Source organism: Leptopilina heterotoma, unplaced genomic scaffold (assembly GCF_015476425.1).
Source record: "Leptopilina heterotoma isolate Lh14 unplaced genomic scaffold, ASM1547642v1 Lhet_260, whole genome shotgun sequence".
Classification (NCBI taxonomy): Eukaryota; Metazoa; Arthropoda; class Insecta; order Hymenoptera; family Figitidae; genus Leptopilina; species Leptopilina heterotoma.
The window spans coordinates 1-1,089,498 of record NW_025110970.1 but is presented as its reverse complement, the minus strand read 5'-3'; the positions used below and the strand labels follow the sequence as shown (position 1 = coordinate 1,089,498).

Here is a 1,089,498-nt window from a genome sequence, read left to right as displayed (position 1 = left end):
TTTTATCATTGAGTATGTGTAAAACCTCAAGTAGGTGTTCCAAATATAAAAATCGATTCCAGAGCAAAGAGAGGAATAAAGATTAAAGTGATGATATTTTGGTTTGAAATTTACAGAATACTTCACAGAATAACTTTTGTTCCCTCATAAAGAGTTAATTCTTGAAGAATATGTCAACAACACAGTTGGAGATGAATGTATTTATTTATTTACAAAACCCGCAGTCCTTTAGGACCATAAATCGGGTTACTACTAGAGGTGTGCAAAAAGCCCGAATCCCGATCGGGTAATTTCGGGCTTAGTCAGTTCGGGTTCGGGCCAAGTCAAGCTTGTTTACATACCCGAAATCTTTCGAGTACCCGACTGCATTCGGGTTCTCAGTATTTTCGGGTACCCGATACATCGAGAAAGCTTGAGCTCGGCCCGACTTGACTTTTCGGGTTTTTTACACACCTCTAGTTACTACAAACAATATCAAAAAGTATAATTTATCAACATATAAATTCACAGTAGAGATGAAATCTCTATTCGTTGAAAAAAATAAATCTAAATTAGGATTTAACAAATTAAACGTACGGTTGATATGGAAGCACGCATACACTCCACGTTGTTCCAACACGGAGAAAAATTTTCTGTTAATGATTACAATAGTCGAACAGTACTGCTCGGATATGTGACCACTTTTCGTAATGCCTAAAGTAGCTTCGTTGTAACAATTCTGTAAGTCGAACGTACTCATTAAAAATTTATTTGAAATAAATACGAACTAAATATAAGTGAGCACAAAGTCTATGTGACTGATTACAATAGTCTACGTTAAAAGGAAATCTTGGATTCTATCCACATTTGCAGCAATCTAAGGGAATCAGTGATACAGTCTGTAGTAGTCTTTACAACAGGACTATTGTAAAATAAGGTGACCGCGGCTGCCTTGCCTTCTTATTTTACTATAGTTCTTCGTAAAGACTACTATTGCTATATTTCTATGATTACAAATGACTGTTGTAAAGTTAAAAAAGAAAATTTTCAACTAAAATAAAATTTTTTTGTAATTCATGACTTCTAATCATGTATTGCACATTAATTTCACTCTTCCAAGACTACCCACTTCAAGATTAATTATATTATTACACTAGACAATTTCACTAAACCCTAAGTACATAAATCTAACTTAAATACTAAACGCATAACATAATAACGATCGCTATTTACACATATTTATACATGACTTAAACTTCCTTATATACTAACTGCTATGAAAATTCACCGCTTGCGAGAAAGACTTATACACTTTAAATGTAAAAAAATCACTTCGTTCCCAATAATTAATACAATTATTGTTCATTGTTAGTCTTTAATATTGTAAGATCTATTTTTTATTACACGAGAACGATCGCGCGCTCCAGCGCGCGCGTTTTTTCTCTTGCGCATTCCTTTTTTTAATATTTTAATTTTTTTAAACAAAAGTACTTACAATGAGAATAATGGCGCAAATATAATAAATGTTTCAAAGAAAAATTGAAAAAAAATGTTTATGAGAATGATAATCAAGATCACCATCAGCAGTTGTAGTAAAAATTGCTGCAACTTCATTCACACTTTGTAAATTATAACGTCTACTATCCATCCCATAGGCTTTAATGAAAATAATAATTGCATCTCAGGCTCAATTTCTGCATTATTTTCAGTCATTGTTTTTTTAATTTCCTCATGCATCATACGTTAGGACTGTGCAAATAGGTTACAATCCCGAAGGGCTGTATCTATTCCATCATTTCGGAAGCTTCGTTTTGATCAACAATAAATAACTGACATTTTTATGTCAAATGAGAATTTTGTTAAATGACTTTTATGACAAATGAGAATTGTGTTAAATGTCTTTTATATCAAATGAAAATCAAATCAAAATTATGTTAAATGGGATTTACACCAAATGAAATTTATGTCAAGTAAATTTTATGTCAAAGAGAATTATGTTAAACGGCATTTATGCTAAATGAAATTTATATAAATTTAATTTTACGTAAAATAATAATTATGTTAAATGATATTCACGTCAAATGAAATTTATGTCAAGCTAATTTTATGTCTAATGATATTTATGTCAATTGAGAATTACGTTAAACGACATTTATGCCAAATAAAATTGATGTCAAATGAATTTTATAACAAATAAAATTTACGTTAAATGAGTTTTATGTTAAAAGAAATTTATGTTAAATGATTTTTATGTCAATAGAAATTTATGTTACATAATTTTTAAGTCAAAGGGGAATTAAGTTATCTGAGTTTTAAGTAACATAATATTTCTGTTTAATGAATTCTATGGCAAATGATATTTATGTTAAATGGTTTTTGTGTGCAATGAAATTTATGTCAAATAATGTGCATATTATGTGAATTTTAAGTTAAGTAGTTTTATATCAAATAACTATTTGGTCAAAAAAGATTTCAAGAATAAGCATGCGTCTCGTTTCTTTCTGCATACAAAGATGTATTCATTTGATAATAAACCTGACCATGTATTTTGAAACAATATGGTCCTGGTCGTCAATTGTTAAACTTAACTAAGTTAGCGTTGAAAGAAGCAAAACCAAATGAATTATTGTAAGGTCGTATATTATGAAGAAAATGCCCAGATAATTCGTGGGTGCCATCAAATAAATTTTGTGATATGAGTGGAGGAGCAGGTAGATCTTCAAGAATGACTTCGCCATGTTTACAACAATCATGAAATGAATTTTTTTTATTAGATACTCTTTCTGCTTGGAAATGTTTAGCATTACAATGCTCACATGAAATGCTCATCGCACCAGCAAAATGTTCTTCTATATGCGAGACTGAAATACTGTCAGAGAAATTTTGATTCTGTGCAGAATTACGTTTTTTTTGGCGATGAGTTCTTTGATAAGCTGCATTTTTTTGACGACCAGAAATATTAGTATTTGATAAATTTGCTGTAACAGTTACATTATCTTTTGCTAAAGATGTATTAACAGTTGTAGAGGATTTTGCTGAATTTATATTTGGTTCAGCCACTGTAATAATACTATCCTTTGTTTGGTTTGTTTGAGGATTAAGAATTCTATTATTATCTTTTTTTTTTGTCAAAACTTTCTTTGAAAAGCAGCTTTCTTTTGACGTTTCATGACTTGATGTTGTTCTTCTTCCTCTAAAAAACGTATTATTATTCTTTTTTTACTTGATTTTTATTTTTTAAATTAGTATATTTTGTAACATTTCTTGAATCAATACAATTATCTAATGATCTCGAAGTCATGCATTGTAATTGTCTATTATTAAAAGTTTCCTTTGAACTGTTGATTTTTGAATTAATTGTTGCACTTTCAATAATTACATTATCTTTGTCTTTATAATTTCCTTTGTGTATTACTTCTCCTGATGTACTATTAGTATTCTGCGCTGATGTTGAAGGCATACTTTGCAAAACTTCTGTTTATAATAATTTCTCCCTCATTTCTATTAGTTTTTGATTTTTTAAATAATTCACTGTTAACTTTATGTTCACAAAGTTTTACATAAGAATGATAACGTATAATGTTCATTTCATTACAATTACAATTAATTAAATTCTATATGTGCCTTTGAAATAATATCAGACTGATTTTGTTTTTGAACAGAAGTATGTTTATTTTGTCGAGAGGTGCGCTTGTAAGCAAGATTTCTGTCACGAATTGACGTTTTAACTTTAGAAGTAGAAATATTTTTCTTCTGCTGATGATAAAGCTGTGGATGTGCTTTGGGGCCTCATATTTAAAGTTTGTTCTGCGCTAATGAATTTATTAGAATCCAATGATTCAGAGCGAACAATTTTATTATTTTCTCGCTTTTTTTGGCAATATTTTTTTTATAAGCAGCTTTTTTTGACGTTTTATGATTTTATATTTTTCTTCTTCTTCAGGAGAATGAACCATAGCTCTTTTTTCTCCTTGCTTCTCAGTTATTATTAATCTTGTATCTTTCATTCCATTGCTTGAATCAATAGAAATATTATTAACATCATTTGCTGGAATTAAAGGCAAACTTTCTATACAACTATCAACAAAATTTTTATTACAAACATTGCTGGTTGAATTCAACGATGATAACTTATTGTCAACAATTTTATTTTCTTCATTTTGGAAACTTTTTTCTCTAGCTCAATTCCTAAGAAGACACTCCCAATTATATTCAACAGTCATAGTTCTAATATTAGTCGACCTTACTGACGGAAATTTACTTAAACGATTGTTTTTTAACATTAACATTAAATGATTTCTCATGTTACAATAATAGTAATTGACAGAGTGGGGCATAATATTAAAAAATATCGATGTTGCGAATGTCATTGGATAAGTGCAAATCCAATGACCTTTCTTGATAGGTCCACTAAAAAGTATTTGAATATGCTTTTTACCTTTTTAATCGGACTAAATAAATTCTTTCAATTTATTAAAAAGATATCGCTTCTAAAAAATAGTTTTTCATAAAATTAATTAATTCAGAACACATGTAAATAATGTTACTATTGTCACATTTAACAGTAACTGGAATTTTTATCTTTTACTTTCTTATTGAAGATTATTAAGAATGTAAAGAATGTATCTTCATCCATTAATCTAATTTCGTCTTATCTCAAGAATGTAAAAAAGGTATCTATTGATCTTTTCATCTAAATTTGTTATGTTTTTGTTTATACTTTCTCAAGAATAAATATAAGTTTATTTTTGGTAAGTTTTTCTGTTTTGTATCTGTTTATATTTTTTATTTTTTTATCTTTTATTCTAGTATCTGTTAATCTAGTAGCTCTTGGCTAAATCTCTGTTTACCAAGTATCTGGTATCTCGTAATCACATGTTATTTTTAGTACTTATCTTTAATATTTATAAAGTTTTTTCCAAATAATAATAATTAACTACCAAAATTTTAAAAAATTAATAATTAAGATTAAGAAAACAAATATAAATCAATATTAAATCACAATTATTACCACTATAATATAATTATGTAATGTACAAACATCAGAATTTAAAAAATCAATCAATATTCTACATTCAGAAATCAAAATAACAGGCAAATGTCCTTTATTCCTTTAAACTTTAATTAAATTAATGTCTTTAACTTTACTTAAATTAATTAAATCCTTCAAAATAATAAATCAAATAATTCACATTATATTTACAAACTCCTCCTAATAAATATACAAATAATATTAACAAAAAATTTAATTTGTATTTACATGTATTTTAATACTTACGTACGTAACGTATGTAATGTACTTTAACTTTTTTCAATGTACAAAAAACAAAACCTCAAAATTCACAATCAACACTTTCAGAAGAAAAATCACTCGGCAAATAACAGTCAATACTTCTTATCGAAAGGATACACGTTTCACACTTTGCAAATGGCTGACAGTTGCTAACACTTGTAACATTTTGTAATTTTTCGTACCAAAAACTATGCGTTTCACACTGAGGTGAGGTTATATGGCTGTAGCGAACAAACAATTGTTTGGAAAAAAGATGCGCGCGCAACAATTTTTAAGCGTCTAAAATGAATCTACTTAAAGTCGCATTTATCTGAACCCAACTTTGCCTCAGTTACTTTCAGTTAGGATCAGTCCTAACCCCACATGTCTTAGCTCATGAGCAGTGCGCGACCAATGGAAAGATTCTTACATTCCCATTGGTTGAGTTCAAACAAATCCAGCCAATCATGTTAATTTATCGAATTACGTCACCAATATAAGTTATGCCTACCAAAGTACAAAGAAACGTGACACTTCGTGTCGAATTGCGTGAGCCGTGTTCAAATAAGTGAGGTTTCAGTGTATATAGTCATGGCCCTGTTGCAGGTAATTTTTTTCTATCTTAAGAACAAGATATTTAAGAAATCTTTTTTGGATACGCTCAAAATCATAACTATAATTATCAAACTGAGGATTTACAATATTAAGGATGCATACTGAATTATTTTAAAAAGAATTTGTTTAATTTTTCCCTTTTACAAACGATGCGTACTTGAACTTCATTATTGTTAAATAAGTTTAAGATTCGCTCGCTAAGTTTAAAATTTCCTGGATGATCGTGACATGGAAGTTGTGCCTCTTTATCGATGTATGATGCAAATTCACACGGAAAAACATAATTTTAATGACATTTCTTATACACACTGATACAACATTGTTCTCTTCGGTCAGCACCTAGTAAGGTCATAGGCTCTCCAGATGCTATCGCTTCGAATTGTTGTCCTATCAGATCACAACAGACATTACATTACTTTACATGTACATATGTTCCGTATGAGATACGGTGAGCACGATCTTTCTGGTTATGTATAATTGTACCTACATCATAGCTATACTTCCCCGTTTCATCTTTACTTCCGCTTTCACGTAAAATTTTTACTGCTATGTATATGCGTTTAATAAAATATTTCGTAATATTATTTTAATATTCAATAATATTCAATTCAATATTAATTCAAGATTCTGATTATGTTTTCATCTGACTGACAGTAGAACCACAGAAGAACAATAATGTGGAGAAAAAGAATGAGAAACTAAATAAATTATAGTTCTTGTAGATAATTCAGATAAATTTTCCAAAGATCTTATAATTTTATTTGATACTAGTTTGTTGTAGTGTTGTTTCGGTTACATGGTGTCCTTAACCGTCATCGAATGGTTTTCGATTTTTTCAGTTTGTGTACGAAGCGACCAACCTTGTCTGTCAACCTTCATTAAGGATCGTCCAACAAGGTCCAGTGCATCTGTCCACAAAGATTACGAATCTGCGACTTGCTTCTAAAGAGAGAATAGGTTGCTAGTCATTCGTAGGGTCGACCACTTTCAGTTTCAAATCCCGTCGTGTGTCTTTTGAGGCATCTCAACGTCACGTTGCTGTACATTATCTCTCGAATCATCTTAGCGGTTGTATAGTTTCTGATCCTTTGTTTGAAAAGTATATAAATATACATATTTATACACTGTAAAAAATGGAAGTTAAAATTCAACTCAACTGAAAGTTAATTTGGACAGTGAAATATGGCAGCGCAGTCATATATTGGGTAAATTTTTAACTTTAAAATTTTTACTCTCTACGGTTACATACACCGGAGTGTATGTTTCTTATTTCGATATTTTTCGGCATATTCGACCTTTTGTCACAATGACTTTTTTAAGAAAAGATTAAATATTATGAAATAAAGTATGAAATGATTGTTCAATAAGGGTTTGTAAATATTGTGTAGGATAATGATCAACTTGAATTGTTTATAAAATCTAGGATCAGCGGTTCAAGTATTTAGCTTGCTTGTTAGACATAAGAATTTCGAAAAATCTGTGTCCTGCAGATGCAGCAGTGCAAGAAAATAATAAATGGCTTATTGTTTGGATGTAATTAGAAATCGATTGAGTCGAGTAACTAAAAGAAAAGAATTTGCGCTTTATTTGAGAACGCAAGTGTAAGTAGTATATTCTGAAAGCGAAGAGTCGTAATTTGTAGGTGAACTTTTACGGCAGTTATATAAGAAATAAATTTTACCAGGTAACATATACTGTTTTTCTAAAACACAAATAAAAACGGCTTCTGTTGAAAAACAATGATGATGATTTCGCAGAATTCTGGTTGTGTTCGTTTGGGATTCTTTGCCGGTGAAAAATTTGCAGTCTTTCTGGGATTCTCGGGACAGCGAGGAACGAAAGTACCCTATAGGTGGAAGTATTTACGGCTGCTGTGAAACAATGCTCACGCACATGCGTCGTTGTTAGGTTTGCCTTTCAATTGCCGAGTACGGTAAATAACCAGTGACCTTAGAATAATTTTTCTCTCATCGAGAAAATTGTTCTTCAGTTAATTTCATTTATCTGGTTCATGTGGGGATATTTTCTCACGCAATATTATATCGGTATGATGAACCTTTGAGCCAAGTCATACACACATAACGTGTAAGTAACTATTCCTTTAAAACTTTGCAGCAGAAAGAATTTTTTTAGCAGATTTTAATGCTGAATGTCTACGGGTGCAGTGTTCTTACTCAATCAATGCTTGACTTGTTCAAAGTAATTTTAAAATTGTACATCATAATTAGTTACAGTTATCAATTCCATTTAATGTAGATTTTAAAAAGAAAGGACCAAGTTGTAACAAAAAATAAGATGGGCAAAAAGATTTCAAGATCAAATATCTGATGAACGTTAACAGGAATTCCTTTCTCTTTAAAGACGTGATAATCTACTGACGGTAGTGACTAATTGTGAACATATTGCTGTTTCCGTTGATGTCTAAAATTTCAACTTCCCGTGTAGAAATTGAAAATAGGCTTTAATAAGGCCCTGAATAGATGCCCTTTCAAAAGTGAGGCGCAAACTAGGAAAATTCGTCAGGACGTACCTGTCTAATTTCGTCACGCTTGGATTATCAGGTGATGATGTGGAAAAATAGAGAGGTTCTAACTAGATCGCCTTGTCAGTGCCTGAGTAGAATATCAGAATGTGTGAATTCAACTAGAGGCATTCTAGCCAGGGCCTGATTGAAATATTTAAAAGGGACATAAATAGATCCAGTTAGATTTCCCTATCTGAAAAATAGGGCATTCTAGTCAGTGCCCGTCTATCACCTATCTAGAAATTTCTAGTGTGGTTGGCCTTACTAATTCCTCATCAGCGCCCCTTTTCAAATAAGGCGAAGTAGGGAAATTTCTACACGGGTTGTCAGTCAAATGGTATTTAAATGGTAGGAAAGTCCTTAGTAATTTTTTAGTGAATGCATGATAATTCTGAAAAACAAGACATGTGACGATCACTTTTTGCAAGATGAACATTCGTCCTTGTCATCGGATTGTTTGTTCTTCTTAACGGTCTACGCAAGCACAAGATTCTAATCACTTTTATCATCGCTTTATCTATTCAAATACCTAATCAACCGATTCATGTACGTCTATCAGTCCGATATATGCTCTCTCATCGACATTGCCACTTTCTTCCAGATTCATCCAAGTTTAGAAACCAGGTCAGTCCGTTATCCTGATAATAACTCTTGGTCAGGAGTGTTTATCGTTGTCACTTGATGTTAACTTAATCGAATTTGCTTCTGTTTTGTATTATTTTTTACGCATGAAATATGAAAATTACAGCTATTCTTAATTTGACAAATTGAAACTTAGGCATTAAGAGTCGTTGTAAGGTTAATTAGGTGAAAAATGCATATTTTTAAAAATTCTTTTAGCGATAAAAAGAGAGAGAGAGAGAGTTAATTTACACACAAAGTAATGAATTGTCTGTGAATGCTAACAAAAGTTCGCTGGTCAATGTTAGTTGTCAGATCTAAAAAGTTTGCAGGTTGAACATTTGTTTGATACTGTAAAATTAGTAATTAAAAAAATCTTCCAGGGATACCTGAGGAATTATGTGAAGTAATGTACCAAATTTTAGACCAATTGGTCCAATAAATTTTGAGTTATGGCGTACACGGACTTCAAAAACAACAAGTTTCAGAAAAACGTTTCATTCTGGAATGAAGATACACAATACACTGAAAAAAAATATATTTATGGGACTGCCATAAATATAGCCAATTCTCACATATTATATTGGTGGATATGGAACTGCCATACAGTCTTGCTGTTTCAGCCATACGCAGTGTAGAACAGCCATATGTATGTGAGAGACAGTAATATGTATATGTGAAGAACACCAATAGGTACTGTATTTTAAGAACAGCAATACACACGGAAAAAAAGTACAACTGAATTTGAGAAATTTTTCGCCATATCAGCTAAACATTTCGTCAAAAACGAGCCAGCGATATTGGCATTATCGCCAGAATCGCGATATTTAATTTTACTTAAAAGACAACCTAACCCTAAAATGACTGATACAATTAAAATTGTGTAAAAAGTAAAATTAATTGCGCATTTTTTATTTTTTTTCAATCGTATGTTTCAAATTACAACCATTTGAAAGTTAAATTATTGAAATTAATAAGGTTTTAACACTGAAAAAACACAAAAATTGATATTTATGCTGTCGGAAATATTTCTTGGTAATATAAATATGGCTGATAAATTGCACTCAACTCAAGCTCACTTTCACTGAATTGGCTAAACATTCGGCTAATGTAGTGAAGCTTAATTCACAACGTTGCTTATATGTTGTTCTTTATTTGAATTATACATATTCCCAAAATTGCTCGTTCGCGTCATGAAATTTTTTTCCGTGCAGTATTGCTGTTTCAGCTATACATCCTAACCATATTTGTATGCCAAAATTGACATTATCATTTTTTTCAGTGTACTCTAAGTTTGGCATTATTTTAAACGTTAAGTCGCAATTTAAAAAATTTGGCAATTGACATTTCTTATGGCTCAGGAATCGCTCTTAAAAATGGTGTGTCAAAAAATATTATGCATTTATTTAAAAAAATTTTTTCTTAATTTAATACCTTACACCCTTAATTGCAATTTAGGACAAACTATTTACGAAAACATAATACTTTGTAATTTTACTTTGTACATGTCTTTTTGCATTATATTCTATTAACCTATATTCTACATAATACGATTATTTTCAAATAGTTTTAAACAATGTGCGATTTATTAAAAATAATTTTCATAACGAAATATTTAATCTCCCGCATATCAGCGACTATTCAGTGATGTAATGATAAAGCTGAAACTGTCATCCATTTATCTTTTCAAAATTTTAGATTGGTTTTAATAACAAAAAATATTTAAGTTTTAAATTTAATTTCCAAAATTAAATGGTTGCTGACAACTGGGTTCCAGTTTCAGCTTGATGATTCAATGTAGTGCACCAACAGTCATTTATCCTTAATGGTCATTAAGAAGCATTAGTATGACAATGTGCAGAAACCGTCATTTATGAAATTTTTATTTTTTTGTTTCAGGTAAGTTAATCTTCAATACCAAGCGGAGATTTAAAACTGCTTTATGGTATAATTAGCTGGGTAAATAAGTGGTATGTTCAGCCTTGTTAATTTTGATAGAGATATTAGAAAATCATGTGACGTAGAGATTTTTATACGATCCAAATCAATATATTTAAATTTTCAATTATAATAATTTTCATCAAATCCCGTCCAAGACAAATTTCTACAAATGGAGAAATTTGAGGGGAATTATGCCAAGCCAATGCCGTGATGCAAAACGGTCCTCTGAAGAACGAACCAAACTAACTTTTCAAATAAGACCGTTGAGACACTATCAATATCACTACTCTCTCTGATACTCTCCTCCGGTCCTCAATGATCAAAAACTCATTAAAACACACCTTTAACAAAACAACAATTGTATTAATAAAAAGTAAAAACTCAACTTGTCTAATCGCGTAACGACTTTTTGGAGCTCCGCAAGTAAGAGACTAGGAAAGGGTCGCTGACCATGTGACGCACGCTGACAATTAATCATGCGCGAAATAATTTAAATTCAGATTTTACGAAAATCGCAGCTTCTCACACGCTGATACAAAAGAAAGGTACAAGAGACTTGACAAGAACGACTTGTGCTTTTCCTACACACGACAGATTAAGCAGAGTAAGTGAAGGGTGGCATGACAAAAGGGGTCAAGCAACAATTTCATGTTTTTACAGGAATCGAAAATAACACATTTAAAAATTTTTCTGATCATTAAAGAAAGATCTAAAAAAACAGTTTAGAGATATTATTTTGCTTTACCAGTAGAAATACAATTTATGAAGATAAACCTACATATTAGAGAGAAAAATAAGTAAAAGTGGACCATTTTGGGGTTACGTCAAATGTGCATATTTTCTTATAAAATTAATTGTTAAAAAAATATACAGTTTAAAGAAAAACTGAAAAATTAGTTTTTTAATATTGAATTAACGAATTGAATGCAAAAAAGTTTGCTTCAAAAAAACTGTTTGTTTTCAAGAAAATTGTTAATTAAATGTTAACTTTTGAAAGTAAACAGTACATAAATTTTCAAAAGCAAACTACAAACAGGAATATTTAAAAATTAACAGAAGAATAATATTTAAATTATTGAAAATTAGGTAAAGAATAAAACTATTTCTAAATAGACAAAAAAAAAAATTCAGCGAAATTTAATATATATTAAATTATATCAAAAAGAAAGCAATATTTTTAACCATATTAACCTATTCATAATAATATTCATTTCTTTTGTTTTTAACCGAATTGCATTGCAAGTAAAAATTTAGGCTATTTTTCATTCTTATTTTTATTAAAAACGAGTTTAAAAAACAATTTACAAAAAAAATACTTTTACAGAACTGTGCAAATGAATTTACTTGATTTTTTTATGAAAAAATCTCAATTTCGAAAAATTGTTGCTTGACCCCTTTTGTCATGCCACCCTTCAAGTAACGAAACACTTCGTTACAAAGTAAACTTCATTAACTTTTTAGAGTTAAAGGAAACTGGTTTGCTGTAAATTCACTGCAAGATTATCTCTTTGATCGAGAAGTATAAGGTGTAACTCACAAAAAGTCTATTCTTTTTTATGCTAATACTTTTTGAGCGACGTAATTGCAAGTATAAGATTTTCTGAACTCCTTTCGTTGGTTCTAAAGAATAAAAATATCTAAAGCTAGATAATTAGCTGTTTATGAATGTAACTGCATTTTCACATAATTTATAAAAGTCATTTAATTTCTTATGTTTCTAATAGAACAGTCAATATTTTAAATTTGTTATGAAAAAATAGTATTCCTTTGAGCACAACCAACTAGAGGTAAAAAATGTATATATCTCAGTGTAATTTCTTCTTTTGATGCAAATAAATATGTAAAAAAATGTTCACTTCATAAAATATTATTAAGGGATAATATTGGACAATTTCAGGTAAGAAAATTTAAATTAGCTAGAAAAATAAATCCTAATAATTTAGGACTTACATAATTATTTTATCAAGAGATAAATTCATATCTCTAGTCTTTTCTAAGACAATCTGTTTGCTGCAAGTACTTAAAAATAATACTCGGTTTCATGAATTAGGAATAAAAAGATATAAGAATTTTCTTCTTATATAAAGTTGATTGAAAATAAGAAAAATTCTTAGGGGCCATCCACATATTACGTCACACTATTTCTGGTCATTTTTGACCCCCCCCCCATCCCCCATGTCACACTCTATTACATACATTAGCGCCATTTTTTCTGCAGGGTGTCACAAATTGTTTGACCCCCCCCCTCCCCCTTAAAGTGTGACGTAATATGTGGATAGCCCCTTACTGCTGGTTTGAATACTGTATTGTGCCACGTTTGTCCGTGGTCGCTGTAAAAGCGTGCGTGGTATGAATCAAGCAACCAATCGTTCTTCTTACTCTAATTTGCAATCAGATCGGTGCCAAGTTGCTCGAGACGATATTTCTGCTCTGGAGCAAGACACTTGATCTGTTTTCAAACTCACTTCCATTTCATACTGACGTGTCTAAGTTGTATCCTTTGGAAGATGGTGGAAGGAAGAAATGTCAAGTTTGTTACTGGCAGTTGGACGAATATCGTTGGAAATGGCTCCAGGGCATTGCAGTTCCCAAGAAACCACGATGACGAAAACGACAACTTCAACTATACACTTAAACAATTGAATAATGTCCATTCCACAGTCTTTAAATCGAGATCGAATAGCAAGTAATGAGATTTCAAGATCACTTATAAATCTTTGATTTATTTAAAGTAATTTCTTCAAAATTAATCACCGCCTCTTCAAAAGGAAACTGTTCTTTATCTTCTAATTGCTTTTGATTCTAGAGAGAACAATAAATTAGTGCATCTTTTCTCAACGAATTATTATTAAGCCCTCATTTCAACCTAAGATTTAGGGTTTATTTAGGTTTTAGCAGTCGTAACGAAGGGTCTGATTCTAATGCAATTAATTAAAATTAATTTTGACTTTGACTTTGACTTCAAAAACTTGTGGAAATCTCCCAAACTTCCATTCGGAGAAGTAAAGCATTCGAACTTGGTATACCCTACATTTTAAAACCTCGTATACCCTACTTTCATACTCCTAGACCCCCATTCTTAAAAATGTTGATTCTTGATTTAAGACTGCCTTGCCACCTCAAAATTAGATTTTCTTTTTACTGTTAATGCTTAACCAGCAATGTCAAAATTGGAAAAAATTATAATAACAAAATTTTTTTAAGAAGCAATAAGAGAACATGCGGATTTAAAGTTTACGAGGCTTTAAGTGGAATGTGAAATAGAGATAAAAACAAATTAGACATTCTTGACATCTGTAGAGGTTCGATTTAGATGAAGGTCGCTGCAGCGATGCTTTAATTCTTAGTTAACAAATAATAATTTGCAATAGTAAAATAATTAGAGACTTTGAATGACCTTATTTTACATATGTATGAATGTAGATTTATATTGTACGTACAGCTTAGTTCAATCATTTAAAAACTAGAGATTAATAAAGATTAATTTAAAGTTTGACACAATGCGAAATGCTTAAATGAGAGAAGTGGCTATTTATTAAGTATTGTATGGATGTAATCTTTTGCATCTGCATTTCACTTTCCTTTCAAAAAGTCATTGATTACTCTTGGCTCATTAATTATTGTTTCTGTCATCCGCATACAATGATACACTCAAGTAATAATAGCATTTGAATAAACCGTACACAATTGGCCAGGGCCGTTTTTTTCCCTGAGATTCTTGTTATACTTTTACGTGCAATACCTGCATCAACGGAACATTCTATTGGCACTCTCGTCAAGCTCCTTACACGGAAAAAAACATTTACCGAAAAGTCTTAGTTGATGGATTCCACGAGGTCTATTAAGTTGGCACCACTACTTTTATATTTTGAGTTATCAACTATGTCACAATTTAGGGCTCAAATAGGGCTCTTCAGCGATCAAAAATAAAAATTTGTCGCCCCTCATTTTTTAAAAAAAAACTTTGATTCTGCTAGCTTAACCCATTAACGCCCAAATGTCCAAAATTTTTGACTGAATTTCAAGGTAAGAATTTTTATCCTAAATGATTAGACTTTTAAAAACCCTTCGGTACTAGGGGGTATTGAGGTCCGCTCTTTCAGAATCCGGGGTCAAAAAAGCATTTCGACCATCAGGGAAACCAATATGGCGCCCAAAGTGGAGAAAATACCGAAAAAATCGTAAGGTTTTTTTTTGAAACACGCTTTTCACATCAATAAGATTTTTTTGAGCGGGTCTCATGTATACCTATAGGTGGATAAAATAGTTGTACTTTCAAACTGTGTACTTGACAACTTAAAAATTCAAGATGGCGGATCCAAAATAGCAGAAAAATCAGAGCAAAATACTTGATAAATAGCAAATGCATCATCAATATTCAAAACTTGATTTAAATCATTTGAAAATTACTTCTCGGGGGTTTTCGGGGTCGCTGATTACGAATACCAATTTCAATTTTTAAAATTCAAAATGGCGGATCCAATATGGCGGGTAAAATCTTTTTAAAATCGATAAAATTGCATGAAATTACTTCTCGGGGGTTTTCGGGGTCGCTGATTACGAATATGAAGTTTAATTTTAAGAATTCAAAATGGCGGTTCCAATATGGCCGATAAAAATTTTTGAAAATCGATAAAATTGCATGAAATTACTCACTCGGGGGTTTTCGGGGTCGCTGATTACGAATATGAAGTTCAATTTTTAAAATTCAAAATGGCGGATCCAATATGGCGGGTAAAATCTTCTTAAAATAGATAAAATTGCATGGAATTACTTACTCGGGGGTTTTCGGGGTCGCTGATTACGAATTTTAAAAGTGCAATTTTAAAAATTGAATACTACAAATTCATAAATTTCTAGTTGTTTTGTAGATTTTATTTTGTTTGTTACCGTCACGTTTTTCTGGAGTTGCCCAATTCTCACTCCGTGGAGTACGACAAAGTTTCTTAACTCTGTCTTCATTTTTAAAAAATTTTTTTAACAATTTCTTAATATTTTTTTGTATTTTTTAATTTTTTAATTTTGTTGTAGGGTGTTGTGGGGTGATGTGCAACGTTTTTTTTCGTTGGACGAAAAACATGTTAAATATTTAAATTTTTAAATATTTCAAAATTGAATGACTTAGAGGCCAAAAAAAATTTACTAAGGTATAGTTGACCTCTAAAAAGTGGAGATTTCACCATTAAAGAAAAAAAAATTTTTTTGTTTAATTTTTTATTTATTCATAACTGAATAAGGAATATAATTAAAGGAAAATAACAAATAATTTTTTATTCATCATGTGAATCGCAGTTATGGCACGTAAAAAGTAGTTACGTCCACCCCAAAAAAAGTGTTGCACATCACCCCAAATATGATATTTTGCGAAAAATGATTTGTACGCAATACAATGCAATGGAAACACAAAATATAAACAGATATTTAAAAACACTTAAAAAAGCAACAATAAGCACATTCTTATCTATAAAATAAATTAAAACCCTTCACGAAACGACTAGAAATGTAAAGCGCGAGAAATATTTCCTTCCCGAGAAATTTAAGTCAACTTACGTACAGCAAACCTGGCTGCGAGCTGTCTCGTGAGTTTTATATCAAAAACAAGCTACTGAGGATACAAAAAAATGGCAATACTTGGCTCTGTTCAATATCGAACTGTAGATCATAAATCGGCGGTGTTGCAATTTTATCTATTTTAAAAAAATTTTTATCTGCCATATTGGATCCGCCATTTTGAATTTTAAAAATTGAACTTCATATTCGTAATCAGCGACCCCGAAAACCCCCGAGTGAGTAATTTCATGCAATTTTATCGATTTTCAAAAATTTTTATCCGCCATATTGGAACCGCCATTTTGAATTTTTAAAATTAAACTTTATATTCGTAATCAGCGACCCCAAAAACCCCCGAGAGAGAAATTTTATGCAATTTTATCGATTTTCAAAAATTAAAAGTACAGCCAAATCCCAACAAGTCATGAAAATTAGTATGTTCAACAACTGAAAAATGTAAACATTTAATAAAAAAAATGTTCTTCAGAAATTGTAAGAAAAATTAAGTCCTGGGACTAGGATACATTTTTTTAACATAGAATTACAATTCTAAATTCTTTTATACATAAACATTCGTTTAAAAAAACTAACACTCTATCTTTATTTTTCTGAATGATATTCATTTAATAATAAATTTTTTATAAATATTTATTTCGAAAACGTCAGTTCATCAAAAATACTTCACATAGGGCTCGTTTGATGTAAAATTGTTGTAAAATATTTTAATTTTTATTAATTTTTACTAATTAATTAATAATTTGAAAAGAAAAAACGTCATTTTTTCTGTTTCGCATATTAAAAGTACAAATCTTAATCTCTTTTGATACAAAAAAAGAAAAAAAAAGAGTTCTTTCTGAAAAAAAAAATTTTTAATTTTCAAAAAAAAGATTAAATTTTGAATTTTTTGAGAAAATGTTTCCACCTTTTGAAAAAGCTCTACAATTTTTTATAAAATTTCATACTACTTGTTGGTTTAAGTACTAATTTATAATACTAAATACTGAAAAATATTAGCCTGATCCAACAACTTTCAATTTTGACATTGGTACTTGAGAAAATTTGCATCAAACTTGCAAATTTTTATATATATTTTTTAAGGTTTTGCGTATTAAAATTCAAAAAAAGAATTTATTAAAGTTATAGAGTAACTTATGTGCCGACTTCACGTTGAGATAGCAAAAACGAGTTTTTAAAAGTGATTTTTAGAATTTAGTATTTCTAACTATAAATAAAAATAGCATTTAATAAATTTATAAGGCTAGAAAAATAAATTTGATAAAAAAAGCCCCGTGAAGCTAGCAGACCGACAGCGGTCCGCAGCCACACGTATTTGACTGCCAAGTGTGGCTGCGGACCACTGTCGGTCTGCTAGCTTCACGGGGCTGATAAAAAAGGGTACGTTTAAAAAATTGTTTAAATATAATAAAAGTGGTTAGGGTAATTTTTTAAATTTAAGGGTAGTTTTTGTGAGGTTTGTTCTTTAGCCTTTGGAGAGCCCTAAATGAGCCTTAAATTATAGCGTTAAAATTTTTTTGATTTGTAATTATTTATTGAAGTTATAAAGTAATTTGTGCTAGCTTAACGTTAAGTTAGCAAAAACAAGGTTTTATTAAAAAAAATGTGGATGGGCAATTTTTTAGACAAAGAGTATTTTTAAGAAGTTTGTTCTTTGTCCATCGGAGAGCCCTAAATGAGCCCTAAATTATACCGTTAAAGTTTTTTTGATTTGTAATTATTTATTGAAGTTATAGAGTAATTTGTGCCAACTTAACGTTAAGCTAGCAGAATCAAAGTTTTTTTTTTAAAAATGAGGGGCGACAAATTTTTATTTTTGAGCGTTGAAGAGCCCTATTTGAGCCCTAAATTGTGACATAGTTGATAACTCAAAATATAAAAGTAGTGGTGCCAACTTAATAGACCTGATTCCACGTCAGTTCAACACACTAATTTTCATGACTTGTTGGGATTTGGCTGTACTTTTGTAAATTTATTACTTTTATAGTGATAAACAACTCTACCAAATTTTTTTAAAAAAATTTTAAAAATTACCAAAAATATAACATTTTTAAAATTTTTGTATTTTTTTAAAGTCCTATGACTTTGGTTCTAATTAACCGACTTTGGATATTGAAAAAAGGATTTCTTTGGTTTTAAGTATACTTTAAGTTAAAAGTAATATAAAACAAATTTTTTTTAAACATTTTTTTTGAAATTTTGAAAAATTAAAAATCCGTTTTTAAAAAAATATCATCTTTGATTTTGTTCAAAATATTACTAAATGTTAGGGCAAATGTGCTTTATATGTCCCATAAGTTTCATCTTGGGATCTCAAAGGGATTCGGAGTAAAAAAATAAAACGTATTTTCTCTAAACTTTGCTAAAATGTTACTATTATTAGTAGAAATGTAAATATAAATTTTTTTTGAATTTGATAAAATATTTTTTGAGTTATGGAGTTTTAAAATTTTAATTTTTTTTAAAATATCTTTTTTTCGATTTAATATATTGATAAGTAAAATTGAGCCCGCGCGTGCAATAATAACAAGTGCGCTTGGTCTGACTTTCCCAACCGCAATATCTACTTTGAGAGGAGTAAAAGAGGAAAAAATCTAGTCTCCTTATTGGACAGATTTAGTCCCCCACCTCGCAATTTGAAGTAGATACAGCGATTGGGAAAGACAGCCCGAGCGCACACGGAAAAAAAAGTTCGAGGATTATTCGGGAACTTCGTTCTTAACTCTTGGATACGGCGGGTAGTTCACAGAGAACTAAAGGTTGCCTCGTTTAGGGCCAGTTTCACCAAACTAGTTCAAGCACTGAACTCGTTCAAAGTATGAGTTGAACGAGATCAAGTCTCTGCGTACGTTTCACCATCTACTTAACCACGTTCAACTTGGTTGAACTAAGTTTATATTTTAATCGCTGAATTTTGTCGGTTTAAGCAGAGTTGACCGCGTTCAACTTGCCGAACTCTCCCGAAGCGCAGTGCGAACTTTTACGATTTGTTGATTTTCTTAAGGGACTACTACTTATATATATAAAAAATTAATTAACATTCAGTGTATTATTTACTTAACAAAATAAGTGGAATCATTATATATACAAAGCATTCTATCCCAAACTGAGCCACTATCAAAACAATATTGCATGTAGATGCTTTGTTTCAACAGATTTAACTTTATTAAATGTAAATTAAATTAAAAAAATATAAAGAAAGAAGGATTTTAAAAAAAGAAAAATAAATCTGACAAATGTTTAGAAATATTCATATAAAAGCCATTACAAATTTTAAATGGTCATTTAATTGACATTCGTATTGAAATTTACAAATCTGATCTACTACACCACAATCACAAAATATGTATGTACTATTATGTTATTAAATTAAGAAAATATAAAAAAGGACTTTAAAAAAAAGTTTGGCTCTCTCTGTCTAATTTTGCTTTCAACAAAAAATTTAAATTTTGTAATTTTTGAAATAACTTTTTTCTTTATTAAAATTTTCATTTACTCTTGTCAAAATTGTATTTCTGTCATGAAAACGAATCGATTCATGTATATAAAGTATATATTTTATCAATATTTATAAAATTAATCGGACGATATTTTTATTTTTAACAAAAAATTCAAATTTTGTATTTTTTGAAATTTTTTTAAATACTTTTAAATAATTATTCTAGAATAAGAAATTAAGCAATTGGTATATATTATATTGTGGAAGCTAAATGATCATGAAAAGAACAACTTGTTTTTTACTCCACTACTCATTTTTTATTAAGGTTTTAATTTAAAGTAATAGATATTAAGCTCAAAAGAACCTATGCGACATTTATATTTTAGGTTAGTTCAGTTGTTTATTTACATTCTGTGGTTAGATTTAAGCGCCATAACCACTAGGAAATTCTAGGGAATGTAGATTAACTAAACGCGTTCATTTTAAACTGGGATTAGGCTGGTGAAACGCACTAGCGGTTAACTCTGACGATCAAGAGTTGAACGAGTTCAGTTAAACCAACCCAGTAAAAAAAGAAGTATTTAGTAGGGCGTTTAGGAATTGAGTGAAGCTCTGAGCCAATACGGATTCGAGTAAAAACCGTATTGGGACGTTTGACTCAATCTTTTTTTCATCCGCCGAATACTGTCTTATTTTAGCATTAAAATTAAAATTACATGACCAGAGTACACATTATAAATTGAAAGCACAATTGTCCTGGAATGTAAAAATGCCGATTTCGATAAGAAACAGTGAATATTTGTTAAAAATTGGTAAAAGCAAAGTTTGACAAGCGCGACTGAATTTACCATGTGAATAAATGAATTGGTAAGTATAAATGGACGAAAAGAAATCTACTGTTACCGACAGAAAGTTCCTAGAGAATTCTTAAACAATGAAATTTCATTGTTTTGTTGAATTTACCACAATTCTCTAGGAACTTTCTGTCGGTCCATTTAAACTTACCACTTCATTTATTCACATGGTAAGTTCAGTCGCGCTTATCAAACTTTGCTTTTACCAATTTTTAACAAATATTCACTGCTTCTTATCGAAATCGGCATTTTTACATTCCAGGACAATTGTGCTTTCAATTTATAATGTGTACTCTGGTCTTGTGATTTTAATTTTAATGCTAAAATAAGACCGTATTCGGCGGATGAAAAAAAGATTGAGTCAAACGTCCCAATACGGTTTTTACTCGAATCCGTATTGGCTCAGAGCTTCACTCAATTCCTAAACGCTCCACTCAATACTTCTTTTTTTACTGGGAAGCTTAACCGCCAGTTGGTGAAACTGGCCCTTAAGGTATTAGTCGCGCTCTGTCCATACAGGTATATAATTTTTGGAAGGTACAGGTCACTTTTGCTTACAGCGCCTCGTCTTCGTACTTATGAAATTTGATCGCGGCAACGTCGCACAACTTGGATACTGAGTGCTGCTGAGTGCTACCGGTTTTTAGTTGCGAGTAATTTTGCAAAAAAGTGTGCAATAAAGTGAAAATCAAAGATGTCGAATCAATTGAGGTATAAAGGGAGATTTATAAAAAAAAAGTTTTTGTAAAAAAATTACAAAGTGTAATCGATATGAGAAATGGAAAAAAGCCTTTTCAGCAGTTGAAAGAAACTAATAATCTCAACGATGATAATTGCAATATTGAAAAAATATGCTCTGGAAGACGAATTGTTGAGCTTAATGTTTTAGCTGAAAATTTGAAATGCAAAAATTGCAAAAAAATACTAGGACTTCAAAATGTTAAAAATGAAAAACGTGTTGGACTCAGAAGTGTTTTGACAGTTACATGCAAAAATTGTTTAACAGACACACTTGTTTCAACCGGCAAAATGCATACCACAAAAGAATCGTCTGTTCATTCTGATGTAAATACTAAAGCAGTTTTAGGTATAATTTAAATTTTTTTTTTATGTTATTTTTTAAGTTAAAAAAAAATATATATAATATTATTACTAAAAATTCGAAAATAGGTTGCGTGAGTGCTGGAATTGGAAGTGCAGCGTTGAATAGAGTAATAGCTAGTTTAAATATTCCGACAATTTCCACCGATTTATTCAAAAGGTATGAACGAGAAATAGGTCCAGCTGTAGAACAAGTAGCCAAGGAAAGTTGCAAGCAAGCTGCTAAAGAAGAAAGTGATTTAGTTTTAAAAAATCTTCATAAATTATGCAAAGAACTGTAAGATTTTTTAAATTTTTTTTACATAAAAAAATGTTTTTAAATTTGTAATTTATATTTGTACAAAGTAATCGTAAGATGTTTTTGGAAATTTATGTATTATTTTACTGACAAAGCCTAAGTATTTATTTGACATAAATATTGGTGACTAATGAAGGCAATTGTCTATTGTAAATATACCAATCGAATTTACAGAGTACAAAATGATTGATTTCAAAGATAATATTCAAATATATGCATATTTTTTAATATTATTTATATAAATAAATATGTAAATATATATATGCATATTATTAAATATAAATATTTGATAAATATTTTTTTATGAATGCAGTTACAGTTCATAATATTTTCATAAAAAGCTGAAATATTTTTTTAATTTATTTTTATTTATTTTTGTTTATTTTTTATATTTTTCTTTCAGGCCAGCAGAAATTGTTAATGAAATTTACCCTTTTATGAATATTATGATGGAAAATGAGTCTTCAGAAAAAATAAAAGATACTGCATTTGTTGCTGAAGCAGAAAATTTTGATTTTGCACTTGGAAACGTAGTAAATATAATTGTTTCCTACGATATGGGTTGGAGCAAACGTGGTAATGGAAAAAGTTACGATAGTTTGAATGGTTACGGAAGTGTAATAGGATTTTTGTCAGGCAAAGTATTAGACTTTGGAACACGTAATCGAAAATGTAAATTTTGCGATTTAGGACGATTAAAAGATAGTCATAATTGCAGAAAAAATTTCGAAGGGACCGCTAAAGCAATGGAAGCTGATCTAGGATCCTCACTGATAAATAAGAGCAAAATTTTAAAAGACGTTGGAGTGGAAGTTCGAGTTCTTATCGGCGATGAGGACAGCTCTACTATTGCTACTGTACGTAAGGATTCTGATAAAGTCATTTTTAAACTTGCTGACCAAAATCATTTACGAAAGCATTTTGTTAATGATTTATTTAAATTACAAGCAGAATGCAAGGAATTAAAAAAAAGGAGTAATTCCGCATTTAAAAAAATGCTTTTGTTTTGCTATATATTGCTATTGCTCAAAATAAAGGTCAACCGAAAAAACTATCGGAAACATTGATAAAAATACCGGAACATATTTTTGGTGAACACAATGATTGCGGAAATTGGTGTTCTCAAAAATCAAATGAAAAAATAAAAGCAAATAAAATATTATTGACGGACTTACAGCTGCGCGATAAATTAAGAATTATTTTTACTAAATATGCAAATAATGCAGAGAAATTTTCTATAGCAGCTTCAAGTCAGGGAAACGAAAGTTTAAATAATATTATGGCCAATAAGGCTCCAAAAAATAGATGTTATAGTCTCAGCGAATCTGCTGACTATCGATATGCGAGTGCTATCTGTAGCAAAAATATTGGAGAAACCCATTTGACGATGATAAATGAAAAATTAAAACTATCACCTGGTACGCACACAATGTCATTTGCTGCAAGGAAAGAGAAACAAGCAGTTATAAGAAGAAGAAAAGCAAATCTTTACTCGACTAAAGCACGAAGGAGTATTCTAAAAATGGATAGAGAAAATTTACGTAAAAAGAAGGAAAGAAATGAAGGCATAATGTACAAACCAAACTGTGGTTTTGATTTGCAAACCCTAAAGCAGAATCAAGAACAAAAAAAATGTTTAAATTCTTTGAAAGTTTTAAAAAGCGTGATTTCTTATAATATATTAAAAAAAATTGCAGTTGCGAAAATAGATTTTGAAACATTATTAACAGCAAGTAAAAAAGATGATGGTAAAAAACTATTAAAAAAAATTAACTATTAAATTATTAATTATATTTAATATAAATAAGAGCAAAATTTTAAAAGACGTTGGAGTGGAAGTTCGAGTTCTTATCGGCGATGAGGACAGCTCTACTATTGCTACTGTACGTAAGGATTCTGATAAAGTCATTTTTAAACTTGCTGACCAAAATCATTTACGAAAGCATTTTGTTAATGATTTATTTAAATTACAAGCAGAATAATAATTAAATAAAAAAAAATAATAATAATAATAATAATAATAATAATAATTTATTTATTTTTTATTTATTTTTTTTTATATTTATTATTTTTAATTTTTTTTTTAATTTTTTTTTTTTTATTCTTTTTTTTATTATTTTTATTTATTTATTATTATTATTATTTATTAACTATTAAACTATTAACACAACTGGATTCTGAAAAAAAGCCTAGAGTGACAAAACACAAAAAAATTATTCAAAAACTTATTTCGTTTTTTCAAAAATATTAAAAAAAATTTACATATATGAAATATATGTAAATAATTACATTCTTGATTTTAATTAAAACTATAATATATATAATAATACTATTGGGTTTAAAAATGTTTATTGCTTTATAAAAAATGTATACGTAATTTATTTAAAAAAAAATTCTTTATAATTGTTTAAACTTTTCAAAGATATGACAGATAAATAATTTCATTTCATTTCATTTATTATAAACGGGTCCATCCCTTTCATACATAAGTATTCATAAAACTAAAAGTTACATAATCTTGTAACATGCAAGTAACTTATCTAATTTATATCAACTAAGTCGACCCTACTACAATGGTTTTAGTATATTTTTACGTAATAATGCGGTGAATCTAGTAAAATTACTATCAAAAAAGTCGATGCAATTAGGAAGTTCATTAGCCTCTCTACTAAGTCTATTTTGAATACAAGTACTCTTTAGATTACACTTAACAGCCAGAAGAACACCTCCCCCCCTCAAACGCGCACTAGTTGTTGCCGCTCTATCAAATCGATATACATCATAATTAATAAAACCAATCTCCTCAGACCTAATATCAGAACTTAACCAGGTTTCTGTAAGTGCATAAATCTGATAGTCAAGTAAAGAAATTCCTTGACAAAGTTCATGAATTTTAGTACGTACGCCCCTGACGTTCTGATAATAGATCCGAGTGTGTGAAGCAAGTCGAGAAGAGGGGATGCCCACCAAAACATTCTTACTTTGAGACGAGTAATATTATTATTATATATATATTATTATTATATATATATATTAATTAATATAAATTAATTAATTATTAATATTAATTAATATATATATATATATATATATATATATATATATATATATATATATATATATATATATATATATATATATATATTATTTATATATTATTATTATTATATAATAATATATAAGAATGTTTAAACGTTTAAATAATATAAAAATAACTAATATAAATATTTAAAATTTAAAATATTAGACTGACTAATAATAAAATCACTAAAGTGAATGTTTTTTTAAACATATTCAAGTATTAATTATCAAAAACGAATTTAAAATTCTTTATGAATAATATATGATTAATATTTATGATAAGTGTATATTATAAATTGTTTTATAAATTAAGGAATAAATTGCATTAAATACAAAACATTGCTTATTTTAACATGCTGAAATATAACCTATAATAATTTTATGCTTTTAAGTCTGAATATACTTAAAACTGTAATAATAAAATTATTTAAAGAAGTTATAATTATTTAATACTTATTTAAAAAAATTTCTGAAAAAGTTATAAAAAATTATCCAGTTTTTGGATTGTTTCTGTGAGACAGGTTTACTGTGAGTATATGTACGCATGATTTTGAATTTTATATACATTCGCGCGCTGCGCTGTTGCCAAGTGTACGATTTTGTATCTGGAAGTTCATATAATTCAATTTTTTTAAACTTTCTGTCAATATATTTATAGTTTGGTGCGGTCAAAAAATTTTATTTTTTTTGTATGCATTTGTTTCTTCTGATTAAATACTTCGGTAGTTTTATTTCAAAATCTGACGATTAGTTATCATAAAAATAATTATTAAACACATTCAATACATGCATTGGGTGCTCTCTCCATGCAAAATGTATGAACTTTGAATTCATTTTTTGAAAGTTTGGAACGGTCAAAATTAATGAAATTGATCTCATTCTGTAGATAAATACTTCAGGAATAAGTATGCAAAATTTGAAAAAAATCTGACGAAAACCATTTTACGCGACTAATACCTTAAATATGTCATTTACTATTTCTCTACAAATTATAACTATTTCACCACTTCTCGGCAAACTGTTCTTGAAAAAGTCGGGAACTGTTCAAGAAAATCGAAAAGTTAGGCGAATGCAAGAAAAAATGGATTCTGCTTCCCCCTCCCACTTCCCCTCCTTGACACGTCCGCACACACACACACACATTTATCCTTGAAGGTCACATACAATTTTTATTTTTTATTAAGTTTCTGAAATAGAAAAAACCATATGAGAGAAAAATCGACGGCGGCTGGAACAGAACTCGCGTACCCGAGGAATAGAAGTCCGGCGTCTTATCCAGCTGAGCTAAACAGGCGAGTTAAATACCTCAGCATAAAGTAAATATATATAAGGCACGCAAGTCTTACTGACTGTGAGACTTGTTGAGACTGGTGCGCACTGGGTTTCTGCGTACCAAGATTCCTTGACGAGTTCCCGAAAATTTTAGAAACAGTTGCGGCCAGTGCCATGAACTTTACATGAGAAAGTAATGAAAAAAAGACTATTGGACTATTTACAGCTTTTTCTAATACAGTTCCCGAATTTCTTTCAAACATTCATTGATTACCATTGAATGTTCGTCGCTAGTTCAGAGCTGTTACCACGTATCCAAGAGTTAGGAAATAATTCCTGAAATATCTGGGAACTTTTTTTTCCGTGCACTTGCTGTTATTGCACGCGCGGGCTTAATTAATCAAATTTAAAGTATGAACAGTGATTTTTAAAGGGGTTTTCACGAGCTATAACCTGGTGATGAAAAAAAAGTTGTTTCCTTTCAATTTGACATTGAAATTCAAGGTCAAATTCTTAATTTCAATATATCTCAAAATCGGTGTTTTTTTATTTTTTTTTTCTAACCTATTCCGATCGTAACTTACCTTTTTTCCTATCAGACATGTAAAAGACAGAGTGGAGCCAGGAACATTTTTGAAGAAAATAATAATTTATCATTATTTTACATAGAAAATGATGATTTATAATTAATTTCTTCAAACATTTCCATGGTCCCACTATGATTTTTACATGGCTCATAGGAAAAAAGGTAAGCTTACGATCGGAATAGGTTAGAAAAAAATGAAAAAAAAAACCGATTTTGAGATATATTGAAATTAAGAATTTGACCTTGAATTTCAAGGTCAAATTGAAAGAAAACAACGTTTTTTCATCACCAGGTTATAGCTCGTGAAAACCTCTTTAAAAATCACTATTTATACTTTAATTTTGATTAATTTTACTTATCAATATATTAAATCGAAAAACCGGACAAGTGCGAGTAAAACTCGTACTAAAACCTAGGGTTCCGTACCCTCCATAAAAACTTCTAATTTTCTTTCTTATAAAAATAAATATATATCAATTCCAATTCAATTTGAAGTTACTCTGTTTTGAAAATATAAACAAAATCATATTTAATGATTGTATTAATAAAAAAACAAATTTAATTTTTAAATATTTTTTTAAAAGATTATTTTTTAAAAATAGTGAATTAATAATGATTACTAAATATAAAACGCGTAATCTACGCGTAAAAATACATAAGTGTACCAATTTTCATCTCTTCAGGTAAAAAACTGTGGGCGCTATAGTAAATAACACGCATTTTTGACGAAATTTTTAAAAACTTTGACTTTTTCACTGAAAAAAATATGAAGATAAAATTCAATCATGTTCGGTGTATTTTTCCTGAAATCTACATATGAAAATTCATAAAATAAGCAAAAATATAGTCCAATAGGCCAAGAATTGTGAAAACCAAGGGGGGGGTACACACTTTTTTTTTTAAAACGAAAAATTTTTTTAGTTTTTCGCAAAAAAAAATATGAAGATGAATTCCAATAATTTTTTCTGTAGGTTTTTTGAAATCTACACGAAAAAATAAATAAAAATGTATAGCGACAGTCCACTAGATTAAGAATTGAGAGAACCAGCAACGGTTAAAGAATTTTCGAGCTTTCAAAAAGAGATTTTAGTTTTTCGATGAAAACATCATGAAGATCAATTCTAATCACTTCCGCTATATTTTTCCTGTAATCTATGTGTAAAAACAAATAAGTATGCCAATTTTCAGCTCTTCAGATAAAAAACTGTGGGCGCCAGGGGGGGGGGGGTACATGCATTTTTTTCGAAATTTTCAAAATTTTTGACTTTTTCGATAAAAACAGAATGAAGATCAATACTAAATGTGTTCGCTATATTTTTCCTTTAATCCATTTTTGAAAATACATATGCATACCAATTTTCAACTTTCTAGGTAAAAAACTGTGAGCGTTAGGGGGGGGGGGTACATGCCTTTTTTTGCGAAAAATGGACAAAATTTGATGTTTTTCGACGAAAACTCTATGAAGATCAATCCCAATAACGTTCGCTATATTTTTCCTGTAATCTACGCGTGAAAATACATACGTGTACCAATTTTTAGCTCTCTAGGTGTAAAACTGTGAGTTCTAGGGGGGGGGGGGGGTACATGGTCATTTTTGTAACCGTTCCAATAGGGTTCCTACCGGGTACGGAACCCTAAAAAGATAGGGTAAGTGCTTCAATTCCTGCGCGTTCGTTAAATGTGTAATTATTTATCACTTAAGAAAATATTAATATTTAAGAAACGTTGAAAAAATTATTTTGAACAGTATTTAATACAATTGTCTAAAAATATATACATTTAAAATATAATTAGTTTAATTATTCAACTTTTAATTCTGCTTACCGCAGAAACTAAAACATGAATACAAACAATTAGTTTAATAAATTATAAATTTAATTCATTTGCTATAAATATATTTTTTTATATGTAAAAGATATCTTGGCTGAAATGCCGCAGGAACTAGTGCACTTATCCTATTTTCAAAAAAATCAAAAATTTAAAACTCCATAACTCAAAAAATATTTTATCAAATTTAAAAAAAATTTATATTTACACTTCACTAATAATAGTAACATTTTAGCAAAGTTTAGAGAAAATTCATTTTTTGACCTGGGCAGTTAAGGAATTTTGTCCCATATGTTCGTAACGCTTGCGCTACATTATACTCATTATCGTTGTACACGTGGTTACGTTTTATTTTTTTACTCCGAATCCCTTTGAGATCCCAAGATGAAACTTACGGGACATGTAAAGCACATTTGCCCTAACATTTAGTAAAATTTTGAACAAAATCGAAGATAATGTTTTTTTAAAAACGAACTTTTAATTTTTCAAAATTTCAAAAAAAAATATTTTTATCATTTTGCTGTTTCTGCAGTAATATATGTAGGTACAAATATAAAAAATGAACATAGGGTGGCAATTATTAGTCTTGAAAATAGTAGATGAGTCTTTTATTAAAAGCAAAGGAATAAGAAAAACTCGTTACCCTTATAGTTATGTCGGAAACTATAAGTATTACGTATTACGAAAGAAGAATGGCATGGATAAGTAGTGCAGTATACGCGAGTGGCATGACTGCTTTTATTCTGTAGTTGCTGGGGCAAGAAACTATTGTGGCACTGATAATTTACAATATTCAGTTCATGCTGCACATCTGTTCTTGGCTTAGAATCTCGAGCATTTCTTACAAGACTTCTTGCTCGTCTCCTTCCTCAACTTCCTCTTATCACTGAGATCATTGCAGTTCCATATTAAGCCTCGACTGCTCGGCTCTGGTACACATTCGCGGTGGAGGTGTATACTCACACGGAGAAAAATAAATAGTAATAATTATACTATTTTCGATGAAAAATTACTACTTTCAAATAGTAATTTTGAAACTGCTCAAGAAATAGTAACTTTTGCTTCGTTTTCAAACGATTTTTACTTTTTTAAAAAAGTATAATTTACTTCAAGGAATCTAAATTTTATTAAAAGCCGAGTAATATTTAAAATGTCCCGAACAATTAATACTCTGAACGAAGCAACTTTTATTACGAATCAGAGAAATTATTACTATTTCGTAAAGATTTTTACTCGGAAAAGTAGTAATCCATACCCACACAATGACGCGCCTCACACCGACGGGTGAAACGAATGCCGGCGCACTTGCGCGTCTGTCCACGTCGTGACGAAAAAAAATTTACATATCGAATGTAAAAAGTAATACAAAATTTAATAAAATTTACAATCACGATGTAAAAATTAAAATTCTTAAAGCAATTTTTAAAAGTGACTAATGTAATAATTACTATTAGTAATTTTTACTATCAGAAATAGTAATATTTACTTCATGCCAAGTACATTTTACTATATGAATAGTAATTTTTAATATAAAAGTAGACTTATTACTATCCCTGGTTAAAAAACCGGACAGATTTCGGACTAATCCGAAATTTGTCCGAAACAATGCGGTTTATTGTCAGGTTTTTGTCACCCGAAATTAATCCGGAAAAATCCGAACTCTATACGTTTTGTGAACAACTAGTGAATCCGGAGTTGGTGCGATGAAGTCCGAAATTAATATCAGTTAATTTTACCTAGTAAATCCGGAATTAGTTCGAAGCAATCAAAAATTAGTCCGGACAATTTAGTGAATGTTAATAAAAAAATAATTATACAAGTTACACATATTAATTATTATTACTTTATGGTACATTCAACACATTTTTCGATTTATCTATAGCAATTTTATTTACATTAACTTAAAATTTCTAACGCTTGTGGATTCGAACCTACACCTATCTAACATTATAACGCACTGAAATCGATTACACTAACCACTTTTTTTTCATTTATTTTTAAACAACAATATAAAATCTGATACAACGCAAACAATGGACAAAAACGTTTTGCAAAAAAATTCAGGACAATTCTGCGTCGAAAACGGGCTTTCAAAGCCAACTCGTCGACAAACTCTCTCATATATAAGCATAAACTTTTTTTTCAGATTACCACATAAAACACATTTTACATTACTTATATCTCTCTTCAGCCAGAAACACCCTGAGGCGAAAACTAACTACATACATTTTAACAAAAAAAAGAAGGCTAGAAGAATATTTACTCAAGATAATAAAAGCTCCACTATATCAAAAATCTATTTGTTTCAATCCCATGTGAAATTTCACCGATTGCATCCCGGTAACTGTGGACTGTGTTTAACCGCCATGCATCGGATCTTTTCAATGCAATTGTAACCATATCCCCTCTTCGACTCTTCCCCACCCCAAATGCTATAAGACAGTTGGGTAGCGAAGTGCCGAGATTAGTGACTTTGTGTCGAATTGATATCCGCCCTAAACCTTTTTGATAGTTCGCCTCTTTCACCCACTCATATTCCACACGCCCTTGCATATAATTTCTATTATTACATATATTTGCACTTATAACACCTATTTGAACAAGTCAATCACGGAGTACCTCGCCTCTGTGCCACCAAAATTTTCTAGTCAAGTACCCGGGGGAGTTGCTCACCATTTCTACCGAAGCACGACTGGTGGAGTACCGCAACCCGATTCCCGGTATCAATTTCAAGTCTAAAGCATTATATTTTATTTTTCTCTTGTTTTTTTTTCTTGATATATGATAAAATATTGGGATACCGTCCTCATCCATGATGAACTTATGTTTATCTAAATATATAAAAGTCCCGGGTGATAGGTTCCCAGTCAACACCAATTCTTTCAGCTTCGTCTCCTCTCTTGTGTAGGGATATGATCTCGTGAATCTAGTTTAGCGGAATAGAAAAGCCCCTTATGATTAAAAAACGCGTTTTTTGCCTTTTCCAGAGCCTCCTCCACGTGACGTTCAAATTTTATTCTCCCGTCAAACAAGATTAATAATACTAGTAAATTTGTAAAAACAAATTATAACTGCAGAATTAAATATTTTATTTACCATAAATAAATACCCTGAATAAAAGTAGGATCGATTTCAGACTAATCCGGAATTTGTCCGCAACAGTACGGTTTATTGTGGAGTTTTTTCACCATGAATTAAGTTTGAAATCAATACTGCATTTAGTCTGCAGTTAGTAATGCAACTATTAAATGCAGACGTAATCCGGTTGGTTTAACCAGTGAATCCGCAGCTAATCCGAAACAGTCTGGTTATGGACAGGTTTTTGTTCTAAAATCATTCCGTATTAAGTCTTTGAATTGGATTGAATATGGAATGTTCTAAACTGTCTGTGGATTGTACATATTTACAAATTCTTATAATAATAAGACTTATTTTCGGGCTGGGGTGTTTTGATCGGATATTATTCGGATTGACGCTGACTATTACCGGATTCTTTGCTACAGATTTTGGATGGTTCCATATTTGTTTCGGATTAAATCTTTTAACTGGATTAAATTCGGATTATTGCGGACTGATTTTTTATTCTTTACATACTGATTTTGGATTATTTCGTATTTATTTTAGATGAGTTTTTTGACGGACATAATTTCGGATTGTTGCGTAATAATTACGGACTTAATTCAGACATTTAAGATTATTCCAGACTGATTTAGGATTCATAATTTTACTCGGATAGATGTAAGATTAATGCGGATCATTTTCGTACAATTATCGGACTAATCCACACTAATATGTTCGGAATTAATCCGGATTAGTCCGAATTTTTTACCAGGGATATAATATGATTCGGGTGGCCGTCTATTACAGGATTCTTAGCATACATATTTCGGATTGTTTCGTATTTGTTTCGGAATATGATTTTATCGCACTAATTCCGAATTGAAGCGGACTAATGTCGAATTCTTTGTGTACAGATTTCGGATTATTTCTAATTTGTTTCGGATTATACCTTTTAATTGGATTAAATCCGGATTGTTGCAGACAATTTTCGGATTCTTAGCATACAGATTTCGGATTGTTTCGTACTTCTTTCGGAATAGGATTTTGGCACACTTAGTTTCAAATTGTTGCGGATTAATACCGGATTTCTAGCTTACAGAGTTCGGATTGCTCCGGACATTTTACGGATTAAGTTTTTTTAACTAGATTAAACTCGGATTGTTGCGGACTGATTCCGTATTCTTTACATATTGATTTCGGATAATTCCGTACTTATTTTAGAAGAATTCTTCACCGGTCATAAATTCGGATTGTTGCGGTCTAATTACGGACTCAATTCGTAGACATTCAGGATTACTTCGGAGTGTTTTCGGATTCAGGTTTTCGTTCGGATTGATATCAGACTAGCGCGGATCATTTTCGGACCTTTTTCGTACAATTTTTGGACTAATCCGTACTAATCTGTCCGTATTTAATCCGGAATTAGTCCGAAATTTTTACCAGGGATTCCATAGGAACTTTTACTAGAAACTCAGCAACATTTTTCTCCGTGCAGTGATGCACCTGAGTGAGAAATACAAGAATAAGAAGAAACGAGCGATGCTTCTCATGCAATTGAGATGTAATACTTATAGGGATCTTGTAAGGCTGGAATTGTTCTCGTGTACCATGATGAGCACTAAACGTAAAACTCAAGACATTTAATGTAGCTTTAGCTTGTGTGCGTCTAAGCATTCAACAATTTCAATTCTAATCAAACCCACATCGAAAAATTCCATGGAAGTACCCCCTGGAAATTTCATCAAATTTCCGTGCAGATTCCGTGGAAATTCTGCAAGTTTTATATTTTAATATTATTTTTTACATTTCTATGATGATTAGCGTCTAATAATAAGCTTTGTTTCAATTTTTTGTAAAACTTGAATTAAATACGCATTTTGCAAAAAAATTGCAACAAAGTTTATTATTAGATTCTAATCATAATACAAATGTTTAAATATTATTAAAATAAAAATCTTACAGAATTTCCTTGAATTTTCCTTGATTTCCGGACAAAATTTTCAGTTTTTCTCTGACCCTAAAGAATATTCTGATTCACTATAAAAATTATGAGATACTCAAAAAATGTTCTATTACATTTAATTATTGATATTAATTAATAAATTGATATCTTCATGTTTTGTAATAATTTAAGTTTTCATAAAATTTAAAAAAAAAATTAAACTATTTACAAAAATTTTAATACAATCCTTCCCAAGAATTCAATTATTTTTACAAGTAATAAAATATTTCACATGAATTAAATTACTTTTAAAAATGTAATAAAATTCGTTCCAAGAATTTAATTATTTTCATAAATAATAAAATTTTTCATAGAATTTCAATTATTTTTAATACAATTTTACATAAATTTCTCAAAAAATTCAATTATTTTCAAAAAATTTTTGCAAGAATTCAATTACATTTCACAAATAATGAAATTCTTCGTTCAAATTCGTATACCCTAGTAGAAATTTGTCATAGTATCTTTAAGGGCACTGGACAGTTCCACTGGAAAATTTCGAGGCACTTTACAGTTAAACTGGCTAAAAACTATAAAGTGATGTCACGCTAATTTCTTCAAGTTATTGTCCAGTCAAATTTTACAGTTTCTGATCATCAGTCCTGTAGAAAAACTATACAAAATAATTCACTTGGAAATGTCAAAACTTTCTTTATATTGACGTTACGTATTAAACACGTACAAATTTGAAAATATAACGTTAAATTTTTTTGTCAACAAATTAAATAAATTAAAATTTTACGAAACTATATTTTTACTGTTGGTGTATCTATTGTTCCGTATAATAAATGATTTATAATAAATTATCTGTAAAATTATTTTTAAATAACTACATAATTAAAAAAAAATATAAAAATTACTGATTCTTGAACACATGTCATTTTTTTACATTAAACAACATTCACTTTTTCCTTTAATTAAGCACAACACTGAAATAAATATTATTATTTTATCACACTACAAACTTATAAGTAAACCCTAATATGAAGAATTAATTCATTTCAAACGAAAAATATCTAGCGGTTTCGGGGAGCGAACTCGGGTCACACTGGGACGAAATACCTAAACGCACGCTTTACGCATCACGGCCGTTCTAGTCGATGGACGATTCCGGAAAAATAAGAACCATACTCTACCGGCAGGTAAAGCAGTTCCCTTTTTCATCTTTTCTAGCTCAACTGGCGAATTACTGGACAGCTACTGCATAACACTCTAAAGTTGAACTTATTGATTATTACTGTATAGAAGTTCTGTCTGTCCAGTTATTCTCATGGTACTGTCTAGGCGTTCCGTGAAATTATGTTTCAAAGTTTGTCGTGGCGTTAGCGCTACCGTCAGTCCAGCAACTGAACAGTGTTGTGTAGACATTTTCCATAAATACATCAGAGTATACACTGAAAGAAATAATTCGCGGGTGTAACTAGAATTATGTCTATTTTTTCCGTAAGGAATTAGTAATAAATTGTTACTGTCTACTGTCATTAATTATAGACAGTTCTGTTATTCAGATCGGAGAGCTATACATATGTCAACGTCAATTCATCAATGTAAAACATAACCTCACTTTATTGGACCAATTCTAACTTTTTGTATGTAACAGGTTTGTTAAATTAATATTTATACATATAATAAGAGTATATAATCTTGAAAAGAAATTGTCTTCTGAATTTAAAAAATTAGTTATTTTAATTAACTCAATTAATTGAAGCGAATTTAAAAAAAATTTTTTTTTTCTAAAGGAATTTTCATTAAAAATAAATTTTGATTGAAAAGAAATTTTTATTATTAAATCAAAATTTTAATATTAAATAATTTAAAAAATTTGTTATTTAGTTGTCAACAGTAAAATAAAAGAACAAAATTAAAATTATAAAAACTATAAACTGTAAAACCAAAAGATTTATTTTATAGAAAATATTTCGAAAATGTCAATACACAACTGTTTAGTTACTGAAACTGGCGGTAGCGCTAACGCCACGACAAACTTTGGAACATCATTTCTCGGAACGCCTCGACAGTGCCATGAAAATAACTGTACAGGACTTCTATGCAGTAATAATCAAGTTCAACTTTATATTTTCTTTAACAGTGTTATGCAGTAGCTGTCTAGTAATTCGCCAGTTAAGCTAGATTAAACTTCCATGACTAAAACTGTACAGTAACTTGAATAAATCTAGTCATGCCACGACAAATTTCTACTAGGGTATATTTCAAAATTTACACGGAGAAAATTTCTTTCGTAATGATTACAATAGTCTATATTACAGCTCGGATATGTGACCACTTTTTGTAATGATTACGAAAACTATGTAATTTATTAAGAATTTAGTAGGAGCGATTACTATAGTTACTTTAATGAATCCAAACACTGTATTAATCGTGTTGAAATTTATTTTTTGGAATCATTAATAGTTTAGATGTACAGGTTCAGAAAGGGTACTGTAGGCATTCACGCAGAGACTTGTTATAATTACAATAGTCTACGTTAAAAGGAAATCTTGGATACTGTTCACATTTGTAGCGGTCTAAGGAAATCAGTGATACAGACTGTAGTAGCCTTTACAACAGGACTATTGTAAAATAAGGTGACCGCGGCAGCCTTGCCTTCTTATTTTACTATAGTTCTTCGAAAAGACTACTATTGCTATATTTCTGATTACAAATGACTGTTGTAAAGTTAAAAAAGAAAATTTTCAACTAAAATAATTTTTTTTTGTAATTCATGACTTGCGTAAAGTACGTAAGTTACCTAATTAGTGCAATTTACAATAATTCGTCCATTACGTAACTTAAGTTATTTACGTAAGTGCAACTTACGTTATTAACGTAACTTACATTATTTACGTAACTTATATTTTTACGTAGCATACATTATTTACGTAACTTACGTAATTTAAGTAAGTTAACTGATTTATGTAACTTACTTTTGTTATTTACGTAAGTTGTGTAAATTATATAACAATTTATACAGGCAAGAAATCTTGTACCTTCGGTGCGTGTGTTAGAAAAAAAAATTTTCACTATGGAAATGTAATAAAAAATAGATCTTACAATATTAAAGACTAACAATGAACAATAATTGTATTAATTATTGGGAACATAGTGATTTTTTTACATTTAAAGTGTATAAGTCTTTCTCGCAAGCGGTGAATTTTCATAGCAGTTAGTATATAAGGAAGTTTAAGTCATGTATAAATATGTGTAAATAGCGATCGTTATTATGTTATGCGTTTAGTATTTAAGTTAGATTTATGTACTTAGGGTTTAGTGAAATTGTCTAGTGTAATAATATAATTAATCTTGAAGTGGGTAGTCTTGGAAGAGTGAAATTAATGTGCAATACATGATTAGAAGTCATGAATTACAAAAAAATTTTATTTTAGTTGAAAATTTTCTTTTTTAACTTTACAACAGTCATTTGTAATCATAGAAATATAGCAATAGTAGTCTTTACGAAGAACTATAGTAAAATAAGAAGGCAAGGCAGCCGCGGTCACCTTATTTTACAATAGTCCTGTTGTAAAGACTACTACAGACTGTATCACTGATTCCCTTAGATTGCTGCAAATGTGGATAGAATCCAAGATTTCCTTTTAACGTAGACTATTGTAATCAGTCACATAGACTTTGTGCTCACTTATATTTAGTTCGTATTTATTTCAAATAAATTTTTAATGAGTACGTTCGACTTACAGAATTGTTACAACGAAGCTACTTTAGGCATTACGAAAAGTGGTCACATATCCGAGCAGTACTGTTCGACTATTGTAATCATTAACAGAAAATTTTTCTCCGCGTAGTATTTTTATAAAATTACTTAAATTAATTCAATTATTTAAAAAAAATTTAATAAAATGCTTTGCAAGAATTCAATTATTTTCATAAATAATACAATTCTTTTCAGGATTTCAATTGCATATTTAAAAAAAATGTAATAAAAATTCGTTGCAAGAATTGAACTATTTCCATAAATAATAAAATTCTTCACAGAACTTCAATTATTTAAAAAAAATGTAATAAAAATTCTTTACAAGAATTCAATTTTTATCCTAAATAATAAAATTTTTCACAGGATTTCTGTCAGAGGATTTAGGTAAACATCATAAAACACAGTATTATTATTGGAACACGAATTATCTCTTTATTATCAAACAAATTAAATTAGCGATAAATATATACGACATAACGCGAAGGCTTCTCTAAACGAACTGAGAGAAAAAGGTGTATAACAAAGACTCCACCTATACTTCGGTTTATGATATAAACGATATATAACGATAAAGCACCTAATCGATTAACACTAATTCAAATATTTCTTACAATTTCAATTACTTTTAATATAATTTTAAGTAAATTCTTCGAAAAATATAATTATTTTAAAAAATATTCAAAATTTAATTATTCTTGAAAATTTATGCTATTATGCTATAATATTCAACTATTATGTAAAATTTTAAATGAAATTCATTGTTAAATCAATTTTTATTAGAAAATTTCACGAGAATTTAATTATTTAAATACAAAAATAAATAATTTATTAAACAAATAAATGTTTTTCAAAATTTAATCCTCACAAAGAATTTTATCAAGAAATTTTTAAATAATTGAAATCTTTTGACAAATTTTAATAAAATTTTTAAGAATAATTACATTTTTCGGGGAATTCGAATAAAATTATATTAACCCTTAAACCGCACCCTGGGTGTGCGACACCCACCCGTGTAGAAATGGTGGTCGGGTTCTAGTGGGGACCTCACCAGTTTACCCCATTTGAAAAAGAGCTCCAACTAGAGAAACTGGTGGGGTTCTAGTCGATTTTGTCACGCTCTAGTTGATAGGGCCCCGACTAGAAGTTCTAGTTCACTTCTACCGGTTTTAAAAATTATTATTTTTCAACTTAACTTATTTATAATTGAATTCTCCATTCATATTAACATTATTAATGATTGTTGCACACGAAAAATCTCGTGCCTATGAGGGTTCGAACCTTGGACCTTGGGGACACCAGACGGATACACATACCTCTCGGCCATGATAGGTTGGATGGACTTCCGCTTAAAGTACATCCCGTTTGGAAATTCCGCCATTTGTCCCTATCTCTAGTAGGGCTCTCGCTAGATTCTGACTAGAATCTCTAGTCGAGAAAAACTAGTCGGGTTCCAATCTAATTCTAGTTAGATGATTCTTACAAGCATTATTTATTAAAAAAGTTTGCATATTATTTGATTACTTAATTTTTTAATTATTTAAACAAAATCTTTTATTTATTAAGTAAATTAAAAAAGAATAAACCATAAATAAATATTAATTATGTGGATATAATTAATTTTTATTAACTAAATATTGTAATATATTATTTATTATTATATTATTTATTATTATTATTATTTATTAAAACAATTATAGTAAATATAAAAATATAAAAAGTAATGTAATAAATTAGTTATGTTTAATTTTTCAATAACGTTATAGATATAATTAATTCATAATATTTTGAATTTTAGGGAGTTATTATTCATCACTCTTATTTAACTCTGCATTCGTAATGATAGTTAATAATAATTAATTATGACATTATTGAAAAATTAAACATTACTAATTGCAGTGCTTTTTATATTTACTATAATTATTATAATTATATTATTCAATTTATTATTGTAATTATAATATTATAGCATCTTTTTAATTATTATTAAATACTTGCATTAATTGTGAAAAACATTTTAAAGTATAATTGCACATACATATCTTTTTAAAAAAAAATTATTTTTACGAATAATATTACAATATTTAGGTAATAAAAATTAGTTATACCCACATAATTAATATTTATTTATGTTTTATTATTTTAATTTACATATTAAATAAAAGATTTTTATTTAATAAAATTGCTTTATTGGAATTTTTTGTAAAAATATTCTACAATATTTAAAATTTTGTTTAAAAAATGTTAAAAAATTAAATAATTAAATAATATGCAAAATTTTTTAATAAATAATGCTAGTAAGTTTTTCTATCTATTAATCTGAATTATTTATATCTATAGAAAGATAATTTATGTATGTCATACTTGTACACTAGTTTGAAATCGATAAGGTCCTAGTGAGTTTTTTCCAGTCTGAATTATCTAACTAGAATTTGATTGAAGCCCGACTAGTTTTTCTAGACTAGAGATTCTAGTCAGAATCTAGCGAGGTCCCTACTAGAGATAGGGACAAATGGGGAAATTTCTACACGCCCAGGCGGAAATTTCCAACCGGCGCGGATCCTAGCCCGTACTGACGCTGGTGTAACTGTACTGGCTCGGAACCGCCTGCCAACCGAATGTGAAGGGGCATTCTACCGAATAGTGACTAGGCCAGGAACGCGCTGGCAACCGGCTCGGAACTGGCATTCTACCGCCCGCTGACCGGCCGGGAGAAGCCGTTCCGTGTATAATTCAACCGGCTGGGACCTGGCACTCTACCGACCGCGGATTTTTCATTTAATAGCCAGCTGAGGGCTGGCATTCTACCGACTGACAACCGGGTCGGATCCAAATGATAATTTCAACAAATATCAATAAAAAAATAATAATTAATTGCAAAAGATAAATACTGATGACAATTCATTGACAGTTCACTTTACACATTTTTTTTATTTTTTTATACACTTAAACGCAATTTTTTATTACCTAGACATTTGAAAAATCCTAACGCTTGGGGGTACGGAACCTACGCCTAACCGAATATTTACGCACCGAAATCTCGCACGCTAACCACTATGCTACGCTCGCATGGGACTCTCAAATCTTAAATACTCTCAAGTGTCACTAGCTCAAATAAAACTTGCAGAATTACTACGCGTCAATGATACCGCTATATTTTCAATACTTTATTGAATGTATATTTAGGACTATTTCAATATTTCGTTAAAAAAGAAACTTGTTATATTTTTATTATTATATAATACATATTATATTGAATAATTGTTTTTCAATATAATAATATTGAACGTAATAATATTAATAATTTTAATTAACATCTCAATAATAATAAATTTATTATTATTAAGATATTATTAATTAACATTAATATTATTGAGAATTAATAATAAATTATCAATATTAATATTAATTAATAATATATCAATAACAATAAATTTATTATTATTAAGATATTAATTAAAATTATTAATATCATTACCTTCAATATTATTATATTGAGAAACAATTATTCAATTATTATTGAGATATTATTAATTAATATTATTATTAATATTAATAATTTATTATTAATTCTCAATAATATTAATGTTAATTAATAATATATATAATATTAATTAATAACGAATTGTTTTAATTATTTAATTCTTAAAAAATTCTCAATAAATAATTACTTAATATATTGATTAGATTCATTTATTAATAATTATTTTCTAAAATAATGCAATTACTTGTAATAATTATTTAATTTATAATGTGACAATAAATGACGAGATCCGCAGTCGGATCCTCCCCAGTACCGAGCCAGTACAGACTCAACATATCCGTCATTCTTTCGACGCCGCAGAAGAATAAGATCCGCCGGCGGAAGAAATCCAGTACCGAGCCAGTACTGACAATAGTGGGAAGACGGTTCCGACAGTCGGAGCATAATCTGTACCGCGCCGGTTGCTTTTTCAGATCCGAATCGGTACAGACCGTCGGTACTTGCGGTCTGTACGGGCGCGGATCCCAGCCGGTTGTAAACTCCGACGTTCGTCCGACTTTTCCGCCTGGGTATAAGAAAGGAATTAAAAAGCACATAATTTTAGGTTAGGTGTAGAAAGGTATTCAATTTTAAATATAGGTAGGGGAGAGTCTCCAGTTGTGAGACGGGTTTCATTTTTGACCCGTAAATTGTAAACGGGTAAACAAAATTGTAAATAAAATACACCGTTCGAAAGGTAACAGAAATACGCAACTTTTATTAAAAGAAAGTGTAGTGTTTCGATGAACTCAGAAAATTTTACGATACATTTTCCGAGCACATCGCTTTTTTCAAAAAAAAAAAATGTCTCCAGTTGTGAGACACTCATTAAAAAGCGCTAAAATTTAATAAGTTTGGCATAAAACGTTATGTCTAGTAGAAATAATTAAATATATTAATAATATATATTATTATATACTAAATAATAATATTTATTCGCCAAAATATGTCTATCAAATAAACATCATTTAATAGCTTCAACAAGAGCATTAAAATTGATTTCTTCTGAATCAATTGACTTTTTTCCACTTGACATGCTCAAAAATACTAGAAAAAGAAATGAAAACAACATTTAAATAGTATGCCTGCAAAGTCGTATTTTTTATGCTGCCCAGATGGGTGTTGACACCGTCTCACAACTGGTGATATGCTGTGTCTCACACCCAGAAATTGGCGCTATTTTGAAAAAGGAAAATTAAATTATTTTCAACCGTAGATTGGAACAATGCAATATTGCATCACAAAATATAAGGAAAACACTAAAAGAAAATGCATTACATTTACCTTTTCCAATTAATTAACTTGGAAAAAAGTACTTTACATTTATTGAAAAAACGCTTTTTAGTCGATTATCACACACAGTGTTGGTATTTAACAAAAACAGTTTATATATCCGCTTCGGCGTACACGAAAAAGTTGGCTCATATAAAAAGAAATGTTTTTATATAAACCAATCGTCTTTTTAATATTGCATGTTAAAAAAAATTGACTGTCTCACAACTGGAGGTGTCTCACAACTGGAGACTCTCCCCTATTTATGGAAAATGTGATGCTCAGGAAGTCAATTTTTATGAGTAAGTGAAATAAAGGAAAGTAATAATTAAAATTAAATAAAGTTTTAATAAAAGTTATTATTCACAGTAAAATTTTTGCTCAAGTTTGATATTCAATATTTCCTTATTATACGGACATTTAAATAACCTCACATTCTCCATGACTTTTACCACGCAATATTTATAACCTCACTGGGCGGTCTAGTTTAGAGAAATTCTCGGTGCTATGTGGGATTTTATTTGCACTTTGGTAATTTGCACCCGATTATATGCACGTGGACAGTCGCAGTTGACGCCATTTATCACCAGTTACAAAGTCAAGCACATTACAACTGTCAATGAACAGAGCCATTTTCTTTTCTTTTTTCATTCTTTTCTCAAGTAACTTGGATTTTGATTGGTCAATTTTTGTTTTGTCACCAGCAAGTATTTGATTTACAAGGAATTAAAAGGCATTAGATAGATCACAAATTTATTCCACTTTAAGTGATTAAAAAGTATTCATTCTAATATTGTAAACTTTGGGCATTGAAAAGGATTCGTTTTATAGTAGAATTTGACTAAATAGAAGTATTAAATTTAGCGGACAAAAAAGGAATTCAGAAGTATTTAAAATTTTCGTCTTTTTATTGATGATGAAATAATTTTTAATGCCTTTTTATTCAAGCCTTCTTACCGGGATTGATGATATTGTTGTTAACTTTATTAATTCTGAATATTTAAACAAATTATTAACAATTAATATTTAAACATTGTACTAATTAACAAATTGATTTGATAATTATTTAATAACGTAAATTTCATCGAATTGTTTGTATTAACTAAATAATTAATGATTTCATAATTGTTAATAATAATAATTGCAATTGTTTAAATTAATTATTACAAAAAACCGTATAATATTAAGTTGAATATTTAAAATTTAGAAATATGTTAAAATTAAGGAAAAGTGCTATTTCTGTAAATTCTAGAAATTAGAGTTGGAAGGGAGATGAAGTTGAGGAACGATAAGACTCAGCCCCTTTTCAAAGATCCTCCTACGCTTAAAACTGATAAAAATGGGACGGACCCAAAATTCGCCTATCAGGCCCATTTCTTAATGCATTTTCTCTACATTTTCTTTTTCTTAAACCAATCCTAAAAATACTCAACCTCTTTTTCCCTTTCTACAATATTTTCATCCCCGAATTTTCCTCCCTTGAGAAAATCAGAAGTGGGAACTGTTACATAAATATACGTGTTCCTTAAGGAAAAGTCAGAGCTCGAAAAGCTATTAACTCAAATAAGAGTTCTCGAACAATTATCAAATCAACCTAGAGTTCTCTCTAAGTTCTTAAAAATCATCAACTCTATTAAGAGTTCTTTCTCAAGTTACAAATTCTAAATCTACAAGTTCAAGTTTTTATTATAAATCAAGTTCTAAAATTTTTTTATCAAGTTATAATTCAACATTTAAAATCTTTTAAAAGATCCAAATTTCAACTTTCTCAACTTCATCTCCAGTTCCAGTTCAATTCTGCGATTCAACTTTAATTATATTAAAAAATGAGTACAAAAATTAATTTGCTGTTATTATTTCTTTTCTCTAAACTCTTTGATAAACCCCAGTTTTAACAAAATTGTACTACATCTGTACAAATTCTCTCTACAATTTAATTGATTCCAAAAAGTGATACCTATGAATCTGAGATCAAGCATTGAACTTATATTAGTTCAAAAAAATCTCAATCCTTTTATATTTAAGTAATCCTTATTTTTCAATCGAATAATAAAAGTAGAAACAAAAGAAAGTGTTCCTTAGCTATTGGATGTAAAAATCCAGGCTAAAAACAAAATTAAATTAATTAAATTTAATATTTAATTAATTTAAACAAAGTACTGTTATGAATCATAATATTATTATTTTTGGGACGTAACATCAGCGACCCCAAAAACCCCCCAAGTGAGCATTTTTAGTCAAATCAGGAAACTTTTAAATTTTTGAAGCCGCCATTTTGAATTTTTAAATTTTAACCAAATATTCGGATTCAGCGACCCCGAAAACATAAAATATAATAATATCAAGTACACTGAGAAAACTGGAGTATTGGACTAAACATCTGGAGGGACAAATCGTTCATATTTGAGAGTTAGCTATTGGATAATAATCTAAATGTTCAAACTCACCATTGACAGATATTCGTGTTATTTCTCTAACAGAGGGACAAATTAACCATCTTGAGAAATCCCTTCCTTATCTGGCGCGAAATGAATAAATATGACAAACTAACCCCTAAATTAAATACATAAAATGTCAGAAAAATAATTTCGCGCGCATCAGATCGTACACATTTTCTGCGCAACTTTTAACCCTCAGATATAATGGGAGAGAATATACAAGTAGATTTCCATCTTCCATCTTGTGGACACAAAAATACATGGGATCGTGGACATTTTCAAACTTTTTTCAACCCCCCCCCCCTCCCCCAAAAGTGTCCACGTGGTATATGGACGACCCCTTATTACTGGGGAATTAATTAACTTTGTCTGTACACAAGCAAAATATACATATATGTGTGTTTTAAAATATTTATCTTTTTCGTAAACGATCTTTCTGAGTTTACGACAGTTGTACAGAAAAAAATATTATACGTAGAAAATATGAAACTTTACTGTAGATCAGCTATATTGAATGCCATTTCAAGTGTTTGAAAATAAAAATACAGGTAGTGTTTGAATGAATATATAAATGAGAAATAGAAAGTTAGTTCGTTTTAAGCTTACGTCTGTTTCTGCTAAATTATTTTTCCAGTATTGAATAAAAGTTCCGTAAAACTTTGATTTAGCCCATGTAACAAGTCTTTTCATGTGCAAATGCAGAAAAAATCTTCTTCCTTTTTTCCTTTGGAATAATTAATTGCTTGGAATCACATACTGCACCTGCTATTATGACATGAGCATTCTTTGGTTTTCAGCATTATGTAACATCTAAAATACCATCACGATTATATATATATATATATATATATATACGATTATATATATACACTGAAGTGGCTCATCTCACTACATTCTAGACAATCGACCAAGCATAATTTCGCTTGAGGGGACCACTGCAAATGTCGTGTGAAACCAGAAATGATAGCAGCTTCCTTATGTCACAGAGTTTGTCTGTCATATTTATGTGACAAATTGTCTTATCATATTCTGCAAACATTAAACTGAAGTTTGAAAAATCTTATCTTATGTATTTTTGGGCCACCGGTCCAAAAACCTTTAAAAATACTTTTTGCACGTACAAAAGCATATGGTATTGAATGAATGCTGTATTTGTTTGTCGCAATAAACGGCATATTAAATATCGTTTGAATACAAATACTGTTGGTTTAATAACATGAATAAAATGTCGATTCTTAAAGAAAATATTCGTTGATGATTCTTTAAAGCATTCTTGTCGAGAAAGTTTGTTTGATTAACTAAGTTCATCGCGCGTCGATGCCAACCACTTTGATTTAATTCAACGTTCGTTTCTTAAAATAAAGCTACTTTCGTGTTACGCATAACTCGCGTATAATAAAGTGTAGCAGAGAGGCTTAGCGGGGTGTGACGAGGGGAAGCAGGAGAAAGGGGAAGATGAAAAAAGCGCGAGTCGCATAAAGGAAGGCGTGACAAGGTTTGCACTTTGCATAACAATATTCACTTCTAGAAACTTGAATATTCTATTCAATGCCTCGCCCAGTCTTTGCATATCGCGGATAATTATTATACGAACGGAACATGTCCTGCAAAAAATATTAGTGTTATCGCTCGATTATCTTCCTTTCCTCTCGGAATTCACAGTTATGACTAGAATAATTAAATCACATGGTAAGTTTCTAGCGGTCTAATATGCATAAGATTAAAAGAAAATACCTTTCCTGTTTTCTTATCTACTAATTTTATTTAGTGGAATGTTCTGTTTTAATTTTGTATCTATGTTTAATAAAAGCAGAAATAAGGAAATAAAAAGGAAAAATGTACAGTAAAGTGAAATACATTTTTGGAGTGACTAATGCCACTTTATAATTTGAAGAAATAAAAAAATTTTGTTTATTAAAACGTTCAGAATTTCAGAAACATAAAATTAAATTTGTACCACCAGAAAAATTCTTTTGAAAATATAATATCAATTTATCTTTCACATTTTTTTTCATGCCTGCCCCCGACCAGAAGCACTCGCTTCGCTCGTGCATCAAATGTCGGGGCAGGCGAATGTTGTTTGCAAGAGAGAGACAGAGAAAAAACCAGAGCTTTGCGAGTGTCCGCTAGAGGCGTTGAAGCTAGGAGCAAAAGTAAATAAAGATGGCCGGCTGTCAAATGAAACACGACTGCAATTTTCTTAAAAAATAAATTAGCGAGCGTACTTTCGACCGTATATAAAGAAAAATAGTATACATTACACGGGCAGAAATTCGAAAGCCCTAAACTACGCGATGATGCCCTCGGCTTCGCCTCGGGCATCATTTCGCGCAGTGCAGGAATTTCGAACTTTTTGCCTTTATAATGTAATATATACTATTAGTCACTTGTCAGAGACTTGACGGCTTATCTTGTCAAAATTTAGAAAAATGTAAACTTTGGTAATGTGACAGTGAAACGATCATAACTTTTATATAAAGTTACTTTAGACTTTTCTGTTTTTGACCGTATGGAACATAAAAATTATTTCTAATATCCCTGCTGGAAGTAAAGGGATAGAAATCCTATCTCTTTGAATATTTTTTTATCTCTGAGATAGAAAGAGATAAAGTTTCTCTATCTTCTTAGTCTATCCCCACTTTATCACTTCAATCACTTTTTATCTCTCCTTATTCTGTATAAATCTTTTTCAATAACCTTTATTTCATCTCTTTTAATACTTTCGATATCCACACCTATCTCTTTCTATCTCTAATTTCATCTAAGAATATACTTATCTCTTTTAATAATCTTGTTTCTATCCCAGGCTATCCCTTTTTTTCCACCAAAGGCATATATCGAATAAAGCTAAAATAATTTGCTACTTACTTCTCATACGACCCATTGCAACATTCGCAACCCAGGCCGCATGGAACACAAGTGCTTCGTTAATGGAATCAGTTCGATTATTTGAACGAAATTGTCTCCGAGTTTGTCTATCCATGTATCGATCTCAACACAGCAACTATCAAAGATATCATAGCAACCTCGATCTATATAATACAGCTGGAATTCCTCGAATCGACAATTTCATCATCGAACTCACAAGAAAATACTATGCCAAAGTGATTAAAATAAACAACGCCTACATAAATAATTCCTCAGCTATTCCTCGCGACTGGATACAATACTTGAACTCTGGATACATACCACCACAGTGCTTCGTTCAACTGGACCACATGGGAATTATACAGGATAAAAACAATGTCCCAATTATTTACCACCTATCAAGACATAGGAAAAACAAAAAGTTACCTTCCACATACGAAGACATGAATGATCCAAACAAGCAAGTATACAATCCAACCATACCTTTCTGCGATTTTATAAACCAATCAAGATTAAATAAGGACTACTGGTGGCTTTCACAAGACAGTGTGCATCTAGATGAAATTCGGAGAAGATCAAAAACGAAACGGTCATTAAAAGATGATCACTATTTAGAGAACTTTCATACTTCGATATAACTCTAAAGATTATTTATCTTAAGAAAGATTCATATATATCTCATTTGTTATGTTTGTTCTAATTTTATTTTATTTTTTTTTAATTCTAATTTTTAATTTCATAAAAAATGTGTCGACGAGAGTTTTTTAAGAAATTCTCTTTTTTTCCTCTCAACAGATTGTATTACAAAAGAAAAGTGCTATCTAATTTACATAAACTCAAAAGAACTTAAATTTCAAAATAATCAAAGATGTGGTACGAGACAAATTTTATATTTGCAATTACTACTTATGTGAACATTAGTGTTAAGGTCATTTTTGTAAATTGTTTATACCTAATATTATGTAAGCTATCTCTGAAATAAATAAACAACTTATTATTTAAAAAAAAAGTGACATGTGTATTCGACTTGCGTCCCTAAGGTTCAGGGTTCGAGCCCTCCTGCGTGCGAGATTTTTCAAATTTGGTTTTAAGTGTTATGTGTACAATGTTGGTTAATAATGTGAAATGAAATATAGATTTAAACAAAAAATAATAATTTCATAACAAATAAATAAATAACTTGATTTGTTAAAAATAGGTTATAAATAGAAGTACGAAAACTCTAATAATATTTTTTTTTAATAATAAATTCAATTTAAATTGTAATACTTCATAGTCTTTAATATTGTTAATAATATTGGTTAATTAATTCTTTAATTATAAAAAGGATAAAAATTTGCAGCAAAGAGAAATAAAAAGAGATAAAAGTACATAGGTATAAAAAGGGATGTAAATTTGGAGATAAAAAGGTATAATATTTCGGGTATGCAAAGTGGCTACTTCAAAGAGATAGAAAAAACTTTATTTCTTTCTATCCCCAAAATTCTATCTCTTTATATCTTTTTACTTCCAGTAGGGATGTAATTATAAATGATTGACTAAGAGTGTATTTTTATGGGACTGGTGCTTTGTTTTTTTCCTTACTAACTGGTCAGTTTCTGTGTCCGCAGTTTCTTTTTTTGATAGTGTCAAGATTTTCTGGCTACAGATTTGGAAAAATCTAGAATAATTCTTTTAATAGGATTTGGCAAGTTTTTCTGATCAGTGGTGAGGCAGTTTTTCTAGGTGGAATCTTAAATAATTCTTCAAATCAGTGACTGGCCAGTGTCTGGAAAGAAATTCTTATCACTATTATGATCAGATTTTCTGGTCAGTGACTTGATAAAAGTACTGTTCACAAAGGGGAATTGTTTTTATCCAGTGAAACTGGCCAGATTGTCTTGGTAAGTAAAACTCGCTCTCGACTCTACAGCTACTGAAAGAAAACAAGTAATACTTGACAAATTTCTACCTGGGAGACTATTTAGGGTACAATCAGAAATTATTTGTACTTTTGAAATTTCAAAATGAAAATTTACTGGTAAAAGAAAATATAATTTAATTTTGTGACTTAGAAGTATTAAAACTGAAATAATCAGTGGGAAATAGTAATATAATAAGCATAAAAAGATCCTTAAGATGACAGCTACACGTATCGGCGTGAAAAAGTAAAATCTTCGCATTCGAAATTTGACATCGGCTACAACATTAATTTATTGCGAACGAAGGCTTGGTTTGACAATTGTCGAATCTAGCCGAAGGTGAATTTCTGGGTCGAATCCGTGTTGCCAGCTTTCACATATAATTATTGTGCACGTCATATAATTTGATGACTTGTAATATGTCCTATGTCGATTTGATTATGTGACGCAAGTATCCTATAATTTTTATTTTTAATACATTTAAAGAAATTACATTTGAAAAACTTTTTTAAGTTTGTTTTACATACTTTTATTTAAGGCGTATTCTAAAAGTAGTATTTTAATTAAAAGTAAAATGTTTAGTCATTAAACATTTTGTCGTAATTGTGAAGGTAAATTGAAAGAATTGTATTTGTTGGAATTGATGTTGGTTTACACTATTTAATCATTATTTATTTTTCACATGTTTGTTTTTCATCTCGTGTTTTACAAGTATAAACCCGACAATTCTCTCGAGTGAGTGTATGTTTCAAAGACTCAAAGTCATCTGGTATGTCAAAAGGGAAAAAAGTGGGTGCAAACTATTGTCAAAAATATCTGTAGAGTGGGGATCACAGGTTTTCAAAGATGAGGTTAGGAGGGGTAATAGTAAAAAAAAGGGAAAAATTGCAGGTATAGGGTAAGATTAAGGTAGGATATATCTTATTGAATTGAAATTACTTTATGGTTATAGCATAAGGGTTTCGGTGTCGCCTGATGGTTTTTTTCGTAACAAAAGATCAAAGACCGGGTAGTATTTTGAAAACAAGGTAATTTAGTAATGGCCGTAATAAACTGTACGTGTGTTTTGACGAATTGTAAAGATTAAGAAACTTTCCAATTTTATAAATTTAGTTTTGCGATTTGAACGAAACATGCCGGCCACCTTGAACGAACATTGTTCAAAAAACAACAAAAAAATCTAATAACTTAATGTCTTATTTTTGGAGTAATTTTAGTGTCATTATTTAACTTCACTCAGCACTATTTTACTATTAATATTATAATTTTAGTGTTTTGAACCCGTTGTTTCTACTGGCAATGGGTACAAATGTTTGATGGAGCGTTTGTAAACGCCGGTAGTAGTTTTTACAGTGACCACTCGTATCACTCCATCTGATCCAGGGTGAGTTTCGATAATGCGTCCTAATTTCCAGCACATGGGTGGTAAGTTGTCTTCGTGTAAGACAACTAATGTTCCTTTTTTAATATCTGAGGAACCTGATTTCCATTTGCTGCGGGTGATGAGCTCGTTCACGTATTCCTTTTGCCAACGACTCCAAAAATGTTGCTTCATTTGTTGTGCGTGTTGCCACAAGGACAATCTGGTAGACTTGATATCACGAATATCTTCCTCAGGTAATGCAGTTAAAGGACGACCAATTAGGAAATGACCAGGTGTCAAAGGAAGAAGGTCATTAGGGTCTGACGAAAGTGGGGTAAGAGGACGGGAATTTAGGATTGCCTCAATTTCATAAACATAAATTTGCAATTGTTCAAAAGTCAATATAGTATTCCTAACTGTACGAGTAAAATGATGTTTAAAAGACTTTACTGCAGCTTCCCATAAACCGCCGAAATGAGGTGCGCGAGGAGGAATAAAATTCCAAGTAATTTTCTCTTGTTCAAAAAAATGTTTTAATTTTTCTTTATGATCATTTGAATTTAGTAATTGTTCTAACTCTTTTAACTGTCTGCTTGCGCCAACAAAGTTAGTGGCATTATCAGAATAAATTTTACTGATTTTTCCGCGACGAGATATTAATTTTCTCAAGCTTCCGAGGAATGCATCAGATGTTAAATCACTGACCAATTCAAGATGTATAGCGCGAGTAATAAAACATACAAAAACTGCTACATAGCATTTTAATTTTTTTGTATTGCGATATCTTTTTTCTTTGATAAAAAAGGGACCGCAATAATCAACTCCAATCACTGAAAAAGGATCTGCGTAGTTTACACGATCAGCAGGTAGATTTCCCATTGTGTATTCAAATCCTCTTGGATTTGCACGCACACAAGTAACGCATTGACGAAGTATTTTTCTTACAATATTTCTGCCATCAAGTGGCCAATAAAGTTCTCGCACCGAATATAGTGTTGTTTGAACTCCAGAATGCATCAATTTTGTATGTTGTTCGCGAATTATTATAGAAGTTATAACATGATTGCGCGGAAGAACTATAGGATGCTTTTGATTGGAATTCAGATTTGAATTTGATAATCGACCACCAACTTTTAGAATACCGTTATCTAAAAATGGGTTAAGATTCAAAAGTTTGCTTTTATTGTCAATAGGTTTATTATTACTCAATTGATTTATTTCGTTAGAGAATTCGCTATTTTGAACGAGTTTGATTATGCAATCGTAAGCTGATTTACATTCGACTATTGAAAGTTCCCCAATTCTTTTTGTGTTACTCTTTGCATTGTGACAAAAGCGACGGCAATAGGCTATAACCCGAATCAACCTTTTCATGGAAGAAAAACGAGAAAGTATTTCTAAATCTGGGTTAATTACTGTTGCAAATATTTTGGATGACACTGGGTTGCGAAGATCAGGTAGAGCACAGGGTTTCAATTCTAGTCGAGGCCAGGTATCTTCGTCTTGCCCCAACCATTGAGGACCATGTTTCCACAGGTCAATGTTTGTAAATTCTTTGGGCATGACACCCCGTGAAGGAAGGTCAGCAGGATTATCGAGAGTGGGTACGTGCCGCCATTCACAAGATTGTGTTGCTTCTAAAATTTCCCCTACTCGATTTGCAACAAAAGTTTTTAAGGTGTGAGGTGGAGTTTTTATCCAACAAAGAGCAATAGTTGAATCTGACCATAATACTTGTTTCTCAATCTCAAAATGATTAAAAGCTTGTTTTGTGGCGATAACTAAACGAGATAAAAGAAGTGCTGAACACAATTCTAACCTAGGCAGGGTAACTGGATGAATTGGAGCTATTCTTGATTTTGAACAAACAAGATGAGATTGATGTTCACCTTTTTTGTTTGTTGAGCGAAGATAAATGCAAGCTGCATATGCCTTTTCACTAGCATCGCAGAAACCATGCAGTTGCACATTTTCATAATCTGATGACAATATGCAACGATTAAATTCAATTCCACTTAGAGAGGATAATTGATTTTTAAACTCGAGCCATTGACATCTTAATTCATTGGATAAACATTGATCCCAATCAATTTTGTTTTTCTATAAATGTTGAATCATGAGTTTGGCACAAACAATAACTGGACTTAACAAGCCTAATGGATCAAAAATCTTTGCAATGTCAGATAGAATAGTACGCTTTGTAATTTCATTGCTTGTGCTTAAATTCTTAATTAAGTATGTGATGGTATCTTTGTTAGGAGTCCAAGAAATCCCTAAAGTTTTTATTGTGTCTATTGACTGTAGTGAAATAAGGGAATCATCTGACTTGCTTTCAAGATTTTCGATTAAACTGGGGCAATTAGAAGTCCATTTCCTTAAAGAAAATCCTCCCTTTTTTACTACCTCAAAAAGTTCATTACGGAGCTGTAAAGTTTTTTCCTTAGTCATTGCACCTGTCAAGCAATCGTCAACGTAAAAATTATTTTTTAAGGCTTTAGACGCCAAGGGAAAATATTGAGCCTCATCATTTGCTAATTGAGATAGAACACGAGTGGCAAGATAAGGGGCTGAAGCAGTACCATAAGTTACTGTTTTTAATTTAAAGATCTTAATTGGTTTATCTGCATTTTCTCGCCACAGTATTTTTGATAGTCGAGATCTTCTGGAGCTACTAAAACTTGCCTATACATTTTCTCTAAATCAGCAGATAAAACGTAAGGAAATGATCGAAAACGAGTGTAAATAGTAAAAAGATCATCTTGAACTGTAGGACCTACCATTAATGTATCATTTAGTGATAACCCACTGGAATCTTTGGCCGAACCATCAAAAACAACCCGAGTCTTTGATGACAATTTTTCCTCATTTATAACAGCATGATGGGGAAGAAAATATCCTGTGTTAAAAGAGTCTTCATTTAAATCTTCTGTCATATGACCTAAACTTTCATACTCACTTAAAAATTCGGAGTAGGACTTTTGTAAGACAGGATTTTTTTGTAATTTAGTTTCTAAATGATTAAATCGTCTCTTAGCCATGTAAAAAGACTGCCCTAATTTATTTTTTAGTTCATTAAATGGTAAATTAACCATGTATTGACCAGTTGGAGGACGCCTTGTATTGTTAGTGAAATGAGATTCACAAGCTTGTTCTTCTTTTGACAAGAATTTTTTATTTGGAACTTGTTCAAGTTCCCAGAATTGAGAACAGTTGTCAATGGTTTCATTTGCTGAATTAATAATTAAATGACATAATTCAGAATTTGACTTACGCTTCCCTTGACAAATATTTCCTGCTACAATCCAACCTAAGCGAGTTTTTTGAAGAATAGCATCGTGACCAGGAATAGATACTTGACCTATGCACAACAATTTGTAAAATAAATAATTGCACACCGATAAGAGCATCAATATCTGCTGGCTTATAGAACTCAGGATCAGCTAATTTCACGTTTTGAGGTATTGATAACTCGGAACGTTTAATTGAAACAGAAGGTAGTTTACTTGTGATTGTAGGAACTACAAAAAATTCTAAGTTTGTTTCATAGTTATTAACACGTGATTTAATTGTACTAGAAACTGACTTTGTTATAGAGGTTTGAGATAAAGAAAAGCCTGTGACATTAACATTGATTGGATTTGCCTTTAATTTAAGAACAGCGTTCATTTTTTCTGTTATGTAATGAGATTGAGAGCCACTGTCTAATAGTATTCTACAAGGATGAAAATTTCCTTGGTAATCTTTTATGTCGACAATTGCTGTGGATATCAATGAGTGAGAAATACTATTGGCCTGCAAAGTTATACACGAGTTATTGTCCGTTGCTACTGTTACAACTTGAGATTCATTTTCTTCTGGATGGAGAAGAGTATTATGTTTCTCTTTACATTTTCGACAAGGACCTAAATTACATTTGTGTGCTTGATGATTTTGACGCAAGCAATTAATACACAATGATAAACCTTTTACCTTTTCTTGTCGTTCATTTGTGGAAAGTTTTAGAAAATTCTCGCACGAATAAATTGCATGGTTCCCTTTACAATAAAAACAAATCATTTTGCTCTGTGTGGCAACATGTGTGTTGAGTATTTGGTTTTTTATTGAATTTTGAATTTAATTTTTAGTAGTCAGATTTATTACTTGATTTAATCTGAATTTCATCTAGTCGAGTTTCTTCTAATTGAGCTCTGCGTTGTAAAAAAACTAGCATGTTTTTCATAGTCGGAAGACTTACCTCTGCTGTTGAATCTTCCCATTTGTCGCGATTAAATTGATTTAATTTGCTTTTAATTATAGCAATGAGCATTGTATCCCAAGTATCAACAGGTATGTTTAAAGCTCGCAGTGCTCGCACATGTTTTTGAACATGATCGAGCATGGCACGAATTGAAAATTCTTTTGATAATGCGGGAAGATCGATAAGAGTTTTGGTATGACTTTCGACTATGAATCGGCGATTGTTGTATCGTTCCTCTAGCAACTCCCACGCAACCTGATAATTTGTTGATGATATTTCAAGTGCTTCTATAATCGCGGCCGCTTCGTCTTTCAAACATGATTTTAAATAGTGCAATTTTTGGATTTCTGGAATCCGTTCGTTTTGATGAATAATTCATTTAAAAATGTCAGAGAAACCTACCCACGTATCGTAACTACCTGAAAAGGATGGCAAGCTAATTGTTGGTAATTTAATGTGAGGTAACATTTCACGGACATCATTAGAATTAGCACCTTGAATTGGTTGTGTCGATATTGATTCTCGGGAGATTGGATGAGTTAATTTATCATTAAGTAATTGTAATTGACCGGTTAAATTAAAATATCTATTTTCAAATTCAAGTCTTTCGGCTTCATGTACTGCAAGAGTTTCTGTATCATCGATAAAGAGAAATTCTAATTGAGATTGAACATCTTGGAATTCCGTCCAACAATCTTCTAATTTGCGCAACCTCTGTGCAGGATTTAACAATGAAAGATTTGTTCTTTCATTAACTGAATTTAAAGTGTTTTCATTATTAGTTAATGTGCGTTTTAAACCACCACGCTTAAAAGTAAGTTCTTTTACTTGACTGTCTGTCATATTGATCTTTTAAAACAATTGCAAATATACATATATATATATTAAGACAAAGGATAATGAATGTATGATAAATGGACTTGGTGCCTTAACTTACTTGAAGTTGACGAGATTTTCTGGGTATCAAGTTGACGTCCTTACCCTTGTGGATGTAGACCGAAGCAGTTTCAACTTGAAAATTGTTGATTGGTAAACTCGAAATGAAGCACTGTTCTGGCACTATTTTTCACAGCACTTCCGTACAGATGATAGTCAGTTGTTCAATTGTCTATTAAGTTTGTGATTTAGGATATGTGATTGTTGTTCAAATAATTCACTATTTAGTTAAAGAGGTGAATTGTATTTGATAACTGAACAACCACTTAATGCACACGCGAACATTCGCAACGCACGATCCCGTGTGGAAATTGAATCTGGGCTCTAGCCGTGCCATGGCCGGGGAGCCCGACTTAAAGTTGGGCGCTAGTCGTGTTATGGGAAGGGATCATAGACGTAACCTGGGCACTTATCGGGCTTCTGGCCGGATCCCAGCCAGAATTGATACACCATTTTATTCGGTGGCTATTTGGGCGAAATCTAAGAGCACTCTACTAGGGCCTGACTAATATTATAATGGTTTTTTGAAAATTATTTTTTTTAACTAATTCGTAATTAAACTTGTGTTTTATATGCAAAAACAAATTGAAATGTCAAATTGACATCCTGGAACAATAACTGCTCGCACTAGGTTTTAAAAAAGCAACCTCTTCAAAGAAGACTTGCTCAAATTTCAATTTTATTTTTAAAAGAAAAAGTAAGCTATTCAATGCACAGGAAATGTTTGGAAAATTTTTTGTTTTTATGTCTTTGGTTTCCTGAAAATTAAAAGGTTAAAATAATAATGTGAAATTATTCATCTTTTTTATAACTGTCATTTTTGAGGGTTAAAAAACTTTATCTTTTTTTTTATAACCAATAAGATTAGAATTCGAAGCAGAAATAGAAGAATAATTTCAACTGTAAAAAAAGAATATATTCTGAAGAATTTTCAAACAAGATAATTTATCGAGGTAAAAATATAATTTACACATAAACTTTGTTTAAGTTTTTGTAACCTAAACAATTATTCTGTTAAACCTTTTGCATAATTGAATTTTACTTTGCTAAACTTTTACACATATTACTTTTTCTTTTAATATAAAATACACGTTTATAAACACAAACAGTATTAATTTTCTATATTTTATTGTTAATCAGCTGTGTAGTTTGACAGAAAATAATTAAATTTTGAAAAGTTCAAAAATTTTATATGATCTACATTTAAATAATTGAAATATAATTATAATTTAATTTAAATATAATTTTCTATTTTTTTTATATTTTCTATATTTAAATGTTTTCTATTTTTATATATTTATTGTATGTTATTGTGTCAAATTTGATAACTGAAAATTTTTGTTTGTTATTTTGAAGTCAAAATAAAAAAATTCCAGTTTTCAACTAAAGATGCAGATTCAGTGGCAGGTAAAAACTTTATTAATATAAAAAAAGAAATTCTGGATTAAGAAATATTACTTTTATGTCAAGATAATAACTTTAAATTTTTTAAGTTGAAATTAAACTGTCCAGAATTCAAGTATTTCCTAGTAAGGCTTTCAAAAAACTGAACCCGACTTGTCCCCTACCAGATCTGATATTCCTTTTACGTGAAAAATTAGTCCATCTAGCCCCTGACCAGAAACCGACTTCTATTCGGGCGAACTTGGGCTTTTTCCACACGGGATAGTTTGTAACAATTAGATTATAAAAAGTTCACAGTCTCTGATATTATACATACGTATATATAGATTGCTATATACGTCCCAGTAAAAAAAAAAGTATTCAGAATAGAGAAAAAGTATTGGTGGAGACGTTCGGTGAATGCGTTTTCGCGACAAAACCGTATTGGTGGGTTACGGTGAATACATTTTGCTTACCGTGAATACTTTTTTTTTTAAACTTTCGATTTAAAGATTCCTAAGCAAAGTTGAGAATATTTATTAAGAGCGTAAGTGACCTGAAGTATAAAAATGACTATTGCGAGAAGGAAATAAGAAATTTTGAGAAAAAACGAAAAATTAAATGTGACAAACAGATTGTCAAATGTTGATCAAGTACCATATGCTTTTCTGTGCCTACAACGTATGATGATTAAAAGGAACTTTGACGTTACCGGCGGAACTTAATGTTTCACATACATTTACTTGGATTTCTCAAGTTTCTGTCGGTATCGTCAATGTTCCTTTTCATCATCATACGTTGTAGGTTTGTCACATTTAATTTTTCGTTTTTTCTCAAAATTTCTTATTTCCTTCTCGCAATCGTCATTTTTATACTTCAGGTCACTTACGCTCTTTATAAATATTCTCAACTTTGCTTAGGAATCTTTAAATCGAGAGTTTAAAAAAAAGTATTCACGGTAAGCAAAATGTATTCACCATAACCCACCAATACGGTTTTGTCGCGAAAACGCATTCACCGAACGTCTCCACCAATACTTTTTCTCTTTTCTGAATACTTTTTTTTTTACTGGGGTATTCATTGTGTTAATACACAACCTATTTATTCAATTCCATTTACGCAAGGAACCCAAATTTTCTGTTTATAGGGTACACAAAGTTCATAGAGATATTTTTAAATGTAGAAAAATTAGTGCCACTTTTTGAAGTTAAAGTAGGGGAGAGTAGGTGCGGTTGTTACGCTGTGCAGTTGTTACAAATGGAATATCTCAAAAACAGTGAATTATACACGGAAAGAAAAAGTCCGTCAATCATTAATAGACTAGTATATTACTTTGAGACGGGACACAAAATCATTGAATGGATAACATACTTTGAGTCACAATCAGTGACGAGTTGCTTGCTAAAATTTAGAAAACTGTCATCAATATATAAAACTCGTTCACTAAAATTTAGAAAACTGTCTATTAAATTTTCTATGACTATCAAAAGCATTCAAAAAATTCAACTTCTTTCAGAATTATCCCTAATTTTAGACACTATTTGGTACAGAATGAACACATTTTTTTCGTTGCACAGTTCCGATATTTTATTTACACTCTTAGACGCTTTAGACCAACACATTTTCCAACACATTTTCGCACTTATAATAACTACACGTAGAAACGCACACTTATAACACTTTAAGTTTAGAAGCGAACTGTTCTTATATACCAAATAACAAAATTTTTCACAACTTGTGAGAAATGATTTTGCACTAATAACTACTTTTTAATTGGCGAGAAATATAAAAGAAAATATATTTTCATCGAGGTCAATTTCTAGACGCAATTCAACTGCAAATTATTAGTTAAGTTAAATATTCAAATTACACATAATAGTATATAGGGATATGTATAGCAGACAGCAAAAACACATGGACTATAGAGAAACCGGAAGAAATGCGCATCGGTACACTGCGCAACAATGCGCTAGTGAAGAGCGCCGATTTAGAATACGAGTCAACTAACGTTTCACAAACTTTCACTAATGATTCGTAAACATTCAAACAGCCATTGATAACAATTCAGCATTAAATCTAAAACAATTGGTCACATACTGGCCTTCTAATCAATCCATGACTCGTTTTCAATCGTTAAGTAAAGTTAAGTAACCATCAACGGAAAAAGTGTCCCGTCTCAAAGTAATATACTAATCCATTAATGGTTGACGGACTTTTTCTTTCCGTGTAGAGATGCGGTTCCAAAGGGAAAAATATTTAGTTTTTATGTACCAACTTGTTGCAATATGTTTAAAAATTATATGCAAGCTTTACAAGTAAAAAAATAGGCACATTGGTTTTTAGAGGCCAAAAGTAAATATTTCTCTGGTTGATATTTTTTAAATAACCAATAGACCTTAATATCAATTCTATGAGGATTTAGCTTTAACAAAATACCTTGGTTGTCCACATTTAGTGTATACTTTTTTAATAAAGTGATTTATTTAAAAAATGTACCTGTTGTGCAGTTGTTACAAGTGATGATGATAACGGATATTTTTTAAAAAATTCGAAACAATATTAGTGCTGCCATCTCTATGACACTGTCACGCACTATTACGTTCAGTCAAAAATTATGAAATTGTCTTCAATTTAGAAATGTTATAGATGATTCTTGGTATTGTAACAACCGACATTCACTTTGTGCAGTTGTTACAATTTACACGCTGTCACTCAAATGATTCTAGTTAAATAAATAATAGATATAGAGCTAAATCAATTATTATGGCCTTTTAAAACTAGATAATATACCTTTAATTTAATTGTTTGACCAAACAAATTGGAGTTAAACTCTAATTACTGTAACTGATTTATAAAAATTGTAACAACTGCACCTAGTCTCCCCTAGGGGCTAAATGTATTGCAGTCACTTCACTACTTGAAGGTAAATCCGGAATTTCTTCGGTCATCTCGACTAAGTTTAAAGATTCGACTGAGGAAATGAGATACAAAAGAATAGAGACTGCACTGCAAAAACAAGTGTCTCATTTTGAGACGTTTTGTCCCATATTTGAAACACATAAGATGTCTTAGTCCACATATTTGAAACAGATATGTGTCTCATTTTAAGACGTTTCAAAGTGTCTTACACATTTAGCAATGCATTTTGAGACACGAAATGTGTTTCGAGTATCCGTCTCACACTAAGAAGACGTTTTACGTGCCTTATACGCATTGAGTTACCTTTAATGTCTTAAAATGAGACACGAGATGAAATTAAATGTCTCAATATAAAACAGATTTTGTACCTCAATGGTTTAAACACTTAAAGCAACTCATTTTAAGACACGAGTGAGATACCAGTTTTTGCAGTGTGTCTCTCCCTTTTTCTATCTTATTTCCTTAGTCGAGTCCTTAAACTTAGTCGAGTTGACCGCACACGGAGAAAAATGGAGTATTCAACTATTTATCTGGAGGGACAAACAGACTATATTTGAGGTTAAACTTTTCGACAACCATCTAGAAGGGTTAAATAGACACTCCGATGATCAATTTGACTATCTCGGAGGGAAAAAGTTAACTATCCAGAGAATCAGGCTAACACTCAAAACCTAATCTTCTACGTTTGACTCTCCAGTTTTCTCAGTGCAAAGATATTCTGGACTCACCTTTATTGCTTAAAACCTTCAATTCAGGTTCAAAGTAGGGCTTAAATTTCGATTCGAGTGACTACTAAGGAGTAGTTAACTTTCTACGTACTCAGTTGACCGTTATCGACAAAAAACTATAATTCGGTCACCTGATGGGGCTTTGGGAACTAAGACTTAAAAAGCGCTAGAATGGGAGATGAATCAGCGTAGAAATAGTTAGCGTTATTTTTGGAATTTAACTACGCGTTTATGACATCTGAAATATTTTTTTAATTACATTGAAAATAGTAAAATATCAATTACAAAATCTGGGTAAAATTACATAAAAAGGTAATTACTTTTGACTCAATTGCCCAACGGTAGTTGAGCACAAACATCAGGGTCGATTCTACCGACACAGATTACAAGTTAATCAATGATTAAATCCTTAACCGACCAAACGCGAGCGGTTAAGCAGGCTTTAATCACTGATTGACTTTTAATCGGGGTTGATGGATTACATTAGTTATCATTGTTCAACCGAGTACATGAGAGTAATCTAAAGTTACCAACGTTTTTATTGACGTAAAAAATAAGAATTTTTTTAAGACTAAGAAGAAATAATTTTGGATTACACGCTAAAAATGTTTTTAATCAAATCGAGGAGCGGAAGACAATAGTGGAAAATTTAATTTTTTTATTTAATTTGGTCGACGTAGAAGATAGTAACTTCAGTTTTATCATAAATTCTGGTCGGTTATATTCTCATTCTCCTAACTGTTCTCTGGCTAATATCCTAACTCTAGGATTGACTCCTCGACGAAAGGAAAACGGAAAGTTCCTGGCAACTGAGAGGACATTGCGCGGAGAGAGATATTGCGTGCAGACTGACTGCGACAGTCACTGTAAGTAGTAAAAGTTGAGAAGGTAAATGGAGTAATGCGCACTGCGTCTCAGTTCTCCACTACTTCCCGCACTGGAATAACGGTTGACCTTGGAAGTATGAGGATATTTACTAGATACGCCCTATTATTTTACTTTATCAGTTAACTAAGAAATCTTAAATGGTCACAATTAGACAATACTGCCCGTATGTGAACGCACCGATAAATATTTACTAAACTTGATTGAACTTTCCTAAAGTTTGACTCGCTTGAAAGTAATATTCAGTTACAGTTGTTGTACTACTGAAAAGCGAGAATACTCTCCCTATTCCTTACATCGGATGCGCTAAAACAAAGGGCATACAGGTTCTGGGGACCGACATTTTTTCCATGTATGAAAACTGAAAATGGTAATATGAGAAGGAAGTCGTTGTTTAGAAATTACGGTGTGAAAAGCTCCAGGAACCTTGTTCACTCAAGTTTTCTCACAAAATATTTAAAACTCCTTTCCTGTTAATTTAATTAGTTTTAATAAACACTCATAACAATTAGAAGACAGCAAACCTTCTTGAAATAATTATTTAGCGAGACTTATACTGCGAAGTGCTTTCTATGCGGAGTAATTAGTTCTTTTGCAGGGTACTTGCCTACATAAAGCGGGTACTATTTTTGTATATACATAGATTTAGTCTGTGGATATACAGAAATATTCGTTTTTTCGTATTTTTATCGAATAAAAACTGTTAAACTCATCAAAAATTTAAAAACCACTTTTTATGATTTAAGGTTTTGTCACCTGTTTACATTTAGTAATAATATTCTTTAACATCCAAGATGTTTCATTCAAATATTTCAAATAGCTATTAGTTGAAAGCTATATATAGTCACGTGACTAATGTGAATGCGCTTTGACACTCCGTTTAACATTTCGAATATTTAGCTGTAGTAACTTATTTGCTGATACATAATATTTCATTCTGTTTACGATTATTGACGCAAAAAGATACTAATATCTAGTATCTTTGATATCTAGATGTCAAACGGTAATATTTTTTTTAATATCCAGTTTTCTCCCTCTTCTGTCGTGGAAGCTTTAAGAAAAATAAGTCTTAATAAAAACAATCTAGGGGGTTTCGCCTCTTTGACAAACATGCAAATTGTTGGCTTGATATATGTATATATAAATATTAACTTTTTATTTAGAAGGATTTATTTTCTTATCGTAAATGAATTTGGCTCAAATTTATTGCAATCATTATTTAAAGGATTTTCCAATCCTTAAGCTTCTTTTTTCTCACCATCTGTAATTTTTGTTATTTCCTGCACATGTCACAAATGATATTTCAACGGAAATAACGAAAGGATACGATCAAACTCTACGAGAAACACTGGTTATGATAACTGTGTCTGAATGAGAATTTAGTATGCTATATATTATGAATTTTTTAAACAAACAGGCTAATCAGATTCAAGCAGTATAACAGAGAAGAAAATTTATATGGTTGCTTTATAATATAAATCTTGTGGTCAGACAAAAACATGTGGTTTTTATTTATTGCTAGCGTGTAATAATTGGAAGCACGATGCAAAATTCAGTCACGTCACTTTTCCGCATAATTCAATTATAATCCGTACACGGTAGCAAGGCGGCAATTTGTTTAGTGAATAAAGTCGCGCACGAGACGTTATCTTGTCCAGAAAAATTATTATACACCAGTGAAGTTATATTGGTTTCTTGTTGCTGCAGCAAAATTACAATGCAATTAACATAATTGCCTTAATAGACGCGAGATGTGCAATGAGATCTGCGTAAGATACAATATATTAACAAAATATTCGGATATAGAAAAAATATAAGTAAAAGCAGAAGAAAGTAGCCTTAGGTATAATTTTAAACAAGAACCATTCTACGTTTTGTACAAAACTATTATCATCGAACTGTGTACATAACTCTGGTTTATTCACGGAGAATTGTTTTTATCATTGTTTTTATACTTATGGATACAAGTGTTTCTCAGCAGTATAGTGGCAAACTATTTTCTGGGAATTCAAAGTTGAATCACAATGATGCAAAACTGAGTATCTATAAACTAAACCGTGGTCCTTTCTCTTTGACACTTATTGTCACCAAGATTTGAAGAGAAAATTTTCTTTTGTTATCCACACGGAGAGAAAAATCTAGCTTTAATAGTATGACACTACCTATACTAATTTCGCATGGACTATAGTAACGCTTCAAACGCATGAAAACATACCGAAAAACCATGGTGAAGCGTGGTTTTTGGGTATGAATTCATGCGTTTGAAGCGTGACTATAGTCATGCGAAATTAGTATAGGTAGTGTCATACTATTAAAGCTAGATTTTTCTCTCCGTGCAGGATGACCTTTTTTATCTTTATCGTTTTATCGAATCTACCGTGAGCCAATGCACAGAATTATAGCACTGAAACTAATACTAGGGGAGAGTGGCCTTCATTAAACCAGTGTTTTCATTGAAGCACTTCACGAATTAGCAAAGAATTTTCAATTATTTTAAGAGTGGTAAAGATGTCTGCTCTATTAACTCGTAAACAAAATGCTGGAAGACATTTTCATCACGATTCTCAACGCGATAAACTTAAATTGTCACTTTTGCTACGTAACCTGACTTCGAAAAATAATAATCTCATATATTATAAACTAATAATTGTTTAACAATAATTTTCTATTTTACTGTTTGGAAAACAATTACCGTTTTTCTGAGTTCTTTGATAATTTTGAAATTATTAATTGATTTTGAAAGTATTTTTCAGAAAATGTACTGTCGATACATGAAATTTAAAAAGCTTAAGTGAGAATTTGATTCGGAGCTGGATTGAAGAGCCGCTTCTTCGATCCAGCTCCTCAATTATTTGAAAATCATTCAGATATAATACATATGCTGTAAGCTTCTGTCGAGGATTCCGTATGAATCTCTAATGGTAAAAAATAAGATTCTTGAGCATTTCAAAGATATTTGTATACAATGTAAAAACAAAATGATATAACACACTATTTATTTCATAAGTACTGTCACGACACTTGTAGATAGCTAATGACAGTCATCCTTTATTCTGTGTTTTTTGGGGTGGTAGCGATTCAACGCAATTAAATTCTAAAAAAAATTCAACACTTTTAAATATAATAGCAAAACAATTTGTTCTTATAATCAACTACTAATGCACTAGAAGTTAAAAGAAATTATATTGAATTGATTTAATTCCCATTTTCCTTCTGTAGTTATTTTACATTAACTGAAAGCCAAATCAAGGTTAATAAAATGAATGTTTCACATTGAATGTGAAACGTCTATAAAAACTCAAGTTTCTCCACATTTGTATCACGTTTTTCTGGTATATTTTATTACAAAATATTTCCCACGACATGAGCGGAGAACCAGTAGAGAGAACATTGTTCGCGAACTTGAAATCTATTTTCCGCTCTCTAATTGGATCGCGGTTGACCGAGAATTGACTTTTTTAAAGTTGCTTTATCAAAATCAACAATAATTGTGTAACAGCTGGTCATGGTATAGAATGTGTGCTATGAATGCAATGACAATTAATATTATTTAGTATACATATGGAAAATTTCAGATATTCTTACATCCTCACGCACCAACCATCTTAAAAAATCTGTCATTCAACACATTTTCATAGCGCGCATTATATTTTCGTTATGCTACGCACTCGGGCTGTGTTCTTTATTCTGATAAAGACATTTTACTTGTTGAACTTTCTGTCTACGCTGACTTATCCCCACTCTAGGGCTTTTAAATGTAATCCCCATATCCGTGTGGAAATGGAGAGAAAAGAATAGTTAGGGTAACCATTTTTTGGAAAACTATTTTTAGTTAGTAAACTATGCTGCTGCTAATTTATTGGTTGGGATTACCATTTTTGTTAGTCAATTTAGCTATTTTATTAGTTGATTTAACTATTTTTTTCTTAATCTACCTATTTAATTAATTACGTTAATTAACCTTTAATAAATGCTAATTCAAAGTTTTCATTCATTATTTATTTTGTTTTAACAAAAGAATTATAATAAATGAAAACTTTGAATTGACGTTTCTGGATTGAATATAATCAAAAACCACGACTAGCGCCCAACTTTTAGTGCGTTAGTGCGGCTTCCCAGCCGTGCTACACAGCTGGCGAGCGGATTAAATAATTTCCACACAGGTTAAAACCAACGCGGCCCAACACTGGCCCAGTATTGGCAAAGCTGGCATCGAGACTTGGCAGACAATATTGGCCCGACTTTGCGCCGACTCTTGTGGTGTTAACAGCGGTTGGACGTCGGCAGCCAAATCTCGGCAGACATTAATGGCCCAATATTGGCCGCCAGATCTCGGCAGACATTAGTGGCCCATTATTGGCAGCCAGATCTCAGCAGACATTAATGGCCCAATATTGGCTGCCATTACTCCCCCAGTGTTGACAAAATTAGAAAAAAATAAAAATAAATTTTTTTTTATTCAATTAACTAATTAATTTATAACATTTATACGGCTTATTTCCCTAAATTAAACGCAAACTTACAAATATTTTAAAAATTCTTACCTCTCGCGGGGATCGATACCTGAACCTGACGCACCACAGCCTAACACTCTGACCACTCTGCTACTCTGACTTGAAGTCGAGGAAGCAAAAGGGTTCTTATAAGCTACACTACACTGGCCGATACTGTGCCATTATTGGGTCGAGCTACGTCCCAATATTGGCAATTATAATTTGCCATCATAGATACAAAATGATAGACATTAATGTGCCATTCCTGAACCAAGCTACGTCCCAATACTGGCAATTATAATTTGCCATCAAAGATACAAAATGTTTGCCATTAAAGTGCCACTAATGAGCCATTAATGGACCGATCTTCGTCAGATCACTGGCAATTGAATTTTGCCATTAAAGATTGATCAACTTTGCCATGAATGTGCCGTTATTAGGCCAAGCTACGCCCTAATTCTGGCAATTATATTTTGCCATCAAAGATACAAAATTTTTGCCATTAAAGTGCCATTAATGTGCCTTTAATGAGCCAATCTTCGTCACATCATTGGCAATTGAATTTAAAAAAATTTTAATATCAAAATTCATGGTATATTTTTAATATTTAATTATTATCTAAAAATTTGACTAGAATCCATTTTGAAATAAATTTTTACTAGAAAATTCTACGAGAATTTAATTATTTAAATGCAAAAATAAATAATTTATTGAATAACTAAATGTTTCTTAAAATTTAATTATGAGAATTAAATTTTAAAAAACATTCATTTATTCAATAAATTTTCTTAAGGAAATAATTTGCATCATTTCTATTTCTTAATTACAATTGCTTTAAGAAAAATTCAAAGATTTTAAAAAAATAAAGGAAAAAAATGTTTATAAATTCTATTTGTCAATTGCAAATATTAATTGAAAGTGAAATTGAAAATTTCTTAATTTTTAGATAATAAAGGAAAAATTTTACTCAAAAAAAGGTTTCTGTTACATTTATTCACGAATTTCTTCAATTGTAAAATTATTTGAAAACATTAATAACTTCTTTTTTAAATTAATACTTAATTAAACTTTTTCAAAAAAATTAATTCTTTAAAATTGACAGTTAAAAATATAGAAAATTCAAAGTTTCAAATATTTTAATTTGAATCCTTTTCAAGCTTATTCAATTATTTAAATACAAAATAAATAATTTATTGAATAACTGAATGTTTCTTAAAATTAAATTCTTATAAAAAATTTTACCAAATTAAAATGCCATTAATGTACCTTTAATGGGCCGATCTTCGTCACATTACTGTCAATTGTCTTTTGCCATTAAAGATTGATCAACTTTGCCGTGAATGTGCCGTTATTGGGCCAAGCTACGCCCCAATACTGGTAATTATAATTTGCCATGAACGATACAAATTTTTTGCCATTAAAGTGCCAATAATGAGCCATTAATGGGCCGATCGTCGTCACATCACTGGCAATTGAATTTTGCCATTAAAGATTGATCAACTTTGCCGTGAATGTGCCATTATTGGGCCGAGAGCTGGCCCAGTCTTAAAAAATTTGAAATTGTGACCATCGGCGCCATCATTGGCCCAGTAATGGGACATTTTGGACACCAATAATGGCCCAGTAACTACTGCCAATTCTCGGCAGACATTACTGCACCAATGATGGGCCGTTTTTGCAGTCTTGGCATTTCGCACTTGGGATATTCAAAAATATTAAATAATTAATAATAAGTTTATTTAAATGATGAAATACACTAGAACCTCCAACGATTGCAGCGTGACCTTCTTGTGTGCAATAGATGGAGGTTTTCACCTTGGCGCCATCTTTCCATAAAAGTGTCAACACTCAAGGCCGTACACTCTCACATATTTTGTATTGGCGTAAAATGTCATTTTTATCCTCGCCATTTTTTATTTTTTTAAAAATATTATGTTTAGTTTCAATGTCTAAGTGCGTTCTTTTACGTTTTTGACCTTTTTCAGTCTCATGTTGAAATATGAAAATACAACTTTAAAAAACGGGGCGCAAAAGAACACTAAACTTAGTACAATACTGCCTTCGCATTAATATGGCGGTGTCCTCCCCTCTCACCCCCCTAGCGGATGACCACCAAACTTTCGTAAACAACTGCTATAGATAGAGATGCAATCGTTGGAGGTTCTAGTGTAAATTGTGGACGTCCACATGAAAAGGGCCCATATTGTCGGTTCTAGTTTTCAAGATAATCGGAATTTAGTAATTTTAGAGCAAAATATTAATTCTTTTTTTATTTTTTATTATCAATCTACATGTTTTGACAAGTCGAATCATGCGGTTTTCATTAATTTATCGATAATTTAACTGTTTGATTTCATTGGTTCTTTAGAAAAATGAAAAGGGCCCATTTTGTCAATCATTTGCAAAAGTAATCCGCATTTTAAAAATGGAGGTGTAGAAAAATTTAAAACCTGTTAATTTTTCATCCCCAGGCGGAAAAGTCGGACGAATGTCGGAATTTACAACCGGCTGGGATCCGCGCCCGTACAGACCGCAAGTACCGACGGTCTGTACCGAATCGGATCTGAAAAAGCGACCGGCGCGGTACAGATTATGCTCCGACTGTCGGAACCATCTTCCCACTATTGTCAGTACTGGCTCGGTACTGGATTTCTTCCGCCGGCGGATCTTATTCTTCTGCAGCGTCGGAAGAATGACGGATATGTTAAGTCTGTACTGGCTCGGTACTCGGGAGGATCCGACTGCGGATGTCGTCATTTATTGTCACATTATAAATTTATTTTCAATAAATGTGTCATAACTAAATAATTATTACAATAATTAATTGCATTATTTTAGAAAATAATGATTAATTAATAAATGAATTTAATTAAAATATTAAGTAATTATTTATTGAGACTTTTTTCAAAATTAAACAATTAAAAAAATTTGTTGTGCACTTATACTTTATAATTATTATAAATAAATTTATACTATTAATATAAATTTATTATTATTGTGCGTAAATATTCGGTTAGGCGTAGGTTCGTACCTCCAAGCGTTAGGATTTTTCAAATGTGTATGTAATAAAAAATTGCGTTTAAGTGTATAAAAAAATGTGTAAAGTGAACTGTCAATGAATTGTCATTAGTATTTATCTTTTGCAATTAATTATTATTTTTTTATTGATATTTGTTGAAATTATCATTTGGATCCGATCCGGTTGTCAGTTGGTAGAATGCCAGCGCTCGGCTGGCTATTAAATGAAAAATCCGCGGTCGGTAGAGTGCCAGGTCCCAGCCGGTTGAATTATACACGGAACGGCTTCTCCCGGCCGGTCAGCGGGCGGTAGAATGCCAGTTCCGAGCCGGTTGCCAGCGCGCTCCTGGCCTAGTCACTATTCGGTAGAATGCCCGTTCACATTCGGTTGGCAGGCGGTTCCGAGCCAGTACAGTTACACCGGCGTCAGTACGGGCTAGGATCCGCGCCGGTTTGAAATTTCCGCCTGGGTCTTTAAGGTGTTCTGGACTGTAAACAATTCTTATCTGAATAACTACCCACAAGAACCAGAGATATTGATGTTAGAGTTCTTGTTTTTGTAGTCATAGAAATGAAAAATTCGATATTTCATGAAACTTTTCGTTATAAAGACTGTTAAAAAAATTTAAATAAGTTTAATATCTATTCTTTTTCTTCAAATGACACAATAAAATTGTACCTAATCATTAATCTTATAAAAAAATGGTTTTTCAATAGAAAAACTGTCCTTTTTAGAAAAGGGCCCATATTGTCGGTTTTTCGTATTTTCAAAATTAAGAGAGGGGGGGATGGTTTTAAAAATTAAAAACCTATTGTTTTTTAATCTTTTAGGTACCCTGGACTATAAACAATTCTTATCTGAATAACTTCCCAGAAGAACCAGAGATATTAATGTTAAAGTCTTTTTTTCGTAATTGGCGAAATGAAAATTTGGATATTGCGTCAATTTTTTTATAATACAGACTGTCAAAAAATTTTAAATAAGTTTAATATCTATTCTTTTTCTTTAAATGACACAATAGAATTGTACCAAATCATTAATCTTGTAAAAAAATGGTTTTTTAATAGAAAAACTGTCCTTTTTAGAAAAGGGCCCATATTGTCGGTTTTTCGTATTTTCAAAATTAAGAGGGGGGGGGATGTTTTTAAAAATTAAAAGCCTGTTAGTTTTTTATCTTCAAGGAGCCCTGAACTGGAAACAATTCTTATCTGAATAACTTCAAAGAAGAACCACCCAGTGAGAAATTTCTTACCGGTCCAATATCGGTCCAATATTGGGAGCCAAGAGACCAATCATCGGTCCAATAAAGGCTCCTAATATTGGACCAATATGGGCTGATGCTTGGGATGTAACGGGTTCGCCAAGCATCGTTTGTTAATATTGGTCCAATATTGGCCGAATATTGGCAACCAAGAGAAAAAAATTTTTTTAAATAAATTTTTTTAATTAAATAATAATAATAAAAAATTAATGTTTATAATTTTTGTGTAATATATTTATTTGTTTAATTATTTATTTTTAATAATTCATGTAAATAATAAATAATTTATTATTTATAAATTATAATTATTTAAAAATGCAGCAGCTATTAGGAAATAGCATTCTGCAAAAGAATTCTATCATTGAAAAATCAATTATAGACGAGAGATATCCGCGTCATTAAACAGATTCGCAGATATACTCTGGTCTCGCGACGAATCTCTCGATACTTATATACACTGGAGTCGCCGTGTCAGTTGCGAGAACGGTTACAGCGTCCCTCTTTCGGCAGAGATAAGAATTGTCACGTAAACTGCGGGTATAATAAGGCCGTCGGTAAAGCGATTTAGCAGTTTACGTGACAATTCTTATCTCTGCCGCAAGAGGGACGCTGTAACCGTTCTCGCAACTGACACGGCGACTCCAGTGTATATAAGTATCGAGAGTTTCGTCGCGAGACCAGAGTATATCTGCGAATCTGTTTAATGACGCGGATATCTCTTGTCTATCATCTGCGAATCTATTTAAAGACGCGGATTTCTCTCGCCTATCATTGATTTTTCAATGATAGAATTTTTTTGCAGAATGCTATTTCCTAATAGCTGCTGCATTTTTAAATAATTATAATTTATAAATAATAAATTATTTATTATTTACATGAATTATTAAAAATAAATAATTAAACAAATGAATATATTAAACAAAAATTATAAACATTAATTTTTTATTATTATTATTTAATTAAAAAAATTTATTTACAAAAATTTTTTCTCTTGGTTGCCAATATTCGGCCAATATTGGACCAATATTAACAACCGATGCTTGGCGAACCCGTTACATCCCAAGCATCAGCCCATATTGGTCCAATATTGGGAGTCAATCGGCGCCCAGCACGGCAACCAATATTGGACCGATATTGGACCGATTAAAGTCTATTGGCAATTTCTCACTGGGCAGAGATACAACAATTAGTTGGTATCGCAATTTTTAATTACGTTTTTCTCGAAATGAGGTTTTTGGCGTTCTAAACTTTGAAATTCCGTAACTCAGCGAATTTTTAACCAAAAAAATTCTAAGAACACTTAGAATTTTCCAAATTTTGCCAGGAACACGCCCATATAGATAACTGCAATAGTGCCAAAATGGGCCCTTTTCATGTGGACGTCCACAATTATGGAAATGTCTGGATTTTTTGTAAAAACCCTGTAGATTGTCGATAAAGTATATAATTATAGTATTCAATGCAATCCTTGAATTTTTTATCTTTAGTTAATATAAAACATTATTCTAAAATATTTATATACCTCTTATATGAAGTTGAGTGTGAGGGACTAGAACGTTCACAAATGATATCACGTTTTCTGGGGTATGGGGGGAAGCATGATGAAAAATTACATAGGTATATTAGTAATCAATTTTGTGGTTTTTCTCAGTATGTTCTATAGGTACAGTATTTGGAAAAGATGCCAAGAAAACTATTATTTATAGGAATAAAACAAAATGAGCGTTTAACCGAGTCTTGAAAGATTCAGATATTAAGAGTTTAATAATTTCATTTGCAGTAGTGCGTATGTTGAAGCGTATAAATACGTACTATTCATATGTAATTGACTTTACGTTACTAATTCGATTTTACTTTGTGCTTTGTTTGCTTGAACTGCAGCCATAGCAGATGTGCTATTTGTGTCATTCGGATTCGATAATGCAGGGAACATTTTAATACTTTTTATTATGGTAGCATTGTAAAACACTAAAAAATAACATTATACATATTTTTTTTTCTTGTTTATAAAAAAAAGTGTTCACCTTTTTATATTAGGTATACATTTATTTTGATTTATTTTTGAAATAGTTTTACTTCTATTTGGCTATGGCTTTTCTTACACATAGTATTTTAGTATTGTGAGTAAGGAAAAAATGGAGTTTATGTTATTTTCAAGAGGGAGAGTTAAACGAAAAGTTGAGATCGGCATTGAATTTTAAGCAAACCACCTCCTCCGAAAAGAACAGCTTGGCGAAACAGCTTCGTGGAAGACTCTTGGACCCAGGTTAAATATAAATCAAGGGATTTCTACGTGATCGAGCTACACACCATTCCACTTTTTCCTGTAAAGATTACTTTTGCAAAGAGCGCTCTGTACGCTTAAATTTGCAAAGAATCAAGTCATCAAAATACCTTTAGTTGAAAAACGCCACCTTAATTGACATTCTACGAAAGGTGTAGTCCTTTCGTCAATCTATCACCCTTCGACACACTTGGATTTTTCTTACTACAAGAAGTCTCTCAACGATAATTAATTAATCTTGAAGGGTACTTTGAAAATTGGATAATAACAAAATTCCCTTGATGTGATATTTTGTTAATCTTACCTCATAATGAAATTGAGGACCAATTGATTAGTTACGTTTAATAGCACCTATCATCCTTTGAGATTTTGCAAACTTTATAAAAGACTATAAACACCATTTATAAAAATGGAAACCAAATAGAATTCTAGTTCTTTTATACTTGTAGGAACCTTATCTGACATATATTAGGATCTAATGGTTTCCTATCAATTTCTATTAGGTTTTTGTACTAGAGAAGTAACATCATTTCTACAATGTGAAATTTTGTAATGCTTGTTTCTTTTGATTAATCGAGAGGTGGAGATTTGACTGTAAGAATAATCATTCATACAGTGACCTGTGACCGACGATTCGTTACTGCGGGAAGTATTCGCTGACAGCACCGTGTAAAAGAACTATACACAGCCTTTATTGAATAAAACTCTCATAAAAAGTTAATTCTTTATAAACCGTGAATGCTTTATTGTTTGTCGAATTTACATCCTTGATGATCGTCAAGTTCATAAAAATCGTTGGATTTTCTTTTTTGTACAAAGTTTATAAAGAGGAGGAGTTTTAATAGACATAAAGGATATCCGTTTTGAGTTCTCAAAAAATATACAGCTATATTACAATGTATATATGTATGTATATGCGTGTACTTTAGTATTTGTATTGTGTTCCTTGTGAGACAAATAACAACCGATAATCAGGCGTGATACAGCTCTCGTCGAATGCGTGCTGCAAATTACACGTCTGAATTGCTCTTTTGAGACGCGAGTCGACCTCGAAGTGGAAAAGAAAAACTTTGCAAGACTATCCCGCCTGAGTTGCACTTGTATAGTTATAAACTTGTTCTTGGTTATGGCCTGCGCTTACCAGATCGCATGTTTCGCACGTTCGAAAAGTTCCGACGTCACACACTGGAGACGGTTCTTAAGACAATACGAATTATAAATATCTGCACTGATTATTATTCAAATAGTCCCGTTCTTTGACAATTATTTTCTTTATACCATTTCTCTAGTCTGTAAATTTGTAATATTATTCGTAAAATTAATATATATGTATGTGCAATTATCTTAAGATTTTGTTGACTCTCATATATCTCATCATAATTTGTATAATTGATGGATATATATTTGTACACTGAGAGAAATGGATGGTAAGATTTTGATGTTAAAAATTAGATGCTGCCCGGTACAATCATTATGTTACTGAGTACCATCAATATGGTTATGTTACCCACTACAATCAAAGATGGTATCCATACAATCTAGATAGCTGTCCGTATTTGTATCATCAAAGATGGTACCCCGTACAGTTTTTATACAGTTTTCCCTTCATTTCTCTGGATATGGAGACTGCCTAGTATTTATCGTGATGCTGTCTAGGTTACCGACATAAGGAATTAGAACAAGTCCGTCTAGTAGGTGTCACTAAATTCGTTATAGTAACTAGCTAGCATACCAAATCTTCTACCTTTATTGCGTATATAAAGATTCTTTCTGTTTTGAAACGAACTTTTAAGAAATATAAATCCTTGTAAAAATTAAAGTTGCATTTTATGTAAAGGTTTTAGAACTATGTTTGGATAATTTATTCTTTAATTTAGAGACAGATTATAGTTTATAAAAATGTTATAAAATAGTTATTTATGATACAAGTGCGTAAAATCGTTGATTATACGAGTGTGACGTTTGCAGCTCGAGCCGAAGGCGAGTGCTGCAAGTCACACAAGTATAATCTGATTTACGCACGAGTGCCATACAAAATTTTTTGCAACACTAAAACAACTAAACTTGCAGCAATATTGCCAATATTACTGTAACTTTAGTTGTAGTGGGGAACTGTTAAATGAAGTTTTCTAGAAGCTAAAATAAAAAAATGTGATTGTAAATTGTTAATTAAAAGCATTATTTCATTGTTTCTCATCAAACAGTCACAAGAATGCGTAAAGTAACCCTTTTACGCACTGAAAATCACTTTACACACTGGAATTCACTTTACACACTGCTAGCGGTGTGTAAAGTAACACTTTACACACCGCTATAAAAAGAAGTACTTTACACACAGTTTTCTGTGTGTAAAATTCAATTTTACAGGTTAGTGTTGCAAAAATTATATTTTTTCACATTGCGATCAAGACTTTGAGATAATAGTAAAGAAATTTTAATTGTTTATATGGATTACCTGTTTTTAGATTCGAAAAAGAATTTAAGCTTTTATTAATTTTATTATTCTTGACATTTTCTTACAAACATGACTATTTTTGAACAATATTATAAGTTGGTAGCAGTGGTAGTAGCAGACGACAGTGTTTCTGTGCATGCGACAGTTGGCAGCAATGGATCAGTTGATCGCGATAGCTGTGCGTGTCAAGTCCAACGCACAATAGGTTCGCGAAGGTCATTCGCGAACGAAACGCATGAGATAGACAAGGACACAAATCTATCTCTGTCCTTTCCTAACTCATGCTTTGCGTTCGCGAACGACTTTCGCGAACCTATTGTGCTTAGGCCTTCAGCGTGTGTGGTGCAGAAATTCTTAAAGAAAAGTTTGTTAATCAGTTTCATTTGTGAAGAAATTTACTGATGAATCTTCTTATTGAACTCTACACGGAGAAAAATGGAAAAATGATTTATGCAGTCAGTGTAGTACTCCTTTATAGAATAATATGTGACAGGTACACACTATAGTATTAGAAGTTTCATAGCTGAACAGTTTGGGACTCAACACAAGTTATCCCATTCGTCAGCTTAAACAAGACTGTTTATATAGTCTAAGAGGGAATAAGAGTATAAAAAATTGGAATGAGAAATTTCTTTCTCATGTAATTGTTAAAAGAACGCGGCAGTGTACAAAACACAAGTCAATAATAGAAGCGAATATTGAACAAATAGTACTCAGTCCAGTTCTTTCGAAAAATGAACGCCGTGCACATAAAGTAGTTACCTACTCAAAAACCACAATTTATTCTCTCTCTCTCTCACACTAATGGTCGTTCACTTATCTTACCGTTTCACTTACTCTTACTACTCTCAACTATTATGCAGTGCAGTTAAGTTCATTAAATTATTAAATATTGCTGTGAGAATAATTAATTGTACATTTCATTCAAGGTCAATTCACTATTTTGTAGGGGAGAGGGCCCTAAGGTGGTCACCCATCTTTTGAACGACTGTAGATTTCAAATGGAATTATATATAAAGGTCAATAATACGGCGTTTGAAACATTATCTTATTACCTAACTTCCTATCATATAGTATATTACATTATAAGGGCAGAAAGTTCGAAATTCCTGCACTGCGCGAAATGATGCCCTTCGAGGCGAAGCCGAGGGCATTATCGCGTAGTTTAGGGCTTTCGAATTTCTGCCCGTGTAATGTATACTATTTTTCTTTATATGCGGTCGAAAGTACGCTGGGTAATTTATTTTTTAAGAAAATTGCAATCGAGTTTCATTTGACAGCCGGCCATCTTTATTTACTTTTGCTCCTCGCTTCAACGCCTCTAGCGGACACTCGTGAAGCTCTGGTTTTTTCTCTGTCTCTCTCTTGCAAACAATATTCGCCTGCCCCGACATTTGATGCACGAGCGAAGCGAGTGCTTCTGGTCGGGGGCAGGCACGAAAAAAAATGTGAAAGATAAATTAATATTATATTTTCAAAAGAATTTTTCTGGTGGTACAAAATTAATTCTATGTTTCTAAAATTCTAAACATTCTAATGAAAACACTTTCATTATTTCTTCAAATTATTACAATTGTATAATATCATTTTGGTACGTATTAAAAAAGAAATTACAAAATTATTAATTATTTTATTTTTGTTTTTAATGTTTATTAAAATAATTTTTGAAAATAATTATATCAGCAAAAGATTTCGTTCATTTCAATATTCAGAGCTTGTGGATAATAAATTTATAAAGTATAAAAAGTTTTCTTGATAATTTTTTTTCTCATTTTATATTGCGATAACAATTACTCGTTAAATTGTCATTGAACTCGAAATTTTCTTATTTACCGACAGTGGTGTTTTTACCGACAGAGAATTCTTTTACTCCCGCTGTAATAGAGGTTGGGTATGAAAATCAGCCAAAGCACAAATGTTTAACTTTCTGCTGCGAAATCGCAGCGTGAAATACGTACTTTCGACCGAGGTATGAAGAAAAAGTTTTTTTCATTTCATTAATAAAAAAAAGTTATGGCACTTTTTAAAAAAAGTTGAAAATTCGACTTTTAAAAAAGTGGCCCCAAGGTGGTCACCATACAAAAATTTACTAAAAAAGTTTTAAAAAAATGTAAAAAACGTATTATAAGTTGTTTATTTAATATTAATTGTTTTTCAGGATCACAGAAACATATTACATTTTTTTTTGCACTTTGTCCTTTCGTCAAAAATGATACTTTTTGTGTATGTATTAGATAGGTAAAATTTTGAAAATAATTATATTTCATTATTATTCATCATAAAACTTAAAAATTGATAATATTCACATTCACAGTGATAAATGTTGATAAATATGGCGTATAAACACATTTTCATAAAAAATCAAAAGAGACCACCTTGTGGCCAAAAAAGTGTCCACCTTAGGGCCAAGACACAATTTTTTAAACGTTAATGAAAAAATTTTTTAAAGCACAATATTAATTATATTTATTTGGAATATTATTGTACGATATATAAAGATAATTATAACGATTTTTACTAATTTAAAATGGTTAATTTCGATGATTTTAACACCCTGAGAAAAAAATTTCTCGATCATTTAAAAACAGAAATTTTACGTCGTTCACGTTACAAAGAGACTCATACGATTATTTATCTCAAAACTTTACTAAAATCTTTGTCTTCTCAAATAATAACAATAACAAAAAACATTTGAAGATACTAACTAATATACAAAAATTTTCTTAGGGTGACCACCTTAGGGCCCTGACCACCTTGGGGCCCTCTCCCCTACACGGAAAAAAAAGAATAATCAAATTTACCATGAGGAGTGTCAAGCTTGAAAAAGGTTAAGAAAAAATTAATGTTTTTTATTTATTTATTATTAAATTCTAATAACCGTATAAAATTTAAACTAGTTGACAATATAATTTATTCAATATTATGAATATTGTTGACATCCATACTTACATTAATTACAAAGTAAAATCCACGCATGATCTAATTTATTTCATTGGTAAGGGATGTTTCTTAAATAGGAAATTTCCCCCATCGATTGCGTAGCCGAGAGGCTTAATGTAAAAGCGTGCGATTTGTATGGTTAGGTAGGTGTTCAATCCCGTATGATTGTAAGATTTTCCGATGCATTTAGTTGTTAATTGTAAGTTTGAAGATGTGGGAAGAATAAAACTTGTGAATTAATGAATATGAATATATAAAGAGTGCATTTAACATATTTTTCTTTTTTTTTAATGATTGGTTATTGTTTTTTTTATACAAAATTGACGAAGTGAAAAGGAAACACTCGTTTCGCGTCGCGTCGGCCATTTATTTTGACAGGTTCCGCGCCTGCGTTTCCTTATTGTGAAAATTTCGAAGTAGGGGACTGAGTCCAGTTTCTCTACTATGCACACTGCAGCGCGCCTTATAATCTTCGCCTGTGTTTCAATGCTGATTACAGTAACATTTGGAATTAAGGCCCTCTATACACTATACGCAATACCCTAAGATGCTTGATGGAAATGAATTAATGTACTTTTACTGGACTGAGTCCTGTTTTTTCAATATTGACTACCAGTTTTTCAAACTCCATTTTTCTCCGTGTAGGAATAGTATATTAACAAATTCCAAAGATTGGAAGGGTAATAGAAAGATGAGGAAAAAGTTATTTTTGATACATTAGTTATCCAGATATCAACAGACTCTGAAAATTTAGATGATCAACTAGACAACAATAACATGTACGTGAAATATAATAATCTAACCGTAATGAAAAATTGTGATATGTAAAAAATAGTTTTGTAATTTATTTGTAATAATAAAGATTTTTTAAATATACATATACCCACATAGCACAGTTTTTTCCGGAAAGTTTCCAGGAAGTTTCCCACGTTAAGTTCGGAAATTTGACGTGTTAGGTTCCTGGAAACTACCAAGAAACTTGATATGTCTCAAGATTTAAAGTTTCCACTGTTAACTTCCAGGAAATTATCAATAGAATTTTCCTGGAAAAAGGACTGGAAATTTCCTGAAAAATTTAAGGAAGTTTTTTTGGAAGTTTCTCTAAAATTATTTCTGTTAATTTCACAATTGTTCAGTAAATGTTTTTAGAAAATTTCCCTTAAAATAGAAACGAAAGTTTCTTGCATAATTTATTCGTTAATTTTACATTAATTATTATTTAAAATAATAATTAGGCTCACCACCTTTTCCAGACGTTTCAGCCGGCCGTCTATGCATTACCGAAGGGAGGGGGGTGTATTGACACCCCCCTCCCTTCGGTAATGCATAGACGGGAAACAAGCTTTGTTTCAGCCGGCAAGGCCGGCGAAAACCGGCCAAGGTGGCAGTTGTTTCTACTATTTTTGTTTTTGGAAACCTTATATTAAAGAAGACAAACTTGAAAATAAATTCGGGGGAACGGGGGATCGAACGCGGGTTTCGACGGACGCAACGCAACTACCTAACCGCAACTACGCTAAACTAACATGTGTGTAGAGAAAAAAAAACTTTCTCTTAAGGTACAAGTAATCTTAATGGTTGGTAAATATGAATGGCGGGATAATTTCAAAATTTTATTCTCACAATTCAAATATTTCTTATATATAATTGTTAGAATTTCATTTTTATGGAGATTAATAATTTTAAATAGTGCTTATTACTGATTATTTTATACATATGAGAATAATTAAACAAGTAATACAAGCAGTTTTAATACGTAAAATTAAGATATATTAAATACAAGTTTTTCTTTACCAGCGTTATATCAATTACATTAAAAAATTTTGCTCACATCAATGATTTTCAATATCTACTATTTTAATAGACCCAAAAGAATTCAAATATTCAGAAAAAATTTGTATAAAATTGTACTTAAACATTTAATAATTTTCATAAATAATAAATATTTCACAGCAATTCAATTATTAACAAATTTTTTATAAATTTCTTCGCAATAATTCAATTAATTTCATAAATAATAAACTTTTTTTATAAATAAATTTTTTTTTTATTAATAAATTATTTTGTTTTAGGAATTAAATTATTTTGCTAAATTAAAACTAGTCGCACAATTTTAATTATTTTTAGTTTAATTTTAATCGAATTTCTATGTAGAAAAATGTAATTATTCTTAAAAATTTGATTAAAATTCGTCAAAAGAATTCAATTATTTAAAAATTTGTTGATAAAATTCTTTATAAGAATTATTATTCAAAAATTGTTTACTTCTGTATTTAAATATGTGAATAATTTTGAAAAGATTTCAAATTAAAATATATGAAAATTTGAATTTTGTACACTTTTAACTGACAAGTTGAAGAATTAATTTTTTTGAAAAAATTTAATTTAATTTAAAAAAAATAATTTGAAGTTACATGGAAGTTACATATGGCAATTTTTGCAAACATGGGAATTTTTTCAAATTCCTAAAGAACTTTTTCAAAAATTATTAAATATAGTTGATTTAGAGAAGAATTTTAGTTAAAAATTCTAGAAAATAATAAATTTCATTTTTTTACACTTTTCAACTTTTCTGAAACATTAATTTGAAAGTTTTTGAAATTCAATCAATATTAATATAAATAATAATAATTTAACATTCGAAAATATAGAAATAGTTATTTATAAATTATTGTAGTAGAAAACTAATTAATATTAATTCAAGCTTGTATAAGAAAAAGTAATCTTATTTATTTTTATCTTTTATTAACTTCATATATTATTTAAAAATTAATTTTTAGAAAATTTGTATCACCCGTGTAGAAATCACCATGCTATGCCTAAAATGATTATTGGCCCTAGCTTGGACCTAACTTGGCAACCCCTTTTTATATATCCTGGGCTGGTCCTAACTTGGTACTAGCTAGGAGATCCAGTTATGACTTAGAAAAATTTTTAGGAAAATAAAGTGTCAAAATTGATACATGAAAAACATGTAAAAATTGATAAATATTCTCAATTAATATTTATAAAATTAATTGATAATCATATTTGTTTAAACAATTTATTGTTTGACATAAATCAGAAAATTATACAAATACTATAAAATAAAGTTAATTTATTAATTTATTAATTCAGCAATTGTTTAAACAAATAATTGTTATTTACTAACTTTTTTTTTACACAATCAACCTAGAAACTAGCAGTTTTTTCTAATTTTGCAATAAGTAAATACTCAGATTAGTTAATTGCAAAACTTTAAAAGACTACAAAGTGTCTAGACGCTTTATTGTCTTAAGAATTAATAAATAACAACAATTTTTTGTTTAAACAAATGCTGAATTGTTAAAATTATAAATTATCTTCATATTTCACTACTCAAGTGTAATAATCGCGAAGTTAGATAAAAAACTGCAAATTTTTAAGTAATTTGTTACAAAAGTTAATAAAACAGCAAAATTTATTTATTTATTTAAACAGATACAGACTGCAATATAATTATCATTTCGTTTAAGCTGGTGCTAAACACTAAGAGATATTGCAATTCGAATGTGGGCTGACCCACCCAGGTCCAACCCAGGACCTACCTGGGCTTCCTAGTTTCATTAGCAAAAATTTCTAAGTCCAAGTCTAAAAAATTTTTTGCAACAAAAAATTAATGCTTAAAATGATTTAGAATAATGAAAAACGTGTTTTTAACATAAATTTTTTTGACATTTTTTTAAAAAGTGGATCACCCGCTTAATTAATTAGGAAAAATTTCCAAGTCCAAAAGACGAATATTTTTTTTAGACCAAGAAATTAATGTTAAAAATGATTGAGAACAATGAAAAACCTGTTTTTAACGAAAATGTATAGATATTTTTTTTCTTGATATAATATAAAAATATTAATTTTTGAATTTTTATATTTGGATATTATTTTATTATTATTATTGTTGTTGTTAAACTATTTTTTTTATTTATTATCGTGTATTAGTGTCAATAATTACTATATTGAATCATCAAAAGCAAGTCCACAAGTCACTGACAATAAAAATTTTGATCTCAACTAGTTTCATTAGCATAGTGGTTAGGGCGTTAGTCTCGTAGTCCGTAGGTCGTAGGTTCGATACCCGCGTGCGTTAGATTTTATTTACTTCTTAGGTTTGCGTTTATTCCGATTTTTCTGCGTTGTATTCGTATAAGTATGCAATTTAATGATTATATATACTGTAAAATAATTTAATTAACAAATTTCTAATTTTTTTATAATTTTTAATGTATATATTAGAGGAATATATATTAATCTCTACATATACTAACATTATTTATGAATTCGCTTTTGGTCATCATTTAATTGAAAAAAATAATAATTAATTAAAACTAATACTTATTATTAATAATTTAGGTTATTTCTTTAGCAAATATTATAAACTAATTAAAATTATAATAAAATATATAAATAAACTGGTCCTAACTAGGCTCCCAAGTTAGGACCAGGCTAGAATCGCATCACCAGCCATTGTTGGTCCAACCTACACTGCCAACCTAGGACCAAGCTATTAACAGGGCAAAATAGGTAGGACCTGGCTAGGACCAATTTTCATTTTCCACACACTTTTGTTTTAATTAGTTCAAATTTTCACGAACTCAAAATTGTTTTGTGATAATATTGTTTAAAAAAAATTCATCTAAATTGACGAATTTTTCACTTTTTTGTAGAATGTGAAATTGTTTCTTTATCAAATTTTTTTAACGAATTTAATTTAAATTGTAGGGAAGAGTCTCGAGTTGTGAGACACCTCCAGTTGTGAGACAGTCAATTTTTTTTAACATGCAATATTAAAAAGCCGATTGGATTTGTAGTGAGTCTGTCTGGTATGGGTGTGACTAAGAATGACGACAAGGTGGGAAATTGTAAAGAGAGGGGTTTGATCCTTAGAATTTGTCAATTTAATTCATTTACTTATCAAACCTATTGGAAAAACGTACAATTTAACTTATATTCATTTGAATTATAAATTTTATATTATTGTAATAATTGTTTGAAATTAATGAGTGACATAAAAATAGTGATACAAAAAGAGATGCCAATATAGACGATAATTCAGGAAAACCACGCAATAAAAGGTGAGCCTGAATTTGTATAAAGATTAAAGATAAAAAAGTGTATACTTGTATCATCATTGAAATGAATCAATTATTGCAGTGTGGTTTTTATAAATTCTACAAAGAAAAGGAAAGGTGTAATCTCCAATCCCCTCGATTGCAGACTTTCGTATTATCAGGATCTTTCAGCTGTAAATTAAGTGGAGATGATTGTTCATTGCAGTTTAGAAAATTTAAACTAATTATTATTTTTGACGACAACTGACAAACATAATTTCACTCCTGCAGGCTGATCAATGATATAACGTCAAAATTCGAACATCGTAAGTTGGCATCTATAAAAACTTCTATTAAATAAAAAATTCACTTTAATTATAAACAAAAATCTAACTGTTATAATGATTGATTGTTGCTCATTTTATTGCGTATGTGTGCGTGTATAGTATTAGTGTATGTTGATCGTATGTAAGTATCTTAAATTCTTGTACATCGCTTATGGACGGAGATCATTTATAAAATAATATTAAATAGAATATTATTATTTAAAATTTGAATTAAACTTTTTATAAATTAATTTTTTTATTCATTTAAAAAAAGGGATTGAATTAAAAAAAAATAGGTTTGAATAAATTATTTTTTTAAATACATATATATATATATATATATATAAATATATATAGGTACTGTAAAATAATTTAATTAACAAATTTCTAATTTTTTTATAATTTTTAATGTATATATTAGAAGAATATATATATATTAATCTCTACATATATACTAACATTATTTATGAATTCGCTTTTGGTCATCATTTAATTGAAAAAAATAATAATTAATTAAAACTAATACTTATTATTAATAATTTAGGTTATTTCTTTAGCAAATATTATAAACTAATCAAAATTATAATAAAGTATATAAATAAACTGGTCATAACTAGGCTCCCAAGTTAGGACCAGGCTAGAATCGCATCACCAGCCATTGTTGGTCCAACCTACACTGCCAACCTAGGACCAAGCTATTAACAGGGCAAAATAGGTAGGACCTGGCTAGGACCAATTTTCATTTTCCACACGGGTTTATCAAAAGAATTCTATGAAACATCAAAATTTTGTTCAGAGTACAAAATACAATTACTTTCTCTATGAGGAAGCAATACAGTCAAAGTATTGTCAAAGTTCAGTTGTTTTTAACCCTCCGTCACACACCTTAGAAATAATTACACCATCCCGGTAAGAAGCGTAGAATAGAAAAGAATTCAATTTCCAGAAAATATGCTTGAAAACGAGAATTTTGAATTATTCTGAATACGCGAATTTACCTCAAATTCCACAGGAAGCATCAAAATTTTAGAAAAATCAATTCTTCTCTATTGCACACGTCGATTTGCAGATAGAAAAGAATCCAAATTTTCTATTTTTCTTAATGCGCAAAGTTTTATGGTATTAAAAGTTCTTGAAAAAAATATGGAGTTCTATTCTTTTGAATTGACTGGATTGACTTCTAACGATTCTAGGTAGTCAATTCAAAAGAATAGAATATTCGATGAGTAAATATGAAATGTCGTGTGAATTTCATTGTAATTTCAGTGCTAAACTATTAAAATTAATTATTAAAATTAGTGAAAATATGGTTAAAAATGCAAAGTGCTTACGATAAAATATAAAATGCTCTTACTTAAAGGAATTTTCATGCGTTCAATCTTTAACGTCAAGTTTTGAAACCTAACCTCACTTTCTAGTGCAATCTTGAGTGTTAGTGAGTCAATTCAGTGGAATAAAAATTTCTACTGATTTGTTGTAAATTCTGATTCTTTTGAATGCGCGTTTCATATTTTTGTGAAGTCAATTCAGAATAATAGATTTTTTTGAAATTTTGGTGGTTCCCGTGGAATAGAGCTCCGAGGTAAATTCGCCTATTAAGAAGAATACAACTTTTGAATTCTTTTCAATTCTACGCTTCTTACCGGGATTACACACGTTTAGAGGGGATCCCTCACCACATTGTAAAATAAGCGACATTACAACATAAATGAAGGAATCAACAAACATTTAGTTTTAACACAAACTTACAAATATGTCGTAAATTATTCTAAATTATAAAATTAATAAAATTAATTTTCGGTCTCAAAAATAAAAATTAATTACACGAATGCACATCTTCGAAGGAATTCCATTTTACATGTAAAAATAATGTAACATTAACAAATAAGCAAAAAAATCATTAAATAATTCATTTTAATATTTTATTTATAATATAATTTTGTCATTAACCAACAGTGGAACAAAAAATGTTTTGAAAACTTGATTTTTTTACTCAACATAACCTCACTTTTTCGAGTTTTTTCTGGCTTTGAAGCCTCATAATATTGAAGATTAATTATGTTTAAACTAAATGTTTTTTTAGAAATGTGTTGAGGAGGAAACCGTCGAATGGTATAGAAACTGATTTTATTTTGTAATGAGGAAAACAAAAATTATTTAAAAAATACTGAAACCGGAGAGGGAATCCCTCCCTAGGTGTGTGACGGAGGGTTAAGTTTAAAAAAAGTGCTATGAAAGTTTTTTAAAGAACTCGTCGGGGGGTCTTACTTCTTTAACTCTAATCAGAATTCAAGAAACACTCAATTTTTCAAAAATTGCTTTTTTGAAAATTTCAAATTCGTGTACTAAAAAAGAATTATTAGGGTTTTGTAAAGAATTCAATGAGGAGCTTACAGAACTCCGATTCTTCTAAACTAACACTAATCTTTGAACCTTTGAATAATTATCATGTTTTTAATGCTCTATCTTTTTGGCTCAATTACCAGAACCATTTGTGTAAAGCGCAAGGAACTGTAGAACTATTGCAGAGGAAGTCAGGATTCTAAAAAAATTAATTTTTTGAAAGTGGGGGAGGCCAACTTCTCATGCATACAATTTGGAGTATTTTTTTAATGCGCCTCATGGACTTTGTATTTTGTCCTTGGACGATCGATCAACTTTGTGACACCAATGTCAGTCATTAGCCACCTCAAGGTATTTTACCTTCTCAAATTTCTATCGATCGAATTACATCTTATTTTTATGACATGTCATACGCAATCGCAAAGACATTCATTTACACAAGAATTATTTATGAATTTAGATTGATGATTTATTGTCTTTATTACACTTTATCTTTATTTATTGTCTTTTTATTACACAAACGATTAATAAAAATGGTAGAAACATAACGTTCTCCAAGATTCACAATATGCACATGTTAATCTTTAAAAAGAATCTGATGAATTTAATTATCTCTTCAAAAGTCTTCTTTATACTTATAAGCATGGTAGTATTCAAAAAGGTCGTTACAAATTTGATAAAACATTTACCGGATGCACGCATAGAGTGCAATGCTTGCATTTCGCGAATGGCGCAACTAGTGAGCGATCCTGTGTTCCACTTCTATCCCTTCTGCTTTATAAGCCGAAGAGATATCTGTTATTTTGTTCTGTGAGGATGGAAACCAAATGCCGATAAAAACGCGCAAGATTCTCTGGAATGAGAAAGTACGCACTCAAAGTCCTTCTCCTCACTCCCTTAACTATCATATAATTGCATGAAAGTGTCCGCCTCTGTCGCACAAACTGACGAGTTTGCACATGTGAACACAGAACCCTACTTCTACTAACTAACGTCCAGTAGGCTTCGTCACATTTTTTGGCATGCAAAGCAATTCAGACGATTCACGTGAGTGCATGTAAAAACATGCAAACAGCACAATAAATGGAACACTTCAATTTAAAATAAGAATAGAGTACAATTGAACCGGATGCAATCGCTGTAAAAATACAGGTATTGAAAACTGTTAATTACGAAAGGTCCATACTCCGACTTGATCCAAAGAATTGAATAAATAAATAAAACTATATGAACGAGTATGGGTACGCTTAGAGATATAGTGGCAGTACTTTTATTTTTATTACATCCAGAAAAAGCAATTGCATATTAAGAAGAACAATTCTCTTCTAATATCCTTTCAATTTATTAATTATTAATCATTAATTATATTAATTTAATTAGAAGTATTTAATTTAGCGCACCACACCCACCCCTGCTGTGACTCGAGCAGTGAAAATGTGAGCTACTGATCTCCATCTGGTGGATGATCTATTTAAATATGAGACCTGTTACACAAACATGGTTGATTGTTTACAATTTTATAAGTTACGGACAACGTGACAACAATCATCAGTCACTTTTGACTCACTTTTTGTAGTGGAATTACTTTATATATCGTGTCATGGAGGTGGAGCATCAGAATTTGTTGCTTTGTTACAAAGTTTCACAAAAAATGTCCGAGGAAGTCAACGAAATGTGTCAAAACTTTGCTATTTAAGACTCATTCACCGAAAGAAATTTCGATGGTATTATTAACTATGAACCTATAGTTAATCTTAACCTAGTAAAAGTAATATAAGGATTCCTAATCATTGTGGTTAGGATCTCTTGGTTGATTCAACAAATCCAAATACCTGTAATGCTTTCATGTGAATTATCGTGGTTTCGTAAAACGATTGTTTATTATATTTTGTGTCTACTTTTTTGTATATAAAATGGGGTTTTCACATATATTAAAATTGCTGTTTTCTCGGAACCTTTGAAAAATAGATAGTTCGTGTTTTAGAAATTAAACTATTTAATTATATTAGTAAATTCTTTCAAATTTTTTTGGTTGGGTTTCAATATAAATCGTCGAAATTTTTACGCACGTGGTAACAACATTTTTACTATTTTAATCGCGCAGTGTGTTTGAAAATTTACCATTGCAATAATTTGTGTTTTCAAATTTATTTTCATTTAAATGGCATAAATAATTAAAAATGAATAGTTTTTGACAAGTAGATAAAATTGTGTATTTGAAAGATATAAAACATCATCTGATTAAGTATTGTATTTTCACTCGAAAATCTAGTGTCTATTAAAAAGTGAAAATACCAAGTGCGTGTTTAGTGTAGTGGTCATCGTTCCGCGTTTCAAAGTGTGTATTCGATAGGTTCAGGTGTTCGCGTCCCCCCAGCGTCAAATATTTATTTCATAAGTTTAAATTAATTCTGATGTATATTTAAATACAAAGTCAAATATAAATATGTTCAAAAACAGTAATTAATTTTTTTTTTATTTTAATTAGTTTTTCTCTTTTATTTGATAATAAGAATTTGATTAGCAATTTCAAATAATTATGATACACAGTGTAAATCTAATATAATAATATTGTTTATTTTTAAATAAACATAAACTCCTAGTCAATTTGACTAATTTTCCTGGTCACTTTAACTATGCTTGAATTTTATTACTTTGACTAGGATTCTATAGTGGGTTCCTCTCGTAACTAGGAAATAGGAAACCTAGTCAATTCCTGGTATACAAGTCCTAGGCATTTTTTTCGGTGTTGTATTTCTTTTATTATTTGAACTATTCACCATCATAAATTAGTCCAAAATTGTTGTAAAATGACAAATTTTTTTGAAATGTTGATTAGAATTTTTAAAAATTAGTTTACTCCAACGTTTCGAAATCTAAATGATTTCCTCTTCAGGGAGTCTATAAAAATAGGGTAAATGCACTAGTAGTCGGACACTTAAGGATACAATCTTAAATTATGTTTTATTTCTTGAAATAGCAAATATCTACTGTGTTTATAAGCACATTATTAATTAAAGGAGTTCTTCAGGATTAAAAATCATATAAATTTGTTACAAATACTTGAGTATTTAATAAAATATAAACATTTTAATAAAAAATTACGACTGCTTTAGTAGTCGGACACTTTTTCCCCTTGTTTCTATAGTCGGACATCTGTCAGATATTTTGAATTTATAAAAAGAAAAAGATAATTTTTTAATTGCTATCTGCTGGAAAATCGAATTAAAGCATATTAGAAGTTATTAATATAATATTTAAACCCTATAAGTTTTAATATTTATGATTAATTGTCAACAAAACTTTGTGCCACTCATCGCGCTACTCGAAAATGGTTGTATCTATAGTCGGACACCATGATTTTTAAAACATTAAATAAAATATTTCTTGTTTAATTATTTTCGAAAATAACACTATTTTAATAAAATATAAACTTCACACATTCGTCTAGTATACTTTTTAAAGTAATTATCACAATGCATTATTATTTATTTGCCAAAAAACACGAAAGTGTCCGACTACTAGTACTGTCCGACTATACCCGCACTTACCCTATAAAATAATATACAAAAAATATAAAAATAATATGCAAATAATATACAAAAAAAAATAATATATAAAATAATATACAAAAAAAATATATACTTAACATTCGTTCATTTATTTATTTATTACAAAATTGGTTTTATAATCTTTTATAGGTATGTTATTCTCAACTTAATTTTTTATTAAAATTATTATATGATATTATCACTCGGTTGTTATAAATATTTAATAAACATTAAATTTAACGATCATTCCGAGTCAGGTTAATTTTTTATTATTTTATTTTATTCATTATTTTAATTAAGTAGGTAGGGGAATATAGTCGAGGTCGTCCCACATTTTGACTTTTGTTTATAACTTTTTTTTTAAAATGAATTTGGACAATTGAAGTATATGGTTGGAAAGTCCTGTTTAATAGGAACATTTTTTCTGTACAAAGTAAATTGATTGGTTTTAAAATAAAAAAGTTATAAAGATTTAAAAAAAAAAAATTTGTAGTACTGGTTGGTCCTTACAGTCAAGGTCGGTCCATGTTTAAAATTCAAAGGGCATTAATCGTTAAAAAATAAAATAACATGTTTGGAAAATTGATTCTTTATTGTTTACAGTTTGTAACTTAATGAAATAATAAAATAATAAAAATAAACAATATAAAAAAATAAATATAAATAAACAAAAATTTTGCACTGAAATATTAATAAAATGAAATAAAAATATTAATAAGATTATCAATTATATTATGAGTTATTCAGAATTGCAGTTTTTGCAAATGAAGTAGCTCGTCCTCATCTTTGCGCATTTTAAACACAAATTGGCCGACCTTGACAGAAAGTAACATTTCCGAATTGTTTTAACAATAAAGAAATACGTTTCGGGATTCGATTTTTCACTTTGTTTTTCTTTCAACCATAAGTCCCACAAAATTTCTGCATGCTTGCCTTGACGATTCAATTTTTTTTTATCTTTTATTAATGATTTTTCACATGATGCACAAAACTTTTTTTGAACTTTTTTTGTACCGACGTCACAGAAAACACAATTTTCGATTCTCCGAAAATGTAATTGAACAAAAAGTTAGGTTCCACTAAGACAAGCTTCGACAAGCATGCGCGTAGGTGGCGCTAGTGAATTGTCCAAAAAATCGCATATGGACTACCTAGACAGTGGTCCAACCTCGATTATACTCCCCTGACTATTAAAAAAAATTTTAATTTTTTTTTTTTTTTTTTTTTGAATTTAAAATTTTGATATTTTATTTTACTTTATTCATTCTAAATTCTTTATTATAATTTCGATTCTCATTTATTTTAGTTATGTATGACTCCAAACTCTATGACGTTTTCTCTGACGTTTGATGGGTGAATTTATTTTTAATTTTTGCTGACGAATGTCTATTTATTAACTTTTTGGTAAGATATTATTATAACCTTATTATTTATGAATAAATGTTAGATTAATTATATTTTTTTGAAATTTATATAATTTTTAAATTTTATAATTTTTTTTGATTGACGAATGTTAAGTATATATTTTTTTGTATATTATTTTATATAGATATTATTTTATTCTTTTGTATATATTATTTTATTTTTCGTATATTAATTTATATTTTTTTTATATTATTTGCATATTATTTTTATATTTTGTTGTATATTATTTATATTTTTGTATTTATATTAATTTATATTTTTTGTATATTATTTTCTATTTTTATAGACTCCTTGATGAAGAGGAAATCATTCAGATTTCGAAACGTTGGAGTAAACTAATTTTTAAAAACTATTTGTCCGAATGTTTTCGTTTTATTCTCCTTCACTATAATTACTATTTCTCGGACGTAAAAGATTGATTAATGAAAAAATGAAAATATAAAACAAAGACAAAAATTGTTTTAATATATGGGCATATCTCTAGAACTTTTAATTTTTTGGGTGTTAGAAAACTTAATTTTTTTTCAAGGCACATTCTTGGAACAAATTTTATTGTTTTTAGAAATGATTAAATAATGAAAAAAACTTGACATTACTCATTTTTACACATTGCTACGCTGATTAGTAATGTAAAGGTGTCAATTATACATTATTAAATTATTGTTTAGCTTTATAGCATTTGTTTTATATTTATTACTACACTGAAAAAATGTTGAGTACCATGCAATCCCAATCGTCGGAAAGTGGAGGAACTATAGTTTGGATGTGCTACGATCCCAATTCGGAAAATCTACGTTCCTATGTCGGTGTCGCTGAACACCCAAGATTTGAGACTCAAAACCTTGAGACTGCAATAGCCGCATCTTGGGTGCTCAGCACGCCCGAGTTAGAAATGCAGCTCCTCCAAACTAAAGTCGTATCGCATTCGTAAATTTTCGGTCTACTTGGAACGGCTTGTCACCCAAAATTTTTCCGTGTATACATGTACACTTTTTTTGGAAAGCGCAAAGTTTGACAATTTTTCGTATAGGTACTTTTATAATGTATAAGAAGAAATTACAATGAGTAAAGAGTATTTTGAAACCAAATTTAACATCCCAACTGAAAAAGTCCGTCTGGATTTTCCACATGGAAATTTACGCAGAAATCCATGCGGAGATTTGAAATAATTCACATGGAAATCCACATGGAAATTTTCTATTTCTTCTATTTTTAAATATTTTCAAAAATAAACATCAAATTCGAATTCTGAGACCCCAAAGGGGTCTCACTCACTACTTTCTGCATTTTTAGAGAGGTTTTCGTTTATATTTTGAGTTTATTAAGAATATAAAAAAATCCATGCGGAAATCCACATGGCAATCCATGCGGATTTCATGTGGATAGTTTCAAATCTCCATATGTATTTCTACCTGAAAAGTCCATGGGAAAATCCAGACGATTTTTTTTAGCTGGGATGCGCTACTCAAATATGTGGCTTTTTTTATGACTTACGTTTTTAAATTTAATGTTTGAAGTCATTGCATTCTTTATGTAAACAAGTGGCACACATTCCTGTAAGGGTTCAAATTACTTATTATTACATAGATAAAATAACCCTGTTGTGTTAGTTATTAAAAAATCTTAGTTAAAAATTCCTCACCATGCGACGGATGAAGAGTTAAAAGAACCTTATAACAATGAAAAATAGTTTTCTATGTAGTCAACTGGGCTTATTTTTTGCAGCTTGTGCTCATTTTTGAGCGAATTTTCCGATTAATGAAAAAGTGTCGTTTGCACAATTTCTGACAGTGTATTTATTGCAAAACTTACACAGCGTTATTGTATTGAATTCCTTACTAAAGACTCGATTGTAAATATATATAGTGTCATATATCTTATTTACGATTGCCGATCGACGTGCAGACACGTGCCAATTCATCGAGTATCTCTGCTGGACATAAATAAAGCTTTTCCACTCCCTTTGCTCGTGCATCACACCTTAGAGAACATTATTCTGATGTGCAAGCATGCAGGAAAAGCAATTTATTGACCAACCTTAATCTCAACCGATCATTAGAATTTTCCGCAATGGTTATGCGATATGTATACATATAAGAAAAACATAAATTTTTCATGGTCTCACTTATTTTTGCAAAGCATATTCTTCAATAGATATCCACTACATAGAAGAGATTATCGTTCCCGTGGAAATAGCGAAGATTCCAATCGGTTCATTTGAAGAAAATGAAGTTAGAACTTCCCCCGAGGCCTAAGATTTATAGAGCGGTTGGTGATTCTAGTGATTTTCTTTAATCGAAAATGAGTCGTGAAGTACTGGCGGAGGATAGGAAAAACGACGAAGAAGAAGAGGCTTAAAAAAGGACGAGTGATTTCTAGAGAAAAAAAGAAGAGAAGAGACGTTGACTTGTCCAAGAGTCGTTACTCCTGGGCATCTGTATATCCTTATATCCCCTCTCGCATATCGAGGACAAATTGGAAATGCCGTCGCGCAATTTGTCGATTAACAAAAAACATCGTGGAGACAGGACGAGAAAATGATCTAATTATACGTCCATAAAATGTTGAAGCTGCGAAACGATACGGCGAAGGGTGGAAGCTCAATGGGAACAAGAGAGATCCTCTTACACAACGTAGGGCAATGATTGCGACACGCCCAACCAGGAAACATTCATTCGTACTTTACATACACACGCCGACATGATCGTGTTTGCTTATTCATCTAATTTGCTTTCAATAAATTTATAGCTTTGGGTCTTCATTTTTAGAAATGGGTTTTCAACTGATCAAGTGAAATGGATGCCTTTAAATTTTACGGTTTCAAATTGTCTTCTGATATAAAAGGTCACGATTCTAATATGTGCAGGTAATACTTGGATTTAATTTGTTTGCATATGAAATTGAGAATGAATATAAAAATTATTAGGTTCTTTATTGACAAAAAGTTATTATTAAAGTTACGTAATTCTATTACCGGCAGAGCCATGGTTGTGAAGAATAAGCTGCGTACAAAATTAGAGTAATAGGTAGGATAGATTTTTGTAAATCAACTGCGCTTGAAAAAAGTCATTTGGAGAAATTACTTAAATGAAATGCTTAAAGTTAAACAATAATAATCAAGTGAACCGCCGACGACCAAAAAAGATTACTGTCCGTACTTTTTTTATTTTAAATTCAAACAATTTTAATGCCTTATTTTTTTCGGTTTCGTTTGTTATTAAGATTTGCGATGAGTAGAAGCTGAGACAGGCGAGACAAGATCGATCCTCGGCAATTCATTCTTAAGTCGCCACGTCGCATCAGAGCACGCAAGCGTTCTTCTATAATTGCTACTTGCTAGCAGGTGCTACATTAATAAACGCATAACCCATTTTCTTTGCAGGCCGCTGCCTCAGACAATGAGATAACCATAACATCGCGAATCTGCAGCACGCACACAGAAAAATGTGAACGAAATCAATCCCAACAATTCTTATGATTTATGGATTTATCGAATCGTTCAATTATTTTGAAAATTTCGCCGCAGTTGGGTTTTTTATGTTAAATTTTTTCACACTTTTGTATATAAAAATGTCTGTATAACAGATTATAATAAAAAAATTGTGTATTTTGTTTTAAAGTTTACTTCCGAGAGTAAGTTTACTTCTTAAATCTTAAGAAGATGCAAAATTTTTAAGGCAGTTAACCCTGAATTATACAATGGCTGGGCGGATGATTCTGTATGTAAGCTGAGAATGCTGAATTTAAGATTGATGTGAAATTAAGATTTTCTTATTACTCTTCACTTTTTTCCTCGTTGACACGATATCATTGAATTGCTGTATCTAAAAGCAAGAAATTGAAATGCATTAAACAATTTATGTTTTAGAAAAAAAGTGAAAACATTCGATAAAATTTAGAGAGTAAAAACCTAAATGTCATTTTGATATTTTTGATTAGTTGACTAAAATCTTAATTTAGGTGACAGTGAGTGAGGAAAACATTTAATTGTTTGCTGTTAGATGCAGCCGTTAAAAGATATCGTGTCGAAGAGGAAACATTGGGGTATACTTCAATCTATGATCTCTCATATAGTATATTAACGCTGCAAAAAGAAGTATCTTAATTTAAGATGTTTTTGTAGACACTTTTTAGTTACTTGAAATATCTTAATTTAAGATGTTAAAAGTATCTTCGTACACATTTTCAGTATATTTTTTGGGAAAAAAGTTTTGATGACATTTTTCCATCTTATACATCTTATTTTAAGATTTCAAAGAAGACATACTTATTTTTGCAACTATATATAACAGTTTATATAATATCTAATTTTTGTTATGAAAAGAAATATCTTAAAAATATAAATTGGTTGTTCCTTTAGTTATTAATTTGATGTTTTTGAGTTTCTTATATTCTCTAAATTTAAATATGTGACAAGTTATTTAAACAGCGTATGTGCACTGTCAAATATGTGATTACACGCTGATCCATCTGACAATGTAGTGAATGGATCATTAAAAAGGGTATAAAGAGCGTTGTAATTGTAACAAACTTAAAATATTCGCGATTTTTCTGATGTGGACTAACTCAAAAAGCAATGGAAGAGAATCAATTCCAGACATTTAAAATCGAAAGGACGATCGGTCGAGGACTCTAGAGCGAGAAAGCGAGAGCATTCATGGCGAACCCTTTAAAGACCGATCTACACGGTATTGTGCAATCGAATTCCAGGATCGCGATCGGTGCCATTAAAGCCACGGTTACGAACAAACTCAAAGGTGGTGGTTGCTCTCGCCTCCTGTGCGAGGAGACAGGTGATTTGCTGTCGGCATGACGCGTTCTCAGAATAAGAGGAACCCATAAGAGTGAGAGAGACATAAGTGAAAGAGACTGAAGCAAGGACGCATGCATCGCAAAAGATCGATTGAATGCCTCTGGGTCCACATGGTCTCTTCAAACGGTATTTTACGTATATATTAATATTCTCCGCACATACAATGGCACCAATAAGCATTTTTACCCCACTAATTAATATATTTCCAGCTATGGTACTTATTTGCATGAATAAGTTTTTTCACCATTTTTAGTTTTTCTTTCACAATATCCTTAAATAACACAGCCACACAAAACATTTTTTGGTTCTGACTATGTGTACCTCATGTTTTTGGGGTCGCTGGTGGATTCAGAAATCCGAGTTCCATTTAACCCCATGGCCAAAAATAAGACATCGTATTTTCATGAGAATTTACGGGAAAAGAAGGGCTGAAATTTCAATTTGTAAAGCGTAATAAGTTAAAGAACGTGATATGAAATCACCCAGTTCTAAATTATCTCGATCGTAGAACGTGACGAGAACAGAGAATTTTCAATGGATAAGTTGAAAGGGCAGATATCTGATTAGAATACGATGACCATATTAGCACGACTCCTCCCAGAGACGTGAGGGAATGCATAAGATACTCATGTATTGATAAGTCAGTGCGAGCACTCTCTCTTATAATACGAATGTGCGAAGAACATCGTTCCACCGACCAGCGCTCATAAAATGAACATAAAAAGAAAGCAATGTCACATTTTGCTTTAATTATTATTTTACTTGATATACCTATACATTATAATCCCATACTTTATATGAATAAACGTCCTCCAAAACATATATGCTTAATGACAAGCGATTTATGTATTTATACCTTTTATTTATTTCCACCAAGATTAACGGAATTCATCTTATGTAATCCTTTGCAATTCAATTCAAGAATGGTTTAAGTGTATTGAGTAATATCATCATTCACAGTCTCTCTGTTTTGACGAAATATCTTTTACCTACTTAAATGCTATGCGATTTTAATTGACCAACAAATCTGAAGAAAAAATATAATAAGACTGTATAATAAAAACTTACACGCAGTTGCAGGAAAATTTTTTCATCGATTACTTTTTTATTTCTGAGAGTAACAATTTATTTCATTGTTTGTGTAATTCAAAAATGTAACTTTTAATGATACAATAAAAAAAAGAATGGAATATCCTTTTAATGGACGTCTTTCAAATTTCAAAGATTCTTTGAAACTTTTGCAATAAAGGAAAAAAATAATGCACTTTTGTAAATTGGAAGGCGGTATCATCATTACGGCAGAGAGAAACCTCTTGAATTCAAAGGGATTCTGTCAAATAAATGGACTTTGTTGAAGTAATAAGAGTCGTAATTACGTATATGTGGCGACCGGTTTTTGTGTTATTTCTAATCGTGTCCAAAGAATAATTCTGAATTTCGCCATAGGCTGCCCCTCTTCAGACAAAGTTACAAATAGCTCCCCTAGGTTGTTGGTAATAATGGTTGCCCGCTGCGCCAATGACTCCGTTTATTTCGTCTTTCCAGCTTCACAAATTACACGAAGACTTTATTATTACTCGGTTTTTTTTTCTAAATTTTGCTAATACTTGCTCGTAAATGTGAAAGCGCGATATTCGGTGACAACTGTTTTACACTATAAATGTTTGTTTGCTTGCATTGGTGTCTTTCAGAGTGATAAAGAGTGATAAAGAGGCCTGCTATCCTACTTCCTAGGTAAGAAGTGACAATAGGTTCAGGCTTTATAAAACTTAATTGATGATTAAACAATATTCATTGAGCCTTGGTGAATCAGCGGAAGCAAGGCAAGTTAGAAAAGTAACATTTATACGTAGATGAAGTTGAAATTCATTAAAATTAAATTTTAAAGTTAAATATTTTTTATGAAGCTGCAATTTGCACCTATTAATCAGGAAACTTAACTTTTCAAAATTTTATAACGGTTTTAAACAAAAAAAAAACATGTAACTTTAAAATTTAATTAAAAAAATTAAGTGCGGGTGCCAGATTCAACTTTATTTTATGTAGATCAGAAGCCTTAAGCTTGGTTTAAGATTGGCGAACAATTAACATTTGAAAATAAATCCAATTCGCAGACTTGCAGCCCCCACATTGGATTGCTTTCATTGCGTCCATGGCCTTGAAAGCCAGGACATGTTATGTAAGTCATCTTTTACTTGTGAGATAGTAGTTCAGTCCGATATCACATCATCAGTTTACAAAACTGTGGCTCTGATGCCGCGATTATTGATCGACAAAATATTATTTCTTATGAATTGACAGAGTGGAATAAATAAATTATCATCCATTATTATTGAATACATCTAAAATTTTTTAAAATCTAGAAAAATGTAACAGAACTTTATAAACTCTGAAATCTTTTGTAAACAATCTGATTTTTATGACATTATTGGAAGCTAATTTGTCAGAATTATGATTAGTGACTATGTTAAAGAAGTATAATATATTTGTTTTCTCTGTAAAAATATTAAACCACTTGAACGGCGCAGCGTTAAAATTGGCGTCACGCGTGGAAGTGACAGAAGCGGCAAGAATGCAAAACTGCACGCAGAGAAATGGTTTTTGAAAACCAAGTTAAAAACGCTATTTCACATAGTAAAATATCGAATCGTTATGAGATATAATTAAAAAAACTACCAGTTCTAATATTAAGTACTATTTCATGATTAATAGTGCTATTTGTACATAGTAGAAATTACCATTTTTTAAAAATGATATCTTGAATTATTTTACATAGTTTTTTTAACTATGACGCGTTAGATGTTTTGCAAAGTGTGTAGTTATTTCAGTTAATGCTTTAAAGTATCTTTTACTAAAGTATACAAAGTATGGAATATTATTTTAAATACATCAAATACAATTTAAGAAAAGGAGAAAATATTATTTACAATACGGCAATTATGATGCTAGTCAGTCAAAATAGTATCTTACATAACGAAAACTCTCCATTAAAAAGTGTTTTATAACATTAATGCATATTATTTTATGCCATTAGAAATAACTAAAAATGTGTATTTATAATAGCAGTAAGTTCTACTTGTTGTAGGAGTTTATACTATTTCACATAGTAAAGAAATCAAGGAGAAAAATTGCCCCTTAACGTCTGAATATAATAGCTGCAAGACCCTTGCGCTATGAGTGGACCGCACTATTTCACATAGTAAAAGATCTTTTACTATGTGAAATAGTACGGTCCACTCATAGCGCATGGGTCTAAGACCTACTAAAGCAAGTTAACGCACTGATTCAATGAATAACTGAAATTCCTTTTTTACATGGTGGACATTACCATTTTACACTGTGAAATTACATGTGTTCACAACACAGTACATTTTTTTTGTAATAGAAATGGCCATCAGCATCGTTTTTAGTTCTAAAAATAGACTTTCTGTATACCAACGTGTACTGTATACATTCAGTCGTCTCTGAAAACTCTAAACTTCAAGACGTTATTCGTAAAATTATTTTAAATTAAAATTTTTATTATTTAAATTTAATAAAACATGCATAAAAAATTAAAAAGTGAAATAAATGTTTGTTTGAGTGATTAAACTTTTCGCGAAAAAATCGTTATTTTAAGTACTTTTTGATTTATACATGAACATATATATAGTATAGTGTTGAATGTTGGCGTCATGACGCCAAAAATGTCCTGAAATACTAAAGGCGCTATCGAATTTAAGGTAAATATTTAAAAATTATAGTACTATTAAATTAGTTAATATTTAATTAATTAATTAAAGTTACACAAATTAACACTGCTTTCTGAACATGTAACTTGGAACTATTAGTATGTCTGTATACAGGATATTTGAATATTCTATATATATTTTATTTAATAAATGCTGACTTTATTTAATTTTACAGACGCTCAAGATGCAGTGCTTTTACACCTTTTGTCTACCATGATCACACCAACACAGATGAAGTACGGATCAACAAACGAAAAGCGAAAAACTAACCAAGGTGCAGCAGTTTAGTTTGGAAAAAGTTTATAAATGGTACAGTTAGTCATTTGAAAACATTGAATACATTGCTAAAAAGTAAATTTAATTTTTAAGATGACGTCAGTTTTTTCGTAAAAAAATGAGCAATTTGAAATTGTGTAATTATAAGCGCAAGACTACAAATTGAAACCATTATAATTAAGTGTATTCATTATTTTAAACTTTTGCTGTGTATATATTTATTTTAGATTAATAAAAATTATTATTGATGATTTAAATTAAAAATTTTACTTCCCTCACAGCACCGGGATATTCAAGATATCCCAGAGACGTCCTGGGGATATCGATTTGTTTTCGGAAGTTTGAATATCTCTGGGATATCCTAGGGACGTCCATGGATATCCAGAGGATATTCCAGGGATATCCAAACTTCCGAAAACAAATCGATATCCCCAGGACGTCTCTGGAATATCCTGAATATCCCGATGCTGTGAGGGTTTTAATTTATTAAAACCTTTGTTTCTAGCAATTTCAGTTATTCCACAAAATTACAATCCTTATTTAAAATAGTTAAAATTTCCATGAATTAGTGAAATTTGACTGAGAATCAGTGACTCTATTCTCGCGATTTGAATCAGTGAAATTTCACTGAAGATCAGTTAAAAATGATTGAAATTTCAGTCATTTTTCACTGATTGGCCAATTAAAAAATATCTGAAATTTTCAATATGTGTGACATAAATTTTCAGTAGTTTTTTAATTGTCGAATCAGTAGAAAATGACTGAAATTTCAGTTATTTTTAACGGATTTTCAGTGAAATTCGACTGAATTGTCTGAAGACAATTTTACATTATGTTCAAAGTCATTTAGCACTAGCGTCGTGCACTATTAAAATAGTGGAGTTTACCATGTGGTTCATCGCGCAGTCATTCATTTAAAATAGTGGAGATTACCATGAGGCATAGCGCGCTAGTCTTTCTCTCATAGTGGAGTTTACCATGATGCATAGCGCGCTAGCCTTTCTCTCATAGTAGGTTCAAGTATTTGGAATTGTTATATTTTCTAGGCGGAAAAGTTACCTTTATTATTTAACCAAGTTCCAAAAAATATTTACATAGTTGGAACTAATATAATTAATAATATCAAATACTTTGATACCATAGTACAAAATACTCAATAAAATATTACACTTTACGATTAACTCGATGTGTCACGAAAATACTATGTGAAATAGTTTCAGCTTCTATTTTTAATAGTAATTTTAACTGAAAATTTTTCTCCGTGTGGCGTCAAAACTTGCGAATACGATTTGCCAAATCTGTAAAGAAATTTATAATATTAAAACATGGTATTCTTGTTTATTAAGATTAAGGAACATGCATATGATAAAAAAATAACTGTTTCAAAGCCTTGAATAATTTTTCAGAGTTTAAAAATTGACAATTATTATACTTTTTCACTTACTCTCTTAATTTCAATCAGTGGAACTAACTGGGATCCAATTATAAGTATACCACTTTTACTGGTTATCAGTTAAAATTCACTGGAAAACCAGTAAAAGTGGTATACTTATTACTGGATCCCAGTGAATTCCACTGATTCAAATTAGGAGAGTATGGCGTTAAAATTTCCACCCCAATAAGTCAAATTTCTGTGTATGGAATCTGCTCGAAAAAGAAAATTATTTTTCTTTGGTCATATATATGGGTCCTTCCGACAGATTAGCTCAGTCGGATGGATGCCTCGCTTGGCGGACGTTTTGGGACCAATGGTAAGTACCCTTGAAACGCGCCCATTTGGCCTAAAAACCCCAAAAAAATACCAAAAAATTGCAAAATTGACTTTTTTCACAAAAAACGCTGTATTTTTTTTTAAAAATTTAACTAATTTAAAAACTATTTTAGGTTTTTAAATTTAAATAGATACACTTTTAGGGAAAAAAATCTGTCCGCGCTTCGCGAATATTGATCGTCGCGCTTCGCGCTCCGTTTGATGTTGCGCGCTTCACGCGCAATTGGCTCGCGGTGGTCTGAAATTGTTTTGCATTATTTGTGTTCTTGTTATTATTTCCTATTATATGTGGACGTCCACATGAAAAGGGCCCATTTTGGCACTATTGGAGTTATCTATATGGGCGTATTCCTGTCAAAATTTGGAAAATTTTGAGTGGTCTTAGAACTTTTTTGGTTAAAAATTCGCTGAGTTACGAAATTTCAAAGCTTAGAACGCCACAAACCTCATTTCGAGAAAAACGGAATTAAAGATTGCGATATCAACTAATTGTTGTATCTCTGGTTTTTCTTGGAAGTTATTCAGATAAGAATTGTTTACAGTCCAGGACACCTTAGAGATGAAAAATCAAGAGGTTTTAAATTTTCCCAGGTGCGAATTTAGGTTGGCCGCCAGAGTTTGAAGGTTGGCCCAAGGTTGGCCTAACTTTGGGAAGCAAAGTTTTGGTTGCCAGAGTTTGCCCAACTTTGGCAAGTACTTGTGCCCACAGTTGGCCCGACTTTGCAAGCCAACCATTAAATGCAGAGTTTAACCAACCGTCGGGCCAACTTTGGCGACAAAGGTTGGCACAACTTATCCAAACGTTGTTTAAAAGACTTTCAGTTTCGGTTGGCCGAACTCTGGGCCACGGTTGGCCCAACGGTTGGCAAAACTATGTGAAACACAGTTTAATTGACTTACATTATTTTGGTTGGCCGAACTCTGGGCCACGGTTGGCCCGACGTTTGGCAAAACTATGTGAAACGCAGTTTAATTGACTTGATTTTTCTTGGTTGGCCGAACTCTGGGCAACGGTTGGCCTAACGGTTGGCAAAACTCTAGAAACGCAGTTTAAATGACTTAAACTTTCTTGGTTGGCCGAACTCTGGGCCACGGTTGGCCCAACGGTTGGCAAAACTCTGTGAAACGCAGTTTAATTGACTTGATTTTTCTTGGTTGGCCGAACTCTGGGCCACGGTTGGCCCAACGGTTGGCAAAACTTTGGCAAATGCAGTTTAAATGACTTAAACTTTCTTGGTCGGCCGAACTCTGGGCCACGGTTGGCCCGACTGTTGCAGCTTAAATATACATTTTGCGTTATGCACTCCCATGTGAGCGTAGCGTAGTGGTCAGTGTATAAGTCTTCGGTGCGTTAGGTTAGGGGTTCGATCCCAGCGAGCGATAGATATTTTCGAAAATGTATGTATGAGATTGTGTTTAATAATAATAGGTAAAGGTTATATCTGATGTTCCCGCTAATAATAACGTGTTAATTGTTTAAATAATGTAGTTTTTTAATAATTTTTTACCTTTGGCTGTTGAAGTTGGCCAAACTTTGAAAATTGTGGTTGGCCCAACTTACGCATCTAAAGTTGTGCCAACTTTGGCGTCAGTCTTTGGACCAACCATTGAAATGTATAGTTGGCACAACATATGCATTGTAAGTTGGGCCAACTTCCTTATGAGTTGTCGGGCCAACCATCGTCGCCATTAGACGGTCGCCGTTATCATCTGTATGGTTGGCCCAACCTCTGGCACGAGAAGTTGGACCGACTTTGTAAAAGTTGGCCCAACTATGGGCCGACCAAAAAATCGCACCTGGGTTTCTACACCTCCATTTTTAAAATTCGGATTACTTTTGCAAATGACCGACATAATGGGCCCTTTTTATTTTTCTAAAGAACCAATGAAATCAAACAGTTAAAGTATGGATAAATTAATGAAAACCGCATGATTCGACTTGTCAAAACATGTAGATTGACAATAAAAAATAAAAAAAAAATTAAGATTTTGCTCAAAAATTACTAAATTGCGATTATTTTAAAAACTGGAACCGACAATATGGGCCCTTTTCATGTGGACGTCCACATAATTATGTTTAATAAGATATTTTTTTTCTTAAAGTTACTACGACTTTAAGGATTACATTCTCATCACATGTTTTTGTTTACTAATGATTGCGAGATTAAGTGGATTAAAATGTATATTTTTGGTAGAGATGTGCAAAAAGCTCGAAATGTCGATACGAGCCAAGTCCAAGCCGGCTTGATGTATCAAGTACTCGACATTTTCGAGTACTTGAGTGACTTCAAGTACTCGAAAAATTCGAGTACTCGGGTAAATTCGAGGACTCGATTAAATTTGAGCACTAGAGTTAATTCGAGTACTCGAAACTATTCGAGCTTTTTACACGGCTCGGCTCGGCTCGAAAAATAAAAAGCTCGAGTTAGCTCGATCAAGATTCGAGCTTCAAGCTTTTTGCACAACTGTCACGCTACTTCATGCAATTTCACTTGCAAAAATACATTGTGTCACGTTTAGTAGAGACCCCTCCCCTGCCCCCAAAAACGTGACATCATTTGTAAACGCTCCCTAAGCTGACTGACCCAAAAACTTAAAAAAAAAAAAGTAGTTTCTGACGAAAATAGCTGGTTAACGAACTTGGCCTTCATTTTTGCACCAACTTTAAGTGTGTTAAATTGAAAAACGATCGGATAAGTTTTTCAAGAGTTATCGTGGGAACAAAATTTTTGATCTACAGACAGACAGACAGACGAACAGACAGACACCATCGCCGGACCATGTTTTTTGGGTTCAGGGGACCCCAAAACGTCGAGATTTCATGAAATTAGCGAAAGTCAATTTTCGACCAAAAATAATACTTTCTCATATGATGAGAATGTAATAAAAATTACTTTTTTTGAAAATAACTCGAAAAGTATAGGGTTTGGCGAAATGGTGTCTACAGCAAAGTTGTAGCTGAGGATGAGACGAGAAAAAAGTCTCTAGTAGCAAGATTCCATATGGAATAGATTCACTGTAAAAAGAAGTGTGTTTTAATGCATTTAGCCTTCAAATTTTTATGCACTTTAAAGTGCATAAAACAGTGAAATACATTACATTTGTGACGAAAACGCATGAGGGTAATGCACTTCAAAGTGTGTTCAGATCTGGGACATCATTTATGCACTTGAAGTGCATTCCAGTAACACACTTCTTTTTACAGTGTTCGGAGATAATTGAGTCGGAATATCGATTTTTTGCCCAAAAAATAATATATATATATATATATATATATATATATATATATATATATATATATATATATGTCGTAGGCAGATAGCAGAATCCGGCAGTATGCAAACTACCTAGGCAGTTTGTAAACCGCGGGCAGTTAGTAAAATACCTAAATTTGAATGTATGAAAACAGGCAATATGCAAAATGCCTAGGCAGTTTACATACTGCCAAAGACGTTTCAGGCAAATAGAAGAATGTATTGAAAGTCGCAATACTCAATATTTAAAATATGAAAATATTATTGACAGTAACCGAAAATTGTAATTGATTAAGATTTATTAATATAGCATGTACAAAATAAACTAACATAATATTGATAGAATTTATTGAAAATAATACTATTGTTTCTTACATTTATATATTACTGAATTATTTGGGCCCTAATTATACTTTAGTTTGCAATTATCGTTCTTAGACTTCAGATTGTCTATCTATAATTTCTCAATTACGTTTATTCTTATTAACCATTTTTGAAAATGGAAGAAAGTGCAGTGAACGAGATGCAATTTCAAGAGAAATTAATATTAGCTTTTAAACAGCAAAGTGGAGCAAGAGCAATGTGGGATAGGGCACGGTTAGACAGTGTTAAATGCGGATCAAGATGTCACAAATCTATAAATTGTTGCAACAAGTAATAACAGGATAAAAGTTGTATTTCCTTTAGAATAAGTTATTCTAATTAAAAAAATTTGCGACTTTCAATACATTCTTCTATTTGCCTGAAACGTCTTTGGCAGTATGTAAACTGCCTAGGCATTTTGCATATTGCCTGTTTTCATACATTCAAATTTAGGTATTTTACTAACTGCCCGCGGTTTACAAACTGCCTAGGTAGTTTGCATACTGCCGGATTCTGCTATCTGCCTACGACATATATATATATGTCATATATATATATGTCATATATATATATATATATATATATATATATATATATATATATATATATATATATATATATAGTGGTTTTTCGAGAAATTGACAGTTTTATGTCTATAAATATGTTTTTTGGGTGTATTTGGGTGAGATTATGTAAAAATAGTTGAAGTTACTTTTAATTCTTTGAAAATATTTTGATTTTTAGAGTTATTTTGGGATTTTTTAGTTTTTCTTGACCATTTAAGAGCCTATAACTCTGAAATTTGACTTTTTATGAAAAAATGTTGTAGAGAAAAGTTGTCTTAATTTTTTTAAGCTATCGTAATATGCAAATGAAAATTTGAAAAATTGAAAGAATTGATTTTTTAAAATTTTGAAAGTACTGTAGTTTTTGTATTTTTTAACGAAAATGTCTGGTTAACGAACTTGGCCTTCATTTTTGCACCAACTTTAAGTGTGTTAAATTTAAAAACGATCGGATAAGTTTTTCAAGAGTTTTCGTGGGAACAAAATTTTTGGTCTACAGACAGAGACAGACAGACAGACAGACACCATCGCCGGACCATGTTTTTTGGGATCAGGGGACCCCAAAACGTCGAGATTTCATGAAATTAGCGAAAGTCAATTTTCGACCAAAACTAATACTTTCTCATATGATGAGAATGTAAAAATTAGTTTTTGTATTACTTAAAAAAAACATAATTATTTGAACATCTGAAGTGAAAGAAATTTAAGATTATTGGCGAATAGTGAAAATCATAAAAATGAACTATAGAACGGACTTTCACAATTAATATTTACTAAAAATGGTGTTATAAATTAAAAATTTTACAAACTTAATACATCTGAATATATTACCATTAATATTATTATATAATAATATTATAATAAATCTTAAAATTTATGACTTATGAAGTGATTCTGTAAATTAAGGGGGAAGTCTACTGTGACAAAAAAAACAAAAACAAAAAAACAGGCCGATTCTTGAGGATTTTTTTCTAACAAAATATGACTGGTACATTAAATTAAATTAAACCGTCATCTTTATTATATATCCAAGTATTCGTAAAAAAAATTTTAAGTCGAAATATTTAAAATTGCTGTCGTGGCACTCCTTTAAGCGCAAGCCCGTCGTTTTTTAGGTGCACAAACGGTGTACATAAAATCTCACGTCTGGGTGCCCTACTGAAAAAGAACGACTGTAAATACGAGCGTAAATATGACTGTGAATACGACCCTAAATACGGGCCTTAGAAGGGTAGTGTAATTGAAACAGCAAATACAGCCGTATTTATGCCCGTATTTAGGGTCGTATTTACGGTCATATATGAATACCTTTTTTTAAAATATATATATATATATATACCCCCACACCACCGAAACTTTCCTAAAAATTTATTGAATATTTGTAATATTCGGCATATTTAACTGAAATATTTAGTGAAAATTGTTTTTTACACAACTTTCAATAAACATTGCAAGTAAATATTTAATAAATTTTTAGAAAAGTTTCAGTGCTGTGGGGGTATATATATATATATATATATATATGTATTATTAATTATTATTAATTTAATATATTAAATATAATATTGCAACTAAAATAAATATTATTTAAGGTAAGTATTGAAATACGATTTATTCTTATAATAAATGCATAACAAACAAATATATAAATGTCACTTTATTTTAATCACAAACACACATATACACATGGTACAATTATTTATTAAAAATTGTAATTATTATTTTTATTATAAGAGAAAAAATACTTGTACGCACAATAAAAACACTTGTACATTTTTCAACAGCTAAATATAAACCACAAATGACGCGAATCACATGTGAGTAGGCACTGTTGTAAAAAAGGTTGGGTCTATAGGGATGGGTAGTTGCACGTAACTTGAAATATTAATTATAAATGTAATAATAATAATAATAATAATACTAACAGAAATAATAATAGTATATTTATGAATTAGATGTAATTAAAAAGTTTAATCACTATTTTAAAAACAAACAAACAGTTGGGTTCGGGAGACGGTTACGGGATATGTAAGATTTACATACATTTTGAGGTTAGGAAGCCCATATTCCGAAGTCGTCTCCCGCACCCGACTCAGTTGTGCTTAGGGCTTTACATGTGATTCGCGTCATTTGTGGTTTTTATTTAGCTGTTGAAAAATGTACAAGTGTTTTTATTGTGCGTACAAGTATTTTTTCTCTTATAATAAAAATAATAAAAATTACAATTTTTAATAAATAATTGTACCATGTGTATATGTGTGTTTGTGATTAAAATAAAGTGACATTTATATATTTGTTTGTTATGCATTTATTATAAAAATAAATCGTATTTCAATACTTACCTTAAATAATATTTATTTTAGTTGCATTATTATATTTAATATATTAAATTAATAATAATTAATGATGTTTCATTATATATGTGTGACCTGGACAGTGAAAAGGGACCTTACGTGCGAAAACAAGTTTTCTAGAAAACAGCAGTTAAAGTTTAACTTAGAAAAACCCTTGTTACTTTTTTAAATATTAATATTTTTTAATCAATTTAGGCTTATTTTCTTTACCGTGGATCACAGTATCAAAATAAAAAACATACAAGTGATGAAATTTTTTTTTTAATAATTGTTTATATAAATTAATAACAAACTCCCCAAACATAGAAAAAATAATCTAAGTTTTCTAACTAGCAACAATAAGTATAAATAAGTGACACATGTTTGTAAGGATTTTCAAGGCCGCTGATTACGAATATGATGTTAAATTGACAATTTGACAGTTGACAGCTGCCAACTTCTCTAAAAAGTAATCGTTTTTTGTAAAAAAGACAGTAATAAGGTTTTTGAGGTCACTAATTACGAATATAATATCAAATTTGAATTTTAAATGTTGACAGTTGTCAAAGAATCTGTCAACTTTTCTAAATAATTAAAAATTATCGTCTTCGTTATTTTAATTTGTATAATAACAAAACATCAGTTTTTTCGTATTTTTACTTTTGTTTCTTTTGACTTAAAAATTTTTTTTTTAAAACTTCTAATCAACTTATGACTTTTTGGTTTTCACCATCTTAAAGAGCGTTTCAAACCCTATCCGAATCAACAAAAAAGTAAAAAATGATTTTTTGACAAGTAAGGTCCCTTTTCATAGACCAGGTCACATATATATATATATATATATATATATATATACCCCCAGAGCACCGAAAATTTCCTAAAAATTTATTAAATATTTACTTGCAATGTTCGGAATATGTAATTGCAATGTTTATTGATAGTTGTGTAAAGAACAATTTTCACTAAACATTTCAGTTAAATATGCCGAATATTACAAGTAAATATTCAATAAATTTTTAGGAAAGTTTCGGTGCTGTGGGGGTATATATATATATTTTTTTTTAAAAATGGTATACATATATGACCGTAAATACGGGCATAAATACGGCTGTATTTGCTGTTTCAATTACACTACCCTTCTAAGGCCCGTATTTAGGGTCGTATTCACAGTCATATTTATACGCTCGTATTTACAGTCGTTCTTTTTCAGTAGGGTGATCTGAAACAAGAAAACAAAATATGGTTGTCATCTACATAGTATTGACTTTCGTCTGACGAAGGATTTTGTTGATATCTTTTTTATTTAATTGTTATAAACAATAATAAAATCAAATGTAAAAAAAAATTGAAAAAATTTCAAGAATTTTTTTTTGCGCCAAAATTTTTTATCGACAAAATCCTTCGTCCGACGAGAGTCAATACTATGTAGATGACAACCATATTTTGTTTTTTTGTTTTAGATCACCCAGACGCAGGTGCGGATCCAGACAAGGTTCTTGGGGGGGCCATCTGCTAGACGCTAGCTTGATGATCTTTTATGAATGAAATTTTTATTTAAAAAATTCCAGAAAAGTTTGCATTCTCGGGGGGGGGGGGCATGCCACTGTGCCCCCCTCTGGATACCTCTCATATATGTTCCCTGTAAAAAAAGAAGAATTGTGTGGTCTGGGATTTCGAATTGGGATGTCGTTTCTTGAATTCGAGAAAACGACTTTTTCGAATTGGACTGATTTCTGAATTCAGAAATGTATGGCTCCGCGATCAACCCAATTCGACAGATATTTTAAAGATGAAAATAAAGAGTTTTACACTTCACTGGACTTTGAACAGTAGTTAATTGAGACGGTGCACGTTATTCACGTAGGTGAATACATTTCTATAAGCAATAATGTTAATTTTCAATAAAATAGAGAGAATTAAAAATTTGATGTGGTCTTTGTTTACAATAGAGAAAGTTTTCTACTTTTAGGGTTATTAAAACAGCTTACTTACCGACAGCTGAGAAGTATTATGATAACAAATCAAATGATGATTTCTATACGAAAGTATCATTTACGTCGGTAATTGAATATTAATAAATTAATTTTCAATTTTTCTCTTTTAAATGTATTTAAAAGTAAATTGTAGAGAATTACACTAAAATTTTATAAAATATAATTAGAAACTTGATTTCAGTTTTTAATGATTTTAAGTAAAAATTAATTTCCTTTCCAGTTTTAGTATTTTAAAACATATAGTAGATTTGTTAAACATATTTTTTTTTAATTATTAATGCTCTTAATATTGATTTAAAATTTTCTAAATTGTAGTAAATTTTAATTTAATTGAAATTAAATAAAAAAATGAGTTTAAAAAACTGACAATTGCTATTAAATTGAAAGTAGGATTTAAAGATGTTAAAAGTAGTTAGAATATTTGGTTTTTAATTATAATTTAACAAATTAATGTTAACATTTTATTAATTTTGTAATGTTATTAATAAATGTGTAAAATATTAGTTACCAATTTTTTTTACATATTTTTTCAAAACAAGACAAAAAAATATATGAATTAATTCATAATTAGAAATAAAGAAAATTAAATTCATTTACTTTTAGTTTAAGATTTTTTAAATTTATTAAATTTGTTTAAACATTTAGAATAAAAAATGTGTTGATTAAATTACATAGGGCATGTACAATGCACAATATTTGATAAGTAATATAAAGAAAAGTCAGATATAATATTTTTTATTATTATAAAATATATTTATATAAATATGTAGAATATACACAAATCGTTTACGAACTTTTATCTTACAATTTTTTCTGAAAAGTATTAGTGTTTGGAATAGCACGTGCTATTCCAAAATTCTTTCGAAAAGCGTAATATGTTAAAAAAATTATTCACTTAACAGTGTTACATCTCAGAAAAAATTGTAAGATGAAAGTTCGTAAACGATATGTGTTTATTGTAAATATATAAATATATTTTATAATGATAAAAAATATCATATCTGACTTTATTCCTATTATTTATCAAATATTGTGCATTGTATAAGACCTATGTAATTTAATCAACACATTTTTTATTCTAAATGTTTAAACAAATTTAATAAATTTAAAAAAGCTTAAACTGAAAGTAAATGAATTTAATTTTCTTTATTTCTAATTACAAATTAATTCATATATTTTTTTGTCTTGTTTTGAAAAAATATGTAAAAAAAATTGGTAACTAATATTTTACACATTTATTAATAACATTACAAAATTAATAAAATGTTAACATTAATTTGTTAAATTATAATTAAAAACCAAATATTCTAACTACTTTTAACATCTTTAAATCCTACTTTCAATTTAATAGCAATTGTCAGTTTTTTAAACTCATTTTTTTATTTAATTTCAATTAAATTAAAATTTACTTCAATTTAGAAAATTTTAAATCAATATTAAGAGCATTAATAATTAAAAAAAAATATGTTTAACAAATCTACTATATGTTTTAAAATACTAAAACTGGAAAGGAAATTAATTCCAAGTTTGATTACAAAATTATATACTTAAAATCATTAAAAACTGAAATCAAGTTTCTAATTATATTTTATAAAATTTTATTGTAATTCTCTACAATTTACTTTTAAATACATTTAAAAGAGAAAAATTGAAAATTAATTTATTAATATTCAATTACCGACGTAAATGATACTTTCGTATAGAAATCATCATTTGATTTGTTATCATAATACTTCTCAGCTGTCGGTAAGTAAGCTGTTTTAATAACCCTAAAAGTAGAAAACTTTCTCTATTGTAAACAAAGACCACATCAAATTTTTAATTCTCTCTATTTTATTGAAAATTAACATTATTGCTTATAGAAATGTATTCACCTACGTGAATAACGTGCACCGTCTCAATTAACTACTGTTCAAAGTCCAGTGAAGTGTAAAACTCTTTATTTTCATCTTTAAAATATCTGTCGAATTGGGTTGATCGCGGAGCCATACATTTCTGAATTCAGAAATCAGTCCAATTCGAAAAAGTCGTTTTCTCGAATTCAAGAAACGACATCCCAATTCGAAATCCCGGACCACCCAATTCTTCTTTTTTTACAGGGATTAAAATATTATTATCAATATAGAATTTATAATTTAAATTTGACTATCATTTACCACATTTTTTTGTATTAGAATTTAATCTCTGACTGTAGAGAGAGCACAGAAATGTTTAATAAATCTTAACTCAAATTTCATAAGTTGTCTATTTTTCATAAAAATAGAATTTTCGTATAAAAGAGGTTAACTGGTTTTGAGCTGAAGGTATAAAGTTCTTTGTACATTTGAAATTCTCGCTTGCTCCTCGGTACATATTTACGCCTAACCTTTAAGATTCCACATTTGAATTGCAGCAAACACACGCAAATCTTGACCTTATAGCGCTTAAGAAACAGAAGAAACATTTACGAGTGTAGTACACATTGGTGATTTCGGTGTCTATCATCGAAGATCGACACGGAATGCTTAGTAGGGTGTCCCAAAAAAATAAAAAGTTTTTTTTTATTGGGTCTCATCCCCTAAAATTCTTTCAAATTGTGTAAAAATAAGAACACAATATTTGGAAATAAAAAATTTTAATATTAACCCGTGGTTCAGAGCCTTTGAACCATAAGAACGCTAAAAATGTAGTGTTTTTTCATTTTTAACATAAATATAAATGTCAAAATATAATGAATAGGGTGTCATTGTAAAGATAATTAAATTACCTTTTGATCCATATGTCATAGTATAAGATTCAATGAAAATTAAGAGTGTTACAGTCGATTAAAGATTAGATTTCATGAAAATTTTGATGATTTTTATTTTTTAGACACTCAAGTAACTTGTACTTTTTTTACATTAAACAGTAAAAAATATTTAGGTTTTAATTTTTTTATTGAGAGTCTGTAATATTACAAAAATTTTTAGCCCTTGTGGACCTCGATTTGATTGAAAATGACAATTATACACTAGATTTAGTGAACGAAACTATTTTTTTTATTCTTATCATTCCTTCAACATTTGGAGCAAAAATTGAAACAATAAATTTAGATATAACCACTAAACTTACTAAAATCAGTGATAAAAAAATACTGAAGTCGCTGATTTAGAGTCCAATGTCAGTTTTTCAAATTTCAAAATGGCGGAGAACTTCATAAAAGTCGATCGAATTCGTCTCAAAATCGGGTAACGGATTTTGAGACGAATTTAATCGACGATTAAATTACGGATTTTTGTAATGTTACAGACTCTCAATAAAAAAATTAAAATCTAAATATTTTTTACTGTTTAATGTGAAGAAAGTACTAGTTACTTAAGTGTCTAAAAATCATCAAAATTTTCATGAAATTTGATCTTTAATCAACTGTAACACTCTTAATTTTCATTAAATCTTATACTATGACATATGGATCGAAAGGTAATTTAATTATCTTTACAATGACACCCTAATCATTATATTTTTACATTTATATTTATGTTAAAAATGAAAAAACACTAAATTTTTAACGTTTTTATGGTACAAAGGCTCTGAACCACGGGTTAATATTAAAATTTTTTATTTCCAAATATTGTGTTCTTATTTTTACACAAATTAAAAGATTTTTAGGGGATGAGACCCAATAAAAAAAACTTTATTTTTTTGGGACACGACAATTTATGTTGGTTTAATTATTTTTTTTATAAAATAAATAAATTTTTTTATTTGAGCACTTTCAAATCTTAAATTACATTATTAAATGAGTAACTTGTAAAATTTTCGTTAAAAAATATTTAAAATCAGGACCGTAGCAACAGGTTCTTTAAGAACGCTCCCAAAAAAGCGGTGGTCACGATATCTTCTGACCGGTTCATCGAAAATCAAAAAACCGAATAATTTCTGTTAGTGGATGAGTATAGTTCGTGATTGAACAAAGGAATATTTTTTTTGTTTATTAGAACCGATTTTACATGGTCTTAATGGTTCTAAAAATTGTAACTTTTGACAAAAGACACTGTCAAATATCCACATTTCAATTTCTTCAAAAACCCTTCGTTCAATCACGAGATATATTCACCTACTAACAGAAATTTTTTTGTATTTTTATTTTAGATGAAGCAGTCAAAAGATATCTTGACCACCGCAAAAGCAATTTTTTTGGAAAGGGGCCCGAAGAACTGTTGATACGGGCCTGATTTTTAATATTTTTTATCCAAAATTTTATATCTTACTTATTTAATAGTGTACTTTCAGATACCAAAGTGTTTAAATGAAAAAATTTTTTTATTTAATGAAAAAAAAATTATTAAAAAAATAAACGTTTTCAGGTCGTTTTGACCCATGTAACCCCTTAACAAACGTTCAAAACACTATAACAAATTATTTTATTATATATTATATATTATATAATCATGAAATTAATGATTTTTGGACAGAAGTCAGCGAACTTGTATTGCCCCTACATCATTATAATGATGTTATTAGTCAAACCTTTATTTCATAAAGTTTTTAAGGTATGCAAATGCAATAAGTTCTATGAATGCTTACTGTTAGCAAAATTTATTATTAAAATAAAAAATTCTCGAATTGGGTAATAAATCTTTATAAGTAATTCCGTAAAAATATTGGTAAATATTTTTACTAAAATTTGATTTCACTCAAATAAGATTATATCGAAACATGGTGTATGATAAGCAGGTTGAAAATTCGCCATAAAATGCTGGGTGTGAACTAGGTCAGAGCAGATTGAATCAATCATACTGGAAAGTGTTTGTCTGCAAAGTTGCCGACGTCCAGTTTTGCAGACACGTATCATCTGACACTTGAGACCTTTGGGCTGAAAGGCAAACGCGACGAAGATGAGAGCTTGAGATCAGCACAGTTCTACTCGTTGATTGTAGGGCAAATATGAAGCAATGGAGTATATATGCATAAACACTGAATACAGCGATAACCATTTGCAACGGAATTCGGGTTAATCCAACACTGCATATTGCTCATGCCAGCCATTATTCACGAGGTATGTGATTTCGCACTGTTACAGATGCAAAGAAAAATTTACAACTACCACAGTAACCGTGCATTCCACATTTCTGCCAACGATACCATCTGACATTGGGTCAGTAACACGTGTTTCTTAAACTACATTTCTGCAGAAAAGACATGGCATAAAATTGAAGAAAAACGAGGTGAAAAGTCCTACTAATGACTAGAATAATTTCAGAATTACTTCTCCTTGTTAATTATACTTGTTACTGTTGTTATTACTGCATTCATGATAATATATTGTCAACGTTTTTTACTCTCGTGTGATATTCTCACCTCATACATATTACTAAACCCCACAGCACCGAAAATTTAATAAATATTTACTTGCTATGTTTGGAATATTTAAATGCGAAGTTTAGTGACAACTGTGTAAAGATTTAAATATCCCGATTAAAGTTATTTAATCGAGACATTTAATTCTTTAAATAATTTTTACTAAACTTTGCATTAAATATTCCAAACATTGCAAATAAATTAAACTTTCAGGAAATTTTCGGTGCTGTAGGGGAATTGATTCAACTTTCAGTTAACTATAACCATCAGACAACCATAAAAATTAATTATCCAGAAGTGGAGCACAAAAACACAATTATTTCGCCTTTTATCAAATTAAAAGATATATATATATATATATATATATATATATATATATATATATATATATATATATATATATATATATATATATATATATATATATATATATATATATATATATATATATATATATATATGAAATATTACGGATATACTGCAAAAACAGGTGTGTGGGGAGAGTGCGGCAAAGCCGTTTTTTAAATAACTCCTTCATTTTTTGACTATTAAATTATGTCTTTTTTCAATTTTTCTAACAATTGCTGTGATTGCATTTAAATTAAACTTTAAACATAAATTTTAAAAGTCAAAAAATGAAGGAGATATTTAAAAAAACACCATTGCCCCACTCTCCCCTACTTAAATTGATGTACAGCCTAAAAATCGTATTGTCTCCAATTTTTAGAAACTTTGTCTTTGAAATTAGACTTTTATTCTAGTCTAGACGTTTTGAAGACACGAGTTTTTGCAGTGACAAAAGTGGTAATGGGGATCAAGTGTCGCGGTTACTATTTGCGAACGAGAAAGCGGTCTTTAAAAACAGAAAGGTTGTCCGTATACAGAAAAGTACATTCAGTGCATTAACGTATCCGGAGTTGCTGGAATTGGTCTTCTTCCATACAGACGGGTTTGCAATCGCTTGTACTAGAACCAACATGCTAAATCTATTTGTTCCTTTACTTTTATCATATGCACAAGTGGTCAAGTAACTTCTTAATATACTTATAGATCTTGCTCTCCTTATTCGTCTTATAGAAAGTTAGTTTAAGAATCTTTTAAAACAAGTTTAATCGATGAACAATGTTGAAGCAAATTTATTTTAAAAATCATCCGAGATATAGCTCTTAAGGCAATATGCAACCTTCCAAATTTAAGATCACAGAAATATGATTAACAAAATAAAACAAATTTAAACTTAATTCTAGGTTGACTATATTTTTATTGGTTCGAGTCGAAGATTACATTACGCAGTTTTGATCTGAATTTCAAGGTGTTAGTATAGAAAAAATCAATATCATTTGAGATTAACTAAGTTGATCTATTAAAAAGTTATTACCATAATTAGTTCTATGGAATGAAACTGAAAAAAGTGTATGGTATCTAGTAATTGCTCTAGGAACTGTAAAATTAACCATACATAGAAGTGAGGGGTAGTAGACAGCTCCGTTCATCAGCCTACACAAAAAGCCATATCAGAAAAGTAGAATCTCGACGTTAACGTAGAAATATTCGTTATAGCCCTTAACTCTTTATAGTCAGGAGTATGAATATCAAAAGGTGCCTATATTAAACAATCTCACAGAAAATCTGAGAAATATTTTTTGTACGCGTTTAATTCTGATTATATATGACCACGTGTAAGAAAAGAGGGCTTACGATCGAAAAAAATATTTTTCCAAAATTAATTGCATTACATTGTGACGGGAGAATTATTTTCACGTAACATTCCTTCTCAAAAAGTCAGTCAAATATCCTAAAATTGAGAGACGGGGTTGCGAGAGTAATTATTCAAAATCGAAAAAGGCCATTGCCTCACTTTTTGTTCGACTATTGTTTGCGTATGATCTGTGTGTAATAATTGTATTAGACTGTGTGAAATTTTATATTCAGATTGTTAATGAGGGCCGAAGGAGAGCATCAGATCGTAGAGAAATATGGGTAGCGTCCCTGGTTAAAAAACCCGACAGATTTCGAACTAATCCGAAATTTGTCCGAAACAGTGCAGTTTATGGTCAGGTTTTTGTCACCCGAAATTAATCCGGAAAAATCCGAACTCTTTACAGTTTGTGAACAACTAGTGAATCTGGAGTTGGTCCGATGAAGTCCGAAATTAATCAGTTAATTTTAACTAATGAATCCGGAATTTATTCGAAACAGTGCGATTTATTGTCAGGTGTTTGGCATCCGAAATTAGTCCGGATAAATCTTAAATCAATACGATTTGTATACAACTATAGTGAATACGGAATTAGTCCGAAACAGTCAAAAATTAGTCTAGACAATTTAGTGAATGTTAATAAAAAAATAAATATACAAGTTACACATATTAATTATTATTACTTTATTGTACATTCAACATATTTTTTATCCCACATGCACAAAAATGGCGCTTTTAGATAGCTGACGACAGGGAGTAAAGTCACTCATTTGTTCGACCATATGAAAATGGCGTCCATTTTCTCCCTTGTGCAAACATAACCGCTGATCCCATGCGTTATTTTTGCCCAAGGGAGAAAATAGGCCGCCATTTTCATATAAGTCGAACAAGTGAATGACTTTTTCTCCCTGTCGTCTGCTATCTGAAATCGCCACTTTTGTGCATTAGGAATAAAAAATATCGTAAGTAACACGAGAATAAAGGCAGCCTATTTGTTTACGATGATTTTTGTGACACTTGTTCCGGTCTCAGGGCGCCCTCGACCTCCACTCGTGTCACAAAAATCACCGTAAACAAATGGCTGCCTTTATACCCTTGTTGCTTAATATACTATTTCGATATACCTACCTATCGCAATTTTATTTACATTAACTTAAAATTTCTAACGCTGGGGGATAATAGAATTTATGAAGTGCCACTAAAAGAAATGCCAAAAAACTAACACATCAGTGTTAATTATAATATTGAAACAAGATAATTAATAATACTAGTAAATTTGTAAAAATAAATTGACTGCAGAATTAAATATTTTATTTACCAAAAGTAAATACCGTAAACTGGGGCTATTAGGAACAGATTTCAACTTTGAAGTCTTGCAACTTTTTTGTGTATTGAAATATTGCCTTAATTTTTTGTTTCTTTTCTTGATCTTGGCGAGCACATTGAAGGGTTAAATAACTGTCCTAATCAAAGCTGAAATTTTAAGCAAAAAAGACGAAAAAGACGCATTTTTTCAAAATTACAAAATGGGGCTATTAGGAACAAGACGGCAAAAACCATTGGAAAACGTATTTAAAGTTAAAGAATTTATTTTTTATTGCTCAAAAGTACACACAATTTAAAACAAATATAAAAACAAAACTAAAAGAGCGAATATGTGTTTTAAACGTTGCTGGTATCATCAGTTGAGGTCAATGATAGAGTCACTGGTCATTTTTTGCGACTTGTCGCTTCCAACATGTATTTACAATTTCGAACCATCTATGAACACTAAAAACCAAATTAGGTGATAAAAAACAAAAGAAATTACGAAAAACTTACGTTTTGGCAACACACTTTAACAATTCGGAAGAAAGAATTGTGTTCCTTATATCCCCGCCGTTTGTAAATTAATAATAAATTATTGCATTAAAAAGAATTGCCAGTTACCGCAGCAACAATTTTTAAAAGCAAGTAACACAATTTATCGACAAACGGCGCCGATAGCATCAAATCCACCCGAAAACAGAATTTTGTTCCTAATAGCCCCAGTTTACGGTACCCTAAATAAAAAGTCGGACCGATTTCGAAATAATCCGCAATTTGTCCGCAACAGTACGGTTTATTGTGGAGTTTTTTCACCCTGAATTAAGTTTGAAATCAATACCGTTTTTTATAACTATTGAATCCGTAATTAGTGTGGTTTAGTCCGACCCGTGCAGAAAATGCCCCACTTTGTCCTATTTAAAACAGGGTTCTGGTCGGGGCCTCGACAGTTTTCCCTATTAAAATTTTTTTTTAATAAAGTTTTTAAAATTCCTTTTTGTTGTAGAAGCTATTAACAATGAAAGGCAATCATTATTTTAGTTATTTAATAATTTTTTTATTTTAGGGGTTTGACTAGAATTTCTAGCCAGAACCCCAGGTAGGGTGTTCATTAGATTTTAGATAGGGTACTGATCAGGGCCTCGACAGTTTTCCTCGTTTGAATAAAGTGTAAATGAATTAAGTTTTTTAAATTAGTTCCCATAATAAAATTATAAACAATTGAAGAAATTAATTAAACGGAGTAATTATACTACATTTTTAAGAATTTTTTTATCTTATGGGTATGACCAGAAATTCTGGCCAAAACTCTAAGTGGGGTGTTCACTAGATATAAAATAGGGCTCTGATCAGGGCCTCGACAGTTTTCCTCGTTTTAAAAGCATGTAAATAAATTTAATTTTTTAAAATTAACTTTTTAAAACAGAATTATTTAAGTTAACCCATTAACGCCCAACTCGTGAAAATTCTTTGGTCATTTTCAAGCTACGTAATTATAAATAAAACTGTTGACAATTTATACCAGAGGTACATTTTCTAAAGGTTTTGGATGTGCTCTTTCCGATTCCGGTGTCAAAAATAAATTTCGTCCAAACCAAAATTAAATATGGCGGTTTTAATGTCAAAAAACACAAAAAAATTCATTTTTCAAGTTTGACATTTTTTTCACCTCGAAAAAGTGTAAGAATTAAATTCTATTTTCAACCATCGGTGCATAAAAATTAAACACTTTCAAGAAAAGTAAAGAAGAATTTAAAATTTCAAGATGGCGGACCAATATGGCGTCAAATCTAAAGTAAAATTTTAAAATTTTGGGCAATATTCTTTATATTGCCGAAAAGTCAATGAATTCACCTGAAATTTGTTACTCGGGGGTTTTTGGTGTCGGTGATTACGAATATAAACTTTATTATTAAAAATTCAAAATGGCGGATCCAATATGGCGGAGGAGTTTTACAAAAATTCATCGAATTCACTTGAAACTTGTCACTCAAGGGTTTTTGGGGTCGCTGATTACGAATATGAAATTCGTTTTTAAAAATTCAAAATGGCGGACTCAATACGGCGGACTTATTTTTTAAATTGATAAAATTCCCGGGTAGCAATTGAAGTCTGGATCAGGTCTGTAACTGATCTGGTTAGATCTGGGCCAGATCTGGTAACCAAGTCTGTGCCAAAGCTGGTTTGAAACGCGGAACATGTCTGAAACGTGTATATAACCAGATTTGATTTTCTCTGTTGTTCGTATGGTAACAAGGCGTTCGACAGTACCTAGCGTGGGTTCTTGCTTTTTTCTGGTCATTGCTTTGCTGTTTATTATAATAGCTTTGCTTTTTGTAAAATTTGTGTTTTTAGTTGAAAATATATTTAATTTAAATACAATAATAATATTTTCATCTTTTGCAATTAATAAAATAGGCATTTTTCAAATGAATAAGATTGTTTTTAAATAAATTACAAAAAGCAAAATTTAAGTTAAATTTAAATGTTTTAAATTCTTTATTTTTTAATTTTTTTCAATTTTTTTTTTCATTTTAAGCTGGAAGAACTACTTAAATACACACTCCTAAACACAGTATTTCATTTTTTTTTTTTATTAAAGTCGTAGATTATAATTATATTAAGAAAATTCCTAAACGCAGGGATTCGAGCACCTAACTATATATCGCAACGCAGGTTTTGGTGACGTAGGGGACGCAAGATAAAACGCTTTAACCGCTCGACCATCTCGGAGGTCTGAGAATCTGGGCTTAGAGAAAAATTGCATTCAAAAAGCAGAGCAAATAGACTCTCTTTCTCTCTCTCACTTACTGAAACCCGAAAGAAAAGATAGGTAGAACCCCTGCGGTTCAGGGTTACTTTACGCGCTCATGCTACGTTTGGGAAATTCCCAAAAGTTGTTTATATAGTACATTTTCAGATTTCTCGGTTTTTAATTTGTAAGCATAAATTACTTGTGTAGAGTAATAATTATAGAATTTATTGTAAATACAGGGATTTGTTTCCGAGTAAATATTTTCGAATATTAGGTTAAACAATTATAAATCTGAATTCAGTCCAATAGATACATTAAGTAACCAACTGTTTAGTAAAGTAATTTTAAAAAGCATACAGAAGGAAATGTTTTGCATTATAAGGGTCATAAAATATAAATATTCGTGAAACGACAAGAACAATTATATTTTAATTGTGCTCTCTAAATTTGAATCAGTTAAAAATCACTGGGTTAACTAACAATAAATGACTGACATTTTACTTCTGCAATCAGTTAAAATTAACTTATTGTTAATGACAAAATTAATGGTTATCAGTAAAAAACAACTAAAAATTGGTCAAATTTTATCAATATTTTAGTGTATTACAAATTATTATTGTTATGAATAAATATTCGGTATTTTATAGTATATAATGAAAAAATTAATATTATGAGCTACTCATTAATTAATCTCATTAGGCTTAATTAATAATTCTTATTTAATTATAATTGAATCAGTTAAATGAGTGTACTAAAATATCAGTTATTTTTAACTGACAATCAGATATGCTTTTCTGAAAATTAGTTATTTTTAACTAATTCAAATATAGAGAATGATCATTAAAATAGTAAAGAGAAATTTGTAGCAGTACAAAGTTAAAATTTCGGTTTTCTCTTAATATACTTCTGTACGTCGCTATCCTTATTTTCCTACCTGTTCAAGGGCTCAATCGGTTTCACCTTACCGACTTTTCATTATTTGTGCAATTGGTTTAGTAGTTTTGGTACCTGCATATAGATAGAGCTGTTTAATTGGTTACCAAGTCTGCTTCTGGTTTGGACCATGTAAAATTCCAGATCCGTTCCAGATCTAGAATAACAGGTCTGCATCAGATCTGTACTCTGGTAGCGACTTGGATTTTGCTACCCGGGTTCACTTAAAACTTGTTACTCGGGGGTTTTTGGGGTCGCTGATTACAAATATAAACTTCATTTTCAAAAAGAAGGATTCAATATGGCGGACAAGAAACTTCAAATTTCATTATATTGGCTTAAATCTTGTAACTCGGGGGTTTTTGGGGTCGTTGATTACGAATATGAATTTTATTTTCAAAAATTCGAAATGGCGGATTCAATATGCAGGACAAATTTTTTAAACTTAATCAAATTCACTTGAAACCTGTTACTCGGGGGTTTTTGGGGTCGCTGATTACAAACCCCCGAGTTACAAGATTTAAGCCAATAGAATAAAATTTGAAGTTTCTTGTCCGCCATATTGAATCCGCCATTTTGAATTTTTAAAAATGAATTTCATATTCGTAATCAGCGACCCCAAAAACCCCTGAGTGACAAGTTTCAAGTGAATTCGATGAATTTTTGTAAAACTCGTCCGCCATATTGGTTCCGCCATTTTGAATTTTTAATAATAAAGTTTATATTCGTAATCAGCGACACCGAAAACCGCCGACAGCCGAGTAACAAAATTTTGGCGAATTCATTGACTTTTTGGCAATATGAAGAATATTGCCCAAAATTTTTAAATTTTACATTAGATTTGACGCCATATTGGTCCGCCATCTTGAAATTTTAAATTCTACTTTACTTTTCTCGAAAGTGTATAATTTTTACGCACCGATGGTTGAAAATAGAATTTTATTCTTACACTTTTTCAAGGTGAAAAAAAATGTCAAACTTGAAAAAATGAATTTTTTTAATGTTTTTTGACATTAAAACCGCCATATTTAATTTTGGTTTGGACGAAATTTATTTTTGACACCGGAATCGGAAAGAGCACATCCAAAACCTTTGGAAAATGTACCTCTGGTATAAATTGTCAACCGTTTTATTTATAATTACGTAGCTTGAAAATGACCAAAGAATTTTCACGAGTTGGGCGTTAATGTGTTAAAAGGCGCGTTCTTTTAAAACACTTTATAAAATAATTATGGTAATATATTTAAAAAACGAAAATACATATAATTTTTTTTTCTTTAAGTACAATATTATATTATAATAAAGTTTATTTATTAATAATAACAACTAAATTATAAATAACGAATAATAATAGTTATTAAATAATTAATTATTATACATTTATTTAAAAATAAAAATTATGAATTAAAAAAATAATAATTAATAAACAATTATTAATAAATTATACTTAATGAATTTTAATAATTATTAATTAAATAATATAAAATAATTATTATTATTAAAATAATATAATATATATATACAAACCAAATGATAAATTCATCCTATAAATTAAGGGGCGGTATCAATTGCCCAAAATTCAACTGTATACAGGAAAACTGCCCACGTTCAAGTGCACCCTGGAAAACTGTATACAAGCAAATTTAAAAAATAAAATCATTAAATTAAATTTAAAAACTGTACAAATTTAAACTGTACACCGGTAAACTGACCACAGGAAAATATTAGCTTAAAGTGAGAAAATGATTCAGAGAGATTGTTAAATTTAACACCTTCAATATTTAATAACTATTTTTTAAACATAATTAATAAATTTGAATAAAATATTTATTAAATAAATATTAATTATTACTTATACATTTGAAAACAAAAATTATAACCTTTATTAATATTATAAAATTAAGGAGGCAGAAAGGAGCGACAACCTCCAAAAGAAAAATGAATTAATCATAAAACCAAAAATTATATTTTTCAAAAATTTTTAAGTTTTTCTATTCTTGAAATTATATTATTTTTATCATTTTCACTTTTAAATTAGTCAAAATGACTATAATACCTCATTATGTTATGTATAAATATGTTGTGTTCATTATGTTTCTAATATAATAATATTTTTAATTACAGTAATTTTATTGTAATTTCTTTTGAATAAAATTAACCTCACAAAATGGGGCAATTTTAAGAAAAACTGACGAGGCCCTGACCAGTTTTTCCCTAAGTAGGGCATTGGTCGGGAACAGCGTCACACACTAGTCGGGCACTGGTCAGTTTCTCTACCCATCAGAGCCACACCAGAGATCGGGAAAACTGTCCAGTACCCTATCAGGCCCACATTTTAATTTCTGCACGGGGCGACGTCAGTCAGATCATATGCGACTAGTAAATGCAGAAGTAATCCGGTTGGTTTAACCAGTGAATCCGCAGCTAATCCGAAACAGTCTGCTTATGGACAGGTTTCTGTCGCTCGGAATTTGTCCGGATAAATTCAAACTCAATGCGGTTTGTGTATAACCAGTGAATCCGGAATTAGTCCGATCTAGTCCGAAGTTAGTCTGATAATACGCAACTTGCTAATGTCAAATTATTCCGATCAAATCCGGAATTAATTTGGTTTTTGTCATACGAAATTATAATTATAGTTTGAATTTATCTGAATTTAATACAAATTGTTTTTAATATACAAATTCAGTATTATACCAAAATCATTCCGGATTAAGTCTTTGAATTGGATTGAATATGGTTTGTTTTGGACTGTCTGTGGATTGTATATATTTATAAGTTCCATATTATTATAAGACTTATTTTCGGACTGGCGTGTTTTGATCAGATATTATTCGGATTGCCGCTGACTATTACCGGATTCTTTGCATACAGATTTTGGATTGTTCCATATTTGTTTCGGATTAAATATTTTAACTGGATTAAATTCGGATTTCGGATAATTCCGTATTTATTTTAGATAAATTTTTTAACAGACATAATTTCGGATTGTTGCGTAATAATTACGGACTTAATTCATAGACATTTAAGATTACTCCAGACTGGTTTAGGATTCACAATTTCACTCGGATTAACGTTAGATTAACGCGGATCATTTTCGTACAATTATCGGATTAATCCACACTAATATACCCGGATTAGTCCGGAATTTTTACCAGGGATACAATATGATTCGGGTGGCCGACTATTTCCGGATTCTCAGCATACATATTTCGGATTGTTTCGTATTTCTTTCAGAATATAATTTTACCACACTAATTCCGAATTGAAGCGGACTAATGTCGGATTCTTTGCGTACTTGTTTCGGAATAGGATTTTGCCACACTTAATTTCAAATTGTTGCGGACTAATACCGGATTTCTTGCATACATAGTTCGGATTTCTCCGGACATTTTACGGAATAAGTTTTTTTAACTAGATTAAACTCGGATTGTTGCGGACTGATTCCGTATTCTTTACCCATTGATTTCGGATAATTCCGTACTTATTTTAGAAGAATTCTTCACCGGACATAAATTTTGATTGTTGCGGACTAATAACGGACTGAACTTGTAGACATTCAGGATTACTCCGGAGTGTTTTCGGATTCAGGTTTTCGTTCGGATTGATATCAGACTAGCGCGGATCATTTTCGGACCTTTTTCGTACAATTTTCAGACTAATCCGTACTAATTTGTCCGTATTTAATCCGGAATTAGTCCGAAATTTTTACCAGGGATCTCAACGGTCAAGTTTGAAAAGTTCGTTTTGGATGTTTGTTGTTCAGAGGACCGTTTTGCATCACGTCATCTGCTTGGAAGAACTCCCCGATGAGATTGTGTGGATTTTGAGAAAAGCGTTAGTTGCAAATGTTTCGAATTGAATATTTAAATATATTAATTCAGATCATCAGTAATCTTCTACGTCACAAATTCTTGAATTTTTCCGTATCGCCTTACCTATATACCCAAGTTTGTCTTTCGAAAAGATTCTAATATTTTTTTACAAGTTTCTTATACATATAATGAAGTGAAAAACCTATCTTATATTACTTCGCATTTATTGAACAAAAATAAAAAGAAATATGAAGAAATTGATTTTTTCTTACAGCCGGAAACTGTTCCACAAGCAAGAGTTGACATGACACGAGTACTAGAAGTTGCTGCAGCCGAGGATATCACTGGACATCCTTACAGCCTTGCGGTGACCTCTCCAGAAGGCGTCACATTTGTCAAGGGTACCTGCCGCGAGGAAACGCGTTGGTGGACCGAAGTTCTTCAAGTTTACTCGAGAAACAAGGTTTGTTGCTTTCTTTCTCTTTTTTTCTTTATTTTCCCTCTCTAAAATGTCGTAATATTTCAGGAATTAATTACCCAGCCACACAAAAAATAAAGTGTCTTGATCTAGAAACCAAATAAGAATTCATTTACAACCTTAAAACTGTCGAATCTAACCTCAAAAAGTACCTCTAATCCTTAAAAAATATCTAATTATTTCCTATATAGATTAAACAAGTTGAGTTTAAATTTCAAAAGTCGCTACTTCGAGATTTTCCATGCTAAACTCGTGAAAATTATTACTCTGTAGCTATCTGGCTCACTGTTTCTATTGTTCAGAGACATTTTTGATCTTATACCTCATTATGTTTTACATATTTTTTTGATATTATTTAAATATTTTTAATTCTTTTCTTTGAGGATTTGCTATTGTACTGCTACTATAATGTTTTACAATTTGTTCTATTTTTTTCCTTATACAAAATATAATATAGTCAGAGCTGGGTAAAATGGTTCTTTATTTCTATTTAAAATACAAAATGCCAAATAGATTCATAAAACCTATTTAAAATGTAAAATGGAAAATAGTTGTCTGTTTCTTATTTAAAATGCAAAATGCAAAATATGTATTTGAAATAGGTTAATATAAAATGCAAAATGGTTTTTAAAAAATTTTTATTATAAGATCTAGAGTATCCTGACAGTTCGAAAATTTTTTAATTTTAATATGCTTGTTTGCTTTTAAAAGCAATTCCCACATAGCACAACATTTTTCAGTAAGTTTGCAGCAAGTTCGCGGTGCAAAGTTCGGAGGTTTGCATGGAAAGTTTGCAGCAAAGTTTATGGACGTATAAAAATGTCTGCCCGATTTAAAGTTTGCAATGCAAACTTGCTACAAGTTTTCACGGAAAACTTACAAATAATTTTATAGCAAACTTGAGAATAATTTGCCGCAAACTTTCTAAAAAATCTCAACGTTAACGTATCTCAACTGTCATAGAAAACTAATGCGCAGACATTTAAGTTTAACTTTGCCATGCAAATTTTCAGCAAGTTTGCATTGCAAACTTTAAATCGGGCAGACATTTTTATACATCCATAAACTTTGCTGCAAACTTGACATGCAAACTTCCGAACTTTGCACCGCAAACTTGCTGCAAACTTTCTGAAAAATGTTGTGCTATATGGGTTGCTTTTCAAAAATGTCGTCTCCCATGGACCTTTTTTTGAACGTAAAATCATTCCAGCGTGGCTGAAAAGTCGTTTGACAGGAGCCGATGATGGAAGGATTGTATTGTACTTACAAAAAAGATCTTTGATTTTTGATAACGCATTAAGGGTCTGTCCAGTCTCACGGCGGCGTGAAAAAGGAAAATGAAAAGCGTTTAGCCAATAAAAACATTCGATTCAAAGGAAATAAGAAGATTTCCATTGTAGCATAAGTTCCTATTATCTAACGCTTTCCGCTTTCACGCTGCCATGGGGGTGGACCTTTAATTGAAAGGTTTTAATTCAGCAGTGAAAATTTGCATTACTATTGAATAGTACTGAAAATGGAAATGGAATTTTAAATGGAAAATAGGTTGTAAATCTATTTAAAATAGAAAATGCAAAATGGTTGTTTCATTTCTATTTGAAATAGAAAATAGAAAATGCCATTTTTCATTTCAAATAGGTATTTCAAATAGATTCATTTCAAATATTTACCCAGCTCTGAATATAGTAAATGTCATGTTTTGAAAAATTTACAACTACACAATGTTGTAAGAGTTTGTTATATTAGCCACCAATATTTGTTCCTACAGGAACAAATGTTTAAACTCCGAAGCCTGACTCTCTGACCACTCTGCTACGCCGCTACGCTCACTACTTGCCGATAATGTGCCATTCCTGGGCTGATAGCTTCGTCCCATCACTGGCAATTATATTTTGCCATTAAAGATTTATCGACATTAACAGTTGTATATAAAGATTGTTCTATTTTTGATGCTATTGCTCTATAGACGATCTTGACACTGGTGAAAATATATATGTACACTACCGACGGTAATTGAAGGGCTACATAAAATAAGGGGACGAACGCGTGGTTGAAAGGGATAATATCAGTCAGGTAGCAGCGAGCGGCTCAAGGCTTGTCACTGCTACCCGACTGGTACTATCCCTTCCAAGCCTCGCGTTCGTCCCCTTATTTTATGTAGCCCTTCAATTGTGCGAACGCTACTTTTTTTATAACTATTCAAAATCTTTTAACTTTGAAAATAAAATAACTAACATTTTTTCCTTTTTATTTTCAATAAACGTATAAAATTCTGCAAAAAATGACTTATTAACAACAACAAAATATTAATTTTTCAATAAGATATTTAAGAAAAACCCCATTTTCAGTTATTTTATACTAATTTTTTTATATCTCCCGAAGAAATTAACGTTTTTCAGCGTTCACAGGCTCATTTTAATCTTGTTTTAATTTAGAATTAAGATTTCTGAAAAGATTTGATCTACATACATTTCTCTAGAATATGCAAGTGATTTAAGTTGCCTAAAAAAAATTGAAAAAATTATAATTACTATTAAGATGCTGAAAAGTAAAACTTTTAAAACTTTTAGTAAACTTTTTGATTAAGCATATATTTGATTTTTAAAAATTATTTTTCTCTTGTAAAAGTCTCTTCAAAATTTTTATAATTTTTTCTTTCAACTTTAATCATTTGCATATTCTAGAGAAATATATATGGGTGATTAAAATTAAAATGTCATTTTCATGTCCTGCCCAATAATTTTGAATACTAGTTCATACATAAAAGTTTTGTAAGTCAATTAATTTTCTTAATCACTCCTTCTACTTTAATTAATAATTCTTAGTCGCTAGAAATTCTCCGAAAAAATTTGGCAGAAGAATTAGAAGTAAAATGTCAGTGGTGTCCCTTGTCCGCACTTATAAGAAATCAGAACTTTACCTAATAATAAAAATTGTTGATTCTCTCATTTTTAGTATCAGAAAAATTATTTTGTACAGCTAAGAGTCTATATTTTTCTATAGTAATTGTGCTAACAGAATAATTTTGATCCAGTGCTAGAAAAAAAATCAAAATCGCCTGTCCGTAAGTTTCATATTTTTAAGTAATTATGGAAAATTTTAAATATTATACCTGTTATTTAAATAACCTAGTGCAGATAATTGCCTTATTAAGCGTTAATAGTATTGGTGATATGTTATAGCTTCTTACACTGAAAGAAACTTTGTTACAATATTTAATATTTTAGGGTCACTTTTTAGTATATTTAGTTACAAGTGTAGGACATTTTGGTATGGTAAGGATTTTCGTTACTACTTTTAAGAATGTTTAGAAGTAAAATAAGGAAATATAATATATTTGAAAAGATAATTTAGTATAATCTTCACAAAATTCAAAATGATTGTTTTAAAACTCGAAATGTCAAATTCTGATACGCCTTTAAGAAGTATTATAACCAAATATTTCAAACTCCGTAGTTAGAATTCTGTTTAAGTTCGTAATAGTTTCAAATTTTGATAAAGTTGATATGAAAATGCACGAAAAATGAAAAGAAAAAATTGACGAGATTTTCGAAACTTGCCGAAGTTGAACGAATGAGTCTTGCCTGAATTAACCGACTCTGAACGAGCAGTAACAAATCCGCCACGTCGCGTCACTACGATCCATTACGTCTGTACGGCGTTAACTATAGTTAACAGTGTTATTTTGAAGGTGTTAAATAAAAATTGTTCTTCAAAAAATAATACAATGTTTGATTTTTTATTTTTGGTTTTAAACATTTTTAAATATATTTTCACCTATCTCACAAGCGCAGAAAAATCAGTCTGTTTAGTATATAAGACAGCTCACACATTTCCACAGTATCGTGAATTATGTATTTGTATTTGTATGTTTGCCAATGTGAATTCTTAATGCTTTATATGTGGTAGTGTGTGTGTGTGTATGTTAAGAACAAAATTTAGAAAATCCATTGTTGTCTATCATTGAGTAAAAAAAGGGAGTAAACATTGGCGAAGAGTTTGGTCGTCTGCTACTGTCACGACCATATACTATAGTTCTGATTTTTTGTTAATAGTTTTATCAAATTACGAAAAAATCGTTCCGAATTTTAGTATAAATTTTGTAATTAACGAATGGGCGCGTCTGCTTACTCACTACTGGTTGCAACTGTTTTTTCGTATACTTTTATCAATATTCAAAAATTCTGAATTTAAAATAAGAAATAATACTTATAATTTCTTGAATATAGTTACTTTAAAAGCTATTTCGTAAAATAATATCAATCTTTGATATCAACCCTGAATGTCCTACGTTTGAAAAATAAAATACTAAAATTTCCTTTCGGGTTTATCATATATTGTAACAAAGTTTCTTTCAGTGTAAAGAAAAAACATTACAACATTCTATCACATCTATAACTTGTACGGTTGGTGGCAGAAAGCAAGTATCACTTTGTCGAGCACACCATGTCAGTGGTGTCCCCATCAAAAAATTGTTCATAATATTAATATTTTTTAAATATTATTGTATCTCATTTTCAGTTATTACACGTACTTTAAAAACCGCAACGACTTTAACCTAAAAATAAAGTCTTTCTGTTTCGAAAATGAGAAATGAAGCAAAATGTCAGTGGTGTCCCTTGTCAGTTGTGTCCCCTCAAAATTCTGTTTCTTGCGGCTTATTATTTTATTTTTAATAAATTTGTGTTAAATTTACTCCTTATATGCAGTTAATGAAGATTTGATACTGCACCGAAAAAATGCCTAGGACCCGTATACCAGGAATTGGCTAGGTTTCCTAGTTACGAGAGGAGCCAACTATAGAATCCTGGTCAAAGTAATAAGATTCAAGCATAGTTAAAGTGACCAGGAAAATTAGTCGATGTAATCAGGAAAAAATAGTCAAATTGACTAGGAGAATAATATTAGATTTACACTGTGTATCATAATTATTTGAAATTGCTAATCAAATTCTTATTATCAAATAAAAGAGAAAAACGAATTAAAAGAAAAAAGAAAAAAATTAATTATTGTATTTGAACATATTTATATTTGACTTTGTATTTATATTCCTTGGAATTAATTTAAACTTATGAAATAAATATTTGACGCAGGGGGGACGCGAACACCTGAACCTAACGAATACGCACTTTGAAACCCGGAACGATAACCACTACACTAAACACGACTTGGTATTTTAATTTTTTAATAGACACTAGATTCTCGAGTCAAAATACAATACTTAAGCAGATGATGTTTTATACATTTCGAGTTCACAATTTTATACACTTGTCAAAAACTATTTATTTTTAATTATTTATGACATTCAAATGAAAATAAATTTAAATACACAAATTATTGCAAAGGTAAATTTTCAAACACACTGCGCGATTAAAATAGTAAAAATGTTGTCACCACGTGCGTAAAAATTTCGACGATTTATATTGAAACCTAACCAAAAGAACTCCATTTTATGTACAAAAAATAGACGCGAGTAATGATAAAAAATCGTTTTACGAAATCACGATAAATGACGCGGAAGATATAAAGGTAAACACTGTCAGAACAGAAGCAGACGCGTGCGCATTATGGAAATAGGCAAAATTACTAAAATCCTAGTCAATTTGACTAGGATTTGCAGGGTTGTTTTTGCCAGGCTTGAATTTGTGGAATCAACCAAGCGATCCTAACTTTAATGATTAGGAATCCTTATTACTTTTACTAGATTAAGATTAACTATAGAGTCATAGTTAATAATACCATCGAGATTTTTTTCTTCTTATTTTAACTTTTCACACAGCACGTTTTCGGAATTTTTAATTATTATTATTTCTATACTAGCGCTTCGTCGACCGCTTCGCGGTCGACTTTTTTACTTTCTTCTCTTTTTCTATTTAAATTGTTCCTTTTATTTAATATTAAATTGTTTATTGTGACTCATTTAAAATTACCTAAATTTTTATTTAGTTTCTCTAAAGTTAAGTTAATAAAATAAAAATTGCCACTTCATAATGATATTGAAAAGAGCGACTCTAGCTCCATCTTCTAACTATGTATGAGTTTTTAAGGTACTATATTTCTTTACATTTGGAAATGTGAGTGTGCCCTTCTATGTTTCATTTTCATTGCTATAACTGCGAGAGTACATTCGATTATTTTCGATTTAAATTCGAGATTTCTCACTCATGTCTTTTTTTCTAAAGGATAATTATATATATATATATATATATCCGTTATGACACACATTGTGTCTCGATTGCACTTTAAAGTTAACCTCAAATTAAAATCATATCATACACATGTGAAACACACGGTATACAAGAGTTTGAATGTGTGAGTGATGTGCAGAAGCACCGCGCCGGCGACTTTTCGAAACGAAATACGCCTGGTTAAAGAAAGGTTCTTGACTCATCCCCACTACCGAAGTTTCACCTCCTGTCTCTAGCCTTCTTGCTTATAGTATAGAGAAGATTTTGCAAATAGTCTCGAAATGGGCCTGATGTGTTAAATGAGTTTTAAAACATTTTCAAAAATCACTTGCAAGCATCACAGTGGGATTCTTTTTACAAATAACTTTTTTAAACTGTCTACAGCGTAGACCCTTTAATTAAAAACAAAGAACACTCAAATAGATTAAAAATTATACGCTGTAGACCATTTTAAAAAGTTAATTGTAAAAAAATCCCACTGTGATGCTTGCAAATGATTTTTGAAAATGTTTTAAAACTCATTTAACACATCAGGCCCATTTCGGGACTTTTTAAAAAATCTTCTCTATATTATAAGGTATAAATAAATTTTAAAAAAATAAAAAAAAATCCGGCCCAAAGTTAAAAAAACTTAACTTGTTTAAAAAAAAATTTTTTTAAATAAAAAATTTAAAATTTTTGACAACTTTTTCCTAAACTCAATATTTTCGGACTTATAAGCTACTGAATATAGGTCTACAATTAAAAGTCCAAAATTTCGAAAATTCATAACTCGAAAATTTGGACAATTAAACAAAAATAAAAAAAATACGTATCTGTTTTTTTCGATACAGAATAAAAAAAAATATATTTTTGGCCGATTTTAAGAGGTCGACTTAAAACTCACGTGGAATTGCCCATATGTATTTTTAAAGTATAATTATTAGAAAGTTGTATCTTTAATAGTTTTGACAAAATTTATTTTTGAAATACACTCAAAATTTTAGGCGTTCATGGTGCCGTAACCCCTTAAAATGATTACACAAAATTTAAAAAATGACATTTGTTTGGAATAACAAGCATTGTGAATTTTGGTTATATGTGCAGTCATTTTAATGCATTTTATTTATTTTTTATTAAAATGAATTAAAGTTTCAGCAATATTTATGTCATAAATGGAATTCAAATGATTACAAATTTTATGATATTGGACATAATTAAATTGATTTTAATTCAAATCACCCTACACTGAGAAAACTGGAGTATTGGACTAAACATCTGGAGGGACCAGGAAGGAAGAGTAAGGAGACCGAACTCTGCTTCTACAAATGTCTGAGAAATATGCACGAAAAGTGCCAGACTCACTGTGTTCTAGTTGATCACCAATTAAGTCGATCATGCGCATTGAACTAAAGTTCAGTGTTGGCATAGATGAAAAGTGTGGTTATGTCAAGGTAAATATTACATAGTTTAAACAGTGTTAATTTTAAAAGCAAATTTATTTATTTGCAATTGTAATATTATTTAGATTTTCAAAATAATTTAATAATATATTTATGAAAAGGGAAAAATTTTGCAAAAATGGTTAAGAAGAATTGTGTTTATAACTAGAGTATATTTAGAAGGAGTATATCCGTAGAAGGATAGAAGAGACTAATGTTTTTAGACTCTTTTTCTTTCTTTACATCCTGGCACACAACACGACATTTTTTAAATAAAATAAATAAATAATTATTAAAACGAAATGTATTGTATATGTATGTATCTCACTAAGGCGGGCTAAATGTAAACATTAGATCTTACATCTCACTCGCACAATTTTTACGAGAAACAGAGACACAACACAGCTTATGCGCATGATCAACTTAATTGGAGGTCGACTAGAACGCAGTGAGCCTGGCACTTTTCGTGCATATTTCTCTGAGATTTTTAAAGCGCTTTCTACACAGAGTTCGGTCTCCTTAAGGGCATTTGAACCATTATGACGTCATAGTTTGTGCAAAGCATTTGTTCTAAAGCCGTGACGTCATAATGGTTCAAATGCCCTTAAGGAGCATTCAGACCTCTGCAGGCTGCCTGCCTGCGCAGGCAGAAGATCGTTCACACCTCACTTTTCTCGTTGAAAAATGAGGGAAGATTTAAATATCTATTAAAATTCAAATCTTCCCTCATTTTTCAACGGGAAAAGTGAGGTGTGAACGATCTTCTGCCTGCGCAGGCAGGCAGTCTGCAGAGGTCTGAATGCTCCTTTAAGGCCTAAGCACAATAGGTTCGCGAAAGTCGTTCGCGAACGCAAAGCATGAGTTAGAAAAGGACAGAGATATATTTGTGTCCTTGTCTATCTCATGTGTCTCGTTCGCTAACGACTTTCGCGAACCTATTGTGCGTTGGACTTTACTCTTCCTTCCTGATAAAATGTCAGAAAAATAATTTCGCGCGCACCAGATCGTACACATTTTCTGCGCAACTTTTAACCCTCAGATATAATGGAAGAGAATATAGGGTAAGTGCGTCAATTGCTGCGGGTGCTTCAGTTTCTGCGGCATTTTAATAATTTAAGTGAATACATTTGTTCAGGGCACAAATAATTTTGAAATTTTTTTTAAAAATTACTTAACGATGTAAGTTTTAAAATAGATATAGGAAGTATATACCAAAACTTAATATTTATGTATTTTATTTTAATTAAAAGTTGACGTGTGCAAGGTTTTATTTATTTTCATTGCTAACTTTGCTGGCGGTGCAAAAATACCTACATAAAAAAGGCTTTATTATTGTTTTTAGACTTAAAGTGGTTATTATTATGATGATTTTAGATAAAGAAAACCTTGTTTTAAAAGAAAAATTAAACTTTACTTTATTTTTGTCTGTTATTATATTTTATTTTTAAGAGTAGTAATTAACACAGAATTTGGGCTTGATTTAATTTCTGCGCCCTCAGAAAATCAACTAAGACTGGTTACAATAGACTATCTATTTTGAAAAAGAGCAAGAAAAAATTATGAAAATGAAAGAAAAAATGAAGATTATGGAGGAAAAACTAAAGAAAATTTAATAAATACATAAAGTAATTAAGGAAGAATTCTGTTATTAAGTTTTAACTAAATGTTTCAAAAATGTGATAATTCAGAAATTATTTGTTACTTTTGTTAATATATGATATATATTTATTTTTAATAAATTTATATTCTATTCAATTAAACATTGATTAAAATCATTGTCCCATTTTGATTTCATAGTAGTTTGCGGTATTATACACATAAGCACAAAATTATGCGCAGAAACTGACCCACAGGAATTGAATTCGCGCAGCAACTGATGCGCAGCAACTGACTCAAACGCGCAGAATTAAACGCATTGAATATTATTTTTAATTCATTAAATTTATTAAAATAAATTATATTTTAGAGATGTTATTTATTGTAAACATATCTTAATAACACAAACTACAAATTTAATAAGACATAAGTTCAATTTGATCAATATAAAAATTATATTTTATAGTTAAAAGACGTCTTGACCAAAATACCGCAGGAATTAGTACACTTACCCTACAAGTAGATTTCCATTATCAATTCAAAATTTATTTTAGAAGGACTATTTAACTCTCTTCATAAGCAAAGGAAACATACACTTTTTGAACCTCTGAATTTGACTCTCCAGTTTTCTCAGTGTATCAGAATTAAAATGCGTACACGGAGAGAAATCTGTTGCGAATAATGCATAGAGTAGAGGTTATGAATATAGCATACATAAGCACTTACTAGGGAAAAGTATGAGGTCCGCCTGAATATCAGTCGACTCCGCCTAATATTCAGGCGGACTCGAGCAATAAATTTAAATACACTGTAAAAAATTTTGTGGTGAAAATTCCCCAAAATTCTGTTGACGCAACTTTGAAGGCATTTTGTGGAATATGTCCCAAAATTTTCTGGGGAAAATTTTCCCCAAAATTTTGTGAAATATTCACCAAGATTTTGGTGAAAAGTTTACCCAGGAAATTTTGTGGAAATTTCACAAATTTTTATGAATATTCTGTAATTTTGTTGGTGAATTTTCAACAACAGTTTTGAAAAAATCCACAAATATTGGTAACGTTTTCCTAAAATTTTGTGGTGAATTTTCAATCAAATTTAATGAAATTTCCTTAAATATTTGTGAATGTTCCCTACAATATTTTGATGGATTTTTACTAGAGTTTTATGGTACGGTCACAGCTCGGCTGCCTGCCTGCCTGCCTGCAGGTCGTCATGGCAATACATAAGAGTAAGAGAGTCAGACAATTTAAATTATTCGTCTCCTCTCTCTTACTCTCGTGGCGGCTGCCTGCGCAGGCAGGCAGGCAGCCGAGGTGTGACCGTGCCATTAGAGAAATTTCACAAATGTTTGTAATTGTTATACTATATTTTTGGTATATTTTCTTCAGGATTATGTGGATTAAATTAAATTTTATTATATATTTACTTAAAAATAAAACCATGTGTTTAAATGAAAACTAATATATATTTTTTATTAGTTGCAATACTTAAGGTAATCTTAAGTTATAATACATTATTATATACAATAATGATAATAATAATAATAATAATAATAATAATATAATACAATATTATTTTATTTTCTTATAATATATATGATAAAATATTTTTTAAAGTACAATAATTTCCATTAAAATCTATTGTTATTTATCAATCAGTCAGACTTTGCATCGCTGACCATTTTTCTTGTATTTTTCATCCACTTTCTTGTCCTTTCATGAGATTAATATCCAATAACATTCTGAAAAGTTGTTAAAAGATTTATTAATTCAATAATTAGTCATTCCATTTCGCTCATTACGATCAAGGGAGCGCAGTTACTATTAACTTATTGTTATTAAATATTATTTACCTGTCTAATACGTATTCTTTAAAGATAATCCATAAATTTTTCACAATTTTAAAACTTCACTTACACAAAAAAAATTTTTAGCACGAAAGATGTAGATTCGACTCTAGCAAATACTTAAGAGCAACTGACGCGGCGAATGCTGACATTCGGAAATTTTGTGGAAAATATTTGAGATCTCTAAATTTTTCTTCTGCACTTTTCAATCCCCCATCTTTCTATCTCAATAAAACTATACGAAAAAAACAGGCACCGAAAAACTCTTTTATTTTTTCCTCTTTTACCTCTTTTATTTTTTCTTCAAAACGAAAATATTTACAAAATATAGCATATATAACTAATTTTTAAAACTCCTTCAATTTTACAATGAAATGAGTAAACATTCTTTGTTAATAAAAATGCACAAAAAGTATTTTTTTTCCTAACTTTCATATTTTATTAATCCACAAATTTTATTTTGAAAAAACTATTGGATATATTATGTAATTTAATTAAATAATGTTAACATAATTATAAGTTTAAAGGCAATAAATATTCCGTAATAATTTATTTCTCTAAAAACTTAACTCGAGAAGCTTGGCTGACTTTCTTAGGATTCGGTGGAAAATATGTAAATAAAATTAAATCAAATAAAAGTAATTTTAATTAAATAAAAAGTTGTTGAAAATTAATTCATATTTTGTTGAATATGTTTTTCCCTAAAAAGTTAGTGAATATTCACCAATTTATAAAAAGTATTCCTTAAAATCTGGGGAATATTCATCAACTTTTTGGGGAAAATTATATTCATTAGAATTTTGTAAAATTTTCACCAAATTTTAAGAGATATTCACCAATTTTTTGGGGAAAAGTACTTTTCCCAAAAAATGTGTAATATTCATCATAAAAAGTTAGTGAATATTCCCCAAATTTTTTACAGTGTAGGCTCTCTGTTAGGATTTTAGCATCAAAGAATCTATGGAAAAAGTATATGAAAAGTTTCGAGCATTAATCCTAACAGATTTCTCTCCGTGTACAAAATTAAACAGAATATAAATGTGTGCAGATGAATTATCTCTAAAGGAATTAGGACATGGATCTTCAAAAATGACATTTCAGTCAATCTCTTCTTACCGGGAGCCCTAGGAATAGAATTTGAATTTGAACAAAATAAATCAATTTCAATTTTTAAATTTTTACACTTTTGTTTAATGCCCTGGTTCGATCTCCTGCTGAGTACACATCAGAAATACGGTCTCACTCATTTAAATAGTATATTACATTATAAGGGCAAAAAGTTCGACATTCCTGCATCGCGTGAAATGATGCCCGAGGCGAAGCCAAGGGCATCATCGCGATGCAGGAATTTCGAACTTTTTGCCCGTGTAATGTATACTATTTTTCTTTATATCCGGCCGAAAGTACGCTTAATAATTTATTAATTACAAATCTTGCAATCGCGTTCGATTTGACAGCCGGCCATCTTTTACTTTTGCTCCCCGATTCAGCGCCGCCATCGGCAACTCCTGAAGCTCTGGCTTTTTATCTATCCCTCTCTAAAAGAAAGACGCCGTTATTGACTTTCGATGCCGGCCCCGACATTTGCTGCACGAGCGAAGCGAGTGCTGCTGGTCGGGGGGGCCGGCATCGAAAAGACAAGCAAAATCCAAATATAACTACAATTTTAACAACTAAATAAATAATTAATTGCAATAAATGACTAAAAAAATATCGAGACGGCAATTGTTTATGTAAAGAAAGGAAATCTGTTACCAATGCAACTATATTGACATAGTTATAAGTGGTATGAATCGAACAAAACTATGATAAACTTCATACTAATACCTAAAATTGTTTGCTCGATCATACATGTACCTAAATAATGCGGTATCATTTTAATAAATTATTGTAATTTTATTGTTTATTTAAAATATTTGAATGTTCTTTGTTTGTAGCCTGGCCGTCACAACTTTTTTTAAAGAAAAAATTATTGCCGTGTTTGCAATGCATTGGTACTCTCTAAATCTGAATTAGTAATTTTCTATACTAATGAAATAGTGCGGATTCGTTTACTAATTGAATTAGTAACAGTTTTTACTAATCTTTAGTAATTTTTTACTAATTGCTAGTAGAATACTACAGTGAGTTCTCGCGAGTCGTTCAATTCTCGAAAATTTTCAAGATCTCAAAACTCACGAGTCGTTCAACGCATAAGCCACGCCTCCAAGGCGATTTCAGGGATGTGTGAAGCATATTTATCGCCCCGAAAGACTATATGCCAACTCGGTCACATAGAAATTCTATCAATTAAAATTTATAGCATATGTGTTGAATTTTGTAATTTTACTAATGAAATAAAATTTGTTGTTACAGGGTCGTCATAAAAGGAATGCAACTTTTCCCGGTGGGCAAAGTACTATTCTTCAAGTTACGCCAACCATTCGAAGTAAGTAAATATCTTCCACAATTTCAAACAACACAGTAAAAAGTCAGTCTTAAATTCTGCTTGAATGCAAAATCCTTCAAAATCTATTGGCGTAAATTGAGCATTGACTGACTTAATCAAAAATAAAATCTTAATTTAAGACTGCTATGCAATAGTTATACTCACAGAGTAGTATAAGAAGTTGATACTCTGTACACGGAGAGAAGTTTATCTTTTGTTTATGGCTTCGACTAGCCAAGACAATTCCTGTAGATTTAAGTACTGAGATGATTAAACTATAGTTTTCTTAATGTTTATTTGTTGGTGATATTTTTATCTTTTCTCTGTTGTTGTCAATTTTCGTGTGTACAATATGGTTTCAGTTTAGAGGAATCTGCATCAAAGCAAGATGACTTTTTTTAGGATATGGGAATCTGCAAAGGAACATTGATAGCTGAAGTTCCTGCAGATTCCAATCTGTAAAGGATCCTGTAAGGGGAGTTTTAGCTGGTTGGAGTCGACGTTTTATTTTTTTTCTTCAGAGAAAGATAAGTCTTGACACATACAAGTAATTTATTCGACAGTATGAACCTAATGACTATGCTTTTGAGAAAAGGAATCCAAAAGAAACTTGTGAAAAATGTATGAAAAATTCAGAGAACATATGGTGATCAGGAATGTTCAACCAAATCAACTCCTAATCACAGAAGTATTTTTTTTCTCAACGAGGATTAATACTCAGGGGAAGTGAACCCTACAATCATCTAATCTTTTCTCGAGGACTATTAAATAAGAGTCATTAATACAAGATCACGAATAGGATGTTGCGCCCATATTAATATAATATAATTGGTTTTAAATTGCAAAGGTCCAGACTCCTGCCTCTCCCTCTCGACCTGGACCAGTTAGTTACGTTCTTCCTATAATTGCGATGTAAATGACTACAAGAGTGCATATACGATCTTGTCGAGCTGCTTTCTTTTCACTAAACCTGCAATGAATATTGCCTACGTAGACCTTGTCATCTGTTTCTTTTTTCATTATATTCTTTTTTTTAATCTTGATTCTTCAAAAGCCTAGATAGTATCAGCTATTAAATTCCAAATAATTATAACAAGAAAATTAATACCAATTTTTTTTAAGAAACGCGATTGAAAATTACAAAAGAAATAGTGTAAAGTCGAACCTGGTTGAGAGCGAGTTTGATGAAAGATGAAACTCAATTATTAAGAATATTTACCTTGAAGTACCTCCCCCACCCTATAAAAAGAGAAGAATTCTAGAGGTTGCATACATCTACAAGAAAGGTGAAAATCTTTGTTCTTACACTACAAAATTATTATATTATACAAAAATCTTTTAATGAGATGGTGAAAAAATACTAATTTTAGTCTGTCTTGACCAGATTCAACTGTATTTGTCTTTTCACAGTTGATAAAAAATTAATAATTTTTTTTTCTTAAACAGGTAATACACCCAATCCTCCACGTCCGAGGTTTAACAGCACCTCTTGGATTCAGGAATCAAGTGGCGCAGATTTGATCACTTCCAGCTTTTCTTCAATTTCTGGATCACCCTCCGTTAACAGCACTCATGGTTTGATAAAAAATTCTACAAATTCTTTACTATCGAGTACTCTCAATGGTGGTACTGATTCTTCATGTGATGGGTCTCTCTTAAGAGCAAATGTCTCGCCGTTGAGAAATTCCAATTTTGAGAATGGCAATATTCATTCTTACGTCTCGTCTACCACTAATTCAATTAATGGAAATTCTTCCGGCATTGGTGAGTAGATATTTCATAATTTCTTCTCTTTATTTTTTTATAAAAATAATTATTATATATTACATATATGTATCTTCAATTTGTTAAACGCATGAATATAACATTTTTTTCAATATGTAAAAATTCTCTTTAGAATCAATCTTTTTTAAGTAAAATCAAAAGATCTAAAATTAACCATTGATAAAAAAATCCATGTTGACTGTAAAAAATTAGTAATAAATGTAGTTACGTAAAACGATAAACAATTGTAAATAAATAAATTTCCGAAATAAAAAAAATTATTTTTGTGTAAATATTTTGATATTTTAAAATCAAACGTCGTACTAAAAAGGTTTCAGGGTAGCTAATTCCGAACTTGAAGTTGATTTTCAAAAATTCAAAATGGCGGATCCAATATGACGATCGACGGACAAATTTTTAATAATTGATGGAATTTGTTTGAAAGTCGTTACTTGGAGATTTTCGGGGACGCTGGTTACGAATCTGAAGTCACTTTTATTTAATTAACGTTATTTTCTTAAATAGTTGTACCTCCTTGAATGACGTTCAAGTGAATTCAATCAATTATTAAAAGTTAGTCTGCCATTTTGAATTTTGGAAAAAGGACTTCATATTCGTAAGCAGCGAGCCCAAATACCGACATAAATTTTTTGTTTTTTAAATTAGTGTTGCATTGTAATAAATGTTACAGCAAACGCAACGGCTTCCGTGAACACATTGACAGCTATTGTTTTGACAACTTCACCGACTGCATCTTCTTTGCTAAGTGGACCCGAGAAGCCGCCAATTGGTCCATCAGAAAGTAGAAATTATAAGGACCAACCAGCTAGCAGTGCCTCCCCACCAACAAGGGATAAACTTCGGGCGGAGGATAAGGCGAGACGTAGAATGCATCAGCAGAACGAACGTTGCTCTTCCACTTCGATTAACTTTAAAGAAAAATTAGGTTTGCTCATTATTTTTTAATATACTTATAATCCGATTTTTACAGTGCAACTCAATAACATTTGCCCAACCACCCTTCAGCAATTAAAGTCTTTATAAAAGTATTTTGTTTAGTAGTAACATAATTGTGGTTAGGGTGACCATATTTAATGCTACGTATACAGACAGCTATCTAGATAGTCACCGTTACCATCAATATCATCAGGAGTAACATCTTGGTAGTACGGGGTAGCATAACTATATTTTTTTAGCATCTGTGATGGTTGGCAGTAGCATAATGATAGTATCGTGTAACATCATCTTTTTAACATCAAAATCTGACTATCCATTTCTCTCAGTGTAGAGATTTAAAAATTGGCATAATATACATATAACATACATTTTCACGCATAGATTACAAGAAAAATATAGTGAAAATCATTATAATTAATCTTCATAGAGTTTTTTCTGCGAAAAACTGAAAACTTGTTTTACATGCTTAAAAATAATTTTTACCCTGCTAGTTCTCACAATTCTTGATCTATTGGACTGTCGTTAGGCATTCGTATGTACTTTTACGTGTAGATTTTAGAAAAACATATAGCAAGAATGATTGCAGTTGATCTTTATAGTGTTTTCAGTGAAAGACTCGAAATTTTTAACGATTTAGTCAAAACAGTATGTACCCCCCCCTGGTACTCACAATTTTTGGGATTTTTATGTATTTTCACGTGTAGATTTCTGAAAAAATATATCAAAAATAATTGGAGCTGATCTTCATAGTGTTTTCCACGAAAAACTCGTAACTTTTTGACCTCCCTAGTGCTTACAGTTTATTTCCTAGAATCTCAAAAATTTGCATACTTGTTTATTTTTACATGTAGATTACAGGAGAGGAATATTAAAAATAATTGGAGTTGATCTGCTTTGTGTTTTCGACAAGAAATTCGAAATTTTTTATAAATTCCTGAAAATAAGTTTACTTATCCCCCTCCTAGAGATAACAGTATTTTTGATATAGTCAAAAAATAAAATGCAGCAAATGTGCTTTCTAATGTAATTTAATGCATATATTCTGTTAAATAAAATTTATGTTCAAATTTGAATCAACATTTGATTAAGTAGCTATGATTCAATGTTTTATAATTTTTAGTAACTGTTGTTAAATTTTGGGTCATTATTTCTTGATTACGTCGATAAAATGTATACTTGATTAGGAAATACTATTTCTTCATTGCTTCTCCATGTGTAAAAGTATTCTCCAAAGAATGACTATGTATTTATAAAGAGCAAGGCTCGAACCAGGTCCGTAAATCCTGTAAAAGTCCGTAAATTTGCTTAAAGTCCGCAAAAGTCCGTTTTTTTAAGAAGGTCCGTAAAGTCCGCAATTTTACTGAGAAAAGACGAAAAGTTCGTAAATTCTCGTCAAAATTTCACAGAAAATTATTTAAAAAGATTTTTATAAAATTCGTTGCAAGAATTCAATTATTTATATAAATAATAAAATTCTTCACAGAAATTCAGTCATTTTTATAAACTTGAATAAAATTCGTTGGAAGAATTAAATTATTTTCAAAAATAATAAAATTCTTCGCAGAAATTCAATTATGTTTAAAAATTAAAAAAAAATTCTTGTCAAAATTTCACAAAAGAATTCAATTATTTAAAAAAAAATTGATAAAATTCATCCAAAATTAAATTATCTTTATAAATAATAAAATTTCCTCAGAAATTCAGTTAATTTAGAATATAGCAATTTCAAAAAAATTTCGAAAAAAACAATTTTATAACAAAATTTTTATATAATTCTTCAAAAAAATTCAATTACTTTCACTAATAATAACATTTTTCATTGAGATTCAATTATTTAAAATAATTTTTCATAAAATTCTAGGCAAAAATTCAATTATTTTCATAAATAATTAAAATTATCGAAGAATGTCAATTTGTAATATTATTTTAAAATTCATTAATCGAGAAATTCAATTATTTTCACAAAAAAACTTTTCCACAAGAATTGAATTATTTAAAATATAATTTTTATAATATTTATTATATTTCGAAAAAATTAATTATTTAAAAAAATGTTTATAAAATTCTTATAAAGAATTCCATTATTTTAAAAAATAACCAAATTTTTCACAAAAATTCAATTGGTTTTAAACATTTTAATAACATCCTTCGTAATAATCCAATAATTTTCATAAATAATAAAATTCTTCTCAGGAACTTAATTACCTATTTTAAAAAATTTTAATAAAATTTTTAGCAAATATTCAATTATTTTCATTAATAATAAAATTCATCGCAGGATTTAAATTATTTTTAATGCAATTTTAATCAAATTCCTTAGAAAATGTGATTATTCTTAAAAATTTTATTAAAATTCGTCGAAAGAATTGAAATATTTAAAAATTTCTTGATAAAATTCTTTGTAGGAATGGAATTTTAAGAAACATTTAATTATTGTATTTAAATAATTTAATTTGTAGTATAATTTTCCAATAAAAATCGATTTAAAAATGAATTTCAGTTAAAATTTTAGATAATAATTGAATTAAAATTTTGAAATTAATTTTTTTGAAAAAGTTTAATTGGATATTTTTAATTAGTTTTTATTATCTTATATCTATTTAATTGAAGAATTTACGAATAATTGCAATTTCGTAAAATTGAATATTGTAAAGAATGGGATTTGAAAATTGTCAAAGAATTTTTTTGAAAATTATTAAAAATAATCGATTTAAAGAAGAATTTTAGTTAAAAATTGTTGAAATTCTCGGTAATTGGTCCGTAAAGTCCTTATTTTTAAATACTTTCACTGGTTCGAGCCCTGAAAGAGGCAACCAATGGCTTTTGACTAAGAAAAGAATAGACATTAGACGCTGGTTTACCAAAGCATTTGTGATTTCAAGTTCTTCCATTCAGTGAATAAGAATTAATTCCAGGTTCCTCTCATTAAAACGTGTTTGGAAGTCCAATTAAACGTCTCGGTTCGACTCCCACCCAGCTTTGGCATGTACGTGCGGATATCCAATTGCCGATAAGTCACCGTGTCGCTTTGTTGTAAAAAATGAATCCTTAATCGCGATATGATGCTCTTGGAGAGATTCTGGAGAGTTCCCACACAAAGAAAGGAACGAAGTTTCCATCGAGAACTCAAAGTATCAATTTTCTTCCTCTATCTTGGGTGTTTCTTTCTACGTCAAGTTGCGTAATTGCGTGCGTATAATCACTGAGGGAATCTACGAAACTTACATACCGACGAAATCCTTTTCTGTCTGTTCTGTAGATTTCATTTAGATTGGCTCCTTGTAATGCTACTTAAAAAGAACATCTAATGAGAAAATCCAATAAGATTCTCTTGCATTGTGTCTAATGACAAAAGGGAAATATGTGCTTTGGCTTTCAATCTCTTTTCAAAAGAATGTTGCTTATGTTCGAAGCAGGGAAACAGCGAATGATGGAATTTAATGACAACGACTTCAAATGCTGGAAAGAAAAAGTCAAAATAGCAAAAAGTTTCCTTTAATCAATAAATGGGTAAATAATTAAAAATTTTAAACTTTTAATAATGTGACAGATGGAAATTCAAAATAAATCTCTATATTGAAAGATAATTGATAATCACGAGGAACCTATTTCTATCATAAGAAATTGCTACCTTAAATAGTCAAAATAGCTGTGATAGAGATATTATAGTTGCTAATGACAAATAGAAAGTTAGATTTGGGTGATTTTCACGTAACTGTGCAATTTCAAAATCAGTTTTAAAAGAAAAAAAATTTTGTTTTTTTAATGTTAAACATCACTTTTCCTTATCATTAGGGCATAATATAGTTGTAATTTAAACGGTTTTACTACAGCTATGATTATAAAAAAAATTATAACAAATATTCGAAAATTGGCTGCCACGGAGCTGACCACCCTATGCATTGAATAATACTGCCGTCAACTGGGGCTACTTTATGTACGAGGTATATTTAATAAATAAAATTATTAAAAAGAACCTCTTTGTCAAAAAACCAAAAATAAGATAATTAAAATCCTTAAAACGATTAAAACTTCAACCGGTGAGCAACATAACGGCAAAAAATGAACTTTAATTGATATTTATAAGTTTTTCAAATTAGTTTTAAAACTATTTCTCTCGTTTCTCTAATAACTTGAAAAGTGTATTAGATATTAAATTGTTATTCATTTAACCTTAAAATATTAATTTCAAGTTTTTGAAAAATATAATATTCAAAACGTTTAAAAAAGCTCCTATTGAAATGATGATTCAAAGTTATTTACATGTGTTTAAATGATAGTTTTATAATTATCATAATGTATTATTATAAAATGTATATTTAAAATGAAAAAGTGTTATTTATTTTCTGAGTAATATAAAATTTGAAGAAAGGTTCTTAATTTTTAATAAATCATGATTTTAGCAAAATCTTAGTGTTTTATTTTACATTTTGTCGTATAATATTTACAACATTTTTTTTAATATCTCATTCTTTTTTTAATTTACTCTGAAATATCTACACAAAAGATTTAATGAAGGAGAAAGGATCAAAAAAATGTTTACGTAACATTATAAAAAGACAAAGTTCGATGCACAAAGTAGCTTCATCCCGGGGTCTATTTTGTGCACAACTTTTAATAACTACAACTCCGACAAAAAAATTTATTTCATTGCCCAACTCATAGGAAACCTTCAGAAGGAAGTCCATAACATATGTCAAAAGTTGATTTTCTTTTAATTCTGAATTTGAATAAAGCATTGAGTTAAAAAAAGCATTTTAATGCACAAAATAGCCCCTGCAAAAATATTTACTATCAGCTTGACATAACGAGAGAATTTCATTTACATAATATTATAAAATTAGCGCATAAAAATAATTTCAGAAAAGTATTTACTAATAAGAGCGTTACGATCAACAGTAATACTGTGCGTGTGCTTCTGCTTGGTTGACATAAAGACATTTTAAATTAAGCACCAAAAGTAAAGGCTTTTTTCGAATATTAAGGTATTTTTTAATGAGTCAACGGTTGCCGAAGCACTGAAATATAAAAGGACACAACTATGTCTGTCCTCTTCTATAATATGTGTTGTTGTAGCAACTGTTGATCCATAAATTTGCACCTTCACACTGCACAGTGGGGCAAAAAAACACGCCTTTGGACAAATTGATTTTTAGACCACAATTTTTAACCGATTGACAAATTTTTTTTTTTAAATTAAAGCTAATAAAATTTTGCACAAAACGTACGTTTTTTATTTTTAAAAGAAAATTTCCGTTTATTGTTTATTAAATGTTAAATAAAAAAAATGAAAAATTTTTTTACTTTAAACCAATATTGTTGCTTACAAAAGCCTATTATATTATTAATAATTACCAAAAACATTATAGCCATGTTCTAAAATTGTTTTAAGGCATTAACTACTTTGTTTAAACAATTTTTGCCTTTGTTATAAACAAATAAATTAACAATAGCATTTTTTTAATATTATGTAAATTTAGCGACTAAATTTTGCATAATTTACTATACTTATGATATGCAAGTAAATATCAGTGAAATTTATTGTTATAAACAATTACTTTTTTTGTTATAAACAATTTATTTATTAACAATTTTTATTTTTTTAACACAAAATTAATTATATTTTATCAACAATTATTAGTACTAGTTACGATTAACAGGAAGTATTTTTACTCTCATTTATTAATTTAACATTGTTTAAACAAAGCTTAATTAACAATTGCACAGTTTCTTTATTTTTAGTTGTTGAAGCCTCATTTTTTTTGTATATTTTCTTTTATATAAAGTAATTTCTTAACTTGTTGTCAAATTTCACATTTGTTAATAATTGGAATTGTTATTAACAATTGTTAAAAAATATCAAGGAGGAAACTCTTTTGAAACATAGTTTGGGACCTAATCAGTGACCAACCATACATCTGAAAAAATAACTATTGGATTAAATAACTATATTAATATTTTTAAAAACTGACACTATTAATCGATTCTAAAAGAAAAAATAGGCGATTTGTTGTGCCTCATGCTTTTCTAGAAGTTATATTTCGTTCATAAAACTATTATAAAAAAATAGTGTCCAATAAGGTGGATTCATTCCATGTTTTACGAAAAGCATTTTTATTATTATTTTAAAATTTTGTTAATTTTGAAAAAGCGACTTTTTGTATATTGAATTGCAATAATACATGCAATTTATATAATTCATAAAATTTAAATTTTTATGAAGAAGCAAAGTGTTCGTAATTGGACCAGTTTTAACTTTTCAGCTTTTTTTACTTTTCTAAATTCGCAAATGTACATCACATCCGCAAAATTCAAGAAGCAGTTTTTTTGCTTCTGGAAGCAATTCCTTTTGGGGTTTGGTATATTCAATTCTTAAACTGGATATAAGTAAATCAGCTGAAAATAATAAGTAGTGTAGTAAGTCTGTGTTAGTGTCGATTCGACTTGTTTTTCGTGTGTTATTTTCTCTGCAATTTTTAAAATCTTTATTTTTAGCTTCCTGTGATTCTTCTGATAATTGTCCAATAGGAATCACAAATGAATCCATAATTTTAGCACCATGTATAAGCAATTTGTGCATCGATGCAGGCATATAATACCAAGGATATTTATCAACATATAACTCTGCTGTTCTCAAGGTATACTCTTGAAATTTCTTGCTACAAACAGCTTGACCAGATGCTAAAACTTGCAAAACTACGTATAAATTTTTTAATAACTCTTTGTCAAAACCTGTAATATTTGAGATCATTTCGTAATTTTCAAAAAATTTTCTGGCTGTATTGCCATCATTAGTAGTACCAGATCCTTGTTTAGGGGTATCTACTGTTAAACCGAGCTTTTCGCGAATTTCTTTTTTAATAAATGCTTTTCTTTCAGCAGAAATTAATTTTTCCTCTTCCTTTCTACATGCCTAAATCTTAAGTGTTAACCGATAACTTACATTGAGCACGTTCTCCATAATTCGGATCCAAGAATGGAGTACTTGTACACCAAATTTGTACATTCTCTGGTCTTCCGTTCGTTCTAACATTTCTGTCAGTTTATTCATCTGAGTCGGTTTCGCTCCGCAAATAGTACAATTTGCTGCAGAAAGTGTTCCAGTTAAATGCTGACAAACTTTACCGTCTATCATTGTTCCTAATAGTTCATGCTCAACGTAATAAATGATTCCATTTATTTCAATTTTAGTAGGTTTAAGTTTCTTAATTTGTTGTTCAATATTGCCGAATTCATTTAAAATCTTTGACTTCGTTTCTTTCGCAAATTGAAACATTATTGGCAAACAGTTTCTTGGCGAGCAAGGTCGTTTGTTTTCCCAAATAATTTGATTAGAACCACTTGAACATTCTAACCGTAAAGGAACCAATGACATTAGGAAGAGATTTGCGTCAGAATTTTCTGAATTTTCGAATTTTTGCTTGTAAGGATTGAATCCCGAAGTGCCATCACCACCATATTTTGAGGTCATTTTTACTTTTTTTACACTCACAGGTATATTAACGTTTTCTACCATTAATAACCTATGAACTGTATGATTAAGCAAACCCTGCAAATTGATTGATGCTCCAATTTCATCAATTTTTATTTCAGAAGCTGGTGGATAGCATTCAGTTTTTGCTTTCGTAATATCTTTATAAGGTGGTAGTATATTTGCATTTTTTTCTTTCAGCAGTTTTCTTAGAAGTTCGTACTTTCTTTTTGTTAAATTAAGGTCCACAAACATTGCCAAAGCTTCATTATTAGTAAATGAAATAGCGGTATTGTCAGTTTGTGTTGAATTTAACTGCTGTGCAGAATTATCCGATTCCAGCGCTTGTTTTACAATATTTTTAGCAGTCTTTTCATCTAAAATTTGCAACGAATCAAGTAATTCTACATCATCCATTAATATAGACTCCTTAAAAGCATCGACTTGTTTCCATTTTCTGTTAAAATAAGGCATAAAGTACCTAGTAAGTTTAGCATCAATCGCTTTTTTTAATTCTTTGGAAGGACTGTACTTCTCCTCTAAATAAGTTAATAGTACATCTGTGGTTTTCAAATGCGATAGTAATATAATTCTACACAACTCTCTATTCGTGATTTTAAGATTCTCCATGATTAACAATTATACTTACTATATCTATATAAAAAACTAATTTCAACACGTTTAAAATAAAAAAAAATTGTAATGAAAGCAAATTGCGTCAGTACTTTTTATTCGCACACTAAGAAGAAAAAAAAACATATATAGGAAAAAAATGTACAAGAATGACAATAAGGCATTACAAGAACGTCAAACAGATCAGTAGAATCAGCAATGATACTATTAAACAAAAGTACAAAACAAAAGACGATCTAATGGATTGAAAGCATAAGTGCCAAATTGAATTTCACAAACACAGAACAGCAGAACTAGCAACGATAGTATTAAACAAAAGACGATCTACTGTCTTGAAAGCATAAATTCCTGATTGAATATCAAAAACACAGAACAGCAGAATTAGCAACGATAATATTAAACAAAAGACGATCTACTGTCTTGAAAGCATAAGTTCCAGATTGAATATCATAAACACAGAGCAGCAGAATTAGCAACGATGGTATTAAACAAAAGACGATCTACTGTCTTGAAAGCATAAGTTCCAGATTGAATATCACAAACACAGAACAGCAGAATTAGCAATGATCATTGAGTCAATGAGTATTACTTCTAAAGTATATATTAAAGTAGTACTTCAAGTAATAAACGTTGCATATACAAATCTTAACATTAATTGTACAATAGAAAGAAAATCTTAATTTAAGATCAGTCTTTAATTTAACATTGTCTGTTTTTTTATTTGCTTATTAATCCAATAGTTATTTTTTCAGATGTATGGTTGGTCACTGATTAGGTCCCAAACTATGTTTCAAAAGAGTTTCCTCCTTGATATTTTTTAACAATTGTTAATAACAATTCCAATTATTAACAAATGTGAAATTTGACAACAAGTTAAGAAATTACTTTATATAAAAGGAAATATACAAAAAAAATGAGGCTTCAACAACTAAAAATAAAGAAACTGTGCAATTGTTAATTAAGCTTTGTTTAAACAATGTTAAATTAATAAATGAGAGTAAAAATACTTACTGTTAATCGTAACTAGTACTAATAATTGTTGATAAAATATAATTAATTTTGTGTTAAAAAAATAAAAATTGTTAATAAATAAATTGTTTATAACAAAAAAAGTAATTGTTTATAACAATAAATTTCACTGATATTTACTTGCATATCATAAGTATAGTAAATTATGCAAAATTTAGTCGCTAAATTTACATAATATTAAAAAAATGCTATTGTTAATTTATTTGCTTATAACAAAGGCAAAAATTGTTTAAACAAAGTAGTTAATGCCTTAAAACAATTTTAGAACATGGCTATAATGTTTTTTGTAATTATTAATAATATAATAGGCTTTCGTAAGCAACAATATTGGTTTAAAGTAAAAAAATTTTTCATTTTTTTTATTTAACATGCAATAAACAATGAACGGAAATTTTCTTTTAAAAATAAAAAACGTACGTTTTGTGCAAAATTTTATTAGCTTTAATTTAAAAAAAAAATTTTGTCAATCGGTTAAAAATTGTGGTCTAAAAATCAATTTGTCCAAAGGCGTGTTTTTTGCCCCACTGTGCACTGTACGCCACAGGCGCCACGGAACTGACATTTTATGTAACACCACGGAGCTGACATTTGACATTTAAACTAACCTAACTCCGACAATTCTGCAAAATAATTCTTTTCTTTGGGCAGATAATTTGTTTCTAATATAATCTTCAAAAAAATCGTAATAATTACTACAGAGAGTGTTTAGATTAAAAGAATAGTAATACCACGGTACTGACCACTTTTTTGTGAACTTCACATTTTTACAAAAAAAATTGTTTTTAACTGTAGAACTTCCAATTTTAGAACTTTTTTTTTACAGATATTTGTTGCTAATGGATCTTATTTTAGATTGTAATTCTTAAATAACATTAAAATGTGCCATAAACACTTGAATTATAGGGAAAAATATCTTATTACAAAATTGAAAAAATTTGTGGACAAAACTATTTTACATTTTATAACTTTATAAGAAGTATTAGAAGATGCATTATATGCACAAATTGTTCACCTATATACACAATTCATATTATAAAAATGCTCGTTTCCAGTTTCGACGTTTTCAGTAAAATTTCTGAATTTTAACTTAAAATTTTAAAAAACGGACACGCCACGGAGCTGGCATTTTGGAGGGAATTTTGCAATTTATCAAAAATTATAAGATATATTTGTGGTTGCGAATAGGTTTTATATATACCTGTAAAATGTATCCACACCCAAGTAAAATTTTTTTATTTTGAATGTGTTTTCTGTGACGCCGCCAAATATTATGGAGCACTTACAGCTCTGCCTGCCTGCGCAGGCAGTAATTGGAGTAAGAGAGAAAGTCAATTAGAGTGAAAGAGACAGTAAATTCAAATTTGTATTGCTGCCTACTAGCTGTGAGTGCGCCTTTAAGGCGCTAGCACAGCTCCTACTGCCTGCCTGCCTGCCTGCAGGTTGACATGGTAACACATAGGAGTAAGAGAGTAAGAAAATTCAAATTAAATGTTTTTTCTCTCTCACTCTTATGGCGCCTGCCTGTGCAGGCAGGCAGGCTGTGAGGTGAGAGTGTACCTTTACAGTTACGTGAAAATCACCCATTTAAGAATTTCAAAATGGCGGATTTCAAATTTTCAAAATCAGGAACTTTTAGACATTTTGAACGCCATTTAAAATTTTTTAAATATAATTTTGATATATATACTCCCCTGTATTTTTTTGTATGTGAAACATAATGACAGAACGTCCAAGCGCCCGTCCTGCCGGAAGGACGTTCCGAAAGGCCTTTTCGATAAGGCTTTAAAAAAAAGGGAATTCAATTTTTCTTTTCCGGCACTCCTTGGGATTAAAGTAGACAAAAGAATGAAAAAATCCATATATTTGACTTTTCAAAATAATAATATTAAACCATTTTTTAAAGCCCTCAAAATTCCTATGTTTTAAAAAGTCAAAAACACATTCTTTCGTAAATTTAATGTAAAATCTACAAAAATCAATATTTTTTGTCCGGACAAGTCTAATTCAAAAAAATTTCATTTTTAATATTTTTTTAGATTTATGAAAAAAAACCTATAAGCTCTGGGGTTTAAATTTACGTACTCGATATTTACATGCGCTTAAAGCTGGCGTTTTTACCTTTCCAACGTAGACTATTCCAACTATATATTTTTCGCAAGAAGACTAGAGACAGGAGGTAAAACTTCGGTAGTGGGGGTATGGCAATGCTGAGTCGCTCAGCTGATGTATGGTCAGGCGTTTACTTTCAAAAAAAGTTTTCGCCGCAATAGACCACACGGACTTCTGCGCAGCTACACAGGTAAACACGGGAAAATATATTCTATACAAATACAATATGAAATATAAGTGTTTATATTTTCAAACATCTTTTAGTTATTAAAAAAAAAGTTTTAAAAACAAAAAATGTGTAAACTATAGCATGAAGTGTATTAAAAGTTAACAAAAAGTAATAGTCATAGTGCTGTGTTTATCTTTCTTCTTGTTTCAACTTTTCACACAGCACGTTTTCGGAATTTTTAATTATTTGAATAACACTCAATTTAATAATCACTCACATTATTTCTATATATGTGGACGTCCACATGAAAAGGGCCCATTTTGGCACTATTGGAGTTATCTATATGGGCGTAATCCTGGCAAAATTTGGAGAATTTTGAGTGGTCTTAGAACTTTTTTGGTTGAAAATTCGCTGAGTTACGGAATTTCAAAGTTTAGAACGCCAAAAACCTCATTTCGAGAAAAACGGAATTAAAGATTGCGATACCAACTAATTGTTGTATCTCTGGTTCTTCTTGGAAGTTATTCAGATAAGAATTGTTTCTAGTTCAGGGCACCTTGAAGATAAAAAACCAACAGGTTTTAAATTTTTAGAACCACCCCCTCCCCTTAATTAATTAATTAATTTAGAAACAGACAATATGGGCCCTTTTCTAAAAAGGACAGTTTTTCTATTAAAAAACCATTTTTTTACAAGATAAATGATTAGGTACAATTTTATTGTGTCATTTGAAGAAAAAGAATAGATATTAAACTTATTTAAAAATTTTTGACAGTCTCTATTATGAAAAAATTGACGCAATATTAAAATTTTCATTTCGACAATTACGAAAAAAAGATTCTAACATCAATATCTCTGGTTCTTCTGGAAAGTTATTCAGATAAGAATTGTTTACAGTCCAGGGTACCTAAAAGATGAAAAACCAATAAGTTTTAAATTTTTAAAACCTTCCCCCCTCTTAATTTTGAAAAATTTCGTACTTAAGTACGAGAAACCGACAATATGGGCCCTTTTCTAAAAAGGACAGTTTTTCTATTAAAAAACCATTTTTTTACAGGATTAATGATTAGGTACAATTTTATTGTGTCATTTGAAGAAAAAGAGTAGATATTAAACTTATTTAAATTTTTTTAACAGTCTCTATTACGAAAAATTTCACGAAATATCGAATTTTTCATTTCTATGACTACAAAAACAAGGACTCTAACATCAATATCTCTGGTTCTTCTGAGAAGTTATTCAGATAAGAATTGTTTACAGTCCAGGACACCTTAGAGATGAAAAATCAAGAGGTTTTAAATTTTTCCACACCTCCATTTTTAAAATACGGATTACTTTTGCAAATGACCGACAAAATAGGCCCTTTTCATTTTTCTAAAGAACCAATGAAATCAAACAGTTAAAGTATGGATAAATTAATGAAAACCGCATGATTCGACTTGTCAAAACATGTAGATTCATAATAAAAAATAAAAAAAAAATTAAGAATTTGCTCAAAAATTACTAAATTGCGATTATCTCGAAAACTAGAACCGACAATATGGGCCCTTTTCATGTGGACGTCCACATATATATATATATCCGTTATGACACACATTGTGTCTCGATTGCACTTTAAAGTTAACCTCAAATTAAAATCATATCATACACATGTGAAACACACGGTATACAAGAGTTTGAATGTGTGAGTGATGTGCAGAAGCACCGCGCCGGCGACTTTTCGAAACGAAATACGCCTGGTTAAAGAAAGGTTCTTGACTCATCCCCACTACCGAAGTTTCACCTCCTGTCTCTAGCCTTCTTGATTTTTCGTTATGTTTATCTGAATCCATATTAATTTTACAAAGCGATTTCGGAGGGACTCACGTGAGTCTTTTTTGTCCTGCCTATGGCTAAAAAGTTATCTCAGTAAAAAGCTCACATGAAGCACTGGACAATTAGATTTTGAGAGTTCGACAGAGGTACATAATCCAAGTCCATTAGCTGCTGATTGAATATAAGTTGAAGTTAACGCGTAGACATGTAATGCTTTCACATTCGAAAGCCTATAAAGACAGTAAAGAGGAGAAAGAAGTTAATTGGTTACGTTGATGCCGTGAAACAACGAATGTTTGATAACGACACAACCATGCTCTGCAGTAGTAAAATGTTCGTGACTATTCTCTACGATCCAATAAGTTCCTTGATTACTTTCCAACGATTATAATCTAAGAGCATCGTTGTCAACTTCCACAAAAAGAACCTCTGAATTTTATATTGCATTAACACTATGGGAATTGGAAATTTAGATCAAGTCATATGTTTCTCGCTAAAGAGAAATTCTCTTTAATGTTACATAATAAAGTTGATTTTTTAAAAATATTAATAGCAAAAATTTTAAACTATGAGCTTGCTTTTCTGAAAAGATTTCATACAATACAGGGTTTCTACAAGTCATGGAAAACCTGGAAATCATGGAATTGTCATGGGATTTCATTTTGATTCATGGAATCATGGAAATCTCATGGAATTTTTTCAGTTTTTGTTGTAAACTCGTGTGATTGGGTAAAGGGTAAAGGGCTTCAGAAGAAGGGTTACGGGTTTTAGTGGGTCGGGCTGGTAGTAGGTCGCCAGTGTATTAAATTTAATTTTTTATAGATTTATTTTTCTTTTTTTTTTATTTCCTTTTGTTTTATCACACCAACCCCACATAACCTTGAAGCGCGGAATCCAAGGTATCTGTAGGCAGATTTCCCAAAATTCCCTTAGCAAAAAAAAAAAAAAAAAAAAAATTCGTGTGATTGAAATTCGCGCTCCTTTATTACTCAGGATGGTCACAAGTTTCAGTTTATCAATTTTCCTGACAATTTACTGACATTAAAATTACTTTCCCTAACAAAATTCTTTTCACAGTAGGAAAATATTAACGTTTACGGAAAGTGAGTAAAATTTATGAATTCTAATAATTTCTAAAAACTATAATTATAACCCTTCCTCAATTTAATTATTTTCTTCAATTTTCAACTAAACTTCATCTATGAATCAATTAATTTAAATAATTTTCCAAAAGTTCTTCTAGAATTCAATTATTTAAATACATAAACTCAATTTTTTATAATAATTGTGACTCTCCATCGTTTTTTCACGAGTTATTAAGGTATAATATTTTCAAAAAATTATAATAGAGAAATTCTTACCAACAATTAATTTTTTAAAAATATTTTTAAATAATTTTTGAACGATAATAGTTTTTTAATTTTGAAAAATTTCCAAACAATTAAAATTTGGTAAAATCTTTTAATTTATTCCTGCTTAATTATAAACAGATTAACAGAACCATGATTTCTCAAAAACTTTAATAAGTCCAAAAAGTAAATTTTGAATCTTAAAAAATTATTACAAAACAATTCTAATAATTATCTAGTTTTTAAAAATATTTTATTAATGTAATTTTTCGAAAATAATTGTATTTCTTAAAAGAATTTTTGTATAATTTAAAAAAACTAATGAATTTTTTGATGAATTTCAATTACAAATTTTGAACATTATTGTTTTTTCCAAAATGTTAAAAATCATTCTAAAATGTTATTATTTTTGGAAATATGTGACTGAAAATATTAAAAATATGGGATTTAAAAAAATTAGAAGCTTATTTTCATTTTTAAATTTACCTTTAAAGATTTTTCATTAAAATTTTTGATAATTCAATTATTTTAAAAAATTGCAATTAAAATTGTTCAAAAGTTGATTTTCAAAAATTGTAACAAAATACTTGAAATAAATTAATTATTTTCAATTAAATTTTACAAAATTCTAACTATTTAAAAATTTTAGAAGATTCATTTATTCTCGTAAAAATAACAACATTCTTTTAAGAAATTCAATTATTTTCATAAATAATAAAACTTATTGCAGAATTTCAAAGTTATTCTTAAAAAATTCATTAAAATTCGTCCAAAGAATTCAATTATTTAAACATTTATTGATAAAATTCTTTATGATAATTCAATTTTAAGAAACATTCAATTATTCAATAAATTATTTAATTTTGTATTTAAATAATTGTAGAATTAATTTTTTTAAATAAGTTTAATTGAGGATTTTTTTAAAAATTGTTTGAAGTTTAAAATTAAAAATTTTAATTATTAACAGACACGATTATTTAAAAAAATTGAAGAACATTGTTTAATTTAATTATTCTCAAAGTTTTGAATTAAAATTATTTAAAAAAACTACATTATTTTCAAAAAACTTAAAGAAATTCTTCAAAAGAATTTAATGATCTATTCTTCGAAAGAATTCAATTATTTTCAATATTTTACTAAAATTCTTTGCATCAATTAAATTATTTTTAAAAATTATAATAAAATTCTGGGAGGAATTTAATAATTTTTTTAACTTTTAATAAAATTTAATAATTGAATGTTTAATTTTAGTTATTAAAAATATGATTATTTTAAAAACTTGAAAGAAATTCTTCATAAAATTCAAGTACTTTAAAAATTTACAATTAAAATTATTAAAGAAACTCCATTATTTTCAAAAATTTTAATTATTTTTGTCAGTAATAAAATTCTTCGCAGGGGATTCAATTATTATTTTTAAAAATTTTAATAAAATTCTTCGCCACAAATTCAATTATTTTCAATGCATTTGAATAAATAATTTTATCACTGGGCCATCTTTAATTATTTATTATTATAAAACATGAAGTGAAGAAATCGATCAATCCGAGTCCGAAGACTTTTAAGTAAAATTATAAAGTCCGTATTTTTAAATACTTTCACTGGTTCGAGCCCTGCATTATAAAAATCAAAATAAGTTGCACTTTTTTACTAAAAATTGTGTTATTTTATTGCAATGTTTGGAAGGAAAGTCAAAAATGTCGCAATTTTTGAAAATAAGTCGAAAAAGTTTCAATTTTCTTAATTTCCCTGACATTTTTTGTTTGATGAGAAACAATGAAATAAAGCTTTTAATTAACAATTTAAAATCACATTTTTTTATTTTAGCTTCTAGAAATAACTATTTCATGCCATTTACCTGACTTAACTGACAAAAATTTTGTTTTAATGTGTCATGGAAATTTGATCATTTATCACCTGGAAATCATGGAAAAATCATGGAATTTTATAAGGAGAATTTTGTAGAAACCCTGCAATAATTTGGAATGATTTATTTTTAATAAAAAACTGAATTAAAATTTAATTCTTATAGAAAATTATAAAAATTGTTACCTTTGCAGATGACGATGCTTGTCGGAGAATATTTTTGGAACAGGAAAGAGAACGAGAGGGAAAATTAAGAGATATTGCTGCATCTTTGACACAACCGAGGGTGAGGAGAAGCAAACCTAGAACCTCAGAACCAACTAGAGATGTTGTTGATGCAGTAAATAATACTCATCAAGACAAATTAGTAAGATTCATCGTTGACCGTTTCATTAATTTATATTAATTTTATTACCGTTAAGAAATTACCAAAAAATGTGTCCGTTCTTACCGTCGGACATGCTGGAAAAATAAATTAAACGAATATTCTTATTTTATAAACCCTTTTTTGTTGACTTTTATAATTAAAAAATTGACCAATAAAATATGTACAGGAATTCATAACATACCTAACGTAGTTCTTAAATATTCCACACCTCAATTAATTATAAAGATTTAGCAATAATATTTAACAAAGCTATAAGTATAAATTACTTCCCTCAGTCTTGGAAACGGTAAAAATTATACCAATTCATAAAAATGTTCATATGATTAAAAATAGGGATAAAAAATAAATGACTAATTTATTTTTCTAGATTCGAGGAGATCCTGATGGCTGTGGTCTTGATATATCCGGTACAAGGTACTCGCCTACCTCTGAATTGCGAGTTGATCTTCCAGCTGAAGATTTATTAAATATTAAAAAAGGCTGGTTATTAAAGCAAGGGCTTAACAAGGTAAACCTTAATTTTTCGGTTTCGTATTTTTCAGATATTTTTTTATTCAATTAATATTATTATTAATATTTCCTAATTATAGAAAAGTATTGAAACAGTACCTTCAAATTGGGTAACTCTGAACATTTGTACATTTCTGTAAGATCCTAAAGATGACCCTAAAGATGACATATTCCGAACGTCAAACTTGCAGATATTATACTATAAAAGATAAAAGATATTAATAAAAAACATAGAAAACCTTCCGAAGTTACCCTATTTGACGGTAGTTATTTAAAAGAGTATTTTTATAAAATTAATAATATTAATATTATTTATTTGTTTAGAAACAGAACTTGACAATTTACTGTACGAATTAAATTATATTTAATGAAAACTTAAAAAGATAAACAAATGTAAACAAAAGCTTCAAGTTTTTTATACAAGTAAAAAAAATTATATTGTTATAAAAAAATGTCTTTTTGTCAACTAATGCAATAAATATAAAATAAAATAATTTTAGGAATGGAACAAGCACTGGTTCGTTCTGAGAGGATGTGGATTGATGTATTATCGAGATCCTAGCGCAGAAGATAAAGGAATTATGGATGGTGTCATAGATCTCAATACTGTAACTGCCGTCACTTTGGTGCAGGGTGTTCGGAATTATGGCTTTCAAACAGTTGTAAGTTTTCTGAAACATTACAATAAAATAATATTGGACTTATCTCCATGATTATATTCTTTATAAAATGTCAAACAATTTGAGTTGCCCTCAAATTCAAAGTTACAAGTGCTCAAAACTTAATTTAGAAAATAACAAGTTTAAAGTTGATTACGATAAAGTTATTGTAAACGCATAATTTAACGTGGGACAATTGGTAGTTTAATTTTTAACAATAAAAGAGAAATAAAAAATCTGAACCATTTTAGAAAATTGCGATTATCTCGTAAAATAAAATCGACAAAGTGGTTCTTTTTCATGTTGACCTGCAATCGCATTTTAAAAATGCAACTTGGGCATGCCCTTAAAACTTGTGTAAAATTTATAAAATTTGTAAATGCTTAAATACAAATATTTTAAAGATTCATTTTCAATTTTCTATACTAGAGAGGCATAAAAAACACCACCAATCTTTGATGATTTATTTTCTCTCTAAATTTAATCACTTAAAAATCATAGTTCCAACTGACAATCAGTGAATGACTTTTTGCTTCTGAATCAGTTAAAAATAATTGATTGCCAGTAAAAAATAACTGACAATTTTTTAAATTTGAATAATTAAATCAGTTAAAAAAAATCTACTGAAACATCAGTTATTTTTAACTAAATGATGAGTAGAAATATTACTATTTCAATTAGTGACTGACTTTTTGCTTTTTGAAAAACCGCCATGCAACAAATATTTTAATTTTTAATTATAAATCAGAAACCATAAACGTTAACTTTATATAAATTAAAGTAACATTGTACAAAAATAAAACTTTGAATAATTTTATAAAATTTAAAATTCAATATTTTTTAAACTTTGAGTTTTCCACAACTCTTTTGCTCTAATAAATGTTTTTTAGCAAAATAAACTTATGATTCTAACAAAAAAACATATCAAAGTTATAAGTACAAAAAAGTTCAATTATTGAGTTTTTGTTTTTCGAGCCTTAAATATTTGAATCCAACATTAAATTAAAAAATTTTATTTTTCAAATTTTTGAAAAGTGGCTTAACTTCTGCCCATATTAATATTTTTTAATCCAATATGGCTAGGATTTTAAGTTAGGCTAATGCCTAGAAAACAATAAAAATGAAAAATTACAACAAAAAATGTTTACAATTTTCAACCTTGATTTGCCATTGATAATAATAACGATTCCAGCAAAGAATATAACAAAAAATCAATAAATTTTATTCTTTATATACGTTCAATTCTACTATTTCATTCATTTAGGCATATTTTTCAATAATTCATGCACATATTTTCATTATAATTGAAGGGCTACATAAAATAAGGGGACGAACGCGTGGTTGAAAGGGATAATATCAGTCAGGTAGCAGCGAGCGGCTCAAGGCTTGTCACTGCTACCCGACTGGTACTATCCCTTCCAAGCCTCGCGTTCGTCCCCTTATTTTATGTAGCCCTTCAATTGCTTTATGTTAAAGTGTGCTTTATATCATTATTCTTAATTTAAATAAAGGTCTTAAATTAAATATTACTTATTTAGAAATTTATAATATGCGGTTAACGGTAATATTTTGAAGAAACTTTTAAAACGTTCGTGTATTGTCTTGAAGACGGAAGTGGGACTGCAGAATGAGGGCTTTGTGCTTGAATTGAATTTACCGGATTAACTCGGTAGGAGTGGCTTGAAAAAATTTAAGTCAATTTCATGCTAGAGTAAATCGAACATATAGAGTGCTTCCTATTACTTGCCATTAAACGAGAAGTGCGATTTGTGCTCACATTCAGTCAAGGAAACTTTAGGTTCAGGTTTCTATTTGGAATAGTGATTTAGCAACTTATTTGACAAATTTGTTTTTCAGACGTGGGATGATCGTGGCACTACTATTTTGTCTGCAATAACCGGAGGTATCCGATCAGGTTGGATGTCGGCTATTAGACGTGCAGCTAATCTACCAGATCCAGAATCAAACGTCGACTCGCACGTCTGTCAGGACAACCAACAAGATGTTAATCCTCAATCGCCAACTGCGTGAGTTTTTAATTCCCTGCAAGAAGCGTCAGGAAATGTCAAGAAATTTCCCAGTCAAGCTCTAATTTTTATTTAATTTTCCAGCTCGATCACTGAACGGGAAAGGGACTCGATCATTCCCTCGACCCCGTTGACCCCTCGATCAGTTTTATTCTCCTCGGACGAGGAATATCGCACAGCGTCCGAGGGTGGACGCCGAGAGTCCGGCGATTGGTCGGAAATGCCGGTGTCACCACCGCTCACGAGGAACGGGGAATGGTCCCTCGCTTTGAAAGGGTCCAACTGGTCGGATTCGACGAAACACGAATGGTCCGAGTTACCACCTTCCCCGCCGTTGACGAGGACTGCGTTGTCTCGCGTTAAAGCAAGATCGCGCTCGAGTTCGCGATCGAGGGTCTACAAACGGAGCAGAAGTTCACCGCCAAGTTCGCGAAGAAGCACTCTTGACAGTGTGCGTTCAGAAGATTTGATGATGGCTTGCTGTGAATTGGGCGAGGACGAGGAACAAGCCAGCGGTCACATTCAGAGCAACAACAATGACAATCCGCTGATTGTTGAACTGCTTGAGAATCAAGTAACGATGCTGAGGGATCAGCTCGACAAAAATCAATCGCATCCAAATACATTGCTAGTCATTATTGAGCGTCAGGAGAGCGAGATCGAGGATTTGAAGTCACAACTGAATACGGCACAAACGGAAATCGTCAACTCCGAGAAAGAACTGTCGAGGCTCAGACAGCAAAAGGTCGAAGCCAATATGAGGGAAACACAAATTGAGGAATTGTTGGATACAATTCACAGAACGGAACAAATGAGGGATAAGGATTTGGAGGATTTAGAGAAAATGAAAAAACTATATAGTCGAGATAAAGAGGTACTCGAATGCAAATTATTGGAGACCGAGGTTATTTTACGAGAAACCACAGAGAGATGTGAATTGATTACAAATGAACTTTCATCCAGTCATAGAACTGTTGAGCGTCTTCAGGCGGAGATAACGGCTTTAAGCGACAGGTTATCGCAAGGTAAATTATTAAATTCTTCATTTAAACTTTTCATTTTCCGCAAGGTGAAAGTTTACATAAACAAATCGCGACCTTACGGAAAATGCGGTTACTAGCTTTTTACTTTGAACAACGGACCTATTAGAAGTTATAGGTCTCAAAAAACTGAAGAGAGGGGTATGTACCTATTTGCCACGCAACCTGGAAAAGTCAGGGAATTTTTATCGTAATCCTGGAAAATTATTGTTTTCTAAAGTTATTGTGCTTATTCTTGAAATCTAGTTTTTCTTAAATCTTTCAAAATTAATTAAATTTTAAAAGAGTTGCGTTTACAATTTTCATAAACAGATAAACTTCAAAAGGTTGTAATTTGAAATTTTGTAAAATTTCAATTTTAAATGAATTAATTAAATAATATAAATTTCACAGGAATTCTATTATTTACAAATCCTTTTAAATTTCTTCCCAATAATTCAATTATTTTCATAAATAATCAAATTTTAAAGAGATTCAATTATTTTCATAAATAATAAAACTCATCGCAGAATTTCAATTATTTTTAATCCAATTTTAATTTATTAAATTGTTTATTAAAATTCATAAAAGAAATTCAATTATTTTAAAATGCCTTCCTATAATTTATTTAGGGTCAGTTGGGGTAAATGCGGACAAGAGAGGTTGGAACTTAATTTACAAATTAAAAATTAAATTCGACGTCAATATTTCAAGCTCAGATCACCTACAAGAGATTTTGAGTATTGCCAAGTTTTTATCTTGACAATTAGCAACAGGATAATTAAAGTTATCGCTTAATGCAAAAAAGTTGTCAATCATTTTCAGACTGGTTCAGTATTTCATCTCGCATTTGAAAAGTAACAAACTTAAAAATCATATAAAATTTTTTTATCCTTATGACTCCCGGAAGAAAAATTGATTTGGATTTTTGTCAATTCAGTTAATAATGACAAGCTGTCCGAATTTACCCCAAGAATTCGAAAACTTGGGGTAAATCCGGACCGAGCTTCTATTACATTTTAAAAAGTAGAAAGTGTAAGAGAGAGTGAGAGACTTCAAATTCGTAATCAGCGACCCCAAAAACCCCCGAGTAACAATTTTCAAGCAAATCCGACCAATTTTTAAAAATTGTCCGCCATATTGGATCCGCCATTTTGAATTTTCAAAATCTGACTTTAGATTCTTATTCAGCAACCCCAAAAACATTTTTTTATCAAGTTTAATTAAAATCCATTAAAATTTGTTAAAGTTATTTGAGTTTTTCATTACTATTTTTCGAATGGTTGATTTCTTAACTTTTATGATACTATAACACTTAACTGATTGAACTTTCATATACCTACTATGGATTTTTTACAAGTTTTTCCATCCCTTAATACAGTAGTATACTTAAGGTAACTTTTTTTTAAAACCTTTCTTAGAAACTAAGCTGTCCGGATTTACCCCTAATTTTAGGAAATTTTCTAAATTTTGGGGTAAATTCGGACAGTTAGTTTTATGCGATTAAAGCTGATCTAAATATTTACTGCTCCATAAAATTAATCTAGGGAACTCAAGGAAGAAATCAATACAATATAAAACCGGAAGTATTGCCTTTTATAATTAATAAAAAACATACGTTATTTGTGAAAAATAGGTATTTTGTCCGGATTTACCCCAACTGACCCTATTAGAATTTAAGTATTATTGTCAATGCACTTTTAATTAAATTTCTTGAAAGAATTAAATTACTTTTAAAAATTTCAATGGAAATTCTTTTTAACAAATCATTTTTTTTCAAAATAATTTTAATAAAATTCTTCGTAGAAATTTAATTAATTAAAATAATTTATCAAAATTCAATTATTTTCAATATCTACTATTTCAATAAAATTTAAAACAAGAATTCAATTAGGTATCATTTATTTATTTATTATAAATGATAAAAGTTTTTTCCAAAATTCAATTACTTTCAAAAATTTTAATAAAATTCTTGGCGAAATTTCAATTATTTTCAAAAACTTTTCTCAATTCAATCAAATTATTTACAGAGATTCAATTATTTCTAATACAATTTTAATCTAATTTCTCGAAAAATGAAATTATTCTTAAAAATGTTATTAAAATTCGTCAAAAGAATTTTAATTACCTATTTAAAAATTTGTTGATAAAATTCTTTAAATTCAATTTTAAAAAACATTCAATAAATTATTTTTTATCCCACATGCATAAAAATGGCGCTTTCTGATAGCAGACGGCAGGGAGTAAAGTCATTCATTTCTTCGACAGTATGAAAATGGCGGCCGTGTTCTCCCATGGGCAAGAAAATCAGCTGTTCCCATGCATTATTCTTGCCGTTCTTGCCCATGGAACCTCCGCTCGTGTCACAAAAATCACCGTAAACAAATGGCTGCCTTTATACCCTTGTTGCTTAATATACTATATTTTTGTATTTAAATAATTGAATTCTCGTAGAATTTTCTAATAAAAATTGATTTAAATATGAATTTCAGCTAAAATTTTAGATAATAATTGAATATTAAACTCTCTAAATTTGAATTAATAAAAATGTTTTCTAATTTGAATTAAACTTTTTGAACTTTTTGCTTTTGAATTAGCAGATTTTACTAATAAATAGTCGTTTCTACTAATTTAATAGTAAAATTTACTAATTCAAAAGCAAAAATTCAGTCACTAATTCCAATTAGTAAATATTTTTACTAATTCAAATTAATACAGAAAGTATTATAGAGTGAACTTTTAGAAATAATTGAATTTTGAAAAGGTTTCAAATTATATTCTTTGAATGTTTGAATTTTTCCTACTTTTAACTAAAAATTATGTAGATTGTGAACTCGGGCTACTTTTTCAATCGGAATATCTACTTCGAATTGCGCGGTGGGGACTGAATTTGACCAATAAGAAGACCAGTCTTCTTTCCACTTCTATATAACTCGAAGTAGAAATTGCGGTTGAGAAAGGCAGCCCGAGCCCGATCCCGAGCTCAAATATTAATTTTACCACAAAAAGCCATATGTGGTTTAGACAGCTCTGTCTTCAGCTTTAAAAAGAAAAGGTAATTTTTGAAATTGATTCAGAAATAAACATTTTACAAGATTTTTTTAAACATGAATAAAAAAATGGTTTTTTGCTTTAAAATAAAATTTGTTTGGTGTATTGCAAATATTCTTTTCAGTTTTTTGAGACCTATAACCTCCAATAGGTCCGATAAGAAGTTTAAAAAATTTTTTTTTCGGAAGTGTTATGAGAGAAAAAATCCTATCCTATGATTTTATCTCTTTTCTAGATAACATTTTATTTCTAGAATCTTATATTTTTCAATTGTTTTAATATGTTAGTTTCCTTGAAAAATATAAAATATTAATTACTCAATGTTGTAATTTTAGGGATTGAAGAAAATGAAAGACTGTACACGAAAGTTCGAGAACTGGAAGGAAAGAGCAGTCTCTCGGCAGCAAGAGAACGAGGAAAAAGTTTTGATTCGCTAAGTGATTTGACAAACATCGATCTCGATTTAGATTTGAATGCGTTCGACAAGGAGCGAGTAATGGAGGAATACGACGAATTGCGTGGCCGCTTTGAAAAAGCCATATTGGAAGTTCGTGCAATGCGTAAAGAACTTCGAGAGGCACACGCTGCACAGGATGCCCTTGAGCTTCAGGTTTTTGCGTTCAAACAAGAGTCGGGGCGAGCCAACGATGCAAATCAAGCGCAAATGCAATTAATGGCCGCAAGGATACAAGATTTGACGAACAAACTCGCCGGGAGCGAGAAACAGATGAGAACAATGAAGCAGAAGATGACCAAAGCCGAAACGAGGGACAAGAGACGATCCCTCTCACTGAAGGGACGGGAGTCTTTTCAAATTTCCCAAGAAGTCGAGGACAAACTCCTCGACCTTGAAAACAAGATTTGCGCGATCGAGCGCGGCAAAAGTATTGCTTTAAATTCGAAAGAACCAAGTCCTAACCCAAAGAAGGAACGAAGGCGGGAGCATCGAAGCTTGGACCGCGCGAGGTTGCGGAGAAAATCGTTGGACAGCGCAACCAACTCTGAGCCGATGAAGGTGCTCATTCGATTAAGCACACTAGAAACGAAAGTGACCAATGTTGCCGAGAATTTGGCGAGCGACGCTGAGAAGGATTCGAGCGAATGTAGCGAAATTAGTGCCTCATCTACTAGTGAAGTGTCGCTCGAGGTTATATCGAGACTGAAGAAACTGGAGCGGGCAGTTGCAAAGTCAAAGCGACGACTGGAGAAGTGTCTGGGTTCCACGCAAGCCGAGGAGAAGGCTGAAAAGTGCCTTCGTGCCGTGAACGACATTCTCGACACGTGTGTCGAATGCAAGAAAAATCAAGCCAACTCTCAGGTCACAGAGTCAGTAGGTGTTGTAGTATCTAGGCTAGAAATTATTCTTAGAGATAAGATGTGCGAGCTAATGAAGCGGCGGCAAGTGCTTGCGCAGGATGGGCAGCTCAACGACAAAGAGAAGGCGAAACTGATCGCCGAGAGAGTAGCATTCGAGTGCGTGATTCTCCGGCAGATCAAGTGTGCAATGTCGAGATCGACGAACAAGAGCATCGTCTTGAGCGAGTTGGTCGAAACTAGTCAGCTTATTTCTAACTTAAAATCTAAGATTTATGGAACTAAGCCCAAAACCTACCAAAACACAAGTTTTATCGATTATCTCACAAGAATTTTAGCCAATAAGTTATTGCTAGTTAGTGGCACGACGAAATCAACAACAGAGGTGCGGGAAGTCTCGGCTGCTCAAGCTGAGAGTCTCAATTTTCTGCTTCAGAAACAAAAGGAAATCAATGAGATCATGCGACGGTTCAAGGACGCCAAGTTGAAGCATCTCGCCGAAGCTTTGGCAACAGAAACGTTGAGTTTGTCCGAGCAGGAGGAACTCAATTGTCAAATTAATCAGGACGAGAGAAGAGAAAGCAAGTTAGTTGAAGACAGAAGAATCCGCGAGGCCTGGGCACTGGCCCAGGAAACGGTCAGCAAGGAACTCGTGCAGGCGGAGATTTCGCATTTCATCATGCGCTGCGGACAACTATACGAACAAAATATCACGTCGTTCACCGACACCTGCTTCATTTTCGACACAGCAGACAACGTTGTCTTAGAATCATGGGCTGACAAAGCGCAAGTCAAGTTGCGCGAGGAGATGGAATACTCCATCGAAGAACTGACCGGCATCTACGAGGAGTGTCTCAGGCGAATGAAAATGAGTAAATCGAAATTGGACACCAAGAACGAGTCGAGAGAGTTGCTGACGGACTACGCCGATGTGGTGGCGCAAAAGGCGCTGATCGACGCTCGAATCTTCTTGCTTCAGGAGAACTCGAGGCAAAAGTTGACGTTCACGGGAAAGACCTTTGTTTCGAGTCTCATTCAACAGGAGGATATTCTCTCGAGCATTCTCGAGGCGGACTGCATGTTGGAGAGCAATCCGATTCTTGATTCCGAATACATCTACCTCTATCAGCAGTTCGCAAAGGAGTGCGAGGAGAAAATCTCCGTCAACAATCGCAGCAAGGATCAGCTGAAGAATGTCTCACACTTGTTGATCGGCATGGAGGAAGATATTGCGAGTCTGAAGATGTGCTTCCGGGAAATCGATTGGCCGAAATCTAATATTGTGATCTCTGACTGGAACAGCGTTTGCCACAAGTGCTCGGAATTAAAGGAACAAATCAAGCGAATCGGCGATTACATGAAAAGTGCCTCGTGTAAACAGTGTGAAATGCTCCAGAGTAGAATTCACAGAATGAGTGCAGATCACTCCCACGAATTGAAAGAATTGCAAAGAAACCAGGAGCAAGATTTGATGGACATCAAGGGAGAATGGGACATTCAGAGACATTCGATGACTTCGCAGTATGAACTGGAAGCAGCGAGTCTCAGGGAGAGGGCCAGACTACTAGAGAATCGTCTCAACGAAATGGATTCGGAACATTCGGCTCATGTTAATGAACTAAGGTCTGCTTATCAACGATCAGTGACCACGGACTTGGATGCTGATGCTGAAACGAGAAAGAGGTACAAAGAAGAGATTAAGCAACTTCGGGCGCTTTGCGAAAAAGGATTGTTGGCAATGGAAAATTCACATCGGCGAATCTTGTCTGAGATGGAAGAGAAGCATAAGCAAGAATTGGAGAGCTTGAGAGTCGAAAAGGAGCAGGCGCTTTCGGAAGAAACACAGGCTACTCTGGCTGCTCTTGACGCTATGAGGAAAGCTCACGAACATGAGGTGCAAAAGGAAATTGCCAAGTTTAAGCAGGAATTTATTAAACAGGTTCAAGCAAGGGAGGACATTGGAATCCTTCACAAGGAACATGAGTGAGTTTTAGTCTTTTTATTTTATTTTATATTTTTAATTTAAACCAGCAACAATTTTTACTTTTTACTTTTATTTTTTTTAAATAAAATTGGCAATTTTAAAAATAATTGGGAACGGCTAAACTGCGATACGCCATCTGGTGGTGAAAATTGGAACTAGAGAGATCGGTCTGGTATAAGGGAAAATACACGTGACAGATGTAAATAACATATTAAATCGTTTTATATTTTAGGTTTAAAATAGAAAGAACTTCATAAAAAGTAAATAATAAATTGAAGAAATTAAATCGAATTTCGTCGGAGTAAGATTTACTCCCAAAACATCAAAAACCAATAATTTTTGCTCAGTTTTTGGGTGCAGCAGTAGAAAGTGCTGTATTCGTAAAATTGTAAAATAATATCATCAAAACATAAACATAAATTTTTTTCTAAATATTTTGTGGCAATATTGTTGCTTTATCTATAATTAAATTATTTAGCGAATATTTTTTTTCGTTGGTCAATGTTTTAAAGTTCAACTTGGTCAAAGATTTCCAAGAGCTGGAGAATTAATGGTCAATTTCGAAAATAAATTGGGCATAAAGGAGTCGCATTTCACAAAAGATGATTATTCTTTTTTACTGAAGCAGGGAAGTTATTAAAAATTGTATTAAATCTGCTTAAATATAATTAAGGCTTTAAATTGTTACAGAATTACTATTTGTGATGCGCTCTCAAGAATTTTATAGGTTATGTTGACGATAGTTTTATCTTGATTAAAAGCATTAAAAGTTTCTTTTTGTTCCTGTAAAATCGAAATCAGTTTTTATTGAATATTTTGGGAATAATGAAGATTCAAACATTATTCGATTATCACGCATATTCGATGTTTGCAAACAGAATGCAATGAACTTTTGGTTGATTTTGATTTTTCCATTTGCAGTTTTCTACAAAAGGTAACATGTCCGGCATTTTTTATAACCTTTCACCCTCTATAAAATTCGACTTAAATGTGTCGAATTGGTGTGAAAACCAATATTTCTGTTCAAAAAAGCTGCATTTTTTGATTTTCAATCAAAATTACACGTGTTTACTTTACATCTGTCATTAAAACAGACCGATCTCGCCGGCCATATTGGTTTGTGACGTCACGACCACCGTTCCCAATAGAACGTCTAAATTTTTCATTCAAATTTATTTTCATAAAAATAAAATATAAATTGGAATATAGTTTTAATGTTATTATAACTATAATATCATATATTCTGACACAGGAAATTCAGGAAAAAGTTAGGGATTTTTATTAAAACTATTGAAAAAAATTACATTTTTAGAATTTATCAGAAAATTACAAATTTTTGTGTCTTTTTTGTTTGCCTCATAAACTATGAAATTACTACAAATTATAAAACAAAACCTTCAATTTCTGAAAATAATTTATTTTTAAATAAATTAAATCTTGAACAACTATTCTAAAATAAATAAATTATTTAATGAATAATTTTACTTAAATATCTCAAAATTGTAACAAAATTGTTTCCTCTCTTGTTACTGAACAAAAAAAAATATATGCAAGATATAAAAAAAAAAAAAAAAAGAAAAAATAGATTTTATTTAATTTGTAGAAATTTATTACTCTGAGGATGGAATTATAGTAATCAAAAAAATATTTTCTAAAATTACAATTATATAATTTCTCGTTATAAAGCAATTAGATTCATTCATTCGCATCAAACTATACAATTATATACACACAATAAAGATGAGCTCATCGCGTAAACAAAATTCGACAAGAAAATAAAATTAAAATTAGCAATTCTCAAAATTTATATTTGGTAAAATATTTAATAAATAATTGTGTCGTATAACTTTTTATAACAAAGAAAAGATAAAAATATCCTCAATACTCCAATTTACTGTTCAATTTTTATATCTCAAAACGCCCTGATTCAGTTTCGTAATTAAATCAAAATTATCCAGAAATATATATATATATATATATCGCATATCACATATATGCCGAAAAGTGTAGATTATCAAATACCTAACTTAGATATATACATATGATATATCGCAAAAGAAACAATTACGTTATATATCGGTGAAAATCACTTACGTCTCATTTGATGTTCACAATAATTGAATACGAAATGTAACTTAAATGCATCGTAGAACCTGTGAGGGGATTAAGTGAGCAGAATTTCCTTTCTTTAGGTTTCGTTCTCGCTGCACCAAGGGACCAGGTCCGATGATATTGTTATTTATATCAATTTTGTAACATCCTTCGAAGACGGACACGTTCTCAATATAGTTGTTTGAGATATTTACAATATAATTAACGACCTGCTTTCGATTGACGGGTCGACACTTATCACAAATACACACAATAATTTTGTTAATATTGATTTTCTTTAGATAATAATTTAGTCTCTGTATTCCTTGATTTACAGGACACGTCTTTATAATGAAACGGTTATATAGAGAATGCTACCAATTATAATATATCGTCGCAATTTATTTAGTATCGAAAATTTTTCCCACTCATTCTACACACTTCACATTCCGAATATATTTACAATGTTTATGATTCATAGCCTTACAAAATTAATTCAATTTTAAAAGAGTTGCGTTTTAATTTTATAAAATTTCAATGTTGAATTGAATTTAATTAGAAATTTTAATGAACTTAGATTTTTGAAAAATTTTAATAATTCAAAATCTTCTAAAATTAGTTAAATTTGTCAATATATATTTAACTAATTAATAAAAATAATGGATTTATAGAAGAATTTTAGTTAAAAACACTAAAAAAATTGAATTTTAAAGAAGTTACAAATTATTGCAGAAATTCAAATGTAATAAAATTCTTATCACAAAATTCAATAATTTTCAAAATTTACAAAAAAATTTCGACAAAATCCCAATTATTATATTTTTAAATAAAAAAATTCTTCTTCTAAAATCAATTATTTTTATATTCGAAAATTTTCCTCATTTCAATTATTTTTAATATCTCTACTATTTTAATAAAACTACCCAAAAGAAATCAATTATTTAAAAAAAATTTTAATAAAATTGTACGAAAACATTTAAGGGGACACCTAAGTGGAAAAATGACAAAAAATCGATTTTTTTTATTTGATTTTCTAAAAGTTAGACTCAATTAGGAATAGAACAAGACTTTTTAAAACCTTTTCTAAAGAGTTGAAAAAATCTGATTACATGATTCTGAATACCATGAGTTTTTAGTATTTTTTCTTTTTTCGTGTCTCCTGTAAAAATTGTTTTTTTCCAATTTTTAAACTTTCGGTACACTTTTCTCCGAATCTACTAAACCGATTTGTAATTTTTTTTTTACTTTGTTCAGTAAGGTTCCAAGAATACGAATAAGAAGTTTAACATCATTTTGAGTTGTACAAACGGAGATATGAGTCAATGAATCAGAGAAAATGGGATTTTTATTTTGCTTTTGGTATAAATATCCATAAAAAAGTTTCTATTGAAGATAACGTCGTATAACTTCTTATTCATATAATTGATTATATTTGTAATCGAATGAAAAAAGGGCGAACGCAATTGGAATAATAGTTTTCGAGAAAAGTGTACCGAAAGTTGACTCTTTTTGCATTGTTTTTAGGTGACTTAGGTGTCCCCTTAATTATTTTCATAAATAATACAAGTACAGGAATTCTATTGTTTACAAAATTTTTATGTTTTTCTCAATAATTCAATTATTTTCATAAATAATAAAACTCATCGCAGAATTTCAATTATTTTTAATACAATTTTAATCGAGTCCCTTGAAAAATGTAAAGTTGGGCGTTTTTCTAGAACTTTTAAACTTTGAGGTATTAGGAAACTTAATTTTTTTTTTCAAGGCACATTCATGCTATTAATTTTACTGGCTTCAGAATTGATCAAATAACAGAAAAAACCAAGAGTCACTTATTTTTACACATTGTTATTTTATATTTTTAACTCAACATTACTCGTCAAATATAAAATTAGGTGTAAGCCTTATAACATTAAATTTTCATAAAAAAGTGTATTTTTTTAATTAAAAAAATACAAGCATGGTAAACAAAAAATAATTAACAATAAAACGAGGTCTATTATTTAGAATTCAATTTTCGAGTGGAGGAGCGAGTTCTTATTTGACTGCTTTTCTCAGAAACATTTTTATTTTGTTTCTTTGATTTTGGAACAATATTGAATTCAGCGTGTTTTCTTTTTGATGATTCTATTGCGCTCAAATTCCAACCTTTTTCCGACATTGCAAAATGCTTGCACGGTGGACTTATGAAGCATGTGGAATCAACGCACGAAAGATGATTGAGGAAAAGGGTATCCGAACTTTCTGAATTCCAAATAATTTGAAAAATTTTTTGGGAGTTTGGTGCTGATTTCAAATTTGGTCGTAATAATAAATCAATAGTTGGAATTTCCGATTCAGCTACATGGAATACTTTAATTTTTGATGCAGATTGTACAATATGAATAACATCCTGAACTGAAAGAATATCTTTTCCAGCTGATACAGCTCGATCACATAGTGATTTGATGGTACCTCCAGTACCATCAGCGGCACTTTTGCCATGCCCTGCCGTACTAAAATTCCATGTAGCTAACTAAAGAGATAGCTTTTTGCAATGTTGCTCAAAAAGGTCAAAATTTGTTTTATTTTTATATTGTGTGGCGGGTCCATCACTTTGAAAATGTATTACATTTACACTTGGTACTGTCGTTTTAATTAATTTCAATATAGGCTGTAAATAAGCCCAAATTGAACAAGCATCGTGTCTCAGAGATTCAGATACTGTACAGAACGAAACACAACTAATTTTAGACTCATTAATTTTTTTATAGTAAAAAACTCCTGTATGAAGTGTTAATTGTGTCTTCGAAGCACTAAAGTGAACACTTTGAATCTCACTTGCATATTTGCAAACATAATTTTCCGAAAAATCGATAACAATTTTTACTTCATTGCTTTCTAAACCAGAGTTCAATTTTTCTAAAGCTTTATACTGATGTGTAGTATCATAACAGTGTTTTAAGAATGATGGAGTAATTAAATTTAATTCTTCAATCATATCATTTACTGTACACTCAATCTTTGCTTTTTTAGAAATAGTAACGTGATACATTTTACCATGTTTACCAACCCTATCTTCTTTGGATGTAACCCACTTAAAGTAAGAAGATGTTTCACAATCATTAACTTTATCAACATTTTTCACATTACATTTTAAACATTTCCCGTACATACAATCTTGAAGACTGGTATCACAATTTACAGATTGTAGAAAATCTCTTGGGTTGCCACTAGGCAAAACGTGTAACTGTGCTAATTTCCTCACGAGTAACTCAAAATTCGCATGAGTTTTACATAAGCAAGTATCGCGATTTGTTACTTTCTTTTTAACAATCCAGAAGGGTCGTAAGCGCGTAAATGTAGTCCAAGATATTTCAAACAAATTTTCTTTTTTATATTTTTCATATAAATTTGTCAAAGTGTCCAATAAATATCGCTTTCTTTTAATTTCCTTGTTTTTACTGATTACGTCTTTTGATCCTGGAGCTAAAGCCGAATTTTCATCTTTTTCAAGAAAAGTTTGAACACTTTCTCTTGCAATTTTTTGAAATTTCATTATTTTTTCTTTCTTTCTATCTATAAAATTATATAATAATTAATTTTGATTTAATTTTTTTTAATTAATTTAAATTATAGATATTAAAAGATTATATAATAATAATTTTTACTTTTATACTAAAAAGCAAATAATAATTTATAATATTAATCGCTGAATTATTAGTAATTATGGAACAAAAAAATTGCATAAAGAGAGTATAATAAAAAATTGTAAACAAAATTTTAAACAACTACAAAATAAATAAATTTTTAGAAGTAGTATTTTATTTATAATAATTTATTTTTTTACCCAGAAGAAGACTTGTTGATTTCAAATGTTTTTTTTGTAAGTAAAGACTCACAATTCCTGACGTCTTTCTCATAAATCGGTACTTTTTAATTACTCTTCCTGCAATTGCTTGCGAAAAAATAGATTTTTCCTTTTCGTTCTTCAAATTTTGTTTTCTTTCTAATAATTGTGCTTCCAATGCTTCACAATATATTAAACGCTTTCTAACCGCTTTTCTCCCAGCATTTTCAATTTTTTTCACATTTTGAAGTAAAGGATTCTTTTTTTCGTTTTTATTTTTTAATCTATATAACTGACACTTTAAATTGTGAATTATTCTATTTTTTTTCTTAATAGTACCTTGCAATTTAATTTTTTCTCTTTGAATATGAGCGGCTCTATTTTTTGCGCAAATTAATGAATGTTTTAATTTTTTTATCACTTTATTTTCATTTTCATTGTTGATTAATTGTTCATTATCACGATAAGAGTTTTCATCTCTATTTTGAGAAATATAAATTGGTTCATTTACATTACTTTTTTCATTTTCTTGAACAACATAGCCTTCACAATTATTACTACTGTCAATGAGATTAGAAACATTTTGTCCACTTTTTTCTGAAATCAAATTTGTATCAAATTCATTTGAAATAGAATTTACTGACACTTCTTGAGAAAGTCTTGTCAAATTTCGTCGAAGCAGAAGTTTATCAAACGTTATTTCTGAATCTTTTTTTAATTCTTTTAAAGAATTTTTGTTCTTATTCATTTCATTCAATGTTTTTAGTCGTGCAATCTCAATTTCTTTTTTCTCTCTTGTCAACTTTCGTTTCTGCTGCATTTTTTCTCGTTTAATGAGTAATTTTAATTCTCGCTCTTGATCCATAATTAATTAATTATTTATACAAAACACATGATATAGAAATCAAAGGTTAAATTGTAAATACAGTGAAAATTACAACAAATTCATCGCTCGTCGTTTGTTTTAACTCGATTAAAAAAATTTTCTTCCCGCAAAAAGTAAATCAATGAGCTTTATAATGAAAACTCATAGTTTTTATTATTTTCATAGTTTTAATGGATAGTGTAGAAGATAACGATTCTCCTATATATTTTTATAAAATAAAATAAGAAATTACAATGAGTTTAAAGTGTTTAGAAGCTAAATTTAAGATGTGCTATTCAAAAATATGGTTTCTTAAAATGAGTTACGACTTAAAATTTTAATCTTCTGTACGCATCGGTGGCACAGATTCCTGTAAGGATTCAAATTACTTCTATTTGTATAAATAATGTGCTCTCGTAGTTTGGTTTCTTAAAAACCAATGTTAAAAAAGATATCTCAGGTTGATTGCTAAATTTTAAAGTCATAAAAATAATTATCACGCAAGTTTGGAGGTACATAATTTTATTCCTTGGTAAGACACATCATTGCCCCAAGAACTTTTCAATTGTTTACACTCCCATTTACTTGTACTAAAAGTTACAAACCATAAAAATAATTGTTAAAAAAATTATAATGCTTTAACTGCAAAAATACAGCCAGTGTCACTCACTAGTAACAGTGAAATTCACCACTTTTCTTTACTCTCAATGTTTTTTACGTTATCATAATGATTTTTTAACACTTGGAACATGTAAAGCGAACAAAAATTTGTTGAAATGTGGTGTTGCAAAATTATTTTTACAATATTTAAGGTATCATAATCAGCGTCAACATAAAGTTTAAAAGTTCTAGAAAAACGCCCAACTATTCTTAAAATTTTTATTAAAATTCGTCAAAAGAATTCAATTATTTAAAAATTTTGTAATAAAATTCTTTACAAGAATTAAATTTTAAGGAACATTTAATTATACCTAGATTAGATTAGATTTATTCTTCATTGTACACTTTTTACAGTTTTTACAATTTCTATTCCCCGCATAACTAGTTGTACTAACATACAACACAATTTACATAGAATTACAATGTGTCGGTATATGCTTGTAAAAAAATATTGATTATAGAATATGTAAGAATTAAAAGCTAGCAACAAGCCAACACTTTATCACTAAGATTAATTTTACAAAAGTAAAATTAAAAGTAAAATTAACATAAAATTGAAATAAAATTGAATTTGAAATTAACAACACTGATATCATAAAGTTAACGTAAGCGAAACATTCAATTATATAATTTACTTTTGTATTTAAATAATTAAATTCTCATAGAATTTTCTAATAAAAATTTATTTAAAAATGAATTATAGTTAAAATTTTAGATAATAATTGAATATGAAAATAATTATTTTATCTCTTAAACATCTTTAATTATTATAAAAAATGAAGAAACCGTTGACTCCGAGTCGAAGACTCTGAGTAATTTTTTCCTTTATTTTCTAAAAATTAAAAAATTTTAATTTCATTTTCAATTAAAATTTGTAATTGACAAAAAAGAATTAATAAGCATTTTTTTCCTTTATTTTCAAAAAACTTTGAATTTTATTAAAACAATAAAATTGTAATTAAGAAATAGAAATTAACTTATTTCCATGAAAATTGAAAATTTTCTACAAAAATTTTAAGTTACGGGAATATGTAATGTTTTTTCCCCAAAATAAAAGAATTAGTTTGCGAACAATATTGTTATTAAGAAATGAAAATTATGCATAAAATGGGTATTTATTTCCTATTTCTTAATCATAATTTTTTAACAATTTTCTATTTTTTATAAATAAAAAGGAGAAAAATTTGCATAATTTTGATCAGTGAAACGAAATTTGTTATAGAAAAAAGTATAAAACAAAATGAGTATATTTTTCATTTGTTAATGTTAATGATTTGTCAAACAATATTTTTTAAAGAAAAAAAAAAAACAAAAGCATTCACAAAAACTAACTTCAAACTGCGGACAGAATGAATGAAAGAATTTATGAAGATTAATAATATAGTTAATTAATGCTTACATTTTAGCTACAAATGGTATAAAAAGTAAACAATTTTCATTCATCGATTCCAATAAAGAAATTACAAACATTCCAAAAATAACTAGTAGTCAAACAAAAGAATTTATATGCCTTTTTTTAAAATTATTTATTTAATTCCATTAACTCTAATAGAAGTGGCAACTGGGTTTGTTCGTTATTCCAAGCAAGATTAAAACTATAATATGTCCAGGAAGTCAGATTCGTAAAGTTAAAATTATAAAGAAAATTGTGCTCGATTTGCATTCTTTTGAAACAAAATTCATCTTGAAAAACTATAATTTTATAATTTCTGATCATATTAAGTTCCAAAATTGATCAATCGAAGCAATTTCAGTGGTTCAACAAGTTGGTTATGGAACTTTAAAAGTTATTCTTATATTTTTAACAAACTTTTCTATTTTGATTTTGTAACATTTTCAGAAAAATTGTTAAGTTTTGTTTCCTTATTACAATAAATTTTATTTTTTGTTTGTCTGCTATTTCAAAATAAAATGTATATGTTTACAATTTTTTTTTTTTTTTTTTTTTTTTTTTTTTTTTTTACTCCTGCCCTATTGGCCTTACGCACTTCGACAAGAGTCCCCGAGAAATACTTTTTTGGATTAAGCATAACCATTCTACTTAGAAATTTTTCAATATATATTAACCTAATTTGCGTCTACAGCCGACTTTATTAGGAGTACTCGCATTCCGCCTGGACCACCCGTCAATGGGTTTTCTCGCCAGAGAAGAGGGAAACTGTAGGAAACCTCTCTGAGTACAACCGGTTTATCGACAGTCGAGTTCTAATGGTGTGTACCGGACAATAATCGACGGTGCACATCATTATACCTCGACGTCAAACCTCCCGCTCAGATTGTCTCACGTGCCGGAAAAATACCAAGCCAAATGGGCGCGAACCAAGGATACTTATACCCTTGGTCCTTAAACGACCGCCAATGCGAGGCATCTATCCGACTGAGCTAATCTGTCGGTTATATGTTTACAATTTTAAACAATAATAATAAAAGAAAATAAAAATTTCGCTAATTTTTAAAAAATCCTTTGCTGTAACAAATAATAAATCTGAAGTGTACTTAACTTTTAGGGTAGAGATGGAAGAAATTAAGCAAGAAATTTTGTCCCTCTCATCGAAGTATTCATCAAAATGTGTCGAGTCCGCAGCGCTTGAAGAAAAAGTAGGTTGTCTAACGAAGCAAGTAAATCAGGCACAGCAACACATCAAACAATTAGACGCGCGGAACAAACAACTTCGGGCCCATTTGGTTCTTGAAACAAACGACACGAGCTTCAATGAAACATTGCAACTTTTGCGAGGAAGAGAAAAGGAAATAACCGAGCAAAGAGAGGAAATTCATCGTTTGCAGCAACAGCTTAAGGTATAAATACACGTAACTCTTAATTTTCTTTTATTTTACACTGTAGATGTGGATAACAATGCATATTAATTCTTAACTCTGCTGCAATTGCATATTATGGTGTTATTTGGGCTTCCACTGAGTTTTTGCAATAATTTTAGAATTGCACTTTAATAAACAATGAAATCTCTCTTTCATTTCTAGAATATCTTTCCCAAAAATATATCATACTTAGAGAAAAATCAAGCTATAAACATGTTACTCTTTTTCAATGTTTTAAGAAATAGGTAGTGTTTAAAAATCTAGTTTCGATTTTGTAGAAAAAAAGTGTTTGTAATTTTTTTAAATTTAAAGAAAAAACTTTAAATAAGTCGAATAAAAGAAGAGTTTTGAAACATTTGTATGTTTCAAAAACTAGCAATGAGACAGGTAATAAAGCAAATGTTTCTTGGTTTTAAAAGTATTGTTTCTAAAAAGACAAAATATTTGATGATATTGTTGCTATGTCCAACCTCCAATATTCTAAATAGAGAGAAAAAAATCTGCCCGCCCTTCCTCTGCAATAAGATAATATTTTATTTTCATCTTCAATCCATGTTTCTCTCAAAAAAAAATTATTTTCATTTTCAACTAATACCATATAACACACAAAGCCGATCTTCTTTTCTTGAAGTTACTATGACTTTAAGTATTACATTCTCATCACATATTGTATTTTTAGTTTAATGTTGATTAGGATAGTTATTCTCCTTGAAAGAAAATAAAAAAACTGTCTTTATTCGCAATACTTGTATTGCGTATACCATCGATTAAGTTTATCATATTTCTCATTTCCATATCCCTATACAGTAAAGCACAAGATTAAGGTTCCATTACAATCTTAAGAGAAGCCTCCATCAGAAACTCAAGGGAAGCTTACAAAAGAATTTTCATCTTCTCAAAATTCTGGAGTAAAAGAAATTTATTCATTTTACCATAAAAATGAACAAAATTCAGAAAAACACTGGAAACAATTTTTAAAAAGTAGCTTTTACTGGAGGCTGCACGGAAGCTTCTCTTTAGTTGGGGTGTGTGGGTCATATCATTGGGTATATGACCCATAGAAACTTCAATTCAATTAATTGCAAATATTTACACTTTGTGAGATTAACACATCATCTTATCAAACTTTTTGTTGTAATGTTAAAGTCGGATTTTTAAAAGTGTTAGGGAGAATGCTCAAAAATGGACAGTTTGCTTAATTGTCATACTTGTTTTAAATGTTGCCCGTGGAAAAACCATTGCTGGTAGTAAAACAGATTCTTTAGCTTCAATTATGTAGCAAGTATAGTTGCAAGAACTCCTCGTTTTGATTTAGTGAATTTGTTTAGCACCATTTTCAACAGTTATTTTCATTTTTTATCACGCCTACTGTAGATATGCCAATTTGATCCAAGTTATTAAAGTGGTTTCTATTTTAGCGAAATTTGGGTTGCGGTTCATAACCTCCTCCAGTTTTTCAAAATAATTTGCAATGTTCGTTTTGTTGAAGGTCATCGTTCTGGAAAAGTGGCATTGTTCCGGTTTTCTGGCAGAAGATTTTTGTGTCTAGACATGTACCCATTATAATAATTTTATCTTTATCTTCAACCGTGCGAAGATTTACATGTCAGGATTTGAGAATAGTTTGAATATTATAGGCAGCCCGAGCTAGTTCAGAAGCAAACTGCAAATTGCCTAGTATCCAGTGATGTGAGACCATAACCAAACCTACAATAAACCTCCACTTAATAGATTAATTTCAAGTATACATAGGAAAATGTCACCTTGAGTGGACCGCCTAAGCTTTTTTTCGAAAAAATTCTATATGAAAGCAAATTAATCGGAGGTTTCTATTCCAAGCTTTAATGTAGATCCCTAGATAAGTGTTATACCATAATAGCTTTGATTTTTTTTATTTGGAAGAAAAAATTGACTTTAAAAAAAGCTAATTTTTAAGGAATGGAAAAAGTGTAACCTTGAGTGAACCACTCCTAAAAAATTGCAAAAGTTATTCTAAATTCTTTAATGTATTTAATATTTCTGATATATTAATACAAAAATTTATGCTTTATTGCTCAAAAGCGCACAAATCCATAAGACCTTCTCATTTTTTATGAGAATGTAAAATTAAAAAAATCAGCTGCATCTATGTTTACCTCTAAATATATGGCTGGACGTAGCAACAATATCGTCAACTATTTGAAAAGCAAGAAATTTTATTCCTAATTCTTTTAATAATAATGATTAAAGGGAGAATAGGGCAAAGCGCTGCATTAACTTTAAAAAAAATTTGCAAAATGGCCGATTTTCCCCATTCCCTGAGGTAAAAAAAAATAAATTTTAACACGTGTAATACAGTGTTTAAACCAGCTATAGTAATTGCTCCTACTCAATTTCTTAACACATTACATAGTTTTCGTAATCATTACCAAAAATGATGACATATCCGAATATAGATAATATATAGACTAAGTATTGTAATCATTAAGAAAGAATTTTTCTCCGTGTGCAAAGAGTTATACCGTGTTTTGCTTCATTACACTCGCACTATTAAAATGTTTTTCTTTTTCAAATAATATTACATGTGAAAATGCCATAACATGCAACTGCAAGTTAACTTCTATTAGTCGCACTGATATTTTCGATATTTCACTAACAGCATGGGGACTCTCATGAATCGTCACGGGTGACATCAAAATCCCCACCATTAAGCTACTTGACAGCATACTCACCACAGAAAGTCAAATCTAGTCAAGAGTCGCTTCGTGCAAATAATGAAGAGCGGAAGTTAGGCAACAAACGCCAGAGTAACTCCTTACTGTCGCTAAAAAAGTCACTCTCGCCTGACAAGTCGTTTTCGTACAAACTCGAGAGAATAAAATCCATTTCTTTGCCTTACACGAACTGCAATTTCGTGAGGTCGGATGGTAGTAGCTCTGGCGTTTTGTCGCAAGATAGAAATGAAAGGGTGGTCCAAAAGAGTCAAGAACGAAATGGTCTCGCTAATCCTCTGTGGGACAGACTGCGGTCAAGGAGTGGTCTTTTACATCAGTATCAAGGTACAGAAGAGAGATAAAGAACATTTTTGTGGTGACGGTGGTGGTGGTGGCAGTGATAATATTTCGACTATCCACGAACTATAATTGACTGATATTTTTTCATTTTTTTCGAATACAAAATAGAGCCTACCGAAGAAGACAGATATAACACTTTACGCACTTTTATATCGTAAATAACTATTTTTACAAGGAAGAAAAGTTTTATTGCACGCGTTAAACAAAAGTGTGTAAATTTGCATTTACCTTGGTATAAATTAGAAGTGTGCAAAAAAGCTTGAATAGTTCGAGCTTTTTGCACTTCTCTAAAATAAATATGACACACTCTTTAAACATATACAAAACGACAGCGTTGGTCTCAAAAATTCGATTTTGCTGAAAATTTTTCTATGTACTTAGTAAAATCTAAAATTTTTTGATAAATACATATGACGGGTTCCACGTCAAGTGACCCAGGTCAAAAATTTACATGGAATATTTGAAAAATTTGTAGTTTCTTTAAAACAAAACGAAAATACGTTTTCTATTTTGGGTTTTTCTGCTGTTTTTCAACACTTTCTAATGGTGTAAACAAATGTAGAGAAAAAAAATTTTTTGACCTTAAAAAATTAAATTAAAAAATAAAATTTCATTTTTTTATCAAATGCACAGTTTTTATTTTTAAAAAAAAATTTTATCATAAAGGTGAGGTTTTTTCCTAAAAAAATGTATAGGTCAAAACGTGGGACAAGAACTTTTAACTGGTCAAAATAAACATTTACTTCTGCAGTGCACCGACCCGCAGTGGAATTTTTTTTACAATTTACTATTAAAAAATGTCTACAGCTTACAATTTTTAACCGATTTGAGTGTTCTTTGTCTTAAATTAAAGGGGAATAAATTCTTAAGACATCCTTCGAGTACAATTTTGGGGATTTTAATTATTTATAATTTTTTTTAATCAAAGTTAAAAAATTAATACACTTTTTTAAAAAAGGACGTTTATTTTCTTATTCCGTTGCTGCACATGATCTAAATCAATTCAAATTCTTCCAATATGACAACCAGATAATTACTAAAGCATAAAATAATATATTTCAATTGTTATAAACAATATACAGTCCAACAACGCGCAGGGGCGGTGGATTGCAGAAGTAAATGTTTATTTTGACCAGTTAAAAGTTCTTGTCCCACGTTTTGACCTATACATTTTTTTAGGAAAAAACCTCACCTTTATGATAAAATTTTTTTTTTAAAAATAAAAACTGTCCATTTCATAAAAAAATGAAATTTTATTTTTTAATTTAATTTTTCAAGGTCAAAAAATTTTTTTTCTCTACATTTGTTTACACCATTAGAAAATGTTGAAAAACAGCAGAAAAATCCAAAATAGAAAACGTATTTTCGTTTTGTTTTAAAGAAACTACAAATTTTTCAAATATTCCATGTAAGACCAAAAATTTAAACTTTGACCCCCTCCAGTTTTTATATCTGTTTAAATAAATTAATAATATTTGATATTTTTTATTGTATGTAATAGGACTACTGTTTGTGCAAACTTTTTACCTGATCCCAAACATTTCAAATTTAGACCTGGGTCACTTGACGTGGAACCCGTCATATTTGTATTGTAATTAAGATATCAATCGACTTCAGTTTAGTCGGTTTATAATAACGATACATTAGTTTATTATATATATATATATATTTTTTTTTAAAGAAAATAATAAGAACTTGGTTTTAAAGATTGTAATGCCTGTAAAAGTACTCTGAACACAAAATAACAAAATTTCTACCGATCGCATTTTTCTCTAATAATTAATTATGAGAAAATGAGTTTCTTTGCTACAGATAAGTCCAGAATACCTACAGTCAATTTGCTAAGTTGTTGGATGCTACGGGGATGTTCAAGTAGATGCAATTTTTATACAGAGCTTCAGTGGGCGAATTAAATTAACTTTGACATGCCCTTAAACACTCGACTGAGAGAATACGATAGAAAAGAATAGAAGCAGTCTCTTTTTCTATCTTCTTCTTTATTTTGTGGCTTCGAAAATTCTTCCTGCCAATTCTTGATACAGTTTTGATTCATCTAATCTAAATTAGGTTTAATTTAGTGTATTTTCTAGTACAGTTTTCACCACAAGTATTAGCACCTATAGAAGCGAAATAAACAGATTTTTAATAGTCATTCTAGACCTTTAGTAGATATGCGGGAACAAATAGCAAATTTTCTAATTTCTTATCAATTATGAATAATGTGATCTACTTTGAAATAGCCAACCAATACTAATTAATAAAGCAAAATAAATTAAATTATTATGGATTAATCTCGAGCCAGTCTATTTCCCTTCCGTTTCTTCCAATTTGACATCACCTGAACATCAGGTTCGCTAGATGTATGAGTTGACCTTCATCATTTAATTCCTGGGTGCTTTGTTCATTATTTTGGATTATAGCGATTGTTAAATTGTTAGTGTTGAATGCGAACTATCCAATTCATTGTCAAGACAGGAGTTTAGAATAACATTTTCACTAAGAATGTAGATTGCTTCCTCTTCAGTACGATTATAAATGAAACGTTCCCTCATGATCTCAAATTGGTATATAAAACTAAACAGAAGATCGAGGACGATTTTTCGTCGAATTGTCTTTCGCGCAGTTAATACAATAGTCATTCTAGCTTGAGCTTTAGAACTTTCCCTTTACGTGAGATGTTCTGCACTGGGCAGTGACATATCCAAAAGTCTAGCATTTGTAGCACTTTTTAGGGCGTGGAATAGTTGGAATGATCGTATGGGTGATTTGGTATAAGAACAATGTTTTTGGTATTCTGAAATTAAGATTTATAATAATTGTTTGAGATCTTCTTTTAGGCGAGATCAGAATGCCCTTCATTTTTTTGTCCATGTGGTTAACTATTTCAGAGATTGAATATATTAGGTATGTATGTCCCGTAACCCAACTTACTTATTTCTTCCAAAGTGAATAGGTGTGTGTTTGATTAGATTTTATCCGCCTATTTTATTTTTTTATTTACATCCCTTTTCTTTTATTCTTATATTTATTTCAATATTTTGTATTTATTGTCTAAATAGAATTGTATTTTTTTAGCTAAAATACATCCCAAGTAGTGCGTAATATGACAGTGATATTTAAATGTCCGCCTGTTTTCTAATAAAGTTTCAATTTTTATTGTACTACACGGAGAGAAGAGTTGCAGTAAATGTAACAGAACGCGTTTAGTACATCATTTAGTGCACCGGTTAGTGGCGCCAACTGTATGTTTAGTATAATACACTACGACACCTCTCTGTTTAGTAGAATATACTGTTTGCTCAGTGTATCTTACTATCTTACTAAACAGTGCAGTAGATGGCACTGTCTGTACCGTCAGTCCAAACCTAACGATTCTGTTTAGTAGATTTAACTGCCATGTCAGTAGAATCTACTACGCCCTTCTCTCCGTGTAATAATTAGATCCTCATATGTATTCTTGTGTCGCTCTTCAGCTAGCATGGATAGAAATTAGTTGTGAATAAACAAGTTCCACGTAGTAAAGAATTTTTATACTAAATACACTTATGCATCATTTATTAGTTTACATTTATCTAGTTTTTAAATTCCACTATATGCAAATAGGAATGGCGTTACAAGTTTCAACACCTAGTTGATTCTCCGAATGCTAGATTCGGACACCTCTTTTCTACCTTATTCTCTTAGTCGAGTATTTAAAAACTTAAATTCAGCATTGAAATAATAGTAGATATTTTTTCATATTTTGAACAGTACGGTGATTTTTACGATTCTCAGTCAAGTTCCGTGTCATTTTCACTGATATAAATCTAGAGCCAAAAAGTTGATGACATTTTCATTTATTTTAAAACAACATTTTTAAGATCAGAAATTTATAATGTAATGTAATATAAAGGTGAAGAACTTTATGAAATTGATACTTTTGTTACAAATAAGTGTTGACAAATGTGAAACGTTCCGAAGAAATATAGGGGAGAGGGCCCCAAGATGGACATTTCCTATAAAATTTTTGTTTAAAGTGACAAAAATTGCATCTTCTCAATTTTTTTATTTTTGTTGTTTGTATAGACGAAGATTTTTATGCATATTTGAAAAATAAAACCAGTTTTTTTTCTACTGCGCATATCACCTGAATTTTTTGTCAAAAAAAGTTTTATTTCCGATTTTTCTCAAGTCGATAAAGTTATTTAAATTTTTGATTTTAGATAGGTATTTATCGTTATAATATTATTTATTTATCATATAATAATATTCTAAAATGATTTTATTAATATTTTGTTTGTATACAATTTTTTTCTGGGTTTCAAAAAATGGTGTCATTTACCCTAAGATGGACACTTTCGAGACCCTAAGATGGACACCACATTTCAATGTATTTATTTTCATGCTTTCGATTACACATTTTTTTAATAATTTTGTAAGCCTCGTAATTGAGATTTTTTATTTTTACCGCCATGGAATGTAGAGCTATCGATAGAGAATTCGATATATCGATATATCTTAACTTGTCAAATTAAAGTTAAATATGTTATTTTTTTTCATTCTCAAGTTATATAAAATTAGGATTTTTAATAATGTTATTCCTAGTAAATAGAATAAAATGATTAAACATTAGTTTAAAAATTAATACAGGATGTTTATCTTTAATTTACCACACTTTAAAGTGATTTTTAAGAAGGTGTCCATCTATTGGGGCCACTTTTTTTTTGGTCAAAAATTTTAACAATTAGAAAAAATGCTATAAAAAATGTTTAAGTTCAAAATAAAATTTTATCTCAGTGGCCATAAGTTACCTAATAAATTGTACTTTCATTGAGTATAAAACATTTTAACATATCTTATTCGGTTTGGATTTTAGAGCCATCAATCGAAGAGGTGTCCATCTTGGGGCCCTCTCCCCTATCTAAAAAGCCACAATTAGGACACTAGTCTGACCACAAGTCAGAAAAATTAGGCTTGGTTTACAATGTGAATGAGTTTGATAATAATGTAGTTAACCAACTAAATATTCTTGTCATTTTAACTAACTGTTCCTAGTTGGCACCTTCACTAATATGTAAAATAGTTAATTCTTTATAAACGGGTGCAAGGTATTTTTTTGAGTAGAATAAACTTATAGCTTGTAAGCCTACTCAATACACACTTCATACGAGCCTTTTCCGTAATGAGAAGTGTATATGTCGTAGGCAACTAGAAGAATCCGGCATTAAGCTTAATTCCTAGGCAATAAGCTTACTGTCGGCAATTAGACGAATACACGACGAAATCGTTCAGATTTGTCTATTTGCCTAGGCAGTAAGCTTAATGCCCGGCAGTAAGCTTATTGCCCGATGAAGATTCGGCAATTAGACGAATCACATTAGAATCCATTTGCAGTGCACAAACGTCCTATAAAAAATTAATTAAAAACAATAATAATAATAATAATAATAATAATAATAATAATAATAAATCATTCTGGACAGAATTAAACATTTGTTGGGTAAAAAAAATATTTCTTGAGTCTAATAAACATTTCTTGGATCAATTAAATAATTCTGGACAGAATTAAATATTTCTTGAGTAAAAAAAATATCTCCTGAGTCAAATAAACAATTTTTTTACTTTTGCATAAAGAAAAATATTTCTCGACTAAAATAAATTTTGTTTAAGTCTATCAAACAATTCTTGACTAAAATATTCCTTTAGTGAAATAAATATTTATTGAGTCAAATAGAGATTGTTTGATTTAAATAAATATTTCTTGACTCAAATAAATGCTTCTTGACTCTGCCGTTTGAAATAAAAACTTAGTTAACTGACATTTATATCGAAACGAGAAAATAAGGAAAAACTGTTTGCTTTCAGAACCCTAATAAAAATTAAAAAATTGTTCAATTCAACTTCACATACTGGGTATAATGATGGTGCTCTATTTAATTATGAAATAAAAAATTAATTATTTAAACAAATTATATGAAAAAGAACACTTGCGTGTTTTTCCGAATGCAAATATGAAGTAAAAAGTTAGGTAAAGTCCTTTAAAGGCATTTTTCCTTCAAATCTTACATTCGAGCTCGTAGCCTCGTTTGTTTTTTGGACTACGCAAAGTCCTTTCCTTAAATTTTTATCAAATATTCCTTCATTTTCTGCAATTTCTTAGATTTTTAATATTAATTTTTTACAAACAATAATTTGCAAAAAAATTTAAACTATAACTATTAGACGCAGTTTTTTCTTACGAGTTCATTGATACCAAAAACTCATTTTTCACCAAAATGTCAGTTAACTAAGTTTTTATATCACACGGCAGGCACTCTTATAAATATTTGTTATCATTGAGAAATATTTCTTGAGTCTAATAAATATTTTTTGACTCAAAAAGAAAAAAAATTCTTGGATGAAAAAAAATATTTCTTAGGAAAATATAAATTATTTATGTTACGTCCCAAAAATAATTTTATGGTTCGTAATGATACTTTTATTTAATTTTATTTATTTTAAGCCTAGACTTGCGTCCAATAGCTTGGGAATACTTTCAAATTGTTATTTCTCTTATTTGATTTAATTAATGAAGAAACGACAAGAATTTTAATAGAAACGATTCCATACATTCACATAAGACGTATGGAATTTTGTAAAATAAAAGTTTTAATAGAAACTATTCCATACATTCACATAAGACGTATGGAATTTGTAAAATAAAGATTTTAATAAAAACTATTCCATACATTCACATAAGACGTATGGAATTTTGTAAAATAAAGATAATTTTTAAAGAAGGTAGGAAAAGAAAGAACACAGCAAAATTAATTTGTTACTCACTTTTTAATAACACTTTAAAGATGTTTTTCAGATGAAATTGGAACTGGAAGCAGAGATGAAGTCGATCTTGGATTCTTCTTTTATTATTTTAATTTATAATTTGAAAATAGAATTTGAACTTGAATTTGAACTTGAATATAGAACTTGAATATAGAACTTGAATATAGAACTTGAAAAAAGAACTTGAAAATAGAACTTGAAATTTGAATATTCTTTGAGAACTCTTATTTGAGTTGATAGCTTTTTGAGCTCTCTAGTTTGAGTTGACAGCTTTTCGAGCACTGAATTTTCCTTAAGGAACACGTATATTTATGTAACAGTTCCCACTTCTGATTTTCTCAAGAGAGGAAAATTCGGGGATGAAAATATTGTAGAAAGGGAAAAAGAGGTTGGTTAATTTTGGATTGGTTTAAGAAAAAGAAAATGGAGAGAAAATGCATTAAGAAATGGGCCTGATAGGCAAATTTTGGGTCCGTCCCATTTTTATCAGTTTTAAGCGTAGGAGGATCTTTGAAAAGGGGCTGAGTCTTATCGTTCCTCAACTTCATCTCCCTTCCAACTCCAATTTCTAGAATTTACAGAAATAGCACTTTTCCTTAATTTCAACATATTTCTAAATTTTAAATATTCAACATAATAATAAACGGTTGTTTATAATAATTATTTTAACAATTGCAATTATTATTATTAACAATTATGAAATTATTAATTATTTAGTTAATACAAACAATTCGATGAAATTTACGTTAATAAATAATTATCAAATCAATTTGTTAATTAATACAATGTTTAAGTATTAATTGTCAATAATTTGTTTAAACATTCATAATTATTAAAGATAACAACAATAAAATCAATGATTTCAATAATTATTTGTTTATTATAACTAATTCGATAACATTCTGATTATTATTTTATTACTTAATAGTTATAATAATAATTTGTTAATTAATATTTTATTTAACAATAAACTGGATAATTTGTTTAAACATTCTATTAATTAATAAAACAAATAATCAAAATTGTTATTTAATAATTTCGGACTTTAATATTTTAACTGTTCAACAATTAATTCTAATTGTTGTTAATTGTTTATTGTTAATTAGTAATAATGAATTAATTTGACATTTTGAATTTTATTAACATTATTTAAATTTAAATAGAATATATTTTAAAAGAATTTAATATTATTTTCATGAAAACATATTTTGATGAAGTTGTGTAAAAAGGGACTGTTGTAAAAAATATAAGGTTTATCTTAAAGGAATTTTATCTTCCTTTTAGCGGTATAGACTAAAAGAACATAGTTTCAAAAAATCTCTATTTGTGTGTGGAGACGAAGATAGTATACTCTAAGATTAAAACTCAAAATTTTAGAGTATTGATTTTTAGGCTTACAACTATCTTCTCTCAGTTTAGATATTTTTCTGAAAATATGTTTTTGTATAAAATATAGAAATTCGAAATATTTTAAAAGTGACGTCATCGTTACAGGACGTTACATTTATTTGACTCAGGAAATATTTTTTTTACTCAAAAAATATTTAATTCTGTCCAGAATTATTTAATTGATCCAAGAAATGTTTATTAGACTCAAGAAATATTTTTTTTACCCAAGAAATATTTAATTCTGTCCAGAATGATTTATTTCAGTTAAGAAATGTTTATTTGACTCAAGCAATATTTATTTTAGTCGAGAATTATTTATATGAGTCAAGGAATATTATTATCATTATTATTATTATCATTATTATTGTTTTTAATTAATTTTTTATAGGACGTTTGTGCACTGCAAATGGATTCTAATGTGATTCGTCTAATTGCCGAATCTTCATCGGGCAATAAGCTTACTGCCGGGCATTAAGCTTACTGCCTAGGCAAATAGACAAATCTGAACGATTTCGTCGTGTATTCGTCTAATTGCCGGCAGTAAGCTTATTGCCTAGGAATTAAGCTTAATGCCTGATTCTTCTAGTCTAGTTTTAAAGCATTTTTCTTAATATAACACTATTTTAAAATAAATGTAGATAATAGAAATGAATTTTCAAAGTAAAACAAAGCTAAATTTATAAGGGAAATGAAGTTTTAAGAAAAAAAGAATAATTTTATTCAAAAAATTTATTCACACTGAAAAAAGGTTAGAATTTGATAATTCCTTGTTGCTCTAACTAACCGACATTAGATATTTCTCGGATGCGGTAAGCACGATTTTGTATTAAATTTAATTATTTTATATAAGAACATTTATATAATAAATAAATAATAATATATTATTAATTAGTAATGAAAAAAACTTATTTATTCTACCGCCAATACAAAATCGTGCTTACCGCATCCGAAAAATATCTAATGTCGGTAACTTAGAGTAACAAGGAATTATCAAATTCTATAACCTTTTTTCAGTGTGAATAAATTTTTTGAACAAAATTATTCTTTTTTTCTTTAAACTTCATTTCCTTTATAAATTTAGCTTTGTTTTACTTTGAAAATTTATTTCTATTATCTACATTTACTTTAAAATAGTGTTATATTAAGAAAAATGCTTTATAAGTCACCTCGTATACAAGCATCTATACACTTCTCATTACGGAAAAGGTTCGTATGAGAGTTTTCTCATATTTCTCATACGAGCTACCGAGCTCGTATACGAACTCCGCGGTCCGTGTATCGAATTTTTTTTACTGGGTTGTAATGCGTCTTTAAATACTTAGGAATTTTATATATTGAAGAAATTATACATTTTTTATACAAATTTGAGAAGTTAAGATTTTTAATACTATTTTTGATAATAATTTTTGAGTACCTTTTGAGAAATTTTTATTTTTGAAAATTTCTCAATTGAAATGAAATTAATCTTAAAACAAATTGAGACCAATTAAAAATCGTTCTTTATTCAATAAAAATGCTTTTATTAAGGTATTTGTCGCGTAAATTCGTTTTCGACAGAATTTTTTTAAATTTCACATAATTATTCTTTGGATATTTATCTACAAAATAAGGCCTATTAAAATAAAATTGACCGTCTGTAAGTCTCAAAAAATGAAATCAAAGTTTCGATTTTTAACATGTACGGTATAGGAAAACCATATGAAAACCACAGATTTTTAATTTTTGCACTTATACTAATCGACAGATTTTTTAGAAAAACTAAAGTTTTATTTATTGAACCAAAATGAACTTTTATAAAAAAAATGAAAATTTTTCACCGTCTTGTTTAAAAGATATTTAACATCAAACTTGAAAAATTATTTTAACATTTACTGTAAATGACAGGTGAATTCGTAAACGTGGCAATAGCGCTTGTTAAATACTATAGCTTGTCTGCTACTTTTGGCGCGAAATTTTAAAGACGGCCATACGCCAAACTTGCGACGTTGCCACGATCGTTTTTCATGCGAGAGGTTATGAATATACTTTGAGAACATCTGTGTGTCAAACTGTACGTCCGCAAAAGTTTTTCGGAAACTCGCATTCATAATCGTTTCATAAGTACAGTCAACGGATACAAACTTTTGACAGTGACCAGTCGCGCGACAAATACCTTAAGTAATAAAATGTAATAGTTTCTAGATTACTAGGTGGATAATAGAAAAGTAAGTGACCAGTAGTTTACTGATAAATAATTAATTTATTGAAATATGTAGATTTAATTTTTGAATGATAAATTATACAATGATAACTTTCGAAAAAAGGTGGCACAACAGCGAAGCGAGTCAACAACTCTAGTAGCCAGTGGCAGGAGAACAAGCAAACTAAAAAGCAGCAACAATCGGAGACATACACCCTCCATTCCGACATTGGTAACGCATCCCGCCTCAACAAGGAACCCTCAGCTCTCGTCATTGCAGGTCCGTCTAACATTCTATAATTTTACAACTATGTATTCAAATACTTTTTGATAAAATGCTCATTCACTTGTCATGCCATTGCATGACTATTTTTATCTAATCTAAATCTAAACGTTCATTTTGCTTCCTCATGAGGAAGCTTTGCATTCGTGACGATTTTCAATTTTTTAAAAGAAGGTTACATGGACTCATTTTTATCTAAAACATATGGGCAATTCCACGTGAGATTTAAGTCGACCTCTTAAAATCGGCCAAAAATATTTTTTTTTTCTATTCTGTATCGAAAAAAAACAGATACGTATTTTTTTATTTGGGTTTAATTATCCAAATTTTCGAGTTATGAATTTTCGAAAATTTGGACTTTTAATTGTAGACCTATATTCAGTAGCTTATAAGTCCGAAAATATTGAGTTTAGGAAAAAGTTGTCAAAGAATGAAAGTTTTAGTTTTCTTTCGACTTTTAAGAAATGTAAACAAAAAAATTTTTTTTTATAAACAAATTATTTTTTTTAAATTTTGGGCCGGATTTTTTTTTATTTTTTTGTACCTTATAATATAGAGAAGATTTTCCAAAAAGTCCCGAAATGGGCCTGATTTGTTAAATGAGTTTTAAAATATTTTCAAAAATCACTTGCAAGCATCACAGTGGGATTTTTTTTACATTTAACTTTTTAAAACTGTCTACAGTGTATATTTTTTAATATATTTGAGTGTTCTTTGTTTTAAATGAAAGGGTCTACGCTGTAAGCAGTTTTAAAAAATTAAATGTAAAAAAAAATCCCACTGTGATGCTTGCAAGTGATTTTTGAAAATATTTTAAAACTCATTTAACACATCAGGCCCATTTCGGGACTTTTTGGAAAATCTTCTCTATATTATAAGGTACAAAAAAATAAAAAAAAATCCGGCCCAAAATTTAAAAAAAATAATTTGTTTATAAAAAAAAATTTTTTTGTTTACATTTCTTAAAAGTCGAAAGAAAACTAAAACTTTCATTCTTTGACAACTTTTTCCTAAACTCAATATTTTCGGACTTATAAGCTACTGAATATAGGTCTACAATTAAAAGTCCAAATTTTCGAAAATTCATAACTCGAAAATTTGGATAATTAAACCCAAATAAAAAAATACGTATCTGTTTTTTTTTCGATACAGAATAGAAAAAAAATATTTTTGGCCGATTTTAAGAGGTCGACTTAAATCTCACGTAGAATTGCCCATATGTATATTCAATTCTGAGCAAATGTCCAGATGTATGTGTGTGTGTGTATGTCACAAAAATTGTGTACAAATTATCTCAGACAAATTTTGATGGATTGTCCTGAAATTTTGCAGGTTTATAGCAGTCATTAATACCTAAAATCTGACACAAGGATTTTCGAAAATATCTACAAAATTTTTTTTTATACAATTTTTTTAAAATTCAGAAAAAAATTTTTTTGTATATATTTTTTGAAATAATTTTTTTATTTGTTAATATTTTTATTAATTATTCTCAAAATTACATTCCTGACAAGAAAGCGAATCGATTGATGTATACAAAGTATATATTTTATTAAAATTTATAAAATTAATAAATATTTTTCTTTTTCACAAACAATTCAAATTTTTGAATTTCAATTTCAAAATTTTGTACGTGAATTACGTCACGAATTTCTATTTATATATTGAAGAAGCTAAATGGTCATGAAATGAACAACTTGTTTTTGTGTAGGTATTAAAGATACTTTTTACTAAATAAGCAAATATTTCCTTAAGGGGACAGTTTGGTTACTGCTCGACTAAAAGGCTTTTTTGTTTAAAAGATATTGACTTAAATTTAAAAAAATAGTGAATGATGTTGCTATGTCCAGCCTTACATTTAGTGGTGAATACAAATCTAAAAAAGAATCACTGCTGGTGTGATATCTCGAAAACGCCTTAACCAATTTAAAGGGGAAGGGGGTTAGGCACTCTGATATGGTTTGACAATCGTTATTCGATAATTGTAATAATTTTAAATATTACAAATACTTTTCACATATGCACCTTTTTTATTAAATTTTCGTACTTATTTCATTACTGGACATTTACTTATCTATAATAAAATTTCAAAAATTGATTTTTGGCAATTGTGCTATATGTTTATTACTAGCTGTCGTACCCGTCTTCGACGGGTTGTAGTTTCTGATAATGCACTTAACAGTGTATCTACCAACCTAGGAAACCGGAAAATAGCCGGGAATTTGATTTGACAGGGAAAAAATAATAATTAGTTACTATTGTCTATTTCATTAGGAAAATAATACCATTTGAAACAGTGACCGACTTTTTATTATCAAATTAGTTATTTTTAACTAATTCAAATGCAGAAAACAATATTTCTCAATTTGTAGTACTTCAATCAATATAATGTATTAAAATAAATCTAAAATTTCCTCCAGTTTTTTGAGTTATAGTACAGTCTAATTCGAACTAATTGTATAGCAAGTAGATCCAGTTTTTCTCGGTTACATTAAATTCCCTGATATTTTACGTCTTTTCTGGTTGGTAAACACCCTGTTAAATGTATTATTAAAAAAAACCCGTCCAGTAAACCAGGAAAAATTTGGACAAAGCCGGAAATTGTTTTAAACCAAAATAAACACCGTGTTTAACTTTTGTCTTTACATTGATCAAGATATCTCTAAAAGTTAAATCAGAGAGCCCACAAATACTACTGAATGAAGCTTCATAGCAATTGGTATCAATTATAATTTTTTCAATTTTTTGATATTCAAAACATTTTTATACTTACATCTTCGTTATAAGAAAGTATTTTTGAAAAATTATGCTAAAATGTGACTAAATAACATGTAATACTCAACTATAGAAAGTTTAGAAGCAATCCATGAAAAAATATAAAATTTAGAAATGATTTGTGTTAAATAAATTTATTTATTAGAGTCAAGTATTTATTTAATTAATCCAATTAAGATTTATTTGATTCAACTAAATAAAATTATTTAAACGAAATAAATTCTTATTAGATCGAAATAAAAACTTTTTAAATAAGATATTATTTTTCAAATAATTATAATTACTTGAATCATATAACTTTTTTTAGTGTAGCTATAGTAAACTAAAAGTTATTAATGTGAACGAACATTATCTATATTAATAAAATCAGATTACTATCTGTACATTGCTCCAAACTTTAAAATTTTTATATATTTTTTCGTTTTGAGACATTAGAATTCTAAAAATGTAAAAAAAATTTCTGTCTGTCTGTCTCTGTCTGTATGCAAAACTTTGTTCGCGCATCAATTGAAAACGGTTCAACCAATTAAAGTGAAATTTGGCAGTCTATTAGGTATTAAAGTAACTTACAATCATAGCCTTATCCGATTAAAAAATATTAACTTGAACAAAAGTTATGACATTTTTCCAAAAAATTCAAAAAAACAAAAAAATGCAAATTTTTTATCTTTTGTAAAATGAATGAAAAAACTATCCTTAGCTAACTTTTTCAGATAAATACAACCCATTTCTACGATAAAATTTTTAAAAAAGATGTATTTTGAAATTTTTTTTCGTTTTTTTAGATCAACTTTTTTCTAAGAAAATAGTGATTTTTAATCTTTAAGCAAGCTTTTCAGGAAAAGTTATTAAAGTTTTTTATTTAAAGATCAGTATGTAAAGTAAGAAATTTGCTACATTAAACAAAAATAATTAGCTAAATGCCATAAAAAAGAAGGAAAAATGTTGAATTTTAAGAAATTCGGTTTTTTGAATTTTTGCTAATTTTCCATAATTTTAGATTTTTTACCGAAGGGTGGAGACTATTGAATAAGTAAAGTATTTTTTAAGAGCACAAAAATAATAAAGCTAAATGCTATAAAAAAGAAGGAAAAATGTTGAATTTTAAGAAATTCATTTTTTTGCATTTTTGCTATTTTTCCATAATTTTAGATTTTTTACCAAAGGGTGGAGACTATTGAATAAGTAAAGTATTTTTTAAGAGCACAAAAATAATAAAGCTAAATGCCATAAAAAGAAGGAAAAATGTTTAATTTTAAGAAATTCATTTTTTTGCATTTTTGCTATTTTTCCATAATTTTAGATTTTTTACCAAAGGGTGGAGATAACAAATTAGATAAAGTATTTTTGAAGAGCCCAAAAATAATGAAGCCAAAAGCCATAAAAGAGAAGAAAAAATGTTGAATTTTAATAAATTCGGTTTTATGAATTTTTGCTAATTTTCCATAATTTTAGATTTTTTACCAAAGGGTGGAGACTATTAAATATAAGTAAAGTATTTTTGAAGAGTACAAAAATAATGAAGCTTAATGATATAAAAGAGAAGAAAAAAATGTTAAATTTTAAGAAATTCGGTTTCTCGAATTTTTGATAATTTTTGATTTTTTGCTAAAGGGTGGAGACTATTCAAATAGTATAATTATACTACCGAAATAGCTAATGGTAACTAATTATTAATTAATTAATTATTAACTAATTATTAATTATTATTAATTAACTAATTATTAATTATTAATTATTAATTATTAATTAATTTATCCCGGGTATTTTTGATTTTCCGCAGATTGGTAGAAACATTGTTAAATGTATTGGTAGAAACTAAAACCCGTCGAAGACGGGTACGACATGACAGCTAGTGCTATATATTTTCAAAATTTTTAAAATTCAAAATTTATCTTTTGAAATAATTATTGTCATTAATTTTACTTAAATTTTATACAGGGTTAATTTTAGTATTTTTTATTACAATTTAGTCATCAGAATGAAATTTGAGTTTTTCATTTTTTGATCATTAATTAATAAAATATAATAGCAATTTTGAATTCTGTGCAACATACTGACAAAAGTCTCATATTAATTATATGGATATTGTTAATATTCTGACCTAATAGAATTCTTTTAAGAAAGTAAACTTATGATCTCAACAACAAATTTTTATTGTTGACCTAAGAAATACAACCGTATAAAAATTAATTACAAAAAAATTTCAATTTTTAAACTTTTTAATTTTTCAATATTTAAATCTAACACTTTTTATTTGTTATTCAAAATTTTATTATTCTGACGATTAAATCTTCATAAAAAACACTAAAATTAACCCTGTACCAAGTTTAAGTACAATTCACTAAAGTATATGAAAAAACTAAAAATTTCGAATTTTCGAATTTTTGAAAAAATGGCATAACTTTCGTCCATATTAATATTTTTTAATCTACTATCGCTAGGATTTTAAGTTAGGCTAATGCCTAAAAGACTGCCAAGTTTCACTTCAAACGATCGAACCGTTTTTCCGTGATACGCGGTCGAAAATTTGCGGACATACATACACACATACACACATACACACATATACACATACACACATAATTTTCTTAATAGTATTTTCGCATTCCTTAGAGTGTAAAAAGAAGGAATATAATAGAAATTTTGAATTCTATGCAATGTACAGACAAAAGTCTGATTTTATTAATAAGGATTTAAAGCACCCTCTTGCGAAATTTCTGAACACGATTTTAGAATTCTAGAACTCCATTTTAAAATTTACGAAATCAATTTTTAATTATTTAGACATTTATCGATTTGAAATCTTATTTTGCTTACTAAATCATGAGTTTTTTAAGAAAAAGAATAAAAAAATTTGCAATATTCCTATTTCTAATCACGGATTTCTTAACAAAGTTCTGTTTTTTTAAAAAAGCAAGTAATTTGCACTATTTCTTTTCCTCAATTACAATTTTTTAAAAATAAAATTCGAATTATTTTAGAAATAAAGGAAAAAGATTTTTATGAATCACATTTTTTTAGAACATTTTAAATTTATTTTGGAAAAAAAGGAAGAAAAGCATTTCCATAATTTCTATTTGTTAATTACGATTTTTAACGAAATTATTTAGAAAATTTACGTAACTTCTATTCATCACAATTTTTTAACAAAATCTAAAGTTTTTTTTAATAAATCAAAAAAATTTGCATAATTACAATTTTTTAATTACGATTTTAAAAAAAATTCTTTGTTTGCAAAGTTTTTTGCAGATTGTAAAGAGGAAGCAGAACGTTCATGTTATAATCATCGCTCATCTTATTTTATTTCTGTTATTTATTTATTTATTAATATTAATTATTGGTATCTAGATAAACATAAAACAATTAAGTAACAAAATTATTAAAAGTAAAGGAAAAAAAAATTTTTTTTATAAATTTGTAACAGAAATAATTATTCTTTTTGTATACTTAGTTATTTCTAGGATAAAAATATTTCATGGTTGCTCACGCAGGCCGATTACATAGTTTTTTGCACATTCAGCAAAAAAAAAACACTGAAAGAAACTTTGTTACAATATTTAATATTTTAGGGTCACTTTTTAGTATATTTAGTTACAAGTGTAGGACATTTTGGTATGGTAAGGATTTTCGTTACTACTTTTAAGAATGTTTAGAAGTAAAATAAGGAAATATAATATATTTGAAAAGATAATTTAGTATAATCTTCACAAAATTCAAAATGATTGTTTTAAAACTCGAAATGTCAAATTCTGATACGCCTTTAAGAAGTAAAGGTTATCCAAATTTGGTTTATTTGGTTTATTTGTTTATCCAAATATTTCAAACTCCGTAGTTAGAATTCTGTTTAAGTTCGTAATAGTTTCAAATTTTGATAAAGTTGATATGAAAATGCACGAAAAATGAAAAGAAAAAATTGACGAGATTTTCGAAACTTGCCGAAGTTGAACGAATGAGTCTTGCCTGAATTAGCCCGACTCTGAACGAGCAGTAACAAATCCGCCACGTCGCGTCACTACGATCCATTACGTCTGTACGGCGTTAACTATAGTTAACAGTGTTATTTTGAAGGTGTTAAATAAAAATTGTTCTTCAAAAAATAATACAATGTTTGATTTTTTATTTTTGGTTTTAAACATTTTTAAATATATTTTCACCTATCTCACAAGCGCAGAAAAATCAGTCTGTTTAGTATATAAGACAGCTCACACATTTCCACAGTATCGTGAATTATGTATTTGTATTTGTATGTTTGCCAATGTGAATTCTTAATGCTTTATATGTGGTAGTGTGTGTGTGTGTATGTTAAGAACAAAATTTAGAAAATCCATTGTTGTCTATCATTGAGTAAAAAAAGGGAGTAAACATTGGCGAAGAGTTTGGTCGTCTGCTACTGTCACGACCATATACTATAGTTCTGATTTTTTGTTAATAGTTTTATCAAATTACGAAAAAATCGTTCCGAATTTTAGTATAAATTTTGTAATTAACGAATGGGCGCGTCTGCTTACTCACTACTGGTTGCAACTGTTTTTTCGTATACTTTTATCAATATTCAAAAATTCTGAATTTAAAATAAGAAATAATACTTATAATTTCTTGAATATAGTTACTTTAAAAGCTATTTCGTAAAATTATATCAATCTTTGATATCAACCCTGAATGTCCTACGTTTGAAAAATAAAATACTAAAATTTCCTTTCGGGTTTATCATATATTGTAACAAAGTTTCTTTCAGTGTAGGCAATTCGAGAACTGCCTGTAAATCTCTAGGAAATTCGGGTATTTCCTGAAATCTTAAGCATTTCGCAAAATGCCTGGTCTTCGGGTTTTGCCGGTAACATTGACACATAGTTTAATAATAATATTTACATCAACAATTTCACCAAGTTATTATATTTAATAACCAGAATTTCACCAGTTATTATATTGAGAACAACTTGTTTTTTATGTGCTCTGTGCGTGATGTTACCCCTTAAATTAGCTAATTTTTGTTTCAATGTTTCTTGTAATGATTTAATCCTATTAAAAAATTGTTTAATAAAAAGAAACAAAAATTTAAGTTTTAAATTTCTATTTTTTTAAATTGAAAAGACATTTTTTGAATAAATAGACGAAAATAAAAGCGAACTGGTGGTTTCCACCCACTCTACTGCAATAAACAAAAAATTGTGTTTAATAAATTAATTGTTCGAAGTTAATGTTTACAATTGTTATTTTACAGAGTTGATGAGGTCTCCTTCGCTGAGGTGGCCTGGCAGGAGTTGTCGTAGCCTGCCCACAACACCTATCCCGAGCCACCATCATCCCCTCTACCCTCCACTCCCTGCAGTGGGTATGGTTGCTGAGAGGAAAAAACGTTTTGAGCTCTAACAATTTGCTGAGATCAATAATCAAGTTAAAAATGAAAAAGAATTTCAACAAACACTGCCTTTCTATTTCGAAATAATTTCAAGCTTATTTCGATTAATGTAATTGATTTTGTTCCAGGAGAATTTTCAAAATAACAAATAAATGACAGTAAAAAAGAAATCGACAGTGGTGCTGATCAGGTTGTCAAAAAATTGATGTTATTCAATTCTTTACTATATTTCAAATTAGTTTTTCACATTAATATTGAAGTCTGTCATAATTGTTTTTGTTTATCATTTCATCTCGAAATCTAAACTATCGAAATAGTTGAAACTAAATGGTTTAACTTAATGGTTCAAATATAACTTGTTTATTTCATTGAATTTTGTCAATAAAAAACAAGTGAACATTTTTTAGAATTTCACTACTTTTTGTGAATTATTCTTTCAATTGTAAATTTCAACTATTTCGCTTGTGGGATTTCAGGCAGATTTTAGATTTGAGATTTATAAAAAAAATTCTTTCCCTTTGGTGCAAATTCTTTAAGATAAACTGTTATTGTTAAGTTTGAATCCTTATCAAATGATCTTGAAGAATAATTACTTATCACAGACATTTGATCAGAGTCTCGTATTGTTTTAAAGTCTTCCCCTATTGAATATGTTTATATTGTAAACATAATCTAATGAAAACTATTAGCTTATTTTGTACCGTATGTAATATAAGATTCAGAGTGTGAGTGAGATAGTGCAAGTTTTGTTATTGTAAATTTTGTTACGTACAACTTTTTGGGCAACTAAAGGAAATTCACACAAAACCCAAGCAAAATACCAAACAGTGTGCAATCTTTACTACTTAATTTTTCGGATCATGTATTTTTTGGGCATTATTTATTGCATATATCATAATATGCTTCTTCTTTGCTGATCTGATGAAATTTTTTTAACTTTACATTGTTTCAATGTTTAATTGTCAAGTAAAGAAGAGGCAGGAAATGAGTCATGTACACAAGTTTATTTCTATCTGTAAAGTCTTCTTTCTCTGTTTTATTATTATTTTTTTAATTATATTTATGGCACTCAAAAACTCTTTATTATACAAATGTGAAATATGAATTTTTATTATTAGTTTTTATTATTAGCGTTTTTGAGGATTTACATTTTTGGAAAGTGAGATAAAAATTTGAAAGTCTCATTTTTGTTAAAGAAAAAAAAGAATTTATTATATTCTTGTTTTTGAATGTCACTCTTGTTGTGTATAGATTGTGTAAATTTACTGTGTATCATTTGTAATCATTGTAATATTACAATTTTTTTTCTTTTATATAAGAATGAATAATTATTCAAATGTTAATAATGTATAGTTTATTATATTTTATTAGTTTAAGATTAAATAGCCCAAATTAACCCCCATCCATATTGAATAGATTGTTTATACATAAGTAAATAAATATATATTATATTATTGATATGTAATTGCGACTCGTTCCTAGTGGCGACTTCAAGATTCATTACTTATTTTGTAGAATAATTGCTCAGGATTGTTTAACGTTTATAATATATTACAATCATAATATTAAATTTGTATTATAATTTATAACACGTTTGAAATAAAATTCAGTAACCTTTTACGTTTGAGAATTGCTTACTATACATACCTACTTCATTATTTTAAAACTTAATTTTTGTTGGATCAATTAATTTTAAGTAATAAGAAGTCATTTTTATAATTTTGAATTATTATTATTATTATTATTATAGAACAATAATAATTATGATTCATTATGATCAATCAGGCAATTTATATGCAAATAATAATAACTACGTCATCCTCAGCAAACTGCAGGAACAAATAACAAATAAATTTATGGATCGATAATAAGGTCGAAAATAAAAATACCTACACTGAGAGAAGTCCGGGAACTAATACGTCCCGTGCGAGGCTTGAGTGATAATTTTGAATGATCTTATGTGAACTTTCGATCGGGACGTCTCAAGCCCCGATGCGAAACGTGGAACGTCCCGAAGCGGGATTACTTACAACTTTTAGTTTCGGTCACGAGTTGTTCTCTCACATGCGGGAACAATGTTTGACAGACTCGGGGCGTCTGAGCCCTAGATTCGAAACATCTCAAACGCAACAAGAACAGTAGCTTATAGCGACGTCTAGCGGAAACTATTACGCCCTGGACTTCTCTCAGTGTACATATCAAAATATTGAATGCGATGTTCAATAATAATCATTTTTATAATTATATTACATAATATTTTTACTATAATTTACAAATTACCCCAATATATTGACTTTTATTTAAAAGATTTAAATATTATACTTTGAATTAATTATCAAGTATGGATAAATGATTGTCCACCTAGAAAATAAGAAAATAAACTTTAAATTTAGTATTCATATCACGATTTGTTTTGTAAGCAAATAAATAAAATACTTACAACTGAACAGAAATCTTCTATTAAGTAATCTTTCTTATTCATATTTAACAACATGAATCTCAGTTCAGTAAGAAGAACTACTGACTGTTTAGCGTCTGTATTTAACTTTAATTCTTCATTAATTATTGCCCATTGTACATGTCTGAGCCATGTCATGGCAAAATCTTGAAAACTGTAATTTGGCTCTACTAAATTAGAAATATTGTCGATCGCATTTTTGAAAATAACAAATGTTGCAGGACACTGGAGAAATGGACAAACATTTAATTTTTGAGAAATACAATAATAAAGAACCATTGAGAGGCATTCGTAGATTTCGTTCTGGTCTTGAATATCAGTCTGAAAAATTATTATTTAATACTTATTTTCTTCAAGGAATAAAAATATTAATTGCAAGGGTTATTAATAGTTCAATTTACTACAACGCACTAAAAGTCGATTTTAAGAAAAGTTACAACTTTCATAAATTATATACTTAAAAATTAAAAACTAAAATAAAATTTTATTATAATTAAAGAAAAAGATACAGAAAGTCTACTTTTTCATATAAATGCCCATTTTTGTTTAAATTGCTATTTTTTTAGTTTTCGACAGTTTGTTAAAGGTTCGAATTTAAATACTCATATTTGTTCTTATTTTTCTCTTAAAAGGTTTGATTATTTTACAAATGAATTTATGTTCAAGGTTGAAAGAAGCTTTCTGTTTGATATAACAAAATTTAATTAATGTACACTGAGAAAACTGGAGTATTGGACTAAACATTTGGAGGGAGAAATCGTTGATATTTGAGAGTTAGCTATTGGATAACAATCTAAATGTTCAAATACACCATTGACAGATATTCGTGCCATTTCTCTTGGAGGTAAAATGAGTTTATAACAGAAATTTACCATCTTGAGAAATCCCTTCCTTATCCGTCGCGAAATGAATAAATATGGCAAACTAACCCCTAAATTAAATAAATAAAATGTCAGAAAAACAATTTCGCGCGCATCAGATCGTACACATTTTCTGCGCAACTTTTAAGAGACGCATGCATATCCCCTAATCGCCAAGTAGTCGAATGATCAAATAGTCGAATGCCAAGTAATCGAATGGACAAAACGTCGAATGCTAAAAACATCGAATCCTCATTTAATCGAATGCTAAAAACATCGAATTATCAATTTGTCGAATGTTAAAAACGTCGAATGTTCAAAACGTCGAATGCTAAAAACGTCGAATGTTCAAAACGTCGAATGCTCAAAACGTCGAATAGTAAAACTATCGAATAGTCCATTCGTCGAATTATCAAGTAGTAGAATGGTAAAGTTGTCGAATGTTCAAAACGTCAAATCGTCATCTGTTCGAATTTCCAAGTAGTAGAATAGTAAAGTAGTCGAATGGACAAAAAGTCGAAACGCCATCTGTTCGAATTATCAAGTTACTACTTGATGGTAAAGTTGTCGAATGTTTAAAACATCGAATCGTCATTTAGTCGAATGCTAAAAACATCGAATCGTCAATTCTTCGAATGCTAAAAACATCGAATTGTTAATTAATCGAATGCTAAAAACATCGAATTGTTAATTCATCGAATGCTAAAAACATCGAATTGTTAATTCATTGAATTTTCCATTCGTCGAATGTTCAAAACGTCGAATGATCAAAACGTCGAATGCTAAAAACATCGAATTCTCAAATCGTCGAATGCTCAGAACATAGAATAGTCAGTTCGTCGAATGCTCAAATAGTCGAAACGCCATCTGTTCGAAATGTCAAGTCGTAGAATGGTAAAGTAGTCGAATGTTCAAAACGTCGAATGCTCAGAACATCGAACTGTCAATTCGTCGAAAGATAAAAACGTCGAATGCTAAAAACATCGAATCGTCAAAAGTTCGATGTTTTTAGCGTTCGACGTTTTTATCATTCGAGGTTTTGAGCATTCGACGAATTGACAGTTCGATGTTCTGAGCATTCGACGTTTTGAACATTCGACTACTTTACCATTCTACTACTTGGCAATTCGAACAGATGGCGTTTCGACTATTTGAGCATTCGACGCACTGACTATTCTATGTTCTGAGCATTTGACGATTTGAGAGAGAATTCGATGTTTTTAGCATTCGATTAAATGAAGATTCGATGTTTTTAGCATTCGACTAAATGACGATTCGATGTTTTGAACATTCGACAACTTTACCATTCTACTACTTGATAATTCGAACAGATGGCGTTTCGACTTTTTGTCCATTCGACTACTTTACCATTCTACTACTTGGCAATTCGAACAGATGACGATTCGACGTTTTGAACATTCGACAACTTTACCATTCTACTACTTGATAATTCGAACAGATGGCGTTTCGACTATTTGAGCATTCGACGAATGGACTCTATTCGATGGTTTTACCATTCGACTAAATGACGATTCGACGTTTTGAACATTCGACGTTTTTAGCATTTGACGTTTTGAACATTCGACAAATTGAGAATTCGATGTTTTCAGCATTCGATTAAATGAGGATTCGATGTTTTTAGCAATGTTTTGTCCATTCGATGTTTTTAGCATTCGACGTTTTTATCATTCGACGTTTTGAACATTCGACGTATTGACAATTCGATGATTTAAGCATTCGATTAATTAACAATTCGATGTTTTTAGCATTCGAAGAATTGACGATTCGATGTTTTTAACATTCGACGAATTGATAATTCGACGTTTTGAACATTCGACGTATTGACAATTCGATGTTTTTAGCATTCGACTAAATGCCGATTCGATGTTTTTAGCATTCGACGTTTTGTCCATTCGATTACTTGGCATTCGACTATTTGATCGTTCGACGACTTGGCGATTAGGGGATATGCATGCGTCTCACTTTTAACCCTCAGATATAATTGGAGAGAATATACAAGTAGATTTTCATTACCAATTCAAAAATTATTTTAGAAGGACTATTTAACTCTCTTCATAAGCAAAGGAAACATACACTTTTTGAACCTCCGAATTTGACACTCCAGTTTTCTCAGTGTACTAAAAATATGAACACAAATTATTATTCACTAAAAAAATTAAGCTCTAAAATGTTTAAACTCAAAATGTTTTATAAGTACGTCATTATAAAAAGGACCATTATTAACCATAAAATATGTTGACTCCCTAAAAAAAAATTTTTTTTAAGTAAAACATATTTGCCCATATAAAACCTCAATTAGTACACGGAGAGACCGACATTACTAATTTTTGTATAAAATCACACTAGAATTTACTATTTTCACATTGCAACCACCGGAAATAAGGGGACTTTTTGTATTTTTTACTATTGCTTCCTCATAAAGGAAGCTTTGCATTAGCAAAATTTTGGATTGGCATTTTTTGACATATTTATAAATTTTTTTTTATTATGCCTAATACTTTAGTACTTTATATATGCACAGGAACTCCCCGTATAAATGTTCTTAATAAATAAAAAAAAATTTCGACGTATTTTGACCTCCGAAGTCCAAAAAACGGATTTTAAAAATTTGTCCCGATGTGTGTGTGTGTACTAACATTACATTTGCCTCATTATCTCAGAACGAGAAAGAGCTAAAGGCCTCAATTTTTTTTAAATTGTAGGTCTTCCCGGGGGACATAAGATGAGAGTATTTTCAGCCCGATTCATGAAGTTTAACTATTTTTTTTTTGCATTTTTCATTTTGTAAAAAAACGTTTTTTGGACATAACTTAAAAAAATGTTGGAACACTTATAAATCTTTTTCTTTAGTTTTGTAGAGTTTTTTCAGACGCATCTTTTGAGCCCTAATTGAACATTTTTGGTCCATATTAACCGGAGATATTAAACTTTTAAAAATCAAAAATTTTGGAAAATAAGACATTTTTAAAAATTTTGTTAAAAAATGTAGAAGTTTAGTTTTGTTTTGTATTCAGTTTTGTAGAGTTTTTTCGGACGCATCTTTTGAGTCCCAATTGAACATTTTTCGTCCATATTAACCGGAGATATTAAACTTTTAAAAATCTAAAATTTTGAAAAATAAGACTTATAAAATTTTTTTAAAATTATGTAAAAGTAACTTCAAAAAATTATTACCAACTTGAAGAGCATTAAAAAACGCTTCGATTGACCTATTTTTGAACCTGATTCGGGCAGAAATTATAAAATTATTGGTATTTGAAAAATCAAAAATTGTGGAAAATATCATTTTTTCAACATTCTTGTTTATTAACTTATGTGTAATTATTAAACTATTATTACCATCTTATAGAATATATAAAAACACATTTTTTAGACCAAGATTTAAAGATTTTTAACCCTTTAATAAAAAGTAATTCTTATATTTCAATTATTATTATTTCTATGAGGAAGCAAAAGTGTTCATGAAATGAACACCAAAATTATAAAAATGTACAACTTGGCAGCGGTTTTTTCTACACCAAGTCACTAATCCGACAAATGTTCACCAAATTAGCAAAGTTTCTTACTATTTCGTCCAATAGTTCCAAACAACTGTAGTATACTCAGAAGTATTGTGTACATAAAATTACTATAGTGGTTTGTAAATGCAGAAAGAAAGAGTGAAAGAAAAAATACGGATTTTTATCGCCGGTTTCCCGTCAATTCTTGACTAATGGAGATAAACTGGAAGGATTTTTACATACACAGACACACACACTCACACACTTATGTATTTGTTGGATAAATATTTGAAGACACACACATGTTTATTTCACTGATATGTATAGACGCGGTTAATTAATACACTAATACACAACTGCACGCACGACAACAAATTTCACTGAAAGTATACATCTTTGTTTCCTTATATATTGAATGATGAAAATTTACAGCACTTACGAGAAAGCAGTTTACTTTTAACAACTTATTATAAGACATAGTTCTTGGGACAGGAATAAATGCAAAATTTATTAATTTATAATGGTCAATTTCTGAGATAACGAACGACCTACAGATAATATCCAAATTTATTTTACATACGCGAAACATAGTCACTGTCAATGATCGGATGGCATCGGCTCATTTACGGAGATTGACGAAGTTAGCAACCAATAGAAATGCAGGCGCCATATGACTGCACTCGCTAGCCACACTTGCTCACCAAAAATTACCCTACTAAAAATAAAATCAGGAATGATCAGACAAATGGTCAGGCCGCCTGACCACTTTAATCCAGTTTTCTTACGATTCTGGATGGATCTCGTCAGAAATCTATCACAACTGATCAGGAGGAGGAAGTTTAAAGTGGTCACAAGTTTGCTACTATCCCCTCCTCTTTGTTGACCCCGCCCATAATTGGTGACTATTTGAGACCATTTGTATCTCATTTTTGACCATATTTTTAAGCCACTTCTGTTTTATTTATTTAAACAATATGCAAAAAGTTGCAACAAATTAATTTTAAAAAATATATTTTATTAATTAATATCAGTTTGTTTACATACGGAACAACTTGAAACTAATTCCCGGAATTAAATTACAATTTGGACCCTACGGGGATCGAACCCCGACGCATGACCTAACCTAGTGCCTAAACTAACTGCCCTAACAACTGCGACTACCGAACCGACTTACATATTTCTGGATTCAACTGTCTATATAAAGAGCAACTGTAAAATAGTAAAATTCAATTACCAATATTATCAATAAATCAGAATAAACTGTTAAATAATTTTTATTAATTAATTATATTTCAATTTAGTCATAATAGGTTATGTGAATTAATAAAAATTAACACTATTAATTGAATCAATAATAAATTAAGTCTTAACTTTACAATTTGGAATGTTTCATAAACTATAATACGAACACAGATTAATAATAATTATTATTATATCTGCATTTAAAATAAATTTAGTATTTAATATTAATTTAATTTAACATTATAATTTATAATAATAATGAATTATTAATGCAATATTGAAATTTTTATAAATTTTAAATTTAAATTATTAATAATCATTATAGTAAAAAATTATTCTATTAATGATTAATAATAATTAAAATATAACTGTATTTCAATTATAATGCAAATACTTTTCATAATAAGTACTGACTGGTATAGTAAATTACTAATATTATGAATCAAAATTTATTATTAATTAACTATATTAAATAATTACAAGTAAATATACATATATTAAATTAATATATTATAAATATACATTAAATAAATATATTAAATAATGTTGAAAGAATGGTCCGAATGTTTTGATTTATTTACCTACTTTTGCTGTATAATTAATTCAATAATTATACCAATTTGAAAAATGAGAACTTTTGTTAAGTTAAAAGAACAATTTTTATAATAGAATAATGTATTCTGAAATGTAAAAAATAAATTTGAAAGATTTGTATATATAAATTTTCATGAGACTTTACCAAAATTAGAAAGATGTACCAAAATTTTTATAGGTTATGTGTTCACACATTTCAGAAATAGTCAAGAATTTCAGAAATGGTCAGGAATTTCAGAAATGGTCACAGCTTCGAAAATGGTGGGAGTAAAGTGGGAGGAGCTTGGAAAGTATTTGGTTAGGAATGGTGAGAAACGTTCGAAAACGTCAGAAGTGGTGAGACTGTTCAGGAATGTTGAGAAATTCTGACCATTCATGACGATTCCTGATTTTATTTTTAGTAGGGTACTACAGTGGATAGTATATACGGAGAGAAAAAAAAAGTTGTAACTGCTTTTTTTTGAGTCGTCATGCTAATTTTATGAAGTCAAGTAGTGATAACCGGAGAGCCAGGCCGTTTTGACTTGGCTCTCCAGTTGAGTCTTTAGTTTTCGTCAGTCAATTTACTACTGATATCGATCCAGCCATTGACATAACTTGAGGCAGCCAGACCAAAACTGCCTGGCTGTCAAATTGTGCTGACTTGGGAATCAGAGGTTATGTTAACGCCTGTGTCGGTCAGGTCGGTCATGTAGTTTTAACCGGGGTCTCCGGTTGGTATAACTTTATTTTTTTCTCCGTGTAGGTTTTAGTGGAAAATGTTTTCATTTGTCAGATTTTGTCTAATTAAATTAGAGAAAACTAATCAATTTTTGCTACATTTACAACTCTTACACAAAATATTAAAACTTGCTATTTCAATGTAGCAAATTTATCTATTTCTTTTGTAAATTTATCTAATTCTGTAGTACATTATGCTAAAAGTCCCCTTATTTCCGGTCATTGCAACCATTTTTAGTAATTTTTACAAATGTTGGTCTCTCCGTGTAATCAAATTGTATACCAGATAATAATCTGGTATACAATTTGATTACTGATTGATTTCAGGTTATTTAAAAATTATCTCTAGACAATCCCTGTTTAAAAAAATTATTAAAATGGATAGGATTTGATATAATTTTCTTCCTTCAATCCTTGAAATTCGAATCCAATTTAATCAAATATTAAAAATCCAATCCACTTCTATCCAAAGTAGAAAATTAAATCCATTTCTATCATAAGTTTTGATGTATTATCTATCAAAGTTAATAATATACTAAAATTCAATATTTTACTATCAAGAGTTTGGATACAAATTCTATGAATCGAAAAATCTTATAATTTTCTACCCATGAGTTTTGATTGAATACCTATCAAATTCTTTCCAAATGAAAATTTAATATTTCTCTATCCAAGATTTGGATACAAATTCTATCAAATTTTATGAGTCGAAAATTCTTATAGTTTTCTATCCATGAGTTTTGATTGAATACCTATCAAATTCTTTCCAAATGAAAATTTAATATTTCTCTATCCAAGATTTGAATACAAATTCTATCAAATTTTATGAGTCGAAAATTCTTATAGTTTTCTATCCATGAGTTTTGATTGAATACCTATCAAATTCTTTCCAAATGAAAATTTAATATTTCTCTATCCAAGATTTGGATACAAATTCTATCAAATTTTATGAGTCGAAAATTCTTATAGTTTTCTATCCATGAGTTTTGATTGAATACCTATCAAATTCTTTCCAAATGAAAATTTAATATTTCTCTATCCAAGATTTGGATACAAATTCTATCAAATTCTATGAGTCGAAAAATCTTATAATTTTCTATCTATGAGTTTTGATTGAATACCTATCAAATTCTTTCAACATGAAAATACTATATTTCTCTATCAAAGATTTGGATACATTTTCTACCAAATCCTATTATCTGAAACGTCTTATAACTTTCTATCTATGAGTTTTGATGGAACACCTATTAAATTCCTTCCACATGAAATTTCACTTGTCATGTCAAATTAAAAATCAACAAGCTTGAGTTTGGATCTTGAATAATGTCATCTTGGTTTAATTTTATTCGGGGATGCATTCTATTTGGAATTTAAAGAGTTTGATTAATCGCGAATTGGAATTCATAAAATTGTCATTTTCGCCAATAGTTATTTTTGCAAAAAATTATTATTGCAAATTTACATTTTTACAAATATTTATTTTACTAAACTGTTATTTTGCAAATTTGTTATTTTTGCAAACTTGCATTCTTCGCAATTGACAGTTTTACAAATTGTTAGATACTTTTGCTAATTGTTATTTTTTTGTTTTGCAAAACTGCTCTGTTATGAATCATTATTTCTGCTAATTGTTGTTTTGCAAATTTTATTTTTGCAAATTTGCATTTCTGGAATTGATATTTTTATGAATTTGTTACAGTTGCTATTTGTAATTTTGCCAATAGTAGGGTCAGACCGGCTAAACTGTGTTAAAAAATTTTCTCAATTTCATGCAATTTCATATGTAAAAATTCATTGTGTCACGTTTAGTGGAGACCCCCCCTCCCCCCAAAAACGTGACATCATTTGTGAACGCTCCCAATGTACATAACGAATTTTTTTATTAAAAACGCGCGCCAACTCCATAGTGGGAAAAAGTTGATTGTTGTGGAAAATTCAGTCTATAGAGGTCACAAATATTATTTGTTTTTAATAATTTTTTTTAAATGAAAGTTTGTAAAATTGCGCACCGATCTGTGGCGGTAGAATTTTGAAAACTGTTAACAAATATTTTTTATTTAACAACATATATGAACAAAAGAGGAAAAAATTTCCAAAATATTAGTTAACAAATGCGTAGCAATAATATTTTTTAAAGTTAAGATATCAGATTTAATCTGATTGGTGCACAATTTTATAAACTTTCATTTAAAAAAATTTATTAAAAACAAATAATATTTGTAACTTCTAGACTGAATTTTCCACGACAATCAAATTTTTCCCATTGTGGAGTGGACGCGCGTTTTTAATAAAAAATTCGTTAGGTACATTCCAAATTGAAAATACCAAAATTGTTTATTAGGAGCTTCAAGAAAAGACTACTGAGTATACTTCCTATGAGTTTTATTGCATTTGGAGGGGTAGAGAACACAAAAATAATTCAAATTGTTTATAAAATTGTTATTAAAAATAGGGAATTTTTAAATTTACAATCATGCAAATATTTTCTTTTAAAAGAGTGAACAATTTTGTGTAATCAGTGTAAATTTTATTAATTTATGGTAAACGACTTTTGAGTTATTAATTTTTTTTAAAGTTTGTAATATTTTGTTAATGCAAAAAAATAACAAAAATTTCAAAAAACGATTAAAAGTGTTTTATTGTTTTGTTGTGAACTACAGAGTTTTATAAAAGTTTTAATATTTTAGAAAATCATTGAAATTTTTTTAACACAGTTGAGCTGGCCTGACCCAGTCATTTTGCGAATTTTAATTTTTACGAATTTTCTGTTTTTTATTTCGCTTAATGTTATTTTTTGCAAATATTTGCAAAAAATTACAAAGCGGTCAAATGACATTTGAGCAGAAACTTATTAAATATTTAATTAATATTTTTAACATAATAGCATATATTGCAAATCTATATAAATATTTTAATTTCTGCTTGTATTTTTTAGGTACTTACAAAAATTATAATATTTTACATAAACTTACGTTTTTCAAAGTTGCAGTTTATATAGACAGGTCGAAAAATATTTCTCACGTCGATTTGATAGCCGCGGTCGTTAAGCGTTTAGATAGATAGGTCATAGGTGCGGGGTTCGATTCCCATAGGGTACAAGTTTTAATTTAATTCCTCCAGTTTAATTTAGAATGTTTGTATGTTTGGAGTGTGCTAAGAATATAATGTTACTAATGGTCATAAGAATCTTTTATTATTTTTTCCACAAATTTTTTTTTAAAACTATGTTTTCAATCGGATACAATGGGAAAGAACTTTTTGTTATTTTTCGATACAGGATTTGATAGAATTTAAATCAAAAAATCTTATTGGATTGGAAACAATTTTTAATAATCAATTTTGATAGAATTTGATAGGACTTTCTTCGAAATCAGTGGGACAACGCATGGGACAATTTTCGGATAGACAAAGTATTGATTTGGATAGACTTTCTATTAATATTATGTGATAGAAACTGATTGTAATTGTTGAAAATTTTTGATTCAGAAACAGGATTGAAATGGAAAGAAATTTTTTTCTTTCCATTTCTATCAAATTTTTTAAACAGGGATTTTAGATGAACTCAAGCATCGTCAATCTTCAAAGTCAAAATTTTGGAAATCGGTACCAAAACGGTTCAACTTACCCTGCATAGAAAATTTTATAACTCAACATGGTTTAATAGTTTTGTGGGTAGCTGCTTACGAAACCGGTCTTCTTTTTTGCAAATTCAACATGGCGGATCCAATATGGCAGACAGTATGACCAGTTTATATGAAATGTGAAGCCTGTTGTGGTTTCTTGTAAGAAGAAACCATATATTCGCGGAGTGGAAGATTCGTCTTTAAGGACGCTGCACGGTGGGAAATATTTAAAAGTACGCATAGGCGTAGCGAGCGATTTCTCCTCAACTTCCCCTCTTTTCGTCCCTCTTGGTGAAATTTTTTGACTTTGATAATTAATTAAAAAAAATCCAGATTGAAAATGAAAAAAAGGGCGATTTAGGGAAAAATAATATTTAATAGAGAATATTCAACAAGTTTTCTTATGACGATTAGATGTTTCTATGGGCGTGAATATCAATCCGCGTTTTCCAAAACATAGCAAACTGACAGCTCAATATGGGAGGTTAGCCATGGCCGACTATATCAGGTTGCACCGTTTGCGTAGTACAGTAGAAATGAACGTAAGGAACAAAAATATTAAATGTCAATTATACTCTCATTGTTTACTATTACATTTATTATTTGTTTATTTATTTATTATTGTTATTATATCTATTATTATTTATTATTTTACTTACTTTTTTAAAATATTATTATGGAAAAGTATTAAAACAATAAAGGAAAATTTTTTATGAAAAAATTATTAAACAAATAAAATTTCTAAACAAAAAAAAAGTAAATAATAAAAAATTATGAAATGTATAATTTTAAAAATTTTTAATGGTTATTTTTATTATTGATATTTTTAAGTATATGAAAAATCTAATTTAAATATTCCACAAAATTAGTTTTAAAGTAATTTTTTATAAGGAATTCAACGGTCATAAAATAAAAGCGGACAGAAAATATTTTGACCCTTTTTCAATTATCATTTTTCTTAAAAATTGGTGGATTTCGAAACACACGCGTAATTTGGTAGAAAATATGTTTTTAAATCCATGAAAAGAATTCCAAATGAAATCGATGATTTTCATAATTACCTATAGAAGTATTGTTTTGAAAAAAATCTTTGTTTTTAAACTGAAAATTCTAAAAATAACATTGTTATTCAATTTTTCTATATGGAAAATTATTTGTTTACTTATTTAGTTTCTGATCAAAATTTAATCTTAATTTTTCTGTATTTCTATTTTTCATCAATAAAAATTATGATATGAAATTATTTAGAAAAATAAATGTCAAAAAATGCCCTTTTTTAATAAAAAAAAAAAGCTGCAATGTATTGAAAAAAGACGAAAATTTAATAATCTACTTCAAAAATTGTTAGAAAAAAATTGCAAACATCAACGTCGTTTTCTCAAGACAAAAATGGTTTTCATAATTGGAAATAAATTCTGAGTACCTCCGTGTTTCAGAAAAAGGACTTTTTTCATAAAAAAGATCCAATTTTATGACAAAAATTATGTTTAATAATATTTTCATAAAAAATTTACATTACTTTGTTTTATACTTTTCCATTATAATATTTCTAAAAAGTAAGAATAATAATAAATAATAATAGATAAATAAACAAATAAATATAATTATTTATATAATATTAAATAATAAAAGTAATGACTTATTATTTTTGTTGATCATCTACGTCCCTATATTACCATAGCGTAAATACTTTCAACACGAAAATGTTGCAACCTGTTATGGTCGGCAAAGGCCTACATCGAGCTGTTGCTTTGTTTTGTAAAACGCGGATTCATATTTACGCTCCTAGAAACATCTAATCGTCATAAGTAAGTTTGAATTATATTCTCTATTAAATATTATTTTTCCTTAAATCGCCCTTTTTTTCATTTTCTGTCTGAATTTTTCAAAATTAATTATCAAAGTCGAAAACTTCCCCTCTTTTGGTGTAATTTTTTACTTTGATAATTAATTTTTAAAAATTCAGACAGAAAATGAAAAAAAGGGCGATTTAGGGAAAAATAATATTTATTAGAGAATATAAAACAAATTTTCTTATGACGATTAGATGTTTCTATGGGCGTAAATATCAATCCGCGTTTTACGAAACATATCAAACTGATAGCTCTATATGAGAAGTTGGACATGGCCGACCATAACAGGTTGCTCCGTTTGCGTGGTACAGTAGGAATGAACGTGAGGAACAAAAACATTAAATGTCAATTACTCTTATTGTTTACTATTATATTTATTATTTGTTTATTTATTTATTATTGTTATTATATCTATTATTATTTATTATTATACTTACTTTTTAAAAATATTATTATGGAAAATTATTAAAACAATAAAGGGAAATTTTTTATGAAAAAATTATTAAACAAATAAAATTACTAAACAAAAAAAAAAAGTAAATAATAAAAAATTATGAAATGTATAATTTTTTAAATTATATTATTTATACAAATTTTTTTAAACAAAATTATTTCAAATACCAAGATTAACTTTTTTTATAGACAATTTAAAAATTAATACACTGGGAATAATATTGACACATTCAGAAAAAATAAATTTTAATGGATAATTTTTTTTTTATTATTTATCAACTATAGTTTATTTCTAAAAAAATTATACATTTTATAATTTTTTATTATTTACTCTTTTTTGTTTAGAAATTTTATTTGTTTAATAATTTTTTCATAAAAAATTTTCCTTTTATTGTTTTAATAATTTTCCATAATAATATTTTTAAAAAGTAAGTATAATAATAAATAATAATAGATATAATAACAATAATAAATAAATAAAAAATAATAAATATAATAGTAAACAATAACAGGGTTCCTACAGAATCTGGAAATCATGGAAATGGTATGGAATTTTTAAAAGGCTTCTGGAAATCAGGGAAATAATGGAAAAGGCCTGGAACTTTTAAAAGTTTCTAAATTTTTTCTGTTTTCTATTTTTTCTCTTGAATAGAAATTCAAATAATAACAAAGCTAAATGGCATAAAAGAGAAGAAAAAATATTGAATTTTAAGAAATTCGATTTTTCGGATTTTTGATAATTTTATATAATTTTAGATTTTTTACCAAAGAGTCGAGACTATTAAATAAGTAAAGTATTTTCCAAGAGCCCAAAAATAATAAAGCTAAATCCCATAAAAGAGAGGAAAAAATGTTGAATTTTAAGAAATTTGGTTTTTTGATAATTTTAGATTTTTTACCAAAGAGTCGAGACTATTTAATATTTAGGGTAAAGTGCGGATAGATGCCCCCCCAATTCGAAAATTACATCTAAATTCAACAAATATTAATATTATTAATTGACTATTTGATTTTTACACACTATTACTATTTATCATTAACATATGTAAGGACCAAATACCTACAATAAATAATAAATTAATCAGAACGAAAATTCAAAAGGTCTGTATTTGGCCATATATCCCACCTGGGTGGGTAAGACGCCCCCCGCGGTAAGTTATTATCATTTATTACAACTATATTATTATAAAAAATGGAAAACGTCGATCTAATATGTTTCTCTGATTAAATTGAAACAATTAAATAATTGAAAATATTTTCTTACATGTTAAATATCCTCGATTTTTGTAATGAGGAATTTTGTCCAGCAGTTTGAAAATTTTTGGACATTTTCAGCAATCTGAAATTTTTACATTATTATAACTAATAACCCCGGGGTGCCAGCGAGCTGGTACTTTACAGTAAAATTGTTATGGCCAATAGGTACACAGGAAAAAAAAAGTCTGACTCCGTTTACACCTTAAATTCAGCCCATGTATTTCACATAAGTCTGTCCTTGTCTAACGGGGCTGACTCCGTTTACACCTTAAATTCAGCCTCAAAAAGAGGCTGAAAGTAAGACTTTTTTTTTAGTGTGTATAAAAAAAACTAATAATCCATAAATATAGTTTCTTTCATATTGGAGAACTGAGAAAGGGGGCATCTATCCGCACTTTTCCCTAAAGTATTTTCCAAGAGCCCAAAAATAATGAAGCTGAATCCCATAAAAGAGAGGAAAAAATGTTGAATTTTAAAAAATTCGGTTTTTTGAATTTTTGATAAATTTTGATAATTTTAGAATTTTTACCAAAGGGTGGAGACCATTAAATAAGTAAAGTGTTTTTAAAGAGCCCAAAAATATTGAAATTAGATTTAAAATTCTATTAGAATTTCGTAAAAATTTGACCTGGAAATCATGGAAAAGGTATGGAATTTTAAATTCGGATTTCTGTAGGAATCCTGAATAAGAGTAATTGACATTTAATATTTTTGTTCCTCACGTTCATTCCTACTGTACTACGCAAACGGTGCAACCTGATATAGTCGGCCATGACTATAGTCATGGCCGTATAGTCTCCACCCTTTGGTAAAAATTCTAAAATTATCAAAATTTATCATAAATTCGAAAAACCGATTTTTTTAAAATTCAACAGTATTTCTTCTCTTTGATAATATTTAGCTTCATTATTTTTTAGCTCTTGGAAAACACTTTACTTATTAAATAGTCTCGAATCTTTGGTAAAAAATCTAAAATTATCAAAAATTCAAAAATCCGAATTTCTTAAAATTCAACATTTTTTCCTCTCTTTTATGGAATTTAGCTTCATTATTTTTGGGCTCTTGGAAAATACTTTACTTATTTAATAGTCTCGACTCTTTGGTAAAAAATGTAGGGGAGAGTCTCCAGTTGTGAGACGGGTTTTATTTTTGACCCGTAAATTTTAAACGGGTAAACAAAATTGTAAATAAAATACACCGTTCGAAAGGTAACAGAAATACGCAACTTTTATTAAAAGAAAGTATAGTGTTTCGTTGAAGTCAAAAAAATTTACGATACATTTTCCGAGCACATCGCTTTTTTCAAAAAAAAAATGTCTCCAGTTGTGAGACACTCATTAAAAATTGCTAAAATTTAATAAGTTTGACATAAAACGTTATGTTTAGTAGAAATAATTAAATATATTAATAATAAATATTATTATATACTAAATAATAATATTTATTCGCCAAAATATGACTATCAAATAAACACAATTTAATAGCTTCAACAAGAGCATTAAAATTGATTTCTTCTGAATCAATTGACTTTTTTCCACTTGACATGCCCAAAAATACTAGAAAAAAAAATCAAAACAACATTTAAATAGTATGCCTGCAAAGTCGTATTTTTTATGCTGCCCAGATGGGTGACACCGTCTCACAACTGGTGATATGCTGTGTCTCACACTCAGAAATTGGCGCTATTTTGAAAAAGGAAAATTAAATTATTTTCAACCGCAGATTGGAACAATGCAATATTGCATCACAAAATATAAGGAAAACCCTAAAAGAAAATGCATTACATTTACCTTTTCCAATTAATTAACTTGGAAAAAAAGAACTTTGCATTTATTGAAAAAACGCTTTTTAGTCGATTATCACCCTCAGTGTTGGTATTTAACAAAAACAGTTTATATATCCGCTTCGGTGTACACGAAAAAGTTGGCTCTTATAAAAAGAAATGTTTTTATATAAACCAATCGGCTTTTTAATATTGCGTGTTAAAAAAAATTGACTGTCTCACAACTGGAGGTGTCTCACAACTGGAGACTCTCCCCTAAAATTATCAAAAATTATCAAATTTCAAAAATCCGAATTTCTAAAAAATTCAACATTTTTTCTCCTCTTTTATGGCATTAGGTTCATTATTTTTGGGCTCTTGGAAAATACTTTACTTATTTAATAGTCTCGACTCTTTGGTAAAAAATCTAAAATTATCGAAAATTATCAAAAATTCAAAAATCCGAATTTCTTAAAATTCAACATTTTTTCCTCTCTTTTATGGCATTTAGCTTCATTATTTTTGGGCTTTTGGAAAATACTTTACTTATTAAATAGTCTCGACTCTTTGGTAAAAAATCTAAAATTATCAAAAAACCAAATTTCTTAAAATTCAACATTTTTTCTTCTCTTTTATGGGATTTAGCTTCATTATTTTTTTGCTTTTGGAAAATACTTTACTTTTTTAATAGACTCGACTCTTTGGTAAAAAATCTAAAATTATAGAAAATTATCAAAAATCCGAAAAATCGAATTTCTTAAAATTCAATATTTTTTCTCCTCTTTTATGGCATTTAGCTTCATTATTTTTGGGCTCTTGGAAAATACTTTACTTATTTAATAGTCTCGACTCTTTGGTAAAAAATCTAAAATTATGGAAAATTATCAAAAATCCAAAAATCCGAATTTCTTAAAATTCAACATTTTTTCCTCTCTTTTATGGCATTTAGCTTCATTATTTTTAGGCTCTTGGAAAATACTTTACTTATTTAATAGTCTCGACTCTTTGGTAAAAAATCTAAAATTATCAAAAAACCAAATTTCTTAAAATTCAACATTTTTTCCTCTCTTTTATGGGATTTAGCTTCATTATTTTTGGGCTCTTGGAAAATACTTTACTTATTTAATAGTCTCGACTCTTTGGTAAAAAATCTAAAATTATATAAAATTATCAAAAATCCGAAAAATCGAATTTCTTAAAATTCAATATTTTTTCTTCTCTTTTATGCCATTTAGCTTTGTTATTATTTGAATTTCTATTCAAGAGAAAAAATAGAAAACAGAAAAAATTTAGAAACTTTTAAAAGTTCCAGGCCTTTTCCATTATTTCCCTGATTTCCAGAAGCCTTTTAAAAATTCCATACCATTTCCATGATTTCCAGATTCTGTAGGAACCCTGTTATTGTTTACTATTATATTTATTATTTTTATTTATTTATTATTGTTATTATATCTATTATTATTTATTATTATACTTACTTTTTAAAAATATTATTATGGAAAATTATTAAAACAATAAAAGGAAAATTTTTTATGAAAAAATTATTAAACAAATAAAATTTCTAAACAAAAAAGAGTAAATAATAAAAAATTATAAAATGTATAATTTTTTTAGAAATAAACTATAGTTGATAAATAATAAAAAAAAAATTATCCATTAAAATTTATTTTTTCTGAATGTGTCAATATTATTCCCAGTGTATTAATTTTTAAATTAAAACTTATTATTAATTATTATTATTAATTTTTTTTTTTAAAAAAAGTTAATCTTGGTATTTGAAATAATTTTGTTTAAAAAAATTTGTATAAATAATATAATTTAAAAAATTATACATTTCATAATTTTTTATTATTTACTTTTTTTTTTGTTTAGTAGTTTTATTCGTTTAATAATTTTTTCATAAAAAATTTCCCTTTATTGTTTTAATAATTTTCCATAATAATATTTTTAAAAAGTAAGTATAATAATAAATAATAATAGATATAATAACAATAATAAATAAATAAACAAATAATAAATATAATAGTAAACAATAAGAGTAATTGACATTTAATGTTTTTGTTCCTCACGTTCATTCCTACTGTACCACGCAAACGGAGCAACCTGTTATGGTCGGCCATGTCCAACTTCTCATATAGAGCTATCAGTTTGATATGTTTCGTAAAACGCGGATTGATATTTACGCCCATAGAAACATCTAATCGTCATAAGAAAATTTGTTTTATATTCTCTAATAAATATTATTTTTCCCTAAATCGCCCTTTTTTTCATTTTCTGTCTGAATTTTTAAAAATTAATTATCAAAGTAAAAAATTACACCAAAAGAGGGGAAGTTGTCGACTTTGATAATTAATTTTGAAAAATTCAGACAGAAAATGAAAAAAAGGGCGATTTAAGGAAAAATAATATTTAATAGAGAATATAATTCAAACTTACTTATGACGTTTAGATGTTTCTAGGAGCGTAAATATGAATCCGCGTTTTACAAAACAAAGCAACAGCTCGATGTAGGCCTTTGCCGACCATAACAGGTTGCACCATTTTTGTGTTGAAAGTATTTACGCTATGGTAATGTAGGGACGTAGATGATCAACAAAAATAATAAGTCATTACTTTTATTATTTAATATTATATAAATAATTATATTTATTTGTTTATTTATCTATTATTATTTATTATTATTCTTACTTTTTAGAAATATTATAATGGAAAAGTATAAAACAAAGTAATGTAAATTTTTTATGAAAATATTATTAAACATAATTTTTGTCATAAAATTGGATCTTTTTTATGAAAAAAGTCCTTTTTCTGAAACACGGAGGTACTCAGAATTTATTTCCAATTATGAAAACCATTTTTGTCTTGAGAAAACGACGTTGATGTTTGCAATTTTTTTCTAACAATTTTTGAAGTAGATTATTAAATTTTCGTCTTTTTTCAATACATTGCAGCTTTTTTTTTTTATTAAAAAAGGGCATTTTTTGACATTTATTTTTCTAAATAATTTCATATCATAATTTTTATTGATGAAAAATAGAAATACAGAAAAATTAAGATTAAATTTTGATCAGAAACTAAATAAGTAAACAAATAATTTTCCATATAGAAAAATTGAATAACAATGTTATTTTTAGAATTTTCAGTTTAAAAACAAAGATTTTTTTCAAAACAATACTTCTATAGGTAATTATGAAAATCATCGATTTCATTTGGAATTCTTTTCATGGATTTAAAAACATATTTTCTACCAAATTACGCGTGTGTTTCGAAATCCACCAATTTTTAAGAAAAATGATAATTGAAAAAGGGTCAAAATATTTTCTGTCCGCTTTTATTTTATGACCGTCGAATTCCTTATATAAAATTACTTTAAAACTAATTTTGTGGAATATTTAAATTAGATTTTTCATATACTTAAAAATATCAATAATAAAAATAACCATTAAAAATTTTTAAAATTATACATTTCATAATTTTTTATTATTTACTTTTTTTTTGTTTAGAAATTTTATTTGTTTAATAATTTTTTCATAAAAAATTTTCCTTTATTGTTTTAATACTTTTCCATAATAATATTTTAAAAAAGTAAGTAAAATAATAAATAATAATAGATATAATAACAATAATAAATAAATAAACAAATAATAAATGTAATAGTAAACAATGAGAGTATAATTGACATTTAATATTTTTGTTCCTTACGTTCATTTCTACTGTACTACGCAAACGGTGCAACCTGATATAGTCGGCCATGGCTAACCTCCCATATTGAGCTGTCAGTTTGCTATGTTTTGGAAAACGCGGATTGATATTCACGCCCATAGAAACATCTAATCGTCATAAGAAAACTTGTTGAATATTCTCTATTAAATATTATTTTTCCCTAAATCGCCCTTTTTTTCATTTTCAATCTGGATTTTTTTTAATTAATTATCAAAGTCAAAAAATTTCACCAAGAGGGACGAAAAGAGGGGAAGTTGAGGAGAAATCGCTCGCTACGCCTATGCGTACTTTTAAATATTTCCCACCGTGCAGCGTCCTTAAAGTATAGGGATCTTTTGGTAATCGTGAAGGATATTGAATATAGTATAGCAGGTACATCATCCTATAGCAGCTGTTTGAGAACAGCTGAGGGAAGTAGAGCGTTGAACGCGCCTTTAATATCCAATGCTACCGCTACCGTACTTTTTTCGTATGATTGAGAAGTTGTTAATTACGTCCGTAGCCAGACCGAAACACAATTGAGCGCCGAGAGCTCCATTCGGAACCGGAATATTGATAACCGGAGATCAGACCCCTTGACACCGAAAAGTGTTCCAGCCTGGCATGAACCATTCTTTCCATTATTTTTCTTAGGGCTGAGGTGATCGATATCGGACGAAATCCCTTGTTCATACAACCAGATTTTAGTGATTTTGTTTTAGAGTATAGTTTGAACAACCTTAGGTCTTTTTCAAATTAACCTAGAATTCCTGCTTACAGTAACCAGAAAAACTACCGCCCCGGTAGCGCATATGTTAGGATCAGATTTTATCATAACATATCAAAGATTTGTAATCAGCGAATCATTTAAAAAGAAACACTACAAAAACACGTTACTACAATGCACTTGAACTGCATACATTAATGTCCCACATCTGTACACACTTGAAAGTGTGTTACTGTAATGCACTTTACCATGTTTACGAATGTAGGAAGGAATACTCATGCTCATTCATGGCTGCCACAAAATGATAAATATAAAATTCCAGGCTTTTACCATGGTGTCCAGGTCAATACTTATAAAATTTTAGTCAAAAATTAAAAAAATTTCTGGCCTAATAACACAGCATTAGCTCTAAAATTTTTTTAAATTTCCAAATACCAAAAACTTAATAAGAATTAAAAACCAAAAATTTTTCTTCCGTAGAGATTTGTATATGGCAATGAGATAAAAACATTTTTTAATTTAAACTTAAAATTTTCTTAAAAATCTTTAAACACAGGCAAAATTAATCAAAATAATTTTAATTGACAATATAATAAAAAGTAACCATAGCCGATAATCAGCAGAAGATGAAAAATATTTTTTTGAGCGAACTTTATTTTCTGTTTATTAACAATTATTAGTCAACAAATTTTTTACTGGTCCTAAACTATTTCAAGAACAATTCCAATAATTATTTAAGACATCAAAATTAATTTAATTCACAATTCATAAAAAGTAACCACAGCCGATAATCAGCAGAAGATGAAATATTATATTTTGAGCAAACTTGATTAAAAACAGGAAAAATTCAAGTTTTTCATAACTTTTTCTAAATTCCATACCTTTTCCAGGTTTTCCAGGATTTCCAGGCTCTGTGGCAACCATGTATCATTATAACATACTTTTTTTTCAGTGAATGTAGATAAAACTTATTGTAGCAATTTTTGAACTAACCTTTTTTAAGTCACACAAGACAAAGCATGGTAATAAATACTAGAATAATACAAGTTTAAGAGTATAAAGATGGTTGTGCCACCACCCGGAGATGCACTATTACAGTTACAACTAATACAGTTGAAAAATGTAATGTTGAATTTGTTATTTTTTCTGAAAACTATGTCTCTGTAACAGAAAGCAAGTCGAAATCGTTTTGGTATATTAATGTGTCACATTGCATTTTTCTATTTAGGAGGCTGCTTGCATTCCAAGTTGTACATTTAAAGTCAGTTCTATTGAGGGATAAGCTCATTTTTAACATTGAATGTTGGAATTGGTAAGAACTTAATTACTAAAGAAAGTTTATTGGATTGGATTGTTGAATTTGTCTCATTGACCTCGATTCGATTTTGTTTCGAGTTGTATTCAGTATCATATTGGAAACTACTACGTATCATTTCTTGTGAGACGTTACGGCTTTTTTAAGATTTTTTTGTAAGTCTAAATTATTATTGGAATATTTCGTAGTGTCTGCAGATGGGAGTTCGATTTCGAATTTTTAAAAACTTGCAGTGTATTGATAATATTCAGCGACCTCGAAAACCCCCTATTAACGATTTACAGGCACTTCCGGTGGATTTAAAAAAAATGTCCAATGTTTTAGATGAGCCATTTTAAATTTTCAAAAACGAACATCGGATTAGGTATGGCAACCTGCAAGCCTTTCTCCTAAATCGAATGTTGACCGTTTTGGCATAGTTAATTTGATAACTAGAGACAAACCATAGGAAACTTAATAATTTATAAAAATCATTCATTAATTAAATTGTAAACTTTTATATTTACCTCACTAGAAATAATGTGAATCGTGTAATAAATGTAGAGAATATTTTGCGAATGCAAAGCTTCAGTTTTTCTTTGCAGTTCAATCAGTGGTGATGCAAATTGATTGTTCAACAATAATTGCGTTATGAAAGTTACAAAACAAACATAAGACTGGTTTTGTATCTTTATCTTATCACATACGTTTTTAAAGTCCTTCAACTTTACTTGCGCTATTGTTTCACCCTAAAATATTAAGAGTAGAGGTTTAAAAAAAATTAATATTTAAGTGACTCAAAATTATTTTTGAAATTATGTTCAAAATAATTATTTTTTTAAAATTGCAAATCTGCTCTGTAACAGAAAAACTGCAGTGACATTGTCAGTTTGGTTGTTGTCTGTATGTTTACAAAATAAATGCTGTGACCTAAGCGAAAATATCACTTGCCGCTTTTTAAATTGTAGGGCGGAAATGTTAAACGATTATAGAGAACATTATAAAAATTGTAGGTGTTTTAATTAATTTTGCTTCCTCGTGGAGGAAGCTTTGTAGTCCTTTAATTTATAAAATTTTTACAAATTGATTAAACTGATTTCTCTCTATATAGAAAATATATTTTACGAGATCCTGACTAAAGAAGAAAATTAATTTCAAATTATTAATTAGAAAAATCTAGCTTTAATAGTATAACACTATCTATACTTATTTTTCGTTGACTATAGCCACGCTTGAAAGGTATAAAAACATACCGAAAAAGCGAACCTATGCTTCTCATATTAAGAAAATTCTTTCCTATGAAATCCCGTTTTAATTACTTCAACAAGTAAAGTTTTCTTGATTCAATTAAAGTTTTATTTAGTGTATTATAAAAATTTATGTGTTTTTACCTTAATTCTTAATTTTTCTTGAAGTGAAAGTAAGCCTGCTAATATGGAAAATTTGACCTCGATTAATGTACTATTTTCCGAATTAAAGCAATCGTTAAAAATTGCTATTAGAAATTCATTGTTCTTCATAAAAGTCTGCGCAGCTGTTTGAAAAATTTAAGAAAATGAAAATACAATTGAGTAATTAAATTCATTTTTTGTAACGGGTTGTGTCAAAAACTTGACTAAGTTGCTGTTTTTAAGCACTTTAAACACAAATAACTATTGTGAAACGTACTTAAAAATTAATACGTAAATCGTCGCTTTGGGACATCATAACATACCACTTCAGTTAAGCAATGAAAATAATTATAAAATTAAATGTTGGTTATAAAAAGACAAGAATCAAATGACATGTTTTTCACTGTTTGTCTGAACTGGCATCTCTAACAACTATTTCAGGATATCCTACTCTCTTCATTGAATTAGTGGAAAGTTTACTATTTTAATCAGTAACATAGACTTTCAATGATGAACCAGTGAACATTTTTTATTTGACTGCTAAATCAGCTAAGTCAAGTAAAAAACTCTTAATTGATTAAAAATCAGTAGAATAAATAACTGGTATATCAGTTATTTCTAATTGCTGATTGGTATTAACAAGTGCCACCAAGCACTTCAATTTTCCCATGTAAAATGCATGGGAAAAATTTTAATTCTCGAAAAATCAAGATCATTTGCGAGGGTTTCAAAAAAGTTAACAATAAGCTACTAGGATTTATAGAGTGCTCTCTGTCAAGTAATTTAACCTATATAACTTTCAATTTTGAAAATGGAACATATTTAATTTAAACTTTAAATATTTTCGTGAAATGAAATTAATAAAGGGTTATCATTGGTACAATTGGCAAAATTCTCAGTTACATAATGTAACATGTTAAAATTTAATTTAAACATTAAAAAAATTTTTTGTGATTAGGAAAGTACATATTTATATTAACGATATTTGCAATAACATTAATAATAGCAAATAAAAAAAACCTGAAAATGTAAAAACTAATAAGTTGTTTACTTATATATTCTTTAAATCACTGAATGACAAGAAGCAACAAAAACACTGACCCAAGGACTGTCATCATATTCTTAAAAAATACAAAAAATAGAACTTTTAAATATTTCCAAACTTAAGGCACACATTATTGTTCTTTAAATTTAATTTCTAATAAAATAAATAAATAAAGCAAAATTTAAAACTTATAAACTAGAAGCAGGTAGAGCTTTTAAATATCTTGAAAGTTTGATATATGTATGTTAGATTAAATAAATAAATAAATAAACGTTATTATTTTTTAAAGCTTGCTAACCAAACAAATTAAGTAAAATTTCAATACTTCTTTTTACTTTCATTTGAATTATAAATTTAAATCATTTAAAAATTAGGAAAAATTAATAAGTTTAGGAAATTTTAATTCGGAAAAATATATTAAAAATTTGCCTTTTCGGAAATACTTCTTTGGGTAATTATAAATTTTAGAAACTTAGATTAAAAAGTCGGTAGAGAATTATTTTTTGCATTACTTAACTAAACAGACATGTTGCTGTCCCCAAGCTGTATTAAAAATTGATAAGAAACTATTTTAAAATAATATTATACCTTTAAAATTTTTTGCATCTAGAGACTGTTGAATTATAAGGACACTCATTGGAAGAAGTAGTGCTTTTAAAGTTAAGTCTATATCTCCTTTTATTATTACGTTTACCAAACCTTTTGCACAATTATTTACAACATTAAATGAGAGAGGTAAAACTAGTGGTACATTTCCGGCTATCTTGAGGACAACTTCTAAAATTTTACCTAAAAAGTATTTTTATTTATCAAAAGCTTGTAGAAAGTAATAATATTAACAAAAATTAATAATAATTGTGACGCGATCTGAAGAAAGGGACCTTAGAAGCAAATCATTTTAAGGTTGGGTTAGAGTTACTTTTTTCTTGTTTGAAAGTTTCTTTTAACTTATTTCGAATTAAAATCAGTGTTTATTAAATATTTTAGTTTTAATGAAGACTTAAACTTCAATGATTTATATTGACAGTTGATCTTTTTTTTGTATTTTCAATTAAAAAATTGCAAACATAACCTATAATGTTTTGCTTCTAAGGTCCCTTTCTTCAGATCGCGTCACAATTTAAAAATTAAACAGAATAAAAACAGAAGTTACTATTGTTAAAGGTGTGACTTGTAAGATCAACTGTCAAAGTTTTTAAAACAAATTCAATAACTTCAATCGACATTTTTCTACCAGATTCCAATAAGGCTGCAAACACTTTTCCACCATGATGAATATTTTCCATAACATTTTCATGAATCAAATCCTGAATACAAAAAATTATTAATTAACAAAATATTTCCATGAAATCAACTATGTACTCTGTTCCACGAGAGAATGTTTTCAGACGCGCTTTTTTTAAACATCGTAATACCTCATCTAAAAACTAACTTTTCTTGAAGTAAACAAAGCTCCTTATGTATTCAAAAGCGCTGCAGGTAAAATGTGAATATGAATGAAACTTTACTTTAAATCAATACTTAATCAACTTGCTTACTTTTACTTTCTTGATTACTTACTTGAAGTAAGCAAGTGAGTAATCAAGAAAGTAAAAGTAAGCAAGTAAGCAAATGAGTTACTTACTTGCTTACTTTTACTTATTTGGTTATTTTTACTTACTTGCTTACTTACTTGAAGTAAGCAAGTGAGTGAAATAAGCAAGTAAGCAAGTAAGTAACCAAATAAGCGTGTAAATAAAATTAAGCAAGTAAGCAAGTGAGTAAGTAAGTAAGCAATAAGTACTTACTTACTCACTTGGTTCGTTACTTGCTTACCTACTTGCTTACTTACTTAATTATTTGCTTGCTTACTTAGTTACTTCCTTAAAGCAATATTTGAATTAGAGAAATAAATGAATTGTAAGTCAAAACACAAATGATAATACAAATAACTTCATTCTTCTCTCAGTCACACTCATTTCTCCACTGGACAAACGGCCAGTGGAGAAATGAAGTACATTTCTCTACTGGTGCCTAGTGAACAATGACTCCATTTCCCCGAAGTCGTTGGACAAAAACCTTTAATATTATAGTTAGAAAATAAAGTTACATATTAATGAAATCTGCAGAATGAGTTATATGGGCAAATCTCTGAAAACTTTAACATTTGAATTTGAATTTTTTTAAAAAAATTTTTGTGAGCACAATTTTGATATTTTTAGTATTACATCTTCGACCAAAATAAATTTCATTTTTATTACTGTACAACCATTATTTGGTTGCCTTCTATTTTAAAATATAAATTTTTGGAAGGAAAATAATGTTAGGTTATCTAAATCTGTAACAAGATATACATAAACATTTTATCTCCTACACTTAAGTAAGTTATTTCTCAGTATCACAAAAACATAATTAAACATGAAAATAAATATAATAAACGTCTAATGCAACTAATAAGGACAAAATATAACATGAACTTTTCTAATTATTTGATTGGCTGAATTGTTTTGAAAAAATATCGAGGATCTTAATATAACCTTGAAAAACACTAACATTTTTATGAACGTTTAATAAATAATAAATAAATATTACTTAAGTGCCTTCCGTTGATAAATTTTTCATTCCGCGTTTCCTTTTTCTCGCTTTTTATTTTCTTTTCTTTGATTTTCTTTCATTTTGCCACTTTTTATTACATTTTTGGTTACTTCGTGATAAATAACATGGAACAAATAAATGCGAAACTTCAGATTGATTGGAAAACGATTGATTTGACCAAGCTACATATTTGACGAGCGACAATTTGAATATCCACGTAAAAAAATAATTAAATAAGAATTAGAATAAATAAAAACATATGCACAGTTTTAAATACATCTAAAGTAATATGTGCCCCAATTTTGGAGCAAATTAAATAAGAAACTTTGGAGAAATTAATGATTTGACCAGCGACATATTTTCCGTACTACACCAGTATCACAAGTATCCAACAATTATTTTGCTTAAAATATAGTTGAAAATAAAAATAAAAATCACGCACATAAAATTTGAATTACAATTCATAATTGTGCCTCTTATTTCAAATTTTTTCATTTAGTTTTTTAATGTTTATTTTATAAAACCATTTTGATTTGACCAGCGACACAAAAACTGAGGGACACTTTTTAGAAGATTATATCTTTTCTAATTTTTACTTTTTATTTTTTTTAAGTTTGTTTATGGAATTCTTAAGATATTTTTAAATAGTTTATAACAGTAAAAAACGTGTTTTCCAAAAAAACTTTATTTAAACAGTTAAAATACCTTTAGAAAAAGTGAAAGTGACACTTGCAAAATCATGGTATTGTGAACTTTAATAAAAAAAACATAGAAAAAAAACAAAATAATTTATATCAATGGTTAAATCGTAATCCTTATTTTCTTTTTTAAAACATGTAAATATTTAAAAATCATTAGTTTTTATATTTAGGATGTTTAAGTGAAAATAATGTGAGGGACTTAAAGGTTAAAAGTTCCAGAGATTCGCCCATATACTGAGTTACAAATTTATTAACTTTAATATTTAAATATTTTATTGCCGTAATTACCCCATTTTATAATTACTGCCATAAACTTGGGTCGCCGAAACATGTAATGTGTCAGAGAAGAGTTGAACTTGAATTGAGGAATTTAAAGTATGGAAAAGGCTTGGCCACATTATTTAGTGAAAATGGTCCGTCTAAAATAAAAAATTTAGCGAATAGTGTCAATTTTCTTACTACATATCTGCGCGAACTGAACGAAAGTTCGTCTTTTCATGTCAGCATTCTCTGATAGAACAGGGTATAAATAATAGGGTAAGTGCATCAGTTGCTATGCTTTTATGGAAGGTGTAATTATTTATTACGTAAGAAAATATAAATGTTTGAAAATTTTGGAAAAAATTATTTTGATCTATACTTGAGACAAGCCATGTAGAAACTGACGTAAATAGCCTTATTAACATTACGGCTTTTGTAAGCTTCCTATATAAGGTTGCCTTATTAACAAATTTCCCTGTCTATAGGCTTAAAAGAACCCTACAATTTTCCTGACAGGTTGTCTTATTCAGTAGTTAGATAAGAAAATACTGTCCCTTTTTACGTTCCTGGTTGGATTCCTACATGTTCCATAAAATTAATATTCTATGGTGAGTCATTCCATTATATGTGGACGTTTACATGAAAAGGGCCCATATTGTCGGTTCTAGTTTTCAAGATAATCGCAATTTAGTAATTTTGGAGCAAAATCTTTATTTTTTTTTATTTTTTATTATCATTCTACATGTTTTGACAAGTCGAATCATGCGGTTTTCATTAATTTATCGATAATTTAACTGTTTGATTTCATTGGTTCTTTAGAAAAATGAAAAGGGCCCATTTTGTCGGTCATTTGCAAAAGTAATCCGTATTTTAAAAATGGAGGTGTGGAAAAATTTAAAACCTCTTGATTTTTCATCTTTAAGGTGTCCTGGACTGTAAACAATTCTTAACTGAATAACTTCCAAGAAGAATCGCAGAGATATAACAATTATAGTCCGGGAGCTAGCGACCAAAACAACTATCTCATTTCATACCGCCTAAAAATTTGAGTATAGATTACTAAAGACATGTAAATAAGAGAAACCCACGTCTAGCAGGCCGGTGCTGGGGCAGGGGGCGGCAGCGGGGGGGGGGGGGAATATGTGAAAAATAATGTAAAATTTTCTCATTTCATACCGATTAAAACCTTTAGAAATCGAAAGTTTACATTCAAACAAGTGTAAAAATACACGTCTGGCAGTTCTAGGGTGGGGCGAAGTACGTCTGGCAGCCCTTTGAAAATGCGGCAAATGGGTCAATAGGTGAAAAATAATGTAAATATTTCTCATTTCATACCGATTAAAACCTTTATAAAACGAAAGTTTACATCTACGCGAGTGTAAAAATGTACGTCTGGCAGTTCTAGGGTGGGGCAAAGTACGTCTGGCAAAGGGTTAATCACATAAAAAATCATAAAATTTAATCTCATTTCATACCAATTAAAACGATCATATATCGAAAGTTTACATTTAAACAAATGTAAAAATCTACATCTTCGAAGGGCTGCCAGACGTACTTTGCCCCACCCCAGAACTGCCAGACGTACATTTTTACACTCGCGTAGATGTAAACTTTCGTTTTATAAAGGTTTTAATCGGTATGAAATGAGAAATATTTACATTATTTTTCACCTATTGACCCATTTGCCGCATTTTCAAAGGGCTGCCAGACGTACTTCGCCCCACCCTAGAACTGCCAGACGTGTATTTTTACACTTGTTTGAATGTAAACTTTCGATTTCTAAAGGTTTTAATCGGTATGAAATCAAAAAAAATTTTCGATTTTTTTTACGTGTTTAACCCTTTGCCAGACGCACATTTTTACACTCGTGTAGATGTAAACTTTCGAGTTATGAAGGTTTTAATCGGTATGAAATGAGAAAAATTTACATATTTTTACAACGCTTGACCGATTTGCCGCATCTTCGAAGGGCTGCCAGACGTACTTTGCCACACCCTAGAACTGCCAGACGCACATTTTTACACTCGTGTAGGTGTAAACTTTCGAGTTATGAAGGTTTTAATCGACTTAGAATTATAGATAAATCTATTTGTCCAGTACTCTAAGATAATGACTGTTCCTTTAATTCAGACGAAATTTGAAAAATAAATAAATTTAAAAAATACATAAATAAACGAATTGTTAACGAAAAATTAAACGACAATTACTAATAATAACTTTAAACCAAATGACTGATCTTTCCGTGAATTCGCTTCAGAGAAAACTTAAAAATAAATTTTTATTAGCGAATTAGTAACGACAGTATAGTATTAATTATTTAATAATTAATAATGATTTCAATAGATTATAATTATTTTATAATTTAATAATTAATTTAATTGTTAACAAATAAATAATTGAACTTTAAATTAATCTATAACCTTTTGTGTATTATTACGAGTTATTGACAGATAAATTACAGACGACAGATTTGTTTCATATTTTAAATACGACACCCACATAGCACAGTTTTTTCCGGAAAGTTTCCAGGAAGTTTCCCACGTTAAGTTCGGAAATTTGTCGTGTTAAGTTCCTGGAAACTTCCAGGAAACTTGATATGTCTCAAGATTTAAAGTTTCCGCTGTTAACTTGTAGGAAATTATCATTGTAATTTTCCTGGAAAAAAGGACTGTAAATTTCCTGAAAAATTTAAGGAAGTTTATTTTGGAAGTTTCTCTAAAATTATTTCTGTTAATTTTACATTAATTATTATTTAAAATAAAAATAATAATAATAATATTCATAATAATCGTAATAATAATAAATATTTAATATTTATACAAAATAGGATTTTTTTATAAAAATAAAATTTAAAAAATTTTAAAATTATTTAATTTACTTATTTTATACTTTTCCCGCAGTTGTTACCTACTTATTTTTGTTTTTGGAAACCTAACATTAAAGAAGACAAACTTGAAAATAAATTCGGGGGAACGGGGGATCGAACGCGGATTTCGACGGACGCAACGCAACTACCTAACCAACTACGCTAACCTAACACTTGAGTAAAAAAAAAAATCTTTCTCTTAAGGTACAAGTAATCTTATTGGTTGGTAAACATGAATGGCGGGAAAATTTAAAAGTTTTATTCTCATAATCAAGTATTTCTTATATAATTATTATATTTTAATTCTTATGGCGATTAATAATTTTAAATAGTGGTTATTACTGAATATTTTGTATATGAGAATAATCAAACAAGTTATACAAACAGTTTTAATACTTGGAATCAAGATATATTAAATGGAAGTTCTTCTTTATCTTCTTTCTTTATCTAATTTTAAAATTACCTTTTATTGTCAAAGATTACATTTATTATTATTATTATTATTATTATTATTATTATTATTATTATTATTATTATTGAATAATTATTAAAAATTATTATTATTTTACTATAATTATTATTATTATTATTATTAATTTAAATATTTAATTTGGAAATAAAATTAAAACTTTTTTTAATTTTTTCCAAAACTATAAAGGATTTTTAGAAATATTAGTTAAAATGAATAAATTCAATTAATTAATAAATTAATTAATTGAAATTAATTAATAAAAAATAATAAGTACTTGCTTTTTCAATATTAAACAATTGAATGAAAATCACTGTGAGATAACTATTAAAAAAGTTATTACATTAGATTAATTTAAATATTTATTTAATAATAAACTCATAAGGTGTTAGATGTAAAAATAAATGTTAAAAATAATTACACAATAAACAGGGCTCGGATCGTCTTTAAGACTCAAAAAAGGCGCTTTATTCGCAAAAATTTACAACAAAAGTCACGAAAAGTCGCATGAAATTTTAGAAAAAATCATATTTCTCGACAACAGATACATTAATATCAAACAATCCGGAATAAAATTTTTAAAAATTGAATAAAATTCATAGCAAAATTTTAATTAGGTATTTTTAACATTTTTTTAAAATTCTCTTTGAAATGTCAATTATTTTTATAAAGAATAAAATTCTCCTCCGAAATTCAATTATTAAAAAAAAATTTTAATAAAATTCTTGTCGAAATTTCAATTTAAAATTCTTCTCTGAAATTCAATTATTTTCAAAAATGTTTTTTAAATTCTTGTCAAAATTTCAATTATGTTTATAAATATAAAAATTCTTCTGCAAAATTCAATTACTTTTAAACATTTTTAAAAAAAATCTGTTCAAAGATTCAATTATCTTTGTGAATAATAAAATTATTTTTCTGAAATTGAATTATTTGCAAAGAATTTTAATAGAATCCTTGTCATAATTTCAATTATCTAAATAAATAATAAAATCCTCGGCACAATTTAAATTACCTTCATAAATAATAAAATTCAACCTAGAAATTAAATTATAATTTTTTTTTTAAATTCTCTTCAAAATTTCAATTATCTTTGTAAATATCAATATTCTTCTGCAAAATTCTATTACTTACTAATGTTTTATAAATTTATTCCCAATAATTCAATTATTTGCATAAAAAATAATTAACAAATTTTTTTTATAAAGTTTTTAATATAAATTAATAATTTTATCACTCGGTAATCTTCAATTATTATAAAACATGAAGACATTGATTGCTCTGAGTCGAAGACTCGGAGTGATCGATTTCTTCATGTTTTATAACAATTTTTCATAAGTTGTTTAATTTCAAAAAGGTTGTAATTTGAATCTTTTGAAGAATTTTAAAATTTGTAAATTAGTAAATAAATGTAACAGAACACTCTTTTGACTTAAACTTTTCCCTTTAAATTAAAAAAAATGTTTAATTTCATTTGCATTTTATTTAAAAAATCTCGAAAAAGTCGATTAGTCGCATTTTTCATAAAAAAGTCGAAAAAAGTCACATTTCCTTAGAAAAGTCGAAAAAAGTCAAAAAAGTCGCACAATCCGAGCGAAATAAATATATAAATTGTTAATTTGAAATAAATTTCGACATAAATAATACGTATTATTAACGGATTCTTCGCTTTACTTTTGATTTTAAATTAGTGTTGAAGGGGAAGCATGATGAAACCTTGGTTGGTTGGTACTCTCCAAACTTTACAAAAGATGTTATCTGCGTCAGTTAATATAATTTCATTATTTACACTATTTGTAATATGGATGTTAAGTGATCTTGAATCCGGATTTTCATAAACTTTATCAATTGATACATATTTGTTAAAAATTATTTTAAAATTATTGTTCTCACATTTAACAATATTTAAAACTTTGCAAAATGTCCCTTCTTTTAAAAGAATGTAACTGCCTTTATCGACATCACAATTAATAGTAAAAGTCTTTACAATAATAAACGATTCACGGTGATTGATGCACATAAAACGTGCATCTAAATGAATAAGAATTCTTCAAATGCATTCGAATGCAGTGTTATTACGCACGCAAGGCATTTTTTCAATTCATATATTATATGTTTAAAAAACTGATTTAAGTCTTACAAGCTAAGTTTAATTAATAATTACATTATTAATTGTTGTTTCGCTTATGGTTTATGTAATTTTTATAATTACAATTTGTTTTTTATTAATAAAAAAGTATATACGGCTAGAATTATTTCACATTTTGTGAAAGATCTAGTAGAGAAAATCTGTTAAATGTGAAGGTGTTTTAATGTTTATTTTAAAAATTATTCAGGCAAAAATGTTTCATATTTCGATTTTTGAACTAATACGTATTATTTATGTTGAAATTTATTTTAAATAAAGAATTTATTTATTGTGTAATTATTTTCAACATTTATTTTTACATCTAGCACCTTGTGAGTTTATTATTAAATAAATATTTAAAATAAATCAAATGTAATAACTTTTTTAATAGTTATCTCACAGTCATTTTCATTCAATTGTTTAATATTGAAAAAGCAAGTACTTATTATTTTTTATTATACTCTCTTAATTTAAATCGATTAAAAATAATTGAATTAGAAGCAAAAAATTACTACTTAAAATAATAATTTTTTTCTTATTTAAACCAATTTTTTATTTATTTTTTTAAATTTATAATAATAAGAAGTTATATTAATTTTCTTTATTCCTTTTGTCATATTTCTGTGCATTACAAGCAACAAACTTTATTTTAATAAAAATACTTTATTCCATATAAAAATAAAAAAATTAATTGAATTTACTCATTTTAACTAATATTTCTGAAAATCCTTTATAGTTTTGGAAAAAATTAAAAAAAGTTTTAATTTTATTTCCGAATTAAATATTAAAATTAATAATAATAATAATAATTATAGTAAAATAATAATAATAATAATAATAATAATAATAATAATAATAATAATAATAATAATAATAATAATCATCCTTCCGAACGCACTTAGAAGTGACAAGATGTCAAAAGTGCCTAGCCTATGGACACGTGACCCGAATTTGCAACGGCCCCGACAGAACAAAAAACTGTCGGAGATGCGGCGAAGCGGGACATTTCGCCAAGAGTTGTACTGGCGACAAGCCAAAGTGCATTACGTGTACAGATTTGGGAAAAACGGAAGTCAACCATATCCCTGGAAGAATTTCCTGCCCGGTTTACAAGGAGGAACTGGAGAAACTTAAAAGGGCAAATCCCTAAAGCTCCTTCAAGTCAACCTGCATACAAGTAAGGATGCACAGGTGCTCCTGATGCAAACAGCTAGGGAAAATGAGGTCGATATCCTGCTCTGCAGTGAGCAGTATCAAGGAAGCGACCTCGCACCTTGGTATCAGGATAAGGCGAAGAGAGCCGCCATCAAGCTGTGCAACCCAGAATTGCGGGTTGACAAGTTCTTGGAGACAAGCAGCGGGTTTGTGTGGATAGAGGTGGCTAACATACGTATGTATAGCTGCTACTTCTCACCCAACGACCCGCTGACCACCTTCGAAGCCAATATAGAAGACCTAGAATCGAGCCTCATAGAATCCAAGCTGGATGTCATCATCACTGGCGATTTTAATGCAAAGTCGCCAGAGTGGGGTGAGACGAGGCTCGACAAGAGAGGAATTCTGATTGGAGAAATGATCTCCAAGAACGATTTATTAGTTGTAAACCGGGGAAAAACATGGACGTTTAGACGAGGTGCGATCGGATCGATTATAGATCTAACGATCGCATCGTCTAATATATTTAGCCGCATAAGCGACTGGCGGGTCTCTGAGGAATATACAGCAAGTGACCACCAGTACATTGAGTTCTCAGTCTCAATGGGAGACACACGAGGAGGAAAAAGACAGGAAGCTCCTAGTCGCAAAACCTTCTCGTGGAACATTAAGAAAATCGACAAGGAGAAGTTCGGCCGGTCCCTAAAAGAATCTATCTTAATTGAGGATTCTGGTTGGGTGAGGAGGCCGAAAAGTCTAAATGGAGAGGTGCGAGCGGTGCGAAATATAATCGTCACCGCTTGCAATGCGTCGATGCCACGTCGCAAAGGCGCCTTTCCAAGGAAGAAATCCTTGCACTGGTGGTCAGAAAAACTGGCCTCCTTGAGAAAGGAATGCCTCAAAGCAAGAAGGACATATACCCGATCTAAGGGAGATCCCTTGCTGAAAGAGGCTTTCAAGGAGGCGAAAAAGGACCTCAAGAAAGAGATCCGGAAATCGCGACGCCATAGCTGGAAGGAGCTAATTGAGAAAGTCGATAAGGACCCATGGGGTCTGGCTTTTAAAATCGTAACTAAGAAATTAGTGACGAGGCAAAAGACCCCTGGCCTGGACAATCCCGATTGGGTCAGAAAGATAATAAGTTCTTTGTTTCCTCCTGCGGAGCCATACCTTAGAAGGGACTGGAGTTTTTGCAAAGTCGAAGAGGAAGAACTCTTCACACTTAGTGAACTGCAAAAAGCAGGCAAAAGATTGAAGACAGGCAAGGCGCCTGGAATCGATGGGATAAGTAACGAGATCCTAAAGTTGGTAATCGACACTTCGCCTTGAGAGAGAAGAGTTCTTCCGCGACTGGAAGCGACAGAGGTTAGTCCTCCTAAGGAAAGGTGAAAAACCTCTAGATAAGGTTTCATCGTACAGGCCTATATGCCTGTTGGATACGATGGGTAAACTTCTAGAGGATATGGTTCTGCAGAGAATGCAAAGCCACTTGACCGGAGAGAATAGTCTGTCCGATCACCAATTTGGTTTCCGTAAAGGCAAGTCCACAGTTGATGCCATCCAGGCAGTTGTGGACATAGCCAAAGCAGGAAAAAACAAGTTGGGACCTGGAAAAAGAAGAGCTTCTGCGCGTTGGTAGCAATTGACATACGCAACGCGTTTAATTCCGCAAGATGGAAAGATCTCATCGAGTCGATGAAAAAGAAAAACATGCCGCCCTACTTGTTGCGGATAATGGATAATTATCTTAGCGACAGGTGGGTTATATATGAGGGAGACACCTGCACTCTCAGGGAAGAGATGCAGCGTGGGGCTCCTCAAGGCTCGAGGGTGGGTCCATTTGTATGGAATGTATCTTATGATGATTTTCTGCGAATGGATCTGCCCGAAGGTGCGGTGATCATCGGCTTTGCGGACGACGCGTTGTTCGTGTGCACTGCCGAAAGTGAGGAGGCTCTTGGGACATTGGTGAACGAATGTCTGCGACTTGCAAAAAGCTGGCTGGATACCAGAGGTCTTGAAATGGCCCTGGAAAAGACCGAGGCACTGCTAGTCACAGACAGACGTGGTTATAAGCTTCCACGAATCGTGATAGACGGATTCGAGGTCAAGTGGAGTCAAAAAATTAAATATCTTGGTGTGGAGTTGGATGGAAGGTTAAACTTCCACCACCACATGGCTACGGCGTCAAATAAGGCGATCGAGTGTGCGGCTAATCTTTCACGGCTAATGCCAAATGTTGGCGGACCCCGTGAACAAAAACGGAGACTGGTGGCGAGTGTCGCCCACGCTAAAATGCTCTATGCAGCACCAGCGTGGGTCCCATCCCTAAGGAGTAAAAGATGTGTAACCATCTGTGAAAAGGTACTGTCTGCGCAGAGATCGATAACAACGCGTATCATCTCTGCATATAAGACGGTATCTACGAGTGCTGTGCAGGTCCTTGCAAGTGTCCCGCCAGCAGATCTTTTGGCGAGGGAAAGGGAAGAAATGTTTCTCTTTTCTAAAGAAAGAAGTTCCTTAGATGAGGAAATAAGACCAAGCAAGGGCCTGATCCGCAAAGAAGCGAGGCACAGGCTCACAGAAAGATGGCAGGAAAGATGGGATGGTGAGGAAAAAGGTCGATGGACTTATCGCCTTATCCCGGCACTCGCCACCTGGATAAATAGGAAACACGGTCAGGTTTCCTATTACTTGACTCAGGCGTTCACAGGTCACGGGTGTTTTAACTCGTACCTGTGTCGCTTTAAATTACGCGAGAACGAGGTGTGTGCATATTGCCAGTTCCCTGAGGACAACGCGGAGCACACCCTCTTCTCATGCAAGAAATGGGACTTAGAGAGGCGGGCCATGTTTGAAGGTGTAAACAGTCAAGTTACACCGGAGAACATGGTATCGCTGATGACCCAGTCAGAAGACAATTGGCGGCAAGTCGAGAACTTCATAATCTCGGTTATGTCGAGGAAGGATCTCGACGGCCGCCAAAAAGCGTAATTTAAACAGCTTTTAATTTGTTTTGTTTGCTTTTCATTAATTTATTTTGTGATTTATTTGTCCTTATACATTTTTTTTAATTTGTTTTGTTTTTAATATTATATACGCGTTTATTTTTATTTTTTTTTCTTTTTTTCTTTTTTTATATATCCGTTTGCAATTTTATCTTTTGACTTTTACACTTAATTACACATTTGTTATTTTTAATTATTGTTGTGCTGTTAATTCCGCTTTTATATTGAAATAGTTTCAAAAAATTTTAACTAGTAACGCAGGATAACCGCAGAGAAAAGCAGAAAGTCGCAATAGCGACAGAGTTGGAGCGCCACCCTTGAAGGCTAAAGTCTTACAACAGTTCCGAGGGAGGGTAAAGGGCTCCAGAAGAAGGGTTACGGGTTTTAGTGGGTCGGGCTGGCAGTAGGTCGCCAGTTTATTAAATTTACATTTATTTTTCCTTTTTTTTAATTGTCATACCAACCCCACATAACCTTGGAGTGCGGAACCCAAGGTATCTGTAAGCAGATTTCCCAAAAGTCCCTAAGCAAAAAAAAAAAAAAAAAAATAATAATAATAATAATAATAATAATAAATGTAATCTTTGACAATAAAAGGTAATTTTAAAATTAGATAAAGAAAGAAGATAAAGAAGAACTTCCATTTAATATATCTTGATTCCAAGTATTAAAACTGTTTGTATAACTTGTTTGATTATTCTCATATACAAAATAATCAGTAATAACCACTATTTAAAATTATTAATCGCCATAAGAATTAAAATATAATAATTATATAAGAAATACTTGATTATGAGAATAAAACTTTTAAATTTTCCCGCCATTCATGTTTACCAACCAATAAGATTACTTGTACCTTAAGAGAAAGATTTTTTTTTTCAACTCAAGTGTTAGGTTACCGTAGTTGGTTAGGTAGTTGCGTTGCGTCCGTCGAAATCCGCGTTCGATCCCCCGTTCCCCCGAATTTATTTTCAAGTTTGTCTTCTTTAATGTTAGGTTTCCAAAAACAAAAATAAGTAGGTAACAACTGCGGGAAAAGTATAAAATAAGTAAATTAAATAATTTTAAAATTTTTTAAATTTTATTTTTATAAAAAAATCCCATTTTGTATAAATATTAAATATTTATTATTATTACGATTATTATGAATATTATTATTATTATTTTTATTTTAAATAATAATTAATGTAAAATTAACAGAAATAATTTTAGAGAAACTTCCAAAATAAACTTCCTTAAATTTTTCAGGAAATTTACAGTCCTTTTTTCCAGGAAAATTACAATGATAATTTCCTACAAGTTAACAGCGGAAACTTTAAATCTTGAGACATATCAAGTTTCCTGGAAGTTTCCAGGAACTTAACATGGGAAATTTCCTGGAAACTTCCCAGAAAAAACTGTGCTATGTGGGCAGTTATTTCCTTAAAATTCTTTTTAACAATAAATAAAAAGAAAAACGAATTTAAATTGCAAGAAATTCTCATAAATGGAATAAGTATAGTTCACTGTATGGTAATTTTTTTTATATACTTGCGATAAAAACGAAGCTTTAAGTAAACCAAGCAAACGATGCGAAATAAAATGTAACAAGTGAGAAGAGAAGAAAAACAATTCTTGTTTTAACAGGTTTAAATAATGAAAAATAGCCGAAACTCTTTTTAATTTAATAACGAATAAAGTATTAATTGTTTTTAAAATTCTATTAATTTTGACCAAAACAAATCGAATACTGTCAGTTTACTAAAATCCTTTGTATTTTAAAGTGACAGAAATTATTTTAAATTACTTGAAACTTAAACAAAACGAAATGTTCAAGTAAATGATATAAGTCACAAAAAGAAAAACGATTGCTCTTGAAAGAATCAAGAATTCAAAAACAATATTTTTACGAATGTCAAAGCTTTACTTTTTATAAGACTGCCATCAGTCTATGACGACTGTCGCTCATTAAAAAATTTTAAAAAAATTAAATTAAAAAAACGTTAGGAAAACAAAGAGGTATTACCGGTAAGAGGCTCAAATAATAAGCCTAAGTGTTACTGATTCAGCCAATAATGAAAGACAGTTTTCAAAATTAAATGTTACAACGAAAAAGTTAATTTTGATCTACACTCGAATCTTGTTATAACGAATCTCGTTACAACGTTCTCTCGTTACAACGAACATTAAAACTCTCGATACAACGACAAAAAAAACACGAACGAATTTAAGAATTTAATTTAACCAAAATTTTGGTTAACTCAAAAAAACGACTAAGTTAATCAACCCTCTACTTTATATAACCTAAAGAATCTAGTGATGTGATTATTATTAAAAATTCTTACTTTTTCTTTAAACTGATCCCATAATGCAGAAACTTTTAATATAAATAAACATACTTTACGAAATTTTTTACACGTATTTGACGTTTTGTTCTGTTAATCACAGATAAATTCATGTGTTTGAATAGAACGTGAAGTAGGATTCCTCCTTCCGTCGTAATATCGAGATTTTGAAGTCCCGAGATCGTCGTTATAACGAGAATCGAGTGTATTTGAATGATCTTGTAATTATATTATGCTAAAAACACATTTACAAAAAAGTAACGACAGTCAACTATTAAAACAATTTGATTATGAAATGACAGTTTAAAAGCTTAACAACGAAAGACACAAACAAGTACGAATGGAGAACTAAAAATTGATTTCACAGAACATTGGAACCGAAATGTAAGTATGTTAAATCAAATCACTATTCCGTCAATGCCTAATAATATTTTCACCTTGGTAGAAAAATATAATTCACCTAATTATTTCTTCAACCATAAGAAAGTCCGATTATAAATGCAGCAATAATCATAACGATATGTCTCGAAAATAATATTTATTATTTCAATAATAAAAAAATAATAATAAACGATTAGTTTGTCCTAAAGTAATCACAAGATTGATTTAAAAATATAAATACACGATTTTATGTTTTCAAGGAAACAGTAATCATTTCGACTGTTATTTTAGACAGGTTTTTCGATTTATTTAAACGATACTTATGTGAATAGTTTTAATCCTAAAACGAACGAATTGTTTGCATCAAACTTATATATGGGTGATTCTTCTGAAAGTGCTGCTTTTGAAGTTCGATTTTTTAACTTATTTTTTTTTTAAATAATATGGTTTTTTCTATTGAACTTACTTTATTTCGTACTCAGGAGTAAGAATTCAAGTTGCGCAAAATTAATTGTTCAAAATATTAAAGTTTTTCTTCTTTTAAAAGATTGTCTTTGCGTTGCATCAATTGATTGGTTATATTTGTTTCGCGTTAGATTTTTTTATTAAATATATACACTAATATCATCCACTTAATTCATAATACAATTACACTGTTTAAAAAATAATAATCTGCATATTTTAATAATAAATATATATATTAATTTGATAGTTATTTAGGTTAATATTTTCAATTTAATGCAGGTAAATACTAAAAACAAAAGAAAAATTTGCCCATTTCAAGGAAAAGGCTTCGGAGATGAAAGCTTCGGAGATGAAAAATAAATTTTTTTCACATTTATTCACATTAGGGCGGAATTAAAATATATTTTTTTAATAAAATATACAAATTTCACAACGCAATTTTATATTATAGTAAAAAATATTTCGTCAAAGTTATTCGTATATTCAATTATTTAATAAAGAGCAAGGCTTCGGAGATGAAATTAATTTTTGCTCGGGACAATAAGTAAAATTTGACTATTTATAGAAGGAATAATTCCTCTCCTTTTCACAAATAATATATGGGCAAATTAAACATCAGATTCTCAACTTTATTAAATTATGCATTAAAATTTTATTAAGAATACTTTTAATGTACAAAAATATCATTAATCATCGTGAGGTAATTTTAACCTAAAACCGAAGACAAAGTTTTAATATTTTTATCATATATAAAACAGAGGTCTTAAAATTTAAAAAAAAATACGTTATGACAGAAAAACATTGTACTTTCTGACAATATTTTCAAAAAAATTTCTAACAGTTGGAAAAAAGCATAGAAATTTAGTTTTCTTATAGAAGTCCTATTGGAGACATGCAAAAAAGGCTTCGGAGATGAAATTATTTTAGCTCTTGTATAAATTCAGTAGAATAAAATTGTTTAATTTCTTTTTTTTAATGAAAAGTAAGTGCTAAATTTTTATTATGAAAATAATTAACAATTATTAGTGAGTAGATTTTATAAAATTAATCGAGACATCAAAAATGTCACTTTCAGAAGAATCACCCATATACAAAACTTTATAGGTTTAACACTTCAGATATTTCGTATTGTTTTTGACACTACTGTAGGTTACAAAAAAAAGCGAATCAAAATAAAGAAATTCTCAAAAATAAGTGAAAGCCGAAATAACGATTGTACAACAAACGACTTGATGAAAACAACTGAAAAATATATTAATACTCTAAAAATGACATTTTTGTCAAATTTTACAAAAGGACAATGAATCCCAGTGGGCACAAAGACAAAAAACGTTCTTTAAACGTCTGTAGAACGTTTAATGTCTGCCAATTTATGTTTTAAGAACGTCCGACTGTTCCAAAAATGTTTCAGATGTTATATTTAAATAAATGTTATATATATATATATATACCTAATAACGACAGATGCAGTTTCTCTTCTAGACAGTTTGAATAAACAAATGAGTAAACGACAGTTCTGCTAAGAAAAATTTAAATGAACAACTGAAATACACGACGGACAGTATACGATATGTGACGATGGTAATAAATATACTTAAATGACGAAATTAATTATTTTGAATAATTTTCAGTTACTGAATGAAACACAGACATAATGATTGGTAGATTGGTAGATGAGCTGTTCGAAAGGTGTCCAAAGATTTACAGAAGTTATATATGTGGCATTCCAGGAGTACCCAGTAAAAAAAATTCGATACACGGACCGCGGAGTTCGTATACGAGCTCGGTAGCTTGTATGAGAAATATGAGAAATCTCTCATACGAGCCTTTTCCGTAATGAGAAGTGTATAGATGCTTGTATACGAGGTGACTTTTAAAGCATTTTTATTAATGTAACACTATTTTAAAGTAAATGTAGATACACTGCAAGCCCGATCAGCGGTCAGCTCCGGGGGTGCTCGACCGCTGATCGGGCGTAAACATATAGGACCGTACGAACTGTTTTATGATGGGCTACCATTACTTGACTACTGAATTTTTTTTTAAGGGGCCAGAGCGTCTTTAATGTATACGCTACTGCCACAACTTTTCGACTCCCTCTTTGCCCCTCGCCCGCCCCATCTACAAACGACGTAAACAAGTGACCACTGATCGGGTGACCGCTGATCGGGCTTGCAGTGTAATAGAAATGAATTTTCAAAGTAAAACAAAGCTAAATTCATAAGGGAAATGAAGTTTTAAGAAAAAAAGAATAATTTTGTTCAAAAAATGTATTCACACTGAAAAAAGGTTAGAATTTGATAATTCCTTGTTACTCTTACTTACCGACATTAGATATTTCTCGGATGCGGTAAGCAGGATTTTGTATTAAATTTATTTATTTTATATAAGAACATTTATATAATAAATAAATAATAATATATTATTAATTAGTAATGAAGAAAAACTTATTTATTCTACCGCTAATACAAAATCGTGCTTACTGCATCCGAGAAATATCTAATGTCGGTAAGTAAGAGTAACAAGGAATTATCAAATTCTAACCTTTTTTCATGTGAATAAATTTTTTGAACAAAATTATTCTTTTTTTCTTAAAACTTCATTTCCCTTATGAATTTAGCTTTGTTTTAGATAAGAAAATTCATTTCTATTATCTACATTTACTTTAAAATAGTGTTACATTAATAAAAATGCTTTAAAAGTCACCTCGTATACAAGCATCTATACACTTCTCATTACGGAAAAGGCTCGTATGAGAGATTTCTCATATTTCTCATACGAGCTACCGAGCTCGTATACGAACTCCGCGGTCTGTGTATCGAATTTTTTTTACTGGGTAATTTACTACTTTTCGGAGTACCCTCACCGATTTCTTTCAAACTTGGTAGTATTACATTTGTTGGTCTAAAGTTTCAGAAAATCAATTTTTTAAGTAAAATCAATTGTTTATTTAAAAGTTACAACAATTGCTCAAAATTGTTTAAATGCCCATATCTTTTAAACGGTTCAAGATAATTGAGTTTACTTTTTTGCTAAAAATTCATAAAGACGAGACGCTTCAAAAATGTTATTAACATTTTTTTCTTATTTTGTTAATTAAAAAAGTTATTTAAATAAATAATATTAACTTTTGATCAGGATTTCAAAATTAAATGACTTACGAACCAAAAAATTCCTTTTTTTTCACACTTTTATATTCCGAAGAAAAAATGTTGCTGGAGTTTTTCAATAACTTATAATTTAAACAATGATTCGCTTATTTACAATTATTTTGCAACTAAATGATCATCTATTCTCACCTGCGCGCGACACTGCTACGTCACGTCCGTCTGTCTCAGAATATATTTTTGACAAGAGTGGAAAAATTGAGGTTATGTTTAATCAAAACAACACATTTCAATCTTTTTAAAGTTTTTAGCAGTCATGGAAAAAAAAGTTAAATCAGGATATTGATATTCTGATATCCTAAGACTTTAAAAAGATTGAAATGCGTTGTTTTGATTAAACATAACCTTAATTTTTCCACGATTGTCAAATATATTATATGGCGACAGACGGACGTGACGTAGCAGTGTCGCGCGCAGGTGAGAACAGATGATCATTTAGTTGCAAAATAATTGTAAACAAGCGAATCATTGTTTAAATTATAAGTTATTGAAAAACTCCAGCAACATTTTTTCTTCGGAATATAAAAGTGTGAAAAAAAAGGAATTTTTTGGTTCGTAAGTCATTTAATTTTGAAATCCTGATCAAAAGTTAATATTATTTATTTAAAAAACTTTTTTAATTAACAAAATAAGAAAAAAATGTTAATAACATTTTTGAAGCGTCTCGTCTTTATGAATTTTTAGCAAAAAAGTAAACTCAATTATCTTGAACCGTTTAAAAGATATGGGCATTTAAACAATTTTGAGCAATTGTTGTAACTTTTAAATAAACAATTGATTTTACTTAAAAAATTGATTTTCTGAAACTTTAGACCAACAAATGTAATACTACCAAGTTTGAAAGAAATCGGTGAGGGTACTCCGAAAAGTAGTAAATTACTCCTGGAATGCCACATATCCCAGTAAAAAAAAACTAATTCAAATGAATTGAAACGAATTAACATTTTTGGTAGGCTCCAATTCGTATTTGTCACAAAGCGGGATTCACTCAAGCTCTTTGTATATTCAATTGAATTTAATTCAATATGTACCAATTTGTCCAAACGAATTCGCATTCGAAAGAAATGGCCAAGGAATGCATTGAATTCGTGCTAACGAATTGAAAAAAATTAAAGGCTCAAAACTTGTCCAGTGAATTGGTACGGATAGAAGGTTCGGAAGTTCAATACAGTTTTCACGAATTCAGGAAAATTGCATCATGGCTCCAATTCGTATTTGTCACAAAGCGGGATTCACGAAAGCTCTTTGTGAATTCTTTTTAATTCATTTCAATTAGTTTTCGTTTACTGGGATATCAAATTCGACAGTGCTGAAATGTCCAGAATATTCAACTTGAGAAAGGATGGACTTGAAACGACTATATTTAAAATAAATTGAGAAACTTATAAATTATTTTAGCTTGAAATTTGTAAAATTGATAATTTTTATTTTATATTATAAACGAGTCAATCTCGGGAGGGAGTGTTGGAATATTGTATATTCGCGCCTAATATCTCGCTTGACTCTAGGTTTGTGTAACAAGAGTGTAAAACGGAGCATGCGCACTTAAACAAAGTACAAAATCTAGCGAGAACGCAAAACTGTAGAGAAAGTGCACGAAAAAATGAAAAAAAAATTAACGCTATCTGAATTGTAAACTGCATACAATCTGTAATATAGTTAGGTTTTATAAATAAATATATGGGTCATTTTATTTAAAACAAACCACCTTATAAACAATTGCCATTGTGAAGCAATTTTTTAAATAATTATTTCTCACATTTATTAAAGCCAAAATTTATTTACTATTAGTGATTTTAAGAGAAAAATTTATCAGTTTTATGATGTTAAATTTTTTTTTAAATAATAGGATTTATTCCTGTTATTCCCTGTAAACTTTATAATGGGCAATTCATGGAAATTTGAGATATTAATTAAATTTTACAAGAATTACCTAGAACGTCAGCATACGTCAATCCTTGACCGACTCGGATTAGAACTGTGGATCTTTTTGACCCAATTCTTTCCAATTGAGGAATCTTTGGATCTGGTACTTCCGTTTCCATTGGAGGAGCTTCCTCCTTCTTCCTCTTATCGGTTTTGGTTCGAGTCTCTTCTGGACTGTCACCCTCTCTCTTCCGTTTCTGAGCATCTCTTATGATGCTTTTGAGATTACGCTTATATGAACGCTCTCTCTCTTCCTTACGGTCCTTGCGGTTACACTCGGCACCGCTCAGAACGCATGCCAAATCGACGTCCGACTCATCGGCCGCGACATGCTTTGCTTTTGCTTCTTTTAGCAGGACTTCGATGACTTTAAGTCCATCTTTTACCGTCTTCTTGACGCCCCTCTGAATGTCGCAAGACTCCATCATCTTTGCGACCTCCAACTCCAATTTGTCGAGACAAGTTGCCTCCTCCTTTCTGAGCCGCAAGCATATCTCGCGACTCTCTTCTATTGCCTCGTCGTCCACTTCCGAGTGGATAGCGCTGCGTACGGTCTTTCCGCTACTGCAACTTGACACACTCAGAAGGCTCGACGCGCTTCCTTTTCTCCTTCTTTCTTTTTCCACGATGTTCTGTGGTTATAACCTTTCCACGATCACACGTGGTACTGCAAGAAATTGTGCGCCCCCACAATCCGCGCGCACTTGAGCATCAGTCCTGGGACCGATGGTGAGATTTTCCGTTTCCGGCCTGCTCACATGGGGTACCTTCTCTGAATTTTCTGAATCCATTTTTTCTTGCTGTTTAGTTGCCCTTTAGTGAAAAGCCCCGCCACCACGACAAGGTCTACCGAACATATCCATGATGCCAGTCGTGTCTGGCAGCGAACCCACTTCTCCCAACTCATCAAAGAAATCAATCATGTCTGGCAGCGGACCCACTTCTCCCAGCCCATCAAAGAAATCAATGATGTTCGGCAGTGGATCCACTTCTCCCAGTACATCAAAGAAATCAATGATATTTGGCAGTGGATCCGCTTCTCCCAGCACGTCAAAGACATCGATGATGTTCGGTAGTGGACAACCATCGGCGGGGATCTTTTATTGTTTAGTTGCTGTGTTAACTTTAAAAATTTTTGCAAAAGGTCCGGTTTGCCCCCCCCCCATGGGCAAACCAGACCGTTTGGTTTTTTGTTTATAATATTGCATTTACATAATCTACAATAATAAAAAACATAAAGAATCATGTAAACAATGGTTGTAGTAATGAAAATAATAATACGGGATTGAATTTTAATTAAACAAATATTTTTTTAATAAAAAAATAAAAATGTTTGTCATTATCAGAGTAACAATATTAAAGGGTCCAATTCTCATTGGAAGACAATTATTTTTCATTGTAAGTAAATATTTTAATGAAAGAAACATTTTATTTAAAAATAATTTTTATGAAACTTTAATTCTATGGAAATATCCTATGGCCGGTTTGCCCCACAGGCCCATTTTGAGAATAAATGTTTGTTAAAAAGAAACGCTTTGCAAATTCATCAAAGTTTTTGGTGGTAAATATTCCTGAGGTGTGTACCTTCAAAACCTAAGACCTAATATTTGGAAACATTACACGATTTCCTCAGAATTTCGTGAAGAAAAAATTCGTAAAAGTGTAGAAAAAAGCTAAAAAAACTTTTGCTCCCTTCGTCGCACAAACGCAAGCTAAAACTGTCAGTTTGAAAAAATAAGGTATACTAAATACATGGTTGTTTTAAATTTGTAAACAACACTTTTTCCAATTTCGCCATTTCGGAAATATTGAGAGGGGTCGATCCCGAGCTCACCGATCTAGATTCCAGTGTAAATATTTTTTGCAGAAGAGAAGGGGTAATTAACGTCGTTATTAATACCCCTCAACCTCTTTTCGTTAAGTCGTTGGCCTCGGAAGGAAAAAGTCATACAGGCGAATACATCTCCTCGTTAATTGGTGATATATTAAAAGAATATGGTCCAGAGAAATTCCTTTTACAAGTTGTGGATAATGCGGCTAATATGCAAAAAGCTTGTAGAATAATCCAAGCTACATATCCACACATAAATGAAATTGGATGTGGAGCACACTGTACGCAGTTATTAACTGGCGATATTGCAAATTGTGTTTCTGTCAAAGAGCTATTTGAAGATATATCTTATGTTGTGTCCACTATCAAAAAATCCGAGCGTTTGACTACGAAATTGAAAAACATTGATTCAACTCAACCCGCGGAGTCTCAAGCCAAAACAGTCCTTCAGTTTCCAGGAAAAACGCGATGGAGCTCTAATTTACGATCAGCCGATAGCATATGTTAAAAAACAAAGCGAACCTCCGGATGCTCGCTGTCGATGTAAATACACAAGTTCCTGAAAATCTACAAAATCTGTTGCTGTCGAACAGTTTTTGGAATAATGTGGATGATATTAGTAAGATTATGAGACCAACTGTAAAGTGGATATATACCCTAGAAGGAGATGAACCGCAACTTCATAAAGTTTATGAAGCTTTTCACGAAATCCAATTCATGCTGGAACAAACGCTCGTCAATTCTTTTTTGAGTAACGAAGAAAAGGAATACGTTCTCGAATGCGTAAAATTTCGCAACGACTTTGCCTTAAGAGATATCCACTATGCCAGACTGTCTGTGGACGAAAATGCAATGGCAGTAGAATACATTACTAAAGTTGCTGTGTATTTAGAAACAGTTGACGCTACAAACACACTAATTCAGGTCACTCAGTATTCTTGCAAAGTAGATGCTTGGGCAACTACTTACCCTTGGACCGTAGCGAACAAAATTCACCCACTAAACTGGTGGAAAACTTTTTTTAAAGGTACAGACATTTCAGAAGTCGCAATTCGAATTCTAAGCATGCCAGCTACGACAGCTGCTACTGAACGCTCGTTTAGTACTTTTGGTCGAATTCATTCTAAAGCCAGAAACAGGCTAAATTTTTCGACAGCAAGTAAACTGTGCTATATTTCTCACAATCCCTACTAAAAAAATAATGAGGAATCATGACAAAACATCAGAGTTCTGATTATTCGTCAGATTTTCTGATGCTTCTTCTTGACTCTGATGATTTGTCATTTTTCAGATTATTTCTGACAGAATTTTTAGAATGGATTTGATGCGTTTTGTGAGAACTCTATCAGCTTCTCACTTCACTTCACAAACCAAGCTGACCATACCCAGTAAACGAAAACTAATTGAAATGAATTAAAAAGAATTCACAAAGAGCTTTCGTGAATCCCGCTTTGTGACAAATACGAATTGGAGCCATGATGCAATTTTCCTGAATTCGTGAAACTGTATTGAACTTCCGAACCTTCTATCCGTACCAATTCACTGGACAAGTTTTGAGCCTTTAATTTTTTTCAATTCGTTAGCACGAATTCAATGCATTCCTTGGCCATTTCTTTCGAATGCGAATTCGTTTGGACAAATTGGTACATATTGAATTAAATTCAATTGAATATACAAAGAGCTTGAGTGAATCCCGCTTTGTGACAAATACGAATTGGAGCCTACCAAAAATGTTAATTCGTTTCAATTCATTTGAATTAGTTTTTTTTTACTGGGTACTTGAAGCGTATCTTTTAATTTCTTCAAAATAAAGTTTCTTAGAATAAATTTTAGATATTTGGAATCATGAAATATCACAGATTCTGAATTTTTAAATTATAAACTTCAATTAGTTAAATTAAACAAATTTCAAGTCATAAAATTTTTGTTTAAAAAATCATAAACCTTCAGAACAATGCCTTTTTTTGACCACTCGACTCAACTCAGTCCCAATGACCAATTCGCTATGCACCTTTCTTTAACAATAGATTTTCCGAATGTGAATGTGAAGATTTAAAAACAAGAATTTTATAACTTTAAAATTGTGCATTTTAACTAATTCAACTTTGTAACATAAAAATTTAGAATCTATGGTATTTTACGATTCCAAATATCTAAAATTTATTTTAAAAAACATTTATTAAAATAAATTATAAGGTTTGGGTGATAATTAAAAAAATGATTTTTAAAATAAATTTTAGATATTTGGAATCGTAAAATACCATAGATTCTAAATTTGTATGTTACAAAGTTGCATTAGTTAAAATGCAAAAGTTTTAAGTTATAAAATTCTTGTCTTAAAATCATCACAAAAGACTAGGAAATCTATTGTTACAGAAAGGTGCGTAGCGAATTGGTCATTGTGACTGAGTTGTGTCGAGTGAGCAAAAAAAAGGCATTGTTCTGAAGGTTTATGATTGTTTAAACAAAAATTTTATTACTTGAAACTTGAGCAATTTAACTAATGGAAGTTTATAATTTAAAAATTTAGAATCTGTGATAATTCATGTTTCCAAATATCTAAAATTTATTCTCAAAACCTTCATTTTGAAGAAATTATAAGCTATCTCGTGAACTATAACTGATATGTAAAAACTGATATCATTTTTCAATTTTAATCCAAGACAGTATAAGGTATACGTAAAACAGTCTTCAAAATAATCTGAGTTTATAAACATTAAATATAATGTTGAAATAAACAAAAATGATTTTAAACATTAAAAAATGTATAATGGTTTCTCGATGGTATACCTAAGTTTTAAAAGGCGTGACGACCCTTTTACATAAAGGAACAAGAATACCCACATAGCACAATAGTATGAGGTAAGGTTATGTTGAGTACTAATCGTAAGGCTCATAAGGTTACACGATATTGCTGTGGTAGACCTGAGGTGAACTAAAAACTTCCGCCATGGAGGTAAGGTTACATGTTAGAGTGTGGTAAGTATATATGATAAGGCTATGGTAACCTTACACGTTAAGGTTGAGATATCCTTACACGTTAAGGTTGATGTAACCTTACACGTTAAGGTTGAGGTAACCTTACACGTTAAGGTTGAGTTAAGGTTATATGTCAAGGTTGAGGTAAGGTAATTATTAAGTTGTAAGGTTGAGGTAAGGTTGTGATAAGTTTACCAGTTATAGAAAATATTGAAAAAATAATTAATAAATAAATATTCAATTAAAATGTTAAGTTTGTTGCTCTTCTCTATTTTGGAAACCTGACATGAAGCAGAAAATTTTGAAAACAAATTTGGGGGGACTGGGATTCGAACCCGGGATCGGCGCGCATAAACCTATCATTCTAACTAACTGAGCTAAGTAGAGAACTGGCAGAAGGAAAATTAATGTTGCCTTTAAGGAGTTAATCATCTTCTTGGTTCACCTTAAAGGCAACATTAATTTTTCTTCTGCCAGTTCTCTACTTAGCTCAGTTAGTTAGAATGATAGGTTTATGCGCGTCGATCTCGGGTTCGAATCCCAGTCCCCCCAAATTTGTTTTCAAAATTTTCTGCTTCATGTCAGGTTTCCAAAATAGAGAAGAGCAACAAACTTAACATTTTAATTGAATATTTATTTATTAATTATTTTTTCAATATTTTCTATAACTGGTAAACTTATCACAACCTTACCTCAACCTTACAACTTAATAATTACCTTACCTCAGCCTTGACATGTAACCTTATCTCAACCTTAACATGTAACGTTACCTCAACCTTAACATGTAACGTTACCTCAACCTTAACATGTAACCTTACCTCAACCTTAACATGTAACGTTACCTCAACCTTAACGTGTAAGGTTACCATGGCCTTATCATATATAGTCACCACACCCTAACATGTAACCTCACCTCCATGGCGGAAGTTTTTAGTTCACCTTAGGTCTACCACAGCAATATCGTGTAACCTTATGTGCCTTACGATTAGTATTCAACATAACCTTACCTCATACTATTGTACTATGTGGGTACATCCCCAAAAAAGATTTTTTGCTGTGCTATAAAAAAATTCGGTGGCAGTCATAAAAGTTTTCATGATTCTTGGCAGTATTTTGAAGGGTTCTATTTCTTTTTCATGTTTTTGAGCTGCAATTGTAAGAAAAACTGCTCAAAAACACCAGAAATTCTGATTATTTTTCTGATGTTTTGTCATTATTTTTTTAGTAGGGATTGGAAATTGATGCACTCAGGATTCTGATTAGTTTTTTAAAATTAAAGTTTGTAAAAATCGTTTTTTTAAGCAAAATTCTTCATTCATGTTAAATTTTATTATAAAATGTAAATACGTGTATTACTTTATTTGAATTTTCAAAAATAAAAAATTAATATTTTCTATTTAGAAATTATTTAAATATATATTCGAATTTCAAAGACAAAAATTATTAAAAATTATAAAAGATTTGAATTTAAAGGGTCTGTGACGTCATATTTAGGTTTTGTTTGACTAAAAATTTTTTCTTTTTTTAAAAAAAATACATAAAAATAAACTTATTATAGAAATCTTTCTTAAGAATTAAATCAATGTTTAATTTATCTAAATATACCTTTTTTAATAAAAATATCTGTAAAAATATTTAATAAATCAAACTTTCATTATTTCTGAAACTTTCCATTGAAACTTTCAAGTGAAAGTTTCAAACGAATAAGTTTCGGAAACTTGCCATTGCTAGTAGCGAGAGCAGCAATCACTCTCGAAAAATCATTCTTTCACCACGTGTTGTGCACTACGTTTTCTCCAACGCCTTGCGAGGAAAGGTTTCTTCGTGAGTTTCGTATAATTTTAATTTAACGTGTGCTTATGTTTAATATAATAAAAGACGAATTTTTTGAGTAAGGAAGAAGTTAGATACAAAATATATCTTGGTCAAAGAACAAGAAAAAAGAATCAGATCATGATTTACTTTCGCCACGCTCTTCAGAGCAGTTGAGAAAAGTTCTACTTTCGCCACACTTTTCTACCAAGAAAAGTACTCCTTTCAGAGCAAGCGTTGGAGAAAATATTTTTTAAAAACTTTTCTCTCTATATAATAAAAAGATTTCGCCGCCGGATTCAGTGCTCTGAAGTTCGCCTTAAATGACCTATATAGTATATTTATGGTATATTTAATATAACTTTAGGTCAAGAGGCGAACATAAGGCCTACACGGAAAAAATTAGTCGCTGAAGTTTTCAGCTACTAATTGAAGACTCTCGGATATGAAAAAAAACTTTACGGACTTTTTGAAATACTCTTCGCTTTTAGCAGAAATTCTCTGAAAAAAGTTGAGGACTTTTTATAAACTTAGTAGCGGAAAATAGTCGTAGAATTATTGTAACACTTTGATAGAAATTTTCGTCGACGAGTCGCGGAAAATGATGCGCAGAAAAGATGCGCAAACTCTCAGGCAGTAAACGTCACGTGAAATAATTTTGACTGACTTTGTTTACGTATTTTTTATTTTTATTTATTTTATTTTTATTTATTTTTTTTTTATTTTTTTTTATTTTTCTTTATTTATTTTTTATTTATTTATTTTTTTTATTTTTTTCTTAGCGATTTCAAATCAATTATTAAATAACAAAATTATAAAAAATAAAACAGTTTGTACAGGTATCACTACTTTTCAATGAGAAAGTGACTATTTTTATTTTCATTGGTATCGCGCACCTTTACGATGGAGGAGTTTGAAAATCTGGTAAGAAATTTAAAATAATTTGTGCACGGAGAAAAAGGAATAGTTGACACATCCAGATACATGGATATCACAGCCATATTATATTGAAAAATACGGGATATCCATAGTTAAGGTTGCTGCATCCATATTCTATGGCTGGCTGTATATTGTTGGAGCAGCAAAAGATCTATGGTTGAGTGATCCATAGTAATGGAAATGGGAAACAAAAAATTGGAATCACTCAATTAATTAAATTCAATGTCACTTGAGATATTGTATACACATTTTTGTTAATTAATACACACCACTTATTGAATAACCGCATATTAACGAAATAAATTATTAACCGATGGGGGGAGACACGAACCCTAGACCTAACGCATACTAAACACTAACGCTATCCACTACACTATACACACAACTACAATATTTGAGCATATGATATTCCTTATATACTCTTCACATATTTCATGAAAATGAATTTACATAAACACTAATAGACAATAACGATAATAAATAATAAACAATTATAACATTATTTATACACAATAAACTCACAACGCGATTATATAGACTCGACAGGAGACCGACGCGAAGGACAAATTGAGACGTCCATTTTTAAATGGATGCCATGATAATGAATTGCACGCAACATGTATCGAAATTTTGAACTAACTATGGATCTCCCAACCAAAGTTTATATGGATGAGGCAGCCATATGTGAAAATCCATAGCATGAATTGTAAGCCCAACCATGACTATGGATGTCACATCCATATTTGATTCAACAATATAATATGGCTCCCTCATCCATTGAATTGGATAACACAACAATATTCTGCTCAACAATATTTTTATGGATATCTCTTCCAGACCTTTTCTTTCCGTGTGACAATTAAATACCAACTTTAAATGAATATTTTGTTTCTTAAAAAAATATAATCACTCTCGAGCTTATTTCATTATAATTTAATTGTAAATAATACTTTTAATACGCACATTATAAATTTATAGAAATTGTAGAATTATATTTTAATACTTATTTACATATTTTATATTCAAAATTTTTAGGATTGTTTGTTATGAATTATTATAATTTATTATTGATTATTATAATAATATATAATATATCAAGTCATATTATTCAAAATAATTGAAAACATAATAACATACAATAATATAAAATATAATTATTAATCGTTAAAGAAGTTTTTACAGTAATTAACAGAAAAAATTTGTTTGGTTTAATTATTATTTTCATTAAATATTATAATTCTTCTATACATGTGATAAATTAAAAATAATAAAATGGAAATAAGTGTAAAATAGTCCTTAACGCATACTGAAATACTCTTTAAAATTGTAGAATATGTTGAGCAAAAATATTGGAGATTTATAATTTTCAAAATATTGCACTTTTTCTCGCAAGCGGTAAAGAAATGTTTCATTTAATATATAAGGACGATGAAAAAGTAGATTTGTAGCGTGCGAAACTGCGAAAGCGTAGGGTAATATGCGTGTTAGTGTTAGTTATATTTAGTTTGACGTAGGAAATTAGTGTTTAAATAGTATTCGATTACATGTGATAAGTGTCGTGATTATGTATAAATGTACGAGTGTAATTAAATATAAGGCATAATAAGAATAAAATAAATAAGAACTGAAAGAATTTTTTTTTCATTGGCCGGCCGAATTTTTCATTTTCCGCGACTATCAATGAATGTTTAGAATACTATAGAACAAGATTTCCGCGACTGTCGCCAAATCGTTAGCGAGCCGGCTGTGTTTTCATTTTCCGCCACTGACGCTGAAAGTTTCGAATCCTTTTTCTAAATTCTCTTCGAATGCAGTTTATTTTTCCTGCAACCTGTTAATATGATTTTTAAAACTCAGTGACTTTAAAAATTTAAATACTTTCCACTAAATCCGAGAGTCTTTTACAAAGTCGCGGAAAATTTCAGCAACTAATTTTTTCCGTGTATAAGCAGAATGAATACGGATACGGGAACAGGTCATGCAAAAGAAAATGACAGAAGCTGTCTGTGTCCTTTCCTTTCTTTAGTCTCAAAATCAGGTCAAAGGATCTTTCTACAATTGATCTGGCCATAATCATAAAATCTCCTTTATTTTAACTTATAATAGTTATTTATATTAAGAGAACCAATTTGAAATTTATAAAAATTAAAATAAATATAAAAATTAGAGTAAGGAAATAGTAAAAATAGGTTTCCGTATCCGGAACCTGAATAGAGAACGGATGATGTGTAGCGGGATAAATGGTATAAGGTCCGCATAAGTTTGCCTTAAACGAACCCTATAATAATAATAAGGCAACCTTATCCAAACTTTAAGATGATCGGAATAAAATTTCTACACGAGAATAGTTTATAAATCATATCTTTGATATATGATATATAGAAATGATAATGATACAATTTAATTATTTAAAATTGTTTAAATACTATTTTGGAATTGGGTATTAATATTCATAAAAATTTCTTAATAAGACAAATAATTACTTCAGTCAATTTTAAGTTCAATTTCTTTGCCATAAATATTTATTTTTCTATCCAGAAGATATATTGACTGAAGTTCCGCAGAAATTGATATACACTTACCCTATATGAATAATAATTATATTAAAAAATCTGTAAAAAAAATAATTGCGGAAAAAATATTCTTTTAAATACGAAATATACGGAGCATCCATAAATAACGTTACATGATTAGGGGAGGGGGGAGGTCGAAAAATCCAACTGATTGCAACAAGGGGGGGGGGGTGATTTTAAAATGTAACGTTGCGCACTTCTATGTTCTTATTCACATATTTATCATCTTTCACACATTGCTTTGAAAACTTAGTAATCATTAATCCAGAAAAATAATATATTTCTTATAGTAATACTGAACACTGCCATTTCTTGCGAGTGACAAAACAAGACAGTCTTGTTTTGTCAATCGCAAGAAATGGCAGTGTTCAGTCTTAACGATATCTTATTTTCATTGACGAATTTTAAGACGAGTTACAAATGTAACGAATTATTTGTTTTAACAATTTTTTAAACTTTTTTTAAAAAAATGACTAGTGGCCTGATGATGGTGTCAAACCAAGACACCGAAACGTTGCACAAGTGATACAAGTGTTTCATTTACTACTCTTCCGATAATCGATTTAAAAACATTAACATAATATATTTCTTATTTTTGGGGGTATAAGTCATTTTTGCAACGTTATATTTAGGAGGGGAGGTTGATAATTTGCAATGAAGGGGGGTCAAACAGCCCGAAAATCAGTGTAACGTTATTTATGGATGATCCCTATAGTGCACGGTAAAGAAAATTTGTCGAAACTTTCAAAAACTAGTCATTCTCTTTTATATCAGACCCATTTTTCATCGAATTTTACTTAATGTTTTCTAATAACTGAGAATCATCGTTAAAATATGGAGAACGAGCCATAGAATTTTTAAAATTCTGTGCGTGAACGTTTGTTTCTGAATTAATTTCAAACTGCTTACAAATAGTAATTTTCTGTATTTGTCACTCAGTAGTCTTAATTTTAGAAATAAAACTTTGAGATTGTGACTGGCTAATTTATATGAAAGTTTCGACAACTTTTCTTCCGTGTATTGTTACCATTAATCATTATTACCATTAAAATTTTCACAATTTTTAAGTCATTATAACCTTGATGGATGCATTGTTCTATGAGTAGAGCAAACTCTTCATCACTTTTACTTTGATCAATCCACAAGCGAATGATTTGCACTCGCATTTTATCGGGAATTGAAATATTGTTCATTATGAAAAGAAGGAAACTTTTATGGTGTGTGTAATAAATATCTACGCTTCCGAATCTTTGAAAAGTAGCTGTTAACTTGTTATCAGATTGAAAATAGTCCGAAACTTGACCAATAATTGGAGAAACCTTAAAACATAAATAAACTGTTTTAATATGTACATGTACAGTTACGAAATAAGTAAACTATGTTTATACCGCGTATAGAAGCCACAGAACTTTAAGAAAAATTGGTTTTGCATTGCTCACATCAAGGTTAATTATATTTACAGCTATTGTAGTTTTTGTAAAAACATATATTCTGTAAGAAAAAAATATTGTCAACGCACATACTAAATATATTTTTTATCATATTACAGAATTATTTACTTCGCAACTTCTAAACTAAAAATAATTCTAACCCTTCGAGAACATATGGGGTCAGTCAGACCACAAGTTTTTATTAAATATCCGCATGTAAGAAATATTAAATATCAAACTAGAGCGAAAATTACACTGCAAATATTGACTTGCCATGTTCGGGCAATATTGATTTATACGTTTATATTATCAGACAAAATTTTAATAATTAGGCGAAAATTGCATGCAATATTGACACAATGTTGCCTAAACGTGGCAAGTCAATATTTCCAGTACTAGCACAAATAACGCGCGTGAAGTTTCTTGTTTCACTTTTAACATATATATAACAATAATGTAATTTTTACATTACATGTCACATGAAAATTAATAAAAGCGTGAATGCCAATGAGATGATAATGAAAAATATGTTTATTAATTATTTTGGAATAATTTTTTATTTAAAAATTTTAAAAATAATTGAATTTTATGAAAATTTAAAATTTTTTATAAATAATATAAATAAGTAGTAAATGTCACGCCCGCCAAACAAAGTATTTAATTTATTATTATTATTATCATTACTCAAAAGAAATTTGATTATCTTTACAAAATTTCAATAAAAAATTCTTCGAAAAATTTATGAAAAATTACAAAAATGCTATCTTTTGAAATTATTACAGGTGACAGCAAAAAAACGCGCGTGTAGTTTCTCCTAGTATTAATAGATAATTAATAATAATGCCTATTAACAATAAAAACTGGTACTTAATCACTTAACTACTTAATCACAAAAATAATTCAAAAATTAAAAAAAATTTCGTTAAAAATTGAAATTTACAAACTATATCACTGCTTTGCTAACTTTGCATAAAATTTCATATTTGTGCCTTCAAAAAATGAATTTAAAAATGTTTTGATAAAATTCTTTATCAGACTTAAATTTTAAGAAATTTTAATTATTCAATAAATTATTTATTTTTGCATTAAAATTTATTTAAAAATGAATTTCAGTTAAAGTTCTACATAATAATTGAATATTAAAAGCATTATAGCATGAAATTTTAAGAAATAATTAAATTTTAAAATGGTTCCAAATCAAATTCTTTAAAAATTTGTATTTTTCGTACTTATAACTAACAATTCTGTAGAATTATTAATTATTTTAAAAAAGTTTAATTAAATTTATTTCTGAAATTATTTGAAGTATTTATTTTTTAATTCGTATTCAGTTGAAGAATTTCTGAATAATTTAAATTTCGTAAACAAATGGATTTTAAAATTCTCAAAGAACTTTTTTCAAAAATTATTAAAAATAATTTATTCCTGTGGGAAAATAATAATGATTAAAATTTATTTAGAAAAGAAGTTATTGATGTTTTCAAATAATTTTAGAATTAAAGAAATTCGTAAATAAATTTAATGGAATATTTTTTGGAGTATCTAATCATTTTTAGAGTTAATCAGAATATTCTTTAGAGTCAAGGAAGAAGTCAAAATTTTGTCAAGTAATAAAGTTTTTCATATTAAAAAAAAGAAAATATTTCTCAGGTTTTACATTTGTTAATTTTCTAAACTGTTTGTTACAAAATGCTAATTTTTTAAAAACAAAGGAAATAATGAATAATATAATAATATTAATAATTTTTTTAGATTAATAAAAATATTTTTGAATTATTTAAGAAATAAAAATAATATTAGGATTAAAAGAATAATAACAAAATAAAGAAATGTAATATTATCTATCAAAACATATAAAAAAACAAAAGCATGAATTTTGTTAAAAAATCGTTATTTCATATTTTATTTCTATTTTTTATCAAAACGAATAAAAAACAAAAGAATAACCATGACTAACTTCAGGTGTGGACAGAATGAATGAATGAATACGACGATTATTATAGTTAGTAATAATTTTCACTCAAGTTTGATATTCAATATTTCCCTATATGCGGACATTTAAATAACCACGCAGTCTTCCATGAGTCTCGCCATTCAATATTTCTAACCTCGCTGGGTTTAAACTTGTCAAGTTTCGGAAATTTCTCAGTACTGTGTGGGGTTAAACGCCTAGGCAGTTAGTCTATCGGCACCTAGTAGACAAATGGACTTGAAGAATTATTAAATTCGTTTATTTTCCTGAATAGCTCAAGCTTTTAGCTATTTAGCTATAAGTATTACCAACAAATCGTAAGAGAGTATATTAAGCAACAAGGGGACAAAGGCAGACATTTGTTTACGGTGACTTTTGTGACACGAGTAAACAAATTGAGCTGCCTTTGTTCCCGTGTTACTTACGATACTTTTTATTCCTAATTCACAAAAGTGGAGATTGTAAATAGCAGACGACAGAGAGTAAAAGACATTCACTTGTTCGACTTGTATGAACATGACGTTCATTTTCTCCCATAGGAAAAAATAACGCATGGGAGCATTTTTCATTACTCCGTCAGCTAATTAAAAGCGCCATTTTTATGCACGGAGAGAAAGGAATAGTAGACACATCCAGATACATGGATATCACAGCCATATTATATTGAAAAATACGGGATATCCATAGTTAAGGTGATCCATAGTAATGGAAATGGGAAACAAAACAATTTGAATCACTCAATTAATTAAATTCAATGTCACTTGAGATATTTTATACACATTTTTGTTAATTAATACACACCACTTATTGAATAACCGCATATTAACGAAATAAATTATTAACCGATGGGGGAGACACGAACCCTAGACCTAACGCATACTAAACACTAACGCTATCCACTACACTATACACACAACTACTATATTTGAGCATATAATATTCCTTATATACTCTACACACATTTCATGAAAATGAATTTACATAAACACTAATAGACAATAACAATAATAAACAATTAAAACACTATTTATACACAATAAACTCACAACGCGATTATATGGACGCGACGGACAAATTGAGACGACCATTTCTAAGTGGATTCCATGATAATGAATTGCGCGCAACATGTATCGAAATTTCGAACTGACTATGGATCTCCCAACCAAAGTTTATATGGATGAGGCAGCCATATGTGAAAATCCATAGCATGAATTATAAGCCCAACCATGACTATGGATGTCACATCCAGATTTGATTCAACAGTATAATATGGCTCCCTCATCCATTGAATTGGATAACACAACAATATTCTGCTCAACAATATTTTTATGGATATCTCTTCCAGACCTTTTCTTTCCGTGTGCATGTGGGATAAAATAGCTTTTGTTTTAGACTACCAGGAACAATTTCCTACTTTATTATATTTATTAAATTAAATTTATTCTTTTAATTTCCTCTTTGCGATTTGTTGGTAATAGTTATCTTTCTATATTCCTACACAGTTTTAGGCAAATATAAAACTGCCTAATCAGTTAGCTAAACGCCTAAGCAATAAGTAAGGTAAATAAATTAATTTAATCATTTTTCAAGTCCATTCGTCTATTTGGCGCTGGTAGGCTAACGAAAAGGCAATAGGGTGGTCCAAAAATACATGCGGGAATGGAAAAGTCGGAATTCTTTTGCTGGCACCCTCTATTAAAGTTTATCGAAAAATTATCCTTGTATTTACGTTGGCTTTTGTAGCCAGAGACGTGAACGAGTGCTACACGGAGAAACTTTTTCTTCTAATATTCAATATATTTGATTATCTTTATTCTAAAAGTTATTTAGAATGTTGGGATTTTCAGTGCATTGTGTTAATAATTTTAACATTAATACGAAAATATAAGTTGGTTATAAATTAAGCAACCTTCGGTGTACAAAAATTAGTATCTGCATTAGAAATAATCTTATTTATCTTTAGAAAAGAATAAGATGCCAGTTTTTGGTTGTGAAATCCTACACTGAAACCTCACTTATTTGAACACAGCTCACACAATTCGACATGAAGTGTCGCGTTTCTTTGTACTTTGGTAGGCATAACTTATGTTGGTGACGTAATTCGATAAATTGACATGATTGACTGGATTGTTTGAACTCAACCAATGGAAATGTAAGAATCTTTCCATTGGTCGCGCACTGCTCATGAGGGTCAGGGCTGATCCTAAATAAAAGTAACTGAAGCGAAATGGGGTTCAGATAAATGCGACTTTAAGTAAACGAGACTTAAAATAAGTGAGGTTTCAGTGTAATACGATAATTCTAACCTTTCTTCCACGTATACACTACCGTTCACGAGTATCAGGACGATTACACGCGACTAAAAAAACATGCCATCACTTTGTTAATCACATCACGTAAATAAAAGGAGATACAAAAAAAACTTAAATACGGTTAGAAAGCTGATTAAATTTTGCGTAAAATAAGCCGTCTTTGAAGTCATTTCGTTAACTATTTTTTGAGTTGTAGAGTGAGAAAGAAATGAAAAAAATTACCAAATTTGATCATTTTTGTCTCTTGACTTCAACTTTTTCAAAAATCTAAAAAAATTTAGATAAAAGTTTTTTAAAAACACAGAAATTTTCGTTAGAATTTCAGCTTCAAAATAAGCCTTCGAAAATTAAAAAAGATCAATCCGTCTTCAATTATCATTAAAAATGTAAAGCCATGTTTCGACCGATTGGTGCGTTGAAATTCAACTCTGACAACTCGATTCTGGCTTCGTGCGGCTGCGAATGGGAGAGAAAACAGGAACGAATTCATGCGGGGGAATAATAAATAATAATGTTTCACGAGTAATATAAAGAAAATAGAAAGTTTATCGTTCCCCTGCATGATTTCGTGCCTGCTTTCTCTCTCATTCCGAAGACGGATTAATCTTTTTTAATTTTCGAAGGCTTATTTTGAAGCTGAAATTCTAACAAAGATTTCTGTGTTTTTAAAAAACTTTTATCTAAATTTTTTTAGATTTTTGAAAAAGTTGAAGTCAAGAGACAAAATGAGGAAGATAGTTTTTTTATTTCATTCTCACTCTACAACTCAAAAAATAATAGTTAACGAAATGACTTCAAAGACAGCTTATTTTACGCAAAATTTAATCAGCTTTCTAACCGTATTTATAATTTTATTATTTATTTATTTATTTATTTAATAACATAACGGGACATGCCCTTTCGTACATTACGTACTTCCTAATTCTAAGAGTTACATTTGTAACATATAAAAACAGATACATTATGAAGGTTGGCGCTTCAAAAGTTTAAGTTCGGTATAGATGTAAATACCGTTGTAGTATAATAATGAAAATAAAGTAATATAATTAGATAATATAATTAGATATTTTTGTTTCTCCACTGAGTCAATTAGAAAATTAGTTATTTTAGTGAATTTTACAGTTTAATAGAAGAATATAAAAATAATATTAATAAATGATAAATTTGTATCTCTATCCGAATTAATCTTAAACAATTAGTAAAAATTACTAATAATATTACTATTAATATTAAATAATATTAATAAATGATAAATTTGTATCTCTATCCGGATTAATTTTAATTTATTATATCTCCTTTAATTTCCGAGATATGATTGAAAAAGTGATGGCATGTTTTTTATAGAGTCGCGTGTAATCGTCCTGATACTCGTGGACGGTAGTGTAGGTCTCATCATAAAGATGAGATTTGACTAAGATTATTTATTGCATCCATTTTAGAGAGATTGTGTAGAAAGCATTCCTTCATGACAAGGTATTCGTATCTATAGACCGGGGAAAGACTAGATGATGACTTATGATTGACAGAGCTGGTATTGTTTTATCGAGTCTGTTTGATAATTGTTGTGTAATCCTCACTATTCTCTCGATTGAATTTTCAGGGTTAACGCCCTCTTTTCCAATTTTCTCGTTGATGGTCCTGGTTGAGGGACCTGGTCGAGGAGAGCCCTCCCTTCTAGCAGATCGTTGATCCCTGGGTCTCTAGTAATCACGTCCACTGTTATTCTTATCATTTTTTTGAATAATTCCCTGGTTCATCATTTTGTTATTCTACAAGAAATAATTTTTTTGAGTGTTTGTTATCTATTTTCAGGTACATTAACTTAAATTCGATGATGATCTCGCATGTTTCAAAGTAGTTTTTTAAAAGACTATCATATCTCTTTTCAAATATGTATTGCATTTCATCCAGTCTAATCTATTCTAAATTTTATTTTCGAGAATAAGCACAAAGAAAAAAAAACAAAGCACTCTCTAAATTTGAATCAGTTAAAAATAACTAATTAGTCAGTCACTAATTCAAATAGTAATATTTCTACTGACAATTAGTTAAAAATAACTGATTGTCAGTTAAAAGCACGATTTTTAACTGATTCAAATTAAGAGAGCAATAAAAAAGAATACTTGAAGTGAATTTTGATTAATATCTAGGTTTCCGAAATACAAAATTTATACCTAATGTTTAAGGGGAACGTACACCACTTTTGCGTGTTTTTTCAACATTTATTTCTTTCTTATTTAACCTTTCTATTGAGGTAGGTTAGAAAAAATAAAGAAAACTATTTTGAGATATATTGAAATTAAGAATTTGACCTTGAATTTCAAAGTCAAATTGAAAGAAATCGATTTTTTTCATCACCAGCTTGTAACTCTTGAAAAACCCTTTAAAATCACTTTTCACACTTTAATTTGATTAATTTTACTTATCAATATATTAAATCGAAAAAAATATATTTTCTAAAAAGTCAAAATTTTGAAATTCCGTAACTCAAAAAATATTATATCAAATTCAATAATAATTTATATTTACACTTCCACAAATAATAGTAACATTTTGGCAAAGTTTCAAGAAAATTCAACAACATAAATTTGTTGACCTGGTCAGGTGAGGAATTTTGCCCCATACATAAACTAATTGTAGATTTGTAACAAACCACCATAAAAACCCTTAAGTGTCAAATTTCAAGCAAATCTAATTGATTTTAACTTCCTCATAGAGGAAGTATTGTAATACCACAATTTTTCGAGTTCGATTTTTTGACATATCTTTATGTTATTTGACCTCAGGAGTTCAAAAATGACATTTTTTAAAAATGACATTCCGTATGTGTGTATGTGTGTGTGTGTAAACATCACATTTTCATAAATATCTCGAAATCATGAAGAGCTTTTGGGTTGAATTTTTTTTAATTGTAGATCTCACCTGCGGACATAAAGTGAGAGTACTTTGTAATAGATTAATACAGTTTAACTAAATTTTTTTTGGATTTTTAATTTTGCAAAAAAAAACGTTTTTTGGCCATAACTTTGAAAAAATGTTAGAATACCTATAAATGTTTTTCCATAATTTTGTATAGTTTTTTTAGACGAATCTTTTGAGCCCTAATTGAACATTTTTCGTCCATTTTAACCGGAGATAATAAACTTCTAAAAATAAAAAATTTTGGAAAATAATACTTTTTTAAAAATTTTATTGAAAAATGTACAAGTAACTTTAAAACTATCGTTACCTACTTGTAGAGCATTAAAAAAATGCTTCGATTGACCTATTTTTTAACCTAATTTGATAATAAATTTCGAAATTAATGGTATTTTAAAAACCAAAAAATTGTGAAGAATGACATTTTCTCAACATTTTTGTTTGAAAACTTTTGTTTAACTATTAAATTATTGTGACTATCTTGTAGGGTATTTAAAAATACATTGATTGACCCAAAATTCAATCACTTTTACCATATTTATAAAAAGTTATTCATATATTTCTATTATTTTTATCTCTATGAGGAAGAAAAGTGTTAATGAAATGAGCACCAAAATTATAAAAAAAAATATTCAACTTGGCAGCGGTTTTTACCTTTTCGGTCGCCATATTGAATCCGCCATTTTGAATGTTTAACAACTGACTCCAAATACCTAATCAGTAACCCCAGAAAATGTTAGAAACGTTGTGCTGTAAAATTCCATTATAGTAAATTTGATAAACTTGTTTTTGTCCAGCTAGATTCGCTGTTCAGACCACTTTTGAGGAGTGGTGCACATTTTAAATACGAGAAAATCGAAAAGTGGCAGAAGGTGTTTGTGGCTACTGAAAGGTAACGTCTTAATGAACATTTCCCAATAAATCACTTTTCGAAATAATTAACTTTCGTCACTTTGAATTTTGTCATGAACAAGTAGGGGAGAGTGGGGCAAAGACGCTATGCGGGGTAAAGACGTTTTTTAAAATATCACCTTTATTTTCTGTCTATTCCAATTGGTATTAAAAATTAAGTTGCAATGCAATCAGACCAACTGATTAAAAAATGAAAAACCTAAAAATATCAAATATTTTAAGAAATATAATAAAAAAATTGTTTTGCAAAAATAAAATGATAATTTTACTGAACAAACTTTTATTTTTTAAAACATAAGTTTAAGTATTTAATTTTTAAAATCGTAACATGTAAATACATTAAATATTTCTCTACACAACTAGCGTGGTGTTTCAGTTTAATTTTGTATCTAAATATTTTAAATTTAAAGTAAAAAAAAAGTTTGTCATGTGGGGCAAAGGCAATATTGAATATAATTTGGTTAAAAACAATTGAATATTCGAATTTTCTATGTATTAATTCACAATATAAAGTTAAAATCACTAAAAGTTTTTATTTTTTATTTAAATAATTTAATTCTTTTAATAATATGTTGTTAACCTTATGTTTCGTAAATATTATACTAATAAATATCACTTGTTAACTTTTTAAGGCTTATAAATGCTTTCTTTTAGAAATATAAGCGAAAACGTCGCTGCCCCAGTGTGTGGGGCAAAGGCATTTTTTGCATTGTTTTTAAATTTCATTAAATAATGTAACAACTATTAAAATTTCTTGTTGATTAGTTTTAGAATAATGAAAAACAAAGACTACATAAATTAATTGCTTAATTTAAAAAATATACATCGATAAATGTAAACCTAGCGCCTTTGCCCCACTCTCCCCTACGCAGCACTTACATTTAAGGGCTGTTTTAAAATATAAGCATTGTCAATAAAAATGTAAATGATACACTGTCTTACAGTATACATATTGAACTTTCAGACTGATATTTATTTTGTTTAAATATGACGATTTAAAATAACTAGATGCATTTAATTATTGTATTTATTTTCACGGTAAAGCCAGCTATGCTTACCTCATGACGTTTTATATATTCTCACAGCTTCATAAAATTTTTTTAGCGGTTTAAATATGAGAAAACATGCTTTAGATGTCATTGAATATAAAAACCACTAAAAATATGTATTTAAAGACTTCGATATTTCGATTTTTGTCCACCTCTAGAATCGAGTTTCAGACCACTGTGAGGCGTCGATAAATTGTTTATTTCACATTTTTTAGTTCTTCTAGCATTTTAGTAAGACTATTAAAAAAAAAAAATTTTAACAACATACTAATTTTCGTTAGTCTCCTTATGAAGAACTGTAAAATATATACTAAATGCGTGTATTTGATAGTCTCAATAGCAATTTCTATAACCTATTATATTCGTTTTTCCGTAGAATCTAATCTAATCAGTTTTATGAAATAGTGGTATTAAAGTTTCTCCGTGTAGAAAACGTCAACATAAACAATTTGGCTGCTTTGGCCCCGTGTTACTTACAATACCTTTTATTCCAAAGCACAAGAGCGCCATTATTCGCAGTTTTTATATAAAATCTAGAAATTAACCTATAATTTTAAATTGAACCATGATATTTCCCTTAAGAAATATTCAAAAAATGAAATCCACTTGAATGATTAACAAAATAAATATAAATAACATTGTTAGGCTCCCAGATCAGAGTGCGATTGAAAAATATTGGTTTTTGTAGATTTTATATAAAATTTACAAAAAAGGTTTTTTTTTCAATTAAAATACATGAAAAAATTGAAGGGCTTTGAGGCACAGTTTAATATTGTTTTATTAAAAAAACAGTTGTAAAAGTTTATCGATAAACTTTAATGCTAGGAGTAAAGAGCAAAAGAATGTTTACTTTCTTTGGATCACTCTATATAGGACAAGCTTTTTGATGTATTTGATAAAAATTTAATATTTAAAGGCAAAATTACTCTTCTGTAGCTATAAAGTGACAATAAAGCAAAACTAGTAAAGAATTGGATCTTTCGTTTGAAATTTTCAAATTTTCCTCCCACTTTGACGAATCATATGGTAAATGTTCCAAGCCAGTTGAGAGAAAGTTCTGAAATGCAACTGAACCTCCCTTCCAGTCACTTAAAGGAAACTGAAAGTAGTCATTCAGTGACACTATTATTTTGGATATCAACCTACATACTTTCTTCCTGAAGTCAATCCTGCAAACAAAAGCTAAAATTACCAACGTTTAAGGTCGACGAAATGAAAATTAAAAAAATTATCTGTAGCTGAGCTATTTAGTCGCCTCAATTGATTAAGGCGAAAATTAAATTTAAATGTTCACGAATGTTTCACGTTAAACATTTGTAAAGAAAAAAGTTAATATATTGACCTGTAGGTCAAAAGGAGAAAACATATTTGACATACAACTGGTTCTCTTACGTCAAAATTCAGGTTAAATTCAACCTTTTTTAAAGTAAGAGGGCCATAAAGGGCCATTTAGAAGTCGTTACCGTACGTCACAATTAATGTCAACAGTGTCTAAAATTAGATTAGACATTGAAATCATTTAAGATAGTATTTTACCTGTCAGGTTCAAAGACGGATAGATTTAATAACATTTTTAAATAACTATTTTCAATGAGATTAAAGCAAATTTCATAGTTATTGTTGAATTTCAGATTTATTGACAAATATAAAAAGTCAATGAAATCTTCTGCATACTCAATATCAAAACTCCCATCCTGAAATGAAAGAATTCAAATTTTTAATACTGTCTAAATCTGAATCAGTGAAATTCCACTGAAGATCAGTGAATATTGGTTGAGAATCAGCGACCTATTTCCACGATTTCAATTGATCAAATTTTACTGAAAATATGTTAAAAATTACTGAAAATATTAGTCGCATTTTTCACTGATTATTTTTACTCAAATTTTCAATAAGTGTGACTGAAAATATTATGAAACTTAAGGAAGCACTTTTTTGAATTTCGAATGTTAATTGTTTTTATTTTAATGCAAATATCAAATAAATGAAGACTTTAGTAGTTTTTCTCCTCATTTATTAGGGGCCGTCCATAAACTACGTTACCAATTTTTCAGACTTTTAAGACCCCCTCCCCCCTCGTTACCATTGCGTTACATGTAAAAATTTCAATTTTTGGACCCACTGCCCCCTAAATTGGTAACTTAGTTTATGGATGGCCCCTTAGGCAAAAGAATTTCTTTATTAGATTAAATTAAAGCTGTATTGAGCATAATAAATTTTTTTTCTTAAGCAATGAGAAGAAGTACTATAATAAAGTCTTCATTTATTTCTTATTTGCATTAAAATAAAAATAATAAAAATTCTAAAAAAGTGATTCCTTAAGTTACTTAAAAATTTATTTTTGGATGTTTCTAAAAAAAATTCGCGAGTTTTCGTCAAAATCTGTGGGTTGTAGATTATTTTTTCGAACAGTAAATTGTAGATTTACACCACTGAAAATCAGTCAAATTTCACTGAATTTCAGTTTCAGAGAGTAGTTAAATTATCAATAAAAACATTTAACATTTCTTGCCTTTAATATTGGGACAACATTTTTCATTGCAGTTTGTTTAATTATAGCGTAAATTTTTTTTCCAAGTTGTTCCTCAATTAGTTCAATTTGACCAAATATACTAAAATATAAACACATTTTTATAATCATAAATTAACTACAAGTAAAGTATAATTATCCTTCAAACAAATTATTATTTTTAGTTATGAATTGCATAGATAAATTTTCATTTTTAATAAAAATTCTATGATATAAAAGTCTAAGTTTTCTTAAATTTTGTAGGTAGTGTCTTTCTTAAGATAATTAATAAAAGAATAAATACTTAGAAAATGAAATAGAAATACAGCAAGCAGTTCTTATCCTCTCCAAATAAGAGTTATCTTTAAATTCAAGTAAATATTCCATAGCTTGCAAATAAATCTTCTGTATTAATGGAAAATATGTCAGTTGAAAATCTAAATTGCTGTATCTAATAACATAATTAAACAACTTGGCTGCAGTGAGTAAAGAACTCAATTCAAAGGTTGTTTGATTTAGAAAATTCAGTAACTTCGCTGCATGTTTTACAATTAATGACATACCCTGACTTTTGTTCAATTTAAGTTCTCTGAAAAAATATTTTCTATAATTATACACTTCCACAAGAAATTAATCACAACTATTTAAAAGTATGAATACAAAAAAACTTCAAATCATAGACTTTACTTTGACAACGAAATGAAAATTATATTCAAAGCCATTGTTGCTTCTTCTTTAGAATTGTCTGGATCCAATATTTTGACACATGATATAACTTTGTCAATCAATTCATTTTTTATATCAATCTTTCTTGAAGATATTACTTTCAAAGTCTCGAAAATGTACCTAGAAATTAATGTCCAAATAAATAATGTATATAATTATAAGTTCGTAATTAAATATAATCATTAATGATATTTAAATATTGTGAAAAATCAGTTATGGGTCAGAATTTGTGAAATTTTCACAGAAAATAAAAATTATTTTTTTAAAATCGAAATGTCGAAAAATCATTTCTATTTGGCCTTAAAAATGTGTCCACCAAAAAACAGAAAAAAAAAATTATTTTTTATAAAAGTTATTGCAAAATTAATTTTTTTGCAACTTTTTAAACAAAATTTTATTTCTCCTAAATGAATGAACCGATTTAAATGAACCAAGCGGGAATATAAAGGGAATAAAATTTAATTTCGTTTAGATTCAGAAAATTTTTAAAAAGTTTATTTTTAATAATTATTTAATAAATTTTTTATAAACAATTAATTTTTTTTAATGTTCTGCGCCTTTTAAAATTTTGAAAAAAATATTAACATGCACTTAAAACTATAAGAAATCAAAATCCGTTGAGAAAATTTAGGAGCGACAATTATTTTGAAAGTTATAATGAAAATTATATTGAACGGAGATGCGATTTTGATGATTTTCAGAATTAAAACATTATTTTTAACTAAGAAATGAATAAAACACTGTCAAATTAACATTTTTATTCAATTATATAACCATAAAAATTGATAAAAATGATCAAAAACTAAGTTCAGCGTTGATGCACTACACCGCGCTAATATAATTTTCATTATAACTTTTAAAATAATTGTCGCTCCTAAATTTTCTCAACGGATTTTAATTTCTTATAGTTTTAAGTGTATGTTAATATTTTTCAAATTTTTAAAAGGCGTAGAACATAAAAAAAATTAATTGTTCATAAAAAATTTATTAAATAATTATTAAAAAATAAACTTTTTAAAAATTTTCTAATTCTGAACGAAAGTATATTTTATCCCCTTTATATTTCCGCTTGGTTCATTTAAATCGGTTCATTCATTTAGAAGAAATAAAATTTTGTTTAAAAAGTTGCAAAAAAATTAATTTTGCAATAACTTTTATAAAAAATAATTTTTTTTCTGTTTTTTGGTGGACACATTCTTAAGGCCAAATAGAAATGATTTTTCAACATTTCGATTTTAAAAAAATACTATTTATTTTCTGTGAAAATTTTACGAATTCTGAACCTTATCCAACTTGTATCAATCGAACCCTCTGTTATCCAAATTATGAATTATTTTATCTAAACTCTTTACTTTTTATTCCATCCCAGAATTATTTTTTTATATAATAACAAATTTCACACAAAAATCGGTAGTTTCTCTTCTATAACTTTGGTAAATGAAAATAAATAAATTAAATAATTACTTATGTAAATGTCAATTATGGTAGACACTTATTACAAGAAATTTATGAGAACCTTTTTTTAATCCTCAGATTTAAACATGGAAGAAAATAGTAGTATTAATAGTGCGGAAAATTTGCTTAACAAATTCAATTTAGATGCGTACATTGAAATTTTCAATATTTCAAAAATAAAATAACAAAAATAATATTTCTGTAAAAGTAATGATCATTAGAATTGCTTAAGCTAATTATACATAATCAGTACTTAATTCGTATTTTTATACAATTAAACATTTACAATCCGAACATATTATTTGATTGCAGAAAAAAATGTGGAAACACCTGAGCTGGAAAACCTGAGATAGCTGAAGGATTTATGTATCTATATAGAGTTCCGGTTAATCTCAATTTAATTTTTCCTTTTATAATTACACTTGTTACAATTACACTAATTATAATTACTTCTTATTTTATAGACTACTACTGATTTGAAATCTAAATGAGAGCAAAGATTGGAAAAATTGAGGAAGGTGTTGACCGTTGCTTCAAATGTTTTTGGCGCTGAATGCACAATGCATCAGTGACTGTATCAGCAACTGGCAATTTAATTCCACCCTTCTCCATATTTCCACGTAAGAAATTCGAAAACACCTTTCTTATATAAATGAATGCGTTTGAAAATTCAGTACTTTTAATACTGCACTGAGAGACCTTTTGGACTGTAGCGGAACAACGTAGCGGACACCGAAGTAGTGGGAATGCCGCCTTTGGTTTGCAGCTGAACAACTTTTGGACTGTCACGCGCCTAAAATTGTACCGCAGCAACCCAAAAGTATAGTCCTGTAGCGTTCCACCAAAATGTTCAGTAGCAGCCTATCGAAAGTCTGCTGCTGACCCAAAGGTCTCTCAGCAGTGTGGATAATCATAAGTCTCATTTATCCATTCGGGGATTAGATTATTGTAAAGAAAATGGAATCATCGTTCTATCAATGCCGCCACATTGCTCACACAAACTACAACCATTAGACCGCTCGGTCTTTGGGCCACTCAAAAAAATTATTTATCAACACCCAATGTGACAAGTGCATCACCACTAATCCAGTAATTACAATGTCGATCTACCATTCCAGGAATTATCAAGGACGCATTGCCAGCATCTGCAACTAATAAAAATACCATAGGAGGCTTCCAATGCATTTTTGTAACTTTTACAAATGTGGGTCTCTCCGTGTATTTTGGTGTTCGTGTCACGCGTTTGTGTTCTGTGCAATATGACGCAAAACGCGTGCCTGTGTCAGAGTTGAGCCATGAGGGAAATTTTGCAATTACAAAGCGTACTTGCAACAGAAATTCATTTTTTCACTTAAAGAGGTGTTAAAAACTTCATTTCTATTGGAAAGAGAAAAAAAAATTTTTTGATAACCTTTTTTCATTTTTTCAATTTTGTATTTCGTTCATGAGGAATAAATTATCTAAAGTTATATGAAAATGCATAATATGGGATTTAATTTTAATTTCATGGTTCCTTTCCTCATTGCCAAGTGTCATTCTATCATTTAAAGGTCATTTTTAATCATTTACCTAAATATTTCATTGATTTTCTACAGTGGCCCAACTCTGGCACCCACATGATCAACTCTGACAAAATTTTTTTTTTAAATTGCTTATAACTCTGAATCTTTTGGTCAAATTTTTTTACAATGTTCAGCAAAAACATTGCATTTGAGTTGATCTTTCCAACAATATGCGCGAAATCGCGAAATTCGTTCTACAGGGGAAGTTATGAAGAAAAGTCAAAACTATGCCCAACTCTAACAACTCTCCCCTATAAATCGCACTGTTTCGGACAAATTTTGGATTAGTCCGAAATCTGTCCGGTTTTTTAACCAGGGTAACTACTTTAATTAATAAATAAAAACTTATTTTTACATTACTCACACCTGTTATTGATATGTTGGAGGTTAATAACATTTTTTCATAAAAAACAAAACATTTTTATTACGCGAATCGAAATTAGGCACCGGAGTTTACAAGTCAAAGAAAAAAATTCATTAATTTCATAAAAATGAATAAAATCAAACAATATTTATAGAATATTAAAGAGATTTGCTTACTCTAAATCACTATTATTTTTATTTTCTTTATCAATTAAGAATTAGGTGATTTTCGCGGAACTGGAGTTTACACCTCATTAAAATACGCCCTAAAATACTAGTAATTTTTATATTTTTAAATCTAAAAATATTAATTTCTTGAACGTCCTTTGATATTAAATTATTTAAATAAATAATTTTATTTAAATTTCTTTATTTAAATAATTTAAATCTAAAAATGCTATTTCATTATGCAAATTTAACATAAATAAAACTTTTTAACTTAATAATATAAATTGGAAGTAAAATCGAACTAAAAATGTGAATAAAAAAACAGAAAACACATGAAAATGTAAACTCCAGTTCCAAATAAAAAAATAGTGGGGAAGGTATTAAAAAAGTATTTTTACACAAATTTATTAATGGAAATTGGAAATCAACACAAGAAAACTTACTATTTGAGATGAACTTTCGAATGGAAGAAATAAAAACAAGATTAAAATAGACTTTGTGTAAAATAAACCATATTAAACTTCATGATTTCTGTGTGGAGAATCGAGAAAAGTGCACTTTTGGGTCATTAAATTAAGTCATAACTTTCGTTTAAAATAAATTTTTTTTTCGAATTTAATATTAATAAAAAACATGCTGAATATTAATTGTGGAAAAGTTTGAAGCAGATTATAAAATAATTGTTAAAGTTATTAAATAGGGAACAGTTGGGAAGCAAAGTTGACCACTGAGTGAAGAATCACCCATATATCTCAAAATCGGTGTTTTTTATTTTCTTCTAACCTATCCCAATCGAAAGCTTATACCTTTTTTCGTACGAGCCATGTAAAAATTAGATTGGGACCATGGAAATTTTTGAAGAAATTAATTATAAATCATCATTTTCTATATAAAATTATGATAAATTATTATTTTCTTCAAAAATTTGCATGGCCCCACTCTGATTTTTACATGGCTCATAGGAAAAAAGGTAAGCTTTTGATTGGGATAGGTTAGAAAAAAAATAAAAAAAAACACCGATTTTGAGATATATTGAAATTAAGAATTTGATCTTGAATTTCAAGGTCAAATTGAAAGAAAACAACTTTCTTCATCACCAACTTATAGCTCGTGAAAAACCCTTTAAAAATCACTATTCATACCTACTTTAAATTTGATTAATTTTACTTATCAATATATTAAATGATTCGGTCAAAAGTTATGTTGGTCACCGCGAAACACATTTTTTCGATTACCTTTAGGAAACGGCTAATAAGTGTCACAAAAAGTAATATTTTTATAAATAAAAAAATTTTTTTTAATACAGTAAAAGATGTTTAATAATATACAAAAACTCTCATTTTAAAAAATAAATATACTTTTGAAAAAAAAATCCTAAAAAAACTGCATTTTTTCGATCGCCTGATTAGGTATAACCCCTTAATATAACACACATGTAATAATCGATCTCAATAGGAATATAATTTATAAATAAAAAATACTTACTTTTGATTTGAAGAATTTAAGGTTTCCAAGATATTTATCATAACATCACAATCAAGTAGTTCTTCAATGAATTTATCCCCATTTTCGTTTATTGTTTTCAATAAATAGAAACCGGCTTCACACTGTAAATTAAAATAATCATTAAAGTTAAATTCAAAGTAGAAACAATATTCTGAATTATTTATATCAGAATATTCTTTTGGACTTTATAAGTATAACAAGTTTTAAAATTTAATAAGTCTTTATAAGTTTTCTTTAATTCATCAGTAGAATTTCACTGAGAATTAATAAAAACCACTGATTGTTAGTGAAATTCCACTGATTCATCAAAGAAAACTCGTACATTGAATTGAAATTAGTGGAATCTTCACTTATTCAGATTTAGAGTGTAACGTTCATGGAAAAATAATTGTTTTATGAAAATCAAAGGGTTAAATAAAAATTTTATTCCCTCAAAATACTGAAATCGAGAAATTTATGGTGTAACTCGCAAAAAATCTATTCTTTTTTATACTTTTTGAAATTTTTGAAATTGTAAAATTATTCGAAAACATCAATAATTTTATTTGAATATTTAATTATTATTATTTTACAACAGGAATTAGGATTTTCAAAAATTTCAAATTCAAACTTTTTTGAAATTTAACAACTTATAATAAATTAAAAATTTATTGAATAATTGCATGTTCCTGAAGAGGAAATCATTAAGATTTAGAAACGTTGGAGTAAACTATTTTTTAAAATCTATTTGTCCGAATGTTTTCGTTTTATTCTCCTTCACTATAAATTTTTAAATAACTGAAATCTTATAAGAAATTTAATTAAAAATGCACTGAAAATAATTGTTAAATTCAAAAAAACAAATTATATCAAAATTTAAATAAATTAATAATTCAATTCTTTCGAAGATTTTTAATAAAATTTTTAAGAATAATTAACTTCATTCATAAAATTTCATTAAAATTTTCGTAAATAAAAAATAGGGGAAAAGGTTCGGTTGTGGGCATGGTTCGGTTGTGGACACCCCCGCAGAACTTTTGACAGAAATGAGATTTTTCTAATCTGACAAATGTCACGTGTGTGTTTTGACCAAACGTAGTAATCGATGCGAATACAAAAGTGATTAGACAACTGTGCTTTTTACTATATATAAATTAATTTTTCAACACGTTGAATATAACAAAAATGTATTTTTAAACATTGTTAAATATTCAACAAATCGAAGTGAATTAATTAAAATGATAAGTTCAATGCGTATTTAAACAGTAAATATGTTATATTTTGTGCTCCAATACTAAGTATCACAACCATGTTCACAAGTAAATTTTTTTTCATGATGTTTCAAAATGATGGTAAAGTTTGGTTGTGGGCACCTAAATTGATTCGGTTGTGGACACCACTCTTATTCTTGACAAATTGTGAAATATCGTAGTCGATATAATCATAAGTAATTCCTTAAAACATTTAATAGTGTTTTATGATTTTTAAAAGTTTTGTAGTTTATTACGGAAATTAATATAACAAGACTTTGATTTTTATGCGTCGTTCGTAGCTAGTAACTGTGCTGCTGAGGTTCAGTGTTAGAAATCTTATATGTCCTTACATGGGGAGGAAGTAATGTCAAAATTAGATAAAATCATCCTTACGTAGTTAATGAATAGTTACTTGGTTAATTTTTTTGCATTTTTATTTGATTTTTCAAGAGTGCCCACAACCGAACCAAAATTTTCTTTGTTAGAAAAATGCCCACTTTATTGAATTTTTAATAAAATTTTTCTAGTCAATGGAATCTATTTAGTTTCTTCATCAGTAGTTAGCTAAGGTCCCTAGCTTTAAATACATATACATATGTTTGCTTAATATCTACAAGGACACAAATTATGAGTCAAAAACGAAACTATGCCCACAACCGAACCTCTTCCCCTAATAATTAATTTTTAAATTTTCAAGATTCTCAAATTTCTGATCATTTTTTTAAATTTCGTCAAGAAATTTTATTGAAAATAATTGAATACCTTCGAAGAATTGTATTATTTATAAAAATAATTGAATTCTGTCGAAGAATTTTAATAAAAAGTTCCATAATAATTGCATTTTTCGAAGAATTAATTTAAAATTTTATTCATTTCAATTTAAAAATAATACAAAAATAAGAATTTATTGAATAATTGCATGTTTCACGAATTTTAATAAAAAATTTTCGAGGAATTCGATTAAAATTGTATTAAAAATAATTGAATTCCTAAAAAGAATTTACGAAAATAATTAAATCCCCGTAAAAATTTTATTAGATATTTACACTACCGTCGAGAATTATCGGTACGGCTGCACGCGCACGGCCCAAAAACATACCAATCATTAAATCAGGATTTTTTTGTAAATACAAATGTAAAAAAATTAACAAATATACCATTCGAAAGATTATTAAATTCTAAGATTAATGATATACAACTGAAAATTTTAATAATTTATACAAAGATTGCAGCAATCAACAAATTTGACAAAAAAGTTTAAAAAATAAAATTTTTTTTGAAATTTTTTCAACCCCTGCACATTTTTTAAAAATTGTAGAAAAAATTTGAAACTTATATGTGACTGTCCACGAGAAAACAAGGCTTAGGTCCAAAAAATCAATTTTGATTTTTTTATGGTAATCGACAGATTTTATGTTGCTTTTTCAAATGCAAAAGTCAAAAGTTAAAAATATCAATTACTTTCGACAATATATCGTTTTAAAGATGGGTATGTTAAGCGTAGTTAACCTCAATCGTTGACTCTCCACGATAAAACACGGCTTAGGTCGAAAAAATCAATTTGAGTTTTTTATGGTAACACAGGTCAACAAAAAAAGACTTACTTTTTTTTTATGAGATAGCGGAATGGTTTCCTATGTATTTTTGGACGCTGAACACGATCCCGACTTCCAAATTTGCCCATCACGTCAGGATTTTGAGAAAAGTGGGGGTAAAGACCCCAAAAACGCTTTTTTGAGGATTTTCAACATTTCTTTTCTCTTTAACCTGACGTGCTAGAGACTTCCACAAGGTCTTAAATTAAAGCTTGTAATGTGCACTACAAGACCATAATCCATAAAATAAAAAAAAATTAAATTTTTTTTCAAAAAATGGGGTTGAAGACACCAAAAATTTGTGTTTTTGGATTGCTTTAATAGACTTCTTGCAATCGCTTGGATTCGCTTGAAAATGGGTACTTGGGGTTTTTGGGGTCGCTGATTACGAATCCAATATTTGTTTGCAAAAATTTAAAACGGCGAAACCAAGATGGCAGATGTAAAAATTAAGAATTGCTTGGATTCGCTTGAAAATTGTTATTTCAGGGTTTTTGGGGTCGCTGATTACGAATCCGCCTTTTTTAATTTTTGCAAACTAATATCGGATTCGTAATCAGTGACCCCAAAAACCCCAAGTAACCATTTTCATGCGAATCCAAGCAATTGCAAAAAGTCTATTAAAGCAATCCAAAAACACAAATTTTTGGTGTCTTCAATCCCATTTTTTGAAAAAAATTTTTATTTTTTTTTATTTTATGGATATTGGTCTTTTAGTGCACATTATAAGCTTTAATTTAAGACCTTGTGGAAGTCTCTAGCACGTCAGGTTAAAGAGAAAATAAATGTTGAAATTCCTCAACAAAGCTTTTTTGGGGTCTTTACCCCCACTTTTCTCAAAATCCTGACGTGATGGGCAGTTTTGGAAGTCGGGATCGTGTTCAGCGTCCAAAAATACATAGGAAACCATTCCGCTATCTCATAAAAAAAAAGTAAGTCTTTTTTTGTTGACCTGTGTAATCGACAGATTTTATGTTGCTTTTTCAAATGCAAAAGTCAGAAGTTAAAAATATCAATTACTTTCGACAATATATCGTTTTAAAGATGGGTATGTCAAGCGTAGTTAACTTCAATCGTAGTACTTCAATCGCTCGCCCTGTGAAATTCACGTTTGGGAGCTAACCCAGGCGCGAAGTGACGTCGAGTTCAGGCTTTATAAAGATTGGCCGAGCATTGGTCAACATTGATTGAGCATGAGTGAATCAGCGAGAGCAGGACTGATCGAAGCTTTAATGTAACACCGATTCCAGACTGCAGCGCGAGCCTTGATTCAGCATTGAACACCAATGCTCAATCAATGCTGCGGACGCCTAATGCAGGACTGAAACAAGACTGCTTCCACTGTTCCCAAATTTACTCGTTTCTCACGTTTATTCAATATAATGTGAATATATGAATTATTAATAATAATAATAAATATTATTGTTATTATTTTAATTCATGTGCGTATATATACATATATATTTAATGACAATAAGTTATTATTTGTAATAATTATATTATTTTCATATAAATAAGAATATATTACTAACAATAAATATCATTTGAATAGTAATTTTAAAAAAATAATTTTAGTAAAAAAAGACAATTTTTCTGTTAATCGTTACATTTTTTTCTTGATTTTTAACAGACTTTTAACATTATTTATAAACATGTTCACATTTTTTATTCACAACACAACACACAATTTTATTATTTTATATAAACGCTTATAACAAAGAATGAAAAATATTTGCTCGCATGTGGGATCGGAACTCACGCACCCCGCCCCTAACGCATACCGGAAGTTCTCAACGCACGCATTTAAACCGCTCGGCCACAGAAGGCTGGAAGGCTTCTCGCCTAATCTACAATATCAATGCCAGTGCCGTCACTCAACATGGGACACCAATGTTCGTCCCATACTCGTTTCAAGTCTCAGTAATCTTGTTACAATATTCAGTTCCTTTATTGCCGTGTACACTGTACAATATTAAATATAAATATTTATAAATTATTTAATATTAAAATATTTTTTCTGATAATTTTATAAGTTAAATTATATATTTTTTTTTTTCTCGCACAGTGTCAAATTATTATTTTCAAATTCAAGAGTTTCGTTTATCTGAAAAATTTTCAGTGAAAAAAATGTTCATTAGGTAGTAATAAATATTTATGCCTAGTAGTTTTACACTAGGATTAACTGTTTACTGAATATTATCAAAAATATATTTTTCGTCAAACGCGCGCGACTAAACACAAATACCACCATCCCATCTACTCAATGCTTTCCCCGCCTGTGACGTCATGAGGGGAAAGCATTGAGTAGATGGGATGGTGGGAGCACGACAATCGCAACGTCGCGCTGTAAAGTCTCAAGGTTATTTGTGTTTAGTCGCGCGCGTTTGACGAAAAATATATTTTTGATAATATTCAGTAAACAGTTAAACCTAGTGTAAAACTACTAGGCATAAATATTTATTACTACCTAATAAACATTTGTTTCACTGAAAATTTTTCAGATAAACGAAACTCTTGAACTTTGAAATAATAATTTGACACTGTGCAAGAAAAAAAAATAATATATAATAATTTAACTTTATTGATATGAATCTTATATAATTAATATAAATATTATACACTAAATAAATATTAATATTTATTTACCAATTGATATCTTAATAATAATAATAATAATACTTATTATATTATTTAATAATAATTAATAATAAGAATAATAATTTTTAAATAGTATAAAAAATTACTAAAAAATATCAGAAATAATATTTTAATATTAAATAATTTATAAATATTTATATCTAATATTGGTAAGTGCACACGGTAATAAATAAACTATCAAGATTGATTCAAGATTGAATAAAGACTGGATGTTGAAGCTCCACTCACGAAGATTGACCGAGTCTTGAATCGAGCATGGGACGAACATTGGTGTCCCATGCTGAACCAATATTGAGTGACAATGATATAAAGACTGCTTCAACTCTGGGTTACCCACGCTGGGCGTTCAAGACTCAGTCAAGTTTCAACCCATCGTCAGCACTGGTCTTTCGCGCCTGGGAAGCCTTGTTTTCTCGTGGACAGTCACATATAGGTGTGATTTTAAAATTTTTTGTCAAAGGCCGTAGCAGTATAAGCATCTAAAAAGTGCCCCCTCTTGGATTGGGTCCATAGGCCAGTCGGTGAGTGCAAAAAGTGCACAAAAGTGCAACTTGAAAAGTCTCAATAGTTTCTTGTAGTTTGGGGGCCCCATATAAGAGCCCCATGGTTTGCTCTCGATTTCCGGTTGCAAAAAATAGTGTAAACAATCGTCAAAGTTCGAGAAACGTAGTTTTTCGATGACCCTTGCTTCCGGTTAAATTTTAGAGGAAAAAGTTGTTATTGAAAGTTGTAGAGCCTAAAAATACCTTTCAAATGATTGGTCATACGTTGAAAAAGGTTAATTAGTTTAGTTGCAAATGAATTTAAACCATTAAAAATAGCACTTTTTTAATTGTTTAATAACTTTGTTAATAATTATTGAATTTGTTTACAACTCACCAGGAATATTCTCCTTGCGAAGCTGAATAAATTAAAAAAAAAGTCAACTCGATCGGACAAATAGTTTATGTTTTATTCCATTTGTTAACTAAAAACATGAAATTTTTCAACAGAATTACCCCACTTTTGGACCTGCGAATTTCGTTTTTTCTTCTTCAAGAGTACAGTTTAGGAGTCAAACTTTGATTCCATTTAAATGGGAAATTGATTTTTCTTATCTAAGTGCATAATAATAGACGTTAAAAAAGGGTATGTTTTTTTGACATAAACAAATGGAATAACTCATTCGTTTTCACAAAACTTTTCCAAAAAAAAATCCGACCTAGCTTCAAGGAGGGGGGAGTTAGTTTTTTTTTCAAAAAATTCCTGACTAGTTAATTATCAATATTTTTAATTGCAATTCATACCACTTATAGTCCAATGTATGTATTTTATAAAAAAAAATTGGACATAAGGTTTTGTGCATTTATTTTTAATTTATATCAAGTAAAAGTAAATGTATCCTTTTTTCAACCTCTGAACGTCGGAGTGGGGGTACTCGAAGGAGCGTGATTCTCGCCGCCACAACTCAATTCAGCCTTTCAGATTTGCAAAAATGGTCATAACTTCGTTAATTATTTACCGATTTTAATGATTCTTTTTTTAATTTGATGTATTGTTTTACGCTGAATCCAAAAATGATTTTATATTTTTTTAAAATACAATATTTTTAATAATAAAAACAAAAATTTTTTTAACAAAAAATTTTTAATTATTATTTATAACTCTTGACAAAAAATTCTTTTCGTACATATAATTCCATTGAATTCAAAATAATATTATGACATAAAAAAATTCAAATTATTTTTATATAAGTGTGTAGCATCGTTGTATTGATAGTTGAACAGGCGTGCATATGTCAACCTAATGCTACAAGCTTATATATAATTAATTTTAATTTTTTGTTGTTATAATATTTTTTTGAATTCAATGGAATTATATGTACGAAAAGAATTTTTTGTCAAGAGTTATAAATAATAATTAAAAATTTTTTGTTAAAAAAATTTTTGTTTTTATTATTAAAAATATTGTATTTTAAAAAAATATAAAATCATTTTTGGATTCAGCGTAAAACAATACATCAAATTAAAAAAAGAATCATTAAAATCGGTAAATAATTAACGAAGTTATGACCATTTTTGCAAATCTGAAAGGCTGAATTGAGTTGTGGCGGCGAGAATCACGCTCCTTCGAGTACCCCCACTCCGACGTTCAGAGGTTGAAAAAAGGATACATTTACTTTTACTTGATATAAATTAAAAATAAATGCACAAAACCTTATGTCCAATTTTTTTTTATAAAATACATACATTGGACTATAAGTGGTATGAATTGCAATTAAAAATATTGATAATTAACTAGTCAGGAATTTTTTGAAAAAAAAACTAACTCCCCCCTCCTTGAAGCTAGGTCGGATTTTTTTTTGGAAAAGTTTTGTGAAAACGAATGAGTTATTCCATTTGTTTATGTCAAAAAAACATACCCTTTTTTAACGTCTATTATTATGCACTTAGATAAGAAAAATCAATTTCCCATTTAAATGGAATCAAAGTTTGACTCCTAAACTGTACTCTTGAAGAAGAAAAAACGAAATTCGCAGGTCCAAAAGTGGGGTAATTCTGTTGAAAAATTTCATGTTTTTAGTTAACAAATGGAATAAAACATAAACTATTTGTCCGATCGAGTTGACTTTTTTTTTAATTTATTCAGCTTCGCAAGGAGAATATTCCTGGTGAGTTGTAAACAAATTCAATAATTATTAACAAAGTTATTAAACAATTAAAAAAGTGCTATTTTTAATGGTTTAAATTCATTTGCAACTAAACTAATTAACCTTTTTCAACGTATGACCAATCATTTGAAAGGTATTTTTAGGCTCTACAACTTTCAATAACAACTTTTTCCTCTAAAATTTAACCGGAAGCAAGGGTCATCGAAAAACTACGTTTCTCGAACTTTGACGATTGTTTACACTATTTTTTGCAACCGGAAATCGAGAGCAAACCATGGGGCTCTTATATGGGGCCCCCAAACTACAAGAAACTATTGAGACTTTTCAAGTTGCACTTTTGTGCACTTTTTGCACTCACCGACTGGCCTACCATATTTAGGGAATAATTTTGACCTATTATGAGACTTATTTTCACCAAGTTTCAACTCGAAAAAATCGGTTTGTGAGATCCCAATATATATAGAAAATATCTACTGCTTTGATTCAAAAATAATATTTGTTTGAATAATTGTTTTTAATTCAAAAATATATTTTCTGTTTTGGTTTAAACAAAGAATATGTTTAAAAATGTTATGTTTGATCCAAACTTAAATGTTGATTAGAAATAATTTAAAATCAACCATAAATTTTGTTTGAATTGAATATATTATTTCTATAAATGAACCAAAAAATATGTTTGAATTAAACTGAAATTTGTTTGACTGTATAGCAAAGATATTTTAAGTTTGATTTAAACAAAATTTTTTTGAATCAAATAAATCGTTTTCTCAGTGATTGACATGTTTTTGGGCCGTGCGCGTGCAGCCGTACCGGTAATTCCCGACGGTAGTGTACGTCCATTTACTTTTTTAATTAACCTTGTACATACTAAAAAATCAATATTTACAATAAACAGGCATATATTATTAACTTTTTTAGAAATTTAATTTAAGTATTAATTAATTTTTAATGTAATTTTAAAAAATGTTGGCCCCTCGTTTATATAGAAAACTGTACTATTTAGGGGCCAAAAATCGGTTTTTTATTTTTTAAAGTATGAAGTACCCTTTCAATCATCTTATTTTATAGAAAAAAAATGGCGGTGGTGCAAAAAAAATTTCAATAAAAAAAAATGTTTTTAAAAAAAAAATAAAAAAAAAAAATTTTTTTACTGACTTTTTTTGTTAGAATTTGGTCGAAAATTTTTTTTTATTAACTGTTCATATTGTATTGTACAAAAAAATTTTTTTCATGAAAATCGGTTCAACCATTTTGGAGGGAAAAAAAATTTTTGAATTTTTTTGAATTTTTCAAAAAAATTGTATAACTCAAAAACAAAATTTTTTTTCGAGTTGAAACTTGGTGAAAATAAGTCTCATAATAGGTCAAAATTATTCCCTAAATATGGACCCAATCCAAGAGGGGGCACTTTTTACATGCTTATACTCCTACGGCCTTTGTCGATTGCTGAAATCTTTGTATAAATTACTAAAATTTTCAGTTATGTATTATTAATAGTAGAATTTATTTATCTTTCGAATGGTATATTTGTTAATTTTCTGACATTTGTATTTACAAAAAAAACGTGATTTAAAGATTGGTATGGTTTTGGGCCGTGCGCGTGCAGCCGTACCGATAATTCCCGACGGTAGTGTATGAAAATAATTAAATGATTGATAAGAAATTTATAAAAAATGAAAATCCTGTGAAATTTTTATTATTTCTTGAAAATAGTAGATATTGAAAATAATTGAATTTCAGAGAAGAATTTTATTATTTCTAAAGATAATTGAAATTTTTATGAGAATTTAAAAAAATTGTTGAACATAATTGAATTTTTGCGAAGAATTTTATTATACTTTCGAAAATAATTGAATTTCTGCAATCATTTGTAATTTTTCTGTAATTATCCAAATTATATCGTACAATTTACAAACTTTTCATCCTTTTTAAATCAAATTACGGACTTTTACGGACCTTTTTTAAAAAAGAAACGGAGTTTTACGGACTTCATGTAAAGTTGCGGACTTTTACGGAATTTACGGACCTAGTTCAAGCCCTAGAAACAATATGTATTGAAAAAAAAATTTACATTAAGCGTTGAAAAAAATTTAACTATTTTTTCCAGTAACGTAATAAAGTAATTAATAAAAAATTCCCAGGGTTTTCCCAGTAAAAACAAATTACCGGGGTAACTTTAAAATTTAATTTCGAAAAGCGGATGCTGATAACTGGTTGCCAGTTTCAGCTTCATTTAGATACCCTGAAAATACAGTATTATTTTCGCTTTCGACAATTGGTTTTCAAGAATAAACACAAAAACTTTAAAAAAAACAATTTTCCAGCATTACAAGCACAATATAAAACTAATATATAGTTGAATTTATCACTCGTTGATATTCTATTTACATAACCTAAAACTGTTTGCAATTCATTTGGCTAAGGAATTTTCTCTAAAATAACGAACGTTAGCGAGCGAGTAATATGTCGCTAGTAAATAATAATTTTAAATTTAGTCATATATTGCAATCACATAAAGTATTCTTGTAATCAACAACAATCAATTTAATTCTTGTTTTTTGTAACGTCACCAACAAAACTTTATTTATTGTCTATTCTGGCACTTTAAATAATTCGAATAATTCTTAAGGATGACAGAGGTTCTTTAAGGAAAATTCTTTGCTTTACTACTTCCATTTTCATCAGAGAGAGTTTCAAAGAACCTCATAAGTATTGTTATTATACTTACACTTGAATCACTATCAAACTGACGTTTAATAAAATTAATTGTTTCTCTAAATTCTTTCATTTTTAAGATATTATTTCGTTAATTTTATGAGCATATCAAATTTCTTCTGAACAAAACAAAAGCCAAGCTCGGTCGTCTCTCGTTTTCTTTATACACTCAGAACACAGATGATTAATGCTATTCTTCCGGTTAGGTTATGCGCATGGTTTCTCTATTCAGTTTCTATGCGCAGATCAACCGGAAGGACAGTATTAAAGCTGCTTCTACAACTTTCTTTTCTTTGGTTGAGGCCAACGCAGAATAGATCTGTAACCTGAACCGCAATCGTGACCGTAAGCGTAAGAATGAGTTAGAGAAGGATAAACAATATCCTTCTTTAACTCATTCTTACGGTTACGCTTACGATTGCGGTTCCGGTTATGCAGAGTCCACTATAGGTGCAAAAGGCAAGAAGTGCAAGTGCGAACCAATGCACTGTAAAAAAATCTGGTGTAAAATAACACGAAACTTGTAATTTCACACATCAAAATTATAGGTTGTACGTAGTAAATTTATTTCGTTACAAAAGTAGTTTTACTATTTTTAATAATTTTACATTATACGACTATGTAATTTAATAGTTTTGTGTAAATTTACTACGTCCGACGTAGGAAAATTTGATCACTATGTCCGACGTCGCACGATCTGTACAATTACATGGCGAATGTAATTTTCTTATTCCTTTAAGATTTTCAAAAAATTTTCAAGTTTTTATAAATAACTCTAAAAAAGTGTATATAATGTACATTTATAGAAAGTATATGCTAATTTATAAGTAAATAATAATATAACAAAAAGTTTTGGGCTATATTTCATAAATACAAAAAGTTACGACTGAAAATATTATTTCAAAAAATATTTGCAGGTTATGTAGATTACAGTCGGCGTGTAAAAATACCACGTCGGACATAGTGACCAAACTTTCCAACGTCGGACATAGTAAATTTACAGCAGATTTTTTTACAGTGTGCTAAATGTTATAGGAATCGCACTTGCACTTGGACTTGCTACCTACATATTTGCACATATTGTGGACTCTCCATTACAGATCTATTTTGCGTTGGCCTTTGGTTGGTGTCGACCAGGGTTTGGAAGTTAGGGTGGGATCCCATGTGAGGGGATGCGTTCCCCAAAATGAAAAGCGTAATAGGGTGCAATTTAGACTAATTTCTGTTGAAATGAATTGTAAATTGAACGAAATTCAATGCTTTCGAATTGTCATTTAACCGAGGGGGTATTTACGAGAGACGCATGCATATCCCCTAATCGCCCAGTCGTAGAAAGATCAAATAGTCGAATGCCAAGTAATCGAATGGACAAAACGTCGAATGCTAAAAACATCGAATCGGTATTTAGTCGAATGCTAAAAACATCGAATTGTCAATACGTCGAATTATCAATTCGTCGATTTATATCAATTAGTCGAATGTTAAAAATATCGAATCGTCAATACGACGAATGTTCAAAACGTCGAATTATCAATTTTTCGAATGTTAAAAACATCGAATTGTCAATACGTCGATTGTTCAAAATGTCGAATGATAAAAACATCGAATCGTCATGTAGTCGAATGCTAAAAATATCGAATCTTCAGTTAATCGAATGCTAAAAACATCGAATTCTCAATTCGTCGAATGTTCAAAACGTCGAATGTTTAAAACGTCGAATGCTAAAAACGTCGAATGTTCAAAACGTCGAATGCTCAAAACGTCGAATCGTCATTTAGTCGAATGGTAAAACCATCGAATAGTCCATTCGTCGAATGCTTAAATAGTCGAAACGCCATCTGTTCGAAATGTCAAGTAGTAGAATGGTAAAGTAGTCGAAACGCCATCTGTTCGAATTGCCAAGTAGTAGAATGGTAAAGTAGTCGAATGATCAAAACGTCGAATGATAAAAACGTCGAATGCTAAAAACATCGAATCGTCAAAAGTTCGAAAAAGTTCTTTGTCTTCAGTAGACATTAACTTAAAACAAAGAACTTTTTCGAACTTTTGACGATTCAATGTTTTTAGCATTCGACGTATTTATCATTCGACGTTTTGAGCATTCGACGAATTAACAGTTCGATGTTCTGAGCATTCGACGTTTTTATCATTCGACTACTTTACCATTCTACTACTTGGCAATTCGAACAGATGGCGTTTCGACTACTTTACCATTCTACTACTTGACATTTCAAACAGATGGCGTTTCAACTATTTAATCATTCGACGAATGGACTATTCGATGGTTTTACCATTCGACTAAATGACGATTCGACGTTTTGAGCATTCGACGTTTTTAGCATTCGACGTTTTAAACATTCGACGTTTTGAACATTCGAGGAATTGAGAATTCGATGTTTTTAGCATTCGATTAACTGAAGATTCGATATTTTTAGCATTCGACTACATGACGATTCGATGTTTTTAGCATTCGACGAATTGATAATTCGACGTTTTGAACATTCGTCATATTGACGATTCGATATTTTTAACATTTGACGAATTGATAATTCGACGTTTTGAACATTCGACGTATTGACAATTCGATGTTTTAAGCATTCGACTAAATGCCGATTCGATGTTTTTAGCATTCGACGTTTTGTCCATTCGATTACTTGGCATTCGACTATTTGATCATTCGACGACTTGGCGATTAGGGGATATGCATGCGTCTCGCTTTCAGGTTGAGTTCACAATAGCACCTTGAACGGAACGTAATAGTAAAGTCCAACGCACAATAGGTTCGCGAGAGTCGTTCGCGAACGAGACACATGAGATAGACAAGGACACAAATATATCTCTGTCCTTTTCTAACTCATGCTTTGCGTTCGCGAACCTATTGTGCTATTGTGTCATTTAGTCGAATGATAAAAACATCGAATCGTCAATTCTTTGAATGCTAAAAACATCGAATTGTTAATTCATCGAATGCTTAAATCATCGAATTTTCCATTCGTCGAATGTTCAAAACGTCGAATGATCAAAACGTAGAATGCTAAAAACATCGAATTCTCAAATCGTCGAATGCTCAAATAGTCGAAACGCCATCTGTTCGAAATGTCAAGTAGTAGAATGGTAAAGTAGTCGAAACGCCATCTGTTCGAATTGCCAAGTAGTAGAATGGTAAAGTAGTCGAATGTTCAAAACGTCGAATGCTCAGAACATCGAACTGTTAATTCGTCGAATGCTCAAAACGTCGAATGATAAAAACGTCGAATGCTAAAAACATCGAATCGTCAAAAGTTCGAAAAAGTTCTTTGTTTTAAGTTAATGTCTACTGAAGACAAAGAACTTTTTCGAACTTTTGACGATTCGATGTTTTTAGCATTCGACGTTTTTATCATTCGACGTTTTGAGCATTCGATGAATTAACAGTTCGATGTTCTGAGCATTCGACATTTTTATCATTCGACGTTTTGAACATTCGACTACTTTACCATTCTACTACTTGGCAATTCGAACAGATGGCGTTTCGACTACTTTACCATTCTACTACTTGACATTTCGAACAGATGGCGTTTCGACTATTTGAGCATTCGACGATTTGAGAATTCGATCTTTTTAGCATTCGACGTTTTGATCATTCGACGTTTTGAACATTCGACGAATGGAAAATTCGATGATTTAAGCATTCGATTAATTAACAATTCGATGTTTTGAGCATTCGACAAATTGATAATTCGACGTTTTGAACATTCGACATGTTGACGATTCGATGTTTTTAGCATTCGACTAAATGACGATTCGATGTTTTGAACATTTGACAAATTTACCATTCTACTACTTGATAATTCGAACAGATGGCGTTTCGAGTATTTGAGCATTCGACGAATGGACTATTCGATGGTTTTACCATTCGACTAAATGACGATTCGACGTTTTGAGCATTCGACGTTTTAAACATTCGACGAATTGAGAATTCGATGTTTTTAGCATTCGATTAAATGAAGATTCGATGTTTTTAGCATTCGACTAAATGACGATTCGATGTTTTTAGCATTTGACATTTTTATCATTCGACGTTTTGAACATTCGACGTTTTGAACATTCGACGAATTGAGAATTCGTCGTATTGACGATTCGATGTTTTTAACATTCGACAAATTGATAATTCGACGTTTTGAACATTCGACGTATTGACAATTCGATGTTTTTAGCATTCGACGTTTTGTCCATTCGATTACTTGGCATTCGACTATTTGATCATTCGACGACTTGGCGATTAGGGGATATGCATGCGTCTCGAATACATATGGATACTTGAGTCACATTCACATTTTGTTTTGGTCTGAAGGGGCTCGTATACCTCCTCCGTTCTAAGGCTGCGGTTACACCTCTGCAGGCAGCCTGCCTGCCTGCAGGTTGTCATGGTAACGTACAAGAGTAAGAGAGTCAGTGACTTCAAACTTCTCCCTTACTCTCGTTGCTCCTGCCTGCGCAGGCAGGCAGCCTGCAGAGGTGTAACCGCAGCCTAAGTATATCAGAAACGTCCAGCGTTTTGATTGGCTATGCTCATAGAGAATTTCCAAAAAATTTAATGTTTTGGAATTTCTCTATGAGCATAGCCAATCAAAACGCTGGACGTTTCTGAATATACTCAGAACGGAGGAGGTATACAAGCCCCTTAAGAAATATTATCTGAAAAAAAGTGAAGACCGTAGTTTTTTCTTTGCTATTTGATTAATGTATAACTCAATCGAATTGTAAATTTAGAAATTAAAAGTACAAGGCATTAACATTGATTTGCATTAAATTTGAATTGAAAATGAATGAAATTAATAAAGTGGTTGATATTCTGAAAATACAACTGAGTACAAACAAATCGCAGACACGTGTAAGTAACAACATAAAAAAAAAAATGTGTTTTTTGCTTTTATTTAAAGATTATGTAAAATAGTGAAAAGATTGCTATTTGCATTAAATGAAAGTAATATGTAAGTTGTTTAATAGATAATATGAAGATCATTATTTTTAAGAAGGAAATTTCAAGTAACTCTTATTTGACTTTTTATTTATGTATTTAATTTTTTCCATAAATCTAATTTCTCATTTCATTAACATTTCTTTATTATTTACATTTAATGTGAGTCAGTGAAATTGATATTTCAGTACACCAAAGTTTTTTTAATACTTTATGTTCTAATTTTGAAAATTGATTCTTAAATTTATATTTTTCAGGCACAAATAATTTTCTATTTATTAGAGGTTTTACGTGAAAATAACAGTGAAGAATTAGTTACTCAATTAGTTTACAATGGAATTATTAGCGATTTGTTACAAAACGTAAACCTCTTATCCAGCAGGTATAAAAATATTTCACTATTTTCTATTTAAATGTTTCCAAATAATTTTTAATTTTCCTAATTAAATATAATTACTTACTAATTTTATCTAGAATTCTTCAAATTTTTCAGGGATTTTCTCGAATGTCTGTTAATAATTGTCGGAAAAAATGCATTTTATACAAATGGATTAATAGATGAAACTATTCAAGGCATCACAAAATATCATCTTATAGATTCAATAGAACTGTCATCGTTAGCTGTGAATCTTATAGTATCAATAGTAACCAAGTACGATTTTTCACTTTACTTTTCTTAAAGTTATCGTAATTTTGTCCCCATTTTTGTTTATTTATTTATTTAATACGTTTACAATTATCACAAACATTCTTGAATATTTTTTCCATCTTTGAATCATGAAACAATATTTTTATTTAATTAAAATTAAATTAGCAGAAAATGTCAATTTATTCTACTATTCTCAGTTCCTTCATAAATTTTCATCATTATTATTTACTGTTCAAGTTCAATATTTATATGTGTACGTCCACATGAATATGAAAAACGGTCGCTTTGTCGATTTTATTTCAGAAGACAATCGCAATTTTCTAAAAATGTTCCATATATGTGACCGCGTCTGAGAAAAGGGACCTTATGCCGAAAAAATCGATTTTCAGATTTAGACAGTTTTTTACACTTTAAGGTCCTTAAAATAAAATGCAATTAGTCCCGGGTTAAACAATTTTTTTGGTCATAAGGTCCCTTTTCTCAGACGCAGTCACATATTTTTCATCATTAAAAACTAAACTCTTAAGTGTCTTATTACTTTTCAATAATCAGAGTTGTCACAAGTCAAGGAAGTTTGGAAAAAAAATTAAATTAGTCAGGAAGTTAGGGAATTATAGGAGTTTTTTATGAAAAGTATTGGAATAATATTAAATGCCTAGAATTACCACAAACATTTTGATTTTTGACAAACTTAAAAACCTTGAATTCTCCTCCCTACATTTTCTTCCACCTTTTGAAATTTTGAATCAATGAATTTTTAAATAATACCACCAGGGCTCGAACTAGGTCCGTATAAATCCCGTAAAAGTCCGCAACTTTGCTTGAAGTTCGTAAAAGTACGTTTTTTGAAAAAAGGTCCTTAATTTTAATTGAAAAAGGATGAAAAATTCGTAAATTGTACGATATAATTTAGATAATTTTACAGAAATTACAAATGATTGCAGAAATTCAATTATTTTCAAAAGTAAATTCTTATCGCACAAATTTAATTATGTTCAAAATTATTTTTAAATTCTCGTCAAAATTTCAATTATTTTCAAAAATTGTATTAAAAAATTTTAATAACATTCGTGGATTTTTTTTTGAAATCATTTGAACATTTTATTTTCTAATACATATTTAATTGAAGAATTTACGAATAATTGAAATTTTGTAAAATTGAATTGTAAACAAATGAATTTGTAAATTCTCATTGAACTTTTTCAAAAATTATTAAAAATAATGGATTTATAGAAGAATTTTAGTTAAAAACACGAAAAAAAGTTTATAATTATGTACTATATTTAAATAAAACAAACCGCAATTCCAAAACTATTTCCTTATATGAAAAAAAATTCCCCAACTTCATGAATCAACAAGGGAAAACCCCGAGATCGAAACGAGTGTCACAAAAATATTCGTAAAGAAATTAGTCTGCCTTTACATGGTTGCTACAAAATGAGAAATATAAAATTCCCAGGCTTTTTCCATGGTTTCCAGGTCAATACTTATAAAATTCCAGTCAAAAATTAAAAAAATTTCTGGCCTAATAACACAGCATTAGCTCTATCAATTTTTTTTAACCCTTTAACGCCCAAATCTGCTGATTTTTAACTTCTGTTTCAAGCTCATAATATTAAAAGAAAAAAATTATTAAAAATTCTACAAGGACACATCCATACGTTTTTGGGGTCGCTCTTTCGAATGTCATGGTCAAAATTTCCAAAAAGTGACGTTTAACCATTATTTTTTCAAAAATACTGAAAAAATACAAGATTATGGAAAGTAATTTTTTTTCACATCCAATTTTAGTTGTAATATTGATTTTTCCAAATCATCTAAGGTATAAAAAACGTGTTCTTAATAGTTTTAGTTTGAAAATATGTTTTGTGTTTTAAGATTTTTGGTATTTTTTTATTCAAAATGGCACCTGAAAAAAAACAATTTTCCAAAATTCAACACAGGATGGATACAATTTTCAAAAGTTCATGAAATCAATTGAAAGTTATTCGGGAGTTTTCAGGGTCGCTGATTATGAATCTAAAGTCAAATTTTAAAAATTCAAAATGGCGGATCCAATATGGCGGACAACAATATTAAAAATTTATCGTATTGGCTTCAAATTTGTTACTCGGAAGTTTTTGGGGTCGCTGATTACGAATCTGCAGACAGATTTTAAAAATTCATAATGGTGGCTCCAATATGTCGGACGACAATATTAAAACTTTATATATTGGCTTCAAATTTGTTAGTCGGGGGTTTTCGGGGTCGCTGATTACAAATCTAAAGTCATATTTTCAAAATTCAAAATGGCGGACGACAACATTAAAAGTTTATTAACTCTTTGCCGTACATAAAGGGGCTTGTATACCTCCTCCGTTCTGAGTATATTCAGAAACGTCCAGCGTTTATGCTCATAGAGAATTTCCAAAACATTAAATTTTTTGGAAATTCTCTATGAGCATAGCCAATCAAAACGCTGGACGTTTCTGATATACTTAGAACGGAGGAGGTATACAAGCCCCTTAAGTTTTCCCCACCTCAGAAACAAGCAGTTTGACAGTTGAATCACGTGGACAATATCAGGGCCGGATGTTAGTTTGATTTTGAGGTTATGTTTACATAGGATATTTATGTTTGATAAAAGTCTTTAACAATCAAATTTACCAAAATGTGAATTTTCGATTTTGTATGTGTAATCAAGTTTTCTATATTATTTAATGTTCTAAAAAATCGAAAGGAATAGTGGTTATAACATTGTAAATATTTTTTTTAATGGCAGACAGTTTTTTGGCAGAATATGATCACTATTGTTTGGTTTTCGTTCAACTTTATTTTTTTAAATAAATGAACTTTTTTATTTTTTTGTGTAAATATTAATATGCGTTTATATAAATAAATATTAATTCTCTTGCGTGGACAACAAACTTTTTTTTGTTTTTATACAAAAAATGAGTGAAGATTGGTTACGGTACTTCGGGACAGTAGGGGACATTTGAAAAAGAAACAGTATATAAAAAATAACAAATATTATATTAAGAATATCTATACTATATTCATATAAATAACTTCTTATCATATAAAACTAAGTTCCTGTTTTTTATACGTTGAATTTAAAAACTCTTACCTACATAATAAGAATAAAGCTATTATAGGGTACATTTAATACACGGGGACAGTAGGGGACATTTTGCTCTTTTCTTGATTCACAACTTAAGTATGTTATTTAGACAGCAACGCAGAAGCTGTCAGATTTCTTAAGGAATATTGAAACTTTTTGCTAATAATTGAGTTATAAGAGATTCAAAGTATTTACTTACCATTTTACAGACGGGACAGCAGTGGACAACTATGTTACAACCGTTAATCAATTATTTTAATTTCTGCTCCACTATATAATTTGTAGGATGGAGACCAGAACATTCTAATCGCTTTGATGTTTTGAGGTTATTCATTTATTATTGTAGCATCGGTAAAACAGTGAGTGTAAGCGCGTAACCTATTCGTAGTGAGTGTGCAAAAATGAATTCATTTTGGCAGAATATAAAATATGAAAATAAGTAACATGTTTTTAATCATTTCTTAAAATGATATTCTTGAATTTTATATGAAGTTTATAAAGAATTATAAAGAATTTTTGTATAAATCTAATACAAAAAAATGTATATAATAATTATTAGAGGCAATGTAGTGCAAGTGCCTCGAGGACAGGGACAGTAGGGGACATTTAGTCTACTTTTTAGTCTGTCATTTCGTTTTAAAGCACCTCAAAGTTCTTCTATAAGTTAGTAAAAAATTGGAGTATGTTAGATATTAATCAAATAAACCAAACAATATTCATTTGCTAACTAAAAACTTTTTTTTTTACCAAGAGACATAGATTTTACATTTTAAATGAAATGAGCCATAAATGGGTTCCAATTTTGAGAAGGTACGATCCTGCAAATTTAGACACTTACATTCTCACACATAACTAACTTATCAACATAAGCATAAACGCCTCTTCTCATTGGCTGTTGCCCCAAAAAGGACTCTAGACGACATTTCGTAACATATTGTGGTGTATTCGAGTGTCTTATCATCGAATGTGATTTTTCGGTACATTACGAGACACCTTTCGTCTTTCAAGTGGACCTATATTTCATTTCATTTTCACACGCACGCACATATGTTTTTCCCCTCTTTATATATATTTGTATTCACGAAGTTGTGCGTTGCTACGACAATCGCGCATGACTTAGATTCTTCCAGGCGCGAAGTGACGCCGAGTTCAGGCTTTATAAAGATTGGCCGAGCATTGGTCAACATTGATTGAGCATGAGTGAATCAGCGAGAGCAGGAATGATCGAAGCTTTAATGTAACACCGATTCCAGACTGCAGCGCGAGCCTTGATTCAGCATTGGACATCAATGCTCAATCAATGCTGCGGACGCCTAACGCAGGACTGAAACAAGACTGCTTCCACTGTTCCCAAATTTACTCGTTTCTCAAGTTTATTCAATATAATGTGAATATATGAATTATTAATAATAATAATAAATATTATTGTTATTATTTTAATTCATGTATGTGTGTATATATACATTTAATGACAATAAGTTATTATTTGTAATAATTATAATATTATTTTCATATAAATAAGAATATATTACTAACAATAAATATCATTTGAATAGTAATTTTAAAAAAATAATTTTAGAAAGACAATTTTTCTGTTAATCGTTACATTTTTTTCTTGATTTTTCGCTCGCATGTGGGATCGAAACTCACGCACCCCGCCCCCCTAACGCATACCGGAAGTTCTCAACGCACGCATTTAAACCGCTCGGCCACAGAAGGCTGGAAGGTTTCTCGCCTAATCTACTATATCAATGCCAGTGCCGTCACTCAACATGGGATACCAATGTTCGTCCCATACTCGTTTCAAGTCTCAGTAATCTTGTTACAATATTCAGTTCCTTTATTGCCGTGTGCACTGTACAATATTGAATATAAATATTTATAAATTATTTAACATTAAAATATTTTTTCTGATAATTTTATAAGTTAAATTATATATTATTTTTTTTCTCGCACAGTGTCAAATTATTATTTCAAAGTTCAAGAGTTTCGTTTATCTGAAAAATTTTCAGTGAAAAAAATGTTCATTAGGTAGTAATAAATATTTATGCCTAGTAGTTTTACACTAGGATTAACTGTTTACTGAATATTATCAAAAATATATTTTTCGTCAAACGCGCGCGACTAAACACAAATACCACCATCCCATCTACTCAATGCTTTCCCCGCCTGTGACGTCATGAGGGGAAAGCATTGAGTAGATGGGATGGTGGGAACACGACAATCGCAACGTCGCGCTGTAAAGTCTCAAGGTTATTTGTGTTTAGTAGCGCGCGTTTGACGAAAAATATATTTTTGATAATATTCAGTAAACAGTTAAACCTAGTGTAAAACTACTAGGCATAAATATTTATTACTACCTAATGAACATTTTTTTCACTGAAAATTTTTCAGATAAACGAAACTCTTGAACTTTGAAATAATAATTTTACACTGTGCAAGAAAAAAAAATAATATATAATAATTTAACTTTATTGATATGAATCTTATATAATTAATATAAATATTATACACTAAATAAATATTAATATTTATTTACCAATTGATATCTTAATAACAATAATAATAATACTTAATATTAATAATACTTAATAATTATACTTAATAATTAATAATAATAATAATAATAATAATAATTTTTAAATAGTATAAAAAATTACTAAAAATTATCAGAAATAATATTTTAATATTAAATAATTTATAAATATTTATATCTAATATTGTTAAGTGCACACGGTATAATAAATAAACTATCAAGATTGATTCAAGCTTGAATAAAGACTGGATGTTGAAGCTCCTCTCACGAAGATTGACCGAGTGTTAAATCGAGCATGGGACGAACATTGGTGTCCCATGCTGAACCAATATTGAGTGACAATGATATAAAGACTGCTTCAACTCTGGGTTACCCACGCTGGGCGTACAAGACTCAGTCAAGTTTCAACCCATCGTCAGCACTGGTCTTTCGCGCCTGGATCTTCCTTCGAAAGATTGTTCGTTTTACTACGATTTCTTAATTCGAATTTATCAAGAATTATATATCTGTAATTATCAGTGAAATATTAATTAATCCGAAATTAATTATTCAATAAAATTAAATTGTTTATTTTATTGATTATTGAAGTTTTAAATAAATTCTATTATTATGTTATTAATTTGGAGTTATCCTTTAAAGAATTAAAAGCACATGTTCGTTAAAACCTAACCCCACAATATGAACGGCAAAGGGTTAATTGGCTTCAAATGTGTTACTCGGGGGGTTTTTGGAGTCGCTGATTACGAATCTGAAGTTAGATATTAAAAATTTTAAATTACGGACGACAAAATATATCAATGCTAACATAATTTCATCCGCTAATAATTCTGGCGAATCTTACTTGCATGATGGCGTTGCTGAATCTGAGTATAAGTCCGATGACATTTTTTCTGAGGCAGATCATGATTTTAATTCCTTGTTAAGAAAACATGAGCAGTTGTAAAATTCCATTAAAAAAGACTATTTTTAAGTACCATTTTCTCAACTCCAAATAATTTTTTTTTATCACACTTTGTTCTTATGATTTAATATACAAATAGGGTTGTAAAGTTTCATGAAACTTTGGAAAATGAAATGTTTCATGAAAGTTTCATTGCTTCATGAAACATTTCAAAGTTTCAAGTTTTAAGCGGGAAATTTCAAATTCAATGCAAGAAAGTATAATAATTAACGCATATTTTGTTGTCAAAAACATGAAGTATTATTATTTACTTTAATATCTTTCTTTAATTTTTATAAATAAAATAAATAATTAAAAAATATATTAATAATTTAATTTTAAGTCACTCGTTTGAGGTAATATTTCAGGTAATTTTTAGTTAATATTAACATAACTACTCTCGTGTTTTCAGATGTAAACAAAAAATTTTCATAAAACTGTTTCGAACTAACCTAAAATTTCTAGAGATTATCTAACCTAAACTGACAACTGCGCATGTGCATATAAAGCTTAATTATTGGTTCTTCAATGTTTCATGAAAGTAATGAAACTTTCGCTTATGAAACATTGAAATACTTTCAAATGAAAGTTTCATTGTTTCAATGAAACGTTTCATCACTCACAACCCTATATACAAAGGACTAAAATCTGATCGTTCGATAAAGACAAATATTTATTTTTGAATTTTCCGTGCCATTTTGAAAAAATAATTACCCGTTTTCTTGATTTTTTTGTTAAATAAGCAAACAACTTTAAATAAACTAATTTATTTGTAAAACCGAAAGACCACATAACAGTTCATTGATGTACAAGTATTTTAAAAAAACCATATCCGTGAAGTGGTTTTCGAGAAATTAGTACCTAAGTGATCCGACATTTTAAAGTTTTAAAATCTGACTTCAGATTCATAATCAGCAATACCAAAAACCCCCGAGCAACAAATTTGAAGCTAATATATGAAGTTTTAATATTGTCGTCCGCCATATTAGATCCGCCATATTGAATTTTGAAAATATGACTTTAGATTCGTAATCAGCGACCCCGAAAACCCCCAAGTAACAAATTTGAAGCCAATATATGAAGTTTTAATATTGTCGTCCGCCATATTGGAGCCGCCATTTTGAATTTTTAAAATCTGTCTTCAGATTTGTAATCAGTGACCCCGAAAACCCCCGAGTAACAAATTTGAAGCCAATACGATAAATTTTTAATATTGTCGTCCGCCATATTGCATCCGCCATTTTGAATTTTTAAAATTTGACTTTTGATTCGTAATCAACGACCTTGAAAACCCCCGAGTAACAAGTTTCAAGCGGTTTCATGAACTTTTGAAAATTGTATCCATCCTGTGTTGAATTTTGGAAAATTGTTTTTTTTTCAGGCGCCATTTTGAATCAAAAAATACCAAAAATCTTAAAACTCAAAACATATTTTCAAACTAAAACTATCGGGAACACGTTTTTATACCTTAGATGATTTGGAAAAATCAATATGAAAACTAAAATTGAATCCAAATGGGAAATGCCAGTGTAGTGCCGATGTTCACCACTGGCTTAGTACTCAGACGATTGTTCGGCGTAGTCTAGCCGAGCCTCGACAATTAGTGCTGGCGCAGTATAGAATTTTTGTTTCGCCAAAGCTTGGACAAGCCACGGCGGCAAGTGCTGGCTGAGTATAGAAAAATTGTTCACAACGCTCTTTGCCAACATTGCTTTTCTGACATAAACTTAAAAAAAATTATAAAAAAAGTTTATGAATGTTTATAAATATAAATTTATTAAAAAAAATTAATATTTTACTGTTTAGTTGTTCATTTTTTATTTTTATTAAATTTAATAATAACAATTTAACATATGTTACGTCCTATGGATTAAACATATCCAGGTGCGAATTTAGGTTGGCCGCCAGAGTTTGAAGGTTGGCCCAAGGTTGGCCTAACTTTGGCAAGCAAAGTTTTGGTTGCCAGAGTTTGCCCAACTTTGGCAAGTACTTGTGCCCACAGTTGGCCCGACTTTGCAAGCCAACCATTAAATGCAGAGTTTAACCAACCGTCGGGCCAACTTTGGCGACAAAGGTTGGCACAACTTATCCAAACGTAGTTTAAAAGACTTTCAGTTTCGATTGGCCGAACTCTGGGCAACGGTTGGCCCAACGGTTGGCAAAACTCTGTGAAACGCAGTTTAATTGACTTGATTTTTCTTGGTTGGCCGAACTCTGGGCAACGGTTGGCCCAACGGTTGGCAAAACTCTAGAAACGCAGTTTAAATGACTTAAACTTTCTTGGTTGGCCGAACTCTGGGCCACGGTTGGCCCAACGGTTGGCAAAACTCTGTGAAACGCAGTTTAATTGACTTAAACTTTCTTGGTTGGCAAAACTCTGTGAAACGCAGTTTAATTGACTTAAACTTTCTTGGTTGGCCGAACTCTGGGCAACGGTTGGCCCAACGGTTGGCAAAACTCTGTGAAACGCAGTTTAATTGACTTGATTTTTCTTGGTTGGCCCAACGGTTAACAAAACTCTAGAAACGCAGTTTAAATGACTTAAACTTTCTTGGTTGGCCGAACTCTGGCCCAACGGTTGGCAAAACTATGTGAAACACAGTTTAATTGACTTAAACTTTCTTGGTTGGCCGAACTTTGGGCCACGGTTGGCCCGACGGTGGGCAAAACTTTGTGAAAGACAGTTTAATTGACTTAAACTTTCTTGGTTGTCCGAACTCTGGGCCACGGTTGGCCCAACGGTTGGCAAAACTCTAGAAACGCAGTTTCATTGACTTAAACTTTCTTGGTCGGCCGAACTTTGGGCCACGGTTGGCCCGACGGTGGGCAGAACTTTGTGAAACGCAGTTTAATTGACTTGATTTTTCTTGGTTGGCCGAACTCTGGGCCACGGTTGGCCCAACGGTTGGCGAAACTTTGTCAAATGCGGTTTAAATGACTTAAACTTTCTTGGTTGGCCGAACTCTGGGCCACGGTTGGCCCAACGGTTGGCAAAACTATGTGAAACACAGTTTAATTGACTTAAACTTTCTTGGTTGGCCGAACTTTGGGCCACGGTTGGCCCGACGGTGGGCAAAACTTTGTGAAACGCAGTTTAATTGACTTGATTTTTCTTGGTTGGCCGAACTCTGGGCCACGGTTGGCCCAACGGTTGTCAAAACTTTGTCAAATGCGGTTTAAATGACTTAAACTTTCTTGGTCGGCCGAACTCTGGGCCACGGTTGGCCCGACTGTTGCAGCTTAAATATACATTTTGCGTTATGCACTCCCATGTGAGCGTAGCGTAGTGGTCAGTGTATAAGTCTTCGGTGCGTTAGGTTAGGGGTTCGATCCCAGCGAGCGATAGATATTTTCGAAAATGTATGTATGAGATTGTGTTTAATAATAATAGCAGGCCTCGAACTAGGTCCGTAAATCCCGTAAAAGTCCGTAACTTTGCTTGAAGTCCGTAAAAGTCCGTTTTTTTGAAAAAAGGTCCGTAAAGTCCGTAATTCGATTGAAAAAGGTCCGTAAAGTACGTAAGTTATACGATATAATTCGGATAATTTTAGAGAAATTACAAATGATTGAAGGAATTCAATTATTTTCAAAAGTAATAAAATTCTTCGCAAAAATTCAATTATGTTCAAAAATTTTTTTAAATTCTCGTCAAAATTTTAGAGATAATTAAATTCTTCTCCGCAATATCAATTATTTTCAAAAATTTTAATAAAATTCTTGGAAAAATTTCAATTATTTTCAAAAATTTTCCCTAATTTAATTATTTTTAATATCTACTATTTTAATAAAATTTTGCAAAAGAATTCAAATTATTTGAAAATTGATAGATACAATTCTTTAAAAGAATTCAATTTTAAGAAACATATGTAAATATTCAATAAATTTTCAATAAATTGTTTTTTTTGTATTTAAATAATGAAATTCTCGTAGAATTTTTTATAAAAATTGATTTATAAATGGATTTCAGTTAAAATTTTAGATTATAATTGAATATTAAAAGTATTAGAGCGTAAAGTTTTAGAAATAATTAAATTTTGAAAAGGTTTCAGATACAAATCTTTGAAAATTTGAATTTTTCATATTTTTAACTAACAATTCTGTGGAATTAATTTTTTTTTTTGAAAAAGTTTAATTGCTGATTTTTTTATATTATTTAAAGTTTTTATTTTCTAATATACATATTTAATTGAAGAATTTACAAATAATTGAAATTTCGTAAAATTGAATATTGTAAACAAATGGATTTGAAAATTGTCAAAGAACTTTTTCGAAAATTATTAAAAATAATCGATTTTCAGAAGAATTTTAGTTAAAAATTCTTGAAAATAATAATTGAATTGATAATGATTTTATCACTCTATCTTTAATTATTATAAAACATGAAGTAATCGATTGCTTATCGATATCTTCATGTTATTTAGTTATGAAAAAATCTAATTTATAGTTTTAAGAAAAATGTACTCATATATTTTTGTCAGTAATTGGTCCGTAAATGGTCCGTAATTTTTCATTTTTGGTCCGTAAAGTCCGTATTTTTAAATACTTTCACTGGTTCGAGCCCTGTAATAGGTAAAGGTTATATCTGATGTTCCCGCTAATAATAACGTGTTAATTGTTTAAATAATGTAGTTTTTTAATAATTTTTTACCTTTGGCTGTTGAAGTTGGCCAAACTTTGAAAATTGTGGTTGGCCCAACTTACGCATCTAAAGTTGTGCCAACTTTGGCGTCAGTCTTTGGACCAACCATTGAAATGTATAGTTGGCACAACATATGCATTTGAAGTTAGGCCAACTTCCTTATGAGTTGTCGGGCCAACCATCGTCGCCGTTAGACGGTCGCCGTTATCATCTGTATGGTTGGCCCAACCTCTGGCACGAGAAGTTGGACCGACTTTGTAAAAGTTGGCCCAACTATGGGCCGACCAAAAAATCGCACCTGGGATTTTTTTTTTTCAGTGTAGATTTTCATTAATTCATAGAATATTCTACGAATTACGTATTCAGTGACATAAAATAAAAACTAAGCAATAATGTTAGCATTAAATTTTAGATATTTCTACCTTTTGAGTAAATAATAATTATAAAGTTTAAAATTCCATGAAATAACAATTATATAGAGTTAAATTTGGGGAGAGTCATACGTCTCTAAATATTGACAATTTAAGGAATTAAAAATTTGTAATAATAATTTTTTTGTGCGCTATATTTAACAAAATTCCCGGTTTTTTCACGACTTTGTCCTAATTATTTCCGGTTTTTTTCTCATCAAATTTAAATTTATTTGATTTCAAATATAAATAAATCTACAAATGGCTTCAAAAATTTTTATTAGAATTTTTATGAATGATAAATAATTCTTTTGGCGAGTTTCTTAAAATTTTTTGAAAATAATGTTTTTTTAATCATTTTAATTGAAAATTTGATTATTTAATTTTATTAAAATGTTATTGATAATAATTGAATTTCTGCAAAGAATTTTTTAAAAAATGAATTGTACAGAACAATTTAATTATTTATAAAAATAATTAAAATTTTGATAAGAATTTAAACAAATTTTTAAATATAATTGAATTTCTGCGAAGAATTTTATTACATTTGAAAATAATTGAGTTGTTCTTTAGAATTTTACAGAAATTTATGAAAATAGCTGAATTCTAGTAAAGGATTCTTTTTAAAAATAGTATTCAAAAGAATTTAGTAAATCTAAAGAATTTTGCAACTTATAGAAATAATTAAATTCTTGAGAAAAATTTTTTACTGTTTCTAGAAATAATTGAATTCTTTCCACGAATTTTAATAAAATTTTTAAGAATAATTACATTTTTCCAGGAATGTGATTAAAATTGTCTTAAAAATAATTGAAATTCTGCAATGAGTTTTACTATTTATGAAAATAATTGAATATATTGTGAAGAAATTTAAAAAAATAAAATTATAATTATGGTGACTAACTTCCCCTGATTATTTTCAAAAAATTTAAATAAAATTCTTTAAAAGAATTTTAAACATATCGATATTATAATCGATATGTTTTAATTTGTAAAAGGAACACAGAAAAATGTTGTCTCACAAAAATCGAAAATTTATTCTGATCAGAAAGTTTCCATTAAATTCATTATAATTTTTATCGAAAACTCTTAGCACACGGAAAACATTTTTTCAGTCAAAGTTCCCGAACTGTACCTGAACGGTGGATATGAGAAAAAGTTAAGGTCTAATTCTGCATTACACTAAAGATGTCCCTGAATTTTTTAAAAATCTGCCGTGAACTTCGAGAATTTCTCGTGCTCTACACAGTAGATTCCTGAAAAGTTCAAGAATTTCTTTAGTGTAATGCAGGATTAGACCTCAACTTTTTCTCACTGTTCAGGTGTTCAGGTACAGTTCGAGAACTTTCCCTGAAAAATTTTTTCCGTACATTTTCAACCTACGGTTTTGTAGGATTTTCAAAAATTCTTCCGTATTCATAGTTCTAAAATATATTCTTCATTTTATTAATCATGAACATTTTCCCGTATGTACTTTTTCTGTGGTAAGACAGGCAGGTAAATTGCTACCGTGATAATTCTTGAAATCATTTACGCGCGCATCGCGCGCGTAGGATTTTGCTAGTTAATAATAATTTTACAATATTTGTTATAGCGTAGTTTAATTGTTTATAATTTTTAAATGTATGTAGGTTTTTGAATTTTAATTTTATCGTAATTTTTAACGTAATTGTCGCATTATTCAATTATTTATTTTGATTTTATGATCATTTATTTTTTACAAATTGTTATTAATAATTTGTGAATTATTATTGGATTATTATTCATAATTATTCTTTGTGGATATTTATTTGTTATTAATTATTTTATAAACAATAAATATTTATTTTCACACATTATTGATAATGTTAAAATATTAATTATTTATCATTTTTATTTATTGTTTTATTTATTATTCATTTGCAAATGAAAATTAACGTTTCTATTATTTAAACACATTTTAGAATGTGTATATGTATGCACTCTCGACCGTACCTTTAAAAAGGCCGTTCCTTAGACATCTGCACGCTAAAAAAAAAGTTTTACTTTCAGCCTCTTTTTGAGGCTGAATTTAAGATGTAAACGGAGTCAGCCCCGTTAAACAAGGACAGACTTATGTGAAATACATGGGCTGAATTTAAGGTGTAAACGGAGTCAGACTTTTTTTTTCCTGTGTGGTCATAGCAATTACAATATTACAATTTATGGTTTCCTTTAACATTTGGAAACACTTTGACTTTTGTTCGGAAAAAGTATTTTTTCTAGAAGGTTAACTGTTAAGAAGGATGAAATTTGAACTGCCTTTTTCACGGTACAATCTGTGAGCGATAAAAATGTTGTTTGAACGAATTTTCTAGGGAAAAGATAATTTTGAAATGTTTGTCTGGTCTGTTTAGTGTAACTCTTATAGGGCCCATTTTAAGTTATTTGAAAAATATAATTTGAAAAATAAAAGTGAAAAATATACAGGATGTAACACATAATTGTCTAATTTTGTAAATAATAAATTATTTAAACAAATTAAAATTATAAACAATATTTAAACTTTAATCTCAATAATAATTTGGTTCCTATTAAAATACTATTATACTTCTTACTATGAATAAAAAATTATTAAAAAATTACGTAAAATGTTAAATGCAATAAGTAAAGTAATTTAATTTAATTATTAAAAATTTATTTTAATTTATTTTATTTCAATTTATTATTTCTAATGTATCCCTATTTTTTTCTCATCTTTGACTCAATAATTGTATGTCTGAATGATACTGAGATATTAATACTTTACTGTACACATGTGTCTTTAGCATAGTGGTTAGAGCGTTAGTCTGTTAGTCCGTAGGTTCGATTCCCCTCGTCAGCAATTTTGTTTATTTTCATAGGTTTGCGATATTTCTAGATTCCATTCGTTAGGTACTAAAATATGAAAATCTAATGCACATTTACTGTAATTGAAGGGCTACATAAAATAAGGGGACGAACGCGTGGTTGAAAGGGATAATATCAGTCAGGTAGCAGCGAGCGGCTCAAGGCTTGTCACTGCTACCCGACTGGTACTATCCCTTCCAAGCCTCGCGTTCGTCTCCTTATTTTATGTAGCCCTTCAATTGTTTATTATTTAATTTTTAAATGTTATAAAAAATTTTTTTCTACTTCATTTACTATATCCATTGTTAGTCTCCATCTTTAATACAATTTCTTTAAGAAGAGGAATATTTTATGAATAATAACTATTTATTAATATTATTTACCATTTTGTTGTTAAATTATTTATAATTATGAATTTACGACTAATTAATAACAATACGGCATTTATTGCGGCAATATTCTCAGCCAGCACTGGTCCAGTGCTGCGCCAGCGCTGTCTGGCAGCACTGGCAGGCAGTACTTCGCCAGCGTTAGACAGCGTTATCATCCCAGAGTTATGCCAGTGCTGTCTGTCAGCGTAGCTGCAAGTACTGACAGTGCTGGTGCAGTACTCCGCCAGTTATAAATTTCCCATTGGGATATGAAAAAAAATTACTTTCCAAAATTTTGTATTTTTTGAGTATTTTTGAAAAAATAAGGGTTAAACGTAACTTTTTGGAAATTTGGACCATGCCATTCGAAAAAGCGACCCTAAAAACGTATGGATATGTCCTTGTAGAATTTTTAATAATTTTTTCCTTTTAATATTATGAGCTTGAAACCGAAGTTAAAAATCAGCATATTTGGGCGTTAAAGGGTTAAATTTCCAAATTCCAAAAACATAATAAGAATTAAAAACCAAAAATTTTTCTTCCGTAGAGTTTTTTATATTTAATTATATTTATTTATTTAATTTACTTAGGGTCAGTTGGGGTAAATAGAAACAGATTTGCTAAGTTTCACCAATAACATAAGTTTTTTTTTAAATCGGAATACTTTCGGTTTTCTTGTGTATATATTGAGTTATTATTACACTTCCGTGGAACAATTTTATGGCGAAGTAAAAAATATGGGTATCATTAAATCGCAATAATCAACTGTTTCTATTTATTCCTAAATTTTTCAACTTTGCAAAAATTTAGGGGTAAATAGAAACAGTTGATTATTTCTTACAAAATTTAAGAAAAAATCAAGTCATTTTCCTAGAGACAGGAGGAAAAACTTCGGTAGTGGGGGTATGGCAATGCTGAGTCGCTCAGCTGATGTATGGTCAGGCGTTTACTTTCAAAAAAAGTTTTCGCCGCAATAGACCACACGGACTTCTGCGCAGCTACACAGGTAAACACGGGAAAATATATTCTATACAAATACAATATGAAATATAAGTGTTTATATTTTCAAACATCTTTTAGTTATTAAAAAAAAAGTTTTAAAAACAAAAAAATGTGTAAACTATAGCATGAAGTGTATTAAAAGTTAACAAAAAGTAATAGTCATAGTGCTGTGTTTATCTTTCTTCTTGTTTCAACTTTTCACACAGCACGTTTTCGGAATTTTTAATTATTTGAATAACACTCAATTTAATAATCACTCACATTATTTCTATATATATATATCCGTTATGACACACATTGTGTCTCGATTGCACTTTAAAGTTAACCTCAAATTAAAATCATATCATACACATGTGAAACACACGGTATACCAGAATTTGAATGTGTGAGTGATGTGCAGAAGCACCGCGCCGGCGACTTTTCGAAACGAAATACGCCTGGTTAAAGAAAAGTTCTTGACTCATCCCCACTACCGAAGTTTCACCTCCTGTCTCTACCTCTGTCTATAGATACCATAGAAACCATAGATCTTTTGCTACTCCAACAATATACAGCCAGCCATAGAATATGGATGCAGCAACCTTAACTATGGATATCCCGTATTTTTCAATATAATATGGCTGTGATATCCATGTATCTGGATGTGTCAACTATTCCTTTTTCTCCGTGTAGAAAACGTCGTATTATTACAAAAATATTATTGGGTCAGTCCATTATATTTCACCTGAAGCCGTTGCAGCCTATTTTTAAAAAAATCTCATAATTTGTAAAAATGATGTTTAATATCCATAGAATACATTTTTGAGAATTCTTTTATAAAATTTTTTGAATTAAACTTAGAATTTTAATTTTTAAGTTGAGTTGCACAGTAGAAAGGTTAGATTGACAGTTCTGAAAATTTAATAAAAAAGCATGGAAATAATTTAGATAATACAAATTTCTTGATTGATATTTGTTAAAAATGAGCTAATTTACTTGTATAAATAGATTATTATGTAAACATACCTAAAATAATAGATAAAAATTGATTTTAAAATTTACCTATGAAATGTCAAAAGTCACTACATTTTATTTACACTTTTCTAAAAAGTTTATAAATATTAATAAATTTATTACTATTTAATGTAAAGTATTTTTAATGTACTTTCATAATATGTGCTAACTTTTTAATGTTATAATATAGAAATATAAAAAATTTTACCTTTAATATTGAATGTTTTATGATTTTCAGTGATTTTAATCACTTATTTCTTCTTAGGTGCAAGACCAAAAAATCCCATTTTTGTCTTAATATTTAAGTTTGACCTTCTTTTCCATTCTATTAAATTTTGGTGATGGAGAACGAGCTACTTTGTAGTTTTATTCATGTTTAAAAAATCTGCTTCCAAAAGCGAGTTTGTTGGTTAAAATGCAGGTAATTTTATAACACTGAAGTTGGCTATCTCAATAGTTTTGCAAAAATCTACTTGCATTTTAACCAACAAATTCGTTTTTTCAGCAGATTTTTTAAACTGAAAAGTAATTTGTTCTCCATCACCAAAATTTAATAGAATGGAAAAGAAGATCAAACTTTAATATTAAGACAAAAATGGGATTTTTTGGTCTTGCACCTGAGAAGAAATAAGTGATTAAAATCACTGAAAATCATGAAACACTCAATATTAAACGTAACATTTTTTATATTTCTATATTATAAAATTAAAAAGTTAGCACATATTATGAAAGTACATTAAAAATACTTTACATTAAATAGTAATAAATTTATTAATATTTATAAACTTTTTAGAAAAGTGTAAATAAAATGTAGTGACTTTTGACATTTCATAGGTAAATTTTAAAATCAATTTTTATCTATTATTTTAGGTATGTTTACATAATAATCTATTTATACAAGTAAATTAGCTCATTTTTAACAAATATCAATCAAGAAATTTGTATTATCTAAATTATTTCCATGCTTTTTTATTAAATTTTCATAACTGTCAATCTAACCTTTTTACTGTGCAACTCAACTTAAAAATAAAAATTCTAAGTTTAATTCAAAAAATTTTATAAAAGAATTCTGAAAAATTAATTCTATGGATAATAAACATCATTTTTACAAATTATGAGATTTTTTTAAAAATAGGCCGCAACGGCTTCAGGTGAAATATAATGGACTGACCCTGTTTGTTTATTTAAAATTTAGCAATACTTTTAGCCCTGATAGAAATACTGATGCCAGCTTTGTATGTGTTTTTTCAGATTAGAAAACTCAAAAATGCCAAAACCAAAGAGATTTAAGTTCAGTAAGATGGTAGTTATCGTCTGAACTGGAATTACAGTCAAACCTGGATAAGTGACAGTAATTTCCAGCTCCCGTCATTTTTACATGTAAAAACCACTTTAAGTGATAATCTGTAAGTGATTTTCAAACCTCACGGAAAGAAAAAGTCTGGAAGAGATATCCATAAAAATATTGTTGAGCAGAATATTGTTGTGTTATCCAATTCAATGGAAGAGACAACTTTCAGGATGGAAGCACTTTCAATATTCAATGAATGAGGGAGCCATATTATACTGTTGAATCAAATATGGATGTGACATCCATAGTCATGGTTGGGCTTACAATTCATACTATGGATTTTCACATATGGCTGCCTCATCCATATAAACTTTGGTTGGGAGATCCAGTTAGTTCAAAATTTCGATACTTGTTGCGCGCAATTCATTATCATGGCATCCTTTTTAAAAATGGTCGTCTCAATTTGTCCATCGCGTCGGTCTCCTGTCGCGTCTATATAATCGCGTTGTGAGTTTATTGCGTATAAATAATGTTATAATTGTTTATTATTTATTATTGTTATTGTCTATTAGTTTTTATGTAAATTCATTTTCATGAAATAAGTGTATAGTATATAAGGAACATTATATGCTAGCCTTAACTGTGGATATCCCGTATTTTTCAATATATTAACATGGCTGTGATATCCATGTATCTGGATGTGTCTACTATTCCTTTCTCTCCGTGCTCTATAAGGGAGAATCTTTTCCGTATTATTTCCGAAAAGTCTACAGATATCAATAAACAATAATTAAAATTTTAATAGATGTATAGGGGGGTGTCTATAAATTACGTAAGACATTTTTCAGCAAAATTTGACCCCCCCCCCTCCTCCCTAAATGCCTTACGTAATTTATGGACGACCTCCAGGAACAAAGACCGCTTTTATTTAAACTCTAATTAATACATATATGTCATACACAGAAAAATGTAGTTTCAAATCTAATTTAAGGGGAGGTTCTCATTGCGGGGGCCAAAATAAACACAAACTTTGACAATTTTTTGCGAGGAACGGCTATGACTTAACGATGTAATTTTTTTTTCTAAATAAAGATACATTCTTGAACTTTTAAAATATATATTTCATTTTCAAAAAAATGCAAAATGGCGGCCAATATGGCGCATCTAGAAAATAATGTTTTTTTAAATAGGGAAAACGGTGGGCATTCTACACTGCGCAATTTTTAGTCTAAAACAAAAACTCAAAATTTTTTATAAAGGTGACATCCTAAAGAATAGGTTATACCTATAAAATAGTTAAAAAGTTATTAAATGACAAAATGGCGGACACATTTTTAAAAAAACTGCGTTTTCGCATTATTTTTCCATATTTGATCTCTTGTAAAAATCTCTATTGTTAACAATTTTATCATATTATAGGTATAACCCCAGTAGAATTTAGTTACCTTTAATTATCCGCAAACCCGAAGTTGATTGATTAAATAGTTTAGACGCTACGATGCCCACCAGTTTTAAAATCTTGTTTCGAGTAAAACGCGTTTAAGGTTTCAGAAACATTTTTGTGCAATAATTGTATTCTTTGCAATTCTTTGTTCAATTTGCGTATATGATAAATATCTATAGGTATTTAGGGTCGCTCTTTACGATTCTGAGGTCAGATTTGCAAAATTTTTAAAAATTGATTCGATTTGCCTGACATTTGTTACTCAGTGCTCGGGACGGCGGTGAGTTCAAGACTTCATAAAAACGAAAATATTCTTCGGATCAAAAAATCGCTATACACACATATTCTACATATATATAGCTTTAAAAAAATACAATAAAAAAGAAATCAATTTTTTTGACTCCCGCAATGGGAACCTCCCCTTAACAAGAAGCGTTTGCTTTTAAGAGTTTAATACAAAAGTTTTCAATTCTTTGAAAAGTCGAAATGCCTTCGCGAAAACATTTATACATTTATAAGTGAGAACCTGTGGATATATGTAAGAAACTTATGTAAGTGAGATAAAATTCTCGGTCCCTTGAATTCTCACTTATCCAGGTTTAACTGTATTAATTTTTATGAAAAAAATAAAAAAAATTGGAGTCAGTTTAAAGAAAGTTGTTCGACAAACGGTTTTTTTAAAATAGTTCTTCGGTTAAAAAATAATAAAAATTAATATTTTTAATTAATTCTAATTCCGGCGGTACCCACACATGTGACGAAGAAGTGGTAAAAATGTCATTCTATAATGATGAATTGAAAGTTCGATTTAAGAAATTTAAAATGACGGATAAAAAATTATATAACTTTATGAGGCTAAATTTTTATTTCTAGAGTTTTCGTTGATTTTACCGAATCTCAAGGAATTCAATTAATTCAAAAACATGAAGAAAGCTTACTAAGTTTTCTTGAACGAACAATTTTCGATTCACATTCAGTATTGTCTGCAGCAAAGTTGTTCAATTTTCTAATAGAATACAGTACAGAGAGCTTTAAATATATTCACCTTAAAATTATTACATTTCTATACGGCAATGTAATAAAACTTATTGAAGCAAATAATATTTCCGATTTAGAGAAATTTCAAAACATCTGCTGCACTTCATTTACTTTAGCCAAGTAAGTATTGGTGGATTTCATGCCTATAATAGAGACATTTGCTAGTGACAATCTGGTTTTAATATTAAAAATAATATAATAGTATTTAATATTATTTGCTATTTAATTGATTATTTATATATTTTTAATTATATGATATAATATTTTTTGCATTTTTACATTAATGCTTTTACAGTTATTGTAATGAAATAACCGTACAAGATGTTGAAAACAAATTCAGTGGTTCTTCTTCAGCAACTACAATGTTGGATATTCCAGAATCAAAGAAAATTCTAATTGAAACAATAAGACGAGTAACATTAGAGTTTTTACTTCCTTCTCCAATGGCATGCATTGAGTTATCGATCATTTCGATATCTTCATATTACAAAAATCTCTTTCACATTGGTCATCTAAACTAATTATCCAAGTTTAAATAACAATATCTTGTAAAATTATTGAAATTTGGCAAAACTATTTGCACAACTTATAAACTATCCCTGAGACAACAAAATGGCGAAGTATGAAAAAAATCTGAGATTCAAAGTTTGCCCTGCTCTTGGAACATGGAACGCCCCAAAATATGAAATTTTGTTGTTTAACACGTGTATTCTGGTAACTTCTTCCCTTGTGTAAAGTGCATCATTTTCGTCGACCAAAGTAAAAGGGGATATTTTTAGCATGAAGGTATCGATATATATTTGACTTGGTTCATAAGAATAGCATAGTAATAAATAAAATTATTGATTTTCAGAACACGGTGAAGGATTTTGACACTGTTAATGCACTGATTGAATTTTTAAATACTGTGATAAAACTTTATACAATAAAGGACGAAACGTTATGCATTGAAATGTTATCCAGAGGATATTTAAAATATTTACTCGAGTTATCAGTTTTGTACTATGAAAAGTAATATTTTATTTAAATAGACGTATTATTTTGACTAAATCCATTTCAATCTTAATTGTCTTCTATTCTATTCTAATATGATAAAATTATTCAATAAGGTTGCGTGTATTATAACTCAACTCAACAGTAAAAATTAAGAAAATTATTCAAAATGAAAAACGAAGTCGAAAATATGTTTATTTTTTGTTTCCAATAAGATTTTTTGATTAAAATCCTATTAGACATAATGACCGAAAGTTCTTTCCTATATTATATCCAATGCTTGAAAGAAAATTCTATCAAAACTGATTATGTGTGTGTGTGTAAACATCACATTTTTACCCCTTATTGAACACATTTTGGTTATTTTATTCTAAGTTATTAACATTTTAAAAAACTAAACTTAAAATTTTTTTTGGTAATAAATTTACATTTAATTGTTTTTTGTTTTCGTTTTTCGTTTTCATAAAATGAACACAAAAGGGCCGACACGGACACAAAAAAAAACAAAAATTCGTGTCGTGCCCGTGCCGTGCCTTGGCACGACACGAAAAACGTTTTGTAATTCGTGCCGTGCCTAGGCACGACACAAAGTATACCTTTGGTAATTCGTGCCGTGCCAAGGCACGACACAAATAAAATTTTTGAAATGTGTTGTGCCAAGGCACGTTTTAAAGGCACGCATGGAATATTGTGTAGAATCTCAAAAGCAATATTTAAGGCACGACACGATTTAGTAAGTGTAATTCGTGTCGTGCCTTGGCACGGGCACGAATTACCAAGCAAACTTCGTGTCGTGCCTAGGCACGGCACGAATTACCAAGCGAACTTTGTGTCGTGCCTTGGCACGGCACAAATTACAAATCGTACTTCGTGTCGTGCCAAGGCACGGCACGGGCACGACACGAATTTTTCGTGAAAGTCCCTGACACAAATACATATCATCTCATTTTTTCGATTTCGTTTTTGAAAGCGTTAGAAACTTCAGCCTTATACAATTTTTACTTTCAAAGGATAGTTAGTTTGTCTATAATAACCCGTGTAGAAATTACCCTACTAGGGCCATAGTGAAACGCCATAATGAAAACGCCGCGCCCGATCAGGGCCAGATCAGGGCGACAAGAAAATGTGGATTTCCTGATCAGGGCCACATCGGGCGCGGCGTTTTTCATTCCCTAATAGGTCGGCCCTATTCGGCCCTGATCAGGGCCCCAGCGAAATTTCTACACGGGAAATTAAAATGGATTCGGTTTACCTACTGTATTGTTATCAGGTCTAAAATCACTTTCTTTTTCAGTAATCTTTTCAGAAATAAAGTTTGCAGTCTCATGTCTGAAATAATAGTAATATTGAAAGATTATTTAAAATTACCTATAGACAGTTGGCAAGGAGGTTCATCTGCATTTCAAATATTTCTTCGCACTGGTTTTGAAACACTAACGGTTGACTGCCAACAATGGGAAAATCTTTTGAAAATGCACACTTGTCAAGCTGATTCATTGATGCTTTTAATTTACTGTCATTATATAGGAACTACAGAGTGAGTTCATAATTTTATTTAAATTAATTAAATATATTTTTGAATACCGTCAAACAGGGCTCTTTTGTGCATCAATAGTTTGTTTCACTCAAGGATTCATTCATTAAAATTCAGAATTTAAAAAAATCAACTATTGATATAATATATACTGTTGTAGTGGTTGTAGTCATGGACAATCTTGCCTCTCCCAGGGAGCTAACAAATTCTAAAATAAGATACTAAGATTTTACTAAAATCTGGATTTATTACAAAATAACTTATTTAAATTATATATTACCTAGATATTAAGTGTGTCGCCCGAAAGTTAAACCACATATAAAATTTGTACAGATGTTTTCATTGGTCCCTGATGCCTGAAAAATTAATCTAAAAAATACAAGTTTCAGTTTAATTTTTTTTCTGTTTTCAAAAGATAAATTTGGCTAAAATTTATGTTTCAAACATTGATTTTTAGATGTTAGAAGCCAATGAAAACGACCGAACAAATTTTATATATCGTTTTACTTCCCGGCGACTCAAGTGACATTTCTTTAAAACCCAGGCGGAAATTTCCAACCGGCGCGGATCCTAGCCCGTACTGACGCCGGTGTAACTGTACTGGCTCGGAACCGCCTGCCAACCGAATGTGAACGGGCATTCTACCGAATAGTGACTAGGCCAGGAGCGCGCTGGCAACCGGCTCGGAACTGGCATTCTACCGCCCGCTGACCGGCCGGGAGAAGCCGTTCCGTGTATAATTCAACCGGCTGGGACCTGGCACTCTACCGACCGTGGATTTTTCATTTAATAGCCAGCCGAGCGCTGGCATTCTACCAACTGACAACCGGATCGGATCCAAATGATAATTTCAACAAATATCAATACAAAAATAATAATTAATTGCAAAAGATAAATACTGATGACAATTCATTGACAGTTCACTTTACACATTTTTTTTATTTTTTTATACACTTAAACGCAATTTTTTATTACATAGACATTTGAAAAATCCTAACGCTTGGGGGTACGGAACCTACGCCTAACCGAATATTTACGCACCGAAATCTCGCACGCTAACCACTATGCTACGCTCGCATGGGACTCTCAAATCTTAAATACTCTCAAGTGTCACTAGCTCAAATAAAACTTGCAGAATTACTACGCGTCAATGATACCGCTATATTTTCAATACTTTATTGAATGTATATTTAGGACTATTTCAATATTTCGTTAAAAAGAAACTTGTTATATTTTTATTATTATATAATACATATTATATTGAATAATTGTTTTTCAATATAATAATATTGAACGTAATAATATTAATAATTTTAATTAACATCTCAATAATAATAAATTTATTATTATTAAGATATTATTAATTAACATTAATATTGTTGAGAATTAATAATAAATTATCAATATTAATATTAATTAATAATATATCAATAACAATAAATTTATTATTATTAAGATATTAATTAAAATTATTAATATCATTACCTTCAATATTATTATATTGAGAAACAATTATTTAATTATTATTGAGATATTATTAATTAATAATATATAATATTAATTAATAACGAATTTTTCTAATTATTTAATTTTTAAAAAAGTCTCAATAAATAATTACTTAATATATTGATTAGATTCATTTATTAATAATTATTTTCTAAAATAATGCAATTACTTGTAATAATTATTTAATTTATAATGTGACAATAAATGACGAGATCCGCAGTCGGATCCGCCTCAGTACCGAGCCAGTACAGACTCAACATATCCGTCATTCTTCCGATGCCGCAGAAGAATAAGATCCGCCGGCGGAAGAAATTCAGTACCGAGCCAGTACTGACAATAGTGGGAAGACGGTTCCGACAGTCGGAGCATAATCTGTACCGCGCCGGTTGCTTTTTCAGATCCGAATCGGTACAGACCGTCGGTACTTGCGGTCTGTACGGGCCCGGATCCCAGCCGGTTGTTAACTCCGACGTTCGTCCGACTTTTCCGCCTGGGTAAATAGCAAATTCAAACAATTTATTATAAAGATTTTCTCCATTAAAATCCTTCCTTGCGCTCACAAAGTAGCACCTAGGTGCAGCAAACAGCCTCGCATGACGGTATTATTAAATTCTAATATTGTGTAATTTAAAAATATTTTAACAATGTTTTTTCTCTCAGAATATTTATCATCACTCAAAAGGCCTTAACAGTAAAATTGACTAGTGTTATCGAAAAGTACTCAGAAGTCATATTTCTAAAAGCTATTTGGTTACTATTTTCGGTAAGTTTTTATTCTTTTAGTAATAAAACAATTATAATTAATTTGATACTTTCATGTAAAAAAACAGCTTTTAAGTTGGTTTTCTTCCTAGTAAGAATGCTGAACAGAAATTGATAAAAAAAACCATTTAATCCTAATAGATATAGTTAAGGTTTTTATGATTTCTAACTAGAATTATATTTATTAAGTTCGATGTTAGTTTTAGTTGTGACCAAAATGGATAATTTATATTAGGGGCCATCCATAAACTACGTCACGCTGTTTTTAAAGCTGAGTCTTCAATAGGTGCCAATGTAGGTCCAAGTGCCAGTGCCAGTGCCAATCCCCAATACATTTTAAATGGGTTTGGCACTGGCACTGGCACTTGCACATGCATATAAGGCTATTCAAGTTCGGTAGGGGGAAATTCAATATGGATGCTAACTGGTGCACCAACATTGTATAGAAAGTGTATGGGATAGAGTCTAATTTTTTAAATATCTCGCTTAAACGAAATTTTTAACCATAAGTTCATTAGGATTTTATGTTTCATTTTTAAAGAACTATTTTTTGCAATAATAAAAATCGATTTTATTTTTTTATTGATTTTATTATTGCAAAAAATAGCTCTTTAAAAATAAAACATAAAATCCTAATAAACTTATGGTTAAAAATTTCGTTTAAGCGAGATATTTAAAAAATTAGACTCTATCCCATACACTTTCTATACAATGTTTGTGCACCAGTTAGCATCCATCTTGAATTTTCCCCCACCCAACTTGAATAGCCTTATTGGCACCTATTGGAGACTCAGCTTAACATTATTTCCACCCCCCTCTCTTTAGATCACCAATCGTCACAAAGTTCTTTCCCTTTTTAAATGATTTTAAAGAATCATTTAAGTGATTAAATGTGCAGTTAAGGGGCCATCCATAAATTACGTAACACGTTTTTAGTGAAATTTTAAACCCCCCATCCCCCTATGTAACAAGTTGTAACAAAATCGTTTTACACCCCCCCCCCCCTATCATTTTTACGTAATTTTTAAAAATATTTTTTTACTAACGTTTTTCGAAACAAATTTGTTTATTACTGTTATTTTTAGTATTTATATCGTACAATACACTGAGAAAACTGTAGAGTCAAATTCAGAGGTTCAAAAAGTGTATGTTTCCTTTGCTTATGAAGAGAGTTAAATAGTCCTTCTAAAATAAATTTTGAATTGATAATGGAAATCTATAGTCCAGGCGCCCTATCAATAGTATGTGACATAAATCCTATCCAATAGGCAAAAATGTTTTTTGATAGATTAGTAGCATAGAAACAAAAGCCAACAGTTTGCACCAACCTACACTAAGCGCGTTTATTGTTAAAAAACTTTTAAGATGACAAAATCAGTTTTTTTGTAGTTTTTTGAGGATTGTTCTTCGCAGTGAAATTTTAGAGAAAAAAGTTGTTATTAAAAGTTGTAGAGCATAAGAATACCTAAAGAATGAGAGGTCGCACGATATATTTCACCAATTTGTTTACGAGTTACAGAATTAAAACCATAAAAGTCAAACGATTTTTAAATATTTTATAATTCATTTAATTCTTATTTAATCAATCTTTCCCTTGGCAAAATTATTGCTTTTGAGGCCCTTAATAAGCATAAAAAATTTTGACCCAATCGGATTAATAGTTTTTCCATAATTTGATTGTTAATTAACAAACTTTTTTTTGCATAGAACGTCAAATTTGTGAATAGTTAAAAAAATTTTTTTTTCAAGTTGCATTTTACTCTTAAGGGTTTCAGATATTCATCTATATTAATATATATCTATATTAATCAATATAGATTTTTGATAACATGTATTGCGGAATAAAAAAAGAAATTTTTATTGCTAAAAAATAAATTTTTAAAAATGGTCAATTTTTTCACTATAAACAATGAAGCATATCTCAGTCAAATTTTATTTTAGAAAATCGGGATAAAAACATCTTTATTCCTTGTATCTTCCTACAACTTTTAAGACCAAAGTGATTAATCTAGCTCGAACGGTATTAGAAATAATTATTTTTTTCAAAAAAATCCAGACAATTTATTTATTAATCATTTTTAATTTTTTTCGTATACAGATTTGAAGACTACAATCTGCAGTTTAATATAAAAAATCGTGAAATTTATCCATTCATTATTAATAATTAAAAGAGGACATTAAAATCAAAGTAAGAATTTATCTTGATGTAGCGCGTGGAGTTTACTATTTAACTCGCTCGCGATGGTGGAGATGGTGTAGTTTCCTTAGTTCAAGTCGCGGCTACTCCCGAGAATTGGCGCCACCTCCTTGACCACTGACACATAGATTCACTTGTCTGTGGGCTCGCCAACATATTGTCCTAAACTTTTACCAAAAATTCAACTTTTCAACGTTCTTTTTCAATACTTTTTTCGAAAATTACTTGCAAATTTCGAGAATACTCTTCATCAGCACGAATTCCTTTAATTATCCTGATAAATCCGAACGAGATATAAAAACTTTGGTACACATTAACAAATTTCGATCATTCTTTTTTTAAACTGGGCTAACTTTTTCTCAGGATTTCAAATCTTTTATTACCTTCTTAAAAAAATTATAAATAATATGAGAAAAATAATTTTAATTTTTTTGAAATTTTTATTTTCCTAAAAAAATTATTTTCTATTACAATGTAAAATATTATAAGTAACTAACATAATTATTTTTTCAAAAAAAGTTTCAAAAATATACGATTTTCTTTTGTTAAATTAATTTCTAAATTGAATTTAATGAATTTAAAAGGTTTAGGAAAGAATTATTTTATTTTACAATAAATTATTAGAGAAAATAAAAATTTAAAAAAAATGAATATTAATTTAGAGATAGAAATTTTATTTTTTTTTGAAAAAAGAATATTAAATTTGAATAGCTGAGTAAAAAACACCCTAGTTTAAAAAAAGAAAGATCAAAATCGGTCAATTTGTTCTAAAGTTACAGCAACTTTTGCGAATTTAAATGCTGCCCGAATTCAATATTCTGATGCGAGCGGCTGCAACGCGCCGCTGGACTCCATCCCCCACTCCACGCGCTACATCAAGATAAATTCTTACTTTGATTTTAATGTCCTCTTTTAATTATTAATAATGAATGGATAAATTTCACGATTTTTTATATTAAACTGCAGATTGTAATCTTCAAATCTGTACGAAAAAAATTAAAAAATATTAATAAACAAATTGTCTGGATTTTATTGAAAAAAAAAAATTATTTCTAATACCGTTTGAGCTAGATTAATCACTTTGGTCTTAAAAGTTGTAGAAAGATACAAGGAATAAAGATGTTTCTATCCCGATTTTCTAAAATAAAATTTGATTGAGATATGCTTCATTGTTTATAGTGAAAAAATTGACCATTTTTAAAAATTTGTTTTTTAGCAATAAAAATTTCTTTTTTTATTCTGCAATACATGTTATAAAAAATATAGACCCTTAAGAGTAAAATGCAACTTGAAAAAAATTTTTTTTTAACGATTCACAAATTTGACATTCAATGCAAAAAAAAAGTTTGTTAATTAACAATCAGATTATGGAAAAACTATTAATCCGATTGGGTCAAAATTTTTTATGCTTATTAAGGGCCTCAAAAGCAATCATTTTGCCAAAGGAAAGTTTGATTAAATAAGAATTAAATGAATTATAAAATATTTAAAAATCGTTTGACTTTTATGGTTTTAATTCTGTAACTCGTAAACAAATTGGTGAAATATATCGTGCGACCTCTCATTCTTTAGGTATTCTTATGCTCTACAACTTTTAATAACAACTTTTTTCTCTAAAATTTCACTGCGAAGAACAATCCTCAAAAAACTACAAAAAACTGATTTTGTCATCTTAAAAGTTTTTTAACAATAAACGCGCTTAGTGTAGGTTGGTGCAAACTGTTAGCCTTTGTTTCTATGCTACGAATCTATCAAAAAACATTTTTGCCTATTGGATAGGATTTATGTCACAAAATCGACCTTTTTTTGACAGGGCGCCTGGACTACTACTTGTATATTCTCTCCCATTATATCTGAGGGTTAAAAGTTGCGCAGAAAATGTGTACGATCTGATGCGCGCGAAATTATTTTTCTGACATTTTATGTATTTAATTTAGGGGTTAGGTTACCATATTTATTCATTTCGCGCCGGATAAGGAAGGGATTTCTCAAGATGGTTAATTTGTCCCTCTGTTAGAGAAATGGCACGAATATCTGTCAATGGTGAATTTGAACATTTAGATTGTTATCCAATAGCTAACTCTCAAACATGAACGATTTGTCCCTCCAGATGTTTAGTCCAATACTCCAGTTTTCTCAGTGCAGCAATACAAAATTAAGTTAAATATAAAAAACATTTAGAGGAATAATTTTATTAATCATACTGAACAACCAAAAATACAACATTGATTTTTTAACAATAATTTTATATTATTCCCAAGAATCGATTCGCGAAATGATTCGATTTTTACTTATATTGAAGTGGCGGCAAGGGACAGCTTTTCAAAAATTTATCCATTATAAAGAGATTAAGTTCCTTATAAATATTACGTAACAATGATGATTGACCCCCCCTCCCAAGTAACATTATAACATTTTCTCGAACCCCCCCTCCCCCTTAAACGTGTTACGTAATTTATGGACGGCCCCTAATCGGTGGACAAGATTCCGGCTAGACCGTTTAATCTAAATAAAAAATTCAAAGTTTTCTGAATCGGTGATAGATTTAGTTTTAGAGTACGTAGGATATTTTAAAAATATTAATTTTTGTGTATTTGGCAGCTGTTTGAAAAAAAGTCAATTATTAGGGCGAAATGGTTTCCAAAAATCTATTGCCAAAAAAAAACAAACAAACAAAAATTCGGCTACGTTGGAAGCATTAGCAAATGACGAACAAAAAAAACTTTGGCCGAAGTCAATCCGATCAAAACTGTTCAAGTCAAACTGTTCACCGTTTTGAAAAATTTCATTTCGAGAAAAACGCATTTATAACGGAAAAAGTTGAAAATAATAAAGCACAATACATCGTTTTTGCTTTGTCATATATTTCATACTAAACTTTTTCAACAAATGTTAAAAATATGCCTCGAGAGAATATTTATTTATTGAATATTTATTCAGTGCACAAATATTTTTTTAAATCAGCTGTTGAGGGGAAAAATAATGAATTGACAATAAAAGCGACATGTATTTATTGCAAATGGATTTCAGTAAACAGTACAACGCGATTAACTAAACATATCAAAATGTACTTAAAGTGCCCTCCTGAAATGAAAGATTCAGCAAGTATGGGCAACTACTATCGGTTCAAAAAGTATAGTCAGTTGACTTTGAAGGCTTGTAACTTGAATAAAAAAAATCGCACAATATTGAAACTGTATGGAATCAGTAAGTAATTTATTTCTACATTAATGTAAAAAATTAAAAACAAATAAAAATTTTTTTCTTAAAGTTATTAATTTTTGAAGGGAAAAAGAACATGTTTTTTGACACTATTTTCAATAAGGCCTACTTTGGTAACATGTAACTCGTTTAATGAGAGTCCTATGATATTCCTGATTTTTTTCTATGTTCCTTAAATCTTTCTGAATAATGTTATTTAAACAAATAACCGTTATTATAATAACTTTTTGAGATTATTAAACGAAACCGTAGTTGTGTTATCTTTGTTGGAAATTAAGGTACGAAGATGAGACAAAGTACACGTTACGGAGAATACGACACTTATTACGATTCATCAACAAAAGTTTGGAAAAAAAATTATTTTAAGTAATTATTTGCAAAAGTATTTTCAGTTTTTTGCTTTATTGCACCATTAGCAGTCAGGTGCATACTACTGTAAGTCTTTTTGTCCGAGACTCCAAGCTTAGCACTACTACCCTTTTTTTGGTCATTTTTTTCTGTGGTTAAAACTGATTTATAACTTTAAAGATCTGGTTTCTAAGGATGTACAGAGGTGTAAACACCCAAAATATTTTTCCTGTCTTAAGAAATTCAAAATTGTATGTAGGTTTGGGTAGAAGTGACCTGAAGCCCTCACTTACCTGCTCATGTCTACAATAATACAGTTTATCGCATTTAAAATGTTGACGCCTATGGGAAATGGTTTATGATGGTGTGCACCTTACCGCTAATGGTGCAATAAAGCAAAAAACTGAATATAGTTTTGCAAATAACTTCTTGATATAATTTTTTTTTCCAAACTTTTGTTGATGAATCGTAATAAGTGTCGTATTCTCCGTAACGTGTACTTTGTCTCATCTTCGTACCTTAATTTCCAACAAAGATAACATGACTACTATTTCGTTTAAATATCTCAAAAAGTTATTATAATAACGGTTATTTGTTTAAATAACATTATTCAGAAAGATTTAACCCTTAAACCGCACACTTCCGAATCCATCCTTAAACCGCACACTGGGTGTGCGACACCCGGGGACTTTAATGTGTGTTCTCCAAGCTGGAAAAGGATATTATGGTTCAGAAAAATTATCTTCTGTAGCTCAGTACATCTATTTTGAAGGAAAATAAGTTTCATAATGATTTATTTAATCTTAATAATTAAAAAAATGTTTTTTAAAACTATTGAAATCACCTTAAACCGAAAACTGGGTATCAGCCACCCATAAATTTTTCGCTGTTAATTCCATAAAGTTATCAAATACACAAAGACACTTTGAAGACTAATGTCCCTCACGAAACATAAAGTTAAGTACAAAATGTGTCATTCAATAGCGACATATGATCAACTTTTACGACTTTAAACGAAATATTAGAGTAAAAAGCTAGAATATGGGTGTCGCACACCCAGGGTGCGGTTTAAGGGTTAAGGAACATAGAAAAAAATCAGGAATATCATAGGACTCTCATTAAACGAGTTACATGTTACCAAAGTAGGCCTTATTGAAAATAGTGTCAAAAAACATGTTCTTTTTCCCTTCAAAAATTAATAACTTTCGAAATAATTTTTTTGTATTTCCTTCATTTTCTACAGTAACGTAGAAATGTTGTAGCTACTGATTCCAAGTTGTTTCAATATTATGCGATTTTTATTACTCAAGATATAAGCGGTCAAAGCCAACTGACTTTACATTTTACACCGATAGTAGGTGCCACTAAAAACAAGGAAACATTTGAAAATGTTGAAAATGATTCTTCCTCTGGAGACTCTCGAGATTCAATTCATATTGACGGTCCAGTAACAAAAAATATAAAATTGAATCAATCAATTGAAAATTTCATAAGTTGAGATAAAACAGTAAATGAGGTGCAACAAGTAAGTGTACATTATTTAATTTATTTGTAAAAATAAAGTAATTTTGTATAAGCGTCATTTGTCTATATCCATATACTTGTCAATTTAGAAAGAATTGGTCACTCTTCTCGCAAGAACAGTTTATTGTTCCAGCACTCCTCTTTCTATTGTTAAAAATAATCATTGGATACAGTTCTTTCAAAAATTAAAATCTTCTTTCAAAATTCCATCTCGTTACGAATTATCAAATGATTTGTTAAATACAGATTATTCTAGAGTACCGGTGGAAAATTACGAACGACTCCGTGGCTTGCGAGGTTAAGCAACGTCTAGTGCGGTTAGTACTTGGATGGATGACCGCGCTTCGACTCTCGCTATAGCCCGGCGTTTTTCTTACTTACCCAGGCGGAAATTTCCAACCGGCGCGGATCCTAGCCCGTACTGACGCCGGTGTAACTGTACTGGCTCGGAACCGCCTGCCAACCGAATGTGAACGGGCATTCTACCGAATAGTGACTAGGCCAGGAGCGCGCTGGCAACCGGCTCGGAACTGGCATTCTACCGCCCGCTGACCGGCCGGGAGAAGCCGTTCCGTGTATAATTCAACCGGCTGGGACCTGGCACTCTACCGACCGTGGATTTTTCATTTAATAGCCAGCCGAGCGCTGGCATTCTACCAACTGACAACCGGATCGGATCCAAATGATAATTTCAACAAATATCAATAAAAAAATAATAATTAATTGCAAAAGATAAATACTGATGACAATTCATTGACAGTTCACTTTACACATTTTTTTTATTTTTTTATACACTTAAACGCAATTTTTTATTACATAGACATTTGAAAAATCCTAACGCTTGGGGGTACGGAACCTACGCCTAACCGAATATTTACGCACCGAAATCTCGCACGCTAACCACTATGCTACGCTCGCATGGGACTCTCAAATCTTAAATACTCTCAAGTGTCACTAGCTCAAATAAAACTTGCAGAATTACTACGCGTCAATGATACCGCTATATTTTCAATACTTTATTGAATGTATATTTAGGACTATTTCAATATTTCGTTAAAAAAGAAACTTGTTATATTTTTATTATTATATAATACATATTATATTGAATAATTGTTTTTCAATATAATAATATTGAACGTAATAATATTAATAATTTTAATTAACATCTCAATAATAATAAATTTATTATTATTAAGATATTATTAATTAACATTAATATTATTGAGAATTAATAATAAATTATCAATATTAATATTAATTAATAATATATCAATAACAATAAATTTATTATTATTAAGATATTAATTAAAATTATTAATATCATTACCTTCAATATTATTATATTGAGAAACAATTATTCAATTATTATTGAGATATTATTAATTAATAATATATAGGGTAGAGTGGGGTAAAAAAGCCATGGTGTAAAAAAGCCATTTGAGTTTTATTTAAAAACTATTAAGCCGATTTATCAGCTGTTTAGAATATAAATACTATTAGGTAATACGCAACTTTTGAATCTAATTTGAATGTTGTAGGGTAGGGTGGGGCATTACTATTCGCGGGGCGTAACTATTCTTTAGTCCTGGAGAGAAAACTATTCATCCGATTAAAGTTTTTTTTACAGTGTATACTTGTCATGTGAAATAAACATTGTATGCCAAATTTGAGCTTCTGGCGCCATCTATCATAGGAGTTAGGTACCCAAATGTGATTTTGACACACTCGCTTACTTGTTTTCACTCATTTAGTCTGCCATTGTTAATAGTGATAAACGGTGGGAAAAAATTTCGGGTAAGTGTTTTCTAAAGTCAAATTTAGTGCTGAACACGAATATCATAATGGATTTTCGATATTCTATTGTTCAAAAATTTTACAAGTGTTTTTTCAAAAAATGGTCCGGTGGGGCGTAACTATTCTTTCACTGACGACAGCGAAAACTACAAAACAGTGTATGTTTTTTGTGTGTTTGTTTTTAGGTTAGAATGGTAAGACATTGGAAAAGAAAAAATCCTCCAATTAACAAAGAAGATTTGGAAAAAGCAATTAAGGAAGTATCAAAAGGTAAAACAATAAAAGAAACAGCAAAAGAATTTGGTTTATGCTATGGGACTTTACGTTTTCATTGCATCAATATTCCAACTTGTGTAAGCAAACGACCAAGAGTTTTATCACCAGTTCTGCAAGAAGCATTGTCTGAGATAAAGGAAGGAATGAGTATAAATAAAGCGTCGAAAAATTTTGAATTAAACTACGAAACACTGCGTATTGCAGCGAAAAAAGAAAATGTTGAAATAAATAAATTTAGACAGGTTAGTATGAACGTTCTATTACTTTTTATTTTGGCAACAACTGATTCATTATTTTATTTTCAAATGACCTTTTTTTTAAAGGTTTTCACAAATGAGCAAGAAAATGCATTAATGGTTCACTTACTAAAGTCTTCTGAAATATTTTACGGTCTGACAACTGGAAATGTCCGTTCGCTTGCATACGATTTGGCCAAAAAACTTAACATCTTCATGCCAGAAAGTTGGAAAATAAATAAGATGGCCGGCAAAGATTGGTTGCAAAGTTTCATGAAACGTCATCCTAATTTATCACTTAGAAAACCACAATCCACAAGCTTAGCTAGAGCATCGGCATTTAATCGACACAATGTTGATTCATTTTTTCTCAACTTAAATAAAGTGATGGATGAGGTGCGGTTCGATCCTGGAAATATATGGAATATGGATGAGACTGGCTTATCCACAGTTCATCAGCCTGGTCGTGTTGTGGCACAGCGAGGCGCCAAACAAGTTAGCAAAATGACATCAGGCGAACGTGGCACTTCAATTACAATTGCGGTTGCAGTATCAGCTACGGGAAATAAGACACCGCCATTTTTCATTTTTCCACGTGTTCGCAATAAGCCGGAATTTTTGCGTAATGCACCGAATGGTTCTCGCTCAGCTGCAAATGGTTCTGGATGGATGACAAAATCCACATTTCTCGATTTTTTGAATCATTTCCAGAAAACTGCTCATTCATCTCCGCAGAACCCAACTCTGTTATTGTTCGACAATCACGAATCGCACATTTCAAGCGAAGCGATGCAGTTTTGCATCGACAATGGGATTCATGTAGTGTCATTTCCACCACATTGCACGCACAAGATGCAACCACTAGATCGCAGTGTTTTTGGACCATTTAAAAAGGCCATTACTGTAGCTTGCGATGATTGGATGCGACGCTATGTTACAAACATTACCATCCACAACTTAGCAGAAATTATAAAAGAACCATTTATTCGAGCATTCACACATTCAAATATCGAAGAAGGGTTTCGCTGCACCGGTATCTATCCGCCAAATTCAAACATTTTCTTTGATAGCGATTTTGCACCATCTAGTGTCACTGACCGACCACTAATAAATGTGACTGACATTGCAGCAGAATGTGATATTGAAGACGATTTGCAAGAAAGAGAAATAGATGGAGCGAATTTAATCGAATTAGACTCTCTAAATTTGGACGAAACTATTCAAAACATCATGCCGTTTCCGAAAGCACCAGCTCGAAAAGAAACTGCACGTGGTCGCAGACGTGGTAGAACCCAAATATTAACCAGCCCCGAAGTTATGGGAGAAATTCGAAGAAAAGAAGCGGAAATTATAGCGAAAAAACGTGAAATTGGACGAGGACGACCTCGTGGGCGACCTCGTGGAAGTGGGCGAAATATAAATTCAACTGCTGGCTGCAATTCAAATATAAGCCCTGAAATTGTAGAAGTAATTCTAAACGAAGAAGTGGAAATTACGGCGCAAAATCGTGGAACTGGACGAGGACGACCTAGTGGACGACCTTGTGGGCGACCTCGTGGGCGACCTCGTGGAAGTGGGCGAAATATAAATTCAACTGCTGGCTGCAATTCAAATATCAACCCTGAAATTGTAGAAGTAATTCTAAACGAAGAAGTGGAAATTACGGCGCAAAATCGTGGAACTGGACGAGGACGACCTAGTGGACGACCTCGTGGACGACCTTGTGGAAGTATGCGAAATATTAGCCCAATTGCTGGGCCCAGTTCAAATATCAGCTGCGAAATTGGACGGGGACGACCTCGTGGTCGACCACGTGGAAGTGGACGTTCAAAAAAAATACCTTCATCTTCTGAGAGTGATTTGGATTTGAGTATGGAGGATAAGTGCTGCGTGTGCAATAAATCCATTTCTTTAGGACTTTCCTATCAAACATGCGTATCGTGTTTGGAAAAGGCACACGTTACATGTTCAAGAATTGAGTTAAACTGGGCTTGCGTCAATTGTGTCTTAAGCGACGAAGAAATGGACATATAAGAAAATTTTTTTAATATTTTATGTTTTCTTATTTCTTGATATATTTTATACAATAATAAATTTTATTACTGTTGGTAGTAGTTTTTAATATATTGTATAACTACAGATAAAAATTTGATTTAATTTGGATAATAAAAACAATATTTATTGTATTTTTTAGTATTATATCAGTAATAGCTGAAAGAATAGTTACGCCCCTCGTTTTCTTCGACATCAAAAAAAATTTTTTTTCGTAAAATCGCTGTAGTTCGCAACAGAATTGAGCTACAGCAAAATAATACATGGCAAAATTGTAGCTAAGAAGTCAAGCTTTCAAACGGTTCTACTCATTATTTTTTTTTTTTTTAAATAAATTTTGTAGACTCAAAAATCCAAACAAGAATAGTAATGCCCCACCCTACCCTACCTACATTAATATTGTTTTATTGTAATTTTAATTTTTTGTTGCTTTTTTGAAAACATTTTGGTGAACTTTTCAAACATATTACAATCTGATTAAGTGAACGAATAGTAAAAGTAAATGTTTGTACATAAGGAGAAAAGTATACCGAAAACGTATACAATGTTAATTTTTAGAAATTGAACTGAATTAACAATTTATTTTTGCTTTTTTAGGGTTCCGTACACCTACGGTGTATCGGCGGAACCCTATTGGTGAGACTCTGTTGTCCGTAGCCAAATCGTGTCCCCCCCTCTAGCGGCTAAACTATTTGACCTAAAGAGCTCAAATTTGGTCCAGATATGTATTTTCACTCGTAGATTACAGGAAAAATATAGCGAATGTGATTGGACGTGATGGGCATAGCGTTGTCAAGGAAATAACAAGATTTTTGGCCAAAAATGCATAAAAAGTGACCATTCCCCCCCTTAACTTCTAAACTATTCGACATGGAGAGCTGAAATTTTGCATGCTGGTGTATTTTTACTCGAATATTACAGGAAAAATATAGAGAACTTGATATGTAATGATGGCCATAGCGTTGTCAAGGAAAAACTAAAAAATTTTTTTAAAAAAAATTTTTTTTCCTAACTTTTACATTATTTTACCTAATGAGCTGAAAATTGGTATCCTAGTGTATTATTACAGTCTGACGACAAAAAATTTATTTAAGAAACTTTTTGAAAAAAAATCAAAAAAAAATTTTTTTTAATTTTTTTTAGTTTAAACACGTGGCATTAAATATTTTAAGGAAGAGAGTGAAATTTGAAGAGAATAAATGAGAGATTGTTTTCTGACTTTAATTTCTTAACTAAAAATAAAAAAAAATTGGACAAGTGCGAGTTGTACTCGCACTGCAATGGCGGGTTCCGCACACAAATATTAAAACAATACTTGCAACATTGATCGGTAATTGGTAGAATTAAAATAAACAATTATAAAAATATATTAAAATCATTTTATAAAAAAAATAACTAAAAAAATTAAAGTATTGTATATATCTAATATTGTAAACAATAATAAGCAGAGGAACAAAATTTTCAAAATTTATTATAGTTCCTCTGCTTATTATTGTTTACAATATTAGATATGGGTGATTCTCCTGAAAGGGACCCTTTTTTGGTTGAATTTCCAAAAAATCAAATTATTCTTTTTTTCTTACTTTTCTTTCATAAATAAGTTTAGAAAATGTTTAAAGATAAAAATATAAGTTGCGCAAAATTAATTTTCAGAAATAAGACCTCCAGGAACATTTTACTATCATGTGTTCTAGAGGTTAAGTATAATTAATTATAACTTTTAAATTAATTATTTTGTAAAAAAAACTCGGTAGGAATATTTTTTTTAAATAATAAATTGTTATGTTTTAATTTATTGCACTTTTTGCTTGTATATTTTATTTTTATTAAATTAATAATTTAATTTGAGGGTTAAATATTTCAAAACAATGATTAAAAAATTAAAAACAAAAGAAAACGCCTATCAAATATAAAAAAGGCTTCGGAGATGAATTGATAATTTAATGAAAAAATTCTCATTTTTTCTAATTTTAAAAATATTACAATTTTTTAAACAATATTTTTAGTTTTAATCATCAAATATTTTCACATCGATTACATATTATGTTTAAAACGTTAAAAAATATGATGTTATTATATAGAAAATGAGGCTTCGGAGATGAATTTAATTTTTACTCTCATTGATAATACTATTTTAATTAATAATTTAAATAACTTTTTTTACCTTATTTTAAACAAATGTAAGTAAAAAATAATCCTTATATTCTAAACTTTAATTTGATATATATCATAAATATGTTGAAATTGTTTAAATACGTTAAAATATAATTATAAAATATACATTCTGTTTAACCAAAATTCGATGACAAAATTAAATATGTTTTTTAAATAGGAAGAAATTTAAATATAAGCAATAGAAGATTATATACACGGAGAAAAATAAATAGTAATAATTATACTATTTTCGATGAAAAATTACTACTTTTAAGTAGTAATTTTGAAACTGCTCGAAAAATAGTAACTTTTGCTTCGTATTCAAACGATTTTTACTTTTTTGAAAAAGTATAATTTACTTCAAGGAATCTCAATTTTATTAAAAGCCGAGTAATATTTAAAATGTCCCGAGCAATTAATACTCTGAGCGAAGCAACTTTTATTACGAATCAGAGCAATTATTACTATTTCGGTAAAGATTTTTACTCGTAAAAGTAGTAATCCGTACCCACACAATGACGCGCCTCACACCGACGGGCGAAACGAATGCCGGCGCGCCTGCGCGTCTGTCCACGCCGTGACGAAAAAAAATGCTGGTGTAGAGAGCTATATTGTCTCGTTTTATTTTAATATAAATTAAAATAAAATTATCAGTGCGTTCAAAAAATATTTTTTCAAGTAATTAACACCCTGCATGTGTATTATTATTCATAAGTTTTACTTTTTTTCACATTCTTACTTACAATTAACAACTTAACATATCGGAAAATCTTAACATCTATACAGTTTCGAACCCTACCTAACTTATATCTAACGCAACCTAAAATCGCACGCATTTATACTAAGCCTCTCGGCTACGCAATCGCTATGAAGGAAATTTCATGTTACCCGCATATATCTCTTTTCGATAAAGTGAATCATAAATTATATTTATTTAGATAAGTTACTGAATTAAAATATAAACATTTATAATAATAATAATAATAAACAGTATTATTAATTTAAAATTACTTATTTTAATTATTAAATTATTAGATTATAATGTTAATGATTTTATTTATTTATATATTTTTTATTAATTAATTAGTAATTTATAAAAAATTAATTAACTAATTATTAAGTGATTATACATGAATTGCATACTTTGGAAATTGATAAATAATTAAAATGCATATAGCAATTAATGATCGCACCACTGATATAAACAAAATTGTCCAAAGAACTGAACCGTGCTACACGTGCTTCTTGTAACCTAGAAATGTTGGATCACTTTGACGTCAGGTTACGGTCGCTGCGCATGACAGTAGTGACGTGATCACACACATAGGTGTGTAACAGTAGTGGTACGGATTACTACTTTTACAAGTAAAAAGTTTGTTCTGCAATAGTAAAAGTTGCTTCTTGCAGAAGCAATCTTTATTTTCTGCAGTATTAATTATTAGAATTTCTACAAGTAATATTTACAACATATCGAATGTAAAAAGTAATACAAAATTTAATAAAATTTACAATGACGATGTAAAAATTAAAATTCTTAAAGCAATTTTTAAACGCGACTACTGTAATAATTACTATTAGTAATTTTTACTACCAGAAATAGTAATTTTTACTTCATGCGAAGTACATTTTACTATGAATAGTAATTTTTAATATAAAAGTAGAATTATTACTATTCCATAGGAACTTTAACTAGAAACTCAGCACCATTTTTCTCCGTGTAAAGATAGATAAATCTTCGTAGATTATAAATAAATTTTTCAAAAAATTTAAACTTGATAAAATATTAATGAAAAATTAATTTAAATAATGAACCTCATGTTGGAGACACGTGAAGTGGTCCCTTTCAGGAGAATCACCCATATATACAATACTTTAATTTTTTTAGTTATTTTTTTTATCAAATGATTTTAATATATTTTTATAATTGTTTATTTTAATTCTACCAATTACCGATCAATGTTGCAAGTATTGTTTTAATATTTGTGTGCGGAACCCGCCATTGCAGTGCGAGTACAACTCGCACTTGTCCAATTTTTTAATAACTGGTCTTGGGTGCAAAAAAGCCAGGGCAAAAAATCCATTGAATATTTTGTGAAATTCACTTGTTTTCTATTTAAACTAACCTTCTTATTTTACAAAATTTCTCGTGTTTATTTAATAAAATAAATTAAACACGACGAAAAAGTAGTTCAAAGTGCATTTAAAAAATAAACAATGAATAAACGGTTGCAACGAAATATGTTATCTGTGGTAAAACTTAAAGAGAACTTCTAAAAAAGGTACGAAAAATTGGCAGTGCAAATCGAAAACAGGTAAACTTAATATAATTTTCAATTTTGCTTGCTAAAAACTCTTTCATAATTATTAAAATATTTTTCAAATAAGACTATTTGTCATATAAATAAAGGAAAAATATAAAAATACATAAATTGATAACGTGTTTTGCTAAAATCGTAGGGTGGCTTTTTCACCCCACCAGGTGGTGCAAAAAAGCCACTTGCAGTGCTTTCGTAAAACTCTTATAACTTAGTCCTTTCATGAGATAAAAAATATTTCCGTCAAGAATTTTCAAGCTTAATAACTAAACTTTCAATAACAATTGGAAATTTGAGAAAAAAATTTTAAATACAGATTTTACAGCATCAAAAGTAAAAATGTGGCTTTTTTACCCCACTCTACCCTAATATTAATTAATAACGAATTTTTCTAATTATTTAATTTTTAAAAAAGTCTTAATAAATAATTACTTAATATATTGATTAGATTCATTTATTAATAATTATTTTCTAAAATAATGCAATTACTTGTAATAATTATTTAATTTATAATGTGACAATAAATGACGAGATCCGCAGTCGGATCCGCCCCAGTACCGAGCCAGTACAGACTCAACATATCCGTCATTCTTCCGACGCTGCAGAAGAATAAGATCCGCCGGCGGAAGAAATCCAGTACCGAGCCAGTACTGACAATAGTAGGAAGACGGTTCCGACAGTCGGAGCATAATCTGTACCGCGCCGGTTGCTTTTTCAGATCCGAATCGGTACAGACCGTCGGTACTTGCGGTCTGTACGGGCCCGGATCCCAGCCGGTTGTAAACTCCGACGTTCGTCCGACTTTTCCGCCTGGGTACTTTCGTAATTTATCAAGCGGGAGGTTTGACGTCGAGGTATAATGATGTGCACTGTCGATTATTGTCCGGTACACACCATTAGAACCGGTTGTACCCAGGAGAGGTTTTCTACAGTTTCCCTCTCCTTTGTCGAGAAAACACATGAGACGGGTGGTCCAGGTAAATGCGAGTACTCCTAATTTAAAGACGTTCTGTAGACGCAAAATGTATATATATAATAAGGATGTATTGTAAGAAATATTGTAAAGAGAATTGTACAATATAAAACACTTGTATTGCTAGATAAGCTTAAACCGAGTGTATATAAACAAATACATATAGAGTATTCTAGAGTCAAAAAAATTGTACATGAAAAATCTGAAGAAAAAAAATCTGAAAAATCTGACTGTCAACAATATGACACCATATTTATGGTAAAAATCATGTTGTATTGGAAAATCTCTTCGAGCGAGAGAGCAGAACAACTTGCTTGTATCAAGCAAAATATGATTTTCCTAAATCCCAAAAATAAACCAACCATAATGATCTCGAAAATGAGTTAATTGAACTAATAACTGAAGATAAAGAAGATTTTTTTCAAAACTAAACTCAGCAGTGCATAATTTACGTGTTTATATATATTTACATATTTATTTTGTTGTTAAACTCTCAAAGATAATTATTATTACCTATCTTATGCATAATTTTGTTTGCAAAATGTAGTTTTTTTATTCACAATTAAGTTGATTTTGAAGAAAAATTGTTTAATTTACAGAAAATTTAATTGTAAAATACCAAAGTGAATTTACTTTCTTTATAATAATAGTACATTTTGCAACAATGGAGGTAAGTTACCTCCCATGTTGCACACAGTTGGTCAATAAAGTGTCCATTATTGCCCTAGGGTAATAATGAGTACTTTATAGCGACCTGTGAGCAGTAGTGAATAAAGTACACTTTATTGCCCTACCCTGTCAGATTTGGATTTACTATATGTCCACTTTTAAAGTGGACAAATGGTAGACATATAGTAGACTTACGGTAAAAGTGGAAATAAACTATTTAGAAGGTGTTTGATAGCAAAAAAAAAGTGTTAAATATGTAAAATGGATGTTTAGAGAATAGTTTTTGGCAATTATTGCAATAAATAAATCTCTAAATAATTAATGATTACTTGAAATTCCTGACAGATTCGATAAACATAAATGTATAGGTGGTTAGACTTTAAATAGTAGAAAAAAGTTCATCAAAAAAACTAAAAATGTTAGAAAAAGCTCTTATAATTAATAAATTATCTATTCTACAGTCGATTTATCCATTATTTAAGTTGAATAAAATCGTAAATTGTTCAATTATTAATGATAAATATGCGAACTGTGAGACCTGTCAATGTATTGGTAACATGCGTGATACTTGTAGCAGACTACGATTCCCCAATGGGAAATGCCAGTGTAGTGCCGATGTTCACCACTGGCTTAGTACTCAGACGATTGTTCGGCGTAGTCTAGCCGAGCCTCCACAATTAGTGCTAGCGCAGTACAGAATTTTTGTTTTGCCAAAGCTTGGACAAGCCACGGCGGCAAGTGCTGGCTGAGTATAGAAAAATTGTTCATGACGCTCTTTGCCAACATTGCTTTTTTGACATAAACTTGAAAAAAATTATAAAAAAAGTTTATGAATGTTGATAAATATAAATTTATTGAAAAAAATTAATATTTTACTTTTCAGTTGTTCATTTTTTATTCTTATTAAATTTAATAATAATAATTTAACATAATTGTCTAATTTTGTAAATAATAAATTATTTAAACAAATTAAAATTATAAACAAAATTTAAACTTTAATCTCAATAATAATTTGGTTCCTATTAAAATACTATTATACTTCTTACTATGAATAAAATATTATTAAAAAATTACCACGTAATTTAAGAATTACGTAAAATGTTAAATGCAATAAGTAAAGTAATTTAATTTAATTATTAAAAATTTAGTTTAATTTATTTTATTTCAATTTATTATTTCTAACGTGTCCCAATTTTTTTCTCATCTTTGACTCAATAATTGTATGTCTGAATGATACTGAGATATTAATACTTTACTGTACACATGTGTCGTTAGCATAGTGGTTAGAGCGTTAGTCTGTTAGTCCGTAGGTCGTCGGTTCGATTCCCCTCGTCAGCAATTTTGTTTATTTTCATAGGTTTGCGATGTTTCTAGATTCCAATCGTTAGGTACTAAAATATGAAAATCTAATGCACACTTACTGTAATTGTTTATTGTTTAATTTTTAAATGTTATAAACAATTTTTTTCTACTTCATTTACTATATCCATTGTTAGTCTCCATCTTTAATACAATTTCTTTAAGAAGAGAAATATTTTATGAATAATAACTATTTATAAATATTATTTACCATTTTGTTGTTGAATTATTTATAATTATTAATTTTCGACTAATTAATAACAATACGGAATTTATTGCGGCAATATTCTCAGCCAGCGCTGTCTGGCAGCACTGACAGACAGTACTTCGGCAGCGCCAGACGGCGTTATCATCCCAGTGCCATGCCAGTGCTGGCTCTCAGCCTTGCCGCCAGTGCTGCCAGTGCTGGCGCAGTACTACGCCAGTTGTAAATTTCCCATTGGGTCACTACGATCATATTCTGAACGGCGGAACGAAAGGAACTGATTTGGATAAACGCGCGAAGTTTCAAAATGATAGTAAACATTGAAAAAAATTTCTTTCTTTGATTTAAGAGATATTACTAATAAATCATATCTTTTACCTATAGAAAACGTTTTTTTACAACAATGTAATCAAAAATTAGAAATTTATAAAACCTAAAACCTCCTAAAACTTTTTCGATTAATAAAATAAATATATTTATTTAAATAAATATTATTCAAAGCTAAAAATCAGTATTTTACTTAGAAAAATAAATTTGAATAAAAATTTTTTAAACAATTTCATGTAAAAAAAATCTGTCCGCGCTTCGCGCGGGGGCTCGCAAGTTTCAGCGCGCCTCAGGGCGCGCGAATATTAATCGTCGCGCTTCGCGCTCCGTGTGTTGTTGCGCGCAAATGGCTCGCTTCGCTCGCGGTGTTCTGCAATTATTGTGCATTATTATATTGTGTTCTTGTTCTTGTTTCCTATTATATGTTTCGTAAAACATTTTTTTTTCTTAAAGTTACTACGACTTTAAGGATTACATTCTCATCACATGTTTTTTTTGCTGATGATTGCGAGATTAAAAGCATTTAAATGTATATTTTTGGTCTTGATGATTAAAATTGTGAAGTTATTTTCAATTCTACTAACTCTCTTAGCAGAAACTTGATTTGCAGAAGCAGCTAAAATATTCTTAAAGTATTAGTATTCTTATAAGTTTTTTGTGTAGTGTAGACCGGAGCGTAATGGCTAACTTTTCACTCTTTGTTGATTTACTCGGACATCTCCTAGAAAAGATACTCTGGTATCTCAGCTTTATTTAAAAAAAACGATTTTTTTAAGAGAACGTCCACTGAGATTAGACAAAAAGTCAAAAATTCGAAAAAACTTTTTAAAAAAATTAAGTTTTTCAAAAGTTATCGTCGGAACAAAGTTTTTGTCTACGGACAGACAGGCTTACAGACAGACGTAATCGCCGGACCATGTTCTTTGAGCTGTCCAACGAACTCAGGCTTCATTTTAATGGACTAAAAAAGCACCCCAAATTGCAAGTCGATTCATTAAAATTTATTCGAGTTATCGTCGAGACAAAATTTTCTACAGACAGACAGACAGACACTTCTCTAAAAACCATTTTTTTGGAATCAGGGGGTCATGAAACGTGAAGATTTATCAAAATTAGATATTTCTCAAAATCGCACAAATCCAAGACTTTCACATTTTTGACGAGAATGTAAAAAACAAATATTACGAAAAAATTAAAAAACAGCAAAATTTTCGGATATTTTGAGTTCTTTTTTGTTCCTAATTTTTTATATTTACCTAAATTTGGCATCTAAAAGAAAAAAATGAAAGTTTTGACATTTTTTTAATGTTTTTTAATGTTTCGGCTAATGCTTCACTCACTATAAATCTCAATTTTTTGCACTTTTTGGAAAAAAAATTCATATCTTTTTTGTTTTTTGTTGTACAAAAAAGTATCTTAAAGAAAAGTTGTTTGTTTTTGTACAAATTTTAAGAAAAAAATTAGAAAAAAATATTTTTTTGAAAATTGTCAAAAATTCAAAATTTTGAAAATTTAAAAATTTAAAAAAAATTGTTAACTTTTTTGTTTTTTGTTATCCAAAAAAGTGTCTAAAGGAAAAGTTGTTTGTTTTTGTACAAATTTTAAGGAAAAAATTAGAAAAAAATATTTTTTTGAAAATTGTAAATAATACAAAATTTTGAAAATTTAAAAGTTTTGTATTTTTGTCGTTTTTTGACGAAATGAGCTGTCCAACGAACTCAGGCTTCATTTTAATGGACTAAAAAAGCACCCCAAATTGCAAGTCGATTCATTAAAATTTATTCGAGTTATCGTCGAGACAAAATTTTCTACAGACAGACAGACAGACAGACACTTCTCTAAAAACCATTTTTTTGGAATCAGGGGGTCATGAAACGTGAAGATTTATCGAAATTAGAAATTTCTCAAAATCGCAGAAATCCAAGACTTTCTCATTTTTGATGAGAATGTAATAAATAACATGAACAATTAATTTTGATTAAAAATTAATTATTATTATATTTAGTAGAATATAAAAAATAAAAAAGCAGAAAACAAATAGAATTAATGCTACAATCAATTATACTAAGAAAAATAAAATAGACAATATTTTCCCGTTTTTCTAAAATAATTAGAAAATTTACTTTTCAGACCAATTAAAATGAGATTCTAACTCCTCCTACTTTAAGAAAGCAATTTTTTTATTCCTTGGTTCAACAGTACAAAAAGGGAGAAAATATTTAATTTTTAAATAGTTACATTTAGTCTTAACTCATTAAGAAAAAAAAGACTTCTGGCCAATAAAAATAAGCTCCTCCTATTTTCAAAGTGCAATTTTTTATTTGTTGGTTGAGTTAAAGAAAATGGAGAAAGTAATTAATATTTGAAAAATAACACATATATTACCAACCCCCAAAGAAAAAATGGATGATTTAGACCAATAAAAATAATAAACAAACTCCTCTTATTTTCAAAATCAATTTTTCTATTTGTTGGTTGAGTTAAACAAAATGGAGAAAAAATTAATATTTAAAAAATAAATCATATAATTCCAACCCCTAAAAAGAAAAATGGATTCAAATACAATTTAAACTCCTCCTTCTTAAAGAAAAATATGTTTTATTTGTGGCTTCAATAGAACAAAATGGAGAAATTATTAATATTTAAAAAATATAAAATTTAGTCCCAACCCCCAAAAGATAAAATGGATGTTTAAGACCAATTTAATTAAAATTTAAACTCCTCCCTTTTAATAAAAACTATTTTTCATTCGTAGGTTCAAAAGAACGAAATGGAGAAAATAAAAACTTAAATTTAAACTTTAAAAAATATAAGTCTCAACCCCTCACGAAAAAAAACTGCTATTAGCCAATAAAAAATCAAACTCCTCCTAAATTTTTATTTCGTTCTTTTGAACCCACGAATGAAAAATAATTTTTATTAAAAGGGAGGAGTTTAAATTTTAATTTAATTGGTCTTAAACATCCATTTTATCTCATGGGGGTTGGGACTAAATTTTATATTTTTTAAATATTAATATTTTCTCCATTTTTTTTATTGAAGCCACAAATAGAAAAAAGGTTTCTTTAAGAAGGAGGAGTTTAAATTTTATTTTAATTGGTCCAGGACATCCATTTTTTCTTTTGGGGGTTGGAATAGTATGTTTTAAATTTAAATATTTAATTTTTTCTCCATGTTGTTTAGCTCAACCAACAAATAGAAAAAAAGCTTTGATTAAGAAGGAGGAGTTTAAATTTTATTTTACTTGGTCTAGAACATCCGTTTTTTCTTTTGGGGGTTGGAATTATATGTTTTACTTCTTAAATAACAAATTTTTCTCCATTTTGTTTAACTGAACCAATGAATAAAAATGTAGGAGGAGTTTGATTTTTTTATTGGCTAATAGCAGTTTTTTTCGTGAGGGGTTGAGACTTATATTTTTTAAAGTTTGATATTTTCTCTATTTTGTTCTATTGAACACATGAATAAAAAATTGCTTTTATTAAGAGGGAGGAGTTTAAATTTTAATTTAATTGGTCTTAAACATCAATTTTATTTTTTGGGGGTTGGGACTAAATTTTATCTTTTTTAAATATTATTATTTTCACCATTTTGTTCTATTGAAGCCACAAATAAGAAATGTTTTTCTTTAAGAAGGAGGAGTTTTAATTTTATTTTAATTGGTCTAGAACATCCATTTTTTCTTTTGGGGGTTGGAATTATAAATTTAAATATAATTTTTTTCTTCATTTTGTTTAACTCAACCAACAGATAGAAAAAGTGATTTTAAAAATGGGAGGAGTTGGCTGTTTATTATTTTTATTGGTCTAAATCATTCATTTTTTCTTTTCTTTCTATAACACATATGTGACTGTCCACGAGAAAACAGGGCTTAGCTCCCAAACGTGAATTTCACAGGGCGAGCGATTGAAGTACTACGATTGAAGTTAACTACGCTTGAAATACACTTCGCGCGTTTATCCAAATCAGTTCCTTTCGTTCCGCCGTTCAGAATATGATCGTAGTGAATCGTAGTCTGCTACAAGTATCACGCATGTTACCAATACATTGACAGGTCTCACAGTTCGCATATTTATCATTAATAATTGAACAATTTACGATTTTATTCAACTTAAATAATGGATAAATCGACTGTAGAATAGATAATTTATTAATTATAAGAGCTTTTTCTAACATTTTTAGTTTTTTTGATGAACTTTTTTCTACTATTTAAAGTCTAACCACCTATGTACATTTATGTTTATCGAATCTGTCAGGAATTTCAAGTAATTATTAATTATTTAGAGATTTATTTATTGCAATAATTGCCAAAAACTATTCTCTAAACATCCATTTTACATATTTAACACTTTTTTTTTGCTATCAAACACCTTCTAAATAGTTTATTTCCACCTTTACCGTATGTCTACTATATGTCTACCATTTGTCCACTTTAAAAGTGGACATATAGTAAATCCAAATCTGGCAGGGTAGGGCAATAATGGAAACTTTATTGACCGCTAGGTTATAAGGGGGAACTCAGTATGCGCCTGTACAGGTAGATTACATCCGTATTTATCAAGACGGCATGAGAGCCGCTTACCCTTATTACTAAAAAGTTTAAATTTTGTTTCCTTAACAAATTTGAGAGTATTAAATTACTTTTACATTTTAATTGTATTAATTGCATTGCGGTTAAATATAAACTTTATATTAAGTAAATTGGTTTAATATTTTTATTTTTAAAGGCTACAGTTTTGGCGTCAAATATTTCAACTAAAAATGATCGTTCCTGTTTGAAAGCTGTTAAAAGCCTTGCAATGTTATTGCAAAAGAAAAATAAAATTGAAATGGCATATACACATAATGAAGATATTCTTCTTTATGCAATCGCAGAAACTGACTTTCCAGAAAGATTCAGAATTAAAACTGTAAGCTTGTGGTTGGATAATAGCAAAATCGATAGAGATTTGAATGTATTGATAAAAAAATGTCTGCTCGAAGGTTATACCGAATTAAAAATTGTTAAACTTCTAGTGGTAAAAATATTGATTTCATATTTTATTTATTTGGTACTTTATACTTAATCCCAGTAAAAAAGGATTGGAGCTCTCTGGGCTTTATGTCTAACATCAATAAGAAGAAAACTTCTTTTTTCTTTTAACGTAAAATGATTATTATTTGTCAAATGCATTCAGAGCGTATATTTAATTATAATTATAATTATCTGAAAAACCTTTTTAATAAAACTCCCAATTATATTATTTGTGTTTGAACCAATAAATTTTTATTAATTAACTTGCAAACCAGACGACACATTCAGTTTAAAGGGTTAACGCATAGACCATGCAACCCAATCCGTGATTTTCACGATTACGCATTGGTTGTATGCAATGCCAATTTGAGTAACACTTAGAGTTCCACTACCTTTTTAGCTGTGATTATATTCACTGTGTTTTAAGTTTTGACATATATTTTTTATTCTTCTACACAGGCCATAATTCATGAAAATGATGTAAAAGATCTGAATACAGTATTAAATGCATATGTGTCACTCTTACATTCAGAAAACGTCATTCCAGATAATGTGATTGAATTTGTTTGGAAAACACTGGCAGATAATTTACCGCATTATTCGTCAAATAATGGTAAGTTATAATATTATATAAAATGAACTTAAATTAAAACTTTTTAAAATATCTACACCTCACTTTGCTGATTTTCTACTATAAGTTTACCACTTATTTCAACCCGCGTATTCTTTGACGAATCAGAGAATTTAAATTGTCGTTTTTAGCCTCAACCTAAAGTTAAAGTATCAAGTTGCGATTCTGACATTGAAACCAATTTTTTTTAAATAGTTGAATGTATTAAATAAACGAAATTCATAGTGGTCACGAAATTAGAGTCATATGATGATAGACACTTTCCCAGGCGCGAAGTGACGCCGAGTTCAGGCTTTATAAAGATTGGCCGAGCATTGGTCAACATTGATTGAGCATGAGTGAATCAGCGAGAGCAGGAATGATCGAAGCTTTAATGTAACACCGATTCCAGACTGCAGCGCGAGCCTTGATTCAGCATTGGACATCAATGCTCAATCAATGCTGCGGACGCCTAACGCAGGACTGAAACAAGACTGCTTCCACTGTTCCCAAATTTACTCGTTTCTCAAGTTTATTCAATATAATGTGAATATATGAATTATTAATAATAATAATAAATATTATTGTTATTATTTTAATTCATGTATGTGTGTATATATACATTTAATGACAATAAGTTATTATTTGTAATAATTATAATATTATTTTCATATAAATAAGAATATATTACTAACAATAAATATCATTTGAATAGTAATTTTAAAAAAATAATTTTAGAAAGACAATTTTTCTGTTAATCGTTACATTTTTTTCTTGATTTTTCGCTCGCATGTGGGATCGAAACTCACGCACCCCGCCCCCCTAACGCATACCGGAAGTTCTCAACGCACGCATTTAAACCGCTCGGTCACAGAAGGCTGGAAGGCTTCTCGCCTAATCTACTATATCAATGCCAGTGCCGTCACTCAATATTTGTTAGAATAATGGCTCTGAAAAAAGCGCGTCAGGAAGTGAACACGAGGCGAATTCTTATATAAAACGCTGATTTATTTTTAATCAACAATTTGGCTCCAATCCATACACAAAATCATCACATATTAAAGTAAAAAAAAGAGATTAATTCAATTTCCAACATCCTGCCCGGTCGAGCCGATAAGCTCGAAATTAGTTAGTAAAGGACACAAGCGTTGAACTGCTCTGGTATAGGTTCCATGTGCTGTCCTAATTGTAGCATTGCGTACAAGACCGTCCTTGCCAGGATAAATTGTTTCCACTCTCCCAAGCCGCCATTGAGTAGGTGGAAGGTTCTCATGACGAACGAGAACCACATCTCCGACCTGTAGATTGGTGATACGATTTTTCCACTTGCCCCGTAATTGTAAGGTTGCCAGATATTCATCGTGCCAACGCTTCCAAAATTGCTGTTGCAGTTGTCTCAGCCATTGCCATTGTTTTAGATGATTTACAGGGAGATTCGTGACATCAGGTTCTGGAACTGCAAGGAGTGGTCTGCCAATAAGAAAGTCGCCGGGACTTAATGCGATTCTGTCTTCCGGATCATCGGTCAAGGGAGTGATTGGGCGAGAATTAAGACAGGCTTCAATTCGCGCCGCTAGGGTTTGCCACTGCTCAAAGCGGAGTACCTGATTTCCAATAAGTTTTATTAAATGTTTCTTGGCAGATTTCACCGCCGCTTCCCACAAGCCACCCTGGTGTGGTGAACCAGGTGAGATAAACTGCCAAGTTGTTCCAAGATTCGCCAATTTTTGTTGATTCTGCTCAGACTGCCATTGCGCTAAATCCTCCTGAAGTATGCGGTTAGCACCGACGAATGTGGTAGCGTTATCACTAAATAACTTGCGCGGAATACCTCTTCGACTAGTAAAGCGAGTGAATGCGTCCAGAAAGGCTTGCGATGACAGATCCAAGACGACCTCGATGTGGGTCGCTTTGGTTGTCATGCAAACAAAAATTGCCAGGTACTCTCTAAATCTGAATATGTGAAATTTCACTTATTGTACGTTATAAGTCGTCCTCTCGATCAATAAGTGCATATACACTTATAAATAAGTGAATTTTTCACTTATTCTGAGTGAAATTTCACTTATTACCAGTGTATATGCACTTATTGATCGAGAAGACGACTTATAACGTACAAATATGTGAATTTTCACATATTCAGATTTAGAGAGTAAGTTTTGCTCGTAATCTTGGATCGCGGACCACCCACGCGTAATGTAAACGGTCCACAGTAATCGAGTCCTGATGCGAAAAAGGGCTGGAGCTGCGATCCATCCTCACCCACTCGAACTCCTGGAAGTGGGGCCATTTGTTGAGTGATTGTTTGACCTCGAAATCGTCGACAAATTATACACTGATTAATACACCTTTTTGCTGCTTGACGAGCTTGTAAAATCCAGTATCGTGAACGTAGATTTTGAAGCATAAGTTGTGCTCCACCATGCAATGTGTCAATGTGGGATTGTTGAATGAGAAGTTTAGCCAATAATCCGTCCTTTGGAAGAATGATCGGGAATCTGCTGCCGACTGGAAGCGAGGCGTTGCGAATTCTACCACCAAGGCGTAAAATTCTTGTATCATCCACATACGGATTAAGCGAAGCCAATCGACTAGTAGAGGGAAGAGGAAGATTTTTTCGTAAGGCATTAAGTTCCACACTGAATGCCTGGCTCTGTTCAACTCGAATCAAATGATCCAATGCCGTATCCAATTCTCTTGCGCTGATAATCGACTGATGTAAAAGATGTTTTCGGGATGGGCTCCAACGCCGCACCAATGCCATTGTTCCCAAAAGGCGTCGTAAATTACTGAATCGTGTGATGAGTGGAATTAGCTCTCCGTCCAATTGACGAGTCGTGATTGATAGGGTGTGTGAATGTGTGACTGCCATCAGCACAGAAATCCTTTCCTCTTCTTGAACATCGATAAGATCGGACACAGAAGGTTGTGTAGATTCTTCTTGCTCCAGAAAACCACTGTTCAGCCACTGAGGACCTTGCCACCATAATTTATGTTTCAGGAGATCTGTTGCTTTCAGTCCTCGGCTGGCGCAGTCTGCTGGGTTCTCAGTTGTGCGAACATGATGCCACTGTGATGGAGTTGTCAATGACTGTATTTGCCGTACTCTATTAGCGACATACGGCTTGAGTTGGGAAGGCTGCTTATTCAGCCAACAAAGAACAATCCTAGAATCGGACCATAAAAAGCAAGATGTATCCTGTATGCGCAAAGATGTACGCACGTTGTCCCAAGTTGATGCCAATAGCTGAGCTGCGCAGAGTTCTAATCGTGGAATAGTTGCTCCCTTCTTTGGAGCCACTTTCGTTTTTGCTGTTAACAATCCAATTTTGACTTGTCCATTTTCGTCAACAGTGCGAGTGTAAATCACTGCTGCGTAAGCGCGAGTACTAGCGTCACAAAAACCATAAAACATAGTTTGTTCTGTTTCTTCCATTCCCACCCACCTTGGAACACGCAGATGTTGTAGTTCAGAAAGTCCATTGCAAAAAATGTTCCACTCCTTTGCCAAATCTTCTGGAAGGGGAGTGTCCCAATCAATACCCGATAACCACAAGCTCTGGATGAAGATTTTTGCAGTGATAATGACAGGTGCCACCAATCCTGTTGGATCGAATAATCGCGCTATTGCACTGAGGACACGTCGTTTCGTTGGTTGATCGTTGCACTGTGGAAAGTCTATACTGTAGAGAAGCTCATCCGTTACAGGATCCCAGAGTAAGCCAAGAACTGAAGTGCAAACACTGTTGACTGTCAAAGGCACAGGTGATGCAGCTTCTCCAGTGATTTGTTCAATTACCGCAGGGTCATTGGAATTCCACTTGCGCAGATTCAATTGTCCAACAGAAAGAATCGTTGACACATCTTTAGACAACTGTACGGCAAGTGTCGTCGTTCTGGCACTGGTCAGGAAGTCGTCTACATAAAATGAATCGAGAATAGCTTGTCTAGCAATTTCTGCCCGGATGGGATCAGCCACTTGATGAAAGTTGTCATTTGCACATTGATTCAAAGCACGCACTGCTAAGTAGGGACTACTGGCCATTCCGTATGTCACGGTTTTCAGACGATAGATTCCAATTGGTTCCTCGGGAGACTCTCGCCAAACGATGCGTTGAAAATCTCGATGCTCAGGTGTTATAAGTGTTTGCCTAAACATTTTCTCGATGTCTGCGTTGAGTGCGATTCTGTAGCGTCGAAATCGAAAAATGATGTTTAGAAGCGACTCCTGGAGCGTTGGTCCAACAAGCTGAATATCATTGAGGGATACGCCAGTTGTAGTTCGCGCGGAAGCGTTGAATACCACTCGAAATTTAACTGTCACAGCATGATGTGGGATATAATAACAATTTTCATGATCTCCAGGTTGATCACAGGGTTCCATATGATCCAAGGCCAAATACTCCCTCATAAAGGACAGATAATTTGCACGAAACTCCTCATCAGTCGTCATGCGTCGTTCCATTGAATAAAATTGTCGTAAAGCTTGCCGATAAGATCCTCCCAAGGCCAAGGCATCACTGCGGAAAGGAATGTTGACACAGTACCTTCCATTTGAAGTTCGTTTGAAAGTAGTTGAGAATAAAAGCTCGCAATCATTATCGTTGACGTGGTTTCCCTCAGGTACCTCCTCCAATTTCCAAAAGGCTTGAAGCAAGTCACTTAGATTGTCATCATCCTCTTTGACATAAACATTGAAAGTTTTTTGAGTACTATGATTCGCTGAGATTTGTGAAGTGGGACCAAATACCACCCAACCAAATTTAGTTCGTTGAGCAAAGGGTTCCTCATTCGATTTTCCTCGGATTAAATCGGCCTCGACAATGAGACCCCACGAATCTGCTCCGAGAAGGATGTCAATACCACTAGGTATTCCAAAATTTGGATCAGCCAGGTTTAAATTCGTAAGGTGTTTCCATTGCTTGCAATTGACGCGCAGAGTCGGAGTAATTGACGTTATTGTCGGAATAACTAAAGCAATCAAAGTCATTGAAAAATCGTGATGAGTAGAATGAAGTTGCACACTTACAAGACCCTTTGTCCGCGTGTTTACAGAAGCACCAACACCTTCCACTTCCACTTCGCACCGTGTCCTTCGTAGGTGTAGAGAATTTGCCAAACGTTCTGTTATCAAACTGATCTGCGAACCAGGATCACATAAAACTCTCGCTACATGTTGTTCCAAATTATCACTTGTTGCCATCACGATCGCTGTTGCCAATAAAACCATTGAAGAATTCTGAATAGTCATTGTCTTCACAGTCTGTTGTTGTCAAGATCTTGGAGGGCCCCTCGAAACAGCTTGTGCAAAACCTTGGCCTTCTGGTAATGACAAATTGCTCTCTGCCTGTTTATTGCCGTCTGTAATCATGGGCGATTGCGAATCCCTACAAAACATAGTATGATGTCTCTTACCACACACTCGACATCCTCCAGATCCACAATCCCTGGAGGAGTGACCCGGTTTAAGACAATTAAAGCAGAGATTGGAATTCTTGAGCTCGCTGAACCTCTGACTGGGTGACATTGTTGATAGTTTTGAGCATCGGGTAATCCTATGTGGTCCGTGACAATAGGGACAACCGAGTTCATCCTTTACCACTAAATTTGTCCTCACCAAACGCTGCCCGGGTTGTCCTGTTTGTCTCTGTTGCGCTGAATTTTGAGGGGCAACCGGTCGTTTTATTCCCTGTACTGCCTGGGAAGATAGACTATGTGCTCTTTTCTCCAAGAATTTAAGTAAGTCCTGTAATTTTGGAATTTCATTTGACGAACATGCCATTCCCCACTCGCGTTGCGTCAAAGAAGGTAATTTCGAAATTACTATCGGAACTGTTAATGCATCCCACTGATCTACCGGAAGTTCCATTACACGAAGCGCTCGCAATGATTCTTGCACTGTATCCACAACTAATAATAGTGCTTTCGAAGTTTCCTCACTAACCATCTTCATGTTTAAAAATCTCGAAACATGAATTTCCGCCAACTGTTTCGGACTGTCATAACGATCACATATTGCCTTCCACACTTCCGCGTAACCCCCTGTATATAAACCACCAATAAGCGGCACTGTCTCGACACTCACTGTTTGACGAAGTTTGCCAAGTTTGTATGCCTCGGGGTAGTCCACATTATGCACTAATGTCGTAAATGCATCCTTAAAGGCTAGCCAATTGTGAAGTGAACCGTCAAATTTGGGTATCACTAGTGGATCCAATTTTAAATCAACTCGAGGATGCTCTGCTTGCACTTCCGGTGTAGGGTTAGTTGCATTCCTTGCAAGTAATCGACGAATCGCTGCTTTCGCACTGATAAAGTGAGCCTCTGATTGTTCAAAGAATTGTTCGTGAGCTACTATCGCCGCTTCGTCTGTAGAAATTGACACTAAGTGTGTGTGCGCTGTCCTGAAATTATTCCAATGTTGTTCGATAGCTGGGAGCAATTCTTCCAACTCAAACCTGTCAAGTTCAAATTCTTCCTCGGTAACACGCTCGAAAAAACGTCGCAATCCACGTCGCGCGGTTTCGCGAATGTTAAGTTCAGCCATAATTTCCAAAAAGTCAAAATTAACCGAAAGCAAAATTATTTGAATAAATTGTCTGTTTGAAAGCGAATAATAATAAGCGAATTGTAATAATAATAATGATAGTCGCGCGCACGTACACTCTCCTCAGCTGTCGAGTAGTTCGGAAACCGAAGTGCGACGGAAACTCCCGAAATCTCCACGACTTTACAACACAAAAACGTTCGAAAATTCTAACCTCGAAAAAAATAGGACGCCGTACTAAATACGTCGTGCATACACAAAATGAGGAAATACACTTCTCCTATCCAAGTTGTCAAAACAAAGAAAGTGAGATCCAATGCCAGTAGTCCACCTTCAATTTACAGGCGCCACTCACAACCGAAACACTGCTGTATTCAAAGCTCCACTGAAACATCCGCGCGCGTCCACAGGCAAAAGTTCAAGTGCAAAATTCACGAAATTCGAGTTTTCACTGTCCTAAACGCACCACAAGTCACAAAAGGTCTTGTGAAGTCAAAATACCTCACAGGTGGCACCAAAATGTTAGAATAATGGCTCTGAAAAAAGCGCGTCAGGAAGTGAACACGAGGCGAATTCTTATATAAAACGCTGATTTATTTTTAATCAACAATTTGGCTCCAATCCATACACAAAATCATCACATATTAAAGTAAAAAAAAGAGATTAAACACGAAAGAAGTCCGAGTCCATAAAGTTCACATTTTCCACTTAAAATTGAATTAAAACATTGTTAGACCATAAACCACCATGAGAGCAAACAAAAAAAAACTGAGCTCCCCCTACACTGCGAGGAACACACAATCTCCGTAAACGACCGAATACTTTCGAAGTCCACCGAGTTCCAAATCGCGGGTAATTCAATTTCCAACAATATTGGTTCAGCATGGGACACCAATGTTCGTCCCATGCTCGATTCAAGACTCGGTCAATCTTGTTACAATATTCAGTTTCTTTATTGCCGTGTGCACTGTACAATATTAAATATAAATATTTATAAATTATTTAATATTAAAATATTTTTTCTGATAATTTTATAAGTTAAATTATATATTATTTTTTTTCTCGCACAGTGTCAAATTATTATTTTCAAAGTTCAAGAGTTTCGTTTATCTGTAAAATTTTCAGTGACAAAAATGTTCATTAGGTAGTAGTAAATATTTATGCCTAGTTGTTTTACACTAGGATTAACTGTTTACTGAATATTATCAAAAATATATTTTTCGTCAAACGCGCGCGACTAAACACAAATAACCTTGAGACGTTGCGATTGTCGTGCTCCCACCATCCCATCTACTCAATGCTTTCCCCTCATGACGTCACAGGCGGGGAGTGTATTGAGTAGATGGGATGGTGGGAGCACGACAATCGCAACGTCACGCTGTAAAGTCTCAAGGTTATTTGTGTTTAGTCGCGCGCGTTTGACGAAAAATATATTTTTGATAATATTCAGTAAACAGTTAATCCTAGTGTAAAACTACTAGGCATAAATATTTACTACTACCTAATGAGCATTTTTTTCACTGAAAATTTTTCAGATAAACAAAACTCTTGAACTTTGAAATAATAATTTGACTCTGTGCAAGAAAAAAAATAATATATAATAATTTAACATTATTGATATGAATCTTATGTAATTAATATAAATATTATACACTAAATAAATATTAATATTTATTTACCAATTGATATCTTAATAACAATAATAATAATACTTATTATATTATTTAATAATAATTAATAATAATAATTTTTAAATAGTATAAAAAATTACTAAAAATTATCAGAAATAATATTTTAATATTAAATAATTTATAAATATTTATATCTAATATTGGTAAGTGCACACGGTAATAAATAAACTATCAAGATTGATTCAAGATTGAATAAAGACTGGATGTTGAAGCTCCACTCACGAAGATTGACCGAGTCTTGAATCGAGCATGGGACGAACATTGGTGTCCCATGCTGAACCAATATTGAGTGACAATGATATAAAGACTGCTTCAACTCTGGGTTACCCACGCTGGGCGTTCAAGACTCAGTCAAGTTTCAACCCATCGTCAGCACTGGTCTTTCGCGCCTGGGTTTCGTCAAAATTCGTCAAACTTTTTAAAGATTTTTTTCTGCAAATTTCCCTTAAAATAATTATTAATCTGTTAGAAACAAGTATTATTTCGTTACTTTTTCAATTACGGAACTCCAACCAAACATAAATTCCACTATAAGGTTATGTTTGATAAAAAAAAACTTTTTAAAAACTAAGCAAAATCTAGAATCCGCATTTGAACTATTCTGAGCAGTGCAGTTTACATCTTCTTGACCAGATGTTTTGTTTTCTTTGAGGTCCTTAAGTGAAACAAAACAATAAGGGTACAGGAATGTTGCTGAAGCTGTCTGCTGTCCATTTATGATGAGCAGCAATTTAAAATTCTTTTCAAATTTTTGCTATAACAACTGCCTTTTTTCTTATTGTCACATTCAAATACGAATTTATCTTTTTTATAAATGTCTTTCAGAAGTTTCGATTGTTCTGACATGTGTTTTAAGCAATTAACCGGTACTGATTTTCACCCAATTTTTGCTCTTCAAAAGTTAGTAATGCTTTTCATTTTATTACTGGATACGCAAAGATTCACTCGCAAATTATCCAAACGCTCTTCACTTACTGCTCTCTAAATATGAATCAGTGGAATTCCACTGAAAATCAGTGAAATTTGACTGAGCATCAGTGACTCTATTCTCGCGATTTAAATCAGTGGAATTTCACTGAAAATCAGTAAAAAATAACTTAAATTTCAGTCATTTTCCACTGATTCGTCAATTAAAAAACTACTGAAAATTTCTTTCACACATATATTGAAAATTTCAGTTATTTTTTAATTGGCCAATCAGTGAAAAATGACTGAAATTTCAATCATTTTTAACTGATCTTCAGTGAAATTTCACTGATTCAAATCGCGAGAATAGTCACTGATTGTCAGTCAAATTTCACTGATTCAGTTTTAGAGAGTGAAATAGTTTTTTTTCATCGAGATTCACTGCAACTTTCATTTTTGAGCCCATCGTACATAACTCGATTTCTCTATTCTTAATATATGACGATTTAGATTGTCTTTAGAATCGATTTTTGTTCTAATAATACTATAGACGCAATTTTTTCTTGTGTTAACTCAAGAAAATCTTCAAGCATATATTAAAGATGTTGCTTTGAACATTCTTGGATGTTTCTTACCCCCAAGCAAAAATTGACAACTGGCGCAGTATTGCGCAAGTACTTTACTGCCCAGTACTGGCGGAGTACTGGCCGCCATGGCTGAACCAGTACTGGCATTTGACCGAAATGATAACGCTTTTCAGTACTGGTTTGATGTTACTGGCGCAGTACTGGTTCAGTACTGGTTTAGTACCCGTGTAGAAAAATCTTTTGGCGCTGGCCTGAATCAGACCAGACCGACTATTTTCCAATCTAGTGAAAAATTTATTTAAATTCAATGTTAATATAATAAAAAAAATTAATTTATTTTTGCTAACATGTAATAATCCTCAACTTTTAACTTTTAATCAAATTAATGTTCACAAAGCAGAATAAACGAAAACCTGTAACGAAATAAAATTTGACACTGCGAGGAATCGAACCTACGACCTACGGACTTCTAGCCTAACACTCTAACCACTATCCTATCGAAGCTACAGGAAAATAAATTTTAATTTTCGACATCTTTTACACTTACAATTAATAAAGAGCGTTTAACTGTGTAATTTAGTTAAATTATTATTTAATTGAACTAAATTTAAAAAAATCAAATTAGTAAATTACCTAATAAATTTCCATAAATTACCTCTAAAATATCCATAAATTACCGACGTTAAATTTTTAGGTCTAATTTGTGTTTTACATATTTTAATAAACTATCGTCAAAATGTTTATAAATTATGGCATAAATTTTCATAAATTACCAACGTTAAATTTTTTAGTTAAAAATTTATCGTCAAAATTTTTATAAATTTCCATAAATTACCGCGAAAATTTCCATAAATTTCTGATGTTAATTTTTTTAGTTCTCGTTTGTGTTTTACATAGTTTTATAAACTATCGTCAAAATGTTTATAGATTACCGCAAAATTTCCATAAATGACTGAAATCCAAAATATTAATGATGATTTTTGCTTTACATATTTTTACGAATTATTGCGAAAATTTCTATAAATTTCCATAAATTACCGTAAAAATTTCCATAAATTGCAAAAATAAAAATTTTTAATTGTAACTTATGTGGAACATATTTTTATGAATTATTGCGAAAATTTATATTAATTACTGCATAAATTTCCATTAATTAGTTCCTAACTGACTATTGTCAGTTTACCCTCCCAGCACGGGATATCCCGCGATTATCCCATTTCCATCCCGTGATATCCCTAGGATATCTCAGGGAGATTCCATGAGATATCTCACGGGACGGAAATTTGGATATCTCAAGGACATCCACTGGATATCCCTAGGATATCCATGGGATATGCAAAGTTTTCTTTCGTGGGTCATCCCGTGTGGGATATCCCGCGTGGGATATGTCAGCGCATGCGCAGGAAACGAAATGCAATCGTTCCAAGTGTCAAAGAGTGTGTGTCAAAGAGCTGTGAAATTATATTTAACGCATTTAAATTAGAAAAAATTTTTTTTAATATTTGTTGCATTAAATTAACGAAAGTGAAAAATAAATATATTTATAAACTTAGCTTAAAGTGTACGATTTTTTAGTTACTTTTTTGGTAGATAATATATATTAAATTATTTAAATATTTATTCTAACTACATTCTAAACAAATAATGCATGAATTCCTAGATTAATTACTGAAAATCCAGTAGGTATATTTTTCCCTTTAAACAAGAAGAAATAAAATTTTATATGTATATGTACTCATATAATCTTACACGCGCAGGCGTCGACCTACCCAGCTGTTGAGTGTCATGGCGACCATGGCGTCGCGTCATTAGATCAGAAGCGTGTGTTTTGCAGTGCGCGATTATAAGTGTTGCTGTTTAATATGTTTAACTTTCACATTTTTTTAGTTTCTTGTAAATATCTTTAACCAATAAATATTTATCAGTAATAGACAAAATGAATTGACCAAAATTAGTTTAAACCCACACACAATAAATTTTTAGCGTTAAAAAGACATTTTATTGAATTCAACTAATGTTTATTAAATCACAAAAAAATAACTTTGATATTAGTAAAATAATCTTTTATTTTTGAAATAATTTTTTTCTCATTCTGGTTATAATTTAATAATGGTTTTTCAACTCTTTAAAGCTCTAATTATTTTTCAATATATTACTATTTCTCACGTAGCATATCCCGTGTAGAGAATATTTGGATATCCCGCGCGAGTCTCCCATGGGATGGAAATTTGGATATCCCAGGGATATCTCTGAGATGTCACAAATATCCCAGGGATCTCCCTGGGATATCTCTAGGATATCCTTTTGCTCAGAGGGTACCGTGTTAGCAATACTGGCTCAGTACTGGCGTAGTACTGGTTTGCCAGTGTTGTTTTTGCAATACTGGCATAGTACTGGCATACCAGTCTTAAAGGGCAGTATTGGCGTAGTACAGAAATTTTATTGAAGCCAGTACTGGCAAGCCAACTGCTGGCATGCCAGTACTAATGCAATACTGCGCCTGTTGTGAATACTAGCATTTGACAGAAATTTTTGCTTGGGCCTTTTCCTATTTCTTGTAATGGTCGCTTCCTATTCGGATCCTGACAGGGTGGCCACACTATTGAAAATCCCCATATGGAAAACCACATGGGATCCTATGTCAAAAACCATGTAAAACCCTACTTCCATGAAGGAAACCACGTGGTTTACCATGTGGTTTCCCATGTCAAACCATATGGGAAATTGAGACAGGATTTTAGTTAGGAATAGACATGGGGAATTTGAACAGTTCATCTATGCATAAAACCATATCAAATCCCACATGTTTTTCCCAGTCAAATCCTAAACCGAATCCCATGTGAAAAACAGTATCATTTATTTATAATTATTTTCCCAAGTCAATCCCCAAGTGAAAAACAGTATCATTTATTTATAATTATTTCCCCATGTTAAATCCTAAACCAAATCCCATGTGAAAAACATTATCCGCCTTATTGAATATCCCTACATGGGAATCCACTTGGAATTTTACAAGGGATTTCACATAGGATTTTATATGGGAATTGACATAGGATTTAATGCAAGATTTCACCTAGGATTTAATGAGACATCACATAGTATTTTATTAAAGATCCAATGAAGAAATTTTCAAAGGATTAAAAATTATTTAATAAAAAATTAAATAATAAATAGTATTAGTGTTACAAGTCATCAAAAAGTAAAAAAACGATCATTTGAAACACGTCCTCTCTGCTACAGGTTCTCAGCTTTTATATACTTCCAGAGTCGTCTCAACAGCGAGAGAAGTCACTTTCGCCACCTAGCGGTGAAAGTATAGGAGCGACAGTAATCTTTAACATTACTAAGGAAATCATGTGGAATACCACGTAGGATTCCATGTGGTTTCCTACGTGGGGATTTACATGGGATTTTACTTAGGAATTCATTTGGGAATTTATTTCTACTTACATTCCTAAGTAAAATCCCATGTAAATCCCCACGTAGGAAACCACATGGAATCCTACGTGGTATTCCACATGGTTTCCTTAGTAATGATAAAGATTACTGTCGCTCCTATACTTTCACCGCTAGGTGGCGAAAGTGTCTTCTCTCGCTGTTGAGACGATTCTGGAAGTATATAAAAGCAGGTTCTCACCTGTAGCAGAGAGGACGTGTTTCAAATGATCGTTTTTTTACTTTTTTGTCGACTTGTAACACTAATACTATTTATTATTTAATTTTTTATTAAATAATTTTTAATCCTTTGAAAATTTCTTCATTGGATCTTTAATAAAATACTATGTGATGTCTCATTAAATCCTAGGTGAAATCTTGCATTAAATCCTATGTCAATTCCCATATAAAATCCTATGTGAAATCCCTTGTAAAATTCCAAGTGGATTCCCATGTAGGGATATTCAATAAGGCGGATAATGTTTTTCACATGGGATTTGGTTTAGGATTTGACATGGGAAAATAATTATAAATAAATGATAGGGGAGTGTAAGGTATGGTGGCGGACACTTTCTTTTTTGCGTCTCTCTCTCTCAAAAAACAATATTTTTCAAAATTTCAAAAGCAGGCAGTTGCTGACATCTATTAAGCATATTTCTGTCAGAAGCGGCTGTTAAAATTTAAATTCAGTGAAATTTTACAGCTCTTGGCGCAAAAAACTGATTTTTTTTATTTTTGAAAGTTGTAAGGTATGGTGGCGCATTTGGTGTATTTAACTAAAATATTATGTAGATGTTAAAATTATTTTTTAAAACTACTAGAAATGATGAAAAATAACAAAAGTAGAGAAAACTGATGATTTTACATTATAGAAAAAAAAGTTTCACTTCAGTTCAAGAAGACTAGAGACAGGAGGACTAACTGCAGTAGTGGGGGTAGGACAAATATAGGGGGATTATGAAGGCGTGGTTAGATTGCGCCAAGTATCGTGTTTTGATTCTGCACTTCCACTCACACACGCGTGTCACGTATTCAAATATATATGTAAGAGTGTTGAGATGTGCAGAACCGAAAACAAGATATTTGGCGCAATCTAACTACGCCTTCAGAACCCCACTAATACTGACTCACTACTGTGAGTGAGAAAACAGCCGAGTTAGCCCTCCTGTCTCTAGTCTTCTTGCTTCAGTTATGGTTACAATTTTGGACATGTGAAGTAGCTGGTGGCTGTTTTAACGCAACTAGAATAAGAGAAGACCGCAAGTGTCACATATTCGAGAATTGTTGCGTTGGAGCACATGAGGCATTAGTACACAAAAAATGCAAAGACAATTGAAACTCGTGCAAAAAATGATCCGCCACTGTACGTTGCAAAAATTGCGCCATCATACCTTACAAGCTATTGATGAAAATATGATGGTGTTACTTTCATACAGCGCGAATTGAGAAAAATGTAAAATACAAAAAACTGTTGTCCAAGGTCTAAACAATACGTTCCATACATTTACCAGACTCAATTTTCAAAAAATCTTCACTCTGGCACTGTTAACACACATATCCAATAAAACTTTTTTTCTTTTTTTCACTACTTTTTTATTCAAAATCACTTAAAGTACAAAGCACGCGTTTGATCATTAATACTACTGCATATAAAATGTCATCACGATAAAAGACATCGACCATAGTGATAAGGCGCTTCAGATGTGACGTTACATGCCAGATTTGACAAGTGCGCCACCATATCTTACACTCCCCTACTGTTTTTCACTTGGGGATTGACTTGGGAAAATAATTATAAATAAATGATACTGTTTTTCACATGGGATTCGGTTTAGGATTTGACTGGGAAAAACATGTTGGATTTGATATGGTTTTATGCATAGATGAACTGTTCAAATTCCCCATGTCTATTCCTAACTAAAATCCTGTCTCAATTTCCCATGTGGTTTGACATGGGAAACCACGTGGTTTCTTCATGGAAGTAGGGTTTTACATGGTTTTTGACATAGGATCCCATGTGGTTTCCCATATGGGGATTTTCAATAGGGCACTGACCGGGAAAACCGGGAATTAGCCTATAATTTTATACACCGGGAAAAAGTCTGGAAAAAGCCGGGATTTTTAATAAAAACCGGGAATTATGACATTTACAGACAAAATCGCTAAATCTATTATATAAAGACACTAAAAAACGTGTTTTTGAAGGTTTTTAGTATTTTTTTTCATTAACCTGACGTTCTAGAAACTTCTACATAGTCTTAAATTAAGGGGGATTATTCATGAGAAAAAAATTTTTCTTCGAATTTTTTTTCTTGCTTTTTTAAAATCCTTACTATCTCTAGAATAAAGGTTTCACATTTTATGACGAAATTTAGCTCCTATCAAAAGTTATAGTACATCACACTACCGTCAGAGTGGCTTCACGCGCATGGCCCAAAACATACCAATCTAAATCATGATATTCCTGTAAAAACTAATGTCAGAAACTTAACAAATCTACTGTTTGAAAGCTCATAATATTCTATGTTAAATTATATACAATTCGAAATTTTAAGAAATTACACAAAGATTTTAGCAATCGACAAATTTTAAAAAGAAAATTAAAAAATTAAAGTTTTTTTGACAATTTTTTAAACTCTGGCATATTTTTTAAAAATTGTAGACAAAATTTAAAACTTATATAGATGTGATTCTTTAAGTCTTATCTTTAATTTAAGACCAAAAACGTTAATAAATCTTATTCGGTTCGCGAGATATCATTATAAATATCAGTTCATGTTTTTGGACAAATACATTGAATTACTCAATTTTGTATGGTTTTTGACAATAAAAAGGCTCGCGACGAACATGAAAAGGCTTATCAGGAAGCTTATAACTTACTTTATTGACCTAGGATAGCAAATTAAAATTTGGTAAGCTTTTATAAGAACCAATTAACAATAAATCTGAAAAAATCGTACTTAAATTTTAACTGCGTTTTTCTCAAAACGCTGTTTTTTAAATCGGTTGCAGGGATTCTGAGTAAACGGATGAATGTTTCATTCTAATTTTTTTGCATATTGTTAAAAAAATATATTCTTTAATGAGTATACCTAAAAGATTTAAAAAAGAAAATTTTTTAATACTTTTTTTAATAAAAAATGTGGAGAAAAAAAAGTAATTTTTTAATTTTTTTGTTAAAAGTAGTGTCATTTTTTTTAATTTTGATTTCTTAAGGTAATTTTAGTTATAATCACTAGATTAGTATCTCAACTGATTGGGCGGTATTCATAGTCCCGACTTAAGCAAGGACTTAAGCACTTAATACAAGAAATGACTACCAGAATGATGAAAAATTGAAATATTCCTATTCCTCACGAAATATTATATTTAGATTCTAAATTTTTCAGTATTAAAAAATAGAAAAAATTATATTAACTATTATTTTCTAAAAAAAATATTGAGTCAGAATCAGTGAAATTTTACAAAAAAAAGGAGTATTTTTATAATCGAAATGAAAAAAAGTATTTTTATTTGGCCATTGTCTCTAACAAACAAACGACAGAAAAAATTTTGTTTAAAAAAAGTTATTGTAAAATGAATTTTTTTGCAACTTTTTATAAAAAAATCTTATTTTTCCTATAACAATGAACCAAGAGTGCATACAAAAGGGGTGAAACAATTAACTTTCATTTGGAACTACAAAATTTTTAAAAATAGTATTTTTTAATAATTATTTAATATTAACAGTTTTATTTCCTCATAGGGTGTCGATTTTCTTAGAATCAATTATTTTTACAAATTTTCAAGTATAGCGTATATAAATATTTCAACATGGGGAACAAATTCTCCGGATGTATGTGTGTGGATGCATATCGAAATGTTTTTTCAACATTTCGATGAAAAAAAATACTTTTTATTTCTCGTGAAAATTTTATAAATTTTGAACCTTTTTTCTAAATTATTAAATATTATTAAATTGTTTTTAACAAAAAATCTTTTCATTTTTATTATAAATATTTATAAAAAGACAATAAGTAATTGCTTAAGTCATGTAAAACGTTGACTTAAAATCATAACCTCAATTCGTTTAAATAAGTTCACCAGCAATGTCTTCTTCTTCTTCTTCTTAAATGACTTGTGGCATTGCCGACTGTCAGAACACTAAACATATAAGAAGAGAGAAAATCAGATTGGTAGTCAAAAATGTGTGTAGATCCATGTTGCGTGATTGAATATGATGAACCAGAGGGCAGACTAGTTGTGCTGGTGATAGACAATTTAAGCTTCGTTCGCAATCGGTTGGAGTCCAATTTTTGATGTAAGTCGTTTAAGGAGGGAGATTTGAAAGGAATCAAGCTGTATTAAGGAAATCTTTACTTTAAATATAATAGCGATTGTAAGTTAGGAAGCCAGCCAATTCTCTGACCACTAGTTCATTTGGAGAAAATACCAGTTGATCGATCCCAGCCTGTCCAGGAACAGAACCCGGAAATCTGCTCTCCAAAAATGTCAGGAATCTCGCTCTAACCGGTGCAAGTTCGGGACATATAATTATATAAAATATGATTTAACGTACGTCGTTCCGCTCCACATCGACAGCGAGCCGCCCCCGTCCAGTTAATCCTTTCTAAGTGTTCCCATGTCAACACGTGCCCCGTTCTAAGCCTAGTGATAACATTAATCCATCTCCTCGGCAAAGATAGATCCCGAAACCATGGTCTGTCAGACTTGTAAGCAATTTTTGTAAAGTATCTGTGAGTTGTTAAGTCTCGGTTTGAATATGCCCAGAGGCGCGAAAGCCAGGCTTTTCTGTCCGGAACACAAATTGTAGATCTTATATCGTTTAGAGGATTGTCTATATATACTCTATTGTTATTGGTGTTTATTTCCCGACAGATTGCGTCTATGTATTCATTGCCTTCGATGTTATTATGTGAAGGAATCCATAAGAATTTGATGGACAAGGAGGGATTATTTTGTGATGTATTATTCATGATATGGAGTATTTCATAAATCAGATGTGGGTTGTCATTATAAAGTAGGCAATTTTCAAGTCGTTTAAGGGAATAGAGGAGTCAGTAATTATCAGGGAGCGAGGTTTGCGACTATTGATTACATAGTTGATAGCCGAGTGAATGGAATATAATTCTGCTGTCAGAATGGTTGTGAACGGTTGAAGTGGAGTGCCCTGGATATACCGTGTTTCTTCGTCATAGAAAGCTGCAGCCGCCATACCTGAATTGGGGTTAAGGGTAGCGTCAGTATATATAGGGCAGTATCCCTCAAAGTCATTATTTAGGATTTCTCTGAAGTAAGATTCAGGGGTCGAATGGTCCTTGAGAAGAATACCGGATGTGGTATCACAAAACGGAGCCAACGTAATAGAGGACCATGGCCAGTCGTATATGTGTGGTTTTTTTGTCCTGAAGCTATATTTCAATATAGGTTTCAGCAAAGCGTAGGTAGAAATCAGAGGTAATTTATTCGAATTTATATTGCATTTTGTCGTTTTAATTTTATTATATAATAAATGTAATAGTTGTATAAAAGGATTTTCTTTCCAAGAATAATTGCGTTGTATAAAAGAATTAGACAGAAAGACTCTTCTAAGATTAAGGGGAGGCTCATTTGACTCAGCCAGAAGAACAGGTATAGGAGTGGACTTCATACACCCCGAGGCCACTCTAAGTGCCGCTGACTGGATTCTACCCAAGACGTTCAAAGTAGTTGGAGATGAGTTTGCAAAAAGTTAAATGTTTAATTTAAAGTTTAATTTAATGATAGTAAAGGCGAAACCCCCCAGGTGTTGCGCGATACTATCTTGAGGATAGCGATGGCTTTAGATGCTTTATCAGCAATCATCCTGATATGTGGGGTCCATAAAAGTTTCCGGTCAAGAAGGATCCCCAAGTGTTTCATCGTAGATTCACAAGGGATCATAGAATTCCCTATTTTTATCTGAATATCATCAAATTTGGCTCTCGATCGCGAAAAGACACAACAAATTGTTTTCTGGGGTGCAATGTCCATATCCAGAGTTTGCAACCAGTCTGATAAGCTTTCCAAGGCAGCGGACAGATCTTGACCCAAATTACGAGTTGAGTCAAACTTGCAGTAAAGAAGCAGGTCGTCAGCGTACATAACTGCTTTGACATTGTGAGGGAGGTATTGTTCTAGATCACGAAGGTACAGATTGAAGAGTAGGGGTGATAGAACACCCCCCCTGTGGAACACCCACTCCACAAGGTTTCGGATCCGATCCGTCTGCATTGAATGTTACCAGTCTTTTTGCAGTCATATGACTGATGAAATTTATTAAGCAAGGATGGATTTTCAAGTTACGCAGCATAGTATTCAGGATGTTCGGGCGAACGTTATTAAATGCGCCCTTGATGTCTATTGAGATAGCTATAGTATGCTTTGATTCAGTGAAGCCGATTACAGTATCCGTAATAAAAGAGGCTACACAGTCGATAGCCGACCTCCTCTTTCTGAAACCATATTGATAGGAGGGGATTAGGCCTCTAGATTCGACCTCGTGTTCCAATCTACTCTGAATAAGCTTTTCGAAGATCTTTGAGAGGACTGATGTGAGGGCGATAGGTCGGAAACCCTTTCCACCTGGTTTTGGAAGGGTAATGACCCTAGTATGGAGCCATGATTCAGGAAAAGATGACGACAGAAGCATTCTGTTAAATAGAATTAGCAGAAATTCACGAGCGATAGGTCCCAGTGTCTTGATCATGTCCCCAGTTATACCATCAAGGCCAGGGGCAGATTTTGATTTACATGTGGACAAGGCAAATCGGAGTTCATTTTTGGAAAAAGGTCTCAGACCACCATCAATACGATTAGGAGAAGGGGTAAATGGAATATTTCTTGGTGGTATATCATCCCTAATCAAGTCATTTCGGAATTTCCTCAATTCTGGAGTATCAGGATCCATGAAAATGTTTGTGTTGAGTCTGACAGATCTGGATGAGAGAGCTCTAATGGTTCTCCAGAGTGTAGACATACCTCTGGAAGGTGAGATAGTTTCACAGAATTCCTTAAACGCCAAGGACTTCTGTTCCTTGAGGGCTTTTTTAATTTCATCATCCCTGCGTCTAAACTCCATTCTATTTAAAATTGTCTGTTTTGCCTGGTACCACCTATAGTTGTCCTTACGGTTAGTTAACAAAGTGTCACATTTATTATTCCACCAAAGTGGTTTAGAAGTAGCTTTACGGGAGTTACTCGAGGGGACAAAGGCACTATTCTCCAAGAGACCACGTTTAATTAAGATTACAAAAGAGTCATATACCTCTGATGGAGGAAGTCCGGAAGCTAGTTGAGTTGAAATTTCTAGAGTATGTTGTTCCATAAATTCTTGGTACTTCGGCCAGTCCATATTCTTCATACAAAATCTATTACTAGGGGACATTGAGTGACTTGGAGAAATGTCAGCCTGAAGAAGAACCGGGTAATGGTCGGAACTAAAGCTATTCCTTAAGACTTTAACAGAGGATGACTGAATTATTTATCGATGCTGAACAAAATATCAAGTCCAAATTACTACCATGCACATTGGCATCACAAAATCTAGTCGGGGAGGTGTCATTGGTAATATAAAGATCTGAATCCAAGGTAAATGTTTCCAAGGACGAACCTCTAAGGTTAGTGTTATCATCGCCCCAGCCCGTATGGTGGGCATTGAAATCTCCACAAAAAATGTGGTTTGTGTGCTCGGGTAATGCCCCACATATATTTGCCCAGTCATTAGGGGTTATGTCACCACCTGGTGGGGCGTATTCAGTGGTGATTTGTGTCTTTCCAAAAAGTGTATGGACAGCTATTGAAGCTATATCTATTTGTAAAGTATTTACTTGGTATATAAAAGTGTTAGTTATAAGAAATTTAATGTCCTTACGGATGAGGAGTAGGACTCCCCCTCCTCTTCCCCTGATACGATCCTGTCTGACAGAGACAAACCCCGGCACCTCGAACACCGATTCCGGGGAGAGCCAGGACTCAGTGATACAAAGTACATCAGGGTTGTGCCGCCAGAGAAGAATATCCAAATCTGGACGTTTGGGAAGAATACTTCTTGAGTTCCAAAGGATGAGAGTTAAAGATTTATGTATGTGAGAAGCTGGGTGCATTTTATCCAGAATAAATTATGTCCAAGTGTAAAGTATAAAAGGAAGCCTAAGTATTGTCATACGATCATTCAAGTCAGTATAAGTCCTGTAAGATCTTGCAAAATTATATATGTTTTGATAAAAGTGTATCAGTCAATTTAATAAAATTTACAATATATATAAAATTAGAATATGCTTGATTCGTTTATCAAAGAATCCTGTTACCAATGCAAAATCACCAATGTTAATGATTAAAATTCTAAAATTCTGTAACCAGCGTTCAACAATAAACGAAAAACAAAAAATACAAAAAACAAAGACTAAACAATTAAACGTGTAAACTTCAAAATAGTAATGTATTTTCTCCTAAGTGTAATATATCAATTTAATTTAATCAATTCAATTCAATAAGTTCAATTCAATTTCAATTTAATTCAGCAATGTCTACCAACATGGTGTTAACCTCGTCATCTGGGGGAGGCATAATCGTCATCAGGTCATTGGGAGCTATTGGGTGAGCTGGAAGATCTAAAGGTTCAGTGATTTTAGGTTGATTAGAGTCCAATATTTGCTCCGAAATTATTTCATATCCTGGGCGAGAAATTCCTTGGAATAGTAAGTAAGATTCTGCCTCCTCATAGTCTATGTTCAGTTCTAGTCTGCATTTCATGATGGTATATTAAAATTTATAAAACTCACAATCTTTAGATGAAGCTAAATGTTGACCGTGACAATTGGAACAGCGGGCATTACGTAATAGATTGTGACATTTTTTTTATGATGTGGTTCAGAGCAGTTTTCACACGTAAAGTGTGTAGAACGGCATTGTGGAAGGAGATGTCTATACCTTTGACACTTATAGCATCTTTTTGGTGGAGTAACTATTAATGACAACTTAAAGACAGCCCCAGAAATCGAAATTGTATCAGGAATAGACACACCTGAAATAACGAATTCAACAAGACCTGAAATTTCAGCCTCATTTTTTGTTCTACGCCGTATAGAAATAATATAAGACAAAGTGTCCCGCGACAACCTGGTGCTGATCATAAGAGGAGACAGATTCAGATCAACAGCATGGGCCAGGGCCTTTCTACTGACTAAAGATGTCGGGATGTATGATTTATAACCTTTTTCGCGAAGTGAATTTGAATCCAACAGATCATTTGCTAAAGAGTCACTGGAGGATGTGACGCGCAACTGATTTAAACAGTTAGAAACTATAGTTCTTTCCGAGTCACTTACGAGAGACTCCAGATAATCGGCAAAGGCAATCCTGTTATATTTGCCAATTTTTCTCTCTGGAATAGTGGATTCAATAAGGATTGTATATGGAGGGGGGAGTTTTCTATGAATCTTGCATCGTTTGTAAAATCCTTATTTATCTACAAGAGTTCGTAAGAGATCGGAGCTGAGTCCAGAGAAAAATCTTGGAAAGTATTTTGTTTGGATTTTTGATTTTGGTTGGAATTTTGATTTTGAAGATGTTTATTATTATTAGGGGGGGGAGGAGGATGTGGAAGGATTTGAGTCGGATGAAGAGGAAAGATTATGTGTGTTAGATTTCTCTGAAGTAGGTGAAGGGAGTGAACTGGGTTTAGTCGGATCCCCAATACTTTCATTATCCCCAATACTGTTGTCATTGTTGTTATTGTTATCGTCTAAGGATTTTTCTATGGCTTTTTCTGTCGGAAGTAGGGGTGAAGAGATTTTAGTTATAAGGTCAGTGTTAGTGATGCTAGGCCCGTGGGTTTTAGATATCAAGGGTGAATTCGTTGTCAAGTCTTTCATAATTGCTGCTGCCAAACCACCCCGGTGGCATTGATGAGTTGAAAGTGTACCAACTGTTGAAAGTTGACACCGATGGCGCCAGCTATGCACAGGCCCTGTTTCAATTAAAATACATGGGATAATGCATAAAAATTGTATTTTCTTTAACTGAAATTAATTCAATCATATTTTTTTTACATGAAATGAATCTAGAAACTTTTAAACATATTTTGTAACAATTGTTACTTTATTAAAGCGTGGAATAATTTATTTAGAACGAAATTTCTACCTAAATTTTTGGCGGGATTTTCAAAAATATGTAAGTTTTTATAATTATTTATAATTATTTTTTAATTTACTACTATTAATATTTTAAAACTATATTGAGTAGATGAGAAATAAAAAAATTTATAATAAATAATAATAATAATTAATATTTTTTGAAATTCCCGCCTAAAACTGAGATGAAAATTTCGTTATAAATTAAATATTCTACTCTTTTATAAGGCTATAACTATCAAAAAATATGTTAAAAAGTTTCTATATTAATATTGTGTACAAAGAAATACGATTTAATTAATTTTAATTAGTGAAAATTTAATTTTTTTGCAATATCCCATGCATTTTAACTGAAACAGGGCCCGTGCATAGCTGGCGCCAGCTGGTGGACACTTTCAGCTCTCATGTCTTTTCATACAATGGAAAAAATGAGCAATGCCACCAGGGTGTGCCAAACCTGGTCTCAGGGTCGGCCTCTCCGTTGAGTGCTTCATTATTGTTGCTCTGCCACGACCTCTACCGATGGATGTGGTTGGGGCGGCTTGCTCCGTTGAGGAGAGTATAGTTGGTATTTTTTCATGTGTTTTTTTCTTAGGTGTTGGAGCCATGTTGACCCTTAAAATAAGAAAATAGAGACAGAGAGAGTCCTAATCCTGGGTTGGTTTCGAATGCCGAATGGTATTTAGTTAATCAATATATAATTTAATTTAAAACTCAATCAATTTTTAAGTAAACACTCCTGCAATATGGGTCTAAATAGTAACACTCAAATAGAGAGTATTTAAAACTATAATTATTGATTAATTATTAAATTGTAAAATGTAAATGAATTATGTAAAATAATATAACAAAAATTCTTCCTCTATATGGGCTATGTTTACAAATTTAAGGATGTGTTAAAATAATATAAAATAATTAATTGTGTGAATGTATCATATATTGACGAAATATATATATTTGGTTTTAATTACATGGAATAAAATTCTGTCAAATCAAATTATTTACCATGATATATTCCAATTCCCAGTCTCAAATAATTTCAAATAATTGTGGTAGAGAATCTTAATAAGCAACTCAAAGTCGCTATTATTATATTGATGTTATTGAGATTGTAATTATCAACAGCCCGAGAGGAAGTGAGAGGGAAGGTGTGAGGTATGAGTTTAAGTTTAGTAAATAAAATCAGGAACGACTTTACCTTTGTTGATTGAAATATAGTTGTCCTTGTGAGGTTAGATATATTTTCCTCAATGTACGTACTCAGTTAGAATTGAATAAATTATTATTCCATGAAGATGCAATATATAAACTGGTTTTCGAAATATTCGTTCCAAACGTAGTTAGGGTCCACTTTGGTTTCTCATTTAATCAATTATATGAATACCGCCCTATAAGTTCTTTTGGGTTTTTATTTTAGACCACTAGGAACGGCCCTAGACCTGCAACCGCGGAACGCCTCAAAATAAAAGCATCGATTTTGACGCCCTCTATAGCCTAACATAATATAAAAAATATAATTTTTTTTTATTGCTTTTAATACTTTAAATTATACTTTTTATTATGCAAAAAGGCTTTTTAACTTTTATAATAAAATAAGCGAGAAAAAAAATTTGAATTTTGACATATTTTGCACACTTCTTATGAGGGATTTTCCTTAAAGCTTAAATCCTACACTACAAGACCAACGACAAAAATTACGAATCCAATGTTAGATTTTCAAACTTCAAAATGTACCCAATATGACGGACGACTTTTTTTAAAATCGATCCAATTGTCCTAAAACTTGATAGTCGGGTATGGCATTAAAAGAATGGATGATTGTGAATAAACGGCCCTCTTCAGGGACACCAATTACTTTTTACGAAAGAATTTTATTAAGGTCGAAATTAAGGTCGAAAATAATTTTTTCAAACTTATTCAAATATTATATTATTCTATAATAGTAAATAATAGTATTTTCCCAAAAATCCCAGTAATTGGAGAAATCGCAGTAATTGGCGCGTTTACCCTATATGTAGAGATTTCTAGCGCGTCAGGTTAAAGAGAAAAAAATACTGAAAACCCTCAAAACACGTTTCTGGAGTCTTTACCCCACTTTTCTTAAAATCCTGACATGATGGGCAATTTTAGGATCCAGGATCTTGTTCAGTGGACAAAACTACATTAGAAACAATTCCGATATCAAAAATAACGAAAAAAATCTATTTGGAGTCTGTAACCCTACTTTTTCCAAAATCCTTGCTTTTTTTGTGTTTTGCATTGATTCTTAAAATTCACGTTTTAAGCTTTAATTTAAAACCTTGTCGAAATCTCTAGCACGCCAGATTAAAGAGAACAAAAATGTTGTAAACCCTAAAAAAAACTTTTTTGGGCTCTTTACCCTTACTTTTCTCAATATCCTAAAATGAAGGGCAATTTTAGGACCCGGAATCGTGTTTAGTAGACAAAACAACATAAGAAACTAATTTTGCAGGCCTGTGTAACTAACCGGGAAAAATAGTATATTAAGCAACAAGGGTATAAAGGCTGCCTTTATTCCCGTGTTACTTACGATATTTTTTATTCCTAATGCACAAAAGTGTCGATTTCAGATAGCAGACGACAGGGAATACTGCCGTTTGAAATAAAAACTTAGTTTACTGACATTTATATCAAAACGAGAAAATAAGAAAAAACTGTTTGCTTTCAGAACCCTAATAAAAATTAAAAAATTGTTCAATTCAACTTCACATACTGGGTATAATGATGGTGCTCTATTTAATTATGAAATAAAAAATTAATTATTTACACAAATTATATGAAAAAATGCACTTGCGTGTTTTCCGAATGCAAATATGAAGTAAAAAGTTAGGTAAAGTCCTTTGCGTAGTTGCTCAACAAAAATGTACGCGAGCTCGGTCCTCCGATTTGATGGAAAAACTTACCTAACTGACAATGACGTCATGTGGTAAGTGGACGGCTGCTTGCTGCTTGCGACCCGAGGATAAACCGAGTTTAGCCGAATGCAGTTAAGTAGTCGTTCGGCTCTGTCTCGACTGACTTTTTGACGGAATAACTTAGGTAATTGCAAGCGTTGCAGATGCAAAGTTTTTATTTCAAATCCAACGCTCAGACTCGACTACTTATTTGATACAAAAAACACACAAATGCCTTTAACTAAGTTTTTCCTTCAAATCTTACATTCGAGCTCGTAGCCTCGTTTGTTTTTTGGACTACGCAAAGTCCTTTCCTTAACTTTTTATCAAATATTCCTTTATTTTCTGCAATTTCTTAGATTTTTAATATTAATTTTTTACAAACAATAATTTGCAAAAAAAATTAAACTATAACTATTAGACGCAGTTTTTTCTTACGAGTTCATTGATACCAAAAACTCATTTTTCACCAAAATGTCAGATAACTAAGTTTTTATATCACACGGCAGAATAAAAGTCAGTCACTTGTTCGACTTATATGAAAATGGCGGCCGTTTTCTCCCTTGGGCAAAAATAACGCATGGGATCAGCGGTTACGTTTGCACATGGGAGAAAATGGACGCCATTTTCATATGGTCGAACAAATGAGTGACTTTACTCCCTGTCGTCAGCTATCTAAAAGCGCCATTTTTGTGCATGTGGGATAAAAAGTACTTTTGCGCCCGCTTGTGTGACGTCAGCGGGCGTAAAAGAACTTTTTCTAACACACGCACCGAAAGTACATCATTTCTCACCTATAAAGAGGGTGGAAAGTACGTCTTTCCCGGAGGCAGGGAGAGAAAGAAATATTTTCTTTCTGCTGCTATAATAATTTGTAATTTTTTTTAATAAATGCAAAATATAAAAAGAGCTATATATTTTTTAAGATTAAATATGTATCATATTGTTATTTTTTAATTAATAATGGATTTTAAATAAATATTACAACAATAATAATTATTATAATTGTGGTTAAATGAATTTATTTTTAATTGTCAAACATTCTTATCTCAATATAATCAGTATTGTGAATATTTGTTTCTAATAATCTAATATTAATTAACATTATAAAATTAATAGTATTTATTTCAAAAAATTTCGTTAAATAATTGCATATTTGTACTTTCGTTTACGTGTGTTAGAAAAAATAGTATGTGCACCACGGAAGGAAAATGATTTTCGCCACGTGTGTTTGCAGTTCTCGACTTCGCTCGCACTCGCCTTCGGCTCGTACGCTCGCTCGTCTCGATCTACAAACTTCACCCTCGGGAAAATCACTATTTTCCACACTAGGTGCACAATATACTATTTGCGCCCGCATCCCCGACCCCGGGCGAGAATCAGTTACTTTGCGCCCACTTTAAGTGGCCGAAATTAAGGCACTTAAGGCGGGCGCAAAGTAACACATTACGCCCAGGAGTGGGGGAAGCGGGCGGAAAAGTATTTTGCGCCCGCTTGTATGACGTCAGCGGGCGGTAAAGTATTTTCATAACGCGGTGCAAAAAGGGCACTTTTTTGCACCTTGTTATGAAAAAAATCGTTCGTAACTAGTGCTAGCAGTTGCCAATTTTTGAACGAGCACTTTTTTTGGAACAAACTGTAGGCGAAGCGAAGCAGTTTGTTCCAAAAAAAGTGCTCATCCAAAAATTGACAACTGCTCGCACTCGTTACGAAATATACTATTTCCGCCCGCTTCCCCTACCTCCGAGCGGGCGGAAAAGTATTTTCTCCAACACTTGCTCTGAAAGGAGTACTTTTCTTGGTAGAAAAGTGTGGCGAAAGTAGAACTTTTCTCAACTGCTCTGAAGAGCGTGGCGAAAGTAAAATTTGACGTGGCGAAAGTAATTTTTAGCGTGGCGAAAGTAAATTTGGCGTGGCGAAAGTAAATCATGAATTTATTCTTTTTTCTTGTTCTTTGACCGAGATGTATTTTGTATCTAACTTCTTCCCCACTCAAAACATTCGTCTTTTATCATATTAAACATAAGCACACGTTAAATTAAAATTATACGAAACTCACGAAGAAACCTTTCCTCGCAAGGCGTTGGAGAAAACGTAGTGCACAACTCGTGGTGAAAGAATGATTTTTCGAGAGTGATTGCTGCTCTCGCTACGCTCGAGCCGCAAACTTCACTCTCGAAAAATCACACTTTCGCCACTAGTTGTACAATGTACTATTGCGCCCACTTGTTAATTATTCGATTTTCTTCATTAAAATGCGACATTTTCGACTTTCTTTTTATGTTGACTATAGAACTGCAAACATTTTCAACTTGTTTTATTTTGTCTATGAAAATTTGCAATTTCTTTTTTATTTTCTCTAAAAAAAATAATGAGACATTTGGTTTTGTTCCCATTTCGTTTATCAAAATTGTCAATTTTAAAAGTTCTTGTTTCAGTTTTGTTCAATTATTAATTACTACGTTCTAAATAAATACTATGTTTCCAGAATACATTGTTTTTTATGTCTATTTTAAAACTTATATCATTATAGACTTCATTCGATATAATGTTTATATAGAGCTTCACGGGATTCGAACCTAGTACCTATACCCTATAACATAATATTTCTAACAACTAACCGCCACGGCTAAATCTAGATACACTGTCCTTCGACAAACGAAACGATTAGCTTTGTCTGCTGTAAAACTCAGGACCGTGCAAAGTAGAAAAAGTCCCTTATCGTAACTTTTAATTCATTTTATGAATTATTTGTTTCACAAAGGAAATTAGCAAACAAAAATATTCACTAAGTAATAAAAAACACTGATTCTAAATAATAACTTTCATCAAAGAATTTTCCCGAATGTAAACACCGATGACACCGACTGAATGATGAATGCTTGATCAGCCATATTTGATGCGCATTACGAACTGCGCATACTACTGACACTCGCGAGTTCACGATTTTTTCGTGAACTTGTACCTCTACTTTTGACGAACTACTCTTCATTAACAGTTCATCAAAAATTCATTAACTTTGTTTCAGTTTTTCGTTGACGTTCGCCATTTCTAATCAAAAGTGAATGAAAATTTTGAAATTTTGTGTCCCATCCAAAAGTGATATACTAGTTCACGAGAGATTCGTGAACCTTTTTTTTCCGTGTATTTCCTATTATCAACATTTTAAGGGTAGACTAAGACCACGACTCAAACTAATTTTTTTAACGAAAAAGGCGTTTCTAAATTGAAGACCACCCAACTCTTTTACTTTTACAACATTCTGCGCGATCTAGACGAAAAATTATCTGGCTTAAAAAATGACAGTTATTTGATAATCACGCATTTGAAATTTATTAATTATTCATTGTGTTTGTAACCAACAATAATTTTCTCTATATCTTATATTTCTTATTTATCTCTTTTGTTAATTTTTCTTCTTTTAGCTGAAGCCTTGAAAACTATTCTCAGAATGACTAGTACATTACCAACTTCGAAAGTGGTTAACAAAAAAATTATAAGAAAATGCGCAACTGAAATCATCAGAATTGTTCTTCAAGAGGGTATAACAGATATAATTTTAAAAACATTATTAATAACAATAGCATCGTATACAATTCGACAATCAGTTGAAAGCAAAGATGTGAAAGGTATTTTAATTTTTATTAATTCCTTAACTTTTTAAGATTTATATTAACAAAATAAAACCACGAAGTAGGATAAGAAGACCTGATGCGGTTTAGAAATCAACCTACGATGAGGGGGACATAGATCTTATGTATTTTTGTCGGCAGTCTTCGTTCTAACAATTTCGCCTCTGTGGTAAAGATACCCAAGCAGCACGTAAGCTTATCTTGACATCACTGTAATATTACATTGGAGATTCGTCATATTGCACTATAATATTACAGTGATCTTATTGGGATATCAAAATGTCCGCCTGGAGGTAATATTACGTTGTTATATTAAGAGAATATTACCTGGTAACATTACACTGTAATATTAACGTAATGTTAAGGTAATATTCAGATAAAATTAGAATAATTTTATAATTTAGAAAAAACATTTCACAAAGCTGGACTTGAACCCTGAACCTTATGTGCACAGTAATCAAGAGTCTTACCACTGAGCAAAACTTAAGATTTTTGATGAAATATGAAGAACTTTAAAAAAACTTACAAAGATTATATACCGTCGAGAATCTTAATACACTACAAGTATAAGTTTGGCTCAGTGGTAAGACGTCTCGACTGAGTCGTCGTATAAGTAACATCGCTCGCGCGAGTGCCTGTCACCCACTCATCCCCCCCGTCTCCCTCGCGCACCCAAACACAGTCGCTATTTTTGTTTAAATAGTGTTTTCTGGTGTCATTGTGCGTGAGTTTGTTACAAAAGGTGAAATCATAAGTAATGAACTGAATAGTCTTGAACATAGTTTCAAGATTAAAATCAGTTTTAAGTCTGATTATAAAATCCCTCGAGACCGGGTATGATGGCGTCGACCGCATGGCCAGCGCTTAACTCTATATAAGTGATTATAAATTTATGTTATCGCAGACTCCACACAGGTGGTGAAATATATAAAATAATGATCAATGTGCATGTTTACATATTTGCTCATTAAAAAGTGTTAATTGCCCCCGTTCTTCTTCTCGCCCACCCGCCAAAATGTCTAATCGAAGCACCAAAAGCGACGAAAACAAGATAAAGAGGGAGCCAGTGACGTTAAAGCAGAAAAATGAGAGGGAAAATCGACAAGGTAAAAGGAGACAAAGTAATACACCTCCACACGCAAGTGATCCAAAGTCAGCAAAGATTAAACATATACAAATTTTATCACCAAGGGAAGTGCAAGAAATGAAGTCCTGGGGATTGGATTTTCGAAAACCAAATACTTCGACAATTCTTCAACCAGGAAGAAATTCCACACCGAAACCGAGGCTGGTTGAAAGAAAAAGCATACGAGATCCAAATAAACAAAACAAGGACAAAAATATCAATGCTACTAGAGACGGGGCCCCACCGCCCAATGACTCGGACCTGAGTGTCCACAACACATCTTTACCTAACCTAACGATGAGTCACAGCATGGACTCTGAAACATCTACCAAATACGACGGCTCAATAGACTTTTTAGACGAGACTCTACTGTCAATAAGCCCGAATAAAACGGACACAGGCGACACAAGTAAAACCAAATTCTCATCGCCAAATAGATTTGATGTACTAAAAGCTATATGTGAAAATAGTAATCAACAAACCACAATTCACAATCAAAGTCACGAGGACAAAGCAAGTTCAACGACAAGTATAACATCGGACAAAGAGGTCATGGAGGACTCGGATTATCGAAACAAGGATCCCACATACAAAAGTCATGAGGAGAGCGGAGAGGAGATATGTTAAATCAAAGGAAAATATACAAGGACAAGAGAGGAAAAAATCATCACGCCAAGCAGTTGAACAACAATGCAACTCGCAGAGGTTTTAGTTCAGCATTACCGTATATTTATGTATTTGGAGGTAAAATTGTAGATCTTACTAATATTTTGAAGAATGTAATTCCGTTGAAAGATTTCATTTTTAAGAATTTAAATAATGATAAAATAGCCCTCCATGTTTCTACACTAGAATATTTCAAAATAACCATCTCTACTCTAAAAGAAAATAAAGTTGAGTATTTTACCCGTACACCTAGGGAAGAAAAAATAAAATCTTTAATATTGAAGGGAATAGCAGATGACTTTACTGTAAGCGAAATTTTTAAATTAATTTCCGGACATGTTGCCGGGGATGTAGAGTTACTCAAAGTTAAAAAAATAAACACAAAAATATTTTTTAGAGCAGAAAGGGGACAGAACGCGTTTCTGATTCAAGTCGCGGGAAATAGTAATTTATCTAATTTGGTAAATTAAAAAATTATTGCAAATCAGGCAGTGACCTGGGATAAAATAAGAAAAAGATCCCCAATTCAATGTTATAACTGTCAAAGGTTGGGTCATATTGCAAAATATTGCAACAGAGCATATAGATGCGTCAAGTGTAATAAAAATCATGATCCGGGTAAATGTGAGCGAGAGGGGGGGGGGAAGGCTCAATCGAGGACCGGGTTCATTGTGTCATTTGTGGGGGGTGGGCCATCCCGCCTCCTATAGGGGCTGTCCAAAACAAAAAGAAATTGCAGAAAAGATTAAACAAAAACAAATTAATCAAATACAAGAAAAACTGGATAAAATTTCAAGATTCATTAAACCAGGCTTATCATTCGCCAAAGTTGTTAGTCCGGTTAAAGAAAATAACAATAATAAAGAAAATGTAATGTTAATTGAAAATGTTTTACAACAACAAAACACAATAAAGCCCCAACAAATTACTTCAATTTCGCACGCTCCACTCACCCCAACAGGGAAAGGGGAGTTGACCTCTAAGGCAGTCTCAATAACCCCCCAAGAAACAAAGTTAGAAGAGATCCTGACCCTATTTAAAATTAAAATCATAAAATCATATAAAGAGCAAATTGCTTCGGTTTCTTCTCAAGTCATGGCAAATTTAATGAAAATTGAACAAATCTGCAAACATTTGAATTTTAAAAATGAATAATAAGTCAAATATAAAACAAACACAAATTAATCATTTGAAAACCTATAATAATTCTATTCCAGGTATCCATTTAACAATTATTGAAATAAATGTAAATTCTTTAATCCATAACACTAGGCGTTATAATTTACAACAAACATTAATTAATTTAAATGCAGATATAGCTTTTATATGTGAAACTAAACTCAATCCTAAACATAGACTTAATTTTCAGAAATTTAACATAATTAGAAGTGATAGACAAAAAGCCTCCCGGAGTGGCGGAACAGCAATTATTATAAAAAAATATTAATTTTAAAAAAATTGTACTTAAAAATAATTATAAAATGAAAAATATAGAATGCACCATAATAAAAGTAAAGTTAAAAGAAAATAAAAAATTGTATCTTATTAGCATTTATGCTGCAGGAAATAATAGGAATGATTTTATTACGGATTTGTCAATTATTTTCGAAGAATTGAGATTAGATTTACCGGAGAACTTTTTTATATTGTCGGGCGACTTTAATGCACGTCACCCCAGATGGGGTGATTCACACTTCAATTATCGCGGTTCGGTCCTAGATAATTGGCTAACGAAAAACGATTTCAAATATAAGGCTGCGCTAGCCGCTTCAAGTGGTGCTACTTTCCCCCAAGCAAATTCATTTTTGGATTTTTGTCTCTATGATATAAGATTAACGATAGTCAATGCAAAAAATGGGAAAATACCTACCCTTCCATACGACAGTGATCATAACTGCCTTAAAATGAAGTTTTTTATTCCAAACAGGGACGGTTTCCCACTTTATGAGAAGGAGGAAAAAAATACGACAAATTTTAATAACACCGATTGGGCAAAATTTAACACAGAGCTTCGAAATTTTACTTTTGATTTCTCTATACCAATAAATATAAATTTAAGAAATACGGAAATTGAAAATTATCTTAATAAATTAGATGAAATTATATTAAATGTATTAAAAAAATCAACCCCCCCTCCTAAGGCTTTTGATTCAATTAGTAGATACCTAACTAAAGAAATAAAAACGCTTCAAAAAATCAAAAGTTACTTGTTGTCGTCACTCCATAGAGAACAGAAAAAAAACAATTGCAGCATGACCTTGTTGGGTGGATTGAGATCGCTGATGAAAATGACTAAACAAAAAATTAAAGAATTATTCAGGGTCTCAACAAATAAATATTGGACGGAAAGATTGGAAAATATAAAAATCCAAGATAATGAAAAAATATTTCATAAAATAAATCCTATTTTTCGTCCTTGCCATAAAAGTGAAATCGACACACTACATATTCCTGATAATAACAATTTGCTGCTGAATAACGCGAAAATAAATCTAAATACAGCGACCAATGTAAACAATAACTTTCTAATCACAGACCCAGTTGAAAAATTAAACATTCTCGGGGCTCACTATGCTTTGGTACACGGAGAAAAAAATGCTGTTGAATCAATGACATATGGGTTTGATTCATTGAATAGTGTCATAACGGGCTGCCTAACGTATATGCTGTTGTTTTGAAAGCACCGATTCTAATGATTCGATAGTATCACTTTCTTTGAAACAAAAGCATATTTCTCAAATTGACAGCATACTATGTTAATTCGAAGGTGAATCCTTTTGAATCAATAAACAAAATTTTTTAATTTAACAGTATATGCTTTTGAGTCAATGACTATAACTTTTAAATTTAAAAGCATCATTTTTATGATTCAAAAATTTGTACTCTTAATTTTTTTAGTTGTTGCTATCGATTGAATAACACCATACTGTTAATTCAATTCTTTTATGTGGTTAAATATATACCAACGATAAATTGAAAAAAGGGAATTTTTGTTCACATGTTTTTTATATACTATAATTAATTCTCACACCTTTAACACAACACTTTTTATACACATCTTTTTTTCAATTTTTCACACTAACATATACATCTTTATTATTATTTTCATTTTTCCCAACGGCTAAACACACACACACATACACATTCAAACACACTTATCTTTTTTAGTCAGAAAAATACGGCTATTCCCAAGCGGTCACCCATCCATTTAGTAACCGCGACCAACGACGCTTAACTTCCGTGATAGACGAGAACCGCCGCGCTGCAATGTAATACATCCGCTTCTCAACGTTGGGCACTTACTTTGTGGTTAAATACCGTGCTCGAGATTTTTCGCGTATATAAGGGAATTTATATAGGGAATTTATATTTAACTAGTCATTAATTAATTAAAAGAATTTAAATAATACTTTTTTATATTGGAATCTCAAAAACGACAGGTTTAATAAACATATAAATATATGTGGGTAAGTATTTCAATAAATTTAGTACCTGTCAATGTCTCAAAACATAGTGTTCTTATTTTTATAGCATATGCTATAGGCAGTCCGCAATAGCACCACTCATTGAAACGAAAGCATATGCTTTCGTTTTCAGAGCGCGCTTCTTTAGAGCAAACAATTTTTCATTTGATTTAAATTTACACGCATTTTCTTCAAATTCATCTATTAGATGCTTCAAATGAATAATGTCAAAGAAGCAAAAAAATAATTCTGTTGCTATATATAGATGAACTATAGAAACAATTTGCACAATATCATTAATTCTACAGTACCGTACTTTTAATTTAAACAGTTTCATTTTTTCATTTTAAGCAATATACTTTTCGATTAATAAATGTGTCATCGAATCAATGACGGGGAATTCAATAGCATGGAGATATTTGATTCAACAGCACTTTTTTTTCAGTGTAAATAATAAAAATAGACAATCAAAAAAGGTCGCGTTTAATAATGTAGTTGCTAATGCAGTAAATAAATTTTTGGTCGAGAATAAGCCGGATCAAGCAGAAAATGCTCCTCTGGTTATTTTTTCGAACGAAAATACTGCAATTTCACCTAAATTCGATATTGACCCCAATTTTTTTTGTACATTAGAAATGCTTAAATGGATATTAAAAAAAGCTAAGAGCAAAAAATCGACAGGCATTGATGGCCTTCCAAATATTGCTCTCAAAAAATTACCAGATAACATTCTCGTTAGCTATCTCACGTTGTTTAATAATCTATTGAATAATAGTTTTTTTCCAAACAAGTGGAAAATTGACAAGGTCAAACCATTAATAAAAAAAATAAAGATCCTAAGATTGCCAGTATAGTTATAGGCCAATAAGTCTTTTACCCAATATGAGTAAAATTTTTGAAGTGGTTTTGAATAAACAAATAAATAAATATGTTAAAGAAAATAATGTTATTCCTCATGAACAATGCGGTTTTAAACACAAAATTTCCACTATACATGCAATTTCTAAACTCACATCAGACACAAGTAGAGCTATCGCTGACGGGAACCTGGTGGCGGCATGCCTCATCGACCTTGAAAAGGCTTTTGACACGGTGTGGCTCGATGGTCTAATTTTTAAATTAATTAAGAAGGGTTTCCCCCCACTTGATCCGCATATTGTGGAATTCCCTTAAGGGAAGAAAACTGTTTACGCAAGACGGTGAAACGGCATCTAACCTAACCTTTGATTTGAACAACGGTCTACAACAAGGCGCAGTCAACTCGCCCACTTTCTTTAATATATATATATATATATACTAGGGGGGCTTCGCCCCCCTGCACGCTTCGCGCGCCAACCCCCTATCTCTATTTTTATATTTATTTTAATTTTTATAAATTTAAAGTAATTTTTTCTTAATATCAATGCATCTTAATAAATTGCATACAATACATGACAAAATACACATAGATTTTGACGTAATGTAACAATCGTTATGGACCTTTTTTATTTATATGTCAAAAATTAGATTAAACTTTGTCATATATTTTGACCCATTTTAACCTATAGGTTAAAAAGACGTTAAATTGTAAATAGATTTTGACGTATCATAGATACGTTTATTGTCCTTTATTGTCCCTTTTTAAGTTGTAGTTAAATAAAAGTCAAATTACACATAGATTATGACGTAACTAAATGAGGGAGTAAAAATAAAACGTCAAAATTAGGTCAAAATTATAGGTGTAAGAGCAAACACAATTTAAAAATTACCTTACATTGTTAGGTCAGATGCCAAACTTCACCTCATCATTAAGTCTGCGCGCAGAAATTGTTTGACAAATTTTGACGTCTATGTCAAAGCTGCCCTCAAACTTGACCTAAATTTTGAGGGTAGCGGGAATTCTTTGTCAAATTTTGATGTGTAGGTCAAAACTGCCCTCAAAATTGACCTAAATTTTGAGGGTAGCGGAAATTGTTTGTCAAACTTTCACGTCTAGCTCAAAACTGCCCTCAAAATTGACCTAAATTTTGAGGGTAGCGGGAATTCTTTGTCAATTTTTGATGCGTAGGTCAAAACTGCCCTTAAAATTCACCTAAATTTTGAGGGTAGCGGAAATTGTTTGTCAAATTTTGACGTCTAGGTCAAAACTGCCCTCAAAATTGAATTCTTTGTCAAATTTTGACGCCTAGGTCAAAACTGCCCTCAAAATTGACCTATATTAACGTAATGTGAGGCCGTTATTTATCCTCTTTTTGACCTACAGGTCAAAAAATAGGTCAAATTAGACATAGATTTTGACGTAATGTGAGGCCGTTATCCTCTTTTTGACCTATAGGTAAAAAAATTGGTCAATTTTGACATAAGTTTTGACGGCCCCTTTGGGATAGGGCGCCCTTACAGAATCTTGAAACAGCGGCGGCGGCGGCGATATCTTTTTGTAATATAGGTAGATATATATATTAATATAATAATAAAATATATATATATATATATATATTTAATATATATATATATTAGTGATTTACTAAAATTATTTAAAATAAATTCCTCCGATGAAATAAGGGCGATCGGTTTTGCGGATGATTTGATTCTCTATGTCACCGGCAACATGGTCACGGAAATTCAGAGTAGACTTCAACTAATTTTTAATAGTGTGTCCGAATATTTTGAAACATGGAGGCTTGAATGCAACTTTGCAAAGTGTGAAACTATATTGTTTAAAGGTAGAATAGCGGACACTAAATGCCCAGCAAATTATAAAATTTGGAGAAATTTTCAAATAAATGACAACCGTCCCAATCCTAGTCCATTAAAGCATTGTGACAGTGTTAAGTACCTTGGAGTCCTTATTGACGACAGGCTAAAGTATAGAAAACATATAGTAGAAGCAATTGAAAAAGCCAAAAAGGCCTTCTTTAATTTAAAAAGTTTATTTTACTCGCGGAAAGTGGACCCCAGGGTAAAACTTCTCTGTTACTTAATGCTTATTCGTCCAATATTGGTCTATGCGTGCCAAATCTGGTATGGAGTCTCTCCTCATACCATGGAAAAGATGAGGGCCTTTGAACGCACATGTCTGAGGGCTTGCCTCGGCATGCATCGTGACCCTGCAACTAATTATTTAACTATGTTTTCAAATCAAAAAATATATAATAAGGCGAAAATTCACAGAATTGATTGAAATCATATTGCGAAAGCAATTAAAAATTTAGAAAATCCGTTTATTGCATTACCTTTTACCACAAATAATAATAATGAAATTAAAAATATAATCGCGAAGGGTCACCTGCCTGTCGAGGCATTCCCTATTCTAGACAAAGAAGGTTTCATTCAAAATGATTGTAATGTGCCCATAATTTACCATATTTCAAGACATATGTATAGCGGAAAGATTATCTATAATAAACATGACCTAATTAGAGATAACACAATCAAAATGGTGCTCTCTAGGGCGCTAGCTGATAGAGATAAAAGTGAAAAGTCGACGAAGAATGCGACAAGGTATGTGTGGCTGCGGGAGAATGGGTGAGCATGGTCCCCCCTCCTCTTTCCTGTTCACGCTTTTTTTTTTCTTTCTCTCTTTTTCTTGCGTATCCGCACGCAAAAGAATAGTGCTGGATGTATATTTTAGATTTGACCATTTTTACTCGGTAATAGACCGTTTTTTTTGTCAAAACATCCTATTTTGTTTCAAATGAGAGTTATAGTCGGACTTTTGTCTTCACTTTTTTTTTTAAATGTTGTATGAATGAAGAATACCATTCTATAATTGAAATAAAACAATGTCGCGTCTGCGAGTGCAGTGTTACACTGTCGTTTCTTTTTGTATTTGACCTATAAGACTGACAAATTTATTAGTTGAATTATTGAACTTGTTACTTGTTCCTATGTAATTATATTATTGTTATTAAATAAAGTGACTTTAAAAAAAAGAAAAAAAAATACCACTCAGTGGTAAGACTCATGATTACTATGCACATGGTTCAGGGTTCGAGTCCAGCTTTGTGAAACGTTTTTTTCTAAATTATAAAATTATTCTAATTTTATCTGAATATTACCTTAACATTACGTTAATATTACAGTGTAATATTACCTTAATATTACCAGGTAATATTCTCTTAATATAACAATGTAATATTACCTCCAGGCGGACATTTTGATATCCCTATAAGATCACTGTAATATTATAGTGCAACATGACGAATCTCCAATGTAATATTACTACAGTGATGTCAAGATGAGCTTACGTGCTGCTTGGGTAGTTAACTACTTTACTACTGTTTTGGTATTTTAAGATTAACACTTAGATTAACACATGTAACTTTATACATGACAGAAATGTTGAAATTATAAGATAAATAAAATAAATGGAAATAAGTGTAAATAAAAATTAAAGTCAATATATTATCGGCATTTATTGGCAATAAGTTTAAAAAATTCTACTATATTCGTACTTAAAATTTACCCAAATTTTTCAGGTAATAAATTAATCAATATTTTAAGTGGCCAATAAAATTATTTTTATAACTATTTATTGGTATTTATCTTTATAAAATCGTAGTGCTCAACAATTCTTTTGATTAGTTATTAATTTTTATTTTCTGTGGAAAATTAAAAATTTTGAAGCCTATCGCCAATTTCATAGAAAATATTTTTTTTGCAAAATCAGTGCATTGTTAAAAATTTAAAAAAATGTTTTTTTACCTTTTTTGAAATAATTTTTATGGATTTGTATGTGGACGACCATTTTTATACATTTAAAAAATTTTTAAAATTAATACGCTACCCCAGGCGGAAATTTCCTACTGGCGCGGTACCGACGTCGGTAAGACTGTACTGGCATTCATCTGTCTGACAACCGGAGCGGTGCAGGAATTCTACTGGAACATGAGTATGTATTGCAAAGGCTGCGCGTCCGGCTCCGTACAGATCTGATGCCGCCAAACATCCGGCATTCGTCCGTCTAGCAACTGCCGCGGACCAAATTTTGTTCCGAAAGACGACTGTCTCTATTGAAAAATAAAATTGAAAAAATGTTTAATTAACTATGCTAGGTGCATGTTAATTAACATTTATTTGGAGATTATTTGCAGCATTTTTTACACATTTAACACTTTTTTCACACATTAAAATTCTAAACGCTCGCAGGGGGATACGAAACCCAAACCTATCATAATCTACGCAGCAAAGTCTAATACGCTAACCACTACGCTATTCGCTCGCTTGCGGATGTGAGCATAACAACGCCAATATACAATACCGCTAGGAAACAACAACATATATAAAGTGAATAATAATTTTTACTCAAATATTTTTCAATATTTTAACATTTTATTTATATTATACAAATAAATTAAAAGTTTTATTATATTTTTATTCAATCTTGAATGTTTTTAATATTTATCTTTATTTTAATATTGTTTATTTTATATTTATGAATAATTAGTTTAATACTTTACTTTATAACTATACGAAATAAATACAAAATTAACCAAAATAAACATTTATAACTTTATTGCATTTCATTAATACTTTATAACTTTTTTAAACAAGAAAAAAGATAAATTTAATTAATTTGAAGTTAATAATAAATATTAATTAACATGCATCTTGCATAGTTAATTAAACATTTCTTTTATTTTAATTTTCAATAGAGAATATAATTTGGTCCGCCCTGGTTGCTAGACGGATGAATGCGAGTACAACGTCGGGTGTTTGGCGGTATGAAACTTGTACCGAGCCGGACGCGCAGTCTGTGCAAATCCAAGTCCGTTACCGGTACTTTCGAGTCTTTAAAAATTATTAACACAAAAATTGTTTAAAGCATGATGGATTTCGATATTTTTATTGTTATAAATTTATTTATATCTCATTTATTACACAGGCACACAAAAAAATAAAAAAGTCAAAACCCAGAGGTCACACCCCCCTATCCCCATGTTTTTGGGGTCGCTGAAACCGAATAAGACCATGAAAATTTTTTTTCATCGGTTATTTTCCCGCTACCACCCCCTTACACCTGATCCCGGGGGCTGGAATTTCAGTTTCAAAAAAAGTGGAGTAGGGTGTCTATTCCTATGTTTTTTGGGTCGCTAAAACCAAAAAAGACTATCAAAAACAAATTCTTCCCTCCCTTAATCCCCTACAGCCCCCTTAACACCCGAAAGGTGGGGGGTCGAAATTCGAATTTTCACGAAAAGTCGATTACGGTGTCTAAACCTACGTTTTTTGGGTCGCCGAAACCAAAAAAGACTACCAAAATCAAATCCTTTCCACCCTCAACATCCTACAACCCCCTGCAATAATTTTTGATAATTAATATTTAATTTTCAATCTCCCAAAAATCGGTTCGTTTTATTTGAAAAAAATTATTACAGGGGGTTGTAGGGGATCGGGGTGGGAAGGATTTGATTTAGGGAATCTTTTTTGGTTTCAGCGACCCAAAAAACGTAGGTTTAGACATCGTAATCGACTTTTCGTGAAAATTCGAATTTCGACCACCCACCTTTCGGGTGTTAAGGGGGTTGTAGAGGGTTAATGGAGGGAAGAATTTGTTTTTGGTAGTCTTTTTTGGTTTTAGCGACCCAAAAAACATAGGAATAGACACCCTACTCCACTTTTTTTAAAACTGAAATTCCAACCCCCGGGAGCAGGTGTAAGGGGGTGGTAGCGGGAAAATGGCCGATGAAAAAAAATTTTCATGGTCATATTCGGTTTCAGCGACCCCAAAAACATGGGGAAAGGGGGGTGTAACCTCTGGGTTTTGACTTTTTTATTTTTTTTTGTGCCTGTGTTATTATTAATTTTTATTAGAAAAAATAAAATAAAATACCTATCAGATTTAACAAAATATTTGCGGTAAGATTTTTAAAAGCGAATTTATAAAAAAAATTATCCTATATAAAAATAAAACTAATTTGAAAATCAGTAACAATTACCGTATTTTAAGGTACTACTACACTTTAGAAGGCTCTTAAAAGACCAAATTTAAAAATTTTTTTCTTAGGTCTTTTATTATAAATATGTAAAAAACTTTTTTGCCTATATTAGTGCATATTTGAAGAATAAAAATAATGGTTTCATTTCAATTTTTATTTAATATCATAATTTGCAGGCAGCATCCAGATTGAAACTCCAAAAAGTTAATTGTCCAATTGCGGACAGTTTATCTCAAGATTGACAAATCGGAAAAAAAAAATCCAAACTGCTTTTTAAAAAGGAAGGTGTCTTGCATTGAAATCCACCACCATTAATGAAAAATCGACTATAATAAAAAAATAGCAGATGTTTTAATAATTTTTGTCAAAATACACTATGTTCTTCACTATTTTTCTAGTCTGCAAAAATGTTTTTTTAAATTTTTGACTATTTTCTGGTGTATTCACACAAAGGACATGCTAACAAACAAAACGAGTTATCATTTATTAAAATCGGTTCAGTAGATTCAGAGATAAAGTGTCCGCAATTTGAGAAAACGTTATTTTGAGAAAAACGCGTTTAAACCTTATATGTATCGTTAGAGGCCATCCATAAATTACCTAAAATTCTTTTGCAAATTGAAACCCCTCCACTTCTTTTATGTCAGACACTGTTACACACATTAGCACCAATGTTTCTACTAGTCGTAACTGTTACATCCCGAGCGGAAAGCGAGGTTATTTTGAATTTTCATTATTATTTCTTTTATTTCGGAGGAATGGTAGGCTGATTAAGTCAAGTTGGTAAAGCTTGACCATTTATTTTTATGTGAGTACGTTGTTTTCTATCGATCCTACGGGGGTCGTCTTATAATTATTTCAAATTTAATTGTTAGATAATTACCTTTTCTTTAGAACTTTAGGATATTTAATAAATTTAACTCAAAATTTATATGACTTTATATTTTAATGAAATATTTATTATCTTTGATTACAAGAAATGAGGTGTATAAATGTTGTTGTGTTGAATGTTAATACAAATTGTTTAAAATTTAAAAGGTACTTACAATTACCTCTGTTCAGAGGGCAGATACAAGGATGAATTTTTTGATCAGGAATATAATTCCTAAAATCGTTGACACTGTGAGGTTTTGCAACTCTTAAAAAAGAACGGTTGGGACTTTGTCACAGTTTTCTAGTTCTTATTTTCGAAAAGGCACACACGTCACGTTTGCAATTTGTTTATTTTGAAAATAGACTAAATACGACGGACAATTTAATTTTGAGAATACCGACTCACAAGTCTGGCGATAATGAATACTTGCTCAATATTTTAGAGCACGAGTAAACTTTATACTGTTTGAAAGTGTAAGAATTACGGACAAAATTATGAATTCCGAAGGGTCAAGCTTAAAGATGAAGTTGTCACGACGCGAACGTAACGATGACTTTGTATCGAAATAAACTGACGGATGACAAAGGATTTGCATGGGGTTTTATAGTAGCAAATCTTCCTTAGTGGGAAACAAAAGATCAAAGATCACCCCCATCTCTAAGCTTGATTTCTAGATCATCCCAAGAATTGAGTCACTTCTTGGAGCTTTGTGACCACCTGCATCACATATAGTATATCGCGAGTATCACTATTCCATGGGATAGTAAACATTCCCAGGAAGAAAACTAAGCTTGCATCTTCGCAATATACTTATGTGAGTCAAGTCCACTCATAATGCGTATTATTTATAATTTATATATGTGTGCATCTTTATATCGAGTCTCATAGCTTCAGTTCTATGAAGAGTAAGATAATTACTTTGAATTTTGTAAACTATGAGGATCGATATAAAGATGAACTATTTTGAAATAGATTCCATACTCTATGCAGCTGCAATATTATTCTTAGAAAGTAATGCATAGAGAACAGAAAATACATTTGTTTGTGATATTGAAATCATATTTGAATTTTGGGACCATAATATTAATTTTGAAACAAGAATATTGCGTGAGAAGTAATCAGCCAGTTAAATAATATTTCTTATTTAATTGTTGCTGTTCTGTATCAAAATATTGTAATTATATTTATTTAAAGGTTAATTTAATGTTTGTGAATTTGATAAAAGTAATAGTATTATTTCTCTAATATTTTTCTTATTAATTTTATATCTATTGTCTTTCTATTATTTTTATTTCAAACGCAATATCTGTTTTCTTAACACTTTTCATATGCGATCATCAACAATGATTCATCGCTAATGTCTTTAATTTCAAAAAGGGAATTTTGTTACTGGGATGTAACATAACTTTTGTTACTTTTGTTCCAGCTTTTTAGCTGGACCACACCATCCCACAGTGGGGCAAAAAACACGCCTTTGGACAAATTGATTTTTAGACCACAATTTTTAACCGATTGACAAAATTTTTTTTTTAAATTAAAGCTAATAAAATTTTGCACAAAACGTACGTTTTTTATTTTTAAAAGAAAATTTCCGTTCATTGTTTATTGAATGTTAAATAAAAAAAATGAAAAATTTTTTTACTTTAAACCAATATTGTTGCTTACGAAAGCCTATTATATTATTAATAATTACAAAAAACATTATAGCCATGTTCTAAAATTGTTTTAAGGCATTAACTACTTTGTTTAAACAATTTTTGCCTTTGTTATAAGCAAATAAATTAACAATAGCATTTTTTTAATATTATGTAAATTTAGCGACTAAATTTTGCATAATTTACTATACTTATGATATGCAAGTAAATATCAGTGAAATTTATTGTTATAAACAATTACTTTTTTTGTTATAAACAATTTATTTATTAACAATTTTTATTTTTTTAACACAAAATTAATTATATTTTATCAACAATTATTAGTACTAGTTACGATTAACAGGAAGTATTTTTTACTCTCATTTATTAATTTAACATTGTTTAAACAAAGCTTAATTAACAATTGCACAGTTTCTTTATTTTTAGTTGTTGAAGCCTCATTTTTTTTTGTATATTTCCTTTTATATAAAGTAATTTCTTAACTTGTTGTCAAATTTCACATTTGTTAATAATTGGAATTGTTATTAACAATTGTTAAAAAATATCAAGGAGGAAACTCTTTTGAAACATAGTTTGGGACCTAATCAGTGACCAACCATACATCTGAAAAAATAACTTTTGGATTAATAAGCAAATAAAAAAACAGACAATGTTAAATTAAAGACTGATCTTAAATTAAGATTTTCTTTCTATTGTACAATTAATGTTAAGATTTGTATATGCAACGTTTATTACTTGAAGTACTACTTTAATATATACTTTAGAATTAATACTCATTGACTCAATGATCATTGCTAATTCTGCTGTTCTGTGTTTGTGATATTCAATCTGGAACTTATGCTTTCAAGACAGTAGATCGTCTTTTGTTTAATATTATCGTTGCTAATTCTGCTGTTCTGTGTTTTTGATATTCAATCAGGAATTTATGCTTTCAAGACAGTAGATCGTCTTTTGTTTAATACTATCGTTGCTAGTTCTGCTGTTCTGTGTTTGTGAAATTCAATTTGGCACTTATGCTTTCAATCCATTAGATCGTCTTTTGTTTTGTACTTTTGTTTAATAGTATCATTGCTGATTCTACTGATCTGTTTGACGTTCTTGTACTGCCTTATTGTCATTCTTGTACATTTTTTTCCTATATATGTTTTTTTTTCTTCTTAGTGTGCGAATAAAAAGTACTGACGCAATTTGTTTTCATTACAATTTTTTTTTATTTTAAATGTGTTGAAATTAGTTTTTTATATAGATATAGTAAGTATAATGGAGCTCTCACAGCTCTGCCTGCCTGCGCAGGCAGTAATTGGAGTAAGAGAGAAAATCAATTAGAGTGAAAGAGATAGTAAATTCAAATTTGTATGCTGCCTACTAGCTGTGAGAGCGCCTTAATTGTTAATCATGGAGAATCTTAAAATCACGAATAGAGAGTTGTGTAGAATTATATTACTATCGCATTTGAAAACCACAGATGTACTATTAACTTATTTAGAGGAGAAGTACAGTCCTTCCAAAGAATTAAAAAAAGCGATTGATGCTAAACTTACTAGGTACTTTATGCCTTATTTTAACAGAAAATGGAAACAAGTCGATGCTTTTAAGGAGTCTATATTAATGGATGATGTAGAATTACTTGATTCGTTGCAAATTTTAGATGAAAAGACTGCTAAAAATATTGTAAAACAAGCGCTGGAATCGGATAATTCTGCACAGCAGTTAAATTCAACACAAACTGACAATACCGCTATTTCATTTACTAATAATGAAGCTTTGGCAATGTTTGTGGACCTTAATTTAACAAAAAGAAAGTACGAACTTCTAAGAAAACTGCTGAAAGAAAAAAATGCAAATATACTACCACCTTATAAAGATATTACGAAAGCAAAAACTGAATGCTATCCACCAGCTTCTGAAATAAAAATTGATGAAATTGGAGCATCAATCAATTTGCAGGGTTTGCTTAATCATACAGTTCATAGGTTATTAATGGTAGAAAACGTTAATATACCTGTGAGTGTAAAAAAAGTAAAAATGACCTCAAAATATGGTGGTGATGGCACTTCGGGATTCAATCCTTACAAGCAAAAATTCGAAAATTCAGAAAATTCTGACGCAAATCTCTTCCTAATGTCATTGGTTCCTTTACGGTTAGAATGTTCAAGTGGTTCTAATCAAATTATTTGGGAAAACAAACGACCTTGCTCGCCAAGAAACTGTTTGCCAATAATGTTTCAATTTGCGAAAGAAACGAAGTCAAAGATTTTAAATGAATTCGGCAATATTGAACAACAAATTAAGAAACTTAAACCTACTAAAATTGAAATAAATGGAATCATTTATTACGTTGAGCATGAACTATTAGGAACAATGATAGACGGTAAAGTTTGTCAGCATTTAACTGGAACACTTTCTGCAGCAAATTGTACTATTTGCGGAGCGAAACCGACTCAGATGAATAAACTGACAGAAATGTTAGAACGAACGGAAGACCAGAGAATGTACAAATTTGGTGTACAAGTACTCCATTCTTGGATCCGAATTATGGAGAACGTGCTCAATGTAAGTTATCGGTTAACACTTAAGATTTAGGCATGTAGAAAGGAAGAGGAAAAATTAATTTCTGCTGAAAGAAAAGCATTTATTAAAAAAGAAATTCGCGAAAAGCTCGGTTTAACAGTAGATACCCCTAAACAAGGATCTGGTACTACTAATGATGGCAATACAGCCAGAAAATTTTTTGAAAATTACGAAATGATCTCAAATATTACAGGTTTTGACAAAGAGTTATTAAAAAATTTATACGTAGTTTTGCAAGTTTTAGCATCTGGTCAAGCTGTTTGTAGCAAGAAATTTCAAGAGTATACCTTGAGAACAGCAGAGTTATATGTTGATAAATATCCTTGGTATTATATGCCTGCATCGATGCACAAATTGCTTATACATGGTGCTAAAATTATGGATTCATTTGTGATTCCTATTGGACAATTATCAGAAGAATCACAGGAAGCTAAAAATAAAGATTTTAAAAATTGCAGAGAAAATAACACACGAAAAACAAGTCGAATCGACACTAACACAGACTTACTACACTACTTATTATTTTCAGCTGATTTACTTATATCCGGTTTAAGAACTGAATATACCAAACCCCAAAAGGAATTGCTTCCAGAAGCAAAAAAACTGCTTCTTGAATTTTGCGGATGTGATGTACATTTGCGAATTTAGAAAAGTAAAAAAAGCTGAAAAGTTAAAACTGGTCCAATTACGAACACTTTGCTTCTTCATAAAAATTTAAATTTTATGAATTATATAAATTGCATGTATTATTGCAATTCAATATACAAAAAGTCGCTTTTTTAAAGTTAACAAAATTTTAAAATAATAATAAAAATGCTTTTCGTAAAACATGGAATGAATCCACCTTATTGGACACAATTTTTGATAATAGTTTTATGAACGAAATATAACTTCTAGAAAAGCATGAGGCACAACAAATCGCCTATTTTTTCTTTTAGAATCGATTAATAGTGTCAGTTTTTTAAAATATTAATATAGTTATTTAATCCAATAGTTATTTTTTCAGATGTATGGTTGGTCACTGATTAGGTCCCAAACTATGTTTCAAAAGAGTTTCCTCCTTGATATTTTTTAACAATTGTTAATAACAATTCCAATTATTAACAAATGTGAAATTTGACAACAAGTTAAGAAATTACTTTATATAAAAGGAAATATACAAAAAAAATGAGGCTTCAACAACTAAAAATAAAGAAACTGTGCAATTGTTAATTAAGCTTTGTTTAAACAATGTTAAATTAATAAATGAGAGTAAAAATACTTCCTGTTAATCGTAACTAGTACTAATAATTGTTGATAAAATATAATTAATTTTGTGTTAAAAAAATAAAAATTGTTAATAAATAAATTGTTTATAACAAAAAAAGTAATTGTTTATAACAATAAATTTCACTGATATTTACTTGCATATCATAAGTATAGTAAATTATGCAAAATTTAGTCGCTAAATTTACATAATATTAAAAAAATGCTATTGTTAATTTATTTGCTTATAACAAAGGCAAAAATTGTTTAAACAAAGTAGTTAATGCCTTAAAACAATTTTAGAACATGGCTATAATGTTTTTTGTAATTATTAATAATATAATAGGCTTTCGTAAGCAACAATATTGGTTTAAAGTAAAAAAATTTTTCATTTTTTTTATTTAACATTTAATAAACAATGAACGGAAATTTTCTTTTAAAAATAAAAAACGTACGTTTTGTGCAAAATTTTATTAGCTTTAATTTAAAAAAAAAAATTTGTCAATCGGTTAAAAATTGTGGTCTAAAAATCAATTTGTCCAAAGGCGTGTTTTTTGTCCCACTGTGCATCCCCTTATAAAGACTTAGTAAATTTGTTAATGGCTCTTAATATTTATTGCATACTTTTTGAAAAATTTACTTTTATTTTTTACAATTGGTTATGAATACTTAAGGAGGTGTTTTCTAAAGTCATAAGGAGTTAAAAAATACTATAAAAAAAATAATAATTTTTTAAGTTCTAAAGTGTAGTAGTACCTTAACCCTTAAACCGCACCCTGGGTGTGCGACACCCATATTCTAGCTTTTTACTCTAATATTTCGGTTAAATTCGTAAAAATTGAACATGTGTCGTTATTGGACGATACATTTTGTACTTAAGTTTATGTTCCGTGAGGGACATTAGTCTCCCAAGTGTCTTTGTGTATTTGATAACTTTATGAATTTGTCGGCGAAAAATTTCTGCTTGTTTGACACCCAGTTTTTGGTTTAGGGTAATTTCAGTAGTTTTAAAAAACTCTTTTTTAATTATTAAAATTAAATAAATCATTATGAAACTTATTTTCTTTCAAAATAGATGTACTGAGCTATATAAGATAATTTTTCCAAAAGATAATATCCTATTCCAGCTTGGAGAACATACTTAAAAGTCCCCGGGTGTCGCACACCCAGTGTGCGGTTTAAGGATGGATTCGGCAGTGTGCGGTTTAAGGGTTAAGCTTATTCTTATTAATTTTTAATTTACTTACTAATTTAGTTATTGATTTATTATAAATAAATAAACAAATAAGTAATATACCGAGAAAACAAACGTGCGTCGCCCGATGTCCGTCTCGCGAGAATGGCACTCGTGAGTGCACACTGCGAGCAAATAACATTCACGCACGTGATTAGCACAAATGCGCACACTAAAGCTATTCATATGCTTAGTGTTTTATGGTAACGCACGAAATAATTGCTTTTTGTGCTACACATGCGGACACATCTGTGCGGTGTTATAAGAGCATACGTGATATTTTCTGCGCACATATGAGTGCAAAATTCCTGCAGTACTCTAATCATTTTGTTATCTGGGTAAATAAATAAATTAATCAATAACTAAATAAGTAAGTAAGTAAATTAAATTAATTAATATATTAATAATAATATAAATTATATAATTTTTCAGTCGGTAGAAAGCCTGTACTGCTCTGGTTGCTAGACGGACGAATTGGCATTCGTCCGTACAATGCCGGTTGCGAGGTGGTATAAATTCTAAATTGTACCGTGCCAGCAGACATTTAAGCTGAGTCTCCAATAGGTGCCAATGTATGTGCAAGTGCCAGTGCCAATAAGGCTATCCAAGTTGGGTGGGGGAAAATTCAAGATGGATGCTAACTGGTGCACAAACATTGTATAGAAAGTGTATGGGATAGAGTCTAATTTTTTAAATATCTCGCTTAAACGAAACTTTTAACCATAATTTTATAAGGATTTTATGTTTCATTTTTAAAGAACTATTTTTTGCAATAATAAAAACGATTTTTATTTTTTATTGATTTTATTATTGCAAAAAATAGTTCTTTAAAAATGAAACATAAAATCCTAATAAACTTATGGTTAAAAATTTCGTTTAAGCGAGATATTTAAAAAATTAGACTCTATCCCATACACTTTCTATACAATGTTTGTGCACCAGTTAGCATCCATCTTGAATTTTCCCCCACCCAACTTGAATAGCCTTATGCCAGAGAGTGGCACTTGGATGCGCGCGCAACGTATTGCCAACTGTAGTGCAATCTGATTAAAAACTAACGAAAAATTTGTAAAATTTCTCAAAGCAACAAAACTATAATTAATTAATTATTATTGTTTATATTTTCAAAAATATTAATATAATTTTTCGCAAAAATTCAATTATTTTTTAAATAGTAAAATAGTATAATAAAATTCAATTATTATCATAAAAATAAATCCTCAAATTTTTCTTAACATTTTTGAAAAAAATTCTCAATTTGCATAAGGAAATAATTTGTATCACTCCTATTTCTTAATTTCAATTTTTTTAATAAAATTCAAAGATTTTAAAAATAAAGAAAAAAAAGTTTATAAATTATATTTGTCAATTAGAAAATTTATTTGAAAATGAAACTGAGAATTTTTGAGCTTTTAGAACATAAAGGAAAAAATTTTATTGAAAAAAATTTTCTGTTAAATTTATTTACGAATATCTTTAATTGTAAAATTATTCGAAAACAATAATTTATTTTCTTTTTTAAATATTTAATTATTATTATTTTTCCATAGGAAATAAGATTTTCAAAAATTTCAAATTCAAACCTTTTTGAAATTAATCATTAATCAACTTTAAAAAAATTGTTATAAAACATGAGGAAATCGATCACTCCGAGTCTTTAAAAGAGTTACGTTAACAATTTTTATAAATAAATGAACTTTAATTGGATTCAATTTGAAATTTAATAAAATTTCAATGTTGAATGAATTTAATTAGAAATTTTAATGATCTTAGATTTTTTAAAAATTTTAATAATTCAAAATCTTTTAAAATTAGTTAAATTTTTTAACAAATAATTAATTAATTAATTAATTATTAAAAATAATGGATTTATAAAAGAATTTTAGTTAAAAACACTAAAAAAATTAGGGTAGAGTGGGGTAAAAAAGCCATGGTGTAAAAAAGCCATTTGAGTTTTATTTAAAAACTATTAAGCCGATTTATCAGCTGTTTAGAATATAAATACTATTAGGTAATACGCAACTTTTGAATGTAATTTGAATGTTGTACCTAGATTAATATTGTTTTTATTGTAATTTTAATTTTTTGTTGCTTTTTTGAAAACATTTTGGTGAACTTTTTAAACATATTACAATTTGATTAAGTGAACGAATAATAAAAGTAAATGTTTGTACATAAGGAGAAAAGTATACCGAAAACGTATACAATGTTAATTTTTGGAAATTGAACTGAATTAACAATTTATTTTTGCTTTTCTAATAACTGGTCTTGGGTGTAAAAAAGCCAGGGCAAAAAATCCATTGAATATTTTGTGAAATTCACTTGTTTTCTATTTAAACTAACCTTCTTATTTTACAAAATGTCTCGTGTTTATTTAATAAAATAAATTAAACACGACGAAAAAGTGGTTCAAAGTGCATTTAAAAAATAAACAATGAATAAACGGTTGCAACGAAATATGTTATCTGTGGTAAAACTTAAAGAGAACTTCTAAAAAAGGTACGAAAAATTGGCAGTGCAAATGGAAAACAGGTAAACTTAATATAATTTTCAATTTTGCTTGCTAAAAACTCTTTCATAATTATTAGAATATTTTTCAAATAAGACTATTTGTCATATAAATAAAGGGAAACTATAAAAATACCTAAATTGATAACATGTTTTGCTAAAATCGTAGGCCCAGGCGGAAAAGTCGGACGAACGTCGGAGTTTACAACCGGCTGGGATCCGCGCCCGTACAGACCGCAAGTACCGACGGTCTGTACCGATTCGGATCTGAAAAAGCAACCGGCGCGGTACAGATTATGCTCCGACTGTCGGAACCGTCTTCCCACTATTGTCAGTACTGGCTCGGTACTGGATTTCTTCCGCCGGCGGATCTTATTCTTCTGCGGCGTCGAAAGAATGACGGATATGTTGAGTCTGTACTGGCTCGGTACTGGGGAGGATCCGACTGCGGATCTCGTCATTTATTGTCACATTATAAATTAAATAATTATTACAAGTAATTGCATTATTTTAGAAAATAATTATTAATAAATGAATCTAATCAATATATTAAGTAATTATTTATTGAGACTTTTTTAAAAATTAAATAATTAAAAACATTCGTTATTAATTAATATTATATATTATTAATTAACATTAATATTATTGAGAATTAATAATAAATTATTAATATTAATAATAATATTAATTAATAATATCTTAATAATAATAAATTTATTGTTATTGATATATTATTAATTAATATTAATATTGATAATTTATTATTAATTCTCAATAATATTAATGTTAATTAATAATATCTTAATAATAATAAATTTATTATTATTGAGATGTTAATTAAAATTATTAATATTATTACGTTCAATATTATTATATTGAAAAACAATTATTCAATATAATATGTATTATATAATAATAAAAATATAACAAGTTTCTTTTTTAACGAAATATTGAAATAGTCCTAAATATACATTCAATAAAGTATTGAAAATATAGCGGTATCATTGACGCGTAGTAATTCTGCAAGTTTTATTTGAGCTAGTGACACTTGAGAGTATTTAAGATTTGAGAGTCCCATGCGAGCGTAGCATAGTGGTTAGCGTGCGAGATTTCGGTGCGTAAATATTCGGTTAGGCGTAGGTTCCGTACCCCCAAGCGTTAGGATTTTTCAAATGTCTATGTAATAAAAAATTGCGTTTAAGTGTATAAAAAAATAAAAAAAATGTGTAAAGTGAACTGTCAATGAATTGTCAGCAGTATTTATCTTTTGCAATTAATTATTATTTTTTTATTGATATTTGTTGAAATTATCATTTGGATCCGATCCGGTTGTCAGTCGGTAGAATGCCAGCGCTCGGCTGGCTATTAAATGAAAAATCCGCGGTCGGTAGAGTGCCAGGTCCCAGCCGGTTGAATTATACACGGAACGGCTTCTCCCGGCCGGTCAGCGGGCGGTAGAATGCCAGTTCCGAGCCGGTTGCCAGCGCGCTCCTGGCCTAGTCACTATTCGGTAGAATGCCCGTTCACATTCGGTTGGCAGGCGGTTCCGAGCCAGTACAGTTACACCGGCGTCAGTACGGGCTAGGATCCGCGCCGGTTGGAAATTTCCGCCTGGGGGGTGGCTTTTTCACCCCACCAGGTGGTGCAAAAAAGCCACTTGCAGTGCTTTCGTAAAACTCTTATAACTTAGTCCTTTCATGAGATAAAAAATATTTCCGTCAAGAATTTTCAAGCTTAATAACTAAACTTTTAATAACAATTGGAAATTTGAGAAAAAAATTTTAAGTACAGATTTTACAGCATCAAAAGTAAAATTGTGGCTTTTTTACCCCACTCTACCCTAAATTTTGAAGAAGTTACAAATTATTGCAGAAATTCAATTACTTTAAAAAGTAGTAAAATTCTTCACAGTAATTTAATTCAATTATAGAAAAATATTTCTTATTTTGCGAAATGTACAAAATCTTGTTTATATAAAATTAACATTTTATTTTATTTTGATATTTCTTTTATCTTGTTCTTCAGTTCCCTGTAACAATTTAGTTTATTACTTTTTTTGCGGTACAATTTTGTACTTAAATTTATTATTATAATATCAAAATAAAATGTTAATTTTATATAAACATAAGATTTAAGAAACATTCAGGAATTTTAATAAAATTCATTGTAAAAGTTCCATTATTTCCATAAATAACAAGAATTCAATTATATTTACCACAAGAATTCAATTATTTTCAAAAAGAATAAAAATTCCATAGGAATTGAATAATTAAAAATAGAGTTTATCTAAATTTTTTTTTATAAAATTCTCGCAATAATTCAATTATTTCCATAAATAATAAAACTCATTGCAGAAATTTAATTATTTTTAATACAATTTTAATCAAATTCCTCGAAAAATGTAATTATTCTTAAAAATTTGATTAAAATTCGTCGAAAGAATTCAATTATTTCAATTATTTCCATAAATAGCAAAATTCTTCAGATTTACTAAATTCTTTTGAATATTATTTTTGAAAAATATTCTTCAAAAGAATTCAATTATTTTTATAAATTTCCAAAAAATTCTTAAAAACAAGTTGTAAATCCAGATGTTCATTACATGAACATTTTGCTTCCTCTTTACGATCAGCAAAAAAAATTTGCTTCCTCGTGGAGGAAGCATTAACGATAAATATAAATTTCACTTTTAAATCATTTTTAATACAATTTAACATTTATAAAATAAAGTTCATTCCTCTTAATAAAAACAATAAAATTTTCTTATACAGTAATATGAATTTAAATAAACAAACAAATTTTAGTAAAAAAGTTAATTTTTCAACTGTAATTGTAATTAATTCTATAATTTTCAATAGAATATATTGAGGCATTCTCTAACATAAAAGCCACCCTAAAAAAATTTCTTTTTGGAAATGAAGTATGTTAAAGTATACATAAAAACAAGTATGTATAGTAGGTTTTTAGGTCTGTGTAATGCGTGGTTGCCATGTTATCAGGGGCTCAATTTTTTTCAGTATAATTTTCAAATGGCAATATCTTTTACCCATATCAATGGATTTTAAAGTTGTATAAGTGTTTTTAGTAGAGAATTTTCCAAACTTTTGAATGAAATTACTAATTATTTAAAAAAATGTAGTTTCATTAAAAAAAATTAAAAAAATTTTTTTTTTCAATTTTTCCCCCTCTTTCCCCCCTTCAAATTTTTTCAAAAATACCCAAAAATGTTCCTTATTTTATAAGCTTTTTACCCCTCAAAAGCCTTTTTGGGACATTGAAATGCGTACAAGCTACAGATGATTTTGTAACCCGGTGCAACTCATCAATTTTGCCCTTATTATTATAATTTTTACCATAGTGTTGTGCAGTGACTGAATTAGAAATTTTTTAGTAAAATATATTGTTTGGAACATGGGAAGTAGGTGTTTCACATTGCACTATTAAAAATTCATTATTTAAAAAAAATTCTAGACTTCAAATCTGTGTTTAATTACTTTAAAAAATACTGAATCACCAGATGTCGTCGGCTTGGTGGAAAACTGTACCATTTTGGTAAATGTTTTTAAAACATGCCATTTCGGGAAAAAATTTTTTTGATTTTTTCCAAGTTTGTCAACACTGCTGCTAGACATAAAATAAGGTTATGTATTTTCAAAATGCGGTATCTTAAATATTCTCTTGTTCATCTTTTTAATATATTAATTCAAAATTTCTAATAATTTAAATTAATTGCTTGTTAATAATTAGAAATTCTTTAATGCAACGCTTTTCTAGATCTTCATCGAAATGGTATGTTTTATAATAAAGTTTTGAAATGGTATAGTTTATAACGAATTCTTGAAATGGTACAGTTTGTCACCAAGCCAAAGATGTATTTTACTTATTCATAACACTTCATGTGATTAGAATATCACTGCTTTTATAGAATTTCGTTAATATCAGTCGTTATATTAGTTGTAATAAATATATATATATATATATATATATATATATATATATATATATATATATATATTACAACTAATAGTAAAGTTAATATATTTGTTTACTGTGTAAAAATCAACGGATATTAACGAAATTCTATAAAAGCAGTGATATTCTAATCACTTGAAGTGTTATGAATAAGAAAAATACATATTAGGGTGGTTCTTATTTTGGAAAAGTTGGAATTTCTTAGGTCGCCGGCCGTAATTTGAATTAAAATGTGAAAAAATGAGCTACCCACAAGAACAGCTCATTGGATAAAGGTATTTAATATATTTTGGCAGTTGACGCTATCAACCGTCAAAGTGTATTAAATTGCTAGAAATAAACTGAAATTTTCACAAGAAACCGTTTTATTCGTAGAAGTTATTGTAAAAGTCGTAAAAACTCTCATTTTCAAAATTTGACAGCTTTTTGACAACCGGTAGCTGTCAAAAGATATTTTTGAAATCATATTCGTGTTCAACGTATGAAAAACTGTGGAAATACATAGACCCAAGTCAAAGTTTTAAGAATTAAAAAAGTTATAATACAAAGTTTGCAAAAGTGCACCAAACCCATGTTAAACTCCATTTAAACTTTAACCCTTCGTCGGCACGGGTTAATATTTGTCAAATGGGCTGTTCTTGTGCGTAGCTTATGTTTTTGCATTTTAATTCAAATTACGGCCAGCGACCTAAGAAATTCCAATTTTTTAAAAATAAGAACCACCCTAATACATATGGTGATTCAGTATTTTTTAAAGTAATTAAACACAGATTTGAAGTCTAGAATTTTTTTTAAATAATGAATTTTTAATAGTGCAATGTGAAACACCTACTTCCCATGTTCCAAACAATATATTTTACTAAAAAATTTCTAATTCAGTCACTGCACAACACTATGGTAAAAATTATAATAATAAGGGCAAAATTGATGAGTTGCACCGGGTTACAAAATCATCTGTAGCTTGTACGCATTTCAATGTCCCAAAAAGGCTTTTGAGGGGTAAAAAGCTTATAAAATAAGGAACATTTTTGGGTATTTTTGAAAAAATTTGAAGGGGGGAAAGAGGGGGAAAAATTGAAAAAAAAAATTTTTTTAATTTTTTTTAATGAAACTACATTTTTTTAAATAATTAGTAATTTCATTCAAAAGTTTGGAAAATTCTGTACTAAAAACACTTATACAACTTTAAAATCCATTGATATGGGTAAAAGATATTGCCATTTGAAAATTATACTGAAAAAAATTGAGCCCCTGATAACATGGCAACCACGCATTACACAGACATTTAAAATGAATTTTTATTAAAAGTTCAAATTTTTTGTCTATAAATGGTTTTAATTCTATAAATTTAAATACAATATATACTTTATATATACCAATCGATCCGTCTTGGTGCAAAGAATAAGATTTTAGAAATAAATGAGTAAGATTTTCTTATACGGCAACATAATTTTGCGGAAAGAACTCATTTTTTGATAAAAATGCGAATTTTTCAGCTTTAATTGTGATTAACTCTGTAAATTTTCATATACAATTTATACTTTTTATATACCAATCGATTCGTCTTGATGCAAAGAATAAGATTTTATTATAGATTAACTTCAATAACCAACTTAAAAAATTTTTTTTTAGAAAAAAGTAAAAAAAAATTTTTTTCTGAGAATTTTTTAAAGTCTATCAATCCATTTCGAGATATTTTTATGATAAATATACCTGGTAAATTTTAGCCAAATTCGTTAAAACCTCTTTGAGTTATCGTGTTCACAAAAATCGGGATCCACACACACACACACACACACACACATACATACATACATCCGGACAATTGTTCAGGGTCTTTTTTAACATAGTCCTATATAAAAGAAAATTTGTTAAAAGGATTTTTAAAAATTTTTGTAAATTAAACGACTACAAAGCTTCCTCACAAGGAAGCAAAAACAATTCAATTATTATCAAAAGTAATAAAATTATTCGCAGAAATTTAATTATGTTTAAAATTTTTTTTGAAATTCTCCTCGAAATTTCAATTACCTTTATAAATAATTAAATTGTTTTCTACAATTCAATTATTTTCAAAAATTTTAATAAAATTCTACACAAACATTTTCCTACTTTTTTAAACTCATAATTGAGTGCGAAGCCTGAAATTCAATTACTTTTAAAAGTAGTGAAATTCTTCACAGGAATTCAATTCAAATAGAAAAATATTTCTTATTTCGCGAAATGTACAAAAAGGAAATAAATGTTTCTTAAATCTTATGTTTATATAAAATTAACATTTTATTTTGATATTATAATAATAAATTTAAGTACAAAATTGTACCGCAAAAAAAGTAATAAACTAAATTGTTACAGGGAACTGAAGAACAAGATAAAAGAAATATCAAAATAAAATAAAATGTTTATTTTATATAAACAAGATTTTGTACATTTCGCAAACAGTGAAAAATTACTTTGTATCGGACCTAATACAACTTATTCGTCTTGAAAAACTGAAGAAAATGATATATAATAAATTGCTGAAACACCCCCAAAATTTCATTTTAGAGCAAAAAAACCAATTTTTTGCAGTTCAAGTATAAAATATCTTATAACTTTGTAATTTTTGGTCCGATTTCAACAATTTGTATATCATTTTAAAGCAGAATAACAGGGCTTTCCAATCATTATCGGTATTTTTTGTTATAGTTAAGGGGATGTCAAAGTCGATTGGATTTTTGCATTGAGCTTCAATGGGAAAATCGCATCGACTTTGACATCCCCTTAAAAATGAATTCAAAAAATTAAGAAAAAGATCGAAAATAGTAATTTTTTAAATAATTTTTCAACTTTAGTACTAATTTTTTGCCTCAAATTTTATTTGAAGTAGTTTTTTTCAATCACACGTTTAAAGAGTATTTAATCCTGGCTCGAATGCAATATTGTATAAAAGAATTTGTTAAAAATTGACTGAGTTATTCCATTTTTTAGTTCTGCAGTCATATTATTGAATTCATGCTTAAGACAGTATTTTCTTTTTTCCTTACCTATAGGGTAAGTGCGGGTATAGTCGGACAGTACTAGTAGTCGGACACTTTCGTGTTTTTTGGCAAATAAATAATAATGCATTGTGATAATTGCTTTAAAAAGTATACTAGACGAATGTGTGAAGTTTATATTTTATTAAAATAGTGTTATTTTCGAAAATAATGAAACAAGAAATATTTTATTTAATGCTTTAAAAATCATGGTGTCCGACTATAGATACAACCATTTTCGAGTAGCGCGATGAGTGGCACAAAGTTTTGTTGACAATTAATCATAAATATTAAAACTTATAGGGTTTAAATATTATATTAATAACTTCTAATATGCTTTAATTCCATTTTCCAGCAGATAGCAATTAAAAAATTATCTTTTTTACTTTATAAATTCAAAATATCTGACAGATGTCCGACTATAGAAACAAGGGGAAAAAGTGTCCGACTACTAAAGCATTCGTAATTTTTTATTAAAATGTTTATATTTTATTAAATACTCAACTATTTGTAACAAATTTATATGATTTTTAATCCTGAAGAACTCCTTTAATTAATAATGTGCTTATAAACACAGTAGATATTTGCTATTTCAAGAAAAAAAACATAATTTAAGATTGTATCCTTAAGTGTCCGACTACTAGTGCATTTACCCTATTTGAAGGGTGGCATGACAAAAGGGGTCAAGCAACAATTTTTCGAAATTGAGATTTTTTCATTAAAAAAATCAAGTAAATTCATTTGCACAGTTCTGTAAAAGTATTTTTTTGTAAATTGTTTTTTAAACTCGTTTTTAATAAAAATAAGAATGAAAAATAGCCTAAATTTTTACTTGCAATGCAATTCGGTTAAAAACAAAAGAAATGAATATTATTATGAATAGGTTAATATGGTTAAAAATATTGCTTTCTTTTTGATATAATTTAATATATATTAAATTTCGCTGAATTTTTTTTTTGTCTATTTAGAAATAGTTTTATTCTTTACCTAATTTTCAATAATTTAAATATTATTCTTCTGTTAATTTTTAAATATTCCTGTTTGTAGTTTGCTTTTGAAAATTTATGTACTGTTTACTTTCAAAAGTTAACATTTAATTAACAATTTTCTTGAAAACAAACAGTTTTTTTGAAGCAAACTTTTTTGCATTCAATTCGTTAATTCAATATTAAAAAACTAATTTTTCAGTTTTTCTTTAAACTGTATATTTTTTTAACAATTAATTTTATAAGAAAATATGCACATTTGACGTAACCCCAAAATGGTCCACTTTTACTTATTTTTCTCTCTAATATGTAGGTTTATCTTCATAAATTGTATTTCTACTGGTAAAGCGAAATAATATCTCTAAACTGTTTTTTTAGATCTTTCTTTAATGATCAGAAAAATTTTTAAATGTGTTATTTTCGATTCCTGTAAAAACATGAAATTGTTGCTTGACCCCTTTTGTCATGCCACCCTTCATTTGTTGCTTATTCTTTGTTATTGATTTCTGACAACATTTTTTCAAATTTTACAATATAGTAAATTATGTTCTTAACACAAATATTAAGTATCTTGAAATCGTTTGTAAATTTTAACAATTTCATTAATTGTGAACTGAATATTTTAATCATTAAAAACAAAGTATACAATCTGAATTAAAAATGCTTATTTTTTGTACTTCTTTTGAACAAAGAATCATCTGTGTCTCGTTTCAGAGACCAACAATATTCTGAAATCATGTTTACAGAACTTTTCCCTTGAAAGCGTTTTTCAATATGCTGAATTTCCTGATGGAATCTCTCCCCTTGTTCATCACTGAACTGACCAAGGTTGTCAGGAAAAAAAAATCCAAATGGGAGTGTAAATAATGGACCTTAATTGACATATTGCATCCTATTTCAGCATATGCTGTCAAAAATTCTTGGACAACATCAGCATAGTCGTCACTCCTATGGTTTATCCAAGAAAATTAATGCACAATGAAATAAAACTATCCCAGGCTCTTCTTTCTACATCATTTAATTTATCAGCAAACTCTTTGTCTCGCATAATCTTTCTTATTTGAGGTCCAACAAATACACCTACAAAGTATAAGAAAATTAGTTTTAAATATTAATATGTATGCTTACTTAGTATTAAGTCAACGAAGACCACGAATTCAGTTAATATCGTGATTAATGTAATTTATTTCAGCAAAATTCAGGCCTAAAAAAATATTTTACAACCTAATCTGCTATACCTGCTTTAATTTTAGCGTCACTTAATTTAGGAAACACTTTCTGAAGATGTAGAAATGCTTCGCTATTCGAATTTAAAGCTTTAACAAATTGCTTCATGTAGCCAAGTTTCAAATGTAAGGGTGGTAATATAATATTTTCTGGTTGCACTAGAGGAATGTTTAAAACATTTTTCTTTCCAAGCTGAAACATTTTACGTGCTGGCCATTCTTTTCGATCGTACTTGTTTGGTGCGCGACTATCCCATTCACAGAAATATCAAGGATATTTCGTATAACCACCTTGCATCCCTAACAAAATTGTTAAAACCTTTAAATCACTGACAATTTTCCATTCATGGGCAGCATAATTGATGCATGCAAGAATTTTTGCCAATGTCCCATATGTTTCCTTCAAATCAGTTGCATACGCTAAAGGAACTGATGGGAGTTTATTCTCATTATGCAACAATACAGCCTTCAAACCTAAAGAAAAAGAAGTATATACATTCTACCTAAATTATAAAAACAATTTATCTGCACCTTATTTTGTTGAAAAAATTCTTACTTTTGCATGATCCATCAATAAATAGTCGCCAGTCCTCTGGTATGTAATCGTGATTTAAAATTGAAAATAACTCTGGAATGTTCGAACAATACACGAGATTGCTACAGTCATTGTCACCCTGTCGAAAAAATTGGAACAAAGAGCGTTTAAATAGTGTTTTATAAAATGTTTATTGCATGTGAATTGCGTGTTTAAGAACACAATAAATGTGTTTGATGCGTGTATATTGGAACGTTTCAGTGTTTCATAAACACTTATTTCATTAGTCAGTGAAATTAATGTTCTCAAAACACTGTATGAACCCTGTTATGTATGTCAGAAAAGTGTTTAATGAGTGTTCTTACTGAATGTTGGAAATGTGTTTTAATAGTATTGTATGAACCATTTTCAAACTACGAATTCTATGCTTAAATTGTGTTCATACTGTGTGTAATCGTATAAGTGTGTTTCAAGATAGTGCATTCTGTGTTTAACTAGAATAAAACTATTTTCAAACACTTATTAAACCTTCTATTGTTGGTCACATTTTCGACAGGGCAGTTTTAAAAATTTCTTTAAACAAATTTTTATCATTATTTCTGCAGGAAGTTACTTTAAAATCTCTTTCGACCAAATTCCACTGTTTTAATCTAGAACCAAGGACTTCAGACTGTCTTCCAGATAATTTTAGATCGCGTAAAAGATCGATAAAATCCAGATTTGAAACAAAATGTTTTTTTTGTACACTGAGAAAACTGGAGTATTGGACTGAAATGAGTTTATAACAGAGGGACAAATTAACCATCTTGAGAAATCCCTTCCTTATCCGGCGCGAAATGAATAAATATGGTAACCTAACCCCTAAATTAAATACATAAAATGTCAGAAAAATAATTTCGCGCGCATCAGATCGTACACATTTTCTGCGCAACTTTTAACCCTCAGATATAATGGGAGAGAATATACAAGTAGATTTCCAGATTAATTCAAAATTTATTTTAGAAGGACTATTTAACTCTCTTCATAAGCAAAGGAAACATACACTTTTTGAACCTCTGACTTTGACTCTCCAGTTTTCTCAGTGTATTTAAATAATGAAATTCTCGTAGCATTTTCTCATAAAAATTGATTTAAAAATGGATTTCAGTTAAAATTTTAGATTATAATTGAATATTAAAAGTATTAGAGCTTAAAGTTTTAGATACAATTAAATTTTAAAAAGGTTTCAGATTCAAATCTTTGAAAATTTGAATTTTTCATATTTTTAACTAACAATTCTGTGGAATTAATTTTTTTGAGAAATTTTAATTGCGGATTTTTTTTTATATTATTTGAAGTTTTTATTTTCTAATTCATATTTAATTGAAGAATTTACAAATAATTGAAATTTCGTAAAATTGAATATTGTAAAGAAATGGATTTGAAAATTGTCAAAGAACTTTTTCGAAAATTATTAAAAATAATCGATTTTAAGAAGAATTTTAGTTAAAAATTCTTGAAAATAATAATTGAATTGATAATGATTTTATCACTCTATCTTTAATTATTATAAAACATGAAGTAATTGATCGCTCCGAGTCAAAGACTCGCAGTTATCGATATATGTATCTTCATGTTTTTTAGTTATGAAAAAATCTAATTTATAGTTTTAAGTAATTTAAGTAATTGGTCCGTAAATGGTCCGTAATTTTTCATTTTTTATCCGTAAAGTCCGTATTTTTAAATACTTTCACTGGTTCGAGCCCTGCCTACTTCATGAATAATAACAATAAAAAACGAATAATATAGAAAAAACTGTACTTAGTTTCAGAGATTTATTTGAAAAATGAGAAGTTTTTGAGAGAAATCTGTAATGATGGATTTTCTTTTAATCAAACAATGTTAACAGAAATGAGTTTAAGGACGTTAACTTGTTTAATGGTGTGCCAAATTCTATATAATGTAAAGGTAACGATTTTAATTAATAATTACACACTAATATAATCTATTGGTTATATAACATTATTTTTAGTCACCATTTTCTGTAAGGGAACAAAATGATTGTGAAATGAATACATCATACTTCTTGCCTAAGTAGTAGGGGAGAGAGGGGTTGAAAGTGCCGGGAGTAGGTTGTGCCGATAGTTATATCTCGAAAATAAGAAAAGATTTTTAAAAAATTCTAATAAGAGAAGTATTATTTAGCGCCTGTGAATCTTTGGCAAGTGCTTTTATTTCGTCTGCTGCACGAAATAAATAGCTATATTAGTATGTTATTGGTCCCTGTAAAAAAAGAAGAATTGGGTGGTCCGGGATTTCGAATTGGGATGTCGTTTCTTGAATTCGAGAAAACGACTTTTTCGAATTGGACTGATTTCTGAATTCAGAAATGTATGGCTCCGCGATCAACCCAATTCGACAGATATTTTAAAGATGAAAATAAAGAGTTTTACACTTCACTGGACATTGAACAGTAGTTAATTGAAACGGTGCACGTTATTCACGTAGGTGAATACATTTCTTTAAGCAATAATGTTAATTTTCAATAAAATAGAGAGAATTAAAAATTTGATGTGGTCTTTGTTTACAATAGAATCAGTTTTTAATGATTTTAAGTATATAATTTTGTAATCAAACTTGGAATTAATTTCCTTTCCAGTTTTAGTATTTTAAAACATATAGTAGATTTGTTAAACATATTTTTTTTTAATTATTAATGCTCTTAATATTGATTTAAAATTTTCTAAATTGAAGTAAATTTTAATTTAATTGAAATTAAATAAAAAAATGAGTTTAAAAAACTGACAATTGCTATTAAATTGAAAGTAGGATTTAAAGATGTTAAAAGTAGTTAGAATATTTGGTTTTTAATTATAATTTAACAAATTAATGTTAACATTTTATTAATTTTGTAATGTTATTAATAAATGTGTAAAATATTAGTTACCAATTTTTTTTACATATTTTTTCAAAACAAGACAAAAAAATATATGAATTAATTCATAATTAGAAATAAAGAAAATTAAATTCATTTACTTTCAGTTTAAGCTTTTTTAAATTTATTAAATTTGTTTAAACATTTAGAATAAAAAATGTGTTGATTAAATTACATAGGTCTTATACAATGCACAATATTTGATAAATAATAGGAATAAAGTCAGATATGATATTTTTTATCATTATAAAATATATTTATATATTTACAATAAACACATATCGTTTACGAACTTTCATCTTACAATTTTTTCTGAGATGTAACACTGTTAAGTGAATAATTTTTTTAACATATTACGCTTTTCGAAAGAATTTTGGAATAGCACGTGCTATTCCAAACACTAATACTTTTCAGAAAAAATTGTAAGATAAAAGTTCGTAAACGATTTGTGTATATTCTACATATTTATATAAATATATTTTATAATAATAAAAAATATTATATCTGACTTTTCTTTATATTACTTATCAAATATTGTGCATTGTACATGACCTATGTAATTTAATCAACACATTTTTTATTCTAAATGTTTAAACAAATTTAATAAATTTAAAAAATCTTAAACTGAAAGTAAATGAATTTAATTTTCTTTATTTCTAATTATGAATTAATTCATATATTTTTTTGTCTTGTTTTGAAAAAATATGTAAAAAAAATTGGTAACTAATATTTTACACATTTATTAATAACATTACAAAATTAATAAAATGTTAACATTAATTTGTTAAATTATAATTAAAAACCAAATATTCTAACTACTTTTAACATCTTTAAATCCTACTTTCAATTTAATAGCAATTGTCAGTTTTTTAAACTCATTTTTTTATTTAATTTCAATTAAATTAAAATTTACTTCAATTTAGAAAATTTTAAATCAATATTAAGAGCATTAATAATTAAAAAAAAATATGTTTAACAAATCTACTATATGTTTTAAAATACTAAAACTGGAAAGGAAATTAATTCCAAGTTTGATTACAAAATTATATACTTAAAATCATTAAAAACTAAAATCAAGTTTCTAATTATATTTTATAAAATTTTATTGTAATTCTCTACAATTTACTTTTAAATACATTTAAAAGAGAAAAATTGAAAATTAATTTATTAATATTCAATTACCGACGTAAATGATACTTTCGTATAGAAATCATCATTTGATTTGTTATCATAATACTTCTCAGCTGTCGGTAAGTAAGCTGTTTTAATAACCCTAAAAGTAGAAAACTTTTTCTGTTGTAAACAAAGACCACATCAAATTTTTAATTCTCTCTATTTTATTGAAAATTAACATTATTGCTTAAAGAAATGTATTCACCTACGTGAATAACGTGCACCGTCTCAATTAACTACTGTTCAAAGTCCAGTGAAGTGTAAAACTCTTTATTTTCATCTTTAAAATATCTGTCGAATTGGGTTGATCGCGGAGCCATACATTTCTGAATTCAGAAATCAGTCCAATTCGAAAAAGTCGTTTTCTCGAATTCAAGAAACGACATCCCAATTCGAAATCCCGGACCACCCAATTCTTCTTTTTTTACAGGGGTACTTTGATGCTACGAGAGTATTAGCCTGGCCGGATTACAGGTAATTTACTCGAAAGTAACAGCCCGAATATACATTTGCCCGAATGGTGAACGCCCGAAATATGTTGACCCGAATACTTTTGCCCGAATATAAAATCCCGATTCTTATTAAATTTCCCGAAAAATACCCGAAAAAATAAAATTTTAAGCGATATATAACTTGTATATAACCTTTTATTAAAGTTGTCCTTTCTTAAAAAAGACATCGAGTGGAAAGGTCGAATGAATCGAAAAGTATCGAAGTAAAGAATGGGCAATGAGAATGTAAAATCTTAATAGAAGGGTGTTTTTAAAATTGTTTGTACATGTGAAGGTGGCGCTGCAGTCGTATGTTATTTAAAAAGAGCGCGAATATATAAATTTTATTTTTCACAGTAAAAACAAAGTCTTAAATTTAATGGTGGCTAGTTTTAATTTTTGACTTTCTTAAGCTATCAACTTTATTTAATCATAAAAACTAACTGAAAATTAAAGTTAGTTGTACTCTTACTTAAATAAAACTCAGTTTGTAATTTATTTGTAATGCACCGGACTTAATTTCAGATCCAATGGTATTAATAAAAAGTTGGATGAAATTAACTTCTAATAAGGTACGCTAACAGCTGACTGTAAGTCTGGCGAGGCTGAAAAAGTTGATTGTGACGTCACAAGGGACGCAATTTGCAAACGTGAAAAGTCTGAATAGCGCGTCGCGTCGCCGGTTTACTTTTGACTCGTGTTTTATTAATAATATATAAGTCCATAAATTATATTTATAATTGGTGAATCTTAGACAGAAAGTTTAGTTTTATTAGTATGTTAATATTTTAATTCGATTATAAACAAGTTTATAAACAGTTTATAATCTTAATTTCACCTAATATATATGTGCATTAGCATTTAATTCTTTATCTTAAAGAGAGAAATTTCCACTGATAGTTTTAATAATTGTTGTTTGTTATAAGAAATTAAATGTGACATATGTTTATTTTAATAAAATTCAAGAATATGAACATACACTGTAAAAACAAAGTCTTCCTTTAAGGCGGTGTCAAAGTCGATTGGATTTTTGCATTGAGCTTCAATGGAAAAATCGCATCGACTTTGACACCGCCTTTAAGCTCGAAATTTGTCTTTTTTCAAGGTGTAAACGGAAGACTCCCCAATTGATACAAGTAAGGTGTTAAATAAACTGAAATTCAACTGTAAGCTTGTAAGAAGGCTGAAATTTGGCTAGATGGTTTGGCTGAATTTTAGCCTTCTTACTAGCTTACAGTTGAATTTCAGTTCATTTAACACCTTACTTGTATCAATTGGGGAGTATTCTTTTTAATCTTCTAATCATTACTGACATTCAGCCAATATGGTCTACTTCCGTTTACACCTTGAAAAAAGACAAATTTCTGGCTTAAAGGAAGACTTTGTTTTTACAGTGTTGTTAAGAGAAAGTACTCATAATAAATCTTATTTTGCATTGTCAAAAAAAACGTCAACATTTCAAATATAAATAAGCAAATTATTAACTGAAAAAATTTGAATATTATTATTAATGAAATAATGGACTTGGACAATGGACATATAAAAACTAGCACCGTAGACGGCCGCTTGCGGCCGTCGGAGGAGCTAATGTCCGCACAAAAAGTCTTTGCCCCTCAGAATTTGTTAACTTTGCAAGCTTATAACTCTTTTAAAAAAATTTTTTTAATTTTGGAATAAACAGTTAATAAAGCGTAGTTTATCTGTGCAAATAAATATATGCTATTCTTAAATGGAAAAACTGTTCATTATATCGAGTTTTATCACTCAAAGTTCAAATGTGCGTATAACTTCGTTAAATTTACCTTGTTTGAGAAATAAGAAAATACGTGTCTCTTTATTTTTCATATACAATAACATATTTTAGCGACAGCTAAATCTATAACTTGAAGTTAGTCGACCTGCCTGATTTGAAATGGATTCAGTCCATATATCTACCGATTTTTTCTTTTTTGTCTTAAAATTATTGTATGGTTTTACTGAAACGATACCAAAAAAAATGGATGGACAAGAAGTTTTGGGTTTTTATTCGAAGCTCACCTTGTTGCTGCAGCTAGTCTTTTTTTTACAAAAACTTCAATATCTCCGGAACCAGATGAGTCTTCATAAATTTTGTTTTATTAAATTAAAGGTGAATTCATAAGGATTCCAAATATGTTAATAACATTTTTTCTCACAGAGGAAAGAATAATGAAAAAATTAAAAAAACTTTTTTTATTAAAAAACACTAATTTTTTTATTAACATTATTTTTATTTTAAAGTACACATTTTTACCTGAAAAATGTGTAAACTTCATAAAAATCCATAAAAAATAGTCCAGGACATTCAAAACTTTATGAAATTAATATTAAAATTCAAAATGTCAATAAAATCTCTTTTTCTATAATATTATTAAGTTTTTGGGTCTATTAATTATTTATAGATCAACTTAAGTATTTTCGTATTTGTTTCTCTAGGTAAAGAGGAAACTTTTTCTGCCCGGCGCTCAATGATATCACCAGATTAAAAAATATCTTAACAAATCGCGGCCAGGCGGTACACGCCCATTCTCCCGAAAATACCCGCCCGAATCTATTTGCCCAAAAAGATATGCGCCTGAATGAAAATTCACCCGAATTTTTTCGCCTGAACGGGTTTGCCCGAAAATAGTTATATACGAATACTTAACGTGGAAAGACACATATCTGTATGTTTGTATATATGAAATGAAAGAAACAAAAGAGACTTATTCAGTTAACTCTCCCGAATAAAAATTAAGCTCCGATCTATGTAGCCTCTATGTCATCTGGCCTACTGTGCGACATAGGCCTGCGAGTTAAAACTAACATACAGTCTATGACGGAAATGTAACGCTCGGCTACATAGACTATACATGGGCTTAACAATGTAGGACCTACATAAAAGTTCTACATAGGCTCTATGTAGGTAAATATACATACGATCTACGTAGGATTGGAATGTAATATTTATATAGGCCAAATAATATAGAATCTACATAGAGTGTAAATGTCATTTCTACATATACAAACTGATGTCAAATCTATGTGTATGTAGTATCTATCTAGGCCAAATAATATACAGTCTATATAGAGTGTAATTTGTTCTCTACAAATAGAAGGGATTTATATTTAGTTTAGTTTGGTGTTAAAATTAATTGTAAATATTTTATTATTCTAGTTCTAATAAACAAACAGAAATTACAATTAAATAAAAGAATAAAATTAAAACAATTTCATTATATTTATATACATTTATTCAGTTCCAGTTTTTCATAAGATAAAAAAAATTAAACTCGTATTTATGATACACAATTTATTTATAATTATTTTATATACATTTTTTTAAATTTATTGAATAAATCAATTTAATAATTTCTGTAAAATATAATTAAAATGTATCAGTCCTTTAAAATTCAATATCACACAATAACACTTAAACAATTCACTTTACAACAAATTGTTCACTTAAAAATATCCATTTTAATGCAACAATTCACAAAAAAACTCACTTCACAACAAAATATTAACTTCAAAATAATATTGTCACACACGGTTTTAGACTCTTTGTGACGAATGCTAAAGAGCAACTGACGCTCGAAAGACCTTCGGAAAAAGATTTTACAGAAAATATTTGAAGTCTTTTAACATTTGCTCTGTATATTTCAATCTGAAAAACTTTTAAGTTTTTGTCTAAGTAAATCTATAAGAAAAAAAGAGAACTGGAAAAGCTATAGAATAGTCCCCCTCTTACAATGAGGAACCCTTAAGATGGTCAACTACGACTAACCAGATGTGACAACTCTTGAAAACAAGAAAATTCTTTTAACATTTTATATTTTTACCTTCATATGAAAAATGTTTTACAGTTTTAATAATATTAATAAATTAAAAAGTTGCTTTTAATTGTTTGTTAAATAATTATATTTTTAAATATATTTTAAATACTTCTAAAAATATTTCTAACTCTTTGGCAGTCAACATTTTTTAATAAGATTTTGGATAAAAATGATTCTCTATTAACAAAAAAATAGCTTTTTTTATTTGATTTTTGATTGCTCAAATGCAATCAGGGTTTTTTCTAAATTATATTAATGAATATCATATTGTGTTCGTATATCCTATACAGATATTACATCTCTAGGCCTATATAGTGAGACCTACTCATAGCTTATCTTGATATTACGTTGGGTGGCCTATATCTTTCCTATGTACGAATGTAGATGTAGATCCTACATAGATTTTACGAATTAAAGGCCTACATAGAAAAGCCTATATAAAACTTACCTCAACATTACGTAGGGTGGCCTATATCTTTCCTATGTACGAATACTAATGTAGATCCTAAATAAATTTAATATATATGGGCCTACATAGAAAGACCTACCCAAATATTACCTCAATACTATGTTGGACGACCTATATCTGTCAGACATAGGAATGTTGATGTAGATCCTACATAGATTCATACATAAATCCTACGTAGTATTTACATAGTCCGTGTTAGATTTTTATTCGGGCTATAACTTGAAGTTAGTCGACCTGTCTGATTTGAAATGGATTCAGTCTATGAAATTTTGAATAAACTCAGTTTTTTGATTTTTTCATTTCGGATATTTAAAAAATCTTCATTTTTTAGTGAGTTGGGCAAATTCTAGAAAAATTAAGTAGAAATAGACAAAACTTCGATAATATAGAAGAATTTAACTACAAACATCTAAATTTCAAATGGTATAACTGGATACGAATTCTATGTCAGATTTGCAAAATTCAAAATTGCGGATCGTATATGGCAGACGATTTGGTAAATCTGACAACATATTCGCATTCAGTTGTACCGAAAATACGCAGAAGTATTTGAAATCTGTATCCTCCCAAATAACCTGTAAGTTTGCAGCAAGCTTGCAGCAAACGTACACCACAAGATTTGCAATCTTACACGTAAGCTTGCTGCAAGTTTGCTGCAAGTACAAAAAGGTCCTACTTGCTGCAGGATTGCACAGCAAGCTTAGGACAAGCCAACACTGCAAGTTTCTTCAAAATTCCCAAATATTTAATTATATAATATTCAGCAAATTATTTAATATTTAGTTTTTATTTGATTTTAATATATTTAATATTTATTTAAAATAATATAATAGTAACAACGTTATAATAAAAATGTTATTAATTTCTCCAATCCACAGAATTGTAGTTGTGTACTATTATCCGTGATCAGTGGATAATAGTAAAAAATTGTAAATGTCGTGGCAGACATTAATTATTGATATTATGATCTAAGATACTATTGTGAAGCACCTGTTTAGGGGACTGATACTTATACTCTCCGCGAGACAAGTCGTGCGCGAGAGAGGTATTTCTCGCCATCTATCACGGAGTTAGAGAATTATAAGAGAAACTTCTATTTCTTTTCCAATTCCTTGATAGATGGCGAGAAATATCTCTCTCGCGCACGACTTGTCTCGCGGAGAGTATAAGTATCAGTCCCCTAAACAGGTGCTTCACAATAGAATCTTAGATCATAATATCAATAATTAATGTCTGCCACGACATTTACAATTTTTTACTATTATCCACTGATCACGGATAATAGTACACAACTACAATTCTGTGGATTGGAGAAATTAATGACATTTTTATTATAACGTTGTTGCCATTATATTATTTTTAAAAAAAATAAAGAATATATTAAAATTAAATAAAAACTAAATATTAAATAATTTGATGAATATTATATAAATAAATATTTGGGAATTTTTAAGAAACTTGCAGTGTTGGCTTGTCCTAAGCTTGCTGTGCAATCTTGCAGCAAGCTTACGTGTAAGATTGCAAATCTTGTGGTGTAAGTTTGCTGCAAGCTTGCTGCAAACTTACAGGTTACTTGGGCTGGTTTGTAGTAATATTCTTCTTCATTATCGAAGTTTTGTTTGTTTTTACTCAGTTTTCATAAAATTTGCCAAACTTAGTAAACAGAATGAACGATTACTCAGAGTAAAACGAAAATATTTAAAATTTTCAAAATTTATTTTAAAGAAGAAAAGTAGCGTCTTTAGATGCAATATTGAACTTTTGGCAAAACAATTATCCTTTGATGTTAAAAAACTGGTCTTTTGCACTTTTAAGTTAAAATACCTCGAAAACCTGAAGTGCAGTGTCTATTATGACGCTGGATTCGGAATTATCACGTTGAAAACCTTCTGAAAAGTATGGTTTGATTCGTGTTTAGTAAATACTGTCTGCCTGTGGTACACTCTCTAAATCTGAATTAGTAGAAATTTTAACTTTTCAATTAGTAGGTTAACCCCTTAACTGTTTGAGGAAAATACAACATGATTGACCCAAAATGCCCAGCGGAATCTGATACTTTTTCAAATAGTATAATATATTTAAATTATAACTAATAATTCAATTATTTTCTAAAATATCATTAATAACCCTTATAATTTCTTATAATATTGATATAAAGAAAAATATCTATCAATTTATATACAAATTATATTTATTTTGAGTCATAGTGAACACGACCCACGGGTGGGTCGGAAACAGTTATGGCCATACTTTTTCACGACTCACCCGTGGGTCGGAAACAGGCAAAGGGTTAATATTTAATAATGAATTAGTAGAATGCCTATGCAATGCCTATAACTAATTCAAATTAGTAAGAATTTTCACTATTTGAATAAGTAGTTTTTACTAATTCAATTAGTAAAATGGTTATGTGACGCATAAGATAGCACTCCTCGTGTTCACTTTGGGTAAATACTAAACGTGGTGTACACAGTATATCAAGTGACTCGTATAATTTTGAATACTTTTTGTAAGTGTTAAGTGCTAGAAAAGAATTCTTGTGCTAAATATGCTAAGATCGTTTAGATTTTGGTGATATTTAAAGAAATTTTTATTTCTTAAAAAACTCTGGAAGTGCTAATAATACAATTTTTATAGTGTTGTCTGTGTGTAATTGTGATAATAATTGTGATAATTTTCTAATCTATTTTAAAATGAACTAAATTTTTGTTTAATATTTAATTTGATCAATTTATTCTTTATTTTCTTCGTGTAAATTAATGTGTCTTTAAAAAATACTTAAGTCTAAATATATTGTTTAAAATTTCTAAGAATAAACATTTTACTAATTCATTTAGTAAGAACTTCTTTCTTTTTCTTCTTCTTCTTAGCCATAGAGTGTATAAAACACTATATGTGTCCTGACGCGGAGAAAGGGACCTTACGTCCAAACAGTGAATTGTACAGAAACCGTATTAGAAGTTGAGTCTTTCTGATTGGTGGAGAGCCTGAGTTAAAGTTCTGCCCCACTACTCGTCACACATTGATATTTGTCCATGTTACCCGAAGCAAAATAGTCGTATGTGTATGGCATGTAGGTAGTATAAGAAAGTAGAGGGGCTGGTTTTGTGAATTGCCTTCTGCTAGCGTATAAAACACTTCACATTGACCGTGTTTAATCATTAATAACAAAAAAATGTGTAAGTAAAATAAAATTTTGTTTTTTGTATACGAAAGAGCAACTCAAAATCTATAGATTAGTATTAATATCTCAAAAATAATTTTTTTTGGCGTAAGGTCCCTTTCACCGCGTCAGGACACATATGGTGACGTTGGCAACGTACGAGCCATTAAAAGCTTTGTATACAGCCATAATCTGTGTCCAAGGATGGGTATGCAATAGGGTGTCCCAAAAAAATATAAAGTTTTTTTTATTGGGTCTCATCCCCTAAAATTCTTTCAAATTGTGTAAAAATAAGAACACAATATTTGGAAATAAAATTTTTTAATATTAACCCGTGGTTCAGAGCCTTTGAACCACAAAAACGCTAAAAACCCTACTAAAAATAAAATCAGGAATGGTCAGACAAATGGTCAGGCCGCCTGACCACTTTAATCCAGTTTTCTTACGATTCTGGATGGATCTCGTCAGAAATCTATCACAACTGATCAGGAGGAAGTTTAAAGTGGTCACAAGTTTGCTACTATCCCCTCCTCTTTGTTGACCCCGCCCATAATTGGTGACTATTTGAGACCATTTGTATCTCATTTTTGACCATATTTTTAAGCCACTTCTGTTTTATTTATTTAAACAATATGCAAAAAGTTGCAACAAATTAATTTTAAAAAATATATTTTATTAATTAATATCAGTTTGTTTACATACGGAACAACTTGAAACTAATTCCCGGAATTAAATTAAAATTTGGACCCTACGGGGATCGAACCCCGACGCATGACCTAACCTAGTGCCTAAACAAACTGCCCTACCGACTGCGACTACCGAACCGACTTACATATTTCTGGATTCAACTGTCTATATAAAGAGCAACTGTAAAATAGTAAAATTCAATTACCAATATTATCAATAAATCAGAATAAACTGTTAAATAATTTTTATTAATTAATTATATTTCAATTTAGTCATAATAGGTTATGTGAATTAATAAAAATTAACATTATTAATTGAATCAATAATAAATTAAGTATTAACTTTACAATTTGGAATGTTTCATAAACTATACTACGAATACAGATTAATAATAATTATTATTATATCTGCATTTAAAATGAATTTAGTATTTAATATTAATTTAATTTAACATTATAATTTATAATAATAATAAATTATTAATGCAATATTGAAATTTTTATAAATTTTAAATTTAAATTATTAATAATCATTATAGTAAGAAATTATTCTATTAATGATTAATAATAATTTAAATATAACTGTATTTCAATTATAATGCAAATACTTCTCATAATAAGTACTGACTGGTATAGTAAATTACTAATATTATGAAACAAAATTTATTACTAATTAACTATATTAAATAATTACAAGTAAATATACATATATTAAATTAATATATTATAAATATACATTACATAAATATATTAAATAATTTTAAAAGAATGGTCCGAATGTTTTGATTTATTTACCTACTTTTGCTGTATAATTAATTCAATAATTATACCAATTTGAAAAATGAGAACTTTTGTTAAGTTAAAAGAACAATTTTTATAATAGAATAATGTATTCTGAAATGTAAAAAATAAATTTGAAAGATTTGTATATATAAATTTTCATGAGACTTTACCAAAATTAGAAAGATGTACCAAAATTTTTATAGGTTATGTGTTCACACATTTCAGAAATAGTCAAGAATTTCAGAAATGGTCAGGAATTTCAGAAATGGTCACAGCTTCGAAAATGGTGGGAGTAAAGCGGGAGGAGCTTGGAAAGTATTTGGTTAGGAATGGTGAGAAACGTTCGAAAATGTCAGAAGTGGTGAGACTGTTCAGGAATGTTCAGAAATTCTGACCATTCATGACGATTCCTGATTTTATTTTTAGTAGGGAATATAGTGTTTTTTCATTTTTAACATAAATATAAATGTCAAAATATAATGAATAGGGTGTTATTGTAAAAATAATTAAATTACCTTTCGATCCATATGTCATAGTATAAGATTCAATGAAAATTAAGAGTGTTACAGTCGATTAAGATCAAATTTCATGAAAATTTTGATGATTTTTATTTTTTAGACACTTAAGTAACTTGTACTTTTCTTACATTAAACAGTAAAAAATATTTAGGTTTTAATTTTTTTATTGAGAGTAACATTACGGAAAATTTTAGCCCTTGTGGACCTCGATTTGATTGGAAATGACAATTATACACTAGATTTAGTGAACGAAACTATTTTTTTCATTTTTATCATTCCTTCAACATTTGCAGCAAAAATTGAAACAATAAATTTAGATATAAATTACACACTAAAAAAAAGTTTTACTTTCAGCCTCTTTTTAAGGCTAAATTTAAGGTGTAAACGGAGTCAGCCCTGTTAAACAAGGACAGACTTATGTGAAATACATGGGCTGAATTTAAGGTGTAAACGGAGTCAGACTTTTTTTCCTGTGTAGTGGTCAAGAAATACTGAAGTCGCTGATTTAGAGTCCAACGTCAGTTTTTCAAATTTCAAAATGGCGGAGAACTTCATAAAAGTCGATCGAATTCGTCTCAAAATGGGGTAACGGATTTTAAGACGAATTTAATCAAAGATTAAATTACGGATTTTTGTAATGTTACAGACTCTCAATAAAAAAATTAAAATCTAAATATTTTTTACTGTTTAATCTAGTTAATTACATAAGTGTCTAAAAATTATCAAAATTTTCATGAAATTTGATCTTTAATCAACTGTAACACTCTTAATTTTCATTTAATCTTATACTATTGACATATGGATCGAAAGGTAATTTAATTATCTTTACAATGATACCCTAATCATTATATTTTGACATTTATATTTATGTTAAAAATGAAAAAACACTAAATTTTTAGCGTTTTTATGGTCCAAAGGCTCTGAACCACGGGTTAATATTAAAATTTTTTATTTCCAAATATTGTGTTCTTATTTTTACACAAATTGAAAGATCTTTAAGGGATGAGACCCAATAAAAAAAAACTTTTTATTTTTTTGGGACACCCAAGTATGCAACTGTCTGAAACTTTAAAGAAAAAAAAAAAAAATTAGTAAGAACTAATGGCGTCTAAATATGCGCATGCGCAAACCTGCACCTTTTGCATTTATTCTCCCAGTGGTCAAAAAACCATCATTGTTTTAAAAACGTTTTTAGAACGTTTCATGTCTGCTAAATAACGTCCCAAAAACGTTATATGGTTCTAAAACGTTTTAAAAGCAATGGAACGTTTTTGGAACATTATTTTGCAGACATGAAACGTTCTAAAAACGTTTTTGGAACTTTTTTAAAACAATGATGGTTTTTTGCCCACTGAACTTTTACTAATTCAATTAGTAATGACGTAATGACTATTTGAATTAGTAGTTTTCTACTAATTCTAGGTGGACGACTTTTCCCCATTTCAATTAGTAATATTCTACTAAGAATTAGTAGAATTTTACTAATTCAGATTTAGAGAGTTTAAATGTGGTAAATATTTCAAAACTCCTTGCCATGTCAAAAAACGAGATATTGTGGTTGACATTTTTTATTTTTAACATAATCGCAAAGGGTTTTGAAATTCTTACCACATTTAAAGGACACCCGAAGATATATTTTCTCAAACTTTAAAGAATTTCTATGGAAAAACAATTTTTTCAAGAGTAGCAGCCGGAGGATTCGAATTTTTTTAAGCTGCGACTAAGATTATCTATGGCAAAAAGCACAGAAAATTACTGTAGAGCCTTAAAATTTTCCAAAATTGATGAAGAAATTGTCGTTTATCATCAATTTTTCAAAAATTTAGGAACCGTTGCTCTCTAAATTTGAATTAGTAGAATTCTACTAATTCTTAGTCAAATTCTACTAATTGAAAAGGGGAAAAGTCTTCCACTAAGAATTAGTAGAAAACTACTAATTGAAAAAGTTATTTTTCGCTACTAATTGAATTAGTAGAATGTAGAATGTCAATGCGCATGCTCCCGCGTGCGTCTTTTTTACTCGCTTCTTTGATTTTATAAAAACATGCCATCTAAAGAATTGTAAAACTATTTAATTATATTGATTGATTTAAACTTTTATTCAGATTATAATTATAATTGAAAAAGAGAAAGAATGTTTGAGGTAAGGAGTTTATATACAATTTTTTAATTATTAGAAAAGAAAATTGAATATTATATGTTAACTATTTTATCGACAGTATATATAATACAATAAATAATTTACACCATAAAAATGTAGTTAATACACATTTTTTGTATGCACGTTTTCATCGTTCCAGCATGCAATGATGAAAATACCGGCGTCTACTATCGGTGTAAAATGTAATCTAAAGTCAGTTGGCTTTGACCGCTTATATCTTGAGTAATAAAAATCGCATAATATTGAAACAACTTGGAATCAGTAGCTACAACATTTCTACGTTACTGTAGAAAATGAAGGAAATACAAAAAAATTATTTCGAGAGTTATTAATTTTTGAAGGGAAAAAGAACATGTTTTTTGACACTATTTTCAATAAGACCTACTTTGGTAACATGTAACTCGTTTAATGAGAGTCCTATGATATTCCTGATTTTTTTCTATGTTCCTTAAATCTTTCTGAATAATGTTATTTAAACAAATAACCGTTATTATAATAACTTTTTGAGATATTTAAACGAAATAGTAGTCATGTTATCTTTGTTGGAAATTAAGGTACGAAGATGAGACAAAGTACACGTTACGGAGAATACGACACTTATTACGATTCATCAACAAAAGTTTGGAAAAAAAAATTATATCAAGAAGTTATTTGCAAAACTATATTCAGTTTTTTGCTTTATTGCACCATTAGCGGTAAGGTGCACACCATCATAAACCATTTCCCATAGGCGTCAACATTTTAAATGCGATAAACTGTATTATTGTAGACATGAGCAGGTAAGTGAGGGCTTCAGGTCACTTCTACCCAAACCTACATACAATTTTGAATTTCTTAAGGGGGGCGCCTACTTTAGAAGGTACAAAACTGCGTACATTTCAGGAATTTTTTTCTCAAACACATTTAAATAAATCGATGCGAGATTTAGTGTATATTTTCTTATATATTTAAACCTTTGAAATATAATTTTTTCATTAAATGAAAATAGAATTTAATAATAAAATAAACGCCATATATATAACGCCTCGCTGCTGAAATTTTCCCATTGCGTACAACCTAGGGTACACAATTCTTATCTAAAACAAAAAAAAAATTTCTTTAAATATACATTATTACCTTCTGTATGAATTAAAAGATTTCAGTAGAAAGTAAAAACTGAAATTTTTACATGACTTTTTAAAAAAAATGTAATTATTGCCAAAAAAAATCTCATTTTTTCTTTAAAAGAAAGCATTAAATTTAATTCTATCAAAAACAAATTTAATTCATACAGAAGAGACACTCTTTATCTTCAAAACAAGCCCAAATAGACCTTAATCGGTTGATTAGATTTTTGTCTATCGTGTACGCAAACTACAAAAACAGTGTTTTGAGAAAAACGCGTTTAAAGATTGAAAAACATATAAATGCTGTTTCGCGGCCTCGATGAACGACTATTTTTTTATGTGTAGCTCTTGGATAAGAAGACATTTTACTGATAAATGGTAATTTTAATGGTAGGTGTAATAGTAGATAAGCGCGACAAATTATGAAAAGTATTAGAGACCGCGAGTGGAATCGCGCGCCAGGCCAAGCGCCAGGCCACACGCTTTATTGCGTTCTACAAGCTGTAACTCGAAAAATACTTTGTATTTTGACGTAATATTTTAAGAGCATATTCTCTTATAGTTGTACTTTTTTTTGGGACAAAATCGTAGAACTTCCGTTAGGATCAAGATTTTTAAAAAATTCAAATTGGAAGTGACAGCTGTATTCTTCTAGAATAGAGGAAAAATACTGAGAATTTCGAAAAAAAATGTTTAACCTATAAAAAATGATTATAACTGCAACGGTTTTGGATAAAATTCACATTTTTACGTTCCCAGAAAGAGGATAATGCTTCTTTTTTGTTCATTCTGAGATATTTTATAATTTTTGATGTGCTTTTAACAAATTTGAGGTTACAATTACAAATTTCAAAATGGCGGATTGAAAATGGCTTACTAATATGAAATATCTATAAATTGAGTGAGAATCTATAATTTAAAGGTTTCTTGGCTTACTGTAAATGAATTGGATTGTTTATTTACACATTTTAAAATGGACGATCCAATATGGCCGACTGCAGAAACAAATGGATTTTATTTTTAGATGAAATCATAGAAATTCTGACAGGATAAAGATTTTCATATAATTCAAATTGAGGGTAAAATATTATTTCTTGGAAAACAGAAGAAAAATATAGAGAGTGGTGATAAAATATATTTAACCTATAAAAATTGTCCACAAAAATGACAGTTTCCAATTAAACATAATTTTTTCCTTCCCAGAACCAGAAAAATGCATGTTTTTTATTACTTCTAAGATATTTTATAAATTTTGATGCGTTCTTAACAAAGATAAAGTTCCAATTCCAAAAATTAAAATGTCGGAATCAAAATGGTTGAGTAAAATGTAAAATATCTATACATTAACTTCGAATCCATAATCTAAAGGTTTGTTTGCTTACTTCCAATGATTTTGATTATTCAATTGTATATTTCAAAATGGCGGATTCAATATGTCTAAGCCAAGTAGGCCAAATCAATCTAATTATAATGAAAACATTTACTGAACAGCTTAATAAATTTTAAAAAAAGATGTTGAAGTACAAATTGTAAATTTAGAAGTGAATAATTTAAGTGGAAAAAAGCACTCTTTACATCCAGTCGAAATTGATGTTCTGAATGTTTTTAGCTTACTTATAATGAAAGAAAAAATAGAAAAACTTGAAATGTGAAATAGTGGATTTAATCTGACTGTTTCGAATTGTCAAATTTGAAAGAATGATATATTGGAAATTGCGATTAGACTATTTTCAATCATATATAAAGAATGTAAAGTCGGAATTCTACTTTTCAAATAATGAACTAAATGTTAAAGGGGAGTTATTTAAAATACACTTTGTATCTTAATGGTTATTATGGCACTTATAAATTTTATAAGTAAATTTTGCAATACTATAACTAAATAACTATAACACTAAATAACGAAATTAAGGTGTTCTTTTTTTAATTAAAATTTCAACTTGCTTCGTAATAACAAAATTTTTTTCGTAACTTAAAAATATTGTAACGTACATTTGTTATAAACCCATGATGTTTTAAACATTATCATAATGCGGTCGAAGTGATGTTTTTAAACAGTTAAAAGCAAAATTAAAGTTTAGTTTAAAGAATTCAAATAGTGAATTAAAAATGGTGGGTGAAAATTTTAATAATTATTGTAATAATAATATGAACTTATAAGGTTGGTAAAATTAACAAATAAAAATAAGAATTGCTATTCTATTCTTTTTGATGCGAAGATAACAAAAACGAATTTTCATACTTTGTTCTCTATACAGACAGACTTTATTCCAGATCACTTTCATCACTGCTTGAAGAAGTTTCATTTTCAGAGATTTGCCTACAATGTTTTTTATTAGAATTATTATTATTATTATTATTATTATTATTATTATTATTATTATTATTATTATTATTATTATTATTATTATTATTATTATTATTATTATTATTATTATTATTATTATTATTATTATTATTATTATTATTATTATTATTATTATTATTGATCTTAATTAAAACTTTGTAAATTTTATTTATAGGTATTTTATAAATATTTTTACCTTTCTTCAAGAAAAACATTTAAAGAAGTCGGAACTTCAGTTTCCTTTTGTTTTTGCCGATTGTAAATAAGAATCATTGAGATTTTTGGATCACTAAAATAGATCGCTCGATTAAAAACATCCAAGATCCTGCAACATGCAACATCTGTTATGCTGGCGTGAATGTGTCCTCATATTTTTTCTATAGTATTTATGCCAGGATTCTAACGCGTCTTCGCTAAAATAAATCATGGGTAAAGGAAATTGTTCCGCAATATCGCATCCATGTTGAAGGAGTTTATGGACAGTTGGACTCATTCTGGACCATGGATAGAGAGCGTAATTCATTTTGTAAGTTTCCTTGGCAAATTTTCGGAGTTCTTGCAAATTTAAATGCTTTTTGCTTTTAAATAGTAGCAAAATGGAAGCTATATTAGTAACAAACTGAGGATCTAGACCTAAAGCATCAGCAAATCCTTTAGGGTTATTAAAGCATCTGCGAGCCACTTTTCCCGTATTTGTTGTTCCATGGCCTTGCAAAATTTGGTCAACTCTTACACCAATTTCTTCATAAACCCTCTTCTGTACTTCACGTTTTCTTTCGTCATGTTGATCTGAATTTAAAATTACACTTAAAAATTGTTTTTTCTTATGTATGTAATTCTTTTCAATTACTTGTTTAATATCACACCAAACCTGAGGGGGTCATACGTTACAAACAAAACAGTTTTGTGGATAATACAGTTTCTATAATTTTAAGAATTTCTTAAAATTAATCCAGGAAACGCTATTATTCTACAAATATGAAATATTCTAGAAATCATGATCCCCTTCGGAATTGTATGGTGTGCATCAGGAAAAACATTTTATAACAAAAGTGAAATTTCTTCGATTTTATACACTGTTAAAAGAAGGGTGTAAAAAATGAAACTCCCAACCGAGTTCTATAAAATTTGCATCCTTTAAGGAGTTAAAGCTTAATTCTTCAGTCCCCACTCTTCTGCAACATAGCGAGTATGAGACTCACTCTCCTGTGAGAGTTGATTTTTAAGTCCCAAATTTTAACTCCCAATTCCAACAACCGTTAACTCCCAAATTTTTTACAGTGTAGTTAAAAATTTTATCACACAAAATGTTTTATTTAGAAGATAATTACTTTTTCATACTTTACTGTAAGTTGTCTGACAAACTTTCAACTCTTTTAATCATACCTTTTAATTCTTTTCGAATATCCCAAACTTTTAGTTCTGAGCGATAGGATAGATGCAATAAGTATTCCATTGACTTGATTTCACAATGCAACAAACCCAGTCCATGTCTTAGAGACGAAACGTTTGCAGTAAAATCACAATTTTTTCCAAATTCGTGTGTAGTTTTCAGACACATAGGACAACGACTGGAAGCTTTATTTTTTACTATTGTGTTAAGGCATTTGCCATCAAACAAGGATTGGAATACGATGAATTTTACTTTTACTCTACTACCATTATGAATTTTAAAGCAATGTGGCGAAAGTCCTTCAATTTCTTTACTGAGACGATGAAACTCGTTCTGTGTTGTTTCATTATCCTCTTTCTCAATAGCTATCCTTAAAGGTCTGCAAAATCTAACACTCTGGGGAGTAGGATTAATCCAAATACTCGTACTTGTTACTACGTCTTTTAATTGTACTATAATCAAGTGACTAATGAAAAGTGATTGATGAGGATTCACATTTTCACACTCCATTTCTTGATATTTCTGTTGAGGGTTCGTATGCCCACTTGAACTATCCATGCCCAGTGTAACCATTAGCTCTAAATTTATCACAGAACTTTTAGAATCTTGAACCACAGCTTCACATAATCGCTCTGCACTTTTATTTAACAGATTCTGCATTGGGACAAAACATTCGAATTCGGAAGACTGGTAATTTTGTGGCTGACACTCAACCATTTCTTCAAATACTTTTCTATACGAAGGATATACTCTACTGCCTTTCTGTCTAGAATCTTTCACTAAAGAGGAGTAAGTGCTCTTGCTGTAATTGTTTTCTAAATAAAATGCTAATGCGGAATCATTTGAATGACGTAATTGAGTATCATTTATTTTAAGATTTTCCTTTTCAGTATTTGAACTTGAACATTCCGAATTTGAAGAAACTTTACTTTTACCTATTTTTAATGCCATTTCCAAAACAGTAACATTGTTGTCAACTGAAGCTGCTAGCTCCTGAGCTCGTCTGTATTTTGTTTTCTTGCAAGAACTATTTATACTAATTTTCTTTCTCCCTGTATTTATGCTAATTTTTGATTTCTTTGGTGGGCGACCTCTTTTTCCAGATGCCTTCTTAATATTTATCTTATCCATCTTAAGAAAGAAAGAATTTCAGTTATAGGCTTAATTTGACATTCCTCTAAACAAGAAAAAAATTGAAAGATCTTACCTCTAATCATTTACCTGGCATTGTTAAAGACTCACAAGTAAACAAATATTTAAAATCATAAAAGCTATAATAATAAGATGATACTAAAACTATTTCTATCTGTATTTAAAATTAATCAAATTTTTAACCACAAAATCTAACTTCTAATGTCAATTAAAGAGAAACAAAAAATAGTAATATGTCTGATATCAGTCAAAGAAGTATAGGAAATTCTAACACAGCTTCAGATTCGTTGCCGTAAATAGAAATTGGACAATACATTCTTTATCTACGAGTGAAAATGGTGTAAGTAGCAATTTTCATTACGATCATTTCGAGTTGGCCAATTTAGCTTACCCATATTAAATCTGCCATTTTGAATTCTATTGGGAATCGACATAAACCAGAAGTTATCTGGTGGTGAAAAAACAAACTATTGTTATACCCCATTTCACTAGCAAAACGCAGTGAATTGTCGAAATTTAATTAGTCAACCAATAATGGAAAGTGAATTATATTTCTGTTAGAAGTGATATTGTTGATCCAAGTGCAAATATTTTGTAATTCCAGTAACATATTCACGTTTTTTTTTAATTCACCTGCTTTTCGCGGTATTTTGGGGTCTCTTCGTCGCCATTTTGGATAGACCACGCCCCCATGTCGATTCCCAATAACTGAATAATCAAAATCATTGGAAGTAAGCAAACAAACCTTTAGATTATGGATTCGAAGTTAATGTATAGATATTTTACATTTTACTCAACCATTTTGATTCCGACATTTTAATTTTTGGAATTGGAACTTTATCTTTGTTAAGAACGCATCAAAATTTATAAAATATCTTAGAAGTAATAAAAAACATGCATTTTTCTGGTTCTGGGAAGGAAAAAATTATGTTTAATTGGAAACTGTCATTTTTGTGGACAATTTTTATAGGTTAAATATATTTTATCACCACTCTCTATATTTTTCTTCTGTTTTCCAAGAAATAATATTTTACCCTCAATTTGAATTATATGAAAATCTTTATCCTGTCAGAATTTCTATGATTTCATCTAAAAATAAAATCCATTTGTTTCTGCAGTCGGCCATATTGGATCGTCCATTTTAAAATGTGTAAATAAACAATCCAATTCATTTACAGTAAGCCAAGAAACCTTTAAATTATAGATTCTCACTCAATTTATAGATATTTCATATTAGTAAGCCATTTTCAATCCGCCATTTTGAAATTTGTAATTGTAACCTCAAATTTGTTAAAAGCACATCAAAAATTATAAAATATCTCAGAATGAACAAAAAAGAAGCATTATCCTCTTTCTGGGAACGTAAAAATGTGAATTTTATCCAAAACCGTTGCAGTTATAATCATTTTTTATAGGTTAAACATTTTTTTTCGAAATTCTCAGTATTTTTCCTCTATTCTAGAAGAATCCAGCTGTCACCTCCAATTTGAATTTTTTAAAAATCTTGATCCTAACGGAAGTTCTACGATTTTGTCCCAAAAAAAGCATTTGTTCCCACTGTGCGCCCCCCTTAAGACAGGAAAAATATTTTGGGTGTTTACACCTCTGTACATCCTTAGAAACCAGATCTTTAAAGTTATAAATCAGTTTTAACCACAGAAAAAAATGACCAAAAAAAGGGTAGTAGTGCTAAGCTTGGAGTCTCGGACAAAAAGACTTACAGTAGTATGCACCTGACTGCTAATGGTGCAATAAAGCAAAAAACTGAAAATACTTTTGCAAATAATTACTTAAAATAATTTTTTTTCCAAACTTTTGTTGATGAATCGTAATAAGTGTCGTATTCTCCGTAACGTGTACTTTGTCTCATCTTCGTACCTTAATTTCCAACAAAGATAACACAACTACGGTTTCGTTTAATAATCTCAAAAAGTTATTATAATAACGGTTATTTGTTTAAATAACATTATTCAGAAAGATTTAAGGAACATAGAAAAAATCAGGAATATCATAGGACTCTCATTAAACGAGTTACATGTTACCAAAGTAGGCCTTATTGAAAATAGTGTCAAAAAACATGTTCTTTTTCCCTTCAAAAATTAATAACTTTAAGAAAAAAATTTTTATTTGTTTTTAATTTTTTACATTAATGTAGAAATAAATTACTTACTGATTCCATACAGTTTCAATATTGTGCGATTTTTTTTATTCAAGTTATAAGCCTTCAAAGTCAACTGACTATACTTTTTGAACCGATAGTAAAGATATATATATATATATATATATATATATATATATATATATATATATAATACAAACAAAAAAAGAAAATAAAGAGAATGTGTATACACACTTTCCCAGTTCTAAAAAAGTGATGAACGATGATTTCAATATCACTTCACGCACTTGTTGTTTGTATAAATATTTTTTGAATTTTAAAATCTTGGAAAAAGATTGCAGCTTGCTCAGGAAAAACCTTTGACACTACACAACAGGAAGCTAAGGGCCGTTTAGTGTTACCGAAAGTGAACGCTAAGAGCGCTCCTTCGCATCACCTGACTTTTACTAATTCAAATAGTAAAAACTACTAATCAAAAAAGTAAAAATTCTTACTAATTTGAATTAGTTATATTTTTTTGTCGACATTCTACTAATTCATTAGTCATAGTTCATAAAACTACTATTTCATTAGTAAAATATTATACTACTAATTTAAATAGTAAAAATTCTACTAATTCAAATTTAGAGAGTGATAAAAAACAAAAGAAATTACAAAAACTTACGTTTTGACAACACACTTTAACAATTCGGAAGAAATAATTGTGTTCCTTATATACCCGCCGTTTGTGAATTTTGGTTTTTGTTTCTAAAATCTTACTGTAAATACAAAATAAATATATTTATTACTTAGTGAACTCAATAAAGTTTCCCATAAGAAAGCCCATTAATAAAAAACAATCACTTTGAGAAGTTAAAAATGAAACAACTTACCTCAGCAATCAAATGTTTTCCACGTTTGAAACTTCACTAAAACACATTAAGTCACTTACAAGCTACTATTCTTCACAAAATAATTAATAATCACAATTATTGCATTGAAAAGTGTTGCCAGTTACCGCAGCAACAATTTTTCAAAAGCAAGTAACACAATTTATCGATAAACGGCGCCGATAGCATCAACTGCACCCGAAAATAGAATTTTGTTCCTAATAGCCCCAGTTTACAATACCTAAAATTTTTTATTAAAAAAATTAATTTTTTTTTATTAACTTTATTTTTATTTTAAATTAAATTTTTACCTGAAAAATGTGTAAATTTCATAAAAATCCACAAAAAATATTCCGAGATATTCAAAATTTTATAAAATTAATATTAAAATTCAAAATGGCGTATCTTCAAAAATGTTTGAATTTAAAAAAATCTGTCCGCGCTTCGCGCGGGGGCACGCGAATATTGATCGTCGAGCTTCGCGCTCCGGCGATTATTTCGCACGTCGCGCTCCGTTTGATGTTGCGCTTCGCTCGCGGTGGTCTGAAATTGTTTTGCTTTATTTGTGTTCTTGTTATTATTTCCTGTTATATGTTTAATAAAACATTTTTTTCTTAAAGTTACTACGACTTTAAGGATTACATTCTCATCACATGTTTTTGTTTGCTGATGATTGCGAGATTAAGTGGATTAAAATGTATATTTTTGGTAGAGATGTGCAAAAAGATCGAAATGTCGATACGAGCCAAGTCCAAGCCGGCTCGATGTATCAAGTACTCGACATTTTCGAGTACTTGAGTGACTTCAAGTACTCGAAAAATTCGAGTACTCGGGTAAATTCGAGGACTCGATTAAATTTGAGCACTAGAGTGAATTCGAGTACTCGAAACTATTCGAGCTTTTTACACGGCTCGGCTCGAAAAATAAAAAGCTCGAGTTAGCTCGATCAAGATTCGAGCTTCAAGCTTTTTGCACACGGAGAGAGATTTTGTATTAATATTTGTTAAAATTGTCAATAGAATTTAATATATTCTTTTTCAATTTAGGGAAATCGTGTTTTATATTAAAAATTAATATTGTGCATATTAGTAGGCAGCCCTTGATATATTTTACAAAAATTAATAAAATTGTAATACAATTTAATAAAAGAATTATAATTTTTAAAAATGACTATATTAAAATCGCAGTCCGTGAAAGTATCGAAAGAATAAGAAAAATTGAAATAGTTCTTTTAAATTTTAGAATAAAATACATATTTCAATCTTTAATATAGTCAATACTAAAAATTATGAGTGAGTCGAAAAGGACAGGAAATAAAAAGACGTAGGAAGGAGGAGGATAGAATTATCGTTTCGAAAGTATTTCGCACACACACCAATGAGCTAACGCAAGCATCATACTATACATCATACTATACAAACACAAACTATATACAATTTCGGAGATCTATGCTAAAACCTATAAACGCATACATATAAACTTAACTTAAATACAAATAAACGCAATAACGCACGCACGCTGTACATTGGGAGATACAGTTCTCAACTTCCTTATATACTAAACTCGAGAAATTTTCTGAACTTGTGAGAAAGTGATATTTTCTCCATATTTTGTTTAAAAAAGTTCTTAATTTATTTTACATTATAAATACATACTTTTGTATGCTGGGTCAAAATTTTATTCAGAAATGTTTATCATAATACTGTTTTTAAAATTGTTTGTTTCTGGAAAATGATTTCTATTGAAATTATATCCAATTTTTCGTTATATAAAAAAACCCATCATTTAATTTATTGGCATAAGAAAATGCAGCATATCTTAAATCATTTTTTTAAGGACGCTGCACGGTGGGAAATATTTAAAAGTACGCATAGGCGTAGCGAGCGATAGGAGAAAATCTTATTTTTTATTTTTTTTATTTTTTTTATTTTTTTTATTTTTTTTTTTTTTTTTTTTATTTTTTTTTATTTTTTTGGAAGTTGAGGACAACTTCCACTCTTTTCCCCTCTTTTCGTCCCTCTTGGTGAAATTTTTTGACTTTGATAATTAATTAAAAAAAATCCAGATTGAAAATGAAAAAAAGGGCGATTTAGGGAAAAATAATATTTAATAGAGAATATTCAACAAGTTTTCTTATGACGATTAGATGTTTCTATGGGCGTGAATATCAATCCGCGTTTTCCAAAACATAGCAAACTGACAGCTCAATATGGGAGGTTAGCCATGGCCGACTATATCAGGTTGCACCGTTTGCGTAGTACAGTAGGAATGAACGTGAGGAACAAAAATATTAAATGTCAATTATACTCTCATTGTTTACTATTACATTTATTATTTGTTTATTTATTTATTATTGTTATTATATCTATTATTATTTATTATTTTACTTACTTTTTTAAAATATTATTATGGAAAAGTATTAAAACAATAAAAAAAAATTTTTTATGAAAAAATTATTAAACAAATAAAATTTCTAAACCAAAAAAAAGTAAATAATAAAAAATTATGAAATGTATAATTTTAAAAAATTTTTATTGTTATTTTTATTATTGATATTTTTAAGTATATGAAAAATCTAATTTAAATATTCCACAAAATTAGTTTTAAAGTAATTTTTTGTAAGGAATTCAACGGTCATAAAATAAAAGCGGACAGAAAATATTTTGACCCTTTTTAGGGTTCCGTACCCGGTAGGAACCCTATTGGAACGGTTACAAAAATGACCATGTACCCCCCTCCCCCCCTAGAACTCACAGTTTTACACCTAGAGAGCTAAAAATTGGTACACGTATGTATTTTTACGCGTAGATTACAGGAAAAATATAGCGAACGTGATTGGGATTGATCTTCATAGAGTTTTCGTCGAAAAACATCAAATTTTGGCCATTTTTCGCAAAAAAAGGCATGTACCCCCCCTAGCGCTCACAGTTTTTTACCTAGAAAGTTGAAAATTGGTATGCATATGTATTTTCAAAAATGGATTAAAGGAATAATATAGCGAACACATTTAGTATTGATCTTCATTCTGTTTTTATCGAAAAAGTCAAAAATTTTGAAAATTTCGAAAAAAATGCATGTACCCCCCCCCCCCCTGGCGCCCACAGTTTTTTATCTGAAGAGCTGAAAATTGGCATACTTATTCGTTTTTACGCATAGATTACAGGAAAAATATAGCGGAAGTGATTAGAATTGATCTTCATGATGTTTTCATCGAAAAACTAAAATCTCTTTTTGAAAGCTCGAAAATTCTTTAACCGTTGCTGGTTCTCTCAATTCTTAATCTAGTGGACTGTCGCTATACATTTTTATTTATTTTTTCGTGTAGATTTCAAAAAACATACAGAAAAAATTATTGGAATTCATCTTCATATTTTTTTTTGCGAAAAACTAAAAAAAAATTTCGTTTTTAAAAAAAAAGTGTGTACCCCATCCCCCTTGGTTTTCACAATTCTTGGCATATTGGACTGCAGTTTTGCTTATTTTATGTATTTTCGTCAGTAGATTTCAGGAAAAATATAGCGAACCTGATTGGATTTGATCTTCATATTTTTTTCATCGAAAAACTTAAAGTTTTTAAAAATTTCGTCAAAAAAGCGTTTATTTCACCCTAGCACTCACGGTTTTTAACTAAAGAGCTGAAAATTGGTACACTTTTGTATTTTCACGTGTAGATTACAGGTAAAATATAGTGGAAATGATTAGAATTGATCTTCATTGCGTTTTGAGCGAAAACCTATAGTATATTTCGTAACGAGTGCAAGCAGTTGTCAATTTTTGAATGAGCACTTTTTTTGGAACAAACTGTAGGCGAAGCGAAGCTTCGTCTACAGTTTGTTCCAAAAAAAGTGCTTTTTCAAAAATTGGCAACTGCTAGCACTAGTTACGAACGATATTTTTCATATCAAGGTGCAAAAAAGTGCCCTTTTTTGCACCGCGTTATGAAAAATTTTTTTTTTCAATTTTTGATAATAATTATACCTATGCTAATTCTCTCAATTCTTAGTCTAGTGGACTGGCGTTATACATTTTTATTTATTTTTTCGTGTAGATTTCAACAAACATACAGAGAAAATTATTGGAGTTCATCTTCATATTTTTTTTTCGAAAAACTAAAATTTTTTTTCGTTTTAGAAAAAAAAGTGTGTACTCCCTCTTTGGTTTTCACAATTCTTGGCCTATTGGACTATATTTTTGCTTATTTTATGAATTTTCATATGTAGATTTCAGGAAAAATACACCGAACATGATTGAATTTTATCTTCATATTTTTTTCAGTGAAAAAGTCAAAGTTTTTAAAAATTTCGTCAAAAATGCGTGTTATTTACTATAGCGCCCACAGTTTTTTACCTGAAGAGATGAAAATTGGTATACTTATGTATTTTTACGCGTAGATTACAGGAAAAATATAGCGGAAGTGTTTAGAATTGATATTCATGGTGTTTTCATCGAAAAACTGAAATCTCTTTTTGCAAGCTCGAAAATACTTTAACCCTTGCTGGTTCTCGCAATTTTATGGAGGGTACGGAACCCTAGGTTTTAGTACGAGTTCTACTCGCACTTGTCCGGTTTTTTCAATTATCATTTTTCTTAAAAATTGGTGGATTTCGAAACACACGCGTAATTTGGTAGAAAATATGTTTTTAAATCCATGAAAAGAATTCCAAATGAAATCGATGATTTTCATAATTACCTATAGAAGTATTGTTTTGAAAAAAATCTTTGTTTTTAAACTGAAAATTCTAAAAATAACATTGTTATTCAATTTTTCTATATGGAAAATTATTTGTTTACTTATTTAGTTTCTGATCAAAATTTAATCTTAATTTTTCTGTATTTCTATTTTTCATCAATAAAAATTATGATATGAAATTATTTAGAAAAATAAATGTCAAAAAATGCCCTTTTTTAATAAAAAAAAAAGCTGCAATGTATTGAAAAAAGACGAAAATTTAATAATCTACTTCAAAAATTGTTAGAAAAAAATTGCAAACATCAACGTCGTTTTCTCAAGACAAAAATGGTTTTCATAATTGGAAATAAATTCTGAGTACCTCCGTGTTTCAGAAAAAGGACTTTTTTCATAAAAAAGATCCAATTTTATGACAAAAATTATGTTTAATAATATTTTCATAAAAAATTTACATTACTTTGTTTTATACTTTTCCATTATAATATTTCTAAAAAGTAAGAATAATAATAAATAATAATAGATAAATAAACAAATAAATATAATTATTTATATAATATTAAATAATAAAAGTAATGACTTATTATTTTTGTTGATCATCTACGTCCCTATATTACCATAGCGTAAATACTTTCAACACGAAAATGTTGCAACCTGTTATGGTCGGCAAAGGCCTACATCGAGCTGTTGCTTTGTTTTGTAAAACGCGGATTCATATTTACGCTCCTAGAAACATCTAATCGTCATAAGTAAGTTTGAATTATATTCTCTATTAAATATTATTTTTCCTTAAATCGCCCTTTTTTTCATTTTCTGTCTGAATTTTTCAAAATTAATTATCAAAGTCGAAAACTTCCCCTCTTTTGGTGTAATTTTTTACTTTAATAATTAATTTTTAAAAATTCAGACAGAAAATGAAAAAAAGGGCGATTTAGGGAAAAATAATATTTAATAGAGAATATCAAACAAGTTTTCTTATGACGATTAGATGTTTCTATGGGCGTAAATATCAATCCGCGTTTTACGAAACATATCAAACTGATAGCTCTATATGAGAAGTTGGACATGGCCGACCATAACAGGTTGCTCCGTTTGCGTGGTACAGTAGGAATGAACGTGTGGAACAAAAATATTAAATGTCAATTACTCTTATTGTTTACTATTATATTTATTATTTGTTTATTTATTTATTATTGTTATTATATCTATTATTATTTATTATTATACTTACTTTTTAAAAATATTATTATGGAAAATTATTAAAACAATAAACGGGAAATTTTTTATGAAAAAATTATTAAACAAATAAAATTTCTAAACAAAAAAAAAGTAAATAGGTAATAAAAAATTATGAAATGTATAATTTTTTAAATTACATTAGTTATACAAATTTTTTTAAAGAAAATTATTTCAAATACCAAGATTAACTTTTTTTATAGAAAATTTGAAAATTAATACACTGGGAATAATATTGACACATTCAGAAAAAATAAATTTTAATGGATAATTTTTTTTTTATTATTTATCAACTATAGTTTATTTCTAAAAAAATTTTTTTAGAAATAAACTATAGTTGATAAATAATAAAAAAAAAAATTATCCAATTATCCATTATTTTCATAATTTTTTATTATTTACTCTTTTTTGTTTAGAAATTTTATTTGTTTAATAATTTTTTCATAAAAAATTTTCCTTTTATTGTTTTCATAATTTTCCATAATAATATTTTTAAAAAGTAAGTATAATAATAAATAATAATAGATATAATAACAATAATAAATAAATAAAAAATAATAAATATAATAGTAAACAATAACAGGGTTCCTACAGAATCTGGAAATCATGGAAATGGTATGGAATTTTTAAAAGGCTTCTGGAAATCAGGGAAATAATGGAAAAGGCCTGGAACTTTTAAAAGTTTCTAAATTTTTTCTGTTTTCTATTTTTTCTCTTGAATAGAAATTCAAATAATAACAAAGCTAAATGGCATAAAAGAGAAGAAAAATTATTGAATTTTAAAAAAATTCGATTTTTCGGATTTTTGATAATTTTATATAATTTTAGATTTTTTACCAAAGATTCGAGACTATTTAATAAGTAAAGTGTTTTCCAAGAGCCCAAAAATAATGAAGCTAAATGCCATAAAAGAGGAGAAAAAATGTTAAAATTTAAGAAATTCGGATTTTTGATAATTTTCTATAATTTTAGATTTTTTACCAAAGAGTCAAGACTATTAAAAAAGTAAAGTATTTTCCAAAAGCAAAAAAATAATGAAGCTAAATCCCATAAAAGAGAAGAAAAAATGTTGAATTTTAAGAAATTTGGTTTTTTGATAATATTAGATTTTTTACCAAAGAGTCGAGACTATTTAATAAGTAAAGTATTTTCCAAAAGCCCAAAAATAATGAAGCTAAATGCCATAAAAGAGAGGAAAAAATGTTGAATTTTAAGAAATTCGGATTTTTGAATTTTTGATAATTTTCGATAATTTTAGATTTTTTACCAAAGAGTCGAGACTATTATATAAGTAAAGTATTTTCCAAGAGCCCAAAAATAATGAAGCTAAATGCCATAAAAGAGAGGAAAAAATGTTGAATTTTAAGAAATTCGGATTTTTGATAATTTTCGATAATTTTAGATTTTTTACCAAAGAGTCGAGACTATTATATAAGTAAAGTATTTTCCAAGAGCCCAAAAATAATGAAGCTAAATGCCATAAAAGAGAGGAAAAAATGTTGAATTTTAAGAAATTCGGATTTTTGATAATTTTCGATAATTTTAGATTTTTTACCAAAGAGTCGAGACTATTAAATAAGTAAAGTTTTTTCCAAGAGCCCAAAAATAATGAAGTTAAATCCCATAAAAGAGAGGAAAAAATGTTGAATTTTAAGAAATTTGGTTTTTTGAATTTTTTCGAATTTTTGATAATTTTAGATTTTTTCCAAAGATTCGAGACTATTTAATAAGTAAAGTGTTTTCCAAGAGCCCAAAAATAATGAAGCTAAATGCCATAAAAGAGGAGAAAAAATATTGAATTTTAAGAAATTCGATTTTTCGGATTTTTGATAATTTTCTATAATTTTAGATTTTTTACCAAAGAGTCGAGTCTATTAAATAAGTAAAGTTTTTTCCAAGAGCCCAAAAATAATGAAGCTAGGCTTCGAAGTGACACACTTTTCCACTTTTTTTGGTCAAGCCTACTTTTTGCTACTTATTTTGTCAAAAAGCTACTAAATGCTACTTTTTCCAAAAAAGGTAAAAAAAATTTACAGAATTCAAGAATTTTAGTTTTTTTGGTGAATTTCGTAGATTTTAAAAAAACCCGCCAAGTGAATTAAATTTATTTTTGGACGCGTGATTATAATATATTATAATAATTACTAATAGTGGATGTTTATTAAATTACAACTTTTTAACGTTTTGAATTTTTCGTATCTAATTTTATTATTCTTTAAGCTTCTTAAAAAAATTAAAAACTAAATTTTTCACTATATAATTCAATAGTAATACCTTTTTTGACTTTATAAAAGTTCCATCAAGTATAGAAAAAATCAATTAAGAATGAAAACTTAATTCTTCTGGTTATATAAATTGTTTGATTAAAAATCCAAAATAATATTTGTTTAACGTGATTATTTATTATATTATGTTTACAAACTTTATGTCAAATTTAAAAATATTAATTGTATTTTCAATAATACAGTGTTTTAAGTCGGTTGTTCAATAATAAAAAAATCATTTATAAAGATTTAAGATCTATCTAGAAGAAAAATTATAATTTTTTTTATTGGAATTAAATTGCTCATAATTTATTATTGTACAAAATTATGGCTATGTGGATTCTAAAATTAAAAAAATTTATATGACTAAAAACAATCCATTTTTTCCATTTTGATAGTTGTTATTAGTAAATTACTAAAAAATGTTTACGTTTCATTTTTAAAAATTAGATGGCTGATAAAAAGTTATTGATAGTTTTTTAAAAAATAATAAGGAGAAAGAAGGTGTCAATTTAACTTCTCAAAATTATGAGCCTGTTATTAAAAAACAAATTCTTATGAAAGATCTCATTTAAGTATTATAAACAATTACATTTCATTATGTAAATAAAACTTTCGAATGTAAAATATCGACAAAAAAGCTATTATATTTTCATGTTTTATGTTTATTTTTGAATTTTTGATAATTTTCGATAATTTTAGATTTTTTACCAAAGAGTCGAGACTATTAAATAAGTAAAGTATTTTCCAAGAGCCCAAAAATAATGAACCTAATGCCATAAAAGAGGAGAAAAAATGTTGAATTTTTTAGAAATTCGGATTTTTGAAATTTGATAATTTTTGATAATTTTAGGGGAGAGTCTCCAGTTGTGAGACACCTCCAGTTGTGAGACAGTCAATTTTTTTTAACATGCAATATTAAAAAGCCGATTGGTTTATATAAAAACATTTCTTTTTATAAGAGCCAACTTTTTCGTGTACACCGAAGCGGATATATAAACTGTTTTTGTTAAATACCAACACTGAGGGTGATAATCGACTAAAAAGCGTTTTTTCAATAAATGCAAAGTTCTTTTTTTTCAAGTTAATTAATTGGAAAAGGTAAATGTAATGCATTTTCTTTTAGGGTTTTCCTTATATTTTGTGATGCAATATTGCATTGTTCCAATCTGCGGTTGAAAATAATTTAATTTTCCTTTTTCAAAATAGCGCCAATTTCTGAGTGTGAGACACAGCATATCACCAGTTGTGAGACGGTGTCAACACCCATCTGGGCAGCATAAAAAATACGACTTTGCAGGCATACTATTTAAATGTTGTTTTGATTTTTTTTCTAGTATTTTTGGGCATGTCAAGTGGAAAAAAGTCAATTGATTCAGAAGAAATCAATTTTAATGCTCTTGTTGAAGCTATTAAATTGTGTTTATTTGATAGTCATATTTTGGCGAATAAATATTATTATTTAGTATATAATAATATATATTATTAATATATTTAATTATTTCTACTAAACATAACGTTTTATGTCAAACTTATTAAATTTTAGCAATTTTTAATGAGTGTCTCACAACTGGAGACATTTTTTTTTTTTAAAAAAGCGATGTGCTCGGAAAATGTATCGTAAATTTTTTTGAGTTCAACGAAACACTATACTTTCTTTTAATGAAAGTTGCGTATTTCTGTTACCTTTCGAACGGTGTATTTTATTTACAATTTTGTTTACCCGTTTAAAATTTACGGGTCAAAAATAAAACCCGTCTCACAACTGGAGACTCTCCCCTATATTTTTTACCAAAGAGTCGAGACTATTAAATAAGTAAAGTATTTTCCAAGAGCCCAAAAATAATGAAGCTAAATTCCATAAAAGAGAGGAAAAAATGTTGAATTTTAAGAAATTCGGATTTTTGAATTTTTGATAATTTTAGATTTTTTACCAAAGATTCGAGACTATTTAATAAGTAAAGTGTTTTCCAAGAGCTAAAAAATAATGAAGCTAAATATTATCAAAGAGAAGAAATACTGTTGAATTTTAAAAAAATCGGTTTTTCGAATTTATGATAAATTTTTATAATTTTAGAATTTTTACCAAAGGGTGGAGACTATACGGCCATGACTATAGTCATGGCCGTATAGTCTCCACCCTACGCCGATATAGCTGATATAGTCTCCACCCTATGGCCGACTATATCAGGTTGCACCGTTTTCGTAGTACAGTAGGAATGAACGTGAGGAACAAAAATATTAAATGTCAATTACTCTTATTCAGGATTCCTACAGAAATCCGAATTTAAAATTCCATACCTTTTCCATGATTTCCAGGTCAAATTTTTATGAAATTCTAATAGAATTTTAAATCTAATTTCAATATTTTTGGGCTCTTTAAAAACACTTTACTTATTTAATGGTCTCCACCCTTTGGTAAAAATTCTAAAATTATCAAAATTTATCAAAAATTCGAAAAACCAATTTTTTTAAAATTCAACAGTTTTTTTTCTCTTTGATAGTATTTAGCTTCATTATTTTTGTGCTCTTGAAAAATACTTTACTTATTTAATAGTCTCGACTCTTTGGTAAAAAATCTAAAATTATCGAAAATTATCAAAAATCCAAAAATCCGAATTTCTTAAAATTCAACATTTTTTCCTCTCTTTTATGGCATTTAGCTTCATTATTTTTGGGCTCTTGGAAAACACTTTACTTATATAATAGTCTCGACTCTTTGGTAAAAAATCTAAAATTATCGAAAATTATCAAAAATTCAAAAATCCGAATTTCTTAAAATTCAACATTTTTTCCTCTCTTTTATGGCATTTAGCTTCATTATTTTTGGGCTTTTGGAAAATACTTTACTTATTAATTAGTCTCGACTCTTTGGTAAAAAATCTAAAATTATCAAAAAACTGAATTTCTTAAAATTCAACAGTTTTTCTTCTCTTTTATGGGATTTAGCTTCATTATTTTTTTGCTCTTGGAAAATACTTTACTTATTTAATAGTCTCGACTCTTTGGTAAAAAATCTAAAATTATCGAAAATTATCAAAAATCCAAAAATCCGAATTTCTTAAAATTCAACATTTTTTCCTCTCTTTTATGGCATTTAGCTTCATTATTTTTGGGCTCTTGGAAAATACTTTACTTATATAATAGTCTCGACTCTTTGGTAAAAAATCTAAAATTATCGAAAATTATCAAAAATTCAAAAATCCGAATTTCTTAAAATTCAACATTTTTTCCTCTCTTTTATGGCATTTAGCTTCATTATTTTTGGGCTTTTGGAAAATACTTTACTTATTAATTAGTCTCGACTCTTTGGTAAAAAATCTAAAATTATCAAAAAACTGAATTTCTTAAAATTCAACATTTTTTCTTCTCTTTTATGGGATTTAGCTTCATTATTTTTTTGCTCTTGGAAAATACTTTACTTATTTAATAGTCTCGACTCTTTGGTAAAAAATCTAAAATTATCAAAAAACCAAATTTCTTAAAATTCAACATTTTTTCTTCTCTTTTATGGGATTTAGCTTTATTATTTTTTTGCTCTTGGAAAATACTTTACTTATTTAATAGTCTCGACTCTTTGGTAAAAAATCTAAAATTATCGAAAATTATCAAAAATCCAAAAATCCGAATTTCTTAAAATTCAACATTTTTTCCTCTCTTTTATGCCATTTAGCTTCATTATTTTTGGGCTCTTGGAAAATACTTTACTTATTTAATAGTCTCGACTCTTTGGTAAAAAATCTAAAATTATCAAAAATTCGAAAAAATTCAAAAAACTGAATTTCTTAAAATTCAACATTTTTCCTCTTTTTTATGGAATTTAGCTTCATTATTTTTGGGCTCTTGGAAAATACTTTACTTATTTAATAGTCTCGACTCTTTGGTAAAAAATCTAAAATTATATAAAATTATCAAAAATCCGAAAAATCGAATTTCTTAAAATTCAATAATTTTTCTTCTCTTTTATGCCATTTAGCTTTGTTATTATTTGAATTTCTATTCAAGAGAAAAAATAGAAAACAGAAAAAATTTAGAAACTTTTAAAAGTTCCAGGCCTTTTCCATTATTTCCCTGATTTCCAGAAGCCTTTTAAAAATTCCATACCATTTCCATGATTTCCAGATTCTGTAGGAACCCTGTTATTGTTTACTATTATATTTATTATTTTTTATTTATTTATTATTGTTATTATATCTATTATTATTTATTATTATACTTACTTTTTAAAAATATTATTATGGAAAATTATTAAAACAATAAAAGGAAAATTTTTTTTGAAAAAATTATTAAACAAATAAAATTTCTAAACAAAAAAGAGTAAATAATAAAAAATTATGAAATGTTTAATTTTTTTAGAAATAAACTATAGTTGATAAATAATAAAAAAATAATTATCCATTAAAATTTATTTTTTCTGAATGTGTCAATTTTATTCCCAGTGTATTAATTTTCAAATTGTCTATAAAAAAAGTTAATCTTGGTATTTGAAATAATTTTGTTTAAAAAAATTTGTATAACTAATATAATTTAAAAAACTATACATTTCATAATTTTTATTATTTACTTTTTTTTGTTTAGTAATTTTATTTGTTTAATAATTTTTTCATAAAAAATTTCCCTTTATTGTTTTAATAATTTTCCATAATAATATTTTTAAAAAGTAAGTATAATAATAAATAATAATAGATATAATAACAATAATAAATAAATAAACAAATAATAAATATAATAGTAAACAATAAGAGTAATTGACATTTAATATTTTTGTTCCACACGTTCATTCCTACTGTACCACGCAAACGGAGCAACCTGTTATGGTCGGCCATGTCCAACTTCTCATATAGAGCTATCAGTTTGATATGTTTCGTAAAACGCGGATTGATATTTACGCCCATAGAAACATCTAATCGTCATAAGAAAACTTGTTTGATATTCTCTATTAAATATTATTTTTCCCTAAATCGCGCTTTTTTTCATTTTCTGTCTGAATTTTTAAAAATTAATTATTAAAGTAAAAAATTACACCAAAAGAGGGGAAGTTTTCGACTTTGATAATTAATTTTGAAAAATTCAGACAGAAAATGAAAAAAAGGGCGATTTAAGGAAAAATAATATTTAATAGAGAATATAATTCAAACTTACTTATGACGATTAGATGTTTCTAGGAGCGTAAATATGAATCCGCGTTTTAGAAAACAAAGCAACAGCTCGATGTAGGCCTTTGCCGACCATAACAGGTTGCAACATTTTCGTGTTGAAAGTATTTACGCTATGGTAATGTAGGGACGTAGATGATCAACAAAAATAATAAGTCATTACTTTTATTATTTAATATTATATAAATAATTATATTTATTTGTTTATTTATCTATTATTATTTAATATTATTCTTATTTTTTAGAAATGTTATCATGGAAAAGTATAAAAAAAAGTAATGTAAATTTTTTATGAAAAAAGTCCTTTTTCCGAAACACAGAGGTACTCAGAATTTATTTCTAATTACGAAAACCATTTTTGTCTTGAGAAAACGACGTTGATGTTTGCAAATTTTTTCTAACAATTTTTGAAGTCGATTATTAAATTTTCGTCTTTTTTCAACACATTACTGCTTTTTTTATTAAAAAGGGCATTTTTTGAAATTTATTTTTCTAAATACTTTTATATCATAATTTTTATTGATAAAAAATAGAAAATACAGAAAAATTAAGATCAAATTTTGATCAGAAATTAAATAAATAAACAAATAATTTTCCATATAGAAAAATTGAATAACAATGTTATTTTTAGAATTTTCAGTTTAAAAACAAAGATTTTTTTCAAAACAATACTTTTTTAGGTAATTATAAAAATCATCGATTTCATTTGGAATTTTTTTATGGATTTAAAAACATATTTTCTACCAAATTACGCGTGTGTTTCGAAATCCACCAATTTTTAAGAAAAATGAAAATTGAAAAAGGGTCAAAATATTTTCTGTCCGCTTTTATTTTATGACCGTTGAATTCCTTACAAAAAATTACTTTAAAACTAATTTTGTGGAATATTTAAATTATATTTTTCTTATACCTACTTAAAAATATCAATAATAAAAATAACAATAAAAAATTTAAAAAATTATGCACTTCATAATTTTTTATTATTTATTTTTTTTGTTTACTAAATTTAGGTTTAATAATATTTTCATAAAAAATTTTCCTTTATTGTTTTAATACTTTTTCATAAAAATATTTTTAAAAAGTAAGTATAATAATAAATAATAATAGATATAATAACAATAATAAATAAATAAACAAATAATAAATATAATAGAAAACAATACGAGTAATTGATATTTAATATTTTTGTTCCTCACGTTCATTCCTACTGTACTACGCAAACGGTGCAACCTGATATAGTCGGCCATGACTAACCTCCCATATTGAGCTGTCAGTTTGCTATGTTTTGTAAAACGCGGATTGATATTCACGCCTATAGAAACATCTAATCGTCATAAGAAAACTTGTTTTATATTCACTATTAAATATTATTTTTCCTTAAATCGCCCTTTTTTTCATTTTCAATCTGGATTTTTTTAAATTAATTATCAAAGTCAAAAAATTGCACCAAGAGAAGTGAAACGAGGGGAAAAGAGTGGAAGTTGAGGAGAAATCGCTCGCTACGCCTATGCGTACTTTTAAATATTTCCCACCGTGCAGCGTCCTTAAAATACCTTCCAATGTCCTAATTCATTTTCGTACACGGAAAAAAATTAATATCTAAACTTGAAATAATATTAATTTGAAATCCAATGGAATGTAAGTATGTCTAAAATAGACATTATAGTCACAATTAAATTCACATCTCTGATTTAGAGATTTGTTAATTTCACAACTTATCTGATGCGAATTACATTGCGTTTTAAGTTCATCATTGTCAAAGAATATTTAAACCATTTTAATTATTTAAGTATTAATTTTATATTTTAAATGCAGTTTCATTCCCAGTTTTCACTTTCCATATTTTACGAATGTTTTTCGCGTTATCACGGGTGGGACATATTTTTATTTATTAGTATTTTCAGGTTAAACTTTCGTTTGACACTTGAAAACCTAACCTATATTGAAAGTTGTACCAAACCATGTTTTTTTATTAAGAAATAGAAAAAGAATGTTTATATTGTGTGATGTTGAGATAATTTGATTCAAATAAAGAAATGAAATAATAAAAAATTCATATTATCTTCAAAAAATGTCCAATTTTTTATGATTGTCAATGGATTTGTTTATAAGTTCATACTAAAAGAAAAATATACATTCTTTGAATAATTCTCACTCTAAATTGTGATAAATCATAAAATTTGAGATTTCTAATATCATTTTCAGGCATAAAAATACGGATTCTTCACACTGATAATATATGCGGATTAGATATAACTCTAAATTTCAGTTTTAGAGATCTGTTCAAATCACACATCCGATTCCAGTGATAGTTTATGCCTAAATCTCATATTAAATCTCTAATTTAGGCTGAAGTCCCATGGCAGCGTTTTGCGTTGCGTTTTGTAACTAGGCAATGAGTGTGAGAGAGATGGAGATATATGTTTGCTATATTTGCACTCATGGCCTAGTTACAAAACGCAACGCAAAACGGTGCCATGGGACTCCACCCTTAGAGATTAATTTTTTTCCGTGTAAATTTTGAATGCTCTCAAATGCTCATTTAAAAGACAATGGACTATGCCTTTTACTACAATTAGGAAATCTTCATTGTCGATTAAAATTATTGAATGAACAAAATAAAATTGTTCACCCAATTCCGACACATTTTGACACATCAAATTAAAATATTTTGGGGTAAACACAACGTGCACATGTTGCCACGAGGTTTGACTCGGATAATTTCGGAACTGCTCGACTGAAATATTCGGCTAATCTCGGACAGCTTCGTAACCGCTCTACGTCAGCCTGACGTCAGCCCATAGCCTGCTATGGCCTGCTACTAGGCTGGTCATAATTTTTATTATAGTCGATAATACTATTCGTAACTAAATTAACAACTTATGTAATTCTTCGATAGTATTTAGTATAATCATCTGGTAATACTTTTTACTATTGCATACTTTCTTACTTATAATATTACAACTTCTTATTGACTATTTCAATTTCTATTACTTCAGAATAATACAAAGTAATAATTTGATTATAAACTTTCTTAAAAATGGTAATATTAATTCATAAATATACATGATTTCCCCAAATTGCAATCGGTTTTACTAAATACTAATATAATAATACGAAATATTAAAACAGAATCTCTCTCCGTGCACAACTCTAATTTTTGGTCTTGATAATTAAAATTGGAAAGTTATTTTTAATTATACTAACTCTCTTAGCAGAAACATGATTTGCAGAAGCAGCTAAAATATTTTTAAAGTATTATTATCAAGTTGTTGATAAAAACGAATTTTTATAAAAGTTATAACATTTTACAAAATCAATAACAAATTCTTTAACACAGTTAAGGGAGCGTTCACAAATGATGTCACGCAATTTTTCGGGATTTTAGACCCCCCTACACTGTCACGCTACTTCATGCAATTTCACTTGCAAAAATACATTGTGTCACGTTTAGTAGAGACCCCTCATCCCCTGCCCCCAAAAACGTGACATCATTTGTAAACGCTCCCTAAGCTGACTGACCCAAAAACTTAAAAAAAAAGTAGTTTCTGACGAAAATAGCTGGTTAACGAACTTGGCCTTCATTTTTGCACCAACTTTAAGTGTGTTAAATTTAAAAACGATCGGATAAGTTTTTCAAGAGTTATCGTGGGAACAAAATTTTTGGTCTACAGACAGACAGACAGACAGACAGACAGACGAACAGACAGACACCATCGCCAGACCATGTTTTTTGGGTTCAGGGAACCCCAAAACGTCGAGATTTCATGAAATTAGCGAAAGTCAATTTTCGACCAAAACTAATACTTTCTCATATGATGAGAATTTAATAAAAATTACTTTTTTTGAAAATAACTCGAAAAGTATAGGGTTTGGCGAAATGGTGTCTACAGCAAAGTTGTAGCTGAGGATGAGACGAGAAAAAAAGTCTCTAGTAGCAAGATTCCATATGGAATAGATTCGGAGATAATTGAGTCGGAATATCGATTTTTTGCCCAAAAAATAATAATAATATATATATATATATATATAGTGGTTTTTCGAAAAATTGACAGTTTTATGTCTATAAATATGTTTTTTGGGTGTATTTGGGTGAGATTATGTAAAAATAGTTGAAGTTACTTTTAATTCTTTGAAAATATTTTGATTTTTAGAGTTATTTTGGGATTTTTTAGTTTTTTTGACCATTTAAGATCCCATTATTGTCCCATTATTGGCACCCAATAATGGACCACTAATGGTAAAATCGTGGGATGTCCACGCCGATGCCAATAATTGGCAAACCATTATTGGCACATTATTGGCTGCCATTAAAAAACCAATAATAAAAAAAAAATTTATTTAATTTTATTAAATAATAAATTTATTTATTTAATATTTATTGGGTCAGTCCATTATATTTCACCTGAAGCCGTTGCGGTCTATTTTTAAAAAAATCTCATAATTTGTAAAAATGATGTTTAATATCCATAGAATTCATTTTTGAGAATTCTTTTATAAAATTTTTTGAATTAAACTTAGAATTTTAATTTTTAAGTTGAGTTGCACAGTAAAAAGGTTAGATTGACAGTTCTGAAAATTTAATAAGAAAGCATGGAAATAATTTAGATAATACAAATTTCTTGATTGATATTTGTTAAAAATGAGCTAATTTACTTGTATAAATAGATTATTATGTAAACATACCTAAAATAATAGATAAAAATTGATTTTAAAATTTACCTATGAAATGTCAAAAGTCACTACATTTTATTTACACTTTTCTAAAAAGTTTATAAATATTAATAAATTTATTACTATTTAATGTAAAGTATTTTTAATGTACTTTCATAATATGTGCTAACTTTTTAATTTTATAATATAGAAATATAAAAAATTTTACGTTTAATATTGAGTGTTTCATGATTTTCAGTGATTTTAATCACTTATTTCTTCTCAGGTGCAAGACCAAAAAATCCCATTTTTGTCTTAATATTAAAGTTTGATCTTCTTTTCCATTCTATTAAATTTTGGTGATAGAGAACAAATTACTTTTCAGTTTAAAAAATCTGCTGAAAAAACGAATTTGTTGGTTAAAATGCAAGTAGATTTTTGCAAAACTATTGAGATAGCCAACTTCAGTGTTATAAAATTACCTGCATTTTAACCAACAAACTCGCTTTTGGAAGCAGATTTTTTAAACATGAATAAAACTACAAAGTAGCTCGTTCTCCATCACCAAAATTTAATAGAATGGAAAAGAAGGTCAAACTTAAATATTACACGGAGAGAAGGGCGTAGTAGATTCTACTGACATGGCAGTTAAATCTACTAAACAGAATCGTTAGGTTTGGACTGACGGTACAGACAGTGCCATCTACTGCACTGTTTAGTAAGATAGTAAGATACACTGAGCAAACAGCATATTCTACTAAACAGAGAGGTGTCGTAGTGTATTATACTAAACATACAGTTGGCGCCACTAACCGGTGCACTAAATGATTTACTAAACGCGTTCTGTCACATTTACTGCAACTCTTCTCTCCGTGTAAGACAAAAATGGAATTTTTTGGTCTTGCACCTGAGAAGAAACAAGTGATTAAAATCACTGAAAATCATGAAACATTCAATATTAAACGTAAAATTTTTCATATTTCTTTATTATAAAATTAAAAAGTTAGCACATAATATGAAAGTATATTGAAATTACTTTACATTATGTAGTAATAAATTTTTTAATATTTATAAACTTTTTAGAAAAGTGTAAATAAAATGTAGTGACTTTTGACATTTTATAGTTAAGTTTTAAAATCAATTTTTATCTATTATTTTGGGTATGTTTACATAATAATCTATTTATACAAGTAAATTAGCTCATTTTTAACAAATATCAATCAAGAAATTTGTATTATCTAAATTATTTCCATGCTTTCTTATTAAATTTTCAGAACTGTCAATCTAACCTTTTTACTGTGCAACTCAACTTAAAAATTAAAATTCTAAGTTTAATTCAAAAAATTTTATAAAAGAATTCTCAAAAATGAATTCTATGGATATTAAACATCATTTTTACAAATTATGAGATTTTTTTAAAAATAGGCCGCAACGGCTTCAGGTGAAATATAATGGACTGACCCAATAAATATTAAATAAATAAATTTATTATTTAATAAAATTAAATAAATTTTTTTTTTATTATTGGTTTTTTAATGGCAGCCAATAATGTGCCAATAATGGTTTGCCAATTATTGGCATCGGCGTGGACATCCCACGATTTTACCATTAGTGGTCCATTATTGGGTGCCAAAATTTATTTATTTAATAATTATTTTATTTATTATTATTATTATTATTATTATTATTATTATTAAAAATATTAATTTTTTTAATTAATTATTTTATAGAAATGGTTATTATTTTCTATCACATCGAAATGTCAATAACCCTTTCGTTCAGAGTCTAAAAATTATTTACCTCACATCCATCAGTGCAAAAATAGGAGAGGACGGGCACAATAAAATTCTACAAATATTCGTGAGAATGCTGCCTCCTTATATACTTTTCAAGTTTCATGTTAGTTAGAGCGAACTACATACTTACTACATAATAATTTCTGCAGCGTCGGTAAGTAATTGTATGTAGTTCGCTCAACGCTCCGTAAGAGGTGTTGTTTCGAACTCTCTCGCAACAAACATGAAACTTGAAAAGTATATAAGGAGGCAGCATTCTCACGAATTTTTGTGGAATTTTATTCTGCCCGTCCTCTCCTATTTTTGCACTGATGGATGTGAGGTAAATAATTTTTAGACTCTGAACGAAAGGGTTATTGACATTTCGATGTGATAGAAAATAATAACCATTTCTATAAAATAATTAATTAAAAAAATTAATAATTTTAATAATAATAAATAATAATAATAATAATAATAATAATAATAATAATAATAATAATAAATAAAATAATTATTAAATAAATAAATTTATTATTTAATAAAATTTAATAAAAATTTTTTTTTATTATTGGTTTTTTAATGGCAGCCAATAATGTGCCAATAATGGTTGCCAATTATTGGCATCGGCGTGGACATCCCACGATTTTACCATTAGTGGTCCATTATTGGGTTCCAATAATAAACCTAGAGAAAACCAATGGCTTCCAATATTGGGCCATTAATGCACCAATGGTAGACTAATGGCCATTTCCCATTGGGATATCATATTTTTGGTATAGCTATACAGAAAAGAACTATTTTCTTTAAAGAAACATTGAAAATTACTGCAAAAATTCAATAAAATCTCTTTTTTTACATTCAATCAGTTTTTGGGTCCATTAATTATTCACACATTCACTTTATTATTTTTGTATTCGTTTCTTAAGATAAAGAGGAAACTTTTTCAGCCCGGCATGTGCACTCATTGATATTAAATTATTTTACAAAAATGGCCAGGCTATTGTCCTTTTTAATTCCTCATTGTTTGGAATAAGAAATGGTACAACATTTATTAATATTAATAGATAACAAATTATTGACATGTTTCTATATTTTTTGCATTTTCTTAAAATAACAATATGAAAAGTATGAAATTTACGTATAGAGTTAAACGTTTTTAGTACTATTAAAATCTGTGTTTAATTAAACAAATAATTATTATAAAATTTAATGTGTTTAATTTATTCGTATGCAATTTAATGGTATTTAATATCGTAAGGTTTGAATAATATAATTATTTTTAAAATTCACGTGTGCATAGTTGAACTGTGTAAATTTATCTATATTTAATAACAATAATTAAACTAAACTTTATTTTTAATTAAGATGTAAACAGAGTTTCAATTTAGAACTTTTGTCCTACAATCATCACCCAAATGTGTATTCTATACCCAGGAGGAAAAGTCGGACGAATGTCGGATTATACAACCGCCTGGGATCCGCGCCCGTACGGACCGCCAGCACCGATGGTCTGTACCGATTCGGATCCCAAAATTCAACCGGCGCGGAACAGATTAGGCTCAGAATTTTGGATCCGCCTTTCTACTTTCGTCAGTACTGGCGCGGTACTGGATTTGTTCCGCCTGCAGATTTCATTCTTCTACGCGCGTCGGAAGAATGACGGATGTTAGGTCTGTACTGGCTCGGTGCTGGGGCGGATCCGACTGCGGATCTCGTCATTTATTGTTATAGTTTACATTATCAGTATAATCATAAATTAATTTTATTATTATAATTAATTATTACAATAACTAATTGCATTTATTATAATATTATTATTAGTTAACCAATAAATAAATTAATAGTATTCATGCAAAGGAAGAATATAAGAAACTTAATTTTTTCATTATATATATAAAAATCCAACTTTATTAATGTGCAATTAAATAAATAATTTTTAATAAATAATATATTAATTTGAAAGAAGTAAAATATATTTAACTTGAAAGAAAATGTGATCAATATATTATAATGCCTACAATAAATACCTAACATATTAAATACAATATATAAAAAAGAGATTATTATTAATTAATTTATTATTAATTAATTAATAATCTCTTTTTAATTTAAACAATATATTAAGTAATTATTTATTGACACTTTTCTGCAAATTAAATAATTAAAAAAATGTGTTGTGCATTAAAATTTTATTCAATTTAATACTATTACTTATATGTTATAAATTGTTTTGCAGTGAAGTTATGTTCATATTATTCGATATATTATGTAATAAAATATTAAAAAACATAATAATAAAAATATAACATTTTTTTAAACGAAATATTGTAATATTCATAAATACACATTCAGTAAAGTATTGAAAATATACCGGTATTACATCAGTTCATATTTCCAAATTGCCTATTGCCGCGTACACGGAGAAACTTTTAATACCACTAATTCTTAAAACTGGTGAGACATTTTAGTATGTTAGGTTAGATTCAAGGGAAAAACGACATAGGTTATAGAAATTGCTATTGAGACTATCAAAAACACTCATTCAGTATATATTTTACAGTTCTTCATAAGGAAACTAACAAAAATTAGTATGTTGTTTTAGAAAGAAAAAATAATTTTTGCAAAGTTGGGAAAGCCATGAATTAAAAAGAAACACAACAAATTAATTGTCTATAGATACTCATAGAGAAGATAGTGATACTTGGATCTGATGGTAGATGGCATTAGTGTATGTCACTGTAACTGTAGGTAAATATATTTAACACGACGTAAGAACCTAACCTATATTATTAACGCACACACGCACACGCAAGTAAAGACACGACGATTGGTCACGGAAACCGAAAGATCGCACGATTCGTTAGAAGTACACAGCTGAATCGTCCTTATATATTAAACGAGTGGAAAAATATGTACCTTTGAGAGAGAGCATTTTTTTAAATAACTTTCTAATCAAATTATGTAAATAAGTAAAAGTCGTGAAAAAAATTATGTTATATTGAGGAACAGTTCTTGAATTTAATTTGGCATGAGGAGACATTCACGTTTATTAATAAAAGGTTTTTTTCTTTCATACACGTGTGAATTTCAACTTCGAAAACATTAGGGTTAGTTCGCGACGTCAGGTGATGGACTCGGTGATGCTCGGGCGAAATCGGTTAAGTCCGCCCGCAGTCCTTCCAAAATTGGTATGTTACGTTAGAATGTCTGTTATATATTCTATCTATATGTGGAAAAAAGGTTAGAATTACTAAAAAAAAAAAAACTAGCATTTTATTCTTTTCTAAAGAAAAATAAGACTATTTCTAATGCAGATAGTAATTTTTGTACACCGAAGGTTGCTTAATATATAACGAACTTATCATATTTTCGAATTAATGTTGAAATTATTAGCACAACGCACGAAAAATCCTCACATTCTAACGTACTTTTAGAATAAAGATAACCAAATATATTCAATATTAGAAGAAAAAGTTTCTCCGTGTAGTAATTTTACAATTTTTATTTCAGCTTGTGACACTTGAGAGTATTTAAGATTTGAGAGTCCCATGCGAGCGTAGCATAGTGGTTAGCGTGCGAGATTTCGGTGCGTAAATATTCGGTTAGGCGTAGGTTCGTACCTCCAAGCGTTAGGATTTTTCAAATGTGTATGTAATAAAAAATTGCGTTTAAGTGTATAAAGAAATAAAAAAATGTGTAAAGTGAACTGTCAATGAATTGTCATTCGTATTTATCTTTTGCAATTAATTATTATTTTTTATTGATATATTTGTTGAAATTATCATTTGGATCCGACCCAGTTGTCAGTCGGTAGAATGCCAGCATTGCCAGCGCACATCTGGCTAGGAAATGAAAGATCCGCAGTCGGTACAGTGCCGGGTCCCAGCCGGTTGAATTATACACGGAACGGCTCTTCGCGGCCGGTTACCGGGCGGTAGAATGCCAGTTCCGAGACGGATGGCCAGCCAGCTCCTGGCCAAGTCATCTTTTGGTAGAATATCAGTTCTCGGGCGGTAGGCAGGCGGTTCCCAGCCAGTGCCACTACTCCGGCGTCGGTTCAGGCGAGGATCCGCGCCGGTTGCAAATTTCCCACTGGGTAGAAGCTTTTAATCTAAGATCGATATTTTAATATAATTAAATATTATTATTTGTTTATCTAGAGCAAAACTATATATGAAAAGTCGTTTGAGGATCTTAATAAGTTTCTTATTAACTTAGAAGAAAACCAGACTTCTATAGTATGTGGACTAGAATTCGTTAAATTTACTATTAGAAACCAAGTGGATAATCCAGTAATAAAATTAACCAAGTTAGAAAACAATAAAGACTTAGAAGATATATATTATCTTTATGTATTTATCCATTTATATCATAGCAAGGTGAGTTGACATTTTTTCTAAAAAAGTTTCTCGATTATAGCATGCGGAATTTTAAAAGATTTTACTGGCTTTCGAGTTTAAATATCTATTGAGTCAAACACATTTATAATATAATGCAGAACTGAAGATTATTATAAATCATGCTTTATTAAAGTTCCTTCGACATTTTTAAAATCAATTAAAAATGGAAACGTACTGTTAAGTCAAAACAAGAAACCTTTTTAAATATCCCTACACTGAAAAAAAAATTCGGCACAATGTGCTTTTTACTCAGTCAATTTTTGCCTAAGAACAAAAGCAATACACGTAAAGCAATTGTTTCTTTTAAAAAAAGGCAATTTTTGCTTTTAAAAAGGCAAAAATTTTAACTAAGACAATTTTTACCTTTTTAAAAGGCAAAAATTGCCTTTTTTAAAAGAAACAATTGCTTTACGTGTATTGCTTTTGTTCTTAGGCAAAAATTGCCTGAGTAAAAAGCACATTCTGCCGATTTTTTATTTCAGTGTAAGTATCTCGTTTTAAATTAATTTCAGAAATGAATTTAATTTGGGATAAGGAAAGTCAATAATAATTTCTACTTACAGGTTATTTGTTATTAATGTTTAAAAATGAGCTTTCTGAGTGTTTACACGTGGTTGTTCAGAAAAGCAGCCCCCCTACTTTCCGGTACTACTGCACTGGTCATGTACGTACAATTCGTGCGCTTCAAGATTATAATTCTCACAGCCCTCATCCAAACCCTGTTCTTTCCAGCTCTACTGTGATGTCACCTTCCGAAAGATTGAAAGCAGTTACCGACGAATTAGTGGAAAACAATTACATTTTATTCTTGACATCCTGCGATATTATTTTTATCATAAAATATTTATCATAAAACATCTCCATTTTTAATATTTCTGAATTCTTTCAATTAAATAATATTGGATAACTTGGATAAATAAATAATTCTGAATTGCATTATTTTGACGTCAAAATCTTAATCAGAGTCCCCAAAAATACTAGGGGAGAGTCTCCAGTTGTGAGACGGGTTTCATTTTTGAACCCGTAAATTGTAAACGGGTAAACGAAATTGTAAATAAAATACACCGTTCGAAAGGTAACAGAAATACGCAACTTTTATTAAAAGAAAGTGTAGTATTTCGATGAACTCAAAAAATTTTACGATACATTTTCCGAGCACATCGCTTTTTTCAAAAAAAAAAAAAAATGTCTCCAGTTGTGAGACACTCATTAAAAATTGCTAAAATTTAATAAGTTTGACATAAAACGTTATGTTTAGTAGAAATAATTAAATATATTAATAATATATATTATTATATACTAAATAATAATATTTATTCGCCAAAATAAGACTATCAAATAAACACAATTTATTAGCTTCAACAAGAGCATTAAAATTGATTTCTTCTGAATCAATTGACTTTTTTCCACTTGACATGCCCAAAAATACTAGAAAAAAAAATCAAAACAACATTTGAAAAGTATGCCTGCAAAGTCGTATTTTTTATGCTGCCCATCTGGATGTTGACACTGTCTCACAACTGGTGATATGCTGTGTCTCACACCCAGAAATTGGCGCTATTTTGAAAAAGGAAAATTAAATAATTTTCAACCGTAGATTGGAACAATGCAATATTGCATCACGAAATATAAGGAAAACACTAAAAGAAAATGCATTACATTTACCTTTTCCAATTAATTAACTTGGAAAAAAAGTACTTTGCATTTATTGAAAAAACGCTTTTTAGTCGATTATCACACACAGTGTTGGTATTTAACAAAAACAGTTTATATATCCGCTTCGGCGTACACGAAAAAGTTGGCTCATATAAAAAGAAATGTTTTTATATAAACCAATCGGCTTTTTAATATTGCATGTTAAAAAAAATTGACTGTCTCACAACTGGAGGTGTCTCACAACTGGAGACTCTCCCCTACTTAATTAAGCTTGATAGTAATAGTATTTTTTTTGATTTTTTGATATTGAAAACATTTTTATGCTTACATCGTAGTTATAGGATAGTATTTTTTGTAAAATTATGCTAAAATGTGACTAAATAACATGTTATACTCAATTATAGAGAGTTTAAAAGCAATCCATTAAAAAATGTAAAATTTGTAAATTTGCGATTTTTTTAATACATTTTTAAACTTATATCTTAGTTATAGGACAGTATTTTTTGCAAAATTATGCTAAAATGTGACTAAATAACATTTAGTAATCAATTATAAAAACTGTAAAATTTGAAAATTTTTGATGTCTTGAATATTTAGAAAAAATGTGATTTCTACCTTTCTAATTAATATTTTTGAAATCTTTAAAATAAACCTTCCTTGGTTTATAAACATAAGTGTGATTTTATTTACAAGGATTATATTAAAATTAATTTGAAATAAGACTCAATAAATAATAAAAATCGAAAACTATAGAAAGTCTTTAATTCGTGACTTATTAAATTATTTTCAGTATTTAGTTTTATTTCATTAGTTTAATTTAATGATCTTTAGTTAAAAATTAAATTTATTTTAAAATTAATTGATATATTTTTAGAAGCTGACATTTGGGAAAGAAGATCAAACATATCAATGCCTCACGACTATTCTAAACTTTTGTACTCAAGAAAAATTGGATATGACCAATTTCTTAATGTGTTCTTCAACTCCTATTTTGATAGACAGCGTTGTCCTGAAAATTCTTGATTCCAAAGAAATAAAATACCATTTTTTGAATTTTGTGACAGCGTGGTTGGATTGTATAAAAACATATGAATTGAAGAAGTCAATAAGTAAATTATCCCAAGACACAGTTAAGGCATTAAAAAGTATAATGCCTCTGTTATTAAATTATACAGAAGAAAATAGTATTGTTTATGACTTTATTGAAATGGTAAGTAAATTAAATGTGTAACATTTTTTATTTTAATTATTCTGCCGTATTTTAAAGAAAGTCACTGTTTACATTTTTGACAAAATATTAGTTAAATAAAGTAATTTAATCTCCGAAGCCTTTGTAACATGTTTCCAAGAGGACTTCTGTAAGAAAACGAAATTTTTACTCTCTAAATCTGATTTAGTAATAATTTTACTAACAAATAGTGAAATTTTACTAATTATTATTAGATTTTATTAATATTATTAAAATTATATATATTAATATTTGTACCAAATACAAATTACTTAAGAAAAATTATTGAAATAATTGGATCTAATAAACATTGCTTTAAGGGGTTAAGCCACCCTGAAATTTTCAAAAAAATTTATTTTTTTTTTTTGCTTAATTTCAAAGTTTATATTCTAACGAATATTTTGAGATGTCGCCGAAGACAATGTCTCACTAATTACAAAAGTTATGATCATTAGAAGTCAGCGCGGTGGGGACGCGCCGAGAGCTGCTGGAAGCAGCGACTTTCTATTTTCGAATGGTCTAGGGGGCCCTTTCATGATTTAGGAAGGGTCCTTTTCATTGTATCCCTTCCATTCTTAAATAAAAAAAATTATGCCCCTGGAATTGCTGATTAAATAGTACATTGAAAAATTTTCAAGTTATAATACACTAAAGTTCATTTTTTTCTTCTTTTGCGTTTTTCTCGAAACCACAATTTTCAAGACGGTGTACACGATAACTCAAAAACTATTCAATCGATTGACTTGAAAATTAATATACATCTTTCTAAATAGATTTTCCACAGAGTGACGTGGGATTTTTTTGATTGAATAATTTGAAAATTTTTTATCCAATTTTTTATACGGTAATTTTATCCAAAAAAAAATGTAAATTTTTGAAGTGCTTCCATTTGCGTAAAAAATTTTTTTTTTTAAATGGCTTCATCACTCTGTTCAAAATTTATCACTTTTTAAGAAAAGTATTGTTTTACTTGTTTCTGACAAAAATTGAACTGCCAATCATGTACACCATCAAGGAGTGCTCCGGAAAAATTGATCCACGCCAATAGTTATATCTCCGCCATTTTTAATTAAAAACAATTTTTTTTTAATATTTATAAAGCTCAATATATGTACTAAAGCATCAATAATTGTAAAGAAGTCCTACCTGAAACAGTTTTAGCAAAAAAATTCCTAAAAAACCATCCGATTTTCATGCGTTCAGGGTGGCGTAACCCCTTAAATCAATTATGAAAATTTAATTACTTGATTCAATAATGCATATGGTTTTTATTTCAAACAAATATGAATGCTAATAAGTCTCAATGTAATTAAATCGAAAATTCGTTCCCTAAATAACAAGTTTACTTCGGGTATGGATAGATTACCAAGTTTTTTTATTCGCAAATGTTGTGATGCATTTGTTGAACCACTTTATATTATAATTAATCTATCCTTAGCTACAGGTGTATTTCCGGATATGTGGAAGCGAGAAAAGATAACTCCTGTCTTTAAAAACTGTAACAAATCTCTTGTTGTGAATTATAGGCCTATCACAATATTGTGTAATTTTTCTAAAATACTTGAATCTGTCATTGGGGATATCTTGTGGTCCTATTTTTCTCCTTCACTTTCTTTACATCAGCATGGTTACCACGTCGCTCAACAGTTACAAATTTATTAACTTTTTTAAACAAAATAGAAACTTTTCTTTTATATAATCAACAAGTTGACGTCATATTTACTGATATATCTAAAGCCTTTGACACTGTTAGCCATGAAAAAATTATTTTTAATTTGGAACAACTTGGGGTTCCAGATAAAATTCTTAAACTTTTGTGCTCTTATTTGGCTAACAGGGTCATGACAGTTAATTATAATGGTTACTCGTCATTTGAATTTACGCCTACCTCTGGAGTTCCGCAAGGGTCCAATCTTGGGCCCATGCTGTATGTTATTAATATGAATGACTTAGAGTTTGCTTTGAAGAATGAATTTTTGTTATATGCAGATGATGCCAAATTGTTTAAACCTATCAATTGTATAAAGGATTGTGAAGATCTCCAGCTTGATGTTGATAATTTTTATGATTGGTGTAAAAAGGCTTCACTCGATGTTAATTCTAAGAAATTTAAGATAATGACCTTCACGAGGGCAAAGACAGCAATTGATTTTCAATATAAGATTGGTGATAAACCAATAGATAGAGTCTTTGTCATCAAAGATCTAGGAGTTCATTTTACGCCTAATCTTAAATTTAACACTCATGTTGACACAATCGTGTGTGAAGCTGGTAGGATCTTGGGGTTCTTATTCAGAACCTGTAAACATTTTAAAAATGAATATGCTTTAAAAATTTTGTTTTATTCTCTAGTTCGGTCCAAATTAGCTTTTTGTTCAGTAGTATTTCGTAATTATTTACCTGCCTACTTATCGAGTGCCATTGACAAATGTCAAAAACGATTTTTAAAGTTTTTACACTACAAAAAACACGGCATATGGATACCCCCTGGATCAGACTATGCCCAATTGTGTCAACGTTTTAATGAAAACTCCCTTGAATCTCGAAGAACAATTGATACAGTGTTGTTTTTATTCAAAATTATTAACGGTTTAATTAATAGCTCATATTTGTTATCGGAGATTCCTATTGCTGTTCCTCAGTTCTTCTCGCGAGGGTCTTATCCATTTTATACGGGATTAAGAAATGTAAATAGAACAACGCCAGTATTAAGTATGTGCAATGAGCTCAATAGCATATATAATTATAATTCAACAACTTTCGACATCTTTGATCAATCGCTTGATTCTTTTTTAAAAGCAGTTCTCCACTTTATTAAGAAGAACCCGATGCTATAATTATTAATTGTTTTGCGCCATTTTCGAAATTAAAATAATAACCGATAATCCTGTAATTGGTCTTTGTGACTGTTGGATTTATTTCAATAAAGTTAAATTAAATATTTATTTGGATCAATAAAATAATTTTTTTGAAATAACTAAATATTTATCTACATCAAATATGCAATTATTCTTTATAATTAATTGTTTTAATTGAGACTAATATACTTTTAATTGCGTCAAATAATTAATTATTTAGTTCAAATACTAAATTGATTTAAATCAAAACAAAGCAGTTTTGGATTCAAATAAATCTCAATTTGTGTTAAAGAAATTAATCTTTTTCCATTTCCATACATAAAAAAATGGGATTCTTTATTACTTTAGAAAATATAATATTTTTAGTAACAAAAAATTTTTGAATAATAAGAGATTTTGAACGAAACAAATGAATATAATAAACTCGACAACGTTAACCAAAAAAAATTACAGATTAACAATCATACTCATGCGAAAAAGCATGAAATCAACACGAATTCATTTTTTTCGTTTAAAATCTCTTTTTTTTCAAAAAACTTTAAAATGTTTTCTATTTAATTATTAAAAAAAATCTTAAAAAGATAATGGAGAACACAATTTTTTAACCTCTAAAATTAAAAAGTTGATTTATTTAAACAAGTTATATTTTTTAATTAAAAATTTAATCATTTATCTAAAATACATATACATATGGCTGTTCTACACTGCGTATGGCTGGAACAGCAATACTGTATGGCTGTTCCATATCCACCAATATAATATGTGAGAATTGGCCATATTTATGGCAGTACCATAAATATATTTTTTTCATTGTAGTCTGGTTACATATTTGTTATATAATGGTGTTAAAAGAATTACAAAAGGGAATATTATCGTATATCATTGTTACATAATTGTTCTAGATTAGTTGTATATATTTGTTACAGCGTTCAACGCTGACATTTCTCATATCATGCTTGTAACATATACTACAAGCTTATGTGACAGAACATGTTGCATACTGTTATCACGGTGGGCTTGAACCAACTTTAAATAAAAAGTCTTCCGAAATGCGATTTTTTTGTGGATTCCAACACTGCAGACCTCCCTGAGTATTTTGCAATAAAAATTAAAATAATCCATCGGGCCGTTTTTGAAAAAAGTAATTTTTAGTATTTCTATCGTGAACTCTGTATACAAGCACTTTAAAAGAAGGTACAAAATCAAATTTAATTTCAATTTCATGAGTGTAAAATAGTATTTTGGATCGCATAATCTGAATTTGATGTTGGATTTAAGAATTTTAAAATGGCGAATCCAATATGGCGACCAAAAAGTTTAAAAATTGTTTAGATTTGCTTGATACTCATTACTCGGAGCTTTTGGTATCGCTGAATTTGAATCCGAATTTCTGTATTTGAAAGAATTACTTTTATTAAAAAAGGAAATAGACGAATAAAATTATATAAATAATGACATCACTTACAATTAAAATTAACACTTATTTACACATTATAGCACTGTAATAATTAATCAATTAAAACTGCTTTGATTAATCTTTGTACGGGAACGCGGGGTTCATTAGACCCCGCAAGTATTTATTTTTCAAATTTCTCCAAATTCGTATGAAAAAATATTTTTACAGTTTTCATATTCCAACTGTAAATAATATCACGTGGGTATTAAAACATTTTACCAGCACAAACTGGCAATCGGGGTCCAAAGGACCCCGCAATGTCATAATGATAAAAATTGTACTAATTGTGCTATATACAAATAACAAAATAGTGTTTTTCTTTCAAGAAATTCGCGCCTACACAAATTAATCCTGCCTTGCACTCAGAACGGTGTGTGTATTTCCCAGGATAATTCGCAAATCTAACAGTTCGTTAAATTAAAAATCTTAATCATAATTTTTATATTTTAAATTTAATGCATTAAAATTCATAATATAATAAAAAGAAAACAAAATATATAAAAAGATCTACGTTTTTGTAAGCGTTTTTAAAGCGGGGTCCAATGGAACCCGCTCACCCGCTTACGTAATTTGTTTAGCTTGCCCGCCCGAGGGTTAATAGTATATTACGATACTAGGCCAGAAAGTTGGATTTCCTGGTCGGCGTGATATATAAGGCCGAGGCGAAGCCGAGGCTTTATATATCACGCTCGCTAGGGTATCCAAATTTCTGGCCGTGTGTCGTATACAATTTTTCTGTATCCCCAGCCGAAAGTACGTTAAATACTTATTGTTTGAATAATAAAATAGCTCAATAAGTTGCCCGCCCGACTTTTGCAAAGTCGAGGCGAAGCCGAGACTTAGCTGGTCGGGGCGGGCATGAAAAAAAAATTATAAGTAAAAAATAATTGTAAGTAAAATTTAAAAAATCGGGCAAGTGCGAGTTGCACTCGCATTAAGATCGAGGGTTCCGTACACCAAAATAAAACTCATTTTTTATAAAAAAAATATATATAAGAAATATAATTGATTAATATTAACATATATAAACCTATTGAGCTGAAATTCGGTACACATATGTATTTTTATTACATATAGATTAAGATTCCTAAAAGTTCAAAAGGGGGAGAGAAAAGTGTCATTTTTTGCAATTTTTTCGTAAAAATTAAATTTCTTTCCCTCCTAGTTCGCAAATATGTCCGTCAATCGAGTTCGCTATATTTTTCCTGTAATCTACACTTAAAACTTAAGATCCCTACCGAATTTTAGCTCATAAGGTTGAGATTTGTAAAAGTTAAGGGGGGGGCAGGGTCATTTTTTGCAATTTTTTCGAAAAAATTGAATTTTTTTCCTTCCTAGTTCGCAAATATGTCCGTCAATCGGGTTCGCTATATTTTTCCTGTAATCTACACTTAAAACTTAAGATCCCTACCGAATTTTAGCTCATAATGTTGAGATTTGTAAAAGTTAAGGGGGGGGGGGGACAGGGTCATTTTTTGCAATTTTTTCAAAAAAATTCAATTTCTTTCCCTTCTAGTTCCCAAATATCTCCACCAATCAGGTTCGCTATATTTTTCCTGTAATCTACACTTTAAACTGAAGATCCCTACCGAATTTTAGCTCATAAGGTTGAGATTTGTAAAAGTTAAGGGGGGGGCAGGGTCATTTTTTGCAATTTTTTCGAAAAAATTGAATTTCTTTCCTTCCTAGTTCGCAAATATGTCCGTCAATCGGGTTCGCTATATTTTTCCTGTAATCTACACTTAAAACTTAAGATCCCTACCGAATTTTAGCTCATAATGTTGAGATTTGTAAAAGTTAAGGGGGGGGGACAGGGTCATTTTTTGCAATTTTTTCAAAAAAATTCAATTTCTTTCCCTTCTAGTTCCCAAATATCTCCTTCAATTGGGTTCGCTATATTTTTCTTGTAATCTGCACTTAAAACTGAAAATCCTTACCGAATTTCAGCTCACCAGGTTGAGATTTGTAAAAATTAAGGAGGGGGGACAGGGTCATTTTTTGTAATTTTTTCTGAAAAATTCAATTTCTTTCCCTCCTAGTTCGCAAATATGTCCGTCAATTGGGTTCGCTATATTTTTCCTGTAATCTGCACTTAAAACTGAAGATCCCTACCGAATTTCAGCTCACTAGGTTGAGATTTGTAAAAGTTAAGGGGGGGACAGCCCATTTTGCGTAGCTGGGATGGACACACGAGTGATTTCATAAGGGTTCCGTCAGTACACCTATGGTGTACGGAACCCTAAAAATAGTAAACAAGAAATTTTCTTTTACAAATAAATATTTAATAATTAAAAAATAATAAAAGAAAATAAGAAAGTTCATGCATTATTTTGATGACTGTCAGTTGTTTTCAAAACGTGAGCTCTGTATGTAACGTGTCTGTGTGGTTGCTATGCTAACATGTACGTGTGTTGAAATTCTTGTAACCAATCAGAGCGCTCGTTGGGTCTGTCGAGCCGGCCACAAAAGTCGCTATTCCCGGAGCCAAATCAGACCGGGAAGACAGTACTTTCGGCAAAGGGATACAGAAAAAAATATTTCAACAATGAAGACCATTAAATCCACATACCATTTTAAAAATTTTGTTTACCATATTGGATCCACCATTTCTAATTTCCAAAAATTGACATTGCATTCAGATTAAGCGACCCCAAAAACCCCCAAGAATTGAGTTTCAAGTATATCTAAACAATTTTTAAACTTTTTGGTCGCCATATTGGATCCGCCATTTCTAATTTTCATAACCTAACATTGAATTCAGGTTTAATGACCCCGAAAACCCTCAAGTATTGAGGTTCAAGTAGATCTAAACAATTTTTAAACTTTTTGGTCGCAATATTGGATTCGACATTTTAAAATTCTTAAATCCAACATTAAATTCAGATTATGCGATCCAAAATACTATTTTACACTCATGAAATTGAAATTAAATTTGATTTTGTACCTTTTTTTAAAGTGCTTGTATACAGAGTTCAGGATGGAAATACTAAAATCTACTTTTTTCAAAAACGGCCCGATGGATTATTTTAATTTTTGTTGCAAAATACTCAGGGAGGTCTCCAGTGTTGGAATCCACAAAAATATCCCATTTCGAAAGACTTTTTATTTAAAGTTGGTTCAAGCCCACCGTGTTATATAACAAATAAATAACCATTAGGGGAAAGGTGTACGAGATGATCCCCTGGGGCAAGATGATCCTTTTGAATTTTGGCGAGCCTATTAGCGCCACCTTTTAGGCAAATACAGTAATACGTTGCCAATGACATACCTATCAATCAGTCAAACTGTCATGACAACACGCGTCACTAAAAAAATTCTATTGGAAAAAATAAAAATCTTATACTTTTGATCTAAGGAAAGCTTAACTTTGGGCTTAGATAACTTTAGTTGTAGTAGCTAAAATTCCATGTTTCTTGTACTCACGGCTTCAGTATCTCTTCAACTAAGTGTTCTGATTGGTATTATGGAATAACAGAGCTCGTAGGTTAAGTTACGAACAAATTACAAAATAGTGGCATTTGGGGCAAGATGATCCCTCAATGGGTGTACAAGATGATCCCCCCTAATTCCCATGTATTTCGTCTCACCTCAAAGTGAATTTTCTAGTATTAATAAAAAATTTAATTTTTCTCGCTTCTTATATGATTTTATTATGAAAACTAACTTATCTAAAACAAAAAGTTGACATCTACATCTATTTTATTAATTTTCTCGTTGTAGACAATGCCTCGTAATTAAAAAATAGGAAAACGAATCGTGGTGAGTGGTCAAAAGCGTTTGTGGCCTAAATAAAGTATATTTAACATTGATACACTGTTATTCCAATAATTGGGGTAAGATAAACCTACGGATCATCTTGCCCATACCAGGGGGATCATCTTGGACACCCCGGTGTCCAAGATGATCCTTTTGTAAGGTTTTAGAAAAATTAAATTTAATAGTAAAATATTAATTAGCTGCAAATATTTCAAATCAGAATAGTTAGATAGATTAATTATCTAATAGTGCGTACAAAAAAAACTCGAATATGTTGATTTTTCTTTGAATTATAGGTTTTTTCCCTTAGGGGGATCATCTCGTACACCTTTCCCCTACATAATCGTGTCAACTGGGTAAACACAGAATTTTGTTTATATTAAAGACATTAGAGAAGTAAATAAAATTGGAATGTTATTTTTAAATATTAAATCTTATTTCATGCAAATTTAAATTTTAAATAGGCACTGGGTAAGACTCCGTCAGAAAAATTACAATTTGCATGGGGTCTTCGGATTATTCTGTAATTTGGTGAAGTTGTTATATTTGATAACAAAAAAAAGTGTACCAAAGGATTTTTAAAAATTTTCAAATATTGTAAAAGTTACGCCATTTTGGATTTTTTTATAAGATTTTTTTCAAATGTAAATATTTCCGAAACAATTTAACGGATTTTAATAAAATTTAAATATAATATAGTTAAAATCATGTCCTTTCAGAATTTTTCAAAAGAAAAAAAAAATTTTTGTTTTTTTCAAAAAAAAGTAAAAAAAAATTTTTTGAATCGATTTATTAAGCACGGGACCGATTTTTGAGTATTTTTTGATATATAATAAAATATTCCTTATAATTTCACCTTTCATTTACAAAAAAGAAAACGATGGAGACGTATATAAATATATAAATGACGAAAATGAAAAATTTTTTCTGTGTCATTGCAAAAGTATATTCCTATGTATTTTTGCATGCTGAATCCGAATTCGAAGTCAAAATTGACAGATTTGCTCAAAATTTTGAGATAAACTCAAAAAACCACTCAAAAAAAGACTCAAAAAACCGAATTAAGATGAAAAAAAATTTTTATGACACTACACTACTATATTCCCATGTACTTTTTCCCGCTGAATCCGAATTCGCAGTCAGAATTGACAGATTTGCTCAAAATTTTGAGATAAGCTCAAAGAACTGATAAAAAAAGCGATTTAAAATAAAGAAATGGAAATTTTTTGCTATGACACTACATTACAGTATTCCCATATCGGATCTCGCATTTAAAGTCAGAATTGACAGATTAATGACTGATTTGCTCAAAATTTTGAGATATACTCAAAAAACTGATAAAAATGTAATTTAATATGAATAAAGGAAATTTTTTGCTATGACACTACACTAGTGTATTCCCATGTATTTTTTCACTGTGATTCCAAAGTCAGAATTTTCAAAGTGGCTCAAAATTTTGGATTTCATTAAAAGTGCTCAAAAACATGCATGCTTGTACCTGTAACCAGGGTTTGAGTTCTAAAAAATTTTATGTCATTCTGATAATTCTAACTTCGAATTTGTATTCAGCGTATATAAAATTCATGAGAATACACTACCGAATACCAAAAAAATGAACTCTTTTGCATTAAATTAAATTTTGAGCATTTTTGGATTTAACTTAAAATTTTGAACCAATTTAATAATTTTAACTTTGAATTTAGAAGCAGATGTAAAAACATGAGAATATACTAATGTAGTGTACTAGCAAGAAAAGTAGAGTTTCTTGACTTTAATTTTTGTAACTTAACAGATTTTCTTGTGTGTCTCAAAATTTTGAGCCATTAGAATAATTCTGACTTCAAATGCGAGATCCGAGTGTAAAAATATATGGAAATACTGTAATGTAGTGTCATAGCAAAAAAATGTCATTTCTTTATTTTAAATCGCTTTTTTTATCAGTTCTTTGAGCTTATCTCAAAATTTTGAACAAATCTGTCAATTATGACTGCGAATTCGGATTCAGCGGGAAAAAGTACATGGGAATATAGTAGTGTAGTGTCATAAAAAATTTTTTCATCTTAATTCGGATTTTTGAGTCTTTTTTTGAGTGGTTTTTTGAGTTTATCTCAAAATTTTGAGCAAATCTGTCAATTTTGACTTCGAATTCGGATTCAGCATGAAAAAATACATAGGAATATACTTTTGCAGTGTCACAGAAAAAATTTTTCATTTTCGTCATTAATTTTTTTGGTTCAAATTCGTGTTTTGAGTCGTTTTTTGAGTATAACTCAAAAAAAAGAACCAATTTGAGCATTCGGACTTCAGATTCGGATTCAGCGGCCAAAAATACATGGGATAATACTACTGTAGTGTCTCGGCCACGAAACTTTTTTTTTTTGTGTGCCTGTGATATTTATATCATATGTACATTCTTTCAAAAACTTAAAAAATTTATTAGCTCAAACAATTACATTTGTTATAAAGAAATTATTAACTTTATAAACAAATAAATGGCTTATTTCTGCAAAAAAATAGAACCTTTTTGAACGAATTTAACATTTTAAAGCTCTATACTTATATATCGATAACTTTTGTGTATTGTTAATATCAATGATAATCATTAACTTTAAAATCATTTTTTTACAACGTAGACATGAATTACTTAAATAAACATAAATTTGTCTAAAACAACAATTTTTTTAAAAAGACCAATATTATCTATTAGTTAATTAAAATTGTTTTAAAATCAATAAGTAAATTTTTTAAGTTTTTGAAAGAATGTACATATGATATAAACATTTTAAGTTTAAAAAAAATTGGACAAGTGCGAGTTGTACTCGCACTGCAATGGCGGGTTCCGTACACAAATATTAAAACAATTGCAACATTTATCGGTAATTGATAAAATTAAAATAAACAATTTAAAAAATATATTAAAATCATTTGATAAGAAGAAATAACTAAAAAAAATTAAAGTATTGTATATCTAATATTGTAAACAATAATAAGCAGAGGAACAAAATTTTCAAAATTATAGTTCCTCTGCTTATTATTTACAATATTAGATATACAATACTTTAATTTTTTTTAGTTATTTTTTTTATCAAATGATTTTAATATATTTTTAGGGTTCCGTACACCATAGGTGTACTGACGGAACCCTTATGAAATCACTCGTGTGTCCGTCCCAGCTACGCAAAATGGGCTGTCCCCCCCCCCTTAACTTTTACAAATCTCAACCTAGTGAGCTGAAATTCGGTAGGGATCTTCAGTTTTAAGTGTAGATTACAGGAAAAATATAGCGAACTCGATTGACGGACATATTTGCGAACTAGGAGGGAAAGAAATTGAGTTTTTTTGAAAAAATTGAAAAAATTACCCTGTCCTCCACCTTTAACTTTTACAAATCTTAACTTGATTAGCTGAAATTCGGTAGGGATCTTCAGTTTTAAGTGTAGATTACAGGAAAAATATAGCGAACCCAATTGACGGACATATTTGCGAACTAGGAGGGAAAGAAATTCAATTTTTTCGAAAAAATTGCAAAAAATGACCCTGTCCCCCCCCCTTAACTTCTACAAATCTCAACCTGGTGAGTTGAAATTCGGTATGGATCTTTAGTTTTAAGTGTAGATTACAGGAAAAATATAGCGAACCTGATTGGTGGAGATATTTGGGAACTAGAAGGGAAAGAAATTCAATTTTTTTGAAAAAATTGCAAAAAATGACCCTGTCCCCCCCCTTAACTTTTACAAATCTCAACATTATGAGCTAAAATTCGGTAGGGATCTTCAGTTTTAAGTGCAGATTACAGGAAAAATATAGCGAACCCGATTGACGGACATATTTGCGAACTAGGAGGGAAAGAAATTCAATTTTTTTGAAAAAATTACAAAAAATGACCCTGTTCCTGCGGTTAACTTTTACAAATCTCAACCTAGTGAGCTGAAATTCGGTAGAGATCTTCATTTTTAAGTTAAGATTGAGGTAAAAATATAGCGAACTCGATTGACGTACATATTTGCGAACTAGGAAGGAAAGAAATTGAGTTTTTTTGAAAAAATTGAAAAAATTACCCTGTCCTCCACCTTTAACTTTTACAAATCTTAACTTGATTAGCTGAAATTCGGTAGGGATCTTCAGTTTCAATTGCAGATTACAGGAAAAATATAGCGAACTCGATTGACGGACATATTTGCGAACTAGGAGGGAAAGAAATTTAATTTTTACGACAAAATTGCAAAAAATGATACTTTTCTCTCCCCCTTTTGAACTTTTAGGAATCTTAATTTGATGAGCTGAAATTCGGTAGGGATCTTCATTTTTAAGTGAAGATTAAGGTAAAAAAAATATTTTTTTTTGTTATTTGTAAATAAAACATAAGAATTCAATGTGGATTATAGTTATAGTTTTTTTTAATCTATATGTAATAAAAATACATATGTGTACCGAATTTCAGCTCAATAGGTTTATATATGTTAATATTAATCAATTATATTTCTTATATATATTTTTTTTTATAAAAAATGAGTTTTATTTTGGTGTCCGGAACCCTCGATCTTAATGCGAGTGCAACTCGCACTTGCCCGATTTTTTTAATTGTTTATTTTAATTCTATCAATTACCGATAAATGTTGCAAGTATTGTTTTAATATTTGTGTACGGAATCCGCCATTGCAGTGCGAGTACAACTCGCACTTGTCCAATTTTTTTTTTTTAGTTAAGAAATTAAAGTCAGAAAACAATCTCTCATTTATTCTCTTAAAATTTCACTCTCTTCCTTAAAATATTTAATGCCACGTGTTTAAACTAAAAAAAATTAAAAAAAAAATTTTTTTGATTTTTTTTTCAAGAAGTTTCTTAAATAAATTTTTTGTCGTCAGACTGTAATAATACACTAGGATACCAATTTTCAGCTCATTAGGTCAAATAATGTAAAAGTTAGAGAAAAAAATTTTTTTTTAAAAATTTTTTTAGTTTTTCCTTGACAACGCTATGGCCATCATTACATATCAAGTTCTCTATATTTTTCCTGTAATATTCGAGTAAAAATACACCAGCATGCAAAATTTCAGCTCTCCATGTCGACCCAGTAAAAAAAAAAGTATTCAGAAAAGAGAAAAAGTATTGGTGGAGACGTTCGGTGAATGCGTTTTCGCGACAAAACCGTATTGGTGGGTTATGGTGAATACATTTTGCTTACCGTGAATACTTTTTTTTAAACTCTCGATTTAAAGATTCCTAAGCAAAGTTGAGAATATTTATAAAGAGCGTAAGTGACCTGAAGTATAAAAATGACGATTGCGAGAAGGAAATAAGAAATTTTGAGAAAAAACGAAAAATTAAATGTGACAAACCTACAACGTATGATGATGAAAAGGAACATTGACGATACCGACAGAAACTTGAGAAATCCAAGTAAATGTATGTGAAACATTAAGTTCCGCCGGTAACGTCAAAGTTCCTTTTAATCATCATACGTTGTAGGCACAGAAAAGCATATGGTACTTGATCAACATTTGACAATCTGTTTGTCACATTTAATTTTTCGTTTTTTCTCAAAATTTCTTATTTCCTTCTCGCAATAGTCATTTTTATACTTCAGGTCACTTACGCTCTTAATAAATATTCTCAACTTTGCTTAGGAATCTTTAAATCGAAAGTTTAAAAAAAAAAGTATTCACGGTAAGCAAAATGTATTCACCGTAACCCACCAATACGGTTTTGTCGCGAAAACGCATTCACCGAACGTCTCCACCAATACTTTTTCTCTATTCTGAATATTCTCTATTCTGAATACTTTTTTTTTTACTGGGGAATAGTTTAGAAGTTAAGGGGGGGGAATGGTCACTTTTTATGCATTTTTGACCAAAAATCTTGTTATTTCCTTGACAACGCTATGCCCATCACGTCCAATCACATTCGCTATATTTTTCCTGTAATCTACGAGTGAAAATACATATCTGGACCAAATTTGAGCTCTTTAGGTCAAATAGTTTAGCCGCTAGGGGGGGGACACGATTTGGCTACGGACAACAGAGTCTCACCAATAGGGTTCCGCCGATACACCGTAGGTGTACGGAACCCTAAAAATGCTGGAAATGTTTATAAATGCAAAAGAAAATAGATTATTGGTTATATAATTATTAATAACAATGATAATTGTTAACTTTCAAATCATTTTTTTACAAAATAGACATACATTACTTACACAGGAAAAAAAAAGTCTGACTCCGTTTACACCTTAAATTCAGCCCATGTATTTCACATAAGTCTGTCCTTGTTTAACGGGGCTGACTCCGTTTACATCTTAAATTCAGCCTCAAAAATAGGCTGAAAGTAAAACTTTTTTTTTAGTGTGTAAATAAACATAAATTTGTCTACAAAAAAAACAATTTTTTTAAAAAAGACCAAAGTTATCTATTTGTCAATTTAAATTGTTTTTTTTAACAATTTCAATAAACTGTATTATGCATTATTATTTGCCAGGTGGTCAGACTAGACTAATTTAAATTGATTTCGATCTTGTGCAATGGAAAAATAAAAAATAAACAGTATTTTATACAAAAATATTTTAAATTGTTAACTTTGAGTAACAAAAAAATAAATAAACAATTAAAAATTCAAAAATCGGTTTAAAGAGATCTCTTAGAAATTTTATCCTCTTTCATTTAAGACCAAGAACATCAAAATCCAATAAAATTTGAAGGCTCTAGACAATTTTGAAGAGTAAAGTGTAAAAAATCCCACTGTGAGGTGTCCCGGGTAAAAGATACTGCGCTGGCACTGAAACGTGGTCGCGCTTCCACAAAAATTGCAATATCTCGAAAACTATCAAAGTCTCCATCGTTTTCTTTTTTGTAAATGAAAGGTGAAATTATAAGGAATATTTTATTATATATCAAAACATACTCAAAAATCGGTCCCGTGCTTAATAAATCGATTCAAAAAATTTTTTTTTACTTTTTTTTTGAAAAAAACAAAAATTTTTTTTTCTTTTGAAAAATTCTGAAAGGACATGATTTTAACTATAATATATTTAAATTTTATTAAAATCCGTTAAATTGTTTCGGAAATATTTACATTTAAAAAAAATCTTATAAAAAAATTCAAAATGGCGTAACTTCTACAATATTTGAAAATTTTTAAAAATCCTTTGGTACACTTATTTTTGTTATCAAATATAACAACTTCACCAAATTACAGAATAATCCGAAGACCCCATGCAAATTGTAATTTTTCTGACGGAGTCTTACCCGCACTGCAAAATTGATTTAAAAAATTTAAGTTAGTAGAGAATAAAATTTAGAGTTTATTTTATGTTTTATTACTTGTTTAGTGAATAGAATTTACTTACCTTTTGGAGCAAAAGAATCCATATTATTCATTTATATTCAAAATAAGAAAAGCATCGTTTCTGTAATATTACTTTAAAAAATACAAAATAGTAGCTTTTTTTAAATTTTTTCTGTAAAGAGAGATAAAATTGCGCGTAGGAAAATAACGAAACTATACTATACCACTTTGAAGAATAGCAAAGACATGCAGAATAGGAAACATACTTGATTTCATACTAAATGCATTTATAATAACATTTAAACATAAAATACAAAAAATGTTATAGAAACATTCAAATATAATATAGGGGAGGCTAGGTGCAGTTGTTACAATTTTGATAAAAACAGTTACTGTGCTTAGAGTTTAACTCCAATTTGTTTGGTCAAACGATTAAATCTTATTCTTTGCATCAAGACAAATCGATTGGAATATACAAAGTATACATTGTATGAGAATTTATAGAGTTAATCACAATTAAAGCTGAAAATTTCTCATTTTTATCAAAAAATTAATTCTTTCCGCAAAATTAGGTTGCTGTATAAGAAAATCTTACTCTTTTATTTCTAAAATCTTATTCTTTGCACCAAGACGGATCGATTAGTATATATAAAGTATATATTATATTTAAATTTATAGAATTTAAACCAATTATAGACCAAAAATTTGCACTTTTAATAAAAATTCATTTTTTCTTAAAAATCATGTTCCTGTACAATAAAATGTTATTATTTATTAAAAAATTAATCAAAAATCTTATTCTTTGTATCAAGACGAATCGAATGATGTACATAAAGTATTTATTATATTGAAAATTACACTGAGAAAACTGGAGAGTCAAATTCAGAGGTTCAAAAAGTGTAGGGGAGAGTAGGCTACATTGAACCAGCGTCAACTGTGAACCACTTCAATTTTCTGAGAAATGACTGAGTGAAATTTTTTCTTATTTAATATATAAGTTAGTTTTACTGAAACAAACTATGTCCAAAAATTTCGGGCACGTAGGTTTATTATTTATAAAGAAAAACCAAAAAAACTGTTTTTCACGTACAAAACAAAAAATTTTGTGGAAATATAATCAAGTTTTCTTTTGAAATAGGAAGTTTTAAAAATTAGTAAACTTGTGATTTATTTAGCTTAGGGTGCCAACTTCAATATTCCGATGTGATAAAGAATTTTAACTCTTACATAAATTTATTATAAACAATTTTTGTTGTGAATGTCATGTGAATACAGTGAGTGCGGCATCATTGAACCACCCGAAAAAGCAAAGAATTTTCAATTTTAAGAGTTGTAAAGTTGTCTGCTCTACTAATTAGTAAGCAAAATACTGGAAGACATGCTTTCATCACAATTGTGAACGAAATAAACTCAAACTGTCACTTTACCTACCTAACCTGACATCAAAATATATTAATCTCCTATATTAACAAATAATAACTCTTTAACAACAATTTTCTATTTTTTTGAGTGAAAAATAAGATTTTTTACAATGTGTAAGTGGAAATATTATTGTAGAAGTAAATTGTAGTGTTTTATTAAAGGTGGTTCAATGTAGACACACATTCTTCAAAATAAGAAAAGTGTAACTGGCTAGAAAAAAATTTAATTTTATTATTTAATCATAATAATTTGTGTTTGTAACGTGTGTATTAACTAAAGGAGTACTTCAGCTTAATTTTCATACAAAAACCTGATCGAAATTAGTAAAATTTTATTAGTTCTTGGACTTTATAAAATACCCGGTTCAATGTAGCCTACCCTCCCCTATGTTTCCTTTGCTTATGAAGAGAGTTAAATAGTCCTTCTAAAATAAATTTTGAATTAATCTGGAAATCTACTTGTATATTCTCTCCCATTATATCTGAGGGTTAAAAGTTGCGCAGAAAATGTGTACGATCTGATGCGCGCGAAATTATTTTTCTGACATTTTATGTATTTAATTTAGGGGTTAGGTTACCATATTTATTCATTTCGCGCCGGATAAGGAAGGGATTTCTCAAGATGGTTAATTTGTCCCTCTGTTATAAACTCATTTCAGTCCAATACTCCAGTTTTCTCAGTGTACAAAAAAAACATTTTGTTTCAAATCTGGATTTTATCGATCTTTTACGCGATCTAAAATTATCTGGAAGACAGTCTGAAGTCCTTGGTTCTAGATTAAAACAGTGGAATTTGGTCGAAAGAGATTTTAAAGTAACTTCCTGCAGAAATAATGATAAAAATTTGTTTAAAGAAATTTTTAAAACTGCCCTGTCGAAAATGTGACCAACAATAGAAGGTTTAATAAGTGTTTGAAAATAGTTTTATTCTAGTTAAACACAGAATGCACTATCTTGAAACACACTTATACGATTACACACAGTATGAACACAATTTAAGCATAGAATTCGTAGTTTGAAAATGGTTCATACAATACTATTAAAACACATTTCCAACATTCAGTAAGAACACTCATTAAACACTTTTCTGACATACATAACAGGGTTCATACAGTGTTTTGAGAACATTAATTTCACTGACTAATGAAATAAGTGTTTATGAAACACTGAAACGTTCCAATATACACGCATCAAACACATTTATTGTGTTCTTAAACACGCAATTCACATGCAATAAACATTTTATAAAACACTATTTAAACGCTCTTTGTTCCAATTTTTTCGACAGGGTGACAATGACTGTAGCAATCTCGTGTATTGTTCGAACATTCCAGAGTTATTTTCAATTTTAAATCACGATTACATACCAGAGGACTGGCGACTATTTATTGATGGATCATGCAAAAGTAAGAATTTTTTCAACAAAATAAGGTGCAGATAAATTGTTTTTATAATTTAGGTAGAATGTATATACTTCTTTTTCTTTAGGTTTGAAGGCTGTATTGTTGCATAATGAGAATAAACTCCCATCAGTTCCTTTAGCGTATGCAACTGATTTGAAGGAAACATATGGGACATTGGCAAAAATTCTTGCATGCATCAATTATGCTGCCCATGAATGGAAAATTGTCAGTGATTTAAAGGTTAAATGGCACGAATATCTGTCAATGGTGAATTTGAACATTTAGATTGTTATCCAATAGTTAACTCTCAAATATCAACGATTTGTCCCTCCAGATGTTTAGTCCAATACTCCAGTTTTCTCCGTGTATAGATTTAATTACAATTAAAGTTGAAAAATTGACTTTTTTACTAAAAATTTTGTTGTTTATTTAGATTCATATTACTGTAGAAGAAAATTTTATTAAAAATTAAATGTTCAGTATGTATCTTTTTTTAAATTAACTAATAAAAATTTTAATTTTTAGTCTTCGCACTAAGAAACATGAATACATTAGAATGTGACTCTTTATAAAATTCAATTATTTATTAATTATTAAATTAAAATACTTTGAAAATTCGATTTGTTAAAAATTTTTTAATTACATTCTTTATCAAATTTAATTTAATTATTTTCAGTTAAATTTCACAAAATTTCTATTAATTCAATTATTCTTTTAAAATTCATTTACGTACTATATGTGAATTAGTGACTGATTTAGAGAACAGTATAAATATTTATAAAAATTGAAATAAAAAGCGATTTTTTAAAAACAAACTAAAATAATAAAACTTTTTTAATTTGGTGAAAAAATTACCGGTTTGACATAAAATTCCTGTCTTATTCCCGGTTTTTCACGGTTAGTAGACACCCTGTATTATCTTAAATAAATTTTTAGAAAAGTTTCGGTGCTGTGTGAGTTTAAACCAATTTTAATTGATTCATGTTGTCTATTACTGATGAATATTTATTGGTTAATTTAAGCTTAAACAGCTGGGAAGATCGATGCATGCGCGTATAAAATTATATGAGTATATATTTGAGGCATTCCATTTCATTGCCAATTCAAGGCAATTTTTAAATAAATATAATTTCTCCTATTTAAATAAACCAAGTCTCGCGTTCGTCCCCTTATAGCAGCCAGCCCTTCAATTGGATTTTGTTACTAGCAGTTTTGAAATATAAATTCTCGAACTTTATAATAGTAAAAAGCTTTTTTTTAAAAAATAGCGTAATTCTATAGAAAATTTGATTTGAATTTTGAATTTGAATTTGATTGAAATTTTTTATTTTTCTAAATATCTCAAAATCTCAGTGGATTTTGAGAAATTAATTTCATTTCTTCTCGAGTTATCAAGTCTAAAGGATTGTCAGTTTCAACAGTTTCTCTTTCTGGCGATGTACATTTTTCTAAAAAAAACTGTCAATTTTTATCAATTTTCTTTTTTATGTTCTTCCAATTTTTTTGTTTTTTTCGTTTTTCAGCACCACTTTCATATTCTCTTTTCGATAACATAACCTAAATTTATTTTAAGCGTACAATTAAACATATCAGTTATATAATAATAATCCCCACTGACACTTAGTTAAAAATGAAGAAAGGTGTTGACCATTTAATATTAAATTTTTCTCATTTAAATTTCATTTTTTACTCTATGAAAGAGTAAAGTATATTATTTAAAATGAAAATCATGTCACAATTTTTAGCAGAAAATTCAAAAGAAGTAATTTACAGTTTACTGACTTTTTTCTCCAATTTTTTCTCTTGTTACTTTAAAAATAATTTTTTATTGTGTCAAGTTTTTCCGGAGTCCCCCTGCAATGCAGGGTTTTGCTGTTATGCACGGAAAAAATTAGTTGCTGAAATTTTCCGCGACTTTGTAAAAGACTCTCGGATTTAGTGGAAAGTATTTAAATTTTTAAAATCACTGAGTTTTAAAAATCATATTAACAGGTTGCAGGAAAAATAAACTACATTCGAAGAGAATTTAGAAAAAGGATTCGAAACTTTCAGCGTCAGTCGCAGAAAATGAAAACACAGCCGGCGCGCGAACGATTTGGCGACAGTCGCGGAAATCTTGTTCTATATTAGTATTCTAAACTTTCATCGATAGTCGCGGAAAATGAAAAATTCGGCCGACCAATGAAAAAAAAAATTCTTTCAGTTCTTATTTATTTTATTCTTATTATGCCTTATATTTAATTACGCTCGTACATTTATACATAATCACGACACTTATCACATGTAATCGAACACTATTTAAACACTAATTTCCTACGTCAAACTAAATAACTAACACAAAGGGTACGGTCCCATGTTGAGCAGAAAACACAATGCAAAGCAGAATTTCGTGAGAGTGGAAAGGATAGTGATATCTGACTATCTCTCTTGCACTCACGAAATTCTGCTTTGCATTCTGTTTTCTGCTCAGCATGGGACTGCACCCTACACGCATATTACCCTATGCTTTCGCAGTTTCGCACGCTACAAATCTACTTTTTCATCGTCCTTATATATTAACCCTTAAACCGCACCCTGGGTGTGCGACACCCATATTCTAGCTTTTTACTCTAATATTTCGGTTAAATTCGTAAAAATTGAACATGTGTCGTTATTGGACGATACATTTTGTACTTAAGTTTATGTTCCGTGAGGGACATTAGTCTCCCAAGTGTCTTTGTGTATTTGATAACTTTATGAATTTGTCGGCGAAAAATTTCTGCTTGTTTGACACCCAGTTTTTGGTTTAGGGTAATTTCAGTAGTTTTAAAAAACTCTTTTTTAATTATTAAAATTAAATAAATCATTATGAAACTTATTTTCCTTCAAAATAGATGTACTGAGCTATATAAGATAATTTTTCCAAAAGATAATATCCTATTCCAGCTTGGAGAACATACTTAAAAGTCCCCGGGTGTCGCACACCCAGTGTGCGGTTTAAGGATGGATTCGGCAGTGTGCGGTTTAAGGGTTAAATAAAACATTTCTTTACCGCTTGCGAGAAAAAGTGCACGGAAAAAAAAGTTCACGAATCTCTCGTGAACTAGTATATCACTTTTGGATGGGACACAAAATTCTTGAAAATCAACAAACACAGTTCGTCAAAATTTCATCAACTCCTTCACTAAAAACATAGTACGGTTTCCGAACTTTTCGTCAAAGTTAACGAAAAATTCGTGAACTTTTAAAAAATGCTAAAAACAAGAAAAAATAATTTCCAGACACTACTTTTTTATAGTATTTCACTTTATTTGATAACTTGACGCCTATTACGCACCCAACTACACAGAATACACAATTTTATCGCCATTAAAATTCGTAATTCGCTTCACGGGATTCGAAACTAGTACCTATACCCTATAACATAATATTTCTAACAACTAACCGCCACGGCTAAATCTAGATACACTGTCCTTCGACAAACGAAACGATTAGCTTTGTCTGCTGTAAAACTCAGGACCGTGCAAGGGCGATTATCAATTCGCTCCCGTGAGGGGAAGGGGCCTTTCCCCACCATGCGGCCTTGTACCTAACTTCGGGGTTCGGAGCGAACGTAGCACAGCGGGGCGCCCGGTCCCTTAATCCCTCATTAAGCCATCCTTCCTTAATGAAAGTCTTTAAAAAATATAAATTTCTTAAATATAAACATTTTAAAGTTTTTTTTATTAAATTCAGATCCCTTATTTTATTACGAATCCATACATATGTTGTTTGCCTTAAAAATGTTAGTATTTAAAAAGTTTAAAATTTATTATTAACTGACTGATTGTAATTCTTAAGTTTTTTCAGAATTCAACTGAAGTAAAAAGTAGATTATACAGCCAGAGAAAATGTATATTTGCTTAAAAGTCAAATTTACTATGAATTTATTTGAGTGTCAGTTCATAATAAATTAAAATTTTTTTTAAATATTAACATTTTTAAGGCAAACAACATATGTATGGATTCGTAATAAAATAAGGGATCTGAATTTAATAAAAAACTTTAAAATGTTTATATTTAAGAAATTTATATTTTTTAAAGACTGTCATTAAGGAAGGATGACTTAATGAGGGATTAAGGGACCAGGCGCCCCGCTGTGCTACGTTCGCTCCGAACCCCGAACTCAGGTCCCTGGCCGCATGGTGGGAGAATGCCACTTCCCCTCACGGGAGCGAATCGATGACTGCCCCTTTTTCTACTTTGCACGGGGGCAGTCATCGATTCGCTCCGAACCCCGAACTCAGGTCCCTGGCCGCATGGTGGGAGAATGCCACTTCCCCTCACGGGAGCGAATCGATGACTGCCCCTTTTTCTACTTTGCACGGGGGCAGTCATCGATTCGCTCCCGTGAGGGGAAGTGGCATTCTCCCACCATGCGGCCAGGGACCTGAGTTCGGGGTTCGGAGCGAACGTAGCACAGCGGGGCGCCCGGTCCCTTAATCCCTCATTAAGCCATCCTTCCTTAATGACAGTGTTTAAAAAATATAAATTTCTCAAATATAAACATTTTTCAATTTTTTTTATTCAATTCAGATTCCTTGTTTTATTACGAATCCATACATATGTAGTTTGCCTTAAAAATTTTAGTATTTAAAAAGTTTAAAATTTATTATTAACTGACTGATTGTAATTCTTAAGTTTTTTCAGAATTCAACTGAAGTAAAAAGTAGATTATACAGCCAGAGAAAATATATATTTACTTGAAAGTCAAATTTACTATGAATTTATTTGAGTGTCAGTTCATAATAAATTAAAAGTTTTTTTAAATATTAACATTTTTAAGGCAAACAACATATGTATGGATTCGTAATAAAATAAGGGATCTGAATTTAATAAAAAAAACTTTAAAATGTTTATATTTGAGAAATTTATATTTTTTAAACACTGTCATTAAGGAAGGATGACTTAATGAGGGATTAAGAGACCAGGCGCCCCGCTGTGCTACGTTCGCTCCGAACCCCGAGCTCAGGCCCCTGGCCGCATGGTGGGAGAATGCCACTTCCCCTCACGGGAGCGAATCGATGACTGCCCTTGTACCTCTACTTTTGACGAACTACTCTTCCTTAACAGTTCATCAAAAATTCATTAACTTTGTTTCAGTTTTTCGTTGACGTTCGCCATTTCTAATCAAAAGTGAATGAAAATTTTGAAATTTTGTGTCCCATCCAAAAGTGATACACTAGTTCACGAGAGATTCGTGAACTTTTTTTTTCCGTGTGCAATATTTTGAAAATTATAAATCTCAAATATTTCTGCTCAACATATTCTAGAATTTTAAAGAGTATTTCAGTATGCGTTAAGGACTATTTTACACTTATTTCCATTTTATTATTTTTAATTTATCACATGTATAGAAGAATTATAATATTTAATGAAAATAATAATTAAACCAAACAAATTTTTTTCTGTTAATTACTGTAAAAACTTCTTTAACGATTAATAATTATATTTTATATTATTGTATGTTATTATGTTTTCAATTATTTTGAATAATATGATTTGATATATTATATATTATTATAATAACCAATAATAAATTATAATAATTCATAATAAACAATCCTAAAAATTTTGAATATAAAATATGTAAATAAATATTAAAATATAATTCTACAATTTCTATAAATTTATAATGTGCGTATTAAAAGTATTATTTACAATTAAATTATAATGAAATAAGCTCGAGAGTGATTATATTTTTTTAAGAAACAAAATATTCATTTAAAGTTGGTATTTAATTGTCACATATTATTTTTAATTTCTTACCGGATTTTCAAACTCCTCCATCGTAAAGGTGCGCGATACCGCAATGAAAATAGAAATAGTCACTTTCTCATTGAAAAATAGTGATACCTGTACAAACTGTTTTATTTTTTATAATTTTGTTATTTAATAATTGATTTGAAATCGCTAAGAAAAAAATAAAAATAAATAAATAAATAAAAAACAAATAAACAAAATTAAAAAAAAAATAAATAAAAATAAAATAAATAAAAATAAAAAATACGTAAACAAAGTCAGTCAAAATTATTTCACGTGACGTTTACTGCCTGAGAGTTTGCGCATTTTTTCTGCGCATCATTTTCCGCGACTCGTCGACAAAAATTTCTATCAAAGTGTTACAATAATTCTACGACTATTTTTCCGCTACTAGGTTTATAAAAAGTCCTCAACTTTTTTCAGAGAATTTCTGCTAAAAGCGAAGAGTATTTTAAAAAGTCCGTAAAGTTTTTTTCATATCCGAGAGTCTTCAATTAGTAGCTGAAAACTTCAGCGACTAATTTTTTCCGTGTGGAAGTTACGCCTCTGTCACTAATCGATAGAGCGAGTCCATATTACCTAAGAATAAACATTTTAAAAAATCTTTTAGTTCATATGATACATACAAGGAACTGATACAAACTCATTTCATTTAATATTATATCAGCATTGCACTTGAAATGTAAATAGTGACTTTCTTCATCAGTATTGCAGTGTTAAACCCAAGACTTTTAAATTAAATTATATTAATTTATATTGTTTCTACATGAAGTATTTTATACCCACAAAGCACAGTATTTTTCTGCAAGTTTGCTGCAAGTTTTCCATGCAAAGTTCGCAAGTTTGCATCCAAGTTTGCAGCAAACTTGCATACAAATAAAAATGTCACCCTCTTGGCAAGTTTGCAATGAAAACTTGAGGAAAATTTGCAGCAAACTTTCTAAAATACAGTGAGTTCTCGCGAGTCGTTCAACTCACGAGTCGTTCAAACTCGCCAGTCGTTCAACAGCTGATCAGTGTCCGATTCACGAGTCGTTCAATTTCTAGCATGCGCGCGCCGGTGCTCAGTGCTGTGTAATTTAAACGGACCAAAGTCATTGAATATTGTGTCTTTCGGGGCGATAAATATGTTTCACACATCCCTGAAATCGCCTTGGAGGCGTGGCTTATGCGTTGAACGACTCGTGAGTTTTATGATCTTGAAAATTTTCGAGAATTGAACGACTCGCGAGAACTCACTGTACCTAAAAAATTTAAAAAAAATTTTTTTTTCAAATTGCATATATTTTGATGAACGATGCCTTCCCTGCAGGGAAGGTGACTAAAATATAGTGCGCAGCTCTAGATGTCATAGTAAACTACTGCGCATACATTTAAGTTTTTGCTATTTGGCGCAAGTTTGCTGCAAACTTGCAGTGCAACCTTGCCAAGTGGGTGACATTTTTATATTTATGCAAGTTTGCTGCAAACTTGCAATGCAAACTTGCGAAATTTGCATGGAAAACTTGCAGCAAACTTGCAGAAAATGTCTGTGCTTTGTGGGTATATTTATTATTCAATTTTATAATTAAAATTTTTTTTAGGTACATCATTATGGAGAGAAATTAAATAACACCAAATAGAATAAGATTCAAAGTATTGTAATCAATTTTGTTCTAAAATATTTTTATTCTATTATTATTAACATTATTGATTTTAAAATTCTTTATTCAAAGTATGAAAAATACTAAGACTGATTCATTTACATTAAATTGTAATTATAGATTATATATAGCTACATCTATATAAATTGATCTTGATCAAAAATTTGAGTCTTACTTCAAAAATTGGACAATTTTCTTGTGCACGTTTCAACAAATGTAGTTTTTATAAAATTCGTTATTTTTTACGAGGACGACCACTCCGTTGCATAAAACATCCTTTAAAGGAATTCAGTCTAACATCTATCTCTCCTTCTTCTAACTGGAAAAATTGTTTAGTTTAAAAAGAGTAACAATTTTACTTTTAAATTGTACAAAATAAAAAAAAAATGGTTTTAATATTTACTTGATCGAACAAATAAATTTCTTTATAACATGAAGGTGATACACATTCTCGAATACAACGTATTTTTGATACTGCACTCCTTTGTTGTGAAACTCCTTTGCAAGCTCCACTTTCCTCACAAGCCTGCTCAAATTCTCTGAATAACAGCTCCTGAAGACAAAAATAAAGATAAACAAATTATTAGTTTTAAATGTTTTAATAAATATTTCCTACTTACGTGCATTAAATTACCGATGGTAAATATGAGGCTCCGCGGCTTTCGATCATCGACGTTAGGGGCCGTTCATAAACTACGTCACACTATTTTGCATAATTTTTCCATCCCCCCTACCCACGTCACAAATTTTACATGCTTTAGCGCCATTTTTTCTACAGAACGTCACAAAAAATGAATTCCACCCCTCCCTCACAGGCGTGACGTAGTTTATGAACGGCCCCTTAAGCACCCTTGAGTACGGTTAGTACTTGGTTGGGTTATGCTCCAGATTACTTCAGTGGTGCTCACTTTAATTTTTCAACGTGGTTTCTGTTATTATTTCAATGACGTGTTGTAATTAGTTACTTCCGTAAGTTCTTAATTTTCATTGTTTACAATTTTTTGAACCAATGAAAATTAAGAGCTTACCGAAGTAACCAATTACAACATATGTTACTTAAATAATAACAGAAACCAAAATCATAAATTAATGGGAGTACCACTGAAATAATCTGGAAACTCCTATTTTAGTTTGATAACCATTTGAAGAGAAATATTTTCTTGGATCAAGAACACCGGCATTGTCTTAAGCAAAAAAAGTTTCGTAACGAATGAATAAAACGATTTAATTCAAGAAACAAAAATTCTCCAGATAATATTTTATTATTTTGCTTAAGAACATAATGTTCTTGATTGAATACTTTTTGATACTTCAGATAAATAAAATATTTGGTTGAAACAATAACATATTTACTTCCGCCAAATAATGCATTATTATAATTCAAGAACTCCGTTCAATGCTATAATAAGGGGTCGTTCATAAACTATACGTTACACTCCTAGGGGTGGGGGGGGGTGTCAAGCTGTGTGTGACGAAGTGTGGAAAAAAATTTTTGTTGTATGTAGAAAATGTGACGAAGGGGGGAGGGGGTAAAAATCAGTCTGAAAAAGCGTGACATAGTTTGTGAAGACCCCTAACTACTTGGCACAAAAAAATAAATTTCTCTCTTCAAATATATACGGGATTGATTCAAGTAAATTATGTCAAGTAAACACAGCAAGGTAGTCTTAAATTCAGATGCAACGTTTTTCAAACAGCAAATGCTGAACTTACGCAATGGGTTTTGGTTAATTTCACAATGAAGCAGGCAGCGCTGAATTTAAGACTAATTTTAAATTAAGATTTACCTCTTTACTGTGTGTTAACAAAAACACATCACTTTTTGCTAAAATAAATATTCCTTTGCACAGTGGCCAATTTAACGAAAAACTTAGTCAAAATTCGAAAAAGAAACTATTGCAACGAAACAAAAACCAATATAGCGGACTCAAAAAGGCAGTCCATTTTTTAAAAAACCTATTTAAAATTCGAAAAATGAAACGATTACAAACAAACTTTGTGTATATGTCATAGGCCGATAGACAATTAGCCTAGACGATTTGCTAATGGCCGACCAGTAGATGAATTTAGGCCATTAAAAGAATAAGTCGTTAAAGGCCGGCCATTAGCTAAATGCTTAGGCTTGTAGCTAATTGCCTGAATAGTCTATCGGCCTGACACATGTTTTTTGGGATGCTGGTTTCAAATTTCACATTATTTTTTGAAAATTCAATATATATATACAAAACAATATTGATGATCACATAAAAAATGGACATAGTAGTTTATTTTAATTTTTAAGCACAATTTTTATGTTCAAAATTATATCTTTGAAATTCGGGCAAATTTGTATTGTTATTTCTAGTAATTACACGGAAAAAATGTTCTGTTTAACCTACAACGTCAAATTGGTTAATAGATAAAACGGAGAAATTGTGCTGTCTTCTACAAAATCTTGTGTTTCGCAGGCTGATTTGTAGCACACACAAATTTTGATTTTTATAGTATATTAAGAAGAAGAGAAAGACCGAGTAAGATTTTTCTAAACAAATAACAGTAAAAAAATTTTAATTTTGTTTGTGATAAAAACTTCAATTGAAAATAAAAAAATAAGATAAATGAATAAGCAATCAATTAAATTAATTTTTTTTTGAAAATTAGGTAATATTAATTTATTAAATAAAAATTTCTTTAAAAGATTTACGATGAAAATAAAAATCTTACAATAACTTAATAGAAGAAATAAATGAATTGCTATAATTGATAAGACTAATTTCCCAAAAGTAAAGATAATCTTATTTTCAGTAAATAAAAAATATACAATTGGATATGTTTTGAAATGGTATAGTAAACATGTAAATTTTAAAAGATGAAGTCAAAATAGCAAAAATAAAACTAAATTTAAATTATTTTTAAAACTTACATTTTTAGACGTTTCCTTATATGGATATTCAGGGAATATAAATGTTTTTGCTTCTTGTAAGTTACAAAATTGTAGAGCGACCAGAACAAATCCGAGTACGTTCACCCTGTCAGGCGCCATTTTTGCTATCCCCAATCAATATCCTTCATACTGAAGTTTATTATTTTCATTTACCACATAAGGAAAAAACTTTTTAAATGCGACTTATTTAATTTAGAAGTAAAAAATAATGATTATTTTAATTTAATAAATTGTACGTAGAATGCAGCGATATTGTCAACATTTATTTTATATTATTTTTGCAAGTTTAGGGTTTGTTTAGAAATACTTTTGAAGTTTTTAAGGTTTAATTCTATAAATCCAATTTATCAAAAACATAATTAAGACTAGTAAGTTAAAATTCGAAAAATATGTCAAATAAATAAGAAGAATTTTAAATTTCTCGATGATAAGATAGGAAGACTACCTTATCATATTGTTTAACTTTAAATTGTAAAGAAAATTCTAACTGCTAAGAAACATGACTACTAATCCTGACAAAATAACATTTCTTTTATACATTGTAATCTTTTTCCTATCTAAGTCTTAAAATATTTTTAACCCCTTCACAGTCGAGTCCTTTCTTAAAAAAGACATGGAGTGGAAAGGTCGAATGTATCGAAAAGTATCGAAGTAAAGAATGGGCAATGAGAATGTAAAATCTTAATAGAAGGGTGTTTTTAAAATTGTTTGTACATGTGAAGGTGGCGCTGCAGTCGTATGTTATTTAAAAAGAGCGCGAATATATAAATTTTATTTTTGTTAAGAGAAAGTACTCATAATAAATCTTATTTTGCATTGTCAAAAAAAACGTCAACATTTCAAATATAAATAAGCAAATTATTAACTGAAAAAATTTGAATATTATTATTAATGAAATAATGGACTCGGACAATGGACATATTAAAACTAGCACCGTAGACGGCCGCTTGCGGCCGTCGGAGGAGCTAGTGAAAATAAAGTTTTTGTGCCATAAGTGTTCAAAAAAAATTTTTTTTTAAATCATGATATTGTCATATTATATGTTTTTGAGGTCACTGATTCAAAATCCGTGATCGAAAAGTCAAAATTCAAAATGGTGGCTTCAAAATATTGACCAAAAAAATTGAAAAGTTAACGAATTCGTTAACTTAAAAATTTTTTTTTGTCGCCTTTTTAAAGCTGCCATTTTAAATTTTAAATTTTTGACCACAGATTTGGAATCAGCGACCTCGAAAACCCCCGAGTATCACAGAAAAAACTCGGACTCATTTTTGTTGCAACTCAAAATGAGTCTATGTTAAATGACATAGAACGTGGCGCCATCTGCGAGGTTCATTTTTGTTGCAGCTCATAATGAGTCACTTTTACGACTCATTTTGAGTTCAGTTTTTCTCTGTGTAGGCATTTTAAAGCATTTTCAGACAGATCCGTTAACTTAAAAATTTTTTTGGGCGCCATTTTGAATTTTGAATTTTTGACAACGGATTTGGATTCAGCGACCCCGAAAACCCCCGAGTAAGGATTTTTAGCCAGATTCGTTAACTTTTAAATGTCTTTTTTTTATGGCCCTATAGAGCCCATGGACATACAGGGCCCGACATTTTTATGGCTCTATAGAGCCCACTGACAGTGAAGGGGTTAAGAATGTACGAAAATAATTTTTTTAATTTGAATTTCTTATTTCTACGTACAATATTTACAAACAACTGTAGTAAACTTAGAAAGATCGTGTTAAAAAATTACTATAGTCGTTTGTAAATAATCAAGGAAATAATGAAATAACTTATTAAAAGACATACACTGCAAAAACAGGTGTCTATATTTGAGACACTTTTGTCCTCATTTGTAAGACGTTTTGGGATGTCTTTCAGGAAGACGTTAAAAGTGACTATTTTGGAGACGTTTAAAGTGTCTTCATTCAGATGAAATTTCTGCTTGAATCGATACATAACCTAAAAATGCATGTATGCATTGATATTGCGCGGGAAACTTTCATAGAGACGAGGCAAGACGAATATTACCGAAGATACTCGAATACACAAAATGTCTTTTATTCAAAGTGTCTTACTTCGAAAACGTCTTAAATTAGCAAAAATGACTTAAATGTAGACACTTTTACCGTCTACATTATATGTCTTAAATTACACTGCAAAAAGAAGTATCTTATTTAAGATGTTTTGGTAGTCATTTCTAAGATGTTATTGTAGTCACTTTTTAGTCATTTAAAATATCTTAATTTAAGATACTAAAAGCATCTTCGTACATATTTTCAGCATATTTTTCGGGAAAAAAGTTTTGAGGTTAACTATGGGCTTATATGTAAGACATTTTATGTATCTTAGTTTTTAGTAACTTAAATTTTTTTCGCATCTTACAATTCACAAGTATCTTATCGCTAAACATCTTATTGAGACAGAAACATCTTAATTTAAGATACTTTAAAAAACTTACAGAAGTATCTTACTTTTTTAAGATAGAAGAAATATCTAAGACGTATAAAACATCTTAAAAATCAGTAAGATACTTTAGAAAACATCTTATTTTAAGATGTAAGATACCATTTTTCCATCTTACATCTTATTTTAAGATATCAAATAAGACACTTATTTTTGCAGTGTATAAGCACTGAAAGTGACTTGTTTACATTTGTAAGACGCAAGAAGTGTCTCAAATTTTTAGACACTTTGCATGAAAGACAGATGAATTAGTCATTTATTCCAGACTAGACGTTTTCAAAACGACTAATGTCTTAAAATAAGACGTTTCGAAGACGCTAGTTTTTGCAGTGTAGATTGTCAAATTTCTGGAATAAAATATGACCAGGCTGATACCCCTATATTTCCTATATTTCCTATATTTTTATACAGTGATACCCCTATATTTCCCTCTATTTTAAAAAATTACCCTTTTCTTCTAATATATCAGTATTCCCCTTTACCCCTATTATTTACTCCTTTTCTCTATTTTGTATTGCATACGATACGACTGTCACACTTTAAAAAAATTTTAAGAATACACAACATGTAAGAAATCTTCTTCTATATAAATAAAATCAGACTTTTGTGTTTAGAATTTGAAATAATTCACGTTTAGTTTTTCTTTTCGAGTAGTAAGAATTCCAAAAGTGCCAATAAAAAAATGATGTTCGTATGTCTGTGCGCAATATTTTATCCGGGATAAACACAAAGACTACTTGACCGATTAAAACGAAACTTTACAGTCTCTTATGTATTATAGTCTAACTTAAAATCTTAGCCATATCCGATTGAAATTAAACCCGTGTAGAAACTGCTGTAAATTGCCTTATTAATATTACGGCTTCTGTAAGGTCCCTATAAGGTTGCCTTACTATCTAATTTCCCAATCTAGCCTTATAAGGACTCTAAAATTTCCCTTTCAGGTGATACCGGTCACGGTGTGGATGACACGGTCAAAGGGTGCGAAACAAGAAAAACCGATTATACTTGGGTAGAAAGAAAATAGTTACGCAAAAAGGTTGTTACCCGGTACCCAGATAGCACAATACTTTGTAGGAACTTAGCAGGAAACTATCCGCGTTAAGTTCCGAACTTAACGCGGTTAAGTTCCTGCTAAGTTCCCTGAACTTTTAAATGTCCTCCGGTTTAAACTTAACGGTGTTAGCTTCCTGGAAATTATCGATATAAATTTGCTGAAAAATTGCAATGTATATTTTGTGAAAAATAGAAATTTAAGTTTAAAGAAAGTTTTCTGTGTAACTTTCCATAAAACTAGCTCTACTAAGTTCCCTAAAAAATGATAAGCAATTTTCCCCAAAAATAGAAATGTAAGTTTTCAGGAAACGTAATTGATTAAGTTAAAGAATATAATATATGCTATTATATAATTATAAAATTTTACACTTGGAAAATTAATATGTATTTATTACTTATTAACCCATTAACAATAATAATAATAATAATAATAATAATAATAATAATGAATTTATTATAATTATTTTTTTGTTGACAAAATTAATTATTACCTAATAATAAACACCATTATTAATTTCAATGAAAAAATAATTTTAAAAAATTATTTTACAACTTGCTCTTATCTATTTAATTTATTACTACCTGAATTAAGTTTAGATTTCTAACAACAATTTATTGCGAAACAAATGTTTTTTTAAAATAAAATTTGGGGGAAGTGGGAATTGAACCCTAGTTTGCAGAACAGAAATCGAGAACCTAACCACTAACCTAAACGACCATCTAAATACAGGAAACAAAAATCTTCCACGCTTGATGCGCATACCAAGCAGATTGCGCGGGAAAATTTGAAAATGATTTCATTCAATGTAACACGAATAACTTTGTATATAGTTACTTAATATTTATTATATGATTTGTTAATTAAAACTTCATAATATAAATTAATTTTAAAACATTTCTATAAACAAAATTAGAAAATAATTCGGGTGCATGATTTTTCCCCAAAACCCAAAATATCGAAAACCCAATAAATCGAATATCAAAAAGTCGAATAGACATAACCGCGAAAACTTAAATTATCCAATGTTTATTTAATCGAAAAATTAAATGTTCGAATGTTTATTTAATAGAAAAAGTAAATGTTCGAATGTTTAATTAAACGAAAACCTAAAAATTCGAATTTCTATTTAGTCGAAAAACTAAAAGTGCGAATGTTTATTATATCGAAAAACCAAATGTTCGAATGTTTATTTGGTCGAAAAACCAAAACTTCGAATATTTATTTAATCGAAAAAATAAAAATTCGAATGTTTATTTAATCGAAAAACTAAAATTTCGAATTTCTATTTAATCGAAAAACTAAAAGTTCGAATGTTTATTTAATCGAAAAAATAAAAGTTCGAATGTTTATTTAATCGAAAAACTAAGATTTCGAATGTTCATTTAATCGAAAAACTAAAAGTTCGAATGCTTATTTAATCGAAAAACTAAATGCTCGAATGTTTATTTGGTCGAAAAACTAAAAGTTCGAATGTTTATTTAATCGAAAAACTAAAAGTTCGAATTTCTATTTAATCGAAAAACTAAAAGTTCGAATGTTTATTTGGTCGAAAAACCAAAACTTCAAATGTTTATTTAATCGAAAAACTAAAATTTCGAATGTTTATTTAATTGAAAAACTAAAATTTCGAATGTTTATTTAATCGAAAAACTAAAATTTCGAATGTTTATTTAATCGAAAAAATAAAAGTTCGAATGTTTATTTAATCGAAAAACTAAAATTTCGAATGTTTATTTAATCGAAAAAATAAAAGTTCGAATGTTTATTTAATCGAACAACTAAATGTTAGAATTTTGATTTGATCGAATCACCAACTATAAGAATGCACAAAAGATCGAAGTTTTTTTGACATGCGAGTTAGTATCTATGTTGTCTGTTAACATAGTTCCAATTGGACAATTTTATAGGGTTTTTTTTCGGCGCGAAATTTAAAATCATTTTGAAAATAAAGTTTTTAAAGAATAAACAAGTAAATGTTTTGTATTGAAAATAATTAATTTTTTAGTGTTAAAAATTTATTTAATTGCAAATTTGAAGAATAATTTAAATTTCAATAACAAATTTAATAAAATAAATCAACTTTGAATTAAAAATAATAAAAATTGTAAAATAAGAAAATTATTTAATATTTTGTGTTTAAAAAAATTATTCTTACTATTTACTTAATTACTATATTAACAAAATTTATGAAATTCTCATTGTTTTTTTAATAACATATTTCCGGAAATTGAAACATCTTTAAAAAAAGGAACTTAACATCATTTTAAATTTTTTTTTAGAAATTTCATTAAAATAAGTATTATTAAAATAATAATTAAAAATATTATTAATTAATCTTTGGATTTCATAAAAATTATTGCACAGTCCTTAAAAAGAGAGTAAATAAAATTTTTTTTAAATATGATTTTTGTCAAAATATTTCATTAAAAATCTTCAAGAAATTTGATTACTTATTTAAATTGTCAAAAATTAACTAACAATTTTTTATGGTCTTTAAAAATGCTCATAATATGTTACAAAGTATACACGAATTTGTTAATTGAACAAAACATTTATTTAAAAAAGCTACAATTTTATTATTATAATTTAGAAAAAACAATTCTCAAACGGCCTTTTATAAATTACTTAGAATTTCAATTTCTTTTTAAATTATTTAAATAAAGTTCTTTAACCCGTTGCCTGTTTGCGACCCAACGTTGGGTCGTGAAAAAAGTTGGCCCAGACTGTTTGCGACCCAACGTTGGGTCGTGAAAGTTTTAGCAAAATATAGAAATTTGTTATTTAAATAATAAAATAAATTCTTTTATATCATTATTCACATACTATAGGTATCAATGATGCTAGAAAAAGTAATAAATAAATAATTGTTTATTATTTTTAAGTAATATAACAATTTAAAAGATTTTGATGGACATTTTGGGGCAATAAAATGAATATTTTTCCAAACAGCGAAGGGGTTAAAAATTTAATGTCAATAATACTGCTGTCTAATTAAATTGCTTGCAATTCTCATTTTGTTTACACAAAATCAAAAGTCGCTTACGAGCTATGCGAACTCTGATTTTATGAACAATACAAATTACTAAGTTTACACTACGAAAAATACAATTAACAGCCTTTTCATTTTCTTAAAATTACGTAGAAATTCACAATAGTATATGTTTTTATTTTTACTTTTTAACACTATTTAAATAAAGTTCTTTAAAAATTTAATGTCAATAATACTGCTGTCTAATTACACTGGGTAACAAAAAAATGACCATGTCGTGTTTATTTAAAAATTTTTGTGTTTATTGAAACTTTGGGTGTCAATAAACAAAAAAATACCAAAAAAAATTTTTTAATTTATTCAGACCCCTAAAAAGGGGGGTTGAATTATAAAAAAACGGTGTTTTTTGAATTTTTTGAAGACCTGTAAAAAGAAAATGGGAAGACATAAAAAGCTCTAATATGGCTTAAAAGAAAGCTGAAACCTTTATCTTTAAGAAGCAAAACTGAAAAGTAATGTAAAAAATTCAGGGAACCTGTATTTATCGAGTAACCCCCTAATGTATCATACATTCTGGTAAAAATGACTGGGAATCTGAGCATATCAATTTTCATAATCGGATTGGCTTCAAATTTGTTACTCAGGGGTTTTTGGGGTCGCTGATTACGAATCCGAAGTCAGACTTCAAAATTTCAAAATGGAGACTTTAACATGGCGGATTCAACCAAATCCGAACGCCTTTCAACATTTTATTCGCTTTGTTGAAGCCGCCATTTTGAATTTTGGAAATCTAACTTCGGATTCGTAATCACCCTACTAAAAATAAAATCAGGAATGGTCAGACAAATGGTCAGGCCGCCTGACTACTTTAATCCAGTTTTCTTACGATTCTGGATGGATCTCGTCAGAAATCTATCACAACTGATCAGGAGGAAGTTTAAAGTGGTCACAAGTTTGCTACTATCCCCTCCTCTTTGTTGACCCCGCCCATAATTGGTGACTATTTGAGACCATTTATATCTCATTTTTGACCATATTTTTAAGCCACTTCTGTTTTATTCATTTAAACAATATGCAAAAAGTTGCAACAAATTAATTTTAAAAAATATATTTTATTAATTAATATCAGTTTGTTTACATACGGAACAACTTGAAACTAATTGCCGGAATTAAATTAAAATTTGGACCCTACGGGGATCGAACCCCGACGCATGACCTAACCTAGTGCCTAAACTAACTGCCCTAACGACTGCGACTACCGAACCGACTTACATATTTCTGGATTCAACTGTCTATATAAAGAGCAACTGTAAAATAGTAAAATTCAATTACCAATATTATCAATAAATCAGAATAAACTGTTAAATAATTTTTATTAATTAATTATATTTCAATTTAGTCATAATAGGTTATGTGAATTAATAAAAATTAACATTATTAATTGAATCAATAATAAATTAAGTCTTAACTTTACAATTTGTAATGTTTCATAAACTATAATACGAATACAGATTAATAATAATTATTATTATATCTGCATTTAAAATGAATTTAGTATTGAATATTAATTTAATTTAACATTATAATTTATAATAATAATAAATTATTAATGCAATATTGAAATTTTTATAAATTTTAAATTTAAATTATTAATAATCATTATAGTAAGAAATTATTCCAATAATGATTAATAATAATTTAAATATAACTGTATTTCAATTATAATGCAAATACTTCTCATAATAAGTACTGACTGGTATAGTAAATTACTAATATTATGGAACAAAATTTATTATTAATTAACTATATTAAATAATTACAAGTAAATATACATATATTAAATTAATATATTATAAATATACATTAAATAAATATATTAAATAATGTTAAAAGAACGGTCCGAATGTTTTGATTTATTTACCTACTTTTGCTGTATAATTAATTCAATAATTATACCAATTTGAAAAATGAGAACTTTTGTTAAGTTAAAAGAACAATTTTTATAATAGAATAATGTATTCTGAAATGTAAAAAATAAATTTGAAAGATTTTATATGTATATATAAATTTTCATGAGACTTTACCAAAATTAGAAAGATGTACCAAAATTTTTATAGGTTATGTGTTCACACATTTCAGAAATAGTAAAGAATTTCAGAAATGGTCAGGAATTTTAGAAATGGTCACAGCTTCGAAAATGGTGGGAGTAAAGTGGGAGGAGCTTGGAAAGTATTTGGTTAGGAATGGTGAGAAACGTTCGAAGACGTCAGAAGTGGTGAGACTGTTCAGGAATGTTCAGAAATTCTGACCATTCATGACGATTCCTGATTTTATTTTTAGTAGGGCAGTGATCCCAAAAACCCCCGAATAACAAATTTGAAGCCAATCCGATTATGAAAAATTGATATGCTTAGATTCCCAGTCATTTTTACCAGAATGTATGATACATTAGGGGGGGGGGTAGTCGGTAAATACAGGTTCCCTGCAATTTTTACATAACTTTTCAGTTTTGGTTCTAAAAGATAAAGGTTTGAGCTCTCTTTTAAGCCATATTAGAGCTTTTTAAGTCTTCCCATTTTCTTTTTACAGGACTTCAAAAAATGCAAAAAACACCGTTTTTTAATAATTCAACCCCCCCTTTCTAGGGGTCTGAATAAATTTAAAAAAAAATTTTTGGTATTCTCTAATTCACTGACACCCAAACTTTCAATAAACACAAAAATTTTGAAATAAACACGACATGGTCATTTTTTTGTTACCCAGTGTTATATTGCTTGTAATTCTCATTTTGTTAACACAAAATCAAAAGTCGCTTACGAGCTATGCGAACTCTGATTTTACGAACAATACAAATTACTAAGTTTACACTACGAAAAATACAATTAACAGCCTTTTCATTTTCTTAAAATTACGTAGAAGTTCTCAATAGTATATGTTTTTATTTTTAATTTTTAACATTATTTAAATAAAGTTCTTTAAAAGTTTAATATCAATATTATTGCTATCTAATTAAATTGCTTGTAATTCTCATTTTGTTTACACAAAATGATAAGTCGCTTACGAGCTAAAAGTTCTCAAAAGAATTCAATTATTTAAAAAAATGTAATAAAATTCGATGCAAGAATTTAATTATTTTCATAAATAATAAGATTCTTTACATTATTTCAATTATTTAAAAAAAATTGAAAAAATTCATTGCAAGAATAATTAAATTTTTCGAGGAATTCAATTAAAATTGTATTAAAAATAATTGAAATTTGATGAATTTTATTATTCATGAAAATAATTTAATTTTTGTAAAAAATGTAATTATTTATGAAAATAATTGAATTATTGCGAAGTTTGTTTAGAATTTTATCAGAAATTCTTTTTTAAATAATTGAAATATTTTGAAAAATTTTATTTAAACAGTAGATATTGAAAATCATTGAATTAAGAAAAATTTTTTGAAAATAATTGAAATTTTGCAAAGAATTTCATTAAAATTTTTGAAAATAATGAAAATTTGGAGAAGAATTTTATTATTTTTAAAGATAATTGAATTTTGACGATAATTTTTAAAAATTTTTGAACATAATTCAATTTTTGCGAAGAATTTTATTACTTTTGAAAATTATTGAATTTCTGTAATCATTTGTTACTACTCCAAAATTCAATTTTTTCCAGTTACTTAAATAAAAATCCCTGACTTTCCCCTGATTTCCCTGACCTGCGGCATTCCTGTACAAAAAGAATTTTGGAAAAGTTACAGTAGGAATTAAATAATGAAATTTAAAAACGTTTAAAATTTTTGAAAATCTAAATTGTCATGGATAAATAATGATTAAATATTTATCTGAAAGAAAGTATTGGTGTTTCCAACAATTTTATAACTAATGATACTTTTACGTACGTGAGAGAATAAGAAAATTTTGTGTGTATTAATTCATTTTAAAATATTTTTTAGGATCATACTAAAAGTAAAACTTCTGTTTAGAAATCTGTTAAAAGCAAAGTAAAATTTCTATATGGCAACTCTAGTAAATGACTGAGAACTATAGAATAGTTAAAGTAAAAGAGATTACTGAAAAATATGATACATATTTTATTTTAAATTAAGTAAGACAATTATAGTCTTTCGACTTTAGAAGTCTATACCGTCATCTTAACTTATTCTGTTTAACTACAATTCATAATAATAATTAAAAAATAATAAACTTATAATAAAAAACAAAAAAGTAAGTAAGTAAGGGGCCGTACACATAATACGTCACGCGTCTAGGGGGAGGGAGGGGGTCAGAGAATTGTGACTAAGTGTGACATGGGGGAGGGGGGGTGAACTCATGTGTTACGTCACAATCTTTTAAATTCAAAGATTATAAGAAATTATATGTGACAATGTCACTTTTTCTAAATAAAACAAGTTAAAAATGCTTTAAACTATTTAATATCTATTATGTACCTGTTTAACATCTATTGGCATATTATTTATAATATGATGATAAATAATATATTCTCTTAATTTGAATCAGTTAAAAATCATGGTTTTAACTGACAATCAGTAGTGACTGACTTTTTGCTTCTGAATCAGTTAAAAATAACTGAAAAATTATTCACAAAACACCGAAATTTTTCTAAATATTGTATATTAAAGATTTGCTTGCATAATTCGAAAAATTTACTTACAAAGTTTATTTTAAAATTGTGTAAAGATTAAAATTAAATTTTCAGGAAAGTTTCGCGCTAAACATTTATTGAAGTGGGATATTTAAATCTTTACACAATTTGTGCTATGTAGGTAGTTAAACGTGACTAATTGAATCAATCAAAAACAATTGTATTGAAACATCAGTTATTTTCAACTAATTTTCAGAAAAAAAATATTACTATTTGAATTAGTGACTGACTTTTTGCTTTTAAATCAGGTATTTTTAACTGCGATTCAATAATTTAGAGTGTAAGATATAATATATATTGTCCAATGTATAAAATTTACAGTGAAATTTACGTGTGTGACGTGACGTAGGGGGGAGGGGGGGTTCAAGATTTGTGACGAAGTGTGACATAGGGGGAGGGAGGGGTCAAAAATGGTCCAAAATCGCGTGACGTATTATGTGTACGGCCCCTAAGTAAGTTTATAAGTTTAATTATAAACTTATGAAAAAGGCAGTATAGGGTAACTGCACCAATTGCCGAGGGTGCTCCAATTGTCGAGGATAATAATTTTCTTTTTTAGATAAATAGTATAATATATAATATTTAAGAACAAAAAAAATTTCGAAATAATCTTTGTATTTTCAACTGTATATTTATATATACAAATTTCGTAGCGATTCTACTAAAATAATTATTTAATTAATATTATAATTCACTGCTGTGAAATATACACGAATCTCCATTTTCTTAATACTTCAGGTTGATTAAAACAGATTTTTAGAAATGCAAATTAAACGTATTTATAATGACTTTTTGTGTACAAAATTATTATTATAATTTTGTACACGAACTAAATTAATTTTGTATGCATGTTTTTTTGTTAAAAAAAAATATTTAATATTTTTTAAAAGCAAATCATCGGTATTTGGTTCCTTTTTTTTGACAGTTCCATTTTTCGAGGTAATGACTCGAAAATTGGTGTAGTCACTTTTTTCGCTGATGCACCATTTATCGATGGTTAAGTGTTTATTTACTAAACGTCAAACATAAATGCCAAACATTTATAGGTACAGAGAAAAAGAAAAAAAAATGCTCCAAAAATTTACAACCAACAGAAAATAATCAACCAAAAAAACGAGGAAGACGGAAAAAAATTAATAAAAAAATGCATTATTTAAAACTAAAAAATTTTGTACTATAGTTTAATTATAATTAACCATTATATTTATAGTTCGTAATAAAAGTTTATTTTATTCGTTTACAAATTTAATGTGTCTTAAATTAATTTATTTTTTCAATTAATGTCTGATTAACAAAATTGATTAAATTTAATTAACTTATATTTATGAAAGTTTAAAAAACAGTTAAATAATTTTCTGTCCTGTATCATCTACTATAAAAATGTTTTATATCGATATTATAAATTATTCAATTATAGTTAAATAAATATATTTGTTTTCTGGTAATGTTCTATAATATTTTTATCGAAAAAATAAATATCTACTCGATTTTCTAATATCTGTACAGGTTAATTGTTAGGTTATATTGGGTTATATGTTTAAAAATGTCATACCCTCGACAATTGGAACAGACCCTCGAGAAATTAGCACAAGACCATCGACAAATGGTGCTTTTGCTCGATTGACTTTTAAATATATTTTTTGCTTAACAATTTAGTTTATATTAAAAAAATAAATATGAATATTAAACATTATTAGATCCTTCGTCCAAATATACAAAAATCAAATTTTTAAGTGCATTTACTTCCGAGAAAAAAAATGTCAAAGTCACATGTTGCCTAAAACCCTCGACAATTGGTACAGTTACCCTATATTGCTTTTTTTAATTAATAAATAATTTGATGAAAGCATAAAAGATCCATTTTAGGGCTATGTTTTACAAATGATGAATTTTCATTTTAAAAAGGAATTTTTCTAACGCACTCTAAATGAGAGTTAGTTTAAAAACAATTAATATTTTTGGATTGTTTATCTAATTTCAACTAAGCTAAATTAAACTAAATGAAAATTGGTTAAAATATTATGAAAATATAAAATACAATATTTTTTAAAAATATATTAGCACATTGGTTGCACTTATAATAAGTACTTAAAAAATGAAATAATTTTAATAATATACAGTCCAAAATATAAGCATGCTCCTGTGATTTGAATATCGTTAATTATACTTACGTGACCAAATTTGTGAGTCATCAATACTAACAACTGAAATGCATCGCCTAAAATTGGCACTACTTTGTAAGTAGCATCTAAAAAAATCATGTTATTGCTACAAAGAGTATTAGCAAAATCAATGTCCATAAAAACAATGGATTTCGATCTATCATTGCCAACTGCGAGGGAAACGTTAACTGAGTGTTGGTCGTATTTCAATAGATGCTTCCATTCGTTAGAAGTAACCATTTCTATATATACGAGAAGAAAGAATTCGGTTTATCAGGTATACATTTCTTTCTCCATTTAAACATGGAGCTTTCAATTTTTGGAAAAGTTACAGTTACAGCTGCTTCTCTGTGGCTAATTTTAAAAACACAATATTAATTAAACAAGATTGCAAAAGTTTTAAAATATGTTTTTTTATGTATTAGAGAAAAATATAATTATTAATTATTATTACTTACAACGGACGAACTTTGTCATAAATTTTTCTATAACTTTCCATAGTTGTGGTGACTTCTAAGAACAGTTGTTTCTTAAACTCTCTCTCCTTCAATTCCCTTAAATTCGGAGGATGTGTGTGGTTTTTTGTGGGCGTGAAAATATTGTTTTTCAAATTCCCACTACCCTTACATGTTCCATTTTTATATTTACAGCATACGTAATATCTATAAATTAATATTGGTTAATGATAGATCGTCCAACGTCCTTCCGGCAGGACGAAAAAGACTCAGGTGAGTCCCTCTGAAATCACTAAAGAAAACTAACATGAATTCAGATTAATAAAAAATGATATATATCATTGGAAAGGTAATGAAACAAGCTTTCAGCGCATATAAATATCGAGCTTGTAAGTTCAAAACTAAGGGCTGGGTAGTTTGAAGAAGTTACATGTTCCAAAAATTCACATAATTTTTAGTCACAGAATGACGAAGCCCGGTCCTGCCGGCAGGACGCTTTTCGCTTTATTTAAGAGACTACCTAGCCCAGGTTTATAAATTTAAAGACTCGATATTTACATTATTTGAAAGCTTGTTTCATTACCTTTCCAACGATATATTTAGTTTTATATTTATCTGCTGTGAGAAATATATGATGATTCGTCGAAATATGGGAAAGAAGGCGATAAGGTGTGATGGTGTGTGTGTGAGGAGAGCCAGAAATTAATCGTGAATTTGAGTAGTCGAATTAGTGTGGTCAAGACCTCAGTACAGGCACCTCGGTGCAGAGCAGGTCGGCAAGTTGCGTTGCTTAACTTGCAATAAAACGAATTTTTCACAACGCCCGATTGGGGTAAGAGAGTGATAAAAATCTAAATTTTGTTGGATTATTGTTTTATTCGAGTGTTAATTATTTGTTAAATTAAATTATAGCGGTTGGTGCGCAAAATATAAGCATCGTGAAGTTCGTTGCTGTGAAGCTGTAATTGTCTACCAAAATATATAGTTTATTCCATTAAGACGTTATTTCGAGAAACAATCGAGGCGAAACTCATTTTTATTATCATTTTATTGGAGTTGGAATTGTCCACCGATCATTTGCTTTGACTAGGAGATCATCTCCGAACAATCTTCTTGACGACTGAGCCACCGAAGTCACGTAGGTCGCTCTCAAAATCATTTTATATAAATTTGCAACGGTGAGTCAATTTATTAGTTTCTCCATACGCATTATTTAACTCGAAAAACATTTTATGTAATTATCTTCTTGACCACACACATCAGCTGTGCCCTTTTAATTTGTATAATAATTTTAGTCGTAAAACCAAATTCATATTCTATTTATTATCATCGACTCCTGAAGGGAATTCACGTTCTTCAATTTTTTTATATAACTATGTGTGTTTCGTATGTGTGTTTTCTAATTTAGATTTTATTTCTGGCCAGATACGCGATAATTTGATTATAATCGAATAAGAAATTTGGATCGAATATAGTTATAATTTTTTGTGAGAGACTTTTAGAATTGAATTAAATAAATTCATAGTAAATTTGTGACTTTCTTTATAAATTAAACGTTTCCGAACTGAAATACATTAAGTTGAAAATAAATAAATGAAATAATTGAAAAGTAGAAAAATAAATTTGTTACACTGCTTTCATATTAATTTTATAGAGCAATTTCGAAGGGACTCGCGCCTGAGTATTACTCAGATATACTAAACAATATTAAAAATGAATTTTTTTTTAATTGAACAATTAGGTTTCATTCTTTGAACGTTTTTGAAGAGAAAGAGACTTGTCCGATCAAAAAATATTGATTTTCGGGGATTTTACATTAAATTTACGAAAGAATGTTTTTTTCACTGTTTAGAAACATAGCAAGTTTGAAGGCTTTGAAAAATAGTTTAAAATTATTATTTTAAAAAGTCAAAAATATGTATTTTTTCGTCTTTTCGTCTACTTTAATCCCAAGGAGTGCCAGAAAAGAAAAGTTAAATTCCCTTTTTTTAAAAGGCTTTTTTTCGGAATTTTTAATAAATAAATTCTTTAAAGAAATTCCATTATTTTCGAAACAACTTTAATTGAATTTCTCGAAAAACTTTCGTTATTCTAAAATATTTCTATAAAATTCCTCATTACAATTTAATTAATTCTTAAAATTTTTAAAAATTCTTGCGAAACAATTTAATTATTTTTATAAATAATAAAATCCTTATAAACAATTCAATTATTGTTTTCAATAGTAAAATATTTACAAAAATCCATTGATTTTCAAAACAATTTTAATTGAATTCCTCGGATGAATTCAAATATTTTTAAATATTTCCATAAATTTCAACTATGTCCAAAAATTTTAATAAATTCTTCGAAACAATTTTTATAAATAGTAAAATTCTCCGCAAGAATTCACTTATTTTCAATTCACTTTTAATAAAATTCTTCTTCATAAAATTAAAATGTTTTCAAAATTTTCAATTAAAATTATTAAAGAAACTCCATTAGTTTAAAAAAAAATTGAAAAAAATTCTTAAAAAGAATTTAATTAGGATTTTAAAAAATTTTAATAAAATTCTTTGCGAGAATTTAGTTATTTTACTAAATAATAAAATCCTTTGAAGGAATTCTATTATCATCAAATTTTTTGATAAAATTGTTTGCAACAATTCGATGATTTTTAATATATTAATTTTAAAAATTGAAAATATTTGAAAAGAAAAATTATAAAAAAGTAAATAATAATGCAATTTATTTTGCATTATTTTTGTTTACGAATCACAATTTTTTTAAGAAAATTATTATTTTGTTTTAGAAAAAGAAGAAAAATATTTGCATAATTTCTATTTTTTTTAATCTTATTTTTGGAACAGGATTTTCCACAGGAATTAAGACATTCAAAAATTTCAAATTCAAACCTTTTTTAAATTAAACAACTGATAAAAGTATTGTTATAAAATATGAAGACATCGATTGCTCCGAGTCGAAGACTCGGAGTGATCGACTTCTTCATGTTTTATAATATTAAAGATGACCGAGAGATAATTATTAAAATAGTAGATATTGAAAGTCATTGAAATTAGAAAATTTTTTGAAAATAATTGATATTAGGACAAGAATTGTTTTGACATTTAGGAAAGTAATGATTGAACTTTGGAGAAGAATTTTGTTATTTATAAAGATGATAGGGTAACGGGTACAGTGACCGACACCCATCCAGTGAACGACACCCTACATTCAATATAGCAACAAATATAAAACAAAACATCATTAATGTACATTTTAAAAATATTAATATTATAAAATACAATATGTGGAAGCTATTAAAGTAGTAACAATATTTAATTTATTTTTCACAACGCATTTTACTTTATATGTGAAGATAACCTCAAAAAGTGAATTTTGAGGTTATCTCTATAGAACTTGAAATTTTATCCGAAATATAAACGAAATTAATATTGCTGTTATTTTAATAGCTTCCAAACATTTCATTTAACCCCTTAACTGTTTGAGGAAAATACAACATGATTGTCCCAAACTGCCCAGCGGAATCTGATACTTTTTTAAATAGTATAATATATTTAAATTATAACTAATTATTCAATTATTTTCTAAAATATCATTAATGACCCTTATAATTTCTTATAATATTGATATAAAGAAAAATATTTATCAATTTATAAACAAATTATATTTATTTTGAGTGATAGTGAACACGACCCACGGGTGGGTCGGAAACAGTTATGGCCATACTTTCTCACGACCCACCCGTGGGTCGGAAACAGGCAACGGGTTAATAATATTAACATTTTTTAAATATACATTAGTAATGTTTTGTTTTACATTTATTGAGATTTTTAATTTAGGGTGTCGTTCACTGAATGGGTGTCGGTCACTGTACCCGTTACCTATTGGTATTTTTACAAAAATTTTTTTTTCAAATTTTGTACATACAGTAGAACCCCGATTATCCGAGCTAATGTGCACCGGACCTACCTCGGATAAAGCGAAAACTCGGATAAAACGGACTTTTATTATAATATATACGTAATTTAACATTTTATTTATAAAAAAGTCTCTAATATAAACGAGAAAGGGATTTTTATAATTTCATAATAACTTATGTAATTTATTAAAATAACAAAAAATTTTCAAATATTATTCAACTTTTTTTAATGTCGCAACTCGGATTACTCGGACTAGGCCAGCCGCAATACTCGGATAAAGCAGTATATCCTCTTCGGAGGCCACCTCGGATAATCGAGACCTCGGATAAAGCGAGCTCGGATAACCGGGGTTCTACTGTAGTTGAATTTTATTATTTTTTTTAAATAGTTGAATTTCTGCAATTACTTGTAATTTCTCCAAAATTGAATTTTTTTTAGTGTTCTCAACAAAATTTTAAATTAGAAAGTTTTAAAATTCTATTATTTTTAAAAATGATAATTTTATTTAATTATAAAATTACATGCTTACATTACAGTATCTGCTTTTTCACGAATAACATAACGGTAATTGTTCCAAACATGGTCATTAAACAAAGCCATTGTAATATTTCACTTGAACCTGTAAATTAACATTTTTCACTCCTTTAATAATTTTCATATAAATAGGTATTATTGAATCATAATAATATTCAAAACAAATATTTACACTATTAAATAATAATTACAATTACAATACCTGTCTCACTGATCTCTATGTGACCTGTCTACGATCACGAACCAGACAACAATGCGCTTGTATAGTATAAAGGCTCGTTCACAGCTTAAGCCCTGAGCAGAATAAAGGCGCAGACACAATTTAGATACAGCTTGCGCAAACTCAGGGATGGGTAAATGTAACAAACTCGAGGTTTTCTACGTATGTTACATGTATGTTACATAAAGTAACATACGTATGTAACCCCCCACTCTCGAAAATTACATGGATGTAACAATGTAAGGACGTAACATACTAGGTAACATACAGTAACAAACCCAGGTAACATACATGAAGTATGTTACGTACCCATCCCTGCGCAAACTGTATGAGGGTGAATTTACAAACGCATTTGTTCCGCTGTACTAATAGTTTATATAAATTAAAAACTAATTATACAACTATTAGTGAATAAATAATGTTATAAATGTTTGCGTTTATATTAGTTCCTTCAGTGCCAGAATATATATTGCACTACCATTCGTTGCCAAAGAAAAGTGTGTATAACACTTTAATATTAAAGAGAAGAAGTCCCGGGTTCCTTCATAAAGAAAAGTATTTTACTTAAACAGTGAATAATAAAAAAGCTAAATTTTTATGCATTGTGTTTCTTCGAGTAAAAGATAAAAAAGATGGAGGGAGGAAGAATGTAAGTATAATAACTATAATATTATAATGAGAAAATTTGTCAAGTTTGACATGACCAAAATAAGAAAAAAGTGATTTAGCTTTTCTTGGTATAACAAGAAATAATATCTAACGCAGTTATGTTAATTTTGACAAGTATGAAAATGGTAACATTGGTATTTAAAGATCAAAAATAACTACATATTTCGTTCTTCCTTTTTTGGTAAATAATTAAACGACATTCATATTTTATGAAGTGCACATTAGGATATCAATTGAGGCCTTGGATCGAATAACTCGCCCGACGCTCGGAGACACGCGCTAATGCCAGTCAGTGAGCGCCTCTGGGCCACTCACTGCTACCCGACTGGTATTAGCGCGAGTCTCCGAGCGTCGGGCGAGTTATTCGATCCAAGGCCTCAATTCACTATAAGGCTTCAGTGTTTTGAAAAATTATGATTCTTAAAATACAGTGTTAAATATTCATTTTTATTGTCTTACAGTGTACCCATAGGAGGTATATATTTCATCGAAGGCTATATGTACATTTTAAACAAAATGGAAAGAAATATAACGTAAGTTATGTCTGCACAATATATTAATTATTTATAGATATGTAAAAAAATTGTACTGCATTATTGTATTGAAATTAAATTTTAATCGATTTAAATTTATTGTCATCGATCGAAATTATTTAAAATTATTAAAGCTTTTACTGTTGACAAAAAATTACAATTTATTGAGAGAAATAATTTAATAATTTTGAATAGTAGTTGAGTTCCTGAAAATAATATTAAAAAAAGTGAAAAAGTTTTATTTGTTTACTGTTGAAAATTAGTTTTAAATATAATTGTGTTTTTGAATAATTCTAACTGAAAATTTGAAATTAAATATATTTTACATAAAACGTCTTCGTTTCAATTGGAATTGATCATTTTATTAACTATCTCAAAAAAGGTTTAATTTCACTAATAAAAAAAACTTTTAATGCTCATTATATTTATTGATTTTGTATTAAAATTATTTTAAAAAATGTTTCTAAAATACTATGCAATTAAAGTATAAAATAAAAAATTTACAAAATTTAAATTATATTTTAATTTAGTTACCTGATATGTCGAAATCATAAGAAGAAAAATTGCCCAGGACGAGGTAAAATCAATAGAAATAATCAATTTATATTGACATCAAATCACAAACATACAGTCGATCCGAGGGAAGAGGAGGAATTTTCATTAAGAAGAGAGCTCAGAAATAGTGCAAGAACACAGCCAGATTCATTGAGAGATGTTTACAACAACATAATGGATCTGTATACATAAATATATCTTTTTTTCTAAAGAAATCGCAAATAAGTTTTAAATTTTAATGTTATATAACATTTATAAAATACCAACACTGCAAAAAGAAGTATCTTAATTAAGATGTTTTTGTAGTCATTTCTAAGATGTTATTGTAGTAACTTTTTAGTCATTTAAAATGTCTTAATTTAAGATGCTAAAAGCATCTTCGTACACATTTTCAGCATATTTTTCAGAAAAAAAGTTTTGAGGTTAACTATGGGCTTATATGTAAGACATTTTATGCATCTTAGTTTTTAGTAACTTAAATTTTTTTCGCATCTTACAATTCACAAGTATCTTATAGCTAAACATCTTATTGAGACAGAAACATCTTAATTTAAGATACTTTAAAAAACTTACAGAAGTATCTTACTTTTTTAAGATAGAAGAAATATCTAAGACGTATAAAGCATCTTAAAAATCAGTAAGATACTTTAGAAAACATCTTATTTTAAGATGTAAGATACCATTTTTCCATCTTACATCTTATTTTAAGATATCAAATAAGATACTTATTTTTGCAGTGAAGGGGTGAACAACTCGTGAATTATATGGTGTACACTTGAATTGAATTATACTAATATGAATTACCGTAAATAACTGAATTATTATTGTATTAGGTGTACACCAAATTCTAGAGTTGTTTGCCCCTCGTAAAATACCAATATTTTTTAAAATTAACTATATTTTTTCTTTCTAGTCATAATGAACAGGAAGGAAACATTTCTTTCACAAGGATGAAAGAGAATATGAGAAGATGGCGTTACAGCCATGTTCCAGAAGAGATAGATAATTTACTTGTTTTCACCGACACTATTAATAGTGATGAATGGGGTTTTTTGAAATCTCACAAATCTGGTGTGCTTTCATATTATCTCTCAACAGGAGAAGACAATGCTAGCTGTTGTACAATTTTCGACAACAACTTCCCAAGGAGTGCATTTCGGGCAGAGAATTATTTTATACACATTTCAAAGAAATGTATACCACAAGGCGGTTGGACCGATGGAATAATATCTTTATTGATGTTAAAAAATAATCGCGTAAGTGTATTTTTATTTCTTTTCTTCTCTTTTTTCTATTTTTGTTCAGTAATTTTCAAGAAATTCATACAACTCTTATTTATATTAATTACAATTAAATCTGTCGTAATGCAACTTTATTTTAAAAAAATTTCTAACAGGTTTTATTATTATTAATTAATAATTAATTAATTTATTTATTTGGTTTTTAATTATCAGAATATTAACAACTTAAAAAGAGCTCAAAATTTAGATAATTTCAAATTTCAATTCATCTCTATTGAATCCTATTTTCATTTAACTGATTGGAATATTTCAGTTCAAATTTTATATTTTATTAATACACGTTTTTTTTATTTTTCAAAATCTGTCCAATAATATTATATGAATTGTAAATTCTAATTTTTTTTATTTTAACTTATTCATGTGTCTCAAATTGATAAAAGATTAAAATACTTGATTAAAAATCAATTTCCCTTTAATCATGTAAAAATATTTAATATACTGTCATTAATCAACAGTTAATTCCCATTGCACTTGGACTACTAGAGCGGCTTACAATTGAAACTTACAAATCATTTTTTCTGAAAATAAAAGAAATTGTGCCAATATTCCAAATGACTACAGTAGTTACAGGAAATGAAGTAATTTTGAAAGAGTCTATTGAATTTGTATTCCCGGAAGCAAATGTTCTAAGGAGCCTTTATTATTATCAAGAAGTAAAACTAATTTTATTATTATTATTATTATTACTAAGCATTTCTTTTCAATACCATTATAAAAAGAAAATTTTGATCTATAACGTTCAATTTTATTTTCAGGATATTTACAAGAAATTTGTAGCAGAAAATCTCAAAATGGAGTTAAAAAACAATGATAATAATAATGAGATTAAGAAATTAGCATTGGGATTAATGGCACTGCCATTATTCCCAGCAGAGTTAATCGAATATACATACGACAATTTTTTAAATACATTATCACAGTTGACAATCACAAGATGCAACAACATCCTGGATTGGTTCCAGACGGAATGGCTTCAGGGTGTTCAAACGGAAAATATGACCTGCTACAATAATTACAATCAATCGACACAATTTTTTGAATTGTATTCCAATCAGTTGGAATCAAAATTAGGGACATTTCCTGCAACTTGGCGATATCCACGTAAATAAAACATTCAATTTTAGAAAATTAATCTGAAATATTTTGCGAAAGATGATTATAATTATATAATGACACTTTTTACAGGGTTTTTGTCATCCTATTTCCATAAAATAAAAACTGATTTGCGAAATATTCGTGTAGAGGATTATCAAAATGTTCGAATGCCGAAATTATTCAGTAGAGAGAAAAGAACTGACCTCAAAACATTGTGGTCCAACATGAATGATGATTCATTCTCAGGAGAAGATTTATTGAACCAAGCACGAAACATGTTTTCGAAACCAATTTCGTTTTACTTTGAAATGGAACACAACAATGAAGACGGTAAGGTCTTGTATGTCAAATTTGATAGAATAATATCAATAAATAATTAACTTGTTTTCATTAGGAAATGATAATTACTTTGATGTAATTAACGTACCAGAACCGGTTGTAGAATTAGTTCAACAAAATCCTCAAGAAGTAGTAGCCGAGGTGTTAGAAGAAGAAAGAAATGATGAGCCACAAGGTAAAGTAGAAAAGATTTCACGAAAAAAGGAGAAAAAAATATTTCTTTTATTGCAATTATTTTTATGTTCTTATTATGTTTATTGATCATGTACTTTTGTGCAGTTGAACGTCCCCTATGCTGTGTTTGCTACACAAGAGCTCCTGAATATATTTTTATACCATGCGCACATTTAAAAATTTACGAAATTTGTTGGATACAATACCAAGTATTGGGGAGGGGACAGTGTCCCATGTGTCGCGCCAGATATACAAATGTATACAAAGTGTTCTAAGTGTTATCGACATTAAGTTTTTAAAAAACTTTACTTAAATAATGTTAATAATTAGAATTAAAAGAATATATTATTATGAATTTCTACGTAATTTTAAGAAAATAAAAAGGCTGTTATTCGTATCTTTTAAAGTGTAAACTTAGTACTTTGCATTGTTCATAAAATCAGAGTTCGCATAGCTCGTAAGCGACTTTTGATTTTGAGTAAACAAAATGAGAATTGCAAGCAATTTAATTAGACAGCAGTATTATTGACATTAAATTTTTAAAGAAATTTATTTAAATAATCTTAAAAATTAAAAATAAAAACATGTACTATTGTGAATTTCTACGTAATTTTAAGCAAATGAATAGCCTGTTATTCGTATCTTTTAAAGTGTAAACTTAGTACTTTGCATTGTTCGTAAAATCAGAGTTCGCATAGCTCGTAAGCGACTTTTCATTTTGTGTAAAACAAAATGAGAATTACAAGCAATTTAATTAGATAGCAATAATATTGATATCAAACTTTTAAAGAACTTTATTTAAATAATGTTAAAAATTAAAAATAAAAACATATACTATTGAGAATTTCTACGTAATTTTAAGGAAATGAAAAGGCTGTTAATCGTATTTTTCGTATTGTAAACTTTGTAATTTGCATTGTTCGTAAAATCAGAGTTCGCATAGCTCGTAAGCGACTTTTCATTTTGCGTAAACAAAATGAGAATTACAAGCAATTTAATTAGATAGCAATACTATTGATATTAAACTTTTAAAGAACTTTATTTAAATAATCTTAAAAATTAAAAATAAAAACATGTACTATTGTGAATTTCTACGTAATTTTAAGCAAATGAATAGCCTGTTATTCGTATCTTTTAAAGTGTAAACTTAGTACTTTGCATTGTTCGTAAAATCAGAGTTCGCATAGCTCGTAAGCGACTTTTCATTTTGTGTAAACAAAATGAGAATTACAAGCAAAATGAGAATTACAAGCAATTTAATTAGATAGCAATAATAGTGATATTAAACTTTTAAAGAACTTTATTTAAATAATGTTAAAAATTAAAAATAAAAACATATACTATTGAGAATTTCTACGTAATTTTAAGGAAATGAAAAGGCTGTTAATCGTATTTTTCGTATTGTAAACTTTGTAATTTGCATTGTTCGTAAAATCAGAGTTCGCATAGCTCGTAAGCGACTTTTGATTTTGCGTAAACAAAATGAGAATTACAAGCAATTTAATTAGATAGCAATACTATTGATATTAAACTTTTAAAGAACTTTATTTAAATAATGTTAAAAAGTAAAAATAAAAACACATGTACTATTGTGAACTTCTACGTAATTTTAAGAAAATGAAAAGGCTGTTAATTGTATTTTTCGTAGTGTAAACTTAGTAATTTGTATTGTTCGTAAAATCAGAGTTCGCATAGCTCGTAAGCGACTTTTGATTTTGTGTTAACAAAATGAGAATTACAAGCAATATAACACTGGGTAACAAAAAAATGACCATGTCGTGTTTATTTCAAAATTTTTGTGTTTATTGAAAGTTTGGGTGTCAGTGAATTAGAGAATACCAAAAATTTTTTTTTAAATTTATTCAGACCCCTAGAAAGGGGGGGTTGAATTATTAAAAAACGGTGTTTTTTGCATTTTTTGAAGTCCTGTAAAAAGAAAATGGGAAGACTTAAAAAGCTCTAATATGGCTTAAAAGAGAGCTCAAACCTTTATCTTTTAGAACCAAAACTGAAAAGTTATGTAAAAATTGCAGGGAACCTGTATTTACCGACTACCCCCCCCTAATGTATCATACATTCTGGTAAAAATGACTGGGAATCTAAGCATATCAATTTTTCATAATCGGATTGGCTTCAAATTTGTTATTCGGGGGTTTTTGGGATCACTGATTACGAATCCGAAGTTAGATTTCCAAAATTCAAAATGGCGGCTTCAACAAAGCGAATAAAATGTTGAAAGGCGTTCGGATTCGCTCGAGACTTGGTTGAATCCGCCATGTTAAAGTCTCCATTTTGAATTTTTGAAGTCTGACTTCGGATTCGTAATCAGCGACCCCAAAAACCCCTGAGTAACAAATTTGAAGCCAATCCGATTATGAAAATTGATATGCTCAGATTCCCAGTCATTTTTACCAGAATGTATGATACATTAGGGGCTTACTCGATAAATACAGGTTCCCTGAATTTTTTACATTACTTTTCAGTTTTGCTTCTTAAAGATAAAGGTTTCAGCTTTCTTTTAAGCCATATTAGAGCTTTTTATGTCTTCCCATTTTCTTTTTACAGGTCTTCAAAAAATTCAAAAAACACCGTTTTTTTATAATTCAACCCCCCTTTTTAGGGGTCTGAATAAATTAAAAAATTTTTTTGGTATTTTCTTGTTCATTGACACCCAAAGTTTCAATAAACACAAAAATTTTTAAATAAACACGACATGGTCATTTTTTTGTTACCCAGTGTAATTAGACAGCAGTATTATTGACATTAAATTTTTAAGAACTTTATTTAAATAGTGTTAAAAAGTAAAAATAAAAACATATACTATTGTGAATTTCTACGTAATTTTAAGAAAATGAAAAGGCTGTTAATTGTATTTTTCGTAGTGTAAACTTAGTAATTTGTATTGTTCATAAAATCAGAGTTCGCATAGCTCGTAAGCGACTTTTGATTTTGTGTAAACAAAATGAGAATTGCAAGCAATTTAATTAGACAGCAGTATTATTGACATTAAATTTTTAAAGAACTTTATTTAAATAATGTAAAAAGAAATTGAAATTCTAAGTAATTTATAAAAGGCCGTTTGAGAATTGTTTTTTTTAAATTATAATAATAAAATTGTAGCTTTTTTAAATAAATGTTTTGTTCAATTAACAAATTCGTGTATACTTTGTAACATATTATGAGCATTTTTAAAGACCATAAAAAATTGTTAGTTAATTTTTGACAATTTAAATGAGTAATCAAATTTCTTGAAGATTTTTAATGAAATATTTTGACAAAAATCATATTTAAAAAAAATTTTATTTACTCTTTTTTTAAGGACTGTGCAATAATTTTTATGAAATCCAAAGATTAATTAATAATATTTTTAATTATTATTTTAATAATACTTATTTTAATGAAATTTCTAAAAAAAAATTTTAAATGATGTTAAGTTCCTTTTTTTAAAGATGTTTCAATTTCCGGAAATATGTTATTAAAAAAACAATGAGAATTTCATAAATTTTGTTAATATAGTAATTAAGTAAATAGTAAGAATAATTTTTTTAAACACAAAATATTAAATAATTTTCTTATTTTACAATTTTTATTATTTTTAATTCAAAGTTGATTTATTATTAAATTTGTTATTGAAATTTAAATTATTCTTCAAATTTGCAATTAAATAAATTTTTAACACTAAAAAATTAATTATTTTCAATACAAAACATTTACTTGTTTATTCTTTAAAAACTTTATTTTCAAAATGATTTTAAATTTCGCGCCGAAAAAAAACCCTATAAAATTGTCCAATTGGAACTATGTTAACAGACAACATAGATAGTAAACTCGCATGTCAAAAAAATTTCGATCTTTTGTGCATTCTTATAGTTGGTGATTCGATCAAATCAAAATTCTAACATTTAGTTGTTCGATTAAATAAACATTCGAACTTTTCTTTTTTCGATTAAATAAACATTCGAAATTTTAGTTTTTCGATTAAATAGAAATTCGAACTTTTAGTTTTTCGATTAAATAAACATTCGAACTTTTAGTTTTTCGACCAAATAAACATTCGAGCATTTAGTTTTTCGATTAAATAAACATTCGAAATTTTAGTTTTTCGATTAAATAAACATTCGAACTTTTAGTTTTTCGATTAAATAAACATTCGAAGTTTTGGTTTTTCGATCAAATCAAAATTCTAACATTTAGTTGTTCGATTAAATAAACATTCGAACTTTTCGTTTTTCGATTAAATAAACATTCGAATTTTTATTTTTTCGATTAAATAAACATTCGAACTTTTAGTTTTTCTATTAAATAAACATTCGAACTTTTAGTTTTTCGACCAAATAAACATTCGAAATTTTAGTTTTTCGATTAAATAAATATTCGAAGTTTTGGTTTTTCGACCAAATAAACATTCGAACATTTGGTTTTTCGATATAATAAACATTCGCACTTTTAGTTTTTCGACTAAATAGAAATTCGAATTTTTAGGTTTTCGTTTAATTAAACATTCGAACATTTACTTTTTCTATTAAATAAACATTCGAACATTTAATTTTTCGATTAAATAAACATTCGATAATTTAAGTTTTCGCGGTTATGTCTATTCGACTTTTTGATATTCGATTCATTGGGTTTTCGATATTTTGGGTTTTGGGGAAAAATCATGCACCCGAATTATTTTCTAATTTTGTTTATAGAAATGTTTTAAAATTAATTTATAAGTATTATGAAGTTTTAATTAACAAATCATATAATAAATATTAAGTAACTATATACAAAGTTATTCGTGTTACATTGAATGAAATCATTTTCAAATTTTCCCGCGCAATCTGCTTGGTATGCGCATCAAGCGTGGAAGATTTTTGTTTCCTGTATTTAGATGGTCGTTTAGGTTAGTGGTTAGGTTCTCGATTTCTGTTCTGCAAACTAGGGTTCAATTCCCACTTCCCCCAAATTTTATTTTGAAAAAACATTTGTTTCGCAATAAATTGTTGTTAGAAATCTACACTTAATTCAGGTAGTAATAAATTAAATAGATAAGAGCAAGTTGTAAAATAATTTTTTAAAATTATTTTTCCATTGAAATTAATAATGGTGTTTATTATTAGGTAATAATTAATTTTGTCAACAAAAAAAAAATTATAATAAATTCATTATTATTATTATTAATATTATTGTTATTGTATTAACCCATTAACGCCCAACTCGTGAAAATTCTTTGGTCATTTTCAAGCTACGTAATTATAAATAAAACGGTTGACAATTTAAACCAGAGGTACATTTTCTGAAGGTTTTGGATGCGCTCTTTCCGATTCCGGTGCCAAAAATAAATTTCGTCCAAACCAAAATTAAATATGGCGGTTTTAATGTCAAAAAACACAAAAAAAAATTCATTTTTTCAAGTTTGACATTTTTTTTCACCTTGAAAAAGTATAAGAATAAAATTCTATTTTCAACCATCGGTGCATAAAAATTATACACTTTCAAGAACCGTAAAGTAGAATTAAAAATTTCAAGATGGCGGACCAATATGGCGTCAAATCTAAAGTAAAATTTAAAAATTTTGGGCAATATTGGTCAAATTGCCCAAAAGTCAATGGATTCGCCTGAATTTTGTTACTCGGGGGTTTTTGGAGTCGCTGATTACGAATATAAACTTCATTTTCAAAAATTCAAAATGGCGGATCCAATATGGCGGACGAGTTTTACAAAATTTCATCGAATTCACTTGAAACTTGTCACTCGGGGGTTTTTGGGGTCGCTGATTACGAATCTGATGTAACTTTTTCAAAATTCAAAATGGCGGATCCAATATGGCGGACTTATTTTTTAAAACTGATCAAATTCACTTGAAACTTGTTACTTGGGGGTTTTTGGGGTCGCTGATTACGAATATAAACTTCATTTTCAAAAATTCAAAATGGCGGATCCAATATGGCGGACGAGTTGTACAAAATTTCATCGATTACACTTGAAACTTGTCACTCGGGGGTTTTTGGGGTCGCTGATTACGAATATGAACTTCATTTTCAAAAATTCAAAATGGCGGATGCAATATGGCGGACTTATTTTTTAAATCTGATTAAATTCACTTGAAACTTGTTACTCGGGGGTTTTTGGGGTATTCTATTTCACGCGTGTATGACTTTTTAGCACGTTTTGCTTTTGGCGGCATTTCTAAAAACCCAACCGTTAAAAATCAATAACTGAATGCAACAACTATATACACAAAAATGACAATATCGTGCTGTATGAAAAAACTGCCTCTCTTTAGGATAAAACAAAAAAATAAATAATTTATGCCATTATAAAGGGCCAGAGAAACATAACGTATGTAAAAAATAATATTCCTATTATACTTCAGATGCAACCGTGGACCACCAATGGCAATTGCAGAATGTGCATATATGTATCGCCTACTATATATAAACTTGCTTTCTTTCTAATTACACTGAAAAAAATGATATTGTCGTTTTTGTCATACGAGTATAGTAAGGTATTATAGATGAAAGAGCAATACTGTATTTCTGTTCTTCACATACATATTACTGTCTCTCACATACATATGGCTGTTCTACACTCCATATGGCTGAAACAGCAATACTGTATGTCAGTTCCATATACACCAATATAATATCTGAGAATTGGTTATATTTATATCAGTACCATAAATATATTTTTTTCAGTTTATGTGCATAAACAACACCGAAAACCAATTAATTTTAATTTTAAGTCAATAGAATGAAATTTGAAGATTCTTGTCCGCCATATTGCATCCGCCATTTTGAATGTTTGAAAATAAAGTTCATATTCGTAATCAGCGACCCCAAAAACCCCCGAGTAACAAGTTGCAAGTGAATTTGATCAGATTTAAAAAATAAGTCCGCCATATTGGATCCGCCATTTTGAATTTTGAAAAAGTAACATCAGATTCGTAATCAGCGACCCCAAAAACCCCCGAGTGACAAGTTTCAAGTGAATTCGATAAAATTTTGTAAAACTCGTCCGCCATATTTGATCCGCCATTTTGAATTTTTGAAAATGAAGTTTATATTTGTAATCAGCGACCCCAAAAACCCCCGAGTAACAAAATTCAGGCGAATCCATTGACTTTTGGGCAATTTGACCAATATTGCCCAAAATTTTTAAATTTTACTTTAGATTTGACGCCATATTGGTCCGCCATCTTGAAATTTTTAATTCTACTTTACGGTTCTTGAAAGTGTATAATTTTTATGCACCGATGGTTGAAAATAGAATTTTATTCTTATACTTTTTCAAGGTGAAAAAAAATGTCAAACTTGAAAAAATGAATTTTTTTTTTGTGTTTTTTGACATTAAAACCGCCATATTTAATTTTGGTTTGGACGAAATTTATTTTTGACACCGGAATCGGAAAGAGCACATCCAAAACCTTTAGAAAATGTACCTCTTGTTTAAATTGTCAACCGTTTTATTTATAATTACGTAGCTTGAAAATGATCAAAGAATTTTCACGAGTTGGGCGTTAATGGGTTAATAAGTAATAAATACATATTAATTTTCCAAGTGTAAAATTTTATAATTATATAATAGCATATATTATATTCTTTAACTTAATCAATTACGTTTCCTGAAAACTTACATTTCTATTTTTGGGGAAAATTGCTTATCATTTTTTAGGGAACTTAGTAGAGCTAGTTTTATGGAAAGTTACACAGAAAACTTTCTTTAAACTTAAATTTCTATTTTTCACAAAATATACATTGCAATTTTTCAGCAAATTTATATCGATAATTTCCAGGAAGCTAACACCGTTAAGTTTAAACCGGAGGACATTTAAAAGTTCAGGGAACTTAGCAGGAACTTAACCGCGTTAAGTTCGGAACTTAACGCGGATAGTTTCCTGCTAAGTTCCTACAAAGTATTGTGCTATCTGGGTACCGGGTAACAACCTTTTTGCGTAACTATTTTCTTTCTACCCAAGTATAATCGGTTTTTCTTGTTTCGCACCCTTTGACCGTGTCATCCACACCGTGACTGGTATCACAGGTTGCCTTAATTATTTATCAGGCAAGAAAATACTGTCCCTTTTTACGGTCCTGATTGGGTTCCTACATGTGCCCTAACTCTATTCTATATGATATAAGATTCAAAAAGACTTGAATAAATCATAAATAAATATTATATTATCATTCATTAATTATTATTAATTACTATTAACAATATTAATTATTTAAATTTAGTGTTTAAAGTAAAACAAAATTTACTTTTAAAAGATGTTGGAATTATAAATTATGTTACGTCCATGTGATAATACAGTCGGGTCCCCATACTGTTACATTTCCAGAAATTTCCCACTCCTCCTGACTCAGCTCTGTTATGTGCTCAAAGTATGCCTACTGCGCACCTTTCAGGAACGTAAATATATACACCTCAAGTTTGGCCTAAAAGTATATGCCCCCTTTTCTTTGGGCTTAAGAATACGGCCCTGAAAATTGGTGACGTAACGTGACGTCACCTAACACTTCTGAATTTGGAGGTTATGCAAAAACATAACACTACTGAGGACATAACAGTTTGGAATCTAACAGTATGGGGACCTGACTGTATACTAATTAATTGTTTAATAAATTATCTTATAATTGACACAACGAATTAATGGATTAATACCTAATTGTTTATAATAATTATTTAACAGTTGAAAACCTTAATTAACTATATAATGAGTCAATCAATTAATGTTTTCAACTGTTGTTAATTAATTAGTATAAACAATTAGGTATAGATCCATTATTTCATTGCAACTATTATAAAATAATTTATTAAACAATAAATTATTATAAATATTTATTATTATTTAAGAAAAATATATTAAATTTAAAATAAATATGTAATATTTAATACAATATTGTTAGAAGTAAAAATGGAAATACATTAAAGTTAATTCATTACCCAGTAAAAAAAAAAGTATTCAGAATAGAGAAAAAGTATTGGTGGAGACGTTCGGTGAATGCGTTTTCGCGACAAAACCGTATTGGTGGGTTACGGTGAATACATTTTGCTTACCGTGAATACATTTTTTTTAAACTCTCGATTTAAAGATTCATAAGCAAAGTTGAGAATATTTATAAAGAGCGTAAGTGACCTGAAGTATAAAAATGACGATTGCGAGAAGGAAATAAGAAATTTTGAGAAAAAATGAAAAATTAAATGTGACAAACCTACAACGTATGATGATGAAAAGGAACATTGACGATACCGACAGAAACTTGAGAAATCCAAGTAAATGTATGTGAAACAGTAAGTTCCGCCGGTAACGTCAAAGTTCCTTTTAATCATCGTACGTTGTAGGCACAGAAAAGCATATGGTAATTGATCAACATTTGACAATCTGTTTGTCACATTTAATTTTTCGTTTTTTCTCAAAATTTCTTATTTCCTTCTCGCAATAGTCATTTTTATACTTCAGGTCACTTACGCTCTTTATAAATATTCTCAACTTTGCTTAGGAACCCAGTAAAAAAAAACTAATTCAAATGAATTGAAACGAATTAACATTTTTGGTAGGCTCCAATTCGTATTTGTCACAAAGCGGGATTCACTCAAGCTCTTTGTATATTCAATTGAATTTAATTCAATATGTACCAATTTGTCCAAACGAATTCGCATTCGAAAGAAATGGCCAAGGAATGCATTGAATTCGTGCTAACGAATTGAAAAAAATTAAAGGCTCAAAACTTGTCCAGTGAATTGGTACGGATAGAAGGTTCGGAAGTTCAATACAGTTTCACGAATTCAGGAAAATTGCATCATGGCTCCAATTCGTATTTGTCACAAAGCGGGATTCACGAAAGCTCTTTGTGAATTCTTTTTAATTCATTTCAATTAGTTTTCGTTTACTGGGAATCTTTAAATCGAAAGTTTTAAAAAAAAGTATTCACGGTAAGCAAAATGTATTCACCGTAACCCACCAATACGGTTTTGTCGCGAAAACGCATTCACCGAACGTCTCCACCAATACTTTTTCTCTATTCTGAATACTTTTTTTTTTACTGGGTATTATAACAGTGGATAATATACCGTCCCTTCATTTAAAAGGGAATACACAAGATAAGTTTCTTCCAAGCTTGCGTAGCTATGCGGTATGCGTATTCGGTTTGCGTCCTCGAGGTCTAGGGTTCGGTCCCCAGTGTGTGCGAGATTTTTCTATCTTAATTCAAAACGTTCTGTGTTTAATATTAGTAATGATAAGTAAAATATGTAACATTAAATAATTAAGGGGCTTGGTGCTATGAGGTGTTACGCGCCATGTTAAGTAAATGGCGCGTAACACATTATAGCATCCAGCCCCTCAATTGATAACAATATTACTGTATTTTTTAATAATTTTTTTTAGGTTCTAAATATATTTAGGGTGAAAATAGGTTTACTAATAGGGCCCGGATAGGCTACTGCGGGACAAATATTTTAGGGACCGCATAGGATTGCCCTACAGGGTCCCTAACAATAATGAGGGAACAAGGAGAAAAATAGGAAAATGATTTATGCAATCAGTGTATAGTAGTACTCCTTTATAGAATAATTTGCGACAGGTACACACTATAGTATTAGAAGTTGGATAGCTGAACACTTTGGGACTCAACACAAGTTATCCCATTCATCAGCTTAAACAAGACTGTTTAAATAGTCTAAGCGCCACCAGAGTGCATGCTAGTGATTTCTTCTCGCTTGTGACCTGTTACACTGGCTCTATAAGTACCTGCTCCTCTCTCGCAAAGACATTCACAGTTATCCCTCCACTGTGAGATACGGTGAGGGAATTTTTATCAGTCTTTCACCTTTGTTTTACCAGAGGTGAAAAATTTAATTAATACACTGAGAAAACTGGGGAGTCAAATTCAGAGGTTCAAAAAGTGTATGTTTCCTTTGCTTATGAAGAGAGTTAAATAGTCCTTCTAAAATAAATTTTGAATTGATAATGGAAATCTACTTGTATATTCTCTCCCATTATATCTGAGGGTTAAAAGTTGCGCAGAAAATGTGTACGATCTGATGCGCGCGAAATTATTTTTCTGACATTTTATGTATTTAATTTAGGGGTTAGGTTGCCATATTTATTCATTTCGCGCCGGATAAGGAAGGGATTTCTCAAGATGGTTAATTTGTCCCTGTTATAAACTCATTTTTCCTCTAAGAGAAATGGCACGAATATCTGTCAATGGTGTATTTGAACATTTAGATTGTTATCCAATAGCTAACTCTCAAATATGAATCATTTGTCCCTCCAGATGTTTAGTCCAATACTCCAGTTTTCTCAGTGTATGTTCTATTAATTTAAAAAAATATATATTACTGAAAAATATATTTTTTTAAAATAAATTTTAATTAATAATTTTAAAAAATCAATTTTCAAAGCCTTGGTTTTTTGTTGGCTGCCAATAAAAAATCAAGCTTTTGAAAATCGATTTTGTTTCCTTGGCAATTCCTTGGCAACTAATATTGGCCCGATGCTTGGCTACCGATCATTGGCAGTAGCGTGATCATCCCATGTTTAAACCATTGGTGGTCCAATGATGGTTGCCATTAATGTTCCAATAATGGAACGGAGTTCGCCAAGCATGGCCCATTATTGAACCAATCGTTTACTTCCCATTGGGATGTGACTTGGACAGTGAAAAGGGACCTTACGTGCGAAAACAAGTTTTCTAGAAAACAGCAGTTAAAGTTTAACTCAGAAAAACCCTTGTAACTTTTTTAAATATTAATATTTTTTAATCAATTTAGGCTTATTTTCTTCACCGTGAATCACAGTATCATAATAAAAAACATACAAGTAATGAAATTTTTTTTTTAATAATTGTTTATATAAATTAATAACAAACTCCCCAAACATAGAAAAAATAATCTAAGTTCCCAGGCGGAAAAGTCGGACGAACGTCGGAGTTTACAACCGGCTGGGATCCGCGCCCGTACAGACCGCAAGTACCGACGGTCTGTACCGATTCGGATCTGAAAAAGCAACCGGCGCGGTACAGATTATGCTCCGACTGTCGGAACCGTCTTCCCACTATTGTCAGTACTGGCTCGGTACTGGATTTCTTCCGCCGGCGGATCTTATTCTTCTGCGGCGTCGGAAGAATGACGGATATGTTGAGTCTGTACTAGCTCGGTACTGGGGAGGATCCGACTGCGGATCTCGTCATTTATTGTCACATTATAAATTAAATAATTATTACAAGTAATTGCATTATTTTAGAAAATAATTATTATTAAATAAATCTAATCAATATATTAAGTAATTATTTATTGAGACTTTTTTAAAAATTAAATAATTAAAAAAATTCGTTATTAATTAATATTATATATTATTAATTAACATTAATATTATTGAGAATTAATAATAAATTATTAATATTAATAATAATATTAATTAATAATATCTCAATAATAATTGAATAATTGTTTCTCAATATAATAATATTGAAGGTAATGATATTAATAATTTTAATTAATATCTTAATAATAATAAATTTATTGTTATTGATATATTATTAATTAATATTAATATTGATAATTTATTATTAATTCTCAATAATATTAATGTTAATTAATAATATCTTAATAATAATAAATTTATTATTATTGAGATGTTAATTAAAATTATTAATATTATTACGTTCAATATTATTATATTGAAAAACAATTATTCAATATAATATGTATTATATAATAATAAAAATATAACAAGTTTCTTTTTTAACGAAATATTGAAATAGTCCTAAATATACATTCAATAAAGTATTGAAAATATAGCGGTATCATTGACGCGTAGTAATTCTGCAAGTTTTATTTGAGCTAGTGACACTTGAGAGTATTTAAGATTTGAGAGTCCCATGCGAGCGTAGCATAGTGGTTAGCGTGCGAGATTTCGGTGCGTAAATATTCGGTTAGGCGTAGGTTCCGTACCCCCAAGCGTTAGGATTTTTCAAATGTCTATGTAATAAAAAATTGCGTTTAAGTGTATAAAAAAATAAAAAAAATGTGTAAAGTGAACTGTCAATGAATTGTCATCAGTATTTATCTTTTGCAATTAATTATTATTTTTTGTATTGATATTTGTTGAAATTATCATTTGGATCCGATCCGGTTGTCAGTTGGTAGAATGCCAGCGCTCGGCTGGCTATTAAATGAAAAATCCACGGTCGGTAGAGTGCCAGGTCCCAGCCGGTTGAATTATACACGGAACGGCTTCTCCCGGCCGGTCAGCGGGCGGTAGAATGCCAGTTCCGAGCCGGTTGCCAGCGCGCTCCTGGCCTAGTCACTATTCGGTAGAATGCCCGTTCACATTCGGTTGGCAGGCGGTTCCGAGCCAGTACAGTTACACCGGCGTCAGTACGGGCTAGGATCCGCGCCGGTTGGAAATTTCCGCCTGGGCTATAGTACCCATTAAAAATAATTTTATTTTTTTTTAAATTAATGTAAAAACAACCTTGGACAACATATATTCCCTCGTTTGTAGAACTACCCATTTACAAAATTAGACAATTATGTTAAATTATTATTAAATTTAATAAAAATAAAAAATAAACAACTGAAAAGTAAAATATTAATTTTTTCAATAAATTTATATTTATAAACATTCATGACCTTTTTTTAAAATTTTTTTCAAGTTTATGTCAAAAAAGCAATGTTGGCAAAGAGCGTTGTGAACAATTTTTCTATACTCAGCCAGCACTTGCCGCCGTGGCTTGTCCAAGCTTTGGCGAAACAAAAATTCTGTACTGCGCCAGCACTAATTGTCGAGGCTCGGCTAGACTACGCCGAACAATCGTCTGAGTACTAAGCCAGTGGTGAACATCGGCACTACACTGGCATTTCCCATTGGGATGTTGCAAGAATTGTTTTAATATTTAAAATACTTAAATATTTAATATTTATTTTTTTATTTATTTTTTTATCAAATAATTTTAATACATTTTTTAATTGTTTTTTTTAATTCTACTAATTATCGATAAATGTTGCAAGTATTGTTTTAATATATTATGTGTACGGAACCCGCCATTGCAGTGCGTGTACAACTCGCACTTGTCCAATTTTTTTTCGATTTTTTGAGAGCGATTTCTCGATCGAATGCAACACTACCAAAAATAATAAATATTTTTATGTCCGATATATTGGATCCGACATTTTCAACATTTAAAAAATAACCACAGATTCGTATTCAGCGATCCTAAAAACCCCCGAGTAAAGAATTTTAAGCGAATTTAGTCGATTTTTAATTTTCACATCCGCCATATTGGTTCAGATTTGTATTAAGGAACCCCAAAAATCCCCGAGTAACTTTTTTTTAAAGTAGGATATAATTGTCTCTAAAAATATGTTAATTGAAAAAATCTTACATAATAAGGTAATTTATTGTTAAAAATTATAGTGAAATAACAAAATAAATTTACAAAAATAGTTTAGGATATAATAATTGGGGCCATCCATAAACCACGTAGCCTCTTGAGGGGGTGGGGGGGTCAAGCAATTGACTTAGATAAGAGGAAAAAATGGCGCTAATACATGTAATAGCGTACTACATGGGGGAGGGGGGGGTCAAAATTTCCAAAAAATGGGGCTACGTGGACGGCCCCTAAGTAAAGAAAAAAAATTGACCTCAACAGTTGGAAAGGATTACTAGAAAATGATTTTTTTATATAAAAGGGACATTTTTTGTTATCCATTTGTTTATAACGATTTTATTATTTACAAATTGTGGTTCAGCAATTTTTTAGATTTAAGGAAAATGCCAAAACTAAAATATCCCTATATTAAAGAACCAGTAGAACCGGGTAGAATCAGGAGCCTACTTGCTTTGAGTTGGTTATTGTCACGTAAGTTCCAATTTCAAACCAGTAGATATGTATTTTCAGCTGGTTTGAATTCGGAATGTCAAGTTCAAAATGAACTGGTTTCAGTTTGAACATTACAGTCAACCGGAAATTCCAAGTAGATTACATTGTACAATATGATCTTGTTTCAACTTGGATATCAATTCATAATTGGAAATCCAAGGTGGTTACAATTGAACAGATAGTTTTGAAAAAAAAAATTTGTGGAAAAAATAATAAAACATTCTTATGACCATCAATAACTTCAAATTCTTAGCACACTCCAAACATACAAACATTTTCATTAAACTGGAAGAATTAAATTAAAACTTGTACCTTATGGGAATCGAACCCCGCACCTATGACCTATCTATCTAAACGCTTAACGACCACGGCTATCGAATCGACGTGAGAAATATTTTTCGACCTGTCTATATAAGCTGCAACTTTGAAAAACGCAAGTTTATGTAAAATATTATAATTTTTGTAAGGGGCCGTACACATAATACGTCACGCGTCTAGGGGGAGGGAGGGGGTCAGAGAATTGTGACTAAGTGTGACATGGGGGAGGGGGGGTGAACTCATGTGTTACGTCACAATCTTTTAAATTCAAAGATCCTTTCTTAAAAAAGACATGGAGTGGAAAGGTCGAATGTATCGAAAAGTATCGAAGTAAAGAATGGGCAATGAGAATGTAAAATCTTAATAGAAGGGTGTTTTTAAAATTGTTTGTACATGTGAAGGTGGCGCTGCAGTCGTATGTTATTTAAAAAGAGCGCGAATATATAAATTTTATTTTTGTTAAGAGAAAGTACACATAACAAATCTTATTTTGCATTGTCAAAAAAAACGTCAATATTTCAAATATAAATAAGCAAATTATTAACTGAAAAAATTTGAATATTATTATTAATAAAATAATAAACTTGGACGACTTGGACAATGGACATATAAAAACTAGCACCGTAGACGGCCGCTTGCGGCCGTCGGAGGAGCTAGTTATAAGAAATTATATGTGACAATGTCACTTTTTCTAAATAAAACAAGTTAAAAATGCTTTAAACTATTTAATATCTATTATGTACCTGTTTAACATCTATTGGCATATTATTTATAATATGATGATAAATAATATATTCTCTTAATTTGAATCAGTTAAAAATCATGGTTTTAACTGACAATCAGTAGTGACTGACTTTTTGCTTCTGAATCAGTTAAAAATAACTGAAAAATTATTCACGAAACACCGAAATTTTTCTAAATATTGTATATTAAAGATTTGCTTGCATAATTCGAAAAATTTACTTGCATAGTTTATTTTAAAATTGTGTAAAGATTTAAATTAAATTTTCAGGAAAGTTTCGCGCTAAACATTTATTGAAGTGGGATATTTAAATCTTTACACAATTTGTGCTATGTAGGTAGTTAAACGTGACTAATTGAATCAATCAAAAACAATTGTATTGAAACATCAGTTATTTTCAACTAATTTTCAGAAAAAAAATATTACTATTTGAATTAGTGACTGACTTTTTGCTTTTAAATCAGGTATTTTTAACTGCGATTCAATAATTTAGAGTGTAAGATATAATATATATTGTCCAATGTATAAAATTTACAGTGAAATTTACGTGTGTGACGTGACGTAGGAGGGAGGGGGGGTTCAAGATTTGTGACGAAGTGTGACATAGGGGGAGGGAGGGGTCAAAAATGGTCCAAAATCGCGTGACGTATTATGTGTACGGCCCCTAAGTACCTATAAAAATACAAGCAGAATTTAAAATATTTATATAGATTTGCAATATATGCTATTATGTTAAAAATATTAATTAAATATTTAATAAGTTTCTGCTCAAATGTCATTTGACCGCGTTGTAATTTTTTGCAAAAATTTGCAAAAAATAACATTAAGCGAAATAAAAAACAGAAAATTCGTAAAAATTAAAATTCGCAAAATGACTCAACAGTGTTAAAAAAATTCCATTGATTGTGAACTACAGATTTTTATAAAATTACCAAATTCACAAAATTACAAATAGCAATAGTAACAAATTCATAAAAATATCAATTCGAGAAATGCAAATTCGCAAAAATAAAATTTGCAAAACAACAATTAGCAGAAATAATGATTCACAACAAAGCAGTTTCGCAAAAAATAACAATTATCAAAAGTATCTACCAATTTGTAAAACTGTCAATTGCGAAGAATGCAATTGAATTTAATCAAACTCTTTAAATTTGAACTTGAAATTCCAAATAGAATGCATCCCCGATTCAAATTAAACCAAGATGACATTAATCCTTCACTGTAACATATAAATTTAGAGTTGGAAATTCCAAACTCAAGCTTGTTGATTTTTAATTTGACAGGACAAGTGTATTTGGAAATGCAAGCTGATACTTGTAGTACGTGCGAACTTGGAAATACAAGTAGAAATGATAAGATTGGAAATCCATGTTGAAACAAGTCGAAACAAAAATTGAAGAGGACAATCCAAGATAGAACCATTTCAATTTTATCTTGGATATCCGTGTCAGTTACATAAATAGGATTTCCAAGTTAAAACCAGTAGAATTGCTACACGGAAAAGTTTTTCAATTTGGAAAGCAAGTTGACACCAGTAGATCCATGTTCAATTTCTACTAGTCTCAACTGGTTCTTTAATATAGGGATCCTTTCTATAACAAGTTGCATCAAAAACTTGACTAAAGTGCCGTTTAAGTGTTTAATCTACTTTTACAAAACCAAACTTTAGAAGGTTATTGTATTCCCAGCGGGCACACTTCTCTTTTTGATAACTTCTAGTTATCGTTTTGAGTAGATGTTAACATTTTGATGCCTTTTAGTTATCGTGTGCCGCCTGGGTTCACATGGAATCGCCCACATGTACACGGAGAGAAATCTGTTGCTTTTAGCGCATGAGCAGACGTACCAAAAACGCACACACATCACCATGCGTAATTTGCAAGAAATCCATGCTGATTTTTCATGGATTTTGAGCAACTGTGGCACAAGTGGGCACAAGCTGTGCAAAGTTAGCACCGGCATTTGCAAAATTAGGTACAGACGTCTATGCGAAAAACGAATCAACATGTCTCGTGCGTTATTCGTAGCACATTTCTCTCCGTGTATGTATACACAAGATATATCTATCATTGCGTTCAAAAGTTTCATTATTTAATAGAAGTTATCGACTTTACCGATCAAATGCCATCTTTGAGAAATCATCTCAACTCACACACAAAATATTAAACTTATGATAATTTTATTCTTCAACGTAGATCACACTCTAAAAAGAAATATTCTTCTTTAGAGATGCATTAAAATCAGAGGAATTTTTTTAAAATAAGAATAATTATATTTTTGTGGTGCAGAGTTCATTTCCACGGCTTATTTTTTCAGAGCAATATTTAAATTTAAATCATCTAAATTTAAAAAAAAATTACAGGTCTGTGTCGAAGAATTATCATAAGTTTAAAATTTTATGTGTGAGTTCAGGTTACATCTCATAGATGTCACTTGATCGGTAAAGTCGATAACTTCGACTAATTACTTTCTGTTTATAATTTTATTAATATGGTCAATACAAGATTATATTGAACTGAGCTTGAAATAGAATTTTATTATTTTGACAATTGAAATATAAGATATATTGTAATGTTAATCATTAAAAAACCTCCATTAAACGTTTTGATATTAAATTTATTGTTAATACAATGAAAAATTTTGTTACTGGACGATATTTGTGATAAATAGACTTTCGAGATTTAATTACATCAATAGCAAATATAATTTTATTGGTAAAATTGATTAATTTTGTAATGCATAATAGTTTGCATTAATGCATTTCACAAAAACTAGTGTTTTTACCAAAATTAATAATTTATGTGCCTAGGTTAGTACCTAGGCACATAAATTATTAATTTGGTAATTATTAAAGGGATCACTTGCACAGCTCAGCTGCTGCCAAAATCCAAAATGCAATGAGAGTAAGGGAGAAAAAGCATTAATTTGAATGTTCTTACTCCCTTATTTTCGTTGCATCTCAGCTGCCTGCGCAGACAGCCGCGATTTACCGGCTGGTTTCAAAAGTGATAGATGTTTAGTTCATTGCCTACAGGCGGCCAAGGAAAAAAGCGGGAAAGCAAGCGACAATCATTGAAATAGTACATTTTACACTTGTTCGTCAACTGATAACCAGTTATGGCTGCGCTTGTGAAAATTCTATTCATTGTTGGAGTGTATATTTCTCCCAACAAGTTAAATCAAATATATCGTCGAAATCAGAGAATTAATTTTTCTCTAAATCATGAGTGGATGTTACTTGAACAGGAAATTTGGGTATGTTTATTTTGATAATGATAAATAAGTTACTCTCGTCTCATCCGAAATTCTATATTTAAATTTTAATTCCAATTTAAAGTTCCAACGGATATCTTTAGTCAGTTTAACGCAAATCGTACCTTGATTTCATCAACAACTTAGAAATATAAGAATATTCATAAAAAGTTGTAAAATAAAAATCATTAAAAATTTTTAAGAGATATAGGTTAGATTCATTCACAATAATTTGTGCATAAATGTCTAAATGTTAACAAAGAGAAAAAATTCTATAATCGATAATCATATTTATTTTTTCATCTATAAAGATGAAAATATTATAGTTGAAAAAGGATTTCATTTGTTGACAATTGTATTAATAAAACAAAACCTAAAAAAATAATTTTTCTTCAAAAATCTAAATTGACAGTTGACAATAATTACTTATTATATTCATTTTATATTTATTTTTTAAATTTATAAAAATTATGTCAAGATTGTCGGTTAAGTTATAGATTTTTAGAGTAGGGATTAAAATTTTTATTTCAAAAGCAATAAAAACTGAAAGAAGTAAAAAATGTCCTTAATAGGAATGCTATATTTTGCGAAAATTTTAAATGAACGTTGCTGATAAGGAAGAAAGTTTCAGACTCGTAACAGTTTGTGGCGCTATCTATTGGAGTTTGAATGAGACTCCTTGCAGTTACTCTCGATAACTTAATCAACATTATAAGGATGAATTGATGATAACGTATCGGTAGGATTCAATTTCGAAAATTATCTGTATTATCGCTAATAGTAAATTGCACCTTTGATATAATTTTACCTATTTTCCTAACTGTATTATTTCTTTCTGAATTTATATTATTTCTAATTCTAAAAATACATTGTATTTTTTATTAAAAAAATATTTTTGAATTTCCTTAGGACAATATGTTTTTAACTCATTTTATTAATTTTTTGTCAGTAATATACCTAATATAAAACAACATCTTCGAATTTAATTCTTTCATTCTTTCTGTCCACACTTTGAAGTTAGCTTTTGTGTATGCTTTTGTTTTTCATTTTTCTTTCCTTAGAAAATATTGTTTGACAAATCGAAAATATTCAGGTATTTTTCATGATTTATAATAAAATAATATTTGAAATTACAAAATTGGAAAATTAGAAAATTTAAAAAAATTATGATTAACAAATAAATTTTGTTTATTATATGTTCTTTTATAACAAATTTTGTTTGACTGATCTAAATTATGCAAATTTGTTTTCTTTTTATTTATAAAAAATATTAAAAAACTGGACAAGTGTGAGTTACACTCGCATTGTAATGGCGATATATTTTCATCGAGGTCAATTTCTAAACGCAATTCAACTGCAAATTATTAGTTAAGTTAAATATTCACATTACACATAATAGTATATAGGGATATGTATAGCAGACAGCAAAAACACATGGACTATAGAGAAACCGGAAGAAATGCGCATCGGTACACTGCGCAACAATGCGCTAGTGAAGAGCGCCGATTTAGAATACGAGTCAACTAACGTTTCACAAACTTTCACTAATGATTCGTAAACATTCAAACAGCCATTGATAACAATTCAGCATTAAATCTAAAACAATTGGTCACATACTGGCCTTCTAATCAATCCATGACTCGTTTTCAATCGTTAAGTAAAGTTAAGTAACCATCAACGGAAAAAGAGTCCCGTCTCAAAGTAATATACTAATCCATTAATGGTTGACGGACTTTTTCTTTCCGTGTAATATTTTTTACATAATAGCATATATTTGCAAATCTCTATAAATATTTTAATTTCTGCTTGTATTTTTATAGGTACTTACAAAAATTATAATATTTTACATAAACTTACGTTTTTCAAAGTTGCAGTTTATATAGACAGGTCGAAAAATATTTCTCACGTCGATTCGGTACCCTGTAAAAAAAAAGAATTGGGTGGTCCGGGATTTCGAATTAGGATGTCGTTTCTTGAATTCGAGAAAACGACTTTTTCGAATTGGACTGATTATGAATTTAGGCCAGTCGGTGAGTGCAAAAAGTGCACATAAGTGCAACCTGAAAAGTCGAAGCAGTTTCTTGTAGTTTGAGGGCCCCAAATAAAAGCCCCATAGTTTGCACCACATTTCCGGTTGCGAAAAATGGTGTAAACAATCGCCAAAGTTCGAAAAACATGGTTTTTCGATGACTGTTGCTTCCGGTTAAATTTTAGGGGAAAAAGTTGTGATTGAAAGTTATAGAGCTTGGAAATAGCTTTCAAATGATTGGTCGCAAGTTAAAAAAGCTTAATTAGTTTAGTTGCAAATGAATTTAAACCATTAAAAATAGCACTTTTTTAATTGTTTAATAACTTTGTTAATAATTATCGAATTTGTTTCTAACTTCCCAGAAATATTCCCCTTGCGAGGCTGAATAAATCCCAAAAAAATTCAACTTGATCGGGTAAATAGTTTATGCATAATTCCATTTGTTAACTAAAAACATGTAATTTTTCAACGGAATTTCCCCACTTTTGGACCTGCGAATTTCGTTTTTTTTCTTGGAGACTACAGTTAAGGAGTCTAACTTTAGTTCCATTTAAATGGGAAATTGATTTTTTTTATTTAAGTGCATAGTAATAGACGTTAAAAAACGGTATGTTTTTTTGACATAAACAAATGGAATAACTCAGCCAATTTTCACTTTATCGATTTCGTGTCAAGGGCATTTGATTTAATTTGTTTTCACAAAACTTTTCCAAAAAAAAATCCGATCTAACTTCAAGAGGTGGAGAGTTAACTTTTTTTTAAAAAAAAATTCCTGACAAGTTAATTATTAATGTTTTTTATTGAAATTCGCGCACCACTTACAGTTTGATACATGTATTTTATGTAAAAAAATTAAACATAAGGTTTTGTGCATTTTTTTAAAATTTATAACAAGTAAAAGTAAATGTATCCATTTTTCAACCTCTGAACGGCGGAGTGGGGGTACCCGGAGGAGCGTGATTCTCGCCGCCACAACTGAATTCAGCCGTTCAAATTTGCAAAAATGGTCATAACTTCGTTAATTATTTACCGATTTTTATCTTTCTTTTTTTAATTTGATGTATTTTTTTACGCCGAATCCAAAAATGATTTTATATGTTTTCAAATTACAATATTTTTAATAATAAAAAAGAAAAAATTTTAAACAACAAATTTTTAATTATTATTTATCATATTTGACAAAAAATTCTTTTCGTACATATAATTCCATTGAATTTAAAATAATATTATGACATAAAAAAATTAAAATTAATTATATATAAGCTTGTAGCATCAGGTTCACTCCTTAACTGTACTCTCCAAGAAAAAAAAACGAAATTCGCAGGTCCAAAAGTGGGGAAATTCCGTTGAAAAATTACATGTTTTTAGTTAACAAATGGAATTATGCATAAACTATTTACCCGATCAAGTTGAATTTTTTTGGGATTTATTCAGCCTCGCAAGGGGAATATTTCTGGGAAGTTAGAAACAAATTCGATAATTATTAACAAAGTTATTAAACAATTAAAAAAGTGCTATTTTTAATGGTTTAAATTCATTTGCAACTAAACTAATTAAGCTTTTTTAACTTGCGACCAATCATTTGAAAGCTATTTCCAAGCTCTATAACTTTCAATCACAACTTTTTCCCCTAAAATTTAACCGGAAGCAACAGTCATCGAAAAACCATGTTTTTCGAACTTTGGCGATTGTTTACACCATTTTTCGCAACCGGAAATGTGGTGCAAACTATGGGGCTTTTATTTGGGGCCCTCAAACTACAAGAAACTGCTTCGACTTTTCAGGTTGCACTTATGTGCACTTTTTGCACTCACCGACTGGCCTAATTCAGAAATGTATGGTTCCGCGATCAAACCAATTCGACAGATATTTTAAAGATGAAAATAAAGAGTTTAACACTTCACTGGACATTGAACCGTAGTTAATTGAGACGGTGCACGTTATTCACGTAGGTGAATACATTTCTTTAATCAATAATGTTAATTTTCAATAAAATAGAGAGAATTAAAAATTTGATGTGGTCTTTGTTTACAATAGAAAAAGTTTTCTACTTTTAGGGTTATTAAAACTGCTTACTTACCGACAGCTGAGAAGTATTATGATAACAAATCAAATGATGATTTCTATACGAAAGTATCATTTACGTCGGTAATTGAATATTAATAAATTAATTTTAAATTTTTAAACGGATTAAAAATTTTTTATTAAGAATATTTAAAAAAAATTTACAATAATTACTGTAATTAATATTTTTTTCAAAATATAATTATATGTTTGTTATAAAAATAGTAATTTTAAAACAATTTATTTGAATCAACAAAAAAATAATTTCTTTTCTTGATTTTCATAATTAAAACGTTTTTAAATTATTTATTCTTCAATTTTATAAATTAGGATTAAATTAAGTATAAGTAAATAATGTTAAAATATTTCGTTTATTTAAAATCTTGTTAAACAATTAAAATAACGTTTATATATAAATTTAAAAAAAATTTCTGCATAAAATGTTAATTCATAAATTTTCTCCTTCTGGTTCCTGTGACACTGAAGTTTTATAAAATTAAATTTTATTCAGTATGAAAAAAATATTTTATTTTAATACATTTCGATGACAACAATGATGCTCTCTTAAATATACTTAATATAGATGATTCCTAAATGTAAATATTCACAAGAGAAATAAAGAGTAAAGAAAAATAATTCTGCTTTAGCCTCATTTATTTTCATGATACAATTATTGTAATTTGCTCCATTAAGAGTTTGATAAAAGACTAATTCTTAATTTTAATCAATGTATATATATATGTTACCGGCAAAACCCGAAGACCAGTCATTTTGCGAAATGCCTAAGATTTTAGGAAATACCCGAATTTCCTAGAGATTTACAGGCAGTTCTCGAATTGCCTAGGCATTTCGAGAATTGACTAGGCGATTCGCGAAATGCCGGGAGCGTTTTAGGCAAATTAGCAATTTGCCTAAAAAGGCTTCGTCATTTCGCGAATTATTTAGTCAATTCAAGAAATTGATTAAATAATGGAGTGTATAGGTAGATTTAACTTATATTTTTATATTTTTTGAATAATCCTAAGTTTATTAATTTGGAGTAAGAATTTTTGAAACGTGCCACCTAATATTAAAAAAATTTATGTTTCGCTAAAATGTTGTTTTTCCTATAGTGTTTTATATAAAAAAAACACTATAACAAAGGATTTGACAAAAAAATTTTTTTTGTTATTATTATAAACAAATAAATTTTTTAGACTTTTTTTAAAAAAATTAATTGAAAAAAACTTGTTAACCGATTTTAATGATCTAAGAGGCACTCTTTTCTATTTGAGTCTTAATAAGAATTTATTCCTCTTTAATTTAAAACAAAGAACACTGAAATCGATTAAAAATTGTAAGCTATAGATATTTTTGAACAGTAAATTGTAAAAAAATCCCACTCCAATGGGATTTTTCTTGTTATTAATTTTTTTCTTAAATAATGCAAGAATTTGTTATTATAAAAAAAGGTATTAAAATTAAAAATTTTAAAAAACGGTTTAAAGTGTTTTTTGGTTTGTTGTGAATTACAGATTTTTATAAATGTTTTGACTTTTCCAAAAATCTAAAAAAAAAATTATTCACGGTTGACGCGTTTTGACCCAGTTTAGATACTAATAATAGTAAGAAATATAATTGAGTAATGAAGGAAATTTGGATTATTTCTTTTGTCTATAAATGGCTCAGATAATCCATTTCTCAATTTGCCTAAAATGACGAATTCTTTTTAGGCAAATTGCCAATTTGCCTAAAACGGCCTCGGCATTTCGCGAATCGCCTAGTCAATTCTAGAAATGCCTAGGCAATTCGAGAACTGCCTGTAAATCTCTAGGAAATTCGGGTATTTCCTAAAATCTTAGGCATTTCGCAAAATGCCTGGTCTTCGGGTTTTGCCGGTAACATATATATATATATATATATATATATATATATATATATTTTCATCGCTATATATTTTTATCAATATATTTGGACGTTCACATGAAAAAGGCCTATATTGTCGGTTCTAGTTTTCGAGATAATCGCAATTTAGTAATTTTGGAGCAAAATATTAATTTTAAAAAATTTTTTATTATCAATCTACATGTTTTGATAAGTCGAATCATGCGGTTTTCATTAATTTATCGATAATTTAACTGTTTGACTTCATTGGTTCTTTAGAAAAATGAAAAGGGCCCATTTTGGCGGTCATTTGCAAAAGTAATCCGTATTTTAAAAATGGAGGTGTGGAAAAAATTTAAAACCTCTTGATTTTTCATCTTTAAGGTGTCCTGGACTGTAAACAATTCTTATCTGAATAACTTTCCAGAAGAACCAGAGATATTGATGTTAGAGTCTTTTTTTCGTAATTGTCGAAATGAAAATTTGGATATTACGTTAATTTTTTTATAATAGAAACTGCACGCAGAAAAATCCGATTGAAAATTGTGGAGTTCAGCACTAGTAACTTAGATTTCATTCCCAAACTTGTCTACCTTTGCGGCTCCAGGATAGAAAACAGGGAAATGAATCGTAAAAGGTTTAAAGCACGTCAGTAGGCTTAAAATGTTTTCGTTCTTATGCACACTTATACGCGGAACAAAGCAGACTGAACACATTGATAGGCGCTTCTGGGCGGAGTCCAAGGCAAGTCTAGTGCCGAGTCCCATACTGAATATAATGTGAGCAGATCTTCTAGTGACCTACATTATTACTTTTATTTGTCAAAATATTTACTTTTGTTGGAATATTCAATTTGAAACTAAATATAAAATCTAAAAATGAAACAACTGAAAATATTAGAATACTTTGAATTTTATAAAACTTCTCACTGGGATTTCTATTATTCTTTAGATATTTAAACGTCAAATCTCTTTAAAAATTAAATACAAGTCCTTTGCCATTTTTACTAAAATGATTTGTTTTAAAACGTTTAAAGGAAGAGATTATATTTAAATATCTACAGATTAAATAAAAATCCCAGTGCAAAGATTTTTAAAATTCAAAGTAGGTATTCTCTATTTTTTACATATTCTAAACTTCTAGTTCTAAACTAGTTCTAAACTTTTAAATTCCGTAACTCAGCGAATTTTTAAACAAAAAAGTTCTAAGACCACTCAAAATTTTCCAAATTTTGCCAGGAATACGCCCATATAGATAACTCCACACGGAAAAAGTATCGGCACGTTAGATGTACAGGTTGTGTCAAATTTTCTTCTACATTTATTTTGCACGCCATCTGTGCCAGTTTGGCGTATCTGACGTGCATTATGTACGTCTGATATCAGGCGCGAAAGACCAATGTTGACGATGGATTGAAGATTTATTGAGCCTTGAACGCCCAGCCTGGGTAACCCAGTGTTGAAGCAGTCTTTATACTACGCTGTCACTCAATGTTGATTCAGCATTGGACACCAATGTTCGTTCCATGCTCGATTCAAGACTCGGTCAATCTTCGTGAGTGAAGCTCGAACATCTGATCTTAATTCAAGCCTGAATCAATCTTGACAGTTTATTTATTGACGTGTGCACTTAAAAATATTAAATATAAATATTTATAAATTAATTAATATTAAAATATTTTTTATGATAATTTTGTATACTATTTAAAAATTATTATTAATTATTATTATTAAGATATCAATTGGTAAATAAATATTAATATTTATTTAGTGTATATTATTTATATTAATTATTAATTTATTAATAATAATTATTATTATTATTATAAAAAAATATTAAATTAAAAATAAATATTAAATATTATTTTTTTTGATTATAATAATAATTATTATTATTATTATTAATTATATAAGATTTATATAAATAAAGTTAAATTATACATTATTATTTTTTTCTTGCACAGTGTCAAATAATTGTTTTCAAAGTTCAAGAGTTTCGTTTGTCTGAAAAATTTTTAGTGAAAAAAATGTTCATTAGGGTGTAATAAATATTTATGTTGGATGAACTGTTTAGTAAATATGTATTATCAAAAAACTATTTTTTGTCAAACGCGTGCGATTAAACACAAATAACCTTGAGACTTTAGCATTGCCAACTCAAGAGTTTAACGTATGTGTTGAGTTGGTAATGCTGGAGTTTCAAGGTTATTTGTGTTTAGTCGCGCGCGTTTGACAAAAAATAGTTTTTTGGTAATATTTACTAAACAGTTAATCCTAGTGTAAAACTACTAAGCATAAATATTTATTACTACCTAATGAACATTTTTTTCACTAATATTTTTTCAGATAAACGAAACTCTTAAACTTTGAAAATAATAATTTGACACTGTACAAGAAAAAAAATAATATATATAATTTAACTTATAAAATTATCATAAAAAATATTTTAATAATAAATAATTTATAAATATTGATATTTAATATTGTTCAGTGCACACGGTAATAAAGAAAGTGAATATTGTATCAAGATTGACCGAGTCTTTAATCGAGCATGGGACGAACATTGGTGTCCCATGCTGAACAAATATTGAGTGACGCGCCTTATATACAGAATATACGGCGCTGGCATTGAAATAGTAGATTAGGCGAGGTGCCTTCCAGCCTTCTGTGACCGAGCGGTTAAATGCGTGCGTTGAATACTTCCGGTATGCGTTAGGGGGGTGGGAGTCGTGAGTTCGATCCCACATGCGAGCGAATATTTTTCATTCTTTGTTTTAAGCGTTATATCTAATAATAAAATTGTGTGTTGTGTTGTGAATAAAAAATGTGAATATGTTTGTAAATAATATTAAAAAGTCTGCTGAAAAATCGAGAAAAAAATGTATCGATTAACAGAAAAATTATCTTTTTTTACTAAAATTTTTTTTTTAATATTACTATTTCAAATGACATTTATTGTTAGTAATATATTATTTATATGAAAATAATATAATTATTATAATAGTAACTTATTTCCAAACAAACGCATATAACATGAATAAAAATAATATCAATAATATTCATTACTATAATAATAATAATAATAATAATTATTATTATTATATACAATTCATATATCCATATTATATTGAATGAGCGCGAGAGACGCGTAAATTTGGGAACAGTGGAAGCAGCCTTGTTTCAGTCCTGCATTAGGGTTCCGCAGCATTGATTGAACATTGAACGCCAATCTACAACAAAGACTGGAGCGTCAGTCTTAAATAAGTGTTACATTATGGCTAGAAGCAACCTTGCTTCCGCCGTCCCACCGAGGCTTGATCAATGTTGACCAAGCCTCAACGAAGGTTCCGTAAAGCCTGAATCCAGCGTCAGTTCTCGTCTGGGATATCTCGAAATGGCACCTTAGACGTGCAAAATGAAATGTACTGCTGTTGACACTGTCCTCGGCGCTTCTAATGTCCTGGAATTTTTTCCGTGCAATAGTGCCAAAATGGGCCCTTTTCATGTAAACGTCCACATATATCTCTCGAATTGACTTTCGAGCTGCCCGCGTAATTTCAAAAAAATGTATGTCAAATAAAAATACAAAGCTACGTTGCTCTGACTCAAAACCCTCCCTTCCTCCATGTGGTCTAACGTAGCACATTACCGAACCCCCTCCCCCAAAGCAGGCTACGTGGTTTATGGATGGTCCCTTATTTAATTTTTAAATGTTATAAACCGTTTTTTTCTACTTCATTTACTATATCCATTGTTAGTCTCCATCTTTAAAACAATTTCTTTAAGAAGAGAAATATTTTATGAATAATAACTATTTATTAATATTATTTACCATTTTGTTGTTAAATTATTTATGATTATTAATTTACGACTAATTAATAACAATACGGCATTTATTGCGGCAATATTCTCAGCCAGCACTGGTCCAGCACTGGCAGGCAGTACTTCGCCAGCGTTAGACAGCGTTATCATCCCAGAGTTATGCCAGTGCTGTCTGTCAGCGTAGCTGCAAGTACTGACAGTGCTGGTGCAGTACTCCGCCAGTTGTAAATTTCCCATTGGGATATTTGTATATTAATAATAAATGTTTTGAATTATTTTTTATAAAGATTTAAAACTTTAACTCAACTTTCAGCGCTCTTTCTCTCTCTGGGGGGGGGGGTTAAAACCTCAAAACCCACCACGTGCGCACGGGCCTGATATAGGCAGCAAAAATAGGTTTCGATAGAGTCGATAGCTTGGACAAAAAAAACATCAGACAAAGAAATAGAATATATATATATATCCCCTTCGCAGGGGATGCTGGCCCTTCACGTGTTTCCATAGCAACACCTAAGCACTGACTGTAAGAACCATGCCACTGAGATGTGAGACTATTATATTTCGAATAGTCGTTGCTTCCTAATTTAAAAAAAAATGATTCTTTTAGAAATGAATCTGTATGATATCTGTATGATATCTGCTCTCAACAAAATTTCTAGTAGATTTGACTACTTTTCAACTACTCTCAATAATTTAATAAGTCCTTATAACTGAATTTAAAGAGTTGTAGTGAATACCAAAAAGTAGTTAATAGTACTAAGAAGATTGGGATATTGTGGGCCACACTTTTTCTTAGATCTTACACAAAAATTTTTTTTTTTCAAATTTTTCCTGTCAGTAGGAGGTATATCCTCTAACATATATCACAGCCAGTTCCTTAAAATTATCACTAACCCAAATGCTTCATTTTACAAAAAGCTTTGTATTATTTATTCATTTCAATTTGATGCAAAATTTCTTTTTGGAGTCGAAGTATCAATGCCGTACAATAATTACATAAAAAAATATTTTCCTTAGGGGAGGGTAGGCTACATTGAACCGGGTTTTTTATAAAGTCCAAGAACTAATTAAATTTTACAAATTTTGATCAGGTTTTTGTATCAAAATAAAACTGAAGTTCTCCTTTAGTTAATAACACGTTACAAACACAAATTATTATCATTAAATAATTAAATTTAATTTTTTTCTAACCAGTTACACTTTTCTTATTTTGAAGGATGTGTCTACATTGAACCACCTCTAATAAAACACTACAACTTACTTCGAAAATAATATTTCCACTTACACATTGTAAAAAATCTTATTTTCCACTCAAAAAAATATAAAATTGTTGTTAAATAGTTATTATTTGTTAATATAGGAGATTAATATATTTCGATGTCAGGTTAGGTAGCAAAAGTGACAGTTTAAGTTTAATATCACGTTGACAATTGTGATAAAAGCATGTCTTTTAGTATTTTTCTTACTAGTTATTAGAGCTACGTATATTTTTAATATACAAAAGAAAGAATTTTTTGACACATTTAAAGAAATTAATAAGTTTATATTGTTTTAATGTTCACAAACTAGTAAGGTTATTTCAAATTTTTATTTTAATTAGAGTAATCTCAAATATATACTTAATCAGTAAGTTTATTTTTATTTATATCATTATTTACTTATCTTATAATTGTTGTATTTTAGAAGGTTATTTTAATTTACTTTTTTTAAGAACTGAAAATTAAATTAATGTATGAAAATAAAAGGTTATTTATTTTATTTTTTGGAAAAAACACTAAAAAATTAATATTTTCATTGACTTGTACATTTAAAAAGATAACGTTCCAGACTTTTAATTCCTGTCGTATTTGAAATCCGTATTTGTCATATTTAGAAGCATTAATTTGAAGATCCATTTTTTTAAGTGGATCGATATTTTCCAGAATTCATCTAGTTATGCTTTAAAGTATTTATCCTACTTTTTTAACTGTCTAACAACTAGTTGTCTGAAAGGTTACAAATGACAATAGGCACAATATAGAAAATTGTCTAAAACCAATAATGAATCAAGTACTATGATACAGAACCTAGAAACTTCCATAACAAATTTCCACACGGGTTACCATTGATTTAATGCAAGAAAAAGATATCTCTTTAAATCATATAATTAACTGTTTGTTATTTCTCTTTGCGAGAGAACCTCCTTATTTAGAAATAATTTAATATCTCCATGTCATGGAAAGCTCATTGCTTTCAACAACTACTTAACTTCGATAAATGGAATTTTATATAATTCGATTAATACTTTTTCAATAGAATGAAGTGACAATACTTCATTCACAATTATTGTAACAAAAGTACAACCAATATAATTATTCTGCAACCAATACTTTCACTTTACGTGAAGAGTTTTTCTTAAAAACAAAATTATTACAGTGGAACCTCGATTATCCGAACTAACCTAGGCAAGGCCGGGTTCGGATAATAGAGATTTTAATTTTTTTTATATATAATTAAAGTAAAAAAATCGACAGTTGAATTATATATATTTCATTTAATCCATTTTTTAAATATACATAAGTATATATACGTAAATATATATTAATTCATAATTAATATATTAATAAAACATAGAATTCAGAATTTTTAAAAATTTTTCTGGCATAAATTTCGTTACACGGAGAGAAGGGCGTAGTAGATTCTACTGACATGGCAGTTAAATCTACTAAACAGAATCGTTAGGTTTGGACTGACGGTACAGACAGTGCCATCTACTGCACTGTTTAGTAAGATAGTAAGATACACTGAGCAAACAGTATATTCTACTAAACAGAGAGGTGTCGTAGTGTATTATACTAAACATACAGTTGGCGCCACTAACCGGTGCACTAAATGATGTACTAAACGCGTTCTGTTACATTTACTGCAACTCTTCTCTCCGTGTATTTTCCTTTGAAAGATTCGGGAGGCCAAAAAAAGTTCGGATAATAGAAGTTCGGATAAAATGATTTTCAGTTCGGATAATAGAGGGTTCGGATAACAGAGGTTCGGATAATCGAGGTTCCACTGTACTCCTAAAAAGTGTTATATATATAAAAATATTTGTAGCTGTGAAAATTAATTATAATATATAAAAAATATGTAAACCTAATTTTCTTTTTTCAATTTATCGTTTGTATATTTTTAACCCCATAAAAGGATTGGATTAACAATATGGTGTTATTGAAGCAATAGCGACAACTAAAAAAATTTTTGTATCATAAAAATGCCCGGGTGTCATTGATTCAACAGCATTTTTTTCTCCGTGTATTTATTCGAATATTTAATATACCGAGCGATTGAAGGGAACTAAAAGTGTCCTAGCGGTGGCTTTCTATTTCTGGTAGGGCCATCACAGGGAAATCAAGCTAGAGCCCGATCTTCCATTCTTCGCTGTTCGCGAGCGTGACGAAAGGTGCCGGGCCCTGACCAGATTTTCCCTTTCAGAACCCTGCTAGCAGTAGGGAAATACAGCGAGGACCCTATCAGAACCTAACTCAAATTTCTACACGGCGGAATGTCAAACTTTGTATTATTTTTTGAAGAAAGATTTTTATTTAACACCTTCAAAATAAAACTGATAAATTAACGCTGTACAGACGCAATAGATCGTAGTGATGCGTCGTGACGGATTTGTTACTGCTCTTTCAGAGTCGGTTAATTCAGGCCAGACTCATTTGTTCAACTTCGGCAAATTTCGACAATTCTCGTCAATTTTTTCTTTTCATTTTTCGTGCATTTTCATATCAACTTTATCAAAATTCGAAACTATTATGGACTTAAACAGAATTCTAACTGTGGAATTTGAAATATTTGGTTATATATATAATACTTCTTAAAGGGTGTATGAGAATTTGACATTTCGAGTTTTAATACAAACATTTTGAATTTTGTGAAGATTATACTAAATTTTTATTGTTTTAGAAGATAATTGAATATTCGCGTTTAGAACTTTGGGAAAATTGTTTTTAAATAATTGAATTCTTTTGAGAAATTTTATTAAAATAGTATAGAATATTGAAAATCATTGAATTGAAAAAAATTTTTGAAAATACATAATTGAAATTTTGTTATGAATTTTATTAAAATTTTTGAAAATAATTAAATTTTATTACTTTTAAAAATAATTGGATTCTTGTAACGAATGCTATTATTTATGAAAACAATTGAATTTTGCAATGAATTTTATTAAAATTCCTGAAAATAATTGAATTTTGTCAAAGAATTTTGCTATCCAATTATAAAGATAATTGAAATGTTGACAATTTTTTTTTTATTCTTTGAAAATAATTGAATTTCTGCGAAGAATTTTATTAATTTTGAAAATAATTGAATTCCTGTGATGAATTTTGTTATTTATAAAAATAATTGAATTTTACAATGAATATTAAAAAAATTCCTAAATATAATTGAATTTCGGCGAAGAATTTTGCTATTTATAAAGATAAATTAAAATGTTGACGAGAATTTAAAAAAAAATGTTTGAAAATAATTGAATTTCTGGAAAGAATTTTATTGTTTATTGATAGTTAAATTCTTTCAAATAATTGCGTTAAAATTTAAAAAATTGAAAATAATTTCAACAGAATTGAAATTAAAGTTAAAAAAAAAATACTTCAATAAATGATTCATAAATAATAACTTTATGGCAGTTCTTCATTTGCATTTAAAAAAAAGGTAAAGTTCGTTCGCATTTGAAATTATGAAGGAATTCCCGATTTTTCATAATTTTCCCTGACTTTTCCACATACTTTTGTATTTCCATGACAATTCCCGTTTTTCCAGACCTGTGGCAACTTTTATATTAAAAAATGAATAGGTACCTATTTTAGGTAGTAGTAGTAGTAGTAGTGTTTAACATTGGCACTTATACTAGCGTTGCGCTGTGTATATTCGGCCATCCTATTTTAGGTATATGTTACTTTAAAGGAATTATAATGATTATCTCTGAAAGCGCTATAGTAGCTTTAGCCAAAGATAAAGTAAGGGAGGATGAGGAACTGATTTTAGAAGGTAAGAGAATGTTGATGATTTAATTCAGATAATTGTCGCAGCAAGTTTATAGCGCTGCGCGCGCAGATTTAGGTGGCGCTGTGAATGAATTAGTGCATGGCGCCGGTACAGTCGCCAGTCTGCAAAGGACCACGCAAAGTGGCTGCCGTGTGAGTTCGATCTGTAGGAAGGGAGAAATACAGAAGAAAGTAGTAGAAAGAAAGTTAGTAGTCTAGTTAGTGTGTTTCGCGGATTTCAACGCTCTGTGAATAATCAGATAGGTTGTGTATTCAGGATAAGAGAGAATCAAGACCTCTTGATTGAAATCAAGTCACAATTAGAAGTCTCTCGAGTTTAGCAGAGTGCGCGTCTCAACATCAACGTTGTTAGTGCGTGTGTGTCTCGTGCGTGCGGATAAACGTAGTTCGACCACGCTACCGGTTTCTCTCTCTTGTTCTCGTTTGTGTTCAACTAGAATAATAACAAGCCTCTAGCACGCCGTTTGTGAGTAGAGAGTGAGAAGGAAGGAAGGAATAGTGAGCAGCTGAGGAGGTGGCGACCGAGGAGGAACAGACGACGAGGTGCTACGGAGTGTCAGATTGTTTTCTCAAACAACGGTGGAGCAAAACGGCCTCAAACTGTGGGGCTCTGGGGCGTTTTTCCTTCCTCCGCAAGGAATGTACTACCCTGTAAGTGTCGATCGTTATTCTCTTTTCAGCCCCGCGTCTGCTCACAAAATTCTATTGCACGGATTTTTCGCGCGTTTTTATATTCTCTGGCGAATCTTTTCTTATAAAAATCATTCAATTTATTTTAACTAGTGTCATAATGCACATTACCGAAGTGCAATCAATTTTTTTTGTAGTTGTATACAGGGCACTGCGCATTTGAATACTTAACCTCAAATATAAAAAGTTCATCTCAAAGGATAAGTCCCTTCTTTCAGTAATCACTAGTTGTAGACTCAAGAATTCTTTTCTGATTCTAAAGACAATTTTCAAGGGTGTTTAATGCCGAACACAGTTCTGAAAACTGGAGGTTATGTTGCTCCAGTTTGAGTCACTAAACAAGGGAAGCTTTCATTCTCCATTTAATACGACTTTTGCTTTTCAAATTCATTAATGAAAATAAAAATCCTTTCACCTTATTTCATTATTGATTTAGGACTGCCATTGTTGTTAATATTGCTGAATGTCATTTTCTCAGTGTTTTGTTTTTTCTCTTTGTTATGATAGCTATCCAGCAAATATTTTCCGTTTACAACCGACATAAAATGTTGAAAAAATTGACTGGGTGCCAGGCTCAGCTTGAGGTCAATGTATAATTTTTAAACTAAGTATAGTAAACACAAGTAAGTTGATGAATAGTGCAATTAAAGTTTAAATAATAAAGGTTACGAAATGTTTACGGCTTTGAATGATTTTTCGTGTTAAATTTCATATCCCTATTTCGCAGCTGGGGATTCAATAGTGTGGGGTGGTAGGACAATTATTATTATGAATGTTTCCCATACGAAATTTCTCAGGCTGCGTTTTCAAAACGACACTGTCAGATGTGCTAGAAGGCAGTTTTTCGATTACCTTTCCTTCCCATGACATTTAAAATACCAAATATAGAGCAGGTTCTAAACAATAAAATATGTTTTAAAATTTAACTGTGTAAAATTCTATTTTAAAATTAAATTGAATTTACTTAAATTAAGTACATAACATAACGATTAAAATAATGAAACTGAAGTTACCGACGTTGATTCAACGAAAAACTTAAAAAAAAATTTTCTCAGAATACAAATTTTCCTTGTATATTTTTAACCCAAGTAAACCCTCCAAACCCTAAAATAAAAAAAACGTGGGAAAAACAGTGATTTTTATTCTATTTTTTGAATTTTTTCCAAAAATCACGAAATTTTAATTAAATTCATAATTCCTCGCCTCGGTAGTCATTTTTTTCTTTTGATAATTGTTTATTTTAATATTAGACGCTATTTAAAAAAAATTTTATACGTTTCCAAATCGGGGAAAACAGTAATTTTGGTTTTTTTTTGTCACGGATTTTTGGAAAATCCGTAAATTTTAAGTAATTTAATAATTCCTCGCCTCGGTAGTTACTTTTTTCTTTTGATAATTGTTTATGTTAATATTACACGTTATTTAAAAAAATTTTTAAGTAATTCCAAGTCGGGGAAAGCAGTGATTTTGGATTTTTTTGTGTCACGAACTTTCCAAAAATTCCGAAATTTCATTTAAATTCATAATTTCTCGCCTCGGTAGTCATTTTTTTCTTTTGATAATTGTTTATTTTAACATTAGACGTTATTTTAAAAACATTTCAAGTGATTCCAAGTCGGGGAAAGCAGTGATATTTATTTTTTTTGTCGAATTTTTTCCAAAAATCCTGGAATTTCATTAAAAAAATCAAAATCACTGCTTTCCCCGACTTGAAACTACTTGGAATTTTTTTTAAATGGCACACGACATTAGAATAATGTGATTAATAATGTGATTTTTGGAAAAAATTTGCCAAAAAAAATAAAAATCACTGTTTTCCCACGTTTTTTTTATTTTAGGATTCGAGAGTTTACTTGGGTTAAAAATATACAAGAAAAATTTATATCCTGAGAAAATTTTTTTAAGTTTTTCGTTGAATCAACGTTGGTAACTTCAGATTCATTTAAAATAATACATACTTATATCACTGATTTTCAGTACATTTACACCATATCCAGGGTAGCCACATGTCAGTATAGTCAGGGAAATGTCAGAAAAACAAACTTTTTGTCAGTTAAGTCAGGGAAATTTAGAAAATTGATACTTTTTCCGACCTATATTTTTAAAAATTGCGACTTTCTCGACTTTTCTTCCAAATATTGCAACAAAATATCATATTTTTTAGTATTACAAAGTGTAACTCATTTCGATTTTTATAGTGCAAAAAGTAACTGTAAAATCTGTTGAGAAAATTTTGGAGCGACAATTATTTTAAAAGTTATAATGGAAATTATATTGAACGGAGATGGGATTTTGATGATTTTCAGAATAAAAACATTATTTTTAACTACGAAATGAACAAAACACTGTCAAATTAACATTTTTATTTAATTATATAACCATAAAAATTGATAAAAATGATCAAAAACTAATTTCAGCGTTGATACACTACACCGCGCCAATATAATTTCCATTATAACTTATAAAATAATTGTCGCTCTAAAATTTTCAGTCATGTAAAGTTGGCACTACTTTTTTGAAAAATCAAAAATTTTACAAGAGTTCTGGGCACTTTGGCAATAGTTCTAGAGTTCTCTAACGATTATTTAAATAGTTCTGATGATTAACAATAAAAAAAGCGACAATGAAAAATCATAGTGCTAACTTTGCACAGCACTATGATTTTTGCAAAAAAGAGTTCTGACCTAATATTCTAAAAGAGAATAAAGAGTTCTAGAGTTCTCTACCAAAAAAACAAGAGTTCTGCAAAATTTCAAAAGTTATTAACAAATTAAAAAAAGATATAAAAATAATATTTTGCAAGTTCTGAATAGAGTTCTGACATCGTTGCGAAGAGTTCTGTAAGTATGTTTAATGACATTTTGTTCTAAATCCAAAATCAAAAAAGTTACGGGACTTTGAAGTTTTCATAAATTTTCAAAATTTTAAAATTCAGTGTTCTGATAGTTCTGAAAAGAGTTCTGGCATCATCATAAAGAGTTCTATAAGTATTCCTAATGACATTTTGTTTTAAATCCAAAATCAAAATAGTTACAGGACATTGAAATTTTCAAAAAATTTCAAAATTTTAAAATTCAGAGTTCTGAGTGTTCTGATTAGAGTTCTGGCATCATTGCGAAGAGTTCTAGAAGTATTTCTAATGACATTTTGTTTTAAATCTAAAATCCAAAAAATTACAGAACTTAAAAATTTTCAAAAAATTTAAAAATTCAGAGTTCTGATTAGAGTTCTGGCATCATAATAAAGAGTTCTATAAGTATTCCTAATGACATTTAAAGTCCCGAAACTTTTTTGATTTTGGATTTAAAACAAAATGTCATTAGGAATACTTATAGAACTCTTTATGATGATGCCAGAACTCTTTTGAGAACTCTCAGAACTCTGAATTTTAAAATTTTGAAAATTTATGAAAATTTCAAAGTCCTGTAACTTTTTTGATTTTGGATTTAAAACAAAATGTCATTAGAAATACTTATAGAACTCTTTATGACGATGCCTGAACTCTGTACAAAATTCTGAGAACTCTGAATTTTAAAATTTTGAAAATTTTAGTAAACTTCAAAGTCCCGTAACTTTTTTGATTTTGGATTTAGAACAAAATGTCATTAGACATACTTACAGAACTCTTCGCAACGATGCCAGAACTCTATTCAGAACTTGCAAAATATTATTTTTATATCTTTTTTTAATTTGTTAATAACTTTTGAAATTTTGCAGAACTCTTGTTTTTTTGGTAGAGAACTCTAGAACTCTTTATTCTCTTTTAGAATATTAGGTCAGAACTCTTTTTTGTAAAAATCATAGTGCTGTGCAAAGTTTGCACTATGATTTTTCATTGTCGCTTTTTTATTGTTAATCATCAGAACTATTTAAGTAATCGTTAGAGAACTCTAGAACTATTGCCAAAGTGCCCAGAACTCTTGTAAAATTTTTGATTTTCCAAAAAAGTATTGCCAACTTTACATGACTAAAATTTTCTCAACGGATTTTGATTTCTTATAGTTTTAAGTGTATGTTAATATTTTTTCAAATTTTTAAAAGGCGTAGAACATAAAAAAAAATTAATTGTTTATAAAAAATTTATTAAATAATTATTAAAAAATAAACTTTTTAAAAATTTTCTAATTCTGAACTAAAGTATATTTTATCCCCTTTATATTCCCGCTTGGTTCTTTTAAATCGGTTCATTCATTTAGAAGAAATCAAATTTTGTTTAAAAAGTTGCAAAAAAATTAATTTTGGAATAACTTTTATAAAAAATAATTTTTTTTTCTGTTTTTTGGTGGACACATGCTTAAGGCCAAATAGAATATTGTTTTTTCAACATTTTGATTTAAAAAAAAATACTTTTTATTTTCTGTGAAAATTTCACGAATTCTGACCCTAATGCTAAAAGTTAATAAAATTTGGGAAATATCGTGATAAATAATAAATTTGTTCTTTTACTGGTGTCAATTCCTTCACTGGTGCAACTACCCAATATGTTTATTCATGTTTTACAGTAATTTTATTTTTACCTATTTGTTACCTAATTTCGAAAATAATTGTACCTTTTTACCTTTTTTAATGATAATAGATACTGTGATCCCTGTTTGTAAAATTGAATTGTGGACAAATGGATTTTTATAAATTCTTAAAGAATTTTTTCAAAAATTATTAAAAATAATGGATTTATAGAAGATGTTTAGTTAAAAACACGAAAAAAAATTTAATTTTGTAAATAATTAGTTGATTAAAAATTTGTATTGCAAGGTTGGAGTGTAAAAGGAAATAGTATATTAAGCAACAAGAGGAGAAAGGCAGCCATTTCTTTACGGTGATTTTTGTGACACGAGTGGAGGTCGAGGGCGCCGTAGGCGCCCCGAGACCTCCACTCGTGTCACAAAAATCATTGTAAAGAAATTGGCTGCCTTTATTCTCGTGTTACTTACGATATTTTTTATTCCTAATGCACAAAAGCGGCGATTTCAGATAGCAGACGACAGGGAGTAAAAGTCATTCACTTGTTCGATTTGTATGAAAATGGCGGCAGATTTCTCCCTTGGGCAAGAAAAATGCATGTGAACAGCTAATTTTCTTGCCCTTGGGAGAACACGGCCGCCATTTTCATACGGTCAAAGAAATGAATGACTTTCCTCCCTGTCGGCTGCTATCAGAAAGCGCCGTTTTTGTGCATGTGGGATAAAAATTATATTATATTAACCCTTAATAATGTTGTCAAAATTAAAAATAAACTTAGTAAACAAACACCCCTAACCTTAAAATTTTTATTTTATTACCAATTCAGAGAATTTATCAATGCTATTGAATCAGATATATATAATACTCTTAGTTGTGTGAAATGTGAATAAAATTGATAAAGTGGATACAAATTTTTCTCTTCTCAAGAATAGCATTAAAGTATTTAATGCATTTTTGATATTAAAATTTTTTAAAATAGTACCTAGAAAAAAATATATTTTTAACCTGGAAAACCTGGAAGAGTCCTGGAAAGGTAGGTAAACCTACAAGTACCACTTTCACAAAAAAATTTTTTTTTATACCAGAATTAAGAACTAATTTAGTGCTAATTTAGTACCATATTTAAAAATTTAGAGCTGCTAAACTTTTTAAAAAAACGTATGGTACTGCCAGCTTGACGTATAGCTACAAGTACCATACCCTAAAAAATAACAATTTTTAAAAAACTTTTCCACAGGAATTTAGAACTAATTTAGTGCTCTAACATAGCATTAAAAAGAATTTTCCAAAAACTACCCTTAATCTCAAAAACTACCTAACGAAAAAAAAATATTTTTTCAAAATTTTTTTCACAGAAATTTAGAACTAATTTAGTGCTCTCACATAGAATTAAAAGGATTATTTTATAAAAACTACCCTTAACCTCAAAAACTACCTAATAAAAATTAAGAAACAAATTTTAAAAAAAAATTTTTCGATAGAATTTTAAAGCTAATAAAGTTTTCAAACTTAGTACTGAAAGATGTTTTCCAAAAACTAATTTTAACCTGAGCTAATTTAGTGCTCAAACAATGCACAAGAAAAATTTTCCACAAAACTACCTTTTACCTCAAAAACTACAAGAAAACAAAGACATAATTATTTCTTAAAAATTTTTTCAGAGCAATTTAGAGATAATTTTGTGCTCAAGAATAGAAATTAAAAGTAATTCACAAAAACTACCTTTTACCTCAAAAACTATCTACAGGAATTTAAAAGGCACATATTTCCAAAATTCTATTCATAGGATTTTAGAACCAATTTAGTGCTCTAACATAGCATTAAAAAGAATTTTCCAAAAACTACCCTTAATCTCAAAACTACCTAACGAAAAAAAAATATTTTTTCAAAATTTTTTTCACAGAAATTTAGAACTAATTTAGTGCTCCCACATAGAATTAAAAGGAGTATTTTACAAAAACTACCCTTAACCTCAAAAACTACCTAGCAAACATAAAAATGTATATTTTTTCAAAACTTTTTTCAATTGAATTTAGAGCTAATTTAGTGCTCTAACAGAGCATTAAAAAGAATTTTCTAAAAAATACTCCTAACCTAAAAAAGTAGACAAAGGAAATAAAAAGGCATTTTTTAAAATTCTTTTTTCACAACAATTTAGAACTAATTAAGTGCTAATTTACTACCATATATAAAAATTTAGAACTGTTAAACTTCTTAAGGAAACGTATGGTACTACATATGCTTGACGTATAGCTACAAGTACCATACCCTAAAAAATATGAATTTTTAAAAAACTTTTTCACAGGATTTTAGAACTAATTTAGTGCTAATTTAGTACCATATATAAAAATTTAGAGCTGTTAAACTTCTTAAGGGAACGTATGGTACTACATATGCTTGACGTATAGCTACAAGTACCATACCTTAAAAAATAACAAATTTTAAAAAACTTTTTCACAGGAATTTAGAACTAATTTAGTGCTAATTTAGTACCATATATAAAAATTTAGAGCTGTTAAACTTCTTAAGGAAACGTATGGTACTACATATGCTTGACGTATAGCTAGTACCATACCTTAAAAAATAACAATTTTTAAAAAACTTTTCCGCAGGAATTTAGAACTAATTTAGTGCTAATTTAGTACCATATATAAAAATTTAGAGCTGTTAAACTTCTTAAGGGAACGTATGGTACTACATATGCTTGACGTATAGCTACAAGTACCATACCTTAAAAAATAACAAATTTTAAAAAACTTTTTCACAGGAATTTAGAACTAATTTAGTGCTAATTTAGTACCATATATAAAAATTTAGAGCTGTTAAACATCTTAAGAAAATGTATGGTACTACAGGCTTGACGTATATAGCTACAAGTACCATACCCTAAAAAATATAAATTTTTAAAAAACTTTTCCACAGGAATTTAGAACTAATTTAGTGCTAATTTATAGTACCATATATAAAAATTTAGAGCTGTTAAACATCTTAAGAAAATGTATGGTACTACAGGCTTGACGTATATAGCTATAAGTTCCTTATGAAACTGAAGTTACCAACGTTTGTTTGACGAAAAATATAATACGTAACAATTTCCCCGCCTCAGATTCAATTTTTTTCCACATTTATTATAGATACTAATATTAGAAGCCATTAGAAATTATTTTCAAGTGGAACCAGGTCGGGGAGGGCAACGATTTTGATCTTTTGTTATGGATTTTCCGAAAAATCCGCGACAAAAATCAAAATCATTGCCTTCGAAATTTCTGAATTTTCGAAAAATCTGTGACAAAAAAAAGTCAAAATCGTTGCCCTCCCCGACCTGGTTCCACTTGAAAATAATTTCTAATGGCTTCTAACATTAGTATTTATAATAAAAGTGAAAAAAATTGGATCTGAGGCGGGGAAATAGAAATTGTTACGTATTATATTTTTCGTCGAGCAAAAGTTGGTAACTTCAGTTTCATAGTTCCTTACACTAAAAAGTAAGAATTTTTAAAAATCTTTTTCACCGGAATTGAGAATTAATTTAGTGCTCTAACATAGCATTAAGAAGAATTTTCCAAAAACTATCATCAACCTCAAAAACTACCTACCTACAGAAAATAAAAAGGCAAAATTTTTAAAAAAAATTTCTTAGGAATTTATAGCTAATTTAGTGCTCTAGAATGGCATTTAATAGATTTTTCCAAAAAGCTGCATTTAATCTCAAACCTATAAAAATTGTACTACATTTTAGTCTAAAAGAACTCATGTATTAGTGTGAGTCTACTAACTTTATTGTAAAATACCTAGGGGAGAGGTACGCACGTTGAGACGGGTTCTGTTTTTCAGTTATAATTTTTAAAAAACAAAATTTAGCGAAAAATTCGAAATGCTTTCTTAAAAGTATTGTCCAGGGCTACAACATTACCAAAGAAAGTTATTTTTTTTGGACAAAATTGAAAAATTTATAGCTGATTTTTTAAACATATTATTTTTGACCAAAAAAAAATTGGTACGCACGTTGAGACACCCATAATAATTTATTTTAAATTGAAACAAAATGAATAATCACGTCAGATTCTAATTGTTTGTTGTTTATTTACTTATTTTGATGGTCTTAACTCAAAGAAAAAAAATTAAAACATTAAAAATTAACTTAAAAAAATAATTAAAAAATAAAATTTTATTTTGCACAAAAATAATTAATCGAAATTTTTATATTCGCGATTTTTACAGGTGAAGAACATGTAAAACGCTTAAAAATTGTGGATTCAAAATCAATTTTAATGACAGTACTATTTTCAAACCGTGAGCGTTTTAACCTGCGTACCACAGTGTGTCTCAACGTGCAGACCTTGCTGTTATTTTTTTAAAGCTTTGAAATTATTTGTAGATGTTAACGTATGTCTAAATTTTCGTCGGAACTTTAAAGTAGAACCAAAATTGATATGTAAATGTTATCCGCAATTTTTTCTGCCACTAAAAAGTACATGGTAAATACACTAAACAGAAATTCTGAAAAACACTTTTTTTAACTAAAAAATTGGTTCGCTCTAGTTCTACCAAAAAAAACAGGAGTTATTGCGCTTTTTTTAATTAAAAAGTTTGGTATTAATGATACGACAAAATGCCAATAGAATTTTTGGTATTATCAGTTACACAGGTTATAATATCTTAGTGTCTCAACGCGCGTACCTCTCCCCTACTAATTAAATGTAACTCTTTGCATACGTATAATTGGTTTTCTTCTATAAAATTACTAAGTTTCTAGTGTTAATTGAGTAGGTTTATACTAGAAATTAGCAAATTGTTCTATTGAATTAGTGAGACGCATACTTATTCCCGAAATCTTTTTTGACCAAGTATGTATTTGATATAAAACTACTTAACTTAAAATTCACATAATATGCACATTATTCGACATAAATTTCATTGTTCACAAAAACGATTTAACATAAATATCATTTGTCATAGAATTCATTACACAGAAATATTATGTAACATAAAACTCAGATAACTTAATTCCCATTTGACATAAAAATTATGTAACATAAATTTCTATTGACATAAAAATCATTTAACATAAATTTCTTTTGACATAAAATTCATTTAACGTAAATTTTATTTGTTATAAAATTCATTTGACTTCAATTTCATTTGGCATAAATGTCATTTAACGTAATTCTCATTTGACATAAATATCATTAGACATAAAATTAGCTTGACATAAATTTCATTTGACGTGAATATCATTTAACATAATTTATTCATTTACCATGAATTCCATTTAACATAATTCTCATTTGGCATAAAATTTACTTGACATAAATTTCATTTGGTATAAATCCCATTTAACATAATTTTCATTTGACATAAAGTTCACTTGATATCAATTTCATTTGAAGGATAACTCATTACACATAATTCTCATTTGACATAAAATTCATTCGTCATAGATTTTATTTTACATACAGATCATTTGACATGGAAATATAGGCGCGAATTTCAAAATTGGCGAATCACAATGTTGTTGATAATTTATAATTGGTTACTTTTAAAATTCGCGCCGATATTGTTATGTAAAATGTAATTTGTGTAAAATGATTTTTATGTCAAATGAGAATTTTGTTGAATGACTTTTATGACAAATGAGAATTGTGTTAAATTTCTTTTATGTCAAATGAACTTTATGTCAAATGAAAATTATGTTAAATGGGATTTATACCAAATGAAATTTATGTCAAGTAAATTTTATGCCAAATGAGAATTATGTTAAATGAAATTTATGCTAAATGAAATTTATATAAATTTAATTTTACGTTAAATAATAATTATGTTAAATGATATTCACGTCAAATGAAATTTATGTCAAGCTAATTTTATGTCTAATGATATTTATGTCAAATGAGAATTACGTTAAATGACATTTATGCCAAATGAAATTGATGTCAAATGAATTTTATAACAAATAAAATTTACGTTAAATGAATTTTATGTCAAAAGAAATATATGTTAAATGATTTTTATGTCAATAGAAATTTATGTATTACATAATTTTTATGTCAAATGCGAATTAAGTTACCTGAGTTTTATGTAACATAATATTTCTGTTTAATGAATTCTATGACAAATGATATTTATGTTAAATGGTTTTTGTGTGCAATGAAATTTATGTCAAATAATGTGCATATTATGTGAATTTTAAGTAAACTAGTTTTATATCAAATAACTATTTGGTCAAAAAAGATTTCGGGAATAAGCATGCGTCTCGAATTAGTAAACGTTTCCATTTTTTTCTACTTAGTATAGAAATTTCTAATTCATATTTAGATTGTGTAATATTATGTTCTGTATTAAAAAATAATTTTTGCTTTTCTACATATTTAACTAACGTTTATAACTTTTACTACACTTCAGAATTTTTAAAAATATTTATATTGAAATAATATTTCGTTTATTTGATTATTGAGAATTTTCGAAACAAAAATTTACTGACACTAGAATGCGTAAAGTAATCATTTTACGCACTGAAAATCACTTTACACACTGTTTTCAGTGTGTAAAATTCAATTTTACAGGTTAGTGTTGCAAAAAATATTTTTCCTATGGAAAAAGTTTTTGAAAAATATGCCTTTTTATTTGTGTTAGGTAGTTTAAGAGGTTGAGGATAGTTTTTTGGAAAATTCTTCTTAATGATATGTTAAAGCACTAAATTAATTCTCTATTCCTGTGAAAAAGATTTTTAAAAATTCTTACTTTTTAGTGTACCATACGTTTTCTTAAAAAATTTAACAGTTCTAATTTTCTATATATGGTACTAAATTAGCACTAAATTAGTTCTAAATTCCTGTGGAAAAGTTTTTTAAAAATTGTTATTTTTTAAGGTATGGTACTTGTAGCTATACGTCAAGCATATGTAGTACCATACGTTCCCTTAAGAAGTTTAACAGCTCTAAATTTTTATATATGGTACTAAATTAGCACTAAATTAGTTCTAAAATCCTGTGAAAAAAGAATTTTAAAAAATGCCTTTTTATTTCCTTTGTCTACTTTTTTAGGTTAGGAGTATTTTTTAGAAAATTCTTTTTAATGCTCTGTTAGAGCACTAAATTAGCTCTAAATTCAATTGAAAAAAGTTTTGAAAAAATATACATTTTTATGTTTGCTAGGTAGTTTTTGAGGTTAAGGGTAGTTTTTGTAAAATACTCCTTTTAATTCTATGTGGGAGCACTAAATTAGTTCTAAATTTCTGTGAAAAAAATTTTGAAAAAATATTTTTTTTTCGTTAGGTAGTTTTGAGATTAAGGGTAGTTTTTGGAAAATTCTTTTTAATGCTATGTTAGAGCACTAAATTGGTTCTAAAATCCTATGAATAGAATTTTGGAAATATGTGCCTTTTAAATTCCTGTAGATAGTTTTTGAGGTAAAAGGTAGTTTTTGTGAATTACTTTTAATTTCTATTCTTGAGCACAAAATTATCTCTAAATTGCTCTGAAAAAATTTTTAAGAAATAATTATGTCTTTGTTTTCTTGTAGTTTTTGAGGTAAAAGGTAGTTTTGTGGAAAATTTTTCTTGTGCATTGTTTGAGCACTAAATTAGCTCAGGTTAAAATTAGTTTTTGGAAAACATCTTTCAGTACTAAGTTTGAAAACTTTATTAGCTTTAAAATTCTATCGAAAAATTTTTTTTTAAAATTTGTTTCTTAATTTTTATTAGGTAGTTTTTGAGGTTAAGGGTAGTTTTTATAAAATAATCCTTTTAATTCTATGTGAGAGCACTAAATTAGTTCTAAATTTCTGTGAAAAAAATTTTGAAAAAATATTTTTTTTTCGTTAGGTAGTTTTTGAGATTAAGGGTAGTTTTTGGAAAATTCTTTTTAATGCTATGTTAGAGCACTAAATTAGTTCTAAATTCCTGTGGAAAAGTTTTTTAAAAATTGTTATTTTTTAGGGTATGGTACTTGTAGCTATACGTCAAGCTGGCAGTACCATACGCTTTTTTAAAAAGTTTAGCAGCTCTAAATTTTTAAATATGGTACTAAATTAGCACTAAATTAGTTCTTAATTCTGGTATAAAAAAAAAATTTTTTTGTGAAAGTGGTACTTGTAGGTTTACCTACCTGTCCTGGAATTTTATTTGACAACAATACTAGACACCCTGAAATTCTCGGATTTTCGGAAAATCCGTGACAAAAAACCAAAACTCAAAACCAGGGTGAGGAATTATTAATTTAGTTGAAATTTTGTGATTTTTGGAAAATCCGTGAAAAAAATATCAACTTCTGTTTCCCCACCATTTTTTTATTTTAGGGTTGGGAGGATTTACTTGGGTTAAAAATAAAGAAAAAAAATTTGTATCTGAACTTTCTAGAGAAAATTTTTTTAAAAATTTTTTCGTTGAATCAACGTTGGTAACTTCAGTTTCATAACTGTGTAAGGTTAAAAAAGTAATCTTAAAATGTTTTTTACTTCCTAGTCCTAGGGGAATGAAAGATGTGAAATTAATAAAAATTTTATCACTAAAAATAAGAAAAATTAGTTTTCGATGCTGAGTATCGATGCCACCGTCAGGAACCTCTAAAAAAGTTCTAGTTTCCTATAAAAGGTCAAAATCGACCTTTAGATAGTCGCGTTTTTGAAAAAATATCTTGTACTGTCTTGTGTAATATCTTGTACGGAACAACAGAATCGAAATTAAGTGAAATTGAATGTTTGGTTTACTTTTTTAAATGCTTTACTCGCTCTGCAAGTATCTTTGTCAAAGTATATAATTGAGCGGTCGACTGACCTTACAAAAGGTGGAATCACCAGCAATTCATTATTCATTGTACCTCTCATTTTAGTCGAGGTCACCGTATTTTGACACCGAATGAACGAGGTTGGTTTTGCTTTCAAGAGAATGAGTTACTCTACGGCTTGCATTTAGAGAAATTTTTGCCTTAAAAAAATATTAAAACTGAGTCAAAACGCGTCAACCGTGAATAAATTTTTTTTATAATTTTGGAAAAGTCAAAACATTTTTGAAAATCTGTAGTTCACAGCAAACCAAAAAAACACTTTTAACCGTTTTTCAAAATTTTAAATATTTATACTTTTTTTTGTAATAAAAAATTTTTGCATTATTTAAGAAAAAAATTAATAACTCATTACTGTTTTGATAGAAATTAATGGCAATTTTTTTGGTAGTCATTGAATATCCACTCTTTTAAATAAACTTAGTTGTGAAAAAAAATTTTGAAAAATTTTTAATTCTTAATAACAATTTTATAAACAATTAGTGTTTTTTATGCTTTCTAGAGCAAGGATTTTAATGAAATTTATATGTAAGATACATTGAACCTACATCTTTATATTCCCGAAAAAAAATTTGTATTTCCAATTACAACCGGAGATTTTGAATTTTTTGTGCGCCGTCTGCTTGTTTACCGCGGCAAACGATAAACAAGCAGACGGCGCACGGCGCAACAAAAAATTCAAAATCTCCGGTTGTAATTGGAAATACAAATTTTTTTTTCGGGAATATAAAGATGTAGGTTCAATGTATCTTACATATAAATTTCATTAAAATCCTTGCTCTAGAAAGCATAAAAAACACTAATTGTTTATAAAATTGTTATTAAAAATTAAAAATTTTTCAAAATTTTTTTTCACAATTAAGTTTATTTAAAAGAGTGGATATTCAATGACTACCAAAAAAATTGCCATTAATTTCTAGCGAAACAGTAATGAGTTATTAATTTTGACTTTTCCAAAACTATAAAAAAATTTTATTCACAGTTGACGCGTTTTGACTCAACTCTGAACGTACTTCGCATGCCTTCTGTCGTTTCGTTAGTTTTTGTTACGAATATAAAATAAATTCGCTCAGGGAGCATACAAAAATAGCACGTCGGTGAAGTTCGCAACGTTTATGATCAACGATTGAAAAAAAAAATTATTTTCCTACGAAAAAGAATAAAATTTTTTGTTCACAAATATTTCTTTTGTAAATCATTATTCAACATACTAACCAAAATATTTTCTATACAAAAATTAATAAAAATTTGCTTAAAAAATATTTTTCTTATGAAATCGTTGATTATAAACGTTGTGAACTTCACCAACGTAAAATAGCGCTGTAAGTACTGACCAGTATTGGATGAGATTGATGAGAACATTTTGCCAGTACTGATCCAGTATTAAATATTTATATTATTGCGCTAAAAACCAGTAGTGGCTTGAAACGGTTCCGCTTTTCCTTTTTTAAATCATACTGAAATATCCCGAATAGCAATACTTATAACATGTCCAGTTGGAAAATTAAAATATGAAATATTAAGCAATTGTTGTAGGTTTTAGTCATACGTTCCAATGCTCCCCGAGTATAATCCTCCAGTCAGAATACAAATATAAAATATTAGTTAAAAATATTAAAAATCACAAGAACTATAATTTTTTAAAAACTTCTAATGTTTACGCTCAAAAGAGAACAAAAATATTATATGAATACAATCTCGTTGCCAGGTTTTTTTTCGGAATCTTAAAGAAATCGAAGGTAAGATTATTTTAGTGTTTGTTTCATTCAATTCCGTCAAGATATTCAAAAGTTATTCAATTATTATTTAATAACTTTTTTGATTATCAAAATTTTGTATAAAAATAACACAAAATTTTTTTTCGTTTTTTTATGCTGAATTTTTTTCAAAAAGAATTAAGTGATTTGGTTAAGATGGAAAGAAGATAGAACGATGTCAAAATTTTCCCAAAATTTTGACATCTCAAAAACTACTGAATATTTTGACGTAATTTTTGGTGAAAATATTTCTTTTTATGTGCAGACTAAAATTCCTAAGTTTCATTGCAATTGGTTTAATTACTCCGAAAAAACTAAAATCTCCCATGGAATCGCACAGTTTTTAAAAGTAAACACCGTCACAGTGACCCAAAATCGGCTTCTTTTCTTTTTTTTAGTGCATAAGAAATTTCAAAAAGTTTCTATATAAAAATAAATCTAGTCTATCGTCAGTAATAATATAATGCTGGCTAAGTAGTGATTTGCCAGTACTGACATTCCTGTACTAATTACGATCAGGGTGGCTACATGGCACTAAAGTCAGGGAAATTTCAGACAAACAAAATTTTTGTCAGTAAAGTCAGAGAAATGATTGCTTATAATTGTAAGCAAACTAAATAGGCCGGAAAATAAATTTCAGTGCATAAATAATATATAGGTTAATAATAATTACTTTAGAACTGAATGAAAATAGGTGAATTTTACTTATAAAATCGATCGAAGCTTATTGGAGAATATTTGCCATTAAAGACTTCAGGCCTGTTATGTAAACTTAATGAATAAAATTGGTCACTTGGATGTTTACCAAATCATTATTATAGAGAAGGAGAAAATGATGTTACAAATGTTACTGAATGAATAGGTTCCTAATGATGAAATGCAGTAAAAATGAATATAAAAAATTCATTCGTGTCATTAAATTAATCATTTAATCCAATAGGGTTGAATTAAATGGTGAATGAGTCTTTTTACGTCGTTGCCGAGAAATCTCTTGGTAAGATTATAAATAAAGAGGTCACTGATCCCGCGTAGCCGCTTCGTTAACATCGTCATTCCTATTAATATATTTGCAATCCATTATCAACCAATGAAATGAAAAACACTGCATACGAGAGAGCCGACGATCGAACTGTCATTTATCCGCGGTTAATAAAGTGCCGCACGGCACTTGCTCTTATGAGTATGTTTATAAATTCCATTCATTTTTAATAAGTTGGCCTCTACAATATCCTCATCTCGTTCTGTAAAATGGATTTTGACTCAGGCCGATAAAAAATGTTCTTTGAGACATAAAAAGCATTTTAATCGCTTGTCTAATTTTTTACTAATCACGTAAAGAGTAAAGTACACGTAAAGAGAAGCAGTGCAGTGTGATGATCCTCTGTTATTTGAAGAAATTGGAAACTTGTAGAAAATAAAGAGGGAGTGAAAAATTCTCAGACCACACACGTACCTATATGGGAAATTCTCTGCATAGCGAATAATTTAATGTCCCTCGTGTTTTTTAAGGGGGTAAGGTTTATTCGGTAAAAAAATGCACATTTTTAAGAATTTTTTTATCGATACAGAAAGAGTTAATTTATTTTATCAATTTTCATATAACATTGCAACATTTGAACAATATTTTTCCAAATGTTCATCGCAAAATATTAAGAATTGAGCGAGTGAATGTGAATCTCCTCAGGCGCCTCCAAAAAAAGTTGTTTTACGGTGTGCGCTGTAAGTTGCAACAGAATCATCTAAAACAAAAAAACCAAAATGTTTTTTTTAAAGGAAATGTTTCTTTAGGTAACCTTGGATGGTTTTCTATTTTTTTTATTTTTCAATTTTTCGTTGCCCTTATAGAAGCCAAAAAGCCGATTTTTTCTAAAAAAAAATCGGCTAATTTGTTATTGTAAAATTAGTAATTTTTTCTTTTTTAAAACAACATAGGGTTGCCACAGACCTGGAAAACCTAGAAAACCTGGAATTGTCAGGAAATTTTATAAAGTCTGATTCTAAAAATTCAATTTTTGGATTTAAATCGTAAAAATTTCAAGTTTTCAAGTTGACATTAGACAACTTTTATTCAATGAAAATTTTTTTCTTTTGCTATTTGCTTTTTAATGTAAGAAGCCCTTTAAAAAAATTGTAAGAGTATCCATGTCGGGGTATTAAGAAATAAACAATTATCAAAAGAAAAAAATTGCTTCCGAAGCGAGGAAATATTAATTTAGTTGAAATTTCGGAATATTATGATCCTAAAGTTCTGAACGTTCAAATGAACAAAATTTATTTTTTTCATCTTCAAATTAAATTTTTATTAAAATATTTTGTGTCACTATGAATAAAATTAATTATAAAGTTTCTCCATATACAATATTTAAGTTTTTAAATTTCATTACAATCAGTAATTGATGAAAATATTTTTAATAAAAAGTGTTTCGTTCATTTGAACGTTCAAAACTTGTGAAACGTGGAATATTTGGAAAATCCACGACAAAAAAAATTATAAATCACTGATTTCCCCAGCTTTGATCCTCTTAAAATTTTTTTAAATTACTTCTAACATTAAAATAAATAATTATTAAAAAAAATTGCTTATGAGGTGGGGAAATAATAATTTTGTTAAAATACTTCACTGAGAGAAAAGAAGGTACACTGCTGTTCATTTGGAGGTTGTGTATCGCAATTCAAATTTGGATCAACTGCGCACTCTAAAGGGGCGTGTAACGCGCCCCTTTAGAGCGCGCTGCTGACTCTTGACTCGTGGGACGCAGTGAGACCGCATGGTCAAATAACCTAGGTTATGGAGACCATGCGAGCTCACTGCGTCCCATGTCAAGAGTCAGCAGCGCGCTCTAAAGGCCTTTCTCCAATATGTTCCTAAAACTCTGCGTCTGTGTCGGTTGCTATAGCAACACATGCTAAAATCAACGCAACGCAGTCATTCGCAGACAATCGCAGAGTTTTTGGATCCTATTGGAGAAAGGCCTTAAAGGGGCGCGTTACACGCCCGTTTAGAGTGCGCAGTTGATCCAAATTTGAATTTCAATACACAACCTCCAAATGAACAGCAGTGTACCTTCTTTTCTCTCAGTGTTGGATTTTTGGAAAATCCGTGTAAAAAAATCCAAATAACTGATTTCCCCGACTTGGATCTTTTGAAATTTTTTAAAAGGCTTCTAACATTAAAATTAACAATTAGCAAAATAAAAAATTGTCATTGAATAAACATAGGTAACTTCAGTTTGATAAAATGTTAATAAAAAATTTAAAATACTCGTTTAATTGTGAAAAATTCTGAATAAAAACTAAATTTTTGGATTCTTATAATTTTTCTCTTAATTTTTTCGTTTACTTTAAAGTAAGTGTAATGCGCTCCGAAGAAAGGTACCTTCCCAATGGGAAATTTACAACTGGCGTAGTACTGCGTCAGCACTGGCGGCAAGGCTGAGAGCCAGCACTAGCATGGCACTGGGATGATAACGCCGTCTGGCGCTGCCGAAGTACTGTCTGTCAGTGCTGCCAGACAGCGCTGGCGCAGCACTGGACCAGTGCTGGCTGAGAATATTGCCGCAATAAAAGCCGTATTGTTATTAATTAGTCGTAAATTAATAATTATAAATAATTTAACAACAAAATGGTAAATAATATTAATAAATAGTTATTATTCATAAAATATTTCTCTTCTTAAAGAAATTATATTAAAGATGGAGACTAACAATGGATATAGTAAATGAAGTAGAAAAAAATTGTTTATAACATTTAAAAATTAAATAATAAACAATTACAGTAAGTGTGCATTAGATTTTCATATTTTAGTACCTAACGATTGGAATCTAGAAATATCGCAAACCTATGAAAATAAACAAAATTGCTGACGAGGGGAATCGAACCTACGGACTAACAGACTAACGCTCTAACTACTATGCTAATGACACATGTGTACAGTAAAGTATTAATATCTCAGTATCATTCAGACATACAATTATTGAGTCAAAGATGAGAAAAAAAATAGGGATACGTTAGAAATAATAAATTGAAATAAAATAAATTAAACTAAATTTTTAATAATTAAATTAAATTACTTTACTTATTGCATTTAACATTTTACGTAATTTTTAAATAATTTTTTATTCATAGTAATAAGTATAATAGTATTTTAATAGGAACCAAATTATTATTGAGATTAAAGTTTAAATTTTGTTTTTAATTTTAATTTGTTTAAATAATTTATTATTTACAAAATTAGACAATTATGTTAAATTATTATTAATTATTAAATTTAATAAAAATAAAAAATGAACAACTGAAAAGTAAAATATTAATTTTTTCAATAAATTTATATTTATAAACATTCATAACCTTTTTTTTAAATTTTTTTCAAGTTTATGTCAAAAAAGCAATGTTGGCAAAGAGCGTTGTGAACAATTTTTCTATACTCAGCCAGCACTTGCCGCCGTGGCTTGTCCAAGCTTTGGCGAAACAAAAATTCTGTACTGCGCCAGCACTAATTGTCGAGGCTCGGCTAGACTACGCCGAACAATCGTCTGAGTACTAAGCCAGTGGTGAACATCGGCACTACACTGGCATTTCCCATTGGGTTATAGAAGCAAAAAATTATAGTTTATGTTTGTATTTTTTGGAATATATCACTGAAAAAAATTCTTAGTAGATTTGACTACTTTTTAACTACTTTCCTTAGTTCAATAAGTCCCCAAAGATAATTTTGAACTTACATTAATTATCAGATATGTAGTTGAATGAAGTGATAATACAGTTGCATTAACTACTTTTGTTAGTTAAATAGGAACCAATGACAGTTTTGCAGTAGAATTAACTGCTGATATGTAGTTAAAGTTACTAAGATAACTCAGTAATAAAGACAACTACTGAAAATGGTAAAATAAAATTATTTATAATTTATTATAAATATTATCGAGTTGTATTTTTTTATATTTCCCCCTACCCACTTTTGTTTACCTATACCTTATTTATTTAATGTCTATATACCTAACGGAGAAAAATCTCTAAACGTCGGGAGTTGAACGCTCTACCCTAACATTCGTAAACCGATAACCTAACCACCTAACCACGCTCGCCCGCTACGATGAGTTGCTTAATACTTAAAGGCATTCCTGACACAGTTCAACTGATAACTGTAGTTAATTTTACTACTTAAAGTAGTTGCATTTACAACTTTTCACAGTTGATAATCTTCTATAAAAACCTATAACATAAATTACATGGAAAATAATTCAACTCCTAGAAGAAGTAAAAACTACTACAAAATTAGTCTATCGAACTACTTTAAGTAGTAGAATCTACTACTTTCTGTAGCCAGACTAACTAAAAAAGTAGTTCGTTTTATTACTTTTTACTCTACTAAGGGGATGTAGTTGAAAATGTCTCATGTATTTTTTTCAGTGTATAAACTACTAATATTAAAATCTTTATTACTACTAAAATAATTAATAAAAATTAAGTTAGGATTAAAAAATTGTCTAATGTTAAATTAAACAATTATCAAAAGAAAAAAATGACTACCGATGCGAGGAATTATTAGTTTTATTGAAATTGCGTGATTTTTGAAAAAAATTCGACAAAAAATTAAAAAACACTACTTTCCCTACGTTTTTTTTTATTTTAGGGTTTAAAGGGTTTACTTGGCTTAAAAGTAGACAAGAAAAATTTGTATCCTGAAAAAAATTTTTTTTATAAGTTTTTCGTTGAATCAACGTAACTTCAGTTTCATTTTTTCAAACTACATTTTTCTCCGTGTAAATATCCAATCCACCTAAAAAATATTTTTTGTATATTTTGCAAGGATTGAAAGAAAGTTCTACATTGTCGCTTTACTTTCTTTCGCAGTTTATACAAAAATACACGAATGTTGATTCGAATCCGAAACATACCGAATGAAGTCAACGTACCCAACTTGACACGACGCTGTGACGCCATTTTTATGTTTCTTTTCGTATCTTTTTTCTGGTAAAAAAGTGACAAAACAAAGTGACTTGTTCTTTATACGACTGCTTAAAAAAAATAGTTTTAACATTATCATATAAATGTTAACAAGTTTTTGAAAATTATTTGATTTTTGAAATACTTAAAATAGCCCCCAAATTTTGGGCTTTCAGTTTTTTGCATTTCTTTCTTAAAATAATCAATAAAGAGTTAGCGCATTGCGTATGTATCATCACAACGCAATTGACAACACATACCGTGTACAATTTACGATACTATCTGTTAATAGAGGTGATAAAAGGTTCGTTATTTTTATTGGGGATTGTCGATGAATTGTCAACTCGCGCACACGTCAGTTTCCAGGCAAAGCAAGAAGGCAATACGCTGCAGATATCGATCGGCATAGTCGCAGCTTCTCTTTAAGTCATCTGGGACCGAGGACCAGCCTTTCATCCCACGTATCCCGCATTACTTCTACATGATTGGATTTTTTTTCATACTCTTAAAATGGACAAGTTTAGTATTTTCATCATCAAGTGAAATGCTCTTGCTTCTGAATCGATCTCTTTTGTTTTTCTTCTTTATTTCAAACACACTGCAATTTTGGCTATTCAAAAATATATTTACTGTGGAGAAGTTAACAGAATTTCTAGGTAAGCCGGGAACAAAGTGTACACACCCAAAACCCAGGAAATCGATTGTGAAGCGCGAGAAGGGCGATTTAACTGATATTGATAATAAATTTCTAGAGGAACGCTAATTTATCTACACGATAATGACCTTCTGTCGGTATAATACTTTTTTTTCTCTTATATCTGCACTAGTAACCTTTATTCTAAATAGAGAAAAAGCTTAAAACATGTCTCTGTTTTAATTGCGAATCCCATATCGAATCGACACTACTGCGACATCAGAACATGCCGTTTTATCTCTAACTATCCTTGCCCCATGAGTCCATATTTCATTTTTTCTAAATTTTATGGAACAACGTGAATTAATTTGAAAATAAATACGATATTCGTGTTCAGCAGGAAATTCCACTCCGGAAAACACTTACGTAAATAAATATTCTGAAACTCGAATATAGAAAACAATATGATAAACATTACGTTGACATTTTAGCAAAACAGATTTTTTTCAAAAATAAACTCCCAACTTCGCAAATGGTGACAGATTGACTTCCAATTTTTACTATCATCTTTTGGTGTTAAGACGCGAACATATCATGAATTATGCGATTTTTGAGCAAACCGTCTAAGCATAACAGCAACTAACTATCCTTGCCCCATCCTCCCCTAATAATAAACGACAGTATTATTAATTTAACCCTCTGCCTACGCTGACTTAGGGGCCATTCATTAATTACGTAAGGATGATTTTAAGCAATTTTGACCCCCCTCCTCCCCCAAGTAAGGATACATAAGATTTCTCGGACCCCCCCCCTTCTTGCGTAAGATTTTACCACGAGCTTTGAAAGTCGAAACATCTTTTTTACAAAAATCGCCTAAATTTTTTACATATATTACTCGTTGTTATATATATTACTCGTTGTTAACAAGCTTTTTTTCTTAAATGTAACAGAGACAGGTCAATTTTTTTAAATGGATTTATCAGTTTTTGAAAACTTGCTCCTCACATATTACAAGAATTATAACGTTACTAAGCAAAAGGGAAATCGCATTTAAAGTCTGAGAAAAACTAAGTTCTTTTATAGTGATCATTCAGTAATGATAATAATGATGAGTTCATTAAAGGTTATCAATGAAGATATATTCGGTTTTTATTAAGTGTTTCACATTCCTTCATCACTGAACCTTGGTAATGTATAATAATACATCCTCTATTACTTTATAGATGTGATAATATTTTGAAAATTATTTATTGTACAATTCTAACATTTTTCCTTGACTTTATTGAAATATACTGAGTAAGGAATTATACAAAATTTATAGTTAAGAATTAAAGTTTCTACTTTTTATTCTGAATCTTTAAAATTTTACTAGTTTCTGGTGTACCAAAATATATTTTTGTATATAAATTATAAGATTTTCTTTCACATTCACTAATCAATCTACTTCTTTGTTTCAGGTAAGTACCTTTTGCTGCTTCAAATTTGGTATTTTGGAAATAACTTTCAATCTCAAAAGTTTTAAATTGCAAGAAATAAAGAGCATGGCTTACACACAGAGAACTTTAGCAAAACATCTGCTTTTTAAGGTAGGAAATATCGAGGCGTTATGGATAACTTTCCACTCTTTGTTGTTTTACTTTGTCATTCTCACAATAAAGGAAACTCTAGTATCTTAGCTTTCTTTTTAAAAAATAAATATGTCCTGATATTATAAAAAAATGGAAAATTTAAAAATGTTACATTATAGAAAATTTAAGCATGACAAAAGTAAACATCAAAATATTAAATAAATACAATAATTTTTCCTTTTATTTTTGGTTTATATTTAAGCGTGGGTTATGTACTGCTCAATAAAACATAAAATTAAAAATTATGTTAAAAAATAACAATATAACAATAAGAAATCTAAACTTCTTAAATTGTTTTACACCCATGCAAAAAAAAAAAAATGAAAAAGTATTACACTTACATTTTCATTATTTTTCAACAATTTCATGTTGTTTTCATTTATTGTCAGTCACAAAAGATTGAAGAATAACCCATGATAAGTGATATTTTTTTTTAAATTCTGTAAAACATTTCAATTGGCCATCTCTCCCGGTGTTTCACTAATATGCTGTTCTAATAAACAAATAAAAATTATAAATGGCTGAAAAATAGAAATAAAACGATTTATTTATATAAATAAACATTTATTATATATAGAATTGAGTTATAATTATTTCATATATATTTTTTAAAATTTTGTTGAATAAATTAATTTAATAATTTTTCCATAACATAAATTAAAATAGGTCTGTGAAGTTGGCTCCGACATGTCAAAATTTTTTACTTTTCTAAGTAGTATTCGTTTGTCCAAGATAGGTTCACGTTTGTCCAACCATTAATTTTTTTGTCCACCAAAAAAAAGTTTCAAAAAAAAAAAAATTCTAAAATTTTTTTTTTTTAAATTTTGTTTCTAACTTAGTCTAGGAGGGTGGAATAAATTTTCTAATGGGTGGACAAACGTCAAAAATAATAAATTCAATATTCCCACCAATTGTTTAAACAATTTCAGTAGTTGACTTCTGACAAATGTACATTTTCAACTTTTTTTGTTTCTAACTTAGTCTGAGAGGGTGGAATAAATTTTCTAATGGGTGGACAAACGAAATTACAACTTGGACAAACGTCAGAAACAATAAAATCAACATTTACACCAATTGTTTAAACAATTTCAATAGTTGACTTCTGATAAATGTTCATTTTAGACTTTTTTCGTTTGTAAATCAGTCTAAGAGGGTAGAATAAATTTTCTAATGGGTGGACAAACGAAATTACAACTTGGACAAACGTCAGAAACAATAAAATCAACATTTACACCAATTGTTTAAACAATTTCACTAGTTAAATTAATTTTCCAGTAGGTGGACTAACGAGATTTTTACTTCAGGGTTGCCACATTTCAGGCAATCACGGAATTCAGGGAAAAGTCTGGGAAAATAGAATTAGTCAGGGAAATCATGGAAAAGTCAGGGATTTTTACTAAAAGTACTGGAAAAAATTAAATGTTTTGAATTGATAAGAATATTTTAATTTTTTGTGTATTTTTTGTTTGCCGTATAAACTTAAAACTATGAAATTATGAATTCTAAAAAAACCTTAAATTTTTTCTACTTCTGACAATAATTTATTTTCTATTTAAATAACTTAATTCAATTCAAAAACTGCGATAAATTTATTACTTATAAATCATTTAATGAAGTATTTTTTTAAAATTTTAATTCCAATAATTCTGTTGAAATTAAATTAAATTTTGAAAATTTTAACCCAATTCTTTTACATAATTTAACTATTTTAGTAAATATTAAAATTCTTTCGAGATATTTAAATATTTTCAAAAATTAAAAAAAAAAAATTTAACGTTTCAATTATCTTTATAAATTTCAAAATTCTTCGCCGAAATTCAATTATATTTAGGAATTTTTATAAAATTCATAGTAAAATTCAATTATTTTCATAAACAGCAAATTGATTTATCATAAGAATTTAATTATTTTCAAAATTAATCAAATTCTTGGAATAAATTCAATTATTTTTAAAAAATCTAAAAAAATCGTCAACACTTTAATGATTTTTATAAATGAATAACGAAATTCTTCAAAAAAATTTAATTATTTTCAGGAATTTTAATAAAATGCATTCCAGAATTCAATTACTTTCATAAATAATAGTATTCATCACAAGAATTTAATTATTTTAAAAAATAATAAAATTCATTGAAGAATTTCAATTATTCTTAATACAATTTGAATCCAATTCTTCGAAAAATGTATTTATTTTTGAAAATTTCATTAAAATGCGGTGAAAGAATCCAATTATTTATAATAATTTGTTGATAAAAATATGTATAAGAATTCAATTCTAAGAAACATTCAATTATTCAATGAATTATTTATGCTTGTATTTAAATAATTGAATCCAATAAAAAAATTGATTTAAAACTTAATTTATTCTAGTTCAAGTTTTATATACCTAATAATTGAATTTTGGAGAAGTTACTATTAATTGCATTTTTTAAAAAAATAATTAAATTTTGTCAATCTTTTGAAATAAAATCTTAAAAAATCTGAATTTTTTATATATTTAGGTAATTAAAAATTCTATTGAATTAATTTTCTTCTAATGTATATTTAATTGGAGAATTTCCGAATAATCGAAATTTCACGTAAAATTGAATTGAAAATAAATGGATTTGAAAAATTCAAAAAGCTTACCTTTTGTATTTTAGAAACAAAGTTGAAAATGTACATTTGTGAGACGTCAACTATTGAAATTGTTTAAACAATTGGTGGGAATGTTGATTTTATTATTCCTGACGTTTGTCCAAGTTGTAAGTTCGTTTGTCCACCCATTAGAAAATTTATTCCACCCTCTTAGACTAAGTTAGAAACAAAAAAAATAGAAAATGTACATTTGTCAGAAGTCAACTACTGAAATTGTTTAAACAATTGGTGGGAATATTGAATTTATTATTTCTGACGTTTGTCCAAGTTGTAATTTCGTTTGTCCACCCATTAGAAAATTTATTCCACCCTCCTAGACTAAGTTAGAAACAAAATTTAAAAAAAAAAAAATTTTAGAATTTTTTTTTTTTTTTTGAAACTTTTTTTTGGTGGACAAAAAAATTAATGGTTGGAAAAACGTGGACCTATCTTGGACAAACGAATACTACTTAGAAAAGTAAAAAATTTTGACATGTCGGAGCCAACTTCACAGACCTAATTAAAATACATCATTTCTTTATCACATAGAAACTCAATTCACAACGAAATATTAACTTTGAAATAATTTTGTCACGTACGATTTTATTGTCTTTCTAACAAAAATGCTAAAGAGCAACTGACGCTAGAAAACCTTTTAAAAGAAAATTTTATAGAAAATATTTGAAAATTCCAAACATTTCCTCTTTCTATTTCAAACTTTCTTTCGAAATGAATCTGCAAGAAAAAAAACTAGAACCGAAGAACTTATAAAGTAGACCCGTTTACAATAAGGAACCCTTAGAGGTGGTCAACCTAAGGCAAACCAGATGTGACAAACCTTTGGAAACTATGAAATACCTTAAACATTTTATAACTATGCTTGCGGGAAAAAATTGTTTTAGTTACAATAATAAATAAAAGTGTTCATTTTAATTGTTTGTAAAATAATTATTATTTTTAAATATCTAAACTAAAATTATTATAAAATGAAAACTGCGTTGGACTACATATAAAAATATTTTTAACGTTTTGACAGTCAATATTCATAACTAGTAAAGAAGTAATTTTGAATCAGTAAGAAAAGTTTCTAACATTTTGCAAAATTTACTTAATCCTTCTCACTTTTCGAAATATTTCGAAATAGTTTCGAATTTATTCTACACTTGTTGAAAAATGTCTATAACTTTGTGTAGAAATAGTTATTTTCGTAACAAGGGCGCAAAATAGGTGATTGCGACGATGGCGAAATGAAGGGACCGAGGGGACACAATTTCGCGCCCGAGGCGAAGCCGAGGGAGCGAAAGTGTCCCCGAGGTCCCGAAATTTCGCCAAAGTCGTAATCACCTTTGCGCCCATGATGCGAACATAATTTTTTGTCCTAACTGCATGGAAAGTATGGCATTGAGGGCACGCACGATTAAACTCTCATATTAGTTAAAAATTAAGCTCTATATAAACATTATATCGAATGAAGTCTCTAATGATAGAAGTTTTAAAATAGAAATAAAAAACAATGTATTCTGGAAACATAGTATTTATTTAGAACTTTAATAAATTAATAATTGAACAAAACTGAAACAGGAACTTTTAAAATTGACAATTTTGATAAACGAAATGGAAACAAAACCAAATATCTCATTATTTTTTTTAGAGAAAAAAAAATTGCAAATTTTTATAGACAAAATAAAACAAGTTGAAAATGTTTGCAGTTTTATAGTCAACATAAAAAGAAAGTCGAAAATGTCGCATTTTAATGAAGAAAATCAAATAATTAACAAGCGGGCGGTAAAGTATTTTCCGCCCGCTCGGAGGTAGGGGAAGCGGGCGGAAAATACTTTACCGCCCGCTGACGTCATACAAGCGGGCGCAAAATACTTTTCCGCCCGCTCCCTCCACTCCCGGGCGTAATGTGTTACTTTGCGCCCGCCTTAAGTGCCCGAAATGACATACTTTTCGTGCAGGTAGGACAAAAAATCATTTTCTCAGCGTTTTTCGAAATATTTCTAACTGTTTGGTTAGAAAAATTTCCAAAAAATTTTACAGTATTTTTGATCTAAACTTTACTATCATAATATTAGGTCTTTCCCAATATTTGAGTGAATTTGGTAAAAGATTATTCCTGCTTATAAAATATGAAATGATTATCTATTGAAAGTCCTTACAAGAAGCTACCTGCTCAACTCAACAAAACCTTGCGATGCCCTTTGAACTTATAGCCTATTATTATCATCCCGAAATGAAACAGTTTATCATCTGGACCCTGTTAATCAAGATGTTCCCTGAGGGTCTGTGCAGAACTGGAATGCAGTTATTCGCAAGTCTACAGTCCTTTCACAGAAAAAACCGAATTCTTTTTAAGTTCAGTATTAAAATGAGTAATAGAGGACTATCTTCAAGTTACTCATTTTAATACTGTTTAATATTTTAATAGTGTAGTACTAAAATGAGTTTAGTTTTTTTTCTGTGAAAGGACTTTACGCTAAACTGTTAGTTTCTCTTCAAATTCAAGATTTTGAGAATATTATTTTGGCAACAACTGCTAATTATGTAGACATTGGCGGCGCTAAAAGTGTAAGGGGAGACCGGTGAATAATAAATCAGAGGCGTAAATAATTATTTCAATTTATTTAAAAGCGATAAGTTGAAAATATTTCGCTCTACTTTTAAACTAATGCACTCGATTTTCTGCAAGTTTGTCCAAAGTTTAATTGTTATTTATTCATTATTGCAAAATATTTCATAGATAAAGAAAATTTGACGCTTCCAAGTATCTTTTTACAGTTTTTAATTTTTTGTTATTATGTAGGGTAGAGAGGGGCTAGTTGAGCATATTGGTAAGTTGAGCAACCGAAATATCTCAGGCTCCTATAAATTGGCCGCTAATTTATAAAGCCTGAGATATTTTGGTTGCTCAACTTACCCCTATGCTCAACTAGCCCCGCTCTACCCTACTACTTCTTTAAAAACAGTTATAATTCATTTTAAGCTTAGAACATTTACTTCCAAGAAACATTGAAATATGCCAGCTACCTTGAAAACTTTAAAAACCTTAAATTCTCCTTGATTTATTTTCACCTTGAAAACCTTGAAATCTCCTTGAATTTTGAAATAGAACCTTGTTTAAATTTTCCAAAATTATATTTACTTTTTATTGTGAACAATTTTTAATAATTTAAATTTTTCATTTTGTTTTGAATGATGAACATTTTTTCTTCTGATGGAAGTGTGAGCGTACCCTTATTTATAAATAATATAAATATTCTATGCGCAAATCATAATAATATTTTGTTTTTCTTTACTTATTAATATCATATTAACTGAGAAAAACTGATAGAGCTTAGTAATAATGCATAAAAATAGAAAAATTAAAAACATGAACAAAAAGAAACACTTGTAAATAATTTTCTTTGATTTTATAAAGAGGTTTCAGATGTTTCTTCTTTTGTTCTATTGTCAAATACTCTAGATTTGTTATTCAACTTTTAAAAATTGAATAAAATGTGAAAAATATAACTTTTTCAAATTTTTTGTTTAGGTATTTGGATTTTAATTAGGTACCTACTTTGAAGTATTTTGTGTCACTAAAATTGAATTTTGCAGATTGCATCCGCTGTTTTAAATTTTGTAAATGTTATATCGATTTACAAACAATCTGGTAAATTTTTAGTTTTTGGTCTCCATATTGGGTCCACTATTTAAAAATTTTTTAAAATCTGATATCAAATTCTGAATCAGTAACTCCAAAAACAATGAAACTGAAGTTACCAACGTTGATTCAACGAAAAACTTAAAAAAAAAATTTTCTCAATATACAAATTTTTCTTGTTTATTTTTAACCCAAGTAAACCCTCCAAACCCTAAAATAAAAAAAACTTGGAAAGCAGTGATTTTAATTTTTTTTGTCAAATTTTTTCCAAAAATCACTCAATTTCAATTAAATTCATAATTAATTGCTCGCCTCGGTAGTCATTTTTTTCTTTTGATAATTGTTTATTTTAACATTAGACGTTATTTTAAAAAAATTTCAAGTGATTCCAAGTCGGGAAAGCAGTGATTTTTATTTTTTTTTAATGAAATTCCACACTGAGAGACCTTTGGGTCAGCAGCAGACTTTCGATAGGCTGCTACTGACCATTTTGGAGGAACGCTACAGGACTATACTTTTGGGTTGCTGCGGTAAATCTTGGGCGCGTGACAGTCCAAAAGTTGTTCAGCTGCAAACCAAAGGCGGCATTCCCACTACTTCGGTGAGCTGCTCACCAACATTTGGGACTGTCACGCGCCCAAAATTTTACAGCAGCGCACCAAAACCATAGTGGAGCTGCTGTCACATACGTTGTTTCGCTACAGTCCCAAAGGTTTCTCAGTGTACAGTACCGTCCGCAATTGTCAGTCCACCCATTTTTAAAATGAATCTGAAGTTATCAACGTTGATTCAACGAAAAACTTAAATAAAAATTTTCTAAGGATATAAATTTTTCTTGTATATTTTTAACCCAAGTAAACTCTCCAAACCCTAAAATAAAAAAAACGTGGGTAAAAAAGTGATTTTTATTTTTTTTTGGCAAATTTTTTCCAAAAATCACGAAATTTTAATTAAATTCTTATTCCTCGCCTCGGTAGTCATTTTTTTCTTTTGATAATTGTTTATTCTAATGTCGAGTGCCATTTAAAAAAAACTTCAAGTTATTCCAAGTCGGGGAAAGTAGTGATTTTTATTTTTTTTTGGCAAATTTTTTCCAAAAATCACGAAATTTTAATTAAATTCATAATTCCTCGCCTCGGTAGTCATTTTTTTCTTTTGATAATTGTTTATTCTAATGTCGTGTGCCATTTAAAAAAAATTCCAAGTAGTTCCAAGTCGGGGAAAGCAGTGATTTTGAATTTTTTATTAAAATTCCAGGATTTTTGGAAAAAATTCGACAAAAAAAATAAATATCACTGCTTTCCCCGACTTGGAATCACTTGAAATTTTTTTAAAATAACGTCTAATGTCAAAATAAACAATTATCAAAAGAAAAAAGTGACTACTGAGGCGAGGAATTATGAATTTAAATGAAATTTCGGAATTTTTGGAAAATTCGTGACACAAAAAAATTCAAAATCACTGCTTTCCCCGACTTGGAATTACTTAAAATTTTTTTTAAATAATGTGTAATAATAAAATAAACAATTATCAAAAGAAAAAAGTAACTACCGAGGCGAGGAATTATAAAATTACTTGAAACGCTCGGATTTTCCAAAAATCCGTGACAAAAAAAACCAAAATTACTGTTTTCCCCGATTTGGAAACGTATAAAATTTTTTTTAAATAGCGTCTAATATTAAAATAAACAATTATCAAAAGAAAAAAATGACTACCGGGTCGAGGAACTATTAATTTAATTAAAATTTCGTTATTTTTGAAAAAAATTCGATAAAAAAAATAAAAATCACTACTTTCCCCGACTTGGAATCACTTGAAATTTTTTTAAAATAACGTCTAATGTTAAAATAAACAATTATTATAAGAAAAAAATGACTACGGAGGCGAGGAATTATGAATTTAAATGAAATTTCGGAATTTTTGGAAAATTCGTGACACAAAAAAATTCAAAATCACTGCTTTCCCCGACTTGGAATTACTTAAAATTTTTTTTAAATAATGTGTAATAATAAAATAAACAATTATCAAAAGAAAAAAGTAACTACCGAGGCGAGGAATTATAAAATTACTTGAAACGCTCGGATTTTCCAAAAATCCGTGACAAAAAAAACCAAAATTACTGTTTTCCCCGATTTGGAAACGTATAAAATTTTTTTTAAATAGCGTCTAATATTAAAATAAACAATTATCAAAAGAAAAAAATGATTACCGAGGCGAGGATTTATGAATTTATTTAAAATTTCGTGATTTTTGGAAAAAATTAAAAAAATAGAATAAAAATCACTGCTTTTCCCACGTTTTTTTTATTTTAGGGTTTAGAGGGTTTACTTGGGTTAAAAATATACAAGGAAAATTTGTATCCTGAGAAAATTTTTTTTTAAGTTTTTCGTTGAATCAACGTTGGTAACTTCAGTTTCATTTTTTAAAGGAATGACAAAAATTTTTTAACATAAAATTCATGAAAAGTAAAATTTTTTTTGGTTTATATTTTGAAAGACGATAAAATTTTGAAAAGAATAAGACCTTACAGAAGTCATTTGGCCAAAATTTGTAGAAGATATTCTTAAAAATCGTCATTTTCAATGTTTTACAAAAATTTGAATAACTTCTAAAATAATGAACGCTTTTTAATAATCTTAGGCTTATTTTAAAGACCATTTTCTACAGAATAAGAATTACTTATAGGCATTAACCTGTCATTTTTAACTTGGAATAAGCATGACGTCAAAATTGGACAAAAAAAATTGGAAAAATTTGAAATCAATTTTTTGTATTAAAAACTATTCTAGAACATATACAGTACGAAAACCTACCACGTCAGTCATATCCCATGAGTGGGAGTGAGACAGACTTATGCGATTCCCATACTTTCCTATGACTGACGGATAGCTTTTCTTACTGTATAAAACATGATATGGTGTAGATTGTTCAAGAAAATTTAATAAAAATATATGTTTGAATTTCAAAAATTATTTTTCTTTTAATAATATTATTTCAAATTTTTTGAATTCTTTTGTCCAACTTTGACGTCATGCTTATTCCAAGTTAAAAATGACAGGTTAATGCCTATAAGTAATTCTTATTCTGTAGAAAATGGTCTTTAAAATAAGCCTAAGATTATTAAAAAGCGTTCATTATTTTAGAATTTATTCAAATTTTTGTAAAACATTGAAAATGACGATTTTTAAGAATATCTTCTACAAATTTTGGCCAAATGACTTCTGTAAGGTCTTATTCTTTTCAAAATTTTATCGTCTTTCAAAATATAAACCAAAAAAAATTTTACTTTTCATGAATTTTATGTTAAAAAAATTTTGTCATTCCTTTGAAAATGGGTGGACTGACAATTTCGGACGGTACTGTAGGAGTAGAATAAAGTAGAAAAATCATGTTTGGTTAGAAGACGCGAACTTTAAATAGCAAAAAATCAATTTTTCTTAAAAAAATTAGAAAATTTTTTTAAAAAAATTTCTATTTTTTTTTTTTTTTGCAAAATATGCTTTTTCTACTTTATTCTGCTCCCAGAAGCTTAAGAAAAAATAGTTCACTATTTATTGTTAGTCAAGAAAATAAATAGAAATGTTTTCTATATTTTTGAACTTATTTTATTCTGAAAAAAATGAAATTATTTATTTATATTATTATAATATTAATATTTCTTTCAAACTACAATTATTTATTATTTATATAATAATATAATTAACTATAATAATCGTCGTATTCATTCTGTCCAGTCTGTCCACACCTGAAGTTATAACTTCAGCCATGACTATAGTCATGGTTATTCTTTTGTTTTCTATTCGTTTTGATAGAAAATAGAAATAAAATATAAAATAACGATTTTTTAACAAAATTTATGCTTTTGTTTTTTATATGTATTGATAAATAATATTACATTTCTTTATTTTGTTTTTATTTTTTAAATTTAATAATAGGTATTATTTTTATTTCTCAAATAATTCAAAAATATTTTTATTAATCTAAAAAAATTATTAATATTATTATATTATTCATTATTTCCTTTAATTCTAAAAAATTAGCATTTTGTAACAAACATTTTAGAAAATTAACAAATGTAAATCCTGTAAAATATTTTCTTTTTTTTAATATGAAAAACTTTATTACTTAACAAAATTTTGACTTCTTCCTTGACTCTAAAGAATATTCTGATTCTCTCTAAAAATGATTAGATACTCCAAAAAATGTTCCATTACATTTATTTACGAATTTCTTTAATTCTAAAATTATTTGAAAACATCAATTACTTCTTTTCTAAATAAATTTTAATCATTATTATTTTCCCACAGGAATAAATTATTTTTAATAATTTTTGAAAAAAGTTCTTTGAGAATTTTAAAATCCATTTGTTTACGAAATTTAAATTATTCAGAAATTCTTCAACTAAATACGAATTAAAAAATAAATACTTCAAATAATTTCAGAAAAAAATTCAATTAAACTTTTTTAAAATAATTAATAATTCTACAGAATTGTTAGTTATAAGTATAAAAAAATTGGACAAGTGCGAGTTGTACTCGCACTGCAATGGCGGGTTCCGTACACAAATATTAAAACAATACTTGCAACATTTATCGGTAATTGGTAGAATTAAAATAAACAATTAAAAAAATATATTAAAATCATTTCATAAAAAAGAATAACTAAAAAAATTAAAGTATTGTATATGAAGGGTGGCATGACAAAAGGGGTCAAGCAACAATTTCATGTTTTTACAGGAATCGAAAATAACACATTTAAAAATTTTTCTGATCATTAAAGAAAGATCTAAAAAAACAGTTTAGAGATATTATTTCGCTTTACCAGTAGAAATACAATTTATGAAGATAAACCTACATATATTAGAGAGAAAAATAAGTAAAAGTGGACCATTTTGGGGTTACGTCAAATGTGCATATTTTCTTATAAAATTAATTGTTAAAAAAATATACAGTTTAAAGAAAAACTGAAAAATTATTTTTTTAATATTAAATTAACGAATTGAATGCAAAAAAGTTTGCTTCAAAAAAACTATTTGTTTTCAAGAAAATTGTTAATTAAATGTTAACTTTTGAAAGTAAACAGTACATAAATTTTCAAAAGCAAACTACAAACAGGAATATTTAAAAATTAACAGAAGAATAATATTTAAATTATTGAAAATTAGGTAAAGAATAAAACTATTTCTAAATAGACAAAAAAAAATTCAGCGAAATTTAATATATATTAAATTATATCAAAAAGAAAGCAATATTTTTAACCATATTAACCTATTCATAATAATATTCATTTCTTTTGTTTTTAACCGAATTGCATTGCAAGTAAAAATTTAGGCTATTTTTCATTCTTATTTTTATTAAAAACGAGTTTAAAAAACAATTTACAAAAAAAATACTTTTACAGAACTGTGCAAATGAATTTACTTGATTTTTTTTATGAAAAAATCTCAATTTCGAAAAATTGTTGCTTGACCCCTTTTGTCATGCCACCCTTCATATATCTAATATTGTAAACAATAATAAGCAGAGGAACTATAATTTTGAAAATTTTGTTCCTCTGCTTATTATTGTTTACAATATTAGATATACAATATTTTAATTTTTTTTAGTTATTTCTTCTTATCAAATGATTTTAATATATTTTTTTTAATTGTTTTTTTTTAATTCTACTAATTACCGATAAATGTTGCAAGTATTGTTTTAATATTTGTGTACGGAACCCGCCATTGCAGTGCGAGTACAACTCGCACTTGTCCAATTTTTTTTTATTTTTAGTTAAGAAATTAAAGTCAGAAAACAATCTCTCATTTATTCTCTTAAAATTTCACTCTTCCTTAAAATATTTAATGCCACGTGTTTAAACTAAAAAAAAAATTAAAAAATTTTTTTTTTTTTGAAAAAAATTTAAAAAAAAATTTTTTTTTTAAAAAGTTTTTTAAATAAATTTTTTGTCGTCAGACTGTAATAATACACCAGGATACCAATTTCCAGCTCATTAGGTCAAATAATGTAAAAGTTAGGGAAAACAAATTTTTTTTTTTAATTTTTTAGTTTTTCTTTGACAACGCTATGGCCATCATTACATATCAAGTTCTCTATATTTTTCCTGTAATATTCGAGTAAAAATACACCAGCATGCAAAATTTCAGCTCTCCATGTCGAATAGTTTAGAAGTTAAGGGGGGGGGGGGGGGGAATGGTCACTTTTTATGCATTTTTGACCAAAAATCTTGTTGTTTCCTTGACAACGCTATGCCCATCACGTCCAATCACATTCGCTATATTTTTCCTGTAATCTACGAGTGAAAATACATATCTGGACCAAATTTGAGCTCTTTAGGTCAAATAGTTTAGCCGCTAGGGGGGGGGGGGCACGATTTGGCTACGGACAACAGAGTCTCACCAATAGGGTTCCGCCGATACACCGTAGGTGTACGGAACCCTAAAAATACAAATTTTTAAAGAATTTGATTTGGAACCATTTTAAAATTTAATTATTTCTTAAAATTCATGCTATAATGCTTTTAATATTCAATTATTATGTAGAACTTTAACTGAAATTCATTTTGAAGTAAATTTTTATTAGAGAATTCAATAATTTAAATGCAAAAATAAATAATTTATTGAATAATTAAAATTTCTTAAAATTTAAGTCTGATAAAAAATTTTATCAAAACATTTTTAAATTCATTTTTTAAAGGCACAAATATGAAATTTTATGCAAAGTTAGCAAAGCAGTGATATATTTTGTAAATTTCAATTTTTAACGAAATTTTTAAAAATTTTTTAATTATTTTTTGTGATTAAGTAGTTAAGTGATTAAGTACCAGTTTTTATTGTTAATAGGCATTATTATTAATTATCTACTAATACTAGGAGAAACTACACGCGCGTTTTTTTAGCTGTCACCTGTAATAATTTCAAAAGATAACATTTTTGTAATTTTTCATACATTTTTCGAAGAATTTTTTATTGAAATTTTGTAAAGATAATCGAATTTCTTGTGAGTAATGATAACACTGGTTTACAGTGAAAATTTCAATCGAAAAAAACATTTTTTTTTTGAATAGTAGGTGTTTTTTGAGTACGAAAATCATAGTTTTAATTTTTTCCCCTCGTGCAGTTTTTCTGTAGCTTCAAATTTTGGATTTTCGAGGTTAAACGTACACGGAGAGAAGGGCGTAGTAGATTCTACTGACATGGCAGTTAAATCTACTAAACAGAATCGTTAGGTTTGGACTGACGGTACAGACAGTGCCATCTACTGCACTGTTTAGTAAGATAGTAAGATACACTGAGCAAACAGTATATTCTACTAAACAGAGAGGTGTCGTAGTGTATTATACTAAACATACAGTTGGCGCCACTAACCGGTGCACTAAATGATTTACTAAACACGTTCTGTCACATTTACTGCAACTCTTCTCTCCGTGTAACTTAAAGTTACCTGTAGGAAAGTTAGCCTATTAAAATATAATAAATGAGGTATCATTGGAAAGGTTATTAAATTACCTTTCGATCCATAGGTCACAGAATAAAATTCAATGAAAATTGAGAAAGTTACAGTCGATTAAAGATCAAATTGCATGCCAATTTTGATGATTTTTTGACACTTAAGTAACTTCTACTATTTTTTTCTACATCAAACAGGAAAGAATGTTTAGGTTTTAATTTTTTTATTGATAGACTATACAGGCCTCGAACTAGGTCCGTAAATCCCGTAAAAGTCCGTAACTTTGCTTGAAGTCCGTAAAAGTCCGTTTTTTTGAAAAAAGGTCCGTAAAGTCCGTAATTCGATTGAAAAAGGTCCGTAAAGTACGTAAGTTATACGATATAATTCGGATAATTTTAGAGAAATTACAAATGATTGAAGGAATTCAATTATTTTCAAAAGTAATAAAATTCTTCGCAAAAATTCAATTATGTTCAAAAATTTTTTTAAATTCTCGTCAAAATTTTAGAGATAATTAAATTCTTCTCCGCAATATCAATTATTTTCAAAAATTTTAATAAAATTCTTGGAAAAATTTCAATTATTTTCAAAAATTTTCCCTAATTTAATTATTTTTAATATCTACTATTTTAATAAAATTTTGCAAAAGAATTCAAATTATTTGAAAATTGATAGATACAATTCTTTAAAAGAATTCAATTTTAAGAAACATATGTAAATATTCAATAAATTTTCAATAAATTGTTTTTTTTGTATTTAAATAATGAAATTCTCGTAGAATTTTTTATAAAAATTGATTTATAAATGGATTTCAGTTAAAATTTTAGATTATAATTGAATATTAAAAGTATTAGAGCGTAAAGTTTTAGAAATAATTAAATTTTGAAAAGGTTTCAGATACAAATCTTTGAAAATTTGAATTTTTCATATTTTTAACTAACAATTCTGTGGAATTAATTTTTTTTTTTGAAAAAGTTTAATTGCTGATTTTTTTATATTATTTAAAGTTTTTATTTTCTAATATACATATTTAATTGAAGAATTTACAAATAATTGAAATTTCGTAAAATTGAATATTGTAAACAAATGGATTTGAAAATTGTCAAAGAACTTTTTCGAAAATTATTAAAAATAATCGATTTTCAGAAGAATTTTAGTTAAAAATTCTTGAAAATAATAATTGAATTGATAATGATTTTATCACTCTATCTTTAATTATTATAAAACATGAAGTAATCGATTGCTTATCGATATCTTCATGTTATTTAGTTATGAAAAAATCTAATTTATAGTTTTAAGAAAAATGTACTCATATATTTTTGTCAGTAATTGGTCCGTAAATGGTCCGTAATTTTTCATTTTTGGTCCGTAAAGTCCGTATTTTTAAATACTTTCACTGGTTCGAGCCCTGACTATATGATTACAAAAATTTTAAGCCCTTGTGGACCTCGATTGGATTAAAAATGACAATTCTACACTAAATTTAGTGAACGAAACTACTTTCCTCATTTTTAGTATCCTATAAACATTTGCAGCAAAAATTCAAGTAATAAAATTTATTTAAGCCCTAAAGTGACTAACATCACAAATCAAGGGTTTATGATGTCGTAGATTTTAAATCGAATGATAGTTTTTCAAATTTCAAAATGGCGGATACAATATGGCGGACAAGTTTTTAAAAATCGATGAAATTCGTCTTAAATTCGTTACTCGGGGGTTTTCGGAGTCGCTGATTTTGAATCCGATGTCGGATTTCGAAAATTCAAAATGGTAGATTCATAATGGTGAACGAGTTTTTTAAAAATCCATCGAATTCTCACCTATTGGATCCACCATTTTGAATTTTTGAAATCTGACATCCGATTCGTAATCAGCGACTCCGAAAACCCCCGAGTAACGAATTTAAGACGAATTTCATCGATTTTTAAAAACTTGTCCGCCATATTAGATCCGCCATTTTGAAATTTGAAAAACTAACATTGGATTTAAAATCTACGACATCAGAAACCCTTGATTAGTGATGTTAGTCACTTTAGGGCTCAAATAAATTTTATTACTTGAATTCTTGTTGCAAATGTTTATGGGATACTAAAAATGAAGAAAGAAGTTTCGTTCACTAAATTTAGTGTAGAATTGTCATTTTTAATCCAATCAAGGTCCACAAGGGCTTAAAATTTATGTAATGATATAGTCTATCAATAAAAAAATTAAAACCTAAACATTCTTTCCTGTTTGATGTAGAAAAAAATAGTAGAAGTTACTTAAGTGTCAAAAAATCATCAAAATTGGCATGCAATTTGATCTTTAATCGACTGCAACTTTCTCAATTTTCATTGAATTTTATTCTGTGACCTATGGATCGAAAGGTAATTTAATAACCTTTCCAATGATACCTCGTTTATTATATTTTGATAAGCTTATTTTCCTACAGGTAAGTTTAAGTGACATTTACTACTTATTTATATTATTTATAAAAAAAATTTAAATACAAATTTCATAAAATTCAATTATTTTTTAAATTTTTAAATAAAAAATTATTCCAAAATAATTAATAAAAAATAATTTTTTCTCGTTAGTTTTTCAAAAATTAAATTATTTAAAAAAATTAATTTTAAATCTGTAAAGTCTAATTATTGTTAAAAACAGAAAGAGTTTGAAATATATAAAATCTTTTCAATGCTCAAGAATAACATTCAGAATTTTCTTATGAATTCTTGAAATTGAATATTATTCCAGCACTTTTGACAAAATTTTCTGACTTTTTCCTGATTTCCCTGAATAAATTTAGAAAAATAGTGATTTTGTGTAGAATTCTTCTGAATAATTGAATTTTTGAATGTTAATGATATGAAAATAATATTAATTAATTTTCACTAGAAAACTATTAGAAACAAAATAACAAATAAATAATTAATTCTAATTAAATGTAATTTATTTTTGATAATTAATAAGTCAAAAATAATGTAATGAACATATTTTTCATTATCGTCTCATTGGCATTCACGCTTTCATTAATTTTCATGTGACATGTAATGTAAAAATTACATTATTGTTATATATATATATATATATATATATATATATATATATATATATATATATATATGTTAAAAGTGAAACAAGAAACTTCACGCGCGCTTTAGCGCGCGTTATTTGTGCTAGTTATATAAATAATAATCATTTATTATTTGTATTTGCTAATAATATTTAATTTTATTACTGAATATTAATTGAATTGTTTGCATTCCGTTAGAGCCAGTTGAGCGCCTGACGTTGGTTTTCTTTTGTTTTATTGCCAGTACAAAATTTTTAAAAACTAACTGGTTACTGATAACTGGGTGCCAGCTTCAGCTTCATAATCAATACTTCAATTTTGAAATATATCTATTCATAATTTAATAAAAAAAACTTTTATTGTGCTGTTAGATTTCAGTTTTAATGTTAAAATACATATTTCACAATATATATAGTAATGTTAAATCACATAATATACTCAAGCAGTCTATAATTTCCTTTTCTTAAAACAAACTCTCTCCCAAATTTTGGAAAAGAATTTCTACTTTATTTTGGGCGAATTTGTCGCCCAAATATGGTTCAGATTTTCACTAGAGCGAAAGTAGCACCGCTCTACCACTAGTAGCGCAACTGTTCGTCCAATTTTTTTTCAGTGTATCATAAAAACATAAGAATACCCAGAAGCGTGTTGTGTTCAGGATATAACACATTTCATTATTAGCAATATTGTGTTGAGATAGAACCGTGTTGTGTTCTGGACACAACACATTTGACATATGTTTCATGATGGTATGTGTTAAAAGAGCAATTCTTTGAACATATTTTCAAATTATTGTCCACCATTTTGGGTCCATTATTTTAAATTTCTAAAAATTAACTTTAGATAATAATCAGCGACCTCAAAAAACTTCTAATAGAAAGTTTCACGCTACTCTCTATAAATCTGAATTAGTTAAAAACAACTGATTATTAGTAAAATCGTGGCTGACTTTTTGCTTCAGCAATTAGTAACAAATTACTAATTATTAGTAAATAAATAACTACGAAAGTAGTCAAATTTCACTAATGGAATTGCCCAGTGAGAAATTGCCAATAGACTTTAATCGGTCCAATATCGGTCCAATATTGGTTGCCGTGCTGGGCGCCGATTGACTCCCAATATTGGACCAATATGGGCTGATGCTTGGGATGTAACGGCATCGCCAATCATCGGTTGTCAATATTGGTCCAATATTGGCCGAATATTGGCAACCAAGAGAAAAAAATTTTTTTAAATAAATTTTTTTTAATTAAATAATAATAATAAAAAATTAATGTTTATAATTTTTGTTTAATATATTTATTTGTTTAATTATTTATTTTTAATAATTCATGTAAATAATAAATAATTTATTATTTATAAATTATAATTATTTAAAAATGCAGCAGCTATTAGAAAATAGCATTCTGCAAAAAAATTCTATCATTGAAAAATCAATGATAGGCGAGAGAAATCCGCGTCTTTAAATAGATTCGCAGATGATAGTCAAGAGATATCCGCGTCATTAAACGGATTCGCAGATATACTCTGGTCTCGCGACGAATCTCTCGATACTTATATACACTGGAGTCGCCGTGTCAGTTGCGAGAACGGTTACAGCGTCCCTCTTGCGGCAGAGATAAGAATTGTCACGTAAACTGCTAAATCGCTTTACCGACCGCCTTATTATACCCGCAGTTTACGTGACAATTCTTATCTCCGCCGAAAGAGGGACGCTGTAACCGTTCTCGCAACTGACACGGCGACTCCAGTGTATATAAGTATCGAGAGATTCGTCGCGAGACCAGAGTATATCTGCGAATCCGTTTAATGACGCGGATATCTCTTGACTATCATCTGCGAATCTATTTAAAGACGCGGATTTCTCTCGCCTATCATTGATTTTTCAATGATAGAATTTTTTTGCAGAATGCTATTTTCTAATAGCTGCTGCATTTTTAAATAATTATAATTTATAAATAATAAATTATTTATTATTTACATGAATTATTAAAAATAAATAATTAAACAAATAAATATATTAAACAAAAATTATAAACATTATTTTTTTATTATTATTATTTAATTAAAAAAAATTTATTTAAAAAAATTTTTTTCTCTTGGTTGCCAATATTCGGCCAATATTGGACCAATATTGACAACCGATGATTGGCGATGCCGTTACATCCCAAGCATCAGCCCATATTGGTCCAATATTGGGAGCCTTTATTGGACCGATGATCGGTCTCTTGGCTCCCAATATTGGACCGATATTGGACCGGTGAGAAATTTCTCACTGGGTGGTTACCAAAAATTTCAACTATTTTGACCTAACCTAAAAGTAAATTTAACTACGCGGAGAAAAATGGAGCTTACTTTCTAGTAAAAGTTCTTATGAAATAGTAAGAATTACAATGTTCTAGTAAAAATTACTATTCTGTCATTCTGTGAAAGAAGTACTTCACATGAAGTAAGTATTGCAATTTCTAAAATAAAAATTACTAATAGTAATTATTACAGCAGCAACTTATAGAAATTACTTTAGGATTTGTAATTTTTATATGGCCATTTGTAAATATTATTTAATTCTGTATTAATATTTTCATTCTACAGTTTTTAAATATTAACTCGTAGAAATTCTAATAATTAATACTACTGCAGAATATCCAGATTGCTTCTGCAAGAAACAATTTTTACTACTCCAAAAATAGTAATCCGTACACGGAGATAAAAATCTAGCTTTAATAGTATGACACTACCTACACTAATTTCTCATGGACTATAGTCACGCTTCAAACGCATGAATTCATACCCAAAAACCATGGGTCCACGCTTCACCATGCTTTTTCGGCATGTTTTCATGCTTTGAAACGTGACTATAGTCCATGCGAAATTAGTATATGTAATGTCATACTATTAAAGCTAAATTTTTCTCTCCGTGTACCACTACCACTAAACACCAATATGTGTGATTACGTCACTACGGTCATTCGCAGCGATCGTACTCTGACGTCAAAGTGGATAATAAATATACCCAATGGGAAAAAAACCATTGGTGCATTAATGGCCCAATAATGGAAGCCACCATTCCATTATTGTCCCATTATTGGCACCCAATAATGGACCACTAATGGTAAAATCGTGGGATGTCCACGCCGATGCCAATAATTGGCAAACCATTATTGGCACATTATTGGCTGACATTAAAAAACCAATAATAAAAAAAAAAATTTTTTATTAAATTTTATTAAATAATAAATTTATTTATTTAATTATTATTTTATTTATTATTATTATTTTTTATTATTGTTATTTATTATTATTAAAAGTATTAATTTTTTTAATTAATTATTTTATAGAAATGGTTATTATTTTCTATCACACCGAAATGTGAATAACCCTTTCGTTCAGAGTCTAAAAATTATTTACCTCACATCCATCAGTGCAAAAATAGGAGAGGACGGGCAGAATAAAATTCTACAAATATTCGCGAGAATGCTGGCTCCTTATATACTTTTTAAGTTTCATGTTAGTTCCGAGAGAGTTTTAAGCAACACCTCCTATGGGGCGTTGAGCGAACTACGTACTTACTACATGATTTATTTCTGCAGCGTCGGTAAGTAATTGTATGTAGTTCGCTCAACGCTCCGTAGGAGGTGTTGTTTCAAACTCTCTCGCAACAAACATGAAACTTGAAAAGTATATAAGGAGGCAGCATTCTCACGAATATTTGTAGAATTTTATTCTGCCCGTCCTCTCCTATTTTTGCACTGATGGATGTGAGGTAAATAATTTTTAGACTCTGAACGAAAGGGTTATTCACATTTCGATGTGATAGAAAATAATAACCATTTCTATAAAATAATTAATTAAAAAAATTAATAATTTTAATAATAATAAATAATAATAATAATAATAAATAAAATAATTATTAAATAAATAAATTTATTATTTAATAAAATTTAATAAAAAAAATTTTTTTTATTATTGGTTTTTTAATGGCAGATAATAATGTGCCAATAATGGTTGCTAATTATTGGCATCGGCGTGGACATCCCACGATTTTACCATTAGTGGTCCATTATTGGGTGCCAATAATAAACCTAGAGAAAACCAATGGCTTCCAATATTGGGCCATTAATGCAGCAATGGTAGACTAATGGCTATTTCCCATTGGGTAGCCAATTCTCACATATTATATTGGTGGATATGGAACTGCCATACAGTATTGCTGTTTCAGCTATACGCAGTGTAGAACAGCCATATGTATGTGAGAGACAGTAATATGTATGTGGAGAACACCAATACTGTATTTTAAGAACAGCAATACAGTATTGCTGGTTTCAGCTATACATCCTAACCATACTTGTATGTCAAAATTGACATTGTCATTTTTTTCAGTGTACGAATTTTTAAAACCAATTGATAATGATACTATACCCACGCGTTTAGTAAAGGTCCAGTAACAATACGCAATAAAGTTTTAATTCCTCATTATCATTGAGACTTTCTATTATTGAATCAAAAATGAAAAAGCAGGGATAAGTTAAAAATAATAAATTAAAATTTGTAGGGCGGAATTTTTTCAAAAAACCTATTACCAAAAAGAAATAAACAATTAATCTGCGATGCCTGCACCATATAACTGGCTTTCTACATTTACATTGACTTCATTTTCATCTTTTCAAGCAGTTGTAAGCTGCTTTGAAGCTGCTACGGTAAAAAAAAAAAATAGCGATAGTTCTCAAAGCGCTCTTCGACACCTTTGTCAGATTTTGATTTTTGTCACATATAATTTCTATTCTACACATCATAAAGTATCGATTAAGCAAAGAAAAAAAGTCAATTTTTTCCAGTCAGGTGTGTCACTTCCCCTTAACTTTTCAATTTTCGTCCAACATATTGGATTCACCATTTTGTATTTTCAAAAACTGTCATCGGATTTGTTATCAGCGACGTTGAAAACCTACCAAGAGTCATTTTAATTAGCTAAGTTCGACTTTTCAAATTTTGTTGGCCGCCATTTTGTATTTTCAAAAACTGACATCAGTGGCCGCCTGACCGGAAAACCGGGAAATGACAGTGAATTTTGATCTTGACGGGGTTTTTGGAAATTTTTTTTTTAAAACACTGATTATTTTGTGATTTTCTTTAAAATCGTTTTATTTTGTCAGGGAATTTTATCAAAAGTACTATAAAAATATTCAATTTCTGGAATTTATAAGAAAATTATTAATTTTGTTGTCCAACGTAACAGTCTTAAAAAAGGAAAATATTAAATTGAATTTTAAATTCTTTCTATTTCTAACAATAGTTAAACCAAATATAATTATTTTAATTAAATTCGTCGAAATAATTTGAAAGGGAAAAAATTTCCCATCCTATAAAATAGTAAAAAATAAATCAATTTAAAAATTTTTTCTTGTAATATTATTATAACAAAACAAATTTGAATAATTAAAAATTTGAACTAATTAGAACAAAAGTGATACGAAATTTATAAAAATTAATTTTTAAATAATAAATAAAAAATAAATAAAATTTTTTTTCTTAGAAAATAAATTTTTAAAAAACCGTATTTTGCATTAATATCAATTCGGTTTTTTACAATTATTCATAAGCAACTTTTTCTATATTTTAGAATGTTAAATTAATATTACTAATATTAATATAGATTAAATTTTAAAAAGTTTCAGACTGAAGTTTTAGAAAAGTTATATTGTAAAAGATTTTAATTAAAAATTCTGGATAAGTTAGTTTTTTGCAACATTTTTATTCAAATTAGTTCTATTTTTAAATATATTATATTTAATTCAAAAACTTTCAAATTATTCAAAATTTCATGAAATTGTTTTGTAAACAAGCGGATTTTAGAAATATTTTACTTAAAATTTCTAGAAAATAATAATTGAATTGAAATTTTGAAAATAATTTTTAATAAGTTACAGTAGCAATTCTTAAAAATTATTCTATTTTAAACACTGAGAAAACTGGATAGTCAAACTTAGAGAGTTAGGTTTTGAGTGTTAAGCTTGATTCTCTGGATAGTTAACTTTTCCCTCCGAGTTAGTCAAATTGATCATCGGAGTGTCTATTTATCCCTCCGAGATGGTTACGAAAAACTTAAACTCAAATATAGTCTGTTTGTCCCTTCAGATAGTTAGTTGAATACTCCATTTTTCTCCGTCAAGGATTTGAAATTTGAATTTTTTCAAAATCTTAATACCTATGGAAAAATAATGGATAGTAATTAAATGTAAGTAAAATAGAAATGTTTTTCTGTTTGTTGAATACTAAGAATTAATTGAGAAAATATTTCTATTCAGATAAAAATCGATATTTATTTTAGAGACTATTCTAATATCATCAATGATAGGTGAAAGGAGATATATCATGCTTGAGGCGAATGTACGATAAGCAATAAATCACTGGCGATTTAGTATCTTCTACTACCTCGTCTATTGCCTTTCTGGAGTGCTCTACATTTCACTATTTTAGATTTACAACCAAAAATAGAGCTCTGTTTTAAAAAATGATTTGAACTACCTTTTTTTTATTTTGGGAAAAATGGCCTTATTTTCAGTGGAAATTGTTAAACTATTTGATTTTGCTTAGGTCCCTCAAAATAAACAGATTCCGAAAAAAATTTCTTTAAAAAAAAATTCACTTCAAAGTGTCAAATTCTCATTCTCTCGGTTTATTAGTACATTGAGAAAAGTGGATATTAAAAATCTTAATATACTAGATATTAAGAAAAGATGCTAATGCATATCATCTAGATGTTATGGTTTAATATCTGAGATAATAGTATAATCTGTAAATGTGAGGTTATGTTTGAACACGTATTTTTTGTTTTGTACGTGAAAAACAGTTTTTTTAGTTTCTTTTGTAAATAATAAACCTACGTGCCAGAAATTTTTGGACATAGTCTATTTCGGTAATACTAACTTATACATTGAATAAGAAAAAATTTCATTTAGTCATTTCTCAGAAAATTGAAGTGGTTCACTGTTGACGCTGGTTCAATGTAGGCTACTCTCCCCTATAGGAAAAATGAACGTCAAAATATCAAATACTATGACAACTGTTCTCTCGGTGCAAGAGTCAAGAGAAAGCACAAGCGTACGTATAAAGACTGTCACTGACAATTCAAAACTGCCTGATATGTGTATACACAGTAAAAAGAAAAAAAATTTAAGATTCAACATTTTTAAGACAGCCTTCGCTTAATTTCAAATCATATTTTTTTGAAGAATTTAAAGATCCTTTCTTTCTTTTGGTTAAATGGCCTCTGGTCCCAGACATGGAACAACTAGCCAATAAAAATCACTTATAATGTTCGTAAATTCGTAGAGTACGGTATATGCCGGTATATTTATGGAAGTATGCAGTTTTAATCCGTAATCCTTATATGTAATTCACGTTCATGGTCCAGATTGGTGATCCACGAACAACACATTAAAGCAGGATACACATGTATGTTGCGGCAAGGAAGGGTGAAAATTGAGCGGGAATTTTAAGTGAAGATATATGCTTATATCAAGCTATGATGTACCCGTAACCAGTGTGGGAACATCTTATCAAAGGTTAAATTTGTAGTTATGATTAATACTTAAACTTATATTCGATTTACTACTTCCGTAAATTAATCTTACTAACATTTTCCTCCTCTCTCTTTAATATATACATAAATATCCTATTGCTAATTATTTAGCTTAATCTAAATTTATTAAAATAGAAAAAGAAAAACAAGGAAGGATATAGTTTCCATTTCTACTTATGATTAAGTCGAATCATGTCTCGAGCGAAAATGTTCCATTTGAACATAGAGTAAGTTATTAATTAATATTTTAATTAAATTGAAAAAAGAAATATATATATATATATATATATATATATATATAAAAATAGGAAAACTAAGAAAACTAAAAACTAAAAAAGGTTCCTCGGAAAAGCACTCACCTCTCTCAATAATATCTCGTAACATATTGTTGCTTCACAGATTGCTTAAAGAATAATTCCATTATCGATAAAAAATCTTCCGATGCGTCGAACTGATCTAGAGTCTGGATCAAAAATCAAAGGTGTGAGATCTGGTATAACGGGATCAAAATCAATAAGTTTGGTTCTCAAATACGAAAAAAGAGATAGTCTGGAAGCAGAAAGAACAGGACAGTTTCTCAAAAAATGTATAAGACTTCTTTGCCCGGTCCCGCAAACACATGCCGAATCAATTCGCCAACCCATTCTCATAAAATGTTCACTTGTACAAATATGTCCGCATCTGAGTCGTGTAAATAGATTAAGATGTCTACGTGGAGCATGTATATTTTTAAACCAAGGACGCGGGGTTTTTTTACCTACCAGTCTAAAGTACGCGTTGCCGAAGGCAAGTTCAGGACATGGAGGCCACACATTATACTGCCAGGATCTGAGGTCTTCCCTTATGGAATCGAGGAGATCCTTACTTGGAAGACCTTGAAATTTACCAAACTCAAAATCCAAAGCGTTCTTAGCAATTCTATCTGCAGTTTCGTTACCACCAATACCAGAATGACCGGGGATCCATAAAAAGCGAAGCACCAAACCGCCGTCCGTAATTTTAATTGAAAGTTGAACAATCTCATGCACAAGCTGATGTAGATCCGTATGATTGAATCTGAATCTGACAAAACTCCCCTCGCATCCGAAACGACCAATGAGTTAGCAATCTTATTTTTGTAAATATATTTCAAGGCAGATAAAATCGCATAAGCTTCACAAGTTACTATCGTCGAGAAGTCGTTTAATCTGACATCAAATTCAACCATCCCCGGACAAACATAACTAGAGCTTGCTCTTCCATTATTTTTTGACTTAGCACCGTCTGTATAAAATACATAATAATTCGAATAAGTATCATCAACAATAGATTGAAAACAAGTGTTAGGAGAATTACTTTGCTTTATTGCATAACCAGTTTCAAGGTCGACCTGTACATGGAAAGTAAGTTCCTTCCAAGAATAATCGAGAAGAAGGGGTTTACGTGATCGTACTGGATTCTTTGCCATATTAATCAATCTAGAATAAGTACAAATAAGTGGGAATCTACCGAAGTATACACGAGCCCTTTTAGTGCTTAAGGTACTATGATGTAGCGACTGTAATTTTGGTATTAAAGGGTTCTGTTTCCAGGAATAGTTTCTCAGGACAAATCTTTCTGTGAGCATTGCTCGTCTAAGAGAAAGAGGAGGTTCGTTGATTTCAGCCAGTAAAAAGTTCCGAGGCGTGGTGCTCATACATCCAAGTATGACCCGTAGTGCAGAATTTTGTATCCTATCTAGGATCTTTAAATGTGAAGCGGAAGTAGACATAAACAAAGGGCTACCCCATTCGAGGTGTGCCCTGATTAAACCTTTATATACCATAATCATAGAGACCGGACTAGCACCCCATGAGATTTTTGCTATAACTTTAAGTATATTGATAGACTTCTGCGCTCTCTGTGCAATAAGCCTGATATGCTTCTGCCATGTAAGCTTACGGTCAAGTAAGATTCCCAAATACATCAGGTCATACTGAACAGGAACAGAGAAATCACCAACAGTTAGGTTCATCCCGTCATATCTATCCTTGGAGCGAGAGAAAACACAAATTTGAGTCTTAGGCAATGAGATCGACATACCAAGGTCTCTCAACCAGGGTGTTAGTGAATTGATTGATTCCAATAGGAGAGCGAGTGCATCTTGAATGTTTTTAAACCTGACATAGATTAGAATGTCATCAGCATACATAGAGAATTTGACTCCCCTCGGAAGTATAGAAGCTATACCAGATAACGCAAGGTTAAATAAGAGAGGGGATAAAACACTCTCTTGAGGCACACCGACACCCGATATTCTATAACCATCCTCTAGAGCCTCAAATAAAGGTGTTTTTTAGATGTTAAAAAGGAGATAAAATTTAGGATTCTATCCGGTACACCGAATTCGGTAAGTTTTTGATATAGGGATTCAGGAAGTAGGTTGCTGAATGCGCCCTTTATGTCCAGAGCCATAGCGAGAGTACCCTCTCCATTCAAAAATCCATGCGAAATATCAGTTACAACATTTGCCACGCAGTCAACACAAGACCTTCCTCGTCTAAATCCAAATTGGTTAATGGGCAACCAATCGCCGTTCTTCGTGAGGTGTTCCAGACGTCTGTGAACAAGACGTTCAAAAACCTTACATAAATTGGAAGTAAGGGAGATCGGACTATAGCCTTTTCCTGCCGGTTTGGGTATAAAGACAACCTTTGTGTTTCTCCACTAAGTTGGAAACTGTGATTTATGAAAAAAACTGTTGAACAATTTAAGGATTAGTTTGTGCGCGGTTGGGGGCAATTTTTTTATCGTTGTATACGAAATCTCGTCCAAACCAGGAGCAGAATCCTTCTTACACAAAGACAAAGAGGCCGAGTATTCCATCTCAGTGAAAACTTGGTTCATAGGATCGGGATCGTTGTTAGGAACAGGTTTAATGGGGAGCTCTATGGGGACAATGTCTGGTTTAACCAAATCGTCCTGCAACGCGACAAAGATCTCAGAATTGGGGCCATTGCAGACATTAGTAGTTAAAGGCAGGTTTCTATTCGAAAAGGATCTAACGGTATTCCAAATCTTTTTGGGTTCAATTGAAGGACTGATGTTGTTGCAAAAAGTTATAAATGAATTGGATTTCTTTTTCCTCAGTAACTTTTTAACTTTGTTGTCAATGACGCGGTAATTCTCCCGTGTTTCGAGATTTTGGTTAACAAGAAAATCTCTCCTCGCATGTCTACGTCTATCTATAAGAGAATCGCATTCATTGTCCCACCAAAGTGGTTGAGACTTGCGTTTACCAGCATTCTCAGAAGGATAATACGCGCCATTGTCCTTCAAGCCGGACCTAATCCTGTCAGTAAACTCATCATATATGCCAATCGGATCGGCACCGTTTTCCAATTCACTTGCTAGGTCGTGAGCAACAATGGGCATTTGCTCGGAGAAATCTACCCACGATACTTTTGTTGTTTTTAATCGTTTAGTTAATGATTTGACATACCTAGGGGTAACATCTAGAGCTCCCTTAATTAAAAGGTGATCCATATGTGTCCGCGACAACTTCACATGTGGAGAGACAAGCCAGATGAACGGAAACAAAAATCAGATCGAGATTGTTGCTAGCTCTCCCCGGAGCACTAATAAAGGTAGGGATCGAATCATTCAGAGTAACTAATCTAAAAGATTCTATTGCATCAGCAAGATCGATGCCCCTTGCAGAATCATATGTTGCACCCCAAGACATAGAGTGGGCATTAAAATCACCGCACAATATTATGGGATTAAGGGGATCAAGGTCTTGTAAAAGTTCAAACCAGCACTCTGCAGGAATTCCAATACCCGGAGGGGCATATACCGAAATAAACTGCAGAATACCGGCTTCCGACTGTACCCTAATGACAACAACCTCCAGATATTCCCTGTACCGCCCCTCAAGTTTAATTGGGGTAATCATTAGAGTTCTCCTAGCAAATATTATAGCCCCTCCACCAGGATGCGGACCAATTCTGTCACATCTGTATGTGTAATAACCAAAGGTCGACCAATTTACGGTTTTGTCGGTGAGCCAAGTCTCAGTGACTGCCAACAAATCAAAATTATGGAGAGACATCATTGTTTCTATTTCAATTTTTTTATTTAGTATACTATGTGCGTTCCAATTTCCAAACCTAAGGTTTCTTTTCTCCATAGTGTAAGCAATTGTACAAAAGCAAGGAAATAAAAAATATTACATATTATATATTGTTACAACTAGATTCATTAACTAAAAGGATTCAAAAATCTTAAGACTAAATTATAAATTAAATTAAACAAATAGAACAAATTTTATCTTACAACTGAATAACTTTTCTAACAATAAATAGCCAATAGCCAAATATATTCAAATCGATTAGGTGTAAAGGGAGATCTGAAGAGATACGTTTAATCGATAATATGTCTTTTTCCTTCAACATCAGGATTGGTCTGATCCATCAATTTGTAAAGACCCAAATTTAGACCAGCGAAAGTATCCGTTACAGGGTCATTCTGAGACTGCGCAGCAAGACCACCAGGAGGAGCATCAATCTGTTCAGGTGGAGGGTCCATCATTAAACCGAGGGCATCGATCTGAGACTGCGATAGTAGGGTTCGTTGAAGATATGGAGTTGAAACTCCATCAGCTAAGTGTGATAATTCTAAGGGTAAAGATGAAAGACTCTCAATGCTATTCGCGAGACTATCAGAAGGTTCCGTATTCTAAGGATCTTTCCCAGTATTATCAGTGGTGAGACCTGGACATGGATTATTATTATTATTAGTTCGTGTTATGTCATGTTCCGTAAGGTTTTTTAAATTAGGATCACTAATAGGAGTCATTTCCGATAAGGTTAAAGGTTGAACCATGTTTTCTCTATCATTATTATTAGCTGCCCTGTTAAAACTATATCCAGGTTGATTTTGGTTAAGAGAACCCTGTTCGCCTGATTGATATTGAAACAGATCCGGTGATTTTCTTATAAGGAATGATATAGCATCTTTCCTATTCAAGTTTGCAATATAGCGTAATTTGGATATTTCCAATTCCCTGATATAAATAGGACAATCAAAAGAAGAGGCAACATGCCTACCTTTACAATTTTTACATAATCTTTCCCGATTGAGGTTAGGACAATAGTTAGTTTGATGAGCCTCCGAGCAGTATTCACAGAAAGGTCTAGAAGATCGACATTGGGCCAACACATGACAGTGTCTCTGACAGCGAAAATATCGTGATGGTTTTGGAACGACAGGTGTAATTGAAATGGAAAAGCCTTTAATTTCGATATTTCTAGGGATGACGATGCTGTCAAAAATAAACTCTACACGAGAGGAAAGAGAATGATCCTCATTAAAACAGCGTCTGATAGAGCGAATTGAATTCCTATCTTCCGGATCCAGTCCTTTGACTATTCTTTCAATTGTGCGATCAGGAGGAAAAGCATTTGTGAACCCCTTCTTTCTAATGAATGAGTCCGGTATGTAAGTAAAAAGACCTTGACGTTTTAGTTCTGGAGACTCAACAAGTCTATTCGCGTCAGTATACTCGGTACAGAAAATTTTTAATTGATTGGAACCACTACGGTAGATTTTCCTATTCTCAACAGGCACAATTGGTGCGATGATATCGGAAACTGCAAAGGGATCCATTTTCCCAATATTCTTGCCGGGAAGAGTACTTTCTGCTAGGACAACAAATGGACCCATCGAGAATTGTTGATATTTATTAACAGAAGTCAAATCCATTTCTTTATGCCATTTAAGATTTGATGACGGAGTTGTGTTCTGTTTGTCAACGCTTCTATCAACTATTTCAGGCAAAATTTTATCTAAGGTAGGGGATTTGAAGGTGTAGTTGTAGGGGAAAACTGAAGAGGTTCCCTCCGTTTGATGACGTTTATTAATTTGTTTTTCTTGTGAGGCATTAATTTGATTATTTGGTGATGAAGAAGACAGAGACGCCGTCTCTCTTGTTCTCTTCTGTGGTGTCAAAGCAGGACCCCCTGCTGCACCAGTTGTACCAGCCCCTCGTGACGTCGACGCAGTGGCGGGCGAATTTGACGTAAGGTGTGATCGAAGACGATCAACAGTCGAATTTAAACTACCAGGGTGTTGTTCGGTAATTATTCCACGGGGTACCAGTTTGCCACGGCTCTTTGGAATGATGGTCAAGCGATTACCCGTTTTGGCACTGGCCAAAGGGTTATCCACATCCTCGTTAAGTCCCTGCTCCATTTCACCTACAAAAATTCAATCAATAAGACTCCAGATAATTATTGATCAGGCGTGCCGAAAACCAAGAGAAAAAAATTTTCCTTCGAGAAGGGAAAAAAACGAAGTTCCGGTACGACTGGTGTGAAAAAGCAAATTAGAAATTCCAACAAAAAGTAAATGGAATGAAAAAAAACGAAAAAGAAAATCGGAGGAAATCCGAAAGCAAAAACCAAAAAAAAGAACCTTCAATGCATCCTCACCAGACCTCCCTTATCCTTAACACGTTTACATAAAATCCATTTCAATGCGCAAAAAAAAACAAAAAAAGCAAAAAAACAATAATAAATCGAAAAGGAAAAAAAAATTACAAGGCATATAATCAGTAAATATAATGTGATACTCAATTGATAAATTATAAAATAAAAGTATAACTCAAAATACTGATTCGACTATTGAGCGAAAATAATAACAAAGAAAGAAGAGGCAAATAATGATAAAGCAAAATAATCAGGCACTCTAATAGACAATTTATATATTAAGCATAGACTCCTGAAAAAATATATTGTAATAAAATTAAATACCGATTCGCTCCAAATACATCAACTCAAAAAAAGACATATATGCATGTTTATGTATCTGGATAAAAGGAGTAAAGATGAATATGTGTGTTTAAATATTGTAAGGTAATACAAGGAAGTTTGAGGAAAAATTGATCAAAAATGGAATTTTAGATGCCGTAATATTTAAATTTGTACTTCCAGAAGAAAGTCGTAGTTATTTTCTAATTTGTTGAGTTTTCGTGATTTAATTGTAGTATTGTGTATATACGACCTTCGGGTATCTGTTTACTCCAAAAACAATGACCATGATGACTCAACTTGTTGAATTGAAGCCGGAAAGCCTTCTTTGAAGCAATTTATAATTGATAGATTTAACAGGATGAATTAAATATAATATTCCATCCACAATTTTGAATCAAGATTAATAGAGTTAATGCACTTTGTGTTGTTTTCAAATATCTTGTCTATATTACACAAAAATTCACGGCAACACTATTTTACCAAGACTGATGTTATTTATCGTGATCAAATTTCAAAGTTTATTTGCACATATACATAAAATATTTATTTAAACACTGATTATTTAATTAACGCAAATAACTAGATTCGTGAAATATAAATCTCACTAACAAAGAAACTACGCAAAACAGAATTGAAAAAGTTCTTAAACAGTTATATACAGGCTGTGAAGACGGAGAAAACACGTCCGTCTCCACAGATAGTACAAATTCGCAATTGAATGTGCTGAATTTAAGGCAATCATATTTTAATATGATTTTAATATGAAAAGTGTACACCTGCTGACATTTTAATGTCAGCAGGTGTACACTTTTTACATCTAAATATTAAAAATTCTATTACTTACATATTGTTACTTACTTTCCAAAATTTATTTACACTATTTTGTATTAAACATATTTATTCATAAAGATTTCTACACTGAGAAAACTGGAGAGTCAAATTCAAAGGTTCAAAAAGTGTATGTTACCTTTGCTTATGAAGAGAGTTAAATAGTCCTTCTAAAATAAATTTTGAATTGATAATGGAAATCTACTTGTATATTCTCTCCCATTATATCTGAGGGTTAAAAGTTGCGCAGAAAATGTGTACGATCTGATGCGCGCGAAATTATTTTTCTGACATTTTATGTATTTAGTTTAGGGGTTAGGTTACCATATTTATTCATTTCGCGCCGGATAAGGAAGGGATTTCTCAAGATGGTTAATTTGTCCCTCTGTTATAAACTCATTTTCCCTCCAAGAGAAATGGCACGAATATCTGTCAATGGTGTATTTGAACATTTAGATTGTTATCCAATAGCTAACTCTCAAATATCAACGATTTGTCCCTCCAGATGTTTAGTCCAATACTCCAGTTTTCTCAGTGTAAATATTTATTATTACATGTAACAAAATTTGAGATTTTGAGGTTATCTATTTAGTTTTTTTATTGTCAGCGCTCGGACTATACTACGGTCAGTTTCAAAATTACTTTTTATTCGTATTTAAGTCGATTCATAATAATAACAACTAATTTATCGTTAGCGTTCGACTGTCGGTAAAGAAAATTCAATATTTAGACGTTTCTGAAAATGACCATATGAGTTGTACTAGTATATTTAGGTATTTATCAACAATGTAAAAAACTAACCTAAACCTGTCAAATGCTTGAGGATTAAAAATAATATGTAAATAAAATGTGAGAAAAGTAAAGAAAACAACTATTAAATTCAGTGAATAATTCAGAAATTCACTACAGTAATGAGAACTGTCAATATTCAGATTTCTTATTCTTATTTTTACGCAAGCTGTGCTTAAATTAAGACTGGTCTTAGTTTCAAGACTTGTTTAATTTCAGCTCGTTCTTAAAATAAGATTTACTTTTTACTGTGTACAACTTACTCCGAATGTTAATGCAACGTTTAACAAAATTGTCCTATCCAGATTTAAAGGTTCTAAATGTCTGGCATTTTCCAGTTCCTATAGTTTTTACAAATCAAACTTTCTGGTTACTGTAACCAGGAAATTTTATGTTCTGGTAACCTATCATTCAAGTTGCTCTATATATGCATTTGTGGTTTCAGACAATTTTCACTACGTTTATGGTTGCCATAACCAGGAATCGTTTTTCTAGGTAATACAACTACATTCCTGGTTACTGTAACCAGTGTAATAGGTGTAGAGACTTTTTTCTGGTTATATTAACCTGGTTGCATTTCTCTCAGTGAAGGAGCGTCAATTGGAAATTCTACACTGAGAAAATGTTTTGTTTAAAATTTTGTCGAAGTTGGTTAAAATGGCTACACATGGGCACACAATGGGAAATTTACAACTGGCGGAGTACTGCGCCAGCACTGGCAGTACTGGCAGTTACGCTGACAGACAGCACTGGCATAACTCTGGGATGATAACGATGAAACTGAAGTTACCAACGTTGATTCAACGAAAAACTTAAAAAAAAAATTTTCTCACGATACAAATTTTTCTTGTCTACTTTTAACCCAAGTAAACCCTTTAAACCCTAAAATAAAAAAAAACGTAGGGAAAGTAGTGATTTTTAATTTTTTGTCGAATTTTTTTTCGAAAATCACGCAATTTCAATTAAACTAATAATTCCTCGCATCGGTAGTCATTTTTTTCTTTTGATAAATGTTTAATTTAACATTAGACGTTATTTTAAAAAGATTTCAAGTAATTCCAAGTCGGGGAAAGCAATGATTTTGGTTTTTTTGTCACAGATTTTTGTAAAATCCGAGAATTTTAATTCATTTAATAATTCCTCGCCTCGGTAGTTATATTTTTCTTTTGATAATTGTTTATTTTAATATTGGACACTATTTAAAAGAAATTTTAAGTGATTCCAAGTCGGGAAAAGCAGTGATTTTTAATTTTTTTGTGTCACGAATTTTCCAAAAATTTCGAAATTTCAAATTAATTAATGTTTCCTCGCCTCGGTAGTCATTTTTTTCTTTTGATAATTGTTTATTTTAATATTAGACGCTATTTAAAAAAAATTTCAAAAGATTCCAAATCGGGGAAAACAATAATTTTGGTTTTTTGTCACGGATTTTTGGAAAATTCGAGAATTTCAAGTAATTTAACCCTCCATCCGTCGCATGGTGAGAATTTCCCTCACCCAGTTTCTTTTTTTATTTATAACTTTTAAAATACAAAAAATTATAATTTCATATTCTCATTACCTTTCACAACACTCTTCTTCTTTACATTAAAACAATTTTTGTGTTTTTTTATATTTTAATTTCTTTGTTATTGAATTTAAAAGCAGCAAATGTCGAGGATTTTTGACGCGAAGTGAGGGAACTTCTCACCATGCGACTGACCGCGTATACTCGATTTCATTTGTCATTAATTTTTTATTTAAATAATTAACAGAAAATAAAAGTTAATTTTACTGCCAATAGGTTGTTTAGAAATTCTAATGAACATTAAAAAAAAAATTTGGCATTTTAGAACAAGTTTGGACTAATTTATGAGGGTGAGAATTTCTCTCACTTGCGACGGATCGCGTTACAAAAAAAGGTGCGACGGATGGAGGGTTAATAATTTTTCGCTTCGGTAGTTACTTCTTTCTTTTGATTATTGTTTATTTTAATATTAGACGCTATTTAAAAAAAATTTTAAGTGATTCCAAGTCGGGGAAAACAGTGATTTTGAATTTTTTTGTGTCACGAATTTTCCAAAAATATCGGAATTTCAAATTAATTTATGTTTCCTCGTCTCAGTAGTAATTTTTTTCTTTTGATAATTGTTTATTCTGGCATTAGACGTTATTTAAAAAAAATTTTAAGTCATTCGAAGTCGGGGTAAGCAGTGATTTTTATTTTTTTTGTCGAATTTTTTCCAAAAATTATGAAATTTCATTTAAAAAATTAAAAATCACTGCTTTCCCCGACTTGGAATCACTTAAAATTTCTTTTAAATAGTGTGCAATATTAAAATAAACCATTATCACAAGAAAAAAGTAACTACCGAGGCGAGGAATTATTAAATTAATTTAAATTCTCGCATTTTCCAAAAATCCGTGACAAAAAACCAAAATCACTGCTTTCACCGACTTGGAATTACTTGAAATTTTTTAAAATAACGTCTAATGCCAGAATAAACAATTATCAAAAGAAAAAAATGACTACCGATGCGAGGAATGATTAATTTAATTGAAATTGCGTGATTTTTAAAAAAAATTCGACAAAAAAATTAAAAATCACTATTTTTCCCATGTTTTTTTTAATTTAGGGTTTAGAGGGTTTACTTGGGTTAAAAGTAAACAAAAAAAATTTGTATCCTGAGAAAATTTTTTTTTTAAGTTTTTCGTTGAATCAACGTTGGTAACTTCAGTTTCATTGATAACGCTGTCTAACGCTGGCGAAGTACTGCCTGCCAGTGCTGCCACACAGCGCTGGCGCAGCACTGGACCAGTGCTGGCTGAGAATATTGCCGCAATAAATGCCGTATTGTTATTAATTAGTCGTAAATTAATAATTATAAATAATTTAACAACAAAATTGTAAATAATATTAATAAATAGTTATTATTCATAAAATATTTCTCTTCTTAAAGAAATTGTATTATAGATGGAGACTAACAATGGATATAGTAAATGAAGTAGAAAAAAATTGTTTATAACATTTAAAAATTAAATAATAAACAATTACAGTAAGTGTGCATTAGATTTTCATATTTTAGTACCTAACGATTGTAATCTAGAAATATCGCAAACCTATGAAAATAAACAAAATTGCTGACGAGGGGAATCGAACCTACGGACTAACAGACTAACGCTCTAAGTTTTTATTTTTTATTTTTATTTACCACTATGCTAACGACACATGTGTACAGTAAAGTATTAACATCTCAGTATCATTCAGACATACAATTATTGAGTCAAAGATGAGAAAAAAATAGGGATACGTTAGAAATAATAAATTGAAATAAAATAAATTAAACTAAATTTTTAATAATTAAATTAAATTACTTTACTTATTGCATTTAACATTTTACGTAATTTTTAAATAATTTTGTATTCATAGTAATAAGTATAATAGTATTTTAATAGGAACCAAATTATTATTGAGATTAAAGTTTAAATTTTGTTTTTAATTTTAATTTGTTTAAATAATTTATTATTTACAAAATTAGACAATTATGTTAAATTATTATTAATTATTAAATTTAATAAAAATAAAAAATGAACAACTGAAAAGTAAAATATTAATTTTTTCAATAAATTTATATTTATAAACATTCATAACCTTTTTTTTAAATTTTTTTCAAGTTTATGTCAAAAAAGCAATGTTGGCAAAGAGCGTTGTGAACAATTTTTCTATACTCAGCCAGCACTTGCCGCCGTGGCTTGTCCAAGCTTTGGCGAAACAAAAATTCTGTACTGCGCCAGCACTAATTGTCGAGGCTCGGCTAGACTACGCCGAACAATCGTCTGAGTACTAAGCCAGTGGTGAACATCGGCACTACACTGGCATTTTCCATTGGGCATTTTGAAAAAGTTTAATATTTTCTTATGTGGTTATTGATAATTATACATTTTTGAAAGAGTGTTCAATAAGTAATGTAAAGATCATTAGATCATTGATCATAAATTAATTTACTTTTTGTAATACTTTATGCTGTACTTGGTTACATAGTTGCCTGCATGTGTCATAGTTTGCCCAAAAGTTGCCCAATGGGAAATGCCAGTGTAGTGCCGATGTTCACCACTGGCTTAGTACTCAGACGATTGTTCGGCGTAGTCTAGCCGAGCCTCGACAATTAGTGCTGGCGCAGTACAGAATTTTTGTTTCGCCAAAGCTTGGACAAGCCACGGCGGCAAGTGCTGGCTGAGTATAGAAAAATTGTTCACAACGCTCTTTGCCAACATTGCTTTTTTGACATAAACTTGAAAAAAATTTAAAAAAAAGGTTATATGAATGTTTATAAATATAAATTTATTGAAAAAATTAATATTTTACTTTTCAGTTGTTCATTTTTTATTTTTATTAAATTTAATAATTAATAATAATTTAACATAATTGTCTAATTTTGTAAATAATAAATTATTTAAACAAATTAAAATTAAAAACAAAATTTAAACTTTAATCTCAATAATAATTTGGTTCCTATTAAAATACTATTATACTTCTTACTATGAATAAAAAATGATTAAAAAATTACGTAAAATGTTAAATGCAATAAGTAAAGTAACACACGCAGGCAACTATGTAACCAAGTACAGCATAAAGTGTTACAAAAAGTAAATCAATCGAGGGGGTATATACTCCCGTATTGGAGTGTACACTCTTCTTGTAATAGTCGTGTAATATCGCGTAATAGGGCGTAATAGTACTTTATTACGTGGGTGTAATACCTAGAAATATCTCTGTATTGCCCTGTAATACCCTGTAATACCCTGTAATACTTGGTAATAAGTGTAATTTTAGCGTAATAAGTCTATTGGAGTGTACACGTTTTCAACCAGTAAATACCCCCTCGAAATCAATTTATGATCACTGATCTAATGATCTTTACATTACTTATTGAACACTCTTTTAAAAATGTATTTCAATAACCACACGGAAAGAAAATTATATTAAATTTTGTAAAAATGCTTCTCAATTTAGGGAAAAAGTGCACCAAACCGAAATTTTGGTATCAAAAATACTAAACAGTGAAAGGAATAATATGAAATTTAGTATAATATCAAATATTAAGAATTTTAATCTAACTTTACTAAATTTCAAATTATTTCTTTTACTGTTTAGTATTTTTGATACCAAAATTTCGGTTTGGTGCACTTTTTCCCTAAACTGTAAAAACTTTTACAAAATATATATCATATGTGTTAATATATGTAATAAATTTTCTCTCCGTGCACATAAGAAAATATTAACATCCCAGTTAGCTGATGAAACATTTTTGATAGATAATGCAACTAATTTTATTTTATCCAATAAAAATTGTATACATTATCCAACCATTTTTCTCCGTGAAATTTTAAACAAAACATTTTCTCAGTGTAATTCTAATTAAAGAATTCATCTACAACATTAAAAAACTGTTTTTTCTGTAAAATTTTCAGTAGAAATTGTAAATCTATTGTATTGTATAAATTTATTCACATTTTAGACAAAGAATTTCATAACCTATTAATCTGAATGATTAATTTTTTAAATTTCAATTGATAAAAAATATTAAAAACTTTGCATCTGTTCAAGATCATGATTTCTCATAGTTTCTTTTTTCACGTTGAAAACCAGATGTGCATACTATAAATAGTGTTGTAGAATGTAGTGTAAGTAAAGGAAGTTGTTTCATTACAGACAGCAAGGTTCGTTTATTATGTAAAAGAGGGATATCAAGACAATTTATTTTTAAGAGGAATTATTAGTGCAATGTGGGAGCAAATAGGGTAAGTCGAGAAGAGATTCATCACTTTTTCTATTTCACTTTTAAGCTTTATTAATCATTATTCATTATTTTAAATAATGTCGTTTCTTTACATTGTTTTGAGATAATTTATTTATCTTTTAAGTAAAAGCATACATTTTTTTATTATCTAACTAGCTGTTGTACCGTCTTCTTGTACTCTGACAAATTTTAATTAAACTTACACACAATCTAAAAAAATTATGTTTATTTATTTTTTAACATATTCAAATGTACTTAATATAAGGAAGTTAAGCTCAAGAATGACAATAAGCGAAGCATTAACACTTAAATACTAAATTATAAATTATGTTACGTAGACTCTTACGAGTAGTTTTTTACTTGATACTTAAGTAATTTTTTACTTGAATATACAGTTAATAATTTCCTAAAACATTATAAGGGTGATTAAATTTAAAATGTCATTTTCATGTCCTGCCCAAAAATCTGGAATACTAGTTCATATATAAAAGTTTTTGAAGTCAATTAATTTTCTTAATCACTCCTTCTACTTAAATTAATAATTTTTAGTCGCTAGAAATTCTCTGAAAAAATTTGGAAGAAGAATTACAAGCAAAATGTCAGTGGTGTCCCTTGTCCGCACTTAAGAAATCAGAACTTTACTTAATAATAAAAATTGTTGATTCTGACATTTTTAGTACCAGAAAAATTATTTTGTACAGCTAAGAGTCTATATTTTTATATAGTAATTGTGCTAGCAGAATAATTTTGATCCAGTGCTAGAAAAAAAAAATCAAAATCGCCTGTCCGTAAGTTTCATATTTTTAAGTAATTATCGCAAATTTTGAATAGCATGCCTGATATTTAAATAACCTAGTGCAGATAATTGCCTTATTAAGCGTTAATAGTATTGGTGATATGTATAGCTTCTTAAAGAAAAAACATTACAACATTCTATCACATCTGTAACTTGTACGGTTGGTGGCAGAAAGCAAGTATCACTTTGTCGAGCACACCATGTCAGTGGTGTCCTCATCGAAAACTTGTTCATAATATTAATATTTTTTAAATATTATTGTATCTCATTTTCAGGTATTACACGTATTTTAAAAACCGCACCGACTTTAAGTTAAAAATAAAGTCTTTCTTTTTCGAAATTGAGAAATGAAGCAAAATGTCAGTGGTGTCCCATCAAAATTCTGTTTCTTGCATCTTATTATTTTATTTTTAATAAATTTGTGTTAAATTTACTCCTTATATGCAGTTAATGAAGATTTGATACTGGATTGTAATTTATAAGCTGATTTTATTCTCACTATTCAAAAAAAAATATCAGTGAAATCTTTCAAAAATGTCAGTGGTGTCCCTCAATGTTCATATGTCTTTTTGGTCTTCAAAAGTATATTAATTTATAACAGAACTCATTACAAATATTTTTTAAGTCATGTTGAAACATTCATTATTGTAATTTGAAATATTTTAACTTTTTAAAGTTGTAAGAATTTATTTGAGAAAAAAATGAACGAAAACAGAAAATTTCTTATCATTTCTGCCTATCGTTTTTCACCTGGTGAAAATTAAAATTTGCTTCCACCTGCTCGACCACTATTATTTTTGTCCATCATATATTCTAGTCAACCAAAATAGAGTATCGTTAAGTTCAAAATCCAACATCCAAAAATCAAAGTTAGTAGGATCAAAAATGACATTTTAAATTTAATCACCCATAACTGTAATGAAACTGAAGTTACCAACGTTGATTCAACGAAAAACTTAAAAAAAATTTTCTCAGGATACAAATTTTCCTTGTATATTTTTAACCCAAGTAAACCCTCTAAACCCTAAAATAAAAAAAACGTGGGAAAAGCAGTGATTTTTATTCTATTTTTTTAATTTTTTCCAAAAATCACGAAATTTTAAATAAATTCATAAATCCTCGCCTCGGTAGTTACTTTTTTCTTTTGATAATTGTTTATTTTATTATTACACATTATTTAAAAAAAATTTTAAGTAATTCCAAGTCGGGGAAAGCAGTGATTTTGAATTTTTTTGTGTCACGAATTTTCCAAAAATTCCGAAATTTCATTTAAATTCATAATTCCTCGCCTCGGTAGTCATTTTTAGGGTTTCGTGGCCCATGGCCGAAAGCCTTATAGTTTCACTTTGGCGTCCGTCCGTCCGTCTGTCCGTCGTAATTTGGGGCACTATAGATCCCAAATTTGGGGCACTATAGATCCCAAATCAGTCAGTCAGTCTTAACCACAATGGTTTATGATAACCAAAACAGGATTTTCTTTTTAAATGCAACGAAACCCTAGATGTAGGCGTTTTGCGCCTGCTTCTCTTCCAATTTTTTTCTTATAATAATTGTTTATTTTAACATTAGACGTTATTTTAAAAAAATTTCAAGTGATTCCAAGTCGGGGAAAGTAGTGATTTTTATTTTTTTTATCGAATTTTTTTCAAAAATAACGAAATTTTAATTAAATTAATAGTTCCTCGACCCGGTAGTCATTTTTTTCTTTTGATAATTGTTTATTTTAATAATAGAAGCAATTTAAAAAAAATTTTGTACGTTTCCTTATCGGGGAAAACAGTAATTTTGGTTTTTTTGTCACGGATTTTTGGAAAATCCGGAAATTTTAAGTAATTTAATAATTTCCCCGCCTCGGTAGTTAATTTTTTCTTTTGATAATTGTTTATGTTAATATTACACGTTATTTAAGAAAAATTTTAAGTAATTCCAAGTCGGGGAAAGCAGTGATTTTGAATTTTTTTTGTGTCACGAATTTTCCAAAAATTCCGAAATTTCATTTAAATTCATAATTCCTCGCCTCAGTAGTCACTTTTTTCTTTTGATAATTGTTTATTTTGACATTAGACGTTATTTTAAAAAAATTTCAAGTGATTCCAAGTCGGGGAAAGCAGTGATATTTATTTTTTTTGTCGAATTTTTTCCAAAAATCCTGGAATTTCAATTAAAAATTCAAAATCACTGCTTTCCCCGACTTGGAACTACTTGGAATTTTTTTTAAATGGCACACGACATTAGAATAAACAATTATCAAAAGAAAAAAATGACTACCGAGGCGAGGAATTATGAATTTAATTAAAATTTCGTGATTTTTGGAAAAAATTTGCCAAAAAAAAATAAAAATCACTACTTTCCCCGACTTGGAATAACTTGAAGTTTTTTTAAAATAACGTCTAATGTCAAAATAAACAATTATCAAAAGAAAAAAGTGACTACCGAGGCGAAGAATTATGAATTTAAATGAAATTTCGGAATTTTTGGAAAATTCGTGACACAAAAAAATTCAAAATCACTGCTTTCCCCGACTTGGAATCACTTGAAATTTCTTTTAAATAACGTCTAATATTAAAATAAACAATTATCAAAAGAAAAAAGTAACTACCGAGGCGAGGAATTATTAAATTACTTGAAATGCTCGGATTTTTCAAAAATCCGTGACAAAAAAACCAAAATCACTGCTTTCCCCGACTTGGAACTACTTGGAATTTTTTTTAAATGGCACTCGACATTAGAATAAACAATTATCAAAAGAAAAAAATGACTACCGAGGCGAGGAATTAAGAATTTAATTAAAATTTCGTGATTTTTGGAAAAAATTTGCCAAAAAAAAATAAAAATCACTTTTTTACCCACGTTTTTTTTATTTTAGGGTTTGGAGAGTTTACTTGGGTTTAAAAATATACAAGAAAAATTTATATCCTTAGAAAATTTTTATTTAAGTTTTTCGTTGAATCAACGTTGGTAACTTCAGATTCATTAACTGTATGTCTTTTCCTCCCATTAAAAAAAGTACTTGAGAAATCGTTTTTAAGGCATTTACAGTGGTGTAACCTCTTAAGATAAAGGAGGACAAAATGAACATTGTGAATTACGCTTCACCACATTAGCCGAAAGTTTAGCCGATTCAGCTAAAATGGATTTAGATTTAGAGTCCAATTTGTCAGCATTATTGGAAATATTTGGAAACTCACCGCTCTTACCAAGAAATATTTTTAAAAATTATAAGAATCAATTTAGCTCGTGAACCGACTTTTTGTCACAGGAATCTTTTTTTTAGAATTACATTTTGAATCTTTCCTGAATGTTTCAATTAATTTGTTCGAAAATTGTTTCACTGTATTTTGTGCGGGGTCCATGCTTTCTACAGAACCTGGAAATCATGGATAGGGAATTGAATTTTTAAAAGCCATAGTTGCAGTGTAATTTAAACAATATGGAGGTATAAGTATAATTTTTTCATTTGCTATTAATATTAATAATTTGTTATTTTGTTTCGCATTTTATTTGTGCTTATTCCCGCCAATATAGTTTCAAAACAGAAATAAAAAATTTTTAAATTAAATTTACTCTATGAACATCATTTTTATCTTAACATTTGACAACAGTGGAAATTAGTTTTACTTGTTTAATTAGAATAATGTCGAGGAAGGTCGTAACGTTTGAAATTAGTGATTATACTTGGAGTTATAAAACATCGGAGTGGTAGAAGTGTAAATGGCGAGTTCTAGTGTTGAATTTACGTTTTAGCGCAAAAGGAAGCCTCGCCGTCAAATTACGCTCAATTAAGACCATATCATGTCGATTCCTACATCTATAATCTTTCCCCTTTTTCATTCACGTATAAAGCGCACTTACGAAAAAAAATTATTGAGCCATTGCTACATACTGCGTAGTTTTTTTAAATATATTACGTTTATATACATGAACAAAAACGGGTGTTCAGTGTTGACCAGTACCAAGCCATAAAGATGTTAGATTGATAGGATTGATGATTTTTGATTGGCCGGAAGTGACATCAGATCGTTCAACGAGACGCACCCGTATGCAGCCTTATGAAAATAATACTTATATGCTTCAAAAACTCCAAAAGAAAAATATAATTGTATTTATGAAATATTTTACACCCTAATTGAAAATTTTAAATTATTCTTTTCCCAGAGATAAATAAAAAATTAATTATTATCATCAATTCAGTTTTTCTAAGGATATTAAATTGAGACAAAAAACGTATCAAAACGTTACATCGCAAAAATTTTGATACGTTTTTTGTCTCAGTTTGATATCCTTAGAATAGGGAAACTAAAAAATTCACTGAAAAATATAAGTCAAACTTGACACTAAATTGATGTCCACAACGTTGTTCAACTAAAAAATTTTGTTAAATGTATTCGGTTATTACTTAATGGTTTAAATATAATCACATAAATCTTTTTTATTCTATATACATACTTTTGTGTCAATTTCGCAGCGTTATTTCTAAAATATGCTTATTGAAACCTTTTTTTGACTAACGTTGTGGAATGATCCTAAAGTTCTAAACGTTCAAATGAACGAAATTTATTTATTTTCTTCTTTAATTTAAATATTTATTACAATAATTTTTTGTCGATATAAAATAAATGAATTATAAAGTTTCTAAGTGTAAAACTTAAGTTTTTAATTTTTATTGCAAACAATAAATTATAAAAACATTTCTAATAAAAAGTGTTTCGTTCATTTGAACGTTCAAAACTTGTGGATCAACTTTATTGTTTCTCTTTTACTTCTTTAATGTCTTCAAAATTGAACAAATATTTTTAAAAAAATTCAAAATAAATTTAATCCTTAAATAGAGTTTATTAATAAAATTGAAGTTTGATGATAGAGTTCAACTGTTAAATTTTTAAAAATTGCCCTTAATAATTATAAATAATGTGAAATGTTACAAGAGAGTAGATTGGGTTCTTTCATAAATTATTAAAGAGAATACACGTCTTTTTAACATTTTATTTTTATCTGAACTTTTGACCTTTTTTTTAATCTAAAAACGATTGTATATTCTCTCAGAAAAAAAATAAAATTATGTTGTGCTAGTATAAAAAATTAACTTTGTATTATAAATAATAAAAATAGTTAAAGACAAAAATTGTAGTTTTAATGAAGTGTTAACATTTTGCAACCGTATTACAATTTAATACAGGAAACCGTATTTTAATTTTAAATCGTGGACATTTAAATCTATAATTTTATCCATGCATTCGTAACGAGTCAATTGTAATTTCTCTTTAGGTCAAAAGCTTCTACTGCAATAGAAATATAATTAAAGAAATCTTTTAATTATGTTCTAAAATTAGTCGATACTTTTATACTGTTATATTTTTCGAAAGCAACATCAATTAATTATTTAATTAAATTATTTTAAAATTTAATGTAATCTGTGATAAATTGCAAATTCAAAAGAAAATATTTAGAATAATTTTATTGAGTTTATTTAGAGCGGTATTTTTCTTCTTTTAAAAAAGAGAGTGAAGTCTAGCTCTAATGATTTTACAGAAACCGTATGAGCAATTCGTTTAGTACGAATCGAGAAGAAAACTTTTCTGCAGGATGGGCAACGATTTTAGACCTCGGCACCGAGTCTTTGTGCCGGCATGGCGCAGTGCCAAAATATCTCATGCCGATCCCTTCGTTCCGTCGACCATTACTAACCAACGTGTAAAACTAGGCCCTGTAAACAAGTAAATAGTGACCTGTCTTGTCCTTTGTACAATCCAGTCCAAAACTATTTAGGGGTCGTCCATATACCACGTGGACAGTTTTTCAAAGATTTTTGACCCCCCCCCCTCCCCCCTTGTGGACACAAAAATACATGGGATCGTGGACACTTTCAACCTTTTTTTAACCCCCCCTCCCCTTCCCCCAAAAGTGTCCACGTGGTATATGGACGACCCCTTATGATAAATCCATTGCTCCTCCATTTTTTACACCAAAACTTCCAATGACTGACAAATGTATTCCTGCAATTTATATCATGTGCGGTCCGTGAAATTGCTTTTTTGATGGTATTATGGTGATCAACCAATTTATCTTTAGATCGTGTTTTACACGTGGCAAGGTTCTTTAAAAACTTTTCTTCTTCTTCTTTTTCAATTATTAGGTATAATTTTTTTCTTTTAATAGTCAAATCTTTCATAAGTCCTACTTTAATGTTTTAATCAGTGAAAGTCCGTAATTTGATTCAAAAAGGATGAAAATTTCGTAAATTGTACGATATAATTTAGAGAAATTACAATGATCCTAAAGTTCTGAACGTTCAGATGAACGAAATTTATTTTCTTCTTCTACAAATTAAATTTTTATTATAATATTTTATGTCACTATGAATAAAATTAATTATGAAGATTCTAAATATAAAACTTATGCTTTTAATCTGTATTGCAATCAGTAATTTATGAAAATATTTTTAATAAAAAGTATTTCGTTCATTTGAACGTTCAAAACTTGTGGATCGTAAATTACAAATGATTGCAGAAATTCAATTATTTTTAAAAGTAATAAAATTCTTCGCAGAAATTCAATTATGTTCAAAATTTTTAAAAATTCTCATCAAAACTTCAATTATCTTTAGAAATAATAAAATTCTTCTCCAAAATTGAATTATTTTCAAAAAATTTAATAAAATTTTTGGCAAAATTTCAATTATTTTCAAAATTTTTCCTCAATTCAATGATTTTCAATATCTACTATTTTCATAAAATTTTCCAAAAGAATTCAATTATATTTAAAAAAAAATTTAATAAAATTCTACAGAAACTTTTAATTATTTTCAAAAAATAATAAAAATTTCACAGGCATTTCATTATTTACAAATTTTTTTTATAAATTTCTTCGCAATCATTGAATTATTTTCATAAATAATAAAATTTTTACGGGGATTCAATTATTTTCAAAAATAATAAAATTCTTTTTAGGAATTCAATTATTTTGATAAATAATAAAACTCATCGTAGAATTTCAATTATTTTTCATACAATTTTAATCGACTTTCTCGAAAAATGTAATTATTCTTAAAAATTTTAGGTTAAAATTCGTCGAATAGTACAGTCAAACTGGCATTTTTTTAGAAAAAAAATACCTTACTCGAGATTATTTCATAAATCGATAGTGGAACATGTGACTAGCTTAAAGCCAAAAAGTTGGGACACCCCCCCTTGGGGAGGGGGAGAAACTCAAAATTTCTTTGGATTTGATTTTGTACGAAAACCGTAAGTCGTACTGAAAAATTTCTTAAATAAAAGTTGTAGAGAACAAATTTCTCTACATTTTTATCTCATTGGGCCCCTACTGTACAACTTAATGTGCGAAAGCTAGAGGGCGCCAAAATTGCAAAGAATCAGTTTTTCCCTTTTTTCGTATCAAAAAAACCATTTTTGCGTTTTGGTGTAAATAGAAAAGTTGTAGAGTTTAAAAAGACCTACAAAATTCATATATACATAATTTTTTTCTACGTTGCACTCTTTCGGAGGTACAGTCTACTTATTAATTGTTACGTATAGGTAATCCATATAACACAAGTCCACAAAATTTTTTAAATGAAATATTGACTGGACCATGTCTTTTATATGTTTTTTGGGTCGCTGAATTCGAATCCGAACTCAGTTTCCGCCATCACGTCAAATTTCTTCAAAATGGCGGATCCAATATGGCTGTCGAATTTTTAAAAAATTTATCAGATTTACTTAAAACTTGTTACTTGGGGGTTTTTGGGGACGCTGAATTTTTTTGTGAATTTTTTTTGGGGTCGAATTTCACCTTAGTTTTTCAAAATTCAAAATGGCGGATTTAATATGGCTGACGAATTTTAAAAAAATTTATCAGATTTTTAATTTTTGAAAACTAAGGAGAAATTCGAATTAAAGCGACCTCAAAAACCATCAAGTAACAAGTTTTAAGTAAATCTGATAAATTTTTTAAAAATTCGACAGCCATATTGGATCTGCCATTTTGAAGAAATTTGACGTGATGGCGGAAACTGAGTTCGGATTCGAATTCAGCGACCCAAAAAACATATAAAAGACATGGTCCAGTCAATATTTCATTTGAAGAATTTTGTGGTCTTGTGTTATATGGATTACCTATACACGGAAAAAAAGTTCACGAATCTCTCGTGAACTACCCAATGGGAAATTAACCATTGGCGCAATAATGGTCCTATATTGGGAGCCAGCAGTACCAATGATGGTGCAATAATAGCAACCAATATTGGGCCACTATTGCCAGAGTCTTGGGATGATCACGACTTTGCCAAGCATTGGCAGCCAATATTGGATCACTATTGGCTGCCAAGGCAAATGTCGGACTTTCCAAGCCTTGGATATTCATTGGCAACAAAGATTGGACCAATATTAATGACCAATTAATTACCAATGCTTTAAAATTAAATTAATGCTTGGTTATTTATTGGTTACCAATACTGAACCAACGTTTGAAATCAATATTTTACAAATACCAACACATAGCAACAATTTTTCAAAAAAAAAAAAAAATTTTTAATTTAAATTATTAAACTAAAGAAAAAAAAATTCATTTAATTAGAACACTCTGTTAAAAACAGAATGTGATAAAAATCAGACAAAGATAATATTTGTCTAAGTTTGAGAATGCAAGCGTCTCTCCTTATATAGAACTGGTAACACCACTTGCTAACGAGAGGAAGAAACTTTGGCGCACCCTGGTGGCACTTATCCAAAGTAATTTCGAGCATATACTTTGAAACAGCGCGGGACATTTCAAAATCGAACACCAGGGTGCGCCAGAGCTTCTTTCACTCACCAGCAAGTTGTGTTACCAGTTCTATATAAGAAGAGACGCTTGCATTCTCGAACTTAGACAAATATTATCTTTGTCTGATTTTTATCATATTCTGTTTTTAACAGAGTGTTCCAATAAAATTAATTTTTTTTTTCTTTAGATTAGTAATTTATTTATTTTTTTTTTTTGAAAAATTTTTGCTATATGTTGGTATTTGTAAAATATTGATTTCAAACGTTGGTTCAGTATTGGTAACCAATAAATAACCAAGCATTAATTTAATTTAAAGCATTGGTAATTAATTGGTCACTAATATTGGTCCAATATTTGTTGCCAATGAATATCCAACGCTTGGAAAGTCCGGCATTTGTCTTGGCAGCCAATATTGATCCAATATTGGCTGCCAATGCTTGGCAAAGTCGTGATCATCCCAAGACTCTGGCAATAATAGCCCGATATTGGTTGCCAATGTTTGACCAAGAAAAAACTGTTGGCAGCCAATATAGGTCCATTATTTAGCCAATGATGAGCATTGGCAATTTCCCATTGGGTAGTATATCACTTTTGGATGGGACACAAAATTTCAAAATTTTCATTCACTTTTGATTAGAAATGGCGAACGTCAACGAAAAACTGAAACAAAGTTAATGAATTTTTGATGAACTATGTTAAGGATGAGTAGTTCGTCAAAAGTAGATGTACAAGTTCACGAAAAAATCGTGAACTCGCGAGTTTCAGTAGTATGCGCAGTTCGTAATGCGCATCAAATATGGCTGATCAAGCATTCATCATTCAGTCGGTGTCATCGGTGTTTACACATTCGGGCAAATTCTTTGATGAAAGTTATTATTTAGAAACAGTGTTTTTTATTATTTAGTGAATATTTTTGTGTGGTAATTTCTTTTGTGAAACAAATAATTCATAAAATAAGTTAAAGGTTACGACAAGGGTCTTTTTCTACTTTGTACGGTCCTGAGTTTTACAGCAGACAAAGCTATAATCGTGTCGTTTGCAGAAGTACTGTGTATATGAAGGGCTACATAAAATAAGGGGACGAACGCGTGGTTGAAAGGGATAATATCAGTCAGGTAGCAGCGAGCGGCTCAAGGCTTGTCACTGCTACCCGACTGGTAGTATCCCTTCCAAGCCTCGCGTTCGTCCCCTTATTTTATGTAGCCCTTCATATCTAGATTTAGCCGTGGCGGTTAGTTGTTAGAAATATTATGTTATAGGGTATAGGTACTAGGTTCGAATCCCGTGAAGCGAATTACGAATTTTAATGGCGATAAAATTGTGTATTCTGTGTAGTTGGATGCGTAATAGGCGTCAAGTTATCAAATAAAGTGAAATACTATAAAAAAGTAGTGTCTGGAAATTATTTTTTCTTGTTTTTAGCATTTTTTAAAAGTTCACGAATTTTTCGTTAACTTTGACGAAAAGTTCGGAAACCGTACTATGTTTCTAGTGAAGGAGTTGATGAAATTTTGACGAACTGTGTTTGTTGATTTTCAAGAATTTTGTGTCCCATCCAAAAGTGATATACTAGTTCACGAGAGATTCGTGAACTTTTTTTTTCCGTGTACGTAACAATTACACTGCAAAAACAAGTCTCTCATTTTGAGACGTTTTGTCCCATATTTGAAACACATAAGATGTCTTAGTCCACATATTTGAAACATATATGTGTCTCATTTTAAGACGTTTCAAAGTGTCTTACACATTTAGCAATGCATTTTGAGACACGAAATGTGTTTCGAGTATCCGTCTCACACTAAGAAGACGTTTTACGTGTCTTATACGCATTGAGTTACCTTTAATGTCTTAAAATGAGACACGAGATGAAATTAAATGTCTTAATATAAAACAGATTTTGTATCTCAATGGTTTAAACACTTAAAGCAACTCATTTTAAGGGGATCCCACTTATCGACATTGCAGATCTAAAATGATTAAAAATCTGCAACGACCGTTTCTTGGAAAATATAAGATATTATTACCTATAAATTTGGAAAACTCATTTTTTATCATGAATACACAGGATGATTATTTTATTTGTTGTAATTATTTGAAAAAAATTATCGTTAGAAAGTTAAATATGGGCAGTTTCCCTGTAACACATCTTTGACTACTAGCTCAAACTGCAACGACCATTTCTCGAAAACAACGAAACAAAATAATTTTTCCATTTGGGAAATTTAATTTTGTAGGAAAATACGGAGGATGAGACTCATTTGCCATTCAGGAATAAATAAAAACTTTATTTTTTGTAAAGTGTATATGTGACAGCTGTTCGGTGGCACTTGATATTTAATTTACTAGCATTAACTTTTCTTTAACAATTTGAACAAAATAAATGTCTCTCATTGTGTGTCTTTCATCACTAATGAATTTTTACTCGAAAAGAAAACATTATATTTTATTGTTGCTAATTTAAAGCTAAAAATAATCAAAATTGGTCAGTTTTGGAACCTTTGGCGCCATCTCTTGGTTCTATGAACTACTAAAAGCTGTCACATGTGTTCTTCTTGTTGTAAATTGCTATACAAAACAGTTTACATAAATTAAAGTTTTTTATTGTTGTTTTCATATGTAATGAATCTTATTATGTGTATTTTTTATTAAAATTAAGTTTGCTAAATGGAAAAATTATTTTGTTTTGTTGTTTTCAAGAAAAGGTCGTTGCAGTTTGGGCTCTTGGAAACTGACCATATTTAATTTTCTAACAATATATTTTTTTTAATAATTACAACAAATAAAATACTCATCCTATGTATTTATAATAAAAAATGACTTTCACAAATTTATAGGTCATAATTCCTTATATTTTTCAAGAAACGGTCGTTGCAGATTTTTAACCATTTTTGATCTGCATTGTCGGTATGTGGGATCTCCTTAAGACACGAGTGAGATACCAGTTTTTGCAGTGTAATAAGTAGACTGTACCTCCGAAAGAGTGCAACGCAGAAAAAAATTATGTATATGAATTTTGTAGGTTTTTTTAAGCTCTACAACTTTTCTACTTACACCAAAACGCAAAAATGGTTTTTTTGATACGAAAAAAGGGAAAAACTGATTCTTTGCAATTTTGGCGCCCTCTAGCTTTCGCACATTAAGATGTGCAGGCTTCGAGTGCCTGCTACGATATGCACCTTATTGGGCTCAACCAAATTGCCTTTTTTTAGTTTATTTATAAAAAGTAACCATCATAAAATATACATAATGAAAAACAAACCAACTTTATAACATTTGCGTGTAGATTATAATTCGAAATTTCTAACCCATTTAAATTTTAATTTAAGGGGGGAGATACCTTTAGATCGAGATTTTATTGATGTTTTTTATGAATTTTTTTCGCTTAGTAGAAGTGTATATATCTTCTCAAAAATTTTCAGTCGTTTTGTACACATATTAAACTAAATTCATAAATTTTTTAAAATAATTTTATTGAAAAATGAATCAAATAAATAAGGTTAAAGTATATATGGTGAAAATTCCATCTCCATCTTGTGTACACTCCTGTGGTCACAGTTTTTATCTGAAATCAACCAGGTTTGATTATTTACTTTCAAAACATATCTCTCTTCTATGTGAACCTCGAATTAGCCAAAAAAATTGAAAATTGATTTTTTCACAGACATTTGAACTCATAGTGGCGGTTTTTGACCTTTTTTTTAACTTTTCTTTGCACACGGAAAAAATTAGTCGAGTATAGTTTAAGCGACTAATTGAAGACTCTCGGATATGAACAAATAATTACGGAGTTGTGTAAATACTCTTCGATTTTCGCAGGAATTCTCGAAAAAAGTCGATGATTTTTTAGAAACCTATACACGGAGAGAAAAAAAAGTGAGCCGTTTGATTTGTCAAGAGAGCGCTGTTTTCCCTTTATAAAGCACAGCAGTAGCGCCGAAAACGTCGAACGGTTATACTTTTTGAGGAGTATCGGTTCTCTTCTCCACACAAATAGAGTCGCTTACTTTCCAAAAAGTGTACCCGCTTTCCCCAAAAAGGAGAACCGTTCTCCCCTCGAGAGTAAGCAGCGTGCTTAACCTCAAGTTAAACGGCTGTTTCGCATTTAACGCAACCGCTCTACCGACAGGTAGAGCCGCTTACTTTTCTTTCTCTCCGTGCGTAGTAGCGGAAAAAAGTTGCTGAATTATTGTAACACTTTGGTAGGAAGTTTCTTCGACGAGTCGAGGAAAATGGTGCGTAGAAAAGATGCGCAAACTCTAAAGCAAGAAACGCCAAGTAACATTGTTTATTCTACCGTTTCAATGTACTATTTAAGTACTATTAATGTTACTATTTATGTACTATTCAAGTAACACTGTTTATTCTACCATTTTAATGTACTATTTATATGACAATTGATTAACAAGACTTTGTATTATTATTATTATTGTTTATTGTGTCGATATTAGCAAATGTATTAAACAATTTTAATTTGAAGTAAAGATTATCAAAATAATGACAGTAGTAATATAATTAATAATCGTTAAACATTCTTTTAAATTAATTAATTAAAAATAATTTGTTCGAATTTATTATTATTTTAATTAACTAATTAGTTTTTCTATACATTTGATAAATTAAATAATAAGAAATGAATAAAGTTAGTAAAATAGTCCTAAAAACATACTAAAATACTATGAAAAATTCTAAGACTACCCAGTGAGAAATTTCTCACCGGTCCAATATCGGTCCAATATTGGGAGCCAAGAGACCGATCATCGGTCCAATAAAGGCTCCCAATATTGGACCAATATGGGCTGATGCTTGGGATGTAACGGCATCGCCAATCATCGGTTGTCAATATTGGTCCAATATTGGCCGAATATTGGCAACCAAGAGAAAAAAATTTTTTTAAATAAATTTTTTTTAATTAAATAATAATAATAAAAAAATAATGTTTATAATTTTTGTTTAATATATTTATTTGTTTAATTATTTATTTTTAATAATTCATGTAAATAATAAATAATTTATTATTTATAAATTATAATTATTTAAAAATGCAGCAGCTATTAGAAAATAGCATTCTGCAAAAAAATTCTATCATTGAAAAATCAATGATAGGCGAGAGAAATCCGCGTCTTTAAATAGATTCGCAGATGATAGACAAGAGATATCCGCGTCATTAAACGGATTCGCAGATATACTCTGGTCTCGCGACGAATCTCTCGATACTTATATACACTGGAGTCGCCGTGTCAGTTGCGAGAACGGTTACAGCGTCCCTCTTGCGGCAGAGATAAGAATTGTCACGTAAACTGCTAAATCGCTTTACCGACCGCCTTATTATACCTGCAGTTTACGTGACAATTCTTATCTCCGCCGAAAGAGGGACGCTGTAACCGTTCTCGCAACTGACACGGCGACTCCAGTGTATATAAGTATCGAGAGATTCGTCGCGAGACCAGAGTATATCTGCGAATCCGTTTAATGACGCGGATATCTCTTGTCTATCATCTGCGAATCTATTTAAAGACGCGGATTTCTCTCGCCTATCATTGATTTTTCAATGATAGAATTTTTTTGCAGAATGCTATTTTCTAATAGCTGCTGCATTTTTAAATAATTATAATTTATAAATAATAAATTATTTATTATTTACATGAATTATTAAAAATAAATAATTAAACAAATAAATATATTAAACAAAAATTATAAACATTAATTTTTTATTATTATTATTTAATTAAAAAAAATTTATTTAAAAAAATTTTTTTCTCTTGGTTGCCAATATTCGGCCAATATTGGACCAATATTGACAACCGATGATTGGCGATGCCGTTACATCCCAAGCATCAGCCCATATTGGTCCAATATTGGGAGTCAATCGGCGCCCAGCACGGCAACCAATATTGGACCGATATTGGACCGATTAAAGTCTATTGGCAATTTCTCACTGGGTAGTCGAGAAAAAATATTTGAGATTTTTAATTTACAAAATGTCGCACCTTTTCTCGCAAGCGGTAGAGAAATGTTCCGTTTAGTATATAAGGACGATAAGAAAGTAGTTTCATAACGTGCGAAACAGCAAAAACGCAACGTAATATGGCGTATTAGTGTTAGTGTTAAGTTTGTAGTAGGTTGATTGGTCTAAACAAGTGTGTTCAGTGTATGGTTGTATGTACATGTAGGAAGAAGGAGAAATTGAGAATTTTTATTACTTTTCATTGGTCGGCCGGATTTTTTATTTTCCGTGACTGTCGATGAAACCTTAGAACACTGTAGAGTAAATTCAGGTTCGCAATTTTCCTCGACTGTCGCGGAATCGGTAACGCACATAGAGTTTTCATTTTCCTCGACTGTTGCGAAAAATTTATAACACTTTTTCTACACGGAAAGAAAAAGTCCGTCAACCATTAATGGATTAGTCACAGGGTGTCTACTAACCGGGAAAACCGGGAAATAACCGAGAATTTTATTTGACCGGGAAAAACCGGGAATTAGCCGGGAATTTTATACCGAACCGGGAATTTTTTCACAAAAATTAAAAAAGTTTTATTATTTTAATTTGTTTTTAAAAAATCAATTTTTATTTAAATTTTTATAGATATTTATACTGTTCTCTAAATTTAAGTTAGTTAAAAATAATTAATTTGATGATAAAAAATCAGTTACCAATTCAAATATATTATGTAAATAAATTTAAAAAAAATTATGGAGTTAATAGAAATATTGTGAAATTCGACTGAAAATATGTAATTAAATTTGTTAAAGAAATTCATTAGAAACTTTTTAACAAATAGAATTTTCAAAGTATTTTAATTTAATAATTGATTAATAATTGAATATTATAAAGAGTAAAATTCTAATGTATTCATGTTTCTTACTGCGAAGATAAATAATTAAAATTTTTATTAGTTAATTTAAAAAAATATAGGGGAGAGTAGGCTACATTGAACCAGCGTCAACAGTGAACCACTTCAATTTTCTGAGAAATGACTGAGTGAAATTTTTTCTTATTTAATATATAAGTTAGTTTTACTGAAACAAACTATGTCCAAAAATTTCGGGCACGTAGGTTTATTATTTATAAAGAAAAACCAAAAAAACTGTTTTTCACGTACAAAACAAAAAATTTTGTGGAAATATAATCAAGTTTTCTTTTGAAATAGGAAGTTTTAAAAATTAGTAAACTTGTGATTTATTTAGCTTAGGGTGCCAACTTCAATATTCCGATGTGATAAAGAATTTTAACTCTTACATAAATTTATTATAAACAATTTTTGTTGTGAATGTCATGTGAATACAGTGAGTGCGGCATCATTGAACCACCCGAAAAAGCAAAGAATTTTCAATTTTAAGAGTTGTAAAGTTGTCTGCTCTACTAATTAGTAAGCAAAATACTGGAAGACATGCTTTCATCACAATTGTGAACGAAATAAACTCAAACTGTCACTTTACCTACCTAACCTGACATCAAAATATATTAATCTCCTATATTAACAAATAATAACTCTTTAACAACGATTTTCTATTTTTTTGAGTGAAAAATAAGATTTTTTACAATGTGTAAGTGGAAATATTATTGTAGAAGTAAATTGTAGTGTTTTATTAAAGGTGGTTCAATGTAGACACACATTCTTCAAAATAAGAAAAGTGTAACTGGCTAGAAAAAAATTTAATTTTATTATTTAATCATAATAATTTGTGTTTGTAACGTGTGTATTAACTAAAGGAGTACTTCAGCTTAATTTTCATACAAAAACCTGATCGAAATTAGTAAAATTTTATTAGTTCTTGGACTTTATAAAATACCCGGTTCAATGTAGCCTACCCTCCCCTACATACTTAAAATTGTTTAATAAAATTGAACTTTCGCAAAATTTTTTTTAAATCTAAAAAATAAAATTGTTGTAATTTTTCAATTCTATTGTTTCAAGATAATTGAATTTTTCTAAACAAATCATTGAAATTTTTTTACTTTTTTTGAAAAATAATTGAATTTTTTTAAAGAATTTTATTTAAATTTTTCGAAAATAATCAAGGGAAGTTAGTGACCATAATTATAATTTTATTTTTAAAATTTTAAGTACCTCTTACAGTTTTAAATCAATTTTTTGCTTCTAAAAATTATACTATTCTATTATTATTTAATAATTATAATTATTGAACTTCTCTTAAATTTTTATCATTTTAAATTTCTGAATGTTCAAATAAATGATATTTATTTATTTGAGCAAATTAAATGTTTATTACATATTAAGTAAATAATTAATTATTGCTGCTTATTATTTTCAAAAATTCTAATAAAATTCTTCACAAAAATTAAATTATTTTCATAAATAATAGCATTCTTTGGAAGGATTCAAATATTTTTATAAATAGTAAAATTCTTTGCAAAAGTTCAATTATTATTATCAATGTAATTTTAATAAAATTGAAAAATCCAATTTTCAATTATAATTATAAAGAGACAAGATTGTTTTTAAAAACTTGAAAAAATTCTTTGTTTAATTCAAGTATTTTCCAAGTTTTTAATTAAAATTATTGAAAAAAACATTATTTTCAAAAAATTTAATGATTTATTTATGTTTGAAATCAAATTTAAATTTAAATTTGATAAGAAAAAAAAACCGGGAAAAAATTAGGATATAGCCGGGAAAAACCGGGAAATAACCGGGAATTTTGTTAAACGAAAATAGTAGACACCCTGTAAAATTAGTATATTACTTTGAGACGGGACTCTTTTTCCGTTGATGGTTACTTAACTTTACTTAACGATTGAAAACGAGTCATGGATTGATTAGAAGGCCAGTATGTGACCAATTGTTTTAGATTTAATGCTGAATTGTTATCAATGGCTGTTTGAATGTTTACGAATCATTAGTGAAAGTTTGTGAAACGTTAGTTGACTCGTATTCTAAATCGGCGCTCTTCACTAGCGCATTGTTGCGCAGTGTACCGATGCGCATTTCTTCCGGTTTCTCTATAGTCCATGTGTTTTTGCTGTCTGCTATACATATCCCTATATACTATTATGTGTAATGTGAATATTTAACTTAACTAATAATTTGCAGTTGAATTGCGTTTAGAAATTGACCTCGATGAAAATATATTTTCTTTTATATTTCTCGCTAATTAAAAAGTAGTTATTAGTGCAAAATCATTTCTCACAAGTTGTGAAAAATTTTGTTATTTGGTATATAAGAACAGTTCGCTTCTAAACTTAAAGTGTTATAAGTGTGCGTTTCTACGTGTAGTTATTATAAGTGCGAAAATGAGTTGGTCTTAAGCGTCTAAGAGTGTAAATAAAATATCGGAACTGTGCAACGAAAAAAATGTGTTCATTCTGTACCAAATAGTGTCTAAAATTAGGGATAATTCTGAAAGAAGTTGAATTTTTTGAATGCTTTTGATAGTCATAGAAAATTTAATAGACAGTTTTCTAAATTTTAGTGAACGAGTTTTATATATTGATGACAGTTTTCTAAATTTTAGCAAGCAACTCGTCACTGATTGTGACTCAAAGTATGTTATCCATTCAATGATTTTGTGTCCCGTCTCAAAGTAATATACTAGTCTATTAATGATTGACGGACTTTTTCTTTCCGTGTAAGTTTTCTTTAAATGTAGTCTATTTCTTCGATAACTAGTAATATAGCTTCTAATACACTTTACTCTATATCCGAGAGTCTTTTACGAAGTCGAGGAAACTTTAAGCGATTAATTTTTTCCGTGCATTAAAAAAACATGTAAGTAACTTTTTTTTAATAATTTTTGAGGTTCACATAGAAGAGAGATATGTTTTGAAAGTAAATAATCAAACCTGGTTGATTTCAGATAAAAACTGTGACCACAGGAGTGTACACAAGATGGAGATGGAATTTTCACCATATATACTTTAACCTTATTTATTTGATTCATTTTTCAATAAAATTATTTAAAAAAATTTATGAATTTAGTTTAATATGTGTACAAAACGACTGAAAATTTTTGAGAAGATATATACACTTCTACTAAGCGAAAAAAATTCATAAAAAACATCAACAAAATCTCGATCTAAAGGTATCTCCCCCCTTAAGTGTATTTATTTTTTTAAGAAAGAAAAAAAAATTTAACAATTTCTATAATAAAAAAATTTGTTAAATTGCGAACCATATTATTTGTGATGTCTTTATCGATTTAATCTTCCATAACCATCTACACACAAAAAAATATGGTAAATTTGACTACTTTTTTACTATTTCCTGTAGTTCCTATAGGCGCCCGTAACATTATTTAGTAAAATGAACTATGACAGAATAGTTAGTCTAACTGTAAAATGTAGTAATAAATACCATTTTTACAGTAAATTTAACTACTAAAACAGTTATCCCAGGCGGAAAAGTCGGACGAACGTCGGAGTTTACAACCGGCTGGGATCCGCGCCCGTACAGACCGCAAGTACCGACGGTCTGTACCGATTCGGATCTGAAAAAGCAACCGGCGCGGTACAGATTATGCTCCGACTGTCGGAACCGTCTTCCCACTATTGTCAGTACTGGCTCGGTACTGGATTTCTTCCGCCGGCGGATCTTATTCTTCTGCGGCGTCGGAAGAATGACGGATATGTTGAGTCTGTACTGGCTCGGTACTGGGGAGGATCCGACTGCGGATCTCGTCATTTATTGTCACATTATAAATTAAATAATTATTACAAGTAATTGCATTATTTTAGAAAATAATTGAAGGGCTACAGAAAATAAGGGGACGAACGCGTGGTTGAAAGGGATAATATCAGTCAGGTAGCAGCGAGCGGCTCAAGGCTTGTCACTGCTACCCGACTGGTAGTATCCCTTCCAAGCCTCGCGTTCGTCCCCTTATTTTATGTAGCCCTTCAATTATTAATAATAAATGAATCTAATCAATATATTAAGTAATTATTTATTGAGACTTTTTTAAAAATTAAATAATTAAAAAAATTCGTTATTAATTAATATTATATATTATTAATTAACATTAATATTATTGAGAATTAATAATAAATTATTAATATTAATAATAATATTAATTAATAATATCTCAATAATAATTGAATAATTGTTTCTCAATATAATAATATTGAAGGTAATGATATTAATAATTTTAATTAATATCTTAATAATAATAAATTTATTGTTATTGATATATTATTAATTAATATTAATATTGATAATTTATTATTAATTCTCAATAATATTAATGTTAATTAATAATATCTTAATAATAATAAATTTATTATTATTGAGATGTTAATTAAAATTATTAATATTATTACGTTCAATATTATTATACACGGAGAAACTTTTAATACCACTAATTCTTAAAACTGGTGAGACATTTTAGTATGTTAGGTTAGATTCAAGGGAAAAACGACATAGGTTATAGAAATTGCTATTGAGACTATCAAAAACACTCATTCAGTATATATTTTACAGTTCTTCATAAGGAAACTAACGAAAATTAGTATGTTGTTTTAGAAAGAAAATAATAATTTTTGCAAAGTTGGGAAAGCCATGAATTAAAAAGAAACACAACAAATTAATTGTCTATAGATACTCATAGAGACGATAGTGATACTTGGATCTGATGGTAGATGGCATTAGTGTATGTCACTGTAACTGTAGGTAAATATATTTAACACGACGTAAGAACCTAACCTATATTATTAACGCACACACGCACACGCAAGTAAAGACACGACGATTGGTCACGGAAACCGAAAGATCGCACGATTCGTTAGAAGTATACAGCTGAATCGTCCTTATATATTAAACGAGTGGAAAAATATGTGCCTTCGAGAGAGAGCATTTTTTAAAATAACTTACTAATCAAATTATGTAAATAAGTAAAAGTCGTGAAAAAAATTATGTTATATTGAGGAACAGTTCTTGAATTTAATTTGGCATGAGGAGACATTCACGTTTATTAATAAAAGGTTTTTTTCTTTCATACACGTGTGAATTTCAACTTCGAAAACATTAGGGTTAGTTCGCGACGTCAGGTGATGGACTCGGTGATGCTCGGGTGAAATCGGTTAAGTCCGCCTGCAGTCCTTCCAAAATTGGTATGTTACGTTAGAATGTCTCTTATATATTCTATCTATATGTGTAAAAAAGGTTAGAATTACCGTATTATTTCACAAACAAAAACTAGCATTTTATTCTTTTCTAAAGAAAAATAAGACTATTTCTAATGCAGATAGTAATTTTTGTACACCGAAGGTTGCTTAATATATAACGAACTTATCATATTTTCGTATTAATGTTGAAATTATTAGCACAACGCACGAAAAATCCTCACATTCTAACGTACTTTTAGAATAAAGATAACCAAATATATTTAATATTAGAAGAAAAAGTTTCTCCGTGTATTGAAAAACAATTATTCAATATAATATGTATTATATAATAATAAAAATATAACAAGTTTCTTTTTTAACGAAATATTGAAATAGTCCTAAATATACATTCAATAAAGTATTGAAAATATAGCGGTATCATTGACGCGTAGTAATTCTGCAAGTTTTATTTGAGCTAGTGACACTTGAGAGTATTTAAGATTTGAGAGTCCCATGCGAGCGTAGCATAGTGGTTAGCGTGCGAGATTTCGGTGCGTAAATATTCGGTTAGGCGTAGGTTCCGTACCCCCAAGCGTTAGGATTTTTCAAATGTCTATGTAATAAAAAATTGCGTTTAAGTGTATAAAAAAATAAAAAAAATGTGTAAAGTGAACTGTCAATGAATTGTCAGCAGTATTTATCTTTTGCAATTAATTATTATTTTTTTATTGATATTTGTTGAAATTATCATTTGGATCCGATCCGGTTGTCAGTCGGTAGAATGCCAGCGCTCGGCTGGCTATTAAATGAAAAATCCGCGGTCGGTAGAGTGCCAGGTCCCAGCCGGTTGAATTATACACGGAACGGCTTCTCCCGGCCGGTCAGCGGGCGGTAGAATGCCAGTTCCGAGCCGGTTGCCAGCGCGCTCCTGGCCTAGTCACTATTCGGTAGAATGCCCGTTCACATTCGGTTGGCAGGCGGTTCCGAGCCAGTACAGTTACACCGGCGTCAGTACGGGCTAGGATCCGCGCCGGTTGGAAATTTCCGCCTGGGTATCTTAACTATTTGTTGTTAGTCATACTAACTGCTTCATTTAGTTGCAGTAACTAAATTTTCATAGTTCCTATAGGCGCCCGTAACAAATTGTAGTTGTAACAACTGTAAAAAATAGTTAAATTAACTATTTAAAGTAGTAAAATGAAATTATTTATTTGTTTTTTATTATTATTGAGGTCCATTTTTTTATATTTTCTCTTACCTATTTTTGTTCATATATAATTTATATATTAAATTCTTATACACCTAACAGAGAAAAATCCCCAAACGCCGGGGATTGAACGCACGACCCTAACATTTGCAAACCGATAACCTAACCACCTAACCACGCTCGCACGCTACGATGACTGGCATTGTACTTGAGGACATTCTTCTTAGATTCAGTCATAATAACTACTCCGTTTAGTTGCAGTAACTAATTTTTTAAGCTCAAGGACTTAGTTGAAATGTAGCCAGCATATGATTTTAAATGACTCAACGATAGTGCAGTAGTTAAAAGTACTGTTGAAAATAGTTATTTTCAGAATTTCTGTAGTAAAATTATCCACTTTTTACTAGTTATAAAAAAATTAAACTTACTATTTTCATATAGTAAAAATAACATAAAAATTGTTACTTTTATGACTTTTGTAGTTATAAAAATAAATGTTTCTTACCACCATAGAGATAAATTATTAAAAGCTAGTAAGAATTGGTTCTTTTAACTACATTAAACACAATAATAACAAATTCCAGCGGTTGTTTTTACTCTTTGGAACAGTAAATTTTAATTTTTTTTGCAAATAGCAAGAAATGGATATTTCTACTACAGAAATTCCGAAAATAACTATCTTTAACAGTACTTTTAACTACTGCACTATTGTTGAGTTATTCACAATCATAACGTGTAGTAGTAATTTTTACTACATAAAACCAACGATTCAATTTTAGTTCCACTAACTATGGAAGTTTAGTTAAAATGCTGCTGAATATGGTAGTTTTAACTATATTTCTTTAACTGCACATATGTGGATGCTTTTCCCACTCACGTTTTTTTTCTGTAGAAAAAAATGATCTTTTCAACTGCATAAATAGTAAAAATAACTATTTTCAACAATTGATTTTACTATATGAAAACAGTAAATTTCTTTCTTTCTCTGCAACTAGTAAGAAATAGTTGTTTTAACTACATAAATCATAAAAGCAACAACTTTCAGAGGTTGTATTTACTATATAAAAACAGTAAGTCTCATTTTGTTTGCAACTAATACAAAATAGTTATTTTTGCTACCACAATAGTAAAATTAACTATTTTTAACAATAGTTTTTACTACCCTACTGAAAATCCCTATGTACCCAGTGGGAAATTTGCAACCGGCGCGGATCCTCGCCTGAACCGACGCCGGAGTAGTGGCACTGGCTGGGAACCGCCTGCCTACCGCCCGAGAACTGATATTCTACCAAAAGATGACTTGGCCAGGAGCTGGCTGGCCATCCGTCTCGGAACTGGCATTCTACCGCCCGGTAACCGGCCGCGAAGAGCCGTTCCGTGTATAATTCAACCGGCTGGGACCCGGCACTGTACCGACTGCGGATCTTTCATTTAATAGACAGATGTGCGCTGGCAATGCTGGCATTCTACCGCCTGACAACCGGCTCGGATCAAAATGATAATTTCAACAAATATCAATAAAAAATAATAATTAATTGCAAAAGATAAATACGGATGACAATTCATTGACAGTTCACTTTACACATTTTTTTATTTCTTTATACACTTAAACGCAATTTTTTATTACATACACATTTGAAAAATCCTAACGCTTGGAGGTACGAACCTACGCCTAACCGAATATTTACGCACCGAAATCTCGCACGCTAACCACTATGCTACGCTCGCATGGAACTCTCAAACCTTAAATGCTTTCAAGTCTCACTAGCTGAAATAAAAATTGTAAAATTACTACGCGGCAATAGGCAATTTGGAAATACGGACTGATGTTATACCGGTATTTATGAATATTTTAATATTTCGTTTAAAAAGGAACTTGTTAAAATTGTTATTTTATTATTATATTTTTTAATATTTTATTACGTAATTATTAATAATTGAATGAAATTTGAATGCACAACACATTTTTTTAATTATTTAATTTGCAGAAAAGTGTCAATAAATAATTACTTAATATATTGTTTAAATTAAAAAGAGATTATTAATTAATTAACAATAAATAAATTAATTAATAATCTGTTTTTTATATATTTATTTAATGTGTTATTTATTGTAGGTATTATTATATATTGAACACATTTTCTTTCAAGTTAATATTATTATTTATTAAAAATTATTTATTTAATTGCACATTAATAAAGTTGGATTTTTATAAATATAATGAAAAAATTAAGTTTCTTATATTCTTCCTTTGCATCAATACAATTAATTTATTTATTGGTTAAATAATAATAATAATAATAATAATAATAATAATAATAATATTATTATTATAATAAATGCAATTAGTTATTGTAATAATTAATTAGCTATGATATATATAATAAAATAAATTTATGATTATACTGATAATGTGAACTATAACAATAAATGACGAGATCCGCAGTCGGATCCGCCCCAGCACCGAGCCAGTACAGACCTAACATCCGTCATTCTTCCGACGCCCGTAGAAGAATGAAATCCGCAGGCGGAACAAATCCAGTACCACGCCAGTACTGACGAAAGTAGAAAGGCGGATCCAAAATTCTGAGCCTAAGGGGCTGTCCATAAATTACGTAAGACATTTTTTTGGAAAATTTGACCCCCCCTCCCCCCCTCGTAAGATTTTTTACATACATTAGCGCCATTTTTTCTATTGTTCGTAAGATCTTGCTGACCCCCCCTCCCCCCTAAATGTCTTACGTAATTTATGGACGGCCCCTAATCTGTTCCGCGCCGGTTGAATTTTGGGATCCGAATCGGTACAAAACATCGGTACTGGCGGTCCGCACGGGCGCGGATCCCAGGCGGTTGTAAACTCCGACATTCGTCCGACTTTTCCTCCTGGGTAGGATCCTACATAAGATCTTACATAGAATACTAACTATAAATTTATAAAAAATCCTAGAATGATTGTAAGAATCTACGTAGAAATCCATAAAAAAAAGTACATATGGATTTGGCACAGGATTTTTTATGAGAATTGATATAGGAATGCGCATTCGTGTTACTGGATAAAAATATACGTTGATTCCAATATGATTACCTACATCTTTTCTGACATAATTTTGGTGTCAATTTCCTATGTCAATTTCCTTTGTCAATTTCCACCATACTTACCAATATAAAATCTTACAAAAATTCTTAGTTAAAATCTTACTTAATAATTATTAAAAATTTGCCTATATAGAATCGTAGAAAAATTCTTCTTATATAAATAAGAAATAATAATATAAATATAAATAATAATATAAATATAAAAATTCTTACTTATAAGTAAGATTCTATGCAGGAAGTTTGGTATGATTCTATATAGGTAAATTTTTAATAATTAAGTAAGATTTTATGTGGGAATTTTTCTACGATTCTATATACACGGAAAGAAAAAGTCCGTCAATCATTAATAGACTAGTATATTACTTTGAGACGGGACACAAAATCATTCAATGGATAACATACTTTGAGTCACAATCAGAGACGAGTTGCTTGCTAAAATTTAGAAAACTGTCATCAATATATAAAACTCGTTCACTAAAATTTAGAAAACTGTCTATTAAATTTTCTATGACTATCAAAAGCATTCAAAAAATTCAACTTCTTTCAGAATTATCCCTAATTTTAGACACTATTTGGTACAGAATGAACACATTTTTTTCGTTGCACAGTTCCGATATTTTATTTACACTCTTAGACGCTTTAGACCAACACATTTTCGCACTTATAATAACTACACGTAGAAACGCACACTTATAACATTTTAAGTTTAGAAGCGAACTGTTCTTATATACCAAATAACAAAATTTTTCACAACTTGTGAGAAATGATTTTGCACTAATAACTACTTTTTAATTAGCGAGAAATATAAAAGAAAATATATTTTCATCGAGGTCAATTTCTAGACGCAATTCAACTGCAAATTGTTAGTTAAGTTAAATATTCACATTACACATAATAGTATATAGGGATATGTATAGCAGACAGCAAAAACACATGGACTATAGAGAAACCGGAAGAAATGCGCATCGGTACACTGCGCAACAATGCGCTAGTGAAGAGCGCCGATTTAGAATACGAGTCAACTAACGTTTCACAAACTTTCACTAATGATTCGTAAACATTCAAACAGCCATTGATAACAATTCAGCATTAAATCTAAAACAATTGGTCACATACTGGCATTCTAATCAATCCATGACTCGTTTTCAATCGTTAAGTAAAGTTAAGTAACCATCAACGGAAAAAGTGTCCCGTCTCAAAGTAATATACTAATCCATTAATGGTTGACGGACTTTTTTTTCCGTGTAGGCAAATTTTTAATAATTATTAAGTAAGATTTTAACTAAGTATTTTTGTAAGATTTTATATTGGTAAGTATGGTGGAAATTGACAAAGGAAATTGACATAGGAAATTGACACCAAAATTATGTCAGAAAAGATGTAGGTAATCATATTGGAATCAACGTATATTTTTATCCAGCCCAGGCGGAAAAGTCGGACGAACGTCGGAGTTTACAACCGGCTGGGATCCGCGCCCGTACAGACCGCAAGTACCGACGGTCTGTACCGATTCGGATCTGAAAAAGCAACCGGCGCGGTACAGATTATGCTCCGACTGTCGGAACCGTCTTCCCACTATTGTCAGTACTGGCTCGGTACTGGATTTCTTCTGCCGGCGGATCTTATTCTTCTGCGGCGTCGAAAGAATGACGGATATGTTGAGTCTGTACTGGCTCGGTACTGGGGAGGATCCGACTGCGGATCTCGTCATTTATTGTCACATTATAAATTAAATAATTATTACAAGTAATTGCATTATTTTAGAAAATAATTATTAATAATAAATGAATCTAATCAATATATTAAGTAATTATTTATTGAGACTTTTTTAAAAATTAAATAATTAAAAAAATTCGTTATTAATTAATATTATATATTATTAATTAACATTAATATTATTGAGAATTAATAATAAATTATTAATATTAATAATAATATTAATTAATAATATCTCAATAATAATTGAATAATTGTTTCTCAATATAATAATATTGAAGGTAATAATATTAATAATTTTAATTAATATCTTAATAATAATAAATTTATTGTTATTGATATATTATTAATTAATATTAATATTGATAATTTATTATTAATTCTCAATAATATTAATGTTAATTAATAATATCTTAATAATAATAAATTTATTATTATTGAGATGTTAATTAAAATTATTAATATTATTACGTTCAATATTATTATATTGAAAAACAATTATTCAATATAATATGTATTATATAATAATAAAAATATAACAAGTTTCTTTTTTAACGAAATATTGAAATAGTCCTAAATATACATTCAATAAAGTATTGAAAATATAGCGGTATCATTGACGCGTAGTAATTCTGCAAGTTTTATTTGAGCTAGTGACACTTGAGAGTATTTAAGATTTGAGAGTCCCATGCGAGCGTAGCATAGTGGTTAGCGTGCGAGATTTCGGTGCGTAAATATTCGGTTAGGCGTAGGTTCCGTACCCCCAAGCGTTAGGATTTTTCAAATGTCTATGTAATAAAAAATTGCGTTTAAGTGTATAAAAAAATAAAAAAAATGTGTAAAGTGAACTGTCAATGAATTGTCATCAGTATTTATCTTTTGCAATTAATTATTATTTTTTGTATTGATATTTGTTGAAATTATCATTTGGATCCGATCCGGTTGTCAGTTGGTAGAATGCCAGCGCTCGGCTGGCTATTAAATGAAAAATCCACGGTCGGTAGAGTGCCAGGTCCCAGCCGGTTGAATTATACACGGAACGGCTTCTCCCGGCCGGTCAGCGGGCGGTAGAATGCCAGTTCCGAGCCGGTTGCCAGCGCGATCCTGGCCTAGTCACTATTCGGTAGAATGCCCGTTCACATTCGGTTGGCAGGCGGTTCCGAGCCAGTACAGTTACACCGGCGTCAGTACGGGCTAGGATCCGCGCCGGTTGGAAATTTCCGCCTGGGAGTAACACGAATGCGCGTTCCTATATCAATTCTCATAAAAAATCCTGTGCCAAATCCATATGTGCTTTTTTATGGATTTCTACGTAGATTCTTACAATCATTCTAGGATTTTTTATAAATTTATAGTTAGTATTCTATGTAAGATCTTATGTAGGATCCTACATAGGGATTTTCAGTAGGGTAGTTGAGCCATTTACAAGCATCTGTTAGTTATTTCAACTACGTAAAGTAGTTATTTTAACTACATAAAACCAACTACTTCATTTTGGTTCCACTAACTGAGGAAGTGTAGTTAAAATGCTGCTGAATATGGTAGTTTTAACTACTTTTTTTCTAACTACACAAATGTGGTTGTTTTTACCATTCGCATTTTTTTCTGAGTATACTTTCCAAGCATACTCAAGAAACGAAGTAAGAATGATTCAATTATTTTTCTTCTTTTTATAATTTCCTGTTTACAATAAATACGTACGATTTGTGGGTGAACATTCACGTCCTTTATGCTTGATTGACAGTCGCACAGAGAAAAAAAAACAATAATAAAAAATAAAGGGATACAATACAATACTGTTCGTCATATTATCTTAGTATCATCCCCATTCATTCCGTTCCCCTCTCCATCGCAGTCGGTATAACAATTTGAATGATTTAACAATTGATTTTTTTTATCTAAAGTACAATAATGCTTTTTCCAATTCACAAAAATTATCCAATGTAAATAAAAATAACTGATTTAGAAGCAAAAAGTCAGTCACTAATTGTCAGTTAAAACCATGATTTTAACTGATTCAGATCAAGAGAGTGCCCCTGTTTCACTGTAACCTGTGATACATGTGAGAGTTAAATCTGCAATTCTTTATTGTGTCCCTCGTGATCATACATATGTCGAATAACAGATTTCAATATTGTCATATGCGTGTCTAGCTACGTGGTAAATTAAATAAATAAATTAAAACTATACCTATAATCTCTTTTAACATGCTTGAAAATACTTTTACCCCTGCTGGTTCTCACAATTCCTAATCTAGTGGACGTACTGGCGCTATACATTTTTATGATGTATGATTAACAATATTTTAGAATGGCTTCTTATAAGCAAGAAACAGAGTTTGCAACTATTTATTCTGTGATTATAAGCCAGAAACAATACATTCCAATAAAATTACCTTAAATTGATTTTTGCAACTATTTTTTAATTTTTCAGTGAATTTTTGAATAGTGTCCACCTTGGGGCCCCTTACCCTATAATTAATATTACCTATTAAATTTACTTTTAAAAAACATTTTTGAATGTTGGCAGCTTTTTCACTTTTTTTAATAAACCAGTTTAATCATTGACTCATGATTGGTTGATTACGGTTTTAATCATTGATTAACTTTTAATCGGTTTTGGTGAAACTGGCCCTTAATGTCGAAAATCAAGCTTTTTCGACATTAAACTCTTGCACTGAGAGTAGTAATAAGTGCTTGTAATAAGTGCTTCATGCCCGCTGTCGTGAGTTTTTATGAAAACATACTGTATTCACTCAGAAATCATACCAAAAGGGCGTTATCATTTCGAATGAGTATGCTTTTTTCACCAATAGATGTGAAAAAGTAGTTACAGTTCATACTAGCTATTTCACTTAGAAATTTCTCTCAGTGTATGGTTACGCTGCAGAAGCAATGTGAGAAGGCGGGGCAGTAGCTTTTCCACAGTAGTGCAGTGGTGTAAAGTCCCTAGAGAAGTTTGCTTGCCTTTGTTGGGCATCAGCTCTCTCACAAAGAGAGAGCTATTCATCCAAACGTAAAGATGTAAGCATTCTCTCATTTAGTGCTGCTGCTCTACCATTAGTAGAATAATCACTAATCAACAATTAATGATATACAAAATTAATTTTATAATTTAAAAGATTATTTAAAAAACTACAAGGAAAATCCAATTTAAATAAAAATTATCAAAAATAAAGCATAACAATGATCGAGATGTGTGACATATATGAAATTTATTTTATTAAATATCAATCAAAAAACTTCTTTCGGAAATTAATTTTTCTTTATACCTCGGTCGAAAGTACGTACTTCCCTCTGCGATTTCGCAGCAGAAAGTCAAACATTTGTGCTTTGGTTGATTTTCATACCCAACCTCTATTACAGCGGGAGTAAAAAAATTCTCTGTCGGTAAAAACACCACTGTTGGTAAATAAGAAAATTTCGAGTTCAATGACAATTTAACGAGTAATTGTTATCGCAATATAAAATGAGAAAAAAAATTATCAAGAAAACTTTTTATACTTTATAAATTTATTATCCACAAGCTCTGAATATTGAAATGAACTAAATCTTTTGCTGATATAATTGTTTTCAAAACTTATTTTAATAAACATTAAAAACAAAAATAAAATAATTAAAAAATTTTTAATTTCTTTTTTAATACGTGCCAAAATGTTATAATAAAATTTTAATAATTTGAAGAAATAATGAAATTGTGTTCATTAGAACGTTTATAATTTTAGAAACATAAAATTATTTTTGTACCACCAGAAAAATTCTTTTGAAAATATAATATCAATTTATCTTTCACATTTTTTTTTATGAAACTGAAGTTACCAACGTTGATTCAACAAAAAACTTTAAAAAAAAATTTTCTCAGGATACAAATTTTTCTTGTCTACTTTTAACCCAAGTAAACCCTTTAAACCCTAAAATAAAAAAAAACGTAGGGAAAGTAGTGATTTTTAATTTTTTGTCGAATTTTTTTCAAAAATCACGCAATTTCAATTAAACTAATAATTCCTCGCATCGGTAGTCATTTTTTTCTTTTGATAAATGTTTAATTTAACATTAGACGTTATTTTAAAAAGATTTCAAGTAATTCCAAGTCGGGGAAAGCAATGACTTTGGTTTTTTTGTCACAGATTTTTGGAAAATCCGAGAATTTTAATTCATTTAATAATTCCTCGCCCCAGTAGTTATATTTTTCTTTTGATAATTGTTTATTTTAATATTGGACACTATTTAAAAGAAATTTTAAGTGATTCCAAGTCGGGGAAAGCAGTGATTTTTAATTTTTTTGTGTCACAAATTTTCCAAAAATTTCGAAATTTCAAATTAATTAATGTTTCCTCGCCTCGGTAGTCATTTTTTTCTTTTGATAATTGTTTATTTTAATATTAGACGCTATTTAAAAAAAATTTCAAAAGATTCCAAATCGGGGAAAACAATAATTTTGGTTTTTTTGTCACGGATTTTTGGAAAATTCGAGAATTTTAAGTAATTTAATAATTTTTCGCTTCGGTAGTTACTTTTTTCTTTTGATTATTGTTTATTTTAATATTAGACGCTATATAAAAAAAATTTAAGTGATTCCAAGTCGGGGAAAACAGTGATTTTGAATTTTTTTGTGTCACGAATTTTCCAGAAATATCGGAATTTCAAATTAATTTATGTTTCCTCGTCTCAGTAGTAATTTTTTTCTTTTGATAATTGTTTATTCTGGCATTAGACGTTATTTAAAAAAAATTTTAAGTCATTTCAAGTCAGGGAAAGCAGTGATTTTTAATTTTTTTGTCGAATTTTTTCCAAAAATTATGAAATTTCATTTAAAAAAATCAAAATCACTGCTTTCCCCGACTTGGAACCACTTAAAATTTTTTTTAAATGACACACGACAGTAGAAGAAACAATTATCAAAAGAAAAAAACGACTACCGAGGCGAGGAATTATTAAATTAATTAAAATTCTCGCATTTTCCAAAAATCCGTGACAAAAAACCAAAATCACTGCTTTCCCCGACTTGGAATCACTTAAAATTTTTTTTAAATGACACACGACAGTAGAAGAAACAATTATCAAAAGAAAAAAGTAACTACCGAGGCGAGGAATTATTAAATTAATTAAAATTCTCGCATTTTCCAAAAATCCGTGACAAAAAACCAAAATCACTGCTTTCCCTGACTTGGAATTACTTGAAATTTTTTAAAATAATGTCTAATGCCAGAATAAACAATTATCAAAAGAAAAAAATGACTACCGATACGAGGAATGATTAATTTAATTGAAATTGCGTGATTTTTACAAAAAATTCGACAAAAAAATTAAAAATCACTATTTTTCCCATGTTTTTTTTATTTTAGGGTTTAGAGGGTTTACTTGGGTTAAAAGTAAACAAAAAAATTTGTATCCTGAGAAAATTTTTTTTTAAGTTTTTCGTTGAATCAACGTTGGTAACTTCAGTTTCATTTTTTTTTAATGCCTGCCTGCCCCCGACCAGAAGCACTCGCTTCGCTCGTGCATCAAATGTCGGGGCAGGCGAATATTGTTTGCAAGAGACAAGAGAGAGACAGAGAAAAAACCAGAGCTTTGCGAGTGTCCGCTAGAGGCGTTGAAGGGAGGAGCAAAAGTAAATAAAGATGGCTATTTGTTAAACAAGAGGCCATTAAAACAAGAAGAAGAAGAAGAGAAATGAAACACGACTGCAATTTTCTTAAAAAATAAATTAGCGAGCGTACTTTCGACCGTATATAAAGAAAAATAGTATACATTACACGGGCAGAAATTCGAAAGCCCTAAACTACGCGATGATGCCCTCGGCTTCGCCTCGGGCATCATTTCGCGCAGTGCAAGAATTTCGAACTTTCTGCCCTCATAATGTAATATACTATTCGTAAGTCAAAACACGTTAAATGCACATCGTATAAATATCGATAATTCGATTCAAATAAAACGAGCCGCGAGCCACGACGAGCAAGTTAATCGCATAAAACAGAAAAGACAACATTCACACACGACTAAACGAAGTATTGCAAAGCAATTACAATATTATTTGGACTTTGTCCATGTAAACTTTATGTAAAATAATTTAATCACAAGAATATTTATTGTTATAATAATAAGGCATAATATAGTATAGCAAATTTGTTAAAGCGTGATACTTTGCTTACCCCCCTCCCACCCCCTAAATGCATCACCTAATATGTGAATGGCCCAAAAAACATAAAGTCTACATAGTGAGACCCCCAGATCAGAACTTTTTATTTTTTTTGTGTGGCTGTGTATTTGCAGTATATAAATTTGGTAACATTTCCGGGTTAGACGAATCTAACATGCTTAAAAAAGTTTATAATATGTGGACGTCCGCGTGAAAAGGGACCACTTTGGCACTATTAGACTCATCTATATGGGCGAATTCCTTGCAAAATTTGGAAAATTTTGAGTGGTCTTAGAACCTTTTTGATAAAAAATTTGATGAGTTACAGAATTTCAAAGTTTAGAATGTCAAAAACCTCATTTCGAGAAAATCGAAATCACAGATTGTAATGCGAATATCTTTGGTTCTTCCAGGAAGTTATTCAGATAAGAATTGTTTTAAGCCTAGTACACCTTCAAGATGAAAAATTAATAAGTTTCGAATCCCCCCCTCCCCCTCTATTTTGAAACAGAAACAACTTTTGCAATGGACAGACAAAGTAGTCCCTTTTCTAAAATTGCGTTTTTTAATTAATAGACCTGATTTTTTGCAAAGTTAATGGTTGGATGTCATTTTATTGAGTTATTTGAAGCAAAAAAATAGAAAGTAGACATAAAAAATTTTTTTAAGGGACTTTATTGTGAATAATCTAAGAAAATATCGAAATTTTCATTTTTAAAAAAAACGAAATTATAAATGGTAATGCGAATTTATCTGGTTCTTTTGGGAAATTATTTAGATAAGAGTTATTTTAAGTCTAGTGCACCCTTAAGATGAAAAATCAAAAGGTTTTGAATTTTTCCGCCCCCTCCATTTTGAAACAGAAACAACTTTTGCAACAGACCGACAAAGTAGTCACTTTTTATTTTTTTGTCTAACAACGAAATAAAATACTTAAAGTATCAATAAATTAATGAAAAATGCATGATTCGACGTGTGAGTCCCTGTAGATTAAGAATCCTTATATGAAATCAGTAGATATGCAAATTAGGTAAAGAGAGACATTCTGATGTTATTTTCCTTCAAGAGAGGAAGAAAGCAATACCGTTACCTGAAGAGAGATAGTTTTATAATGTTTTCAATGAATGAAAGAGAGATAGGTATGCGTTAACTTTTCTGCGTTATAAACAGAGAGCGATTTATGTTTAGTTACTAGAAAGAGGGAGACAGAAAGAAATTTTCACTAAATGATATATTGAATATTATATATATATATATATATATATACTAGGGGGGCTTCGCCCCCCTGCGCGCTTCGCGCGCCAACCCCCTATTTTTAATATTTATTTTCATTTTTAAAATCATGTTATCTTAATATGATGGCATAGTAATGAGTTAGAGTAAATTATAACAGGAGATATTAAAAAAGATAACTAATAGAGAATTCTACTTTACGGAAGTGATTATAGTGTCAACTTTTTCAAGTTTGACACTCCTCATAGTAAATTTGATAATTCTTTTTTCTCAGTGTCAAAAGTATTATTGGGCCCCTTTTTACCTGCAGTTGACATAAATGTTGACGTAATGTAAGGGCCATTAGGGGCTGTCCATAAATTACGTAAGTCATTTTTTGGGTAAATTTGACCCCCTTCCTCCCTCGTAAGATATTTTACATACATTAGCGCCATTTTTCCTATTGTTCGCAAGATCTTGCTGACCCCCGTCCCCCTAAATGTCTTACGTAATTTATGGACGGACTAAAGATTTCGACGTAAAATAATAGACGTTTGAGGGCTTCATTTTTACCAGTAGGTCAAAACTGACCTTAAAATTAACCTAAATTTTGAGGAAACAGTAGGTCAGAAGGAATTTTCTTGTCAATTTTTGACGTGTAGGTCAAAACTGACCTTAAAATTGACCTAAATTTTAAGAAAATATCAGATCAGAGGGAGATTTCTGGTCAAATTTTAACTTGTACACTGAAAGAATTTTAGGCAGGCTGCTGGCTTTTCATGTCCGAAATTAGTGCCCCTTGCGCAGGGCTCGCAGCTCACCTCAAAAAAGCGAGAATCTACTCCAGAAAGGTGAGCAGCTGCCCCTGAGAAGTTGCTGCTTACCTTTCGGGAGTAGATTCTCGCCTTTTTGAGGTTAACTGCGAGCTTGAGGCAGCGAGCTCTAGCGGCACTCATGTTTACATGAGGCTTTACATGCAGGCTTTAGCCTGCAGCCTGCCCAAAATTCTTTTAGTGTAGGAAAAAACTGCCATTAAAATTAAAGTACATTTTGAGGACAGAAAAATAATTTTAATAGAATTTAAAAAAAAAAAATGTCAATTTATAACATCTTTTATTAATTGAAACTTAATATTGAAATTTAGGTCAAACTTCTTTTAACCAATAGGTCGAAAATTCCGTCAAACTTTAATATAAGGGTACGACTTTTTAAAAAATCTTAATTAATTTGCTTTTTTCATGTATAGGCTAAAAAATATGTCAAATTTGACCTAAATTTTAAGGAAAGGTCAGGTCAGATGAAGTTTTTTCGACAATTTTTGCGGTGTAGATGAAAACTGACCTTGAAATTGACCTAATTTTTGAGGGCAGGGGGAATTGTTCGTCAATTTTTTCCGTTAAGATCAAAACTGCCCTTAAAATTGACCTACATTTTGAAGGTAAAGGGAATTGTTTGTCAATTTTTTACCTGTAGGTTAAAACTGCCCTTCAAATTAACCTAAATTTTGAGAGCAGAGGGAATTTTTTGTTAATTTTTGACCTGTAGATTAAAACTGCCCTTAAAATTGACCTACATTTTGAGGTCAGAGGGAATTATTTGTGAATTTTTGACGTTTAGGTCAAAACTGCCCTTAAAATTGACCTACATTTTGAGGCCAGAGGGAATTGTTTGTCAATTTTTTACCTGTAGGTTAAATCTGCCCTTAAAATTGACATAAATTTTACGGGCAGAGTAAAACGCAATTTTTAACGCTTAGGTCAAAACTGCTCTTAAAATGAAACTAAATTTTGAAAGCAGAGCGATAAGTTTGTCAATTTTTAACTTTAAGTCATAACTACTCTTAAAATTGACTTAAATTTTGAGGGCAGAGGGGTTAGTTTGTTAGTTTTTTACCTGTAGGTTGAATATGCCCTTAAAATTGACCTAAATTTTGAGTGATTTTGACCTGTAGGTTAAAACTGCCCTTAAATTGACCTGAATTTAGGTCAAATATAACTTGTTTCTGACGATGGACCTACCTTGACAGTGGGCCAACCTTGACTATGTTCCCCCTTTCTATAAGGGTCCCTTAAAACTTTCTGAAACAGCGGCGGCGGCGATATGATTTTATATTAATAGGGATAGATATATACTAGATATTATTACAGTAGTGTTACAGTAATGTCACCGTAATAATACGAAAAAAGATCACCTTTCATATAAGAAGAATTGTTTTTATCTTTCTTTGCGATAATACTTTCGCATTACTGCAATATTACAGTAATATTACCATGTAATGTAACTACAATAACTTAAAATATCACATTGGGGTGGACATGTTAATGTTATTGAAATTTCATTTTTGTATTACATTGGTATATTAATAACATTACATGGAACATTACGGTCACATTACTGTAATGTTATTAGGTTGTTTATTTAATATTAATTGTTTTTCAGGATCACAGAAACATATTACATATTTTTTTTGCACTTTGTCCTTTCGTCAAAAATGATACTTTTTGTGTATGTATTAGACAGGTAAAATTTTGAAAATAATTCTATTTCATTATTATTCATCATAAAACTTAAAAATTGATAAAATTCACATTCACAGTGATATATGTTGATAAATATAGCGTATAAAAACATTTTTATAAAAAATCAAAAGTGACCACCTTGTGGCCAAAAAAGTGTCCACGTTAGGGCCAAGACACAATTTTTTAAACGTTAATGAAAAAAATTTTTAAAGCACAATATTAATTATATTTATTTGAAATATTATTGTACAATATATAAAGATAATTTTAACGATTTTTACTAATTTAAAATGGTTAATTTCGATGATTTTAACACCCTGAGAAAAAAATTTCTCGATCACACTGAAAAAAATACATGAGACATTTTCAACTACATCCCCTTAGTAGAGTAAAAAGTAATAAAACGAACTACTTTTTTAGTTAGTCTGGCTACTTTTGATACTTATTTTAACTGTTTTATGTTGTTAAAAATTATTAATTAAATTAATGTAATTTTATAGTTAACTTTGTAACTGCAGGTATGTTACAGAAATGACTACAGAAAGTAGTAGATTCTACTACTTAAAGTAGTTCGATAGACTAATTTTGTAGTAGTTTTTACTTCTTCTAGGAGTTGAATTATTTTCCATGTAATTTATGTTATAGGTTTTTATAGAAGATTATCAACTGTGAAAAGTTGTAAATGCAACTACTTTAAGTAGTAAAATTAACTACAGTTATCAGTTGAACTGTGTCAGGAATGCCTTTAAGTATTAAGCAACTCATCGTAGCGGGCGAGCGTGGTTAGGTGGTTAGGTTATCGGTTTACGAATGTTAGGGTAGAGCGTTCAACTCCCGACGTTTAGAGATTTTTCTCCGTTAGGTATATAGACATTAAATAAATAAGGTATAGGTAAACAAAAGTGGGTAGGGGGAAATATAAAAAAATACAACTCGATAATATTTATAATAAATTATAAATAATTTTATTTTACCATTTTCAGTAGTTGTCTTTATTACTGAGTTATCTTAGTAACTTTAACTACATATCAGCAGTTAATTCTACTGCAAAACTGTCATTGGTTCCTATTTAACTAAGAAAAGTAGTTAATGCAACTGTATTATCACTTCATTCAACTACATATCTGATAATTAATGTAAGTTCAAAATTATCTTTGGGGACTTATTGAACTAAGGAAAGTAGTTAAAAAGTAGTCAAATCTACTAAGAATTTTTTTCAGTGCAGATTTCACTTCTTTGTCCTCTTTCCTATACTTTCGTTGACTTGGTATTTATTTTACTTGAAAGTCTTATTTTATCTCTCATTCAGAAATGTATTGTGGCAGAAAAAGCTGTATTAAAGAAAAGTTGAAGGACGTCTCCTTTACACTTCAATAATTACATATGAAGAGCTGTATCGAAGAACTCGCTCGCCGCTATCAAGCCAGTCAAACGGCCCAAAAACTGGGAAAAATTAAAATTTTTTAATTTTGAAAAGTGCTACCTTGCTTGTAGAAAATGATAAGGCGCATCTTTTTTTCCCTTTGCATTTTTTCGTAAAATGAATCTTTAAGATAAGAAAGAAGAAAAATAGATATAAATTTTTTTGCACAAATTTAATTAAGTTTTCAAACATAAATCATCATATCTCTGAAAGTTATTAATAAATTCAATTAAAATTTTGTGTGTAAACGTATTTGGGTCTATTAAAGACGACAATCAGTGCCGGACTTAGAAAACTTGCCGCCCTAAGTCATTATAATGATGCGCCCTTCTTAAGGTATTAGTCGCGCTCTGTCCATACAGGCACACTAAAAAAAAGTTTTACTTTCAGCCTGTTTTCGAGGCTGAATTTAAGGTGTAAACGGAGTCAGCCCCATTAAACAAGGACAGACTTATGTGAAATACATGGGCTGAATTTAAGGTGTAAACGGAGTCAGACTTTTTTTTTCCTGTGGGTATAAAATTTTTGGAAGGTACAGGTCACTTTTGCTTACAGCGCCTCGTCTTCGTACTTATGAAATTTGATCGCGGCAACGTCGCACAACTTGGATACTGAGTGCTGCTGAGTGCTACCGGTTTTTAGTTGCGAGTAATTTTGCAAAAAAGTGTGCAATAAAGTGAAAATCAAAGATGTCGAATCAATTGAGGTATAAAGGGAGATTTATAAAAAAAAAGTTTTTGTAAAAAAATTACAAAGTGTAATCGATATGAGAAATGGAAAAAAGCCTTTTCAGCAGTTGAAAGAAACTAATAATCTCAACGATGATAATTGCAATATTGAAAAAATATGCTCTGGAAGACGAATTGTTGAGCTTAATGTTTTAGCTGAAAATTTGAAATGCAAAAATTGCAAAAAAATACTAGGACTTCAAAATGTTAAAAATGAAAAACGTGTTGGACTCAGAAGTGTTTTGACAGTTACATGCAAAAATTGTTTAACAGACACACTTGTTTCAACCGGCAAAATGCATACCACAAAAGAATCGTCTGTTCATTCTGATGTAAATACTAAAGCAGTTTTAGGTATAATTTAAATTTTTTTTTTATGTTATTTTTTAAGTTAAAAAAAATATATATAATATTATTACTAAAAATTCGAAAATAGGTTGCGTGAGTGCTGGAATTGGAAGTGCAGCGTTGAATAGAGTAATAGCTAGTTTAAATATTCCGACAATTTCCACCGATTTATTCAAAAGGTATGAACGAGAAATAGGTCCAGCTGTAGAACAAGTAGCCACACTGAAAAAAATTCTTAGTAGATTTGACTACTTTTTAACTACTTTCCTTAGTTCAATAAGTCCCCAAAGATAATTTTGAACTTACATTAATTATCAGATATGTAGTTGAATGAAGTGATAATACAGTTGCATTAACTACTTTTCTTAGTTAAATAGGAACCAATGACAGTTTTGCAGTAGAATTAACTGCTGATATGTAGTTAAAGTTACTAAGATAACTCAGTAATAAAGACAACTACTGAAAATGGTAAAATAAAATTATTTATAATTTATTATAAATATTATCGAGTTGTATTTTTTTATATTTCCCCCTACCCACTTTTGTTTACCTATACCTTATTTATTTAATGTCTATATACCTAACGGAGAAAAATCTCTAAACGTCGGGAGTTGAACGCTCTACCCTAACATTCGTAAACCGATAACCTAACCACCTAACCACGCTCGCCCGCTACGATGAGTTGCTTAATACTTAAAGGCATTCCTGACACAGTTCAACTGATAACTGTAGTTGATAACTGATAACTGTAGTTAATTTTACTACTTAAAGTAGTTGCATTTACAACTTTTCACAGTTGATAATCTTCTATAAAAACCTATAACATAAATTACATGGAAAATAATTCAACTCCTAGAAGAAGTAAAAACTACTACAAAATTAGTCTATCGAACTACTTTAAGTAGTAGAATCTACTACTTTCTGTAGTCATTTCTGTAACATACCTGCAGTTACAAAGTTAACTATAAAATTACATTAATTTAATTAATAATTTTTAACAACATAAAACAGTTAAAATAAGTATCAAAAGTAGCCAGACTAACTAAAAAAGTAGTTCGTTTTATTACTTTTTACTCTACTAAGGGGATGTAGTTGAAAATGTCTCATGTATTTTTTTCAGTGCAAGGAAAGTTGCAAGCAAGCTGCTAAAGAAGAACGTGATTTAGTTTTAAAAAATCTTCATAAATTATGCAAAGAACTGTAAGATTTTTTTAATTTTTTTTACATAAAAAAATGTTTTTAAATTTGTAATTTATATTTGTACAAAGTAATCGTAAAATGTTTTTGGAAATTTATGTATTATTTTACTGACAAAGCCTAAGTACTTATTTGACATAAATATTGGTGACTAATGAAGGCAATTGTCTATTGTAAATATACCAATCGAATTTACAGAGTACAAAATGATTGATTTCAAAGATAATATTCAAATATATGCATATTTTTTAATATTATTTATATAAATAAATATGTAAATATATATATGCATATTATTAAATATAAATATTTGATAAATATTTTTTTATGAATGCAGTTACAGTTCATAATATTTTCATAAAAAGCTAAAATATTTTTTTAATTTATTTTTATTTATTTTTGTTTATTTTTTATATTTTTCTTTCAGGCCAGCAGAAATTGTTAATGAAATTTACCCTTTTATGAATATTATGATGGAAAATGAGTCTTCAGAAAAAATAAAAGATACTGCATTTGTTGCTGAAGCAGAAAATTTTGATTTTGCACTTGAAAACGTAGTAAATATAATTGTTTCCTACGATATGGGTTGGAGCAAACGTGGTAATGGAAAAAGTTACGATAGTTTGAATGGTTACGGAAGTGTAATAGGATTTTTGTCAGGCACAGTATTAGACTTTGGAACACGTAATCGAAAATGTAAATTTTGCGATTTAGGACGATTAAAAGATAGTCATAATTGCAGAAAAAATTTCGAAGGGACCGCTAAAGCAATGGAAGCTGATCTAGGATCCTCACTGATAAATAAGAGCAAAATTTTAAAAGACGTTGGAGTGGAAGTTCGAGTTCTTATCGGCGATGAGGACAGCTCTACTATTGCTACTGTACGTAAGGATTCTGATAAAGTCATTTTTAAACTTGCTGACCAAAATCATTTACGAAAGCATTTTGTTAATGATTTATTTAAATTACAAGCAGAATGCAAGGAATTAAAAAAAAAGGAGTAATTCCGCATTTAAAAAAATGCTTTTGTTTTGCTATATATTGCTATTGCTCAAAATAAAGGTCAACCGAAAAAACTATCGGAAACATTGATAAAAATACCGGAACATATTTTTGGTGAACACAATGATTGCGGAAATTGGTGTTCTCAAAAATCAAATGAAAAAATAAAAGCAAATAAAATATTATTGACGGACTTACAGCTGCGCGATAAATTAAGAATTATTTTTACTAAATATGCAAATAATGCAGAGAAATTTTCTATAGCAGCTTCAAGTCAGGGAAACGAAAGTTTAAATAATATTATGGCCAATAAGGCTCCAAAAAATAGATGTTATAGTCTCAGCGAATCTGCTGACTATCGATATGCGAGTGCTATCTGTAGCAAAAATATTGGAGAAACCCATTTGACGATGATAAATGAAAAATTAAAACTATCACCTGGTACGCACACAATGTCATTTGCTGCAAGGAAAGAGAAACAAGCAGTTATAAGAAGAAGAAAAGCAAATCTTTACTCGACTAAAGCACGAAGGAGTATTCTAAAAATGGATAGAGAAAATTTACGTAAAAAGAAGGAAAGAAATGAAGGCATAATGTACAAACCAAACTGTGGTTTTGATTTGCAAACCCTAAAGCAGAATCAAGAACAAAAAAAATGTTTAAATTCTTTGAAAGTTTTAAAAAGCGTGATTTCTTATAATATATTAAAAAAAATTGCAGTTGCGAAAATATATTTTGAAACATTATTAACAGCAAGTAAAAAAGATGATGGTTTAGTTAAACTATTAACACAACTGGATTCTGAAAAAAAGCCTAGAGTGACAAAACACAAAAAAATTATTCAAAAACTTATTTCGTTTTTTCAAAAATATTAAAAAAAATTTACATATATGAAATATATGTAAATAATTACATTCTTGATTTTAATTAAAACTATAATATATATAATAATACTATTGGGTTTAAAAATGTTTATTGCTTTATAAAAAATGTATACGTAATTTATTTAAAAAAAAATTCTTTATAATTGTTTAAACTTTTCAAAGATATGACAGATAAATAATAATATATAAGAATGTTTAAACGTTTAAATAATATAAAAATAACTAATATAAATATTTAAAATTTTAAATATTAGACTGACTAATAATAAAATCACTAAAGTGAATGTTTTTTTAAACATATTCAAGTATTAATTATCAAAAACGAATTTAAAATTCTTTATGAATAATATATGATTAATATTTATGATAAGTGTATATTATAAATTGTTTTATAAATTAAGGAATAAATTACATTAAATACAAAACATTGCTTATTTTTACATGCTGAAATATAACCTATAATAATTTTATGCTTTTAAGTCTGAATATACTTAAAACTGTAATAATAAAATTATTTAAAGAAGTTATAATTATTTAATACTTATTTAAAAAAATTTCTGAAAAAGTTATAAAAAATTATCCAGTTTTTGGATTGTTTCTGTGAGACAGGTTTACTGTGAGTATATGTACGCATGATTTTGAATTTTATATACATTCGCGCGCTGCGCTGTTGCCAAGTGTACGATTTTGTATCTGGAAGTTCATATAATTCAATTTTTTTTAAACTTTCTGTCAATATATTTATAGTTTGGTGCGGTCAAAAAATTTTATTTTTTTTGTATGCATTTGTTTCTTCTGATTAAATACTTCGGTAGTTTTATTTCAAAATCTGACGATTAGATATCATAAAAATAATTATTAAACACATTCAATACATGCATTGGGTGCTCTCTCCATGCAAAATGTATGAACTTTGAATTCATTTTTTGAAAGTTTGGAACGGTCAAAATTAATGAAATTGGTCTCATTCTGTAGATAAATACTTCAGGAATAAGTATGCAAAATTTGAAAAAAATCTGACGAAAACCATTTTACGCGACTAATACCTTAAGGCGAAGATTTTCATTTATATTAATGAATATTTGTAATGAAATAAATCAACATTTTAATTAATGTTTAAATGGTTTTTATTTATAAATTTATATATATATGTATATAAAATTTTTTATGTTTTATCTTTAATAAAATTGTAGTTACTTCCAGTTTAAAAGTTGTTTACATTAATTTTTTCTTTGATTTCATATTGGCAAAGTCGTCTATAATATCATTGTAATCAATTGCCTTTATTAGCTCTGATTCGATTGACAAAAGAGCTTAACTTTTTTTTGCTACAAAGAAGATCAATGCTCACAAAAGAGATACGTGTCATTCTATCCTACAAATATTTGAATTAAGAGTGTTCGATGGTCTCTGAAATTTGTAGGTTATGTGCAACCTACACTTGTCGCCCTACAAAAACGGGTCAATGGTTCGGAATCAGATTTGACAAAAAGTGCTTGTGTACAGAGAAAAACTCGTTCGAAAATGATTGTTTACCAATTTCACGTCATTTAAACCAGGCAGTGCCGTATTTGTTGATTGATAACTGTTTGTCGAACATAAGCTAGAAATTTAAGAGATTATTGAACACCGTTAAGGAAACCTTATTTCAAATGTTAGGTTAGGTGTCCATCATTTTTAAATCTCTTATTTATATAATTAATGTGGTAAAAACAATATTTGATTTCTCAAAACTTGACAGATAGAAGAGGAAATGGCTTTTACAACGAGGCTGACACCAGGTGAAGTATAGTTCGACGCCTCCCGTTCATATAATGCTTATAGAAAAACGAATGCAATATCATTCTTATTCATCCTTTAATGAAAGAGAATTCTTATTAAAGCGTCCCTGCAATAAAAAGCTTATTAAAAAATCCTCTGTGAATATCAGCCAATCACAATCCAAATTTGAAAAATTTACTGCGCTTGCGCAGTATTCATGCATTTTGATGAATGTAAAAAAATTTTAAATTAGCGCGGGCACTTTAACCAACACAGGACCACAAAATTTTTTTAAAGAAAGTATTGACCGGACTATGTTTTTTTATATGTTTTTTGGGTCAATTCAAATCCGAACTAAGTTTTCTGCCATCACGTCAAGTTTCTTCACAAATTAATAAAATTCGAAAAAAACTGACTGTAAACAAGATTTAAATAAAAATAAGCAGAAGATTCTATTAAAAAACAACTTTAAAACACTGAAAAAATATTATTTAATGTTAAACAATCAAAGAAGCTTGTAAATATTCAAAATTTAAGATGGCGGATCCAATATGGCGTCAATTTTTTTAAAATTCACCCAATTCGTCTGAATCTTGTTACTCGGGGGTTTTTGGGGTTGCTAAATACGAATTTCACCTTAGTTTTCAAAAATTCAAAATGGCGGATCCAATATGGCTGACCAATTTTTAAAAAAATTATTGGATTTACCTGAAACGTTATACTCGGGGGTTTTTGGGGTCGCTGAATACGAATTTCACCTTAGTTTTCAAAAATTCAAAATCTGATAAATTTTTAAATAATTCGTTACCCATATTGGATCCGCTATTTTGGATTTTTTAAAACTAAGGTGAAATTCGTATTCAGGGACCCCAAAAACCCCCAGGTAACAAGTTTCGAATAAATCTGATAAATTTTTTAAAAATACGTCAGCCATATTGGATCCGACATTTTGAATTTTGAAAAACTAAGGTGAAATTCGTATTCAGCGACCTCAAGAACCCCCGAGTAACAAATTTTAAGTAAATCTGATACATTTTAAAAAAATTCGACAGCCATATTGGATCCGCCATTTTGAAGAAACTTGACGTGATAGCGCAAAACTGAGTTCGGATTCGAATTCAGCGACCCAAAAGACATATATAAAACATGGTCCGGTCAATACTTTCTTTTAAAAAAATTTTGTGGTCCTGTGCAATGAGGGGAGTTTTCTTTCTATTGAATTCTCCTTAATGATTCGTAGATAACATTATGTAGTTTTATACAGACGTGACACATACACAAACCTTGTCGCAATACACTAGACACATATTAAATCTAAAACCTATCCTAGCCTGACCTTTAAAAATCGTACGCATTTTTCGCAAATACATATGATAGTCCTCTTTTAGCTGGCCTTATATTTTAAAGGCCAGACATATTTCTGCACCTGCGAGAAACCAAGTTATTTAAGAAATGTAAGAATATTTTGTATAAAAATCACTATTTATTAAAACTGAATATATTGGAAATTATTTTTTTTATTGTGGGACAATTTTCAACTGAACATAAATAATTTTTATTTAATTTAAAAATTGTAAATAAAGTATTTTTATTGCAAAAAATTGTAACTATTAAAATATTATTACAAATCTTTATTTTCAATTAATACTAACAATAGGGGAAAGGTGTAAGAGATGATCCCCCTAAGGGAAAAAACCTATTCCCAGGCGGAAATTTCCAACCGGCGCGGATCCTAGTCCGTACTGACGCCGGTGTAACTGTACTGGCTCGGAACCGCCTGCCAACCGAATGTGAACGGGCATTCTACCGAATAGTGACTAGGCCAGGAGCGCGCTGGCAACCGGCTCGGAACTGGCATTCTACCGCCCGCTGACCGGCCGGGAGAAGCCGTTCCGTGTATAATTCAACCGGCTGGGACCTGGCACTCTACCGACCGTGGATTTTTCATTTAATAGCCAGCCGAGCGCTGGCATTCTACCGACTGACAACCGGATCGGATCCAAATGATAATTTCAACAAATATCAATAAAAAAAATAATAATTAATTGCAAAAGATAAATACTGATGACAATTCATTGACAGTTCACTTTACACATTTTTTTTATTTTTTTATACACTTAAACGCAATTTTTTATTACATAGACATTTGAAAAATCCTAACGCTTGGGGGTACGGAACCTACGCCTAACCGAATATTTACGCACCGAAATCTCGCACGCTAACCACTATGCTACGCTCGCATGGGACTCTCAAATCTTAAATACTCTCAAGTGTCACAAGCTGAAATAAAACTTGTCGAATAACTACGCGTCAATGCTACAGCTATATTTTTATTATTATTTAATATATTAAATAATTGTATCTCAATATAATAATATTGAACATAATAATATTAATAATTTTAATTAATATCACAATAATAATAAATTTATTATTATTGAGATATTATTAATTAACATTAATATTATTGAGAATTAATAATAAATTATTAACATGAATATTAATATTTATTAATATTAATAATTTATTATTAATTCTCAATAATATTAATTAATAATATCTCAATAATAATAAATTTATATTAATAGTATAAATTTATTTATAATAATTATAAACTATAAGTGCACAACAAATTTTTTTAATTGCTTAATTTTGAAAAAACTCTTAATAAATAATTACTCAATATTTTGATTAAATTCATTTATTAATTAATCATTATTTTCTAAAATAATGCAATTAATTATTGTAATAATTATTTAGTTATGACACATTTATTGAAAATAAATTTATAATGTGACAATAAATGACGACATCCGCAGTCGGATCCGGCCCAGCACCGAGCCAGTACAGACTAAACGTATTCGTCATTCTTCCGACGCCGCAGAAGAATAAGATCCGCCGGCGGAAGAAATCCAGTACCGAGCCGGTACTGACAATAGTGGGAAGACGGTTCCGACAGTCGGAGCATAATCTGTACCGCGCCGGTTGCTTTTTCAGATCCGAATCGGTACAGACCGTCGGTACTTGCGGTCTGTACGGGCGCGGATCCCAGCCGGTTGTAAATTCCGACATTCGTCCGACTTTTCCGCCTGGGTTATTCAAAGAAAAATCAACATATTCGAGTTTTTTTTTGTACGCACTACTAGATAATTAATCTATCTAACTTTTCTGATTTGAAATATTTGCAGCTAATTAATATTAAATATGCTTTATTTAGGTTATAAATTCCTTTGAACACTCACCAAGATTCATTTTTCAATTTTATAATTACGAGGCATTGTCTACAACAAGAAAATTAATAAAATAGATGTAGATGTCAACTTTTTGTTTTAGATAAGTTAGTTTTCATAATAAAATCATATAAGAAGCGAGAAAAATTAAATTTTTTATTAATACTAGAAAATTCACTTTGAGGTGAGACGAAATACATGGGAATTAGGGGGGATCATCTTGTACACCCATTGAGGGATCATCTTGCCCCAAATGCCACTATTTTGTAATTTGTTCGTAACTTAACCTACGAGCTCTGTTATTCCATAATACCAATCAGAACACTTAGTTGAAGAGATACTGAAGCCGTGAGTACAAGAAACATGGAATTTCAGCTACTACAACAAAAGTTATCTAAGCCCAAAGTTAAGCTTTCCTTAGATCAAAAGTATGAAATTTTTATTTTTTCCAATAGAATTTTTTTAATGACGCGGATTACCGTACATTCCCCCGAATCTATTTCCCCGAATGGACATTTCGCGTGTTGTCATAACAGTTTGACTGATTCATAGATATGTCATTGGCAACGTATTACCGTATTTGCCTAAAAGGTAGCGCTAATAGGCTCTCCAAAATTCAAAAGGATCATCTTGCCCCAGGGGATCATCTCGTACACCTTTCCCCTAATAATAATTTAAAAATAATAATTTATAATAATTATGTATAATAATAATAATTATTATGATTTATTCATTTTATTATTATTATTCTGACTTTATATACATTATGCATTTAAAATCTCACCGCAAGAGTTTTTAAAAGAATTCTACCAACCGAAATAAAAGTTTGATCTTTAACCTAACCTCAAAAACAATGTGATGTTACCCAGTAAAAAAAAACTAATTCAAATGAATTGAAACGAATTAACATTTTTGGTAGGCTCCAATTCGTATTTGTCACAAAACGGGATTCACTCAAGCTCTTTGTATATTCAATTGAATTTAATTCAATATGTACCAATTTGTCCAAACGAATTCGCATTCGAAAGAAATGGCCAAGGAATGCATTGAATTCGTGCTAACGAATTGAAAAAAATTAAAGGCTCAAAACTTGTCCAGTGAATTGGTACGGATAGAAGGTTCGGAAGTTCAATACAGTTTCACGAATTCAGGAAAATTGCATCATGGCTCCAATTCGTATTTGTCACAAAGCGGGATTCACTCAAGCTCTTTGTGAATTCTTTTTAATTCATTTCAATTAGTTTTCGTTTACTGGGTAGTTACACAGGTTACACATTACACAACTTGAAAATAATATTTTTCAATGATTTATTCATACTCATTTATTGTGCTTTGATGAATATTATTTAAAACTTCATGTATGTAAAAATAGTCTTCTTAAAATATAAAAGCACAATTTACACTGTTTACAAAGAACGAAAGTACTCGGAAACTGTCGGGATCACTCGGAGCGATTCGGAGAAGATTTAATACGATGCCGTATGAAAAATTAAGTCATTCCTTTACAATATTTGCTAATATGTGTTATACTATTTCTGCTTGATATAGAATCATATTAAATTTTCAAACATTCTTTTCAAATTATAGTATTTTTTATACTTATAAATGAAATAATTTTCTCAATATCTTATATATATATAACCTGTTAAATTCAATTTTATAATAATATTTCACATAACACTACTAATTTTCAAAATGGACTATACTAATTTTCACACGGAGAAAATTTATTCCTGAAATTTTACTGAATTTAGTTCGGTAAAACTGGGACAAAGTGTCAAAACAGTAATTTTTCAAGAACTAGACTGTAAAAGAAATTGCATTGGAAAATAATGTAAAAATCATAAAGCTCACGATACATGTATTAGCGCTTCACTTACAGTTCGGTAAAACGTAAGCCAAGTGCTCGCTACATTCATATTTATTGAAAGTTCGGTAAAACGTAAGATAAAGTCTTCCGTAAAACTGACGAGTTGCAATTTATTGAATAGTTCGGTAAAACGTAAGATAAAGTCTTCGGTAAAACTGACGAGTTGCAATTTACTGAAAGTTCGGTAAAACTTGAAGAACAAAAATAAAAAATAATGTTACTTCAGTAGATCTATATTAATACTGCCGTAACTCTCAATTTACCTACTTTAATCACTACCTAAACCCCCTACAATTGTTGACGAACAAATACTAATTGATACACCTGCCTACAGTACATTCTAAACGCATACACTAATACACACATCGCACGCTTTACATTAATGCTTCAGAAAGTTTCAACTGTCCTTATATATTAATCTCAATTTTATTTCACCGCTTGTGAGAAAGATTCAAATTAATAAACTATCGTTGTACAAAATTAAAAATTATTTATATTAATGAATCATTTCTAACTATATTCAAGGTCAATTTATGAAATATTTTTAAATTATGTTTTTACTATTATAAAGAAAAATGTTTAAATTTGTATTTAATGGAATAAAACAATAATTTATAAAAATCCTTATTATTTTCAAATTTTTGTGTTTAAAATTAAAAATATACATATTAATAGTGCAAGTTGGAAATTATTAAATTAATTAATAGAAAATTAATCTTTCTGAAATATTAAATAATAATTGTGAGGTATTATAAAGCGAAAAGGAAATAAGCAAGTAAGCAAATAAAGAATAAAGTAAGCAAGAAGGAAATAAGCAAGTAAGAAAGTAAGCAAATAAGAAAGTAAGTAATCAAGAAGGAAATAAGCAAGGAGGAAATAAGCAAGTAAGCAAAGTAAGCAAGAAAGAAATAAGCAAGTAAGCAAAGTAAGCAAGAAGGAAATAAGAAAGTAAGCAAGTAAGCATATAAGGAAGTAAGTAAGCAGAAAGGAAACAAGCAAGTAAGCAAGAAGGAAATTAGGAAGTAAGCAAATAAGTAGGTAAGCAAGTAAGCAAGAAAGAAATAAGCAAGTAAGCAAAGTAAGCAAGAAGGAAAGTAAGCTAGTAAGCAAGCAAGTTATTTCCTTTTTGCTTACTTGCTTACCTACTTATTTACTTACTTACATACTTACTTATATGTTTAATTGCTTATTTATTTATTTCCTTTTTGCTTACTTACTTATGTTTATTTGCTTACTTACTTACTATTATTCATATTTAATTAAAATGAATAAATTATATGTTAAAAAAATAAGTATGTTATTGCCATTTTATATTTTCTTTTTACTTGATTTAAAAGCATTTATTACATATTTGGCAATTAATAAGTGTTTAAAATAATTAATTAATTGAATTTTAATTTAAATAATAATGAAAGGATTATTAATTAAGTCTAAATAAGTTGGAAAAATCAACTATTAGTGTGAAAGTCTTTCATTTGACTGCGGGACACTTGAAATAAAGTATTTCAATCCAGAAAATTAAAACTTTAGGCAAGTCAAGGAAGTTTTCCCGAACTATTCCTGAAAACTAACACTTTAAGCAAGTCAAGAAAGTTTTACCGAACTATTCCTGAAACGTTAGTGCCCATCAAGGAGGTATTTATTTAATTTACATTAAACGTTCAGTTTCAATTTTTTTTCAACTTTTACAGTACTAGTTCTTAAGGAATAAAGATATCACATTAGATTTTAAATATTGTTACCGAAAAAATAATATAAAAATTATTAAAAATTACGATTATGCTACTATATCCCAAGTTTATTAAAAAATTCGGTAAAATGTAAGGAACAAATTTTCTCCGTGCAGTATTGTGTTGTCAAAAACTGTTATAGTCATATGATTAAATAATACAAAAACAGCATTTTCCCCTCTTTGACATAAAATATATTAAATTTTAAAACGAAAAGTCTTTCAGTGTATGAATTTTATGAAATATTTAGTTCAATGAAATTTTTAATTACAATTGCTTACAAAATAATTTTTATTACATAAGAGAGGTTATTTATTTAAAGCTTCTTATAAACAATAGATATCCACTGAAATTATCAGATAAATAATTGAGGGCGTGGAACGGATAACTGCCTGCAACGCATGGTCGAAAAGGACTATACCAGTCAGACAATAGTGAGCGCCTCAAGGCCTCTCATTGATATCTGACTGGTATAGTCCCTTTCAACCATACGTTGCAGGCAGTTATCCGTTCCACGCCCTCAATTGTAATTTAATATTAAAAGGAAGATTTAGGTTAAATTTATAGTTCTGTCCATGACAATTTTTTGAACACAATTTTGAATAAGACTTTTATTGCATGGAAAATACACTAAAAATTATCTTGCACCAAAAATTGAATGAGCATGATCTTGCATTCGTTTTTCAAAAAGCATTATTGTTTATGTTACTTTTTAAAAGAAAGCTAAGATATCAGAGTAACTTTTCCGAGAGATAAAAATTTTCTTAAAACAAAAATAGCCTAGAAAAACAACAAAGAATGAAAAGTTATCTATAACGCCCCGGTCTCCCCTATCTGAACAATTTTAATCCCCAACAAAGTTCCAGTGACACAGTAATTTGTTTAAATCATCATTAATTGTCTAAACAAGAGCGAAATTAATCGCAACATTATTAAATTCATTATTTGTTATCATTCGATTGTAGCAAGATATCTGGGTGAATTTAAGTCTTTTTTGCAATTTACAATTATAAAAACGTTTTAGCTGCGCAAAGGTTAAGAAGAGCGTTACATCGTCATTGCATCGAACATTTCTACTGCGGTGAATGTCACTCTGATGTTGCTTGTGTGTATTTACTAATTTTAATTATAGAAATTCCAAAACTTTCATTTTTAAAGAAATTTTCTATTCCCAACATCAAGACGAATCGATTGGTCTACCTATATACAATGTAGATTGTATTGGAAATTTAGAGAATAAATAAAAATTAAAATACTTTATAAAAGTTATATGTTTTCATAATTTAAAAATATTTTCTGTGTAGCACATGGTGCAGACAGGAATGGCTGCGCCCTATGGTGGTGGAGTGTTTCCTCCTCCTGTGAATGGAGTCACAGGGGTCGTGGGATCAGCTAGTGCTGCTGGAGATGTAAAACCGCCACCCCCAGTTCCTGTCAAAGAAGAGCCGAGCGGAGCATCACAACAACCAACACCTGGAGGACCACAAGTACCACCCCCCACTGGAGCACCACATACAGTCACACCTGGCCAACAAACTGCAACCAGTTTCAGTCCACCACCCTCAACTAATGGTGTTGACCAACAAGCAATTGTAAGTTTACTCTTTTTTATAAAAGTAGTTAAAATATTCGTAAAATGTCACTAAGAGAATCACTTTGTCAAAAGCCTCAATTCTAAACAATCACTATGGTCCATTACATTCAGAGCCGTATGAAGTTTTAAAGCATAGATTATAAATTATTTTTTTTATTTTTTTTAATGCACAATTTTTTAACTAAATACAAGTAATTAAGGAATAGAAACATAATTTTGTAAAATATTTTCCACTCAGGCACGCGGACTTTTGAGATATTTACACAATAGTTATTTATGAAACAAGTGCGTAAAATCGTTGATTATACGAGTGCCATACGAAATTTTTTGCAACACTACAACAACTAAACTTGCAGCAATATAACTGTAAGTTAAGGTGTACTGGGAGAACTGTTAAATAAAGTTTTCTAGAAACTAAAATAAAACAATGTGATTGTAAATTGTTGTTTAAAAGCTTAATTTCATTGTTTCTCATCAAACAGTCACAAGAATACGTAAAGTAACCATTTTACGCACTAAAAATCACTTTACACACTGTTAGCGGTGTGTAAAGTTACACTTTAAACAGTTTTCTGTGTGTAAAATTCAATTTTACAGGTTAGTATTGCAAAAACAGATTTTATGTGGGGGACTGTGCACCCTCAAAATTTAGAAAATAATACAGGGTAGCCACATGTCAGTAAAGTTACGAAAATGTCAAAGAAAAAAATATTTTGTTAGTAAAGTCAGGGAAATGTCGGGAAAAAAATTTTTTTTTTCGCCATAGACATGAAAAAGTGTTTTTTTGGGACCTGTTTTGGGCAAATAAAGTAGCACTTTTTCAAGCAGTTCTGGACAACTGCCGTAAAAAGACTTTTTTTGTAACACTAACCTGTAAAATTTAATTTTACATACAGAAAACTGTGTGTAAAGTACTTCTTTTTATAGCGGTGTGTAAAGTGTTACTTAACACGCCGCTAGCAGTGGGTAAAGTGAATTCCAGTGTGTAAAGTGATTTTTAGTGTGTAAAATGATTACTTTACGCATTCTTGTGACTGTTTGATGAGAAACCATGAAATAAAGCTTTTAAACAATAATTTACAATCACATTTTTTTATTTTAGCTTCTAGAAAACTTCATTTAATAGTTCCCCCACTACATCTAAACTTACAGTAATATTTGCAAAATTGCTGCAAGTATAAAAATTCGTATAAATAAGAATTCATTTTAATGGAAAGTACCATTAATTGAAATTGTGTTAAATGATAATTCTCATAAATAAAAATTCGAGTATTTATAAATCTGTTAATGTAAATATTCGGGTCAATTTAAAGTCGATTAAACAAACATTCGAAAAAAATGAAATTCTGCTAAAAAAAATTCTAATAAATGAAATTCAATCATTTAAAACTTCTAACTAATGATTTCTAGAGATTATTATTATTCATGCGTCCCGAATGATTGACATTGAATGGTTGAGAGATTGGGATTGAAAAATTGAAAGATTGAATGATTGAAAGATTGAATGCTTGAAAGATTGAAATGTTTGCTTTTTCATATTAATGGCGAAAAAAATAGCGTATGCGGCTCGCACGTACACTGAGAAAAATAGATATTAAGCCTTATTATCTAGATATTAATGATCAATATCTGTGACAGTGAACTATGTAAACTTCTTAGATGTTCAAATTTAATATCTAAGATATTGGAAAAAGACTTGTTCAAACATAACCTCACATTTACAGATTATACTTTTTAACATCTGAGATATTAATCCATGATTAAACCATAACATCTGGATGATATGCATTAGCATCTTTTCTTAATATCTAGTATATTAAGATTTTTAATATCCAATTTTCTCAGTGTAGCAATTTTTAGGTTCGGATGCTTTCAATACTCGCTGTCTGTGCGACTTCAGCTTGACTCCGACTCCCCTAGTAGAAAAATTTAGTAGCGCTAGCATGGTGCCCAGGGATGGGTACGTAACATACTTCATGTATGTTACCTGGGTTTGTTACTGTATGTTACCTAGTATGTTACGTCCTTACATTGTTACATCCATGTAATTTTCGAGAGTGGGGGGTTACATACGTATGTTACTTTATGTAACATACATGTAACATACGTAGAAAACCTCGAGTTTGTTACATTTACCCATCCCTGATGGTGCCACTCTTGCGTTCCATTGCGCTGTAGTGGCGCTGAAAGCATTTGAAACACTTTTGTAGTCTAGCGCCTTTCTCGCATTCTGATCGCAGTGCTGGAATGAACATAACCTCACCTGCCAAAACTTTATTTCGTGAATTAAAAAATGATTACTATGTCGTTTCTTTTGACGAATATAATTAAAAAAATGGTGTACATGTAAAAAACATTTACTAATTATCTGCCTACAATGAAATTTTAACATATTTGAAGAGTTAATACACGAAAACGGTAACCTTTTCTTAATCCCAAGCCTAATCAAAATTTTAATCATTATTTGCTGCACGGAAAAAATAAGTTCAGCAGATTTTACGAAACTAATTTCGCGTGGTTTGAGTTTTCACTTCGCTGTCTATCGTGAATTCTCGAACAGAGTTTCGTAAAATTCTATACGGGGTGTACCAAAAGTCGCGTTATAAATAGGTATGTTAAAGCTTGTCTCGTCGCGTCGGTATTAACTTGTCTGCTGTATAGAGATCAATATGTGGAAGGAAAAAGAGAACTGCTTTACCTGCCGGTAACATTTGGATAATTGTTTTCTTTTACGTATTTCACATTATTTTCATTGTTCCAAATTCGTAACATTTTTTATGTGATTTTGTAATCCAAACTTTTAATTATTATTAATTTCTTTTAATTTACATTTCAATAAATTTTATAGTTTATCATAATATTTACCGATGACAATATATATACATATAGGGTCAAACCATTACATATTTCGGGTTGCATACATTTGTATCAGAATGAAAAGAGCATAATGACTGTGTCGAATTCACAAACGTAGAATCTGTAACTTTACGAATTTATTTTTAGCGAATACAAAATTTAAGAAAATTATTTTCACGAATTAACATTGACATAATTTTTATTTTCACTAAACAATAATTGATATAATTTTAAAATAGTCGATTTCTTATTTAGTCGAAAGTTTAAAAATCCGAAATTTAATTAAACCTAATTTTATTTTGTCGAATGGTGGTTCAATATAATGTGAATATTAACAAAATTTATTATAGCCAAATTTATAACTAACCTAAATGTAACTGAACCGAAAAGTAATAGTACATATTCCTTATTCTATAGAAATTAAAAGTGTTCGAATTATCATTTAATCGAATATTTATTATATAGAATTAATTTTAATCGATATTTCGAAATCTCGAAATGCAAATTAATCTAAACTAATTTTTAAGGAAAATACAACTAAGCGAATTTCTAATTATCCGAAAGCTAATTTGGTAGAAAATTTTTGTGGGTGAATTTAATTTGAGCCAAAAAGCAAGTAGCCGCAACGTCATCTATTATAATCTTAAAGTGGCGGAAAAGCTATTTGTAAGAATGGTTAAATAGTCGAAACGCCATCTATTCGAATTGTCCAGTAGACGATTCGTAATTTAGTCGAATGGAAAAAACGTCGAATGGACAAAACGTCGAATTTTGAAAACATCGAATTGTCAATTCGTCGAATTCTCAAAACATCGAATTGTCAATACGTCGAATGATAAAAACGTCGAATGCTAAAAACATCGAATCGTCAAAAGTTCGACAAAATTTGATTGATCTAAGTAAAGATTTCTTTGTTTTAAGTTAATGTTTACTTAGATCAAACAAATTTTTTCGAACTTTTGACGATTCGACGTTTTTATCATTCGACGTTTTAAACATTGGACGTACACTGGAGCTTCACTTATTTTCACTAAGTCGAAACAAACTGAAAGGCAAAGTCGCACTTATTTTCACTCTGAAATGTAACATTCGAGTTGATTTGATTGGTGGATTATTTAACAACAACCAATGAGAACGCACGGAGAACCTTTTAACTGAAAATAAGAGAGACTGGAAATGGTGAAAATAAGTGCGACAACAAATAAGTGAGACTGAAAATAAGTGAAGCTCCAGTGTATTGACAATTCGATGTTTTGAGAATTCGACGAATTGACAATTCGATGTTTTCAAAATTCGACGTTTTGTCCATTCGACGTTTTTTCCATTCGACTAAATTACGAATCGTCTACTGGACAATTCGAATAGATGGCGTTTCGACTATTTAACCATTCTTACAAATAGCTTTTCCGCCACTTTAAGATTATAATAGATGACGTTGCGGCTACTTGCTTTTTGGCTCAAATTAAATTCACCCACAAAAATTTTCTACCAAATTAGCTTTCGGATAATTAGAAATTCGCTTAGTTGTATTTTCCTTAAAAATTAGTTTAGATTAATTTGCATTTCGAGATTTCGAAATATCGATTAAAATTAATTCTATATAATAAATATTCGATTAAATGATAATTCGAACACTTTTAATTTCTATAGAATAAGGAATATGTACTATTACTTTTCGGTTCAGTTACATTTAGGTTAGTTATAAATTTGGCTATAATAAATTTTGTTAATATTCACATTATATTGAACCACCATTAGACAAAATAAAATTAGGTTTAATTAAATTTCGGATTTTTAAACTTTCGACTAAATAAGAAATCGACTGTTTTAAAATTATATCAATTATTGTTTAGTGAAAATAAAAATTATGTCAATGTTAATTCGTGAAAATAATTTTCTTAAATTTTGTATTCGATAAAAATAAATTCGTAAAGTTACAGATTCTACGTTTGTGAATTCGACATAATAGTCATTAAGGCGCTCGCACAGCTCTACTGCCTGCCTGCCTGCCTGCAGGTCGTCATGGTAACACATAAGAGTAAGAGAGTCAGAAAATTCAAATTAAATGTTTTTTCTCCCTTACTCTCATTGCGCCTGCCTGTGCAGGCAGGCAGGCAGTAGAGGTGAGAGAGCGCCTTTATGCTCTTTTCATTCTGATACAAATGTATGCAACCCCATATTTCAAATAAAGTCGTTGCGGCCTAATTTTTAAAAAAATTGATACTTTTAGAAATGAATCTGTATGATCTCTGAAGAACGAAATGAAAAGAATTATATTAAAATATTTATTATTTTTCTTAAAATATGAGTGTAAAGTGGAGAAGGTGCGAAAAATGGCACTTTTTTAGCAATTAGAAAATATTTTAAAAAGTATTGAAAAATTCTTAAAAGTGCAAAAAAATTTATTGATTCATGTTTAAAATTAGTTGATTAATTATTTTTTAATAATAAAACTAGTAAAAATATAAAAATAATAGATAAAATATCTTTTTAAAGTTGATCCGCCAAATAACCTAATTTTGACGTTTTTATCAATTAATAAAATTACGAGAAGGTGGAATTATTAAATTAAATAAAAACTCACCCAATAAAGAGTATTTTTGATGAACTTTCAGGATTTCTTATCACTTTTTTAATTTTTCCTTTGAATATACAAGAAATATTGAGTTGAAAGTACGCGATTTCTGAATTGTTGCGTACTTTACAACTTAATAACTCCGTTAAAGAAAAATAAAAAAATTTGGCATTTTCACAACTTCTAAATCACAACGAAATCTATACACTTACAAATTTTCGTTTTGGTCCCGGATCTAATTTAAAAAATATAAAGGTTTAAAAATTGTACACCTTTTCAAGTTAAAACTATTTACTTTATTAAAATTGAAGTTGGTTTCTTATTGTTAATCGCACGTTCCGATCATAGTGTTTAAATTAAAAACCAACTTCAATTTTAAGAAAATAAATAGTTTTAACCTGAAAAAGTGTGCAATGTTTAAACCTTTATATTTTTTAAATTAGTCCCGGGACCAAAACGAAAATTTTTGAGTGTATAGATTTCGTTGTTATTTAGAAGTTGTGAAAGTGCCAAATTTTTTTATTTTTCTTTAACAGAGTTATTAAGTTGTAAAGTACGCAACAATTCATAAATCGCGTACTTTCAACTCAATATATATTGTACACGGAAAGAAATCTGTTGCTATTATTGCTTGCAGAATCTTTACAAATTTTATTAGTCACTGCTGAATAGAATTTTAGCTTGAGGTTATAATAATTTATATACGAAATCATCTATTTAATGTAATGGAGAGTTCGATGCAATAAAAACAAAAAGCAGCTGCTAATTTTGCACGAAATCTTTATTATAAATATAAAGAGAACGTGCTATAAAAGTATTAGATTCTTCTTATAAGAATCGCTCGAACTCCGACTGATTTTCAGGCGGACTTTATACAACACAATCTTACTTGCGTATACACTGAAAAAAAAAGTTCATTGAATCAAGTAAATGCATTTTCTTGACCTGATTTATTTGAAACAAACCCATATTTTCTTATTGGAAGAAATTTATTTTCTTGTGTCAAGTAATTTTGAGCATTGATCAAAGTTATTGAAATAAGAAAATATGGGTTTGACATAAGTAAATATCTTACTGTTTCAAACGAACTGTTTTACATGCGCCAAGTCTCGAAAAAGTATTGAATCAAGAATATCATGTTCTCACGTCAAGTAATTTACCTTGAGTCATTTGGTATCTTGAGTCAAATAATTTTTTTATTTCCTTTAAAGCAACTATTTATTTTATCCAACACCCATAGTCTTGAGCCAAGAAAATGGGAAGATTAATACAAGTTAATAATTGTTTCAACTCAATTAAAAATTATTTTGTTTCAAAGAAATATTAATTAATCTAAGCATTTCTTTTACTTGAAGCATTTCTATATTCTCATGTTTCAAAATCATTAATTTCTTGCGAGAATGTTATATTTTCTGGAATGAAATATTTTATTTATTCAATTCAATTAAGTGTAAGATCTTGAATTAAATCATTCTTTTGTTTCCTTTAAAAAAGTTTTTACTTAATTCAACGCTCATATAATCCTGATTCAAGAAAATACGAAGGTTAATGTAAGTAAATATTTGTTTCAAGTTGATTAAAAATTACATTCAATTAATCCCATATTTATTTGAAGAAAGAAATTCATTTTCTTGTGTCAAGTAATTATTAGCATTGAACAGAATTCTTGAATTAACAATTTAGTATTTGGCAGAACTCAATATGTAATTATTTCAACCAAATATTTTACTTTTCCGAAGTACCAAAAAGTATTGAATCTAGAATATCATGTTCTTAAGCAAAATAATAAAGTATTGTGTGGAGAATTCATGTTTCTTGAATCGAATCATTTTATTTATTTGCTTTGAAACTTTTTTTTATTTAACACAATGCCAGTGTTCTTGATCCAAGAAAATATTTTTCTTTAAATGTATATGCAACTTAAATATCAGTTTTTGAAAACTGTCCATTGAGGCTAGGATGGCATAGTGGTAGCGTGACGGCTTCTGGTGCGTGCAACCCGAGTTCAATTCCTCCGACCGTGGAAAATTTTCTTTCAAGGTATATTTGTTGTATTTGTGTTAAGTAATAATTAAATGTAAATATATATGTAAAATAACAATTATTTAATTATTTAAATAAAAAATATAAATGTTAATTAATTAAATAATAAAAATGTTTGACCTAAGTATTAGAAAAGATGGGATGGGGGTAAGGGGGGGGGTAATTTAAGTAAATAATTTACTTGTATTGAGAAAGTATTTTTTTGATTGAAATCTATAAATTTTCTCAAATCAAGAAAATATTTTCTTGGACAGAGAACATACTTTCTTGATTTGATACATAAATGATTTTGAATTAATATATTCTGCATTTCTTACATGCTACTTAACTTCTTGATCGAATTCCATATTTTCTTGGATCAAGAATATCTGCGTTCTCTCACAAAATAAATGTTTTCTTCATTTAAATCTTGAATTACTTGAACGAACGTTACAAAAAATTGAATGAATCAAATAAAATAATTCAATTAACTATATATATTCTTAGAACAAGAAAATATTTTATTCATTTAATACATTTCATACTTCGTATAATATATAATAATGTTTTACAGGACAAAGAAATATCAAATATATATATATATATATATAGAGAGAGAGAGAGAGAGAGAGAGAGAGAGAGAGAGAGAGAGAGAGAGAGAGAGAGAGAGAGAGAGAGAGAGAGAGAGAGAGAGAGAGAGAGAGAGAGAGAGAGAGAAATATATGTGTGCGTGAGTTATATGTGCGTATACGCAGGTAAGATTGTGTTGTATAAAGTCCGCCTGAAAATCAGTCGGAGTTCGAGCGATTCTTATAAGAAGAATCTAATACTTTTATAGCACGTTCTCTTTATGTATTTATAATAAAGATTTCGTGCAAAATTAGCTACTGTCTCTTATGCTTATTGCATTGAAAGTATTTTTACAATAAGTATATAAATCCATGCTAAAAATATAAGAGAAACGTTAAGCAATTTAAGTAATGTGCTCTTTCGAGTAATATTAGCAGCAGATTTCTCTCCGTGTATATTTAAAGGAAATATTAAAAAAGTGATAAGAAACCCTGAAAGTTCATCAAAAATACTCTATATTCGGTGAGTTTTTATTTAATTCAATAATTCCACCTTCTCGTAATTAATTGATAAAAACGTCAAAATTAGGTTATTTGGCGGGTCGACTTTAAAAACATATTTTATCTATTATTTTTATATTTTTACTAGTTTTATAATTAAGAATAATTAATCAACTAATTTTAAACATGAATCAATAAATCTTTTTGCACTTTATGAATTTTTCAATACTTTTTAAAATATTTTCTAATTGCTAAAAAAGTGCCATTTTTTCGCACCTTCTTCACTTTACACTCATATTTTAAGAAAAGTAATAAATATTTTAATATAACTAGCGCCTCAGACGGCCCTCGGCCGTCTTCGTTGTTTCTATTCCTTCTTCATTTTTGTTCAATTTTTACTAATGTTCAGTTTTTTAATTTAATAATTTTTTATATAAAACAAGAGCCCTCGTCGACCGCTTGGCGGTCGACTTTGTTGCTGCTTTATTCTTAATTCTATTTTAATTTTTAATTTTTAATTAAATTCTATTTTATATTTTTAATTTTTATATTTTTATTATTTGATATCCTTCTTTTTTTTATTTATGATTTCATTTTATTTATAAATAAAATAATTTTATTTATAAATTTTTCTTGAGATAAACCAGACAAACCCAAGACAGCTCCATCTATTTCGTTTACATTTAGAGTGTGAGGTGCGCTTTCTATGTTCTTTTTTATTCTCTATGCTTATTTCTTGCTTCGATACTTTTCGAGTTCGACTTTTTTCAATTCGAGCTTTTTCTGCTTTGCATTTTTTTAGAAAGGATTGTTTTCATTTCGTTTTTCAGAGATCATACAGATTCATTTCTAAAAGTATTAATTTTTTTTTAAATTAGGCCGCAACGACTTTATTTGAAATATGATGGTTTGACCCTATATTAATTTTTCAAAATTTTAATTAAATCTAATTTTTATTAGTTTTAACTGTTATTACTTCAAATTTTAGACAATTTAATATTAAAATTTTTTGAGTTTGAATTTAATTTTGAAAATTTTTTAGCAATTTATTTATAATTTAAAATTAAGAATAAAATTATTTTTTAAAAATTGTAAAATTTTATAGAGATTTTATAACTAATTATAATTAAAAAATGTTATTTTAAAAACTATAAAATATTTTGTATAACTTTTAAAAAAATGATTTTTTTAAAAATTAATATTCAGTATATTGACATTTCTCACAAGCGCAGTTTTAATCTGCTCAGTTAGTATATAAAGAAACTCAATTCTTTCATCTACAAGTGCAAGTTATATTGTATATGCGTTGCGTCAGAATTCGTTTATATGCATGCGTATTTCCGTTAAGTTAGTGTTAGAATAAAATAAGCCAATCAAAGCGAACCATTGCGTTGTAGAGTGAAGTCACATGTTTCGAACCAATCATCTATCTCCTATAGAAGACGAGAAAAAATGGTTTTGAGAGCTCATTGGTACTTTAAGAAATTCTTTTTTCTGCTTCATTTATTTTTTTCTCCGTGAATATTTTTTTCCGTGGCGCATGCGCTTCAGGCTAAACATTTTACAAAACTCTTGAATTAGAACGTCCAACCGATCATTTGTGAATTCCACAGAAGTTTTTTTGAGTTTTCGAGAAACGCAGTCATCATATATATTACTATTGATTCTGTTTTAACTTATACTAAACTCCTCTCCGTATCCGCTATTCCAAAATTAGTTTCGTAAAATGTACTAAATTAATTTTTTCCGTGTGTATACAATTTTTTTTAAATGTGAAAATTTTAAGAATAAATAATTATTAAATTTTTATAAAAAATTATTTATTTCTTTACAGTAACAGTGTCAAAAACCAACACCGTTGACACTTTATACAACAGAAATTTGAGGTTATGTTGCATTCTAGCGGAAAGTGTTCACGCCATGCAAGGCGCTAGAAGATGCCGGTGAGATAAACTGCCATGCAAATTCCAGTGGTGGCGCTAGCATGTATCTAGACTTCCATGAAATTTTTCTACCTGTGTCTGTAAAAATCAGGACCGTGCAAAGTAGAAAAAGTCCCTTATCGTAACTTTTAATTCATTTTATGAATTATTTGTTTCACAAAGGAAATTAGCAAACAAAAATATTCACTAAGTAATAAAAAACACTGATTCTAAATAATAACTTTCATCAAAGAATTTTCCCGAATGTAAACACCGATGACACCGACTGAATGATGAATGCTTGATCAGCCATATTTGATGCGCATTACGAACTGCGCATACTACTGACACTCGCGAGTTCACGATTTTTTCGTGAACTTGTACCTCTACTTTTGACGAACTACTCTTCCTTAACAGTTCATCAAAAATTCCTTAACTTTGTTTCAGTTTTTCGTTGACGTTCGCCATTTCTAATCAAAAGTGAATGAAAATTTTGAAATTTTGTGTCCCATCCAAAAGTGATATACTAGTTCACGAGAGATTCGTGAACTTTTTTTTCCGTGTACCCATTGTACCAAACTCAAGTTCGCTCGTTTTAATGCAACTTACTCAGAGTCCTGTTCTCCTTCAGAAGTCCAGTATCTCTTTTATCGATAAGTTGCCCACCTGCTCAGGGTCAATGATTGCTTGACCCCAGCTAGAATGTCTGATCCTAGCCAACGCAGGGCATTCAAATAATATGTGAGCAGCGGTTTCATTGCACGTCTCACACAATTTGCATGTAGGTGAAACTTGTCCACCTATTTTGTGCTGGTGCGGTTATTCAATAGATCATGGACCGTAAGCTGGCAAATTACGGTTCTAACTCTGATCTTATCCAGTTTCAGGAGATCGGTCACTCGCCTCCTGATGAGCACCCAATTTCTGATGAACAAAAAGTTTTGAACGTTCAAATGAATGAAATATTTTTTGTTAAAAATCTTTTTATAGATTATTGATTACAATTTAAATTAAAAACTCAAATTTTACATTTAGAAACATTATAATTAATTTGCTTGATAGTGACGCAAAATTATAGGAATAAAAATTTAATTTAAAGAAGAAATAAATAAATTTCGTTCATTTGAACGTTCAAAACTTTTAACTTCCAATTTCTGCCCAATATGTTTCGTGTTCCTTTTGACCCCATCTTTCTGTGGCTCCTATAACCAAGCTGGTTCAGGACCTATCAATGCCGTCTCGAAACCTGTTTTAGCCAAGACGTCAACTCTTTCATTTCCCTTAGTTCCTGAGTGACCCGGTACCCAAGTCAATGCTGCCGTCCTGATTTCAAAACACAATATCTACACTTTTTATCAAAAATGAGTTTTTTAAACCGTTGGATTCTTAAAAAAAGACGAATTTTTCTATGCTAATTAGAATTATTGATCTTAAGGTATTAGTCGCGTAAAATGGTTTTTGTCAGATTTTATTCAAATTTTGTATACTTATTCCTGAAGTATTTATCTACAGAATGAGACCAATTTCATTAATTTTGACCGTTTCAAAGCTTCAAAAAATGAATTCAAAGTTCATACATTTTGCATGGATGTATTGCATGTATTGATTTTGTTTAATAATTATTTATATGATAACTAATCGTCAGATTTTGAAATAAAACTACCAAAGTATTCAATTAGATGAAACAAATGAGTAAAAAAACATGACATTTTTTGACCGCACCAAACTATAAATATATTGACAGAAAGTTAAAAAAATAACTAAATTATATGAATTTTCATACGAACGAATAGAGTGGGGAGTTAAACTGTCTCTCTCACTCTCACTGCCCCACTCTGGTAAGCGGCCCGGTAAACTTTTGGCCAGAGCCAGCTGCGCGACTAATACCTTAATTGATTTTCGAATTACTTAGGTGTTAATTTTATTAAAAAGCACTACAGTCAACTCTACGAATAGTGCCGCTATCAATAGTGCCACTTCTCCTCTTTCTCGCTCGAGCTCTATCCCCACTTTAGCGACTCTAGCACGGCTTCTGAATTTCGAGTTTCCCCTAAGAGAGAAATATACAAACAGTGGGGGTACTACAGTTCCAAGAAAAGTCGTAAACGCTGTGCAATTTTGCGGCACTATTCATAGAGTTGACTGTATCTACATAAATTTCCGACGAATCCTGATGCTAAATAGCCTATCTACAAGTTTATGAGGATTTCAGGTCGTCTGACAAGTAATTTCCTGATGGACAAGGCCTATCTACGTAGTTATGCTTTTTGAGATAAAGAACTCGAGCTTTGTAGAGGCTACGATCCTGATGGACTTGGACTCAGTTCCATTGCAGTGTTGCCAGATGCAATGAAACTAATTGTGGACTCGACCTATTAAAATTATGGTACATTATGGTACGCAATGACTATATATAAAAATATATAGAGATTTTGTAAATATAGCGCGAAATTCAAATATAAAGTGCGTCAAACTATTAATTGAGTTTCTTAAAAATAAATAAAACAAATTTAATAATTAATAAAAATAAAATAAAAAATTTAAAAGATACTTTATACTTTCAATATTTTTATTTCGAAATTTATAATGTTACATTTTTGATTTTTATTTTAAATTCAGTTTCGTAGTCCTTCAAATTTTTCAAATAAATAATGATAATAAATTAACAATGTTATGCTGTCAATGAACAGTTTTAAACATAAATGTTATAAACATTTTACTGCCAATAAATATATATAATAAACGTTTATATCATAATTCATATTTATAAATATTTATTAACAAATCTATTAAAACTAGTTTAACTTGAGTTAAAGTTTCTCTCAATCTAATATAAACTCTCAAAAGTGAACAAATTCAAAATTTTAATCAAAAGCAATCTCGCATGTCTCTTAACTTTCAGAATCATTAATTTTTAAAAAAAAGTTCAATTCTATCGAAAATAAAGATTGACTCAAAATTATGGTACGCGACAAACTATGGATGGTACATGGTACAAGGGGTTAAATTATGGTACGATTACATAATTATGGTACGGTCTGGCAACACTGAGTTCCATTGATTAAATACGATATCTATTTAATTAATTAGCACATCTTCTACAGTTTTGCATATTTGCAATAAAAAATTGCAATTTTTTCCATAATAAAATTCAGCGTACCCGAATTACTCAAGAACCATCGTTACATTTTAAAAAAACATTATGTAAAAGAAAGTACATATATATATATATATATACAGGAAAAAAAAAGTCTGACTCCGTTTACACCTTAAATTCAGCCTCGAAAACAGGCTAAAAGTAAAACTTTTTTTTAGTGTGTATATAAACGTGTTTTGTCAAATATTTCGAAACAACGCAAAATGTACATATTGTGTTTTGTAAATCAGGACGGCAGAATGAATATAGTACGGCTCGAGTGTAGCGAGAGCAGCAATCACTCTCGAAAAATCATTCTTTCACCACGAGTTGTGCACTACGTTTTCTCCAACGCCTTGCGAGGAAAGGTTTCTTCGTGAGTTTCGTATAATTTTAATTTAACGTGTGCTTATGTTTAATATAATAAAAGACGAATGTTTTGTGTGGGAAAGAAGTTAGACACAAAATATATCTCGGTCAAAGAACAAGAAAAAAGAATTAGGTCATGATTTACTTTCGCCACGCCAAATTTACTTTCGTCACGCTAAAAATTACTTTCGCCAGCACAATGAATTTACTTTCGCCACGCCAAATTTTACTTTCGCCACGCTCTTCAGAGCAGTTGAGAAAAGTTCTACTTTCGCCACACTTTTCTACCAAGAAAAGTATTCCTTTCAGAGCAAGCGTTAGAGAAAGTTTATTTACTGAACCCAACTACACTGAGAAAACTGGAGTGTCAAATTCGGAGGTTCAAAAAGTGTATGTTTCCTTTGCTTATGAAGAGACTCGTGTAGAAATTGCAATGTGGCACTGGTAGGGGCCGTATAAGTTTTCCCTTTTAATATTAGGGGCCGAATAAGGCAAATTGCTGGGGACCTCACCAGTTTCGTTACGCAAAAGGTTAGAGGGCCCGACAGTGGAAAATTAATGTGGCCCCAAACAAGGGCCTAACAGGACCCCTATCAAAGCCCTACTAATTACAAATGACCGCCTACTTAAAAACAATTAAATTATTTATATAAAGTAGGTAGTAAACTGAAATTATTTATTTATTTATTTATTTATTTATGTTTAATAATTGTTTAATTTCGTTTTCTAACCTTTTTTCCTACGTACTTTTGTTTATTTTACCTCATATATTTAATACAAATACATCTAACAGAGAAAAAATTCCTAAACGCCGGGAATTGAACCCACGACCCTAATATTCGCAAACCGATAATCTAACCACCTAACCACGCTCGCACGCTACAATGACTTCCTTAATACTTGAGGACATTTATGTTCACATTAATTATTAATTTACAAAAAATAATGTCTCTATCAGTAATTAAAACTTGTTACTCAGGGGTTTTTGGAGTCGCTGATTACGAATCTGAAGTCATTTTTTAGACATTCAAAATGGCGGATCCAATATGGCGGTCAAAATTCAAATTTGATCAGATTCGCATGAAACTTGTTACTCGGGGGTTTTTGTCGTCGCTGACTAAGAATCTGATGTTACTTTTTCAAAATTCAAAATGACGGATCCAGTATGGCGGTCAAAATTCAAATTTGATCAGATTCGCATGAAACTTGTTACTCGGGGGTTTTTGGGGTCGCTGAATAAGAATCTGATGTTACTTTTTCAAAATTCAAAATGGCGGATCCAATATGGCTGTCAAAATTCAAATTTGATCAGATTCGCATGAAACTTGTTACTCGGGGGTTTTTGTTGTCGCTGACTAAGAATCTGATGTTACTTTTTCAAAATTCAAAATGGCGGATCCAATATGGCGGTCAAAATTCAAATTTGATCAGATTCGCATGAAACTTGTTACTCGGGGGTTTTTGGGGTCGCTGAATAAGAATCTGATGTTACTTTTTCAAAATTCAAAATGGCGGATCCAATATGGCGGTCAAAATTCAAATTTGATCAGATTCGCATGAAACTTGTTACTCGGGGGTTTTTGGGGTCGCTGACTACGAATCAGAAGTCACTTTTTACGAATTAAAAATGGCTGTTCCAATATGGCGGAAAAATTCAAATTTGATCAGATTCACATAAAACTTGTTATTTGGGGTTTTTTGAGATCGCTATTTACAAATTTGAAGTCACTTTTAAGAAATTCTTGCTTTCACTAATCTATAATGTAAATAATTTATTATTTTTACAAGTTTTAAGCGAATTGGATCATATTTAAATATTTTATTATCTATTTTGGATCCGACATTTTGAATTTTTAAAAAGTAATATTAGATTCGTAATCAGCGACTCCAAAAACCCGTGAGTAACAAGTTTTTTGACAATCTATTTTGGATCCGACATTTTGAATTTTTAAAAAGTAAAATCAGCTTCGTAATCAGCGACTCTAAAAACCCCCGGCTTACAAATATTATTCGAATCTGATCAAATTTTTAATTTTGACCGCCATATTGGATCCGCCATTTTGAAATGTTTAAAAATGACTTCAGATTTGTAATCAGCGAGCCTTATTCCTCTAACTGGGACCGTTGAAAGAGATTTACTTCGCGTGCCACATTAATAAACAAATTGTTTAAATAAACTAAAATGTTGCAAGGAGCTATTTTTTTAATTTTTTAAAAATATAAATTCATAATAATGAATAACTAATTAATAATTATAATATACTATAATATAATAATATGTAGTAGTTGAATAAACTGAGACTAACAATTTGATTGTATAATACTAGACGCAAAATAATAAAAAATAATTAATTAAACTTTTAATATTAGGGACCGTATTTGTTCTGTTTGGGACCCTTATAAGGGAATTACTTCGCGTGCCATATTATATTCGAAAATGTGGAATTCGGTCTCATCAATCGGGCCGTATTAGGCCCTGATAGGGAAAACGATATAATTTTTTGTTGGGGAAAACTGTTACGGGCCACAAAAGAGCCCTATTATTATCAGGGACTATAATGTCCCTCTGTTATAAACTCATTTTCCCTCCAAGAGAAATGGCACGAATATCTGTCAATGGTGTATTTGAACATTTAGATTGTTATCCAATAGCTAACTCTCAAATATGAACGATTTGTTCCTCCAGATGTTTAGTCCAATACTCCAGTTTTCTCAGTGTAGTTTCGATTCCATTGTGGGATTTTCAGAGCCCCTAGGGTCGCCTGAGTATCCACACAAATACTTTGTTTATATAATTTGTGTATAATAATTAAACGATTCTCTTTAAACATTACATAATATTGCTGCAAATGTTTTGCGTTTCTACTTAAAAGCGATTCAAAAATTTATTTACCAAATACATTTACAAAACTTTGTACTTCAAAAACTAAAAGAAAATTATATTTGTCATTATTCCAAACAATATACAGTCAGGTCTCCAAACTGTAACATTTGAAACTGCGACAAACTTCGAACTGTAACAACTATTTAAGTCCACATGACTTGAAACTGTAACGTGTCGTCACAGAACGCCATCAACTATCAGTGTCGTACTATACTTTTCTCTACACGGAAAAAATTCTGGGACATTAGATGCGCCGAGGACAGTGTCAACAGCAGTACATTTCATTTTGCACGTCTGAGGTGCCATTTCGAGATATCAGACGTACATAATGCACGTCAGATACTGGAGTAAACTGGCACAGATGGCGTGCAAAATAAATGTAGAAGAAAATTTGACACAACCTGTACATCTGACGTGCCGATACTTTTTCCGTGTACTAACTAATACAAATACCCTCTTAGAACACTAACTTCGTATTAAAGGATTTGCTCTCTTAATTTGAATCAGTTAAAAATCGTGGTTTTAACTGACAATCAGTGACTGACTTTTTGCTTCTAAATTAGTTAAAAATAACTGATTTTCAGTGAAAAAATAACTGAAAAATTAGTTAAACTTGACTAATTGAAACAGTCAAAGAAAATTTACTGAATCATCAGTTATTTTTAACTAATTGTCAGTAGAAATATTACTAATTGAATTAGTGACTGACTTTTTGCTTCTAAATCAGTTATTTTTAACTGATTCAAATTTAGAGAGTGGAGATATTCTTGAAAATTATTATTCACAATAACTACATGCTAATAAATGTACTTCTAACGCTTTACATATAAAGTTACACACCTTAAGTAGTCATACTTGTACTTATTATTACCATGGCCCACACACAAAATTTGTGCATGGACGTCTCTGAGAAGGGGTGTGTTACAGTTTCAAGTCCAGGAGTAGGATTAATTTTAGGCAATGTTGCAGTTTCGAGACCTGACTGTAGTTTAAACGTTTGTGAAACGTTAAACATTTTTTTTGTCTTAAAGAGCAGTGTTTAAGCTCTCATTTCCTTCTATTTAGACAATTTTATTCCGTCGCATTATTGTTTACAGTTGAGCGGACGGAAAGAAGAACTCGCCAAGCGCGTGATCGAAACGGATAATACCAGTCAGGTAGCAGGTGTGTGGACCAGAGGCGCTCACTGATACCCGACTGATATTATCCCCTACAACCGCGCGCTCGGCGAGTTCTTCTTCTTCTTGTTGTTTATTATCAAATAAATATTTACTAGTATCAAATAATTTTTATTTAAACCAATTAAATTATATTTGCTTCAAATAATAAAATTATTTATTGATTCAAATGGAATTAAATTAGCTGAAATAAAAATTATTTGATTTAAGTAAATATTTATTTAATAATAATACAAGCAATCGGTTCTTTGAATCAAATCTTTTTTTCTTGTTTAAGTTTGATTTATACTTCTATATTTTAGAGTTTGGAGAGTTTACTCGGGTTAAAAATAAACAAATTTTATTGAGAAAAATTTGTTTCCTGAACTTTTTAGAGAAAATTTAAAAAAAAAATTTTTCATTGAATCAACGTTGGTAACTTCAATTTCATTACATTTGTCATTTATAATGTTTTTTTTACAAAACCCTAATTTTTCAGAAAGAAAGGAAAAACTTAAAATAAATTTTCTTTTTAAATGACAACTAAGTAAATGACAATAATATTCCAAGTTTACATTAATATTTTGAATTTCTTTTTGAGTTTTTGTAATTTGTTACTTCAACAATAATGAATAAAAACATTTAATAATTTTTTTAGATTAATAAAGATTTTTTTAATTAATTAAAAAATAAAAAGAATATCTATTATATCAAAAAAACAAAAGCTTACATAAAAGTCTAAGTTCAGGTGTCGACAGAGATCCGAAAATCTGTAAATACCACGATATAATATACATAATAATATTAATTTTATTTTGTATATAAAAAAATTAGTATCTAAAATAATTAGTTAGAAAAATAAATAAATGAATTTTCAATTTCATAAATTGATTAATAATACCTAGTATTTATTAAGAATTTGTATTTTGGGCAGTGCAATAAGAATATGAATATTTTACTTAGAAGTGTATTTATTTTAAAATTTAATATGGGAGTACATACCTTTTCCATTTTTGGAATCATTTACATTTGAAAAAGGCTTAATAAAGTAAATGTCTTCATGTTTTTAATTACACTTTTGCAAGACTCCCCGTTATGTCATAACGGGGAGGTAAAGTGTTACTTTACCTCCCCGGTATTGTTATTATTTGGTATCAAAATTTTATGAAAATATGACCAATTATGAATCGCAAATGTCTGTCAAACAACCAGTAGTAACTAAACCACCAGTCACTATACTGTCATCAGTAATAACCACACTACCGCGTTAGTTCTTTCGATATACGTGTGTTAGAAAAAATAGTACGTGCATCTCGGGAGAAATCACTCGTGAAAATCAACCATTTTCCTCCCTAGATGCACAATATACTATTAAAGTATGATCCTAAAGTTCTGAACGTTCAAATGAACGAAATTGATTTATTTCTTCTTTAAATTCAATTTTGATTACAATAATTTTGAGTCACTATTAAAAAAATTAATTTTTAAAGTTTTTAAACGTAAAATCTAAGTTTTAAATTTTTATTCGAATCAGTAATTTATGAAAATATTTTTAATATAAAATATTTCGTTTATTTGAACGTTCAAAATTTGTGGATCATATTAAAGTACGTAATTTTAATATAAATTATTTTTTATGTATAGAAACCGAACAAAAACGATTTAAAGAAAATAAATTTTTACGTGTCCGATAGATGATAATTCTTATTTAAAAAATATAATAATAAATAATAATAATTTACTAACTGATAATTTTTCTCAATGCATAAATTTTTGTCTTCTCCCAACTTGGGACAAGAGGGAAAATAATGGGTGTGAAACACCTCATCCGACCGGCTTCACAAAACAAAACCATGTATCAGCCAGATTAAAAAATGGTCCAAATCGTGGCTACAAATAGCTAGACTTGGCCTCGATCGGACAAGGTTTTTCATCCCAGATTGAAATCAAGTTTCCAGTTTCTTGTTGACTTACTAATAGACTATTACTTCTCTTTTTTCCGCAAAAAGACGGATGCATTTCAGGCAGCGGTAGCAGCTGCTGCAGCTGCAGCTGCCGGAGGTGGAGCACAGCAACCTGCGCCAACACCAGGAGGCAATGATGCAAGTCCGGATGCTGCAGAAGCTGGGAGCTTAGTACCTGTAACTTCTGGTGCAACAACGCCAGCCACAGTGACACAAGGAACAGACCTTAAAGGACAACCGAAACGTCTTCACGTTAGCAACATACCTTTTCGCTTTCGAGACCCCGACCTTAGGGCAATGTTTGGAGTAAGTTGACAGTTTACTATGTTTTTTAATTTCTTTATGTTTAAAAATGTCTAGGAAATTGTAAGCTTGCAGTTTTTCTTTCCAATTTCAATGAGATTAACAAGTTTCAGTTTTCCTTATTTTTTCTTTATTATTATGAATAATTAATTTAAAATATAGAATAGAATAAATAAATGTATATTAGGGTGTCCGTTATTTCCCAAGTTAGCTGGTTTCATTTGGGTATCGTCAAAATCGTTTCTTTTTGACCTAAAAACAATTCTATAAACTAGAAAAAAATTTTAAGATGCCGTTTAACCCTGCCTAAATAACAATACTTTTCCCATTTAATTAACATGGGATTTTTGCACTTTTTAGAAAATAATTTTTATTTTGTTTATAATACTCTTTGACTAACCAACAATGCTTGATTTTGCTTCTATTATGATTCCTTTAGATAGAGAAATTTTCATATTATCGCGAAAAATTTATTACACAAGTTTTAAAAAGGTCAATTTCAGTTTTAATGATTCTTCTGATTATTTTGCTAAACCAATAAAAAATTTAGTGTATGTATGTATATATGTGTGTCGGTATGTCACAGAATTTTTGTTCGCGCATCACTTAAAAACGGCTAAACTGTTTGAAACCAAATTTGGCAGAATGTTAAACCTTGGGCCAAGGAAGGTTGATATATTTACAGATTTGAAAAATATTAATTAGAACGGGAGATATTCAATTTTTTCAAAAAATTCAAAAATCTAAATTTTTAAATTTTACATTTTTTAAAAAAATGCTTTCAAGCTTTCTATAATTGAGTATAACATGTTATTTAGTCACATTTTAGAATATTTTTGCCAAAAATAATGTCCTATAACTAAGAATGTGAGTATAAAAATGTTTTCAAAAAATTCAAAAAATCGAAAATTTTCAAATTTTATATTTTTGAATGAATTGCTTTTAAACTCTGTATAAAATTGAGTATTACATGTTATTTAGTCAAATTTTAGCATAATTTTTTCAAAAATACTGTCCTATAACCAAGATGTACACTGGAATCTAGATCGGTGAGCTCGGGATCGTTGAGACTCTGTTTACATAGTTTGTAGGCGAGGAAAGGTGGAGGGCTAGCGGGGACTTTCAAATGTCGATCAATACCGTGCCTAATTGTAGAATAAAAAGGTTCTCAATGCCCGATGCTATTTATTTCATTTGATAACTTCATCATTATTCAGTTTTTTTTCTTTTTAATATAAATACATTTTATTTTTGTATAATATTTTGTTATTTATATTAATTTTCTAACATGAATTATTTTTTAAAAGAAAGGTGCAAACAAAAAATACTTCGTACAGCCCTGTTTGTATTGCTTCTTAGTCTCAACTAATCCGCTAGATCGGTGAGAAGCCATCGCCGATTAGTCTCACCGATCTAGATTCCAGTGTAAGTATAAAAATGATTTCGAAAAATTCAAAAAATAGCAAATTTCCAAATTTTATATTTTTTAATGGACTGCTTTTAAACTATCTATAATTAAGTACTACATGTTATTTAGTAAAATTTTATCATAATTTTGCAAAAAATAGTGTCCTATAACAAAGATTTAAGTATAAAAATGTTTTCAAAAAATTTAATTTAATTTAATTTTTTTTTATTCTATTTATTTTTTTAACCGATAAATAGCCGGGAATTTAATTTGACTAGGAAAAACCGGGAATTTTCTTACCAAATTTAAAAAGTTTTATTATATTAATTTGTTTTTAAAAACTACTTTTTACTTTAATTTTTATTTCCAGTCAAATTTAATTCCCGGCTATTTCCCGATTGGTAGACACCCTATCAAATGTATTAGCAGAAATTAAAACCCGTCGAAGACGGGTCCGACAGCTAGTATATAATATAGGTAATAATTTTTTATTTAGTTTAAAAAATTTTTCCTTTTTTTCAGTCCAAACTCCCTGTTTAAAAAATTGATTATTTACTTCTTAATGATTGTAGTTAATAATTAACAAATTTAATTTAATTTAAATTCAAATTGTTTTAAAATTTTATATCAATTTTAATTTCAATTATTTTAAAAATACTATATTTAAAAAAGTTTGAAATGTAGATTTTTTAAAAAAATAAAATACATTCAGAATTTTAATTAGAAAATCATATGAAAAAATAATAGTAGATTTGTTTACACGTTCTACTTCTGGGCCAAACTGGAGGTGTGTATATTTACGTCCCTGAAAGGTGCGCAATAGGCATAATTTGAGCACATAACGCAGTGTTGAGTTTGGAGAAGTGGGAAATTTCTGGAAATCCCAGTAAACGAAAACTAATTGAAATGAATTAAAAAGAATTCACAAAGAGCTTTCGTGAATCCCGCTTTGTGACAAATACGAATTGGAGCCATGATGCAATTTTCCTGAATTCGTGAAACTGTATTGAACTTCCGAACCTTCTATCCGTACCAATTCACTGGACAAGTTTTGAGCCTTTAATTTTTTTCAATTCGTTAGCACGAATTCAATGCATTCCTTGGCCATTTCTTTCGAATGCGAATTCGTTTGGACAAATTGGTACATATTGAATTAAATTCAATTGAATATACAAAGAGCTTGAGTGAATCCCGCTTTGTGACAAATACGAATTGGAGCCTACCAAAAATGTTAATTCGTTTCAATTCATTTGAATTAGTTTTTTTTTACTGGGATGTAACAGTATTTTTGGACCCGACTGTATAATAAGATTTTAAAAAGAACCAAAGCATTGTTTGGTATTAAAATGTCAATTTTGTTTCCAATTTGAAATTGTTTAATTCATTTATTATTCTCAAAATTAGAAAATTATGTTAAATTATTATACTTATAAATATGTGACGCTCCACGAGAAAAGGGACCTTAGCTGCAAAAAAATTAATTTTGAGTTATTTATATCATTCCGTACTTTTTGAGTTGCTCTTTCATATACAAAAGGCAAAAATAATTTCTACTTACAGGTTTTTTTGTTATCAATGTTTAAAAATGAACCTTTTGAGTGTTTACACCCGGTTGTTTAGAAAATCAGCCCCTCTACTTTCTAACACAACTAAACAGGTTATGTACGTACAACTCATGCGCTTCGTGTAACATGGATAACTATCAATGTGAAGTGAGTAGTGGGACTGAGGGTACAGTCCCATGTTGAACAGAAAACACAATGCAAAGCAGAATTTCGTGAGAGTGGAAAGGATAGTGATATCTGATTATCTCTCTTGCACTCACGAAATTCTGCTTTGCATTCTGTTTTCTGCTCAGCATGGGACTGCACCCTGACTTTCAATGAAACGTCTTGACCAATCAGAGTGGTTCCACTTTAAATGCCTCTCCTGCAAAATTCGTCTGTAAGTCATAAGGTCCCTTTTCTCGTGGAGCGTCACATATAATAAAAATAAGAAATAAACAACTGAAAATTAATATTAACTTTTTTCAATTAATTTATATTGATAAACATTTATAAATTTCTTTTATTATTTCTTTCAAGTATATGTAATTGTTGAGAGTTACCGAGAGAAAAATCTTGGTTCGGAAAAATAAGTCTGAACTCAAAAGGAAAACAAAGTGAATTAATTTATGAATTCTATAACAAACAACTGATTTATTTTAAATTGGCCATACACAAAAAACACTATAAATTTATAATATTGTCCTTATACATAATGAAAATATCCTTGATTACGTCATGGATTTTCACTCAAAATAAATTTAACTCGTGTGAGAAAATTGAGAATAATCGAGTAATTCTGAGAGCCTTCCAAAAACGTTCAAGACACTTGAGAATTTTATTTACTAGTGAACGCGCGAACGTCCATCGACAACAGGGAGTAAGACTAAGGGCCAGTTTCAGATACAGATCTAATTCAATCTAATTAGACTCTTTCAATAGTGCAGTTCTGAACAGTGCAGTCATTAGTGAGTTGAGTAGACAAGGAGTTTCGGGGGGTAAAGGGAAAGGGAATCTGTGACGTCAAATACAGTGCCGTCGCTCATTTGATTATTTAGTGTCATTTAGTGGTGCCCGGTATTTAGTAGTGTGGGACGCTTTATTTCCTTGACACGGACCTGAATTAGTTCAGTCTCCTTAGTCTTACTCCCTGGACAAGCTTGCCGGGAGATGCTGCCCTCGCGCGGTCACTTTGATCGTTGATTTTAAATCTCGCGCACAACACCAAACTTCGTTATAGACACGTTATAGAATATTCAATTCACTCCGAATTGAATAGTAATAAAAAGCAACGTTGGCAAAGAGCGTTGTGAATTTGGAATGGTGGTAAATTCAACTGATGCTAAAGTGATTTGAATCGACTCGAAAACTTTGTTATTTCCCGGTGTTTTTTTCTTGCTATTAACAGTTACCTTTTTCAAAGAAGTTGACCTGAAGTAACGCTGACTCCTGGAGATATCCGATAGATCATTTTTGCTAAAAAGGAATCCGCGATTTAAATGGAAGTAATGTTACATGTTCCGTATGAAATTACTGGTAAACAAAAATTCTGCGGAATTTCCGCAGATTTCACCAGTAACCTTTTCCCGCTGGTTTATAAATATATTTATAGTTATTTTATAGTTAAAAACCTTAAAGTTGGAAATGTATATTTAACAAAATTATTTGAGTAAAAAAAGTAAATTGGAATTATCCAGTAATTTTTTATCATTTTGAAGAGATGAATTATAGTAGAGATTGCGGGACTGGTCAGTTTACATCGCTGGCATTAATCGTGTAATCTATTGGAACAGAGCACAAAGAACCACACAGTCCTCATTTCAGTTGCATAAGATTTCTTGCGTTCAAGCTTTTTGTTAAATAATCTGAGTTCATCTGTAAAGCAAATGAAGAGAATCGGAAATCCTGATAAAGTTACCAATGTATATTATAAATTAGTAATAATATTTGGGAAATTTTAAGAATTTTCACCTCACGGAACCAGAGATATTTGCTATCATATTTGCGTTTTTTGCATGCAAAGCGGGGGAAAAGATAAATTTATTGTCTATAGATTTTTTCAAAAATTGAATAAATAATACACGAATAAATTTTTATAATAATGAATTAAAACTTTTATTTTATGACGTCATTTGCAGTATGTAAGCACACTTGCCACTGTGATGTGGCGCTAGCTTCACAGAAAAAAACCTGACTCTTTTTTGTTGCAAGTCATTTGGAAGTCCGTCTCGATATGAGTAATCAACAACTTCAAGTGACTCGAAATGAGTAATCGGCAACTTCAAGTGACTCAAAATAAAAAAATGTCAGGTTCGACCCAAGAAGGCTAGAGACAGGAGGTGAAACTTCGGTAGTGGGGATGAGTCAAAAGCCTTTCATTAACCAGGCGTTTTTCGTTTCGAAAAGTCGCCGGCGCGGTGCTTCTGCACATCACTCACACATTCAAATTCTTGTATGCCATATGTTTTACATATGTGTATGATATGATTTTAATTTGAGGTTAACTTTGAAGTGCAATCAGTGCAATCGAGACACAATTGACAATGTGTGTCATAACGGATATATAGAAATAATATGAGTGATTATTAAATTAAGTGTTATTCAAATAGTTGAAAATTCCGAAAACGTGCTGTGTGAAAAGTTGTAACAAGAAGAAAGATGAACACAACACTATGACTATTACTTTTTGTTAACTTTTAATACACTTCATGCTACAGTTTACACATTTTTTTGTTTTTAAAACGTTTTTTTAATAACTATAAGATGTTTGAAAATATAAACACTTATATTTCATATTGTATTTGTATAGAATATATTTTCCCGTGTTTACGTCTGTTAGATTGCGCAGAAGTCCGTCTGGTCTACTGCGGCGAAAACTTTTTTTGAAAGTAAACGCCTGACCATACATCAGCTGAGCGACTCAGCATTGCCATACCCCCACTACCGAAGTTTTACCTCCTGTCTCTAGTCTTCTTGGTTCGACCATACGATAATGGCGTCCATTTTCTCCCATGTGCAAACATAACCGCTGATCCCATGCGTTATTTTTGCCCAAGGGAGAAAACGGCCGCCATTTTCACATAAGTCGAACAAGTGAATGACTTTTACTCCCTGTCGTCTGCTATCTGAAATCGCCACTTTTGTGCATTAGGAATAAAAAATATCGTAAGTAACAAGAATAAAGGCAGCCATTTGTTTGCTTAATATACTATTTTTGGAACTTTTTAAATATTAACATTTCTAAGTTTTTAAATGAAATTCGAATTCTTCATTTTTTTTGCGATTTCAGACATATTTTGTTTGTTTTAAACGTGCTGAAATTTAAAAAGTTTATAATTTAAACATTCTTTAAATAAGATTCTCTAATAAAATTTCGTAGTTATTTTTGCAATTTAAATACTTTCTTTAATTAAATCAATTTCAAATTAAGAAATAGTAAAATTAACTCTACAAACTATGTTATTTTACCTAAGAAAGTACGTAATTACTTTAACTACACAAAAGTTTCAGTATATGAGAAAAAAAACATAAAATGCTGCAGAACCATAAGTTAAAATATTATTAAAAGCTATTGGAGAAGAATTGAAGTGAACTTTCGGACAACCTATTAAATTTTTAGTAATTACTGAACTGGTTCAGGAATCGAAACATTTGAACTGCGAGAAAAAAAATTTGCTTGCTTGAGTACTCGACTCTTCGAGACTTCAAGATCTCCACCTTATGCCGCTGGGCTACGGAAACACATTATAATATTATAGGTGGTAATCATATTAAACACAACCAGGCAACCCAGTCTCATTTTTGTTGCATCTCAAAATAAGACTACACGGGAAAAAAAGTACGTGAATCCTTCCTTGACAGTGCTTTGTGCTTGACTTTTGGATAGGACACAAAATACAAGGCTGTTACATATACTTTTTATTAGAAAATATAAGAAAGTTCTAGAATTATTCTAGTACTAGTGTGGGCCATACTAGTTGGATTGGAGTGTCATAAAAACCATCACAAACAAATTGGGCTGCCTCTGATCCGTGTTACTTCTTACTTACGATACTCTTTATTCCAAATACATAAAAGTCACGATTTCAGATAGCAGACGGCCAGGGTGTCTACTAACCGGGACTTCCGGGAATTTTATTTGACCAGGAAAAACCGGGAATTAGCCGGGAATTTTATACCAAACCGGGAATTTTTTTACCAAAATTAAAAAAGTTTTATTATTTCAATTTGTTTTTAAAAAATAACTTTTTATTTTAATTTTTAAAGGTATTTATACTGTTATCTAAATTTAAGTTAGTTAAAAATAATTAATTTGATAGTAAAAAATCAGTCACTTTTTAACAAATAGAATTTTCAAAGTATTTTAATTTAATAATTGATTAATAATTGAATATTATAAAGAATTAAATTCTAATTTATTCATGTTTCTTACTGCGAAGGTTAATAATTAAAATTTTTATTAGTTAATTTAAAAAAATATACATACTTAAAATTGTTTAATAAAATTGAACTTTCGCAAATTTTTTTTAATTCTGAAAAATAAGATTGTTGCACGGAGAGAAATCTGTTGCTATTATTGCTTGCAGAATCTTTACAAATTTTATTAGTCACTGCTGAATAGAATTTTAGCTTGAGGTTATAATAATTTATATACGAAATCATCTATTTAATGTAATGGAGAGTTCGATGCAATAAAAACAAAAAGCAGCTGCTAATTTTGCACGAAATCTTTATTATAAATATAAAGAGAACGTGCTATAAAAGTATTAGATTCTTCTTATAAGAATCGCTCGAACTCCGACTGATTTTCAGGCGGACTTTATACAACACAATCTTACCTGCGTATACGCACATATAACGGAGGAACGGAACGCGTACAACGCGGTGACGTTTGCAATAACATAACCTAACAATTTTCACATGTTGCTTATACATTCAAACACGAATAAAAATGCAATAATTTTTAAATAATATACTTACTATTAAATAAATATTATCTTTTTATAACAGCAACAAGTATTAAATACTACATATAATATATAATGTTTTACAGGACAAAGAAATATCAAATATATATATATATATATATATATAGAGAGAGAGAGAGAGAGAGAGAGAGAGAGAGAGAGAGAGAGAGAGAGGAGAGAGAGAGAGAGAGAGAGAGAGAGAGAGAGAGAGAGAGAGAGAAATATATGTGTGCGTGAGTTATATGTGCGTATACGCAGGTAAGATTGTGTTGTATAAAGTCCGCCTGAAAATCAGTCGGAGTTCGAGCGATTCTTACACTGTAAAAATTTTTTTCGAAATTTTTCGAAAAACTGTTTGCCAGTTTTATTTCGTAAAGGTTAGAAATTTTTCGAAACAATAATGTCAAAAAATTTCGAAATCTGTTTCGAATTTTTCCGAACAGAGTGGTAAGAAAAATTTCGAAACTCAGTTCGAATTTTCTAGCAACGTTTTTAGATAAATTTCGAAACTCCTTTCGACTTTTTTCTAACCAAACGTTAAGAAAAATTTCTACAACCTATTCGATTTTTTCCGAACAAAATATTTAGATAAATTTCGAAACTTTGTTCGATATTTATAGCAACGTGTTCCGATATATATAGTAAAATTTTCGGATATTTTTCTAACCAAAAATTTAGAAAAATTGCAAAGCTTATAAAGATTTTTTGCTCTACAAATAGTAAGGATGTTTTTTAACTTCATTTGGTATTATTTGTTCACTAATATTAACTGCAGTTATTTAATTAATGCTGTTCCAATTAGCAAAAAAATTATAAATGGGTGCAAAATAGAGATAAAACGATTTAATCATATAAGTATACATTTATAAAGTTTTTCTTTTATTATAAATTAACAATTTTAATTATAAATAAGTATGGTAATTATTACAATTAAATTACAATTATTTCACATAATTTTTTGATTTCGTTGAATAAATTAATTTAATAATTTTCACACAACATAAATTTAAAATACATTACTTCTTTATCACACAAAAATAACTTTAAACAATTCACTTGACAACAAAAAAATGTTTACTTAAAAATATTCACTTCACCACAACATTTCAGAACTATACCTTACAAAAAAATTAATTCACAACGAAATACTAACTTTAAAATAATTTTGTCACACGCGAGTTTAGTGTATTTCTGACAAATGCTAAAGAGCAACTGACGCTCGAAAGTCTTTTGGAAGAAGATTTTACAGTCAATATTTGAAACTCACGAATACTTCAAATTTTCTTTCTAAATGAATCTATAAGAAAAAAACTAGAACCGAAAACTTATAAAATAGACCCGTTTACAATAAGGAACCCTTAGAGATGGTCAACCGATGGCAAACCAGATGTGACAAATCTTTAGAAACTATGAAATACTTTAAAAATTCACAACTTTGCTTGCAGGAAAAAATTTTTCTTGTTATAATAATAAATAAAACTGTTTATTTTAATTATTTGTAAAATAATAATTATTTATAAATAGACTAAAATTATGATAAAATGTTAGATTATATTTATAAAAATATTTCTGAATTTTTGATGGTCAGCATTTTCAAATAAAATTTATGATGAAAATGATTTGTTATTAATAAAAAAATAGTTTGTTTTACAAAAACATAATAACAAGGGTGGACTATATAATCCATTAATATAAAATTGTTATATGTTTAAATTCAAATATTTTTTAAACTGTAGTGTCATTAATTATTAATTTTTACTATATTAAAAAATACAGAATTTGTTCTTAATAAATAAATAACCATACGATATTTGAACTTCTACATTTTTAAGAAAAATTTATGAATATTATTAGAAATTTTGTTGTACATGGGTAGAAAAATATCTTAAAGTTTTTAGAAAGATTGTAATTTGTAACAAAGTTAGAAAATTTACTAAAACATTTTGCAATACTTCATAACTAGTAGAGAAAAAATTCGAAATCAGTAAGAAAAATTTCGAACTTTTTACGAAATATACTTAATCTTACTCACTTTTCGAAAAATTTCGAAAAAGTTTCGAATTTATTCTATACTTTTTGAAAAATGTCGAACTTGGTATAGCAAAATCATTTTCTCAACGTTTTTCGAAATATTTCTAACTTTTCAGTAAGAAAAATTTCGAAAAATTTTTACAGTGTATAAGAAGAATCTAATACTTTTATAGCACGTTCTCTTTATGTATTTATAATAAAGATTTCGTGCAAAATTAGCTACTGTCTCTTATGCTTATTGCATTGAAAGTATTTTTACAATAAGTATATAAATCCATGCTAAAAATATAAGAGAAACGTTAAGCAATTTAAGTAATGTGCTCTTTCGAGTAATATAAGCAGCAGATTTCTCTCCGTGTGTAATTTTTTAATTCTATTGTTTCTATTGTTTATTGTTTCTATTTTTTCTGCTATATATATCCCTATATACTATTATGTGTAATGTGAATATTTAACTTAACTAATAATTTGCAGTTGAATTGCGTTTAGAAATTGACCTCGATGAAAATATATTTTCTTTTATATTTCTCGCTAATTAAAAAGTAGTTATTAGTGCAAAATCATTTCTCACAAGTTGTGAAAAATTTTGTTATTTGGTATATAAGAACAGTTCGCTTCTAAACTTAAAGTGTTATAAGTGTGCGTTTCTACGTGTAGTTATTATAAGTGCGAAAATGAGTTGGTCTTAAGCGTCTAAGAGTGTAAATAAAATATCGGAACTGTGCAACGAAAAAAATGTGTTCATTCTGTACCAAATAGTGTCTAAAATTAGGGATAATTCTGAAAGAAGTTGAATTTTTTGAATGCTTTTGATAGTCATAGAAAATTTAATAGACAGTTTTCTAAATTTTAGTGAACGAGTTTTATATATTGATGACAGTTTTCTAAATTTTAGCAAGCAACTCGTCACTGATTGTGACTCAAAGTATGTTATCCATTCAATGATTTTGTGTCCCGTCTCAAAGTAATATACTAGTCTATTAATGATTGACGGACTTTTTCTTTCCGTGTAGACACCCTGCAGACGACAGAGAGTAAAAGACATTCACTTGTTCGACTTGTATGAACATGGCGTTCATTTTTACCCTAGGGCTAAAGTACCGCATGGGAACAGCTGTCATTTTTGTGCTTGTGAGATCAAAATTTATATTTTCTATTTATGAAAATTTTTGTATTTTCAAACCCTGCCAAATTTGGATTTACTATATGTCCACTTTTAAAGTGGACAAATGGTAGACATATATAGTAGACACACGGTAAAAGTGGAAATAAACTATTTAAAAGGTGTTTGATAGCAAAAGGAAGTGTTAAATATGTAAAATGGATGTTTAGAGAATAGTTTTTAGCAAATGTTGCAATAAATAAATCTCTAAATAATTAGTAATTACTTGAAACTCCTGAAAGATTCGATAAACATAAATGATAGGTGATTAGACTTTAAATAGTAGAAAAAAGTTCATCAAAAAAACTAAAAATGTTAGAAAAAGCTCTTATAATTAATAAACTAACTATCCCAGTCGGAAAAGTCGGACGAATACCGGATCGTCCAACCGTCTAGCGCCCGCGCCGGTTGAATTGGAGAGTCAATGCCAGTGCAGGCAGTCTGTACCGATTCGGATGAGAATGTCTGCTGGCGCGGAACAAAGTCGGATCCGACGTTCAGTACAGTCTTTCTACTGTCGGCAGTACAGGCGCGGTACAAGATTTGATCCGACCGCCGGATCAAAATTTATACCAACTAGCAACCGGCGTTGTACTGGCATTCGTCCGTCTAACGACCCGAGCGGTACAGGCATTCTACCGGCTGAGAACTATATAATTTATCTTATTATTAATATATTAATTAATTTAATTTACTTACTTATTTATTGATTTATAATAAATAAATTATAAGTAATATTAAATAAATTTGATTGGATTTATTTAATATTACTTATTTGTTTATTTATTGATAATAAATCAATAAATAAGTGAATTAAAAATTATTAATTAATTAATTTATTAATAAGAATATGCTTAGAATATAGTAATTGTTACTAGTTTTCAAATTAGTTTTATTTTTATATAGGATAATTTTTTTTATAAATTCGCTTTTAAAAATCTTACCACAAATATCTTTTAAAATCTGACAAGTTTTGCTATTTTTATTTTTTATAATAAAAATTAATAATAATAATAAATTTAATCCATCATGCTTTAAACATTTTTTGTATTATTAATTTTTAAAGAGCCGAAAGTACATTCGCACTGTCATTCTATTGCAAAATGCGTCCGGCTCGGTGCAGGTTTCAGCCCGCCAAACACTCGGCGTTGTACTGGCATTCGTCCGTCTATCAACCAGCGCGGGCCAAATTATATTCTTTATTAAAAATTAAAATAAAATATTTAATATTTCTTTCAAATTAATTACATTCATCTTTTTCTCTTTTTTAAAAACATTTGTAAAGTATAAATGAAACGCAGTAAGTTACAAATGTTTATTTTAGTTAATTTTGTATTGATTTCGAATAGTTATAAAGTGAAGTGTTCAACTAATTATTCCTAAATAATAAAATAAAGATAAATATTAAAAACATTGAAGATTAAATAAAAATATAATAAAACTTTAAATTCATTTGCATAATATAAATAAAATGCTAAAATATTGAATTGTACCTATTGTATATTGGCGTTGTTTTGCTCACATCCGCAAGCGAGCGAATAGCGTAGTGGTTAGCGTATTAGACTTCGGTGCGTAGATTAGGATAGGCTTGGGCTTCGTATTCCACTGCGAGCGTTTAGAATTTTAATGTGTAAAAAAAATGTTAAATGTGTAAAAAATGCTTCAAATGATCTATAAATAAATGTTAATTAACATGCACCATGCATAGTTAATTAAATATTTTTTTTTTAATTTTATTTTTCAATAGAGAATATAATTTGGCCCGCGTCGCTTGCTAGGCGGACGAATGCCAGTAGAAAGTCATCTTTCGGAACAAAATTTGTCCCGTCCTGGTTGCCAGACGGACGAATGCCTGGGATTCTACAGTCGATTTATCCATTATTTAAGTTGAATTAAATCGTAAATTGTTCAATTATTAATGATAAATATGCGAACTGTGAGACCTGTCAATGTATTGGTAACATGCGTGATACTTGTAGCAGACTGTAGAACAGTACAAAAAGGGAGAAAATATTTAATTTTTGAAAAGTTACATTTAGTCTTAACTCATTAAGAAAAAAAAGACTTCTGGCCAATAAAAATAAGCTCCTCCTATTTTCAAAGGGCAATTTTTTATTTGTTGGTTGAGTTAAAGAAAATGGAGAAAGTAATTAATATTTGAAAAATAACACATATATTACCAACCCCCAAAGAAAAAATGGATGATTTAGACCAATAAAAATAATAAACAAACTCCTCCCAGTTTCAAAATCAATTTTTCCATTTGTTGGTTGAGTTAAACAAAATGGAGAAAAAATTAATATTTAAAAAATAAATCATATAATTCCAACCCCTAAAAAGAAAAATGGATGATTTAGACCAATTCAAATAAAATTTAAACTCCTCCTTCTTAAGGTACACTCTCACCTCACTGCCTGCCTGCCTGCGCAGGCAGGCGCCATAAGAGTGAGAGAGAAAAAACATTTAATTTGAATTTTCTTACTCTCTTACTCCTATGTGTTACCATGTCAACCTGCAGGCAGGCAGGCAGTAGGAGCTGTGCTAGCGCCTTTAAAGGGTGATTCTCCGCGTAGCGCACAATTTAATGTCCCTCATGTTTTTTAAGAAATCATTTTCATATATTCTAATAAATTCAACGTGGATAACTTATTTCCATGATAACAAATAAAAGTCTATAGTCGTTTTCATTTAAAAGTTTATAATTTTACTGAAAAATCTGTTTTAAGGTGCCAAAACGTCATGGTGTAATTAGTCCCCACTACCATTTCATATATAAAATGTTATTTTTTTAGTAAAATATAATAATAAATATAATGAATATTGACATTTTCTTATTGTCTAAATTAGTAGAATTGAGTAAAACAAAACACTTATGGAAAAAAAATTTATTTTTTAATATTTTTGTAGATATTTCTTGTCCTCCGTTTTCGCGTCATGGTACACTCAATAGGTATGTTTTCGTTGCCTGCACTAAGTGTAACTTTTACACCACCTCAAGAGTAGGTGCAGAAAGTGTAGCGAAATGTATGGTAAAATTACGTCACATCCGGCAAAGAAAACAGCATAGTGCAGGTTAGGTGTTAAAGTGTAAGAAGTGCAGGCAACGAAAACATACCTACCTATAAACATATATGCTGTCCTTCCGGTTTGAACAACTTTTTGAAAAGAGGTGTGCTTTCTATAAGAATTTTTTAAGTTTATGGCTTAAGTCTGTGGTTTAAGTCCATAGACTTAAAACATTCTTATAGAAGGCACACCACTTTTCAAAAAGTTGTCCAAACCGGAAGGAAAGCATATATGTTATTGAGTGCATAATCACTTTGTAAAATTGCCTAATTTACATAAAAAATCAAATCGAAAAATTACTTAACATTAATAAAAAGCATTAATAAACTCTCCTAAGTAAATTACTAAAAAAGAAATTAATAAAAAAATTTATTTTTCTGTTTTATATGTGTTACAAGCATGAAAGTTTCATAGGGAATCACAGAATCGTCATGGTCGAATCATAATATATTTGCAATAAAATGAATAATTATTTATATTTTACCTTAAAACAAGTTTAGTAGTATAAAGTAAGTGAAAACAAAAGACGTGGAAAAAAAGAATTTTTGAAATCGATAATAATTTGCTTAAAAAATTAGTTTTTCTTGGGCGTCATGGTAGAATCAGAGCGTCATGGTGTAAACAATTTTACATGGGTGTTTATTGTAAAAAAGAAAATTGTAATTATTTTGTCTAGCCCACCACGAATATTTCGTTCTTGAATATTGAACTTTAAAATTCTATATCGACTTTTACTTAATTTGAAAAAAAAAATTTCAAAAATAGTAAAATCCAAATTGTGCGCTACGCGGAGAATCACCCTAAAGAAAAATATTTTTTATTTGTGGCTTCAATAGAACAAAATGGAGAAATTATTAATATTTAAAAAATATAAAATTTAGTCCCAACTCCCAAAAGATAAAATGGATGTTTAAGACCAATTAAATTAAAATTTAAACTCCTCCCTTTTAATAAAAAATATTTTTCATTCGTAGGTTCAAAAAAACGAAATGCAGAAAATATTAAACTTTAAAAAATATAAGTCTCAACCCCTCACGAAAAAAAACTGCTATTAGCCAATAAAAAATCAAACTCCTCCTAAATTTTTATTTCGTTTTTTTGAACCCACGAATGAAAAATAGTTTTTATTAAAAGGGAGGAGTTTAAATTTTTCTCCATTTTCTTTCATTGAAGCCACTAATAAAAAATATTTTTCTTTAAGAAGGAGGAGTTTATATATTATTTGGTCTAAATCATCTATTTTTCTTTTTGGGGGTTGGAATTATATGTTTTATTTCTTAAATAATAAATTTTTCTCCATTTTGTTTAACTGAACCAATGAATAAAAATGTAAGAGGAGTTTGATTCTTTTATTGGCTAATAGCAGTTTTTTTTCGTGAGGGGTTTAGACTTATATTTTTTAAAGTTTGATATTTTCTCTATTTTGTTCTATTGAACACACGAATAGAAAATAACTTTTATTAGGAGGGAGGAGTTTAAATTTTAATTTAATTGGTCTTAAACATCCATTTTATCTTTTGGGGGTTGGGACTAAATTTTATCTTTTTTAAATATTATTATGTTCTCCATTTTGTTCTATTGAAGCCACAATAAATAAGAAATATTTTTCTTTAAGAAGGAGGAGTTTTAATTTTATTTTAATTGGTCTAGAACATCCATTTTTTCTTTTGGGGGTTGGAATTATAAATTTAAATATAATTTTTTCTTCATTTTGTTTAACTCAACCAACAGATAGAAAAATTGATTTTGAAAATGGGAGGAGTTTGTTTATTATTTTTATTGGTCTAAATCATTCATTTTTTCTTTTCTTTCTATAACACATATAGTAATATGTGTTATTTTTCAAACATTAATCACTTTCTCCATTTTCTTTAACTCAACCAACAAATAAAAAATTGCACTTTGAAAATAGGAGGTGTTTATTTTTATTGGCCAGAAGTCTTTGTTTTCTTAAGGAGTTAAGACTAAATGTAACTTTTTAAAAATTAAATATTTACTCCCTTTTTGTGCTATTGAATAAAAAAATAAAAAAAATTGCTTTCTTAAAGTAGGAGGAGTTATTTTTTATATTCTACTAAATATAATAATAATTAATTTTTAATCAAAATTAATTGTTCATGTTATTTATTTTTTACATGAAATTGTTTAAAAAATTGTTATTCAAATTTATTTTTCTAAGTAAAATACTGATTTTTAGCTTTGAATAATATTTATTTAAATAAATATATTTATTTTAATAATCGAAAAAGTTTTGCTAAATTTCTAATTTTTGATTACATTGTTGTAAAAAAACGTTTTCTAAAGGTAAAAGATATGATTTATTAGTAATATCTCTTAAATCAAAGAAAGAAATTTTTTTCAATGTTTACTATATTTACACATCATTTTGAAACTTCGCGCGTTTATCCAAATCAGTTCCTTTCGTTCCGCCGTTCAGAATATGATCGCAGTGAATGGATAATCTTTAGTCTTTTCTAGTTTAAACTTCTGAATTGAAGATGAGGAAAAATCACTTTTAATTCAACAAAACGTATTTTCTTTGTTTCAGCAATACGGGGCGATCCTGGATGTAGAAATCATATTTAACGAGAGGGGCAGTAAGGTGAGCTCATAACAGCAAATCCATTTTTAGTTTTTTTCATTAAACTAAAAATTGGTTCAGTGTATCGATTTAATTTCATTACCACTTGAAGAATACTCTTGTTCAAGGATGAAGCGCCTTTACAACAGACTGAAAAACCCTAAATTTTTTTCCTCAAGCTTTTTTTAAAGTATTTTTATTTTTACACTTTAAAAAATTTAGGGAGTTGACGGTCACCGGTGTTGGATGTAAAAGTTTTCGAGTTAAATATCAACTCCAAAAGAGTTAATTCAATAACTCCTTACTTTTACCAAGAGTGAAAAAGGGGATGTTGAGCCTCAACTCCCGCGCGAGTTATTTTGTCATTGTTTTGGTGTTCACACCTCGAGGAGTTAACATAGGGGTGTAACGTTATAACTCCCTTCACTTCCACTCCCCAATAGGTGCGACTTTTATAGAATCCCCTGGGGAGTTGAAATTTTACTCCCTTTTTTTACAATGTAAAAAATCCCACTGCATTCTAGTCTGGGTTTATCTGCACAGTTCGCCTGAGTATGGGTTAAATGGGAGAGAGAGAGAGAGAGAGAGAGAGAGAGAGAGAGAGAGAGAGAGAGAGAGAGAGAGAGAGAGAGAGAGAGAGAGAGAGAGAGAGAGAGAGAGAGAAAGAGAGAGAGAGAGAGACAGAACATTCTTATACCTCTACCCTGTAATCCCCGCATCATATTTTTCGATTCCGAGAATCTTTTAAACCCAGGTCGGTTTAACCCTTAGGGTACTGACTGGGTTAGGGTACAGTCCCATGTTGAACAGAAAACACAATGCAAAGCAGAATTTCGTGAGAGTGGAAAGGATAGTGATATCTGATTATCTCTCTTGCACTCACGAAATTCTGCTTTGCATTCTGTTTTCTGCTCAGCATGGGACTGCACCCTTAGCGTAACCCAAGAGACTTTTATAAATAGGGACATATTTTGGAAAAAGTCAATGAAGCGGATCTAGGCAGTGGGTTCGTGGTTAATTTAAGGTACCAGCAGTTGAAAGAATATCCAATTCTCTGAAATTATCGAGATAGGCTAACTTTGTCTGAATGTACATAAAATCGCGTTTTTATAGTCAGTACCCTGAGGGTTAAACTCAGAATCCAGGAAGTTTGCACGGCAAAATTCAAAATAAGTGCATTTTGGAACTGTTCTATAGCAAGTCACCCAATATTTTTTCCTATTTTTTCCTTGAAGTATACATTTCAAATGTTCAATCGATCTTAGCGCTTAAACATTTAATTTAAATGAGCATTTAATTTATATTTATTTATAGTATATAATAATTTATAGTTTTGTATGCAAGTCGTGAAGCTTAGATCAGGAAAATTAAAAAAGTTGTCATTAGTATTAAGATGTCAAAATCGGTTGACTAAAATAAATAAATTTTATACATTCATAAAAATTCAAGAAAACTTTTTAATAATGTTTACAAATTTTACAAGGTGCAAGACGGGAAAGTCGGATTACAAAATTTTTAAAAATGAATATTTTTAAAATTTTGTGATCTGATTTTCCCGCCTTTTAACTTCTAAGGAAAAATATTTACCAAAATACCGATAAATAAATTAAATTCTACATTAAATAACAATTAAAATAAATATTTTTTTTATTAATATATATCTAACAAAAAACTTGGCGTAATCTCTTCTATAAGGTGTAATTTTTTTCAAAATTTTATTAACGTAGCACCATTTGCGAGGTTCATTTTTGTTGCAGCTTATTTTGAGTTCAATTTTTTTCTGTGTTGATAAATAATAATTAATAATAAATTTTATTTATGTGTGAAACTTCTGATATAAAGTGTAATAATTTTTTTTAATAATTACACAGCCACACAAAAAAAAAAGTTCTGATCTGGGGGTCTCACTATGTAGACTTTATGTTTTTTGGGTCGCTGAATCCGAATCCGAGGTCCATTTAACCCCATCAGATCAGGATTTTGACATAACCTTAAAAAACCAATATGGCGGACACATTTTTGAAAAGTTCATTGGATTCGCTTCAAATTTGTTACTCGGGGGTTTTTGGGGTCGCTGATTACGAATTTGAAGTCTGATTTCAAAAATTCAAAATGGCGGATCCAATATGGCAGACACGTTTTTGAAAAATTCATCGGATTCGCTTGAAATTCGTTACTCGGGGGTTTTTGGGGTCGCTGATTACGAATTTGAAGTCAGATTTCAAAAATTCAAAATGGCGGATCCAATATGTATGTGTCAGCCATATTGGATCCGCCATTTTGAATTTTGAAAAACCGACATCAGATTCGTATTCAGCGACCCCAAAAACCCCAGAGTAACGAATTTCAAGCGAATCCGATGAATTTTTCAAAAACGTGTCCGCCATATTGGATCCGCCATTTTGAATTTTTGAAATCAGACTTCAAATTCGTAATCAGCGACCCCAAAAACCCCCGAGTAACGAATTTGAAGCGAATCCAATGAACTTTTCAAAAATGTGTCCGCCATATTGGTTTTTTGAGGTTATGTCAAAATCCTGATCTGATGAGGTTAAGTGGACCTCGGATTCGGGTTCAGCGACCCAAAAAACATAAAGTCTACATAGTGAGACCCACAGATCAGAACTTTTTTTTTTTTGTGGCTGTGTTATTATTATTTTAATTATTATTACTATTATTATTACCATTATTATTATTAATATTACACTAAAAAAAAATTATTTGATTCAAATAATTTTTATTTGCATCTAATAAATATTTATTTGCTTCAAATAACTTGAATTATTGGAATCACATTTATTTAACTCAAATAAATCTTAATCGGATCAATTAAATAATTAAATAACTCTAATAAATGAATTTATTTAATACAAATAATGAGTTATTTGAAACAATTAATTTATTTATTTCACTCAATTAATTGGATATTTGACATTATTATTAATATCATTATTGTAATTTGTCTAAAGCCATTACACATCGTGAATGCTGATGCGAGTCGTCTAAATGCCGAACTTACATCAGGCAGTAGGCTTACTTCCTAGGCAGTAAGCTTACTGCCTAGGCAAATAGATGAATCTGAACGATTTCGTTGTGCATTCGTCTAATTGCCGGCAGTAAGCTTACTGCCTAGGAAGTAGGCTTACTGCCGGATTCTTCTATTTGCCTACGACATATATAAGACCCAAAACTTGTGAATTTCTTTTTGTACCGTAGTACAGTAGGATCAAACTAGAATTTAATGTTCATAATCGTCTAAAATCCTCACTTCTTAACCGATATTACTAATTTTTTCCAATACCTGCGCAGAAAGTGTGACTTCGAAGGTTAGTTCGCAAAAATTCAATTATGTTAAAAAATTTTTTAAACTCTCGTCAAAATTCCAATTATCTTAAGAAATAATTAAATTCTTCTCCGAAATTCAATTATTTTCAAAACTTTTAATAAAATTCTTGACAAAATTTTAATTATTTTCAAAAATTTTCCCCAATTCAATGATTTTCAATATTTACGATTTTAATAAAATTTTCTAAAAGAATTCAATTATTTAAAAAACATTTAATTATTTTCATAAAATAATAAAAATTACACAGAAATCCAATTATTTACAAATTTTTTAAAAATTTCTTAGTCATAATTTAATTATTTTCATAAATTTATTTTAAATTTATTTTTAAGAATTAATCAATTATTCAATAAATTATTTATTTTTGTATTTAAATATGGGAGAGTAGGCTACATTGAACCAGCGTCAACAGTGAACCACTTCAATTTTCTGAGAAATGACTGAGTGAACTTTTTTCCTAATAACTATTTAACAACAATTTTCTATTTTTTTGAGTGGAAAATAAGATTTTTTACAATGTGTAAGTGGAAATATTATTTTCGAAGTAAGTTGTAGTGTTTTATTAGAGGTGGTTCAATGTAGACACATCCTTCAAAATAAGAAAAGTGTAACTGGTTAGAAAAAAAATTAAATTTAATTATTTAATCATAATAATTTGTGTTTGTAACGTGTGTATTAACTAAAAGAGTACTTCAGTTTTATTTTGATACAAAAACCTAATCAAAATTTGTAAAATTTAATTAGTTCTTGGACTTTATAAAAAAAAACCGGTTCAATGTAGCCTACCCTATCCTAATTGAATTCTCGTAGAATTTTCTAATAAAAAATTGATTTAAAAATTAATTTTATTTTAAATTTTAGACAATAATTGAATATTAAAAGCATTCGAGCATGAATTTTTAGAAAGAATTGAATTTTAAAAAGGTTTCAAATTAAAATCTTGGAAAATCTGAATTTTTCATACTTTTCAACTAACAATTCTGTAGAATTAATTTTTTTTAAAAAGTTCTCGGCAAAATTTGAATTATTATCTTTATAAATAATAATATTCTTCCAAAAAATTCATCATTGTTTTCAAAAATTTTAATAAAATTCTTGTCAAAATTTCAATTATCTTTAGAGATAATTTCATTATTTACAAATTTTTTTATAAATCTCTTTGCAATCATTCAATTAATTTGACAAATAATAAAACTCATTGCAGAATTTCAATTATTTGTAGGGGAGAAATGTTCCCTTATTCGACTCTGACTGGTTATATTTTTTTCAGTAATTGGTCCGTAAATGGTCCGTAATTTTTCATTTTTGGTCCGTAAAGTCCGTATTCAGGGTGGCCACATGTCAGTAAAGTCAGTAAAGTCAGGGAAGTGTCAGGGAAAAAATTTTTTGTCAGTAAAATCAGGGAAATGTCAGGAAAAAAATTTTTGTCAGGGTAATTAAAGAAATTAAGACGGTCATGAATTACGAAAAGGCTTTCAGCCATTGAGCACCAAGTAGCAAATTTTGAAAAGATAATCAAACGCGATTATTGTTATAACGTAATGTCACTTTCTCGTACAAGCATTGATTTAGGCGGTTCCAGATTATTTATTGACATATACGTGCTCGAATATATTAGTGACTTATAAAACAAAAGACTATTATCGCAGTCTTAGATTTTTTAATGTGAAACGTCGAACCTTTAGATTTAATAAAAGTGGTGAATCTATGTATATAAAAAGCTGTTAATAACTGTTTTAATATCTTCTTAAGGTAAGTTAAATTTCATATTTTTTTATATGCAGTGTCTATTTTGACAAGTAATTGAGAAATAAGAGCTAGTGAAATAAGAAATTGAAAAATTTATTTTCCTATTTTAAATTAAGCAGTTGATTTACAAAGTTTTATTACAACGTGAGATGGACCTTAGAAAAATATAAACAACATAGGACTAATTAGTATATAAACAAATCAACTGACTCTTAATTCGCTGCAAATAACTGTCGAAATAGACACTTATTTTTTTTCATTTAATCATTTATTACACTGAGAAGAAAATTTTTTGAATCAATTTATTTAAATTCTTTGGAAAATATTTATTTGACTCAAATAAATTTTATTTTGATCTAATAAATATTTATTTGCTTCTAATTACTAATTACTTGCAAATTATAGAGATATATCGAATATAATTTTCCAAGTCGATTTATTTTTATAATTTTTTACGTATGGAAATGGAAAGAGATTCATTTATTTAATGCAAATTTAGTTTTTTTTGAATCCAAAAATGGTTTGTTTTAATGCAAATAAATTTTATATTTGGACTAAATAATTAATTATTTAACGCAATTAAAAGAATATATTGGTGTCAATTAAAATAATTAATTATGATGAATAATTGAATATTTTATACAAATAAATATTTAGTTATTTCAAAAAAATATTTTATTGTTGCAAATAAATATTTATTTGAATTACAAAACCATTATTGAATCAAGTAATTTTCATACTTGATTTAAAGTAATATTTATTAGATCCAATCATTCAATTTTTTTTTTACTTAAGTAATTCGTATTTCATACAAATAAATATTTACTTGATACTGTATATTAAAATACTTATGTCCAGTAAATACTTAGTTATATCAGGAGAACAATTTTTTTAAACCAAATATATTTTATTTGAATTAAATAAACGTATATTTCTCTCAGAACCAACTAAACTTTTTAGTATTTGTTTCAAATAAAAATTTTATTCGATATAAATAAAACATATTTGAGCCAAATAAAATTTATTTGAAACAAATAAAAAGTCTAGTTGCTTTTGAGTCAAATATAATATATCTTTTCTCTAGGTGTAGTTCAAATAAATATTTAATGGATAATAGACATGTGAACCATTTAATTCAATAAAATAACTTTTATTTGATTCAAATAATTTTGTTTTCATTGTATCTTTCATTTATGCTATCTTTGGAAAAAAATCGAATTAAAAATATTTTGTTAAAAATATAACTTAAAAATTTTTAAAACCAAGATACTATTTAAGGCATTTTGAATATTTACATTTAAAATTATTTACTCTCTAAATTTGAATTAGTAAAAAGTTATCGACTAATTAAAATTAGTTAAATATGTGTATTTTTTATGTAGATGTCGATAAGGAAATGTTATTTTCAAGAAACCTGGTTGAATGAGACTGACTTTAAAAACGTCATGAAACCAAATCCAGCTGACCGAACCACTGCAATATGTATGATTTGCAACAATAAAATTATTCGTTTGAGCAATATGGGGAAAAGAGCATTGACAAGCCATGTCATGAGAAAAGAGCATTTAAAGATGGTTAATCTTAAAAATGCAAATTATGGCATTAATTTGTTTGCCTCCGTGAAATCGAAATCTGATTCAATATCGGTGAGCATTAATTCGTTATTTTTGTAATCTTTTCTTAAATTGACCTATTAAGACATAGATATTTTTTATTTTAGAATGAAGAAGATAATTCATCGAACAAATCAAATAATCCCAGGAAAGGAATAGCCAAGGTTCAAGGATTTCAAAAATACTTGACTAGAGACGACGTAACCATGGCTGAAATCTGGTGGTGTTTATATGTCCTCGAAAATCATTTAAGTTTAAGGAGCGCTGGGATCGCTTACAATATTTTCCCCAAAATGTTCCCTGATAGCTCAATTTCAACAAAGATAGAACTAGGTAGAACAAAATTATCTTATAATATTGTATATGGTTTGGCTCCTTATTTCCATGACTTGCTAATCAAAGATTTAGACGACACTGATTGCTTTGTTGCATTTTTCGATAAAAGTTTAAATAAATTTTCACAGCAGCAGCAAATGGATGTGTCTGTGCAATATTGTAACAAAACAAACAACCAAGTTGCAATCAGATATCTCACTTCGTCATTCTTGGGACACACTACTGCGGCTGATTTATTGTATGCTTTTCTGGAATCGCTTAAGCCACTTAAATTGCAAAAGTTGCTCCAAGTCTCAATGGATGGACCTAACGTCAATTTAAAAATGATTAGAGACTTGGAAACGTATTTAAACAATTCTAAAGATCCTAATGATCCCATTTTTATGTTTATGGGAACTTGTGGTTTGCATATGTGACTGTCCACGAGAAAACAAGGCTTTGGTCCAAAAAATCAATTTTGATTTTTTTATGGTAATCGACAGATTTTATGTTGCTTTTTCAAATGCAAAAGTCAAAAGTTAAAAATATCAATTACTTTCGACAATATATCGTTTTAAAGATGGGTATGTTAAGTGTAGTTAACCTCAATCGTTGACTCTCCACGATAAAACACGGCTTAGGTCGAAAAAATCAATTTGAGTTTTTTATGGTAATCGACAGATTTTATGTTGCTTTTTCAAATGCAAAAGTCAGAAGTTAAAAATATCAATTACTTTCGACAATATATCGTTTTAAAGATGGGTATGTCAAGCGTAGTTAACTTCAATCGTAGTACTTCAATCGCTCGCCCTGTGAAATTCACGTTTGGGAGCTAAGCCTTGTTTTCTCGTGGACAGTCACATATAGTAAATAATGCATTTAAAGTAGGATTTTCTGATAAGACCACAAGTTGGTTTGTTATATCCTACCTAAGGGCCGTGTACAATTTGTTTAAAAATGTTCCTGCTCGTAGAAGTGATCTTATTCGGTATTCCGAATCTAGTTTATTACCTCTCAAATTCTGCGCTGTTCGCTGGTTGAATAATTCTTCTATTGCTTTAAGAGGAAAAGAGTTATTTCCAAATTTAGCCAAGTTTAAAGAGGGAATTGAAAAAGATCCTAGTCATCCTGTGATTAGTAGTTATAGTTACGGTGTAGTAAAAGATGCTTTGAAAGATAAACTTATGAGCTGTAAATTGAGTTTTTTTAGCTTTATTGCTCTTGAAATCGAACCATTTCTTACGAAATTTCAAAGCGATGCCCCAATGGCTCCCTTTTTATATACTGAGTTAACTATTATGATAACAAATTTGCTTAGTATGATTGTAAAACAAGAAATACTGACCAAAGCAACTTCTGTGTTAAAGGTAGATTTGAAAGATTCTAAAAACCTAATAGCGGCTAAAGACTTTTCATTTACTTTTTCTGTTAAGGCTGAACTTCGTAAAGTAAATTTAACTGATAAAGAAAAGCTTTTGTTTAAAGCAGACTGTATAAAAATTATCAAAACAATTTGTCTTAAATTAATTGATAAATCTCCGCTTAAATATAAATTATGTAAAGCTATATCATTTTGTGACCCAGTTTTATTGTCAGGAAAAAAAAATTCTTGTTGTTTTCGTTTAGAAAACGTTTTACAAATCTTTGAAAATAAACAATGGCTTTCTGGAAGTCAATGTGATTGTATTTTAAAAGAATTTAAGATTTTATGTTCTAAACTAGATGTTATTTTGTCTTTTAAGTTGTATGACAAAAAACAGCGATTAGACCATTTTTGGAACACTCTAATGGAAGTCCATAAATGTTCAAATGTGTTTAGTAACTTTTTAAAAAAAATTCTTATCTTCAGTCAAGGAAATGCATTTGTTGAAAGAGGGTTTCCTATTAATAAGGAGGTTATCATAGAAAATCTATCAACTGAATCACTTATTGGCCAGAGGCAAGTGTACGATGGCTTACAAATTAAGGGTGGTCTACTCAAAATTAAAGAAATTCCTAAATCAATGCTTTTAAAGGTCCGGAATTCACGAGCACTGTATGAAGATGCTTTACAAAAGAAAAAAGCTGGAAAATGTAAAAATACTAACGCTGTAGTCAGTAAGAAAAGACTGATAGATGAAATCGAAAGTCTTAGAGAACAGAAAAGGAAAATTTTAATCAATAATCGAAGAGAAGTAGAAAGTATTGATAAGTGTTTACAAGAATTAAGTGGTGGTGTTGTAGTTTCATAATATGTCTTTTAAACTTTTTTATTTTATGTAATATATATTTTGTTCATTACTTTATTGTGATAAACGTTCTGTTTTTTATTTAATGTATAAAATGCTATTAACGAACCAAAAAACTTATATGTTATACTACACGGAAAAGTTTTGGGGCGAGCAACTCTATTTGCTCTAGTAACGCTGCGCAACTTCACGTTTGGTGGAGCAATAGTCGCAAAAAGATAGCGCAGCAGGCCAGCATTGGACGAGCTGCTCTACCAGTCGTGTATCTACCACTGACTTTCAGCGCAGCTCGTCCAACACTGGGTGAGCAGCGTTCCCAGTAGAGAGAGAAGCTCACCCATTTACAAGGCGATATGCCTTCTCTCTTTTAGGAAACCTTCTCTACGCGCGGAGAACGCAGCTCGCCCGAAAACTTTTCCGTGTAGTGTTCTTAAGAATAAAGTTCTATTCTTGACTTGTACATTTGTTAGTTCTAAAATAGTTTGAAACCATATCCCATTAAAAATACTTTATACTATTGTAATATATTTATATATAAATGCATTATACATTATATATTGTATATATTATATTAGATATTTATATAAAAACAAAAATTTTCTTTGCTCTGAAAAAACAAATTTTTGTCAGGGAAATTCGTTCTTATGTCAGTAAAATGTCAGGGAAGTGTCAGGGAAATTGATAAAGTCAATCTTGTGGCCACCCTGGTATTTTTAAATACTTTCACTGGTTCGAGCCCACTGGTTCTGTTTAAAAAAATATTAGTAAAATTGTTTAATAAATGAGGGCTCGGGACTATTATGAATAATAAATTTCAGTTTGATCCCACTGTGCGTAGAAAGTTTTTTTTAAAAAATTTAAATTTCACACAAAATAAATTTTTGAAAAAAGTATTATTTTGTAATTTCTGCTGGGTGAAAAATCGAATTAGGCACTCAAAAATGTAAACATTTGTTTTCTTTTAATTTCGAAATTTGCGGAGTCAATTTCCCGGAAATCCCACTACTCACACTTTAAATGAAGATTGGAAATCGTATCACCGCGTATCGCGAAATTCCGATCCGACGCACATAGGGTCAAGGTATCTCATAAATTTATAAAACTCTAGTTTTATTTGAGAGAGTCTTTCTCTGTCACGCATTTTCAAAGCGCACAAGAGGTTTCGATCTTCGCTTGAAAGCCCAGACGCACGTGACTTGATTTTAACACGAAAGTTACATGGATTCTATGTTGAACGGGCAGGCTGGACTTTTTAGGTAACTGGTATTGCCTATCGTAATCCTGGAGCAGGAATGTCGCCCTCAATATTCTTCTTTCCAAGGAAAGAGCTCCTCTCTTTTTTCAAATTTTTTTATCAAAGAGTTCGCATTAATATTAGACAAATAGATAGTTCTAATATTCTTTTGTGAAAATCATAACTAGAATTCCAGTTGATATTCCAATCGGAATCCGAAAGGAATTTCTAATAAAAATTCTGCCGGAAATTGCATGATGTACTTTCCTCGGAATCTTCTCACGTGAGAGTTAAGCTTCTTAATTACCTTAATTTCACTGCAAAAACAAATGTCTCATTTTGATATGTTTTGCTATATGATGTGTTTCATTTTGAGACACGATGTTTTTTGAATATCTGTGTTTAAAAAAATTAAGTAACTCATTTTGAGACACCATGTGTGTTTGCAAAGTGTTGGCCTGTAATCTTTTTAGATGAAAAAATGAGTAATTATTTAGGGTAGGGTGGGGCATTTCTATTCCCGGGGCGAAACTATTCCATAGTCCTGGAGAGAAAACTATTCATCCGATTGAAGTCCCTTTTACACTGTATACTTGTCATGTGAAATGAACATTGTACGCCACATTTGAGCTTCTGGCGCCATCTATCATAGGAGTTAGGTACTCAAATGTGATTTTGATATACTCGCTTACTTGTTTTCACTCATTTAGTCTGCCATTGTAAATAGTGATAAACGGTCGGTAAAATTACCGGAAAAATTATTTCTAAAGTCAAATTTAGTGCTGAACAGGAATATCATAATGAAACTATTGCGAAAGTATTGGAAGAGAAAAACTCCTTCAATTAACAAATTAATTTTTGTATTTTTTTTTAGTATTATATCATTAATAGCTGCAAGAATAGTTTCGCCCTTCGTTTTTTTCGACATAAAGAAAGGTATCGTAAAATCGCTGTAGTTCGGAACAAAATCGAGTTACAGCAAAATAATACATGGCCAAATTGTAGCTAAGAAGTCAAGTTTTCAAACGGTCCTACTCATTTTTTTATTTTTTTTTTAATACCTACACTTTTTAGACTCAAAAGTCCAAACAAGAATAGTAATGCGCAACCCTACCCTACATGAAGCTGAAACTGGCACTCAGATATCAGCACCCACTTAACTATGAAAATTTTATTTTTAAAGTTAAATATTTTTTTATTTAAGACCAACATACAATTTTGAAAGAATAAGTGGTTGTTAATAACGGAGTGCAAGTTTCAGCTTTTTAAAAAATATTTATCTTTAAAATTGAATATATCCAAAATTAAGTGGGTGCTGCAAACTGGGTACCAGTTTCAGATACATTTATTTACAGTAGTAAGATTAAACAAATCTTCAAAAACACTGTCGTGCATACTTTGCCATGTATGCAGCAAATGCTCTCTCAGATCAGCCTTCAATAATTATTTAATTATTCCTTCGATTGTAAAAACAAAAAACTATCCTGAACTGAAAAAATTAATTTGGCACTGAAAAAGAAGAGGGCGTCTCATATGGGGAGACAAGGGCTTAATGAATAATTTTAATTTATTTAAAAATAGTTTATACCAAGTTTCATTATGATTTATTCACGATTGTAGGAAATATATCAGAAAGACTAATTTTGACACATGAATGTAACTTTTTGAAATTTTCAATTTTTTGTTTATTTTTTTCAAAAATAGATTTAAACAAACAATAAGTAATTTTACTTTTTAAGCTCGAAACATTTGTTCATAAGAGATGTAATTTTTCTGAGTATTTTAAAAGTGAAAGGGGTATCGGAACGTATTTTTTTAAAAAGAAAGCTAAAATACTACAAAATTCCACCTTTCTATGGAATAAACATTTAAATAACGTAAAAATGGCTAAGTAAAACAACAAAGAGTAAGAAGCTGTCCATAACGCCCCGGTCTCCCTACAGCACATTTTCGTGTAATGTTGTGCGACTCACACAGTTATTTTAAATTCTGCTCTCTCTCCTTTAATAGTAGTTTGCAACGTTTACAAGAAAACGTTTGAAAAATCATGTAAATTAAAATTTAGAGAATTTATTGACTTTTACCGTTGATTTTATTATTACCCGAATTATTGTTGTTTTGCATAAAACTTTTCAATTCAAGGATTTAGTTTAGTTTTCACTTGTTATTTTTATTTTTTAGAAGGTTGTCGAGTTTGAAAAAAATATATTGAAAATTCAAATAGTTTCCAGTATATGGATGACAGCTTTCAGGAATAAGATTCCGCAGTAATACATTGTGTTGACAGCCGGCATCCGGTGAGCTTGCATATTCAGTTCAGTTGCGTCAAGTACGTTCAAGTGCACTTTATCAAGTTCCCCCAATGTTACTGCCAACCGTGGTCTCTGGTGACAGGTCCTATCGCCAACCCTGATCCAGAGTTCCTTGAAGAACGATTTCTCTAATAAATCACGCACCATGGAACTAATTTTATATTGCCTATCGCACACAGTTAAGGGGGGGTAATGTCTAAACGGTGAAAAAAAGCATGTTTTTAAGAATTTTTTTTGTCGATACGCAGAAAGTTAATTTATTTTATCGCTTTGCATATAATATAGCAACATTTGAACAATATTTCTCTAAATATTAATTAAAAAATATTAAGAATTGCGCGAAATAATGAGATTTTCCTCAGGCGCCTCCAAAAAAATTGATTTGCGGTGTACACTCTAACTCGCAATAGAATCACCTAAAACAAAAAAATCAAAGTGCATTTGTTAAAGGAGATGTTTTTTGAGGTAACGCTGGGAGGAATTTTTTTTTCTCTATTTTTTGTAGCACTTGAAAGCCAAAAAGTCGATTTTCGCTAGAAAAAAATCGATTAATTTGTTATTGTAAAATTGGTAATTTAAAAAAAAGCTCCCTGCGTTACCTCAAAAAACATCTCCTTTGACAAATGCACTTTGATTTTTTTGATTTTGGTGATTCTGTTGCGAGTTAGAGTGTAAATTTTTGGAGGCGCCTGAAGAAAATCTCATTGTCTCGCTCAATTCTTAATATTTTGTAATTAAAATTTAGAGAAATTTTGTTCAAATGTTACAATATTATATGCAAAGCGATAAAATAAATTAACTTTTTGCGTATCGCAAAAAAAAATTTTTTTAAAAACATGCTTTTTTCACCGTTGAAACCTTCCCCCCCCCCCCTTAAATGCTTTTACTTGAAACTTGTGAAATTTAATTTTATTAAGGAAATACTTGATTTATCTCGTAAAAACTTATTAATAATTCATTTCAATTATATTTCAAGCGAATATTAATTAAAGTTTGTGAATAATATTTGTTTTTTGTGATAAGTAACCGGATTTTTTAAATTATTTTTTTACACTTGAGAGATAGAAAATCGACATTTCTTTAGAGACTTTCTCGTAAGTATTTTGGAAAAATTAGAGCAAAATGAATGTACAGTAAGAAAAGTTTCATGTCTGTCATAGCTATGAGTGCGAGAGAAACAGACTTATGCGATTCCCATACTTTCCTATGACTGACATAAAGCTTTTCTTTTTGTATAACAGAGACATTACTGTTGGTTTCTTAATAGAAAGATATAAGATATTTTGTATTTCTAACTATCCCTCGTATTCTGGGTTACTGAAATATTTCAGTACACGGAATGAAAATGAGGGGCCGATAGTAAAAATGGTTTAAAACAGTAACGGTAGCGTTTTTGCTCCCAAGTCATTTATTCCAGTTTTACTATCAGCCTTTCAAATAAAACTTTAAAAGAAATTAAATAAAATTTAGTAAAGTTATATTAAAATTTGATTAATACGCCTTCTTCTGTAAAAACCAAAAAATTATCCTAAACTAATGATCTACAACCTACAAGCAAATACTAAATTTCACATAAGTTATTTTAAAGTTTAGTACAGTGAGTCCCCGCAACCTGCACATATTTCAGAATTTTTCCTTTCCCCCGAACTCGCTACCTGACAGTCCAGTCAGCCGCTCTCCCACCATTCATTTCCCACCACTTTCAGGGATGTATACACCCTTATATCGCATACAATTGTAGGCGCCCGCACTGAGAAAACGATACTTCTAATTTGAAACATAATATGTTTAATTCACTATCTTTGTTATACAGTCAAACATATTTAAGTTTAATTCAAACATATTTTTTAGTTGATAAAATATAATTCATTTAAACATAAATTTTGTTTGGTACAAAACTGTTATGTACTTAAACGTGTTTTATGTTTAATTCAAATATAATTTTTTTTAAATGAAACAAATCATATACAAGCAAATAATATTTTTAAATAAGAGTGATAGATATTTTTCATATATATTAAAATGAAACTTACAAACTCTGTTTAATTAAACAAAATCACTCAAACTGGTCTTTATTTTTAAAATGAATATTCTTTTTTCTCAGTGCGTGTATATTTTATAAATACAGAAATGTTTAGATAAATTTATTAATTTTAATATACTTTATGTAAAATATATGTATCAAATGAGTAATTGATAAGAAAAAAGAAAAAATTCAATTTTTTAAATTAATTTGTGGCACAACAAAAATTTTTAGTCGTCAAGAGAAACTTATGTACTGAGACACTTTTCGGCACTGAGCACGCGGTAAAAGTGAAAGTGAGTATAGTCACATAGCGAGTTTGGTCTATGTCGTCTGTTTCGGGGATGTGCAGGTTGCGAGTTGCGCAGGTAGCGGGGACTGACTGTATTTTTATAGCAAAATTTCTCTTTGTCGCATTTTAGCTGGAAGAAATACTTTGCATTCCACTAATGAATGTAATAAACGGAAGAATAGTACGCTGGATCACATGTATTTTTAGAACAAAGGGGCCGTTCAAAAAATACGTAACGCTTTAGGGGGGAGGGGGGGTCAAGCTATTTGTTACCGTCAGCAGAAAAAATAGCGCCAATGTATACAACATTGCGTTACATGGGGGGAGGGGGGGGGCAAATTTCCGAAAAATAGCGTTACGTATTTTTTGAACGGCCCCAAAACAGTTGAGGAATTTTGACCCATCCCGCTACGTATCTTCACACCGAACCGTGTGAAACTTTTTACTAATACCACTTAAAAAACAGCATGAGATACATTCCATTGCATCTTTCCAAAATTCACTATTATACGTTATTTACTTATAAACATGTAAATAGTAGATGCACGCATTTAGGTGCAACAAGTACTTACCCTACTGAAAATCCCTATGTAGGATCCTACATAAGATCTTACATAGAATACTAACTATAAATTTATAAAAAATCCTAGAATGATTGTAAGAATCTACGTAGAAATCCATAAAAAAGTACATATGGATTTGGCACAGGATTTTTTATGAGAATTGATATAGGAATGCGCATTCGTGTTACTGGATAAAAATATACGTTGATTCCAATATGATTACCTACATCTTTTCTGACATAATTTTGGTGTCAATTTCCTATGTCATTTTCCTTTGTAAATTTTCACCATACTTACCAATATAAAATCTTACAAAAATTCTTAGTTAAAATCTTACTTAATAATTATTAAAAATTTGCCTATATAGAATCGTAGAAAAATTCCCACATAAAATCTTACTTAATTATTAAAAATTTACCTACATGGAATCTTTCCAGAATTCCTACATAAAATCTTACTTAATTATTAAAAAATTACCTACATGAAATCTTACCAAAATTCCTACATAAAATCTTACCTAATAATTATTAAAAATTTACCTATATAGAATCATACCAAACTTCCTACATAGAATCTTACTTACCCTATTAAAAATACCCACATGGGATCCTACATGGGATCTTACGTGGGTTCTTATACAAAAACCTGTATAAAATCCCAGATCCCACGTAAGAATCCACATGGGATCCCATGTCCCATGCACATGTATATTTGGGACACGATTTGAAACAGGAATTCATGTGGGAATTTGAGTTTGTGTATATCTACATAAAAATCTACATGAATAGAAATTCATGTGGAATTTTTATGTGAGAATACATAAAGGATTCTATAAAGGATTTTATATGGGATTTCATGTTTCATATATAAGATTTCACATAGGATTTCACAAAAGATTTAATATGTGATTACATTAGAGATCCATTGTGAGAATTTTCAAAGGATTAAAAATTATTTAATTAAAAATTAAATAATAAATTTTATTAGCATTTCAAATCATCAGGAAGAAAAAAAATTCGATAATTTGAAACACTTCTTCTGATCAAGATTCAAGATTCAAAATATATTTATTGAAATAAATCTCTGTACAATTACAAAAGATTGTATACATTGCGATTTGATATTAATAATAGGTACCTAGTACTTTTTCCGCACTTTCACCCTATATTGATGACTAGTATTGATTAGCGAATTACAATTTTAGCGCATGCAGCACTTCGAAGTAATTTTTTAGTTACAGGAAAAATATTTAAAAAGAGAAAAACCTGTTATTTTATTTAAAAATAGAATATGTAAATATAAAAATATAAAATATATAAAATAATTTTAATTTAATAACAATTGATAAGGGAATTTATATTTATATTTAAAAGGCATATCCTCGATAGAAGAATAAATTATAAAATCGTTCTTAAGGCCTTCTATGTTGATATTTGCATAGAATTTGTCAGTGAGTTTTTTAATATGTAGTTCCATTGGTTCAATATTGCATTTTGACTGAAGGTCAACTATTCTTTCTTTTAATCCCGCATTACAGATTAGTTTGATACATTTGTTTTGCATTTTCTCTAAGCGATGAATATTTCCTATTAAGATTCCAGCCCAGATTTGAGAGGCATAAGTAATGAGTGGTCTAAGAATTGATTTAAACAATATTATTTTATTTTTTAAAGACAATGCAGATTTACAGCCAATGAGAGGATACAAAGTGCTAATCATTGCATTTAGATTTTGTTTTACCTTATTAATGTGATCATAGAAATTTAGTTTGCAATCAAGAATGAGGCCCAGGTATTTAACCTGTTGTGACCTTTCTATTGACTTATTATCAACAAGCAAATCCGGGATCTTCTCATTCTTTTTTCTATGAGAAAAAATTATGAGCTCCGTCTTTTCCTTGTTGACTTTAAGTTTCCACGTATTAAAATATGTAAGCAGTTTATTAAGGTACATTTGCAGTTTTTTGATTGCATTTTTCTTACTCCAAGAGGCATAGTAAATTGCAGTGTCGTCTGCAAAAACAGACAGTTTCACATCCTTCGACTTGGGGATATCGTTAATAAAAATTATGAACAGGACTGGTCCCAGTATAGAACCCTGAGGCACCCCCGCATTAATGTGTTTTACTGATGATTGTGTGTTATTTGATTTTACAATAAAGGTTCTATTTTTTAAATAATTTTAATTAGATATGTTGGAAATTTTAGTTCGTTTAATTTATATAAAAGGCCCTCCTGCCAGACAGTGTCAAATGCCTTCTCTATGTCCAACAGTGCCATGGCTGTAGATTTGTTTATGTTAAAATTTGTTGTTATGTAATTAGTTAGCCGGAAGAGCTGTGAGACTGTGTTTTTATTTTTAACAAAACCAAATTGCTCAGGAATAATTATTTTATTTTTTCCACTATTTTGAGAACTGAGTTGAGAATTATTTTCTCAAAGAGTTTGCTGAGTGTGTTTAATAGGCTTATGGGCCTATAGCTTTGTGGAAAAATTTTGTTTTCGCCAGGTTTGTGGACAGGGAGAACGCAGGCCAACTTCCAGCTGGAGGGGAAATAAGAGAGTCTATAGCAAGCGTTAAATATTTGTGTTAGTAAAACAAGAGCTTTTTTGGGGAGGTGTCTTCTTCTGAGCTATAAACTCTCAGTTATATAGTGTTAAAAAATCATGTTAACAGGGGGAGAAGTCGCTCTCGCCACCTGGCGGTGAAAGTATATGAACTGTGGTATTCTATTAATAAAAAAAACCACGTGAGATCCTATGTAAGATCCCATGTGGAAAATTATATGGGAAATAATATACGATGTCACCTGGGATTTCATATAATTCTTATTCCTATGTAAAATCCTACGTAAGATCTCATATGGTTTCATATGCGGGAAATAACATAGGAAATTACATGGGATCTTACGTAGGATTTTACATAGAAATGAAAATTATATGAAATCCCAGGTGACATCGTATATTATTTCCCATATAATTTTCCACATGGGATCTTACATAGAATCTCATGTGGTTTTTTTATTAATGATACAGAATACTACAGTTCATATACTTTCACCGCCAGGTGGCGAGAGCGACTTCTCCCCCTGTTAACATGATTTTTTAACACTATATAACTGAGAGTTTATAGCTCAGAAGAAGTGTTTCAAATTATCGAATTTTTTTTCTTCCTGATGATTTGAAATGCTAATACAATTTATTATTTAATTTTTAATTAAATAATTTTTAATCCTTTGAAAATTCTCACAATGGATCCCTAATGTAATCACATATTAAATCTTTTATGAAATCCTATGTGAAATCTTATATATGAAACATGAAAACCCATATGAAATCCCATATGAAATCCTTTATAGAATCCTTTATGTATTCTCACATAGAAATTCATGTGGATTTTTATGTAGATATACACAAACTCAAATTCCCACATGAATTCCTGTTTCAAATCGTGTCCCAAATATACATGTGCATGGGACATGGGATCCCATGTGGATTCTTACGTGGGATCTGGGATTTTATACAGGTTTTTGTATAAGAACCCACGTAAGATCCCATGTAGGATCCCATGTGGGTATTTTTAATAGGGTAAGTAAGATTCTATGCAGGAAGTTTGGTATGATTCTATATAGGTAAATTTTTAATAATTAAGTAAGATTTTATGTGGGAATTTTTCTACGATTCTATATAGGCAAATTTTTAATAATTATTAAGTAAGATTTTAACTAAGAATTTTTGTAAGATTTTATATTGGTAAGTATGGTGGAAATTGACACCAAAATTATGTCAGAAAAGATGTAGGTAATCATATTGGAATTAACGTAGATTTTTATCCAGTAACACGAATGCGCGTTCCCATATCAATTCTCATAAAAAATCCTGTGCCAAATCCATATGTGCTTTTTTATGGATTTCTACGTAGATTCTTACAATAATTCTAGGATTTTTTATAAATTTATAGTTAGTATTCTATGTAAGATCTTATGTAGGATCCTACATAGGGATTCTCAGTAGGGTAACAAAAAGGTCTATGCTTTTCTTTTCAACTGAACTATATGTGTAGTATAGAAGCTGCTTTATTTTCACTTATTTGGCGGCTTCATACCGATGATTCTTGTCGCAAGATTTGTTTTTGTCACTTTTTAAACCTTTTCACTTATATTTCCACGTTCTACGATTTCAGATATGAAAAACTTACAAAATTATTGCTCTAAAAAACAAATAAATCTGATTTCTCTTGATGTCGGTAAAGTCGAATTCTTCATTCGTAATTATATATACCTATAGAATTTTTTAAATTATTTTTGTCAAAATGATAAAAATAATAAGGTAATAGTATATTACATTATAAGGCAGAAAGTTCGAAATTCTTGCACTGCGCGAAATAATGCCCGAGGCGAAGCCCAGGGCATCATCGCGTAGTTTAGGGCTTTCGAATTTCTGCCCGTGTAATGTATACTATTTTTCTTTATATACGGTCGAAAGTACGCCCGTTAATTTATTTTTTAAGAAAATTGCAATCGTGATTAATTTGACAGCCAGACATCTTTATTAACTTTCGCTCCCCGCTTCAACGCCTCTAGCGGACGCTCGTGAAGCTTTGGTTTTTTCTCTGTCTCTCTCTCTCTTAAGGCGCTAGCACAGCTCCTACTGCCTGCCTGCCTGCCTGCAGGTTGACATGGTAACACATAAGAGTAAGAGAGTCAGAAAATTCAAATTAAATGTTTTTTCTCTCTCACTCTTATGGCGGGGCAGGCACGAAAAAAAATGTGAAAGATAAATTTATTGATTTATTTATAATAATACACGGGCAACAAAATAAATTAATATTATATTCTCAAAAGAATTTTTTTGTTCGTACAAAATTAATTTTATATTTCGGAAATTCTAAACGTTTCTAATAAACAAAATGTCGTTATTTCTTTAAATTATTAAAATTTTATTATAATATTGTGGCACGTATAAAATAATAAATTATAAAATCTTCTTGTTAATTTTTATTCTCATTTTATATATTAAAATAAAAAAAAAATTCGTTAAATTTTCTAGAACTCACAATTTTCTTATTTACTGACTTCTTGTTAATTTTTATTCTCATTTTATATATTAAAATAAAAAAAAAATTCGTTAAATTTTCTGGAACTCACAATTTTCTTATTTACTGACAAAGAATTCTTTTACTCCCGCTGTAATAGAGGGCGTGTGTGTATATCAACCAAAGCGTAACCCGTGTGGAAATTGCCCGACTTCGCCTTATTTGATAAAGGACACTGATGAGGATTTAGTGAGGCCAACCACACTAGTAATGTCTAGATAGGTGATAATAGGGCACTGACTAGAATGCCTTCTTTTTCCAAATAGAAAAATCTAACTAGATCTATTTATGCCCCTATTAAATATTTTAATCAGGCTCTGACTAGAATGCCCTTTTTGTCTAAACAGGTAAATCTATCTGGTATCTATTTATGCCCCTATTAGGTATTTAAATTAATTTTCAATTTCATTGAAAAATCCTAATTTCTAAATAATAAGCAATGAAATTAATCAGAAAAATAGTTCTAAACGCATATTAAAATACTATTTAAAATATAAAAACTATTTGAGCAAAAATATTTGCTATTTTTAAATTTCAAAATATTGCACTTTTTCTCACAAGCGGTAAAGAAATGTTCCGTTTAGTATAAAAGGACGATGAGAAAGTAGATTCATAGCGTGCGAGTTAGTGTTAGGTATGCGTTAGTGTTAGTGTTAAGTTAGTCATAGGTTGATTGGTCGAAACAGTGTTGCTTACATGTGTGTTTGTTCAGTAACTTGTTCAGTATGTAACGGTGACAACGATAACTTTTTTCAGTATTGTCTGAAATAAAAAAATCAATAGTAGTTTTACTCAGTAGGATTACTGTTATCTTGTGAACCTCAATAAACAATTTATCTTAATAAATAACAAAATGGCGGACTAAAGAAAAATCGATTTTTGAAATTTTTTTTTAGTCCGCCATTTTGTTATTTATTAAGATAAATTGTTTATTGAGGTTCACAAGATGACAGTAATCCTACTGAGTAAAACTACTATTGATTTTTTTTATTTCAGACAATACTGAAAAAAGTTATCGTTGTCACCGTTCACCCGTGCATTTTCAAAGGAGTGACCTTTGACTCACAAAAATAATTATTAAATGATTTGAAAAATCACTAAAAAAATTTTTTGTATACTTTTAGACATCAATTATAACATGTAAAATAAGTTATAGAATTATATTTTATATTAAGTGAAAGAAAAAATTCCTGAAAAAAGCCTGAAATTTCGGCCGTCACATAGGAAAAGTGCCTTAAAAACCAAGAAGAATAATAGAAAAAGTGTTTCTAAGCTATTGGATGTAAAAATCTAGGCTTACAACAAAACTTAATTTAATTAAATTTAAAAAAAGTATTGTTACTAACCATATTTTTGGGACGTAACACACTTAAGAAAATGTGCCCCACATATGAAATATTATTATTAATATTTCATATGAATCGCAAGTTAATTATTAATCCAATTTTAATTAATTTTTACTTTATTTTTTAAAATCATTAAATTTTCTTTATACCTCGGTCGAAAGTACGTACTTCCCGCTTAGACTTCGCAGCAGAAAGTCAAACATTTCCCGTGTAGAAATTGAAAATAGGACTTCGTAAGGCCCTGAATAGACGCCCTTTCGTTTAGTGAGGCGCAAACTAGGAAAATTAGTCAGGACCCGTCTAATTTCGTCACGCTTGAAATATCAGGTGATGATGTGGAAAGATAGAGAGGTTCTAACTAGATTGCCTTGTCACTGCCTGAATAGAAAAGCAGAATGTGGGGATTTAACTAGAAGGCCTCTTTAGCGCCTCATTAGTTTTTCTAAATACCAAAGCAAAAATTTACGACAGGCGTAATATTGCGCCAGTAATACTGAACAAGTTACTGAACAAGCACACATGTAAGCAACACTGTTTCGACCAATCAACCTATGACTAACTTAACACTAACACTAACGCATACCTAACACTAACTCGCACGCTATGAATCTACTTTCTCATCGTCCTTATATACTAAACGGAACATTTCTTTACCGCTTGTGAGAAAAAGTGCAATATTTTGAAATTTAAAAATAGCAAATATTTTTGCTCAAATAGTTTTCGCGTCAAATTTATTTGTTAAATCGGTAAATCAAAGAAAAGAAATTATAAGTGTCGGTTAAATAAATATTAAATACATTGTGTTCATTGACTTACTGCATATTTAATTTGTACCAGTGAGAAGAATATTTACAAAAAGGTTTTGTGAAGTTTTCAGTTGGTTGTTTCGAATAAACTTTTTTCTGAGTGCACGTATAAAAATCATAATTATAATATGTTTAATGTAATATTTCAAATGTTTTTTTTTTAATTAAGTAATTTTGTTTATATGAAGAAATACATATATAATATTTTACTTAATTGTTATTTATTTTCCTCTAATAATGTTTGAGTTTCCTAATTTAATATTTTCTAGTATACATATTATTGGTTAATTTATGACTCACTTTTATAAAAATTAAAGTTGAAGTTTGAAATTGAAGTCGAACTCGGAAGACGAAGTTGAGTTAAGGTCAGAATAATATTTAATAAATTTAAACTTTGAAAAGATTTGAAACTTAGATCTTTTTAAAACTGGAAAAGCTTTTTAAACTTTTTAGACTTGTATAGATTCTTGAAGATTTTAGAACTTGAGAGTCGAAGATTCAATTTTGTTAATTGATGAGTAGAACTTTTTAGAACTCGAACTTAAGTTGATAATTTTTTGAGAACTGTTTGAGAATTTTGAATGATGAGTAGAAACTGAGAAGTTTGAATGATTGAATTTTAAGAACTGACCTTTCCTTGAGGAACACGTATATTTATGTAACAGTTCCCACTACTGATTTTCTCAAGGGAGGAAAATTCGGGGATGAAAATATTGTAGAAAGGGAAAAAGAGGTTGAGTATTTTAGGATTGGTAGGATCAGCAGAGGGTTAACATAAATTTCATTTGACATAAAATACATTTTATATATGTAAATTTTATTTTGACCTAAAATTCATTTGTCATAAATTTTATTTGACATAAATTGCACTTGACATAAATTTCATTTGGTATAAATGTCATTTAATATAATTCTCATATGACATAAAGTTCACTTGACATAAAAGACATTTAACATAATTCTCATTTCACGTAAAAATTATTCAACAAAATTCTCATTTGGCATAAAATTCATTTTACACAAATTACATTTGACATAAAAATATCGGCTTGAATTTCAAAAGTAACCAATTAGATATTATCCACAACATTGTAATCTTTATGTAAAATGAAATCCATGTCGACTGCATTTTATGGCAAATCAGAATTATGTTTAATGACTTTTATGTCAAATGAGAATTATGTCTAATGACTTTCATGTCAAATGCAATTTGTGTCAAGTAATTTTTATGTCAAATGAGAATAATGATAAATGACTTATCCGTCAAATGAAATTTATGTCAATGAATTTTATGTCAAATGACATTCTATTACAAATAAATTTTAGGTAAAAATAAAATTTATAACAAATGTATTTTATGTCAAATGACATAAATATTTATTTATTGACATATTTTATGTCAATAGAAATTTGTGTCAAGTAAGTGATTATTATGTGAAATGAGAATTATGTTACATAATTTTGTGTCAAATGAGGATTATATTAAATGACTTTTTTATCCCACATGCACAAAAATGGCGCTTTTAGATAGCTGACGACAGGGAGTAAAGTCACTCATTTGTTCGACCATATGAAAATGGCGTCCATTTTCTCCCATGTGCAAACATAACCGCTGATCCCATGCGTTATTTTTGCCCAAAGGAGAAAACAACCGCCATTTTCATATAAGTCGAACAAGTGACTGACTTTTATTCCCTGTCAAATGAAATAAATTTTATGTGAAATGAAATTTATGTAGAATAAATTTATGTCAAATAAATTTTAAATCAAATAAAATTTACGTTAAATGAATTTTATGTTAAAAGAAATTTATGTTAAATAATTTTTATGTCAAATGGGAAGCTGGTTGGAATGCAAAAGCTCTTCCTTCATGATTTAAAAAGACACTATTCACCTTTAAAAGTCATTGTAGATAGTGTGCTTTTAAAGGACGACAGAGCTGATATCTCACTCGTGTCTCAAAATGAGTTTCTGAAGCGTTTTAAACCATTGAGGTACAATGAATTATAATTTATATTGAGACATATTATAATTCCATTTCATTTCTCATTTTAAAATATTAAAGATGACTCAGTAAGTATAAGACTCGTTTTTTCTTCTTCTTCTTATATGACTTTAGTCTGTGCCAACTGTCAGAACTATACAATGTAATCAGAAGAATAAAGATTATTAGAACATGTATTATTCAGAGTTTTATATTGTGATGTGAGTCAAATTTAACATCTCCAAATCAGAAATCCAGGGATTTGTAGGTTCGAGACAGTTGATGGCTTCTGCATATGATCCTTGTAGCTACTTCAAACTGGCAGTTGAGTAAAATTTTAAAAGTACGTCATCAGTAGTGAATATTTGGAAAGAGACTTGGGCAAATTATACACAACTATCAGAGCATACTGCTGTATGTTATTTCTTGTAGGACCAACTTAGATATACCTACGATTTAATTTTACTCCAAATTAACTTTATATCTTAATTTAGTTAAATTAAAGTGACTATTGAATATTAATTCTAAATAAATTGTTTATTATAGCAGAAGAAACCACCAAGTTCCCTGACAGTTTTCTCATTTGGAGGGAATATGAGATAAATAGGAGCCGATCCTGACTCGAGATCAGGGAATTTACGTTTTAAAAATTCAAAAAATTTGTCTTTGACCGGAGTCAGAGTAGGGTTTCAAAAAGGATATGATTCAAGGTTCTCCGGGGATCACCACAATCTGACCTGACCTAAGCCTGGTGATCACGTTTATCCAGTATCTTGGTAGAGAAAACTCCTCAAACCAGGGTCTCTTGGTCTTGTATGTGACTCTTTGGAAATACAGTTTCTCAGATATATCTTTGTCAGTAAAGGGCCAGTCGTGTGCCAGCCAAGCTAGTCCGTCGGGCTTAAAAATATTGTCCTTGAGGTCTGTAAAAGCTAGACTCACTTGTACTCTGTCAGTATAATTACACAGGCACACAAAAAAATAAAAAAGTCAAAACCCAGAGGTCACACCCCCCTATCCCCATGTTTTTGGGGTCGCTGAAACCGAATAAGACCATGAAAATTTTTTTTCATCGGCCATTTTCCCGCTACCACCCCCTTACACCTGCTCCCGGGGGTTGCAATTTCAGTTTTAAAAAAAGTGGAGTAGGGTGTCTATTCCTATGTTTTTTGGGTCGCTAAAACCAAAAAAGACTACCAAAAACAAATTCTTCCCTCCCTTAATCCCCTACAACCCCCTTAATACCCGAAAGGTGGGGGGTCGAAATTCGAATTTTCACGAAAAGTCGATTACGGTGTCTAAACCTACACGGAGAGAGAATATATATTAAATTTTGTAAAAATATTTTCAAATTGGGGAAAAAGTGCGACAAAGCGAAATTTTGATATAAAAAATACTAAACTTTAAAAAAACTTATGTGAAATTTAGTATAATTATATCAAATATCAAGAATATTAATTAAATTCTAATATAACTTTAATAAATTTCACAAAACTTTTTTTAAAGTTTAGTATTTTCTATATCAAAATTTCGCTTTGTTGCACTTTTTCCCCAATTTGAAAATATTTTTACAAAATTTAATATATATTCGCTCTCCGTGTACGTTTTTTGGGTCGCCGAAACCAAAAAAGACTACCAAAATCAAATCCTTTCCACCCCGATCCCCTACAACCCCCTGTAATAATTTTTTTCAAATAAAACGAACCGATTTTTGGGAGATTGAAAATTAAATATTAATTATCAAAAATTATTACAGGGGGTTGTAGGGGATCGGGGTGGAAAGGATTTGATTTAGAGAATCTTTTTTGGTTTCAGCGACCCAAAAAACGTAGGTTTAGACACCGTAATCGACTTTTCGTGAAAATTCGAATTTCGACCCCCCACCTTTCGGGTATTAAGGGGGTTGTAGGGGATTAAGGGAGGGAAGAATTTGTTTTTGATAGTCTTTTTTGGTTTTAGCGACCCAAAAAACATAGGAATAGACACCCTACTCCACTTTTTTTGAAACTGAAATTCCAGCCCCCGGGATCAGGTGTAAGGGGGTGGTAGCGGGAAAATGGCCGATGAAAAAAAATTTTCATGGTCATATTCGGTTTCAGCGACCCCAAAAACATGGGGAAAGGGGGGTGTAACCTCTGGGTTTTGACTTTTTTATTTTTTTGTGTGCCTGTGTTATTAACCTCCTTGCAAATGAGGTCAATGGGTTCATTGCCTTTAATACCAGAGTGAGAGGGTACCTATAAAAATTTTAAAATTGGAAAAGGGTTATGTTGTTGTGTTGGAAAAATTGTGTTTAGTATAATAAAAATTAATTCAGGATTGTCTTTAAACAGCAAACAGTTATTGAGTCTATTTAAGGAAGAAAGTGAGTCAGAGATTATCAACACTTTGTCTAGGTCCTCACGAATGGAATATGTTATTGCATTGAGTATAGCATGTAATTCAGCCGAAATAACAGAAACATATGGTTGCATAAGGGTGGCCTGACAACAGTTTTTTCGTTCTACATAAAAGGCAGCAGTTGTCATGATTACACAGGACCACAAAATTTTTTTTAAAGGAAGTATTGACCGGACCATGTTTTTTATATGTTTTTAGGGTCGCTTAATTCGAATCCAAACTCAGTTTTCCGCCATCACATCAAGTTTTTTCAAAATGGCGGATCCAATATGGCTGTCGAATTTTTTAAAAAATTATCAGATTTACTTGAAACTTGTTACTTGGGGGTTTTTGGGGTGGCTGAATACGAATTTTACCTTAGTTTTAAAAATCTAAAATGGCGGATCGAATATGGCTAACGAATTATTTAAAAATTTATCAGATTTTGAATTTTTGAAAACTAAGGTGAAATTCGTATTCAGCGACCCCAAAAACCCCTAAGTTTTTCAGGGGTTTCAGGTAAATTCAATAATTTTTTTAAAAATTGGTCAGCCATATTGGATCCGCCATTTGAATTTGTGAAAACTAAGGTGAAATTCGTATTTAGCAACCCCAAAAACCCCCGAGTAACAAGTTTCAGGCGAATTGGGTGAATTTTAAAACAATCGCGCCATATTGGATCCGCCATCTTAAATTTGGAATTTTTACGAGTTTCTTTAATTGTTTAACATTATATAACATTTTTTCAGTGTTTTAAAGTTGTTTTTTAATAGAATCTTCTGCTTATTTTTATTTAAATCTTGTATACAGTCATTTTTTTCGAATTTTATTAATTTGTGAAGAAACTTGACGTGATGACAGAAAACTGAGTTCGGATTCGAATTCAGCGACCCAAAAAACATATAAAAAATATGATCCGGTCAATACTTCGTTTAAAAAAATTTTGTGTATTCCTCATAATAGTTGTTAATAAATTCACGGAAAGCCACCTCAGGTATATGATGATCCCTGATATTTACCCCAGACGAAACATCACACCTAGGTGATGTAGAAAGGGAAGTCCAAGGCCAGTCAAAATATGCGGGTTTACGTGATTTGTGACAGTAAGTCAGGATTGGAGTCAAATTTGAGAACGAGTTCAAAAGAGGGAGTTTATTTTTGTTTATCTTAAGATTATGTTCATTTAATAAGTCAGTCAAATAATTTAAATCCTTAATTAGGGGCTTGTCCGTCCATATAAAATTACGCGATATAAAGGAATTAACCAATTGCGATCTATTATACGATAAGGGAGATTCTCCAGCTTCAGACAGGAGAATTGGGATAGGGGTAGTTCTAAGGCAACCAAGTGCTACTCTTAAGGCAGCATATTGAACTCTATCTAGAATCTTAAGACTTGTAGGTGATGCGTTTGAAAAGAGGGGTGCGCCCCAGTTAAGGATGGATTTGATAAGGTTGCGAAAGACAAGCAAGGTTAAAACTGGGGTCACTCCCCAAGTTGCTTTTGAAACAATTTTCAATATGCCGATGGCCCGAGTAGCCTTATCCGCTCTGCCGTCCTTTTCAAAAAAGACACTATCTACATTTTAGCTCAATCCGAGATATTTAAGGAAACGCGTTTGCATCTGGATCCCTTAATAAAATTAGAAATTTTGTAAACAAACATATGTTCTAGACTAATTCGGACACGCTCTTTTCATTGGTGCAAAAAAAAATTATTAATTTTAATTATTTATTAATAAAACTGTAGATAGTGCACATTTTTTATCCGAAAATTATGGAGAATACATGAAAAGTGCACTTAGTGGTAGATAGTACGTTTAAAATTGCTTTGTCGGTCCAGTTTCCAATTTAAAGCGTCACTATCTCCATTATTTTCTAATACAATTCTTCATTTCTGTTATATTTTTATTATTTATATTTTATTAATATTTACATTAATATTTTTTATGAATACTTTAAAATTTCTATAACTTGTATCAACTCATAAAATTATATTTTAATAAAACCTACAAAAAATTTATTTTATTTTAACAAAATATTTATTAAATTTGGAATTAAAATTATAATTTTACAATTTATTTATTTACGTAATTTACAATTACGTTTAAAAAAAATAATTTATAATTGCATTTAAAAGAAGTAATTTACAATCGTAGTGATATATTTAAATTTAATTTAATAAAATATATGTACTGTATACGAACAAACTGTATTACATTTTTTAATTTTGAAAATACCACATCAATTCGACTTCGTAATTTTTTTATTATATTTAAAAAAGTTGATTTTTCATTTTATTTTACTTTTGAAGAAAAATATTATTCCTCATGATCGACAATTAAATCCGCTACATCATTTTCGCTCAAATTTAACCAGAAACTGTGTCTTGATTTCGGCATAAGATCCAATAATTTTTTTAAATCCTCCTTTTTACATTTTGAAATCCCGCGATGAGTAATTCGACTGAGTGGCTTTGGAATTCCAGTTTTTTTTATCCGGACTTGAAGAAAATCTATTTCTTCCATAGCATCGGCCATACTGTAATCTAATCTGTATTGTAGAGCTTTACTGCCTCTTTTTGCTCTGAAGTGTTTGATTTTATTCAAAAGTGGTCGATTGGTATTGTAATTTCTCAATTTTGGAGCAGAACTGTAATCTCGCCAATCAGAAAAATCAGACGGAGACATAGACTTTACGACTACTCGAGAATTAGCTTCCCTCACGGCAGTTTCGAAATCAGAAAAATCGTAAATATTTTTCATATTTTTCATTGACTCTTCGACTTGGTGGTGGAAGCTATCTGCAGACATGAAAGTATGCCCACTTTCAAAATAAAAAATGTCAATTGTTTCGATTTCAGACTCATATTCGGAATTTACAATGTAAATAAAAAAAGTTAGAAGACACCAGTTCTTGTTCTGAGCCGAACAATTATCCAACCAAAGAACCAAGTGTTTTTTATCTCGACAAAAATTGAAAAATTGATGAAACGCGCTTGTTAAATCTTCTTTTTTCCTGCCAGCAACATTTTCATTCCAGATAACTGCGAAAGGACGGTTTTGGCCTTTAGTTGTTCGAAGGGGAATGAAACTTTCATTGAACATTACTATTCTGCGCGTAAATATAACATTTTTAAATGATGGCATCCAAGGAAGCATGATCACTTTTTGCAAATCTGTAGAATAAAATGCTGTATCAGAGTTAGCAGCAGATTGTTCACAATGAGTTTTGTATAAACTACGAGCCTGCTCTGATCTTTCCTTGTGACACAACCAATCACTGCATACTTTGCATGAAGAGCATAGATTGGTTTTATTGTGTAAAGGATTGTGCTGTTCGAATTGTTCGCAGACTTCACACTCTTCATTTCCGAGTTTTGCAAAAGATATATTCATATCGTTTACTAGGGATCTGTAGATTTCATAAATACTTGTCGATTTATATTCCGGATATTTTTCGACAAAGTCATCTACCATTTTCTTAATTGTAATTTCACTAGGTAAATATCTACGATTTGGCGCATGACTTCGCCGATAATGTGAAATGTAAGGATGATACGATTCCACGTGTTGACGAATCTTCTCTTCTCTATTTAAAATCGCTTCTTTATCTCTTTTTCCTCGATTGTCAGCTGGAGGTTCTAGTGTGATTGGATTGTGATTAACTAAAGTAAATCTTAATGCTCGAGTATTGGAAGGCTTAAAACCTAAAGTGGTGAGAAAAAACGATCTGCACACGGGAACAACTATTCCGTTTTCTTTCGGCAATTGATAGTGAAATACATTCATACGCTTTGAATCATGTGCACCTGTTCTTCTTGCTATTTGCTTGCGAATAACATGAGAGTTGATGAAATATCTTTTTTCAACACATTTTTTTAAATTCCAAAATGATCGGTTAACAACTAAACGTTCTTGTTCTGTCATTCGAGTAGAACACTTCATTCGGCATTGGTCACATGAGGGCAGAGGAAGATGATTGTTGGTAGTTTCATTTGCTGCTGAAGTCTCATTATTTCCGTCCCTCAAAAAGTCTTGCATGATAAGTTCTCCGGGATTTCCAATTAATTCTGAAAAAATTATTTGTAAAATTCGTAAGATATACAATAGAAACAATATGTTTTAGTTTATTTTATTTTTTTCGTAAATATCATATTTAATTTTAATTAATTAATTATTTAGTGTCATATTATAATGAATTAATTTAATTAATTATTTAGTATTATATTATAATTAAATAATTTAATTAGAAATTTAATCAGTTTAAATCTTTGCATTTCTCTATTTTTATTTTATTATTTATTTATTATTATTTATTATTATTAATTATTTAATTATTTTATTATTTATTATTATTTATTTATTTTTATTTCTCTATGTCTTAATAAATTACTTAATTATTTAAATTGATTTGATTGTAATTACTTACCTGAATTATTTTCAAGTTGCTGTTCAGGTACATTTGAACAATTCGGAGATTCCCGTTCGTAGTTAGTAGAATTGTTAGCTTGTTCAGGAATGTTTTCCACCACATAATTGAGGTTAGAAATGTTTACTTGGGAAAAAATCGGAACAGGAAGAGGTATTGATTGATACTCAATTAAAGATTCTGGTGATGACGACTCATTTTTGGATACGTTAGGCGCTGCCAAATTATTTGTTTCTTCATTCAAGTTAAAAAATTCTGAACGACTTGAATAATTTAAAGTTTGGTCCAGGTGAGAAAAATCACCTTGATTTGAAACTGGAACTGGCTGATGATTAACTGGTTGATTTTCATACGAATAATATTGAGATTGCGAACTATGTGCTGATCTGGTATCTATGTTATTCGTAAATAACGAATTTTGGCCTAGATTTGAATTGTCATTGAAGTGACTAAAATTTTCTTGAATTGTGTGCGAAAATGCACTAGATGCTGCTTCATTTTCATTATAATGAGAAGATTGACACGCAAAGTTTGGTCTCATCGAGTAACGTAAATTATTTCTAAATTCAAAAGTTTGTGGCTGGCGAAATGAATTAATATCACGGTAGTTATTTTCCGAAATCAAAATTGGTGAAACTTGACTTGACGTCGGAATAGCATTATAGAAAGAAGTTGACAACGTGTTTGGTCTAATGTTTCTCCTGTTTGTGTCATAATAATTAACGTAGCTTCCAGTATTTAACGACATCTGAATTGTATCAACCGCAGTAGTGGAAGAGAATTGTGAATAATTACTTGGAAGGTTGCTTGGCATCATTGGAATATGATCCGAAAACTCTGAAATTATTATGAATGACTTTTTTACTTACAAATGTTTCTTTTATATTTTTCACCAAACTTATTTATGATAATAACTAATATCTTTTATACGTACTCCAAAGATCACTCTCAAAATTATTGTCATCCATTATTCTGCGAGATAATAATAAAAGCACATTTATTACATAAATATTATGATGAAATTGAACTTGTTTACTATATCCTGACAATTAGGGTTATGTTACATTAAACTTATCGACGCGCCAAACCGAACTCACGCGATTTTTCACTGAAAACGAAGTAGTACTTTGTTCCTTCGATAGGTAGCGCTAGCAGTCAACCGCTAACCAATAGGGCGGGAGTTTTTAAATAAACTCAAAATATTTGATACATTTTTCTAAATCATTTCAGTGGTTATAAGAAAAATATCACGATCAATAGATAAATTTTATTTACCATTATAATTCTTTTTTATTTTATTATTATGTTTTGCATTAAATTTTTATTAAATTAAATTTTAACTTTACAAAAAAAATTAATTAAAATTGTTGTTTAATTTACATTAAATATATTTGTTAATATAAAATAAAAACTTAATTTGCAAATTATTTTATTATTTTTTTTATTTGAATAATTAAAATTGTAGATAGTGCTCTCTCTCGCGGAAAGTTAACCGAAGTTCGAGAAAAATGTGTATGAAAAACGTCACTATGTACATAGTTCTCTACTTTTATGACTTTTGAGGTCAGTTTACTGACAAACCTATGTACATAGTGCTCGTGAATCAGGATTTCAGGGTCAAGTTGATTGAAAATCCTGAAAATTTTGTAGATAGGTCGCCTCTTTCTGCAGATAGTGACACTTTAAAAAATATTTCTCATAAATCTCTGTAGATAGTTTAATTAACCGCTAATTATCTTCTAATCTAATTAAAATTTTCAATTACCAATACAACTACTAGATTCGTCTTTTCATTACGAATCCAACGGTATAAAGAACTCATTTTTCATAAAATATGTAGATAGTGCCTTTTTTAAACTGGACGGCAGCGCTATCATCCTGATATGTTCCCTTCAAAGAAACTTTTTATCTAACATTATTCCCAGAAGCTTCAACTCTGTGCTACACATAATAGTGAAGTCTCCAACCCTAACAAAAAAGTCCTTAAACGAAATTCTTGAACGATAAAAGACACAATAGGTGGTTTTATGAGGAATAATATGTATCTCCATAGTTTTTAACCAATTGGTTAGGCTTTTAAATGCAGCCGAAACTTCTAATGAGATATTCTCCTTATATTATCCCTTGGATTAGAAATTTTAAATTGTCTATATAGCAAAAGATTATCAGCATACATGACATGATTCATGTTGTTCGGCAGATAAGTTTCCAATTCCCTTATATCCTTAAAAAGGATACACGGAGAGAAGGTTGAACGTAAAATCACGGTGTAATCAGAGTCTTAGGCGATGAATGGAAACTCATCATAACTTTCTACAAGATGTAGCGCTCTCTGACGGTTACTGTCACTGCCACTTGCGATTCGTGAATGGAAAAACTCGGTGAAATCACTCAGATTTACCGTGAACTTTCCCCCTCTTTTAACCTTCTGAATTAGACACTGTCTTTTACGGTTCAAATTTCTCTCCGTGTAGGAGAGAGGACACCGCCTTGTGGTACTCCCACTCCACATACCCTTTCACCAGAACCATCAGGGTTAAATGAGATTAATCTTCTCGCCGTGATGTGTGTGTTAAAATTTATTATATATGGATGGAAATCTAAATCTATCAAAATCCAATTTAGAAGAGCAGGCCTAACATTATTGAAGGCTCCTTTAATATCAACTGAGACTGCTACAGTGTGTAAAGAATTAGCAAAACCGCCGATGGTGTTTACGGAAAAGGATGCCACACAATCCAGGGCTGATTTGGAGGTAAAAGGTGGGAAAGTATTGAGTTCTAAGGTTTAGGAGAGTCCAAGGAAGTAGATTTGTTGGTGTGAAATCTTCCAGATCGTGAAGTCGAAGCTTTTATAGTTCGCCATACAGTAGTCATACCTCTTGAGGGAGAAATATTTTCGCAAAAGGAACGAAATTCCAAGGATTTTTGGTACCTAAGTGCATGCTTTATTTTAGATTCCCTTCTTTTGAATTCCAACCTGTTAGAAGCTGATTGATTTGCCTGATACCACCTATAATTGTTTCTTCTTTGCTCTAATATTTCATCACATTTTGGATTCCACCAAAGGGGCTTTGAAACCGATTTAAGAGATCCTTTTGTGGGTAAAAAAGCTACGTGTTCCAGGAGTCCCTGCCTAAGAAGGTCAATAAAAAGTTTGTGACAAATAGATCTCTTTCAAGTCCAAACGTTTCTAAGAAAGATCCTCTTAAGTTTGTCGCCCTATCTCCCCAGCAGGTATGGAGAGCATTAAAGTCTCCACAAAAGATGTGGTTAGACCGTGTGGGAAGTAAGTCAATGATTTCATTCCAAGAAGCAGGAGGTATGTCACCGCCTGGAGGAGCATAAATACAAGTTATTTGTGTTGGACCAAAAAGGATATGTAAGGAGATCGATACAACATCCAATTGCTGATTAAGTGTATAATGTGTAAAAGAATTAGTTATTAGATATTGTATTTCCTTCCTAACCAGTAATGCCACCCCACCTCCTCTACCATTAGGTTTATCTTGGCTAATGGTGACAAAATTAGGGATTTCAAATATAACTCCCGAGGACAGACAAGTTTCGGTGATAGCAACTATATCAGGGTTACAAGACCAAACAAGGGCTTCAAGATCTGCTCTTCCTGAAATTACACTCCTGGCATTCCATAAAATTAGGGTTGACGTTTTATGTGTTGGTCTTGATTGATTCATGGTTCCATTTATAAATTAGATGACTTAAATTCAGTTTAACTTTACTTTTATTTATTTATTTATAAAATTTTGAAATACTTTATTTGTAAAAAACAAAGCAAAATCAATTATATAAAAAATTACAAACATTACATAAGACAAAATACAAAATAAATAAAATAAGATAAAATATTTGTTTAACTATAAAATTTATCGTAAATTAATTTAGTTGAGTAATTTGTTATCTCTTTTAATTTGTGTGACTTAAATTGGTTCGGCATCCTCAACCGACATGTCACTATGATTTTGAACTGAGTCAGGAGGGATAATAGCATTGTTTAATTGTTCCAAGTTAATGTCATTGTTAGAACTGTGTGAGAGGTCAGCAGAATGGTTACCTGTACTAGATGTATTCAAAGGAATTGATAGGTTGTTGTTTATTTCGTTTTCCCATATGATTTCATAGCCCAGTTTTGGGATTCCCTGACGCAAAAGTAAAGCCTCAGCTTGTTCATAACTGATGTTGTGCATGAGTCTATACTTCATTATGGAGTATTCATATTTGTAAAAATTACATTCACGAGATGAAGCTTGGTATGATTCAGAACAATTGGAGCAGATTGAAGGTTTTAAATGATTAGGGCATTATTTTTTATTATGAGATTCTGCACAATACTCGCATGTAGGATGCGAAGATCTACATTGAGTTGCAAAATGTGTACACGGAGAGACCGAGATTACTAATTTTTGTATAAAATCACACTAGAATTTACTATTTTCACATTGCAACCACCGGAAATAAGGGGACTTTTTGTATTTTTTACTATTTTCTACACTAAGTCACTAATCCCGACAAATGTTCACCAAATTAGCAAAGTTTCTTACTATTTCGTCCAATAGTTCCAAATAACTGTAGTAAACTCAGAAGCATTGTGTACGTAAAATTACTACAGTCGTTTGTAAATGCAGAAAGAAAGAGTGAAAGAAAAAATACGGATTTTTGTCGCCGGTTTCCCGTCAATTCTTGACTAATGGAGACAAACTGGAAGAATTTTTACATACACAGACACACACACACACACACTTATATATTTGTTGGATAAATATTTGAAGACACACACATGTTTATTTCACTTATATGTATAGACGCGGTTAATTAATACACTAATACACAACTGCACGCACGACAACGAATTTCACTGAAAGTATACATCTTTGTTTCCTTATATATTGAATGATGAAAATTTACAGCACTTACGAGAAAGCAATTTACTTTTAACAACTTATTATAAGACATAGTTCTTGGGACAGGAATAAATGCAAAGTTTATTAATTTATAATGGTCAATTTCTGAGATACCGAACGACCTACGTTTCACTTTATATTTAATTATTGTAGATAATATCCAAATTTATTTTACATACGCGAAACATAGTCACTGTCAATGATCGGATGGCATCGGCTCATTTACGGAGATTGACGAAGTTAGCAACCAATAGAAATGCAGGCGCCATATGACTGCACTCGCTAGCCACACTTGCTCACCAAAAATTACTACAGTGGATCGTAGGTTTTAGTGGAAAATGTTTTCATTTGTCAGATTTTGTCTAATTAAATTAGAGAAAACTATAATCAATTTTTGCTACATTTACAACTCTTACACAAAATATTAAAACTTGCTATTTCAATGTAGCAAATTTATCTATTTCTTTTGTAAATTTATCTAATTCTGTAGCACATTATGCTAAAAGTCCCCTTATTTCCGGTCATTGCAACCATTTTTAGTAATTTTTACGAATGTGGGTCTCTCCGTGTATATCTTTGACACTTGAAACACCTCTTCGGAGGGGTGACTACAAGTGTAAGATTAAAAGAAGCCCTAGATATAAGAATGGATTCAGGAAATGTTACCCCTTCAAAGATAAATTCAACTACATCCGAAATACCATCCTCATTCCTAGTTCTACGTCTGATTGAAATGGTAATGTCAAGAATTTCTTTAGTCAGTTTAGTACTAATAGAAAGGGGAGACAATTCAAGATCGACATCATGAGCCAGGGTCTTTCTACTAACTAATGACATTGGAATGTAAAGTTTATAACCCTTTTCTCGAATAGTTACCGAATTTAACAGATCATTTATACGCAGATAAAATTTAGAGATATCTCAAATAACTTATGAACAATAAATAGTTCGCTCTAGTCAAGATCGTTCCAACCTTAAACTTATATTATTGTTACAATATATTAGAGATTTAATTAGATAATTATTTGTATTATGCAAAATGAATTGTACTAATAAATGTGTGTTTATAGAAATAAAAATTATAAAATAAAATCTTCCCCTATGGGTGTAGATTTTGATTAAGAAAAATTTGCGAAAATTGTGCATTAGTTGCGTTCTTGTTCCTTTTTCCTATTATATGTTTTATAAACCTTCTTTTCTTAAAGTTACTACGACTTTAAGGATAACATTCTCATCACATATTTTTGTTTGCTGATGATTGCGAGATTAAGTATAGACTTATAAGAAAATTTTTAGTCCTGCTAATTAAAAGTGGGAAATTATCTCTAATTACTAACTTGTAGGACATGTAAACCTTTACACAATTTTCTTTAAAATTTGAAAGTAAATAATACTACGAAGTTTGCATGTAAATCTTTAAATAATTTTTAGGAAAGTTTCAGCACTGTGTCAGACGAAGCTACAAACTTTTATATCCGATTACAAGGGATGTGATAGTTCAATTCTTATAATAAAAAAATTTGAAATTAATTTAAACCAATCAGAACCGTCACCATGTCATTTCCACAACCAAACACGACCGTCACCCCTAAACTCCAGCCAAAAAAATAACAGTTTTTCTATTAAGGAAACCAATATTGTCTGATTATTGACAGAACATGTTGTGATATTTTGTTAATGCAAAAAAAAATTTTTTTTAATTTCAAAAAACGGTTAAAAGTGTTTGCTTTATTTTGTTGTGAACTACAGTTTTTAGGCCAGTAGGTGAGTGCAAAAACTGCCCATAAATGCAAACAGCAAAGTCTCAACGGTTTCTGGTAGTTTGGGGGCTCCTTATAAGAGCCCCACAGTTTGCTCTCGATTTCCGGGTGCGAAAAACAATGTAAACAATCGCCAAAGTTTGGAAAACATGGTTTTTCGATGCTCGTTGCTTCCGGTTAAGTTTTAGGGGAAAAAGTTGTTATTGAAAGTTATAGAGCTTGGAAATACCTTTTAAATGATGGGTCATACGTTAAAAAAGGTTAATTAGTTTAGTTGCAAATGAATTTAAACCATTAAAAATAGCACTTCTTTAATTGTTTAATAACATTGTTAATAATTATCGAATTTGTTCATAACTTACCAGGAATGTTCTCCTTGCGTAGCCGTCAAATCCACAAAAATGGTCATAACTTCGTTAATTATTGACCGATTTTAATCTTTTTTTTTTAATTCCATGTATTTTTTTATGCTGAATCCAAATATGGATTTGACGGCTGAATTCTGTTTGTGGCGGGCGAAATTCCCGCCTACCGAGTTCCCCCACTCCGCCGTCCAAGGGTTGAAAAAAATATTCAAGTACTTTCACTTGATATAAATGAAAAATAAAAGCACAAAACGTTAAGTTCAATTTTTTTTCATAAAATACATGTTTTGAACTAAAAGTCGTGCGAGTTTCAATAAAAAATATCAATAATTAACTTGTCAGGAATTTTTTTTTAAAAAAAAGTTAACTCCCCCTCCCCTTCAAGTTAGGTCGGATTTTTTTCTTGAAAAGTTTTGTGGAAACAAATGGAATTATATGCCGTTTATAGCTAATTGATAAAGTGAAAATTGGCTGAGTAATTCCATTTGTTTACGACAAAAAAACACACCCTTTTTTAACCCTTTTTATTATGCACTTAGATAAAAAAATCAATTGGCCATTTAAATAGGATGAAAGTTTGACTTCTTAAGTGTACTTTCCAAAAGAAAAAATCGAAATTCGATGTACCAAAAGTGGGGAAATTCCGTTGAAAAATTACATGTTTTTAGTTAACAAATGGAATTATGCATAAACTATTTCTCCGATCTAGTTAATTTTTTTTTGGATTTATTCAGCTACGCAAGGAGAACATTCCTGGTAAGTTATGAACAAATTCGATAATTATTAACAATGTTATTAAACAATTAAAGAAGTGCTATTTTTAATGGTTTAAATTCATTTGCAACTAAACTAATTAACCTTTTTTAACGTATGACCCATCATTTAAAAGGTATTTCCAAGCTCTATAACTTTCAATAACAACTTTTTCCCCTAAAACTTAACCGGAAGCAACGAGCATCGAAAAACCATGTTTTCCAAACTTTGGCGATTGTTTACATTGTTTTTCGCACCCGGAAATCGAGAGCAAACTGTGGGGCTCTTATAAGGAGCCCCCAAACTACCAGAAACCGTTGAGACTTTGCTGTTTGCATTTATGGGCAGTTTTTGCACTCACCGACTGGCCTATTTATAAAAGTTTCAATATTTTAGAAAATCAATGAAATTTTTTTAACACAGTTGAACTGGTTTGACCCAAAAACTTAAAAAAAATTGAGTTTTAATCAAAAAATGTTGTAGAGAAAAGTTTTTTGTATTTTCCTAATCTAAAATAATATAAAGTTGAAAATTTGAAGAAATTGAGTTTTTAAAATTTTGAAACTACTGTAGTTTTTGTATTTTTCAACGAAAATGGCTGGTTAACGAACTTAGCCTTCATTTTTACAACAATTTTGAGTGAGTTAAATTTAAAATTAATCCGATAAGTTTTTCAAGAATTAGCGTGGGAACAACATTTCCGTCTACAGACGGACAGACGACAGACAGACAGACACTATTGACAAACCATGTTTTTTGGATTCAGGGGACCCCAAAACGTGAAGATTTCATAAAATTAGCAAAAGTCAAAATTCGCACAAAACTAATACCTTCTCATATGATGAGAATGTAATAATACTTGTACACTACAAAAAGAAGTATCTTAATTTAAGATGTTTTGGTAGACACTTTTTAGATACTTGAAACATCTTAATTTAAGATGTTAAAAGTATCTTCGTACACATTTTCTGTGCATTTTTGGGGTAAAAAGTTTTGAGCTTAACTATGGGCTCTTATGGAAAACACTTTATGTATCTTAGTTTTTAGTAACTTACACTTATGGCGCATCTTACGATTCTCAAGTAACTTATCGCTAAACATCTTATTGCAACAGAAACATCTTAATTTAAGATACTTTAAAGAACTTTCAAAAGTATCTTACTTTTCTAAGATGGAAGAAATATCTTCATCACTGCTAAAACGTATAAAGTATATAAATATATTTTATTTTACATACTGATGTATGTATTTAAAAAGAAATTAATTAAATGTTTTAAAAAAATTCATAAGAAACAAGCAAAACCGAAAATTTATTAATTTATTTTTTATGTAAATTTTAAACCGTCTTTATGAAAAGAACAATAAATTTCTTTAATCGTCTAGAAAGAAATTTTATGGTTTTTATACATTCATTAGATTCCACGTGAATCAGAAAATTTTAGGAGTGTTTAAAGAACTGTGTATTTACATTGTCGTTTTTCTTTCCTTCTCATTCTTTTGCGAACAACAATTTCACTATAACGAGTTTCAAGTTTTACTTTACATGCAGCTGCACCGTTACTCGTGTATGCACTTTTTTCATATTTTCACATTGATCGTTTCCCCTGTCGTCGAACACTTTTTATATCGATTGACTTCTTTCATTCGTTAATGACAGTACTGAAAAAACTTTACACACAATATTCATAACTTTTTTCTAACCTCTTTTATTGAACTATGTTAGACAGAATTTCAAAAGCTCTTAAAACGATTATCCTATATGAATGCTGAGATCTGAAAAATCCTTATTCAAATTTAACAAAATTTTCGAAAGCACAATGGAGATTCAATTTTTTTAATAGTAAAATGATTTCTTATGCCGGACATTCAAATTTTATTTTTTTTAAATGATCAAATTTAGTTAAATCTAATGTTAAATCTAATGGTTACCAAACGATTGTCTTAAATCATTTAAAAGTTTTAGTAACTACTTACACGGAGAAACCGTCATTAGCAAAAATTACGAAAAACTAGTAGCAAAGTGTGGAAATAAGGTTAGGTACCTAGGGGAAAGGTGTACGAGATGATCCCCTGGGGCAAGATGATCCTTTTGAATTTTGGCGAGCCTATTAGCGCCACCTTTTAGGCAAATACAGTAATACGTTGCCAATGACATACCTATCAATCAGTCAAACTGTCATGACAACACGCGTCACTAAAAAAATTCTATTGGAAAAAATAAAAATCTTATACTTTTGATCTAAGGAAAGCTTAACTTTGGGCTTAGATAACTTTTGTTGTAGTAGCTGAAATTCCATGTTTCTTGTACTCACGGCTTCAGTATCTCTTCAACTAAGTGTTCTGACTGGTATTATGGAATAACAGAGCTCGTAGGTTAAGTTACGAACAAATTACAAAATAGTGGCATTTGGGGCAAGATGATCCCTCAATGGGTGTACAAGATGATCCCCCCTAATTCCCATGTATTTCGTCTCACCTCAAAGTGAATTTTCTAGTATTAATAAAAAATTTAATTTTTCTCGCTTCTTATATGATTTTATTATGAAAACTAACTTATCTAAAACAAAAAGTTGACATCTACATCTATTTTATTAATTTTCTTGTTGTAGACAATGCCTCGTAATTATAAAATTGAAAAATGAATCTTGGTGAGTGTTCAAAGGAATTTATAACCTAAATAAAGCATATTTAATATTAATTAGCTGCAAATATTTCAAATCAGAAAAGTTAGATAGATTAATTATCTAGTAGTGCGTACAAAAAAAACTCGAATATGTTGATTTTTCTTTGAATAATAGGTTTTTTCCCTTAGGGGGATCATCTCGTACACCTTTCCCCTATATTATATTATACAAAAGAAATCGATTTTGATACTTTGAAATAGCAAGTTTTATTATTTCTCATGGAAAAGTCTAAAAAGTACCTAATACACGGAAAAAAAAGTACGTGAATCCTTCCTTGAAAGTGCTTGACTTTTGGATAGGACACAAAATACAAGGCTGTATTATATACTTTTTATTAGAAAATATAGAAAAGTCCTAGAGTTATTCTAGTACTAGTATGGGCAACAGTGTTTTTTAAATTTTAACGAAAAGTCATTTGTTCAGTTTTATAAAGTACGTGAAAGATTAGTTGACTGCGCTTGAAAATTCTGTAGAGCATGCGCAGTGTGCGTTGCGCGTTTCTACCCAAGGTAAATGCCAGCTGATCGTCTGTTTCCATTTGTGTTAATTTCAGATGTGAATATACTATTATTTTATGAAAAACAAATAGTGTTAATATATATTTGTCTTCAAGAATTGACTTTCAAAAAAATATTTTTAATTTTGTGTTTCTCACAAAACAGAATGTTATGTAAGTATCAGTTTTCAGTGAAATAGCATGTCTCAGAAGTCGTGAAAAATTTCACCATGTGGTATATAAGAACAATTCGATACGTACTTTTAAGTGTTAAGTGTGTGTTTATATTTAAGTTATACGCGAATATATGTGTGTGTTATAGGTTAGTTCATAAGTGTTGATGAACGTCGAAAAGTGATACAATAATTGTTCTTTGTTTGTGTGATTAATTATCAATATATGTGAATGAATGAGTGAATTTCAGAAAAACTGTGTGAACAAGTGGAAATTATTTTTTTTATTTTACAATTTTTTTGAAAGTCAATGAAATTCTCAAGCAAGGTACTAGAATATTTCATTGACTGCTTTTGAAACTCTCATGCAAAATGACTAGACTGTTTTTAGTATTTTGTGTCGTATCCAAAAGTCAAGTACCAAGTCAATGAAACTTTCACGTACTTTTTTTTCCGTGTAAGTAGAATTAAATATAATTGGGAATGAATATTTTCAATATTTTCATTTTTTTATAGTCTGACCAGGGTTCATAAAAAAATTCACGGTCATTTCCCGGTCATAAAGAATAACTCTGAAAATAAATTATTCTATGAAAGATTGAAAGAATTCCCTGATTTTTAGACAAAACTTTGACTTTTTCCCAAACCGTAAAAATATTTTAGTTCACTCTAAAAATAATTGAAACTCCAAAATATGTTTATAATACACTTCTTTGGATATCTTTATAATTGTTCATTTGGAACTTAAATAGATTTTTTGAATTAAATATTTAATTATTATCCATTATTTTTGCATAGGTATTAAGATTTTTAAAAAAATTCAAATTTCAAATCAAATACGTTATTTTTAAAAGACTAAATTATATTTTTAAAAATGTTATAATTGGTGCAATTTAATTATGATTATGTAGATGTTCTTTAAGATGTAAATGGATTAAAAACTTGTTTTTTGTTTATTTAATTCATGTGGTTATAAAGAATCTTAGATTAATAATTAAACTAAAAACAAAATTTTATGATAATTGAAATTAAGAAAATAAATGTTTGTAAAAATAAATATTTTGAATTTATATTTGAACCTTAAAGACTTGTTAAATGAAAATTAATATTTACCGTTGTACTCCTTATTTTACTAAAATTTCTTAAAGCAGTATTTAAAAATTGTACCAAAGTTTGTGTTCTTATAAATAAATTATATTTTTATCTTTATTTAAACAATTTTTATAGTCCCCTAAGTCTCCAATTTTTTAATTTTCATTATTTCTTAAGTATTTGTAATAGTATATTAAGCAACAAGGGTATAAAGGCAGCCAATTTGTTTACGGTGATTTTTGTGACACGAGTGGAGGTCTCGGGGCGCCCTCGACCTCCACTCGTGTCACAAAAATCATCGTAAACAAATTGGCTGCCTTTATTCCCGTGTTACTTACGATATTTTTTATTCCTAATGCACAAAAGTGGCGATTTCAGATAGCAGACGACAGGGAATAAAAGTCATTCACTTGTTCGACTTATATGCAAATGGCGGCCGTTTTCTCCCTTGGGCAAAAATAACGCATGGGATCAGCTGCTACTTTTGCATATGGGAGAAAATGGACGCCATTTTCATATGGTCGAACAAATGAGTGACTTTACTCCCTGTCGTCAGCTATCTAAAAGCGCCATTTTTGTGCATGTGGGATAAAAAATACTTTTTAGGGGGCACTGTGAAGCCTGTAATTCCTCAAACCCACTGTGACAGATTTATCTCAAAAACTAACACCCGGATCTACTTAAACTCTTAGGAAGACATTTTTTACATGTTAAGGAGTAAATTTATGTAACAAAAGCAATCGATTACCTATCTATAATAATTAGATAGAAAGTGACAAAGTATCACACCCTTATAAATTTATGAAATTTTAATGAAATTCGATGTCGTGCGTGCAGTTGCGTATTAGTGTCTTATAGCGTAATAAACATGTGTGAGGTTTTCAAATATTTATCCAACAAAAATATTTATATGTGTGTGTAGAATTCTTCCAATCAGTTTATCTCCATTAATCAAGAATTTCCTGGAATCGGGCGACAGAAATCCGTATTTTTTCTTTCACTCTTTCTTTGATCATTTACAATCGACTATAGTAGTTTTGCGTAAACGATCTTTCTGAGTTTCTTGTGTAGAAATTTCGGCAGGATTCTCGTATGGATCTGGTCAGATTTTCCAATTACTTACATGAATGTTTCTACACAACTTTAGGTTATATTATTTATTTTTATTTATAATATTATTATATTTATTATACATGTAATTCGAATGTAATAATAATAACAAACTTTAACCAAATTATGTAATCAATGATAATAGAATTTTTAAATGCTTTCAAAACGATTACTAATCATATTTGTAGTAACTTTAAAATTTTCAGTTTATGTTGCACCTTTTTCGAAGTTTATAATACTAAATAGTGTGTTCGCTTTTATTAATATTGTTATTTATATTCAATAAGTAATATAAAGTAACCTAAGATTATGATTGTCATATAAAAGTTCTCTATAGGTTTTCATAGGGTCCTCATAAGGCTCTCGCTATATTTCACCTTTCAAACTTTTTAACATAATTTGAGCGTCGCTGAAAAAGCAAGGGCCTAATTATTTTTCCACATTTTTCCCTACTAGAAACCTACTAAACTTCAACTTCAGGTAAGGAAAATAAATTAGGGAAAATATACTGGTTACTTTAGTTGATTGGAAATATTGTACGTAGATAGTAAGAAACTTTACTAATTTAGTGCCGAAAGTAGTAAATAATACAAAAACCCCTTATTTCCGGCTTTGCAATGTGAAAATTGTAAATTCTAATCTGATTTTATGTAAATATTACTACGCTTGGTCTCTCCGTGTACTTTGACAAGATAAGCAAGAGCATTCATAAAGAACCTTTTTTAAAAAAGGTATATAAACTTATTTATTTCTAGCAACAGTATTGTCAAAATTAAAATAAAAGCAAAAAAATTTCTTCAGAAGTAGAAGACTTTCGAAACAAATTTTTCGCTAATATTATTATAATGAATTATCTAATTTAAATTTTTAATTAAAAAAACGTGTTTCAAAAGTTTTCTACTTCCGAAGAAGTTAAATTTATAAAATTTATAACTTCCACAGTTTGCAACTAACAACAAAATAAAAAATAGGTTTTCTTATTTTTCATATACACAGAAATAGTGCAAAAGCGTAAATCAGAGATCCCTTTTTGGAATGTCGGTGCACAAAGGTAGTGGTGCGAGTGCTGAACTAGACATGACTGACCCATGAATATTTGCCAATTGTCAATTAGCCGGACTGATATTAATCCGCAATGCATGAAAAGACTGATTATCCTAACGAATTGTTAATAAGCTTAATAGTTATGTAACAGAATTGTCATGTGACAGTCCTGAAGGGTGACTAAACTGACATTTGAACAACTTGACATGTAGTAGATTTCTTATTTGACAGGCCTGTCACATAATAAATTTGTCATTTGACAGACCCGTCATGTTACAGAATTGCCACTCGACAGACGCAAAATGTAACAGAATTGTCACGCTACAGACCCGACAATCAACAACAAAACTTTGTTAAATGACAATTAGCTTAATTTAGTACTTTGTACCATTGGGCTCTGCTAAAACTTTGCCCGTTTATAAATAAATAAATAAATAAACAATTTTGTTAAATATCAATTATGGTATCAAATCACAATTCTGACAGCTGCCAGGACTATTTTGGAATAACGACAATTCTGATAAATGTCGAATCTTTCACGTAAGATTTTAGTTAAGTTTCAGGTCTGTCAAGTGATAATTTGTTAGAATATCAATTCTGTTACATAACATGTATTACGGTTAAATGACAGTTCACTTACTTGACATTGTTTATAAAGCCCAAATTTTTTCCTAGTAACATTCGAAACAAATTGTTCTAAACAAAAAGAAAATTTTTAATGAAAACTTTACTTTTACTGCACGATAGGGGAGAGGGAAGATTACAGTATAGTAGTGTTTGTCTGACTGGACTTAGAGGAAGGATTCCCTACTCCGTATAGTGGGGGATGACTCAGGATCAAAATTTTGCCGGGACAATAAATTAAAAAATCTATTTTGTTAATAAGCACACCAAACTGTGCGGTGAGATTAGTGACGGGCTATAGTCACTATAGTGGCTATAGTAATAATAAAAATTTCCCAGATGTCGGATTCACGGTACCCTAGACGTTGCGCGATAAGTTTACTAAAACACACGAGAAAATATCCTGAAAATAAATTAATTCAATTGGTTTAACCAAATTAAAAAAGTTTTCTTTGAACCTTGCGAAATGAATGATACGTGGAACGATCTAAATTTTGACTCTTTGTCCTTAAACAGTAAAAAAGCACTAGAGATTCGCGGAACTACCTTTCCCTAAATATGTCTTTCAGATGCAAAAAAATTCTTGCCCAACTCAAACTACTAAATAAATATGTTTGTAGAGTTTACTTTGATAAAAATAAAATAGTATTCAATGAGGAATCCCTTTGTGAATCGTGCCAACTGGAAAACGAGAGCTTATTCCATATTTTGAATGACTGCCCAGCGTGCAATCACTTGCTGAGCGATTAGGTAGATTATAGCGGCAATAGAAATACTCCCTTTAAGAGCTGGATGTCTGTTTTTGACTCCCATGATTGTTCCCAAATAAAAAAATTTGTAAATATCCTCTTCAAATACCCTTGCATGTAGGGAACATGCATTGGAGTGTTAGTATCCGTATTTGTGTTCAACGCCCGCAAACCTTAGTTACTACGTATTATGTATACAATTAGCGTTACTCCCTTGTATTCACTAAAAAGTGATGTAAGCAAGTGAACAAATAAATAAATAAATTTATAAATTGAGCTTTTAATCTAAATCACTACAATGAATTAATTGCTTTTTCCCAGAAAGCATCTTTACCTCGAAGGCGTACTTCATCCCAGAATAATAGTCTTTCTAGAATATTTTTTTCTTTTATTTTCAGGCCTTTATTGAAGAATTCTGTTATACACTTTTGATTAAAGAAACACACCGTCACAAAAAATGAAACAGAGCACAATGTGTATGCACACTGTAAAATTTTTGAAAATTCGAATATTTTCTTTCATCCTTATTATTGAAATCTTTGCAACTAATCTTTGCACGAAAAAACTTTGTTCAAGAATTATTCCTGAATTTATTTAAAAATTGAGGATATGGGGAAAAACATAAAATGCTGCAGATTCTTAGGGTGGATTATTATTTTAAGCTTTTAGAGACGAACTTTTGTGAATTTTCAACGAAGAATTTCTAAATTGGTTTAAGAATCGAAAAATGTGAACTGCGAGAAAAAAATTTATCTGCGAGAGTACTCGAACTTCAGACTTGATTCGTTTCACGTTCCCGACTTTTGTCCTTAAAAGCTTATACTGCTCGGCTACTGAAACACTGACGTGTTTCAGATATTATAGATGGGAAACATATATTCTACTTCTTCCTTCTTAAATAATTCAGTAATTCTTCGGTGCGCAGTGACTAAGATATTCAGTCGCAGCATCAAGAACAATTATTTCGAAGCCATTAGATTATTAGAAGAGCACCTGAGAAATTCAGGAATAATTCTTGAACAAAGTTTTTCCGTCTATAATCATTGTGCCATCCCTAAAAACAGCAATAGTATTAACAATATGTCTACTACTATAATGACGTGACATATTATCTATATATGGGGCAAAATTCCTCAACTGGCCAGGTCAAAAAATGAATTTTCTCTAAAGTTTGCTAAAATGTTACTATTATTAGTAGAAGTGTAAATATTAATTTTTTTTGAATTTGATAAAATATTTTTTGAGTTATGAAGTTTCAAAATTTTGATTTTTTTGAAAATATCTTTTTTTCAATTTAATATATTGATAAGTAAAATTAATCAAATTTAAAGTATGAATAGTGATTTTTAAAGGGGTTTCACGGGCTATAAGCTGGTGATGAAAAAAAAGTTGTTCGTCCCCTTATTTTATGTAGCCCTTCAATTTGACCTTGAAATTCAAGGTCAAATTCTTAATTTCAACATATCTCAAAATCGATGTTTTTTATTTTTTTCTAACCTATCCCAATCGAAAGCTTACCTTTTTTCCTATGAGCCATGTAAAAATCAGAGTGGGACCATGGAAATTTTTGAAGAAATTAAATATAAATCATCATTTTCTATGTAAAATAATGATAAATTATTATTTTCCTCAAAAATTTCCATGGTCCCACTCTGATTTTTACATGGCTCATAGGAAAAAAGGTAAGCTTTCGATTGGGATAGGTTAGAAAAAATAAAAAACATCGATTTTGAGACATATTGATATTAAGAGTTTGACCTTGAATTTCAAGGTCAAATTGAAATAACACAACTTTTTTTTCATCACCAGGTTATAGCTCGTGAAAACCTCTTTAAAAATCACTATTCATACTTTAAATTTGATTAATTTTACTTATCAATATATTAAATCGAAAAAAATATATTTTCAAAAAAATCAAAATTTTGAAACTCATTAACTCAACAAATATTTTATCAAATTCAAAAAAAAAATTATATTTACACTTCTACTAATAATAGTAACATTTTAGCAAAGTTTAGAGAAAATTCATTTTTTGACCTGGCCAGTTGAGGAATTTTGCCCCATATGTATATATAATTCTAATCGATATATAATAATTGATTTATATATAATTATATAATAATAATAATTGACATGTAATAATTGTGACAATGACCATTATATGATGATTTACCTTAATTTAATATTTTCATAATTGTTGCACGATGTTTGGTGCGTCTCTGTAAGCAATAAATAAATCACTCCAAACACCTTTACTCAACATTTTAATTGAATATTAAATTTGTGTATCACTTTTCGCTAAACTTAGAGAACTTTAAATTCGATTAAAATGATTTGTTCTTAAAGACAATTATTTTTCTCTCTACAAAGGGAATTATTAATATTTAGAATTTGAAATATTACAATGTAATACAAAATAAGTATTGGAAGGAACTGTAATTTAATTAATAATAAAATGTCGAGGAAAGTTGTGTATGTGGAGTGCATCAGTTTGTAAGTTGAGTTTAATGCATGTTGTTTTTGTCTGTCCTTGCATGCAGGGATTCGGTTTTGTAACATTCGCAAATAGTGCTGACGCGGACCGGGCACGTGAGAGGCTACACGGCAACGTGGTTGAGGGCAGAAAGATTGAGGTGTGCATGACTTTCTTATACTTATATAAATATATAAATACACAAATATATGTATAAAATTTAATCAACTGTACCCATCTCAAAAGTAAAAGTTGTCTCTTTTAAATGCAGAAAAAAATTGGAAAAATTCTAAATTTGCCCGTTTTTTTTTATTTTTTGCCTTTAACCCTCCTACGGTTTCATTAGTTTTCAATTTTGCAGGAAAGAAATTTATAATTTTGACTATTAAAGTTTTACTTTGAAATTAAATACAACCATTCAGCTTCAAGTTACACTGAGAGTTTTATCTATAATTATGACTCTCGATTTAAATTTTACTAAAGAAATAAATGGAACTGTAGGGAGGTTACTTTCTAAATTTGAATTAGCGAAATTTTACAGATTCCCAGCGAAAAGTATACCACAGATTCCAATTAGCGCATATGCGCTAATGAATCAGTGAAATTTCACTGATATTTTAATGAAATTTCACTAATTCTCAGCGCATACCTATACGCTAATTGGAATTTGTTGTATATTTAGCGCTTATTCAGATTTAGAGAGTAAATATAGCTTAAGATAAAAGTATATACTTTTCAAAATTCAACTTAAAAAATGACCTTTTTTTCGTTTTTAAGATATTAATTATTTAATAAATAAATTAATAAAAAGTGGTATATTTTATGAACAAATTAAGTGAGAGTAGTTTTGAAATAACCCTTTTAAAGCTTTTAGTTTTAACTTTTACCAGTTTGTTAATTAATTTTTATTTATTGAACAATAAATATCTCAGAAATAAGAAAAAGTCTTTTTTCATTTTGTTTGTTAAAAATATACAACCTAAGATTTATTTTATGGCCTAAGATTATATTTTAAAAAGAAGTTCCTCTAATGCTGTTTTATAATAGCAACAAGTTGTCAAAAATCTACTGTTCAGAAAGTCTGTTAATTTGAGGTTGGTTCACTTGAACAAATGAAAAGATCCATAAATTGTTATTTTTTCACATATTTATTTAAACATTTTACTAGTTTCGTACTCATTACCCACACAGCAACGAAACTTGTAGATTGCTGCTAGTTTCAGCAATCCTCCTAAATCTAGGTTAGCAAAATTTCACTTAATTTCAAAAAGCATATATTAGTTAACCCATTAAGGACTGGATGGACAAAATTTGTACATAATGTTTAAGGACACATTTCAATCTTAAAAAAGGCCGAGAAAAATTTGTGAATATACATTTCTTATGTATCAAAAGTCGCTCTTTCAAATGGCGTTTTCAAAAGAACTGAAAAATGTTAAATAAACAATTTAAATAACAATTTTCAAGAAGAAACACGAATTTTTAAAAATTTTTTATTGGTTTTTTCAATTTTTTTATAGCTACACCCTTCAACATAACTTCCACTGTAAGAAATATCGCGTCAAAAATAGTAGGGGAACAAGTTAGGAATATTTTGAAAATTTAAATTTTTAAATGGCTGCCTCAAAATGGCGGCTAAAGTCACTTTTTTATAACAATATTATAAACAAATGGAGGAAATTTTCAAAAATAGTTAATTTTGCTTGAAATTCGTTACTCGGGGGTTTTTAGGGTCGCTGATTACGAATATAACCTTAGTTTCCCAAAATTCAAAATGGCGGATCCAATATGGCGGATGACTTTTTAAAAAATTGATCAGATTTGCTTGAAATTCGTTACTCGGGGGTTTTTAGGGTCGCTGATTACGAATATAACCTTAGTTTCCTAAAATTCAAAATGGCGGATCCAATATGGCGGATGACTTTTTAAAAAATTGATCGGATTTGCTTGAAATTCGTTACTCGGGGGTTTTTGGGGTCGCTGATTACGAATATAACCTTAGTTTCCCAAAATTCAAAATGGCGGATTCAATATGGCGGACGACTGTTTTAAAAATTGATCGGATTTGCTTGAAATTCGTTAGTCGGGGGTTTTTGGAGTCGCTGATTACGATTATAACCTTAGTTTCCAAAAATTCAAAATGTCGGATCCAATATGGCGGACGATTGTTTTAAAAATTGATCGGATTTGCTTGAAATTCGTTAGTCGGGGGTTTTTGGAGTCGCTGATTACGATTATAACCTTAGTTTCCAAAAATTCAAAATGTCGGATCCAATATGGCGGACGACTGCTTTAAAGATTGATCGGATTTGTTTGAAATTCGTTACTTGGGGGTTAGAGATTGTCAGACATAATTTGACTAAAAGTGAAATTCATAATATGAAAAATCACAAGCTTCAAACGTCAAAAAAGAGGAAATACTGTTCAAACTATTCTTGTGAAATAAGAACGTATTTATTTTGCCAGCAATGCAATCAATACTTTTGCAAGCTGTGTTTTTCAGTATCACACAACAAAGATACATAATTAAAGAAAGAAAAGTATCAACTTTTTCTATAAATCGGTAAAAAATATTTAAAAAATAAAATAAAAATAAAAAATACAAAAACAAAAAAAAAATATAAAATATAAAAGCAAAAAAAATTTAAAAAATAAAAAAAAAGATTCTCCAAAGAACGTTTACCTCCACGCGGTGAGAATCGGGCAACATTACAAATATTCCAAATACTTTAATGGCTGATTAATTTTTAATATTTTTTGTCCGCCATATTAGATCCGACATTTTGAATTTTTGGAAACTAAGGTTATAATCGTAATCAGCGACTCCAAAAACCCCCGAGTAACGAATTTCAAGCAAATCCGATCAATTTTTTAAAAAGTCATCCGCCATATTGGATCCGCCATTTTGAATTTAGGAAAACTATTGTTATATTCGTAATCAGCGACCCCAAAAACCCCCGAGTAACAAGTTTCAAGCAAAATTAACTATTTTTGAAAATTTCCTCCATTTGTTTATAATATTGTTATAAAAAAGTGACTTTAGCCGCCATTTTGAGGCAGCCATTTAAAAATTTAAATTTTCAAAATATTCCTAACTTGTTCCCCTACTATTTTTGACGCGATATTTCTTACAGTGGAAGTTATGTTGAAGGGTTTAGCTATAAAAAAATTGAAAAAACCAATAAAAAATTTTTTATAATTTGTGTTTTTTCTTGAAAATTGTTATTTAAATTGTTTATTTAACATTTTTTAGTTTTTTTGAGAACGCGATTCGAAAGAGCGACTTTTGATACATAAGAAATGTATATTCACAAATTTTTCTTGGCCTTTTTTAAGATTGAAATGTGTCCTTAAACATTATGTACAAATTTTGTCCATCCCGTCCTTAATGGGTTAATTAATCAGTAAAATTTCACATATGATTGCAAATTTCAAGCGAATTGATAAAAAAATGACACTTTTAGGAAAGATGAGATTGTCTCAGACTAACTTATTACTTATTACTTTTTTATATTTAAAAAGCTCATGAGGTATTTTGAATTTTACAAATGTGGGTGAAACGTAGAAGACGATTTCAGTAATAAATATTCATTTTAAAACTTTTAATTAATTACTTCAAATAATTAATTTAATTAATAATAATTTATTTTCTGGTTAGGTGTGCATGTTAATTATTAGTTTTATTAACCCATTAACGCCCAAATGTCCAAAATTTTTTACTGAAGTTCAAGGTAAGAATTTTTATCCTAAATGATTAGACTTTTAAAAACCCTTCAGTACACGGAGAGAAAAAACAAGGCTTTTCCCCATGAAAAAATACGCATTTAACGCGTGAAAATTATCACAGTAAAAATGCAGGACGCTCACGGGTTTTCCCGGTGAGATTCTAGGGCTAAGGCGTGGCCTAACCGCTAAACGCATGAAATTCATCGGGAAATCCGGTGAAACTGCTACCTGAAAAGGCATGAATTGAAGTCACGGGGAAAAGCCTTGTTTTTTCTCTCCGTGTACTAAGGGGTATTAAGGTCCGCTCTTTCAGAATCCGGGGTCAAAAAAGCATTTCGACCATCAGGGAAACCAATATGGCGCCCAAAATTGAGAAAATACAGAAAAAATAGTAAGGTTTTTTTTTGAAACACGCTTTTCACAACAATAAGATTTTTTTGAGCGGGTCTCATGTATACCTATAGGTGGATAAAATAGTTGTACTTTCCAACTGTGTACTTGACAACTTGAAAATTCAAGATGGCGGATCCAAAATGGCAGAAAAATCAGAGCAAAATACTTGATAAATAGCAAATGCATCATCAATATTCAAAAATTGATTTAAATCATCTGAAAATCACTTCTCGGGGGTTTTCGGGGTCGCTGATTACGAATATAAAGTTCGATTTAAAAAATTCAAAATGGCGGATCCAATATGGCGGATAAAATCTTTTTAAAATAGATAAAATTGCATGGAATTACTTACTCGGGGGTTTTCGGGGTCGCTGATTACCTGATTACCTGGTCGCTGATTTTTAAATTTTTTTAAAATAGATAAAATTGCAACACCGCCGATTTCTGATCTACAGTTCGATATTGAACAGAGCCAAGTATTGACATTTTTTTGTATCCTCAGTAGCTTGTTTTTGATATAAAACTCACGAGACAGCTCGCAGCCAGGTTTGCTGTACGTAAGTTCACTTAAATTTCTCGGGAAGGAAATATTTCTCGCGCTTTACATTTCTAGTCGTTTCGTGAAGAGTTTTAATTTATTTTATAGATAAGAATGTACTTATTGTTGCTTTTTTTAAGTGTTTTTAAATATCTGTTTATATTTTGTGTTTTCATTGCATTGTATTGCGTACAAATCATTTTTCGCAAAATATCATATTTGGGGTGATGTGTAACACTTTTTTTGGGGTGGACGTAACTACTTTTTACGTGCCATAACTGTGATTCACATGATGAATAAAAAATTATTTGTTATTTTCCTTTTATTATATTCCTTATTCAGTTATGAATAAATAAAAAATTAAACAACAAAAAATTTGTTTTTTTTGGTGAAATCTCCACTTTTTAGAGGTCAACTATACCTTAGTAAATTTTTTTTGGCAGATTTCGATTAGTTTACATTGAAAAAGCCTAAAATTAATAATTAAAGAGATTTTCATCGATATTTATGGATTACATACGTGAATTTTACTGGTGTTGCACATCACCCCAACTTTTTTGGAAAATGCAAAAACAGACGTTTTTGAAAAAGCGAAAAATTTGTAGGAAAAATTTAAAATTCTTAAAATCTAATAATGCAGAAATATTCTATTATAATGCCTCTGAGTCATTCAATTTTGAAATATTAAAAAATTTAAATATTTGACATGTTTTTCGTCCAACGAAAAAAAAATTGGACAAGTGCGAGTTGAACTCGCACTGCAATGGCGGGTTCCGTACACAAATATTAAAACAATACTTGCAACATTTATCGGTAATTGGTAGAATTAAAATAAACAATTAAAAAAATATATTAATATCATTTGATAAAAAAAATAAATAAAAAAATTAAAGTATTGTATATATCTAATATTGTAAACAATAATAAGTAGAGGAACAAAATTTGTTGCTGTTTTTATTGTTTTATTTTTAAAATTTTGTAAAAAATTTTTAAAAAATGTAAAAAAAAATTTTTTTGTTAAAAAATCTAAAAAAAAAATTGTCTTTAATTTTTTTTTTTTTTAGATTTTTAAATATATTTTTTATGATCAGACTGTAAAAATAGACTAATAAACCCATTTTTAGTTAATTAGATCAAATAATATAGAAATTAGAAAAAAAAAAAAATTTCAAATTTTTTTTTAGTTTTTCCTTGACAATGCTATGGACATTAATACATAGCAAGTTCTCTATATTTTTCCTGTAATATTCACGATAAAATACACCAGTATGCTAAATTTTAGCCCTCCATGTTGAATAGTTTAGAAGTTAAGGGGGGGGAATGGTCACTTTTTATGCATTTTTGGCCAAAAATCTTGTTATTTCCTTGACAACGCTATGACCATCATCTCCAAACACATTCTCTATATTTTTCCTGTAATCTACGTGTGAAAATACATATCTGTACCAAATTTGAGCTCTCTAGGTCAAATAGTTTAGCCGCTAGGGGGGGGGCACGATTTGGCTACGGACAACAGAGTCTCACCAATAGGGTTCCGCCGATACACCGTAGGTGTAAGGAACCCTAAAAACGTTGCACATCACCCCACAACACCCTACAACAAAATTAAAAAAATTTAAAAATACAAAAAAATATTTAAAAATTGTTCAAAAAATTTTTTAAAAATGAAGACAAAGTTAAGAAACTTTGTCGTACGTTAAGTAACTTTGTCGGAGTGAGAGTTGGGCAACTCCAGAAAAACGTGACGGTTATCTACAAAATAACTAGAAATTTATGAATTTGTAGTATTCAATTTTTAAAATTGCACTTTTAAAATTCGTAATCAGCCACCCCGAAAACCCCCGAGTAAGTAATTCCATGCAATTTTATCTATTTTAAAAAGATTTTATCCGCCATATTGGATCCGCCATTTTGAATTTTTAAAATCGAACTTCATATTCGTAATCAGCGACCCCAAAAACCCCCGAGTGAGTAATTTCATGCAATTTTATCGATTTTCAAAAATTTTTATCCGCTATATTGGATTTAAAATTAAACTTCATATTCGTAATCAGCGACCCCGAAAACCCCCGAGAAGTAATTTTCAAATGATTTTAATTAAGTTTTGAATATTGATGATGCATTTGCTATTTATAAAGTATTTTGCTCTAATTTTTCTGCCATTTTGGATCCGCCATCTGAAGTTTTCAAGTTTTCAAGTACACAGTTCGAAAGTACAACTATTTTATCCACCTATAGCATACATGAGACCCGCTCAAAAAAATCTTATTGATGTGAAAAGCGTGTTTCAAAAAAAAAACCTTACGATTTTTTCGGTATTTTCTCCATTTTGGGCGCTATATTGGTTTCCCTGATGGCCGAAATGCTTTTTTGACCCTGGATTCTAAAAGAGCGGACCTCAATACCCCCTAGTACCTAGTTTTAGTAAACCCTTCGGGTTTTTAAAAGTCTAATCATTTAGAATAAAAATTCTTACCTTGAAATTCAGTCAAAAATTTTGGACATTTGGGCGTTAATGGGTTAATGTACAAAAGATTATTTACCCTGTACACGGAGAAAAAAATCTAGTAATGACTGCTTTAGATTATGTTGTCATTTAACCTTATATATGAGTCAAGCAGTTTCAATTAGAGAGCCCGGCAACGATGCGATGGTCAAAACTGCCATGCGTTTATTATAAGATTTTTACTTGAGTCAGTTACCGTTACCTTATTTTTTCTCTCCGTGTGTATAAATCTCTACATCCTAGCTGAAAATATCCGTCCGGATACTCAAAGAGTGGGTACTGTCACTTACGTTGAAAACTTTGACAAAACATTATTAAATATTTTTAAAAATTATAACATGTTTGTCAAGTTCTGATCATACAAAGTCAAAATAATAAAACATTGAAGAAACGATAATTATTCAAAAATCCAAACATGTTACGTTAGAAGAGTTCTGATTAGAATTCTGTGAGCCCTCCATTTAGTTCCATAAAAAATCCTATTAACATTTTTATCCAAACCTAAAAACTACAAAACTACAAGACTTTGAAGAATAAAGAAAAATTAGTTTCTGATAAATTGAGAGTTTCATGAGTTCAACGGGGAACTTACAGAACTCTAATGAGTTCCATAAAAAACCCTTTTTTCATTTTCTTTTCCAAACCTAAAAACAACTGTACTACAAGATTTGAAGTTTCAAAAAAAATTACACTGTGAAAATGTAACTGTAGCGATTACAAAACTCTCATAAGCTGATCTGCACTTTCAAATTTTTGATCTGTACAAACAAGTAAACCCACCGAAGTGTAAACTACCACTACCACTGAAAACTAAACTCCGCAATGAGAACATTAGATGATAAGATAGTTTTCCATAGGCCCTAATTGAGACATTACACCTTATTCCTTGAAGAGGTGATTTCTACCCTTAAAAATGGATAAGCTCGCAGCTTAAAATAAAAAATACGTGTCTATTATTTTTCCGACTACTACATCTATGCCATGTTTAATTAAAATTGAAGATTTACACTTCGGTAGATTTACTTGTAAGTTGGAACGAGCAAAGGTAGATAGTTTTTCTAATCAGTGCAAGAAGCAGAATTAAGAAAAAACTGAAAGCAAAATCAGGCAAAATAATTTGTTTTATTTTAACCACTTATTTGAGCAAGTACTTTTGTACATATTATATAAATCAGACATACACTACCGTCCACAAGTATCAGAACGATTACATTCGACTCTATGAAAAAACATGCCATCACTTTTTCAATCATATCTCGGAAATAAAAGGAGATACAAAAGAAACTTAAATACGGTTAGAAAGCTAATTAATTTCTGCGTAAAATAAGCCATCTTTGAAGTCATTTCGTTAATTATTTTTTAAGTTGTAGAGTGAGAAAGAAATAACAAAAATTATAAAATTTTCTCATTTTGGTCTCTTGATTTCAACTTTTTCAAAAATCTAGAAAAATTTAGATAAAATTTTTCTAAAAACACAGAAATCTTCGTTAGAATTTCAGCTTTAAAATAAGCCTTCGAAAATTAAAAAAGGTTAATCCATCTTCGATATATCATTATAAATGTGAAGCCGTGTTTCGACCGATTGGTGCATTGAAATTCAACTGTGACGACTCGATTCTGGCTTCGCGCGGCAGCGAATGAGAGAGAAAACAGGGACGAATTCATGCGGGGGAACGATGAACTTTCGAGTTTCTTTATATTACTTGTGAAACATCATTATTTATTATTCCCCAGCATAAATCAGTTCCTGTTTTCTCTTCCATTCGCAGCCACGCGAAGCTAGAATCGAGTCGTCACAGTTGAATTTCAATGCACCAATCGGTCGAAACACGGCTTCACATTTTTAATGATATATCGAAGATGGATTAACCTTTTTTAATTTTTGAAGGCTTGTTTTAAAGCTGAAATTCTAACGAAGATTTCTGTGTTTTTAGAAAAATTTTATCTAAATTTTTCTAGATTTATGAAAAAGTTGAAATCAAAAGACAAAAATGAGAAAATTTGATAATTTTTGTTATTTCTTTCTCACTCTACAACTTAAAAAATAATTAACGAAATGACTTCAAAGATGGCTTATTTTACGCAGAAATTAATCAGCTTTCTAACCGTATTTAAGTTTCTTTTGTATCTCCTTTAATTTCCGAGATATGATTGAAAAAGTGATGGCATGTTTTTTCATAGAGTCGAATGTAATCGTCCTGATACTCGTGGACGGTAGTGTATATTTAATAATTAAAAAAGAATTATGAAACTTACAAAAACTATGGTAAAAATCCATCTCGTGAGAAAATAAAATTGCTATAGATTTTTGGGAATACTGATATATAATTTGGAATGCCATACGCAACAATAGCGGAAAAAAGATGAAGTCAGGTCACACTCGACACTAGTAAACTTTGCCACAGTCGGTATTGGATGTTCCACTTCCACTTCTAAATATCACAGGAAACATATTATATTATACTCACACATATTAGATACATTATGTACATATTCTTGAGGAACGCACGCTTTTATAACACTAATATAACGAACTTATACTCTAATAATAATACACACATTCACATGGGAATTGACATAAATCGGACGCCAACTGGTGGCGGAAAATCAAACTATTTAAATACCCCGATTTGATCAAAGTTAACAGTGTCAAATGTAAATATATTTAATTTTCGAAAAATGGAAGGTGTAAAGCTAGTGAATCGCTCTAAAACTTCTTATCGGGATAATTGTTCACTTTCTGGATGTAACAGTAATGCAAAAAAAGACTTATTAGTATCTCTACATAGATTTCCAAAATCAAATTATTGCATTATAGAAATTGGTTTTTTTTTTGGAAAAGGGGAAAAATGGATAAATTAAAGGCTTAGAAAATCGCTGTGAAATTAAATAAAGTTACAATCAAGAAAAGAGTGTACCTTTTTGTTTTTTAATTATTTACATTTATCTACAGTTGAAAATTGTTTTGGAGTAACCTAACCTACAGTGAACAAAATTTTAATCATGTTTTTTATTTTCAAAATAAAATTTATAAATAAATTGTAATAAATGAAGAAAAAAGCAAACATAAATAATAATTAATAATTATTAATTTCATGCGGCAGTTCTTTCAAATTAGAAGTTTGCAAACACAAAGCTGTCAAACTGACATTGTCACTGTCATTATTTTTAAGTTTTCCAATCATAATAATATAATTGGCATTAAGAACGCGATTTTCTTCAATCATGTTTCTATGGGAAGAAGTCGTATTCGCCCGAGCAAAAATATTTTTTATTTTAATTAGCATTTTGGAAAAAAATTTGATATTACACGTGTATTTTGCATTATTTTGGGGTATATAAGCCGCCATATTGAATAAGCCACGCCCCTATGTCAATTCATATATAATAAACGACACACTGAGAGAAGTCCGAGGCGAGGCGTAATAGTTCTCGCTAGACGTCGCTGTGTGATACTCTGCTTGTCGCGTTTGAGTTGTTTCGAATCTGGTGTTGAGACGCTCCGAATCCAGTCAAACATTGTTCTCGCATGTGAGAGAACAACTAGTGGCAAAAACTGAAAGTTCTGCCTAATCTCGCTTCGGGACGTTCCACGTTTCGCATCGGGGCAAGAAGACTAGAGACAGGAGGGCTAACTGCAGTAGTGGGAGTAGTATAAATATAAGGAGATTATAAAGGCGTGGTTAGATTGCGCCAAATATCGTGTTTTGATTCTGCACTTCCACTCACACACGCATGTCACGTATTTGGGTAGTTCTACAAACGAAGGACGAAAATGAAAAAAATTTTGGAACATTTTTTTTACGTTCAGGTTTTAAAAAGTAGTTTAAATTCAAGTTAAAAGTATTATCAAAGTTACCTAAAAGTGGCCAATCAAAAAAATAAAAATTATAAATTTTACATCTTAAGCACATGTGTATTCTGTCAGAAAGTGCCAGGAAACTGAGAATTTGGTCATTTTTCGTCTAAAAAATTTAAAAATAATGCTTAATAACAAAATAAAGCATACTGGTCAACAGGGAATAAGGTTCTTCGACACCTCGAGCAACAAAAGTATAAAAACATAAAATATCTTTTTTAAAAATGCGTGCCAGGTAACTGAGAATTTGTCTGACCAAATGGTCATTTCGGTCACAAAGTACACAATTTTAGTTAATTGAAATGCAAGTTAAGTAAAATGCAAGTGATTTCATATTTAGTTAACCTTTACTAAGCACTGTGAAAAATGGTGAATTAATCGGAATGAAAATTCTTAATATTTTTAACGTTTTTTATGATGCCAGGAAACTGAGAATTAATTCGATGGACAAAATTCAAGATAATATTTTTTAAATAAAATATCAAGTAATTTAACAATTATTTTAATCTTTGTAAAGTACAACTATTTGAAATTATTATCCAAGTGTAAATTTGTATTTAATCGCTTAAAAATAATATTTATATAATTTATTAACTTTCATTTTCACATTGGGACATGCCAGGAAACTGAGAATTTAGCACTTGAATGCTTATTTTTTGAAACCGGGTAACGTTTTGTGGCATAATAGTAATCATTAAGCACTACAGTTCCCATTAAAAATAATTTTATTTTTTTAAAAATTAATGTATAAAACAACCTTGGACATCATATATTCCCTTGTTTGTAGAACTACCCATTTAAATATATAACGTAAGAGTGTTGAGATGTGCAGAACCGAAACAAGATATTTGGCGCAACCCTACTAAAAATAAAATCACAAAACGACAGAAATTTAGTCAGAATCTCTGACGTTTTTAGGCTGCATTTGTTACGATTGCAGCCACAGAACGTCAGGCTTGAGTCATGTTTAATCAGAAAGCTTCAAAAGTAGTAAGGTTTTTTATACAAAGTCGACACCCTTTTTTACCTTGAAAAAGGTCGACTGACCGTCATAAAATTGAAGGGGAATCTTTTTATTTGTTTATATTCATATTTATTTAAACATTATACTTGTTTTTCATCGACTTAGAATTCATCTAACAATATGCTCTTATTATGCATGCAGTATATCCTTTAGAACTTAAATTCAAAAATGATATCCTTTTTTATTTAACAATTACGGTTTTCGAGATACGTTACAGTTTCCTTAAAAAAATGTTTTTTATAATAAATTTTAGATATTTGTAATTGTGGAGATTTCTAGATTTTGAATTTATATTCATTTTACTTGAAATTTTAAAATTGCAAAACTTTTGAGCAATAAAAATTAGGTTGGAGACCCGAACCTCGTAACAATAGACCCGCAATTCTATTGTGAAAAAAGGGCTACGCACAAATTTCAAGTTTTAACGGTACTTTACATTTACCGGCTATATTTCGGTGAGGGGCTGTAAATAAAAAAAAAGATTTCAATGCTCAATAATCACAATCCATTAACATCAGGATTCAACAGGAGCATAAAAAATCCTTTAGTCAGAATTAACCAAAAGCTTCAGGAATCGTCAAAGTAGTCACAAAACATCAAAATTTCTGACGTTTTCTCTTTATTTCTGATTTTATTTTTAGCAGGGAATCTAACTACACCTTCTGAACCCCACTGATACTGACTCACTGCTGTGAGTGAGAAAACAGCCGAGTTAAGGTGCCGTCCAATGTCGGCGTAAAAACGTTAAAGCGTCGCAGCGTCGGCGTTAAAGTATGAGAGTGAAAGAGATGGAGATATAAGGTTGTTTCTTTCACTCTCATGCATTTACGTTTTTACGCCGACGCTTTGACGTTTTTACGCTGCCATATTATTAATCATTCCAACTCACTATTGTAATTACTAATAGTATACTATAATTTTAAATGATTTCTATTCATGTATTTTGCACTATAGAAGTAGGAAATAATGTCATTTTCATCTCTATATCCTCTCTTACTATTGGTTTTTGTAAAAATAATTATTATAATATCAAATTTTCCAAACTAAAGTTTCTCCGTGTAAGTTAAATGAAGGACTGACAAGAGAAAATCAATCCTTGCTCTTAAGGTAGAACCAATAAGATGCTACACTGAAAAATAACTTGCTACCCGTTGACTAAGATTTTACCAAGTGCAAGGGTTCGTTAGAAGGATTGCAAAGCTTCATTGGTAAAATCTACCTAGAAATGTTAAGTTGTTGATACTAAAAAAATTGGTTACTTTAATTAATTTTTTTGGTTATTATCTTACTATGAAGGAGATTGATATACAAAACGAATAAAAATTAGTTAATTCTACATTCCTACCATAGTTAATGTTAATCTTATTACTAGAATGTAGTTAAATTTACTATATCAGTTGATTTAATAATTTTTTTGTTTGTTAAAATAATCTTATTTTTGTTCGTTGATAATTAGTTATTGTATTGTAGTAAATGTATATAAAATATGAAAATTTTATGAAAAAATGAATCTACCAATTTGTGTTTTTGAGTCAAGACACTCTTTGAAATAATTTTCGATTGGTGTTCCCTTCTCTTTATATTTAACACTTGCTTCAGAGAATCTAAGACCATCTTTGGAATCAGTTCTTTTAATTCATTTCCAGTGATGAAACATTTCAAAACTTATTTCGTTCTCAATGAAATAATGAAAATCTTGGACATAAACCTCTAAGCCCGACTCTTTTAATAGTGAAACAATCCGATTATTGTTAAATATTTTAAAAAGAAATGAAACGGCATAAAATTCACAAAAATAAAGACAAGCACATTCAATGACGCGAAATGAAAACAGTAACAACCTAACAAGATGGTTGGTTTTACTAAGAAGCTTGTGTTAATTTTATTAAATTTGTTTAACTTGTTCAATGTAGTTCGCTTTTTACCAACTGTCACTAGTTATCAAAACCAAGTACAAAATAAATTCAAGAGAAGTTAAAATGACTATTTTAACCATCTTAAAAAGTAAAATCAACTTTATAATTTTAATTACTATTATTAAAAATTTAGTTAATATAACTACAAATATTTTGACTAACGAAAAATTGTTAATTTTGCATTGACATTTTTTTCAGAGTAACTTCTTAAAAGGAAGATTGGTTCTCTCTTTATTAGTTCTTTATTTAGCTCAGTTAGATTATTAGGTTTATGCGCATCGATACTGGATTCGAATCCCAGCCCTTAGATATTTATTTTTAAAATTTTCTGCGGCAAGTTAGGTTCTTAACTAGAGCATGGCAATGAAGTCAATTTTCTTAATTCAACATTTATTTATTAATTATATTATAAATTATTTTGTTAATATTAACCTTATCTGGTTCAGCTTCAGCCTGCCACAAGTATACAGCGTAACTTTACAAACTGTTTAATCCACAACACAAGTTTGCAGCAGGATACTGTGTCATGTAGGTTGCATGAAACGTGCACTGAGAGACCTTTTTGACTGTAGCATAACAACGTATGTGACAGCTGGTTTGCAGCTAAACAACTTTTGGACAGTCACGCGCCTAAAATTGTATCGCAGCAACCCAACAGAATGGTCAGCAGCAGCCTATCGAAAGTCTGCTGCATACCCAAAGGTCTCTTAGTGTGGAAAAAAGTGGACATTTAGAAAATTCCAAAAGTTGTAGTCAAGTTAATTTCAAATTTGGATAATGTGACGTTTAAGCAAAACCATAATCTTATGGGCGATTTACTTTTCGCCGCCAACTCGCTCCCGTATACCTGCTCGGCGTCGAAATCTCGCTCCCGGGCCCTTCCCCCACTCTACCTACTTTCTGGGCACCGTCAGTCAGACATACATGGTATGAACTACTTCTCCCCCCCACAAAGATGCAGTCAAATTTCATTGACGCCCTTCCCCTGTCATTTTATTCTCAGATTTCGAAGGAGAATTCTCGTAAAAATCGCAATTATCTTTATAAATAACAAAATTTTTCTCCAAAGTTCAATTATTTTCATAAATGTCAAAAAAATTCTTGTCCTAATTTCAATTATATTCAAAAATAACATTTTTTTAAGGAATTCAAAAAAAATGTAGCACTTCTGCTGCTCGCCGCGGACGTCTACAAGAAACTTAGCACCGTTTACTCATAAAAAAATTTTGAAAAACACTTTTTTAAGCCTTAAAACAGGTATAACCCTTTAAGTAAAATTATTCAAAAGTGTAATTCTTATTAAAAAGAATGATTGATTGTCTAAAATTGTATTAAAAATAATATAATAGAAATCCTGTGTAGAATTTTCTTATTTGAAAATAATCGAATTTATGTAAAGAACTGAATACTAGGGGAGGGGAGAGTAGAAAATTTGACTGCATCTTTGTGGGGGGAGAAGTAGTTCATACCATGTATGTCTGACTGACGGTGCCCGGAAAGTAGGTAGAGTGGGGGAAGGGCCCGGGAGCGAAATTTCGACGCCGAGCAGGTATACGGGAGCGAGTTGGCGGCGAAAAGTAGACTGCCCTAATCTTATGCTATAAGCCGGCTTTATAACGGGCAGTTAAATAGGAATTCAACACATTGCTTTAACCTAAATAGTATCAAAACTATAGTATAGTATAATAATATAGTATAATAATATATATAATATATAATAATAATAATAATAATAATAATAATAATAATAATAATAATAATAATAATAATATAATAATAATAATAATATAATATATAATATAGTATAGTATAATACCTATTTAAAATTAAAGCTTATAGTTTGCCCCAACTTTATATATAAAATAAGTTGTTATTCTTCACTAGTTTGGTGCTATAGCCGATTGAAAATAAATTAAGTTTTTGCGATTTTCAAAAATAGCAGAGATAATAATCGTCATTTTTCGGTTTCGGTTTTTTCTTCGAGGGTGAGGATTCTGGTATTAGGGTTTCGGTTTTAAATGTCAAAAATTTCAGTCTTTTCAGGTGTTGTTATTCTGAGATAACGAATATTTTCCCTTGTAGAGGCGGACTGTGGTGAATTTTAGTAAAGAGAGTGTAGAAATCAAAGAACTTTTGATTGGAAGCATTTAAGAAGGTGAAACCTTCTAGAGTTTGTTGATTAAACCCTCCGGATTATGGGAAAAGTACATAATAGGAAGTAATGAAGACTGATTTTTAACCTTCGAAAGTTTATCCTTCGCTCTTTCTGAATCTGCAATTGTTTTTTAAAAATTTTAAATGGCAATCAAATTCGCTTGAATTTTGTTACGCAGGAGTATTTTTTTTTTTTTTTTTTTAATACGAACATGATTTTAAAAAAATTTTGTCACATTTTACCAAAATTCCCCGCAGTGAGACGCTCATATCACTTTACCCCACCGGTCAGCTTTGCCCCATCCTACTCAAGTAGATGTTTTTTATTGGCACTTAAATGTTTAGGGGTAATATCTTCTTTTTGAATATCCACTTTTTTCCGTGTACTATACAGCAATACTACTGTGTTATTAAAGATGGCATTTGTTAGTTTAGATGAAATATACTGCAATTTAATTAATTTATTTAAACCATAAAACATTATAACTAAAATTTTATAATAATTTAAATTCCACATTTAACAAAATATTAATCGAAAAGAGTCATTCCATTACATTTGGACTAAAGTCGTTGCCAACTAAATTTAAAAAATTATAATATTTTGCAATAATGATTTTAAAGACATTAGAATCACTGAACAAAAAGAATTTTTAAAATATTTTTCATATTTATTGTAATATAAGCATCTAAAGTATATAAAGTCGTAAAAACTGTCTATTAGAAAATATTAAAGAAAACAAATAATTTACTATGAAAACGTAAAAAAATTATTAGAATTTATTAAGAATGAATTAGTTTAGTATTATAAATTGATAGAAACAATTATTAATAAAAAATATTAAATGAAAAATGATTTTAAAGTTCACCTGCAAATAACCTAATTTTGCAAATTTAATTCACTAAATGTGAGAAAGAGAAATCATTAAATTGAATAAAACCTTATGAAATATAAAGTACCTGTGATTAACTTTTCATTTTTTTTTATCACTTTCTTCCTTTTTTTCTTCACAAATGTGAAAAAATAAGCAATTAAAATTGGCACTATTTTCACGATTTTCATATGTACATAACTTTTACCTAGAAAAATGAAAAATTACGAAAATTATACAGTAATTACTTGATCACTAAATAAACACACATTGGAAAAAGATTTTCTTTGGTCCCGAAGCTATTTTTCGAAATAATATAAATTTTAAACTTTTCACTATTTTTATCAGGTTAATACATGTGTTTTCTAAAGAACGAAGTCAGCTCTTATTGAGTGATAAGCGTTAAATCCTTCCATAGTTTAATTGTTAGTAGTAAAATAAATGATCATGGGAAGGTGAAGAAATTGAAAAATTCAATGTATCGTCAAAATTGCGACGTTTCGTTGGCTAAGGTTTGCCAACCTCATCAGGCTAAATTTATTTAAACAGAAAAACACTTCAATATTTATAAAGGTTTAAAACAACACTAGGTATACACTATACTGAAAATATGTTTAAAGAATATCCTACCAGATTCGTTAAAACATAAAAATTACGTTCTAACTCGTCAATATAAAAAAGATTTCATTGAGAAAAAATATTTTTTTATGACAATTTCCACATATATCAAAATTAAAAATGAAAAATTTCATCATGTGAAAGGAAGACATTTCAACACACTAGTTCAGTGTCAACTGAAATAAATTAAAATTTGCTATTTCGAGAAAGTCAAAAGAATCAAGATGAAGAAAAAGTCAATGAACTAAATGTAAACACAGTTTTATCATAGAGGGAGCAAGTTGTGTTATTGTTGTGTCATTATAGACAAGAGTCTAAACGTCTGAGAAGAGGAAAAAAGGTTCTGTTTAGAGTGAAAATATCTTCCTTTCTATTAATAGTGGAATGATTTGTTTTTATATGGATCATTTCAGATATTCGTCGTTTTATAAAATTTGGTTCATTGTCCAAAATTTTGGCATTTTCCTAATCGAAGTCATGATTAGGGTAGAGTGGGGTAAAAAAGCCATGGTGTAAAAAAGCCATTTGAGTTTTATTTAAAAACTATTAAGCCGATTTATCAGCTGTTAAGAATATAAATACTATTAGGTAATACGCAACTTTTGAATCTAGTTTGAATGTTGTACCTAGATTAATACTGTTTTTATTGTAATTTTAATTTTTTGTTGCTTTTTTGAAAACATTTTGGTGAACTTTTCAAACATATTACAGTCTGATTAAGTGAACGAATAATAAAAATAAATGTTTGTACATAAGGAGAAAAGTATACCGAAAACGTATACAATGTTAATTTTTGGAAATTGAACTGAATTAACAATTTATTTTTGCTTTTTTAATAACTGGTCTTGGGTGTGAAAAAGCCAGGGCAAAAAATCCATTGAATATTTTGTGAAATTCACTTGTTTTCTATTTAAACTAACCTTCTTATTTTACAAAATTTCTCGTGTTTATTTAATAAAATTAATTAAATACGACGAAAAAGTAGTTCAAAGTGCATTAAAAAAATAAACAATGAATAAACGGTTGCAACGAAATATGTTATCTGTGGTGAAACTTAAAGAGAACTTCTAAAAAAGGTACGAAAAATTGGCAGTGCAAATCGAAAACAGGTAAACTCAATATAATTTTCAATTTTGCTTGCTAAAAACTCTTTCATAATTATTAAAATATTTTTCAAATAAGACTATTTGTCATATAAATAAAGGAAAACTATAAAAATACCTAAATTGATAACATGTTTTGCTAAAATCGTAGGGTGGCTTTTTCACCCCACCAGGTGGTGCAAAAAAGCCACTTACAGTGCTTCCGTAAAACTCTTATAACTTAGTCCTTTCATGAGATAAAAAATATTTCCGTCAAGAATTTTCAAGCTTAATAACTAAACTTTCAATAACAATTGGAAATTTGAGAACAAAATTTTAAATACAGATTTTACAGCATCAAAAGTAAAAATGTGGCTTTTTTACCCCACTCTACCCTACAATTAATTCGATGGCGGTAAACTACAGAGTTATCATTTACTTTTTTATGTTCATTTATGCGAGTTAACAATGATCGTTTTGTTTCACCTATATATGTTGCTGGACAATCTTTATAGTCAAACTTGTATACAACATTTGTTCTGTCCCATTTTTTAGATGCATCTTTACCAAGTCTAATTATAGAATTGGAGTTTTTATTAATAAGTGGAATCGCAGTAAAATGAAACTCTTTGAGAATATTTGACAACTTAAAGAAACATTTTTCATTGAACGGTAAACAAACCTTCAGTCGATAATATCTGAGAAAGGAATCTTACATTTCTGTCTTATAGAATGAATACGTCGATCTAAACTCTGAATGACCAGTTCACAAGAAACGTTTGTAAACATAGAACTTACGTCGAGAGAAATAAAAGTATAATTATCGTCCATAACAAGATTGCTCAGTTTATTTTTAAGTTCTAAACTATTATTAATATGTGAACGAGGTGGAGAAATACAATTTTTTAATGAATTATACAATATTTTTGCAAGAAAATGTGTTGGACTGTTTATTAGAGATATAATTGGACGAAGTGGAACATTTTCTTTGTGTATTTTTGGAAGTCCATATGCCTTCGCTAATACAGTGTCAGTCAGGGTCAATTGATTGGGATGGTAGCTTTTGTCGAGAAATTCATTTTCATTCAGATATTTTAAAATGCTTGATGTTTCTTTGATTAGTTTTTTAAGCGGATTCTTTTTTATGAGTTCGTATGTTGACACGTCAGAAAACATATCCAACATTTTTTTATTGTATTCAGACTTTTTTATGAGTACAGTCACGTTGCCTTTATCGGCTGGAGTGAAAAAAACATCAGGATTACTCTTTAAAAAACTTTTTGTGCTTTGTAATTTTTTAGCAAATGACCTATCTTGGTTTTTAGAAAGATTTTTATTATTTAAATTATTTAACAGGACATCAGAAAATTTTCCCCTTAAATTATTCTTTGAGTTTTCATTAATGTCAAGTATAGATAGAGAAGACTCCAGGTTTTTAATAGAATTTACAACATCTTTTTTGCCAATGTTTTCTGTAAAACAGAAATTAGGGCCAAGAGATGCAACTTCATTCCACTATTAATAGAAAGGAAGATATTTTCACTCTAAACAGAACCTTTTTTCCTCTTCTCAGACGTTTAGACTCTTGTCTATAATGACACAACAATAACACAACTTGCTCCCTCTATGATAAAACTGTGTTTACATTTAGTTCATTGACTTTTTCTTCATCTTGATTCTTTTGACTTTCTCGAAATAGCAAATTTTAATTTATTTCAGTTGACACTGAACTAGTGTGTTGAAATGTCTTCCTTTCACATGATGAAATTTTTCATTTTTAATTTTGATATATGTGGAAATTGTCATAAAAAAATATTTTTTCTCAATGAAATCTTTTTTATATTGACGAGTTAGAACGTAATTTTTATGTTTTAACGAATCTGGTAGGATATTCTTTAAACATATTTTCAGTATAGTGTATACCTAGTGTTGTTTTAAACCTTTATAAATATTGAAGTGTTTTTCTGTTTAAATAAATTTAGCCTGATGAGGTTGGCAAACCTTAGCCAACGAAACGTCGCAATTTTGACGATACATTGAATTTTTCAATTTCTTCACCTTCCCATGATCATTTATTTTACTACTAACAATTAAACTATGGAAGGATTTAACGCTTATCACTCAATAAGAGCTGACTTCGTTCTTTAGAAAACACATGTATTAACCTGATAAAAATAGTGAAAAGTTTAAAATTTATATTATTTCGAAAAATAGCTTCGGGACCAAAGAAAATCTTTTTCCAATGTGTGTTTATTTAGTGATCAAGTAATTACTGTATAATTTTCGTAATTTTTCATTTTTCTAGGTAAAAGTTATGTACATATGAAAATCGTGAAAATAGTGCCAATTTTAATTGCTTATTTTTTCACATTTGTGAAGAAAAAAAGGAAGAAAGTGATAAAAAAAAATGAAAAGTTAATCACAGGTACTTTATATTTCATAAGGTTTTATTCAATTTAATGATTTCTCTTTCTCACATTTAGTGAATTAAATTTGCAAAATTAGGTTATTTGCAGGTGAACTTTAAAATCATTTTTCATTTAATATTTTTTATTAATAATTGTTTCTATCAATTTATAATACTAAACTAATTCATTCTTAATAAATTCTAATAATTTTTTTACGTTTTCATAGTAAATTATTTGTTTTCTTTAATATTTTCTAATAGACAGTTTTTACGACTTTATATACTTTAGATGCTTATATTACAATAAATATGAAAAATATTTTAAAAATTCTTTTTGTTCAGTGATTCTAATGTCTTTAAAATCATTATTGCAAAATATTATAATTTTTTAAATTTAGTCGGCAACGACTATAGTCGAAATATAATGGAATGACTCAAATACATAATGTGAAATTTATCCTATTTATATTTATATTTCCAAGTGCGAAATGCCAAGACTGCAAAAACGGCCCATCATTGGTGCAGTAATGTCTGCCAAGAATTGGCAGTAGTTAATGGGCCATTATTGGTGTTCAAAACGTCCCATTACTGGGCCAATGATGGCACCGATGGTCAGAATTTCAAATTTTTTAAGACTGGGCCAGCTCTCGGCCCAATAATGGCACATTCATGGCAAAGTTGATCAATCTTTAATTGCAAAAGACAATTGCCGGTGATGTGCCGACCATCGGCCCAGTAATGGCTCATTATTGACACTTTAGTGGCAAAAAGTTTGTATCGTTCATGGCAAATTATAATTACCAGTATTGGGGAGTAGCTTGGCTCAATAACGGCACAATATTGGCAAAGTTGATCAATCTTTAATGGCAAAAGACAATTGACAGTAATGTGACGAAGATCGGACCATTAAAGGTACATTAATGGCATTTTAATTTGGTAAAATTTTTTATAAGAATTTAATTTTAAGAAACATTCACTTATTTAATAAATTATTTATTTTGTATTTAAATAATTGAATAAGCTTGAAAAGGATTCAAATTAAAATATTTGAAACTTTGAATTTTCTATATTTTTAACTGTCAATTTTAAAGAATTTATTTTTTTGAAAAAGTTTAATTAAGTATTAATTTTAAAAAGAAGTTATTAATGTTTTCAAATAATTTTACAATTAAAGAAATTCGTAAATAAATGTAACAGAAACCTTTTTTTTAGAAAAAATTTTTCCTTTATTATCTAAAAATTAAGAAATTTTCAATTTATTCAATAAATTATTTATTTTTGCATTTAAATAATTCAATTCTCATAGAATTTTCTAGTAAAAATTGACTTCAAAATGGATTCTAGTCAAATTCTTAGATATTAATTAAATATTAAAAACATAGCATGAATTTTGATATTAAAATTTTTTTAAATTCAATTGTCAATGATGTGACGAAGATTGGCCCATTAAAGGCACATTAATGGCACTTTAATGGCAAAAATTTTGTATCTTTGATGGCAAAATATAATTGCCAGAATTGGGACGTAGCTTGGTTCAGGAATGGCACATTAATGTCTATCATTTTGTATCTATGATGGCAAATTATAATTGCCAATATTGGGACGTAGCTCGACCCAATAATGGCACAGTATCGGCCAGTGTAGTGTAGCTTATAAGAACCCTTTTGCTTCCTCGACTTCAAGTCAGAGTAGCAGAGTGGTCAGAGTGTTAGGCTGTGGTGCGTCAGGTTCAGGTATCGATCCCCGCGAGAGGTAAGAATTTTTCAAATATTTGTAAGTTTGCGTTTAATTTAGGGAAATAAGCCGTATAAATGTTATAAATTAATTAGTTAATTGAATAAAAAAAAATTTATTTTTATTTTTTTCTAATTTTGTCAACACTGGGGGAGTAATGGCAGCCAATATTGGGCCATTAATGTCTGCTGAGATCTGGCTGCCAATAATGGGCCACTAATGTCTGCCGAGATCTGGCGGCCAATATTGTGTCATTAATGTCTGCCGAGATCTGGCTGCCGACGTTCAACCGCTGTTAACACCACAAGAGTCGGCGCAAAGTCGGGCCAGTGTTGGGCCGCGTTGGTTTTCGCACTTGGGTTAATACAATATTTCGTAGTTAATAGAAGCACATTTATTTTAAAATGTCCTTTTACAAAATTTATAAAATAAATTAATACAATAATTTAAAATTTACTCCTATTTCTACAATTGTAGCCAACATTTGATCCTGCAGCAAACTTCAAAACATTTATGAAGTCAAACTACATGATGAGGAACTATAGTGAGTTCAAAACTAGTAAAATGATGAAATAAATATGTGAAACCAAATAACCATTCACGGCCCTTTTTATTATTACATCACACATATGTACTCACATGGGACACTTTTTTCACTAAGTTTTCAGCAGGATTCCAAGAAAATTTGCAATGAACTTTATGTAAAGGTACAAAAATGTTTTCCTGTTACAAATTGACGTATAAACTTTCAAATTAGGCGACATTTTTCTATAGACATCAAGTTCGCTGCAAATTTAAACTTCACAATGCACTGAAAAAAATTGATTTTATTCAATAACTCATTACTTGTTTATTATCAAATAAATATTTGATATAAAATTTCATTGTCTGAAATAAATACTATTTAATTGACGTAAATAAAAATTATTTGATACAAATAAAAATTCATGTGATTATAGACAAGTAACCCTTTATTTTACTCAAATCATTTTTTTTAGTGTGCAAACTTCTTGAAAAATAGTGAAGAACTATATGAATAAATATATATATATATAATTATCATAATATAGCTATAATTTAATATATATCTTAGACTAATATGTATGTTAATCAATAATAGTTATTTTTTATAATTAATAATATTTAACTACTTAATCATTCTTCTCTTACAGCTAATTTAACTGTTTTCAGGCAATATTAGACCTACATTTTAAAAATATACATTTTCATACGATTATTAGAAATTTTGATTGATTTTTTAATTATCTTAAGAATATACTTTAATTTTTGTATACGCTTAAGCTGTCCTGAAATCTCCGATCTTGTTTAGGGGTACATTGAAAAAACTAAATTTTTGTTTCTGCCATAATTATAACTAACTAGCTGTCGTACCCGTCTTCGTTTGTCTTTTATTTCCTAAATATGTAGCTAATTTAGGAATTTCGTCTATAACTCTATTGAAAATCCCCACATGGAAATCTACATGGGATTCCTATGTAAAACGGTATGGGAAATTGAGAAACGATTTTGGTAGGAAATAGACATAGGTTAATTAAACCGTTTGGTTCAGGGAAATGAACTTTTTCTTTGAGTGTATTTTTTAAAGTAATTATTTATTTTTTAAAATAATTAATTTAATAAAATTGTTATTTTATCTCATCAAAACTTGAATAACCCTGCGTTTAAAGTTTAAAAATAAATTTACCTCACATCCATTGCAAAAATAGGAGAGGTATTGGTCAGAATTATATTCTACGAATATTCGTGACAAAGCTGTTTTCTTATATATATACTATTAGAGTTTCATATTGGTTGCAAGAGAGTTTCAAACACCTCACCCTATGGAGCGTTGAGCGAACTACACACTTACCGCATGATAACTTCTGCAGCGGATGGTAAGAATGTAGATCGCTCAACGCCCCATGCACTGAAAAACGAGACGCATGCATATCCCCTAATCGCCAAGTCGTCGAATGATCAAATAGTCGAATGCCAAGTAATCGAATGGACAAAACGTCGAATGCTAAAAACATCGAATGGACAAAACGTCGAATGCTAAAAGCATCGAATCGGCATTTAGTCGAATGGTAAAAACATCGAATTGTCAATACGTCGAATGTTCAAAACGTCGAATGTTAAAAACATCGAATTGTCAATACGTCGAATGATAAAAACGTCGAATGCTAAAAACATCGAATGGCCAAAACATCGAATGCTAAAAACATCGAATTCTCAATTCGTCGAATGTTCAAAACGTCGAATGCTAAAAACATCGAATGGACAAAACGTCGAATGCTAAAAGCATCGAATCGGCATTTAGTCGAATGGTAAAAACATCGAATTGTCAATACGTCGAATGTTCAAAACGTCGAATTATCAATTCGTCGAATGTTAAAAACATCGAATCGTCAATACGACGAATGTTCAAAACGTCGAATGTTAAAAACATCGAATTGTCAATACGTCGAATGATAAAAACGTCGAATGCTAAAAACATCGAATGGCCAAAACATCGAATGCTAAAAACATCGAATTCTCAATTCGTCGAATGTTCAAAACGTCGAATGCTAAAAACATCGAATGTTCAGAACGTCGAATGCTTAAAACGTCGAATCGTCATTTAGTCGAATGGTAAAACCATCGAATAGTCCATTCGTCGAATGCTCAAATAGTCGAAACGCCATCTGTTCGAAATGTCAAGTAGTAGAATGGTAAAGTAGTCGAAACGCCATCTGTTCGAATTGCCAAGTAGTCGAATGTTCAAAACGTCGAATGATAAAAACGTCGAATGCTCAGAACATCGAACTGTCAATTCGTCGAATGATAAAAACGTCGAATGCTAAAAACATCGAATCGTCAAAAGTTCGAAAAAGTTCTTTGTTGTCAGTAGACATTAACTTAAAACAAAGAACTTTTTCGAACTTTTGACGATTCGATGTTTTTAGCATTCGACGTTTTTATCATTCGACGTTTTGAGCATTCGACGAATTGACAGTTCGATGTTCTGAGCATTCGACGTTTTGAACATTCGACTACTTTACCATTCTGCTACTTGGCAATTCGAATAGATGGCGTTTCGACTACTTTACCATTCTACTACTTGACATTTCAAACAGATGGCGTTTCGACTATTTGAGCATTCGACGAACTGACTATTCTATGTTCTGAGCATTCGACGATTGGAGAAGTCGATGTTTTCAGCATTCGACGTTTTGATCATTCGACGTTTTGAACATTCGACGAATGGAAAATTCGATGATTTAAGCATTCGATGAATTAACAATTCGATGTTTTTAGCATTCGAAGAATTGACGATTCGATGTTTTTATTATTCGACTAAATGACGATTCGATGTTTTTAGCATTCGACGTTTTTATCATTCGACGTATTGACAATTCGATTTTTTGAGCATTCGACAAATTGATAATTCGACGTTTTGAACATTCGACATGTTGACGATTCGATGTTTTTAACATTCGATGAATTGATAATTCGACGTTTTGAACATTCGACGTATTGACAATTCGATATTTTTAGCATTCGACTAAATGCCGATTCGATGTTTTTAGCATTCGACGTTTTGTCCATTCAATTACTTGGCATTCGACTATTTGATCATTCGACGACTTGGCGATTAGGGGATATGCATGCGTCTCTGAAAAACTGTTGTTAGAACAGTTCCGCTGTTGATTGTTGTGCAGCGCTACTTGACGTTTAAATTCGCAGACACAGCTCAATAAAAATTGGGCGAGTTGCTTTCTTAAACTGGACTACCAATGGCGTTAAGTGAGCGGCTGCTTGACAAATAGTTCGACAGCTCTACACGGAAAGAAGGTTTCACCTATGTTCACGGTGTACTAACTGACAGGTTAGAAGTTTATAACACAGTGTAGGGATTCCGTGTTGTGTTGTTGGAGAGTGAGGACGTGCTTGTTTCCTCCTCTTCATATTTCTGTATATATAGTTACGTTAAAGTATTAAATGTATAAAATGTGAATTAAATTCACAGTATAATTGTTTTGTGTGATGTGCGTCTCTTGGTGGCTGAACACTTATTCTATATTAATATTTAAAGTGCAATTAAATAATAAAAAGTTACTTTTAAATAAATAGCACGTGTTCTTTTCGATTTATAAGATGGTTAATTTTGAGCAAGTGTTTGTTCCCAAAATGAAACAAAAAGTGGAATTGAGGATCGAGAGCTAATTATTGAAAAGCAAAAATTTTTTCAAGAAACTGGAAGTGAACAAAAAATTGAATTTAACCGAATCTAAGAAATCATATAAACTGTAAGGAGCTTATATTCAATGATCTAAACAAGTGAATCATCAGATTGAAGGTCGTAAATATAAACACTTAAAATAAACACTATACCGATAACTGATATCTTATACAATTATAATTAACAGTCACTTCCTTCTAAATTCTTTCCCAAATAAAATAAATAAAATAAATTAGCTTCACGAAATAACTCATATTTAATTTTTGTTTTCTTCTATTCTGTTTAAGAATTATAAAAATCGAGTCAAGTAAATACAGATTTGGTGAAATTTAATTTTTGTAGTTATTGATATAAATAGTAAATAATTTGAAATTGGATTCTGGGACATTTTCTCTCTTTTGGGAACTTATAAATACTAATCTTAATTTAACTATCTTTTTGGATATAAGTAATAACTTATTAAACAGTAAAATAGACGAAATTTAATCTGTTTTTTTTATCTCTTGTCATAAATGTCCCTGTAAGGAAAAAAAAGACAATAAATAAATAAAATTAAAAAAAAAAAAGAAACAAAGTAAATAAAACTACAGCAATAATAGTAATGACAATAAATAGTCAAGTAAACAATAAAAGAAAGTTTTGAATTTAATTCCTTTCCTACTCAGACTTACCAACCTTACTACCCTAAAGTGACAACCAACAAGTAGAACTTGTGAAATAAGCGGATCTCTCCCGACACAGTGATAATTGATACACATACTCGGATATTTGTGTGCGTTGGTTAATCGGTTCTAACGGAACATTTGGCCTTTCATTGGCTCAACTACAAACTTAATTTCTGATACAGCCTATCCAAGTGATAATATATATTTACGTGAATTGTATTGGCTATTTGTCCTATTTAAGGGACCAGAGGCCATTAAAACCATAAGAAAGAAAGTTTGTAAATATTGTTCCCGGCACAGTGATAATTGACTAACTACATTCTCGGTTATTTGTGTGTGTTAACTGAACTGTACTAACGGAATATTCAGCCTTTCATTGGTTCAACTACAAACTTAATTCTAATACAGCCTATCCAAGTGATAATATACGTGAATAAATAAATATACGTGAATATAATACGTGAATAATTGTATTGGCTATTTGTCCTATTTAAAGGACCAGAGGCCATTAAACCAAAAGAAAGAAAAGATAACACAGTGTAGAGCACGGGAAAAGTCGATGCCGTGAACGTAAAAAAGCCGTGCATGCACGGAGAGAAAAAACAAGGCTTTTCCCCATGAAAAAATATGCATTTAACGCGTGAAAATTATCACAGTAAAAATGCAGGACGCTCACGGGTTTTCCCGGTGAGATTCTAGGGCTAAGGCGTGGCCTAACCGCTAAACGCATGAAATTCATCGGGAAATCCGGTGAAACTGCTACCTGAAAAGGCATGAATTGAAGTCACGGGGAAAAGCCTTGTTTTTTCTCTCCGTGTGACATTAAATAAGCTAATGCATTATGCGACACTCTAAATTTCGATGCCGTGAAGCGAAATATATCGTGGCGCCTCCGTGCTAAACTGATGAAGGGCACAGAGAATTAAGATGCCGGCCCCTGAAATCTGGCACCACCGACCATCACCATGTTTTTCGGTGATATACACCGTGAATATAGGTGAAACCTTCTTTCCGTGTACCAAAAAGGAGAGTTACTCTCCCAAAACTAAAGTGAGCAGTGCGTTTCTTTTTAACGCAACCTTTCAGCGCATTGGGCAAACAGTTTTTCAGTGTGGGGCATGTTGTTTGGAACTCTCTTGCAACCAATATGAAACTCTAATAAGAAAACAGCTTTGTCACGAATATTCGCGGAATATAATAGCGCCATTTGATAAATTTGGTCTAGAAGCAATAACCAACAGTTTACACCAATGTAGACCAAGCGCGTTTTTTGTTATAAAACTTTTAAGACGACAAAAACAAATTTTTTCACGTTTTTTGAGAATTGCTGCTTCCGGTAAAATTTTGAACAAAAAAGTTGTTATTATTAAGGGGTTACATGCGGGTCAAACAGACCAAAAAACGTAGGTATGTTTTTTTAATAATTTTTTTTAATAAAATAAATACATTTTTTTATTCGAACTCTTTGGTATCTGAAAGTACACTATATATTAAAGAATTGAGATATACAATTTTTGAAAAATTTTAAAAATCAAGCACGGAGCAACAATTCTTTAGGCCCCTTTCAAAATAAAGGTCAATTTTTTATTATAAACAATTAAGGGGTTATACTACTCAGCAAAAAAAATTTTTTATTCGATTAAATGATGCATAAACTATCTAAGAATGATATGTAAATACTATTAACAAATTTAACAAATCAGGATTTGTTTTAAAAAAAGTTATTTTTGAATCCCTTTGAGCTAGATTAATGGATTGTTTTTAAGTTACAGAAAAATAGGAAGAATTAAATATGGCTGTTATCCCTAATTTCTAAAATGAAGATTAGCTGAGATATGCTTTATTATTTATAGTGAAAAAATTGACCTATTTTTATCGATCATTTTCATGCAAAATTTTTTTTTTAATTCAGCAATTAATGCCATTAATTAATACAAGCTGTCGAGTATATAAATCTTTATGAGTAAAATGAGACGTTAAACAATTTCCAAGTTTTCTATACTTACTAAGAAACAGATCCTTAAAAAAAAGCAAGAAATTTGTTTTTGTCGTCTTAAAAGTTTTATATCTAAAAACGCGCTTGGTCTAAGTTGATGCAAACTTTCTAAGTCGGGCTTTGTTTCTAGACTACTAATTTTATCAAAAGGCGCTATTCCCAATTGGATAGGATTTATGTCACAAAATCGACCTTTTTAAGCAGAGTATGTCAGAATTACCAACATCATTTTTGCTGAGTAAATGAGTAACTAATGCCACCAAGAGAAGTAAAATATGAGGCATTTTACGTGAAATGTCCTAAGTTGAAATTTCAACTTCTTGAAAAAAATTGAAACTAAGGGAATTTGTTGTTCTATCAAGTAACGTCAAGATTTTTTTAACCTCAAAAAAACATGTTTGATTATATATGCGTCAGAAAATTATGTTCCAAATATTGACAGATATAGATATACTTACTTGAATCATAGTATCAAAATTCAATATTTTGAAAATATTGCAAATACTATGCAGAACTTGTAGTATAGAAATCTAAAGATATTAATAGTCCATGAAAAAAACTTCTGGAAGATTGTTGTCTTATTATTGAATCACATTCGTAATTGAGTTGCGCAGAAAATGTGTACGATCTGATGCGCGCGAAATTATTTTTCTGACATTTTATGTATTTAATTTAGGGGTTAGGTTGCCATATTTATTCATTTCGCGCCGGATAAGGAAGGGATTTCTCAAGATGGTTAATTTGTCCCTCTGTTATAAAATCATTTTCCCTCCAAGAGAAATGGCACGAATAGCTGTCAATGGTGTATTTGAATATTTAGATTGTTTTCCAATAGTCAACTCTCCAATATGAACGATTAGTCCCTCCAGATGTTTAGTCCAATCCTCCAGTTTTCTCAGTGCAGTGTTAATTTATTTATTTAACTATGATGTTAATGTTTATTTATTTATTACAAAATTGGTTTTATAATCTTTTATAGTTTATTATTTCTTTAAATATTTTTTGGCCCTTTAAAAACTATTTAATAATAAAAAATTGTTAAATAAATCTTTCATTCTTATTCTTCTTTTTTATCCTTTTTATTTAGGAGTGAGAGCATAACATTTACAACTTTTTGTTTTTGGACCACCCTACTCTAAAACCTTCTAGGCACCAAGAGTGAAGTATATTTGTCAATATTAAATAAAAATTTTCTGACATCAAATCCACATGACAGAGCAAATCGGACTTGAAATTTGTGTTCAGCTGCCCAAAATACTTATAGGCCAGTCGGTGAGTGCAAAAACTGCCCATAAATGCAAACAGAAAAGTCTCAACGGTTTCTGGTAGTTTGGGGGCTCCTTATAAGAGCCCCACAGTTTGCTCTCGATTTCCGGGTGCGAAAAACAATGTAAACAATCGCCAAAGTTTGGAAAACATGGTTTTTCGATGCTCGTTGCTTCCGGTTAAGTTTTAGGGGAAAAAGTTGTTATTGAAAGTTATAGAGCTTGGAAATACCTTTTAAATGATGGGTCATACGTTAAAAAAGGTTAATTAGTTTAGTTGCAAATGAATTTAAACCATTAAAAATAGCACTTCTTTAATTGTTTAATAACATTGTTAATAATTATCGAATTTGTTCATAACTTACCAGGAATGTTCTCCTTGCGTAGCTGAATAAATCCAAAAAAAAATTAACTAGATCGGAGAAATAGTTTATGCATAATTCCATTTGTTAACTAAAAACATGTAATTTTTCAACGGAATTTCCCCACTTTTGGTACATCGAATTTCGATTTTTTCTTTTGGAAAGTACACTTAAGAAGTCAAACTTTCATCCTATTTAAATGGCCAATTGATTTTTTATCTAAGTGCATAATAAAAAGGGTTAAAAAAGGGTGTGTTTTTTTGTCGTAAACAAATGGAATTACTCAGCCAATTTTCACTTTATCAATTAGCTATAAACGGCATATAATTCCATTTGTTTCCACAAAACTTTTCAAGAAAAAAATCCGACCTAACTTGAAGGGGAGGGGGAGTTAACTTTTTTTTAAAAAAAAATTCCTGACAAGTTAATTATTGATATTTTTTATTGAAACTCGCACGACTTTTAGTTCAAAACATGTATTTTATGAAAAAAAATTGAACTTAACGTTTTGTGCTTTTATTTTTCATTTATATCAAGTGAAAGTACTTGAATATTTTTTTCAACCCTTGGACGGCGGAGTGGGGGAACTCGGTAGGCGGGAATTTCGCCCGCCACAAACAGAATTCAGCCGTCAAATCCACAAAAATGGTCATAACTTCGTTAATTATTGACCGATTTTAATCTTTTTTTTTTTAATTCCATGTATTTTTTTATGCTGAATCCAAATATGAATTTATATATTTTTTAAATAAAATATTTTTTGTAGAAATAAAAATTTTTTTTTTTAACAACAAATTTTTATTATTATTTATTATATTTAACAAAGATTTTTCTTCATACATCTTATTTCATTTAATTTAAAATAATGTTATTTAAAAAAAAAACTAAAATTATTTACCAATAAGCGTGTAGCATCGAGTTTAAGCGTTGTAGTGGCAAAATACGCTTAAACAACGCTTAAACTCGATGCTACACGCTTATTGGTAAATAATTTTAGTTTTTTTTTTATATATCATTATTTTAAATTAAATGAAATAAGATGTATGAAGAAAAATCTTTGTTAAATATAATAAATAATAATAAAAATTTGTTGTTAAAAAAAAAAATTTTTATTTCTACAAAAAATATTTTATTTAAAAAATATATAAATTCATATTTGGATTCAGCATAAAAAAATACATGGAATTAAAAAAAAAAAGATTAAAATCGGTCAATAATTAACGAAGTTATGACCATTTTTGTGGATTTGACGGCTGAATTCTGTTTGTGGCGGGCGAAATTCCCGCCTACCGAGTTCCCCCACTCCGCCGTCCAAGGGTTGAAAAAAATATTCAAGTACTTTCACTTGATATAAATGAAAAATAAAAGCACAAAACGTTAAGTTCAATTTTTTTTCATAAAATACATGTTTTGAACTAAAAGTCGTGCGAGTTTCAATAAAAAATATCAATAATTAACTTGTCAGGAATTTTTTTTTAAAAAAAAGTTAACTCCCCCTCCCCTTCAAGTTAGGTCGGATTTTTTTCTTGAAAAGTTTTGTGGAAACAAATGGAATTATATGCCGTTTATAGCTAATTGATAAAGTGAAAATTGGCTGAGTAATTCCATTTGTTTACGACAAAAAAACACACCCTTTTTTAACCCTTTTTATTATGCACTTAGATAAAAAAATCAATTGGCCATTTAAATAGGATGAAAGTTTGACTTCTTAAGTGTACTTTCCAAAAGAAAAAATCGAAATTCGATGTACCAAAAGTGGGGAAATTCCGTTGAAAAATTACATGTTTTTAGTTAACAAATGGAATTATGCATAAACTATTTCTCCGATCTAGTTAATTTTTTTTTGGATTTATTCAGCTACGCAAGGAGAACATTCCTGGTAAGTTATGAACAAATTCGATAATTATTAACAATGTTATTAAACAATTAAAGAAGTGCTATTTTTAATGGTTTAAATTCATTTGCAACTAAACTAATTAACCTTTTTTAACGTATGACCCATCATTTAAAAGGTATTTCCAAGCTCTATAACTTTCAATAACAACTTTTTCCCCTAAAACTTAACCGGAAGCAACGAGCATCGAAAAACCATGTTTTCCAAACTTTGGCGATTGTTTACATTGTTTTTCGCACCCGGAAATCGAGAGCAAACTGTGGGGCTCTTATAAGGAGCCCCCAAACTACCAGAAACCGTTGAGACTTTTCTGTTTGCATTTATGGGCAGTTTTTGCACTCACCGACTGGCCTATTATATGTAGGGTAAAGTGCGGATAGATGCCCCCTTTCTCAGATCTCCAATATGAAAGAAACTACACTACCGTCCGTGAGTATCAGGACGCCCCTTTTTTTAATGAGTGGAAAAATGCTTAAAACGTAGAAAATAAGAATGACAAAAATTTTTCGTATTTTTTTCCTGAAAGCTAATGAAATTATGAAAAGACTGACACCTGATCGAAGAATTTTCGTTGACTTTTCTGTCAGATACAGAAAAAATACTGGATTTTGCATGCTTTTCGTAATTTTTTAATTTCTCGAAAACTAATTAACTTTTATTAGCGCTCTTGGTCTTGTTTTAATCTCTATTCAATGTAGAGTCTGAATTAATTAATTGTATTGTGATATAAATTTTTCCAAAAAAAAAATTGAAACTGTGAAAGTCGGATAAAAAATTTTTGAAAAACAGATTGACACTTTTTCAACAAAAAAAATTTTTTTTAAATTAAATAATTAAGTATTTAAAAAGCTTTTTTGAATTTTAGTGTATCTATTAAATGAATATATTTTACATTGACCTTTTTGGCACTTTAATATTCATGATAATTTTTTGAATTTTTTTAATCCTACTTTTATGGTTTCAAATTTTTTTGTAAAAATTTATTTCACAATACCAGTTAAAAATTTGGATTCTACATTAAATAGAGATTAAAACAAGACCAAGAGCGCTAATAAAAGTTAATTAGTTTTGAGAAATTCAAAAATTACGAAAAGCATGCAAAATCCAGTATTTTTTCTGTATCTGACAGAATAGTCAACGAAAATTCTTCGATCAGGTAAACGAAAAATTTTTGTCATTCTTATTTTCTACGTTTTAAGCATTTTTCCACTCATGAAAAAAGGGGCGTCCTGATACTCACGGACGGTAGTGTATATTTATGGATTATTAGTTTTTTTTATACCTATTAGCCATAACAATTTTACTATGAAGTTCCAGCTCGCTGGCACCCCGGGGTTATTAGTTATAATAATGTAAAAATTTCAGATTGCTGAAAATGCCTAAAAATTTTCAAACTGCTGGACAAAATTCCTTATTACAAGAATCAAGGATATTTAACACGTAAGAAAATATTTGCAATTATTTTCTTGTTTCAAATTAATCAGAGAAACATATTAGACGGGCGTTTTCCATTTTTTATAATAATTATTGTAATAAATAATAATAACTTACCGCGGGGGGTGTCTTATACCCACCCAGGTGGGATATATGGCCAAATGCAGACCTTTTGTATTTTCGTTCTGATTAATTAATTATTTATTGTAGGTATTTGGTCCTTACATATGCATGGAGAAAAAGGAATAGTTGACACATCCAGATACATGGATATCACAGCCATATTATATTGAAAAATACGGGATATCTATAGTTAAGGTTGCTGCATCCATATTCTATGGCTGGCTGTATATTGTTGGAGCAGCAAAAGATCTATGGTTGAGTGATCCATAGTAATGGAAATGGGAAACAAAAAATTGGAATCACTCAATTAATTAAATTCAATGTCACTTGAGATATTTTATACACATTTTTGTTACTGAATACACACCACTTATTGAATAACCGCATATTAACGAAATAATTTATTAACCGATGGAGGAGACACGAACCCTAGACCTAACGCATACTAAACACTAACGCTATCCACTACACTATACACGCAACTACAATATTTGAGCATATAATGTTCCTTATATACTATACACATATTTCATGAAAATGAATTTACATAAAAACTAATAGACAATAACGATAATAAGTAATAAACAATTATACACGGAAAGAAAAGGTCTGGAAGTGATATCCATAAAAATATTGTTGAGCAGAATATTGTTGTGTTATCCAATTCAATGGAAGAGACAACTTTCAGAATGGAAGCACATTCCATATTCAATGGATGAGGGAGCCATATTATATTGTTGAATCAAATATGGATGTGACATCCATAGGCATGGTTGGGCTTACAATTCATGCTATGGATTTTCACATATGGCTGCCTCATCCATATAAACTTTGGTTGGGAGATCCATAGTTAGTTCAAAATTTCGATACATGTTGCGCGAAATTAATTATCATGGCATCCATTTAAAAATGGTCGTCTCAATTTGTCCGTCGCGTTGGTTTCCTGTCACGTCTATATAATCGCGTTGTGAGTTTATTGTGTATAAATAGTGTTACAATTGTTTATTATTTATTATCGTTATTGTCTATTAGTGTTTATGTAAATTCATTTTCATGAAATATGTGTATAGTATATAAGGAATATTATATGCTCAGATATTGTAGTTGTGTGTATAGTGTAGTGGATAGCGTTAGTGTCTAGTATGCGTTAGGTCTAGGGTTCGTGTCTCCCCCATCGGTTAATAATTTATTTCGTAAATATGCGGTTATTCAATAAGTGGTGTGTATTAATTAACAAAAATGTGTATAAAATATCTCAAGTGACATGGAATTTAATTAATTGAGTGATTCTAATTTTTTTGTTTCCCATTTCCATTATATGGATCACCCAACCATAGATCTTTTGCTGCTCCAACAATATACAGCCAGCCATAGAATATGGATGGAGCAACCTTAACTATGGATATCCCGTATTTTTCAATATAATATGGCTGTGATATCCATGTATCTGGATGTGTCAACTATTCCTTTTTCTCCATGTAACACTATTTATACACAATAAACTCACAACGCGATTATATAGACGTGACAGGAAACCGACGCGACGAACAAATTGAGACGACCATTTTTAAATGGATGCCATGATAATGAATTGAGCGCAACATGTATCGAAATATTGAACTAACTATGGATCTCCCAACCAAAGTTTATATGGATGAGGCAGCCATATGTGAAAATCCATAGCATGAATTGTAAGCCCAACCATGCCTATGGATGTCACATCCATATTTGATTCAACAATATAATATGGCTCCCTCATCCATTGAATATGGAATGTGCTTCCATTCTGAAAGTTGTCTCTTCCATTGAATTGGATAACACAACAATATTCTGCTCAACAATATTTTTATGGATATCTCTTCCAGACCTTTTCTTTCCGTGTGTTAATGATAAATAGTAATAGTGTGTAAAAATCGAATAGTCAACTAAAAATATTAATATTTGTTGAATTTAGATGTGATTTTCGAATTGGGGGGCATCTATCCGCACTTTACTCTACTGATTCCGGATGTATATGATTCTGGATTCCCAACATTGTTTTTATGGAGCTGTGTTTATGAAATATATTAAAGAATTTGATCACAGCAGAGATTTTTAATATTGAAGTTTTTATGTGTACAACTTAATCGAATGTTATTTAAAAATAATATTGTTAATTATTTTAACATTTTTTTTTCCAATCGACAGGTGAACAATGCAACGGCACGAGTGCAGACGAAGAAACCTCCAACGGTACCGAACGGTAGGTTAAATTTGATTATCTCTTATTTTTCAAAATGTGATACATGTTTCCTTGTGGGTGCCGTCGTGAATTGCCATCATGGATTAAAAAACAATAATACTATTGACTTTAACTTTTGAGACCTATAATATGCTTGTGGGTCAAATTTTTTCAAGTGTGCTAATCTCTAAAAAATCTCTAAAAGTTGTCAAATTGGACTTTAATTTTTACAAACTTTAGTAATTAGTGACTACTTAAATAACAAAATATTATGAAATTTTATTTGAAAATGTACGAGGGGAAGGGGGTTTAGAATTTTGATACAGTTTGATTAGTAGATTTTTTAAAACATCATAGCTATTATATAAAGATGTAAAAACATGTTTGTCCTATATGCTTTCGGAAAGTTTTTTCCTGTTTTTTCAAATGCGGAGAAAAATTATGAAAACCTTTAAAATTTGACTCATTTTTGAAAATGAAACATTTTTTTAAACATTTTTTTGAGAAAGAACCCTTTTTTTAGCTTAAGATGAATACTTTTAAAAATTAAAATGAAAAAAATGATGTTTTCTTTCGTTATTGAGATTTTAATTAAAGTTACGTGGCTTGTTTCATGTGTTCTGTTGAAATTTGTGTGCACTTTTCTCGAGCAAGTTTTATCCCTCTAAGATAGTTAAACAAAACATATAAGGGGAGTTCTTGGGACAAACAAAAAATAAATTCAGAAGGACTACTAAACTATTACGATAGTTAGGTTGAACATCATTATTTTGACCCTCTAAATTTGATCCTTCAGACGTAAGAGAAAGAACAAATATACATCAAAAACAAAGATTCTATTATTGTTTCCTATTCTTGGCTATCTCAGAATTGTTTTATAATTCCCGACATTTACATTCTTTATTTTTAGGGTTCCGTACACCTACGGTGTATCGGCGGAACCCTATTGGTGAGACTCTGTTGTCCGTAGCCAAATCGTGTCCCCCCCCCCCCCCCCTAGCGGCTAAACTATTTGACCTAAAGAGCTCAAATTTGGTCCAGATATGTATTTTCACTCGTAGATTACAGGAAAAATATAGCGAATGTGATTGGACGTGATGGGCATAGCGTTGTCAAGGAAATAACAAGATTTTTGGCCAAAAATGCATAAAAAGTGACCATTCCCCCCCCTTAACTTCTAAACTATTCGACATGGAGAGCTGAAATTTTGCATGCTGGTGTATTTTTACTCGAATATTACAGGAAAAATATAGAGAACTTGATATGTAATGATGGCCATAGCGTTGTCAAGGAAAAACTAAAAAATTTTTTAAAAAAAAATTTTTTTTCCTAACTTTTACATTATTTTACCTAATGAGCTGAAAATTGGTATCCTAGTGTATTATTACAGTCTGACGACAAAAAATTTATTTAAGAAACTTTTTGATAAAAAATCAAAAAAAATTTTTTTTTAATTTTTTTTTTTCAAAGAAAAAAAAATTTTTTTTAGTTTAAACACGTGGCATTAAATATTTTAAGGAAGAGAGTGAAATTTTAAGAGAATAAATGAGAGATTGTTTTCTGACTTTAATTTCTTAACTAAAAATAAAAAAAAATTGGACAAGTGCGAGTTGTACTCGCACTGCAATGGCGGGTTCCGCACACAAATATTAAAACAATACTTGCAACATTGATTGGCAATTGGTAGAATTAAAATAAACAATTATAAAAATATATTAAAATCATTTGATAAAAAAAAATAACTAAAAAAAATTAAAGTATTGTATATATCTAATATTGTAAACAATAATAAGCAGAGGAACTATAATAAATTTTGAAAATTTTGTTCCTCTGCTTATTATTGTTTACAATATTAGATATATACAATACTTTAATTTTTTTTAGTTATTTTTTTTATCAAATGATTTTAATATATTTTTATAATTGTTTATTTTAATTCTACCAATTACCAATCAATGTTGCAAGTATTGTTTTAATATTTGTGTGCGGAACCCGCCATTGCAGTGCGAGTACAACTCGCACTTGTCCAATTTTTTCTTCTTCTCTTTCTTTTTTAGGTAAATTTAGGCTTTGCCGAAAAGAATTAATAAATAATGTGCAAATGATTAAGGGGAGACCCCACCTTAATTTTGACCCCTTTAAAATAAAATTATTAAACGAAGTAATATTTTTTTTCTTGCATCATTTTTAACCTGAAAACATATAAGATGGTCAAAAATATTTAATTTTAATTTTTGAAGAGGTTAGAATTTTTTTCTTCTGACCTATTGCATATTATTGCAAATACATGCGAGAAGTTGTTTAGAATGGTAAAATATGCATGGAAAAAAAATTTCGTAAAAAAATATTAAAAACTGTAAGAGAAGATCGATTTTTAATATTCAAATCTTTAAATTTTGCCGAAATTTCGGAAGTCCTGAACCTTTATTTTTTTCCAATTTGATGCTCTGAGTCGAAAAAACATCGTTAAAACTGACGATTAGCTCATTTTCATGGTAAAAACTATAAAAATCATGGCTTTTTGCATTTATTTCGGTATAAATAAACAATAAACAATAATTTTTTATTGTTAAAAAAAAGCAAAGGACATCATGGAATTTTCTAGAAAAATTATTTTCTCAAAATTTGAACCTTCCTTAATAAGTGGTTAAATTTTTAAAGAAGTGATTTTTGATGTTTTTGAGAAAAAAATTTTTGAAGTTTGCGCTACGAGTTTTTTTGCGTTGCGCTTACTAAGCAGCGCCTATATCAGTGTATTTTAAAAGATGATATGACCTTTACTGCTCGCCCCTAATACATTTATTAATTATATTACGTATATATTACTATTATAAACAGTATAACAATATATTTTTAACTTTTTTATAAACATTATTTTCCTTTTTTAACCCATTAATGCCCATGGGCAAGGATAGGATATGCATAGGGTCTAATGATAATTTTTGACGTTAAAAATTTAAAAAAAAAATTTTTTTAAACAATTTGTCATAAACAAATAAAGAAAAATTGAAAACTACTACGAGAACGTATATTACATAATTTTTAAAAAAAGACAAATTGTTGTAAAAATGTTATAAACAATTAGCCTGCATTTATACTGTATTAGGTAGAAGGATCGTTTTTCAGGTAAAAATTTTGTTTAAAAAATTTGTAACGTCAAAAACTCTCCTAATTAAACTAATTTTGTTTGAAAAAATTTTTAACTTCAAAAACGATCCTTCTACTTCATACAGTATAAATACAGGCTAATTGTTAATAACATTTTTACAACAATTCGTCTTTTTTTAAAAATTATGTAATATACGTTCTCGTAGTAGTTTTTTGCGTCGAATCGAATAGCGCTATCAGTTTTTTATGAAAATCAATTTTTCTTTATTTGTTTATGACAAATTGTTTAAAAAATTTTTTTTTTTAATTTTTAACGTCAAAAATTATCATTAGACCCTATGCCTATCCTATCCTGTGCCCATGGGCATTAATGGGTTAAAAAAGGAAAATAATGTTTATAAAAAAGTTAAAAATATATTGTTATACTGTATATAATTAATAAATGTATTAGGGGCGAGCAGTAAAGGTCATATCATCTTTTAAAATACACTGATATAGGCGCTGCTTAGTAAGCGCAACGCAAAAAAACTCGTAGCGCAAACTTCAAAAATTTTTTTCTCAAAAACATCAAAAATCACTTCTTTAAAAATTTAACCACTTATTAAGGAAGGTTCAAATTTTGAGAAAATAATTTTTCTAGAAAATTCCATGATGTCCTTTGCTTTTTTTTAACAATAAAAAATTATTGTTTAAACAAATTATTGAAAAATTAATTTTTCTTAACTTTTTTTTTAATATTATAAAAAATTGACATTTTCTCTACAATTTTGAATAAATGACTTTTTCTTGTAGAATCAATAGTTTTCGAAATAAAAATTCTCAAAAAAAGTCATTTTTTTCAGTTTCCGATTTTTCAAATCTAAATATCTTGCAAAAAAAATTTTTTTTTGCAAAACTGTTTGGCACAGTTATTTAGTACCCCAAGTACTACAAAATTACAAACTTTAAGAAAAATCGGTGATCCACCATTTGCTTTTCGTATGGAACTGCCCACTTAGGAAACTATTGTATTTGAAGACGTGAAAATTAATGTTATATTTGATTCTTACATTAGGGTAATGTCACCTTGAGTGGACCACCTAAGCTTTTTTTCTAAAAAATTCTTTATGAAAGCAAATTAATCGGAGGTTTCTATTCCAAGCTTTAGTTTAGATCCCTAGATAAGTGTTTATACCATATTAATGGCTTTGATTTTTTTTTATTTGGAAAAAAAATTGACTTTAAAAAATAGCTAATTTTTAAGGAATGAAAAAAGTGTAACCTTGAGTGGACCACTCCTAAAAAATTGTAAAAGTTATTCTAAATTCTTCAATGTTTTTAATATTTCTGGTATATTGAAACAAAATTTATGCTTATGCACCTTCAGACTATGATTGTGTCGCAATGTTTACAAGTGAAACCATTTTTAATAATTTTGGCACATATCACATCAAAATCACAAAAAAATTAATAAAGAACATAAAACATAGTTTGAAACCAATTTATATTGTCAATTTATTTCCATAAAAATGGTAAACTGACATTAAAAATATAAAAAAACAGGCAGTCAACTCCCCAGGCGGAAATTTCCAACCGGCGCGGATCCTAGCCCGTACTGACGCCGGTGTAACTGTACTGGCTCGGAACCGCCTGCCAACCGAATGTGAACGGGCATTCTAATAATTAATTGCAAAAGATAAATACTGATGACAATTCATTGACAGTTCACTTTACACATTTTTTTTATTTTTTTATACACTTAAACGCAATTTTTTATTACATAGACATTTGAAAAATCCTAACGCCAATGATACCGCTATATTTTCAATACTTTATTGAATGTATATTTAGGACTATTTCAATATTTCGTTAAAAAAGAAACTTGTTATATTTTTATTATTATATAATACATATTATATTGAATAATTGTTTTTCAATATAATAATATTGAACGTAATAATATTAATAATTTTAATTAACATCTCAATAATAATAAATTTATTATTATTAAGATATTATTAATTAACATTAATATTATTGAGAATTATTAATAAATTATCAATATTAATATTAATTAATAATATATCAATAACAATAAATTTATTATTATTAAGATATTAATTAAAATTATTAATATCATTACCTTCAATATTATTATATTGAGAAACAATTATTCAATTATTATTGAGATATTATTAATTAATATTATTATTAATATTAATAATTTATTATTAATTCTCAATAATATTAATGTTAATTAATAATATATAATATTAATTAATAACGAATTTTTTTAATTATTTAATTTTTAAAAAAGTCTCAATAAATAATTACTTAATATATTGATTAGATTCATTTATTATTAATAATTGAAGGGCTACATAAAATAAGGGGACGAACGCGAGGCTTGGAAGGGATACTACCAGTCGGGTAGCAGTGACAAGCCTTGAGCCGCTCGCTGCTACCTGACTGATATTATCCCTTTCAACCACGCGTTCGTCCCCTTATTTTCTGTAGCCCTTCAATTATTTTCTAAAATAATGCAATTACTTGTAATAATTATTTAATTTATAATGTGACAATAAATGACGAGATCCGCAGTCGGATCCTCCCCAGTACCGAGCCAGTACAGACTCAACATATCCGTCATTCTTCCGACGCCGCAGAAGAATAAGATCCGCCGGCGGAAGAAATCCAGTACCGAGCCAGTACTGACAATAGTGGGAAGACGGTTCCGACAGTCGGAGCATAATCTGTACCGCGCCGGTTGCTTTTTCAGATCCGAATCGGTACAGACCGTCGGTACTTGCGGTCTGTACGGGCGCGGATCCCAGCCGGTTGTAAACTCCGACGTTCGTCCGACTTTTCCGCCTGGGACTTTTCCGCCTGGGTCATGGTTATAAACAGTGGTCCACTCATGGTGACATGCAACTTTTTATGGCAGCCACCACAATTTTTTTGAGTCAAAATTATCACTTAATTAAACTAAGACAATCAATTTCAATGTCCAAAGTATAGCAGAAAAAAAATAAGTTACCTTTTAAAACTTAAATTTTACACTACTTTTACACTTCCGAATCACTTTACTCATTGTAAGAGAGACTTCTTTTTTGGTTTGTGATCTTAAAAATGCGTTACATCAAACGATAACGTATATGATTATCGCGGAACTTAATTTCTTACGGCTTCTAAGTGCGGTGCTGCTATACGCACTATTTATTTCACGTTTCCGCTGTCAGATAACTTAAAAGCTCAGATGGTCCACTCAAAGTGACGGTCCACTCAATGTGACATTACCCTAACCTTCTAATTGTAATTAATTAAACAAATTAGAAAATATTAATCATTTTAAAAACTTTCAAAACCCTTCGATTCAACTGAAAATTATTAAAAATAATTGTCATTTTTTTTGCAAATGTAGTGTTTTTTCTGCATAAAATTGTTGTAAATAATAAATAGGGGAGAATAAAATTGGGTAGCCCCGGACAGCAGGTATCCCCGGAAACTCTTAGTTTCTAATATAATAATGTATTTTTACTATTTAAATAATTTATAAATGATACTTAATACAGAGTAACATTTATTTTTAAATTATTAACTCAGTTTTTTTATTTCTTATTTTTAAAAAACTTGAAAACCAAAAAGCTTTAAAGTTCGGGGTTATCCCATTCTCCCCTAATGCTTAATAAATTCATTTTATTAAAATAAAACTTGAGAAACCCCTAAATTGGTCCTAACTTGTTTTCAATTTTACTTTATTATTAACTATTATTTCATTTCTTGCAAGCTTTTTTTTAAGCTTTTATATAATCTTACGAAGCACACTGAAACTGATGGATTTGTTTGAACTCAAGCAATGGGAATGTAAGAATTTTTCCATTGGTCGCGCACTGCTCATGAGGGTTAGGGCTGATCCTAACTAAAAGTAACTGAAGCGAAATTGGGTTTAGATAAATGCGACTTTAAGTAAACGAGACTTTAAATAAGTGAGGTTTCAGTGTATTTTCTGGTAAAAGTTAACTTCTCTCTAAATCTATAATTTTGGGTTATATTCTTTGAAATACTGCAGTTTGATTTAATTAGTAACAATTTTAACTAAACAAATAATTAATTTATTGTTGTGGCTAATTTTTTAAATGGTAGAACTACTAATTTATGCAGTAAGTCATATTCTTTACTATTTCATATTAGTGAGCACGAATGAATAGTTTTAAAATTGAAAAAATTAGGTAAAACTGTAACACGGAGAAACTTTGTATACTAGTTTCTGTTAAACTCGCCATGTGTTTTTAGTAAATTGACTACTAAAGTGGGGAAAAACTGCGGCGGTATCAATATTTCGTAGTCTGACTATTAAACACGGAAAGAGAGTTTGAAAATTTAGTAGTCAGTTGACCAACATTTAAAATTCATGATTTCGCTAAAAAAAACAATGTCGAATGTCAGTGACAGGTATATAGAATGTCGCCACTCATAACTAATAAGTAAGGAAGAAATCTATTTTACACCGAAAAAAATCTCGATGGTATTATTAACTATGACCCTATAGTTAATCTTAACCTAGCAAAAGTAATAAGGATTCCTAATCATTATGGTTAGGATCACTAGGTTGATTCACGCATAGAAAGGGTTTGCTGTGGCAGCGAACATTTTGCTGCCACAGCAAACCTTGTTCGTTGAAATAGGGACAGCGAAAATGTTCGCTGTGAGATCAAACAAGTTCGCTATGACAGCAAACTCGCATAAATTTTTACTAATGTTTGCTGTCACAGCTAACATGTTCGCTGCCACTACAAACTTCTTAGCTGTGGTAGCTAATTTTAAAAGATTTCACAGCAAACATCTGTTTACTGCTGCAGCTAATTTCTTTTTTTCCGTCTATTTAGAAAGATTAGCAAATATAAATACAAAATCAAATATAAATATGTTCAAATATAATAATTAATTTTTTTCTTTACCCCTTTTTTCTTTTAATTACTTTTTCTCTTTTATTTGATAATAAGAATTTGATTAGCAATTTCAAATAATTATGATACACAGTGTAAATCTAATATTATTCTCCTAGTCAATTTGACTATTTTTTCCTGATTACATCGACTAATTTTCCTGGTCACTTTAACTATGCTTGAATCTTATTACTTTGACTAGGATTCTATAGTGGGTTTCTCTCGTAACTATACACGGAAAGAAAAAGTCCGTCAACCATTAATGGATTAGTATATTACTTTGAGACGGGACTCTTTTTCCGTTGATGGTTACTTAACTTTACTTAACGATTGAAAACGAGTCATGGATTGATTAGAAGGCCAGTATGTGACCAATTGTTTTAGATTTAATGCTGAATTGTTATCAATGGCTGTTTGAATGTTTACGAATCATTAGTGAAAGTTTGTGAAACGTTAGTTGACTCGTATTCTAAATCGGCGCTCTTCACTAGCGCATTGTTGCGCAGTGTACCGATGCGCATTTCTTCCGGTTTCTCTATAGTCCATGTGTTTTTGCTGTCTGCTATACATATCCCTATATACTATTATGTGTAATGTGAATATTTAACTTAACTAATAATTTGCAGTTGAATTGCGTTTAGAAATTGACCTCGATGAAAATATATTTTCTTTTATATTTCTCGCTAATTAAAAAGTAGTTATTAGTGCAAAATCATTTCTCACAAGTTGTGAAAAATTTTGTTATTTGGTATATAAGAACAGTTCGCTTCTAAACTTAAAGTGTTATAAGTGTGCGTTTCTACGTGTAGTTATTATAAGTGCGAAAATGAGTTGGTCTTAAGTGTCTAAGAGTGTAAATAAAATATCGGAACTGTGCAACGAAAAAAATGTGTTCATTCTGTACCAAATAGTGTCTAAAATTAGGGATAATTCTGAAAGAAGTTGAATTTTTTGAATGCTTTTGATAGTCATAGTAGTAGGCTACATTGAACCAGCGTCAACAGTGAACCACTTCAATTTTCTGAGAAATGACTGAGTGAAATTTTTTCTTATTTAATATATAAGTTAGTTTTACTGAAACAAACTATGTCCAAAAATTTCGGGCACGTAGGTTTATTATTTATAAAGAAAAACCAAAAAAACTGTTTTTCACGTACAAAACAAAAAATTTTGTGGAAATATAATCAAGTTTTCTTTTGAAATAGGAAGTTTTAAAAATTAGTAAACTTGTGATTTATTTAGCTTAGGGTGCCAACTTCAATATTCCGATGTGATAAAGAATTTTAACTCTTACATAAATTTATTATAAACAATTTTTGTTGTGAATGTCATGTGAATACAGTGAGTGCGGCATCATTGAACCACCCGAAAAAGCAAAGAATTTTCAATTTTAAGAGTTGTAAAGTTGTCTGCTCTACTAATTAGTAAGCAAAATACTGGAAGACATGCTTTCATCACAATTGTGAACGAAATAAACTCAAACTGTCACTTTACCTACCTAACCTGACATCAAAATATATTAATCTCCTATATTAACAAATAATAACTCTTTAACAACAATTTTCTATTTTTTTGAGTGAAAAATAAGATTTTTTACAATGTGTAAGTGGAAATATTATTGTAGAAGTAAATTGTAGTGTTTTATTAAAGGTGGTTCAATGTAGACACACATTCTTCAAAATAAGAAAAGTGTAACTGGCTAGAAAAAAATTTAATTTTATTATTTAATCATAATAATTTGTGTTTGTAACGTGTGTATTAACTAAAGGAGTACTTCAGCTTAATTTTGATACAAAAACCTGATCGAAATTAGTAAAATTTTATTAGTTCTTGGACTTTATAAAATACCCGGTTCAATGTAGCCTACCCTCCCCTATATATATAGAAAGTTTTATGTTGTATTTTGGAAGTTCTTTTCTGCACTTATATTTGTTTTAAGAAATCCATTAATATAAATTTCAATGATTATTTGTGCGACTACAAGGCTGACGAGATTAAAAATACGATTAACTTAAAGAAAAACAATCGATCTCGCCAAGAGTTTCTTAACAGTCGAAAGCACCTCTAATTATAACCAAATTATACGACCGCATTCTACTCTATTGAACCATCTCTTAGTAACAAAGACTGAAATTTATTAACTTACACTCGATTTCACATATCCTTCATCCTGAAATAATGTAGAAAAAACTAAGGTGTACTGAGTATTGATTTTTTTCTTTCCACTTGTGAGATTATATTTACAAGTTTACCCTGTAAAAAGAACAAACAAAAATGCATGAACCTTATAAAGTTTGATTTACCATGTTTTAGTACTGTTTTTGACCTAATTTCTAAACTTTAACCTGGTTTTACCCAAAATTTTAGTATTTCGGTTGTTTTACATGGACATTTTTACATTGTTTAAATGTTTATTCCACGGAAAGGAGACTGTCATTATTTATAAGCTCAGATCTTATCGTAAAGTGATAAACTTTTATTAAAGCTTTAAAAATACAAAAAATTTATTTTAATTTCTTTCTTAATAACGTTTGACGAAGTACTGTGCGAATATTTTGTCATTTTTATGTCAATACAGTAAGTGTGTATTGATAAAAAATCTTCCATTGTCCTTTACAAACAAATGTTTCCAGTTCAAAATGCGATATTAGTCGTTTGTTTAAAGCTATTTTTGAAAAAAATAAAACTAAAAATGAGAGATTCTTAACTTCTTCCTTTAATATAATTGATACCGAATGATAAATTCCTTTTCTATAATACATGAAATATGAACTATGTATTCACTGGTACTACTCTGGTTTCTTTCTTATGTGGAGCCGGTGTTTTATGATTTCTATATGTATGAATCTACATTGTTTTTATCATGACAAATTGTTCGCTTCAAATAGGTACAATATTAGAGTAGACTGGTCGAGATCACCATTTAGCTTTTATTTTCGTATTTTACAACTTATAAATTACATCTTCCGCGTCAAATATACTTATGGCCCTTAGTTTCGAATCGATTGGTAAAAAAGCTGCCGAATAGCAGTGTGATATGTGAAATCGAAATTCGTTTTGCAACCAATAACTTTTAAAAATAAAAATTAGGAATAATTATTTTTTATTGATTTGAGTCTTTTGAATGCGATGGTGTTGTTTATTTTGCAATTTTTTAAAAAGTATTTTAAGAGTTATTTTTAGTTTTGCTTGAGAGAGGTTGTGTCGTGTCAAGGAACGTCACAAAGAACGCTTATAGGAAATCGTGTCCTATCAAAGAAGAATACAAATAACGCTTGAGAGATTGTACACAATGATCGTCGATTTTTGTGTCGTTCCTAATTAAAACACACCTTGTTGAAATGTCAAAAGACCGAAAAGATTGCCCACAATGTACACTTTTCATCTTCGGTTCAACTCGGAAGTAATCGGGGAAATCCGCCATACTTTTCGTATGAAATATATCAAATATTCCAAAGGAAAAGTACAACTCTCAGTCGTTTCTATAAGAGAAGATGAAAATAACTGTAATAATTTTTGGTATTCTGTACTTTCATATTTAAATACTCAATTTTTAAAATAAATATACTACTTTTTTCCTTCAAATATTATATAATGATATATTCATAATATATTTTCTTAAGTACTGAAATAATTATTCAAAAACTGACACATTTTCCCTAAATTGATACATTTTATTTTAAATGTTCACATGGAGATATAAAATAATATTATAGATTTTCTTTTAGTGTAGAGACTCTATAGAGAGTAAAACATTTATTGCGACATGGTAGGGGGACAGGAGAGAATAGTTAGGTGTAGCCAAAATCTAAAAAGGCGAATCAGGTGCGTCTGTTTTGAGTGGTCTTTTGACGAATGTATGTTTCGTTTAAGTATTGTTATTTTGTTATTGTGAGTATATTTTTAAAAAACCTAATAATTATTATTCGACAAATTCTAGATACCTGTATAAACAAAATATATTAAAATTATGCATTGTTCAAAAAACCACATCTTTGTAATTAAGTGTTCGGTCATATCCGATTAAAAAATATTAAGCTCATCGAAAGTTATGACTCTTTTTAAAAAATCAAAAAAATGAATATTTTTTACTTTTTGAGATAAAAACAACCCATTTTTACAATAGAAATTAATAATAAATCTAAATTTATAAGACAAAAACCCTATTTTGATTTTTAACAATTTTATAAATTTATTTTTCGGTTAAATATTGTTTAATCCTTTAATGAATTTTGTATTAATATCTGTTATGTCTTTAACTATTTTATTTTTTCTTGCGTTTATTGGTATAGATTTTTGCTCAAGAGCTGAATAAAGACGAAAAAATTATAGAATAAGTACTGGAAAGAATTTACTTTATATACACTGTTAAAAATTTTTGTTACAAATTTAATACAAAAATGTTTGAAGCAATTATCATATACAATTTTGGAAAACTACAACACACATTTTTAAATTTAATACAAATTTTCTTATTAAATTTTAAAACACATTTCTTTAAAATTTTCAAACTTTTCTTTGTAAAATTAATACAAAGTGTTTGAATGAAATTTCAAATAGTTTTGTTTGAAATTTAAAACAAAACTGTTTGAAATTTCAAACAAATCTGTTTGAAATACCAAAACGATTTAAATATTTAAATAAAAAATCTAAACTGTTTATATTGTGTTTTGATATGTTACAATAAATGTAAATTAATTTAAAAAAAAGTTTCATTAGCATTTTTACGGAAATGCGACACTACGATTTGAACCCTTAGTCGTATATAGTGTTGTCTGTGTATAGTGTGTCTTGTATGGAGCCATCAACCTTGGGAGCTGCGCCTAGACGCGCTCGACCAAGGGAGGCTATGAAAATCTCTTGCAAAGTATCAGTAGTGAGAAACATGTGGACCATTCCCTTTTTTTTACTTCTTCTAAATTTCTAAAGATTCAATATCTTTAAAATTCTTCACCAACCGATTCATAGTATTCTTTACTTTTTTTCTCTTCACGTTTCTGTTAAATTTATGATATATGTATTAAGATGTTTAAGAAATATTTAAACAATACTTTATACACAGAAGATTTTTTATGGAAAAATATTTTTCTATTTAATTCAGCAGTTTTTAAATTTTAATCTGTACAAAATAACTAACTATATTAATTATATTATATCATCCAAAATGTTTTTTCTCTTAAAAAGTTTTGTCAAATTTAACTAATTAAACTGATTAAAAAAAATTTTAGTTATTTCAACATTTGAAAATGTATTTACTTATAAATATTGTTTTAAACTAATTTACAGAATTATTAAACACATATGTTTGAAGCTATTTTGTATAAAAACTCAAAAAAATTTAAATTAAGTACTTTTCAATGAAAAAGTTATAAATTCACCTACAATATTTTAAAACATATGTGCATTGAATTATTTTACACATAAATTTTCCAAACACTTTTTTATGAAAAGGTAGTAAATTTACATATTTTTCAAACTTATGTATTTGAAGTTAATCCATACAAAAATTTTTGAAAATTTCAAACACTTTTGTTTGAAAATATTGTAAATTTACAAATCTTTCAAACATATGTATTTGAAGTTAATCCATACAAAAATTTTTGAAAATTTCAAACACTTTTGTTTGAAAATATTGTAAATTTACAAATCTTTCAAACATGCGTTTTTGAAATTATTTCATATACAATATTTGTAAATTTTCAATCACTTTTTGTATGAAAGTATTGTAAATTTACAATCTTTTTTAACAGTGTAATAAAAAAAGAAAAGAGAAATACTATTCCTAATATTGACAATATTTTGACCTGATTTTCTGTTTATCTTTGCAAATAGTTCTTCTGGCTAGAGACGGATCTGTGCCAGGACTCGGTGAGCTTTTACTTTTTACGACTTTCTTCGCTCGCCTACTCTCAATCTGTGTTTTAGCTTCTATATGCGAGCTTTGGTTTTCTTTTCTCGATGAGCTACTCGTAGCTCTAGCGCTTCTTTAACTTCGCACTTAAGACACCGACATGCCAAAAAGAAGGGGCAGTAGCACTTAATTTTGAGTGTTTTTCACATGCGTCAGTGAAAGAAGCTTTTTAATTAAATAAAGCCACATCTTCGATAACAATAAAAAAGTAATTAATAACCAAGAATTGTAAAAAATTTACTTTTTCTCTTTTATCTTCATTCAAGTTTCTGTCATGTTTTTGAAATAATTTTTATCAGAAATATTTTTAATAAAGAAATTCTCGAGAACAAATATTAATCTATTTTGATTCGTACTGCCTCTTTATTTTAAAAAATTTAATTTAAAATATTTTTAGGAATGAAATATTTTATTATATTGGAACGTCATTCCATCCATTAAAATTTAATATTGACCACTCAAAAACAATTTCAAGCGCTATTGATTTTTATTTTAATGGCTTCTTGTTTAGATGTGCAATCAAAGTTATTATATTTTCACGCTACAGCTATTTTCATTGCACGATTGTAAATCAAAGAAAATATTCTTATACAAAAATAAAAAATAATGCTGAATGTATAAAATTATTTTTATTTATTTTCTTCTTTGAATCTTTATTTTTTCTTTTTTTAGTTGTTTTTTTAAATTATAATTTGCCTGTGCATTTTATGACTTTAAATATTCTTTAACCACTTCATTGGCAGGGCGTTCCAAATGGCGTTCCTAATAAAACTTTACTTTTAAAGTATGTACAACACTTATAACTATTACAAAGCAATATTTCTACAGTTCAGACAACAGGGAACAAGATTATCACAATAAAAATTTCAGTTTTTGAGATTTTCAATGTTTTTTCGAACGTTGAAATCGGACATTTTCAATGCTTTTCAACAAATGGCGTTCCACTTTTTTTTATTTTTTATTCAATATAACTCGTATTTTTTATTAAAAAATAGTATATTAAGCAACAAGGGTATAAAGGCAGCCAATTTGTTTACGGTGATTTTTGTGACACGAGTGGAGGTCTCGGGGCGCCCTCGACCTCCACTCGTGTCACAAAAATCATCGTAAACAAATTGGCTGCCTTTATTCCCGTGTTACTTACGATATTTTTTATTCCTAATGCACAAAAGTGGCGATTTCAGATAGCAGACGACAGGGAATAAAAGTCATTCACTTGTTCGACTTATATGCAAATGGCGGCCGTTTTCTCCCTTGGGCAAAAAAAACGCATGGGATCAGCTGCTACTTTTGCATATGGGAGAAAATGGACGCCATTTTCATATGGTCGAACAAATGAGTGACTTTACTCCCTGTCGTCAGCTATCTAAAAGCGCCATTTTTGTGCATGTGGAATAAAAAGATATTTATATATAATATTAATATAATATAATAATAATAATAACTATTGTTTAATATTACTTAAATTGTTTTTTTACGCAAATTTAATATTACTATTATTTAATATTATAATATAATTTTTTTACAATTATATAATATTGTATATAAATATCTTTTTTTAAATAAAAATACGAGTTATATTGAATAAAAAATAAAAAAAAGTGGAACGCCATTTGTTGAAAAGCATTGAAAATGTCCGATTTCAACGTTCGAAAAAACATTAAAAATCTCAAAAACTAAAATTTTTATTGTGATAATCTTGTTCCCTGTTGTCTGAACTATAGAAATATTGCTTTGTAATAGTTATAAGTGTTGTACACACTTTAAAAATAAAGTTTTATTAGGAACGCCATTTCGGTGTTTTTGCCAGTCTGGGCCTCGGCGCGTGGAACGCCATTTGGAACGCCTTGCCAGTGAAGTGGTTAAAAATCGCCTTTTATATTCAAAGTCGCACTTAACTTTTCAGATTTGCTACAGGTGGGACTTCTTCTGAGAGTTAAGATGGTTAGAGTCTTTATACGTTTTAATATATAAAAATCGTTAAATTTTCAGCCGAGTGTGAACTTACACATCTTACCAGCAAAGAAATGTTATTCACAGTTTCAGAGACCAATAGATATTCTCTTCTTAACAGACTTTCAACGCACTTCTCAACTGGAGATTGTCAAGTTTCAAGTATTGTAAAAATGTCAAAGAAATGATAAATATAATTGAAGGGATACATAAAATAAGGGGACGAACGCGAGGCTTGGAAGGGATACTACCAGTCGGGTAGCAGTGACAAGCCTTGAGCCGCTCGCTTGTACCTGACTGATATTATCCCTTTCAACCACGCGTTCGTTCCCTTATTTTATGTAGCCCTTCAATTGTTCATTTTCCGAAGGTTTTCTTTAGCTCGACTAGTAGTATTGTGTCGAAATCTAATTGGGGATCACTATGCTTTTTTTCACTAAGTATTTCTTCAGCCCGAAGTTCAAATATAAGAGCATACCATGTTTCTTTCCAAAAACATAAGCACTGAAACTACATTTGTCAAAACGTCCCGCAATTGTAGCCATGGCCAAATTTTCTCATTACCATAAGGCTTACGTCATAGCATTCAATGAATAATTAATCAGAGATTAATCAGAAAACGTTGAAATTGCAAGACAGTGTGGCCCGATTTTCAACACTTATCGTTACCTAGTTTCGATAGATCTCCAGGATCACAAATAATTGGCCACCTACTGTTTCATTTGACATGCCTTGCAAACAAGATAGAGACTTTTGTCACGCAAAATTTCGATCAATCCTCTGCAAGAAATTCTTCGGTTAAATTCTTGAACTTGGTTTAAATCACCCTCTTCATTAGCAAAACGTAAATCACACCAACATGTATACACGAAACGAACCAAATACCAACACCAATTACCTTGTTTAATTTAACAAGTTTGAAATGCTTCACTAAGAATTTCATATTATTTACTCTCAAAAAAGCGGATTACTACATTTTGATGTATAATCGGTGTTAAACCTTTCTAGGAGAATTTCCTTGACTTGAAATTCTATCACTGCTTCATCCTCGAAAACGATCGATCGACTTGAAGGCAATTTCATTTCTTAGGTACCTTTATTACGGTATACCCTTTATTACAGTCGATTACTTCTGACAGATCGATTATCTCGTACATGTAACTCCTTCCATTTATATTTTTTTTCTATCTCTTGCATTTCGTTCGGATTTGAATTAAAAATGAAAAACGTCTTGTCGAAGTTCACTTTGTTTTTTTCTTCGTTTGTAGAACTAATGATATAACATATTTTCTCTACATAACATTGATTGTACACTGGTGAGATTACTGAAGGAATTACATTTAAATACAATGTTTATCCTGCACGCTATATAAGGAAATATATATGGAATGGGGAAATCGAAATTTCTACCTTTGATAGTAGAATTTTTCATATAAACTTTAAAGATAATCAGACAGTGAAAATGTTATTGGCAAATATTATATTATAATTAAAAAATTTTAAAATAAAGAAAAACCTTTTTTACTAGGCAGGGCATGAATTTTGCTATTTATCGTGCATCCGAGGCGGGCAGAAATCGATGTTTTCTTACTGCGGTTGGATAGTAGCGGGAGTAAACTCACTGCTTTCCCCGACTTGAATCCTCAAGGAAAAATTTAAGGTGCACATGCTGTACCCTTCGAAAAATTTGTCCAATAATTAACTTCACTTCATATAAAAACAATAGGAAATAATAAGTGATAGGGATAACAGATGCACCATAAATAGATGCACCATAGATATTGCCTCAAAAATTTTTCCGTGCTCTTGCAATTTTTTTAGAAGGCTTCTGATATTAAAATAAATAATTATCAAGAGAAAAAAATTGCTTCCGAGGAGAGAATTTATGGAATCATGGAAATGGCGTTCCTATTCAAACTTGATTTTTGAAGTCTGTACACGGAAAGAAAAAGTCCGTCAACCATTAATGGATTAGTATATTACTTTGAGACGGGACTCTTTTTCCGTTGATGGTTACTTAACTTTACTTAACGATTGAAAACGAGTCATGGATTGATTAGAATGCCAGTATGTGACCAATTGTTTTAGATTTAATGCTGAATTGTTATCAATGGCTGTTTGAATGTTTACGAATCATTAGTGAAAGTTTGTGAAACGTTAGTTGACTCGTATTCTAAATCGGCGCTCTTCACTAGCGCATTGTTGCGCAGTGTACCGATGCGCATTTCTTCCGGTTTCTCTATAGTCCATGTGTTTTTGCTGTCTGCTATACATATCCCTATATACTATTATGTGTAATGTGAATATTTAACTTAACTAATAATTTGCAGTTGAATTGCGTCTAGAAATTGACCTCGATGAAAATATATTTTCTTTTATATTTCTCGCTAATTAAAAAGTAGTTATTAGTGCAAAATCATTTCTCACAAGTTGTGAAAAATTTTGTTATTTGGTATATAAGAACAGTTCGCTTCTAAACTTAAAGTGTTATAAGTGTGCGTTTCTACGTGTAGTTATTATAAGTGCGAAAATGAGTTGGTCTTAAGCGTCTAAGAGTGTAAATAAAATATCGGAACTGTGCAACGAAAAAAATGTGTTCATTCTGTACCAAATAGTGTCTAAAATTAGGGATAATTCTGAAAGAAGTTGAATTTTTTGAATGCTTTTGATAGTCATAGAAAATTTAATACTCTCTAAATCTGAATCAGCGAAATTTCACTGATTCTCAGCGATAAGTATGCCACTATTTCAATTAGCGTATATGCGCTAATTAATCAGTGAAGTTTCACTGATTATTTAGTGAAATTTCACTAATTCACAGCGCATATACGCTAATTGAAATAGTGGCATACTTATCGCTGAGAATCAGTGAAATTTCGCTGATTCAGATTTAGAGAGTAGACAGTTTTCTAAATTTTAGTGAACGAGTTTTATATATTGATGACAGTTTTCTAAATTTTAGCAAGCAACTCGTCACTGATTGTGACTCAAAGTATGTTATCCATTCAATGATTTTGTGTCCCGTCTCAAAGTAATATACTAGTCTATTAATGATTGACGGACTTTTTCTTTCCGTGTACATTACTCTTAATTACTACAAAGCAACATTTCTATATTTTAGGCATCAAGGAACAAGAATATTACAATAAAAATTTCAGTTTTTAAGATTTTCAATGTTGTTTTGAACGTTGAAAATGGATATTTTTAACTATTTTTTTGATATACTATATTTCAAATTTATAAAATATAGAAATAATAATTTTAATGAAAGATACAAGTATTATATTGTGTAATAAATGAAAAAGCATGTAACTTTAATCGTTGAAAAGAGTTAAAAATAGCCGATTTCAACGCTTGTAAAAACGTTGAAAATCTCAAAAACTGAAATTCTTATTGTGATATTCTTGTTCCTTGATGTCTGAAATATAGAAATATTGCTTTGGAGTTATTAAAAGTAGTGCACACACTTTAAAAATAAAGTTTGATTAGGAACGCCATTTCGTTGTTTTCGCCAGTCTGGGTCACGACGAAAGGAACGCCATTTGGAACGCCTTACCAGTGAAGTGGTTAATGAGAATTTGTATCCCGAACATTTTAGAGAAATTTTTTTTAATTTTTTCGTTGAAAAAACGATGGTAACTTTAGTTTCATCAAATAAGTCTTGCCATTGTTCTACAAAAATCGAAAGTATATAGTATATAATTTCCTTTTTTTAATAAAGAAGTTTTACTGCCTAAATTTTAACAGTATAAAGCTAAATTTATTTAAATCCTTCCATTTCATTGTGAGAAATAATTTAAGTGATACACGATGAAGGTATGAAAAGATATTTTATGCTTTTGAAAATGAGAACTTTTATAAGTTACTGAAAATTGTAAGTTGCATTATTGGGAAGTTTCTTCTAATGTCTTGTTTCTCAAAGGTATTTTTACTTATTTATGCACTTGTCTTTTGCCTTAATATTAGCATTACAATTGTTACGTGGAAATTTTCTTACAAACTATATCTTATGTCTACTTTTTTCACTAAACATTGGGTCTACAGAATAACTTGAAATTGGAAGAATGTACTCGCATTTCTCTGTCCCTCTAGTCTATTGGCTTTTCTCGCCAGAGAATAGTCGAACTGTAGAAAACCTCTCCTCAGTGCAACCGGTTTTATCGACAGCTATGAGATCTAATGGTGTGAACTGGACAATAATCGACAGTCCACACAGCACCGAAGATTTCCTGAAATTTGACAGGACCTCGCCCAGGTCGCATAAAATTTTTATTTATGCTCAGTAATTGTGAATTCAAAACTCAAGACAAAAAAATAATTACAAGGAATTAAGTTTTTTCAATACTTTCTAATGCAAGCCTTCTTAGCGGCACAGTATTGACTATTTTTAAAATTACCATGTCTAACAATAAGAATGAGATAGGTGAAATCTTTTAATCTGTATTTATATTATAATAGGTAGTGAAAAATTAACTTTAATTTTTAAAAGCCAGTAATATTATAATGAAATGTATTCATAATTTTTGGCCTAATTGGTTTAATTTATTTTCAACTTCAAAACATGATGTGTTTCGACGCAGAATTCAGTGCCCTCTTTTGATAAAATTAACTAAAAAAAAGTGGATACATTGAAAAGTATGTGTTTCTTTATAATAGTTTGTATAAGATTACACCTTTAAATTTATATATACATTGAGCATTTTTAAATTAGGAATACATTTAATTTGTATAATAATAATAATAGTTTATTTACTCTCCCTGACAACGCAGGGTTCGAGACTCTCAAGTACATACACAAGTTAACATATTCTACAAATACAATTTTTTTATAACTAAAACGCAGCTCCAAATCTAGAGGCAATAATGACAATAGCCAAAAAAGCTTTGAAAGATATTTTATTTAGCTTCGCTACATTTTACTCTATAGACGCAACTTCCGATCTCCCCATGATTCGGCGCTCCAGCCATTCTCACATGACCACTTATGTTTATTAGAAGAAAAAATAACAAAATTAAATTAAATTAATTTTAAATTTAAATTCGTCCGAATGGAAAATGTATGTGGGTTTTCTGATTGCAATCTCTTCGATCTTTTGGCACCTCAACAAGGGGTGTTTAAATTAGGAACCAATCGTGTGGTGAGACGAACACGATCAGAGTTGGGAGATCGTGCCGTGCAGGGGACATTGTGCACACTCTCCTAAGCATTATTTGTATCCTTTGATAGGACACAACCTTTCAAGCGTTATTCGGGTAGTGTCGCGTCTAATTTTAAAGAAAACTGAAGGCTAAATTTAAACCTCTTAACTAAAATAATGATAGGTTTACAATAATAATTCACGAGGGAGGATTCTTTGACTTGAATTTCATATCAGACCACTTGAATCCTGAATGTGTTTCACCTGTTTTATGCTAATTAAGTTGCATGCCTTCTATTTAGTTTTTACTAAATAAATAAAAAGAAATAATGTTCCCAATGCAGTGTGCACGTTCCGGAACAATTCCGGAACCGTTCTGTAACTGTTCTTTATTTCCATTAACTGTTACAGAACAGTTCCAGAACGTGCACACTGGGTTACTTTTGTTGAAATGTCAATTCGACAGTTCTTTTATAAGAAAATATTAATAATTATGTTGCATTTTTTGTTTCAGTGTGCGTTCAGTGGCCAGAGGGTAGGTGCATCCATGACGTGCCTGAAGAGGCACTTCAGACTCTTTACTCAGAAATCAGGGAAAATTGCCAAGGATTCTCTTGAAGGCGATCCAAAGCTGATGAGATTTCCAATAAGCAGCTCAATCGTTCTGAAAACAAACGAATTTTCGCATAGAACTCCCACATCCGCTACACCACGACCAAGCTATAAAGAAAAAGTCAAGTTAAGTGGACGTAGACCACAGTCATTTTCTTTTATCGGTACATGAGACTTTTCATACACGACAAATTTTGTCGCCGGAAATGCAACGTCGTGAATACAGACATTTTATTATTGTTTTTTTTATTAGCTATTCAACTCAGATAAATCTTTGCCATTTAAATACACCAAGTTAGTAATTTGAAGGTCAAATAAAAAATGAATAATTCAGAAGTTGTAATGTTCTGCTTAGATTAAATTCAAAGCTAAATTAATCACGTTTCTAATTTAAATGATCCAATCGAATCGAGAGAGTCAAATTTAAAATGATCCAATTTTAAATAAACATGTTCGCATTTAGTATTAAAATAAAATTTAACTTATTACTATCAGTGATTCTTTAAATGGCAATGGTCTTTAGTTGAAATAAAACTGATTCAAACCTTTTGAGGAGGTTTGAATGCCTTCCGGACGAATTTCCCATTGCGGTCTAACACTGACCTAATAAGGTCTTCGACATACTTATTCAACTTTTAGGTCTCGCTGATTCTTTCTGCAACCAAGGTGGGTTCATTTTTAATTTAAATATTAATCAGACGATAATCAAGACAATAAAATCTCTTTTAAATTCATTTTCTCTTAAGGAGAAAGTAGAATAAAAAAATTCCTCACGATGTTAGATCATTTTTCTATTTTGCTATTAAATTCAAAAACCGTTCACTCAGATGCTAAGAAAATGATAAGATAACTGAGCTAAATAATATTTAAAATACTTGAAATAATATTTTTCTCAGAAGTTGAATAAATTGCGAATTATGACAAAATTAAGAATTTTATTTCAATTTTGTTTGTAATCTTAATGATGAATTTTATGGTCAGTGATAGGCCGAATTGACGGTTTAACATTTAAAAATCAAGCGATTTTAGCAAAACAAGAAGGGAATTATTGACTTTCCTGTCAGTAATTAAAGACTAGTGCTACACGTCGAGTGATTTTCGATCGGTAAATTCTCAACAATATGCTCAACTGATCGAGCATATCTTTAAAATAGTAATTAAATCAATTCCATTTTATAGTCTCATCTCCAGGGTGGCCGCAAGATTAACTTTATCAATTTCCCTGACATTTCCCTGACATTTTACTGACATAACAACGAATTTCCCTGACAAAAATTTTTTTGTTTAGATCAAAGAATGTATTGCATGACCGTCTTAATTTCTTTAATTGCCCTGACAAAAAAATTTTTCCTGACATTTCCCTGACTTTACTGACAAAAAATTTTTTTCCTGACATTTCCCTGACTTTACTGACAAAATATTTTTTCCCTGACATTTCCCTGACTTTACTGACATGTGGCCACCCTGATCTCACTTATTTTATGAAAGGAGACGAAAAGACAAATGATATCTATTTGCTCGACATGCATCACTATTAAAGACAATGGCCAATGAAAGTTAGTTTAGTGTCTTATAGTAATAATCGATTATCAGGGTATTAGTGTAAATAATGTTAGCGTTTCAAATTTTTATTTATTTTTCTACAAGTTTTATAAAGTTATACACACTGAGAAAAAAGAGGGCACGTTGCATCACATTTTCGAGTCACGTTGCGCGACTTCACCCTGAATTCTTCTACACACTTTTCTGGGGCGTGCAGTGTTCCCCAAAGAGCGTGTAATACACTTTAAGTACAGCTCGCCTCGAATCAGGGGAACGCTGCGCGCCCCAGAAAAGTGTCTAGCAGAACACAGGGTTGAGTCGCGCAACATGACTCGAAAATGTGCTGCAACGCGCCCTCTTTTTTCTCAGTGCATAGTTTAAAAAAATGATGAATTATTTTTTATAATATTAATTGCGAAAAATAATTTTCACTTGTTATATTTAGAAAAAATATTTAAATAAGTATTTCGTGGTTCTAACAAGAAGAACCTTTAAAGTGACTTTACTTCCTTGTTTATGTTAATTGATACTGCTCAAAAGTCATTAATAGATAAAGCAAAGTGATAGTTTTGTGATAAAAAGGTATTTTGTGATAACAATATATGGTAAATTTTCTAGTACCTATAGTCATTCACAATATTTTTTAAATATCAAAATGTTCTCTGGATTAAAAAGAAGAAACGACTACCCAAAGAAACTAGCTCTTTTTTTAAATAGGTAAAAATTTGATACTAATTTCTTCTTTTTTGAGGCGTTATTTGCTGGGAGTATGAAATGTGTATAGGCTTTAGTGCAGTATTTAATATTTCGTAAACTAAATGCATGCCTAATAAAAAACAAACTCTCTATAATTATGAATGTAAGTGCATCAGTGAAGAGAAATAAATCAAGTTCTACTAATATGCCAAGATATGAAGCCAATATGCCAATTAGAACTTCATTAAAAAATAAAACAAAAAAATATGGTTTCAGAAACAAAATATTAAAAAAGGACTTCTTGGAAATTTGATAAAAAAAAATTTAAAAAAGACTTTGAAGACATTTTTTTCCGCGAGTGAAGTGCATTATTATCGCATAAAGAAAGAGACTGAGCAACACTCTATCATTAAGATTGAGATTCATTGTACTTCTCCGTCAATGTAATGTTTCATATGATCTTTACAAGTTAACACTGTCAAAAAAAGATTGTTTAAAGGAGAAGGTTAACGAAATAAACAAGTTTTTTCTTGAAACTCATGGATCCAATGATTTTCACGAGAAACTCTTATTCCTTGAGGGGACTTTAATCCTTAAAAAAGATCCAGCATGTACTTGCATTGTCAGTGTTCATGTGTTTACTGCTTTTAGTTTTTCTCTCGTAAAATTTATCTGGATTCTTATAAGCTCTCTTTATCTCAATCTCTTTTATCATCTTTTTTTTGGGTTTTTAAGTTGCTAGTCACAATTTTTATACTTCAATTGAAAGTCACAAATTGAAAATAACACAGGTGGTTTAGTAGAAGTCTGAACTAAAAAGTATTATGACATTATCACACACTGGAGAAAAAGTTAGAATGCAGTGAGAGGGAGGGTTAGCAAGAACTCGAAAAAATGTGCAGGATTTTTTAGTTACTTAGGGATCTCAAATTAGATCCCAAATAAGTTTGTCTTCTTGCATTTCCCCCATTCTTTAGTCTTTTAGATAACTTCAACTCTCTTTCAACGAGTTTCCTCATAACGATGCTTCGCATTTAATTTGCTGTTGTTTATCAAAGCTCTTTAAAAACATCTTTTTTTCTTTAAGTCCCCATAATTTCTCACACGGTGCTACTTTAAATATGTTTGTAATTTTCTTTCTCACCCTTTTCGTATTAGTGTTAATTGTGCCACACAATGCAATTTGAAGTCTAAACAGTGTGGACACTGACTCATGTGGTAATCTAGTTATGTCTGTTATTACAAGTAAAGAAAATGTTCAAGAGTAATCTTGGGTAATATGACCATTCCAGTAAAAATTGCGCTTTTTAAAATAAGTAATAAACAATTTTTTAAGTAATTAAGAAGTTTCTTGAAACATTATAGTCATATATAGGTGTTTCTCCGCATAACGTACAGCTTGGGTTTTTCCATAATTTAAAACAAAAAAAAAGTGCGACAAAACTGTGAGTTGTCGGTAAACTGACAAAAAGTGAGCTGGTTTACCCCAGTCTCTCCTACTTTAGTATTATATAAATTATTAGAATTGAATAGGCAAAAAAATGTTTCATCAAAGGAAAAAATTAAATGTTAAATAAAATTATTATTAATTGTTTATGAAGGGGGTCGTTTTGAAATGGAATGCCTCATATATGTATAATTATATTGTTAAGCAAATTTAAAATTAAATTTCAATAATTTTGTAGAATTGTATACCCGAACAGCAGCTAATATTGCCTTAATGTCACTGTAATATTACATTAGATATTTGTAATATTACAGTGATCTTACTGTGATATTAAAATGTCCGCTACATTGATTAATATATATATAATATTAATATTAATATTAATACATGGCAAACTGAGATACTTTATACTTTTTCGAAAAAGAATTTTTTTAATTAGTTTTAATTTCTAATTTTCTCTTGCTTATAGTTTTAAAAAAATTTCTTAATTCAAAAGTAACATTACAATATGATAATAATTATCAAGTAGTGGACATTTTGATATCCCAGTCAGATCACTGTAATATTGCAGGACTGTAATACCTATTTCATTTATTTATAAATTCAAAATAGTATATTAAGCAACAAGGAGACAAAGGCAGCCATTTCTTTACGGTGATTTTTGTGACACTCGTTTCAGTCTCGTGGTGCCCTCGACCTTCACTCGTGTCACAAAAATCATCGTAAAGAAATTGGGCTGCCTTTGTTTCCGTGTTACTTACGATACTCTTTATTCCAAATGCATAAAAGAGTCGATTTCAGATAGCAGACGACAGGAAGTAAAAGTCATTCAATTGTTCAACAACTGTTTTTTTTGTCCTAGGAAAAAATTGAACGTCATTTTCATACGGTCGAACAAATGAATTACATTACGTCCTGTCGTCAGCTGTTTAAAAGCGCCATTTTTGTGCATGTGGGATGAAAAGTTATATAAAGAATAATTAATAATGAAATATTACGTGCTGCTTGGGTAAACATTTTTTTAATTTTTTCAATTTATTAAAAAAATTATAAACCAAATTGTTTACTGCGCGGAGAATCACTCATGTATGTATATAATAAATTATGTTCATATTTTAATATAAACATAATTTTTTTAAGAATCTTAAGCAAAAAAAACCATATTGGAGAAAAATTGACGACAGTCAGAATGGAAATGGCGTATCCGAGGACACAAGTCCGATGTGTTTTCTCTGATCTAAAAAGACATTTGGACTACTATTACTGAAAAGAAATATGGGTAGTTCTACAAACGAAGGACGAAAATAAAAAAAATTTTGGAACAATATTTTTTTTACGTTCAGGTTTTAAAAAGTAGGTTAAATTCAAGTTAAAAGTATTATCAAAGTTACCCAAAAGTGGCCAGTCAAAAAAATAAAAATTGTAAATTTTACATTTTAAGCACATGTGTATTCTGTCAGAAAGTGCCAGGAAACTGAGAATTTGGTCATTATTCGTCTAAAAAATTTAAAAATAATGCTTAATAACAAAATAAAGCATACTGGTCAACAGGGAATAAGGTTCTTCGACACCTCGAGCAACAAAAGTATAAAAACATAAAATATTTTTTTTAAAAATACGTGCCAGGAAACTGAGAATTTGTCTGACCAAATGGCCATTTCGGTCACAAAGTACACAATTTTAGTTAATTGAACTGCAAGTTAAATAAGATGCAAGCGATATCATATTTAGTTAACCTTTACTAAGCACTGTGAAAAATGGTGAATTAATCGGAATAAAAATTCTTAATATTTTTAACGTTTTTTATGATGCCAGGAAACTGAGAATTAATTCGATGGACAAAATTCAAGATAATATTTTTTAAATAAAATATCAAGTAATGTAACAATTATTTTAATCTTTGTAAAGTACAACTATTTGAAATTATTATCCAAGTGAAAAATTGTATTTAATCGCTTAAAAATAATATTTATATAATTTATTAACTTTTATTTTCACATTGGGGCATGCCAGGAAACTGAGAATTTAGCACTTGAATGCTTATTTTTTGAAACCGGGTAACGTTTTGTGGCATAATAGTAATCATTAAGCACTACAGTTCCCATTGAAAATAATTTTATTTTTTCTAAAATTAATGTATAAAACAACCTTGGACATCATATATTCCCTCGTTTGTAGAACTACCTATATAAGCAAAGAGTGTTTAGAGGAGAATCTAATTTCTTATAAAGTCCTTAACTAGTTTCAGAATTTTCCAGATTAAAGTTCATCAAGAAATGCACTGAAGTTTCACTTATTTCAACCAGGTCCACATAAATCGCACTTAATTTAACTCTGAGACGTAATATTCGAGTTGATTTTATTGGTGGATTCTTTAACATTAACCAATGGGAATGCACGAAAACCTTTTAAGTCTAAATAAGTGAAGCTCCAGTGTAATTCAAGTTTGCGTCACTTTTAACAAACATTCACAATTTGTTTTGCAATCAACGAGATTTTTAGAGGAAAAGAAGGCCTCGCAAACGTGGAGAATTCGGAAATTTTAGTCCAATGTGGTTTAGACATCGAATTGCAATCGTCGTTTGTTTATCTCCAAAATGAATAGGTTCAATCAAAATTTAAATTGTACTTTGAGTTTATGTCAATATTAATAACTATCTCTTAACATAAATTATTGGTTTTTGCATCGATGGTTAACACTTCGGTTGTCGGTTATTTAATTTTTCAAGTCTTATATTACTATTGAAACATAAAAAAGAATATTTAATGATAAAAATTAAATGGGTCATGATAACTAGGTAATAATATAAAAATAATATAAAATAACTCAAAGACCGCATTTTCTTTCAATTTTGATGGTATTGAGCCTATTTTTGTGATTGACAAATAATAATAAATAAAAGTATAAAGTAAAAGTATAGATAAGGCTTTAAGAAACATAAAGAGATGTGCTTTGATTCTTGTAATGTAGTGCATTGTTCCAAAATTTCCATGGTACGTGCATGAAAAATTATTTAAACGAATAATTATCCATTCTTCGTTCTCATATTACTATTATTATTATTCTATAATACTGGTCAAAATCCAGATAAAGTATAACCGTCATACTCGCTTTAGTTATGATCTCAATAATCAATATATAAAGATGAATACCAATTTAGAAACTCTAAGATTAAGAATTATATTTTCAATACTTTCATAAATTAAAATAATTTCTTCTTAAATCCTCCTTTTTTGAAAAATTTCAACGTTTTGAATTTCTTTATTATCATAAGGTTTCGTTGTAGATTTTCATATAAGTAATCCGAATTGCTTTAATAATGCCTTAGTTAATATTTAGGAATGCAATTAATAAACAATGATCAATCATTACATTAATCTGGAATAATAAATTTAGGAAGTAATTTTAATTATTTGAAATGGATGGAATTTTCGTTGGTTTGAAAGATTTCAGTCTGAGATAACCATGATGCGTTAAAAACGATTTGAAAGGCATTTTTTGTGACACGTTTTGCATGAACACTTTTAATTTTTTCACAAGCATTCTATGTCCACACAACCTGACGTTGCATTCAAATTGTAATCTCACTTATGGGTTATTTAAAAATAATAGGAAATTATTTTTATTACTTGAAATCTGACAAGCATAGTTTCAGTTAGTTAGAATTTAAATTGTCATGGAAGATATATAATAATCATGTTCCACTAAAATTTTATTGGAAAAATTATGATTTAAAGCGAGGATGTATATGTATCATTGCACTCCCTCTCTCTTCTTCTTCTTTTTCTCCTTTTTTTCTCTCCTTTTTGTAGGTAGTGAGTAATCGAGAAAAAAAGGCCACTATCAAATGCACATAAATGTGACATAAGCACCCTACATGTGCTTTGCTGCACACTTTGTACTCTCAAAGACATGAAAATGTGACGAGAGAGAGAGAGAGAGAGAGAGAGAGAGAGAGAGAGCAAATTTGAAGATAAACAAACGGTGAAAAGAGAAGAGAAATACCAGAAGCTCTCTCAATTCCCAAAGAATGACATTTCTCGGAAACAATAGAGACCTAAGGACTTGAAGATGAATCAAGAATGATTTTTCAACTCATGTGGGTGACGTCAAATTTAATGCTTATAAGTGCAGACAGTAATTCATCATGTTAGCCTATTTCTCTTCATTCAAAGGGAAATTAATTATTAGTGAAAAATTGTCTACTAATTCAAATTCATTAACTTTAAGTAGAATATAATAGTAGAATTTATTGGTTGAAAAGTTTGTAAAGCTTACTAAAGCTTAAAATTTTAAAAATGACTAAAATTAGGAGAAATTTTTGCTAATTCGAATCAGTGGAGGACTTTTCTTTAAATCATATTTAGAGTTATATGAGGACCCGAATCAAAGAATTCGTCCGACGCGTGGTCTACTTTTTCGATCCAGATCCTCATTTTATATACGTACTTATGTCCCAGAAAAGAAGTATTTAAACGAACTTTATAAATCAAACGTAAGTAAATGAACAGTAATGTGATGATAATAATTTCCTTTGGTGTTATATTGTTGATTTATTAATTTGCTTTATAGTCGAACCTGGTTGAGTAAGATATAATCATGTGATCTTAAGCACTTTTTTCTTGAATAAATTTTACTCAGAGGACTATTTTATTTCAAAAGTTTTGAATACAAAATAACTTTCTGAGAAATATATTCTTAACAGTGGAAGTTTCCTTTTCTTATTATCTTCTTACCTATGTTTAAATGTAATGAGAATGTAAATATAAGTATTTCTGATCGATTTTAATGAGACTATTAAGTCTTCAATGCTCTTCATATTTTATTATGCAAAATTTGTCGGTAGTCATCGAATTCTTTAATTACTGACAAATTTTGCAATTTTTTATAACCTAAATGTTAATCTCATAAAACACCACAAAACTGTAGCAATATTGACATTTCCTCAACGTTTCAAGTATTGAGAAAATGTTGTCAATATTCCTGAAAGTTTCGGTGCTGCGTAAAATGATAAATAATGTTTCACTAGAAAGGAAAAGAAATTAAAAACAAATGAGTTTTAAAGTATTTACAACTGAAACGCGTTTTTTCTTAAATTTAACCAATTTTGAGATTTAAAAAATAAATAGGCCAATTTTAGGTGTGCAAAAACCAGTTTCCTTATTTGAAATGAAGTCAATATTTGGATAAAATGGATAGTAGTTTCAATAAAAATCGGGCTTAAAAAAAGACAAATTTTTGAGAATGTATTTATTATTTTAAAAAAGTCGTTTTTTTGTCAATTCACTTAATTACAACTAGCAATTGTTTTATTAAGATGAGATTTTCATAATACAAGTAATAATAGTTGATGAAAAATGTGATTTATGAAAGTCATTTATTAGAGCAACGCATCAATTATCACTTGAAGTAACTATTGTTATTAATACTTTCATTTAATTTATGTTAAACAGGTGAAATATTGTAAAATAATGTAGAACATACTGGATTCGGTGAAATTTCGAGTAACCAGAATGAATAGATTATTAGGAAGAAAGTCAATCTTCATTGACAAAATGAATTTTTATTGTTTGCATTAACATTTTTAAAGTGATTTTTAACTAATTGTTTAGTTATTTGTTATTTATTGATTAAATTTATCTATTAAATAATTTTTTATAAACGTACATGATGACTATTTCGCCTAGTAGCTAGTCTAGGGCTATCTATACAGTGGTATAAAGCATGAGGTATTTTTCGTATATAATAATTCGTATGATTTATTTATTATTGTAATTGAATTATTAACTTTATTGCCATCCATCTTACATCTCCTTTAGAATTCCTTTTGTAATCTCTCAACCCTAAACATAAAAAAGAAAGAATCCTTTTCTCTCTTTCCTTTCCATCTTCTCCATTAAAGTTTTTTTCCTTTATAAATTAATATCCGATTGGCATTTTTATTGACTGCAACTACTGTTAATATTGGATCACGCCATTATTGAATTGACTTGAGATTGATTGAACACTTGTTACTATTTACTTATTTTCGTTTCTCATACATATTATATATATATTATATATATATATTTTTTACTATTATACATATAATAATCACGGTAATGCGCCACATTCACTGGTTGATGACTGTCTCGTTGACAAAGGCCCGTACCTTGCCTGTGGTTGTGCTTGGTTGTGGTTGGAGCGGTTTTGGGAGAGAATTTTTTAATTGCTTTTTTAATATTATTACCTTTTTTAATTTGCACGTCTCATGTCGTGGCCTTGGCTTGCCTTCATATGAGATTCACTTGTGAATATGTATATGTATATGTATATATATATATATATATATATATATATATATATATATATATATATATACTCGATTAGTGTTATTTTGTTATTTTTTAACGGTGATCAAAGTCCAACGTGGAATTAACTGGAAAGCTCAACAATTTTCATAGATTTTCTGTGCCCGGTGCACGCTTTGCATTTCTTAAGTCTCGCACTCTCACTAAAAGAAGCACTTTACCTTTCTTGATCTGTCTTAGTAACTGTAGAAAATTGCAGACAGCTTACGAAAGGCTTCTTTTCTTATTGTTTATTTCTACTTTTTAATAATCTAGAAGTCACTACTCTATTTTCAGTAAATTTCAATTTTATTTTTTCAAATTAATCATTTTTTAACATTTCTTTCAATAGTTTTTTAGTTTAATGTTTTTAATGTTAGAGCATGTTGACGGTTTATAGAGAGCGCCAGTGAGCCACGACGGACTCATATAATTTGTAATTATTTTGGAAATGTTACTTTTCATTGATTAATGTTTAATGATCGTGGCACGGTGTGTTAGTTGACGAGTGAAATAGCCGGGCGAGGTTGCTGCATGCTCAAAGTGCCGCCTTGTATTAGTGGTAACTAATTAATTCATCGCCCCCCCCCCCTTGAACGTCGGCACGTCGCTCGCACTTTTCCTCGATTGAGAAAACGAACATGGAGAACTATAAACAAAATAATATTCTTCACACATTGTATTACTAGTGCTTGTAAGGGTACATAGAGACGAGTAACATTTATTTGTCGGCTTACTAACAAAATTCGACTTGCAAAAATTCAATCACGTTAAGCTTGTCCGTTTCACGGAGCCTCCCCTTTCGCGCAAAAACCAGTTTTCATTATGCCCGACAAAAAAAGGAATTTTTACTTTGAGTAACTTTACTTTTTTGAAAAAAAATAAAAGGAAAACTGGATTTGATGGAAAGGGATGGTTTGTAAGTGTCAAATTGAGCATGAAAATCCTTAGGATTTAGAATATTAATAACTCTTGTGTACGTTGATGATTATTAGCATTTACGATAATCATCGAGAATTGAAAAGCATCGTCTCAAGTCCAACTCTGACTTGAATACATCTGATTCCAAGGGATTTCATCAAGGAAAATGTGAGTGTCGTTCTCGTCGAAATATTTAAGACCTTTTTATTGTCTAAACATCGAAACACTAAATTCACCATTATTGATCTAGCTTCACATTTTCGTCTCGTGTGTTAATTAGTTACCGCTGAGCGTGCAAGCACCGCCAAAACAAAAAATAATAATCACAATTTACTTTTTTGCTGTATATTTTAGGGACCTATCCTCCTTTTTAAGCAGCAGTGTCGTTTATATTAAACAAAAATATAAGTACATACTAATTCCGATATTGAAACCATAAAATACTTTTAATTTTACATATGAAACCTAGTTAAACAGCACTGAAAATTGAAATAGTTATATCTTGTGCACACTGGTTTTAATAATCTCTTTATTTCACAGAGTGCGGCTTTGAATCTGCACAATTATTTTATTTGATCAGAGTAATTTTTGTATATAATGTATGCTTTATTTAGAGACATGTTTCAATTTTATAATACTGCAAGATTGTGTTCATAATTCTCAAGCAGCACGAAATTTTACCTGAATATCACAGTAACATTTGGCACATTACAATAAAATAAAATTGAACGGCTGCGAAGAAGAACTCGCTGAGCGCGCTGTCGATAGAGATACTGCTACCTGACTGGTATTATTCCTTGCAACCACCCTTGAAAGATTTTTCGAAAAGCACTGTTTGGGTGGAAAAGCGAATTTTTCCAAGTGGATTTCACGAAATAGTACGCGAGAAATTCAGAGTTTCATTCCCCAGTAGTAGCCAATATTTACTTCCTTCTTTATCCGTTAAGAGCTTCAGGGAATTTTAAGCTAAGTTACAAGTGTCCACCTTTACAGTTAACTTACAGCTTCGAATGAAACATTGTTCTTACCTTACTGTAAGCTTTATGAAAGCTTTATGAAAACTTAAACATTTATTAATTTTTGTTAATAATGTTCTAAGCTTTCACGAAGCTTATACAAAACTCACAGTAAGGTCCTGCTAAAATCACACTTCAAGATTAACATAACTCTACGATAACTATATTATGACGGACATTTGAAACTATAACCTTCAGATAACCTTAAGATTGCTTCAAGTCTACAATGTAGGCACACTTGTTCAAGACGCGTTTAAAAAATGTCTTTTTGCTGATATCTTTTTGACTTTCGCAAAAGGCATCTTTAAAACGTCGTAGAAATTTTTTGTCTTGGCCATTGGATGTTTTTAAGATGTCTAAAAGACGTCTTATTTATTTCAGACTTTAAAAATAGAAAAATATTCATAATTTTCTTAGTTCAAGGTAGACTTAGAAACTAGGAAAGATAAAAGTTATCAGAACGTTCTTAAGTTAAATTCATTTTATTGTCAAGTGAGTTTGTAAACTTTGAAGAGGTTCTTAACCACTGAAAAAAATGCTGGTTGGAATAACCTGAATTATGGTTATTTTAACTAGAATAACATGTTAAATACTCCCTTACTATTTATTCTGGTTAATTATAACAGGAATTCTGGTTATTTTAACTATAGAATATAGTGTAAAATATACCCTAACCAGAACTTCTTTTTGAGTATCTGTTTTGTACGGCTGAGGTACTTAAAGTATCTTCAGCCTATTTCCAAGCCTAAGGTATCTGGATTCGAACCCAGCTTCGCAGAAATTTTTTTCATTATTTCTGTATATGTGACGCTCCAGGGTTAAAGAGAATTTAGAAGATAGATTATTATTATTATTATAATATTATTAATTTAGAAGATAGATATCTTCTAAATATCTAATGTTATCTGGAAAATGGATGGAAGATGAAACTAAAAATGTAAAGAAAAGATGTCTTAAAGACGTCCTTCTTTCCCTTTTAGATGTCTTTTGTAAGAGACATAGAATGTTTTAAAGAGGTCTTTTAGTTGTTTTTATAATGTACGGAGAGTAAGTAAGTAGATTTTAATAAAACTCAGGAATATAAAATGAAATGTTGTTACCAAATATGAAGTCTAAAAATTCACTACTTTTTGAGATAGCAAAATTTTTAAATTGTCGTGTCTCTTCATCGTCATCTTTATAAAAATTCGAAGTTTTCTTTTAAATTTAAAATGAAAAACGAAAAAATGGTTACTTATAATTTTATAGGGGAGAGGTACGCACGTTGAGACGGGTTCTGTTTTTCAGTTATAATTTTTAAAAAACAAAATTTAGCGAAAAATTCGAAATGCTTTCTTAAAAGTATTGTCCAGGGCTACAACATTGCCAAAGAAAGTTATTTTTTTGGACAAAATTGAAAAATTTATAGCTGATTTTTTAAACATGTTATTTTTGACCAAAAAAAAGTGGTACGCACGTTGAGACGGGCAGTCTACTTTTCGCCGCCAACTCGCTCCCGTATACCTGCTCGGCGTCGAAATTTCGCTCCCGGGCCCTTCCCCCACTCTACCTACTTTCCGGGCACCGTCAGTCAGACATACATGGTATGAACTACTTCTCCCCCCACAAAGATGCAGTCAAATTTTCTACTCTCCCCTCCCCTAGTATTCAGTTCTTTACATAAATTCGATTATTTTCAAATAAGAAAATTCTACACAGGATTTCTATTATATTATTTTTAATACAATTTTAGACAATCAATCATTCTTTTTAATAAGAATTACACTTTTGAATAATTTTACTTAAAGGGTTATACCTGTTTTAAGGCTTAAAAAAGTGTTTTTCAAAATTTTTTTATGAGTAAACGGTGCTAAGTTTCTTGTAGACGTCCGCGGCGAGCAGCAGAAGTGCTACATTTTTTTTGAATTCCTTAAAAAAATGTTATTTTTGAATATAATTGAAATTAGGACAAGAATTTTTTTGACATTTATGAAAATAATTGAACTTTGGAGAAAAATTTTGTTATTTATAAAGATAATTGCGATTTTTACGAGAATTCTCCTTCGAAATCTGAGAATAAAATGACAGGGGAAGGGCGTCAATGAAATTTGACTGCATCTTTGTGGGGGGGAGAAGTAGTTCATACCATGTATGTCTGACTGACGGTGCCCAGAAAGTAGGTAGAGTGGGGGAAGGGCCCGGGAGCGAGATTTCGACGCCGAGCAGGTATACGGGAGCGAGTTGGCGGCGAAAAGTAAATCGCCCAAAATCAATTTTAATGACAGTACTATTTTCACACCGTGAGCGTTTTAACCTGCGTACCACAGTTTGTCTCATAACGTGCAGACCTTGCCGTTATTTTTTTAAAGCTTTGAAATTATTTTTGTAGATGTTAACGTATGTCTAAATTTTCGTCGGAACTTTAAAGTAGAACCAAAATTGATATGTAAATGTTATCCGCAATTTTTTCTGCCACTAAAAAATACAGTAAATGCACTAAACAAAAATTCTGAAAAACACTTTTTTTAACTAAAAAATTGGTTCACTCTAGTTCTACCGAAAAAAACAGGAGTTATTGCGCTTTTTTTGAATAAAAAGTTTGGTATTAATGATACGACAAAATGCCAATAAAATTTTTGGTATTATCAGTTACACAGGTTATAATATCTTAGTGTCTCAACGTGCGTACCTCTCCCCTACAATTTTTTCAATTAACAAAACTATTTAAATAGTTTTACCTAACTGTTGCTGTTTGAGGCACAAAATAAAATGTTGGAAATCTTGGAATTTCTTCATGGTGAATAAAGTTCAGGCTTCGCACTCTTCTACTAAAAGCTACTATTTGCTACTTTTTTGATATGAGGCTATTTTTTGGCTACTTTTTTGAGCCTAATGCTACTAAAAGCTACTTTTCTGAACAAATAGTCAAATTTAGATTTTTAGTTTTCACATTTCCATTTAACAACAGTGTTAAAATCTAAAATCGTTAATGAAAAACGACAGTCAATAAGATATTAGGAAATAATTTTACCGACATTTACTCTATCAATAGTGACTGATTATAAATTGTGTTTAGATTTTCTTTAAAATGATAACCTTTAAATTTCCTGTTTTTCCCGGCTTTGTCCTAATTTTTCCCGGTTTTATTTTCTCATCAAATTTAAATTTATTTGATTTCGAACATAAATAAATCTACAAATGGTTTCCAAAATTTGTATTAGATTTTTTATGAATATTTGCCAATAATGTTTTCTTTTAATAATTTTAATTAAAAATTTGAAAAATAATTGAATTAAACAAAGAATTTTTTCAATTTTTCAAAAAAAAAAATCTTGTCTGTTCATAATTATAATTAAAAATTTGATTAATTCAATTTCATTAAAATTTTTGAAAATAATTTAATTGTAAAGAACAATTTAATTATTTATAATAAAGATAATTGAAATTTCGAGGAGAATTTCAAAAAATTTTTAAACATAATTGAATTTTTGCGGAGAATTTTATTACTTTTGAAAATAATTGAATTGTTTTTTTCGAATTTTATGGAAATTTATGAAAATAATTGAATTCTTGTGAAGAATATTTTCCAAAAATAATATTCAAAAGAATTTAGTAAATCTGAAAACTTTTGCTATTTATGAAAATAATTGAAATAATTGAATTCTTTTGACAAATTTTAATCAAATTTTTAAAAATAATTGCATTTTTCGACGAATTTGATTAAAATTGTATTAAACATAATTCTATTTCTACAATGAGTTTTATTATTTATGAAAGTAATTGAATTATTGCGAGGATTTTATAAAAAAGTTTCAAATTATTGATTTAAAAAAAAATCTAGATAAACTCTATTTTTAATAATTCAATTCCTATGAAATTTTCATTCTTTTAGAAAATAATTGAATATTTGTGTAGAATTTTGTCAAAATTGTTTTTAAGTAATTGAATTCTTGTGGTTAATATAAATGAATTCTTGTTATTTATAGAAATAATTGAACTTATATTGCGAATAAATTTTTAAAAATAAAATTATAGGGTCAAACCATTTTATTTCGCCTAATGTATTTTTGACCTTCATAAAAAATTTCAATACTTCGGGAAAATATTCTTACATGTTTTGGGATTACGAAATGCACAATGATTTGTAAAAAATAATTTCATTTCATATAAAAAAAGATATTATAAATTGAGAGTACATGAAAAAAGGTTACATTGACAGGCATTACAAAATATTTAAAAAAGGAGTAATCTCTTTAAGAAATATAAAAAAAGCGATTGCTATTTATTTTTAAAGACTTAATTTGTGATTTGAACTTGATAAAAGTATCAAATGATTTATAATAAACTGTAAAATATGTTATTTAAGTTTCTGTATGAAATGTCAAAAATCGATCATATTTAACAATTTTTTTTGCCAAAGTAATTTAATTTTCGTAAATCAGAATTATTTAAATAATAAGTATTTTAAATACACTTTATTATTATTTAAATACTTTTTTGATTATCAACTGAGAAATATAAAAAAATTTACCTTAAAAATGAACCATTCTTCATTTTATCGGGATTTTGAATGTTTGTAACTTCGTTGGAGAAAACCCGATTTATGCCAAATTTTTGGAGCATGTTGATTGAAACAATATCTTCCTGCTACTAAAATTTCGCGATGGGTTTTGCACAAGTTTTCAAAAAAAATTGATTTAAAAAAAGTATTTATTTTGAAGGTTAATGACAAGTATTATAGCTGACTTGAAGTTGGTTTGTTTTAAACTGACTTTAAAAAAATCGTTTTATTTTGAATTTGACTTTTATTGCAAGTAGCAAACCAACTTCAAGTCAGCTATAATACTTGTCATTAACCTTCAAAATAAACACTTTTTTTAAATCAATTTTTTTTGAAAACTTGTGCAAAACCCATCGCGAAATTTTAGTAGCAGGAAGATATTGTTTCAATCAACATGCTCCAAAAATTTGGCATAAATCGGGTTTTCTCCAACGAAGTTACAAACATTCAAAATCCCGATAAAATGAAGAATGGTTCATTTTTAAGGTAAATTTTTTTATATTTCTCAGTTGATAATCAAAAAAGTATTTAAATAATAATAAAGTGTATTTAAAATACTTATTATTTAAATAATTCTGATTTACGAAAATTAAATTACTTTGGCAAAAAAAATTGTTTAATTTGATCGATTTTTGACATTTCATACAGAAACTTAAATAACATATTTTACAGTTTATTATAAATTATTTGATACTTTTATCAAGTTTAAATCACAAATTAAGTCTTTAAAAATAAATAGCAATCGCTTTTTTTATATTTCTTAAAGAGATTACTCCTTTTTTAAATATTTTGTAATGCCTGTCAATGTAACCTTTTTTCATGTACTCTCAATATATAATATCTTTTTTTATATGAAATGAAATTATTTTTTACAAATCATTGTGCATTTCGCAATCCCAAAACATGTAAGAATATTTTCCCGAAGTATTGAAATTTTTTATGAAGGTCAAAAATACATTAGGCGAAATAAAATGGTTTGACCCTATAATTATACGGTGACTAACTTCCCTTGATTATTTTCGAATAATTTAAATAAAATTCTTTAAAAGAAGTAAATTATTTGTAATAGAATGTAAAGAAATTTAAATTACATTAAAAATTTTCAATTATTTGTTTATAAAATTTCAATTATCTTGAAATAACAGAATTAAAAAATCTTATCGACGGTTTAGAGTGCAAACCTGCTAACTCACAATTATAAAATTTTTCAGGAGAGTCAAAAAAGCTTTTCAAAAGAATTTTTAGGTTATATTCTTATAGAACAAAACTTTCAGTATATTTGTTTTATTAATAGAATAACACAATGCTACTTAATAATAATAAGTACTTCCTTTTGAAATATATTTTAATTGATATCTCTTACACTCAAAATATAGACACATTTCAATACAATACAATATATTATGAGGAGTTATAGCAGTGCAATTTGACAGGTGTGGAGTTAGCTGTTTTACTCACAACACTTTTTTAGCAATTTAGAGACATAATTTCGTTAAACTGTTTTACTTGGCTGATGTATCACCTCTTTATCTATCAAATACAAAAAGAATCTCAAATTTGATAAAAAGTGGAGTTAGCTGGTTTGCACTCTAAACCGTCGTTATTTTTCAAAATTTTCAAAAAAAACTTTGCAAAAATTCAATTTTATTAAAAAATTTGAAGTGTGTATCTTTTTTTAAATTAACTAATAACAATTTTAATTATTAATCTTCGCACTTAGAAACATGAATACATTAGAATGTGACTTCTTGTAAAATTTAATTATTTATCAATTATTAAATTAAAATACTTTGAAAATTCGATTTTTTAAAAAGTTTTTAATGAAATTCTTTCATTCTTTTTTTTTGTCACCGAGGCTACTATTTCCTACTTTTTTTCGTAATCGAGGCTACTATTTCCTACTTTTTTTTTGTCGTCGAGGCTACTTTTTCCTACTTTTTTAAAACTCATAATGGAGTGCGAAGCCTGAAAGTTTCTTTTCAAAAATTAGAAATTCAACACGCAAGTTTATTTTTGTTTTTAAACCATCTAATTTGGAGTTGTCGCTAAAAGTGATGAATTTAAAACAGAAAATTTCAAGTTTTTACAAAAATAAATAGGAGATATTACGATTTTCAACTATTTTCAAAATTTTGCTATCTCAAGAAGTAGCGAATACTTTGTCTTCATAGATATTTGGTAAAAATGATTCTTTCTGTACGTAGATTTGAAAAAGTTTGAAAAAAATTCTTGAGTTTTATTGAAATTCATTTACAGTAGAAACCCCATTATCCTGACTAAAAGTAGGCATCTGGGTTTTAAAAAAAAAATTAATAAGAAAATTGAAAGACGAAATTTGTCCAAAATATTTTCATTTTTATTAATTTTTTGCGGATTCCATTATCCGCAAAGAATGTGGATAATGGAAGTCCAAATAGTGGGGTTTGTTATTCATTACAATATTTTATTTAATTTTCACCATCTTTTGAGTGAAAAATGATTAATGTTTTTAGAAAAATAATATTTTTTAGAATGTAAGTCACAACTTACATTCTGAAAAGTAAACATTACATTTCTGAAAATTTTTATATCGACTATGCAGAAAGTAAAAACTTTCTGCATAGTCGATATAAAAATTTTCCTAGTTTCTCCCCTAAGTTTTAATCATACGTAAAGTTATACGACTGTCGAGAGAATTTTCCCTGTTCTGACATCTATCTTTCTTATTTTTGGTAAGACTGATACGAAAACTTTTTCTGTTGAGAGGAAGAGATGAAAATGAAAGGAGGCGTCTGGAGGTACGCAAAAGAGATAGTGTGAGTTGAAGTCGCGAGAAAGTAAGGAAGAGAGCAAACGACTCGTTTGCTAGAGGCATGAAGAGGGTGGACGAGAAAGGTGGATGCTGGCAGCATTTATTGATCGCTTTGAGCAACCCAGCCACCAGCAACCCTTCGAATCCTACGAACCCTTGTTATCCCATGCTTCCTTCGTTCTACAACCTTCAACCCTTTAGTTTCTTCTCAGATCTCTATTTCTTCCTATTAATAATAATGAAAGTAATAATAAATAATATAATAAATATATGCTTCAGTTTTCGTCCACTTTTTCTTCGTTTTCCTCATGCTTGTTTTCCTGCCCCTTTCTGCAATGGAATCTCCTTTCGGAATTCCACACTTGCAAGCTCGACCTCGATATGAGTTCACGGCACGTGTGAATACGTATTAAGGCCGCAACTATATTCCAAGCTCTCGATGACGCAAATTCCAATGAAATACGTTGCATTTACATAATCTCATATTCAACGTAAGGATGAATCAAATCAACTTATTTTTCCATAATACAAGATTATACAGTAGAACCTCGATAAGTCGAAGTTGAAGGGAAACGCTGAAAACTTCGAGTTATAGAGGTTTCTGCAAATATAATTATTAGAGGTGTGCAAAAAGCTCGAATAGCATGGTCGAGCTAGAGCCGGGCTCGAGTTTTAGTTACTCAAAAATATTTGAGTGCTCGAAAAATTCAAGTGCTCAAAATTATTTTAGGTTTAATACTGGACGTGTTGGATGGAATTTGGTTCAAGTTCGGATTGATCTGCTCAGCTCTGCTAGAAAAACGAAAAGCTTGAAATACTCGATCGAGCTTTTTGCACAACTCTAATAATTATATATAAAGATGTTTTCGCATGCTATAATTATATTTATACAAACTTTTGAACAGTAAAAGACACCGATTATTTTCTTTTTGAAGATAGAAATGTACACTAAACACGAAAAATAGCTTCTACAATCAATACAAGGACCTCTGTGATAACAATTATATTGTATTAGCTTTAAGATATAGAGATAGCAGAAAACAAAACCTTTGAGTTATAGAGGTTTAGAGTCGATTCCACTACTTTTTTAAACCGGAATTTAAGTCGGTGAACTCGGTCTAATTACGTTACTAAACCGAGTTTATCGACTTAAACTCCGGTTAAGAAGAGTTGTGGAACTGGCTCTAGAGCCATAAGTACTAATTCCGAGTTATAGAGGTTTAAATACAGTGGAACCTTAATAACTCGAAACTTGTTAAGTCAAAATTCTCAATTAGTCGAAAAAAGGCATTCCCCTCCTAGTGAACCCCTAAAAACTCGTTATCTCGAATAATAATTAGAGAAATTTATAACTCGAACAAAATATCATTCCCCTACGAGGTACTCATAGTGCTATTTGTACTCTATAACTCCAAGTTCGATACGCAGACTCTATAACTTCAAGTTTTGCAATATAATGACGTCACACTTTGAATTTTTCAAACTCATTATTGACAAACAATTTTCTGATTCCTTGATGCAAAACAAATAACAGATTTTTCTAATTGTATAATTAACTTTAATAAACTTAACTCGAATTTGTATTTCTCTATGACCCTATAACTCGAAAAATCTACTTAAAAATTATGCCTTTGTAAGTCGAAATTGAGGGCGAAAAATTCTTTGTATCTCGAGTTATCGAGGTTCCACTGTATATATAAAAGTTTTTCATGGGAAATTAAAATTGCTTCGAGTTACAGACGTTTTCGAGCTTCTAAGGAAGGGAGTGGACATTTTCTTCTATAGAGTTATTCGATACAATAATAATTCTTGAATAAGGTGTCAACATTTTTTTCAAATGTTTTTTACAAAAAATTCCTGTAAAAATTTTTGAATTTTTTTTGCAAAATAATGTAAAGCATCCTACTTTAAGCAAGTGTTAATTAGTCCGTGCTAAATATAATTTTCATAATTCCGTATCTTATTGAACAGTGTGTGAGTGTGGGGATGATCATTCTCTGGACGACGTCCAAATCTTACGAATGTCTCAAATGATCCAGATTCGCTAATCTTTAAAAAAATGCAAGATAGTTTAGTTAGAGAAAACATCTTATTTATCCCACGAATCAAGTGCTTGAAATTTACGAAGAGGACCCTTACAATTCTAAAATAAAAAGAACTCTGTTCCTGCTGTAGACCAAATCTGTTATGAAACTATAAAATGCTTTCCAAAATCTTGCTCAGATAAAATATATGATGTGACATATATAATATTTTTCTTTTCGAGGTTCTGAATTTCACTAGAGACTGTTTTTGCCCAAGTTTTATCGACGTTTGAGAGGACGTATTTGCTAAAGTTTTCCTTACAGTCGTATCAACAGCGACCCACATTTTGAAAAACCAATGTTAACAGGTCTTTCAAAGTGTATACCATAGTTTGGTCTTTTGAACTGCATTAGCTGAAGTCTTCCAACAGTAAGATCAATAGTTTTACCAAAAACAAATAAGAAGGTGAAAACTTTTGAGAAGTTTACTTTACATGACATACACTGAAAAAATGTATCTATTACTGCCATAATTATGGCTAATACTAACATATTGCACTGGTGGATACTTTCTTAAAAAAGACATGAAGTGGAAAGGTCGAATGAATCGAAAAGTATCGAAGTAAAGAATGGGCCTGGAATGGGCAATGAGAATGTAAAATCTTAATAGAAGGGTGTTTTTAAAATTGTTTGTACATGTGAAGGTGGCGCTGCAGTCGTATGTTATTTAAAAAGAGCGCGAATATATAAATTTTATTTTTGTTAAGAGAAAGTACTCATAATAAATCTTATTTTGCATTGTCAAAAAAAAACGTCAACATTTCAAATATAAATAAGCAAATTATTAACTGAAAAAATTTGAATATTATTATTAATGAAATAATGGACTTGGACAATGGACATATAAAAACTAGCACCTAGTATGTTGTATGGCTAGTATGGTAGTATGGTAGGCTAGCTAGGCTGCTAGTATGGTATACAATACAGTATTGCTATTGCTATTTAGGCGTACGAAGTGTGGTTTAGCCAGACGTATGCGAGAAACAGTATATGAAAAACACCAATACTGTATGTTTAGTTCAGACTAAAGAGCTAACCATACTCGAATGTCAAAATTAACAATATCATTTTTTCACTCTTGTTGGCATGTTTGGTCGGTCCAACTTTGGTTAGATGTGGTGAATGATAGGGCCATTTTATCATTATACAGTCAACTCTCGATAAGACAAAGGTCTCCTTCGAGTTTGTCTTATCGAGCGAGTTGACTGTATATTTCTCTTAAAATATTAAACTGATCTCGTGTGGAAATTGAATGCCATACTAAAAGTTGAGCATTGTTTGTGCTTTTAGCCAGGTCAGAAAGAATTATTTTATTGTAGATCAGTAAAAAGCGAAAACGTCAAATGAACGTTTTCAGTTGCCTTTTCACTCGAAATGTTAATATAAGCCAATTTTGAGCCCATCTAGCCCCCGACCAAAAATGAAATTCCGCCAGGGCTGTCTCGGGCTATTTGTGAATAAATCTAACTTCAATGGTTTTACCCAAACATCTAAGATTTTCTTTACAGGATAAATTCAACTATTTTAGTATTGATTTCCCACTTGGAAAGATTCCGCGAAAATACTCCCTGGAGATTCTTTCAGAGTTCCACTGGATTTTTGATGGAATTCTGACAGAATTTTGACTCGAATGGGATACTCTCCTGAAAATGTAGTACATGTGCAATTTGGTTTTTATTAAGTTTAGTAATAGAAGAATGAAAAGTAAATTGTGATTATAAACGTGCTATTTCGTCTCTAAACTGACAACCGCTCCAAAAAGGAGTGTACATAATAATATTGTTGGAGCAGCTGACGAACGTTTTTGACAGGATACAGGTTACCAGCGATGCCTTGGAGTTGGTTAGGAGCTGCGGCACCGTCAGCAGCTGCAGCAGCGGCAGTCGCAGCAGCCGCTGTGACATCATCACCAGCAGCAGCACCCCTCGTACTCACACCAAGAGCTGCGGCGAGACGGAGGTACAAACAAATCTTTATCTTCTAAGAAACCCTTCTATTTATTTGGCTGCCATTATTCGTATAATTCGTATGTAACCTGCCATCATATACATTAAGTGTCCACATCTTTTGTACTTCTTTTGTTATATGTATACAATCACACACCCTCTATTTAAATTACTACCTCTTCTTCTCGTTGTAATACATCCTCGTTTGCCAGACGCTCACGCGTGCAACTTAACCCTAGCACCCTACTTGCTAGAATAGAACCCTTGAATTCTGTATTCTGTTGTAGCCTGCACGAAATATTCCGGTCTTGCATTCATTTCACGTTAGTTGATTACTGAACTTGTCGACCCCTCTCAAAGGCACGCATCGTTGTAAACCATTTCCCAGAAAACCACCCTCACTATAGTTCAAACAGTTTCTAGTTTTGTAGAATTAATTGTATCATTTATTTATTTTCTGGTTATAAGTGTCAGTTTTTAGTATATTTTTAGAGTGTTTAAACATTCACCAGAGCCTAGATTCAAAAAGAAACTTTTATAATAATAATATTTAAAAGGTTTTGGGCTACACAATGAATATAATATTCATTCATCAGGTTGATAACTATTTCTTAAAAAAACACTTATTTTGGATAAAAATTTTTTTTATTTTCGACCAAGAAAAATTATCCAATTCAGAAAATTTACAATGGGCCCTACCAAAGTTAGGTCGGGCTACTCCAAATCTGATACAAATCATATTAATTTGTTCCTCCGTGCAAAATTAACCACTCTCACGTTGGTTCTCTAAAGTAACCGAACTGCTTTTTTTCGTAAACTCACCATATTCTCTTTCATGCATTTTTCATTTAAAATTTAAAATATTTACAATGAAATATAATTAACATTTATACTCTATCAATAGTGACTGTTTATAAATTGTGTTTAGATTTTCTTGCAAACGATAAGCTTTAAATAAAAAATGTATAAAACAAAATATTACCAGGTGGTTATGAGAAAAAATACAGAGTGGTTACTTTTGAGAACCAACGTGAAAGAGGTTCTTTTAGAGGAACAAAGTGAGAGTGGTTAGTTTTGCACGGAGGTATCGAATATACTGGATTTTGTAATCATAAATTTTCATTAATGATGAGAAATTTACTATTCTATCTTTAATAGTACATTATGCACCAAGGATCGTAAGTTCATCTTTATGAACGAGCGTGAAGTTCGCAGAACGAGTCGGGCTCGCGCGAAGCGCGAGCCCGCGAGTTCTGTGATCACGCGAGTGTCATGAAGATGAATACGATCCGAGGTGCATACGACTGTTTATGCAACACAGACTGTAATAAAAAAAGCTTAGATCGAAAACACTTTTTTTATTTACAAACACCTGAAGACAAAAACGAGATAATATGTGACATACTACTAGTGTACCGATATACATTCAAACGTACTAAAACGTTTTGTCGCGTGGGGGGGTTCGGGGGGTCTCCCCCCGACGGGGTCCAGGGGCGGAGCCCCGGTCAGGGGGTTCGGGGGGCGAAGCCCCCCGACCACAAAAAAACCAACTTAAAAGAATAATATTAATAATGTTTTTTGACATTTCAAAGAACCGCATTTAATAATACCCCAAGCCACCGGACGCATCGGGGGGCGAAGCCCCCCGAAACCTAGTCATGTGCTTCGACATATTAATAAAAATAATATCATTAAAGAACAAAAACAGAATTTTTCACACGAGCGATCGCGAATCTTAGGTTAGGTTTTGACAGTAGAGTTGGTTGCCAGGGACCCTCACCAAGCGCGAATGCGCATGCGCATACATTTGGTGAGAGTCTCTGGGAACTGTGCGTCTGACAGCATCTAGTTACATTATATCCAACTTTTGTACAGAAATAGTAACATTATAACCCGGTTATTGGGTTTATAATGTAACTAGGGTCTATAATGTAACTAACACGAAATAAAGTGTACTCCCCTCCAGCATTATTCGCACCGGGCTATAATAAGTAACTTACAACCTGCAAAACAGGTGGCGTAAAGTGCGTATTACAGTGCTGTGTTGCATAAAAAGAATAATATCATCTCTGAATTTTTTGAAAAGGACATTATTGGGAGAATAATTTTAAATCAGTGTTTTCCACGGACATAATTTTGCTAAAATTAAATTTTAAAAGACTTATAGAGCAATTCTATGGTAAGTGAAATTGGAAATTTCCTTCTATTATGTGATTTAGATGAATTTGTCCTTTATTGTTCTCTTGAATGTCAGTAAAAAATAGAGAATCTTTTATGGAAAAATATTTATAAACATAGGAGAAATAAATAAAAAAATGTATTTAATGCTGTGGGTCACTTGTATAGTTTTATATATTGCGAATATGGCTCAATTTCAAGATTTTGCTACAAATTCTCGTTTGCTTCATGTAAACTATAAAAATATGACCCACAGCATTGTACATTTTTATTTATTTCTCGGAAAGATAGGCATATCCCATTTTGAAACTCACAGAGAACCTAGAAGTAAAAATATACTATTGCCACAAAAAGTATTAACCAAAAAATGGAGTATTTTCAAAAATCGAAAATAAAAATTTTTTTCTTCAATGTCAACAAAGTATCGAAGAAATTCTCTTTCAACAATTTTTTAGTGGAAAGTTTTATAAACAGTTTTAAAAAAATTGTCCTCAGTATCTTTTACTAATAAAAAGTTTTATGGTTTCAAAGGAAAAAATGCTAAAAAATTTCAAAGTTGTATAACATCTCCTATGTTTATGAATATTTTTCCAAAAAAGTTTTTTTCACTACTGTTTTAGTTGCATTCAAGAGAACAATAAACCACAGTTTTGTAAAAATCCCGTACTAAAAGAAAATTTCCTCTATCTCTTACCATTGAATTGTTCTATAATATATTTAGTGTCAATCACAAAATCACTACAAAAAACGAAATGTTTGAAGATGTAATAAATGTGAAAAAAAGTTTACTTTTTCTATTATTGGATTGAAGTCTTTTTATGCTACTTCCTGGCTATCATTAATGTTGTAGGAGAGACCAGTGTTACTTGGTGCACTTTTCACTCATTGTTGTTTGACATAAACATTTTTGCTTTTTTAAATCCTTATTGCACGGAAAGCTTGCTGTAACATCTCAGCTTCAATTAATAAAAAGCTGCAATCCATTTGGTACTTTTTTTAGTCCACTTAATTTAAAACTGAGCAAAGTGAGCCAAGCAACCCCGCCCGTGGTTGCCTGGCTCATGAGTGAACTTTATTAAATTATACGATTTAAAGTTTAAACAATGTGTGACACAGTTAAATAAGTTTTCTACTGCCATTTTACAATAAAAACATTTAAGAAAGGATCATATTTAATTACAATTAAAAACATTTTTTGTGTAAGCGTAAAATTATAGAAAATTGTATAAAATAGACACTGTGAGTATTTAAAAGACGCATTCTTCATTTCAATTTTTTTAATAGGATTATTTTTTGATACTTAATAATATATAAATTACATAATATTAAATTTTATTAAACCTTGGCCAAATCGCGCCAAGTAACCCTGAAGGTACTTTTTATATACTTATTAATTTTTTATTAACAATATTAATATAAATAAAAAATTCTTTGTTGTCCCTTAAGGGGGGAGTCTGGTCAAATCGAGGGTTTTTTCCAAAGTATTTTTTCTAAAGATATAATATATTTTTATTAACCAAAATTTTTTTACACGTAAGGGAACATATTCAGAAGAAAATTTAAACAAAAAAAATTAATTTAAATTTAAGTATATATAGAATGATATAGGGGAGGGTAGGCTACATTGAACCGGGTATTTTATAAAGTCCAAGAACTAATAAAATTTTACTAATTTCGATCAGGTTTTTGTATGAAAATTAAGCTGAAGTACTCCTTTAGTTAATACTCACGTTACAAACACAAATTATTATGATTAAATAATAAAATTAAATTTTTTTCTAGCCAGTTACACTTTTCTTATTTTGAAGAATGTGTGTCTACATTGAACCACCTTTAATAAAACACTACAATTTACTTCTACAATAATATTTCCACTTACACATTGTAAAAAATCTTATTTTTCACTCAAAAAAATAGAAAATTGTTGTTAAAGAGTTATTATTTGTTAATATAGGAGATTAATATATTTTGATGTCAGGTTAGGTAGGTAAAGTGACAGTTTGAGTTTATTTCGTTCACAATTGTGATGAAAGCATGTCTTCCAGTATTTTGCTTACTAATTAGTAGAGCAGACAACTTTACAACTCTTAAAATTGAAAATTCTTTGCTTTTTCGGGTGGTTCAATGATGCCGCACTCACTGTATTCACATGACATTCACAACAAAAATTGTTTATAATAAATTTATGTAAGAGTTAAAATTCTTTATCACATCGGAATATTGAAGTTGGCACCCTAAGCTAAATAAATCACAAGTTTACTAATTTTTAAAACTTCCTATTTCAAAAGAAAACTTGATTATATTTCCACAAAATTTTTTGTTTTGTACGTGAAAAACAGTTTTTTTGGTTTTTCTTTATAAATAATAAACCTACGTGCCCGAAATTTTTGGACATAGTTTGTTTCAGTAAAACTAACTTATATATTAAATAAGAAAAAATTTCACTCAGTCATTTCTCAGAAAATTGAAGTGGTTCACTGTTGACGCTGGTTCAATGTAGCCTACTCTCCCCTAGTAGTGACAAGTCAAAGGGTCGTAAAAATCGGCGGGCGCTCTGGAGTCCACAAAAATGGTCTAAAATAGAAAATCGAAGAAGTTTTGGTTAATATATGATAGTAAAATGAGGATGAACCTCAATTTACCTAAAAAAAATTTTTTTGCAAAAATGTCGAGAAAAATAAAAAAAGTGAAAAAAGTTTTTTATATTCATTGTGCTCTAACTTTTTTTATAATAAAAATTCATAAATATTATAGGTTCATCCTCATTTTACTATCATATATTAACCAAAACTTCTTCGATTTTCTATTTTAGACCATTTTTGTGGACTCCAGAGCGCCCGCCGATTTTTACGACCCTTTGACTTGTCACTACTATATCATTCTATATATACTTAAATTTAAATTAATTTTTTTTTGTTTAAATTTTCTTCTGAATATGTTCCCTTACGTGTAAAAAAATTTTGGTTAATAAAAATATATTATATCTTTAGAAAAAACACTTTGGAAAAAACCCTTGATTTGACCAGACTCCCCCCTTAAAAATAAATGTTTAGACCTCAAAACTTGATATTTGAACTTTTTTTAAGATCATTTCCTAAAAAGATATAACAAAAAAATGAAGAGGTAAACAATTTGCTTTGGAGTACCAAAATCAATTATTTTAATTTATACTCCACAATAATTAATGAATAAAAATGAAACTTTGTACAAACTTACAGTTCATCAAGTATTTTAACTTGAGTGGAGAGAACAATTAATTTAACTTAAAACTTAAAACTCTGCACCAAATAGTCCTGGTCTCCTCTGGTCGTATTATTTCTTTGGATATTTTTGTTATTGTGGTTTTTTGCTTGAAACTAAATAATTGAGTTTTTAAGGCATTTGTTTCAGATTTATACTGAATCAAATTTAGTTTTTGATTTTTAAATTCTGTTTTCTAATAATTGTGTTTTCCTTTGCGTTAATATAAAATTTGTGGTTCTTTGAATACTTTTTTTCTGGTCAGCATTTTATATTCTAAACGAAATATTACACTTTGATTTACTCTAAATAATAATAAATAATTTTACAAATATCGCTCAATTCTAATACTTTTCAATCCAAACTAATTTCGTTTTTGAACTTTCAAGTTTTAATTCTGATAGGTTGGTCTGAGTTGAAATCAATTTAACTCTGTTTAATATACCTAATTTTTTATGAATTTTATGGAATCATTTTAATTGGTTCTAATTAACGCCTTTTAACCGGGCTCCTAATATGTACTAAGGAGTACAGGTGTGTGTTTATATCTAGGGGTACAAAAAATGTAAACAACATAAAAATTAATAAGTCACTACTTTTCAATAAAAGGTCGGACGTAAAAATTTCAAATTTAGTAAATTTAAGATTTTTACGTCCGACGTCATAATTTAAAAATGAATGATGAATTAAATTTATAAATTTTTATCTCCTGTTGGAATGTGCCTGCTATTTTGCATTATCACGCTCTAGAACTTGACCTAACACACTGAAAACAGGTAGCAAACAATACACGGAAAAAATTTCGGCGTACCGAGATCCTGATTTGGGAATTATGTTGTCCTAGCAAGTCTGGTAGGAACGTCAGCTGCACCTAAATTTTTTCCGTGTAGTTGAATGCGAATAGACTGAGTGCTAAAATAACTCACTGCAAACTTACTGTTACTGTTCAAATTTTTGTTTGCTATTTTTTCGTTGCGAATCTCTTTCCAGATAAGTTATTTATATAAGTTATCCAATTAAGATAAAAGTTTACTAAAATGTTGTCATTGTTAGTAGAAGTCTATATACAAAATATTTTTCGAGTCAGAGTTTCAAAATTTTCATTTCTTGTAAAATAAATTTTTTTGTAGGTCTTCTAACATCTATTCATTAATATGAAAAAAGTAAAATTTGACTTTGTAATTCAAGTTAGGTTAAGTTAGGAATATGTCTGCACTATATCCACCAATACAATATGTAATAATTAGCCATAATTATGGCAGTAACAAAAATTCATATTGTTATGCTTGCTTCCTTTAAATTTAGAAACTTAATTCTAATCTTTTTTTGTGGTTCTGGAAAGAAATTCGTAAATTCAACAGATTATAAAATAAAGCAGCTAACATTTATTAGATACAACGCTGATGAAAGGTAGGCAGACCTTTTACAATGTTCGATAAAAAATATTTCTCATTTTATTTTGTTTATTTGTCTCAATAATGTAGACAATTTTGCATTTTATATACACTGAAAAAAATTTAATTAAATCAAGTAAAAGATAAAGTAAAGTTCAATTATTATCATTGAACCAAAACAATTCAGTACTTGGCGGAAGTAAATATGTTATTATTTCAACCAAATGTTAATTAATTAAATGATAAAAATGTTTGACCTAAGAAACATTTTTACCTCAACCAAGACTGACTCCTAATTTTATTTCCTCATTCTCCCACCTTACAACTTGGTAGTCCTGACTAGAAACTCGACCTCGAACTTTGCGTTCAAAATAATCTTTCTTTTAAATAAAACCTTACATTCATTCATCCGTTTATGCATTTCTTCTCATTATTAGCTGTCATGAACACAAGTTGGCAGCTTATCACACCCCAAAATACGGTTTTTGTGTATTCTGAAATTCAACAATATCCGAAACTAAATTTATCCTAAACTAATCGATCATTTTCAAACACGATATGTGTTTCGAGTGTCTGTCTGACAGTAAGAAGACGTGATATCACTTTTTCCTTTAAACGAAAGTCCCGATTTCATCTTTTGCACTCATGTCAATATTCATAACTTGTTGAGTTGCATAATTAACGCATACTTGATTATAATAATTTATTTTAAAAAATATACACTCTTCTCATATCTCGATCGAGACTGACGCCGCATTCTATTTTTTATTATTAACCATGTCATGTATCAATTTCCAATTTCAAAAAACATTGTCGGATAGTCAACTTTATTTTGCCTTTTCTTTTCTATGGGTGAAAAATTTTTGACGGTGGGAGAACTTTTATTAGACTTTTTTCTTTCTGAAGTGTCTTTGTTGATGTTTTCATTATTTCAAGAATCTGTTGATTTCTAAATGTTTTGATAAAGCTTTATTTAAGTGTTGGAGACTTTTTGAACAACTTTTTGAATTTTTATAAAGAAGTTTAGACTTTTTTGAAAAATCTTCTGTCTGTAATTTTCAAATGCTTTAATAAATTTTCAATTTTGTTTGAATTTTTATTTCCTTTTGTCGAATCTTCTAAATTCCTTAATAAACTTGGAAAATTCTCTAGATTTTTCGGGAAGCTTTCTACACACAATGAACTCTTAGATTTCTTTGATAAATCCTTTGAATGTTGGAAGTCTTTTTGTTTCTCACAAATTTCTAAAGACTAAATTTTTCTCTATGAAACTATCCTATTTTCATCATGTCGGATTGGAAATATTTGCTCGAACATATGTGGTGGGTAAATTTGATGGGGTTGCTGCTTGTGATGAAGCCGCTGGTGCTGCTACTACGTGTGACGTCGCTCCCAATCGAAGCTCGACAAGGAATCGACTGAACTGAAAGCGAATCTTCAATAAATTACAAGGTAGGCCATTTGTGGCATGTTTGTTACAGCCGCTGCATTAAGAGGAGTTTCCATTCAACGAGGGCGAGTTGGTACAACTAGAGCAGCATTTCCAGCAAGTGCCGCCGCACTTGCTCTTGCCAGGAACCCAGGGCCTCTCGCAGCTGCCGCTGCAGCAACGGCCCTGCACCCCTTCGCGCCTGCGTGAGTACTAATTTTAGAATGGAAAGAAAAAATCACCTTCTTAACTGATGCCGATTATTAAATATTCTTTAATTTGTCATTTGGTTAAAAACAAATTCTGATAGAAGAATATATATATCTATATTGTGCTTAACAACTTGTGACTTTTAAGTTACGTGTTCTATTCCATTGCTAATCTACAAATAACTTTTATAGCAAAATTCATTTTCTAAAGAGATTAATTGAGATTTTGTGAAAAAGTCTTTAAACTTTTTAAATGTAATAAAAAGCTGTCAAGTATAAAAATGTTGATATTTATTGAATTAATTATTTATTAGATTTTTCTATGTAAAAATATTCAACCCAAGTCGAAATTATAAACCTCTATATCTTTCAAGCTTCCTTTGAATTCAATTAATACTTTTTTAATGTTTTGAATCTCACTAGTACTTTTTGAACCGCTTTTAAACCTAAATTGGTTAAAAATGTAAATATTTGACAAATTTTTTATTAAAGAAGGCAAGTGTTAAAAGCAAGTGTTAAAAAGGAACAAAGAAGGTGTAGAAGGGATATAAAATCCAGTTTTTAATTTTTTAAATATAATTAAAAATGGATTTTTTCAAATAATTAAATTTTATTGATAGTTCAGTCAAAGCCTAAAAAATCAAAGTTGTTCCCTACTTCTTCGATTTTGACAGTAAAAAGGCCGAAAGAGATTTTAAAAACTTTTAGATTTATGAGGTTTTGAAATTTTAAAAAGAATGCCAAAATTTGATGAATTTTTTAGTAATTGTTTATTATTTTTGCTAAAAATTTAAAAAAATATATTTCGTCTAAAAAATTTTTTTGAAATAAATATTTTACTCAAAGTGTCATTTTTTTGCTTTCAATAACAATGTTTTGATTCTCACTTATTTCACGAATATTTACAAAAAACTTAGGAAAACTCTAAACATCTGCAAGATATTGCATTTTTTGTTCTTGCATGCAACCGCTCTAAACGCATTATCAGGCTATACTCTACCTGCAAACTAATGTTCAAAATCACCTATAACTCGTAAATTTTAACCGAATTTAATTTTTCTTTTAGGAAAATGCTCAGCTATATATTAGTAGGGGAGAGTGGGGTAAGCCGGCTAGTTGTCAATTTCTCTGAGATGGTGAAATTATCAAATGTCTTACTTATAAATTTGAAACAACCATGTGCTTACACTTGTATTTGTGCAACGCTGGGAAAAACTTTTTTTCTTAGTTGCGTTATAAACTTTTGCGAACTTGTTCTTAAGAAAATTTTGAAAAAATCGTGTAGTATTTCCAAACATTCTGTCTTAGGTTTTAAAAAAATAAAAAAAAAACCGATTTTGAGATATATTGAAATTTAGAATTCAACCTTGAATTTCAAGGTGAAATTTACACTTTTAATTTGATTAATTTTACTTATATCAATATATTAAATGGGAAAAAGATATTTTCAAAAAAGTCAAAATTTTGAAACTCCGTAACTCAAAAAATATTTTATCAAATTCAAAAAAAATTTATATTTACACTTCTACTATAATAATAATAGTAACATTTTAGCAAAGTTTCGAGAAAATTCAACAACATAAATTTTTTGACCTGGAAAGTTGAGGAATTTTGTCCCATATACATATATAAATTAGAAATCTGATTTTTGATCCAATATAATCCTGTTATTTTTTCATTAATTATATTTAGATTATATAAATTCAGTATTATAGAGATAAAAAACTAAAAAGGCCGTTTTGACCCACATGGGGACCGGTTTACCCCAGAGGGTTAGTGAAACCGGCCTGTTAGCAAAAAACCTTTATTATGGGCGGTTTACCCCACTTTCCCCTGAGAATATTTTGAATTTTTTTAAATTTTTATTTCCTTAAACAAATTATTATTGTCATTTACTAACTTTTACAATTTAAAATTATTTAAATTATAATTTTATTTTTAAGCTGAATCGGTATTTCAACAAAGGTTGTAAATTTGCAAAATTAGAAAAAACTGCATCTTTTTCTGGGTACTCTTATGTAAATGGTTAGTAAATAGAGTAGGGCGGGGCTAGGAGGCGAGTTAGTATAACCTCAAAATCTAATTTTTCAAATCTCCTTGCCGTCGATCAGGAAGACTCACTGTCACAAACTGACTAGATAACGTTAGGTTCGGCATGCATCACATTCTGACATGAAATTTATTGCTGAGCTTGAATATTGTATTGGTTTTTTAAAATTATTAAGTTTTGTTAGAAGTACATTAGTTTTTTTGTCAAGTGTGCTAGTGGGGCTAGGTAAAGCGGCTTTGTGGCGCTTTGTAGCGTTATCAATATTGACAACTTTATTATTTTGTCACATTTTCAGCTCTATGGTGCTCAAAAATATTCAAAAACGTATAAGACCGAATGAAGAAGCTGTTAAGGAAGCAGATGCATGATTTGTTCATGATGGTTCGGAAATACTAACTGCTAGGAAACAAGATTAAGCTTTTAGTTTGTTTTATATAAGTATAAAAGAAATATTTTATGCGCCTTTTTGAGAATCGTGATTTTGACAAATTTTTTAAAAAAGGGTTTTAGTTCGATTCACATATAAGATGGAAAACCATAATGTACAGCAAAGTTGAAGCCAAAGAACAAAACTTTCAATCCAGAGTTCATCTATTCAAATCGGTTAATTCTTCCCTCACAGCACCGGGGTATTTCAGGATTTCCCTGGGACTTCCTGAGGATATCCATTTGCTTTCGGCGGTTCGGATATCTATGAACATCCCTAGGATATCCCAAGGATATCCTATAGCCCCACTCTACTCTAACAATAGTTATTTATTTAAAACTTGTTTAAACAAGTTGAGCGGTTGCGCGCAAGGACAAAAAATACAATATCTTGTAAATGTTTAGAGTCTTGATCAATTTTTTTTAAATACTCGTGAAATAAGTGAGCATCGAAACATTGTTATTAAAAGCAAAGAAATGTCACTCTTGAAAAAAATGTTTGTTTAAAAATTATTTTTTGATTAATTTGTTTTGACCTGAAAAAAAATGAACCCAGGTTGTTTGTGTGTTTGTAATAACTAATTCAACACATGTCAAAATTTTACCCTTTCATATCATATTTTATACTTTTTTTAATATCCCAACTTAATCTTTTTAAATTTTTACGCGATTAGTGATTTGCAAATTAATATTATCGCCAGGTCATGTAATATTATAAATTGTAATGAAAGTTATTTTCAATTCTTAATAGAAGAAGGTTCATTTTTCTTTTCATTAAATAGTTTTTAATGTATTTCTTATTATATCATGAAAAAAGGTCTCAAAGCATTGTTTGATTTTTTTTTAATACTTATCACGAAAATATTAATATTATATGAAAATTCAAAGGCAAACACGTTCGCCTTTGGATTTTCTGACAATGCCTTATAATACACTGACCTTTCTGTAGATAGTCCTATGGAGTTTGATTTTAAATAAAACTGCGCTACATTGCACGTGCTCGTTAATATTGTATCTGTCGAATTTACTGCACTTGCACGTTTCGCACATGGTCTAACCTTTAACTCATAAAGAACTTAAGAAGTTGGAGATTCAAGAGAAAACCCGGCATTCAATAGAATTGGAATAAAAACACTCTTTTAATTCTCGATCTCTCATCATAATAAAAAAATTCTTTATTGAGTTTTTAATTTTTTTCTATTTGATTTTATTTTGATTGAAAGTATGTCGTCGCTTGAGGGCAGAATGATGCCATTTAAATTACGATTTAAAAAACATGCCACCTCAAATGTCAACTTTTTTGTTTATTTTAGACTATTGTAATCATTATGAATAAATTTTTCTCCGTGTAATATTTATATCTGATTGCAGTTTGAACCCTAAAAGTTAAGGGAATCCAAAGTTAATTTCAGGGAATAATTTTTATACGATTTTCGCTTTTTTGAGATATTTCAGTCAACCTAAAATAAACAAAAAAAATTGACATTTGAGATGGCATGTTTTGACAATCTTGATTCAAATGGCATCATTCTGCCCTCAAGCGACGATGCTTTATAATGTATTATAAATTGAACCTCCGAATCAAAAACCTCGATTATTTTCTTGACCGCTTATTTGCAATTGATTATAGTATTATGTCATAGGTCCGTGATCTAATGATCCACAGGAATCTTGCCGTGTAAACTTGTTGCAATATTACTTGAAATCTTGCAGCAAGCTTTACTTCCCAGTGGGCAAAAAACCATCATTGTTTTAAAAACGTTCCAAAAACGTTTTTAAAACGTTTCATGACTGCCAAATAACGTCCCAAAAACGTTATATGTTTCAAAAACGTTTTAAAATCAATGGAACGTTTTTGGAACATTATCTGGGAGACATAAAACGTTCTAAAAACGTTTTTGGAACGTTTTTAAAACAATGATGGTTTTTTGCCCACTGGGTTGTAAGGAAATATTTGCTTATATATTATTTAATAAATTAATTATTCAATATTTAACTTTTATGTAATATGTAATCTAATTGTAATACCCAGATAGCACGAGAGCTTGTCGCAGGCAGCAAAATGTCCATGCACATTAATCTTTCCGTGAAGGGTTGTTGTAAGCTTACAGTGAAAGTTTTCTACAAGCTTATTACAAAAGTTTGTACAAGGTTGCTGCAATTAGGTATTCAAAACCATTTCTTAAATTACAAAGAAATTTTATTTTTTTATTTTTTAAATTTTTCTTATAACGTTAATTCTAATTAATTATGCCTTGCTAGTTTTATTTTGGAATTTACCATTCATGAAAAATGTATTGAAAACAAATTCAAGGGGACAGGGAATAGAACCCGGGTTCGACGAACGCAAACCATAGACCCTAACAAACAAGCTGAACAACCATCTTTCAGAGGAAAAAAATCTTGCACTGTTTCTACTCATAAAATCAGTTTCATGTTAAGGGCAACATTTTTTTTCTCTGACAGTTGTTTATTTAGCTTGTTGGTTAGGGTCTTTGGATTGCGCCTATCAAACCCGGGTTCAATTTCCAGTTTCTTCGAACTTGTATCTAAAATTTTCTCATGAATGTTAAGTTCCAAAATATAACAAGCAAGGCATAATTAATGATAGTGATCGTTAACCCTCTGCTGATGCTAACTTATCCCCACTCTATCGCCAAAGAACGTAACTCCCATAGTCCCCACCAGGCGTCCAGAATGACGATTTTTGACGATAACGTTCGTTATCATCAGCAGAGAGTTAAGAAAGATTTTCAAATTGAAGAAATAAAAAACTATAAATAAAATTTCTTTTTAATTTAAGAAATATTTTTGAAAACTTTTAATACCCTTGCTGCAAGCTTGTAAAACCTTTCAGCAATTTTGAACCAGTCTTTTAGCAAACTTTTGTAACAAGTTTCATTGTAAGCTAACAACAACCTTTAGCCGAAAGATTACTATGCTTGCACTGAGAGAAATGGGTGGTAAGATTTTGATGGTGTAAATCAGATGTTGTCCGATATCCTCATCATGCTACTGGATACCATCAAAGATGTTACAAAAATATTTTTATGTTACCCAGTACAATCCAAGATGTATCTCCGTACAATCAGATTGTGGATCTATCTGGATAACTGTCTGTACATATAGCACTAAAAAGAGAGGTCGTCAAGTGTTCCAAATTTTGTAACCGCTAATGGGCCTTTGTTTAAAAGTTATTAGCAATAAACAAATTTTTGTAATAGTTTTAAAATATACAGTGAACGCATATTTTAAAAATTCATGAAATCGGACTAAAATTGCAAACTCAAGGATTTTTGGGGTCGCTGATCACGAATTAGATGTCAGTTTTTCAAATTTCAAAATGGCAGATCCAATATGGCGGCTGAATTTTTAAAAATTGATTACATTTACTTGAAACTTGCCACTCGGGGGTTTTTGGGGTCACTAATTTCATATCTGTTGTCAGTTTTTTAAAGTTCAAAATGGTAAATTCAATATGACGAATAACTTTTTAAAAATCGCTCAGGTTCGCTTAAGGTACTACTACACTTTAGAATTTTTAAAAAATTTATTTATTTTTATTTTCTTTTAACTCCTTAACGCTTCAAAATACACCTCCTCAAGTGTTCATAACCAATTGTGAATAATAAAAATAAATTTTTCAAAAAGTATTCAATAAATATAATGAGCCATTGAAAAAGTAAATAAGGCTTTAAGGGGATGATGGGGGTCTAACTATTTGTTACGACCAGCAGAAACAGTGTTGGTAACCCTGGTTAAAAAACCGGACAGATTTCGGACTGATCCGAAATTTGTCCGAAACAGTGCGGTTTATGGTCAGGTTTTTTTCACCCTAAATTAATCCGGAAAAATCCGAACTCTATACGGTTTGTGAACAACTAGTGAATCCGGAATTAGTCCGAAACAGTCAAAAATTAGTCCGGACAATTTAGTGAATGTTAATAAAAAAAATAATTATACAAGTTACACGTATATTAATTATTATTACTTTATGGTACATTCAACATATTTTTCGATTTACCTATCGCAATTTTATTTACATTCACTTAAAATTTCTAACACATCAGTGTTAATTTTAATATTGAAACAAGATAACTAATAATACTAGTTATTTAAAAACAAATTGACTGCAGAATTAAATATTTTATTTACCATAAGTAAATACCCGGAATAAAAAGTAGAACCGATTTCGGACTAATCCGGAATTTGTCCGCAACAGTACGATTTATTGTGGAGTTTTTTCACCATGAATTAAGTTTGAAATCAATACCGTTTCTTATCACTATTGAATCCGTAATTAGTCCGGTTTAGTCTGCAGTTAGTCAGATCATATGCGACTAGTAAATGCAGAAGTAATCCGAAACAGTCTGCTTATGAAGAGGTTTTTGTCGCTCGGAATTTGTCCGGATAAATTCAAACTCAATGCAGTTTGTGTATAACCAGTTAATCCGAAATTAGTCCGATCTAGTCCAAAGTTAGTCTGATAATACGCAACTTGCAAATGTGAAATAAGTCCGATTAAGTCCGGAATAAATATTGTTATGGTCAGGTTTTTGTCATACGAAATTATAATTATAGTTTTAATTTATCTGAATTTAATGTAAATTGTTTTTAACATACAAATTCAATATTATACCAAAATTATTCCGGATTAAGTCTTTGAATTGGATTGAATGTGGATTGTTTTGAACTGTCTGTGGATTGTATATATTTACAAATTTTTATAATAATAAGACTTATTTTCGGACTGGGGTGTTTTGATCGGATATTATTCGGATTGAGGCTGACTATTACCGGATTCTTTGCATAGAGATTTTGGATTGTTCCATACTTGTTTCGAATTTAGTATTATTTACATATTGATTTCGGATTATTTCATATTTATTTTAGATGAGTTTTTTGACGGACATAATTTCGGATTGTTGCGTAATAATTACGGACTTAATTCATAGACATTTAAGATTACTCCAGACTGATTTAGGATTCACACTTTCACTTGGATTGATGTTAAATTAACGCGTATCATTTTCGTAAAATTATCGTACTAATCCACACTAATATACCAGCATTTAATTCGGATTAATGCGAAATTTTTACCAGGGATATAATATGATTCGGGTGGCCGTCTATTACTGGATTCTTAGCATACATATTTCGGATTGTTTCGTATTTGTTTCGGAATATGATTTTACCACACTAATTCTGAATTGAAGCGGACTAATGTCGGATTCTTTGCGTACAGATTTTGGATTATTTCGTATTTGTTTCGGATTATGTCTTTCAATTGGATTTAATCCCAATTGTTGCAGACAATTTTTGGATTCGTTACATACAGCTTTCGGATTGTTTCGTACTTCTTTCAGAATGGGATTTTGCCACACTTAATTTCAAATTGTTGCGGACTAATACCGTATTTCGTGCTTACAGAGTTCGGATTGCTCCAGACATTTTGCGGATTAAGTATTTTTAACTAGATTAAACTCGGATTGTTGCGGACTGATTCCGTATTCTTTACATATTGATTTCGGATAATTCGGTACTTATTTTAGAAGAATTCTTCACCGCGAGAAGTAGAGGGATTCCAATTTTCATAAAAATTTTAGATAATTTATGGATGGCCTCTAACGATACATATAAGGTTTAAACGCGTTTTTCTCAAAATAACGTTTTCAAAAAAAAACATTTTTGCATACAATAAAAATAATGAAAAACATGGTATGTTTTGAAAGAAACATCTGCTATTTTTTTATTTTAATCGATTTTTCATTAACGGTGGTGGATTTCTATGCAAGACACCTTCCTTTTTAAAAAGCAATTTGAATTTTTTGTTTCGGATTTGTCAATTTTGAGATGAATTGTCCGCCATTTGACATTCAACTTTTTGGAGGTTTGAATTTGATGCTATCTGCAGATTATGATATTAAGTAAAAATTGAAAATAAACCATTATTTTTATTCTACAAATATGTACTAAGATAGAAAATTTTTTTTTACATATATTTATAATAAAAGAGCTAAGAAAAAAATATTAAAAATTTGATCTTTTAAGAGCCTTCTAAAGTGTAGTAGTAGAGTAGTACCGACAGAAATAAGCCACACTTTGGTTTTCACTTATTGCGTTTATTTGTAGAGAAAAAAGTTACCTAACTTTAGACAAACACATTTAAAATTTTTTAACTTTAACATATTGTTTAACATCGTTATGCAAAAAAAGAGAAATTTGCGATATCACGATTTTGTAGACAGAAGTAGGCCACCCAAGTTTTTTGATCTAAAATAAGTAAAAGGATCAAGCACTATGATTGTTTATGTTAAATGATTAATTTTTTCAATAAATAGTATTGTAAAACCAAGCACAAACAGTGCGTTCCGAAATTTTATTAATTTTTATTTGTTTTATAGCATCAAGTAATTTGTCATAGTCAATGAGTTCATAGCCAGTCGGTTTACCCTTTCTTGGTGGCTTGATTGCTAAACCATTCAAATTAATTCATAGAACCACTTCATTAGTTTATACAAAATCACTAAATGTCGAAACGAAACATCAATGCTGTGGCCCACTTCTGTCCACAAGCATAATTTGACGAGAAATTACGTGGCCATAACACCTCGCGACAATATGAAACAGTCTATTTAATTTTTTTAAGGTTAATAGGTCTGATATTATAATGAAGACTATTTATCCGATTGAATTCGATGAATAACTTATGTAAACAACGATAACTTTTACAATGAGAAAAAAGGAAAAAGTAGATAATTTTGGCACTAATTGCTGGAGAACATAATTGTACGTCGCACACTTCAATGACCAATTGAAAATCGACCTTCTGATGATAACAAAAGAAAAAAATTTCAGTTGACAGATATGTCACTTGTAAAACCAAAAACGGCTGGTGGTCCACTTCTGTCAATGCTACTCTACCTTAAAACTTTTGTCTTATCTTATTTAAAATATGTGTTCACTTTATATTTTAAAACTATTACAAAAATTTGTTTATTGCTAATAACTTTTAAACAAAAGCCCATTAGCGGCTACAAAAAAATACGTGTCTAATGGATTACGATGTAGAATAACATATTGCAGCCCAGTAAAATTTGGGGAGGGACACTTGACGACCTCTCTTTGTAAGTATGGCACCCAGCACGATCATTATGTTATATTTCTCTCTCAGTGTGGACATTTTGCTGTCTGACACAAGATTGCACTTTAAAACGTAATAATAACGTACTAATAAAAATCTTTACTAATTTCCTTAAGGAATTGAAATTGTTTATTATTATCCTCAATTAATGGATAATAATAATTGCTAACGTCGTAGTAGACTTTAACAATTAAGATTATAATTACCAGTTAAGACAATATTGTGAAGGGTCTGTTCAGGAGACGGATACTTATACGCTGGGCTTGACAAGTCGTGCACGAAAGATTTAATTCTAGCTATCTAGCAGGGAGTTAGAGAACTACACGGAGAAAAATAGTTAGCTATTTCAGCTAATTTTTAGCTACCTTAGCTAACCTTAATTGCTATTATATTGATAGCAATTATTGTTAGCTAATGCAGCTAATAATTAGCTAAAATAGCTAAAAATTTTTGCTAAAACAGCTAATTATTAGCTGTAATAGCTAAAAATTCGCTATCCATATAATAGCAAACTCATTTTTCTCCGTGTAATAGAGGTTTCTTTTATAATTCTCTAACTCGCTTCTAAATGGCTGAAACTACATCTCAGTGCACGATTTGACTCGCACAGAGTATGAGAATCCATCTCCTGAACAGACCCTTCACAATATTATCTTAACTAATAATCTTGATAGTTAACGTCGTTAGCAATTTTTTATTAATATCCATTGATCACGAATAATAATATCCTTCAATTCTTTGGGGAAATTAATAAAGTTTTTTATTATAACTTTGTTATATTATATATTACATAAAAATTAAATATTTTTATTTCTTTGACTTGTGGTAATCCTGTTAATGAAAAAACTGCCGTAATTTCAAAACGAAGAGAGACTCTACACTGAAAAAAATTCTCAGTAAATTTGACTACTTTTAACTACTTTTCTTAGTTCAATAAGTCCCCAAAGATATGTTTGAACTTAAATTAGTTACTGGATATGTAGTTGAATGAAGTAGTAATACAATTGCATTAACTACTTTTCTTAGTTAAATAGGAACCAATGACAGTTTTGCAGTAAAATTAACTGCTTATTTGTAGTTAAAGTTACTAATATAACTCAGTAGTAAAAATAGCAAAATAAAATTATTTATTATTTATTATAAATATAATAATATTAAAACTCAATAGAGTTCCATTTTTTTATATTTTCCTCTACTTACTTTTGTTTATCTATATACCTTACATATTTAATTTCTATATACCTAACAGAGAAAAATCCCTAAACTCCGGGAATTGAACGCTCGACCCTAACATTCGTAAACCGATAACCTAACCACCTAATCACGCTCGCCCGCTACGATGACTTGCTTAATACTTGAGGACATACCTGCCACAGTTCAACTGATAACTGTAGTTAACTTTACTACTTAAAATAATTGCATTAATACCTTTTTCACAGTTGGTACTCTTCTAAAACTCTTTAACAAAAATTACATCGAAAATTATTCAACTGATAGAAGAAGTAAAATCTACTACAAAATCTCACTTCACTCTACATTTAAACTGTCATTGGAGCCTATCGAACTACTTTAAGTAGTAGAATCTACTACGTTATTTCTGTAACATACCTGCAAATACAAATTTAACTACAAATTTACTTTAATTGAATTAATAAATTTTAACTACATAAAATAGTTAAAATAAGTATGCAAAGATAGTTAGACTAACTGAAAAATTAATTCCTTTTATTAATTTTTACTCTACTAAAGGGATGTAGTTGAAAATGTCTCATGAATTTTTTTCAGTGTATGCTTCAAGATGAGACTTTTTCAAGACAAGACGAAATTGAAAACACTAGTTATTTAGAATAAAAGTAAGCTGTAAATTAAAATTAGTTTAAAACTATCTAAATTTTAAGTCTTGAACTTATTGTTAAAATTACCAAATTAATTTCTCAAATGGATCGCGGAGTAAAAAGAATTGAAAAAATTATCAAATAAAGTTAATTTTGTTTCATAATTTGATTTCAGTGTTTACTACGATCCGTTCCTAGCAGCACACGCAGCAACGCAGGACCCGAACTATAGGCTACAGGTGAGAATACATTTTTGATTTAAAAGACGAATTTGGATATACTCTCATCTATTTTCACGAACTTGTTTTGCTTTTTGACTGAGGGAAAATTTGATTATCTTAAAGAGTTTTCACTCATTTTTAAGCGTTACTAGTTCGTTTATTTTTGTTAAGCTAATTTCTTAATAGAAAGAGAAAAACAAACAAAACCTATTTTAAATAAAGGAAACAATGGTTGCCACTCGGAATCACAGCTGGAATGGCCGCAAGCTACAGCTGACGTTAGTTTACACATCTACCTCTCTAAATCGTCATCCTTTGTCGCCTTTTAATACTGTATTTATGCGAATCATACTGCAGCTAAAAGAACATCAAAATTCCAAAAGTTTAAGCAATTGTCTCTGTATAATATCATGCAACTAACGTGAATTTAAAAAGTTAGGTTTTTTGATAGAACCATATTTGGATATTTCATTTTCACACTCGTTAATTCTTAAATTGATAGATCTTAAAGATTCTTAATGTAAACCTATATTAAAATATTATGTATTATTTATTTTAATTAATGTTTCATGGGTGTATGAGTTTTCTTTCTCACGGGGGTGAAGAGGACAATGCTTTTAAAGCATCCCCAGGAAACTCCCATTTTTATGGGGTATGACGAACTCGACACAAAGTGCAAGAAAAAAAATGGCAATCTCCAATAAATATGCATATTTATTTTAAATTAACAATACCCCATGAAATTCTGCAAGTTTTTTATTTTAAAAATAATTTAACATTTCTAGGGTTGTCATAGGTCAGAGAAACCAGGGAAAAGTCAGGGATTTTTATTAACACTGTAAAAAAAGAGCGTCTTGGTTTAAGACGTTTAAGTGGTCACATTTTAGACGTTTATAAGCGTCTTATTTGCCTTCTAAAATGCATGTATTTGGAGGTTATGTTTTCCATTTAAGACGCTCAAATAAGACAATTAAGACAATTTATTTTCAACTATTCAAAAGTAATAAAATTCTTCGCAGAAATTCATATATTATGTTCAAAAAATTTTTAAAATGCCACTTCAAAATTTTAATTATCTTTAAAAATAATAAAATTCTTCTCCAAAAATCAATTATATTCAAAAATTTTCCTTAATTCAATCATTTTCAATATCTATTATTTTATAATAAAATTTTTCAAAACATTTCAATTATTTAAAAAAAGGTGTTGATAAAATTTAAAGCAAACATTACATTATTTTCATAAACAATAACATTTTTTACCTAGATTCAATTATTTTCAAGAATAATAAAACTCATAATAGAATTTCAATTATTTTTAATATAATTTTTAATCGAATTTCTCCATAAATGTAATTATTCTTGAAAATTTTATTAAAATTTGTCGAAAAATGGAATTATTTAAAAATTTGTTGATAAAATTCTTTATGAGGATTCAATTTTGAAAAACATTCATTTATTCAATAAATTATTTATTTAGAATTTTCTAATAAAAATTGATTTAAAAATAATTATATTTTTCGAAGAATTTACTTAAAATTGTATTAAAAATAATTGAAATCCTGTGAAGAATTTTATTATTTAGGAGAATAATTGAATTCTTGTAACGAATTTTTATTAAATTTTTTTTAAATAATTGAAATCCTGTAAAGCATTGAATTATTTATGAAAATAATTGAATACTTGCAATGCATTTTATTACTTTTTTTAAAATAATTGAATTCGTTTAAGAAATTTTATTAATAAATAGTAGATTTTGAAATATTATACACGAAATGTAAATAAAATATAATTGTTTTGCTGAGGTGTGAGTACTAATATAATCATTATGTAATGAGACTCCGCTTGTATAAGCCCTAGGGGCTAAGAACAAGGTTTTGAATAAAAAATAATTAAAATCCTATAAAAAATTTTATAATTTATGAAAATAATTGAATTCTCAGAACGAATATCAATACAATATTTTTTTAAATAATTGAATTCATGTGAAAAATTTTATTACTTGTAAAAATAATTATAAATTCTTAGGAAGGATTTTATTAAAATTTTTGTAAATACATAATTTAATTTTTTTTGAAAAATTTTATAGAAATTTAAATTATTATAAAACATGAAGATATCGATCACTCCGAGTAGAAGACTCGAAGTGATTAGTATCTTCATATTTTATAATAATATTCTTATAAGTTGTTGAATTTCATGACATTTTTGAAAATCTTAATTCCAATGCAATAATAATAATGATTAAATATTTATTTAAAAAATAATTTATTGGTGTTTTGGAATAATTTTACAATTAAAAAAATTCGTAAGAGTCATTCCATTATATTTCGACTAAAGTCGTTGCTGACTAATTTTAAAAAATTATAATATTTGGCAGAAATGATGTTAAAGATATTAGGATCACCGAACAAAAAGAATTTTTTAAATATTTTTTATATTTATTGTAAAATAAGCATCTAAAGTATATGAAGTCGTAAAAACTGTCACTTTTTCATCTATTAGAAAATGTTGAAAAAAACATATAATTTACTATAAAAACGTAAAAAAATTATAATAATTTATTAAGAATGAATTGTTTTATTATTATAAATTGATAAAAACAATTATTAATAAGAAATATTAAATAAAAAATGATTTTAAAGTTCACCTGCCAAATAACCTAAATTTGCGCAAATTTCATTCACTAAATGTAAGAAAGAAAAATTATTAAATTGAATAAAACCTTATGAAATATAAAGTACCTGTGATTAACTTTTAGTTTTCCTTATCACTTTCTTCCTTTTTTCTTCATAAATGTTAAAAAATAAGGAATTAAAACTGGCACTTTGCTTATTTTCACGATTTTAAAATGTAAATAACTTCTGCCCAGAAAAATTAAAAATTACGAAAATCGGTCAATAATTAATTGATCACTAGATACACTCACTAGAAAAAGATTTTCTTTGGTCCCGAAGCTATTTCTCAAATTAATTAACTTTAAACTTTTTACTATTTTTATCAGGTTAATACATGTGTTTTTAAAGGACGAAGAACTCTTCTTGTTTAATTGTTTTAAACCAACTTCAGTTTTAAAAAAATCACATGTATTAACCTGATAAAAATAGTAAAAAGTTTAAAGTTAATTAATTCGGAAAATAGCTTCGGGACCAAAGAAAATCTTTTTCCAGTGAGTGTATCTCTACTGCCCAAATTAAAAACCTAGTAAGTCGCATTTGCCGTTAAGGCAAAAGTCGCTTAAATGGTAAGCAGGCTTCGAAGTGACACACTTTTCCACTTTTTTGACACTTTTTTTGGTCAAGCCTACTTTTTGCTACTTATTTTGTCAAAAAGCTACTAAATGCTACTTTTTCCCAAAAAAAGGTAAAAAAAAATTGACAGAATTCAAGAATTTTAGTTTTTTTGTGAATTTCGTAGATTTCAAAAAGCCCGCCAAGTGAATTAAATTTATTATTGGACGCGTGATTATAATATATTATAATTACTAATAGTGGATGTTTATTAAATTACAACTTTTGAACTTTTCGGATTTTTCGTATCTAATTTTATTATTCTTTAAGCTTCTTAAAAAAATTAAAAACTAAGTTTTTTATTTTTCACCATATAATTTATAATATAGTAATACCTTTTTTGACTTTATAAAAGTTTCATCAAGTACAGAAAAAATCAATTAATTAAGAATAAAAACTTAATTCTTTTGGTTATATAAATTGTTTGATTAAAAATCCAAAATAATATTTCCCGTGTAGAAATTGCCATTATAGTCCCTGATAATAATAGAGCTCTTTTGTGGCCCGTAACAGTTTTCCCCAACAAAAAATTATATCGTTTTCCCTATCAGGGCCTAATACGGCCCGATTGATGAGACCGAATTCCACATTTTCGAATATAATATGGCACGCAAAGTAATTCCCTTATAAGGGTCCCAAACAGAACAAATACGGTCCCTAATATTAAAAGTTTAATTAATTATTTTTTATTATTTTGCGTCTAGTATTATACAATCAAATTGTTAGTCTCAGTTTATTCAACTACTACATATTATTATATTATAGTATATTATAATTATTAATTAGTTATTCATTATTATGAATTTATATTTTTAAAAAATTAAAAAAATAGCTCCTTGCAACATTTTAGTTTATTTAAACAATTTGTTTATTAATGTGGCACGCGAAGTAAATCTCTTTCAACGGTCCCAGTCAGAGGAATAAGGCTCGCTGATTACAAATCTGAAGTCATTTTTAAACATTTCAAAATGGCGGATCCAATATGGCGGTCAAAATTAAAAATTTGATCAGATTCGAATAATATTTGTAAGCCGGGGGTTTTTAGAGTCGCTGATTACGAAGCTGATTTTACTTTTTAAAAATTCAAAATGTCGGATCCAAAATAGATTGTCAAAAAACTTGTTACTCACGGGTTTTTGGAGTCGCTGATTACGAATCTAATATCACTTTTTAAAAATTCAAAATGTCGGATCCAAAATAGATAATAAAATATTTAAATATGATCCAATTCGCTTAAAACTTGTAAAAATAATAAATTATTTACATTATAGATTAGTGAAAGCAAGAATTTCTTAAAAGTGACTTCAAATTTGTAAATAGCGATCTCAAAAAACCCCAAATAACAAGTTTTATGTGAATCTGATCAAATTTGAATTTTTTCCGCCATATTGGAACAGCCATTTTTAATTCGTAAAAAGTGACTTCTGATTCGTAGTCAGCGACCCTAAAAACCTCCGAGTCACAATTTTTAATAAAACTGCGTCAAATTAAAAATTTTTCCGCCATATTGGAACCGCCATTTTGAATTTTTAAAAGTGACATCAGATTCTTATTCAGCGACCCCAAAAACCCCCGAGTAACAAGTTTCATGCGAATCTGATCAAATTTGAATTTTGACCGCCATATTGGATCCGCCATTTTGAATTTTGAAAAAGTAACATCAGATTCTTAATCAGCGACGACAAAAACCCCCGAGTAACAAGTTTCATGCGAATCTGATCAAATTTGAATTTTTGACAGCCATATTGGATCCGCCATTTTGAATTTTGAAAAAGTAACATCAGATTCTTATTCAGCGACCCCAAAAACCCCCGAGTAACAAGTTTCATGCGAATCTGATCAAATTTGAATTTTGACCGCCATACTGGATCCGCCATTTTGAATTTTGAAAAAGTAACATCAGATTCTTAATCAGCGACGACAAAAACCCCCGAGTAACAAGTGTCATGCGAATCTGATCAAATTTGAATTTTGACCGCCATATTGGATCCGCCATTTTGAATGTCTAAAAAATGATAGAGACATTATTTTTTGTAAATTAATAATTAATGTGAACATAAATGTCCTCAAGTATTAAGGAAGTCATTGTAGCGTGCGAGCGTGGTTAGGTGGTTAGATTATCGGTTTGCGAATATTAGGGTCGTGGGTTGAATTCCCGGCGTTTAGGAATTTTTTCTCTGTTAGATGTATTTGTATTAAATATATGAGGTAAAATAAACAAAAGTACGTAGGAAAAAAGGTTAGAAAACGAAATTAAACAATTATTAAACATAAATAAATAAATAATTTCAGTTTACTACCTACTTTATATAATTAATTTAATTGTTTTTTATAGTTGTTTCAACTACGTTTTTTATTGGGGCCTCCAGGAGCTATGATAATTAATGTTAGAATTATGATATTAATTTATGATAATTATTTACTCATCTTCCTAATTATTTACGCCTCCTGGAACTACAAGAAATAGTCAAAAATGAATAAAAACCAGGGTTTTTTAAGTAGGCGGTCATTTGTAATTAGTAGGGCTTTGATAGGGGTCCTGTTAGGCCCTTGTTTGGGGCCACATTAATTTTCCACTGTCGGGCCCTATTACCTTTTGCGTAACGAAACTGGTGAGGTCCCCAGCAATTTGCCTTATTCGGCCCCTAATATTAAAAGGGAAAACTTATACGGCCCCTACCAGTGCCACATTGCAATTTCTACACGGGTTATTTATAACGTGATTATTTATTATATGTTTATAAACTTTTTGTCAAATTTAAAAATATTAATTGTATTTTTAATAATACAGTGTTTTAAGTCGGTTATTGTTCAATAATAAAAACATTTATAAAGATTTAAGATTAATCTAGAAAAAAAATTATAATTTTTTTATTGGAATTAAATGACTCATCATTTATTATTGTACAAAATTATGGCTATGTGGATTCTAAAATTTAAAAAATTTGTATGACTAAAAACAATACCTTTTTTCCATTTTGATAGTTGTTATTAGTAAATTACTAAAAAATGTTTACGTTTCATTCTTAAAAATTAGATGGCTGATAAAAAGTTATTGATAGTTTTTTAAAAAATAATAAGAAAGAAGGTGTCAATTTTACTTCTCAAAATTATGAGCCTGTTATTAAAAAACAAATTCTTATGAAAGATCTCCTTTAAGTATTATTAACAATTACATTTCATTATGTGCAAAATGTTATGAACAAGTGCGTTTTACATTCTAATGTAAAATATCGACAAAAAAGCTATTATATTTTCATGTTTTATGTTTATATCAAAATTTAATAAAAATTTTGTGAATTCGTATTTCTAATATTTTTTTCTTTCAATTTTTTCGACAACATAGGGTAAACGTACCAATTGTCGACGATGGTTCCTGTTGTCGAGTAAACAAACTTTGAATTTTATTTAAACAGTGTAGCACATTGTAAATGAAAAAAAGTAATAAATATTAATTTTTTTATGCGTTATAAATGTGAAAAAAATATATTAATATTATATAAACAAACAAATGAGACATTTTAGACAATATTTTTTGGTTATTACCATGGTAACATCGACAAATGGAACACCCTCGGCAATTAGTACACTTACCCTATATTCACTTAATTTTCTTACTTAAAAAACTAATTTTACTTTATTTTTAATATGCTACTTTTTTTCAATTTAAAGGACACTTTTTTCTTCCAAAATGCTACTTTTTCATACTTTTTTTGACCTGCTACTAGACTTCAAAGCCTGGGTAAGCGACTTTGAACCTTACGGCAAATGCGACTTACTAGGTTTTTACTTTGGGCAGCAGATCTAGTGATCAATTAATTATTGCCCAATTTTCGTAATTTTTCATTTTTCTGGGCAGAAGTTATTTAAATTTTAAAATCGTGAAAATAAGCAAAGTGCCAGTTTTAATTGCTTATTTTTTAACATTTGTGAAGAAAAAAGGAAGAAAGTGATAAGGAAAACTAAAAGTTAATCACAGGTACTTTATATTTCATAAGGTTTTATTCAATTTAATAATTTTTCTTTCTCACATTTAGTGAATGAAATTTGCAAATTTAGGTTATTTGGCAGGTGAACTTTAAAATCATTTTTTATTTAATATTTCTTATTAATAATTGTTTTTAATAAAACAATTCATTCTTAATAAATTATTATAATTTTTTTTACGTTTTTATAGTAAATTATATGTTTTTTTTAATATTTTCTAATAGATGAAGACAGTTTTTATGACTTCATATACTTTAGATGCTTATTTTACAATAAATATAAAAAATATTTTAAAAATTCTTTTTATTCGGTGATCCTAATATCTTTAAAATCATTTCTGCAAAATATTACAATTTTTTAAAATTAGTCGGCAACGACTTTAGTCGAAATATAATGGAATGACTCGTAATTAAATGTTACGCATGTATGACTGCTTTTGGAAAAATCGCGAGAAAAAATGTAAATTTTTAATATTTGAATAAAGTGAAGAGCACAAAATTAATAAACAGTTTAATTGTTATTATATATATTTAACGTTCAATTAAAAAATTTATTATATGCTGAAAGTAAATAAGAAATTTTTTATAAAAATTTCAATTGAGATTGAGAAAAAATGAGGTTAGGCGAATACAATTTTGCTAATTTGTTTATTGTAATATACGAAAACGTCTTTGTTCTGGAAACGTTTCTAAAACGTTTTTAGAACGTTTCATGTCCGCTACATAACGGGTTATGAACGTCCAATGTTCTAAAAACGTTTTCAGAACATAAAACGTTATTAAGACGTTATGTGCAGGACATAAAACGTTCTAAAAACGTATTAGGAACGCCTCTACAACACAGACGTTTTCGTGCACACAGGGTAATAGATAAAGACAGTATGTATTAACTTTAAATAAATATGCATATTTATAATTAAGTGAGTCTTGTTAATCTTATTAAATTTTCAAATTATTTAATAGTTTCAGTCCCAAATAATTATTTTTTATCAAACTTTTTTTCTGCTGATTTTATATACAAAAGAATAAAATCTGATCGTTCGATAAAGCCAAACACGGTGTGTTTTAAACCATTTTAACCTAAATGTGCTCACACTGTAAATGTTTTTTATACATTGAATCTGGACACTTTTCTAAGTGTTTTACAAAAAAAAACCAAAATCTTTTCATCTTTCATAAAAGGTTAAATAATTTAATTTTTGTATATATTTAATTAAAGTATGTATAGAATCGTAATGCAAATTGATACTAAAATTAATTTTTATAAATAAAAGTATTTTGTAGAATTATTACAATTTTTTGTTGTCAGAAAATCACCGAAACAATTAAAATCATTAATGATAGATCGTCCAACATCCTTCCGGCAGGAAGAAAAAGACTCAGGTGAGTCCCTCCGAAATCACTAAAGAAAACTAACATGGATTCAGATAAATAAAAAATGATATATATCATTGGAAAGGTAATGAAACAAGCTTTCAGCGCATATAAATATTGAGCTTGTAAGTTCAAAACTAAGGGCTGGGTAGTTTGAAGAAGTTACATGTTCCAAAAATTCACATAATTTTTAGTCACAGAATGACGAAGCCCGGTCCTGCCGGCAGGACGCTTTTCGCTTTATTTAAGAGACTACCTAGCCCAGGTTTATAAATTTAAAGACTCGATATTTACATCATTTGAAAGCTTGTTTCATTACCTTTCCAACGATATATTTAGTTTTATATTTATCTGCTTCCATATTAATTTTATAGAGCAATTTCTAAGAAACTCGTTCAAATATACTAAAAAATATTAAAAATGAATTTTTTTTAATTAAAAAATTAGGTTTCATTCTTTGAACGTTTCTGAAGAGAAAGAGACTCGTCCGGTCAAAAAATATTGATTTTTGGGGATTTTACATTAAATTTACGAAAAAATGTTTTTTTCACTGTTTAAAAACATAGCAAGTTTGAAGGCTTTGAAAAATGGTTTAATATTATTATTTTAAAAAGTCAAAAATATGTATTTTTTCGTCTTTTCGTCTACTTTAACCCCAAAGAGTGCCAGAAAAGAAAAGTTGAATTCCCTTTTTTTAAAAGCCTTTTTTTCGGAACGTCCTTCCGGCAGGATGGGCGCTTGGACGATTTATCATTAAAGTGCGACTTCTAAAGTGCCTCGGTAAAACATAATTGTTTTCGTACTTCGAATGTTTAAACTTTTTCTATGCTAAATGGTCACTTATAATGACTCAATAATCCCAAAAAAAAATTTAAGGTGACTATATGACCTGTTTAGAAAATATAGGGAGTCAAAGTTGACCATGTCAAATAAAAAATATTTATCGATTTCACAGTTCTACTCGAATATTAATTTCAAAAAATACTAAATGGTTCCTTTAAGATTATTAGCAGCTGATTACGAATCTAAAGCCAAAATGTAAGAATTACAAATTTTATGTTAGATTTCAGAAATTCAAAATAGCGGACAAAATATGGGGAATCAGTTGTTACCCCTAAGAAACGAGCTTCAAGTGAATTCCATGAATTTTTAAAAACTTGTCTATCATATGGGATACGCTATTTTAAATTTTTGGAATTTTACATTGAATTCGTAATTACTGACCCCAGAAACCTCCAAGTAACGAATTTCAAGTGAATTTATTGAATTTTTGCAAAACTTCAGTGTCGTAGTAGATACTCCATATTGGATAGGTACACAATTTTGAATTCTTATAGTTTGACTTTAGATTCGCAATCAACAGCTAAAAATCTTAAAGGAATCATTTAGTCTTATTTTTAAAATTAATAATCGAGTATAAATGTGAAATCGATAAATTTTTTTTATTGGACAGGGTCAAGTTTGACCGTTATTTTTTATATTTAATGATTTTAATATTTTCGGTGATTTTCTGTACACAAAAAATTGTAATAATTTCACAAAATATTTTTATTTATATATAAAAATTAATTTTAGTATCAATTCAATATATGGAAAGACATTTACAGTGGGAGTACCTTTAGGTTAAAATGGTTTAAAACCCACCGTGCAAATTTTTATATTTGAATTTTCTGTGCCATTTTGAAAAGAAATTACTCGTTTTCTTGGTTTTTTTTGTTAAATAATCAATTAACTTTAAATAAACTAATTTATTTGTAAAACCGAACGATTAGATCACAGTTCATTAATGTACAAGTATTTAAAAAAAAGAACCATATCCGTTAAGTGGTTTTCGAGAAAATGGTACCTAAGTGTGGAAAAATTCAAAAATAAAAATTTGGTTTTATCGAACGATCAGATTTTAGTCTCTTGTATATAAAATCAGCAGAAAAAAAGTTTAATGAAAAATAATCATTTGGAGCTGAGAAAATGGTACCTAAAAATAGGCATATTTCAATGGGATTTGACAACTGCTCATTCCCCCTTAAAGTTAAAATGAATTATCCACTTATGGCTGTGGTTTTTCTATCTATTTTTCTGGAAAAAGTATTGTCACCTCAAGCATGCTCAATCCTACCCAGTGAAATTTTATTAATCAACTAGCACGGTATAAAGAATTCTTAAAACAGATAAAAATAACAATATATAATAATAAATAACTTAACCTTTTTAGACTGACAAAATTTAAGTTTATAGTTGCAGATCAGCTACAGCGTACAACTGTTAAGACACGTGATCGTCATAATGTAATTTTATTGACTACTTTTATCGAAAAAACTTGAATTGGATTAAATTAGCTTTTTGTAGAGAAGTCTGAAATATAATAAAAAGGCAGTGATAAACAAACGTTTAGTTATTTTTAAATTAATTAATGAAAAACAGTTGGAAATCAATAGGAAAAGTAATGTTAGGTTAAATTCTGATGTACAAAGTGAAAAAATACGTGACACACTTTAGTAAAACAGAGAAAGTAAAAGAAAACCGTTACTACCTATAACTTTAAAATAAAATAAAAATCCAATTAATGTAATATGAAATTTTACTTCCAGAGTTTGTAAATGAATAATATAAAAACACTTATGTTGAAAATACTGCTTTTACTTTAAACTCTCACTTGAGATCCTTTATATGAGAAAGAAAAGTAAGAGACTTTGTGCTTTTTTATGTATAATATTTATCAATTCACAAAGCATTTTAAGCATCTTTCTACTTTGTATTTTGTCACTTTTTTGACTTAATTTAGTATTTTTAAACAATCTACGCAGCAAACATTGTCACAAATCTATTACAATTTAACTTGTAAAACGTTTTACAACTAGTTAAGACCCTGTGAGTCCTTCACTGTATCTGATTTTAAGATTGTTTGGTAGTAACTTTTAAAACTCCTAAAGGATCTTAATTTTAGACACTAATACTATCTTTTCGTAGCAATTGGTTCCCAGATTATAATAAAACTTTGTGAAATTATATAGTATAATATGAGATAAATTAATCTACAGAAGGAATTTTCAAAGTATCAAATTGTAGGAGTTACACTACTTTAAATTTTGGTGCTAAATATTCTTCCTTCTTTATATCTCGGTCAATTTTTAACTGATTTTGATGAATCGCGCACAAATTTTTTCAGAAAATTTCGTATATTTAGAAAATCATGGAGAGGAAATAAAAAATTATTACAGTGGACCGTTGAAATTTGTTCGTTATAGCCAAAGTTCGCTATAAGCGAAGTTAAACGTATACGTTTAATTAACATTGAAAGTACCAAACAAGTGACGAAAATTTGTTCGTTATAACCAACTTCTCGTTATATCCGGACTCGTTATAAGCGGAGTCCACTGTATTTAGATAGAAAAAGAAATAGTTTTTTTCAATTTCTACCCTTATTTTCGTCTTTTCTTTTCTAATAATGTTCGTCTTTATTTTATCTTTAATTTAAAACAATGATCATCCTAGAGACTTTATTAGATCTTAAGATATCGTCCTTTTAGAGGTTTATTTCTTGAAGGATGGAGGCAATTCGGAATGTTTGGAAAGTATAAAAATACAAAACCATGTGGTAATTAGGGTAAACATGTTTTTGTCAAAAGTTTTATCCGTTTAAAAATAGAAATGAGATTTGAACATAAAGAACTATCAACAAAAGATAATAACCTACCTGTCTGTCTTAATATAAAGAAAAATGATGAATAGGTGTTACACAGTGTTTATAATTAAAAGGATGATATCTTAAGATTTAATAAAGTTCCCACAATGATTTTGTTTTAAATTAAAGATAAAATAAAAACGAACATTACTAAAAGAGTAAAATAGAAAAAAGGATCCAAATTAAAAAAAAAATTAATTAGGTACCTAAAATTTTATATTTTTTCTTTTTCTATCTAAATAATTTTTTTTCGCTTCATAATTTTTTGAAATTACATAATTTTCTGAAAAGATTGATGCTATAAAAGCTAATTAATAGCTTCCATAAACTGAAAAAACCTAGGTTTTTTCAGTAGGCTACTCAATTTGAAACGCAACAAAAATGAACCTCATAGGTGGCGTCACGTTTTATGTTTATCCCGGACAAAATATTGCGGACAGACATACATATATGTGGACGTCCACATGTAAAGGACCCATTTTGGCACTATTGGAGTTATCTATATGGGCGTATTCCTGTCAAAATTTGGAAAATTTTGAGTGGTCTTACAACTTTTTTGGTTAAAAATTCGCTGAGTTACGGAATTTCAAAGTTTAGAACGCCAAAAACTTCTTGGAAGTAATTCAGATAAGAATTGTTTACAGTTCAGAGCTCCTTGAAGATAAAAAACCAACAGGTTTTAAATTTTTAAAACCATCCCCCCTCTTAATTTTCAAAAATTTCGTACTTAAGTACTAAAAATCGACAATGTGGGCCCTTTTCTAAAAAGGAGAATTTTTCTATTAAAATACCATTTTTTACAAGATTAATGATTAGGTACAATTTTATTGTGTCATTTGAAGAAAAAGAATAGATATTGAACTTATTTAAAATTTTTTGACAGTCTCTATTATGAAAAAATTGACGCAATATCCAAATTTTCATTTCGACAATTACAAAAAAAAGACTCTAACATCAATATCTCTGGTTCTTCTGGGAAGTTATTCAGATAAGAATTGAGTGCTTGGATACAACAAGGGGACGTACGCTCGGCGAGCCGCTTTAAAGTCAGTCAAAGGTACCGTAAAGTGTAAAAAATGAAAATTCAAAATTTTGAATTTTGAAAACTGCCATCTTATAGGAAATAAAAATGCGCATCTTTTTTTTCTTTGAAATTTCTTTGAATAATTAATATTTTTATATGATAATGGAAAAAATGTGATTAATTTTCAATGTTAAATTTCATTGAATTTTAAAATATAAATCGTCGTATCTCCGACAAAAATGAATGAATTCTTTTGATTTTTGGTATACAAATATGCATTTGGACCTATAGAAGACGACAATATCACGAAAATGTTAAAAGCAATTAATTGTTTATTGATTTTTAATTGTTAATACTGACCGGTCAAAAATAATTTTTTCTTATCTTTGGCTGCAAAAAGTATGCGGGGAACTTTAAAATTCAAACAACTTCCAGTGAGACATTTGTTTATTACGATGTGAAGAAGTTTTCTGTAAAATTGCAGAAAGATTAGTTTTATATTTACAGAAATACAATAGTTTTAAGAAAAATGCTCGCGCCGCCAACGATCCCTACCGCACAGATTTTAAGGTTAGTTGCACGGTAAAGTTTTATTTATGTATAAATATATGTGTGTAATATTTCTAGCAATATTTAATTAAATTAAGATTATTTCTGATATTTATTTTTGTTAGTATATCGTTTATTTACAACTCAATTTTTATCGACTCTATAATGTATTAAAACTATTACTCAATATGCTGCAACAACACTTAATGTCCTTTTTAATTACATACTATGTTGAATCTAGTATAATCTAATAATATCTATTAAAATATAATAGTTCAAAATATCACAATTGTCAAAAATTGTTTAAAATAAAAATTTTTCCTAGTTTTTAAACAATAATATTAACATCTAAAAACGTTTTATAAATTTAATAATGTTTAAAATAAAAACATTTCTTTTAACACAGATATTAATCTTAATTTAATTAAATACTGCTAGAATTATTTGTAATATTTATATTCATACACATAATATTTTACAAAATTATTAAAAAAGTGTATACCTATGTTGTATAGTATGTAATAGTTAATAAATAATTCAATGCAAATATTACACACATATATTTATACATAAATAAAACTTTACCGTGCAACTAACCTTAAAATCTGTGCGGTAGGGATCGTTGGCGGCGCGAGCATTTTTCTTAAAACTATTGTATTTCTGTAAATATAAAACTAATCTTTCTGCAATTTTACAGAAAACTTCTTCACATCGTAATAAACAAATGTCTCACTGGAAGTTGTTTGAATTTTAAAGTTCCCCGCATACTTTTTGCAGCCAAAGATAAGAAAAAATTATTTTTGACCGGTCAGTATTAACAATTAAAAATCAATAAACAATTAATTGCTTTTAACATTTTCGTGATATTGTCGTCTTCTATAGGTCCAAATGCATTTGTATACCAAAAATCAAAAGAATTCATTCATTTTTGTCGGAGATACGACGATTTATATTTTAAAATTCAATGAAATTTAACATTGAAAATTAATCACATTTTTTCCATTATCATATAAAAATATTAATTATTCAAAGAAATTTCAAAGAAAAAAAAGATGCGCATTTTTATTTCCTATAAGATGGCAGTTTTCAAAATTCAAAATTTTGAATTTTCATTTTTTACACTTTACGGTACCTTTGACTGACTTTAAAACGGCTCGCCGAGCGTACGTCCCCTTGTTGTATCCAAGCACTCAATTGTTTGTAGTCCAGGACACCTTAAAGATGAAAAATCAAGAGGTTTTAAATTTTTCCACACCTCCATTTTTAAAATACGGATTACTTTTGCAAATGACCGACAAAATGGGCCCTTTTCATTTTTCTAAAGAACCAATAAAATCAAACAGTTAAATTATCGATAAATTAATGAAAACCGCATGATTCGACTTGTCAAAACATGTAGATTGATAATAAAAAAAAAATTAAGATTTTGCTTCAAAATTACTAAATTGCGATTATCTCGAAAACTAGAACCGACAATATGGGCCCTTTTCATGTGGACGTCTACATATGTATGTATATACATACACACACATACATACATACACGGAGAAAAATATAAAGTAACTTTTACTATACTTTTATAGTAAAAAATTTCCGGTAAAGCATTTCTGGTAATTTTTACTACTATTGGAGTAAATTTTGCTACGTTCGAAGTAAATTTTACTAATTATTACAAATATATACTTCGAACGTAGCAAAATTTACTCCAAAAGTATTTAAAATTACCAGAAATGCTTTACCGGAAATTTTTGACTATAAAAGTAGTAAAAGTTACTTTATATTTTTCTCCGTGTACATAATTTTTTATTGTCATTTTTTGAATTCTTACTACTCGAATAGAAAAACTAAACATGAATTTTCAAATTCTATGCAATGTACAGACAAAAGTCTGATCTTATTTATAAAGATGTCTCCACAAATGACTAAATAACTATCAATTAATATTTCACAAAAAAAGTCACCAACAAATTAACATTATGACGATCAAGTACTAAACAGTTAATTGTTATTAAATTAAGTAAAATGTAAAATACATTCCGTAGTATGAGGCAAAGGAACGGACGTTTTGGGCAAGAATAGTATATTAAGCATCAAGGGGACAAGAGCAGCCATAACTTGCGTTGGCGTTTGCAGCCTGAGACGTGAGCTTGTGCTAGCAAACGTCAATGTAAACAATTATTTGGATGCTTTGGCCACGTCTTACTTACGATACTTTTTATTCCCAAGGCACAAAAGTGCCGATTTCAGATAACAGACAAGATGGAATAAAAGTCATTTACTTGTTTCACTCTTGTATTTAAATGGCCGCCATTTTCATACGGTCAACAAAAATGGCTTCACTCTTTGTTGTCTGCTATCTAAAAGCGCAATTTTTGTGCCTGTGGTTATATTTGAAAAAATAAATAAAATGAGAGAACAAAAGAAAAAAGATTTATAATTATATTAGGCTGATTACACTTAATGTAACTTAATATAAAGAAAATATATAGAAACCATAAAATTGTTGATCAACTTGATAAAAAATAGTAAATTGAGACTTCGGAGTAGGTGGTCTTTTTTCAGGAATGCCATTTGTGTTTCAGGCAAAAGCGCCCGCTCTTGAGGTACAAATTACGGTTTGCCTGTATTTACATTTCTTCTCTATTTTTTAATCTCTGTTTATTATTACCTTGTATTTTTGCGTTAAGATTCCTTAAAGAGTAAACAACCTGTGTGTTTGAATTATTCAAGAGTATTCTATAGATTTTCAAAATAGTCAACGTGAACCATCTAATATGATGTATCATTTTGCCTTTTAGCTTTTGAGTGAAAGTTATAGTATGCCAATGTTTTTTTAATGGTACAGTTTTGTAAAAAATACGTTCTTTGGTTCTACACAGTAAATGAAAAATGTAACATGAACGATATTGCTAATTTTTTTATATAATTTATTCAAGTTATTGAATTAAAGAATTTTTGCATGAGTCTACAAATAATGTACTTTTTTCTATCTACTTGTACAATATAAAATAGCGTATTTATCTACCAATTATATTAATTAACTAATTAATTAGCAATTATATAATACATTTAAAAAAAAATTTTCTTGATTACTGACATAATTTTGGTTAAAACAACCATTTAAAAAATTGTTAGGTATATTAAATTCATATTGTTGATCTATTCATATGCATGTCAGATTAGACATGCTTCCTAGAATTTTTCTTGAAATGTAAAAGTAAATCTTGGAATTCTTTGAAAAAAGTATTTGTTCGTGAAATTTGTTCAACTAGTTATTTATTACGTCATACTTTCAGTTTAAGGGTTTAATAATATTGCGTATTGTTTTATCAGTTTCTTGTCTAATGAATTTTTCCCACCTACTTGTAATTTAAAATTCTTTTTCTTTGATTTATAACTTATTGCTTCTGGTCATTTTTATATAATTAATTTATTTTGATTGTTTTGAGTAAATTTTATCTAGAGATAATTAAAAAATTTCTAATTACGAATGAAGAACTCGACTTTAAATCAGAACTCTATACTTGCATCCTTTAACTTCTATTCTCAAATTTTCCGAATTTGAGAAATTTTCAGAATCCTGCAGTCACTTATGAGGTTTCTACTCCTTCTCGCCCTTTTAACCCTCGGAGAACACATGGGGTCATTCTGACCACACGATTTTTTACGAGAAGCTTTTTATCTATTGTTTAATATTTTTTAGAAGAATTTTTAAGTATACAGACTTATTTCACAGAGTTTAAACTATATTTAAAAAAATTATTAGGTTGATCAGATGAACAGTTTAAAATTGGTTAAGCATTGAAAAATGATCTTTCATTTCTGTGCTTCACCAAAACTCCCTGCTCGCAATGCTAAAAAAATCCTCAACCAATGCAGAACAAATCAACTACTTCGTCAATTGGAGAAATTTTTTACAATGGAAGATCAGAGATATCTCTTCCTAACGGATTTGATCTTCATAACAAAACGACATAGTTTCTCGGTCCAACTGAGTGGAACTCCAATTCATCTAATAAATTGTCTGACTCAATTCAACTTATCACCCACATCTTATCGACTCTAATGTCCTTAATTAATTCAATTTCTTCCAATGAAGCTGAAGCTAAACTTGAATGTCGCAATTTGGTTTCCTTAAAACTTTCGAACAAATCAATTCGTTGAAAGACCATTTTCTCAAAAAGAACTAGATATCGCATTTTTTGTTAAAAATTAAATCTTCTCCAGGTCTCGAGAAAAGCTATAATAATATTCATCACTTCCCTTTAAATACAAGAACTTAATTACTAGATATTTACAGCATAATCTGAAATACATCTTCATTTCCAACGTTTTGGAATGGATTTTTTATTCTTTTCATCCTGAAATCGACACCTGGAAAATTCAAGCCAAACTTTCTAGCTTCTTGTTTGTTCAAAGTTATGGAAAAATTGATTCACTTGAGACTTAGTTGTCACTTAGAACATAATCTGCAGCTACCATCCACTCATTTTGGCTTTAGAAAAAGCAGATTCTGCTTTCGAATGACGACTTTAAAAATATCACCGCAAATTAAAAAATTATGCTTTTTACAGATGGATATTGTATACCTTAGATTTCATTTAGAAATAGACTTTCCACCCTTGCTAAACTCAATAAAAGAGTACCGTAGAAATTTTCTCCAGGACACCCAGTACGTTTTCTTTTTCTGTAAGGGCATCCATATCGCGGATTTCCAACGTAGGATAAGGAGGTCTTCCTTTTTAGTGGGTAAAGCTCCCACAACCCTTGTCTGACTGGCCTCCAGGTCAGCCTCTTCACGAACCTTCTTCAGCACGTTGGCGAATGATGTTCCTTCAGCCACTTTGACGATCCTTGTTGTTTTCTTTGTTGTGGCTGTCTTCTTTCCTTGACTGAATTTGACTTTTGTGCCGATTTGGTACCCTTGCCTTCAGTACACGGAAAAAATAAATTCTGTAAGAATTCCTGAATTTGTTCCATAATTGAGGATTTGTGCAAAGTTCCAGAAATTTTTAGAAATTCAATGTAAGTATTTCAGAATCGTTCCGAACTAATTACGAAACGGTTTTTGTGAGACTTTCAAAATCAGCATTGTAAATAAATTCCTGGAGAAATACAGGACTGGTCTATAATATTATCGAAATTTTGTCGTAGAAATTATATTTCTTCTAAAATAGTATTTACAAGCGTCTAATCAAGGAGAACTCCAGTTTAAATTTCATAATAATTCCCGAACTTCATCAAAAGAAAAGATGTGCCGACCCCGTTTCTCACAAGCGCTGAATAAAAGTAAAGTCTAGTATATAAGAGACTTCCCAGGTCCCTACAACCAGCGTGCGATTCAATGCGTCGTGTATTTGCGTTTATTTGTGTATAAATTATGTGTGCGTTAGAATATATGTAGGTAGCTATAAGTGTATTATGTATGTATGTATGTATGTATGTATGTATCCTCCTCAACCAATCACAGTTCGCCTTGCTTGACGAATGTCGATCAAGTATATACGCGTATACACAACTTCTTTTTTTTAATTTTCTTTGCTACGGAATTGTTCCGGAACTATTCTGTAGCCCTTATAAGAGCTTCTTCATATATGAAGCGACCCTCTGAATTTTTCCCGAACTCATCGGAAGTTCTACCGTCCAGACTATCTGAAATACTCAGCCGCTACATTTCGTAAAAACTATCACATAAATACCGAGTTCTTATCATATAATTCCTGAATATCTATTTTGAATGTTCGACATTTCTTCCAAATAACAGCTCTATAATAATTACCGACTTTTGCTCATATCCTCAATTTCGGAACGAATTCAGGAACTATTTCCGAATTATTTTTTTCCGTGTACTTTTAGGAGTTTGTGTCCTTTACAAACTCAGGACCACTTTTTCCGCTTCAGACTCTCCAAGACAACGTTTCTTAGCTTTGATACATTGAAACGGTCACGTCTCATCCTTCGGTCTTTGCGTGCTTCTTCTGACCAGGTTTTTATCCGTAGTAGAACTTCTCATCTTTTCTGGTCGCTGCTGCGTGCTTCTCCTTCACATCCCGTATAGAGAAATGTTATGCATTCCTCTCGATCTTCATTGCAGATAGCAATGTCAATCGCAGAAGCATTACTGAAGACAGAAATGCAGCTGGCTTGACTTGTGACGCTGCTCGTGCTTCCTTTTCTCTCCACCTTCTCCACGATGATCTGTGGTACTCCCAACGCGTTGTTGCCCTCCTGCATCCGTGGGCCACTGGCCATCGTCCTCACGCTAGGCGCTTGACGATCGGAACCAGTGAGGGATTTAGCCGAAGCATTGCCCCGCAGGTACTCTTTCTCGTTTTTACAATCGCTCATGATGTATGTTTTCTTTTTTGCCAAGACTTCTTAATCAAATTATTCTCAAAGGCTCACAGTAAAAACAAAGTCTTAAATTTAATGGTGGCTAGTTTTAATTTTTGACTTATCTTAAGCTATCAACTTTATTTAATCATAAAAACTAACTGAAAATTAAAGTTAGTTGTACTCTTACTTAAATAAAACTCAGTTTGTAATTTATTTGTAATACACCGGACTTAATTTCAGATCCAATGGTATTAATAAAAAGTTGGATGAAATTAACTTCTAATAAGGTACGCTAACAGCTGACTGTAAGTCTGGCGAGGCTGAAAAAGTTGATTGTGACGTCACAAGGGACGCAATTTGCAAACGTGAAAAGTCTGAATAGCGCGTCGCGTCGCCGGTTTACTTTTGACTCGTGTTTTATTAATAATATATAAGTCCATAAATTATATTTATAATTGGTGAATCTTAGACAGAAAGTTTAGTTTTATTAGTATGTTAATATTTTAATTCGATTATAAACAAGTTTATAAACATTTTATAATTTTAATTACACCTAATATATATGTGCATTAGCATTTAATTCTTTATCTTAAAGAGACAAATTTCCACTGAAAGTTTTAATAATTGTTGTTTGTTATAAGAAATTAAATGTGACATATGTTTATTTTAATAAAATTCAAGAATATGAACATACACTGTAAAAACAAAGTCTTTCTTTAAGGCGGTGTCAAAGTCGATTGGATTTTTGCATTGAGCTTCAATGGAAAAATCGCATCGACTTTGACACCGCCTTTAAGCTCGAAATTTGTCTTTTTTCAAGGTGTAAACGGAAGACTCCCCAATTGATACAAGTAAGGTGTTAAATAAACTGAAATTCAACTGTAACCTTGTAAGAAGGCAGAAATTTAGCTAGATGGTTTGGCTAAATTTTAGCCTTCTTACTAGCTTACAGTTGAATTTCAGTTCATTTAACACCTTACTTGTAACAATTGGGGAGTATTCTTTTTAAACTTCTAATCATTACTGACATTCAGCCAACATGGTCTACTTCCGTTTACACCTTGAAAAAAGACAAATTTCGGGCTTAAAGGAAGACTTTGTTTTTACAGTGCTCTAAACTGCAAACCACCCTTCTGCAGAATTCAGTTTTTAAGTGAACCCTCCATCAGACTTGTATCACAAATTTTTAGATTTCTCAAACTGTGCAATTTGAAGTAACACTACCCAAGTGTAAAACTGGGATCGAGTTCTACCTTGGACATGCTATTCTAGGGGTTGAAAATAAAACCTCAAATGTGTGCAAAATTTTAGTTTGGGACTTTTTTTAAATTCTGCGGATTCGCATGAAACTCATCACTCGGGGGTTTTTAGGGTCTCTGATAACAAATATAATGTCCGAATTACAAAATTCAAAATGGCGGATCTAATATAAAATATAAATACCCTCAACTAAAGTGTTTCAAGCGAATCAAATGAATTTTTTAAAAAATCATCCGCCATATTGGATCCAACATTTTGAATTTTGTAAATCAGACATCATATTTGTTATCAAAAACCCTAAAAACCCCCAAATGATGAGTTTCATGCGAATCGGCAGAATTTAAAAAATGTTCCACACTAAAATTTTACACACATTTGAGGGTTTTTTTATTTTCAACCCCTAAAATAGCATGTCTGACAGAATCAAAAGAATATGCTGCTACACAAAAGTGATTGGTTGTTTAGGATGTCCATAATCGTATCGATTACGAGTCTGAAGTCAGATTTTTAAATTCAATATGGCGGATCCCATACGGTGGATAGCATAAATAAAATTGATCGGATTGACTTGAAAATTATTATTCGGAGGTTTTCGAGGTCGCTAATTAGGAATCCAAAGTCGGAATTTCAATTTTCAAAATGGCGGATGACATAAATAAAATTTGATCGGATTGTCCTAAAAATTGTTGTGTCATGCAACATATTGGATCCGACAATGTCAATTTTAAAAATCTGACTTCGGAAAAGTAGTTATTGACCCCGATAACTCCGGAATAACAACTTTCAAGAAAATTCTTTTTAAATTTTATTTACGTCATCCGCCATATTGAACCTGACATTTTGAAAACAAAAATGAATGAATTCTTTTGATTTTTGGTATACAAATGCATTTGGACCTATAGAAGACGACAATATCACGAAAATGTTAAAAGCAATTAATTGTTTATTGATTTTTAATTGTTAATACTGACCGGTCAAAAATAATTTTTTCTTATCTTTGGCTGCAAAAAGTATGCGGGGAACTTTAAAATTCAAACAACTTCCAGTGAGACATTTGTTTATTACGATGTGAAGAAGTTTTCTGTAAAATTGCAGAAAGATTAGTTTTATATTTACAGAAATACAATAGTTTTAAGAAAAATGCTCGCGCCGCCAACGATCCCTACCGCACAGATTTTAAGGTTAGTTGCACGGTAAAGTTTTATTTATGTATAAATATATGTGTGTAATATTTGCATTGAATTATTTATTAACTATTACATACTATACAACATAGGTATACACTTTTTTAATAATTTTGTAAAATATTATGTGTATGAATATAAATATTACAAATAATTCTAGCAGTATTTAATTAAATTAAGATTAATATCTGTGTTAAAAGAAATGTTTTTATTTTAAACATTATTAAATTTATAAAACGTTTTTAGATGTTAATATTATTGTTTAAAAACTAGGAAAAATTTTTATTTTAAACAATTTTTGACAATTGTGATATTTTGAACTATTATATTTTAATAGATATTATTAGATTATACTAGATTCAACATAGTATGTAATTAAAAAGGACATTAAGTGTTGTTGCAGCATATTGAGTAATAGTTTTAATACATTATAGAGTCGATAAAAATTGAGTTGTAAATAAACGATATACTAACAAAAATAAATATCAGAAATAATCTTAATTTAATTAAATATTGCTAGAAATATTACACACATATATTTATACATAAATAAAACTTTACCGTGCAACTAACCTTAAAATCTGTGCGGTAGGGATCGTTGGCGGCGCGAGCATTTTTCTTAAAACTATTGTATTTCTGTAAATATAAAACTAATCTTTCTGCAATTTTACAGAAAACTTCTTCACATCGTAATAAACAAATGTCTCACTGGAAGTTGTTTGAATTTTAAAGTTCCCCGCATACTTTTTGCAGCCAAAGATAAGAAAAAATTATTTTTGACCGGTCAGTATTAACAATTAAAAATCAATAAACAATTAATTGCTTTTAACATTTTCGTGATATTGTCGTCTTCTATAGGTCCAAATGCATATTTGTATACCAAAAATCAAAAGAATTCATTCATTTTTGTCGGAGATACGACGATTTATATTTTAAAATTCAATGAAATTTAACATTGAAAATTAATCACATTTTTTCCATTATCATATAAAAATATTAATTATTCAAAGAAATTTCAAAGAAAAAAAAGATGCGCATTTTTATTTCCTATAAGATGGCAGTTTTCAAAATTCAAAATTTTGAATTTTCATTTTTTACACTTTACGGTACCTTTGACTGACTTTAAAGCGGCTCGCCGAGCGTACGTCCCCTTGTTGTATCCAAGCACTCAAATATCTAGATACTAAAGCTAAATATCTATTTTTCTCAGTGCACTTACGTCTTTAGAGCTTTACGATTTTGATACAATATTCCACCAAATCACCCACTGTGGGCCGTTTTCTCCGTGTCTCAAGTAAAAACGGATCGAATTTCAGATAATAATAAAGATAAAAAAATATTGTAGAGATTGTTAGCAAAAATAATTTTAAAATTCATGTAGAAAAATGATTACTGCAATTGCGTACATAAATATTAGAAATTAATTAGTTGTCTTAGTTGCAATTTTTTTACTGTGTGGAACCAAAAAATATATGTTTTATATATTCTCAAAATAAAAATTTTTGTTAGAATAACCAGAAATGACAATACAACTTTATTTAGTTAAAAGTATCAGAAATTCTGGTTAATTCATATTAGAATAACTAGAATTTTCTAGTAAATGTATAGAAAAAAGTTTTTTCTGTACATAAAATATAGCAATTTAAAATTGACATTAAGGGCATGTCCAATTAGTAAAATGTGAACAAATCAAATTGTAAACTATCAATTTTTCGGCACGTCCCATTTCCATAAAAAATTGAAATAGTTAATTAAAGCATTAAAACAAATTACTTTTTCCAGTAAAAGTGAAAATATTCAATAGAGCCGTTTTGTATTGGAACTAGGCAAATTATCAATACGATTTGAATCACAAACTGTCCACAAAGAATTCAGGGGGAATTCCTTTCACCAAACCTGGTGTATTTTATGATTTTGAGGTCGCTGAACACGAATCTGAAGTTCGTTTTGCTCCATCAGGTCATGATTTTTTCTAAAATCAAAAAACATTACGGATTTCACGTGAGTGTCAAAATTTTATATATATATATATATATATATATATATATATATATATATATATATATATATATATATATTGACACATTTACCTCAGTTATGTTATCTAGGGGTATTGGGTTTTTTTTATTATAATTTCATCACATTCTCCAAAACTGGGTATCTAGGAGTATTAAATACTCCCAATTCTATAACTCGATCTATGCACCATTCACAGTCTCCTTGAGTCCTAGTTGAGCCAGCTCACAGCTGCGCAAGGGACTTGCGCACTGTAACAGATCGAGTTTTAGAATTGGGAGGCTCATTTGAGCTCGTTGATTAAGAACTCAAAGTCTGATTTTGAAATTAGAAAAAAATCTTCGTATGTTGCATACAGGAAACCTCCACGTGGTGACGCTCCTTGTAGCCGTCATGTTTATTGAGGTTAGAAAAAAATCGTGACGTGATGGAGCAAAAGCGACTTCACATTCGTGTTCAGCGACCTCAATAGCTTTGGTAAAAAGAACCCCTCATTGACTTTTGTGTGAAGTTGACAAACACTACTATTTTGAAAAATCTAAAATTTCACAAGAGTGAACAGTAAATACCACGTATTAAAGTGTGCTATGCGTAGTTCTTTTTTTTTTCTTTTTCTTATGAGATATCGGAATGGTTTCCGATGTATTTTTGGACGCTGAACACGATCCCGACTTCCAAAATTGCTCATTACGTCAGGATTTTGAGAAAAGTGGGGGGTAAAAACCTCAAAAACGCTTTTTTGAGGATTTTCAACATTTTTTTCTCTTTAACCTGACGTGTTAGAGACTTCCACAGGGTCTTAAATTAAAGTTTGTAATGTGCACTACAAGAACCATATCCATAAAATAAAAGAAAATTAAATTTTTTTTAAAAAATGGGGTTGAAAACACCAAAAATGTGTGTTTTTGGATTGCGTTAACAGCCCTGGTAAAAATTTCGGACAAATTCCGGATTAAATACGGTCAGATTATTACGGATTAGTCCGAAAATTGTACGAAAAAGGTCCGAAAATGATCCGCGTTAGTTTGATATTAATCCGAACGATAACCTGAATTCGAAAAGACTCCGATGTAATCCTGAATGTCTACAAATTCAGTCCGTAATTAGTCCGCAACAATCCGAATTTATGACCGGTGAAGAATTCTTCTAAAATAAGTACGGAATTATCCGAAATCAATGTGTAAAGAATACGGAATTAGTCCGCAACAATCCGAATTTAATCTAGTTAAAAAAAACTTAATCCGTAAAATGTCCGAAGCAATCCGAACTCTGTAAGCAAGAAATCCGATATTAGTCCGCAACAATTGCAGTCGGGAAATTTATAAAATTAAAATGAATTATTATTTAACAATTCTATTGCATCGTTTCCCGCTATTAAAATTTAACTCAAACCCGAGGTCTCAAATTTAACTCTAACCTTCCTTCAACGCAAAGACAAATAATCGATTAACAATAAATTCTTATAAATCTCAAAATCTCATTAAAAGGGGGAACTGCTGAGAATTAAAATCGACGATGCATCGATCTCCAGCGAACAAAAGAATTCAAACCTTCGTTGTTGAACACTCCGGCAACCAACGGCGTCCTCGAACTCCAACGGTTTTTCGAATTAGTGACTAATAAAACTTAAGGAATTTAACTCAAACAAACACCAATAATTATTAACAAAAACACTTAAATTTATTCAAATAATTATTAAGGAAAATTATACAATTAAAAGAACTCAATTTAAGAAAATTAGAAATTATTTAATTTAAAAATGCTTCCTTGCAGGGAGCTTAAGAAAATTCCAACTTGACAGTAGACTCGATGAGCGAATAATGATCGCAACGGTACCAAACGTCTTCCAAGAAACCTGCATTTGATGTTGGAAAATCCTTCTCTCTCATTTCCATTCAGTTTTTCCCATATATCCTTCTCCCTTCGATCAATGAAACGATACCTATAAGAAAGGGGAAAGGGTCGCTACTTATCACCTGACCTCCTACGTCAAATAAGTCATGCGCGCTATCATTCACTGCTGGGCTCTGTGGCAGACGGACACTAGGCCTGAAAACGACACTATAGCAAAATTGGGAAAAAGGCGACGGAGCGATGGAGAAAACGGAGACAAACTAGTCCTCACTATACCAAAACCAATGCGAAAACTCTCGGTCACTATACACTTTATAAGTAACGATTCTCTTCGTTACACAATTTGAAATTAAGTGTTGCAAAATCCTATTCCGAAACAAGTACGAAACAATCCGAAAACTGTATGCAACGAATTCGGAAATTGTCTGCAACGATTGAGATTTAATCCAATTGAAAGACATAATCCGAAACAATCCGAAATCTATATGCTAAGTATCTGAAAATTGTCTGAAATAATCCGGATTTAATCCAATTAAAAGGCATAATCCGAAACAAATACTAAACAATCCGAAATATGTATGCAAAGAATCCGGTAATAGTCAGCGGCAATCCGAATAATATCCGATCAAAACACCCCAGTCCAAAAAGAAGTCTTATAATAATATGGAATTTGTAAATATATATATATATATATATATATATATATATATATACAATCCACAGACAGTCCAAAACAATCCATATTCAATCCAATTCAAAGGCTTAATCCGGAATGATTTTGGTCAGATAAATTCAAACTATAATTATAATTTCGTATGACAAATACCTGACCATAATTTCGGATTAGTCCGAAATCTGTCCGGTTTTTTAACCAGGGAGACTTCTTGCAATTGCTTGGATTCGCTTGAAAATGGTTACTCGGGATTTTTGGGGTCGCTGATTACGAATCGGCCATTTTGAATTTTTGAAAACTAATATCGGATTCGTAATCAGTGACCCCAAAAACCCCAAGTAACCATTTTCAAGTGAATACAAGCAATTGCAAGAAGTCTATTAAAGCAATCCAAAAACACACATTTGTGGTGTCTTCAACCCCATTTTTTGAAAAAAAATTAAATTTTTTTTTATTTTATGGATATGGGTCTTGTAGTGCACATTACAAGCTTTAATTTAAGACCCTGTGGAAGTCTCTAACACGTCAGGTTAAAGAGAAAAGAAATGTTGAAAATCCTTAAAAAGGCGTTTTTGGGGTCTTTACCCCCACTTTTCTCAAAATCCTGACGTGATGGGCAAGTTTGGAAGTCGGGATCGTGTTCAGCGTCCAAAAATACATCGGAAACCATTCCGATATCTCATTAAAAAAAGTTAGTCTTTTTTTGTTGACCTGTGTTATATTACCAAAATTCCCCAGTGCATAGTGGACACAGGAACATGTGATGTGTCTAGACATCCTTAGGATATCCTGAGGATGTCTATGTCCGTTCAAAAGATTTCTAAAGATGTCTCATGTCCTGGAGACATCCTTAGGACATAAGATGTCTTTTGGGTGTCTTAATTCGAACGGACATAGACGTCCTAAAGGCACCTCATGTCCCAGTGCCCACAGGGTCTTGATAACATTTTGTTTTTAGCGTCGCGAAAAAACATAACTCAAATTACTACACTCGTTCGTTGTTGAATTAATTATTTTACGAGGCCGTCCAAAGGTAAAAGATACATAAGTGACATTTTTGTAGAAATTAAGGTTTTGGTATCATTGGATTTATTAAAAGTTGCATTTAACTGTGCAATAAAGAATTAGAAAATTTAATTATTTATTGCAAGAGAAGTTTGTTTAAAAATGGGAAAAAATTTAAAAAGTGATGAAATACAGAATAAATAGATAAACAATATTTCTGATATTGAAGAACTTTAAAATGGAGAATTCTAGAAGCTAATATGAAATAATGTGAATATAAATTGTTGTTTATAAGTAATATTTAAAACAATTAATGTTGTTAAACGTTTTGACTTATAGTATTTAATAATTTATTTTGTTGATAGAAAGACAATTTCAGTCAACATTTATCATTAAATAAGTCAGTTTATTTCAAATTAATCGACGTATACGTTTCGAGATGTCAATGTCTCATGTCCACGCTGGACACATGACAATAACATTATATTCTTACAATGTCCAAAAATAATGTTTTAATTGTTTTGTTTTAAATTATTTTATCCACAATAATACTAATTTTTCGCACTGTTCTCTTCTCTTCTTCATACGATAGTAATTAATATAGACAAACGAGGGTAACATTGTTATACTGACTGTTTTTATAGACATGTATACTGATAATGAGATGCGTGACATCTCGAAACGTATGCGTTGATTAATTTGAAATAAACTGACTTATTAAATGATAAATGATGACTCAATTTGTCTTCCTATCAACAAAATAAATGATTGTTTATAAGCCTTATTCCACTCTTTCTCATTGATCAGTATTATATTATATTAGTCTTTTCATTTTGGGAAAAAATTTATACTGTGCAGCAAATTCTGGTCAACAAATTTTAAATTGATATGTTTCTTAAAAATAATAAATAATTAAAGCATTGGGTACAACAAGGGCGTTAAGCGAATAACGCCTGTTTTGATATTATTCACTGAAGGAAAAATATGTAAGGTACAAAAATAATTTCGGTTATATTACCCATATAGTATATCTGTCATAGCAACAGCTAAACAGTTAGGGAATTTTAATCATTAGTACTGGACTAAAATTTCTTATACTTTTATTTTACAATAAAAATTATTAAAAAAAATAACTTATTAAAAAATAGAAATAAATTATATTTTTCAATAAATATTAATAGAACTTTTTTTTACGAAAGAGTGAATTCGAATTAGATTTAAGACGAGTTTCCTATTGTGTAATGTCGCTTATGTACACGGAGAGAAGGTTGAACGTAAAATCACGGTGTGATCAGAGTCTTAGAGTCTTAGGCGATGAATGGTTTGGTTTTGGTTGGTTTTGGTCACGATTCGTGAATAGAAAAACTCGGTGAAATCACTCAGATTTACCGTGAACTTTCCCCCTCTTTTAACCTTCTGAATTAGACACTGTCTTTTACGGTTCAAATTTCTCTCCGTGTATATCTTTTTCCTCTGGACGTCAGAGTTAAGCTCGAGCTAGTGTACCGAGAAATAAAACACAAGCGACTTTGTGCCTTTATTCGTCTGCATTTTTCACTACCAGAAACCTGTATGTCTATTTAACAATATGAATTTAAAAAACTCAACTTTGTAGAATTATATTGAAAAATAACGACTGATAACAGGTTTTTCTCAATTGCGATCAAATTTGAAGTAAATGTAATTATTGAGTTTTATTCAGATATCTTTCATCGTAAATTATCTGCAGAATTTTGATAAATCAAACACTTCAAACAATTTAAAAATTCACTATGAATTCCATACAATAGCTAATTTATGTTTCCCTTTGATCAGTAAAATTTAAGACAGTTAAAGTTGATAAAGAATCTGATATCAGATTTTCAAAATTTAAAATGTCGGATGTAACATGTTGAGTAAAATGTTTAGAAATGGACTAGATTTGCTTGAAACTTAGACACAAATGCTCCAAACACAATTTAATTGTATTTCAATGCACTTTTAGGCCAGTCGGTGAGTGCAAAAACTGCCCAAAAATACAAACAGCAAAGTCTCAACGGTTTCTGGTAGTTTGGGGGATCCTTGTAAGAGCCCCACAGTTTGCTCTTGATTTCCGGGTGCGAAGAACAGTGTAAACAATCGCCAAAGTTTGGAAAACATGGTTTTTCGATGCTCGTTGCTTCCGGTTAAGTTTTAGGGGAAAAAGTTGTTATTGAAAGTTATAGAGCTTGGAAATACCTTTCAAATGATGTGTCATACGTTAAAAAAGGTTAATTAGTTTAGTTGCAAATGAATTTAAACCAGGGTGAAGATTCCTGAAGTGGCCCCCTGATTTGCAATCATGTAATGAAATTTGGATTTAATGTTATATTTCTATACTACTATATTAGAGAAACATTAGCTATAAATATTTTTTTAAAATTCAATTGTTATAAAAAGTTATAAACAAATTAGTTTTTGAGTAAAATTTTTGAAAAAAATTTATATCTGTGATTGCTATTATTGAATTTCAATGCCCATTTGATATTTTATATAGAAAAATATAAACTTTAAAATTAAAAAAAAACGAAGAAAAATTTTTATTTTTTAATGAAAAATTAATTGTTTTTAATAAACAATTTAAAAAATTACCATGTTCTGCGCTAGCTAGCAACTTTTTTCAAAAATGTATCGAATCTATATAGATTCAAGTTCATTTTGCAAAAATAAAAAATTAGTTAGGTCCATATTTGTCCAAATGGCGTTTATTTGTTTATAACGGTGAGCGAAATATGTCGCGAATGACTTTGGGTCAGAATTTCTCAAACGGATCACCTAAAACTAAAAAGTTTTCTATTTGAACCAAAATAGTTTTTTTACTCTTAATATGGTTAAGAAGAATCCCTGAAAATATTAAGCCAAAAAAAAATTTTTTGTAAAAGTTATTAACAATTGAATTTTTTAGTACTGCTAAATTAACAAATTTTTTTCTCGAGTTCTAGTTGACGGATTTTAAAATTAAAATATGAGTTTTTTTCGTCTTGAATTGCACTATTTGAATATATTTTTTGTTTTTTTATTTTTTATAATTTTTTATATAATTTGTTTATAAAATGTTAATAAACAAATATTTTTTTCACGTCCTAACAAAAACATTAAAATTGTATTCTATTCCTTAAATGTCTCTGAGTGAAAAACCGTTTCGAAAAAAAATGAGCCTCAATTAGAAAAAAAGTTATTAATTAAAAACTGCAGCCGTGTAGGGCTTTATATGACGTTAAAAATTGTCTGCAACCTACAAATTTTATCGGATTTTCATGGGCTTGGTCTTAAATTAAAGGGGATAAAATTTCTAAGAGATCCCTCTAAACCAATTTTTGAATTTTAAATTGTTTATATTTTTTTGTTACTCAAAGTTAACAATTTACAATATTTTTAGAAAAAATCATGTTTACTTTTTTATTTTTTCATTGCAGATGATTGGAATCAATTTTAATTAGTCCAGCATGACCACCAGACAAATAATAATGTATAATACAATTTATTTAAATTGTTGCAAACAATGTTAATTAACAAATAGATAACTTTAGTTCTTTTTTATAAACAAAATTTTTTTTTTCAGACATATTTATATTTATTTAAGTAATCTATGTCGATTTTGATAAAAAATTATTTTATATTTAATAATTACTATCATTATTAACAATCATATGGACAATAATCTAGCCAATTTTCACTTTATCAATTAGCTATAAACGGCATATAATTCCATTTGTTTCCACAAAACTGTTTAAAAAAAAATCCGACCTAACTTGAAGGGGGAGGGGGGAGTTAACTTTTTTTTAAAAAAATTCCTGACAAGTTAATTATTACTTAATATTTTTTATTGAAACTCGCACGACTTTTAGTTAAAAACATGTATTTTATGAAAAAAAATTGAACTTAACGTTTTGTGCTTTTATTTTTCATTTATATCATGTAAAAGTACATGCATCCTTTTTCAACTTTCGGACGGTGGAGTGGGGGAACTCGGTGGCGCTTGATTCTCGCCCGCCACAAAACTGAATTCAGCCGTTCAAATTCGCAAAAATGGTCGTAATTTCGTTAATTATTGACCGATTTTAATCTTTTTTTTTTAATTTCATGTATTTTTTTATGCTGAATCCAAATATGAATTTATATATTTTTTAAATAAAATATTTTTTGTAGAAATAAAAATTTTTTTTTAACACCAAATTTTTATTATTATTTATTATATTTAACAAAAAATATTCTTTGTACATCTTATTTTATTCAATTTAAAATAATGTTATTTAAAAAAAAAACTGAAATTATTTACCAATAAGCGTGTAGCATCAAGTTTAAGCGTTGTAGTGGCAAAATAATTATTTTTAATGGGTTAAAGTAATTTTATTAACTTTTTTTTTTAAATAAGAACAAAGGTGTGTCATAAAAGAAACAATATTATATTTTTTATTAAATACTATTTACAATAAACATATTTTTAATCATAATGATAATGTTAAAATGAATGATGAGTGTATGGATAATTAAAAATATGTTTATTGTAAATAGTATTTAATAAAAAATATAATATTGTTTCTTTTATGACACACCTTTGTTCTTATTTAAAAAAAAAGTTAATAAAATTACTTTAACCCATTAAAAATAATTATTTTGCCACTACAGCGCTTAAACTCGATGCTACACGCTTATTGGTAAATAATTTCAGTTTTTTTTTAAATAACATTATTTTAAATTGAATAAAATAAGATGTACAAAGAAAATTTTTTGTTAAATATAATAAATAATAATAAAAATTTGGTGTTAAAAAAAAATTTTTATTTCTACAAAAAATATTTTATTAAAAAAATATATAAATTCATATTTGGATTCAGCATAAAAAAATACATGAAATTAAAAAAAAAGATTAAAATCTGTCAATAATTAACGAAGTTAAGACCATTTTTGCGAATTTGAACTCCCCCCCCCCTTCAAGTTAGGTCGGACTTTGTTTTAAAAAGTTTTGTGGAAACAAATGGAATTATATGCCGTTTATAGCTAATTGATAAAGTGAAAATTGGCTGAGTAATTCCATTTGTTTATGACAAAAAAACACACCCTTTTTTAATTCATTTGCAACTAAACTAATTAACCTTTTTTAACGTATGACCCATCATTTGAAAGGTATTTCCAAGCTCTATAACTTTCAATAACAACTTTTTCCCCTAAAACTTAACCGGAAGCAACGAGCATCGAAAAACCATGGTTTCCAAACTTTGGGGATTGTTTACACTGTTCTTCGCACCCGGAAATCGAGAGCAAACTGTGGGGCTCTTGCAAGGAGCCCCCAAACTACCAGAAACCGTTGAGACTTTGCTGTTTGTATTTTTGGGCAGTTTTTGCACTCACCGACTGGCCTATTTGCCAAACCAGATAAAGAGTTTTTTAAGTTTTAAAAGACTTTTTAAAGGAGAAATATTTAAAGAAAGTACTATTGTACTTTTAGATGAAACTACGCACTTTTGGAAAGAAGTTTATTTTTGACGTTACATGACTTAAAGAACTTTAAAAAACACGTTTTGTATACTTTTAGGTTAGAATGTCTCTAAACCTTGACATGTTGGGACAATTTTGAAGTCAGATTCGAATTCAGAACGTCAAAAACTATCGGAAAACTACTATACAGTTCTTGGTTCTGAGATTCGTTAAAATTTTATTGTCCTGCTTAATGGCATTTTTAGATAGCTGACAACAGGGAGACCAATGCACGGAAAGCAGTTGTGCTTGAGGGCCAGTCCTATGTCAGCGTAAAAACGGGAAATAGAAAACGTTTAGCTAATAACAACTTCCGATTCAATGGTAATCATTCTAATTGAAAATTCTTATTGGTTGTTCGTTTTCCGTTTCCCGTTTTACTCTGACATGGGCCTGAACCTGTAGGCCTTTCCGTGAATGAATGAAATGCTCGACCGTATGAAAATGAACGCCATGTTCATACAAGTCGAACATGAGAAAGTCTTTTACTCCCTGTGTTCTGCTATCTGGAATCGACACTTTTGTGCATTAGGAGTAAAACATATTGTAAGTAACACGGAAACAAATGGCTGCCTTTGTTCCCTTGTTGCTTAATATACTATTTAAATAATTAAAAAATAATTAAAACTAACAAACTTGAAATGAAAATTTTTGCTTGTTTATGAAAATTAAACTGGATTTTGGTTTTAATCATTATTTCAATCATTATTTTAAAACTTTGTAATATTAGGTATAGGAAAAGTGCATCAAAACTTAATGAATTAAAAAAAATATATAACAGACCATCCAATACAAAAATATTAAGTTTAATAATTATGTGCACATCGTAATCAAAATTTTTTATGTCTTAAACTATATTTTTCTTGTACCTAATACCTTTGTACTTTTTGTTCTTGCATTTGATTTTGTCTAAAAAATTCTACTTTTCTAAGTTCAAAGAATTATATACCTGCACCTCTTTCTATAATCAAATGTCTCTATATGCATGATATTTTCACCATATTTACGGAGCACTCGTTCTCTTTACTGATCGTCGTCGTTTCGCCTTAAATTTTATCAACTTTTTACCTGCTCCATGTATTCCTAGGCTAGATTCAGACAGCGGAAGAACCCTCTCTCATCATACGTTAAAATGGAAAATGTCTCTAAAAGAAAACTTTTTTTTACTATGAAAATCGTCAAAAAATGTATTATTTTTTTTCTTATTACCATTTTCATATTTAAAATTTTATATTTTTAATATGCATTTCTTTCATTTATTTTAAATCTGTTAATTCTATATTAAAAAATTGACTTTTTTATTAAGAAAGAACTGTAATAATTAATTTTAGGGTTTCATGGTCTAAAAGGATAAAAAAAAATAATAAAAATACTAAATATTAATATGATAGAAAATTTAGAATTTTTACTTTGAATACTTAATACGAATTAATAGCTATAGTAACCATTTTCATAGCAACAGTTGCTATAGTAACCAGATTCTCTTAATAAGGGTTTCGGCCCTTGGCCACGAAACCCTAATAAAGCTTCTTCTACAACTACTTTCTTTTTCTTGGTCATGTCGACACAAACAGAACGCACTGTCAAAGCGATGCGCGCCCAACAATTTTCAGATGAGAGATATTTTTGTTTCACTAATTAATTAAAAAAGTAATTAATTAAATCTAATAAATAATTACTTAATAATTATTTTACTATTCATAATTAATTAGTGTAGACACGAACCAAGAAAAAGAAAGTTGTTGTAGAAGCAGCATAAAAAGTGAAAAACTTTTCAGTAACTATTGTAAAATTTTGATGTAACGGGGTTTCTTCCTGGTATGTTCTGGCAGTGGCTATTGGTAAAGTGAAATATTGTAGTTGAGAATAGTATCACGCAGTATGTACCTTTTTATCAGTACCTTTTTGCGCGTAAAGAGTACTATTCGACAACCACAGTACTGGTGCGATTAGTACTTTAAGCTTGCTTGAGCTTGCATGGCTGGTTGTGGTTGTTTCAGGCCGCGGCAGCAGCAGCTGCAGCATCACCTCTCTTGAAGACACCACTATCAACAGCTCAGCAGGCCAGCTACGCTGCGGCAGCGACATACACAGCAGTAGCTGCACGAGCTGCATATGGAGCAGCTGCGGCTGCAGCACAACCAGTTGCTGGATACGCAGCAGTTGCTGGGTAAGTTATAACCTCAACTTATCTTTTCAGAATAATGGAACATTCAGACCTCTGCAACTTGCCTGCTTGGTTATGCCTAAAGTCATCTAAGAAGAAGAACTGCTCTTCCTGCGCAGGCAACAGCAGCAAAAGTACAGGAGAAAGTGTAAATTTTAATTCACTGACTCTCTTACTCTTGTACGTTATCATGGCAACCTGCAGCCAGGCAGGTTTCAGATTTCTGAATGCTCCTTTAGCCTTTTTTGTTTTTCATCTTAACATTTTTTTAAATTGTGAGTAAGGAACTTGCTAAGAAGATGGTGGTTCTAGTAAGGTGATATTTCAACTATCCTTCCGATAATAAGATGTTAACTAGACCATCTGCTCGTTAAAAAAAGAAAGAAAAAAAAGCAAAGAAAAAAAAGAAAGCAAGAACATACCTATTCAGAAAGGAGGCAAGTACATGATTATTCAGAATAAGAGCCAAAAACGTACTAATTCGAAACTTAACATTTTCAGTCAGATTTCAAATTATCTGTAGTATTATAATTGAAACGATAGCATTTAATATCTAACGCGAGAAATTAAATTCATTTATATTTCATTCATAGAGTACATCTATATATATACTACAGTGCGTCCAGCTCGCTAGTCGCGTAAAGAGTAGCCACGGCGCACACTATCTGTACTGCTATCCCTTACGTCTATCTCGTCAGGGTGGAGTCAGGAACATTTGGGCTACTAGCCCTGACGAAATTCCTAGAAGGAGATATGCATGATCTTAGGTACGTCTATGACGAAGTAACATTCTTCGCTATCCTACGTATTTCTTCGCCTTAAAAACCTAGTTTCCTGAACATCTTTTGCGCCTGAAGCGATGCTGCTCTTTCGAAGATTTAACTATCGACTCATTAATGACTACACCTCTACTTTAAATCAAAGTTTAAAACGGTCCATCACATAAATACTGTTTTGATAACTAGAAGGCGCTTCACGCCCCTCACTATTAGGATTAACTGCTAAACTAAAGGTATACAGTCCCATGTCAGCGTGAAAAGGAAAACGTTCAACCAATAAGCATTTTCTATTTTAATGATTTCCATTGAATCGGAAATTGTTAGTGGCTAATTTTCCGTTTTTACGCTGACATGGGACTGATCTTTAAGTACCCGAAATCCGTCCGGTGATCAAATCCTTTGTCAACAAAAACTAATATCATTACATAATTTCATATCAATAATACTTCTTAAATTATAAAATCAAAATATTAGTTATAGATGAAAGAAAATAAACAAAAACAGTCGGATAATTAATTTTTAAAAAATTTGTTTACTTCAACGTTTCGAAATCCAACGTTTTCATTTATTTTCCTTTATCTATAATTAATACTTCTTGGACGTATTTCTAAAACTTTTAAATAAAAGTGCAACTTAAAATTTGACAGAAAAAGTTAATTCCGAATTCATTTCTTTTTCCTTTACATTCTGAAGAAGTATGTTCTTCTTTTTCTAAATAGGTATGTTTTTGCTGTTTTCCGAATAAGTATGATATTCCACTAACCCGAATAATTGTACCACGTGTCCAGATCAGATGATCTATTCATGACTTAATTAGAATCACTAGGAGCTAGGAGGAAAGAAACAAAAATCAGTTTTTTCAAGTTTTTTTTCGCGACCTCTGTATATGTTACTTTTCTCCTCACCCCCGAAAAGGAAAATTTATATTTTCCTATAAAAATTTGCTATAGAATTATAGCAAATACTTTAAAATTAAGACTACTATTAATTTACAATATTTTTATTATGAAATTAAAAAAATTAATTGGTATTAGGTCTGTTCTCGTTGCCAGCACTAGTGTACACTTTTACACCACCTCTAGAGCAGGTGCAGGTTAGGTGTTAAAGTGTAATAAAGTGTAGGCACCGAGAACAAACCTATTATTTAAGGGGGTATTATATCTAAATTCGTTTGAATTTTGTGTTTCTGATGAATCTGCTCCTTATAATTGTGGTTACCGCAAACGATATTTTTTATGAAGACCTTGACAAGATCGCGCATCACACCTTTACTTTTGAATATTAAAAAAAAAATTTTTAAGAATTTTTAGTTTGAGTCGTGTATTTGAAGAGAGTAAATTGTATTACTATAACAAATTTGTGGTTTTTCTCAAAAAAATTCATGAACATGATCAATTTTTTTTTGCGCTACAAGTAGGGTAATTTACTGTGGCAAACGTAAAGATTTTCACCAGCTTTACAAACTTTGTGTGCCCAGAAAGTAACAAGATGTTAATTTCCTCCTAAGCCTGTTTTTCTATGCATGTTAAGAAAATGTTAAAACCATGGAGTAGTATAAGAAGACTCAAGTACGTTATAAAAGTGGTTCGATATAAAATGATTTTAAAAAATTGTGATTTTTGAAGCATGCCTTCCACATGCATAGTGGACAAATGCATTTCTCCTCTTTCAATCAAGAAAGGACATAAATTCTTTCTTTAAACCAAGGGTTTGTTCTTTTAAATATTTAAATAATTTATGTAAACACTGAAAAACTTTTCAGCTTTAAAAATATTTAATTTCTATAAACACATCGCACAGCTGACAGTAGCAGACGACATTTAGTTTCCTTTTTCTCCGTTATAGCGGCACTATTATTACTCCGTGAGCGGCACTATTATCTGCGTGAAAGTTAAAAAGCCTGTATTTTAGGTAAATGAAATTGGCACACTCAGGCCTGGGCACACTGTATATGTACGTCGTTGACTCTCCATATACTACTTCATTGTTAAAACTATACAAAAGTAATACAAACTATTTACATTAACGCGATCTAAATACAAATAATTAAGCTATTACTTTTTACAAACTTTTTATCAAAATTGGATATTACCTTACCGAAAAAGTTTTCACTGGCTATAACAAAATTGTAGACGTTACTGCTGATTGATAATGTATTCCCAGTGTGAAATGAGAGATGTCTAACCGACGTCTAAATGGGTCTTTTTAGACCTCTTAGACCCGGTTAACCGACATCGTCGGTTAGACCTTTCATTTCTCACTGGATTATAATTATTTCCAATCCGAGTATGTTTTTAAAAGTTATAAACGTCGTTGCTTTCCTCTACTCTTTTTTGTAACCTAAAGTAACAATGTGTTCTTATCAGTGGAGAAATTTTAGCAGAATTAGTGCAGTCGCCCTGTATTTTTTGTGCCAAAATTGATACCTGAGTGTAGATTCATGTAGTTTGGGGTGGTAGAGTTTAAATTTATTTATTTAAATTAAAATTTGACTTTAAATTTATCGGGCTGCGCGTTATAAACAATGTTAAAGGTACATTTTAGAAAAAAAGTTGTTATTCAAAGTTTGTTTACTTCCCAGTAAACGAAAACTAATTGAAATGAATTAAAAAGAATTCACAAAGAGCTTTCGTGAATCCCGCTTTGTGACAAATACGAATTGGAGCCATGATGCAATTTTCCTGAATTCGTGAAACTGTATTGAACTTCCGAACCTTCTATCCGTACCAATTCACTGGACAAGTTTTGAGCCTTTAATTTTTTTCAATTCGTTAGCACGAATTCAATGCATTCCTTGGCCATTTCTTTCGAATGCGAATTCGTTTGGACAAATTGGTACATATTGAATTAAATTCAATTGAATATACAAAGAGCTTGAGTGAATCCCGCTTTGTGACAAATACGAATTGGAGCCTACCAAAAATGTTAATTCGTTTCAATTCATTTGAATTAGTTTTTTTTTACTGGGTTGTGAAGTAAACTGTAAACTCCACTTTCACTTGATTTTTCATTAGCAAATCGCTTGTTGAATGGTATGCAAATTCTTTGTAGAAAAATAATAAGTTATCGAAGAACCAATTATCAGAATTTCTTTGATAAAAAAATTATTTCTGACTCCTTTAGTGCTGAATCAACTTTTTTTGAAAATTTGCATAAAAATACATATATCTAATCTAATAGCGTTTATCCCAAATTGTTAAAGCTCAAAATTGTTGCTAATAAATTTAATTGTTTATAAGCACAAAATTACTCTCTCCAAAACATTAGTTTTTTGCAAAATTCAATTTGCAACAGATTGATTTTTAGATTTGCTTTTCATGAAGAAAGAAAAAAGTACAAAAAAATTTAATTTTATACGGTCAAAAATTTAGAAATTCTATTTAAGAAAACATGTTTAGTTGACAATGTTTAAATCCTCAATCAACCAATCATGAGCCGTTAAAATGGCTTTAATTAACTTTTAATTGAGGCTGGTGGAATTAACCCTGAATTCATTTGCAAGTAAACAAGTGGACCAATTTTATTTGAAGGACGGTGAACCTATACTTATAATCGGTTACCGGTCATTTTCCCGAAAGTCTAATTTTCCGAATATCTAAAATCCCGAATACCTTTTTTCCGAAACCGTTTCCCCGAATAACTAAATTCCCGAAAATTTTAAATTTTTGAACTGAGTGTAATGTAGGACACTTAAAATCCAAGAGCCTAACCAGTTTCCTCACCAGAAACTTACTAAACTTCAGCTTTATGTAATGAAAGTTAGGGTAAATTTAGTCAATTGAAATTGATACAATAAATTCAAGAAATGTGATATTGCTTAATGATCTGGTGTTAAAAACAAAAGTCTCGAGGACTTAATTCCTCTACTCTAGTTTGTGATGTGTGTGCCTAGCTGCGTTATGTGTGCAATAGCCCTCACACCAGAGATGGGTAAATGTGGAAAAGTCGAGGTTTTCTACAGTAAAATACATATGTATAATACAGTATTATACGTAAAATACTGTATTATACCATGAATTATATGCCTCAACCCTAAATACCACTTTAAATTTACAATTAAATTAATATTTTTTTAACTTATAATACAGCGCCTGACAGAATTAAAAAATTTTTGCACTGAGATAGGAGATGTTTATTAAATGACTATTTTGCTTTCTCTTTACGACCATCAAATAAATAAGTATTTAGTTTTAGTAAATTCAAATAAAAAATCTGCCCGCCCTTATTTCTATGCGCGCTTTGCACGTGAGAGATGATCACACGCGAGAAGGAGCCCGAGTCGAACTTTTAGACCTGCTTACATCCTTAAAACTGAGGGTTTTTAAGGATGTAATAGGATGAAAGCAGAGTTCATTTGCAAAAGGGGGAAAGCAGGTGTTCCTAGAACTTTATTAAATACTGCTTGACACAATTACAATTAAAATATGTATCACAATTAAAATATTACTTACACAATTCTTCCCTCTCCCAAAACCCTGGAAAAACTACTCATAGCATATTTGAGATCATTTTTAACTAATTTTTATGATAAGTTCAATTATTAATAAATAACATCATTATTTAATGATTTCTACCTTTTTTTAAATTAAATCGTGACCAATAGCGAATTCATAAATATCCCTTTATGTATAAATAAAAAAATAAACTAATTGTTATTAGTTATAATTAAATTAATTAAATAATCATTAAATTGCATACTTATATCTATACAATACAGAAAAACCGGAATAAACGTTTTTGTAGTCATAGAAATGAAAAATTCGATATTTCGTGAAATTTTTTTTCATAGAGATTGTTAAAAAATTTTAAATAAGTTTAATTTCAATTCTTTTTCTTCAAATAACACAATAAAATTATACCCAATCGTTAACCATGTAAAAAATGGTTTATAATTAAAAAAAACCTCCTTTTTATAAAAGGGCCCATTTTGTCGGTCCTTTTAAAATTATTTTGTATTTTCAAAATGGAGGGGAAAAAAAATTAACACCTCATGATTTTTCATGTTTAAGGTGCCCTAGACTGTAAACAATTCTTATCTGAATAACTTCCTACAAGTACCAGAGATATTGATGTTAGAGTCTATGTTTTTGTAGTCGTAGAAGTGAAAATTTCAATATTTCGTCAAATTAATCATATTAGACTTAGGGTGGCCACTAAAAGTTAGAAAAAAAATTCCAGGCTAATTCCCGGTTTTCCAGGCAAATCTTTTCCCCGGTTAGTTACACAGGCCTGCAAAATTCGATTTTTTTTTATTTTTGATATCGCAGAGGTTTCTTATGTAGTTTTCTCCACTGAACAAGATCCTGTGTCCTAAAATTGCCCATCACGTCAGGATTTTAAGAAAAGTGGGGTGAAGACTCCAAAAATCGTGTTTTAAAGGGTTTTCAGTATTTTTTCTCTTTAACCTGACGCGCTAGAAATCTCTACATATAGGGTAAACGCGCCAATTACTGCGATTGCTCCAATTACTGGGATTTTCGGCATGCTCAAGGATCATGATTTGATTGGTTACTGAGTGATCCGGATCATGATCCGTGGACATGCCGATAACACACACTGTATACACATGACATTCACAACAAAAATTTATTGTTTATAATAAATTTATGTAAGATTTAAAATTCTTTATTACATTGGAATATTGAAGTTGACACCTTAAGCGAAATAAATCCCAAGTTTATTATTTTTTAAAACTTCGTATTTCAATAAAAAAACGTCATTATATTTCTACAACATTTTTTTTTGTACATGAAAAACAGTTTTTTTAGTTTTTTTTTTTTATTTACCTACGTGCCGGAAATTTTTGGACATAGTCTGTTTCGGTAAAACTAACTTATATATTGAATAAGAAAAAATTTCACTCATTTATTTCTCAGATAATTGAAAAGGGCCCATTTTGGCGAATTTTCGTATTTTTCAAAATGGAGGGGGGTGGTTTTAAAAATTTTAAACCTATTGGTTTTTTATCTTTAAGGTGCTCTGGACTAGAAACAATTCTTATCTGGATAATTTCCCAGAAGAACCAGAGATATCACCATCAATTGGTATCACAATCTTTAATTCCATTTTTCTCGAAATTGTCACGTCATCGCGACGTATTTAATATTTGTAAAATACTATTTTGTAAAATTAGAATTTGAATCCTTCCCTTTTTTCTTGTACCCCAGACATATCGATTTTCATATGTGTGTCATCTTGGACAGACTTTTCTATATATGTTCATCCACGATTGTCACCCTTCTGTAAGGTCACTGAAGTATCTAAACAGTGACCAATCTACGCATATATTAATCCGAAGGAGCCTTCCTCTGATGCCAAATATGGTCATGTCTATCTTTCTAATTTCCGATTGGTTCTCCCCTTTACACGTGTTATCGCATTGACCCAGGAACAATAAAATTGTGGGTGGTTTGGCGCCAAACGAAAAAGTATATAAGAAGTCACCCTTGCCGAATTCTTCAGTCCAGGAACAGCCTCCAACTTAACTAGACGCAAATCACCACTTTGCATCTTAGTCCAGAAATCGCCACCAAGTTAAGAAGTCACCCTCGAAGCAGAAACCCGCTATCTTCGTATCAATCCAGAAACCGCGACCAAGTTAATAAGTTGTATATTGTCGTCGAGTTTATTCTTCGTCTCCAAGTCTAAAAATCTCTTCAAGTACCAAGTGTATTCTTCAAGTCTCGTCTAAGTCAAGTTCAGTCAACGAGATAATTTCTACTGCGAGACTCATCTCTATTTTTCCGAGGACTGCATTATTTCGACTTCAACGTCAAATCAATAATTTGGCACCTGCACTCCGGACCTTTCACTTTGGCTGTCCCGAAAACATTTCAAGGAGAATCTATTGCCTTCTCTGTCTACGTTAGACAACGTCACTTCTTCGACTTCACACTGTACGAGGTATCACCTGTGGGGTCTACGTCTCTAATAATAATTCTTAGGCTGGAGTCCCATGGTAGCGTTTTGCGTTGCGTTTTGTAACTAGGCAATGAGTGCAAATAGAGAAAACCTATATCTGTATCTCTCTCACACTCATGGCCTAGTTACAAAACGCAAAACGCTGTCATGGGACTCCAGCCTTATAGGTAAGTAACTAATACTTTCACATTCGTCCCCATCTAAATTCTTGATTGATTCTACAAAGTCCGTATTTGTTTCAGTATCCCTGAAGACATGACATTTGGATCTACTCTTTCTCTCTCACTCTAGTTGTAAAGGATTCAAATAAAAACTTTAATAATATAACTTCAATTAAACAGTTACTCTTTCTTAAAACCTGTCCCTTGAAATCAGAGTGTTTCGACTCTGTGAATAAATCAGGTACGAATCACCGATGCCGGACAAATTAAATATATAAATTATTTGGAATATGTTTTGTCATTAAGACGTAACAAAATGAGGTTTTGGCGTTCTAAACTTCCACATCGCATATGTGACTGTCTACGACAAAACACGGCTTAGGTCCAAAAAATCAATTTTGAGTTTTTTATGGTAATTGACAGATTTTATGTTGCTTTTTCAAATGCAAAAGTCAAAAGTTAAAAATATCAATTACTTTCGACAATATATCGTTTTAAAGATGGGTATGTCAAGCGTAGTTAACTTCAATTGTAGTACTTCAATCGCTCGCCGTGTAAAATTCACGTTTGGGAACGAAGCCGCGTTTTCTCGTGGACAGTCACATATGGGTGATTCCCCATAAACAGGGTGGCCACATGTCAGTAAAGTCAGGGAAATGTCAGGAAAAAAAATATTTTGTCAGTAAAGTCAGGGAAATGTCAGGAAAAAAATATTTTGTCAGTAAAGTCAGGGAAATGTCAGGAAAAATTTTGTTGTCAGGGCAATTAAAGAAGAAGGGAAATGTCAGGAAAAAAAATTTTTTGTCAGTAAAGTCAGAGAAATGTCAGGAAAAATTTTTTTTTCAGGGCAATTAAAGAAATTAACACGGTCATGCAATACATTTTTTGATCTAAACAAAAAAATTTTTGTCAGGGAAATTCGTTGTTATGTCAGTAAAATGTCAGGGAAATGTCAGGGAAATTGATAAAGTCAATCTTGCGGCCACCCTGATAAAGTATAGGCATTTTCATGTCTTTGCTTTATAACTTCTAAACATGTAATCATTGAATTATAAACAATAGACGAAAATATTATTTAAACATCCCTTAACTATTACACAATATAAAAACTATAATTTTTTTTATAAATTTAGTGTAAAATAACATTAAAGAGCTAAAAAGTATCAGTTCAGTGTGTCCTAACCTCTGAGTTCCAAACTTTAATTTGCTGATGCTCATAAAAATAGAACTGTCTTTAATTATTCAATTAATATTCTTATAGTTTAACCCAAAAGCTACAATTTCCATCACTGCAATTTTCCATTAAATCAATATATTTACTGATAATTATTCAAATATATGTGTCTTCACAAATCTTAACCCGTTGCCTGTTTGCGACCCAACGTTGGGTCGTGAAAAAAGATGGCCCAGACTGTTTGCGACCCAACGTTGGGTCGTGAAAGTTTTAGCAAAAAATAGAAATTTGTTATTTAAATTATAAAATAAATTCTTTTATATCATTATTCACATACTATAGGTATCAATGATACTAGAAAAAGTAATAAATAAATAATTGTTTATTATTTTTAAGTAATATAACAATTTAAAAGATTTTGATGGACATTTTGGGGCACTAAAATGAATATTTTTCCAAACAGTGAAGGGGTTAACGGGAGCACGACAATGTATAAACGGATATGAATAGACTAGAAAACGTGGACTATTTATATTAAACTTATCAGGAAGTCAAAGAAAAAACATGTCACTTCTCAAATCCCCAAAAGAAATTAGTAAATACTACATATTTTTGTTATATTCAAGTAAAAACACTAGAAAAACACTGCGTATTTTTATTAATTCCATTGTCGTGCCATTGCCCCGGTACTGGGGCAAGGATAGTTAAAAATTTTTGTTTACTTTTTCATTTATATCTCGTAGGGGTTTGAGTCTACAGTAAAATAATGTACAGCAAAATTATAGCCAAATAACCAGGCTTTCCAAAAATACTTTTTATTTGCAGATACATAATCAAGTTTGGCCGCTAGATCCGAAAAGGTCTTACCTAACTATCCTTGCCCCATCCTCCCCTATACTTAAGTGTTTAAATTATAAAAAATTTCACAATTGAGAAAAACTAAGGAATTTCTAGTTCAGTACAGTAAATTGAAAAATTAACAAAATAAATTGTTTAAATAATGTTTAAATAATTAATTTTTAGTTTTCTTATACTTGAGTGCTTTAGTTACAAAAAATGCAAAATATAGAAAAAACTAGTAATTTCTAACGCTACACGGAGAAAAAGGAATAGTTGACACATCCAGATACATGGATATCACAGCCATATTATATTGAAAAATACGGGATATCCATAGTTACCCGTGTAGAAATTTCGCTGGGGCCCTGATCAGGGCCGGATAGGGCCGACCTATTAGGGAATGAAACGCCGCGCCCGATGTGGCCCTGATCAGGAAATCCACATTTTCTTGTCGCCCCGATCTGGCCCTGATCGGGCGCGGCGTTTCATTCCTTACTATGGCCCTAGTAGGGCAATTTCTACACGGGTAAGGTTGCTGCATCCATATTCTATGGCTGGCTGTATATTGTTGGAGCAGCAAAAGATCTATGGTTGGGTGATCCCAGGAAGGAAGAGTAAGGAGACCGAACTCTGCTTCTACAAATGTCTGAGAAATATGCACGAAAAGTGCCAGACTCACTGTGTTCTAGTTGATCACCAATTAAGTCGATCATGCGCACTGAACTAAAGTGTGGTTATGTCAAGGTAAATATTATATAGTTTAAAAAGTGTTAATTTTAAAAGCAAATTTATTTATTTGCAATTGTGATATTATTTAGATTTTCAAAATAATAAAATTTAATAATATATTTATGAAAAGGGAAAAATTTTGCGAAAATGGTTAAGAAGAATTGTGTTTATAACTAGAGTATATTTACATACCGTAGAAGGATAGAAGAGACTAATGTTTTTAGACTCTTTTTCTTTCTTTACATCCTGGCAGACAACACGACATTTTTTAAATAAAATAAATAAATAATTATTAAAACGAAATGTATTGTATATGTATGTATCTCACTAAGACCAGCTAAATGTAAACATTAGATCTTACATCTCACTCGCACAATTTTTACGAGAAACAGAGACACAACACAGCTTATGCGCATGATCAACTTAATTGAAGGTCGACTAGAACGCAGTGAGCCTGGCACTTTTCGTGCATATTTCTCTGAGATTTTTAAAGCGCTTTCTACACAGAGTTCGGTCTCCTTACTCTTCCTTCCTGGGTGATCCATAGTAATGGAAATGGGAAACAAAAAATTGGAATCACTCAATTAATTAAATTCTATGTCACTTGAGATATTTTATACACATTTTTGTTAATTCTACAACTATTCAAGAATATACCCATCAAATTTTAAGTCGATTTCTGTATTATTGAAGAAGTTACAAAATTTTTAACTATTTTTTTTTCATGTGTCGTCTGGTGAAATGTTTACCAGAGTCCAGAATTTTTTCTGTTTTAGCATTCAATATGCCTTCTTCTTTCATTCAAAGTACCACTGTCAGTATAATTTGTAATTTCTATGTGACAACCCTTCTTTCATTTGTTTGACATTCAAGTCACTTTTTTAAAAAAAACTTCAAACGCATTTTTCTCGAAACACCATTTTTTAATTTTGTGAACACGATTGAGAACGCCCTTTTGAACCAATCGGGCTTTATGATACATCATTTTAAAGATAATTAAATAATCTTCAATATGACATTTAGTGTTTCTTGAAAAAAAAATTTTTTCATATTTTTTTGGAATTTTAAAGACAATTTTTATGCACGAAAAATCACTTTTAACTTAAAAGTGGGTAAAAAAATCAATTCTCGAAATTTTTTTAAAAAAATCGAACTGTCATATAGAAGGTATTATCCTAAAGTTTAAAAAAAACGTTGGTTTCTTTGTTTTAGAAAAAAATTCAGAGCGCTAGAATGTTCACAGATAAAATGAGGTGCCATGGACGCTGTGTATATTTCCATACTAAAAATGTTTTGTTTTTTCTCCAAAAATTTTTTTAGACTCTCAAGACATGTATTAAAGCACCATATAAATTACAAAACGTTTGGAATTATTTTACCCGAGAAAAAAGATCCCAAAAATGATGCATTTTTCGATCGTCTAAAGGAGGTTCCCCCCTTAATATATGTGAATGATTTTGGTCTAGAATTAAAGAATGAAATTTGTACTTTTTATTGTGCAACTATCAAAACTTAAAAAAAAATTTTCATCAATTGGCTTACGCTTGAATTCCAGATTTAAAAATCGCAATTTTCACAAAAAATCTCTAACTTTAAAGAATTATTTTTTTAATTTTTACACTATTAAATTGGTTATATATCTTATCCTATTTGACTCTAAATTTATTGAACTTTAAAATGATTCTACTTTGATAGCTCTTACATATATTTTTACAAAAATATTTGAATTTTAAGTGAAGCGAGCACTTAACAGTAATCAGTACAAATGTACTGAAACTTTTTGACCCCAGTGTACACGGAGAAAAATGGAGTTTGAAAAACTGGGAGTCAATATTGAAAAAACAGGACTCAGTCCAGTAAAAGTACATTAATTCATTTCCATCAAGCATCTTAGGGTATTGCGTAAAGTGTATAAAGGGCCTTAGTTCCAAATGTCACTGTAAAGAGCATTGAAACGCAGACGAAGATTATAAGGCGCGCTGCAGTGTGCATAGTAGAGAAACTGGACTCAGTCCCCTACTTCGAAATTTTCACAATAAGGGGACGCAGGCGCGGAACCTGTCAATAAATGGCCGACGCGACGCGAAACGAGTGTTTCCTTGTATTCACTTCGTCAATTTTATATAAAAAGAAACAATAACCAATCATTAAAAAAAAGAAAAATATGTTATATGCACTCTTTATATATTCATATTCATTAATTCACAAGTTTTATTCTTCCCACATCTTCATACTTACAATTAACAACTAAATGCATCGGAAAATCTTACAATCATACGGAATTGAACACCTACCTAACCATACAACTACAGTCAGGTCCCCATACTGTTAGATTCCAAACTGTTATGTCCTCAGTAGTGTTATGTTTTTGCATAACCTCCAAATTCAAAAGTGTTAGGTGACGTCACGTTACGTCACCAATTTTCAGGGCCGTATTCTTAAGCCCAAAGAAAAGGGGGCATATACTTCTAGGCCAAACTTGAGGTGTATATATTTACGTTCCTGAAAGGTGCGCAGTAAGCATACTTTGAGCACATAACAGAGCTGAGTCAGGAGGAGTGAGAAAATTCTGGAAATGTAACAGTATGGGGACCCAACTGTAAATATACGCATAATTTTTATAAATCGCACGCTTTTACATTAAGCCTCTCGGCTACGCAATCGATGGGGGAAATTTCCTATTTAAGAAACATCCCTTACCAATGAAATAAATTAGATCATGCGTGAAATTTACTTTGTAATTAATGTAAGTATGGATATCAACAATATTCATAATATTGAATAAATAATATTGTCAACTAGTTTAAATTTGATACGGTTATTAGAATTTAATAATAAATAAATAAAAAACATTAATTTTTTCTTAACCTTTTTCAAGTTTGACACTCCTCATGGTAAATTTGATTATTCTTTTTTTTCGTGTACAAAATAGTGAATTGACCTTGAATGAAATGTACAATTATTTATTCTTAAAGCAATATTTAATAATTTAATGAACTTAACTGCACTGCATAATAGTTGAGAGTAGTAAGAGTAAGTGAAACGGTAAGATAAGTGAACGACCATTAGTGTGAGAGAGAGAGAGAGAATAACTTGTGGGTTTCGAGTATAGGTATCTACTTTATGTGCACGGCGTTCATTTTTCGAAAGAACTGGACTGAGTACTAGTTGTTCAATATTCGCTTCTATTATTGACTTGTGTTTCGTACACTGCCGCGTTCTTTTAACAATTACATGAGAAAGTAATTTCTCATTCCAATTTTTTATACTCTTATACCCTCTTAGACTATATAAACAGTCTTGTTTAAGCTGATGAATGGGATAACTTGTGTTGAGTCCCAAACTGTTCAGCTATGAAACTTCTAATACTATAGTGTGTACCTGTCACATATTATTCTATGAAGGAGTACTACACTGACTGCATAAATCATTTTTCCATTTTTCTCCGTGTACATATTTTTTTTGCACTTTGTCCTTTCGTCAAAAATGATACTTTTTGTGTATGTATTAGACAAGTAAAGTTTTGAAAATAATTCTATTTTATTATTATTCATCATAAAACTTAAAAATTGATAAAATTCACATTCACAGTGATAAATGTTGATAAATATAGCGCATAAACACATTTTCATAAAAAATCAAAAGTGACCACCTTGGGGCCAAAAAAGTGTCCACCTTAGGGCCAAGACACAATTTTTTAAAAGTGAATGAAAAAAATTTTTAAAGCACAATATTAATTATATTCATTTGGAATATTATTGTACGATATATAAAGATAATTATAACGATTTTTACTAATTTAAAATGGTTAATTTCGATGATTTTAACACCCTGAGAAAAAAATTTCTCGATCATTTAAAAACAGAAATTTTACGACGTTCACGTTACAAAGAGACTCATTCGACTATCTACCTCAAAACTTTACTAAAATCTTTGTCTTCTCAAATAATAACAATAACAAAAAACATTCGAAGATACTAACTAATATACAAAAATTTTCTCAGGGTGACCACTTTAGGGCCCTGACCACCTTGGGGCCCTCTCCCCTAGATAATTAAATTAATAATTATTATCATATTTTTATGCTATAGCTTGACATGAGGGAATTTTCTTCTCATTATTATCTTTTGATCCATCCTGGAAAATGAGCGACCTTACGGTATTTTCACCGTAGGTGGCGCCTGTTCTCGGCCACTTACCGGTAAAGCTACTCAATTTCAATATATATTTACAAGAAATGTTGTGTGGTGCGCGTGTACGGTTTGTGCGAATGTGACTTCGCTCACCGTCGACATATAAGCGGATCACCGAACGATGTACTGTGAGAACTATTGTCAGACCTCTCATTGCACAGAGAAGTCGAATGTAGTTTGATTGAGATTTAAATGAAAGCAAACTTGATATCACACAAGCTAGCTTAATTTTTCTCCTTATAAACATTTCCCATCTTCCATGCTACGAGCCTCGACCAGCAGCCAGAAGGAGAAGGAAAGAAGGAAGTCATTCTCCAGCCGCCCTGGGTTCCCCACCGCCTGCCTGCCAAATCTCTCCTACCTACGGTGCCAGCTCATTGCTCTCGACCGACACGGTGCCACTTACCGAATCAACTCCCCCCGCCGCCTGCAGTACTATGGCCCCCACTGTCCGCCTCTCTGGCCCATACGCACCTTCCCCCTATCTCGCTCGCCGACCATGATAAGGTTCGACAAGCTAAGGCTTTCGCTGCAGCAGTGACTGCACAATGCAATTCAGAGGGTTGCATTGGTTCCCCACGTAGTTCTCCGGCGTTCTCCACTTGCTATAGTCCGGAGTTCGACCACACCGACTTCTCCACTTTACTAGAGGGTTACGAGTCCCAATAAGGGTTAAGTAGCCTCCCATCCCCTAGTAAAAATTCAATCTGCACTTTTAAGGGTTTCACATTATTTTTTTTGTGAAACAAAAATTTGACTAGAATTCCCCTACCCGTAAAAAAGGGAAATTCGCCCATGTCAAGCTATTAATTAATATATAACGTCTTGTTAAAATGTATATAAATATATAAAACATATATTTATAATAATTTTTATTTAAATAAATATAATATACAGTGAATTCATTATTATAGCACTGTATGTATATGAGGCATTTTACGTGAAATGTCCTAAGTTGAAATTTCAACTTCTTGAAAAAAATTGAAACTCGAGGAATTTGTTGTTCTATCAAGTAGAAATGTGACCCAAAAAATATTTTTGATTTTTTCGAAAAATTGGAGGGGGTAGAGGGGGGTCAATTTGACCAATTTTGCCAACATCGGCTACTTTGTGAATTTTTTCTGAACATACTTGTAATGGGAACAATTTTTTAGAATATGTTTCTGAAAGGTTTTTTCGTCCTCTTTCCAATGGTGTATTTTATTTTTTAATAGTTTAAAAATTTACCCTAATTTTTGATGATTTATATTTAATTTTCAATTACCCAAAAATCGGTCCGTTTTTTTTGAAAATAAATTATTGCAAACGAAAGCTGAGGTTTTTTCCTATCGGCATGTAAATTTTCAGAATGCCCTTTTTTGTTTTTGAGTTATTGAATTTTAAAGAATAAATTGCGGCGCGCTGCGTCGCGGTTGCACTGAGCCGCGTGGCAACCGGCGTGAGACGAGGCGCCCGGGACGCTGCGCGCCGCAATTTATTCTTTGAAATTCAATAACTCAAAAACAAAAAAAAGGGCATTCTGAAAATTTACATGCCGATAGGAAAAAACCTCAGCTTTCGTTTGCAATAATTTATTTTCAAAAAAACGGACCGATTTTTGGGTAATTGAAAATTAAATATAAATCGTCAAAAATTAGGGTAAATTTTTAAAATATTAAAAAATAAAATACACCATTGGAAAGAGGACGAAAAAACCTTTCAGAAACATATTCTAAAAAATTTTTCCCATTACAAGTATGTTCAGAAAAAATTCACAAAGTAGCCGATGTTGGCAAAATTGGTCAAATTGACCCCCCTCTACCCCCTCCAATTTTTCGAAAAAATCAAAAATATTTTTTGGGTCACATTTCTACTTGATAGAACAACAAATTCCTCGAGTTTCAATTTTTTTCAAGAAGTTGAAATTTCAACTTAGGACATTTCACGTAAAATGCCTTATATATCCTTCCTATATTTCAAAAGGAAGTTTAAGTAAAATCACTTTCAAGCTTGCGTGGCTGTGTGGTTAGTGTATTCGACTTGCGTCCTCGAGGTCTAGGGTTCGATCCCCCGTGCGTGCGATATTTTTACGTCTTAGTTCTAAGTGTTTAGTGTATAATTCTCAACAGTGTGACATAAAATATAAATTTAAATAATTATAAACAATAATAATAATAATTTAGTAATTAATTAAAATAAATAAGATTGTATAATAGGGTGGTCCAAAAATACGTTAAGAAAGAAAAAGTCGGAATTTTTTTGCTCTCACCCCCCAGGATAGAAGTTTGTAGGAAAAAAAATACCACTGTTTTTTTTCTTCATAATAAAATAATATTAACCCGTGCCTCAAAGCCTGTCAAATTTCTTATGTATTTTAAATGAGAAAAAAACCACTTTTCGTAAATTTAATATAAAATCTAGAGAAATTTTTTTTTCACTCGGTTAAGGATGCTTTTCTTCTAGAGTGTTTAAGGAATAATATCCTTTTACATATTTAACATATTTTTTATTTTTTTTTTAGTTTTGAAAAATTCTCAAAAAACGGTAATACACCGAAAAAAATCTCGATGGTATTATTAACTATGACCCTATAGTTAATCTTAATCTAGTAAAAGTAATAAAGATTCCTAATCATTATGGTTAGGATCGCTAGGTTGATTCCACAAATTCAAGCCTGGCAACAACAACCCTGCAAATCCTAGTCAAACAGACTAGGATTTTAGTAATTTTGCCTATTTCCATAATGCGCACGCGTCTGCTTCTGTTCTGACAGTGTTTACCTCTATATCTTTCGCGTCATTTATCGTGATTTCGTAAAACGATTTTTTATCATTACTCGCGTCTATTTTTTGTACATAAAATGGAGTTCTTACGTACATCAAAATTGCTGGTTTCTCGGAGCCTCTGGAAATATAGATAGTCCATGTTTTAGAAAGTAAACTATTTAATTATATTAGTCAATTCTTTCAGACTTTTTTGGTTAGGTTTCAATATAAATCGTCGAAATTTTTACGCACGTGGTGACAACATTTTTACTATTTTAATCGCGCAGTGTGTTTGAAAATTTACCTTTGCAATAATTTGTGTATTTAAATTTATTTCCATTTAAATGGCATAAATAGTTAAAAATAAATAGTTTTTGACAAGTGTATAAAATTGTGTACTTGAAATGTGTAAAACATCATCTGATTAAGTATTGTATTTTGACTCGAAAATCTAGTGTCTATTAAAAAATTAAAATAACCAGTCGTGTTTAGTGTAGTGGTTATCGTTCCGGGTTTCAAAGTGCGTATTCGTTAGGTTCAGGTGTTCGCGTCCCCCCTGCGTCAAATATTTATTTCATAAGTTTAAATTAATTCCAAGGAATATAAATACAAAGTCAAACATATTAAACATATTTATGTTCAAATACAATAATTAATTTTTTTCTTTACCCCTTTTTTCTTTTAATTACTTTTTCTCTTTTATTTGATAATAAGAATTTGATTAGCAATTTCAAATAATTATGATACACAGTGTAAATCTAATATTATTCTCCTAGTCAATTTGACTATTTTTTCCTGATTACATCGACTAATTTTCCTGGTCACTTTAACTATGCTTGAATCTTATTACTTTGACCAGGATTCTATAGTTGGCTCCTCTCGTAACTAGGAAACCTAGTCAATTCCTGGTATACGGGTCCTAGGCATTTTTTTCGGTGTATATTATTTTTTATTACTTATTATCATTTTTTCTCATCTATTGTAATCAATTGGCTTTTATGAATCTATCAAATATTAAATTCATAAAACCATTGTATTACAATCAATGAGAAAAAATTATAATAACGAATAAAAAATAATAAATTACCGTTTTTTGCTTTTTTGAGAATTTTTCAAAAATAAAAAAAAATATAGAAAATAAAAAATTTGTTAAATATGTAAAAGGATTTTATTCCTTAAATACTCTACAAGAAAAACATCCTTAACTGAGTGAAAAAAAATTTTCTCTAGATTTTATATTAAATTTACGAAAAATGTTTTTCTTCTCATTTAAAATACATAAGAAAATTGAGGGGCTTTGAGGCACGGGTTAATATTATTTTATTATGAAGAAAAAAAACAGGGGTATTTTTTTTCCTACAAATTTCAATTCTGGGGGGTGAGAGCAAAAAAATTCTGACTTTTAGTTTTTTGGACCACCCTATTGTATAAATTAATGAAAAAAAAAAAAAAAAAATTTTTTTAAACTTATTTCAATAAAAGCAATTTTGCTAATTATTTACATTTTTATTGTTACTCATAAAAGTTTATTTACTAGAGAAATATTAATAATAATTATTAGTATTCAATTTACTCCCTTTTTTTAATAATCAAATAACAAATTAATATAAGCTTCTAAAGGTAAATTTTGTTTTAGAGAACGCGTTACAGCATTTTCCAAATTTGTTAAATTTTACCTGCGAATCAGTAATTAGGCGGTGTTCTGCCAGTGATATTTTAATACTGACTTAGTACTGACTGCCGGTAAAAAATCAGTGCTGGACAGCGTTACCAGCCAGGGATTTCCCAGTGCTGATTTAGTACTGGAGTCAGTACTGCTATACTGGCAGTCAGTACTGAGTCAGTACTATGACAGTATTACATTTCTACTTGGGCAGTTACAGTAATAGTAGTAACTAATTTATGTGCTATGCGGAGAATCACTCTGACGTACGATAAAAATACTTTAAAAAATCATTTTGTTACTAACGGCGACTTTGACACAACATGCTTCGCGAAAATCGCCCTTAGGACCAAAGTGATCTATGTTTTTTCATCGTATGATAACTTATATATATATATATATATATTTATAATTGGCTTTTTAACACGAATGAATGATTCCTTACAGCAGAAACCGACCAATAGGTCGAGCACTACGTAGTCGAATACCTAGAGATGAATGTGAAGTCATGTGTGAAAATCCCATGAAAAAACACTGACTAAATTCGTAAGACTTTTCCGTTTCCAATCAAATTCTTAAACACATATTTAAATTCAAACATGAAACAAGTAAGAAATATTCTTAACATTCTTTTATCTTTCAGTTATGGTCGTGAATATGCTGATCCTTATCTGGGACATGGTATTGGACCTGTTGCTGGTTATGGAGTAAGTTTTTATATAACTAAATTTAAATACTTTCGCATCTGACAGCATTTTTTGTTTAAGAAAATTAAAAAATTGACATAATACCAATATTTAATTGTAATTCAAAGTTAAAAGTAAAAAAACTGTTTTTATCTATATATCCCAACAAATAAAAGTATTTATCATACACGGAAAAAAATTTTTACTGTGGGGAACAGCTAATTTCAAAAATAAATAACATAAAGAATCTATTCAACTAATTCAGTGAATGATTTCCAATGCAGTAGTCAAACTGTTTCTCTGATATAGAGAAAATGAATTTCACTGGTCAGTCATATTGGAAATATTTGACAGTTTACCATTCTCATAAAAATTTCTCTAAAATCACAAATGTCAAATTTACATTTCTTACCTCTAAATACGTATTAATTTACTAATTTTACATTTTATTAGTTATAATATAAAAAATATAATTAGTAGAATTTGAATATACGCTTTGAACATTAATTTAAAAATGTTTTCGTTCAAGTGCTATTTTGAGGTTATGTTGTTTTCAAAAGGTAACGCAAGAAATATCATTTTCGCTAGATCAGCGAAAATGGATTATCGATGGAGCCAAATCAGTGAAACTTATAGCTATTATAGTGATTGTTATCTCTACTTTAGTAGAACTTTTTTTAGCGTGTAGTCGTTTTTTATTGGTGGAAACTTATGCCACGTCACGGTGAATTTTTTTTTCTTACCTTTGACAGACGCAATAGATGTTACCACTACAGATTGAGCCGATTGAGCGTGGTAACATTTGCACAATTATTACAGACAGAAAATTAATAGGACTAGTGGTTATTATTTATATTTGAATGTATTTTCAATAAATTTACAATATTTTTTTTTTTTTTTTTTTTTTTATTGTTTATACTCCTGCCCTATTGGCCTTACGCACTTCGACAAGAGTCCCCGAGAAATACTTTTTTGGATTAAGCATAACCATTCTACTTTAGAAATTTTCTATATATTAACCTAATTTTGCGTCTACAGCCGACTTTATTAGGAGTACTCGCATTACGCCTGGACCACCCGTCAATGGGTTTTCTCGCCAGAGAAGAGGGAAACTGTAGAAAACCTCTCTGAGTACAACCGGTTTATCGACAGTCGAGTTCTAATGGTGTGTACCGGACAATAATCGACGGTGCACATCATTATACCTCGACGTCAAACCTCCCGCTCAGATTGTCTCACGTGCCGGAAAAATACCAAGCCAAGTGGGAACGAACCAAGGGTACTGATACCCTTGGTCCTTAAACGACCACCAACGCCAGGCATCTATCCGACTGAGCCAATCTGTCGGTTAATTTACAATATTTAAATTTAAATATTGAACTTTCTGTCGGAATCGGTGCAATGTTAGGTTAATGAAATGAATAATGAGTACCAATAATTATTTATAAGTTCAGATCATATTGTAATTATATTGTTAAGTGAAGTTTGTGTATTAAATGAGAGGCTGTTTAGAATAAAGGGACGAACGCGTGGTTGAAAGGGATAATACCAGTCAGGTAGCAGTGAGCGGCTCAAAGCTTGTCACTGCTACCCGACTGGTAATATCCCTTCCAAGCCTCGCGTTCGTCCCGCTTATTCTATAGAGCCCATAAAATTTATTGTAAACATTATAAAAATAGTTTCATTAAAGAAAATTGGATAAAAATAAAACTACAGTTACATTTAAAAAACATCTTCAATTCAATAAATTATAAAAATTCTACTTTAAGTAACGATTAAAATGAATTTAAGAAAGTTAAAAAATTTTAATTAGCATTGGGAAAATTGAAAAATTAAGAAAAACAGTAAAATTAATATTTTTTATACACGGAAAAAAATAATTCGGGAATAGTTCCTGAATTCGTTACTAAATTGAGGATATTAGCAAAAGTCTGGAATTGTTATAGACCTCATGTTCGAAAGGATTGTCAAACTTTTTAAGTAGACATTCAGGAATTATTTGGGAAGAACTCGGTAATTATGTAATACTTTTTACGAAATATAGCGGCTGAGTATTTCAGATGGTCTGGGCGGTAGAATTTCCGATGAGTTTCGGAAAAATTTAGAGCGTCGCTTCATAAGAGCTACAGAATAGTTCCGGAACAATTCTGCAACGAAGATAATAAAAAAAGAAGGCGTGTATATGTTAGGCTCAAAAGCCGAAAACGTCCAATGGCCGAAGTAAATCGTATAATATACCACAGTTAGCTATTGCCGAGGTATACTGACTAGGAAATATCACGGGCATCCGTCCTGTCATTATTAAATCCATCGCTTCAAGTATTACATGAGACTCTTAGATCTCAAGCTGAATTAATTAAGAAGTCGGGTAGAGCGGTATCAATAAAAGGTAACAAATTAATTTTCGATGGCAAATTACTGAATTATGAAGAAGTGACGACTTTGACAGGAGTCACTCAGATAACCCAAGATGGAGAGAAAAAAGAAGACAGAGAAAACTTTTCTACCCGTGAAATGGAGTCAAAGAAAAAACTGGGACATCTATCTAAAAAAGCTTATCGAAGGATGTCACTACCAATTGTAGGAACCGTTGCTTGAATAAGAGTGACAAAACACCAACGTCTTCGAAGGTTTTACGTTCACACAAAGTATCTCAAGCATAGCAGTTAACACCTGAAACCTAAGCCAAATTCGAATTTGACCAGGAGTCGCATACGCACAAGTATCATTCTCTGAAATATGCGTGGAATTGCAAACATCGACAACATAGGTCATCTTCTTCGTAGTCATGCTGTTGTTTGTTTGTGCGAGTCTTGGATGGAATCCGATGTCACGGAAGCGATAAGGTTTCTTGGATGTCTTATATGCTCCAGCGGTGAGGGATGCCAAAAAGTAAGAGCTGAAGGAGATTTGATGTTAATTGTAAAAAAAGTTTTTATTCTTCTCATCTGATTTTGACAGAACCAGATTTTATAATTGTTAAATTGCTTTTGGATAATTTCTCGTTTTTAAGTATTATTGTATACATTTCTCCGACAGCGCATAGTTTTAGTTTTTTTTACCAATTTAAACCTGAAACTAAATAATCTATGTGCAGAATTTAAAGGTCTCCCTATCTTAAATAATCTAGATAATAGTGTTTTTGAAGGATATAGCCATCTTACAGCGTTTTTTGAATTTTAGATGATCCACAAGTTTTGAACGTTCAAATAAACGAAATATTTTATATTAAAAATATTTTCATAAATTACTGATTCGAATAAAAATTTAAAACTTAGATTCTACGTTTAAAAACTTTAAAAATTAATTTTTTTAATAGTGACTCAAAATTATTGTAATAAAAATTGAATTTAAAGAAGAAATAAATCAATTTCGTTCATTTGAACGTTCAGAACTTTAGGATCATAATTTTAGGGGTAGACAGTTAATTGATTGTATGGAACAGAAAGGGTTGGTTTTATGTAATGCCTTCCACTTTAAGCAATTTCTAGCTTACTAAAAATATACTAGTAATTTAAGTTCGAGTGTAGTTGACTTGGTTTGGTGTTTAATATCATTCTTACTGTTTATTCGAGACTTTAGTGTGTTAGAGTTAGTCACGGAATCATTTACCAGTCGTAGCTCATCTGTATCTTTCCTCCCTGTCAACTGGATCGGTGCTTTAAAGTGGTGAGAAGTGAATATTTAATTTTAACTTCGATAAGGCGGATGAATACTCCGAGCTAATGAGATAGAGGTGGGGATGAGCGTTGGCGTTGGTCAACTGGATTGGAAGAGTCTGGCGAACTTCTGACAACAGCGCTAGTTGAGGTTGCGATTGACTTAGACATGAGAAAGAGAGTTCAACAATCTAACATCTTTGTTTCACTGAACAAACCATGGTTAGATGCTGAGTGCAGAGTGATGAAGAATAACTTAACGGAATTCTTTTATTTGTAAAAAAACTCAAACTTTGACCCTATCTTGCGTATGCAGTATACCAAGTTACAATCAGCCTATAGAAAATTGCTAACTTCAAAAAAAAAAAAAATGATTACGCAACCATACTTTCTCTTACAAATCAACTTACTCAGGCAAAAACTTGAAAGACTTCTGGGGAATAATTAACAAAAGAAGGAAAAAATTTAATGTACACAATTAGTATTGAGGGTTGGTATGAGTTTTTGTGAAATTTTTATCCTATCAAGATCTTAGGGCCTTGGTCGGCTCCTTCTATAAGACACCGCATCCTCAATAGCTGTATTTCCTACGAAGAGATTTGTAAAAGTCTTAAGAGGTGTAAAGATTCGAAGTCACCCGGCTGTGATGGCATTAAATACAGTTTTTATAAAAGCCTCCCAGAGTTGGGACTCTCATACAGTCCCAAATTCGGGGGACAATTAAAAATGTGTATGCTTCACAGAAAGGACGACTTGGATTATCCTGAAAACTACAGACCAATTACGTTAATTAATTGCGTGGTGAAGATTTTCTCACAAATCTTGGCAAATAGACTTTTGGAATGGGAGAGAGAAAATAATGTAATTTACAACACATGACATTGTATCATTGTCGGAAACTTAAAGCTCTGAATGAATACTGTCAACAGAAACAATTGATTGTAAACACGGAAAAAACAAAAATTGTAAATTTTTAAGCTTTTAGGTTCGATAAAGAAAAAATAGAGGTAGTGAATAGTTGTACTTATTTGGGAGTGATCTTCAAAAACTCATGTTTCTTTGAGGCTGCTAAAAACAATAAGTTCGGCAACCACAGCGTTAACAGATTCAAGGCAGATACATGGTCAACCTGTAGCACACTTTTCGACAGTCTTGTTTGTATCAATCTTTTGTACGCAGTCCAGGTTTGGGGACTGATTTATAGTAATGCTATAAAAAAAGTTCAGTTATCCTTCTTTAAGAGTCTATTGTTCCTACCCAGATGCACTCCCAATTACGCTGTTCGTTTAGAAACAGGAGTGTTGCCCTTGTTATGCAGAGTACTTGATAGATCTCTCCCTTGGATTGAGAAAATTTCCAATATGGATAGTTCTCGGTTTCCAAGAGGGTGTAAATAAATTAGAACCGTTACAAATGGGTAATATTAAAAAAGCCGCTCATGCCGCGAACATAGGGACCAGAGTTGTTCGCTCATGTTTACACTCATTCGTACACATATGTTACCGGCAAAAGCCGAAGACCAGGCATTTTGCGAAATGCCTAAGATTTTAGGAAATACCCGAATTTCCTAGAGATTTACAGGCAGTTCTCGAATTGCCTAGGCATTTCGAGAATTGACTAGGCGATTCGCGAAATGCCGGGGCCGTTTTAGGCAAATTGACAATTTGTCTAAAAAGTCTTCGTCATTTTAGGCAAATTGAGAAATGGATTATCTGAGTCATTTAGGGTAAGTCCGGGGGAGGTGGACATAGTTTTTTAAAGTACTGTAAAAATTATAAAAAAGCAATTTATGTCTAAACTTTTATTGATAATTAAACATTGAACACTTAACTTTAAAGTAACTAAAAATAAAATATTTTCATAGAAACATTGGAACAATCTCAAAATTTACATTTTGTAAAAAGTGCATTTGGCCATCTCTCCCGGAATATCCGGGAGAGATGGCCAATACTTATAATTTTATACTTTTAGCTTAAACTTAATTTTTAACCGTTCAAATTACTTTTATCTTATTCTGGTCACATTTTGAACATTACGTCGGTTGGGTGCAGAAAGGTGCCAATTCAGACTAGTCGTGAAAAACGTGCCGTTTCAAAAAACACGTGAGAAACCTGCCACTTCAGCTGCGATTTGGAAAACATGCCAACTCAGAATTGACGTTCATTTTTTTTTATTTTAGTTTGACATTTGGCAGTACAGAAAAATTTGAAGCAAAGATTATAAAGTTGTACAAAAATTATTTTTTTAGTTGCATTTTGCATAATTGTTATTTTTCTTTGAAAGAGGAATATTTTTACTAATTTATTGAATTAATTTGTTGATTATTTATTATTTGATGCACAACTTCTTTCTTGTACCTAAAATGAAAAAAATGAACGTAAATTCTGAGTTGTCATGTTTTCCAAATCTCAATTCAAATGGCAGGTTTCTTACATGTTTTTTGAAACGGCACGTTTTTCACGACTAGTCTGAATTGGAATCTTTCTGCACCCAACCGACGATTTATTATGGGATTCAATGCAGTTTTCATGTAGTCAAAAATTTTAAATACTGCACTGAATCCAATCTTCAATCAATGTCGTTTGATTGTAACTTTCGACTCAACCTACAAATATATCTCCATCTCTGGTGTCAATTAGATCAATTATTTTGTTCTTAGACATTTTTAATTTGTTTTTCTTTAATATTTCTTAAGTATCTAACATTAACATAAAAATTTTTTTACATAAAAGTCATTAATGGCCATCATATTCCGTTGCTACACATGATCTAAATCAGTTCAAATTAATCTAATATGACCACCAGACCATTAATAAAGCATAAAATAATTTATTTCAATTGTTATAAACAATATTAATTAACAAATAGTTAAATTTTCTTCCTCTTCACACAAATTTTTTTTCACGTTCAATTTTGAACTTAGGTTTATTCAAAAAATATTCTTTAATCAATTTCTCGAATTGACTAAGTAATTCGCGAAATGACGAAGCCTTTTTAGGCAAATTGCCAATTTGCCTAAAACGGCCCCGGCATTTCACGAATCGCCTACTCAATTCTCGAAATGCCTAGGTAATTCGAGAACTGCCTGTAAATCTTTAGGAAATTCGGGTATCTCCTAAAATCTTAGGCATTTCGCAAAATGCCTGGTCTTCGGGTTTTGCCGGTAACACGTACACTATTAAAACATGCGCAGAGAATCTTGGCGCATCTCTTCTTTCGACAAAATTCCGGAACTCTTATGAAATTTAAACTGTAGTTCTCCCCTGTATTTTTCCAGGAATTCATTTATAATGCTGATTTTGAAATTCTTACGAAAATAGTTTCGTAATTATTTCGGAAAGATACATTTACATCAAATTTCTAAAAATTTCTGGAGCCTTGCACAAATTCTCGATTTTTGAACAAATTTAGGAATTCTTACCGAGTTTATTTTTTCAATGTTTATGTTGTGGTCAAAATCCGGAGTGCGGGTAATCCGCAGAATTGCTGTTTTGGGCAAAGAGAGTTAAAGAGTGTAAAAAATCAGGACTTTTCTCTAATGTATTAAAAAGGCACCAAAGGTCTGTCTGTTCACCTAAAGTGTTGATAGTTACAATTTAAACCTAAAAAAAATTTACTAAATTTAATTTATTTAAATTTATTTTTAGCGCGTCTAAAGTGGGTGGACCCCCTAACTTTGAAATATTACTTTGAAAGTCATATTCACAAAACAATTGAAATAACAGTGGATACTTTTCACATATTTTATTGTTTATGTCAACATAATGTTTTATAAGGGAACAAATTTTCAAATAATAAAATTTAGATTAGGCACTCCAAATATTCAAATACTAAAATTTTTTAAATTTAAACTTCATTAAACATAATATTTAAATAAAATAAATTACAGTACTTTATTAATTAAAATCTTATGCTATAAAAAGGAATATGCAAAAGTCTGGAAATACAATTTCTAAATTTTGTAATGATCTACTTGTAAAATTAAAATTTAAAGTACACATTAAATGAACTGATTTGTTCACTATCAAATTAATTATTTTCATCTAATTCAAATTTTGAGAGTAAATTGTATGAAATATTAAAGATATTTGTAAACAGAAGATCCTAAACTCAAAAATAAATTAAAAAAATTTTATTATAATGGTGTAAATGTTAATGTTATAGGAAAGAAATAAAAAGTAATGAATGAAATTAAAATAATATTAATAATGTATCTCTTTTCGTAGAAAAATGTAATGAAAATGAATAACAATTAAAAACATTTGATTATAGGCCACTGTTTATCGAGGAGGATACAACAGGTTTACGCCTTATTAAAGAAATAGGAAGCACATCGGAACCTTCCAGTCAAACCACATCCACTAAATCATGGTCAGAAAGAAAAGCAATCATCCAACCCACCAACACGATGCCTGGACATTCTGATTTATCGATGTCATTTTATATCTGCACTTCAGACATCAATTCAGTTCGTCAAGAGAACTTCTTCAGTGCATCATTAGTAATTCTTATCTCTTACATAATGACGAACATGTACGTCGAATTAAGCCAAATTATAATGATAGTAATTCACAATTAGATGGTAGAATCACAGAAAAAGGTGCGTTAAGGAGCCTCGATTAAAATCTCTTTTTTCTAAATAGTATCGTTAAAATAGAAATTATCAGCTCGCTTAATAAAAATGGCAGCCATAATTGACAATATTCCTCTTGAAAAAATTCAGTTGTGAGAACGATACTTTTTGATAGTTTTCGCTTTTTGATATTTTTAAAACTTATTGTGTAGCCAAATGTACAAAGGACTTGAAACAATTTTGTAGATATTGTAAGAATTTTTTACAAATCTGGAAAGAGTGTATGTTATTTTTTTAGTAGTATTTTCACTTGATTTAGTTTCTTTTGTAATTTGTTTTTTACAATTACCATTGTCCAAAGTATGTGCGTGTGTGAAACAGAAAAGAAAAGAGTAGGTCGATGTGGCTGCCGTTCTCGAGCGAAACTGTCTGATTTCCGTTTGAACGAGCTGCAATGTTTGCAGAAGTTAACTCTAAATAATAAACAGTAAGCTATTCCGACAGTTGCGTAAAAAGGCGCACAAGTTGGTGCATTTCTATACCAAATATTTGCGTAGGTCGCGAACCATACATTAAGTACAGTAATGTAGATTGTAGTATTACACGGAAAGACTTTTTATTTCAAAATGTGACAAACCTATTAAATGTTAATTCAACAAAATATTAATAAAGTCACTAGTAAACTGGTCTTCTTTTCGCTTCTTTTCGCTTCTCTTCGCTGTGACAATTACAAGCGACACTATTTACATTTTATAACAAACATCGAATAGCCCAAGTTTAATAATCTGTTAATTGTGATTTTAAATAAAAGGTCTTTTCCTGTATAATCTAGACCGATCTACCGGATTCTGGTAAACAGAGTCTAACCATTATCTCAACCGGTTCTAATCAAACAATTTTACTCATAGTTTTACATTCGATATTACTAATAATGATATTAAGACTATGAATAATGTTACTTTATGTTGTGTATGTCAGACACTCCCTAAAATCCTGTAATAATCGTCGCCCTATCCAAATTTCAGGTTAATTAGATGAATTCATTTTTTTCTACTTTTATTTATATCCTATTTCCAGTTTTTTTAATTCGAAATAAACATCAAATTTAGAATCCTGTGAATTTGATGCAGAGAAAAATTTTAATCGCAGCCAATTGAGAATTTAAAATAAGGATTACTTTATAAAATTTGAAATGAGATTGAATAATTTATTTCTATCAAATTTATTGCTGAATCAGAGTTTGGTAACAAAATGAAATTTTACTTAAATTGAGGAACCGGAAAAAGAACTCACCGTTTGCGCGAACGCTCACACTAATACCAGTTAGGAACGTTTGAACCATTATGATGTCACAGTTTTACAACACAAATCTTTTCCGTATCTGGTTAATGGAGATTGAAATACTTATTTATCAAAGTTGTTAATAAATGAATATAATAATATAAATTGTCTGTTCTATTACACATAACAGACGTTGATTGAAATTTTACTTGAAAAATGTTGATTTAAGCAAATGTTTAGCTTCGTATAAGTATTTATTGAAGAAAAACTTGTCACTGAGAGGTTATAATTTTATCAAAAGTTCTTTTAAACCTAAAATTTCAATCAACCTGCACATAATAGACGTAATCTATATAGGTATCTTTATAAACATTTTCCAACCACTTTTATTAAAAATTATTCAAATCTTCATCAACCAGACACGGAACAGATTTGTGTTGAAAAATGTGACGTCACAATGGTTCAAATGCTCTTAAGTAGCAGTTGAGCTCCTTTGTGTCTCTTATTACTACCTGACTGGTATTAGCGCGAGCATTTGCACGCTCAAGAAGTTCTTCCCAGCTCCTCAAATCCATCTTTCAATTATGATGTGAAATAAATAAGCTGAATCAGAAAATTGAATAGCAATAAATAAACATTTTTAAATCGTATTTCAATTTCAAATTAACGTTAAATGAAAAACAAAATCAATATTGAAAACAATTAAAACTTTTTATTTTACAAGTAAATTTAATTTTATGAGATAAGCCAAATTAGCAGTGGAATTAAAAATAAAAGTATGTCTTACTGAAGCCAAAGTCTAAATCGTTTTCAAATTCAGTAACAGTATCAATTTCAAATAGCATTGAAATTTAGAATAATAATTTTTTTAATTTAAATCAGTTACCTATTTTATGAAACCATTGGGTCCTGTTTGTAGTAAAATAAAATTTTTACAAACAAAACTTAAATAATGAAATTAATGAAATAAAAAAATATCCATTAATAAAATATTTAGATTTCGCGCATGTCAATTTGTAGGATGATAGCGAAGCACCAAAGTAATTTTCTTTCCATTTTCATTATGATATCGATGCTCGGTACAAAAAGGCTGAACGTCGCTTCGCTTCGAGAAACCAAAACGAATTTTATTTATTTATTTCTTAGCTAGACAGTAAACGAACATGACACAAATTTATATGACTTAATTCATAAATGGATCCATTAAAGTATACGTATATAGAATCTCGCAACTGAAGAGGGAAAGAGAGACGCTAATAAATGATCGAGGTTAGCAACTGAATATGTACGTAATTTATAACAGTAGCAGTAGTAGTAATAATAAATCGATCAAAAGGTGTGTATCGCGCTATAATTATGTTGAATTTTTAAAAGCAAAACTGTCACACTTTAAATCTAAGAAGAAGTAAACAGACGCGCAAACGGCTGAGTTTTAAATCGTAAGAAAGTTGTTGCTATAATATAAGCATTCATAATGTTAAATAATGTTGGTAAACATGCGAACAAATGAATTTGAAAGAAACAAAATGAAAAAAGTGAAACTCATGATACGCACATTATGCTGGAGTGAGTGATATGCGTGGAAATTATGTTTTATAAGTCGTAATAAGTTTGTGCGCGTTTTAAAAGTATTGGTCAATCGAAGAGTCGAATTAGCCAAATATGACAAAGATGTTAGCAGTTCGCGTTACGTTTCAATCTACTCTCCGTTAGCTTTAGGCTAGATGAAGCTCCGCATTATGAGATAAAGAATAAAATTTAATACACTCCCGCCAGATTGTAAATAAATCCAGTGTCAAGCACAAATCGCAAAAGCAGCGAAATTGTCAAATTTAAAAGGAGCTAAACTCTGACATACTCACTTCTATTGATAATTTAAGAATTATAGTTTAACTTACATTTAATAATGCGAATGTATCTCTGTTATAAAAAGTCAGTCACTAATGTTACTCTCTCGCGATCGCAAAGACACTCTTAAAAAGGAAGAAAAAATTAAGTAAGAGCTCTGGTGCTAGAATGGTAAAATGACCGAAAATATATGTAAAAGCATATAAAAATATAAAAATTGGAATTTTAACTATTGTAGATTTTATGTAATTTGGAGATTTGCTGGGCGATTGCGAGAGACCAAAAAATTGCGATTAGCTCTTACCTCCTGTATATTATAAAATGTAACTATAATTTATATAACTCATTACTCGATCATATTTGTCGTTAGGCTATTAAACTTTAGTGTGTAGCATAAAACAAGCTCAAATTAGGCAATTAATCGCCCCTGCAGAGCTATTTTTATTGTAATATTGTCACAAGCACAAGATTTTTTAGAATTTTTTTTATAGTTATCTTGCGACTGGCCTACACTGTTTATAGTTTTTGTAGATATTTATGTAAACTTTTTTTATATCCACTTTCGTCATTGTGTAAAATAATACTTTTTGTAAAACTCTAGTATGAACAACTGGCAATGAATTTTAGCAAATAAAAATATGTAAAATTATTGAAAAATTGTCAAAAGTCGTTTGCCCATCAAAAGTTTTCTTCTATTTGACATTTTTTTGTTAATAACGTTTTCTGTTTATCTACGAAAGTTTTCACAATGAAATTTTTACAATGAAAATTGAATTCTATTTGAAAATAAAATTTGATAGGAAACGCAGTTTGAAGATGCAAACAACTTTTTACTATTTTTATGAGTGAGATATTTGTGATTGTTTGTTTTTTGTTTTTTGATTTATATAAAAACGATATTTGATAAGTTTGTAAGTTAAGAGATTGAAATGAATTTTTGAAATGCAGGGGTTGATAATTGCATAAAAGAATTTTGAACCTCATACTACCGATGGTAATTTTACATTGTAAAGTCTATATAAATACAATATCAATGTAAAATATTTAATGACACGCACCTTACAATATATGATAAAGAAACTTTTAAACGATTAGGTGAATACATAACTACGTAATGACACATCTTTCGAACAACATATCTTAGCATATGAGACAAGTTGCTGCTCAATATCATATCTAAAGAAAATTAACTGTCCAATATTTGAATTCGATTAGAAGATTGTTTCAAATTTTAAAATTTAAAAATTTTTATGTATAAAGCATTTGTGTTAAATAATTCTCTCACTGATAAGTTTCTCTGCTTTAGTATTTATTAAACGTAACAAATTTCGAGATTTCAATAACAAATTTCTGTTGCAGAGGATGCGGATGATAAAAAGAGGATTAAGGAGAAGATTATTTTTTCAATAGATGTTAATAAGAGATATTGTGAATTCCAAAGAAATTACTTATGAGTTGGGCAGCATCTTGTTGTATTTTGAACTATTAAAATAAAGAGATGTTCCATGACATTTGAGTGTTATAATGTAGAATACTTGTGTGTATGAAGTATTGAGTGAAAAAAGTTATGATCGAATATATGAGTCAGAAGCATAGTCTTTAATCTTAAAATTGCATTGAAGACGAAAGTAATAGCTATGCCATTGATTATGTTTCTTGCAGTGTAAATGAATGCAAATGAACAATATCTATAATAAAATGGATAAAAATAAGGTCCAGTTTTATTATCACTGCGAACGCCCGTTAATGGATCTTTGAAATAAATATGGATAAATATGGATATTTGCACACAAGAAATGTTTAATTGATAATTAATAATTGATAAATGAAAAATAAAACGGTGAATATTATATGAATCGAAATTTTGATGCAAGTACTGACAGAAATGTCAAGTGTCTCCGGGAATACCTTCATCAATATTTGATTTGATCATATTCTCTAAGTCTGGACCAGTTGATAGGTTCTTATTACATACTCTCATAGTGAGTTCTTATGGCGTATTTTCTCTGTATATTGTCAATGTTTATTATTAAATATTTTTCAAATAACTCGACTGTCTTCATTTTTTAAAGAAAAATAAAGAGTACTTTATTTCTCATCAGCATATTAATTAACAATTTAAGAATATTTTTAGGAATAAGGATAATATAATATTTTTAAATATATGTGATCTGGTAAGGTAAGATGTGTTTTTTTTTATTGCAATAAACTCCGAACATCTAGATGTTCGGAAAACTTCATTAGTTTTTTTTCAAATGTACTGCAAAGATGAACGTAATTAGCTAAAAAAACGTTAAAAAACATTAGTACAAAAGAAATTGGTCGGATTTGCAGCTAGAGCAAGGGAGAGAAAACATATAATTTTAATTGTCTGACTCTCTTACTCTCATGTGTTACGTGCAAGCAGGCGGCAGCCACCGAGCTGTGTCTGAGCCTACAAAACCCCCAAATAATAAATTTCAGGCAAATTCAAAAAATGTTTTAATTTTGTCCGCCATTTTGAATTTTTAAATCTGATGCCAGATTCGTTTTTAAAAATGGCAAAAATACCCGAGTAATGAATTTCAGACAAATACAAACAATTCTTAATTTTTGTCTTCCATATTGGATCCGCTATTTTGAATTTAAAAAATCTGATGCCAGATTCATAATCAGCGACTCCAAAAACGCCCGAGTAACGTGTTTAAACCATTAAATGTGATTTTTAACGTAATTATAGTAACTGATTTTGGTTTCGATAAGGAAAACGATTGTGAGAATGATGAATAAAAACAATAGTTGATAGCTTACCATCCTCGAAGTAACACAATTTTAACTTTGTCTGTCTATTTTAATTGATTGCTTTCATCTTAAATAAATTTATATATTTTTACTGTTACTTCTTTTCTCATGTTTATTGTATTTTAACATCCTACAGAACATATTGTGACGATAAATGAATGTTTTAATTTAAAATTCAATTTAATATTATAAGAGATTTTGTAATAATAATGTATTTACAATTATATAAACAACTATTTCATTTCATTCTCCATCTAAATTGACGATAACCGGACAATCCTCTTCACCCTCTTCTTGTAAATTTGAAAAATCCCACGTAAATTTACTAGAAATTCTGTCTCGCATTCGAACTGCTTCAGATTTCAATCTTACATCAACATCGGTATTTGCTTCTATGTTTGAAAAAAGGAGACGAAGATTGTGATATACAAAATTATTACTGGCAACTATGTCATATAACACTTCCTCTGGAATCCATATAAGCTGAACTTCCAATGTTCTGAGAAATTCGGTGTAGATTTGACGACGTACAGAAATTGCACAATCGGCACGACATATTAAAGATACTAGTAGTTTCCAATGTTCAAAAGCATCTAAACTTTGACCGACGAGGAAACAAACAAATGCCAGTTGTAGTTCTCCAATCACTTCAATAGGACTGAAATAATTTCATTTTATTTACGTGTTATAATTTATTTAAATATATTAAATAGATATGGGGAAATCTCACGAATTTTTTGTTTAAGAAACATATTTTTAATAAAAGCACACTTTTTTATCATGAATTATCATTTGATGACTTAGCTTAGTTTCTAATAGCTACTAGATTGCAACATAGTATATATGAGCGATTCCACGTCAAGTGATAAAGGTAGAGAAAATTTTTTAACCAATCGTGCCTAAACTTGGGGCTTTTGTAGTACTAATAGATAGTAATTTTTTGTGAAAATATTTTTTCAATTAGTCCAATATTTTCCAAGGGGGAGGGTGTGAAAGTTTGGGGTTTTACGGTACAATGCTTATTTTGATAATTTTTTACTCTTAAGCAATTAAATAAAAAACTTTGTCAGGGTACAGTTTCGATAGATTTTTTCATGCTCTTTCGATTGGCAGTGTGTATACTGAAAAACAGAGTTTTCTACTGACCGGAGCGCAAAACCGGGCCCCGCGACAGTCCGCAGCGCTCCAGTCAGAAGAAAACTCTTTTTTCTACCACACGCAAAAAAGTTAGCACATAATATGAAAGTATATTGAAAGTACTTTACATTATGTAGTAATAAATTTTTTAATATTTATAAACTTTTTAGAAAAGTGTAAATAAAATGTAGTGACTTTTGACATTTTATAGTTAAGTTTTAAAATCAATTTTTATCTATTATTTTGGATATGTATATTATATATTATATATATTTATATATAAAATATATATTATAATAAAAAAAAATAAAAAAAATAAAAAATAAAAAAATAAAAAAAAAATAATAATAATAATAATATTATATATATATATTATAATATTATTATAATATTATAATAATAATATTTATAATAATATAAAAATATAAAAATTAAATATATATTATTATATATTATATATATTTTTATGTATATTATATGTATATTTTATTATATTTTATGTTTACATAATAATCTATTTATACAAGTAAATTAGCTCATTTTTAACAAATATCAATCAAGAAATTTGTATTATCTAAATTATTTCCATGATTTTTTATTAAATTTTCAGAACTGTCAATCTAACCTTTTTACTGTGCAACTCAACTTAAAAATTAAAATTCTAAGTTTAATTCAAAAAATTTTATAAAAGAATTCTCAAAAATGAATTCTATGGATATTAAACATCATTTTTACAAATTATGAGATTTTTTTAAAAATAGGCCGCAACGGCTTCAGGTGAAATATAATGGACTGACCCAAAGATTCTAAACAATTTTGGAAAGTTGTGAATCCCTATCGCCCTTATAAGAAAGGTAACGCTATCGACCCTGAAAACTACAGACCCATCTTGTTTCTTGGTCCAATGAATTGGGTCTGATTCCCGAATCTCAATCCGAGTTTAGAAAGGGCCGAAGCTGCACCGAAAATTTGTTCACTTTATCAGCTAGTAAAAGTATGATTTCATTGTATGCCCTTTCGGGCCTTTACAATCTCCTCAACATCACTACTAGACTTTTCTAACTCACAAACTCTTTGGGGTCTTTACTTTTGCGGCTGCAGCCGACTTAGGTTAAGAGTACTCGCATTCGCCTGGACATTTGGCCAGGGGAGAGGAAAACTGCAGAAAACCCACTTCCCGAGTACAACCGGTTTATTGACGTCGAGTCATGAATGTACATTTGGATATCCATCACAGATTCACAAACATAGCCTCGGCGTCAAACCTCCCGTTTGATATATCTCGATCAGTGAAAAACACCGAAACTGTGGCGATTCACAGAGGGTCACCCATCCAGGCACTAACCGCGCTCAAATGATGCTTAACCTCCGTGGTCGCAAGCCACGGGATTCCGCCAACCGAGCTATACCATCGGTACACTTTATTAGCTAGTATACAGATTCATTTGCAAAAGCCGAGAGCCGTAGTATATGCATTATTTGTGGATTTCAAGGGGGCTTTTCCATCGGTGTCGCACCATCTTTGGTTATACAAATCATGTTAAAGTCACACAAGGAGTACTCCAGGGTGAAGTCCTCAGTTCGTACGAATTTTTGCTTTTTATATCTGACATGGAAGCTCATTTTGTTAACTGTGGGTGCAGAGGTATCTCAGTTGATAACATGTTGGATATTTTGCTACTTGGATTTGCTGATGATTATGTATTTCTATATGATACTCCAATGGAGTTGAATAGAAAACTGGAGGCATTGCACTCCTACTGCGAGCTTATAATAAATCGAGTGTCAATGTTAAAGAAACTAAGGTGCTAATTTTTCACGAGATCGGGAAATTCTTCTGCTAGAAGATTTAAATCTTTTAAATTCGGTGATGAGCGTATTGAGGTGGTCAATGAGTATGTGTACTTGGGTATCCCGTTTGACAGTTTTTGTTCATTTTCGTCTGCGGCTAAAAAAGCATCCGGAGCGGCTAATATTGCAATTGGTTCTATTTTGAGGGTCATCCAGTCTACCAAGGCCGACTCATGGAGCGCTTATGCCAGATTGTTTGAGAGTATGCCCCTAAATGTTTTATTTTATGGTGCCCAAGTTTGGGCTTTAAAACATTTAGATTGTCTAGAGAAGATCCAGCAATCTTTTTATAAGCATAACTTTTGTTTCCACCCACTTGTTCTTCTGGTTATGCAGTTAGATTAGAAACTGGAATAATGCATTTATCCTTCTTTGTCCTCAAAAGAGTAATGACCTGGTTAACAAAAATCTTTAATATGGAATTTTCGCGGTACCCTAGGCGTTGTTTTGAGAGGCTGAGGGAGTTGGCATTAAAAAATTAAAATTGTAAATTTAACTGGTTTGCCCAAACACGGTATTTTTTTGAAGTTTGTAACCAGGTGGACAGGTGGAGAAGTTTAAACTTTAATAAACCTGATTTTGAGAGTGGATGGATGCCAATTATTTCGTCAAATGATCGCGCAACGATTAATTTTTTTTAAAGATTTTTCGAATTTTTAATACTTAAGTTTAATTGTAACTATTTAATGCTCATATCTTGAAACTCCTCTTGTATTTACTTTATGTAATAAGACAAGTGTAATAAATATACTTAAATATTAAATATAAAAAATAATAATCAAAGTTGACCCTGTCAAAAAAAAAATTTATCGATTTCACATTTATACTCGAATATTAATTTAAAAAAATATTATTTTATTAAAAAATACTGATGCTTTTAAAATTTTTGTCTGTTGATTACGAATCTAAAGTCAAACTATAAGAATTCAAAATCGTGTTCCTATCCAATATGGAGTATCTACTATGACACTAAAGTTTTGCAAAAATTGAACAAATTCACTTGAAATTCGTTACTCGGAGGTTTTTGGGGTCAGTAATTACGAATTTGATGTAAAATTCCAAAAATTTTAAATAGCGGATCCCATATGGTAGACAAGTTTTGTAAAAATTCATCGAATTCAATTAACCCATTAAAGCTCGTTACTTGGGGGTAACAACTGATCCCCCATATGTTGTTCGCTATTTTGAATTTCTGAAATCTAGCATAAAATTCGCAATTAGCGACACCAAAAAGCCTTGTGTAACGAGTTTCAAGTGAATCCGATAAATTGTTGCAAAATTTGAATCTTAAATAAGATCTGCCATTTCGAATTCTTACAGTTTGTCTTTAGATTCATAATAATCAGCTGCTAATAATCTTAAAAGAACATTTAGTATTTTTTTAAAATTAATATTCGAGTATAACTGTGAAATCGATAAATATTTTTTATTGGACTTGGTCAACTTTGACCCCCTATATTTCCTAAATGGGGCACATAGTCCCCTTAAAATTTTTCAGAGATTATTGAGTCATTATAAGTGACCATTTAAAGTCGCACTTTAATGATTTGAATTGTTTCGGTGATATTCTGTACACAAAAAATTGTAATAAATCTACAAAATACATTTATTTATAAAAATTAATTTTAGTATCAATTTGCATTACGATTCTGCACATACTTTAAATTTAAATATACAAAAATTAAATTATTTAACCTTAAAAATCTCGTTAAAAGTCGATTTTCTTAAAAACGGCTCGATGAAAGATTTTGTTTTTTTTGTAAAACATTTTGAAAAGTGTCCAGATTTATTGAATCTGGACACTAAAATATATGGAAAGACATTTATAGTGTGAGCTTTTGAAAATGCTTACTGCCAATCGAAAGGGCATGAAAAAATCTTTCGAAACTGAACCTTGACAAATTTTTTTGTTTAAATGTTTAAACGGAAAAAATTTAAAAAAAAGCATTGTACCGTAAGACCCCTTGATCTCTTGACATGGAATCGCACATATACATATGTATATATTATTTATATATTAACTGTTCATTATGTAAAAGTATCAAGCATCACCAAATCAAGTATAAACTTCGGCAAAAAACGCAAGACAGCAACGTTCGCTTTTAGAATGGAACACTCTATAAAGAATTAGTAAAAATATTGTCAAATTTGAATTAGTGACTGACTTTTTGCTTTCGAATTAGTAAATTTTACAAATAAATAGTCATTTCCACAAATTTATTAGTAAACTTTACTAATTCAAAAGCAAAAAGTCATTCACTAATTCAAATTTAGAGACCATGTCTATACTACTTTAGCATTATTTTTTTCTTAGTATATACCCAGATAGCACAATACTTTGTAGGAACTTAGCAGGAAACTATCCGCGTTAAGTTCCGAACTTAACGCGGTTAATGTAGGAAATTATTTGCTGATTAAGAATTTTAATTAAGGAAGATTTCGACTATATCAGCAATTAGTGACATCTATTAGACGTCAATTGAACTCTTTGGTTTAGAGTCAGGTGTTATTCTTAAGATAATTATTCCGATATGGTTGTCGGTAAATAATTATATTTTTGAATTTAATTTTTGATCTGAAGAAATAAGCTGCGTGAACGACTAACTGCACTGTGCATCTGTGAGGACTCGAACCCCAGTTAATAGCTGCCTTTCGCGGGACTAACGCCTACCAATGCACCATGCCAACACAGCCTGGACGTTCACGCTTCTTATAATCTCAGATCAAGCCCATACACTAGTCGAAGAGCTGTATAGTTAATGTAGGAAATTATTTGCTGATTAAGAATTTTAATTAAGGAAGGAAGCAAATAATTTCCTACATTAACTATACAGCTCTTCGACTAGTGTATGGGCTTGATCTGAGATTATAAGAAGCGTGAACGTCCAGGCTGTGTTGGCATGGTGCATTGGTAGGCGTTAGTCCCGCGAAAGGCAGCTATTAACTGGGGTTCGAGTCCTCACAGATGCACAGTGCAGTCGTTCACGCAGCTTATTTTTTCAGATCAAAAATTAAATTCAAAAATATAATTATTTACCGACAACCATATCGGAATAATTATCTTAAGAATAACACCTGACTCTAAACCAAAGAGTTCAATTGACGTCTAATAGATGTCACTAATTGCTGATATAGTCGAAATCTTCCTTAATTAACGCGGTTAAGTTCCTGCTAAGTTCCCTGAACTTTTAAATGTCCTCCGGTTTAAACTTAACGGTGTTAGCTTCCTGGAAATTATCGATATAAATTTGCTGAAAAATTGCAATGTATATTTTGTGAAAAATAGAAATTTAAGTTTAAAGAAAGTTTTCTGTGTAACTTTCCATAAAACTAGCTCTACTAAGTTCCCTAAAAAATGATAAGCAATTTTCCCCAAAAATAGAAATGTAAGTTTTCAGGAAACGTAATTGATTAAGTTAAAGAATATAATATATGCTATTATATAATTATAAAATTTTACACTTGGAAAATTAATATGTATTTATTACTTATTAATACAATAACAATAATAATAATAATAATAATAATAATGAATTTATTATAATTATTTTTTTGTTGACAAAATTAATTATTACCTAATAATAAACACCATTATTAATTTCAATGGAAAAATAATTTTAAAAAATTATTTTACAACTTGCTCTTATCTATTTAATTTATTACTACCTGAATTAAGTTTATATTTCTAAAAACAATTTATTGCGAAACAAATGTTTTTTTAAAATAAAATTTGGGGGAAGTGGGAATTGAACCCTAGTTTGCAGAACAGAAATCGAGAACCTAACCACTAACCTAAACGACCATATAAATACAGGAAACAAAAATCTTCCACGCTTGATGCGCATACCAAGCAGATTGCGCGGGAAAATTTGAAAATGATTTCATTCAATGTAACACGAATAACTTTGTATATAGTTACTTAATATTTATTATATGATTTGTTAATTAAAACTTCATAATATAAATTAATTTTAAAACATTTCTATAAACAAAATTAGAAAATAATAATTTATTATCTTTACATTTTCTTTAAATACACATTTTTTTCTGTAGAAATTTTTTCAAAAAAAAGTTTGAAAATTTATTTATTTAAATTTATATCTTTTACGAGGAATAAAATTAAATAATAATAATATAAATAATTAAATTAAATAATTGTTACTAAATATTATTGGTTAATTAAAACTTCATAAATTAATTTAAATAATTTAATTAACTATAAATAAATTAATTTAATTGAATAATTATTTATCTAATTATTAATTCATTTTTAATATAAAACTAATAATAATTATTATACAATTAATTATATTAAATTAATAAATTAAATTAATTTTAAATTAAAACAATACTAAATTAAAATACTATTTTAAATTTATAATTATGCAAATTACAAAACTTTTTATTTTCAAATATTGACTTTAATTTCAGTAATTTCACATTAAAAATTTAAAAGAATTCACTTACCTAATAAGTAATTAATTATTATTATTTATCATTTTCAAAAATTGTAATAAAATTACTGTAAAGAATTTCGATTTTTTAAATTTTAATTATATTCATTTAAAATTTGTTCACTGCAATAATATGACTAAACTAAATAAATTTAATTTTAGGGTGGTCACAAGTTTCAGTTTCATCTGGCAAAATTCTTTTTACAGAAAAATATGAAAGTTTATGGAAAATGAGTAAAATTGATGAATTTTAATGATTTCTGAAAATTAGAATTATAACCCTTCCTGAAGTGAATCATTTTCTACAATCTTTAACTAAACTTCATCTCTAAATAAATTATTTTTTATATAATGTTCCGAAAGTTCTTCTAGAATTTAAATCTAAATACAAGAACTCAATTTTTTATGATAATTGGAACTGTCCATGTTTTTATATTAAATTATAAAGCTACAATATTTTCAAAAAATTGTAATAAAGAAATTCTTGGGTCAAAATTCGTGAAGTGGGCAACTAATTTTCAGTTGGTCAATATTTCAAACAGAAAAACATAAATTTCATGAAAAATATTGACCAACTGAAAATTAGTTGCCCACTTCACGAATTTTGACCCAAGAATTTCTTTATTACAATTTTTTGAAAATATTGTAGCTTTATAATTTAATATAAAAACATGGACAGTTCCAAATATCATAACAAATTGAGTTCTTGTATTTAGATTTAAATTCTAGAAGAACTTTCGGAACATTATATAAAAAATAATTTATTTACAGATGAAGTTTAATTAAAGACTATCAGAGCTACGCGCGCTAAAGCGCGCGCGATATTTCTACTTTTGTCTTATTATACTTAAGACCTTATTTCATTGTGTGTATATAAAAATGTTTTTTTGAAGAATTTTAAAAAAACATAAAACACGAAAACCAAAAATTAAATTTAACATACTGAGCAGTTTCACGACATAAATATAATATTTTTTTATTTTTATAATTATTTCCTTAAATTGTCAGTTTTTAGTTTAGTCAAGCGATAGAAAAACTTTATATAAATTCATCACACATTAGAAGAATTATTTTATTGAAGTATTCTTCCTTCTTTGTCAAAAGATTGACACCGAGATTTATTGATAGTCATGATATAAGCCGCGGTATAAGCTTAGGGGCCGTCCATAAACCACGAGGACAATTTTTCACCAATGTTTGACCACCCCCCATCCAATAAAGAACAAAAATTTTTACTTTATGCAATTGACCTTAAATTTGTCACTCGGTGGTTTCTAGGGTCGCTGATTACGAACAGATGTAAGTTTTCATAAATTTAAAATGGCGGAATTTTCTTTTTAATTTATGCAATTGACTTTAATTTTGTTACTCGGGAGTTCTTATACCAGTCAGGTAGGTGTAAATGTCCTAGGAGCGCTCACTGACAATTGACTTCTGTTTTAGCACTTGCACCGACTCACAACCAGCGAGCGTGGATAGAAATTTTTTTAAATTTCTCTTCCTCATATTTATATTAGCCACTTTGAATTTTTGAAAACAAACATCGTATTCGTAATCATCTTCCTTAAAAACCACCGAGCCACAAAATTAAGATCAATTGCATAAAGTAAAAATTTTGTTCCATATTGGATCCGCCATTTTAACTTATTGGAAACTAAAATCGAGTTCGTAATCAGCATAATCAAAATTTAAAAATTAAAAAAGTTTACTGATTTTAAATTTTTTCGTTGGCCATTTTGGAACCACTATTTTGAATTTTTAAATTTTGACTAAAGATTTGGATTTAGAAACCTCAAAATCCCCCGAACCAGCATTTTAAGCGACCCCAAAACTTTAGAATATTCATTGATATTCATATTTCATTTATTACCGAATTTTCATTTTAGATGCCACTATAGCGGTCATACACACTGGTGGCACGAATTATTTTTGCCTCTATAGACGTCATACACTGGGAAGGGGTTAAAGGGTAAAAAAATTATCAAACTTAAAAAAATGAATTTTTTTTGAGTTTTTGAAATTATAACCGCTATATTTAATTTTTGTGTTGAACGAAATTCTTTTTTACACAGGAATCGAAAAGAGGACACTCAATAAAATAAAATTTGATAAGAATTTTCTTTTTTCAGGCGTTAATGAGTTAATCACTAACATAATAAATGAACACTATAATTTGGTTAAAATCTTTATTTTTTAAAATTATTATAATATTATATTAACACCATAGTCAGAGAAATGTCGGGAAGAATTTTTTTTCATGGAAATTAAGAAAATTGAGACAATACATAAAAAACCACAATTTTTAGTAAAAACGTGCAAGTTATTTTGATAATGCGAAAAGTAACTATAAACAAATCATTCAAAAATTATTTTTGAATCATTTTTTAAGACATAATTTAATTTTTGAAATATATCTATAATAAAAATCTTTTTGAATAGTTGAAATTTTGTAAAATTTAATTGAAAAATAATTAATTTATTTTAAGTATTTTGTTACAATTTTTGAAAATTGTTTAAATTAAATTTAAAAATTAATGAAAATTGGCTTCTAATTTTTCAAAATTCAATAATAGAATTAGTAAAAAATATTAATAAAAATGATCAAATTCTTTGAGAATTTTAATTATTAACAGGACCATAATTTGTTAAAAATTTCAATAAGTCCAAAAAGTAAGTATTCAAAAATTTTTATTTACATTGTTCGAAGATAATTAAATCTTAAATAATCATTATTATTATTTTTTTTTATTTTTTATTTTTTTTTATTGTTTATACTCCTTCCCTATTGTCCTTACGCACTTCGACAAGAGTCCCCGAGAAATACTATTTATGGATTAAGGAGGAATGGGACACATATTAAAAAAAGTCAGAAACTTTTCAAATTTTGAGGATGAGTTTCTAATAATATTATAAAACAGCTCACAGAGTTTGAAAATTTTTGTCTGAATAGTTTAAAAGTTATAAATTTATTAATTTAACATTGTCTCTTATGGAAAATTCAAATACTCGGTTCTTATCAAACATAAAAATGATATTTCCAGAAGTCAACTTTTTTTGTCTTAAATATATATTGAAGTTCAATATCTCAGCTTTAATAAATAATTAAACTTTTATATACTTACAGACTAAATAACAAAGAAAATAATTTAAAAAGTAGAAAAACACAAGATTTTTGACATTTGCACATAATTATAAATTTAAAATAGTATTTTAATTTAGTATTGTTTTAATTTAAAATTAATTTAATTTATTAATTTAATATAATTAATTGTATAATAATTATTATTAGTTTTATATTAAAAATGAATTAATAATTAGATAAATAATTATTCAATTAAATTAATTTATTTATAGTTAATTAAATTATTTAAATTAATTTATGAAGTTTTAATTAACCAATAATATTTAGTAACAATTATTTAATTTAAATATTTATATTATTATTATTTAATTTTATTCTTCGTAAAAGATATAAATTTAAATAAATAAATTTTCAAACTTTTTTTTGAAAAAATTTCTACAGAAAAAAATGTGTATTTAAAAAAAATGTAAAGATAATAAATTAATTATTTTCTAATTTTGTTTATGGAAATGTTTTAAAATTAATTTATATTATGAAGTTTTAATTAACAAATCATATAATAAATATTAAGTAACTATATACAAAGTTATTCGTGTTACATTGAATGAAATCATTTTCAAATTTTCCCGCGCAATCTGATTGGTATGCGCATTGTAATGTATTAAAATTATGAATAACACAGCCACAAAAAAAAAAAGTTCTGATCTGTGGGTCTCACTATGTAGACTTTATGTTTTTTGGGTCGCTGAATCCGAATCCGAGGTCCATTTAACCTCATCAGATCAGGATTTTGACATAACCTCAAAAAACCAATATGGCGGACACATTTTTGAAAAGTTTATTGGATTCGCTTCAAATTCGTTACTCGGGGGTTTTTGGGGTCGCTGATTACGAATTTGAAGTCTGATTTCAAAAATTCAAAATGGCGGATCCAATATGGCGGACACGTTTTTGAAAAATTCATCGGATTCGCTTGAAATTCGTTACTCGGGGGTTTTCGGGGTCGCTGATTACGAATTTGAAGTCAGATTTCAAAAATTCAAAATGGCGGATCCAATATGTATGTGTCAGCCATATTGGATCCGCCATTTTGAATTTTGAAAAACCGACATCAGATTCGTAATCAGCGACCCCAAAAACCCCAGAGTAACGAATTTCAAGCGAATCCGATGAATTTTTCAAAAACGTGTCCGCCATATTGGATCCGCCATTTTGAATTTTTGAAATCAGACGTCAAATTCGTAATTAGCGACCCCAAAAACCCCCAAGTAACGAATTTGAAGCGAATCCAATAAACTTTTCAAAAATGTGTCCGCCATATTGGTTTTTTGAGGTTATGTCAAAATCCTGATCTGATGAGGTTAAATGGACCTCGGATTCGGATTCAGCGACCCAAAAAACATAAAGTCTACATAGTGAGACCCCCAGATCAGAACTTTTTTTTTGTGTGGCTGTGTAATAATTTAATTAATTAACAATAAAATTAAAGGTAAAATATTACACAAGAAAACTTCTAACCTTTAAAGTTTGGTAGTGGATCCCCTCCTTCCTACTTATTGTTCAAGTAGTGAGGTGAGAATCTCTACTGTTTGGAAATAGTGGATTTTAGGGTTTTGGAATTGTTGTGTAGATGCTAATAAAGTTGAATAAATTTACAAAATAATGAGAATATATTATAACTTCTAAACACTAATACAATTATCTAAATTTCCCTTATTTACTTTATCTTAAAGATTACAATCTTTATCTTCTTTTAAGTATGTGATTCTACACAATATCTATTTTCTGATGCGTAATGTGTTTATGTGCATGTATTGTGTTTTAGTGTGTAAAACAACTTAGCTCACCTTTGTCATATATATTTATATATTTTCCTTTAGTTTTATTTCCTTTAGTTAATATCCTTTGTTTTTTAACGCGCTTGCACTTTAATTAATATTTCACTTTTCATTTCATACTTTTGTCACTTTATTTTATAACCATTTATTTATTCACTTATTTTATTACTTCATCTTTATCTTGTGGTCTATTATTCAGACCTTCAATTTAATTAAACAAACAAGGGCTTCGTACAATAACTTTTTCTGGCACTATAGCCCTAACTCTCCGTCTTGGTCACGCCGAGACACACGGGCAAATGCCCAGATTTCCCTGTGTCAATCGATTTTATTAATCGACATTACAGTGTTGAAATTATACTTTAGTTTATTGCACCTGCTCGTTGGCAGGCGCTTTTCTGCAAGCTTGCAGTTTTAGGCAGTGGTGTGATCATGGTTCATTAACCTAGACACACTACTCCTTAAGTTTCACAATACATTGGTATCTGAAGCCTCATCCTTTTAATTAAAGTTAAATTCTTAATCTTTTTCAATGTAAATTTATAAAAATGTGAAATATAATTAACTGCAATAGTTGAGAGATATTATATTTTATTAATATTTAAAATCTTTTTAAACGAGATTATAACGAAAAGATGAACTAAGTATGTTTTGTTATTGTGTTTAACATGGATATTTGTATTTGTGTTAATATTTTCTTTTAAACATTATATTTATATTTTGTTATCACGAAGGGATATTTAGTGACGAAGTCGGTTCGTCACACGCATCAAGCGTGGAAGATTTTTGTTTCCTGTATTCAGATGGTCGTTTAGGTTAGTGGTTAGGTTCTCGATTTCTGTTCTGCAAACTAGGGTTCAATTCCCACTTCCCCCAAATTTTATTTTAAAAAAATATTTGTTTCGCAATAAATTGTTGTTAGAAATCTAAACTTAATTCAGGTAGTAATAAATTAAATAGATAAGAGCAAGTTGTAAAATAATTTTTTAAAATTATTTTTCCATTGAAATTAATAATGGTGTTTATTATTAATAATTAATTTTGTCAACAAAAAAATAATTATAATAAATTCATTATTATTATTATTGTTATTGTACACGGAGAAACTTTTTCTTCTAATATTGAATATATTTGGTTATCTTTATTCTAAAAGTACGTTAGAATGTGAGGATTTTTCGTGCATTGTGCTAATAATTTCAACATTAATACGAAAATATGATAAGTTCGTTATATATTAAGCAACCTTCGGTGTACAAAAATTACTATCTGCATTAGAAATAGTCTTATTTTTCTTTAGAAAAGAATAAAATGCTAGTTTTTGTTTGTGAAATAATACGGTAATTCTAACCTTTTTTCCACATATAGATAGAATATATAACAGACATTCTAACGTAACATACCAATTTTGGAAGGACTGCGGGCGGACTTAACCGATTTCGCCCGAGCATCACCGAGTCCATCACCTGACGTCGCGAACTAACCCTAATGTTTTCGAAGTTGAAATTCACACGTGTATGAAAGAAAAAAACCTTTTATTAATAAACGTGAATGTCTCCTCATGCCAAATTAAATTCAAGAACTGTTCCTCAATATAACATAATTTTTTTCACGACTTTTACTTATTTACATAATTTGATTAGTAAGTTATTTTAAAAAATGCTCTCTCTCGAAGGCACATATTTTTCCACTCGTTTAATATATAAGGACGATTCAGCTGTGTACTTCTAACGAATCGTGCGATCTTTCGGTTTCCGTGACCAATCGTCGTGTCTTTACTTGCGTGTGCGTGTGTGCGTTAATAATATAGGTTAGGTTCTTACGTCGTGTTAAATATATTTACCTACAGTTACAGTGACATACACTAATGCCATCTACCATCAGATCCAAGTATCACTATCGTCTCTATGAGTATCTATAGACAATTAATTTGTTGTGTTTCTTTTTAATTCATGGCTTTCCCAACTTTGCAAAAATTATTATTTTCTTTCTAAAACAACATACTAATTTTCGTTAGTTTCCTTATGAAGAACTGTAAAATATATACTGAATGAGTGTTTTTGATAGTCTCAATAGAAATTTCTATAACCTATGTCGTTTTTCCCTTGAATCTAACCTAACATACTAAAATGTCTCACCAGTTTTAAGAATTAGTGGTATTAAAAGTTTCTCCGTGTATTAATAAGTAATAAATACATATTAATTTTCCAAGTGTACAATTTTATAATTATATAATAGCATATATTATATTCTTTAACTTAATCAATTACGTTTCCTGAAAACTTACATTTCTATTTTTGGGGAAAATTGCTTATCATTTTTTAGGGAACTTAGTAGAGCTAGTTTTATGGAAAGTTACACAAAAAACTTTCTTTAAACTTAAATTTCTATTTTTCACAAAAGACCCTTGCGAAATCGTTTTACCAAATGTCTCCCCACGTGGGTATACATTTGGGATACATTTGGGAGACATTTGGTAAATTGCTTTATAATTCTGTTAAAAGACAGAATTTGATGAAAAAAACGATTGGAAATTGAAAAGGAACATTTGGAGAATGAAATTAAGCAAATATTTTTATAAAAAAAGCTTTGAATAATTAATAATTAACTGAAATGTGCAAAAATGTCATTGTGATTTTATAGCAAGGTTATTTTTCATAATTACTTATGAAAACGGTGTAAATAAAGGAAAAAATAGTGTATATTGTTAAAAAAACGTAAAAATATTAATTACATCTATTAATAAGACTAATTAAACAATAAAACTTGTAATTTAATTAAATGCAAATGGTAAAGTGATATTAAAGTAATATCTACTTTACCAACAACTTATTCTATTTCAGCATTAGAAAGACACTAGAAACAATCAAAAGTCCCTAACGGCAGATATCCCCGCGCGGCGTTTGGTTTGACGCAATATTCTACAGGGTGTTCTTTTTTTAATGATGGCAGAGAAATGCTACTTTTATATTAAAGTAACTTACGGTTATTATTTCTAATTGTAAAATAATTACCGTTTAAATTTTTTAATTATAGTCACCATCAATATTTTCTAAAAATTAAATATTCTCACCTTTTTTCCAGGGCATGTTCCGAATAGAAAAATTGCATTTAGGAAAAAGGAGGAATTTAAATATTATTTTTATTGGCCAAAAGTCTCTATCCTTTTTCTCTTTAAAAGTTAAAATAAACATTATATGGGGCATTCTCCGTCAGATTTTCACTCAAAATTTTTTTTGTATTAAAATAATTTTTTTCGAATTCTATATGAAAAATAAGTAATTACGTGTTTTTTTATTTTTTTATTTGATCAAAATTATAAAAGTTATGATTTTTTTAAATTGAACATCTTCGGAAGCAAAGGATTTTTGAAACACTTTTAACTCCTTTATACCAAAAGATAAAAAATAATGTAATATATGAAAATAACTTGTCTTTTCTTGAATATTTCAAATATGTAATAAAAAATAACTTTAATAAAGCGAAAACATTAAATAAATTGAAATTTCGTCTAACATGTGACTTTTCTCAAAAGCGAAGTAATCGATTTTCGATTTTTTTCTTTCATTAGAACCACTTATAAATAAAGAAATTTTTCCCACTTATGCCAAAGTGGTGTTCTTTAGGGATCAAATTATATTTAAAATTATATCAGTCGTTGCACAGATTTTACAGAAGGAAATTAAGAAATTAACCACTAAACATTCGTTTTCTTTTGTTTTTAAAGGTTAAATTTTTAAAAAGTGTAAAAATCGAATAAAACTCTGTGCAACTACTGACATAATTTTAAATATAATTTGAACCCTAAAGAACACCACTTTGGCATAAGTTGGAAAAATTTCTATATTTATCAGTGGTTGTAATGGAAGAAAAAAATCGAAAATCAATTACTTCGCTTTCGAGAACAGTCACATTTTTGAAGAAATTTCAATTTATTTAATGTTTTCGCTTTATTAAAGTTATTTTTTATTACATATTTGAAATATTCAAGAAAAAACAAGTCATTTTCATATATTAAATTGTTTTTTATCTTTTGGTATAACGGAGTTAAAAGTGTTAGAAAAATCTTTTGCTTCTGAAGATGTTAAATTTTAAAAAATCATAACTTTTATAATTTTGATCAAATAAAAAAATAAAAAAACACGTATTTACTTATTTTTCATATAGAATTCGAAAAAAATTATTTTAATACAAAAAAAATTTTGAGTGAAAATCTGACGGAGAATGCCCCTTATATTTTTTAAAAATGATAAATATTCTTAGAATTTTTCTCAATGGAGCAACGAATAAAAACATTGCGCTTTTTGTAAATAGGAGGAGGAAATATTTAATTTTTAAAAAATAAAACATAATCCCAACCCCCCCAAAAAAATTGTTGCTTTTAGACAAATAAAAATAAGAAACAAACTCCTCCTATTTTCAAAATCAATTTTTCTATTTGTTGGTTAAGTTAAACAAAATGGAGAAAATACTTAATATATGAAAAATAAAACATTATAACCTCAACCCCCAAAGAAAAAATGGTTGCTTCACACCAATGAAAATAATAAACAAACTCCTCCTATTTTCAAAATCAATTTATCTATTTGTTGGTTAAGTTAAACAAAATGGAGAAAATACTTAATATTATATGAAAAATAAAACATATAACCTCAACCCCCAAAGAAAAAATGGTTGCTTCACACCAATCAAAATAATAAACAAACTCCTCCTATTTTCAAAATCAATTTTTCTATTTGTTGGTTACCAAGGCGGAAAAGTCGGACGAACGTCGGAGTTTACAACCGGCTGGGATCCGCGCCCGTACAGACCGCAAGTACCGACGGTCTATACCGATTCGGATCTGAAAAAGCAACCGGCGCGGTACAGATTATGCTCCGACTGTCGGAACCGTCTTCCCACTATTGTCAGTACTGGCTCGGTACTGGATTTCTTCCGCCGGCGGATCTTATTCTTCTGCGGCGTCGGAAGAATGACGGATATGTTGAGTCTGTACTGGCTCGGTACTGGGCCGGATCCGACTGCGGATGTCGTCATTTATTGTCACATTATAAATTAAATAATTATTACAAGTAATTGCATTATTTTAGAAAATAATTATTAATAATAAATGAATCTAATCAATATATTAAGTAATTATTTATTGAGACTTTTTTAAAAATTAAATAATTAAAAAAATTCGTTATTAATTAATATTATATATTATTAATTAACATTAATATTATTGAGAATTAATAATAAATTATTAATATTAATAATAATATTAATTAATAATATCTCAATAATAATTGAATAATTGTTTCTCAATATAATAATATTGAAGGTAATAATATTAATAATTTTAATTAATATCTTAATAATAATAAATTTATTGTTATTGATATATTATTAATTAATATTAATATTGATAATTTATTATTAATTCTCAATAATATTAATGTTAATTAATAATATCTTAATAATAATAAATTTATTATTATTGAGATGTTAATTAAAATTATTAATATTATTACGTTCAATATTATTATATTGAAAAACAATTATTCAATATAATATGTATTATATAATAATAAAAATATAACAAGTTTCTTTTTTAACGAAATAATGAAATAGTCCTAAATATACATTCAATAAAGTATTGAAAATATAGCGGTATCATTGACGCGTAGTAATTCTGCAAGTTTTATTTGAGCTAGTGACACTTGAGAGTATTTAAGATTTGAGAGTCCCATGCGAGCGTAGCATAGTGGTTAGCGTGCGAGATTTCGGTGCGTAAATATTCGGTTAGGCGTAGGTTCCGTACCCCCAAGCGTTAGGATTTTTCAAATGTCTATGTAATAAAAAATTGCGTTTAAGTGTATAAAAAAATAAAAAAAATGTGTAAAGTGAACTGTCAATGAATTGTCATCAGTATTTATCTTTTGCAATTAATTATTATTTTTTTATTGATATTTGTTGAAATTATCATTTGGATCCGATCCGGTTGTCAGTTGGTAGAATGCCAGCGCTCGGCTGGCTATTAAATGAAAAATCCACGGTCGGTAGAGTGCCAGGTCCCAGCCGGTTGAATTATACACGGAACGGCTTCTCCCGGCCGGTCAGCGGGCGGTAGAATGCCAGTTCCGAGCCGATTGAATTATACACGGAACGGCTTCTCCCGGCCGGTCAGCGGGCGGTAGAATGCCAGTTCCGAGCCGGTTGCCAGCGCGCTCCTGGCCTAGTCACTATTCGGTAGAATGCCCGTTCACATTCGGTTGGCAGGCGGTTCCGAGCCAGTACAGTTACACCGGCGTCAGTACGGGCTAGGATCCGCGCCGGTTGGAAATTTCCGCCTGGGTAAGTTAAACAAAATGGACAAAATACTTAATATTACAGTCAGGTCTCGCCAAGTGTCGTTTTCAGTAAGTGTCATGACTCACAAAGTGTCATCGTTCAAGACCCAACAAGTGTCACTTTTCCCACTTTTTTTTACCCTCTCCAATGCTAAAAATGGACTTCCCCAAACCGGTTTGCAACATAAACCAATGAAATGGCCACTTTTATTAAAGGGGCGTGGCTTAGGCCACTGACACTTACTGAGACAGACGGTCTCAAAAAATTCCCAGTGACGACACTTAGCGAGACCTGACTGTATATGAAAAATAAAATATATAACCTCAACCCCCAAAGAAAAAATGGTTGCTTCACGCCAATGAAAATAATAAACAAACTCCTCCTATTTTCAAAATCAATTTTTCTATTTGTTGATTAAGTTATACAAAATGAAGAAAAGAATAATATTTTTAAAATAAAACATATAATCCCAACCCCCTAAGAAAAAATGGATGTTTTAGACCAATCAAAATAATAATCAAACTCCTCCTACATAAAGAAAGAAAATTTTCTATTTGTCGCTTTAGTTAAACAAAATATGAAGCGAATATGTATATTAAATTTAAGCTCAACCCTTTACAAAAAATATACTTCTAGCTAATAAAAATAAGATTCAAACTCCTCCTACTTAAAATTAAAGTTTACTATGAACTATACAAAAATAGATTGAATCTCCTCCTACTTTTTCGGAAAGGGTTGTGGTTAAATTTCATATTTTTTTAAAGTTTAATATTTTCTCCATTTTGTTCTATTTGAACACACGAAGGAAAAATATCTTTCATTCAGAAGGAGGAGTTTAAGTTTTAATTTAATTGGTTTAAAACATCCATTTTTTCTTTTGGGGGTTGGAAAAATATGTTTTATTTTTTAAATATTAATTTTTTCTGCATTTTGCGTTTAACTTAATCAAAAAATAGAAAAATTGATTTTGAAAATAGGAGGAGTTTGGTTGTTATTTTGATTGGTTTAAATCATCTATTTTTTCTTAGGGGGTTGGGTTTATATGTTTTATTTTTTAAATATTAATTAGATTCTCCATTTTGTTTAACTCAACCAATAAATAAAACATTGCATTTTGAAAATAGGAGGAGTTTATTTTTATTGGCCAGAAGTTTTTTTTTCTTAATGGGTTAAGACTAAATGTAACTTTTTAAAAATTAAATATTCACTCCCTTTTTGTATTGTTGAACCAATCAATAAAAAATTTGTTTTCTTTAAGAAGGAGGAGTTTGAATCTTATTTTTATTAGCTAGAAGTATATTTTTTGTAAAGGGTTGAGCTTAAATTTAATATATTCGCTTCATATTTTGTTTAAGTAAAGCGACAAATAGAAAATTTTCTTTCTTTATGTAGGAGGAGTTTGATTATTATTTTGATTGGTCTAAAACATCCATTTTTTCTTAGGGGGTTGGGATTATATGTTTTATTTTAAAAATATTATTCTTTTCTTCATTTTGTATAACTTAATCAACAAATAGAAAAATTGATTTTGAAAATAGGAGGAGTTTGTTTATTATTTTGATTGGTCTAAAGCAACCATTTTTTCTTTGGGGGTTGAGGTTATATGTTTTATTTTTCATATAATATTAAGTATTTTGTACATTTTCTTTAACTTAACCAACAAATAGAAAAATTGATTTTGAAAATAGGAGGAGTTTGTTTATTATTTTGATTGGTGTGAAGCAACCATTTTTTCTTTGGGGGTTGAGGTTATATGTTTTATTTTTCATATAATATTAAGTATTTTCTCCATTTTGTTTAACTTAACCAACAAATAGATAAATTGATTTTGAAAATAAGAGGAGTTTGTTTATTATTTTCATTGGTGTGAAGCAACCATTTTTTCTTTGGGGGTTGAGGTTATAATGTTTTATTTTTCATATATTAAGTATTTTCTCCATTTTGGTTAACTTAACCAACAAATCGAAAAATTGATTTTGAAAATAGGAGGAGTTTGTTTCTTATTTTTATTTGTCTAAAAGCAACAATTTTTTTGGGGGGGTTGGGATTATGTTTTATTTTTTAAAAATTAAATATTTCCTCCTCCTATTTACAAAAAGCGCAATGTTTTTATTCCTTGCTCCATTGAGAAAAATTCTAAGAATATTTATCATTTTTAAAAAATATAATGTTTATTTTAACTTTTAAAGAGAAAAAGGATAGAGACTTTTGGCCAATAAAAATAATATTTAAATTCCTGCTTTTTCCTAAATGCAATTTTTCTATTCGGAACATGCCCTGGAAAAAAGGTGAGAATATTTAATTTTTAGAAAATATTGATGGTGACTATAATTAAAAAATTTAAACGGTAATTATTTTACAATTAGAAATAATAACCGTACACGGAGAAAAATGGTGCTGAGTTTCAAGTAAAAGTTCCTATGGAATAGTAATAATTCTACTTTTATATTAAAAATTACTATTCATAGTAAAATGTACTTCGCATGAAGTAAAAATTACTATTTCTGGTAGTAAAAATTACTAATAGTAATTATTACAGTAGTCACGTTTAAAAATTGCTTTAAGAATTTTAATTTTTACATCGTCATTGTAAATTTTATTAAATTTTGTATTACTTTTTACATTCGATATGTTAAGAATATTACTTGTAGAAATTCTAATAATTAATACTGCGGAAAATAAAGATTGCTTCTGCAAGAAGCAACTTTTACTATTGCAGAACAAACTTTTTACTCGTAAAAGTAGTAATCCGTACCACTACTGTTACACACCTATGTGTGTGATCACGTCACTACTGTCATGCGCAGCGACCGTAACCTGACGTCAAAGTGATCCAACATTTCTAGGTTACAAGAAGCACGTGTAGCACGGTTCAGTTTTTTGGACAATTTTGTTTATATCAGTGGTGCGATCATTAATTGCTATATGCATTTTAATTATTTATCAATTTCCAAAGTATGCAATTCATGTATAATCACTTTAAAATTAGTTAATTAATTTTTAATGAATTACTAATTAATTAATAAAAATATATAAATAAATAAAATCATTAACATTATAATCTAATAATTTAATAATTAAAATAAGTACCTAATTTTAAATTAATAATACTGTTTATTATTATTATTATTATTATAAATTTTTATATTTTAATTCAGTAACTTATCTAAATAAATATAATTTATGGTTCACTTTATCGAAAAGAGATATATACGGGTAACATGAAATTTTCTCCATAGCGATTGCGTAGCCGAGAGGCTTAGTATAAATGCGTGCGATTTTAGGTTGCGTTAGATATAAGTTAGGTAGGGTTCGAAACTGTATAGATGTTAAGATTTTCCGATATGTTAAGTTGTTAATTGTAAGTAAGAATGTGAAAAAAAAGTAAAACTTATGAATAATGAATAATAATACACATGCAGAGTGTTAATTACTTGAAAAAATATTTTTTGAACGCACTGATTATTTTATTTTAATTTATTAAAATAAAACGAGACAATATAGCTCTCTACACCAGCATTTTTTTTCGTCACGGCGTGGACAGACGCGCAGGCGCGCCGGCATTCGTTTCGCCCGTCGGTGTGAGGCGCGTCATTGTGTGGGTACGGATTACTACTTTTACGAGTAAAAATCTTTACCGAAATAGTAATAATTGCTTTGATTCGTAATAAAAGTTGCTTCGCTCAGAGTATTAATTGCTCGGGACATTTTAAATATTACTCGGCTTTTAATAAAATTTTGATTCCTTGAAGTAAATTATACTTTTTCAAAAAAGTAAAAATCGTTTGAATACGAAGCAAAAGTTACTATTTTTCGAGCAGTTTCAAAATTACTACTTAAAAGTAGTAATTTTTCATCGAAAATAGTATAATTATTACTATTTATTTTTCTCCGTGTAAGTTACTTTAATATAAAAGTAGCATTTCTCTGCCATCATTAAAAAAAGAACACCCTGTAGAATATTGCGTCAAACCAAACGCCGCGCGGGGATATCTGCCGTTAGGGACTTTTGATTGTTTCTAGTGTCTTTCTAATGCTGAAATAGAATAAGTTGTTGGTAAAGTAGATATTACTTTAATATCACTTTACCATTTGCATTTAATTAAATTACAAGTTTTATTGTTTAATTAGTCTTATTAATAGATGTAATTAATATTTTTACGTTTTTTTAACAATATACACTATTTTTTCCTTTATTTACACCGTTTTCATAAGTAATTATGAAAAATAACCTTGCTATAAAATCATAATGACATTTTTGCACATTTCAGTTAATTATTAATTATTCAAAGCTTTTTTTATAAAAATATTTGCATAATTTCATTCTCCAAATGTTCCTTTTCAATTTCCAATCGTTTTTTTCATCAAATTCTGTCTTTTAACAGAATTATAAAGCAATTTACCAAATGTCTCCCAAATGTATCCCAAATGTATACCCACGTGGGGAGACATTTGGTAAAACGATTTCGCAAGGGGATACATGTCAATTTTTCAGCAAATTTATATCGATAATTTCCAGGAAGCTAACACCGTTAAGTTTAAATCGGAGGACATTTAAAAGTTCAGGGAACTTATTATTGTGCTATCTGGGTAAACATGTATATATTTTATAACCGATAATTTAAAATAATAATAACTCACTCGGTATTAAAATGATTCTTGATTTCTGTAAGTTCAGTAAAAATGCAGTTAAGTTGAAATAGTCGATTAGTACGATTTTTAATAATAATTTTCATTTAATAAATTAATAATAACTATAATAAAAGGAAATGAATTTATCATTCCGTAATTAAATATTAAAGGTGAAAGAAATTGAAAAAATTTGAATTATGAATTGAAAAATTTGGCTTCCCAGTGGGAAATTTCCAACCGGCGCGGATCCTCGCCTGTACCGACGCCGGAGTAGTGGTACTGGCTGGGAACCGCCTGCCTACCGCCCGAGAACTGATATTCTACCAAAAGATGACTTGGCCAGGAGCTGGCTGGCCATCCGTCTCGGAACTGGCATTCTACCGCCCGGTAACCGGCCGCGAAGAGCCGTTCCGTGTATAATTCAACCGGCTGGGACCCGGCACTGTACCGACTGCGGATCTTTCATTTCCTAGCCAGATGTGCGCTGGCAATGCTGGCATTCTACCGACTGACAACTGGGTCGGATCCAAATGATAATTTCAACAAATATCAATGAAAAAATAATAATTAATTGCAAAAGATAAATACTGATAACAATTCATTGATAGTTCACTTTACACATTTTTTTATACACTTAACGGTATTTTTTTATATTCACATTTGAAAAATCCTAACGCTTGGGGGTACGAACCTACGCCTAACCGAATATTTACGCACCGAAATCACGCACGCTAACCACTATGCTACGCTCGCATGGAACTCTCAAATCTTAAATGCTTTCAAGTCTCACTAGCTGAAATAAAAATTGTAAAATTACTACGCGGCAATAGGCAATTTGGAAATACGAACTGATGTAATACCGGTATATTTTCAATACTTTACTGAATGTGTATTTATGAATATTTCAATATTTCGTTTAAAAAAAAATGTTATATTTTTATTATTATGTTTTTTAATATTTTATTAGGGGCCGTCCATAAATTACGTAACACGTTTTTAGTGAAATTTTGAACCCCCCCTCCCCCTATGTAACAAGTTATAACAAAATCGTTTTACACCCCCCCCTATCAATGTTACGTAATTTTTAAAAATATTTTTTTACTAACGTTTTTCGAAACAAATTTGTTTATTACTGTTATTTTTAGTATTTATATTGTACAAATAGCAATACAAAATTAAGTTAAATATAAAAAACATTTAGAGGAATAATTTTATTAATCATACTGAACAACCAAAAATATAACATTGATTTTTTAACAATAAAAATTGTATATTATTCCCAAGAATCGATTCGCGAAATGATTCGATTTTTACTTATTTTGAAGTGGCGGCAAGGGACAGCTTTTCAAAAATTTATCCATTATAAAGAGATTAAGTTCCTTATAAATATTACGTAACAATGATGATTGACCCCCCCTCCCATGTAACATATGATAACATTTTCTCGAACCCCCCCTCCCTCCTATACGTGTTACGTTTCAATCATCATTGTTACGTAATATTTATAAGGAACTTAATCTCTTTATAATGGATAAATTTTTGAAAAGCTGTCCCTTGCCGCCACTTCAAAATAAGTAAAAATCGAATCATTTCGCGAATCGATTCTTGGGAATAATATACAATTTTTATTGTTAAAAAATCAATGTTATATTTTTGGTTGTTCAGTATGATTAATAAAATTATTCCTCTAAATGTTTTTTATATTTAACTTAATTTTGTATTGCTATTTGTACAATATAAATACTAAAAATAACAGTAATAAACAAATTTGTTTCGAAAAACGTTAGTAAAAAAATATTTTTAAAAATTACGTAACATTGATAGGGGGGGGGGGTGTAAAACGATTTTGTTATAACTTGTTACATAGGGGGAGGGGGGGTTCAAAATTTTACTAAAAACGTGTTACGTAATTTATGGACGGCCCCTTACATAATATATCGAATAATATGAACATAACTTCACTGCAAAACAATTTATAACATATAAGTAATAGTATTAAATTGAATAAAATTTTAATGCACAACACATTTTTTTAATTATTTAATTTGCAGAAAAGTGTCAATAAATAATTACTTAATATATTGTTTAAATTAAAAAGAGATTATTAATTAATTAATAATAAATTAATTAATAATAATCTCTTTTTAGGGTTCCGTACACCTACGGTGTATCGGCGGAACCCTATTGGTGAGACTCTGTTGTCCGTAGCCAAATCGTGTCCCCCCCCTAGCAGCTAAACTATTTGACCTAGAGAGCTCAAATTTGGTACAGATATGTATTTTCACACGTAGATTACAGGAAAAATATAGAGAATGTGTTTGGAGATGATGGTCATAGCGTTGTCAAGGAAATAACAAGATTTTTGGCCAAAAATGCATAAAAAGTGACCATTCCCCCCCCCTTAACTTCTAAACTATTCAACATGGAGGGCTAAAATTTAACATACTGGTGTATTTTATCGTGAATATTACAGGAAAAATATAGAGAACTTGCTATGTATTAATGTCCATAGCGTTGTCAAGGAAAAACTGAAAAAAAATTTGAAATTTTTTTTTTCTAATTTCTACATTATTTGATCTAATTAACTAAAAATGGGTTTATTAGTCTATTTTTACAGTCTGATCACAAAAAATATATTTAAAAATCTAAAAAAAAAAAATTAAAAAAAATTTTTTTTTAGATTTTTTAACAAAAAAATTTTTTTTTACATTTTTTAAAAATTTTTTACAAAACTTTAAAAATAAAACAATAAAAACAGCAAAAAATTTTGTTCCTCTACTTATTATTGTTTACAATATTAGATATATACAATACTTTAATTTTTTTATTTATTTTTTTTATCAAATGATATTAATATATTTTTTTAATTGTTTATTTTAATTCTACCAATTACCGATAAATGTTGCAAGTATTGTTTTAATATTTGTGTACGGAACCCGCCATTGCAGTGCGAGTTCAACTCGCACTTGTCCAATTTTTTTTATATATTGTATTTAATATGTTATTTATTGCAGGCATTATAATATATTAATCACATTTTCTTTCAAGTTAAATATATTTTACTTCTTTCAAATTAATATATTATTTATTAAAAATTATTTATTTAATTGCACATTAATAAAGTTGGATTTTTATATATATAATGAAAAAATTAAGTTTCTTATATTCTTCCTTTGCATGAATACTATTAATTTATTTATTGATTAACTAATAATAATATTATAATAAATGCAATTAGTTATTGTAATAATTAATTATAATAATAAAATAAATTTATGATTATACTGATAATGTAAACTATAACAATAAATGACGAGATCCGCAGTCGGATCCGCCTCAGCACCGAGCCAGTACAGACCTAACATCCGTCATTCTTCCGACGCCCGTAGAAGAATGAAATCCGCAGGCGGAACAAATCCAGTACCGCGCCAGTACTGACGAAAGTAGAAAGGCGGATCCAAAAGTCGGAGCCTAATCTGTTCCGCGCCGGTTGCATTTTAGGATCCGAATCGGTACAGACCATCGGTGCTGGCGGTCCGTACGGGCGCGGATCCCAGGCGGTTGTATAATCCGACATTCGTCCGACTTTTCCTCCTGGGTTATACCATCTTTAAGAAACTTCCTGCATTATCATTAAAATAATGTATGAAGGGATAGTATACATCAAGGAACTCGGAGAATCTCGGTGTGCATGTAGCTCAGTGGTCAGAGCAGTCTACCGGCAATAGAAAGGTCGTGGGCTCGTATCCCACCATGCTACCGTTTTTTCTGAGTTCTTTGATAATTTTGAAATTATTAATTAATTTCGAAAATATTTTTCAGATTAAGCAGGTTTCTGTATTAGGGCAGCTGTGCTGTCGATACATATGAAACCCATGAGCTTATTAAGAGATTTATTTAAGAGATTTGTTTGTGAGATTGATTCGGAAAAATTGTTAACTACTTTCACCTTTATTAACTGTAATACTTGTTTAAAATATATATGCCAAAAATATAATTTGCCAAATTTTGTAAGTATGGTATTAAGAAACTTATAGAATCGTCGTTTGACTATTCATATCCTAATCTTATTCCTGTTTGGTGAGAGTTCCCAATATTTCTATTAATTAAATTTAAGAATAAAATTGTTTCTAAAATAATTAAATGTTAATATTTATCGAACTCACTTTTTCAATTTGCTTAGAAGTAGATCTAGTGTATAACTTGAATCCATTAAATGTTTTGTGATTTCTGCAGGTGTTGAACCTTCTGGATATTGCAAATTTGGTAATTTTGTTAACTTAAGATCTGTTCCTTGTTTTGGTTTTAATTGTGGTAATAACTCCTCTTCCTTCTGTTCAACAGACAGACATAGACCTCTTTTCCTTTTCCTACTTTCATCTACTCCTCTTATCCTTGATTTATCGTCAACATTTTCTAATTCCAGAACCGAAGAAATATACCTGTAAAAATGTATATTTCCAACCACATAATTTTATGTAAGAGAAATTCTAGTCGAAGTGACCTTGGTTAAAAATTTGATTTTCTGAGATCAGATTCAACCCGGCGAGCGGAAAGGTTGAGTGGGATCCACCCAGTGAAATTTTTCTTTTTCGATAATTTTAATGTGAAGTTATAATACAACAGTAGTTCTCAATTATTTTATCCATAAAGATTTACTCAAGGTATCGTCGAGAAAAATTTATCTAAATGTTACGGTCATTGTCGATTATTGGGCATTGTCGACAATACCCACAGTCACTGGACATTGTTGACAATGCCCGGGCAATGTCGACAATGCCCGGGTATTTTTAACAAAATTTAGTAAAATGTGACAGTGCCCGGACATAGTCAGTAATGCCCGGGCAATGTCGTCATTGCCCACTTACTTTTGGGCAATGTTATTTACGAATAAAAAAAGACGATTCAGTTATCCTGTCTTGCAGGTGCATCTTTTATACACTCAGAGAAAAAGTTTATTTCACTTAACCAAACTGTTTAATTAACCTATTTTATTTGTCACGATAAAACAATTTTGTTGATTTAAATAAAAATTTGGTTTATTTTAATAAATACGTAAAATTTGTTTGGTTATTGGAAAGAAATTTTTTATTTGAAGTTGTTTGTTTCATTTAACAAAATTTGTGTTTTGAATAGAGAATATTGTTTAGTTAAATACAGTTTGTTCGACACAACACACAAATTTGTTTGATTCAACCAAATCATTTTATTTGAGTCGAACAAAAATATTTGCTTGTCTTAAAAAGTACATGTGTGAATTTAAAAATGGCGATCTTACTTGTCTACAGTCCGCGTTCGCGTCAAATGTATTTGTTAAATCGGTAAATCAAAGAAAAAAAATTATAAGTGTCGGTTAAATAAATATTAAATACATTGTGTTCATTGACTTACTGCATATTTAATTTGTACCAGTGAGAAGAATATTTACAAAAACGATTTGTGAAGTTTTCAGTTTGTTGTTTCGAATAAACTTTTTTCTGAGTGCACGTATAAAAATCATAATTATAATATGTTTAATGTAATATTTCAAATGTTTTTTATAATTAAGTAATTTTGTTTATATGAAGAAATACATATATAATATTTTACTTAATTGTTATTTATTTTCCTCTAATAATGTTTGAGTTTCCTAATTTAATATTTTCTAGTATACATATTATTGGTTAATTTATAATTTATTATATGTATAATTTTAAAATATCAATAATTATATAATAAATTATAAATTAACCAATAATATGTACTAGAAAATATTAAATTAGGAAATTCAAATATTATTAGAGGAAAATAAATAACAAAATTAAGTAAACAAAAATATTTATTTAAATAAACCAAATACGTTTACTAAAGCTATTTATTTGAATCAAACAAATCTTTTCTCTTGAAATAAACAAATTTTTTAGTTATATTAAATAAAATTTTTTGGTTAAGTGTAATAACCATTTGGTTAATACAAATAAACGTATTGGAAGAAATTTTTTGGTTGAATCAAACAAACGTTTGGTTGACTGTATAGCAATGCATTTATTTGGTTGATTCAACCAAAATTTGGTTGTTTCGAACAAATTTTTTTCTGAGTGTACATTGTTAGAAATTTTTGTAGGATTTTTCAGAAACAAGCAACGGAAGTTTTATTTATTTAAATAATTATTTCTAAGTTTGTCTTAAAATTTTTTCTATTGCACTAGATTTTCAGTAAAAAAATTATTTAAACTTAAAAATATTGAATAATAATGCTAGTGTTTAAAAATTATTTATTTACGGTTTATAAATAAATTTGGTCAAAAAATAACTGATAAATAATATTAATAATATTTATTTCTTACTTTTTATACACAAAACTATTTATTTAATCAAATAATATTAATCATTCATTTATTAGTAATTAAATTTCATAAACATAATTCAATAAATAGTTTAAAACTGAAAATTTTATTACAGTTTAGTAATTTTCAGTTACTCTTTATACTTTTTAAAACTATTCCCAAATTTTCAGTTACATTTCATTAAATTTCCTTAACTAGTTACTGATTTTAGTTTGACTGAAGTTAGAATTCCGTTACTCATTAAGAATTTTTACTAAAAATGTAATGTAAATGTTAATTTTGTATACGTTATTGTGTGATTAGTTTTGTATATGTCATGACGTATGAAGCTATTATATAGAATTTTCGACATTGCCCAAGTTGGACTGGGCAATGTCGACATTGCTCGTAAAGTTAAATGATATGAATATTTTTAGATATTGACCGGGCAATGTCGACAATGCCCAATAATCGACAATGACCGTAACATATATATAAAGTTAACTTTCTTTTCTCATATGTAGTGTTCTCTCTGATAAAAATTTCGGATTAAATACGGACAGATTAGTACGGATTAGTCCGAAAATTGTACGAATAAGGTCCGAAAATGATCCGCGCTAGTCTGATATCAATCCGAACGAAAACCTGAATCCGAAAACACTCCGGAGTAATCCTGAATGTCTACAAATTCAGTCGGTAATTAGTCCGCAATAATCTGAATTTATTTGCCCGTGAAGAATACTTCTGAAATAAGTACGGAATTATCCGAAATCAATATGTAAAGAATACGGAATCGGTCCGCAACAATCCGAGTTTAATCTAGTTAAAAATACTTAATCCGCAAAATGTCTGGAGCCATCCGAATCATATTATATCCCTGGTAAAAATTTCGCATTAATCCGGATTAAATGCTGGTATATTAGTGTGGATTAGTCCGATAATTGTACGAAAATGATCCGCGTTAATCTAACATCAATCCGAGTGAAATTGTGAATCCTAAATTCGTCTGGAGTAATCTTAAATGTCTATGAATTATGTTCCTTAATTATTACGCAACAATCCGAAATTATGTCCGTCAAAAAACTCATCTAAAATAAATACGAAATAATCCGAAATCAATATGTGAAGAATACGAATTCAGTCCGCAATAATCCGAATTTAATCCAGTTAAAAGATTTAATCCGAAACAAGTATGGAACAATCCAAAATCTGTATGCAAAGAATCCGGTAAAAGTCAGCCTCAATCCGAATAATATCCGATCAAAAAAAACACCCCAGTCCGAAAATAAGTCTTATTATTATAAGAATTTGTAAATATATACAATCCACAGACAGTACAAAACAATCCATTTCAAAGACATAATCCAGAATGATTTTGGTATAATATTGCATTTGTATATTAAAAACAATTTGTATTAAATGCAGATAAATTCAAACTATAATTATAATTTCGTAGGACAAAAACCTGACAAAAACCAGATTAATTCCGGATTTAATAATTTCATATTTGCAAGTTGCGTACTATCAGACTAACTTCGGATTAGATCGGACTAATTCCGGATTCACTGGTTATACACAAACTGCATTGAGTTTGAATTTATCCGGACAAATTCCGAGCGACAAAAACCTGTCCATAAGCAGACTGTTTCGTATTAGCTGCGAATTCACTGGTTAAATTTCTTTTCGTGGCACTTTATAAATTCTATTATGAATTTGAACTCCCATGCGAGCGTGGTATAGTGGTTAGTGTATTCGATTTCGGTGCGTTATAATGTTAGATAGGTGTAGGTTCGAATCCCCAAGCGTTAGAAATTTTAAGTTAATGTAAATATAATTGCGATAGGTAAATCGAAAAATAAGTTGAATGTACCATAAAGTAATAATAATTAATATTTATATATTTATTTATTTACACTTGTCTACATCATAGTATTGATTACAAGTGGAGAATCGCACCGCGTATCACATAATAGTAGTAACAAAAAAAAGTAAAACAAAATAAAACAAAAATACAATCATCATTGAATCAAACATATTTCACACACCCAAGACCTCCAATTTACAAAGCCTGAAGATTGTAACGCTCACGCAACAAGACGCTAATAAATTTCACAAATTCTTTTACGACTTTTAACTCCAAAGAGTTCAGAACAGTAAACCAACCCTCTGCCAATATAATATGGAAAAAGCTCTCCTCCTCTCGTCGGCAAGATGCACAAAGTTTTCCCTTATTGAATTTATATACAATTTTCCCAAGACTCACCCTACAAACATATTTATTGAGAAGTCTTATCTGCGCGTATATTCTTTTATTTTGCAGCGGGAATCGTGCGGTTAAATAATTTTGGGGCCCCGGTCTCAAATTAAGCTGTGGATAAATTAAAAGACTCCCGGACCTGGAGCACTGCTCCAAGTCCAGGGCTCGTAAATTGTGAGAGTATCTTTACAAAATAAGATTCTTGTTCCTCACCATAGAGTCCAGGGATGAGGTCGACCAATTGGCATTTAACTGTCTCAAACCGAAAGAATCCTCAAACTGTAATAGCCAGTTAGATCGATATCCAGGGGTATCAATCGCCAGTCTCATGAGGGCCTCGAAACACTGTCTGGGATATCTTGAAGAATCCATTCGAGAAATTTTAATTATCCAGTTCAGTGTATTCGAGAGAACCCCAAGAGAAAGGCAAATAGAGCCCGTCTCCAATCTAACAGCGTAGTTCGGAGTATTGCTCGGCAGAGAAAGAAGTCTCTTCAAAAAAGATAATTGAACCCTTTCTATCTCATCTAAAAATCTCAGACCCCACACCTGCACCCCATAGTGCAAAATGCTTACTGCAAGACTGTGGAAAAGCTTCCGATATGAGGCCCAAGAATCAGCCCCAGAAGAGTAAATAACATTCATAATTGCCCCAATTGCCAAATGCGCTGCATCAATTGCATTATTTGCCGCCGAGAGAAAGGAACACGATTGAGAAAAAGGAACACCTAAATAGGTGTATTCTCTTACAACTTCAACTTTCTCCGCGCCAAACTCAAAATATTTGAACTTCCTTGCAGCTGCCCTCCCCGATCTAGCAAATTATCACGGTCTTGGTTTTCTCAGTATTAACACTTAAGCAATTCTCACGGCAGTACGAATATAAAATTTCCAATTTTTTGGTAACTTCGAGCGGTGAATCGGAAAGAAAGACAAAATCATCTGCATAACCGAGGTCCAATATTTCGCTCTTGCTGGAAATAGAAATACCTCTGCAGTTATTCTTCACCAAATACGCCTCTAGGTCGCTTATAAGAAGATTAAACAAATACGGACTCAGCACCGCGCCCTGCAGCACCCCAACCGAAACCTTAACATACTCCGTACGCCCTTCCTGGGTTCGAATACATGTATAAGCAAAATCGTAGAAAATTTTAATAACTCTTATTAATTTCGAGCTAAACCCCAGTTTGTGCAACTTATACCATAATAATTCGTGATTCACAGATGGGAAGGCCCCCTTAAAGTCAATGAAAGTACTAAAGACCACGGTCCCTGGTTTACTCAAATGCAACTGAATAACAGCATGAAGCGAAAAAAGATTGTCTAAACAGCTTCTGCCCTTGCGAAAACCCGATTGTGATTCCGGTATTAAAAGTAGTTCTTCTGCCCAAGATACCAAACGACTACAAATTATTTGCGTAAAAATTTTCGCGATTGAATTGATTAGAGTTATTGGTCTATAATTTCCCGGAATCATCGCATCGCCCTTTTTAAAAAGCATACACGTAGTTAGCTGCCCCCCAGTCCTTTGGAATCTCTTCATCGTCTAAAATCTTATTAAAAAAATACTCCAAATATAAAAGCCAATTTTGAGGAAGACACTTGTAAAATTCGTACCCGATTCCATCGACTCCAGAGGCCTTCCCATTTTTACAATTGCGGATGCTGATATTTATTTCCCCAGTAGTAATACAGCTATCAAGACAAGGATGCGATACATTAAGAAAATAGTGAATTGCTGGAATCCTAGGTGTCACTACTGAGTGGGACACTTGTAGAAATTCGTGCCAGGTAGATAAATCGATGCGTTGCTGCCGAGAGAAACGTATTCTAACCGAATTAATCGCGGCCCAAAATTGACTCTGTTGCTTACAACAAGCAATTCTGGTTATAAAACTCTTACGGTAGTTTTGTCTTTTAATTTTAAACATATTTCTTAAAACGGATTTCTCTCTCAGAAACTCATGCCTCGATTCCTCTGAAAAAGCATTGACCCTCGCGCAACTCAAAGCCTGTGAGACTCGTTTTTTGGCCAATTTACACTCATTGTCCATCCAGGGTTTACGCGTTACATTCCTATGACACTGACTTCGCTTTATCATACCGAGCTCATTAGCCACACTCATTATACAAGAAGTAAGCACCTTGATAAGGCCATGAACATCTCGATCAATACATCCCACCTCCTGTCTCCATGCCATTTTTGAAGTGAATACCTCGATCTTACTTTCATCAAAAAATAACTTCTTCTCATTTTTTTTACATTTGGAGTTAAAACGACAGGGGAATCAAAAAACAATGCAACCGGGAGATGATCAGCGAAGGAGGTGACATTCAAAACACACAGGTCACGGAATAAGGGAAAACCCTCGATCGAACACCAAACCAAATCGATCACACTCATACCCTGCGTACCTATAAAAGAAAAATTTGCCGGGGTGTCACTTATAGAACGTCCATTTAGAACCGCCAAGTTATAGGATTCCAGCAACTCAACCAGGTGTTTACCCTTAGAATTAACATTAACATCGTGAGACTGTCTCCCAGGATTAAAACAATGTAATTGTGTAAAATAGAATGGATCCAATTGATTCATTGACGCTATTCTACAGTTAAAGTCCCCTCCAACAATCAGAGGTAAGTTTGAGTATTCTTTGGCGATATAATTAATTGCCAAAACAAAATCATCGAGCAAATCCGAAATATTATTGTCCGGGGGAAGATAAACTAGCCCCAAAACAACGTTTACACAAGGTGAACTAATCTTTACAAAAATATAATTTGGACTGATACATAGATTTTTTACCTTATATATACTTGAATTAAATGCAAGCCAAAGGCCTCCCTTCGCTCTGTTATAGACACCCAATCTAATCGCAGGTGAAACTACACATCCAAATTCCGGCAGCTGAAAACACCTCAGGGTGGAGTCCCATGACAGCGTTTTGCGTTGCGTCGTAATGGGAGAGAAAAAGACGCAAATATACGTTTGCTGCATTCTCTCTTATTACAACGCAACGCAAAACGCTGCCATGGGACTGCGGCCTCAGGGTGGAGTCCCATGGCAGCGTTTTGCGTTGCGTTTTGTAACTAGGCCATGAGTGCAAATATAGCAAACATATATCTCCATCTCTCTCACACTCATGGCCTAGTTACAAAACTCAACGCAAAACGGTGCCGTGGGACTGCACTCTCAGATCAGGATTGACAGACCATGTCTCACACACACAAAGTATATCATTGGTATGCACCCGATCCAGTATATCCGGAATATTCCTGAAGCCATGCACGAAAAAAATCTTGGGTGACGTGCCGTTCCAAGTAGACCGAAAATGTACGAATGCGATACGACTTTAGTTTGGAGGAGCTGCATTTCCAACTTGGGCGTGCTGTACGCCCAAGATGCGGCTATTGCAGTCCCAAGGTTTTGAGTCTCAAATCTTGGGTGTTCAGCGCCACCGACATGGGAACGTAGATCTCCCGAATTGAGAACGTAGCACATCCAAACTATAGTTCCCCCACTTTCCGACGATTGGGATTGCACGGTACTCAACATTTTTTCAGTGTGTACATTCCAGAAGATTATCTTCGGCGGCACAAGGGATGTTCGAAGCGGGGATTCTACCAAAGGTGAAGAAGAGTCCGAAGATGAATTTGCCAATTGTTGCTATAGTTCAAATGGTGGACCCTTAGGCTCTGTAGTACATAGCTTTTTGGAATTCAAAGCCGTCTTTCCCCCTGAGGGACCAGGGGAAAAATACTTGTCCAATGAGTTATGGACCCTCAGACCACCACGTTCCTGAGAGTGATCCTTACCATGACGACCTCTTTTCTTGTTCAGATTATTTTTCTCACTATCAGTAGTTTTGGGGGTATTTGGAGGTTCCGTCCGATTGATAGCAGACAGAAGAAGATTCAGTCTCTCCATTGAAATCTGAGAGCCGTTCAATAAAATCCTGCTACCCTTCAGCATCACTTCCTGTCCAGCGTTCCGCAACATGAGTGTCTTCGAAAGCAACTCACGACGTAACTCCCTCTCTTCTTTTGAGCGGTCGTTAGCAATAGCGTAGTTCAGCTTTTTAAATTCATCGACACAGGTAAAAACTTGCTTCACCCATCTATTCGCTATAAATTTAATTAGCACTGGACGATTCCCAGAAACTTTACCCAAACGGAAAATATCGTCAATAGCCAAGTCCGGAATGGACAGGCCAACTTGAGAAAAAATCTTTGCCACAGTAGCAAACAACTTTGCATTTATGTCCTTGGTATCCTCCAGCTTAAATAAAATAACATGTTTTTGTCCTACATGCGTGATAAACTCGACTTTCCGTGCATGCATAGCGGGCGGAAAGTAAGCTTTTGCCGCCCGACTACAAACAGCGGGCGGAAAAACTACTTTTCCGCCCACTTACTAACAGCGGGCGGAAAAACCACTTTTCCGCCCGCCTCCATGGCCTTAGCGGGCGGGAAAACGACTTTTCCGCCCGCTGCTTTAGCAGTATTAAATAAATACTACTTATTATTATATTATCACTTTCAATTACTTCAAATCAAAACGGAGTCAATTTTTAAGTAAAATTTTATTGTTAAATTTATCAAAAATATTCGGACTCGACTTAGGCTTAATAAAAATTGAAAAACAAAAATTGAAAAAAAAACAAAATTGAAAACAAAAATTGATCGTTTCGAGACTCGACGACAAAACAATTACTCATATTCTAACAAGTGAAACTTCGGCAGAGATGTGGACTAAACTGAAAACAATTTATGAACACAAATCCCAAGTAAACACTTACCTTCTACTCCAAAGATTTTTTAATCTTGAATACACCGATGGAAACGCGGCACATTTCATATCTCAAATCGAAGAAATTAAAGGAAACTTAAGACAATTAGGAGAAGAAATTAGTGATAAACAAACGATAACCAAGGTCCTAATGTCCTTACCAGAAAGTATGAAGCATTTCATATTAGCATGGGAATCAACACCCGAAGATAAACAAACTCTAACTGATTTAACGTCCAGACTCATGCTAGAAGAGGATAGAAACAAATCAGATAACAAAGCAGTGGCACTTGTATCGAAAAGTAATTTCGATAAAATAAAATCTGAAATGAAATGTTTTAAATGCAATAAGAAGGGTCACCTAAAGAAAAATTGTCCCGAGTTAAAACAAAGCAATAATGCAAAATTCTGTAATTATTGTAAGAAAAATGGCCACTTAATTAAGGATTGTTGGTTCAGGATCAGAAAGGAATCAGAAAACAAAACTGATCAAGCGTTCATGTCTACTACGAATATAGTAAACTCTCCCGAAATCGCAGTGTTAGCGAGTAATGAACAATTAAACGAAATAAGTTGGTGCTTAGACAGTGGTGCGAGTGAACATATGTGTTTTAATCCAGAACTATTTAAATCAATTCAAAATTCAGTGAATAAAAAACACGTGAAAGTGGGAAATGGTGATCTATTGAAAATACAAGGAACTGGAACAATCGAGATTCTGGCTTGGAATAACAACCGCTGGATAACAACGCAGCTTCACAACGTACTATTTGTCCCTGATCTGGCAATCAACCTCTTTTCTTTAAGCAAAGCATTGGATAAAGGTTATCGAATGCGTTCTGATAAATTAAAGTGTGAGTTATTAAATAAAAAAGAGGAAGTTGCAGCCGTAGCCGAGAGACAAGGTAACCTTTATAAAATGAACTTTAAAGCAATAGTCAAACCTGTCATTAAAAATGTTACAAACTCTTGTTGTAATATTGTCTTTAGTCTTACAGAATGGCACACAAAATTAGCTCATGTCAACTTCGAACAAGTAAAAAATTTACTAAATCAAAATAAGATAAAATTCAAGGATGAACGAGATCCAAAATGTCTAGAATGTTTAAAAGGTAAACAACATAGACTTCCCTTTACGTCAAGTAAATCAAGAGCGATTAAAACATGTGAGCTGATTCATGCAGATTTGTGTGGTCCATTCGAAGTAGAATCCTTGGGCGGTGCAAAATATTTTCTGCTCTTTAAGGACGATCATTCAGGTTTTAAACAAGTTTATTTTCTTAAAAACAAATTCAAGGTGAAAAATAAATTCAAACTTTTTATTCCACTAGCTAAAAATATAACCGGCAATCGGATAATAACTATTCGAACAGATAACGGATTAGAAATGGTTAACACGGATATTTCTACGGAACTTAACAAATATGGAATTCGACATGAAAGGACCTGTGCGTATACACCCGAGCAGAATGGACGAGCTGAACGGGAAATGAGAACCATTGTAGAAGCAGCACGAACCATGTTACAAAGAAAAAATTTAGATAAAAAGTTTTGGGCAGAGGCAATTAACTCGGCAGTTTTTATATAAAACCGAGCTGGAAGAAGTCCTCAAGCAAACAAGACTCCTTATCAAATTTGGTTCAATAAAGAATATAATTTAAACTACCTCCTGGAGTTCGGAGTCAACGTCGGTGTACACATCCCTAAACAAAAACGTCTGAAGTTAGATCTCAAAAGTGAATTTGGAATCTTCGTTGGATATAGCGAAGAAACAAAAGGATACAGAATTTACTTTCCAAATAAAGAAAAGGTCGAATTGCATCGAGATGTCGTGTTGATACCAGAGCCAATAAATATTGAAAAGAAAAATAACCCAGCAGTCACACTGGATAATTCCTTTAGTAAAAAAGAAGAAGAAGACGACGAGAAAGAAGAAGACGAAGAAGAAGAGGAAGAAGAAGAAGAAAGTGCCATCCAAAAAGAAAATACGGAGTTGAAAACCAACGAAATGAGTGATGACGATGAACCATTCGTAGATGCCAACGATAATCAAAGTAGTACACCAGTACGAAATATTCCATTGCGACGAGGAAAAAGAATTATTACTAAACCAGCGTGGATGAAGGATTACGACACTACCGATACTAGTTTTTTCTCAGCCAGCGAAAATCCACTTACCTACGAAGATGCAGTCAATGGTGAAAATAGTGAAAAGTGGAAAAAGGCAATTGATAAAGAAATAAATGTGCTCAGTGAAAATAATACATGGGATGAAGTTCCATGGCCTGTTAATAAAAAAGTGATAGAAAGTAAATGGGTATTTAAAATAAAAGGTGAAAATAATTTTAAAGCCCGTTTAGTTGCTCGTGGTTTTCAACAGGACTGTGATAATGATTTGTATGACATTTATTCTCCGGTAGCAAAATTGTCAACTTTTAGAATTTTTCTAGTGATAGCTAATGTTTTGAGAAAACCAGTTTTCCAGATGGATGTAAGAAGCGCATTTTTGTATGGTGATATAAATGAAGAAGTTTTTATGTCCTTGCCAGGTAAAACAAAATTTAATTCTAAAACTGTATGCAGGCTCAATAAATCAATTTATGGTCTAAAAAAATCGCCTAAATGTTGGAATACAAAATTCGACAATTTGATGAAAAAAGAGAATTTTATCAGATCTGAAAATGACCATTGTTTATATATTAAAAATTCAAAAATTGCTAAAACATTTTAATTAATTTATGTGGATGATTTATTGATCCTGAGTACAGACTCGAATGAAGTTAATCTATTAAAAAATATATTGAACGAAAATTTCTGCATGAAAGACCTTGGCATAATTAAAAATTATCTGGGTATTGATGTAAACATGAATGTCACCGAAGGTTATACAATTTAATGTACGCAGTTCAGGGAAGTAGACCAGATTTGTGTGCTAGTGTAAATTTGCTAAGTCGTTTTCAAGACTCTGCAAGTAACAACCTGATTGTAGCATTAAAACATATACTAAGTTACATAAAGGGATCCATCGATTTTAAATTGATTTTGAAACCTGATATTAATGAACATTTATTGTGTGGTTTTGTTGATTCTGATTGGGGAGGGGATTTAAGAGATAGAAAATCAACGACTGGTTTTGCTTTTAAGTTGTTCAATTGTTTAGTTTCTTGGACCAGTAAGAAACAACAAAATGTTTCAATCCCTTCCACTGAATCGGAATTCACAGCTTTGAGTTTAGCCGTAACTGAAGCCTGTTGGCTAAAGAAAATTATTAACGATTATGATTTGTTTAAGAAAGATAATTCAGTGATAATTTTTGAAGACAATCAGTCAGCAATTAAAATTGCAAACAACCCCGAAAACAGTAAGCGATTGAAACATGTTGATATAAAATTACATTTTGTCAAAGAGAAAATTATAAATGGTATTGTAAACATAATGTACATAAAAACGGAAAATCAACTCGCCGACGTTTTCACGAAACCCCTGAACAAAATTAAATTCGAAAAGTTCAGAAACGAATTAGGATTATTTGAAAAATAAAATAATTAAATTGAAGGGGGGTGTTAAAAGCAAAGTAATCATTTTATTATTACTACATTTATATATTAGGTTGGTATCAGTTGGTATCTATCATGAAAATATAAAAGTGACTAAGACTTCTATTTAGTAATTTCAATATGGCGATATTGTCAGGCCACGTTTTTAGTTGAGTACTAAATTTGATCTCGAACTAAACTTTATATACTCACTTTTGTTTTCTTAATAAACTACTTTGAATATTATCATACAGTTATGATTATTCACCACATATAAATTCCTTCAAATAATTAGTGCATATTCATTTTTGAATTTACGGATGCGTCTTGTTTATCGCGCATTTGGACAAAAAATATCGTGTGCAACTCGGGCGGAAATGTCAATTCTGACCTCGTACGATTGCCGCCCTCGCTTCGCTCGTGCGGCAAATTTCGAACTCGGTCAGGAATTGACAACTTTCCGCCCTTGCCACACAATATTAGTATATTCCGTCTTTCTAAAGATTCCAGCGTTAACACATTTGTCTCGAGTTCAGCCAGTTTAGTTTTGTTGGCAGACACCTCTCTCGTGACAGATTCCATACCTTGATTTAAATTGTGTATTTTCCCGGTTAATTTATCATTAGATTTTGTAAGTTCCTCTATAGATGTAAATAGTCTATTCCATCTCTCTTCTTCAATTGTAGACATCGTGACACACAATGAGACACAAGACCACAATTAACTCGAACAATAGATTCTCGCCTTTTGTTCAAAGACACGATGACACACAATAAGCAAAATTATCGAATAAATATTTCTAAGCACAATCAATAATAATTAATATGTGTAACTTGTATAATTATTTTTTTATTAACATTCACTAAATTGTCCAGACTAATTTTTGACTGTTTCGGACTAATTCCGGATTCACTAGTTAAAATTAAATGATTAATTTCGGACTTCATCCGACCAACTCCGGTTTCACTAGTCGTTTACAAACCGTATAGAGTTCGGATTTTTCCGGATCAATTTCGGGTGACAAAAACCTGACCAAGAACCGCATTGTTTTGGACAAATTTCGGATTAGTCCGAAATCTGTCCGGTTTTTTAACCAGGGCTATCACTATCACGCATATATACACATATACTCACACATATACACGAAGCAAATACACATGTATACTTATTTATTCTCAAAACTCTGCAATGTCTACATAAATTATGTTACTTCCTTTAATGTTACGCATACTCAGTAGTAGAACTATTAAATATAAAGTACAACAACATTTTTGAAAAACTTAAAAGATATAAAGATATAAAGATATAAAGATATAAAACAATTGACAGATTATCAGAAAACTAATGCTATTTACGTATAATTATTGTATAAAAACCAACATTTAAATTAAAAAAACGTGATATAATTTTATCGCTTAATTATGCAAAGTTTAATAAGTAGGGAAAATTATAAGGTATATGTTTTTAAAGGTTATGTTATGAGTGAACATCCTTACAAAAAAATTAATACGTTAATATTGATATTTGCGGAGTTTATCCTACTGCATTATATAAGGTAAGTTCTCAAATGCGCCACTGGACAAATGCGCCACCGGTCAAATGCGCCACGGATCAATTGCGCCACTGGACAAAAGCCCCACATTTTTCATATTTGAGGAAAGTGAAAAGTTTGTTCGAGAGATGGAGCTAGGTGTTCTTGGTGTAGAAATTTGTCAAGTGAATTCAATTTATTGTCAATTTCGCTCCGTATAGTGAAAATAAATTTAAGTGAATGGTTAATTAAATGGAAATTAATTAATTGTTCTATATCAATTGCGGATAACATTTTTTAAGTAAGTTGCTGTTTTTATTTTATATTAATAATAATAATAATAATAAATATTATTATTATTGTTTAACGAAATGTGGAAATTTTTTTTAATAACTAATTTATGAAACATTTTATTTCAAAATCGTTTTTATTTATATTTTCTCTTTGGAATAATTTAATAATTGCTTTAATTTAATAATAAGATTTCTTGATATTTTCAAAAGATCTTTATTTTTATAGAATTATGTATTTTAATTAAATAACGAGATTAAGAATTCTTTGTTGTATTATAGTTAATTTTACTTACCTAATTATAAATTAATTGCCTTTATTTTAAATTTAGAAAGTACTTAAGTTTTCTTGAAGACTAATAAAATATAATTTATTAACAATTGTAATATTGAATATAATTTTCTAATATGAATTTCATATTTAATTAATTTTTTAAATTATATAACGTAAAAGTTTTTCTGAATTCACGTTCATACTTTTAGAAATGATAAGACTTCTTACAAAGTTTCAAATATTACGGAAGTTTAGAAAAATTATTCCAATTTTTATTTTATAATTAATGGTATTTTTTTATATTAAAAACAGTAATATTTTAAAGAGTAATATTTTTTTGGAAACGTTTAATATATAAAAAAAGCAGGCTTCGCACTGACGTACTAAAATCTATACTATTTACTCCTTTTTTTGTCAAATTTCTGACACTAAAAGCTACTTTTTTACAAATTACATTAGTTTCAATCCTCTAATAATTGAAAAAAAAAATTATTCTCAATCAATTTTTTGTGATTCGAAAATGAAAATTTATAATTGTTATTGAAAATTCTTTTAAACAATTGTAAATTGAAGAATGTTCGCAATAATTTTAAAAGATTAAATTACCATGTATTGATGCGCAAAACTCCAAGTTTTAATTTAAAAAAAGACAAATCAGTAATCTCCAATATTATAGAAATTGTGTAGAATTTTCTGCCAAAATGCAGCCGAAAATCGAATTTTAATCTGAAAAATCCGCTTGAAAGCGTGAAGTTTCTAACAAAACAAGAGAAGATCTTATTTATATATTCATTTGCAATTTTATTTTTCCTGGAACTCGAGTCGATTTTCGTCTGCATTTTGGCATTAAAATAATTTTTTTGCCAATAAATTTATATTCTTAATTTTATTACAATTTTTATACTCACTTTTTAATTTTTCTATAGTTATTAATATAATCTTTCTACAATTTTTCTATAATTTTTTCATAGAATAATGCAATTTGTAATTGTTTTTGTTTATTATTTTTGAGAGATACTGGAATAACCGCCTGTTCTTACGCTCTCTGCGGTATAACCCGGAGACGACGGCTGGGATAACCGCCTGTTAGTTACTCTCTGTGGCATATTCCCAGAGAAAAACGGCCGGAATTACCGCTACAGATCATATTCTCTTCGAGGTATTACCCGGAGAAATCGGCCGGCATTACCGTCCGTAGTAATTTTCGATTCGATACCCGTAAACGTCTATAAAATACGATAATCTAAAATCACGTGATTAAAGTACGAAAATTCGTCCGTTTTATAAAAGATCAGAAACATTGTAATTTTCGAATTGGCGAGCTGCTTGAATCTGTCAAAAACCGTTAACCGTTAATTCTACGTGTAAATTGATCTAAACTTTTATTAAATAAACCTCTTTATATTTTTCTCATTAAATCAAAGCTTTTGCAGTAATTTATTTCCAACGAACCCTGACTCGGCGAGCTAATCCACTCTCACATAAATTAACAATCGTTACAGATTTCGCAGTAATAGAGGGGTAAATAATATTCAATACCATTGTCAAATAAGACATGCACACAAAAAAAATAAAAAAGTCAAAACCCAGAGGTTACACCCCCCTATCCCCATGTTTTTGGGGTCGCTGAAACCGAATATGACCATGAAAAATTTTTTTCGTCGGCCATTTTCCCGCTACCACCCCCTTACACCTGCTCCCTGGGGTTGGAATTTCAGTTTTAAAAAAGTGGACAAGGGTGTCAATTCCTATGTTTCTTGGGTCGCTGAAACCAAAAAAGACTACCAAAATCAAATCCTTTACACCCTCAACCCCCTACTACCCCCTGCAATAATTTTTTTTAAATAAAACGGACCGATTTTTGGGAAATTGAAAATTAAATATTAATTATCAAAAATTATTGAAGGGGGTTGTAGGGGGTTGAGGGTGGAAAGGATTTGATTTTGGTAGTCTTTTTTGGTTTTAGCGAATCAAAAAACGTAGGTTTAGACACCGCAATCGACTTTTCGCGAAAATTCGAATTTCGACCCCTCACCCTGGGGTTGTTAAGGGGGTTGTAGGGGGTTAAGGGAGGGAAGAATTTGTTTTTGGTAGTCTTTTTTGGTGTTAGCGACCCAAAAAACATAGGAATTGACACCCTTGTCCACTTTTTTAAAACTAAAATTCCAACCCCAGGGAGCAGGTGTAAGGGGGTGGTAGCGGGAAAATGGCCGACGAAAAAAATTTTTCATGGTCATATTCAGTTTCAGCGACCCCAAAAACATGGGGATAGGGGGGTGTAACCTCTGGGTTTTGACTTTTTTATTTTTTTTGTGTGCATGTCTTATTTGACAATGGTATTGAATATTATTTACCCCTCTATTACTGCGAAATTAATATCTATCCTATCTCTCAAAAATAATAAACAAAAACAATTACAAATTGCATTATTCTATGGAAAAATTATAGAAAAATTGTAGAAAGATTATATTAATAACTATAGAAAAATTAAAAAGTGAGTATAAAAATTGTAATAAAATTAAGAATATAAATTTATTGGCAAAAAAATTATTTTAATGCCAAAATGCAGACGAAAATCGACTCGAGTTCCAGGAAAAATAAAATTGCAAATGAATATATAAATAAGATCTTCTCTTGTTTTGTTAGAAACTTCACGCTTTCAAGCGGATTTTTAAGATTAAAAGTCGATTTTCGGCTGCATTTTGGCAGAAAATTCTACACAATTTCTATAATATTGGTGATTACTGATTTGTCTTTTTTAAATTAATCCTTGGAGTTTTGCGCATCAATACATGGTAATTTAATCTTTTAAAAATATTGCGAACATTCTTCAATTTACAATTGTTTAAAAGAATTTTCAATAACAATTATAAATTTTCATTTTCGATTCACAAAAAATTGATTGAGAATAATTTTTTTTTCAATCATTAGAGGATTGAAACTAACATAATTTGTAAAAAAGTAGCTATTAGTGTCAGAAATTTGACAAAAAAAGGATTAAATAGTATAGATTTTAGTACGTCAGTGCGAAGTCTGCTTTTTTTATATATTAAACGTTTCCAAAAAAATATTACTCTTTAAAATATTACTGTTTTTAATATAAAAAAAATACCATTAATTATAAAATAAAAATTGGAATAATTTTTCTAAACTTCCGTAATATTTGAAACTTTGTAAGAAGTCTTATCATTTCTAAAAGTATGAACGTGAATTCAGAAAAACTTTTACGTTATATAATTTAAAAAATTAATTAAATATGAAATTCATATTAGAAAATTATATTCAATATTACAATTGTTAATAAATTATATTTTATTAGTCTTCAAGAAAACTTAAGTACTTTCTAAATTTAAAATAAAGGCAATTAATTTATAATTAGGTAAGTAAAATTAACTATAATACAACAAAGAATTCTTAATCTCGTTATTTAATTAAAATACATAATTCTATAAAAATAAAGATCTTTTGAAAATATCAAGAAATCTTATTATTAAATTAAAGCAATTATTAAATTATTCCAAAAAAAAAATATGAATAAAAACGATTTAAAAATAAAATGTTTCATAAATTAGTTATTAAAAAAAATTTCCACATTTCTTTAAACAATAATAATAATATTTATTATTATTATTATTATTAATATAAAATAAAAACAGCAACTTACTAAAAAAATGTTATCCGCAATTGATATAGAACAATTAATTAATTTCCATTTAATTAACCATTCACTTAAATTTATTTTCACTATACGGAGCGAAATTGACAATAAATTGAATTCACTTGACAAATTTCTACACCAAGAACACCTAGCTCCATCTCTCGAACAATCTTATCACTTTCCTCAAATATGACAAATGTGGGGCTTTTGTCCAGTGGCGCAATTGATCCGTGGCGCATTTGACCGGTGGCGCATTTGTCCAGTGGCGCATTTGAGAACTTACCTAATATTGTAACAAAATTTTTTTTCTCTGCCGTCCAGATAAATATAAACTATTTTGAAGAAAAATTTATACACATCTTGCGCGCGCCATATTGAAAACGTAATATACTGAATATTTTACTCTTTTTGACGTATATTACGTCGAAAACGTAATATACGTCAAAAACTCTCAAGTTACGCGTAACTTCCGAACCCTGGGTCCGCCTGAATATCAGTCGAGTCCGCCTGAATATTAAGGTCTATTAAGTTGGCACCACTACTTTTATATTTTGAGTTATCAACTATGTCACAATTTAGGGCTCAAATAGGGCTCTTCAACGCTCAAAAATAAAAATTTGACGCCCCTCATTTTTAAAAAAAAACTTTGATTCTGCTAGCTTAACGTTAAGTTGGCACAAATTACTCTATAACTTCAATAAATAATTACAAATCAAAAAAACTTTAACGCTATAATTTAGGGCTCATTTAGGGCTCTCCGATGGACAAAGAACAAACTTCTTAAAAATACTCTTTGTCTAAAAAATTGCCCATCCACATTTCTTTTAATAAAACCTTGTTTTTGCTAACTTAACGTTAAGCAAGCACAAATTACTTTATAACTTCAATAAATAATTACAAATCAAAAAAATTTTAACGCTATAATTTAAGGCTCATTTAGGGCTCTCCAAAGGCTAAAGAACGAACCTCACAAAAACTACCCTTAAATTTAAAAAATTACCTTAACTACTTTTTTATATTTAAAAAATTTTTTAAAAATGACCTTTTTTATCTAATTCATTTTTCCAGCCTTACAAATTTATAAAATACTATTTTTATTTATAGTTAGAAACTCTAAATCCTAAAAATCACTCTCAAAACACTCATTTAAAATAAAGGACGTTAATGTTACCTCATCATTTTTCTGGGGCCATATACACTCTTAAATTATATCAAAATAATTAATAATCAAACATTTTTAAACACTATAATTTTAGGCACATTTAGAACTCTCTAATTGATGAAAAAACAATTTCCTAAAAATACCCTTTTGCCTAAAAAATCTCCACAACCCCATTTTTAAAAAAAATACCTCGTTTTTGCTAGCTCAACTTTAAGTTGACACAAATTATTCTGTTACTTCAATAAATAATTACAAATCAAACAAATTTTAACGCTATAATTTAGGGCTTATTTAGGGCTCTCCGATGGACAAAGAACAAACTTCTTAAAAATAATAAAGTAAGATTTTAGGCCATTTTTTTCCACAGGTTTGTTTATTTATTTATAACAAAATAAAATATATAAATTTATTGTTATAAATAAATAAACAAACCTGTGGAAAAAAATGGCCTAAAATCTTACTTTATTAAAAATACGTATTCCACATTAATAATATCAGAATTATTCTTAAAAATACTCTTTATCTAAAAAATTGCCCATCCACATTTTTTTTTAATAAAACCTTGTTTTTGCTAACTTAACGTTAAGCTAGCACAAATTACTTTATAACTTCAATAAATAATTACATATTTATTAAACAATATTGTTCTGTAAAATCTCTAAAAGTTAGCTACCATATCTAAGAAGCTTTAAGAAGAAGTGAACTTGCTGCTGTTACAACTAACATTAGTAAAAATGATTGAGTGTTAGCTAATACAATTAATATTTTTTATTCTTAGCTATGCCTATTATAATAAACCATATGTTAGCTGCGATGGCTAACTTTTTCTACGTATGAGTTGTTTTACCTTTTATTTTTTGAAAAGTCACTGCGCTTTTTTTAAAATGTATTATATTTTTTTATTGTATACTTATTTGTCAAAATTGTTTATTAAATCTTTCACTGAAAAAAAATTTATTTGATTCAAATAATTCAAATTATTTGAAAAATATTTAATTATTATTCAAATACTTTTTAGTAGGATCAAAAAAATATGTATTTGATTCAAATAACTTGAATTAATGGAATCACACTTATTTGAACCAAATAAATCGCATTTGATTCAATTAAATAATTAATTGAATTGAATAAAAGCGAATTTGTTTAATACAAATAATCAGTTATTTATTTCTAGTATTTAATTTTTCTATGTATAAAAGAAAAATATTTGACATAACAAAATTATATTTTATTGATTTAAATTCCATAAATTTAAAAAAATACTAAATATTAAAAAAAAATTTTGTATTAAATATTAAATGAAATAATTTTTATAACTGATTTAAATAATTATTTACAAGGGTAAGTGTACCAATTATGGCGCGGTTTTGCTTAGCCTCCTTTGAAATAGAAAGGGCATAGGGGGATAAGTATGCAAAAAGTGCCCCCGCATGTATTAAGCTCATATTGGTACCTTCCCAGTAAGAAACGAAAAATTGAAAAGGATTGAAATAATTCAAACTCTGTATGGTATAGTAGAAATTATCCAATACTTTTGAATGCCATTTCTGTCCAATACTTTTCTATACCATGATAGGACCACGTTTCGTCTAAAAATGAATGCTATTCAATTCTTTTTGTAATTTTTAACAAAGACAAAATTTTTTTCTGAATGCTTTCCAATCCCATCCGAAATTATTACAGCCTGTCATTATATCACTTTTCAATTTTTCATTGGAACCGCGTTTCTGCATGCATTCAAGCAATCTTCTGGATTTTTGTAATTTATAAGATACATACAGTGGCAGATTTTGTAAAAAGTGTTTGTGTTCAAAGAAAAACTTGCTGAAAAATTGATTGTTTACCAATTTAACGTCATTTAAACGAGTCAGGGACGTTATTCTGTTAGACAATAAATCATAACCTAAAAATTTCAGAGACCTTTAAACACTTTTAACCCTCTTAACTGATAATTTAATAATTATTCATTTTTAAAATAGCAAATAATTCATGAGTTCAGTTATTTGAAAGTAATTGAACATTCTATATGTCAGCAATATTAGTATTATATTATTATACTACTGTCGCGGAATTCAGAAGCATAGGGCAGAAATGGTATTCAAAAGGATAGAATTTTTTTAATGCTTCTTAATCTTTGCTTTCTTACTGGGTATTCAAGAGGATTGATATCGTTACTATTTATATTGCTCTCACTGGATAGAAAAGTATTGGACAGAAATGGCATTCAAAAGAATAGAATCTTTTTAATACTTTTCAATTTTTCGTTTCTTACTGGGTTATATTGCTACCAATATAAGTATAAATTTCTGCAAGTTTCAACCCCTCATTCGACTTCCTTTGGGAGTTATGGAGGGGGAAAGAAAAATTAAAAAACTTGATTTTCTCGAAAACCACTCGACAGATTTTTCTAAAATTTAAATATGTTATAAATACTAGTAAGACCTTTAAGAAAAAAAATATCAAAATTTTTTTTTCAAAAAAAGTCAAAAAAAATTAATTTTGAAATTTTCAAAATTTTGTTGGAGGTGAAATATTAAAGTAACGACTTTTTAAAAAAAAAATTCAAAAAACTCATTTTTCTCAAAAATTCCTTAACCGATTTTACTGAAACTAAAATATATTATAATAATAAACAAAATAATAAAAATAATGTTATTTTTTTTTTATTACCGATAAGAATATCGGATCTATGTACAGCCAGCGCTGCGGCGGCACCAGTCACTATCCTGTCAATGTATTCATAGCACTGTTGATGCTATAATACTTATTTCGATACTTTTCGAGTTAGACTTTTTTTTAATTCGACCTTTTCCTGCTTTGCTTTATTGTAGTTCTTCTTACATGAAAAATGTAAACATTTAATAAAAAAATGTTCTTCAGAAAATGTAAGAAAAATTAAGTCCTGGGACTGGGATACATTTTTTTAACGTAGAATTACAATTCTAAAAATTCTTTTATACATAAACATTCGTTTAAAAAAACTAACACTTTATCTTTATTTTTCTGAATGATATTCATTTAATAATTAATTTTTTATAAATATTTATTTCGAAAACGTCAGTTTATCAAAAATTCTTCACATAGGGCTCGTTTGATGTAAAATTGTTGTAAAATATTTTAATTTCTATTAATTTTTACTAATTAATTAATAATTTGAAAAGAAAAAAACGTCATTTTTTCTGTTTCGCATATTAAAAGTACAAATCTTAATCTCTTTTGATATAAAAAAGAGTTCTTTCTGAAAAAAAAATTTTTTAATTTTCAAAAAAAAAGATTAAATTTTGAATTTTTTGAGAAACTGTTTCCACATTTTGAAAAAGCTCTACAATTTTTTATAAAATTTCATACTACTTGTTGGTTTAAGTACTAATTTATAATACTAAATACTGAAAAATATTAGCCTGATCCAACAACTTTCAATTTTGACATTGGTACTTGAGAAAATTTGCATCAAACTTGCAAATTTTTATATATATTTTTTAAGGTTTTTGGTATTAAAATTCAAAAAAAGAATTTATTAAAGTTATAGAGTAACTTGTGCCGACTTCACGTTGAGATAGCAAAAACGAGTTTTTAAAAGTGATTTTTAGAATTTAGTATTTCTAACTATAAATAAAAATAGCATTTAATAAATTTGTAAGACTAGAGAAATAAATTTGATAAAAAAAGCCCCGTGAAGCTAGCAGACCGACAGCGGTCCGCAGCCACACGTATTTGACTGCCAAGTGTGGCTGCGGACCACTGTCGGTCTGCTAGCTTCACGGGGCTGATAAAAAAGGGTACGTTTAAAAAATTGTTTAAATATAATAAAAGTGGTTAGGGTAATTTTTTAAATTTAAGGGTAGTTTTTAGGAAGTTCGTCCTTTAGCCTTTGAAGAGCCCTAAATGAGCCTTAAATTATATCGTTGAAATTTTTTTGATTTGTAATTATTTATTGAAGTTATAAAGTAATTTGTGCTAGCTTAACGTTAAGTTAGCAAAAACAAGGTTTTATTAAAAAAAAATGTGGATGGGCAATTTTTTAGATAAAGAGTATTTTTAAGAAGTTTGTTCTTTGTCCATCGGAGAGTCCTAAATAAGCCCTAAATTATAGCGTTAAAATTTGTTTGATTTGTAATTATTTATTGAAGTAACAGAATAATTTGTGCCAACTTAACGTTAAGCTAGCAGAATCAAAGTTTTTTTTTAAAAATGAGGGGCGTCAAATTTTTATTTTTGAGCGTTGAAGAGCCCTATTTGAGCCCTAAATTGTGACATAGTTGATAACTCAAAATATAAAAGTAGTGGTGCCAACTTAATAGACCTTAATATTCAGGCGGACTCGAGCAATAAATAGGCTCTCTGTTAGGATTTTAGCATCAAAGAATCGATGGAAAAATTATATGAAAAGTTTCGAGCATTAATCCTAAAAGATTTCTCTCCGTGTAGAATACAGTTTACAATTAATATTAATAAAAACGTTTAATCAAAGATATTTAATTTATTAAAATTTTCCCCAAAAATTAAAATTTTTATAGTTAAATTTATTAATTACATTAAATTGCCCAGCTGACATTCACATCCATATACTCTTTTTAAGAAGGGACAAAAGTGAGAACATGCCAACAAACAAAGACTTAACTTAAACTGACTATATAATTAAACAATCCGAGCACAAATAAATACATCAATCAAATATCAATTCTTACATGAATTTAGACCATGATTATTAAGGAATCCATAGGGAACACAGTCGACCTCCCTTCGACCATCCAGACTCCTAGAATCAAATAATAGATTCAAGGCATGAGGATAGGCCGCAGAGATGTGTCCAAAACGGATTCAGTATAAACAGCCAAATTATGCATAGCAAAAACATGTTCCAGTAATTAAAGCAAAAAGCATGTTTCTCGTTTCCTGTCCAAAGTTGATGTATCCATTAACCCAGAACTGTCAAGTTCAAATCAGAACATCATTGTTAATATTAACAAACCTCAACTCCTTCTTTCCTATGTGATGTTAATCGTTATGAGTGTGATTTAATTTTGTAAGTTTCATTGAAAGGTTACACAGGCACAAAAAAAAATAAAAAAGTCAAAACCCAGAGGTTACACCCCCCTTTCCCCATGTTTTTGGGGTCGCTGAAACCGAATATGACCATGAAAATTTTTTTTCATCGGCCATTTTCCCGCTACCACCCCCTTACACCTGATCCCGGGGGTTGGAATTTCAGTTTTAAAAAAAGTGGAGTAGGGTGTCTATTCCTATGTTTTTTGGGTCGCTAAAACCAAAAAAGACTACCAAAAACAAATTCTTCCCTCCATTAATCCCCTACAACCCCCTTAATACCCGAAAGGTGGGGGGTCGAAATTCGAATTTTCACGAAAAGTCGATTACGGTGTCTAAACCTACGTTTTTTGGGTCGCTGAAACCAAAAAAGATTCCCTAAATCAAATCCTTTCCACCCCGATCCCCTACAACCCCCTGTAATAATTTTTTTCAAATAAAACGAACCGATTTTTGGGAGATTGAAAATTAAATATTAATTATCAAAAATTATTGCAGGGGGTTGTAGGATGTTGAGGGTGGAAAGGATTTGATTTTGGTAGTCTTTTATGGTTTCGACGACCCAAAAAACGTAGGTTTAGACACCGTAATCGACTTTTCGTGAAAATTCGAATTTCGACCCCCCACCTTTCGGGTATTAAGGGGGTTGTAGGGGATTAAGGGAGGGAAGAATTTGTTTTTAATAGTCTTTTTTGGTTTTAGCGACCCAAAAAACATAGGAATAGACACCCTACTCCACTTTTTTTTAAACTGAAATTGCAACCCCCGGGAGCAGGTGTAAGGGGGTGGTAGCGGGAAAATGGCCGATGAAAAAAAATTTTCATGGTCTTATTCGGTTTCAGCGACCCCAAAAACATGGGGATAGGGGGGTGTGACCTCTGGGTTTTGACTTTTTATTTTTTTGTGTGCCTGTGTTATTTACCAGATTATCCAAAGACTGCCTTTTTGAGTAGAATCTACTGGGATACTGATAAGGATTATCTGTTATTAGAGTTTGGGTAGTTATCTTTACAGCTAAGTTACTGGGGTTTGTTTGTAGTTGGATTTGTGAGTTTGAAGTTGACTTAGCATCAGATAGTCGTGAGTCCAGATTCGAAATATGTTGAGGAGTCTTCTCCTTATCAATAGGATGTAAATTTTTAGGAGTGTAAATACCCTTAGAGTTCAAATACATTATGGCATCTTGAAAATCAATGTTATGAACATAACAAATCTTAGAAAGTTGGAACTCGTATTTGTATCTCGAACAGGTATTAGAAGAGGTGAGCATTTTGAGCAACAATTTGAGCATTTTGGAGTTTCAAGTTTCTTAGGACACTGGTCTGCAATATGATGTAAAGAGCAGAATTCACAAACAGGATGGGCAGACCGGCATTGATGCGCTGTATGCCTAAATCTCTGACAGTAATAGCAACGAACAGGATTAGGAATAATTGGAGTGACCTGGAAAAGGAAATCATATATATTAACTGTGCGTGGAATAACAATAACACTCCAACAGAGTGTTAAAAATTAATTCAACTATATCAATAGGACTCTTTTCTATATTTGTGCGTCTTTTAAATCCTATTATTATTGGTTTGGCAAATTCGTCCATGTGTTGATATAGATCACTCAAATTAATATTAATTTCTACATTTTTAATGAATCCTTTTTTATAAAAAAGGGACGATGGTACAGAAGTGTTATAATTTGTGAGATTATTTGTGAAATAGTCAAGAATCAAATTAGCATCCGAAAAAATCTGACAGTTAATTTTTACATTATTTTGTTCATTAGTGGACATGGTTAGAGGACCTGGTATTTTTTTTTTTTTTTTTAAATGACTTCAGGCTTAGCCAACTGTCAGAACACACACTCTTATATACCAACTTGTTTTTGCGTTTCTACAGAACGACTTTGAGGTTAGGAGTACTCGCATTTGCCTGGACCACCCGTCTAATGGGTTTTCTCGCCAGTGGAGAGGGAAACTGTAGAAAACCTCTCCGAGTACAACCGGTTTATTGACAGTCGAATTCTAATGGTGTGTACCGGACAATAATCGACGGTGCACATCATTATACTTCGACGTCAAACCTCCCGCTCAGATTATCTCACGTGCCGGAAAAATTCCAGGCTAATGGGCGCGAACCAAGTACCTTTGGTCCGCCCACCGAGCCAGGCATTCATCCGACCGAGCTAATCTGTCGGTCTACCTGGTGTTATTTCTCTTATTTTCTTTGCAAAAGCAATAGGACTATAACGACCGATGTTAGCTTGAGTGTCATGGTTTGATTCGAATTGTAGAGTAAGTAAAATTATGTGATTTAGAAGGGTTAGTGTTTTCTGACCCCTTTGGCTTCGTGGATCCAAGCTGGTTGTTCGAAGGTTCCTCATCGACGGCCATTTCATAATCAGTAGATTCTTCATTATGAATGTTTATTGGTGTCGACGAAAATGGAGGTTGCCCAGGAGCTACAAAGGAATTCTCTTTTGACATATTTGCATGATCCATTTTTAATTAAATTTATTATAAATTAATATCAAATTAACCAAAGCTAATGTGCAAGTTATAATTTATTATTCAAAATTAAATTAATCTATTTAAATTACTTGAGCAATATTAAATTCATGCAAAATCCAGAAAAATATTTTATTCCAATTTAAAGAGAATTTAAATATATAATTCAAAACAAAAACTCCTTTCTTTTATCAAGGAAAACACAACCTCACCTACAATGATCCAATGAAACAAATCCCTATTATACGTATACTTGTTGTCAAATAAGAACCGTATATCATTCAATCATAACAAGGTGAGTCATACACTATCATCATGAAAGAAGAGAAAAATAATAAAAAAATACCCGCTCGGAAATTATCACTTCCTCAACATTTCATTTAAATCTAAGAAAACATGCTAATTGAAAGCTAGGCTAACTGCAATTAATTATAGTTCAAAATAGTTAAAAAGCTTATACCAAATTTAAATTCAGGCGTTAATTTAATCTATACATGACATACCTTCAAGCAGCGAAATAAAAGTAAAGTTGCGAAAAAATTTAATCAATAGACAAACCAGGATTCAGATGTTATGTTAATTTTAATGTCTCCTTTCAATTTAAAACCCAAGGTAGGAAAATGGTGATTGAAGGAACTGCAAACTTTCTCTGGTGATAGAGTTTCCCTTAAAGTACGTGTTGGGTTAGAGGTTATGATGTATAAGTTTCACCGGTTTCACTTGTTTATAGAATTCTCTGAGATTCCGTTTGTTCACCTCCTTATTATTAATAATATATGTGCAACTAAGTTTTTTATGTTCACTTTTATAGATTATTTAGATTATATAGAATTAAAATATGATTTTCACTGAGATTAAATGCGAGAAATTTCCTCGCTACAAAAATTACGTATGTCTCATAAGAGCTCTCATAAGTGAGTCCCGAATGTACTTGTTCGAAGATATTTACTATGTAGAACCGCAACTTGTTGTCGGATGACGCCACTTTTTAGAGATAATTCGAGATTAATCGAGATGCGAAGCGCTTCTCTCTCTCTCTCTTTCTCCCTGTTTCCTTTCTTACGCTAGGAATACTGTTCATTTAGTTCAGAGATTTGAATTTTATTTGGGTTAAGAAATTATTTATATTGTATTATTAGTTATTTTATATATGGGACATTCCACGTCAACACGGACAGAGCTCTAAACAAAAATTGCTTTGATGGATTTAAACGTTCTAGGGCTTAAAAGATTTCTACGTTCATGTACTTTAAGATGCCGATGGGCGTTTTTTGCAAAATTCCATTTCCGATGCCAATAGAACTGTCAAAAGTCAAAAGGTCCAAAAATCTCAAAATACTTTTATGAATTAAACGCAAAAAACGAGGTAAATTATTCTGTAACTCATTCTTTATCAGTTTTTAGGGTTCCCGAATATAAATCTAAAGTTTTTTTTTAAAAATCCAAAATGGCGAATTCAATATGGCGGACAAAATTCAAATTTGATCAGATTCGATTAAAACTTGTTACTCGGGGGTTTTTAGGGTCGCTGATTACGAATCTGAAGTCACTTTTTAAAAATTCAAAATGGCGGATCCAATATGGCGGAAAAAATTTTCAAATTTGATCCGATTCCCTTAAAACGTGTTACTCGGGGGCTTTTGGGGTCGCAGATTATGAATATGATGTTACTTTGTGTTTGAGACTTCAAATTCATAATCAGATACGCTAAAAACCACCGAGTAACACTTTTTAATTAAATCTGATCAAATTAAAAAATTTGATCCGACATTTTTTGAATTTCTACAAAGTAACTTCATATTCATAATCTGCGACCCCAAAAGCCCCCGAGTAACACGTTTTAAGGGAATCGGATCAAATTTAAAAATTTTTTCCGCCATATTAGATCCGCCATTTTGAATTTTTAAAAAGTGACTTCAGATTCGTAATCAGCGACCCTAAAAACCCCCGAGTAACAAGTTTTAATCGAATCTGATCAAATTTGAATTTTGTCCGCCATATTGAATTCGCCATTTTGGATTTTTAAAAAAAAACTTTAGATTTATATTCGGGAACCCTAAAAACTGATAAAGAATGAGTTACAGAATAATTTACCTCATTTTTTGCTTTTAATTCATAAAAGTATTTTGAGATTTTTGGACCTTTTAACTTTTGACAGTTCTATTGGCATCGGAAATGGAATTTTGCAAAAAACGCCCATCGGCATCTTAAAGTACATGAACGTAGAAATCTTTTAAGCCCTAGAACGTTTAAATCCATCAAAGCAATTTTTGTTTAGAGCTCTGTCCGTGTTGACGTGGAATGTCCCATATTTGAAAGGGAGGGAATTTATGTCTTCGAACAAGTACATTCATATAATTATGATCGAACTGCACTTGTAAGTTCGTTTAATCATTAATTATATTTCATTCGTACTTGTTCGAAGATATTTACTATGTAGATGTTCAGAGTTGTCTTAAATTATTGTATAAAATGAGTACTTTATTAACTTTTTACGTTGTACAAATATTATTATTATAAATTTTTTTTTTGCTTAGAATTCTCTTAAGTAACAATATATATACCTAGTAGGTAATAGAGTAATTCTCTTAACAGTTTAATTTTTTTTTTTGAATTATAGAAAATATTAATTTTTAGTAAGTAAAGAAATTACATATCTCTCGTGGATGGAAAATTAGGACAATATTGTTAAAGAAAAATTTTTTGTTGATCTTACAGGTCTATTATAGAACTTAGCGAAAACGCTGGAGTCCTTAGACCAGCCGGCGGCTTTTTTGATCGCGTTAAGGTCCAAGCCCTTTGCAAGAGCCTTAGAGGTTGAGGCATGTCTGGTGCTATGCGCCTTATATGTTTCCTCTATGCAGGCTTCCATCATTGCTGTTTTGATCCATCTGCTTATTGACTGGGATCCAACCTGTTTGTAGGGTTTTTTAAAAGAAATAAGTAGATTATCCGCTCCGGATCTAAGGTCTTTAGTAATTTCGATATATCGTAATATGGTTTTGGCTATGCAGAGGTCTACGTCGTTGAAATAAGAAAAATATGCATAAGGTTGCTCTGCGCCTGGTTTTGAAGTTTTAATCAGGTCCGTAACTCTTAACTCGACTCCATCTTGGAGTGTGTTAATATTGCTTATTTTAATAAAAGACAGAGATTGTACCCTGAAGGCTGAACCCAAGGCTAATAGCATAACCAATTTAAATGACAATTTTTGTAATGATAATGAGTCTGTATGGCCCCAGTCCTTTAGTTTTTTTAATACTTTTTCTACGTCCCAAGTAGTATGGTATTTAGGTGTCGAAGGTCGAATCCTAAACATTCCTTTAAAAAATCGTTTGATAAGAGAACTATCTGAAGTGTTTTTACTATTAATAAGAGCAATTGCTGATCTTAATGAGTTGAGGGTGCCGTATGCTCCTCCCTCATTGAATCTGGTGGTCAGGCACTTCACGATTACTTTTTCGTCGGCGCAGTATGGATCCAGCGCTCCATGGGTGCAAAATTTCCACCAATACCCAAGAGCGGAGTTATATTAATTTTTTGTTGACTCAGCGATTGAGGAAATCATTATCTGGATACTGTCCTTCTCCAGGCCCTTTTCTTGGAACGCCTTCCAGACACAATCCCCGAAACTAGGATAAGTTGATTCGCTAGGGGATGAGTGAGCCGCCTGCAAGGAGAAATTAAAATATTATTATTGCAATCCCATTCTATTAATTCTGAGGTAAGCAAACTTTTAAATACGGGGAACCAGGGTTGTGCTGTCCATAGTGGAACTACTATAACTCCCGTTGAGCCCTCGTCTTTAATCTTTTTTAGAACTCTGTTGATCAGAGAGAATGGTGGGAAAGCGTACCAGTGGTCGTATTTCCAGCTGATTGTTAGTGCGTTAATTGCCAGAGCTTCGGGGTCTCTATCCCAGGAGCAATATCTTGGTCATTTTTTATTAATTCTAGAGGCAAATAGATCTAACGTGGGTTGTTTGAATTTTTCTACTATTTGCTGGAAGGCAAATTCAGAAAGTTCCCACTCTGTGTCGAGATTTGAGATTCTGGACCCTTCGTCTGCGGGATTGTCTTTTGAAGCCACGTATTCCGCGAAGATCCAGATATCCCTCTTTTGACACCATTCCCAGATCTGTTTTGTTAGCTTATGTAGCTCTTTATGTTTTATTCCTCCCATCTTATTAGTGTATGCCAATACTGTGATATTGTCTATGTGAAGAAGAATTTGCATACTGAAATATGACGAAGCAAAGCTTTTCAGACCTAGGAATGCTGCCAATATTTCTAAATAGTTTATGTGCATTTTTCTTTCTTCTTCGTTCCATAAGCCTCTGGCTTTCTCGTTTCCGCAGGTAGCTCCCCAGCCCGAATTTGATGCGTCTGAATATATTTCTATGTCGAAAATGCTAGTTCTAATTTTGTTTTTAGTAGTTAGTATTTTTGAATCCCACCAAGTTAGTTCCTCTAAAGCGCCCTCTGAGAGAAGCGTATTTTTATTAGTATCGTTATGATATTTGTTAAGAGCTATTCTCTTAACCAATTCTAGCTGTTTATAGTAAAGCCAGCCATATGCGACGCCTGGACAAGCTGCGACGAGTATTCCTATTAATTCTGCTAGTTTTTAGATTTTTATGTTATTGTTTGATAATACGGATCTTATACTTTCTTTAATTTTTACTCTTTTTTTGCTAGGTAATTCGATGGTCATTTTGGAGGAGTCAATGATCATTTCCAGGAATTTGCATTGTCTCTTTGGGACAATATCGCTTTTTTCCAATTTATGAGGAGTCCTAAGAATTATAGGAGTGAAATTGTTGTATTAGTATTCTCTAAGCATTCTTCTCTAGTATTGCCGAATATTAAGAAGTCGTCAAGGTAGACAACTACTCGTATGCCTTTTTTCTAAGATATTCGACAATTGGCTTTCCTATTTTAGTAAATACGAATGATGCCGCGGAGAGACCGAACGGCATTGCGTTAAATTGATATATATGTCCGCGATATTTGAATCTAAGGTATTTCTTATCTGATTTGTTATAGCGACTAACAGGAATGCATCTTTTAAATCTAGTCTGCAGAGAAAGTCACCTTCGTTTAATAAATTAATGGCCGTTCTGATATCTTCGACTTTAAAATGTTCTTTTTTGATAAAGTTGTTAAATAACTTTAAGTTTAATATGAACCGTTGGGAACCGTCGGGTTTAGTGGCTAGAAAATATGATGATAAAAATTGTTCTTTAGAATAGGTGCAGGATTGAATTGCCCCTGAGTTTTTTAATTTTTCGATAGCGGTGTCTAAATCTGAGTTAGGGTTTAATGTATTTGGTTCTCTGAATTGGAATGGAGTGGATTCAAAATTAAGTTTATATCCCTTAATTAATTGCCTCTAGAACGAATGTATCCTGTGTGATTTGAGACCAATTGTTGGAATAAAATTTTAATCTCCCAGCGGTTCTATTTACCTGTTTATTTACATTCGCCTGTTCCTCTGCGGTTGCGTTTGGCTGTAGAACTTCTTAGAAGGAGCTCGTTGCTTGTTCGAGTTGTATGATGTCCTGGAGGTGTTCGTCTTGTAACTGGGATTGAAGCTCCCCCTTCCCTCCTTTCTTATGGTGGAGCTCCGCCAGTTTAAACTGCTGCCTTGGGATCTGGATACAGGTCTGCTTGAGTGTCTAGGCTTCATTTCTTTTGTAACTTTCTCCATGGCCTTGGATGATTCGATGAGTGCTTTAAGATTGTCTCCAAACAGCCAGGATGTGGACTCGACTTTTTTTTAGGCTTTTCTGTATTTTTTCGTCGTATCTCCCGATAATGAATGTTTTTCTAGCTTGTGTCAGAGAAGAGTATAGTTCTGATAGAAGCTTGGCAGAGTTGGCTAGGTTATTAAGTATTTGTTCCCTATCCAGGGGAACTGACGCGTCGTCGAGGATCATACTGAGCACGATGCTAGGGCTGCGCCGGATAAATTTTGATAATTTCTAAAATGTTCGTCGCGCGCCAAGCTTTTAGGATGAAGATCGACTGATATCTCCTCGTTGAGGACCGGGGCCTCTAGATTTATTGGGCCTTTTCTTGGTATTGATAAGATTGAATTTTCTTTATCTTCCTTGTTACCAATGCCGTTTTTCATCCAATTTTTGATTCTGTTAGCCACGTCTGATCTTAATGTGAACTCCTCTGGTTCTGGGACTGGATTTGTGCCTAGGAAGTATTCGGCTTCATCATAGTTTTGTTCTGCGGGTCCGGCGATTGCCTCCTCGTGATTGATTATGTCTAAAAAAGAAAGCGACATATCCTCTGTATTGTGAGGGAACTGTTGAGGGGCAGCTTTATTTATATATTTCGTCTTAGACTCGTGGTCGAAGATCGAAATTTTCTTTGGGCACGTGTGGCTTCAATACTTGCTTGAAACTCGGCCGCTTTGCTGAAGTCGTCCATTTTGTTTTTGATGGATGTCGAAATATTAGATAACTTGCCGCTGAATTGTAATTCCTTGTCAGAATTATTAGTGTCCTGCATTTCATCCATGTCTGCTATTTCCTGATGTACTTCGTTCATCTCTCGTTCCAGTTCTTCCAGTCTTCTTTGTTTGAGAATTTTCTTTTCCGTTGTGTCCATTGTGGTTGATTGTGGTCGTCACCAACGCCAAGAAACGAATGAACAGTATTCCTAGCGTAAGAAAGAGAGAGAGAGAGAGAGAAGCGCTTCGCATCTCGATTAATCTCGATTTATCTCTAAAAAGTGGCGTCATCCGACAACAAGTTGCGGTACTACATAGTAAATATCGTCGAACAAGTACGAATGAAATTTAATATTATTTAATACACTAAGAAAAAAGAGGGCGCGTTACATTACATTTTCGAGTCACGTTGCGCGACTCAGCCCTGAATTCTTCTACATACTTTTCTGGGGCGTGCAGTGTTCCCCAAAGAGCGTGTAATACACTTTAAGTACAACTCGCTTCGAATCAGGGGAACGCTGCGCGCCCCAGAAAAGTGTCTAGCAGAACACAGGGTTGAGTCGCGCAACATGACTCGAAAATGTGATGCAACGCGCCCTCTTTTTTCTCAGTGTACAAACAAATAAAAAATATTTGGATCAAATAAATAACTTTTTAAAACCCAAATAATGAGTTATTTGAAATATTTAATTTATTTATTTCACTTAATTAATTAGATATTTAATATCCCTGCTGGAAGTAAAGGGATAGAAATCCTATCTCTTTTAATATTTTTTTATCTCTGAGATAGAAAGAGATAAAGTTTCTCTATCTTAGTCTATCCCCACTTTATCACTCCAATCACTTTTTATCTTTCCTTTCTGTATAAATCTTTTTCAATAACCTTTATTTCATCTCTTTTAATACTTTCAATATCCACACCTATCACTTTCTATCTTCCCTTTTTATTCAATCTCTTTTAATAACCCTTACTTTGTCGCCTTTTATCCTCTTGCTTTTATCCTCTTATTCACTTCTTTCCCTTTCTATCCCTATTTAAATCTCAGTCCATACTTGTCTCCTTTTATTTCTTCGGTTCTATCAGAGTCTATCTCTTTTCTATTAAATTTTAAAAAATTCGATTTTTTCTTTTTTCTTAATCTTTTTCAATAACCTTCATCATCAGTGGCGTAACAACGAATTAAGGGGCCCTAGACAAAATAGTTCGAGGGGCCCACAATTAATCTTTAGATATACTGCAATTTTTATACATTAATGTGTTGTTCTTTTGTCATTTACTATATAATTATAATGATAACCGGCAACAATTCACGTGTTGACGCGCGCGTTTAACTTTTTTTGTAAAATATTTTATGCTTCTTTTTAGAAAAATGTCCAAAAGCCTGAAACTTTAAAAAAAAATTTGTTATATTTTGTACTAACGTGGAAATTTTTAGTAGGGAATATTATATAAATGCACAATAAATATTTTTTTATATTTGTATTTAATTATTTCAATTAGACATTTATTATTAAATCTTTCTTTGTAACAATTTTACTATTTTTTCTTGCTTATTTTACTAAGACTAACTTCATGAAATATTATAATATTCAAGAATTCATTTTTCGACAACTTTAAAAATAATCAATTGATTAAAATTTTTATTGTAAAGGTTTAACTGTAAGAAAAAATATATATGAACAACAAATATATGTATGAAAATTGAAGTAAACTAAAAATAATATAATATATATTCATAACTGGTCAACTTCATACTGCCTGCGCGGGCAGGCAGCATTAAAACTCACATAAACATCCAGTTTATTATATAGAGTAGTACCGACAGAAGTGGGCCACACTTTGGTTTTAATGCTTTAGATTATTCAGAAATTAACATTTTTAAACATTTATTGCGTTTATTTGTAGCAGGGCCGTAGCCAGAGGGGTTTAGGGGTTCACCCCCCCCCCGAAATTTTGGAAAAACATATATGTTAAAGCCTAAATTTCTAATTTTATTCTGAGTACACTTCTTATCAAATTCCATAACCCCCCCCCCGAAACTTTTTTTGGCTACGCCCCTGATTTGTAGAGAAAGGGGTTACCTAACTTTAGGTAAACACAAAAAAAAATTTTAATTTTAACATATTTTTTAACATCTTTTTGCAAAAAAAGAGAAATTTGCGATATCATGATTTTGTAGACAGAAGTGGGCTACCTAAGTTTTTCATCTAAAATAAATAAAAGGATCAAGCACTATGATTGTTTATGTTAAATGATTAATTTTTTTAATAAATAGTATTGTAAAACCAAACACAAGCAGTGCGTTTCGAAATTTTATTAATTTTTATTTGATTTATAGTATAAAGTAATTTGTTATAGACAATGAGTTCATAGTCAGTCGGCAAGTGGCCCACTTCTGTCAATGCTACTCTACTATTTCATTGCTTATAAAAAAATCAATATTATTTTTTTGGGGCCCCTAGTTCACCGGGGCCCCGGACAATTTAACCCCCCAAACCGTCTATTGCTACGCCACTGTTCATCATATCCCATTGAATCCTTTTTCAATCCCCAAAGATAACTTTTTATACCCTTTTCAATGTCACTTGATACTTATCCAGTTTTATATCTCCCTGCTGGAGGTCAAGGGATAGGAATCCTATCTCCTTCAATATTTGTTTATCTCTGAGATGGAAAGAGATAAAGTTTATCTCTCTTAATCTATCCCCATTTTTATTACTACTATCGCTTTCTATCTTCTCTTTTTCTCAATCTTTTTGAATAACATTTTTCTTATCTTCTTCAATACTTTTCCTATCTACTTTCTTTCCTTTCTGTCGCTGCTTTAATCTATTTAATAAAAACTTGAAAAAAAAAATTAATAAATTAATTAATAAATTAATTAATTAATTAATTAATTAATTTAATAAAAACTTTAAAAACTTTCTTTAAACTTTAATTAAATAAAAAACTTTAATCCAAGAACACACTGACCCTGCTTTTGACCTTCCTTTATCCCAGGCTTTTCCTTTTTTAATCCTTTCAATCTCTTTTTATCTCATATTTTTTCTTAATCTCTTCTAATAACCCTTATTTCATCTTTCTACTATTTACTTCATTCTCTTTCTATCCTCATTTGAATCTTAGTATTTACTTTTTTCCTTATCTTTATAAATAACATTTGTTTTATACCGTTCTATCCTTTTTATCCTTGTACTTCTCTCTTTTTATCCACATTTTAATCTTAGTACACACTTATCACCATTTACACCTTGGGTTAAATCTTAGTCTATCACCTCTCGATTCAATTCAATCTCTTTCCATCACCTACTTTTGCTCAATCTCTTTTAATATAACCTTTGCTTTATCTTTATTAATTCTTTTACTATTCACTTTCTTTTCTTTTTATCCTAACTTTATTCTAATGCCATACTTTTTTCTTTTTATCCCCTCGATTCTATATCAGTCTAGTTCCTTCCAATTCGATTGAAAAAGGCCTTTTCTTCTTTTATCTCAATAATTTTGTTATGACGATTTCATGATAAATAAAGAGAAATTAAAACTTTAAAAAAGAGATCAACTGAGAGATAAAGAGTGATAGAGTAAGAGATAAAAAGAGATCAATACAATCCCAAAATTTAAAAGGTAATTCAAGAAAAATATCTTCCAAGCTAGCGTGGTTGAGTGACATGTGTATTCGACTTGCGTCCCTAAGGTTCAGGGTTCGAGTTCTCCTGCGTGCGAGATTTTTCAAATTTGGTTAATAATGTGAAATGAAATATATGGGGCAAAATTCCTCAACTGTCCAGGTCAAAAAATGAATTTTCTCTAAACTTTGCTAAAATGTTACTATTATTAGTAGAAGTGTAAATATAAATTTTTTTTGAATTTGATAAAATATTTTTTGAGTTATGGAGCACGGAAAAAAATTTTTACTGTGGGGAACAGCTAATTTCAAAAATAAATAACATAAAGAATCTATTCAACTAATTCAGTGAATGATTTCCAATGTAGTAGTCAAACTGTTTCTCTGATATAGAGAAAATGAATTTCACTGGTCAGTCATATTGGAAATATTTGACAGTTTACCATTCTCATAAAAATTTCTCTAAAATCACAAATGTCAAATTTACATTTCTTACCTCTAAATACGTATTAATTTACTAATTTTACATTTTATTAGTTATAATATAAAAAATATAATTAATAGAATTTGAATATACGCTTTGAACATTAATTTAAAAATGTTTTCATTCAAGTGTTATTTTGAGGTTATGTTGTTTTCAAAAGGTAACGCAAGAAATATCATTTTCGCTAGATCAGCGAAAATGGATTATCGATGGAGCTAAATCAGTGAAACTTATAGCTATTATAGTGATTGTTATCTCTACTTTAGTAGAACTTTTTTTAGCGTGAGTTTCAAAATTTTGATTTTTTTGAAAATATCTTTTTTCAATTTAATATAATGATAAGTAAAATTAATCAAATTTAAAGTATGAATAGTGATTTTTAAAGGGGTTTTCACGGGCTATAAGCTGGTGATGAAAAAAAAGTTGTTTTCTTTCAATTTGACCTTGAAATTCAAGGTCAAATTCTTAATTTCAATATATCTCAAAATCGATGTTTTTTATTTTTTTCTAACCTATCCCAATCGAAAGCTTACCTTTTTTCCTATGAGCCATGTAAAAATCAGAGTGGGACCATGGAAATTTTTGAGGAAAATAATAATTTATCATTATTTTACATAGAAAATGATGATTTATAATTAATTTCTTTAAAAATTTCCATGGTCCCACTCTGATTTTTACATGGCTCATTAGAAAAAAGGTAAGCTTTCGATTGGGATAGGTTAGAAAAAAATAAAAAACATCGATTTTGAGATATATTGAAATTAAGAATTTGACCTTGAATTTCAAGGTCAAATTGAAAGAAAACAACTTTTTTTTCATCACCAGCTTATAGCCCGTGAAAACCCCTTTAAAAATCACTATTCATACTTTAAATTTGATTAATTTTACTTATCATTATATTAAATTGAAAAAAGATATTTTCAAAAAAATCAAAATTTTGAAACTCACGCTAAAAAAAAGTTCTACTAAAGTAGAGATAACAATCACTATAATAGCTATAAGTTTCACTGATTTGGCTCCATCGATAATCCATTTTCGCTGATCTAGCGAAAATGATATTTCTTGCGTTACCTTTTGAAAACAACATAACCTCAAAATAACACTTGAACGAAAACATTTTTAAATTAATGTTCAAAGCGTATATTCAAATTCTACTAATTATATTTTTTATATTATAACTAATAAAATGTAAAATTAGTAAATTAATACGTATTTAGAGGTAAGAAATGTAAATTTGACATTTGTGATTTTAGAGAAATTTTTATGAGAATGGTAAACTGTCAAATATTTCCAATATGACTGACCAGTGAAATTCATTTTCTCTATATCAGAGAAACAGTTTGACTACTACATTGGAAATCATTCACTGAATTAGTTGAATAGATTCTTTATGTTATTTATTTTTGAAATTAGCTGTTCCCCACAGTAAAAATTTTTTTCCGTGCTCCATAACTCAAAAAATATTTTATCAAATTCAAAAAAAATTTATATTTACACTTCTACTAATAATAGTAACATTTTAGCAAAGTTTAGAGAAAATTCATTTTTTGACCTGGACAGTTGAGGAATTTTGCCCCATATAGATTTAAACAATAAATAATAATTTCATAACAAATAAATAAATAACTTGAATTGTTAAAAATAGGTTATAAATAAAAGTACAAAAACTCTAAAAATATTTTTTTAAATAATAAATTCAATTGAAATTGAAATACTTCATAAAGTCTTTAATATTGTTAATAATATTGGTTAATTAATTCTTTATATATTAAAAAGGATAAAAATTTGCAGAAAAGAGATAAAAGTACATAGGTATGAAAAGAGATAGATAGGGGATAATAGGGTATAAAAAGAGATAGAAATTTGGAGATAAAAAGGTATAATATTTCGGGTATGCAAAGTGGCTATTTCAAGGGATAGAAAAAACTTTATCTCTTTCTATCCCCAAAATTCTATCTCTTTCTATCTTTTTACTTCCAGTAGGGTATACTATATTTGTCAAAATTGAGAGACCGACCATTTTCAGGTGAAAAAAAAAGTGTAAAACATAAAATGATTGGGGTACAAAAGTTCCAAAACGGAATTTTAATCGGAAAGTTCCAAGAAAACAGTTCCAAAATCAAACGATCCAAAAATTATTTTTCTACAATACAAAATTTCTAAAGCCTAAAATGTCCAAAATATAAATTAACCAAAATATGAAATTTCCAAAATAAAAAGTGTTGAATTGTAATGTAAGTGAAAAGAATTACATTATTGAGTATTGAGTGTTACATCCCGAGATATAACTTTATATTTATACTAAAAAATTATTTATATGTTATTATAAATTAGTAAAATTATAGATAAATAATTTTTAAAAAAGGATTTATATACGCATATACAATAAGTAATTAATAAATAATAAACATATAATTAACATATAATTAATTATACATATAATTAACATATAATTAATTTATATATATATATATATATATATACATATATATGGTATATATAGAGAAACCCTTTATGATAAATTAGTGAGCTGCACAAACGAGTTATCATTTTCGACTATTGAAAGTATAATCGACCGCGATCTAGAATCCTATGATAAGTGAGCGGCGGTCGGTTCATTATCTACTCGTATGGTAATTAAACAGTTGTCGCTCGCTTATCATAAACAGCGATAAGTGGTACAAGCATAGAGTTCCTTAATTAAACACTAGAGCTTCAGATTTAAAATTATAAGTTTGAATGACTAAGTATGTAAAAGTCATAACAAATTGTTATGAAAGCAAGTATTATATTACTTAGGATCGAACAATTGATGATCTAATTAGTACGTGCTTCTTACATTTTAGCAAGAGTACGTGTCTTTTACATTTTGACACAGGAACGTGCTTTTTACATTTTAGCACAGATACGTGCCTTTTGATCGTCTCATTCCCAATCAAGTATACATTTAGCTACTATATAAACCCCTAATTTCTTAGAGCAATTGTCAAATACTCCGGTGAGCTTCTGCCCGAACAGTGTCGTGAGTCGGCCCTTCGATAGTTTAAATTGAGTTGTTAACTTCGGTGTTTAAAAAGGAAACTTGTCTTCTTAACTAAGAAGTAATTAGCACTAATAATTAGCAATCTTAATTAATACAATCGTCGTATCATTAGAACAGTCTTTTTCACTACTTTCTTTCTAATTTTTAACAAAATTGGTGCAAGTTATTTCGAAACATTAAGAAAACAAGTTTTCTTTTGTATCAAGGTACGGTGTTCGTATTAACACTTAGAAATTGTGAATTAACTGTCAAAAATAGTCGTTTAGTGCTTTAAGTGCTAAAATAACGAACTGAAAACAAAACTATAATTCATCCCTGTAAGCAGCGAAGCATAGCTGGTTGCAGCCTACTCATTGTAACATTCTTCTATACACAACTAAATTGTAAGTAAGAATTATATTGTTAAATACAACATTGTTTAATGAATAAACATCATAAATAAGGAATATGTATATGTTTAATTAACGAGAACCCGTAGTTCTTTTAAAGTCGAACGAATCCTTACTTAAAAATAAATATCAAGTCTTACCAACTTGATTAATCAGCAACTTGTCTCCATTTTACTAATTATTTAGTAAACTAACCTAACCTTAGCTCGGGTCGTAACATTGAGATTTAACAATTCTATTTCTGTGTAAGATATTTTTAAAAAATCATTATTTTCAATGTTTTACAAAAATTTAAATAACTTCTAAAAAAAGAACACTTTTTAATGATCTTAGGCTTACTTTAAAGGTTATTTTCTACATAATGAGAATTACTTGGAGACATTAAAGTGTAATTTTTCCTTAGAAATTGCAGGTCGTCAAAGTTATACACAAAAAATTCAATTTGAAATAATTTTTTTGTACAAAAAACTATCCTACAAAATATATAAAACATGATTGGCCTGGCCATTTTTGTAAAATTATTTAATACTAGAACCAAAAGGGCGCGCGTCGCGCGCCCACTCCTGATTTTTTACCACACAAAATAAAACCTTAATATAACCTTAAATTAAATCTGAATTTAATAAAAACATATGTTTATATTTTAAAAATTATTTTTCTGTTAATAAGATTGTATAAAATTTTTTAATTTTTTTAATCTAAGTTTGACGAATTGAATTTTCTATAAAAAATTACACGTTAATGCCTATAAAAAATTCTCATGCTGGAGAAAATCACCTTTAAAATAAGCCTAAAATCATTCAAAAGCATTCAGTATTTTAGAAGTCATTAAAATTTTTGTAACACATTGAAAATTATCATTTTTTAAAAATGTCTAAATAAAATATTGATCAAATGACTTGAAAAACTATGTACAGACTCCAAGGACTAATTTAAAAGAAGAAAAATCAGTAACCTTCTATATTATAGAAATTGTGTAGATTTTTCTGCCAAAATACAGGCGAAATTTTTATAAAATTTATACTTGGAGTTTTTCACATCAATACAGGGTAATTTAATTTTCCTAAAATATTGAGAACATTCTTGAATTTGCAATTGTTTTAAAGAATTGTTAATAACAATTTTAAAATTTAATTTTTTAACAAAAACTTTATTTTATCATTAAAGTATAGACTTGAAGCTTTAATTTAAAAAAAATTACTTAATTATTACTTCCTCATAGAGGAAGTATTGTAATATCGAAATTTTTCGAGTTCGATTTTTTGATATATCTTTATGTTATTTGACCTCAGGAGTTGCGGACATAAAGTGAGAGTACTTTGTGAAAGATTAATAAAGTTTAACTAATTTTTTTTTTTGGATTTTTAATTTTCCAAAAAAACGTTTTTTGACCATAACTTTAAAAAACTGTTAGGACACCTATAAATTTTTTTCCATAGTTTTGTAGAGTTTTTTAAACGCATCTTTTAAGTCCTAATTGAAAATTTTTCGTCCATATTAACCGGAGATATTAAACTTTTAAGAATCATAAATTTTAGAAAAAAATATTTTTTTAAAAATTTTGTTAAAAAATGTAGAAGTAATCTTAAAATTGTCGTTACCAGTTGGTAGAGCATTATAAAACGATTCGATTGACCTATTTTTGAACCTAATTCGATAATAAATTTTGACATTATTGGTATTTTAAAAACCAAAAATTGTGGAAAATGACATTTTCTCAACTTTTTGTTTGAAAATTTTTGTTTAACTATTAAACTATTATAACTATATTGCAGAGTATTTAAAAATACATTGACTGACCCAAGATTCAATCACTTTTACCATATTTATTAAAAGTTATTCATATATTTTCCTATTACTATTATCTCTATGAGGAAGCAAAGTATTCATGAAATGAGCGCACCAAAGTTATAAAAAAATATATAACTTGTCAGCGGTTTCTTAATTTGTTTCAAAGCAATAATAACATGAAAATAAAATGATCTAAAACTTTAACACCAAATTACTTTAATAATAAAATTTTTTTTTTTAAAGTTTCCCTTATTAGGAAAAATTTTTTTTTCCTTATTGGGTCAAAACCCATTATATTAAAACATCAAAGATGTTTTTGTTGGGATTAAATTATTCTCTAATTAATTATTTATTACCATTTATTAAAGCAATTTTAATTAATTGTACACTATCTGCAAAAATTATGTAAATGCTACATTTTAGTGCTATAAATATTTTTTTCATTTTGCAAAATGTATTAACCCATTAACGCCCACCAGGACGCAAAACGTACCAAGATTTCATGACTCTTATTTTGTATGAAATAATTAGTTAAAAATTTTAGGAAGTACCATTTCCCACGTAAATTTATCGCTCTTTCTGAATATGAAGCTAAAATTTGTTTATAATTATCTCAAAAAAATTTATAACAATTTTATTGCAAAAAAACACACTTTTTTATGAAAAAAAATTTTTCAATTATTATTTTGACATGGAAAACTAAAGAATATGGTCTCCAAAGCACAAAATATCGCGTCCTTGAATTCTCAGCTATAAAAGTCCATAATTACTTTTCATTAAATTCAAGATGGCGGATACGAAAATGGCCTTTTTTCCAAAATGCAAAAGGCCGAAAAAAATTTTCGGGTAATGTTTTTCAAAAGTTATTAGATTTGATTGAAAATGGTTACTCGGGAGTTTTTGGGGTCGCTGATTACGAATCTGATGTTACTTTTTCAAAATTCAAAATGTCGGATCCAATATGGCGGACAATTTTTTAAAAAGTGATTAGATTTGATTGAAAATGGTTACTCGGGAGTTTTTGGGGTCGCTGATTACGAATCTGATGTCACTTCTTTAAAATTCAAAATAGCGGATCCAATATGGCGGACAATTTTGCCCAGCTCTTATCACAAGGAGGTCGACGTGCAAAAAAGCTACTTCTTTTATTTTATTTTAAAAATTTGTTTTGTTTTTTTTTATTTAAAAATTTTTTTCTGGATATTTTAATATTTTTTAAAATAAATAATATAAAATTTTAATTCTGCTTTCTAAATCTGAACCAACGATAATTATGACACTTATATAATTATGACATTTTTTATACAAAGATAAAAAAGAGACTAACACAACATATGGTTTGATTAAAAACAAGTGACGCACATATATATGCCACATTGAATACACAATTTGTGTGTCCTTTTGTTGCACTTTGCATGATAGTGGCTATATTTTTCGAGGCAAAATACAACAAAAAAATTTGTAAATAAAATTTTAAAAAAACTGGCTTTTTTGCACTTTGACCTCCTGGTGGTAAGAGCAACAATAAACATATTATTGTTCCGATGTTAGATTCGTAATCAGCATCCTCAAAAACCCCGGAATGACCATTTTCAAGCAAATACAATCACTTTTTAAAAAATATGTCCGCCATATTTGATCCGCCATTTTGAGTTTTGAAAAAGTGATATCAGATTCGTAATCAGCGATCCCAAAAACCCTCGAGTAACTATTTTCAAGCAAATCCAATCACTTTTTAAAAAATATATCCTCCATATTGGAACCGCCATTTTGAATTTTAAAAAAGTAACATCAGATTCGTAATCAGCGACCCCAAAAACCCTCGAGAAACTATTTTCAAGCAAATCCGCCATCTTGAATTTAATAAAAAGTAATTATGGAATTTTATAGCTGAGAGTTCGAGGACGCGATATTTTGTGCTTTGGAGACCATATTCTTTAGTTTTCCATGTCAAAAGAATAATTGAAAAAAAAATTTTTCATAAAAAAGTGTGTTTTTTGCAATAAAAATGTTATAAATTTTTTTGAGATAATTATAAACAAATTTTAGCTTCATATTCAGAAAGAGCGATAAATTTTACGTCGGAAATGGTATTTCCTAAAATTTTTAACTAAATATTTCATACAAAATAAGAGTCGTGAAATCATGGTACGTTTTGTGTCCTGGTGGGCGTTAATGGGTTAATTAACATTTTTCCCGTCTAAGACACTAAAACTCAATATAAGTATTCAAAAATTAAACTTAAGGTTATGTTATTCAGTGGTCACGTGCCCCATGTACTTTACTATGGAAAAACGTTACACTGAATAACATGCCCTTAAAAGTAAAATTTAATTAACTTTCCAAAATCATTAAAAAATTTCTTGACTTTGTCTTGTTTAATAAAATTAATATAATTTTGGAAATACTTTACATGTTTTAATGTTCTTTGGATAAAGCTGAAAGAAGCATTCAGTTTATTTTAATACAATTAATGTCAATAGTATTAATTAATGCTAATAGTATTTAACATTAAAATCTACAAGTAAATATGCAAATAAAAAAGCCAAACATGACAGAATTTTATGTATTATCCTAACTTAAATGCTTGGCCATTAGGGATGGCAAAGTCGACTTCGACTTTCGACTAAAGTCGACTTTCCATTTTTAAAAGTCGACTTTTAGTGATCGACTTTCAATTTAATAAAGTCGACTAGAATCGACTTTGCAGTGTCGACTTTCGACTTTTAAGCTTTTTTCAAAACCAAAACAAAATGACGCCGGATACGAAAACGGGTTCGGAAAAGTTGAGTTAGAAAAGGACAGAGATAATATCTGTCTATACTGCTAGAGAGAGACTACTCTGATTGGTCGGTCAAATCTACTCCATTATTCTACAACCCAGTATCAGTAACTGCACCCTGACCACTCGCTCGCTTTTAGGTTACATTGAAAATAGGACCTAAGGAAGTTTCTGCCGCGAATCGCGAAAAATCTTAAACAAAAGAGTGTCGTATAGTGAACAATTGAAAGTAAACATATTTATCATGTGCAGTGAATAAATTAATAGCCTAACGTCTTAGAAATAAAGATTAAAATATAATTTTAAACAATGGCACCGAGTGCTGTTTGGACATATTTTACAAAAATTGACAACAACACTAAAGTGAAATGCGGAAAATGTGGTAAAGAAATGAATTTCAACAATAGCACAACAACATTAGCAAATCACTTGAGAACAGCACATAAAATTACCATTGAAAGACAAATTCCTACAAATGTAAAAAGAATTCGGCTCTCTTCTGTAGATGAAGCAAACATAAATGTTAATCCTCTGTCTTCTCAATCTTCAGTTAATAAGGAGGTAAGATATCCATATTTACTTTAATAATTTGATGCAAGAAAGTTTTTGTTAAACAGTTGAGTACCTTACAAATAATTAATTTTAAAAAATACACTTAAAAATGTGATTTTACATGCTGTGTATGCGAGGGAAAGAACCTATTCTAAGCGTGACATTTTCACAGAATTTTTGTAATTTGATCTCATATAGAACAGTAAATTTACACGACTGAAAGGAGTAATTTTAAATTTAATTATTCAATTCCCAATAATCTGTAAAAATGACATTTTCAATTTGCGAGAAGAAAACCATCTCACAGTACGGTAAATTTAAATGGCGTTGCGAAATTCACCGGGTGATTTAAAATTGCTCTTCTCAGTACTGTAAATTTATAGAATCTTGTATTTCTAACCTCAAAATCTATTGCCACACTGACTGGAGTAAAATTACATAAATTTCTTTTAGCTGGTGGATACAGAGATATTGCCGCTACTAACGCATTGATTTTTATGATCGCTAAAGATGATATGCCATTGCGTACTCCTGAGCGTACTGGTTTTCGATATTTTGTAAAAAAATTACAACCACTTTTTCAAATTCCATCCGAATCGACTCTCACAAGAAGACTAGAAAATAAATATTGTGAATTGCGAGAACAATTTTCTTGTCTTTTGTCTCAATCACCATCAATTTGTTTAACTGCTGATATTTGGACTCACTCAAGTACAATGAAATCATATTTGGGAGTTACAGCTCACTTCTTAGTTGGTAAGAGTTATTTTTAGATATATTATCCTAAAACTATTTTAATTTTATTTTTTTTAATTTAACTATTTTAATTTTTTAAACTATTTTAATTTAAACTAAAAATATTTAAATTCTTCTCTGTGTTAACGTTTATATCTCTAAATCTGTTATAGGTATGGATATGCAGTCAATTGACCTTTGTGCAAAGCTTATTACAGATAGAAAAACAATCGTTAACCTTCGATGCATTTTCAAAGAAATTTGCCAAGAGTGGAAAATTAATTATGACAAAATTGTGGCTGTTCTAACCGATGGTGGAGCTAATATTGCTGGAGCTGTTCAAGAAGAGTTTGGTGCATCAAAGCACATCAGCTGTCTTGCTCATAAGATTAATAATATTGGTCAAGCATGTATTGATCTTCATGAGAAGAAGCTTCCTTCGGAAGAAACGAATTACAGTGAAGTTCATGATAATGAAGAGGACTTAGACGATGAAATTAATGATGAACAATTAGCTGATTTAATATCGAAAACGAGTAACAATTTTATAAAACAGATTATTTTAAAAGTAAAGCGGATTGTACGATTTTTTAAAAAGAGCGAAATTGCTACTTCCAAATTAGAGAAACTGCAAATAGTCTAACGTTGAAAATAAAACAACGTTAAAATTAATTCAAGAGGTAAAAACAAGATGGAACTCTTGTTATGATATGTTGGAAAGGTTCCTCTTATTATCAGGATTTGTCACTGTTGTTTTGATGAATCTTCAGCGAAACAGAAGTTCAAAAAGTAAGCCTCCTATCATGTTGACTGCTGTAGAGTTGGAAATTATGCAGGAGGTAAAAGACGTGTTGAAACCACTTTGGCAGGTTACACTTGAAATGTCTTCCGAAAAAATTGTAACATTAAGCAAATGCATACCCCTGATCAATGCAATGAGATGCGTAAGTACAACTTAATATATAAATGTAAAATGAAAATTAGTAATATGCTAGTAAATTAAAATTTTTTTTCAGAAAATTAATGGAATCGAGACAAGAACTAAAGACGGTTTTAATTTTAAGAAAAAGTTACAATCTTTAGTTGAAGCAAAATTTTCAAACGTAGAGTTTGTAAAACCGTACTCAGCTGCGACTCTTCTTGATCCAAGGTTTAAAAAAGACGTATTCACTAACATAGTTGCTGCATCAAAAGCAGTAACACATATTGGTAAGAAATATTTTTATTTTAATTATTCTATTTTAAAACAAAAGTAATGTATGCATGTATGTATAGGCAAAGAAGGTACTTGATTTGATGTGTTGTTTTTGCCATTTAGTAATCCAATTAATGCAGTTATATATATCAAAAAATTAAATATTATTTTTAAAAATAACAAAATTATAAATTTAATAAAAATTTTTAAAAGAAATTTTAATTTTATATCTAAGAACTCGTATAACTCGAAAAATAGATATAAAGTTCTTCAAAAATATATTGATTTTAAAATATTTAAAATTACTTGTTTTAAAAATCGAACTCAATTTTATCTACTACATTAAACTATACAAGATTTAAGTGTGTTTTTATAAAAAAATGACTAATTTCAGGTTCATTGGTATCAGAATGTATTGGAGTTGATTCTAGAAATCTAGTTCAAAATTCTCAAAAAGTTTCAAGCTCAGAGGACAGTCTTTGGTTTGAATTTGACCAGTCAGTGAAAGATAAGGTCTTAAACGCTGATCAAGATGTTGCTAATGGAATCCCAGTGGAAATGAGACAATATTTTAATAGACCCATCATTAATCGTATAGAAAATCCTAACCCGCTAGCTGCCTGGGCTGTTTTAAAAGGAGAATATCCTCATGTATATAAAGTGGCGCTTCAATTTCTACCGGTTTTAGCCACCTCTGTTCCAGCAGAGAGACTTTTCTCTCATACAGGGCTAATAGCGACAAAACTTAGAAATCGAATTTCTGGAAAGCACCTAGATCAACTAGTATTTATGCGTAGTTTGGACGAAAAATGGTTTAATTAGTTGTACTTAAAAAGATAATGTTTATAAATAAATGTTACATGTTTGATTATATGTATTACAAATATAATAAGTTAATTGCACAACATAATACAGTTTTTTATCCAAAAAAGTCGAAAAGTCGAAAAAAGTCGACTTTTTCTTATCGATCAGTCGACTTTAAAGTCGACTCAAACAGAGTCGATCGAAAAGTCGAAAGTCGACTTTCTGGTGAAGTCGAACAACCCTATTGGCCATTTCTGGTTGAAAAAGTATCAAGCTAAATCAAAAATTGTCTTTTTTAAAACATTTACAATATAAATTTTTTTAAAATTTTTCATTCTTACTCATAGTAATCATAGTAATACAACACTATCCTACCTAATTTTTTTACACAAAAAACATTATTATAATAAAGTTTAAAAATTAAAAAACTATATTATTTATATTAATTTATTTTTAAATTTAAATTTATAAGAAAATACAAAATTTTTATAAAATAAAAAAAATTTGAATATTAGTTAGTTAAGGCGGGAAACCACATTAGAACGCTGTTTTTGCCGTTTTTCGCGAATTTTTTTGAATGAAATAAAACATTTCCACTATGTTGTTCATATATTTAACTGTAATTCATATTTTTTATAGGCGTTTATATAAAAAATCTTCCAAATTGGGAGCTATTGCATATAGAGCTGCTTCGCCGGAGTTCATGACTGCCGTGCAGTCTTGAGCCCACAAATTTTGCCCGAAAGCAAAAAATCAAGTTTAATCATATTTTATAAATATTTTATTATTAAGTGAACTAACTTTTAAGTGAAAATATTAAAAATTGAAAAATTGACACTTCTTTTAAAAAAAATTCGATTTTTTGCCTACTTTTTTGCAACTTTTTTATTTTAAAAAAGGTACTCAAAATTTTTTTTTTCTTTTCAACTTTAGTTCACTTAATAATAAATTTAATAACGAACAATTTCCAATTTTTCATTTTAAAATCGGTCAATAACTTTTTGAGCTACACTGTACGGCAGTTTTAAAAATCCTGTTTTGAGAAAAACGCATTTGAAAAAATAGTATCAAAAATTCATATTTATACAAAAAAATTTTTTAAAGTGATTACACTTTAATCGGCTATTTCAACACTATATTTATCCTTTCATGTGCTTCATAAGTAGCATGTAAGTCTAATAATTCCTCTTTTCGTGACTTTCTGCTCTCCTTATTCTCAAAAGTGCTACGCTTATTCTACTAATCTACGGTAACCTGGAGCGCGCTCCGTTCATCGCTAGTACAGCAAGGACTTCGAATTTTGCTCTAAAAACTTTGTTAGCCTATTTTTGAATACCTTAACTAACAATTTATGCAAAAAAGAAAAAATCGATTTTTTCAGACGTCTAGTGTTTCCCCCCTTAAGTCATTTTTAGTTTTATTTAATTATTTTAACATTAAATACTATTATAAAAATACTTTGAAATTAACAGTACAGGGTCACTCTAAGCTTTAGATTTTTACCAATTTTTAGGAATTTAAAGTTAAAAATCACTTATCAAAATTACTTTCAAAATAAGTCAAACACATCGATACCTCCATGTACCCAGTAAAAAAAAACTAATTCAAATGAATTGAAACGAATTAACATTTTTGGTAGGCTCCAATTCGTATTTGTCACAAAGCGGGATTCACTCAAGCTCTTTGTATATTCAATTGAATTTAATTCAATATGTACCAATTTGTCCAAACGAATTCGCATTCGAAAGAAATGGCCAAGGAATGCATTGAATTCGTGCTAACGAATTGAAAAAAATTAAAGGCTCAAAACTTGTCCAGTGAATTGGTACGGATAGAAGGTTCGGAAGTTCAATACAGTTTCACGAATTCAGGAAAATTGCATCATGGCTCCAATTCGTATTTGTCACAAAGCGGGATTCACGAAAGCTCTTTGTGAATTCTTTTTAATTCATTTCAATTAGTTTTCGTTTACTGGGTATTACAATCCTATCTTATGGTGAAGGTTAATACAGTCCTATCTTGCGGTAACGTTCTATACAGTTCTATCTTGAAGTGACCGTTTATACCATTCTATCTCAAATTTGCCAATTTTGCGTAAGAGCCAAATTAAAAGTAAATTCCATATTAAAAATATTAATGACAGTTTGATATTCATAAGATAATTTTTATGTAATTCTTTAAAGATTTTTCTATCATAATATACATAAATAAAACACAATTATATAAAATCAAGCCAAGAAAATGCATTCTTAATACGTCTACAAAGGTTAATTAACCTAATTTTATGACAGGTTAATATTTCACGGGATAGTGGAATGATAAAAATAATGTTGTTAGTTTTCTTGTTTAATTTTAATTATCAATTATTATTAGTTAAAATAAACGTATCATTTTTATGAGTTTTAAGTATAGATACAAATATTTAAATAAGTAAGTAAACGAGGTTTTGATTGTAGAAAATTTTTACACAAGTGAGAATACAAATAGAATAATAATAAAATAATTTAAAAATCTACATTATTTTACTTTAATAAACGTTGAAAACGTCACTCCAATATAGAATTAATAAGTATGTTTCAAGGATTATATTATACTAGTATTTTATTATATATTTCACAAACGATAACAAGATTATAAATTACAATATAATTATAATAATAAAAGTATCTGTAATATTAGTCAAAATAGTCAATCCGAGTCTGAATTCGAATGATCTCAATTTCTACGTCAGAACAAGTCTCTCCTGGTGTAAGAAAAGTTAAAATAAAGCAAAATTAACAGATATAATAATCACTTTATAAATTTATATATTTTTATTATTATTCAGTAAAGAATTTTTTTCCTGATGGCATACTTAAATCCAAAGGGATATCCATTTTCTACCTTTTGTTCTTTTTTGCTTTTCTAACGCGATTATACGAATCACATGTGTATATTTTTTTTGACAGATACAAAAACAAAAGAAAGATAGAACACTTTTACTTGGAAGATAAAACTTGTTATTATTTCTAATTACTGTTTTTTATAAATATCCTAATTAATATAACTATTTTAGGTGTTACCATCTAATACAGAATATTTTCTTCTATAATTTTAGCAAAAAACTGAAAAATTGAAAATTTTGAGATAGAATGGTATAAACCGTCACTTCAAGATAGAACTGTATAAAACGTTACCGCAAGATAGGACTGTATTAACCTTCACCGTAAGATAGGATTGTAATACATGGAGGTATCGACATGATTCTGAAAGTGGCACCTTATTATTATGGCACCTGTTTATTACCTTCAAGACTCTAATTTTGAACTGAAATAAAAAATATTCTTTTTTTGTTTAAGACAACATAAACTTTTTTATAATAAAAAACTGGGTACTTGTTTAAGATTTATTAAAAAAATATTAAACCATGTAAAGTATTACTGAAATTATATTAATTTTTTAATAAAACAAGGCAAACTCAAGGACGAGATCAAGCATTTTTAAAATGATTCGAGAAAGTTATTTAAATTTCTTTACAAGTTTAATTGTTGAAAAAGTAGATAATTTTAGTGACTTAGACGGGAAAGTTGTTAATTTATTACTTGCATTTCTAAATTACAAAAAAATCATTTTATATCATTAAAAAGTAGTATTTCACACAATTTATAAAAACTTACCTCCTTATCCTTATTTTTAATCACAAAAATTTTTTTCGTCTTATTTTTTTTAATTCTGAAAAGAGAAAAAAAGTGTTCTTCACTTTACACTTTTATTTTTCTGTATTATATACTGCAAAAATCTGTTAATAAACTGTAACTACACTGTAAAAAAAGAGAGTTAAATTTTAACTTCCCAGGGGATTCTATAAAAGTGGCACCCATTGTTGAGTTAATGCCAGGGGAGTTAAATAAAGAGAGTTAAAACTTCACACCCAAATGCTAACTCCCCAATGAAAAAATAACTCGCGCGGGTGTTGAATGAAGGGAGTTAGAAATTAACTCTCTTTTGGAGTTGATTTTCAACTCGAAAAATTTCACTCCAAACTCCCGAGTCCGTTAACTCCCTAAATTTTTTACAGTGTATATATGTATATACTCAAGTATAAAATAGACTACCAATGCAACTCTCTCTCTCTCTCTCTCTGCTCACTGGTCACTGGTCACTCAATAGACTGCCTACTGGTTGAAAGAAACCCTTTAGACAATAGGCCAGGTACTCGAGCAGACCTTTCGTCCCTGTTTATAACGCAGAAAATCTAACGCTATTGCTTTCTTCCTCTTTCCAAATAGAAATAACATAAATCGGTCTCTGTTTATAACGCAGAAAATCTAACGCTATTGCTTTCTTCCTCTTTCCAAATAGAAATAACATAAATCGGTCTCTGTTTATAACGCAGAAAATCTAACGCTATTGCTTTCTTTCTTTTTCGAGGATAAGTAACATTAGACTGTCTCTCTTTACCTAATTTGCATATATCTACTCGTTTCATATTAAGGATCGATGAGTGTGGGGCTGAAAAAGTTTTCTTTTCATCTAAAAAAACAAATACAAAAACAATAAAGTGAATGTGTGAATAATTAATGGACCCAAAAACTTATTGAATGTGAAAAAAGAGATTTTATTGAATTTTTTGCAGTAATTTTTAATGTTTCTTTAAAGAAAATGGTTCTTTTCTGTATAGCGGTACCAAAAATATATATATATATATATATGTTACCGGCAAAGTATGAAATCCAGGCATTTTATAAAATGCCTAGGCAGTATATAAAAAGCCTGTCCATTTCAGGCAATGTATATAATTAAATTATTTTTTCATATATTGCCTAGGCATTTTATAAAATTCCTAGGTATTTTATAAAATGCCCATCGAGCATAAGGTAAAGTATATAATAGTCTCAGCAGCTTGAAACGTCTACCTTTTTCTATAAACACTTTCCACGATTTTTCTATTATAAATAGAAAATAATAAGTATATAACAATAAGTATTTTAGCTATGTTTACATAGCTGCATGTTAGCAGTGAGTAATTTTATACAATGAAGTTCAATATTTCTAACTCTTAAGAATAATACTTAATTAACAGAAAATACAAATTTTGTCAGTCAATTCTCACATTTTGAGGTAATCAGTCGCAGAAACATAAATTTGAACTTAAAATGAGTGCAGAAATAGGAAATGTTTCGGTGACAAGGGATAGATTTTTTCCGAATTTTCTAAAATTAAAAATGCAATGGCAAAAAACAGTATATTTTTATCAGACGAACGGTATAAGCAGTTGATAAGTGATGTTAATAATGTTAAAGCTACCGAGAAAAAGGAACAGGCCAAGGTTTTGTAAAATGTTCTTGTAAAAAACTGTCAAAGCAACAAATATTTATGCATAAAAAATAAGGTCCAGTGTCAGTCGAAATGTCATTCAAGTATGCCGTGTTGTAACAAATAAATTACAAAAGAAAGTTAATATTTTTATAACAGAAAAATGTATATTATTTGAAATAAAACTAAATTTTATACTTTGCCTAAAGTCTAGTGGGCATTTTATATAATGCCTAGGCAATGTATAGAAAATCTTTTTTTTATACACATTGCCTGAGACAGACAGGCATTTTATATACTGCCTAGGTATTTTATAAAATGCCTGATTACATACTTTGCCGGTAACATATATATATATATATATAGACTAACCCAAATATTATATTCCCTAGTGTTTACCAATTTAATTTTAATTAGTGATAATAAAAATTAGGACGGGGTTTGGTAAATAATCAAGAAATAATTCTATTTGAATAAAGTGTATATTAGCCTGGCCGCGATTTGTTAAGATATTTTTTAATCTAGTGATATCATTGAGCGCCGGGCAGAAAAAGTTTCCTTTTTACCTAAAGAAACAAATACGAAAATACTTAAGTTAATCTATAACTAATTAATAGGCCCAAAAACTTAATAATATTATAGAAAAAGAGATTTTATTGACATTTTGAATTTTAATATTAATTTCATAAAGTTTTAAATATCTTGGACTATTGTTTATGGATTTTTATGAAGTTTACACATTTTTCAGGTAAAAATGTGTACTTTAACCCTTTCAGTCCCATAATTAGGGAAATTAAGAAATATCTGCAATAGGTATAGTACCTATGGTTTTCGGGGTCGCTGATTACGAATCTGGAATCAGATTTTCAAAATTTTGAAAATATAAAATGGCGGAGTCAATATGGCGGACGATATAGTAAAAAATTAATCAAATTTACTTGAAAGTTGTCACTTGGGGGTTTTTGGGGTCGCTGATTACGAATCTGGAGTCAGTTTTTTAAAATTCAAAATGGCGGATCCAATATGGCGGACAAAAATTGAAAATGAAACAAATTTACTTGAAAGTTGTCACTCGGGGGTTTTTGGGGTCGCTGATTACGAATCTGGAGTCAGTTTTTCAAAATTCAAAATGGCGGATCCAATATGGCAATTAAAATTTAAAAATGAAACAAATTTGCTTGAAAATTGTCTCTTGGGGGTTATTGGGGTCGCTGATTACGAATCTGAAGTCAGTTTTTCAAAATTCAGAATGGCGGATTCAATATGGCGGACAATAGATTAAAAAATTAATCAAATTTACATGAAAGTAGTCTTTCGGTGGTTTTTGGGGTCGCTCATTTCAAATCTGGAGTCAGTTTGTCAAAATTCAAAATGGCGGATCCAATATGTCAGACAAAATTTAAAAATGAAACAAATTTGATTAAAAGTTGGCATTCGGAGGTTTTTAAAGTCGCTGATGCTGAATCTGAAGTCAGTTTATTAAAATTAAAAATGGAGGATTCAATATGTTGGACGAAGAAATAAAAAATCCATCAAATTTGTTTGAAAATTACCGCTTAGGTTTTTCTAGGTCACTTATTACGAATCTGAAGTCAGTTTCTCTAACTTTAAAATAATGGATACAATATGATAGTCAAAAATTAAAAATTGACAATATAGGACTGAATGCTGCTTCTTGGAAGTTTGCGGGGTGTGTAAATACAAATCTCGAATCATTCTTACAAAATTTTTAAATGGCGAATCTAATGTTACGACTATTACAATAATATTATTAAAAATAGGACTGTTTTTTTTTGTACTGTTTTTTTGTCGTTTGACATTTTCCCTTTTTTTTCTTGATTTTCTTTTGTTTTTTTGTCATTCGTCTTTTATGTTTCGTCACTTGTCTTTTGTCGTTTGTTACGACAAATATAAAAATATTTTAAGAAAACAAAATTAATAAAAGTATTTAAAAATTAGAGGTGTGCAAAAAGCTCGAAACCCGAAGCTCGAGCGGGTATTTTCGAGCTTTTCATTTTTCGAGCCGAGCCGAGCCGAGCCTATTCAGTTCGAGCTCGAGCCGAGCTCGGGCCGAGCCGAGCTTTATAAAAAGCTCGAATAATTTCGGGTACTCGAATTTTTCGGGTACCCGAAACTTTCGGGTACTCGAAATTTTCGAGTACTCGATTTGATTCGAGCCCTTGAGAAAATCCAAAATTTTCTACATTAATTTTTAATTAATTTTTTTTTGTAAAAAAAAAAAATTTTTTTAATTTAAAAGCTCGAATTAAATCGAGTACTCGAAAATTTCGGGTACCCGAATTCATTCGAGTACCCGAAATATTCGAGTACTCGAGTGAATTCGGGTACCCGAATGTTTCGGGTACTCGAAAATTTCGGGTACCCGATACATCGAGCCCGGCTCGGGCTCGGCTCGGCTCGGCTCGAAAAAATTGCGGCCCGGCTCGGCTCGGCTATTCGAGCTTTTTGCACACCTCTATTAAAAATTAAAAAAAAAACATTTTAAACATTTTAAAAAAACAAAAAAAATTAAAAGAAAAGAGATGAAACTCTGCCATTGCCGGTCTCAAGCCCCTATTAAAAAAGAGGAGGGTGTTTCCAAATTCGTAACTTTTTATGTTCGCTATATGGATTTATGGATCCACTATTTTGATTTTTTAAAAACTGACTTTAGATTCGTAATCAGCGACCCCAAAAACCCCCGAGTGACAACTTTCAAGTAAATTTGTTTCATTTTCAATTTTTGTCCGCCATATTGGATCCGCCATTTTGAATTTTAAAAAACTGACTTTAGATTCGTAATCAGCGACCCCAAAAAGCCCCGAGAGACCATTTTCAAGCAAAGTTTAATTTTTAATTTTTGTCCGCCATATTGGATCCACCATTTTGAATTTGCATATTTGATTTTAGATTAATATTCAGCAAACCCTGAGAATTTTGAAAACAACCATAATTTAAAGTATATATGTTACTGATTTAATTTTATTACAGTTAAGTTTAACCTGAAATAATGCGTTGCCGTGTATAAGTTTGTTAATAACAAAAAAACATAAATAATATAAATTAATTTGTTAAAAAACTACTAAAGCCTATCTGTAGAAACATAAAAATAAGAAATATGTAATTATTTGAACTTTTCCTTTAAGTTATGTTAAAAAAATTGGTGGCTTAGAAGGTGGTCGATATATCGACCACTGGGACTGAAAGGGTTAAAATAAAAATAATGTTAATAATAGAAAATTAGTTTTTAAATAAAAAAAAATTTTTTTTAATTTTTTTTATTATTTACTTCTTTTTGAGAAAAATGTTATGAACATATTTGGAATCCTTATGAATTCACCTTTAATTTAATAAATCAAAATTGATGAAGACTCATCTAGTGCCGGAGATATTGAAGTTTTTGTAAAAAAAAGACTAGCTGCAGCAACAAGGTGAGCTTCGAATAAAAACCCAAAAGGTCTTGCCCATCCAATTTTTTTTTGTATAATTTCAGTAAAGTCATACAATAATTTTAAGACAAAAAAGAAAAAATCGGTATATGAAATTTTGAATAAACTCAGTTTTTCGATTTTTTTCATTTCGGATATTTAAAAAATCTTCATTTGTTAGTGAGTTGGGCAAATTCTACAAAAATTGAGTAGAAATAGACAAAACTTCGATAATATAGAAGAATTTAACTACCAACATCTAAATTTCAAATGTTTCTGCAGATTTTCGGTATAACTGGATACGAATTCTATGTCAGATTTACAAAATTCAAAATAGCGGATCGTATATGGCAGACGATTTGGTAAATCTGACATCGTATTCGCATTCAGTTGTACTGAAAATACGCAGAAGAATTTGAAATTTATATCCTGGTTTGTAGTAATATTCTTCTTCATTATCGAAGTTTTGTCTGTTTCTACTCAGTTTTCAAAGAATTTGCCAAACTCAGTAAACAGAATAAACGATTACTCAGAGGAAAATAAAAATATTTAAAATTTTCAAAATGTATTTTAAAGAAGAAAAGTAGCGTCTTCAGATGCAATATTGAACTTTTGGCAAAACAATTATATTTTGATGTTAAAAAAACTGGTCTTTTGCTAAAATACCTCGAAAACCCGACGTGCAGGGTCTATTATGAAGCTTAGGATTCGGAATTATCACGTTGAAAACCTTCGGAAAAGTATTGTTTGATTCTTGTTTAGTAAATACTGTCGGCCTGTGGTACAAACAATTCCTAAATTTTTGAAAAATTGATGATAAACGCCAATTTCTTCATCAATTTTGGAAATTTTTAAGGCTCTACAGTAATTTTCTGTGCTTTTTGCAATAGAAAATCTTTGTCGCAGCTTAAAAAAATTCGAATCCTCCGGCTGCTACTCTTGAAAAAATTGTTTTTTCATAGAATTTCTTTAAATTTTAAGAAAATATCTCTTCGGGGGCCCTTTAAATGTGGTAAAAATTTCAAAACCTTTTGCGATGCTAAATTTTTTTAGCAGATCGCATAAAGATATTCAAGTTCAAACTTTAACTTTTACATGCGATTATGTTAAAAATAAAAAATGTCAACCTCAATATATGTGCGACCCGAAGAAAGGTACCTAAGAAGCAAACGAATTATAGGTTGGGTTCGAGTTAGATTTATCTTGATTAAAAGTTCATTTTTAATTATTTGAATTTTAAACCAATATTAATTGAATATTTTGAATATAATGAAAACTTGAAAACCAACAATTTTTAATTAATAATTGATTCTCTTTCTGTATTTTTACTCAAAAAATTTAAAACATAACCTCAAATTTTTTCCTTCTTATAGGTACCTTTCTTGTGAACGCGTCACATATATCTTCTTTTTTGACATGGCAAAGAGTTTTGAAATATTTTACCACATTTAAATATTTACAAAGAAACATTTTCTCAAAATTTGAAGAAAATCTATTGAAAATCAATTTTTTCAAGAGTAGCAGCCGGAGATATATCTAAAAATTTTTATTTAAAAATTTTAGTTTTTTTTATTAACTTTATTTTTATTTCAAATTACAAATTTTTACCTAAAAAATGTGTAAATTTTACAAATTAATATTAAAATTCAAAATGGCGTATCTTCAACAATTTTTGAATTTAAAAAAAAAAATTTAGGGAAAGAAGTCTCTTATACATATACATATATATATATATATATATATATATATAATATATTATTATTGAGTTCAATTGTTTAATTACTAATAACATCGAATTGTCTTTAACAAAATACTGTGAAGACGATGGTGACGCTCGGGTATTTGCTTTTCACTAAAGGGCAACCAAACAGCAAGAAAAATGGATTCACAAAATTCAGAGAAGGTACCCCATGTGAGCAGGCCGGAAACAGGACCGCACAATTTCTTGCAGTGTCACGGGTGATCGTGGAAGATTAGATTCATAGAACATCGTGGAAGGAGAAAGAATGAGAAAAGGAAGCGCGTCGAGCCTTCTGAGTGTGTCAAGCTGCAGTAGCGGAAAGACCGTACATAGCTCTATCCACTCATAAGTAGACGACGAGACGATAGAAGAGACTCGCGAGATATGCTTACGGCTCAGAAAGAAGGAGGCGACTTGCCTCGACAAAATGGAGTTGGAGGTCGCAAAGATGTTAAAGTCTTGCGACATTCAAAAGAACGTCAATAGGACGGTAAAAGATGGACTCAAAGCCATCGAAGTCCTGCTGAAAGTGGCAAAAATGAAGCATGCCGCGGTGTATGAGTCGGACGTCGATTTGGCATGCGTTCTGAGCGGTGCCGAGTGTAACCGCAAGGACCGTAAGGAAGAGAGAGAGCGTTCATATAAGCGTAATCTCAAAAGCATCATAAGAGATGCTCAGAAACGGAAGAGAGAGGGTGACAGTCCAGAAGAGACTCGAACCAAAACCGATAAGAGGAAGAAGGAGGAAGCGCCTTCAATGAAAACGGAAGTACCGAAGCCACAGATTCCTCGATTGGAAAGAATGGGGACAAAAGGATCCGCTGTGCTGATCCGAGTAAGCCAAGGATTATCGTATGCTGACGTTCTGGGTAAACTTCGCAAAGAGGTCAACCCGGATGTCTACCATACGAGAATAGTAGCAGCAAAAGCTACAAAGAAGGGAGACCTTCTGATTAAGTTCAGAAGACTCCAACAAGGACGCTTTCACCGCTGAGGTCACCAAGACGGTTGGAAGCATGGGTATGGTGCAGTCGATGGATCGAAGAGTTTCACTCGAGATCCGTGATTTGGATTGCCTTACCCAAGAAGCAGAGGTGCAACATGTGTTGTCTCAAGTGATGGGAAAGCCAGGAAGCAGGAGAGTGACGGTCTTAGGACTCAACCGCCGAGGGATGAAGCTCGCCGTTGTAGTCGCCAACCCGGCAAAGGCGAACAGGCTGGAGAAATTGGGATACGTAAAAATTGGTTTTATGCGTTGCCCAATTAAGAAAAGGGTAATGGTCGTCCGGTGTCATCGATGCTTGGGATACGGCCATATTGGAGCGAAATGACAGGAGGACAGACCGGCTGCGTGCTTTAAGTGCGATGAAGTCGGTCACAGGTTCTCCAACTGTAAAAAGAACCCAAGCTGCTCTTTATGCAAGGAAAAGTTTGGCAATAGGGTGTCAACCACCCATATTGCAGGCAGCGGAGGATGCAGAGTCTTCATAACGGTCCTTGAGGAAGCGAAGAAGACTCTCGCAAGGACTAAAAGTAAATAAGAAAGATATTAAAAGGAGCGAATTTATTTAACTTGTTCTTTTACAGTTACAGTTTTTATTGGGTCGGGGCTGGCAGTAGGGCGCCAGTTTATTAAACTTATTATTTAATTTATATTATTTATATTTTCTTTTGTACTATACCAACCCCACATAACCTTGAATTGCGGAATCTAAGGTATCTGTATGCAATTTCCCAAAACTCTCTAAGCAAAAAAAATACAGTTTCTTTAAAAATAGTTACAAAAACGAAGAATGACACATTTTGGGCTTGACACATTTCTTTTTATGAAACAATAAAATATTTTCAATTACTGATTATTATATTGACGAAAAATAATATAATATTTGATAACTACTATTGGAGCGTATTAAATTAGGTGCAGAGGGTTCTACATTTTTTCTACTAATGATTACTGTAAAATTAATTAATATTGATTTCAAAATTACTTTAGCAACATAATTTTAATATCAATACGTCAATTTTTATTATAAAAATGATGTGATCATCAAAAAGTGAAAAGTAATCCACAACGCACTCCTATTAATTAATTTTTTTAATATCACTTATTTCGTAAGTATCATTAAAGATATTCTTATATTATTTCTTGAAAAATTTGTTTTACTGTGGTTTTCTACTTAAAACTAATAAGTTATTGAATTTCTAAGATATATGTTTTGGATTTATAATGAAATTAAATTTATTTTGCTTATTTCTTCTCATGTCGGCACGAAACTAAATTCAGTTTGTTCATTTATTTTATTATCAACAAAAAAACTAAAACGAAACTAAACTTTTGGGACTGTTCCTGGTAATAAGTCAACTGATTAAAGTTTTGTTAATTGTATTGTATTATCTCAGTACTGTAAAAGAAAGTTTTTCTGTCCATATTGGTTAATAAATAATAATTAATTAATTAGAGTTATACATACCCACAACTTGGTGTGCATCTATCTACAATATCAGAGTCGATTCTGTTAGTTAGTTCTTGCCACTGTTTCCATATATCGTAAGGATAAGGTCCTAAATAACGGTCCAAGTCTAACAAATTATCCTTCAAACCTTGTATTGCTTCATCAGAGACGGCTATTGTTTAGAAAATTATTTGTTTACATTAAATTGTACAATAATTAGACACACTGAAAAACATCAAAAGTTTTAACTGTTGAGTAAACAATGACAAGAAGGAATAAACTTAGATCATAATATATCCTAAATACACTTCTGTCCACAAGTATCAGGACAATTACACGCGACTCTATGAAAAAACATGCCATCACTTTTTCAATCATATCTCGTAAATAAAAGGAGATAGGTACAAATAAAACTTAAATACGGTTAGAAAGCTGATAAAATTTTGCGTAAAATAAGCCGTCTTTGAAGTCATTTCGTTAACTATTTTTTGAGTTGTAGAGTGAGAAAGAAATAAACAAAATTATCAAATTTCAACTTTTTCAAAAAACTAGAAAAATTATAGATAAAATTTTTCTAAAAACACAGAAATCTTCGTTAAAATTTCAGCTTTAAAATAAGCCTTCGAAAATAAAAAAAAAATCCGTCTTCGATATATGATTAAAAATGTGAAGCCGTGTTTCGACCGATTGGTGCATTGAAATTTAACTGTGACGAATCGATTCTGGCTTCGCGCGGCAGCGAATGAGAGAGAAAGCAGGGACAAATTCATGCGGGGGAACGATGAACTTTCGTTTTTCTTTATAATACTCGTGAAACATCATTATTTATTATTACCCAGCATAAATCCGTCCCTGTTTTCTCTTCCATTCGCAGCCACGCGAAGCTAGAATCGAGCCGTCACAGTTAAGGGGGAGTGACACCTTTAACACGAAAAAAAATCGAATTTTTTTTTTCTTGTTTAAACGATACTTTATAATGTGTAGAATAGAAATTATATCATTAGAGATGATTTCGAAGTTATTTTATGTGAAAAAAAATCAAAATCTGCAAAAGGTGTCCAAGAGCGCTTCAAGTGCTTTCAAAACTTTAAGGGGGTCACCCCGTGTGGCAGACGTTTTTTAAGTTTTTTTGGGATTTTATTTTTAAGAACCATGGAAACTTAGGACTTTAAAATTTTTACCATATATTCAGTTACATTTTAACAACAAATTAAAATTTTTACAAGTAAAAATATTTTAATGATTCCGAATTATAAAACTTTTTACTTCAAACAACTGCCAAATACACCAAAATTAATATTTTAAAAATATCCTACGCACTCAAAAGCTAAATCTATCTCAGGTTCAGAAAAACTTTGAATTTTTTATTTAGATTAAACGGTGTAACCAGAAACTTGCCCACCGATTTGCTCTGCAGAGAAAGGAGACCAACTTCGGCGCCCTCTATTGGTAACAAATTTAAACTTTTTTTAAGTATAAATATATTTTTGTGAACTTAAAAAGTTAACATAAATAAATCCCTCAAAACCAAATTTTGCTTACTTTATTCCCGTGCCTTAAAAAAATTCATGAAAAAGAGGTTCAAAAGAGGCCTCAAAGGTGTCACTCCCCCTTAAATTCCAATGCACCAATCGTCGAAACTCGGCTTCACATTTTTAATGATATATCGAAGACGGATTAACCATTTTTCATTTTCGAAGGCTTATTTTAAGGCTGAAATTCTAACGAAGATTTTTGTGTTTTTAAAAAAATTTTATCTAAATTTTTCTAGATTTTTGACAAAGTTGAATTCAAGAGACCAAAATGAGAAAATTTGATCATTTTTTTTATGTCTTTCTTACTCTACAACTCAAAACATAGTTAACGAAATGACTTCAAAGACGGCTTATTTTACGCAAAATTTAATCAGCTTTCTTTTTTTTTACTGAATCAAATAAACACGCACGGTCGGTCTCGTATGTATAAAGATTATAGGAGTGTACCTTATTGTAATTAAAAAATTTTTAATTTTTATTTATAGGATAATAATTTCAAGAAAAAATTATAACCGGTAATTTGATCGAGACTTACATTTATTGAAGGTAGAATGATTTATGTTTTAGAAATTTATAAGTGGTCAATTTCAAAATCAATGTACATATACTTACGTTCTGAGCTGAGAGTTTCTTCTCTAATATCCCATCGTTTTACTATAAATTCTGCTTTTTTAAACCAACGAATGAAACCAATTCTTGAGGACTTTTCTTCAAATTTATCAACAGCACTGTGGAAATAATAGATTATTTAGTTTTAGAGAAGACTATTTACTTCCTGCAAACATTGTTTAAAACGATTGCAAGAAGTGTACTTTTGAAATGAATTTTATTCTATAAAAAAATAATTAGGTATTAATAATAAGTTGAACATTAATTATTTTCAGTTGAGTTGTACTTTTCTAAATAATAACAAATTATCATCTTCGTTATTTTAATTTGTATGATAACAAAGAAATCACTTTTTTCGTATATTGTTTCTCTTGACTTTAAACAAACTTTTAAAAAACTTATAAACAAATTATGACTTTTTGGTTTTCACTATCTTAAAGAGCGTTTCAAACTCTATCCGAATCAACAAGAAAGTGAAAAATAATTTTTTGTCCTACCTGCACGGAAAGTATGTCATTTCGGGCACTTAAGGCGGGCGCAAAGTACCACATTACGCCCGGGAGTGGGGGAAGCGGGCGGAAAAGTATTTTTTGTCCTACATGCGCGATAAACTCGACTTTCCGTGCATGCATAGCGGGCGGAAAGTAAGCTTTTGCCGCCCGACTACCAACAGCGGGCGGAAAAACTACTTTTCCGCCCGCTTACTAACAGCGGGCGGAAAAACCACTTTTCCGCCCGCCTCCGTGGCCTTAGCGGGCGGGAAAACGACTTTTCCGCCCGCTGCTTTAGCAGTATTAAATAAATACTACTAATTATTATATTATCACTTTCTATTACTTCAAATCAAAACGGAGTCAATTTTTAAGTAAAATTTTATTGTCAAATTTATCAAAAATATTCGGACTTGCCTTAGGCTTAATAAAAATGTTTCATACACATTTAATAATTAGTGTATATTCATTTTTGAATTTACGGATGCGTCTTGTTTATCGCGCATTTGGACAAAAAATATCGTGTGCAACTCGGGCGGAAATGTCAATTCTGACCTCGTACGATTGCCGCCCTCGCTTCGCTCGTGCGGCAAATTTCGAACTCGGTTAGGAATTGACAACTTTCCGCCCTTGCCACACAATATACTATTGCGCCCGCTTGTATGACGTCAGCGGGCGGTAAAATATTTCCCGCCCGATTCCCCTACCTACGAGCGGGCGGAAAAGTATTTTGCTCCCGCTTGTTAATTATTCGATTTTCTTCATTAAAATGCGACATTTTCGACTTTTTTATGGTTCCGTACACCTACGGTGTATCGGCGGAACCCTATTGGTGAGACTCTGTTGTCCGTAGCCAAATCGTGTCCCCCCCTAGCGGCTAAACTATTTGACCTAAAGAGCTCAAATTTGGTCCAGATATGTATTTTCACTCGTAGATTACAGGAAAAATATAGCGAATGTGATTGGACGTGATGGGCATAGCGTTGTCAAGGAAATAACAAGATTTTTGGCCAAAAATGCATAAAAAGTGACCATTCCCCCCCCCCCCCTTAACTTCTAAACTATTCGACATGGAGAGCTGAAATTTTGCATGCTGGTGTATTTTTACTCGAATATTACAGGAAAAATATAGAGAACTTGATATGTAATGATGGCCATAGCGTTGTCAAGGAAAAACTAAAAAATTTTTTAAAAAAAAATTTTTTTTCCTAACTTTTACATTATTTTACCTAATGAACTGAAAATTGGTATCCTAGTGTATTATTACAGTCTGACGACAAAAAATTTATTTAAGAAACTTTTTGAAAAAAAATCAAAAAAAAATTTTTTTTAATTTTTTTTTTCAAAAAAAAAAATTTGTTTTAACTTTTTTTAGTTTAAACACGTGGCATTAAATATTTTAAGGAAGAGAGTGAAATTTGAAGAGAATAAATGAGAGATTGTTTTCTGACTTTAATTTCTTAACTAAAAATAAAAAAAAATTGGACAAGTGCGAGTTGTACTCGCATTGCAATGGCGGGTTCCGCACACAAATATTAAAACAATACTTGCAACATTGATCGGTAATTGGTAGAATTAAAATAAACAATTATAAAAATATATTAAAATCATTTGATAAAAAAAAATAACTAAAAAAAATTAAAGTATTGTATATCTAATATTGTAAACAATAATAAGCAGAGGAACTATAATAAATTTTGAAAATTTTGTTCCTCTGCTTATTATTGTTTACAATATTAGATATATACAATACTTTAATTTTTTTAGTTATTTTTTTTATCAAATGATTTTAATATATTTTTATAATTGTTTATTTTAATTCTACCAATTACCGATCAATGTTGCAAGTATTGTTTTAATATTTGTGTGCGGAACCCGTCATTGCAGTGCGAGTACAACTCGCACTTGTCCAATTTTTTTATGTTGACTATAGAACTGCAAACATTTTCAACTTGTTTTATTTTGTCTATAAAAATTTGCAATTTTTTTTTATTTTCTCTAAAAAAAATAATGAGACATTTGGTTTTGTTCCCATTTCGTTTATCAAAATTGTCAATTTTAAAAGTTCTTGTTTCAGTTTTGTTCAATTATTAATTACTACATTCTAAATAAATACTATGTTTCCAGAATACATTGTTTTTTATTTCTATTTTAAAACTTCTATCATTATAGACTTCATTCGATGTAATGTTTATATATAGCTTAATTTTTATCTAATATGAGCGTTTAGTCGTGCGTGCCCTCAATGCCATTATTCGCCTCGGGCGCGAAATTGTGTCCCCTCGGTCCCTTTATTTCGCCATCGTCGCAATCACCTATTTTGCGCCCTTGTTAAAAAAATAACTATTTTGACACGTAAGGTCCAAATAAGACCAGGTCACATATAAGAAAAGGAAACGGGGAAAGGCGGGCAAAATTTTGTCTAGTAATAAATAAAATAAACAATTGAAAAAATTAATGAAATAATTCTTACAATAATAAATAATAAATTTTAAGTATAAGATTAAATTTTTGAATTATTACCTGTAATGAATATAATGAAATCCTGGAGGTATCATTTTAATGCCTCGAAAATTTTCCCCAATGTTCCAGGACTTAATGTCTATTCCAATATCAGTACCCTTTGGAACATTCAACATAACTAAAGTACTGCCTTCAGAAAAAAGATACTTAGCAAGTTCTTGATTTACTTCAAAAGAACTACTGGATGCCATTATTTTTTCTGCAAAATTTTTTTTATAAAATTCTATTAATAATTAATTAAAAGAGGTCCTATAAATACTGATCAGACTCTCGAAATTCGTATTGACAAATTATTTTTTGATAAGTTTCATATTTCAAAAATTCTTTAAATATAAATTTCATTTATCTAAGAAATGGTGTATCTAGAATAAATAAAGTTAATATTAACATGTAGGTCGTCATGAATACGAGTGTATGTGATAGAAACGGATAGAAGGGATATGAGAATGTTTTATCTATTTCTATAACATCCATTCACTTTTTTTAAGTTTCTATTTAAACACAATTAAAAATAAATAACGAAATGAGTAGAAAATGATCAGAATAATATATTATTATAAAGATAAGTTGGTTTTTTTAATAATTTTCCTTAAGGGTCTACAATTCCCTCACCTTCCCCTATATTACTTTTAATTTCCCAAGTTAAAAATTATGCTAATTTATAAATTAGATTTCATACAAATTATAAAAAATAATTATTCTACTTAAGAAAATTTATATTATACACAATTGAGGGCTCGGATCGAAGAACCGACGCTTCGCAATGTTATGTGCGTTTATAAGCGTCGGTTCTTCGATCCAAGCCCTCAATTTCATAGTGTGAAATATATTGTAATTTATGTTTATAATACTTAGAAAATCTGTAAAAATAAAATTCAATTAGAAAAAAATGATAACAAATATCTATTTTCAATATCGTAATAATGTTAACATTAAACTGTAGACACCTAGGTACCTTTCGAGTGAATAATATACTGAAAAAAATAAAATCTCAAAGTGAGAAGAAAATTCCGCTTAACAATTATTTTTACATTTTATTTTCAATATACGAATATTCATCTACAAAAAAGAGGAATTTTTGTTTATATTTGAAAGTTTTTTAACTAAAAGTTGAATTTTAATCTTTCTATTCTTTGATTAGAATTATTCCTCTCAAATTGAAACAAATTTATTCTAGAAAGAAGATTTTTAAGTTGTTTTTTGTTTTTCTGAACGCAGCTTCAAACTGTTTAAAAAGTGACATTTAAAAATTAAAAAGGAAAAATTTAGTGCCCATATGTATGAGGAAAAAATGCTCCAAAAGAAGAGGAATCGTCTAAGATTGAAAACATTTTTTTCGGTGAATGATTATAAAGTTTAAAATTCCTTTAAATAACGCAATTATAAAGATAATAATTTGGGTGCAATCATGCGCCCTCTTCAGAACCCCTTAAAGTTTGAACTTGAATAACTCAAAATCTAGCATCGCAAAAGGTTTTGATATTTTACCACATTTAAAGCACACTTAAAGAAACATTTTCTCAAAATGTGAAAAAATTTATAGAAAATCGATTTTTTCAAGATAGGCCCACAAATATTTAATTTTATTTTTCCCTGACTTTTCCCTGATTTCAAGACAAATTTTCACTTTTTCCCTGACCCTAAAGAATATTCTGATTCACTCTAAAAAAATTATTAAATACTCAAAAAAATGTTCTATTACATTTATTTACAAATTTCTTTAAGGGGGATCCCTCATGAGAAGTGTGCAAAATATGTCAAAATTCAACATTTTTTTCTCGCTTATTTTATTATAAAAGTTAAAAAGCCTTTTTGCATAATAAAAAGTATAATTTAAAGTATTAAAAACAATAAAAAATTTTAAGATTTTTATATTATGTTAGGCTGTAGAGGGCGCCAAAATCGATGCTTTTATTTTGAGGCACTCCGCGGTTGCAGATTTAGGGCCGTCCCCAGTGGCTTAAAACAAAAAACCAAAAGAACTTTTACAGTTGAGGTAATAATCTAGTGGTTATATACCTAAAATTACCTTAAACAATCAAAATTTAAACAATTGGCACTACTTTAAAAAAAATTGAAAATTTTTTAAAATTTTTTAGGTATACTCACTAAAGAATATATTTTTTAACAATATGCAAAAAGAATTAGACAGAAACATCCATCCGTTTACTTAGAATCCATCCGATTAAAAAACCGATTTAAAAAACAGCGTTTTGAGAAAAACGCAGTTAAAGTTTAAGTATGATTTTTCAGATTTATTATTAAATGTCTGTTATAAGAGCTTACCAAATTTTAATTTGCTAGGGTGATTGTGCCTTTTACTACGTGTTTCAAAATCAGCCACGTTTAAAGAATCATTTGAAGCTGTATCAGTCTTAATTTTTTTTCTAAATTTTTTTAGTACTGAGTAGTTAATCTTTCTTAGAACTAAAAAAAGTCTTTGGGTCATAAAAATAATTTAATTTGTATTAAAAAACGGAATATTTAAAAAAAAGTGCACAAGTGTAAATTACTATTACGAATTTGCTTGAAATACTACGCGTGCATTACTACGCTGTGTCTATTAATATTAACCTAGGTTTTAGCTTTTAATTTATTTTAAAAGGACAAAATAATATATTTAATTATTTTATTATTATATAAAACTTTATTCATAATATGGAAACAAAATATTTATTTTTATTTAAATAACAAAATTAAATTGAATAACTAATAGAGGTTACATGTTTAAATCATGATTTTTATATATTCAACAAAAACTTTAGTTCGTTTTCCTTCGTATACTGCATCCTAATTTTTGACATTGTGCTTTTATGCAGTTTTCACAATAATAAAAACTATAGAATACTTTTATATATTAGTTAAAAACTATTTTCATTGCGTTCACTACAAACATTATAAACAAACTCGAACTGTCAACAACTATATTTCAGGTTGTGTTACATGGCGTAGAAATAAACGCAAGCGCGAAAAATCCTGTGTCTGATTCTACGTTTAAAATTAAATAATAAAAACGTTAAAAACATAACATTTTCTTTAAATTTATAAAAACTAATGTTATTGCTTTATTTAGAAATAACTTAACATTAAATATTTGTTCACGAAATACATAAATATATTTATCTTTCTGAAAGCACTCTCAACTCACTAATGCAACTTTTTGTGCTCTCATCTAAACTAGAGATTTTCAAAGTTAAATAAAACGTATTAAAATGCATTTTTTTAGAATTTTTCATTAAAAATAACAATTAATATAAACTAAAGTTTTATTATAGATATTTTATAGACTATTATCTGTCAAATAAAGTTTTATTATAATATTTTTAATGAAATTCGTAGTAAATGGGGCACTCGTAGCAATACACACAATCACCCTATCCTAGGTCAATAAAGAAAGTTATAAGCTTCCTCATAAGCCTCTTCATGTTCTTCGCGAGCCTTTTTATTGTCAAAAACCATACAAAATTGGCTAATTCAATGAATTTGTCCAAAAACATAAACTGATATTTATAATGATATCTCGCGAACCGAATAAGAGTTTTTAATGTTTTTGGTCTTAAATTAAAGATGAGACTTGAAGGATCATACCCATATAAGTTTTAAATTTTTTCTGCAATTTTTAAAAAATATTCTAGAGTTTAAATATTGTCAAAAAAACTTTAATTTTTTTCAAATTTGTCGATTGTTAAAATCTTTGTGTAATTTCCTAAAATTTTAAATTATATATCATCTAATATAGAATATTATAAGCTTTCAAACGGTAGATTTGATAAGTTTCTGACATCAGTTTTTACAGAAATATCATGATTTAAAGATTGGTATGATTTTGGGCCATGTGCGTGGAGCCATACTGACGGTAGTGTGATGTACTATAACTTTTGATAGGAGCTAAATTTTGTCATAAAATTTGAAACCTTTATTTTAGAGATATTAAGGATTTTAAAAAAGAAACAAAAAAAATTTCGACGAAAAATTTTTTTCTCATGAGTAATCCCTCTTAATTGTAAAATTATTCAAAAACATTAATAACTTCATTTTTAAATAAGTATTTAATCATTATTATTTTTCTGTAGGAATTAAAATTCTTCAAAACATTCAAATTCAAACATTTTTGAAATTCAACAACTGAAACCGCGCGTTGAAGAGGGATCTAACTTTGATAATGTTAATTTTGAGAAAAATGAAAAAAGTGACATTAAATTATTTTAGATAAAAAAGTTGTTTGAAATATTTCCAAAGAGGAGAAAAACTGTTCTATAAAGTGTTTCTCTAGTATTTTCTCTAATTTTTCATAAAAAATTGATAAATTATTTTTTTCAGTGGAAAAGGGATCTAAATGACCACTTAGATCCTTTTTCCACGAAGCAAACATTTTTTATTCATTAGTTATTGGATTATTAAAATATTCAATATCGAATGGTTTTTTCTTATTTTTATAATTATTAACAAGTATAAAAATGCCTTTTTGGAAGCATTTTATGAAATATAGTTTTTTAAAGAATATTTAATTTTCGATTTATCACTTTGGAACACTATTTTTTGTTTTCACTACTAAAATATTTGCAAAATCTTTAAATTCCTATAAAATTCATTTTAAATAAATTTTATTTATTAATTTTACAAAACGAATTAATTAAACATTAAATTATTTTCATTTTGAAACTTGTAAATCTTTGTTTATGAACAATAATTTATGATAATTGAATAAAAAATTCAGGAGATTTTTTTATTTTTTACAACAAAATTATATAAAAGTAATATTATATTTGAATTAAATCAATATGTAATAGAGCCTATTTTTCTATATAGGTAAAATTTGATAAAAAAATGAGTTAGATCCCTTTTCGACGTGCGGTTTTAACTTATAAGAATATTATTACAAAACATGAAGAAGGCGATCACTCCGAGTGAATTCAATTATTTTTACAAGTAGTAAAATTTCTCAAAAAAATGCAATTATTTAAAAAAAATATAATAAAATTCGTTGCAAAAATTCAATTATTTTCATAAATATAATAAATCGATTATTTGGTGATTCATTTTTAAATCAATTCTTATTGGAAAATTCTAGAAGAATTCAATTATCTAAATAAAAAAATAATTTATTGAATAATTGAATGTTTATTAAAATTGAATTCTCATAAAGAATTTTATCAAGAAATTTTTAAATAATTGAATTCTTTCACACAAATCTTAAGAAAATTTTTAAGAATAATTACATTTTTCGAGGAATTTGATTCAAATATTGTATCAAAAATAATTAAAATCCTGCGATGAGTTTTATTATTTTTTATGAAAATAATTAAAATTTTCCCAAGAATTTTATTAAAATTTTTCTAAAATAATTGAATTTTGAAGAATAATTTATTTTATTATTTATGAGGATACTTGAAATTTTGACAAGAATTTTTTATTTAATTTTTGAACATAATTGAATTTCTGCGAAGAATTTTATTACTTTTGAAAATAATTTAATTCTTCCAATGAATTTTATTCAAATTTATAAAAATCATTGAATTTCTGTGAAGAATTTTATTATTTATATAAATAATTGAATTTCTGCTACGAATTTTATCCAAGTTTATAAAAATAATTGGATTTCGGTGAAGAATTTTATTATTTATAAAAATAATTGAATTCTTGAAAAGAACTTTGTTAAATTTGGTATTTTAACCCTTGGGCGGGCAAGCGGGGTCCACTGGGCCCCGCGAGCATGTATTTTTCAAATTTCTCCGAATCCGTATGAAAGAATGAGTTTATCCTAGAAATTCTGTTAAATATACTAAAAATACATCCAAATACTTTTACAGTTTTCATATTCCAATTGTACATGATGCTACATGGATGTTTAAACTTTTTACCGGCACGAACGGGCAAGCGGGGTCCAGTGGACCCCGCATTGTCATAAGCATAAAAAAATTGCAATAACGTACCTACACGGTAAAAAATATACTATGTGGACTATAGTACCACTTAGTGGAATAGACCAAATTTACAAATTGTGATATTAACAAATAACAAAATAGTGTTTTTATTTTAAGAAATTTGAGCCTCCACCAAAAAATTCTGCCTTGCACTAAGAACGGTGTGCCGTCTAGGCATGGAAACGTTTTTGTCCTAGAAACGTTCCTAAAACATTTTTAGAATGTTTCATGTCCTCTACATAACGTCTTAAAAACGTTTTTAGAACATTGGACGTTTTTAAGCCGTTATGCAGCGGAAATGAAACGTTCTAAAAACGTTTTAGGAACGTTTCTAGAACAAAGACGTTTCTGTGCCCAGAGGGTGTGTTGTTTTTCCCAGGGTATTTTGAAAATCTATCTGTTTGTTAAAATTAAAATCTTAATCATCATTTTTAAATTTTAATGCATTTAAATTCATAATATAATAAAAAGAAAACAAAATATACAAATATCTATGTTTTAAAGAGTTATACCTGTTTGGAGGCTTAAAAAAGGGTGTTTTTCAAAAATTTTTATGAGTACATGCAGTTTTAAATTATTGTTGGCAACATCGGCTTTTAAAATAAAAAAAATGTTTTTTATAAACTACATAAGATTATCTAGTGAAAATTTTAATCATGTGTGCATGATTATAATTTTAGAATTTTTTTGGAAGAATTGTGAGACTTGCAAAAAAATCGCATTTTTCACCCAAAAAAATCGTCTTTAATTCTTCATAAAAAAATCCTGTTTATCAATTTTAAAAATCGTGTGTACTTCACTAAATAATCTAAGTAGCTAAAGTTAAATTTTCAGGCCAATCGGACGAAAATTTTTCGAGTTCTACTGCTCGCCGATTTGCAAAACATGGTTAATACGCGATTAAAGTTTAAATGTTCTATTTTGACACTCCGGAATTGATCCAAAAAATTACATTTAAGAAAAAATTCAAATTGTTTTCATGCAAGGACGTTTTTGATTATCAATCTAGGAATATCATAGTATGTTTTAAGCCAATAAAAAAACATTGTTTTAAAAAAAATGCATTTGAAGTTAAAATTTTCTTTTTTTACAATTTAGAATTTCTCCAGAAAACATAATTTTAAAGACATATCCAAGTTGTTTTCATGCAAAGACTTAATAGATTATTAATCTAGGGATGTTACAGTAAATTTAAAGCCAATAAAGAAAAAATCGACAAACAAAAAATGCCAAATAGGTATAACTCCGTAAGCGTTTTTGAAGCGGGGTCCAATGGACCCCGCTTGCCCGCTTACGTACTTTTTTTAGCTTGCCCGCCCAAGGGTTAAATAATTGAATTCCTGTGAAATTTTGCCGAGAATTTTATTAAAATTTTTTAAAATAATTTTATTATTTATAAAGATAATTGAAATTTTGACGAGAATTTTTTTTTAAATTTTGAACATAATTGAAATTTTGCCAAGAATTTTTATATCTTTGGAAAATAATTGAATTTCTGGAATCATGTGTAACTTTTCCAAAATTCTATTTTTTAGTATTTTTAACTAAAATTCTTCTATCAATCTAATATTTTTGAAAATTGTAAAAATGATTCATTAAATAATTTATAAGTCATAATTTTATGATAGTTCTTGAAAAATTAAGTTACTTAAAAAGAAATTATTGTCAGAAATAGAAAAAATTGAAGGTTTTGTATTAAAATTCATGGTAATTTCATAGTTTACTGGCAAACAAAAAAACATCAAAATTCAGAGTTTTCTCATGAATTTTAAAAATTCAATTTTTTAATCGTTTTTAAGAAAATCTTTATTTTAACATAAATGTATTCTATTAACTTAAAATGAAATAATCTAATGATCAAAAACTTTGATTTAATAACATATATTTATTGTAATAAAGAAATTGATGTTTTTCTTGGTAAAATATTAAAAGTGAAATTATTATTGTAGTAATATTCTGTCCCACATTTAAAAAGATATAATACAGAAACTTTTAATTTATATATACATGTTGTATATGAATATGCTTTAAGGTTAAGAAATATTTTTACGATAAAGAATTCTTTTGAACAATTGATATTAATGTACACTTTTACATGTGGAAATAATGGGAGTTATAGTTTGTAACTTTCATAATTAGTACTTGCATGTTTTTTTTTTGTTTACATCTGATGATGAGATTTAAAATTTGCAATGTTTATGTTTTTATTTACATTAAACTTTACATGAATATAATAAGATTATTCTCGTTGTTTGCACTATATGCACTTTATGGTGCGTTTTCAATAGAAACCATTCTCTATGGGTGCAATCCCATTACAGCAGAATACGTCGACCGAAAACAGAAAATCATGAGTGCGAAAGAGATAGATAGATATTGTTATTCTTTTCACTCTCATGATTTTCTGCTTTCGGTCGACGGGGTCGACGTATTCTGCATACATGGGATCGCACCCTCAGGCTGTTTTGTGTTTTCAGCACTTGTTACGCGCCGAGTTACCGATTAATACGCAACTCTAACAAAAGTACGGAAGCGCCTACGCGCCACGAGGCAAAGAGAGGAAACCTGTTTCTGCTAATGTCGTTTTAGCTTGTGAAACATAAGGTGCTTCTACACTGTAAAAAAATCTGCTGTAAATTTACTATGTCCGACGTTGGAAAGTTTGGTCACTATGTCCGACGTGGTATTTTTACACGCCGACTGTAATCTACATAACCTGCAAATATTTTTTGAAATAATATTTTCAGTCGTAACTTTTTGTATTTATGAAATATTTTGTTTGTTATATTATTATTTACTTATAAATTAGCATATACTTTCTATAAATGTACATTATATACACTTTTTTAGAGTTATTTATAAAAACTTGAAAATTTTTTGAAAATCTTAAAGGAATAAGAAAATTACATTCGCCATGTAATTGTACAGATCGTGCGACGTAATATTACGTCAAAGTGTAGAAATACACGCAATGTAAAAATACCACGTCGGACATAGTGATCAAATTTTCCTACGTCGGACGTAGTAAATTTACACAAAACTATTAAATTACATAGTCGTATAATGTAAAATTATTAAAAATAGTAAAACTACTTTTGGAACGAAATAAATTTACTACGTACAACCTATAATTTTGATGTGTGAAATTACAAGTTTCGTGTTATTTTACACCAGATTTTTTTACAGTGTATACCTCCGGTGGATTGGTCAAGCAATCGGCTTGATGAATTTTCACGGTCGGAAAATGTACTTTCATGGCGGGTATTTTTGAAAAAGTAAATGTTGAAAATGTTTTTACTTGAAAATTTATTTGAAAAAATGATTTTATCATAGAAATTATTTTGAAAGTAATGTTAAAAAACATGTTTTATTTTAAAAGTTATCAAATTTTAATTCAAAATGTTTTAATTTTCCAAAGAAGTGTAAAAAGCCTAATGTTTTTGAAATGCTAGTACAGACGGTACAGACTGTTTATTATGAATGTACATAACCTAGCGTAGTGTTATCGTGCTTGTGATATTATTATATTCTAAATTTAATTATATTAAATAATAATGAACAGACAACACAACGCTAGGTTATGTACATTCATAACAAACAGTCTGTACCGTCTGTACTAGCATTTCAAAAACATTAGGCTCTTTACACTTCTTTGGAAAATTAAAACATTTTGAATTAAAATTTGATAACTTTTAAAATAAAACATGTTTTTTAACATAAATTTCAAAAAAATTTCTATGATAAAATCATTTTTTAAAATAAATTTTCAAGTAAAAACCTTTTCAACATTTACTTATTCAAAAATACCCGCCATGAAAGTACATTTTCCGACCGTGAAAATTCATCGAGCCGATTGCTTGACCAATCCACCAGAGGTATAGAAGCACCTATAGGAACACGTTCGATGGTTCGCTGATGTGATTGTTACTAAATAAAAAATTTAAAATAAGAAATAAAAATGAACTTTGCGTTGCGTTGTAATAAGAGAGAATGCAGCAAACGTATATTTGCGTCTTTTTCTCTCCCATTACGACGTAAAGCAAAACGCTGTCATGGGACTCCACCCTAAGGGTGCAATTCCATTACAGCAGAATACGTCGACCGAAAACAGAAAATCATGAGTGCGAAAGAGATAGATAGATATTGTTGTTCTTTTCACTCTCATGATTTTCTGCTTTCGGTCGACGTATTCTGCATACATGGGATCGCACCCTAAATCCTTTAAATAGGAAGCGGGATAATTTAAATAAAACAAGATTAAATTCCGTATAACGGAAGGGAAACACTGTAAAAAAGACCAATGTTGAATTACAATCAGGTCGTTAATTTTAAATTTTCCAGTTTGTAATTTTACTACGGTACACGTAATAATTTAACACCCATATAGTATTTTCACAATTAAAAAGTAAAATTATTACGCTTATCGTTGTAAATGTGTCACGCGTTAGTAAATGTACATCCCGAATGTTTAATCATTTCGTGATACATTGGAAACTTTTCGCTTCACGTATAACGTTGTATGTTAGCAACCCAACCGTAAAAATATTTTCGTGTGTTAAGTAACTTACAGCTGATAGTTTTACTGACAGTATGTAGAATTTTGCCCGAATGTTTTTCTACACTGCGTGACGATGAAGTGGCATATAAGAAACTATGCGCATAGGCAAATGTTAATATTTTAATTTCAATTTATTAAAATTTCGACAATTTTAAGAATTTAAAGATTAAAGGAAATTTGTAAAGGTAAGTTCAAATTCTTAACATTTTTCATTTCTTAAATTTGAAAGATTTCTTTTTAATTTTTCATATATATCAAAGTTAATAAGGTAATGTCTTTTAACCTAAAAAGAGACACGTTTTTAATGATTTTTTATACTTAAAAAATTTCATTCAACTGTGTGAATTTTCTGTATGAAAATAATTTTCAAACATAAAAAATTTTTTCAGAATATCTTCATGGACTCATGCATGGGTGGATACTTGTGATTGTCAAAATATTGTGATATTTAAAGACTGCATATTTCTGTTGGGGAATTCGTTAACTTTGTACAAATGACAAAAAAGCTACAAATGTGATTTGTATATTATATGTATATATTTAATATATTTATTTATTTTTTACATTTTTCTTCTATTTCCTTTTTATAATTTAACCTTTATGTAATACAAAATAAATATAAAAAAAGAATAATTTAAAAATGCCGTGAAATTATTATGTAAAATTACCGACGAGTGGTCGATTTACAATTTGATGCGAAATCACATAAGAGAGGTTATGTCACGAACGTTAAGTAAGTTAACATTCGGGCTGTAATAGTACTACGTCATACGTGAAGCGAAAAGTTTCCAACGTTACGTTGTAAATTTACATTGGGCTTTTTTACAGTGAACCCGTTCGAAAGAAGATAATTTATTTGTCTCCTTTCGAAGGTTAAGTCGATCATGCGCATTGAACTAAAGTTCAGTGTTGACATCAGGGAGTATAGACTTAAGGAGACCAATGTAGTGTGTATGAAATCAACCATTTTATGTCGGAAGTTCATGGTTCTGAATCTTCTCGTATAGCGCGCAACGATCGCATAGATAGCTGAAGTTTTAAAATGAACATGGATTTCTATAAGTTTACTAATTCATGTATATACTATATATTCAAATTATAAATATAAATATAATAATAATAAGATAACAATACAAAGTTTATATTACAGGGCTCGGATTGTGCGACTTTTTTGTGAAAAAATGTGCTTTTTACAGATTTTTTTGATTCAGGAGTGTCGATCGCTTGACATAACCTCAAACTAAAAAGTGATTTTTAACAGCAAATAAAACCATAAATAAAATGATTTCACCAAATTATGAAAGATCCAGTTGTACAATTATCAGGAAAAATTAGGTTGGACCAAAATTTGATGTAAAATCATAATTGTTAAACATTATGTGTTTTTTCTTTAAAGGTGCTTCTATACCTCCGGTGGATTGGTCAAGCAATCGGCTTGATGAATTTTCACGGTCGGAAAATGTACTTTCATGGCGGGTATTTTTGAATAAGTAAATGTTGAAATGGTTTTTACTTGAAAATTTATTTTAAAAAATGATTTTATCATAGGTAGAAATTCTTTTGAAAGTAATGTTAAGAACATGTTTTATTTTAAAAGTTATCAAATTTTAATTCAAAATGTTTTAATTTTCCAAAGAAGTGTAAAAAGCCTAATGTTTTTGAAATGCTAGTACAGACGGTACAGACTGTTTGTTATGAATGTACATAACCTAGCGTTGTGTTATCGTGCTTGTGATATTATTATATTCTAAATTTAATGATTTAATTATATTAAATAATAATGAACAGACAACACAACGCTAGGTTATGTACATTCATAACAAACAGTCTGTACCGTCTGTACTAGCACTTCAAAAACATTAGGCTTTTTACACTTCTTTGGAAAATTAAAACATTTTGAATTAAAATTTGATGACTTTTAAAATAAAACATGTTTTTTAACATTACTTTCAAAATAATTTCTATGATAAAATCATATTTTTAAATAAATTTTCAAGTAAAAACCTTTTCAACATTTACTTTTTCAAAAATACCCGCCATGAAAGTACATTTTCCAACCGTGAAAATTCATCAAGCCGATTGCTTGACCAATCCACCGGAGGTATAGAAGCACCTTAAGGGTCAGTAACCAATTTTGATAAATAATAGCTCATTCTACTCTTTGAAACATTCTCTACATTTCCACTCGTTGAATTTTGTGTAAAATATTTTGTTCAAAAGTTATTTAAAAAATTTTTTTTTATTTTATTTGCTCAACTATTGAACAAAATATTTTAAACAAAATTTAACAAATGTAATTGTAAAGAATGTTTTAAAGAACAGAATGAGCTACTATTTGTCATAATTGTTAGATCACTTTTTAGTTTGAGGTTATGTTTATAACCTCAAATTATAGTAATAATTAATTTTACTATAAAGGTCATGTTATTCAGTGGCCACGTGCCTATTAAAACTTTATTAAAATTATTGATAGAACATTAAACTCTTTTAATCAATTTTATTATAACTTTTATAAATAATTAAATTTTTTGAAGAATTTCTTTGTTTTTTTTAAATTGAATCCTTTAGTGAAGTTTTATAAAAATTGTATTAAAAATAATTGAATGTTTTCGAAGAATGTTATTATTTATGAAAATAAAATTCATTGTCATAATTTTATATTACCTATGTATTATTTGAAATTATTTTTAATTTAAAAATACAGCAAAAATAAGGTTAGGACGGTTAGGACTTAATCAAGCGACTATATATGCGATCGTTTGCCATCTACAGGATGTACACGTACTACTGATGTATACTTCCGACAAAATGTTGCGCCTTTCAGTGAAGTACATGCATATAAGATTGGTCTTCTTAAGTCTATACTCCATGGTTGACATAGATGAAAAGTGTGGTAATGTCAAGGTAAATATTACATAGTTTAAACAGTGTTAATTTTAAAAACAAATTTATTTATTTGCAATTGTGATATTATTTAGATTTTCAAAATAATTTAATAACAGGGTGTCTAGCGAATTATGATTTTCAAATTTCCGGCAAAATCCCGGATTTCCCGGACCTAAAACTAAATTATTCCCGGATTTATTTTTAAGACATTAATGACTATACTATTAAAATTTCATAATTTTTTAAATACAGTGGAAACTGAATTATACGAACTAATTCAGGCAGGATCTGGTTCAGATAATCAAAAGTTCAAATAATAGAAATTGCAATTATTTTTTTTATATTTGTGGATAAATGATTATTTCTGAATTATTTTGCAATACCCAAAGAATTGTGATTATAACTAGAGTATATTTACATACCATACCGTAGAAGGATAGAAGAGACTAATGTTTTTAGACTCTTTTTCTTTCTTTACATCCTGGCACACAACACGACATTTTTTAAATAAAATAAATAAATAATTATTAAAACGAAATGTATTGTATATGTATGTATCTCACTAAGGCCGGCTAAATGTAAACATTAGATCTTACATCTCACTCGCACAAGTTTTACGAGAAAAAGAGACACAACACAGCTTATGCGCATGATCAACTTAATTGGTGGTCGACTAGAACGCAGTGAGCCTGGCACTTTTCGTGCATATTTCTCTGAGATTTTTAAAGCGCTTTCTACACAGAGTTCGGTCTCGTTAAGACGCTCTCACAGCTCTGCATGCATGCCAATGCATGCATAGTTGTCATGGTAACACATGAGAGTAAGTAAGTCAGAAAATTCAAATTTCATGTTTTTTCTCTCTTACTCTCATGCTGGCAGTAGAGCTGTGCGAGCGCCTTTAGGGTACAGTCACACGATCAATGCATCTGCATGATGCATGCATGCACAAACATTTGACTGTTCACACCTCAATTTTTCGCTCTCGAAAATAATTTTTCTGGCGGGATATTTAAAATTGATTAAAATTTGAAAATAACGTATTACTAATTGAGACACCTGTTTATCCCCGTTTATGCAAATGCTCTAATAGTCATTTGATCTAATTTAAAGGTTATAAATATTCAAATGATCTAAAGAACATTGAATATAATGTGATTTTATATAAAAGTCTAATTAATAAAATGAGTTTATTCTATAATTTATTTTTAAGCCAATAATCAAAATATCCAATTCCAACAAACTCTGCGTTTGTCTGCGAATGACTGCGTTGCGTTGATTTTAGCATGTGTTGCTATAGCAACCGACGCAGACGCAGAGTTTTTAAAACCTATTGGAGCAAGGCCTTTACTCTTCCTTCCGAGACGCATGCATATGGTAATTTCTCAAATGCTCCACTGGACAAATGCGCCACTGGACAAAAGCCCCACATTTGTCATATTTGAGGAAAGTGAAAAGTTTGTTCGAGAGATGGAGCTAGGTGTTCTTGGTGTAGAAATTTGTCAAGTGAATTCAATTTATTGTCAATTTCGCTCCGTATAGTGAAAATAAATTTAAGTGAATGGTTAATTAAATGGAAATTAATTAATTGTTCTATATCAATTGCGGATAACATTTTTTTAAGTAAGTTGCTGTTTTTATTTTATATTAATAATAATAATAATAAATATTATTATTATTGTTTAAAGAAATGTGGAAATTTTTTTTAATAACTAATTTATGAAACATTTTATTTTTAAATCGTTTTTATTTATATTTTTTCTTTGGAATAATTTAATAATTGCTTTAATTTAATAATAAGATTTCTTGATATTTTCAAAAGATCTTTATTTTTATAGAATTATGTATTTTAATTAAATAACGAGATTAAGAATTCTTTGTTGTATTATAGTTAATTTTACTTACCTAATTATAAATTAATTGCCTTTATTTTAAATTTAGAAAGTACTTAAGTTTTCTTGAAGACTAATAAAATATAATTTATTAACAATTGTAATATTGAATATAATTTTCTAATATGAATTTCATGTTTAATTAATTTTTTAAATTATATAACGTAAAAGTTTTTCTGAATTCACGTTCATACTTTTAGAAATGATAAGACTTCTTACAAAGTTTCAAATATTACGGAAGTTTAGAAAAATTATTCCAATTTTTATTTTATAATTAATGGTATTTTTTTATATTAAAAACAGTAATATTTTAAAAAGTAATATTTTTTTGGAAACGTTTAATATATAAAAAAAGCAGGCTTCGCACTGACGTACTAAAATCTATACTATTTACTCCTTTTTTTGTCAAATTTCTGACACTAAAAGCTACTTTTTTACAAATTACATTAGTTTCAATCCTCTAATAATTGAAAAAAAAAATTATTCTCAATCAATTTTTTGTGATTCGAAAATGAAAATTTATAATTGTTATTGAAAATTCTTTTAAACAATTGTAAATTGAAGAATGTTCGCAATAATTTTAAAAGATTAAATTACCATGTATTGATGCGCAAAACTCCAAGTTTTAATTTAAAAAAAGACAAATCAGTAATCTCCAATATTATAGAAATTGTGTAGAATTTTCTGCCAAAATGCAGCCGAAAATCGAATTTTAATCTGAAAAATCCGCTTGAAAGCGTGAAGTTTCTAACAAAACAAGAGAAGATCTTATTTATATATTCATTTGCAATTTTATTTTTCCTGGAACTCGAGTCGATTTTCGTCTGCATTTTGGCATTAAAATAATTTTTTTGCCAATAAATTTATATTCTTAATTTTATTACAATTTTTATACTCACTTTTTAATTTTTCTATAGTTATTAATATAATTTTTCTATAATTTTTCTATAGAATAATGCAATTTGTAATTGTTTTTGTTTATTATTTTTGAGAGATAGGATAGATATTAATTTCGCAATAATAGAGGGGTAAATAATATTCAATACCATTGTCAAATAACACAGGCACACAAAAAAATAAAAAAGTCAAAACCCAGAGGTTACACCCCCCTATCCCCATGTTTTTGGGGTCGCTGAAACCGAATATGACCATGAAAAATTTTTTTCTTCGGCCATTTTCCCGCTACCACCCCCTTACACCTGTTCCCTGGGGTTGGAATTTCAGTTTTAAAAAAGTGGAGTAGGGTGTCTATTCCTATGTTTTTTGGGTCGCTAACACCAAAAAAGACTACCAAAAACAAATTCTTCCCTCCCTTAACCCCCTACAACCCCCTAAACAACACCAGGGTGAGGGGTCGAAATTCGAATTTTCGCGAAAAGCCGATTGCGGTGTCTAAACCTACGTTTTTTGGGTCGCTGAAACCAAAAAAGACTACCAAAATCAAATCCTTTCCACCCACAACCCCCATCAATAATTTTTGATAATTAATATTTAATTTTCAATTTCCCAAAAATCGGTCCGCTTTATTTTAAAAACATTATTGCAGGGGATAGTAGTAGGGGGTTGAGGGTGTAAAGGATTTGATTTTGGTAGTCTTTTTTGGTTTCAGCGACCCAAAAAACATAGGAATTGACACCCTTTTCCACTTTTTTAAAACTGAAATTCCAACCCCAGAGAGCAGGTGTAAGGGGGTGGTAGCGGGAAAATGGCCGACGAAAAAAATTTTTCATGGTCATATTCGGTTTCAGCGACCCCAAAAACATGGGGATAGGGGGGTGTAACCTCTGGGTTTTGACTTTTTTATTTTTTTGTGTGCCTGTGTTATTTGACAATGGTATTGAATATCATTTACCCCTCTATTATTGCGAAATTAATATCTATCCTATCTCTCAAAAATAATAAACAAAAACAATTACAAATTGCATTATTCTATAGAAAAATTATAGAAAAATTGTAGAAAGATTATATTAATAACTATAGAAAAATTAAAAAGTGACTATAAAAATTGTAACAAAAAAAAGAATATAAATTTATTGGCAAAAAAATTATTTTAATGCCAAAATGCAGACGAAAATCGACTCGAGTTCCAGGAAAAATAAAATTGCAAATGAATATATAAATAAGATCTTCTCTTGTTTTGTTAGAAACTTCACGCTTTCATAGGGTGACCATATGCCTCAGTTGGCAAAGCAGGACATTACCCCCACTTTTCTTCCCCCCCTCTTTTTCTCTTCGTTAAAAATTTTTTTATTGATGCACGCTGTATAAGTAAGATGATTATTATTAGTTTAATAAATTATGTTATTAAATAATGACAAGTTTTAATTAGTTTTAAATACTTTATTTCTGAATATATGCTTTAAATATTCTTAAAAAATTATTTGCTAAAAGAAACTTAAAATTTTAAATCAAGAAGTATCACAGAAGTCTCATCGAAGTCAGTGTAGCATAGGTTTTAGGTTTTCAAGTATTTTTCTGAACTTCCAATTTTTTTTAGTAACTCTTTGTTTTCTCTGCGCTGTAAATATTTAAAAAACTCTGTACATGACAAATTCTTGAAATTGTACTGTACCAAAATAATATTTTTGACAGTTTCCAAAGACATTCTTTCATCACTCCACTGTGTGTTTATGAGAGAGAAAATCCGTTCACAATTGGCATTATGCCCTGGAATTGCAAAAAAATATTGAGAAATTTTTAAAACTTCACTGTAAGAATCACTATTCGCATTTGCGGTGAAAAATTCAACAATCTTTGATATGCACGATTTTGTGAAAATTTCCACATCATTTTTCTTTTGATTTAAAAAATTCTTGAGATTCATAATTTGGTCGAAAAGTTTGTTGTCATCTATTTCAATATTCTTTGACTTTAAAAAAATTACACTTCTTTCCACTTCTTCATAGTCCAACTCGGTGTTTGATTTAAAATTGAGCCATTCGAAAACTTGAAATTCTAAAAGCGAAACTGTCCATTTTTTTAAGTAAATTTCAGCCGCATCATAAACTGTCAATGCTGATTTTATAAATTCATCGCAAGCTTTGTCTTCGCCTTCGTTTCGAAGTTTGATGATTAAATTTTTCACACTAAATGGTAAAAATTTCGAGTCAAATCGGTTTCTTAAAGATGTTGAGACTTCTTCAATAATGGACAGAGTCTCTAAAACACTATTTTCTTCTCTCTCCATGGCTTTCATTTTGTTGAAAAAAATCGTCATTAAAGATTGCGCAAATAGAAAATGCAATTCGCCAAATTCGTTGGAAAAGAAAGATTTTAAAAGTTTTGGAGATTGATCTATTGATAAGAAGTAGGATTTTAATGCAGGAAATATTTGTAATATACGTTCCACTGCAGGTAAAAGACTTAGCCACCGTGAATGACTATGAGACAACAATTTTCGATATTCTATATCGACAAAATCGCAAAAGTCTTTTAATTCTTTGGTTCTGACAGTATAAATTGAGAAATAATTAAATACCTTACACACTATAGATTCTATATCGAATGAACTGAATTGGTCAAAACCATGATTAATTGCGTTGTGGAGAATGTGCACAGGACAACCGATGCCCACAAGATTTGAATTGATATTAGCTTTTAAATGTGTAAATATATTTTCTCCAACTGGTCTATTTATACCACCAAAGTTTGTATTTGTATTATCGCCCACGAAAGCTATAACTTTCTTTTCTAAGTTATATTTTTTCAAAACATCTACGATTAAACTCGAAACTGTCTGCGCTTTTTCATTATTAGTTTCTCTTAAGTCCAATAGTTTTATTTGAAGACCTCCGGCAGTATGGTCAAAATACTGAATGACGATCGGAAACATTTTCAAATTCCCATAATTACTAGCATCTGTACTAATGCTCAGAAATGGAATATCGCTCAAATTTTTAATTATCATCTCAATAGAATGCGTAGACAATACTCCATTTACAATTGACTCTGTTTTCGTACGAGCAGAAGAAATTTTTTTGGCTAGATTCGAATCTTCAAAAAGTGAGCGAAGTAAATTACTTGTGCAATCCATTGAACGGTAACTTTGATGGTGTTTTACAATGTGATACGCTAATGTTCCTTCGATTGCCCAAACTTTAAAAGATTCTAGTGTTGAACTTTGAACGACGAATTCATTCATTAATTTTGAAGTGGAAGCTTCTTGTACTTTTCCCGAGTGTTTCGGAGTCTGCTTTTCTAAAGCAATTTTACCTAAGACAAATAAAATAAACGAATATTTCAAAAGGTTACCATACAATTATAATTCTATTTCATTCTATTTTTCTATAAGAAACACAATTTCAAGTTTTAAAGCTCACTTTTTCAAGTCATGCGACTTATATTATAAATAATAAGAGTAATAACAAAAGCAAATAATTTTATCTATAAATCTAATAATAATTAATAATTAATCTAATATGTGTACCATCTAAAAAGAGAGAGAAAGATGAAATAATATACCAACCACTGTTTGATACCGATACAAAACTATCGCATATTTCACAATGTGCTTCAAATTCACTTCTTCCCTTACCAAAACATGGATATTTTTTCTTTAATTCGTCACTAAAATGGCAACTACCTTTTTTTGTGACATGGTTTCTTAATTCTAACGACTTAATAAAATAAAATAAAAACAGAATATACGCTATTAAACGATTAAACTTCACATACTTAATCAACTGTCAAATTAACAGGCGGAGATGCTGATGATTAGAAACAGAAACCGGCATAAAACGAGACCTTTAAAAACATGAAGGTGTGGACACAGTTTCTATGAATGCGTATAAACCTAAGGCTATGCACAATAATTTCGTCGCGAATTAGGCTGTGTTTACATGACTGTGTTCGAACGCTGCGTTTTGCATTGAATAATGAGAGAGAAAGATAGGCATATCGCATATGTATATTACTGATCAACGCAAAACGCAGTGTTCGAAAGCAAGTAAACACAGCCTTATTATATATTAACCTTAAAAGCTGTCAACACAGCTTTTGATATTCGAATATTACCTGAATATTTAAATTCATGAAAAAGTAGGACATTAGTAAAAAAGGTAGGACAGCAGGACAGACGTTAAAAAAGAAGGACATGTCCTTCCAAAGCAGGACGTCTGGTCACCCTACCCTCAAAATACAAAAAAAGAAGAAAAAATCGAAAAAATTCTAAATTCTCTACTTTTTCTCGATATCCAAAATTGTATTGTATATTTTGGAAGATTATCATCCAGAAAGACGAGAAAAAAAATATTAGCCCTTTCGAGATAGGAGAACAGGGGTTTTTAATCTATAAGCTGTCAAAAAACGGAGAAATATATCAAAAATTCTAAAGGTTTGAAAATTTTTCGTTTCTTACAATTTTATTTTTATAAAAAAAATTTTTTTTTACATTTTATTTTTTTTTTTATTTTTGCACGGAGAGAAATCTGTTAGGATTAATGCTCGAAACTTTTCATATACTTTTTCCATCGATTCTTTGATGCTAAAATCCTAACAGAGAGCCTATTTATTGCTCGAGTCCGCCTGAATATTAGGCGGAGTCGACTGATATTCAGGCGGACCTCTTAAGTTGAGTCTCCAATGTGAGAGAGGTGCGCCAAGAAGACTATATACAGGAGGAACAACTCGAGTATTTCCGATGGTCCCGATTTTAACGGACGATTGGGTGTACTACCCCGAGGCGCACTAGTCTTCTGCACACCTCAACACATGCATAACTGTGTATATTTTATATATATTCCATCTGACAGCTGTAACAGCTGCAAGTTTTTATTATCCCCTCATATTGAATAATAAGTGTAAATATTAAGTGAACTTAATATTTTTAATACAGAAATTTCTAATAAAAGTGAGAAGTGTATTTAACACTAGTGTTTTTAATTATGATTCGTATTGATGAAGAGTGTTAATTTAAATAATAAAAGTTGTAATGGGATTTTCATAACCATTTTTTATCTTACAATAAAAAAAGGGTATGTTATATTATAAATTATTATCTATCCTATTGTAATATATAATTTATTATATATTTATTATTGCTGCAATTATATTTATTTCTGTTATAGCATTGTATTTGAGGTTAACCATAACCTCCAAAGAGGAATTTTTCCAACTGAACTAAGTTTTCGGATTTAACGCTCTACGATATTTCAAAGATTTTAAAAGAGATTTATAAATTATAAAAACTAATAAAGATGAAATCAAGCAAAAATATTTCAGAAGATACAAACTCTTTTATGGCATTTCATTTAGTGTTTTCAAAATCAACTGTCACAGAACTTGCACATAACCAAGAAAATTGTAAACAAAACAAACACACATTATTTAAAGATACACAGATAGAGTTTATACAGTTATGCATGTGTTGCGATGTGCAGAAGACTAGTGCGCCTCGGGGTAGTACGCCCAGTCGTCCGTTAAAAACGGGACCACTGCTCTCTATGAACAAGCAGGCGAGTTGGTTCTCCTGTATATAGTCTTCTTGAGGTGCGCATCGATGTTCATAGCTATAGATATACCACAGCATACTTTAGTATACCTATAGCTATGAACATCGATGCGCACCTCTCTCACATTGGAGACTCAACTTTATACTTTTCGCTAGTGAGTGCTTATGCTATATTCATAACCTCTACTCTATGCATTATTTGCAACAGATTTCTCTCCGTGTGGATATCGAGAAAAAGTAGAGAATTTAGGGCGGTATTCATAGTCCCGACTTAAGCAAGGACTTAAGCTGAGCTTGATCAAGTCGGTCTTATTCGAATGAGTCGAGCTTAAGACCGTATGTATTCATAGTCAAAAATAAGCAATTGCTTGGTAAAGGAAATGCAGCTTAAGAACTTCTTGACCAAGCAAATGCTTAAGATGATCTTATTGAGCGTTCGGCTTTTTCCGTCAATATTCTCTTGTATCTACCAATAAGCGATAGTAGATAGCTTATATTTATTAGAAAAAATGACGCTAATGCACATAAAATATCTGATAAGGAAGAGGAGGGGGGGGTCAAAAAAACTGAAAAATATGCATATTTTAATATTTTTAGGATAAAAGTTATAAAGTAAAAGGATACAAGAAATGACTACCAGAATGATGAAAATTGAAATATTCTTATTCCTCACGAAATATTATATTTAGATTCTAAATTTTTCTGTATTAAAAAATAGAAAAAATTATTTTAACTATTATTATATTGTTTCTAAAAAAAATTATTGAGTCAGAATCAGTGAAATTTTACAAAAAATAAGGAGTATTTTTATAATCGAAATGAAAAAAAGCATTTTTATTTGGCCATTGTCTCTAACAAACAAACGACAGAAAAAATTTTGTTTAAAAAAAGTTATTGTAAAATGAATTTTTTTGCAACTTTTTATAAAAAAATCTTATTTTTCCTAAAACAATGAACCAAGAGTGCATATAAAAGGGGTAAAACAATTAACTTTCATTTGGAACTACAAAATTTTTAAAAATAGTATTTTTTAATAATTATTTAATATTAACAGTTTTATTTCCTCATAGGGTGTCGATTTTCTTAGAATCAATTATTTTTACAAATTTTCAAGTATAGCGTATATAAATATTTCAACATGGGGAACAAATTCTCCGGATGTATGTGTGTGGATGCATATCGAAATGTTTTTTCAACATTTCGATGAAAAAAAATACTTTTTATTTCTCGTGAAAATTTTATAAATTTTGAACCTTTTTTCTAAATTATTAAATTTTAATTATTATTAAATTGTTTTTAACAAAAAATCTTTTCATTTTTATTATAAATATTTATAAAAAGACAATAAGTAATTGCTTAAGTCATGTAAAACGTTGACTTAAAATCATAACCTCAATTCGTTCAAATAAGTTCACCGGCAATGTCAAATAAGATCATCTTATTTGACTATGAATACTTGTCATTCTTAAGATGGGACTATGCATCTCAAAATCGAAGCATTTACTTTGTCAAGCATATGCTTAAGTTGCGGCTTAAGGCAATGCTTATTGCACGACTATGAATCTAGGTGGCAGCTTAAGTCGCTGCTTAAGAAATAAGTATCGACTATGAATACCGCCCTTAGAATTTTTTCGATTTTTTCTTCTTTTTTTGTATTTTGAAATTAAAAGTAATTTATAATTATTATGTTTTGGTACAGTGTGTTTCCTACAATATATTTATTTAATACTAGCGACATAAACCTCACTCGCTAACGCTCGCTCGGTTGTATTTATAATTATTTGTACCAAATATGAATTACTTAAGTAAAAATATGCAATAATTAAATATAATATTACTTATTATTAAATATAATAATGAATAATTCATTCATTCTGTTTGTCCACATCTGAAGTTTGACTTTTGCGTATGGTTTTGTTTTTTTCTTTAGAAAATATTGTTTGACAAATAGAAAATATGCAGGTATCTTTCATGATTTATAATAAAATAATATTTGAAATTGGAAAATTAAAAAATTTTTTAAAAGTTATGATTAACAAATAAATTTTGTTTTTTATATATGTTACCGGCAAAGTATGTAATCAGGCATTTTATAAAATACCTAGGCAGTATATAAAATGCCTGTCTGTCTCAGGCAATGTGTATAAAAAAAAGATTTTCTATACATTGCCTAGGCATTATATAAAATGCCCACTAGACTTTAGGCAAAGTATAAAATTTAGTTTTATTTCAAATAATATACATTTTTCTGTTATAAAAATATTAACTTTCTTTTGTAATTTATTTGTTACAACACGGCATACTTGAATGACATTTCGACTGACACTGGACCTTATTTTTTATGCATAAATATTTGTTGCTTTGACAGTGTTTTACAAGAACATTTTACAAAACCTTGGCCTGTTCCTTTTTCTCGGTAGCTTTAACATTATTAACATCACTTATCAACTGCTTATACCGTTCGTCTGATAAAAATATACTGTTTTTTGCCATTGCATTTTTAATTTTAGAAAATTCGGAAAAAATCTATCCCTTGTCACCGAAACATTTCCTATTTCTGCACTCATATTAAGTTCAAATTTATGTTTCTGCGACTGATTACCTCAAAATGTGAGAATTGACTGACAAAATTTGTATTTTCTGTTAATTAAGTATTATTCTTAAGAGTTAGAAATATTGAACTTCATTGTATAAAATTACTCACTGCTAACATGCAGCTATGTAAACATAGCTAAAATACTTATTGTTATATACTTATTATTTTCTATTTGTAATAGAAAAATCGTGGAAAGTGTTTATAGAAAAAGGTAGACGTTTCAAGCTGCTGAGACTATTATATACTTTACCTTATGCTCGATGGGCATTTTATAAAATACCTAGGAATTTTATAAAATGCCTAGGCAATATATGAAAAAATAATTTAATTATATACATTGCCTGAAATGGACAGGCTTTTTATATACTGCCTAGGCATTTTATAAAATGCCTGGATTTCATACTTTGCCGGTAACATATACACTTTTTATAAGAAACTTCGTTTGACTGATCTCAATTATACAAATTTGTATGCTTTTTATTTATAAAAAATATTAGAAAATTGTTAATTGTTAAGAATTATGATTAAGAAATAAGAAATATATCCATTTTATGCATAATTTTTATTTCTCAATGGGTCAGAATTTCTTAAACGGATCACCTGAAACTAACAAATTTTTTTTTGAACCAAAATAGTTTTTTTGACTCTTAATATCGTTAAGAAGAATCCCTGAAAATATTAAGGCAAAAAATAATTTTTTGTAAAAGTTATTAACAATTGAATTTTTTAGTACTGCTAAATTAAAAAATTTTTTTCTCGAGTTCCAGTTGACGGATTTTAAAATTAAAATATGGGTTTTTCTCGTCTTGGATTGTACTATTTGAATATATTTTTTGTTTTTTTATTTTTTATAATTTGTTTATAAAATGTTAATAAACAAATATGTTCTTCACGTCCTAACAAAAAAATTAAAATTTTATTCTATTCCTTAAATGTCTCCGAGTGTAAAACCATTTCAAAAAAAAAAAGTCTTAATTAGAAAAATGTTATTAATTAAAAACTGCAGCTTTGTAGAGCTTTATATGGCGTTAAACTCGCCCCGCGCACATTGGCATTTTTTACAATTTACTGTTTAAAATTGTCTGGGACCTACAAATTTTATCGGATTTTAATGGATTTGGTCTTAAATTGAAGGGAATAAAATTTCTAAGAGATTCCTCTAAACCAATTTTTGAATTTTAAATTGTTTATATTTTTTTTGTTATTCAAAGTTAATAATTTACAATATTTTTAGAAAAAATCATGTTAATTTTTTTATTTTTTCGTTGCAGATGATTGAAATCAATTTAAATTAGTCCAGCATGACCACCAGACAAATAATAATGTATAATACAATTACATGAACAGTAATCTAGTTATCAATAATCAAGTAGAGCTTTACATGACTTTAAACTCGTTAACATAAGAAAAATAATTTTTCTTTTTGCCGAAATAAGCCATTTATTTGTTTAAAAAGTAAATAATTTGTTTATAACAAATGTAATTGTTTGTGCTAATAAATTTTTAAAGTTTTTTAAAGAATGTACTATATTATATAAACATTTAATGTTTAAAAAATGCATAAAATGTTTACAAATGTCAAAGAAACTTGATTATTGTTCATGTAATTGTTCATAACAATGGTAATTGTTAAATTCAAAATAATTTTTACCAAAATCGACATATATTACTTAAATAAACATAAAATTTGTATAAAAAAATTGTTAATTAGTCTGAATTGGCATCTTTCTGCACCCAACCGACGATATATTGATAAATTTAACTAATTTCAAGAAGAATTTGAACTATTAACATTTTGAAAAAATCTAAGTTTTTTAAAGTTTCTAATTACATTCATTAAAAATTGAAAGTTTATGAAATTTCAAATTAAAGCCTTTTGAAGTTCATCTATTTTTGAAAATTGTAAACTCAATTCTTTTAAATGGCAATTAATATTGAAATATTTAAATAAAATTATTCAATAAATAATTTATAAAAAACAATAATTGTATGATTGTTTTTTAAGAATGAAGTTATTTAAAAAGAAATATTACTGTCGGAAATAGAAAAATTTGAAAGTTTTGTGTTAGAATTCGTGGTGATTTCATAGCAAAAAAGAAACCATTTTCGATTTTTTAGGTCAAAAAATTGAGAGTTTCCGGGCAGCGATTTTTTTGAAATTGTGTAGAAATGTTAGGAGACTCACTAGGAGCCATTACCGAAAATAAAATTTTTGGTCAATTGATAACTCTAATTTTGCCATTTTTTTTCTCTATTTTTACCTAATTTTTCGATTTATTAGGGCAAAAAATTGAGAGTTTCCGGGTGGCGATTTTTTTGAAATTCTCCAGGATGATTAGGAGACTCACTAGGAGTCATTTCCAAAAATAAAATCCTTGGTCAATTCATAACTGTAATTTTTAAATATGTTGTCAAGTTTAAGTTTTTAAGTTTGTAAAAAAATGTAATTTTTTTATGATTTTGAGTTTTGATATTTGCTTTCTGTTGTGTTTGTGACTTTTCTTTTGATATCTATTATATTAGCTAATCTTCTATTTAAAAAAAAAATTTTTTCGTTGATAAACGTTGTGGACTTCAACGTCGTCAAAAATTCACAATTTTCTTAGGAATTCATATGTGTGAGTAATTAACGTATTGTTGGAAGCGGTATAAATATTATACCCCTTTCATTATCAATTTTTCAAGCTTGGAAGAGGTTGTAAACAAAATTTTTTTTAAAAAAAACCCTTAAAATCGTCTTAAAATGGATTTTTAAGTGAAAATTAGTATATATAATATATATATATATATATATATATATATATATTATATATTATATATATTATATATAATATATATAATATATATATTATATATATTATATATAATATATATATTATATATAATATAATTAATATATATATATATATAATTATTATATATATATTATTAATATATTATTAATATAATATTATATAATATTTTATTTAATATATTTTATGTTTTGTTTTCTTTTTTTTCAAAAGTCAAACTTCAGATGTGGACAAACAGAATGAATGAATTATTGATTATTATATTTAATAATAAGTAATATATGGGCAATTCCACGCAAGATTTACCTATGACCTTGAAAATTCGGTTAAACATATTTTTTTCTCAATCTATATGAAAAAAAATGAAATACGTGTTTTTTTATTTTTGTTTAATCGCCCAAATTTTCGAGTTATGAATTTTCGAAATTTTGAATTTGTAACTGTAGACATATTTTCAGTAGCTTATAAGTCTGAAAATATTGAGTATAAAAAAAACTTGTCAAGGAATAAAAGTTTTAGTTTTCTTTCAACTTTTAAGAAATGTAAAAAAAAAATTTTTTTTTAATTTTTTATTAAAAAAAAATTTTTTTTTATAAACAAATTAATTTTTTTTAACTTTGGACCCTTTTCTTTTTTATTTTTTTAAAATTTATTTATACCTTATAATATACAGAAGATTTTCCAAAAAGTTTTGGAGTGGGCCGACGCGTTTAATAAGTTGTACAAAATTTTCAAAAATCACGTGCAAGGTGCTCGTGTTCTACGAAACGCCTTACAATGGAATTTTTTTACAATTTACTTCTCAAAAAATGTCTACAGACTAAAATTTTTAATCGATTCGAGTATTTTTTGTTTTAAATAAAAGGAGAACAATGTCTGAACATATCCCTCCATGCAAACCTAAGAATCTTCAATTGTTTATAATTTTTTTTTAAATACAAAAAGTTAACAAATTAGTTGTGTAGTTTCCTTTAAAAATGAATGATTATTTTCTTATTTTGCTACTACACATGTCCTAAATTAGATTCAATTAATATAATATATGACCACCAGATAAATAGTAAAACATAAAATAATTTATCTAAACACTTATAAACAATATTAGTTAACAAATAGTTAACTTTGGTTCCTCTCCATAAAAAAACTTTGTTCTTTCATATTCATATTGTACTTTAGGTTCATTTAATGAATACATCTCCCTTTCGTTAAAAAACAATTTTTAATTGTTATAAACAATGATAGTTAACAAATAATGAACTTTGGTTCCTCTGCACCAAAAAGAATTTTTTTCATAGTTTTCATTGAAGTTTATTGCAAAGAATGTTTGTCTCAAAATAAAACAATAAACATTTTAATGTAAAATATATATTAATTGCATTTATTTTATTTTAATTTCAAAAACACAAGGAAAGAAAAAAACATTTAATACAAATTTATATATATATATATATATATATATATATATATATATATATATATATTAAATTGTTTATAGTTATTGAACAAACTATTTCATACGTTCACTATTTTTTAACATATATTCTTTGTAATAAACTTCAATGAAAACTATGAAAAAAATTCTTTTTGGTGCAGAGGAACCAAAGTTCATTATTTGTTAACTATCATTGTTTATAACAATTAACAATTGTTTTTTAACGAAAGGGAGATGTATTCATTAAATGAACCTAAAGTACAATATGAATATGAAAGAACAAAGTTTTTTTATGGAGAGGAACCAAAGTTAACTATTTGTTAACTAATATTGTTTATAAGTGTTTAGATAAATTATTTTATGTTTTACTATTTATCTGGTGGTCATATATTATATTAATTGAATCTAATTTAGGACATGTGTAGTAGCAAAATAAGAAAATAATCATTCATTTTTAAAGGAAACTACACAACTAATTTGTTAACTTTTTGTATTTAAAAAAAAATTATAAACAATTGAAGATTCTTAGGTTTGCATGGAGGGATATGTTCAGAAATTGTTCTCCTTTTATTTAAAACAAAAAATACTCGAATCGATTAAAAATTTTAGTCTGTAGACATTTTTTGAGAAGTAAATTGTAAAAAAATTCCATTGTGAGGCGTTTCGTAAAACACGAGCACCTTGCACGTGATTTTTGAAAATTTTGTACAACTTATTAAACGCGTCGGCCCACTCCAAAACTTTTTGGAAAATCTTCTGTATATTATAAGGTATAAATAAATTTTAAAAAAATAAAAAAGAAAAGGGTCCAAAGTTAAAAAAAATTAATTTGTTTATAAAAAAAAAATTTTTTTTTAATAAAAAATTTAAAAAAAAATTTTTTTTTTATATTTCTTAAAAGTTGAAAGAAAACTAAAACTTTCATTCCCTGACAAGTTTTTGCTAAACTTAATATTTTCAGACTTATAAGCTACTGAAAATATGTCTACAGGTACAAATCCAAAATTTCGAAAATTCATAACTCGAAAATTTGGGCGATTAAACAAAATTAAAAAAACACGTATTTCTTTTTTTTCCATATACACGGAGAAAAAAATCAGGGCTTTGTAGCATGGAGTGGTCTGTACCTTTAGCGCATGGGCGCTTCCTTGCAGCGAAAGAACGAACTCGTACGATTGCAGCAGGGCTCCTTACTAAAATAGGGCGAGCTCTTGCTGCAATCGTACAAATTCGTCCTTTCGCCGTAAGAAAGCGCCCATGCGCTAAAGGTACAGACCACTCCATGCTAAAAAGCCCTGATTTTTTTCTCCGTGTAGATTGAGAAAAAAAAATGTTTAACCGAATTTTCAAGGTCATAGGTAAATCTTGCGTGGAATTGCCCATATATATATATATATATATATATACAAAGGTGGGCACCGTTAACCTAAAAATTAACGTCGTTAATCGTTAATTCGTTAAGTGAAAAAGTTAACTTCGTTAATAGTTAATCCGTTTACGAACAAGAAAATTAACGGAAGTTAACGTTAACCGTTAAAGTTAACATAAATTTAAAAAAATTCGTAATTGCATTCTAATGTACAAAAAACCAAATGTTCTTTTTCATTAATTTTTATTTTTTTACATCAAATCTAAGAGACACATGTTTCCTTTCATAAACAACTAAAGTTTCGACAAAATATTTTTATTATGATACCCTGCTAAAAATAAAATCAGGAATAATAAGAAAACGTCAGAAAATTTGATGTTTTGTGACTACTTTAACGTTTTCTGAAGCTTTTGGTTAATTCGGACTAAAGGGTTTTTTATGCTCCTGTTGAATCCTGATTATTATGGATTGTGATTATTTCTCATTGAATTCATCTTTTTTATTTTTAGCCCCCACCAAAATATAGTGGGTAAATGTAAAGTACCGTTAAAACTTCAAATTTGTGCGTATCCCTTTTTTCACAATAGAATCGTGGGTTTTTTGTTATGAGCTTCGGGGGTCTCCAACCTGATTTTCATTGCTCAAAAGTTTTGCAATTTTAACATTCAAGTGAAATCAATATAAATTCAGAATCTAAAAATCTCCACGATTACAAATATCTAATATTTATTATAAAAACGTTTTTTAAGGAAACTGTAACGTATCTCGAAAACCGTAATTGATAAATAAAAAAGAATATCATTTTTGAATTTAAGTTCTAAAGGATATTCAATGGGTTAGTGGAAAAAAAGGACACCTCGAATTTTGGTTAAAAAAGACGACACCTCGCTTTTTAGTTGAAGAAAAGGACACCTCGAAAATATTAATTTTAAATGAATTTTTGTTTGAAGATAATATGTGTAATTTAATTGAATTATGAGATTCTGTGCTCAAAAAACTATGAAGATAATATGTTCTTGAATCTTCTATTACAAAAACTCAAAAAACAATTACATTACACATAGTATCGCCAAACAAAAATTGATATAAAATTAATATTTTCGAGGTGTCCTTTTCTTCAACTAAAAAGCGAGGTGTCCTCTTTTTCAACCAAAATTCGAGGTGTCCTTTTTTCCACTAACCCAGCGTATTGTATAAATAATAAGAACATAACGTTAGAATTCTAAGTCGATGAAAAACAAGTATAATGTTTAAATAAATATAAACGTAAACAAATAAAAAGATTTTCCTTCAATTTTATGACTGTCAGTTGACCTTTTTCCAGGTAAAAGAGGGTGTCGACTTTGTATAAAAAACCTGACTACTTTTGAATTTTTATGCTTAAACATATGACTTAAGTCTGATGTTCTGTGGCTGCAATCATAACAAAAGCAGTTTAAAATCATCAGAGATTCTGACTAAATTTCTGTCGCTTTGTGACTTTATTTTTAGTAGGGTAATTAAAATTTTCAAAAAAAAAAAAAATTTAACGGACCTTAGTTAACGAAGAGAAATGTAACGGAAGTTAACAAGTCCGTTAACTGTTTTTGAAATTAACTTAAAAGTTAAATCGTTAACGAAAAAATTAACGGAGTTAATTAACGATTAACGGATTAACGCTTTTCTGCCCACCTTTGTATATATATATATATATATATATATATATATTACTATTATTATGTATTAAATATAATAATCAATAATTCATTCATTCTGTTTGTCCACATCTGAAGTTTGACTTTTGAAAAAAAAGAAAACAAAACCATACGGTTTTGTTTTCTTTCTTTAGAAAATATTGTTTGACAAATAGAAAATATGCAGGTATGTTTCATGATTTATAATAAAATAATATTTGAAATTGGAAAATTAAAAAATTTTTTAAAAGTTATGATTAACAAATAAATTTTGTTTTTTATACGCTTTTTATAAGAAACTTCGTTTGACTGATCTAAATTATACAAATTTGTATGCTTTTTATTTATAAAAAATATTAGAAAATTGTTAATTGTTAAGAATTATGATTAAGAAATAAGAAATATAAGGTAAAGGTCCCAATTATGGGACAATTTACAATTTCGTCCCTATTATAAGACAGTATTACAAAAAATAAAATAAGTGCAATTAAAATTGGTCATACGAAATTTCTACTTATTTCAAAAAATTTTACACGTTATAAGAAAAATTATTTGTGTATAGCATTTAATTTAATAAGAAATGTTTAATTGCATTTTAGCTTTTAAATTAAGGTAAGCCAGGTTTTTCGTCAGACTGCCGTCTCACATTAGGTACACTTCCCACACAGCACATGATATTTCCTGAACATTTCACTGAAAGATTGAAATATTTCAGTGCAAGGTTCTTGAAATATTGCTGCAAATTGAAAATGTCCGCCTATATGAAATATTGACGCGAAAGTTTAGAAAATATTTTGGAAATTTCCAACTTTAATTATGCGCACTGGTCGAACTCAGTTTCTATGGCCTGTAGAGCTCCGCAGTAGTTTTTGGCTTACTATATCCTATGGGTTTTAAAATATTTCAGAAAATTCCTATTGGTTTCAGGTGTTTAACAAATTTCTTAATTTTATGAAATATTTTCAGAATATTGCAGAATCGTCATGTGTAATATTGCAGGAATATTTCAATGAAATATTTTCTAAACTTTCACATCAATATTTCACGTAGGCGGACATTTTCAATTTGCAGCAATATTTCAAGAACCTTGCACTGAAATATTTCAATATTTCAGTGAAATATTCAGGAAATATTTAGAAAATATCATGTGCTGTGTGGGTTATTATTTGCATGTCCCTATTATTAGACACACAGGAAATATACAGCAAACATAACCTCAAATATTTTCAGTATTTTTGCATTAATTTTCTACCAGAAAAATTAGTTTTATAATTATTTATTAAACCAGAATTTGTTTATTGTATTTTATTCTTTATAATTAATATTCAAATTATTGAGATAGTCAATAGAATTCTAATTACTTATTGAATTAAATAAATGTCTCATAATAGGTACATTCATTTTGGGACACCCGTACATACAAGAAATCATCGTCCCATAATTAGTGCAGTGCAGAGTTTCAAAATTTAATTAGTAATTAATTAGTTGAATTTTTTAGTACTGCTAAATTAAAAAATTTTTTTCTCGAGTTCCAGTTGACGGATTTTAAAATTAAAATATGGGTTTTTTTCGTCTTGGATTGTACTATTTGAATATATTTTTTGTTTTTAAATTTTTTTATTTTTTATAATTTGTTTATAAAATGTTAATAAACAAATATGTTCTTCACGTCCTAACAAAAAAATTAAAATTTTATTCTATTCCTTAAATGTCTCCGAGTGTAAAACCGTTTCGAGAAAAAAAAACCTCAATTAGAAAAATGTTATTAATTAAAAACTGCAGCTTTCTAGAGCTTTATATGATGACGTTAAACTCGCCCCGCGCACATTGGAATTTTTTACAATTTACTGTTTAAAATTGTCTGGAACCTACAAATTTTATCGGATTTTCATGGTTTTGGTCTTAAATTGAAGGGAATAAAATTTCTAAGAGATTCCTCTAAACCAATTTTTGAATTTTAAATTGTTTATATTTTTTTTGTTATTCAAAGTTAATAATTTACAATATTTTTAGAAAAAATCCTGTTAATTTTTTTATTTTTTCGTTGCAGATGATTGGAATCAATTTAAATTAGTCTAGCATGACCACCAGACAAATAATAATGTATAATACAATTTATTTAAATTGTTGCAAACAATGTTAATTAACAAATAGATAACTATTGTACTTTTTTATAAAAAAATTTTTTTTTTGCAGACAAATTTATGTTTATTTAAGTAATCTATGTCGATTTTGGTAAAATTTATTTTGAATTTAACAATTACCATTGTTATTAACAATTACATGAACAATAATCTAGTTATCAATAATCAAGTAGAGCCATTTATTTGTTTAAAAAGTAAATAATTTGTTTATAACAAATGTAATTACATTTGTTATAAACAAATTATTAATTGTTTGTGCTAATAAATTTTTAAAGTTTTTGAAAGAATGTACATATTATATAAACATTTTATGTTTAAAAAATGCATAAAATGTTTACAAATGTCAAAGAAACTTGATTATTGTTCATGTAATTGTTCATAACAATGGTAATTGTTAAATTCAAAATAATTTTTACCAAAATCGACATATATTACTTAAATAAACAAAAATTTGTGTGAAAAAAAAATTTTGTATAAAAAAAATTTCTATTTGTTAATTAGTCTGAATTGGCATCTTTCTGCACCCAACTGACGATATATTGATAAATGTAACTAATTTTAAGAAGAATTTAAACTATTAAAATATTGAAAAAATCTAAGTTTTTTAAAGTTTCTAATTACATTCATTAAAAATTGAAAGTTTATGAAATTTCAAATTAAAGCCTTTTGAAGTTCATCTATTTTTGAAAATTGTAAACTCAATTCTTTTAAATGGCAATTAATATTGAAATATTTAAATAAAATTATTCAATAAATAACAATAATTGTATGATTGTTTTTTAAGAATAAAGTTATTTAAAAAGAAATATTACTGTCGGAAATAGAAAAATTTGAAAGTTTTGTATTAAAATTCTCGGTGATTTCATAGCAAAAAAGAAACCATTTTTGATTTTTTAGGTCAAAAAATTGAGAGTTTCCGGGCAGCGATTTTTTTTGAAATTGTGTAGGATGATGATTAGGAGACTCACTAGGAGTCATTTCCAAAAATAAAATCCTTGGTCAATTCATAACTCTAATTTTTACATTTATGTTGTTTTCAAGTTGGTCTAGTTTGCATACATATTGTTGATATTTTAAGTTTGTAAAAAAATGTAATTATTTATGATTTTGAGTTTTGATATTTGGTTTCTGTTGTGTTTGTGACTTTTCTTTTGATATCTGTTATATTAGTTAAATCTTCTATTTAAAAAAATATTCTTTTTCGTTGATAAACGTTGTGGAGTTGTGGACTTCAACGTCGTTAAAAATTCAGAATTTTCTTAGGAATTCATATGTGTGAGTAATTAACGTATTGTTAGAAGGGGTATAAATATTATACCCCTTTCATTATCAATTTTTCAAACTTGGAAGGGGTTGTAAAAAAAATTTTTTTTTAAAAATTTTTTTTAAAAAAAAACCCTTAAAATCGTCTTAAAATGGATTTTTAAGTGAAAATTAGTATATATATATATATATATATATATATATATATATATATATATATATATATACTAGCTGTCGTACCCGTCTTCGACGGGTTGTAGTTTCTAATAATGCATTTAACAGTGAAACTACCAACTTAGAAAACCGGAAAATAGGCTGCAATTTGATTTGACAGGGAAAAAATAATAATTAGTTACCATTGTCTATTTCATTAGGAAAATATTACTATTTGAAACAGTGACCGACTTTTTATTATCAAATTAGTTATTTTTAACTAATTCAAATGCAGAAAACAATATTTCTCAATTTGTAGTACTTCAATCAATATAATGTACTAAAATCAATCTAAAATTTCCTCCAGTTTTTTGAGTTATAGTACAGTCTAATTCGAACTAATTGTATAGCAAGTAGATCCAGTTTTTCTCGGTTACATTAAATTCCCTGATATTTTACGTCTTTCCTGGTTGGTAGACACCCTGTTAAATGTATTATTAAAAAATCCCGTCGAATAAACCAGGAAAAATTTGGACAAAGCCGGAAATTGTTTTAAACCAAAATAAACACCGTGCTTAACTTTTGTCTTTACATTGATCAAAATATCTCTAAAAGTTAAATCAGAGAGCCCACAAATACTACTGAATTAAGCTTCATAGCAATTGGTATCAATTATAATTTTATCAATTTTTTGATATTCAAAACATTTTTATACTTACATCTTCGTTATAAGAAAGTATTTTTGAAAAATTATGCTAAAATGTGACTAAATAACATGTAATATTCAATTATATAAAGTTTAAAAAGCTATCCATTAAAAAATGTAAAATTTAGAAATTTTCGATTTTTTAAAAATATTTTTATATTTCCATTTTAGTTATAAAGTAGTATTTTTTGCAAAATTATGCTAAAATGTTAATAAATAACATGTAATACTCAACTATAGAAAATTTAGAAGCAATCCATGAAAAAATATAAAATTTAGAAATTTTCAATTTTTTTAATTTTTCGAAAAAATTGAATATCTCCCGTTCTAATTAATATTTTTTTTTACTCTCGAGTAACTGTACTAATTATATAGTCAAATTTAATAAAATAATTATTTAGCCTAAATACTTCTTAGGACTCATATGCTTGGAAATATAATCATTAAATTCTTACAATTAAATTAAAATTTGAAACCTACGGGGATCAAAACCCAGTCACTGACTTATTTTATCTAAATGTATTTTATTTGTTTTTATTAACTACTTTATTTGCATTAAATAAATTATTATACTTAAAACATAAAATGAATTGTGTCAAATAATTTTTATTTATACCAAATATTCAATTAGTTGGTTGAAATAAATAAATTCCTCTTTTTAAATAAGTTATTTATTTAAAATAATTTTTATTTATGTCAAATATCCAATTAACTGAGTGAAATAAATAATTTGTTTTAAAATAACTCATTAGTTAAATAAATTCATTTATTAGAGTCAAGTATTTATTTAATTAATCCAATTAAGATTTATTTGATTCAACTAAATAAAATTATTTAAACGAAATAAATTCTTATTAGATCGAAATAAAAACTCTTTAAATAAGATATTATTTTTCAAATAATTATAATTACTTGAATCATATAACTTTCTTTCAGTGTAGCTATAGTAAACTAAAAGTTATTAATGTGAACGAACATTATCTATATTAATAAAATCAGACTACTATCTGTACATTGCTCCAAACTTGAAAATTTTTATATATTTTTTCGTTTTGAGACATTAGAATTCTAAAAATGTAAAAAAAAATTCTGTCTGTCTGTCTGCATGCAAAACTTTGTTCGCGCATCAATTGAAAACGGTTCAACCAATTAAAGTGAAATTTGGCAGTCTATTATAGGTATTAACGTAACTTACAATCATAGCCTTATCCGATTAAAAAATATTAACTTGAACGAAAGTTATGACATTTTTCCAGAAAATTCGAAAAATCAAAAAAATGCAAATTTTCTATCTTTTGTAAAATGAATGCAAAACTATCCTTAGCTAACTTTTTTAGATAAATACAACCCATTTCTACAATAAAATTTTTAAAAAAGACGTATTTTGAAATTTTTTTTCGTTTTTTTAGATCAACTTTTTTCTAAGAAAATAGTGATTTTTAATCTTTAAGCAAGCTTTTCAGAAAAAGTTATTAAAGTTTTTTATTTAAAGATCAGTATGTAAAGTAAGAAATTTGCTACATTAAACAAAAATAATGAAGCTAAATGCCATAAAAAAGAAGGAAAAATGTTGAATTTTAAGAAATTCGGTTTTTTGAATTTTTGCTAATTTTCCATAATTTTAGATTTTTTACCGAAGGGTGGAGACTATTGAATAAGTAAAGTATTTTTGAAGAGCACAAAAATAATAAAGCTAAATGACATAAAAAAGAAGGAAAAATGTTGAATTTTAAGGAATTCAGTTTTTTGCATTTTTGCTATTTTTCCATAATTTTAGATTTTTTTTACCAAAGGGTGGATATAACAAATTAGGTAAAGTATTTTTGAAGAGCCCAAAAATAATGAAGCCAAAAGCCATAAAAAAGAAGAAAAAATGTTGAATTTTAAGAAATGCGGTTTTTTGAATTTTTGCTAATTTTCCATAATTTTAGATTTTTTACCAAAGGGTGGAGACTATTAAATAAGTAAAGTATTTTTGAAGAGCACAAAAATAATGAAGCTTAATGATATAAAAGAGAAGAAAAAAATGTTAAATTTTAATAAATTCGGTTCCTCGAATTTTTGGTAATTTTTGATTTTTTGCTAAAGGGTGGAGACTATTCAAATAGTATAATTATACTACCGAAATAGCTAATGGTTACTAATTATTAATTTTCCGGTGAAATTAAATTCCCGGCTATTTTTGATTTTCCAGATTGGTAGAAACATTGTTAAATGTATTGGTAGAAACTAAAACCCGTCGAAGACGGGTACGACAGATAGTGCTATATATTTTTCAAAATTTTTAAAATTCAAAATTAATGTTTTGAAATAATTATTGTCATCAATTTTACTTAAATTTGATATAGGGTTAATTTTAGTATTTTTTATTAGAATTTAGTCATCAGAATGAAATTTGAGTTTTTCATTTTTTGATCATTAATTAATATAATATAATAGCAATTTTGAATTCTGTGCAATATACTGACAAAAGTCTCATATTAATTATATGGATATTATTAATATTCTGACCTAATAGAATTCTTTTAAGAAAGTAAACTTATGATTTCAACAACAAATTTATATTGTTGACCTAAGAAATACAACCGTATAAAAATTAATTACAAAAAAATTTCAATTTTTAAACTTTTAATTTTTTAATTTTTCAATATTTAAATCTAACATTTTTTATTTGTTATTCAAGATTTTATTATTTTGACGATTAAATCTTAATAAGAAACACTAAAATTAACCCTGTACCAAGTTTAAGTACAATTCACTAAAGTATATTAAAAAACTAAAAATTTCGAATTTTTGAAAAAATGGCATAACTTTCGTCCATATTAATATTTTTTAATCTATTATCGCTAGGATTTTAAGTTAGGCTGATGCCTAAAAGACTGCCAAGTTTCACTTCAAACGATCGAACCGTTTTTCCGTGATACGCGGTCGAAAATTTGCGGACATACATACACACATACACGCACACACATATACACATACACACATAATTTTCTTTATAGTATTCTCGCATTCGTTAGAGTGTAAAAAGAAGGAATATAATAGAAATTTTGAATTTTATGCAATGTACAGACAAAAGTCTGATTTTATTAATAAGGATTATACTAGCTGTCGTACCCGTCTTCGACGGGTTTTAGTTTCTACCAATACATTTAACAGTGTGTCTACCAATTTGGAAAATAAGGAAATAGCTCAGGAATTTAATTTGACCGGAAAAAAATAATAATTAGTTAGGTACCATTATAGCTATTTCAGTAGGAAAATATTACTATTTGAATCAGTGATTGACTTTTTATTATCAAATTAGTTATTTTAACCAATTCAAATGCAGAGAACAATATTTGTCAATTTGTAGTACTTTAATTAATGCATTAAAAATTTATCAAATTTCCCACCCAGTTTTTGGAGTTATAGTAGAGTCTAATTGGAACTAATTGTATCGCAAAGGTTACGACTGCTAAAACCTAACATAAGACCTATATTTTAGACTGAAAGTAGGGCTTAAATTTTGACCCGGGTCTGTTTTCATAAATATTATACATCAATAAAAATTAAAGTAAAAAGCAATTTTTTAAAAGCGAATTAATATAATGAAACTTTTTCTTAATTTGATTGGAAAATTCCCAGCTTTTTCCAGTTTTCCCCGTTTGGTAGTTACCCTGTTAAATGTATTAGTAGAAACAAAAAACTGTCGTAGACGGGTACGACAGCTAGTAATATAATCTATATTTTATATGAACTTAAGAAAGAGTATTTTCATAAAAATAAGTAAATTTTTATAGCCATTTGTAGATTTATTTATGGATAAAATCAAGTAAATTTAAATTTAACAAAAAAAAGATAAACCGTGAAAAAGGACAAAGCAGGAAATTTTGTTAAATAAAATAGACACCGTGTTAACTTTTGTCTTTACATTGCTCAAAACATCTCTAAAAGTTAAATCTAGAGTTAAAATAAAAAAAACGTTTTAACATATAAGTTTTTGCCTAGTGGCATCCCAAGGAGCACGTAAGTTTATCTTGACATCACTGTAATATTACATTGGAGATTCGTTATATTACACTGTAATATTACAGTGATCTTACTGGGATATCAAAATGTCCGCCTGGAGGTAATATTACGTTGTTACATCAAGAGAATATTACCTGGTAATATTAAGGTAATATTACACTGTAATATTAACGTAATGTTAAGGTAATATTCAGATAAAATTAGAATAATTTTATAATTTAGAAAAAAACATTTCACAAAGTTGGACTCGAACCCAGAACCATGTGCATAGTAATCATGAGTCTTACCACTGAGCCAAACTTACTTGTAGTGTATTAAGATTCTCGACGGTATATAATCTTTGTAAGTTTTTTAAAGTTCTTCATATTTTATCAAAAATCTTAATACACTACAAGTAAGTTTGGCTCAGTGGTAAGACTCTTGATTACTGTGCGCAAGGTTCAGGGTTCAAGTCCAGCTTTGTGAAATGTTTTTTTCTAAATTATAAAATTATTCTAATTTTATCTGAATATTACCTTAACATTACGTTAATATTACCTTAATATTACCAGGTAATATTCTCTTGATATAACAACGTAATATTACCTCCAGGCGGACATTTTGATATCCCAGTAAGATCACTGTAATATTACAGTGTAATATAACGAATCTCCAATGTAATATTACAGTGATGTCAAGATAAGCTTACGTGCTCCTTGGGATATAATATGCTTGTATTGTATCAGAGGTGACTTACAATTTCTTGACATCCTGCAATATCATTTTAATCATAAAAAATTTGCATTTTCAATATTTCTGAAATTCTTGAAAATATTAGATTAATTTGATAAATAATTCTCAATTACACTATTTTTACGTCAAAATAATAATCAGAGACTCCAAAAATACTACTGAATTAAACTTCATAGTAATTAGTATCGATTTTTTGATATTGAAAATATTTTTATATTTACTTATAGGATAGTATTTTTTGCAAAATTATGCTAAAATCTGACTAAATAACATATAATATTGAATTTTAGAAAGTTTAAAAGCTATCCATTAAAAATGTGAAATTTGGAAATTTTCCATTTTTTGAAGTTTTTGAAAATATTTTTATATTTACATCTTAGTTATAGGATAGTATTTTTTGCAAAATTATTCTAAAATGTGACTGAATGACATGTAATACTCAAATATAGAAAGATTAAAAGCAATCCATGAAAAATGTAAAATTTTGAAATTTTTGATTTTTTGAAAACATTTGTATACTTACATATTAGTTATAGGACTTTATTTTTTGCAAAATTATGCTAAAATGTGACTAAATAACATGTGATACTCAAGTATAGAAACTTTAAAAGCAATCCATGAAAAAATTAAAAATTTTGAAATTTTCGATTTTTTGAATTTTTTGAAGAAATTGAATATCTCCCGTTCTAATTAATATTTTTTAAATCTGTAAATTTATAAACCTTCCTTGGGTCAATACCTAATAACCTACCAAGTTGGACTTAAATCGATTTACATGTTTTTGTGTGATTGGGGTACAAAGTTTTTGTGACAGACATACGTACATACATACGTACATACATACGTACATACATTAAATTTTTTAAGAATATTTTTGGAATCCCTGATGTCCATAATAACGAATCATGTTAACATTTTGAAGTTTTAAGCAATGTACAGACAGACATCTGATTTTATTAATAAGGATATATATTATATATATATACTAGCTGTCGTACCCGTCTTCGACGGGTTTTAGTTTCTACCAATACATTTAAGTTTCTACCAATCTGGAAAATCAGGAAATAGCTAGGGAATTTAATTTGACCGGAAAAAAATAATAATTAGTTACCATTATAGCTATTTTAGTAGGAAAATATTACTATTTGAATCAGTGATTGACTTTTTGTTATCAAATTAGTTATTTTAACCAATTCAAATGCAGAGAACAATATTTATCAATTTGTAGTACTTTAATTAATGTATTAAAAAAATTAAATTTTCCATACAGTTTTTGGAGTTATAGTAGAGTCTAATTGGAACTAATTGTATCGCAAGTAGACCCTACGTTACGACTGCTAAAACCTAACATAAGACCTAAATTTTAGGCTGAAAGTAGGGCTTAAATTTTGACTCGGGTCTGTTTTCATAAATATTATACATCAATAAAAATTGAAGTAAAAAGCAATTTTTTAAAAGCGAATTAATATAATGAAACTTTTTCTTAATTTGATAGGAAAATTCCCGGTTCGGCATATTCCCAGCTTTTTACAGTTTTTCCCGTTTGGTAGATACCCAGTTAAATGTATTAGTATAAACAGAAAACTGTACGACAGCAAGTAATACAATCTATATTTATATGAACTTAAGAAACAGTATTTTCATAAAATAAGTAAATTTTTATAGCCATTTGTAGATTTATTTATGGATAAAATCAAGTAAATTTAAATTTGACAAAAAAGAGATAAACCGTGAAAAGTTTGGACAAAGCAGGGAATTTTGTTAAACAAAAATAGACACCGTGTTAACTTTTGTCTTTACATTGCTCAAAACATCTCTTAAAGTTAAATCTAGAGTTAAAATGAAAAAACGTTTTAACATGTAAGTTTTTGCCTAGTGGCATAATATTCTTGTATTGTATCACAGGTGACTTACAATTCTTGACATCCTGCGAAATCATTTTAATCATAAAAAATTTCCATTTTCAATATTTCTGAACTTCTTGAAAATATTAGATTGATTTGATAAATAATTTTGAATTGCACTATTTTGACATCAAAATATTAATCAGAGACTCCAAAAATACTACTGAATTATACTTCATACTCTCTAAATTTGAATCAGCGAAAAGTCGCTGATTCACCAGCCCAGAGTATGCAGCTGATTCAATCAGCGTATATACACTGATGAAACAGCGTATATGCACTGATTTTCCAGCGTATATACGCTGTTTCATCAGCTGCATACTCTGGGCTGGTGAATCAGCGACTTTTCGCTGATTCAAATTTAGAGAGTATAGTAATTAGTATCGATTTTTTGATATATTGAAAATTTTTTTATATTTCTTGTAGGATAGTATTTTTTGCAAAATTATGATAAAATCTGACTAAATAACATATAATATTCATTTTTAGAAAGTTTAAAAGCTATCCATTAAAAATTGTGAAATTTGGAAATTTTCCATTTTTCAAGTTTTTGAAAATATTTTTATATTTACATCTTAGTTGTAGAATAGTATTTTTTGAAAAATTATGCTAAAATGTGACCAAATAACATGTAATACTCAAATATAGAAAGTTTAAAAGCAATCCATAAAAAAATGTAAAATTTTGAAATTTTCGATTTTTTGAAAACATTTTTATACTTACATATTAGTTATAGGACTTTATTTTTTGCAAAGTTATGCTAAAATGTGACTAAATAACATGTAATACTCAAGTATAGAAACTTTAAAAGCAATCCATAAAAAAATAAAAAATTTTCAATTTTTTGAATTTTTTGAAAAAATTGAATATCTCCCGTTCTAATTAATATTTTTTAAATCTGTAAATTTATAAACCTTCCTTGGGTCAATACCTAATAACCTACCAAGTTGGACTTAAATCGATTCACATGTTTTTGTGTGATTGGGGTACAAAGTTTTTGTGACAGACAAACATACATACATATACATACATACATACATACATTAAATTTTTTAAGAACATTTTTGGAATCTCTGATGTCCATAATAACTAATCATGTTAACATTTTGAAGTTTTAAGCAATGTACAGACAGACATCTGATTTTATTAATAAGGATATATATATTATATATAATATATATTTTTTTTTTAGTATTCATATATTGCTGAAAACGTTGAACGAAAAATTTTTGGTGGACGAAGGAAGCATTTTAATATAATATAAGATAAGATTTTCAGATTTATAAACAAGAGAAACAAAATAACCTATTAACTATTCATTAACTCGATCAATTCCTTACTTTTCTTGAAAAGGAAACTGTATTATTTACACTTCATAAATTAATTAAATATTTAGAGTAGATATTTTTTAATAATTTAATGAATTGAAAAATGTTTTTCGATATGAAAACAATTCTTTTATTTTAATGTGCATTTCAAATGTCTATATTTATAGACTGGAACACTTATGTGATTTATTTTACTCAATATATTGAATATTTGAATCGTATTACATACATTTTAATATTCTTTTAAACTTGCGTGTCATTTTTGTAAGTGCTTGACAATAGTGACGTCATGATTTCACATCCCTATAAGAGGTTTGAATTTTTAGAAATTTACCGCGCAATCTGAAGTCTACTAACGCAGAATAAAAAAGTAACGTGAACGTAAGCATACGATAAAAAAGGACAAACCTACTTCTGTCCTTTTAGATCTCATGCTTGCGATCGCTTCCCGTTTTATTCTGCTCAGGGCTCAGGCCTCCTTTATGAGGCATTATTCCTGAACTGCCCCAAAAATAAAAAAAAGTTCTTGGATTTCCTTTATACTTTGGAAATATGTTACCCTAGTAGGTACAGGTTACTACACCAATTTACAGGTCCAACCCCCCACCCCAATCAAAAGGGTGGGGGGTTGAAATTTCAGCTTCAACTCGAACATGCATTCTTTAAACATTTGTAGTTTCTACTTAAATTATTCAATTAAAAAAAGTAAGTAGTGTTTTAGAAATGTTTTTTTGTGTACTTTTAAAATATTTTATTTATATAATAAAAAAAAAATTTTTTTTGCAAAAATTTTTTAAAATAAATAGTTTTTTGCAATTTTGTGCAAGTTCGGTAGTTTTTATTTTCTTTTTAAAAATCTCAAATGAAAGCTTGGGAATTCCCCTAAAAGAAGATATAAGTCTGAAAATGGGCCGAAACAATTTGCCAAAGATATAGTGTAATAAGTAAAATTTGTCCGTCCGCTCGCGCACTCCAGCGCGATGAACAGTGGGATTTTTTTTCAACTTACTATTGAAAATTGTCTAGAAACTACAAATTTTATCGGATGTTGATGTTCTTGATTTAAAATTACTAAGAGATCCATCAAAGTCGATTTTTGAATTTTTAATTGTTTATTTTTTTCTTGTTACTCAAAAATTTGACAAATTACAATATTTTTAGAAAAAATCTTGTTAGTTTTTTTATTTTTCCATTACACATGATCGAAATCAATTTAAATTAGTCTAGTATGACCACCGGACAATTAATAAAGCATAATACAATTTATTTAAATTGTTGCAAACAATGTTAATTAACAAATAGATTACTTCGGACCTTCTTCATAAAAAAAATTGGTTTTTTTGCAGACAAGTTTAAATTTATGTCTAATTTAGTAAAAAACTATTTTACAGTTAAAAATTATCATTAATATTAACAATTATATAAACAATAATTAACTTCCTTTGGTATTTGTAAACATTTTCGTCATTTTTTAAACTTTAAATATTTATATCATATGTACATTCTTTCAAAAACTTAAAAAATTTATTTGCTTAAACAATTACATTTGTTATAAACAAATTTTTCATTTTTAAACAAATAATTATCTTTTTTCATCAAACAAAATTTTTTCCTTTTTTATATTTACTATCATAAAAAAGAACTCCTTAATGAAATGGGAATACTATAAATTATTCATTTAATTTTAATAAACATTATAAGTTAAGAAATATTTAACTTTGTTCTTTTTTCACGGAAAAAATATATTTATTTATATGCATTTAAATGTAAACTGTTTTAACTGAATAATGGTTTACTTCATTAAAAATATAAATATTTCTTAACTTATAATGTTTATTAAAATTAAATGAATAATTTATAGTATTCCCATTTCATTAAGGAGTTCTTTTTTATGATAGTAAATATAAAAAAGGAAAAAATTTTGTTTGGTGAAAAAAGATAATTATTTGTTTAAAAATGAAAAATTTGTTTATAACAAATGTAATTGTTTAAGCCCACTTGGCTTGGTATTTTTCCGGCACGTGAGACAATCTGAGCGGGAGGTTTGACGTCGAGGTATAATGATGTGCACCGTCGATTATTGTCCGGTACACACCATTAGAACTCGACTGTCGATAAACCGGTTGTACTCAGAGAGGTTTTCTACAGTTTCCCTCTTCTCTGGCGAGAAAACCCATTGACGGGTGGTCCAGGCGTAATGCGAGTACTCCTAATAAAGTCGGCTGTAGACGCAAAATTAGGTTAATATATAGAAAATTTCTAAAGTAGAATGGTTATGCTTAATCCAAAAAAGTATTTCTCGGGGACTCTTGTCGAAGTGCGTAAGGCCAATAGGGCAGGAGTATAAACAATAAAAAAAAAAAAAAAAAAAAAAAGTAGAAACTACAAATGTTTAAAGAATGCATGTTCGAGTTGAAGCTGAAATTTCAACCACCCACCCTTTTGATTGAAGTGGGGGGTTGGACCTGTAAATTGGTGTAGTAACTTGTACCTACTAGGGTAACATATTTCCAAAGTATAAAGGAAATCCAAGAACTTTTTTTTATTTTTGGGGCAGTTCAGGAATAATGCCTCTTATATATAGGCAGAAAATTGATTGATAAATTAGGAAGGAATTCTAAAGAAAGAAATTTTTGGTTATAAAAACTAATTTTCTTTCTAATAATTATTATTGAGAATTTACTCAAATATCATGTAATATTCGTAATATTACTGTAATATTAAAATCTCTCCCTCTTAAAAAATATTCAAAACAGTACATTAGAGTATAAGAAAAGTTAAAAAAACCCATATATATATATATATATAGAATTTTGTGTATTTTTTAAAAAAATTTCTATAATACAATAGTAATAATAATAAATGTAAGTAATAATAATATGTTGAGTGATATGCGTTAAATCCTTCCATAGTTTAATTGTTAGTAGTAAAATAAATGATCATGGGAAGGTGAAGAATTGAAAAAATTTAATGTATCGTCAAAATTGCGACGTTTCGTTGGCTAAGGTTTGCCAACGTTCCACATTTCATGTGGAAATTTTTATAAAAAAATATTTTTTCTCTATGAAATCTTTTTTATTTTGACGAGTTAGAACGCGATTTTTATGTTTTAACGAACCTGCCTGATGAGGTTGGCAAACCTTAGCCAACGAAACGTCGCAATTTTGACGATACATTGAATTTTTTCAATTCTTCACCTTCCCATGATCATTTATTTTACTACTAATAATAATATGTAACAATTATGCCATAATAGCATAAGTAATTAATATACTATTATAAGAATAATAATTTTAAAATAGAGTTCAAATTTTTTTTTATTTAAAATTTTTAAATAATAAAATGTATAAATAAATTTTGATAGATTATAAAAAAGAAACTCAAAATTTATATTGCTGATAACTTTTTTAATTTTTAATATTGTTAAAAAATTATTTAATAAAAATTAAACAATCTGTCAATAAAATAAAAAATTTGAAAATTATTACTGATATATAAATATAGAATTCTTTTTATATATGCCAAAATTAGTGTAAGTAAAATTGTAATAAAGAAAAATTCTTCTCTACTATTTTCTTAAGATAAAATGCTAATCCATACTTTATTCCTTTGACTTTCCACAACAGCAATGTCAAAAATGCTCCCGTAAAAATAATAATGACACTTGTAGAAAAGTCGTATAGTATAATTAAACAACTTTTGTTTCATCGATATTTATTTATTTATTTAATTTGACATATTTATATTATCTACATTTCCCATAAATAGAAATCCCTTTATTAATTTTTTTTATATTAATTTTTATTGTTACAAAATAATAGTTTTATAATTTTCAACAAATTAAAAGTTATTTACTGCTCTGTTTTATCATACTGCCCTGTTATGCCTTTACATAGGCAACCACACTTTACTCAGCAAGTCACATCCAGCTGTAAATTCTCGTGGCGGAAATAAGATTGTGGCTCATAGAAATATCGTATCGAAACAAAATAAATTTTAATTAATGGGTAAGACTCCGTCAGAAAAAAAGCGATTTGCAAGTGGTCTTCCGATTTCTTCGAAACCTTGGGAAATAGAAGTCTTATATGAATTAAATTTAACCCTAAAAAGATTTTGAAAAATTTTCAAAATGGCGGCCGCTACGCCATATTGAAAATGAGTGTTGCGTTTTTTTCAAAAATTAATAACTCTGAAACTTTTAGATCGATTTTAATAAAATTTACAGGCGATATAGTTAAAAATACGTAGTTTAATTTGATATTATGAACAAAAAAAAATTTCCAAAATTTGTCAAAAAAAAAGTCAAAAAAATTTTTTGAATTAATTTTTAGTTCAGTTGGCCTAATTTTTGAATTTTCTAATAAGTAAATATCGATTCCTTGTAATTTCACCTTTCATTTCATAAAAAAAATTTATGGAGACTCTAATAGTTCTCGAGATATTGCGACTTTAGTGGGAGCGCGTACCGCGGAATTAAACTCCGTAGCGAGGCGGAATATGAAGCGAGCGTACAAATGTGCACAATAGGGTGTCCGTAACAATTAATTTTCAAAATTTTGGATCCAATATGGCAGGTTCAAAATTTTAATTTTCTACATTTTCGAAGTAAATATTCTAAAACAACGTCAAGGGCGATATTTGGAAGCGCTATTTACGAATCTAATGTTAAAAATTTATTTTTTAAATTACCGAATCTAATATGGCATGGCGGATTCAAATTTTTTTTTTAAATATTCCTTTAATAATCGATTTTTAAGAGCAGAGGTATAAAAAGTTAAATTTCTATAAAAGAGTTTCGAAAACATCCCAATAATTATTTTTTGTAAATATTAATCTATAAATTAATATTTAGACTATTTACTTAAAAATGTAGAAAATCATAATTTTGAATCCGTCATAGTGGATCGAATAATTTGAAAAATAAAATTTTAACATTAGATTCGTACACTCAGAAAAAAATTTGTTCGAATCAACCAAATTTTGGTTAAATCAACCAAATAAATGCATTGCTATACAGTCAACCAAACGTTTGTTTGATTCAACCAAAAAATTTCTTCCAATACGTTTATTTGTATTAACCAAATGCTTATTACACTTAACCAAAAAACTTTATTTAATATAACTAAAAAATTTGTTTATTTCAAGAGAAAAGATTTGTTTGATTCAAATAAATAGTTTTAGTAAACGTATTTGGTTTATTTAAATAAATATTTTTGTTTACTTAATTTTGTTATTTATTTTCCTCTAATAATATTTGAATTTCCTAATTTAATATTTTCTAGTACGTATTATTGGTTAATTTATAATTTATTATATAATTATTGATATTTTAAAATTATACATATAATAAATTATAAATTAACCAATAATATGTATTCTAGAAAATATTAAATTAGGAAACTCAAACATTATTAGAGGAGAATAAATAACAATTAAGTAAAATATTATATATGTATTTCTTCATATAAACAAAATTACTTAATTGTAAAAAAACATTTGAAATATTACATTAAACATATTATAATTATGATTTTTATACGTGCACTCAGAAAAAAGTTTATTCGAAACAACAAACTGAAAACTTCACAAAACCTTTTTGTAAATATTCTTCTCACTGGTACAAATTAAATATGCAGTAAGTCAATGAACACAAGGTATTTAATATTTATTTAACCGACACTTATAATTTTTTTTCTTTGATTTACCGATTTAACAAATAAATTTGACGCGAACGCGGACTGTAGACAAGTGAGATCGCCATTTTTAAATTCACACATGTACAAAATTGTTTTATCGTGACAAATAAAATAGGTTAATTAAACAGTTTGGTTAAGTGAAATAAACTTTTTCTCTGAGTGTAAATAGCGCTTCCAAAAATCGCCCTTGACGTTGTTTTAGAATTTTTACTTTAAAAATGTAGAAAATCAAAATTTTGAACCCGCCATATTGGATCGAAAATTTGGAAAAATTAATTTCTGATATCAGATTCATGAAGAACGATCGAAAATAGCCCCGAGTAAGTAATTTTTTTGAATTTTTGACAACACTTATGTGTTAAAACCTTGGATATATTGTGGTGCATTTTTATGACCCACTTTAATCATCCGCCATTTTAAAAATTTTTCAAAATTAAATTTTTGGCAAAGTGCTATCTTATAGTGCAGCTAAAAATGAAGGCAAAAGTGACCTGGAGAATTTTTTGCATTAAAATTAAAAAAGTTATTAATTTTTTTTTAAAAAGTGCATTTTTCCTATGTATTTTTAATGGGAAATTTCGATGGATCTCTGGCACGTGTTAATATTAATCAATCGGCTTCAAATTTTGGGAAATTTTTTTTTATTTTATTGGAACTAAACTGGGGGGTGGCGTAAACAAAATTCGAAAGTCGCATTGTTACGGACACCCTATTGCGCACGTTTGTACGCTCGCTTCATATTCCACCTCGCTACGGAGTTTAATTCCGCGGTACGCGCTCCCACTAAAGTCGCAATATCTCGAGAACTATTAGAGTCTCCATAAAATTTTTTTTATGAAATGAAAGGTGAAATTACAAGGAATCGATATTTACTTATTAGAAAATTCAAAAATTAGGCCAACTGAACTAAAAATTAATTCAAAAAATTTTTTTGACTTTTTTTTTGACAAATTTTGGAAATTTTTTTTTGTTCATAATATTAAATTAAACTACGTATTTTTAACTATATCGCCTGTAAATTTTATTAAAATCGATCTAAAAGTTTCAGAGTTATTAATTTTTGAAAAAAACGCAACACTCATTTTCAATATGGCGTAGCGGCCGCCATTTTGAAAATTTTTCAAAATCCTTTTAGGGTTAAATTTAATTCATATAAGACTTCTATTTCCCAAGGTTTCGAAGAAATCGGAAGACCACTTGCAAATCGCTTTTTTTCTGACGGAGTCTTACCCTAATTCTTTATTTATTTTTACTTCCCAGTAAAGAGCCCTTTTTTTAAAAGAAAGCGTCAAATTATTTTTTAAAAAATTGTCAAATGTAAAAAGTTTTGTAAAAATCAGTCAAAAGTGTTGGATAATTTAAAAAGAAAGAAAAAAAGCAGAAATTTTTAGAAAAAAGGGCTCTTTATTGGAATTCTATATGAAGTAAGGATTAAAGTAAAAATTTGTTCGCAATAAAACGATATTTTTACGAGCGTCAATATTATTTTCGCCATACAAATTTACAGCTTTGACGTCGAAAATAACCTTCCCAGGCGAGAACTGACGCTGGACGGCTGGATTCAGGCTTTACGGAACCTTCGTTGAGGCTTGGTCAACATTGATCAAGCCTTGGTGGGACGGCGGAACGAAGGTCGCTTCTAGCTATAATGTAACACTTATTTAAGACTGACCCTCCAGTCTTTGTTGTAGATTGGCGTTCAATGTTCAATCAATGCTGCGGAACCCTATAATGCAGGACTGAAACAAGGCTGTTTCCACTGTTCCCAAATTTACGCGTCTCTCGCGCTCATTCAATATAATATGAATATATGAATTGTATATGTTACCGGTAAAACCCGAAGTCCAGGCATTTCGCGAAATGCCTAGGCAAATCGGGAAATACCTAAAATCTCAGGTATTACTCGAATTTCCTGGCCATTCTTAGGTATTTTCCGAATTGCCTAGGCATTTTCGTGAATTTCCTAGGCATTTCGCGAAATGCCGAAGTCGATTTAGGCAAATTGAAAAAGTTATTAAAAAATTAATTGTGTATATGTGTATTGTGTAATTAATTGTATATATTTTTTGCTGGTTATTTGTTGCAGCATGTCGAACTACTGTGACACTTCGAATTACAAAGTAGCCCTTTTTTCCTGCATAAGCATCTTTTTGTTTTGCAGGATGTCTGACAGTGGCAGCGGGTAAATCCTTGTCCATTAGTATTAGATTCCTGAGTCGCTATACTTCGCAAGGAAATTGTTTCATCTTGTGGAACGTCTTGCTCGTCAATAAAGGATGCCTTACATTTGTCAAATTCGGACCTGTAAATAAAAATATTAAATTAATAAGTCATATCTGCAAATTAAGTAAAAGAAAATGTAAAGCCAACAGACCTGCAGTATAATCTGTTTATAATTCCTTGTCTCGTTCCAATCCTATGGAGCTCGTCTTTTTTCTCTAAAACCACACCAATTACATTTCTGAAATCGCTTTTGGCCTTGTCAACATCTGGTATCGGGATTGTGACATTATCTCCAACTTCAACTGGACGATGACTTTTATCGGAAGATATTTTCATTCTCTTTGCTTGAAGTTCGAGTCCTTCTGCTGCTCGCTTCCTGGCTGAAAAAATGTTTTCTTGTCGAGAATTATTTAAGTCTTCCACATTTGAAGCCGAAGGTTGATTTTCTTGTCGAGAATTATTTAAGTCTTCCACATTTGAAGCCAAAGGTTGATTTTCTTTTGGAGAATCATTTGAATCTTCCACATTAAAAATTGATTGTTGAGTCGTATCTTCATATGATCCATTATTGCCTAAGACACTGCGCAGATCATCTTCGGTCTGAATATTTTGTACGACTTCGCTGGGTAATTTAGTGGTAGAAAGTCCTACTTTAGGATCAAAGCCAAACATAGCCTTGTAAGGTGATTGTTTAATACCAGAATGCAAAGACCTGTTCTTCATAAATTGAATGAATTTTAAACCTGCGGACCATTTAGTGGTTTTATTTTCTCTCATCCAAACAGCGAGCATGTTTTCTATATCCTGGTTTGCTCTTTCCACAGACCCTTGACTCTGGCTATGTCTAGGTTTTCCATGAACTATTTTTAGTTCTGGCCACATTGATGCCAATTCAGTTATAATACGGTTAACAAACTCTCGACCATTGTCGGATTGAAGAATAACAGGAGCGCCGAATGTCAGGAAAATGTCCAAAAGTTGATAAGCAATCTGTTAAAAAATATAAATAAGAATAAATAAATTCCTAATATAACAACTATTAAAAATTATATTAAATAATATTATATTACATAAATAATATAAAAAATAATAATAATAATATAATATTATTATATTTATTATTTATTTTATTTTTTTTATTTTTCTATAATTAACTATATTAATTTGAATGTTCTTTCATTCTTTCACTTTTTCTGTCCCTCATACTCTGAAGTTGTCTTTTATTTATACTTTTGTTTTTTGTTAACATTAGAAAGATTGTATACTAATTATTTTTATTTTATAATAATTAATTCAAAATTATAATGACAAATAGAAATCATCCGAATTTTTTTCACATCTTTTCATTAAAAGACTAAAATTTTCTTAAATATTATGTTTTGTCAAATTGAAATTATTTTTGTTCTTTACTTGAACTCGCAAGAACTCACTGTATATCAAAATATTGACAGTAATAATGAAATATTAACTATGTAAATAAAGCTTTATTAATCTGTTAACAATACTTTATTTCATATTATTTTACTATTAAACTGTGTAAATAAAGGTTTATTAATTGACATTAAACTTTCGTATTTTACAATATTTTCTACATCTCTGTTAATAATATTTTATTTTATATTATTTTACTATTAAATAATTAATTAAATTAATAAGTAATAAAATTTTTTTCTTACCTCTTCTGCACGTTTTGATGTTAGTGGTCGAAGGAGAACAAATTTCGTGAGATGATCTTGATAAACCATGATAAATTTAAATTGTTGATCAGCTTGCGACTGTAAATCGATTAAATCAACTTGGCATCGACTATTCATTTCAGAATGAAGAATTGGTTTTGAAACTAAACCGCGTTTCCTTTTCACTTTTTTCAAATGGCATATTTCGCATTTGGATAAAAACGTGTTCACAACGTCACGCGTTATGTTGGCATATTTTTTGTTTGTTTCGTCCAACATTCTGTCGCGACCTCCATGACCAGTAGCAATATGTGATGCTTCCAAAATATTGAACATTTTTTCGAGAGGAACATAATATTTTATTTCCCCATCATTGCACTTGGCAATTAATTTTGATACACCAGCAACTTCTAATATATCGTACCTTTTTATTCGTCTATATTGCCGACTAGTTTTGGGTCCGTTCAACTTCACTTCATGCATATCTTTTAGTATCTCGTCGTATTCTTCCTCGAGTAATATTTTATAATTTTGTGAATTTTTTAATGCACTGAAAAAATCGTTTTGCCAATTTTCTCTCACGTTATCGTTAGACATATTTAAATATTTACGCGCAAGCGATCGAAAAAAACACTGTGAACACGAGCGAACAATCACTCAAACTGATAGACAGCTGTCGATTACTAATTGCTGTTCGATAATAGACAAATAATTTTGTAAACAATCTGTTTACATTAGTATGCGGCTTTGAATGATCAACTTTTCAATTTGCCTAAATCGACTTGGGCATTTCGCGAAATGACTAGGTATTTCGCGAAATGCCTAGGCAATTTGAGAAATGCCTAAAATTTCTAGGTAAAACTCGAATTTCCTGGCCACTTTTAGGTATTTCCCGATTTGCCTAGGCATTTCGCGAAATGCCTGGACTTCGGGTTTTACCGGTAACATATATAATAATAATATTCATAATAATAATAATAATAATTATTATTATTATAATAGTAATGAATATTATTGATATTATTTTTATTCATGTTATATGCGTTTGTTTGGAAATAAGTTACAATTATAATAATTATATTAATTTTATATAAATAATATATTACTAACAATAAATGTCATTTGAAATAGTAATATTAAAAAAATAATTTTAGTAAAAAAAGACAATTTTTCTGTTAATCGATACATTTTTTTCTCGATTTTTTAGCAGACTTTTTAACATTATTTACAAACATGTTCACAAGTTTTTATTCACAACACAACACACAATTTTATTATTTTATATAACGCTTAAAACAAAGAATGAAAAATATTCGCTCTCGCATGTGGGATCGAACTCACGCACCCCGCCCCTAACGCATACCGGAAGTCCTAAACGCACGCATTTAAACCGCTCGGCCACAGAAGGCTGGAAGGCACCTCGGCTAATCTACTATTTCAATGCCAGCGCCGTATATTCTGTATATACGGCGCGTCACTTAATATTTGTTCAGCATGGGACACCAATGTTCGTCCCATGCTCGATTAAAGACTCGGTCAATCTTGATACAATATTCACTTTCTTTATTACCGTGTGCACTGAACAATATTAAATATCAATATTTATAAATTATTTATTATTAAAATATTTTTTATGATAATTATATAAGTTAAATTATATATATTATTTTTTTTCTTGTACAGTGTCAAATTATTATTTCAAAGTTTAAGAGTTTCGTTTATCTGAAAAATTATTAGTGAAAAAAATGTTCATTAGGTAGTAATAAATATTTATGCTTAGTAGTTTTACACTAGGATTAACTGTTTAGTAAATATTATCAAAAAACTATTTTTTGTCAAACGCGCGCGACTAAACACAAATAACCTTGAAACTCCAGCATTACCAACTCAACACATACGTTAAACTCTTGAGTTGGCAATGCTAAAGTCTCAAGGTTATTTGTGTTTAATCGCACGCGTTTGACAAAAAATAGTTTTTTGATAATACATATTTACTAAACAGTTAATCCTAGTGTAAAACTACTAGGCATAAATATTTATTACACCCTAATGAACATTTTTTTTCACTAAAAATTTTTCAGACAAACAAAACTCTTGAACTTTGAAAACAATTATTTGACACTGTGCAAGAAAAAAATAATAATGTATAATTTAACTTTATTTATATAAATCTTATATAATTAATAATAATAATAAGTATTATTATTATAATAAAAAAAATAATATTTAATATTTATTTTTAATTTAATATTTTTTTATAGATAATAATAATAATAATAATAATAATAATAATAATAATAATAATAATAATAATAATAATAATAATAATAATAATAATAATAATAATAATAATAATAATAATAATAATAATCCCCGCCGATGGTTGTCCACTACCGAACATCATCGATGTCTTTGACGTACTGGGAGAAGCGGATCCACTGCCAAATATCATTGATTTCTTTGATGTGCTGTGAGAAGTGGATCCACTGCCAAACATCATTGATTTCTTTGATGGGCTGGGAGAAGTGGGTCCGCTGCCAGACATGATTGATTTCTTTGATGAGTTGGAAGAAGTGGGTTCGCTGCCAGACACGACTGGCATCTTGGATATGTTCGGTAGACCTTGCCGTGGTGGCGGGGCTTTTCACTAAAGGACAACCAACAGGGTGGTTCCCTGATTTTAAAACCAAAAGAAATGAATGAAATGGATAAAGAATCACATAAATTACTCCAAGTGGGTACCTCGAAAGAGGGTAATCCCACCACCGATTCTGATCGGGTGCAAGCCTCGATAGTCGGTGCAGATGGCTCCAGGGATTTTGGAGGGAGCCAAATAGATAGCCAGGTGACATGCTACGAATCAAATGTCGCAAATCAGTTCCTGGCTATTCCGGGAATTTTTAAAAGCTTGCGCCAAGGATTCAAGCGACAAAAAAACGTCGGTCGTGACATCCAGGATGGCGTGACGGTTTTGGAAAATGCGTTCGATATAATCTGTAAGAATTTACGTTTTATCCCCGAGCCTTTCAAAGACCAAGAGCCGCAATTTCCAACTGTGGAAACTCCACGGCAGACGAAGAGTGTTATTGCAACCCGGGATAGCGCGGCTGCAGGCGCAACTAAGACGAAAAAGGTTAATAAGCGCCCTAGGGAAGGAGTAAGCCCGGATGTGAGTCCACAACGAGCGACTCAAAGTGAAAAGAGGATTAAGCGAAAGGATGCTCCACAGCTTAATCCTGAGTCGCTAGTTGAAGCAAAAGGGGCGTCCTCAAGTAGTCCTAGTAAGACGTATGCCGATACCGTCTTGAAAGACGGAGCGGACATTGAGGATGACTTTAAGGTTGTTGGAGAAAGAAAGAAACGGGCTCCAGGAAGAAAGACCAAAGGAGAGAAAAAAGAGCTCACGAAGCCCCCTTCGAAACTCAGGTCCACGGAAGCTGTGAAGATCACGGCAAGAGACCCAAAGTTTTACGAGGGTATCTTGCCGCTGATAAAAGAAAAGGTTAAACCTGAAGATACAGGCACCGTGGTACAGAAAATCAGGAGAACTTTTAAACAGGAAGTTCTCCTGATAGTGAAAAAGGGTGGAGAGACCTTAAAATTTGCGAAAGGTCTGTCCTTGGCCCTGCATGGCAAGGCCGAGGTCATACCTCTTGTAAATAAGAGGTCTCTAGAAATCAGAGACCTGGATGAAGCCACTACAGAGAGTGAGGTGACTTCAGCATTGGAAGAAAAGCTGGGCAAGTCCGACCTGCCTATAGAGTGAAAATTACTGCCGCGCTACAAAGGAACTAAGGTTGCTCTAATCCGCTTGGCAGAAGCAGAAAGTGACATTCTGCTTAAACTTGGCCGAATCAAAATCGGCTGGATAAATGCTCAAATTCGCGAGCATGTTGAAGTAGCTAGGTGCCAAAAGTGCTTAGCCTATGGACACTCTACCCGAACCTGCAAAGGCCCCGACAGAAGTAAAAACTGTCGGAGATGCGGCGGAGAGGGACACCTCGCGAAGAGCTGTAAAGTGAAGCCGAAGTGCCTTACGTGCTTGGACCTGGGGAAGCCAGAGACGGATCACGATTCCGGAAAGAGAGCCTGCCCGGTTTACAGAGAAGAACTGCAAAAGATTAAAAGGGCAAATCCTTAAAATTTTTGCAGGTCAACCTGCATACAAGTAAGGATGCACAGTTGCTCCTAATGCAAACAGCAAGGGAAAATGAGGTCGATATCCTGTTCTGCAGTGAGCAGTATCAAGGAAGCGACCTCGCCCCTTGGTATCAGGATAAGGCAAAGAGAGCCGCCATAAAGCTGTGCAACCCAGAATTGCGGGTTGACAAGTTTCTGGAGACGAGCAGTGGGTTCGTGTGGATAGAGGTGGCTAATATACGTATGTATAGCTGCTACTTCTCACCCAACGACCCACTGACAAACTTCGAAGCCAATATCGAAGACCTAGAAGCGAGCCTCACAGAATCCAGGCTGGATGTCATCATCACTGGTGATTTTAACGCAAAGTCGCCAGAGTGGGGTGAGACGAGACTCGACAAGAGAGGAATTCGTATTGGAGAAATGATCTCCAGAAACGACTTATTGGCAGTAAACCGAGGCAATACATAGACTTTTAGACGAGGTGCGATCGGATCAATTATAGATCTAACAATCGCATCGTCTAAACTTTTTAGCCGCATAACCGACTGGCGGGTCTCTGAGGAATATACCGCAAGTGACCACCAGTATATTGAGTTCTCAGTCTCGATGGGAGACACACGAGGAGGAAAAAGACAGGATGCTCCTAGTCGCAAAACCTCCTCGTGGAATATGAAGAGACTCGACAAGGAAAAGTTCGGCCGGTCCCTAAGAGAAGCCCTTTTAATTGAGGACTTGGGCTGGGTGAAGAGGCCGAAAAGTCTAAATGGAGAGGTGCGAGCGGTGCGAAATATAATCTTCACCGCTTGCAATGCGTCGATGCCACGTCGCAAAGGAGCCTTTTCAAGGAAAAAATCCTTGCACTGGTGGTCAGAAAAGCTGGCCTCCTTGAGAAAGGAATGCCTCAAAGCAAGAAGGACATACACCCGATCTAAGGGAGATCCCTTGCTGAAAGAGGCTTTCAAGGAGGCGAAAAAGAACCTCAAGAAAGAGATCCGTAAGTCGCGACGCCGTAGCTGGAAGGACCTAATCGAGGAAGTCGACAACGACCCATGGGGTCTGGCTTTTAAAATCGTGACTAAGAAATTAGTGACGAGGCAAAAGACCCCCGGCCTGGACAATCCCGATTGGGTCAGAAAGATAATAAGTTCTTTGTTTTCTCCTGCGGAGCCATACCTTAGAAGGGACTGGAGTTTTTGCAAAGTCGAAGAGGAAGAACTCTTCACACTTAGTGAACTGCAAAAAGCAGGCAAAAGATTGAAAACAGGCAAGGCGCCTGGAATCGATGGGATAAGTAACGAGATCCTAAAGTTGGTAATCGACACTTCACCCCAGATTCTGCTTCGATGCTTCAATCTTTGCCTTGAGAGAGGAGAGTTCTTCCGCGACTGGAAGCGACAGAGGTTAGTCCTCCTAAGGAAAGGTGAAAAACCTCTAGATAAGGTTTCATCGTACAGGCCTATATGCCTGCTAGATACGATGGGTAAACTTCTAGAGGATATGGTTCTGCAGAGAATGCAAAGCCACTTGACCGAAGAGAATCGTCTATCCGATCACCAATTTGGTTTCCGTAAAGGCAAGTCCACGGTTGATGCCATCCAGGCAGTTGTGGACATAGCCAAAGCAGGAAAAAACAAATTGGGACCTGGGAAAAAGAAGAGCTTCTGCGCGTTGGTAGCAATTGACATACGCAACGCGTTTAATTCCGCAAGATGGAAAGATCTCATCGAGTCGATGGAAAAGAAAAACATGCCGCCCTACTTGTTGCGGATAATGGATAATTATCTTAGCGACAGGTGGGTTATATATGAGGGAGACACCTGCACTTTCAGGGAAGAGATGCAGCGTGGGGCTCCTCAAGGCTCGAGGGTGGGTCCATTTGTATGGAATGTATCTTACGATGATTTTCTGCGAATGGATCTGCCCGAAGGTGCGGTGATCATCGGCTTTGCGGACGACGCGTTGTTCGTGTGCACTGCCAAAAGTGAGGAGGCTCTTGGGACATTGGTGAACGAATGTCTGCGACTAGCTAAAAGCTGGCTGGATACCAGAGGTCTTGAAATGGCCCTGGAAAAGACCGAGGCACTGCTGGTCACAGACAGACGTAGTTATGAGCTCCCACGAATCGTGATAGACGGATTCGAGGTCAAGTGGAGTAAGCAAATTAAATATCTTGGTGTGGAGTTAGATGGAAGGTTAAACTTCCACCACCACATGGCTACGGCGTCAAATAAGGCGATCGAGTGTGCGGCTAATCTTTCACGGCTAATGCCAAATGTTGGCGGACCCCGTGAACAAAAAAGAAGACTGGTGGCGAGTGTCGCCCACGCTAAAATGCTCTATGCAGCACCAGCGTGGGCCCCATCCCTGAGGAGTAAAAGATGTGTGACCATCTGTGAAAAGATACTGTCTGCGCAGAGATCGATAACAACGCGTATCATCTCTGCATATAAGACGGTATCTACGAGTGCTGTGCAGGTCCTTGCAAGTGTCCCGCCAGCAGATCTTTTGGCGAGGGAAAGGGAAGAAATGTTTCTCTTTTCTAAAGAAAGCAGTTCCTTGAATGAGAAATTAAGACCAAGCAAGGGCCTGATCCGCAAAGAAGCGAGGCACAGGCTCATAGAAAGATGGCAAGAAAGATGGGATGGTGAGGAAAAAGGTCGATGGACTTATCGCCTTATCCCGGCACTCGCCACCTGGATGAATAGGAAACACGGTCAGGTTTCCTATTACTTGACTCAGGCGTTCACAGGTCACGGGTGTTTTAACTCGTACCTGTGTCGCTTTAAATTACGCGAGAACGAGGTGTGTGCATATTGCCAGTTCCCTGAGGACAACGCGGAGCACACCCTCTTCTCATGCAAGAATTGGGACTTGGAGAGGCGGGCCATGTTCGAAGGTGTAAACAGTCAGATTACACCGGAGAACATGGTATCGCTGATGACCCAGTCGGAAGAGAATTGGCGGCAAGTCGAGAACTTCATAATCTCGGTTATGTCGAGGAAGGATCTCGACGGCCGCCAAAAAGCGTAATTTAAACAGCTTTTAATTTTGTTCGTTTGTTTTTTATTAATTTATTTTGTGATTTATTTGTCCTTATACATTTTTTAATTGTTTGTGTTTTTTATTCATCTTTGTACAGTTTTATGTTTTTTGAATTTTTTATACGCGTTTATTTTTTCTTTTTTTTATATATCCGTTTATAATTTTATCTTCTGACTTTTTACACTTAATTACACATTTGTTATTTTTGATTATTGTTGTGCTGTTAATTCCGCTTTATAGTGAAATAGTTTTAAATTTTTAACTATTAACGCAGGATAACCGCAGAGAAAAGCAGAAAGTCGCATTAGCGACAGGGTTGGAGCGCCACCCTCGAAGGCTAAAGTCTTACGACAGTTCCGAGGGAGGGTAAAGGGCTCCAGAAGAAGGGTTACGGGTTTTAGTGGGTCGGGCTGGTAGTAGGTCGCCAGTTTATTAAATTTACTATAATATATATTTTTTTTTTTCTTTTTTTATATTTCCTTTTGTTTTATCATACCAACCCCACATAACCTTGGAGTGCGGAATCCAAGGTATCTGTAGGCAGATTTCCCAAAAGTCCCTAAGCAAAAAAAAAAAAAAAAAAAAAAAAAATAATAATAATATAATAATAATAATAATAATAATAATAATAATAATAATAATAATAATAATAATAATAATAATAATAATAATAATAATAATAATAATAATAATAATAATAATAATAATAATAATAATAATAATAATAATAATAATAATAATAATAATAATAATAATAATAATATAATAATAATAATAATAATAATAATAATAATAATAATAATAATAATAATAATAATAATAATAATAATAATAATAATAATAATAACGGAAGTCAACCATATCCCTGGAAGAATTTCCTGCCCGGTTTACAAGGAGGAACTGGAGAAACTTAAAAGGGCAAATCCTTAAAGCTCCTTCAAGTCAACCTGCATACAAGTAAGGATGCACAGGTGCTCCTGATGCAAACAGCTAGGGAAAATGAGGTGGATATCCTGTTCTGCAGTGAGCAGTATCAAGGAAGCGACCTCGCACCTTGGTATCAGGATAAGGCGAAGAGAGCCGCCATCAAGCTGTGCAACCCAGAATTGCGGGTTGACAAGTTCTTGGAGACAAGCAGCGGGTTTGTGTGGATAGAGGTGGCCAACATACGTATGTATAGCTGCTACTTCTCACCCAACGACCCGCTGACCACCTTCGAAGCCAATATAGAAGACCTAGAATCGAGCCTCATAGAATCCAAGCTGGATGTCATCATCACTGGCGATTTTAATGCAAAGTCGCCAGAGTGGGGTGAGACGAGGCTCGACAAGAGAGGAATTCTGATTGGAGAAATGATCTCCAAGAACGATTTATTAGTTGTAAACCGGGGAAAAACATGGACGTTTAGACGAGGTGCGATCGGATCGATAATAGATCTAACGATAGCATCGTCTAATATATTTAGCCGCATAAGCGACTGGCGGGTCTCTGAGGAATATACAGCAAGTGACCACCAGTACATTGAGTTCTCAGTCTCAATGGGAGACACACGAGGAGGAAAGAGACAGGAAGCTCCTAGTCGCAAAACCTTCTCGTGGAACATTAAGAAACTCGACAAGGAGAAGTTCAGCCGGTCCCTAAAAGAATCTATCTTAATTGAGGATTCTGGTTGGGTGAGGAGGCCGAAAAGTCTAAATGGAGAGGTGCGAGCGGTGCGAAATATAATCGTCACCGCTTGCAATGCGTCGATGCCACGTCGCAAAGGCGCCTTTCCAAGGAAAAAATCCTTGCACTGGTGGTCAGAAAAACTGTCCTCCTTGAGAAAGGAATGCCTCAAAGCAAGAAGGACATATACCCGTTCTAAGGGAGATCCCTTGCTGAAAGAGGCTTTCAAGGAGGCGAAAAAGGACCTCAAGAAAGAGATCCGCAAGTCGCGACGCCGTAGCTGGAAGGACCTAATCGAGGAGGTCGATAAGGACCCATGGGGTCTGGCTTTTAAAATCGTAACTAAGAAATTAGTGACGAGGCAAAAGACCCCCGGCCTGGACAATCCCGATTGGGTCAGAAAGATAATAAGTTCTTTGTTTTCTCCTGCGGAGCCATACCTTAGAAGGGACTGGAGTTTTTGCAAAGTCGAAGAGGAAGAACTCTTCACACTTAGTGAACTGCAAAAAGCAGGCAAAAGATTGAAAACAGGCAAGGCGCCTGGAATCGATGGGATAAGTAACGAGATCCTAAAGTTGGTAATCGACACTTCACCCCAGATTCTGCTTCGATGCTTCAATCTTTGCCTTGAGAGAGGAGAGTTCTTCCGCGACTGGAAGCGACAGAGGTTAGTCCTCCTAAGGAAAGGTGAAAAACCTCTAGATAAGGTTTCATCGTACAGGCCTATATGCCTGCTAGATACGATGGGTAAACTTCTAGAGGATATGGTTCTGCAGAGAATGCAAAGCCACTTGACCGAAGAGAATCGTCTATCCGATCACCAATTTGGTTTCCGTAAAGGCAAGTCCACGGTTGATGCCATCCAGGCAGTTGTGGACATAGCCAAAGCAGGAAAAAACAAATTGGGACCTGGGAAAAAGAAGAGCTTCTGCGCGTTGGTAGCAATTGACATACGCAACGCGTTTAATTCCGCAAGATGGAAAGATCTCATCGAGTCGATGGAAAAGAAAAACATGCCGCCCTACTTGTTGCGGATAATGGATAATTATCTTAGCGACAGGTGGGTTATATATGAGGGAGACACCTGCACTCTCAGGGAAGAGATGCAGCGTGGGGCTCCTCAAGGCTCGAGGGTGGGTCCATTTGTATGGAATGTATCTTACGATGATTTTCTGCGAATGGATCTGCCCGAAGGTGCGATGATCATCGGCTTTGCGGACGACGCGTTGTTCGTGTGCACTGCCGAGAGTGAGGAGGCTCTTGGGACATTGGTGAACGAATGTCTGCGACTAGCAAAAAGCTGGCTGGATACCAGAGGTCTTGAAATGGCCCTGGAAAAGACCGAGGCACTGCTAGTCACAGACAGACGTGGTTATGAGCTCCCACGAATCGTGATAGACGGATTCGAGGTCAAGTGGAGTAAACAAATTAAATACCTTGGTGTGGAGTTGGATGGAAGGTTAAACTTCCACCACCACATGGCTACGGCGTCGAATAAGGCGATCGAGTGTGTGGCTAATCTTTCACGGTTAATGCCAAATGTTGGCGGACCCCGTGAACAAAAAAGAAGACTGGTGGCGAGTGTCGCCCACGCTAAAATGCTCTATGCAGCACCAGCGTGGGCCCCATCCCTGAGGAGTAAAAGATGTGTTACCATCTGTGAAAAGATACTGTCGGCGCAGAGATCGATAACAACGCGTATCATCTCTGCATATAAGACGGTATCTACGAGTGCTGTGCAGGTCCTTGCAAGTGTCCCGCCAGCAGATCTCTTGGCGAGGGAAAGGGAAGAAATGTTTCTCTTTTCTAAAGAAAGCAGTTCCTGGGATGAGGAATTAAGACCAAGCAAGGGCCTGATCCGCAAAGAAGCGAGGCACAGGCTCATAGAAAGATGGCAGGAAAGATGGGATGGTGAGGGAAAAGGTCGATGGACCTATCGCCTTATCCCGGCACTCGCCACCTGGATAAATAGGAAACACGGTCAGGTTTCCTATTATTTGACTCAGGCGCTCACAGGTCACGGGTGTTTTAACTCGTACCTGTGTCGCTTTAAATTACGCGAGAACGAGGTGTGTGCATATTGCCAGTTCCCTGAGGACAACGCGGAGCACACCCTCTTCTCATGCAAAAAATGGGACTTGGAGAGGCGGGCCATGTTCGAAGGTGTAAACAGTCAAGTTACACCGGAGAATATGGTATCGCTGATGACCCAGTCGGAAGAGAATTGGCGGCAAGTCGAGAACTTCATAATCTCGGTTATGTCGAGGAAGGATCTCGACGGCCGCCAAAAAGCGTAATTTAAACAGCTTTTAATTTGTTTGTTTGTTTTTTATTAATTTATTTTGTGATTTATTTGTCCCTATACATTTTTTTTAATTTGTTTTGTTTTTTTTTATTCATCTTTGTACAATTTTATGTTTTCAATATTTTATACGCGTTTATTTTTATTTTTTTTTATATATCCGTTTATAATTTTATCTTTTGACTTTTTAAACTTCTTAAAATTTTTGTTTTTTATTGTTGTTGTGCTGTTAATTCCGCTTTTATATTGAAATAGTTTTGGATTTTTTAACTATTGACGCAGGAGAGCCGCAGACACAGAACAAAGTCGCAGCAGCGATAGAGTTGGAGCGCCTCCCTCGAAGGCTAAAGTCTTACGACAGTTCCGAGGGAGGGTAAAGGGCTCTAAAAGAAGGGTTACGGGTTTTAGTGGGTCGGGCTGGTAGTAGGTCGCCAGTTTATTAAATTTATTATAACATTTATTTATTTATCCTTTTTTTTTAAATTCCCTTTTTTTTATTTTACCAACCCCACATAACCTTGGAGTGCGGAATCCAAGGTATCTGTAAACAGATTTCCCAAAATTCCCTAAGCAAAAAAAAAAAAAAAAAAAAAAAAAAAAAAAATAATAATAATAATAATAATAATAATAATAATAATAATAATAATAATAATAATAATAATAATATAATAATAATAATAATAATAATAATAATAATAATAATAATATAATAATATAATAATAATAATAATAATAATATAATAATATAATAATAATAATAATAATAATAATAATAATAATAATAATAATAATAATAATAATAATAATAATAATAATAATAATAATAATAATAATAATAATAATAATAATAATAATAATAATAATAATAATAATAATAATAATAATAATAATAATAATAATAATAATAATAATAATAATAATAATAATAATAATAATAATAATAATAATAATAATAATATAATAATAATAATAATAATAATAATAATAATAATAATAATAATAATAATAATAATAATAATATAATAATAATAATAATATAATAATAATAATAATAATAATAATAATAATAATAATAATAATAATAATAATAATAATAATAATAATATAATAATAATAATAATAATAATATAATAATAATAATAATAATAATAATAATAATAATAATAATAATAATAATAATAATAATAATAATAATAATAATAATAATAATAATAATAATAATAATAATAATATAATAATAATAATATAATAATAATAATAATAATAATATAATATAATAATAATAATAATAATAATAATAATAATAATAATAATAATAATAATAATAATAATAATAATAATAATAATAATATAATAATAATAATAATAATAATAATAATAATAATAATAAGAATAATAATAATAATAATAATAATAATAATAATAATAATAATAATAATAATATAATAATAATAATATAATAATACGGAAGTCAACCATATCCCTGGAAGAATTCCTGCCCGGTTTACAAGGAGGAACTGGAGAAACTTAAAAGGGCAAATCCTTAAAGCTCCTTCAAGTCAACCTGCATACAAGTAAGGATGCACAGGTGCTCCTGATGCAAACAGCTAGGGAAAATGAGGTGGATATCCTGTTCTGCAGTGAGCAGTATCAAGGAAGCGACCTCGCACCTTGGTATCAGGATAAGGCGAAGAGAGCCGCCATCAAGCTGTGCAACCCAGAATTGCGGGTTGACAAGTTCTTGGAGACAAGCAGCGGGTTTGTGTGGATAGAGGTGGCCAACATACGTATGTATAGCTGCTACTTCTCACCCAACGACCCGCTGACCACCTTCGAAGCCAATATAGAAGACCTAGAATCGAGCCTCATAGAATCCAAGCTGGATGTCATCATCACTGGTGATTTTAACGCAAAGTCGCCAGAGTGGGGTGAGACGAGACTCGACAAGAGAGGAATTCGTATTGGAGAAATGATCTCCAGAAACGACTTATTGGCAGTAAACCGAGGCAATACATAGACTTTTAGACGAGGTGCGATCGGATCAATTATAGATCTAACAATCGCATCGTCTAAACTTTTTAGCCGCATAACCGACTGGCGGGTCTCTGAGGAATATACCGCAAGTGACCACCAGTATATTGAGTTCTCAGTCTCGATGGGAGACACACGAGGAGGAAAAAGACAGGATGCTCCTAGTCGCAAAACCTCCTCGTGGAATATGAAGAGACTCGACAAGGAAAAGTTCGGCCGGTCCCTAAGAGAAGCCCTTTTAATTGAGGACTTGGGCTGGGTGAAGAGGCCGAAAAAGTCTAAATGGAGAGGTGCGAGCGGTGCGAAATATAATCTTCACCGCTTGCAATGCGTCGATGCCACGTCGCAAAGGAGCCTTTTCAAGGAAAAAATCCTTGCACTGGTGGTCAGAAAAGCTGGCCTCCTTGAGAAAGGGAATGCCTCAAAGCAAGAAGGACATACACCCGATCTAAGGGAGATCCCTTGCTGAAAGAGGCTTTCAAGGAGGCGAAAAAGAACCTCAAGAAAGAGATCCGTAAGTCGCGACGCCGTAGCTGGAAGGACCTAATCGAGGAAGTCGACAACGACCCATGGGGTCTGGCTTTTAAAATCGTGACTAAGAAATTAGTGACGAGGCAAAAGACCCCCGGCCTGGACAATCCCGATTGGGTCAGAAAGATAATAAGTTCTTTGTTTTCTCCTGCGGAGCCATACCTTAGAAGGGACTGGAGTTTTTGCAAAGTCGAAGAGGAAGAACTCTTCACACTTAGTGAACTGCAAAAAGCAGGCAAAAGATTGAAAACAGGCAAGGCGCCTGGAATCGATGGGATAAGTAACGAGATCCTAAAGTTGGTAATCGACACTTCACCCCAGATTCTGCTTCGATGCTTCAATCTTTGCCTTGAGAGAGGAGAGTTCTTCCGCGACTGGAAGCGACAGAGGTTAGTCCTCCTAAGGAAAGGTGAAAAACCTCTAGATAAGGTTTCATCGTACAGGCCTATATGCCTGCTAGATACGATGGGTAAACTTCTAGAGGATATGGTTCTGCAGAGAATGCAAAGCCACTTGACCGAAGAGAATCGTCTATCCGATCACCAATTTGGTTTCCGTAAAGGCAAGTCCACGGTTGATGCCATCCAGGCAGTTGTGGACATAGCCAAAGCAGGAAAAAACAAATTGGGACCTGGGAAAAAGAAGAGCTTCTGCGCGTTGGTAGCAATTGACATACGCAACGCGTTTAATTCCGCAAGATGGAAAGATCTCATCGAGTCGATGGAAAAGAAAAACATGCCGCCCTACTTGTTGCGGATAATGGATAATTATCTTAGCGACAGGTGGGTTATATATGAGGGAGACACCTGCACTTTCAGGGAAGAGATGCAGCGTGGGGCTCCTCAAGGCTCGAGGGTGGGTCCATTTGTATGGAATGTATCTTACGATGATTTTCTGCGAATGGATCTGCCCGAAGGTGCGGTGATCATCGGCTTTGCGGACGACGCGTTGTTCGTGTGCACTGCCAAAAGTGAGGAGGCTCTTGGGACATTGGTGAACGAATGTCTGCGACTAGCTAAAAGCTGGCTGGATACCAGAGGTCTTGAAATGGCCCTGGAAAAGACCGAGGCACTGCTGGTCACAGACAGACGTAGTTATGAGCTCCCACGAATCGTGATAGACGGATTCGAGGTCAAGTGGAGTAAGCAAATTAAATATCTTGGTGTGGAGTTAGATGGAAGGTTAAACTTCCACCACCACATGGCTACGGCGTCAAATAAGGCGATCGAGTGTGCGGCTAATCTTTCACGGCTAATGCCAAATGTTGGCGGACCCCGTGAACAAAAAAGAAGACTGGTGGCGAGTGTCGCCCACGCTAAAATGCTCTATGCAGCACCAGCGTGGGCCCCATCCCTGAGGAGTAAAAGATGTGTGACCATCTGTGAAAAGATACTGTCTGCGCAGAGATCGATAACAACGCGTATCATCTCTGCATATAAGACGGTATCTACGAGTGCTGTGCAGGTCCTTGCAAGTGTCCCGCCAGCAGATCTTTTGGCGAGGGAAAGGGAAGAAATGTTTCTCTTTTCTAAAGAAAGCAGTTCCTTGAATGAGAAATTAAGACCAAGCAAGGGCCTGATCCGCAAAGAAGCGAGGCACAGGCTCATAGAAAGATGGCAAGAAAGATGGGATGGTGAGGAAAAAGGTCGATGGACTTATCGCCTTATCCCGGCACTCGCCACCTGGATGAATAGGAAACACGGTCAGGTTTCCTATTACTTGACTCAGGCGTTCACAGGTCACGGGTGTTTTAACTCGTACCTGTGTCGCTTTAAATTACGCGAGAACGAGGTGTGTGCATATTGCCAGTTCCCTGAGGACAACGCGGAGCACACCCTCTTCTCATGCAAGAATTGGGACTTGGAGAGGCGGGCCATGTTCGAAGGTGTAAACAGTCAGATTACACCGGAGAACATGGTATCGCTGATGACCCAGTCGGAAGAGAATTGGCGGCAAGTCGAGAACTTCATAATCTCGGTTATGTCGAGGAAGGATCTCGACGGCCGCCAAAAAGCGTAATTTAAACAGCTTTTAATTTTGTTCGTTTGTTTTTTATTAATTTATTTTGTGATTTATTTGTCCTTATACATTTTTTAATTGTTTGTGTTTTTTATTCATCTTTGTACAGTTTTATGTTTTTTGAATTTTTTATACGCGTTTATTTTTTCTTTTTTTTATATATCCGTTTATAATTTTATCTTCTGACTTTTTACACTTAATTACACATTTGTTATTTTTGATTATTGTTGTGCTGTTAATTCCGCTTTATAGTGAAATAGTTTTAAATTTTTAACTATTAACGCAGGATAACCGCAGAGAAAAGCAGAAAGTCGCATTAGCGACAGGGTTGGAGCGCCACCCTCGAAGGCTAAAGTCTTACGACAGTTCCGAGGGAGGGTAAAGGGCTCCAGAAGAAGGGTTACGGGTTTTAGTGGGTCGGGCTGGTAGTAGGTCGCCAGTTTATTAAATTTACTATAATATATATTTTTTTTTTCTTTTTTTATATTTCCTTTTGTTTTATCATACCAACCCCACATAACCTTGGAGTGCGGAATCCAAGGTATCTGTAGGCAGATTTCCCAAAGTCCCTAAGCAAAAAAAAAAAAAAAAAAAAAAAAATAATAATAATAATAATAATAATAATAATAATAATAATAATAATAATAATAATAATAATAATAATAATAATAATAATAATAATAATAATAATAATAATAATAATAATAATAATAATAATAATAATAATAATAATATAATAATAATAATAATAATAATAATAATAATAATAATAATAATAATAATAATAATAATAATAATAATAATAATAATAATAATAATAATAATAATAATAATAATAATAATAATAACGGAAGTCAACCATATCCCTGGAAGAATTTCCTGCCCGGTTTACAAGGAGGAACTGGAGAAACTTAAAAGGGCAAATCCTTAAAGCTCCTTCAAGTCAACCTGCATACAAGTAAGGATGCACAGGTGCTCCTGATGCAAACAGCTAGGGAAAATGAGGTGGATATCCTGTTCTGCAGTGAGCAGTATCAAGGAAGCGACCTCGCACCTTGGTATCAGGATAAGGCGAAGAGAGCCGCCATCAAGCTGTGCAACCCAGAATTGCGGGTTGACAAGTTCTTGGAGACAAGCAGCGGGTTTGTGTGGATAGAGGTGGCCAACATACGTATGTATAGCTGCTACTTCTCACCCAACGACCCGCTGACCACCTTCGAAGCCAATATAGAAGACCTAGAATCGAGCCTCATAGAATCCAAGCTGGATGTCATCATCACTGGTGATTTTAACGCAAAGTCGCCAGAGTGGGGTGAGACGAGACTCGACAAGAGAGGAATTCGTATTGGAGAAATGATCTCCAGAAACGACTTATTGGCAGTAAACCGAGGCAATACATAGACTTTTAGACGAGGTGCGATCGGATCAATTATAGATCTAACAATCGCATCGTCTAAACTTTTTAGCCGCATAACCGACTGGCGGGTCTCTGAGGAATATACCGCAAGTGACCACCAGTATATTGAGTTCTCAGTCTCGATGGGAGACACACGAGGAGGAAAAAGACAGGATGCTCCTAGTCGCAAAACCTCCTCGTGGAATATGAAGAGACTCGACAAGGAAAAGTTCGGCCGGTCCCTAAGAGAAGCCCTTTTAATTGAGGACTTGGGCTGGGTGAAGAGGCCGAAAAGTCTAAATGGAGAGGTGCGAGCGGTGCGAAATATAATCTTCACCGCTTGCAATGCGTCGATGCCACGTCGCAAAGGAGCCTTTTCAAGGAAAAAATCCTTGCACTGGTGGTCAGAAAAGCTGGCCTCCTTGAGAAAGGAATGCCTCAAAGCAAGAAGGACATACACCCGATCTAAGGGAGATCCCTTGCTGAAAGAGGCTTTCAAGGAGGCGAAAAAGAACCTCAAGAAAGAGATCCGTAAGTCGCGACGCCGTAGCTGGAAGGACCTAATCGAGGAAGTCGACAACGACCCATGGGGTCTGGCTTTTAAAATCGTGACTAAGAAATTAGTGACGAGGCAAAAGACCCCCGGCCTGGACAATCCCGATTGGGTCAGAAAGATAATAAGTTCTTTGTTTTCTCCTGCGGAGCCATACCTTAGAAGGGACTGGAGTTTTTGCAAAGTCGAAGAGGAAGAACTCTTCACACTTAGTGAACTGCAAAAAGCAGGCAAAAGATTGAAAACAGGCAAGGCGCCTGGAATCGATGGGATAAGTAACGAGATCCTAAAGTTGGTAATCGACACTTCACCCCAGATTCTGCTTCGATGCTTCAATCTTTGCCTTGAGAGAGGAGAGTTCTTCCGCGACTGGAAGCGACAGAGGTTAGTCCTCCTAAGGAAAGGTGAAAAAACCTCTAGATAAGGTTTCATCGTACAGGCCTATATGCCTGCTAGATACGATGGGTAAACTTCTAGAGGATATGGTTCTGCAGAGAATGCAAAGCCACTTGACCGAAGAGAATCGTCTATCCGATCACCAATTGGTTTCCGTAAAGGCAAAGTCCACGGTTGATGCCATCCAGGCAGTTGTGGACATAGCCAAAGCAGGAAAAAAACAAATTGGGACCTGGGAAAAAGAAGAGCTTCTGCGCGTTGGTAGCAATTGACATACGCAACGCGTTTAATTCCGCAAGATGGAAAGATCTCATCGAGTCGATGGAAAAGAAAAACATGCCGCCCTACTTGTTGCGGATAATGGATAATTATCTTAGCGACAGGTGGGTTATATATGAGGGAGACACCTGCACTTTCAGGGAAGAGATGCAGCGTGGGGCTCCTCAAGGCTCGAGGGTGGGTCCATTTGTATGGAATGTATCTTACGATGATTTTCTGCGAATGGATCTGCCCGAAGGTGCGGTGATCATCGGCTTTGCGGACGACGCGTTGTTCGTGTGCACTGCCAAAAGTGAGGAGGCTCTTGGGACATTGGTGAACGAATGTCTGCGACTAGCTAAAAGCTGGCTGGATACCAGAGGTCTTGAAATGGCCCTGGAAAAGACCGAGGCACTGCTGGTCACAGACAGACGTAGTATGAGCTCCCACGAATCGTGATAGACGGATTCGAGGTCAAGTGGAGTAAGCAAATTAAATATCTTGGTGTGGAGTTAGATGGAAGGTTAAACTTCCACCACCACATGGCTACGGCGTCAAATAAGGCGATCGAGTGTGCGGCTAATCTTTCACGGCTAATGCCAAATGTTGGCGGACCCCGTGAACAAAAAAGAAGACTGGTGGCGAGTGTCGCCCACGCTAAAATGCTCTATGCAGCACCAGCGTGGGCCCCATCCCTGAGGAGTAAAAGATGTGTGACCATCTGTGAAAAGATACTGTCTGCGCAGAGATCGATAACAACGCGTATCATCTCTGCATATAAGACGGTATCTACGAGTGCTGTGCAGGTCCTTGCAAGGTGTCCCGCCAGCAGATCTTTTGGCGAGGGAAAGGGAAGAAATGTTTCTCTTTTCTAAGAAAGCAGTTCCTTGAATGAGAAATTAAGACCAAGCAAGGGCCTGATCCGCAAAGAAGCGAGGCACAGGCTCATAGAAAGATGGCAAGAAAGATGGATGGTGAGGAAAAGGTCGATGGACTTATCGCCTTATCCCGGCACTCGCCACCTGGATGAATAGGAAACACGGTCAGGTTTCCTATTACTTGACTCAGGCGTTCACAGGTCACGGGTGTTTTAACTCGTACCTGTGTCGCTTTAAATTACGCGAGAACGAGGTGTGTGCATATTGCCAGTTCCTGAGGACAACGCGGAGCACACCCTCTTCTCATGCAAGAATTGGGACTTGGAGAGGCGGGCCATGTTCGAAGGTGTAAACAGTCAGATTACACCGGAGAACATGGTATCGCTGATGACCCAGTCGGAAGAGAATTGGCGGCAAGTCGAGAACTTCATAATCTCGGTTATGTCGAGGAAGGATCTCGACGGCCGCCAAAAAGGCGTAATTTAAACAGCTTTTAATTTTGTTCGTTTGTTTTTATTAATTTATTTTGTGATTTATTTGTCCTTATACATTTTTTAATTGTTGTGTTTTTTATTCATCTTTGTACAGTTTTATGTTTTTTGAATTTTTTATACGCGTTTTATTTTTTCTTTTTTTTATATATCCGTTTATATTTTATCTTCTGACTTTTTACACTTAATTACACATTTGTTATTTTGATTATTGTTGTGCTGTTAATTCCGCTTATAGTGAAATAGTTTTAAATTTTTAACTATTAACGCAGGATAACCGCAGAGAAAAAGCAGAAAGTCGCATTAGCGACAGGGTTGGAGCGCCACCCTCGAAGGCTAAAGTCTTACGACAGTTCCGAGGGAGGGTAAAGGGCTCCAGAAGAAGGGTTACGGGTTTTAGTGGTCGGGCTGGTAGTAGGTCGCCAGTTTTATTAAATTTACTATAAATATATTTTTTTTTTCTTTTTTTATATTTCCTTTTGTTTTATCATACCACCCCACATAACCTTGGAGTGCGGAATCCAAGGTATCTTAGGCAGATTTCCCAAAAGTCCCTAAGCAAAAAAAAAAAAAAAAAAAAAAAAAAATAATAATAATAATAATAAATAATAATATAATAATAATAATAATAATAATAATAATAATAAGAATAATAATAATATAATAATAATAATAATATAATAATAATAATAATAATATAATAATAATAATAATCATAAATAATAATAATAATATAATAAATATAATAATAATACTAATAATAATAATAATAATAATCTAATAATAATAATATAATAATACTAAA

General features: G+C 29.8%; 15 protein-coding genes across 28 annotated transcripts; 8 read left to right on the top strand and 7 right to left on the bottom strand.

Annotated features, from left to right (window-relative positions):
• Window positions 1-115,625: 115,625 nt before the first annotated feature.
• Window positions 115,626-204,084, top strand: LOC122503412 (protein outspread-like). 2 transcript variants are annotated; one of them, XM_043613934.1, is made up of 15 exons: window positions 115,626-115,646; window positions 126,561-126,749; window positions 140,171-140,243; window positions 141,690-142,007; window positions 142,699-142,953; window positions 159,600-159,772; window positions 160,161-160,301; window positions 160,804-160,965; window positions 162,820-162,989; window positions 163,074-164,014; window positions 167,395-170,356; window positions 180,310-180,601; window positions 183,261-183,660; window positions 194,169-194,324; window positions 202,327-204,084. In XM_043613934.1, exons 2-15 carry the CDS (start codon window positions 126,591-126,593, stop codon window positions 202,473-202,475), a joined length of 6,351 nt encoding a protein of 2,116 aa, XP_043469869.1. In that variant the 5' UTR covers window positions 115,626-115,646; window positions 126,561-126,590; the 3' UTR covers window positions 202,476-204,084. The 2 variants fall into 2 exon arrangements, with proteins under 2 accessions (XP_043469869.1, XP_043469870.1); XM_043613935.1 differs by lacking the exon at window positions 183,261-183,660 and having other exon boundaries at window positions 202,327-202,507.
• A 263-nt stretch (window positions 204,085-204,347) lies between these two features.
• Window positions 204,348-290,423, bottom strand: LOC122503413. Of its 4 annotated transcripts, XM_043613936.1 has the most exons (11): window positions 290,272-290,423; window positions 279,388-279,509; window positions 272,046-272,288; window positions 261,914-262,016; window positions 261,569-261,844; window positions 230,120-230,273; window positions 229,555-229,755; window positions 227,922-228,064; window positions 227,058-227,279; window positions 204,905-205,243; window positions 204,348-204,825 (listed from the first exon to the last, which is right to left on the bottom strand). In XM_043613936.1, exons 1-11 carry the CDS (start codon window positions 290,329-290,331, stop codon window positions 204,793-204,795), a joined length of 1,896 nt encoding a protein of 631 aa, XP_043469871.1. In that variant the 5' UTR covers window positions 290,332-290,423; the 3' UTR covers window positions 204,348-204,792. The 4 variants fall into 4 exon arrangements, with proteins under 4 accessions (XP_043469871.1, XP_043469873.1, XP_043469872.1 ...); XM_043613938.1 differs by lacking the exon at window positions 227,058-227,279; XM_043613937.1 differs by lacking the exons at window positions 279,388-279,509; window positions 290,272-290,423 and adding an exon at window positions 272,656-272,807.
• Window positions 290,424-294,954: 4,531 nt separating this feature from the next.
• Window positions 294,955-346,711, top strand: LOC122503418. The gene is made up of 11 exons (XM_043613944.1): window positions 294,955-295,131; window positions 295,476-295,600; window positions 295,712-295,870; window positions 316,314-316,598; window positions 316,774-316,891; window positions 317,332-317,489; window positions 318,766-319,008; window positions 321,172-321,274; window positions 345,652-345,942; window positions 346,398-346,551; window positions 346,701-346,711. Exons 1-11 carry the CDS (start codon window positions 295,063-295,065, stop codon window positions 346,709-346,711), a joined length of 1,716 nt encoding a protein of 571 aa, XP_043469879.1. The 5' UTR covers window positions 294,955-295,062.
• LOC122503411 lies at window positions 330,131-332,904 on the top strand. 2 transcript variants are annotated; one of them, XM_043613932.1, is made up of 2 exons: window positions 330,131-330,358; window positions 330,544-332,904. In XM_043613932.1, the coding sequence occupies exon 2, from the start codon at window positions 330,550-330,552 to the stop codon at window positions 332,902-332,904; it is 2,355 nt and encodes a 784-aa protein (XP_043469867.1). In that variant the 5' UTR covers window positions 330,131-330,358; window positions 330,544-330,549. The 2 variants fall into 2 exon arrangements, with proteins under 2 accessions (XP_043469867.1, XP_043469868.1); XM_043613933.1 differs by having other exon boundaries at window positions 330,131-330,876; window positions 330,958-332,904.
• An 802-nt stretch (window positions 346,712-347,513) lies between the features above and the next one.
• On the bottom strand, window positions 347,514-348,470 carry LOC122503417. Its single transcript, XM_043613943.1, has one exon. It carries the CDS (start codon window positions 348,468-348,470, stop codon window positions 347,631-347,633), a length of 840 nt encoding a protein of 279 aa, XP_043469878.1. The 3' UTR covers window positions 347,514-347,630.
• Window positions 348,471-348,679: 209 nt separating this feature from the next.
• On the bottom strand, window positions 348,680-351,799 carry LOC122503416. The gene has a single exon (XM_043613942.1). The coding sequence runs from the start codon at window positions 351,797-351,799 to the stop codon at window positions 348,680-348,682; it is 3,120 nt and encodes a 1,039-aa protein (XP_043469877.1).
• A 79,133-nt stretch (window positions 351,800-430,932) lies between these two features.
• Window positions 430,933-486,218, top strand: LOC122503415. Its single transcript, XM_043613941.1, has 4 exons — window positions 430,933-430,937; window positions 434,298-434,418; window positions 460,290-460,625; window positions 486,180-486,218. Exons 1-4 carry the CDS (start codon window positions 430,933-430,935, stop codon window positions 486,216-486,218), a joined length of 501 nt encoding a protein of 166 aa, XP_043469876.1.
• LOC122503424 lies at window positions 484,817-489,398 on the bottom strand. 2 transcript variants are annotated; one of them, XR_006301744.1, is made up of 4 exons: window positions 489,142-489,398; window positions 486,643-486,792; window positions 486,415-486,558; window positions 484,817-485,175 (listed from the first exon to the last, which is right to left on the bottom strand). XR_006301744.1 is itself a non-coding variant. In XM_043613957.1 (3 exons), the coding sequence occupies exons 1-3, from the start codon at window positions 489,259-489,261 to the stop codon at window positions 486,475-486,477; spliced, it is 354 nt and encodes a 117-aa protein (XP_043469892.1). In that variant the 5' UTR covers window positions 489,262-489,395; the 3' UTR covers window positions 486,258-486,474. The 2 variants fall into 2 exon arrangements, 1 of the variants encoding a protein (XP_043469892.1); XM_043613957.1 differs by lacking the exon at window positions 484,817-485,175 and having other exon boundaries at window positions 486,258-486,558; window positions 489,142-489,395.
• A 14,223-nt stretch (window positions 489,399-503,621) lies between these two features.
• Window positions 503,622-914,944, top strand: LOC122503420 (RNA binding protein fox-1 homolog 2). Of its 7 annotated transcripts, XM_043613948.1 has the most exons (14): window positions 503,622-503,769; window positions 503,850-504,115; window positions 661,683-661,970; window positions 681,973-682,233; window positions 698,957-699,010; window positions 749,016-749,108; window positions 785,923-785,977; window positions 807,506-807,526; window positions 839,210-839,363; window positions 850,997-851,060; window positions 867,529-867,549; window positions 886,771-886,940; window positions 906,785-906,848; window positions 914,759-914,944. In XM_043613948.1, the coding sequence occupies exons 3-14, from the start codon at window positions 661,686-661,688 to the stop codon at window positions 914,801-914,803; spliced, it is 1,287 nt and encodes a 428-aa protein (XP_043469883.1). In that variant the 5' UTR covers window positions 503,622-503,769; window positions 503,850-504,115; window positions 661,683-661,685; the 3' UTR covers window positions 914,804-914,944. The 7 variants fall into 7 exon arrangements, with proteins under 7 accessions (XP_043469883.1, XP_043469881.1, XP_043469882.1 ...); XM_043613946.1 differs by lacking the exons at window positions 503,622-503,769; window positions 503,850-504,115 and adding an exon at window positions 546,381-546,944; XM_043613947.1 differs by lacking the exons at window positions 503,622-503,769; window positions 503,850-504,115; window positions 839,210-839,363 and adding exons at window positions 546,381-546,944; window positions 830,782-830,929.
• LOC122503419 lies at window positions 507,441-515,071 on the top strand. The gene is made up of 9 exons (XM_043613945.1): window positions 507,441-508,263; window positions 508,745-508,816; window positions 509,347-509,553; window positions 510,285-510,627; window positions 511,128-511,325; window positions 511,428-511,773; window positions 511,858-512,097; window positions 512,162-512,281; window positions 512,386-515,071. Exons 1-9 carry the CDS (start codon window positions 508,247-508,249, stop codon window positions 512,553-512,555), a joined length of 1,713 nt encoding a protein of 570 aa, XP_043469880.1. The 5' UTR covers window positions 507,441-508,246; the 3' UTR covers window positions 512,556-515,071.
• A 2,998-nt stretch (window positions 914,945-917,942) lies between the features above and the next one.
• LOC122503421 (protein AAR2 homolog) lies at window positions 917,943-1,023,845 on the bottom strand. 2 transcript variants are annotated; one of them, XM_043613954.1, is made up of 6 exons: window positions 1,023,652-1,023,845; window positions 1,015,586-1,015,784; window positions 1,012,575-1,012,690; window positions 1,010,446-1,010,599; window positions 948,460-948,735; window positions 917,943-921,627 (listed from the first exon to the last, which is right to left on the bottom strand). In XM_043613954.1, exons 2-6 carry the CDS (start codon window positions 1,015,774-1,015,776, stop codon window positions 921,213-921,215), a joined length of 1,152 nt encoding a protein of 383 aa, XP_043469889.1. In that variant the 5' UTR covers window positions 1,015,777-1,015,784; window positions 1,023,652-1,023,845; the 3' UTR covers window positions 917,943-921,212. The 2 variants fall into 2 exon arrangements, with proteins under 2 accessions (XP_043469889.1, XP_043469888.1); XM_043613953.1 differs by having other exon boundaries at window positions 1,023,656-1,023,844.
• Window positions 994,206-996,154, top strand: LOC122503423 (E3 SUMO-protein ligase ZBED1-like). The gene is made up of 3 exons (XM_043613956.1): window positions 994,206-994,785; window positions 995,230-995,532; window positions 995,685-996,154. The coding sequence occupies exons 2-3, from the start codon at window positions 995,274-995,276 to the stop codon at window positions 996,152-996,154; spliced, it is 729 nt and encodes a 242-aa protein (XP_043469891.1). The 5' UTR covers window positions 994,206-994,785; window positions 995,230-995,273.
• Window positions 996,222-997,611, top strand: LOC122503422 (zinc finger BED domain-containing protein 4-like). Its single transcript, XM_043613955.1, has 3 exons — window positions 996,222-996,455; window positions 996,528-996,720; window positions 997,101-997,611. Exons 1-3 carry the CDS (start codon window positions 996,222-996,224, stop codon window positions 997,526-997,528), a joined length of 855 nt encoding a protein of 284 aa, XP_043469890.1. The 3' UTR covers window positions 997,529-997,611.
• A 43,077-nt stretch (window positions 1,023,846-1,066,922) lies between the features above and the next one.
• LOC122503410 lies at window positions 1,066,923-1,069,547 on the bottom strand. Its single transcript, XM_043613931.1, has 3 exons — window positions 1,069,413-1,069,547; window positions 1,067,464-1,068,302; window positions 1,066,923-1,067,391 (listed from the first exon to the last, which is right to left on the bottom strand). The coding sequence occupies exons 2-3, from the start codon at window positions 1,068,192-1,068,194 to the stop codon at window positions 1,067,163-1,067,165; spliced, it is 960 nt and encodes a 319-aa protein (XP_043469866.1). The 5' UTR covers window positions 1,068,195-1,068,302; window positions 1,069,413-1,069,547; the 3' UTR covers window positions 1,066,923-1,067,162.
• LOC122503414 (KRAB-A domain-containing protein 2-like) lies at window positions 1,068,781-1,069,585 on the bottom strand. Its single transcript, XM_043613940.1, has 2 exons — window positions 1,068,989-1,069,585; window positions 1,068,781-1,068,804 (listed from the first exon to the last, which is right to left on the bottom strand). Exons 1-2 carry the CDS (start codon window positions 1,069,583-1,069,585, stop codon window positions 1,068,781-1,068,783), a joined length of 621 nt encoding a protein of 206 aa, XP_043469875.1.
• Window positions 1,069,586-1,089,498: the final 19,913 nt, after the last annotated feature.

Coding starts and splice junctions, on each gene's coding strand:
- LOC122503415 (XM_043613941.1), top strand. Junction 434,419..460,289: donor CGAAAAATTCGAGTACTCGG/GTAAATTCGAGG, acceptor ATATATTTTTAG/AAGCTGACATTTGGGAAAGA. Junction 460,626..486,179: donor TTTATGACTTTATTGAAATG/GTAAGTAAATTA, acceptor AATTTTTTTTAG/GTACATCATTATGGAGAGAA.
- LOC122503423 (XM_043613956.1), top strand. CDS start 995,274: ATGATCGCTAAAGATGATATGCCATTGCGTACTCCTGAGCGTACTGGT. Junction 995,533..995,684: donor TACAGCTCACTTCTTAGTTG/GTAAGAGTTATT, acceptor AATCTGTTATAG/GTATGGATATGCAGTCAATT.
- LOC122503410 (XM_043613931.1), bottom strand. CDS start 1,068,194: ATGTGGCCAGAACTAAAAATAGTTCATGGAAAACCTAGACATAGCCAG. Junction 1,067,392..1,067,463: donor ATAAACAGATTATACTGCAG/GTCTGTTGGCTT, acceptor TTTTATTTACAG/GTCCGAATTTGACAAATGTA.
- LOC122503422 (XM_043613955.1), top strand. CDS start 996,222: ATGTTGGAAAGGTTCCTCTTATTATCAGGATTTGTCACTGTTGTTTTG. Junction 996,456..996,527: donor TGATCAATGCAATGAGATGC/GTAAGTACAACT, acceptor ATTTTTTTTCAG/AAAATTAATGGAATCGAGAC. Junction 996,721..997,100: donor AAAAGCAGTAACACATATTG/GTAAGAAATATT, acceptor GACTAATTTCAG/GTTCATTGGTATCAGAATGT.
- LOC122503411 (XM_043613932.1), top strand. CDS start 330,550: ATGGTAAGACATTGGAAAAGAAAAAATCCTCCAATTAACAAAGAAGAT.
- LOC122503418 (XM_043613944.1), top strand. CDS start 295,063: ATGAATGAAATTAATAAAGTGGTTGATATTCTGAAAATACAACTGAGT. Junction 295,601..295,711: donor GTAAACCTCTTATCCAGCAG/GTATAAAAATAT, acceptor CAAATTTTTCAG/GGATTTTCTCGAATGTCTGT. Junction 345,943..346,397: donor AAATTGTTAAACTTCTAGTG/GTAAAAATATTG, acceptor TCTTCTACACAG/GCCATAATTCATGAAAATGA.
- LOC122503421 (XM_043613954.1), bottom strand. CDS start 1,015,776: ATGGCATCCAGTAGTTCTTTTGAAGTAAATCAAGAACTTGCTAAGTAT. Junction 948,736..1,010,445: donor AGATGCACACCAAGTTGTGG/GTATGTATAACT, acceptor ACATTTTTACAG/GTATATTTCTTCGGTTCTGG. Junction 921,628..948,459: donor CTTCTAAGCAAATTGAAAAA/GTGAGTTCGATA, acceptor AAATTATTTCAG/TCCTATTGAAGTGATTGGAG.
- LOC122503417 (XM_043613943.1), bottom strand. CDS start 348,470: ATGACAACCAAAGCGACCCACATCGAGGTCGTCTTGGATCTGTCATCG.
- LOC122503413 (XM_043613936.1), bottom strand. CDS start 290,331: ATGAAAGAATTTAGAGAAACAATTAATTTTATTAAACGTCAGTTTGAT. Junction 229,756..230,119: donor AAGTCACACCTTTAACAATA/GTAACTTCTGTT, acceptor AATACTTTTTAG/GTAAAATTTTAGAAGTTGTC. Junction 228,065..229,554: donor AGATGCAAAAAATTTTAAAG/GTATAATATTAT, acceptor TTTTTCAAACAG/CTGCGCAGACTTTTATGAAG.
- LOC122503414 (XM_043613940.1), bottom strand. CDS start 1,069,585: ATGTCTAACGATAACGTGAGAGAAAATTGGCAAAACGATTTTTTCAGT. Junction 1,068,805..1,068,988: donor CATCAAAACGTGCAGAAGAG/GTAAGAAAAAAA, acceptor TATTGTTAACAG/ATTAATAAAGCTTTATTTAC.
- LOC122503420 (XM_043613946.1), top strand. Junction 682,234..698,956: donor ACCTTAGGGCAATGTTTGGA/GTAAGTTGACAG, acceptor TCTTTGTTTCAG/CAATACGGGGCGATCCTGGA. Junction 807,527..839,209: donor GTGCGTTCAGTGGCCAGAGG/GTAGGTGCATCC, acceptor TGTTTGTTACAG/CCGCTGCATTAAGAGGAGTT.
- LOC122503419 (XM_043613945.1), top strand. Junction 511,326..511,427: donor GCCTTTATTATTATCAAGAA/GTAAAACTAATT, acceptor TTTTATTTTCAG/GATATTTACAAGAAATTTGT. Junction 512,098..512,161: donor GGAACACAACAATGAAGACG/GTAAGGTCTTGT, acceptor TGTTTTCATTAG/GAAATGATAATTACTTTGAT.
- LOC122503412 (XM_043613934.1), top strand. CDS start 126,591: ATGACACGAGTACTAGAAGTTGCTGCAGCCGAGGATATCACTGGACAT. Junction 142,008..142,698: donor TGGAAATTCTTCCGGCATTG/GTGAGTAGATAT, acceptor TAAATGTTACAG/CAAACGCAACGGCTTCCGTG. Junction 183,661..194,168: donor TCTTTTACATCAGTATCAAG/GTACAGAAGAGA, acceptor TTTCGAAAAAAG/GTGGCACAACAGCGAAGCGA.
- LOC122503416 (XM_043613942.1), bottom strand. CDS start 351,799: ATGACTATTCAGAATTCTTCAATGGTTTTATTGGCAACAGCGATCGTG.
- LOC122503424 (XM_043613957.1), bottom strand. CDS start 489,261: ATGGCGCCTGACAGGGTGAACGTACTCGGATTTGTTCTGGTCGCTCTA. Junction 486,793..489,141: donor ATAAGGAAACGTCTAAAAAT/GTAAGTTTTAAA, acceptor TTTTGTCTTCAG/GAGCTGTTATTCAGAGAATT. Junction 486,559..486,642: donor AAATTTATTTGTTCGATCAA/GTAAATATTAAA, acceptor CAATTTTTCCAG/TTAGAAGAAGGAGAGATAGA.